This window comes from Papio anubis, chromosome 6 (assembly GCF_008728515.1).
Source record: "Papio anubis isolate 15944 chromosome 6, Panubis1.0, whole genome shotgun sequence".
Taxonomy (NCBI): domain Eukaryota; kingdom Metazoa; phylum Chordata; class Mammalia; order Primates; family Cercopithecidae; genus Papio; species Papio anubis.
In genome coordinates, this window is record NC_044981.1 from 54,835,988 (window position 1) to 55,844,042 (window position 1,008,055).

Here is a 1,008,055-nt window from a genome sequence, read left to right on the forward strand (position 1 = left end):
AGTCTCTATTCAAGCATTTCCCTCCCCGCACTCTATTGATTTTGGTGTCTGTGTCCCCAGTACTTCTTCCTATCCCTCCCAAAAAACTGAATCAATCAATAGCAGGGACCTGACTATTCATTCATTCCTTCATCCAGTGGATGCTATGTGCCAGGCATTATTCATCTTTATATCTGAGCTCCTCCTTCTTTCCTTCCACCTAGCTACCACATAACTTGGCACAGAATAAGACTAAGTGACAATGTGTTATATTTCAATGAAACCATCACTAGGCTTTTCAAGCATTTCATCAATATCTTAAATAGCTTTTTCTTAAAGAGCAATCAGTTAGCAAAGGTGATAGGTTCTTCTTTTTTATTACATTAACTTCATATAATTTAGGGCTTGAAAGGGTCTTAGAATTGTCCTTAGAATAAAACCCTAGGAGCAGCATTTGTCTTGAGCAACTTACCTCAAACAACAAAAAATGGTTTTCTTCTTAGTAAATGTAGGTAAAACAGTTCCTTCACAGAAGCATAAATATATTTTAAAGGGGTTCATTTCTCATTTCTCTTCTCATTTCCTTTTTGTTAGGACAAGAAGAAGAAAACATGTCCAAAAGATGACATTTATTATATTAAATTGGTATAGTCTTCTCAAGTACTTATGTAATGTAATACTTAAATGAAAATTTGCTCAGCCACTACCCTCCTAAGGCTCCCTTATCTCTATGGAGCAAATCAAAGTCCTCTTCCCACTCATTAAAACCTTCCTCCAGAACCCTGCTAGCCCCTCCCCCACCCTCCATAATTAGCCCACCTTCTCACTATCCTGAAGGCAGAGTATTTGCAATAAATTTTGCTAATCTCCCAAACACAGCTTGCTTACTCTTTCTTCCTGCCACAAATTATTCCCTTTTTGACTCTCACATGGAAAGGGAACAATAATGCTGATTTTTTTATTTTGCCTTTCCCTAAGCCTTTTATACTGACAGTTAATTAAATTTGGATTTCATTAGCTCAATCTGTTTCAGGAAACAGAAAAATCAAAATGAGCAAAATATTTAAAGACTCCCTTGATAAGTCTTAAAAACTGGCCAATCAGAAACCATCTTAGTGTTTGGGCTACAAACTAGGCCACAACATAGTTTATGCAAGGTTTAAACAGGGCATATTCAAAACAAATCTGTTAGAGAAGAAACCACCCATAAAATGAATTGAGGAAAGGTCAATTTGATACAAAGCTGCATGCACTGAGCACTGTGCTATCACTGACATTCAGTTACAAATACACATGCACACACACTAATTTGTACACATACAAACACGTGAACACACTCACATACGCAGGCATACACACACACACACCCCCCGATACCCAGGTATACACACATGCACTCATACACACATACACGTACACATACAAATACCCATGCATACACACATACACTCATATATGCACACACACATATACATGCACACTTAAGCACACTTGCATTTTATTTCCCAAATAAAATTCTAAGTTCCATGAGGCTGATACCATGTAAGCTACTTCTTTTGTATTCCCATAGCATTTAGTACAGGGCTGAGCACGTAGTAAGTACTGAACAAGTACAAGTTAATTCAAAATGTTTACACGGTTTTGTGAATTGGTATGCCTAAATTTCTAATTATTTCGCCTTACGTACATTAACTTAACATCTTGTTTTTTCCAACTGAAAACTGCGGATAATAACCTCTACTTACCTCACAGGATTATAGTGATACTCAAAGCAGATAATCCTCTACCATATATACTATAAAATGATATACAAGTATGAGAAGGGGCCAAACTCTCCTAAAATTCTATAAAAATAAGGCTGGAGATGAAAAGAATGTTCCTAGAGAGAGATGAAACTATCTCAAGGCAGAATTTCAATTTTCTTTTCTGAAAAGAGTAGCTTTATTGTGTTACCTTCTTGGCTTTTATTTGAAGATAACGCTGATTTGACTTTAATCTTTCATTTATCGTATTAATTTTTCTTAGGAAAACAATAAATAAAAGGTGGAAGAATCACAGCTGACATTCAGGTCTATGAGTAGATTTCCATATTAATAGAAATCAAAAATGATCAATCCTCACATTGAGGCTAAAAGATATGAAAGACATAATATTGAACTTGATCTGCCACTAAATGGAAGTGCTTCAAGACTACTTGACATATTTGAAGCAGGATATTTTATCATAGGTTGTAGTTTTCAAACTCTTTTACATTGCGGCCCTGTGGTAGAAAAAATTATGGCTCCCCAAAAATGTCCATCTCCTAATTTTCAGAACCTGTGAATATTTTAGGTTACACAGCAAATGGGATGATATGGTTTGGCTCTGTGTCCCCACCCAAATCTCATGTTGAATTGTAATCCTCAGTGTTGGAGGAAGGGCCCAATAGGAGGTGATTGGATCATGGAAGACCTCCCCCTTGTTGTTCTCACGATACTGAGTGAGTTCTCATGAGACCTGGTTATTTACAAGTGTGTAGCACCTCCCCCTTCTCTTTCTCTCCTGATTTGTCATGTGAAGATGTGCTTCCTTCCTCTTCACCTTCACCATGATTGTAAGTTTCCTGAGGCCTCCCCAGCCATGCTTCCTGTACAGCCTGCAGAACCGGGAGCCAATGAAACCTCTTTTCATAAATTACCCAGTCTCAGGTAGTTCTTTATAGCAATGTGAGAATAGACTAATACAGAGGAAATAAGATTTCTAATCAACTGACTTTGAGACAGGGAGACTATACTGGATTACCCAGATGGACCATAAGTAATCACAAGGATTCTTACAAGTAGAAGAGGGAGAGAGCAGAGGAAGTCAGAGTGATGTGACGTGAGAAGGATTCAGCCTACCATTGTCAGCTTTGAAGATAGAGGGAGGAGTTACAAGCCAAGGAATGCAGGTAGCCTCTAGAAACTGAACAAGACAAGGACAAGGATTCTTTCCTAGGGCCACCAGAAGGAGTACAGCCCAGCCAACATCTTGATTTTAGCCCAGTGAGACCCGTGAGTGAGTTCTAATCTACAGAACTATAAGGTAATATATTTGTTTGTTTTAAACCACTAAATGTTTGGCAAGTTGTTCCAGCAGCAAAAGGAAGCTAATACAGGTCCCTGTACAAACATTCATGCAGCAAAAGTTACATGAAATAACATTTATCTTGCTGCATGGAATGCTGATAGTTTCTATTCTACTCCAGCTTATTTCATTTAAAAAAAAAAAAAAAAAAAAGGAAATGCTGGCTATTTGACCGCATGAGCCACTAAAGGGTTTCACAGCACTCTGGTATGGAAAACACTGCCCTAGGGAATATAGGTTAGGATTGCTGTGGTACACTTTAAATATGAATAAGGAAGAAAATTAGTTACAATTATAGTGAAATCATAAAAATGATTCCTGCAATTATGCTCAAGAGATGAATAAATTTTAAAATGACTCAGTGTTTGCTGACTTTGAAGTCACACTCCCTGTTTTCACACTACATTCACCTCCTAGGGGCCAGCCAAGACACAAGAGCCAGTGAAAGAGCAGAAAGAGTAGCTAATAAGGCAGATGCTTATGATAGTCACTCAGTATCTGTTTGGGGGTTCAGAGTATACAAGCCAAAACCAAGGAAGCCCGAGGGCCAGCTATCTGAGAACCAGTTAGCACTTTAATGATCAGCTGCCACTCACAGTTCCTGAAACCTGGGGATGCACAGGAATAGAGAATACTGTGCTAAAAGTGTCAGAGGTAATGATAGCAGTACAGTGATGAAAGAGGATTATTAATACTCATTAGCAATGATTTTAAAGTTCTGACCTGTATATCATAGTGTCTGTGCCCCTGTAAATTACACAAATTCCCTATTGGGATGAAAATGTTTAGTATTCTTAAAGGGATATCACTTTCTAAAATGATACAAACTCTGAGTCCTAAGCTATGTAAAACTGCCATGTTATTTAAACTCTCCAAGTCTTGGTCGCATTAACTTTAAAATGGAGACAAAATTTTTCCCCTTCAGAGACTAAAAGCAATATAGGTAAAGTGTGCCTAACAAAGCTCCTGACACAGTGCGGGCCCACTTGGTTGCAATTATTCATTACTGTGTTCACTCATTCATTCTTACAGATGTTAACCAGTTTCTCAGTTCTTAAGGATATGCATTGAGCACCACACTAGCAGCTAAAAGAAAGTTTTGATGCACATGTCAGCTTTCTCTCCACTTTGAGACTGTCATTCTTGTGACACCAGAGTTCCTTCCAGCAATGCACAATGAGACAAAGTACATAACATCTAAGGGTTCTGAGAGAATCCTTGCAGTTTGTACATACGTTGGTGAGCACTGCACTACAGTTAATTTCCAGCACCTATAATAAGTAGCAAACAGAGCATACATCTTCACCTAAAATGCACATTATGGAACTATTTCTCTCTGCTAAAGTTGTGTGATAATACCTGACTCTGACATTTTATATAGTCTCCAGCATCTAGAAAACCCTATAGTAATGCTCAGTAGATATATGTGTGTAGGGTAAACACCCTTGATAGTAATAACTTAACCATACTCTTAGAATGACCCTGTATAGCCAGATGCACCTGAATATGTGTTCTGAGCTAGGAAATCCAGGAATGGCCAACCTGGAGAGTCATTCCTTATCTGGTAGGAACATCTGAGCCCCTGGCCCCTTTCTTGGAACGCAGGCTATACAGGGGATTGAGGTCTTGAGTTTTAGGTTAAATGAAGGTTGCCAGGTGGAGGTCGTTAAGGGGAGGATATTATGTGAAAATGCTATAAAAACTGCATAATGTTTGCAAGCAGCTGTGGTTTTGGTTTTCCTGCCCAGCCTACCGCCGCTGGGCTGGGCAATTATCTTTTACAGCCCACCACCATTGGACTGCAGGAAGGCTGATACCTTGTCCAGCCCACCGCCACTGAATATAAGGCGATTCCTAACCCAGCCCTCTGCCACTGGACTCTCTTCCTTATAAGTAACCCCCTATTAAAACCCCATGTCTCACTTGCTGGCTCTAGGTCCCTCCTTCGGCCTCTGGAACGTGGTGCCTTCCCTATTGAGGTTAACAGAGGTTTGGCCCAACAGAATGAATAAACAATGAATTAGCAAACAGATAAAGAGATGAGCTGGGTTGATCTTGCCACATATTCTAGATCAGGGTTTCTCAGCCTTAGCTCTATAGATATTTTGGCTGGAATCATCCTTTGTCGTGGAGGACTGTCCTGTGCATTACAGGATGCATAGCAGCCCCCCTGGTTCCTTCCCACTTGACACTAGTAGCAACCCCTAGCTAATTCTGACAACCAAAAATGTCTCCAGACATTCCCAAGTGTCCCCTTAGGAGGACAAATTTGCCCCTAGATTGACAGCCATCGCTCTAGAACAAAGATTCTCAATTCTAGATGCATATTAGAATCACTTAGGAAGATTTTTTTTTTTTTTTTTTGAGACGAAGTCCCCCTCTGTCACCCAGGCTGGAGTGCAGTGGCGCCATCTCGGCTCACTGCAACCTCCGCCTCCTGGGTTCAAGTGATTTTCCTGCCTCAGCCTCCCAAGTAGCTGGGACTACAAGTGCACACCACCATGCCCAGCTAATTTTTTTGTATTTTCAGTAGAGACGGGGTCTCATCATGTTGGCCAGGATGGTCTCGATCTCTTGACTTCATGACCCACCCGCCTCAGCCTCCCAAAGTGCTAGGATTACAGGCGTGAGCCACCACATCCGGCCAGGAAGATTTTAACAACCCAGTGACAACCCCATATTTAGGCGACACCTCAAACCAACTAAATCAAGCTCACTTAAGGTGACATATGGCCATTCCTAGTTGCCTAAAGCTCCCAGGTGATTCAAATGTGCAGCCAAATATTGAGAACCGCTTCTCTACACCTTTGAGTAGCACTTCTGCTTGCCACTGAAAATGTGATCCATGGACCAGCAGCTGGGCATTACCTGGGAGCTTGTCAGAAATGCAGAATCTTGGGCCCCACCTCAGACCGACTGCATCACTCAGGGTCAAGGGAAGGGAAGGAAACCACAGCAGTCATCTGAACAGTGAGAATTTTATATAAAGAACTGTTAACTAGGGATAAAGTTAACTAGGTAATTGAAAGAGTAAAAGTAAAACTCTAACAATATATTATGGAGATAACAATTGCAGAAAGCAGTTCCAACTCTAGAGTTAGGGGTACAAAAAGAAAGAGATTGGATCCCTGAGAAAAGGGCAGTCTCTTGGCCAGTGCTGGGGTCTTTGAAGGGGCAAGGTGAAGTTCATTCTGAGAGTGTTGGAAAAAAAACTGCAAACTGGAAGCTGCTACCACAGAAAGGAACCGCTGCTGCCAGACTGAAGCAGCATTGCTGGGATGACACAGAAGCTGCAAGCAGGCAGGTGCCTTCTCCCACTTCTGGCCTTGCAGTCTCTCCCCCTAGCACCCACTACCCCAAAAGCTGAGCACAAAGTAGTGGGTGCTAGAGGGAGACTAAAAGCCAAAATGCGGGTCGCAGAGTCTAGCTCCAACACCACAAAGCAGAGCTTAGGAGGGTGGGTTTGGAGTTGAGAGGCAATAGCTGTAACTGGCACAGCTACTGAATCAGACTCCGCATTGTAGCAAGAACCCCAAAGTAAAACTCTACACGCATTATAGTGTGAAAAGTCCTGTGTTAGAGGATGTCACTCTATTTCGACTTCTAAATAAGTTACCTCCCGTTAGTCAGTAGCTTAGCAGCAACCCCCATTTTAAAATGATCACAATTCGCTCCCTAATGCTGAAGATACAAACCAATACTTCACTGTGGTTTATCATCTTACATGTAAAGAGTATTTTCAGGCCGGGTGTGGTGCCTGTAATCCCAGCACTATGGGAGGCCAAAGCGGGCAGATCACCTGAGGTTTAGAAGTTCGAGACCAGCCTGGCTAACATGGTGAAACCCTGTCTCTGCTAAAAACACAAAAATTATCTGGGTGTGGTGGCACACGCCTGTAATCTGAGCTACTTGGGAGGCTGAGGCAGAAGAATAGCTGGAACCCGGGAGGTGGAGGTTACAGTGAGTCAAGATCATGCCACTGTACTCCAGCCTGGGCCACACAGTGAGACTATGTCTCAAAAAAAAAATAAAAATTAAAAATAAAGAGTATTTTCAATGGGACAAAGAAATGAGTTCAGTCAAGGTGTTATCTCTAAAGTTAGATGTTTTCTTGCCTGTTACTCTGCTTTTATTTAAAATCATTACAAATATATTTTTCTTAGTCCTTCCTTAATTGCCCGAGGAAAATTTAAAAATTTCACTTTGAATTTATATATGGAGTAATTAATATCAACAAAACAGGGACCCTCCCACCACCACCACCCAGAGAGAGTCTGGGTTCTTTAACTCACCAGGGAAATAGTAAGTCCAGGCATTAAGTTTTTGGTTTTTGTTTTGTTTTATGTTTTTCTCCCATGCAGGTGCCTCAGCTTCTCACAAAGAAAGCCCTGTTAGCCAGAGCTTGGAGTATCTCCCTCTACCAGGCATCTGGCAAATGTGTCTGGTTCACCACAAGGGATACCAGGTGGGAGAACATAGTAGCTCAGTGCCAACACATGGCCACAGCTGAAGAAATAACTGGTCAGTGCATGACCTTCTTAGGGGCATCAGCATATTCTCCTAGGTAACATCCATGCACTGACAACACATTCCCTGGGCCAGGGGCTATTTGGGAATATTCCTGGTATGCTTCTGCCACCCAGTGGAGGATCTCTAACTCAAGCTTAGATCACAAAGTCTAGTATTTTGAATTTAAAGCCTAAGCATTATTATTCCTGAAAATTGTCAATCCTTTTAACAATTGTTTTAAAACTTCATTTAAAGTATGACACATTCATGTATGTGTTAATATAAAGTATATATACATATGTATTCAATTTTATGGTTAAAAATTTATAGTATGCTTTTATTAGACTAGCTCATATCAAAGTGCAAATAAAAAGAAAGTGATTTTTTTTCAAATCTAGGGAGATTCTGCATAATTTTAAAATACACTAAGAAGATTGGGTTTGCATTGAATCTATAGTCAAAGCAGAAGATTCTATATATGCGTGCATGTTCAGTCTTTGGTTTTAAACACATTATGAATTATCTTTCAACTTTTACATGAAATAAAACTAATGCAAAAAGTGTCAATAATTTTGATTCAAAAGTTCTCGTCTGTGTTCCAGATTTGCCAAAACAATGTAATTTTATACGATCATTTTCTTGTATATAGGATTCTTTTTCTCACACGTTTTATGAGTCATGTATTCTGAAATTTTCAGGTTTTTTTAAGTTTCCATGACACATGACATTAAGGATTCTTTTAGTGTAGATGAATAAGCTGATGAATAAATATGAAGATAAAGATATTACGACAGCTTTCAGACAACAACAAAGGTGCAACTCATCATAATCGTATTTACTATGTAGAAACTAGAAGACCTAGTGTCCAATATTAAAAGAAAAACACAATGTTAAACTGTCTTATAAATGTATTAATTTTAATCATTAATGAAATAAAACATGAGATTATAGATAAAATCTCTTCTAACTTTCACATTTTCTTAGGCAGCTTTGACTAGGTTGACAAAAATATCTTATGGAAATCCTGATTTAAAATTAAAATTATCAAATAAATCTAAGAATTACTAAGAAAAAATTTATGATGAAGATACATGAAAGCTGACAATGATTTGGATTTTGAAATTTAATTAAAATAAATGAAAAAGTTACATGAAAATTTCCAAACAGTTGGCTAATTATACAAAATGCATTCAGCCATGAGAAACTTTTATGAAAGGAAGAAAGGTTTCTATTGTGTTAAGTTGCAACTATAACAGCTGAGATGCGCTAACTCGTTTTGGAATTTATCCTGGTTTATTACAAAGTGCATATGGTGAAAACTGCATGTGGTGAGTCAAACGTAATTAAAATAAACCCAGAAAATTGATTTGAAATGGCAATTTAGTTGAACCAGAACTGCACCAGAACTGTTACTCTACCAATCATAATCACACGAAACTCCTATCTTCACTTTACTATACTAAATGGGACTATCACTTACAATTATATTTTGATTCTGAATCAAACAAAAAGGCAAGATTGAATTAAGTAGCAAACCTCTATTGCCTTTGTGAATTTACTGCATTGTGTGAGGGCTTAACTTTGCCATTTCAGTCAAAACTGAAAATCAATCAGTCAATGCATTCCACAGATTAAAAACTTTCAAAGGGTCAAGAAATAATGCATAATGCTCTACGGTGCACATAATACATTGCATATGTCTACAATGTATATTCAAGTGAAAAGCAATGTCACATTTTTTTGTTTATAATGTTAGGCTTTAGGTTTATTGAAAACTTACTAGAGAACATTGAGAATTCCTGTCTATTCCCTTTGCCTACATACACACATACATTTTCACCTATTTTTAACATTTTGAATGAGTGTGGTATATTTGTTACAACTGATGCACTACTGATATGGCAATACTAACTATAGTCCATAATTTACATTAGGGTTCACTCTTTGTGATACACATTCTATGGGCTTTGACGAGTGTATAATGTGTATAGTGGTATCTCATTGTTTTAATGTACAGTTCTCTAAATGACAAATGATGTTGAGTATCTCTCCTGTATATTTATTTTTTGGTGAGGAGTCTGTGCAGATCTTTTGTTCCTATTTTAGTTGGGTCATTTGATTTTGTATTTTTGAGTTTTAAAAGGAGCTCTTTGTATATTTTGGATACTAGCCCTTTATCAGATATGATTGCAGAAATTTTTTTCCCAGTCAGTGGCTGTTTCTTCCTTCTCTTAAAAGTGTCTTTCACAAAGCAGAAGTTTTTAGTTTTAATAAAATCCAACTTCTCAATTTTTCTTTCATGAATAGTGTTTTTGGTACTGTATGTAAAAAGTCATTGCCAAAGTCAAAGTCACTTTGAGTTTCTCCTATGTTATCTTCCAGCAGTTCTATAGTTTTGCATTTTGCATATACGTCTATGATCCATTTTGAGTTAATTTTTGTGAAAGGTGCAAGGTCTGTGTTTGGAATCTTTTTATTTTGTTTTATTTTTTTTACTCATGGGTATTCAATTATTCTAGTACCATTTGTTGAAAAGATTGGGTTTTTTTCCCATTGAATTGCCTTTGTCTTTCGTCAAAAATCAGTTGACTATATTCATGTGAGTCTATTTCTGGGCTCCCTATTCCATTCCATTGGTCTATTTGCCTGTTCTTTCCACCAGTACCACACTGTTTTGAATACTGTAGCTTCATAGTACATTTTGAAGTCCAGTTATGTCGACCTTCTGACTTTGCTTTTCTCCTTCAATATTTTTTTATTCTGGGTCTTTTGACTTTTCAAATAAACTTTAGAATCAGTTTGTCAACATCCACAAAGTAACTTGTTGAGATTTTAATTGGGATTCCATTTAATCCATAGGTGAAGTTAGGAGGAAATGACATCTTAATATTGAGTCTTCCTTTCTTTGTACATAGAATATATTTTCATTTATTTAGATTTTCTTTGATTTCTTTCATCAGAGTTTTGTAGTTTTCCTCACATAGATTTTGGACATATTCTGTAAAATTTACACCTATTTATTTTGTTTTGGAGCTAATCTGAATGGTATTATGTTTTTAATTTTAAATTTCAATTGTTCATTGCTGGTATATAGGAAAAAATTGACTTTTTATTAACCTTATATTCTGCAACTTTGCTATGAGTAAGGTTGCTTATTAGTATTAGGATTTTTTTGTTGATTCCTTGGGATTTTCCACAGAGACAATCATGTCATCTGAAAACAATTTTATTTTTCCTTCCCAATTGGTATACCTTTGATTTACTTTTCATGTCTTTTTACATTATCTAGGATTTACAGTATGATATTGAATAGGGGTTGTGAGAGGAGACATCCTTGCCTTATTCCTGATCTTAGTGAGAAAGCATCTAGTTTCTCACCATTATGATGTTAGCAGGCCGGGCGCGGTGGCTCATGCCTGTAATCCCAGCACTTGAGGTCGAAAGGGTGGATCACAGGTATCAGAGATCGAGACCACAGTGAAACCCCCGCCTCTACTAAAAATACAAAAAAAAATGAGCCGGGCGCCGTGGCGGGCGCCTGTAGTCCCAGCTACTCGGGAGGCTGGGGCAGGAGAATGGCGTGAACCCAGGAGGCGGAGCTTGCAGTGAGCCAGGATCGCGCCACTGCACTCCAGCTTGGGCGACAGAGCCAGACTTCGTCTCAAAAAAAAAAAAAAAAAAAGTATGATGTTAGCTATAAGTTTTTTATAGATGTTCTTTATCAAGTTGAGGAAGTTCCCTCCATTCTTGATTTGTTGAGATATTGGTTGGTTTTAATGTAAATATTAGTATATTTCAGCATTAAAGTAATCAAAATCTGTCTTAAAACATGGTAGGCAATCTTTTCTTGTCTAACATAAAATTTTAAAGTAACAACATATCCAATATATGTCATATTTTTAAATGAAGATAAGAAATGATCAATCCAAATAACTTGCAATGAGTATAGTTAAACAGCAAGGGCATTTTCCAGTCTTTAGTGAAAACTATATTTAAGCAAAATAATTTTCCAGTCTTCCTGGTCACAATCACTTCTTTAAACTATTGTATCTACTAATGACTTTAAAATTTGGTCCATGATACTTAGCTGTATCTCCAATTACCTCATACCTATAACGATACGTTTAAAGTATTAAGTTCCTTCTCATTTTCTCTTGATACACAGATAGGTACCACCTACAATAAACATCCAAAGGCAATTTTGTAATTTGTTTCATTCACTCTGAGTTGTTGACATACACACTGTATGTTATCTCAGGCTTCTTCCTATGACAATATTTAGGCTGTGTATTGAATTATAGTGAATCAACATTTCAGAAGGAATATGCCAATTCAGGGATGGTGAGATCAGAAGGGTTCATATAACATTCCCATAATACTAACCACTAACAAGAGTTTTCAGGAAGAAAAAATTATTTTACATTTAGTTTCTAGAAAAATACCCACAAGTGTCCATAAAACACTTGAGAAATCATGTACTCTAGGCAGTAAATATATGAAATGGATTACAGGAAATGAAATATGGCATATTTTATCAAATATGAGTTTCCAATGTGATTTTCTATCCTCATATTCTTCATCATTGACTTGACTAGCAACCTGAATAAGGCTCAATCTAGGCTATTACCATCCATGAGCTGTCTGAAGGCCCTTCAACTCTTTACCCACTTATTTAAATTTTAGTCAGCAGAACTTTTGTTGTAGCTTTATAATAATAGTCTTCTGCTATATTAAATTGCTAATCTCCCATAGATATCCAATATAGAGCCAAAACTTTTTTTAATTTTTAAACGAGGGGAATTAAATGAAGGCCAAAATGACAACATACTTCAATAGAAGAAAGACTCAACACAGATTAAGTTGCCGTGTGCATGAGTTACTCAGCATGAATAAAAGCCTGGACAAGTGAAAACTAGTTTCTATATTCCCTGTCCTTCGAAGTCATCTCAGTAAATTCCTCCCCCACCGCAAAAAAAAAAAAAAAAAAAAAAAAAAACCCTGCAAATCTCAGAATTCCTTTCAAATTACTTCATTGTTTGTTTATTCTCTTCATTTTAAATCAGGTGAAATTTGAGGTTACTTGTCACTACCTTAAAATTTAATCAGTAGTCCTCTGGACTTACAAAGACAGGCAGGTCCCTTTATGTGGGCCAACATACACATATTTACTTTGCTTAATGTTCTGGCATATTGTGAAACAATTTCAAGTGTGTAAAGGGTAGTTAAAAATAGTTAAGAATATTTACTATACTCTTTTACTGACTGTAACTTATTTGGCTTCATGAGCAACTGGCTGTTCTAACTCTGATCAAAGAATCGCTTGGTTTTTCATTGATAGCAATGTGAAAAGTAAAATCCCTAAAAAACAAGCATGTTTTACAATGATAATAAAATGAGATATTGGAAAGTAGAAACAAGTTATACACAATGAAGTTATGGTTCTCAAAAGGTCACAACACTCTGGACTGATGGCATCTAAATGCCATTATTATGACTCAGAATTTGGCCTTGAAGCCACTGCACATTATGTTACAGTTAGGGTTTAAAAGCTGGTAGCCTTCTATCACTTTTATCCTTTGGTTGGGGCCTCAATTCTGCACTGTTCATTCTTTTGGGGTGCACATTTCTCTAGACCTTAGAAGGGGCATCTGGAAGATGACAAAATCCTGGTGTGGAACCAGAATATCTGGCTCTAACACTCAAGAGTTGTGTTAGTGCAAGCAAGCTTTTTGGTTTTCCTAAAGTTCAATTTCTTTTATAAAAGTAATATAGTAATATGGGTGCTAAATTTAAAAAAAAAACCTTGCACACATGGTTGTCACCAAGTGAGTAAACAGATTGGAAGGGGCCAAGTCCAGTGGTGAAAGAAATACTTTGGAAGATGTGGCCACAGTTCATGAGAGGTGATGTTGACTAGAATTAATGTGAGCCAACAGGTTTGCAGAACAAAAAACAATTTAGATATATTTAACTATTAAAATCAATAGAATTCGACTTTAATGGAATGCAGGTAAGTTAGGGTGGTGTCAAGTATTATTCTCAGATGTCTGTCTCAGGCAATTGCAAACTTGGGGTGCCTTTCACTGAAACAGTAAGAGCATGGAGTAGATTTGACAGCAGGATGGTTGAGGATGGGAGTTAGAAGCAGTTGAGTGTGTTGTCCCTGTAACCTATAATGTGCAATTGGGAGCTGGACATATGGTCTGAGGATGAAGGAGAAATGATCTAAAAATAGTAATGAGGAGTGAAAAGGACACCATCCAACTCTCAGCCCCAAGGTCTAAATAGTTGGTGGTAAGGGATGGTATATTCAGGATAGAGCCAGTTCTAATTAAAGCGGGAGTTGGAAGGAGTCTTAAGAGAAACAGGTGACGTATGGGAAGATTGCTGCAAGTATTCTCACTCAGCACAGCTATAAACATACTGCCAGCCCCATCAACAGCAACAGCAACAGAGACCAGATGCAAAGTTCCAATTTCCTTTTCCTCTATTTAATCTTTTTGAAATATTTGGCATCGTTTCTTGTTCAATTTCAGAAATGCAAGTTAGTACCTACAATTACAAATACATCATCATCCTCTTAGAGCTTAAGGGGACTTTAAAAGTCATATAACTCCTTGAAACAACTTTTATTCAAAGTCATAGTACCAAAGTACAAATTTCTACACAATCACAGTAAACAGAATCAAATAATTTTCTTCATGTGTCACTTGCAACAAAAACCTCATCTTTTGTAATGAGAGAGAGCAGGCACACAAACGTGGAAGGCAGGAAAGTCGGCTTCTTGTCTCCAAACTGTTGCTTTTTAGATGTGTGACCTTTAGCAATACATTTAATTCAGAGACGTCAGGGTTCAAACACGTAGCTGAATTAGATCACTTCATATATTCTATCCAGCTAAAAATTCTTATGAGTCTGTGAATGGAATGGCTCCATAGAACCTTTCTGCTTTGGGGAAAAGTGGCATAACAGAGAGTTTCAGCTTAATGAATTTTCAAATGCCAACTTGGATTTGAAAAATTGATTTTACTTGTTTCCTCAAAAATTTCACGTCATATCTTTAAGAACAAAGTATTGTGATTCAGGTCCATTGCATGGACAAATTAGCTGTGCTTCTTGGTAGTTAAAAGTGGCAGAAAGACAGAAACAACTATTTGATAACATTATGCGATTTTACCATAATAAGGTAATTCTCCAGCCCAACCACCTTAATGATGTGCACTTTTGTTAATATATTTAATACATTGAGAAAAGTCATTTACAATCACTGTAAACAGACTCATATGAAAAAAAGACATTTTCATGCCCATAAGATTTTATATTATACAAAATCACCTTTTTATGGCCTCATATTTTCTGATCAGACTTCCATCTTCATCAATACCTTATTTCTCAGTTAAAATTCTGACTTCCTCTAATTATTATTCTGAGAAATTCTCCCTCAGAACGTTCCCTAATCCGAGAAGGTCTCTATATTCCTTCTACAACTGAATGATGTCTTACCTCAACATTATTTAATATATTCCTAAAATAAAGGGGAGTAGAACTTGGATATTTTTACTCATATTTCCCCTGTGGTTAAGAGTTAAAATCCAAGGTTAACTTGGATATTTTTACTCATATTTCCCCTTTCTCCCAATAAATAAAAATGTAAATATTGTTTTAAATCTACTTGCAATCTCATATAGTTCCACTTTGTAAGCTGTTTTCTAAAATATGAATTGAAGTAATAGGAAAATTAAACAAGGCTAGCCAGCTTAGTGTTTTCTATATTTAGTTGTTATGTTTTTCCTTCAGTACAAAATTCCACATAAGGTAAAGAAAAGACAGTAAATGCCAGAAAGATTATGGAGTAGCCAAAATGTGCCGGAAGTCAACATGAATATGAGGAAATTCATTAACAGATCCTTCTAAATGTGTGTATAAATGATTAAATGTACAGATAAAATGATATTTTTATGGGATTTGTTTTGAAATCATCAGAATAGAGGCTGAAAGTGGGGATAAGGAGCGGAGAGTGGAATTAGATTAAAACAAGACAGTCATGGGATGACAGTTGCTTGTTCAAGCTGAGTAACAGGTACCTGAGTTTGTTATATAATCCTCTTTGCTTTTGTATATGTTTAAATTTTGAAAAATAAGCTTTTATTAGATGCTTAATTTAGTTAAAAAAATTAAATTAGACATTTTTTGTCCTGGAATGTCTTCTAGAAAACTGGGTAAATTGCTCATTCATTGGATATAAATGTTTAATATATTCTTCATACATTAACTTCTTTCATCAAATAATGTTTTAACCTTAAAATGTCATAGTGACTTTGTGAAATTTTTTCTGGAAACATAATCCATTAACTGTCATTCTACCATTATTTGTTCTTGACTTAATTTCCAAAGAACCATACAAACAGGCTTTGCCTTCCATTGCTTTCATTAGCCCAAGACACATAATAAGCCAAAATAAATAGACCAAGGTACAATTACTCAGTCTCTATTCGATTGGTGATTGATAAATACTGCTCTAAAATCTATTTTATTTTATTGATTACTGGGTTTATTGGTGAAGATTTCAATCCATGAAAATGGTCAAAATCTATTTCCTACACTAGGACACACCTTAAGGAGCTTTATTTACCAATCTGAACCTATCAAATAGTCTTTCTATTTATCTTATTTCATTCCGACAAACATATTTTGAGCATCTGTGGTATGAAGGCCACAGTTTTAACCTAGGAATTAAAAATCATTCAGACCCAATTGTTACTCTCAAGGAGGTGGATAGAAAAGCACATGGGAAACTATAAGGGAAGGCAGAATAGCTACAGTGGTTTGGTAAGCAGAATAATGGTTTCCCAAAGATGTCCACATCCTAATCTCTGGAATCTGCAAATATGTTGCCTTACATGGCAAAAGAGACTCTACAGATGTGTCTAAATTTAGGATCTTGAGATGAGATTACCCTGGATTATCCAAGTGGACCCAATGGAATGAAAAAGATCATTGTAAGGAGGCACAATGTCTGAGTTAGAAAGAAATTTGAAGATGCTATGCTGCTGGCATTGAAGATGGAAGAAGGGGCCACAAGCCAAGGAATGCAGGCATTCTCTAGAAGCTGAAAAGGCAAGGAAACAGATTCCTCTAGAGCCTCCAGACATGAACACATCTCTACCAATACCTTGGTCTTAGTCCATATGACCTATTTCAGACTCTGACCTATAGAAGATAATAAATTTCTGTTCTTTTAAGCCACTAAGTTTATGATAGTTTTGTAGAGCAGGAGCAAGAAACATGAAGATAGGAACAAGATTACTTCTAACTAGACATCAGAAACAGTTTTCTTGAAGGGAAGAACTGGAAATACGATGGAGATTATCACTTCATCCTTTAGATATGTACTGTCCAACACAATAGCCACTAACCACATGTGGCTATTTTATTTTTAATTTTAATTAAAATAAATATTTATAATAGCCAAGATGTGGAAACAACCTAAGGGTCCATCAACAGATAAATGGATAAAGAAATTTGGCTACATAAATACAATGAGATGCTGTTAATCCTTTAAAAAGAAGGAAATTCTGCAATATTCAACAATGTGCATGCTATGGTGTGAATGACCCCCAACACTCAAGTGTTGAAACTTAATCCTTATTGCAGTGGTATTAAGAGGTGAGGCCTTTTGGGGAGTGATTAAGTCATGACGGCTCTGGCTTATAAAAGGGCGGGTAAGAGCCCATAAAGAATCCCTTATGGTTTTATGGGACTAGTGCCTTATAAAAAGGCTGGTAAGAACTAGCTTAGGCTGTTTTAATGCTTCCATCTTCTGCCATGTGAGGATGCAACAAGGAGGCCCCCATCAGACATTGAACCACTAGTGCTTTGATCTTGGACTTCCCAGCCCCCAAGACAGTGAGAAATAAATTTCTATCATTTATAAATGACTCAGTCTGTGATATTTTTGTTAAACTAGCCCGAAAGGACTAAGACAATAAATTAACCTGGAGTACATTATACTAAGTGGCACAAGCCAGTCACCAAAAGACAAACACAGCATGATTCTATTAATACGAGGCATATAAAATAGTCAAATTCATAGAATCAAAGTGGAATAGTGGTTTCCAGGAACTGGAGAAAATGGGAAATGCAAAGTTGCTGTATTTTATTCTTCTTTGCACCCAGGCTCTAAAAGTCCAAGATTGATAAATGAGTGAAAGGGTGAAGTCAAGTATCAAAATCTAGGATCAGTTAGTTGGAAGATAAACTAGCCACAGCAAGAGCTAGAGAAGAAGACACCAAACATCTGTAATCAGAAAGGCAAAAAGAAGTGGAAGACATATGACAGAAAATTGAGCTAATGAGACTTGATTCCTATAGATACAGCCTGGCTATTTTGGACTACTTGGGAAGGCCTGGGTGCCTATCTTTTTGCAGCCACTGCAGAAAAATTTAAAGCTGGGGGTCTCAACACCAGCCGTACATTGGAATCCACTAGAGAGTTTTTAAAAACACCAATGCCAAACTCCTCAGCCAAATCAGTTGAGTTGGAATCTCTAGGAGAAGAGTTTGAGTATCAGTATTTTTAACACTCCCCAGATGATGCTAATATCCAAGATTGAGAACCACTGTCTTAAAGGCATATTGATGCCTGAAAAGTGGGGAGGTCTACAAAGTAAAAATAAATTCACCACTCCTGATATTGTATACCATAGTATTTAATAGGATTACTACTGATCCATAATTTCATTTAAATGTAGGTATTCTGATATTAAATCTTTTATTTTTATAAAAATTAGAGGCCACTTACAAATACATGATTGCAGCCCAAATAACTTGTCTGACTAGTTAAGTAAGTCTTACTCAAAAGCTTTACTATCCAATGCTAAGGAATATATACAGACCAAATGAAAAAATATATATTAATATATGTATGTATTTGATATGAATATCCATATTGTTATATAATATTTAGAACAATATTATATAAACATATATTACATTAATAGATACATTGATAGATTTTTTTTTCATTCTACCAGAAATCTATTTGACTATTTGACCCATAAGCATACTTGAGGAGTAGACATGTAAACCATGGATTTTAGTCCCTGGCACAGATGTAGCAAACTAATAGATACTTAGCTCACAAAAGCCAGGAATAATATATAGCTATTAGTTTTTAAAACATGTGACAAGTATTTAGCAGTGCAATGCCAATGTATTTTAAAAGCACCATTTCCATAAAGAGAAAACTTACAAAACTTTTAATATTAGCCCATCAAATGCTAGTTCTACAGAATACAATGACCCTTTTCCTGGCCAAAATGAATATACAAAGATGGTGACTAAATAGCATAAACCAGAGATTACAATTCTTGGATTAGTGTGTAGAAACTAGTTCCAGGATATGAGTTGCTACATCAGAGCATTTGTTTGAAAACATGTGTTCCTAGTATAATGAGGGAGTGGTCCAGATCAGAGCCCCTTGGCAGAGAGTCACTCGGGCTCAGGCAGTGCCGCCCTACTTATTGTAATGCGTGCTCCAGTTCCTTTTCAGATAAGCAGTGAAAAGAAGGAAGAAGATTGAGAAGAAAGCTAGTGGAACCCTTTATAATTATATTTTTATGAGGGGGTTGTACCGTGACAAAGTAACTTTTCTTTAAATGGACCTGTAGTACCACTCCAGATTTTTATAACAGGGAAACAGGGTTTTACTTTTGATGAGAACAGCTACTTAAGGTGGTTATAGCTGTGTGTGTAAATATGTGTGTGTGTACATATATTTCTGTAAAAATAAATACTGACCCACAAGATGTTGAAACTGAAGTCTTTAACTTTAAATGCTTGCCCTGGAAACACCTCTTGGGACCCATTAGGCCCTGGGATGAGCCTTGACATGGTCACTCCCTTTGAGGAAGGACTGAGGAAGGCAGATATAAATGAAACTACAGAATGGTCCTTGCAATGGCAGAGGGATGTTCAAGATTGTATGTTAGCACAAAGAGGAAACACTTATCCTAATGCAATATTGGGAAGACTTTTTGGAGTGGGCGGGGGATGCCTCAACTGAGTCTTGAAAAAATGACAGCAAGGATGAGGACTGAAGGTTTGCAGTAGTAAGTCATAAACAGAGGAAAAGAGCATAATGAACTGACAACAGAATTGTGTGAGCAGGGAACTATAAAACTATTCAGCAAATCTGGAATATGACATGCTGAAAAGGTGACTGGTGATGAGGCTGGAAGAAAAGGCAGTGACTAGAGTATAAGGACCATATGTGCCTTGTTTTGGAGACAGCTTTGTCATTTGCAACCAGTCACATCCGATCTTAAGATTGTTTGATCTAGCTGTAATATAAAAGATTTAAGTGGGTCAACAATGGAAGCCGATTGTTGACTTAGAAGGTTAATGCAAGCAAGCAATGAAGAAGCTGTGAACTAGAGAAACAGCAGCAGGGAAGGAGAGGAGGGATTGGGTTTGTGATTATTTAGGTGGTACATAGAATTTGATGATTGGTTATGGGAGAAGGGGTAAAAGAATCGAGACTGACTCCCAGCCCTCTGGCATATGTGCCTGGGAACATGTTGGTATTTCAGATTCAGGGAATGATGAGGTTTGAGTAGGAACATTCAGTAAATGAAAACTGTAAGTTCAGATACATAAGTTGTTTGGTTTGAGATATCTCTCAGATGGTCAGATAAAAATATCCAGCAGGTACTTAGATACTTAGCTCACAAAAGCCAGGAATAATATACAGCTATTAGTTTGGATACATGAGTTGAAGACTAGAAGAGATTTTAGGACAGGAATGAAAGAAAAAAAGTTATTTTGGAAGGCCAAAAAATATGAATGGTAGTGAAAAAGAAAAACATTATAAGACACAAGGTTGCCAAAAGAGAAAGCAGTTAGAATGAGAACAACGGACTGACACCATCTGGGGCACCTCAGTACCACTGAGGTGCATACAGAGGAAACGGTGCCCTTGAGGGGAAGAGGGAAGGGTTGGAAAGGAAGCAAGACAGCCAGTAGAAATTGATTTCTTTCACAAGGAGGCTATAGTCCACAGTAGCAAAAGTTTCAGAGATGTTAGTAAGGAAGTTGAATCCATAGCCTTCCACACTAGGAAGACTGGCCGCATAGTACGTATCTTTAATTGTTGTGACTACGTATCTGTGCTTGGCAAATCCCCCTGGTTTCTCGGAATCATTCAAGGTGGGGCAGGGGAGGAGGATGCAGTTTAGAGATAGCTAGTAAGGAATTAAAATGGCCAAAGTACAGGACAAGCAGAATGATCTAGGGTATCTGGACATCCTAGTAGGGGAGCAGAACTTCTCATATATACACTGTACAAAACAGTCCTCCTTTATTTGTGAGGGTTACCCAAAAAAAGATAGGGATGGAGCAGTCAAAGAACAGACTAGTTGTTCTCTAGTGAGAACAGCTCACTAGTCTCTAGACTAGTGAACACATTACCCAGCTGTAACCTATCTCAGCTTGGACTGCCATAACAAAATACTGTAGGATGAGTGCCAAAACAACAGAAATTTATTTTCTCATGGTTCTGGAAGCTGGAAGTGCAAGATCAGGGTGCCAACATGGTTGGGTTCTGGTAACAGCTCTTCTTCTGGATCACAGACAGTTCTTTCTCACTGCCTTCATAAATCAGAGAGAGATCTCTCTATTGTCTCCTTTTCCCTTCTTATAAGGCCATAGTGTTATCAGATTAGGACTCCACCCTTATGATCTCCCTTAATCTTTATTACCTTTTTATAGGCCCTGTCTCCCAACACAGTTACATTGGAGGTTTGAGTTCAACACACAACCATTAGGAAAACACAATTCAGTCCATAGCATAGCCATTTGGATCCTTAATAGAAAGGGAACAGATGCCCCAGCCAAATCAGCCTAGTAAGGAAAAGCACATGAGGTCAGAAACATGAAAGACTCCTGTAGTTCCTCTCCACTTGCATCTGCTCCATTCAGTTTGTTTTCTGCTCTCTTCTGCTTTGCTAAGAAATAATACTCTGCAATCAATAAGGAAGGTGTAAATATATATATGCATATATACTTTTATATGTTATATATATGCATATATATATACACCTTCTTTACATATAATATATATATTATAAATACCTTCTTTATTGATTCCAGAGTATTTTGTGTGTGTGTGTGTGTGTGTGTGTGTGTGTGTGTGTGTGTGTGTGTGTATATATATATTTTAGATATAGTCTCACTCTGTCACCAGGCTGCAATGAAGTGGGGTGATCTCAGCTCACTGCAACCTCCACCTCATGGGTTCAAGTGATTCCCCTGCCTCAGCCTCCGAGTAACTGGGACTACAGGCGCATGCCACCACACCTGGCTAATTTTTTGTATTTTAGTAGAGATGGGGTTTCACCATGTTGGTCAGGATGACTCCATCTCCTGACCTCGTAATCCATCCACCTGGGCCTCCCAAAGTGCTGGGATTACAGGCGTGAGCCATCGTGCCCGGCCAGAAGGTATCCTTTTAAATTGTATTATTTTCTTAACAAAGAAAGGGTATGTATGCTCTCCTTCCTTCAAACAAAGGAGAGATTCATTTTCCTGTTGGAGATGTCACACTTTTTTTTTTTCTTAATAACAGCCTGGACTTTGAGTCCTCTTCACATTGAGTAAGTCTAATTGTAAGATGTGGGTTGTATAAAAGAAAGATTCCTAGAATCAGGAAACCTGGGTTCTAAGCTCAGTTCCAATGTAAATTGTCTGCAACATCTCGGCCAACATATTTAAATCTTGGAACCTTTTTCCCTCAACTTCAAAGTGATTGGGTTGAATTCAGTGATCTTGAACTTTATTCCATTCCTAACATTACATAATTTTAACAACACGAAAAGCTTCTAAAGTTCAAAACACTCAGCTTTCATAGTCTCCAACTTTGGATTTTCTATCAGAGTTTTATGCGCCATTTGTGATTTTCCCATGAGAAGAAACAGAAACATATTGTGATATTATGGTTCTTAGTGCATTCTCTAAATGGAACAAAAACACAGTTTCCCTTGTAATTTTGAATCAGTGAAGGTTGCTTTCTATACATGCAGTACAGTAACTGTAAACCCAAGCAAAATCCACTAGAGGGCAGGACAGCAACACAGATTCTTTGGTTCCTTGGCATTTGAGCACTTGTAGACAAGAATCACCAGAACCTCTGAGCACAAGCAGTAAGTATTATGGGGTGTTACCGCAAACGCAGGCTACATAACTTTACAAAAATCAATGCAACCTATAATTATTTAAAGCCAGTTTAATAAATGCTATAGACATTTTGACAGTCTAGAAATAAGGTAAATACATGAATGTAAACTCAAATAACTAATTGACCTTTTCTTTTCATCCAGATGTCTGATTGTAAAACACAGGACAGCTAAATTCCGTTTCCTTTGAAGGAATATCTCCTCATGGAGAGGCCCTGAGCTATTCCCTGAGCACGGTGACCATGTTCTCCATCTGTGAGAGCCTCCTCACCCCTCAGGCCTACAGGCCTGCCTTTTCATTGATCCCACAGGGCGATGAACACATAGGCTGACCAGTCACCTATGAGGCAGCTTGAAGAGTTCTCTACAAACATGGCCAAGGATGACAGCTACGCCGATAAGATTATCTCATTACAAAAGTTAAATTTAGAAGTATGGAGATAATTAGTCATTTAATTGCAGGAAGAAATACGTGAAAAGAAGATAAAGAGTGATGATCTCTGATTCCTTCTGAAGGACCAACAGAAAGGCCCATCTTTAGATCTGGGTTGAATCTTGAATCTCCCATTTCCAAACTACAGTTTCTATCTACCCTAAAGGTTGTTGCTAGCTTCCTTTGAGACTTTTCTCTCCTCTCCCGCCATCCCTCCCTCTCCTTCCCTCTTCCTTCCTCCTTTTCCTCTTCCTCCTCATCTCCCCCTTCTCCCTCTACCCCTCCTCTACTTGTTTTTGCACATAGATCTTTGCAATTGCCTGAGTTAGGTCAATCAAGTCCTTCTTTATTACCCATGAAAAGGAACCTAAAAGCATACCATAGTAAATAATAATGTATCATATAATCAAAATTTGCTAAGAGAGGGATCTCAAGTAATTTCACCACAAAAAAAAGATAAGTATGTGAGGTGATGGATATGTTAAATTAGCTTGACTGTAGTAATCATTTCACAAAGTATGTGTCTATTGAAACATCACAGTGAAATACCTTAAATATACACAATTTTTATTTGTCAGTCATACCTCAACAGATCTGGGAGAAGAAAACACACCTATGCTAATTGCTATGCTATTGCTGACCAATTTTCTCTTTTTAATTTACTTTTAATCAACAAGTAAGAGTTGTATATATTTATGGTGTACAATATGATGTCTTGATATGTGTATACACTGTGAAATGGCTAAATCAAGCTACTTAACATATGTGTTGCCTCACATTCTTAACATTTTTTTGTGATGAAAATAATTAAAATCTACTCTCTTGGCAATTTTCAAGTATGCAATGTATTGTTTTTACTGTAATCATTATGATGTGCAATAGATCTCTTGCTTGAACTTATCGCTAACCAATATTTTTGCACATGGTACTTAATGTGCTATTATATTGCAATTGTGAGCATATCCTTGAACTGCCATGAAGTCAAATTATAATTTTATTACATGCCTGCTAAGAAAAACTACAATTAAAAACACACCTTTTAAAATTCTAATTAGATTTTTTTTTTTTTTTTTTTTTTTTGAGACAGAGTCTGTCTCTGTCACCCAGGCTGGAGTGCAGTTGCGCGATCTTGGCTCACTGAAACCTCTGTCTCTCAGGTTCAAGCGATTCTTGTGCCTCTGCCTCCCAAGTAGCCAGGACTACAGGCATGTGCCACCACACCTGGCTAATTAGTGTATTTTTAATAGAGATGAGGTTTTGTCGTGTTGCCCAGGCTGGTCTTTAACTCCTGACCTCAAGTGATCCACCCACTTCAGCCTCACAAAGTGCCCTCAGTTCACAGGAATGAGTTACTGCACAAGGCCAATTATTCTTATTTTTTATAAAAAGGAAATATAGTTTTATAAAAATACTTCACGAGATGAGGTAGTTTGACATTTAAAATTCTGAACAGCAGGCTGGGTTAGGGTGCACAAAATTTCAAGCCCAGTCTAGTCACTGTGGCATATTTCTTCTGCTTCAGAATTATCATTTAGTATACAAAGACTGCAGCCCCAAGGAGTTTCTCTCTTTTAGATTACTTCATACTCAACCTCAAGCAATGAATCAAAATTATTGTGTAAGTGTTCCTACCAGTTTATGGCTCCAGCACCTTCTTTTCCAGGTAAGCAGATCTCAGCTGTGACTGTCTGCACTCACCTCTCTCTCCAGATGTCAGGGTGGCAGTTTATCCCTCAACCTCAGTTCTCTTATAGATCAAGAAAAATCACTGATTTACAATTTGTTCAGCTTTCTATTGTAGTAAAGGTGAGAGTGATGAGTTCTGAGCTCTGTACTGCTGAAACTAAAACTAGAATCTCAAAAATGATATACTGACTACTTACTACCTGCCTGGCACCATGCAAAATGTTTTATAAGCTTCTCTGCCTTTATTTTCCCAACAACACTGTGGCTCTCTGCTGCAATCCCCCATACTGTCACAACGCCTCTTATATTGCAGTCATCTTCAGACCCCTAGGTGATTCCTCCTCAGTATGTGAAGATTTTAGTTCCTTATTCAGTTGCTACTCCTCTCATAACTTTTAGAAATTTCAAAATCATGTAGATGACTCTTCCAATACCCCAGCCTCTTAACCCATTGACCACCTTCCTCTTTTCAGTAAATTGTGTCCTTCACCCTGGCTCAACCCCCAACTCCATGGTCATACCAATGGCATTGGTCACTACAAATAACTGAATCCCTTCATAATCTCAATTTTAAACATATCACCTTCTGACTACCACCTCGCATATCTCCAGCTCAATTTCTCTAGTACTCCTATCCCAAAGGTATTTCAATGACAGTAGATATGCAACCATCCATTCTACTTTTCACCATCCCTTGCCATCTTCATGATCCACCTTCCTTCATCTACTTGATCTCTTGGAGTATTTTTACAAAACTATATTTCCTTTCCTTAAAAAATTAAGAATGGGGCCGGGCGCGGTGGCTCAAGCCTGTAATCCCAGCACTTTGGGAGGCCGAGACGGGCGGATCACGAGGTCAGGAGATTGAGACCATCCTGGCTAACACGGTGAAACCCCGTCTCTACTAAAAAAATGCAAAAAGCTAGCCGGGCGAGGTGGCAGACGCCTGTAGTCCCAGCTACTCGGGAGGCTGAGGCAGGAGAACGGCGTGAACCCGGGAGGCAGAGCTGCAGTGAGCTGAGATCTGGCCACTGCACTCCAGCCTGGGTGACAGAGCGAGACTCCGTCTCAAACAAAAAAAAAAAAAGAAAAAAAAATTAAGAATGGTCTATTTATAATGTTTAAGCATGTTTTTATTTTTTTATTTATTTGTTTTTATTATACTTTAAGTTCTGTGATACACATGCAGAACATGCAGGTTTGTTACATATGTATACGTGTGCCACGGTGGTTTGCTGCATCCATCAACCTGTCATGTACATTAGGTGTTTCTCCTAATGCTATCCTTCCCCTAGCCCTCCACCCCGCAAAGGCCCTGGTGTGTGATGTTCCCCTACCTGTGCCCATTTGTTCTTATTGTTCAACTCTTAGTTATGAGTGAGAGCAAAGCATGTTTTTAATTGCAGTTTTTCTTAGCAGGCATGTAGCAAAGTTATAATTTTACTCCATAGCAGTTCAAGGAAACATTCACATAATTATAATATAGTAACACATTAAGTACCATGTGCAAAAAGAAAATCGGTTAGCAATAAGTTCAAGAGATCTATTGAACATTATAATGACTGCAGTAAAAACAATATATTACAGATTTGAAAATTGCCAAGAGAGTAGATTTTAATTATTTTCGTCACAAAAAAAAATGTTAATGACCGTGGTCCATCATTATTTTACATTTGCATACAACCTCAAATCCCTTTCTTCTTCCTTATATTCTCTTAGTATGACTCCCACTCTGGTGAAATCCAACTCTACTTACTCCTATCCCTGTACCTGTGAAAGTGAACATGGCTAAAAAATATTCAACCATCCTGGCTGGTCTTAAGTTAAATATGTGTCCACTAACCCTTAGTGCTACCTGGAAATCCAATTGTACTTCCCAATGCACTCACTCTCCCATTCCCCTAAATTCATTTTCAGATTTTTTCTCTCCTCAACCCTTCAACACCTTCACCACCCTTCTAACTCTCAGCTGATGGCCACATTTCCTTTTTCTATTGCAGGGGGAAATAAAAGAAGCCATCAGGAGAAAACTTCCATGCCCTTCCCTGACTACCTCTACCCACTTATCCTCCATCTCTGTCCATGTTCTCTGCCTTCATTCCTGCTACACTTGATGAGTGGTGCCTTTATGTAACTAAGTTCAATCTTACCTCGTGTGCACTGGATCCTCTTCCTCTTACCTTCTCAAGCATACTTCTCCTGACTTCATTAACAGATTTTTCCTTCTCTAATAGATTATTCCCATCCAAAATATGCTATAAATTTTCCCATCTTAAAAAAGTGTATGTTTAGTATTGAGCTCACTAGCTACTAATCTATTTCTTTGAATCCATTTTTTCAATAAAACTTCTTGAAACTGTGCCTATTGTCCAAAATCCTTTCCTACCCCACCCCCCGCCCCCAAAACACAGACACACACAGACACACACACACACACACACACACTCTTAAACCCACTTCATTGAACCTTTTGCTCATCTCCAAAACTGCTCTTGCCATGGTAACCAACCACAATGTTTGATTAAATAGTCAATTCTCAGTCTTCACCTCCCTTGACTTTCCAGCAGCACTTGTCACAGTTGATCCCACCCTCCCTCTCAACACTCTCTTCGGTTTCTGGGACATTGCCCTCCTTTGCTTTTCCAAACCTGTTTTGGTGGTTCTTTTCATATCTCCATTATCAAGAAGTAACTCAGAGACATTTAGATAGTTGTTTGGCACTGTATTTAGTTATTTTGCATGCAGAAGTTTTCACAAGTGTCTGGTAGGCAGAGTCAAGAGGGGAAGGAAAGGTGGAAAAAAATTGCAGGTGGCCTGTAATAGAGATCTTTTGTACTGTTTATTTGTTTGTTTGTTTGTGATGGAGTCTCACTCTGTCACCCAGGCTGAAGTGCAGTGGTACTCTCTCTGCTCATTGCAACCTCCACCTCCCAAGTTCAAGCAATTCTCCCGCCTCAGCCTCCTGAGTAGCTGGGATTACCTGAGTGCCTGGAAAGCCAGGCACTTTCCACCATGCCTGGCTAATTTTTGCATTTTTAGTAGAGACAGGGTTTCACCATGTTGGCCAGGCTGGTCTCAAACTCATGACCTCAGATGATCTGCCTACCCTGGCATCCCAAAATGCTGGGATTATAGGCCTGAACCACCATACCCAGGCTTTTTGTACATTTTTGAGTAAATTGATTAGCTGGCAGACAAAGAGATCAGCCTGAGTATTATGTTTTTGAATAAGCTGATTAGACCTACCAAATTTAAAAATCTCAGATTTTTGTGGATTCTCCATGAAAGCTTAGGAGTTTAGCCATGGAATATACCTGACAGGCTGCCTTAGGTCATGTCTGGCAGGATCCTTAACACCTCTACCTTAACACCTCTACCTCAACAGCTCTACCTTAATTAGAGCAGTTCCTCCATTTGAATTTTTCCCTACACTTTCCCTACACTTAAACTTTGTGGTCTCACAGAGATCAATAGACATGTTATCTTTATCTGGTTACTTGTGGCTTCCTCCAGCTCACCTCTTTAAATATCATCTAGATATTGACAACTCCGGACTCCTGCATGTCTAACCATCTACTTGACACCTCTACTTGGATACTTAATAAGTCTCTCAAAGCAACACATATCTTAAACTGGTATCTTACCTTCTGCCACCCCCCAAATTATGTCTCACATAATCTTACATGTTACAATAAATAGCAACTTCATCCTTCCAAGGTCCAAAACCCTAACGTCATCCTTGACTCTTTTCTTCCCCTAATACCCTACATCTAATCATTCAGCAAATCTTGTTGGTTCTGCCTTCAAAATAAATCTAAAACTTGGTATCTTTACCTTGTTGCAAATAGCCATCAGCTCTCCTACATCAGTGTGAAGCCTCCTCAGAGCCCTCTCTGCTTCCTTCCTTGTGCTTCCCCACCAGGGTATCTTCAACTCAAGATTGTATTTTAAAATAAGGCCAGGACACTTCCAAACTCAAAGCCCTAAAATATCTTCCTATCTTATCCAGGGTCAATTTCAAAGTCCCTATTATAACCCCCAAGGTCCTACACAATCTGAACACACACACACACACCCCTCCCACTCTCATTTTTTTCTTCTCTCCCCTACAGCCTCCACTCCAGCTATACAGCCTTCTTGCTAATTCTCCAACTCACCAATCAGGATCTGCCTCATAGTTTCACATTATATGCTTCCCCTGCCTGGAAATCTCTTTCCATTAATATTCATGTGGCTTGTACCTTCACATCTTTCAGATTTCTGTTCAATGTTCACCTTATCAAAAACCCTAATACCTTTCTAAAATAAAAACACACTCTACTCAAGACTCTCTTCCTTTCTTTTCTGCTTTATTTTTTCCAAAGCAATTACATCTTTAACTCACTATGCACTGTTGATATTTTTATGACCAGTATGTACTCATTAAAATATAAAGTCCATAAGAGTGACTTTTTTATTTACCACTTTATTTTAAATGCCTAGAACAGTGCCTGGGCACAGTGGGCATTCAATATATATTAATTGAAAAACTACTAAATTTCACAGATGAAAAAAATAAATTTTAGAGATGGAAAATAATAAGTAGCTCATCCACTAGGAGTGCAGAACTGCTAGAAATTGCAGAGCTTCTAATTAAACATAGCTCTTCCTCACTTGATTCCAACATGGTTGGGAATCAATTCCCCATAGGTATCTCATGTTTCTGCACATCTTCTGAGTCAAGGCATTGCTTGCCATTTGTTTTAGACTATGTTTTCAAGAATTTTTGTATACTGACCAGTCCTAGAAATTAAGAGATAGTATCTGCCTCCCAAACAAAGGTGTGCTTGTTGCCCATTATAAAAAAGTTAGGTTCCCTAGGTTCAGGGTTACTCTCCTAAAATGAAACCTATTACACATTAGTTTGGTGCAAAAGTAATTGAGATTTTTGCATTGTTGGAATTTGTCATTTGATATTGGAATACATTCTTAAGTAAATGTGGTTATGTTTTACATCACTTTAGTGGGCATTTCTCACTTTAATTTTTTTGCCAAAAATTTATTACTTGCTGTTTATGTTTATTTTAGACCATGTAAATGATGTTAAACAAAAAGTAAATTTGAGCAATTTTCTTATTCTAGTTCAAACTGGGTCGTAAAGCAGTGGAGACAACTCACCATATCACCAACACATTTGGCCCAGGAACTGCTAACGAATGTACAGTGCAGTGGTGGTTCAAGAAGTTTTGCAAAGGAGAGGAGAGTTTTGAAGTTGAGGAGCATAGTGGCCAGCCATCAGAAGTTGACAATGACCAACTGAGAGAATCATCAAAGTTGAATCCTCTTACACTACACAAAAAGTTGCCGAAGAACTCTATGTCACCCATTGTATGGTCATTCAGCATTTAAAGCAAATAGGAAAGATGAAAAAACTCAATAAATGGGTGCCTCATGAGCTGAGCGAAAAATTTTTAAAGTTGTTTAGAAGCGTCATCTTCTCTTATTCTATGCAACAACAACAAACCATTTCTCAATCAGTATGCGATGAAAAGTGGATTTTATACGACAACTGGCAATGACCAGCTAAGTGAATGGACTGAGAAAAAACTCCAAAGCATTTCCCAAAGCCAATTGTTCACCAAAAAAAGGTCATAGTCACTGTTTGGTGGTCTGCTGCCAGTCTGATCCACTACAGCTTTCTGAATCCTGGCGAAACCACTGCATCTGAGAATTGTGCTCAGCAAATCGATGAGATGCACTGAAAACTGAAATACCTGCAGCCAGCATTGCTCAAGAGAAAGGGCCCAATTCTTCTCCACGACAACACCCAACTACATGTCTCACAACCAACTCTTCAAAAGTTGAAGGAATTGGGCTATGAAGTTTTGCCTCATCCACCACATTCACCTGTCCTCTCATCAACCAACTACCACTTCTTCAAGTGTCTTGACTTTTTGCAGGGAAAACACTTCCACGACCAGCGGAATGTGGAAAATGCTTTCCAGGAGGTTGTCAAATCCCGAACCACAGATTTTTATGCTACAGGAATAAGCAAACTTATTTCTCATTGGCAAAAATGTATTGATTGTAATGGTTCCTATTTTTATTAATCAAGATGTGTTTGAAAGTAAGTAAAATCTCAGAGCATTCATAGTTCTTGACAAACACTATACTACTATTCCCAGGTGTACCAAGTGAATACTAGCCATTTCTATCCTTGATTCTTATAAACCTTAAACTTATTAAAGATATTCCATTTGGTTGACCCTTATTCGATTCTCTGTATAACTTATATAATTGACTGTAGAGTCTTTTATTTATGTTAATATTTAATCCAAAATGCCAGGTAAATCCTTTGAAATCATAGTTTTCAATTATCTGATAAAAATATCATGTCAAGGCCGGGCGCGGTGGCTCAAGCCTGTAATCCCAGCACTTTGGGAGGCCGAGACGGGCGGATCACGAGGTCAGGAGATCGAGACCATCCTGGCTAACACGGTGAAACCCCGTCTCTACTAAGAAATACAAAAAACTAGCCGGGCGAGGTGGCGGGCGCCTGTAGTCCCAGCTACTCGGGAGGCTGAGGCCGGAGAATGGCGTGAACCCGGGAGGCGGAGCTTGCAGTGAGCTGAGATCCGGCCACTGCACTCCAGCCTGGGCTACAGAACTCCACCCCAATCAAAAAAAAAAAAAAAAAAAAAAAAAATCATGTCAAGTCATCAAAGAATACAAGTTTAAATTTCAAGTTTTTTTTAATAAATAAGAGCTAAGTAATGTGTACACACAGACATAGAGAGTGGTATAATAGACATTGGAGGCTCAGAAAGGTGGGAGGATAGGAGGCGGGGGTGAAGGATGAATTACCTGTTGGGTACAATGTACACTACTTGGGTGATAGCTACACTAAAAACGAGACTTTACCACTACACGATATATCCACGCAACATGTATCCCATGAATTTACAAAAATAAAAACTAAAAATAAATTAAAATAAAAATTTCAAGTATCTGTTAAGCCTATACTCATTTGTGTATAATTAAGAAACATTAAAGCAGAGAATTACAGATATGGTATGAACATCAAAGGTTTTCATATTGTTTTCTTGAAAAATCACTTGTTAATACCTAATTGGGAACAAACTCAAAGATAATTCACACTGTTTTTTCCTTAGGTATGCCTAAAATTATGTCTTTTTTTTTTTTTTTTTTTGACGGAATCTTGCTCTGTTACCCAGGCTGGAGTACAGTGGCATGATCTCGGCTCTCTGCAACCTCTGTCTCCTGGGTTCAAGCCGTTCTCCTGCCTCAGTCTCCCCAGTAGCTGGGATTACAGACATGCACCACCACGTCCAGCTAATTTTTGTATTTTTAGTAGAGTCGGAGTTTCACCATGTTGGCCAGGCTGGTCTCAAACTCCTGACCTCGTGATCCACCTGCCTTGGCAAAGTGCTGGGATTACAGTGATGTCATAATTTTAAGGTAAATGTTGCCTTTTTGAAGCAGTAGCTCTTTCTTAAATGTTCAATCTAAAATAGCAGAAAATACTCAGCTTAAAAGTCAATAGTACATTGTCAGTACACTATAGTTAATAAGTATTTACTTAAGCATTTGGTGACTTTAATAATTATTACTACAATGTATCCTGAATTTTAAAAAATGTTAGAAAACACTTTCTAAAACTATATAAGGAACTACGCAGATGGGGAGATGGTTCAGGACAGCCTGACTAAAGTTGGTCAAGCAAAGAATCTTTGTCAGTGTGTTCTGGTATTTTATTAAATAAATCATTTTGTGGGATATTATAAAGGCTGGTAGTATTGTCTTACAAAAATAATGGTTTGTGATCTTGGGTTGGAGATAATCCTCACAGAAACATAGATGTAGGAAGTAAAAGTATAGCACAGAGATCAACATTAATTTAAGGTAGTAAGATAGTAATTCAAAGCATTCCTTTATGGTCTTCCCCACCCCTGAGTCCATGATCCTTCAATCTCTGAGGGTTTTCTCCTTTAACTCAAACAGGCTTCAATACCCACTTCTTGAATTCTAAGTATAACATGGCACAGTGGCTCAGATAGAAACTTGCAGAGCAAGCCTTTCCTGCCCTTAGACTAAATAAAAGATACCACAACCATCTAGAAAGGAGCAGAGTAAGGACAAGAGGTCTCCAGTCACCACAGGCACAAGCACCAAATCAGTGTCCAGTTGCCCTTCTTTCTATGGTCCAGTTAGCAGCCTGTGTGTTGCCTTTGTGTTGCCTTGAATTGTCAGCAGGAATGACAGTCATCTCTGCCTCAACACGTTGCCTAGCACCCCCATCTGACCCCCTCATAGAGGTAATCTCTCCATTCGCCAGCCTGAATATGAGGTGGAAGGGGGTCCTGGACACCTGGCTGGGAGTAGTACCCACCCTGCACACATCTGATCATGGTGAAACTAGATAGAACCAGATGTCCTACCTCATCTGAACAGCCATGGACCCACACTCCTACTACATTAGTATAATAACTTAGACACTCTATATTAATATCTAACTGATAGGGTTCAAAACATACTACCCAAATCATTGAAACTTGGCATACTGAATATTTTAACCTGAAGGTATTTGAAAAATAGCACGTGCAGGAAGGTCTCTCTGACTTTCTGCTCACCATCTATCTTAAAGCAGGTCAGTAAACCTAGGACGGATTTTCTTATCTTGCCCCAAAGCAGGTCAAGAGACCCTCATGTGAAAGATGCCTTCCTATATACAGAGTATTTGTATCTCTGAAGATGAAGGGTCACAAAGAATATGAACGAACAGACCTTGCCAAGTTTCCCCTAGTTTATTACCATTAGATCATGCCCTTTTTGCCCTATCCTGTTTCTCCATGACTCTTCATTCTTCATCAAGCTTAGCATAATAATACTCAGTTTTACCTGTTTCTCAGGTTATTTATTGTGAAGCCTCCTATGTTGCATAAAACTTATCAAATAAATTTGCATGCTTTTCTCTTGTTAATCTGTCTTTTGTTATAGGAGCCTTGGCCATGAACCTAGGATGAGGAAAATATATTTTTTCTCCTCTAGATAATATTATATATATTAATACATAATATTAATTATGATAACTGATTAAGAATTTTAACACAAAACAAATCTGGGAAACACATGGTTCTAATTTAATATCATATTTGATTAGATATGTTGTCTTTCATTATCAAATACTGTATACATTTTAACTAAGTGCACATATACAAAATGAAAAAGACAATTAAGTTTTAAAAATCTTTTGAACATACTGAAAGTAATCAAAGGAGGTTATTTTGAATAACTGAATTATTCAGTTAGCTAAAATTTACTATATTAAAAATGCAATATGTAATTCATATATATTAATTCAAATAACCTGGAAAATTATAAAAATATATTGAGTTAGAAGCAAGAGGATAATAATGATTCCCCACTTCAGAAAGTAGCTGTAACATGGGCCGTAGCATGCCCGTTGTTTCTTTCTTACCTAAAATTATCTTCTTTCCAATTTCATTAGACTCTCAAATCTTGCCAGAGGGACAAAAACTAATCTACTTATAATTTAGTAATATTGTATCACACTAATGTGAGATAGCATGACAAATCAAAATAACAGCCATGTTTTTCTCTCTGATTGACAGTTTTACAATCCTACCTAGTGATTAGTAGTAGACAATTTTTGGAATTCTTCAAAACATCTTTTTATAGCAAAGTGACCATTTTGATTAAGTTAGGAAAGAAATTGTGGAAACCTTTAATAAAATAACTTAGTTCAATGAACAACTCATCTGTTCAGTTAAAAACACACATTCATTTCTATCTTGACTAGATTAGGAGCAATGGTGGGCAACACAGGAATGATTTAGTTTTAAATAGGACTAGACATTCACACCTAAGTCTGTCTCTAAAAGTTACATCTACTGGATAGCTGGACTCAATAAAAGGGAAATCTTAACAGAAAAGGGGGAACTCTTACATACCCCAAATATATATATTTGTATATATACCCCAAATATATATATTTGTATATATCTATATAAATATATAACAAATATAGTTATATATTTAAGAAATGACTTGTAGAGACATATACATCTTCAGAATGGACTTTTTTCCTTTTTATATAAACCAGCATGATCAAGTTAACATCCTACTTTTCAGTAGATCATGTAAAACTTTATTACTTTGATTTGGTCCTTTTATTACTTAGATTTAGTCCTTTCTTGCAGCTATTAATATTATGTATTGTCAAATGCTCTAAAACTCTATTTTTTAAATTCAACAGCTTGGTTTTAGATGAGCTTTAGATTTCGTAAGTCTGTTTTTACGTGGGAGTAGAAATAAATAATTATTATCTCATTAAATAAAATATTTAAAATGTTAAAAAATATTAAAATGTTAAAAATACTTAATGAAATAAGACAAATTAAATAAAATATGAAAATATCAAAATTAGAAATAAAATATTATTTGTTTAAACAGAAGTAAATAAAAATGTAAACCTTGTACCACATGGTCTATAGTGAATTTTGACAACAGAATAAAAGTGTTTGGCCTGGGGAATGGAAGACACTAAGGTGATGGATTCAGAAACAAACAGGTGGCCACTTTTCCAGATGCCTCCATGTGGTGTAAGGGAACATGAAGCAAAAGGAGAAATATCAGGTTTCAGGTTAGAAGCCAGAAGCCCCAGGTAGAGGAGCCCAAGGCAAGACAGTAACTCTGGAGCCAAGAGCCAAGGAGGCACTTAGAAAACTGCATGAAACCATACCCAATTTGGAATCACAGTTGAGGTTTGAATTCAACAAATCAAGCAGACCTGAGGTCAAATCCTGGCTCCAACAGTTAGATACTCCTGCGCAACTCACTGTCCTGTCTAAGCTTAGGTTTCTTCAAAATATAGATGGAGATGATCACAGTACCTACCTGCTAGGGTTGGTATGATGAATAATGAGACAATCATCCATAGAATGCCTGGCTAGGAAACCATCTCACAATGGGACTAACCCAGCACCTGCAGCCGAGAAAAGTCACTCTGAGAAATGGTTAAGTTTGGAATCAGGCTAACATAACAGCCTGATTACAAGTAGCTATTTTGTGGAATATAAGACAGATTACGAACACATAAATATGGGGTCAGGCTGCCCATCATACATTTGGGAGTTGGGTCATTTTAAATGTTTGTTTTAAGAGGCTCACAATTTACCCCTAAAAATTCTTGAACTATTTCTCAGATCCTTAATTATGTGAGTCAAAATAAATTAATAGTTATATAAACCAAGTATGTAAACTTGTCTTTTCACAGTGACAGCTGCAAATACTTTTTAGGTCAACTATTTTTAAAATATGAGTTCTTCCCATTAAAAACTCTTAAATATATTTTAATAGTCTGTCCTATCTCAAATTTGATAATACAATATGCATACTGAACTTTAGGTACAATACAGAACAGCTTTCGCACTACCAAAGCCGGAGTATAATTGTCTCTTCAATTGCCATTTGGTTATAAGACATACTTCCCCATCACTCAAGTGGTATAGCATAAAACAGTACTTCATCTATACTAAACAACTGAAAGGAGTTACAATTCATCAACTATTCACTGATTATATATCTGTCTTATATTATACGTGGAAAAAAATAAAGCAGAGACCCTGCTTGTCACATTTTCCACAAAATCCTCAAAGCCCAGGAAAGGCTTGAATAAATAACAAGTTATAATGAAGCATTAATATGAGTCACAGAAACAAAACTTCTTTCTAATTTGATGAAAGTTATGCATTCACAAACATATCCAAAACAAAAAGGAGTTACTTTGTAAATATTGAACTCTACTATTATAGTATGACTTCCCACCTACTCTCTTAAAATATATAACAGAAAATCATGCCTCCAAATAGCAAACAGGGAGAAAAATACTAACCAGCAAACTCTGCTAATCGAGCTCACAGACGGTCATTTTGGGGGTGCGGGTCTTAACACCATGACCACTTAACCAGCTGAATCTAAATACTCCAGTAGCAGCAAGGCTCCTGCGTCATCTGGACAATTCCAAAGGAAGAGTCGTGTAGTTCACAGCCTTCAGAGCCCAGGTTTAGGGTCAGAACAAGGCTGGATTCAAATCCCAACTTGGCACACCGATTGTGTGACCAGAGGGCAAGCAATGCATGCCTCTCTCCTTTCAGTTTTGTCATCTTTAAAATGGAAAAAGAAGGATCTATTTACAAATTGCTTTAAACAGTATAAGGCATATAGTACAGGCTCAAAAATGATAGCTAGTATCACTATCATTATTACATGATATGTGTCTACCGCCATGTCAAATTTGTTTCTTTAACTTTGACTACCTTAAATATTTTGTGTGTGCATATAATCATATACAGATGCACACACACTTAATAATTATGAGGACTATCCTTTTATCACTGGTTCCCTTGTTCTTTGAGCTTTGCCCAGTTGCAGAGCTGCGGGGTAGGAAAGAGACGGATGGAGAAAGCCAGGGGTGGAGGAAGTCAGGGAAATGTATTTCACATTAGTGACTATTCAAAAGCCAAATCTGTATAACCACAATGGACCATTTCCTATCTTGATTTTTATGTTGCTGCCTGGATAATGTAGGGCAGCTGCATTTTCTCCCCTCTTACAGTTTAATTCAGAGGTGAGAGGAAATGAAAAGGATTGTTTGTCAGGAAATGTTACTGTTTTTCAGCTGAGAACACGCACGGAACAACAGCTGTTTGTGTAGCAATATGCCTAGATAGTTCCACAGACTGCGGTCACAGGTTTAGATAAGGCTGCCACGAACTTGGAAGGCACCAAACTGTCAGAGAAGGTTCAAAAAAGTCCCCTAGGACTTACCATAGGTGTAGCATGTAGTCTCCAATTTCTGAACTAAGTTTAATAAAGGCTTCATATATCAGCATGTGATTCTTAGCATAGTCTAGACCACTGTAACTTCAGCATGGAAAAGATATGACATAGACACATAGAGAATGCAGTCATAACCACAAGGTTAATTTTCTCCAAGGATAGAACTTTTGAAGACTCTTACTAATGAAATTTTCTGTAGCTGATTTGACCACGAAGTATCATACCACAAACTAATTTCATAAAAACTAAAATTATCTGCTCTTTTAAAAGTTTTCTATTCAATATAACCTCTATTAGATCTTAAAACCAGTGGAAGTCTACAAGCACATTTGGTTTTCTATGTCATGAAACACACGTTGATTTTCTTTGAATATAAATGTATATTAATCTCCAGATATACTGGGCATGTTTAAGAAAATGTAATTCATTTATTTAAATATTAAATTTTAGAATTATTTGGAAATAATTTGAAATTATTTGGAATTATTCCAAATAAATTGGGAAATTATTAAGATGGATTTTGGTATAAACCAAATTCACTGCTATATCAGGAAGGTAAAGCAGAAATAAAATATTTGTAAATAAACACAGAGAGAATACATTTTAAACACTAAAAACGCATTGGTTAATATTAACTATGCTCTTTAAGTAAATCATCAATAAAATATTTGGATAGCAATTTCTCCATTATTTTTATTTTATTTTTCTGCTAGGAAAACTGGACTACCAGGTAGAGAAACATTCCTTTATTCCTCTGATATAAAGCCAAATACAAATGTTTTAGTTATATTTTCATGGATGTAGGGGTGCAAGGGCAGTGTTGCATAAACATATTGCACAGTGGTGAAGTCTAGGCTTTTAATGTACCCATCACATGGATAATAAACATTGTACCCTATAAGTAATATTTCATCTCTCGCCTCCCTGCCACCCTCTCACAGTTTGGAGTCTCCTATATTATCCAATTATCCACTGATGGACACTTAGCTTGATTCCATGGTTTTGCTATTGTGAATAGAGCTGTGATGAACATGTGAGTGCAGGTGCCTTTTTGATGTAAAGGTTTCTTTTTCTTTGGGTTTATACCAGTAATGGGATTGCTGAATCAAAGAGTAGTTGTATTTTTAGATCTTCAAGAAATCTCCATACTGTTTTCCATAGAGGCTGTACTAATTTACATTCCCACCAGCAGTGTATAAGCATTCCCTCTTCTCCATGCCAACATCTGTTGTCTTCTGACTTTTTAAGAATAGCCATTCTGAATTGTGTAGAATGGTAACTCATTGTAGTTTTAATTTGCATTGATCTGATGATTAGTCATGTTGAGCATTTTTTCATATGCTTGTTGACCATTTGCATGTGTTCTTTTGAAAAATGTCTGCTCCTGTCCTTTGTCCACTTTTTAATGGAGTTGTTTTTATCTGGTTGGATTGTTTGAGTTCTTTGTAGATTCTGAATATTAGTCTATTGTTGGATGCATAGTTTGTCAATGTTTTCTTCTATTCTGCAGGTTGTCTTTTTTTTCTGTGTAGAAGCTTTTTAGTTTAAGCTCCATTTGTCAATTTTTGTTTTTGTTGCTTTTTTTTTAGGTCTTTGTCATAAATTCTTTCTTAGGCCAATGTCCAGAAGAGTTGTTCCTAGGTTTTCTTCCAGCACTTTAATAGTTACAGGTCTTATACTCAAGTCTTTAATCCATCTTGAGTTAATTTTTACATGGTGAAAGATAGGGGTCCAGTTTCACTCTTCTGTATATGACAGTGCAGTTTTCCCAGCACCATTTATTGAAAAGGGTGTCCTTTCCCCACTGTATATTTTTGTCAGCTTTGTCAAAGATCAGTTGGTTGTATATATGTGGCTTTATTTCTGCATTCTCTATTCTGTTCCATTTATCTATGTGTCTATTTTTATACCAGTACCCATGCTGTTTTGGTTACTAAAGCCTGTTAGTATAATTTGAAATCAGGTAAGGTGATGCTTCCAGCTTTATTCTTTTTGCTTAAGACTGCTTTGGCTAATTGAACTCTCTTTTGGTTCCCAAAATGTGAACATAAATATGAATATCTGTACCCACCTGCAGGTCTAACTCAGAACTAAGGTACATAAAATCGAAAGCAAAACTGAATGCTTTAAGAATAAAAATTAAAACTAGGACTAAACACTGCAATAAATCAGAAGTAGTGCCCCGTGTACATACTTAACTATTTACAGATAAAAACAGGCATTACCACAACACTAACTATACTCATTTATATATAAAAAATACAATTTTCATACATCACAAAAAATCTTCCATTATAACACAGAAGTGATATTACCAGACAAGCATCAGTGAAGTATACTGCCTTTTCTAGTTATTATTGTACAATGCTGCAGGTATTAATTTAGAATTAAGTAATTATATTAATTTTATAATTCTTTTTTTCTAATTCTTTGAAAAATAACTTTGGTCATTTGATGAGAATTGTGTTGAATATGTAGATTGCCTTATGCAGTATAGTTATTTTGATGATACAGATTCTCCCAATCCATGGGCATGGGCTATTTTTCCATTTTTGTTTCAACTATGATTTCTTTCATCAGTGTTTTGTAGTTCTCCTTTAGTTTTAGAATGCAAATTCTTAGCTGGTAAGGACTATATTAGAGGAACACTAATGTGATATAGCCAGAAGAATATTCAGAAGTATGTTCAAAAAATCATTTAGTTGTGGTTGAATCTAGCTGCAAATTGTGTAAAACTTTTTTTCTACATTAGTAATATTTTCTTTGGATAGATTACTATGGATGGAATTTATGTCTCAAAGGACTGGGGTTTTTAATACATGTCACCAAATTGCCCCCCAAAAGGGTTACATGTTTGCCCTTCCATTAGCAGAGTAGGGTAGGAGACTATTTATTCTCTTGTCACCATTTTCAACACTGGGTTATATGTTTTTTAAAATCCATGTCAATTAACTAGATAGAGAGTGCCATCTTTCTACTCAGTTATCATTTGCTTTTGTGTGATTTCTTTAAAAAATAAAAACTTCTAGATGTTTCTTAATCATTTGTATCTCTCCTTTTACAAGCTGCCTATTAAATGTTCCGTGCCCATTATTCAATGGGTATGTTCTCATACCAACTACTTTGTAAAAACTCTTTATGCATTAAAAATTATAAGCAGATATGTCTGGACATATCACTAAATATTTTACCAACTTGTCCTTTTTCATTTAGTTTTCCATGTTGTTTAATTTTAAATTTTCATTTCATTAAATCTATTAACCTTTTCTCATGTTTTTTTATCCTGCACTTATGCTTCAGAAGCTCTTTCCACTCTGAGATAGAAAGTGCCATGTTTTCTAACTTTTTGAAACAGTTTTATTACTGAGGTATAATTGACATACAATAAACTACACATGTTTAAAGAATGCAATTTGATAAGTTTTGATAAATAGACATACTTGTGAAACAATCACCACATCAAGATAATAAATATGTCTATCACCTGCTAGTTTCCTGTGTTCCTTTCAATTCTTCATTTCCAATTCTCTTTGCTCCCTCCCTCTTTCCCCTTCCTAGGCATCCACTAATATACTTCCTGTCATCATAGATTACTTTTCAGTGTTTGAGAAATTTATACAGATAAATTCATACAGTATGTACCCTTACCTCGATTCCTCCAATCAGCATAATTATTTTGAGATTTATCCATATTGTAATGTATATCAATAGTTTATTGCTTATTCCTTGGTAGTAGTTCATAGTATAAATATATCACAATTATTTTATTCATTCATTTGTTGATGGACATTGGGGTTGTTCTAGTTTTGGCCTATTACAAATAAAGCTGCTATGAAAATTCACGTGTTAAGTCTTTATATGGATGTATGCTTTCTCTTCTCTTGGGAAATATCTAGTAATTGAATGGCTGGATCATGCATGTTAAGTTTCTTAAGACACTAAAAAACCTATATTCCAAAGTGGTAGTATCATTTTACTTTCCGAACAGTAGCATATGAGAGTTTCAGTTCCTCCATATCCTTACCATCACTTGGTGTGGTGAATCTTTCATGCAGCCATTGTAATAGATGAGTGGCGGTATCTACTGCTGCTTTAATTTAATTCCTTCATGGTTAATGGTGTTGAGGATCTCTTCATGGGATTATTTTCCATTTGTACGTCTTCTTTGATCCAATCTGTGTTCAAATCTTTTGCCCATTTTTGATTCTGTTGTTTTGAGGGTTCTATATATGTTCTGGTTACAAGTCCTTCATCAGATAGATACAGTATATGCTTTGCATATGACAGTATGGAGTTTCAGTAATGACAGTATGGAGTTTCAGTAAAGAGTCATCAGTTAGCTAAGCGCTATAGAAAGAGGAAGTAGATAAGAAGTCACTTATTCAGAGAAGCCTTTCATGACTGCTCAATAGAATTTGGCCACTTTCTGTTATTTGTAAAATTCATCACAATTTCTAATTATGTATATACTTGTCCATCTGCCCTTGAGAAACATGGTCTCAAAGTAGAACCCCAAGATTAGTAGCACCAGCATGAACTGGGAACACAGAAACCCAAGTTCTCAGACTGCCCAATCCCAGACCTGCTGAATTTGAAACTCATTAGTACAATAATGACACTACACACCTTAGAGCACTTCTGTGGAGATTAAGTGAGATGACATATGTAAAGCACTTTTGTACACTTTAGCTTAGTATACAAGGAAAACACAACAATTTTGAGTTATAATTGGCATTATTACTTCTGGTCCTGGTTTGGTGGCATAAAGAAGTTGCACAAAAAAAAAATATATAATCATAAGTTAATTGTAAACTACAATGAGATTAGGTTGTTTCCCATAGAAAGATGGCTGCATGGCCAGCAAAAGGTTTGTCACAAAGCATTAGCTTATAATTCAGTAAATTATAGGATCTGTTTCTTGGTTTTAGTTGGCTCAGAGTCTTGACTTGTGCTGTAGTTTGAATATTCCCTCCAAAATTCATGTTGAAATGTAATTGCCAGTATAACACTATTGGAAACTGGGGCATTTAAGGAGTGATTAGGTCATGAGGGCTCTGCCATCATGAGTGGATAAAGCATTATTGTGAAAATGGGCTAGTTATCATGGGAGACGGCTCCTGATAAAAGAGTGAGTTCAAACCAATTTCCTCTTTTTGTCTTGAGTGCATGTTTGCCCTTCTACCATCAAATATAGCAGCACAAAAGTCCATACCAAATGCTGGCACCACGTTCTTGAACTTCCAGGCCTTCAGAATTGTGAGAAATAAATTTATCTTCTTTGTATATTACCCAGTCTCTGCTATTGTTATAGCAGCAGAAAACAAAGACAATTTTCCAGTGTGCCAAGAATGGATTGTTTTTTTTGGATAGACTAATACTAACTGGGCTAATGATAGATGATGCAAAAATGAGTCACTGTATGAGCTGTCATAAGGGCTATAAGTACCACATGAGTTGGACCACTGGTTGGTACAGTCAGAACTTCCTCTCTATAGATTGTCTCTGCAGTGTGAAAGACTAAATATACAAATGGACAATGGCCAGGCTAGATATAAAAACTAAACTTTCACTCACAACCTGCAGCAAGCTTCCCAGGAACCAACCCCCTTACCTATAATGAACAGCCCAAATCAGCCTGCTACAAGTCAGACATGCGGGAAATCAGATTGCTATGTCTAGTGACAATCCCAGAAACTAAGCCACAACTCCTGTAACAATTGTCCTGAAATAGCCAGGATTTAATTTACAACTGACAGCTTCTCTAATCTTTGTCCCCTCTTTCAATTTAGGACCAACCAGAGAAAACCAAATTTGCATCTCTAACCAATCACATAGGATGCCCCTCTTCTAGTTAGCCTTGCTACAGCCAAACTACGTGAACAGTCTCCAACTGGGGCATATCTAAACTCTTCGTTTTTTTCCACTTTAAGTTTTACCACTCCTTTGCCTGCCTTTGTGTCCTTGCCAAAACACAAGCAACAATGGCCAACTCCCTTGCTATAGCAACGTCAGAATAAATGGCCTCTGATTTTCTCATTTGTTTGGGCTTTATTTATTCCCACAACTACATGGGGAAGCCAGGCTGAGATGCCTACAGGGAGGCCTGCCATGGATACTTAGTTTAATTCCTTCCATGGTAATTGCCGAGGAATGCTGATACAGTCTCCACTGTGTTACTGCATTATTTTAACTGTGAGAGTTTGGGGACTCTGCTATTGACTCATTGCATTATCATCTATTCCACGATGGTGATGATGATGACTAAGAGAACTGCAACAATGATGAGGACAACAGACAACGCTAATAACAGCTAACATTTACAAAACACTTGCTGTGTGCTAGGTTCTCTCAGAAGCACTTTCGTCACATAAATTAACTCATTGAAGACCCCCAGATTTCTCAAAGTACATCGGCCTCAGCTGGGGACTTGTTAGATATGCAAATTCTCTGACCCCTTCCCCACTGACCAAATCAAGACCTCTGGGGCTGGTCTAGGTAAGGCTTTTACATTTGAGTATCTGCAAATGATCCCAAATCAATGGGATCGCTCCAAAATACAGTAAAAGAAAAGTTTGATATAGCACACAAGGAAGATAGCCTATGAAGAGAAAGGAAAACTTTTCATGTTTGTATTCCACTGAGTTTAGACACAGTCACACATGCATTATCCCAGACACAGTTTTACATTCACTGTAATGCTCATTTCTTCCCCTGACTTACGGCACTCAAGGTGAGGAAGAAAAGGGTTTTTTTTCTTTTTTTTTTTTTTTTTTTTTGAGATGAGTCTCGTTCTGTCGCACAGCACGTTACGTATTAGCCATCATCATCATCCCCTCAGATGGAAACTGGACTTAGAGAAGCTGCATCACTTCCCCCCAGGAACCACAGTTATCAAGTGGCAGAGGTATGAAAGGAACCCAGGCCTCATGAAAGTGTTCCACCACATTAAAAACTATCAGGATCAAAATGCTTTACCTTTGTGGTTCTTAATTCTTATTCTCAACCACCAATCCAGGTTTCTGGTTTAGGGCTTCAGCTCTGGAGTCAGACATCCCTCTCCCTGGCCATCTTGAGGCCCATTTGGGCCTCCCTCAGTGCCTCAGTCTTAACATCTGTGAAGTGGAGATAACATCTAGCTCACAGAATTCTAGTGAAGGTAAAATGGGATAATGCAAGTGTAACTGTGTCTGAACTCAGTGGAATACAAACATGAAAAGTTTTCCTTTCTCTTCATAGGCTGTCTTCCTTGTGTGCTATATCAAACTTTTCTTTTACTGTATTTTGGAGCGATCCCATTGATTTGGGATCATTTGCAGATATTCAAATTTAAAAGCCTTACCTAGATCAGATCAATTTTAAAAACACAGTTTTACATTCACTGTAATGCTCATTTCTTCCCTTGGCTTATGGCACTCAAAATGAAGAAGAAAAGGGTTTTTTTCTTTTCTTTCTTTCTTTTTTTTTTTTTTTTGTTTTTGTTTTTGTTTTTGAGATGGAGTCTCATTCTCTCGCCCAGGCTGGAGTGCAGTGGCACAATCTCGGCTTACTGCAACCTCCACCTCCCAGGTTCAAGCAATTCTCCTGCCTCATCCTCCCAGGTAGCTGGGACTACAGGTGTGTGCCACCACGCCTAATTTTTGTATTTTTTTAGTAGCGATAGGGGTTTCACCATATTGGTCAGACTGGTCTTGAACTCCTGTCCTTGTGATCCGCCTGCCTCAGCCTCCCAAAGTGCTGAGATTATAGGTGTGAGGCGTTTTTTCTTTTATGTCACCCCACTTTATTTATCTTCCAGTGCTTTAGAGAGGAGCACTTTTCTCTAACCCAGCTGGTAGTGCTCCATACCTGTTGGCTGTCATATTCTCTAGAAGGCAGCATACTTCCCAGAGCACTGGAGCTTCCTGATTGCACAGTTCTCTGATAATGGAGACAGGCTCCACCCTGACCCCTTCTGAGCCCTGCCCCCTCTCCCCCTGGCCATCCACCCTTCAGCATCTTGCTTTTGGGGTGGGGTCCCTTCAAGGTGGCCTAAGCCCAGGTACTTTCCACAGTGTCCGATGGACCAACTGAAAACTCATTCACCTTTGCCAGCCAAGCCATCTCCCTCTCTTTCTCTTCTCCCTTTGATCAAAGATTCAGGCGGAAGACCAGCCAGCCTGCTACATAAGCAAATGTATAACAGCCCAGGGCTCCATGTTAGGGGCTTCTCTAATAACTTTAAGAGATTCTCTTGGAGCCTCCACTTGTCTGTGGGAGAAGACACATTCACAGGAAGGGAGAAAGTAATGGCTCACTATAAATACTGGATTCTCAACTCCTCTCTTGAATGAGTCCCTGGATCTTTCTGTTTCTGCTTACATAGACTTCTGGGGAGAAAGGTGGTCCCACGATGGTTGGGGTGGCAAAGCCAGCTCACATGCTTCTTTATGATCCCTAAAAAGATTGCTTAGCAGCTCTCTTTTTGTTATTATCTTTATAAAAGGGAGTATTTCTTATCTCTAGTAGCCATTTCCCAAGCTAATAGGAACTACTCTGTAGCATGTACGAAGCACAGCACATTATATATTAGCCATCATCATCATCCTCTCAGATGGAAATTGGACTTAGAGAAGCTGCATCACTTCCCCCCAGAAACCACAGTTACCAACTAGCAGAGGTGTGAATGGAACCCAGGCCTGGCTCCAAAGCCCTCATCCTTCATCAGGTAGCTTTCCCTGCAGGCTAGGGGAGCCTGTTTGGTGGTCAGAGGGCCTTGCGTTTAGTTCACAGGCTGGTTTCCTAAAATTAGTAAAGGTTTATTAGATGGCAATGTCTATGTTTTATTATCCAACATAAATTTTATTACTGCATTTAATCAAAACCTCCTACAGTGTCTGAAAAGTAGTACTACCCTTATTATTTTGCTAGTGGCCTTTTAGATTTATTTTGTAGTTGTGGTTCTTGTTGGTAGAATGAGGATTCATATGGTTTTCCACCCCTGAAATAGTCTTAAAAACAAAAGAGTTTTGAATTACTGATCTAGAATATGAATTTATGTTGTTGATAGCCAATATTACCAAATCTTTGGTTTTCTCTCTGGTAATGAAAGAAAAACTCCAGGTGGCACACACTTCATTAAACAGACTCAGTTCACTTTTGAAAGCCATATTCTTTTGAACTTTATAGTAGATTTCCAAACATTGATATTCACCAGTGTTCACTTAAAGCGAGAACTAAAGCTTGTGCAGTGGAATCTAAACCAGCTTTGGTGACTTCCAGAATCATAAGAAAAATATTTCCCTTTAACTCAACTGAAAGAATACTTTCCAAATCTAGTTTTGTCATCATTCTTTAATGTTTTCTGTATAATGGATAAGTTTCTAGGCAGAATGCCAGAAAAAATATATAAATGCAAGCAGCTAGTCACAAATGAAAAACTTCCAAAAGATAATATAATGCAGTCATATCACATTTTTGGAAAAAATGGGATTACTTATGCTAGTAGTTTGGGCATCTAAGTCAGGATTGGAGAGGCTCAATTTCCTAGCATTGGATAAAACCCCAGAGAGGAAAAAAATGCCAATTCAGAATGATACATGCCAAACAAATCTCAATTAAAAATATTTTTCTTCAGAGATACATGGTTTTTCCTCTTTTCTTTGATCTAGATTTATTTTTCCTGAGCCCCACCTCGCCCGCCCCCCCACTTCAGTGGCCTGTTCATCAGTCTCCTGGGAGCAGTTCTGGGTTTCCTCCACTCCATTCTCAGCACAAGGCTGTGGTCTTTCTCCTTGAGGACTACAGAGATCATGGGGTTGAAATGAGCTATCAAGCCATGAAAAGACATGGAGGAAACTTAAAGCAGAGGAGGTTGGGATGGGGCAGGGACTTGGGGCAAGGCGCACACGCAGGAGGAGACGAAACAGATACAGAGGTTGGAGAGGGAGACTTTGTGCCCTGCCACAAAGTCATACAGCTGGGGAAGGACAGCAGCTTTTCAAGGCCAAGTTTAATGCTTTCACTACTTCTCCTGGTTGATGTGGAGAGGAGGACCAGCTAGGTCTAAGGACTAGTGGAATATTTCATATATGATTATATGAAGACACTTATTTGATCAATTTCCCACCAGACCTTTAAATTCAGAGATTCTCTGTTGGCTGTGTTTATATTCAAGTAGCAGTTTGGCTTTCCCTAGTGTTAATGCAATATCAAACACCCTTCTAACAATGAATGAAGTTTTCCAATAGTTTTGTCACACTGGAGTCATTTGAAAATCATGACAAATTAGTTAATATCCGCAAGTGATTTTAGATTGGGTTGGATTCCAGTCTAAAATTACCTGCATATTTTTCCATGAGGAGTTGTTAGCCTATGGAGCAAGTTATCTATGTTCCCTGGCAGCCCAAGGCGTCAGCAAGTGGAAAGAAATCAGACCCCTTTGTTGATTGAACACACAAAATCAGCATTCATGTCTCCTTATGCCTGTAGTACTAGGGGCTCTAGGCACTTTCATGGGTGTGTGAAACATACTTTCAGGGCATGATAGAGTCATAACGTTTGTGGTCTGTGCAATGGCCGCCGCTTCAGAACTCATCTCCAAGGAGCTACATTGCTCAATTTACAGACAGGAAGCTGGAGCCCAATATTAGACTCCCATGCTCCAGAAGAGAAGAGAGAATACATTTGGAAATAAGAAATTTAAAACTGAATGGAAGAAAAGAATATCCATATATGAGAAAAATTATGATAATACATTTGTGGGAAACAGAAAATCCAAGAAATTTTTCTCAGCACATTTGAAAATTTAAGATATGATGGAATTTATTTTCACATAATGTCAATAAACTCCATTATTCAAGGATGGAATAATAATTACATTTGTTGTGGTAAATCCAGACAATGGAATATTATGCATTGATAAAAAGAAATGAATTGTCAAGCCATGAAAAGACATGGAGGAAACATGAATGAAAGTGAAAGAAGCCAGTTCTGAAGACCACGTACTCCATGATTCCCACCATATGATATTGTGGAAAAGGCACAACTATGGAGAGAGTAAAAAGATCAGTGGTTGTCAGGGATTAGGAGAAAGGAAGGGATGAATAGGTGGAGCACAGAGGATTTAATGGCAGTGAAACTGTCTTGTATGCTATTACAATGATGGATACGCGTCATTATACATTTGTCTAAACCCATAGAATGTACAACATCAAGAGTGAACCCCACGGACTTCGGAGGATAATGATGTGTCAGTGTAGGTTCATGGCTTGTAACAAATGGATGACTCTGGTACAGGCAGTTGATAGTGAGGGAGCCTGTGCATACATGGGGGCAGGGCATATATGAGAGGCCTCTGGCACATTCCTCTCAATTTTGCTATGAATGTTAAACTGCTTGCAAAGATAAAGTCTATATTTTTAAATCTAAAAATCACAAAAAATAATGATAAAAATATTTTGGAAATTTAAAAAATTACACTTGTAAAAACTGATACTGAAATGTTGTTAATAGTCGGAATTTAAAAGTGATCATTTTCCCTCCCCTGTTCCAAATAGCATGTGACTGGGTTCCAGTGTTTGTATTTCATGCTAAACAAAGTTTGTATTTGGTGCTGGTTTGGAAGTTCTGCTTATACATTCTAATTTGTGGTTCTAGTTTTTGAAAATAAAAACTTCAGAAAAGGAATAACATGGTTTCTACTGTACCTTAGGGAAAGGGCGGGTAAGTCAGAAGCAGCCAAACTTCTGGAAAACAGAAGTTTGATTCTAGACATGTATATACGTGGTTTCTATTACAAAAACTCCTCTAAACATTCTGGATTATTATGACTGCACTATTGGGTTCCAAACAGACCATCTAAGTTATTGTTGTTTTAATGTGGTTCATCCTAACTCCCATATTATTTCTTCTTGCAAAAATCCCACTGACCTGAGGATGAAACTTAGGCATTAATGCTCTTCAGGAGTGGGCAAAGGGATTGCAGAGGAGGACAACTGAATTGTGTGCTGGCCTCACTGATGCTACACTAAGACAAAATCAATGCCTTGCTTTATGCTTTATATAACATGTTCACATATATCAGAATTCTACCATCGACTATATATGCCATTTCTACTTTCATTTTTCAGATGAGAAACACTCAAATGTGATTTGCACAAAATGGCTTGGCTAGTAAATACTGCGGCTGGAAAACAGAAATTCAAAATTAATCTTGTTATCTCCTTTTAATGGCAAAGGAAATGCAGACATGGATGCTTTGTAAAGCTCAACTCTGCAAATTAAAGAGACTAAGAGAACCACGATCTCAATCTTCTTTCTTCCATGCTCATACTTTTGCCAACACACCACCCTGAAAGGTCCGTGCATTTGTGGGGCAGGAATCCAGGAGAATATGTTCAGCTAGAACTTTCCTGGGAACCCAGTCACTTTCTCAGTAGGTAAGAGACTCTCCTGTGACTTGGTGCTGTGAGACCACCGCAGACAACTCATAGCTGATCAATTCAAATAAAATTTCAACCTAGAAATTGCCTTTATGTGTGTAGAATCCTTGCCTTTATCAAGTAGAACCTCAGATTATTTCTCAAGACAGTCCCAGGAAAATGTTTGCATTCCTGGGGACCCATCTGTAAAATACCCCAAGGTTTAGAGGGAAGATTTCCTTTAAAAGTAATCACCATGGGGATCACCCAGAGAGACATGTGGGCATTTTAGCAGGTAACTAAATGTCTGTATCTGGTCTTTGAAACGATCCACAAAAGAGCTTACAATTATTTGAGTTACATGTTACCTTCTGCTTTAAGGAGTAGCAGTTTACCCTAGCAAGGTAAGGCTCTTCAGTCTAGTTTCATTGCCCGAGAAGCCTTCCTAGTCTGTCCTTGTAAAAAACTTCCAGAACCTGCAATAATAATTATTGCCAAGCTTTTAAAAATTGCATGCTTTTCACATATGGAAGCAATAACTGTCAACTTCCATCATAATTTAAATGCCGAAACTTCATTTTGACCACATGTGGTTCTTCCTTGCTGGGTGAATGACTGTCTGTTTTTGTTTGTGGCTCTTTACTCATTTGCTGGGATAGAGCTAGAAGTTACTTCAGCTTATCTCAGATGCCTCTTTCTGATTTAGAAGCAATGTCAACTTCACAATAATAATTTATTGTAGGCCAGGCACAGTGGCTTATGTCTGTAATCCCAGTACTTTGGGAAGCCCAGGCAGGAGGATTACTTGAGGCCAGGAGTTGGAGACCAAACTGGGCAACATAGCAAGATCCTGTTTGTACAAAAAATTTTTTCAAATTAGCTGGGCCTGGTGACACGAACCTGTAGTCCCAGCTACTCAATGGTGGGGGAGCTGAGGTGGGAGGATTGAGCCCAGGAGGTCAAGGCTGCAGTGAGCCATAATTGTATGACTGGACTCCAGCCTGAGTGACAAAGAAAGACGCTGTCTCATACACAAAAGAATGTAAACCAATGGGAAGTTGAGACAGTGACAGTGATGGATAATCATATTTGACTATTTCGGCCAATTTTCATTGTGAAGAGTGATTCCAATTTCAAAATTCAAATTTGCCTTCAAAATGTTTCTACATCTTATTTTTGTGGCTAGTGTTACTCAAATGAAATGCATTCCTAGATAACATAGGGAATCAAAGAAAGGATTATTTTTCCTATAATTGCTAACATAAAGCAACTGAATTTTTGTTATATTTCACCAAGGACATTTACCCACAGCATGCCTGCCATCATATAATACTAACAATCTCTTAAAACTTACTCTTCTAATCAAAATAACAAAAATTCTATTTCCAGAATTAATGTTTCCAAAAGAATTACAGTTGTCCTATTTTCTTTCAAGACACTGCTATACAAATAAGAAAAAGAAAAGAGATGTTTTACAAATAAATATCATACAAAAACTTCCATGAAACTAAATTTTTCAGATATTCATGTAAAAATTAAAGAAACATTCATCTAACTACAAAACAACTATTTTCTGTACATTAATAATAAACAATGTATTATCACATGTATATTTACATAACAGATTAAGATTCATATCATTTGTTTATAATAAGTTGGATGAGGGTTCAGTTAATAATAGCAGATTTCACATTCATTCATTATTTCACTTACCCCATATTTGTGTCCCAGCTCAAATCTTACATCAAATTATAATCACCAATGTTGGGGGAGGGGCCTGGTGGGGAGGTGATTGGGTCATGGGGGCATATTTCCCCCTTGCTGTTCTCATGATAGTGGGTGAGTTCTCACGAGATCTGGTTGTTTAAAAGTGTGTAGCACCTCCCCCTTCTCTTTCTTTTCCTCCTGCTCCAGCTATGTAGGATGTGCCTGCTTCCCCTTTGCCTTCCACCGTGATTATAAGTTTCCTGAGGCCTCCCTAACCATACTTCCTGTACAGCCTGTGGAACCATGAACCAATTAAATCTCTTCTCTTTATAAATTACCCAGTCTCAGGTAGTTCTTTATAGCAATGCAAGAATGGACTAATACAAATATCCTTCGAATTACACAAACATTAGGTGCTTACCTACATGAAACACTGCTGGACCTCTGTGGGATGCACAGTTGAACAAGGAACTTATCCTTTAAGATCTTACCAGGTAACAAGGGAGACAAAAGGCAGAATCTGGCTTATCCTGATGATGGCTATAATCCCATATCTTACCAAAGAGCAACATGGATTACTTCTGGGTGGGAACAATAGGAAACAACATTTGAGTTAGGAGTAGAAAGACACTCCCAAAAGAATGCAACTGTGAACTAAGGTGCATGACTGCTGTGGGGAGATATCTGAGTAGGTGACTTTTTGCAGTCCTTTAAGAACAATAATAATAAATACCCATTTGTTTAGGGTCTATCATATGCCAAGTGCCCATATATGATCTAATTTCATATTCATAGTATTATCTGTACAAGAATTATCTCCTTTTTATAGATGAAGAAACAAAGGTTCTGAAAAATCAAGTGACTTCTCTAAGATCACCCAGATAGGAAATGGAGAAGTCAGTGGCTGAACTCAGATGTTTTTGATGTTGAAACCAATGCTCTTCCCATTACGTGACAATGAAATGAAGCAACTTTCCCAAGGACTCAGAACGTACACATGCCTGATCCCTACATCTTCCTGGGCCCCTTATGTCACCATTCTTTCTTCCCCCAAAATGCCATTAGGATGTGTTGACAGCTAAGTTTTTATTGTAAAGGAGCCAGTGTGTCTTTTGACAAATCAATTCCAGGAGGAGAGTTTTGGAAATATGCTGTGGTAATATAATGGGATCTAAAAATTTCCAAGAGAGAGAATGAAGTTGTCAGAGCAGGCCCAGGGGCCTTCTGGTAAAACACATTTTCCTCATTGCTCATGTCTAAACTTTCTGCCTTCTCTCTCTGCTACTCAGGGGACTGCCTGAGTCAAACATTGGTGGTTTTAAGCATCACGTATATTTCTATCTGTCCCATTTGCTTTTCAACACTCGGTTTTATGCTCTGACAATTTAGCCCAAGTCTTTGGGTAAAAAATGAGTAGAACTGTTTTCTTCATTTACCTCCTACCTTTTTTAGTATTTTTTGAATTATAATTTATATATAGTAAAATATACAATTTCAAATTGGACAACAAAATTACATTTCACATATGTACACATCTATATGGCCACTGTGCAGATCAAAATATACAACTTACTCATCACCCTAGAAAATTTCCTCAAGGACCATTCACTCAATAACAACACCCCCACCAGCAGCCATTGCTGATATTCTGACTTGTAATCCCATACACTGGTTTGTCTATTGACCGTAGATTGGTTTGCCTATTCCTCAAATTTATATTGGTGGATTGATACAACATGTACTCTTTTGGGTCCAGCTGCTTTTGTTCATTGTTTGTGCATTCCACTCATGTTGTTGCGTGTATAGCAATAAGCAGTCTCCTTTTTACTACTGAATATCATTCTGTTGTACTAAAAGCTACTTTATGTGAAATAGTACTGAGAAATTATTTAGCTCTACCTTGTCAATATTTAAACTCATCCTTTATATTCTTTGTAGCATATCACAAATTTACATACCACAATCTAAACACACAAGAAACATAGCTTTCTTTACTATAAGAAAGCCCTCTTGTTCCTACTTTCAATGATAGCAGAAGAAAAACACAGAGACGAAAATTAAAAGTAGTTCAATATGGTGTAAAACAGTGTGTACTGGCCTAAGTTGATTTGGAATGAATATTAATTCCACTCAAAATTCCACCTCCCAATGAGAGCTGTACCACTCCTCTCAGAGTCATGCCTGAATGCAGAGGGAGGCATTCCTATACTCAGGATAGTGACAGATGGAGTTTCAGGCAAAAAGCAACATTCAGGTTTTTGCTGGTCTCCAGTGGATGAGCCTCTGTCCTCTGTGAGGGTCTGGTCCCTCCTGGTCTCTTGGGTGTCATGATGCCACTCGCTGTAGCACTCAGCAATCCCTGCCAGAGCCTCTTGCAGGAGGCCCCTGCACTCAGCAGTCTCCCCATCTCAACTCCAGGTCTATCCAGTTAATAGTCTACCACAACTTCTGCATCACCCCTGGGTCCCAGGAACACTCAGCTGCCTTTGCTGCACCAAACTGAAGAATGATGCGCTCTGTCGGGCAGCCTTCTGGTCCACCTATTTAGTCACATTCCTCAGACATTCCCGGCAGCCCTATGCTCAGCACCATGTTGAATTCATGGCTTCCCTATGTGGCTTGGGAGTCTCCTGTGAAACAACTGAGAAGCCATGCCTAAGACCCACACCAGGAATCCCCCAACTTTTCTGGGTGTTCCTACTGGCCCTTTCCCACCCCCTCACCAGGACTCAACTCTCACAAGGAAATCAAGTCATTCCTGTCTGATCTCCTTGCTCTGATCTTCTATTATCCTTCTTGCATGCAATGGGTCTTACCAAAAGTCATTTCATCCAGCCTTCAAACAATACAGTTTACAGAAGTGTTCTCCAGTTAGGCTGTACATTAGAATCACCAAGGAAGTATTTTTTTAAAAAAAAAAAAAAGCAATATTACCTGAACTCCATCTCAGACCAGAAAATTGAATCAGAGTCTGTAGAAGTACCTAAGCATTAGTATTTTTTAAGGCTCCCCAAGTAATTCTGATACACAACCAGGGTCAGAATCCACTCATTTCAATTAAATTCTGATTTGAGTCAGGCTGACTCTTGATGGGTAAAGGGAAACTTTTGGGATTTAGAAAATGTCTTTCTGATGATAAGACATTATATTGCTAAAGACTCAAGAATGTCAGCTCTGAGAATCAAAACCAAAATCACCTTCTCTGCTCTGGAGTAGGAGTATCTATTATTTTTCAGAAATAACAAAACCCATTGATTCTATGTACAGGTAGCTGAGAGGTATTATAAGTTAAAGAAATTTAAAAACATACCAATTTAATATTTTTAAAATATTAGCATTTCATATTCTATTATTTTTGTGCATTCATTTATGCACTCACTATAGCTCACATGACTACATACAGGAGTAGGCAGGACCAGCATATATAGAGGAGGAATACGCAGTCACATGATTGTTGTGATTGGAGCAGCAAGAGAGGGCCCTCTTCGTACATTCATTTATTGAACAAATATGTCGTTTCTGAGTGCTTACATGGGGCCATGTGCTTTAGCATGTAGGAAGGGCACAATGGAGAAACCTGCTTTCTTCCCTTAAGAAGCTAAGAGTCCAGAGAGGCAGGTGATCATATTGAAGTAGAGATCTAAGGGTGCATACCTGTGGCTGGGTGAGTTGAGAAAGGATTTTCAGTTAAATGAAAATTCCAGGATATGTGGGGACCAACTCAGGGCACACCTCTGAATTGCCCTTTCCTCTTTTTCATTTTGCTTTCTCCAATACCCCAACTTTTGTTCCCTGGGAACACTTCCCAGATAAGCTACTGCACAGGAGCCCTTGTCTCAGGGGAAACACAGGCTAAGCTCCACCTGTCCATCATCTGAAATTTTTCCAATAGAAGTAAGATTTCTGGTAGAATGAGAATAAGGAGGGAGAGGTTCTTCTGTAGCATGGGAAGATGGCTGGGAAGAATTCTAGGACAACAAAAGAGGCCAGGGGGAGAGGACAACTTGCTGGGAGACCAGAAAGAGCCAATAACAGAAGTCAGCAAAGAATCCTAGTCCAAAAGGTGAGGGGAGGAAGGGGAAGCAAATTTGTCGCCTTTTCTATTCAGGCTGGGGCCAGCCTCTCTCAGAACACTGGGATTAGATAACAGGGCAATTGTCCTCCTTCCTGAAGACAGGAAGTGGGATCTTTCCCAATCCTATATAAGTGGACTTTCTTGTTTTAGCCAGAATGTATCATAAGAATCCTCACATCATTTATCTTTGAAATTGAAAAAGCAAAGGGGATAGGTGTTTCCACTTAATTTGCAGCAGATGGACCAAGATAGGGGTAAAAATTCAATGTGAAAGTTTAGACAGGTTAAGCTGAGTGATGAAGATGCTAAACACGTCTTTGTCACTTAGGACAAGACATTGACTTTCCTTTTAGAGAGTGCTCCTGAAGGGGAAAAATGCCCTTAAAGTGGAGAAAAGAGCAAAGAATAGCTTCTGAAGAAGAGAAATTTAAAATACCCTCTTTTTAATCCTTGGCTAGGGAACTAGGAAAATGAACCTTGAAAATAATCCACTGCCCTGATAAAATAAATTTAGTGAGATGGGAAATTTATGGTTGGACAACTTAATACTGAACAACCCAAATGAAGTAAAACGGATTGAGGTAAGAAATGAAACCATATTTCTTTTAATTGTATGTTTTTAATAAAGAAAGCTTGGCTAATCCATAAAGACCCGCCCCCTGAAAAAAAAAAAAAAAAGTTAACCACAGACTGAGATGTTGAGTCATCATAAATCAAAATAACTCTTAAAAAGCAAACTCAGAGTGCAAAGCCATAATTATCTGAAGTTACATTCTTGCCAGAAAATGGTTTTTGACCAAAAAAATGAAAGATGTTAAGAGCTATCACCAAAGTGGCAATAGAGATATTTCTACATGTTTAAATTCATTCAAATTACCAATCAGAAATAAAATAATTTAAAATTGCAGGACACTGATTTTTTAATTTTTATTCTTAGAAATGTAAGGAGAAGCAGCACAGCAGTGAATTAGAAATGGTATAAAATGAACATGCCTGTGTTTTGAATTAACCCATCAAAATTATTTTTATTTCTTCTTTTGCATTATTGCTTATACTTGTATTTAGGTTGCATTTCCTTCTGTTTTGTCATTTTAATGAAAGAGCATTTTGTTGTTAAAAGAAAGCAAACAACCTAGAAATCTCCTCAAGTTGCCACTACTGGGAGTTTTATCATAAAGAATCTGGGCATCTTGTGGACTCCAAGGGCAGGAGGACAGCAGCCTGATGGGGGCCTGGGACATCATTAGGAACCAAGCAGGATTCTCTCTCCATCTATCTTGGGGGATGATGCAAACTCTTTTGGGATCCTCTCTGCATTCTGTTTTCCTTTTCTTTCTGTAGCAGACAGAGCAGTGCATTTCCCTTACTAATTAGCCACCAACTCCCAAAAATCTGCTCAAAATGGCAGCTTCTACCCCAAAAGTGGCCCCAAGTCAAAATTATCAGAAGGAATATAATTGACCAGCTAGGATTCAGTAGGCGCTTGCGGTCCACTCCAAACTGGGGGGCAGGAACAGGTGTACTCAAGGTCACATGGCCGGCCACTAATTTAGCAGAGGCAAGACTGCACAAGATGATGGCATGGGCGGGTGAAAAGGGTGATGTGAAGGAGCAACAGAGAGGATGATGGAGAATTGGTGACCTCTCAGGCACTTGTACTACAGGGAGGTTATAGGTTTTGGCCTCCAGGAGAATGTTAGCAGGGGGAGAAGCAGGGAGGACAGGGCAGTGATTGTATCTTTTTCAATAGGTCCTTTTTTCATCCCTCAAAGGGGTATTAAATATTGCTGCTCACAAAACAGACTTCAAGCAGTGTTTACTAAATGAATAAACAAAAGGTAAACTAAAATACATTTTGGGGAAAATATACTCAAAAACAACACTGCTAACTTTTTAGTTAAGTTTGTTTTCTAGACCTTCCACAGGGGTCCTTGAGTGTTAGTAGCTCTCTCCTGGATGATTTAGAGATCTATTAATAGAAGAAGAAGACATAAGCATTGCCCAGTGTGCACGAGAATGGTATTCTGAGACTCCCCACCAGTTGGGTCTACTTTCTACAAGTTAGTATCTAGGGCCTTGGACTAGAGAGGAACAGCACAGAGCCAAGTTACAGTGTTAGTGTGAAATGCCCACACCCTAGGACTCAGCCCGTTCCTGCAGCAACCCAGCTACCGGAGGTCCCCGTTTCTGTCATGATAAATACAGACGCTTGCATAATATAACATTAGCTTATTACTGAATGCTTAAAACTTGGAAACATAATTTGCTGTAGTCAAGCTTTAAATGGCTACGGTGCTGGAGTCTGTCTCTCTATTTGCTTTGTGCCTACTCTGTGCCCAGCCTTCTGCCATGCATTAGAGAGAGAGCCATGACAACATAAGCATCAAGTTTACAACCTAGCAAGGACTCTAGGCTCTAAACAAATAATAAGCTGCCCACTTTGATGCAAAGAACCCATGCTCTGTATGACTTGAGCAGCGCTGCTAAACTCTCTTTGGGTTCTTGGTTGTATTCCTTGAAGGCCACTGCCAAAGAAAGTAACGCACTTAACAAATATTTTTGTAGTGTAGTGAACAATGCTGAGAGGGGTACAGAAAAGGGGGTCCTCATTGTGAAAAGAGTATGGGGAAGGGGAATTTCTGTTGTTTCCTTTCTCTTGTCTCTCTCAACTTCTGCTAAGGGCAGCCCCTGTCACGTGTAAGTGCACACCAGCACATGAAGCTAAAACTGTCAAAATCCATCTTTCTGGACAGAAAACCAGTAAATGGGGACCTGGGAGCTGGAGAGTATTGTTGAAATCTCAGAGAGGAGAGACTTTGGAGAAGGGAATCCGAAATCTGCATGTCAACCAACCCAAGCCCTGGGATCAGCCCAAGCTGCACATGTGTATAACGCACCCAAAGAAGCAGAGGAAAGGCCTCAAGAACTGAACTGTACAACATATTCCATGCTCACATCCCAAACCAATCCCGGGCGGCCAGAGGCAGGCCTCTTTGAAGTCTGTACTGACATTGGAAGAAGAAGGTGAAATAGACCTTGCAGCCTAATGGGGCTGAGTGCTTGATAAAACAAAAATAAGACAGACAAAAACCATCATTCTCCAGATGATTTTAATAAGACATAAGAGTCTCACAACATGATATGTTAAATGTCAAGGCTGGGACTAGGGTGAGGTAAATGAAGCACTCACTTTGGACACAAAATTTAAAAGATAGGGGGACCAAAAACTCAGTAATCAATATCAAAGATATTTTAATGGCCAGGTGCAATTGTGCACACCTGTAGTCCCAGCTACTCAGGAGGCTGAGGCAGAAAGATCACCGGAGCTCAGGAGTTCAAGACAACCTGGGAAAAATAGTGAGACCTTATCTCAAAAAAGAAAACATATTTTACTGCATCATTTTTTAAAAGCAAAATTGATGCAAAAATCCATGATGAACAAAATATCACAATTTTAAATAAGGGCAGGATCACTATTAATTATTTTTCCTTTTTCCCCAGGCTCCATTATGGCTCAGCACAGCACTGTTACTAATCCTGAAGGTCAGAACATAAAGGAGGCCCATGGTGTAGTCCACATAGTCAGTCTTCCAAGGCCCAGAGCAAGGGGGAGAAGAATGGACAGTAAATCTAGAGTGACAAAGGAAGGTTCCCAGAACACCCAGAAAGGCTCAAGGTTTGCAGGAACCAAGTATCAAAAAATCAAACAGTTGTATGTCTGAAAATGAGGATCAGTTGGAACACTTAAACTAGCTGGTTCAGGCAGCAAAAGACCAGAGCTCCCAGGGAATCTGAATTCAGAGAATGCAACTAAGGAAAAAAAATAAATAAATAAATAAATGCAGTTGAAGAAGGGGAGATCAAATGAAAATTTGTATAGTAAATCATGAGACACTGTCACAAGCAAATTGCAACAATCTCCTTCCTTCCTTCATTAAGTATACTAGCAGACAACTATCCAACTCTGACCTGCCTCCTAGTATAATGGAGAATTTATTTTAGGAAGAACTCAAGAGTCTTAAAGAAAACAACTGCAGGCCGGGTGCGGTGGTTCACACCTGTAATCCCAGCAATTTGGGAGGCCAAGGAGGGCAAATCACCTGAGGTCAAGAGTTTGAGATCAGCCTGGGCCAACGTGGCAAAACCCGATCTCTACTAAAAATACAAAAATTAGCTGGGCATGGTGGCACAAGCCTGTAGTCTCTGCTACTCAGGAGGCTGAGGTAGGAGAATTGCTTGAACGGGGAAGTGGAGGTAGCAGTGAGCCGAAATCGACCACTGCACTCCAGCCTGGGCCACAAAGCAGGACTCCATTTCAAAGAGGAAAAAAAGAAGTAGAAAAGATCTTCAGATCGTGACTCTAGTGGCTTTAAAACATGCCTACAAATTATTTGGAATTTATCCCATCATGAAGTGGAGTCCAATTTTGCTTCCTATGAACTTGGGCTGGCTTTAGTAGCTCACTTCTACTGACTACAGGCTATATAGAAAGTGATGTTGCATGATTTCTGAAGCTAGATAAGAAGAGGTCATTCCTACAGCTTCTATCTTGAGACACATGCTTTTGGAGCTACCATGTAAAAAGTCTACCTATTCTGCAGCTGCCACACTGGAGAGACCACAGAGAGACAGAGATAAGCCTGAAGAACCCCACCACTTCCAGCTTCCAGCTATTTGAGTCTTCCTGGCCCAGGAGCCAGAAGCTTCCAGATGACCTAGTCCCAGACATTCCTACAGCAACCACATAAGGGACCCTGAATGGGAACCACCTTAGCTTAGTTCATTCAACCCTTGGCATCATGCGAGATAATAACAATGAGTGTTGTCTTATGACACTAAGCCTGGAGTGGTTTATTATGAACCAATTAGGTAATCATAAAAACTTGGCTCTTCATCCAGTCATCCAACAGTTGCTTCCAAATGGCTGTTTAGCCCTAATATCGAAATGTGAATAACCAGTTAGAAATTACCTAAGAATGCCGATAGAATAAAAGACAAAGACCAAAACCATCAGGAATAAAAAAAGGAAAAACAAAACAAACGCCCTACAGGGAACAGAAGAAAACTTAAACATAAAGCTGAGAAAAATCATCAAAAAGTAGAACAAAAAAAATTAAAACGTGAGAAATACAAGAAAAAATAATTTTTAAATTTAAATATCACACTCTACCCCACGGATATGTAAAATTATTATATGTCAATTAAAAACAAAATATAAAACATAATCAAAAACAAAATATAAAACATAATCTAAATGTTTTTAAAGGATTTTTGAAAGTAGGGAATCTGTCCAAGAGGTGTGACATCTGATAATAAGAGAATGAACTATTACTACACACAAGAACATGGATGAATTTCACAAACATAAAACTGAGTAAAAGAAACCAGATATTAAAAAGAACAAACTGTGTGATCTCATTTATATAAAGTCAAAAACAGGCAAAATGAATCTGTGGGGCTAAAAGTCAGGTGGCGGTTATCTTTGAAAGGGAAATGACCAGAAAGGGCAAACAGTGTGTTGGTAATAGAAACTGTCTCTTGATATAGTTGTTATACAAGTGTCATTGTCCCATGCATATTCAATGTATACTTTAATAAATTGTGCTTTTTTGAATATATGCTGTATTACAATTAAAAATGCATCTTAAAAATTAAAGGAGAAAATCAATCCATGAATTTATATTGCTAGGTAAAACTAATGACAAAAAGAGTATCCATTTTAGAAATAAAATCATATAGCTGCTGAAATTAGGAAAACAAAAAAAAAGATGCAGGAGCTGACATGACTAGATTCCCATTGGCCACAGATGGGGCAATTTAAGTTGAGCATTAATAATAATAAAAATAATAAATACAATGGCTGGGCATGGAGGTTCATACCTGTAATCCCAGCACTTTGGAAGGCCAAAGTGGGAGGATTGTTTGAGTCCAGGAGTTTGAGAACAGCCTGGGCAACACAGCAAGATCCTGACTCAAAAAGTGGTGTGGTATGGTGGTGCATGCCTGCAGCCCCGCCTACTGCAAGGAGGATTGCTTGATCCTGGGATCAAGTCTGCAGTGAGCTGTGATCGCACCACTGCACTCAGCCTGGGTGATGGAGTGAGACTCTCACAAATAAATAAATAAGATGAGAAATATGATGGATTAAAACATATCCAACAAGTTCAAGTCTATGAAAAAAAGTAATCCTTATTGGTCACCACTGGACAGTGATAAAAAGTTCAACTTATTATTTTAAGAAAATAATTGGGCCTTTATTCTGCCATTCCTATACAAATTAAACCTCAGAGGGACTTAAGAGTTGACTCGGGGGTTCTCGTTGTAGATTATACCGGCTAATTAACTAAGAAGGAATGATAGGATTAGAATATCACCACTTTGCAATCTCTAATGAAGTATAGGTAAATAGTTACTAATATCACAAAAAGAGACAGGTGTTACAAAGCTTAAGATAGAAGTACTGACACCTGCTGTGGAATAGTGCTGCCAAGGGGATTGAATCCAAATCTGATCAGACTTCTAAATGTAACTGCCAATTTCTAGAAACACAGTGGACAGAGAAGCTCATTAATCAACACCACACCATGGGGGTGCAATCAACAAGATTCAGACTCTGGGAAACACTAGAGCACAAATAACCAGTTTTTCAGTGGGGAAATTACAAGGGAAAAAAAGGGAGAGATGGGGTGGGGGGTAAGCCTGTAGATTAAAAAGAGACGTAAGAGATATATCGACCAATTGTAACACATAAACCTTATTTGAATCTTGCCTCCAAAAAAACATGTAAATTATAAATGGATGAATGGATGAATTTTAAAAATCATAGAAATGTAAATATTGCTGGATATTTTATGTTACTAAGGAAATATTGCTCATTGTTAAGGTATGATAATGGTATTGTGATTTTTAAGAGTCCTGTCTTTCAGAAACAGGTTTTATAGATAAAATTTCTCCAGGTGCTTGAGAAGGATGGAGGAAGCAGGTGGCGATATGAATGATGCAGGATAAACCATGAGTTGAGGGTTGCTGGCGCCAGGTGATGGATTCAAAGACGTTCTTATACTATTCTGTATTCTTGTTGGCAATTCCCTATAACAATATAAAGACCTTTTCTCATCTTGTATGTTGTAATTATAAAAGAATAACTGATGACTCTCCTAAACATGTATGCCCTCAACTGAGGCTCTGCCATCAAACTGAAGCTCCCAAAAAAGTGGAAGAGTAGGATGTAGAAGCTGAAGAGGAAATGGATTCTGACCTTGCTGGAGCTGGGGTTTTCAATATTTCCTGAGATTCTTTATTTTGCCTAAGCTAGTTCTAATTAAATTTGTCATTCATTTGTAACCAATGTAATGTATTCAAGCACAATGCTAGTTTCTAAGGACATAATCGAGACCAAGAACAGAATAATGAGTTCTGTGAAGGCAGTGAGTATAGGATGCCAGGCAGCTCATGGAAGAGGCACCCAAAAGGCTTTCCAGAAGAGATGCTATTTTGTAGGAGCTGAACTACTATAAGGGGCTAGACCAAGATGTCTCAATCTCAGCACTATTGACATTTTGGGCCTGATCATTCCTTGTTGGGGGCGGGGAACACAGGGGCAGTGATTGTCCTGTAAACTGCGAGATATTTAGCAACATCCTTGGCCTCTACTCACTGTATGCCAGGGGTACCCACTCTCCTCTGCCCCCCATAGAGACAAAAAGATATTACTTCTACCCAATGTCTTCACCTTAACAACAGAGGGGTGAGTTGCATGAAATGTGGCCAACATAAAGTAATGACTGCCTTATGGAATAACAACATGATTTTCTCATAAAAGGTATCCTTTGTGGCCAGATGTTGACAACTTGCAGGCAGCTTAAATTCCTTAGGCAGTTTCTTGGCACACGCCTGGGAAAATTTGTTGACACATTCTTGTCTCGATAGGATGAATCTCTTAGCCACCAGTTCCTGCTGTGAAGCACTTCTCTCTGAAGAAGCTTTTAGATCTTTGCTGAAAATAATTAAAATTTCTCCATGGAGGAGCCCTGCTGCCCAGTTACAAAAATAACATCAAAAGTTCAGTCTCCACAATTCTGAAGCAATCATGGCAGCTTTGATGATTTTGGTACAGGAGACAATGAAAAAATGTTATGAAATGCATCTCTATTTGTTTTTCAGAAATGAAACCTAGAGGTTGGTTACATCTTATCAGTACTTTTACACATTCTGCAGTATCCTGTGCATTTTTTTTTTTTCCGGGCCCTCTAAAGACGATATATATGATAAATTTACTTCTTTGTAAAAAAGATACATACCTGATACCAGGTCTCATGAACTGAAACAATCACTCCTCATTTCATCTAATTACTTAAAAAGGACTAACTCAAGGTAACCATTCCTCTTACAAAGTCTGTTCTCTGTATTCTTAAATCTTCCTTTAGCGCTGTAGTTTCACTGAACCATCTGTAAATTAGAGAAAGCAATATCTACCTCACAAGGTTATAATGGAAATTAAAGAGTAACACATCATACTTTACTGCTTTGAAAAATTATTTCTCCCCATGTCTGAGCATCTCCAGAATGGAAGTGTATCTTACAATCTACAGCATCTTCAATTGCCATTGGTAAGAGTGTAGCCACATGTAGCTATCATCACCTGTCCATGCACAAACCCGTTAACACTGGTAGCATGACTGGAACTCAACTTCCAGTGGAGGTGAAAGAAATACACAAGACACCATACAATGTGCGAAAGTACTTATAAAATCTAAGTGGGCTCTGACTGTGATTTTTGAAAAACAAATGAAGATTAATTCCATAACATTTTTCACCACATCCTGTACCAAAATCATCAAAGCTGCAGTGATTGCTTCGGGATTGTGGAGACTGATCTGTTGATGTTATTTTTGTAATTGGGCAGCAGGGCTCTGCCATGGAGAAATTTTAATTATCTTCAGCAACGACAGAAAACAATAACAAAGTTCTCAGAACCATTTGAGAAAGGAGTTTGGGTCCTGGTTATTCTCTGGAAACCTTCTGCTGACACCTCAAGAATGCATCATGGCCGCCAAGCCTTGCAGAAGAGGTATCAGTGGCATGGGAGAAAATAGGCATCTTTTAAGAAATGCTGTTACCCACAGAAGACAATATTGGTAGTGAATCAAGAACCTCAACAACTCTGAGTCAGAGTGATTCAGTGAAGATAGACTGAACGCAAAAAAGTTTAGAAATACCTCAATTTCTTTGTACCTACCTTTTTATACATGCGCAAGAGTGATATATGATGAAAGAATCAATGTCTAGCTAAGCCCAATACAGCTCTTTCAATATATATACAATGAAACTCTATGTGATATTAAAGCATTTAGCAATATTTTAGTTGCACCTTTTTCCTAAGGGATATATAAAATGATGATGTGTGTCACTTTTGATATGGTTTTAGGTTTCAGGGAATGCAAGATAGAGAAGGACAAGTGCAGTGGCTCACACCTAGTCCATTCTCAACAAGATGTAGATGTTCTTGCTGTTGTTGTTGGGACTTTTTAGTTGCCAAATCTGCTTGAATCAAATCAAGCGACATTTGAAGATAATCTGAAATTTTAATATGTAAAAAAAAAAAATCCCCCAAACCAAGTTTGAGACAGATGATGCTACATTACAATTTAAATATAAATGTCCTCTCTAAACTATTGATTTCTGAATTTGAATTCTGTCTGAATTTGAATCTTTAAATGATGATTACAAAGTGTAATTTGATTTATATCTTCCCTTCTCCTCTTTCCCTAGATCTCTTGTCTCCATGAGTGATAAAATTCAACATCCTAAAGAGGCAGAAAGAGAAAGAAAAATAGAAATTAAAACAACTCTAACCCACTGGTATACACACCCATAATTCAATTCTCTATGTTTTTAAGCTTCTAGTAGTTTTGATTAAATCTCGCTGGAATTTAAATTGTATCAGAAGAAAAGTTTAGCATTAAAATATGGAATTCTACCAAACATGTCCCCAAGTCAGGAGAGATACTCAAAGAATATAAATTAAAGAAGAAAGAAAAAAACCTATAATCTCCAAATATTCTGGAAAACTCACATTTATTAATATTTCAAATTGCATGAAAATGCACGTTATAGTCATATGGATAAATAGAGCTGTAGGAATATGAGTAGAAGTTTTGTCTTATACAACAGTATAATGTGGTGTATTTTCCCTTCCCAATGGTTAAAACAAACAAACAAACAAACAAACAAACTTCCATTCAACAGATGTTTGGTTAAAGCATGGCAATTTTTCTATTTTATCAATGTTACATTTTCTATCTATAATATATTGAATAATTTTTCTCAAAACTTTCATAGAATTTAGTAAGAATTTAAACTGACTATAATTCACTTCTAAAATAAAATTTCGTCGTCTAAAAGTTACCATAAAACACGTCAGATCATTCCACACTAAAATTACTCTGTGGAAGAATTTTTCTGATAATATTTTCTGAAAACAATTTCAAATATATGATAATTATATACTTATCCAGTAACCTTAACAAGAATGCTTCAATATGGCTGACACAGGATAACGATTTCCTGGAACTTTGGGCCAGTCACTGGGCCCCATAGGCTCTGTTTTGTCTCCTATAGTTTGGGGATTGGAACAGATTTCCAAGGACCCTTCAAAATGAACCACGACTAAACGACATCTGTGTTGTTCAGATGATTACCCGCCAGAGGGCACCAAAGCACCTCACAATACCTTTCTTCAGCTCAGTTCCTGGAATCAGATCGTGGAAGTAGGTGGGGGTTGGTTGGTTTGGGTTTTTTTCTGTTTGTCTTGTAATTCGTTATTACATTAATAAAGTCACATTTTAAACCTGAAAATATGAGGTAATCGGGCATCTGTTATTGATTATTCTAAAGGAGACATTTCTGAGCACATCCACAAATTTATCTTTATGAGTAATGTACCCATTTTTTAGTCATGCTTAAGATTGATATATTAATGGAGGATGGAAGATAAAGACTTCCAGTCTTAATCAAGTAGCCTATTAAATTAAACTCAGTGGTTTTGGCAGAGAGATCCTTTGCAAGATTGATGTTCTATTATGTGAGTCTGAAAAGCAGGACAAAGGAGAGTTGCTGGAGTCTCTGAAGTCCTATCCATGTCCTAGATCAAAGGAAATGAAACATATTCCTTAATCTAATTTGTGATCCTCCTTCTGCAAAGAGTCATTGCAAACTGTGGAATAATAAACTAGCAAGATATGATGTGCTCAAAACATCACTGAATAATTGTGTTTGCGCTGCAAATAATCAGATAAATGAACATTTCTATTGACCTAAAAAGAATGAGAGAGAGAGGTTTTGAAGCAATGATTCTTTTTCACAGGATTTTAAATCATTCTCCTGGAATTGGGAGTCCTTGAAGATACAATGGTGATGATAAAGCAGAAGGCTTAGACTACTAAAAGTGATAGGGGAGTGAAGGGAGGGTTGTGTCATATCTACCACATAATAGGTTGAGCACATAAAGAGAGTAAAGCCAGTTGCATTGTGCCATGGCATCTGTTCGACTTCACACTGGTGTGATATGGACCACTTTGAAGGTTACAATAGCGGAATTCAAAATTGCAAAGTCAGGGAGAACAGATGCTAGACTCAGGGATGTGCATGATACTGAGATTATTGTAAACCCGATGAAAGATATGAACAGGCCCTTTTATTAAATATGAAAAGAGTCCAAGCCATAATAAACACTGTGAACCTGAGGACTCAGAGTGATGATGTGGTGGCAAGAATTCACAGAAATAGAAACCAAAATGGAAGAGGATGGAACAATGCAATAGCAAGAGGTAAAAACATTTTAGTAAAAAGTTGCCAGCATGAATTTAAAAAGGCATTGAAAAGATTTAAAACCAAAATTGTATAGGTTGACAACACCAAATACACACAGTATCTTTCCAGGGAATCATCCCTAAAATAAGTGGAAATATATTTGAATAACAGGAATATGATTCTATAAGTCTCAGGTAGAAAGGATGTTGGAATTATTATCAGCAACAATCCCCACCTTTTTTGTTACTTATTTATGTTTTTAGATCTAAGAATATTGGATTTAAATATTAAACAAATAGGCTGAGCATGGTGGCCCATGCCTGTAATCCCAGCACTTTGGGAGGCCGAGGTGGGCGGATCACCTGCGGTCAGGAGTTCAAGACCAGTCTGGCCAAAATGGGGAAACCCCGTCTCTACTAAAAATACAAAATTAAGCCAGGCGTAGAGACGCGTACCTGTAATCCCTGCTACTTGGGAGGCTGAGGCAGGAGAATCACTCGAACCTGGGAGGTGGAGGTTGCAGTGAGCTGAGGTTGTGCCACTGCACTCCAGGCTGGGTGACAGAGCAAGACTCTGTCTCAATCAATCAATCAATCAATCAATCAATATTAACCAAATAAAGGGCATAAGACAGCAAGTCAGAGACTTTCGGTTTTATGATTTGCTTGTTCTGTGGTTGGGAGAGGTAGTTCAGGTTTGTTGACTCTCAGTTCCCTACAGTGTAAAACAAAAGGATGAGACTAAACTACATCCTCAAAAGCAGAGCCAGTGGGATGTCTGTCTCCTGAGATTTTTCCATGTCATGCTCTGTCTCATAAAAGAATAACCATGGTATTCAGTGATCATGATTTTGTTTGCAGGTTGCACAATTATTTGCTTAATTTTATTTTTAATATTATAAACATTAATTGAAAACAAGCCTAAAGTTGGAAATAACCTAAATGCTCCGTGACAAAGGATTCTTTTTCATCCTTATAGTCCATTCAATGGACTATCAGGTACCTGTTTGAAATGATGTAGAAGATTATCCAGTGGCTAAAGGAAAACACTTGGTTACTACAGGAAGAAGAAGAAGCTGCAAATCAGAATAACTACAATTTTGTTTTTAAAAATAATGACACCAAAATGGTAGTAAAAGGAATCTCTGATTGGTAGAATTATTTTAGATTAAGAACCAAAGATCCAAGCATAAAAAAATCAAAAAGTCAAAGCAGTTATCTCTGTGGGGTTATGAGTGACGTGTGTGTGTGTGTGTGTGTGTGTGTGTGTGTGTGTGTGTTCTTTTCTACAACATAAATAACACAAAGGCAACCAATATCTCTTTAAGTCGCATTTCTACTGAAGCCTGTGTAAGGAAGCACAGCTCAAAGTGTCCACGGTTCATCCACAAGGATATCAAGCATTGTTTTCAAACAGAAGTAACCTTTTCCTTTGGCTCACTGGCTGTTTGGCCTTCCATCAGGAACAGTCACCTTCCTGGTCACTAAGAGGATATGAATCAGGTCTCCAGGTTAACTGAACACAATGAGCGCTTGCCCCTGGAAACCCTTGCCCAATCCACCCCCGACCTGTCCGCCACCTCCTACTACCACAGGGGCACCCTAAAATTGCCAGATGACAAACTATTGACAAGTAGCAAGTTCAGGCAAGCTAGAGAGATACTAGGAGTATAGCAAGTGAAAAAGATTATATAAAGTATGTTCTCATTTATTATATTTTAAATGTATAATAGAGTCTGAAGGAAACTCACCAAAATGTTAACCATGGTTATCTCTATGTGGTGGGACTATGAGTGCCTTAAGTTTTCCTATTTTTGCTTAGCTCTATTTTCTAAATTTTCTACAATAAGTATGTATTATTTTTAAATTTTAAATAAAATAAGTAACTTTGCCAATTTGATCAAGCCAATAATTTGGGATCCCTGATTTAAAATAGACTGGTAGGTAAAGGACTGAGTGGTTTAAAATATTGAGACTTTTACTAAATTTGTTCAAATACATTTTACCAAATTTACTCAAGTTAACAGTGGCCCCATGATTAAGAAAACGCTGATTTTGGCTCTCCCTCTGGCATCTCCTTCTGGGCCTTTCCTTGAAAGATATGATCCCCCACCAATCCACCCACCATGAAGACACCTCTCTCTACTTTCCACATGGGCACAACCTCTCTTGTTCCTGAATTCCTGCCAGCATTTATACACAGTCTGCATGGATCAGCTCTCCCTACTCCTACCACCTCCACCACCTAGGCCCCTCTATTAAGAACCTCAGCAACCTTCTCTTGTTGCTGTGCAAGTCCCTAGCTGTTTGTGTGTTTCATCCCAGACCTCGGGCTGGTGCGTATTTGAAAACTTTATAATTCTTCCACTTGGCAGCAAACCCTACAGCCCCCCTCCAACATTGCCCCTTACGTTTCCAGGGCTTATGACAATGATGCCTTTCTCCCACATTCTTTGCAACATCTCTGCCCTGAATCTTCATCAGGGTCAGGCACTACCAAAAGCCAGAAGAGACAATCAGTGACTCAGTAACTTCTTTGGGGCATTCTTCCCCAAAACATGAATGTCTGACATCTGTTATGCACAGCCTTCAAAACAAGTGTCCTACATATGTGCCCAAGAAATGGAGAGACAAATTGTCCTCTCTAAACTCATAAATGAATGCATGCTTTTGGGGAGCAAAGTTCACTTCCTTAGCCTTCTGGGAACAAGGCTTAGGCCTCCTTCTCCTAAGTGTCCCAGACAGCAGAAGCAGCAGGTCATATACACGTAATAGGTATCAAGTGTATGGAGCTTCTTATTTGCAAAGTGATTACACACTAATCGTCTATTTTAATCTGCACAGCCCTGTGAGGTATGCTTTCACACCTTCATTTTTCTGATCTGGAAACTGAGGCTTACAGAGGTCAAGTCACTCATCAGAGGCCACACCACTAGGAAATGATAGAATGAGACTTGAATCCAGGTCTTTGGACTCAATTAGGTGTTCCCGTTGAGCCACAGATCATGGTGGGCACCGTTTTGAGGTCAGTCATGCTGTGGCATTACCAGTTGATTGTGTGTCTAAGATTTGCCTCATTCAGAGATAAGTGAAGTTCCTAGGAGGGGCCATCAGGACTGAGAGGTAGGTATTGGGTAATATTTGTCCATTTAAACTCACCTTGGACATTTGGAGTGAGGAGATCTTATACTGAATAGGTCTGTCCTACGTGTTTCAGGAAGCTTAGCATCACTGCTCTCTGCCTAATAAAATCTGACTGGACAACCCAAAATACCCCCCATACATTCCCAAACAACCCCCAAGGGGACTGTGCCTTCCTTGGATGAGAACTACTTCAGGAATCTGAGAACCTCTGATTTAACAGCAAGAATGCCTATATTGCTAATAGGTGACAAGTCAGAACAACAATTAGATCAATGAGCAGGTAATTACTGGGACAGACAGACCTGGACAAACTCAGAGTTTGCACTGGACAGCAAACTTGATGGCTGACATAATCAGCAAGCGTTCAATAGGTTGGAAAGCTGCCAAGATAAGTACATTATGAGCATGAGTGTTGTGTGATTTCATTAGAATGGAAAAAACAAATAGCTACATCTTTGACGGAGTGTATGCCTCTCCCAGTTGTCCCTTGAGTTGCTGATGATGAGCTCTTTAGTGCCCCAGCCCCTCATTAATGTTAAATTCTTTGTAATTGGCCGAGGGAACCATCGAGACAGTACTAATGGATCCTGGCAGAAGTAGCAGTGTCAGGTGCTGTAAATGAGAAAACCTAGGCAGCAACCTTTCATAAAAGAGGCAGGCAAGAATTAAAACCCTCAATGATTCCTCTACCTCCATGGAAACAAATAGTTTCTTTGACTAGCACACAATGCTTTTTCACAGATATCATCTTCAAGGGCCATTTTCTCCTGGCTGCTGTTAACAGATGAATAAGGTTTCCCGTTTGTCTAGAAGAGAGGATTGTGTGCTAGACCCTTTGGGGAGACCCTCTCCCATAAATCCAACTTATCTCCATCCATAGCAAACCATCTGAATGGCACAGGCAGCTGGTGAAAGGGGCTTTGTGCTCTGCTGCTTTTCCCATCACAAGCCTTGCCTGGTTCTCAGACAGCTGAGCTTGATGCCCTTCATTTTCTCTTGCCTGGCTTTAGGGCAATCATTTGCTTCTCCCTCAGTAAAGACTACAAAGAGCAGCTATGATTTTTTTCTACCCGACTTGCTAGATGTTATCTCTCTCTGTAAAGAGCCCAGAAAAAAAAAAAGATTCAGAAATGTAAGCAGCCTATTTTCTCATGCAGAGGACACAGTCTCTTTTACGATAGCTATTATTGGGCACATTTTAAGGCTTATACAAGAGGGATTATATGAGTTTCAAGAAAGTATTTTGATTCCATTTTTGTTTCTGAGTCACCGGTGAGTTGAATACTCTATAAACCCTGTGAGCATGTGTAAAATCCTTTCCCCAAGACACTACGCTGGGATGCCCATGTTATCTCCGCAGAACTTCGCTTCATACATAACAAGTCCAGGAAACATACTTCCTGGGGTTCCTAAAATGGATTAAGGTAACCCCTTTAATCTCAGGAATCCTAAACCACCAGGAATCAAATCTATAAGGAAAAAAAAAAAAAACAATTACAGCTCACCACAAACCTCTCCCCCACATTTTCAAATCTCTATTAATCTTAAATAGCTATCTACACTTGACCAAAATGACTCACAGCAATAAATCATCTTATCCTCTGTATTGTTGAATATTCCCCCACACACATAAAAACTTGCATAATGGATTATTTCCTAAACTGAGGACTAGGATTCTTCTACTCTCCTAATGGCTAGACAGGAAGAGAAGCAGACCTGTGTACCTTTCAACTCCTTCTTGATTCTAAGTTCAGAACTAACTTACATGCTGCTAAGAATAGTTTAATATAAATAATTTTCTGGTATAATCCTACCCTTACCATTTAACTTCTTGGTTCTTGAATCTTTCTCTTTTTTTTTTAGTGGTTTTGCTATTTTATTGCTTAGGATGTCTTAATGTAAGCTGCCTCCCCTTCCCTTTGGCTGTAGGTAGGACATAAATTCAGTGTTTATAATTTTCTAAAATATTCCTATCTCAATTCTATTCCCAATAGTCTAATGCACTAAAGTTACCAGGCCTCCCAAAGTTATAAAATTGTGGGTTCCAATGTGATAATAAAATGCTCCCACCATTCTTATATGTCAGTGCCTCACAGATGGGGAGGGTGGTGAGTGGGTGTGACATTGAACAGTTTAATTGATCTGATGGGTTTAACTCTGAATCTTTACACCAGCTATAACAACCACTTCTTTCCAAGCCTGTTTTCCTTTCACTAAAGCCCTTTATAGATTAAGAAGCCACCTCAGTATATGGAAGGATTTTTTGGGACTGCAAGAAGAATTATAATCCCTAAAAAAGAATAAAAAGACAACCTTTCTTCCCGGCTTTTATGGAAAACCCAAATGTCACAATTAGAAATGCAGCCTTTGACTTAGAGATTTGTCTTACTTGAAAATTCAAGGAAAAGGTTAATGCAAATGTGTCTCTAACCTTATAGCATTTACCCTTGTATGTTACGGAGTTTATTTGATTCCTTTTCTGCTATTAGATTTGATAGAGGGAAAGAGATAAAAAGGATGCAGACATCGAAACCACAGCAGGAGGGAACATGCAAAAAAGAACTAAAAGGTAAGACAGTCTCGCTCAACATACAAAACCTTGATTACAACACAGCCTCACCAAGCCTGAGCCTGAGCAGTGTTCTTCCTCCCATAACAACCCTCTCTGCAAGTCAGAGATCACTGGTCTTATACTAGGACTGACTTTTAGCTTTGACAGCCAAGTACTACAGCAGGAAAATCTGATGAGTGTCTGGTTGGGATCATGTCAATTCTCAGAAACTGAGAATCAGGAGTAAGAATGGGCTACTCCCATTCTAAAATAAATATGTTTTTAGAATGCAGAAAAATCCCAATGTACAACTAAGTAGTGCCAGAAAAGCAACTAGCTGGGAGGAGGATGTCATGTAAAGTCATATTTCTCTCTTCTTTTGCAAGCAATATATCTTGTGGAGCTCTGCCCCCTCTGTCAGGTTACAAACAAAGGGAGCATTCTTTACTCTTGAGGCCTTGTGGTAGGAGCAATTAGGTTGATGGGATTTGGTCTGAACCGCAGGCCAACACCTCTCAAAAGGATAAATTCAAGTTTCTTCCAGATGAGTGTTTCCACAGTTCCGCAAGTGGAAAACTGTTTCACAGCAAGAAAAAGAGCACAACACTTTTAGCAACTATTGCAGCAATAGCTTGTAAGATGGTTTCATTCCCATTGGGCCAGTTTGCGTGCTTAGCAGAACTGTTCAACCATGTAAGTGTAACTGTACTTCTAAGATTTTAGGGTGTCCTTTGTACTATTAAAAACACATCCATCTAAACCTTATCTGAATTTACTTAACAAAAAATATAATCTTTTCGTTGGATCTTGATTAGAATGGTAAATATTTTAAGACTATGTAAGATCTCTGTGACCTTACAAATAAATAAAAGTTTTAATGGCTCATCAGAAACATGTTAATTTAGTAGCTTTTCCATTTTAGTTAAAATCAACTTTAAACTATTTAGAATTGATTTAAAATGCCATTATTCACTGATTACTGTTCATATATAATATATGGGAAATCACTTTCAAATGCTGGTTGTTGTTTCACAATAGACTCTCCCACCTGGCTGGTAAAATCTCAATACTGTTTGTTTGCATGTTCACGCCTTCCTTATGTGATCCAAGTCTAAACTGATTGGTCCAAACCAACTACAGTCGGTTCATTTCCTTTGCCAGTGATTAGTTTGGGAGTGGGCAATTGGTTTAGATCTGGCCAATAAGCTATGAAGGACGGTCTTCTGAGGACTACGAGAAAACATTTCCTCCCTCTCAAGAGAAACAAGAGAAAATACTCACATTCTTCTACAGTATAATTTTGTGTCTACAAAGGACGCTTTGACACAGTAAGGGGAGATAACCAATCCCTCTCAGAACCTGAGAATGGCAGAGCAGCAGAAAGTAGGAAGCTAAATGACCAAGCCAATGAATTCATCTTCTCTGGAACATTAACCTCTGAATTACTTGTTACGTATGTTAGTAAATATCCTCATTGTTTAAGCTCATTCATCTAAAGTTTTCTATTACTTGGAACTGAGACAATTTTTTGTTTTTTTGTCTTTCTTTGTCACCCAGGCTGGAGTGCAGTGGAGGAATCCCAGCTCACTGCAGCCTCGAACTCCTGAGCACAAGAGATCCTCCCGCTTCAGCCTCACGAGTAGCTGGGACCACAGGCACACACCTCTGTGCCCAGCTAGTTTTAAATTTTTTGTAGAGATGGAGTTTCCTTATGTTGCCCAGGTTGGTCTTGAACTTCTGGACTAAAGCAATCTGCCCACCTTGGCCTCCCAAAGTGCTGGGGCAAGAGGAATGAGCCACTGCACCTGGAAGAAACAATTCTTAAAGGTATATCATAAACACCCAAAAACATTTGCACACAATCGCTTCCATTAAACTACCGTGAAAAAAAAACTTCTTTAAACCTTTTCTAATTTGTGCAAATCTCAGCACTCTAACCAGAAATTGTTCAACAGTCTTTCCTTTGACACAACTAAGCAGGTAGGTATTTGCAGAATATTTGTAATTTTGTATTTCATAAATAATTCTAAACATTAAAATAAGTTATTCTAGGACAACCTTACTGTTTTAAATTATTCCTTATTTGTTGAGCTATAATTTTTATGTACTAGACAAATATAAAATTTTAAATCTCTGCACCTATACACATCAAAAGTGTGTTCTTCAGAGATGTGGACAAATCAAAAAGAATTGAAATCACACTTCTTTCATATGATAATCTTAGGTGGATGATTACACAGCTTCATGCATTGCAGTGGGAAAAACTCAATGTGAAATGTCTCGATTTATCTGCAGTAAGAAGAAAATCTTGGTTAAGAGCACAACAGTGGCTATGCAGGGCAGTGACCACTTTGTTATTTGATTAAAATTCCAGTTGGTCATGGTTGGAACCATGTTCTTACTCCACAATCTCTTCTCCTCACCCCCCTTAAAATTCACTTACATTCCTTTGGTTTCAGAGTTATCTGCCATCAGCTGCCAGGGAAAGTTTGTTTCTATTTCTTGGGAACGAAGCTTCAAGGTCACTTCCTATCATTAATCCTCTGTGAGCAAGTGTCGCTTGGGACATTTCCTGTTCCTGTTCTCAGTGGTGCTGAGGAAGAGAAATTTTCGATGGTCTCTAATTTTTAATCTTCCACAGCAGTCTTCAAATATATACTGGATGCTGGCATACCATTCATTTTATTTAACTGTGACTATTTCAGTAGAAAAATGTCCACATAATTTCTCCATTAAAAATGTAATATGCTTACTGCTGAGACTCTATCTGTTAGAATGGGCAGCAGCATGGTATTTTCTGCCATTTTTGGAAACAAGCTAGGTGGAGTGAAATCAATGCAAATAAATACTAAGTATGAATCCAGAGTATCTAGTATTAGCTGAATATTGAGAACCAATTGTTTTGGTCATCTTTCCTAACTACAGCCAAAAGACAAAATTCAATTGAAAACACTTAAGTAAAAATGTTATTTTAATCATTGATGGCTTTTTAAAGAAGGAAATAATAGTAAAAAGAGGGAGGACTTGCCTAGAAGATAATGAAGGCAAACTATAAAGTTATAATAGTTCAAGCAGTCTGATAATAGGGCAAGAATAGCCATAAGTCAATTCAAAACAAAATGAATACCAGACAAATGCAGGACCCATCAAAAACCATCCTACATATCACACAGCAAAAGAAATCTAAGATGTGAGAGGGTGTTAAATGTAAAATTGTGTCCATGAAAGAATGAAAATATGGATAAAAAGTGTCTGATGTTGAGACTCAGAGTCTTTTCTGAACATAAAGGTAGAAAAAAATAAAGAAAAAAACCTGATGTATGTGACTGCATAAGAATGTAAATCTTCCCATCTTAAAAGAATCTTGAACAAGATAAGAAAGGAAACAATTGTGAAAATTTTTTATAAGATATGATAAAAGGAGTTAATGTGTTCAAGATGTTTAAATCAATTAGAATTAATTCAATGTCTCCATCATAGAAATATGGGTAAAGGATGTAAATAGGCAATTCACCAAAGAAGAATCACATAAATGGCCATAAATATGAAAAAATTGCTCAACCTGGATGAGATTCAAACAGACACTAATTAAAACAGCCACAGTAGCCACAGTAAATATGTATACAAAACCAACTGGTATTCAGAGTGAATGTATAGCTATTAAAGGTAATCACATCCAGCTACTAAAACTTCTTTCCTTTGAATTAGAAGCAAGGGAAATGCTCATGATACATTTTAATTAGAAAAGTATCATACAAAACAGTTTATGTTGAATGGTTGTAATTATTCAAAAATATATGCTTATGTGTAAACACAAGCTAGAAAAAGACTTGAAGCCATATAGGTGTTATCTCTAGGTGGTGAGATATTAGGCTACTTAAAATTTCTTGTTATGCTTTTCTGTATTTGTCCTTTCCTTTATTAATCAAAAAACAGAAATGGTCAGTGGCCCATGTGGAGTCTGATCTCCAGCTCCTTGCCTACATCACGTTCCCAGCAGTGGCCGCTTGAGGACACTAGGCTCCTGGTTGGCCTTATTCAGACCCGGATCCAGAAAAACCTGTCTCTGTTCCCAGCCTTCCTCACAGAGTTCAACTTCCACTGGCTTCACGTCCCTCTCCGAGCACACACCGTGAGAATTAATCAGAGCCTCTCTGTAAAATGTGAGATTTGTCAAATATATGAAAAACTAAGCAGTAAAATTTGACAAACCAGCTAAATATAGGTGGTGTTACAATGCAGTTTAAAATAACTGCGGTCCCTCTGATGAGGGCACCGCACATGATTAACACAGAACTCTACCCTATGGCTGGTGTGATTCCTGAATTTTTCAAATGCTTTTACTTGGACCTTTTCAAAATAAACCGTACGATTGGGCTTTATGTGCTTATATGGCAAAGCTGTTCCCTATGATACCATCACAAGGCGAAAGCATAAAATCTAGTTAAGAGTTCTTGCCAAAACATGAATCAGTTGTAGCATAATATTCTGAACTCTGGTCTTCTTTTTTTCCATTCTCTAATATTTCTTCACATCACAGCCCAAACAATTGCTCATAATTAAACTGAGTGCAGGAACAGGCCCTGGCAGGAAATGTACTTGGCAAGGATCCAATGGCTCTTCATTGTCTTCCACACAGAACAATTACATCAGTTCCTTCCATTCCCAGAGAAAGAATGGATTTTGCAGAGCAACAGATGAAAATAAAAGGAAGGAGGCAGCTTATTTACATATTTCTAATCAGGTTAATATATAATCTTTTTATAGAAAAAGGAAATGCCTTGAAGAATTGAATGATCATCTTAAATACCTGCTTTCACTTCCTCTAGGATCCACACCACATGCTGACCACAACTTCTGTTCACCAGTTACTCATGTCTGCTGAAAACCCTCCAAGTTCAAAGGGAAATTCAGCCAATAAGTGTGATATATTCCAGAGTCTGGAAGCTTCAAGAGAAGTTAAATGCCATCAAGTTGCTGTTTGAAAAGTGAGAAATGTATCATCACTCAGTTCTTCAGGATCTGCTATTTATTCAGTAGATTCACTGAAAATCCTAATGCAGAAAGAGGATTTAGGGCCTAAATGTGTACACTGAGATAGGGTAAGATAAGAGACATCTTATGAGTTGTTTGGCTTCAGCTCATCTGAATGGCAAGGAATCACAGCCCAACCTGCTGCATTCTGATGACCAATGCTTTATCAGCTTAAGGGCCAGCCAGGATCGTCAGGTGCCCAGCCCCATCTCAGGGGCAACCAAGCGGAAGACACGTCAGCCTTCAGCCCAGGTTCCCCCCACTCACCCAGACCATCCCAGGCCTTTCCTCTTCTGCCTATTCACCAGCTCCTGGGTAGCCTGGAACTTCTCAGGGTTCCCCAGGAAAGGGCAGTTTGAGCAGAGGGACCCATCCTCATAAACCCAAGAAGTGCCAGAGACATGCAGAATCTGCATTTCAGCCTCTCAGTGACATCAGATGAAAGAACACTCTATCCACAGGAGCGTCTGAGCCATTTAGGAGAAATGGGTACCGTTTTGGATGCCAAGAAGACCTTAGACTTTCCATTCATATGTTATTTGAATTCCTTGACCTCTCATCCATTTCTCCTAAAGGCCTCAGCTCCCTGGGCCATCAGAGAAGTGAAGATGATCAGACAAGCAGAAAGGAGTTTCCAGAATCCATACCCAAGTCTGTGCTCCACGGAGCTGGGGTGAGTCCCTGACCGGGTTGGATCCAAGAAACAGGGAGGCCAGAGGTGCTTAGGAAGGTGAAGGGGGACAAGGCAACAAGTATTCTGCCCCAGAAAATGAGGGGACAGCTCCAAGATGTTTATTCCCCCAGAGAATAAATCCTTGGGGTGTGTCCTACACCAGAACACTAATTCCACGGGGCCACACATATGCCAACTCCTGGAGAGGAAGGAGCCGGCCTCTAATCAAATGTTTACAAATGGATTCCTGTACAAATCCATAAATCTTAGAGACAGTCAAAGCAGACACCTTGACCCTGCAACTGGACACAGAGCACAGATTTCATGCTCTCTTTAGCTGAGAACAGTATTCCTTGAAATAGAGGAGACAAGAGCAAAATTAGAGAAAATCTGGATAATTTGATCTGAGAAAGCATTTACACAGGACAAGGCAGAGACTGGCCAACCTCCCAGGCCAGCTGACAGGCATGGGCTTCTCTCCCTCCTCACTCAGGCTTGTCCATGTGTCAGCGCATCAAGAGTATTCAAAAAGTATTGGCAGGGAGAACTCTGTAAAAATGCCCCAATAAAGAAGCAAGAATATGATTTCTACACTAATAATGAACGCAGCACCATATAAGGCAGGAATCTCTTGTTTACAAGTGACAGACACTCAACTCATAAGGGAGTGTGTAACTAAAGCCAAAAAGGGAATTTATCAGCTTACGTAAGGCCAGAGAGGGGGGAAAAAGCTTCAGGCACATCTAGATTCAGAGGCTTCAATAATGTCATCTGGGCTTTGTCTCTCCATCTCTTGGCTTTTCTCCCTCCTTTATGTTGGCTTAATCCTGCAGACCAGTTCTCCCATGATAGGGAAGGTGGCTATTGTAACGGTATTGGTCATTCTTTTGTTCTGTAGCATCTGGAACTCCTCTCTATGTTTAGGGAATTTCCTGCCTCATAAGTCTTGGTGGGGCGTGTGCCCTCCCAGTATAAAAACTGAAAATGTCAGATGTTTGATTTCCCATACGCCTTTGCAGCTGGGGATCTGGCATATAACCCAGACTACCCCAATCAGACATGGTCTTCCTAAATTTGGAGCTAGAAAGCAAAATTTAAAAAAAGAAACTTTGAGGCCTTCTCCCTGTTGAACTCACATTTTTGGGGCAAGAGCAGCAGCTGCTACACTAATGTGATGTCCAGCATCCTAGGCTCAGTGTCAGCTCTGTGGGCTGGAGAGCTTAGGGCTCAGCCATGACAGCAATGGTGTCCTCACTGGACCAGGCCTCAGGTATAATTTAGAGACATATTCCAGTTGGTGAATATAGTGCCTGATTCTCTGGCCACCCCAGGGATACCATCTGCTACTTGGTAATAAGCTATTTTAAAAATTAATTTTTATTAAAAAATGTTTAGGCCAGGTGCAGTGGCTCATGCCTGTAATCCCAGCACTTTGGGAGGCCGAGGCGGGTGGATCACGAAGTCAGGAGTTCAAGATCAGCCTGGCCAATATGATGAAACCCCATCTCCACTAAAAATACAAAAATTAGCCGGGCGTGGTGGCACATGCCTGTAGTCCCAGCTACTCGGGAGGCTGAGACAGAAGAATTGCTTGAATCCGGGAGGCAGAGGTTGCAGTGAGCCGAGATCGGGCCACATGCCACTACACTCCAGCCCGGCGACAGAGCAAGACGCTGTTTCAAAAAAAAAAAAAAAAAGTTTAATAGACATATAAAATTGTACCTATTTATCTTGTATAACATGATCTGAAATATGTATACATAATGGAATGACTAAATCAAGACAATTAACATATATGCATTACCTCATGTACTTTTTTTTGTACTGAAAACACTTCAAATCTACTGTATTAGCAATTTGCAAGAATACAATACATTGCTATTAACCAGTCAGGGCATTTTAAAATAGGTCTCTTGAACTTATTCCTTCTATGTAACTGAAATTGTGTATCCTTTGACCAACATCTCCTCCTCAACAGGCTTCTAACAAATTTCTTTTCTGCTTAAACCATCCAGAGTGGATTTCTACAGCTTCCGAATAAGAACCTGACTACAAATAGCTGCCCCAGATTCACACCTTCCCAACTCAGCCACCCTACTTCAAAAGGAATGTGTCTTTTCCAGTGTGTACATCAATCCAGGAAAGGATTTTTATTGATCTCTTAAGGGTCACATACTCACTTCTACCCCAAACATGTTACTAGAGGAAGGATACTTTATTTTTGGCACAACTTGTATGAAATATCAATTTCTATGGCTAAGGATGATGGAGCTCATGGAAGACCAACTTACAAAGACCTTATGGAATGGATGAAGTGACATTTCCCCAAGAAAATAGGCGTCCATGATAAGCATTTTCCTCTTACACAGAATTTTCGTTTTACCAGCCTTTTGACAGCCACAAATGCCAAGCTGCAAATAATTGAAGACGTCTTGTTTGCTAATTCTACCTCCCCAGTAGAACAAAATAGGATACTTTAAAGTGAAAGAACCAAGAAATACGATAAGTAAAAGGGATCTTGTGTGTAAGATTTCTCAAACTAAGATATATTACATTGGGAGGCCCAGGCAGGCAGATCACAAGGTCAAGAGGTTGAAATCATCCTGGCCAACATGGTGAAACCCCATCTCTACTAAAACTACAAAATTAGCTGGGCATGGTGGTGCACACCTGTAGTTCCAGCTACTCGGGAAGCTGAGGCAGAAGAATCGCTTGAACCTGGGAGGCAGAGTTTGCAGTGAGCCAAGATCGTGTCACTGCACTCCAGCCTTGCAACAGTGAGACTCCATCTCAAAAACAACAATAACAAAATATTATATTTTCATGTCTCTAAACCCTGGAATGTTTGTAAAAAAGACATTCAGTAACATCTAGGCATTATTAGGAAATCACTGCTTCTAAACAAAATCCCTACCTCCCTCCCTTCTAATTACTCATTTCTGGTCACCTAGAACTTGGTAAGATTCTTTAGACTCTCATGAACAGATGATTCTCCAGGTGGACGTTTGCCAGGAAACTTTGCTGAGGGAAATAAACAGTTTCAGCCCTCATCTAGTGTCACTGTCCCAGAGAACAGGAATCCCACCACATGCCTGAGTAGAGCCTTACATGATGCCAGAACTCTTGGGACATCTGGACTCAGTCAGAGGCAGAAAGCCAGTTTGAAAGAAAAGTGGGAGAAAGCCAGAGCCAAAGGGGAAAAACAGAAAGAATGTTAGAGACTGAGAAGGGAAACGCATGAAATTGCATCAAGGTCAGCAAAACCCTAGTATAAATAGTAACAGCTGTATGCTGAGTCCCCGCAGGAGTCTGTCCTGGATATTTTCCACTTGACCCTCCAGATCCATCCTCCTCACTTCTCCACCCAGCTCTCTAACTGAGGAGGCTGATCTGTATGGACTGATTCAATCAGCTCCTTGTCCACTCGCTTCCAGTTGAGTTCAGCCAGTGGTAGGCACCCGTAGAAGAAGGATAGGAGGAAAGTGAGTCTCAGATTATTTTCCCTTCCTCCTTCCTGGCCAGATGACAGCTCTTACCAGGCAGTCTTCTCTGGAGAGGCACAGCCTCCAGGTTCTGGTCACCTCCCCTTCTTCTTGCCGTATCAGGATGAGAGTGGTGGGCACTCTCTGCTGTTCTAGTCCAGTGCACGGTGCCGTTCTTTTATGGTTTCCCTAAATCCTGCCCACACTTTGTAACAAGTCCCTTTACACAGTGGTTTTCACACTCCTTAGTCACATCATTTGCTCATGCCATCAGGTTCCTGCCAGGACTGTGACTGATGCAAAATCAAATCAAAATATGCCCTGAAAGACTTCACTATTGACCACATGTGGCTTGGGGTGACTTGGGATGGGTGCAGGGGAGAGCACATGGGGAAATCAAAGGCAGGAAGAAAGCAAGTTGAATGAGAATGAGGGTAGCAGACATGTTGCATTCAGTTCAGACATGTTCTTATGTGGCCTCCAGGTGGAGATGTCACATATGTTCATGGCTGGAGGGTTCACTTTTAGAGATGGAAGTTTACTGATTCACATGTTGGAAGTAAATAAAACTAATGGATTTGGTTGTTTAGGAAACGATAGGGTAAGAAGAGCTGCGGGCAGCTGACGTATTCTCCAGAACATAGATGTTTAATGGGTAAAAGGAAGACTCGCTTCTGACAAGGAGTACTCAAGAAGTGGGATAAAACAAGTAGAGTGATGTCACCCAAGCCACAGGAGTAGAGGGTTTTAAGAGGAAAAAACTAGCTAGCTAACACTGTGAATCCAATAAGAGGTCTCTTAAGACAAGGATTAAAACTTCTCCACTGGCTGCAACATTTGAGAAGACAAGTACAACCTTTGGCATAACAGTTTCCAAGGAGTGGGACTGTGGACAGTAGCTTACTGTGAATCCCACAGTGAAGAGAAAAGGGAGGAAGAGGAGGCAGGATGAAAAGACATGCTTTTAGGAAGCTTGGCTGAGAAAAGAAGCATGAGTAAGAAATACCAGTAACCAGAGTGGTAACAAGGTGAAGAGAGCTTTTTTTTTTTTTTTTTTTAAATGAAATATGAGAATCTTTATATAATAAATCAGTAGAGACGGAGAGGAGAGTTTCAACCTGCACGAGAACAAAGAGAGGCAGGCTCTAGCAAGTTGAACTTGGATTCAAGAAACTTCATCCTTCATCTATAAGGGGGAAAAGTAAGGCTAAGTAGGTATCTAGACAAATCTTTTAGAGATAGGGGACAAGTCAAGACATTTTATACTTCATGGCTTCAATTTTCTCTATAAGTTAAGAGCTATGAAAATTTGATGTGAAGGGTTGAAACAGGACAGGGGTCTTGAGATTTTGAATAGTTACAGAAGATTAAAAGGAGGATTCAAAGCAAGATGGTGGAACAGAAGTCTCCCCCAAGCGACCCACACACACAAGGACACCAATTTAACAACTGTCTATAGAAAAAAAGCACCTTCATAAGAACCAAAAATCAGGTGAGCACTCACAGTACTTGGTTTTAACTTCATATCACTAAAAGAGGCACATAAGAGGTAGAAAAAACAGTCTTATTTTTTTTTTTTTTTGAGACGGAGTCTCACTGTGTCGCCCAGCCTGTGGTGCAATGGCACGATCTCAGCTCACTGCAAGCTCCGCCTGCCAGGTTCAAACAATTCTCCTGCCTCAGCCTTCCAAGTAGCTGGGACTACAGGCGTGTGCTACCACGCCTGGAGAATTTTTTTTATATTTTTAGTAGAGACGGGGTTTCACCATGCTGGCCAGGCAGGTCTCAAACTCCTGACCTCGTGATCTGCCTGCCTCAGCCTCCCAAAGTGCTGGGATTACAGGTGTGAGCCACCACGCCTGGCCCAAAAAAACAGTCTTAAATCACAGATGTCATCCCTCCCCAATCCCCTATTCCCCACTCCCCGCTCCCCCATTTGCCCCCTTCCTCCAGCAGCGATGGTGTGGGTGGAGAGAAGGGCATTTCAGAGCTCTAGGAGAGGGAAAGTGAAGCAATCGTGACACATTGAACTCAGTGCTGTCCTGTTACAGCAGAAAAGAAAACCAAACCACTCACCTGTAGAGACAGCATTTAAACTAGCCCTAGCCAGAGGGGAATCACCAATTCCACCGGGAGCTTGAGTTCTTGCAAGCCTCTCCACAGCTGGCTAAAGCACTCTGGGGGTCTAAATAAACTTGAAAGGCAGTCCAGGCTGCAACTCCTAGACAAGTCCTAGGGCTGAACTGGGCCCAGAGACAGTGGATTGAGGAGGCACACAACTACTAAGACAACAGCTGCGGCAGCTAAGAGCGTACTAGAATCACCCTTCTCCTAATCCCAGGCTGCACAGTTTGCAGCTCCAAAAGAGACACATTCCTTCCGCTGAAGGAAAGGAGAAGGAAGAGTGGGGAGGACTCTGTCTTGCATCCTGGATACCAGCTCAGCCACAGCAGGATAGGGCACTGGTCAGAGTCATGAGGTCCCCGTTCCAGGCCCCAGCTCCTGAACAACATTCCTAGACACACACTGGGGCAGAAGGGAACCTGCTTCCTTAAAGAGAAGGACACAGTCCTGGCAGCATTTCATCACCTGCTAACCGAAGAGCCCTTGGGCCCCGAATAACCAGCAGCGATGCCCAGGTGCTACGTGGAGGGCCATTAAGTGAGACTCTGAGACTACTGGCTTCAGGTGAGACTCAGCACATTCCCAGCTGTGACGGCTACAAGGCAAGACTCCTTCTGCTTGAGAAAAGCAGAAGGAAAAGAAAAGCGGACTTTGACTTGCACCTTAGGTACTAGCTTGGCCACAGTGGGGTAGAGCACCAAGCAGTCTCTTGGGGTCCCCGATTCCAGGACTCAGCTCTTGGATGACATTTCTGGACCTGCCCTGGGCTACAGCAGAGCCCATTCCCCTGAGGATGAGTCCCAGGCCAGACAGCATCCACCACAAGCTGATTGAGGAGCCCTTGCTTGGGCTTTAAGGGTACTTTGGAGGAAGTCTGGCAGTACTCCCCGTGGGCCTGTGGAGGCAGTGGCCACAGGTGAAGCTCTATGCCTTTTGAAAGAGGAAGGAAGAATGGGAAGAACTATGTCTTGTGATTTCAGTGCCAGCTCAGCTGCGGTACAATAGAACACCAGGTAGATTTCCAAGGTTTTGACTCTAGTCTCTGGCTCCTGGACAGCACCCCTGGACCTCCCTGGGGCCTGGAGGAACTTTCTGCCCTTAAGGGAAAGACATGGGCCTAGCTGGTATTGCCACTTGCTGATTGTAGAGCCCTAGGCCTTGAGCAAACATATGCAGTAGCCGGAGAGTGGTTAGAGGAGGCCTTGGGCAAGACCTGGTGCTGTGCTGGCTTCAGGTCTGACCCAGCACAGTCATAGTGGTGGTGGCCACAGGGGTGCTTGTGTCACTCCACCCCCAGTTTCAGGTGGCTCAGAACAGAGAAGGAGACTGTGTTTGGGAGAAAGTAAGAAAACAGAATAAGAGTTTCTGGGTAATCCAGAGAATTCTCTTGGATCTTGACCAAGACCATCAAGGCAGTACCTCCACAAGTCTGCAAGAACCACAGTGATACTGGGCTTGGGAGGCCACCTAAAGCAGATACAGCTTAGATCACAACACCTAAATCTTTTCAAAAATCTGGACAGCCTTCCCTAGAAGGGCAGGTACAAACAAGCCCAGACGGCAAAGACTACAATAAATACCTAACTCTTCAATGCCCAGACACAGATGAACATCTACAAATATCAAGACCATTCAGGAAAACATGACCTCACCAAATGCAATAAGGCACCAGGGACCAATTCTGGAGAAAGAGAGATATGTGACCTTTCAGACGGAGAATCCAAAATAGCTGTTTTGAGGAAACTCAAATAAATTTAAGATAACACAGAGAAGGAATTCAGAATTCTATCAGATAAATTTAACAGCAGAAAAAAAGGAGAGGCATCTGAAAATAGCCTGAGACTGATCCGAAATGGGGAGAATGCAAGACCTAGATTTTTATCACTAACGACCCAGGGCAGGAATGCTTGGTGTCCACTAGTAGGAAGATATAATTAGATACAAATAAGATATAAATGAATATAGAGAAGTAGGATAAAGCAATACTGCATACTCTCTTCTACCTTCTCCTCATCCTACTTTCCTGCTTAGAAACATATGTACATAAACATCAAAACTATAACTTTAAAGGGGTCATGGGTAGAGAAAAGAGTACTCTGGTATCCCCAAGTACCAGACGTGGTCATGGGGAAGGACATGGGATTTAGTATTTAATATTGTATCATTTTATAACCACATAGGCAAAGTATGAGAGTGCCTATTTCCTCACTACCTCTTCAACACAATAGTTTATTAAAATTCTTTATCTTTGAAAATCTGATAGGTTTAAAAATGGCATCTCAATATAATTTTATCTTAATGTGATAATTTTTCTTATTATGAGGGAGGTTGAGCATCTGTTCATATATTTAGGAGTCATTTGTCTTTCCTATTTTGAGATCTGTCTGTTCATTACTGATACAGTTTGAGTGTTTGTCTCCTCCAAATCTCATGTTGAAATGTGATCCCCAGTGTTGGAGGTAGGACCTAGTAGAAGATGTTTGGGTCATAGGGTAGATCCCTCATGAATGGCTTGATGCCATCCCCTTGATGATGAATTAGTGCAATCCCCTCTAGTTTACACGAGAGCTGATTGTTTAAAAAGACCCTAGCACCTCCTCCCCTCTCTCTTGCTGCCTCTCTTGCCATGTGACACAGTAGATCCCCTTTCTTTCCACATGACTATAAGCTTCCTTAGGCCTCACTAGAAACTGAGCAGATGCTGGCACCGTGCTTCTTATACAACCTGCAGAACTGTGAGCCAAATAAACCTCTTTTCTTTGTAAATTAATCAGTCTCAGGTATTCTTTTATAGCAACGCAAAATGGACTAATATAATTACCTTTGCCCATTTTTCTAATGGGCAGGTGGTCTTTTTCATATTGCTTTTTGTAAACCCTTTAAATATAAAATTGATCCTCATTATTCAAGAATAATGAGGATCTCTCTTTTTTTTTTTTTTTTTGCAAATCTACTCAATAAAATTATCTGTAATCTTCAAATCAATACTCACAGGGTCATCATGGTCACTCACAGACAGGCACAGAGCAGCAAAACATTTGTTAGCTGAGGTCAAACAAGGTGACTCTCTGCCTCCCTGTTCTGGCTCTCATACTGTAAACAAGTGTCTTTTCATGGTCTATTTAGTGCCATATTTTCCACATTTTCCACTTTTTCGTGCTTTTTTACTGGTGATTTTGCTGTTGAAAATGGCCCCTAAATGTAGAGCTGCAGAGCTCTCCAGTGTTCCTAAGGGTGAGCAGGCTGTGGTGTGCCTATGGAGAAAATCCAGGTGTTAGATAAGCTTTTTTAAAGCATGAGTTATAGCACTGCTGGCCATTAGTTCAATGTTAATGAACATTATATACTAGAGAATATATAACAACAATATGTATTCAATAAGGTGTCTTTAAACAGAAACACATACAGAACAAGGTTATATATTGATTAGTTGAGGAAAATGTTGTGACCAAAGGCTCTCACAGGAAACTAACCCTTTATTTCCCACAGGAGCAATAGTTCAGTAGTCGCTAATTCAGCTTTCTCAGTGACTTTATAGAACATAACTATCGTTAATGATGCCAATCTACTGTATTTAGGAAATTAACTCTTTGTTAATACCATGAAATTATTTTGTCCAGCTTGTCATTTGCCATTTAATTTTGCTTATTTAGGGGGCAAGAATTTTTGTTAATTTTTATGTGGTCGAGTTGACGAATTTATATTTACTATATGCCTCTGGCTGTTGTGATTTAGTTAGGGAAAAAAATGAATGAGTGGAATAGACACCTAAATTCAGATATTATCTGCCACCTGGTTTGTGGACCGCTGCCCAAGCAGAAACAAGCTATCTCTCCATTCACTCAAATAAAACCCACCTGGTAGAGAGGAAAAGAGAGATTATATGACTGTTACTTCAAAGGAGCGCAATTAGACCCTCTGGGGTACTATTTCACTTTATCCTTGAAATATTTATTTAATGATGGCATAAGCCCATGGCCTCAGTTACAAATAAAAGCATGAAAGCTTTCCCTATTCCTTTTACAAAACACGCAGCAAGCGTATTGTTATATTTTGGGTGTCACATTAAACTTCACCGAACATAAGCTACAAAAGTTGCTTTTAACAATTATATAAAACTTTCCCTTTAATCAAGTTTGACTGGGAGCATCCCTAAAAGAACCTTCTAGCAAAATACGGAATGTTTTGTCAATTATCAGCTAAGATCGTCCACAGTTGTATTTTAATGAAGCTGAAAGTGACAAACTGACTCCAAATTGGAAGTCACACTTCCAGCACCTCAACACTTGTCAAATCTCAAGTGAAGGCTGATTTTCAGACTCTGATAGCAACACTCTTGCACAATGCCACCACGCAAAAGCCTCTCCTTGCCCACAATCCTCCTCACCAGTAATTTGACTTCACCAACAGATATGAATCTGTGACCTACATGCAAATTATTCCTGATGACATGGATACTAAACTGTAAAAAGGAACTAACAAAAGCATCCTATTTGACAAGTGTTCAATTTTACCACCACTAGGGCAGTAAACAGATCACGCCTGTCAGGACTGGTGAGCTTTATTATGTGTAATCTACACAATAGTACCATTGAATTTTCAGTGTCTGGTGATTAATCCCACGTTTGTCAGTTCTGGTGCCCTAGAAATGTGTTTGGAATGCTCAAGGCCTCCCTTCTAGTTCACCATTGGTTATTACAAAACACTTGTCTTTCATGTAAAGCAAAAGCAGTGTACTCTCTATATTCTCATAATTCTATTAGAAAAATGAAGTGGATTTGTTGTTCTTTAAAGAGGAAAGTATTATGAAGAAACGAGTATCACTGGAGGTGAAGTTAGGAGATAGGTTCTCTGTTCTTCCCACCTCTTTCTTTCTTTGTCTGCTATGAACTAAATTGTGTCCTCCTTAACCCACTCCAAAAATTCATAGTTGAAGCCCTAACCTTCAAAGGGACTGTGTTTGGAGATAGGGCTTTTAGGAAGTAATTGTGGCTAAATGATGTCATAAGTGAGAGGCAGTAATCTGATAGGATTGGTGGTTTTGTAAGAAGAGGAAGAGAAGAAGATCCTTTCCTCTCCCTCACCCTCTAGGCTCAGGACCCAAGAAAGGGCTTGTGAGGTCACTGCAATAAAACAGCTGGAAGCCAGGAAGAGAGCCCTCACCAGAAACAAACCATGCTGGCACCCTGATGTCAAATGTCCAGCCCCCATAATTCTAAGAAAATTAATTTCTATTGCTTAAGCCACCCACCCTATGGTATTTTGTTATGGCAGCCCAAACCAAGACACTGCCTCTCCTTAGCCCAGAGGCTCTGGTGCTTCTGCCATATTGGTTGTGAACAGTCTACTGTGCAGCCACACATTTCCTCACATAGTCCCCCAATCCATACCTCAATAGTACCCACAGTCCTAACCTTCGCTAGTAACTTCCTCCTCCTCCCAATTAGTCAAAATTTCTCCTTTCTAACCACTGTTCCCTTGAAACATTGTCAATACAGGATGCTATAACAGACTGCCATAGACTAGGTGACTTCAACAATAAGAATTTACTTTCTCACAGTTCTGGAGGCTGGAAGTCTGAGATTAGGGTGCAGCATGGTTGGGTTCTGATAGGGGCCCTCTTCTAGATTCCAGACAGCTGCCTTCTCCTTGGATCCTCATGTGGCAGACAAAGAACTAGCTAACTTTCTGGCCCCGTCTTATAAGGGCATTAATCACATTTATGAGGGCTCCACCCTCATGACCTAATTACCTCCCCAAAGCCTCACTGCTAAGCACTATCATATTAGAATTAAGGTTTCAACATATGAATTTGGGGAGGCACAAATATTCATTCCATCTCAACAATTGTTTTCTTAGGTGACTGGATGATCTGATAAACTATTCCACACTACAGTGAGGATATCTGGCAATAATTTCATGTGTCACATTCATTTCTTCTCCTTCTCCTAACTGGTAGGTACCTGAAGACAGAGTAGGTCTCCTGAAACTTTCCCGGATTATTCTCACCGATTTTGATAAGGAAAGAAAAGGCCTGAAAACACAGCTTATTCTGGAGATGGGCAGAGGAAGTCGGGAGAAGCACCACCCAGAGGGTTAACATCAAAGGCAAACTACTTCCTTCACAGTCTGGTTCAATGCATTGGAAATTGACCCAGGTCTTTGGCTTTCTATTCAACAGTCCTTGCAACATATACTCTTGCCTCCTTCAGTGACTTTATTAAAATAAGGTTTTAAAAAAACCAAAATGTGATAATTTCAGGCACTAAAGAAGGTCTCCAGAAGAGATATTTGAAGGTGAGAGGTTCATTTTGATCCCCCTTTCCTCCATAGCTTGATGCTTTCATCCATTTATCAATATTTAAGTGTATATTAATCTTAGTTCACAAATTCAAAGATGTGAGAAATATAATTTTTTCCCTTAAACTAGGTACAATTCTTAGACCCCTTCACACTAATTTGTGGGGCTTCCATCCCTCCAAAGCCCCTTCACAGCATACAGTCACACCAGAATCCAAGAGGCTAGGTAGTGCATGGAAATTGGGGGAAAGACATTTAATGATCGGTGTCTCCCTAGTGCCCCTGCATCCTCATTAGCCAAGCCCAGAGTGTTTCCTTGAACAGGCATTTCTTTGCTTCTGCACCTTTTCTTTGCTTCTGGTCTTTCAGTAGCAATGAAGTATCTTGGAAAAGTTTTGGTGGGAGGAGGTGTCATATGCTAAGAATTACAGGTCTTTTGCTTTGCTTCGTTTTGTTTGGGCAGCTTAGGTACTGCACCAGTACCTAAGGTACAACTACCACTCTCACACCCTCCCTGGAAGGTCTTTCCAGCTGCATAGGTCTTGACCATGCAATAGGGCATGGGTTTTCCTTCTCCCCTTTCATCTACTTCAAATACGTACACGTCTTTGACCTTTTATTTTGATCTGTGGGGAAAAAAAAAAATCTATCCCTTTCTAATTGTCCTTAAAATGCTTTGCATGAACTTGTCAAAGCTGAGGCTTAGGAAAAGCCAGGAAGAGAAATTCTTACTGACAACTTCTGCTTCTGGTCCATAACAAAAACTTTTTCTAAGCCAAAAGATCACCAAAGGGTTTGGTTACACTTGGGGAACTAGGAAAGGAAAAGTACAAGGAGAAAGAGTAATATTTTCTTAAGTATTCTGGCCCACAAACAACAGATTCCACATAGACGTATCTGATAACATTACAGGGCAATTTTTTTTCCTGAATATTTTTAGGCAGCTGGTAAGAGCACCAACCTGGGGAGAAGACTCAACCCCACTTCTGCTAATAACGCTTATACGCCACTTTCCTCTGTGGACTAAGTTCTGTACAGTTGTTCATTCAACAATCTTTTATAAGCACTATTCTCTGCAGGAAGTGGGGGAGGGTGTGGTATAGGTCCTGAAACTTTAAGGATATATGTTGACCTCCAGGAGTACATAATCAGCACATAAGCCAAAGGTCACAATTGCAAGGATAGAGACACTTCCAAGATTCTATGGAGCACTGAGGAAGGAACCGTAACATGGCCTGGAGAGGAGCAGTCTCAACTGAGTCCTGCAGAAGTAGATGAAAATCAGGCCAAGGGTGCTGGAAAGGAAGCACTAGAAAGGGTAGCACTGCCAACAGGAGTGACGTATGAGACTCGTGGAGAGGTTAGTAGGGACCAAATCTGAGTGTGGCTTTCATGGCATATTGTCTTTTAGTAGCAATGAAGTATCTTGGAAAAATTTTGGTGGAAGGAGGTGTCATATGCTAAGAATTACAGGTCTTTGCTTTGCTTCGCTTCGTTTTGTTTGGGCAGCTTAAACAACATCAACTCATCAGACAGTTCTGTAAGTCAGAAGTCTGAAACAGGTCTCACTAGTTTAAACTCAAAGTGTAGGCAGAACTGAATTCCCTTCCGAAGCTTGAGGGGAGAATCCATTTTCTTGCCTGTTCCAGCTTCTAGAGCATGGTCACAGTCCTTAGCACATGGCCCCTTCCACCTTCAAAGTTAGCAAAGGCAATTCGAGTCCTTCTCACATTGTATCACTCCGACCCTTTTTTTTAATAATGTCTTCCTCCTCCACCTTTTCTGACTTTTTTTTTAAAAATTGAGATAAAATCCACATAACATAAAATTAACTGTTTAAAGTGTATAATTCAGTGTCATATAGTACACCCAGTGTTGTGCAACCACCATCTATATCAAGTTCCAAAACACTTTTATCACCCCAAAAGAAAGCCTGTACCCATTAAGTAGCCACTCCCCCCACTCCTCCCAGCTCCTGACAACCCTCAATCTGCTTTCTATGTCTGTGAATTTACCTATTCTGAATATTTCTTATAAAAGGAATTACACTATATGTGACCTTTTGTGTCTGGCTTCTTCCACTTAGCATAATGCTTTTGAAGTTCTTCCATGCTGTAGCACTTGTCAGTACTTCATTTTTTTTTTTTTTTTGAGATGGAGTTTCGCTCTTGTCGCCTAGGCTGGAGTGCAGTGGTGCAATCTCGGCTCACTGCAACCTCCGCCTCCCAGGTTCAAACAATTCTCCTACCTCAGCTTCCCTGTTGTACAAAACAGTTCCCTGTTTTACATAACATTCCGTAAGTCAATCCCATAGCTGGGATTATAGGCGCCCACCACCACGCCCAGCTAATTTATGTATTTTTGGTAGAGACAGAGTTGCACCATGTTGGCCTGGCTGGTCTCAAACTCCTGACCTCAGGTGATCCGCCCGCTTTGGCCTCCCAAATTGCTGGGATTACAGGCGTGAGCCACTGCACTGGGCCTCATTCCCTTTTATGGCTGAATAATACCCCATTGTAGGGCTATGAAACATTATGTTTATCCATTCATTCGTTGATGAACATTTGGGTTGTTCCCACCTTTTGGCTAATGTGAATAGTGCTGCTATACATAGTGTTTGGGTGCCTCCTTTCAGTTTCTTTTATGTACAGGTGTTTGATGTCTGTTTTCAGACTTTTTTACTATACCTAGGAGTGGAGTTGCTGGGTCATGTAGTAATTCTATTTAAGAAACCACCAAACTGTTTCCCACAGCAGCTTCACCATTTTACATTCCTACCAACAAGGGATGAGAGTTCCAATTTCTTTGCATTCTTAATAAAACTTGTTTTTTTTTTAAGTTATATTATAGCTAGCTTAAGGGGTGTGAAGTGATCTCTTGCTATGGCTTTGATTTGCATTTCCCTAATGATTAATGATCCTGAGCATCTTTTTATGATTTTCTTTTTAAATAACTGAATTTGGAGGTTGTATGTAAGATGGATTTTAAAGGAAGTAAAAAGAACGTAGAAAAGCCAGTTTTCCAGATTAAATCTGATGACCTCATGAACAAACAGTGGGAGCAGGGAAAGGGAAAAAAGATGAATTGGGGATATATTTAGAAATTAAAACTGTAAGAATCTGGAGCCAGCTGAATGTGATGGTTTGAAAGAAAGGGAGAAGTGAAAGCCCTTTCATTACCCTCATTCCTAAAATGAAAGGGTTGGGCCAGATGGCCTAGAATGCTTCCCAGCACTAACATTCTCTCTTAAAAGTGAATTCACCTTGCAAATGTCAAAAGGGTTTATCAAGTGAAATTTACTCAAGGCTCCTTAAAACTGATATTGCATGTGTTAACTGCTTCTAAGGATAAGCTCCTTTGATTTCAGGGACAGCTGAGACAGGACAAAATTTAAATGAAAACAACTTGATCTCATTATTTACAAATTAATTGTTAATTAAGTTAATTAATTTAAACCATGTTAGCCTCTAAATATTCATCACCCTGTTTTGCATAACATTCCATAAGTCAAGCACCAGGGATTTATCATGCTATTTGGGAATATGGATTCCAATGAGAATTATTTTTTCAAGTCTGTGCAAGAGGAGGACAGGACAAGATGGCCAAATAGAACCCTTCAGCAATTGTCCCCCTGAAAGAACATCTAATTGAACAACTATCCATGTAAGAAAGCACCTTCATAAACAGCAAAAAAAATCAGGTGAGCAATCATAGTACCTGATTTTAACATAATATCAAGGATAGAGGCATTGAATAGTGTAGGAAAGACAGTCTTGCATTGCCTCCACCACCCCTCTCCCAGCCCTCCTCAGTGCTATACATGTGGACGGAGAATTTGTGTGCTTGGGAGAAAGAGACCTAAGTGAGTGTGGAACTTTGCACTGGAACTTCCTGTATCCCTGTCACAGTGTTGTGAAACACAACCCAAAACAGATTTCTACTGGTACCCATGGAGGGAGCATTAGATAAACCCTGGACCAGAGGGAAATTATCCCCAGCAGGAGTCCTGGCTGGCTCCACCTTTAGCTGACTCACGTGACCTGTGGTTCAGAATAAATTTGAGTGGCAGTCAGGCCACAAAAACTACAGTCCTTGGGCAAACCTTAGTGTTGAGCTGGTCTCACAAGCAGTGGACTTGGGGTACACATGACCCAGTACAATACCAGCTGTGGAGGCCAAGGGAGTGCCTGCATCATCCCTCCCCCAGCTCCAGGCAGTTCAGCTCCAAGAGAGACTACCTCCACTTGGGGAAAGGAGAGGGAAGAGGGAAGAGAGGGAAGTTGTCTTGCAACTTAGGTACCAGCTCAGCCACAGTAAAATAAAGCAGCAAGCAGATTCCCGAAGCCCCTGATTGCAAGCCTTAATTCCTGGATTGTATTTCTAAACCCACCCTGGGCCAGAAGGAAATATACTGCCCTGAAGGGAAGGATCTAGTCCTAGCAGGATTTACCACCTGCTGACTAAAGAGCCCTTGAGTCTTGAATAAACATCAGTGATAGTCAGGCAGTAGTTGCCATGGGCCTTGGGTGAGGCCCAGTACTGCAATGGCTTCAGGTGTGACCCAGCACAGTGCCAGCTGTGGTGGACATGGGAGTGCTTACACCCCCTCTGCTAATTCCAGGCAGCACAGCATGGTCAGACTCCTGCGGATTGGAGGAATGAGAAAGAAAAAAGCAAGAGGCTTTTCAGGGTAACCTAGGAATTTGCCCTTATTTTACCCAAGCCAACCAATTATCTCCAATGCTGTACCTCTAGGAGTTGGCAAGAGTGACAGTGCTTCTAGATTTGAGGAACTCCCCATCCCCTCTGCCCCCAGTGCTGATACAGCTGCAGCTGCAGTGACTATAGGTTTAAGTCACAACACTCAATCTTCTTTGAATATGTCCTTCTCAAAAAGGATGAGTACAAACAAGTCCAGACTGCAAAGACAGAAATAAATAACTCTTCAGTGCCCAGATATTAACAAATGTCCACAAGCATGAAGAGCATTCAGGAAAATTTGACATCAAAAAACAAACTAAATAAGGTACTAGTGACCAATCTCGGAGCAATAGAGGTATGTGACCTTTCAGACAGAATTCAAAACAGTTGCCTTGAGGAAGCTCAGCGAACTTCAAGATAAGACAGTGAAGGAATTCAGAATTCTATCAGAAAAAATCTACCAAGAGAAATACAAACAACAAGAAATCCTGGAGCTGAAAAATTCAATTGACAAACTGAAAAATGTGTCAGAGTCTCCCAACAGCAGAATTGATCAAGCAGAAAAAATAACTAATGAGCCTGAAGACAGGCTACATAAAAATACGCAAAGGAGGCTGGGCATGGTGGCTCACACCTATAATCCCAGCACTTTGGGAGGCTGAGGCAGTGAATCACCTGAGGTCAGGAGTTTGAGACCAGACTGACTAATATGGTGAAACCCCATGTCTACAAAAAATACAAAAATTAGCTGGGTGTGGTAGTGTACACCTGTAGTCCCAGCTACTTGGAAGGCTGAGACAGGAGAATTACTTGAACCTGGGAGGTGGAGGTTGCAGTGGGCCGAGATCATGCCACTGCACTCTAGCCTGGACAACAGAGCAAGACTTCATCTCAAAAAACAAAACAAAACAAACGAAACAAAAAATACACAAAGAAGAAAAAGACTAAAAAAAAAAAAAACAAAGCACGCCTACAACATCAAGAAAATAGACTTAAAATGACAGATCTAAGAGTTACTGGCCTTAAAGAGGATGTAGAAAGAGATACTGGGGTAGGAAGTTTATTCAAAAAAATAACAACACCGAACCCTCTAGACCTAGAGAAAGATGTGAACAACTAGGTGCAAAAAGGTTACATAACACTAAGTGGATTCAACTCAAATAAGACTGCCTCAAGGCATATAATAACCAAACTCTCAAAGGTCAAGGATAAAAGATCCTAAAAGCAACAAGGGAAAATAAGTAAATAACATATAAAGGAGCTTTGATACATCTCACAGCAGACTTTTCAGTGGAACCTTACAAGGCAAGAGAGATAACATATTCAACATCTGAAGGAAAAATCTTCCAACCTATAATATTATATCAGCAAAATTATCCTTCAAACATAAAGGAGAAATAGACTTCCCCAGACAAACAAAAGAGGGATTTCATCAACATCAGACCTATCTTATAAGAAATAAAGAAAAGGACATTAATAAACAACAATAAATCATCTGTAAGTATAAAACTCACTGGTAATAGGAAATACACAAATACAGAATACTCTTAATACTATAATTAGTGTGTAAACCACTCATATACTTAGTTGAAAGACTAGAAGACAAAACCATCAAAGAATAAACAGGCAACTTTTTCAGAGATAGACAATATAAAAAGATATAAATAGAGACAACAAAAAGTCAAGAGGTAGGAGATGAAGTCAGAGTGTAGAGTTTTTTAGTTTTCTCTGCTGTTTGTTTGTTTATTTGTTTTGCAATCACCAACACTGTCATCAGTTTAAAATATTGGTTATAAGATGTTATTTGCAAGGCTGATGATAACCACAAAATGTAAACATATAACAGAGACACACACACAAAAATGCAAGAAATTAAAACATACTACCAGAGAAAATCACTTTTACACAAATAACAAAATGGCAGTAGTAAGTCCTTACCTATCAATAATAACATTAACTGTAACTGGACTAAATTCCATAATCAAATACATAGAGTGGCTGAATGGACACACACATACACACACACACACACACACACACACACGACCCTACTACATGCTGCCTATGAGAAATTCGATCTATAAAGATACAAATAGCCTGATAATAAAGGAATGGAAAAATTATCCAATGCAAATGGAAACTAAAAATGAGCAGGAGTACCTATACTTGTACTATCAGATAAAATAGATTTCATGACAAAAACTGTAAAAAAAAAGAAAAAAGAGGAAGACAAGGTCATTATATAATGATAAAGGGGTCAATTCAGAAAGAAGATATCACACTTGTAAATATATATGCACCCAATACTGAAGCATACAGATATATAAAGCAAATATTAGAGGTATATAGAGAGATATGCCCCAATACAATAATTGTTGGGAACTTCAACAACCTACTTTTAACATTGGACAAATCATCCAGACAAAAGAGCAACAAAGAAATATCAGACTTAATCTGCACTATGGACCAAATGGATCTAATAGACATTTACAGAGCATTTGATCCAGTACCTGCCAAATACACATTCTTCTCCTCTGCTTATGGAACATTCTCAAGGATAGACCGTACGGTAGGTCACAAAACAAGTCCCAAAAAATTCAGAAAAACTGAAATCATATCAAGTAACTTCCAACCACCATGGAATAAAACTAGAAATCAGTAACAAAGGAACTTTGGAAACTATACAAACACATGGAAATTAAACATTACGCTCCTGAATGGCCATTGGGTCAATGAAGAAATTAAAAAGGAAATTTAAAAATTTTGTGACATATACAAAAACGTACGAGATACAGCAAAAGCAGAACCAAGAGGGAAGTGTATAAAAATGGACATTTCCATCAAAAAAGCAGAAAAACTTCAAATAAATAACAACGCATCATAAAGTACTAGAAAAGCAAGAGCAAATCAAATTCAAAATTAATAGAAGAAATAATAAAGTTCAGAGTAGACATAAATGTAATTGAGACTAAGCAAACACGAAGTATCAATAAAATGAAAAGTTTTTTAAAAAGCTTTTTAAATGAACAAAATCGACAAACCTTTAGCCAGACTAAGAAAAAAAGAGAGAAACCCAAATAAATAAAATCAGAGATAAAAAAGGAGATATTACAGCCGATACTACAGAAATTCAAAGGATTATTGGAGACCATTATGAGCAACCATATGACAATAAGTTGGAAAACCTAGAACAATTGGATACATTTATAGACACATACAACCTACCAACATGGAACCATGAAGAAATACAAAACCTCAATAGACCAATAACAAGTAACAAGATAGAAACTGTAATTTAAAAGTCTCCCAACAAAGAAAAGCCCAGGACCTGATGGTTTTACTGCTGAATTCTACCAGACACTTAAAGAAGAACTAATACTAATCCTACTCAAACTATTCCCCAAAATCATGAAGGAAATACTTCCAAATTTGTTCTGTAAGGCCAGTATTACCCTCATATCAAATCCAGACAAAGACACAACAAAAGAAGAAAACTACAGGCCAATAACTCTGATGAGCATAGACACAACAAAATACTAGCAAACAAAATTCAACAACACATTAAAAGGATCTTGCATCATGATCAAGTGGGATTCATCCCATGGTTGCCAGGATAATTCAACGTACACAAATCAATCAATGTGATATATCATAAAAACAGAACAAAGGACAAAACTCATATGATCATTTTAACTGATAACAAAAAAGCATTTGACAAAATTTAACATTCGTGATAAAAACCCTCAGAAATGGGTAAAGAAGGAACATACTTCAACAGTATAAAAGCCATATATGACAAACTCATAGCTAGTATCATATTGAAGGGGGAAAAAACTGAAAGCCTTTCCTCTAAGATCCGGAACAAGACAAGGATGCCCATTTTTACTACTGTTTTTTTCAACATGTGCTAGAAGTCCTAGCAAGAGCAATCAGACAAGAGAACGAAATAAACGGCATCCAAATTGGAAAGGAGGAAGTCAACTTATCCTTATTTGCAGATGATATGATCTTATATTTGGAAAACCCTAAAGATGACACCAAAACACTATTAGAACTATAAACAAATTCAGTAAATTTGCAGGATACAAAATAAACACACAAAACTAACTTCTAACAGCAGTGAATAATCTGAAAATGAAACCAAGAAAGTAGTCTCATTTATAATAGCTACAAATAAAATGAAATGCCTAGGAATAATCTTACCCAATGAGGTGAGAGATCTCTACAATGAAAACTAGAAAACATTGATAAAAGAAATTGAAGAGGACACACAAAAAATGGAAATATATTCCCATGTTCATAGAAAGATCAATATTGTTAAAAATGTTCATACTATCCAAAGAAATCTACAGATTCAATGCAATCTCTGTCAAAATACAAATAACATTCTTCACAGAAAAAGAAAGAAGTCCTAATATTTATATGACACTACAAAAGACCCAAGACAACTAAAGCAATCCTTAGCAAAAAGAAGAAAACTAAAGGAATCACATTATCTGACTTCACATTATACCACAGAGCTATAGTAACCAAAACAACATGGTATTGGCATAAACACAGACAGACCAATGGAACAGAAGAGAGAACACAGAAATAAATGCACAGATTTATAGTCAATTCATTTTCGACAAAAATGCCAAGAAAATAATTGGGGAAAGGGCAGTCTCTGCAATAAATGGTACTGGAAAAACTGAATATCCATATGCAGAAGAATGAAACTTGACCCCATCTCTTTCAATGTACAAAAATCAAATCAAAATAGATTAAAGACTTAAATCTAAGATCTTGAACTATGAAACAACACAAAGAAAAAATTGGGGAAACTCTCCAGAATATTGGTCTGGGCAAAGATTTTTGGAGTAAGACCTCAAAAGCACAGGCAACCAAAGCAAAAATGGATAAATGGAGTCACATCAAGCTCAAAATCTTCTGCGCAGCAAAGAAAACAATCAACAAAGTGGAAGATGGTGGATTGGCGGCATTGTTAGCATGCGTCTCCCACTTGGAAAGACACAATAGTGTATAGAGATTCATGCTGTGAACATGTTACCAAGAAGCAACACAGAAACTTAACAGGAAAACTGAAAGAAACCACAGGCCCTTAGAAATAAGTGGCAGGCTGCAGCCTACATCATGAGGCAGGTAGAAAACTGCTAGTCTCCAGAGTGTGAAAGAGGGATAAACTGTCTCCAGGATTCACACTCCTACTGGCGGACCTGGCAATACAGGCCACAGGAGAAGGCCTGAACCCTACCCACTAATGGAACTGACTTAGGGAGCGGTGGGAAATATAAAAGTAGAAATGACGAGAAGAGCCTCACATGCCTTCCCAATCTCCAACCCATATGAACCGAAGCCATTCTTGATCCTACCTCACCGGGAACCTCACAGAAGTCGGCCAGCTAACTCATGTGGTGGCTGCAGGTTGAGAGAAGCTCCCAAGTGAAATTTGTAATATAATCTTGAGTGGGTACGAACTCCCTTGGCCAGAATCAGGGATGTGAGTGGGAAGTGTGCTGCAGCCACAATGCAGGAGCTGGGTGCCCTCGCCTCATAGGCGGATTGGGAGGGGCGTGGGCTGAAAGCTATGGTAGCTATCTCCACTGGGAAAGCTTATGGCCTGTGGCAGTTTTGAGTTCTGCGCACAGACTGCCTGGAACTTAGCTAGCTGCTGCTAGTGGAACCCTGCGGCTGTGAGGCCTGCCTTGCCAAGTGTGTGGGAGCTGAGTGTGGCTGACTTCTACCTGCCACTCCCGGTGTAAACTTCTGTGCAACAGAGACAGCTGTGCTACTTCCTGGAACATTACCCCGGAGGTCAGAGAACTGGCCACAGACCTCCACTGGGGTTTCTGCTTGTCTTACACATGCAGAACCAGAGCATGGACTTGCCTGACCCAGCACCTACCTGGCTTTGCCCCTCTATTTGCTTTTGCAGCTCAACACAAAGGACAGAAATTTTGGGAGCTCTGTGGGGTAGCCCATTGCCCGAAACACCAAAGTACCTCTCCTGGGTAACATAAGGCAAGCACAAATCCCACCACTACCACCTCAGCTGGTGTTCTCTTGCAAGCATCACCTCCTGTTTGCAGGCCAACTGACACAATCCATTGCAGCATCTCCACGTAGCATAATGAAGTGCCCAAGAAGGAGAAAACTTGTACATGACCTCAGCTATCACCATTGCCTATAACACCCGGGCTAACTAGGAAGTTCTGAGTGTCCATTTGACCAGTTCATTACGACTACAACTGGCATTTGAGAAAACCAACACACTAAGGTTATTTTTAATCAAGGAATCGCACAGAGTCTATGTCACCCCCCTACCACCCCCACCAGTGCTGGTGGTCGTACCTGCTACTGAGAGACTTGAGGATATGTCACATCACTACATCCCTTGCAGACATTCCCCAGTACTAGTCTTGAGTGTGGCAACTCCACTGGGTGGCTAGACCCAGAGGAGCAGCAGCATTCACAGTAGTCTGGTTCTCAGGGACTCCTACTCCTAGGGTAAGGGGCAGTGCACCACATTAAGGGAACACCCCACGGGACAAAAGAATCTAGGTGGCAGGCCTTGAGTCCCCAAACTTTTCTGCTTGTAGAAAGTCTCTTTCAGCAGAGGCACAGGTGGGGTGCTGGGCTAAGGAGGTTGAGGAGAAGCCTGTGACTCTCCAATGGTCAGGCAGCCCTGGTGCTCATGAAGTGTCTCGAAGAAGGGGAATTCTTTTCCCCTTATCTACCACTGCAGACACAGCTGGGGCTTCTCCCACAGGAGCTCGGCATGGGTGCACCTATAGACAGCCTTTCTGGAAAACTTCAGGATAACGGCATCCCCACAGGTGAAGTGCCCTCCAGGTTCAGGTTTGCACAGGGGTAGAGCCACAGTCCTCTCTACTTGGAACACCAACATACCTGCAGATGAAAACAGGTGCCTGTCTGATTGGAATAGCTGGAACACTGGGTTAGGAGTGAGTCTCAGAGCTGGATCACTTCTCTGCTGGCCCAGTAGGGGAGCTGAAGTGGCTCCCACCCTTCCCCCGATGAGACCTCAGTGTGTTTCACTGAGAGCTCCCGCAGCCACCTCTGTCAAGGCTGGGACCTCTGCCCACCACTGGGCATTGCATTTATCTATCTGCTTTAGCCACAACCAGTTTCTACCCAGTGGCACCTTATGTACTGGCCTGAAACCTGAATTATTCAACTCAGTAAATAAAATACTGGGGACAGATTAAATAGATAAATCTCATGGGGAATGAGATAAACTTCAGGAAACCTCTATCATTCCAACTCCATAGGAGACAGTGCACTTGCTCACGCACCAAGCACATTGCTACTAAAATCAACATCTGAGAAAGCCATAATACAAAGATTCACACAAAAAAAACAAGGAACTCATACAAACTATTCACTCTGAAAGCACCAAAAGCCAAATTAGGCTACAATAAACTATAAACATTAAAGTCATATCCTAAAGGGAAAAAGTAAATTTAAAAAATAAACACAGTCAAATCACATATAAACTAAGAACAATTAGAAGAAGTCTATCCAAATGAGAAGGAACCAGAAAAATAATTCTGACAATATGACAAAACAAGGTTCTATAACACACTCAAAAGATCATATTATTCTCCAGCACTGGATCCAAACCGAGATGAAACCTTTGAAATACCAGATAATAAATTCAAAAGATTGATGATGAAGCTACTCGAGGAGATACAAGTGAAAGGTGAAAAGCAACATAAACCAACATAAAAGAAGTATTCAAGAAATATGGGATTATGTAAAACGACCAAACCTAAGAATAATTGGCATTCCTGAGGGAGAAAAGAAAGCAAAACATTTGGAAAACTAGAAAACTTCCTTGGCCTTGCTAGAGAATTAGATATCCAAATAGAAGAAGCTCAAAGAACATCTGGGAGCTTCATTGCAAAAAGGACATCACCAAGGTATACAGCCATCAGGCTATCTAAAGTTAATGTAGAAAAGAATTCCAAGAGCATTGAGACTAAAGCATCCGCTAACCTATAAGATTAACAGCAGACTTCTCAGCAGAAACCTTACAAGCCAAAAGGGATTGAGGTCATATTTTCAACCTCCTTAAACAGAACAACTGTCAGCTAAGAATTTTTTAGGTCACAAAACTAAGTTTCATAAATCAAGGGGAAATAAAGTCTTTTTCAGACAAACAAATGCTGAGGGAATTGTCACTACCAGACAAGAAATGCTAACAAGAGTTCTAAATACTGAAATAAAAGGTCAATATGTGCCAGAATAGAACCTCTTGAAGCCATAAAACCCACAGGGCCTGTATAACAAAAACACAATGAAGAAAATAAAGTAACTAGGTAACAATCCACATGACGACTGGAGCAATACCTGACATCTCAATATTAATATTGAACATAAATGGCCCACTTGAAAGATACAGATTGGCAGAATGGATAAAAATCATAAACCAAATATCTATTGTTTTTAAGAGACTCACCTAACATGTAAGGATTCACATAAACTCAAGGTAAAGGGATGGAAAAAGATATCCCATGCAAATGGAAGCCAAAAGCAAGCAGTAGTAACTATTCTTGTATCAGATAAAACAGACTTTAAATAAATAAATAAAAAAATAGACGAAGAAAGTCATTGTATATGACAGAAGGATCAATCCAAAAAGAAGATACTAAAACCTTAAATGTATGCACACCTAACTCTGAACCTGCCAGATTCATAAAACAATTACTCCTAGACTTAAGAAATGAGATAAAAAGCAACACAATAACACTAGGGGACTTCAACACTCCACTGACAACTCTAGACAGATCATCAAGTCAAAAAGCCAACAAAGCAATAATAGACTTAAACTATATTCAAGAACAAAGGAACCTAACAGATATTTACAATTCTACCCAAGACCTGCAGAATATACATTTTTCTCATCAGCATGTGTAACATTTCTCAAGATAAACCATATGATAGGCCAGAAAACAAGTTTAATAATTTTTTAAAACTCAAAATCACATCAGGTATATTTTCAGACCACAGTGAATAAAACTATAATCATCTTTAGAAGGAACCTTCAAAACTATACAAATACATGGAAATCAAACAATCTGCTCCCAACTGATTTGGGGCTTAACAATAAAATGAAGATTAAAATTCAAAAATTATTTGAAATAAGTGATAATAGCAACACAAATTATCAATAACCCTGGGATACAGCAAAAGCAGTGCTAAGAGGAAAGTTTACAGTGCTAAATGCCTACATCAAAAAGCCTGAAAAATCACAAATTGACAACCTAACAACACACCTTAAGGAACTAGAGAAACAAGAACAAACGAAACCCAAAGCTAGCAGAAGAAAAGAAACAACAAAGATCAGAGAACTGAATGAAATTAAAACAAAAAAATACAAAAGATCAATGAAAGAAAAAATTGATTCTTTGAAAAGATAAACAAAATTGATAGAGCATTAGCTCGATTAACCAAGAAGAGAGAAGATTTAAATAAGCTCAATTAGAAATAGAAATGGAGACATTATAGCCAAAACCATAGAAATACAAGATATCATTCATGACTAGTATGAACACCTCTGTAAACACAAACTAGAAAATCTAGGGGAAATGGATAAATTTCTGAAAACATAAAACTCTTCTAGATTAAATCAGGAAGAAACAGAAACCCTGAACAGACTAATAACAATCAGTGAGATTGAATCAATAATAAAAACAATTGTCGACAAGAATAAAGCCCAGGGCCACATGGATTCACAATAGAAATCATGCCTCTGCACTCCAATCTGGGCGATAGGGTGAGACCCCATTTCACACACACAAAAAAAGGAATGAATCTAACTCACAGAATGAAAGTAAATGATATGATCCCAACAAGCACCTACTTTTCAAAATTAAAAGTGATAATTTTATTATGTGTGTTGATCCTAAATAAATGCAATTTGATAGTGCTATCGTGACATGTGATTATAAAAGTACTTTGTTTTTTGAAAGATTGATGAATTCTTTGGTTTTATTATCATTGTCATTAAAATAGCAAAATAATTGAAACACTTCACCTTTCATAGCTAAAACACCCTTCATTTTCTTGAGTGCTTTTTCCCCCTTCATTCATAATTGTTCATCATTTATTTTTCTTAGCTTAATCTTCTTTGAGGTACACATTCCATTCAACTACTAAATGGAATTAACATCCTACCAAATCATTTCTGTCCTCTCAATCTTGTTCTTAACAAGATATAAAATGTACATTTTTCTAGAACTCAACCTGATCAGGAGATCATTTCTACTGAGGGCTCACAGGAAGGTCATGGTAAAGGCCAATTAAAGGTTGATCTATGAGGTTTGTGGGGAAAGGGATTCCAAGATATGACTTCTTCCCCCTGACTTTGTTTCTCCTAGTTCATATTCCTGGGACATTTTTTACTCTAAGGGGCCTCCTCATGTTGAGGTCTTCTCCAGTTCCTAAACCAATGATAAAGGAGTAAGCAAACATTGTAGTTTCAAATTCTCCCCTTCTTTCCACTCATTAATTCCTCTTTGCAAGATATTAGGGAATTGTCAAATGTTCCTCTCTATCTCTAGCAACACTTTTTTCTTAAAGTCTATTTCATTTCATCTTTGTATAGATACTTGAGATCTCTCATGATAGTTCAGCTTTTATGTTTGCATGGTGTGTGTTTGTGTGTTTATTTATCTGTAGTATAATAAAAAATAAATACTTGGTCTTTGATCCTCTATTCTTGGCACAAATCTCCTAAAACCTTTGGAATTTAATGGCTTTATATCTGGATGAAATGACTCATGGTAGTGGGCAGCAGTGGGCTGCCTAGATACTTCAGGATAGGGGCTGGTCACCAGATAAACTAATCATGTAATTAGAGGGTTGTGACTTGCGGCCCCACCCCCTGACCTCCAGTGTTGGGATTCACTCAGGATGGTGGCAGAAATATTAAAGGGAAAGTTATAGGGAATAGGCACAAACCTTTTTGGAAGGCCGAAAGATTACATAGCTTGTAATTAATTGAACAGGCGGAAGGCGGCCGGTTCTTACCTAAGAGCATTGTGTCATAGGGTAAATACTAGGGATAATAGAGGCTTCCCCAGTTAAGTCCGTTTACCCTACCACCATTAACTAACCTCTGAGCCAGATAGCCCTCTCAGCAGTGGGGAGGTCGACCAGGGATATTGACCCCTAATGGTATTTACTTTAGACTGCGATACCTGAACTTCAATCATTCATAAAACTACTCTGTTAACCATGTTAATTATCCACAAGTGTGTTGACTCAGAGCTTCTGTTGTTAATTCAATACTAAATAAATGCCTGAAGTGCGAGCTACTCAAGGCTAGCCACAGTGACAAACCTCTCTTGGTGTGCAGGTGGTCAGACACTCAGCAGGACTGGCAAAACAGAATATCTGTGTGTCAGTGTACGTTTTATTCATCCATCATTTGAGTCAGGGTCTGCGGGCAGACCCCTGCAGCTAATGCCCTCTTGTGAGGAGCAATACCTCACTCCAGTGAAGGCAGAGGGACTAGAGACTGAATTCAATCACCAATGGCCAATGATTTCATCAATCATGACTATGAATGAAACCTCCAAAAACAAACAAACAAGCAAACAAAACAAAAAAAACCCTAGATGATGAAGTTCAGAGAGCTTCCAAGTTTGAATACATCTGCATGCTGGAAGGGTGATGCACCCTGACTCCATAAGGGCAGTGGCTCCTGTGCAGGGACTCTTCCAGACCCTGCCCTATGTACCACTGTATCTGGCTTTTCATTTGTCTCCTTTATAATAAACTGGTGACCAGACCCTATCCGGACGTATCTAGGCAGCCCACTACTGCCCACTACCGTGAGTCACCTTATTCGGACACAAAGCCAGTAATAGTAAGTAGAGTGCTTTTCTGAGTCCTGAGGGCTGTTCTAGCAAATAATTGAACCTGAGAGAGGGTGGGAAGTCCCAAACTTGTTGTCAACTGGGCAAGAGTTCAAGTCACCTGAGAACCCCACTAGCAGCTGGCATCTAAACTGAAAGTGATCTTGTGGACTAAGTCCTTTAACTTGTGGGATCTGACACTAACTCCAGGTAGATAGTATCAGAATAGGATCGAATTTTGGGGCACCCAGTTGGTGTCAGAGAGTTAGAGAACTGATGTGGGGAAATGATACATATGCAGTGCTGGGGAAAACAAACAAACAAACTATACACCATCCTTTTATTTTCAACCTATTTTTAGATTGGAATCTAAAGTGTTTCTTATAGACAGAAAATAGTTGGATCTTCTTTTTTTGTCAGTCTGACAATCTCTACCTTTTGACTGGATTGTTTCATTCCTTCATATTTAATATTATTATTGATATAGTTGGACTTGAATCCCATTTTGCTTTTTAGTCTCATGTCTTTTTCGTTTCTCTATTTTTTATTTATTCTGTTGTTTTTGTATTAAGTGGGTAATTTTTCTGGTGTATTATTTTAATTTCTTTAATGACTTTTAGATTAGATTTTTTAGTCATTTTATTAGCATTCGCTAGAGGAATTACAATGTATACCTTAATTTATTAGATTCTACTTTAGATTATTACTATCCTCGTCTTTTCTTTCTCTGGATTTGAGTTACCATATGATGCCATTTTCTTATTCCAGTATAGTTTTTTTCTCTCCTTGTGTCAAATATATTGTCAAATACATTATGCCTCTATATGTTATAGGCCCAACAATATAATTTCATAGATCTTGTGAAATTATATTGCAACTTTTAAATCAGTTGGAAAAAAAAAGAAGAAATATGTAATTATATTTTTTTATAGCTACCTATACAATTACATTTAACAGTCCTCCTTGAGTTTTTCATGTGAATTCAAATTGCTCTCCAGTTTAATTTTCTTTCAGCCTCAAAACTTCCTCATAGGTCTTGGAAGTATTTCTGCTATAAATAAATTTTCTCTGTTTCTGTTAATCTGGGGATATTTTTCATTTTTAAAAAGATAGTTTTGTGTTTTTGTTTTGTTTTGTTTTTGTTTTTGTTTTTCCTTCAGCACATTGAATATGTTACCCCGTTGTCTTCTGAAATTCACTGTTTCAGACAAAAAGTCAGCTGTTAATCTTACTAGAAGTCACTTGTATGTGATAAGTCATTTTTCTTTTGCTACTTTTAAGATTATCTCTTTCTCTTTGTTTCACTACAATGTGTTGGAATGTGAATCTCCTTGTGTTTTTCCTTCTTGGGGTTCATTGAGCTTCTTGTAGGGTAGTTTAATGTTTTTCATTAGATTTGGAAAGTTTCCAGCCATTACTTCTTTGAATACAGATGCTCCTAAACTTACAATTGGGTTTCATCCTGATAAACTTATTATAAGTTGAAAATCTAGGTTGAAAATGCACTTAATACACCTAACCTACTGAACATCATAGCTTAGTGTCATCTACCTTAAACATGCTTGGAACATTTACATTAGCCTACAGTTGTGCAAAATCATCTAACACAAAGCTTATATTATAATGAAGTTGTTATAAAGAATTTTAAAATTCAAAGTACAATTTCTACCGAATGTGTATTGCCTTCTCTACGTTGTAAAGTCAAAAAGTTGTTAAGGTAAACCATAGTATATTGGGGATTTTTTTTTTTCTTTTTTTTTTTTTCTTTTTTTTTTTTTTTTTTTTTTTTTTTTTTTTTTTTTTGCTTCTTCTCTCTCTTCTCCTTTTGGCACTCCCATTACACACATTTTGGTGCACTTAAGGCTGTTCCACATTTCTCTGAGACCATTCATTTTTCTTCATTATTTTCTATTCTTCAAATGGTGTGGTCTCTATTGAGCTGTCTTTAAGTCTGCTGATTCTTTCTTCTGCCAGAAAAAAGTACCCATTTGAATCCTTCTAGTGGATACCCATAGAAGTAGCTCTTGGCATTTCTTTCACGTAATTACTTTTTCAAAACCCACCAATTCCATTCTGCCTTCCAGAGATGATGCAAGCCTTACCCCTAATTACTCCCTCTTGGGGAATTTCTAGACCTTGCCTCTGCCAACTTTCATGGCAGATTGGTCAGTATTATCAGATATAGATTCTTGCTACAATCCTCTATTCTCTGCAAGGCAACTATCATCACTCTTGTTTTAAGTAAATGAGTGTTGGGGTTTGGTGCCCCTGTAAGAGGAGTGATGCCGCAAATGAGAATTTTTTTTTTTTTTTGAGATGGAGTCTCCCTCTGTTGCCAGGTTGGAGTGCAATGGTGCAATCTCGGCTCACTGCAACCTCCGCCTCCTGGGTTCAATCAATTCTCCTGCCTCCTCCCAAGTAGCTGGGACTCCAGGTGCATGCCACCACACCCAGCTAATTTTTTGTATTTTAGTAGAGACAGGGTTTCACTGTGTGAAAATGTAAAGCCAGAATTGAGTAGTAATGTGTCCAGAAATTGAAAGACTGGAATGCTGGTCTCTGGAATTTTAACCAGAGCAGTTATTGCATATAAGAATCACCTGAGACTTATTTAAAAGATACGATGATTATCCAAACCTATAGTGAACATGCAACAAAGAGTTATTTACCTTATTAAAGAGGAAATCAGCTGGATAGCAATGGCAATTCAAGAGAGTAACGGAGAGACCAATACTCATAGTAAATGAAAGAAAGTGCTGGAATAAGAATGCCAAATTATTTACAAAGGGGGAAAATATCCTATAGAGTTATAAAACTTAACATCTGTAATTACCTTTTCTATAGCAATTATTTGGACGTCTGTCATCCAAAAATTATTTTAAATACATTAATCTCCTACAAGTTACCATCTAATTTCATAGAATATGGGTCTGAATCAATAGTAAATAGAAAGTCAAACAAAGAAACAGTCCTAGAAAATTAGATAAACCTTGGATGGACCTGCTAGACAGTGCTTCCTTATGAAAAGACATATAGTCATCATTTCGTGTTATTTCCAAGTTTTGGATTTTTAAAAAATACGCATAAAGTGTTTAGCCCAGATCCTGCCACATAAAAAATACTTGACATATTATAGCATCTTTATTATTGCTATCTTTGTAATCCTGGCTCAGTCACAGCTAGTTGGGTGATCTTAGTCAGTGTACTCTCTTTGTTTTCCTTTTCTCATCTGTAAAATGGAGATAATAATGGTTTCTATCTTACACAGCTATTATGAAGATTAAGGATTTTATATACACAAAGCACTTAGTATCTGGCACAGAATAATCACAAAATAAGTAAAAGTGAATGCTGTCGTTCTTCACAGCATTTGGTGTCTCACTATAGTTGACATTTTTACAATATAAGGAAATGAAGCGTTGGGAGGGAACCATTGCTGCCATGGCAAGAGGGTGTGTACAGCTAGTCAATGGATGCCCGAAGAACTTTTGCAGCTTGTACTCAAACTGAAGAGCAAGCTATTTATAGCTGGGCTGCGAAACTAGCTCAGGGTTGCCTCAAATATTTTTAAAATGGACATATTCCAGGGTTCTGAAAGCAAAGATAAATTTTATACTCTTGTTTGTCTGCTTTTTGCCTTCATCCTGACACAGTAATAACATGCAACACACTTTCACAGATTACTGCAAGAACTGCCTGAGGTTTTCAACCAAATCCAGGCCTATCGTGTCCATGACATATTTCCCTGGGGATGAAAATGTTAACTATTTTCTACTAAGAGCAGCTTCCTCAACATGTTTGACTGCCTTATTTGATGTGGAAATAGAAAGCAAACGCCATTGCCAACCAACCTCTCCATATAATCATAGCACAAATAGCCAACAAGATATTGCTATTTTCATAATCCCATTTTCTCCTGCATACAAGGAGTGTCTGAAATGTGTGTAGAGAAAACTAATAACTATCTTTCCAGCAATGTTCTCTTGGCATCGGTATATTGGGAAACACATTTTAGATCAATGGCCAGCTTACGCTGGTATTAATAAGACATCCTTTTGAGCTTTGTAGAAATCTCTTTTCAATGACTCATTATATGAAGGACATGGAAGATAATTATAAAGACTCAAAACTCAGAGACAGCCCAGTAATTTTTTTCAAAACACAATTAATATTGGTGAAAATAGGTTTGATGACAATTCCGGTAGAGACAAATTACTGGGCAGCGATCTGGGGTCGTGACCCTTTCTTCTCAGGCTGTGTCTCCTAAGTTGAGAACGCAGCTTCTACGAAACTAGAGAACTTAGCACACTGTCACAGAAGGTGTGCGTTTTCTTTATTAGGTATATTTCAAGAATGAGATGGGCTATAATGTGTCACCTGTATAAACAGGCGATTAGTGTTGAAAGGCTTTCATGACCTTTCTCAGAAGTGAATCATCCTTCCCTATTTATTTATTCAGCTATTCATTTATTTATTTCTCCTTTAATGATAGAAGTAATAAATGCATTACCAATTGCAAATAATGCATGTGTCATTTTAAAAAGCACAAAGGAATAGACAAAAATTCCCCATAATTTGTAGGTAGCAGTAATCCTACCTACACATTTTGTTTTGTGTACTTCTAGTGTCTTTTCATGATTTACAGATAGGGATAAGATAGAGGAAGTAGGGGGAGAGAGAGAGATCATACATATGGTTTGTAACTTGCCTGGCAGATAAGGGCTTGTTTGAGTTACTTAAGTGTGCATAAGAAATTACCTCAAAATTTAGTGGCCTTAAAAACAACAACATTGATTTCGCTCACAGATCTGCAATCTGAGCAGGGCTTGATGGGGGCAGCTTATGTTTGTTCCACTTCACGACCGGTGAGGTGGCTCAAGAGCTAGGCCTGCGTTATCTGAGGGCTCTCTCACTTGCCTGCCTGATACCCAGGCTGGCAGACCCAACAGCTGGGGCTGGAACAAATGTGCTGTCTCAGGCATCCTTTGCTCTCTGTGTAGCCTCTTCTCATGGTGTATCCAGTGTGGAAGCTTCAGAAGATCCAGACTTCTTATATGTGAACTTAAGGTTCCCGAGGCTTGTGGCTGGCAAAGAGCAGGGATGGGGAGGCAGAGAGGAAACTGTGTCACCTTTCATGACAGCCTTAGAAGTACACAGAGCCACTAGCCAGTCCATTTTTACAGGGGGTGGTGGAGGACTAGAATCTATCCACCTTGTTGGAGGGAGTGTCAAAGAGGTTCTGAACATTTTTTAAAACTACCAGCAACTGAATAGTTGAATAAATAAATAGGGAAGGGAAAATCACTCTGAGAAAGGTCATAAAAATCTATTAATACTGATCACCCGTTTCCACAGTGTCACATTATAGACCTATCTCATTCTTGAAATACACCCAGTAAAGAAAATGCATACTTTCTGTGTGTTCAATGAATGTTTATTGGCTGAATGAGTTTAGCAAGTCATGAATATTTTCCTACATCCATGAATGTTTTACAGCATATATTTAAAGGATTGCATTGGGGATATATAATTATTTATTTAACCAATCTCTAGTTACTCAGTATTCGATATTTAGATTATTAATTTTGCTGTGTAGATAATTCTGAGATTAACATCCTAGAACAGAAGTCTCTGTTTTCTTTCAATCAATTTGGACATAAAATTTCTGGAAGAAAGGGCTAATATATTTTTAAGGTTTTTGGATAGCTACTGCAAAAATGCCCTAGATTTTTAATGTCCTTGTTCCCTACTGCAAAAGCATCTGCCCATTACCCTGGTAAGCCAATATATAAACACAGGGTGGCATATCAATATAAGTCTGGAAGCAAATACCTAATAAATTGTTATTGATGTTATATTACATGCTAAAGTAATATTACTGATGTTTTCAGATTTTATAGGCATCCTGTTCATTTAGAGGAAAAAATGGAAGTAGAAATAGAATTCATTCAAGAAAAGAAAGCCAGGAAATCCTATTTTCTTACTAGCGTTGGGCTACCAAGTTGACTCAATATTTCCAGGCAGGGTGACAACTAAAAGAGAAAATAACAAGTAATAACAGAATTGAAAAGTATTTAAGGTAAGAGCAAACTGGTTGCTCACCAGAAGCATGGCTATTTTTGCTCCTAATTCTAGTGAGAAACTTCTTTGAGAAAGAACACTGTAAAAGTAATGCAGGGGATCCTTACTGGTTCTTACTTAGCCACTTGTGTCTTATCTGTAAAACGGGGGTGATAGCAAGACATTGATAAAAACTACATGCATTAGTACATGTCAGGTGACTGGAACAATTCCTAGCACATAAATATTCTCTACATGCTAGCTGTTGCATCAAGAACTGACAGTAGAGCAGCAGTTAAGAGACCAGGTCTATAGTTAGACCACCTGGGTTCAAATCCTAGATCCACCACGTACTAGCTGGTCATTGGTGTTCGTGAAATATTAGCTATGGTGATTATTAAAAGTCCTATGGTAAACCTATTAACAGGTTACCCCAGGGCCACCTTGTAACAGATTCCTGATGTAAACTAGACACCACACCAAGTTTCATTTCAGTAAAATCAATTATGCAGAAGATACAACTGTGTGACTCAGTTACAGAGCTCTCTGTAACTTTAAGAATAAAGGGGTAAAAAGTTGTAAGAACTGCCCATACATTATTTTTTCAGTCCAGCATTAAACTGAAACCCATACCTAATTTGCTTATGACCATAATACTACTATTTTTAGCTGATAAAAGTACAGATTTAACCACTGAAGGACTTCTATCATAGAACCCAAAACAAGGCTACCAAGTTTCAAAAGAGAGATTCTGGTTCTGTTTCTCAGTATACTGTTGGGATGAGATTTAAATGTTTAATTATTGTTTTCTGAAACACCAATTCACAGTAGTGAATTCACCATGTCACTTTTTCTCAAGTAATGTTAATTTTAATAGCTTCAACATTCTCCTTAATGGAAAAAAAGAAAGAGATAGAAAAGGCACTATGAACCTTGTATATATCTGAAAATATTAAACATACAATACATACAAATATAATATAAATAACATGTAGAATTCTGCAGCATTTAGAATACACATAATTAAATACTAGAATATATTAAAAGATAGACTCTACAACAAAGAAGTCCCTGCCCTCATATGTCCAATAGGAGCAATTCAGTCTACACAGTTTCAGCTCTTCATCTAGGAAGCCAAAAATGTGTTCATATTCACTTGTTTTCTTGAATCATGATTCAAAGCTGATATCCAATGCAAAGGCTACTGAAAATGTGGCTGAAAAATAACTTAGAAGCACAGAACCATGTAAAACAAAATGATATTTGTTTGGATAGTGTTTCATATCAGTTGTGCATCTCGATCTAGCATTATTTAACTCCTTTCCCTATTAACTGCTTTGCTATAGCCATTTTTTAAAATTTGCTTAATAATTTCTCTTAAAATGGAATGATTAACAAATATATAGGATTTTATTGTCTCTTAATCTGTTTCTATCCTTTGAGATGAATTCCTTTCTATTGATCTATTTCTGAATTTCTTTAAAATTATGGCCTATGCTTAATATGCGGTGTAAATGTTTTTCTTGTTGGAACTGGAAATTGTGCTTCCCAGTCCCAGCTTTCCTCTAGCTCTGCTTTTAATTAAAGTTCAATTTTACCCTGTTGTTGGCCATATTATGAGAGGCATTATATGAAATCCAATTTGCATATACTGAAACATTAGAAGCACACCAGAGGCACTTTTTAGTTATTTAAATTCTGAAATGATTCCCTTATCCCACATCTGGTGAAATCATGTAATGTTCACTTTTCCTATCCTTTGAAATTCCCCTGTGAGCTGTTAGCATTAGATGAAATCATCCTCAAAGGCTCTGAAAAGAACTTAACTAAACATTTATACCTCTCACATCATGTATCCTTGTTTTATTCACATATAAAAACCACAAATTCACCTTAACAATTTAGTTTTACTTATTTCTAAAAGCACAATGGCATTATATTCATACTTAGGAAAATAAGCAAAATTGATTATTTCTTTGGAATTCTTTCTCCCACACACGCATACACACACCTCTACACACACATTCTAGACCTTGTATATACTCTCCTTTGGTTATGACCCCTGTGGTTTTATATAGCAGAAACCCAACACAACTAATTTAAACAAGAAAAAATTATTTAAAAATTCATATTACCCAAAAGTGCAAGTGTACATTTTTCAGACATTGATGTACCCAGGGGCTTCAGCAGCAAGCAACATCATCAGGCCTTAATCTCAATCTCTCTCTCTCTCTTACCCCTCCCCCTCCTACCCCAACCCCCCGGCCCACCCCCTGCTTTTCTTTATTCTTATGTAGGCATTTACCTACATGCACATAGAGCATTTACCAGTAGCTTTGGCTTACAGCCTGCCATCTCAGTGACCACAGTGAAAAATATCATTTCTTCTTGCAGAGTTCCAACAATAGTCTCAGACTGTGCTGCTTTGAATTGAACTGATTTGGATCAGGTGCTCATTCCTGAACCAAACACTGTGGCCAGAGGGTGAAAACTACTCATTGAACAGTCCCAGTCCTGTGTATCCCCCAGATCCAGGACTAGAGTCAGCCCCACCCAAAACATTTGCACAGAGAGTGGAGACAGAGAGTGGTTCCCAGTTAAAAACAAACAAACAAACAAACAAAAAAAACAAAAAGAAAACTATTGCCAGAAAATGGTGGACTATTTCGGGAAGGTACATAAAATAAGTGTCCACGACACTTCCTGGATAGTTTGAGAAATCCAGTATCCCTCCAACCCAGATCTGATACTTGGCCTTCTCACTTAACTACTGTGCTTAAACAAACCAAACAGTCAGTAAATCAGGTCACTGAAAAACATCTGAAAACGTGTAGTGTGTTCAAATATACAGACTTCAAGTATTTCTCTTCTCAAACAGTTGTGTTATCCCCCTATACACATAGCCCCTGACAACCAGTGCAGTAGCTTGTTATAGTCAACAGAATGATAAGAAACTCACCACCAGTAAAAAAGAGGGGTAAATAATTCAAGTTAAAATAACATTTATATCATCTGTATTCCAAAAACTCATTCAAATGATAGTAAAAATAATTCTTTACACAAAAATCCCATGGCACAAAGTATCATAGAAGAGATGACAGTGAAAATATTTTGGAAGCTGAAAACAGATGGAAAAGACCTGTGAAAGCTGAAAACCAAGTCAGCATGGAATCTGAGTCCCAGAAACAAGCCAGACGAAAGCAGAAGGGCCCAAGAGTCAGGGCATCAAGTAGAGTTCAGGTGAGTCTGAAAACAGAAGAACTAGATAGAAGGAGAGTTGATAGATATCCAGACCTGCTTCCTGATCCAGAGTAGCCTGGGACTGGCATCACAGCACTCAGGTATAGTCTCTGGGGAGGTTGGATGAGGGAGACTCTGTGCATGGCACAGAATGCATGCTTGAGTGTAAGGACACAATTCTGAAAACACAATTCTGAAAAGTGGTGTTAGAGCATATACCTGAAAAGTGAGTCCCAAGCCCTCCTTCCCTCTCAGGAGTCTGAGAATTCTAAATTTGAGTATGGCTTTCCGAGTGATTACAAAAGTGTAGATCTCCTGGTAGAAGGATAGAACATACTTTATGTAAAAGTTGTGACTTGATTGATCATTTTTGTGTTTTTGTTTATCATTCTTGGCTCTCTGCAAGAACACCAACTTTGTAAGTGATTCCATGTGCTGTCATTGGCATCACCTTCCACAGCTTCAGAAGGTAGGACTGAAGAGGGTCCCCTGGAGCCGTGTGCTCATGCCAGGACCTCTTAGCCTTGCACCTTAGTGACTAGAGAAGATCAAGACGAGAATCTCAGCCTTCAGGTTCAATATACCTTTAAATGGCCAATCATATTCCGTTCCCTAGCCCTAAATCACCACTGTGACCTCTGGAACATAGGGTCAGACACAAACTCAAGCACTGACAAAACCCCTACATCCTCGTTTTCTTTTCTAGAAATTCCCTTCACTTATGGTCCTCAAAGAGACATGGCTTCTCCTGAAGCTACAGTTTTCTGTGTTCCCTATTTAAGTGGTGTCTGTTTATCTCCCAATCCCACACACCAGAGGGCCTGGAAGAAAGGAAGGCCATCCCTCTGCTCCTCATTGCCATCTCCAATTCCATCCATCCCTCCTCCCTCACCCCGCTCAGTTCTGAAGCTCAGGTATTCACAGTCTATTATCCACCTCTGTTTATTAGATTCTTCTCCATCTCTGGGTCACTTCTCATACCATGAAGATTTTAGCCCCTAGCTTATAGTCACTTTCTCCAACTCTACCCCAGTCATAACACTTCATTATTTCAATTTGTACCTAATCTATCCCATCCTCTGGCTGCTCAGCTCCTTGAGCTCCTCCCCTCCAGTGATCCTTTCCTCAGGTCACCCACCCTCAGAATCCTTCTTTATTCCCTTGCATCCATGCTCAGCTCTCTCACATTGTCATATTCTCTTAGCCAAACACCAGTTCTGCCTGCTCCCCTGCTCCCCCCGACACACACCTGTGCAGCTGAAGGTGGCTGGAAAAACATCAGGCCACCATGCTGACTCATCTTACTCTAAGTTTGTGCTCAGTGACTCCACCTTGGCCTTTAGGACTGATCTCTAGCATCATAACACTTCCTTGTTTTGTTTTCAGTCCCATTTTTCTAGATTAATATCTCATATCTTCTTCTTTCTCCTCAAACCTCCAACATTTCCATGGCCATTCCCATCCTTCTCCTCAAATGATGCCCTTCCTTCTTATTTCATCAAGTCAATAGACACAATCAGAAGAGAGGATCTATGCATTACTACCACCAAATTTCCTAACCTCCCTGCATCTGTATCTTCATACTCTGCCTTTACTACCATTAAAAATGGATGAGTGGGCCAGGCATAGTGGCTCACGCCTGTAATCCCAGCACTTTGGGAGGCCGGGGTGGGCTGATCACTTGAGGTCAGGAGTTCGAGACCCAGCCTGGCCAACATGGCGAAAACCCCATCTCTACTAAAAATACAAAAATTAGCCAGGCGTGGTAATGCACATCTGTAGTCCCAGCTACTTGGGAGGCTGAGGCAGGAGAATCACTTGAACCCAGAAGGCAGAGGCTGCAGTGAGACGAGATTGTGCCACTGCACTCCAGCCTGGGCGACAGAGCCCAACTCTGCCTCAAAAAGAAAAAAAAAAATGTATGAGTGGGCCCAGCTCCAATCTAAGGCCAACTCCTTCAACACTTACTGGATTCCACACGTCCTCCATCCAAACCTACTCAAGAACAAGGGGTCCAGCAATTGTCTTGTCCCTATACTGAATTATCCATTTTCCCCTCTGAACTAGATTATCCCTATTGGCACTCCCATTAAAAAGGAGGAGAAGGGCTGGGTGCTGTGGCTCACGCCTGTAATCCCAGCACTTTGGGAGGCCGAGGTGGGCAGTTTCCTTAAGACCAGAAGTTTGAGACCAGCCTGGCCAACATGGTGAAACCCACAACCCTGTCTCCACTAAAAATACAAAAATAGCCAGGTGTGGCAGTGCATGCCTGTAGTCCCAGCTACTCGGGAGGCTGAGGCACAAGAATCGCCTGAACTCCAGAGGCGGAGGTTGCAGTGAGCGGAGATCCCACCACTGCCCTCCAGTACTGGCAACAGAGCGAGACTCTGTCTCAAAACAAAAAAAGGCGAGGGGGAGGGGAGAAGAAGGAAGAAACAAGGAGGAAGAGAAGGAAAAGGAGACACCGTTCAATTCATATCCATCCAGCTCTCACTGTATCATTCTGCCACCCTTTCAGCAAAAGCCTCAAAACATTATCCAACTGTTTGTATCAAATTTTTGCCTTCATTCCTTCTTGAATCCACAGCAGTTAGACTTCGGCCCTTGTCAATCAGAACAAATTTTTCTCTTGTCAGTGCAATGATTAATCCTCAGTCCTCATTTTATTCAGTCTGGCAGCAGAATTTGATAGTTATTCAGTCCCTTTCTCCTAAAACACTCCCTTCTCTTGGTTTCCAAGATACCATTCTCAGTTTTCCTTATACCTTGCTGAGCATTCCTCATCTACCTTCTCGGCTGGTTTCTCTTCACCTTCCCAGTCTCTGACTTGGGATGGATATTAGGACATTCCTTAGCATGCAGTCCTTCTGCAAGTCTTCTGCTTCCTTGTTCTAGCTGTGTATGTTAAATATAACCCTTGAAAAAGATATGTGGTTACCACTCAATACTAAAAATTATACATTTATATGCTTACCAAATAAAACAGTGGAAAACAATATCATGAGGTAATAGTCATACTTAAAAGGCTCTAATCAAACCAGAGACTGGTAGGAGGTCATTTTAAGAAGTCCTCTGGATTCTGATACTAGGTAATTTTAAAACCATGATTACAGCAAACTCATTAAATGCCATTTTTATTTTATAATCTTTTTCTAAAATGTTTATTTCTAGAAAGTTCATATTGGTTACACTGTGCTGCAGAGAAAACTCAAAATAGCCTGTTTGCTCCAGTTTTTGGATTTCAAATAAGATTCTTACCCGCAAAATAAGAGTCACTAAGACTATATTTTATTAATTAAATTTGAAAATAACAGTCTGTCTTTTTAAAGACAATTTTAAAAGCCTTAATAGACCTGTTCAAAAACCATTTTAAGGATCAGCCTCAGCAATACACGTCCGGTTCATTTGGAGATGGAGTCTTTGAGATGACAGACCTGGGTTCCCCTGTGGCTTTACCCAAATAGGAGCCCTAGAACCTTCCTGAACTTGCTGACTCTAACCATCCCTTTATTGGATAGTTTTCTGATAGAATGTCATTAGTAATCACAGCTGTGCTGTATTTAGATTTCGTCCACTGTCATCTGTTGTGATTACCTTCATTTGGAGTAATACAAACTTTTCAACAATTTGTACAAGAATAAAATGTATTGCAAATCAATGCCAGATGAAACTAATGATCAATCTGTGCCAAAGGTCAAAGCTATTCATTATCACCCATTGTGTGCAAAATTTGGCCTTTATACTCACTTTTTCTTTTTCAATGTCTCTTACTTTAATACATTAACTTGAAATTGATGTTCCAACTCTTTGCTTTTACTGACGCTTTGAAGTTTAGACTCCAAATATTAATCTATTAAAGAGAACTGGCAGAAAGTGTTGGTTTATTTGTATTTTCATTTTCCTCAGTGGAAGGTATAGAAGTTGAAAAGAAGATTAAGGAGGAGGTGGGGTTTCTATTTGGCCTAAACCAAAAAAATAATAAAATTAAAAATTAAAAACATTATTTATAAAGATGTAATACTTCAAAAAATACTTAAGCTTCTCACTAATACTGCACCTTACCATAGAATAACTACTAATGGTCACATGCGATATGGTTTGCTTTTAAAGTACTTTTTAAATTATTTACTTTTAATAACTCTATTAATATGTTACAGTTGAGTTATTATGCGCATTTTTATCAAGAGAAATTGTTCTATATTTCAGTGCATTATATAGAAATTCTGTTATTTTAATTAATTGGGCACTTGTTAATTATACTAGAGAAAACTATTTTTAAAAATCTCTTTGTGGCCAGGCATGGTGGCTCACACCTGTAATTCCAGCACTTTGGGAAGTCAAGGTGGACAGATCACGAGGTCAAGAGATCAAGACCATCCTGGCCAACATGGTTAAACCCCATCTCTACTAAAAATACAAAGATTAGCTGGGCATGGTGGCATATGCCTGTAGTCCCAGCTACTTGGGAGGCTGAGGCAGGAGAATTGCTTGTACCCAGGAGATGGAGATTGAAGTGAGCCGAGATCGCGCCACTGTACTCCAGCCTGGCAACAGAGCGAGACTCTGTCTGAAAAAAAAAAAAAAAAAAAAATTCTACTTGTAAATTACCACTACAAACTAATCCCTGTGGTGTTTGAATAAAATTATCACTTGGCAGAAGTTAACATTTAATAATATTTATGTGATATGCTTCTTATGTCACTTTTTGTTTTGCTGCCCAGATTTGACAATATGCTTTTGCTAATAATATTTTATTCTATTTTGCCAAGAGATAATTAATCTCTACTTTTAAAAATGTATTTTGAACACACTTATTTTACACAATAATTTTATATGCAACAAACTTTTTATCAATAAAATGCTATTGTTTGGATATTTTCAAAACTTCTGAGAGAAAATAATTTTCAATCCACAATTCTATAAGAAGCCAAACTCTCAAACAATTGTGAGGGTAGGAGTAAGACATTTTCAAACATGCAGACTTTTAAAACGTCTATTACCCATGCAGCCTTCCTTTGGACATTTTCAGAAAATATATTCTAATAAAATGAATGTGCAAACCAAGACAGAGGAAGGCATAAGTCCATCAAGCAGGGGATCCAATCACAGGAAGAAAGGACTCCGGCGTGATGATAAAAGCAAATCCAGGGACAACAGGCACAGAGAACAGTCACAAGGACAGAAGTCTCCAGGAGCTGTTCTCCAAGAAGTAATGCTGGTGATGGACAGCAGAACATTTTCAGATACACACACACACACGTATATATATGTATATGTGTGTGTATATATATCTGGAGGAGAGTTGGAGGATAAATTTTAAAAAAACACCAAATATTATCTCGGGTTGTCATTTTAGGACACCAAAAAAAATTAGATTATTAGATCCAAAAGAAACAAAGTTATATAAAATAAATCTATTCATAGTACACTATGTGATCTAACTACAAATAAAATTTACACAGGGATAATAATGTAAGCAGTGAAAGTTGAGCTAGTCAAATATTATTATTTAAATATGTTAGAAAAATGGAGGAAGGAAAATTGTGTGAGTGTGTGTACATGCTTGCATAGATATCTGCAATATCTTAGGCCTTTATGGGAGGTAACAAGGAGAACTGTACCCTCACTTTCTTTAAATGGTACATCAGTGGATAAGAGCTAACACGGCAAAAGCCAACAAGAGCAAAATAATCATGTTATTTAGAAATAATGGCAGTTAACTCCAAAAGAGATAGTTATAAAAGTTGAAAGTGGTCACTTACGTGAAGCAGAAATGAGATGCGTGAGTGCTATACTTTTACAGTAAATAAAATGAAACTGTTTATGAAAATATGTACAATTTTAATTTAAAAAATACAACTTTCTTAAAGGAGAGAAATAAAAGAAAAAATACATTCAGAACTCACTCCTCCTCACTATTTAGTATTCAGCTCTACACTGGAGAGAGAAATCTTACAAAAGGGGTTCAAAATATCTTGAATATATAAGTCTTTAGGAAGTGGTAATGAAGTTTTGTGGATGATCATCAATGACTCTCTTCAGAATCAGATGTAGATTAAGGTGTCTTTCCAAGAAAAATGGATTCAGAATTCCACAGTGTTCCACAGACTTCCCAAAACCCATTCACAGATGCTTTGGACATCCACATATCATAATTTAAAAGCCCTTGTTTTGGAGAAGATAATAAATATGCAGACATAATGTGAAAACCTTGAAGTGGACCACCTGAAAAGGGCTTCTTTACTCACCTGAGTGAGGTTCATAAAGCTGGCTGTGATCATGTGACCATGACATCTTTTCCAACAAGTCCACTGTTCCCAGTAGATCTCGAATAAAGCCAGATTCTGAGCCTCTGAAATTATTTCCTGCTCTCAGTATTAAGACCAGAGGGCAGTGTTTCCCTCAAGTATTAAATAGATCTCCATGCCAAGAGTTAAAGAAGGCAAACATTGGAAACTTAATGTTACGGGGTCTCTACACATTTTCTCTCCATTGGCAACACATTGTTTATTTAGAAAATGTAGGTCCACAGTTTCATCTTCTGGACCCAATTTGGCCATAAAAGATTAAAGAAACCAAAACCAGATTTTTTTTACATTAAAAATGATGAAGGTCCCATGGAATTTGGTGTATGAATGTTTGCAGTTAACATAGAAAGTCTTCAAAACACTACTGAGGCAAACCAGAATTGGCCAGGAAAACATATTTTCCAGATTTTGAGTCATTTGTGGGGGTCCATTTTGGGATTTTTGAGACATATTATAAAAGACATGCAAAGAAAAGAACTATATTAAGAAGCATTAGGTAAAGTGCTGGTTTGGAGTGGCTTTGAACCAGTGAGCTTTCACAGTTGTACAATGACTATCTGTTGAGTAAGACTTTATACCAATCACTCCCTCCATTAATCTGTAATTCATATACAGCCTGCTGCCAGATTAAAGCATGCCAAATAACATTAGTTACAAAAAGCAGAAGAAAATTTGTCTCTCTTTTTGTTACACTGGCAGCCCTCCCTATCTTAAAGAAAAAAAATTAAGATTTTGCCAGACACATAAAAGAAAAGAAACTTCATTTATTTTTCAGCCTTTTAAGAACTGGTCAATTACAAAGCTATCCTTCTTCCAAATGATTTTTTTAAATATAAAAAGCTACGAAAGTACCAATTTTCCATATTTGGGCCTGTATTCAATTGAATTTCACTACAACTCCCTTAGTTCCTTGACTGTTTCCAAAAAAGGCCCTTGTGAACAGGAATATTTAATGAAATTATTTTTCACTACCAGTTTAGAGGCTTCCCACGCTAAACAAAACAAAAAAAGAATCCCAATTGAATTTAATAAGAAGAATTAAGAATAAACTCTGACAAATTATATATTGATTAATCACATGTAATGAAATTGTAGGGATATAATAAAAAAAAAAAAAAACCAAGCCAAAATCTTTACCACTTAAGAGGCGCCTCCTCTAATAGCAGTGCAGAGGAGAGGGCTTTTAACCAGTCTCCATAACTGTACTCACTATGCCCTTCAGAATTATGGGCTAACATAGTCATTCCATCTCTCTGCCCCACCTCCCACTTCCCTGTCATCAGAGGCCAAACTGCTTTGGACATACATTTTAAATTCTATCAGCTACCTTTTAACTAATCTACCTCAGTACCCAGAATAGGAAAATTTGCAAGTAAGTATTTAACGGTACTTTTAAATAGTGGGGAATGGTGACAGGAACAATAGATGAACTCTTTATAACTCAGAAGCTCTGTTTTCACTGAAGTCATTAGTGCACCCTAACCACCAAAGCTTTTCCCCTGCTTTCTTATTTACAGGTTGCTAATTGTAAGGTGGATAAGGACTGTCAAACCTTTTAGAGTTAGAACTCTCTCTGGCATGGCATGATCAAGAACACAAATTTATTTTAACTTTGTAACCCAAATGCTTTAGTGTCTTGCCTAATTCCTCTTTACTTCAAATATTTGAAAGATTGCTTTGTGCTTCTGGACCCATTCACAGACACTTGGAACAAGTCAAAAACCCAGTCTACATTTCTTGTTTTCCAAAGTCTCCCCTTGATCATCCTCCAAGAGTACATACAGCTGTTGGTTGCCTACACTAAAGCCATTGCTCTTGCTGTCCCTGATTTCATCTAGATAACCTGCTTCCTCAAAAAGCTGCAAATGTCACCAATGTATCACGCTAGTCCCATTCAGCTTGCTATTGACTGGTGTAGGAATAGTCCTGGCTGCAACTTTGGACACGCACTCATCAAGAAAGGTCTGGTAGGGGTTACATAGGAAAGACATGCCTTTAAAAACAAAGAAGGATTGGAAAGCCACCTACTGGGTTTTATGTTCACTATTTGTGTGACAGTTTCACTAAAAGCCCCAATCTCAGCATCATGCAAAATATCCATGTAATGAACCTGGACATGTACCTCCTGAATCTAAAATTTTTTAAAAAGACACACACTTTCTCTGGGGACATTGTCAAGTCTGGGGATGATGCCTGGGATTGCTGCAGCCTCTCATTACCAGCTCAAGGATAAAGCCAATACTCAGAGGCTGACTGGGCCAAGGAATCGCAGAGAAGGACAAACAGAGTCTGACACATTGTGCCTAGAACCTGCTCTGCTTCAAGATCTCTGACAATGTGAAATAACGAATCCCCTTATTGTCCAAGATAGTTTGGGCTGAATTTTCTAAGACTTTTTGCAGACAGAGGGTAAATCCCTAGGACCTTTACCCAGCAGATATTTCTCTTTGGTCTCTGCTCTGTTCCTACAATCCCCATCCCAGAGTACCAATAAGCAGTGAAATAAACCAAAGGGGAAAGGCCCATAAGCCAGAACACTCATAAAATTTCCAATAATGTCATCTGAAAGAGGCCAGATTTCTTGAAACATCTCAAGATATATCTTCAGAAAATTCTTGGAAACTACTAATGAAACAGAGTAGCACCCCTACAGAGTGAGTACAGAGTGAACTTATGGGCAATAGCCAGTCGATCAATTATTGTCGTTTGTGTTGGAGGGTTTAAAGAAAAAAGTGACAATTTATAAAACAAACAAACAAACAAACAAAAAGAACTCTTCCTAAATCATAGAGATAAGGATAAGGTAGGGGGGTATAAATTGAAAAAGAAAAGAAAAGGAATTATAACACAAAGATAATTATCCCCAATCAAGGGACCTTAATGTAGTTTTCTTGAGATACTTCACTTCTAAGTCAATCATATGTTAAAATCACCAATACATAAGGGTAATAAACAGCTTTCTGACCAGCAGTATATTCTCAGCATTAAAGTCTACAATTCATATGCCTGTAAGTGGACTACTGCACATTGTAGGGGGTGTCTACAGAGGGCTAGGTTTCCTCAACTTATATTAAAACAAGGTTTCTAACATGAACTACATACACAGTAGGGGTCCAGCAGTCAGAGGCAGTGCTGGGTTGCCATGGGCTTTAGCTCGTTGCTAGAATAACCCTCAACACAAGTTAGGAGTAGAGGATAGTGATCCCACCAGCTCCATACACTTTGCCTGGAACATCGGAGGGGATGTTATTCTGCTCCCTCCTTTCCTTCCAACAGACAAAATTGACTCTTCAGATGGAACTGATAGAAAGTGAACGACCGAGTCTAATGTGGTAAGGAGCTGTAAAAAGATTAGTAATGGCTTTTGGTGGAAAAACAATTATGCTGAATTACAAACACATCTGCCACACACTCAGCAAACTATCAGAGAAGCCACATTTTCCTCACATTTTACTTCTTGGACCGTTTTCAATTTTCAAATAGAAGATAGCTCTCTAGTTATTGCTAACATCCATTTTCTTTAAATAAATTCAGAATAAAACTTAGAAAGCCTGATACTATTTCCTATAGAACTTGCTTTTATCCCCTCCATTTGCCTAACAGGAAATAAAAATAATACCCTCTATTTCTATAGTGCTTTACAATTTCAAAATTCTTTTATGGACATTCATTTGATAAAGAACATTCATTAATCCATTTGCATTAATTCATCTGGTAAAGAACAATAAACTTATGCTCTTTGTAGCTCTGCTTAGAGTAAGTGCATAAAGATATAAGAGTGTGCACTCATGCCTGCTGCCTCATTCATTCAATAAATATTGATGGCCTAATCTGAGGCAGGCACAGTTCTAAACTCTGAGAATACAGCAGTGGGAAAAAGAAACAGACAAAATCCTGTCCTCATGGTGCTTACATCCTCAGGAACACAATAGAATTGCTTGACATATATCAATTTAGTCATGGGTCCATCAATACCAAATAGCTTAGTTTTTCTGTACTGTGTTAAGTAAGGAAGGAGGTTTAAATAATTATTATAAGCAGGAAGACCAAAAACTAATAAATTGAGGTAGGTTACTGCTTAATAGTATGGGGAAATTTTATTAATTCATCATAAGAAAAAAAACGCTCCTTTGAAGTATTTCTCAAGTAAAAGAATGGATCTTTCCATTTACCATAAATCCAGCATAAAATAATGAACAGCATGGTACTTCTCACATCCATCACTCACGGATTCATTATGAGTGGAGCATATTACATTCATTTTCACTTGAATCCTTGCATCAACTCTCAGGAGATGGTAAAATTATCCAAATTTTCCAGATTAAAACACACACACACACACACACACAAAACTCAGAGAAGTAAGGTAATGAGCCCACAGTCACAAGTTTTTGGCCTCTGTGGTATCAGATCCAGATTTTTCCACTTGATCTTTCTATTCCTGGGGACCCATGACTCACATGAACTTAAACTTCTGATTTTGAAGAGATTCCAGGACGAATACCTTTTCCATTAAACTTCCAAAACGTGTTTTCTGTGTACCTCCTGTGACATTTATCATCCCATTCGTCTATTAGGTTTGTTGCATTCTTGTCCTTCACCTTCCTTTGGACTAGAAGGATTTTATGGTTATGCAGTCTGATTGGTTACATGAATATGTGACTGTGTTTGCTTGTTTGTTTATTAAATAGAACAGTGGATTCTACTATGCAGCTCCTCTCATCAAAGGGGAACTGAAATTGACCAAGCAATAGATTATCAGAGCAGAACCTTCAGTGGAGCAGGTCTTTCAGGAAGACCGGTCAACAATATTATTATTGAGTACCCACTGCACATCAGGCACAGTTTTGGATGTTTTCCATGTATTACACGGCAGAAGGTCAGCATTGGGATCGGTATGTGTAGCAGTCAACCACATGAGTTCTGGAACTAGATCACCTTGGTTTGATGACCATCTCTGACACCTGCTAGCTGAGTGGCTTTTGGCAAGTATGTAACCTTTCTGTGCCTCAGTTACCTTTTTTCCTTAAGTGTATTGTGAGGCTTCAGTAAAATAATTAATATGACAGGCTTAAAACAGTGCCTAGTTTCATTCTTCTACATGTGGCTTGCCCATGGTGCTGGTGGTTTCCCAGCACCATTTATTGAATAGGGCATCCTTTTCCCAACTTATGTTTTTATATGTTTTGTCAAAACTCAATTGGCTGTAAGTATTTGGCTTTATTTCTGGGTTCTCTATTCTGTTCCATTAGTCTGCATGCCTATTTTTATACCAGTACTATGCTGTTTTGGTAACTGAAGCCTTGTAGTATAATTTGAAGTTGGGTAATGTGATGCCTCCAGATTTGTTCTTTTTGCTTCGGGCTTTGGCTCTGCGCTTATTGCTTACGGCTTGGTGCTTATTGCTTTTGTTGCATGGGCTCTATTTTGTTACAATATGAATTTTAGGATTTTTTTTCTAGTTCTGTGAAGAATGATGATGATAGTTTGATGGGAATTGCATTGAATCTGCAGACTGCTTTGAATAGCACAGTCACTTTCACAATATTGATTCTTCCCATTCATGAGTATGCGCTGTGTCTCCAGTTGTTTGTGTCATCTATGATTTCTTTAGGCAGTGTTTCGTAGTTTTCCTTTTAGCAGTCTTTCACCTCCTCAGTTATCTCTCACTATACAAAAATCAACTCAAGATGTATCAAAGACTTAAGTCTAAGACCTAAAGCCATAAGAATCCTAGAAGGTAATATCAGAAAAAGTCTTCTGGACATTGGTTTTGGCAAATAATTCATGACTAGGACCCCAAAAGCATATGCAACAAAAACAAAAATAAATAAATAAATGGGGCCTAACTAAACTAAAAAGCTTCTGCATAGCAAAAGCAATAATCAATAAAGTAAACAGACAACCCATAGAGTGGGAGAAAATATTCAGAAACTATGCACCTGACAAAGGACTAACATCCAGAATCTACAAGGAACTCAAAGTAATCAGCAAGAAAAATAAATAATCCCATTAAAAAGTGGGCAAAGGACATGAATAGATATTTCCCAAAAGAAGATATACAAATAGCCAACAAATGTATGAAAAAACTGCTCAACATGAGTAATCATCAGAAAAATACAAATTAAAGCCACAATGAGGCACCACCTTACTCCTGTAAGAATGGCCACTATTAAAAAGTCAAAAAACAATAGGTGTTGGCATGGATTGGTGAAAAAGGAACACTTTTACCCTGCTGGTGGGAATGTAAATTAGTACAACCACTATGGAAAACAGTGTAGAGATTTCTTAAAGAACTAAAACTAGATCTACCATTCAGTTCAGCAATCCCACTACTGGGTTTCTACTCACAGGAAAAGAAGTCATTATATGAAAAACACATGCACACACACTTATAGCAGCACAATTCACAATTGCAAAGATATGGAACCAATCTAAGTGCCCACCAACTAACTAGTGGATAAAAAAACATGTGGTATATATACACCATCGAATACTACTCAGCCATAAAAAAGAATGAGGTAATGTCCTTTGCAGCAACTTGGATGGACCAGGAGTCCATTATTCTAAGTGAAGTAAATTCAGGATTGGAAAACAAAAAAAAACATGTTTTCACTTATAATTGGGAGCTAAGCTATGGAAATGCAAAGGTATAGAGTGGTATAATGGACTTTGGGGACTCAGGGGTGGGAAACGTTTGGAAGGAGGTGATAAAAGACTACATATTGGGTACAGGGTACACTGCTCAGGTGACAGATGCACTAAAATCTCAGAAATCACCACTATAGATCTCAACCATGTAACCAAAAACTACTTGTACCCCAAAACCTATTGAAATTTTTAAAAAATTTTAAATAATGCCTGGAAAATAATTAAGCATTCAATAAATGCTATGTGTTACTATTATTTCGCCAAATTTAAAGATGAGAAAACAGAAGTTCGTAGAGGTAACTTGTGCAAGATTACCAAGCTGGTGAGTAACTATCCTCAGAGGGACTGAAGAGGGACTGAAGAGGGACCTGGGCTTGATATTCCCCCTATAGAAGTCTATCATATCCAGGCTATCCTGCATATGATGGAATTAGCCACTACTAGAGTACTGTCTACATAACATGTTAAAGTACACTTAACTTGGGTAACAAAAATGAGTAGGCCGCCTAGCACCCACTAGTTATAAGCCTATCTACTTGCTACTTTAGAAATGGGTAAAAAGGGTTTTAAAAATATTAGACACAGAATGTTTCCCTTATGAGGAAGGGACAAGGTCTCAGTGACAGACAGGCCTGGGTAGGGTGAAATTCCACCCACACCCCATCTGGACAAGGCTTAGGGCACCAAGGGTTAGGAAACACCAAAGATAAATAGGCCTGCTTTGTCACTTTCCTGGGTTTTTGCTCTTCATCACTTACCAGACATACTTCTGAGGCAATAGAGACAAGGACAAGGACGGGGAAAAGCTTGGAGCTGCGTAACTCCTGATGGTTCTGTCCCCTTCCTTGGGCACAGTTCATTGAAATCTACCTGTGGAGAGGTCTATGGTGATGGGGCACAGTTGAGGCAGAGAGAATAAAGAGGCAAAATAAGAGTCCTCCCTTTGAGAGGAAAAATTGTCCCTATCCAAGTCAGTTCAAATTAGTAATCTTAAAAAAAAAAAAAAAAACTAATGGAGTTTACCACTCTTGTCACTCCTCATATGCCTCTCTACAGGGCAAAACCGTTTTGTCAAAAATTTTGTATGGTCTTCATTCTCTGAGGTTTGCTTTAATTACTGAAACATTTACCCAATGTAACAGCATCCTGAGTAGTTGGCATTAAGGTCTTTACTTCTTTAGACTGGACCTGTTAGATAATATAAGGACGCTTTCTTGGATGATTTGAGTCTAAAGGCATCTCTTTCAAGACTCAGTGCTAGGGCTTTCCTGGGATACTCAGGAGCAGAGCATGTTCACGTTTGCAGAAGCCCTCTGTGCCACACCATCTCCTCCAAAAGGCCTGGCAGAAGAGTGCTCTCCTGTTCTTTTTGTAGCTGGCTGGGGTTACAGATGGAAATGAGTAGAAACTGAGCAGTGCCCTGCCACCTCCTGGGGGGCTGTCAGAACCCCTTCACACCAGAGGGGCTGTTGGAGCCATCCTCCTCAGAGCACTAAAGACTCAGGCCCTTTCCTACTTTGGGGGCCTGTAGACTGTTTTCCATTTCCCCCTGAAAGCTGGAATGCTAGATAAGTGCTGGCTTTAGTTACAAAACCCAAGGGATCCTAGAAAGCCAAGTGTGTGAGCCAAGCATCTCTGACCTGCAGTATCCATCAAGGACCTGGTTGCAACTGCAGTTCTTACAGTTTTAGAAAGGAATCCTGCTCAGAGGCCAGAAAGAATCATTTGGTGTCACACAGGATCAATTTATTGGTTAGAAAAGGCTAATGATAACCTAAGAATTGTGAAATTTTCTTACTTGTTATTTTAAAAATGCAAGTATCCTTTGGCATCCTTCAAATGATAAAAGCATGTAGCAAAGTTTAAAAGATTCTTGTCCTTTATAAGCCTATCCACAAGGCCAAGAAGGCCTTTGAGCTCTTGACAGGACCATGCTTGGCTGTTAATTCTTTGGAGATATGAGGGGTGACGGATGTGCTGAAACCTCCTCAAGAACCATTTCCCTCCACCAGCCAGGAGTCAGGGAATAGTAGAGCGGAGAAAGGCAACCTTGGCAAAGACAGGAAAGTCACCCTGGATGCTCAGTTCAAGAGGAGGTCAAGAGCTGTGCAGTGAGCACCACCCCATTATAATCTATTTGTGGAAAGCATAATGTGTATTTTTGTTAAAGGACAATCATGCACTGCGGAGAATTAAGTTGGGAGTCTGGTGTTTAAAGGATCAGTATGATAGACAAATAAAGTAAATGTAAGAGGAAATTTTCACCAAAAAAAAAAAATTGACTTGAGAGAAAATGTGCTGGGATGACAGCTACTACATGAACCATTTACTTAGGTCAAAGTGCCCGAGATGACAGAAAAGTTACTTAGCTTTCTTAGACAAACCCTGGAAAAAGGGGACCCTGTTCAAGCAGTTCATTTACTACCCAGTCAACTACAAACTTACCCAGGAGGGCATGAAATTGTGTCTGGAGCACCCTGTGGCCAAGCCCATGAAGAAAAATCATTACTTTCTGGAGTGGCCTTTAAAACTTAAAAATAGGAAAGATATTCCATGAAAAACTAGATCCTTTACTGGATAAGTCTAACTGGACTAAGAAAATAGCATGTTTAACTCTCTATTTAAAGGGCAACAATCAAAATGAGGAGAGTTTTAAAGGACCTCCAAAAATAAATGAGTTAAGACTATCTTTTACCTGATGTTTTCAGACTGGCAGCAAGGAGTTAGCTGGGTAAGAGGGTGAAGCATTGTGAGGTTATGTTTCTGTGCTTCCTAAAGAATTATTAATATCACCAATCATAGAATTACCTCTGTTTCCTGACAACATCTAATCCAGAATAAAATCCTACTTCCTTGAACTCTTACCAGAATCACCCAAATCCTATAGTAAGTCCTTTCTAACACCCCCTTTTCAAGACACCTCACAATTTCCCATGGAGTGAGATTACCTTCACTGCAACAAATGAATAAACACAAACTGTCTTACATTTACAGGCAGATTCCTGATTGTCTTTGACCAGAGAGCACTGATAATGCAATAATAGACAGAAGTGTTGGTAAAATTCTACAGTTCAAATTGAGACAGCTCCCTTAGGCTGTGTCCACATGCATTAAAAAAGCTTGTCAGTCAGTGAATTCAGTTGGACTCACAAGAACCACTTCTATTCGTTCATTAAAACAGGGTCCAAAATCATTAGTCAATGGGTATTTGTAGCCTCTTTCCCTGTTTCTGCCTTTAATAAGACTCCTAGGCCATTCTTCCTCACTCCCTACCCCATATTCCTAAGGAAGAAAGATCCTGACTGGCTTAGTCAACCCTGGTCCATTGATTATACAAAATCTAGGGACTGAGAGAACCAGTAGTAATTGAGAGACAGGAAAGGTGAAGTCAATCCACGTAATAAAGAATTGAACTAGGGTGGGTGGGGAGAAAAAAGGAAGTCTGCAGCATCAGGTTTAGAGGGGCTAAATTGGAGATGAGGTGGGAATTGGGGAAGAGAGAGACTAAAGCACCTGCAGGAGTTGAGACAGTGAATGTGAAATACAATGAGGAAAAAGAACTTTAAAGAAGTTTTCCCGTGCTTTATGAAAGCGCTGTATACCCGCCTCTCCCAGCCCTCTTTCATGTTCACCACCTTCTTTACATAAAAGCAAAAACAAAATAACTTGGTATTTTGGAGTTGGATTTAGGATTTAAACGCAAAACCTGAAACTATAAAAATTCTTGAAGAAAACCTAGGAAAAACTTTTCTGAACATTGGCCTAGGAAAATAATTCATGATTCAGGCCTCAAAAGCAAATGCAACAAAAACAAAAATAGACAAATGGAAATTAATTAAACTAAAAAGCTTCTGCACAGCAAAAGAAATAATCAACAGAATGAAAGACAATCTACAGAATGGGAGAAAATATTGACAAACTATGCATCCAACAAAGGACTAATATCTAGAATCTACAGGGAACTCAAACAATTCAACAAGGGAAAAACCAAATAACCCCATTACAAAGTGGGCAAAAGACATGAACAGACATTGTTCAAAAGAAGAAATACAAACTGCCAATAAGTATAAGAAATGCCACTGATCAATGCCACTGATCATCAGAGAAGTGCAAATTAAAACCACAATGAGATACTATATTATACCAGTCAGAATGGCTATTATTAAAAAGTCAAAAAATAACAGATGTTGGTGAGGATGCAGAGAAAAGAGAATGCTTATACACTGTTGGTGCAAATGTAAATTTGTACAATCTTTATGGAAAACAGTGTGGAGCTCTCTCAAAGAACTACAAATAGAACCACCCTTTAACACAGAAATCCCCCACTGCTGAGTATCTACCCAAAGGAAAAATATTATTATATCAAAAAGATACCTGCACTCATATGTTTAGCACAACACTATTTACAATAGCAAAATCATGAAATTAACCTAAGTGTCCATAAATGAATAATGAGATAAAGCAAATGTGATATATGCATATATGTGTGTGTGATATATGCATATATGTGTGTCAGACCTATATATATGTATACATATATATATACACACACACACACACCATGGACTACTATTTAGTCATGAAAAAGAATGAAATCATGTTTGTTTGTTTTTTTTGCAACATGCATGGAACTGGAGGACATGATCTTAAATGAAATAACTCAGAAACAGAAAGTCAGATATTCCATGTTCTCACTTGTCAGTGTGCACTAGATGCTACATGTTTTATCCTCTGTATGCAACATAGTGCTTGGCATGGGGCAGTTACTCAACATACTTTGTTTTATCAAATAAGTGTTATCTGGCTTCTTGTTGTAGTCATCATCATCCTGCTTTGTCACTGGCAAAGCATTGTAAGGTACCTGTCTCTGTTCAACCAGCATGGACAAATACCCAAGTACTTCTGCTTTTTCCCTCCTTTTCTTTCCCAATTCAAGTTCTTTTTCAGGATAATAATAATGATAAATCCTGTTTATGGGCATTGTACTAAACTCTTCCTTTTTATTATTTCTACTAATCCTCACAATTCTAGAGGTAAACATTGCCCATTTTAAGGTTAGAAATCTGAAGTTTGGAGAGGTTTCATGACATGTAAGGAAACAGCGATCCAAAGCTCAGCCCCACTGAGTTTCAGACTTTACATAATTCTTTAGTCAATTCCTAACTTGTGTTGTCAGACCTATTTCCCATCATCTCCCTAAATTCCAGCTCAATAGGACCATCAGAAATTCTCTTCATGTATCCTCACAACTTTGCTTCTATTGTTGCCTCCTCCAGATGCCCCCCTCACATGGTACCCTGCGCAAAGCCCAACTCAAACATCTCCTCTGTCATGAGGCTATCTGTGCTTTCTCTACCCCTCCATTGGCTACGATCTTGCTTCTTTGTCACATTTAGTTTGAACTTCTCTTACAACAGGTATTATATTCTGCCTCGAATTAGAGCTATTCTGATGCACATCTTTCACTTTATCCTTCTTTACCTTCTCAACTAGGTATAATAATAGCAAACGTATATACTGCTTACTAGGTGTCTGAGAACAGTCTAAGCACTTAAAATATATTAAGTAACTGAATTTTTTTTTTTTTTTTTTTTTTTTTTTTTTGAGACACAGTCTCGCTCTGTCGCCCAGGCTGGAGTGCAGTGGCCGGATCTCAGCTCACTGCAAGCTCCGCCTCCCAGGTTGATGCCATTCTCCTGCCTCAGCCTCCCGAGTAGCTGGGACTACATGCCCCCGCCACCTCGCCCAGCTAGTTTTTTGTATTTTTTAATAGAGACGGGGTTTCACCGTGTTAGCCAGGATGGTCTTGATCTCCTGACCTCGTGATCCGCCCGTCTCGGCCTCCCAAAGTGCTGGGATTACAGGCTTGAGCCACTGCGTCCGGCCGTAACTGAATTCTTATAATTAACTCTTTAAGGTATGTACAATGCATATGCATCCTCTCTGTTTTGCCAATGAGGAAACTAAGGCACAAAAAAAAAGGTCAGTAAACTTGCCGGGGGTCATAAAACCAATGAGTAGCAATAACAGAGCTTGCACCCAGGTAATACAGCACCAGCACCGGCACCCATGCCATGAACCATTAGGCCAGGTTGCTCAGGTGTAGCAAAATCTGCTGAGCCAAAGAATAAATGAATATACAAATAAATGAATGCAAGCCAGCAAATTCAGTGTAAAATCAAACAAGCCAGCCACATTATTTGGTTTATTTGACATCCAGTTACCCTAAATTTGTGGCATTAGAAAGAATTTTTATGTGTTAACCATTCACTTTAAAATGAATATTTTCTGAAGACACTATGCCTGGCCCAGGGCTAGAAACTGGCTAAGTTTGTGCTGTCAAGATCTCACAATCATCCAGGGTGGAGCTTGCAGGTGTCTGCCATTTGCACTGGAGTTGGTTGTGTAGAAATTTAATAACTGGGACTTTATGACTGTATTTAATTTTCTTCCTATCACGAACCATGAACTAAAGCAGTGGTTCTTCCCTCCTCATTTGACATTGTCTGAAGACATTTTTGGTGTCACAACTGAAGGTGCAGGTGTTACTGGCATCAGGTGGTTAAAATCCAAGAATGCCACCAAGCATTCCAAAATGCACAGGACAGCTGCCATGACAAAGATATATGTGGCCCAAAATGTCAATAGTGCCCAGGCTGAGAAACCCTACAGCAAAAATATAAAGAAAAATTCCTATGCCAAAAACCAAAGATGAACAAGAAGCTCTCATTGAGAGGGTACCTCTCAGACTCCTTGCAGGAAAGGCCAGCGTAAAATTGAGAAAAATTAATTAAACCACAGCAGTAATAAAGAAATAAACGAAGCATACACAGCAAAATAAAATCAAGTCTAAAATACTCCTTGAATCTGCAGTAGCATTTAGCAAATTAATCTAATTACTGGGATTTTTGCAAATGCTGCCAGTGGTACTGTTGCTCTGGAAGGAGGAAGATTCAATGGCCAGTCTTCCCAGAAATTCACTTAGGAAAATTTATTAGTTAGCTATCCTTGTGTGCTGCCGGGTTGAGGTTCTAGAATGAGCAATTGCTTCATCTAAGACAAAACATCTAAACTCAATGTGTGCAGATGGCTGGCTCAGGAATACCCCCTCTATTTTAGAGGTTAATTATGTGCCCAGAGACCACATCCTGCAGACCAGCCCTCAGAGTGACTACATAGGGAAATGTGGGCTTGCTTGAAGTTCCAAAGATGGGACCCTAAGGGATCCTGGGGGGAAAATCCCCCCATTCTTCTTTTCCCAAAGTACTTCTTTTTTTTTTTTTTTTTTTTTTTAGTAGACAACGATGTCGTTCATTTAAAATGTTTACTTCAAGAAATATATATATGACAATTACAGCACTAAACCAAGCACCTTCGACCAAATCACATCCTCTTCTTTGATTCCACTTCACTCTAAGCCTCTTTCAAATTCTTTTTCCTGAGCTGGAAGACCAGTCAGTCGCCCGCGGGGTCAGCGCCTAACATGTTCCCAGCTGGGCAACTGTGTACCTCTCTCTAGGAGTGCATGACGCCCTTCTCCCCAACTCCTTGTTTTAAAGGATTTAACCCATTAGGAAGTTCATTTTTCAATCTAAGCCAAAAGGAGTTGGGGGACAAGGCAGTCTTCTCTTCGAAGGCCACTTTCCTGCTCCAGTCCCTGGCTAGGGTTCTAGAAGTGGCTGGCCACTGGAAGATCTAAGTCCAGCTCCACCCAGGACAGCTCCTGCAAAGGCTGGGACCTCCAGTGCTGCTTCCTCAACCCTCTCGGTGACCACGACTCAAAGGAGAGACCTCAAGGGTGCCGGGAGCACAGGTGCTGGGGCTGCCTTCCAGTAAAGAGAACTGTCCAGGGAAACGGATCAGGTTATCCCATGGAAGCCTGAGTCAGAGATGGTGGTTTTGGGGTGATATGGACAAATTAGGTTAGTTTAGCAAAGCTCTGAAGTGGCAGAAGCTTCTCCCCTGGACTACTGATTGAACACAGAACAAAAGATGCGCCTGGCCTCAGACTAAGTCTTAGAGAGATGCAGGCCAGTCTCCTCCTACAGGCCTTGGGACTGGCGGGACGGACACTGCTATGTGGCCTCCAAGGGCAGGAGTCACGGTAAGAAGAGACTGGGGTGGAGCAACAAGATCATTTTTGGCATTTTAACATGGAGACAGTGACAAGTGGTAACAATAGCAAAGCAAAACAAAACAAAAACAAAAACGAAAAACTTGAAGAGACCAATATTTAACTATTTCCCATCCACCCAAGTCTCACACTTAAGTTCTATTCCCAACTCCCCATAAGCACCACTGAACTAAATATCTATTTTAAAGTACCCAAACCAGTCCAGACCCTCTGGAAACCAAGAACCCCAGCCAGAGCTGTCGCCTCTCTTGGGTCCAGGCGAGGGGAGGGTTCCAGAAAAGGCACCTCGTAACTCACTCAGCACAGCGCACACGGCGGCGAGTTCAGGCACTTGACGGGGACGCGGGTGGCAGTCACAGCATCCGTGCTGACACTCGAGGAAGGGGACTCTTCAGTAATCCCAACTATTTGGTACCAGAGCCAAGGGAGCTGAGTCAGCAGAACGGTACCCCCAGTCTCAGCAACAGGATGGCCAGTGCAAGGCAGGATGCAGGCGGGGTAGAAAAGGAGACCAAGACACAGGGTGGTCAGCGCTGCTATGGAAAGGGCTGATCCTTCTTGCAAGGACTGGAGAATACACTTGACTGCTGGCTGATCAGTCTCTAAGTGGCGAGTGCGCCTAGCAAGGCTCAGCCCTGGCTCCACAGGAAGCCACGAAGCCGACTCAACTGATACAAATGTTCCCACCTCTGCCCCACCTCCAAGGCCACATGGTTCCACCATCACCTGATTTTCATTTGGACTTCGTTAACAGCTGAGGTCGATATAAATGGCTAAGCACAGACTCCCAATCCCCCATCGCCGGGGACAGGACAGATTCTATAGTGTTGCAGCCAGAAGGCTGTGGGCGTACAGGCCGCCAAGGAGAGAAACAGAACCAACACTGGCCTAGTACGATCTGCAAGAAAAAGCGGGAAAGGAGTGACCCGCTTCCGAAGCACGCGAGCATGATTTTGGATGGAGGCGGGCGGGCAAGGAACTGACTTTGCTTAGCTGCTGCCGGTTCTTGTAAGGGACAAATTTTTTTTTTTTTTTTTTTTTTTGAGTAAATGGCAATTCTTCTTCCATGTAGCATCTGCTTGGATCGCAATGCTAATTATAATTGGAAAGGGGTGTTTTGGGGAGTGTATTCAGGAGAGGAAGAAAGAAAAAGCTTTTAAAAAACCTACATTGCTCAAAGTTTCTGCCTCTTTTGTAGGAATAAGTCAACTATTAGCAAGTATTTTAAATCGATATCAAGGGGAAAAAACGTACTTTGGAAAGCATACAGAAAAAAAGAAGGTAAGGTTGGATCACTTGTAAAACGGAACCTCAGAGAGTCCAAACAAAAATGCATCTTCGGTCAACTTTTGCTTTTTTAAATTCCTTGTTTGACTTCACGTCCCAGTGCATATGGAAACGACAGCTGCCGCGAGAGGTGTGGAGTCGGAGGAGTCTCCGGGAGCATCCAGAGGGTTCGGGGTTGTATTCTGGCAGTTTCTTGATCTTTTCTTTCTCGGTCTCACTTTCATCTCTTGCTATCACCAAGGAGTGTGAGTAGCCCATGGCGACCTTCTCTGAGAAAATGTCATCCGGAGTCTTCACCTCCTGAGCTGCAGTGGAAGACTTGGGCTTGTGGTCTCCGTAGACCAGTTCCCCGAAGGTCGGTGTTGGGCCCCAGCTGATGGTGCTCTCATCGGCAGCCACAATGATGCTGCTCTTCCCACAAGCCAGGCTCCAGATTCTCCAGCCACAGAGGTCCTGCACTGCTTTTGGGTACATGGCAGATTCATGGCAGGTGTTGGTGGCCCCCCAGAAAAACAGACCACCCACTTCACTGAGGGCCAAGGAGCAGGTGTAACCAGCATAGATCTGGGGCACCCCACGCCCAGGGAAGTCAAACAGCTTCACCAAGTGGGGGACCATCTCGTCCTTCTGCTCTGCGTGGCCCAGCCAGGCATAGCTACCGAAGCCCTAGGAGAAGACTCGCTTCTGGGAGTCCAGGACTAGCGTGTGGTTAGCACCACAGGCCACGTCTCGCACAACCACCTTTTGGTACAGGCAGAATCTGTCTTCTCGATGAAGATGACCACTCGCGGGGGTACCAGTTCGCAGTCGTACTCTATCCGCTGTGCTGGGGAGATGAACTTCCCATCCGAGTTGTGTCCCAGGTGACCATATTCAGGCCACCCAAAAGAATAGAGGTTTCCTTTTCAGTCCATTATCATACTGAATTCAGCCCCACAGGCCATTTTAGTAAATGCCAGCCGTTATACATTATCTACACGGGGCTGCGGACAGAGTCTGTCTGATTGGCAAGGCCCAGCTGCCCCATCTTGTTCTCCCCAAACGCAAACACGGAGCCCGTTTCTGTCAAGGCCAAGGTGTGGTTCCGCCCACATGCTGCAGACATGATAACTTCATGGCAGAAACCCTCAATGAGTCTGGAGGTCTCTATTCTCTTGGTGTCGCCATGTCCCAGCTGCCCCTTCTCGTTTCCACAGCTTCCCTTCAGTGGTAATGAGGAGGCTGTGCGCAGCACAGGAACCCTAGACCACTGTCCGCACCCGGACCCCCGCCAGGCACCCATACCTGTGGGGCCCCCACACTTTCTGGCCGAAATTGCGGTAAGCAGCTTGCTGTTTAGGCACTCCTTTTCACCAATCATGTCCCAGTTGGTTGCCCCCAAAATCAAAAGCTGCCTATTACACTTTGACCCTTCAAGTTTGACGCGCTCATTGGCGCCCCGCGCGCTTGCCACTGCCGCTACTGCAGAGCTCGGGCCGCTCGCGCTTCCTGCCCGCTGGACCGCCGCGCTTCCTGGGCCCGGCGCGGGCCGTGCAGTTGCCCGAGCTCGGCTCCTCCCAGGCCGCCGCCGCCGCCTTCTTCCTGGGCCTGGTCGCGGCTGGTTGGAGTGATGAGAAACCAGAGAGAAAAAACGAAGAGAAGCAACTAAAAGACGGATCTGAGGGCTTTTTTTTTTTTTTTTTTTTTCCGGCGCAGACGGGGGCTTCAGCCCACTCACCAGATACGCTTTCCAAAGTACTTCTACCGAACCCTAAATCCTGGTAAGGAAAGAAGTGCTCACTCTCAAAGAGGGCTAACGGAAATAAGAACATGGGAGAGCGCCAGAACCCTGGGTTCAAATCCCAGATCTAGCACTTATTAGCCGGGTTGACCTTTGATGAAGTGATTGGCTTCTCAGTGCCTCGGTTTTGTCATCTGTGAAATGGGAGATAATAATCCACCTCACTGGGTTCTTGGGGGAATTAATACAAATAAAGCATTTGAAATAGTTGCTTGCACACAAAAACTGCTGTGTAAACCCTGGTTATCATTATTATTATTATTAAAGTATGAGTTCATTGAAGGAAAAGGCTGCACCTCATTTTTATGGATTTCCCTAGGCTTAACAGAGTGCCTATGTTACTCCCAGAATATATTATCATAATTCAGGTGACTTTAATTTCGTTTAATATCAATACTTTAGTCAAAGTGCCCTCTCATCATCTAAGGCTGATGGGTTTTGCCAGGTCTGATTGAAAAAGAATATATGCTGCAGTTTTGGGATACTGCCTTTTTGTCTTCTTATTTTATCAGTTACAGAGGGAGATAGTTTTAAATCTATATGTATGAGTGTGAATTTTCTAGTTTAAACAATTCTTGTTTTAGAGATATATTATTAGATGCGTATACATTTAGAATTGTGTTTTCCTGTTGAACTGACCCTTTTTATCATGAAATGTCACTCTCTATATATCTAGTATTACTCTTTGTCTTAAAGTATACTTTGTCTGTTTGTAACATAGCTGTGCCAGCTTTCCTTTGGTTAGTGTTTGCATGGTATAAGTTTACCATCCTTTGACTTTCACCCTATCTGTGTCCTTAGATTTAATGTGCAAGCAGGAATTATTTGGGATAATTTTTAAAATTCACTCTGGCAAGCTTGGTTTTTCAATTATAGTATTTAATCTGCTTACATTTAATGTAATTACTAATATATTTGGGTATAAGTCTACTATTTTGCTTTTCGTCTCTATTAAATCATCTGTTTTTTGTTCCTTTGATGATGCTTTCTTGACTTCTGTTTAATTAGTGAAGTATTTTTTAGCATTCCATTTTGCTTTTTCCGTTAGTTCTTAAATATTTTTGAATTATATTTCTAGTGAATATAAAACATAATTTAATGATTGTAATATGCATCTCATTCCAGACTAAGTATAATTTACCTTAAATTAGTAGTTTCACCACTTCATGAGTAGTGCAAAAACTTCAAAATAGTTTAGCTCCATTTACTTTCCTCCTGCCTTTGTGATATTGTTTTTAATATTTTACATTCACAAATGACACAAACCCTACACGACATGATTGCTGTTGCTGCTTTAAAGAATGTAAAAGATAAAATAAAAATTTATTTTAAATATGGGGGCAAGACAGTGACTCATGTCTGTAACCTCAGCACTTTCAGTGGCCAAGGAGGGAAAAACACTTGAGTTTGGGAGTTCAAGACTTGCCTGGGCAACATAGTGAAACCTCATCTGTACTAAATACTAAAACAAAAAATAAAAATAAAAATAAATTAGTTGGCTGTGATGATACATGCCTGTAGTCCCAGCTACTAGGGAGGCTGAGGCAGGAGGATTGCTTGAGCCTGAGATATTAAAGCTGTAGTGAGTTATGGTCATGCCTCTGCACTCCAGCCTAGGTGACAGAGCAAAACCCTGTCTCAAAAAAATACATATATTATTAATATATAATATATATTACGTATACAAAATATATAATGTAAATAATATATAAAATTATATATATATATATATATATATAAACATCCTGGAGAACCTTCTTTTCTTCTGTCAGATATTTGGGGTCATTGTCTTTCAACCTGGAGAACTTACATTAATAATTCTTGTATTGCAGGTCTGCTAATGACAACTTTGCTCAACTTTTAATTGACTGAAAATGCCTTTGGTTTGCTCTAATTTTTGAAAATTATTTTAGAATATAGAATTCTAGACTAGCAGGGTTTTTTTTTCTTTTAGCACTTAAAAATATCATTCCATTAACTTCTGCTTTCTTAATTTTTGTTGAAAAGTTTGCTATTTATCTTAGGGTTGCTCTTTGAAGAAGATTAGTCTGAAGCACATGTTTCTTATATGTCTATATTTTACAACTCCCTCCATCACGTAATGTAAGCTACTTAGTGGCAGGGACCATGTGTGACTTGTTCATCAGCAGCATCTAGAATTGTGCCTGGCATGTCTATATTCAAGGCATATTTTTGAAAGCATTTATAAATCAATGAATGAATTATACATCATGAGCACAAGGCAATGCCCAACACGAAGTAACCACTTACCAAAGAGTGAATAAATTCAGTCATTGCTCCTGGAGAAGATCTCTACTGTTATTTCTAAGTTCACAATACCATTCAGACTGTTGCGTAGACCTCTAGCTTAAATTAAATTTGACCACTGCATAAACATTATCTTGACCACTTATAGTAGTTTTGAAAAATTCTACTTATATATTATCTTGATAATAACATCTGAAAATATGACATTAGTGATTCTTTTTAGATTATTTATTACATTGAAGATGAGCCAAGCCAAAATGTGTTCTTTTGGAATTAGCTTTCAAATAAAATTTACTTCATAATGTAATCTCCAAAGAGTGAAACTTTTTAAGACACAGATATTAAAAGAAGTTTCAGGGGATTTTAATGAAATAAATATGGAGGTCATCCCTGCATCAGTTTTAACAACCATAAGAGCCAGACTTACAGATAGATGAAATTTCTTCTCCTTGTCAAAGGGAAGGAAGACCCTGTATTTTAAAACAGATCTGTCTTACAGTTTACTCTCAGCTACTTTTTGCAGCCTCAGGACATTTCATCGTCTTGTTGGTTTATAAACGATACAGAATAAACTTAAGTTGCACCTAAGTGGTTACTTTACAACGCAAGAAGCAAGCCATTGAAGTTCAAATGCTTATCCAACCTCTAGTTCTTTGATGACATGATAAAAACAGATAGGCTATGCATTTGTTGGAGAGGACTACTGATGTGCCATATCTGATAAAGGGTGTAGAAAATTATGGAGAAATGAAAAACCTGACCATTTCTTTCTGAGCCATAATATAAAATGTAGCTTCATTTTTTGAATCCTTAAAATGGCAACCGTTTTCAAACATAAGCGTGAAGGGTGCTATAGAGTTCACTACATAGTCTTTGGATAATCCACATCCTGGAACTTATCTAACACTGAGAAGACCTGAGACTTGGCTATCTTAGTATTTTGAAGCATTCATCTGAAACCAAGTTGTCTTAAAAGCAGCAACAGCAATGAATACCTTATTTGTTTATTCGGCAAATAGTTGTTGGCCACCTGTTACGTGCTTAGGTTCTTGGGATGGAGTGGTGAATAACATAGTCAACATCAAAATGGTCAAGCAACTCACATTCAGTGGGAGAGCCTGAGAAGAGGGACAGAGCATAGGCATGATCAGGAAAGTGCCCTGACCAGGAAAGGGCAGGTTACAAAGCTGGCAAGAATGGAAAGTACAGGAGTCAGCCAGATGATGGTAGGGCAGAAACTGTGGGGTGGAGATGGAGAAGGTGGGCTGGAGATGAAGAACTTGGGAACATTCACAATGAGGCAAGTGATTTTCTAGGAACTAGGAGCATGGAGATAGCAAAACTTTCTGACTATGAACACATTCCCCACTGTAATGGATGCCATCTGAGGCAGACAAGAACCCATAAAGAGAACGGTTCTAGCTCTGTGGAAATTTCTGTCTGGAAATTCCCGTGGACCTACTGTTACTGATACTTATTTCTTATAAGCATCTATTAATATGGTAATACCAGCAACTATTTGTTGCGTGCTTGCTGTATCAAAGGCATTGCCCTGAGGGTGGTGGAGGCCAACTCATCTCATCCTCTACTAACCTAATGAGGTGAGCACTTTTTTTCCATAAAATAGATGTGGCCAAAAAGCCTTAGGAAGGGTAATTTGCTCAAGTTCACAGAACTAATAAATTGTGGAGCCAAGGTATTAACTTGGGTCTGCCAGATAGCAGAACTATTGTATTTGGTAGAGGTCAAAATATGTGACTAAGTATACAGAATTATTCAACAATTATTTATCCAGTATCTACCATGGCCAGGCACTACGCTAAAATCATAGATCCAAGGAAACCTTAAAGTTTCTGGCCCAATCCTCTCATTTTAGGTGTGAGAAAACTGAGGCTCACAGAAGCTGACAGACTTAATAATATGTCATACTATCTATGTCAACTATGAATGGGAGAAAAAACATAAAAAGAACAGAAGAAATAATGGATCTGTGGATTTTAATTTAAAAACATTTAAAAGATTGAGGGTATAACTATTCCCTCAAAGTTGCCCCTCTTTTCTCTAGTTAGTCACCCAGAATGAATATGCATTAGAGGAAAGTTTAAATCGAAATCATTTAAATGACATCAACTTTTCCCTCCAAAAATGCTTTTAAGGTGAAGATTGTAGCTTGTATGTCTTTGTGTTTTTGCGTTTTTATAATATACTCTTAGGTACCGCTCCTGGAGTAATCCTTTGATGTGTTTATAATGACTTGTATAGACTGGCGGGAGATTGGTCTACTTAAAAATGGCAACTGAAAGACCTTGCAAGACATTCCCAACAAACAACTCTTGGCTTTTAACTGGAGTCGGGAAGTCTTTAAACATTCCCCACACTGGTCCACCAAACACTGGAATTTGCCATTGCCATGGCATCACATGAGATGCAGTCACTAAATTAACATCTGGGTATGGTTATCAGTTTCTTTTCATCTGGAGTATTCATTTTTAAAGTTTGACCCATGCTTCCCATTTATTTTTCAGAAGGTAAATAAGATTCCAAATGTTTTAAGCAACCCGTAACACAGGCACCAACCTGCCTCCATTCTTGGAAACCACGCACAAGAGAAAAACCTCTATAAGCTAAGTCACACCCGAGTAATTTGGGCAAATTGCAGTGGGGAAGGAGATCAGGACATATTAATTACTTGGCAAGGGTGTTCTTTATATAAACCACAAAGGTAAACCTTAATCCAGTTCCAGGAATGTCTGACTAATTAGGCCATGATTTATGGGAAGTTCCTGGCCATGATAATTCTTGTCTTTGGCTGGTAAGAAATCAATGATCCAGAGCAGCCATTTTCGAAGTATGTTCCCTAGAAAGTTGATAGAAAATTAATGTGGGAAAAAAAATAACCTTAAACAAACATGTTGCAAGCAAATAGGTTTGGGGATATCTAAGGCCGAGGAGTTTTTCTGCTGACAACAGTTTAGAATGGTCAATGATCTATGCTGTATTGAGCCTCTCCAAACTTATTTAAAGATAGACTTTCTTTTGCCGAGTAATCTCACCTTTATCTTTTCCTTGCTGTGTGTCCTCATGTCCTAGGCCCAGTCCCTAACCACTCTAATATTTACCTCTCTCACTTAAAAAATAGAATAACACTTCATATCATGAGGTTAATATAAGGATTAAGTGTAATTTACATACATCTATGGTTGCCCTGTAAATGATAAAGTACTAGACAAATGTCTGTGTTTTTAGGCAGGGCCATAACCCTGGTGGTAAAATTAAAATATATGTCTCTTCGCACTTTTTAGCTCATTTAGACATGTATATAGTCCTTATGGCTTAAAAGTTTGTCTTTCTTGAGCAACCTCAACCCTGCTTAAGCTACTTTGGCCTGTTTCTTAAAATTCTGCCCATAGCCTCATTGTTGCATTTGCCCTGCCCGTTGTAGTACACACGTGTACACAGCATTTTCCAAGGTATAAAATTTTGAGGAAAAATGGGAGGACAAATGTCACATGTTTTGGTTCAGCTGGACATCTCAGTGCCTTCATTATGCATAGCATTATGAGACTCCAACAGGGAAATATAACTTGCAGCATCTTTTCCAAATTTATTTTATAATGGAATTCCTTTTGTCCCAGAATATCCATGAGTACCAGTGGTTTGCAGAACGCACCTTTGGAAAAGCTGCTGTATAGGCTTGGTAGAAATCAAATGGCTTCACTGACAAGGAACATCTCAGAGACTATATCTCCAATAATCTCACATTATTCCTTGATATTGATCTATAATTTAAGTATGACACTTAAACCTAAGTATGAAATTGTGGAAGTAAAATGTACAAATTGCAAGCAGTTTAGTTACATATCATAAAAAGGTTTTGACAATGTCATAGCTAAACAACTTCACCGATAACATCTTGGGTAACTTAAGTTTGCAGAGTATAAAGTAACTGAATAAGTTGAGTTTTCTGATTAATTTAGATAAAATATTGGGCTAGAAATGTTTGTAAAATCTATAAGTGCACTTTTTAGGCTTCCTCAACTCAATAAATAAACATATTTGAAGCATATTTTGATGATTCAGGATGTTTATATGTGCAGGATGTTCATTTTATTCAGTGACTATCAGGTAGTCCTACAGAAGTAGAGGGTTCTGGGGTTCTGGGGCTTTGCCTGGAATCTGTACTGATCCACAACATATGTTAGAAGCTTTTATATAAAAAAACTAACAAAAGCTTATTTTCTATGTATTTGTATAATATAACACCTCACGGGTTTAGGCAAGCCAGTAATCATTATCTCTTCTATATCCTACTATCAGTGAACCTACAACACTGATAGTCTTTGGCTGGGGCAGCTGTCTGTACCATGTGACTTGCCTCCTCACTACTCAACCCCAAAACCCCAGTTATTTTCAGTTATAGATGATTAGATCAGGCTAGATACTTGACCTGAGCTTGGGCAATTGAATTCCTTCTCATCAGAATTTGGAAATGAAAACTAAGTATTTGGGTCGGTTGGACAATGATGAGTGTTTGTGATAGTGATTTGGGACCAAGAGAGGGCAAATCTACCCAAGCCCCTGAGAGTAAATGATTCATCTGTTAGGACACAGATTCAACCACTGTATTAAAGACAAAATAAAATGCCTGAAAAAAGGTAGGAAATATTGTTTTTCTCAAGCCCAGACTTGACATAGCAATTTCCCATTGGTGGGGACCTAGGCTTCTGGCCTACTCACTGTTAGGGTGGCACAGTCCAAAATAGCTTACTACCATACTTATGTTGCAGTCAAAAGGATGCAGAAGGAGGCTGCCCTTTCCTATGACGACAAAGTTACATATGCCACGTGTACATGAACCCAGAACTTGATCGAGTGGCCACACCTAGCTGCAAGGGAGTCCAGAAAATATAATGTTTGGCAAGGAGGCCACGTATCCAACTAAATGAAAAGGCTCTATTGTTAAAGGAAGAAAAAAAAAATGGATATTGGAGAACGACTAGCAGTCTGCCACAGGATGTGAGTAAGCTGAGAAAAAAGGTACTCAGAGAATCAGTAGAGAGAAGTCAACAGGCAGCAAGAAGCAGAAATGACAGAGAGATAGAGTCAGAATCAGAGAGTCAGGGAGTGGTTGTCTCTGACTTCCCATTTCCTGGACATCCATCTGTCCTTACTACATAGAAACTGGCTTCTGTGAAGTTTCTCTGTGGCTTTTCAACAAATTCCATTGTTTCTTGAACTAAACTGAGTTGGTTTATGTTTCTTGCAACTGAAATAATGCAGACAACATTTATTGTATTTATTGAGCACTCACAATATGTTAGGCATTGTGCTAAGTGCTTTCCATGGACTGTTTCATTTAAACCTCATAGCAATTCCATGAGGTAATTACTGTTCATTCTCAATTTTTGTGCCTGAGGAAAATGAGGCTTGGGAAAACCTCACTGTTAGCAGGTAGCAGAGCATAATTTGAACCTGAACTCTAAAGTCTTGCTGCACACTGATGATCTTTACCACCACTGAAGTCAGGCATGAACTTGTAAATCTATGGCAGGATGAGGCCAGGTAAGGCTGAGGCCTGAGACGAGGCTGACTCATTAAAATCAGGTAGGTACTGAGGAACAACACACAGTGATATGACCTGGGAAGAAGCTCAGTTGGAGGCAGGAACTCAATGTCTGGGGCCACACAGGTAAGCACCTGAGTGTATCTAACCTGCAGAGTTGGGGTTGCCCATTAGGCATAGTGATGATCAATTCATGAGTAGACAGAAAGGCTGGCAGGTGGACAGCAATAGATAAGCTTATCAACGGGATTCTTAGAAAACTACTCAATATGTTGTTGAAAATCATCCAATTATTCTACTATGAAGAGTTAAACAGTAAACTGATAAGGTTAGGTAACTAAGAGGTTAGGGCACTAAGAAAAGCCTCACAAAGGCATGGCAGGGTCTGTGAACTAGGTAGGTTATGATAATCCTTTGTTCCTTCCAGGAAGTTGAAGGGCTCCAGTTATAGCAAGTTAATTGCACTTGATAAATTGCAATTTATACCAAACCGTGTAGACTTCTGACTCCTTGGTAAGGTCTAGCCCTATGACTTCTTGCTTAGAGGCTTATCCGTTACCACACCTCCTGTCTTTGTATGACCCAAACAACATGAAGCAGTCCCACTGTTGGGACTTGAGACAATTTTCACCAAGCAGCTCACAGGACTACAGATTGAAGTCATTGGAGAAAAGGTCTTTCTCCTAAGCAGAGCTACACAAACCCTAACTGGCATCAAGGGAAAATGTTTACTATGTTTACCTCTTCATAGTAGAATAATTGGATGACTTTCGATAGCATCTTGAGTTTAAGGAATGAGAATTCCACCAGTCACAGATTCTAGAAGTGGTACGTAATGAGAGTGATTCCATAAGTTGACCTAAAAGCAAAGGGTTCTGAAGTTTCCAAAGAGAGATAAATTGACTTAGTTTCTATGCAGTTTAAATTGCTAATCTTTCCGACTATTGTTTCTACTCATTTTGCTGCTAGTCTCATAATTACTTGCCTCTCCAGCTGCATATGTATCTTTAACACAGCATTCACCAGCTGGCATATCTTTAGATAATTTTTAGTAGAATTCTAGAATTACAGAAATCAGCCTCCAAAGGCTTTCCAACAAACCTTGAACCAAATATTTGCCAATGTGTATTCCTCCTTGTAGAAGGCGTTTGAGGGTGAAGTAGGGAAGATATTTTCTTCTACCCTGTTCCTGACAGGCTAGAGAAATATGAAGGGTAAAAAGAGAGACACATTGCTTTCACAGCTGTAATAAGGAAAGGGGCTTTGTGATTGGATCAGAGCCTGAAGTGCAAACAATAATTAACAGAGGGTAAAACCTTAGAGAACTAACTGTGGTGATTACCCCAGAGATAGCCCAATCTAGGATACTATTGAGGTGAGCCTTTTAAGTTATAATAGAGAGTAAGATTCATTAATATCATTCATTAATAAGATTAATTTTTCCAAAAATTTAGGTCAGTAGTTCTCAACACTGGCTGCACATTAGAATCCCCATGCTCTGTCTACAATTAAATCAATTAAGTAAAAGTCTCTGGGGGTGAGGCCTAGACATCAGTCTTTAAAAAAATCTACCCAGCCAATGCCAATCTACAGCCAAAGCTGAGAACCACTGATGTAGGGATATTCAGAAAGGAAGATAGAAAAGATTAGCACTAATTATCTGGAGCCTGATTAGGTAATTTCAGAATGCAAGAGCTGGTGAAAGTGGAAGTACTGATCATCTACAGGGGAATATGCCCAACAAACATCCTCCAGTGGAAGATGCAGGTGAAGCCTGGCAGAGGAGAAGCAGAAGGATAGCAAAAGAACTAGGCCTGATTAGCGAACCTTTCTTTGACAGGGTTTGTTTAAACAATGGATGTCTTCAAGAGGCCCAGAACTTACTGACTTGTCTCTCCCTCTCTAGGGAGGAATCTGGAGGAATGTGTCAGACAGAAAGTAAAGAGAGTTAAGGTAGTGAAGACACTATGATTCAGCAGTGTCTTTACAGCTTGTAGAAATGGCAAGAACTAACCTCAGAAGCAGATGAAGATTTTACACATTCAGCAGAAAGAAGTAGGGAAATGAAATATTACTGGTATATTCCCCTACTACAAATAGACAAGTGGCCTACAGAAGGGGGCCCAAATGTTTCTGTTACTGTTGAAGCTGGCAAGTTATTCAAGGTCTGTAATAGGCAAAGGCTAAGGACAAAATGGTCAACAAGCACATGAAAAGATTCTTAATATCAGTCATCTCTAGAGAAACACAAATCAAACCCACAATGAAACCTCACACCCATTAGGATGGATACTATCAAAAATGAAACAAACCAAACCAAAAAATCCAGAAAATAACTAGTGCTATTTTTGAAAACTTGTGCACCATTGGCGGGAATATAAAATGATACAGCCACCACTATGGAAAACAGTATGGAGGTTCTTCAAAACATTTTTAAAAAGATTTATCATATAAGCCAACAATTTTACTTCTGAGTAGATATCCAAAAGAACTCAAAGAAAGGTTTCAGAAATACTTGTGTGCCCATGTTTACATCAGCATTATTCATAATAGCCAAGAGGTGGAAGTAACCCAAATATCTATTGATAGATGAATGGATAAAGAAAATGTGGCCATATACATACAACAGAATATTCAACCTTCAAAAGGAAGAAAATTCTGACAGGTGCTATAACATGGATGAGTCTCAAGTACTTTATGCTAAGCCAGTCGCAAAAAGACAAATACTGTATGATCCTACTTATATATGTACTTACAGGAGTCAAATCGATAGAGATAGAAAGTAAATGGTGGTTGCCAGAGGTTGTGGGGAAGAGAACATGTGGAGTTATTGTTCACTGGGTACAGAGTTTCAGTTTTGCAAGATGAAAGAGTTACGAAGATAGATGGTGATGATGGTTGCACAATCATGCAGATGGAATTAATACCACTGAGCTGTACATTTAAAGATGATTAATGTGGTACATTTTATGTTCTATTTACCACAATTAAAATTTTAAAAATATATATGACCAGATATTTTTAAGTGCAAAAAACCAAGGTGGAGTATAGTTTATATCATATTCAAACATTTTGGGGGTAAGAAAGGGGAATAAAATTTAGCATAATCTGTGTTATGACTTACTTTATTTGTATGTATACACACGCACATTCATATCAAGAACCATTAGAAGAACAGAAAATGAATAAAATGAGACAGAGGTGGAACTAAGACTTCTCATGTACACATTACTTACAGTATTGACTTTTGAATCATGTAAATGAATTGCTTATTAACAATAATAAGACATTTTTAAAAAGTTGAGGAGAGGCAATGTTCGAGGAGAAGCTGGTGAAGCAAGAGCCTCCCTGGGCCTCTTGGGGGCCTTAGGATTTAATGGACATATCAACAGTGGCTTCATTCCAAGTGCTTGCAGCTCCCATTTGTATGTGGCTGAGACAAATGTGAACTAAAAAGGAAAACACTCCTGGGCAAGAGGGTGCAAGGGCCTAAGAATTCCAGAGCGGGAGGGAGTGGAGCAGCTACCTTGATATAGGACTAACAGGGCCCAGCATCTTGCTGAGGATGGAAGATACAGAGGACTGGAGCGGTGGGAGTGTGCTTGGAGAACTGCCTGCCATACTTGAAGGGAGCCATGGTCCCAAGAGGGAGTGAAGGCCACATCATCCTGGAGGAGCAGGGAACATGAGATTCAAAGGGGAAAGAGCAGAACATAAAGGAAGAATCCTAGAGTGTCTCAAATGCCACTGTTTCCAAGAGGATTCAGTGTGATAGGGATCCCCTCCCTCTATATGGAAATACAGTGTCCCCTGTCATCCCAGGCACTTTGGGAGGCCAAGGCGGGTGGATCACAAGGTCAGGAGATCGAGACCATCCTGGCTAACATGGTGAAACCCCCTTCTCTACTACAAATAAAAAAGAAATTAGCAGGGTGTGGTGGCAGGCACCTGTAGTCCCAGCTACTCCGGAGACTGAGGCAGGAGAATGGCGTGAACCCAGGAGGCGGGGCTGGCAGTGAGCCGAGATTGCGACACTGCACTCCAGCCTGGGCGACAGAGCAAGACTCCACCTCAAAAAAAAAAAAAAAAAAAAAAGAAAGAAAGAAAAAGAAAAAAAATAAAAAGGAAATACAGTGTCCCAAGTAACTTCTAGACCAGCTCTCTGTATGGAATTAAGTTCACAAACTGTATACTTGCTCTAGACTCCAGCTCAGCTTGACCAGCATCCTGGCCATCTTGAAACCAAGGACATCTTCCTTATGCTCTGCATTTCCTCTGTTTCTTCCCCAAGGCAATGTTATTTTACTACTTGGGGCTTTGGTTGGCAAAGCAATATGGGTCTGACGAGGGGAATATTATTTTTCCAGGAAAATTGTTTAGGTTAGCACACATTCTTGTTGGATACATTTCCAGAAGCTGTATTGCCGGGTCAGAAGGTATGTGCACTTAAAGCTCTGATAAACATTGTCAAATTGCCTCCTAAAAAGGCCACTTCAACTTATACTCCTGGCAACAGCATAGGAGGAATTGTTCTCACCAATGTGATGTGTACAGCCAAACTTTTCTACATTTGCCAAACTACTAGGGGAGAAATGTGGTCTTATAACTCTTAAATTTCAGTAGTGAGTGCCATTTATACTACTTAATGTAAATTGTATTTTTCTGTCAATTAGGAAAATTTTTCCCTTTGCTATTATAATGCAAATATTTCCCCCAGTTTGTCTTTTGACTTTGTGGCATTATGGTGGGCAGACATTTATCTATCTTTCCTTCATGGTTCCTGGATTTTTGCATCTTGCTTAGAAAAGCTCTCCCTGTTGGCCGGGTGTGGTGGCTCAGGCCTGTAATCCCAACACTATGGGAGGCTGAGGCAGGCGGATTGCCTGAGCTCAGGAGTTCAAACCAGCCTGGGCAACATGATGAAACCACGTCTGTACTAAAAATACACAAAATTAGCCAAGCATGGTGGTGCACGCTTGTACTTCCAGCTACTTGGGAGGCTGAGGCACAAGAATCACTTGAGCCTGGGAGGCAGAGGTTGCAGTGAGCTGAGATTGCGCCACTGCACTCCAGGCTGGGTGACAGGGTAAGACCCTGTCTCAAAAAAAGAAAAGAAAAGCTTTCTCCACTGTAAGACTGTATTTTTTAAAATTCTCTCTTGTATTTTCAGACACTCTTTCAGTTTCAGTCTTATTTTGAGGGAAGGCAGGTTTCCACCAGTTAAAATAACAAAAGTATTTCATAAAATTAGGTATTTTTCTTATACATTGGTTTCGCAAAAGTATCATAGTTTTGGTCTCTGCTTCCACTGGAACGTTGTCAAGCATTTCTCACAATTGTAACCTAGAAATATGTCTACAGACACATAATTACATGGAACACATGCGGGACTGATTCTTCAGGCCTTGGGCAGCCTGAGTTCTGTTCAGGCACCCAGACAGGAATTGTATTTACAGTCTTCACAACAGTCTCCAGTAAACAGATCACACTGCGTGGGAGAATCACATTTGAAAGGGGCCCCAGTTGAACTTTCATTATTTGTCAATTTTCAGCCTGAAGCCACTTCTTATGAATTTCATGGGACAGGTCGTTAATACCATGTGCTATAAGATATCCATTAAAGAAGAATTCTCCTAAAGTGTTTTATTCAGAAACTTTAAGAAATGTTTCCAGAGCGATGGTTTTATCAACTTCAAAATAGGGCCAACTTTTAACTTGCCTTGTGTGAGTTGAAAGATCTTCCACAAGTTGTCATAAATCCCATCTCTAAGAAAAACACTCCCAATGCCTTATTCTTTTGGGACAAAACACAAAATATATTTAACATACTGCATCTTGGGGGTGAAAAATCCTAGAATTCTTGACATAAACACAATCCTTTATAGAGATGTGTTTCCAAGGATCCCCACCAACATAGTTCAAGAAATCTTCATAAGGAGTAATTTGTTGTTCTCTTTTGTACCCTCCACTGTCCAACGTACCTACCAGGAGCTGGTAAGCAGTGAGGTGATCCTGCCAAAGGAACAAAAAACAAGGAATGGAAAGAAGACTTTAAAGAGCTGCTGTTCCTCAAAGCCAAGAAATGTAGAGTCATTCATTTCCCCCCGACACCTAGCCCAGCTCTGGACTCAAAGGAGACAGCCATGAAGATGATGAAATCACAACCCCTCTCAGAGCCTCAACACCACTCCTCCATGGGAGCACTGGTGTTTTCGATTACCAGCACCTGGAAATACAATCCTTCTCAAGTAGGATTGATTGAGAGATTTAGCAAATAAAAATATAAATTGACTGGGTATTGTGGTTCATGCCTGTAATCCCAGCACTTTGGGAGGCCAAGGCAGGTGGATCATTTGAGGTCAAGGGTGTGACACCATCCTGGCCAATATGGTGAAAACCCATCTCTACTAAAAATACAAAAGTTAGCAGGACGCGGGGACATGTGCCTGTAATCTCAGCTACTTGAGAAGCTGAGGCAGGAGAATCGTTTGAATCCAGGAGGTGGAGGTTGCAGTGAACCGAGATCGGCCACTGCACTCCAGCCTGGGTGGAAGAGCAAGACTCCGTCTCAAAAAACAAAGAAAAAAAACAAAAACAAACAACAAAAAACCCCAGAATGCCTAAACTTAAATTCCATATAAGCAATGAATAATATTTAGCGTAGGAATTCCCTATGCAGTATGTGGGACATACACTTTAAAAGTTTTTTTAGTGTTTTTCTGAAATTCAAATTTAGCTGGGTGTCCTGTACATTATCTGGCAAAGCAGATATTTCAAGGCAACCATCTTAAGGACAGAGGTAATGAATAAAAAATTCTTCCTTATGATGAAATAAAAACTTGTCTTCTACCCATTGGTTGTCCTTCAAATATCCAGAAAGCTACAGAGTCATTAAAGTCAGAGAGACTTGGGTTTGGTTCTGTTACTGTGTGACCTTGTGCAGTTTTTTTAACCTCTATTTTTTCTGGTCCTTAAAATGGGTTTTTATTACCTGCATTACAGGAAAACCACGATTATTACAGTTCTTATAAGCTCCAAATGATCTTATTGAGCCCAGGTAAAATGGTTATTGTAATCAGTCACAATTGTGAATGTTTATGGAAATCTAGAAAAGACTGTTCTCTTAAGGGTGAACCACTGACCCGACCGTTATCCCTTTCTTGGGGGATGGGGAGAAATATGAGAGAAATAGAGAATGGCCACCCTCTGATTACCATGGAATTTAAGTTAACTCTGTACATATTCTGTATCTGGTTATTGTCAAGTTTCTAAATCTGCTGCCTAAAAAGTACAAAGAGTGTTCCTACAATACATGCAGGTTGTAATATTTTCCAAGTATACTAACAATAATTGTGAGACTATGTTTGTTTGTTATAAAAAATGAATATTAGTTGTAAAATAATTCTTGTTAACCCACTTAAAGTTTAAGTAAATTTATTCACCAAAGTTGTGACAATTAACAGGCTAACTGGATTTCACTGATCTGTTGTAATTAAAGTGTGCAGTATATAAACTTTGTAGATCCCTTTACAAAAGAGATTTCCTTGCAATAATTAAATTGCAGTTGTTTATATTAAAAATTACATAAAATCTTATTTTTCTACATTATGTCCATTTCCAATAAGGTTTTGAGTTGCTTCCTGGTCCCTTGCCTGTAGAAACTGGCCAGTTGCCCATATCTTATAATGAGGTACCACAGTGGAATGGATCTTCCTTCCCCGCACCCCCTGCTGAGCACTATATTTCCATGAATGCAGCTCAAAATCATTTGATAGCCACATCACCAACTCACTTTACTTGAGCTATCAACTATAACTCCTTTTTTTTTGTTACCTATGCTGTGGATAAATTTATCTTATATCCTGCATTTCATTTTCCTATTCCCAAATGTATAAGACTTAGTAAATTTTTCTTTTTATTTGTAGGTTAAGAATCTAGCATGTCCAGATCATTTTTGCATGTTTCTAAATCTTCATCTGTCATCTGATTATTTTAAAAATACTTCTTACTACAGAAACTCAAGCTTTGAGACAGGAGGACGGAGGAACCTTAGGTTTAAAAACTAAAAGAGAGCACTGTGTAGATCGCATTGGGATAAGGTGGTTTTTCTTACCAGCAATTGTTTGGTAACCATCATTCGGGTCCATTAACAAGCAACAGGAGTGATCAGGTGTGTAGTCAATCCCTCTAGTGCATCTACTTCCCAGGGAGGCCATAGAGGTAAGGCAATTGACAAAGATGATAGTAGGTTTCTGTAGTATTATGAGCCCAGCAGAAAAATAGATAAGATTTATTTTACATTTTCAAACATATGTTCAAGAACGTGAACTACAATCAGATAATCATTCTTCCCTACTATTTTTCCACCAACCTGTTGGTAAGTGCACATCATATACTGTTATAGCTCTGGCATTTATAGTCATAAATATGGTTTCGGAACAGCTTTCTGTCAGCCAGAAAGAAAAAGGCACTTTCCTCTGAAGGCCGTCCTTGGTCTTAAGAGACTCAAGCACCACATATCAAAGAGATAAGACGCAACTATCAGCCAAGATCACCAACTCTTGGCACAGAGGATGGACTCTTCCATCCTGTTGAAAACATAATTCAGCCTAATCCTAAACAGTGTTTTCATATTATCCTCTAAAGCCAAAAATTTTCCTGCAAAGCTGCGCATAAATCAATTGTGCATCTTAAATTTACATCATGTCGGAGACCCACATTTCTTGTTGTTTCCCAGTAGCCATTTTAAATCCTTCTACCTTTCTCTTTCTCTTTCTTTTCAAAAGAATTTTTTCTGCTTTTCTCTTTCTAATCTTTCCGCCACATTTAGCTGTCAAGGAGATACTCTTTGCATAAACTAGGTGAATTCCATGTTTAAAAAATATGTGCTGGGCTGGGCGCGGTGGCTCACGCCTGTAATCCCAGCACTTTGGGAGGCCGAGGCAGGCGGATCACAAGGTCAGGATATCGAGACCATCCTGGCGGACACGGTGAAACCCTGTCTCTACTAAAAATGCAAAAAATTAGCCGGGCGTGGTGGCGGGCGCCTGTAGTCCCAGCTACTGGGGAGGCTGAGGCAGGAGAATGGCGTGAACCCAGGAGGCGGAGCTTGCAGTGAGCAGAGATCACGTCACTGCACTCCAGCCTGGGTGACAGAGCAAGACTCTGTCTCAAAAAAATAAAAGAAAATAAATAAATAAAAAGCATATGCTTTGTTGCTTTCCTTTTTTGTTGTCGTTGGTGGTGGTGGGGAAGCAGGATAAGGAAGAATATATTTTTATATGTGTCAAATTGCTACAGCACTCACATTAGGAACAAATAAGGTAAAAAACTAATCAATAAGATAAGGGCCAGGACAGAAAATAAATCTAAAAAATAGCCATTCAGAAAGTAGCACGGTACAGTAGAAATACTGAGGGCTTTAGGTTCAGCCAGAACTGGGCTATTCAACATGGAGTCCTCTACTTCTTGTGTAGCCTTCCGCACGTAATTCTCAGAGCCTTTTTCCTTACCAGTAATTTGGGGTAACTCTTAATTCAGTGTTGACTGAGAATTAAGAAAACATGGGTCCTACCACAGAAAGACCTGCAAAATCCTAATTCCTTTCAGTACCTACCAACAGTATGTGTAGGTGAGGGGAAGCAGGTAAGGTAGAGAGGAAGGAGTCAATCTGTCCAAAACGGCTTCTGGATTCTTGTGGCTTTTCTCCAGAAGCAATAAAAACTGGAAATTAGCTCTGTCTCTTAAAAGCCGGTGTATGTATATGGTATGCAAGCACTATCTCCATTGTTCATAGATTGTTTAACAATAATTCATAGGCAAGTTGGCTGATGGCTCCTGCAAAATCTCTAAGCAGTGTGGCTTCATTATACATAAAATCTAGTGGATAAACTTCATTTTGAGGTCTACAAAACAGGGCCCTGCTCATGAGGTGCAGTTCGTTTTTTAAAGAGAACATTGTGAAGCAGTCCCTTTGAATATAAAAGGAATCTCACTGGCACAAACCAAATGTCCAACCATGCTGAAACATGCAGACAGGAGGGAGACGACACAGGGGCATGTTTTATCTGCTGCCATACTTGTTTCCCTTGCTTCACAAAGGAGTATGGATCTTTTAAGATGCCTGTGCTGCAAATGTGGGATTCCTTGGAAGAAAATTTGAATTAGATATTAACCCTGACCAGCTAGTTAATTCCTAGGAGCTCCTAGGCCAGCAGAGAAGGACTTAGGTGCCAATGACAGCAAGCATATATTCCCAACTGTGGGAATTACGTATTCCCTGTGGAGAGAATCTACTATGTCCAAGTGACAGCAACCTAGAGCCTCCAGGGTAACAAAAGAAGGGTGTGAAGAGAAGGGGAATGAGGTAAAACAACATTTCGCCAAGGATGAGGTGGCATCCAGTGAGTTCCAACCTAAACAATATTTATCCCATGAATCCTCACAACCATATTTGAAGAATGTTCAGTAACTTCCCAGTGCCTCTCCCCACTGACCCTGTTAGGGAGTCACTGATGCCCATTTGGTCTCTAACCTTGTTTGTTGTTCTGAATGACAGACAAACTCCTGCGGCTTGGGATAGACAATCTTTGATTGGATGTTTGTGCTGCTCATTTCCAAACATTTTAAGTAAACCTCTTTGGTAAAGTGAAGTTTTTAAGAAACACTCCTCTTCTAATCTAGATTGTGTTAAACCAGAAATTCAATTTTGATGTGTCATGCTTTAAACCATATAATGATGGAAAGAACTATAGAAATTTTTCAAAAGCGGTTTTTAAACCAGTCTCTTCATTACATAAAGAATTCAAGGGATTAGAGTCCAGCTTTTCTGATTTAGCACTGTGGCAGGCAGTTTTCAAAGACAGCCCTCAGTGATCCCTGCCTCCTGGTAATCAGGCCCTTCTGTAATCCCCTGTCCTTGAATGTGGACAGACTTAGTGATTTGCTTCTAATAGAACATGGCAAAAGTGATAGGAGGTCACGTCTATACTTAGGTTATGAAAAACTTCATCCTGCCTTCTTGGTTTGCACACTTTGATGAAACAAGCTGCCCTGCTGAAGGGCCTCATGTGGCAAAGAACTGAGGATGGCCTCCAGCCAGCAGCCAGCAGCAAGTGAGCCCTTACTCCAACAGCCTATGAGAAACAAAATCTTGGCACCAACCAACCAACGAGCTCAAAAATGGATCTGGCTCCAGATAAGCCTTGGGATGACTGCAGCCTCATAAGAGACCCTGAAGCAGAGGACCCAGTTAAGTGCTGCTCAGACTCCACACCACAGAAAACTGTGAGATAACTGGCTCAAAGTCACAGTTTTATGACAATTTGTTGTCCAGCAATAGGTCACAAGTATCACCTTATTTCCAACTTTAAATACTAATTACTAACTACTTACAGTGTCTTTGGTCTATTTTAGTTTAAAAACATAATTGGGACTACCAAAATGAAAGTACAATATGACATCAAAAACTTAAAATAACGATCACCTCACAAATGTATCCGTGATTCATTCTGAGTATTGGGGTGATCCATGTTTTTATTTTCTTCTTAGTACTTTTATGTATTTTCTAATTTGTCTACAATTAACAGGCATAGTTTTAGAACCAGAAACTGACAATAAATGTATCACTGAATGTATAAGATATCCCACTCTCAGAATGCAGTCAATAAAGATCAAATAAATGCACTAAATACAAATTCTTCACAGAATTAACTACTTTTCAAACATGGTTTCACAAAAGCAAATGATCCTTCTAACACTGATATATTAAACTGATACTTAAAAGATACATTTCTAGAGGTAAGAGTGAGCAAAAGAACACATACATGAAAGTACCAACATAATTTGAAATATATTTGAGTGACAGAATCAGGATAAATGGCCAGGACCACCTTATAAAGCACTGTACTCAACCTGACTAAAAATGAAGTAAGAAAATCTGGGTGTACATCACTCTTTATATCTTTTGATTAGAACCTTCTTTTTGTTAGGTTACATTGTATATGTCTCCACACTTGAAATATATTTTTTGGGGAATAACTTGATTCAAAAATGACACACCAAGCCGGGCGTGGTGGCTCACACCTGTAATCCCAGCACTTTGGGAGGCCAAGGTGGATGGATCACAAAGTCAGGAGTTCGAGACCAGCTTGACCAATATGGTGAAGTCCCGTCTACACCAAAAATACAAAAATTAGCCAGGCGTGGTAGCAGGCGCCTGTAGTCCCAGCTGCTCAGGAGGCTGAGGCAGGAGAATTGCTTGAACCAGGGAGGTGGAGGTTGCAGTGAGCCGAGATCGCACCACTGCACTCCAGCCTGGGCAACAGAGCAAGACTCTGTCTCAAAAAAAAAAAAAAAGGCACACCAAAATATAGTCAATGAGGAGTTCCAACACTTATTTATATATATTGTCAATGAACTTAAGCAGAAGGTAGAATATTCAAAAGTCTAACTCCAGTAAGTCATTTGGGATGCCTACTGGGCAACAGGGGAGGAATCAGGACTCTGGTCGCTACATGATGAAATGACTTTACAGGGGAACTCATCATGCATTTTGTTATTGTTGAAGTGGAAAAGGATAGTAAATATTTAGCTACCTCAAATAAGACCTGAGTTAGCAAATCGGTTTTACTGACTTGTTTGGAACCAGATCAGGTTGAGACATGAAACAATGGAAAATCTGTCTAGTTATGGAACATAAGACATTTCCAATGCTCCAAAGAAGAGCTTAAAACTATCTTAATATGAATTTTGCTACTCTGGAAAACCCAGATGTGGTATAGCTTCCTGAAAGACGCCAAGATCATGTCTTCCTTATGAAGTTACCATCTTTTTAGAAAAGAATGCATAAGCCCAGGTATAATGGTGAGAGGCAGTGGGGTGATCATTGGTCTCAGCCTGAAAAGATCTATCTACTCAGTCATTTTTTTAGCTGTGTGATCCTGGACAAATAAAAACCTCTCTAGCTTCATTTAAATTATTTATACAATTCAAATGATATTTATTTACTATTTCAATGGCTGGTTGAAAACCTTATGAGATATTAGAGCTTCATAAACCAAAATTGACACATAAATGTAGGACTTCAAAAAATCACTATGAGCATAATGAGGTAGCTAAGACACAAAAGGTTCCCCAAGAGAAACAATGCAAAATTAATCCATGATCAGATATGGCACTGTGAAGTCTAAGAAAACATTGCTCCAAACCTATTATATTCCTGTGAATTCACTGGTCCATTCTCAAGCAAGTATGCAGTGACGAGACTACTGACCAGGACATATGTCCGTTGGCTGGGTATTTTTGAAACAAACTTTCCTACACTGGATAATTAAAAACACAGCTATGTACATTTGTCTTCCTGGTTGGCACTCCTTTCAGAAATGCAGTCTTTATGTTAATTCATTTTTAACTCATGCCCAGAGACATTTCTAAAAGTATATACCAAAATACTATACTTCTGCCTCCTTCAAAAGCCAGAGCTACACACACACATACCGCTAAGCCTACCTGGGGCTTTGAAGCACAACCAACTGCAGCTGAAAGGCAGGCTCTTCTACTCTCTCCCTCACTCTAGGGACTCTCATAGCTTTCTCCACGCAGATTCTGCTGTAAGCACAATAAAAATCAATGAAGACTTGGAACAGCTAAGACTAATATTTAAAGAAATGCTGAGGCTCCTGAAATTCACATTCTTGCAAATTTTAGATAATGCCCCAAATATAAGTCACTCTTGGTCATATACACACTCTTGTGTGTGCATGCATAGTGTTCTAGCTTTCTACCACTCTGACCCAAATACCCACCCACAGTGTGCCTTCCTCCCAAATCCTTTCCTCTGGGTACCCTAAAACCTGCTTCTGAGGTAAAAGCCCATCCTAGCGACCACGCTTCCTTCCTTCGCTCTACCTATTGAGCCCAACTGAAGAAACTCCAACTCTAGATAAATGAACTTTCTGTCCCCTCTGTTCCTAAACCAGCCTGTACACTGGAGATCAGGGTAACTATCAGTTCAGGGCCTTGGCTACTTCTAACCTTCTCTGGTCAAGTCAAAAACCTGTCTTCCAATTTACTGAGATAGAGAGTGCAGGGCAACTCCCTCAATGTCTCTTATCCCATTTCAATCTCCCTTTCTTCCAGTCCTTCATATCAAAAGGCATGTCCTTCCCCATAAGGCCAGTTCCTCCAAGCTGATGTCTAGAGGAGAAGACATTGAAAATGAGGAAATCAATAGATGGTCGTTGTAGTAACACAAGTGAGAGGTAACAAGGGCTGGAACTAGAACTGAGGCTTCAGGAATGTTAGTATGTCCCCTCAGCCTCCCTCAACTGGAATTTTCAGAGAACCACAAATCAGGGATATAACCACATATAACCAGTAGCACAGGTGTGTATGCCCTTGCAAAACTAGTATCAGAAGAGAAAGGAAGAAACTTTACAGCATACTTCCATTCTGTGGAAAAATACAGTTGAGAAGAGGTAGAAAGAAGAAAATAGTATAGAACAATGAACCCTAAAATTAGATTATGCAAAGTAACTTCATAGGATGTTGGAAGAAAATGTCTATTTATATTTACATTTCATCTTAAAAGAGGAGGAAATTAACCTTTACTAACATTTACTACAGACTGACACTGCTACCATCTCTCCAGTGACATCCACGTCGTTTGCATCTTCTCAGGATCTGTAGCTTAGGTGACCCAAGGGCAGAGTGGAAGTCCCAACAGTGCCCACACTCCTTGGTTTGCTTTTAGCATGCAGCAAACTGAAGTTTATTTATATCAAGTTGGGTGAATGTACAGATTTTTATTAACTCTTCTGAATTAAATAATATTTACCAAAAAAACCCAAAAAAAACAAAAACAAAAAAGGCTTAGACAGATCCCTGCAACAGAACCATGGATTTAAGACGCTTATACTGCAAGAAACAAACAAGCAATAAGAAAAATGGCAGAGACAACGCTTCTCCTAGAACAAAGGAGTTAAACATGAGGCGTTAAACCAGAGAGAATCTCATCTGATTTGGCAAAACTCAGCCACACCAGGAGTTAAACCAGAAAGAGTCTCATCTGATTTGGCAAAAACTTGACCAAAATAATTGTCAAGACTATTTGAACTAAGGATGTACACCAATGTTGTTAGGATAAATTTTAAGATTAGAGTGAGCCCTGAGAAATCAGCTAATGATAAAATACGTGCAAATAATATCTTGGAAAAAATATACATATATTGGAGGTGTTTGCACAAAAAAACTTTTACTGATAAGATTCCAACCAAGAAGTCTAGAGGCCATTGGCATAGAAGCTGGAGTCTAAGGCTGTGGGAACTACATTTCCTAGTCTTTGCGCTGGGGCAAAAATAGCTGTACTTTAAGATTAGTAACATTCTAAAAGAATGTTTTATTTTTATTTGGGGGACATTGTTGAAAACTTTTTAACCTCTATTTTATTTTCTTCTCTGATGAAGTCTTTTAATTTGCAATAATGAAGTACGATAAAAATGTGTAAACTAATATTAAATTCCCTTAACACACTTTGCTTTGTATATATTCTTAACTTAGCACATGAGAATTAGTAGCAAGAAAAAAAGAAACCTATTTTTGTTATACTTTACCCTAGCTAGACATTCAACATCTACATAGACGTAAGAGTTACATAAAATCAACCAAAGTTGCAGAGTTTGGTAGGTTAAGTCAGATATTTCAAATAGTCATACAAACTATTTCCTGCCCTGTCCTTGACTCTATTCACTTCCAAGCAGATTTTGTAACTGACAAGTCAATCCCCAACATGACTGTAAGGACCTTAGTTACTAAAGTATTATACTAAAAGACAAAGCTCAAATGTCTTTGCCTTCTTTGTGGGACCCCAGTGGCAGTGGCATCAGACATACACAGAGAAGCAGGCACTGGCAAATGTACTGTTTGGTGGTATCAGATCACCATTTAACAATAAAGAACACACATTTCAAAGCACCTTGTCAAAAAGGAATAGATAACTGTATCTCATTACAATTTCCCTTACTACAAATAGAGAAAGCAAGTTTTAAAATGATCCAAAAAAGGAAAGAAGATCCTTTCTTCACCTCCCCCTCCTTTTCATTCCACAGGTCAATCCCAGACAGCCATGGGGCACTTCTCAAACTCTCCCACCTATATCTGAGACTTGGCCAGGCCCATCTATTTCTGCACGGATATCAAAGGGGACAGTCCACTATTTCCAAAGAAGGTAGCAGTACATGAGAATTAGGAGCTTTGATTTTTAAAACAAAAAAAGTCCACAATTCAACTTCCCTAATGCTTAAGATCCAATTTTTCCAATTAAGATGTTTGGAGTTGAGATTCTCCAGTCTTCTGGTTTTTAAAGAAAAAAAAAATGAAAAAAGAGAAAGAGAAAAAGAAAAGAGAAGGAATGTGTGTAGGGTGGGGAAGAGGTTTCTGTTACATTAACTGAAACTTACAGGAGGACGCTGGAGATGTCAGCCTGAGGCTCTGGGACTATTAGCGCAAAAGGAAAGAAATGAGCAGGCACCATGTCAAAGTTTGGAAAGCTCACCTGGGGCCAATGCTGATAACTGGGAGCAGTTCCTTAAGACTTCTCTATTTTAAACCACTTATCTTTTTCAAAAAGCTTGTTTTACTACTTAAAAAGAAAAATCCCTAGCTCCTTCAGAGGGGTAGCATTGAAACAGACTGAGATAAAAATCATTGCCTTAAATTTGTCTTTGAAGTGGAAATGTGATCATATGCAAAGCACTAAAGGAATAAAAACAATTTCAATTGCCTTCTAAGATGACATGTTAATAATCAAATGCAGGAACTATACAGCATGTGATCTCATAGGTTAGAATTACCCTTTCCATCATGGGCTCCCACCTGAGACCGATGCCCGGACAAAGAAGGGATTACTATTGCTTAAAAATCTAATTTATGCCAGTAGAAACTCCAGGCTCTTCAGTGTTGGCCTCCATTAAAAAGGCCAAGAAGGAAAAATGTAATACTGTTCCCCTGAATCTGAACACCGTCACTGACACTTGCTAAAGCAAATTCACAAAGTTATGCAGAATGTTGGGACCCTTATGCCTAAAATAACAATCTGCCATCCTTCTGAGGATATCTGATACTGTTTTTATATTTAGCAAAATTTTACAATTTCACTTTTAAATGTATACAGGCCAGAATACTACTACTATATTACCTTAATTAAATCTGTAATCCTGCCACACATCCCTTTCTTTTTAGTGATTTATTAACTGATTCCCTCTTGAAGAGGGGAGGGCAGGAATCTTATAGTCTCATGTCACTTACAATGGCTGGCACATGGCTGATACTCAGAAATATTTGTTGAATGAGTGGTTAACATTATTATAACTCCCTGTTTTTGATGTCCCCCAAATTTAGCCTATTTGTTTCTTAGTAAACATACATCATACATATAACCTTTATTTAAAACAAATAATAGAAGAAGTTCACTTTAAATAATCAGGTATTCCATATATTCAAGTGAATATGTTTTATTAAATGCATACTAATATCTTTCTATAGTATGTGAGTATACATAATAAATTAAAATGTATATATTTATTAAATATAGATAGATATAATACCAGAACATGATTATTTCAGATGAGAAATCAAAATAAACCCATTTTTAAGTATCTTTTGGTCACTCCAAATTTGATATTGCTCATAAAAAAATACACTAATTTTCCCTGGGGAAAAAAAATTAATTCCATAGCAACGCAGTTAAGGGACATGTTTTATTTCATAGCTTTCTGCAAGCAAAATTGCTCTGATACAAAATGAGTTCAATGATACAGGTGCTACTGTCCACTCAAGCAAAAGAAAACCTCACATGTATATGAATGCACTTTATACTTATATTCTTACAGTATAATAGGTCTAATATCCAGGATGCCTCTGGCCTCATTGAAAGCAATGGCACAGAAATGCTGCAAGGTACTTGAATATCATAGTACTGGCAAGTGCTTGAAGTAACTTCCTGTGAGTTCTCTGTCAGATACTGCAGACTGTGTGTGGGTGCGTTTATCTTTCTGTCTTCCATCTTTTGTGTTACATTTAAATCATCTCAAAAAATATCCCCCGCATGTATCATTCAGCTTCTCAGAGTTTCCATAAAAACAGGAAAATGTCATGAGGTATCCTTAACGTCAGGGATTGATATAGTGCTGTGGCTGTCACAGAGGATGTAGACTTACCTGTAGGTACAGTAACTGAGTTTAGTGTGTGCCCTGCACATTACAGTGCAGAAATGTTAGTTCATGTTAAACTTTTCCTCCTCACATATGATGTGATTTTAACCCCAGAATATCTGACAAAAACATTATACAGATAAAATAAAAAGACAAATACACAAATAAGGCCATCTGCAGAATTTTAAACTCGCCTCTTGCAATAATTCACAAGAATTTCTACACCATATTTTACATTGTTCAAACTTAAATAATAAATGCTCAAGGAAGGGCCTTGGTAGAACCAATTGCACTATCTCTTTGAGGACTTGTCCAATTTGCTGGCAGGTGATTTCCTCTGGGGCGTGGGGATTTTTGAAGGCTTGGCTGTGGATGGCCGAGAACCTGCTCGGGGTGTAGGTCTGTGTGTCTGGGGGACAGTTTCCACATCTGAGCACACAGACTGGATTTCTGAAATGTCAAAGTCTGATGCATCACTGCCTCGGCGGCTGCTGGCCCTGCTGCCAGCTTTGCTTCCAGCTCGACTTCCTGGTCGGCTGGGAGTCTTCTTGGAATCTGAGGAAAGAAGGTAGAGACAGCTCACCCTTATTATTGGGTCCATCTGCAACCAATTTTTGAAACCTGATGCCACTTTAAATCTTAACTTTTTTTCCTGGTGTGTAGTAGGCACTCAGAAAACACTTTTGGATTCACGGCCTTTCCCTATTACACAAGGGTATGATGCAGGCTTACTCTAAGTAGACATAATATAGAAAAGCCTAGATTTCTATCTAAAAGGTAAGTTTCAGCTTCCCCTACGTAAAACAGGATTCCATTTATTGCAAACAGACATAAGGAATATGCCTATCCTTTAAGATTGTGCTTTCTAAAGTTTAAATTAGGTATCCAGGGATGTGTGTGATGCAAACATAGAACAAACAAGACAGGCTTAAGTCTTGCCCGAGAATAGGTAACTCCAAGAATACAGGAATTCAACAGAGGAGATTGGAAACTTTAAAGAGGCGTCTTGCTTGCTGAGCTCAGAACCCAGAGATTAGTAGGTTCGCTATTTTGTGAAGCAATGTGAGATATACTGGCGTGAGGCTCAGTGTGGCTGGGTTTTTCCAACCACCCCAAAACAGGGCCCTCTGCAATCTCTGAGCTGGTAGAAGAGCCCAGACCTTTCAGCTTGAAGGCGTAGAATACCACTGTATATTTTCTTCTGTTCTACGGTAATTCTTTCATCTTTCTTGGACACTTTTAGATACTTGTGCCCATGACTCACTTTATCCCTGACTTTTGGAGGACCAGGGCTACATATTATTTTAAGACCCCTGAGGGTCAATTTGTAATTTCTTCCCCAATGAGGAGGAAAAGGGACTGTAATCCTCAGATGACCATGCTGCAAAAGCCATTAAAAAAAGAAGGGCACCACACTCACCAGCAAATTGTGTTCGGACTCTGGCAGCTGCAGTTGTTATCAAGCCACTGTCCTCCCCAGAGTGGAAGCCTTTCCCTGATAAATATCCTGGAAGTCGAAGCTTGCTTCCTTGTATTGGCGTTCCCTGTATTTAACCAGCGACAAGACATTTCAAAATACTGCTCCTGCACCATGATATTCCACTAACACCACTTGTTTACACATGGCTGGAAACTCTCTACTATTCCTCTTTAGGAGGTGGAGCAGGAGAAACTCTTCAACTAAATAAGGCATGGGGTTCTCACTTAATTTTCTCTTCTAATTTCTTATTCTTTCTCAGAATTCAAAAGAAACTTTCTAAACAATATGAATTCATGATTGAAGAGAAAACAAAATGGAGACCCCCCCAACTGAGCATAAAAGTGATGGCAAGGAGAAAAAGACAAATTAAACGGTGAGTATGTTAGTATCTTTCAGACTGCCAGTGAATATTACAGAGGTAATGGTGTATTGCTAAAGAAATGGTGACTCCATGCATAGAGGGGGCATGGAGCAGAGAAAAGCTGTGCCTGGATATTCTGCTGCCTCCATTGCTTTTACGGAGCTAGGCAGAGATAGAGACAGAATGATAAGTAAATAAATAATGGATACAGACGTCATTTAAATAAACTTAACTGCAAAAAGAAAAAAAGTGATTTTTAAATAACTTGCTATCATATCGCTTCACTTCCTGGCTCTATCACTTCTACAGTCTTTACAGACAAAATATTAGGCAACATTTGGAGAAATTTTTTTTTTTAACAATCTTTATATGAGTTTGTAGAGAATGTCTAAAACAATCATAACTACGAGATTTTATTATACAATCATTGCACTTTTTCCAGATCACTACAACATTTAAAAAATTCTCCCAAAGTTAAAAAAAAAAAAAACCCAGGTATCTTGAGGAATACAAGGAATGTAATATAATATTCCTCAATGAACGCACAGCCAGAGAACTATTTGGAGGAAATGCATCGAAACAAATTACATGTATATTTTTAAACAACTGATTTTCCCTTTATTAGCTTAAAATGTTATAACCATCTGATACATGAGCTACTTTTATTAAGTCATTTATCTACATATGTGTATACTACTCATATACTTAAGTGTAGTATTTATATGTGATTTGTATACACAGAATGCTCAAGTTTTCAAAATACTTTTACACACATAACCACAATTAATCCTCACGCTTACCTAATCATAACCTTGAAAATGTGAAAGATTAGAGCCTGAGGAGGGACATGATTTGCCCAAGATCTGACAATGCTGATCTAGCTAAATTCCTGACTTAAACAGAATCTCAACAACACGAGAGAGTGAGAATCCACAAATTATGAAACATATCCCTCAAGGTGTCAGAATTCATAACCATGAAAGACCACAGTCATTCTTCTCAGAATGCCTTCGTGATTGTTTCGATTTTATTTCACAGTCCCTCCCATAGAAACATGTTGTTTTTTGGGTGTTTTTGTTTCATCAGGTTATTTGAAATGAAACACAGTTTTTCACTAGTCAAAATAACTACTCAGACTTTAATTTGAGAGAGTATCCACTTAAAAAAATTTTGAACACAGCATCATAGCCTTCAATATTTCAAGTAAATGTTAGTATATCCCTTAAGGTTGTTTGAACCTTTCTCAGTTTTTTTCTACAATAGATCCATAATAATTGACAGACATCTCTAGAAGTAATATATAATACTAACATCGCCCACTTGGTGGGAAGGGGTGGAAATCTGGGGCTTGGGGAAATGAAGAGGAAGAAATGAGGAAACACTAAAGAATGGGTTGTTTTTGTTCCAATTCTCCCACTTATCAGCAACGAGATTTCCATGGAGTCATGAAGGTAACACACTTTTTTCTCTGCCTCCCACTTATTATTAACGTGAGGATTAAGGAAGAGAGAAGAAAGTGTTTTGAAAAGCATAAGGGGGCTTTTAAAAGTTATTATATTACTTTTATTTGAGGATCCTGGCCTTTAAGTTACGTCCTTTATAATTAAGGTGAAATACCTTCTTCAATTTCAAGAAAAGGTATTTAGGGATTTTTCCCCATTAATTATTGGGATTCTAATAACATATCTGATTATTTTGTGCCTATGTCTGTTGTTTTACAGTGAAGTTTCTTAAAAAGATATACGGTTGATTTTCAGTTGAATGTAAATGAACTGATACATGAGTTATCTTGGCAAATTTTATATCACCTACATATCTTCTCCCCATAAATCATGCCGTATTAAAAAGTTAGAGCATGCTTAGTAATTAAAATCTTAAAAAAAAAACCATACATTTATTACCTGTTAAAAATGACAGATAACTTTCTGCATACCTAAGCCTCCCTCTGACCCCCTGCACTGATACTGAGAGCTTATGACACACCCGCCCAAAGTTATGGGGCAGGTATAAATGTAACAGACATTCAGAAGGACCGTGCCCACAGTGAACATTCAGTAAACATTCTTTTCAGTGATTCTCTTGCAAATGATACTGCCTTTTACTCCCATCTGAAGGGAATGTGTTGCACTTCTTGACCACATTATATCTAGTACATTTAGTAGCTTTAAAAGAAATTTTACTTAAGTCTGGATATAATCTACTATATTTTACTCTCCCAAGAGATAAAAGTGGAACTAAGTATGAATGAGAACAAAAAGGAGGTAGTCTGCAGGAGTGACTGGCTCAAACTGACACTGTTTAAATTGCTGCAGACGATCTCTTCTGTTAACCTCTTACTCTCACATCTTCCAAGAACTGCTGGGTTGATACTTATTTTATAGAAGTGTATAAAAAGACATAGGATTGTCAAAGTACATATATTAAGGGAGTGGTGAAGCAATGTTAGTGGGTGATAGTTTCAGTTAAAGGAGACTGTTAAGACTGGACTCTGGGGCCTTACGATACCTCTGCAGATGGCACGGGAAAGTCTGAGCACTCTGCTGCTTTACAAGGAGTTGACATTTTGCTGTTTGTCAACCATGGTTTACCATAATTGCGTGTTAAAGGATGGAGAATCTGTATGGAACAATGGCAAATCAAATGAAAAGGATAGCAGATAAAAAAACCAAAGCCACAGAAAGAGATACTCATAGCAAAGAGTCACATCTCACAGTAAGAATAATCACAATTTTAAATAAGTGGAAAGATCCAATGGCAAATCATACACACCAAAAAAATGAATGAAGCTTTAAAAAGAAAAATCAGTCTGGAAGATCACAAAGGCTCCCTAAATAGATCATCTCTATGTGAGGCACTAGGCAAAAGCATATTAAAAAAAATCCTGTATTTTCTATATTGTGAGAAGGTGCACAAATGGAGATAGCTGGTCCTACAAATTCTAGGGCCCTAAATAGAACATTCAAAAGTCTACTTGGGAAACTGATTGCAAAGGGGGAGGAAAAGTCTTCATCCCTGAGTCTTACCTTGGGTGTGGTGGTGGCAGGGACCTGTGGGGTGGCCGCCTGTGCAGCCTGACTGGACACAGAAGTGGATCTGTTGGGTGAAGCGCCTCGTGATGATGGCCGGGATCTTCGGCCTCGGGGTCGGAAAGCAGCCATACCCTGGCTGGCACCATCTGCTAAAATGAACTTCTCACGCAGTTCCATGTTTGTCCTTCCTTTGGCTGGTTTACACACACACAACAATGCACACAAAGAAAAGAAGGAAAAGAAGAGGCGTTCAATCGTTTATGGGAAGAACAGCCACCTGGCACCAGAGATCACATTGAGAATTTCAAGAACATCTTTTTGCCATGCCAACTCCAACTCAGCATAACAAAAAGTTAAATGCATTCCTTTACAATGCATTCCTTTTGGATACAGGTGAGTTTGGGGAGGAAAAAATAAAGTGTGCTTATTCTAATACTAGACACCAGCAAGAATAACCACTATTAAAGAAAGTGTCAGCATGAAAATGGAAAGCTCATGCTAAAATATCATTAATCCACCAGCTACTGATGCCCACATGGTTTCATTACCCTCTCACCACACTGAGAAGACAGACCAGTAAGGCAGGGACTGTGTCTTTTGCATGTACTATTGACGCAAAGAGAATGCCAGTATTTCAACATTGGGATTAATTAAACAATATAATTACACAGAATGAATGATGGCTTGTTAGTCATGATGACAACATATAAACTTCTGGGTTTTTCACTTAAATGAGGCAGCTAGTATTTTTATTTTATGCCTTGAAAAACTGTTTTACCAACATGCAATAACAAACACCAGACCCAAGGATCTGTGAGGTAATCAGTGATGCAGCACTCATACAAACACATATGCACACGGAGAACACTCCACAAGAACCCGATGAGCAACGTGTTAGCATGTGTTTGATCACTTATAACACCTGCATTTGTAACACAACCAAAGTGCGTCAAATTTTCAGACTTTAAATTTGGAAGCACCAGCTCAGTTGGGTATGAGTTAAGCCATACGCGATGGATAAAGCATGTTATTTTAAAATAAATGACTGAAGCAAGAATGGAAAAGTAGGAAAGAGAAAAGGAAAGAGGGGAGAGGCAAAGAGAGAGGTTGCCAACCTATAGTAGGCTGAGTAGTAGTAATTGAAGAGTTTGATTCCGAACGTAACATTTTACTCCCATGATGATGAACTAGAAAAAATGACACAGGATACCAATCACATTAAAAAATACTGTTAGCAGAAGAAGAAAACAAAGTACAGTAGTTGAATATGCAAAGGGTGCTCAGATCCAGCCTTTAGCATACATTTTAGAAGAAAAGTTGCATCAGGAAAAGAAGCACTCAAAGGATTGGCTCAATAAGAAAAATGTATTTGGAAGACTGTGCCACAGCCATGCTAACCTTCGTAAGCGACCCAACAGAACACAATGTGTTCTGATTTCTTCATAAATGGAGATGCATTTCACCTTAGGCTACATTATTTTCAAAATACACAACAAACAGGAGCTTTTGTTCTTGTTTTACTTCTCTCACAGGTGTGTCTTTGGCCAGGAGAGAGCGGGGTTACTGCATATGATTGTATAACAATCCATGGTGGCCTTGGCAGAGAAGCCTGATGACTCTGTGATATGTCTATGCGTACCAGATGGTGACACCATCACCAAAATCAAGAGGACCTGCAGGAGGAAACCTGGGCTCCCACTTGGGTAGCCGAAGGAGGCAGCACTGACATGAACATTTGCTGTTTGCTAAAGAGGATTACAGTGAGCTCACAGGTTAAAGAAAATTAAAACAATTTTATTGGTTTTTTTTGGGGGGGTGGGAGGGGAAGAAAAATGGGCCTACTGAGTAAATGGTACCTAATTAGAAATTGCAATCAAATGACCACGTGTAACATAAATTGGTTAAGAACTTAAACATTGACAGAAGGATCTGAAAACAGAAAAACTAAAAGCTAACTTAGGACTTGGGCTGGAAGATATGTAGAGAGCTATAGTATTAATATGTTTATATTTTTAATGTTCTAATCTGCAACTTCAAAGAGTCAAGTTAGCATTGGATTATTATTTAAACATTTTTTAATTACGGCTTTCCTCACCTGCCCTTCATTTCATAAAAACTTTGACCTTTAAACTTTTATTATCCAGTATTTTCAGTCTTCATTGCCTCAATTTTCTTTTCTCTTACTTTGCTATGTAATAATAGACAAAATCCTTTCCTTGGTTGGTATAATTGTTTGGAAAATCAGAGATATAAAAGTCTCCTAAAGAAAATGGATTCTAGTATTTCCTGCCCACCATATTTATCCAGAAGAAGTAAAAAAAAGAAAAAAATGAGAAGAACATGGTTTACATGACTGCCACAGGTTCTTTGGGAACTTTAGGCTGACAGACCGATGTGAAACATTCACTATTGGAATAAATGACCAAAATTATGCCCAGTATGTTTTGGTGCTGGAAAAAAATATAAAATTGAAATACTTTCATGATGTTATCATGATAAGCATCTCCTTACCCCTGCAAGGATCATTTTTCACTAAGAACTCATCAAGTGCCATCCATCCACCTCCAACACGAACCATCACAGTACTCCGCAGGATCCGGACCAGTCGCAGTTGCTGGGAGTCTCCAAACTGTTCAGTGAAGAAAGAAAGAACCTCTAGTTGTCAATAATAATTCTAAACTGCAGGATGATGCGCAATTTGCAGTAGCTAAAGCAACCGACTTTAATTTCTTGCTTAGTTCGTAGCGATTAGTAAAATCTCAGAAAAGGGGGTTTGTAATGATTTGTGTTAGACAGCTGCATGCTGATTTAGCCCAAAGGAAACAGTTTGGAAAAAAAAAAAAAAGATTACAAAGGTTATCAAGTATACTATCAAAGCTTTGGTCCAAAAAGTATTTTTCTTTCTTATGACAGAAACAATATTAGTAAGGCAGTAATTTTAAAATGTTTCTAGGAATTAAACATAGCCATGAAAGTAAGCATTGGCCCACTTGCCCAGGGCTTATCTAAAATAAGATGATTCTAAGAAAAATTTAATAAGCTTTGATTCTTCTTCATTAAAACTATCTCTTACAGTAAAACTGCTTTCCACTGAAATCTGTGAGAAATCTTTATAAACTCATTTTGTTTTCTCTAAGAGCAGTTTTGACTTAAGAATAAAGTAAATGAGTATGACCGTACAAATTTCACAGTCAACTAAAATTTCTGCATCCCTAATGATCTGGTAAACCAATTTGTTAAAGGCTGGGTTAATATGCCACTTTAGATTACTGTAATATTAGAATAGCCAATGACACATTATTAATGATATGGCTGCCAAATCTAAAAGGTTTCTCTCACAGTTGTCTGTACCATAATTGTTGATACTAAGAGGCAATCATCTTTTTCTTGCCCTTTCAATAGATCTCCAACAATGTAGATATGCTACAAATTCTGCAAGTCCTGAATAAATATCTAGATTCCAGGTTTCTGATCATACGTTTATGTTTTGAAAGCCTGTGAGAAATGATTTTATACTTTAAATCATTTCTAATAGGTTCATGTCCAACTCATAAAAACTACCAGACTGAATTTCACGGTTGTTATCCCAGCAGACAAGAAAGCAAAATGAACAGTCAATTAAACATAAATGGCTTCTTTGTAAAGCAGGTAACATACAATTGTGACTTTATTTGGGCTCATTATGGATAAGCAGAAAACTCTAAGTAGAAAAAAATCTGCTACTTTTTAGTGTTTTAATATTGAGTTTCAAGAAGAAAACCCAAAAACAATACCAACCAAACCCCTCGGGATCCTAAAACTCAGAAGGACCTAGAAAGCATGTAAAATGCACCAGCAGGAACTCATGTGTTTTTCCATCAAACTTTTAAAAACCACTATTTCTAAATCTTTTTTTCTTAAACATTGAGACTTAAACTTTCCTATCATTGTTCCTGAAATGTTAATTAAAATTTAAAAATAAAAGTGTCAATTTATTTTGTTAGAAAAAATTGGGTGCTGCTAATAAGCAAAGGGAAAGGAGGGGATTCAAAGAAAATTACCCTTAAGGAACCAGATAATGGGACTAGATGATTTTGGTTCAAGATTATACTCACAACAAAAGTTATAAGGACATAACTAAAAGTTCCTTATAGAGATGATATTTCAAGTGTAATAAATACAAATAATTTTCTATTTTAATAAGGTATTCTCCAGACAACTAACACTGTCTTCAGAATTTCTCTAAATTTTCCCAATAACCAAATCACAAGACAAGAGAAAACAGACTAATGTTGCTGACTGTGCTTTCAGTGAGTAAAACCTTTTGAGGTAAGTATTTCTCTCATCCTCTCTGCAAATAAAAGATGCTCTCTCATTTGCTGACTCCAAAAATTGCAAGGACGGAAAAGTAACATTTTATGTTTTATATTATAACTAATGGAAGTTTTAAAAATAAATTATTTGCTTGCAATAAATGAAGGTAATAGATAATTTGAAGCTTGAGATGTAATATGGCTTTAAAACGGAGTGGCAGAGTCATATCTAATGTAATATGGTCAGGTACTATAGATAGCATGGTTGTTTCTAAAGTATAAAGTTAAAAAAAAAAAAAGCTCATGAATATGTTTAAATCAAAACAGAGTATCTCTTGTCTTTAGTTTCAAAATTCTGATCATGATGTAGTGCCACTAGACAGTTCATACTGACTTAAATGTCAACATAAACATTTTATATTGACTTCAGTGCCAATATAAACATTTGAACAAGATGGCATAAAACGTGACTTTAAGATTCTGCATATGTTACAGCAATAACTTTCCTCAAAAGGAATGATATTACTTAAAGCCCACGGAGTTAACATTTCTACTCAGAGGATGCCAATCCCCGAAAATCAGTGATTTTGAACAAATGGCAAATAGCTTCTTTGGAGAGAACTTGTTACTTGCGGCTGAGTGCCAAGGAGACCTCTTGGCTCTCTGTCTTCCTGTGTCACTGCCTGAGGCTGATCCTCCTGGGCTACTGTAGACTGTATGTCCTAAATAGTTAAACATCAATGAGCCTAACACAGAGATGTGTGGAGAATCAAATTTGTGTTCCAATGAGTATTAGCATAAAATATATGCTCATATTATCAAAAATGGGAATTAAAAATTGCATTTGTAACATTGTAGCAAGCCAAGCTACAATTCATTATCTGGTTTGCTTAAAAGTAATCTCCTCATTTAAGACACAAGGCAAAAAGGAATCCTGGATCAAGGACCCTTATAGCGCTTACAGAAACACCACGCCAACCAACAATGTAGTAGCTAGGGAGACAGCATGGGAAAGATTGGCCATGGCAAGCTTTAATGACTATGAATTAAAGTTAAAAAAAAAATCATCAGGAACTTGAGAATACATTCCACTGGTTTATACCTGATTTCCCAGGAAGAACTGATAAAAATGAAAAATGGAAGAAAGACACAATTAGTTCAACAGGAAACTTTCTGTATGACTCTAGAACATACACACATACTCACACTCTGTGCTTCTGGATGTAGTATCTAGTTTAGAGATGTGCAGGCACCCAGTTTGAAATCTGTCCCAATTTCAAACCAAATAATCAGACTATTTTCTGTACATGTATTTTTGAAAATCTTAGGATTTCAAATTTAAGTTAAAGTTTTGAATACATTGATGACTATTTTTTAATATGGAAGTATAAAAATAAAAATAATGTTTCATTTATAAGTAACACACTATATTGGGGAAACTCAGCACATTTCCTATCTAGCTACTACATATAAGAGATGTTCAAAAAAAAAAAAAAGAGAAAGAGTAATGAAGTCACACTGTTCTTCTGTTTTGAAGAGAGTGAACCAAGTTAATTGAGATTTTTAATAAAAGCAAAAATTACTGCACAAGTGGAGAAGACGTTATCCTCTTTTTTCCTATTTATTAAAGTGAGTCCATATTTTTAACTTTGTGGTTCTGGATTAGAGCAGCTTTCTTGTTTGAAATCTGAAAACTTACTTCTAATCATAATAAAATATAAAATAATATGAAGCAACCTAAATATATGAGATTTGAGTATTTTATTGTGAATAACTTTTCTTTAAAGGCAATGTGCATGATGTAGATGTCAAAGATATTTCCTAATATGCAAAATGCAGGCTACCATTATACAAATTAAAATGTTAAACATAAGAGTTTCATATACCATTAAATTTTGATATGAGGTAAAACATAAATAAATAAGATTCCTGGAAAACAACGGAGATCAAATTATATACAGATTTCAATTTATGTCCTTTAAAGGAACTACAACATTATTTTGAAAACTTACCCTGTATTTATTATCACCAATCTGTTCAACTTGAAATCGCTTTGCACATTTACACTTAGCTACCTGCCTTGTCACCTGCCAAAAACAATGATGAAATATTTACTTTAATGTTAATATTACATAGTAGAATCCTTAAAACTTTGACACTACAATTAAAGTGAAAATAAAATGATTGTACGAATTGTGCATGATATCCTGGCAGAACACACTATCAGTGTTATACGCAATGGAAAGATAATGAGTACCTCATCTTCGATTTTGTCAGCATCTGTGATAGGTTTATATGCATCTTTATTTGGGTGAAGGGCTGCTACAAATTCATAGTAGTCAATATATCCATCACCATCTCTGTCAAAGATGTCTGCAACTGCGCTCATCTCCAAGCGACTGGTTGGAAACTCTAAAATTTTGAAAACAATGATAAGTAGCGACTTGTTAGTTCTTTCTCAAGGTATTCTCAATTGCACATTTTAATCTCAATGTGGCTGGTTAAATCATCAGTGATCAAACATGTTAAAATCCTTTTTTAAAAAACTGATTTACATCATAGCAAATGAAGAGCTATATATACTCTTAACTTATCTTTAATTACTACTTAGGTGAATCCTGTAAAATGCTGTTTTTTTTAGGTTGAAAATGTTTAACATTGGCAATTTTATATGGTTCAATTACTAAAGAATAATTTATGAAATTTACCTTAAGAATGACATCTAGTAACATCTGTCAGGGAAATCACATACAAATGATTGGGCCATCAAACAAGAAGGTGATAAGTATCTTAAGAAGTTTTACAGAGTTCTAATTTCCTACTAATGACAAAGTTAGATCAGAATGTAAATTAGAATGAAACAGAAAGGGACTTGAATTTATTGACTTCCTATTACATAGATGCCAGGCAACACACACACACACACACACACACACACAGAAAACACCTTAAGAATCATATATTATTGACTTTATTATTCTAACAAGTTCTCAGCCTCAGTGGAGTGAGGGAACAACGTATCTGTGATCACACAGGTAGTGAGTGTTCCTGAATCCAGAGCCACAGATTTTACCAAAAAACACTTTTTTAAGGGTAGTGACTTCCTAGGCAACTTATAAGGCAATGCCTTATTAGTAACACAAGTTCACTAGACCCACAATTTTAAAATGTGCTTCTTTCCTTTAAAAATTGTATTAGTTACAGTCACCTGTCTTGGAACTTACTTGAGGAAAGAATTCCATCAATAAATTCCTGCCGTGTTATTTTCCCATCCTGGTCTTTATCAATTCTCCTGAAGAAGTCCATCACTCGAGATTTCTTGTGATTCATCCATCGCATGTATTTTTTGCGCCAAATATCAAAATCAAAGTTAGCAAATTCCCTCAGCTAAAAAGGACAAAAGGTATTTTGGTTGAGTTAATGTTGTACTAAAATTGTAGATTATACATATGAATAACTTTTTAAATGATTCTCTAGGTAGTACACATATCCTTTCCATTTCAAAAAGAGGTATTATCTTGCCAAGGGGACTTAGAAACATTTTGGCTTTAAAATGTATTTCATTTCTGTCACTGATTTATCTTTACAAATAAAATTCCTAAAAACTTACGCTGTAAATTTCTGATTAATGCCAAAGTCATAAAGGTGGTCTGGCTCTAAGTACCACCACTAGTCATGCTCACTGGGATAGCAGGTCCAGCTCAACAGCACTTATCTAACCCTTTGCTCTCTCTCCCTCTGCACTATCAGCCACTCTCTTAACTCCCCAGGCCTTCTAAAAATTTCCCAATTGCAGAATCCAAAACTTGAAATCTTAGGTAATCAAATACACACAATCAAAAGATCTGAAATATCAATGATTATATTTGCCAGGCAGAATGGCCAGCAAACATTATGACATTATGTCAAGTTAGATTTTATTCTTAAGGAATCAGCTTCTGATTGTTAAAATATAATCATTTTTTTTTTACTTTATTGATTTCCTAAATCCAAATCCCATATATCAATGTTTCACAAAATCACACATACTTGTGGTATTTATTTTGGAATTTAAAAATGTACTCGAATAGCAAGAGTTTGCTTATTATCAGAAAAGTTAAAAAATACCAAGATTTTGGCGATGGCAATGTGTTACGAGAAATGAGGGCAAATGACAATAAGGTGATGAGGGTATGAATTTCCAAACCTCCTCCAGCCTGTCCAAGGCATCATTGAGTTTCCTCCTTCTTTCCAACGCCAGGAGCCAGACTTGCTGCCATTTGCTCACCAGTAAGTTAACCCTAGGATTTTTGGTTTCAATTTGTGTCTGTGACCCAGAGGGATACAAGCTTGATGCTGGAAAGCGTTTTCCTGTGAAGATATAACTTTAGTTAGGATGGCAGTTTCCAGGCTTCTGAAATGTGTTAAGGCTTGACCTTTTTTGCTCCTAGCTAAGACTGCATCAACTTAATTGTGTGTTTGTACAAGTAAAAGTATCCTGATTTAGATGATGTAAAATGTCAAGGTCCAAATCTGTTTTCCTTATTAAGGATCACACACTGTTCATGCAAGTTGAAGAAATATCTCTTGACAAGGGCATTTAAATACTGGAAACCTCTCTCAATAAATTTACGCTTAAAACATCTTCCAGCTTAAAATTCATGCCATTTCAATGACAATGAAGCATGCTGTGATCCTCCTGTTTGTTAAAGGAAATCTCACAGGCCAGTGAGACTATCTTACAATGAGTTACATCAAACCTAGCTGTCCTTCCTAGAGAAGAAGGCAGAAAGGGAGAGCAGATGAGGGCAGCAGACACTGGGCAGTCACAGGAGTCAAAGCAAGACATTTCGCAAATGCCAATAAAATATGGCAGCATGTGTATGGGACCCCAGCCTTTGCCCACATCCATTTTCCACTGAGATTGCATGTTTCCTATGCATAGTCTCAAACCCAAGTTTACTGCCTTACTGAAGTTTCCTCCTGCTTTCTGGCTGTTTTCCACAAGTCTCAACAACTTCACAAAACAATGACCTTAACAAATTTTTCTCATCTTACTAAATGGCTAAATATGACCTAGAAAAATTACTGGCCTAGGGTCATATAGAATGTTAAGCGTCCCAGCTGAGATTTACAGTACAAGAAATACTTGAGCATTTAACTATATGCCTGGAAGTATGTTAAGCATTTTATATGTACTAGCTCATTTAATTCTCACTGCAGTCCAATGAGGTTATAATTATCCCCTTTTACAGATGAGGAAACTGAGGTTCAGAATGAGTTTAAGTAATGTGTCCAGGGTTATGTTTCTCAGTTTGGTAAGTGTTGGAGACAGCCAAGGAGTCTGGCTATAGGGCTCTTAATAGTTTACCTTGTCTCCTTGTGTAATAAGTAATCACAACAGCTCTGACATCATTTCTTTTTAATTAAAAAATTAAGTAATACACAAAATGCATTTTCATTCAGTAACACAAATTGTGTTTCTTTTAAATTTTCTCCAAGCTAACTATGATTGTTTTTAATGTCATGTCATGTTGTTAAAGCAGCTCTAGAAGTAAACAGAGCCTGAAGTCACACGAACATGTGCAAAAGCTATCAGACTGCTGGCCACCAATGAACAACTAAGTCATGAACGTTATCCAGGTCATGGTCATTTTTATTATGCTCAGCTTTAAAGTTATATATATAACAGAAGAAAAATGAGACAATGCAACGGGGGTGATGATTTCTGTTCTTATTGTAAATTTTTTCAGTTTTCTTCTAGCTAATATGAAAGATACACTTTAAGACAATAAAGTTACATATAGAAACCTGGGTATATTTTTTCTTTATTTTTAAGTAAGTTTCTACAATACTTGAGCACATATATTCTTTCAAGAAAGCATTTCATGATATCCAGTGCTCATGTAAAATCACCAACTGCCCCCAAATTTCAAATAACTCAAAATAAAATTAGCTCCCTTGTTTATTGACATTTTAAAGAAATTGATCACTGCTTACTTCCTGCTCGTCCCTTATCCAAGACTGGAATATGGGATTGTAATGAGGAAGGATCAGCAGCTCTCCTCTTGTAGGTCTTCGTTACTTTATCAACATCAGGCTGTTTTCTGGTCATTTCCTCCATGAAGGTCTGAAATGAAAGAAATTATGTCAATCAAATAAGAGTATACTAGAGAAAACCATCTTCAGAAATGAACTAAAAACAGAAGGATGAAAGAACCATGTTATTATTTCTGAAGAAGAATAAATCATCATGCTTTATCTTCAGGGTAAAAAAAAATCTAAACCATCATAATGCAGCATTTACTAACTTTTAAAGAATATAAAATGTGGCTGGGTGCAGTGGGCTCACACCTGTAATCCCAGCACTTTGGGAGGCCAAGGCAGGTGGATCACCAGAGGTCAGGAGTTTGAGACCAGCCTGATCAATATGATGAAACCTCGTCTCTACTAAAATTACAAAAATTAACCAGGCATGGTAGTACGTGCCTGTAGTTCCAGCTACTGGGGAGGCTGAGGCAGCAGAATCGCTTGAACCTAGGAGGCAGAGGTTGCAGTGAGCCGAGATTGTGCCACTGCACTCCGGCCTGGGCAACAGAGTGAGACTCTGTCTCAAAAAAAAAAAAAAAAATATATATACACACACACACACACACACATATATATATATATATATATATAAATAAAATGTAAAGAGAGTACACTGAAAATAAAAATAATTTGTTTTAGTTGAATAATGTACATGGACACATGGGAGAAGTCATGTGAATAAAATAACCTGTCTGTGCACCAACCAAACTCAGGCTTCCAAGCTCCTCAGAAGAATCTTTAGTGAGCATCTGTCTACAGAGAAACTAGTTAGCTAGGATGTTTCCAAGAACTTTTCTGTGGCACATTTCACCTACATATTTGAAATATTTAAGATGGCTTTGATTAGGCAACACAGTGAAACCCTGTCTCTACAAAAAATGAAAACATTAGGCCAGGTGGCATGTGCCTTATAGTCCCAGCTACACAGGAGGCTGAGGTGGGAGGATCACTTGAGCCCAGGAGGTTGAAGCTGCAGTGAGCCATGACTGTGCCATTGCATTCCAGCCTGGGCAACAGAGTGAGACCCTGCCCCTCAAAAAAAAGACGGCTCTTTGATATATTATGACATACTGCATCCACATTTAATGTGGACATATCAAAATATTCATAAATAGGCTATTCCAAGGATGGTAAAAGCTATTTGGTTTAAAGTATACTACCATTGTATTTAAAAGGTTTAACTACCTTGCCACTGCTTATCTCATCTCCTTGGGCTTATTATTATTATTTACTAGGTATCCCTATATTTGGAATATGCAGCAAAGGCTGAGGAAAGGCAGAGACTGTGAAAAATGATGGGAAAAAGGAGACCCAGACAAAAGGGAAAAGTGAAGTAACACCTTTCTGGAATATTTGTCACACTGAAGAACTCTAATACCTCTGATCACAGGGAACATGACCTGGTACACTTAGGGCCATTATAGACATTGATGTCTTAGACTTTTAAAACACACACACATATACACACAATAATGGCAACATTAATTGCTTAACCAACTGAGCTGACACTTAATATTTCTCTTTGTAAATGCATATTAAACACATTGTGAGCAATCAAGTAAATCAAAGTGAGTGTGATACCCATCATTTGAGTTTAAAACAAGTAGGATATATATAGGAAAAGTGTTTTTTCTAAGAAAGACAACATGTTCCCTTTTTCACACGATGTATTTCAAGTGGTGACAGTCATCTTCGAAGACATAAAAATGCAAACAGAGCAATCAAACAAGGTACCCACTGAAGCCAGGGAGGTGGAGGTGGGTGAGATCACCAAAAGAGGGAACAGAGTGAGGGAAGTAGAGAGCTGAGGATAACACATAAGGAGTAAGGAGAGCTGACGTTAAGAAGGCAAAAGGGAGAGCAGGAGTGAGCGTGAGACAATACCACGAGTATAACCCCACAGAGGACAAAGAAGGAAAGTTTTGCAAAGGTCACAGAGGGTTCCTGTAAAAAGAGGTTTTAGGGCAGCTGCAGAACTGGAAATACAATTGTAAGGAACTGAGGAGTCTGAAGAAGTGAAAATAATAACAAAGCAGTGTTTTGAGAAGTACAGCAGTGAAAGAAAGAAACTATCTGAGAAAATGGTTAACAGGAGTTAGGATTATATTTATTTTACCTGGTGTTCTGCAATGAGTGCTTTCACCTCTTCGATCTCCTGGGGGATGACTTCTTTATCCTTATCAGTAAGTGTAGTTTCAGCCCATTGCAACCAAGCCAGCAAAGCTTCCAACAATTCCTGTTTGGCAATAAGCCCAGCCAGAGCACTTGCTAATCTCTGCTGATGTTGCTTTGCCCAGGCCAGCACCTGTCAGAGAAACAGAAATTTCTCAGAATTTCCTCCAACTTAGTAAAATAATTGCAGTGATATAAAATAAATAAATTTTAAATGACAATTAGGATCATCCTGGGCTAGACCCATAATGCTTCTGGTCTTTTTAGATTCCATTAGTGGCATCAAGATCTGGCTCAAGGAGGATATGAGAGCCCACGATGATGTTCATTATCTTCAGAATTTAAAGATGCATGTCAATCACTCAGGCTTCCTTTTGCTTTCTAATTTGAGTTCAAATATGCATTCTCTGAAGGATCAGGTGAGCTTACTCCATGTGGCACAGAGTAGAAATGTAAAAAGCTAAGATATTGGTAGGGCGCGGTGGCTGACGCCTGTAATCCCAGCACTTTGGGTGGCCGAGGCGGGCGGATCACGAGGTCAGGAGTTCAAGACCAGTCTGACCAACCTGGTGAAACCCTGTCTCTACTAAACGTACAAAAAAATTAGCCAGGCATGGTGGTGCGCGTCTGTAATCCCAGCTACTCGGGAGGCTGAGGCAGAGGAATTGCTTGAACCTGGGAGGTGGAGGTTGCAGTGAGCCAATATCGCGCTACTGCACTCCAGCCTGGGCAATAAATCGAGACTCTGTCCAAAAAAAAAAAAAAAGGCTAAAATATTAAATACAGAATTAATTCACTTTATGTATACCAATTCACTCCACCAGTATATACTGCTCCGAAACACCATCTAACTGCTGGATTATTCAATAGAAACAATGTGGAAGGAGGCCAAAATGTTATACAGTGTACTAAATATTTGCCTTCAAATTTTCCAGGGATATAGCTGCAAAATTTCTTTGACCTTTTAAAGAAAAGTTAATTTCAGAGATTGTAATGCATACAAGAAGCGTATTTACAAGAACATTTTCTATGTAGAGGTCTCATTTTCCCATGGCCATAAGCGCATCTTAATTCCTAAATTTCCCACACCCCTCAACTCTCTAAGCTATTGCTACTGTGAAGATTATCTGAGACACACTGACCTCCTCAAACCTCGCCCGGATGATTGTTATCCAGTGCTTAATGGTGGTGATGGAGTCGGGGTGGCAGATAGCCAAAACGGTGTCGCCCATAGTGGTGGCTTTATTTAGTTCAGCTCTCTTTTCTTCCAGTTTCTTCATGAATTCCTACAGCAGAAACAAAGACTTCAATTAACTGTTGGCATTGGCTGAAAACAAAACTCTGGTGACATTTGTTTGACTGCCAGAATTAAACAAATAAGCAAAAACTTCAATTGGTTTATTCACAGTGGAAATCATTTACTAATTGGGGAGGAAAAGGGGACAAAATAGAAAAAGTACTTTCTAATATGTACTTTAAAATACAAGTACAGTCATCCCTTGGTATCCATGGGGAGTTGGTTCCAGGATATTGTGCATAATAAAATCCAAGGATGCTCAAGTCCTTCATATAAAATGATGTAGTATTTGCATATGACCTAAGTACATCCTCCCCATATACTTCATATCATCTCTAGATTACTAATAATACCTAATACAATGTAAATAATTGTAAATAGTTGTTATGGTATTGTTTAGGGAATAATGACAAAGAAAAAAGTGTGTATATCTTCAGCACAGATGCAACCATCCATTTTATTTTTGAATATTTTTAACTATTTTATTTTTGAGTATTTGGATACAGAGAGCCAACTTTATAGGATATTTCATGCTTTAAAAATGTATTATACAAAAAATAACTCTTCCAAATTTGGATATAATTATATTATTAATGGAGAATAGCATTGGGAGAGGCAGTATTGCTAGAGATAGAAACAATATTGATTGACCAAAAATAAGTTCTAACAAATAAGATAAGGAGGTTAATATTTAAAATAGCATTAACTATGCCAGGAAATATAGGAGCATGAATTAAAAAGTACTAAGTAGAGAGAAGACTGGGTAAGGAAATATAAATGTTTGGGGGTACAGGAGACAGGGCCCAAAGTGTCCAGGCAGTAAAAAGTGAGGGGGAGGTTGGAGAGAGTGAGCCTGACAGCACGTCAGCCCATGTGAGAACTGTCCCTTTAAGATGCCAGTAAGAGGCACTCTCCTCTGTTCTGGCAGTTCTAGTGGTTCGAGCAAGTCCCTCTGAGCAAGCAGAATGAACAAAGCCTTGACATCCTCGAGGATGATCTTTCAAATAAATGTTTTACAAATGTCTCACATACATAATTGTACTTTCTACCATCAGAACTACATCCATAGATAAACACACCATAGAACTTTGAAAATGTGACTACAAATTGAGAATCTTTGCCCTTAAAAATGCAACATGCTTCCAAAATCTCATATAGAATGTCAGAGATCTGCAGACACCCCAGTCTCTCTGGACCCCTGCACCAAGAGCAATTACTTGATTATACAATGAGTGTCAGAGGCCGCAGATGTCGATGATGCCCGTGCTACTCACACTATGTGAAGAGGGGTGTTCACTTTGAAATATACGTGTTTTACAATAAAAATACTACAAGAAAACCTAGAAAAAACTCTTCTGGACATTGGCCTAGGCAAATAATTTATGACAAGGATCCCAAAAGTGAGTGCGACAAAAATGAATACAGACAAATGGGACTTAATTAAATAAAAAAGCTTCTGCACAGTAAAAGGTAGAATCAACAGAGTAAACAGCTAAGCTACAGAATGGGAGAAAATATTTGCAAATCATGCCTCTGAAGAAAGACTAATATCCAGAATCTGCAAGGAACTCAAACAACTCAACAAGAAAACAACAAACAACTCCACCGAAAACTGGGACAAGGACATGAACAGACATTTCTCAAAAGAAGAAATACAAGCATACAAGCAGCCAACACACACATGAAAAATGCTCGGCATCACTAATTAACAGAGATACGCAAATTAAAGCCACCCTGAGATATCATATTACACAAGTCAGAATAACTATTACTAAAAAGTGAAAAAACAACACATGATGTGGATGCTGAGAAAAGGGAGTGCTTATACACTGTTAGTGGGAATATAAATTAGTTCAATGTCTATGAAAAACAGTATGGATATATTTCAAAAAACTAAAATTAGAACTACCATTTGACCTAGCAATTCCACTACTCGGTATCTAACCAAAGGAAAAGAAATTGTTATATCAAAAAGACACCAGCACTCATATGTTAATTCCAGCACTATTCATAAAAGCAAAGTCACAGAACCAACCTAAGTGTCCATCAACAGTTGATTGGATAAAAAAAATGTGGTACATATATAGCACGGAATACTATGCAGCCATAAAAAAGAATGAAATCGTGTACTTTGCAGCAACATGCATGGAGCTGGAGGCCATTATCCTAAGTGAAGTAACTCAAACAGAAAATCAAATATCACATATTCTCATGTATAAGTGGGAGCCAAACAATGGGAACACATGGACATAAAGATGGAAATAATAGACACTGAGGACTCCAAAAAGCATGGAGGATAAAAGGGGCCTGAGGGTTGAAAAATTAAAAAAATTACCTATTGTGTACAGTGTTTAATATTTGGATGACTGGTACAAAAGAAGTCCAGTCTCTACTATTACTCAATATACTCAGGTAGCAAACATGTACATGTACTCTCTGAATTTAAATTTATATAATATGTTTATATGTTTTACTCTAATATAAGTGGCCTTTTGTCTTTAATCTCTGTGAAGCAGCTCTGTGACATATCTCCTACTCTGGCATTTTGCTATATTAGACTGTTTGGTCCATAAGATTAAAAGACTGTGTTTTATTCATTTTTATGTTCCCAGTAATTCGTTCAAAAGAGTGTATGATTTACTGAATAAATGCTTTCTAGACCTTTTATTTACAAGTTTACTATAATGGAGTCAAGTTTCAATTGATGGTACACTCCGATAACATGACCTACTTTTTAAATATCATAACTTAAAAAAATTATCACTTTTTCAATACAGATCCTCCTAAATGAAAAAAGTTAAAAACTGCAACATTATAAGGAAGAGGAAAAAATAGGTTAATCTAACATCTGTGTTTCCCCCAGAGAACAGCTGATACAAATAATGTACTCTCAATCACTTGTACACCTATTTGGTGGATGGGACTGTCAACATTCCACTGAATTCTATGCCCTTCCAACCTAGTCTGAACCTTACCTTACTGGTTTGTTCTCATGTGGGAAAGCCTGCCGTTTTTAGAAACTGGATTATACTAAGAAGTTTCTAGTCCTAGTGTTAAGAAATTAAATATTCGGTTTTTCTTTGATTGGTGAATGGTGAATGTGCGAAGGGAAACAGAAGAGATGGAAAAGAATGAATAGTGTTACTGCAAAATATTATTAAGAAATGCTTCATAAAATTACTGGTAATTTTATGCTATTTAAAAATAATTTGTTATAAAAACCACTACCCCTGCTCTGGATACTTGCCTCCTGGAGGTTTCCTGGTCCTGTGAGAGTGGTGATACCACAAATAGGCTCCTTTCTGTAGGGTGTTAGATATGCACGACGGGCTTTAAGTGGTGTCCAGCAAATATTTATTGCTACTCTGAGACCCAAACCTAAGAATGTTAATAGAACTCAATGCTGGCTGATGGTAAGCCCACAGTAATATAATATAAACTACATTTTCAAAATGTTGAATGGACTCAAAAATTTATAATAAATTTGATGTAATTGTCTTCTTCTTATATTCTAGCTTCAAATTTAAATGGTGTATATAGCATTTCATTCTTCCAGAAAATGCTATGAAAGCTTGCACCACTTTTTAAATGACGTGGCAATATTTCATTGATATAGATGCAGCAACCCATTTTTGATAGAGGGTATTAATTAAAATAACAACTCTCTACAGATGATGTAATCCATGCTACACTAAAATTAATGATGTATTTCCAGCCTGATCTCAAAAGACAAAATTATTTACTGGTGTTAAAAAGATCCTTTAAAGTTAATAGGAAATGCTGACATCAACACTACATTGAGTGTTACCATTTCAAATTCCTGACTTTTTGAGTCAAAGGTTAAAAAACATCTGTTAAGAGATATCTGGATCACTCTCTGAAGGGTTTTGGCAAGATTCATGCATTGCCACAGGAAAAATCTTGATTTGAAAACTCAATAGCCAGATTTAGACTTGGTTAGTTATTCAACAGAATATTGGCTTGTGGAATTCATTTTTAAAATTTTTAATGTATACTATAGGTTACTTCTAAAAAGGATTTAAAAGGCTCTTGATTAAGAACAGAAGCAGCGGAGGCTTAAAAATAGATTTAAAGGTGAGTTATTAAATTACCTGTGTGTCTTGTTTACAAAGGGCAAAATTACTAATTTACAATCCTACAGGTATAATTTTATAAATGCCAAACTGCCTATTAAAGAAGTTTTATTTTTGAAACCCACATAATGACTGCAACGATATCGACCAATTTTGGTCAAAAGCCAAAAAGCCTAGATAAATCAATATGCTTCCTTGAGATAGGAAACAGAATAACTACCTTCCCTAAAAAGGAAACATAAAAAGACAGGTACACATACATGTGTGTGGGTGCACGGGGACATACGTATGTAAGCAAGGTGGACAGAAGTACACTCTCAAATGTACCAGGTGTTTAAGTATTTCTCAGGAAGGAAAGTATTCATGCAGTTGATATTTGTAATCATGAGTCTATTTTCCTTGCTTTGATTTTCTAATGTAGCTTTACTTAGCATTTATATATTACTCACTTTATGCTGATCAATGAGAGTCCGGAGAGCATCCTCATCATCTGGGAGGACACCATGGAAACGCAGGGTTTGCTCTGCCTCAGCCAGCCACTCCAAGAGGGCATGTACCACCGAGTGGAATTCCTCTGCCTAAGAGTTCACACACATACACACACACACACCCCCCAAACAAAATTCCCAAATATGCCTGTTAGCACAATTCACAGAACTGTATAGTGGATTCATCCTTTCAATGAAAAAAAACAAAAAGTTTTAAATTTAAATTGCTTCACTACTCCCATTAAGAAGATAAAGATATACATATTTTAAAAATAAGAAAACACCTAATATATAAAAAAGGCCTATATGAAGAAAAAATTACCACTTTAACAACTTGATTTTAGATGAATGGCAATCCATCATACTTCCAAGCTGAAACATTACTCAAGCAGCACTTCTATGTGAAGATTAGAATGCCTCCCTCTAGCAGTAATTTAAATTCATGGGGGAGGGTGGGAGAAGGATCAAGGCAATGATGCTATTAGAATTTCCTTCTTCAGACTGTCCTGATTGAGACACGAGGTTTTTTACCCACAGTTTACTCAGTTTTTTACTAGAATAGTTCTTGTCGAGGTTTCAATACTTTTCCCATTACACCCAGCTCTCATTTACATGCTTTTTACCTGACGCAGGGCTGCTTCTAACCGCGTTTGCTTTGATATGGAAAGTGCACACACGGTCTCCCAGCGTGTGCTTAATTCTTGCATCTGGACTTTGACCCAGGAGGAGTCATCCCGACTGCCTTCTATGAGCTCTCGGGCTGAGCGCTTCAGGGCCTGCACACTGCTGGTCCTCTTCCCCAACTCTTTTTGGAAGGCCTAAGAAGACCATATTTTGAAAAATTATTTTTAATTACAAAACCAAAACAGTAACACATACTGTTTGAGATATATATGTGCATATAACATCATGTACAGATATCTAAGACCTAAAGTTCAATAACCATATTTCTGGCAGCATCTTCAGAAGATAAACGACACACTACTCCTATTTGAGCATCATCAAGAATAGTCTTGTATACATTTATTCAGTCCTGTCACATTCTCGTGAGAAAACGAGATTACCTTATTTTAAAATGATATATTGGATTTAAATAATGGCAGCCAGCCTTCTTTATTTCAATTTCATAAAACAATGCATCAGATTCCTTTTTTTAATGATTCTTTAATATGGTGTCCCAATTCCTCTCAAATAATTAGTGTGAATTCCAAGTGATCCTGGCTTCGGCACTACTCTGAGAGATGTACCTAAGAAGCTAACAGAGGACTAAACAATCCTGATGTGTGTACCATGGAGTTCTTAAGAGATAATGGCAGGGAATTCCATAGGAAGTTGGCAGACGGTCCTTGACTCCTACAAAACTCCTTGGTCTTTCATAATATATTAGGTACTAACTCATAATGTCAAATTTTAGAGGCTTAAATCCCCGTCTTTCACCTTAGAGGAAAAGTTTCTGGGGTTTTTTTTTTTTTTTTTTTTCTCCTGCCTAATTTTGACAAACTTTGATGTGCCAGAAATTAAATTGATATATTTTGGCCACAGACTGATCTAAGAAGTGAGCCCAGTGCTCTTTATTTTTGATCCAAGAATCTGTGTATGCAACTAGATCTTTCAAACATTAATAACCAACACTCTGTCACAACGAAATTAATGAGTTTTTAAAAAAATCATCATAAATGAATATTACCATTTGGCCTTATCTATAGATTTCTATTCTGATACTCAGATCATTCACAAAAGTGAGCCTATCACAAAAGTGATTATTTGACGGATTCAACTCTAACAGTTATGATATGCCTGCAGATAGATACAAATGCGCACATATACACCAATACACACATTCACACACACACATAAACACATGTGCAAATGGTACAGTATTTAAATATTCCATTTATGATAGGACTAGTCCAATAGTTTTCAGCAGACTTTCCAAAGCATTTTGCATACTTGAACTTCTTGAGCCTTCCAGTTGTATTACTAATGCTAAATGATTCATTCATTCTTGATGACCTTTAATATATAAAAGATCTGGCAATTACCTAGAGTACTAAATATTTAGACAGTGAGTTTACAGAAATGGCATTTATGTAAAAAGTAACACTACCCTATTCATTACTCATTGAATAAATGCCAGGAAATAGAGAAGTATTAACCATACACAAAATATTTATTTCAATATAAGCAAAGCCATGTAATTTTTAAATTTTTAGCTTTTGTAGACCGAACCGTTGTTCTTTATTTATTCTTTTATTTTATTTTAATTCAGTTTGTTTCACTTTTTGAGTGTAACAAACTCTCTTATGGGTATAACGATAGAATAGAAAGAAAAAAGGGAAAATAAATATGCAATAAGACTATTTTAAAAAGAATGGTAAGATCAAAATAGCATAACCAGTATAAAGAGAACATTACAAATGAAATAAGTTTTCTGAACTCAAACACTAGACAGAGGAAATACAAGATGAATTCAAGTAGAGTGACGTAAGATGTTTTTATATAAAGTCAACTCCGACACAACTATTCTAAATTAGTACTATGCTTCATATTGTTTCCAGGCTAAGTTGTTTTATATGATTTGATCATAATTTAGGACCTTACACTTAGCTGGACACCTTGAATATTACCTTTGATTTACGTGACACGACAGTTTAACATAAATATATCAGGAGATTTCAAGAAAGCCAGTTTTCTTGAAGTAAACAATAATCAAATCCCTCATAGCACATGCTGCTGACTCATAAATTGCTATAGTTCAAGGGGCAAGGTTAAAACAGTTTTGGTTCCATATTTTTAAAAGCAGTTGGTCATGACCCCCACGGATCATGTCACAAATCTACACACTTATGCAATAACTTAGTGTCAGGTCACTGAATGAATGATTTTAAATTTTATTACATAATTGTTTAAGTGCATAACTAAAGACAGTAAAACATTCTTGAAATCTGTTTTAAAGCACCAGAGAATGAAATCACTTTCCAAGTTCTAAAAAGGTTTTAGATCCGGTAATTAAAAACAAAAGTATTTCACTGACACTAAATAATATTTCCCCATCACTTTTAAAGGTAGCTTCCAGGTTCTGCTCAGACACATATTTCAAAAATAAAGACTGTTATGTCATATGATCTATAGTCTCCTGATTTTAAAAGCTAATTTCAATGGTTCATATTTTCTTGTACACTCAGAGTAATCAAACAAGATAAAATAAAATGCCCCAGATAACATTACCTTGTGATTATCGATCAGATTCATCACTAAATCAATGTCTCCATGAACAGGTTGGTCTTCTGCCAGCTGGGGTTCAACTCTATACAACCAATCAATGAGAGCCTGTAGGGCATCTGTGAATTGTCCAGAAAATAACAGGGCTTCCTCCAATTTGTTTTGTCTAGGGAAAAAGGTAGAAAAATTGATCCTTGCAACAAAAAAAGCCACTCATATATCTGAACATCTAAAATTAATTGATGAAGGCTGAGTGGTACTCAAGAGGAAGAGCAGTATATTGGTATTCATTGTTGCTTCTTTGCTCTTCTTAGAAAAAACCCCAAAACTTTTCTAAACTTTCTTTTTTATTCCTTAAATACACGGCATCTGTTCCAGGAAAATTCCCACCTTTGGAAACCATGGACTCTTCATGTTTCTTTATAAAAATCGACCTTTTAAATTGTTCAAATATTTTTAAAATTTTGTTTTAGATTATCAGGCAGTATACTTGACATTTTTTCATATACACTTCTATACATTTTAACACATATATAGATTCATGTAACCATCACCACAATCAAGATCCAGAACAGTTCAACCATCCCAAAATTCTCCCTCATGCTGTCTCTTTATAGACACACCTTGTCCCTGTCTTCAAGCCCCTAGCATTCACTGATCTGTTTGTCATGACTTCATTATTTTGTCTTTTCAAAAATGTTGTAAATAAAACCATATATACAATACTGCAAAAGGTATGTAAAATTTTGTGGCTCAGGAATTTAAGATTTTTAAAAAACTAACATGACAAAAACTTACTGAGTTCCCTAGAACTGAATATAACCTATTTAATCTTGATGCTGACAAAAATCATTAGGATTAAGGAGCAACAGGAAAATTTGGAAACATGTACAAGATATTTGAACTCTACTACTATTGTACTTAATTACTTAAAATTTTTGAAATACGTCTTGGGTTTTCATGGAAATGTAATAAGAAAGAGGGAGATCAAAAAAGGGTAGATGGAGTTAGAAAGAAATGCTGGGGCCAGATGAGTGGTACTTTGCACATCACATTAAGAAGCCTATGTTTTAATGCATGCCCAGTAGTAAGTCACCAAAGGGTATGAAGGAGGGGAATGACAAGATTCCATTTACATTTTTAAGAGACAATCCTAGTAGTTACGTACAAATTGAGTTAAAGAAGTGATAAAGGTGGACGTGGGAAGACGAGCCAGAAGCAGTGGGTGTAGTCAGGTGTGAGATGGCAGAAGCTTGGACAATGATATCACTTTTTATTGTAATGAGTAGTTAAAAATAATGAACAGCAAAGTCTTCTCAATGCAGATGATATTTGTGTGGGGTACTTAGGACAAGCAGAAGTTTCTTAGGCAAAGGAAATATTTAAGGTTTTTGAAATGTCCCTGCAAAGCACCATTACTGTGTATTTGAAAGAGGTCTACAGAGTAACCAAACTGTCTTAAAGAACATTTTACCTTTCCACAGATTTTCCACATATGGTATCCCATTTGTCTCTAAGTTCACTCAGCATGTCATCCAGTTTCAGGTTGTCATCAGCCAGGGAGGTTTTCTCCTTCAGAGAACGTCCAGTCCTGTTGGTGGTGTCGTAGACAGAATGCTTGGCTCCGAGTGATTTCTGAAACTCCTATACATTTAACAAGAAAAATATGTGCATTTCTTCTTGGGACTAATAAATAGGTAAGAGGCATTAACAGAGGCATTCCTAATAAACGGAGATGAATTATAGACAGTCCCTGACTTATGATGACTTAGGATTTTTTGACTTTACCATGGTCCAAAAGTCATAGGGATTCAGTAGAAACCATACTTCAGTCACGTATTCAATAAATTACCTGAGTATTCAATACTTTGCTATAGAAACAGGATTTGTGTTAGATGATCTTGTTCTATTGTAAGCTAATGTTAGTTGTATTAAATGCATTTTTGATTTACAAAATTTTCAACTTACAGCACGTTTATGGGGATAAAAACCCATTGTAAGTTGAGGAACATCTGTATAGTCTTTCTACACAACTCAATTATAAGCTTTTATAGAGCAGGGACATTGTCTTTGTAGACCTCTCATTATCATCTTACACCTAGTAGATGTTTATAAATACTCAACAGGAAGAGTAGAAAGAATGAGATCACTGCTACTGAATATCCAATAGCAGGAATGAGAACAAAGAAAGGTCAACTTAATGGGAAGCTTACAAACTCATAAAATATAATGGAAACATTAATATAGTGACTCTCAATCCTTGTAGCAAATTAAAATTACCTTAGATAGTAAAATGCTATGCAAATGTACAATTTTCTAAAATAATCTCAAGGCTATAGTTACCTAAGAAGTTTTTACTGCCTTTAAAAGCTACATACTTTAAAATGTTTTAATATGACTAAATTATTTAGTTTGTCATGGGTAATAGGCAAGTGCATCTGGAAATTTCTAAGTAATAGACAACACAATTATAATCACATTATTTCTACAGTTTGTTATCCATAAATATTTTTTTCGTATTATTCTAAACAGAATGCCAATGTTATAGAATCATGGTATTGACAGAGATTTTCTTCACAAAGCAGACATACAAAAAGTGTTATGGTTGAATACACATCACTGTTGCCAAACAGAGACTCTAAAAAGGTAGATATTCTTATTTATAGGACTATGCAATACACTTTCATAAGACTACATGATACAACATCCATGTTCAAGTTCAAATAAAGCATTCTATTTTGAGAAGGAAGCTCTCATTTCGCTATCAGAGGGGAAGGAAGGAAGGTGCTGTTCACTGTCACTGTGCTCCCAATATTGAATGTGGCAGCTCACAAAGGGTGCCAGCAGAGCAAGCCATTCATTAGCCCTCATCTGGCCAGAGAGCAGATGCTCAATATGTTTCCTCCCATCCCTCTAATCATGACCTCCAAAGGTTAGACCCACTGATGGAAGCAGCCACCTGTGTGAAGATGATGGCCAGGATTTCCTCCTGATAATGATAAAATTTTTATCAGCCCAATTTTTCCAGTCTTTTAAAATTATCATGTTTCAAGCGATAATTTATATGTACATGCCTAAAATTGTAAAACCCTTTGCAAGAATCACTCTCCTTTTACCCACATCCTCACCCTGACGGCTGGTAGGGTCACTTTATAAATAGAATTACATAGAAATCCAAATTCAAAAGAGCTGGAAAGGGTGGGAGGGAATGCTCTTTGAATGTTATGTGGTAGGTATAAAATGTGATAGACATAGAAAAGGTAGAAAATATTTAAAAAACAGTGTTTCTACATGCTTTTCTAGTCTATATAAACATGTCTTTGGATATCTTTGAGGTTGGGTGTAATTTTATATGTGCACAAACACAATAAAATATTAATTTTGAATTTCGGTACGGGCAACCAATTTTTCTCATTCTATTGTTTAAAAGAATCTATATTTCAAATATCTATTACTTTTTCTACAGAATTATCTTCAAGGTGCTATTTTGTCTGTCAAAGAAAGTACAGAAAAAGACAGCTATCATGAAAAACTGAAATGCCAATGTTCAAAACCACTACAAATCCTTTATATGTTTTAGAATGTAGACGACTTCCATTTTTATTTTGTATGTTTTTCTTTTTAACAATTAACCTTGGAATCATTAATGAAATGGTCACTGAAGAGTAAAGATACTGCAACACGACTAACATGAAGAGCAACAGGTTTTAAATTTAATATAGGTTCACATTGGACAGCTTTTTTTCTTTAGTGATGAATAAACACGTGATGAAGCAAGGATTTTAAAGTGATCTTGAACTATATAATGAGACAATATGCTCTTCTTAATTATGGACCTACCTTATGTTGTGCAAGTTGTGTTTTTATTTTGTCTGGATCATTTGCTATTTCCAGTTCAGAATCCAAAGACTTTTCTGACTCTTCCAGCCACTCCATAAGTTTACTCCAAGCTTCATGGAACTGGAAAGAAATTCACATCTTTGTCTGAAACTTTTTTAAGCATATTATACTTGAGACCTAGTATAGTTTTAAGACAGAGATTAATAGTAATGAAAATGCTAAAAATTGTTATTTCAAAATTTCCACTGAAGAAGAAAAAAGTAATGCTTTCATTGGCAAATTACAAAAAAAGTCTTGATAATGCTTAGCATTATTGGTGGCTGTGCCCCACTGTCACTTCGTTTTAATTCATTCAACATATCAGCTCTAAAAGAGCCTAGAAAAAAGTTAGGAAGCTCCAGAAAGAACTTCTTCCTTATACTTTCTTCTTGTTCAATAATTAACATAAACTCGCAGAAAATGTTTTGTATTTTTATTGTTGTTGTTGTTTACTGCTGTCTGTTGACAGATCTGGGTTTACTCCTAGGGAATTTAATCCCTATGTTAAGAAAAAGGAACAAAAATGGGGAGGGGGAACTATAAAGCTTGTAAATTGATTTTTTAAAGTAGCAAAAACAAAAAAGACACCATTGCATTCCTATTTAATGCAAAGATATTTCAACATCTTTATTGCTGCTATCAAAATCCTCAAATTAATGCCTATGCCTCACATATTGGTTTTATATGTCTGAGCAGCCACAATATTTGGGTTCTAACAAAATGTTATTCTCTTTGGCATCTATAACCTTGCAAACATTCTAGTACTATACATATTTGATTTTGAGCACAGTTTTCTGTTCGCCATAAAGAACCACCAGGTACTATTTTCTGATACAATTGTGAAATTGGTTATAAATTATATCACAATAAGCTTAAGTGAACAGATACCTAACAAAAAATTTAGTAATCAAAATTAAATCTATTGTATACCAAAGCACATGAATAATGAAATAACAACAAGATGTTTAACAATAAGAGCAGATTAAGGACACAGACTCACAAAACTGTAAGGGCTCTCTGGAGATCATCTCATTACAAACCTTCATATCCCTCTCACAACTTTAATCAATTTAAACATGGAAAAATGGAAACTAGAATAGACACGTGAATTGTGGAAGTCAGAGAAGTATGATCAATATCTGAGCCAAAAACCGAGACATTAGAATAAGAAGAAATAAATTGAAGAAACAGCGAGTCAAGGTGGTAGGTAGTTTGACTCCAAATAATACAGGCTATAACAGTTGGATGGTAAGGTGAATGATACAAATGCACAAGTTCTGCTTTCAAAACTATTTTTAAGCCATATAAATAGAGGAAATGCTCTACATTTGCACTAAAAACAGTAGCAAATATTTATAAAGTTAATTAGACAAAATAAGAAAATAAAATTGATTAAATCAAGAAAGGAGGAAAAAGATGAGCAACTGGCTACTGATATCCAAGAAACATTTATAAATTGATGTTCATAACTCAAGAAATGCCTGCACTACACATGCTATTGCACCACATAATGTGGAGAGAAAAGTGTCAGGCTCAGAATTAATACTGTCTTAAAGAAACATTAGAAACCAAGTCTATCCCAGTGACTCATCTGTAACATTGAACATTTCACACCTCCCATTCAAAATGGGGTCTACGGTGTGTAATGCTATAACAGTGCAATTTGTCATTTCTAAAACCTTTAAACATTTGTACTGTTAGCATTAAACACTGAAACACTTGACTCTCATGACGTCTTTTTGCATCACCCAATTGAACCTAACTCCTCAAAACAATGGGGTATAACACTAAGGCTGGAAAATTGCAGCTGACTGAGGCAAAAAGTAATTGTAAAATCCTCCTACAATATTACACTAAATTTCTAGTAAGAATCAAAGATTTAAAAATATATATATTTGTCAAGCAAGGTAGGTACATCTCTCTCTTCCATGGAGTACAAAGATACACAGATAATGCATAACTTTACCTCTTTGTGTTTAGTCTAGAATGGAATGCTAATAACAGGTAAAGGGAGTAAGGAGAGTTCTTTGTGAAATTTGTGAAATTCCCTAGATTAAAATTTTAAAGTGGCCCCAAAAGATTAAAAAAATTAATTTCAAAGTGAGATGGAGCTCTATTATCTGCTCAAAATATTAGATAAGAAATGAAGGTCTGTCAACAAGTGTTCAGAGAGGTGGGGAGTGCCGACCAACTCAGACAGAGAATATGACCCTTCAGAAAGCTGTTGGGAGGGCTGCATGTCTGGCTCTCAGCACTGATAGCTTGTGAAGAAAGTCTGGCTTAGGAACTACACAAAAGGTAGCAATACAATGAAGTATGATGTCTCACTCTGATTATGAGAATGGAGGTCAAAAGGACAAAGAAAAAGAAAACAAACCCAATAAAAAAAAATTCTGAGCTTCTTTCTGGGCCTCAATGATAATAGCCTGTCTATAAAGTCAAGCTGTAATCAGTCTTCTTAAGATTAGTCCCCAGGGGCTGAAGTTGCTGCCAGGTCAAAAAGTGATGTCAGCATCCAAATTGAGGCCACAGACCTCTCAGGAAAGAACCACCATGGCACCATGCCATGATTGTTATGCCTAATACAGCCTGCGATAAAAGTACATCCATAACATATATTTCAACAGCTAGAAGTGATTTATTGACAAGTTTAGAAGAATTTTTCTAAAGGATTATTACCTGCTTGGCTCTCTTCCTTGCATCATCCAAAGATCTTCCTCTCTCTACCAACCGTTGAACCACTTTTTCCCATCGACTTTGTACACTGATAAGTAGATTCTTGATTAGAACAACATCTTGTTTCTGACTAAAATATTTTAGGTGGGTTCCAGTTTTGTCCAGTTCTATTATCTGCTCACGATGAGAATTTACTTCATTGGCAAAAACCTTTCCCAGAAAAAAAGGACATAAGTAGAAACAAATGAAAATCAGATCAGTATTAAAAATGCTTCTGGTGTCATAAACCTGAAATTGTTTTAAAGGCCAAACAAAAGCTTTCAAAATACCAAATGCATTCTTTTGAGTTTAAAAAGGCCTGCTGTCAGCCAGGTACAATGGCTCATGCCTGAGATCAGCACTTTTGGAGGCTGAGGCGGGAGGATCACTTGAGGGCAGGAGTTCAAGACCAGCCTGGCAAACATGGTGAAATCCCATCTCTACTAAAAATACAAAAATTAGCCAGGCATGGTGGTGGGCGCCTGTAGTCCCAGCTACCTGTGGGGAGGCTGAGGCACAAGAATCGCTTGAACCGGGAGGCAGAGGATGCAGTGAGCCAAGATTGCACCACTACAGTGAGACTCAGTCTCGGGGGGGGGGAAAAAAAAAAAAAAGGCCTGGTGTCTGAAAGGAGAATCCTATCTATTTGACTCACTACATACCTTGTGTTCATCAATTTGAAATAAGACAGTATCCAAAATAAGACTTGGCCGAGAAGCTACATTTAGGGTCTGTTCAGCCTGAGTAAGCCAGTTGATGAAGTCTTGGAGAGAATTGTGGAACTCCATTGCCAAGTTGAGAGCCTCTTCCAGTTTAGTCTGCAAGAACAGATTGTTTAATATGTGATGTTCAAGGGCCTTGGTTATTTTGTTTGTTTCAGTTTAAACATTCTCTGGCAGATTCCTCTCCTATCCCCACTTTATGCATATCTATTAATATATTAACTAAATATCTTATAAACGTAATGGGCCTCACTAAAATACTGGCAAACCAAAACCCTTTAAGCCTAGTAAGCAGCATCTTACTGTAACTAGAAAAACTTTAATATACACTAAAGCATGTTTTTTGGAAACTAACCAAAGAACACAACTACAATCTATAAAAAGAAAAGTTGATATTTATACAATTAATTTGGGGGCACAAAATATTACAAAATATACTTTATGCTCCATCAGTGATGGCATATAATCTCATATTTCTAGCCTACTTTTTTTTCATAGCATTGAATAGCAATATTGAGATTCCTTAGATTGTCATTTTTGTGGTTTTAAAAAAGTAACAAAAACATATTCATAATTTAATCCATTCTCATGGATTAAAATGTAAGTACTTAAATTTTAAATGTAAGTACTTAAAAGAATATATACAATCATCTCACTCTCTTGCTTTCCCTCCCTCCCCCCCCCCCCCCATATACATACAGCTTTTTGTTTAATTAGACTAAACAAATTAGACTAAAATAGAATTAATTATTTAATGGTCCAGAATTTGAGTAGTTCTTAACATTTAAAAATATACCTTAGTAACATTCGATCTATATCTTTGTTTCTGAATATATCCCCCTTTAAATCTGTTCTCATGTTAAAATAGAATATTATTTTCAACTAACCCCATGAAATATCCGTATATATACAAAAAAAATGTTTAAACATGAATCACTGAAAGTTCTACTGCTGATAGCTCTACTCAGAAATAAGGCAATGTCCAAGCAATGGAAAAACTAAAACACTGATTCCATTATATTAATCAAAGTACATACTTTCCTTTCATTGAGTTTGCTTTCCACCGATTCCCATTTTTCTTTCAAGTTATTTATGTCTTGGTCAATATTTGTCTCTGCAGATTTTGGGCATCTTGCAAGCATCTGCTGGCCTTTCTGCATCAGACTCTTATATGTTTCTTCTTTAGCTTCAAAGGCGGCACAGACTTCCTAAATTGGGATACCCTCAAGTTATATCACTTTAAGAAAGTAAAATTTAAGAGTTCTATTTTTCTAGGTCATTAGTCCCAAGCCCCTCATCATATATTCATCTCTGTTTGCTCTCTCAGAGCAACCCTGACACATTTACATTTTTCACTACATTGAAACAACAACTAAATCTACAGTCATACCCTGTCTACTGAGAAATCTCAAAAATGGTGTTATCTTTATCAGCCCATTCTGGCATACTAAGATTTGAAGCAGTAGTTTAAATGCTGTCAAGAAAGCTTTCACTGCACAGTAATTAGTTAGTTCTGTGACTTTGGGCAAGTAATTTCACCTCTCTGAGCCTCAATTCCTTCCTCTGTAAAATGAGAGGCTCCCACAGATCCCTCCTTGTACTGTGATACAATGAATGTAGTATTTCATTGGTACAATTTAATTCTGCACTCAGAAAACATGCAATGGACAGAAAGTAAATAACCAGCACAGTAATATATTTAAATTGATTATTCAGACTCTGGAATTATAAGAATCAAACTTGTGGTACTATAAATATTATTCTCATTTAGAACATTTCTAAAGCTTCTAACTAGAATGTTGTGTGTATCTTCTATACAGGACATAAAATATTGCTTAAACAAATTCAAACTTTAAGACCAACAAAACAACAGTTACTTCTCATTTAAAACATTAAGACTTGTTCTATTCTACTTATTTAACTATAATGTGGGTTAAATCATAGTTCTCACTGGAAGATTATGTATTTCTCACTTACATTTCTAACTTTATAAGTTTTAAAACCTGAGATATAACTCATACAATATAAAATTCACTATTATAAGTATACAATTCACTGTTTTTAAAATTATATTCACGAGGTTTTGTGATTACCACTAACTCCAGAACATTTTCATCACCTCAAAAATTTATTTATTAAGTTTTTAAAAAAAGCCCTATCTAAATGTATTTACAATATCACCTACTAAAACCTTTAAATCCTAAAGCAAAACTTTCAGATATAGCTAAAAACTCAGGAAACTAATATTGTAAATTTTGTACTTTTCTTCATTTCTAGCATAACAAAATCAAAAGAACTTTATTGAAATGATATTACAAATATCAACAACTCTTTAGAATGCTTTAAATCACAAATTTAAACTTATTTAAACAGATTTCTATAATTTACTATATAGGGTTACAAAAGATTCATTGTAAATACCCCACCCAAACTCAGTTAGCTGAAATGGAATATTTTTCTAAAAGTAAAGTATTCTAAAGATAAGTTCTTTGCTTTCAAGTTCTTATACTCTTCTAAATTAACATTTTTAAAAAATATTTATATTATTAGAAAATAATCCCAAGCATCTATCTGTTCATGAGTTCATTAAACTTATAATTAATGGACACTGTCAAAGCTGTGCAAGTACTTTCCAGGAAAGTAAGGAGCTATCTGGAAGTCTCTCAGGTTTTTTTAAAAAGGAAAATAAGCACTTACAAGTTATTTAGTCTGTTACTTTTCCAGTGAAACAAATAGGTCTCCTGTGGTACTAAAAACCAGTAACGACAACAACAAAAAACCACACACATAACTTTCAAAAACAATAAGTATACCATAAATATTTCTAGAAAATTGTATACCAAATTAGTAGGACTTACACTACTGATGGTGATTGTGAAATAAATGTGATGCTACCTACTGTCATAGTCTGTTTTATTTCTTTACAACATCTACAAGATGGTTACTTCCTCTTCAAATCACCAAATTCAAAATTATTTCCAAATAAGTGCAGTTTTATTAAGATCTTACAACAATATGATATCTCTATTAAAGAGTGTATATATTAATGTACACTGATTCATTTCTTTTGCCAAATTTCTAAGTACTTCTATTTTTATCTCCCAAGATAATAATCATCAGTATTTGAATATTTTTAAAAATTTCTGATGTAAATTCACAAATGTAAAAATTAGGGTACTCTTTCAAAATCTGAAACACTGTTTCCTCTCAGAACTTCTAGCGCTGAATTATAATGGAATATGAATTAAAAATGTCAATAAATCCAACGTAGCCTAAATTTAATTTGTCAGTCCCTATTTCTATGAAAGAAAGCCCGTATTTCAAGTCTCATCATTTTTTCCTCATCCTTCTTAGGAGCCAACTGTGTCACATGACCTAGGTAGGAACAGCCCACAGGTACAATACTCCAGACTGGACAATTACAACAGAAGCCTCCACTTCGTGTCTGTATTTGTTGTAAGTATGAAGTGGAAGATAAAGCTCTATCACCATTAAAACAAACAAGGAAGTTTTCTTTTTTTAACAGAACAAGAGTATATTTTCCAATCTTCCATGAAACCAAATGAGACAATCATGCTTATAACAATAATTTTAAGTCATTCTGATTATTTTGGAGGTTTTTGTTTACATTTCAATGCACAATAATTTTATAATTTACACTGTGCTATACTACTACCCATACAAGCTTATCATTTTGTGGGGGAAGGTTTGTGTCTAAAAAGTGTCTAGAATTCTAAAACCTCTTTTCATATACTGGCACACTAACCTTTGAAAAAAAGAATAGGTTCTGACTTTAAATTTTTAATCAATAAATGGTGTGTTTCTAGCATGTATACAGTGATTTCTGCCATAAACTCTATATCCTTTAAAGCCTTCTCCCATAATTTATGTATTGCCAGGGCCCATATAAAATGGTCAGTTTGTTATTCTGAGGCTAAAGCTGTAGGAAATACGTTGCTTACCATATGGACATTAAGCTGCTCCTTGGCTGTTTCCGGTAAACCTCCCAGCGGTTTAGATGCCAACAGATGACGCTCCGTGTCAGTCAGCCACTGCTGCAAATCCTCGATTTCGCCATGGAACCCTTTGGCCTGAAGTAATAGGGAGTTTTAAGTTGGGGCCATAAACGCTGTCAGTTTCAAGCAGGAAATAAGCTTCAAACAATCCCAGCCTGCTAAGCCTCTCTATGCATTCTTAAGAACAGCCAGGTACCATTAGAGTTGCCTTTCTTCATGAGGAGAGCGCTAGTAGATAAGAGTATTATGCTAAGAACTAGAAAGCTGTGTTCTCTTCTGCTGTTCTGTTCTTTATTTCATTTTTACTCCTCTCCTTAAGGTATAAAAATTAAACAGGACTCTGTGAACTAATAAAAGAATTCCATGCTATTTTGGTCTTGAATGCTATAGAAACTTTCACAATTTATTATCTTACTCACCTGGCGCAAGGCACCATCCAGCTGCTGCTTCCTTTGTTCAGTTTTTTCCAAAACATTTTGCCAGCGTTGATTTAAAACCTGTAGCTTGTTCTGAAGGTTGCTTGCTTCTTCTCCTGCACTTGATTCAATTAGATCATTTCCTGCTTTATTAACGGCTTCCACTGTGGACTGATGGGCTAATACATCATTTTGGAGCACCTGAAAATATTAAGATAACACCATGTTTGCTAGTTTGTAACATGTTAATATCAGCTTTAATGCAACTGTTTTCCTTTCTGGTTATGAAACATCCGGAAGAAAAAAACATTATATGTGTAGAATTTTAATTTTTTTAAAGAGATAGAGTCTTACTCTGTCGCCCAGACTTCAGTACAGTGGTTCTATTATAGCTCACTGCAACCTCAACACTTGGGCTCAAGTAATTGTCCCATTTCAGCTTCTCAAGTAGCTGGGACTACAGGCACACACTAGCATGGTTGGCTAATTTTGTTTTGTTTTTTATATAGATGTGGTCTCACTATGTTGCCCTGGCTGGCTAATATTAAGTTTTTAAATGATGAACTTCCTTTCCCTTAAATTTGCAACCTTCGTGGATATACCTTTATTCTATCAATGTCCCCTGAAATGACTGGGCAAGAACACTTTGCTAGTTATTCCCACTAGAATGACTTGGCAATTGATGACACTAAATATCTAGAGATTATAATTAAAAGGTTCTAAGATTTCTCACTTGGTTCAAGCTAATTTTAGTTTAATTCTCATGTCAAGTAACCAAAATATATTTTTACTCCTACATATCCACTTTCAAATATAAAATTATCATGTCTAAGGTATACAGTACCATATTTCACAATTAGCATTCTGAAAGAGAAAAAAAAGAATTCTAGAATATTCCTTCACCTTCTCTCATTGGAGGGGTACTGGAATTGACTGCTAAGTTGAAATATTGGAAGGCCCTAAAACGAACACTCTATATCAGAGATACTTAAACCCAGCATTCCAAAATTCAGTTGTTCTTTAAGTAGAAAACATATATAATGAAATGCTTACTACAGAACACAGCAAATAATGCCTTCCTTTTATACAGTGGAAATATATGAATAGGTTAATAATGTTTAAATGCAGTAAAATGGGGGAACTTAGGTTGCAGACAGCAACCCTAAGGTTAAAAAAAATCAATTTCTTTTACTGAACGAGTATAGCCTTAGTAATATTAATAGTTTCCTTTCAAGGAGGCTACACTTACATTTTTGGAAAGCAGAAGAAACCTCCCTCTAATGTTGGTAAAAGTTGATCCTACCCTGTACTCATTGACTCAGGGTTGGCAATAGTAAAGAAAACAGAACATCATCTCCCATCCTATGTAACACATCACACATCTGGAAGGAAATTCAGACCAGGGAGGATTTTCAGTGAATATCAGTAACCCTCTGATATCACTGTTTCTCTGACTGTTTTCATTCATATTCTGAGGCATCTGGTTAGGGAGTGTTTTTCAAAGGCTATAAAACCAACTGAGTAAGAAGTTATCTTTATAGAAAGCATTCACTTTGGTATGTTAAGAGTAGGATCACTCTGAAAATCAAAAAGTTAAATGTTTTCATGGCCAAAATATAAAAGAGAATTCTATAAAATTCATTCTTCTGAATGGTCTGAGTCCTGCTACAAAGTCAGAGCTTAGGAGTAGGAGAAGAAAGCAGGAAAGGAACAGAAACATTCGTCCCTTCCTCCAGTAATTCTGCTGGGAATTTTATGTCCTCTAATTTTGATCTTTGAGGAATGCAAAGAAAAGAGAAAAGGAAAGAGAGAAGGAGCCATTTCAAAGTACTTAAAAAGAGACAAACAGAAGTAAGATGTCTTCACCTATCCCGCACCAAAATAACTGGATCAGGGTGCCTCATTTTTCCACCTCTACCTTATTATACAAAGTTCCTATCCTGATGTATGTTAGTTTTAAGACAATCAATAGATTTATAAAAATATAAATGCAGCTATAAACTCACACCATGAGAATAAACATATTGTGTTGCTAGGCAGTTGGTCTCACCAGTCATTATGGCTCTAAGCAAACGTATAATGTAGACATTAAATAATGAAACAAGTTTCTATGTCAACATTAAGTATGCAAAATAAATCCAAATTGTTTAATCAAATATGGCTGGGCAATGACTACCAATGTAGACAGACAAGGTAAGAGAAAAATAAAATTTTAAACTAGGAAACAATTACTGTGGGGAAGTATGAAAGAAGGAGAACAAAAGCAAGAATAGTCAAAAACTGTACAGCATAAAGTGCTAAAAACCCACCTTTTTAAAAAAATGTTAATCAATATGTAAAATAATCAGACATTTCCTATTTGATAATCAAGGAAAATTTATTTTAGTTTAGGATTTAGGACTCTGAAGATACCACTATTAATGTGAATGTCAAAGTCTATGAAAGATTGTTGAATGCCAGGATAAACTCTACTGTGCATAATCTTTTATTCATTAAGTCTAGTGACTGAAGGGATAGGGAATGATCTATTAAGAAGTGTCACAAAGGTGACAACAATACAAGATTGCTCTGCATGTATCTCTTAAAACAAAAATTTTTCAACTTACTAGCTTTAAATCAAGTGCAGGACACATAACTTTTTAAAACATAATAAATATTTTTAAAAATTCAGAAAGAAAAGGAGTAAGATACAAAAATCCAGTCAAAGACAAGAGTGACATGGAGACAAAGGGATAAGCCCCAACATAATAAGAGATGTACAGACAGATAAAAATACGTCAGAAATGACAAGCTATAAATGAGAGAGACATGGAAATACAGATGCCCAGAGTGAAAATATACGTAAAACCTGCAGTAAGACATTTTCAGCCTATGATATTTTAGGCTATCTCTAACAACTTTAAAAAATAGGTGACATTATCACAATGACAGGTATAAATTAAGGATTTAAATCTTTAGTGTTTGCCATGCAGCCCTAATAAACTTTAGCACAAATTGCTCATCCTTATTTTGTTAGATAATAATTGCCTTGAATGAGAAAAATATTTTGACCACGATATTTTAAGAAAAATATTTTGACTATAATGTTTTAAGTTTTAAGTAGTTAACCTTTAGTTATAAATGTCAAATATGAACTTGTGTCAAGACCATAAACTTGAAACATGAATAAAGAAGAAATATATCTGAGAAATCTGATGACACTAGAAATGGACAGAGAAGAAACACAATATACATTAACAGCTACATACATGATGCTTGGCAAGTTCAATTTCAATGGCTTTAGGGTCTCCTCCAACAGGTTTCTGCTCACTTAACAAGCCCTCGGTGTGTGTCAGCCACGTCAGGAGCTCATCCAGGGCATGCTGGAACTGACCCAACGCTAATAGAGCACCCTCCAGTTTATGCTACAGAAAAAGTGGGAAGAAAATCCATTTGTAAATTTGATATTATGAATGACATGTCCATAAAATAAGGGCAAAAAATAATTGTTTCATGCTGCATAAGCCCATAAACACATCCAATGAAGCCTAATCATCATATCCTTCTGTTTTAAGTTTGACGCTCCTCGTGGTTATAAAAGAATATATGAGAATCAGAAAGAATTCTAATTTTATCTTTAATAAGTATTTTACATTAATATCTGAAATTCTTAAGAAAAGTCTTGGTATTTACCTGTCTGTTGATGATTCTCTCCTCCAGGCTATCCCATATCAATTTCAGTTCCATTAATGGGTCTTGAACAGTGTGTTTGTCACTCTCTTCTGTCACTTTCTTTAGCAAAAGCTCTGCTTGATGGTTCAGTCTTTCCATTTCTATCTGCTGTTGATAGGCCTCAGACTTAAATTGCTATTTTAAAAGAGATATACAAAGAAAATATTATTAAAAATCATTAACTCCAAACAAAAAAATCTATTGGTTATATCATTATTCTAATTCACACTACTTACTGAGGAGAGGTGACGCAAAGTTAAAATCTCACATGAGGCTTACCAATGGGAGAATTGTAAATGAAAAAATAAGGAAAATATTTTCTCTTTATTCAGTATTTTTGGATAGATAGATGTTTCTATTTATAATTTTGACATTTCATTTCATTTTATTCTCTACAATAAAAAATTAAATTTCAAGGTTGAACTTATTCCAATATCTTATATGTATTTGAAAAATGAGTTTTAAAATTATAGAAACAAAATGAAATATATGTTGACACATATGAAAGCCAAAAAAGTCTTAAGAAACTCAAATTAGTATTTCCTGCTCTTTTACACACATCCTATATCCCTGATAATTTTATGTTTTCTGTAGCTGTACTGTATTCATTAATATTCCTATGCCTCACCCACTGCTGACATAGAATGTTATTCTCTCTCCTACTTTCTAAGTCACTGACATAGTTAATAATCTTGGCTTTGCCAACTAACAGGTTAGCAAACAGTTGCTTGTAATAGGTAACTGTCTTTTCATAAAATATTTCTTTTAATATGTAATAGTAAAAAATTCATGGCTAGCAGTCCCTTAACTTTGTTTAAAAATACATGAATAATAATTTGAAAATAATAACAAAGGTATAGTGTGCACTTGGTATGTTCAAGTTACTTTCAACCAACTTATTGAGGAAATAATTTTATCCTTAATGTAAGCTAAAGACATAGGAGTAAGACCAGTTAGTAAGACCAGGAAGACCACTGAGTTCATATGCCCTAAGTGGATGAACTAGGACCTAAACTCAGATAACCTGATTTCAGAGTGAGCACTTCTAACCAGGCTGCTGTATAAAAACCACTGAGCTATATGCAAATATCCAAAATAAATTATCCACACCCATAACTGTACATAAAGTATATCACATGTTTGCCACATGAGCAGATTAAAGTAAAAAAAGTCTCAATTTAGTGATAACGATAAAATTCTCAAAAAGAAAATTTGTTTCTAAATGAAATATTCTATGTCACACTTAGATGTGAAAATGCTACAATTTTAAAGCCAGATAATATTTCACATAAAATCTAGCAAAGTTCATTGCAAACAGTGTGATGTCTCTGTATATGGAGAGCTAAAATTGGGAGGGAAATAGCTGATCCCATTTTGATAAATGATTATTGGTATAGAGGAATTCAAAGGAATTCAAACAGTTCTGCCATTTTCACATCTGCAGATCAAGAATTACAAAAGCAAAAAGTACGGAGAACAGCTATGGAAAACAACAAACATTTACAAATCAATCATTTTGGGAAACATTCTTATATCATGAATGTGTTTTTAACCTGTTAGACTAAATGAATTACTCAGAACACTCTAAAGAAAATAAAAATGTTGGGTTAATGGGTATAAAATATAGAAAGAATGAATAAGAGCTTGTATTTGCTAGCACTCCAAGGTCACTAGAGTCAAAAATAATTTTTGTACAATTTAACTAAAAGAGTATAATTGGATTATTTGTAACAAAAAGGATAAATGTTTGAGGTAATGGATACCTCCATTTTCCCTGATGTAGTTATTATATATTACATGCCTGTATCAAAATATGTCATGTAACCCATAGATATATACCCCTACTATGTACCCACGAAAATTAAAAATTAAAATTAAAAATATGTATCAGGAAAAGAAAAATGATGCTGTGGTGTATTGACAACATACTAGTGTAGTAACAACAATATACTACTGAATAAACAAGTTAAACAAGTTATAAAAATCCTTACAGTATTATCTAAATACATCTCTCTCTCTACCTACACACACACACACACACACACATCCCCCCCATGTCCCTAACATGAAGATATCAGAAAAGCTATAAATCAAATCTAAGAAAGGTAATCTCTAGGTACATAACATTTTGGGTGACTTCAAATAATTTGTTTTTCTCTTTTTTATTTGTATTTTCTGATTTTTCTATATGAACAGTTATTAATTTACTATAAAAAGAAAACTATTAATAGTATTTTCTTTCCTTTATTTAAAGAGCACTTATATATTGTTTAGTATGTGAAAGCACTATGTACATTAAACTAGCTTTATAATTAAGCTGTCATACTTACATTGGGTAAAATAAATTTATGTAAAAAATTACGTGAATCAAGAACTTAAAATTGCAAAGTCTTCGATAAATTAGCCCCCATACATACCTTTAGCTCTTCAATCTGCTGCTTGACAGTTTCAAGATCTGTTCCGATTGGAGACATTGAAGCTAATTTACCACCTGCAATATCCACCCAGTCAAATACTGCCTGAAAGACACAATAGTCCATGTGTTGTTACAACAGTACATTTGAAATTGCTACAGTATTTCAAGTACTACAGAAAAATACAATCATAAATCTAAAAGATATTATGGAATGAGACTATTTTATAAAAAATTAACATGGTTCACCTAAATTAGTAAAAGCAGTAATATACCAAAATGGTTGTCCCAAATATGAAATAGATACACACAAGTTTGCAAAAGAAATTGTTTATTCAACAGATTCTTGAAATATTATGACCTTCTAAAAAAATTCATCTGAAAACATTTATAGAAATACAATCACATAAAATTCTTCACTATGTATGCTTAAAAGGCAGCCTGTATAAATATAATGAAAGAAAAAGATTCAAATCTATTTGTTCATTCAAATAAGAAATTACTGTTTAGAACTTAAGCAAAATATTTGACTCAAACCCTTAAATCTTATTTAGATTAGCATTAAAATCCTGCACATATAAATTATTAGTATTAAGATCATTATTCTGAATTATAACAGGTTTTAGACTCTCCTGTTTTTCTTATTTATTTAGGTAATAAAAATAGTCTAAAAAGGTTCAAGTCACTTTTTTTTAGGTAATGAATACAAAATAAAGGCATTTTGCCATTACTCTGTCACCCAAACTGGAGTGCAGTGGCACAATCAAATAGCTCACTGTAACCTCAAACTCCTGTGCTCAAGCAATCCTCCTACGTCAGTCTTCCAAATAGCTCAGACTATAGGCACGTGCCACCACGGCTGGCTAATTAAAAAAAAAAAAAATTGTAGCTGGGGTACTTCAGCTCTTGTTTTGACAGGACCTTGCTATCTTTCCCAGGCTGGTCTTGAATTCCTGGCCTCAAGTGATCCTCCCACCACAGCCTCCCAAAGCACTGGGATATTTTGCATTTTAATGAAGTTTCCAAACCATATAGGAGGGCGATAAATCTTGGATTTTTAAATTATCATTAGCCAACCCTGACTAAGTACTTAAGCAACAACCCGGGAAATAAAACATATTTTACTTTACAATCAAATCTTGAAAATTAGCTTCCAAAGCTTTGACATCTAGCTACAGCTAGCTGCGCTGTAGCTACTTAATAAATCAATCTGCCCTTTGCTAGCACAGGTGATGCTACTAATACATGATCGACAGGACTTACGACGGGCCTTGTTTTTCTGGTAGTGATAATGAGACTGTACAAGCCATGGTGGCTCGCCCGTGACCTCCTAAATGGTTGCATGTGGTGGCATTGCCACCTCTAGCCATGGAAGAGATCACAACTCAATGATTTAACAATGACCTAGCCTCACAGACAGGCTGGAACCCGAATTAGTTACTTGTCATTGATACCTAACAGTAAATTATCACTTAGGTTACAAAAGAAAAAAAAAAAAAAAAAAAAAGAAGAGGGAGGGAGAATTAAAATAAAGTGTTATGTTATTTGTAGTAAAATTTTTCATATATTTCCAAAGTTCAAAAAACTTCTCAGCTGGCATAAAGCCTAGCTGTGACATTTATTTTTACAAATATAGAAATGGAATGGCATAATGAAAAAGGAAAAGATGTTCTCATCTGGGCTTTAAAAATAATATTCACTTAGTGTTATGGAAATACTTAAGCTTTTTCCATATGGTAAGAAGGATGAAAGATTAAACTCCTGCCAGCCTGTTAGGAAATGGAGCAAGGTTAAGGGAGGTAGGGAGAGAAATATACTCGAGTTGGCCTCAACTGACAGGAGAATTTTTAATATTAAAAAAAAACCTTATAAATGGTTAATGAACTGAATGAAAACCCTTAAGTGAAAAACAACTATTAAAACAAATTATATACATGGAAAAGAAGAAAACAGTTTTTACACACCAGATTATGACCTAACAGAAATCTATTTTTGTACATGGAGAACATTGGCTTCAAATCAAATTTCTTTACTTCTGACTTTAGTTAAACTTGGTGATATTTTTAGATAGTGTTTACTCCTTTCATCTTATTCCACTCAGAACAGAATTCAGATTTAGTTCCATTTCACTGTCTGGTGCTGAGCCATTTATAAAAAATACTGTGTGGGAACATTTACTTTCACTTAAAAAAATCAAAATATTTCTTTTCAAAGTAAATTTCACTGAATGTGTATACAGAAATGTGTTTAGATGTGTATATAAATCTACACATATCCGAAAGGTCAGAAATATCTTCTAAAAGACAAAACATGAACTGAGATACACAGGCAACTGCAGGAATAATTTGCCCACAATTGCATATGCACTGGCAGGTCTTGAGGTGGTGCCAATATGCACACATCAATTATTATGATTCCTCCTTCCAGCTAAGACCAGCACATACACTGTAATCCCCTTACCTGCAGTCCATCCTGGTACTGAACGGCAGCCTGCATTGCCTCCTCAAGTTTGTCAATCCGGTCTTTCCAAGCTTTATTTAGAGAATCCCATGCTGAATTTAACTACAAGATGTATGTTAGAACTCTTTTAGTGCCATATTTTAAATTTTCAACTACTTTTAACAAAATATTTTAGTTAACTAAAAACTTTTTAAAAGCCATTCTCATAAGTAAGCCAGTTGTACCTCATCTATACTCTTCTTGACAATGGGTTTATCAGGCTCCCCACATGCCGCAATGAGTTCAGAACCCAGGTTAATAACTATATCCAGCTCCTCCTGTAGTCCATCTATTTCTTCCCTTATGGCCTAGAATAAGAAAATGACAGCCTTTGAATTTTAAGCAAAACCACATCAAAACTTTAAAAAGTACACAACAATATCAATGGTAGTTATTTCTAGAAGGTGGCATTCTAATCATTTTTCTTTCTTTCTTTCTGTTTTCTAAGTTTCTGCAATAAATTTTTTCAATAAAAAATATTTTAAAAGAAAAACAGCACCCTTTTAGTAACAAATGCCAAATGTTTATTATAAAGATAATATTTAAGAAATGATAAATAAGAAATACCTTAACAAATACCAAAACAATTTTTTTTAAATATCAACAATACCGCAAGGCTTAGAAAGACATTTTGGTTTCCAAACAATATACATTAAAATAGACAAGTAAAATATGAATTCAAAAACTATACAAATTAATGTATCTGTTAGTAGATACAGAATAATCTAGTTATGGATTTACATTTTATGTCATTACCCTAGGTAGGACCAGGTAGGACCTGTAAGGTACAAAAATATCACAACAGAAAGGCAGTATCCTACTTTTGCTTTCATCTTCTTGGTTAAATATATTCATTCATTCAACAAACACTGAATAACCATAAACCAAGCCCTAAACCAGGCACTGGGGATACAAAGAAAAACAGATATGGCTATTCCCCTCAAGGGAATACCAGGAAAGGCAGAGGCATAAGCAACAGTAAATCATACTGTGTGCAGAGTCCTTTGCATGAAGAAAGCCTTATGGGAACACAGGTGCACTAACTCTGCTAAGTATACAAGAAAAGGTTTTATATGGGGGTAATAATCCAACTGAACCTTGAGTGGGCTTTGCCAGAAGAGTGGCAGGAAGGACATTCTAGAGTGAGGAAATAAGATGTGCAAAGGCACTGACACTAGAAAGAGCAAAACAGTTTGTTTTGGGAAACGTCCTTTCTAATCAGTAGCAGGGAGGGAGCTCGGTAAAGGAGCAAGAGAAAAACATAATTTTGGAAACATAGGCACGAGCTAGGCTGGGATGCAAAAAGCTGCATGCCCTGCTCTAGGGAGTTTGAGCTTTATCCAGAAGGCAGGGGATGCCTCTGAGTGGGTTTAGGTAGCAACAGAGTAAGAGCAGATCTAGAGGGAAGACTGGCGGCAAGGTGGGAGGCCTAGCAAGGAAAGACAGTCTGCACTTTGGATTACTGTGGAAGCTAAAAAGAAAAAGAGAGATAATGAGGCCCTGAAATAAGGCAAGAACAGTGAGGATAAAGAGAAATTTTTTGTTGTTGTTGTTTTGTGGGTTTTCTTGGTTTGTTTTCTGAGACAGGGTCTCACTCTGTTGCTCAGGCTAGAGTACAGTGGCACAATCTTGGCTCACTGCAACCTCCACCTCCCAGGTTCAAGTGATTCTCATGCTTCACCCTCCAAGTAGCTGGTACTACAGGTGTGCACCACCATGCTTGACTAATTTTTGTACTTGTAGTAGAGACAGGGTTTCGTCATGTTGGCCAAGCTGGTCTCGAACTCCTGGCCTCAAGTGATCCTCCCACCTTGGCCTCCCAAAGTTCTGGGATTACAGGCATGAGACACCATGCATGGCCTGAGAAGTCGTTTTAAACATACAATCTCAAAGCGAAATTTGTGGGTATACTGTATCTCCTACTGGATCATTGTACATTCCATTTTCAGAACCAAATATAAATGTTAACAGAGTAACGCCTAATATTTACCCAAGGAATCTGGATTTCATCATGCCACAACTTATTTTTCTAACTTTAAATGAGATTTTCTGCTTACCTCTGCTGCTTCTTGCTGTTGTTTTACTACTGAAGGATCAATTCCAGGATCTTCCAGGTCCCGGATGAAATCTTGAGTATCTTTAATGGTAACTACCAATGACATGTGATCACACCAGAACTTTTCTGCTAGCTCCATCACATCCAGTAGTTTGGCTTCCCTTTCTTCCACCAGTGTGTGTATGTTCTCCCAAATGAAAACCATTTGGTCAAGTTTATCCTGAACAGCTATGAAGCAAAACAATATCCACAAGGCGATTGGTTAGCCCCATGGAACCAACAAAGCAGAATGTTACAGTTCACACAGAAAGTAGTGATCCAGTTTGCTAAATATCTAAAACTGGACCAAGTTTTGAATGATCCCAGTCCAGTGGGTATCAGTAGGTCCAAGAGTCTATGCCAAATAACACAGTATCTCTGGGTCTCCTACTCTTACCAAACCAAGGTTCTTCCTGACAAAAGTGAGCTCAGAGTAGAACCAAATTTATCAAGTTTCAAGTTCATTAAGGCTGTCCTTAATCCCAAAGGAAGTGAAATAATCACCTAGGTACACTTTTATGCTCTCCAAATCAATAGTAAAATGTCTGTTCAGTCCCAGGAATGTAACAATGTATGGTATGTATTTTGAGCTTGCTTCTAGAGTACTTTCATTGTGAATTTCCACTACACACATGCTCTCCCTTTTGACCCTCAGCTCATATCTCAAAGATGGCTGGCTGTGGTAGTGGTTCTCATTTTGGTGGCTATGTGACGCAGGATGCATGCTATGTAAGGTAGTAAAGTCAGTAATGAGGAAAAAAACCCAGATATGGCCTTATTAGCAATACACTTTAACCTACTGATTTAAAAGGCCTGAGAACACATGGTCTTTGAACATATGGTATTTATACATGGTCTATGTATACTGGCATGCTTTGTAGTCAACTGATTAATTTCACAAACACAGGAAAACATTAACAAGGGATTTGCATACACAGTCCTTCAACCCTAAACACATCACATTTGTAATACCTTTTTTAAAAAGCAGCATTTTGTTATCCAATTGGATGTTGAGTAAACAGCATAAACATTTAGAATGCTTTAAAAATAAAGTTTGTTTCCCTATTCCAAAAGTATTACCTTTGGCAGATATGTCTTTATCAGTCCCCCCAGATCTAGCGATCATTTCCTCTCCCCTCTGTTTAAGAGTTTCATACAATGGCTGTAGCTTTTCCATGTCTACTGACACATTCTTATTTTCACTGATCTGTTCCTTGATCTTCTCGACCTCTGCAGAGATAGACGGCGGCTGCCTCAGACGTTCCACAATGCGTTCCAGGCTCTCAAGAATCTGATCTATCTTGTCATGGAACTAGGGGCAAAACAAAGAGATCTTTTATGGAAAAAAGATCTGTAATACCAAGTGTGAAATTTAAATGAAGAAACATTTTTTACAATTTAGTGGCAAAATTAAGAATAAATCTTAGCCTCTTTATCAACAGACCCATTCAAAAGTTACATCCACCTGGTACGTGAAGACATGCCTAAAATCATGACGTATATGCACCTCTGTGTCACATGACCTATGTACAATAGACTTAGTTTCTTGTGAATAGTTGAGTGTATACATTAAGAAATGGTATATGTTAATATGCAATTGGACCAGGATGACATGGCAGCAGCATCTCTTTACCTGTTGCTTCATCCTGTTATCATAATTCAAATTAATTTTAAAAATCAAGTGCAATAAGCTGAGTATTTGTCTATTACAATGGATTGTTTCCTTCATTTTTAATGAACTATTTTGGCATCCTGAAAAGTTATATTATTTAATGTGAAATTCATGGAAAGTTTTGATTAGATTCCAGGGAATTCTTAAGTTATGCATTTCCTGAACTGAAAAATGTTAAAAAAAATTTTAACAAAAAAACCTCCCCAATGTTTTAACTTCTGACATAACAGAAGTTACAAGTTTCAGAAGTTTTTATTTACTTCATGGTTAAACACATAATCAGACACGAGAGAATTTAAAATTTTTATTTTCAACCATAGACAATTAAAGCTATAAAAACTTGTTCATTCGTATCTATGAATGAACTTTGTTCTATACTATCTCAAAGTTAAGGAATAATCACACAGGACTGTGACATTGGCCTACTCTAACGTGCCATATCTAATAATAAAACCCAAATCTTGAAAATGGAAAATCTTTGGGTATTTCAAAATTCAACTTCTTGAAAAAGATATTTTCAGAAAAGAAAAAACCATCAATATCCAACTTTATATTCTTTTTCTTTTCATTTAGCCTATCATTCTTTCTTCTCACTGCCTTCTTGAGAGTATTTTATTAATAATTATAACACTTTCCTTTATCTCTCCCAATGGCAAATATTGCATTCTATTCAGGATGGACACTGAATTAAATATTTGGACAATGACGACAACTGCATGTTTCTTAAGTCATTGAAAATTATTTTTATTATATCTATAAGCAGGCAGAGAAAAATAAGGAGATAAAGGCTGGATGCAAGCAAACATCACCTCTGAGGGACACAGACATCAATACTCAGAGTTAATGTAGTGAAATAATTTTAGTTAAAATTTAATCAGAAGATCCAGGAAAATGTCTTTCTGTGCTCTGTTGTCTGCAAGAACCCAATTCTATTTCTAGTGTAAACAATTACCTGAGTTGATTGAGAAATGGCTTCATCCAGTGCCACAGCTCGCTTTTTGACATCTTCTTTAATTTGACTGTAGAGGGTGTCGGCTGCCACATACTTCTCTTGGATAGAAAAGCCTTCCCCAGGGCTCAATTCCAGTAACTGTGGCCCAGTTTTGTTCATCTTATCTATATGAGGCTTGTGTTCAGCTATTAACTCTCGCAGTTGCTATAACAAACCAAACAGCTTTTGAGTATCTCAGGGTCACACCTCCATATTACAGCTGTCTACACCTGCAATGCATCCAGCTGGCAAGAAACTCCAAACAAACCCCTCCCCATCACAAGGCATTTAACACATGATGGCTCATACAGCTCTTTGCCAGGAAGAGAGGGCCCTGACACAAAGATTAAACAACAGTCTGGTCACACCAAAGCCCCTTTAGGGTACAAAGTTGCTAGTTCAGTGAAATAATGAATCCCAGTTTATTATGCATCTCATACCAAGAACAGCACATTTTGACAAGAGCATTAGCCAAGGGTCATATTATATAAAAGTATTCTGAACTCACTATGTCCCCAACCTACAGACACCAAGTCATATCTCATGGTGTTCCTTTCTGCACACTCATGATATACACAAAAATAATAGAAAGAAAAAGAGAGAGAGAGACAAGATGGGGGGAAGGAGGGAGAAGAGAGGGAAGAAAAAAGAATAGAAAGAAGCTCAATAGAAGTTAGATGCAATGCTGAGACAAAAACCTCAAGATAAGGAATGCTAGGGTGATGTAAGCCCACAAGCCATTGCATTTATATATATGGGCTGATAGAAAATGAATGAACATGTATTACACTTTATATTTATGTATGAATCTATTCTACATATGTATGATATATAGATATACATATAAATGAATCTCTATTCATTATTTTAAAATATAAAAGGCTGCAAGGGCAATCTATCAATACACAGCTATATACTGAGCATTGTTTGTAAGGTCTATTTAAGGAAAAATGCATGCCATATGAATGTGTTGCACAATTTTGTTAGCTAATCAAGAAATACAATGATATTTATACTAGTGGGTGGGTGTAGAATTCAAGTGGAGCCCCATTCCCTTTAATAGAGAAGATGTGTTGGAAGCCTGAACACAGAATATCTATACTTCATGGATCCCATGGATTTCAATGAGCAGTTTTTCATGGGTCAAAGCCAAAGCCACCCCTGCCTGCAGGTTTTTCTGAGGCTGGCCTCTGTGCAACATTGAGGGGGTCTTTCATTGTACTACATTATTGATTAGGTTCCCTCATCAGCAGCTCTTTGTCCTCACCAGAATGTGTATCTTCAAACTCCAGCCCCTCACAAAAGCTTCTCTGGGGAACCTTACTTTCAGGAAAGATAGTCTAGAGATAAGCTACCAGTCTCTTCCTGCAAACTTTAATTTCTATCAGTCACCAGGAAAAATTACCAGGATGGCCACATACCTAGATTTTTATTGAAAGTGTCTACTAAAATCAATTTTGACCATTATTTTGAGAACTTGTTGAGGAATTACATCATTAACTATCACCAATGTAATAAAATATTTTGAAGGTTTTCAGAACACTGCCTCAAAATAGTTTTAGAAAGGGCTAAATAAAGATAAATGTGATTTTAAAAGAAGGAAGAGTCTAATGTAGCATGCTGCACATAAGAATGTGGGAGGGCATATTTGCAATCTAGCTCCTGGGTGTCCCAGGCCAAAGTTTTCTTATGTTTTATTTTGCATAATTAGATATCTTCATGCTACTTTACCGAATGGAGGTGGTGATAGTATATCAGCTATAGATAATCTCATGGAAAAGGAAAACTGAAGATGTTACATACGTTCTCCTGTCAATGTTCTTTCATGAATGCTTGGAAAACAAGCTTTCACTCAAGAGTTATCAAGAGACTCTCAAATATTTCTTGAGTTCCTTTGAGTTTAGGTAGATCTCACCTGTATAGCACCACTATAAGGCAACTTGGCTTGGCAAGTAGTGACAGGAGTTGTCTTTTTTTTTTTTTTTAAGAGACAGTTTCACTCTTGTTGTCCACACTGGAGTGCCATGGCGCGATTTTGGCTCACCACAACCTCCGCCTCCAGGGTTCAAGCAATTCTCCTGCCTCAGCATCCCAAGTAGCTGGGATTATAGGCATATGCCACCACAACCGGCTAATTTTGTATTTTTAGTAGAGATGGGGTTTCTCCATGTTGGTCAGGCTGGTCTTGAATTCCTGACCTCAGGTGATCCGCCTGCCTCGGCCTCCCAAAGTGCTGGGATTACAGGCATGAGCCACCACATCCGGCTAATTTTGTATTTTTAGTAGAGATGGGGTTTCTCCATGTTGGTCAGGCTGGTCTCGAACTCCCGACCTCAAGTGATCCACCCGCCTCGGCCTCCCAAAGTGCAGGGACTATAGGCGTGAACCACTGCGCCTGGCTGAGGAGCCCTTTTTAAAACTTTTTTTTTTTTTTTTTTTTGAGATGGAGTTTCGCTCTGTCGCCCAGGCTGAAGTGCAGTGGCGCGATCTCGGCTCACTGCAAGCTGGGCCTCCCGGGTTCACGCCATTCTCCTGTCTCAGCCTCCTGAATATCTGGGACTACAGGCGCCCGCCACCACGCCTGGCTAATTTTTTGTGTTTTTAGTAGAGACAGGGTTTCACCGTGTTAGCCAGGACGGTCTCGATCTCCTGACCTCGTGATCCGTCCGTCTCGGCTTCCCAAAGTGCTGGGATTACAGGCCGGACTTTTAAACCATTCTGAAACTGTTCCATGACAGGCAAGAGAACACCTACTGGCCATCTACTCAGGTATGTGCGTGCATCAGAAAAGGGCCCAAAAGGAGATGCCTTTTGCCTTATATGTGACAAAATGATTCTTGGCAACATGCTGTCATAGGAGTCCAGTCATGCTGGAGCTATCCGGTGTGACTTTCAGATATCTATCATGTGGTAACATGGCCCTTGGAGCCATTTTTCATTCCTGGCTAGAATGAACTAGATTTCCCCCCAAAATACATGGAGAGGATACTGTAGAGCTGGAGAAGAAATGCCATCCTAGGAGGCTACAAATATTCTGAAACACCAAAGCTTTTAGTTTAAACCATTTGAAAACGTGGCTACAAAGCTTTCTACCTCCCTTTATACAGACAATCACAAATTTGTTTTGAGAGCTTAAAGATTATGCAAAAAGGCAAAAAACTCAATTTTTAAAATTTCAGCTCAATAACGAACCTTTCCATACTATTTGATGCTATGCTAAAAACGTGGCTATTCAAATCACCTCAGCATAGAAATCCATGAAACATTTTTTATTTAAAATAATTCAGTGAGTAGACACCAGATTTCTGCCACAAATAAACCTTTATACAAAAATTGAATTCTACATACTTGTCTTTCTCCTGCTGAATCATTTAGATAAAACTCCATAAGATTTCCATTCTATATAAAAGAAAGTTAAAGTGTGGTCTCTAAAACTCTCTTTTAAATAAATACTCCAGTATAGTCTTCAATGACAATTCATTAAAAAGGTAAACAAACAAGATTAACAAGTATGTCACATATTCCAAACAATGATGTAATAAACCCTGAATTGAACTTTTCCCTTCCTTTCTCTCTCTCCCTTTCTCTCTCCCTCCTTCTCTCTTGGGCACAAGTGTACACACACACACACTCGTGCATATACACACATACATGCACACCACGGTTAGTCTCAGAGTACATTCTGTACAGATCTGGAAGAGCAACTAGGTTCACAAGTCCATAAATAGCAAGAAATCTAGTTTTCTTTCTGACAGTCTTGAATGCGCTCTCACATAAACTCTTACAAAATTTTAAGCCATGTTAACAATTAAGTGACTGCTGAGAAGAGGGCTTCATGTGCCATTTCATACATGTTAAAAATGTGACGTAACTGTCGTTGTAAATGTGCTCCTCCTACTTTACCCATTTACAGTTACAGGAACAAGAACTTCAAAGGAGTTCCATGTACATAAGGTGAACAAAATAATCTGTCTTTACACTTCAGCATTTTTCCTTTTCATAGCTTTCACAATATTGCTATTTTGACACATTCATTATATTACACATTTTCTCCAAGCTCAATGGCTTTGTCTGTATAATCGTTCTCCCATATATTTCCACTCTGCATTTACATTCTAAATGTATAAATTTAAAACAATTCAATGTGTGTAAATTGAAAGCACTTCAAAAGCTTATTTCTATAACATTTTTAAATGGGAATTTTTTTCTATCTAGATGATTTATACTGCATATTTTATACAAGTTGTGATGTAATTAATGACATATACAATAAGTCTATCCACATGAGTCTTCTCACTATAACCCTGTATAAGAAGCAATTATGAGGTAAGCAAATTACACAGACCAGAACACAATATTCTAAAATGCCTTAATCATGTAAATGTTTAACAGCACTAAAAACCACCATAAAAATCATGATTCTCTTAATGGGGAATACAATATTCTCTTTCACACCAGGCTTACCCGATGTTCTTCCTGCTGCTGCCTTAGAGTTTCATATTCAAGGGCTGGGGCGGGAAGCTGAGAGATGATTGATTGTGTTTCTGTCAGCCATGGCCAAAGTTCTTCATATGTTTCCCAGAATTGGTTAACCAGGGACTGTGCCCGTTCCAGCTGCAGATACCTTTCTGAATTAATCTGGCAGATGGTATCATAGTTCTTCAGTACTTTGTCCAGTTTTTTCTAGAAAATAAAAGGATGAAATGTTTTACTGGTCAGGCCAACAAGCACACACACTCCAGAGTGCTCTGTCCAGCACACTACACCTGGACAGAGTGGGCATTCGACAAATGTATATTAAATGAATACATCAGTAAAAGCTATTCAGATTTTAATGGTTTATATGTACAAAAGTTCACTTTAAATTAAAGTGCCTCAAGTTTTTATGAATAAGACACTGAGATTTCCAAAAACAATAAGCAAAATTCTCCAGTCATTCTTACAATGGCTTCAAGACTAGAAAACAAGTCTCATATGATTCTGGCAACATTTATTTTGCAGAAAAAAAATAAAGACTACCTTTTGCAAATGAAATTGCAAAAATTTTTAGTTAACAAAGTTAATTTTTGACATATACACATATGTGTGTGTGTGTGTGTATACATATGTGTGTGTAGAGAAAGAGAAAGAGAAAGAGACATGGAAAGAGAGGAATCAAGACAGAACATTGTGCCATTGTGCTATACACTGATTTAACGGGGTAGTCACAGTGATCTAGATTATGGGATAAATTATAGCAAAAACTAATAGCAGAAGATAAAGCACAATCATAACCCAAAAAACCACTGAATAACAAAGAAACTATTTCAAGACAATCTGCATTTTTCACATCAGAGTCTTTACAAAAATAATAAAGATTCAATTATAAACAAGCAAATTGTTATTGTAAAGTATAAATAAATATAAGAGTGTATATTATTACACTGTGCATTCTATTATTTTGTGTATGGTCTACCTTAAAAGGAATGCATACTCTTTAAAATGTGATTTTAGGCATAGAGATTCCTATATTTTTTTGCCATGGGATATCCTTCCTACCAGAAGCATGAATATACATCAATTTCTTTAGGCTGCTTAGATGTTTGAATATGAATTGAACATTTTTATTTGTAGCTGGTTTTCTGCCAATTTAAAGGATAATTAAAACTACACAAACTGAATGCTTCCTTAATTACTCAGCTCATATTTTCCCTAATAGTTTACTGTAACTTTATATAAAATGGATTTCAGCATTAGAGAGAGCCACATATTTTGGTTTTTATTAAGAGGCCCAAATGTCTCTGAAGCATATAAACAATAGTTGATACATATAAAAACAATAATTTATACTGATAATAATGGCAATAATACAGCTAACATTAACTGAATGCTTAATGCGTGCCAGTTAACCAAGGTCTCAAACCTTAATAGCTTTTGTGCCTATTCAAAAAGATTGTCCTCATAGTGATTCTCTTAAGAAATATTCCTTTTACTGTTATTCTATAAACTTGAAAAATGCCTTATTTAAACTAATTATTTTTGCTGCTTAAATGGCAGCTGTGGATAACGGAAAAGTGTTTTTCTAGGACTGAAAGCTCAACACCTGCTGTTTTTTCAAGTGTCCCACTACCAGTCCACAGACAAGATTATACCTTCATTGATTGCTTTTCCTCTTCACTGCATGCGGTCATGATTTTATGCCCAGATTTAACAAGTTCATCAATAATATCCTTGTGTCTCAAAATCTCCATGGTGAATGTCTGTGATTTACCAAAATAAAGACAAAAAAATAAAACAAGAAATTGTATGACTAAAATGAAAACAATTAGGCGAGTAGTTAAAAATACCACGTTACACTAGAGGGGTCCTAAAAAGTAAATCATACAAGCACATTTTATAGACTTGGAGCACACCAGCAAATAATTTATATGGCAATTGGAAATGTATTTCTTCACCTTTTGAACTTGAAGCTGAGCAGAAGTCTGGTCTTGCTCAAGCCTGATGTCACCCAGAGACATCAATTTTTTCTCTGTCTCAGTAATCCAGGATAACTCAGCATCAGCTGCTTGGTCAAACTAAACAAAAGATAAATAATTAGGTCAGCACGTTCCTGTTCCTGGTGCCAGAAAATACCTACCTACCGTTCTTTGAAATATCCTTATTACACAAGTGGAAAATCTGAGCTTGTCTCCTCATGGCATCCTAAAATAATTCATGATAATGACTACATTTTAAAGAAAAGAGAACTTTCCACAGAGTAATTAAACACAAGCTTTTAAAACATGTTGGATTTATAGCACTGTATTAATGATTTTAGGACAGCTAGCACTGTTGCCTTCTTTTCAGGCAGTCTTAATAATTTGCACCTTAGGAGTACTGTCCAAATGTAACAGCTATGAAAGCCAACAGCCAGGTACCATCTTTTCATCATTTCACCCATCACTTCAACTCCTATGACATGCACCTAACATTCTGCTATCAAAGTACATGGTTCCTAGCAAAAAGAATAGAATATTCCCATTTATTTATTATACTATTAGGTTTATAAATATGTGTAATATACATCTCTAGATATGCAGAGTGTACCCCTAAATGATTCATGTATAATTTTTAAGCATCTCATTTAATAATGGCAGAAAACATTTTTAAGAGCATTCTTAAATATTTTAAGAAATGTTATTTTCCTGATCATAACAGTAATCTATAACAGTAATTTATAAGTACAGTACAAATTCATAAAGCAGAGAAAAACATATAGAAGAAAATTAAAACCTAGAATTAACACTGCTGGTACTGTAGTGAATTTTCTTCCACAAATCAAGAGAGAAAGATTTGTAAAAATGTCTGGGATGACACTGTATAAACAACTTTATATCCTGCTTTTTCATTTACTATGAACATTTCCCAGGTCATACTCCTTTAAATGTGATTTTCAAATAATACCATTATATTCTAGCATACCTGGATTTTCATTTAAGTTTTCTGCATTTTCGTTATCATACAAACAACCCTATAATGAAGATACTTGTACATAAATTTCTGTTGGCATTTCTAATTAGTTCCTTAGTATAGATTCCTAAAAGTGGCTATCAAGTCAAAGAGCACGAACATTTTCAATGTCTTCCATTGGATAAACCCTAGTGCCTTCCAGGGCCAAGCAGTTACCATAAATGGATAAAATGGGCCTGTGACACCACAGTACCGAAAATAAATGATCACTAAAATGACCTCAGTTGGAAGAATTAATGAGGAATGAACATTTGGCTATTCAAGTCCAGTACTGCCAGATCTCCTAACTTTTCAAAGGAATCTGGAAATCCAGATGGGGTGGGAAAACAGGTAGTTGGGGAGAAAGATGGGTGGACATAAGGAACTAGATTTTTTTAAATTCACACTTTTAAAACTCTCTGCAACACTATGCCAACTCATGGGAAAATGGAGTACATTAGCTTTTCTCTGTTTCTCATGATAAGTAAACCTAAAAATCCTAGGCATTATATATAAAACATATATAAGAAGATTCCACAAAGTGGAGAGAAGAGGACAGAACTACCATGGACCTTGGGCTGCCAGGAAGGACACAGTGGTGAGTTCTCTGGGATTTTCTTTTTGCCTCACGTATCTAAGACTAAATACTGGAGAAACTGGCAACCACACAACACTAATGGGTACAAAGTCCCAAAACAAGCCTCCTCTCTCTAGCCAAAGGACCAGGAAAGGAGTAGTGCAGCAAAACAGACAACTTTAAACAATAACCACTCTATTCCAACCAAACACTACAGAAAAAAATGGTTGCTCCATTCACACTCATGCCAAGAAAGGACAAATGGGGGGCCTACACTTCCACCCTTGTAATGCCGTGACAAGGTCCTCAACACTCCTGCTGGGAGATGTTAGAGAATGCCAAGTAGGGAGCCAGAAGTTTCATCCCTTCTGCCCAAAAACAAGGCCCAGACTATCTTATCAGTTGAGACCATGTGGGGAGGCTGGGCTTCCACCCCCACTAAGCAGTAACGAACTGCCCCTCCCTCCTCTCCTCTGGGGTGACATCAGAGAAGGCCTAGTGGAGAGTCAGGATCTCACCACCACTCAGTGTGTCACCATCACAGCCACCCACACTGTGGTACCAGTAGAGACCACATAGGGAGCTAGAACTCCCACTCCCACCCAGCAGAAATGACGAGCCATCTCCTAGGTGTCAACAGAGGTTGAGTTGGGAACCTAGACTTCTACCTTCACCTAGTAGAACCTCCAGCTTCTTCTCCCAGAGTGGTAACAGAGGAAGGCAGCTAAAACAGAAAGCTTAAGCTCTAACACTCATAACGTCATATAAGAGCCAGGAAAATCTCAAACTGAATTAAAGAAGATAATCAAATAGATGCCAATACCCAGATGGCAGACATGTTAGAATTATCTGACAATGATTTTAAAGCAGCCATGATAAAAATGCTTCAATGAGTACTTATGAATGTTCATAGTTGAAACAAATGAAACACTAGAAGGCTTCATCAACAACATAGAATATCTCAGCAAAGAAAAAGAATATACAGTATAAAGAAGAACCAAATGAAAATGTAGCACTGAAAAAAAAATGAAATAAAAATCTCAGTGGATGAGCTCAATGAAGGGGACAGAAGAAAGAATCAGTGAAGGAAAATAAATTACCACTTAGAAATAGAAATTGAAATTACCCACACTGAATAATAGAAAATAACTTAAAAAATAATTAGAACTGCAGGAACCTGTGGAACTACAACAAAAGTCCTAATATTCATGTTGTCAGAGTCCCAGAAGGAGAGGAGAAAGAGGTTGTGACTGAAAAAATACTTGAACATTCTTGAAATGATAACATTATAGAAATGGAGAAAAGCTTTGTGGTTGACAGAAGTCACGGAGGATAGGATGTGATGGAATGGGTATGGCTCACAGAGCAGCATGAAGGATTCTTGTGGTGAGGGAAATATTCTGTATCTTGACTGTATCAATGTCAATATCCTGCCTGTGATATTTTACTATAAAGATGTTGCCACTGGGGAAAACTGAGTAAAGGATACAATGGGATCTCTCTGTATTGTTTCCTACAGCTGCAGGTGCATTTACAATTAACTTAAAACAAGTTTAATTTTAATAAGACATTGTATGCCTGTATCAAAATAACTTATGTACCTCATAAATATATACATCTACTATGTACTCATAAAAATTAAAAATTAAAAGAAAATATATTAAATTAAAAAAATTTTAAAAAAGAAAAACAACTCTGTGAGTAACCTCTCACCTATAAGTTCCTATTTGTGTTTTCTCTCTTCGATATTTACTGCCCAATTGCCCTTCAGGTAGAATGTGCTAACGGACACTCCCACAAGCAGTGTTTTGCTGTAACTTCATCAGCGTGGGGTATAATTTATTTTTTGATATTGAAAATTTAATATTGTCAAGCTTATAGGTAGACTTTCTGTAATTATAAGGAAACCAAGAAACCATTTAAAATAATCTATCTTAATCTAGTTCAACAGTTTCTGTGATGTTATTTAATTTTAAATGGAGTTATTCATTAGCAATTATTGATCAATATGAAAACAAAAGAAAAACATTTCATCAACTAATTCAGCAGCTTCAGATGTGGAGAAAGAATCCCCACGAAAAACAAGTGAAAGAGTCTTCTATGTGGATTCTTACTTTTCAAGGCATATACAATAAAGTTATAGGTAAAAACTGATTATGTGATTCACTTAAAGAATATAAAACAGAGAAAAACAGTCCAGGCCTTTCTACCTGAGTGCAAATACTGCAAGATATCTGAATAAAACTTAACAGTTATGAATTTTTTTCTTGTACTGGTTCCTGAAAAAACCATAAAGTGACACCCCACCCGTTTGTGTTCAGCCGGACAGTATTTAAATGAGTGCCCTCACAAAGAAAGTCACGCTGTGAAATATTAATATTAGTTTAACACTATGTCTCCCGTATTTAAAAAAAAGATACAAAAAACTTTCCAACAATAAACAGCACGGTGATACCATCTAAGGTGCCAAAAGAGGAAATCCAAACAATGTTTCTTTGATCAAGTCAAACATTTGCTCTGCTAAGAAAAAAAAAAAAAAAGACTTCAAGCAGATATTTCTCATCTGTCATTTGAGAAAATTTTTAAATTAAATTATCAAATATTGTTAAGCAACAAAGGGAGTAGCTACAGGATCTACATTAAGTAATTTATAGTAAGGCAAGGCATTTTAGGCCTATGACTCACTCAAATGACTAATTAACATGCATTTCTAACAGACCATAAAAATGGCTCATTTTACATGTAAGCAACATGGAGAGAAACATACTAGACCAAATTTTAGTAAATTTGTTTACTACTCATATGAGTAGCAAAATTTGACTTAACATAAAATGTTGATAATCTGGGCATCCATAACTGCATTTGGGGAAATACTTTAATAGCATCAGAGGAGTCGAACCACCAACTCTAGCTACTGTAACTTCTGTTTATGGTTGAATTAGCATTTCAGGAATTTTCTAAAAGTTACTGCAAGACATTTTAAGTAGCTACGTCTAAATATGCCTGAAAAACACTCTCTAAAACAGTAACAGCCAACATCCTACTGAGCACATTGTTCGAAGTGCTTAACATGCAATATCTCCTTTAATCCTGACAGCTGTATCATGTGAGTATTACCATTAACTAACTCCATTTCCAGCTTAGAAAAATGAGGTAAAGGGAAGTTAACTAACTTACCAAAGGTTACTCAGGTAGTAAATGCTGAGTCTGAGATTCTAACGAAGGTGGTCTGACTTCTGGACTGCCAAATATCACAAAGGTCAATACATAATATGTTTTAATAGAGGTTTAAGGTTTTAATAGAGGTTTAAGGCAAAATGATAAGCAAACCTTAACCTCAAGGACATCCTTTTTACTCCCTTCCCCTGACTGGGGATCTTATCACTCTCTTTTGATTAGCATTTCCTCCCACATTGCTTCTCATTATTTGTAACACAGCCCATATTTTCCCATCCACAACACCTGGAGGGTCTAAACAAATCTCATTTCCGTAGGAGATGTTTCCTTCTGGTCCTTTAAAAGAAATAAACAGGTGGTATTTTTCTCCAGGCTGATTCCTAATGACCCACTGAGTTGTTTGCATTAACTGCACCCAAACCACCAATCCAAGGGCCTTTCTAACAGGGTTATTATGGGGCCCACTTACACAAGCCAAGCAATTAGAACTGCTGAAGAATGCTTGGGATTCCCAAACCCAGTGAGATATACATATTTTAGCAACTACTGACAACTGTACATTATAAGAAGCAAAGGATGATGAATTGCTCTGAGGCTTAAAGAATCAAGGTAGTCTGAATTCAGAACCCAAGTCTGTACATTTTTCAAGCAAAAGTGCCTTTCCCCATTTCCACAAAGCTTGTAGAAAGAAAGCAACAAAGGTATGCTACTCTGTGTAGGTTTAAAATGCAGAAATACGTAGTTTATAACTCATATAATGGCATGTATTGTAAAAGGGAGGCAGTTTAGCTCAACATCATTATTTACTAAGCTGCCTTGTCCCATTCAGATTCTTCCTAAAAGTAATGAATGGACCCAATTACTTTAAAAAATAATGCCCTTTTCAGAATATCAATGCCTGCAAATCTAGAGTGAGACTTGGGAGCTTGGTGGGTGGTATCAACAAATGTACAAGTTCTTACTCATTCACCCATTACTGAGGCTTTTCAATTATTTCTCAGATAATAACAAATAGGACCTTCATACCTATATTATGAAGGTTCAATAGCATATCTTTTCAAAACTGTTATTGTGATATAGGATTAACAAGAAAATCTAACCCTGTCAAATCAAAACTTTTTAAAAACCTAAATTTATACATGGTGGTTACAAAGTATATGCTAATTAGAAGATATCTGTATGTTCCCTTCTGTTCTCCCTTCAAACTTTTAAGTCTTTTCCATGTTTTTCTTGACGTCTTCCACACTGATGTTTGAAGTCAATACATTCTGTGATTGTGGCTTCACAGTTGACAAACTGTTTATGCTTTTGTTAAATTCCAAAAAGCAGGTTGGCATAAAGGAGGTATATCTGTATACACGCAACCTTAAAACTGGGAAAAAATATGAAGTATCTTAAGAGCTATTTCTGCTCAGAAAACAGAACACCTAGTCATTTAAAATCTAATTTAACTCTCCCTGATTTAAATGGGACAAATCATTAAATCTATAAATTTTAAAATTGTGAAGTATTATTCAAGGCACATGTTCTTACCCCATCACGTGTGGGTGTTGGTAGGCTGGGGGCAGGGGTCTGGGGGAAGAGTCACTGTTAATAAAATAAATTGCATGTGACTAAATGTGTGTCTAAAAAGATGAGCTCAGGTCATACCATGTCCACATTTCATATGGAGAAGAGACTCAGAATGGTAATTTGTTTAAACAATGTAAAACAGATAGTCCAAAATATATGGCTAATATTCAGGTCTAAAGATACGTTTTTTCCATCACTCCTTCTTATATTTCATGGATGTATTGTTGTTGGGTAAAACAGAAAACAAACATTTTTTATTAAACTGTACTCTGGTCCTAATTCCAAACATCTATAAGTAGGCAACCTTATAAAATATTTCGGTGATGTATTAGCTCCTTTATAAACTTGAAATTATGAGTTTAGAAACTTATCTTTTAAGTGTGAAATCTCTGCCACACCAGAAAGACAGATACCTACTACTCTATTCCACCTACTACTCTATTCTTAGGGGTTTCCCTACACGGTAACATTTTATGATCCTTTTAGTGTTGCATTCTCATCCTCCACAGTCTTTATAGCTGGAAATATTCTCATTACATACCTCGACTTTGTTGTAATAATGGAACCTTCAGATTATTGAAGAAGTTTAGAAAAAAATGGTTTACCACCCTTGAGGGTTTTTCTATATATATAATTTATGAGGAGGCACAGCAGTGAGGGAGAATGAAATATGGATTAAATTTTAGTTGCTACTCTGCCACTTACTGCTCATGAGACCACAGGCAAGTCACTTCACTCCCATGCAGGCTGTGCATGTTCCTCCCAGCTCTGAATATCTGTGTGTCTATGTAGCCTAATTGAAGGTATTTTCATTGGACAGACTTGCAGGTATTTCAAAGAAATGAAGATAAAAATACACACATGAACAACCAGAAGATATTAATGGCATTAAGATGTGTAATCTATTGGTAGTAAGATTTTTACTATATACATTGTCTTTCTCTTGCAAAACGATTTTACTACATAAATTCTTCTCTCTCAAGAGGAAGACTGGAAGGATACAGACCAAATTGCTTACATATGCTTTCTTTCATGAATTTTTCTGTATTCTTTGAGAAAATCTTGAAATTTTAAATAAGGACTGATTTTATCAGAAAAAAAAAATCATTATTTTCCTAAAGGATATATATTTTGGATTCCGGAAGACTTACGCTGACTTACTTTCCCCCACACCTTTGGAAAACATATGCTAAACCTTGAAGAACCTGGCCACAGTTAATGACCTTGACACATATCAGAGATTACTAACCAATGCAAACTCAATCTGTGACCGTGCCCTTATTACTGTCTCACTTTACTGAACCAGCCAACCATAGTCAACTTCTCAAGAAAATCTTACTCCCAAGAGTACAGAATAATTTTCTTGCTATTTAGAGAAGATGCCAGTTCTAAAACGTTCAAATACATTTCAGTGAAAAAAATATATTTTTCAATAGTTGAATAAACTTCACAAATAAACACTCTCATTTTCCTATAATAATGAGGCATACAAACTCCTCTGTTTAAAAAGAGTCACACAAATACATTCCTCGAGCATGAATGCCCTCCTTCACAAAAATTTCTTAGGCAGGGCTTTTGCTATCACTGTATTTCATCAGTTGTTGTGATCCTACAGCACAGCACTAAAATGAGGAGTGGAACATTATGCTTTAGAACTAACTATAAATTCCATTTCTATGGCAACATTAGAAAATTAATTTTGGATGCTCCCACAGAATCTGCTTGATTTATGCTTCTTGCTTTTGGCTCACATTAGTGAAAGCTTAGTCGTACACCATCACAAACTCTGCTCTAAAGTACACTGCAATATCATACCACCCCCACACATAAACTTTGTAGTAAATCTGATGACTTAATGTAAATATTCTCAGAAATTTCAACCAAAGTTAATCAACGCATGTATTATAAACTTCTATTTCCAGGACCCCACTCATTGCCCATAGTCTTCCCAGGGAGCTGTGGCTAAGGGCTGAATGCCTATAAAACTCTGGGAGTATACATTCTGCAAGAGTTACAGACAAATCGGAACCTATCATCTTTTCCCCCTTCTGTCATCTTCAGAAAAAAAACTTCACATTACCAAAAAAAACTGCTTCCTTTTTAAAAAGAAAACTTTCTCTTTGCCCCAGCTTTCTGCAAATGAACAGTTAATACATCCTTACATAACAATTCACAGTATTTACTCACATACAGATTAGACTTAGTCAATACATAAAAATTAATAGCAGCAATATGCATATGTGTAGACAAAAGCATTTTGTTTGGAAAGCTGGGCTGATCTTCGCAGTGTCTGACTTGGTAAGGATAAATCTGTGAAACAATGAGGCAGATGGCTGTTAACAATGTACAGATTAGCCTTGCCCTGGTGCTCAGACGTCGAAGGAGCCCAGTCAACTTCTTTTCAAATCCACCCTTTCATTTTGGAAGCACAGCAAATGAATGGAAACAGTATTAACAGGCATCTTTGTTCAGGTAAAGGCTCTGGGAACAGCTGGAGAAAATTTATTGCCTAGACAACAAACCATTTTTCCCTACCTGCTGTGATCGCAGAATGGCAGCATCGATCTCCTCCACCTTCTGAGTGATGGTGTCGCTCACTAATCGGTAGCGCTCATTGTCCTCAGCTACCATTTTCTCAAGTCCTTCTCTTGCCCTCCATGGTACCAGTTCCAGCAAAGCACTGCTCACTTCATTAAGGGAGTCCAGTAAGGCTTTGTTGTTCTTAGCTTCCTTTTTCAGTTCCTGAAAACATACAAATAAGTAAGTAACACTTAAGAGCTTCAACAGACTTTTCCTTTAACTGTTCTTGGAGCTCAAGTCCTTTGCAGGCGAATAACGTGATGGTTTGCCCCACTCCCCCCTCCCTTAGTTTCAGTTAAGTTAAATAAACCTTTTTTATTTGAAGCTATTTTGCGAAAAGAAAATGTTTCCTGAGAAGTTGAAAGAACAATTCATTTGTCGACATGGCAAGATTTTATCTTTGAAATTTAATATAAATATTTAAAATTTCAGAAGCAAAAACAAGCGAGTTAACATGTATTATTCTTTGCTTTCTGAGAAACTCTAAGTAATCAGGTAACAGAAAAGTAAAATGAACAGGATATTCCAAGCCAGAATTAAGTGACCCTCAAAATGAGGACAAACTGGCTTTAAATCATGACAGTAGACTCATTACAGGCTCAGTGAGCCTGACCTCACCAACTCTCTTTCACCCACATGTGATCATACTTCAAGGATGATAAAAACAGGCTGATATCTTGGAAAAGAGGAATGATTACCATGTAGTATACTACTTCTGTAATACAATTAGAAAACCCACCCCATGTTATCTTATAGAAATATTGATATTCCAACCAAATTATGTGTATCTCCGAAACAATGATCATTTTCCTTTTTTTTTCTGTTTTCATCATTCTTCCCTTGGGTAATCAACTATACTCCCAAATATAAGACTCTTGAAACAATTATAATATACTGTTTTCATTTCAACTTTTCATCTGGGCTCCTAAAAGTTTAAACAGTTGATCTGCTGCCAATTTCTATTGGGTCTTCACCCACCAAGGCATCCTTCAGCATATGTAATGACATAAGACAAATATAATTTTATTTTTGTGTGAATAAGACTCCCTAAAAGATAAAAGACTAATCCAAAATGCAGAAAAGAGAGCTTACTTTTTGTCTCACTTGTGCTTGACTTGCTTCTTCTCCTTTCAGAACCTGAGTTTCATATGAAAGTAGTTCCACCTCCACTTTGTCCAGCCAGGTACACAGCTCTTCGTGTGTGGAGTGCAGCCGCCTTGCAAGCTGCAGTGCCTGTTCCAGAGTCTTGGCTACATCAGTGCTCAATTTAGTAATGTCTTTGTACCTTGCTTTAATGGCTTCCAATTTATCTTGAATTATTAAAACTTCATCACCTAAAATTTCAAAGTCACGTTATTTCTTATGAAAGAAAAAAAGGCAGGGGGAGGGTTTCTTCAGATATTATGGAACACTGATGAAATTTTCTAGAGAACAAAAGGAGACATTTTTCTAAAGATAATCCTACTCAAGAGAAGCCCTTTTCTAAATGTAAATCTTTCCCAAGACTTCGGGCAAATCTAAATCACTTTGAAAATACAAATGTAGAAACTGGAAAAGGCTAAGTGTCTTTAGTTATGTGGAAAGCAGTACTTTTGTGTCTATCTGTATGAGACTTTGTTTTCAAAGAAGAGGAGTTAAAAACTGCTTGAGTTCAAATACTGACTTCATGCATGGCTTAAAAGCTGGGTTACTTTGGGCAAGATACTTAGCCTCTCTGCTCTTACTCATCATTACTCATCTGCACTATTCCAACAGATCTTTATTTGCCTCTACCTCATTTTTTGACACACAGAAAAATTGTGTCCTGAGCTTCAGATGTCTAGCTCAAGGCTCTTGATTCTACATTTAATTTCTTCAATACATAATAAATGGTACTTGCCCCCAACATATACATATTGCTGAACTGGATATAGGTATAGTGAAATTCCTATGGCCAAAGGAATTACTAAAACTAGTTTCCCTGAGTTGTCCCAAAAATCTCATCTAGATACTAAACTATGTATCAGTTTTCTTAGTGATTCAGACATGAAGAAATGAAGCCTGTGTATAGCTATGCACATAGCCATACTGTGTGTCACTGCAATGCAATCTATCTTAAAAAGAAATTGTCTACAACCTACGTGTTCATCTGCCTTTCACAAGTGGAAAAGTAATGTGACTCTGTCCTGGGCTTCTCTGATGAGCTCCCGTGCCAAAGTGCTTTATGTTATGAGTAATACACACAACTTCCATCAAGAACTCAAGTGAGATCATGAGAAAAAAGTGAGATCATATCCTAACCACCCCCTTGATTGGTCTTCAAAGTGTTCTCCAGAATGAAAGTCTTGGACTGGACCAAAAACTATAAAGTGTTTTGGTTTTCTCCCATCCCTAAAATATTTTGAAAACAATATAAATGCTGACCACATGATGATTTGATTTGAAAGATATCTCACCTGTGGTTTGTTTAAGTAGTTCTAAACCATTTAGTAAAGCCTGATCTACATTTTGTTTCCTGAGTAAGATGTCCTCTTGCAGAACCTAAAAACACAAGTACCATTTTTATGTGGGGGGAAAAACATTTAAGTTAGCATTAACATTAGTTAATCTCAGAGAACTTTAATTAGATTTCACAGAGACATATTTCAGTCACTATCTCACATTTTCAAATGTTCTTATTGTTCCCATGTTTAGACCTCTTCTTTTCACCACCGGGCCCCATGTCCCATGTTCATCTACCATAATTCACAGCATATGCCTTTTCAGAAAATACCTAGGGACCTATGAAAATGGGCTTTGTGGACGTACTGAAGTACTGGTTAATATACGTCTTTGTATACAACAATAAAATAGCAAAATGAAAAGTGAAATATCCAGCTAATTGGATAGAGCCACTCTTTTCTTTAAAATGACTTCATTAAAAGTAATCTGTATAAACAGTCTTTTTTGAGTACAGTGATTCATCAAAATCATCATAAACATAAGATGACACAGAAATAAGGACTAAGAAATGACAATTGAAATGAAAAAATAAGATAAAATAAAATAAAATAAAATAAATTAAAATACCCGAAGTTCAGACTGCTGCTTCCATAGCCCCTCAGTGCTGTAATCCTGGACTGAGAGCTTGCTCAGTTTGTCATGCACTTCATTCAGCCAGTTCATCAGTTCAACTTCATCTTCCCCAAAAATCTTAGCATTACATAAGGCCTGCTGGAGGAGCTCAGACCTGCTGTGACTTTTCTCTTGAATCTCAATGTACCACACTTGAGAGAAGTCTAATTTACTCTGCACCATATCTTTATCCTCCCTGGAGCTCAAAACCTTTAAGGACTGGCCAATGCTAACAGCCTGGTGTAAATGTTTATTGTGATTGATGATGTCATCTTCTAAGGCCTAAACAAAGTTTAAAACAATAAAGAAGAAAAAAAAAAGAATGGACAAATAAAAATGAAAACATAAATAAAACTAAAGCATGACATGTGAAATGGATTTAGTTTGCAATTAAACAAAACAATAGTACATAACTCAAATTTATGTCACAAAACCACACAATAAAAACTGAACCTCTCTAATGTGTGATTTATATCTTACTTTGTGCTGTGAAATTTGTTCCTCAAGTTTAGATGCTTGGGTTCCTATGGGTTCACAATTCACCAGCCTCTTTTCTATGGTTGTAAGCCACTCGTTCAGTGGTTCTAAGGTTTCATGAAATTGCTGGGCTACCACCGAGATACCTTCCAACTGACGATTCCTACAAATGTGCCAAAAGGTCATTTAGTGATGAAGAATGTGTGAAATATTCAACAAAAATCTTCAGTCATGCTCCTGCAATCTATTCTAAACATTTTCTGTAGAAACTATCTTAGGTTAAAATTTAAATCTCTTAACATTTAAAGAACATATTAAAACAATTCTTCTGTTAAAAAAAATTAAAGTTGAACAACAGATCATCCTCAAGTTCATGAATCTCATGAAAGTCTGAAGGAATCTTTTGTAACTACTTCCAATAATTACAGTTATAATAATGAGAGCAATGTTATAATAATAACAGCAGCAATAGTAATGACAATAGGTAAAATTTATTGAACATATATTCTGTGCTAGGCCCCATTTTAAGTGCTTTATATATTAATTTCAATTGGAGCAACAGTTACTGAGATTGCTTTTAATCAAATGGTCAAAACAGGTTTCAAATTTTAAAGAGCATACATAGTTTCTTCCTCCAACGCTTAGTGGAATTAATAGTGATTCCTATTTTATAAAAGCGCAGTGTTAGGTTTACTTCCCAAACCAATATTAATATTTTATGGATTAAAATATCATGAACAGAGGAGAACTATTCACTGGACTTTTACTGGTATTTTAAAATACCTTTGGAAACACGTTTCCTCGGTTGCAGAGGACTAAAGCTAAAACCTGTTTCCACGGCCCTCAGTATTTATCTAGGGCAAGCTATTGTTCTGGTCTGTATATGGAGTACCTGATTCAGTATCAAATCCTGTATACATAATTTCTGCTGGGATCAAGAGATACTGTTGCCTCAACTTCTTATCATGTTTAATTTTCAGGGAATTACATGTTTTTAAAAATTAGCTTTCTATGAGGAAGAAGGGAATTATAGAAAATTGGCACGAGTTATTAAATATAATTTCTATAACATCAAAATACACACATATTTTTAAAAACTTTCAGTTGATACATTTGATCCTAAAAAATGAATAAAATTACTATATTCATAATTACCTCTGTATTATCACTATCTGTGACCTTTTTTACTAAATTCAAATATCCAATCATCTAAAATCAGTGGAAATAACTAGTCTGTGCCTGATGCATGGTAAGCAGGAAGTAACTATGTAATAAACAAATGAATTAATCACCCCCAAGGGAAATGCTTTTCTTAAAAAGTTGGGACATAGCGGTGACAAGCCATTACCATTAGAGGAATGAGGAAAGAGGCACTACAATCTTTGCTATCTCTGTTCACATACATGATAAACATAGGAAAATCATGATTTGAAGAAAAGTATTACCGAAATACCGAAAATGTCAGTTTTGTAGACAGAGGCCACTGCTACTCTTTCAAAAGAACTGGAAGTATATAAGTTACCTTGTTTCAGCTTTATTAAGCAGTGCCTCCCATCTACTATCCAAGAGACTGAGCTGTTTCAAAATTTTCACTTTATCTGCAGGCTCTGCTGTTGTAGCAATTTTTTCTCCTTCTCGTTTGATTACCTCCACCGTAGATTTGCGGTCATCCAACAACCTTTGAAGAAGCTTGAGACAAAACATTAAATATAAAAAAGCAAGGGAATAATTATATGAATATAAAGTAAAATGTATTCTAAGTACCTCTGAAATATGACGAAAATGTATTTTGTATGTATGCACATATGAAAGGATGTGAAAAGTGGGATTTTAAAGGTAACTCATTTGTCTAATGACTTATTACTATTGGGTCAGACACTGTGGCAGGGGCTTCTCATAGTAGACAAAACTAATATTGGTAAGGCCACTAAACTCATTATTAATTTTTCAATATAGAATAATACGGTAGAAGGTGCCATTTAGGATAACTCCAACGAATCATGAAAAAAGTGCAAAATCTCCATTTTTGTAATGAAATAAGAATACCTTAAACATTCAACAACTATCTGCCCTGTCAAGATACAAAAGGTTCCTATAAATCATTACTGTTTTCAAAACCCTTTCCCACGTTAAACAATCCATTATAGACAAGGAAGTTAAGACTCAGCCCAAGTTCACAAGTTAACAAGGCTAAAACGAAACGAGAGACTCTTGGCTCCTTTTACCAGGTGGGACTGGCTCCTAAAATCTGTGTGAGGCTGCAAACTGAAACAGCTTTTACACATCATTGCCAACAGGAAGAGAGGCCAGAAGATGTCAGAAATCTCCAAAGCTGGCTAAATAAGACTAATATTTCAGGATTTAGCACCAGAAACAAAATTCAATTGGATTCTAAGTAAACATTTCAAAGTACCTGAAATGAAATGTTTGCTATAAGAAGTCTTTTACCTTGCTCTAATCTAATCAAACAAATAGCTCATGAGCAACTGCTGTGCACAGGCACTGTGCTGCCAGCAATGAGGAAGGCCTAATGTACAAAACAGTATGCTTCGCTGCTTCCTTAATGATCCTGACTGATAATTAAGGATTAAAGATTTGACAGTTACCCAGAAGTAAAAAGCGAAAAGAGTATTTTGAGATCAAGACCACCAAGGCAGAAGGTAAGAGGAACTTGTTTAAAGAGAAGGGTAAGACGGTAAGACATACAAACTGTGTTGGCACAGGTTTTTATATACTAAAGTCATGATATAATCAAAGTACAACAGGTGCTCTGGCAGCAAGGAGAACTAATTACTTTGATACATTTTAATAACAAAGCTTCTAGCAATTAAAAAAGCAAAATCAATTAATAGGTTTTGTCGGCTAAGCATCATGACTCTGGGAGTTAACTTTAAATTGTGAACGGTAGACATTGTATTATGCAAAAATTACACAAATGCAATGTGTTTTCAGTTATGTTTCCTTAATCCTTACCTCTAAACCTATTTCTAATTGGCATAGTTTCCCAATATGCTGAAGTTTTCAAAAACTTTTAGGGAGACAGTATTAAATGTAGAAATTAAAGTAAGCAGTAAGTCTTAAATACAAAAAAGAAATTGAGGGTAAATGTGGAATTTTTGTTTTTTCCATTTTTAATTGATGAATAATAATTGAATTTATAGGGTGCAATTCAATGCTTTGATATATGTATACACTGTGGAATGATTAAATCAATCTGATTGACATATCCATCACCTCACCTACTCATCATTTTTTGTGGTGAGGACCTTTAAAATCTATTCTTTTAGCAACTTTGAAATATACAGTACATTATTATTAGCCATGCCAAATGAAATAAGCCAGGCACAGAAAGAGAAATTTAAAATGTATCTTTTTTATAAATTTCTAAAAAATGTAAAATTTTTAAAAATGTCTTTAAGTTTTAAATTAAAGTAATTAACATAATCCACCCACTTCTTTTTAAAGTTCCAGAGGGGAGCAACCTTACCAGGACGCCATGCTCTAGGATCCTTCCCACATGTCATTTCAAGTCATGGCTGGCTGATTACTACTCAAAGTAGTATTAAATGCTTCATACCTGACCATTGCCATCAGGGGCACAAAAACTATCATGTGGTCACTCTCAGGTATATATCATCCCTCTGAAGACCCTATTTTCCCAAATTGGCCCCATTTTAGTAGTGTCAAAAGACACAATGGCACATTCCTCAGCATATATGAATCAAATATTTGTCTCTTTAGTAATAGGTTGAACCAAAAGAAACTGTCAATATTTAATATATAAAAAGACAATTTCATAGGGATCAACCTAATATGTAAGGGAACAATGATATTTCCATACAAATGCCATCTTGTCGGTGAGGCCTTCCTTGATGACCCTATTTATTTATTTATTTATTTATTTATTTTTTTTTTTTTTTTGAGATGGAGTCTAGCTGTGTCGCCCAGGCTGGAGTGCAGTGGTCGAATCTCCGCTCACTGCAAGCTCCGCCTCCCGGGTTTACGCCATTCTCCTGCCTCAGCCTCCCGAGTAGCTGGGACTACAGGAGCCCGCCACCTCGCCCGGCTAGTTTTTTGTATTTTTTTAGTAGAGAGGGGGTTTCACCGTGTTAGCCACGATGGTCTTGATCTCCTGACCTCGTGATCCGCCCGTCTCGGCCTCCCAAAGTGCTGGGATTACAGGCTTGAGCCACCGCGCCCGGCCGATGACCCTATTTAAAATTACACACACGCCCTCCCTCCATTCAAGCGCTTTGGGTCCCTCATCTTTGCTCTATTACTTCCTGATGCCTCTCCCACATCTCTGCTTTATTCATCACTTGCTAACTTATCACCATTCATTTATTTACTTTACTTATTGTCTCTCAATCCTGCCACACCCTTCCCACTTGGTTTCGAACTCAATGAGAAATTTTCATCTTTTTTATTCAGGGATATATTCCCAGCATCTGGAACAAGGCCTGGCCCATGGTAGATGTTCAATAAATATTTGTTGAATGACTAACAAAATAATGTCTACAGCAGCAATAACGGGTTAACTAGGTTATCCCATTAATTAAAAGAGTCACAAGGAGTATTTTTTCTCTTGTTATTAAGATTTAATATGAAACACAACACAAAAGCATGACTAACTTACCTTTTGTTCTTGTATCTGGGCTTTTACCACTTTGAACTCGGCCGATGGGGGCTTCTGATTGGCCACAAGCTCCTCAGTATCCACCATCCAGCTAAGCAGGGACTCCAGGGCATCCTGGAATCTCCCACAGTGCAGCAAGGCCTCCTGCAGCTGGGCTGCTCGCTGAGCCACCTGCAAAGTGCCAATTGTTTCCACTTATTTATTTGTTTCACAAAATAATGCAATCTGAGCACAGATCACTACTTTACAGGCTTATTTTCCCACGTGTTCGCAAATTTTCTTTTCCTTTTCAGTTAAAATTTACCCAAAGTATCGATAGCGGGCAGAATACGAGTGAAAAGGAGACAAACTTTAAGCAAGCAGGCGTGAAAATAAGGTTACCATCACAAACAGTCAACGGAAAGCACTCACTCTTGGAGATTTTTGAATTGTCTAATACGTTTATGATTAGCAATGAATGATTCAAATATTTTAGAGTTATCGTAAGAAACAACACATTAGTCATTTTTATCAATATCGCATTTTATTTCCTTCTGATTAATATCAGACATAACGATTTTTAAAAGACTAAGAATAAATGGAACTATTACAGCAGAGAGAATCAGAATTGTATTTTGCTAGGCAAGAATAACAAAAGTATCCAATTAAGTTCTGCTAGCTCCAAGCTCTGGAGTCTTTTTTCAACCAACTAGGCCCTTTGTCTTCTAGTAAATGGAGTCTCTGTGTCCTCCATAGAGATATCTTATTGCTTGTCTCACAGATATTTTCCTTTTGGACTGAATAAAGTAGCTGGCAAGATATTGTAAGTGCTATGGATTATATTTACACCTGACACAGCATTCCAACTGTGTTTAAGGTGCACTACAATATGTATCAGACTTTAAAGAGTGAATAATATAGTTTCAAGACCTGGCACCTGCTTAAGATTTCAATGGAAAGAAAACAACAAGAATAACCACCACTGCCACAACCAGATATGCACTGCCATCCCATAATAATTTTCTGATAATTTATGTCACATAAGAGCTGCCTGCCGTCGTATGGTCAGTGTTATCTCCCTAAGATATCAGAGCATTATTTCTAGTGTTTTCTCTCATGGGAATTTAGAAAAAGGTTGGATCTACATCTTACAAGTAATTGGGGGTTGATGGTCTATAGTAAGGGTGGCAGGACTTAGTCCAGGAATGACATAAAGATATAGCTTTGTTTGCACAGTGTGAAATTAGTTGCTGATATTTGAAAATAGGAAGGTGTCACATAGAAAGTGAGATTTCCAGGTTATTTTGAAAGTAAATAGAATATCTGGCAAGAGTGGGCCTACGTCCCTACATGTCAATGAGCTTCTGGAACTAAGTAGTGACCTGTACCCTTACAGATGCATGTGCCCATCATACCTGTACTGTTCTGTGACCATGTCTTGATTAAAGGTGAGATAACAGCAGGGAGAGGCTCTGTCTTACCCAGTTTGCTTCCTTTCATTTAGATTCCCTACCTAGCTCCAGTAGGCATCTGAGTTTGAGCCACCCAGTTTACAGTAATATAAGACAATAGACATATTTAGAAAAGTTTGGTTACCATAAATATGATTCATGGTCACAACAAATGCTCATGAATAATAATCAGCAAAAATAGCAATGAAGGGGGTAAGAAAATTACCTTTTTATTGAGAGTCTTCCACCGTGCATTGACATCATCCAGGTCATGCTCCAAGCCCTGAGTGCTAGTGCTTTTGGCAGCACTCTGAATAAGGCCTTGACCTAACCAGTTTACATCTTGCTGTTTACCTTGCAAGGGTTCAATCTCTTCTTTCTGGAATACCTGCGGTTAAAGGAGTCATAATTATATGAGTTACATTACTTATCAACCACCAAATATATAATAAGCATTTCTTTAGGCATCAGGTTGTGGAAACTATCAATTATTACAGAGGTAAAGGTAATTTTTATTGTCTAGCCATAGGTCATAGCTACCTTCTGAAGAACAGAAAGAAACTAAATATAAATTAATAGCACATCAAAAGCATTTGAGAACACTAAAGAATGATGTTCTGAGTACACTTAATCAAGTTACTTATAAAACCAAGAAGACAGTACATGTCTCCTCTCTTTATTACTTATCATAGGATGAGAATGTTTCTATTTTCCCAGTTTAACTGTAGAAAAAGATTTACAGAAAATGCTAAAGAGCAAAAACATAAAATAAGTAAAAAATGAGCCTTCATGGGCAAGGCAATCCTAATAGGCTCTCCTAAGAATGGCTGCTGCTAGCTGGCAACTGAAGCTTGAGACACATATTGGAAATGGAAAATCAGGGACAGGATGAGGTGAGCCAAGTGGCCAAAACATGGCTTGGCAGGAGGGCCAAAATATAGAGATAGGAAAATGAAAAATACATAGGCATGTGCTGCAATAGTATGGATCCCTACACAAATAGCCTCCTCAATGTCTATGAAGTTGCCAATGGACTCTTAAGAAATGCAATGGCCGGGCGCGGTGGCTCAAGCCTGTAATCCCAGCACTTTGGGAGGCCGAGACGGGCGGATCACGAGGTCAGCAGATCGAGACCATCCTGGCTAACCCAGTGAAACCCCGTCTCTACTAAAAAATACAAAAAAAAAAAAAACTAGCCGGGCGAGGTGGCGGGCGCCTGTAGTCCCAGCTACTCGGGAGGCTGAGGCAGGAGAATGGCATAAACCTGGGAGGCGGAGCTTGCAGTGAGCTGAGATCCGGCCACTGCACTCCAGCCTGGGTGACAGAGTGAGACTCCATCTCAAAAAAAAAAAAAAAAAAAAAAAAGAAATGCAATGACCTCACCCCATGGATCTGATCACACACCTCACTAGCACAGCAACTCTGGATACTCTGTGGTCACTGTCACCCATACCTGCACTGACAGTCGTTTCCTAGCAATCTCTCTCTTATTGTCTATCCCATCCAACTTGTGGTTCCCCAGTTGCCTGTGACTGGCAAAGGATTTAATGTGCTAGATTAAAATACAAGTGCCATGAAAGCAGAAATTTCTGTTTTCCTTACAGTAGTTCTATGACCTGGGCCTACCAAGGTACCTACCATGTAATATGTACCCAATATTTATTTGCCAAATTAATATCAGTATAGAAATTTATATTTCTATCTTAGGTGGATGACATCAACCCCTTAACAGATAATACTGGGAGTAGATACATCAATATTATTATTATTTTTTTGAGACAGGGCCTCACTCTGTCACCCATGCTGGAAGGCAGTGGCACAATCACAGCTCACTACAACCTCTATCTCCCAGGCTCAAGCCATCCTCCTACCTTAGCCTCCCCAGTAGCTAGGACCATAGGTGCATGTCACCATGCCCAGCTAATTAAAATAATTTTTTTTTTGGTAGAGACAGGGTCCCATTATGTGGTCCAGGCTGGTTTCAAACTCCTGGGCTCAAGCAACCTCCTTACCTCAGCCTTGCAAAGTGCTGAGATTACAGGTATGAGTCAACTCTTTCATAGATAATATGTTTTTAATATAGGGCTTGGAGGATGCCATGAGGAAAATAAATTATTGGAACTAAGGAAGGAAAGTTTCACATAGATATTAAGGTAAAACACAGTTTGAGATTCTGAATCATTATCCTGAAGGGCACTATATAAGTATACCAATGATTGGACAGTTAATCATAATACATGGAAACAGAATAAAGGCACATATTAAAATAGCACTTAAGAAAAAAAATTACAGACACAGTATGAAAAATAACTTTGAAAGATGTAGAGACTGCAGGAGACAAATCCTCCAGACTCTGGTCTAAGGCCTAGCATACAGAATACTCCTGTGTTACTGTATATATGAGTAAATTAGAGAACAGCAAACAAATTAATGATCATTTTCTCTAAAATCTCCTCATAGCTAAAAACTCAAACTGCCTTTTCCACAGAATATACATATAGACAATTTCCATACTGGCAGTTTGCATATAACAATAATAAATATTTAAAAATCAATTACACGTAATCAAATAAATTATAAGATTCACCCAAATCATTGAGGAAAAACTTAGGAAGTCTCCATAATTTTGGAAAAAGGTAAAATTTATCAAATATGTAAACAGAAACTTGGCAACAAAGTGTTAAAGACAGAATTTGGCATTATAATTCAATTTCATTTCCATACCACTTTCTAAGTTATAACTTCTAGGACTAATAGCTTTGGATATGTTTTACTACTTAGTGGGGATGGGGGGTGGGGGTGTACAAAAACTGCTACCTTTTAAATTCCAGGAACTTGTAAATAAAGATTCAAGGAAACGTTTTATTTTCCCTCTTATACAGTTTTCAGGACAAAAGGGTAATAATAATGTTCTATTAAATTGCCTTAACCTCTGATCTTGGTTTTAAATTAATTTCAGGGGCATATATCAGAGCAGATGTAGGTAAATCTGATAATTTTCTAAAGTGCCACCAAAAATATACAAACAATTTAAAAAGATAACTACTAAAGAGTATATACTCCCCTAAGATTTAAATTGTTTTCCACAAATAAACTGAAATATCCTTTACAGAAAAAAGTTAATTTGCTAAGCTTTTAAATTAGCATGCCATTTACTGCATGCCTAAGAAAAGGGCATAACTAACAAGAACAATTATTTCACAGACTGAGAAGAGGAACTGTTTTGATATTGTCTAAGTTCTTCATCTCTCAATGTTAACAAAATACCTATGAAGAGAGACTTTCCCCCTAATCTAACCCATAGCACACAAGCATGAAGAGAAGTTTAAAATAAAATAACCTCTGAGGCAAAGTTTACCAGAAGAGTTTAGTAAAAGTACCAAAATAGCTGAACTTCAATCTGAGTGGGAAGAAAAAAATTACAGGCTTGACAAACAACCTCTACTTATTACAAGCCTGCACCCTTTACTTTCTTACCTCATTCACCACTCACAAAAAGTTGGGAGCTATAATGCCTGCAAAGTACAGCATACTAACTCTACTCTCACATGCAGAGCTCCTGAGAGAAATTTTTCAACGTATTAAAAAAGCTCCTTAATGTGGATAGAGTACTTCGCAGACCATAACAATATGTTACTGTTTGTACCTTCATGACTAAGCTGGTTCAAACTTAATAAATCCAATATAATAGTCCTTAAATGGCAGTGTCTTTACCACACTTTGTATAAAAGCCCAACATTAACATATTTACAGTGGAGGCCTTCTAAATGAAGGGGAATGGTCACCTTCTGCACAATCAATAACAGGACCCTGAACAGCTGGGAATAACAATTCTTCTCCAAAACAGTCCCTATTAATTTGTTATAATGATCAATTTATCAATATGTGGCATCTTGTAGGGTGCTAGTCAAACCCCCAAAACAAGTGTGGATTTGATTATTATTAGAAAGACTAGTGACCACTCTGAAACAGAACCACAGACTTTTAGCAGAACCACAAACTTTGGACACTGCAGAGTTTCATATTTCCATGAATTACCTGAACCAACTGAAAGCCATTGCAGACAGTGTCCAGTATTCCTGCCTGGGCCCCTGTTTTTCTGGGTGCTGCTTTCTTTCTTGCTGGTATGAATTTCAGGGAGTACTTCTTATATAGCATTTCGCTCTCCTGGGCAGAAAGAGGAGCCTCCACTTCCTCTTTAGATGCAATATTACATTCTCCTGAATCATATTGTGTCAAAAGTGTCACATTTTCTACTACGTTGGTGCTACCACAATCTACATCACTCTCCCCTAGATCTGTGTGACAGAGATCTAAATCTTGAGGGTAATCCTTCAAGAGTTCCCTACTTTGTGCTGTGATCTGGGATTCTCCTGGTCTGTATGTTTTGTCCTCTTCTCCAAGGTTAAAAATATGTTCATTTTCTCTATTTCTTGGCATAATTAATGGGTCACACTTCACAGGGCTCTCTTGCAAATTATTCCGCAGGCAACAATTTTCATCGTGGATTTCCCTTTGACCATTTACACATTTTGCTTCCTCTAGTGGAGAAACATCATGTAAAATCATTTTGAAATTTTCATCAGGGTGGGCACTTTGACATGAAAGCAGTGGGATTTTCTGTTCGCTAATGGAATTAACAGAAAAAAAAGGTCTGTATTGGTCTGTTACATGAATATCTTCAGCAGAAGACAAACTTCTAATTCGTGACTGGTCTCCAGTTAAAATGCCCTGTTTTTCTTCCCTCTCTGCTGGAGGGCTACATAAACCAGAGTCATCCTCCTCCGAAGTGAGAGAATTAGTACCCCATCTGCACTTGCTGGCCTTGGTAACAGCATCTGACATATCAGTAGGTTCAACAAAAGAGCTTTCACTTTTGTTTGCATAATCCAGAAAATTGGTCGGGACAAACATTCGCCATGACCGTCTATGCTCTTTCTTTTCTGCATGAGATTTGGCTTTAGGTAATCCTGTGGTTCGAATGATATCACTATTTAGTTTGAGTGCATCAAAGATCATCTTTTCGTCTAGTTTGTTAGCTTCCCGACCTCTCAGCTCAAATACACTGGAAGAAGTAAGGGCACCATTAGAGCATAAAGAACTAACATCCAGTGTTCTGTGACTGTAGGGTAGAGTTCGATCTGTAAAATGCCTGGAAGATAGACTACCTTTTGAACCAGAGTCTATCTGTTCATTTAGTCTAACAGTATCATAGATTGACCGCTGTGGGACATAACAGTCTTCGATATTTAGGTCCTCCTCTTCTTCACCCTTCCCTACACATGGGGGATTCTGACGTAAACAGTCTGGTCTGCTGAGTGGCTTCCCCATTTTGCAGATAGTTAAAACAAATATTGCAGCTCTTGACACAGATAATAAGAAATAAGATAAAGCATCTTTCAAGAAAGTATACTTCTGAACAGAGCTATGAAGTGTCTTCAGCATAAAGACACATGCTCACATAATATATGTCATAATATATGAGGTGTTTAAGGTCATCAGCAGTGCATCAGCAAAAATGCAATTATCCTTTTACCTGGTTGATTTTAGGATGATTCTAAACAATAAAGTGCATCAGTAACAGAGAACAAAAAATCTCCTTTGTCCACCTTTCCCAGCTCCCAAAGTTCCCGTTCACACACTCCAAAATACAGAAAATAAACAAACACACACTTAACAGTGGCTCAAACACTCAGAACATTCCATTGTCAGTCCATTTCCCTTTTTAGTCTGATATTTCCAGATTAAAATTTCCAAATGAGCAAGCATTTTAACAGGCTGAATGTTAATTTCGGCAGAGCTCTGGTTAACTGTAATCCACTTAAAGATGGCTTGCAGAACTCCACCATTCTAGTAAATAAACCATGCTCCAGAAATTTAAAAGACAAACACAGGGACCTGGTATTGTTCACATCAAGGCAAAGAGCAAATCTTCAGAGAAAACTAAGTCTAACGTAATGAGAAAGTTACATTTTTCTTTTACTTTTTTTTTTGGAGGGGGGAGTAGCTATAAATAAACTTGATTGAAAAGGCAGGTTTTCTTCCTGTTTTAAGCTTCTTCAATGCTATTCAGAACTACTCAAAGGAAGAAAAAAAACACCAGACATTTAGACACCCAGGGCAGTACAATCCAGCAACCGTTTAAAGTAAACAGAAAGTATGGTGTACTATTAAGCTTAAAAAAAAAAAAAAAAAAGCCATTTCCAAAGATTCTTATCTGGTCCTCCTTAGGAAGGCTTATTCCACCTGAGGCAATTGCAGCAACGAAGAGCTCCGCGGCTTCCTCTAAGGCACAGGCAGCGTAATTCACATTCAGCAGAAAACCCAGGGACTACACTAGCCTTTGAAACTGAACCAAGTTCTGTGGCCACAGTGTGGCCTTCATTTCAGCTGGGGCTAGAGAGAGACGGCGGCGGTGGAGGCAGCAGAAAGAGAACTCCGCAAGGGAGCTCCGGCGCTGTCCGCGGCTCTTCAGGGCAGCACGGTGCCGGGCAGGCATCCTCTCCAGCCAGGGCTCTTGCAGCAACGCCCTCTCTCTTCAGGCACCATCTGCTGCGTCCCTGGGCCTGCCAGGCGTTCCGGAGCCGCAGCTCTCTACCACTTCGGTGCTACGCCCTCCCGTGACTTAACTTCGCAGTCATCTTTCCTCTGACTCTTCGCTTCTTCCCGGGAGTCGGCGAGCGGTTTCAGTGGGAGGTACCTCGAAGCCGAGAGGTTGCAATGCAACAGCTTGTGGTGACATCAGCGCAAAGCAGGCCGAGTCCGGCGACTGGGGAGAGGGGCAGCTCGGGTTCAAAGACCGCGGAAACCCGGCCAACTACTTCAAAATGGGAAGGGATCCGTAGTACTTGCGGAGGCAGAACCTGGCACTGGGAGATCCGCGAAGAAATTATTTTGTGAAAGTCCGCAGACCGCACTCATTTGAATACTAAATGGGAAAAGGGGGGCTACATAGGTCCTTATCCTTCAGTTGAAACCACACTTTTACACTGAAGAATCTGATGCTTCAGCAGCATCTGCGATGCAAAGTGCAGATCACTTTGAAGTTGAGAGTGTTTTGCCGTTCCTTTTTGAAGCCCAAGTTCAAATCTAACTGTTCTCCAGAGTAAAGTATTCCTACCAGTGAGGGGCTCTCAGCACTGCTGACATAAATATTAGTAGTTACTAATTACCATACAGTACTCTTGAGGTTAACACAAGGCCCAAGAGTGGTACTCACTGACTCCAGATATTTATTTTAATAAACAAAATCACCTCCACAGATTTTTATCTACTGAACACCCTTTTAAAAATACTGTTTGAAAATAAATGCAGCAAGCCAACTCTTAGTCTTTGTAGGAAAATTAATAGTTTTATTTAAATAAAATCTAAACATTCTCTATTTTACAAAATAAGAAACATCGTCAGAGTATCAGAGTTACAAATGAAGTGGTCTTTCTTCAGTATCACAAAATAATCATTTGAACATGAACAAAACTGTGCTCACTCCAAATGAAGAAGGCAGTTCTAGTAAGACTTTATACTTTCTTTGTTAATTTTACAGAAAAGATGTGGAGGAAACTTTTGTGCCTTTAATGAGAAAACATTATCTCAATATTCATTCTATAAACCTGAGTTGAATCTTTTAAAAAAAAACAAAAAAACCTTTTCATAATGAAAACTCTATCGGTAACTCATCCATTCAACAACTATTAGATTATTAGATGCAACTCAGTATGTGGCCATCATTGACTATATATATGACTATCTATACAGAAAAAGAGAGAATTAAAAATATCCATCAACATCACAATATCAGTGGCAATTTTTCATGTTCAAGACGTGAAATATTTCAACAAGCACCTGATTCTGTGGTGTTGAAGCACACAGGCTGTAATAAGGCACTGATAAGAGAAAGAAAAATGGTCTTATAGTTACCAGGCTTGAACAGTGGATTGGGCACTAGGCTGGGAAATAGTAGAGACCAAGAGTCTTACTCCCAACTGCAGCTCTCTTGATATGTAAGCCTAGAAAACTACTTATTCATGGCAATATAAGTAATAAAGTTTCTTTGAAATCTGTATGAGTGCCTTTCTCTAAACACTCTAAGATCCTTACAGAACTTTTCATAATAAAGAATGGTTCTAATTCAGTCCACCTTAGACTCTAACTCTGAATCATCAGCACAATATTATTCTAGGCTTATGAAAAGCTAAGAGGAGCAACATATAACCTCACATTTGAGGTGGGTAGTACATTTTAAAACTGCACAGATAATTCATTCATAAATTAAATGATTCAAAAAAATAGTGCTCACTGTCTGCCAAAGAACATGGTAAGCACTGGAAAAATGATGTTGTGAAGACACAGCCACCACTGTCCTTACACCACTTACACTAGAGTGGGAATGTGAATGAGAAAATGGCCATGACACAGTTTGGAAGTAAACAGTGCTAAGGGAAAATATTCCCTAGTTAATTATGTTCAAGTATATACCATTTATTTAACATCTAAATTCCTTTTTTATTGAACTGATTTTTATATTGATTAAAATTTGTGACAATAATTTACATATATCTTTGTTACTTGAAATCACATTCCAAAGTCTTACCTGGATGACATGTAAGAGCTGATATATAGAGCAGAACCGGAGTGGTTTATTTTTCCCCCAAAATTTGGTTTAGACAGCTACTATAAATGTGATCGTCTCTAATGTTAATAAAATCAAGATATACTAAACCATGTTAAATATTAATCATGACATCTAGATCCCTCACATTTTCTTTTTTTCTGAGACAGGGTCTTGCTCTGTCGCCCAGGCTGAAATGCAGTGGCGTGATCACAGTTCACTGCAGCCTTGACCTCTTGGGCTCATGTGATCCTCCTGTCTCAGCCTCCCAGGTACAGGTGTGCACCACTACACCTGGCTAATTTAAAAAACTTTTTGTGGAGATGGCGTCTCACTCTGTTGCCCAGGATGGTCCTGAACAGCTGGACTCAAGCAGTCCTCCTGCCTTGGTCTCCCAAAGTGCTGGGATTACAGGCATGAGTCACTGTGCCCAGCCCCCTCACATTTTCATAATGAGAGAAATACATAATAAGGTAAGTAAAGCTTTCCTGAAAAATAGCATACACTATTATTTCATAATACAGAAATCATAATGCTGTTTTCAAAATGTAGCTTTACTTACTTTAGGTAGCCTACTAGATATAATCCAGCTAAACTATCTACTAAACCAGATGATTTCAGAAAAGTACACACTACTAACTGAATTATAAGCAAAACAGTAACATTTTCTCATTTTATATTCCTAAAGTTTAATTAAATCTTTTAAAAGGAAAGTCCCTGAAAAATCTTCCCACTAAGTGCAACAATGTACATCATAGAAAAGTTTTATCATTCACATTTATTATTATTATTTACTCATAGAAAAGAGCAATTTTATCAGCTGAAACATGGAGGTTTTAGGCTTGAAGGATTGGAGTTATTAAGTTCAATGCACAGTAAGTGACAAATATCTACGTAAGTAAATGCACTATTATCCATGAAATAACTCTTGGCCTGATAGCTCTTGAAATCAGGATTAGAAGTCAAACAAGGGATATGCGTTTTGTGCTGCAAGTACAAAAACAGGCATTAAGAGCAACAATTGTTCTTTCTAAAACAATACGCCATTAGCTAATGAAAACTGAAAGCATACTATATTTTGAGTTTTCAAACTATTAAATTTCTTCACATAAAGGGCTAAAGGTTTCCAAAGATATACATCATATGAATGGGCAATAACTACTTATTTCCTGGGAATATAGTTTATATTTAGAGGAAAGTAGAATGTTCTGACCCTAAAGTAAACCAATTTAAAAACAAGAGTTCACGGACTGATCTTGACAGGAGTTTATCTTGATGTGAACCTTAGTTAATATCTTTAATGAGCACTTGCTCTTCTTCCTTAAGTCACAACAATACTAAGACTATGCCTTTCCCATATCTTCAATGAGGTTTTCTGGTAACAGTGAAAAAAAATTCTATGTAACAGAAGATGATTCTATATATAAATCTTATTAATTGAAATATATACATATTTCACATATTTTATATATATACATGTAATGTCAAAAAGTTCATTTAAAGAAAAGCTATCCAGCAAGCAGAAGCAACTAACATGTTAATGGCCCTATTCAATTTTCTTCAGAGAAACAAAAACCAAACAAAATCTGGAAATACTTTTCATATTAAAATATTGACAAAAGAAATTAAGCTTGAAATGAAGATAACTGGAGATATGTGAGAACAGGATCTGTGAGCACAGACATTTTCTTGTTGTATCCAGTTCTTGAGCAGCTCCAGTTATTAATGAATGATTAGAGACCTAGATAAACATTTACCAGTCAAATGTTCTTTTCAAGAAACCAGTGTATAATTTCATAACAAGGCAAATTCTTCTCTGTCTCTCTCTCTCCCCCACATACCTTTAGGCAACTTTCCATATTAATAAAATACATTACGAAGGTCTCCTTTTATCAAAGAAGGGCCTATAATAATGATAGTAGATACCACAGTTTGGCTCTTTTGTTGGATCACTCTAAAATGGTGATACAGGTTTATCAAGGTAAAAGCAAAACAAAATAACAAATACCAAAAAATCCGACATTATAAAATCTCTGGCTGGAACTGCCTTCAGAACAACCAACTTTAATTCCTCAATCTTAAATGAAAGAATAAAAATTAAGAGGAGCTCTGTGACATAAAGGGTCGTAGCATTAGTTAGCGGCAAAACTGAAAAGAGAACCCATGTTGCAAAGTTCCCTTTTGACAGCCCTTTCTGAGAAGTATGGTATATTCCTTGTATTATGTGAAAAAGAAGGCATCCACCTGTTATGCCTAGTTTGTGTGGATAAGAATATGAGGTGTTAATAATACCACACAGCAGATCAGCTCCACCTCTTCATAGCTAGGTGTGGTCTCTGCCTCAGTAAGACTTCTCTCTTGACCAGTATATGCAGTATTCTTTCTTCCTAAAATTGTTAAATGCCACTTTGCTGGTTTTAACAATAAACACGTTAGGTTTATTAAATAATGTGACCTTCCTATAAAAGTCATGCATCAAGTTACAGTGTCTATAGTAGAAATATTTTCACCATTAAAAATACCAGAGGAAGGTAACAGGCAACCCCTTTGCTAATATAGCTTCATTAACAAAAATCCAATCTATTAAGGAATTTTCCCTAACAAAAACCTCTTCTGCAAAAGCTTTATCTAATTTCCCCACTCTTAATAAAAATGGAGAATAATTTGTCAGTGACCTCTATATAACAATATGAACACTTTAAAAGTACTATTAAAGCATTTTTTGGACAGTTTGATTTTCAATAAGGTGACATCAGAGGTTGTTTTTGGATCACTTGATAAACACCATAATAAGAATTTGTGCTTAAACTGCCTGTCTTCCTTAGCCCCATGCTACTTGGCATTTTAGTTTACCGAATATTAAAATAATGATATCTGGGTTAAACAATGCCTTCACCTGGACCAAACAAAATTCATTACAGTATAATTAGGCATATGTTCTGTTCTTTGTCTCTGGTTTCAACTTCACTTAAAAATCCTCTGCTCCATGTAATTCTATGTCCATTTGAAAATAAAAAGACGTATTCAGAGAGACTTGTACTGGAGATGTAGTCATTTGTGGCGACAAAATGAATTACAATTGGGACAGCAACACAGTGGCCAGAAATAAACTGTAAGCAGGTTCTGAGGTAAGGCATTTTTCACAATGGTCTAGATCAGGGGTATCCAATCTTTTGGCTTCTCTGGGCCACACTGGAAGAAGAAGAGTTGTTTTAGGCCACCCATAAAATACACTAACAGTAATGACAGCTGATGACCTTAAAAAATGGCAAAAAAAAATCTCATAATGTTATTTAGGAAAGTCTATGAATTTGTGTTGGGCCACATTCAAAACCATCCTGGGCCACAGGTGGGCCGTGGGCCATGGGTTGGACAAGCTTGGCCTAGATAGAGGTGGGGAGGGTACAGATTTAGCTAGGACTCATTAAAGCATCAAGTTTCTTTGATTTTCATTGAAATTAAATCATTCAATATGGTGATAATGGTTACTTCATAATGATCAGAAGACCTGATTGGCTGTTCATCACATAATAGGAATTACTGGGATGCATTCCTTGTATACAGTCAGTTACATATGTCTTTGATAAATAATAATGTGGAAATATTAATGTTACTTAATAATGTGGTTTAGATTTGAAGATAATCTTGAGCTAGGAGTCTTCAGATAGGAGGTAGGGATAGAGGGAACACCAAAGAGGTTTCTTTCTTCTTGCCTGGAGACAAACAGAATCGCTCTGCTATTCATTCCAGCAATTTATAACAGTGTGCATAGAATTTAACTGTCATAGAGAAGTGTAAGTGGAAAATGGTACTCTAACTTACCAACAGTGTAGAAAACACCTCACCCTTCAGACATGTTAGTCCAATGACTAGTACTTAGAAGTAGAAAAACTTATGAACAACAGAACTTATATATAATCAAAATAGTTTTAAAATGTCAAGCTAACTAACATAAAAGATAACACCAATCTATTTTCAGAATCTCAGAATAGTTTTCACTGAGTGAGTTAGGACATTTGGTTTAGAATAGCATTTGCTTTAAGTATTATGTTTGGGTTGATATCTTAAACATGAATGAATGAATTTTGTCCCTGTCTTTATAAGAAAACCTCAAGTAACTATTAACAGCTATTTCTTAAACTATAGAAAGAAAAACAGAATCGGGGAAGTCTATCAAACCTGCTTTAAATCCTCTATTATGGGCCCAGTGAATATGAGGCACCCCCTGCTGAGTGACTGGGTAATAGCTTTTATTCTCTGTTCTGCTCAGAAGGCAGTTTATTTTGCACTAAGAAAAACTATTATAGGATTTTATCTGTGACGTTAGGTTAAACTAAAGCTACCAGATAGATTAATGTCAAACTAGATTGTATTTCAAAGTCAATAAGGAGGACAGACTCAGTCCTTCACTTCTTTTCTGTTTTACTTTTAGGAATTATAACTAGCTTTTCACTCAATACAAATCATTCCATTTAAAAAATTTTAAAAACTTTCTAAAAATTATGTTAAAACTAATGTTTAACAAAAGTCTAAGGCCCAACAGAAACTAAATTAAGTACTGAACTGTAAACAAGTCAATTTACTACTTTAACCAAGAAAGAATCACTAAAACAATGAAATGTTTGGCTCCATCTCAGTAGCAGCAGTAGTGGTGATCACTGGAACCACTACCATCAACATCATCATTATCATCATCACCCTTATCATACCACAGCACCTACATAACATCAGTTTCTAAGACTGTTTTACATGTTTATCTCACATTTCTCATAGCAGCTAGTTTTATAGAACATGTTCCTTAAGTGGGTGTTCTTGGTATTTTGGATTAAAATGAACAATGGCTGGCTATTCAGGCTGTCTAAATTAGGCTACAGCAAAGATGATAAGAAAATTCCCCAGAGAAAATACTAGATGTGAAACATGGGTGACAAATAAAGTTTACACAAAGCATTGCATCATTTTCATCAAAAGAATCAGGTTCTGACACCATCTGTGTGACCTTGGACAAGTCACTTAACCTCCTTGGGCCTCGGCTTCTTTATAATAAGATGGAGAATAGTAACAGCATCTACCTCTCATGACTGTTAACAGGATTAAAGACAAATTAAAGTAGGGCTTGACACATAGTAAGCCCATAATAAATTGATTTATTGATTATTATAATTACTATTTTTAAAGAATACACACACACACACACAGATAAACAGAATTAGTGGTTGTGTGAGCTACCATAATCATATTCTTGTTCTTTTTAACCTATGGCACTGGAATATACTAAATGCAGAGTACTGGTCTACTTGAAAACTTTTTTTTTTAAGTCACTGGGTTTCAAGATACTGAAAGTATGCCATGATGTTCTTTATTGCTGAATTTCAATAAAATCAATCAACCCTTTCCAAATAATCTGAAAGCAAACAAACACAGCATGCTACATGGTTTATTTTAGGAGAAATTATCACTCTATATTTCTTCACAATCAAATAAGACAATCACTGTAGCTATTAATGGTAATGTTTGGGGTTTTCAGTTTGCAAAACACTTTCAGTGCAATGGTGAGAAAGCTCCTCCTATCTCTTGCTTTTTCTTACTTTCAATTCTCCACATGAAGAGCCACAGTTTTCACTGTACTTGGGAAGACCAAAGGGGAGGCACCCACAAGTAGCAGCACCAGTACTATTACTTTTGTTCACTGTCTTACAAGTAGTTAGAAGCAGCAAAGAGAAATGAAGGTCTTTTTTTCCTAAACAAATGCACAGGAAACCGAATGAAATGTTTCACAATTTAACCACTTAATGTGGTTAAATTTCATTAGTATAAACACTGCTTGATTACTGTCATTTAATCTTTAAGGTGCTGACAGGGTTCTATAGAGAATTCCAAACTTACTGACAAAGGAAGAGTTGCTCCCAAGATCTCTCCCAGTCTTTGATGAAGCAATTGCCACAGAACTATGCTTTTCTAATAGAGGATTCTCTCATATGAAATCTTCATTTTGCAAATCAGAAATATAAAATTTTGACAGAGCAATGAAGGAGGTCAAGTCAACAATAAGAATGTTTCTTTCACCTTCAAGAATCAAGAACTAAATACAGAATCACAGATTTGTGAGCCCTGAAGGAACTGGGCTTCAAAGGCGTTTAATAAACTGCAAATAATCATAATAGTAACAACAATACAAAGAAAAAGAAGGTATTTTTCAAGACTCAGTCATCTAAATAATGTTATCGAAGACAAGCAAATGAAAGAGTATGTCAAATATAACTGCATAGAATTTGGAAGTCCATTTGATTCATACCCATTTCTCAAAGAAAATAATTTATGGTTTTATAAACTGTTATTTGGTCTTAGTTTATTCTTTATGCACTAATGGTGCAATATATCTTTGCCAGTAAAACACATCTCATAAATATAACAGGAGCTGTGAAACCTTAAAGGTTTATATCAGCCCCATATAGAAAATCGCTTGCTATTTAGGACCCTTTGTTTCCAGGGATGAACCTATCTTTGTCCCCTATACAGATGTGACTTCTGTTCTCACTATCATAAATAAGGCCAAATCCAATGTCATGGAAACTGGCCCCCCATTTTTATCAAATGTTTCATTCATTAAGTGTCACCGATCACTGTTGAGTGGCAGTTATTTCTTGGCACTGAGGAGCTTATATTATGCAATAAAAAAAAAATTCACCTCTAATCCTCTGGGGCATGAGCCTAAGATCTTTGTGTAATGAAACAGATTGCAACATGGAACTCCATATTGCCTTTAAAAATATGAGCTTTTAGAAGAAAAATGTCTGTGGAAGAAATTAAATTAAGAAGGATGAGAAGACAGTTATAAAAAGAAAGGGCAGAAAAGACGGTAATTTACCACTGAAGAAAATGCTGGGAGATAAACATCTGCAATAGAGTTCAAACCACAGCCCCAGTCACCACGGATGGCAATTGTGAATGACTTCAGAAATGGACCCTATGATGTCAGTTCCTGGCTTGCTTGGAACTTTGCCAAGCACCCTTTGATCTGATTTTATCTCAGGCCTTATTCCACAAAGGCCCAAATCACCAGTAGCCTTGTAACTGCCCTACCTGTCTGGGTGTTACTTCCATATATGCTCATTCCGGCTCAAATATTGTATGACAATCATTATTAGAAGGTTCTACGAAATAGGCAATCTCCTTTCTGTACAAATTAGAAACTTCATTGACAATAAAAACACTTCGTAAAAATGGACAGTTCCCTACCTTGAACACCTCAAGCTGCTGATTAATTGTCTCCGTTTCCATGCCAACAGGACCTTGTGACTCTTCATGTTCTTCGGCTTTCTGGAGCAGAATAGAGAATTCTTTCAATTTGCTGTAAAATTCTTCAAGACGCTTAATTGTCCCTTCAACCTGCTCTTCTCTGGCTTGGGCTCGGTCCAGTAACTTGTTGCATTGTTTGCTTAAGGCCTCCAAGTCCCTTTTGATTCCAACAAGGTCAGGAGAGGTTTCTTCTGTGGCTAACATCATCTTGCAGGTTTTATTGGCATTGTCGTTGCTTGCTATGAGGGCTTCTAGTTTCTTTAGAAAGGCTTTTATAGTTTCCTTTTGCTTTTGCAATGTTTCTGCATCTCTCCCCACTGGAGCCATGCTATCCAGTTCATCATCAAACTCTGCAAACTGAGAAAACATTTCTCGAATGGTATTCTGGAAATGCCCAATGCCCTGAAGCTTGGTTTCTAAGAAAGAACACTTTTCATCAACCTGCTGACTTAGTGCACTATGCTCTTGAGCTATGGTTTCCGCCTGTAATAAAACATCAGAGGTTCCCTTTGAGTCTGAGGCCTCTACCACAAGGTCCTGTGCAAGTCTTTTAGCCAAATCTACCTGATGCTTCAAGGCCTGAAGTGATTTCTGCTGAGTCTGCAACATGGTCAGGTATTTGTTACTGTAAGCCTGGGGTCCCAGGGAATCATGGATATCTAGCTGCTCCTTTGCACAGTGAAGCTGCCTTTTAGATTCTTTGGAAACTTCTTGAAATTCTTTAAACTTCTGAGCCATGTTCTCTAGAGAGAATTTCTTACTGTGAAGTTGTTCAGTGACCATGTCCACCTTCTGGATCAGTGACTTATTCTCATCTGTAACAACTTCTTTATCTATCTCACAGACACTGAGCAAGCTATTGGCTGTGTTGTTCAGTAATTCTACCATACCAAAGTGTTGGTCCATTTCCTTCTGCAGAGACTTTAACTTGGCAATAGAATTCTCTCCTTCAGCAGGATCCAAGCAAAATTTTATTTCCTCCAGGTTGTTTTGGCATTTGTCTATCCATGGCCGGAGAGTCTCTACTTGCTCTTTATACTTAAGGGCTTTTTCCAATGAATCTTTTAACTTGTTTTCTCTTTCTTTCACCTGCTTATTAAATGTATCCCAACTGGTTTTAATTGTATTAAGCTGTAACTGTAAGGCTGCCTTCTCAGACCCTTGTGTTTTTAATAACAGATTTTCACCTTCTGCAATGGTTTTTTCATAAATATGAGACTGAGCAGTCAAAGTTTTACTAAAGTCTTTATGATCTTTAATTAACGACTCCAAGACATTGAGTTTGGCGGATATTGGATGAGACTTGTTTTGCTCTTCTTTCTTTGTATCTAGCCAAGCCTGAAAATCTCTAGACATTTGCTGAAATTGATGAGAGCTTGCACAGGCTGACTGAAGGTGCTGGACATGACTCTCTAGAAATAAAATTACAAGATATGTTTATTTTATATCAAAATGTTAATTTAATCTATGAAAAGCCAAAATAAAAATCTCTGAATATATAGAATTGTTGAAAAGCAAGGGCTTTTAGCATTGACTATAAGAACTACAAGTGAACTTAAGATATTGACAAAGGGGAAAAGAGGTAAGAGGTAGGCACAAGAAAATACACAATCAAGAAAAGATGCAGGAGACAGATGAGAGGGGAAAACAAAGAATAAGGAAATAAGTAAAAATGCGTCAAGGTGCAGGGAGTGGCCACGCCACACATCATCTGCTGTGCTGGTGTCTTCTCTATTCTAGTACGGAGAAGTGATGACGGCCAAGTTCTCAATTATGTTGATAAATAATCCATCTGTTATCAAATATGACTTTTTCTCATCTATGACTTTTTTTTTTTTTTTTGAGGCAGAGTCTCACTCTGTCGCCCAGGCTGGTGTGTAGTGGCGCGATCTCGGCTCACTGCAAGCTCCGCCTCCTGGGTTCACGCCATTCTCCTGCCTCAGCCTCCCGAGTAGCTGGGACTACAGGCGCCTGCCACCACGCCTGGCTAACTTTTTGTATTGTTAGTAGAGATGGGTTTTCACTGTGTTAGCCGGGATGGTCTCGATCTCCTGACCTTGTGATCCCCCGCCTCGGCCTCCCAAAGTGCTGGGATTACAGGCGTGAGCCACTGCGCCTGGCCATGTCTATGACTTTTACATATTATGGAGGCAACATAATGTAGCACATAAAAACTACATGAGTTTGTATCTTGGTTTAACCTCTTCAGAGTTGGAAGACCCCAGGCAAATGATTAAACCTCTAAGCCTAATTTCTACCACTGTGAATTGACAATATTAATGGTAGGTGCTGTACAGATTATAGTACATGTAAAGTTCTTAGTTTAATACCTATCACATAAAAGTGTTCATACCATTAAGAATAATAATGATAATAGCTGATATTTACTATTGTTAATATCATGTCAAACAAAGGAATAAGTCTGAAACAGTTGCTGTGATCAGTAAATCCAATCAATTAAAAAGCGTAACTTGAGTATATACTAGGTGCAAAAAACTAGAAACTTTTCAAACAGAACAAACTTAACAACAAAATGTGCCTTTCTTCATCAGGGCTTTCTGAATTCTGATAACTCACTGCTACCTCTGACAAATATCAACACATCTGCCACAGAATTATAGCCACAGTGAGAGAGGAAAATAGTGACAAATGCCTCTCTTTGACACATTTCTCTAGAAAAGTTTTCTATGACCGCATAGATAAAGTAACAGCAGATGAGAAGATGATGCCAAGCCTTTTACTAACTATTCATGTTTTTTTTCTGGCAAAATAAGACTGTCATACAGCAAAAAACATTTACATCTTTTAAAAACCAGTTTGGGGTACCTGAAATTTTAATAGGCCTTCAGGAAGTCAATTTTGCCAACAGATTATATGTGTAGAATGACCCTAATATTACATATGCCTAGGAATACAAAACTGCTCTCTGAGCTCCTATATTCATCCTCCTCTTCACTGATGTTAACAGTGGGGCAGAGTCTCTTTGGGGTCCTGGATTATTGGCAACATCTTGGAAATAAGCAATATATGACATCTATTTCTGACCAGGAAATACATGTATTAAAAGTAGACAAACCTGCTTTCTGTTCAATATCCTTAAATGATTTTAAGATGCCTTCTAGCTGCCTACTAAGTTCTGCTTTCAAGTACTCTTCTTTAACCAGTGCTGACAAATCCTCACAGAGTGCCTGGGCCACTTTTATCTGCTTCTTTTCCTGCTGTATTTCCTGCTTCATTTTTTGGGCTGTTTCCAACTGTTGGTTCATAGCGTCAGGGTGCGTGCTCACAGCCAGACTGCTGCTGAGTTTATTATCCAAGTCACTCAGTTTATCAGAAAGGCTTCTCAGCAGGCTTTGATACTGTGTGCTTTTAACAATGGCTTGGTCAATCCAGTCACATCTGTCACTCAATTGCCCTGTTAGGCTATCCCATTTTTGGGTCACAGCTGCCAGTTGCTCTTTCACAATCCCATGTAAAGAAGGGTCTTCTCCAGGTCTGCTCAGAATGCCCTGACCAGCTGCTGTGAGCTGTTCATATTGAGGTTTCCGAGTGGCGAATTCTTGCAGCAGAATCTAAGGTAACAAGGGTAAATAAACACAAGTTATCATATAATTGATTGTAGAAAACACAGATTTGGTGTCCACACAGACAGAAATGGTAATTATTTCTCTAGTTTCTGTTTTTTAGTTATTACTTTCCTACTTTTTACTTAAAGGGCAGTACAATTATCTTCAATCCAAAAAACTATGGTGCTTCACAGAGATATCCTGTCTAGACTAATCCTATCCCCTTAAAGGAAAAACCTGGACAAAATGAACAAAAATTCATGTGTGAATTTTCATATGAAAAGAGAAACACTGCTGTTAGACAAGTTCACACTGCACTCACACCAAATTTGTTTTTACCCATTCATGTTTTTGTCTTTGTAGGATTTTTGGAATACCCTATGGAATTTTATATTAAAGAAAACACACAGTGATAAAGGTGTTAGAATATATTAACTCATGATGCACTGATTTACAAAGGTTTTTGTAACATAAAATTAATTGATGTTTACAGTCTTCATTATAAAGGTTTTAGCCAACAAATCATGCTGCTCAGAATGTACAGACTCAACCTGACTCATAAAATGAATGATCCAAAAAATCTCATTCTTTTAGTATCATATTTTATCTATCTTTTATACTTTTATCTATATTTTATTTATCTGTCTATCTCTGGGAGACTACCAAGAGTAGAGGCAATTATTTCTCCCCAGATATTTACTTTTATCTTCTGTTTTTATTGTCTTTGGATTATGAACAGATATGAACTCAAACATCTGACTTTTACCAAAACTTATTTGAATTTTCAGCTTATAAAACAGCCTCCCTGCTCTAAAGCCAGTACTCATACATTAAAAAAACTAACTGAAACCACCACTGAGCTTCTGCTATTACACCTGACTATAAAAACATTAAACATTAAAAAATAAAACTCTTTTTTTGGATTTTTTTCCCTTGTGGATTTATCTGCTTTGTAACTAGACTCATCTAACTAAGACCCTGTGTTTCAGGGTTCCCTCTCTGCTTCCCTTATTCTTTGTCCTCTTCTTGTTCTCTCTGTCCCCCATCAGAACTCAACTGGATGAGTTTTACAAGTTTCATTATCTACTACCATAATCAAAATAAATAAAACCTCAAAGGAGTAATTTCTAAACAGTAAAAAGTATATACTAGCCTCTCATAAAGATATTACTTAATTGCATTAATACTTCAAAGAAGGCCCTTTTAACAGGATCCGTACCACCCACAATATGACTGAAATAATCAGGAGACTTGGCCCATTCATGGGCTTCAAGGAGGCCTCTAAGATGCCTCATAGCTTTAGTTCTCTGGGGGATTCCCACTAATATCAGGACAGTATCTTATGGGCATCTGAAACATTACACATATACTTCAAAGCAGTTAAATAAAACACCTACTGACCAAAGTTAATATATTTATAATGAAAACATTGGTCTCAGTAACTCAAATTGCTGTGCACGAGAGACAGGTTATTAGGTAATACTCACCTGCACCTGCTGCCTTTGCGTGTTTAGCATATTTGGGTCAATTGACAAGGGCCCAAGAACACTGACCATAAGTTCTTTTTCCACAAGCCACTGTTTCAACTGGGCCTCTACAGTCTGGAACTGGGTTAGATTATTGGAGGATTCTTCCAGTTTTTGTTGTCTATCAATTGTTAATTGATTGAGTTCTTGCCACTTAGAATCTAAAAGAAAAAAAATGAAACTGGTGTTTGATTTTTTTTTTTGCATTTAACATGACTATGTCTATGAGGACTGTATGATATGATTCAAAATGATATATAATGGCTATAATCCCATTTTTATGACTCTTGTTACATAGTTACTTAAAGGACTAACCTAAGATTTTATAGGTCTGATGGTTGTATGTTAACTGAAGTATAGGGAAAAAAATTGTGAATATGATTTTAGAAGATATTGTAGAATATGGAATATTCATTAAAGCAGACAGGATTCTAAGATCTCTTGTTCCTTCTATAAGTCCTATAGAGTGTGTTTATTAAACTATGACTTACTAAAACAATGAACAATAATCCTTTTAATATAAAATCTTCACTTATTCATTCTAGGCAAATTGCTCCCAAATTTGTATATCTATCCCATTATTCTTTCCCATTCAAATTACACACTAACAACCAGCTGCTGGAAAGTTCCAGTAGGAAGTCTCACCAATTAAACTCAACATTAAAAAATAAAACTCATTATATTCCTCTCAAAACTGGTGGACTTTTATGACTTTTAGATTTCTTTCAAAGGTTATCTCTTCTCCCATGTCATAAAGATGCAATAATTCAGAAAATGCTTTTATGAGCTTCCTAACTCTATTATATCATTGATCATAAAACCTTAAAGCCCTCCTTTACATTCTCAATGCCATAACTCCATTTTGGCCTTCATCATATTTTTTTTTTAATTATTTGTATTTTTTAAATTGATATATAATAGAAATGTATTTTTAGAGTGCATGTGATAATTTAACACAATCCATCCAGGTGATGAGCTAACAGCATCATGTTTTCCTAGACCAGTAGTTCACACACTTGAGCTGCATTAAGAATCACCTGGAGGCATCTTTAACACAGATTTCCGGGCTCTGCCTTGAGTTTTTGATTCAGTAGGTCTGGAGTAGTATCTGAAATTCTGCATTTCTAAAAAATTCCCAGGTGATGCTGTTGCTGCTGATCCCAGGAGCACACTGGAGAACTAATGACCTAGTCTAGCAGTCTTCTAACTAGTATCCCTGCTATTAGTGTTTCTCAACTGCAAGCCACTTGTTTCTAATACAATTTCCCTAAAAAGTGTCACTTTTAAAACTGTCACTTCCCTGCTCAAACCCTTCAACAACTAACTCCTCGTTACCTAGACAATAAAATCTGAAGACCTTTGCCTGACATTTGAGGCCTCCCACAATCTCTGAAGGTTTGTACTCTGAGATGATCCTCTAATCTAGCCCTGATGATTTCACCCTTGTAATCCAAACAGGCTTCTGCTCACACAGGTCCTATGCCTGATATTCTATACCTCCTCCCCATACATCCCAACCCTATCCTTCCTTTACATTCCATTGGATTTACCCTCTGCTAGGAAGCCTTTTCTGTTCTCTCCATCCTCAAGACAGTATGCTCCCTGTAGTCAAGGGTTACTAATCAGAGCACTTCTTTCAGCACTTCAACATAGTCACTCAATAAATATTCACTGATGGTGTGATCAGTTGATTTGAGAGAGTTTTCATTTAGCATAACACACTAAAGGAATGACTTTAATAGAACACAATCACTGAAACCTTATCTAATAACATCATTCCATATGACATTTTCTGGTCAAACACAATCTCACAACAAAATAATGCCATTAAAACAATAAATCAGGAAGGAAAAATATAAAAGCTCATCAAGAAGGTTTTCTGAACTACATATTCCTCATTTCCATTCCTATTCTAAAATAGTTTTTTTTACATGATATTACTTGGGTTTGCTAATACTCTCCCCAAGTAATTCTGAGATCCTAGAAGACAGCCACTGAATTAGGGGCAAATTAATTACAACTTGATAGGAATCTCTAAAGTTGGATTAAATATATCTCTGAACATGAAGATCCCTTAGGGTAACCTTTTTCAAACTAAAATATACTTAGAGATTTCTACATTTATCATAGCACACCTGACTCTAAAGGAAGGACAATATTTAGTAATGGAACAATTGAAAGTAAAATAATTATTATAATCATAGTATGTACTTACATAGCACTTAATATGTGCCAGGTACTATTTGTTTGAGGCATATTCAACTTAACTTATTGGGTTCTCCAAATGAAACTACGAAGTGGGGAAAATTATTACCGTTCTCTTATACTCATTTTCTTTTTTTTCTACCCCCTTTACACTCATTTTCTACATCATTATAGTAATAAAAATTGGTAAGACAATAGGGCTTATAAAGAAAATTCTGTACCTCTGAGGAGCAGTGTATGCTCCTCTGTTTATACAAGGACAGAATGTGGGTAGGAGGATAATTTTGGATAAAAAATTGATTGGGGAAGAGCAGAAGAGCAAAAAGCACGGAGCAGGAGGGGTCCCAGAAGTAACTGCACGAAGGAGAAGGGAGCACACCTTTTCCAGATGAATGAAAGAAATATTTAAAATATAATACAGCTTGGAAATATATAAAGCATAATAAAGCACCAACAGCTAGTAAAAAGTAAAGAAACATTAATGAAAACAGGTACTCAATGCATAGCACTTCATTAACTAGTATCTACATTCTTCATAAAAATAAATTTAATTACTGTGTTTACCGTAAAAAACATAAGATATGCCAATTTTCTGCACACTATAATTTGAAATGACACTTTATGCAAAAAATAGATTCTGAAACATTAAAGCAAATCCAAAAATAAGTGACTCTGTTGAATGTTTTCTGATAAAGATTATGATTAACATGAAAAATGATTGCACTTTTCTTCACAGGTGTTCATCTAAGTAATGCAACATACCTATTTCTGTCAACATCTGTTTCCATCTGGGGGCCTCAGGAGTATCTGGGTTCTCCTCCAACAGCTCTGTCAACTTGTCTTTCAACTCCTGTACTTTGTTTACATTCTGCTTCAGTTCTGCCTCAAATGACTAACAAAGGAAAAATAATAATAAACTATGCGAACAGCAAAAGACAAAAATACAATAATGACAGAGGATTTTTTTCTCTAGAATGACCAAAAGAGGAAAAAATCTACTGTTAAATGCTGTGGTGGGTGAGGGCCTGGATTTTGCAATTAATTATTTTCCTTTCCTCTTCTTAGCTCGTGTTCAACTGTGTGATAAAGGAATCCCCACAGAGGAACACTAGGACTATGGAGATAATGACTCTTGTCCCCATTAGTGAGAAAGAATTTCATATTTTCAAACAAGCCACTCTGGAATAAAGAAAGATGACATCAGTAAATTTTAATAAGTAAGAAAATCAGTCTTAATAAAGGCTGCCAGAAGTGGAGAATCTACACGTGAATAAGCACTTTTTTTGGGCAACACATTATAGAATTCAAATATAGGTTGTTAATTTGTAGAAATTTTGCCATCATTGCCACCATTATATAAAGCCATTTTCCCAACCTTGGCAGCTGTAGAAAGAAATACTATCTATTAAATAAAAGGAAGGCATTAGCACCCTATTTTTATACGACAGAGAATAGATCTCTCATACATTTAGCCCTTAAATAAATCTTTTCTAATAGCTGACTGGTTAACATCCCAGGCTTACACTGATTTAAAGGTGGCAAAGTGGCTTACACCAAACAGTTTGCTAATCTATAACGTGGCTGTGCCCAAAATTTTTTAAAAAGTAACTATTTTTATCAATCTCTACAGAAAGGCACATTAAACAAAACTGTCAAATTATGTGCTAAAGTTTATAGAGCTAGAAAACAGAACAGAGCTTCTGACTACCAGAGCTCCGTTCCAACTGCTAATCCATTCTCTTTCATGTCTTCCATAGGTGCACCCACAGAATATACCTTATTCTGCTCAACTTGAGTCTTCACAGCTTCAGTATCTGTAGGTGCAGGTGTCTGATGCCATTTTGTTGCAGTTTTGTTCATTTTCTGTAACCACTGCATCATTGCACTTGATTCTTCCTGAGCCTTTTGCAATTTGGAGAGTTTAGTGTTCAGTTCTGCTATTTTGTCCTTGAGTAAGAGGCCAAGATCTTCATAATCATGACTTATGTCAGTCATGTCCTTTTTAATGGATGTTAAACCTAGGAGTAAGAAAAACAACTATATTGACATATTTTCAGGACATTCGGAGCAGAGGTCTAGAAATAAAAGGTTTTTTTACATGATATTTTATAACGTCTAGTTTGTCACTATTATGCCTAGTATGATAAAGTCATAAATGTTTTAGAAATAAAAGGTTGGATCATCTTATAATGCTATTTGATCACAAATAATTCAAGAAAATTGCATAATACAAGTAAAATAAAAAAGATATTTTAAATGTAATAAAAAACACAAACCACAAAATGTTACTTAGCAATATCTCAAACACCAAACTCAATAAATCAAGTCAAATAATGTTATCCCAAGTGACAAAATATCTCAAATTAACCAAAAAGCAAGCAACAAAACCAAGAGTCAAATTGAACAACTTGATTTTATTCATTTCAGATACACAAAACTGCATAAAATGTTATATAAATATAGTATCTATGGAGATTGTGACTATTAGATCAAATACCATTGTAATTCAGGCTTGAAATTTCAATATAACTACTGTTTGCCTCTAAGATTTTCTCTCATTAAAAAAACACCAAATTACATTAATCAATAACAAATTAAAATTAATATTCACCTTTATTTGCCCAAAATTCCTCAGTATTTCTGGCTGTTCCTTCACCATTTAATATTGCTCCACCTGCAAAAATATTAACACTAAAATAATCACAGAGTTTCATAGCATTTCTATACATTAACTGTAGATGGCATTAAATCAAACCCCATCAACAGTAACCACTTTAAAATGTTACTGCTATTTGAAAACATAAAATACTGACTCAACTTCAAAATCAAATGAATGTCTAAAATTTAAATATCAAACAATATCCTCTCTTCTATGTAAAATTTATTCTTAAAGTATTGTCTTAAACACTACCATTTCAGTATGTTTATATTATATAAATTAATCATTAAATATTAATTCAACAAAATTTTTGTGATGAAATCGCTTTATCATAATAAATTCCTCTATTCTAGGAAGAGTCATATTTATTAAATTGCATTTTAGAGCAATAAGTGGAAGCTTAGTTTTTTTTAAATTTGTATTTATTTTTATTTATTTTATTATATTTTAAGTTCTGGGATACATGTGCAGAATGTGCAGGTTTGTTACATAAGTATACACATGCCATGGAGGTTTGCTGCACCCATCAACCCATTATCTACATTATTTCTCCTAATGCTATCCCCCACTAGCCTGCCCACCCTCCAACAGGCCCTGGTGTGTGATGTTCCCATCCCTGTGTCCATGTGTTCTCATTGTTCAACTCCCACCTATGAGTGAGAACATGCAGTGTTTGGTTTTGTGTTCCTCTGTTAGTTTGCTGAGAATGATGGTTTCCAGCTTCATCCATATCCTGGGAAAGGACATGAACTATCATTTTTTTATGGCTGCATAGTATTCCATAATGTATATGTGCCACATTTTCTTTATCCAGTCTATCATTGATGGGCTTTGGGGTGGGTTCCAAGTCTTTGCTATTGTGAATAGTGCTGCAATAAACATAGGTGTGCATGTGTCTTTATAGCAGCATGATTTATAATCCTTTGTGTATATACCCAGTAATGGGATTGGTGGGCCAAATGGTATTTCTGGTTCTAGATCCTTGAGGAACCGTCACATTGTCTTCCATAATGGCTGAATTAATTTACACTCCCACCAACAGTGTAAAAGTGTTCCTATTTCTCCACATCCTCTCCAGCACCTGTTGTTTCCTTTTTAATGATTGCCATTCTAACTACTGTGAGATGGTACCTCATTGTGGTTTTAATTTGCATTTCTCTAATGACCAGTGATGATGAGCTTTTTTTCATGTTTGTTGACCACATAAATGTCTTCTTTTGACAACTGTCTCTTCATATCCTTTGCCCACTTTTTGATGGTGTTGTTTTTTTCTTGTAAATTTGTTTAAGTTCCTTGTAGATTCTGGATATTAGCCCTTTGTCAAGTGGATAGGTTGCAAAATTTTTCTCCGATTCTGTTGGTTGCCTGTTCACTCTGATGATAGTTTCTTTTGCTGTGCAGAAGCTCTTTAGTTTAATTAGATCACATTTGTCAATTTTGGCTTTTGTTGCCATTGCTTTTGGTGTTTTAGTTATGAAGTCTTTGCCCATGCCTATGTCCGGAATGGTATTGCCTAGGTTTTCTTCTAGGATTTTTATGGTTTTAAGTCTTATGTTTAAGTCTTTAATCCATCTTGAGTTAGTTTTTTTATAAGGTGTAAGGAAGGGGTCCAGTTTCAGTTTTCTGCATATGGCTAGCCAGTTTTTCTAACACCACTTATTAAATAGGGAATCCTTCCCCTACTGCGTTTGTCAGGTTTGTCAAAGACAAGATGGTTGTGGATGTGTGGTGTTATTTCTGAGGCCTCTGTTCTGTTCCATTGGTCTAAATGTCTATTTTGGTACCAGTACCATGCTGTTTTGGTTACTGTAGCCTTGTAGTATAGTTTGAAGTCAAGTAGCGTGACACCTCCAGTTTTGTTATTTTTGCTTAGGATTGTCTTGGCTATACGGGCTCTTTTTTGGTACCATATAAAATTTAAAGTTGTTTTTTCTAATTCTGTGAAGAAAGTCACTGGTAGCTTGATGGGGATAGCATTTAATCTATAAATTACTTTGGGCAGTATAATTATTTTCACGATATTGATTCTTCCTACCCATGAGCATAGAATATTTCTCCATTTGTTTGGGTCCTCTCTTATTTCTTTGAGCAGTGGTTTGTAGTTCTCCTTAAAGAGGTCCTTCACATCCCTTGTAAGTTGGATTCCTAGGTATTTTATTCTCTTTGTAGCAATTGTGAATGGGAGCTCACTCATGATTTGGCTGTTTGTCTATTATTGGTGTATAGGAATGCTTGCGATTTTTGCACATTGATTTTGTATCCTGAGACTTTGCTGAAGTTGCTTATCAGCTTAAGGAGATTTTGGGCTGAGACGATGGGGTTTTCTAAATATATAATCATGTCATCTGCAAACAGAGACAATTTAACTTCCTCTCTTTCTATCTGAATACCCTTTATTACTTTCTCTTGCCTGATTGCCCTGGTCAGAACTTCCAATACTATGCTGAATAGGAGTGGTGAGAGAGGGTATCCTTGTCTTGTGCCGGTTTTCAAAGGGAATGCTTCCAGCTTTTGCCCATTCAGTATGATATTGGTTGTGAGTCTGTCACAAATAGCTCTCATTGTTTTGAGATACTTTCCATCAATACCTAGTTTATTGAGAGTTTTTAGCATGAAGGGGTGTTGAATTTTATCGAAGGTTTTTTCTGCATCTATTGAGATAATCGTGGTTTTTGTCATTTTATTGTGGAGGATAAGTTTTTGATGTGCTGCTGGATTCGGTTTGCCAGTGTTTTAGTGAAGATTTTCACATTGATATTCATCAGGGATCTTGGTCTGAAATTTTCTGTTTTTGTTGTGTCTCTGCCAGGTTTTAGTATCAGAATGATGCTGGTCTCATAAAATGAGTTAGGGAGGAGTCCCTCTTTTTCTTTTTCTTTTCTCTTTTTCTTTTTTTTTTTTTTTTGTGACGGAGTCTTGCTCTGTCACCCAGGCTGGAGTGCAGTGGCGTGATCTCGGCTAACTGCAAGCTTCGCCTCCTGGGTTCATGCCATTCTCCCGCATCAGCCACCCAAGTAGCTGGTACTACAGGCACCCGCCACCTAGTCCAACTAATTTTTGTATTTTTAGTAAAGACGGGGTTTCACCATGTTAACCAGGATGGTCTTGATCTCCTGACCTCATGATCCAACCACCTCGCCTCCCAAAGTGCCAGGATTACAGGCGTGAACCACCGCACCCAGCTAAGAGTTCCTCTTTTTCTATTGTTTGGAATAGTTTCAGAAGGAATGTTACTAGCTACTCTTTGTACCTCTGGTGGAATTCAGCTATGAATCTGTCTGGTCCTGGGCTTTTTTTGGTTGGTAGGCTATTAATTACTACCTCAGTTTCAGAACTTATTGGTGTATTCAGGCATCTTCCAGATGTCAGCCGGAGCTCTCCTGTATGAGGTGTCTGTCGACCCCTGCTGGGAGGTGTCTCCCAGTCAAGAGGCACGGGGGTCAGGGACCCACTTGAGGCGGCAGTCTGTTCCTTAGCAGAGCTGGAGCGCTGTGCTGGGAGATCCGCTGCTCTCTTCAGAGCCATCAGGCAGGGACGTTTAAGTCTGCTGAAGCTGCGCCCACAGCCGCCCCTTCCCCCAGGTGCTCTGTCCCAGGGAGATGGGGGTTTTATCTGTAAGTCCCTGACTGGGGCTGCTGCCTTTTTTTCAGAGATGCATCGCCGCCCAGAGAGGAGGAATCTAGAGAGGCAGTCTGGCTACAGCGGCTTTATTGAGCTGTGGTGGGCTCTGCACAGTTCGAACCTCCCTGGCAGTTTGTTTACACTGGGAGGGGAAAACCACCTACTCAAGCCTCAGTAATGGTGGACGCCCCTCCTCTCACCAAGCTCAAGCACTCCAGGTTGACTTCAGACGGCTGTGCTGGCAGCGAGAATTTCAAGCCAGTGGATCATAGCTTGCTGAGCTCCGTGAGGGTGGGACCTGCTGAGCTAGACCACTTGGCTCCCTGGCTTCAGCCCCCTTTCCAAGGGAGTGAATGATTCTGTCTTGCTGGTATTCCAGGCGTTACTGCAGTATGGAAAAAAAACTCCTGCAGCTAGTTCAGTGTCTGCTCAAACGGCCACCCAGTTTTGTGCTTGAAACCCAGGGCCCTGGTGGTGTAGGCACCCAAGGGAATCTCCTGGTCTGTGAGTTGAGAAGACCGTAGGAAAAGTGTAGTATCTGGGTCAGAATGCACCATTCCTCAAGGCACAGTCCCTTACAGCTTCCCCTGGCTAGGGGAAGGAGTTTCCCACCCCCTTGCGCTTCCCAGGTGAGGCAACGCCCCACCCTGCTTCTGCTCACCCTCCGTGGGCTGCACCCACTGTCTAACCAGCCCCAGTGAGATGAGCCAAGTACCTCAGTTGGAAATGCAGAAATCAACCACCTTCTGCATTGATTTCGCTGGGAGCCGCAGACTGGAGCTGTTCCTATTCAGCCATCTTGCCAGTCACCTCTCACTTTATTGTTAAAATTATCTTAACGATAAAGGTCCTGAAGCTCAGAAGGTACTCAGTATATAAGTGTGTTGAACAATGCATATGTGACTGACAAAAGAGTATCTGCCTTACTTAAGGACTGAAAATTGTCTGGTGCAGTTAACACAGTGCTATTATGGGCTTAATGCAGGCAGAATAATTTTTTTAAATACATAAGAAGTTGAAAGTAAAAAAGAAAATAAACAAATCGATTATTAAACCCATATTACGTCAACACGAAGAGAGAGCATGGTGGTTAGGAGTACCTAGGTCTTGCTGTATAACTTACCTGATTTTAAACTCCAGCCTCATTAATTACTAGCCAGGTGACTGGACAAACGAATCAGCCAAACTGATGGGAATAATAATACCTAACTGTGGGAACCAAACACCAACATGGGAACCAAAGATCCATTGTTTGCAAGTAGAAACTAGTCAGTAAGTAGCAAACTAATAGTTCACTTTTATTACATAACAATCTAGCACTGGTACTTTTTCATAATCAGAATATTAAAATATCAGTTAGACTTTCTCATACTAGTATCTATTGGCTACGTATCCAAAACACAAAGACATTTCTCAGATCAACCACATAATAACAAGTCTAAACAGAAACATTAAAACATCTGAATCTTAACTTTGTCCCTTAAAAAAAAATTAAACATGATGGGATTTCAGATGGAAGTAAAAATATCCTGTAGATGCTCAGTACTAATTCCTACCATGCTTGGTAGTTACCAAGAGTCAAAAAAAAAAAAAAAAAAAAAAATCGCAAAACAACAGCAACAACAACAACAAAAAACACTTGATATTTATGGCAAATATAAAGGGGACATGAAGAGCTAAAATAAATAAAGCACAATAGAATTCCTCTTCTAAAAAAAAAAACAAAAACTTGACATTTCAGGAAATCTGATTAGAAGAAAAAGGAGAAATCATCACACCATTATAATATGGGTAGTCCCTGAAATAGGATTAATAGAGTGGAATAAATGGTTGGCTGAGAAGGGCCCAGCTGGAACATCAGTATCACAATAGGGACAGCTGGGGGGCTGGTTCAGAGGATACTCAGAACTCTCAGAAGAAAGATATCAGAGCTGCCTTCTGCCAATTATTTTTTTTAAAAAACTTGTTACTGTATGTTTCAAACTAAAAACTATAACCATAACTTGCTTAAATTAATTTTAGAATCAATATTTACACATGACTCTCCCATTTTATTGAGAAAAGTGGCTTAACCATGAGTTAGATTGTGATACAAATATGCTGGCTCACATACTGCATAATTGTTTACTTTGGGAATGATGTACAGAATGAAATACACAGGAATAAAATAAGAGAGTGTCCACTGTATAGAAAAGGGCCAATTTCCTTCCCTCACTTCTTTCCCAGCTGCCCAGACTCATTTCTTTATCAAATATTACAATTAAATATTTTAAATAGAATTTCAATATATCCATCTAATTAAGGTAAAAAGCAAACAAATTTGAATATGATCTGTTCCCTTCCCCACTATAACATTCCTTATTCTTACATATTAATTTAGCTACATTTTAAATACAGTCTAATAAAATAAAACATAAGAAGGATTTGAAATTTGATTAGTACAGATACATTCCCAACACAGTGTGCTTATAGATGCCATGTTTCTTGCCACTTTCACTTTGTATTTCTGAGGTTATTTTATGCATTAATTTAAAAATAACATACACAAAATTGACATGAGTAAACTCAATGCTTACAGTTTTTGCCATAAATGTAAATAAAGCTCATACCTGATTTAACTGCTGCTATTGCCTTTGCAGGGGTGGTCACAGCACTTATTAAGTTACACAGTGAGATCCCACTGTTGTTTACTTTCTGAATCTCTGGTGTTTTTAAACTCCACTTTTCTTGTAATTTCTTGAGATATAAAAACGCATTATTTTTCCATCTTAATATTTTCAAAGTTGCACATTATAATTCAATTTCTTAAACATATCTCAAAGTAGTAATAATTGTAGACCCTGATTTGTGAGGGAGTCAATGAAAGAAAAAGGCACTTATTTGTTCCCATAGCCCAGGTGACTGTTAACTCAGTTAACGGTGGGGTATGTATGGCCCATTCTGCCTTCAAAGGTTTCGTAAGTGGCAAGTAAAATCCTAGCCACAGTGGGAGTCAGGCTATTCTTGGCTGCTATGGGTTCCAAAATAACTGTCAACTGTAAGTCTGTAAAACTGTACTAGGTAACAGACCAGTTACAAGATAAAAGGTACTAGGAACAATAAAAATAAATAGGAATTCAGAATTTCATTTTACAGTGTATTTTAATCCTACAAATTTCAATAGCTTTTAAAAACACACACACATCCACAAATTTGGAGTGGAAAAAAAAAAAAAGCCATACTGGTCACAGGTGTTATGCCTTGAGGCAGATGACAAAAGACTTGTGCACTATTTATGCAGGAGATTCAAATAACTTCTCTTTCCGAATACTCGTTATAGTGATATATACAAGCTAGAGTAAAATGCTAAGTGAAGAAGATGTTTTACTTAATATTATGAGAAATGGTATAAAAATTACTGAAACTAAGTAGAGATTTGGTAGGAAAGGAAACTTGATTACTAGAATAGTCAGCAACTCATTAATATATTTTTTTAAAAAGCAAATCAACGGAAAAGTTTATGTCCTTTTCCAAAAGAATTAGTTAAGCCCCACGCCATGATTTCCAAAGGTCAACAAAATATACAGTACATATATGAGGATCAAACTTAGACGATATTAGATCAAAGAAAACTACCATTAGTCTTTTAATCTTTCATTACTGGCACAAATGAAAATTTAGTATTAGATAACAATGATTCACCTTAGTATCTTCCAAAGATTTTCCTAAATCCTCTGCACCAAAAGAAGGCTGCACAATGGGAACTTTTTTTGTTGTTTCTTTTATCCATGACTTCAATGATTTAACAAGAACTTGGAAAGCATCCAACTGTTCTTGACAAGAAGTTACAGCTTCTTTTCTACATAACAAAAATCATACAAGAATTTAAGTCACAGAAAGAAGAATAAAATTATTATTCTCATGACACACTTAATGTTAAGAAACCATCTTCCATGTGTACTCTAACCCTTTGATACAGGAGGAAAGGTTTCATAGGTGACAAGTGAAATCAGCTAAATCAGTAGTCCCCAGCCTTTTAGGCACCAGGGACTGGTTTTGTGGAAGACAATTTTTTCCACAGACCAGCTAGAGGGGATGGTTTGGGGATGATTAAAGCACGTTACATTTATTGTGTGCTTTATTTCTATTATTATTACACAATGTAATATATATTAAAATAATTATGCAACTCACCATAATCTAGAATCAGTGGGAGCCCTGAGCTTGTTTTCCTGAAACTAGGCAGTCCCATCTGGGGGTGATGGGAGACAGCGGCAGATTATCAGGCATTAGATTCTCATAAGGAGCATGCACCCTAGATCCCTTGCATGCAGTTCACAGTAGGGCTCGTGGTCCTATCTATGAGAGTCTAATGGCTCTAACGATCTGACAGGAGGCAGAGCTCAGGCAGCAATGCAAGTGATGGAGAGCAGCTCTAAATACAGATGAAGCTTTGGTGCCACGACTCACCTCTTACTGTGCGGCCCAGTTCATAATAGGCCATGGACCTGTAGGTACCTCAGGGGTTAGGGAACCCCTGAGCTAAATAACTATTGGTCTATTTCTCAGGCAAGGTTCATAAAGATAGGAGTATTCAAGAAATCTGTAGCCTGTATATAATAGCACTCTTTATAATGCTACATAAACTCTAAGAATACACAAACAGTTTCAACATTATTTAGATTCAATGAGCTTTGATCTGTCCACTTTATGTGATGCTGAATGCCAGCAGGCACAGAACCAGAAGGGAAAGGTTGACAATCACTGACATGAGGAAAACATAATGCCACCTAGTGGTTTCTACACTATACTACAGTCACGTTTATGGATGGATAAACTGGGGCAGGCAGTCCAGCTTAAAGTCTCCCAAAATGAGATGAAACCTAGTGACTGGAGAATGTTCATGTGTGCCTCCCCTACAGAGACTCAGGAAACTCCCTGGTGAACTGTATGGGTTGTTCTGTATGCTTGGCACCATGGAGGCAGTACACATGCCCAGCACATGAACAACCGTGAGGACAGTTAACATTTGGCATGTGGATGACACGTACACATATGCAAGCGTGCAGAACACTGGCAAATACGAATGCACTGCAGCTGGATTAATTACTGATGACTACATTATTTTAAAGTTGACCCATTTGAAAGAAGAAACGACCTAGATATCACCTAAGAAAACCAAGAACGTTTCTTCTATGCAATGTGAATTAAATACCACATGACAGGATGGAACATATAGCTCTGTGAGAAATAAAGGCAGCACTCAAACATTTCAGGTAGAGAATTCTGAAGAAATAAAGAAGAGTAGTTGGAAGAGAAATGACTTTTCTATGTTTTGAGGCTTTTCTATATAAACTTTAGCAAAATCCAATGTATATTCTAAACTAACACAAGATCAGAAACACAAAAACTCAATCACAAGGTCCTGTACAGCTTTTTAGCTCAACTTAGGTTCATTCACTTGTTTCTAATCTTGTTTTTTCACAGTTTCCTATCTCATCTACTGCTCTTTAAAAAGTAAACTATTATATTAAAAAGGCCATATTGAAACTGCACATCGTTTGTGAGTTGAGCTCACAAAGCAAAGAACCACGAGCTGTTTTTCAAGGTTATTTCTGCCTTTGCAAATAAAAATGTGATATTTGCCATAGGCTTCAGAGACTACAGCAAGTTTAGATCATTTTCAGTAATATACTACCACCATCATTTTTCTTATGTAACATTTTCCACTTTTATGTAAGAAGTATTGAATTTTCCTCCTAAATGTTAAACCAAATAATGTAATTTTAATAGCAAACAATGATCAAAATATAAAAACATTTATAAAGTAGCCCTATGCTTATTCTCAAGTTTTCAAAATTGTTTCAGTTATCTATATAAGTAAATATAAGTATCTCACTCTAATTAATATAAATAGAATAAAATACAATTTTTAAAGTGGTACTTACTTTTCTTTGATGGTATCTTCCATTTCCTTGAATTTCTTTGACAAATTATTTGTTTTTTCAAAAACCAAAGCCTTATCACTCGGTAAGCCATGGCTGGATATCTCCTTCAAGAGACTATGTAAAACTTCAAGATCTTTCTTGTGTTCTAAAAATTCAGAAGTTGATTCCTACAAAGCATTAAGATATTTAGTCAATATAAATATTGCTAGATCTTCAAATGGCATTCCATTCAGAGGTCTGTACGGAATCAGAATGGCTCTATTCATAATTTCACATAAGAATGAGTCTGCCTATGGCCAGTATTCTAAATATAATAAACATGCAAATAGGCTTGAAAGAGAACACAGTAAACATTATTTGATTTAAAATGCATTCTATATTTTGTCTCTTTGTGGTTTCTGGTACGTAAGATGATACTTATACTACCTATGATATGTGTGATAAATGATATTTATTTCCAACCAATCAGCAAAGGCTTCAAGGAAAAGATAAGGTTTGAGATTTTTAAAGGAGTAAAACATAGATCTTTACTGATCTATAAGCAATTAAAATGATTGCCAATTATAATTCTGGCAATAAGTATATCAGTTTGCCCTAACTATTAATCTATCTGATTAGCCTCCTGAGTAGTAAGGAAGACATACCTGCATATACTGAGACAATTCAGTAACATCTTTTCCTGGCACGTCTACTTCAGTAAGAGCCTGAGTTTTTGTTTCTAAAAATGTTTGGAGCTTTTCTGAGAGGTTCTCAAACAGTTCTACTTTGGTTTTTAGTTCCTCCATTTTAGCAAGAGTTTCTTTGTGTTTATGACTTGCTTCTGAAAACCGAGCAGACAAGTCTTTCATTTTGGCTTGCAGTGAGGATGCAGTGGATGGATCTGTTGTTTCCATAAATTTCTTCACTTTTTCATTCATGGCATTTATACTGCTCTGACGACCTGCAATATCCTGTTCCAGCATCTAAAATAAACCAAGTATTGCATATGTTTTATTATTATGTTTACCAATAATGTGACAGAATTTTTTAAAATGACTATTCCTAACAACATAAGCTTGCACAATCTGTGACTAGGAAGGTTAACCATTGAAACTGAATGACAAGTTTGATCTGTCCCTTGAGGAATGCCATCCTAAACCTCTCCGAGAGAGTGAAGAACAGCTGGCTAGTTGCTTGAATGAGGCAGGAGGCTGCTGCTACTCAGCAACCCCTAGAATCTAATGGAGCCTGGGGATTAGCCATGGTCCTAATTCTTAAAAGACTAGACAAGACTGATCTGATTAATCTCATGTGCAGCTGGCTGAAACAATGATAAACAAGATAAGACTCAATGTATGCATAAGCCCTCTATAAGAAATAATATTCAAGAAAAAGTACACAAAGCCCTTCCTACACTTCTTCACAGATAAACCATTTTACACACTTGATTTTGTGCATTACTTTCCACACTCACATTCAGTAAATGTCTCTTTTTCATATCCTTAAATTTATCTTAAATCTATCTATACTTTGAACCTATAAAACTGTTTTTTCAAAAAACTGTAAATGGGACTTTTTTTAAAGTCACTTACAATGTTTTTACTGATGATATCCTGAAGAGCAGCAGAGTTTAAAGGCACTTGACCTTGTTCTTTCAGAGAACTTTCCACACTTCCCATCCAGTCCAGCATTTCATCCAAGCCATCCTGCACACTCAGTGAACGGGTCAAGGTTATCTGGAGTTTTTCATTTCGTTCATTAACAGACTTGGACAGATCCTCGTATCTCCCAACAATGTCATCTACTCCAAACAGATCAGGAAATATTAACAACAAAGTTCTCTTTGCCCTATCCCTTTTCAAAAACACATGAAGGTGAATCATACAATTTCCACATAAAAATTTTAAAAATAAAAAGTTCAATGATAAATTCCTAATGCATAATCAGAGCACCACCTAAAATGTTAAAATATAAAGAAAGAAAAGAGCTCAATGGAAAATGAAAATTGAAATCTTTTTTAAAAAGTTAATATATATCCCATCTGCATTTGAAAATAGATTTTTTTGGATGCATAAACATTTGAATTGTCTCAGAGAGATGAAAGAATGGTACGAACAGTAAATCTTTGAAATAAATACTGGTTCTCAATCTGACATTTCACATTAGCCATACTTATTGATAATTACTTACGGGGACAAAAAGGTGAGTCGCACACAGCTATTCTCAAGACAATACACAGTTACAAAGACTTATGAAGAATTAACTTCTACATATAAAAATCATCACTCTCTCTCCCTCCCTCACACACACCCATGCTAAGCTTTTGTCATACTTCACAACTTAAGCAAATCACTCGAATGCACAGAAACTGGCAGACGCAAGTAAGTTAAGAAAATAGGCAACAATGAAAATCCATTTAAGTTGAAATTATGCTTCTAAAATATACACTAATTGAATTTATTTAAAAGTTTAACAGCAGACAAAAGAGAAGAATAAACTTAACAGGCTAACCTATCTCATATGAGGATAAACTTTACCTTCAATTCTAAAGATTCAAGATGCTAAAAAAAAAAACCCTTTCTGGTTTAGTTTTCACTTAACTAAAGTCCCACATGTTAACATCCTACATTCTATATTGTAGACCAATGAAGAGTTTGAACAATAATGGTTTTTAATGTATTCATCTCTTTCTCTCTGGAAAACAATGTTTTAAATGGTGAATTTGTCACTTATTGTCCAAGAATTTGAAAAATAGTTTAATTATTTCTGAATGCTTTAGTCTTACACATTGTAGAAAGCTTCAGTAGGGAAAAGCTGTGTCCTGAAACATCTCTATAAAATGAAATATCTTACTGGCTTGTGTTTGGACCATGAAACATAATCTATACAACAAAATAATATAATTGTTCTAATGCTACATCATGAGAAAACATCTTGAACATTTTCACTGGAGTGAGAGGTTAAGTTTGGATGATTTAAAGAGAAAATCATGCTCCTCTTACTAAAACACAAGGAAGCCCATCAGCATACTGAGTGGGGAGGGAGACAGCATTTAATATGCAGGAAAATGCTGTCAGCAGAGGAAACAAGCAGTTGTTCAAAAATAAGCTCTAAACAATAGATGCTGGAGACTACTAGATGGGGGAGAGGGGTGGGAAGGTAAGGGCTGAAAAACTACCTATTGCAGACTATCTCATTACCTGGGTGATGGGTTAGATCATATGCCAAACCTCAGCATCATACAATATACCTTCTAACAAACCTGCATATGTACCCTCTGATTCTGAAATAAAAGTTGAAGGAAAAAATGAGCTCTAATTTGGAAACTCACAAGAGCACATGCTCTGAATGACAGCTTGAGGTTGGCAGGTTAGCGACTTCTCAGTTGGGCAACCGCATCAACAGGGTAAGTAAAATCAGTGATCTGTTCGGCCGTAATAAGTGACTTCCCAAGGAAAGCCAGCTATTTTCATATAATTAACAGATCTGAGTGTTACTGTTTGCTGTAGACTAAATGTGTCCCCCAAAATTCATATATTGGTGCCAAAGTCCCAATGTGATAGTGTTGGGTGGTGGGGCCTTTGGAAGATGTGATATTATCATATAAGAAATATTTGGTCTCTGATCATAGCTCTTGACATAAAGTTCCTAAAATCCTTCTGATTTCCTCAGTAATACAGACACTAAGGACAATCTTTTGTTCTGATATTTGGTCATTGACCCCAGTTCCTGACACAGAGTTCCTAAGACCTTTGTGATTTCCTGAGTGATAGGAGTGTATGACAGAGCTCCTAAATCCCTTGGAATTTCCTGAGTGAGGGGCATCTTTTGTTTGAATGAAGTGATGCCTGGTGCCTCCTGGATAGTCTTAGGGTAGGGGGAGCAGGGGAGAGTGGCAGATGTTGCCAGGGAACCAACCATGTGATTAGACAGTTGGAACTGTCACCCTCTCAACCTCTGAGGAGGGAAGAGGGGCTGAAGGTTGAGTTGCTACCAATGGCCAATGATGCAATCAATCATGCTTATGTAATGAAGCTGCCATAAAAACCCAATAGGATTGGTTTGGGGAGCTTCTGAATAGCTGAACACATGGAGTCCTGGGGGTGGCACGCCTATAGAGGGCATAGAAATTCTGCTCCCCTCCTCCCATACCTCACTCTATATATCTCTTCCATCTGGCTGTTCATCTGTATCCGTTTTAATATTCTTTATACTAAGTGGGTAAATGTAAGTAAAGTCTTTCTCTGAGTTCTGTGAGTCACTCTTGCAAATTAACTGAACCTGAGGAGGGTCAAGGGAACCCTAATTTATAGCTGATCATTCTGAAATACGGATCACAATTTGGGACTTGTGATTGGTATCTGAAGTGGGGATAGCATTATGAGACTGACCCCTTAACCTGTGGGGTCTGAAGCTAATTCCAGGTAGACAGTGTCAGAATTGAATTGAATTGAATTGAATTACGGGACATCCAGCTGGTATCTGTTGGAGAATTGTTTGGTGTATGGGGAGAAATACACACACACATCTGGTCACAGAAGTGTTCTGTGTCATGATCAATGGTGTATGAGAGTGAGTAGCAAAAACACTCAGATTTTTTCTCTCTCTCTGAGGAGGTAATTAGGTCATGAGTGTAGAGCCTGTGTGAATGGGATTAGCGCCCTTAGAAGAAGAAACAGGAGAGAAATGATGTCGCTCCACCACTCTCTACCAGCAAGATAGCAGCCATCTATAAGCCAGGAAAAGGGCCCTCACCAGAACCCAACCATACTGGCACCCTGATCTCTGACTTCCAGCCTCCAGAACTATGAGAAATAAATGTATGTTGTTTAAGGTATCTGGACGATGGTATTTTTGTTATAGTAGCCTAAATGAAGACACTGTTTAGTTTGTACTTCTTAGTGATAAAATATTGTCACTGAAGTAAATTCTTGACTTTAGTAAAATAAAAATTATTTTAGAAAAAGGTACAAAAATCTACTATAAGAATGTTATTTTCTTAAATCATTGGTTTTCTTAGAAGTCAGAAAGATCTTAGAGAAACTCCTCTATACCTTAGTTTCACACATTTCCTAGAAAATTATGCCAGAAGTTTTAGTTTTAAAATAATGTAACAAATGAATTTTAAGCAACTAAAAGTGAAACTATGTACACTTAACAATGAGAAAAAATATCAAAATGCCTCTTCAAATAACAGAAATACAAATAAGATAGTCTTTCTTTCTCCTTCATATCCTTATACCCAAATCCTCATAGCATTGGTATCTAAGGTGGATATATGAGATGCTGCACTGGGACAGAGGAACAAAATGTTAGAACTTCCATTCATATTTTCATTTTATACTTTAAAACTCTATACTTTTGTGTTTCATAATTATAACACATATGATATAATAATATAGTAATATGTTCATATGACTTATAAATATATCTGCATGTATGGGGATGCAGGCTGAAGATAAATTTTTGATGGGGGTACATAATAAAAAACATCTGGATATGTGTAAGAATAAAATACAGGGTTTCCCTTCTACACAGTGATCTTAAAAGAGCTAAGTTCCATTCTTCTCTTCAAATAAAATTTCAACTCAGATCTTAATTCATGCTCTATTTAGGGCAAAACATATGTCTAATCATCTGTTGTGGAATATTTTTACTTCACATATTCACACATAGAAATATACAATAACATTAAATATTGTGAAAAGCAGGGCAGTAAAAACAAAAAATACATATGTAAGATAGTAAAAAATATATATTGATAATCCACTGCATATTTGATATAAACTAAATACTGTGGGTAGATACAAAGATAATATACAATAGCTCTTTTCTCAAGAAACACATTAATCACAAACTCTTGGGCTTGAATGATCCTCCCCAAATGTTGGGATTACAGGTGTGAGCTTCTGCACCTGGCCTGAGAGATGTGCTTTGAGAAGTCTTCCCACTTCTCTGTGTTCTAGAATTTTTTTATCGGCCGCACTCAAATTGAGAATTCAGTTACCCCAATTCTTCAGTGATAATAGAAACTTGATTACGGCTGTAGTGGTACTTTTGTGCACAAAACATTTGGGGAGGATTATTTAAGCCCAAGAGTTTGAGACTAGCCTGGACAATATAGTGAGACCTCATCTCTACAAAAAAAAATTTTAAAAATTAGCTGGGCATGATAGAGCACTGCTGTAATCCTCACTTCGCGGGAGGCTGAGATGGGGAAGTCAAAGCTGCAGTGAGACATGACTGTGCCACTCCACTCAGCCTGAGCAATAAAGTCACCCCATCTCTAAAAATAAATAAATTCAATTTGATTCAATTAAGCACATCTTTCAACCTCTTAAACCCATGTTCCCACTATTGATAAAGACTTTTGGCCTTAAGTTGAAAGCCTTCCTCTGCCCAATCCCATCGACCAAGAGAATTTTGTGAAGTTCTACTTCCTGTGGTGGACATTACGTAGTGAGTTTCTGTTACGTTTTCTAAATATCAAATTTAAATTTAAATATACTATTTTCAAGACACACAGCTCCTGCCCCTAAGATTCTAATATACCTGCCAAAGAAGGCATGCCTTTTCCCAGATTCAGGAACACCATTTCACAGAGAAAGAGCACACAGAACACAATCTATAACTAGTGAACATTTTTCTCCGTATCTATTAGGACACCTTTCTTCAGAATTTACCTGTGAGACAGGAAGCAAGGACATGAATATCTTACCAAGTGTTTTCTGGATATCATTCTTGGCTGGAAGTAAAGATCCCCTGGCATCTAAAAGCACTTCAGCCGTTTTCTTCAGTTTCTCTACAGCAACCTGCTGACTTGATATCTGTCCTTGCAGAGCCTGTAGGATTAAATGCTTTTCAATTATACTCAGTAGGACTAAATAATAGATTTCTAATGTGGACAAAATGATTTATAATAAGATAAAGTAAAATTGGACAGAATAAACTTCTCATCATACCAACTTTCATCATCAACTTTCCAGAGTTCTTAGAAAAAGGCCAGTTATAAAGCAGCATTAGCAAAAGTATCAGCCAGTCTGGATAATACAAATTAAGTTGTGAAATAAACCCTTAAGCATATGTTCATAATAATTTCCCTGGTTCCTGGTCATACAATCCTCTAACTTTATCCCTTGAGTTACCCCTTAACCCCTACTTCTAGGCTTTGCACAATACCCCAACTACTACTAAAATGAACAACAAAATAAAATTTGAGACCATTTTTGACTCCAGGTAAGGAGATAAATAAGCTTGCCCAAATCAGTAGATCCTGACTCAATACTGAGTCATGTTTATTTCTGTTAATTCAATAAAAGTTACTGAACATCTAACAAAATCAAAAAGTCTTGCTACATTTTGTGAACAAATAAAAATAAAAATGGACATGAAGCTTACTTTCAGGGATTTTATGGTCTGAGGCAGGAAGTGGTAAGTGCCACAGGTGAGTATGAAAAAATGCTACTGGAAGTTAACAGGAAAAAAAAAATGGGAGGGAAATGAGGGCCACCTCAATGGTAGTGACACTGAGATGGCTCTTTAAGAAAGTGTGGATTTGGGAGAACAACTCCCTGCAGAACAAACGGAAGACACAAAGATGAGGACAGAAAAATCACAGGAGAAGGGGAGAGTCCAATTCAGTTTGACAATGCGTACGGGTGAGTAAATAGAAATAGGCCTGGAAAGGCCTCAAACGTCAGGCTAAGGAGTGTACATTTCATCTCACAGCAATGGGGACTTACGCAGGGCTTTTGGGTAAGGGGTTGACATGCTCAGGGCTGTCCTACAGAAAGGCTAAATTTGTGGCACTGCATGGGAAAAATCCAACAGATACGAAAGAAAGCAGAGATACCAGTTGGGGACAACTTCAGCAGTAACAAAACAATGAGGACTACTGAAGGCCGAGGGCTGAAGACAGCTTCACTGTTCAGTCTGTTTGGACTGAGAAGGTGGAATTAGTTAGAGTTGGGAAGAGTCCAAAGGACTTGGTAATACTACGTAAAGTTGTGTTACCCACTATGGTAGCTACCAACTACATGTAGCTTTTAAAATTTAAATTAATTGAAATTTTAAACAATTAAAAATTCCATTTCTCGGTTACACTGGCCACATTTCAAGTGCTAAGTAGCCACTGTGGCTACTGAACACAGCAGAGTACCACTGGCATGGTGACTCACACTTGTAATCCCAACGCTTTTTGGGAGGCCAAGTTGGGAAGATCACTTGAGGCCAGGAGTTCAAGATCAGCCTAGGTAATAAAGTGAGACCTTATCTTTACAAAAAAATTAAAAAATTAGCCAGGCATGGTAGTCTGTGCCTGTAGTCTCAATTACTCAGGAGGCTGAGGCAGGAAGACCGCTTGAGCCCAGGAATTTGAGGCTGCAGTGGGCTATGATCATGCTACTGTTAACTCCAGCCTGGGTGGCAGAGTGAGATTCCCACTTTCTTAAAATAAATAAATAAATAAATAAAAATTTTAAAAAATAAAAAATTTCATCATCACAGAACGTTCTATTAGACAGCACTGCTGTAGGGAGCAGGAACAAAGGATAAGAGGAGACAAGAGTAGAAATGTCCAAAGATTTTGAGCCTAGGTAATCAGTGGAATTTACTTTTGCTTTCTTTTTTTGGGGGGCGGGGGGGGAGGACAGAGTCTCACTCTGTCGCCCAGGCTGGAGGGCAGTGGTACAATCTCGGCTCACTGAAGCCTCGACCTCCCAAGCTCAGGTGATCCTCCCACCTGAGCCTCCCAATTAGCTAGAACCACAGGTATATGCCACCATGCCCAGCTAATTATTTTGTATTTTTTGTAGAGCCAGGGTTTTGCCACATTGCCCAGTCTGGTCTCAAACTCCTGGGCTCAAGCAATCCTCCTGCCTCGGCCGTCCAAAGTGCTGGGATTACAGGAATGAGCCAATGCTCCCCGCCAATTAGTGGAATTTATTTAAAAAAAAAAAAAAAAAAAAAAAGTGAGAGCAAGCTTAGAGTAAAGGAATGCCTGTTTTGGAATTCATGATTTCAAAGTGCTTTTGGGACCCTCGTCCAGAAGGAAACAGCAAAACTGGAAATGGGAGAGACTTGGAACCCAAACTGGAAACAGACACAGAGAATTGGAAGTCAAGACACATGATGTGACTCCCAAACAAGAAAGCACAGGCATGCCAGAGAAGGAGATTCTAAAGAATCATGGAGAATATTTATATATAAGTGATGGGGAGAAGAAAAAAAAAAGAACACATGTAATTGGTGGGGTGGAAATGGGCCCAGAACAACTCCGTCCCCAAAGATTAAAGGAAGAGAGAAGTGGAAAAGGTTAACAGTGTCAATTGCTTCGGAAAGGATAATGTAAACTGAAAGACTAATGAGTCCTGGATTTTAATGAATAGCGGTCCCTGCATATCTCTGAGTGAACAGATGTGGCTCAACAATGGGAAGGAAGAAAAAAAAGGTAGAAGCAGAAGCCATAGATACGTCTTCCAGAAGTTGGACCCTGCATTTCTAACAGCTCTGACAGATCTCTGCAAAAGTGGGCTGCCTGGCCACACAGGTCTATCCCCGGCCTTAATTTCTCTTAAGCAACTCACGCTCCTCTTCTACTCTTTCATTTGGATTTCAAAGCCCCCAGTGTCCAATTGTAGATGTGAACTCATCCTTGGCCATGGGCCTAGCTTTCCAACTGCCTCTTGAGTGTTTCCATCTGGGTGTATGCAGTCACCTCCAACTCAAAAAAGCTAAATCTGAACTCATCATCTCATTCTCTGTACCTGTACTTTCTCCTGGGATATATCTACCTACCCAAGTAGTCAACCTGAAGTTCCTCCTAGATTCCATCCTAAGGCTTCTTTTCCACATGCAAATCAACCATTTAAAGCTTTTTTTCCACACATGCAAATCAATCAACAATTTTACCTGCTTAATATTTTTTAAAAGTCAACTTTTGCTCCATATTTCTGTATCATTACAGGATAATCTCTCACTTGGATTGTTAAAAAAAGAATCCTGTGTTCCTTTCTCCAATCACTTCTCTAATATAGCTCCTAATGTGTTCTATCTAAAATACATATCTGACCACATGTCACCCCGATATAGTTTGGATATCTGTCCCCGCCCAGATCTCATGTTGAAATGCAATCCTCAACGCTCAAGGTAGAATCTGGTGGGAGGTGATTTCTCATGAATGATTTACCATCATCATCGTGGTGCTGTCCTCAAGACAGTGAGTGAATTCTAGCAAGATCTGGTCATTTAAAAGTATGTAGCACTTCCTCACTGCCCCCATCTCTCTCTCTTTCTCTCTCTCCTCTCTCTTACTTGCTTCTGCTTTTGCCATGTCACATGCCTGCTCCTGCTTTGCTTTGCACGGTGAGTAAAAGTTCCCTGAGGCCTCCCCAGAAGCTGCGCGATGTCAGTGCCATGCTTGTACAGCCTGTAGAATTGTGAGCCAACTAAACCTCTTTTCTTTATAAATTACCCAGCTTCAAGTATTTCATTATAGCAACACAAGAACACCCAAATATAACCCCCTGTTAAAATCTTTTAGTAGTCTCCCTTCACAAAAAGGCCAAGACTTGAGCATGCTACAAAAGGTCCAACGAAACCTATTCCCTAATTCTACCTTCAATCTCAACTTTCTGTTCCAGAAATGTCCAACACAGCTATTTCTTAGCTATTTATTCATGCTGGCCCCAACGTCTTAGTAACTCTACATATCAACTTTTTCATGCAACCTTCCCCCATCATCCTGAACTTGGCTCTTATTCACCTTTTAATACTCAGCCGGAAAACCTTCCCTAAGTCTCTCCTCACTCCTAGCTTTGGTAAGTACTCCTTACAGGAACTCCCATAAATAGCCTGTGACTATTATTGGATTTACCTGTGTCTTCTATCAAGCTATAGCCTTCTTGAGAACTAGGAAGTCATCCCTTTCAGCTTTCTATTACTAGAGCCTAGATCAGTGCTTGACACATAGCAGGCTCCAAAAAATTTTTTCTGGAATAAATGAGCAACTAAGTAAATAAACGAACATATCAGATGTAAAACCTAAAAAGGTTATCTTCTATTTCAGCACTATTTATTATCATTATTTATATGCCTAAAGCTAATGGTAAAATTTCCTCAACTAATATTCATAATCCAAGAAACTGAGATTACACACAGGCAGTCTATGCATATGTCAAAAGGCCCACCAAACTATGACCAACATAGGATCTAGAATACCAGAACCTATAGTTGTTTCAAGATGCCAAAGAATCCTCATCAGAATGGATCTGTTTGAAAAATTCTCCTAGCAGTTTAATTATGGAAAGTGTAAACAAATCCCTCAAGACATGAACTTTTTACCTGTGACCAGACTGAATTCTAGACCACAGGGACAGCTTATTCATGTAACATGGTGACTTAGGAGATGAAGTAAGTGAAGGGTGCCCTCCGAAAATTGTTTTTCAGAATGTGAGTTCACCAAGGGCAGAGACAGGGTTTTAACATCTTTGTGCCTTCATGAAACTCAGCATACAAACGTTTACTGAATGAATGACATCTAAAAGTGATCATGGGTCTATTAGAATATCCAATACCAAAGACGGCCCTGACTACCAGCTTAAAACTTAAAAGTGAGTTATAAAAGAAGCATGTCTTCTTCACCTCTTCTTGTCAAAACATCCCATCCTTTTACTCTTGACAGATACATTCAAGAGAGTTAATCATTTTTAATTCCTAGCATGTATTATGGTCCTAATTTAACGATAATAGTTGTTTATAGTGCTATTTTGGAACAAAACTGTTAATTACATATTCATATGGGTACCTTATATTGTTTTGAATGAATTTCAAGGAAATTAAAACATGAAAGAAGGATCTGTGAGAAGAGAATACCTGTTGGGACCAAAAGACAGCAAAGTCTATAAACTTCTGGGCATTCGTCCAATTCATAAAAGTTTCCTGACTTAACACCACCCCAGAGATCAGTGCAAGTCTGGAAGGCTGACATTGTCAGTCAATGTGATCCCCATTGCTGGTTCCACACCCAGGCCTTGAGACCGGTCCCAAAATCCTGTTTTCTGCACCTCTTATGGGGCTAAAATCTTGTTTTATCCACTAATTTCCCTGGAAGGGGATCATGAGGAGTGTTATTATGGCCTAGTAGTATCAGACTGTTGACAACACAATTAACAGTTCTTTGAATAATAATGCTAATAACAACATGCTATTGGCCAAACGTATTTCAAATGAAATGAATAAATTGGGTGCCCCAAAATTACATTTACGATACATCAGAATATAAGTAGAAGATAATATGTTACAGGTAGAAAGACTGATTTTTTGTAGTAGTCTAATGGGTTTATATTATTGTTAAAAGTAATTATACAATGTTAATAAACATGAAAGAAATGAAGGCCACCTAATCCTCATAAAAACTTATCCTTGATACATTCTGAAATCTTCTGAGAGAAAAATATGTGCATTATCAGCAACAAATTTAATTGTACATTTAATTTTTTAGAGTTCATTCTCCTTTGAGATCTCTTTCCTCTTCATATTTCTTTAACTGTCTTAGGGCTATAAGAGTCTTCTTCTGCAGCAATTACTAAATAGGTTTTTCCATTTTAAAATTTATCTATGTATCTGTTTAATTAAAAAACCATCACATTCTTTTGGGTTTTTTTCTTTTTTTGCTCTAGTTATATAAAAATCACTTTTATATGGAATATAATCTGTTTACTAATATAGATCTAACTTAAGATGTGTTATTTCTATTTTATGTATTTTCTATACTTAAAATAACTTCCTAATTAATTGTAATATATGCAATCAATAATTATTTTAAATGATATGTATTTCCTACTAAAATAATGACCTTAATGTCACAGTATCTCCTCTATGCCCACCACATATCTTGTCCTTGAATATACAATACACTGGGAACTAAAAACTTAATTAAGATAGATTTGTTCTTGTACCTGTGGAAAAAGAGAAAGAAAGGAAAAAAAAAAAACAGGAGTGAAAATGCACATTGGAAAAAAGGAAGCAACCCTGAGGAGGTTGCATGGATCTGGGGATGCTGACCTGGCCCACAACATCTCCCTAGTGTCCAGTGAAGGGCTGGGTAAACTCTTCAGCCCAGGAAAGAAGCAGTGCCCTCCACCCTCTTGACCTCCTGGCTTGACCTCCTTCCCTGCTCTCACCCTATGCTTCCCACCCCTTCACAGGCCTTCTCTCTGCCTGACATTAACCTGCCACATTTCACTCAGGTATGACTTAGCTTTCCTTAGCTTTCCAGAGTTGTCAATCTCAGGCAATACCTAACTTTAAGCTTGCCCATCAGGGTACCTGTTTCCCGTGTCAACAGCACAATGACAATTTCTGACTCTGTAAATAATATGCAATTAACTTCTGAAAGACAGTTGTCTAACTGGCAATCCTGTGTTTATTTTCTAGCTATAGCAGTAATAACCTACTAGTATTAACCTGCAAAATGGAATCATGTAATAGATTTCTGAAATGAAAATTTTAAACTCAAAATTACTGGTCACATTAGCTCTCATCCTTTACTTTAGAATTTTAAAATAAGTTTTAGATTATAAAAATAGATTAAAAACTCTCTGCCGCTGTATGACTGGGAGTCCCACAGTTATGCAGTTTTGACACTGAGCCTGTATTTCTGAAAGAGCAGGTGGACTTTTTGAGAATTGTACTGAGTAATTACTCAAGTTTGTGTCTCTATGAATCATGAAGATATTCAGTAAGAACCCTAATCCTGGTCCTTAGAACTGCTGAATATGATGGTAGCATCCCTTCTTCCCTTCCAGCTGTCCATTCTTTAACAAATATTTATTGAGTACCAACTTTGGGCCAGGTAATATTCTAGGTGCTGGGAATACAGCAATGAGTAAAACAGACAAAAATACCTGTTCTTGTGGAGCTTAACTCAAATGGAGGAAAAAACAGTGAACAAGATAAGTAAGCATATAGATAAATAAGTGGCCAGGAAAATAATGAGTTTTGTTTGGGGATTGGGGGGGGCACTGGAATGCAGGTCATAAGCCATAAGAGCAATGTCAAACCTGTTAAAAAACATCAGGAAAGCCAGGCACAGTGGCTCACACCTGTAATCCCAGCATTTTGGGAGGCTGAGGCAGGCAGATCACCTGAGGTCAGGAGTTCGAGACCAGGCTGGTCAACATGGCGAAACCCCATCTCTACTAAAAATACAAAAATTCACGTCTGTAGTCCCAGCTACTTGGGAGGTTGAGGCAGGAGAATCGCTTGAACCCAGGAGACGGCGGTTGCAGTGAGCAGAGATCACGCTACTGCACTCCAGCCTACACGATGGAGTGAGACTCCATCTCAACAACAACAACAACAACAACAACAAAATCAGGAAAAAAAAAATGTACTGTGGAGAAATAGAGTCAAAACTACCTCTGGAGGCAGAAGTATACTTTTCACATCATTTGTTCCCCTCTCTTAGCTGAAACTATCACAAAAGAATGAGAAATTGAAAGCCTTTCAGTAAGACTACTGGAAATTTGGATCTTTCTCTCTCTTTTTACCTTCGTCTCTTCTAATTGCCTTTGAAGATTTTTGGGGTCCACCGCAATAGGTTCAGATAAGTGTTTGCTCGCTGTGGCCTCACAGGCCTGGAGTCCAGAAAGAAGTCCACATGAAGCATCTTCATAGTGTTGATATTTATCCACCAGATCTTTAAGATTATTTCCAAGAACATTGCACTAACAATCAAAAGGGAAAGCGGTAGGAGATTAAAACCCACTATTTTCATATGCATCAAATAATCTTAGGACCTATAAAATCTGTAACTTGGAAAAAAAAACAGACTTCCACCAAAGTTAATAAAAACTCTGTAGGGCTAAGATTTTCTCCTTTATATGAAGAGGTATGCTATAAAAAGCCAAAAAGTAACATAAAATAAAGAGACAGTTCTGGATTTATACCAATTCAAAAACATATTTATAGAGCTGAGTCTTAATGTAGAATAAAGGATAAAGATATCAATCATCAGAGGAAGGAAATTTTGATACACCATGTGTATAGACATGGATTTGATGGAAGGGTTTTAAAGGTGCTTAATAAATTTCTGTATGTTGCACAAGATTGATTAACAAAAGGAAGACAGAGTATATATTACAATGGAGCAAAGTCCAAGAGTCAATGATGGTCTTTAAATCATTTATGCAACTTGGCAAGTCTGTTCAGATTATATTATAAACCAGAAAATATTTTCTTAGATTTTTTTTTTTTCAAAAAAACACTTTTACTTGACCACAAAAATAAAAGAAGCAAAACAGTCTTTTATTCATTAAGGATTAAAATAATATACTGATCAAATATACAAGACAAACACCTGCAGTGAGATGAAACCAGCAGTGAGATGAAACCAGTTCCCAAGCTTGAGAGGCTGCAAGCATCTGTTTTCGCTTAGAGTCAATGCACAACCGCCATCTTGTGGTCACATTGGATATTAGAGCATTTGGGAGCTGGGACTTCTGGAAATCACGCTCTCAAAACTAAAGTAATTTTAAGTTTCTAATCTTCAAATACATTGTTCAGAAGTAAAGCAGGTGAATAGGATAGAGAAAAGGCCGGGCACCATGGCTCACAACTGTAATCCCAGCACTTTGGGAGGCCGAGGTGAGCGGATCATGAGGTCAGGAGATCAAGACCATCCTGACTAACACGGTGAAACCCCGTCTCTACTAAAAATTAAAAAAAAAAAAAAAATTAGCCAGGCATAGGAGTACATGCCTGTAGTCCCAGCTACTCGGGAGGCTGAGGCAGGAGAATTGCTTGAACCCAGGAGGCAGAGGTTGCAGTGAGCCAAGATCACGCCACTGTACTCCAGCCTGGGCGACAGAGTGAGACTCCTTCTCAAAAAAGAAAAAATGAAGTAGGCTAAAACTACCTTTTCCTCCTGTTTTGGATTTTAGGTTTCTTGCCTCTTAGTTCAAAACTATAGTTGAAAACTATAATTGCAGATTTACTTTTCCCTTAAAAAATCAAAATAACATTACCTTAGAGTAGAGAGACCTGAATCGATCAGTAGCATGATCCAACTTGTGCTGCACTTCTCTGTGGGTTGCAGAAGTATCAACCTGGCCACCATCTCTCTTGCTGCAAGATTTGGCAGCTTCTAACACTCTGTTTCCAGAAATTGTGATGTATCTCAAGTCACCTTTGTGAGAAATAACGTCTTCTGAGAAACTCTTCTGCCTCTTCAATTTGGTCATTAAACCATTGAGGTCATCTGCACCTGCCTCCAGGTTTTCAAGTTCTTGTTCTGACTGCTGTAGCCAGTGCTCAAACTCGGTATAGTCAGCATCAAACTTTTCTAATTCTTCCTGCAGAGAGTGAGTTAACTTCATTTTCTTCTCTGACTCAGCCAGTGCAGTTTCATAATGCGCTTTCAGTTCTTTCATGTTCTTTTGCAGTTTCTCTTTTTCTTCAGGAGAGAGATACTGACCCTGTTTCTCAAGCAACACTTGTGCAGACTGAGTGGCTATGATGACTGCTTGGTGCTGAGAGATGATCTTCTCGTGTTGGGCCTATGTGAAAACAAATTGATCATAATCTTCAAGCAGTAACAGGGTTACACCAAGGCTGCAGGGAGCTCCCTGCCACCTCAAGACTGACAGGTTTCAGTGATCTACTGGGCTACAACTTGCTTCTCATTCCCCTTTTCAAGCTATACCATACCCCCTTTTATTGGTGAATATCAGAATAACAAGGCATTTTGAGCATGCTAATCTTATTTTAAAGGACATTTCCAATCTTCTCTATGTACTTAATCAGATAGGACAGACACCATTTTTCAGAAGTTTGGAAAAACAAATTTCTATTCCAATTCTAAAATAAGTGTCTATAATCTGATCTCATTTTATTCCCTGCTTTCTCACAACTACCAAAGAAAAATGTCTTTACCTAATTTTGGGGCAAACAAGTATAATATCTTTTTATTACAAAATGATTCTGCAAAAACTTTTAAATAGGGAAAAAGAATCTGTAACTTTAAATAGGGAAAAAGAATCTGTAAGCTTTAAAAAGGTTTCAAAAATAACTAAGCTAGAACACTGTACATTCAGAGAAGCCCAATGGACATTAGAGAAGCAGATATAATAAAAAGAGAATCCTGGAGCTACTCAGCTTCACTGGGCCTCAGTTTCCTGCATGTGAAAATGGCGACAATAACTCCTACACATCACAGGTTGCTGTTAAGGAGTACATGAGATCGCATATGTAGAGCACTCCCTGCAGAGCTGGGCATGTGCCAGAAATTCAAATCCACTCTGAAGGCAGGAAGGCAGGGCTCCCAGGCAGGTGTGCTGCAGGCAGGTCACAGGTATGCAGAGCTACTGATCCCCTCAGTCTTCAGGACAGCAGGGAGGCATTAGGCAGGTGAAGTCCCTTTCCCCCCAGACATAAGCACCTTCTTCCATTCACCCCAATATGCCATACAAGTGTGGCAAAAAGGATACCAATCCTTTGGGAGGGCAATTTCCCACATTTCTTATACTGGCTTACATGGAGCCAAATGACCCACTCCCACTACCTCAGAGCCCCTTTTATTACCTCCAGATTCTTTGCTACTCCCACCCTCACCTCCATTCCTACCCTGGTAAACACTTTAGGACCTTTGTCTCCTGTTGTTCTTTGTCTAGTTACAGCTCTTTCATCGGATTATCTGCTTGGCTAATTGCGCCCATCTCCATTGAGTCCTATTCAAATGCTGAAAACTGGTCCCCCACCCCACACTCAACCACCCTTACCTAACTCCTTTTCTCCCTTAGTACTCACTACCTTCTAACCTACCATATAACTTAGTTATTGTCTGCTGTAACATTCTCACCAACCAGAGTGCAAGGGGGGGGCGCAGGGAATTTATTTTGCTCACTGTAGAATCCCAAGTACTGAGAACAGTGCTGGCACACAGGAGCTGAGTGAAAATAACTCTGTGCTGTGAAAAGGACTTCTTTAGAAGGACTGCTATGGGGCAGCCATTCACTTGTAAGTCTGATACCAATTAGTCAGCTCAGAACTGGCTCATTAACACTGGCATCCTCACTGTCTATAACAGTGCCCGCCACCTAGTGGGCACATAGTAAATATTTTTAACTAACTTCTTTCCCATAGACTTGTGTTTTTGGTATTTGAAATACATTCATATGCTACCCCCCACCTCCAAGAAGGGCTTTGCACAAAATAGGATGGACAGACATATTCAACACCACATAAACGATCAGATCTGTCCCCTTCCTCTTACAGATGAGGAATCTCAGGCTGAAGGAGGAGAATGGCTTGGCCCAGGACATACAGGACAACTACTGAAAGCTAAGTTCCTGGCTCAGGTGCTGTGGCCTTCTCTCCACGCTACCAGATTAGGACTTTTTTTTTTTTTTTTGAGACGGAGTCTTGCTCTGTCACCAGGCTGGAGTACAGTGGCATGATCTTGGCTCACTGCAACCTCCGCTTCTGGGTTCCAGTGATTCTCCTGCCTCAGCCCCCTGAGTAGCTGGGATTACAGACTGCACCACCGCACCCAGCTGATTTTTGTATTTTTAGTAGAGACAGGGTTTCACCATGTTGGCCAGGCTGGTCTCAATCTCCTGACCTTGTCATCCACCTGCCTTGTCATCCACCTGCCTCAGCCTCCCAAAGTGCTGGTATTACAGGTGTGAGCCACCACACTCGGCCCAGATTAGGACTTTCTAAAGCACAGATTCCCATATTCTTTGAGGTAAAATGATCAGATAGGAAATGCCATGCTGTGCCTAAAACCAAGGGCTTTCCTGTGCAATATCTTTAAGGCTACCCACCAGTATTTCTCACTACTTTGGTCGACTTACTAACCTTTCCTGACTTCTTTGTAACTGACTCATAATGTTCCTTTATGAATTCACTAGATTTTTTCATTTTAAGAGACTTTATTTTTCATAATAAGGTCCTATAGTAGCCCCTTAAAATTGTGAACAGTAAATACTCCCATTCTTCTTCCGGTTTAATTTGTATTTTCTATAAGAACCTCACAGGGAGTATCCTATTCCAAAGATTCCAACTATGAAGAGTGGGAGGAAAATAAACAGAGCTGCAAAAGTTTCTGAGGTCCAGTCATCTAACTGTCAAAAGCCAAATATTGAAATAAAATGACTGACACTTTATAAATGGTTCTACAGAAGTCGCCTTTGCTCCTATAGTAGCATTAACGTTAGCTTTAATTTATGTCATGGAGTAAACTGGTAGAAGGGCTTTTCTATCTCTTCTCAACAACAGCCTTAACTGAATAGATGAGCTGAGCTCAGAAAGAACTTAAGTGAGCTCAACTTAGGCCGGGCACAGTGGCTCATGCCTGTAATCTCACCACTTTGGGAGGACGTGGGCAGACTGCTTGAGCCCAGGACTTCGAGAGCAGCCTGGGCAACATAGTGAGACCTCATCACTACAAAAAATAGAAAAATTGGCCAGGCATAGCAGAACAGACCCAGCTACTCAGGAGGCTGAGGTGGGAGGATCAATTGGGCCACGGAGTTTGAGGCTGCGGTGAGCCATGCTTGTTTCACTGTACTCTAACCTGGGCGACAGGGTGAGACCTTCTCTCAAAAAAAAAAAAAAGATTGTTCTCTTAGAACACAGATTCAGATTTAGCAGAGTGAGCATATGGCCTAGTTTTAAATCCAAATTCCAGCCCTTTCTAGATGTGTAACTTCAGAAAGCTACTTTAATACTGTCAGTCACAGTTTCCTCATCTGTAAGATGAAAATAAAAACCCCAAAGAGTAACTGGGAAGACGAAATGAGTTAAAATGGAAAGAACTTAGAAGAATGCCCACTTTAACTGTTCTATAAACGTTAACCATTATTATTTTTTATTAAATCTTTATAATAATTCTACTTCACTTACATGGAGAATGCCAACTCTACAGTTTATTTCTCATTATTTTTTGACTTGCTTAGAACTCTCATAATAATTTATATCTGACATGATGAACTCAGAAAAAAACCTCTTTCGTCATTAAGGTTTGAAAAGAATGCATGTGCTAGGTTATTTCTCTCTTTACCGACCTGGAAATAGAACTGAATGATATCATATGTTTACAACAACATACCTTAACTTTCTGATATTGCTGATTCAGATTCTCCTGAGTGGGTCCAACTTGCCCATCAACATCAGTCTCCAACAGGTTACCATTAACTTCATCCTCTTCTCCAACTGCTGACTTGTCATCACCTTCTTGAAAATGGGTCCCGTTCTGTTCGATTACCTGTCTGTGTTTCGTCCCTGCCCTTTCTGAGTCTTTGTCAACATTTGACAACCAGTCCAAAAGGTTTTCTATTTTGGTTTTGCTCTCTTCCAGCTGCTTCACCGCCGCAACCTGGGGAAGGAAAGTTCACAGAAGGAATTCAGAACGTGGGCCAAGGCATAGTTTTAAGACATTCCAAAAGTAAACACTTAGAACATTTTAAATTAGAATGAGGGTACTAAAAACTGACACACATTGAAAACTTAACACACTGAAATTAAACCCTAGAGCAACAGGCAGTTACTTTGAAGTTTCCCCTGTTCTTAAAAATACATTCCAAAATTTTAATTATAATTGATGAGTGATCACACATTTCACAGGAAGAAAGTTTCACAACCTCACTTAAATATTAAGAAAAAGTTAAGCAAAGCCAACTCTTCAAACTTTTTGTAGTAATTGGTCAATTATGTACCTGGAAATCCAGAATCCTATAATAAACCTTAGTGATAATCCTTATTTACTACCACTGGATATCACTTAATAATAAATCAAGTAGCTGTTAGGCTAATCATTTTTGACATAGTAATAGTGCACCACATATTTGAATAAGGACCTTTTCAGTTTCTTCCTTGATTGCTGTTGTCACAACTTTATCCAGCTCCTTTTTAGACTGTTCTGCTTTTAAATTAAGCTGTTCACACTTTATCTTAGCTTCATTAAGTTTCTGTTCAATCAAAGCCTTATCTTCCCGTGACAGCTTTTCACCATTCTCTTTTAAGAAGTTCTCCGTGTTTTTCACTACTTCAGCCAATGCCTGTGCACTTCCTTGCATATCTTTCTGTAATTCCTTATAACACAAAATAAAAAAGTATATTTGATTAAATTATTACCTATTTAGTTCTTCCAGAGTTGTAATTCTAAAAGACAAGGTGAGTAGAGAGTCTAGTACATGTAGTCTGAATAAACACATTCAGTATGTTAATTTGAGTTGATTTATTTCAATCACAATACTTAATATAATTTGAAACTCAAACAATATTAAAGAAAAGCACGGATTTTCATGTTTAACAAAAGAATGCAGTCAGTGAAACACTGACAACGTATTAAGAATTCAGTATATGATCTATACAAATTTGTACACACCAGATTTTTTTATATTATATGAGCACATGTACAAAGGCTTGTAAATATATGGTAATATTTATTGTTTCTACACTTTTATTTTTTAATGTGTTTATTGCTCAGGATAAAAATGAACTAATTTTCCTAGCAAACTATGACACTTCCCTTTTCTAAACACCAGAATCTGTAATATGTAATGTTTGCTTCTTCGCCTGGCTGCTAGGTACCTCAAGATTAAGATATCTCCTCAGTAGTTATAGCTTTCCTACGTCTAGATTTTTCCATGTAGTTTTTCCTCTTCTTTTCCTCGGTTATCATGCATTTTCATTCTCTATATTATACTGTTTGAGTTTTAATATTATTTTTTCCATACTTTATTTTAATCCTCTTCAAATTGTCTTAAATAGTATTTGAATTGAAAGAAATCCTATTAATTGAGCCACGACGATGTGACCTTAACTGTGCTAGTGACTTAACACACACTATTTACTTAACTTTTATAATAATGTAACAATGAAAGTGTGCCCTATGAAGAAACTGAGGCTCTGAGAGACTGTTATAAAGCTAACAATATATAGAGTCTGGAATCTGAACCAGGAGCTATCTACTTACAGTGAAAATGTTCTCTCTCCTGACACCAAAATAAAGATATCTTTATCTGTTGTTACTGTTATTTTTCCCTTTCCTTCAATAAAAAGGAACAAATTACGATACGAGAAAGATGGAGTAAGAAGGAGCTAAGAAAGAGAAAGAACCCAAACTGATGGCTATTTCCTCTCAATTTGCAAGTCATAATTAGGTTGGCCTTAAATGGATCCAAATTCTAATTCATCACACAAGGTATTTTCATTATCAAATCCCCTTTAATATTTCCTCCACTCAATATCTCTTACCAAAAAAAGTCAAAAAAATCACCTAGCTTGCTTGAAGTTGGAAATCTAACTTTTAGTATAAAGTTTAAAGATTAAGCCCAGGGTGTCTTGGGTATGCCTTGCTTCTAAAAAGCTAAAATTACTGGTATTTTCAATAATCTTCACTGACTTCCAAATGATAGTAATTGAACATAACATCAACATAGAGCTGCTGATAGAAAATCAAATTCTACCTCTTGCTTGGACTGATATTTCTTTAACTCAACTGTGCCATCTCCAATCATGAAGGCTTCTTGGTGACCAATTAGGCGGTTTTCAGTTTGGGTAAGAAGATCACATATCCCTTGGAGTTTCTCTTTATACTCCTGCTGACGCTCTGCTACAATCTAAAGTGAAGAAAACCCAAAACATCTGAAATGTGCGGTGGTCACAAAATCGCTATTGTGATAGCTTCTTATTAGAATACATTTTCCAAGTTTTGTCTAATAAGCTTTTATAAGTATGCTGTAAACATGATAGCAGTAGGGTACAAACTGAGCAAGGTGAGACAGAAAATATGAGCATATTCCATATACAAGGAAAGTGATCATGTTTAGATGAAACTGCTCAACAGAATACTGGCCATGCATATTTGTAAGAGATGGAACTTCTGACCAACAGGAAGAAACATCCCATTTTCTTAAGCTCTTGAAACCTGCGACACATAGAATTAATTCTGCAAAAGGACATCAAAAGAGAAGTTAGTTGTGATTTGTAGGTTAACATATTTGATATGTGTATATAGGTTATCATGCTAGAGACAATGTCTGATGCTTCAAGAAATAATAAAAGGAACACTGCATGCAATATTTTTACTTAATCACTATGTCTAAGTGCATTCTCACCTCTTTGCTCATTATTGCTATTAGATATAGTACTCACATATTCATTAAATATTCTAAAAGATTAAGAAGTCAACACTAATTACTTGCACCTTTCATTTTCCTACTATATATACACTAATTATTCATCTTATAGCCATAGATCATGTTTACTAAGAGCCTAACACAGGCTAGGCAAGATACTAAGTGTTTTACATACATTCTTTTTATCAATGCTCACAACACTAGCAGGTAAGCACTATCGTTATTTCCAATCTACCAATGATTAAACTGAGGCTAAATGACTTGCCCTAGTTCACAGAATGAATGAGTCGCACAGCTGGGATGTGAAATCAGTCAATCTAGCTCCAGAGCCCAGAATTGCTGTGCTGTATTGCTTCTCAGAAGAAAACGAAACTCTTAATTAACCTTCTTTAGCCATATGTTCATCAATGTGTTAAATTTCTAAGTGCATTCAAATTTCCTAGTCTTGGGACGGGGCAATCAAGACTTTCACTTGAAGTTAAGTATTTTGGGGAGTCAAAAAATTAAAATCAACTAAATTATAGCATCATTAGTGAAAACAATATTGTTATACACTGTAGGATTTGTATGTACACTGTATCTTATCCACTAATGCCTTTCCAGAAGATATTTCCTGTCACACTATACTCCTTGGGTATCTACATTATAGTTTCACACTAAAAACAAAGAATGCCAACTCCACGAAGAAAGGCAAACCTTCTGATCATCAAGATCTTGTTCTAGATGTAACTGAGTCTCTAAACGTTCCACCTGGGTAGTCACTGACTCCTGTACATCAAGAAAACACTTCTGAGTTGTATTTAAGAGCCTCAGCAGTTGTTTGCTTTGGTTGGGAGACAGATCCTGTGCATATTCAGAAATGAAGAACTGCACATCGAAGGCAGTAGTCTCCAGCTGCATTTTGGTATGTCCAAGGTCTTTTAATACATTCTGTTAAAAAAAGTGGTAAAAGTTATCAGTAGAAAGCTAAGCTATGATAAAATTTATATTAACAATAACATTTATATTTTGTAAATACACTTCTCACATAAGGGAATGTAAGTTTTATGAATTTTTTTGCTATTCATCAAAAATCTATTTATCATCCAGTAATAAATGATAAATTAATTATTTAAATACCATGGTAGTTAGTATTATATAAAAAGATAAATAACGCCTCTAAAAATGGTTTATCTTTACCTGTCACACTGCACTTAAAACATAACTCTGACAAAAGGAAAAGACCTAACTTAGGTATATTTAGCACACTGAAGAGAAACATCTACCTTAAAATATTACTTGCTAACATTTACAACATCCATGTAATTGTGATAAGATATAAATAATACTATGGGGGATTTGAAATATGAATGAAATATGCCAGAATTTCAGTTTTCTGACTCTCAAGCCAGGAGCCTAATCATTGTTCATGAGGAATGCTGTTCAAACTAAGAACTTGGAAAAAAAAAAAAAAGGATGCCAAAAGTGACTAACATATAAACACAGTCATGAGCCACATACAACAGGTCACATATCAAATGGTGGTCCCATAAGATTACAATGCCTTATTTTTCCTGTACTTTTTCTAAGTTTAGATACACAAATACCACTGTGTTACAACTGCCTACAGTAGTCAGTACAGTAACATGCCGTACAGGTTTGTAGCCTCGGAGCAACAGGTACATCATACAGTCTAGGTGTGTAGTAAGGGATGCCATCTAGGTCTGTGTAAGTATACTCTTTGTTGTCTGCAAAACACAAAATCACCTAACAATGCATTTCTCAGAATGTATCTTCATCATTAAGTGAGGCATGACTGTACTACATATACTATTATGCATTTACATGACGATTTTTATATGGCTAATTCATATTATTATATATTTATGTGACTAATGCATAAATAAATATATAAATAAAAATCTCAACACGTCAGTGGTGTAAGAGTTTGATAAGGCATTTGGGATAGCATCAGAATGGCACCCTTAAGGTTTTTTATAGTTGTGTCAACTATGAATAAAGACATCTCTAGAGACAAAGGAAATAATCCTTTATAGCCTTAGCGAAGTCATATTTTCTAAACACTTGTTATATTAAAGCCATAGGTTTTAAAATATATTTTGTCATCTTTGTTTTGATACTTGCCTTGAGAAACTCCAAACGTTTCTTTACATATTCAGAATCTTGAACATTCACAATCTCAATATCCTTCACAGATCTGCTCTTCTCTGATATCCAATCTGAGAATGACTTAAGTTTCTGCAGAAATTCTTCATGGGAAACTGCTAGTTTAGACTAGAAAAAAAAATTGTGCATTCAGTTGTCTTTCCCCAAAATGTCAAATTCTTACAAATAATGACTCTGGTTTATGGGTTTAACAATCTAAAAATAAAATACTCCATCTTATGACTAAATCCTCAAATAATAAAATTTTCTTCATAAATCAAAATTTTGACATTTTATGCCTACCATTTCAGAGTCAATTGCAAGCATGATCTGTTTCGTTCTTTCTGAAGCCACGTTGCTGAGGGAAGAGAAGGCGGTCTTCAAACTCTGGTGGCTAATACTCAGTTCTTCAAGATGTCCTCTGGGAAAGTCACTGGGAAGAGACTTTAAAAACTCTTCGGCCAACTTCATATCTTTTCTTAAAATAACAGCAATTGGAGCTAATCCTAATTCAAATGTCTGCAAAGAAATATATCCCGGACCTATTTACTATTTAGTGTAAAACACAAATATAAACATGAAACATAGAAGTGTTCTGCTTCTTTTTCCCAGTCATACATCAGCTGACTACCATCCATAAAAAGGCAGTAGACAATTCTTACCTCCAACTGTCTAAGTTGATTCTTCAAAGCTTCCAGGTTGTTATCCAAAGATTCCTGGTTGTCTAAGGGGGGTTTCATATCTTGAAGCAATGTCAAATACTCATGCATTTTTTCAGTGTGCTGTAAACACTGCTGTAATTCACTGGAAAACTAAAAACAAGGTTGGACATTTTAATTCAACAACCTTTATGCAGATTTTTAAAGCAAATTGTATGGGATTATTCTCACATGGTTCATGCAGCTATTTCTGTACAAAATGTATAAGTCAACTTACTTGTCCGGTTGAGCTATCTCCAGAAGCCATTTCTTTTGACCCTGAAATACATTCCAAATGGCTTGGGAAATCATCACACAGATCCTTAAGCTTCTCATCTCTTGGCAATGCTGATGCACACACAGTAGAGCTTTCTAGTCCAATTTCTTTTACAGTTTCTAAATTAGGAGAATAGTGGTTTACTTCTTTGCTTTTAATATCACTAAGAATGTGTGGCTTTTCTTCCATCATCTCAGATGTAGAACATGCTTTTTGATTAAAGTCTCCAGCATGTTCTATTTTTTCTGAATATCCATCAGTAAGCAGCTTGTAGAAAATATTTTCAAGTTGCAGTGGAAGTACTTTAGATGTAATGCCTCTTTTCTCTAGGTCATACTCCATATGAGTTAATTCTCTCATCAATTCAAATAGTCCTGTAATTTTCTGGCTATGTTGATCTTGCTTCAATATATTAAGGAGAAGCTCAGACTTAAGATTTCCAAGACAGAAAGGATCATCTCTACTTTCTGCCTTTAATTCTGATGAGTTACTCATGGGGGAAACTCCAGAAGAGTCACTCATCTGAGAGTCGCTGGGCACAGTAGATGCTTCATTTACCAACTGTGATGTGGTAATCTGTTTAATTAAATTTTGAACTAAAATTTCAGTGTCTGCACAGGCTGAAGGTTCTTCAACCTCTTGAGGGTTCATATGACCTTCTTTCAACCTGCTTTTTAAGATATCCTTTACATCCTCCACAAACACCTGAGACAATTCGGGAATCTCAACCTCCTTTTCTTGGGGTCTTGGAGACAAGGCTTGTTCTTTTGGTAGCTGTTGCTCGATTCTTTCTTTCTTATTACTAATTTCTAAGAATGAATAGTCAGTATTTAAAGTGTTACTGGAGTTATCATTTCCTAATCCATTTGCACACTGGTCTGACTGCAGAAAATCATTTTTCCCAACATCTTCTACATGTTTAAGAGATAATATTGAAAGTGTGGCTTCAATACTTTCTGGTGTGAACTGAGAAATTTCTGTTCCTCCTCCTGAGATGCTTTCTTTACTACAAAGATCATTACTTTGGATCATCTCATTAACAGGTGACTCTTTCTGGGTACTAGTGGACTTCTCTTTTGTATTATTAACTCCTAATTGTAAATGTTCTTTCATGGGAGGGGCAGTTATTAAAACATGGCTTGGGACATCTTCATTTGGTTTGGCTACACCTTTTGCTTTTACATTTTTAGCACAATGTTTTAAATAAGTAAACAGATCAAGCTCTTTCTCAGGTCCATCAGTGAATGACTCCTCAAAATGTGTATTCCTTTCCCATGATGTAATGTCTGAAGTGATGTCATCACTCATCTCTTTGGAAACTGATGTGTCAAAAATTTCTTCAAGATTCTCAAACTGAACAGGACTTTTACTAACTATTATTTGTAGATTATTTGGTTCATCTTTAAGAGTTACAGTTGCTTTTTTAAGGCTTCCTTTCTGATTAAGTTCTTCATTGTTTGTGATTTGTGAAAATGGAAACTGACTATTAATTAACTTGAAACTATCCCTTGTATTTTCACCAGGCAAAAGTTTGAGATGCCTATTTTCTTCTTCTACTAGACCTTCTACAAGCACTTCTTCACCCAAGTACATTTTCTGAATTGATGTTTCATCTTCTATTAGAATATCACTTTTGCCATCTCTCCCTTTAATGAGATCGCTTCCATTTCCTTGAGGATCTTTGTCAGTTACAGAGGCTATCGATGACAAATGGCTTTCCTCAGCAGGTTTTCCCATCAAATCAGGCTCAGTACATATGATGTGATCAAGAGATGAGTCAATTTTTGGTGCCATATTCTTAAAATATTGATCTTTACCTTTCACAGAATCAGTCAATTCTGGCAATTCTGACCCTTGAATCAACTTAACCTTTGTGTTTGCCAGATCATTACCTAATTCAGAAGTTGAACTGATATTATTATTATGTGAAATACTGGCAGGGCCAAAAGTTTTTTCACATTCAGTGTCTTTAATGATAGGCAGCAATAAATCCTTAAGTACCATCTCATGATTCAACAGATTTTCTTTGCTTTTTCCAACAATCTCAATTGTATATTCTGGAAGGTTGCTTTCTTCAGTAGCTAAGCTATTTTCACTAGGTGATGCTAGCTGTACAACATTTACCCTTTGCTGTTTTTCTAAAGAGGTACAACTGTGCATTTTATCCAGAAGAATCATTTTATTAATATTTTTATTTTCATCACTGTTTTCATTTACAATAGAGGCACACAACTGGATATCCGTATCTTCAGCCACATCTTGGCACCTGTGCTTTCCATTCTCAACTCTTATACATCCTCCTTCTTCATCAATGCCATCATTATCATCATCATCCTGATCATTACTGTCATATATATAATCCCCATAACTTTCTTCACTTTGCATAGAATCTAAATGATCAGTATCAGAGTGAAATTCCTGTACAGTTACATACTCTTCCTTTCTTACTCTCCAACTGCCATTGTCATCAAATTTTAATGATGCAGTGAAGCTCTCTTTTCCTCCTACAATATCATAATCAGTCAATGACTCAGATTCATCTCCTTCAAGGATATTTGTGCATTCCCTTTCTGATCCAGTTTCCAGCGACTGTCTATTCACCTTATCTGAGCCAACGGGATTTAAATGTATTTTTTCACCAGAATCTAATTCATCTTTCTCAACATCCATGAGGAAATCCTGACGACACTGTGCTTTGTCCTTCACACTTAAGCTACCAGCTAGTGCCCCCTGGGGAACCATGGAATTTTCGTTCTCTTTTAAGACATCATAAAAAACATCAGCAGGAGAAGCCATCTCATCGTTTTCCTCTTGCAGTGTGTCATAGTCCTCAGGGTGCAGGCAATCATGATCATCACCATCAAGAAGCAGAGAATCATGGTCACCGTCTTCAAACAAGGGAGTATCGTAAAAATCATCATCACTATCAGTGTCTGTTCCTGTGTCATTCTGCTGATCATTCAGCAGTGACGTTTCATAGTCACCAGCACTGATGGTTTCATCAAGCAATGGTGTAGCAGAGGTAAGAGATACAATGGCATTATCAGTATAACCCCCTGGAGTCACAGAACAGGAATACTCTTCTATTTCAGACTCATTTTTCTTGTCTTCAGGCATCTGCTGAAAACCAGGATGTGTTTTCTCATCCTCACCAGAAGTATCTGAAATGTATTTATCATTGTGACACTGTACTTGAGGATTACTAGAAATCATATTTAAAGATTTCTGTCCATACTGCTCTCCCGGTAAACTGATGTTAATAGCCGCAATTCCCAGAAACTGGTCTTGAAATTTTTCTCCTATTCTTTGACCTGATAACATGGTTTTGTCACTGAATGATAACGTTTGGGCTTCACACTTATTTCCATTGCTCTCTGGGGTGTGTGTATCATTAAAACTTCCCTGACGGTGCCTCAATTTATCATGACTTAACAAGGCACTTAGCCTGGGGGAATAGTCAAAGATAGGCGAATCCCTGTTTGTATTATCTTCATTCTCTGTTTCATTCACACCACAGAATTTATTCATTTTTGATTTTACAATAGGATTTTCTATCAAATCACCTGGAAAGTTTTGAATGTTTTTAGAATGACTACATTCACTTGCATGTTCATTTGTTTCCACTTGGCTTTGATTTTCATAGTTTGTAAGTATGTTTTCAGAGTCATTTCTAAGCATGCTAATGTCTGCAAGTTCAGTCTGTGTTAAATATGATATGGGACTGGGAACACACACACTGGGTGAACTGTTAACTTTAGGATCAATTGATATTGTACTTGCCGGTTTTTCTGACTGAGAAAATTCACTATTGATAACATTATTTCCCATTTCATGAAATTCTTCATCTACAGCACACTTTCTATTTTCAGGAGTCTCTTCATGTTCAGGTTCTGCACAGTGACATTTATTGAAATTACTTGGTGCAGTTGTACATTCATCCTTTTCTCTACCTGAAGCATTATTAAGAAATACACCAGAGGAGCTTAAGACATCGAGACATTCTTTTATGGCTGTATCTCCATCAAATTCTGCATGACAGCCTTCCAGTAGCATGCCAACAGCCTCATCCAAGTCTCCATCGTACAGCAAAAGCCTTTGCCCTGTGTTTGCATCCATATAGCTATTTATCATTAAATAAGATAGAAATAATTTTTTAGTTTGTTCTGAGGTCTGAGTAGTGACAGGTTCTTCTCCATCAAAAACATCATCTTCTTGTCTGTAATCATGAACTGTGGAGGGTTGAAATTTACAAAAAGAGAGCCATCTTCTGGCGTTTTTACAAGCTTCTAAATCTCCTAAATCTGGCATTTTATCAGGCAGTATTATATTTTTTAAAATTGATGCTGTGTTATTGTCTATAATTCCTAGCTGTTTAGCAGCATCCAAACCAATGACTTGAGAACTTTCTGGAATATAAAGAGCAGCTATTTTTTGCCTGCTATTCAGGATTTTGTAGGCCAATTCATTTGTAATCAACTCTTGCTGCAAGGAAGATGATGTGGGAAATATTTCACCAGAATGGGGCCAAATGAGTCCAACATAGCCTCGTTGAGCTTCCAGTACCAGAAGAGCACTGCTGGACGTTATTAAATCACACTGTACTGCTTCGTCTACAGTTAAACGCTTGGCAGGGTTTGACTGGATGATTCCACCACTTTGAACCTGATACGTGAGGATACTGCTAGCAGTGTCCCTGTCAATCACCCCTTCTCTGACAGCTTCTTCAACAGTCATTCTTTGGCCAGAATTGGAATTGATCAGACCTCCAGAAAGAAGCTGTGCACTTAACAACCTAAACATGGTTTCACGATCTATGAGACCTTCATGAGCTGCTCTTAAAATGCTTAAGTTTCTTCCACATTTTAATGTTATTCTACCTCCTTCTTGTGGTCTCACAGGTAGAAGCCACATCCCCGTGTTTTCCTGTAAAGTACTTCTTTGTACCATATCTATTAAAGAAACCTTCTCAGAGGTGCAGGGGTCAATAAGATCTTTGCACATATTTTGTCTTTCCAGAACTTTAGAAAATAATGCTGAGGAAACCAAGTTCTGTTGGAAAGCCTTCTGTAGGGTCAACTGTTCTCCTGTGGCTGGAATAACCAGAGAGCCTGTAGAAAGCAGTATCTCAAGAACTTTGATGGCCATGGATTCTGATATCATGCTTTGAGCCAGAGCATCCAGTACTGGAATTGTGGTAGGTGACGCAGCAGAAATAATCTCCTTAGCTTTATTTAGTTCTTTGAGTTGGCACAGAATTTGTTCATCAATAAGGCCATGACTTTTGGCATCTTTAAGTTCAAAGGACTTTCTTAATTCTGGTGAAATTAGACCAGAAATCATTAGCTGTGTCTCGAGCAACCTAATTCCTGTGTCATAGTCAATGAGGCCTCTTAAAACCGCTTGAAAGACTGAAAGGACTTCTCCAGTTGTCTGATCGATAGTGCCTGCAATCACTTTATCCAGCTGAAAGGAAAATGCAAAAATCTCAGGTCACTCTGTTACACAAGGGTGGGTGGAGTTTCATGCAAGTTAGGTTTTTTAAAAAGTAAATAATACATTTCAACATAAAAGTCCTCTACTTACCAAGGTGCAGCAATGTTGTGAATGTTAGGCAGTTCAAATGCACAAGTGATCTATGTCAGTGATCTATTCAACAGCACAGGATGTGATAAAAGCTTTGAAAACAACATGCATCTGTGAATTGAAAACTTAATATCGTGTATATTGACAAGGTTAGTGAGGACACAACAGAGTAGATGATGATAGTGAGAAAAAGAACACATATCGAGAAGGCAAACCATGCTTTCTGCATTTAGGTGAGATTAGAGTCTAGTGGCATGAAAGAGATTATCAAACCCCATGCTATTGATGTTTACAGCATACAGACTTCTTCAAAGATAGTCAAAAACTAAGAAACTAGAAAAATTGTTACATACCCCTAAAATGTGACAAATTATGTGGAAAGTATTCCCAGGAGTAATGAAATTAAATATAAAGATAACTTTTTCAATACTGAATATTATGTTAGGCCTGTTGATATACACTGTCAAGTTTTAAAAGTTTAAGTACCAGTCAAATTTTAAATGATTTACACTTTAAGAAGATGCTAGGGCATCCTCACTATAATGTATGGCCTTGTAGTACTCAAATAAATCTCATGGATATCTCTGAAAATCAAACAAACTCTATAATACATTAATGCCACCTTTAGAGATGACCCACAGGCTCTTTTATAGCCTATCATATTAAAATACCTACTATACCAGAAGAATGGCTTTTAAAGAGAAGAGTTAGAAGAATGAATGATCTTTTTCTTTTACCATGCAAGGCAGAGATTAAGATGTCACAGAAACTGATGATCAGTACGTATAAGATTGCATTTAATAAACAACACTGGAATCTCCAAACATTTAAATAAACTCAATCCATGTTTTAACTACGTACAAAATTCAAGGTCATTTCTTTATTATTGACATAGATTTCCAGAGCCATGCAATCAAACTAAGCTTCTTGAAACAGCCTCGTGTTTAAATAAATAATATTACCTTCTCCTCTACCTTTACATCTCCTGAGGTTTGTGATTCTTGTAGCTGTTTCAGAGATTCACTGAATAATAAATTATAACTTTCTTGAAGAGTTTTCACTTGTTTTTCCAATTCATTTCTTTCTTCATCTGTCATTCTAAAATAACCAGAAATGATAAAAAGACTAATGCAAGTCATCCTCAAGAAATAAAGATGACGTATTAGGTTCAAAAATTTTGTCACATTATCGTAAAATAAAATATAGTCTCACATACATATTGCTCCGGTCTCAGTATGACTATAGAAAAATTAAGAATGGCCTTAAAAATATCTAAGGATCTTTCCCTTGCCTGAGAAAAGGACTGAAGGAAAGGGTGCAAACTAATGTATTGACACTTATTTAACATACAAACTTCCAAAATAACAATTGCTGCTATCTGACAGAGGGTAAGATCTCATTGTTAATCCCAACATGTAGAAGGGGATTTCCATTTCCATCAGTACCATTTCTCAAGATGAAACTTGTTTAGACTAAAGCACAAATAAAGAGGAAATTTATAAGGGGATTAACCTGATTTGCTAAGGTGTACTATAAAGTCATTCTGAAATAATCCAAAGGAGGACATCCAAAAAGGTTTAAGAAAAACGTGGATTCCTTCCGTAAGTGAAGCATTGATTGAAATACACAAAGTGCTTTGTTGCAAAAAGTAGGGATAAAATATGAGAAATGAAGCTGCCATAGGTCTCAGCTAAGAAAATGAAGACCATATTTATAAATATTTTCCAAAGAATAAGTCTCACACAGTACTACTTAGATTTAAGACTTGACTTGGAGTCTGTACTCTACCTCCCACTTGCTATTAATTCTTAAGCTCTGAGCCTGTTTCCATGGGGATAATAAGAACATTTCAAAGTTGTAAGAAAGATTAAAAGTGACAATTAATCAAATTACTAAGTTGATACTCTTTACTATATTAAGTAAATTGTGATTAGTCTGAGTCCCATTTTTAACATTGCAATGAAAATTTACCACCTCTGTTTTGCTGAAAGCTTTTAAGAACACTTCCCCACTTAGAATAAAAGAGCTAATGACAACCAACATACTTATCTCCATGTTTTGCCAAAAAAAGCTGCATAGCTTGAAGTGTTTCCGATAACTGTTCCTTTTTGGTTGATATTTCCTCACTGGAGATCTGTAAGGTAAAGAAGCCACATTCAAACTCTTCCTCCAAAAGGAGTAAACAACAGTATTTAAAAAAAAGAAATTCATCAAGCTTTAGTCAAAACCTAGTCTGTTTTCTGGGTGACCCAAGTGAATAACCTATCAGTTATTAGCCATCCATAGGTCTAGATAAGAGTATTTTTTTTAGAATCCATCAGGAAAGCTCCTCTCTCTATCCTTAATGCCGTCATTTTCAAGAGAAAATAATAATACATTATACATTTCCTGCATCTGTCCTAGTCCAGCTGTGGATAAAGGTGGCCTCCACCTGCAGGTGGGCACTCAGCACTGGCCCAGTGTCATCCTTGTGCACTGCGGTACTCAAAAAGACACATGACTGTGGGACACTACTTCCAAAGGGCATCTTCCTTCTGCCAAGCTCCTAGATACAATGCTCCTTTTGAAAAAATTATGGCGGAAGTAATAATCTGTAGGTATACAGACCCAGAATAAAGAATTTCTAGCTGAGAGCGGTGGCTCATGCCTGTAATCCCAGCACTCTGGGAGGCCAAGGCAGGCAGATTGTTTTGAGCTCAGGCGTTTGAGACTAGCCTGGGCAACACGGTGAAATCTTATCTTTACGAAAAACACAAAAAGTATCCAAGTATTTTTGGCTCATGCCTGTAGTCCAAGCTACTCAGGAAGCTGAGGCAGAATTGCTTGAGCGGGGGAAGGGGAGGTTACAGTGAGCTGAGGTCATGCCACTACACTCCCACATGAGCGACAGAGTAAGATCCTATCTAAAAAAAAATTTTAACTATGAAAAAAATTAATTTCTAAAGCTAAGACCCACTTTGTAAAAGTCATCTGTGACTGTCATCTGTCAGAGAAATAAAATTGATCTGTTTGGGGAAAAACCAGAGGTCATAATACTCTCTCCTAATCCCTCAGTATATCATTTCCAAATCCCTTATTTCAGAAATTGCCATTCTTTTAAATGAGCAGAAATAAGAGGAAATAATGGGCCAATGAAAAGATGGGCCAATGAAGTTTATTCAATTTAAAGTTTATTTTTCATGACTATAGATAATCATGAGGCTGCATTGACTTTTGAAGGACACACTTATATTAACTAAAATTTCCTTTAACAGAACAACCATCAACTGTTCTTAGTTATAATTAATGCCATCATCTGCATTAAGAAGTATCTAGGGTACTAGGTCTAAATCTGACTTAGTAATGTTTTGGAGAATTTAAAACTAAAGAATGTCTACAAAAAAATTTTTTTAATTTGCCAGGTGTGGTGGCATGTGTCTGCAGTTCCAGCTACTTGGGAGGCTGAGGCAGGAGGATCACTTGAGCTTGGAAGGTTGCGGCTCCAGTGAGCTGTGATCATGCCACTGCACTCCAGCCTGGGTGACAGAGCAAGACCCTGTCTCAAATATATAAATATGTATATATATTTTTTAAAAAACTACAGAATATAAAAATACCAAGGGTTTATAATCCATATTTCTTAAAAGAAACTTATTATCCCAACGAATCTTTGTTAAGCTTTATGTCCCCATTTTAGTTGTCTATTTAATGAGGGGAAAAAAAGGGAAAAGGATATTTTACATGAAATATATGTATTAAAATTACTTGAACCTTTTTGGTGTAAAGCACCAAATGCAAGTGTTTTCCTACATCTCCCACATATCTTCCACATCTCACATATATAGTATGTAAGACGATGAGTGAATACTTTATTTCAATTGAGCAACGTTTCAAGTATATACTCTGGTCTGTAAACTTCTCCAAGGAAGAACCTCAAATAAGGAACACTTGCCTCATATCACAGCCAAAATAAGACAAGTCACTGATGCTTTCCCCTATTTAGTCGTATCAACAATGTCTATTTTAATAGATGACAAATACTGATGCAGAGCTAGATAAAGTGGGAGCTAAATATTAAGATTGGATGATAGCCCTTGAAATTTCTAAATGTCAGACAAGAGCAGGAGGGCAGTGTAGGAAAGTATTCCTTGAGAAAAATCCTTCTTATCTTAGCGGAAATTTATTTTTTTAATACAGTAACAATCCCACTGCTATCGCCAGCAGCAGCAGTATTAAAATTTACACCCCAACTACCAACATCCTAAGAGCTTCAAGTGGTACAGTCCAATAGATACCAGGGACATCTCCCAAGCTGTGGCCATCCAACATAACACTAAGCAGTTGGGATACAGAAGATAGCCCATTAAGACTAAAGAATTCACTAGGATAAAAGATGGTATCTAGAATTTCCAGTGATTGACTGTAGACACTTCCTTATGAGATGGAAAAGACCCAGAAAAGCACAACTAAAATCAATAATCAAGAATGTTAATATCCTGGTGTGTATTTTCATTGTTCTTGAAACTTTTTATGTTTACATCTGTAAGAATAAGATGACATATCTTTATGACATGGAGTGCCTGGATCTACTCTAGACATACAACAGAATGACTATGCTCTTCAGCTATTCTCATTGTAATAATCAGGAAGCAGACCTAACTATTAGGAAAAGCAGTATACTGAATTCATTTACTAAAAAATAAGAACAATATGTATCATTCAGGCTTTGGAATTAAACGGCTTCTTCTGCCACACACTAACTTTGATTCTTTGGGCAAGTTATTTAATCGTTCTGATTTGCATTATAGTGGCCTATAACAATGGGAAAATTAAGGTAAAAATTAAACATTGTGCTAGGTAAACTGTATCAACTCAGTTAACATCTCTGATATTATTATTGTTAAACCCGGACTTCTGTGAATACCTTTTGCATAGAGAAGGGAGGTTTCCCAGCCTTCTCTGCATCTTTCAATGTCTTGCTGATATTTGATACCCATTTCTGCAATTCTTTGGCTTTTTCAACATGCTCTTTCTTTTCTTCTTCCAGTGACTTCTGACAGTTGTGAGCGGTAAGAAAAATATACACTCCATTAAATGACTTAGCTATTAAACTGACCTCTCCATAGCAAACAAGAATGTAAAAATGTTTTTTTTCATCACACACAGGTTACTAAAACATTTTATTCATTCACTTAACCATATTTGCCATGTCACATAGCAGATGCACCTCCAAAATGTTTATGGTAGCAAAGAAAGCTATGGCATACATTCCTTAATGATTGGTCTAACCTCCCAGCTGTTCCATTAATGTCACAAATTTTAAATCTCAACTTTATTCATGAAGCACTAGAAGATCTTTGAATTGCTGCCTTTGCATTAGCATTACAATCATAATTGTACTGACAAAAAGGTATCATAGAAGGCTGATAGAATACAGAATGTCTACTATACACATAAGGAAGACACACAGAATGAAGAAAAATCCTTCCCCTCCTCCAACACACAATATTCATAATGTTAGCTTTCAAGTGCAAAGACTTAACTAGAAATGAGATGTTGTGGTAAATATTTTAATATGCAAAGGTGGTCACTATATATAGAAAAAGGCAAAACTTTTTCATTTTTCGAAGCAATCTAAAACACTGCAGCTTGAAGGCTGTGGGAACGAATTTATATCTTTCTCTTTGATTCCACGGTGCTTCATGACATGTTCTTTCAGTGAGTGCAGTGTATCATTTAATAAATGATCACTATTCAATGAAGGGGAGTTCTGAAGAAATGATGCTGTGAACTTGGAGTTCATCAAGTTTATCCCATATTCTATGTAAAAAAAAAATCATTTTAGTGTGGCCAAGTTTCAAAAAACCATTCTCAAGGCTAAATGAAACCATTTGAAGGGCATTAAATCTTATGTAATTTTCAATTTAAAACTTACTCTACTTTGAGCACTCAGCAATTTGCAGCCCTCAAGAAAGAGTATGTTACATAATTCACAGACTGCATACGTAGCTGATATGATCATACTCTGAAAAAGTGGCATGAACCAGCCAGCATCACCCCTTGCACAGTTATTTAAACATGTCCTATTAGGAAGAATAGTAGAGGCTAGAAATTCCTGTCATTAAGGGCTCAGATACTTCTAACAGTTTAAGTCCTGTGTGGAAATCAAAATCAGCTTTTTCTAAGGCTTCTTTATATGTCAACTTTCTTTTTGTCTGAGGACATATTATATTTCTGATACAAGACTTTTGATCTTTGAGTTTTGTGGCAATGAGGACATCTATAATACCTACTTGGAGAGCCTCTTCTATTGATAATCGAGAGTGACCCTGTGGCTCTATCAACCCTCCTGTCAAGTATTGAAATTCCAAACATCGGATTCCCATTTCCTTATTTATAATATTTGCATTCACAGCTTCCACCACTGACATCATTTTGTTAGTGATGGGATGGCCAATCCCTGTGATTACTAATTCACACTGTCGCAACTGCTGGGCAAACCCCTCATCAACCAGGCCTCTATGCAAAGCTTCAGCTACTCGGTACTTTTTGCCAGTAAGAGGATCAATTATGCCCCCTGTACTGACTTGGGCTTCAAGGCATCTGAGGGCAGTAATCCGATCAACCAAATTTCTACGGGAGGCTTTTAGTACAGAGATCCTTTCCCCACTAGCAGTCAACCAATACCCTGCAATAGGACTGTTCAAATCTTTCTTGGGAACTAACCGGCTCAGCAAAGTATCAGCAAGTTCTGTAAGTGTGATGAGACCTTCCTGATACTTTTTGACCAAGGCTTTGTCAATTGTTCCCTGCTCTATAGCCTCATTAATATTGAAATTTAATCCTGTTTTAGTATCAGTCAGCATATGAGAAGAATGCCCATAGGATTCAAAAAATGTAGCTTCTTTCCACTGATATTGCTGCCCTGAAAGTTCAAGATATATACTTTTCTCAATCAGGTTTCTCTGGAAAGCCTCATACGCAGTCAATTCTGACCCTGTTTTAGTATCTACTACAGAAATTCTATGAGTTTTTTGGACATTGAGATTGGAAATGTTCCTCTCCCCAAATGGAAACAGAAAGCATTGGGACTCTACATCAAATACACACATTTGCAGTAATTCTGAGTAATACAGAGCTTGCTTGTTATTGGGATTAAGGAAAACTCTTGTGTTGCTGGATGGCTCATGTAAAAACTGTAAGATGGCATTATTCAACAACCCCTGCTGCAGAGCAATTTCTGGAGGAACACGAATGCCTCTCACGGGGTCAATGACACCCCCACTGGCAATCTGGGCTTCCAAGATATGTTTACCTTTTTGTCTGTCAAGCATTCTATTTTCCATAGCTTGAAACACTGACAATGTCTTAGAAGAATATGAATATCCCACAGCTGCCTTCTCTGCCTCAAGAAGCCTAATTCTGAATTCGGGGTCAACAACTCCTTTAAGAACTGCATCTTCAACAGAATATATCTGACCTGAAATGGGATCAATTATAAAACCTGTTGCAGCCTGAGCTTCTAAAAATGCCAAAGCCATCATTTTGTCTATTACGATTCTCTTGGCCGCTGAGGCAAATGAAATCTTTTCTTTTGTAGATTCTAGGTAAAGCCCTGCAATTGAGGTGGCTTTCGTCAGAAACTTATTAAGAGTTTTCTGAACTTCTTCAACAGTCTTAAGACCGAGTCGCAGCTGCTCGATTGTTCTCATGTCCAGAAGCTTAGCTTCCACCAACTGCCTGGCAGTTACAGTGTGCCTAAGCCCTTGGAACTTAAATTCATCATCCCTAACTGAACATGCATGATCACCATCAAAGTTCTGGAAGATCTCTGGTTCTAAGCCCTTCTTAAGGAAATCCCCTTTCTTGAGTCCACCAGATGCTCTGCACCCTTCAAGCATCCATTCTTCAGCACTGGGAACTGGGTTTTTTTCTTGTTTTAATGTTGTGACTTCTGTATGCATATCATACTGCTTGTTCTTAGCTATCTGTAATAGGAATTTATAAAATGTTAAAAGTCAACTTAAGAACATTATGTCACTTTACTCATTCTCAATCCAAACATAATTCTTTGAATTACAAAGATGAGATTAGTGAAAAGAAGAAAACTTTCAAACCAAGGAGGGTTCAGGAATAAGTATTATATTATTTTCAGAGTCTGAATTTTATCTTAGATGACAATTAAAGGTATTAAAATTATATCTTTAAAGACTAAGACAAAAATCTAGCCACAGAATATGTTAGAAGTTAAAGCTAACTGCTTGGTACTTCTAGCTTTTTTGATAGTCACATATTTCAAAATGTATCTCCACAGATATAACAGTATATCTATTACATCTGTATGTTTAATCTCAAACATTCAAAAATTAAAGTGTTAATTTATAATAAAGATTCAAGTAAGTTACCAGAAAAAGTATAGCATTATTTTTCTGTCAGAACTACAAAGAGCCAAACATATTCAAAATTGTTTTAAAAATTTAGTCTAGGAGAGAAAGGAAACAAATGAAGAAACTTGACATTAGGTAGCTGATAAGGTCTCAGAACACAGAGCATACCTCTAAGGGTGTCAAAAGCTTCACCAGTTCCATTTCACATGCGTTATCTTGATACCTAACAGGTGGTCTAGAATTGTTCAGGGCTTGGTCTCTTATCTTCTCAATTTCAGATAGTCTTGTAATAGGGTTTGTCTCATCAAAAGTTATCTGTAATTCGGTGCTTGTCTGAGAAAAGTACTCAGAGTAACACTGCTGGCTTTTCTCTTTCTCAAGTGGAGCCCCTGGTGGCTGGAATTGGACTTCTTTTGGTATTTGTTCAACAACCCGATGTTGCCACTTTTCTTCCAATGGCTGTGGTTCTTGAGTCCATCTCAATAGAGGGGATCTGGGTGTTGGATGAAGGTGTCCAGTGTTTCTAGAGGACAGCTCTCCAGAGTGTTGGCACTCCTTCACTGTCATCTCAAAATCTGGTTTGAAGGTACAGTCTTTGGCTGTGTTCTTTTTTTTAATTTCACACTGGAGCAAAACTAATTGATGTTCATGCTCTTTGATCTGCTGGTCCATTTTTTGCTTCAGGTTTTCAACCTCACACTTCTGGGCTATCAGCTCATCCTCAAGTTTCCGACATTTTTGGTAATGATTTGCTTCCACGTGCTGCCCTTGCTGCATTTGTTCACGATACTGTTGAAGCTGTCTTTCAAGTTCTTTAATGTTTGTTTCACAAAGCTTAGCGTTTTCTTGGGCTCTACAGTTTTCTTGTTGAAGAGACACAAAGTCAAGCTTAATGCCTGAAATATCATTTTCAGTGATGACTTTGGACTCCATTAATTTTTCCATCTTCTTCCGAAACTCCTCTGCTGACTGTTTGAATTTATCAGATTCTTCCTGAAACAGAACCATCTTTCTGTGGGTCATCTGCTCCTCTATGGTCTTTAAGTGTAATTCATCTTGTACTTTTTTCAACCTGTTATTTAACTCTTGCACCTGTGCTTGCTGTAGCTGAACTTTCTGCTCCCCACGTCGCTTCTCTTCCTTGGAAGCATTCAGCTCCGCATTCAGATTTCTAACTTCTTTCTCGGTATTCTGGATGATAATGTTCTGTTGGTCACACTTTTGCTTAAATTCACTTACTAAATTTTGACTTTTCGCCAGGTCTTCTTCTAGGCATTTAATTTTTCTTTGAAAATCCTGCTCTGTTTTTGTCTGTTTATGCAAGTGTTCATTTGTGCTGCGTAGCTGATCTTTAAAACCATCTGCCTGAATTTTCAGTGCTTCACATCTTTGCTGGATAGTTTGTTTCTCTAAAACTATATTCTCTGATTCTGCCTGAATTCTCCGCATCATTAATTTGGTTTCATTATTCTGCCTAGTAAGCTCCTCTACTTTTTGTTTTAGCATTTCTGCACACTCATTACTTTTCTCCAATTCTTCATTGAGCCTTTGGATTTTATCATTATTTTCTTTTTCAGCTTTGATATTTTTAAGCAACTGCTCATGGCTTTTCTCAAATTGTTCTTTTAGATGATCTGATTTTCTCTGGCAGATTCGTAGTCTTTCTAATTCTTTCTCATCTTGAAAAGAATGAATTTGTGAATTTAAATGCTGAATACTCTTCTCAGCTACGGCATGTGCCCTTGTGATTCTGTCTACTTCTCTTTGTAGCTTCCCTTTTTCATGATGAAGAGATTCTAATTCTAACTGATAATTGTGCTTTATTTTCTTGAGATCATTAGCTTCTTGCATGGCTTCTTCAGCCTTACCTGTGGTTTGGTTCAATTGCCTACCAAGCTCTCTGAGTTGTTGAGAATACCCTTTCTCTGCCTGATCCTTCCTTTCTAACTCCAACTTAAGGCATCTGAGTGTATTATTTGTTTCATCTAGTTTATCTTTTAGCAAACGAGCCTTTTCCTCAGATGACGTTTTTTCAAGCTGGAGGGCATTAAGTTCATATGTCAGTTCTCTCATATCTTGTTCAGCCTTTCTATTGGCAGCTGTTAGTTCATCTACCTGCTGTTTGAGTTCTTCTGCTTTCTGTTTGTCATGTTCTTGCTGGAGACCTGTTACTGCCCTGCATGATGTAGCCTGTGTGATCGCACATACTGGCAATGCATTTTCTCTACATGTATACTGAATTTCAGTTATTTTTCTTCTGGCTTCCAATTCAATTCTCTGCTTTTCTTTCAACTGTTTCTCTGCTACCTGTTTCTGAAATGCAAAGTCTTTTTCCATCTGCTTTATCAGCTTCAAGAGTTCTTCCTCATTGTCTCTCTTTCTTCTTAATTCTTCCGTTAATTTATTTTTTTGTTGCTCCAAATCATTGAGACTTAAATCTTTTCTTTTAAGATGGTCTTCCAGTGTTCTTCTGGTGAAGGTGTTTTCCTCCAACTGATTCCGAAAATTCAGGAGGTTCTCTTCCACGGCAGCTCTTTTGGCCTCGGCCTCTATGGTGAGCTGCCTCACCCGCTCCAGTTCTCTTTCAGCGGCTTCCTTCTCTCTCACAATGGTTTCAAGTTCCCTGCGGTACTGCTTGGCTTCACTTTCAGCCCTTATCTTCTGCAGAGAGATATCTTCTACATTTCTCTGCTGCTTTCTCAATTCATTTTCTGCAGCCTCCCTGACCTTCGGAAGTTCTTCCTCTACTCGGGACTTTTGTTTCTTTAGTTCAGCTACCATTCTTTCCAGCTCACTTATCTTTCCTGTAAGTTTGCTATTCTCAAGCACTGTTGCCTTCTGACGCTGAAGCAGATCTGAATATGCCCCATGTTCAGAAGTCTCCTTACACCTTTTAATCTACAAGAGACATTTTGAAAGTGTCAAGCCTGTTCTGTTCAAAATAGCTTACAACGTATGAATCAATGTTCATAAAAGTACTTACAAAACCAAGTGAACTCAAATGCAGAACAAGTGCTATCACCACCACCACCAGCAGCATCACCTTCTTCAGAGAGGAAGCTTCAGAAAGTCAGCAGTAGAGGACAAAAAATCCTTCACGACAGGTTTTCTGAAGAATATCTTTTTGTCCCTCAGGAATAATTTTATTTTAAAAATTAGCTAGCTTAGAATTTTATAGCAAGAAGGGAACTTACAACAGATGAGGAAAGGGAGAAATGAGGAAGATAGATATTCTGCAAACTCACATTGGGTGAGTGACAAAGTGGGAAATAAAACTCTCACAACGGTGCCCTTTCTTCTCTTGCATGCAACATAATCCTAAGAGGTAGGAAGAACACCCAACACATAGGAACCAAATGACGCTAAAGAATTTAGTTTTCTAGCCTGATAGAAATTTAAAAATGATACTTATATTCCCATGTCTTATGGTTAAAAAAGCAAAGCACAGAATTTTAGAACACAGAGCCAAATTAGGAAATAACATGGGGAAGAAGGAAAATTATATAATAACTTGAAATTTGTAAAGTCAGATCCCTTATTTGTTTATACTTGCCATATTATGACAATTATAATCATCAGAATTGCTAATGCAAAGGCAGCTACAGTCCTGACGGCTTTGGAAAAGATGTGCTTCATATACTCAGAGATTTTGTTGCTGTTGTTAATAACATGCCTCATATGAATCACTTTGACAAGTACCTTTAAATACTCCATAAATATAAAGATATTTGTTAAGTATAATAGCTTTTAAATATATACTTAGGGATTCAGCTCCAATGTATAGAAAAAATTATAAGAAAAATTTTTTACTCTTCTAGGGACAGAATCAATGTCAGCTGGGAGGAGTATGCTTTACACTGATTACAGAACTACATGATCAGGATTAGTTTACAATTACAATTTAATTTCTCTTTATTAATACTCTAGTGTTGTTAGTTTTGTATCATCAACTCAAGATCACCATAAAATAATTTAAACAGGAATAGAGAAATTGTTTCAGACAGATTTGTTTTCATTGAGAAGCTTTGGTGAATTTCAAGAATTTAATTTCTATTACAGACCACACATCTTATTTTGCTTCCAATTTCTTGATCTCCAATAATTTTGATGAGAATTTCAGTCGTTTTCTCTGCTAATCTAAATAAGGTTTCTAATAATAATTCATGCAGAAACAATTCATCTCATAACCTGTTATCTCCAATACTCTATTTTCTTTATTTTAGTATCAGGGTCAATCCTGTGACACGTGAGCATTTTATCTATTTAAATACTAAGTTTTCAATATTTCTTGAGGAGGTTATTTCTAAGACAGTCTCAGTTCCTTATCAAACCTCCTTTAAAACTTAGCTATTGCTAAGAAATTCTGAGCCATTTCTTTTTCTTGGTCATGCTCAGATTTCAAAAAACTAAAAATTCCCTCAGAAAGAAAATATCTGTTGTTGAACCCTCAATGTCTTCATTAGTCAATGCAGGGATTTGTTAAGAATCTATTCTGGGCGTGGTGGCTCACGCCTGTAATCCCAGCACTTTGGGAGCCCAAGGTGGGTGGATTATGAGGTCAGGAGTTCAAGACAAGCCTGGCCAACATGGTGAAACCCCATCTCTACTAAAAATACAAAAATTAGCCCGGCGTGGTGGCAGGCGCCTGTAATCCCAGCTACTCAGAAGGCTGAGGCAGTGAATTACTTGAACCCAGGAGGCGCAGGTTGCCGTGAGCTGAGATCGCGCCACTGCACTCCAGCCTGGGCAACAGAGGTCTCGGGGAAAAAAAAAAAAAAAAAAAAAAAAAAGAATCATGTTGTCTGGATAACTCTTTGAGTTTTTTAGCATATGTGAGAAAAATTACTAGAAATAATTTAGTCCAATTGCTGACTTGCTTTCTTGTGGATCTCAAACTTAATTGCATAAAAATAACTTCCTTAACTTTTATCTAAATCTTCCTCAATGTTGCCCTTTAATCACAGTGATTAATACTTTGAATATTTTGTTCTCAGCAGACTAAAGAATCTCTCTCTCATATCTAATATCTATTACAGATATTTTTAGTAACATTTCTTTTAACTAAATCAGTATTACTTCTGAAATTAACTTGCATCCATCTTTGATTTTATGTTTATTATAGAAAATTCTGCTTTAAACCAAGGTTTTTCATGTGGGTCTTCAAACCTCAGTTGCAGAAACACCAATCTTTTGAGTCTAAAAATTGGGCTATGTATCTTTTACACGACATTCCATTAATGTAATCTTAAGTGGTAGTTTTTTTTAATCTATTTTAAATTATAGCCTTCGCTTGTTCTTCTATAACCATATTTGCTGGTTTCAATTAATTATAAATCTTTGACATTTTTAAGGACGACAATAATAACTTGCATTCAATTACGGCCTTCTAAAATATTCTTTGTTTCTATCAATTGCTAGTATTCTGCTTCATCAGATAAATCAAGTAAGTGGCCCATATATGTATAATCAGATACGCACTATAAGAAAAGAACTTATTTTATTTTATATTTAACTACTGCATATACAATTTAAAAGATCTGCATACCATTTAAAATGGAATAAGATCTCTCAAAAACTAAAAATATAAGAAAATTATGGATGTTCTTTCATAGATGAAAGATGCATGCAATTAAGATGGTCACAAATATCCTGGTTCTCTTAAGCACAAAGGAAGAGTGTTATAAAGTCTTGCAATTAGCTATGTTAGTGATTTAGCTGCAGAAAACTGTTAACTCTGAACAGACTAAAATAGTTTATAACAGTGGTCACATTTTTAGGAAACTGAGAAAGTAACATCCAATAGATGTTTACTGCTGTTTCGGCTCTCATATGAACGGAGCTACATTAAGCATAATCACCTTTAGAATTTCAATAAAGTCCAATTTAAAATGGCTAATGTTCCACAATTTATTTATTTCAACATTCATTCTACTATTTTTGTCTGTTCTGGGGAATAGAAAGTATATCAAGATAATAAAGCATAGCATACTCCCTTTTACATTAGATACAAGAGCCTTTGGTGACCATTGATTTTTATAAATAACTCCTTACTCTTCCTATTTCTGAATATAATTTTTAAATGCAGAATCAAGGCTGCAGAAGTTCTCCAAATCAGAATGGCATTTAAATAGCCTTTTTAAATGCTATGTGCTATATCTTTTTGCAAAAAAAAAAAAAAAAACCCAAAACTCCAAAATTCTTAAAAGTATCATCATTTTGTAAAAACATCTACTACTTTTAAGTTAGCATCTTTACATTATGTACAACAATTTTAACTTGAGATACAAATTAATTTAAAATGCTTAAGACAAAAGTGTTCATGTAGTATTCCTGTAGACATCATACCAGCAGTAACTATACTTCAAAGAAGTACACTTCTCAGCTGTGAGAAAGCTGAAAAATATTCTGCCAAACTGCCAAAATTTCATAATTTATTTAAGACATTAACCCCACCATATTAGAGTCTCGAAGTGAAAATGTAAAGTCATGAAATGAAATGACTTTCTATTTGAGTGAATCTTAAAGACAAACTAAAATCCTAGGCCTTCAGTCATTTTCACTGTAATTTTATAATTCAATATTTATTTTACATCTGCTTCTAGCCACATAAATTTATCATGAAACACGTTTTGCTTTCCCAAACTATACTGTAGTTACTGCTCATCTCTAGCTCCTTTATATTTACAGGCTGCTCACTATTAATGATTACCTCCTCCTCTTCCAGCCTCTTCAATGAATCACCAGCAAATTTAATATATTGTGTCATGAGAGTGACCAGGGCAGTATACCGAGTCCTTAAGTCCATGAACTGCAAGTAAGGAAAAAAATAATAAAAGCATTACCTCCATAACTCTTAATAAGTTGAATGAATTTTGAATAATAATTACATTAACTAGGCTTTTAGACAGCAAAACACACAACTCCCCCATAATAAATGGTAAGAATGAGCTTATTACTATTGTGCAAATCATAGTAAATGATAATTCTCTTCTAAATTTCACCATGAAGTACATTTATTTATCTCTATAGTTAATAATTAATCTTGAATAAAAATTCGTCAAGGGTTTTTAAAAACCCTTAATAGAATGTATTGTTCTGGGTACAGACTTTCTGTTTGGGATGATGAAAAGGTTCTGGAAATAAACAGTAGTACCAGTTGCACAATATTGTGATATACTGCAATGCCATTAAACTGTACATTTAAAATTGTTAAAATGGCAAGTTTTATACTATGTATGCTTTACCACAATAAAAAATAAAATTCAAAAAGAAAGTGTTCTTTCTTTTATGCCCTTTCCCCTCTTTCTGTCATACTTTTATTACCTCTTGAATAATGAGATCTGCTGAACTCTGCATTCTTCGGCGTTTCACTGGAGATTTTTGTTGTGAGTCTACCATGGCCCGGTAGGTCATTGTTTGTAATTCATAGTCCTGTATAAAGGAGTCAATAAAATAAAATGAATTGAAGCAAAGTATTAGAGTTTCATTCTGCATTAAGTTAACACAGATAATTAGAACCTAGATTCACGAAATTAACTTTAGTGATTTGACACAAATCATTAGAACCTAGATTCATTAAATTAAGTTTAAATACAGAAAATATAGTCGTGTTTCACATGACAATATTTCAGTCAAGGACAGACTATATACATGATGGTAGCCCCATAAAATTATAATGGAGCTGAAAAATACCTATTGCCTAGTGATGTCACAGCACAATGCGTTACTCATGTTTGTGGCAATGCTGGTGTAAACAAACTTACTGTGCTGCTGCCAGTCGTACAAAAGTATAGCACATACAATTATGTTCAGTATGTAACACTTGGCAATAAATGACTATGTTACTGGTCTATATATTTACCACACTGTACTTTTCGTTGTTATTTTAGAATGTACTTCTACTTATTTAAAAAAAAAAAAAAAAAAGTTAACTGTAAAACAGTTTCAGACAGGTCCTTCAGAAAGTATTCCAGAAGAAGGCATTGTTATCATAGGAGCAGATGGCTCCATACATGTGATTGCCCCTGAAGACCTTCCCGTGGGACTTGGAGGTGTAAGACAGTGATACTGATGATCCTTACTTTATATAGGCCTAAGCTAATGTGTATGTTTGTGCCTTAGGCTTTAACAAAGAAGTTTAAAAAGTAAAAAAAAAACAAAAAAACAAAAAAACAAAAATTAAAAACAGAAAAAAGCTTACAGAATAAAGATAAAAAGAAAGAAAATACTTCTGTATGGCTGTATAATGTGTTCATTGTTTTAAGCTAAGAGTTATGACAAAGGAGTCAAAAGGTTAAAAAAACTACAAGTTTAAAATGTAAAAAAGTTACATTAAGTTAATGTTAATTTATTATTGAAGAAATTTTTTTATAAACTAGTATAGTCTAAGTGTATAGTGTTTATAAATTCTATAGAGGTGTACGGTAATGTCCTAGGCCTTTACCTTCACTCACAACTCACTCACTAACTCACGCAAAGCAACTTCTAGTCCCGCAAGCTCCATTCATGGTAGGTGCTCTATACAGATATACCATTTTTTATATTGTATTCCTTATTTTTATTATACCTTTTCTATGTTTAGATACACAAATAGATACCATTATATTACAGTTGCCTACACTATTCAGTACAGCAACATGCTGTACAGGTTTATAGTCTAGGAGCAAGAGGCTGTACCATATAGCCTGTGTGTAGAAAGCTATAACATCTAGGTTTATGTGAGTACACTCTACGATGTTCACACAATGAAAAAATCACCTAACAACGCATTTCTCAGAACATATCCCCTTTGTTAAGCAACACATGACTGTACTGCAAAATTACATTTTTAGTAATCTATCCAATCCTGGAGATGCTTCCAAGATGGGGACAAAATCAGAAACATGTAGGGTGGTCAGGTAATTTCCCAAGTCTGTTTGGAAGCTCATGGAAATACAGGTAACAATAGTGTAGCCCTATGCAGCCCCCCTTTCCCGGCTAAGCAATGGAACTATGGATCTGGAAGGCTAAAACTGAAAAGTTATCACTGATAACTTGAAAAGCATGAAAAATGTCCCCCTAAGTGAGAAAGTTAGAAGTTCTCCCATGAAATACCCTAACAATGTTAAAGAAGAAAGAAAGAGAGAAAAGTGATAAGAAACCAACTACAGAGCTAATTATTGTGGTGGCTGGGAGTGGCAGGGGTGTACACATGTGAGAGAGAAGAAGATGAATGAATTGGGGGGCTATCATGTGACTAATTTCACAAAGAATTATTAGATAAGTGTCAAAAAAATTCAAATGAAGATTCTTTTTAGTTTTTAACACTGAGTGAAATGACTTGCATGGCTTTGAAAGTACATGTAGAATCACATACCTGAATATTAAATTTTACTTAAGTGAATGAATCTTCCTACCTTCACTGTAGCTGAGTACTGTTCTGCATATTTTTGACACTCGTCCATTTTGCTCTGTTTCATTTCTATTTCAGACACCAACATCTATAAATATACACAGTTTAGAAGAAAAATGACAAGGAATTCAGCTATTCTACTACATAAGATGCTCAGTAACTAAGACATATCTATACCACTTCACGGTATAGCTCCTTAGCCCTTTGTACTTAATATGCAACTTGCTTTATGGGTAAATTACAAACTTCCAGATTAAGCCACAGAAGTGACCCACCCCATGTGGCTTTCAAAGCAGAAATTACTAAACTCCTTAGGAATTATCCAAAAGCAGACTCGATGCCCTTGGCCACCACCTATTCCTGAAAAAAAAAGAGCTATCTGTGACTGGCCCCTAAAGATAGAATAAAAATCGCAAAGCATTCAAACTTTCTGTCAAATGTGGTATTTAATTTTCCATAGATAACCATTTTTACTTATTTAGGAACCCAGAAAACTACTGTGGCCAGCAAAGTGTCAAAGAGATTTCTATACCTATGATTAAATAAATTATCATCAGGAATTTGAAAACTATCCCAACACTCTCCACTTTTGGATTACTCATGCTTTCAAAAACTACTTCCAAGAAATAAAAATAAGTCGTGTATGTAGGTTTGGGTTGCAAGATTTTAATATTTTTGATATACTCTCCACCTTCCTCTAAAGAGTTGGTGACTTTTTCATTTAACATAAGAAAGGAAGATGAGGAGCATGACTGACCAAATGCAAACATAACTTCAGTAGAGGGAGTTATTTTTACATACCTTCTGTTGATTCAACTGTGTGGCTAGGGTTTTACTATTTTCAGGCTGATTTTCCTGAATCTTTCTCTGAGTAGTTTCAACCTGCTGGATCCAATCATCTAAAGGGTGGTAAGTATCTCTGTAGTACTTCAGTGATTTGCCAATGCCCTCTAAGTCCCGTAACCTAAGAGAATAGTAACGGAATAGTCACAGTGTCCAACAATATCCATCAGGAGGGTGGAAGATGTAGAGATGGGAGAGACAAAATAACTGGACTGCAATGCACTAAGCACAAGAGGGGTATGTATAAAGAACTCAAGGCTGCAGCACCCTGAGACACACCTCCAAGGGCATTCCTTGTTGGCTTTGGGTTGAATATAAACATTCTGCTCCTTGAGTTGTGCAATTTAGTGACAGTGATTATTCTAAGAACAAGCCCAAGAGGCTAAAGCTAAAAAGCAAGAAAAGTGGAAACTTAACCATAATTATTATCAATTACAGTATCTTGAATAGTAAGGCTTGCATCAAATGGCAGTTCAGTTTTGAAATAACAATAAGGTAGTCCAATGAATGGTTCAACATGGTCTCAGAGAGTATTTTCCAGATGCTGTGATTACATACTTGTCTCTATGATTTTAAAAACTACCACATTAAACCTATGCATCATATTTGTTACAGAGGTAACACATATTTGAACATAATTTTATTTTTTGAGAATGGCACTGTATCATAAAAGCATTTTATTTGCATTAATATAAGCATGAAAATGAATGAGAAAGGATATAAATTCATTTATTTTAAGATGAACCCTAAAATCTTTTTTAATTCAGTAACTGAGGAAATGATTTTGACTTTCTTGTATCTTCAATTAAAATGAACATCAGGGCATTTCCATTTATTTACATTTCTTAAGTCCAGTATAGAAGCTACACACAGCCCTATCACATGTATGCTTCATGCTCTTACTAAGTCATGGTTATTTGAATATTATAAGTTGGTAATAATTAGAGAACTACATTGTTTTTTCCTTCAGAAAAGGCAAGCAGATTAACTACATAAATGCTAGAATATACGAATAGAAACAGAGTTGAAAACAATGCTTATTTTGAAGTTAAATGTCTTACTAAAGTCGTCCAAGAAAGAAAGAAATATGGCTAAGTGGAGGTATTGTAATTAACAAATTAACTATGGAAGTAAAAAACATAGCCTCATGTTTAGATTTTACTCATTTACCATAGATAGACATTAAATCTGTGCTAAAACTGAACAAAAATGGATACTAACCTGTTGTCAATCTGCACATGAACATTTTGCCACCTTTCAACTAATTGATCTGCTTTTTCTTTGTGCCAGTCAAAATCAAGGTCCCGTTCTTTATACGTTTTAAACATTTCATCACTGATGGCTTTAGCTTTCTGCAACTCATCCTCTAATGCATGGAATACCTGTCTCTTTTCATCTACTTCAGATCTCCATTGCTAAAATACATTAATTGGTAAAAGTTATAAAAATATACAAAATATACATTTTCATATACATATACTTTCATATATACATATACATATGTATATACTTTCATATACAAAATGTTACATTAGTTCAAACTTTATGAAATTTTCAATATTTGACTGTACTCTGATTTTTTAATGACAATTTTAAAGTTCAGCCTAATAAAATTTGTATATCAACAAAATAAAATATATTCCATAGGCAAGTTTGCTACCTCCAATAATAAAGTAAGTCTTTTTCATTGTCTGCTTTTAAGTGCCTACTAATCCCATTGTTAAAAAGGAATACATGCATTAAAAATCACTGACATAACTTTCAAAAATTGATTTGCAATAGTTTCAACACTTGCTAAAGAAATACATACAGATGAGTTGAACTACAAGTCTTTTTCCTTTCTCAGATTAACTTTTCTATTTACCTCCTTGATAGCTTAAATTAACTTCTTTTTTAGCAAGTTATCTATTACAAATAATTTAAATAATTTAATTTTTAGCTTCAACTCCTCTTCCTACCAACATGAATTGACTATCAAAAGCTACTGTCAAAAGGGTTCGAACTTCAAATGAGAACTCTCCTCAAGCTAAAATGATTGAACATACTTATTTAGAGTAAGCTGTGAGATCAGAGAGACACAAATGGAATAAATCCATTCAAAAATCCAAGATATTTAATGCTTGATGTTTGAAGATCTAAGTGCTAGAGAAATACCTGTAGAATATGATATTTAAAAATAGCCAAAAGTGAGTCTCATACCTTTAAAGTACTTATTAGATTCTCAATATTATTCTTGTCAGCTATAACTGCTTCTTCTTCACACAGTTTAGTTTCATAGAGTTTTACAAGGGCTTCTGCAGCTTGAGTGTTTTTTAACACCAAGTTAACAGTTTTTAACCTTAAAAAGGAAATTAAACAATAGCCACCTATTGTTAAATGTTTACTTTTGCATAATGTAGTCCTGAAGCACCATTATGACACATGACATAACATGTTCTTCACCTTGGAACACTGATACATTTACCATGAAACTAACATTTTTCTGGCTTTCTTCTTAATAGAGAGTATGTGCTCCAACCCATGCCCTGACCCACAAGTGGTATTCAGCAAGAGATTGCAACATAAGATGGTTTCTTTCTAACTTTATTTAAGTATGAGATGAAAATTCATTGGCTACAACTGCTGAGCTACCCAAATTACACGCAAAATGTGGGAGGACCATACATTACACGCTAATCTCTGAAGCACATCCACTATCAACATAGAGAAGTGTCATCACTCCATAAAAATAACGTATTTCCAGGCTGGAGTGCAGTGGCGCGATCCTGGCTCACTGCAACCTCCACCTCCCAGATTCAAGCAATTCTCCTGCCACAGCTTCCTAAGTACCTGGGACTACAGATGCCTACCACCATGCCTGGCTAACTTTTGTATTTTTAATAGAGATGAGGTTTCACCATGTTGGCCAGGCTGGTCCCAAACTCCTGACCTCAGGTGATCCACCCGCCTTGGCTTCCCAAAGTGCTGGGATTACAGGCATGAGCCACCGCGCCCAGCCAATAATGTATTTCTTAAGACAAAATAAAATGTAATATTTATATTAATAAAAATAAAATTTTAAATTAATAGTAAATAAAAATGAGAGTTGTATGAAGCAATTTATTGAGATAGCAGTTACATACTTATCTATGTAAGTGGAAGACATAGAATAGACTTGGTTCATGTTCTGAAGGACCACATTAAGTTCCGATCGTAGGGTAGGGACTGATGAAGAGGCCGCTGCTTGACTGAAAAACTCCTCACACTTATTTGTGATAGTTCCCAAATCATCCTTAAGTCGTTCCAGCTCTTTCTTTAGTTTCTATAGAACAGAGAACAAACAAAGGTATCAGGCCATCACCTATGATTAGGTGTTTTTCTTAAACTAGTTTAAAAACACACATTTCACATTAAGACCAATGACTTAGAAATATACATATTCTTTGCTTTTTATCAAAGAAACCACGCCATGGCATTCAAGTTTTACAATCAATAATTCCCTTACTGCTCATCTCCTTAGGCTCAACATCTAACTTAGTACTTTTGCACACAGCAGGTGTATAATGACTTTTATTACAAGTCCTTATGTCCTTCATCACAATGAAGGTGAGTGTGTACATATTCTCATGTTTACCTGAGTCAGAGGTAGACTGAATCCTAGTTTATAATCAGCAATAATTACATAATCAGACCTCACCTCACACTAGACTGGCTAGTGTGAGTGTACAAAACTGAACATTAAGAAGTCACAAGAGATGATACATAAGGTCATTAAGAGAGTTAGTTTTTTTCCCAACATATTTATAGCTCTCACCTCTTGTTCTGTGATTCTGAACACACTTTCATGCAAATCATCTCTTTCCAGGGGAGTTCGAATCTGTCTAATCAGCCGATCTTCACAGTTCTCTAACCTAAGTCTAATGTTTCGAACTTCAGAGATGTAGAGATTATAAACTGACTCCTCTTGCTCCTCTGTGAAAATAAATATAATGTTTAGAAAATACCTTGTTTTCTATCTCTTAGAAGCTTCTGTTTATGTTTTAATATGACAACTTTGTTATTACTGGGACATAGCTAGTCAAGCGAATGGTTCCTGTTTTCATCACAAACCCATTCTAAAGGTATAAATCTTAAAACATAAATCTTAAAATTTAAGAAGAATTAATAAAATTTCCCAAATGCCATTTGAAGTACCAATTTCTGATTGATTAAATGCTGTCCAAAGTAATATGTTGCTATTTTACGTTCACAAGAATGTGAATTATATTAGCTACAGATTAATTACAAAAATCAAATAAAAATCCTTAAAAGTAAAAAGTAGGTGAACAACATTCAATGTTTAAGATTTTTTTAAAATAGAATATTACTAATAAAATTGTCTCTAAAATCAAAAAAGTTCAAAATAAAATCTTTATCTAACAAAAGTTAACTAGGCAAAAACCTTTTGCTTTAATCCTTGTATAAAACCCAAGTTTGGTAAGTGGGAAAATAATTGAATCTTTTCTGAAACTGAAGGATTGCAAAATAGTGAAAATGATGAAAAGTAAGAATTTGTTGTTTGTCCAATCAGTTGGTTGGCACCTTTTATTAATTCATCATTTGGAAACAAATAAATCCCTTCTTGAGTCTTCCTACCTCAAACATGCTTTTACTGTTCCAGAAATTGTGTCTACATATGATAGGCTGAGTGATACTATATAACTAAGATTGAGATTCTCATTGAGAGCAAACATTAGCCAGAACTAAACACCTATGGGGAAAAAAAGACGGGGATCCCCATGCTTTACCTCTTTCTGCAGACTTAAGAAGTTCTTGATAATACTGCTTACATACATTAACCTCCTTTTCCAGTTGTGTTATATCTGAGCCTGAAAAGATTTGGGACTCCTGGCTATCTTCCAGAAAATCTTCAAAACGAGATTGTAGATTACTTAGAACTTGCTGATGTTCACCAGGTAGCATTGTCTTTATCTAAAGAAGACCAAAGACTCATGTAATTCATTCTATTACTAACAGATTTGAATGGGATACACTTCAAATTGGTTGTATGGTATATGCCAATCTAAACGAATAATCATAAATAGAAACATTTGAAATTGACTGTCTTTTTCATTAACAATTTTAATTTTTTTTTTTCTTTTGAGACGGAGTTTCGCTCTTGTTGCCCAGACTGCAATGGCGCAATCTCGGCTCACTACAACCTCCCCCTCCCAGGTTCAAACAATTCTTTTGCCTCAGCCTCCAGAGTAGCTAAGATTACAGGTATGCGCCACCACACCTAGCTAATTTTGTATTTTTAGTAGAGACAGGGTTTCTCCACATTGGTCAGGCTGGTCTCGAACTCCAGACCTCTCAGGTGATCCGCCCAACTCGGCCTCCCAAAGTCCTGGGATTACAGGCATGAGCCACCACACCCAGCCAACAATTTTAACAACAAAGAAAAACAAGTCTACAAAACTCAATAAATGAAATCAACTGTACCCATCATTGTATATCCAACAACTACATTCTGTCTCCCTATCTCACAGTAAGCACTGAATGAAATTCATGATTTCCGGATTTCCTCAATTCTTAAAAAGTGCTTTATATGCTGTGGGCATATAACAAATATTCACTGAATAAATGAATATTAGCATGGATTTGCCGGACTCCATCCTATTCTACAGCAAACACAAACACCACCACACATATGAAAAGGCACGCACATTTTTGGACATATTGGGTTAACATATAGATTCATACTTACTGAAGCCACATTGCTGGCTCGAATTCTATCAATTTCATTGATGAGATAATGCCAGGATACTACACTCTTCATGTTTATGTGAGACTCATGCCAAAGAGTCAGGACATTCTGATACTGTTGCTCAATTCTGAAATACATGAAAAAGAACTTAGATTAATCTTTTTACTCCCTCTGAAAACACACTGCAATTTTTCTTTCTGTGTGAAATATTCCATGTTTATTAGTTCTAGAGACTTCTAATCCTGTGGGGCGTTGACAAAGTATTAATTGTTTCTTCAACCTTCAGAGAGCCCCCAAAACTAGATCAATGTTTTCAGCTAATATATACAAACCTGTTGGCAAAGTCCACCGCTTCTTTGTTTGGCGGAGGAACGGTGAAGCACACAGATGGGACCATAGCCTCGTTCCCAGTAGGACTAATGACCTTCCATTTAGCACGATGAGAGTTATTCGCCAAAACACATTCATCATCTTTGTAAATGGTTATCTGGTTTTAAATAAAGAGCAGAGTAACTCAATGAGGTCACTGTTAACTGTTTTCCATACTCAATCCTGGGATTTTTTTTGTTTTATGAGGGGGGAAATCATCACTAGTTAGCAATATGATCTCATTTACAAAATATATGAATAATGACAGAAACTGGTCTGTTTCTAGGAGTTGCAAGTACCTCAATTTGTCTGTAGTCACAGATAGCTTTGATTGGAATAGAAGTTTTGAGTGGACAGTCAGAATTCCTTGGCTTCAGTTGAATTACTGTTTTTGCTTTTCCCATTAGGCTTGCTATAGTGCTTTTGTACTGCAGAAGTTCTTCTTTCTCTTCCTAGGTAATAAATACAGTGAATTTTAAGAAGTAAAAGACTTGTACTCTCCATGCCTTCAGCACTTCACACAAATTAAACTTCATCAGAAAAGTCTTCTCTGACTACCTAGTCTAAATTTTCCATCATTCCCCCTCCACCCTGTCTTGTATCCCTCTTCCTTTCTTTGGTTTCTTTGGTTTTCTTTTTCTTCTTTGACATTTACGCTACCTAACATATTATATAAATTTTACTTATTTATCCTATTTATTGTCTAACTCCCTCTCTAGCATGTAAGCACAATGGTAGAGATTCTTGTCTGCTTTGTTCACTGCTGTAGCTCTAGAACCTAAAACAGTGCCCAGGATATATTAAGAACTTAAAAAGTATTTGCAGAATGAATGACTAAACACACACGTGCACACACACACACACACACCCCACTATAAAACCATCTTAAAATATCAAAGCTATCACTTAAAAAAACACTTTTGTTGTATTTGTTGCCAAAAGAATACTAAAACTGAATGTGCAAATGTGTAATTGAATTAGTGGGAAATATCAAGAGTGCCAATAAAATACAAAGTTCTGCTCATATAAAACACTAATCTAATCACTTATGCATACTTATAAAATGCATAGGTTTTGTATTAGTACCATTGATTCCTGAACAAGGTCTTCTAGCTTGTGAATGCTGCTTGATCTATCACAGCTGTACTTCCGCTGAATGGCATCTTTTAGATTCCTTAGGTAATCAGTAGCTTCTTTGGCATCATTGAAAAACTAAGGAAAGAAGAAACCTGGCAGTTAAAGTATGTTAAATACCAGCAAAGCACACAGCTGTCACCCTCCAAAACCAAGGTCCTATGTGTACCCCTCATAAGTGAGAACAGAATAAAAGCACAAGATAGCTTAATAGTCACATCCTTCCTTGGACCAAAGAATAACCCTTGAAGTTGAATAGTGTCCAAAGCTTATGTGTATATGATGTTTTGACTCTCTATTATTTTGACTGAAGGTCTGTTTTAAATTAGGATTTAAACAATTTTTAAGTAGGAGTGAAATTCCAAGAATACTTTAAAACTTCTACGATTTTAGAAGTTCAGCAGTTATAGATGGTTGATTCTCTATATGAAAACAGTTCCTAAATAAGAGACACATTTGTAGAGTAGAATAAAGATTTTAGGATATCTTAAGAGATTTTTAAAGGATTCTTGCATTAACAGAATACTTCAATCTATCTCATAGGACATAAAACCAACTCTTCCAGCCTACAAAGGAAACAGTTCACATTATATATATATATGGAAGTTATGATTTTATTGAAGTTATGATTCTACTCACATACCTCGAAATATGCAGTGTTCTCCTTTATGTGCTGCTCCACACACTGGCAGAGCTGTAAGATCCAGCTCCACTGCGTCTGCATTGCTGCTCTGTAGGCCTTAGAGATAAAATAGAGCCATCATAACTAACTGGAGAGAAACAAGGCACACACACCTTTTGATACTAATGCTTCTAAATGCTAACTCCACTATCTAAATAGATGACCAATTGTTTTGGCAGAATAAGACTTGAAAATCAAGGCAGTGACTGGGCATAGTGGCTCATGCCTGTAGTCCCAACACTTTGGGAGGCCGAGGCAGGCGGATCACCTGAGGTCCGGAGTTCAAGACCAGCCTGGCCAACATGGTGAAATCCTGTCTCTACTAAAAATACAAAAATTAGCCAGGTGTGGTGGCACATGCCTGTAATCCCAGCTACTCGGGAGGCAAGGCAGGAGAATTGCCTGAACCCACGAGGTGGAGGTTACAGTAAGCCAAGATTGCGCCACTGCACTCCAGCCTGGGGAACAAGAGTGAAACTCCATCTCAAAAAGAAAAAAAGAAAAAAAGAAAATCAGGGCAGCACAATTTTCCTCCTATCTAAGTCTTCTCACTTATACAAAGTCAGTCCTAAAGTTAAAATACAAATTTTTAAACCACGCAAGTTGATTTATTTTCAATTTTAAGCTTCTTGAAATTTCTTCTTAAAATATAAGAAAAAAATTAACTCTTGCTACGGGAAAAAAAATATTTAAAAACTAAAATAAATGCAAGCTATCCCTCTTATTTACAAAACCAACGCTTGACTCCTTTGCCACCAGCTCTTACATCTGCTTTGTGAAATCCTCTGGTATGTTTTCTTTTGTGGCACATTCACCTCTCCTTTCTCTGAATTTTTATGGTGCTAGATCATAAAACATACCTTCTAACACAGAAATACATGGTTATGTAGTTTTCTCTTTGTTTCTGCTGGGGTAAGGTTTGGGGAGGGTGGAAAAGGAAATGTGTGTACTCCCAAATCAGTGTAATTCTGAAATTATAATGATGAAAATACTAGGAATTTTTATTTTTATTTTAAAAATGTGTTTCTTGAACTTTAATTCAATACAGAGTGTATCTTTCATGTAAACAATATTGTAGAAAGGATACCTACTTCCTTAAGGAAACATGAAATATTCTTTTCTATTTAAGGTGCAATTCACTGATTTCCAGAAGAGGGCACTCGAGATGTTTTGATGACTTTTAAGTAAGCCTGTCATTTTTCCTCCTTTTGGAAAAGCTCATTCCTGCTGAGCTATAGTTAGGCAGCGTTTCCAAATGGAATGTATGATGCAGCATTGAAAATCTGGCAACATATCATGATCATATTCTACCTCAAATTAAGCTACTTTCAGTAAATTGGCTAGAAAACATGTATCATATATTCTTTTTTCATATAAAACATGAAACAGTATTGATAATTAACTAAATATTATCCATATACCCAAACAAGACACTGGATAGGCCAATGGGATCATAAAGATGACCAAGGTTTCATTTTACTTAAGAAATTTTTCATTAATTAAATTATAATTTCTACATAAAAGTGATCAGAGTGACATTCACATGTTCCATTCCCATCAAAATTCTTGGCCCATAATCGTATTTCCTAACAGTTTTCATCTCTCTACCCTAAGAAATACTCTCTCTTTTTAGTTTATTAGTGTACAAAACTACATACCAGGCCCTCCATTATTCTACTTTCCTTTCCCAAAAGGTTCCCTACTCTTCTACGTTTTTAACATTCATATGTGACATTTCATGTAGACACAAAACTGTATTTTATATAAAAGATCATACATACATCCCTAAAACTTCCTGATGGGCCTAGAATTATACTAATATTTTGAGTTATTATGATTTCAGCGAACCTATCAGATTCCTTTTCTCAATTGTGAGTTTGAAGCATGACAACTTTCAGAACAAGCATCATTTTTTTTCCTCTGGCAAAATATCACATCTGACTGCCTATGAATGACAATTCCTAAGCCCATGTGTGACAATCCCTACTTTCTTACATAACCCCCCATCCTCCATTCAGAAAGTCACTAACTCTGTCTAATATACAATTTAAAACATTGTTCCAACTGCACAGGCAACCTGATAAATCCCATCTCAATTTTCCACTTCTGAATTTGAAATGTTCACTGCACATTATAAAGCCTTGTCACGATGCTGTCCCAATACACCTCACAAAACCAGAGCATAAATGAAAGTAGTAAACTGAATCATAACAGCTGGTATTTTTTTGAGAACACATAATGTACCAAAAACTATACTAAGCAATAAGAGTAAATTATTTCCTTCTTATTCTCATCACAACTCTATGGATTAGAGGTAATTTCTCCCATTTTTGGTAGGAAAATGAGGCTCGGCAAGACTATGTCACTTGTGCAATGTTACACAATCAGAAATAAATAATATGGTAATGCTTATATAGAGAAGGTATACATATAAAGGTATTTATATTTACAGTAATACATCTTCTCAGCCACAGAGACTGACAAGGGTACTTTTATTCTAAGTGATGGGTGACATACTTAGAGCCAGAGAACAGAAGGCAGTCAGTACAATTTGTCAGAAACATTATTTTTGAGCCAGGTTTTAATAAAAGTTAGATGGTTTGTAATTTTCAACTGCTCAGCAATAAAAGAATCTGAAGGGAAATAATCATATCAATATTCAACCAACACCATTACACTGTCCAGCTTACCTCAATAGTTAACCGGGCTGGATGGTTTTCTAGAAGTAGCTGCTCTGCTATCTCTTGAACTGATTTAATATTTTCTTCCTTTTGATCAAGTTCTCTCATTAACTCCTTCAAGAAACAATTAAGAAGTGTGTTAGAAAAATATATAAACCTAAAATGCAACCCTAGTATGCAAGTACAAAGGGTGTACTTACAGCATGATAATCTTTTTTCCTAGCTACATTGGTGTTTCTCTCACTCCAGTCATAAGCAACTTCCTCCTCTTCTTTTTCATTCAACCAAATAAGTTCATTAGTCGCACGACTTACAAAATTATGGAGTGTATCAAGGTGCCGTTCCTGATTCCTGGATGTATTCTTTAGTAAGGAAAATCATCATAAGAATCATGTTTTTGCCAAATACAGATAAGGGAAACAGAAGTTTTTTAAAAAAAAACTTACCAAGAGTTTTGCATACTGACTCTCTAATCTGTGCAACTTTTCTGCATAAGTCAGTTTAAGAGGTGCTGTCATTTGAATCTATAACATGAGATTAAAAAGACACTCCAGTTAGGAATCTGAAGGAATTCTGACTCACACTTAATGTATCTATTATTGATTTACAGGGTCTTTATGTAAAAAGCAAAACAAGAGTAAACTAAAACAAAATATATACAAATTTTAAATTCACATACCTCACTGATTTTAGCTTCTTTGAGGCTAGATTCAAATTCTTCAATAGCTCTATGAACATTTTTATGATTTTCTAAATGGCTTTCAACACTTGGCAAATCTGAGCCCCATTCAGTGCGGTCCAGTTGTACCTTCAAACAGTAAAATACTAAGTTTAGAAAAGAAATTGCTAACAATAAAGACGGAAACACTCAGGTAAAGTAAACTCTGTTTTACCTGCATCTCTTCAACCCAGTTCAAAAGATCCTGAACAAATTTCATGTTGATTTCCTCTTCTGTTAAATTTTGATCTAGCAAAGAAGACTTTAGAAGGGGTTTTCGGATCTGCATCAACTTCAGAGTTTGCAATGAATTTGGCTCTACTCCTGAACTGAAATTTGGAACTGATCCTGATGGGAAACCAGGTGTATAAGCTGGAGTGACAGATGGAGTCAGGCGGGAAGTCATCCCTGATGACAGGCCAGAAGTCATACTAGAAGAGGTTAGGGAAGGTGTTAAACTCTGGGTCAGCCCTGAGGTGAGACTAGGGTGTAAGGTCTGCGCAAATCCTGAGTTTAAACTTTGAGTGATTCCTGATATCATGAGCTTTGTCTGTTCTGTTGTCAGCATGCGTCCTTTGCTGTACACAGAAGAACATTCGTTTCTTAAGGCCATAATTTCATCACGCAGTTTTGCAACCCTGAAAAGAAAATCCAAAGGGATAAGGTGAAATACAAAAGGCACTTGTCAAAGAGTGAACTCTAATGTAAATTATAGGCTTTAGTTAATAATGATGTATCAATATTGGCTTATCAGTTTTAGCAAATGTGCCACACTAATGCAAGACGTAAATAACAGGGGAAGAGGGAGGTATAAGGGAGCATATGGGAACTCTGTATTCTTCACTCAATTTTTCAGTATGCCAAAACTGCTCAAAAATATAAACAAGAAAAACGAGGAGATAATTGTAGTTATATTGGTAAAATTTTGCATCATGATTTTTTTCAATGAGCACTGTACTATGAGGACTTTCAATCTTATTTGTCTTTATAACTATCATTTATAATGAATACAATTACTATAGCATATGATCATTTTTACATTTACGTATATATTTTTCATATTTAGAATTACTATAGATTCCTAAAGGTGAAATTACCGGGTCAAAGGATCATTTAAAATTTTTGCATTTATAAATTCATACTCACACACACAGAAAGAGAGAGAGAAAGAGAGAGAGAAACTATAGCCTGAAATATTCCATACCTACCCCCGAACACACACTTCTCAGTGATAAAGGTTTTCATACACATATTTTCTTTCAAGATTTTGTTATGAACATTTTCATAATAGGATAAACCGAAAACTAAAAAGCTGAATTAAAAATGACACTTTTTGGCCAGGCACGGAGGCGCATGCCTATAATCCCAGCATTTTGGGAGGCCAAGGCAGGTGGATCACTTAAGGTCAGGAGTACAAGACCAGCCTGGCGAACACAGTGAAATCCCGTCTCCACTAAAAATACAAAAAATTAGCCAGGCATGGTGGTGGGTGCCTGTAATCCCAGCTACTAGGGAGACTGAAACACGAGAATCACCTGAAGCCAGGAGGCAGAGGTTGCAGTGAGCCGAGATCGTACCACTGCACTCCAGCCTGGGTGACAGAGCAAAACTGCATCTCAAAAAAAAAAAAAAAAAAAAGACACTGTCTTATATTTTTTCTCTTTCAAACATCCCATGAATACTTTAAATATATGTAAATGTATGTATGTAACATACATACATCTAGTGTATTCATTTTAATGAGTTAGCTCCTGCAGCAGTATTATATGTACCATAAAATATTTTTTCTATTGCTAATCTTTAAAAAACAAATATCTACTTAAACACCAAAATATACAAAAATGTGACACATATTTTCAACTAAAAAAGAGCAAAGAAATATATTTCATAAAATTTTCATATTCTACATTCCTATTTCAAATGCCCATGAAACAGTTATACAAAAAAAGGACAGAGAAAGAATAAGTAGCACTCTTACCTCTGTACCAATTGATCTGCCTGGTAGTATTTTCCATCAATAAGAATCTGTACATCAATTACATGCTGGCGTAAAAGGTTCTCACATTCAAGTATATACCCGGCAATTTCTGCTTCATTCTGAAACTGCACTCCTGATTCTAATCTTTTAGAATCCTGTATTTTAGAAGAACGCAGTATTAATTCTGTGAAACAAGTTTAAAAACGACCTCAAATATAAAACATCAAATATTGGAACAGAAGCCTACTTGGGCTTTCTTTAGTTTTCCTTGTTGGTTCAAAAACATGTTTTCCCTCTTCTTGTCTCTCAGAGAGCAAACACCAATCACAATCTTTAACAAACTTTAAGTTTCAGTGGAGAATAGTATCAAGAATCAACCAAACATTATGCAAAAGTTTTAGTTCATCCAAACGCACAGTGAATCCTCTACACCACAACTTCAATGGCTCTTAAAATTAACTTACAGACTGAAGAGCATTTCGAGCAAGTATTAGTTTGTCTTCACAGATGACACTGTCCCTCTGAACTCGGTGGGCAATCTGTTGCAACATTTCTAACCTAAAAGATGAGACAAAATAAAATAAAGCTTTTCCCTTTGAAGTCAAAGAGCTCGCCATTCCTGAAAAGTGCTGCCCGTCAAAAAGTAAACACAATCCCACACCAATGATTCAATACCTGCGTCCATCAAAGGATTCATTGCCGAAGCTAATGCAAGAGTTGATCAGTGTTGGACCATAATGAACCGAGAGAAGATTTTCATTCGAATCAAGACTGGTTCGAGTGCTGGTAGTGTTACTAAACACAGAATCACTGCTACGGTAACTATAACTACTACTGTGCATTTTTATTCCTGAAACTATGTTCTTTCTTTGATCATTCAAAGTAGACTGAAAGGTAGGAGGTCTGGAAAAAGCTCTACTTCTAACGGTGAAAAGTGGCAGCTGAATATTACAGCTTTTAATGGCTCCTTAAATATGCTTCAACATGCATATGCAACACACAGCAAATAATATGCTGATAACTATTCAAAAGAATCTAGCCTAAAGCCATTCGCTTGCTAGCTGAGGTTTGCCTTTTGTAGCTTGTATTAAAATCCTACAAGTATGAACAAAGCAGGCAGATTGGGCGTCACTGCAAAGGATATGCCAAATATTTGCACTAAGAGTCATCCAATTGCAACCACCTAAAAAACAACTCAGATGCCTCACAGATGTCCAGGATAACTAGTAAAGATTATTCTGGCAATACCAATCATTAGCTAAAAGAACACAAATATCCAGTCATAGTCTGACTTCTGAAAAGACCAGGTCTGTGCTGAATAATGTAAGGAAGGCAAACAGCTAGAAATTATGAAGTACCTATAAACAAATGAATTTGATAAGAAGAAAGCACACTTCCATTTTAACCACCATGTCATTTGTTTATTAGGTTAAATTAATGAAAAAATATCAATTTACTTTTCTTTATATGACATGCTCCCAGTAATGTTACTTCTAAACCTTCTATAAAGTGCCAAGTAGAATACTGAAGCAATGCTTACAAATTTGTCTGTGCTTGTTTTTCCATTCTATAGGGTATTACATGGCATAAGAACGCTGACTCTTTTCCATTTGTTTTTCATACACTTCCATGCCACATAGCTATTATTCGCAATACATAGACAATGCCAAAAAACTTGCATGAAGAAACATGAAGGCATTTATCCAACCAGGCTCCTAAATATTTTCCTACCTCCAATAACACTGTTACTTCTCCACTCTAAGAATAGATATTTTTCTTTTCAGGGATCAAGAAAGGGGAAACTTGAGAGTGACACATCAATCGCTTCTCAGCCTATTGGCTAAGATCAAGTGTGAGAGTACCACATCAAATACAGTGAGTGAACAGAACAGCTCAAAACAATAACAGTGGCACCTAGCATTTATTAATTATTATGTGCAATAAATTAATCATTTTAGATACATAACTCATCTCATAACCACCCAATGTAGTAGGCACTATTACATCCTGTTTACAAATGAGGAAACCGAGGCTTAAACAGTTGAATTTGTCTAAGATCATACAACTTTGCAGGCTGAGCTAATAATCTAATTTAAAATTGAGTGGCTTCTAGGCCCTGAACTCTCAACCACTCTCTGCTTTCTTTTATGAACATATCTTAAAATTCAGCTACTGTTCTGATGCCTAAAAATCTACTCTGTATCCTCTGGAATACTTCTCCATTATTTCAAATGATTAATGTAGTATCTCATTTTAATCACCCAGAATTACCTCTTCCGTAAAAGCTGCATCCTGTATATTTTTGGCTTGTTTTGGTTTTAATAATCCAGTTACGTACACATATTACACTTTAACATAAATGTAATCAGTAATTTAATAAAGGACTGACATGTTAGACTTGCTCTCATATATTTATTTTATGCATTATTTCACAATGTTGAATCTTGAAGTCAACGTATAAGGCACAGAGAACATGACAATACTGAGCACCTCTAATGTGTGTCAGGCGCTGTGTAAAGCATTGGCAATGCAAGGGACAGAAAAAAACAAGGGTTTCTCTCCACATTTTTTGGAGGTCATATCTGTGGAACAGGCAAGCCTTAAGCAATAACAGAAATAAATATAAAAATATAACCAAGATAAGCACTATGAAGGAGCAATACATGTAAACATGAGAATTTTAAGCAAGATATCTGAACTAGCCTAGGAAACTATGGAAAGTTTCTTGAGAAAGTAATGTTGGAGCTGAGATCTGAGAATGTTTAGGTGTAAAGCAGCCAGTGTAGCTGCTGTGCAGAGAGCAAAGGGGCTGGAAAGGTGTGTCTGACCACACAGGCCTTACCCTGTAATATGGTTTGCCTGCGTCCCCACCCAAATCTCACCTTGAATTGTAATAATCCTCATATGTCAAGGGTGGGGTCAGGTGGAGATAATTGAATCATGGGGGCGATTTCCCCCATACTGTTCTCATAGTAGTGAATAAGTCTTATGAGATCTGATGATTTTATAAATGGGAGTTCCCCTGCACAAGCTCTTGCCTGCTGACATGTAAGATGTGACTTTGCTCCTCATTCGCCTTCCACCATGATTGTGAGGCCTCTCCAGCCATATGGAACTGTGAGTCAATTAAAGCTCTTTACTTTATAAATTACCCAGTCTCGGACATGTCTTTATTAGCACCATGAGAATGGACTAATACACCCTACAAGGTCTAGGTCCTATAGACATCATGGCTAATGAGGAACACAGATCACAATACCCAGGTACCAGGTTAAGACTGTAACGGAGACAAATTCATCCAACAAACATTTCCTGAAGATTAAATGGTACCTTCCGAGGCAACTGGGTATAGTGAGAGACAAAATGACAAAGAGCTAGTGATGATTTCATGGAGTAAACGCACTTGTAGAAGTGTGGCAGAAAGGGAACCTGAACTAACATTTATTGAGTGTGTTCTAGACGCCATCCATCACCCTTTAAATGAAGGCAAGCTAGATTTTGGTTTCCACTGCCCCTTGGAAAGAGAACTACAGCAAAAAATGTAATAAGAAATAAAATCAGTTCATTGTTGACCTATAAGCTTTTAGATCCAGGCCCTGGTGACTTAAGGTCAATATGAGAAATCACAAGTAATTTTGACTGGTTTTAAAACTGTAAAGCCTTATTAGATGAGACTTCACATACCAATCCAGCCTAGCAGGTCATTTATATACATATTACTTCACTGACTGACTCCTTAAAATCTCTTAGAAAAGTTTCTAGATAAGAAAATGGAGGATCAGAAAGATTAAGTGACTTATCCAAGACCACGTAAACAGAGGTGTAACTTAAGTTCTTTCACAAGAACACAGAGGCCCCTCTGCACTTGATATTCATGGCAGAAAACACCTCTGGCCTACCTTTCTACTTCTGGACGAAGTGCCTTCTCTCTCTCAAGCATGGCAATAATGAGTTTCCCCCACTCTTTTTCTATGTCATTTGGATGATAACCTTGAAGGAGCTTGATGCGTCCAAATTCTATCCAAATCTTGAGAAAACAAAAAACTTTAATGTGAAGCAAAAATAAAAACAAAACAAATCAAAGATTATGCTTGACAATATAAAGCAAATCTGAGCTTACCTCTAATAATTTATATAGGCGTTTAATTTTTGATTTTTCTGTCTCCTTTGGTGGAATTTCTGTTTCTTTAAACTGTAAATACTGATTATAAAGTGCCTAAAATAAAAAGGACAATTAAGGACCAAACTTAAAAGATCTGTTTTCATTATCTCACTAAGTCACCATTTCAAGTGTTATGTACTGTATCATATGCAGTCAATGGAATTCCTTTGTTAAACTGACACTCAAAGACAATACCAATTTCTAGCCAGTTGGTGATGTGGGTTATCTAAAATTTGATGAGGGTGTAATTATTGATGTGAGCCATGCTTTAGTGCCACACGGGGATCTGGATAATAATAAACTATGCAGTGTTTACTAGTGCTCTACTAAAAACCTCTCGTCCTCCAAACAAGAAAACATACCCTTTAAAAGATGCACTTCCCAAATGCTGTACTTTAGCTTTCAGTCTTTGGAAACATAATTTGAAGCAATTCCCATTAAGAAAGGAACAAAACCACTCTCTTCTATTGCATGGTTCTATCCTTCAAAAAAAAACTTCTTAGCAGAAAGGGCTAAAATTTGGTTTCAATGTCCCAATGGCCAATGTAAACATATTTTTTTAAACAAATGAAGATAGATGCTATTAGTTGATGGGGCTATTATTACAGAAGTTTCAACCGTATAATTAAATTATTATCTAGTTTGTATATATTAATTTGGGAACCTCTTAAATATAGTGTATTTATTAAAAGGGATCTTCATAAAAATTATGTAGATAATGCATCTCCATATTTAATAGAATAAGTGTGTACTAATTACTTCATTCTAATTCATATAGCTATAAAACAAGACCCTGTAAATCTTTAGGCTGACACATTTCTGAAAGATTCTATTCAAAGTTCTGCTAATGCAATTATCTGGCATTTCCCCATGATGTATTTTCTTTTCTAATCTATGTCTTGTTCTAGTCATCAGCAAGTACTCTGATCACTTCTTCTATAACTAAGGATCTACACTAATCAGAAGCCAGTACAATTCATCCAAGGGTCTGAACAATAGAAATCCATTTGGAAATAAATGTATTGGAACATGAAATCTGAAAATTGTTTTGAAATCAGAATGCAATGTTTCAGGATGTCTGTTGGTCATTAAGCACCAAATGCTCCTATGTGCTAAACACTGTTCATGGCACCACATGGTAGTTGTAGGGAAAAGTTTTCCTACCCTGGAAAATTACATGTCCATGTAGGGAAACATCACACAAACAGCTTGAGAACACTTAAAAAGTATCATATCATCAGATGCCAAGTAAATTCATGCCAAGGACAAACTCTCTGTGGCAATGGGAATGAAAGCTGTTCCACAGATGTTCTGTACGGAAGCAGGAGCACAATGAGTAACTCTAATGGAGCTCACCCCAGGTTATTACAGTTTTCTCTATCCCAGTTTGATCATGAAAATAAAGTTTACAAACCAAGGAAGTAAGGCTTTGTAGGCAATATTCGCATTATCAGCTTCTAGAAATAAAGTAGACCACCTTGCTATTATAAAACCACATATGCAAAAGAGACAACTTACCCTTTAATACGTTTACATATTTATAATGACCTTTTTTTTTTTTTTTTTTTCAAATGGAGTCTTGCTCTCTCACCCAGGATGGAGTGCAGTGATGCGATCTCGGCTTACTACAACCTCCACCTCCCAGGTTCAAGCGATTTTCCTGCTTCAGCCTCCTGAGTAGCTGGGATTACAAGTGTGTGCCACCATGCCAGGCTAATTTTTACATTTTTAATAAAGATGGTGTTTTACCATGTTAGCCAGGCTAGTCTCAAACTCTTGATCTCAGGTGATCCACCCACCTCGACCTCCCAAAGTGCTGGGATTACAGGCATGACCCACTGCACCCGGCTTATAATGGCTTTTATATCTGCAATGTCTGCCTCAAAAGAGTGCCCTAAGTTTTTCACTATTAGAAAATGTTTTACTGAAACATAAATTCACTTATACGGGAAGTCAGACATGTATTTTCAAATTCATGGTGAAATACAGTGTGTACCTCTTCCTGCACAAAAAATGCCCTCTGAAGCAGTTTTTAATAGGACTCAACCACAGGCACACCCCCAATCCAGTGCCACATTTGTGTGTACTTCCCAGGGGCCCTCCTACCTCAGCCATCCCCGGGAACTTCAAGCATTTCCTATGTACTAAAATCAATTCGACAATGCAGTTTCAGAGACTCTCTCAAATTAAACCTTTAACCTCTCAACCAAAGCTGAGAGACTACAGCTAATCTGTTTTAACTGTTAATGTTTTACCTCCATTTTCTCTGTATAATAAGAGAGATGAGTAAACAAAAATTTTGCCTACTTATTAATGGCTTTCCAAGGGCAACTTTTGTTGAATTTCTAAAATTACAGAATTATTATAGCATTACTTAAGGGTTTATAATCGAATCAATCCTATGTAATTTCTATAGTGACACTAACCTTCAGTTCCACAGGATTATTAGGAAATGTTCTCTCAGACATTGTGGTCACATGGTGTCTAATCCATTGGATGAGGTAGTTCACCATATTCTGGTATTCAATCCATTTGACTTCAACATCCTAGAACAATCAAATGATAGAAAAGGTTCACATCTGTAGATAATAACATTCATATCTAAGACAATTAAGTTGGAAGTCATTCTGTAAACGTACGTATTTGAAGCCTGACAGATAGAACCAGCTAAATGTTTTCTTACTTTCACCCAGCCCCAATCCCTGTCACATAAACACCTTTAAAAAGATGCTATCAACATTTGGCCACTAACACTAGCCTTATGAGTGCCAATTCTGATCCAAAGAAAGGGGCTGCCTGGAGTATTGTATTTAGAAGGCTTTTGAGGCTCAATCTAAGCACTACAGAAAAAAATCCAAAGTCAATTTGGGGTGTTTACCAGGGCTCAGGATGGGGGAGTAACAACTTGCATAAGCCAAGTTAGTTGCCATCTTTGCCAACTATTTTAGATCTAAATCTACTATGTATAAGACTGACCCAATATGTAGGAAACCAGATATGTATGCAAACTACAGGAAATGTATATGGTGGGATTATCCAAGTAACTCATTAGGCAAACTCTTTAAAAATGGAGGAAACTGGAAGGCTACCAACTGCTCTGTTTAAGTATTTGATGAATGCTTATTATGTTCAAAGGTTGTGCTGAGTGTTATAACAAAAAAATACTTTAAGACATAATACCTATTGTCAAGTTACTGTCTAAATGCAGAGGCAAGAGAGATACATAATATAAACAGGCAAAATGAAGAGCAGTATTTAATTAAGTGTTGAAATGTTGAAATAAATGAAATGGGTAGTATATGCTAGTTGAGATAAGAATCAGGCAAGCATATCTGTGCCTTAAAATAGTTTCTAAAGGCTTCTTGGGAAAGGCAGCATCTGAGATGTTCTGCAATGACTGGTAAGTAATTATTGGTGGGGGGAGGTGAGTGGGGGCACTGAAAAAGTGGACAAAAGGGGAGTCCCAAGTGAGTAAGGACACTGACATGGAAATGCCCTGTCTACCAGTAAACAGTTCATATTGGGAAATCATAGCTAAAAAATGTAGGTAAACAGAATAAATATATGCAGTTTTAAATGTCAGAATATCTAGATTGCATTTAACTTTGCAAGGAATATGTAGCCACTGAAAATTTTCAAGCTAAAGACATCAGGTTTTAGACAGATTAATTTGGCAACAGTGTGCAGAGGCAGTGGGAAGAAGAACAAAATGGAGATGGAAAGCTGTAAGAAAGCTAGCAGCCTAGTTCTGCAGTGATAGGCAGCAGGATCAACATGGAGGTAGTGAGAAGCAGCAGCAAGAGATGGCCAAAAGAAACATTCTGAAGCAACACTCAACACTGAATAGTCAGCGGTGAGCATGGGAACAGGCTACTCAGGGACCCAAAGAGCATGAAGCCTTTGAAAAGAAGAACCTGAGGAAGAATATGGAAACAGGTCTAGAAATAGCACACAGAACTGACAGAAGCAATCAGAAAAGGGAGCTCCTAATCCAAGGGAGCTAATCCAAGATGAGCTCCTAAATCTTCAAAGTAATGTAGGGGGAAAAGGTATCTGCAAAGAGGAAGGCAGAAATCCAAGTGAAGGGGCTCATTCCCAAATATGTGACACATACAGGGTTTCCTGTTCTCTTCCAGAAATGCATAAGCACTTGTTAGCATAACCACCAAAAAAAAAAAAAAAATGCATCACTGAAGTGAATTATACAAACCTTTAAGAAATAGCAGACTAATAAAGAGCTGAAAGCTATGTGTCAGAGACCTTCCCTGCTTACTAAGTGGCTCTGCTACTTTGGTCAAATCCAATAACTTTCCTCTGGAGCCCTCCTTTAAATCCTAAAAGTGTTATCTAGCCAACATTTCATAGAATTGTATGAGGTAACAAATTTGAAATTGTTTTCAAAAGTGAGATATTTTATACATACAAAAAGATAGCAAATACAGCAATGTAAAACAGCACCCAGCTAAAAATGGAAAACTCTAACTTTCAGAAAGTTAAAGCTTTTATTTATAAAATTATCAGTAACTATAAATAGCCTCTTTTATTTATGACACAAAAGTTTTAATGAGTTATACTTTAAATTTAATGGTAGAATAATATCATGAAATACACATAATATCAATTCATCAAACAGCATATTAACTCAAATTCTTTAAAATATATTCAACATTCAAAAACTGCAAAAAATATTATCAGTAAATGCAGTCAATTGGTCATTACTGAATCAACAGCTTCCAGTGTGGAAAAATCAATACTCACATTTGCACCAATGCCTTCCCCACCTTCAGGGACTTTAGGAAATGCATCATAGAGAGATGATACATAAGTTATTACTGATTTTTCATCAGGTGAGGAGACATCGACATCTAAAAACAGCAACATAAATTAATTATTTCACAAGGTTGACAAATTACTTTTGATCAGACTTTCATGCCAGTCCACATATAATCAAGAAAACAACTCACCTTCAGGGTCCAGAAGTCTTATAACACCAATTTTTTCTGCTACATAAAAAGCATGCTCTAAATTTGCAAGGTTGCTTTGAACAGCAACAGTATTCATATCTATCAGGTCCGGCCTAGGAAAAAATTCACTGTGTTAATTAGGCTTTCTCATGTGCCAATTCAACATTACATTTATATATGTTTCCATTTACATAACAGCGTCTGCTAATATTAATACCAAGCCTGCGTTAAAATGCAGACACTTTCATCAAACATTTAACATTGCTCACTTATCTCAGAAACTTTTATATCTAAAGCAAATATAACATGGAAAATATAACAATTTGAACATACATAAATTTCAACAAAGTCTACAAATACATCATAGTCAGAATACATACGAGTATTTGTCCTAGTCAACTGATTTAAGCTATATACTACTTCAACAGCATCTTTCCAATCCAACCAACATCTTATCAGTATTTCTCCTCAAAGACAAAAAGTTTGTAGCTTAGTACAATACTGCGTCCATGGCCTCCCCATTGCACCATACCCTTTCACGTCACCTATCTTCTATAATCCTATTCATTCTTCCAAGGAGAGATCAAGCTCCACATCCTCTGTGGGGCCTGGCTGATCTTCCTAGCCCTTATGTCTGTCTCTGTTCCCTGAACTCATACTTCCACCCTGCACCACACGATATGGCACTTAGGATAATCTTAGACTTCCTTGCCCTATTAATTCACTGTTTCATGTACCTGTACATGTTGTTTCTCCCAAACCATCAACTCCAAGATAGCAAGTACTATGTATTTAAAAAATTTTGTCTTTTATCCTTCTGCTGAAATAAAGAATGATATATAGTACACCCTCAACAAATACCTACTGATAAGTTGGTAAGTAGGTTGGTTCCTTAGTAATCTGAATTGTAAATGAATGTCTAAAATAAGCAATAGTATATGTTTTCACGAGCACACATGTATGCATGTGCCCCACACACACACAGTCACACAAACCAGACTTCATATCTTTCTAATTTGTGAGATTTACATAACACCTGAAACCATGCAAAAACTTTGAAGCTAGCTCTATCTACATGAGAGAGAAAAAGATTCCTCAAATACTTCTTATAGAGAAAGTGGCAAAATATGGACATTGGAGACTTCACTCAAGGCTAGAAGCCAGTCAGGAAACTTGGATCTCAAAAACAAAGCATTGAAAGAATACAGGAACAATGTGGAAACAGGAAAGCCTTCAAAAAGAGTGGTACTCACCACCCAAAAAAATCACTGAGTAAGAGCCTGTTGATAACTTACAAAGAAAGCCTCTCTACAAGCTCCACAAGCATTCTTGTTTGCTCAAAATAATCATTTGGGGAACCGCAGAAAGAGTGGGAGGGCTCAAAGGTAGTGTGGGAGAAATGAAATGCAAATTATTTTGTATACTACTTGGCAGGCTGCTTATACGAAAAGTTGTTTGAAAATAAATCATTAATATTAGAAAGGTAAATGGCAATTTGTGGTAAGAAAACTCTTTTTTGTGGTGAGTAAACAGACCTCTCAAGAAAATCTTATACTTTTATATCACTTTGCACTGTTCATAATCTGGAAATGTCGTTACCATTACCTACATGATAATATTCCAGGAAATAATTAGGAAATCCTTTAATGTTTTCAATCTACCATCAATACAATCACTCAAAAATGATTCTACCATTATTACAGGAACAATAAATCCACTGACAACTACGGAAGTAAATGACAGACCTCTAAAAATAACATTTTTTATTCACATAGAAACATACTGAAGAATCTGCCAACCTCAAGATTATTAAATAGGTATGTATAGCAGTCTAGACAAAAACAAGTATCTGAAGTTCTTTCATTAAAACACTGTTTTGTTTCTGTAAAATTTGCACCTTTTGGGGAAATAAAAAACAGCCTTTCTAAGTCTGCCAAATCTCAGAACAAGACATGGCATGTTATTATGAGAACCCTGCCATTAGCAAAGAAAGTAAACACTGAGTAATCCCAGAGGGAATGAATAAAGTCATTGAAGAATCAAGTTTTTCAACTAAGAGAATAAAACATAAAACTTCCTTCAGAATGACACAGTCATTTCAACACAAAAGCAGCTGTAGAATACAATGAGTCTGAGTAAGTCATCTCTTTTATCATGATGTTTAACACTTTAATGGAACAAAAACCGAAATGGTTTTCCTCCATTAAAAGACAGCAGATAAAGAAAATTAGTTAAACAAAAATGGGAAAATGGAAAACTTTTAACACCACTACAAAGCTGGGTGTGGTGGCTCATACCTGTAATCCCAGCATTTGGGAGGCTGAAGAGAGCGGATCACCTGAGGTCTGGAGTTTGACACCAGTCAGACCAACATGGTGAAACCCTGTCTCTATTAAAAATACAAAAACTAGCCGGGCATGGTGGCAGGCGCCTGTAATCCCAGCTACTCCAGAGGCTGAGGCAGGAGAATCGCTTGCCGAGATCGTGCCACTGCACTCCGGCATGGACAACAAGAGCGAAAGTCTACCTCAAAAAACCACAAAAAACCACTATGAAAATGTAATAGCCTATAGTATCTGAAATGCTATTCCTCCCTTAGCTCATATCCTAACAGAGTGGTGGTCCCTTTGTCTTTCAAATCTGTCTTTCCTCTACCTGCCTGAAGCATCCAGAAGAGGCCTGTGCTGTGTGTGTCCTGTCCACTACTTTCTTTATTCATAGTCTCACTGGGATAATACAACTTTCAAAAACTTCATTTATTTTTCACATATAAAAGATACTTTCATTCTAAAGGTTTCATTCTTTGTAACATCTTTTTGTGGAATGTTAACAGGAAATGTCTTTTCCATCTTAGGTTTGACTAACCGAAGAGCATTAGACTATATTATAGTGACCATGTTCTCATGTTATATTTTAGATAGTTGAACATTAACTATTGTAACTTGCCTGTTTTATGGAAACCTTTCCAAATCATATAACGTGATCCTTCGCCACTTAAAGTAATAAATGCTAGTCTTTTTATGGAAAAAAAGGCCATTCTCTTACTTTTTTATTATTCTATGATAATGTTATCTTTTCAAAATGACCCAATCATCATGCATTATAATTCTTTAAACATGTTTATATCCCAGCTTTTCTTTCATAAGCAATTAAAAGTAGCTTACAAAGAAAATACAAGATAGCATAAATTTTAAATTAGAAGTATAAAACCAAGAAAAGGTCTTAAAATGAAATTGGAAGTGAAACTAAAAAATTACAAATCACTTATATGCAAGCTTAGTGCCTTTAATTTGTTTTAAAAATATAGGGCAGAAAGGTATCAAAAAATGCTATTGTCATAATACAAAACAATTTTGGGTAAAAGTAATGTTTATCTTTCATACAACACCCATCTTAAAACAGCAATCTCCTCCAGACCAAATATATATATATATATGTGTGTGTGTGTGTGTGTGTGTGTGTATGTATCTCCACAGGCATATATACAAATACAGGCATGTTGGCATTTATGTATAGATAGGTATATGTATGGATATAGTATAAGGATATCACCACCTACCCTAACAGGTAACCAAAGCTAGCTGAACATAAAAATTTCATGAGAGATTTTTTTTGGCATAAATACTTCCAAGGTAACATTTCAGTACTCCAAAACTTTATTAATACATTAGCTCGCATGAGAATTAAATAGGATTCTGCAGGAACACATGACTTCCACAGTGTTACAGATGGCTAAAGATTAGCACAACAGGCCAGGCACAGTGGCTCATGCCTGTAATCCCAGCACTTTGGGAGGCCGAGACGGGCGGATCACCTGAGGTCAGGAATTCCAGACCAGCCTGGACAACACGGTGAAACCGAGTCTCTACTAAAAATACAAAAATTAGCCGGGCGTGGTGGTGTGTGCCTGTAACCCCAGATACTCGGGAGGCTGAGGCAGGAGAATCACTGGGACCCGGGAGGCAGAGGTTGCAGTGAGCCGAGATCACACCATTGCACCCCAACCTGGGTGACAGAGCGAGACTTTGCCGCAAAAAAAAAAAAAAAAAAGATTAGCACAACAGACTACCTAAGGCTTCCACAATATATCAAGTCAAACATCAATACACTTAACTGCAAGGAGCATGAAACGACATCAAAACACTTGGAAAGGAAACTCTTGGAAACATGGCAGAGGGGACACTAATTAAAGTTAGCTAAGAGAAAGAGAAAAATGTCAGCTAAGAGAAGAGTACTTTAGTACCACGTTACCAAATCCTGAACCAAAAACGTGACAATAGCTGAAAAGACACATATGGGAAATATCAATGGCCACAGTCCAAATTGGGATTTTTTTTTAAGGATGAAAAAATAAAGTGACTTAAATTCATAGAGTCTGTTAGGTTATGCTGGCTCTCAAGTGGCACTCAATAGTTATTTATGTGGATACAAACAGTAAGGTTCTGGCTACCCTGCATCTGCTTTCCTATGTTTGAGAAATTTCCCTTTCATAAGTCTTGGGGGTAAGGAGAGGACCAAAGCCCATTTTCCAATACAAAAACAGAAACATGTCAGGTTTTTCCTGACTCTTTTCTTTGCCCAAGAAATGTCCACTGCATACCTCACCCCTGTACATGATATTACCTGGCCAACTCGAATTCTTTCAGTAGACTCGGTTCCACCATCATTTCCTCCAGGAAGTACTTTCCTCTGTTCCCAAATGCCATCTGTTATCTTCATTTCTGTATTTACCACATTTTTCATAACCATACATCTGTCTATCTCTCATATTGAACCATGGGCTTCCTGAAGGCAGAGCCTGTGTTTTGTCCATGTTTATGTCCTCAATATCTAGCATAACGCTTAAAACATGAACTTTTGAGGATTAAATAAATAATAAAGAAATAAATGAGCTATGGGGGCTGGGACATATCAGTGCTTCAAATTCCTGGAGATATTTTTCATCCTAGACTTGTTCCTTCTCTTTTCACTAATTTCTACTGACAAAACCACCACCTATGGCTTCTAGTCAAGTTTTGGAATCTTTATCGAAATCCACATGGACCAGGGTACAATGTCATAGCTTCCCCATATCCTACACAAGCACACACCCTTTCGAGGTTTCTTAAGGCTTTGTCTCTCCTAAAAAACAATTTGGAAAGTGGGCACAGAGTGAGGACAACAAATAGCGGTGAAGTATAAAAGTTTCAAAAAGCACACACTGCTGCTTCTAGGTTCTCCTCCCCTCTTATGCTCTCATGTGCCCTCAGCTTCAGCTTCTGATAATGTTGCCAGTTGGGATACCTTATAAAGTAATAACAATCACAAAACAACAGGGACTAATAAATACTGATACCTACTATGTGGCAGGTAATGCATTAAAGGACTTAAAGCATTATCTCACTTAATCGTCTCAATGACCCTAAGCATAGGTTGTATTATTATCCTGAACTTACAGATGGAAAAAAAACAAGCATAAGGAAGTTATATAACTTGACCAAGAACACAAATCTGGTAAGTGGTAGTCAGGGTTTGAACTGAGGTCTGTCTGACTACAGAGTCTGATTTCTTCTCTGCAATATCCTGGTATCATAAACTGAGAACTAACTAAACAGTAACACCCAATATGAAGCCGAGAATACAAAATAAAGAAAATACAGAACAAATTATACTTCTACTACTGGGCAAATCGATAACGATGTTGGTAACTCCCATAAACAAACACAATAATGTCTATGTATATGTATGTGTGTGTACTGACACACTCAGAAAAAATAAATCATAAGAAACATGATGAAGTTCCAGATTATTACCAAAACAGAACTCATCAATGCATCCTATACCAATGTTTCCCACACTTGGGTCCTAATACAGATTAAGAATAGAAAGAAAGGCCTGGTTATCTGCATTTCAACAAGTTTCTCTCCCCTCTCTCAGGTGATTCTTTTCAGGCGTTTGATAACTAAACCATATTTAAAACCCTTGTTTCTAATAATTATTTAATTTTCTTTCAAGATTATAAGCATTTTGTATTGGGGACAAAAAATCCACAATGTCATCAGGCAATTATATAACGACACAAACAAAAGCACCCACAAGCAGAAACATGCTACTGTCTTATGCCCTCAGCTGGAGACAGTGAACCTTTTAACTCTTTTTCAGTGTTTATTTTTATTAAATATACAAGAAAAGAACATATTTAAATGTTAGCAAGGAGGGAGGGTGGGCGTGTCATTTTATGTTTGCCCAACTCTGGAGTACACTGTAAAATAACGAAGCCTGGAAAAGATAGCATTTGGTCACACACATATATATATTTTTAATCAGAATCAAAAACCCACCTAATCTTTGTGACTTGAGATATCTTATCACTTGAAAAACCACTGGGCCACAGTTTCATTCTTCAATTTAAAACGGAAAGACAAGACAGAAAGAAGAATGGTGGTTGTCAAAAGGGTGGAGGGAGAGAGAAACGGGGAATTAGAGTTTCATGGGTACAGAGTTTCAGTTACGCTGGATGAGAAGAGTTCTGGAGATGGATGACGGTGATGGTTGTACAACAAGATAAATGTATTTAATGCCACTTAACTATCAACTTAAAACTGATTAAGATGGTAAATTTTATGTACCTTATCACAATCTAATTTTTTTTTTTTTTTTTTTTGAGACAAGAGTCTCGCTCTGTCACCCAGGCTGGAGCGCAGTGGTGCAGTTTCAGCTTACCACAACCTCTGCCTCCTAGGTTCTAGCGATTTTCCTGCCTCAGCCTCCCGAGTAGCTGGGATTACAGGCACCCACCACCATGCCCAGCTAATTTTTGTATTTTTAGTAGAGACAGGGTTTAGCCATGTTGGCCAGGCTGGTCTCGAACCCCTGACCTCAAGTGATCCGCTTGCTTCGGCCTCCCAAACTGCCAGGATTATAGGCGCGAGCCGCTGCGCCTGGCCATAATTCTTTTTTTTTTTTTCTTGAGATGGACTCTCACTCTGTCGCCAGGCTGGAGTGCAATAGTGCAATCTCAGCTCACTGCAACCCCCGCCTCCCAGATTCAAGTGATTCTCCTGCCTCAGCCTCCCAAGTAGCTAGGAATTCTTTAAATTTTTAAGAGACCGTTTTTACATATTTGAGAGAAAAGGCTAAATTGAGGTGGAACACACACACACAAAGCACAGAGCTGTGAGTCTGGTATTCTGTGATTTAGTCCTAATTTGCTCTCTGACTTTGGACACACATCCTGTAACCTGTGTTTCAGTTCTTTCTGCAGAAAATGAGTATCAAGAATTATAGAAATTAGAATAAAAATCAGCTACAGAGCATCTGGAAATGGGTATGAGTATGGGAGGGAGGACATTATGGGCTGGTGGTAGCATAAGGTTCAAAGAACTCAACTGATTTACCCAAGATCTCAAGAGATTTACGTGAAAATAGTTGTGAAACTTAGTATAAAGAGCAATGTGCACAGGTTACTAAGACGTATCTATTGGCATAAAAGCAACACCACAAAAGGGTAATCAGAGAAGACAACTTGATGCTTTGGTATGCTACATAGAAATAACTCTTTCCAGTCAAAAAACTAGCAAGTTCATTCATTTATTCATTCACTCAAAATTTAATATGCATTTACCATGTGCCAGGAAGTAAGGCACTGAGAACAGCCACTGTGCATATGGAGAGCTCAGAGCTCCAAAGGGAGCTCAGGAGTAAACCAGGAGAAAACCTGGTGGAAGAGCACTCAGGTGATGAAAAAAGACATGCATAGGTCTGTGGTTGAAGGGCACAGGACTACAAGGAGACCAGTGCATGAGTGGGGAGCCAGCAGCCAGGGGAAGAACATGGTGAGACATGGGGCTGGATGTGTGGCAAAGGGCCAAGACAATGCGGACTCTCATGAACGTCTTAAAGGATTGTAAACTTTTTTCCTAAGAGCTATGAAAAGCCATCAAAATGCATTAAGGAGGATTGGAAGAGATTAAATGATCAGATCTGGGGGTGGACAGAGAAAAAAATTTAAATGGTCAAAGAACTCCCACAGAATCCAGTTAAGTGGCCACGGTGGCTTGCAGAAGAATGTGGCAGCAGTAGATAAAAAGTGGTCAAGTCAGGACATATTTAGAAAGGCAAATCTACAGAACCCAGTTACATGGCAATGGTTATAGTAAATAGGGCTGTAAGCATGGATGAGAGACAACACAGAGAGAAAAGAAAAAGTCCAACACGCAATCTTGAAAAACTCCAGTGTTTACTGGCCTTGTGAAAGAGGCCAAGTTTACAGAGGGAACTGAGCAGGAGCAGACAAGAAGTGGGAGAAAAACCAGGAATACAGTGCCATAAAAGCTAAAGGAAAGAGGATTTCAAGAAGAAAAGAATGGCCAATAGCGTGAAATACTAAAATGTAAGGAAGATGAGGCCTGAAAAATATCCACTGGATTTAGCTACACAGAAGTCACCCATCACCCAAGAATAAGCGTTTTAATGAATTATGGAGTAAGAGACTAGATTAGTATGTGTTGAAGAATGAGTATGAAGTGAAGAAATGATGATGGAGAGGATATTGCCAACTCTTCTGAGGACTTTGGCCTTGAAGGAAAGGAATGATATAAGGTAGTAGCTGGAATAAAGCATGCAGTTAAGGAAGAGTGTTTTTGTTGATTGTTGTTTTATTAACAGAAGAGGCTGCAGCGTACTTAAAATCCAATAAGAAAGATCTATTGAAAGAAAAAGATGAATATATACAAAAAAGGTTTCTAAGGCAATGACAGAGATAAGATCCAGGGCACAGCAGGAGGGGACAGGTTTTGGGTGGGTGGAGAGAGGACTCCTGTGTTGAAAAGGAGCAGGGGTGTGAGGATGGGCGCAGATGAAGATAGATTTGTGTCTTTGGTAGCAAAAAAGACTCTCTACTTGTTGGCTTCAATTTTCTCTGAGAGTAGGAGTCTAGATCACCTGTTAACACTGAGAAAAGGTGGTGGGAGGAGGTGCTGTGAGGAAGAGAAGGGTTAATCACACAGATAGAAAAAGACTGCTGGCCAGAACCATTTGAGGCTGGTGATGATGAAGTTCTAATGAAATCAATCTACCCTGAAGTATCGCTTTCTCTGGTGTGCTTCCTGTGTGGGGACATGCACAGACAAAGCACATGGCTGGGCTCATACAGGCTCAGCCTTTGCTGGCGAAACAGTACATACTCAGCAGTTTGCAAGGAACTGAAAAGGGATTGGGTGGAAGTGTAAAACAAAACAAAAACAAGCCTCATTCCATTTACCTAGACACCATTTTTAGAACACCTTCTATGCTACAGAACAACCCACACAGAGGTGACTGAAGACACATATGCCACTTAACATCTGCTTTTCAAAAGATCACAATAAAAATATACATTCAATATGTCTCACTATCCTATGACAGCAGAGAAGTTACCATAACAAATTCCTGAAGATGACTGTTTCGATTAAATCATGTTCAGGCTTAGCATGTCCTTACCGTTCTTACTGGTGCAAAAAGCAGCTCACCTTGCAAAAAAAAAAAAAAAAAAAAAAAGGCCTGCATAACTCAGTGTGGACATCCCTTCATGCTCATATTTGGGCACAGATTAGAAACAAGCTATGAAGGTAATTTTCCCTTGTTCTCAAAACTAGGTGCCTGAGTTTTTTCAAATGTTCTTCTTTTTTTTTTTCTACAAAGTGACTCTCCATTAACAATAAGGTAGACAGCAAAAATGAGAAACAGTATATTTATAGCAAGCTTAGTACTTCGAGGTTAGAGTCTAACAACTTCAATAATTAAAAGATACCTAATGAATTATGACTTTCTCACTTCACAAAGAACAATAAATCCAATAAGAGCCTAAATTTTAATGAATACAGAGAATGGTATTGATGTGGATAGAGAAGTAACTCCTCCAGTACCTATATTTTAGTGAACTAAGAAAAGTAAAATTTAAGTAAACTTTAGTGACTAAAGGATAAATACACCCTCCCCAAAAAGGGGGTAGTGGGAATCAATTTATTCTTATTATGGTAGAAAAATAATTCTCAAACTACTTCATATCACAGACTAAGATGAGAATGTGAATAATCAAGTCAAAATACAAGAAGTGTTAAAACAAACAGATGGAGAAGAAAAACAGATGGAGTTACATATACCGGCTGCACCTGTAATGTAAAAGAAATCTTCATGTGAGAGAAAGGTAAGAGAATGCTAAAGGGAAACATGACAAAGGCAGGACTTGTCAAGTTTCTAAGCAAGGAGAGTCTTGATCAAAACCCCATCTTCCCTCAAGCTCTACAGCCCTATTGTTAGTGGATCAGTGGCAGCATGCAGGGGGAGGGGAAACTCATGTTTACTACATTCTTCCTGAATTTCCAGGAGAGTAATAGGCAGTCTCTCGTATGCTACCTCAAGACAGTCCCACTCTAACTTTTTTTTTTTGTGTGAGACGGAGTTTCACTCTTGTTACCCAGGCTGGAGTGCAATGGCGCCATCTCAGCTAACTGCAACCTCTGCCTCCCGGGTTCAAGCGATTTTCCTGCCTCAGCCTCCTGAGTAGCTAGGACTATAGGCGCCACCAGTTAAAAAAAAAATACAAAAAGTTAGCCACCAGGCCTGGCTAACTTTTTGTATTTTTAGTAGAGCTGCCATTTCTCCATGTTGGCCAGGATGGTCTTGAACTCCTCACCTCAAGTGATCCGCCTGCCTCAGCCTCCCAAAGTGTCAGGATTACAGGCATGAGTCATCACACCTGGTTGACCCTCTAACTTTTTCAATGATCACGTCACTGAAATTTGTCAACTTATTTGGTCATTTTTCCCCCCTAAACTCTTAACACGTGCATGCTTAGACTAACAGCTTGCACATCAAACAGAGTGAAACATGGGCCTGCAATTTCATCACTGGGATAGCTTTAAAAGCTGAAAAGAAATAATTTTATGAATGAAAGGGCAAAGTAAAAGAAAGAATAGAAAAAAAAAAAGAGTGGAGCTTAGACCTGCTAAAAGGTACTTAACAATAAAGAGGTGTTTGTTTCTCAAAGGCATCATGGAGGGAAACAGTGCAGAAGGGGTATGCATCAGTACAACTCTTTTGACAGACAATTCAGAGGTACGTCTCAAAATTTTAAATGTAATACCCTTTGTCCCAGCAATTCCATTTCCAGGACCTTATCCTATGGACATATTCACATGCCTCACAAAGACACATACAAAGTTCAATACAACAGTTTTAAAAGCAAAAAAAAAAAACCAAAAAAACATAATATCCATCAATAAGGCACTCTAAATAAAATGTGACATGCATACAAAAGAATACCATATGGCATTTTTTTAAAATCACAGATACGAGAAAAAGTAAGACTGTGGTAAAAAGTGCCTGCTGTAGAAACTGCAACCAGGTTTGCCAGGCTCCCATGAAGAAGACAACCAGATGAGCTATCTCCCTACTGTGGCTGTGTCACTTTTTCAGTTTTCTGCCTCAAAAATGGAAGTAGGAGAATGTGGGCTATACCTTACATGACATCTATAAAGATCTTTTTCGGCTGGGCATGGTGACTCATGCCCATAATCCCAGCACTTTGGGAGGCCAAGGCAGGTGGATCATTTGAGGTGAGGAGTTTGAGACCAGCCTGACCAACATGGTGAAACCCCGTCTCTACTAAAAATACAAAAAAATTAGCCAGGCATGGTGGTGCATGCCTGCAGTCCCAACTACTCGGGAGGCTGAGGCAGGAAAATCACTGAACCCGGGAGGTGGAGGTTGCAGTGAGCCGAGATCACGCCACTGCACTCCAGCCTGGATGACAGGGCAAGACTCAGTCTCAAAACAAAACAAAACAAAACAAAACACACACAGTAATGGGAGGCTTCATATTACAGAGAATTTCTGTAAAATTAATCTAGGCAAGAAGGCCAGGAACATAAAAACAAAGTAATATATTCAGGTATTTCCTCTAAATATTTACATGCCAAATTACATCCCCCAAATTGTATGTAAAACCATATAGCCACAATAAAAATGGTCACCAGATGCAGACACTAACTCTTACAACTCGCTTGGATGCAGATGCATTACATTATAAGCAGTGTACATTAGCTCTTCACGAATTTTAAAATGCGATAATGGTTAGAACTCATCCATTCCTGCTCTCAAAGTTCAATCATTTGAGTTCATTTGGCAAGGTAAATAAGCAATTCGATTTTTTCTACACAAGCTGAAATACTGGTAACTATTTTTTAATTGATAACTTTCAGGCTATATGTGTGTCTGGCTTATGGCCAAACTAGAGCCCATGGCTGTGTGTATGCACACACATACACATACCCTCATACCTCTGCATTCTGCAGCCTGAAGGCTAAGTCAACACCAAGCCAACTTCCTATGGGAACATTTCAAACCCTAAAGGGCCTTCTCCCGGTATTAAACCAGTCCAATCCAGTTTAGCTTCTAAGGTGTGACTGAATTCATGCCTATGACTGAATCACCAGCCTCCAGGTCATACTATTAAACAAGCTGACTCTGACCACAGCTATACAATCTAACCTTCCCAGTTACAGCATCTTTAAACTTTAATATAATGAAATATCATGGCCCTATTATATTCTCATTCAAAATGCAAACAATGGACAAAATAATTGCTATCCAACTACATACTCAGACAAGTGAAAAGTTCCTGCCTAATTAGAAAACATTTAACTGCTTTGCTCCTGCATACAACCTATTCCCAAAATTTTGCATCTTAATTGGTTAATATACTTAAAACAAGCCTATGAAAAGACTGCCAGGGGCATTAAAAGGCAAATTATTTATTTATTTACATTTTGCTTTTTTATTTTTATTTTTTAAAAGCAATTTAAATAAACGAATGAGATAAATTAAAAACAAGAATAAGACAGGCAGAAACTAGTAAGCAGAAAAAATCTCTTCAAACACACACACCCCTAGTTTTAGTCTTGACATACTTCGTATCTTTCCATAGTGCCACCTCTGATTTGCAAGAGGCCCTTCCACACATTTTGCACTGTTCTCTCTGGCCTTCAGGTACATATTCATGTTCATGCCTGCTCAGGCAGACTTGTTTTTACACAGAGCAATGTTAGGCGCTGTTGTTTTGGAATTTGGCTTTCATTAATGTTCTAGGGCAGATATCCACTTGGAGAGAATGAGAGAAGCCAGACAAGTCAGAGGCTAAGTTTCAAGCTGGAAGTCAGAGCTTTACCTCTTTCAAAAAGAAACAAGTCAATTTTACTGTGATGCCTCGGCAAACCCTTAAATAAGAGGAGAGTTGAACCCTCTGCTTGTAACACCTACCTCTGAAGAATAAGCACTACTGCCCTGGATTTCACTCCTCTATATCAACCCCAACTCTTGGGGACTTATTAATCCACTAGTGTTTAAAGGATACTCCTAGGATCCCTTGCCTATTGGCTCTTGGTTAATTCTACTTTATTCTCTCTTGCTTTTAACCTACTTACACACCAGATGTTTTTGTGACATTCTTTTGATCTAAGTTCATCAAATCCAATATTCTTTGTTAGTCTTTTGATTGAAAATTAAGGTAAGATTAGGGGCAATAGTAAGGCTTATTTACCCACAGTTGTGGTTTTTAGCAAAAAGGTTGTATTACATTCTAAAAAAAATTAAAATATACAAACAGAACAAGCAGAAACTAGTACATATATGTAATATTTTTATTACTTGAACCTTTTCCATTGAAAACTGAACATAACACACAGAAGTTCCTAGAAGGAATTATGAACAGAATTTCCTAACACAGGTTTAAGGGAAAGACATAATGTATTTATCAGTGACCTATTTAAATAGAAGCTATAGAACTATCCCTTGCAATCTCTTCCACTAAAGCATATAACTTTCATTCTTATTACCTCCATTGCATAATCCAGGCTCTTCGTCCTCTTTAGGATAATGTGACATACTAAAACTGCTTAATTTCGCTGTAATTTTGCTCTTACTCATTCTAAGAATCTTAATGTTCTTTTATTATCCATAATTTTCCTTAAGTTGTTATGAGTTGTTGCTGATACTATTTTCATAGATGGCTAACTGTAAGTTAAACTGTAAAGCTAACTCTAAGTTAAACAAGTTCATTAAACCCTCATTAATTAAAGTTAAACAACTTTGGTAACTAATTAATTAGTTAAACAACTAAATTAGACCCTCATTAATTTCTTACAAGAGGCAAAGACCTTAGTTGTCAGTTCTATATGGTACTATTCTTTTAGTCATTTCTTAAGTTCATCGATAATTTTCATATATCTTTGCTGAAAATATAATTGATCTTCAGCAATGCACTATCACAGTTGTTCTGGTCAACAGTTCCATTTCTTGAAATCTAGTTTGCCTAAAGAAAACTATGTAAGTAGTTACATAGAAATATATGAAGATGAGAATTCAGAGCAATCACCTCTGTTATGTAAAAGGTATGTGATGTCAAAAACATGAGTTACTCTTTGAGCCTCAGTTTCTTTATTGATAAAAATGAAGTCATGCCATAAAGACGGCAACAACCGGACACTGGGGACTACTATGGGGTGGGGGGCAAGGGCTGAAAAACTACCTATTAGGTGTGATGCTCACTACCTAAGTGACAGGATCAGTTGTACCCCGACCCTCAGCATCATGCAATATACCCAAGTAACAGACCTGCACATATACCCCTAGAATCTACAATAAAAGTTGAAATTATTTTAAAAACAGAGTCACAATCTATTTCACAGGACTGTGGTAATTTTAAAAGCTAACACATTAAAAAACAGCTAGGACAGAAACTGCCACATGGCCAACATTATACATCTATTTCTTAAGTAATTATTTTGTGACTGTTACTTACTTTTTAACTTCATGGATCATTTTTATTCCGTAACATCTATAAACTACACTTATTATAAAAATTTCTCTTCATTGTTATTTCATATATTAATTCTTTCAAGAAACATGAAAATTATATTTTCCATGGAAAACTTTAGGATACTGAATTGTTAGGAAAACAAATACTCTTTATAGGGTTAATAAACATTCTTTTTATTTTCAAGAGTCATATTCTATATGGAAACACTAATAAAAATGTGCTGGACAATCCAAATATATTTGATTAATAACTTATAACAGTATAATTTATATTAATACAAAATGTGAAGGATGCTATTGCTCTGTTCCTATTTCAGATCAATATTTCTAAATCTTTAGAAGATATGCACCAAAAATTTTACTAAGTCAGTCACCTATCACAAATAATATTGGTTTGCTTTTAAGTCAAAAATATATTTTCCTTCTAATCTCTGGAGAAAAATTTCCTATTCTATCTTGAGGATGCAAATTTGCTGCATAAGGATAACCACATCCCTCTTTACATCCACTACAGCAACCAACAGAAACCAAGCCTACTGTGTCACCTCAGATAAATTTTATTGCCAAAGCCAAGTAAAATCCATATAAACGTTTGATCTAAATACAAAAAATAAAGCCCAATAAAATGGACATTTTCCACAACAAATCCAAATACAGCACAAAACTTATGGAAATAATTATCAAGGAAAAACAATTATTAAGTAAAAAACTACTCTTTTTTTGAGACAGGGTCTTGCTCTGTCACCTACCCTGGAATGTGGTGACACAGTCACAACTCACTGCAGTCTCGACCTCCTGGACTCAAGCTACCTACCCACCTCAGACTCCCAAGAAGAAAATGAGGAGGAGGCAGAAGCAGATAACGTTTAGGACCCTTTTTAGTCTAAAGCTGTACTAACAGACTATACACACAACACAGAAGTCAGGTCACAATAGGCAGAGTCAAGCAACTGAAAGTAGAGAATTAAAAAAATAACTCCAAAGAAAATTCTAAATTCTAATTCTAAATTCTCTACAGGTGTGTGCTACCATGCCTGGCTAATTTTTAAATTTTTTGTAGAGATAGGGTCTTGGTGTGTTGCCCAGGCTGGTCTCCAACTCCTGAGCTCCAGCAATCCTCCTGCCTCAGCCTCGCAAAGTGCTGGGATTACAGGTGTGAGCCAAGGCATCCAGCCAAGACATTACTCTCTAAATGTGATTATGATTGTCCAATATCAAAAAATTTGCACATGGTGATATTTTGACTGTTTATATTTGTCTGTTTTTTCTTTTAGAGTAAATCAAGGTATTCAACAGAGAGAAATACATACAATTCAACTCTCTTATTTCACATGCTGGAAGAAAAGTACTCATTTTTTTTTTTTTTAAGAAAGGCTCAATGACTTCAACTAAAAATGAAGTTCTATAGATGAAAGGTTTCTTCTAGTGAAAGAAACCACAATAACATTTTATAAGCTACAGAACAACAACAGAATTTCAGCAACAAAGAAATCTTGTAAGCATTTAAACCTGATACATAGTATTTTAACCGTGAATTTTAACAAAGGAAAATAAAGCAAACTAGGAAAACCAAAGTTCTAAGTTAAAGCTACACATTGTTCTAAAAAGTTATTGCTGTCAAAATAAAAGTTCAAAACAAATAACTAATTCAAAGACTCAAATTCTCACCTAAAGCAGTAAGAGCTCTATGACATCAAACTTTCATAGGAAATTTTAGGATCTCTGACACACACAATGAAATACTTAAGTACTTAGGAGAAAAATGCGTTTTATATATATATACACACACACACTAATTTGTATTTATAATTATTCATGAGTACTAGAGAGATAATGTCCAGAGGTCATTGTTTTTAAAAGTGGGGGTTTTTCTAATCTATTTTATTTTTGTAGAAATGGGGTCTTGCTATATTGTCCAGGTTGGTCTCAAACTCCTGGCCTCAAGCAATCCTCCTGCCTCATCCTCCCTGCCAAAAGTAGGTTATTTTAGAAGAATAGCTGGTTCCTATATTTAGCTTCTGCCTAAAAAACTTCAAAGGAGAGAGCAGAACACACCCTCAAAGAAGCACTGTTACAAATACTTTAGGTATCACAATTGAAATATTTTAATTCAAAGGCCACAAAGATTCTATCATTCCAAGTACAGAATGTGTCCAGCTGCACAGCCTTCTCATGGCCTCTCATTCTAAGTCACCTGGACAGTGCAGTATGATGATGGCTGTGTCTGCAGCCACTAAACCTTCACTCAAGATGATCTGGTGCTTTAAACAAGTGTAGGCAAGTTGATCCTGGTTTTTCTTTTTGATTCAGCAACCTACACCCACCTCTATTTAAATGTTGTTCCACAAAGGAAGGATACAATTATAGTATTTAAAAATAGGGGCCAGGCGTGGTGACTCATGCGGCCAGGCACGGTGGCTCACGCCTGTAATCCTAGCATTTTGGGAGGCCAAGGTAGGTAGATCACCTGAGGTCAGAAGTTCAAGACTAGACTGGTCAACATGGTGAAATCCTGTCTCTACTAAAATAATAATAATAATAATAATAATAATAATAAAATTAGCCAGGAGTGGTGGCAGGTGCCTGTAATCCCAGCTACCTGGGAGGCTGAGGCAGGAGAATCGCTTGAACCTGGGAGGTGGAGGTTGCAGTGAGCCAAGATCATGCCATTGCACTCTAGCCTGGGCAACAATAACGAAACTACATGTCAAAAAATACATTAATTAATTAAATAAAATAAAAATAAGGGCTCCTGAGTGTGCATATGTGGAGGATTCATTACAGTTTTTAGATGTTGAAATTTCCAAAATAAAAAGGGAGAAAGGAAAGGGGAGAGAAAAGAGAAGTGAAAGGAAAGAAGAGGAAAGAGAGAAAGAGAACGGGATGTCAAATCAAACAGAGCTGGCTTTGAGTCTAAGTTCTCTAACTTATTAGCAGTATAAACTTGGTAAACCTAAGGTTCCTTATTTGTAAAATTTGGATAATAACAATTCCTGCTTTATGGATTGTTAGGAGATTTGAATGAGATAACATGTGTATAGCATTTAAGAGAATATAGAAAGTTATCAAACCATTAACTATCCTATATAATTATTTTTATTGTAATCAAATAAATTTGTTAGTTTAATGACTTTATAGTTCATATATAGTTTATAATTTAATGACTTCATAGCTTTAGGAATATAGTTAGTTATTCAACAACATGACATAATATTTGTAAAACCAAAAAAAAAAAAACCTAAGATCAAGAAATATATCTTGATATATTTCTTGAAAACTGAAATCAAGTTTTCAGCCTGTAATCCCAGCACTTCGGGAGGCCGAGGTGAGTGGATCACCTGAGGTCAGGAGTTCGAGACCAGCCTGGCCAACATGGTGAAATCCCATCTCTACTAAAAACATAAAAATTAGCCGGGTGTGGTGGCATACGCCTGTACTCCCAGCTACTCGGGAGGCTGAGGCAGGAGAATCGCTTGAACCTGGGAGGTGGAGGTTGCGGTGAGCCGAGATCGTGCCACTGCACTCCAGTCTGGGTAACAGCACGAGACTTTGTCTCCAAAAAAAAAAAAAAAAAAAGAAATACATTATTTTCAGTAAATACTTTCTGGGGATTTAGCTTCTTATAAGGCAATAAGAACATGAACCCAAGAGCCAGATTGCCTAAGTTTGAGTTCCAAGTCTGCCACTCACTGGTTGTATGACTGCAAGCCAAGTATTTACTGTGTCTCAGTTTCTGTCTGTTTACTGGGATGACAATAGGGATGTTGTGAGGAGTAAATGAATTAACATATGTAAACTGCTTAGAATAGTGCCTGGCACTTAGTAAGTGTTATGTAAGTATTAATGTGGATTTAGTTGTTAATAATTCTCAACAGGAAACTATTTACCACCCCAAAACTGGCAATTGCTAAGCCCACTCACTAGAGTAATTAGACTAGGAGATACGAACTGGAAACTTGTGGGCTACAAGTCTGAACTAAACTCTAACCTTCACACTCAGCAGTTCTTTAGAGGCAAAATCAAAGCTTGCTATCTGCTAAGTTACTGCCAATATCCAAAGACATATTACAGCCGTGTGTGTGTGTGTGTACGCGTGTGTGTGTGTGTGTGTGTGTGTGTACACACTACAATTCAGAATGATGGCCTCTAAGTAGTGGAAATGTGATTTTTAAAATTTTTTTTATTTTCTTAAGCCAGAGTCTCACCCTGTCACTCAGGCTGCAGTGCAGTCACATGATCACGGCTCACCACAGCCTTGGCCTCCGGCGTAGCTGGAAATATAGGCGCCTGCCACCATGCCAAGCTAATTTTTCGTATTTTTTTGAAGAGAGAGGGTTTTACCCTTTTGCCAAGGCTGTTCTCGAACTCCTAGGCTCAAGCAATGTACCCACTTTGGCTTCCCTAAGTCCTGGGATTACAGGCATGGGCCACTGCACGCGGCCGATTTTTTATTTCAATTTTTCTGTATTTTCTAATTTTTTGCCATGCTTTTGCTTCTATAATAATAAAAGATAACTTTAAAATTCAGAAATGAAAGAAACATGTCTTACAGTTGTATAAGGAAAATATCCACAAATTCCATACCTGTATTTATGAATGATGGCATTAAATAATTTTCCATCTCTCCAGCAGGTAGTGAAATTTTCACACCGAATTCCAGCATAACCCTCTGTTGCCTGCTGTGTCCAGAGTAGCAATCTCTCTTTTGCAGACATATCCTCTGACTCTCCAGTAACATGGATATCAGATATCTAGATATAACAGAAAGTGTTAAACCTTTAGAAAGGAAGGAAGCTAACTCAGATTAAGAACCTACTATGTGCCAAGCACTTTCCAAATGTAAGATTAGGATAATAACAATTCCCGCTTTATGAGACTATTAAGATATTTGAATGAGATGACATGTGTATCGCACTTAAGAGAATGCCCCACATGTAGAAAGTTATCAAACCATTAGCTATTCTATATAATTATTTTTATTTAGCCCTCATATCTCTCCCTTACAAATTTTCCCCATTTTACATATAGGAAATAAATAAATTTTCTCCATTTTACATATAGGAAATCTGACTTTCAAAGAGGTTAACAACAGATTGAAAAAGTCAGATTTAACTCAATTGTGTCCAATTTAAAAGCATTTATTCTCTTTTCACTAAACCAAAACTCTACAGTATTGAAAATTTTACATTCTTCTTTCCGAATTAGATTTGTTAAAACAACGTAAGGAGACACTTTTCCAAGTTCAAATGGATCAGAAGTAAAACCTATAAATTACTCTACACTACCACCTGCAGAGCAGAATTTGATCCAACAGGTATTCTGTGTAAAGAACAATGAAAGAAGTAGTATTCTCTCCTATTAACTATATTATATAATAACTTGGTCAGAAGTCTCTAATGTTCTCATGAATCCTTGCTCGGCTTGCTCAACCTGAAACCTTTATCAACTGATTTTTTCTCCTGTATTTTGTTCTCATGAAGTTTTCTAAAAGTCTCTTCCACCGAATCATGATAAAACAGGCCACCAGTTTGCCAAGAAACCTCTTTGGAAATTTTTTACATTCTCTCAAGAGCACCTCTTTGATAAGGGTCCTACTTAATCTGCTGATAATTATATTAAGGCACAAAGTGACTTTACCAGGGGTCACACAGTAATTCCAAAGCTGAGATTAACACCACCAACAACTGTTCCCTCAATCAGTGCAAGATGCAAAGCCAAGGGATCAACAAGACAGGCGGCACGCCAGAATCAGGATGAGCAAGTCAGAGATGGGAAGCAAGACATAGGAAGAACAAATCATTCTGTAACAGGGAAAATATCACTAGACTAGAGTCACGAGACAGGTTTCTAGACCTGGTTCCTAGTCCCATAGGTTTGAATAATTCATTTCATGTTTGAGAGTCAACTTCCTTATCTATAAAATGAGGAGGAGGCAGAAGCAGATAACGTTTAGGACCCTGTTCAGTCTAAAGTTTTACTAACAGACTATACACACAACACAGAAGTCAGAGGTCACAAGAGGCAGAGTCAAGCAACTGAAAGTAGAGAATTAAAAAAAAAAAACTCCAAGGAAAACCTGTTACATGTGGCAGTGCCAGGCTCAAACAGGAAGCCCTTTATTCTTCCCAGCTGCCACAGAGCCAGAGGCACAGCCAAGCCAGGGACCCGGGGCAGGAAGGCTGTGGCAGTGAAAGCCCTTGCCAGGCCTGGCAGCCCCTGACAACTTCACTTGTTGGAAATGACAGGGGGCCTCACACACTCCTTCTCCAGTGTTCAGCAGAGGCTGCCATGCCCCATGGAGCTTCACTCTCAGTCACAGTCTGAGACACTCTGCTTGACAAATGGCCAGGATTGAAAAGTGGAACAAACAGTCTCAATTTTAATAATCTTTGCCAGGGATCCATGCCAATCTCCACAGCATGGAAAAGAACTCTGTACATAAACACATCATATAGTATACATAGAAGAAATTTCTTTTTTTTTAATGTGAAAAAAAAAACAGCATAAAATTTACCAATATTCTTTGGCCCAAGTTCCAACGATATTCTGGTCAAAAATTATGCTACAGTACCTTTTCAGCACATCCGAAGAGTTTAAATCCCATGTCCACCATTCACATGTTCAAGTTACTTAACTGCTTTAAGCCCATTCCCTTACTTGTAAAATAATGATGATTATACGTGTTGTGAGAATCAACAACATTAGTACAGCATAATATGCCTGGCCCATAGTCAGTACATGCTCAAAATAGGTGAGCTATGTTACTATTGTAGTTATTGTTATTCTTTTTGAAAAAGGGAGAAGTAAAACCTTGACATCATCATCATTATTATTATTATTATTATTATTATTATTATTATTTTTGAGATGGAGTTTCACTCTTGTTGCCCAGGCTAGAGTGCAATGGCGCGATCTCGGCTCACCACAACCTCCACCTCCCAGGTTCAAGCAATTCTCCTGCCTCAGACACCCAAGTAGCTGGGATTACAGGCATGCACCACCATGCCCGGCTAATTTTATATTTTTAGTAGAGATGGGGTTTTTCCATGTTGAGGCTGGTCTCGAACTCCTGACCTCAGGTGATCCACCTGCCTTGGCCTCCCAAAGTACTGGGATTACAGGTGTGAGCCACTGTGCCTGGCCAACTTTACTATTTTCTTAACTCTCTTCTCATAAAGAGGAATAAAAGAGTAAGTTTTTAAAATTTGCTGCCTTAAACCAATTAAAATCTATGATCACAAGGGTTCAGAGAAGCTAATCTAGGAAACGGTGAATGAAAAAGTTGAGGCCAGGCGTGGTGGCTCACACCTGTAATCCCAGCACATTGGGAGGCCAAGATGAGAGGATCACTTAAGCCTAGGTGTCCGAGACCAGGCTAGGCGACACAGTGAGACCCCACCTCTATTTAAAAAAAAAAAAAAAAAAGTTGCCTGGCATAATAGCATGTGTTCACAGTCCCAGCTACTAGGGAGGCTGAGGCAGAACGCTTGAGTCTAGGAGGTTGAGGCTGTAGTAAGCCATGATCACACCACTGCACTCCAGCCTGGATGACAGAGTGAGACCCTTAAAAACAAAAACAAAAAAACAAGAAAGAAAAGAAAAGAAAAAGTTGAGCCCCTTGGTCTCTATAACCCTTTAAAAATTGTAAAATCAACTGTTTTGGGGAACCCTTACAATTCAAGAGCCACCTAGACAGTATGTATAATGAGAGATAGAAAAGGTAGATAGCTGGGGTTGTGTGGGACTGTTTGCTGCTAATTCCATGCCAGTCAGTTACAAAAGTATTACCTGTTAACTAGGGAAGTCAGTAAAGTTCAACTACAAGGTATCAGCTTAATAGGTTCAAGTGCTACACAGTAGTTTTACCAGAGGAAGGATGTTAAAGGAGTTTAGAGGTCTGAAAATGGTCTAAATGTCAAGAGAAAATAATGTATTCTTACTAAATAAGTTTCTAATAGATGAATTTCAGATTGTTACAAATGCAATTTCATACTGTTATATATATACACAATTAAAAAGCTATAATTTTAAAATGCATATTCAAAAGCATATTCATATAATTTTACAATGCATATTCAAATGTAATGAACCAAGCTTTAAAATATCAAAGATTAAACCAAGTCCCAGACTCCAGTAGGCCCACAAGCAGGGCAGGTGAATTCTAACTCCTTCACTTTCAACTTTTCCTGCTATTTCCAATAAACTGAACATCATCCTCTTATACCAATTTAAGGCATTTTTAAAAATACTGTTACCATTAGCCACTAATATATCACACTTTTCATGATACTATGCAACCAAAATTAAAAAGTAAGTTAAATGCTAAAAATTGTTTAAGTCTTCAGTTGTCATTCATAATCCCTGATCTGAAAACTGTGTGTTCAACAGAACAGCCTGAATCTTCCACCAATGACAGGTTAATGGTGGTTTCACATTTGGGTCAGATTCTAGAAAGTAATCAAGCTACCTCCCTTCAAAATCTGGAGGCGATGTAGTGATAATCAGAGAGGGTTCAATTCATACTGCCTGGGTTTCAATCTTAATTCCAACAGTTAATGAAATGAATGACCCAGACTACTCACGTAATCTCCTAAAATCCATTTTCTTTATCTTTTTTTTTTTTGAGACGGAATCTTACTCTGTCACCCAGCATGGACTGCAGTGGTGCCATCTTGGCTCACTGCAACCTCCGCCTCCAGGTTCAAATGATTCTCCTGTCTCAGCCTCCCAAGTAGTTGGGACTAGAGGTGTGTGCTACCATATCCGGCAATTTTTGTATTTTTTGTAGAGACACGGTTTCACCATGTTGTCCAGGCTGGTCTTGAACTCCTGACCTCAGGTGATTCACCCATCTTGGCCTCCCAAACTGCTGGGATTACAGGCGTGAGCCACTGCGCCTGGTCTCACTTTATTCATCTTTAAAACTTAAATAATAACAACAATCTATCCAAAATAGAAATCAAGAAAGCAATCCCATTAACAATAGCTTAAAAAAAGACCTAGTGGCCGGGCGCGGTGGCTCAAGCCTGTAATCCCAGCACTTTGGGAGGCCGAGACGGGCGGATCACGAGGTCAGGAGATCGAGACCATCCTGGCTAACACGGTGAAACCCCGTCTCTACTAAAAAAAAAAAAAAATACAAAAAACTAGCCGGGCGAGGCGGCGGGCGCCTGTAGTCCCAGCTACTCGGGAGGCTGAGGCAGGAGAATGGCGTGAACCCGGGAGGCAGAGCTTGCAGTGAGCTGAGATCCGGCCACTGCACTTCAGCCTGGGCACAGAGCGAGACTCCGTCTCAAAAAAAAAAAAAAAAAAAAAAAAAGACCTAGTAATAAATTTAACTAAGGAGATAAAAGACCTTTATACTGAAAACACTGATGAAAGAAATTAAAGAAGTCATGAATAAATGGAAAGATATCCCATGTTCATTCATGAATTTGAAAAATTAACACTGTTAAAATGTCCATACTAGCCAAAGCAATCTATAGATTCAATGCAATCCCTATCAAAATTTTCATGACACTTTGCACAGATATAGAAGAAACAATCCTTCCATTTGAATGGAACCACAAAAGACCCCAAAGAGTCAAAGCGATCTTGAGCAAAATGAACAAACCTGGAAGCATCACACTCTACCTGACTTCAAAATATACTACAAACCTATAGTAATGAAAACATCATGGTACTGACATGAAAACAGACAGACCAATGGAACAACAGAGAGCCCAGAAACAAACCATGCATTTATGGTCAATTGATATTTGACAAAGATGCCAATAACACACAATGGAGAAAGAACAGTCTCTTCAACAAATGATGTCTGAAAAACTGCATATCTACATGAAGAAGAATGATATTAGACCCTTATCTCACACCATATACAAAAATCAATGCAAACTGGATTAAAGACTTACATGTAAGACTTAATATTATAAAGCTACTAAAGAAAATATAAGGAAAAGTTTCTTGACTTTGGACAGGACAATGATTTTTTGGATATGACTCCAAAAGCACAAGTAAAAAAAGCAAACATAGAAAAATGAGATTACGGCAAACTAAAAAGCTTCTGCACGGCCGAAGAAACAATAAACAAAGAGACAAACTGCAGAATGGGAGAAAATATGTGCAAACCATTCATCTTATAATGAGTTAATATCCAAAATATATAAGGAACTAAAACAACTCAGTAATAAGAAAACAAAAAACTTGGCCGGATGTGGTGGCTCATGCCTGTAATCCCAGCACTTTGGGAGGCCAAAGCAGGCAGATCACGAGGTCGGGAGATCGAGACCATTCTGGCCAACATGGTGAGACTCCCTATCTACTAAAATACAAAAAATTAGCTGGGAGTGGTGGCACGGGCCTGTAGTCCCAGCTACTTGGGAGGCTGAGGCAGGAGAATCACTTGAACCCTGGAGGCGGAGATTGCAGTGAGCTGAGATTGCACCACTGCACTCCAGCCTGGCAAGAGCGCAATGCTCCATCTCAAAATAAGTAAATAAATAAATAAAAATTTTAAAAACTCAATTTAAAATAAACAAAGGATATCATAATAGACATTTTCTCAAAAGAAGGCATGCAAATGGCCAAGAGGTATATGAAAAAAATGATCAACATCACTAAGCATTGAAGAAATGCAAATTAAAACCACAACGAGATATCACCTCACACCTGTTAGAATGGCTAGTCTCAGGAAAAAAAAAAAAAGGAAGATAACAAGTGGTTTTTTGTTGGTTTTTGTTTTTGTTTTTGTTTTTGAGACGGAGTCTCACTCTGTTGCCCAGGCTGGAGCACAGTGGGGCAATCTCAGCTCACTGCAATCTCCACCTCCTGGGTTCAAGCAATTCTCCTGCCTCAGCCTCCCGAGTAACTGGCACTACAGGCACCCACCACCACACCTGGCTAATTTTTTTGTAGTTTTAGTAAAGATGGGGTTTTGCCATATTGGACAGGCTGGTCTTGAACTCCTGACCTCAGGTGATCCACCCGCCTCAGCCACCCAAAGTGCTGGGATTACACGCGTGAGCCACTGCACCTAGCTGATAGCAAGTGTTGAGAATGTGGAGAATAGGGAACTTCTGCGCTGTTGGTAGGAATGTAAGTTAGTAAAACTATTATGGAAAACAGTATAGAGATACCCAAAAACTTAAAAATAGAACTACCATATAATCCAGCAATCTCATTACTGGGTATATATCCAAGGGAAATCTATATATCAAAGATATACATGTACTTCCATGTATAGTGCAGCATTATTCACAATGGCCAAGATAAGGAATCAATCTGGGTGTCCATCAACCGAAGAATGAATTTTAAAAATGTAATATATACAAACAAAAGAGTACTGTTCAGCCTAGAGAAAAAAAAAAAAAAAGGAGGAAATGTAGTCATTAACAACAACATGGATGAACCTGGAGGAAATGTTAAGCAAAATAAATCAGGTACATAAGGACAAATATTGAATGATTTCACTTATACGTGGAATCTAAAAAAGTTGAACTCATAGCTATAATTTAGGAGACTAGAATGGTGGTTACCAGAGGCTGCGGTGGTTGGGGTAGGAGTGATTGGGGTGATATCAGTCAATGGATGCAAAATTTCAGTTAAGAGGAATAAGTTCCTCTTATACAACATAGTGACTATAGTTAGTAACAATGTACTGCATTCTTTAAAATTGCTAAAAGAGTAGATTTTAAGTGTTTTCACCTCAAAAATGTAATTCTGAAGTAATGTATATGTTAATTACTTGAATTTCATGCGATGTTGTACATGATATATATAATTTTTGTCAATTTAAAAAAACTTAAATATAATAATGTCCTCCTTTGGTGGTTCTAAAGATTAAATAAAAACAGTCATATCAAGTGCTTATCACAGCGCCGCCACATAGAAAATTCTATAAATGTTAGCTTCTCCCACCACAACTTATCTATCTATCGATTTTCTCCCACCACTACTTATCTATCCATCCACCCACCCACCCATCCATCCATCCATCCATCCATCCATCCATCCATCCATCCATCCATTTATCTGAGATGAGGTCTCACTCTGTTGCCAGGCTGCAGTGCAGTGGCAAGATCACAGCTCACTGCAGCCTCCAACTCCTGGGCTCAACTGATTCTCCCACCTCAGCCTCCCAAACAACTTGGACCACCAGCATGTGCCACTATGTCTGGTTAATTCTTTTAAATTTTGTGTAAGACAGGAGTTTATTTTTGTTGTCCACAAACTCCTGGCTTCAAGTGATCCTCCCACATTGGCCTCCCAAAGTGCTGGGATTATAGGCACGAACCACAGCACCTGGCCCCACCACAATTTTATTACCTTCAGTAGTATTGCTTCTTAAAGCTTTTCACCAACAATCTGTCAGCCAGCACCAAAACAAACAAAATACTTTATACCAGAGTTCCTTTCAGAAACTTGAAGCCTTCATGCCTCACATCCTGGTCATTGCTGGCTACTGCCCAAATTCAAGTTCTTCCTGTCACTGAGCCTCTCCTGCCCATATTTGATCTGGGCTTCATCTCTCCTGACCCAGCTTGCTACCATTCCCAAACTTCCAAAAATATCTACCCCATGGTAAACAAAGTCTTATGTCTTCAATACCTTAAACTGCTTTTATCTTTTTACTGAACCCCAAGTATCCCCCACTGCAATAACTAAAATTCAGCCAAGTCGCCCGACTTGGCCCCACAGGTGGGGCAGGTGAATTCTTACTCCTCCAGTGATGCAAAACCTGTGGTTTTCAAATCATTATCTGTAAGCACAAAAAAAAAGCATTTTTACATTGTAGGCCACTCTTGCTCTCCGGCTCTCCTCCTTCCCCTCCTTAAACACGATGCTCGCATCCCGCAAAGATGTGGCACCTAGCTGTGTGCCTGGACACCCAAACGCCATCTCCACGTAGCACCCACCATCAGTGCTTTCTTTGTCTCTTCATTTCAGCCAGTCATACACCTACATCCTGGATCTCATCATCTTGAACCAGAACTAGCCTACCTGAGGTATTTAACTTCAAAAAGCAGTTTCCTATTCTTCCAGCACTTTCCTTTGCTAACTCTAGCTAACCAATTATCTGGCTTCATTAACATCTCACATTCCTTGACATGCCCAATTTTCTTCCTATCTATGAACTGTAGAGGAAGAAAAATAATTTTTTCCTCAACTCCCATAAATTCTTAATTGTAACAGACCCCTGTAACAAAAGATAGATTACCAAGAGAAAAACGAAGAGCAGTTTATTGATATATTTCATATATACTTGGGGGACAGGGTGGACTGTGGGAGACCAGAAGATGCCATGTCAAAATAAAAGGTTGTTGAGCTGAAGGCAATTAAGTAGCAGCAGATGCAGGAAAGCTCTCTGCTCTCCATTTGCCTAAAAGCAGGACATAGATTTACAAAGACAAAAGGTATCCTGTCCCCCTCTACCACAGGGAAAAACATTAACCAATAAAGATAACTTTAGTCAGTTATGGGCCTGGAGACGGGACCAAAATTATCTATATGAACTAGCTTTACTAACTGGCCTCTGTCTGCCATTTCTTTCCCTTCCCACAAGTTGCCACCCCCAGAGACTCAGAAGTTTTCTTCTTTTGTCGCGTCATTTCTCTAAAAATACACTGCCTTTTGTTGAAGATGCTATATAAAATGGAATTCAAAGCTGCCTCTAAGAACTGCTCATTCCCTGGGCTCTCCTATGTTTGTATGAAACATACATGTTAATAAACTGTCTTTCTCTTATCAATCTGTCTTTTGTTGTAGGCATCCATTCCAACTAACTTAAGAGGGTTGAAAAAATTATTTTTCTTCCTCTACAGATGCTCCTTCTATCTTTACATTCTTCTGTTTGTCTTGTACTATATTATTTATCATTTCCACCACTTCCTTGCTAATATCCGTAAGTCCCTCACATCTTTGTCCTCACCCTGCAACCACTCCACCACCAAACCTTAATCCTGATCAATCCAGCTGCATGTCTTCTCTGCTTTCACCCTAAGCTATAAACTTCTACCAGAGAAAAGCACACCACCATGTGGACTCCTGCCACTACAAATTCCAGGTCTGTAACCTCAGCTAGGTACTCAAAGAAATGTGGCAATTCTTCTTGGTGTCCTAACTGGCCAGCTCTTTCACCTCTCACAATATTGTTTCAATTCTTTACTATTTGGCTGGGTGTGGTGGCTCACACCTGTAATCCCAAAACTTCGGGAGGCCAAGGCAAGAGGATCACTTGAGCCCAGGAGTTCAAGACCAGCCTGGGCAACATAGGAAGACTCTGTCTCTATTTAAAAAAAAAAAAAAAAAAATTAGCTGGGTACAGTGCCGCATACCTGCGGTCCAAGCTTCCTCGAGCCCCTGAGGTGGGAGGATCACCTGGACCCAGGAGGCCAAGGTTGCAGTGAATCATGATTATGCCACTGCACTCCAGCCTGGGTGACACTAAAACTCCATTTCCAAAAATAAAAATTCTTCACTATTTGTCTACAACTACCTACCCTACCACCTCTACTTTTATGTTTTTATGTTTAGCAAACAAATTTCATCTCCTCCTTTAGCCATGTAAGAACCCCCTTCTGTCCTGCTATCCACAAACTTTGCTCCCACATGATCTCCTTTTCCCTTGGGGTTTAAATCCTTTCACCTCCTACTTCCTATCAATCTCATTCTATCAATAATCCCCTCTCATGTGGGTCTCTCAGTATTTAAAATACCCAAGTCTCTTCCATCCTCAAATAAATAAAAATAATCTTCATGAAATCAATTCCCTCTTTACTTATCACCATCTGTCTCCCATTCTCTTCTTAGGAAAGCTACCTTAAAAAGTACTCTATATTTTCTTGTCTCTATTACCTTCACATCTCTACCTGTTTTGATTTGGCCTCTTTCTTACCATTCCACTAAAACTAAGTAAAGGTGACCAGACAAAGTGAGGGAGTTCTTGTTCCTAACTCTATTTTTCCAATAAAGAAGAAAATTAGATTGTTAACATAATGGAAGTGATGGGTAGGGGGATGCTGACTAGTTGAAAGATATTGTGAGAGATTATCTATCACCTCTTCCTTCACAGCCTCACTCATTCAGCAAACACTCATAAATGTCCACCTGTACCATTAATAGGCATTGGTTATACAACAATCCTCATAGAGCTTACAGTCTAATGACAGAAACACACCATGGAGAAGAGCTCAAGAGTTGTTTTCCCATCCTTCCATTTTCTAATCCTGGTATCGCTGAGATGTCTGTCACTGGTAATCTTTCTTCTTTGGCTTCCATGACGCCACCCCTTCCAGGCTTTCCTCCGGCCTCTCTAACCATTCCTTCTCAGTCTTCATCAGAGGCTCCTCTGTTACCCAACCTTTAACATTATTCCCAGGGCACAGGCCTCGGGCCTCTTTCCTCCACTCTCCTCACTCTCCCTAGATCATCTGTACCACAATGGCTTTAGCTGCCACCTTCACACAGTTGACTCCCACATCCCTATATCCCATCCCAAACCTTAACCCTAAACCCAACTCCCTATCATATACACTTCCATTGCAATAGTAAAACTAACCATGAATTGACGACTTAAATGAGCCAGATACTGTGATTAAGCACTTCATAAAAATTACCTCTTATAATCTTTACAATATACAATATTATTTTACAAATGACAAAGAGACATAAAGTAATAATATGACCTGTTCAAAGTTTACCCAAATTACTAACACATAGAAGTCAAATTTGAACTTGAATCTGTCTGGCTACAAAGCTAATACTCTTAATCACTGTGCTGTATCTCACAGCCCCTTCAAACTCAATGTATTGAGAAATTAATTCCTCTTTTTCCTTCCTGTACTTTCTCCTGCATTCCTAGCTCAGAGAATGGCCCCACCATTTACCCAGTTGCCCCCAAATAAAAGAAACTGCTGGGGTCATCCTTGATGCCTTTTCAACCTCTGTGCCCACATCCAATTGGTAACACAGTCCTACGCAGCCTCATCTCTCCTCCCTGCCCTCTAACACCCACCCCAAACATTCTTCGTGCTCCAGCCACAGTAAACTACTTCTAGTTCATCAATAAGAATGGATTTCCACAGATACTATGCATTTATACGTACCACTCTTTATCCAGAGAAAGCCCTCACCAATTCCCATCCCATGCTACTCTTCCACTCATCCTTTTCCTTGAGGAAGCCCCAGCTGATTCTGCCTCAGGGGTCTGTGTAAGGGACCTGACGATCTTCTGTACTTTTGAAAGTACTCCACACACACTGGTATAATAGCAGTACCTCTTGTGTGTCATTATTGTCTGTTGTTAGATCTTCTACCCTTCTAACACGTGAGCAGTATACCCTGAAAGATAATGTCTTATTCGCCTTAGTATTGCAATGCCTAGCTAGGGCAGTGCTTGGCACATTATAGATACTCAGTAAATATCCAATGAACAAATGACTTTATGATTGAGTTGGACACCTTGAGAATCTGCATTAATTCACTAAGGAGACCAGGATTCTCTTGGTCACTTCTGTTTTATCACATATTTCAAAGTCCCACTGGGGAGAAGAGGCTTTATTACCTATAGCGGACATGCAGCACACAACCAATCCACCCATAAAAATGTCACTAAACCAAATGGGTTTTGTTTGCTTATTATTTACAGAATACAAAACACACGTCTGACAACATTTTTCAAAAAACCTATTTTGGCACTGTGTAAAAACAACCAAAACCTAGTGTTTGTCCTACAAGTTCAAAGAGAGTGTAATGGAAGGTCAACATGCCTACATAAAACGTCTTATGTCATGAATCCAAGTGAACTCATTCTGGGCCTTGACAATCAAGAAGTCATCACTTCTATTTTACTTTTTCATTTGTTTGTTTTTGAGACAGAGACTCGCCGTGCCACCCAGACTGGAGTGCCATGGCACCACCATGGCTCACTGCAGCCTTGATTTCCCAGGCTCAAGCAATCCTCCCACCTCAACCTCCGAAAGCACTGGGATTACAGGCATGAGGCACCGTACCTGGCCTATTTTACCTTTTCACCTCACATAGGTAAGCTCAAAAACTGAAATAAAAATATTGAAAACTAAGCTCAGCCTAAAAAACATCACTACCAACAACCAAAAAACCCTCATACTCTTTCTTACATCTGCTTATCTTTTTCCCTCATTACCTCTACTCTTACACACAACACTGATACTTTATCCCAAGTTTTCCCTTCTCCCTCTGGATAGAGCTTAGGCAACAGTCAATGACTGAAACACCAATAACCATAACTAAAAGAAAAAGGTGCAGAGGATTGTGGGTGAGAATCCGCAGGAAGGGAATTTGGACAGGCAAAGTTCAAACCAAAGAAGAAAGCTTGACCCCATTTCACATAGTTCCAACAGTGCTGTCACCAGACACATGCCTGCTCATGGTCAGTCAGGGATGTAAAACAACGTAAGTTTTGTTTCACTGTGCAAGTGTGACCAAGTGCCTCATGGAGCACAGTCAAGCAATGTGAGCCACAGTCTCAAAAAACAGCTAAAAAACACAATAAATATGAGAGATCAAGCAGAATATTTTGCTCTGCAGTCTGGGAACCAAAGCAACCAGTACTGGAGCTCTCAAAGCATAAAAGGATGAATAAACCCAACTTTTCTGAATCTTCTTTATGTTTGTTGGCTCATTCTACAAAACACTCAACTGCTAGTTTCTCACACCCCTAAGGAAGATACTAAGTTAGTGCAAAAGTATTTGCAGTTCTTGCCATTACTTTTAATGGCAATTTATTCACACACGTAATAATATGAATATATTAACTGTTCTAAGATTGATTTTTATAGGAAGAAGGGGGTCTTATATCTTCATTTTCTCTCTTCCCACTATCAACTTGAATCAAGGCAACTATTATCTTTACTCTAGATTGTTACCACTAGTCTTCAATGTCAATACCAACAACGCGTTTTGAAACACAGTCATGAAACACCTCGAATAATATTGGGCTTCTACCTTCTTCTGGTACTAAGCCTCCATGTCTGGATTAGTACCAGTCGACTAACTAGTCTCGCTGTACCAAATATTATTATATTCTCATTCCCAAAACGGTGTGTTCTTTACTCCGCAGGTATGGTAATCCAAATTCAAGCAATTCTCCTCTTCTCCTATATGATCAAATCATATTAATATCAAGCTATATGAACAATATGTTCCCTCTCTCCTACAGTAGTTTGTTCAATCTACTTCTCCCTTTGGAACAGTTTCTCCATACTCAACGTGGCCTGGCACTTATCAGGTGCTCAATAACTATCTACTGAATAAATGCAGAGCAGGAATAAAGGAAGTATTAAAGACAGAAAAAGTATGAAAGATCAGAAACACACTTAGAAAACAGTTTCCTGTTTTCATTTTGTATGAATGAGTTTTAACCCTGCCATGTAAACTTTGTCATTTCAGAAAATTAAAAGGTTTCCAATTAACCTCACTTTCCGATAATAGCAGAATACCCTTACCAATGCACAAAAGTGTCCAGTGGGGAACACAGGCCTAGAGACCACTCGGTAAGAACCTACGGTTGAGTAAGAAAGCTAAGTTTCACCTGAATCACTTATCTAAAAAAATTTCATGAATTTGACATTGTATAGAGCTTCAAAATGTCTTTTCAATAAAAAAAAACAAGCCAACATATCTCATCTTATAGCATACTGATTTCATTCACAGCTTATTACTAAATGACCCACTTACTGCTAAATGAATTGCAACAGCCTCACCCGTGTTAGTCAGCTGAATCTGTAAACGTGAAAGTCCTATGAGCAAAGTCAATGCCACCAGACAACTGGGCAACAGAAACACCCTATTTTTACAGATGCTGTCATGGTTATGGCATGCACTGAGTACACAAGGACTGTCAGCTCCAAAGTTGACTTGGATATTTCCCGAAAGCTTATTCACTTTTTTAAAAAGTATGTATCTTATTATTCCATACAAAGAAAATAATGCAATTTTTATTCTTAAACATTTTTAAATAACTACATAATTTACAGTGTTATCAAATTAACTATCTAAATAATTTATGTCAATAGTAGAAAAAGCAACATCTCTGAAGTTAAGAAAACAGAGATAGTTAAAGAAAGTTATATAATGAAAATTAAAAAATCATGAGGATTCAAACTGAAGGAAAGCAGAGATATTTGGTGGATGCCCTCCTCTCACTACTGAACAAGCTGAGACTAAAAGAGGTGATGTCATTTGCCTAGGGTCTCACAGCATGCTAGTAGGAGACCTAGGATATGAACCCAGGTCTCCTAAATTCTGGCACAGAATTATAAGAGAGGGGCATTTCTCCTTTGTGTTTAGAAAAGAAATCTATCCTTACAAGTCAGACTAATTTTTCTTCTGTTTCAGTAGCCACAGTCATCCAGTTTCCTCCCAGTGCACCTACTGCCAGGAAAATGGCTGCACATAGATAGGTCACGAAAGGGAATCCCCTGGGTTTGCCTCACTCCTAAAGGCAGACCCTTTTCACTGGAGCTTCTCAACTTCTATATTGGCAAAGGAGCTGATACACAGAACACTACACATTTTCAGAGGAAGGTACAGTCCTGGATCTCTCACATGAACTGGATGTCAGGGTCCATAAAAATTTTCCTCACTAGACCAGTTGTACCTCCTTAATCAACAGTCCCCACCCAATCCCCCCACCCCAGAGAGAAGACCAGATTTGCCTCTGGCATTATGTTCTCTTCCTCTCTGGTATCAGTTACTCTCAATAACGCCTTTGAAGTGTATCTGCACTAGTGAAGTGTAAATAACCAAAATGAGCTTCAAGAATTGGTTCCAGACCTAACTAAACTAAAGAGCTTCTGCACAGCAAAAGAAACTGTCAACAGAGTAAACAGATGATCTAATTTTAAAATGGAAAAAAAAAAATTTGCAGACTATGCATCTGAAAAAGAACTAATATCCAGAATCTATAAGGACCTTAAACAAATCAACAAGGAAAAAACAAATGACACTTCTATTCATGTCCATTGCCCACGTTTTAATGATGTTGACACTTCTCAGAAGAAGTCATACAAACGGTCAAAAAACACATGAAAAAATGCTCAATATCACTGATCATTAAAGAGATGCAAATCAGAACCACAATGAGATACCATCTCACACCAGTCATAATGGTCATTATTAAAAAGTCAAGGCTGGGTGGCTCATGCCTGTAATCCCAGCACTTACGGAGACCAAGGCAGGTGGATAACCTGAGGTCAGGGGTTCGAGAACAACCTGGCAAACATGGTGAAACCTCATCTCTACTAAAAATACAAAAATTAGCCAGGCGTGGTGGATGCCTGTAATCCCAGCTACTCGGGAGGCTGAGGTAGGAGAATCCCTTGAAGAGCAGAGATCACGCCACTGAACTCTAGCCTGGGCAACAGAGTGAGACTCCATCTCAAAAAAGTAAAAATTAAAATTAAAAAAAAGTCAAAAGAATAATAGGATGTTGGTGTGGTTGCAGAGAAAAAGGGATGCTTATACACTGTTAGTGGAAATGCAAATTAGTTCAGTCCCTGTGGAATGCAGTTTGGATATTTCTCGAAGGACTAAAAGCAAAACTATCATTCAACCCAGCAGTCCCATTACTGGGTATATAACCAAAGGAAAATAAATCACTCTTCTAAAAAGACATCTGCACTCGTATGTTTATCACAGCACTAGTCACAATAGCAAAGACATGGGAATCAACTTAGGTGTCTGTCAACAATGGACTGGATAAAGAAAATGTGGTATATACAGCCATACATAGAGTACTACACAGCCATCAAAAAAAAAAAGCAAAATCATGTCCTTTGCAAAAACATGGATGCAGCTGGAAGTCATTATACTAAGTGAATTAACACAGGAACAGAATACCAAAAACCACATGTTCTCACTTGTCAGTGACAGCTAAACACTGAGTATACACAGACACAGAGATGGGAATAACAAACACTGGGTATTCCAAAAGTGGGGATGGTAAGAGTGGGACAAGGGTTGAAAAACTACCTATCAAGTATTACATGACAGGATCATTGGAAGCTCCAACCTCAGGATTATGCAATATTTAACAAACCTGCACATGTACCCACTGAATCTTAAATATTTTTTTAAATGGTTCCTTCCAAGGGTATTTCCATTCCAACAAATTGACAGGGTTTTCATTGTTGTTGTTTTTTTATTTTTCTTTTAGTTTCATGCTACCTTTCTAAGAAGGCTGACAAAGTTTTAAGCTAACTATGGAATTGGAAGAATACAGTCAGCACACTGTATGACACATAATAGATACTTAGTAAATATCTGCTAAAGAAATGAGAGGATGAATGGAGATGGGATCACAGAGGGAGGGGAAGATGGCAGCCTATTCTGGTTATACAGAATGTTCTGTGTCTGAAGGAGAGACAGACGTGTCCTGTTAAAAGTTTTGAAAACTTACAGAATTCTTTCTATTTACAGGATGGTCACAAAGTATTTCTCTTTTCTCCAGAAACAGAAGACAAAAAGATATACGTTACAAAGCACTTTACAGTCTCCTAAGTCTTTTTCACATATGTGACCTCATTTAATCCTCAAAACAAGAAACTACCCCAATTTTAAGGATGGGAATAATAAGACCTGCGTTGATGTAAGCCTTCTGACTCAACATCTTGTAAGTTCTCTTCCTCTGCTCTGCCAAGCTAAGTGATTCCCCATAACACTGCTGAGAGAGCTTTACCTATCCATGGACCACCTCCTACAGAAGCAGAAACTGACTTGTGGGACACACAGTGGATGTAGAAATGACAGTCAAGTGTTCTTCTGTGCGGAACACAAATCCCTATTAATTTAGAGACTCAGATACGAAAACACTAGCAAATGAAAATTCAATCCTTTCATATGTTTCTATTAAAATAAAAATAAGGATTATATTCTATTTCAGAGAGTGTAGATATTAGTAAGAATGAAAGCAGCAAGCCGGAGAAGGTGAAGCTCAGGATTCTTCTCCTACCTCATGAATTTCATTATTGCAAGAGTAAAAGCTTAACACTGGGAGGAAGATTGGTGCAAAGCTGTGGATGGCAGCAACTAGAATTCACTTCCTGTTCCCACTATTTTCTAGCCCTGTGACTTCTCTGGGCCTCAGTTTCTTCTTTTGTAAAATGAGTATAATAATAGAATCTTCTTGGTGTGAGAGACTAAGAGATACACACACACGGCTGAGAACAGTGCCTGCCCCACAGTGAATGGAGGCGTGTAAGAGGGTATTATATTTCTAAAACTCTTTTATTCACATCACTTGACACTATAGTCAAGCTAAAGCAAATTCCATATTGAATTTGTCAACACAGACAAATATTTCCAAGCCAAGATGTTTGTTTCCAAGGACAATTTCTTTAAAAATGTTTAAACTATTTTGGCAGAAACAAATGTAATCAACACATTTTTAGCATCTGCTTCCAAGTTAAAAAAAAAAAAAAAAAGTGTGAAAATGCTTCACAAAATATTTTTAACTGTAAAGATGGCACAAACATTTTTAAAACTTTAACTGGTACAAACTGCCTATATAAGGGAGGGGTGAAATAGAGAACAAAAGTAATTAATAAGTTGATAAAGTCCAAGTGCTAATGCTCTAAATTGATAACTACTTTGAACAAATTCTCATTTACTTATTTAAACAGGGGGAAAAAAAATACCTTTTTTTGTAAAGCAAAGGATTCAAACTGTGTATGTCCTTCATTTAACTTAAAAGGCAGAGAAAGGCATCATAATGCTGATAGGGACCCAAATTCTATGCAATTATTCTAAAACTATATTTTCACAAACTGGTTATGAAATCTAAATGACTAGAAATAGTCAAGAGAAATCAATATGAATGTTCATGTTTAAAGAAAGAGATAAAATGGTTCAGCAAGAAATGAGTTAGTCAATTATAGAATGACCTTCATCTTCAAGATCTGTGGAGCAAGGCTAAACACATTCAGATTTTATCCTGGTCCTTGAATTCCAATCATAAATTTTAAAGTCTAAACTTCTTAAAAGAGTTGGTGAAAGAAAAAAATAATGAATAAATATATTTCAGGTAGGTTGAACGTAATTCCTCTCACATTCTGAGATGGTTCTTAATTTTTTTCAAAGTTTTTTAAATACAAAAGCCAATGTAATAAAAATATTCAACTCTTCATTATTCAGAGACTGACAATATATTGTGTACAACAGCCACACTCATTTCTTAACCTTCTCTCTTTGTTTTTTTACTTTAGGCCACTGCACTACTCATCAGCAATTCACCAAAGGATGGAAAGGAACAGAAATGCAGTTCAATTTTCATTACTTAATAGAGCCACCACATGTTTTGCTGAGAAGTTAAACTTACACTGATCATCATCCCAGGTGACTAATTCTCAAGTGACTAACTTTACAGCCATGGTCCCCTGTCATTTGTTATGAACAATGAGATATAATGCACAAGGAAAAGAGTTACATTTTACTTATCTCAGGGTGCTTAGTTTGGGTTCAATACATAATAAATGTTTGATAAACAAATAAAGGAAGAGAGGGAAAGAGAGAGCAGGAATAACACTGGACAAACAAAAAGGCATACACTTATGTACATGAATTCACAGAAATTTAAAACTGGAAAGATGTATGTAGGAAAAGGAGGGTAAATTGCATCAGGTAAGAGTTCAGCCTGGCAGACAATTTTGGGTCAGATCAAAGCTGTACCACTCATTGTTAAGTGAGTTGAGTAAGCTACTTAACTTTCCTAAGACTCAGTTTCCTCATCTGTAAAGATGGAGCTCATAACAGAACACTTCTGAGACTTGCTCTGAAGATTAATGTAGTTGTGGAGTACTTCGAATATAGCAGGACTCAACAAATAGCATTATTATTAGCAGTAGGATCATGATCTAGTCCAGTATGCTCCTTTTATAGAAAATAAAACTGAGACTTAGAGAAATAAAGAAGACTGCCTAAGTCATGCAGCTCTCTGGTGGCAAAGCCTGACTAGAAGAACTTCGATCTTCTGCCTGCCAGGCCATAATCCACATTGCTTATCAGAAAACCTACATTAAGAAGAAAATGAGATGGTAAACGCTAAGCTAAGGTGATGCTGGTTCTCTAAATCTGGTGTGTTTTTAAAAACACATGAGCAGGTGCCTAAGACATATATAATACTGTCTCATGACAGAAGATATTTTGATTAAATTAAATCTCAAGCAAGGTGTTTTTCAATAAGCAATCTAGAGGATTCTTCTGCAGGGACCCTGGGGCCAGGCTTTAAGAAGTACTGTTGTAGAATAAGAAGAGTAAAAAGGTCCCTATCCAACATCCTGACCCTTAGAATCACCTACAGAGCACCCAACTGCAGGTGACATCCAGGCATCTATCTTTTTTGAAATATCTTCAGATGACTCTTACATGTATATGGTCAAATTAGAGAACCCACAGTCTATAGATGATGAAAACAACTATCTTTGCTAATATCAACTTAACAAAACTGGGAAGAGGTGGGATTTGTGAAACTAAAGAAAAAAGAATGTTTTCTGGAAAGAGCTCAAGGACAAAGGTAGGAAACCTTGTCACAAGGTACAACGTGAGTCTTGGACAAACAGAAGATCTTTGAAAAAGGTACAAACACTGAGCTCATTACTCCTTGTCTCCCCAAACAATCTACCTTCTGCCACCTGTTTATAACATATACTTCACAGACGACACTATTAACATCAATTCCTGCTCTAACTTTTTAGCAATCTCCCTTAAATTTCATTGACAGGCAAAACAAGTGGGATATCGTGCCATAATTTAACTCAGGTAATCTTATTTACCATATTGCCTTAAGGATTTATTTAACCTCTTTGAGTTTCCATTTTTTCATTCTGTATATGAGGCATAGTCTATTTTGCCTATTTCATACAGTTGTTGGGATGATCAAATGACATAATGTGTCTGAAACCATTTTTCCAATTCCAAAGCAGTATACAAATCTAAGATACTCCTTTTTTACCTACTTATCCTAATAAAGATATAACATGTTGATAACATTTATATGCAGCAGGAAGGGCTGGATGAGTGGCCTCCACAGAGTCCCTCGAGCCAAGAAGACCACTCTAGGTCAGCGTGTCATTGCAACAACTCAAAGGGGAGGTAGACTGAGAATGATGAATGTCACAGGACTAGGGGAGATCAAGTCAGGTTAAAATAAGTTCAAAAAATTGTACACTATTCTATTTAGAAGTTAACTCGAAAGTTGAGTCCAACCCTACATGCAACTCAGAGCAAAAACTGATCACATAGGGAAGCTATGAAAAAGAGCAAACAAAAGGAATGTTGGTTACTCGGCCATTTCCGGGATGAAATGCCAATGAAGCGGCTGGAAGCTCTCATTGGCTTCCAGCAATCTCACTAATTCTCCAATGAAAAATATAGAATCCCATGCAAGATAAAGAGTTACGTGGAAGTTTCCAACCAAAGATAAAGAGACAGAGTCAAACAACTCCAAGGTAACAGGAAGAATGTCCTAAGAGGAATAGCTAAACTGTTGATTTTGACTCTTTGTGTGCCACAGAATAAACAAATAGTCTTTATCTGAACTACAGGGCCATGAGACATCAAACCCTTCAGAAAAAATAATGACTACCCATCCAGCTTTGACCAAGATGATGTCAGGCTTTATATACATTGCATCACAGTTATTTCACAAATCTGATCGGTCAGTTTGTGACTTATTTCCACATATATTTTCCATTGAAGGAAAGGCTAATGTACCACTAAGGAAACAGATTATAAAAATTTCCATTAATGCAAAAATGTACAGCTTACTTGAAGCCAAATTATGCAAGAAAACAGTTGGAAAACATATGTGAAATTAAACCAACTGCTTATATTCATAAACATATAGTAGTCAAGTAGTTTTCTTTTGCACTGGCCTTTATGCCAGAGCTACATAGATAATGACACAGATTGAATGTTTTCTTTTTAAAATGTAACCACTGTAAAATACAAACAGAACTGATGACATAATATTGGCAAGGTGTAGCAGAGTATATAAACAGGACACCTTCAGGAGAACTCAGCCACCAAGGTCAGTGATGATGGCGTACACTAAACCTCATAAAACCTCATTCTATCATTATGCAAATGATCTCTGCTCATTGATACAATGACCTTGCCAAGAATGATTAACATCACAAATACTCTTTATGTTCAGATGTTTTATTAAAAGATAAAGTTAGGAATAGCTTAAAGAAAAAGCCATCAACTCCTCAGTAGTAACATGTAGAGGTTATTTGGATAATACATTTCTTGAGCAATTAATAAATACCTATCTAATTATACTTTAAAGACAAGTAAAAACCCCAGATAAGTAACTTCTCTAAAGCTAAATATCAGTATTAGGAATAAAGATCTAAACTTCCTGGCAGTCTGTGTCATTTTCAAATTCCTATGGCATGCTACCCTAACAATTTCTGATTTTAGACTGGGGCTGGGGAATAACATAAAGGAAGAGAAAAGACGTGCCCTGACCCTCAAAACATAAGCACAGAATTGACAGCAATTATGTGAATGTTTCTGCACATGAAAATCAACAAAGAACCAGAATCTGGCTTTCCAAACTTATGAATCAGCAAGTCGGTATTGACTGATAATTTTACAGTATCCTATTATTTATTACAAAGCTATTGTCTTCTCATGACTATTTTCTAATTGAACTTTTACCTACAGTCCAACTAAGTTTCCACAGACTATTCCACAGGCAAAGTCAAGAATCATGAACTAGAAAAATTTGAAAGATATGCACTCTCTTACTGTAGTGCTTTTTAAAGTCTTCCACCAATAATGAAAATGTACAGGATTTTTAGATTAAAGTGGGATCAAAGAATGTGCACAGCACAAAAATAAAACCATAATAATCAAACCTGAGGCTACAAATAAAACGCAATGAAACTCTACGGCTTTTACATGCACTAATATGAAAATAACTTTATGAAAGACAAATTAGATGTAAGTCTGATGGAGCACCTGAAATACTTATTTACTTGAACTCAGACTCCACATTTCACTTACCTCATTTCCATCTGTGTCCTTAGAAACAGAGGACACACTAGTATAAAGGAAATGGCATCTCTTTTTTTTAAACTGAAAATGCTGTGTTGCATGAGGGCAAAATCTCTCAGTGTTTTGCTTTTCTTGTATACTGCTATAACTTTTTGATGGGTCTTCAGCAAACCCACTTTTTTCGAGAGATCTTTCTATACTCGAGGGAACAGAGCTTAAGCTGGCTGCCTTTCGAAAAGAAAAAACATCAGTTTTTTCCTGGAATGTTATTTCGCTTGTGTTGACATCATCTAAATGCTTCTTCCTCTTTGCGCAATATGGAGTGCTGTCTTTTTCTGAAATCCTTTCATCCAGTTCACTAACTTTTACTTCTGTTTCACTGTCTTCAGCAGGAGAAGTGTTCACATGGTCAGACCAACTGCTTACAGCACTCGGCAGAAGTTTCTGTTTAACACTGTCAGCTACAACTTCTGTCTTCTTTTGCTGAATACCATCTCCCAGGGCAGAGTGTAGGGTAACAGATTCCTGCTGTACCAGTCCCCTGGATAAAGGAGCTGGCTGTTCTTTTGAAGGCTGACTGCTGCTCTTCTTCTTCTCTTCATTTTCATTGTTTGCCTTAACTGACTCTTTGTCACCTCCAGTTTTCTTGATTGGTTTTCTTCTGAAGTATTTTCTTCCAGGAGAGTATTTTTCAGGGTTCAAAGGAGTTTTGGCAGGATCTACATATTGTTCTTCCTTCTCAGCTCTTACACATCCACAGACATTCCCCATTTGATTTGTAGGAGATCACAGCTCCACAATTTCACTCATTTCAAAATCCGGAGCTTACTTAGATCCTCTCTATTAAGTCTGAAAATTCCACTCTGATGTCTGTTCCACACAGACTTCATGACCATCCTCTTCAGTCTGAGGCCATTTTGCTTATGAGAAAGGCACACACAAGAAATGCTGTGGCATCCTGCCCAGCCGGTCCCTGTGTCTCATTAGACACTGTGGCTTATTTCTGGCCACCAATCCTCTTAGACAAACATTACTGTTCACTGTCAAATTACAACACTGATGAGCTCGCAAGGCAAACCCTTAGCTTCACTGTATGAGAAGATTATGACTGTTTTTAACTTTCAGTTTTCTGAAATGCAGATACACTAACGAAGTTTGCACTTAACCTTTGAAACTATCGGTGGTTCAATGAATGAGAGCAAACAGAAAGCAAATACCAGTCAGGAGAGATTTGGGAAAGTGCCCTTCAAATTTAGTTTCAAAGTGCCTTTCAAATTGAACTTCAGAAACTCTCTACCCTCTACCACATAATTTTTTTTCCTTAAGAAATACCAACTAATTTTGGTACTTGCACACAAAGAAACAAACCAAAAGCTCAAAAATCTCTGTAAATTATATTAAGACTCTTATTCAAAACAAGTCATAAAAAATAACAAGATGATTCAATAGCTAGCAGGAGAGATAAGTGGTAAATGCTTAGAATTCTCTAATAAAATTGTTTCTAAAAAATCAATCTTTTAAAATAGTTTATAATACTTTTCAAATAATATAAATTTCCAAGCCATCACTTCATCTAATTATTAGGACTTTAATGTGAGCAAATAGATAAATTATGTAATTTAAAGCATGAAACACTTAGCAAAAGGAAATATATGTGCATTCGTATATATATATACACACACATATATATATGCAGTTAAACTTTATATGTAACTTTTATAATTATACCCTAGTTAAATATTATACAGTTTTTATGAGGGACTTGCTGGAAAAATAATGAGTCAGAATGAAACTTGATTATCCAAGGTGTGCATATTTCTAACACTTAGTCATAGACATGGTTAAAAAAAAAATAGAATGGCATGAAATGGATTTACACGTAAGCAGAAATCATTTCACTATTAAAAAAATTAGTAATTGCCTTTCACTAGGTAGTCTTTAGACTGATCAAAAGATGGAACTCATTATATTTTACTAAGTAAGAATATTCAATTAGTCAAGTTTGCAATGATACCGCAGATGTCTGTCAATAACAGATCCTGCATTGTAAAATTTTCCTTATTCATTTAAAAACATCCTCCAGTAGCAAAAACTGAATATCCCAGAAGACAAGCTGGTAAAAATAAGGTCTCAGATTTTTTTTGTTTTTAACTTGATTTTCAATGTATTCAAAGGCAATGAGTGGTACCTTATTCAAGAGAATATAAATGTATAATCGCTGGTATTTGTACTAACATGATGGAAAGGCAACCAGTGATCTGCACTCCCCCAATCCTTCCCTCCATCTCCACTGATGAAGTTTAGATATTTGTCCCCTCCAAATCTCATGTTGAAAATGTGACTCCCAATGTTGGAGTTGGGCCTAGTAGGGGGTGTCTGGGTCATGGAAGCAGCTCCCTCATGAACGGCTTTGTGCCATCCCCACAGTAATGAGCTCTTACCCACTTAAGAGTTAGTTGTTTGAGGCCAGCAATAGTAGTTCATGCCTGTAATCCCAGCTCTTTGGGAGGCCGAGGCAGGTGGATTGCTTGAGGTCAGGAGTTCAAAACCAGCCTGGCCAACATGGTAAAACCCTGCCTCTAATAAAAATACAAAAATTAGCCAGACATGGTGATGCATGCCTGTAATCCCAGCTACTTGGGAGGCTGAGGCAGGAGAATCACTTGAACCCAGGAAGTGGAGGTTGCAGTGAGCCAAGATTGCGCCACTGACTGCACTCCAGCCTGGGTGAGAGTGAGACTCCGTCTCAAAAAAAAAAAAAAAAAAAGAGTTAGTTGTTTGAAAAAACCTGGTACCTCCTACCCCTCCTCCTCCTTCTCTCTCTCTCTCTCTCACCATGAGACAATCCTGCTTCACCCTTTCTTCCACCAAGACTAAAAAATTTCCTGAGACCTTATCAGAAGCAGATGCCAGGACCATGTCTCTTGTACAGCCTGCAGAACCGTGATGATTCAAATAAAGCTTTTTTCTGTTCTTTATAAACTACTCAGCCTCAGGTATGCCTTTACAGCAACACAAAATGAACTAATACACCTGCCAAACTCAGCAGCTGTCCATTTCTAGGCCATATACACTGCTACCTCTCCCAGAAATAGCCCAACTTAGTCTGCCTGGTTACTGGCATTCATCTTTCAAAACCTATCTCTAACATCTGTGAAAATGTCCCATATTCTCTAAAACCATCCCAATCCCACTACAATGCTCCTTTCCCATACAATTCTATTTTCATTTATATCATCAATAATATTCATCACCTTATGTTATTGTTAATTTCATGTATACTCTCCCAATAAACAGAACAATATACTTCATTACCTTAGTATCTCTGGATCTAGCATGTGGTGGCTAATGATATAGGATTACTGTAATGATAATGCTTACCTTCAGAAAGCCTGACTGAAAAATAGATTCCATTTATGATGCTACAACAAATATTGTTCAAATAAAACAAATTGGTCTTTTGAAATCGCTTCCATTATTTATGTAAAATAGAGAGAAAAAGGCTGAGAGTCACTCTGAGTGACCACTCTTACAAACCTTTGTATCTTGGCATAACAAAAAACAATTCTAATCTCAAGTTATTGTAGTACTAAAAAAAGTTATTTCATTTAAATAAGAGAGAACACTTCCATTTAACCAAAACATAGATGCGTTCCATTCCAAATAGACCTTGGTCTAATTTAAAAATATTGGTGATAATTTGTTATATCATCTTATAATTGAAGCCCTAAAATACAATGGACTCTAGAACATTATGCCACAGGATATTAGAAGCAATTTTTTTTTTTCGAGACAGAGTTTTGCTCTTGTTGCCCAGACTGGAGTGCAATGGCGTGATCTCAGCTCGCCGCAACCTCTGCCTCCTGGGTTCAAGTGATTCTCCTGCCTCAGCCTCCTGAGTGGTTGGAATTACAGGCATGTGCCACGACGCCCAGCTAATTTTATATTTTTAGTAGAGACTGGGTTTCTCCATGTTGGTCAGGCTGGTCTTGAACTCCCAACCTCAGGTGATTCGCCTGCCTCGGCCTCCCAGAGTGCTGGGATTACAGGTGTGAGCAACCGCGCCCGGCCTGCGAAACTTCTTTTGGTACTTCTGTGACTAGTCTTCCTCTCTCCTCCAAAGGCAGCTGAACCCAAAAGGGCTCTCTTAGTACATAATTCCTTTTTGAAGACTTTTGCTTTAAATTTTCTCAAACTCAGCCTCTAAATACATGCTTCTACCCCCCAATCCTTCTGCACATTTTGGCTTGTTATTTTCTAGTCTCTGCTCCCAGGAGTTTGGGTCTCCAAGGTCTTCTTTCTAGATGAAACTATTGACCTATACTCCACCTTAATTTTCTTGTGGTCTCTAGTGGCATTTCATACTGCTCACCATTCTTTCTACTTGAAATTCTCTTCCCTTGTTTTCGTCAGTACATTTTCCTATTTTTTCATTCATCTCTCCAAATGCTTCTTTTCTCTTTCCTTAGCAGAATCTTCTCCTGCACCCATAACCATGGGCCTTCTCCAAATTTCTATCCTTAGCTCTCATCTCTTCTCCATTTGTGCTCTTCTTTTGGGTCCCCTGAAGATTCCCTCTTTATGATAAAAACAGTGATCACTTGTGTAGTGATAACTTCCCCAAGTTTATATCTGTACCTCTGGCTTCTGAGCTCCACTCATGTCTCCAACTGCTCAGTAGACAGATGCACAGGATATCCCACCATCCCATCAAGTCCGCCCAGAAGGTCATTGCTTTTCCCCTTAGCATCACCCCCATGTCTCTCAGTAGTCTACTGTTTCTTAATCTCTTAGGCTAAAAAGTTTTGTTATCTTTAATAAATCCCTTTCCTTCATCCCCTATGCCCTGTGTCCAAGTCCCTTTCTTTCTTCCTGCAAAGTGTGATCTCTTCTATTCAATTTTGCATCCCAACTGAGTCCTGACCTTTATCACTACCTCAGCTTCACAGCTTATCTCTCTTACTATGGACTCTGCTCATTTCTAGATATTTTACATAGAACTAATGGATGTTGTTTCCTAAAATACACTTTTTAAAATTTAGCAAAATTTAATTGAGCGAAAAGCAATTTGGGAATCAGGTAACCTCTAAACCAGAATGGATTCAGAAAGACTCTAGCACAGGTCCTGTCATTGAAAAAGATTTATGGACAGAAAAAGGAAAGCGATGAACAGAAACACATTTTTTTTAAGCTCAGAGTAGTAACATGACTTACCCACTGGCATCACAACAATAAGTAAAAGAGCCAAGAACGAAACTTAATTCTGTCTCCCTCCGAAGCCTGAATGCTTTCTATTGCCCCAGTGATCCTTGGTCTAACATTCAAAATTCAGACACAGCCTACCTCACCAGCTGGTGGTGAAGTGATTGATTCTCTGCAGTAGGTCTCTGACTTTCCCAGCTGGGGTTCTTGCAGTTTCAACCCTACTAAAAGCTCTAGGATCTGACCCACTTAGGGCTAATTAAATGATCCCCAACAAAGCCACTGAAGAACTCCATATGAAATCAGCTTTTTGGTCGGTTCTACTTAGACTTTACACAGTTCTGATAACAAGGTCTGGTTCTGTGCTTCATGCCAAATTATTGCATTCATTTAGGTTCAATATATTTGATCCCCTAAGGATAGAGTCCTCCAGTAATGGGATCCCTCAGTCCTTTGGGGTCCTAGCTTCCAGTTCTGGTTACTGGCTCTTCTTGACATTAACAGCCCAGCTAAGTGGACATCCACCTGTATTAGCTGCCCTGTAGTCTGGCTGGCTAACACCTTTTCCTTCAATTACCTGGATCTCCATGAATGTCCTTCTGCTGAAACTATTCGGTTGCCTGTTCAGGTCCTAGACTTACCTAGACTCTGCTTCCTGTAGCTCTCCATACCTGTCAAATCTATCCTGTTCCAACGAGCCCCCCCAGGTACATTATTCTCCACCATTTGACTACATAACCTGTATTTCAGCCAATCTTTTTTTTTTTTAATTTTTTTTTGAGATAGTGTCTTGCTCTCTGGTCCAGGCTGGAGTGCAGTGGCACAATCTCAGTTCATTGCAACCTCCACCTCCTGGGTTCAAGAGAGTCTCCTACCTCAGCCTCCCGAGTAGCTGGGACTACAGGCGCATGCCACCACACCTGGCTAATTGTTTGTAATTTTTAGTAGAGACGGGGTTTCACCATGTTAGCTAGGATGGTCTCGATCTCCTGACCTTGTGATCTGCCCGCCTCAGCCTCCCAAAGTGCTGGGATTACAGGTATGAGCCACCGTGCCTGGCCTTAAAAAAATTCTTACTCCTCACCAGATTTGTTTCAAAACCCCAGGTCCTTTTTGAAGCTGGCAAGGGATCTCTTCCTCCTTCAAGATCCAACTGTTCAGTAATCAATCGGTAAGATGTACTGAGTGCCTACTGTGGGTCAGGCTCTGTGCTTGTACACACAACATTTCTGGGGTTTTTTTATAATTTAAACTTTTATTTTAGATTCAGGCGGTACAAGTGCAGATTTATTACATAGGTATATTACATGATGTTGAGGTTTGGGGTACAGATGATCCCATCACCCAGACAGGGAGCACAGTGCAGAAGAGGTAGTTTTACAGCCCATGCCCTTTTTCCCCTCCTTCCCACCTCTAGTAGCAGAACAGTTCTTGAGCAGACCAGCAGTTAGTAAACTAAAGCAAGTTCTAAAGTTAGGAATCTCCTTAAATCAAATGAAGACTCTTTCTAATGTATCATTTCCCCAAAACTAAATCAAAATCGGTCCTCAATTGGCTCAGGTTTATTAGATAATAATTCAGTCAACAAATATGCACTTTCCTCAAATCTAAAGAGAGAAAGCACAGCTCTGCAAAAAAACATGAAGACTTTTCTTCTACTTCACATCTCTTTATAATTATACTGCCATCTAGTGTCCATCAAAGGAGGAAAGAGTTGACATAGCTAAGAAACTGTATTAATAAAAAACATTCTAAATAAGGACTAATCATAAACATTTAAGTATCTAAAACAGGTAATACTTCCAATGAGCAAAAAATATGTGTCTCCAGTCAACAAAAAGAAATATGTCTTCCAATTCTGAGATTACAAACATTGTTTTTAAAACTATATTTTAGTTTATCAAGAACAGGAAACTAGTTGTCAGATTCACAAGCAGCATGTTGCTTAAAAGAACAATTCAAATATATTACTTAAAGAAAGAAGTTTGAAATTTATTTTTCTTCCATAGAACATGAATGTGTCATTCACCCTTCATATGAACCACCTGAAAACTAGCAATTAGAAGCTGAAATTAAGAAAATTTGGGCTTACCTGAAAGTGCAAAATTATTGTCCAGATTAATCCCAAAGTCAATTTGGGATTTCCATCTGTTATGTCATCATTTCTAATATTCACTAATTTCACCTGTTTTGTATGTGAAGAAGAGATAAAACCAACTGTTTATCAAACCTGAACCAGTTATCTTTACCTACAAAAAAGCACTTCTAAATTATACAAAGAAAAAAATTGAATAATTTAAATACCAGTAGTCAACTACTGTTTTACCCTTATTCTCAATCATTTTATATTACAAATTATACGATAACAACAAAGAAAGAGCAAGTATTATTGCATTCTTGTCTTCCACCGCAGACATCCCCAACCCAACCCCCAAACCTATACAATAGGGACTGGGCTGCACAGCAGGAGGTAAGTGGGCCAGGAAGCATTACCACCTGAGCTCTGCCTCCTGTCAGATCAGCCACAGCATTCGATTCCTATAGAGGTGCAAACCCTATTTGTGAACTGCGCATTTGAGGGATCTAGGTTGCGCACTCCTTACAAAAACCTAATGCCTGATGATTTGAGGTGAAACCGTTTCATGCTGAAACAACCCCCACTACCCCCACCACCCAGTTCATGGAAAAATAGTCTTCCATGAAACCAGTCCCTGTTGCCAAAAAGGTTGGGGACTGCTGTTCCAGAGCAAGTACTAAAAGCATTCACTTGTCAATACAAAAGTACAACTCCTCAAGTGAGAAATCCTAAATACTTGAGATCTTAAAATTAGAAATAATTTTGTCTTTTAAAAATAAACTTTATTTTACTCTTACGATTAAGTATGAAACTATTCTAACAATTCTAACAACTTTCTCAAATTTCCATTACAAGGTTTTAAAATAACTAGCATTATCTTGCTATCAATATGCCATAAATATATAAGTCACTGAGCATTTCGAAGGCTGTTCAAATATTTTAAAATAATATAATACTCAGACTTAAAGCTTATCAATTGTCAAACTGTGCATTCAAGTAAATAAATCCAATGATGATCCATTTACTTCCTGGACAAAATCATTTTAATATCATGAATTTAAATACTGAGAATTATATACTATGATATTTAACATTTTACTTCTTGGACAAAATACTGCCAGAAAACATTTCAGAAGTATCCTTCTGGAATCTTCCACGAGAATGATGAACAATGAGCAAACATGAATATATTTAAGCACTGAGGATTTAGTAGTATTTAATAGGGAAAAGCATCTTAATGTTCATAATATTGACGAATAATAATGAAGAAATAATAAAAGCTAGTGTTTACCTCTCCCTCTCTCCCTTGCCTTTTTTTTTTTTTTTTTTTTTTGAGACAGGGCTCATTCTGTTACCCAGGCTGGAGTGCAATATTGCAATCATGGCTCACCACATCCTCAATTTCCTTGGCTCAAGTGATCCTCACGCCTCAGCCTCCCAAAGTGCTGAGATTACAGGCATGAGCCACCACACCCAATCTCTACCCTTTTTTCAAACTATTAAAAAAACAAAATTGTGGCTGTCCCCTCTGACTCTCACTGTCTTCAATAATTTTCAACTCTCCTACATTCTTTTTCTACCAATTGAAAAAATTACTAATATTTTGGCTTATGACACTATAATATGTAATGCCATCAAATCAAGATCATATCCAATATATTATTAATTCTTTTCCATGATTTCTCCCGATACCTCAAGCAAGTTGGGGGCTATTGTCAGAAATGCTGTTATATCTTTACTCATAAATTATCCAATATTATCTACTTATAAAAAACAAAATATTGCCTTATTACTACTAAGTATGAAAAATGCTTACACTTAATTAAAAGTATTATATAAAGTATTTTTATAAAAATTGACTATTTTTGTATATCAAGTATAAAAAATAAAGTATTGCTTCCCCACAATTAAGAACTGTTCATGGGCATTCTTAACATTCTATTGCTACTAAAATGTCAGTAACTTCCTAGGCAAATGCAATCCAATTCAAACAGAAAGAAAATCAGTTGTTCTTATATAGATGGAAATGTAGTCACTTATAATTCCTCTGGGCTTATCCCTACTACTAACTTCTTTTCTTGGGAGCAAATGTTTAAAAACATTTTTAAATATTTGCTTCACCAAAGCACAAGATTACTGGTTATAATTCACAGGCAAATTTAACCTTGTCATTCCTTGACATGTTTCTACATGGATGTATTAGTAACATATGTTTATATGATTATAGTATTTTCAAAACATCATACCTGGCGTCTTTTCAAATAATCAAGTGCAATCTGTACATTCTGTAGTCTGTGAAAACGCATCCGACCTTTTTCTCTGGGCTAAGAACAGAAAAATGCAGGTATAAAAAAGAGTTTCTGTTATCACAGACCATGCTAATTTAAATATACTTTCTGTTCATCTTAATATATCAAAACAGTATTTACCGTTTAGGTAAGGCCATAAGATTTTCTAAGAAGTTTTTAATGTCTTTATATTGTCTGAGTTGAATGTAAACTATTACGGATTTTTTTGCAAGTATGTTTTATTTAAACATATACTTTATGACAATTTTTTTATTTAAACAAAAGGAAAGAGAAAATGTCACAGAACATATAGATTTTTAATATTTGGTAATAAAACAATGCTAGCCTACAATTATTTAGCCATGGAGGCACAAAAATAATTAAATATCATTCATCATTTTACCTTCTTATTGAACACTATTAGCAAGAGTGTTTTACAACTGTATATATACACACACACACATATATACATATGGCATATTAATGAAAATGAGATAAAGTAGCATGCAGTTAGTATAAAAATCACCAAGAAGGAGAAAGACAGAGAAGGTTTACTTAGCCATGATAGAGAAAGAGAGAAAACCAATTAAAACCATATATTTCCTCTTTATTTTATTTTAGCTTTTTCACAAAAGTGGACACTATGATAATCAGAAAGGACTCTATACTCGTTTTACTCTACTTGGGGATGGACACAATTATTTTCTCAGTCTCAGCAAAAGTGACAGACGAGAATTATTTTCCTTAATGCCGTTTCCCTTAAGAAACGTTACAAGTTAGCATGAAGGAAAACATCAGGAAACAGGGCTGAGAAATGCTTAGAAAAAAATACAAAGAATGGAGCTGAAATTTATCACATAAAATCTTCCAAAGGGAAAAAAGAAAAAAGACAATTGACAGTTTGGCTTCTTCGGTATGTATAGGTTGCTGAAGCCAAAGGTGCCATAATAAAACAGACAGCACACTACAGAAGGAAAGGTAAGTTCTGCATAACAAGTAGAAATGATGTTGATAAATTTACCCACTGGATCCAACAAAAGCACAATTTCCAGTAAAATCAAGGGGCACCAGGTATGTAGAAGACAAAAGAAGAAGCACGTCTGTCTTGCAAAGGTAGGTTGCAGTCAACTAAGAGTCATGGAGATTAAACAGCTCTGTGAGTTCTATTGGGATACTGGATTTTTAAATCTCCCTTTTAAATACATGAGATACATTAGAGAGGTAAAACATGTCCATCAAATACCTATTGCCAACAGGTGTGGTTTAAAGCAGAAACTTAAATACTAAAAAAATTTCCCTAAGTTCTTTCATAAAAAGCAATAAATAGTTGCCATGTTTGAAATATCACTTCCAGAAATTGAATGAATTTGCACAAAAATTTGTAGACTTGTAAAATTTCTATGTTTATATACAATGTATATAAAATTGTTTAACTAAAATGCCATCATGTACTTTAAGTCTGTTTAATTACCATGCAGTGCACAGCAATGTATACATAATTCAATCATTTTTAGCTCTCTGAAGGTAATTTAAAGAGAAAATATTTCCTTTGTCCAGTTTTTTGGTACACACACATCTATCTCAATGTGGGTTTTGGTCCTTTCTATGCTTTCTAAAAAGGAGCCTGAACCCAGGAGTTACTTCTCTATCAGGTTAGCGCTCACCGCATGGGAACGGCTAGGTTAGTCAAGTTATGGGGGCGACACCTACCCCCTTATCCTCATCCTCCACATCCTCATGCTGTTCATATTCGCATGCTTCTGTTGCACTCACCAATCGTAAGGTCTTCAAAAAATCTCGCTCCCTTGGCTAATGAATATAACAGACAGAAGATAGGACAGCAAAGACACAAGACAGACCAGAAATGAAAAGAAGAGCATGAACAGAACATAATGAAGGAGAACAGGTAACAAGAAGGGGAAGTAATGTTCACAAAAAGAAAAAAAAAATGACACCTGCGGAATGGGTTAGATCATTTTTCAGAAAGCAATGTTTATTTTCTTGCTATTTGTAAGTCTTTTAATATGTGGTTATATTATGCATCCAACTTCTGCTAAGCAAAAAAACCCAAAGGTAAAAAAGAAGCAAGAACAAAAATAGTATTTTAATTATAGAACTGATTATATAAGTGAAGTAATCGAAGTGCTTCAATCTCAAATTCACGTCATTTGAAGTTTGAAAATGCTTAGGAATCTAACCAAAACTTCTTTTTCAGGCAGAATTCACAGCTCAAAAGATGAATGTTGCAAAAATCTGAATAGTCTGCACTGAAAACACACTGGTCCTATGCAGAAAAGATTACACGTTCTTCAAAATAAGAAAGTTAAAACTTACCAAGGTATCTCCTGAAAGAACCTCTAAAAGAGAAATCAAATTGTGTCCATCCCTTAAGTCTTCATAGAGATCATTCACATGCTTTCGAACCTACAAAGAGAAAAGCAAAATTTGGGGTCCGAGAACTCAGAATCATCCTAAAAAGGAGACAAGTAGAAAACATTCCTCACATGGTATTCATTCACACACCTATTTTTAAATTTTTAAAACGCTTATTACTTAAAAACTAAATTTAATTTAAAAACTTTAAAAAGTGAATTTCAGATTAATAATTCAAAAAGAAAATTCAAATTATTACATTTTTAATATATATTAGAAAAAACATAAGCCTGGACTACTACATGGGGTTACAATTCTTCAAATACGGGCAATGCCCTGACTTTATTCATGATTCCCGATACAGCAGCCAGTGCCACCTTAACAAGAGGGTAGAGTTTTCACCCCCGCAGTTGAACTTCTAGCCCCAAACAGGATCAAGGATGCAGAGGAACATTTTTAGAAATCCATAGACGTGAGCTGGGTGAACGGTACACGAGACTCTACATATTATTTTGTCAATATCCTATGAGCCTATAATTATTTCAAAAAAATTTTTTGAAATCCATCCGTGTCAGGTTAGAAGGCCTCTGTCCAAACCCTCCTCTGCACAATATAAGTCTTCTTATAATGGAAGATTTTTGTAAATAGCACAAAATCAACAATCAACCTACAATAGCTTCCTCCGTTCCACAGGCCTGATTTAGAAGTCTGTGATTTTAGAACCCAAACCATCAAAGATTTCCCAAAAGCTTTGTTCAGCCTGCCAAGTAGGGATAGCTCTAGTAACCACGTGGCCCACTACAAGGTTTGTGTTGGACAGACACATGTCAAAGCAGGCTATTAAGATTACTGCTCCACAGTGGGCTGGCACATTTCCATTTTCTCACCTTTCAGTAATTCTGGGCTGCTCCCATGAAAGGAGACAAAGAACTGGGCCAGAAAGAAGCAGGAACCAGAATCCCGCCTACGTCACCCATGGCACAAGCCCTGTATACAAATGAATCCAACTCCTTTGCACCTTCAAAATGTCAAGTGAATATATAGCACAAAGTAATGAAAAGATCTAAACTTATGATCAAAACTATATACACAAACACAAACACAAGAAGAGGCCTAATGTAAACTGGAAGCAAACTTTTATGGTAAGTCTCTCAGTTCCGAAAAATAGTTTAAATCCCATAAAATTGTATTATCTTAATTGATTCTCCCTATATATATATGTTTTACAATATCTTTTGTTAGTGTCAGAAAATGTTTTTGATTGATGAAGAAAAAGTTCCCTTAGGAATTTCTTATCAAATTTACCAGCTTTTACATCCAGTGTTCTGGCACTATTTACGTAAGTCACAGAACCTTTTAATATTCAATTACCCATCTAGGCATAATGAAATGACAACTCTCTCAACTTCTCAACTGTATTTCAGAGATTAATCAATTTTCAAGGGCCTTTTCAGGAACATATCTACTACATGCATGATATGTACGCAAAGAGATAAGCACTTAACTGAAATGAGTACTAATACTGCAATTCTCCATACTCTACGGAATTGACATTTTATTTTGATCTCACTAGATGCCCAAGGAGTATCAGGGTGATTTTGGGATGAAACTGTTACCATCGTCAGACAAAGTCATCAGGACACTTGGATTCTCTTCAAGGAGATGCTACAACCTAGATCCCTCACATGCACAGTTCACAAAAGGGTTTGCAGCCATGCGGTGGCTCATACCTGTAATCCCCAGCACTTTGGGAGGCCAAGGTGGGCGGATCACTTGAGGTCAGGAGTTTGAGAACAGCCTGGCCAACACGGCAAAACCCATCTCTACTAAAAATACACAAAAAAAATTAGCCAGGTGATGTGGCGTATGCCTGTAATCCCAGCTACTTGGAAGGCTGAGGCAGGAGAATCACTTGAACCCGTGAGGCGGAGGCTGCAGTGAGCCGAGATTGTGCCACTGCACTCCAGCCTGGGCAACAGAGTGAGATTCTGTCTCAAAAAACAAACAAACAAAACAACAGGGTTCATGCTCCTATGAGAATCTAACACCATCACTGATCTGGACAGGAGGCAGAGCTCAGGTGCTAATGCTGGCTGGCCCAGTGCTAGCCTCCTGCTGTGCAGGCCACTCCCTAACAGGCCATGGACCAGACCGGACCAGTACCTGTCTGTGGCCTGGGGGTTGGGGACTCTTGTATTAGAGCACTGTAAGAATTCACTCAGTCCCATTCTAAGGCACGAGCTTGAATTTATAAGGCTAAGATCTACTTAAAAACAAGGTAGAAAAGCTAAGCTTGTGAATGTCATGTACATTAACACATCTAAGTCTGTGTACTTCTCAGTTATATCTCCAATATAACCAGAAAGCAGCCAAACTCTAAAAGAGCCTGAATGGGAACACTAAAAGATTATATTTATATAAACAACATTATACAGCTCCTGATCCTCAGCCAGCTGCTTCATCTCTCAAAATAAATGACTTTATTGTGCAGGTCTGATATCCTCAGTACACAGAAGGACAGTAGAATCCAAGCACATGATTGGGTTGGGGGCTTCCAGAACTGTAATAGTGCTGAGAATTCTGTGCTCTCTGGTCCACTATGTCTACAACCTACCAGACTCACATTTCACTCTATATTCCACTTCTTGTGTCTTTCTCACTCCAGGACAGTTAAAGATGGGGAGTGACTTGCCAGCTTGACTTGCCAGACTGAACAAAACCCTCTACATAAGGGAAACTTTCCCAAACCAGGTGTCATTTGTTACCATTGTATTTATGCAACAACAAAGGAAAATTAAAACACATATTTAGAGAAGGAAAATAATATTACGCCATGCAAATCTAAATTAGGAAAAGAGGGCCAGGTGCGGTGGTTCACGCCTGTAATCCTAACATTTTGGGAAGCCGAGGTGGGTGGATCAGGAAGTCAGGAGTTCAAGACCAGCCCGGCTAAGATGGTGAAACCCTGTCTCCACTAAAAATACAAAAAGTTGGCCGGGCATGGTGGCAGTGAGCTGAGATCATGCCACTCCAGCCTCGGTGAAGGAGTAAGACTCCCTCTAAATTAGGAAAAGAGAAAACCTGTGATAAAGGAAAAGGCATTTTAGTCCCGCTTCTGCCCCTGGCCTTATGAATTTGTACCAACAGCCTAAACTCTCTAGGCTTCAGTTTTTTTATCTTTAAAATAAAGGTTGGAAAACAGAAAACTCCTAGTTCAACCTAAAGAACAAAAAGTCTGTAATCTTTAAATCAAATTATTTTCATTTTTTAAAATCAATGACCTGTCAACTTAGAAAATGTATAAAATAAAAGATACTCTTAAGACTTATGGCTTAATTTCTCAAGAATTTTACAAGAAAATGCAGAAATAAACTAATTTAACTTCTATGATGCTTGAAAAAAATCTAGAGAGACTGGCTATCCCCGATACTGCCTGCTTTTCCTGTCTCAGCTGATTATTCTGAGGGTCCACAGAAATACTGTACATGGAAAATGTCCTACAAAATATAAGATATCTTTCTCCGAAAAGCAAATGTCATTAACAATAATAAACAAAAACATACACATCATGAGTTACTACTAGATGCCTAACTTTGTGCTAAGTACTTTATAATACTGGGTCAGTTTCCTCAGCACAAATGAATGGAATAAAAGAGGATGCTATTAAAAATTAAAAATCAACATTACGGGTAAAGGGTGGTCGGGAATGAACTGAGGGGAAAGAATTGGGGTTCCAATCTAATCTAGCAAGAAATTTAAGGGAAAGAAAAGAAGGGAAAGTAAACAGTTAAAGCCTACATAGAAAAGCTTTTATTTTACCCCAGGAGTGAGTCATAGGCATTTGGCCTGGTAACTGTCCTTCACAGATGACTAGACTAACTGCCAATATCCCTAACATTCCATTTTCAGTTTTTAATAAAGCATTCCTTCTTCTCTTTTTGGATACTTTCTCCCTATGGGACAAAAAACTGTCTGGATCAATAGTGCTAGAGGAAGTGATGAGCAAAGTAAAAGCACTATGAAATACTCTGGGATTAACTTACATAACTTGAATTACATAACAAGGGTGATACAGCATTTTCTGTATTTCACACAATTCTAGTAGAATTTTGCAGTATTTTCAAAAAATATGTATACAGCATTGCACCTAGAGTTTACCTCTAGGGGGCACTAATATTTTACTTAAAAGAATATCCCAAGAAAGAAAAATAGACGAGAAAACATTCTATGGGCAATAAAAATTCTAAACAAGATACTGGTGATGACATGGACAATATTTCAAATTTATTTTGGAGACAGAACAGAGTAGATCACACCAGGTCTGTATTACCTAACTGGCTTAACTGACCAAAAACACTACACTGAAAATTTCCTTTTGTTAACCTATAATTGTTTGGTTTTATATAGGCTAAATCAAATTCAGCTTTGAAGAAAAGAGAATCATTATATAGCTGCTTGCTGAATGTTTAAACTTCCTCTTTTAAAAGTCTAACGTTACAGTGATTGATGCTAATCTAGACAAATTTCACAAAAATTTTACTTCCCATTATTTAAACATATTACTATTGTTTAGCTGCAATTCAATTCAGGTCACAAAGTATTTATTGAGCATCCATCCATCATATGCCACGGTATCCTTTAACTTCTATGGGTACAAAGATGAATAATAAGAGTGCTACCTCTTGAAGTCTGTAATCTGAGATGAAAGAAATTTAGGAAAGAAATTGCAGTATAAAGTAAACGCATTCAGAGCACACTCAGTAAGCTATGAGGAGCTTAACCCAATCTGGGGTCTTCCCAGCAAAGAAGAAAGGAATGTTCCAGGTGAAGGGAGGAGGATGAACAAAGGAAAAAGGCAAGGACACACAAAACTATATATGAGTTAGAAGGAAGGAAAGCAGTGATGAAGTCAATGAAGCATGAGGTGGAAGATGAGGCTGGAACGATGCACGAGTGGACACAGAGGCTTTATATCTCAGGTTAAGAAACTTGAACTTTTCCTACACAAAGAAAACTATGAATTTTAAGTAGAATGAGGCCATAATATCTCTGACCAATATAAAAGCTTCCCTGTAAACTATTATCTTAAGCAAAAACAAATCAATCACAGGTAAAATCAAGGGCCCAATCATTACACAATAATAGAGGAAAGGTCCTTCAGGAAAAAAGGAAACTGGAAGAGACATTCCATTAATGAAGCTTGGGTAAAATGCAGGCATCTTAGTGTGCTCTGCAGCAGGGAGCAAAACATCAGCCACATAAAGGGTTCACAGTCCTCTCTTAAAGAAGTTCTATATCTAAAAGATACAGTATTCTGAAAAACAATCAGCTATCTTTAGAAAGAGACATAAATAATAAAAGAAGACTTGTCCCAAATGAGATCGCCTCACTGGCTTGTACAAATTGGGTAATGAGAAGAAGGATAGTTTGCTTTAGTGAAAATTATAAATTAAAACATTTTACAATGCAATTTTTTTAGATCAAACAAGTACGTTCATAAAAAATAAGCTGTCAAGTTCTCCTGGGCGAGTTCCTTATAGACAGCCTACTTGAAAAAATAAATAAAGGTAACATAAATATCAATATATTAACATATTAATTATTGATAAGAAAATTAATGCTTTTAAAATACACAAAAAAAAATGCTTAGAAACATTGTATTATCTTAGGTAGCTGCCTTATCTAAAGTGGTTTTTTCATTACAAATTTACTTCAGTACTACTTCTTCAGGAGTTGTGAAAGAATAAAACTACAATTCATATTCTACCTAAATTATTATAAATGTGAAATTGGTACAGCTGAGTATAATAGGGAAATATTCTTCTTTGGCATGATAAAAAGGTGGTTATGGTTTTTTAAGGTACTATGTTAAGTCAACATTAATTAAGCCAAATAGAATTCATCTCCTTTAGGTTATTTTTAAACTATGAAATAAAGATATTAGTTATACATCTTAAGGTATTAATGGATAAAATAATAGAGACTTTGTTTTAAATCCACATTGGCACTAGGCAGTACAAATAATGTGTCTACTTTCTTTGGACCTGATTCACTCCTTGACAAAGAAGGTTTCTCTTTTAAGCTTCTGGGTTGGCAATCTATAATTAAAATGCAAAAACTGAATGGCCTTTTCTAGTCTTTCACCACAAGGTGGAACTAGGTAGTTAAATAGAATAAAAACATTTATTAATATATTACAGATAAACACTTTAAGATTTGGGGTATTTTAGTCACTGTTTCACCTAGGTATTTTTATTCTCTTCTATACAGTCTCGCCATGGTTTCAGTAACCTTTTTAAAAGGCTATTTCAATTTGTAAATATTTTCAAGTAGGTAACTTTTCTGTAACAGTTTGAGGTTTGGGTTGGTTGGTTCTGGTTTGGTTTGGGTTTAGGTCTCTATCTTTCCTATCTTCCCTTTTATTAGCAAGAAAACACATAAATCTATTTTTGCTCACATTTTCCCCTGAACCTATAGATTTTTCATCTCTTGCATAGCTGTACAGATCTTGGTGTGGGGCAATTATAATGTAACTGAAAGGGAGAAATAAATTCAGAAATCAATATACTCTGCATAGTGTATCTTTATTGCTATCTGTACAGTTCCTTGGAGTTAGTTTTTATTAAAGATGTATTCTAGACAAACTCCATACTACAATGTCTAACAAACGAGCATCGGTTTGTAAAGGCATCAGCATTACCCATTCCATATATGAGAGAGGGAAGAACAGCTAATAAATATTATTGTGCAATCTTTAAAAAGAGGAGGAGGTATTTTAGATAAGACTAAGGATACTTCTTTCCAGTATTCTGTCTGTTTGGCAGGAAAATATGGGCATTACCTTTTATGGGTTTTTCAAATATCCTCCTAGCTCCTTACTTATATAAATCTTTCTTTAAACTCTTTATCATCACCTCAAAAAAATCACGGTAAGTACTACTATGTCAAGAGCAATTTTTAACACCAGCATAAGAAAAAGAGGAGAAACCAATCGATATCCTTATTATGCTCACCTTTTTCCTACTCCTCCTACTTTCTCATAATTTGGGCAAAAGAAAAAGCTGGGAAAGGAAGGGTCAAAATCACTTAACATGTCTAACGAGAAAACCTACTCAAGGAAACAAAATTTTGATTGAAACAAGTGAAAATGTGTGGTTGTAATATAAAGACTGTTAGGCAGGAATCTAGACCCAACATGGCGGTGTTACCCGGCGTAGCAGGCCTTTTGTTAAAGACTCCCTTCACCCTTGTACACACCCGCAGACTTACATGCGTCAGAGTTCTGGCTGGGCAACCACACTCCCCCATGACCTGCAGTTCACCTGCATTCCACAGGTTTGTAAACAACAGTTTCGGTTAACAGTTTCCAAAGACCCCTTCCTCATGACCTTTACTCGACTCCTGCCCTAGTAGTTTCAAGACCCCCCCAGGCCTTGTTGGTACAACCAGCTTCCCTACCTCTCGGGCTATAAAAAGCCCCTACCCTCCTCCCTCAGCGCGACTACCTCGGCCCGCACCTTTGGACCGAGGAACCTCGCCCACGAGTCCTAATAAAGGCTATTCTCACCGCCATTTGCCTTGTGTCTTCGTTCCCGGTTTGGCTCCAGCCTCAGTTTACCTTTACATTTGGTGCCGAAACCCAGGAGGAGACCCCCTCCCCGGACCCCTGCTGGGTCGGGTAGGCTCTCCTCTTCCGGAGCCAGGACCTCCTTTCCGAGCCAGGAGCCATTTCACTAAATCCAAGACTCAATTTGTTCACTGCTGGGTAAGTTTTCCCCCGTCCTGTACGCTCCCTCCGGGAAGTCCCTGTCCGAAACGCGTGGCCACATCAGGGGCTCCCTCCAGTCAACTGTAACCTTGGCACCAGGGACTAGGAGACGCCCAACCTCCCCAGAAGCCGCCGTACCCTGCACTCCACGTGGCAGTAGGAGGACGCTCCCATTGCCGCTGGACTGCCTGCCTTAGGACCATGGGAACTATCCAGTCCAAACCAAACCGAAAATCCCCTCTGAGGTGCCTCTTGGCTAATTTCCAGACTTTAAGTCTCAGCCAAGACCTAAAACAAAAGCAGCTCATTTTCTTCTGCACAGTAGCATGACCGCAGTATAAATTGGATAATCAGTCTCAGTGGCCTGCAGAAGGTACTCTAGACTTTAACATCCTCACGGATCTGACCAACTTCTGCAAGAGACTAGGCAAATGGTACGAGATACCCTATGTTCAAGCCTTTTGGGACTTGCGTTCTCACCCATATCTCTGTGCTCAATGCTCGTTAGCTCAGGTCCTACTCACAAAGTCTCTTCCCTCGAGCAAGGAGAGGGATGATTCCTCCTCTTTTTCTGAGCCTCCTCACACCCTATCCGGCCACCCCTTTGGTCTCCCACCCAATCTTCTCCTTACCCTGACCCGCCATTATCCCCATCCTTGTCAGCGCCTCCCCTCCCTTCCACCCCTCCTGTGCCCTTGCCAAACCCAACAGATTCTGTCTCCCCCAGCTCCACCTCCTCCCCTTCCTCACATGCCTCAGCCCATACTCGGTCCAGGACTGACCTCCTGTGTCCCTTGCGAGAGGTGGCAGGTGCCGAAGGAGTAGTCTGCGTCTATGTGCTGTTTTCACTGGCAGACCTGTCTAAGATTGAAGAACGTGTAGGCTCTTTCTCAGCCAACCCCACTCACTATTTCAAAAAGTTCAGATACCTGTGCCAGGCGTATGACCTCACCTGGCATGATCCCTATGTCGTTATGACCTCAACCCTGTCCCCTGAGGAACAGGAGTGTATCCTAGTGGCAGCCAGGCAGCACGCTGACCAGGTTCATTTAACTGACCACACCATGCCAGTTGGCACTGAGGCAGTGCCCTCAGCCGAGCCCAACTAGGACTAGCAGGTTGGTCAGGCAGGCCGCTGCCGCCAAGATATGATGGTCCAGTGCCTTCTTGCTGGCATGCAGGCAGCCTCCAATAAGTCAGTCAATTTTAATAAGTTAAAGGAGGTAGTCCAAGGCTCAGATGAAAATCCGGCTGTTTTTCTTAACCAACTGACAGAGTCACTTATTCAGTACACCCGCCTTGACCCTGCCTCCCCTGCAGGAGGAGCCATCTTAGCTTCATACTTTATTTCTCAGTCGGCCCCCAATATCCAAAAAAAGTTTGAAAAGGCGGAGGAAGGCCCTCAAACTCCCATTCAGGATTTAGTCAAACTGGCCTTCAAGGTCTACAACTCCAGGGAGGAAGCAGCTGAGGCCCAACGACAGGCCAGGCTAAAACAGAAGGCACAACTCCAAACCCAGGCCTTGGTAGCAACCCTGAGACCGGCTGGCTCCAGGAGCTCCCAGAAAGGAGGTACTACCCGAGCGCCACCTGGTGCCTGCTTCAAGTGCAGCAACGACAGCCACTGGGCCAAGGAGTGCCCCAACCCAAAGGAGCCAACCCACCCCTGTCCGAACTGTCGGCAGATGGGCCACTGGAAGTCGGACTGCCCCAACCTGAGGACGGTCGCTACGTCTCCACGTGATGACCCTCCTCCAGGTACTGGAGGCGCCTTCCAACTCCTCGAACCGACGAAGATTGAAGAGGCCCAGACTCGGGAACCCCTCTTACTCTCACCGAGCCCAGGGTTATGCTCCAGGTAGCGGGTAAGTCCATATCTTTCCTCATGGACACAGAGGCTACCTACTCTGTTTTGCCTTCCTTTAGTGGCCCCAGCCACCCCTCCACTGTCACAGTCATGGGAATTGATGGCACTCCCTCCACCTACCGCCAGACTCCTCCTCTGTCTTGCCGCTTGGATGGCTCCCTCTTCTCGCACTCATTTCTTATCATTCCTTCATGCCCAGTCCCCTTGTTAGGACGAGATCTCCTCTCCAAGCTAGGGGCCTCAGTTCACTTCCGACCCAACCCCTCCCCACACCTCACGTTCCTCTTCCCTCTTCTCTCACCTGACAAACCTCGCCAGGCTGACCCCCCACTCCCGTTTCCAGTCCCCATTAACCCTGAGGTGTGGGACACCTCCACCCTGATCATTGCCCAGCACCACACTCCAGTCCACATCTGGCTAAAAGACCCTTCTAAGTTTCCCTCTAGGCCCCAGTTCCCTATCTCCCTTGAACACCGACAAGGACTAAAACCCATCATTACACACCTGCTCCGGCAGCACATTCTAGTTCCCGCCAACTCACCATGCAATACTCCTATCCTGCCTGTACAGAAAAGCTCTGGGGCCTATCGTGTTGTGCAGGACCTACGCCTCATCAATGAGGCAGTAGTCTCTACCTTTCCAGTTGTTCCTAATCCATATACACTCCTCTCGTGCGTTCCCCCTGACACCACCCATTTCACTGTCCTTGACCTTCTTTACCATCCCTCTACACCCAGACCGCCACTTTCTGTTTGCTTTTACATTGGAAGATCCAGACACTCATATTTCTTCCCAGCTGACTTGGACTGTTTTGCCTCAAAGGTTCCATGGTAGGCCCCATTTTTTCGGACAGGCACTGGCACAGGATGTTGTCCTCTGTCCCCTGACCCACAGCACACTATTGCAGTATGTCGATGACTTATTACTATGTAGTCCTTCCTAGGAGTATTCCCTTGCAGATACTGCTACACTTTTAAATTTTCTAGGCGACCGAGGTTATCAGATTACCCCGGATAAGGCTCAACTTTGCAGCCCTTCTGTCACCTACCTAGGCATACTCCTCACACCCACTACACAAAGCCTCACAGCAGACAGAATAAGCCTCATTGAAACTCTCCAGCCTCCTCAGGATGCGGAAGAGATCTTGTCCTTCCTAGGACTGGTGGGCACAGTGAGTCTTATCCCGTGGCCCAACTCAGGATCTTTAAGGCCTACATCAAGGTCGTAAGCAGCCTCGTCAGCCTGGCCTCTGACATCAGACAACAGGAGGAAGCCATCTCAGCTCTAGCCCAGGCAGCAAGCCCCAGGACAGCAGCAACCCTTTTTCCTGGCTAACCTTAGTCAGGGAAGGGGCTCAAGTGGTACACATGGCCGAGGTACACAACATCTCTCATTGTTTCTTGTGTGCAGCCTTGAATAAGCCCCCACTGGTTGCGGTAACCTTACCCAGCCCTTTTAACTCCTCTAACCTAACCCCCTCCTTTCCCCTTCCTGGCCGAACACTACATCAATGAGTCAGGACTAGTAGAAACCAATCTCCTCACTCTAGAAAAGATTCGGGAAAGACTCCACCAGAAAAACCTCGGATCAAGGTCCTCACTTAGATGGTGGCAGTCGTCTGTGGCCGGTTAAATCCTACCCTTTCTAAGCCCCTTACTAATCATTGGCTTCTTGCTACTCATAGCTCCCTGTGTCCTCCGCTTCATCCAGGACTGCATGAAAGAAGTCTCCCATGTCACTTTCAATCAGATGCTGCTCCACCCCTATACCCGAGTTCCGACCTCCGAAGAACCCCACGAGGACCCATACCAGCAGGAAGCAGCCAGAGGAACACGTCACCCCATTTTCTTATTAGAAAGAGGTCGGAATGTTAGGCAGGAATCTAGACCCAACATGGCGGCGTTACCCAGCGTAGCAGGCCTTTTGTTAAAGACTCCCTTCACCCTTGTACACACCCGCAGACTTACATGCATCAGAGTTCTGGCTGGGCAACCACACTCCCCCAGGACCTGCAGCTCACCTGCATTCCACAAGTTCGTAAACAGCAGTTTCGGTTAACAGTTTCCAAAGACCCCTTCCTCATGACCCTTACTCGACTCCTGCCCTAGTAGTTTCAAGAGCCCCCCAGGCCCTGCTTGTACAACCAGCTTCCCTACCTCTCGGGCTGTAAAAAGCCAGCCCCTACCCTCCTCCCTCAGCGTGACTTCCTCGGCCCGCACCTTTGGACCGAGGAACCTCGCCCGCGAGTCCCAGTAAAGGCTATTCTCACTGCCATTTGCCTTGTGTCTTCGTTCCCGGTTCGGCTCCAGCCTCAGTTTACCTTTACAAAGACAAATAAAGACAACTAAGTAGAATGCTATTATAATACTAATAGCTAATTAGACATGGTTCATCTGTGTGCCATGACTTAAAAAATATAATTATGGGTAACAAAGTCTGTTTGACACAGGTAGTCTATAATGATACCATTACAGTCTTATCCTTTACCACCACTGTTTTAAAGAGATTCCACTATATTTTTAAATTCCAGCTTTTACTGAAAAGCTTTTAAAACAGAATTGTAAATACTTTAAAATAAAAATCTTGCAAAGGTTATTTTAAAGAATTTTAAATTAGTTTTATTTAAATTACATCCATGACCAAAATTCACACTAGTTCAAAAAATGTGCATTTCCTCCTCAAATCCTCCCAGCTAATGACTCTCTTGTAATGTTACACCAAATTCATAAATCAGATTCAAATTAATCATTATAAACGTAGAGATGTATTCAAGTAAAAACATTCTGTCTTTGAAACAACAAAAAAAGTGAGCTCCTGGGACAGATACAGCAACCTCTCAAGTCATCTGCTTGTAACACAAGGACACTTTACCAGACTGACTTTCTCCTCATTCCTACCTATCATTGGTTTCAAAGAAATCTTAATCATGGTTGGTGACAAGATGGAATAACATGTAGGGGAGTAGCACTGCAGGGCAGGGGCATGATATGATTCCAGGTAAAAGGCAGTCTGAAGACCCTGGGCAGCTGGTGAGTGGGGAGAGAAGCATCAGAAAAGGAATATAAGGACGTGACAAATAAAAATTTCAACTACTTTGCAATTCTGATTAAAGTGCTGGTTGTGGCAAATGCCCTGAATACTTCTGAGCTGAATCATCTTTTTTGGGGCTTTAGTCAAATGAACTATAGGTTGTCAATGCCTGACCTATAACCTCAACACACACGTGCATGCGCGCGCACACACACACACACACACACACACACAAAATAAAAGAACTACCTGAACTTCAAAAATTAACTTCATCTACTTCCTGGATAATGTCTTATACGGCTCTGTCCTTAACCGAACAGTGAGCCACTTGCTGGAATGGTTACGATATGAGTCACACTGCAGACTCAGAGGAAGCAAGGTCCTCAGAGAGTGGGGTAAGTGCTGGGCAAGTAACAGAATCCACTGGTAGATACAGCTCCAGGAAAGGTGCAGCTAGCCAGGAGTGCAGATACCTTCTGGTCATGCCATCATGGGCACTTCCTGGTGTCCCTTTCAGAGCATTATTTCCTAAGGTGAGAGATTAGGATAGGCATGACACAAGTGGTTCCTTCATCTCCTTTTTTCAAGTCTCAAGGATTGGAAAATCTAGGGGTCTCTTCATAGCATATTTTACAGTTTTAAGGCTTTGATGACACTCTGATACTTTCAGATACTTTATATGCAAAGTAATTCACTCCTCTTTAAACATAAGCTCATTTCCTTGGGTCCTTGCAAATAAACAACTGAGAACAACTGGTTGCATCCTCTTCATTAAACCTTTGAAATAACCCAGGATTATGATCAAGACAACTGACACAAGGAGAGGAACACTAAAACTATTTTTAAAGACACCCCCAGATGATGAGATGCCACTGCCACTGCTACAATCCATTCTGATGCTTAACACCTCTTCCCTGTAAAAGAATGTTTCCTTAAATCCAGATGACACTCCTGGTCCCCAGTACCACGATTCACATTTTTCTAAAATAAAACCACCCAAAATCATATCTGGGGAACTGATATGTTTGGAATGGAATTATAAATGCAGGTTTATTCTTTTAATTACTTAATTAAAAATTTGACAGATGCTATATACACTCTTGTTAAATTAATCTCTGCAACAGAAATATACTTTCTGTAGGAGGATTAAAAGTTTCAAAGTGATCACTTCCTAAATGACATCATAAGTTTGCCAAACTTCCAGACTCTAGTCTACTCAAAAGAGATCTCTGGACCACAGATGCTCAAAAACTAGTTTCCCCAGTTGTAAAAGCCCAGTGTCACAGAAGAGGTACTGCATTAATGTCTCTTACTAAAGCTGAAATCTAAGTGGAAGTTATTTTCTCTCCAGCCCCTGAGCACCCTCCCTTTTAAAGTGACAAATTTTACCAAGAGCAGATTAGAGCCAGGTAACACCTAGCAAATCAGAGGCCACACTTCTGAAAGTGAACCACATGACAGCTGTGTGTTTACTGCAAGATGCTCAGGTCCCAGTGCTCTAACTAGAGCTTCATATCCATTCCTGAAACCTAAGAGAGATTTTGAAACAAAATGTCTGCTGAAGGCCAGGCGCGGTGGCTCATACCTGTAATCCCAGCACTTTGGGAGGCCGAGGCAGGAGGATTACGAGGTCAGGAGATCGAGACCATCCTGGCTAGCACGGTGAAATCCTGTCTCTACTAAAAAATGGGAGAAATTAGCCTGGCGGGATGGCAGGCGCCTGTAGTCCCAGCAGCTTGGGAGGCTGAGGCAGGAGAATGGAGTGAACCCAGGAGGCGGAGCTTGCAGTGAGCCAAGATCACGCCACTGCACTCCAGCCTGGGCGACACAGCGAGACTCCATTTCAAAAGAAAAAAAAAATGTCTGCTGAATACTTGAGGTCACAGTCTAAAACCTCCGCTGTGATATTTCTCTCTACTTATACTCAGTATTCCTTCTACCTGAAATGCCTTCCTGTCCCCACTCCTCCTTTAGTTACAGAAATCTTACTTTTCCTACTAGGTCAAGTTCTAATGTCATCCAGACAGTGATGATTTCCCTCTTCTGCACTCCCATATTCTTTGGATTACACCAGTACACCAATCATCATTTTACTTATAGAATAGTTTTATGTAGACAATATACATAAATGTATTCATAATTCCCTTAAGAAGACAGGGCCCTGTCTTGGGTCCTCACTGCAAATGCTTAATGTCTGGCACAGTGCCTTTCACACAGTAGATATTCAAAGAACTTTTGTTGAATAAATAAAAGATTAGTCACCTACACTTTGCATTTGACCTTAGCCATGCACTCAGCTGTGGGTTCTTGAACGCCTGCCGGATCATGGGGAAAAAACAGAAACTCAGGAAATAGATTCACAAATCCCCTCAAATGACTTCCTAGCAGGGGATTTGTGTTTGCCCCAAGGCCCACCATGGCATCTATGGGAGTTAGTGCCTGGCATCATGTTCTGCCACACAGTTGGAATTAAGTAAATTGCTTCTGAATGACTAACACATTGAAGAGAAATGTCCACTTCTGCATGCCAAACCTCCTAAGTATTTCCCCTGTTAGGGTGTAGAGAATGACAACTCCAAAGCATGACGCTTTGGCATGCTGAGTACTTTGAATAGAAGAAATTGGAAGTCCTTAGAAGCTGCCTAACTTTCTAACCTTCTCTTGTTTCTCTCCCACTCCTCACCAAGGGCAAGGAGGGAGGATCTCTAGAATTTCCTTAGCTGACTAGCGAAATTTCTGTCCAAAAGAAATGCAATTGCCTTAAGACCTCTCTCTAGGAGTTTCATCAAATAACTAGGAAAGATTAACCACAGAAAAGAGAAGAGATTAAAAGTCATCACCATGCCCAGAGAGACTTTTCATCTATTCTTCTGAGGGCAGCTCAGAGAGATTACCTAAAAGACTTTTACCTGAATAATAAGACAAATGAAGTTCTGCCCCTCACCTTCCCAGCAGCTTCCCTAGAGCTCAGAGGAACTTTGTCCCCAGGCCATTGTTATTTGGGCTCATTCATTTCCCCTGAAAATCATTTATTGCCCCTCTAAAATTTCCTACAGCCCCCACTTCCCTCTCCCCTGTGAAGAGGGTACATAAGCCCTGACCATCTGGCCCTTCTTTGAGACTCATATTTGAAGGACTTCCAAGTCTAGGCATACATAAATAAATCTGTATGCCTTTTTCTCTTATGAATCTGTCTGCTGTCAGTATTTCAGCAAATCTTCAAAGATGGCAAAAAGGAAGCTTGCCCTCCACCCCTACAACCCTTACCATCTAAATTAGTCTGATAAATGACTGGCTGGAAAGCTTCTAGATAAGTCAAATTTCAAGACTTAATAATGAATCATAAAACAAAACACTTTCAATAAAAACAGATATATAGATCAATGGAACAGAACAGAGAGTCCAGAAATAGACCTGTACATTTATGGACAACTGGTGTTTGACAAAAGAACAAAGGCAATTCAGTGGAGAAAGGACAGTCTTTTCAACAAATGATGCTGGGAAACTGAGTATCCTTATGCAAAATCATTTGTTTGAACCTTTTCCACAAAATGAATCACAGACTTAGATGTAACAGCTAAAACTACACAATTTGTTAGATAAAATTATGGCAATAAATCTTTATGACTTTGGGCTAGGCAAATATTTCTTATATATGATACCAAAAGCATACATTATTTTTCAAAAACAACAATAAAAGCATTTAAACCCAATCTAAAAATAGGCAAAGAGAATTGGGGGCAATGGCTCACAACTGTAATCCTGGCTACACATGAAACTGCCTTTGTGAAAATTATATGAACAAGAAAATTATGGTAGTGAAAGAGATCTGATCTAACCAACCCCACCAAACTGGGCAGTACAGCCTTCAAACTGCCCTTAATTATTCCTGAACTTGGACCAAGCTCACACCGGGAGACATTTCGTTTATAATTTAAATCAGTGGCCCCCTACATTTTTGGCACCAGGGACTGGTTTCATGGGAGACAATTTTTCCACAGTCCAGGGTCAGGGTGGTGGGGATGGTTTCAGGATGAAACTGTTTCACCTCAGATCATCAGGTGTTAGATTCTTATAAGAAGCATGCAACCTAGATCCCTTGCAAGCACAGTTCACAATAGAGTTCACACTCTTATGAGAAGCTAATCACACTGCTGATCTGACAGGAGGTGGAGCTCAAGTGATAATGCTTGTTCACCCACCACTCACCTCCTGCTGTAACAGGCCACAGACAGAAACTGATCTGTGGCCCAGGGGTTGGGAACCCCTGGTTTAAATGAAAAGAGCCATTTCCCCAAATTCAACTAACTGCCTTAGTAAAGCTAATGAGAGACCACCAGACTAAGGGATGAGAGGAGTCTAAATTCTGCTAAGGTAGAGACATAAATGATTACCCATCATTATTCCAGAGGTCACAAGATATGCAGCTTTCCCAATTACTCCTGCAGATAGCATCACTATTGCAGAACCTAAGATGGCCTTTTGAGATGTCTTTTCAAGCTTTTTGCCTATCTGACAACTGCTGGCTCCACCTGAACCCACCAATTACTACTTTGGCTCCACCCAGAAGCGACACAGGTGCATAAGGACCATTTCCAACAGCTCTATGATAGCACCCTCAACCAATCGGCAGCAAGCACCCATTGCCTAGCCAACTCCCTCTCTTCCCCCAAGCTATCCTTGAAAACCCCAAGCTATCCTTAAAAACTCCAAGCCTCTGAATTCTGGGGAAGACTGATTTGAGTAATAATAAAACTCCAGTTTCCTGTTTCACTAGCTCTACATGTACAAAACTCTTCTCCTGCAATTCCCCTGCCTTGATAAATTGGCTCTATCTAGGCAGCAGGTAAGAAGAGTCCACTTGGCAGTTATACTCAGGAGGCTTAGGTGGGAGAATTGTTTGAGAGACGTGTTTGAGACTAGCCTGGGCAACATAGTGGAACCTTGTCATGAATGAATGAATGAATAAATAAATAAATAAATAAATAGTCAGGTGTGATGGTGTGTACCTGCTACTTGGGAGGCTATGGTGGAAGTTTGAGGCTGCAATGAGCTATGATCTTGCCACTGTACCCTATCCTAGGTGACAAAGCAAGACCTCATCTCAAAAAATAAAAAAAAACAAAAATAGGCAAAGATCTGAACAGACATTTCACCAAAGAATGTACACAAATGGCCAATAAGCACATGAAAAGATGCTCAACATTATTAGTCATTAGAAAAATTAAAATTAAAATTACAGTGAGGTAGCACTTCACACCTTCTAGGACTGCTAAAATCAAAGACAATGACAGGTGTTAACAAGAATGCAGAAAAACTGGAATCCTTAAACATTGCTAGTGGAAAGGTGAAATGATGCAACCATTTTGGAAAATAGTTTGGAGGTTTCTTGAAATGCTAAACTAGATCTACCATATGACCCAACAATTCCACTTCTAAGGAAACGTGCAAAAGAAATAAAAACATGTGTCTACACAAAGTCTTGCACATTTATGTTTACAGCAGCATTGTTCACAAGAGTCAAAAAGTGGGAAAAAACCCAGATGTCCATCAACTGTTAGGTGGACACATAAAATGTGATCTATAGAATGGAATACTACTTGACAATAAAAGGGAATGAAGGAAGATACATACCACAACATGGATGAACCTCAAAAATATTATGCTAACTAAAAAAAACCAGACAGAAAACAACATATATGATTCTGTTTATGTGAAATATCCAGAAAAGACAAATCCATTGATATGGAAACTTTATCAGGGGTTGTCTGTGGCTGGGGGCAGGGGAGAAACAGGAAAAATGGGTTCAAGGTTTCTTTTTGGGGTGAGGAAAATGTTCTAAAATTAGGTTATGGCAATAGTTGCACAACTGTATAAGTTTACTAAAAATTGTTCAATTAAACACTTAAATGAATTTTATAATACGTAAATTATCTCAATAAAGCTGAGATTTAAAAAAATATTTTAGTCACACTTCCTTTGAAAAAATGGAGTGGCAACTGTGTTCACACATGAAAAATGTTTGTATCTGTCAAAATTCAACAAGAATTAATAATGGTTCCCAGAATGTAAGGCAGAACGTTAGACTATTCTAATATGGGTCAGTACATACAACTGAAATACACTTAAAGGGATGTGTAATTTGTATTTATTGAAAAATAGTCCCAAAGATTATAAATAAATAATTAAGTGAAAGGACTGATCATAATATTAATAAATAAGGAAAATCTGTCAGTGTCAACCACTATAAAACCCTTAACCTAGACCAAAGCAGGGGTTATATATTAAGAGGGCAAGAAGCAAATGGAAAGTCATGTGCAAAAGGTTACCAAGCGGTCTAGTTAGGAAACAGATTAATTTGAGTGATAAAGAAAACACTTCCTCAGTTTTACATTAGCATAGGCTTTAACCTTGACACACACGTAACTGAACTGTTACTTGAAAGTCACGTTTGCAATGAGATCATCACTCATGACCACATCTTTCCTCAAAGAGAATTATCACAGAAATAAAATTCTGCCTAAGTAGTAAAGCAATATACTGAACTGGCCTATTCAAATACCATTTTGTTAAATAAATCAAAGAGGAAAGCTCATTCAGAAAAGCAGTTATGGTAGAAAATCACATTCATAGAACCACAGCTGGATTTACATACAGGAAAGGAAAGCCACCTTCATAAACGGATTCAGGGAAAATACAGAAGGCCATCCTGTCTTCACCATTCAAGGGAATATACACAAAACTTTCCCTTAAATTTATACAAAACCTCACCCTAAGCCAGAGGTCAGCAAACGTTTTCAATACAGTATTTTAGGCTTTGAGGGCCATATAGTATGTAACCACACATAAATGAATGGGTGTGGCTGGGTTCAATACAATTTTATTTATGAACAATGAATTTTAGATTTCATACAATTTTCATGTGGTACAAAATATTCTTCTTCTTTTGTTTTCAATTATTTAAAAATGTAAAACATATTCTTAGCTCAAAGACAGTACCAAAAAAAAAAAGGCCATGGCTGGATTTGGCCCACAGGCCATAGTTTGTAGACCCCTGTCCAAAGGCTCCTTGGTTAGAATGGAAATACACTTAGGAGGAATTAGCACATTAGTCATTATCAGCCCTTAACTACTTTAAAGGAGATGAATTATCCAATTGCCTTGCCCTGGCAAATTAAGAGTGGGAACGACTAAGTTTTTACAAAGTAACATTACCTTGTTCTTTTTTGATAATAAAAGTAGTACATGTTTTTTTATTTATTTTTATTTATTTATTTTGAGACAAATCTCACTCTTTCACTCAGGCTGGAGTGCAGTGGTGCGATCTCGGCTCACCACAACCTCCACCTCCCGGGTTCAAGCAATTCTCCTGCCTCAGCCTCCTAAGTAGTTGGGATTACAGGTGCACACCACCACGCCTGGCTAATTTTTGTATTTCTAGTACAGACGGGGTTTCACCATGTTGGTCAGGCTGGTCTCGATCTCCTGACCTCGTGATCCACCTGCCTCAGCCTCCCAAAGTGCTGGGATTACAGGCGTGAGCTGCCGCACATGGCCTAAAAGTAGTACATGTTCTTTTTAGAAAAACTTGAAAGTAGTTAAGACTAAGGAATTATCCTACATTGTAGAAACAAAAAGTGACTGTAAAGGTAAGTAAATAGGTAAACAGCTGAACATGTGCAAAGGTAGGGAGGTGAAAGGTAGAAGATAATATAAACATAGTTGACATCATAACATAGATAACTTCTGTGCATGCTCTGGCAATGTATAGTTCTGATTACATGATAGACCTTCCTTCAACTCATTTTCTGTCTTCATCTCAATAGCCTTAATACTTTCCAATATGAAAACTGAAAGAGAACATGTTAGAAAAAGAAATGTATGACAGAAAATCTTATCACATGAGAATATAATAAAGGAAATGGAACTATCTGGTTGACAAGTTAAAAGAAAAACGCGGTGAAGGAGGACAAAATAGTTTCTTCAAGTATTCAAGAGCTGCCTTATACATCTTCTATCATTCTGGAGGGCTGGCCCAAGATAAGCAGGTGGAAGTTAGGGTATGAGAATTTTAGACAATTAAAGAAACAGCTCAGTTATAATTCAAGAGAACCAAAAGGGTAAGTCATCCATAAATTAGAAAATAATTGACTTATAAGAAGGGCTGTGAGGGCTGGGTACAGTGGCTTACGCCTGTAATCCCAGCACTTTGGGAGGCTGAGGAGGGCAGACCACCTGAGGTCAGGAGTTCCAGACCAGCCTGAACAACATAGTGAAACGCTGTCTCTACTAAAAATACAAAATTAGCCGGGCGTGGTGGTGCATGCCTGTGATCCCAGCTACTCCAGAGGCTGAGGCAGGAGAATCACTTGACTCCAGGAGGCGGCGGTTGTGGTGAGCCAAGATCGTACCATTGCACTCCAGCCTGGGCAACAAAAGCAAAACTCCGTCTCAAAAAAAAATTTAAAAAGAAGAGCTGTGAGAAAACATTTCTGCAATGACCACCACATTAACTAGGCCCCATCCAGATCTGTAACTCAAATTAATACAAAATTAATTAAATTTGCTTGAAAGCACTCACTTTAAAACTCTACTGCAGGATTTCTCAAATGGAGGTTAATAGATACTCTTTGACAAAAGATTCCAAGACCAAATGAATTAGGAAACATCGGATTAAACAGCGTTCTCTCCCACAGGATTTTTCTCTTTTTAATATGCTAATGTGTACCATAAATCTCTTCAACCAGAAAATGCTACTTTCCAAACTCTTTGGCAAATGGAACCTTTCTCCCCTGCTCCCCGAACCCAGGGTATCCCACAACACTGGTGTTCCTGGGAACCTGATTTGAAAACTGCTGTTTCTCTTCCAAGAAACATGTTTTTATTTACTCTTGTCAACACCAGAAAATTAATTTTAAAATTCAGTAAGAAAGTATTAATCAGAAATTAAATTTGAATTCTATTTAGCAATCTGGAAGACATGTTAAAACTGCTCTATTGTATATACTGCTCAGTACAATCAAAGTGTCCATAAGTGTGTTTCTTTTTTTAAGTTAACATAAAATTAAAGTTAGATGTTTAAGACATTTGGGAACAATAACACACTGTGAGGTAAAAGAAAGGATATTATTAAAACTCATTAACTCAGACAATAGCTCTATAGGAATCATTTCTACTTTCAGAATATGCGTGGATACTGATGCTATGTCCTTCTGGTGTAACTGTACTTAAATCTAAGAAATTTTTACACTATTCTCCAAGAATTCAGTAAGTAGAATTGGTATTTGAAGATTCCAAGTGTTGAATTTGTTGGTTTAAAAAAATTAATAATAACACTGGAAGACTGCTAATGCTGTTGTGGAAAACCTAAGTGCTAGAATCTCTGCTCAGGCAGGAGGTTGAAATGCTATGTTGTGGCTGTGACTCTACTGGGCTACTGCTCTGCAAATTATCTAATCTCCACTCAACTCAACTAGTGATATGATGGCTCACAAATAATCCAAAAAATTGTCTGCCATGCACTCACAGCATCTCACCTCACACTGTCATATCCATGCAAGAGGGGAAAACTGGTGTTAGAGTGGTTCTTGGCCAGATCACAGAAAACACATTCCTTATTTAGAGCTCACTGTTTAACTGGCATTCATCAATGTAATGCTATTATAAAACCACTATGGCTGCATATTGCAGGCATTCTTCCCTTTTCAATATACAGGCAACGTTATGACTCAAATACATAAAAAAAAAATCAGGACCACAAGCCACTGTTAGAGAAGACAGGGGGACAAATCTGAAGCTTTTTGACAATCTTAAGGGTCTACAGATATAAAGATATATAATAGTCTGTTTTACACACACACACACACACACACACGCACTGTGTTCAAAACTGTATGTACATTATTTCATGTAATATAACCCCAGTAAGAGGGCACTATTCTTATCTGTTTTACAAATGAGAAAACTAAGGCCTAGAAAGGTTCAAAGTCATATCACTAGAAAATAGTTAAGGAGAGATGAGTCTAAGCAGCTCAGTCCAGAGCCTGTGGTGCTCTTAGCCACCACACTGTGCCACCTACCCTGGGTCCCAAAGTACAATGAGAGAAGATGTTGCAAAAAGTAGGAATATCTTAGAATAACTAACCACTGAGGCAGACTCCAGGTATGACTAGCTTACTACCCTGTTGACCTTCCTATGTGTAGCTGACTTTTCTTCCTGAATCTATCTGACATTCCACTGGAGATTTATTTTCCAGTGGGATAGCTAATGTGCTCTATCATTCACAGACTACAGTGAATGAGGTTCCCATCAGTCTTTCTTCATGATCCTAGCTGAAACCAGCTGTTCTAGGAGTCCAAGATGAAACATGAACACTCTGGAAAAGAGAGTGCCTCAGGAAGACACACACATGCACTGGACCCCTGGGTAGAAGAGGGTGCTTCTAAGGAATGGACAAAGAAAAGGAGTTAGGTACTTTGAAATTTAAATCTATTTGGGAATGAGAGGAGGAAACCACTCTTTCTCCTCTAGTATATGGCTTCTTGAGCATTTAACATCTGTAAGATAGGATATGCATTAAATAAGATCTAGAGGGCTAGCCTGAGAACAAGACCAGTTCTTGTTCTATATTGTAACAAGTTTCACCCATTTAGGGAAATGCAATTTCAGTCCTCTAAAAATGACTTATGAAAGCTCCCATTCATATATTAAGAACTCTATACATATGTAGCAGCAAAAACTGACATATTAATGAATGCCATGGGTTCCTTAAATTTTAAACCTAGTGGATTTTCCAAGAGAGTTTTTTTAATCACAAACAAGATTACTTGAAATTTTTTGATAAAAATGTATTTAAGCAAACAACAGTGTCAGAATATATTAACACTATACATCAACAACACTGTGCCATCCAGTCAGGTATGAATTCCAATACTTTTAGAAGTACGCAATAGCCTTTCCAGCTTTAACAGCTTCCCTTTGAAGTCAGCCCTCTTTTAAATTTTCACAACACAGTGATTTCTTCTATATTGTATTAGGATCACATGACTCAGTTTTCAAACTCCTCAGCAAGTCCAATTCCTTCCCTGGAATCTTCCTTCCTCTGTCAGTCCCTCCATCAGACTAAAACTAGTCTCTGAAGTCTCCCTCAGGTTTGCAATATGGTAAACCCTCACTAGAGCCTGGAAATGGGGTTTTCTATTTGATTCTATGGAAAAGAATATATTAGACCTTCAAAGAAACCTGGCTACATCTACAATAAGACAACAGTGGTTAAGAACAGCAAAGTCAATTAGTAACTTTGGACAAATACATTAATCTCACCTATGAATATGAGTAAACTTCCTACTACCTAGCTATAAATGGAGAAACTGGTTTATCCAGTGGACAGAACATAGAAAGCAGTCAGAAAAATGAAACCTAACTTGGACCCCACTGGTCAACCTGTTGGACTTGGGGCCTCAGTTTCTATACCTATAATTAAATAGACCTTTTCAGCTTTATAAGAAGAAAGTCACCATAAGTTTATTTTTCTTTTCCTGCAGACTAACGTTTATCTCACGCCTACCAAAGCAAGCCTTTCACTTCTTCATCATAGAAGTAATATATTATACTAGTGGGAAAAAAAGCTTTATTTAGTTTCATATTCATTCATTACACATCAAATTCCTTAGTACGGTCTGAGGAAAACAGCAGTGTATCAGACAATATGCTAGAGGCCGCAGATGCGTTGTTTCTTTTAACAGACATAACCCTGTCCTCATGCAGCTTAAAGTCTAGTTTTGAACAACAAACCAAGTCTAGTGCTTTAATCCTCCTACTACAGAACTATAAAAGGAAAATAAATCTTGGGGCCCCAAAATCACTAAGCTAAAGGGAAAAGTTAGGAACTGCTTAGGGAAAACCTGCCTCCCATTCTATTCAAAGTCACCCTCTGCTCACTGAGATGAATGCATATCTCATTGCCTCCTTTGGAAAGGCTAATCAGAACTCAAAAGAATGCAATCATTTGTCTCTTATCTACCTGTGACCTGGAAGCTACCTCCCCACTTTGAGTTGTCCCACCTTTCTGGACTGAACCAATGTACATCTTACACATATTGATTGATGTCTCATGTCTCCCTAAAATGCATAAAACCAAGCCGTGCCCCAAACACCTTGGGCATATGTCTTCAGGGCCTCCTGAGGCTATGTCGTGGGCACACGTCCTCAACCTTGGAAAAATAAACATTCTAAATTAACTGAGACCTGTCTCAGATTTTCAGGGTTCACAGAACACATACACTTTCAAAGTGAAGATCTGCACACGATTTAGAATATGTTGGCACCACTGAAAAAAGTGAAATTTTTTTTCTCCTTTGAAAACGCCTTAGAAATTACCCTTTTCCAGCTAAAACAATGACCTTCAGGAATTCTGCTTGGCTTCTTTGCATACTTTTATCTGTATCTCTAAATTCTTGCATAGTGTGTCTACTGAAGAAGAATGCAAATAGAAATTTATAGCTACATAACAAGGCCGGGGCATACCAGCCAAGATAGAGTATATGAGGGAATGCTGAAAGAAATTAGAGTAGAGCAAAAGGCCATGTGCCCTAGCATATTGCTTTCTTTCTACACCTCTGTCTCCATTTCTTCTTCATGATTCAAGATTCTGTGTCTTTCTATTGTGGCATAATGCAATGGCATGATGTAGTTCTGTGGAGCCAGGAAGGACGAAGGACTAAATCTCAGCTCTGCCAACATTTTAGCTACTCCATGTTGGGCAGATAACTTATCCCCCCTGAGCCTCAGTTTTCTCACTGATAAAATAAGGATTAAATCAGAAAATGTATGTAATGTATCTAGTGCAGGGCCAAGCACATAATAAGCACTCAATAAATGGTATTGATAGTGGTGGTAGTAATAATGATAACAAGGAATAAGAAAGTCAAGAAGAAGAAAAACTATAAATTGACCACAAGATAGAACTAAAGTTATTTGAGGGAATTACTGAATAAAATTTTGGCGTTCTTAATTTGAAAAGATAGTTCGCAATTTTATCAACAAACACTAAAATGACTTATAATTGCTTAAATGACCCTCATAAGAAAAAAGAAAAAGTTTGTCTTCTTGTCATGAAATAACTTTAGGTTCAGAAGATATTTTGCTATTAATCCATTTTTCCATTCTATATAAATAAGTTCTTGTTCTATATTCTTCAAAAATGTCCATTTCATAAAAGTCTCCAAAAAGGCTATAGAAACTATTTCCAATTAAAGCAGGCTGGCAGGGCATGGCGACTCACATCTATAATCCCAACATTTAAGGAGACCAAGGCAGGAGGATCATTTGAGAACAGGAGTTGAAGACCAGTCTGGCCAACATATTGAAACCTCGTCTCTATTAAAAAACACAAAAACTTAGCTGGAAATGGTGGCTCATGCCTGTAATCCCAGCTGCTCAGGAGGCTGAGGCACAAGAATCCCCTGAATCCAGGAAGGAGAGGCTGCAGTGAGCCGAGATCATGCCACCGCACTCCAGGACAGATGACAGAGCAAGACTCTGTCTCAAAAAAAAAAATTAATTAATTAAATAAATAAAGCAGGTTAAAAAGACATGACACTTAAATGCAATACCTGACCCTGAGTTGGTCCTTGCCCTCGGGGAAGAGAGGATGATGAAAAAGATCAACACACAAGACTGAAATACAGACATTAAAATATTATACCAATATAAATTTATGAAGTTGCTAACTGTGTGGTCCAAAACAGAATAACCCTATTCTTAGGAAATACATACTTAAGTATTTAGAGGTAAAGGCTCATAGTATATATAACTTACCCTCAAATGGTTCAGATAAAAAGTACACACACACACACACACACACACACAGTTGGGGAAGGGAGAAAAATAAAGCAAACCAGGTAAAACATTAACAAGAGCTCAATCTGGGTAAAGAGTGTATCAGTGTTCCTTGTACTACTTTATTTTTGCAACTTTTTAAAGTTTAAAATCTTTCCAAAAAAATTGTTTAAAATACAAAAATAAATCTCTGGTCCATCCCTACTTAGTAGTCTTTCATATATCTTCTCATCCAAAATTGTCATGTGATTATATAATCTTGCTCTTGGAAAGCATATCAGACACCACCTAGTTCACCTTCCTAACAATACACCAATCAATTCTTTTCCATTTCTGATAGGTTATAACTCAAGGCCCACATGACTTTGGTGGAAATTCCATGATAACTAGGGAGTGCTCTGTCCCATGAAGCTATCGGTGAGGGTTTTATATCAGGCAGTTGTAACTATTCATACATGTAGTAGGCTGAATGGCAGCCCCAAACATATCAAGTCCTAATCCCTGGAAACTATGAATGTTATCTGATTTGAAAAAGATTACAAGTTTGTGTAATTTGTCACAGCAGTCATAGGAAACTAAAACTAACATTGTCCCTCAGTAACTGTGGGGAACTGGTTCCAGGACCCCCCAAGGATATCAAAATCCACAGATGCTCAAGTCCTTAATATAAAATGGCATCATAATTACATATAATCTACATATATCCTCCTGGATACTTTAAATCATTTCTAGATTCCCTGTAATATCTCATACAATGTAAATGTTATATAAACAGTTGTTATTCTGTATTGGTTTTTTATTTGCATTTTTTAAAATTTTGTTATTTTTTATTTCTGATAGTTTAGATTCATAGTTGGTTGAATCTTCACAAGTGAATCCTCCAGTATATGGAGGCCCAACTGTATACCTTTAGATCAAAAAACACTTACTGGGCACTGAGGATGTATCAAGGTATTTTTTACACTGATCTTAAATCTTCATTCCTGAAACTATCCAGTAATATCCTCCTAGGATTAAATAAGTTGAACACTGCACCCTTTCTTACATGACTGCCCAATCAATATCCGAAAGCGTTCTGATCACCTTTCCCCTTAATCCCCTCTTCTCAAGACCACTTCTCCAAGTGCTTCCATCCTTCCTCACCATCATAGATGCCTCTTTGTAGACACTTTCTCTTAAAACGCATTGTCATGAACTGTACAAAACAGTTTGGTTGTGGCCTCCCCAGGGAAGAGTACAAAAAGGCTATGCACCCTCAGCTCTTTTAAGATAGCCTGAGACAGCATTCAGTAGCACCACTGTTGTAAATCTGAGGTCAACAAACCCCTAGTCTTATCACATGGATTACTGCTATGACAGCCCTTCTGCATCCTACAGGTGGATATTTCAACCTTTGAGCAGAACTTCACATTTTTCATTGTTAAATGTTGTCCTTTTGATGAGACCAGAGGTCAAACTTTTAAAATTACTTCGAGGATATATTTCATTCATCTATTACAAAGGGTATTGTTCCTGTCTGTAAAACTGATTGAGTGTGCCTTCCCTGACTTCATCCAAGTGTCTGCTACAAAGCAGAGGGAAGAACAAGAGAGAGTTCCCTGGGCTAAGCCAGTAGTCACCTCCCTACAGATTTCTCATCCAGCGAGGATTTACTGAGCTCCCATGTCCATGAAGACAGTCAGACATGTCATGGAATTCACGATACAGTTTAGTTCCCTAATGCCTGTGTATGAAATGTAGGATTCTTCCTAAAATGCCAGCATGTCACTCTTGTTCTCAAAAACTTCCAACAGTCTCCTTGGCTAACCAATCATATCTGTTTCTTATCTGGCTTCATCTCTTTCTGTCCTACCTGATCGCCTTCTAGCAAGCCTTAGCAGTCCAGCACACCAGCCTCCCTGTGACCCCCACCCTCCTCTGCACCTAGCTTAAGTCAAACTCCCTGCCCTGGCACAGACTCATACTACTCAAAGTCACCCCAAGTCTCCAGGCTCTGACCTCGTAAAACCCTTACTGTTTGTCTACTCATTCTGGCACTTTATCATATGCTGCTGTACATGACTGTTTAATAGTTTCACACATATATATTTAATATCTCCAACAAATGGCAAGCTATAAAAAAGCAGAGAACTTCTCAAACTGTATTTCAAATACAGCCCTGGTTATACTAGAAGTGCAACATACAGGTCTGTTGAAAGTAAGCACAGTGTTACTGAGAGAAGAGAGACGGACCCTCTCATATTGTTTTACATTGTTTTATACTCAAAAAAAGAAAGAGAAGCAAAACTAAAGGTAGGTAGCCCAGCGCCTAGGAACCAGACCCGAAACCAAGGAACCAGACCCAAAACCAGGCCTGGGCCAGCCTGACCTAAACCTGGTAGTTAAAGATCCAACCCCTGACCTAACTGGTTATGTTATCTATAGATTCCAGGCATTGTATGGAAAGGCACTGTAAAAATCCCTGTCCTGTTCAGTTTCGTTCTGATTACCGGTGCATGCAGCCCCCAGTCACATACCCCCTCCTTGCTCAAATCAATCACGATCCTGTCACACGGACCCCCTTAGAGTTGCGAGCCCTTAAAAGGGACAGGAATTGCTCACTCGGGGAGCTCGGCTCTTGAGACAGGAGTCTTGCCAATGCTCCTGGTCGAATAAACCACTTCTTTCTTTAACTTGGTGTCTGAGGAGTTTTGTCTGAGGCTAGTTCTGCCACATTATTCTGGACTTTTTTTTAAGTGATTAAGGAATTTATCACCAATAAATCATTATTCTTCATGACAGCAAAAAAATTCATAATTTCTTAATCCCAATCTGCTACTTATCTAAAAAAGAATCTTTCATACTCTTCCATATATCTCTTACAATCTTGAAGCTGTCAACTATTTTTTCACATTTATAAAAACCTGATTTGCAAGATTGGCTCCTAAATTCTACACTTTGGGGTGTTAATCAGACATTTCTCCAAAAACCAACTCTTCCTTAACTACATACACTGTTATCTCTTACAGCATAACAGACATAACTTAAATGTGAAGTCCTATTTGTAAAGGAATCAGACCAATGTCCAAATGTCAAGTTCAGCTTCAGCCTTTTTTATCTTTCATCACTCAACTAAAAATTATTCTCAAGAATTCAGTATAACAGAAAGCGCAAAGAATATGGATTCAGGGAGAGTGAGGTATAATTTTAACTTTCTCCTTAGAATTCTGTGCAGCCTACAGGAAGTTAGGTAATCTCAGCCTTATTTTCCATAGCAGCCTTGAGAATTACTAGCTGTATGCCCTTGGGAAATTATGGAATCCGGGTATCAGTTTCATCATCAGTCACACGGGGTAACAATAATCAGGACCTGTCCACAGGATTGCTGTGAAAATTAAACATATTAAGACATGAGAGTGACAGATCCTGGTTAGTTCTAAAACATTAGCTGTATTGTAAAGTACTGAGCATACAGTAGGGGATCAATGAAAGATAGCTACTATTAGTCTCTACACTATATTAGAATACTTACTGGTTATGCTAAATGAAAGAGATGGTTACTTATATGTTTATATCCATTTATCTACGACAGAATTCTCAAAATATAGCCCCAGGTCAACAGCATCAGCATTTTGTTAGAAATACAAATTCCTGAAATTTGTTAGAAATGCCAGTTTTCAGGCCACCCCAGACCTAGTGAATCAGAAGCTCCTGGGATGGGGCCCAGCAATCTTAACAAGCCCTGCAAGTGAGTTTGACAAGGCTACAGTTTAGGACCTACTAACATAAATCTAAGGTCTGGGGAAAAAAGTCTTATTTGTAGGTTTTAAGAACCCAAAGCAATACACTCTACTAAGCAGTATTTTTCATTAGTCCTTTATAAAGTTAATGCTTTGAAAATTCCCCTATTTTAGCCGGGCGCGGTGGCTCACGCCTGCAATCCCAGCACTTTGGGAGGCTGGGGTGGGCAGACCACCTGAGGTTAGGAGTTCGAGATCAGCCTGATCAACATGAAGAAACCCCATCTCTATTAAAAGTACAAAATTAGTTGGCATGGTGGCGCATGCCTGTAATCCCAGCTACTCAAGAAGCTGAGGCAGGAGAATCGCTTGAACCCGGGAAGCAGAGATTGCGGTGAGCCGAGATCGCACCATAGCACTCCAGCCTGGGCAACAAGAGCAAAACTCTGTCTCAAAAAAAAAAAAAAAAAAAAAAATTCTCCTATTTCATCTGAGTCCACAGATGTAAAATTTTCTCGTTATGTTAAATTCGATAACTTTGCAATGGTCAAAATCACAGAGGAAACAGAGGTTTTTTTTCTATTCTCTAAATGATACCACTGTGTTCTCAGCTTGAGGATTTATATTTTCTTCCCGCCACCAAATCAGACAATAAAGAATAGTGTGATTGATTTGGTGGAGTCATGAAGTCACTGACTTCACTATGTGGGCAAAGAATATCTGTGCCATGAGTAAATTAAGCTTTCCAAAGTCATGATGGAAGAGTGATAAAATCTGTGATAGTTGGGTGTCTCCCATGTAGTAACCAAGTAGATGACTCACAAACAGGGTGTGTCCAACAATGGCATCCAGGGCCTCTTCCTCTCCAAATGCATTTATGTGTCAATAAATTAAAGTTTACAAAAAGAAACAATATTTAGACCAAAGAGCCTCTTACAAATGTGAAGGAATAAATTTACAATATAGCTGATCAGGATTGAAGAATATATTTCTACCATAAATTGCCAATTAGATGGATCCTATGCAAGGAAACCACATTATATAGACTTCTCTGGACTCCAACCTTCCCCTAAAAAATCATTCACCCCCTTAAATTACTCCTCCTAAACATAGTCTCTCATGGCTCAAGTTCTAATTCCAGGTCCAAGTAAGTGATTAAAGGGAATCTTCCAATGATAGCTGTTAACGTGCTTCAGAAAATAAAGTCCTTCCTTCTTTATCTGTCCCCCACCCCATTCCCTGAGAAAAGCAAAAGCTAAATCAGTACTTAACTCGTAGGTGTCATTTCTCATATTGTTGTCCTATGAATTTCTAGACAGCAAAGTGCACGAGATGAGTAACAACAAGTAGTTATACAAAACTCTCTAATATAAAGAGGGAGTACCTAGTTTCATAGGTAGAACAGGCAGAAATAAATGCTGTAAATGACAAAAGAATGTCATCAATTTTATATTTTGGAACAATTCTCCAGGTAAAATTTAGCGAACTGAAGACACAGGTATTTCCAATAACAACCAGCTCTTACTCTAGTTCTGCAGTTTAAATTATGCTAAAGAATAATACATAAATGTTCCTGACACCAGTAATTTATCTAGAAACCATGATTTGCAAGGTAAATGATCTGTGTGTTAACCGCACTTTATTCTTAAAAGTATTCTGAAGAATTATGAATCAAAAAGAAAACATTCTTAGCAGAACAGTCAGTTTCAAGGGCAGGCTTAGTCACACAACTGAACCACTGGAACACTAAAATTTAAATACATCTGGAAAAAAGCCACAGATGTCTGCTCACCAACAAATACAAGTTTTAATTAATTCGCTGATTTGCTTTAAACAAATGTAATTTTAGCTCTGAAAAATACAAAATAAGGCCATATTAATTTTTTTCTGGAGAAAAGGTTACATTTCAAAAGTTCTCAGGGCCCACCCCCAAGCAGCCTTGGCCCAGGGCTGGGGTGTGCAGGGCACCAGGATGTGAGTGGGAAAGCCAGATGGAGCAGCAGTGGTTGAAGGCCAGGCTGAGGGCTTGGCGTCATCCGCTGAGACTATACAGAGTTTACTGTCATCTGCTGGACTGTTGAGTGAAAAATGTTCTCTGACCTGATCCTGAATTTTCCTTGATAATCAAAAGATTAAGAAGCAGGGTCACACCAGGTTACCCAGACTGGACTCAAGAGACTCTCCCACTTCAGTCTTCCAAGTAACTGGGACTACAGGTGTGCACCACTGTGCCTGGCCCAGAACTGTTTTCTTAATTTCATTTTTGGATTGTTCTTTGCAAGTGTATAGAAACACAATAGTTTGTTAAATATTGATATTGTATGCTTCAACCTTACTGAACTCATTTATTCATTCTGGTCGTTATCATGGTGGTTTCCTTGGGATTTTCTTTAAACAAGATGCTATCATCTGCAAATAGAGATGGTTTTACCTCTTCCGACTCAGCAAAACCATTAATAAGAGATTGAAGTGTTTCATTTCATTTTCTGGCCTAATGTTCCTGATTCTTTCTAATGTTGTATTTCGCTGTTTGGATGTATCATAATTATTTTTACCAATCTCTTATTGATGAACATGTAGGTCACTTCCAACCTCTTGCAGTTATAACAGTGCTGTAATAAATAGTTTGGGCTTAGAAAGAATTTAACAATCACGAAAATTTTGTTTTCTTATAAAGTTGCTTTAATATTTGATATTAATTGTTACCCTATCTAGATATTTTAAATGATATAATAAAACAAATGATGTCACAAATAAAATACTTAAATTTTTAAACAACAATATTTTTAGAGATTGCTTTTTTCTGGATAAACAAGGACTTTTAAATCAAGGAACTAAAAATCTTGAAATTTTTAATAAGGTTCCACATTCCTAATTTTAATGGGTGCTAGTTCACAAGTGCTAGTTAATTCTTCACTAATCAGCCAGATGAAAGTGGAGATCCAAAGGGACCCTCTTCTTTTTTTTTTTTTTTTTTGAGACGGAGTCTCGCTCTTTCACCCAGGCTGGAGTGCAGTGGCGCGATCTCGGCTCACTGCAAGCTCCACCTCCCGGGTTCACGCCATTCTCCCGCCTCAGCCTCCGAGTAGCTGGGACTACAGGCGCCCGCCACCACGCCCGGCTAGTTTTTTGTATTTTTAGTAGAGACGGGGTTTCACCATGTTAGCCAGGATGGTCTCGATCTCCTGACCTCGTGATCCACCCGCCTCGGCCTCCCAAAGTGCTGGGATTACAGGCTTGAGCCACCGCGCCCGGCCATGGAAGCAACACATGCAAAGCTTAAACATAAATGAGACCATGGTTTGAAACTATAGAGTGGCATACACTCGGTTAAAAGCAATTTGATCATCACGACCATTTGGGCTAAACAGCCATTTGGTTGAAAAGGAATATCCCCCAGTTATGGCTTTTTTTCAAGTATTCGTAATTTTGGTACATCATAGGTTGTTTTTCAAGCTTTTGTACCAGAGTTTTCAGGAAAACTTTTTCTAATAAATGCTTTTGTGTTTCTAACTGATTTTCCAAAAACATTTATAATTTTGACTTTTTTCCTTTTAATAAGCATGCTTTTGAAATAAGCAAAAAAAAAAAAAAAAAAAAAAAAAAACAGTAAAAGAAGCTATATCAAAGAGCAAAAAAATCCTCACCAAATATTTTAAGAAGAAAATATTTATGCATATAAATGTAACAGTAACTTACGCAATCATTTAAAAGTTCCACAATGTTTACTTTTGCCAGTTATATAAAGTTTTAAAAATTGACCATGCCACTATCAACCCTGAGCACTGTATATATGCTTTTTTATAGCTACATAAATCACAACTACCCAAGTCACAAAAATTAGCAAATAGTTGAAACTAGAAGGTAAGAAAAGTAAACGCAACTCCACATCCAAGGGGGACCTGCTGGGATCTGCGACCTATTGCAGTGCTCAAAGAAGTCAAACACTGGACACAGCATCTCATTCGAATTCATATTCTCATTTCACGACTTCTAGTGCAGCTCTACCAGTAGTAGCTGTGTGGCAAGTTTAACCTATTTTTAAATGAGGGAACTGAACCAGAAGATTTGGAAGATGCCATCCAAGTGTGACTCTAAGTAAAATTAACTTTGAGGTCCAAAAGCTGCCAACCTTTCAGAAGTATGATGAGTGTTCATTGACTTCCTTTCTGTGAGAAGAATGTGCGGGAGAAGAAGAAAAGGAGATTTAAAAAAGGACTCCAGGCCCCCAAATAAACCTTTAAAAATCTGTGGAGGGGTAGGCAGGGGCAAAGAGAGCGCAGCTAACAGGATTACCATAGGTAAGCCATTCAGTGTCCCAGCAGGACTCTAAAGTAAAAAGGCAACACACCTATTAATCTTCTCAAAAAGATTCTGAACCCCAAACTGTAGCTTTTTCTAAAATGAATAAACTAAAAGGAAAAGTACTCAAGGTAATAAAAAGAGACACAGATAAGGGAAGTAGATAGGCACCAAAAGCAACTTACACTTAACTCCACAATTTTGACACCATCCAAGTCAACCCACCCTTCTACACCATAAGCTCCCATTAATAGAGTGCCTAACAATATGCCAAGCGCTATGCTGTATGCTTAGTTAGATTATCTCATTTAAATCCTCACACCAAGCTGGCATTACCACCATTTTACAGATGAGGGCATAAAGAGATTAAGTTCACACAAATAATGAATTGCAAAGCCTGGACACATCCCCGTTTACCTGACCTCAAAGGTGAGGCTTTTTCTGCACCTCTGTTTGGTGTACATGTCACAGACTGATAACCTTGCAAAAGACGTTTTCCTTTCAAAGATAATTTGTTCAAAGTTAACACAATATACCTTTTACAAAAATGAAAAAAACAAAAATCCAGTAAAGAAAGGCCTGTCTGGAGACTAACCCCTCAAGCACCTCACTGTCCAAAGGAACAGAACAAACAAGAATAGTTCTTGGAGTCATGACAAGGGTGAAAAAGGCAGGGGGAAATAAGTGAATAATATTAAATTTAAATTAACAAGATAAAAATTCAGAAAAGACAAAACTTTTAAGAATTATTTAAAAAATAGGGAACACATCCCTAGCCTGAGTCAGCACTCCAGGCAACTTATTACAGAACACAAAGCCAAGGACAAGAACGAAGGGTCTCCAGACCCAGGTACAGGGCTCCTTGAGGGCCATCCAATGTGCATCTCCAATTCTCCCTTTCTCTCCCTTCTCTGCCCCAAGATTTAAAGACTACTTATGCCTACAGTTAAAAAAGGCAAAACAAAAAAATACACATAGAAATATTTTTATCTGAATGATCCTACTCCCATTTCTTCTCTCCTTACTCCTCGTCTTTTATTTTATCAACTCATTTTTTCATGATCATCCTTTCCCTTAACATGCATATAACATGATCCCATTTTATTAAAAGCTCTTCAAACAACACATTTGTCATTAATTGGAAAGGAATATGGTAGGCCCCAAGAAAGATATAGGACCTACTGCTCACCTTTCCCTGTTTCACCCTGAATATATTCATCATTCCAAGTAAAGAATATAAGAAAACCAATACAGAAAAAATATTTTCCTAATATTAAGATGTTTTATCCAACATTTATATATTTACTTTATATGTCCCACTAACTGCATTATGACCAAATGGCCACCCAAACAAAAGTGTTCAACAATCCTCTAAGTCAGACAAAATGAGGCTGATTGCCTAGTGCAACGTTTCTTTCACCAATTTTAGGTCCAGCATAGAAAAAATCCCATGAAGACTGAATTTTTTCTGATTAACGAATAATAACACGAACCTTAGCAGCCTGGTACCCCAAAATGTTTTGGGATATTTAGTCATTTTTCTTCACTTGAGGTTAATGCTATAACTTCTAGACATAAAAAAAAAAAAAAAAAAAAGCAAGATAAGAAGCTATGTTCTGACACACTTGCGTTCTCTATTAGAAATTTTAGTGCACAACTCAGGATTAAAAGCCCACACTGAGCTGACACTAAAATAAAACAGAACAAGAACTTAAGCACCTAACTGGCAGCGTGAGTTAGCCAAGACCATATTGTCCAGCTTTCCCCCTCCCTAAAGTGGCTCCTTATCTAATAAGAGCTAATTTTAAATTCTGACCCATCTAATAAGGGCTAATTTTAAATTCTGACCCATAATAGACTTCAGGAAACAAACTAACTTGATTACAACCCTAAGCAGTTAGACTGGCATATATCTATCTATTGGCTACTGTGACTAAAATACTTATTTTCCCAATTCTTCGTATGTTACAGCAGAATTAAGTCTTATTATCTTGGAGATCTATCTAGGAGGTCATTTTGCCAAAACAAAAAAGGTACATATTCCAGGAAAATCAAGATTTGATCACTTGCTGTCTGACTTTAAAGACTATGTATGTGTAATCACTACATTAAGCCACCTCGAAGGGCTGCTGGAAGGACTCAACAATTTAATGTATGCAACGTGTATTAAACATGGTGAGAATATTCTTGCCAGGCACTATGATGGGCCCTCGGAATAAGTAGTACAGCCTCTGTCCTCAAACAGCTCAACTAGTATTTTGACGCTTTTAGCAAAAGCAGTCTCTTTATACTAAATCATCTAATTTAAGAACCATTCATAAAATGAAAGGCCAAGTCCAACATGCTTGGCACACAGTAGGTCCCCAATAAATATGTCTAGTGCCAGAGATATGGTTCCCATAAGCCATTTCATTTGTGCTTCTACTTTTCTCTGGTGTCCACTGCCAGCATCTGTGACTTGATTACCAATCTGGAACCGCAGTAGCTACAGAAGATATGAAGCAACCCTCTTTGCTTCCCTACATATGCCCACCCCTAGATCTCCATAGCTACAAAGACTGCTTAGGCCAGCAGCAGCCACAGGGGTGCCTCTTCAAAGAGCTTGCTTCCCTTAAAGCCACCTCAGGGATAGGAAAATCCCAATGGAGTCTTCAGCTCCAAAGGTCCACACCCCAAACTTTACAGAGGTGTCCTAGCCTGTAAGGAAGAGACCCTCTCCCATACAGTATGTGCAGAATGAAAGAAAAGCTTGGGAGAGGACAGATGAACTGCCACATGCAACATCAGAATTCACAATATATTTCCTCACAAAGCAGAGGGTCTCAACCTTTTATCGCTTGTGATTCTCAGCCAGAGAGTGGGTGATGTGCCCTCCCTGAGGGATATTATCAGAATTTGAGAAAAAGGTTCTGTCAAGTGGTGAGAGAGACAGGACTGACACATCTCTAAGGTAATTCTGACATGCCCCTGAAATAAAAATCTCTTTTACAGAAGATGATTAGATGTTATTTACATTACTGGTACCACTCTTAAGCTACATGATAGTTTAAATAAGATTTGTTGGCTAGCTTAAATATTTAAAATAATGTTTCTATGCGAGAAAACTCCAAATAGAAACATGACCTATTTCAACTTTAGGGCTCTCCATAAAAGGTGGGAGAAAGGGGAAAGTGACCAATAGTTTATTGTGAAATCCTAAGGGTTCCTTACACAAGATTTACAGAAGGGCTTCAATGGGGTCCAGTAACTCCATGAAATTATATGCAAATTTTGTGTCTATCTATTTTCTGGATAGTTTATATTCTCAAAATTACCCATGGTACACAAGTAAATATTAATTTAAGAACCACAACCATTAACTGCTTCATAGAGAAAGTTAAACATAAGCACCAATTACTGGATTAAATTAAGTATAAGAATAAAATTAGTCTAGACTTCTGTCTCTACAATATCTTTATTCCCATCTAACCTTCTGCCATCCACATAAATCTGATGCCAGAACTTGGTTTGAATCTGGAGAGAGAGAAAAAATCTTACTAAGAAATGTAGGTTTTCCATGCACTAACATATAAATATGTACAGACTTCTGAAACTGTTGAGATTTTATAGATTCCAATAACAGGTTTTACTAATGTCACAGAATGCACTGCAATCACTGGGTACTTATCTTTCCACTTCCATCATTACCCACCGTTCACACACCAAATAATTATAGATGCCTAAAATGCATGCAAAATTCTCTAGAATTTAAACTTTCAAGATGATTTTCAAAAGCTGTGCTTCAGAACTATATAATCAATTGCTGAAAAATAAACTGAAATATTCAAAACAATTCCAGGAAGTGAATGAAATAAAAACTGACCTTCATGAGATGCTGATTTATCCATTTTGTAAACGTTTTCTTCTGAACTTTGTCCCGTTCATCTGGAAGAAAAAAATATATATAAAGATAAGGTTGGTAAAATCTATGAATAGATGACCTTGTGGTCATGGATATAAACAAAAATGAGATATTTAAAAGATATGGTTCAGTGTATTCAAAGTTTCTTGTTAAATTTTGGAAACTTCAGGCTCTCTGTAAGAAAGTGTTTAAAGATCTGCTTGTCAGGTTGGTCTCTTCCCAATACTGCATTTACCAATATTGCTCCATTAAACAAATGCCCTCTGCCCCTCTGTCCCATAACCCTTCATCACCACCACCACCACCACCACAAAGTTGTCTAACCTCAGCCTTGTCCTTGCACTGAATTTCCCAAAGCACTTTACCATATGTATGTCCCATTTGCTCTTCACAGCCATAAGAGGGAGGGTAGGTAGTGTTACTCCCATTTTGTAGAATAAGAAACCAAGACTTAACAAGGATAAAAGACTTGTTCATGATTACCCAGCAAATAGTTTAAAGTCTTGACAAAAGGCAAGGCCTAAATTGAGACTTTTTGGCTTGACGTAGACTCTGGCTGAATATTAATTATTATGCTTAATTATTCAGTGGAATCACTATACTTTTTTTTTTTTTTTTTTGATACAGAATCTCACTCTGTCAGCCAGGCTAGAGTACAGTGGTATGATCTCAGCTCACCGCAACCTCCACCTCTGCCTTCCGGGATCAGTCCCCCCAGTAGCTGGGACTACAGTTATGCACCACCATGCCCAACTAACTTTTTTCTTTTTTTTCTTTTTTTTGTATTTTTAGTAGAGACAGGGTTTCACCATGTTGGCCAGGCTGGTCTCGAACTCCTGACCTCAGGTGATCCGCCCACCTTGGCCTTCCAAAGTGCTGGGATTACAGACGTGAGCAACCGCACCCGGCCTATGCTATTTCTTTCCTAGAGTTCTGTGTTGAACTGTATAACAAAGAAATGCCCCAACTAGATCTTCACTGTGGACAGTGATCCTGCCCTGGTTCCTACAGACAGTGCAAAGAAGAGTGACAAAAGTTTTCTTCTGATTTAAGGAAAAAGAGCAATTGGAATGCTGTGGTCCCTCAAGCTATTATTTCAAAGGAGAATGAGAATCATCCAACACCTACAGCTAGCATTCAAAACCATATTATACTATCTTCCTCCTCCCTACCTCTAGACAGCAATTCCTTACTTTCTTATTTCCTTCTTCTGTCCTTTCTGCCTCCAGTGCTACCTCTTTTCTCCTTCCCTGGTGGTCTTCTTTCCTCTTCTACCACAATTCAGATGTTCTCCATCCTTTCCCTGGGGGTAAGATATGTCTCAGTCTCTTTCTTCATCTCTTTTTCTCCTCATTCTTCAATCTCTTTTTCTCCTCAATACCTCCTCTATTGTAATATAACTAGAGTTTCTTTGAAAATGTTTGTCCTATTTATTAAAAATATTTATGTTCTCTAGAATAATTTGAATGTAAACAAAAATATATCAACTGGGGAAAATATACACAATATGAGACAAATGTTACTAATATTACTACAAAAAACCAGCAATAAGAAAAAGATTAACACCATAAAGCATAAGTGGGCAAAAGCAGACAGTTAATTAATTTTTAAAAAGGTAATGCCCAAGGGTTGAGTGTGGTGGCTTATGCCTATAATCCCAGCACTTCAGGAGGCCAATGAGGGCAGATTGTTTGAGCCCAGGAGTTGGAGACTAGCCTGGGCAACATGAGGAAATCCATATTTACAAAAAAATACAAAACTTAGCCAGATATGGTGGCATGCACCTGTAGTCCCAGCTACTTGGGAGGCTAAGATGGGTGGGTCATTAGAGCCCAGGAGGTCAAGGCTGCAGTGAGCCATGATGGCGCCACTGTACTCCAGCCTAGGTGACACAGCAAGACCTTGTCCCAGAAAAATAATAGAATAACAATAAAAATGTAATGCACACAGGTACTCAACCTCACTAACAAATAATAATAATATAAAATAACACAGATAAGGCTTTCTAACTTATCAAATTGCCAAGATTTTATTTTTTTAAAAATTTCATGTTGTAAAGGACATAGGAAGCAGACACACATATTGCTAATGAAAATGTCATTTAATTTAAACTTTCTACACCTGCATTGTTCAATACTGTAGCCACCAGTCACATACACCTATTTAAGGTGACAAAGTTAATTAAAGCAAAATAAAATTAACAATTCAGTTTCTTTGTTGCCCCTAGTCACAATTCAAGTGCTCCACAGTCACATGTAGCTAATGGCTAACATATTGAAAAGCACAGAAACAGAATATTCTAATCATCACAGAAATTTCTATCAGCACTGCTCTAGAACAAAGCTCTACTGGACAGCACTGCTTTAGAATAATTTGATATAGACTAGTCCCATCACCACAGAAGTTTCTGTCAGACAGAACTGCTCTAAAACAAAGCTCTATTGGACGACACTGCCCTACAACCATGTGTCGATATACATAAAAAGCCCTAAAAATATCTACGACCTTTCCCAGCAAATCTACTTCTAAAATCTATTCCAAAGTTATAATCATAGAATGTAAAAAATGTAACTATGAGAATATAAATCAGAGTGTTTACAACAGGAAAATAAAAATTCTGAAAAAACACAAATGTTCAAGAAAAGGAAATAAAGAAATTTTAGTAAAGTGATACAATGGTTTGTTCAGATTCAACTTGTAAAACTACTCAGTGACAGTATTATCATTTAGAGGTCTCCTATTCTAATAAGAACGGGAGGCAGGACAATAAAGTAGTTTTTATTTCATAAGCATTTCTTCTCCAAAGTACCTCATTGAAACACCTTCCATTTCCTATCACTGTCAGGGAGAAACAAAATGTGCTTATATACAGCCTATCTTTAGATTCTGCCTATAACACCTTTTCAGTGCCCCAAACTTCTAATATACTTCTTGACTTAACACTGAGTACTTAAAAATTAGAGAAACGGGTGCAGAAAGTATTCCCAGACAGTAGAAGTTTGCAAATTCTGAATATAAATGCTCGGAATTCATACTAAATTTTTTTTTCTTTTTTTTGTTTTCTGGAGATGAAGTCTTGCTCTGTCGCCTAGGCTAGAGTGCAGTGGCATGATCTCAGCTCACTACAACCTCCGCCTCCCAGGTTCAAGCGATTCTCCTGCCTCAGCCTCCTGAGTAGCTGGGATTACTGGCATGTGCTACCACACCTGGCTAATTGTATTTTTAGTAGAGACAGGGTTTCACCATGTTGGCCAGGATGGTCTTGATCTCCTGACCTCATGATCTGCCCGCCTCGGCCTCCCAAAGTGCTGGGATTACAGGCGTGAGCCAACGCGCCAGGCCTGGTTTTCTTTCTTTCTTTTGTTTTGTTTGAGACAACAGAGTCTTGCTCTGTTGCTCAGGCTGGACTACAGTGGCACAATCTTGGCTCACTGCAACCTCCACCTCCCCAGGCTCGAGTGATCCTCTCACCTCAGCCTCTCAAGGAGCTAGGACTACAGGTGCAGGTCACCACGCCTGGTGAATTTCTGTACTTTTTGCAGAGATGGGGTTTTGCCATGTTGCCCAGGCTGGTCTCAAACACCTAAGCTCACGCCATCCACCTGCCTCAGCCTCCCAGAGTGTTGGGATTATAGGCATGAACCACTGCACCTGACCCTAAAATTGTTTTATTTGCCTGATTCCAAATGTAAAACCCCCAGGCACTTTGCTTAAAACGCTATCAAAAGCAATGATATTAATATTTGTGAACCAATAATATTATCCACAAAATGTTTTTTAATTCCTCTGTTGGCCCTTTAGGGGCATCATCTATACCTCATTCATCTTTGTCTACCACATACTAGATGCCACAAAGCCTCTATGCCGCAATGCCTCTATGCACTGGACAGATAGTGTGAAATAAGTTTATTTCAGGAAGGACAATCCAACTCAGGAAAACAATATAGAATTACTTGTATATATACAGTAGTATATACAACTATATCTCTTAAAGCAATAATGGTGTCTTAAATGTCTTTCGGCCTTGCTATTCCTAAACAGTTCAAAACAAACTGAAATTACCAATTTGTATGTAAAGCAGGAACAAGGAAACAGAAACAATTGACTAGTTCTCTTCACTGATTACATGCAGATTCTGTACTTCCCTCATTTACTCACTCTTCATCCTAGCAGCTATCTGGTCATTTTATGAGTCCAGTGCTATAGTAGTGCTGGTGTCAGAGGGGTATGAACCAGAGCAACTCCATCTTGAATAGGAGCTAGGTAAAAGGAAGCTGAGACCTACTGCGCTGCATTCCCAGATGGTTAATGCATTCTAAGTCACAGGTTGAGAGAGGAGGTCAGCACAAGATACAGGTCATAAAGACCTTGCTAATAAAACAGATTGCAGTAAAGATGCTAAAATCCACCAAAACCAAGATGGTGACGAGAGTGACCTCTGGTCGTCCTCACTGTGACACTCCACCAGCACCATGACAGTTTACAAACGCCATGGCAATGTCAGGAAGTTACCCTGTATGGTCTACAAGGAGGAGACATGAATAAGTCACCCCTTGTTTAGCATATCATCAAGAAATAACCACAAAAATGAGCAACCAGCAGCCCTCAGGGCTGCTGTCTACAGAGTACCCATTCTTTATTCTCAGCTCGCTGCAACCTCTGCCTCCCAGGTTCTCTTGTCTCAGCCTCCTGAGTAGCTGGGATCACAGGCATGCACCACCACACCTGGCTAATTTTTATATTTTTAGTAAAGACAAGGTTTCGCCATGTTAGCCAGGTTGGTTTCGAACTCCTGACCTCAGGTGATTCTCCCGCCTCGGCCTTCCAAAGTGTTGGGATTACAGCCATGAGCCACGGCGCCCAGCCTACTTTCTTAATAAACTTGCTTTCACTCTACTCTATGGACTCGCCCTGAATTCTCTCTGGCAAGAGATCCAAGAACTCTCTCTTGGGGTCTGGATCTGGACCCCTTCCCTGTAACACTGGGACCACCAGGCTGCAGAGAAAGCACTGGTCTTGGTTTCTGAAGCTCATCACCTGGAGAGGACACATGACAGAAAGGCAGTGTGGTAAGCATACCAACTGAGAGAAGTACATGGCACTCACCATGTATACAAGCACCAAAAAGAGAAGGACCAGCCTCATCCAGGACTGTCACATGGGGCATAAAGGAGAGAAAGTAGGGTAGCAAGAGAGAAGCCAGCCATGTGTCAATTTCTCCACCAAAAAGAAACTCTGACTTAATCATTTAACACTGAAAGAGCTGTGGTTAGGACCCAACTATTATGCTTCCCTACAGAGTTGCTTCCACTATCCCCAAGATACTGTCATTTTTCAAATGGAAGTGCTGACCACATCTCAGTCACAGACAGGGAGCTGGGGAATCTGGCTCTGTGATGTGATGTGAACTTTGGACAAGTGACTGCAAACAATGGAAGTTCTGTGCCAAAGTCTAGCACTCATATCACATTTTCAGCAGTGCTTTTCTAAGCATCCAGCAAAAAGAAAACAGAGTAAATGAAAAAATTAATTCCTAGGTAATATCCATATTATTCCCATTAAATAACAGCCAAGGCCCCTGATGCTAAATCCTAAAGAAAAAAAAATCAATGATACATTAAAAATCTTTATAATTCAAGAATAGAGAGTTTCTATATCAAGTCACAAAATAAATTTAATGTATTATGTGTATTATATAAACTACTTTCCTCTTGGGTGCAAAAGGGTTAACAAAATAGATTTCTTCTTTTCTAAGTGAATAAAAACTGGTCCTATAGTTCAAGGAATATGAGGTAAAACAAATTCTATAGATAAATTGGCTAATTTCTTACCCAAGTGGTATATTAAGAAAGCTGAGATAATCAAATAATTTACCTCCAAGCATAGAGGATAGGTTCACTTAAATAATATAACTATACAAAGGTTCTTTCGATCAATGAAGTTTTGTTGTTGTTGTTGTTGTGCTAGAGGCTCAAAAGCACTGCTAATAACATGATATTTGGTAGGTACTACTGAGGTAATATCTAGAAATTATGATCCATAACTAACGTACATAAGATACAAAGACTAAAGTTAACTAAATAACACACATAAATCATAAATTATGATACTGTTTTCTAACAGGAACAACCTAAACCTTTTCTTTAAAACCACAATCAACTTAAATGAGTCCCATTCAAATACCAAAGTATGCTCTTTAACATGAGAAGGTTCCCACAATGCTACAGTAATGAGAAAAGAGTTAATGTGAATTTTAAAGGCTTCAACTTTCTTCAAGAGAGCAACCTAGAGTCAGAGAATAATTTAAGTCTGGGAAGACTTTGTAAATCACACCACTTTCCATACACATTATTTCAAAAGGGAGTTATTTCAGAAGGGAGTATTCCAGATTACACCATCTAATTTTCCAATTACAAGTCTCATAATGGTTCTTTATTTCATTTCAGTTAGAGATGTCTAACACTGAGATTTATATTTAGGGCAATGTTGCTACGGGAACAAAAAGGAAAAATCATTCCTGTGATTTTAAACAATTGAGCTTTTATAACATTCCTCTATTTGAAAATTATTTCATTTATAGATTAAGTTTTCAATAAAAATATATATTTACATTCCCCTTATAACATGCAACAGCTGAAAATATGTAACGACACTGAAGACAAAGAATAACAGAATTGCAGGGAAACAAATAAATGCAAAAAGAGCACTGATTATCACAATCTATATTGACCGGTTTTCAGTGAAATCCAAACAAAGCTAAACTCACTCAGTACCACACACACAGTAAGTATTGACATTATATAAATACACATATTTTGTGGACAATAGGCGGGGGGAGATCTCTCCAAGGAGCCTCAGAAGTTGTCCTGATTTTGGTACAGTTTTTCGAAAGATGCCGGACAATCAGCTAAACTATCGCCATGCAAACCAAAGCAGGTAGTGCAACTTTCCCTTCCCGGTTCTGAAAACATGAAAGTGATAGTATACGTGATACTACTAACCCATACAGCACATCAGTCCCACCAGCTTTGCGTTCCAATCTTGACCATTTTTCATGAGCTGCCCCATCATTCTGCAGGAAATCTGTGCAGCAGTTCCCTAAACTCTTTCCGTACCAACTCTGATGTGTCAGAGTCCTGTTAACTTTCTATGTAGAAAAGAAAACACTGACTAGACACTCCTACTTGCAAGCTGAAAACCAGTCAACACCTCCTTTTAAACAAACATTAACAAAGCCAGACTCCTCTACTATTTTTGTAGGGGATATATACAACTGTTACTAAAAAGAAACTAAATTGTCTATTTCTCCTTTTCATTTTAAAGTTGTTCTTAAGAAGTCCTTTAAAAAAATGTTTTAATTCCCTTTGTTTTGCAATGAGGCAAACCAATAGGATGTTAGATTTCACAGTTGAACTAACTCATCACATTCTCTCTTCTAACACCCCAGGCAGAATTCCCCTGCAATAAAAAGAAAACAAAAAATCCAGCCTAACTTGTTTAACTTATCCCTGATACGTGTGCTAGGAACATGATTTGGAAGGATCACCTTTATAGGCTAGACATACATCCTTCTGGGAGAAAACCACTTTTGGGTATTTCTTTATGTATGCCTTATAGATAAATTTTCATTTGGTTTTCACAATAATTCTGAGTTGGGTAGTACTGTCCTCAGTTGAAAGCTGTGAAAATTAAAGTTGTAGAGATTAAGAATCTAGCCCAAAATTCCACAGTCAAAGTAGGATCTTAAGAAGTCTGAGTCCAAACCCTTTATGTCATCAAACAATAGAACCCCTAATCTAATAATGCAGGAAAAGCAAGGTGCCTCCAATTTAGGAGCACTTCACTTCTAAGTATGAAGGAATGAATAATGAAAAGTCAAGATATGAGAACTCTTGTTCTAAACAAGCAAAAGACCAACTATCTTCAGCATTCTTATGTTTGTCTGAAACATTAGACTAATAGACCTTCCTGAATATAAACTGTATGTATACACATTTAACTCCAAAAAAAAACAAACAAAAATGATCACTACTTATTTCAGCAATAGAGAGCCAGTATTCAATCATACCACAATACTGCTGGATTAATAGTTGCCAAGATGCTTTGAAACATCTTTATATGATTTTCTAACCGTATTCTAAATATACTATAAATGAATAAATTGTACCAGCTCCTGCTGAGAAGTTCAAAGTATCTGCTTAGTAAATAGCCCTTCTCTTCCTATCTCTCTTTTTCAAATTATCTTTAGAGCCCTTGCCTCCACTACAGGAAAATCTGAGCCTGTCTATTTCACTGAAACCAGGATGATAAAAATAATAGCAAACACTTAGAGAGTACTTATTATTTGCCAGGTATTGTTCTCAATTACACACACATATATAACACACATACACTGCACATTATACTCATAACAATCAGTGAGATAACTTCCATTTACACACGAAGAAACTGAGGCACCTAGAGGTTAAACAACTTGCCCAGGATCATGAAGCTACCAAGAGCAGAGAATGCAGTTTGTAAAAGCCTACTCAATATTATAATTTCATACTTTGGAAATAAAATTCTAACTTTAAAAAAATGAGTTAAAAATAAAAAGTAAAGCTTGGGCCAGCCATGATGGCTCACGCCTGTAATCTCAGCAATTTGGGAGGCTGAGGCAGGTGGATCACCTGAGGTCAGGAGTTTGAGACCACCTGCCCAACATGGTGAAACCCTGTCTCTACTAAAAATACAAAAAATCAGCAGGGCATGGTGACAGGCACCTGTAATCCCAGCTACTAGGGAGGCTGAGGCAGGAGAACTGCTTGAGCCTGGAAGGCGGAAGTTGCAGTGAGCCGAGATCACACCACTGCACTCCAGCCTGGGCGACAAGAGCCAAACTCCGTCTCAAAAAAAAAAAAAAAAAAAAAAAAGCAAAGCTTGGCCCAATTGTCAAAGGTGGGAATCCACAGAAGATGGAATTTACCTTCTGTAGCTTAATGATTCTATAAAGCGTGGGAGGGAGGGGAGCTGCAATGCTTTACTAAGAAGTTACATCAGAATTTAAGGCAGGGATGAGATTTCTGAGTTTAAGGATCAGATGTGAATTTTAAAAGATGGAGAAACACTTTGAAAAGGGTTGTATCTCCAAAAAAAAAAAAAAAAAAAAAGGGTAAACATGAAGGTAAAATGGAAGGAGAAGAAAGGACGCTAGTCAGTTTCCCTATTACTGCCTGGATAATAGCTCTGTGGTACAACACAGTAAAAGTATTGCAAGTGAACAGCTGTAAGATTGTTGGTATTACAGAAGAAAGAAGAAAGGAATAGTTGGGATTGTTGAAAAGATCAGTTCCTGAAAAAGTTGGACAATGGATGGTTGGTGAACAGGGAGCTGGGTGAGAACAAATCAAAGAGGCTGCACTTCACCACCCCATCCCCTGTAGAATCCCATCTCAAACCACCTGTGAGCTATCAGCTCACACCCAATCATCAGCTGACAGCACTGCCTCACTCTAGTAACACCTCACTTGCCTACCTGATTTGATCTTCAACCACAGAAATCTCAGCCAACATTACTTGATGACTGGAAGTTGTAGCTGCCACGTAGTTGAAATGGGTAATAGGAAAAAGTGCCCACTCTCATTTTAATTGAAAAGTCTTACCAAATATTCATTCCACAGGAACATCAGTATGGTTTATTTCTATTAGTATAGACCTACAACTGATGTTCATGTTCTAGTCAATCCAACTTTCATTCACTCGTCTGTGACTCACCTCTGCGGAAGGACAGACTTAGAGAAAGCTACTTAATAACTCTGAGCCTTAGCCACAGACCACTCCCCAGCCACTAGCCCCTCCACCCTACTTTTGTTAAAAGGAAGGTCCTCACCAGGAAAATTCTATCAAAGTTATCACATAAAATTATTCATCATTAAGAAAGTTTGCAAAATACTTTAGGACTCCATAGGTGAAAGTATACAAATGCTGTTATTTCCCAGTAATTTCTTAGCTTAGTTACTAATGCAAAGTCCTATATAAATAAAGCCTACAGTTGATCTCACAATAATAAATATTGTCTACCTCTGTTTTAGCAACAAAAGATTCTCATGTTGCTGCGTGTACAAAGAAATATTGTAAGGCGTTGCTTAAGAAAAGCTTTCTTCTTGAACATTTCAAGAGAAGTGTGGAAATAACAAGTCCAACACACAGCTACAGTAAAATCTTCGGATTTATACTACCTGGCAGTACATGAAGAAATTATACAATATTAGAAACAAGACAATTCTCAAAACAAATAAAACAATTTAAAAATATAGAAAACAATGCTTTAAAAATACTTGGGTGGGAAAAATATTTCAAAACAAGTTATGAACCAAAAAAACTAAACAAATAAAACTATCAAATTTGACAAACTACTGATATAACAGCAGACACTGTAGACAAAGTTTAAAAACTCACTAGAAGAAAACATCTGCTCTCTATATAAAATATACATCAAGAATATCCAAATAGAGTAATAACTCTTATTAATTAGTAAGAAAAAAGGACAGCTCTTCCTAAATTATAAATGGTGTGAGCATACAATTCATAGAAGAAATGCAAATGGCTAACAAAAATATGGGGTAATACTAAAGCAACTTTCTAATCAGGAAATGCATATAAAATGATTTCATATTGGCACAAATTTGTAAGAATGATAATGCTGAATGCAGAGAAATAGATAGTCCCAAGCTACTGTAATGTGGGTATGTAAAATGGCAAATACTTTTTTTTTTTTTTAACAGACAGGGTTTTACTCTGTCATTCAGGCTAGAGTACAGTGGCATGATCACAGCTCACAGCAAACTCAACCTCCTGGGCTCAGGCGATCCACTCACCTCAGCCTCCTGAGTAGCTGGGTCTACAGGCACACCCCACCACCCCCAGCTAATTTTTAAAATTTTTTGTAGAGATAGGATCTCCCTTTTTTGTCCAGACTGGTCTCCAACTCCTGACTTCAAGCAATCTCCTAGCCTTGGCTTCCCAAAGTGCTGGGATTAGAGGCATGAGCCACCATGCCCAGCCACAAAGAGTTTTTTGAGAACAATTTAGTAGTGTCCATTAAAACTTAAAATCCACATACTTTCTGAACCAATAACTCTACTTGTAGGAAACAAATACTTGCTTATGTATGATTAGCACACAAAGATGTTTACTATAGCAAAATATTTGAAACAATTTAAATATCAGTCACCAGGAGACTAAATGAATGAATCATAGTTCACCTTTCACCTATCCTATAAAATTTTAATAAAGGAAAATCTGCACATAGTAACATAAAAGATGTTTACAAGATAAGTAAAAATAATGGAAAATAATAAATAGATATAAAAGATGTATATCATGAGGAACAGCGGTTTCATCAGGAGAAGACAGTGGAAGCTGTAAGGAGAGAGAGGCTGGTAGATGGTGTCTTTCATATTTCATTCTACATATTTCTAGATGGAGTGCCTGATTATTTTACAAAGAGGGTGTATGTGTTTATTGCTATTAATAATAACTGTGAGGGGAAAATGTGTTTCAAGTTATTTTATTCATTTATGTATTACATATCTTGGTGAACTCTATGGTAAAGATACAGAAAAAATACTGAGACACACGGCAGAGTACCCCATTCTGGCCTGAAGTTAAGCACTTCAGGTGTTACTGGACTTGCTCTTAGGCTGATGGCTGCAGGAGGGAAGGCAAAGGGAAGAAGACAGGGGAGGGGTGAGAGTTGGGGAGCAGAGGTGGAGGTGCAACTGGTGATACCTTCTTCAGAGGATGGCTGCCCAGTCGGAGATACAAAATAGAGAAGGCACAGGAGGTCTCTGAAAGGAGAATCAGTTACTGAGAATATAGTCAGAAATTACACTGCGTGAAGAGTCTCTTTGTTCAAAGTTTAATTGCCACAGAACAAAACAAATGGTTTTGCCGGCATCTGTCATGAATCCAGACACAGGACAAGAGTAGAATGGTAGAATGTGCTAGGTAAGCTGAGATGTAAACTACAGATGCCGTAAATCTCTCCATACAAATGCTTTTTTGTGTATCTCCTCCTCTACCACTATCTGCTTTCCCAGTCATCAGATCTCCTGCCTTCCTGTAAGTGCAGTTACTGAGCAGCTGAGGTTCAATCATATAGTTGGCTGGGATCAGGTTCTGCTCTGACAAGAAATTTACTGGTATCTGTTCTCACAATTGGCTAAGAATTGAATATAAAACTCCTAGAATCTACCTTCTCCTACCTGAGCATCCTAAAAACATATAAACATAAAGAGATTTTTAATTACAGTAATACTGCTACAACATTTAAGTGTTATATATAATCTAACTTCTGATCTGAGTCACTGTTTAAGGACAGAAAGCTTCTGCGACTCTTAATCTGTAACATGCTAACCTTAAGAAATTGGATTTTTAAAGGTTTTCACTATCAGCCTTTCTTTCTAGATTCAGAGATCTAGATAAGAATATACCCCAAAGCACAGAGATATGTAACTTGATGAAAATGAATTAAATAAGCATCATTTCTACATTATTTATATGTAAGGTAAATCCATTATATTATGAAGACCTTAAGTAATTTGGTGTTTTAAAGTATTCAGTTTTGAAAACTTTTATAATTAGTACATATGTATAAGGACAAAAACAGAACAGTTCACTTTAAAAATCAAATTCATACAAGAAACCTTCAAAATTTATCAAAGCAGGACTTCCAGTAACTCAGATAAAAATAAAATCAACAAATTTTAAGGAATACATAGTTTTTCAAGTTTCTTTGAAATTTTATGACTTGTTGGTTTCTGAAAGAATCCTATTTCTTCTTACCTTTATGCTATTTTCTGTCCGAACCAATAGCCTACCTGGACAACATATGCCTACATAAGTTCATTAAATAAGTAGGTGCCTTTAGAATTCAAAATATAAAAGAATATATATTCCTATATATGGTTTCATATATGGTTATGGTTGTATACGGTTGTATACCCTGTATATGATTTCACTAGACCGTATTTGGTAGGCTTTGGTAAGCAGCTATGGTAAGGACAAAAAACAAGACTTAAGAATCAGTAGAGGCAAGGAATCTACATAAACCTGGGTTCAAATATTAGCATCAACACTGGCTAGCAATTTCAGCTTGGGAAAATGATTTAACTTCTGTGCAACTCAAGTTTTCTCATCTATAAAGCAGAATCATAGGTATTACTAGACACTTATTCACACAGTATTCTTATAAGCACTAAATACGATAATAGAGTATAATTAAGTTTATGTACTAGGCTCTCAAGAAATATACTGGCTTCCTAGACACTTCAATTAAATCAGCAAATTCTTATCAAGCGCCTACAATAAACATCAAAGTCACAACACTATGCACTACAGAATTTCATTTCATCTCACAACAATCTTACTGCTGTTTTTATCGATCATCATCCTCTTATTACTGATTTTTTTAAAATAAATTTCAAAGAACATAGCCTAGCCCAAGATTTCTGTAAGCAAGGAAACAGCAGAGCTGGAATTTGGCCCAGATATTCTAATACTTTTTCTACTATACAAAATTAAGAGGTAAGGGTGAATCAAACTATACAGTCTCCAACATCAAGGAACTAGGACAGGACATAAGATAAACAGATGTGATTTCTTACTATATCAATTCCAGAAAAAGAAAAACCAAAATAAAATGTCCTTGGCTGTTAAGGAGTAAGCCCTTCACTAAATAAACTGCATAAAAGTCCCCTATATTAGAAAAAAGTACAGAGAAATTTTCAGTCTTCTCAAGGTGATGGTATAAATCAATACAAGGTCAAAAATAAGAGCTTGGGCTGGGCGCAGTGGCTCAGGCCTGTAATCCCAGCACTTTGGGAGACTTGAGGCGGGCGGATCACTTCAGGTCAGGAGTTTGAGACTGGCCAACACGGTGAAACCTCGTCTCTACTAAAAATACAAAAAAATTAGCCAGGCATGGTGGCATGCACCTGTAGTCCCAGCTACTCAGGAGGCTGAGGCAGGAGAATTGCTTAAACCTGGGAGGCAGAGGTTGCAGTGAGCCGAGATCAGGCAACTGCACTCCAGCCTGGGTGACAGAGTAAGACTGTGTCTCAAAAAAATAAAAAATAGGAGCTTAGGAGCTCTTGTCTTTCTCTGATACTGTAGGTTACTACACAGTGGAATGCTTTAATTCTGTTTACCCTGAACATAATCAGGGTAAGTATTGACTGGTACCATGTCAGTCAGTAAGTATTTCTTGATAAGTATTGACTGGTACCATGAATATGGCCTAAGGAATAAAATCAGATATACCTTAATACATGGCCTAATACTCATATAAGAAGTTCCATTTTTCATGAAAACAAAAGTGATCTAGAATTCTTAGTAACTACTTTCATATCACTGTGGTCTCTTTAATTTGACCAGGGAGTTTAAGAGTATTTTCTCAGGTTATGAGGCCACATTTTTTAAGGCAATGGAAATTACAGGTATGAATCACAAGTGTAACACTTTTCACTCCTATAATAGAACAGGGCCAGTTGCAGAGTGAGTCATCAGCAGGAATAAACGGGTGGAGAACACCAAAGACAACTGCTCTGAACCATTGGAAAAAATTTTCATTCTGGGTTTGTTCATAATCACATGGCCTCCCACTTAAAGTTGCTTATTTAAATGTAGTTTACAGCTGGTATGGACAACTGCTTTAGTTACAGGATCACCATGCATGCCCCAGTGGGCTTTAGGAACCACACTCCAGGTAACCCAACACCATCCCAGAAGGGCTCTGCCGCTACCACCACCATTACCGCACCCTCTCCCTGCAGCCACACCCGGGAGTACAGATGAGCAAAAGGAAAGGCACACATTAAATGTCAAGTGTCTGGAGTGCCCACAGACTTCTCTCTGAGGCTTAATTCCCCTTGGGAAAAAGATCTTCAAACCTGTTTTGCTAGGGACTCATTCTCCCAGTGAATACTTACCCAAAACACAACATGTAAAACAGACAGAGATAAAGTAGCTCTAACTGGAGTCAGAGGAGAAAAGAACTTCCCCCTAAGATTACCCACTAGAGAATATCACCTTGGGTTGATTATCTCCATACCTCAACTTTCTAGTGAATTCTTGCCTTGTCCACTTGCTTGTCCTGAAAACCAAAGGCAAACTTTGAAGAAGAGGACACTCTTCTCAGATCTCCTTACAGACATTTTAAAAATAATCTATGCTTCTTTATTATCTACTATGAGAACAGTGGTCTCAGATTTTCAAACTCCACAGCTCCTCCTATCTATCTTCATGAGAAAGTAACACAGTCACCTTCTAGTCCCTAAGACAAAGAAGGAAGGAAGGAAGGAAGGGAGGGAGGGAGGGAAGGAGGGAGGGAGGGAGGGAGGGAGGAAGGAAATATGCAAAAGAAGAGGAAATTCATTTTTCTTTGTTTCCACACTTTTATCAATAAGTAGATAAATTATCTAACAAAAATCAGGGCTAGAAGAGTAAAGAAGAAAGACTGAATGATGATGTGCCAATAACAACAGATGCATACTGAGGAAGTTTTGCTAATAGCTAATTCTTGTGGTAAAAATAATCACCCTGAGATAGCACTGATGGGAGACTCAACCGCTATAACCTTTCCAGAATTTGGCAATACTGAGCAAAAGCTTTAAAAGTTTTCATAAAGTTTTGTGTTCTATAAGCACTTACTATATGCAAGGCCCTGTCCCAAGCATTTACATTTTTCACAACAGCAGATGGTTATTATTCCTTTGTTACAGATTTTAAAAAGAGGCATTGAGAAGTTAAGTAATTTGTTCAAGGCCCCAGAATCCATGCTTTTAACCCCCAGTACTTCAGGCTCTGGAATCTAAAAAAATCCAAACTTCAGATGAAAGCAAGAAAATATTTATTTTAACATTAAATGCAAGTCATGCCTGTTAATAGTCAATATTTTTGGCTATTATTATTAGCTATTAGTAGAAAATTGTGAAATTACCTAAACAAGAACAGAAAAATTATCAAGTCAGTTATGATAGAACCACAAAGGAAGATTATGTATTAATTAATAGACATCACCAATAGGGAAAAAATGCACCAATAGGGAAAAATGGAAGGGCTTAGGAAAAAAGGTTATAAGGAAATATGCCAATATAATATTAGCAATTAAATGTAGGTGGTAAGATTATCAATAATTTGTATTTTCATCTTTTTTCTTCCAGTTTTTCTTCAAGGAATATCTTTTATTTAACAATCTTTTTTTTTTTTTTTTTACAGCAGGCATTCTTGTGATATTTTTGTTTTGAGAATTTCTCAATTTGTACAATACCTTCTTAAATGTGTGACACTACTACTGGTGTCATCTTGAACATACGGAGTTAATGCTGAAATCCCAGGTTCAGGCAGCCATTTAAAATGTTACGGAATTTTTCCCAAGAGATTATAAGCCACTGGGTTCCCCCAGAGAACAGAGAACCACCATGTGGCCCATTACCTACAGACCAAGTGAGCATTTAGCAGCTTCTGTCTAACTATGAAATTAAACTTAGCAACTAAAATTTATTTCCACAATGAAGTACTTTCAAGACTCCTAAAGCCACAGGTGTGACTCCAGGATCCATTCCAGGCCAAAATTATTCCAAAATAAAAGAGGAAAGAGGAGGGTAGAATAGGGAAATTATGAAATTTTAAACTTCAGGCATCACCTGACACCTGACTAGAAAAGCTCAAAGCAAATTACTAAAAATGTAGAAACTCAGTCTACACTTTTTATATACAAATCTCTGTAAGTTAATAATGGCTTGAATCACAACTCTTATGAAGCTTAGATTTCCACGCTTCTAAAGATTGTATCAAGCACATAAGTGGGTCTCCAGTATTTCCAAACTAGTCTTTTTTTCTTTTAATGGACCAGCCTTTTCAACAAGGTAGCATTCCATTCAGTCAACAAACATCTCTTGAAAATCCACTAAGCACCAGGCAAGTGCTAAGCACTGGCAATACAAAAAGGCATCATGAGTCATCCTGTCTTAGCCCAGTGGCAGACAGACTAGGAAGCCAGAATTTGCAAAACTGCATGGTACGTGCTATGACAGAACTATGACAAAACTATGCACTTGATTTAATGTTGTTTTTTCTAAAATCAAGGTACAACCAACATAAAATAAGTAAATTTTAAGTGTTCTGTTCAAAAAGTTTTGACAATTGTTTGCATCCCGTAACCAGCACCCAAAACAAGATAAAGAACGTTTTCATCCCCCAATAAAGTTCTCTTGTGCCTCTTTACCATTAATACCCACCCCCACTCCCACAGACAACCTGATTTCTGACATTGTAGATTAGCTCTGCTTGTTCTATGTTTCACATAAACAGACGCATGCAGTCATTTGAATCTAGCTTCTTTCACTCAGCGTAATACATTTGGGACTCATCCACACTGTTACATGTGCAGGTGATTTCTTCCTGTGATTACTGAGAGGTATTTGATTGGAAGGACTTACCAGTTTGTTTATTCAATACCTACTAAGGCTGTTTGGGCACGTTCCAATATAATAGCAGTTTGTATTACTATAAACAAGATTGAGGTTTCTTTGTTGTTTTTTTTATTTTTTTGAGAAGGAGTTTTGCTCTTGTTGCCCAGGCTGGAGGGCAATGGCACGATCTCAGCTCACCACAACCTCTGCCTTCCGGGTTCAAGCGATTCTCCTGCGTCAGCCTCCTGAGTAGCTGGGATTACAGGTATGCACCACCACGCCTGGCTAATTTTGTATTTTTAGTAGAGACAGGGTTTCTCCATGTTGGTCAGGCCAGTCTCGAACTCCTGACCTCAGGTGGTCCACCCACCTCGGCCTCCCAAAGTGCTGGGATTACAGGCGTGAACCACCGCGCCCGGCACAAGACTGAGTTTATCTATCTGTTTCATCTCTTTGATTTGTATTTGTGTGGTTTTACATAGGGGGCAGTGATATGGCAAGTATAAGGTAGAAGAAAGCATAACTATGAGAGTGGATACGGTATGCAATGCATACAGAAGAGTCATGAATGGCTACACTAGAATAAAACACTTACAAAGATATGCCATGCTAAAAAGCTGGGAGTCTATCAGGAAGGCAACAGAGAACAGTGAATAGAACGTGCAAATGGCTGCATAGAAGCATTTTCCTCTCAGTTTAGAGAGCACCAATTTCAAAGGCAGAAATACCAGACCTCAAATCCCCACTCTGCTACTAACTCTGTTGGCTACAGCAACAGTCTTATTAAAGACTCCCTACGATTGATTTGCATCATCTGTAAAATAGGGATAATAGCACCCATTTCAAACACTTGCATAGAAGCTAAAAAGAAATAATGAATGTTATGCAGCTAAGAGAATGCTTAACATAAAACTGTAGTTCTTCTTAGTGCTATTTGATGGACTTAAATGCATTTGATCTCAAGTATTTCCTGGAATCTAAGTAATGGCAACATCAGAAGCATCCTTCTGGCTTCTGCTAATCTCAATCTACTTTAGTAACCACAGAATTATCAACTGGGACTCCAATAAACCTATTGTTTTAAATTAAGTTAGCCAAAGTTCTCTGGAGAAGATGTTCAGGAAAAAAATGAAAAGAGTAAGCACAAGTTAACAAAATGAGGTTTGGAAGTGGCAACAGGAAAGGTATCATGGAGGCATATTCATTAACTAGACACTTGGTTCATAGTTATTTCTACCCTTACAACACATGTTTATCCAGTTAGAGTAACAGCATAATAGCATAGCCAGTGAAATGCCCATAGTTCCAAAATGCAGCCTAGAACAAAGAACACAGTAATGCTTCTTAAAATGGAGCTTTTTGTTTACATGAGCCATTTTGGAAATTCACTTCATACCACTGATAATGAAATTTTCAATTGCAAAAGAAATGACTTTGTTTCTTTTAGCAATAGGAATGAGAAAGAAACTGAAGAATATAGAGTGATAGATGGCATTCCAAGTGATCTCTGGTAAGAGTACAGTAACTTATTTATAAAGTACAACTTACAAAAGGAAATCAATTAATTCAACAAAAGAAATAGGTAACTTATTTGTAGATGCTAACCTTTCAAAATGTGTAAACAAAATAAGCAACATTCATAATAAAGGCAGATTTCTGTCTGAATTTATACAATTTTTCTATGAAATTTTATTTCTGCAATGGGGTCTGTGTGACTGATTCTTTTTAAGTTCTATGCTCTTAACTGAGAGATCCAGACTTAATTTAATCTACTTTAGCATGTCATCTATCACAGGTCCTTGAGAGTAAATGTGCTCAATTGCTTCTAAATACAGACCATTCTCATTATCACTAGTTTCTCCCACATGGCAACCTCATAAATATTTATTAGCAAAATAGAGACAAAATCTGCTTAATTACAAAAACTGAAAATATAGCCCCTGAGACGATCCAAGAGCTATGTAAATATGGCCACTAAAATAAAAATGTTACATATAATAGAGCTGGATTCAAACAAACCAACTGTTAAAAAAATTTTTTTAATTAAATCTTTGACCCATGAATGTTTTAGTGTGGTAAAATAAATGACTTCATGGTTCCAAGATAAATTTGTAAAACCTAAAAATATTTTGTAATAGTCAAAACTAGATATGGATAAAGTATTTAAATTAAACATATGTTCTTTAGTTCATAAGTCCTGAATAATTTCAGTTAGTACAAGTTATTCAGAAGTTAGGTACTCTTCAGAATCAGAAAGGAATGAGATAAACAATAGGATTATAAAGAAAATATAACCGGATTATCCCTTCTATTTCACTAGCTTATAGTAATACCAAGTAATGCCTATTTTTTTCAGCTCCAAAGTATGCTCTAGGACTATAAAAAATACCAGAAAATGTATGAAATATATAAAACATATATAAAGTATATATTCCTTGCCATCATTTCAAATCTAATGAAGAACATAAAACAAAAAAGCACAAGATATTAGACACTAAATAGGAAACTGGTTGACTATATGCAGAACAGGGACTGAGAGAAGAGTTACCAGCGTAACCCTGAGTACTCATAACAGACCTATGGGCATGCAGGAGGAGCTGTACAGGAGTTGCACAGTTGTGGGTAGCTGGAAGCTCAGAGACTGACTTTGATGATGTAAAATTTAAGAAGACAACTGTAGGTAGCAGTAGCAGAAATACACAAATAGAAATGAGCATAATGTGAGACAAGGAAACTATTATTAATAAAATCACACTAAATTGGCAGAATACTTTCATGTAACCGCCCCACTTTCCATTCACATATACTCTGTAAGTAAGGCAGATACTTCCATTTAAAGATGAAGAAACTGAGGTACTACTCAATGAGGGCAGCTTATCCTTATCACTGATCTTGTAACCAAGGCTTGATCATGGGTCTTCAGATTACCAAATCCCCTATTCTTCGTAACCAAGGCTTGATCACGAGTCTTCAGATTACCAAATCCCCTATTCTTGCTAAACACTACTAGCTCAGAGACTGACTTTGATGATGTAAAGTTTAAGAAGACAAAAATTTTGGCAGACTTTAAGGCAAGTATTATAAAATAATATTTTGAAATTTATTCCCATTTTCTCTTTTGCCTTTTGGCATGAAATGTTTATCAGCCTAAAAAAAGAGATTATAGAAATTCTATAAAAAGACAGGAATAACCATTTCTGGTTTATAAAATAGGATTATTCAGCAAGACACATAGCCTTGCTAGCCATACTATTGCCTGGAGAGATTTTTCCAAATTGCTTTTATTTCTGTCTCCCCTCCCTGCCTCGTTTTAATCAGGGGCCTGACCTAGCTCTTCTCCAGGGTAGAAAAGACACCCTACTTCCAGCGATGACAGCAGAGCCACAGGGCTAGCTGAAAGAAGGATATGATATAGTATATGTAGGAGAAAGATGACAGAGTCAAGAGGGGAGTCAAGACTAACTTCTCCTGTTCAGGCTTTGGCCCTGAGAGGAGGAGGTGCATTCAGTGAATAAGGAGTGATGTGGAAGGCACAGGGGGCTCCTGACCCACTCCCTATCTGATACCCTGTAAAGGAGGCTACCCTTGGTTCTGCTTGGTACAGACCAGACACAGAAGTGTCTGTGTGTCTGGCTGGGACACCTCCCAGAGGGGTCATCCTAGCAGGGAGAGGGGGCTCTCTAGCAAGGGATGCAGAGGAGATCACATGGGCCAGGAACAATCAAGCATCCCAGAAAGACTGCAGGTGGGTGTGGAGCACTAGTGGGAAGCCAAGGGGAAGTCAAATCAATGTGGGACATGGCCTGAGTCACAAGAATAGGCCAGAGTTCACTGGTAGCTGACTTAAGAATCAGTGGCCCACAAGGTACCAGGCATCCAAGACAGAAAAGGGGTACAAATCACCCAGCAAGCAGGGGTCCTAAAAGGCAGGATAAAGACGCGGGCAGGAATGAGCACAGTGTTTTCCCCAGAAATGCAAGGTTGCAGAAGCCACATCTCTCTCTCAAGACACGCTGAGAAAAAGAGAGGGAGGGGAGGCTGCCTTCAACAACCACAGAACAAAGATCAGAGGAGACTGTTCGATTTGCCACATCAGACTATGCTTTAAAACAGGTTCAATGTTAGCACATTTTCTCACTAATCAGAAGGTGAAACTCATAAAGATGACTAGATCAGCCATAAAAGAAAATATTTTCTCTGCATTTCCAAGTTCAATCATGAATTAAATCTTTCAAGTCTAGTACACAGGGCAGAAAAGTTGATTTTATACAGACAACAACAAAGAGTCACAAGAGAAGTATTAACACGACAAAAGCTCTCAGCAACTGTATGTGATACTGGATGAATCAATGCCTTGCAGCAAGCTCAGTCTCATTCCAGAAAGGGCTGAAATACTCATTCAGACTATTTTCATTTTAAAGCAAAGGAACAGAGATGGTTCCAGGAAGAAAAAAAAAAAAAAAACTTTTAGAAAAGCAGGACTTCAAACAATGCAACTTTAAACAACTGAGAAACAGTGACAGATGGCCCTATTATGTATATACTAGAAATGGGATTTATTTTTTTCAGGAAAGCCTTTGAGAGTTGAGGCTAAAACAGTGACAGTCTGTACACGGCATGTCATCTGCCAGTAAACATCAGATGTCCCTACAAACCCAAGTGTTTATAATAATGGGGAAAGAATGGCTGAAGTTTTATGTGAACACAAACATAAATCACAACATAATAAATGCACAGTAAATGTAATAAATGCAACGTAAATGCACAGTTTCTAACTATTCTGTTTATGGTGCAATATACAGTGTGGCCCAAGTTCTGGCAAACCACATAGCTCTTTTCAAATTGACAGTATAAGGAATATGATGTGAGCTATGGACTCACAACTGTGAGCTGTGCTACATTTCCTAGTAAGAGAAACCCTGATTCTGATGGGGGCACAAGGTAGCCTGGAATAAAACTACACCTCCCCAGCCTTACTTTCATTAACAAAGTTCCAGTAAATGAAATAAAAGCTAACGTGTTATATGGCAGCTTCTAGAAATTTTCTTTGTAAGACATCTGGCATGAGCCCCTTGTCCCTTCTTCCTTCCCTCCTCCTTTCTACCGGCTGGGGACACAAACCCAATGAATATGGCTCAAGCAGCCATCTAGGACCACAAAGCAGCAGCCTAAGTCTGCAGGAACAAGAAGTAAGGAGCCTCTGAGGAGAGTGGTTATAACCATGCCAGTCCTGAACTGCCTCCAGCTGGACTTCTCTCATGTGAGAGAAAAGTAAACTTCCTTCCCTTTAAGTTACTGTTGTTTTGTTTTCATCTGCAAAATAGAACCAATATTAGTCAACCTAATGCCACCCACAAATACAATGTTTTCCAGCAAACCTACTACTAAGAAACAGGAAAACTTCCCAGGAGAGAAACAACTACCATTAATACAGCACAAAGTAAAGAACTTGGTATAATCAAGCGCATACAACTGTAGTAGAAACTTTTCCCCATATCCTTGTATCCTTAGCTAGGTGCAAACACACAAGGAATAAATACACATTTCCCCACCTTCCTTGAGCTAGATGTGGCTATGTTCCGGTTAAGTTGTGGCCATTGAGATGAGAACAGAAGTGACTGTGCTAATACAGTGCCTTTTTTTGTACTTCTTCAATCCAGATGGCTGGAATGCAGATGTGGTGGTGAAACTTGTAAAAAAAACATGTAAGAATAACACCCTAGATTGCAAAGCAATGTGACAAAAGGAACCTGGGTCCCTGTTTCAGTTACTATTGCTATGAGACAAACCACCCTGGAATTCAACTATGAAAAACAACCATTTTTTTATGTTCAAGAATTCTGTAGGTCAGAAATTCAAACCAGGCACAAGGAGGACAGCTTACCTCTGTTTCATGATGTCTGGGCCTCAGCTGGGAACACTCAACAGCTGGGTGGCTTGACCACTGGGGACTGGAATCATCTGTAGGCATCCTCACTCACATGGCTGGTGGCTGACGCTAACTACTGGCTGGAACCTCATTGAAGCAGTCAGCCAGAACACCCACAAGTGTCATCTACATGTGGCCTGACTTTCTCACTGAATGGCAGCTTCAAGGTAGTCAAACTACTTTTGTGGGAATTCAAGGTTCTAAAAGCAACGGACCCAGCAACAAGGCACAGGCTGCATCACCTTTCCTGACCTAACCATGAAAGTCATGTTGTATTCTACTGGTTACAAGAGAGCCAGGTGCCCAACCAGATTCAACCAGAGTGCACAATGGGAAAAGCAGCAAAGAAACTGCACATGTTTTAAAACCTATACAGTGCCTGACCCTGAGCACCATACCAGCCCTGACTGACCTCATAAAGCTGAGCTGCTTATCATCCTGCACTCCCACCTCTGGACTGCTACGTAAGTGGAAATACAAATGATCACTTAAAGCCACTATTATTGTGGGTCACTGTAGCAAATTTATAAAGAATACTTATGTACCCCAATATTTAAAAATAAATCAGGCTGGGCGCAGTGGCTCATGCCTGTAATCCCAGCACTCTGGGAGGCTGAGGTGGGCAGATCACCTGAGGTTAGGAGTTGGAGAGCCTGGCCAACTCCTGTCTCTACTAAAAAGACACAAAAATGAGCCAGGCATGGTGGCACATGCCTGTAGTCCCAGCTACTCATGAGGCTGAAACAGGAGAATTGCTTTAACCAGGGAGGCAGAGGTTGCAGTGAGCCAAGATCGCACCACTGCACTCCAGCCTGGATGACAGAGTGAGAGACTCCATTCCAATAAATAAATAAACAAACAAACAAACAAACCACAAGCAGCAAAAATGTCTATCTCAAGAAACTAATTTTACAACTACAGGAATGACTTTGTAGTTATAATTTATTTGATATTATTAGCTGCTGGCATATTTTTTTCCATTCGAAATTTTTAATGACTATGAGAGACCTCTAATATAATACAATCCCTTTATCAGTCATTTGCATGCTGCCAGTTTCCCTTCCTGGTTTGGTGCACTAAGGGATTTCTGAGCTCAGACAATAAAGATGCTGACACAGCCAAGGAACTGCAGTCTGAAAACAAAGAGTTCCAGATGCGCATGTGAATCTGACTAGATGTGTCCTAAAGCCTCTCATTAAACAGCTACTCCCCATCAAAGACACTACTCTAGGCAAGGCAAAGAGCACTCCTTCCACCTGCCATTCTTGTCCTCTAAGCAAAGTGAGTCCCTGAAGAATCTAATAGTTTCACAGAATCATTTTGTGGTCTAACCATACAGTATGCATTGTATGTGTCAAAATCCTTTTATTTTTTAAATTAACAAATAATAGGATTTCTATCTCCTTATACTCACTCAAAAAAAAAAAAAGGAAAGCATATAAAGGATACTTTGGTTCTTCCATGTCCCCCAAAAGCAAAAACAAAAATAACTTTGAGAGGATACAAATTTAAAAGAAAATTGTGCAAGTCTGAACATTTCGAAATATATTCAAAGACACATATCTAACTTTGAAATATGTACCTAGAGGCAAATAATTTAATAGCAAATCCATGGAACGAACTGTTAAGAAATGACACAGGATTAAGCCATGTTTTGAGGTAATATGGGTAAGGACATTAAACAACTTTGAGAATGAATTATTAAAACACACCTTTTAATATATCTTACATAAAACGTATTTAAAATTAGTTTCCAGCATCTCTTAATCCTACTTTATTTTTTGTATGTCTCTCCATCTGTATAAGCCACTAAACTCCAGTAAGATCCACTGTGTAATGATGCTTAATCATCTTCCTTTTTAAACTCTAATGTGTATCAGCTTTCAGATATTTATGAGTTCAGATCTTTTGGCCAGAATTTGGTTAAGTAAAAAGCAAGCTGATCAAGCCATAGATAAAGGCATTTGGTGCCAGGGAAATTATAAATACAAGCAAGTATTATATTTGCCCCCAGCTCTTGCCCATAAGGTAGCTGAAAATACATCCTAGATTTTCCCTTATTCTGTCAATATAGGAATTACTACATTGAATACTACTAAACACATCTTTAAAGTAATAAAAGGTAGCATTTGCTAAGCACTTATTATATGCCAGGAACTGTTTTGAGTACTTTTCATGTATTAAAGTCATCAGATCCTTCAATAACAACATAAAGCGGATAGTATAATTAAATCTCCCTTTTATGGATAAGACTTAGATTAAACAAAAAAAAAGTGTAGTGAAACTGCACAGACAACTCATGTGGTGGTTTTAAAATATGTCCACACATGGAAACGTCTCCCTTCAAGAGCTAATTCCAATCACTGTGCATGTAGGGACACTAACTAATGGAATATAACTAAAGCAACTATGTTACAGTTCTGAGACTAGGTCATAAAAAGCAATGTGGTTTCTTTCTTGCTTTCTAGATCACTTACCCTGGGGGAAGCCAGTTGCCCTGTCTCCAAGGAACTTAAACAGCACTGTGGAGAGGCCCATGTGGCAAGGGAGGTCCTCCTGCCCTCTGCCAGTGAGTGAGCCATCTTGGAGGCAGGTCCTCTAGCCCCAGTCAAGCCTTCAGAGGACAGCAGCCCTGGGCAACATCTTAACTTTAACCTTACCCTCACTTAAGCCATTCCCAAATTCCTGATCCACAGAAAGAGTTATTAAACGTTTACTGATTTAGTTGCCAAGGGGGAGGCAAATCGTTATACGGCTAGAAATAACTAGCCTAGCTAACAAGTGACTGAGCCAGGATCAAACCCAAGCAGTCCAGTACTGAAAGCTGCTACTGGTCAGGTAAATGCACACCATATATTATGTTGGTGCAAAAGTAATTGTGATTTTTATCATTGACAATAGTTAGGAATTTAACCAAGCTATAATTTGACTAAACACCACAAATGTTTCCAAATTCCAACTACACAAATTAAACAGGCATAGTAGAGTGGTTCTCAGCCCTTCTCAACATTAAAATCATTTGTACAACTTCTTACAGATGCCTGGGTTTCATCCTCAAAGAGTAAACAGGCCTAGGGTTGGGTCTTAGCATCTTAACCTCAGGTTGGGAACCTATTTTTTAAAAAATGACAAGCTTGAATTCTCACAACTGTGCTCAAATTTCCTTCTGACAACTAAGATAAAGATTAATCGGTTCTACTCACTTGATACTTCAAGTCAAAAGAGAAGAACTTACATCACAATCACTTTTTATCAAATAATTATATATAGAAACTTGATTTATGAATCTGAATACAGCTTTTGCTTTCAGTACACACTAGCAGTTATATACAGTTATTGAGTTTTGGATACTCAGCACCTTACAGCTGAGTATCCAAAACCCCAAAAGCAATTTCTATTAGTTAACCAATCTTCTGCCTCATCATGGCACAGATGTCAACTTTAAACAAGACTCCAGAATTTTTTTTTTTTTTTTTTTTTTTTTTTTGAGACAGAGTTTTGCTCATGTTGTCTAGGCTGGAGTGCAATGGTGAAATCTTGACTCACCACAACCTCTGCCTCCCGGGTTCAAGCAATTCTCCTGTTTTAGCCTCCCGAGTAGCTGGGATTACAGGTATGTGCCACCACGCCTGGCTAATTTTCTGTATTTTTAGTAGAAACACGGTGTATCCATGTTGGTCAGGCTGGTCTCAAACTCCTGACCTCAGGTGATCCACCCACCTTGGCCTCCCAAAGTGCTGGCGTGCCGGGCAAGACTCTAAAAATTTTAAAACAGTTTCACATAACTTAAAAGTGAGAAGGGGCTTTAGAAATCATCTCAGAATGGCCCACTTGCCTTCACCCAGGCCCCAAAAAATTTACAAAGCAGAGGTGGGCTTCAAAAGCAGCTCCTCCAGAGTCCAGCTCCAGTGTTGCTATCTGGAAATTGTGAATGGCTGCCTGCACTCACAATTAGTACTGTATCCCTTGATATTATCTGTGCACTTCTGCCTCCCTTTCTTAACTATACACTTCTTTAAAGACAAGAATGCTATCATAACTTTTGTAGTCCCCTTCTTTCACTATCACAGTTTCATTTAAGAGTCAACCAGTAACTGTTTGCTTAACAGAACAATGTAAAATACCTGCACAGTTACTTTCCCTTCATCTCTTTCTTTACCTCTACACATATTTTTGGATTTTGAAATGTGAGATGCTTTTTGCTTGATTAGTTTATTGCACTCATTCAATAAGAACTTATTTTAACAACCACTTTGTACTATACCATAGGTAAAATAAATTTATGAGAACATTACTTTTTTTTTTTTTTTTTTTTTGAGATGGAGTTTCACTCTTGTTACCCAGGCTGGAGTGCAATGGCTTGATCTCAGCTCACTGCAACTTCTGCCTCCCTAGTTCAAGCAATTCTCTTACCACAGTCTCCTGAGTAGCTGGGATTAAAGCCATGTGCCACCACACCCAGCTAATTTTGTATGTTTAGTGGAGATGGGGTTTCACCATGTTGGTCAGGCTGGTCTCGAACTCCTGACCTCAGGTGTTCCGCCCATCTCGGCCTCCCAAAGTGCTGGGATTATAGGTGTGAGCCACAGCACCTGGCCGAGAACACCACCTTTATAGAAAGCATTTTCTCCTTGTTTACCTCAGGGATTTGGCATACATGACCATGTGTTCTAGTTTTCTCCTTACATATTTCAGGTATGTCCATATAAGCATTAATTCACGCCTCGGCTTCCTGATTACTTACCTAATAAGTCAAAGCGTTGCTTCTTTATGCCTGGATCAAGTCCAACATGTCCCAGCTTTTCTCTATGATTAATTACTTTAAAAATACAGGGATGGGCCGGGCATGGTGGCTCACGCGTGTAACGCCAACACTTTGGGATGCCGAGGCGGGGGGATCACCTGAGGTCAGGAGTTCCAGACCAGCCTGGCCAACATGGTGAAATCTCGTCTCTACTAAACATACAAAAATTAGCCAGGCATGGTGGCACGCACCTGTAGTCCCAGCTACTCAAGAGGCTGAGGCACAAGAATCACTTGAACCCAGGAGGTGGAGGTTTCAGTGAGTTGAGATCACGCCACTGTACTCCAGCCTGGGTGATAGAATGAGAGTCCTCTTAAAAAAAAAGAAATATATATATAAAAAGTATATGTGTGTATATATATACACACACACACACAAACACATATAGGGATGGGTGGTGGTGGCAGGGAGAAAACCAAAGGATGTGCCTAGCAAATTACCATTTGTCTTAAGGAATGCTGGTCCAATCCCACAAGGAACTCTAGTCCTACATCATCTCCAGTTTTCAGTTTGAGAATGTACTTAGACGAAGTACACGATGACCTAAGGTTTGAAAATATTTCTGTTCTCTAGCGTGGAGAGCTCACTCCAATGAAACTACATACTATAAATATACAGATTAATATGCAATAGTCCAACCTATCTGTAGTAATAGTCCAGTAATTAAGTATAGTATTAAGTCTGCAGTCAAAATTCATCTACCTGTTTCTGAGCACCCTTCCTCACAGTCAAAATCTTTTCCTAGTGTGCGCATGTACACACACACACACACACACACACACACACACAGCCTCAGATGTCTCTGGAGGAGACACCAACCCTGCTTTGACCATTTCTACCTAGACAAGGGCCTCTGTGAAACTCTATGCCCAGTTTTCCTATGCTCCCCAGTGGCTAAACTGAAAAATGCAAGTCACCAACAAGCAAAGCAACAAGCACATTCTCTAAAATGTTTTCTCTTCAAACCACACCGTAAGAGCAAATACCATATGCTATTCTGCTTGGCTGGTAGCCTTTTCTTTTACTTCCTTTGGTCAGTTTCAATATTCTGCAATTTCTGGAGCCCCATGACATGCTGCTTGACTTTCTACACTCCCTTTGCACTAGTAGCCTAGGATCCCCTGGCTGCAGGGTCATGTCTGTTTACTCATCTAGCTCCCTAACTTCACTCATCTAGCTTTGCCTAATGGCAAAACTTGAGAGCAATGACCTTGTTTCATGTATCTTTGTATCTGCAACAGTAAACACACTGCCTTGCTGACAGAAGACATTCAAAATATTTATGGAAAGAAAGAAGAAAATTTAAAAAAGAAGGAGTGAGAAGAACATTAGAAAGAAGGATGTTAGGCCGGGCATGGTGGCTCATGCCTATAATCCCAGCATTTTGGGAGGCCAAGGTGGGTGGATCACCTGAGGTCAAGAGGTCAAGACCAGCATGGCCAACATGGTGAAACATAATCTGCAAAATACAAAATTGTAGGCATGATGGCGGATGCCTGTCCAGCTACTCGGGAGGCTGAGACGGGAGGCAGGGGGTTGGTGAGCCAGGACGTGCCGATGCCAGCCTGGGCGACAGGTGAGGGAAGGGGAGGAGGGAGGGAGGAGGGAGGAGGAGGGAGGGAGGAGGGAGGGAGGGAGGAGGGAGGAGGAAGAGAAGGGAAGGGGAAGGGAGGGAGAGAGGAAGTTAGAAAAGAGATAGGAAAAGGAAGAAGCAATAGGCACTAACTTCAGGCTCAGGAAATCTGTGTATGATTGCCTGCTACTTGCTAGCCATAAGAGTAGGAATAACTTATTCAGTGGTTCCAGTTTCTTATCTATAAGATTACTGGACTATAGTCTATAATCCCTGAAACCCCATAACCTCTAGATTCTAACATCTTATTGTTTTATACAAAGTCCACCATGCTTGTGAAAGTCACCATGACAAACACCCATTTTCAATGATATTTTCAAAAGCAAAGCGTTGACCTTCTTTACTAGTTTCTGCAGATATCATTTGCCCCCAATTTTATGTTTTGAAATATTTTGAATTTCATAACAAATACTGAAATGCAGTAATAGAACTTGCAACTGTTATCAGATTACTATTCTAGAATCATAAGAAGTCACTCAAGGAAGAAGTCAGGTGGAAACTAGAACTGCCAATTAAGAGAATGAATTCCAATCAACCATAGTAGAAATAATGCAGGAAACACACGCATGCCAGGATATCATAAAGGAGAAGACTGTAAAATAAACATACAGTGCAGAGGTGAGATATGCAAGAGATTTCTGGTTTTCCTTGAGGCGGAGGTGATGAGAGGCGGCAGAAAGCAATCTGTGCTTAGAGAACAGAGATGTTAAGATGAATGGAGAAGTATGAGTTATGAGATATAAGAGAGATCTTGAGGTACTGCCAGACAGACTCAAGTTAAAGCAATTACTAGCATCTGGAAGAAGTCTCCAAAGAGTTTACTGAGACTTCAGTTATTGGTCCCTGACAACTATCAGGAATGGAGCTATGACGGCCTTTTCTTCAACTTTCCTAAGCAGGAAAACAAAGGCATCTCTACCTCCCAAAAACTCAAAAATTTTAAACATTCTAAAAACACCTAAATAACATTTCCTCTAAAGATTTAGCAAATTTGGTTTTGGGTTCTTTGTGTTTACTTGAACTATATGTGGGCAAAGAGAATCTGAGCAAAAGGATTTGTCCTACTTAGCTAGTCACACACACAACTTAGTATTCTTACACTACAGCCTCATGGGACCAAAACCCAATCCATCCACTCTAACTGTGAAAGTTGAGCCTTACCTTGATTAATTGAAGCATGGATTCACATTTTGTAGAAAGCTTACATGCCTGAGACTTTAAGTCAAAGTCAATTTGCTTAATACAATTTCTATGATACAGTATAAAAAGCATGTTCTTACAAAACAAGAACACATGAGTATAATCTCTCCCATGTCCATGACATTTCCAGATCATGAATGTGACCACTGTTTGCTGACAATGCATTCTTTCAACAAGTAGTTTCTGAGCACTTACTGCATGCCAAGTACTAACCAGGCTAGGTGCTGAGATACAAAGATGGGTAAAACAGATCAGGCTTTGATAAGCTGGCTATCATGTTGTTTGGGAAGACAGCACTGCTGTCTTTCTAAAGCTTGCAGTTTCTCATCAGACATACAAGGCCTTTCTCTGCAATTGCTGTGGTATCTTTTTTTTTTTTTTTCTTTTTGAGATGGAGTCTCACTCTGCCACCCAGGCTGGTGTGCAGTGGCATGATCTCGGCTCACTGCAACCTCTGCCTCCCAGGTTCAAGTGATTCTCCCGCTTCAGCTTCCCGAGTAGCTGGGATTACAGGCACATACCACCATGCCCAGCTAATTTTTTGCAGTTTTAGTACAGTCAGGCTTTCACCATGTTGGTCAGGCTGGTCTCGAATTCCTTACCTCAGGTGATCCAACCGCCTCAACCTCCCAAAGTGCTGGGATTACAGGCGTGAGCCACTGCACACAGCCTTGCAGTACCTTTAATAGTTCTGATTATACAGGGAAACCCCAATTCTCTTAACCTAGAAACACAAGTGGACCTGTGCTTTAAAAATCTAATGAGTCAGTGCTTTTTTTCTATTTTGACTTGGCTTATGCCCTTAAGCTACTCATAAATAACACAGCAAGGAAACCTATTTATACCACCACAAGCAGCTGCAGCTTGTCAAAAAATCAATGAATTTTCTAAAAACATTTCCTTGGCTTGGTTTCAGTTTTCAGTTCATTTTATAAGGTCATCAGCTAGAGATCAGGTAAGAACTAATGAATCAGCATTCTTGCACACAACTAATGCTCTATCAGTCTCAACTTACATATTCATACATTTTTTTAAAACTAATGTTTATTGAAAACCTACTATACTTTATGAGTTGAAGATACACTGGTAAACAAAACAAAGAGCCCTGCCAATGTAGAATTAAATTCTAACAAAAAGAGAAACAGCAAGCAATAATAATAAAAATAACAAGTAGGCCGGGAGCAGTGGCTTACATCTGTAATCCCAATACTTTGGGAGGCCAAAGTGGGCAGATCACTTGAGGTCAGGCGTTCAAGACCAGCCTGACCAACATGGCGAAATACCGTCTCTACTAAAAATACAAAAATTAACGTGGCATGATGGTGCACATCTGTAATCCTAGCTACTCGGGAAGCTGAGGTACGAGAATTGCTTGAACCCAAGAGGCGGAAGTTGCAGTGAGCTGATATCGCACGACTGTACTCCAGCCTGGGTGACACAGCGAGACCCTGTAAGTAAATAAGTATTAGAAGATGTTCAAAGTAATGATGGCTGTGAAATAAAACAGAGCAGGTTAAGAGAAATTGAGGGTGTGGAGGTTGAGGGACAAGTGAGAGGCAAGATGGAATTTTAAATAAAATGATCAGAGACTCCCCATTGAGAAGGGGGCATTTGAATAAGACTTGAAAGAGATGAAGGAGTTAGCCATACAGATATCTGGAAGAAAGACATTCAGATAAAGCCAACAGCCACAGCTACAGACCTAAGACAGGATATGCCTGGTATACTCAAACAAGAACAAGGAAGCCATTAGGTATGAAATAAAGAGACCAAGAGAAAAAGTATTAAAAGATGAAGCCAAAGAGGTAACAAAAGAGCCAGGTGCCGTAAGACCATATAAGCCATTTCAAAGGTCTTCAATTTGATTCTCACTAAAATAGGAAGCCACTAGAGGGACCTAAGGCAAAAGAATAATAGACCTGACTTGTGTTTAAAAAGGTAACTATTGTGTACTGAGAAAGTTTCTCAACACAGAAAATTCACCAAGTGCTTATTTCTAAGGTATAAAAAATTATTCCAACCTAGCACAGACAACACTATACTGGAAACTAACAAGTTGAAGGGCTAATATTACCCCATTTCAATACCTATGACAAAGCTACAGTTGTCAGGACAGTGTGGTTTTGGCAAAAGAAAAGTCGAACAAAGGAATATAACAGAGGGCCCAGAAATAGACCCACATAAATTTAGTAGTGATCTTTGACGGAAAAGCAAAAGCAATTCAACAGAGAATGGATAATCTTTTCAACAAATGGTGCTGGAACAACTGGACATCCATACGCAAAAAATATACAAATTTAGGCACAGACCTTACAACTTTCACAAAAAACTCAAAATGAATCATAGACAAAATGTAAAATTCAAAACTATAAAACTTTGGGAAGATAATATAAGAGAAAATCTAGATAACTCTCGATTTGGTGATGAATTTTTAAATACAATATCAATATTATGATCCATAAAAGAAAAAACGTGGTGGGTTGGATTCATTAAAATTAAAAAACCTCCACCCTGAAAAAGACACTGTTAAGAAAATGAAAAGATAAGCCACAGACTGAGAGAAAATATTTGCAAATCATGACTGGGCAAGGTGGCTCACACCTGTAATCCCAGCACTTTGGGAAGCCAAGGCAGGCAGATCACGAGGTCAGGAGATCTAGACCCTCCTGGCCAACATGGTGAAACCCCATCTCTACTGAAAATAAAAAACTTAGCAGAGCATAGTGGAACCAGAGAGTCAGAGGCTGCAGTGAGCCGAGATCACGCCACTGCATTCTGGCCTGGTGACAGAGCAAGACTCCATCTCAAAAAAAAAAAAATCATGTATATGATAAAAGACTAGTATCCAAAATATGCAAAGAAATCTTAAAAAATCATAAGAAAGCAAACAATTCAGTTTAAAAATGGGCAAAAGATCTGAACAGACAGTTCACTAAAGGAAATATACACTAGGCAAATAAGCATATAAAAAGATGGTCAACAACGTATTAGAGAATTGCAAATTAAAACAACATGAGATACCACTACACACCTATTGGAATGTCTAAAATGTAAAAAGATTACAACACCAAATGCTGGCAAGGAGGTGGAGCAACAGAAACTCCCTTTGATTGATGGTGGAAATGCAAAACAATACAGCCACTTTGAGTAGTTTCTTACAAAGCTAAACATAGTCTTACCATGTAATTCAGCAATTACACTTCAAGGCATTAACCCAAATGACGTGAGAAGAAGGATACAGGAACTCTGTACTTTCTGCCTAATTTTTCTGTAAACCTAAAACTGCTCTAAAAGTCTATTAATAAGAAAAACTGGTCAGGCATGGTGGCTCATGCCTGTAAGCCTCGCACTTTGAGAGGACGAAGCAGGTGGATTAATTAAGTCCAGGAATTCAGGACCAGCCTGGGCAGCATAGGGAAACCCCATCTCTACAAAAAAATATAAAAACTAGCCATGTGTAGTGGTGGGGACCTGTAGTCCCAGCTACTCAGGAGGCTGAGGCAGGAGAATCGTCTGAGCCCGGGAGGTCAAGGCTGCAGTGAGCCAAGATCACACCACTGCACTCCAGCCTGGATAACTGGAGTTGCCAGCTGAGACCCTGTTTCACAAAGAAGGAAAAAAAAAAATGTATTCCTGTCCACAAAAAGCTTATACTCTTATTACTTTATTATCCATACTCTGCCCACTTCCAAAATGGGGTTAAGATAACACATATAAAAAGGATACTAAAAGTAGAAACAAAATATCAAAAATCATGTGCAATGAAATCAATACAGCTACATCAAAATTTTGGCTAAAGAGCTACTAATTGATGTTCCTTTGCTGACTTCCTTCAGTCAAGCCTCACTATATGCTCTCATTGCATATGAATCTGCCCTTTAGAGCATCCATTCCAGTGTTATAACTTAATCAGTGTCTGCCCCCAACACCACACTCCTAAGGAGCAGATAAGGGAGTTTAATGATGCAATAGTAACCAGGAAACCATCAATTTGGTAAAGAAACTGAGGTATGGAGAAATTAGACAAATCATGAAAAGTCTCACTTAAAAATGGTATAGCCAGGATTTCAACATTTGGTCTGTTTGACTCCCAGGCCTCATGGTAGTGGTTTTACACCACAAAGTATGATATAATTTTTGTACCTAAAGTTATCTTCAAGTTGTAAAAGGCAGTGACTAAATAATTTAGCTAAGCTGAAAATCAGCTGAACTTAATTTAAAAAGATCATAATTTCTCCTAATTTCAAACCCTGCTAATACAATAAAACCCAGAGTGTGGGATGCCCTATTTTATTCCACGCATCCACCCAGAGTTGGGGGCTCTGGTTCACTACTGGATAAACCAAAAGTTGGCATCCTCAGTCAATTTACCTGAGTGCTGCAACTTAATAAGGGCTTGAAATGGTGAACCACGATTTTTTCCAGACTAGTTTTTGCTACACCTGTAAAATGGGACTCTTACAGTAAAACCTGCTGCCTTTTAAAATGAAAACAAAGGGGCCAGGCACGGTGGCTCACGCCTGTAATCCCAACACTTTGGGAGGCCGAGATGGGTGTATCGCCTGAGGTCGGGAGTTTGAGACCAGCCTGACCAACATGGAGAAACCCCATCTCTACTAAAAATACAAAACTACCCACGCGTGGTGGCACATGCCTGTAATCCCAGCTACTCGGGAGGCTAAGGCAGGAGAATCGCATGAACCTGGGAGGCTGAGGTTGCAGTGAGCCGAGATTGCGCCATTGCACTCTAGCCTGGGCAACAAGAGCGAAACTCCAACTCAAAAAAAAAAAATGAAAACAAAGAAAAATCCAGCAAGGAACCTAAATCATCAAGGAGTAAAGTACGAATCTGAGAAAAGCTCTATTTATAAACATATCTCTTCTGGTCAATATAAACACAGTCTTAGAGCTACCACATCCCAAAATAATTTATCTTAAAAAAAAAAAAAAACTCAGATTATACAATTACTAGGAGGAATCTTAACTCTATTCCCTTTATATAAGTCTCTTTAAAAGGGAATGGAATCATAAACATTACCTTAGAAACCTGAGTATTACTTTAGAAGTTCACAAATTCTTTAACACAGGGCCCCCAATTCAGGCTAATGATAATCCTCACACTAGTATGTGACTAAAATTGTCTGCAAAGAGCAGTTGTCCAACTGACATTCTGAGTCTGTCTGTAATATAATAGGTAAAGAATGTGGTGTCATTTAAGGAGACACTATAATTTCCTGTACTGAATGCAGAGTATGAAAATGTTGCTGTAATATTATTTTTTTCTAACATTTCTAAATATATAAAGCATCATCTAATAGACACAAAAGCCTTGATCAAAATATTTAAGTATATATTTTATTATTGACTACTTATGGACAAGACGGTGAGGCTCCATTCTCCTATCTAAAAAATTGGAAATACCTGGACATTGTTTGCCATGAATACAAAGTGCACACATGTAAGAGCAAAATCAATCACAACTACAGAGAAAAAATTGCATCAAACACTAGAAATCATTAACAGTTTTTGGATCATAGCTCTCTGCAAGAATCTGATGAACCCTGTGGTCTTTTCTTCTAAATGCACACAGTACGTGTATGTACACAAAACTGTACCTACAAACTTAGAAAGCACCTGACCTTTTACCTCAGCCCCAAAATTTCTAACCGGGAGTAAAATCCCTTTATAACATTGCATTGAAGAGTCACTAGACTTGTACTTTGGCCTCTAAGACATGGGCAGAATGACTTATACATAAAGTATTAATACTCCCGTAAGAAAATAAAAGAATACCAGAATTACTTATAAAAGGTTCTTCAAAAGGGAAACTGAAATAAAAGTAGGGAAGAGTAACACCCTAGCATGTGGGGTCCAGGTTATTTTAGACATGAGGATTGAGTAATGCCAAGAAAGCTGACATGTCAAAATCTCAACTTTTAAAGCAGGTATATTTTTAGGCTTCTTTAGCAGGCTTCGGTTATGTAAGTGCTTAACCATTTGGTAAAACCAAATGTCAAATTTACATACAAAAACACTTAAATTTTCAATATAACATCTAAATTATTTCATGTGATGGAAAATAAGAATTAAAAATACATGTTACTTATTAGCTGAATCACAGGCAGAAGTTTCTTAAAGTGATGTTTTTATGTGATGATACTGCCTGTACTAGAGGAGCGTGGGGCAGGAGACTGCATGGCAGAGCAGAAACGGCACTCACTGCAAGGCAACTCTCTTCAATCTGCTCCTAGAACTGCAACTGATCAGCCATGTGACTCCGATCAAGCCATTATCTTTCAGCATCCCAATTTTTAAAACCTATGAAGTTAAAGGAATGCACTATATGACCTTTAAAACTGCTAATTATTTTATTCTAAAGTCATCTAAGAGTATATCAAAAGTAAACAAGAATCAGGGTCAATTAGTGGAGCAGAACAATTAAAATCACAAGTCATTTTCATTAGAGGTTATCCCATAACAACATTTCACACATGAGTGAAAATTCCTCAGGAACACTGCTGTCACAAATATTTTGTCCTTCAGAGTCACTGTGGTAGCCAGCCTCCAGGAGGACTCCCAGTAATCCCCACCTCTGTTATGCACGTCCTTACACAGTCTCCTCTCACAGTGCACTAGGGTTGTCATTGTGACCACTGGGCAAAAATGGTATGTTACTTCCAAGATTGGGTTATAAAAGACAAAATCTTCAGCCTGGGTGCCTACTCTCCCTCACTCTTGATTTCTTGTTCTGGGGAAAGCATGCTGTCACGTGGTGAGCTTGCTTGTGGCTTCTGGCCAACAGCAAGCAAGGAACTGAGGTGGACCAACAAGCATGTAAGCCTGAAAACAGATCCACTAACTCTGCTGAGCCTTGAGATGACTATAACACCTTGACTGCCACCTGATGGGAGACCCTCAGCCCAAAACATACAGCTGAACAATTCCTAGATTCCTGTCCCTCAGAAACTGTGATACAGTAAATATTTATCGTTTTAATCTAGTAGGTTTTGGGGTAATTTGTTATACAGCAACAGGTAACGGATACAGTCATTTTTTATTCTTTTTTTTAGCTTCTTGGACCTTATAAGTTATTGGTCCAGATTTATTTAGTTCTTTCACCCTGTCTCTTATATAACTACTCTCTATACATATACTTTTTTCATTTCCTTTGCAACCACTCAGATTTAGGTCACCTGAATCTTACTATTACAAATACCACAAAAGACTATACCACTAAGTCAAGAATCCCAAATTCAAATATATACGAGATGTTCAGGCAATGTGAAGTGGGACAGTGGTGAATATCAGGATGAATGTGCCTTCTTAGGGTGTTGTCTTCTGCTCAACCCCAACCAATTATTGCCATGTGAGCATGTGGGCCCAGTGTTGCCAGATCACCTGCTTTTCTACGAAGACCCTAAACTCTCTATTTCCATGATATTTCTCAATTTTTGAATATTGGCTTAAAATTGTTACAGTGTATAGCACAAAATATATCTACCATCTGGACTCAGCCTGTGAGCCACCAATTTCCAGCCTCCACTCTAAATCATTCTTCCTAGAATTTCTCTCAGGCCGGGCGCAGTGGCTCACGCTTGTAATCCCAGTGCTTTGGGAGGCCGAGGTGGGTGGATCATTTGAGGTCAGGAGTTCAAGACCAGTTTGGCCAACATGGTGAGACCCTGTCTCTACTAAAAATACAAAAAATAGTGAGGCGTGGTGGTATGCCCCTGTAATCCCAGCTACCTGGGAAGCTGAGGCAGGAGAATCACTTGAAGCCAGAAGGTGGAGGTTGCAGTGAGCTGAGATGGCACCACTGCACTCCAGCCTGCGTGACAAAGTGAGATTCTGTCTACAAAAAAAAAAAAAAAAAAATTCTCAGATCTTGATTCCTCTGCTCAAAACATTTAATACTTATCCATGACTATCCATGGTTCTCTAATTGAGAAAGCTGACACTCACATACCTCTTCAATCTACCTGACCCAAACTTACCTCTCCAGCCTTATAGTCTCTACTGAAATGTTCTGTTATGGCAGACAGGCCTATCCAACTCTCTCTAAAAAAGTCATTTCCCACCCACCATGTTCCAGCCAACTTGCCCCATCTATGCCCTACCCATAGCTTAAAACCAAACCAAATATCACTTCCTCAGGTAAGACTTCCCTGACAGCCCATCGTCCACTAAAATCCTGCAACAAACTACAGTCAAGATATTCATTTAGCCATTCACCACGTATCAGTTCAATGGCTCTTTTACTGCCATCTCGAACTTTTCTTTGAACCCTGCATGTTTATCTTTTCAGACATTTATATTGTTCACTAACTATGATGAAATATGCTATCTACAACATGCTGAATTCAGTTCACTTCAAACCATAATTACAGAACACCCAGAAGTCATTACCTACTAAATTCTGTGCAAAAGATTATACAAAGAAGAAATACAAGGCTAGGCATGATGGCTTACGCCTGTAATCCCAGAACTTTGGGAGGCCGAGATGGGTGGATCACCTGAGGTCGGGAGTTCGAGAGCAGCCTGACCAAAATGGAGAAACCCCATCTCTACTAAAAATACAAAATTAGCTGGGCATGGTGGTACATGCCTGTAATCCCAGCTACTCAGGAGGCTGAGGCAGGAGAATCGTTGGAACCCGGGAGGCAGAGGTTGCAGTGAGCCGAGATGGCGTCATTGCACTCCAGCCTGGGCAACAAGAGTGAAACTCTATCTAAAAAAAAAAAAAAAAAAAAGGAAAAGAAATACAAATCCCTGATATCCCGAAGTTCACAGATTCTTGCGAAAGCAAGATGCAAACAGCTTCAATAGTACAGTGTAATAAGTTTTGAGGGGAAAATATACAAGAGTAACTAAATTCTCCCAGGAAGAACAGAAAGAACAAGGAAGAGATTATAGTTGAGCTGGGACAGGAAGAACAGTTTACTAAAATAAGCTTCTCCTCATCCTCTTCAGCCAAGGGGCATCCTCTAAACAACCCTAGCAGTCTCCGTTAAACTCAAGCACACCTGCATCCATAGCCAGCATCATTACTATCCACAAACTTTTAGGCTGCTTTGTTTATTTAACCTTGAATATCTCCTTTTTATCTCTAAATGGAACTGTGGCCATCATAATTACATAAACAATGTGTACCAAAAAGTATTTCACTTACTAACTAAAACTAGGTCTAAGTTTTATAAGGTATGATTTCAAAATAGCAGTATTGCTCTTAAAGAGAGATGGCAAAACATTTCAAAGGCCCAGTGCTTAGATATTGGTTTCTAATATCAGCTTCCAATAAGAGGAACCAGGGATCCTTAGAGAAATGGCTGATTGCAGGGTTAGGGGAGGAAATATACAAGATGAGCCTGGAGCACCATTCTGGAATGTCAGAAAAGGAAGGAAGTGCTCAAAAAACAAAGCAATGGAGCATAGCGAAAGCACACAGGAGCAAACTTGAAAGAGCTCCCAATGGCCAAAGCTAGAATAATTTGAGCAACAAAACAAGTAACATAACATTGGATTATAATCCAAAGTATAAATATCCACAAGTCCATATTGACATAAATGAGTGACTGAAGGAATTAAAAAATTAGAGAAGAAAGAAGTTTCCTTCACACAAGAATCCAAATAATTTATGCAGATATTCTCCTCTCAAGGATGTGAAGCTTAATTCCCCATCCCCCAACGTGGGCTGCACTTACAGTGCTTTGCTTCCAAAGAATAATGTAAGTAAGGATGGGGGAGGAAAGACACCTGGCAAACTGTACTGCAGTCAGGTAATCAAGAATAATAACATCACAGTGATGAGTCATGTGGGTAGCACCTACCCTTGATAAGATATGTGAATTGATATGTTAATAATGGCATTTCACCTCTGTGGTCTTCCTTGCAAAGACCCATAACCTCAATCTAACCATAGGAAAAACATCAGATAGACCCAAATTGAAGGACATTCTACAAAATACCTGACCACTACTCCTCAAAACCGTCAAGATCATCACAAACAAGGAAAGTCTAACAAAATGTCACCGACCAGAGAAGACTACAGAGATATGACAATGAAATGTAATGTGGTATCCGAGATAGGATGCCAGAAGGCAAAAAAAAAAAAAAAAAAAAAAAACAGACATTAGGGAAAAACTAATGATACTCAAATCAAATATGGAATTTAAAGATTATGTACCAATGTTGGTCCATTAGTTATGATACATGTACATACTAATTTAAGATGCTAACAACAGAAGAAATTGGACACAGGGTGTTCAGGAACTATCTGCAATATTTTTGCAACTTTTCTGTTGCAAAGATCTAAAATCTATCCTAAATCTAAATCCATTACTATTTAACACTATTGTAAAATCTAAACTATTCTAAAATTAAAAGTTTATTAATTTTTTTTTAATTTCAAAAGGGTCAAATCTTTTGAAAACTTTCCCGAGTGAAAAAGAGGACTCCAGACTTATTAAGATTCATAACAAAAAACATTTTTAAAAAGGCAAACTCTACACCTAAATTATTTATTTTCAAAATATTTTTTAAAAACTTACTGGCACTAAACAACCTTTGTCATATCCAGAGATTTTATTTTGAATGGCATTACAAAAGCAAATTATTTAAACGTCACAATCAAATCAAGACTTGAATCTCATCAACATACCAGGAAAAGTCAGTTTTGAGGAGACAGACATTGTGACAGCTTAATTTGAAATTTTAACAATTATAGTAATGGAATACACACACAAAAATACTGTCTGGTCATCCTAACAGGGCCTATTATGTTTTATAGATTAATTGGCTAGAAATTAAAAACAAATACTGTTCATCTTCATGCAGAGATAAAAATGCTTATCTTTACTGCTGATTATTCTTTACTTGGCAGTGGCTCCTAACACTTGACTTGAATTAACCTTGGTTTATCTAAGGAAGTACAAGACATTTATGTTTAAGGCAATCCAACAAATAGGAAACCCTGTTTCTGAATAAACTTTGAATCAACTAAGAAGTGAGATAAAATAGATAAGAAGTAAGAGAAATAAGTTAAATAGATGGATAAGAGAAATATGAAGGCAAAAGACGGAGCAAAATATTACCTTTACTACCAATATAACCTAGCTTAGAGAATATTACTTACTATAGGCAAGTAGATGGTTTCCTAACACTAAAGCCCCTTAATTGAAGCCTTACCCTCCCAGTCACAGGCAGTGTAGTATCATGCAAGTGGGACAGCCTGACCCTGTAAAACTTACAGCATGATGGAACAGGCTAAATCACAGACAGCTTGCTCATAAAAGAAAGAGGAAAAAGTGAGTGGTCCAAATAAACCCACTTTCTAATTTCAAACTCACCAATCAGATTCAGCCACTTCCAAAAGGCACAGAAAGGCATAAATATTACACTAATGGGGTCTCTGTCATATGAAACGAATTATTAGAAATGGGAAAGAAGCATTTCCCACATAGGATTTTTGGTTTTTTTAAGATAGCGTCTTGCTTTGTTGCCCAGGCTGGAGTGCAATGCCATGATCACAGCCCACTGCAGCCTTGACCTCCTGGGCTCAAGCCATCCTCCCACCTCACTTCCCAAGTAGCTGGAATACAGGCATACGCCACCACACCTGGATAATTTGGGGGAGTTTTTGTTTTTGTACAGATGGAGTTTCACCATGTTGCCCAGGCTGGTCTCAAGCAATTCACCCACCTCAGCCTCCCAAAGTGCTAGGATTACAGGCATGAGCCATTGCGCCTGGCCTGTAAGGAGTATTTGTAAATGCAAAAGAAGGTCTGAGAAAACTTAAATGTAAATATTCCTTGGTTCAGATATTCCACTGTTACAAATTTATTATATGATGTATAAGCACAAAAATTGAGTAAATCCAAGGAGTGTTTCTATTAGCATAGTTCTTTAAGTCAGCAGTATAAACAAAATCAAGGAATTGGAAGCCTTTCATTCATCTGTCTCCCTAAGCAACACCATGAATTAGGATAAAAACAAATCAAAATTGTCCAGGTTATCATGGTACAGAACGGAGGCAGAAATTTTACAAGAGGATTACAGGTCTGAGGGCCTACTGGTGCCCAGAGTCTTCCTTATTCTTGATCTTGTTTGTAACTGTTTCCTTACACTTGAGGGAAGCTGAGCAGCTACAGGCTCTATCGGTATTCACATATCGATATTATCACATCTATATTCACATATCAGTATTATCATTCTATTAAACTTTTGTTGTATTATAGTTAACTCTCTGAGGACTCATCTTCACGTCCCTAGCACCTAACTCAGATGCTGTCATTACTGAGTAAAACTGTGTGTTTGTGTGTGCATGCACATAAGTGCACGTGTGTGTATATGTGTGTGTGTCTTTAATTTGTGGGGGGAAAGAAAATTAAAGAGTCTACTTCCAGCGATGATCCATCCCCCCATCTCCAAGTCTTGAATTGTTACAAGATGTAGTCTTTACTGCTTTCAGGTTCACCCATTTCTTAGACATCCCTTGTATTTGACAGATGTGTGTTTGTTCTATTAGCAGATACTAAGCCTGCATTCTTCAGAATTTAACACTAATCCTGTCTGGCCATTTACAATGTTTGACTTCCTGATCACCTCATGATAACAATACCCTAAGAACCTACTTGCTGTTTCCTATGTGTTTATGACCAAGCCCTATGGTTGCTGATTATTATTTCCTTTGATATCATGCCCCTAACATCCTAGTCCCAGTACCTTTTTGTTTTGTTTTTGAGACAGTCTCACTCTGTCACCCAGGCTAGAGTGCAGTGGCACGATCTGGGCTCACTGAAACCTCCATCTCCTGGGTTCAAGTGATTCTCCTGCCTCAGCCTCCCAAGTAGCTGGACTATAGGCATCAGCCACCACGCCCAGCTAATTTTTGTATTTTTAGTAGAAACAGGGTTTCATGTGTTGGTCTCCAACTCCTGACCTCAAGTGATCTGCCTGCATCAGCCTCCCAAAGTGCCGGGATTACAGGTGTGAGCCACCACACTAAGCCCCAGTACCTTTTTAACCTAAGAAGAACCTAGGAAGTGCCAAGTAAAGGATACTGAGAGTCCATCAATGAGGGGACAGAAAATCATCCATCACCTCAATGTGGGCCATGTGATTCCTTTTTAAAATTAATGCATTACATACTCTGAACTAAGGTAATGGCAATAACTAATATTCACTGGATTATTAGTCACCATGTTCCAGGCACTGTTTCAACACATTTACACGCAACAAATAATTTCAGTTCACAATAACCCTACGAAGTAGGTACAATCACTGTTCTCATTTTACTGGAGGCACTGTTCTCATGTACTGGAGGCACAAAAAATGGTCAAACTATCAGAGGATAAGAGAACTGAGAACCACTGAGGGAATGTGAATTCTTATGCTCTCTCAGGAGCATGAGTTGGTAGGATAGACTCTGCATGCTGAGCACGTATAGTGAAATGCACTATAACAGAATGAATAATATTCTATTCATAAAAAAAAAATAGATGGGTCTATTTATTATCATCTCTTCTTTTATTTCAGATGAGTAAAGTGAAGCTCAAAGAGATGAAGTAGTTTAGCCAGGGCCACTCAAACAGAAACTTGACTTCACTTGCAAGTACAGGATTGAGTCCAACAAACTAGACTAAATAGTCTACATTCCTAGACACTATACAAAATGATACAAAATAGCTTGAAGTATTTTATGGGCTGAAGTACTTCAACAGCTAAGACAGGCTGCAATTCTCACCAGGTTTGGCATGGACAAATATGAAATTGTAACACAAACCACAAAAAATAATACGTAGACTTCTATCCTTTAGAATTAATATCAAAACTTACAGACAAGCACAGTAATTAACCATAGTAATTAATCACTATGTTTGAGTGATTAATAACCAAATAAATGCCAAACTTTGTTTTAAAACAACCATGGTTATTAGATTCTAACATGAAAGTGTTTAATAACTTCTTCCATGAAAGTAAGTACTCTAAAGTTAACTTGATTAAATGAATATTAGGTAAGAAAAATGCAACTTCATGAAGTACATATTCTCTTAAAAATCAGACTTTGAGGCTGGGTGTGGTGGCTCATACCTGTAATCCCAGCACTCTGGGAGGCCAAGGCGGGTGGATCACCGAGGTCAGAAGTTTGAGACCAGCCTGGCCAACATGGTGAAACCCCACCTCTACTAAAAATACAATAATTAGCCAGCTGTGGTGGTGGGCGCCTGTAATCCCAGCTACTCGTGAGGCTGAGGCAGGAAAATCGCTTGAACCTGGGAGGCGGAGGTTGCAGTGAGCCGAGATCATGCTATTGCACTCCAGCCTGGGCAACAGAGCAAGACTCCGTCTCAAAAAATAAAAATTAAAAAAAAAAAAATCAGACTCTGAAAACATTTAAATTTAAAACGTATTAAGTTCTTTTTTTTTTTTTTTTTTTTGAGACAGAGTCTTGCTCTGTCACTCAGGCTGGAGTGCAGTGGCACAATCTCGGCTCACTGCAGACTCTGCCTCCTAGTTCAAGCAATTATCCTGCCTCTGCCTCCCAAGTAGCCAGGACTATAGGTGTGCATCACCACACCCAGCTAATTTTTGTATTTATTTTAGTAGAGTTGGGTTTTCACCATGTTGGTCAGGTTGGTCTTGAACTCCTGAACGCAAGTGATCTGCCTACCTTGGCCTCCCAAAGTGTTTGGATTACAGATGTGAGCCACCGTGCCCAGCCTAAGTATTACGTTCTTTATCATCAGGTAATCTGAAGATCAAAAGCTTATAAAATACCAAATTATATAAGAAACAAAATTGTGTAAGTAATAAAAATAGCACAATTAAGAGAAACATTTTGTTATAGTGGCTAAAGCACAATATGTAGAATTAAGAAATCAGTTCTGTTATTTATACATGCAAGCTACTTTTTTCCCAAGTATTAACAGTTTAGATATTTTTCAATGTCAAGATACGTTTCTGCAATACTCTATTCCAATGAGTTGATAAATGTACCATAACCTACTTAACGAATTCTCCAGTACTGAGCAATTATGATTGCTTCCAACTTTTTGCTATTACTACAAATAGTACTGTGAATCATTTGTTAAACTTCTGTAAGCATACTTATATTAAACTTGTTAAACTTTTATACACATGCTTCCTTATAATTCCTGAAAGTGGAATTTCATAGTCAACATGAATCTGTACCTTGTCCTGCAGAAAGGTTGTATGATTTTTAGTCTTAGTAGAAACATTGTTTTAAATGGTACAATATGAAATACATACGATTAACTTTTAAATATTTGTATTTATAACCATTAATATATAGTGGTACAGTGGTTCACACCTATAATCCCAGCACTCTGGAAGGCCAAGGATGGAGGATCCCTTGAGACTAGCCTCAGCAACATAGTGAGACCCTGTTTCTATAAAAATGTTTTTTTTTAAATTAGCCAGGCATTATGGGAGGCTGAGGCAGGAGGATCATTTGAGCCTAGGAGTTCAAGGTAACAGTAAGCTATAATCGCACTACTGCACTCCAGCCTGGGCAACACAGTGAGACCCTGCACCTAAAAAATTAAATAAAATTGAAAATAAAAAAATATATCGTTATACATGCATAGGTACACACCTCCATTATACAAATGATACCTTTTAAAATGCTGTGCTTACTTTTATTGTAGTAAAATGATCACAACATAAAATTTACCATCTTAACTGTTTCTAAGTATAGTTTATTAGCATTAAGTATATTTATAATATTCACATTATTGTGCAATCAATCTCCAGAAGTTTTACATCTTGTAAAACTAAAACGCTATACTCGTTAAACAACTCCCAATTTCCTTCTCCCCCAGCCCCTGGGAACTACCACTTTAACTTTCTGCTTCTATGAATATGACTATTCTAGATGCTTCATGTAAGTGGAATCATAAATATTTGTCTTTTTGTGACTGGTATACTTCACTTAGCATAATGTCCTCAAGGTTCATCCACACTTTAGCATGTGTCCGAATTTCCTTCCTTTTTAAGGCTGAAGATATTCCATTGTATATGTACATATGACATTTTGTTTATCCATTTACCCATCAATGGACACTTAGCTTCCACCTATTGGCCATTGTAAATAACACTGTTAGGTACAATATCTGTGCTTATTTATAAAATATTCATACATAGCAGGAACTCTTCCTAGCCTGACCTCATGATATTTCAGATTCCAGTCTCTACCATGGATGCTAAGTAATCAATTCACCTCCAGGTAGGGATACCCTCATTTCTCTTCTTGCATAGACTGCTCCCAGGTTTTCAGTTCATACTTCTCCTTCTGTTACTCTTCCTGGACATGCTTTCCTTTGCTGACACTGGGGACTTTCCCATTATTTCTCCAGAGCTGGAATTTCTGTCTTGCCAGAAAGCATTAAAAAAATTTTTAACTGTCCAATCATCTGTGATTTCTCATTTATACAGTTACTATCTACTATGATAGATAGTAAGTCTTATCACGCCCATTTTACAAAAGAGGAGACTGAGGCTCAGAGTACATTGGTAATTTGTCCAGTGTCACAGAGTTTGAATGAGCCAAGCCAAATGTGGACCTCAAGTCTGTCATATTCGAAAGCTTGTGTTCTTTTCACTATGCATGCCACATTTTAAAAACTGTTTTATTAATTCTCAGTCACTAACACCTACCCCAGACAAAGCCTATTATTATTCTCAGAATATCAGGTTTATGTACTTTGGATACTCAGAGCCCAGGGAGAAAACTCACCTTCTTCCTCCTTTCAGGCTTCCTCTAAGAATATGTCATTAATCACTAAATATGTCTGTGTACTGAGTTTCATTTGTTTAGAAATAGACTACAGTTTTCTGGCTGGCAGCTGGAAATCAAATATATTTTACTACCTTATTTTCAAAATTACTCATGAACTTTAAACACGCCAGGGTAAAGGAAATCTACCACTACACTGAGAAAAAATGAAAACCAGTTTGTACTGAACCATAAAACCTAAAAGTACCCAATGATTATACTGACCAAACAAAAGAAAGCTTACAGTTGTTGTTAACAAAAGAGGTCCCCATTGCCCACACTTTGGCCAACAAGACCAAGATACCTGGATCAGGAGCTGTCCAACAGAAATGCTACTTAGAGGGTCAGTAATCAACCTAATAAACTCCTTCACACTTAGCAAGGTTGAAGGTGAGAGACAAGACACAGAGACACATGGAATGAAAAAGAGAGGCCAACAAAGAAGGCCAAGAGAGTGCGTGAATGAGAGTAACTGATGCCAGAAGCTACCTTAGATCCATGCTACTATGTATCCTTTCATGAATCCTTTATCCTTTTATCATTTTCCAGCACCCTGAATGAATCTATGTACTTTGAATCCAAATAAGACTGGTAAGGCAGTGAGCCGAGATGGCACCACTGCACTCCAGCCTGGGTGACACAGCGAGATTCCGTCTCAAAAAACAAACAAATAAACAAACAAATAAGACTGGTAAAGGTAAAGGTATAGTCACTGAAACACTGTATTGTGTATATTGTAGGTGAGAGCAATTATATAAATACAGTAATGTTGTGAACCAGAGTTCTTTCTCACTGCTGGGAACCAGGGAGATAAAAATGGGAGGTTTTTTAAAAAAGAACCCTACAGTATCAAATCTGAATAGTGAATATCAGTAATAAATGTATGATTTAAAAATTAGCTATCCACCCAGGTGCAGTGGTTCACACCTGTAATCCCCACACTTTGGGAGGCCGAGGTGGGAGGATCACTGAGCCCAGAAGTTCAAGACCAGCCTAGGCAACATAGGAAGATTCCATCTCTACAAATAATTTAAAATTAGCCAAGTGTGGTGGCACATGCCTGTGGTCCCAGCTACTCAGGAGGCTGAGGTAGGAGGATCACCTGAGCCCGGGATGTCAAGGCTGCAGCAGTGAGCCATGATCACACCACTACACTGCAGTCTGGGCAACAGAGTGAGACCCTGTCTCAAAAAAAAAAAAGAAAAGAAAAGAAAAAGAAAACAAATGAAAAGAAAGCTATCTATTTCCTAGGTATTCCTATTGAAAGGGTTTAGATGTAGTCATAATCAGCAGCAATAAACATATCTAGTGCCCAAATCGTGATTTATAATTATGAAGAACCACTGAAACAAACTGAATTCTCAGAGGAACCATCTATTCCAACTCTGGGGCAGGGAAAGCACAAAGTGAGCCTGAAACATCTTGTTGTGCCAAAAAGCAAAGGAAATGCTTAAAGATTACTGAGAATATGGTAAAAGGACACAGAAGCCAGCTTCAAAAGGCTGCCACTAGCCAAACTTGGGACAACTTAATCATCAAAAATAATTGCAACGATAACGAATTCTAACACACTGAGGTTTGTTTTTTTGTTTGTTTGTTTGTTTTTTAAAAAGACAACAGTGACATTACAGAAGAGAAAGGAGAAGATGAAGGACAGCTCTTTTTTGTGGAAGAATGCCGGCTAATAAACAAGAAAGAAACAGTCACCATTTTTACAATTAAGTATTAATAACTCATTCAGGTAAGGATCAAGGAATACTATTAGGTAAAAAGCTTTGGGGGAACATGACATGTACAAATTTCCCAGTTTAACCATTAATTACAAGAGACAAAAAGTAGTAAAACAGGTTCTTTTACAATGAAGAGATCTCGCAGATACCATCTCAACTAAATGATCGATCTTCTTTTTTTTAAGAGATAGGGTCTCACTATGTTGCCCAGGCTGGCCTGTAACTGCTGGACTCAGGCAATCCTCCCATCTCAATATTCCTAGTAACTGGGAACACAGGGGTACGCCACCACACCTGGCTAAGTGATCAAATTCAACACCACCATTAATGGAATACACTGATACGTGCTTCCTGATATGCTGCAATAAGAAGTAAACACTATCACTGCTATAATAATTTTGCCACAAATGTTCTAACCTGAATCCAATCATAAGGAAATAATAAGACAAACTCAGCTTGTGGGACATTCTATAAGACAAATGGTTGGCTGGTGTGGTAGCTCACACCTGTAGTCCCATCACTTTGGGAGGCCAAAGCAGGTGGACTGCTTGAGCTCATGAGTTTGAGACCAGCCTAGACAACATGGTGAAACTCCATCTCCACAAAAAATACAAAAATGTAGCTAGGTATGGTGGCATGAATCTGTAGTCCCAGCTTCTCAGAGGCTAAGGAGGGAGAACTGCTTGAGCCCCAGAGGTCAAGGCTGCAGTGAGCCCATGATCGCACCACTGCACTTCAGCCTGGACGACAGAGGGAGACCCTGTCTCAAAAAAAAAAAGAAAAAAGAAAAAAGTTAGGAGAGGGCACTGTTCTAGCAATCCTTATTTGCATCTTGGAGTCCTGGAGGGCGGGGAAGAGCTAGAAGTTAAAGGCTGGGGAAAATCCAGGAGGGATGCATATTATATTTTAGATGTATCATAGAATTGTTTCTTGGAGTTGAAGATGGTATTATGATTATGTAAAGAGGATGTCCTTATTCTGACAACACAAATACTTAATTATTTAGAGACAAAAATGTCATGATGTCTAAACTTAAATTCGAATGGTTCAGTAAAAAAAAATTGAGAAAGCATGAATTTGGCAAAATGTTAACACTCAGTGAACTAAGGTGACAGGTATACATAGGGTTTATATAACTGTTCTTTCAACTTTTCTGTAGATTTTAAGTTTTTCAAAATAAAATGTTGTTCTCTTAAATTACCCATGGAGAATTCTAACAAAAGAGGTCCTAAGACAGATAAGAACACTACGTTTCTGAAAAGAAGAACAAGATTTTTTTAAAGGTTGCTTTTGGTAGTATAAAAAGTTTTAATCTGACTTTTTTTTAGTGCAGCAAATATATACAAATTTCAGACTGGCTTTCTAACTTTACGTGAACATGCAGTGAAGAATGTACATATTGTCTCTGATAATAAGTAATACAATCAATTTACCAAAAAAACAGTATTTTTATTAAAAGTTCCTTAAAGTGCTACGTTATCAATTCCCTTAAGGAAGAAAAATATCTTAAAATGAAACATATTTTAAACGCACAATAAAAGAATGAAAATGAGTTATAATTTCTCAATTTTCTATGTGACATCACTGAGGTGTAAATGGTACCAAGAAAACAGTATTTTAAATGTTAATACAATCATGACTGATTTAAGGAGAAAAGCCAAGTTTTTTTGGTTGAAACCAACACAGTGTTTTTAGGGTTTCTAAACCAAACATTTTATTTCAATACAGGCTGTCAACCTGCATTGCAACAGAAGAGTTTAAATAATTTTTCCAAATTTAACTTTCAGTCCAACTGATTGCAGCAAGATCTGCCACCAACCAAAGAACACCAAGTATGAGTTACTGCTATGCTTCTGCAGACATTATACACACCAACTATTCTGACTGAACCTCAGAGCTGACTTGCAAAATAGAATCTTATGACAATCTGAGGCATTTTACCTTCTCTTTATTTTTCATTTACCGCAATCATATTATTCAGTCCTGATAATACAGAGCAAATGACCTTTAGATTACCTCCACTCTCTCCTGAAAACACATTACATTGACAGTAATGGAAACTGTGTTTAGGATACACACCAACAAGGAGAAAGGAAAAGGAGTTGAGAAGAACAAAATTTGGTAGCTAGAAAGCCAAAGAACAAGTTGTACCTGACTCAACAGAGAGGTGACCCCTAAGCCAGCAGCCAGGAAAGCTGAGAGAAGCAATCTGATTCACATCTTGAAACCCCACAAAAACCCCACCAGAAAAGGATAGCAGCAGGTAGCCATGAAAGCTGGGGTGGGGTGGGCCTTGACACAGAAAGGAAAAGTCTAAGAAAGAGATTCCTCTCCCTTGCCCAACCTCCAGGAGGCTGGAGGTTTATTCTCTGGAGAGAGTAAAAGAGAGAGGGGCTCTAATTGGCATGACAAGAGACATAAATGAGAAAAGCAAATTAAGCATGGCTTCACATCCTAAAAGTTATCCTCCAGCCATCTTCTGCTTAATCAGCTCCCAAAGGTGGAGTTGAAAAGGATACTCTCTAAGGAATATGACCAGCCCAAGAGAAAAGATCCCAAGATTCTGATCCCAGGAGTAACCCCACTGCAATGACCCAGCCAGATCATCCTATGGTAAAGGCTAAGGTTGAGAAGTCCACCACACAGATAGCGTGTCCATAATTAGCTTTTAAACATAAATAGGTACACAGCCAAGGAAGGCTTCGGAGCAAAGTCCCTTATAGGAAAAACCAGGAGGCTAAAACAAGTAATAGATTTTCAAAAACTAATTTAGAGGAAACAGAGCAAGGAAGGGAGATAAAAAGTTAACAAAAAATTATTAATATCCTGAGAAAGGAGGGAAGATACTGCATCCTTAAATATAAACAGGATTCCACAAAAGCAGAATAATTAGAGCACAAAAAAATGAATTCTCCAAAAAATTAAAATAGTATTACAGGAAAGGAAAACTCAATGAAAGGGTTGGAAGATCAAACTGAGAAAATCACTCTATAATCAAAAGGAAAAAGTTACAGAAAATCAGAGGAGAGACAAGCAGAGGAACTACAAATAATAGAAGATTTTTAAAATAATAGATTAGATGAACTGGAGAAAGTAAAATTTTTAATTACTAAAATTAACATAATCCTCCAGATTAATGGAACAATCAAGTACCTAGCACAATGGACAGAAAGGGACCCACATCACAGCATATCATCAAGAAATTTCAGCAATTAGAGACAAAGAAAAGACACTAAAACAGTGGTTCTTGACTTTGGCTACATCTTAGAATTACCCAGGGAGCTTTTCAGAAATATCTATGTTTAGGCTCTGGTCCAGACCAAGTACTTCAACATCTCTCACACCAGGATTTGGTCAAAGTCCCTAGATAAGTCTAAAGTGAAGCCAGGGTTAAGAATCACAATCCTACAATGTCAAGAAAGAATGGGGGAGAGAGAGAGAAGGGAAGATGATCCTGATATTTTGTAATAGCAATAGTGAAAGCCCAGAAGACAACAGAACAATCAGTGCTTTCAAAATTCTAAAGGAAAAATTATTTCCAATCTAGATAGTACCAATTAAGTGCAGTTATCAATAAAAAATTTTCCCAGGACACACAAAATTTCTCTTCCATGCCTCTTTCCTCATGGTACTACTAGAGAAGACAGTTTGCCAAAACAAGGTTGTAATCCAAGAGTCTCAAGACCACAGGATCCAGCAGAAAGGGATCTCACACAGAAAGAGGCAAACAGCATCCCTGGAGTGATGGTTACCTGTGCGCCCCAGGGATACGGGGCAACCATACAGAACAAAACAGAACAGCTCACAAGGTTCTATGCAAGTAAGACCCAAAAAGATGCAATATATGATGTGTCTGAATATTTGGAGAAAATAATGTTAACAACTGGGGATGAATTTATGATAAGTACATAGAAAACTGAGCAAAGAAGCAAGACAATTATTAACTACAGAGCACAAACAAGGAAACTCATGCAAGAAAGAAAGAGTCATAATTTACTCATGACTCAGCTGCGAATAGCATGTACTACATCACAATAATGTGACAAAGAATAGTGATCTAGACAAATGAATGTGGTAACTACACTGGGAGAACCGAGAATGGAGAGTATGATCTGTCTAAAGCTAGAAGCAGTGAGAGTGAGCTAAATGTTCTCCTTCCAGAGAGGAAATCCAATAGATAGGACACAAAACAGAAAATCAAGAAGTAGATCCAATATATGTTATCTAGTGATGTGATTTAAATATCAAAAGAATCAGCCCACAGTGTGAAATGCTTGTCTCTAGGATGCAGGCAATGGTTGGGAGTGGTGGGGGTGAGTGGCTACAGAAGCGACTGCAGATTTTCATAAGTTTTATAGAATTATTTCACTTTTAAACTATCTACATAAACAGCCTGATTAAAAATTAAATTTTAAAATAGTAAATATTGTTATATCCTATAGTAATATAACAAGGAAGGAGGAGGGAAGGAAGGAGAGAAAAAGGGAGGGAGGGGACTATAAGCAGAGTAAATCCACATCTATTTTAACAGGAATTAAGAGCAAATGTCTGCAGTCTGCATATTTTTCTAAAAATCACAGCATAAGCATTTTATTTAGAGACACAGAAGTACCGGCATATCTCGTTTTACTGCACTTGGCTTTATTGTGCTTTGCAGATACTGCATTTTTTACATACTGTGGCAACCCTGAGTCAAGCAAGTTTACTGGCATTATTTTTCCAACAGCATGGGCTTACTTCTTATCTCTGTGTTATATTTTGGTAAGTCTCATAATATTCAAACTTTTTCATTATCATTATATCTGTTATGATGATGTGTGATCACTGATCTTTAAGGTTACTCTTGTAAATCCTTTTGGGGCACCACAAGCCACACCCATATAAGACAGTCAACTTAATCAAGAAATGTGTGTTCTGACTGCTCCAACAACCAGCCACCATACCCCTGCCCTCTCTCCCTTTCCTCAGGCCCCCTTATTCCCTGAGACACAACAGTATTAAGATTAGGCCAATTAATAACCCTACAATGGCCTCTATGTGTTCAAGTGAAAGGAAGAGTGGCACATCTCTCACTTTACTCAAAAGCTAGAAATTATTAAGCTTAGTGAGGAAAGCATGTCGAAAGCCAAAACAGGCCAAAAGCTAGGCCTCTTGCTCCAAATTAACTAGCCAAGTTGTGAATGCAAAGGAGAAGTTCTTGAAGGAAGTCAAAAGTGCTACTCCAGGCTGGGCACGGTGGCTCACACCTGTAATCCCAGCACTTTGGGAGGCTGAGGCAGGCGAATCACCTGAGGTCAGGAGTTTGAGACCATCCTGGCCAACATGGCAAAAACCTCTCTCTACTAAACATAAAAAAATGAGCTGGGCGTGGTGGCAGGCGCCCGTAATCCCAGCTACTCAGAAGGCTGAGGCAGGAGAATCGCTTGAAACTGAGAGCGGAGGTTGTGATGAAGAGAGATTGTGCCATTGCACTCCAGCCTGGATGACAAGAGCGAAACTCCATCTCAAAAAAAAAAGTGCTACTCCAGTGAATACATGAATGATAAGAAACAGCCTTACTGATGACATGGAGAAAGTTTCAGTGATCTAGACAGAGGAATTCCCTTAACCAAAGCCTAATCCAGAGCAAGGTCCTAACTTTCTTCAATTCTATGAAGGCTGAGAGAGGTGAGAAAGCTGCAGAAGAAAGCTTTGCAGCTAGCAGAGGTAGGTTCGTAAGATTTAAGGAAAGAAACCATCTCCATAACATAATTCAAGGCAAAGCAACAATTGTTAATAGAGAAACTGCAGCAAGTTATCCAGAATATCTGGCTAAAATCATTGATGAAGGTGAATCTAAGCAACAGTTTATCAATGTGGACAAAACAGTCTTCTAATGGAAGACTATACCATAGAAGTCTCTTTATTATAGATGCCACATAGGACTTTCATAGTTGGAGAGAAGGCAAAGCCTGGCTTTAAAGCTTCAAAAATCAGGATGACTCGCCTATTAGGGACTAATACAGCTGAAGTTGAAGTTGATGCTCATTTGCCATTCTGAAAATTTTATGGCCCATAAGAATTAGGCTAAACTACTCTGCTCATGCTCTATAAATAGAACAACAATGCCTGGATGACAGCATATCTGTTTACAGAAGGGTTTAATAACTATTTTAAGCTCACTATTGAGATTGCTCAGGAAAAAAAAAGATTTATTTCAACTTCACTGTTGTTTTAAGAAATTGCCACAGCTACCCAAATCTTCAGCAACCACCACCCTGATCAGTCAACAGTCATCAACATCAAGGCAAGACCCTCTACCAGCATAAAGATTATGACTTGCTGAAGGCTCAGATGACCCTTGGCTTTTTTTTTTTTTTTTTTTTTTTTTTGAAGCAATAAGGTCTTTTTGTGTTTTTTTTGTTTGTTTTTGGGGTGTTTTTTTTTTTTTTTTGAGACAGAATCTTGCTCTGCTCCCAACTGGAGTGCAGTGGCATAATCCCAGCTCACTGCAACCTCCACCTCTTGGGCTCAAGCAATTCTCCTCCCTTGGCCTCCCAAGTAACTGGGATAACAGGCACGCACCACCACACCCCGCTAACTTTTGTATTTTTTTAGTAGAGATGGGGTTTCACCATCTAGGCCAAGCTGGTCTTGAACTTCTGACCTCAAGTGATCCACCCACCTCGGCCTCCCAAAGTGCTGGGATTGCAGGCATGAGCCACCACACCTGGCCAATACAACCTTTTTTAATTAAGGTATATACATTGTTCTTTTAGACATAATGCTATTGCACACTTAGTAGACTGCAGTATAATACAAGCATAACTTTTATATCCACTAAGAAGCCAAAAAATTTCTCTGACTTGACTTATTGCAATACCTGCTTTATTGTGGAGGTCTGGAACTGAACCCACAGTATCTCCAAGGTATGCCTGTAAGCACCAGACACACTTAAACATGATTTCAAATCGACTGTGGGAACCGAGTAGAGAAAAGGAAGAAGGGGAACTGAAACAATTCATTTTCATTATAAATCCTTCTGTACTGTTTGATTTTGTAATCATGTGCATATAGTATAAAGTTTTTTAAAAATTATTCAAAGGTGTGTTTTTAATTGGCAACCTGCTTTATTTACTAACAATTTCTTTAGAGTTAACTCTATTGATATAATTCTAGTTCATTTTCTTAACTGTACATAGTAATAATTGCCCAACTATACAATCATTAACTTATCCATTTTAATATTGATAAGCATTTAGGTTGTTTCTGAAGTTTCTCTGTTAAAAGCAATAGCACAATAAAAAACTCCTATCCCCAATCTCCATGGTGCCTCTGATATCCTAGGATGAGAACATCCCCAGTTAAAAAGAAGCTGCCTCTCTCTAGAACAGAAAATTAGGTTTTGTCTGGTAGAAGATTCAAGAAATTCAACAAGTTTCAAAAAGTTGTAGAGAAGCATTTTCAGAGGTCTAATAGTTACAATGCCATGTATATAGCAACAACCTGATTAAAAAAATAAATAAAAAACAAAACTTCTATCTAAGGCTGGGCATGGTGGCTCACGCCTGTAATTCCAGCACTTCGGGAGGCTGAGGTAGGAGGACTGCTTGAGCCCAGGAGTTCGAGACCACCCTGGGCAACATGGTGAAACCCTATCTCTCCAAAAAATACAAAAAATTAGCCGGGCATGGTTGTTGCGGGAAGTCAGGGACCCCGAACGGAGGGACCGGCTGAAGCCGCAGCAGAAGAACATAAATTGTGAAGATTTCATGGACATTTATTAGTTCCCCAAATTAATACTTTTATAATTTCTTACACCTGTCTTTACTGCAATCTCTGAACATAAATTGTGAAGATTTCATGGACACTTAACACTTCCCCAATCAATACCTTTGTGTTTTCCTATGCCTGTCTTTACTTTATTCTCTTAATCCCGTCATCTTCTTCATAAACTGAGGAGGATGAATGTCGCCTCAGGACCCTGAGATTGTATCAACTGCACAAATTGTTTGTAGAGCATGTGTGTTTGAACAATACGAAATCTGGGCATCTTGAAATCTGGGCATCTTAAAAAAAGAACAGGATAACAGTGATGTTCAGGGAACAAGAGAGGTAACTTTGAACTGGCCTCCGGTGAGCCAGACGGAACAGAGCTGTATTTCTCCTCTTTCATAAGCAAATAGGAGAAATATTGCTGAATTCTTTTTCTCAGCAAGGAACATCCCTGAGAAAGAGAATGCGCCCTGAAGGTAGGCCTATGGACGGTCCCTTTTAAGGTGCCCCGTCTTTTATGGTCGAAGCCAAAGGGATGAAATAAACCCCGGTCTCCTATAGTGCTCCCAAGCTTATTAGGACAAGGAAAATTCCCACCTAATAAATTGTGGTCAGACAGGTTATCTGCTGTCAAACCCTGTTTCCTGATAAGATGTTATCAATGACAATGCGTGCTGAAACTTCATTAGCAATTTTAATTTTGCCTCATCCGGTGGTCCTGTGATCTCGCCCTGCCTCCATTTGCTTTGTGATATTTTATTACCTTGTGAAGTATGTGCTCTCTGTGACCCACACCCTATTCCTGCACTCCCTCCCCTTTTGAAAATCGCTAATAAAAACTTGCTGGTTTTACGGCTCAGTGAACATCACGGATCCTGCGGACATGTGATGTCTCCCCCAGACACCCAGCTTTAAATTTCTCTCTCTTGTGCTCTTTCCCTTTATTTCTCAACCCAGCCGAGACACTTAGGAAATAGAAAAGAACCCACATTAAACATCGGGAGCGGGTTCTCCCAATCCATGGTGGCACACACCTGTAGCCCCAGGTACTCAGAAGGCTGAAGTGGGAGGATCACCTGAGCCAAGGATGTCAAGGCTGCAGTGAGCCATGATCACACCAATGTACTCCAGCCGGAGCAACAGAATAAAACAATGTCCTAGGAAAAAAAAGACCTCCTATCTACTCACACGTGCAAAATTTTCATCTGTTCGATTGTCTTCAAACTTTTTACGTTATGTTCCCCCAAAGAATTTTTAACCTTTTCCACATTTTTTAAAACATAAACTCCGGACTTCATAATGATTTCATCGGTTTTTCATTAATATTCTCTTTTTGTTCTAGGATCTCATCCAGTACAACAATGCATTTAGTTGTCGTAACTCCCCAGTCTCAAAGGCTGTTTTTCACTTACACTCAGGAGATACTTGTTTAAGCGTGGTCATTTGTATAAACTTAACCAAAACATTTAACTTCTCTAATCAGGTCTGTTTGCTGTAGAATAAGGAAATACCGCTATCTGAGAATATCTAATAAGATAATAATATGAAAGGGCCCTATAAACTGTTTTCATACTGGGAGTGTATATTTGCTTAATATGTATTATTCACAAGCTAGTCAAGAATCTGAAATGTCTTCTCTTATAAAATGTCCAGAGAGAATTAAAATTCTCTCCCCGCCACCCTGCCAAATATACAACTTCATCTTTATAATTACATGGAGAACCCAAAGACTCTTAAAATGTTCATAAAGGACTTACATATAATAAGATGTCTGAGAAGCCCCAGGGGAAAAAATCATAATGTAAGCCTAAAGAAGTGATAATACAAAATTGATTTAATGTTCTAATCTTACTAATACAAGTCACATAATAAATTTTTTTGAGTCTTGCTCTGTCACCCAGGCCGGAGTGCAACAGTACGATCTTAGCTCACTGCAACCTCCACCTCCCAGGTTCAAGCGATTCTCCTGACTCAGTCTCCCAAGGAGCTGTGATTACAGGCATGTGCCACCACACCTAGCTAATTTTTGTATTTTTAGTATAGGAGGGGTTTCACCATGTTGGCCAGGCTGGTCTTTAATGCCTGACCTCAGTTGATCATCCCAAAGTGCTGGGATTACAGGCATGAGCCACCACACCCAGCCATATACCACACAACACATAATAATTATTAAGAGAGAAACTAAAGCCAATTTCTGATTCGTTAACATCTACCACTATTTCTACTTCTTGTTTGTTCATTCATCTATTTAATTTTTATATTTAAGGAATAATCCGACTGAGCATTATAAGCAGAATGAATGATGACACGGAATTAACAACATGAGTACCCTATTTAAATATTTATAATTCTATAAATAATCAAAATTATATTTTCTGATATCCATGGACAATGAGCAACAATTTTCTTAGCTCTATGAATTTAAGTATCACTTTTCTTAAAACTCTTAGGGAAAAAATGTAAGTCAACCTTTTAAACTTGGTAACAGGAGACTCAGCCAATAACACTTTAACAAAGTGTAGCATGTAAGATTTTAATAAATATTTTTGTTTGGGCTTTAATACTACTAGTTTTTTTAAATATACAAACTATGAAGATCCTAGTAGGATTCAACCACTGAGAATTATATCAAACATTGACTCCTAACTGCTAGCTAGACTCTAACAGGACATTAAGACAAAGACATCTTTTAGGACAAAGCATGAGCTCATGGGAACGTACTAATTTATCTGATATAGCACAGTGCCCTACTTTTTAGTAGCAAGACCTTTCCCTTGCTCTATACACATTACACCCATTCATATCCATGGGAGCCTGATGCAGGAAAGGAGCACCATGTGGCCTCTTGGAAGGAAAAAATTTATGTCTGCTTTTGAATGTTGTTTGCCACCTGGAAGCCAGCCAATCCAATATAAACATCCCCATTCATAAGGCACTGGATAATTCCTTGTCTTCAGTAAATTCCAGACTTTTGAAAAGGTCAAATTCAATTTGAGAAAAGGGAAATCATTATACTTTAAGAAGGCCCAGAACATAAAAAGAATATCATACATTAAAAGATAGTACAGTACTGACAGATAATCCAAACTACTGTAGCTGAGATGAAAATCTGCAATAATAGCTGCCATTTGGGGGCTGTTTCTAATGTGTTAAGCGTTGAGCTAAATGCTTTACATAAATCATCCCATTTGATTCTCACAAAAATCAGGGAAGTGGATGTTATCCATATTTTGCAGGTGAGGAAAGTGAATCTTAGCTTAATTGGCAGAACCAAGATTGTAAAACCCTTGTGCTCCTAAAATACTACAGCACACCTAGCATTAACTCTAGAACAAGGGCAATAATATTGGTCAAGTGTCTGGATATAGCCTATTCCTTGGGAAATAGCTTTTAAAATTTATGCTGCAATCTTACTTGATAACTTTGCTTAGTTTTCCAAGGGCGTTGTTTTTTTCTTTCATAATATCTATCATAGTGACACTATTGATTAAATACACCTTCAGTTTCTTAAATGTTAAGGAGACTGCAAAATATGAAAAAGAACAATAGAATAGCCTATAATGGGACAATGTGAGTACAAGCACCTTCCACCACCATCTTCTTTTGATATAATTATCAAACTTTTCATGCAATCATTTTCTGCACTGCCAGAGGCAGAGCTCCCTTTCAATAAAAAAGATATGAGGAGATGCTTTTCCAACTCTCACAACCCCTGATGTGAATCTTACAGGCAGACCAGGCTGGCCAACAAAGTCAACTCCCATCCTGACAGACCAAGAGTTCAAATACTTTAATACTGTGGTAACCCCGACCTTTTACATTATTCTAAGATGCCTTCTGTTAACGCTGAAAACAACTCCCTAGGAAGCAGTGCCACAGGAATTTCTGTAGTTCATGGAAAAATCTGAAAAGCACAATTTCTTTGTAACCCAATCTCCAAAAATGGGAGATTTGAAGTGAAGATTTGTGTTAGAAATAAAGGCAGCTTTCCCATCACATAAATGAAAGCTAAGAACAAAGGTCAAGGGTCACAACCCCATTTCACTGAATCTGAAGTCCTCAATACCAAACATATGACCAAATTCAGTCTTCCAAATTGTTACAATTTAGCTGGGTATCTTTACTGCGTAAATTTGAATATATTGTCTAAATCATAGATTTCATTTACAAAATCAAACTACCAAGATACGGATACACTAAGGTGTATATATTGCATAATTAAGTAGCAAAACATCCCAAGAGCTCCAACTACAATTAGATCTATGTCATAAGGATTGAATGCATGGTAATCAGACAGATCATCTGTGACTCTGCAATGAGAAGGATTTAGACAATTTCCAAATTCTGAAAACCCGGTTATTGCAATGCCTTTGAAATACAGTTCTAGGAAAAGAGTCATTAAGTAACATTAAAAATAAATGTTAAAAAAATTTAAGGTATGACCCTAGTTTCACAGAGATAATTGTTTTGGTATTACTAAAATTTATTATTGATACTATATACTGATTTAAAGAGAAATAACATGAAATATTATATTGCTTGCTCCAAAGAAATCTTAATATATCTTAGCCTCTTTTGACAATTAAAATCTGCTGAGGCTCAATACAGGTTTACCTAAAATTCCACTGCAATAGTACATTTTTTTAAGACCACATCATAGAAGAGACAATGCTCTAATGACCATACTAAAGAAGTTCCATTAAATACATTCGCGCAGAGGAAATGAACATAACTGTATTAAGCCAAACTGTAATCCTCCCCAGATCTTGTTAGAGTAAGCCTTTATTCTGTTGATAATAATTATCAGTAATCCCTTACAAACAAGAACACTTCTCGCCCATGACTGATTCATAAAAAGTAGAATCAGCATGTTTTGCTACTGTAGTGTCATTTCAGGCTGAGGTTGCTTAACTGATTTTGAATTCACTTTATAAGATGAAAAAATAATATCCCTTTTAATTCTAAATTCTTCATTACATTTCATTTAGGGTACAAAATTGTGAGTGTTTTGATTATATAAAGATCATTTCCATATTTTTAATTTTATATTTAATTTTAAACATTTAAATAAATATATACGTATTCTACAAATCATCATTTATTCATTAAAATTACTCAGATTATTTTTGTCTTTAAACAAGGTCTAAACAACTGACAGTTCTCAAGTTAAGTTGATACATAATTCATAAATCATGTGCATCATGCAGTTTCTAAGGAAACTGAATCAGCTGGGACTGGGGAAACAAATGAGGCAGCCAAGAGTTTTGATTTCCTATGTGGCCGTCAGCAAATCAAATACCTTCCTTATGACTGAGTTAGTTTATATAGAAACAAGGTAAAATACAAGGTCTTTGGAAAATCACATTCACTACTGAAAGACAAAATTTCCATGTTATCTTAAAAAATAAAACTGAACTTACTATTACCCGAAATTTGAAATTAATATCACCATGGAGTCAAAATACTATCCCTGAACTACTACAGTAGTTATACCAGCTCTTAAGTAAAAACAAACAGATTCATATTTAAAACAACAAAAACACCTTCAGTATTTCCTAGTGAAGCAGATGATTAAAGAACAAAACAACCGGTTAAACTATCAATTTGGTTAAATGATTTTTATTGAATAAAGCAAGCGTGGGATGTCACTCTTCAAAGAACTAGAATAAGCTGCTAACATTTATTATCTACCATGTGCCTACTGGCACTATTCTAAGAGTGTAACTTAAATTAATCCTCAAAACAGGCAGGTACTAGTATCATGCCCATTTCAGAGAAAAGGAAACTGATACACAGATGGGATACACGCTTTGCCCAGATTTAAACAGTTGGGAAGTGGCATATTTTGTTCTAAAACCAATACTGAATACAATGTAATGATTATTTGATGATTCAGAAAGGAATAGAATATTGAGTCCCAAATACAGACTCTTTCTGAAGCTAAATCATGACTGTACAAAAATGTAGACACCACACAGGCGCAGATGTCCCAAATCTCCCCATGAGAAATTGCTTTGCATTTTCTGAGAGTGCTGAGATGCAAACCTCATCAGGATGGGGGCAAGTGACAAGGTTCTGATTTCAAAACAATGGACTTTCTGAATTCATAAGACTGAGAATCACAGTGTAACAAGAAGTTGATTTAGTCATTATCAAATTATTTTCACATCTCATCTTCTAAAAAGTTTTAAATAAAAAATATCCTGTTTTCTCCCCCACTTTCCCATAAATGAGGCAAAATTTAAAAATACATATTCTGTGTAAACACATAAAATATGTTATTCTAGTAAACTTAAGCTATTGTCCAACCTACAAAATACTCAAATGGAAAATGGGGTGATTGTGAGCTAGCCCGAAACTCTGAAAATTAAACTCATAAACACATAGTAGGAGAGATTAAGACAGTGACAGACAAAAAGAGCAAAATCTTCCAAGCAAAAGTAGAAAGCAATATTGGAAAATCAAAGGACAACTGGACTAAATGCAAGGAAAGCTGTGGCCTAATCAATGGTATTAACATAATCCAAAGAAAGAATGTGTAAACAGCTACAGCTGGAGAATGGTAGTGTGGAGTAGAGAAAAGAGAAGCCCTGAGAGCAAGCGTTTGGCAGTGTTCATCAGCCATGCTGACCATAAAGGGAGCCCTGAGCAGCTGCTACGAACCATCTGGTTGCTGGGCAAGAATAACTATTTGGCAGAGGTGGCTCCAACAGGCCATCACTACTTGATGGTAAAGATGGCAATGACGATAATAATGACAACAACTTGTATTGTGCAGTAAACTTTTTGCCGGGCATAACATTAGGCCTTTAACATACATCAATTCACTTAACTCTTAGACAAAACCAGTGAGATATTATCCCTATTTTATAGACAAGGAAGATGAGGCTCACAGAAGCTAAGAAACTTGCCCAAGGTCACTTCATAAGTGACAGAGCCATAATTTGAACCGAGATATGAATCTATATACCTATAACTCTACATGCCTATAAAGATGGCTGAGAGAAATTAAAGGAGACCTAAATACATACTATGTTCATAGATCAAATGACTCAATATTGTTACTTGTGAATTTCTCCCCAACTGGTCTTCTTTTCTTTGAGACAGGTTCTCACTCTGTCCCCCAGGCTGTAGTGCAGTGGCACAATCTCAGCTCACTGCAACCTCTGCTTCCCAGGTTTAAGCAGTACCCCCATGTCAGCCTCCCAAGTAGCCTGGACTAGAGGTGTGTATTTTTTGTAGAGACAGGGTTTTGCCATGTTGTCCAGATTGGTCTTGAACTCCTGGGCTCAAGCGATCCACCCACCTTGGCTTCCCAAAGTGTTGGGATTACAGGTGTGAGCCACTGCGTCCAGCCTCCCAACTGATTTTTAGACTCAACACAATTACAATCAAAATCATGGCAAACATTTTTATAGAAACTGATAAACTGATTTAAAAATGTACATGGAAATATAAAGGAACAGACTAGCCAAAACAATTATGTAAAAGGACAAAACTGGAACTCACATTACCTGATTGAAACATTTAAAGCTATTATCATCAAGATGGTGTGGTAATGGCATAAAATTAAACACATGGGTCAACGGAACTGAACAGGGTCCAGGCAGATCCAGCAATACAGGGTCAACAGATTCTTCACAGAGGTGCCAAGGTAATTCAATGGAAAAAAAGACACTCTTTTCAACAAATAGTGCTGGAACAACTAGACATTCATACATAACTAGCATATGTACCTAGCATCATACACAAAAGTTAATTCAAAACAAACCACAGTCCTAAATGTAAGGGATAAAACTGTAAGACTTCTAGAAAAAAAATGTAGGTGCATATCTTTATAATCTTGAGTTAGGCAACAACTTTTTAGACATGACATCAAAAGCATGAACCACAAAAGAAAAAAATTGGTAAGCTGGACTTCATCCCAGTAAAACTTTTTTGCTGGTCAAAATATAATTCCTATTACTCCCAATTCCATGCACACTATGGCTTCTCATATTGCTTTTCTGATAGAAAAAAAATGTACTAGTCTTTTATCCAACATGAACGTCCAATCCACTTGGCTGTTGAATTCTTTTCACTATACGTTAATAAACTGAAGGTCTGGTTTACGCATCAGGCACCTCGGAGTTTGTTTACCTAGAAAGGGTGAGTCTCCCTGGGCTAAGAACCAGACCCTGAGCTATGATGACTTCATCCAAGTAACACCTCAATGACTTCTGGCCCACCTACCCAAGCCCTAACAAAGTCCCACAACTGTTTGTTATCGTTTCTTTTGAAACCAGTACTTTGTTTAAAAAAAAAAAAAAAATCAACTGAGATTGTCCGTGCTGCTACTTTTTTCTCAAAAATACAGACGTCTACGGGACTTGTTAATATTTGCTATTAAATACTCCAGCAAAAAAGTTTGAGGACAAAAAGGGTTGAGAGACATGAAACATGAATAGTTTGAAATAAAAACAAACCATAGCAATGCATTAATAAAACCTAATAGAGTGGGGAAAAAAGCATAAAATTCATGTTTTACATTCTTATTTTTAAAATCATGGAGAAGAAAAAAAAGATCTACCATTTACCTAATATGTTGTGACTGTTTCCTAAATGAAAATAATAAAGTTGGCCGGGCGCGGTGGCTCAAGCCTGTAATCCCAGCACTTTGGGAGGCCGAGACGGGCGGATCACGAGGTCAGGAGATCGAGACCATCCTGGCTAACATGGTGAAACCCCGTCTCTATTAAGAAATACAAAAAAACTAGCCGGGCGAGGTGGCGGGCGTCTGTAGTCCCAGCTACTCGGCAGGCTGAGGCCGGAGAATGGCGTGAACCCGGGAGGCGGAGCTTGCAGTGAGCTGAGATCCGGCCACTGCACTCCAGCCTGGGTGACAGAGCGAGACTCCGTCTCAAAAAAAAAAAAAAAAAAAAAGAAAATAATAAAGTTATCCACAATTGAGCTGAACCAACATTTCTTCAATAAAGAAAACTATGGACATGGCTACTTAAATTCAGCATAGAATATTCTATTTACTTTTTGCTATTCAAATTAAATTTGATTTCCCATAACTAGTAAGATGTATTCTACAATTTGTTTTCCTGCAGTAAGCTTCAACTGAAAGGTTAAAATAAATGAACCAGTGAAACTTTTATAATCAGCAGATGGAGCACAAGCTAATAATAGAAACTAGACAACATTTCCTCCCACCTGCTGGTATTCTGTGTTTATCAGTCAGTGACAACTTCATTAATTTGTGGATAATGGTTAGCGAGCAAATTTGTTGCATGAGTCTGGTGTAAGTCTGGTTTATACTGGACTGCCTAACGTGAATCCCACAGTGCTGTGCAGCCTCCCTCATCACCCACAGTGCCCTCCATGGTCGTCTATAATGTCAAATCACCCAGTATCTGATGGCAAAGGGAACAGCTGGGAGGCAGGATTGTGTGAGGACTCTACACTATTGACTCACTCCTCCCAAACCTCCCCACCCTCTCTTGAAAGGCACTCATCCCTCTTCTGCCCTATGATCTGCTTCTCGGTGCTCTCCCTTAAGCTTCCAAGATACTACCGCACCCCAAATTCTTTCTCTGTCTCCCACTCCAAAGTAAATCTCATCAGTCACAAAGTATTCAAGGAATGGGTTTAGTATCAGGGAACAAATCTCAACTGCCCCTCCCTGAGTGAGGCATAACTTCTGAATGCTCCAAGCATCTTTTTCTATCAGGGCATCAGTCAGGGTGCTAGCTAGAGTCTCAGGGGTATACAAATCTTTCAAACACTATTAAACAACCTTATTTCACAACCTAACCATTTGAGTGGTAGCATAAATTAAATTTCATAATGAATATTGCCATCTGATTATATTTTTATATAGTCAAACATTACAAACCAAAGAAATTAGAGCCTGCAATATACTATCCCTCATAGTTCTACTTGAAAGAAAAAATGCAAAGCATTAAAATATTTAACGAATTTTTGGCTGATGCCTGCACACATTTAATTTAATCTCCCACCTTCCACATAGATCACTGATAAAATCATAGTAAATGTAACCATTCATGATTCATTCTGTGGCAAGATACTCAATAAAGCTTAATTACGTTTACCACCTTGAAGCAGGACAAGAGACTGGTATATTTTAGACAGATTTTTAATCACAAGAGTATAACTTTTAAATAATCTTCTTTCTGCTTCATTTTCCCCTAAGAAATTATATGAGCAACTTAAATTTTGACACGCAAATTTTCAGGAATTTTAAATATAGCATTTTTACCTATTGGTATTACTTTATTATTTTTGTCTTCTAGTAGCACTAAGTGTGTTAGCCTATAGAAAATAAAAGGATGACAACCTGTACTTTCAGGAAACAGACAAAGAGTACATTTTAGTTATAATATTAATACATTTATGGGCCAGGTGCAGTGGCTCACACTTGTAATCCCAGCACTTTGGGAGGCCAAGGCAGAAGGACTGCTTGAAGCCAGAAGTTCCAGACCAGCCTGGACAACACAGCAAGACCCCACCTCTACAAAAAATTACCCAGGCATGGTGACGTTCCAGCTACTTGGAAGGCTGAGATGAAAAGATCACTTGAGCTCTGAAGTTCAAAGCTGCAGTGAGCTATGACTGTGCCACTGCATTCCAGCTTGGGTGACAGAGCAAGACTCCTATATCTTAAAAATATATGTATTATTATTATATATATATATGTGTATGTATATCTATACACAACATGATACCACCCCTTCCAGAAATGGTGGCATTTTATAGTAATACACTGAGACTATGTCAGTTATTCATTACACATCCAACTTTAAACATCTTAATTCTAAGGAGTTTCTTGTTCAACCGTGTGTAAAAGTTTGTATATTCTATGTAAAAACTCTTATGTTCCTACCTTTTAAGAACCTAATAATTTGCAAATCCCCTTCTGAAATATGTGATCATATTTGCAAATCCCCTTCTGAAATATGTGATATGTTAAAGCAGTGAGGGACATCAGATGTAACAAAATGCAAACTACACACGACATACACTAAACTCCCACCACCCCTACCAAAATTAAAAGGCAAATGATTTGTTCAAGGTCTCACAGATTTAAAAAAAAAAAAAAAAAAAAAAAAAAGCAGCATCAGGATAACTCCAGGTACATGTGTTTTATTCCTCCTGCTACATCATGTTCTCTTCATTAAAAAGAACAAGACACAGCCTCCTTTCAGGCTAGAACACCTCAGGTTTTCAAGGAGTTCTCTGACAAGCAAAAAGCCTGGGAGAAAAAAGTAGAATGGGAAGCTGGGTATGGTGACTCTTGCCTGTAATCCCAGCACTTTGGGAGGCAGAGGCAGCAGGATCACTTGAGCCCAGGAGTTCAAGACCAGCCTGGGCAGCATAGTGAGACCCCCATCTCTACAAAAACTACAAAATTTAGACAGGCATGATGGCATGCACCTGCAGTCCCAGCTACTTGGGAGGCTGAGGTGGGAGGATCACTTGAGCCTGGGAAGTAGAGGCTGCAGTGACCTGTGATTGTGCTACTGCACTCTAGCCTGGGTGACAGAGCAAGACCCTTTCTCAAAAAAAAAAAAAAAAAAAAAAAAAAAAAAAGTAGGATGGGAAGCATGTTCCCAGCTCCAACCTGAGAGATGAAGCAGGAAGTACTGGGTCCCTGACAGTAGAGAAAGGAATAAGCCAGGAAAGTCTCTCAGCTGACACCAGGGAGGGATCCAGAGAAAAGCCAGGTCCTCTCCCCATGCTACCAGAAGGAAATGAGCCATGGATCCAGCGCTGGATTTTCTGACTCGAATGAAGTAAAACCTCAGGATGCTATAGTATCATCAATATTACACCTTGATTTCCTAAGAGAACATGTTAAGGAAATGTGCTATTATGAGGTCCATTTAAGTCCATTTAAAAAGAAACTTTGAAGCAAATCCATTTGTAAATTGACACTATCTTTCATTTAAAATGGAGAAGAAAACAAACAAAACTTAAAGTTAACCCACAAGCTGATGATGAAACTGTGTCAGCCTTATTTTCCCATTTGCCTGGTAAACACATGGTGACCTGCCAAAGGTCTTTCTCATTTTCACCAGCCACAATCTGATACATCAATGCCAAGGTCACTTTGAAAACAAGAGAAAGCACTCACTTTTTTACTAACAGATAATGTGATAAGAAATATAAGCTCCTTGATAAGACAAAAATAGGCCAGGCACAGTGGTCCACATCTGTAATCCCAGCACTTTGGGAGGCCAAGGCAGGTAGATCACTTGAGGCCAAGAGTTTGAGACCAGCCTGGCCAATATGCTGAAACCCTGTCTCTACTAAAAATGCAAAAAAAAAAAAAAAAAAAAAAAAAATTAGCCAGGTGTGGTGGAGCACACCTGCAGTCCCAGCTACTCAGGAGGCTGAGGCATGAGAATTGCTTGAACCCAGAAGGTGGTGATTGCAGTGAACTGAGATCACACCACTGTACTCCAGCCTGGGCGACAGAAAGACTCTGACTCAAAAAAAAAAAAAAAGAAAGAAAGAAAGAAAAAAGAAAATATTCTATGGTAACTGATATAAATCTAACAAAAATTCTTCACAGTTCTATAATATGGATAGCATGTCTTTTAAACAGCTTACTTAATTTTATATTAGGCTTTTCTTGTTGTTTGTTTGAAACGGAAATTACTCCCTTAAAAATAAACTCAAATGTTTTTCTAGCAGCTAAAAAAAGACAGAAGTGAAAGAAATGTCTTCATCAGGTCATAACTCATTCTAATTAAGATGAAAATTTACTAATAAATCTAAAATAAAATTTTTCAGAAAAACATCTAAAAATAGTAAACCTGAAACATAAACTGTATTCTATAGGAGGATAAAACATCCTGAGGTAAATGTTATAAGGGGTGAAATATTTCAAATAAGAGATCTAAACTAAGATTTACTTGCCAATAAAAGTTTTTAATATTCTGAAACATTTGTGCTAAATAAAGTAGACAAACGTTTTAAATGTGGGACATTATTGAAAAATCTCAAATTCTGCCGTAAAACACTGGAATGAAACAGTCTTGAATATCAAACCTCAGAATATGCTACCATATTACAACCCTAGATGCAAATATTCTCATTTAAAATGTCCACTTACAAAGCAAATACTTTTTAAAATTCGATGTTAATATACTTAATTCTTATGCTATTTATTAAGAAATACAAATTTGCCTAAAAAAAACTACAAAGAAATACTAAAAATATTCCAGTTCTTTTACCTACCAACAGTTACTCTTTTACAATATGAATAAAACACGTATAAATAATAAAACTAGTTTCCTACTATTTAAAAAGCAATTAAAATATAAATTTGAGATACACTTTTCAGAAAAACATTCTTTTAAGCTGGCCAACTTTCAGAAAAACAGTTCTTAATGGATAATTGCTATAGGAAAGGAGGGGAAACGAAAATTCAAAAATGAGATGGTGTTTTTGTGGTTGCTCCTTAATATTTTGCTATTTGTTTTTACAGGTCTATTCCTTCTATGGAAATTTTTCTAATCCATTATACTAGAGTTTCATTATGATGCTGTTCTTTGGAATTCAAGATTATATGACCCAAGAAATTAAAACTTCAATCATTAAGAACCTTATAGGTATTAAAACAGACCTATCTTATTTTAAGCATGAGAAAAAAAAAGTTACCACGTAGTCGAATAAATAAAAATCTGTATCTTTCATTACTCATTTAAAGAAATTACTAAGTCTACACATGCTTTTTGTATTACTAACTCAAAAATACATTGATTCTCAAAGAGAAAATAAAAACAAGAATGCAGTAATTGTGAAGGTCTCAATATACAGACAAAACTACACATTATTATTTATTATATAAACAAATATAGGTTCACATGAAGACATATTTCTAAATTATTTCATTTTTAAATACAAAATTCATGTATGTGGAAAATGAGCAAAGAAAACAAACTATTTCACTTTGTTAAGTTCTACCATTATACATGGCATTTTTGTATGAAATATGATGCTATTGCTCACTAAATAAATAAATTAAAAAAAAAAAAACACTCTTTGATCAAAATCCTTCCACAAATGGAAGGACTGAGAGAATGACAGAAGGCTTCTACTTGGGGATGTTGCTGCATTAAAAATTAGCAGACACTGTCCTGGTGACAGAAATAGCACCTGCCACTAACAGTCCTGCAGAGCAGGATTTAACCTCCTAATAAGTCTATGACAGACCAAAGAAAACACTTAATTTGAGGCATCTCTTTTTCCACCCTGTTCACAATGCAGCAGTTTCCTTCAACAGCATTTGTCACAGCAAGTTACAGCTGTGCTTTCAGAAAAGAAAAGCCTAATTGCACCATGCCACAGAACTATTAAAAGCAAGCCCTGAAAAATTAAAATGAACTCTCTACTCTTAAGATGTTTGGCAGAAGACTCCAAAGGTAACTCTAGAGGTATATTTGGTCAAAAATAACTAACAGTATCTTTAAAGTTTAATTGCTGAATCAAAATATTATTGAACAAAAACAGTTAGAGGCATAATGTATGCTGAAAGCTTTTATCTGTTTGTTCAGTGGTACTCCCACCATGTTCCAAAATGATTTGAAGTCACTTACAAAATTACAGCAAGATAAATGAGAGGCAGGATGGTGGCAGAGACAGCACAGTGTAGGTGAGACATGAGGGGGCAAAGGCTGCAGAGCTACATAGCCGAGGTTAGAATCACTGCTCTGCCACTCACTATAATCCAGGTGTGGCCTTGGCCAAGTCACTTATCCCCTCTGTGCACCCAATTCCTCATCCATAAAATAAAAATTATAATGCTTACTTCATGGGGTTATTATGCAGATTAATTTAACATATACAAAGCATTTAGAACAGTATCTGGCAAGCAGAAAGTTTTATAGAAACATTAGCCTGAAAGAGAAAAGTAGGGAGGAGAATAGGGTATGAATAGAAAATGGAGCTATAAATAAGGCCAATGCACACAGCTTCCTATAATGTGCAGTATATATAAGACTTGTTTTTCTTTTATTCATAGTTGCCTGTCACACCAAGGTATACAAACACAAGTTTTAAATTTGAGGCATTTATAACCACTTTATTTTTACAGGGCAGGACAGCTTTAGTATATCATGTGTACACTGAGCAAGTTAATTAAGCACTGTATTTATCTAGCTCGAGTTTGTCATCTTTTTCCAAAAAGGATTATGACCAATTCAAGCAATTTTTAAATCACAGAAGTACTCCGCTTTTAGAACTGGGTGAAAGGTCTGTGCACATGCCCTTTAAAGATGATCCTCACAAAGAGATATGGAAGATGCCTCTGAAGCCCAAGTCCCAGCATCTCTGCCTCCCCTAAGTTCAGAGCTTGAGCCATTTCAGAGGACACCAGGAGTGCAACTAAGGTTAAACTAGAACAGCTGACCCTGAAAGTAGATTATAAAATATTGTAAACATCTGGTTTCCCACTGTAATTTAAATATTTTAGCCAATAATGACACAAACAATATCAACTATATTAAATGAAAAACACTGCAAGACTATTAAATAAAAAGTGTTTTAATCTACTATTAGCAAATATTTGCTAGCATCTAAATAGACATTAGGCATTCAGGACACAAAGATGATTTCATACAATTTGGGTATTTGATAACAAAATGATGAAAGATCACGGTCTCATTCCCTGACTCTGAAGAAAAGTAAGATTGAGTAATTTATTCTGCTTTTCTTTCTTCCTCCACTTTCCATGAGATTTTAGGGTTCTAGCAATAAATGTCTGTACAGAGCATCTCTGATCAAAGAGGCAACTTTAGGGTAGAAAAATAAACACCATGAAAGGAGTACTCCCTCAATCTCATTAATATCACAATCCCTCCCCTAAAACTGCCTGCTGACTTAATTCCAATTTTATATCCCCCTTGACTGAAGTCGGTTCAGTAACATGAGGTAAACTCAAAGTTATAGGGGTTAATCAGCTGATGAAAATTTAAGAACCTTGACTGCTTACCTGATATTTTTTTCTCTTCCTGTAGCGCCAAACTAATGCAAAAAGTACTTCAATACTCTTTGAGGAGAACAGTGAGACCTGTTTCTATAGCCTGTTTAATACTCCCTTTTTTGCACACAGGAGAGGCTTCATCCACTTCATGCAGATTCAGCAAATAAAGAGATTTAGCAGAGCACCCAAAAGCTGTGGCATGTGTAAGCACACTTATCTTTGTCCCTAATGTATTATTATAGGCCTATGGTTCAATTGCATAGCAACAGCACTCTTCTGTAATTGTTCTGGTTGCTTATTACAAGCATCCTTGCAGTTCATTAACAAGTCTTATCTATGAAATAAACAGTACCAAAGGAATCCCCTATTGCATACAGGACTGAGGTGATGGTAGTTAGCAGGAGACACTCAACAAGCCTCAAAGTTCACAGTCTGGTTGGTCTATGTTTCCCTTAATTTCAAATTTCCTATGTTCATAAATATATTCTAAGTAAAAGGAGAAAGCTATTTTAAATAGGCTGATTTTTTTTTTTTTTTTTTTTTGCTTTTTGTATGCTCTTCAGAATATTCCTACCATATACAAAGTACAGCTTGTTAGCAGTAATGTTCATATTTATTTTTAAAATTCTCTCCTTCATAGTCTTTGCTAGATTACAATTTCACAATGTTCCAAAAACCAAGTACAAATGCAGCCTCTGTGAGACCCTGGTCAGAGAACTCACCTACCAAGGAATGCCCAGACTCTTGACCCATGGAAATAGTGAGATAATAAATGGGTGTAGCTTTAAGCCACTTACACACACACACACACACACACACACACAAATATTTTTAAATTAAATTAAATAGTTTTTTTATGAGGTATCATAAATATTTTTTTAATGAGGAAGGAAAAAGAGAGGACTAAAAATACTTATTAAAAAAACTAACAAGGACTATTACTTTTCACTCTGGCATCTCCCTTTCTAGCGTCTCTTCAGATAACCTTACTGATCTAATATTATAATTTTCTTAAATGAACAAGAATAGAAATAGTTCTATTAATAAAAGCAACTTGGCCGGACGCGGTGGCTCAAGCCTGTAATCCCAGCACTTTGGGAGGCCGAGACGGGCAGATCACGACGTCTCCTGGAGACCATCCTGGCTAACACGGTGAAACCCCGTCTCTACTAAAAAATACAAAAAAAAAAAAAAAAAAACTAGCCGGACAAGGTGGCGGGCACCTGTAGTCCCAGCTACTCGGGAGGCTGAGGCAGGAGAATGGCATAAACCTGGGAGGCAGAGCTTGCAGTGAGCTGAGATCCGGCCACTGTACCCCAGCCTGGGTGACAGAGCGAGACTCCATCTCAAAAAAATAAAAATAAAAAATAAAAAAATAAAAATAAAAGCAACTTCACAACTTAAATCAACTAAGAAAATACCATAGCCTTTCTGAAACAATCTAAGGGCCATATGACTTTATCTTACTTTTCAGATGAAGAAGACAAAAGATGTTCATAAGATATGCAGGTTGGATGTTTGGGAAGCAATTTATGAAAATAAAACTTTTGATGGGACACTGTGGGGAAAAAAAATGTCTTCTTTTGTTTGGTTTCAATAGCCTTAGCATTTTATTACAAAACTCTATGGCAAAATATCAAGTCATATTTCCTTTGAGTATTTTCTCCCTTTTTATTCACAACAGTATATAATTAGCCAAACGTCATACTTCATTTTTTATGAAATCATATTTTTATGTATTGAAGGAAATAGTGATGATTTTTCTAAAGGTTGCAGACACCATCTCTGGTCTCCATTATGATAAACCAATACAGCAATGGTTGTGCTACCTGCTATTTTAACTTAAAGTTCTAAAAATTTCTGCGGCAAGCAGAATAATAGTTCCCCAAAGATGTTCGTAGCCTAATTTCAGAGCCCGTGAATACGTTACCCTAGGTGGCAAATGGGACTTTGCAAATATGATTAAGTTAAGGATCTTGAGATGGGAAGACTATCCTGGATTATCCAGGTGGACTCAATGTAATCATAAGGGTTATCAAAAGAGGGAGGTGGGGAATCAGAGTGACGGAAGACGGGAAAATGAAGCAGTGGTAGAAGTGATGTGGCCATGAGCCAAGGAATGAAGCCTGTCTCTAGAAACCTGAAAAGGCAAGGAAATGAATGTCCCACAACAATGTCCAGAAGGAACACAATTTTGCTGATACCTGTAAGGTCCATTTTGAACTAATGATCTCCAGAACTGTAAGGTAATACGTTTGTGTTGTTTCAGCTACTCAGTTTGTGATTATTTGTTATAGCAACAATAGAAATCTAATACAATTTCCTTCTGGGGAAAAAATGCCAATTTTTTTAAAAAAGCAAGGACCGCTGCTATCATAAAGGGAAGGAGGGAAAGCAAGGGGAAAACTAAGGATCAGAAGGAAAGGTTTCTGTCTCCTGGAGTCTCAGCAAAGGAAACACAGGTGTATACATAACATGGGTAAATGCATACTCTTTTTACCTTTTTTTTCTTCTTTTTTTTTGAGATGGAGTCTCGCTCTGTCACCCAGGCTAGAGTGCAGTGGCACGATCTCGACTCATTGTAAGCTCCGCCTCCTGGGTTCACGACATTCTCCTGTCTCAGCCTCCTGAGTAGCTGGGACTACAGGCGCCCGCCACCACGCCTTGCTAATTTTTTGTATTTTTAGTAGAGATGGAGTTTCACCGTGTTAGCCAGGATGGTCTCGATCTCCTGACCTCATGATCCGCCTGCCTCAGTCCCCCAAAGTGTTGGGATTACAGGCTTGAGCCACCACGCCTGGCCTGTATCTTTTATTATAATAGATTGATCCGCGACGGCATGATAAGTCATAAGACAGACCAAATGGAACAATAATCATTAACCTTTTCCATAGTAAACACCCCTTTTACTCCATCTCATGCTCCATCCTTCATAGCTCCAATGATTTGAAGAGTCTGTCATCTCCCAAATGAACTAAACATAATAAATAATAATTGATTTTCCTTTTTAATAAGTATAAGACATACTACATTGTCAGTCAGATATATGCTGATCAACATAAAATTCACAGTAAGTTAATATAACTTCAGCCAAAAACTTAATATTCTGGCCAACTTTATTTGGGATGTTTTTGGAATACAGAAAAGGGTTCTGATCCCAAAGGTTTCAAAGTACTCTGATATGTAACCAATGTCATAGAGCAATACTATTACCTTTTAGTGAATTGCATATTTTCCATAGGAACTGGTTTCCTACCACCCCTGCCAACTGCTTTTTGCAAATTGCTGAATAAGAAAGCTTTTACTCTGATGAATAATGCATGTATACACTCAGCACTGGGTCTGACCCTGGGTCATCATTCAATCAATGTTCATCCATTTTTCCCACCTTTACCCTTACTGACTTTTCCATCTTCAGAAAAAAATACCACAGCAAGGTCTTGTCTATCTATACCAAGGATGACAAGTCTGGTAATGCAACTAAAACACTTCTTTCAAACCAGTTCAGAAATTTCAAATTCCTAATCTCCAAAATGCAGCTGTCAGCACCAGAAATATTGTTCTGATACATTTTATTGTTTCTCAAAATAATTCACAACATCCATCAGAAGTATATTTGAGCTCTGGCATGGCTACAACATCTACCAGAGAGGAGAAAGAGATGGCAAACGGGGAAAAGCCGCAAAGGAAAAACATCAATCTCTGAACTTCCAGGGTACGCTGTTCCTCAACAAGGTTTGCAGATAAAACAGCTCAATGCATTAAAACATCACTACTTCTATCCTGGCTAACATAGTGAAACCCCGTCTCTACTAAAAATACAAAAAATTAGCCGGGCATGGTGGCGGGCGCCTGTAGTCCCAGCTACTCCGGAGGCTGAGGCAGGAGAATGGCCTGAGCCCCGGAGGCGGAGCTTGCAGTGAGCCGAGATCGCGCCACTGCACTCCAGCCTGGGCGACAGTGAGACTCCCTCTCAAAATAAAATAAAATAAAATAAAAAATTCACTACTTGTAACTTAAAGGTTCTAGAAATTACACAGAGATTTCTCATAATTTCAGTAGGTCTCTTAAGTTTCAGAACATCCATTTTACTTAGGGAAATTATACACAATGGCACACATTGATTAATTATAATTAAGAAAAAAGTAATTTATTAGGCCTCTTCATCCTTGTTTGAACTTAGGGAGTTTTAATAACAAAATGTCTCTAACCATATAATCAGAAATACTTTCTTTAAAAATTCAATTATTTAAAGGCAACATTAGAAAATAGCTTAGTATAAGCAAAAGGACAAGAAATATTTATATACTTTATTAAAATGTATAAAAAATTAACAGGTACGGCCGGGCGCGGTGGCTCAAGCCTGTAATCCTAGCACTTTGGGAGGCCGAGACGGGCGGATCACGAGGTCAGGAGATCGAGACCATCCTGGCTAACACGGTGAAACCCCGTCTCTACTAAAAAATACAAAAAACTAGCCGGGCGAGGTGGCGGGCGTCTGTAGTCCCAGCTATTCGGGAGGCTGAGGCAGGAGAATGGCATGAACCTGGGAGGCGGAGCTTGCAGTGAGCTGAGATCCGGCCACTGCACTCCAGCCTGGGTGACAGAGCCAGACTCTGTCTCAAAAAAAAAAAAAAAAAAAAATTAACAGGTACTAAAATAACATTTATAGAGCCCTGCTATGTGTCAGCCACTCTGCAAGGGTTGGGTTAATATTGCAATGAACAAAATGGACACTGTCCTTGCCTTCAATGTTTACTGGCCATTGTTAGTTCTTCTCTTATGAACTGCCCATTGAAGTCTCTGGTCTGTTTTTCTACTGAAGAGAGAATAGCTTTTCTTGTTGATTTATATAAGCATTCATATATTAAGGATAGTAGCATTTTGTCATAAATAAAACTCAAATAAATAAAATCCAAACAATTATTGAAACAAGTCATAAAATAATTCTGAATCGTGAGTAATTTACTTAAAATTTATCATAGCTACTACTGCCTCACATTCAAGAATATCTGTAACCTCAACAGGCAGTATGGCAAGATGGTTAAGAGCACAGGCTCTAGAAACAGATGGCCTGCTTTAGAATCCCAGCTCTGCTATTTTCAAATTGTAACCTTGGGCAAGTTATTTAACCACTATGTGATTCAATTATAGCAACTGCAAAATAAGGATACTTTAAGTACCTACTTCAAGTCATTGCTTTGAGGACAACATAATTCACAGAAAACACTTATACTATGCTTGGAATGCAGTGTACATGTTCTGTAAGTGTTACCTGTTTTCAGAGGTATGCTAGAGCTAACTCATAACAACTTGAGAGTGGATTCTTGAATTTCCAGAATTGTGTTAGCCAATTGTTAAACAAAGCCATCATTAAAAATTAAATTACATCAGCCTTCAATTAAATAAATTACACCAACAACAAAGATAATAAATATTCAAAACTCATCACTTAACTAATTACATTTACTATTATCTTTGCACGAGTTTATTTACATCTAGTCCATCTGTATAGTGGAAATACTATGTGATATAGATATGTCACTGCATATCTCTTCCCACCTCTGCACTCAGTGACATCAACTTGGTCACCTGAAATCAGCCATAGTAAAAGTATTCACACCAGAAAATGAACAAATGCTATAAATCAAGACTTTTCCGCGGCCGGGCGCGGTGGCTCAAGCCTGTAATCCCAGCACTTTGGGAGGCCGAGGCGGGTGGATCACGAGGTCAGGAGATCGAGACCATCCTGGCTAACATGGTGAAACCCCGTCTCTACTAAAAATACAAAAAAATAGCCGGGCGAGGTGGCGGACGCCTGTAGTCCCAGCTACTTGGAGGCTGAGGCGGGAGAATGGCGTGAACCCAGGAGGCGGAGCTTGCAGTGAGCCGAGATCGCACCACTGTACTCCAGCCTGGGCGACACAGCGAGACTCCGTCTCAAAAAAAAAAAAAAAAAAAAAAAAAGACTTTTCCCCCAAATAGCTGGTTGCCAAATACTTACCAGTACGTTACTGCCTATTATTATAGTGATTATTACAACAAATTATCTCTAATTTCTTTCACTTTTAGTTTTTTTTCCACAGAAAAAAAAGAAAGGGTGACAAATCTAAATGTTAGTTATCTTTACTTCTTCTCCCTATATGTTGCTGTGTACACAAACTTGACTGCCAAGCTGAGATTTCCTTTCAAACCCGTGTCCCTAAAGGACCACATACCTTTGCCTACAATTACACCAGATGGCGGCCTTGCCTCTTCCAAACTGCTAAGGCCCAACAGATTCAGTATTCTTTTAAAATAACAAAGCCAATCTGCTAAGGTTCAATATGGAAGCCACCTTAAGGAGATAAAAGCTAAGTGCCAAACTGTCATCAGATACAGTCCACACATCTCTTAAAATTGTTTTGACCTTCTGACATTACTTAGTAACTCAAGTCAATATCAAACAGGCCCACAGTCACTCTAGCTGAAACACAAATATTAACTTTCAAAATAATGGTCAGGTACTCCAATTGTTCACGGCATGTCTTCTGTTGGGATCTAGTGCAATACATGGCATAAATAATGTGTTCAAAGGGATCAGCTAAATACTTCGATTCAAGTCAAATGTGTGGCAATGTTTACACAGCACAGAATGAAACTTGCAAGGGAGCAAGCTGGTTGGGCCCTCAAGACTCAACCTATGTGTTCAGGACCAGGAGGTAGAAGTATACTGCATATGTCTGGGAGCTTAAAGATTACAAGGACTCTCTCTGAGCAGCATGATTAAGTGGAAAAAGCATTAAACCAGAAATGAGAATACCCGGGCTCCAGCTCCAACTCTAGTACTAACTAGTTCTATGAGTTGAATATCTCTGAACCTAATTCTTCTCAGAAAAAAAAAGCAGGAGCTAAATTATACGATCTTGGCATCATTATTCTGCCCTATTATTATTCAGAATAAATGTACGGTCACTACAAAAAGAATCTTTCTTCTCTGGTTGCCCTATGATAACAGTTTTACTAAACTGATCCAAATTTAAATATCACATTCACATTAGTAGAAAAATATAGAAATCCGACCTATCATGTCTTAATTCTCCAGCTACAACCCAACTTTATTATTTTTAGGGTTAGCTTAACGCAAAGGCAAACACATGAACTCAAACTATACTTTTTTCCCTGCTATTCCATCACCAAGCTCAGTCCAGAGCTTCCATCCAAGTCTTCCATCAAAGACTTTCATCGAAGTCTTTAATATACACTTTATCCACATGTTTATTAAGAGAGATGTGGATAGAGAGTATATTAAAGACTTTGCAGATTACAAGCCCACAACATTTCTATAGTCTACCTAATTCTAAAGAAAATTCATGCAAATTTTATGTACATATGAGTCTTATTTAAAGAGAAAAGGAGGACATTCTACCTCTGGGCACGATACTAACAGAGACGGGATTTATTCTCCACTATAAATAACTAAATATACAGACACAAATTTATGAAATCACAGTTTTGGGGCATTAAACAACAGGCAGCACAGGGGAGTGTCAACTCTGAGAAAAGAGAAATAGACAAGGTGAATCCTACTATTACCCTCAGCTTACTGCCTGGAGAGTTTCCAGGATACAGTACAGGAAGAAGAAACTGGGGAGGGGATAAGACGCAAGGGGAGGCAGCAGTTCTCCCTCATGTAAAGAGACAGTTCATCTGAGGAGGTCAAGACAATTAGAATTTGCAGAGCAGAGAACCAAAAGAGACTGCACAAAAGCAAATCCCAGAGATCTGCAAGCGGTTGCATTCTTACCTGAGTACTATGCATATGTGTGTAAGGAAACTATATGAAGCCAGGTGAAGAACTATCAGAAAGGAGCAGACGGAATCAAGAGTATTGCCTCTGAAGTAAAAAGCAAAAGTTCATAGCAACAAAAATTTCCCAGATCCTCAAATAAATCATTAAAATGGTAGAATAGGTAACATTAAATTTCCTGTTACCTGAAGTTGCTATATATGTGCTGACCCTAGCAGTATACCTCCAGACCTTTTATATTTAGAGGTTCTAGAACTATATACAGCCACTTTAAAAAAAAAAAGCTACGCTATCATTTATTTATTATTTTATTTATTTATTTATTTATTTTTGAGAAGGAGTCTCGTTCTGTCACCCAGGCTGGAGTGCAGTGGCACAATCTTGCTTACTGCAAGCTCCGAATTCCGAGTTCAAGGAGAATCCTCCTGCCTCAGCCTCCCAAGTAGCTGGGAGTACAGGTGCCCGCTACCATGCCTGGGTAATTATTTTTGTATTTTTAGTAGAGACAGGGTTTTGCCATTTTGGCCAGGCTGGTCTCCAACTCCTGGCCTCAAGTGATCCACCTGCCTGGACCTCCCAACAAAGTGCTGGGATTACAGGTGGTGAGCCTACACTATCTCTAAAGTAAACAAAGAACACCCTGGGACAACACTATTCTCTGAGTTCCCAACAAATGTCCAAGTAAGTCTGGCCATAAATTTTGCTATTGTTGACTAAAGGCACACTCCTATTCTGAGCCTCCCCTCAGTATTTCTGCTCCACATGTTCCAGCACTATGTTATTGTATCTAAATTGAATCTTTTCTCCCTAGAATTTCTTTTGTCCTTCACTATGGAAACAGTTCATTTTGCCTATCTTCTGCCTAAAGAAATTATGTAGCATGAAGTAAGGTAATTTGCATAATTTTGTTTTTTGTTTGAGACGGACTCTCGCTCTATTGGCAGGCTAGAGTGCAGTGGCGCAATCTCAGCTCACTGCAACCTCCACCTCCCGGATTCAAGCAATTCTCCTGCCTCAGCCTCCCTAGTAGCTGGGACTACAGGTGCACGCCACCATGCCCAGCTGATTTTTGTATTTTTATTAGAGACGGGGTTTCACCATGTTGGCCAGGATGGTCTCGATCTCTTGACCTCGTGATCCGCCTGCCTCGACCTCCCAAACTGCTGGGATTACAGGGGTGAGCCACTGTGCCCAGCCTGTATAATTCTTGAAAATTACAAAACTTACTTAAACTTCATCTGCTTGGCAGTTTTTAAATTGCTGGGAGAAAATTAGTGAAGGTAGTGTACTTGACTGGAACTATTATCTAGAGTTAGCTTGGTTAAGAAACTGAATTCAGAAAATCTTAAAAGCCCAAAACCCTCAGTAGAAATTCATTCAACCTTTTTAGAAAAAATAATTATTGAGTATTTACAATATGCCAAGCACCATGATAAAAAGCAGAGGTATTAAAAAGACTTACATTAAAAAATGTTTTCTGTAGTTTTCTAACTTGCTTTTAAAAACAACAAAAGTATTCCATCTTCTGTTTTTATAAACAAATATGCAACTTGCTTTTCTCTAATATCCCTACTATTTCCATATCATCTCTTAGTATCAGGTATTTCCTTACAACTGTGGGGTTAATTTCTATTACAATTTTCAGAAAAAGAAGTTGTACTATACAGTACTTTATCCCTGCTGTTGGAGAATTAGAACTACGAAACAAGATAATGGGTACAGAACACACTAGGCTCACGAGGTAAAGAATTTAAGAAAGTGGCTCTAGAGTACTTTATTTGTACTGCATATACAGCACCTTAATTGCCCCATGACAAACCGTGCTGGTTTTCCCCAACAGACTGAGATCTCCTAAAGGAAAGCAACACCATGTTTTTTCATCTTTGTATATGCCATGGCACTCAATAACATTATATATAATTTATTAAATAAATGAATGAAAAAAGTAAAGTTAGATAAGGAACAAAACAAATGGATCCTCTGGCTTAAGATGGCACTTGTTAGGGACCAATATTACACACGTCTGACTTATTCAAAGCAGTGTCTTCTCATCCCACTGTGCTTTGCCTAGGAAGACAGCCTGCAAGTGATCAAATCAGACACTGAAAATAATAGCGAGGGCCATTATGGCCCACCTCAGCCATAAATGACCACACAAACAATAAGTCTGTAAATTGTTTATGAAAGTACCAGATGGTCTATTAAGTCAATGTCACTTAATGCCCACAATGTTGCTTATAAATTATACCTGTCAGAATCACATGGAAGAAGCTTTTCTCAAAAACTGGCAATATTTTCTATGCATGAAAATATTTAATAATTTTATTCTTTTAAACTTTCTACTTTATTTGTGGTGGTATTTATGTTTATTATAGAAGTAATACATATCTGTTTTAAAATGTCAAATTCAGAGATGAAAAGAAAACTTGTTCTTGGGAGCTAACCACTCTTAAGTTTGGTTTCTCTATTTTCATAACTCTCTAAATTTGCATATAGAATTTTTTTCTTTTTTTACAAGAATGCCAAATACATAATCATCTGTCTTTTAATTTTCCTTTAAACTATATGGCAGACATATTAGAAGTCAATACTTAGAGATTTAACTCGTATTACTTATTAGTTGCTTAACATTTGAGTATCAAAATTTATTCAACTATTCCCTACTCCTGATCATTCAGGATGTTTCCAGTATTCCGCTATTATAAACAATGTCACAATAAATATCTTTGCACTTAAATTCTACCTGCAGGAAAGATTCTGAAATCAAGGAGTAGATGTGTCTTCAGCAGCATGCTTTCTTCAAAGACGGTAACAAGTCACACTCTCAAAAGCAGTGCAGGACAGCACTGTTTCCCCACGTTCTTACCAGTGCTGGATGTCATACTAAATGCTTTTAGAAGATTGTAACAAGAAAAGTAGTTTCTAACTTTAAAAAAACTATTCCTCGGATTTTTTTTTAATCCTTTAAATCTCTCTCTAGATTTGCCCACTGTCAAAAATGTATGTCCAATTAACCAATGGCCTGTGCTATAGAAATTCACTTATCAGTTCCAAATGACCAACTTGTAACACATTTTCTCTTAAAAATGCTGTTTAAGTGAAGGTTAGATCATCCAGGCTAATGTACAACTACATTTTTCATTTAAAAAATGGTAAAACAGGGCTGGGCGCAGTGGCTCTCACCTGTAATCCCAGCACTTTGGGAGGCCGAGGCGGGTAGATCACGAGGTCAGGAGTTCGAGACCAGCCTGACCAATATGGTGAAATCCCATCTCTACTAAAAATACAAAAATTAGCCAGGCATGGTGGTGTGTGCCTGTAATCCCAGCTACTCAGGAAGCTGAGAATCGCCTGAACCCAGAAGGCGGAGGTTGCAGTGACCTGAGATCATGCCACTGCTCTCCAGCCTGGGCAACAAAGCAAGACTCTGTCTCAAAAAAAATATTATCAATGTAAAACATTTATTGACATTTTGTAGTCAATCTAGAATAAAAATTGAATATAGAACGTTGGAGCTATAAAAAGCATATTTAATAAATATAAACAAACTGTAGGCATGTTTATATTAGAATCATGCTTTCCAAATCACATCCTTCCCAAGCATGCATTTACCTGCTGTTAGCATAGAGGGAACTGAGGACAGCCAGAAGAAAGAGAACTGAGCAGGGGAGGAAGAGTTGCAGGGAGTGTAAAATGTATGTGTGGAGACCCAAATGATAAGAAATGGAGTTGGGCTACCATTCACTTAAAAGCTTCTGTCTCCCAAACTCTCAGAAACAGCATGAGATACGTTCCCTTTCCCTTTTTCACTGCACCTTTCCTTCTTTGTACCACACCCCCACCACCAATACACATACACAGAGACCTACCATATGCCCACATGAAGTGAGGGCAAATCAAACCTTTCATGCCTTCCACTGATGCTCCTACTCTCTAGCTGTGTTAGAACTGATGCACGTAGCATCACATTCTCCTTTATTCACTCCTGATCCAGAGCAGATGGGAAGGATCCAGATCCAGCATACTCTCAAAATGCAGGCCATGGGGAGGGGTGATGGCTGGGGTGGTCAGAGGCCTAGATCTGCCTGCCTGGAGCCTGGTTCTTATAGTTAACTAGGAAACAGCCAGACAGCAATACACTAATCCAAGAGCTGCAGCCAAATTTTCATCCAACTCTTCGAGGTGGGAAATATTTTAGTTCCATGTTATAATGCCAACTTACATTAGTCTGAATCTATTTCTTAAAGCCCCAGAACACAGACAGCCTGCTGCATGCAATGTAGCATCACCAACATAATGCAAGGTCCTAAAACACAGAAACATCAATGGTAACACTGAAACCTCAGCATTCCACTTATTGCATGTAAAGAATAACACTGATACCACTACTTCTGTCTTTGCTATTGCTTCACTTTTTCCACTCATTTCTTCTAGATTCTTGCCCTTACTTTTCATTGACTTGGACATAGCCAGTGAAGGCAGCCCTTCTATACACCAGTGAGAAACAAAGGAGACTGAACAATGTGAAGAATTAATAATCAGGAGACCTCAGTTTAGAGCTTGCTTTTTCCTTTACTGACCTTCCTTTTCTGGACTTTAGTTTTCTTAAGGATAAAATGAAATAAGTGAAAAAATCAACATACTCAACGTTTACATCTTTTCCCTACAGGCAATTGTAATTCTCAAAGGCTGGGCAGGTGGAAGAGCAGAATCAGGATTAGAAACAGAACTACCCAAGAGTAGTTCTAGAGTTCTGTACCCTATAGTATCCTATAGTTCTGTTAATGGAGAGGAGGGGAAAGGTAGAATAAGAGAAGGGAAAAACAAATCTAGAAAGCTTCACTAATCCCCCAGAATGAAGTCACTTCAAAGCTGAAGACCACAAACCCTAGTCTTGAAGCTGTAGTTCCCCCAAGACTCAGAACACTGGTTTAAAAATCTTGAAGAAATGGCCAACCAGAAATAGCTTGTTCAAGTTCACTGCTAATGTGGAATTAAAAGTACTATGAAAAAAATCTTCCATTAACTGGAGATGGAAAAAGGAGCCTTGGAGGGGACAACATTTAGGCCTTTCCTGAAAACTGCATGTATATGGTGATCACTTAGCCAGCCAAACACAAAAGAAATACTGACCTAGACATGCAAGAACAACATATAGAGATAAAATAGGTAACAACTTTAAAACTTCCCAAAAGAGGCCATTTGCACACACTCCAAGTTTACATAATATGAATACATGTAATGAGAGTAAAAACACTTTTAAAAGTGTGAGTTTCTTGCAAAGTTTGACTTCAATGTTACAGATAAATCTAACGCCCCAAAGTGCCCCTTGATTGAATACCATTAATAAATAATACAGTCTTGAAGCCTAGTCCAAGTAATGAAATACAAATGCAATAAACGATTGCAAACTATATCAAAAGGCTGGAAGGAATTTTAAAAGTGTGTTTAAATGGCATCAATAACAGTTTCTACAAAAAATTAAAACCATGAATGTGGTGATCATTTCCAAAATAAAAGATGAGGTGTACACCATAAACAACGGAAAGTATGTCAAAAAATGATGTCAAGAGTAACCAGATCATACCAGTATGAAGTGATATATTCATAACTCAATAAAAAAAATAAAAGACCACTAATTTTTTATGTCTAGCACCCCAAGAACCTAACATAGGTGTTGGCACATAAGAAACACTCAAGAAATAAAATAAATAATGAAGTAATTAATTAAGGCTGGTATAACTGGATGATAAAGAACCTTGGCAATCATTCATTTTCATGTATAAGCCATCCAAAACTAGCTACTTAGCATGAGTCAGGAATGAAAATCAGATCTCCTGAGTACTAGTAGTTGCTTCCTTTATTGTTGAATTTCTAAAATCCAGAGTGATTGGAATTTCTTAATTGGATATACAACTCAAGAATCTACTTGAACATGAATTAGGCACTATCTTATAAATATTTAATTGCTAATTGGCTTATATCATCCATATGATTTCTTTCTTATCTTGAAACACTGTGTTTCTGAAGCTTGTAATTACATGGAAAAATATCAATGTAATAATATTAACCAAAAACTATCAGGATACAAAACTGCTTAAATGTTTCATCAGACTGTTTAACCACACATAGTAGAATGCACGCATTGTCATTAAAATGGTTTGAAATGATATTTCATGGCATTAAAAAATGCTGTGATATATTAAGTGAATCTGCAGGATATAGAATTGTACATGCAGTAGTCCCAATTTTTAAATGTTGTATATTACCAAGAAAAAAGAAATGGAAAAGGACATACGTCATAAAATTAATGTATATAGATAATTGAACTACAGACTTTTACTCATTTTGCCTACTTTTGTCCACTTCTTTATTTTCCAAAAACGTTAGCAAGTATATATCATAAGTTTTCTTTCCATGTTTCCCCCAAGTACTTACACGGTTCCTCCTTTGTCACTGTGTACTACAGAAACTACATCTTTAGTCTACAGGATAGTTTTTCTGTCTAAATGTACAACCCTCTAATTTTAAGAGCCGCTTCAATTAACAACGAAAGCAAGAGATAATAATGGAGTTTTTCCCTCAAGTAACTAAATCCTCTACAGTCAGCAATAGAACTTTTCACCAAAGTTTATGGACTTGGTAGCCCAAGACCACATTAAACAAAAGGTAAGCCATACTTCTTCCTAAATATGGACTGTAATTCCAGAACAACAGCAGTATTCAACTGCAGTTTACTTAAACGGAGACTATATACCTCTCACCACATATATTACGTATAGTCCACATTATTAATGATAACTTTCACTGCCTATAAGGATGAGCCACAATTACCTACAGTACAGTGTTCTCTAGACTGGCTATCAGAAGACCAGAATTCGAGCCCCAGTCCGCCACCTAGTCAATGCAATCATGGAAGCCTGATTTCCTTGCCTATAAGATAAGGGCACTGGTACTTATGTTACCTGTCTCAGAGAATTGTTACAAGAATCAAATTGTATCATATATGTAAAAAAAAAAAAAAAGTGCTAAAATTATTATGATCATCAATCTAATTGAGAGTTTCCTACACCATATTAAGAGTGTCACATCCAATCTTTACATTTGCTGAGCCATGGCTAAAACTTATTTCTCATTACTGAACCCTCAGGTTTCATAACATATGTATGATAAAACAGAGTTCTTAAAAATGGAGGATAAAATCTTCAACTCAACCAGTTACCTATAAGCAAAATCTATCTTGTTTATATTAAAGTAGTAGTTAAATTTTGCGATAATACTTTTCCTACAATGCAAAAGGTGAAATGCAAGCTCAGATTGTCCAAATGACATGGTAAGGCCAAGAAAAACCTCTGTCTACACTATCCACCCACACATAACACAAAGCCTCTCCCCTTCCCCAGCTCCCACGGAAATTCTGCCTTCCTTCAGATGCCAGCCCTGCTTGTGAAACCCTTGGATGCTCGGATCACTCCTCTTTTGCAGCACTCACATATAATGAGTGTAGCTGACCCACTTTTGTCACCAAACTGTGCTCTTTGAGAGGCTACAAACCTGTGTTCCTCTTCCTTCTGTAGGCCCTGATTCCTTAGCATATTTTTTTTTTCATTGACATGTTTAATTCTGTCTTGTTTTGTTTTGTTTTGTTTTTGTTTTTGTTTTTTAATTTATTATTATTATTATACTTTAAGTTCTAGGGTACATGTGCATAACGTGCAGGTTTGTTACATATGTATACTTGTGCCATGTTGGTGTGCTGCACCCATCAACTCGTCAGCACCTATCAACTCGTCATTTACATCAGGTATAACTCCCAATGCAATCCCTCCCCCCTCCCCCCTCCCCATGATAGGCCCCGGTGTGTGATGTTCCCTTTCCCGAGTCCAAGTGATCTCATTGTTCAGTTCCCACCTATGAGTGAGAACATGCGGTGTTTGGTTTTCTGTTCTTGCGATAGTTTGCTAAGAATGCTGGTTTCCAGCTGCATCCATGTCCCTACAAAGGACACAAACTCATCCTTTTTTATGGCTGCATAGTATTCCATGGTGTATATGTGCCACATTTTCTTAATCCAGTCTGTCACTGATGGATATTTGGGTTGATTCCAAGTCTTTGCTATTGTGAATAGTGCCGCAATAAACATATGTGTGCATGTGTCTTTATAGCAGCATGATTTAGAATCCTTTGGGTATATACCCAGTAATGGGATGGCTGGGTCATATGGTACATCTAGTTCTAGATCTTTGAAGAATCGCCATACTGTTTTCCATAATGGTTGAACTAGTTTACAATCCCACCAACAGTGTAAAAGTGTTCCTATTTCTCCACATCCTCTCCAGCACCTGTTGTTTCCTGACTTTTTAATGATTGCCATTCTAACTGGTGTGAGATGGTATCTCATTGTGGTTTTGATTTGCATTTCTCTGATGGCCAGTGATGATGAGCATTTTTTCATGTGTCTGTTGGCTGTATGAATGTCTTCTTTTGAGAAATGTCTGTTCATATCCTTTGCCCACTTTTTGATGGGGTTGTTTGTTTATTTCTTGTAAATTTGTTTGAGTTCTTTGTAGGTTCTGGATATTAGCCCTTTGTCAGATAAGTAGATTGCAAAAATTTTCTCCCATTCTGTAGGTTGCCTATTCACTCTGATGGTAGTTTCTTTTGCTGTGCAGAAGCTCTTTAGTTTAATGAGATCCCATTTGTCAATTTTGGCTTTTGCTGCCGTTGCTTTTGGTGTTTTAGACATGAAGTCTTTGCCCATGCCTATGTCCTGAATGGTACTACCTAGGTTCTCTTCTAGGATTTTTACGGTATTAGGTCTAACATTTAAGTCTCTAATCCATCTTGAATTAATTTTCGTATAAGGAGTAAGGAAAGGATCCAGTTTCAGCTTTCTACTTATGGCTAGCCAATTTTCCCACACCATTTATTAAATAGGGAATCCTTTCCCCATTTCTCGTTTCTCTCAGGTTTGTCCTTAGCATATTTTAATGTATAGGATCAGTAAGTATTTGGAATTAAACCACATGTTCCAAACTGATGAAGATCTGCTTCTCCCGGTTCTAAACCCTTCAACACTTCCCAGTTTTTCCAGGGAAAAACTGAGTACAAAATATGATGGGGATGAGGGAACAGAGAATATACTAGATGGTAATATGTTCACTTGAAGCATATGATCAATTAATTTCTGACTAGAACTATGAGAAAGGTTGGGAACAATGCTGCTTGAATGCTTTCAAAAAATGCTAATTATAAAAGTATTTCATTCCATTTTTAGTATTTTACTTCCACTGAAGCACAAATTTAAATTTCTATATGGTTTTCTAAATGGAAAGGGATATATAAGTACATCTCTTTTTCCACAAGAAAACTAAGGCATCCTCGCATCTTGCTTTCTGTAATTTAGAATCCTTCAATCCTGCTTTAGATCTACCAAAAAGGTTCAAAGAAAAAGTACAAAGACTACATATTATATATAGTAGTTAAATTGCTAGAGCTTCTGAGATTATTTAAAGGACACTGACATATTTTGGCCAAATCCCATCTTGAATTTCCACATGTTGTGGGACAGACCCAGTGGGAGGTAATCGAATCATGGGGGCAAGTCCTTTCCATGCTGTTCTTGTGATAATGAGTAAGTCTCACAAGATTTGATGGTTTTAAAAAGAGGAGTTCCCCTGCACAAGTTCTCTCTCTTTGTCTGCTGCCACCCATGTAAGACGTAACTTGCCCCTCTTTGCCTTCCACCATGATTGTGAGGCTTCCCCAGCCATGTGGAACTGTAGGAACTGTAAGTCCAGTTAAACCTCTTTATTTTGTAAATTGCCCAGTCTCGGGTATGTCTTTATCAGCAGCATGAAAACAGACTAATGCAGACATATTCAAATAGCACTGCAAAAAAAAAAAAAAAAAAAAAAAATTGCCTCTATAGCATACACTATTGCTTCAAGAGGTATAAAATTCATATTATATGCAAAATCAAACCCTTTTTTTTTTTTTTTCTGAGGCGGAGTCTCGCTCTGTTGCCCAGGCTGGAGTGCAGTGGCGTGATCTCAGCTCACTGCAAGCTCCGCCTCCTGGGTTCACGCCATTCTCCTGCCTCAGCCTCCTGAGTAACTGGGACTACAGGGGCCCGCCACCACGCCCGGCTAATTTTTTTGTATTTTTAGTAGAAACAGGGTTTCACCATGTTAGCCAGGATAGTCTGGATCTCCTGACCTCGTGATCCGCCCACCTCAGCTTCCCAAAGTACTGGGATTACAGGCGTGAGCCACCGGGCCAGGCCAAAAGCAAACTTTTAATTTGAATCACTCCGCTTTTTATCTACCAAGTTATTTTTAATATCCCTTTTTTTTTTTTCTTGAGACAGAGTTTTGCTCTTATCGCCCAGGCTGGAGTGCAATGGCATGATCTCAGCTCACTGCAACCTCTGGCATGATCTCAGCTCACTGCAACCTCTGCCTCCCAGGTTCAAGTGATTCTCCTGCCTCAGCCTCCTGAGTAGCTGGGATTACAGGCGTCCACCACCACACCCAGCTAATTTTTGTATTTTTAGTAAAGACGGGATTTCACATGTTGGTCAGGCCGGTCTCGAACTCCTGACCTCAGGAGATCCACCCACCTCGGCCTCCCAAAGTGCTAAGATTACAGGCGTGAGCCACCATGCCCGGCCTTATTTTCAATATTATCTAGTTTCCGTTACACAAATAAGGTTATCACAAGATCACAAGATGGACAACCAAGTACTCCTTTAATCACTCTCTTTTTTCTAGCAAAGGCAGTCAATGGTGTTCCAGAATTCTAAACATTTAGGAACTGTGACTCTTCTAAAATATGCTAACAGAAAAAAATCAAATAATCTTGCTGTAACTCAACTCTTATTTTTAAAATCACATGTAATAATTTACATGAAAGCACTGTCTTGACTCTAAGAGGCAACATTGTGAAGCCTTGTGTTTGTGGATACTGTATACATACAGCACTAATCCAGGCCATAATCAAGTTATCATAACAAAACTTTCTTAAAAATGAACATAAACTAACTTTCTATCCAACTCTACTTCTGATTACATTTTAAAAGAAGTAATTCAATATCCTAAGAGTTTTTAACTTTCACATGTTTTATATGACATGGACTACTAATTTCAGTCTACCCTTAAAATAGAACAGTTTGACTAATTTTAGACTCAAGTGTTATAAAGCATCATAGCTGCCAACCAACTGGATACCTGAATTGCAGCTGCAACAGCATATTAGAAACACCAAAGCAAACTGTCAGATTGCTGAACTGAGTCACCACATATAACTCTATGAAGCAGATATAATAAATACTTACTTAGCTAAAACAAAATAGTACTTAAGAATGCTATGAACATATAAAAGGAAATAATCAGGTCCTTATTTATTTAAATAACACCTATAATATGCAGTAGCTCAAAGGTGTCAAAAGGAGGTAATGGTATAAAAAGGTTACTGATCATTTGCAAAACATATCTGATAAAGGACTGGTATCCAAAATATACAACAATTAAAAAAAAATTTTAAGTGGGCAAAAGGGCCAGACATGATGGCTCACACCTGTAAATCCCAGCACTTTAGAAAGCCAAGGCAGGAGAAACACTAGAACTCAGGAATTCAAGACCAGCCTGGACAACATAGCAAGACCCTGTCTCTATATAACATAAAAATATTAGGCCAACATGGTGTCACACGTAGTACCAGATACTTGGGAGGCTAAGGCAGGAGGATCTGCTGAGACAGAAGTTCATGGTTACAGTGAGTTATGATTTTATCATTGCATCCAGTCTGGGTGACAGAGTGAGACCCTGTCTCAAAATAAAAAATGCTTAAAAAGTGGGCAAAAGATCTGAACAGACATCTCAGGAAAGGAAATACACAGATGACAAGCATATAAAAAGATACCAGCCAGGTGCGGTGGCTCATGCCTGTAATCCCAGCACTTTGGGAGGCCGAGGCGGGCAGATCATGAGGTCAGAAGTTTGAAACCAGCCTAACCAATATGATGAAACCCCATCTCTACTAAAAATACAAAAATTAGCCAGGCATGGTGATGGATGCCTGTAATCCCAGCTACTCAGGAGGCTGAGGCAGGGGAATCGCTTGAATCCGGGAGGTGGAGGTTGCAGTGAGCTGAGATCATGCCTCTGCACTCCAGCCTGAGTGACAGAGTGAGACTACATCTCCAAAAAAAAAAAGATATGCACCATCATATGTCATTTAGGGAATTGCAAATTAAAACAACAATGAAATATCACTACGCACCTATTTGAAAGGCTGAAATACAAGAGTGACATTACCAAATGCTGACAGAATGTGAAGCAACAGGAACTCTCACTCACTGCTGGTGGAAATGAAAAACAGTACATCCACTTTGGAAGACAAGTTAGACAAGTTTCTTACAAAGCTAAATGTACCATACGATCTAGCAATCATACTCCTTTACACAGATGACTTGAAAACATGTCCACACAAAAATCTGCACTCAACTGTTTAGAGCAGTTGTATTCATAACTGTCATCCCTTAGGAGCAACCAAGATGTCCTTCGGTAGGTGAATGGATAAGCAAACTTTGGTACTTTCAGACAATGAACTTAGCAATAAAAACAGATGAGCTATCAAGCCATGAAAAGACATGGAGGAACCTTAAATGCATATTGCTAACTGAAAGCAGCTAGTGAGAAAAGTCTATATACTGTAGGATTCCAACTATATGACATTTTGTAAAAACATAAAATATAGAGAAAACAAAAAGATCAGTGGTTGTCAGGGGTTCTGGAGCTGGAGAGGCACAAATAGGTCAAACACAGAGGATTTGGGAGCAGTAAAACTCTTCTGCATGATATTATAATAATAGACACATGATACATTTGTCAAAACCTATAGAACTGTACAAAGGAAACCACGATGTAAAATATTAATCTTATAATCAACTACGTAGTTGATGAACCAATTTATCAATACTGGTTCATCAATTACAACAAATGTACCACACCAGTACCGGACGTAAATAGGAGAAACTATGGGGGAAGAAGAGGGAGTATATGGGAACTATGTAGTTTCTGCTCAATTTTGCTGTAAACCTAAAACTGCTCTAAAAAATAATGTATGCATTTTTTTTAAAGACTACTGGTATAGGAAGAGCCACAGTACTTGAGTTCTTAGGTCTACTTAATTCATTGACTACCACATAATCTCTACTGCTCAGAATATTCCATATGCTCTATTTTATCCCACCTTTATTACCCCAGTGTCTACCTCACTAGACAAGTAGTATTGTTTCACACCAAAAATCAAGAAAACACATCATTACACTGGCATGGCCAGCATGGAGAACCATAACACTGAATATAGGGGCATTAGAACAATAGTATGTTTTATAATATCTTTAATACCAGGGTTCACTGGGAAATATTTTCACCCACTAGAGTAAAATCAAGACTTTGTCAACTCTCTTTGACAATTATTTCCAGGAAACATTTCAGGCATGTATCAAAGCAGCCATATTCATTGGTGACATTTACAAAAACAGTTCTTTTCAAAATCTTCTCGACCCAAATACACACTGGAAATGCTCATATTAAAATTTTATTTTCTTTTTATAACTAGTCATTAGAATTTATAATACAACTAAGACACAACAGTTTGACTTCGAAAATCTAATATTTGAATAAAAGTAGTATCTATAAATTTATAATCTATTAACTTTAATTTCATGCATTTATTTAACATATCTCAGAAAGCTGTAGTATTAATCAAAATCAGAATCTTAATAAATATATTTTCATAACCATTTCTGCAATATCTCCCAGTCAATATGACACTCAAAATATATAGTTTAGGCCAAATATACGTTTGATGTTCAAATGCAATTTCTACCACTATAGCTATGTGATTCTTTAAACTTATATACATATATATAACATACATGTATTTCACATGCAATACCCAGCATCATGCCAGGCATATGAGTAGGTAGACATATAAATGGTAGTTATTGTTTTGCAATTTTAAATTAAAAATTTAAGACAACGCTCAAATTGTAGGTAACTGAGAACTTAAATGAAGTTAAAACCACTGAACTTTTTATACACCAAACTAACTCTACATATTTGCTGAAGTTTATGTAGAAAATAAACAATGAGTAAATTAAGATTTTTGAAACAAAAACAAATATTAAAAATTGACATATATTGAAAGTTTTTTCATCATATATATTTACCTTTTAAAAGGATATGAATTCAATTATTTTATTTGCTTATGGAAAACAGATCCACCGCTCTAAGATGCTACTAAATCATGCTCAGAGGATTCACAACAAACAGACTGATAAGGTATTACTTAAAGAGCTCTACATTAAATAGAGCATTCCAGTTTTCTAGGGCACACTACTTGCTGTATTTCCAAGGTCAAGCAAAATAGCTTTCGTTCCATTTAACTACCAAGAAAGGTCTAATTGTGATTAATAATAAAAATGTTTTTAAAACACCTTTTCTAATAAATACTACAAATTTTTTAAAAACTTAAAAAGGAAACACCTCAAGCTTTTTTGGACATAATTTCAACAACAAAAGTTGCTGCACCCACCTCCTGTCCCCACTTGCAGAACCAACTAATCAGCCATCCTGACAATTTCTGAAATTTCTCTTGAATTAGCCTTCCATTCCAATCACTGCAATTTTACAGTACCCACCTAACCTGTCTCCCTGCCAGAGTGTTCCCTTCCACTCAATCCTCCACACTGCTGCCAGAGTGCTCTTTCTAATATCTAACTTCCTGCTGGGGATCATAAAGGGTCACCCTCATTGCCTAAAGAATAAAGCCCAAACTCAGTCTTAGGTATGCCACTCAAGACTGTTTTCAGTCTGGTACAGCATAACCCTCCATCATTCATCCATTTCCATCTTCCTACAAATTCTATCCAATCCTTTCTCTAAAACCTACGGTGCACTTCAGCCAACAACCAAAATGATTTTGGCAATTATGTCAATGAAATGGAACAGTCATGCTAGTTTCTCCTCTTGGAGTTTTCCTCCCTGGTACTTTTCACCTTCTCACAGGGTGAAATCCCATTTGACCCCAAATACAAAGCTTTCCCCAACACTCAACCTCAGCAGAATTATTTGCTCTTCTTTTGGAAGAGATGAAGCAGGCAGAAAACAAAAGCAAACAAAATTGCATTAAAGGACAAGCAAAAAAAAAAAAAAAGAATAAGAAGGGGTCTCATTTGATCACTTACAGAAACAATGCATACTTCAGTAAATAATTACCTGAAATTCCTCCTTGGAAGTAGGTAGAATGTAATCCCTAAAATATTAGGAACTAAGAAATGGACACGGAAGTCTTTCCTGTTTTTTCTTCAAAGCCATTATAGAGAAAAGACTTCCATGAAACAGAAGTATCTGTGTTTAGTTAATATGAAATAACAAATATTCTAAACTACAAATCATCTTTTCTTCCCAATTAGTCCACCAGGTCACATGATTTGGGTACGTTCTTGTACACTTTTATACTCAGTTGTGGAACTAAAACAGAAATGAATATGACAGCCTAGATATTCCATCTTGTTGTCACCTCTATAGCTTCAGATATTTTCATAATCTCCAATTGCATGAAGATGCTTTGGTCAGAACCAGGATCCTGAGGCACATATGACCCAAAGGCAGAAATACAAGCACTTCTTTGTCAGACGACAAGATAGTAGTAAGACAATAAATTGTTCTCACCACCTGTCCTTACACTGATTACCTAAAACATTTATTGAGCCAGAAAATAAGGCTCTCCAAATTGAAAAAAAAAAAAAAAAAAAAAAAACCTACAAGTTTTAAAAAGTATAAGCCTTCTTTTTAAAGTCTCTGGGCTAAATAAATGTTGAGATAACTCTCTAAGTCAGAACAAAAGAAACTGAAAAGAGAATCAGTAGAAGTTTAAAATTAAATTCACTAACAATACCTAATAATTTCCCACATTTCTGAACTGATACACACTCCTTATTGTGTGAGGCAATAAACACAATTTAATCCTAATTATTCGGTGAGAATGATTTTTCAAACCCATGTTGTAACATAAAACATTCAATTGTGTCATTTTGAAAATACTCAGAAACCTCATGGAGCTCTCAGATCTTCCTCAAACTTTAGTGAAGTCAAATAGATTGTGTGATGATTGTTAATATGTATCCAAATCTTAAGTTTCCAATTTTAGCACAGACACTCTGCCTTCCATATGCCAGACACTGCTTGTTGCAAAACCAGTTGCCATTCTTTCCTTATTCTTTACAAACAAAACTTCAATTTTGTTCAGGGCACTAAATGAAGCCAGTTTTAAAATCTACATTTTCTAGTCTACCTGTAGATAGAGATGGCCCCTGGAGCAGCTGTCCCCTGGAATGGAGACATAAGGGCTGGAAGAGGAGCAGCCATCTTGTGATCACAAAACGACCACAAGATACACTATAAATAGCTACACAGAAATAGAGGAGTCTGAGTCCCTCCTGGCAAATGGGGTTACCCTACAACCCAGTTTTGTCTATTTAGGACCTCTCAGTACCTGAGAAAAAGAAAACATCGACTTGGCTAAGCACTATCACTTGTTTTCTGTTACAAAGAGTCAAATATAATCTTAACTAACACTCAGCAAATTCAGCCTGTTTCACTTTTAAAAGAAAACAAAAATCCCAGACTTATACTATTATGACTAGCTACAATATAACATTATTATGATGCAGCACAGTTAAAGTTCACTTATTATGTAACTATTAACCTATGAATAGAGCATGAGCAGAAAAAATTCAAAATCAAGTTTTTGCAGAATCCTAGAAGCCAAATGAAAACCACTGAGCTAGATCATTACACGCTGCAGAGAAATTCCTTGAAATCTGTATACTCCAATTTTCAAGGGAGTGTCCGAGCCAATTTACAGAGTAAAATGACAGAATGTTTACTAATCACCTATCAATAAAGGCAATAAACCCGAAATGAAAATGAAAATTATGGTAGTCTTAGTTCCTTTTGTCACCATGCACATAAGCAGATTTTATAGCCCTAATGAGAGAAGAAACTAAAGCAATTATACAAGGTATTTGTAAAAAAGAGAAAACTTTGCCTATTGCCTAAACAGCAGTTTGCAGGGGGTGGTGGGGTGGAGTGGGGTTAGTAATATTATAGATAAGTAAGCAAAACGACCATTCAACTTTCATAGAGAATGATAAATGCAACACTTTCATTACGATTGTCTAGGAACAACGGATTTACTTCCAGATCAATAGAAAAATAACCATTTTGGTGAACCAAAATAATGTAACATTTTAAAATTACATCTATAAAGTATAGAATAAAATGTATTGAATTCACATTAATTATCTCATACTCTCACTTAACATCATACTACAAAGTAACAATGTGTTGAGAAAACAAAATATTCCAATGATACACTCAAAAAGCAGAATTTCATAATATGAGAGCTAATTAATCATTTATAACAACAGCATATGGGTTAGTCTCCTTACACTTAAGAAGAAAAACAAGATACCACTGTTTCTTTTAAGCTAAGCTACTAAGAATGTTTTGTATTACACCGTATATACACTGGATAATTTACTACAGATATAAAAGAAAGTAGCCGTCAGAAAATTTCTAGCATAAACAATAATAAAGAATTATGTTTTACTCAAAAATAAATGCCTTTATTCAGCCAGAGTTTGGTATCAGCTGAAGAAATATGTTTTTTTTAATCAAATGGCCCTGAATATTTCATGAATACATTTTACAAGTAACGGGACTCGAATATGAATCAGAACACTGCACCCTTCTTTGTAGCAAATAGCTCTTTCTGTGTTATTCTAATTCAGCAAACAGTTGTCTATTTTTGCTCAGAAGTAATGGACCAAAGCAAGATATGAGAATAGACTGACTACACATAAATAATTAGCGTTCACTCTCCACTATTCTTGTTTTTCTACAGAGAGTATGATTTGAAGTCCTCTCAAGGCTGTCTGAAGACTAAGCCTAACAAAGCTCTCGACTTCCAAATCTAATGCTTATATTTCCTAACATTATGGATTATTACAATTCTACATTTCTGACAACAGGCAGATTTTGAATTGGTTCCAGCTGACTCCACCACTTACACTACTCAACAGCTGAGGCATAGGATAACTTGGCAACCTGATAATATTCTAGATGAATGCAAACTCCTTCTGTAACCAAGGAACTCTGTCAGAAATAAAAATCAAAATAACTTCTCTTTAAGTTTAAATGAGAACATAAAATGTTTTGAACAATGCATGATTTCAGAAAGTGAGCAACTGTATTCTGAACGTTTAGTGAATTGACACTCCCTATTCAAAGCCTACAATTCTTTTCTGATTAGATCAGTCCCCACAGCAAGTCATCAGGATAATAAGCACTGTAGTGAAGTCATCATACTGGATGCTGATGGGAAATCATAACTGGCTTCAAAACACATCGGGAAACAATGAGTTTTCCAGGTCTTCAGCTTTTCATGGAATACACTGCCCAATACTCTTACTTTCCTTTCCATGACTAAATAAACATAGCACAACTATAAAGCCAAGTACAAATTGATGAACTAAGCATTTTAAAAACCATAAGTAAAATGAGGAAAACTCCCATCACTTTTTCAGTGACGTCTAAACAATATGTTTGAAAATGTATATGTTTAAGGGCAATACTGATTGTTGTACACTGGCCTTCAGATCTTTAATTTCCTTTTATTTCCAAAGGCAAAGACAAGCTTTTAAACAATGCCTGCTTCTTTAAGACAAAGTCAAATAAGCACTTGTTTTCAGTCACCTGAAATCACCCACGTGTCACTTAGGTATAACTTCATGTGACAAAAATTCATTCAGCTGTAATTTTTTTCAAAAGTATAAAATGTATGTACTTTAGAACTTTCAGATTTTTTTGTTTCTGACTGTATAGGGCACAGATGTATTTCTTCGGTAAGGTTTGTTGGTCTAAATTGCAATATTCCTCTTTTATAAAGCTCTGGGAACAACTAATTACAAACCTTACTTTAAAATGGAGTGATGGAGGTAAATATGAGTATATTATCCACACACACACAAATGTCACAAATGTGCTTTAGCCTAAAATATCATTGCACTTGCTCAGTGGCAGTATTATACACAATAAGAGTCTTGGCACAAAGGAATTCTCATTGTATTGTTTACAAAATTCTACATGGATTGCAAGAATTTCAGTTATAAAACATACTCTACAAAGACAGAAAACAATTGTGAGTGGATTTGAGCTTTCTGGGGATTTGGAATTTTATTGTTTAGTTCAATTTTTTTTTTTATTTCTACTTTCTACTAATAGAAAACTACATGTATTGTTAACCATACGATACCACTGCATTTGCAGACATTGAGTTACCAAACCCAAAGCAAATATTCAAAAGAAATAAAACCATTTGAATCCTACCTATGACATGGGCCACTATTCACTATAAACACGTTAAACCTCTCTGAGCTGCTCTTGAGTTCGGAGTGTTTTGGGAGCCACAATAAAAAGATGGTATATACACACTTAAAAACACATTTCCAGAGACAAAAAGACTTAAAAAACGGACAGCTGCAATTTGTATTTCGTCATTATATTTAGCTATGAAGTCAAAGTAAACATTATACGAAAACATAAATATCAGATTGGCATAGAATTTCCTGAACATAAAGGATGGGCAGAAACAAAATCTCAAAATATATTCTTTACATTTAAATTTACAACAAACTCACTAACTAAAGTCTTTTATCAATCACGCTATAAAATAATTTTTACAATACATCAGAATAAGTATATAGTCACAAACTTTTTCAAATAAGTAAGATCATTTTAAGGAAAATGATCTAGTGATGCTGAACCTTTTTTACAGGGCTAACCAATACCCTAGCCAAGCAGCAGCAGCAATGCCTTAGTAATCCCATAGAGAATAATCAGTATCCACCCTCCCAGGAAGAATTATGATTATGCGTAGTGCTTAAGAGCTTTTACAAGGAAGAGAAAACGCAATGTGCTTCTTTGAAACCAAAACCCCTTCCCCCCTCTCTACCGCTCATCTAAGGGCGTCTCCAGACTGTCGCCCACCCCACCATCCTCCCTGCGCTGGGGGTACTAAATCCCATGCAAAAAGACCTTGTCCATTCCCAGAACTGGTCCAGACACCTGTTTACTCGTGCCCAAGGAGTGGTAGCTCTGATTAAGGAAAGGTAGCGGTTGCCTCTCTGATCCGTGCCAAGCTCCGCGGCCCCAGGGCAGGGACCACATACCTTTGTATCTCTCCAGGACATCCTCGTAGGCCTGGAGGTACTCCTGCTCCTCCACGTACAGGTAAGCAGCAGGGGAGAGGTAACCCGCCATGCCGAAGTTTATCTAAGCGATGACTGGCCAATTCCCCTCTCCCCCTCGTAACCCCCGGACAGTAACGTAGTCAGCAAGACACAGCCTTGGGAACTGGAAAAGAGGAAGGAGCAGCAGGCTGGAGAAGAGCGCGGAAGCCGAAGACGCAGAGCGGGGGCGCAGTAGGTGGCGGGCGACGGGCGCCAGGCGCCGGGGCCGGCAGAGGAAACGCCCAGGCCTCCTGGCTGACCGAGGGTGGGCCGCCCCGCTCCAGGAGCCTGAGTCCCTCTCGGGTTTCAGCAGCGGCAAATCTCGGCGAGCCCAGGGGCGGCGACGTGCAGCGCCACGCCAAGCTGAGGAGCCGGGAGTGCGGCGAGGGCCGGCTGGGGCCGGCGGGCGCCCAGACCCTCTGCGGCCGCGCTGACCGCTCTGCTAGCCCTGCACGGGGCGCCTGCTCCGGGCCGGGCCGGGGCCGAGGCCGCGGCGGCGGTGCGGGAGGACCAGCGCGCTGCCTCCGCCGGGGATGCTGCGCGGCGCATCTGCGGCATTTCCTGGCCGCCGCGCTGCAGACACTCGCCCGCGCCGGGGACAGAGGGAGGGAGGAGGGTGGAGGGCGGAGGGCGGAAGGGAGGGGGCGAGCGCGGCGGTCAGCGCCCCGGCTGGCTCAGCTCAGTCCCCGGCGCCACTCAGCCCCTCCCTCCCAGGCAGAGCCACAGAGCCCCGGGCCCCCTCCCCAGGCCCGCCCACCCGGGTGGACCGTGCAGCCAAGCACGCCCACCCCCGGACACTGGCTGCCCGGTCCCGAATCCCCAAGGGCGACGTTTCTATTTGGGATCCACAACAGGTGCCTGAGAAACAAAGCCGCAGATCGCTCCACCGCCGTGCGCAAGCCCCTGCTGAGGGGCCAGCGGCTCTCCCTCGGTAAGGGATGATCGGGAGGAGGGTTGGAAATACTTTCTTCCACCCATTTTTTTGGCATGGTAGGATTCAGGTCACTCTGTGACAGCACAGGGCAAGGAGGGCACGGGGGTCCACGTCTAGGGGACGTCCCGGGGACGGGGTGAGGAGGCCTCTGCAGGTGGCCCCGCGCATCAGCGCCTGACAGCCGGGCCGCGCCTGCGCCTGAGCGCCCGGCCGCCCCAAGGCTGCCAAGGACCAGCCCGCGCAGTCCCTCCCTTCTGCCCCCCAGAGCCCGCAGGCGCATCTGCTGCTGGGCTCCGCGGCGGGCCTATAGGTTCACAACAGTCCCATATTTGTCACCTCCCTCTTGCTCTCTTATTATTCATTCTACGTAGTACTAGTGTCCATTAAACTGAGTAAAATGGATACAGTTCCCTTAAATTAGATATATGTGTATCATATACTAAAGTGAGTGAGTTTAAGGGTCCATTGGAGGAACCAACTGATACCCAGACATATAAATAGATGTGTTTAAGAGTAATGATTGGCCGGGCGTGGTGTCTCACGCCTGTAATCCCAGCACTTTCGGAGGCCGAGGAGGGTGGATCACGAGGTCTGGAGTTCAAGACCAGCCTGGCAGAGATAGTGAAACCCCGTCTCTACTAAAAATACAAAAATTAGCCGGGCGTGGTGGCAGGGACCTGTAATCCCAGCTACTTGGGAGGTTGAGGCAGAGAACTGCTTGAACCCAGGAGACGGAGGTTGCAGTGAGCCAAGATCATGCCACTGTATTCCAGCCTGGGCGACAAAGCAAGACTCCGTCTCCAAAAAAAAAAAAAAAAAAAGAGTGAGGTCAGGCTGCTGTAGATAGAATCTTCACTCCTTACTGTGTCACATAGGTAAGTTACTTATCCTCTCTGAGCTTTCTTCATCAGTAAAACAGCGATAATAGTGCCCAACTCATAAAGTTGTATAGTAAATGAAGTTTAGAATAATGCCTGGTGTTATATAAGGATTAGCTGCTGCTTCTACTACTTTATTTAGGAGGTGCAGTCTCACTCTGTCATCCAGGCTGAAGTACAGTGACAGGATGATACCTCACTGCTACTACTATTATTAGATAAATCAGCTGATTGTTGACGCTCTGACCTATGTCAACTTCACCTCTTGTCTAAATCTTCCTTCCCTATTTCCTCCTTTCATATATACTGACCTTTTGCCCTCCATGATTTTTTATTTCTTTGTTAGCGTTGGGTGTTGTGAACTATTGACCATTTTCCATTAATGCTTAGACAGGGATGAGTTGGAAAAAAAAAATTGTGTACTCGTGGAAAAAAAGAAAACTGACTTGAGATAGAACTGGAGCACTCCTCCTCAGCAATTGGCCTAATTTTGTTACTCCAAACAAAGCAAGACCATATCTCTTTTTTCTATCCTGACCACTGGTTTATAATCTGAGTCTGAACCCTTATCCCAGTAAGTCTTTAAGGTTACTAGAGTTTTATTACAGCTTGATATGCATTTATGTGCACATTTGTTCATGAAGTAACAACCACGTATCATATGGGACACCTTCTTGAAATAAAAGGGTTAGCATTAGATCCCTGAGAGTCATTCATTTACAGACCACACATGCATAGACATAGGTCTCTCAAAAATGTCTCCTTCACAATCAGTAAGGTCACTGAAGGCATATCTGAGCCTTCATCTGAGACTGACACTCAGTAGCATCCAGTTTTATGCATATAGTCAGCACACACTTAGTAATTTTAATCATCTATTTAAGGAACCAGTCAAAATGAGCAGAAGCAGCATTTGGGATTGTTTTTAAAAATAGCTTTTGCCCCATGCATTCTTGGAAGGGTAACATTGGGTTAATATGCTAATAATAATAGTGTATTCCATAGAGAGGAGGCAAAAGCATAGCAGTAAATAGCTTGGACTTTGGAGTAAAGACTGCCTGAATTCAGGTCCTAGCTCTACTACTTCTTAACACTATGACCTTAGCAAAGTTTCTCTTCCTTTCTCAGCAGATTCTGAACTGAAAATGGAGAAAATCGTAGTACCTACTTCATGGGGTTCTTGGGAGGTCTAAATAGGATACCATATTAAGTGCTTAGAAGAACATCTGGCCATGGGTAAGCTATCATTTATAGAGCATTTGATGTGCCAAGGAGTTAGCAGAATTGTTTGCATTCACTATTATATTTAATCACCACAACCATGACCCCTTTGATAAAGAAACTGAGGCTAAGATAAGTTTGGTAAATTGTCCAAGTAAACACAACTGTCATGGACAGAGGAGGAATTAAAACCCAAGTTTGCCTGAGTTCAAAGTCTGATTCTCCTTTGATCCTTCAATTCCAACTTCAAAATATTTGGATAGGACAAAAATCCTTTTCTTAAAATAGCATTATCACTGACAAAGCATGTAACTTTATAGGTAGTTTATGACTAAAAAACCCAACTTACAATATCCTGTAGCTAAGAACAGCAGATCTGTATTGCTCATATGTAAAAAGCATTTATACAATGGGTGTTTAAAAGCCCATTTCCTTATATTTCATCGTTTTATTCTCACATTGACCTGAGGAGATAAGAAGTAAACATACTATAGTCTCAGATGTTAATATGATGAAACCACAATAGATACAAAAGCACTAAAAATGTGAAGTTGGGCCAGGCACAGTGGCTCACGCCTGTAATAGTAGAATTTTGGGAGGCCAAGGTGGGCAGATCGCTTGAGCCCAGGAGTTCAAGACAAGCCTGGGCAACATGGTAGAACCTTGTCTCTACAAAAATACAAAAATTAGCCAGGCATGGTGGCACAAGCCTTTAGTCCCAGCTACCTAGGAGGCTATGATGGGAGGATCGCTTGAGCCCAGGAGGTAGAGGTTGCAGTGAACTGAGATCACATCACTGCAATCCAGCTTGAGAAACAGAGGAAGACCCTGTCTAAAAAACAAACAAACAAAATAAAGTGAAGTTGGCCAGGCCCTGTGGCTCACTCCTATAATCCCAGCACTTTGGGAGGCCCAGGCGGGAAGGATCACTTGAGCCCAGGAGTGATCACTTGTCCAGCCTGGGCAACACAATGAGAACCCATCTCTATAAAAAAAATTTTTTAATAAGCCAAGCATGGTGGTACACACCTGTAGTCCTAGCTACTCGGGAGGCTGAAGTGGGAGATCCCTTGAGTCCAGGAGTTAGAGGTGGCAGTGAGCTGTGATCACGCCAGTACACTCCACCCTGAGCAACACAGCAAACCCTCAACTCATAAATAAATTTTTAAATAAACAAATAATAAGAAGTGTTCGTCATGTGACACCATCACTAATATGACTTTCCAAACCGTAAACCTGATTATGCCACTCCATTGCTTAAAAATCTTTCAGCGGTTCCCTAGCACTTACAACATAAATAGTCCAGTTGCCTCAGGATTGCACACAAACATCTTTACAGTTTCTGTCTTTCCCTTCCAAATCCCACACTTAGCAACACACATTACTTGCAGTTCTCATTTAAACCATCTCCCTACCTTTGTTCCTGTAGTTCCATCCCTCTAAGGTGGGCTTCCCTTTCACCCTAATTCCATCAAGCTCTTTAAATCTCAGTTCAAGTGGCACTTCCTCTCAGAAACCTTTCAGGAACCTCCCACGCCTCCCTTCTCCCCCCAAGTTAATTATACTCTCCTCTGGGTTCTTTTAATTTTATGTGCTTAGAGCCATCACAACTAATCCCTGTAACAACTAATAATTACCGCGTTGTAACGGTTTAACAACACATCCATTTATCATATTAGACTATGACCTTTCTTTTCCAGCTTATTCTTTTTTATTTTATTGATACATATTTTATATATTAATGAGGGTACCATACTGCAAGTACTTTTTACATGCATACAATGTGTAACGATCAAGTCAGAGTATTTGAGGTATCCATCACCTTAAGCATTTATCATTTCTATGTATTGGTAATATTTCAAGTCCTTCCTTCTAGCTGTTTTGAAATATACAATATATTATTGCTAACCATAGATATCCTCCTCTGCTATGGAATATTAGGACTCATTTCTGTAAGTGAGTCCTAACTCACTTAAGTTTGTATCCATTCACTAATCTCTCTTGGAACTATGACTTTTTTTTTTTTTTTTTGAGGCCAGTCTGTCGCCCAGGCTGGAGTGCGGTGGCGGATCGCCAGCTCAATCAGCTCCACCTCCCGGGTTCCGCCATTTCTCCTGCACCTCCAGCTCACGTGGCTGGGACCCAAACCCGCCACACCAACGGCAGTTTTTATGTTTCTTAATAGGGATGGGGTTTCACCGTGTTAGCCAGGATGGTCGATCATCCTGACGCAAAACCGATCCGCCCGTCTCGGCCTCCCAAAGTGCTGGGATTACAGGCTTGAGCCACCGCGCCCGGCCGAAACTATGACTTTTTAAAGGCAGAACTGTGTGCTAATCTTCATTTCATTGCAGGGGCTCAATAAGTAGTTGCTAAATGTGGGTGAATTAAGGTATCCCATAGACCACATAGTCTTTTTGACTCGATAGACATTTTCACAATCAATTCTATTTTTAGGACCTTAAAAACAAATAAAAATACTAAACTCTCAGCTCTTTTATTACTAAGTAATGACCACTACAGACATCCTCACACCATTTCTGAACTTCACCTCATTTCCTAAAAAGGGTGAATTTCAGGGAGGGGGTAGGTTTCAGGAAGAGTATGAAAATATGTAATAAAATTAGAAGTTGAAATTCCAATTGTATGTTTTCATATTATCCAAAGCACCAAATTCCATTAGATAACATGTACCCCTCATCCTCACCCTGGGTGATCAGTGGCCAGTTTAACACATAATATAGCTGAATTTCATAATTTAGCCACATTATAGGTTAAACAGGTATTTGTGGACTGGTCCCCCAAGTCTATCCTCCATGTATGATTATTGTTTATGATTTGTCTAGCAAAAAGCTAATTTACCAATATTTATTTAAAATACAATCATAGGCCAGGTGTGGTGGCTCACGCCTGTAATCCTAGCACTTTGGGAGGCTGAGGTGGGTGGATCACTTGAGGTCAGGACTTCAAGACCAGCCTGGCCAACGTGGTGAAACCCCATCTCTACTAAAAATGAAAAAAAAAAAAAATTAGCTGGGCATGGTGGCGCATGCCTGTGGTCCCAGCTACTTTGGAGGCTGAGGCAGGAGAAACACTTGAACCCATTAGACAGAGGTTGGAGACAGCGCCACTGTACTCCACCCTGGGTGACAGAGAGAGAGAAAATCTGTCTCAAAATAAAATAAAATAATATGCTTCACTACTGTTTGTTGTTTCATTTTATCTTTTTCTGCTTTTGAAGAATTCATGTAATTGGTTTTTTGGGGTTTTTTGTTGTTTTTTTTTTTTTTTTTTTTGAGACAGAGTCTCACTCTATCACCAGGCTGGAGTTTAGTGGCGGGATCTCAGCTCACTGCAACCTCTGCCTCCTGGGTATAAGCAATTCTCCTGCCTCAGCCTCCCGGGTAGCTGGGACTATAGACGCACACCACCATGCCCAGCTAATTTTTGTATTTTCAGTAGAGACGGGGTTTCACCATATTGGCCAGGATGGTCTCGATCTCTTGACCTCATGATCCGCCCACCTCGGCCTCCCAAAGTGCTGGGATTACAGGCATGAGCCACCACGCCTGGCCTGTAAGTTTTAAAGAATGGAATTTTGAGGTCCCCAGTGCATCAACTGCCACCAACTTCACAGCTATCCCTACAAACTCAGTAAACATTTTACAATTAACAAGCGATGGCCCCTGCATCAATGACTCCACAGTCTACTAACAGCATCAGCACCTTCATGTACACTGCATCCCATTAGAACATCGAGTTCTTCAATGTCTTCCCCACCTGCAGTGTACACTGATGGTTACATTTCTCATAACTTCCTGCCCAGTAGAGTTTTTCCCAATTTATATAATCTCATTGCCCCTAACAAATACCTGCCCTGTCCTTCTGTCATAACTCCCTCCTTCATTACTGAAAGCAAAATATCCATCTCTGCCACTACTACCAAAACTCTCAGCCCAGAAGCACCTTCTGCCTTCCAAAAAATACATAGAACAGGCATCCCATTTTGATGCCCTAAGTGGGCCATCAGCCCCCAGTAACTTCTCATTCACACCCTTCTTTCATCTATCTTCCCTTTCTGCTGAGTCAAACATCTGGTATGGGCAGTGTCATCTGTATAGGCATTCGTCTTGCTGGAGCCTCAGACCTGCGGAAAAGTTCTCAACAGGGCAAGGAGGCAGGCCTCAGTGACTAAACATTTTCTGGTCTGCCTTGACTCTCCAAGGCTACCCCTGCTCACTCTCACAGCTTCCATCCTCCCTCCGCCTCCCCTTTCTCACTCGATCCCTTGCTCTTCAAAGGCCTGGGTGAGACCAGCCAGCATCTCACAGCGGAAACCAGAAGAAGCTCAAGGCTGTTGCCCCAGAAACCCTGACTAAAGAATGGCTGGCTAGGCACTGTTTGTTTTTCCCGTAATCAGAAAATCCCATTGGGAGGACAAAAAGGGGGTTCTCAGCTGCCTTGATGGCTGGAATCTGGGCTGGTCCCCGCCAGCCCCCTTGGAGGAAAAGAAAGTACCAACTTTGCAATATAGTATAGGAGGCAAAAAAAAAAAAAAAAAACTGTGGAAAGGGACCTCCAGAGTTAAGAGTGGTAGAGAGGGAAGGAAAGGAAGCCTGAACCACTGGATGTAGAAACAAACCTAAAGAACACCTGGCCTTCTGCCTTTGCAAGAAAGTCCCCAAGGACACACTCCATCCTTCCCTGTTACCATTTCCAAGACGGAAAAAAAAAAATATATATATATATATATAGAGAGAGAGAGAGAGAGAGACAGAGAGAGAGAGAGAGAGGGAAGAAAGGAACAACCACCCCTGGAAGCACCTCTCATGCACAGGACACATACACACAAACCACACGGGGGTTCGAAGGTTGATTTCCACAGTGTTCTCAGCTTTCAGCTGGGTAAAACAAGCCATCACTTCTGGTTCAGCTTTTAGGGCCAATGCAAGGCAACACCCGGTAACACAGAACAGAAACACTGGCACGTCTCATGTATTAATTAATCAGGAAGGCGCGATGGCCAAACCCTCAAAAGCACTAAGGACAGAAAGCTGCTATGGATATGATGATGCAGACAGAGATGCTACATTTAAAGAAAAACAACATCCAAGTTGCTGGAATATGCTTTGCAATCCTGGGTACCGAAAACCGTGAATCTTCTTGAGTTAAATCTGCGTAGCTCAGTGCCCCTGGGCAAAAATGAAAATAAAGGCTGCTCACTTCCAGCTTCCCGCAAATATACTAGCAATCACTGCAGCTAATACTTTCAGAATGTTACGGTAACTAATGCAGTAAATAGGAAAGTTTAGTGCAATATTTCCTTGCATTTCAAAGGAATCAATTCATCCAACCAGAAGGCAGGGCCAAACAGCTTAGTCACCAGCAGGCAGGGCAAATGGCTCTATCAGTAAAACAAGGCATAAAGTAAACATGGTCATCATCCTCCCCCACCTTGAGCACAGATTCCTGCCCAGTGCATCAGCTCCCGCTATGGCCCCCCAGGAAGCAGATGGGCGAATTTCCGCAACTCTCTTCCCCCACTCCATCCCCTTCCCCAGATGCTCTTACCTGCTATCCGAAGCACTGCCCTCTCGGCAGGGTCCAGCACTGAGCCCCCTTGAATCTTTCTTTTCGACCTCTCATGTTTAGGCAAATTCCAGGGTAAGGTGTCTCCCGGAGCTGGGGATGCGGAGCCAGATTTCTGGCTGAAATCATCCTCATCGGAAAAATCCGCAGAGGAAGACATAGAGCAGCGATAGGACGCGTTCCCGGAACTCTACAGAGAATGACACAGAAAAAGCATTAACAGCAAAATACTCACATATGCTCATCGATTTAAACATCCCCACCATCACCACCGCCGCCCTCCCTGCCCCCAAACTGGGTCTGGCATATCCTGCACCATCCTCAGAGCTGAGGGAATATACAGAAACCAAAAAAATGAAACCCGGGGCTCACCATCTTTTCTTGGCCAAGTCTCCAATCGTAAAAACAATACACAGGCAGTTCCAATACATGAAGATTTGCACAGAAGAAGTGTGTGGCCTGTGGTCCGGCCACCAGCTCACAAATGACTGGCCCAACAATGAAGCCAGAATCAACAGCCTTCCTGTTACAAATCTATAGTATTTGGCTCCCCCACCAGGACAGTAGAAACATTTTCCATTGCTAGCCTGCTGGTTAATTCATTAATGCAACTAACTCGAAGTTTCGAAAACAAAGCACAAATGCAGGATGTTGAGTCCCAACTCCTTTCCGCTTCAAGTCACCTCACCACTGGAGACTCTGTTCCGACCGATTTTAAGCCCCTGTCCTCTTTATTTAATTTTCTTCATGAGACTGAAGCAGGTTCCCAGAAAAGAGCAAGGAGGGAGGAAGGGCTGATTCTGAGAAGAGCCTTTTCTTAAGACTGGGAGAACACAAAAGACTGTTTTCAGAAGCCTATGGCAGCGCCAATAAACAAACATCTGAACTCGGTTTAGAGTTCTTGAGGTAATTTAAACTTCCAGCAAAGTAACAGCTGCCAATAATGTAAATGAGAATGATGCAGCTCAGTGACAGGAAACAGAGCTCTTCTCAGCTCCTGGTCATTACACTGTGAAATGAGAAGCATGATGCTTTTACCAAAGCACTTGGCCTGAAGGTTAGTCCTCCCTTCATCTAGCTGGAGCAAATCTGCAGGGTCATGTCTTGCATAAAAGTGTTATATCTTCCATAGAGGGAAAAGGCACAAGGTGTTATTCCTTCCTTCTTTGTTGGGTTGTGTTTGTGATTATTTAGAGAGCCACTGGCTTACTAATGAAACAAGGATGTTGACTATCTCTGCTGCAAAATTATAAACATAACAACACATCAAAAGGAAGTCTTGACTTTCCTACTGAGAATTCTACTTCGCTGAGACTCATGGTAAAGATGCAAAACTGGTATAACTCGAATTCCTGAAATGTAACTTGCAGCCATGGATTCCCAAGAAGCAAGTTACAGGCAGAAATCAGTGAGGCATGCTCCAATTTGAGCAAAAACACTGGGCTTCCCACAAAAGCAGTGGCAACTGCAGCACAAACAGGCTATGTGAGCCACATCCCAAAACACTCACCCAAGGCACGTGAAATAAACTCTAATTGCATCAGGACTACTAACCTTATCTCAATCTGTTTAGGCATGTGGCTATGCATGGTCAACACCATTATTTCATTTTATTTTTCTTTTTTGTGGGCACATAGTAGGTGTAAACCCCATTCTTTTAGAAGTTCATGTAATATTCCCACAAAGTGAGGTATGTAAGATGTAGCTCTCTATTCTTTCCCCCCAAAAAAGCTGTCTTCCATTTTACTTTACATAAAATTTCACCATCTTGACTAATTTATTTATTTAGAGTCTGTATATTTTTCTAATGACAATAAGGTATTAGGCAAACTTGAGGCAAAAAGTAAATAAAATTGATTTTCTGTATTGTAGCTACAATCCATAGGGAGTTGTGAGTGGCATTAGGTCAGTCACAGCATGCTATTATCAACCCAATTTATTTTCCATGCTTTTCTGAAAATCCATCTTGAGCTTTCTGAGATTTTGTTTTTGGCTGGCTCTGTATAAAAGGGTGACATTCTTAAAGACTTTTAAGAGGGTATTGGGTTTCTTTGGCCGCTTTCTATCTTCCTAAAAATGGCTTCCTATCTGTCCTTACTTAAGGTCATCCTTTATCTGTGAGATTACATTTCTTGTTACCTGTACTATTTTAGTGAGTATAGTAATTTGATTATTTATCTTTACAGACAGATTTGGAGAATAACTGTTAAAGAACTGCTCCTTTCCAAAACCCACTGGTTATTGATTTTTGTAGAGTAAATTTTTTTAATGGCCTGAGTCTCAGCTGATTGAACAACGAAATGTGATTTATGCCATGACATAAACACCATTAATCACTCATAGCCAGATGGGAACAGTTACCACCCCTGGACCCATGGGTGTTGACTGGTGCAGCCTCTAATCTGGTAGTGTCATTGGTAAACAGATAAGAGAGAAAAAGAGGAAAAGACAATCAACAACACTTCTTTCAGCACTATATCATAGGAAAATATGGACCACACACACACACACAAACTGAGGGAAATCATACATATTTATATGTGGTAAAGTCTCTCCCAGGCTACATGATCCAAGTGTTTTAACAATTAAAGTATTGGATTTTTTCCCACAAAAATTTTCATGAATACTTTTTAAAAATATAAGGTAAACTATACAAAAGTAGGCCCATTTGAACCCTGAAAATTGGGAACTGCTTTAAAGTGGATTGATCCTAAAGAAAACCTATTATATTCTTTATTGATTTGAAATGATTTGCCAAATCATGTTACTATCTTGGGGGCTAGAGAAGAGTGTGGAACTACAGTTCCCTTTTGTTTTAAGAAAAGCAAATATGTTCTCTCACCCAAAGGCCAGAGTCTAACCTTTGATGTGGGGCTTGGAAAGGTAGGACAAAGGAAGAGGGCTCCTGTAATCAACAAAAGCCCCAGGTTCCTATCTAGTATTCCACTACTGTTGCCTAACATTTGATTCCTATTAAAATACAAATATGGTAGCTATGTCCATCAATAGGAGACTGTTTAAATATAGTTATATGGATACCATAGTCTACTCTATAGCAATTAAACAAAAATGTTATTGTTCTATATTTAGTAAAGAAGAAACAATTCATCAAGAATGATTTCTTAAAATATGTGCCTGTGCATATACATGTAATAGTTACCCATATGTAAGTAGCGATTATTTTTGGGTGATGACTAAGATTCTGAATGAATTTAATTTTATTCCTTATAATATTTTAATCCAATACAAGTACATAAAAAGATTACCAAAAGTAAAAAGATTTTATGTCAAGGGTTAGAGAAAATATGGACAACTCTATGAAGAAGTAACTAAGTCAGTGTTTTTAACATTTCTGGGCTCATGGGCACCCCTGAAAAGTTAATGAAATCTATGAAAACCTCTTTCCAGAACAAAGTACAAGAGTAAATACATGCAAAACTTTGCATATCATTTTATGGGATTCACTGACCCACTGACCCCAGGTTAAGACCCCAATTCACACCATCATTTGTCATCCCCATTTGGCATGTATGCTGAAAATAAGAGATACATGAAAGAGCTGTGGAGTAGGGGGCAGAGTAATTTGGGTAGTGAAGATAAAGCTGGCCTAGGTCATAATACTTTTTAACAGTTGGCCTTTTTCATAAATGACCATGAGCTACTTCTGGACTGATACTGAATCTCTGCAACCAAAAAAGCACTAGATGGTTACAAGCCAAAAACCCTGTACAGTAAATCCTCACTTAAAACCATCAATAGTTTTTGGAAACTGCTGCTTTAAGTCAAAGGACATATAATAAAACCAATTTTACATAGACTAATTAATATAAATGAGAGTTAAGTTCCTACAGCAAATAATATTTCTGGTCATAAAAATATCACGAAACTTCTAAGAGAAGACCAAAACACTTCTAATATTAAACACTGAAATAAATGTGAGTTATACATACATTTACAGAAGATTAATATAAAATAAGATAATTATTTACCCAATTTTTGGTAAATCAGTAAATGACGGCAGTCATCGGGGTGGGGGGTTAAATCAAGGAATAAATGTTTGCAAAATGAAAAATATAAGGAGTACCTCCTACCGCCATGCAGTTCAAAGCCAATCACAAATATGGCAGACCCACTGAGCACTTTCATACCACATCGTTTATTGTCATGCATTTGTAAGATTATTGTAGACCTTACAAATTTTTATTTTACAATAATTTGCATTTATTCATGCGTTCCTTTTCCAACCTGCTTATTACAGTTCAGGATCAAGGGTGGCCAGAACCCATCCCAGCAGCTCAAGGCACAAGGCAGGAACCACACCTGGACAGGACACCATCCCATGGCAGGGTGCAATCATAATCTATGCCCACAGTCACTCAGAATGGGACCAATTAACCTCATGTGCACATCCTTGGAATGTGGGAGCAAACTGCAGCATCCAGAGAAAACCCACGCTGGCATGGGGAGAAAGTGTAAACTCCACTGACAGTGGCCCCAGCCAGGAATTGATTTTTTTTTTTTCTCTCATCAACATTATAACAAAAAGACATTGAACAAAACACTATTCAAGGACCTGCTACATTGTGTCTTCTACAACTTAGTTATTAAAGCAGTTTTAACAATTGAATTAGATCACCAAAAGCTTTAAAATGACTTTCCTGATAGCCAATTCATTCACATGGTATAAAAACAACCCAAATCTCCTAAAGCCAGGATAATTACATAATAACATTTTCAGAAGGGGAACTGAACAATACCTTCTTTAACTGAAACCCCAGTGGGGGATCTGAGATAAGTACAATGGAACTGCCTAAATTGGATGCTGCCCAGCCTTAGCACCCTGATCTGTAGGAAAGTGCCAGGAAATTGTCTTGGCAATAGGCATTCTCTACAGGCAATGGAGAAAGAAGTGCAGAGATAAGAGTTTGCAAAGTAGCCAAAAGTTTAAATCCCAGAGGCTGAAAAGTAAACTTTCACAAACCCACATATTTATAACTTAAGCACATTTCTGTATGTGTATTTCAAAATATTCACCAGAAAAAAACCCAAAAATAGAAAGCACACAAGGAAACAGAAAAATCCTGATTGTGAAGCATTCTACAAGACAACTGTCCTAGATCCGTCAAAAAGGTCAATGACACAAAACATACACACCCAAAAAGGAAGAATTGTTCTAGATCTAAAAGGACAAAAGAGACACAACTAATTCATGAACCTTGGTTGGATTCTGGGTTGACTCTTTTTTAAAAGCTAAAAAGACATTTTGGGGACAACTGTCTTTTGGGGACAACTGGGGAAATCTGAACATGGAACATGGATTGTTTATTAGACAATGTTAGGAAATTATTGTTAGTTTTCTAAGGTGCAATAATACTATTGTGGTTATGTAGAAAAGTGTCCTTATCCATAGGAGATGCAGGCTGAGGAAACCCAAGATATCTGCACTTATTTTTATTGTTTCAATAAAAACAAGGAAAAGTATTAAATGTGATAATAGGCTAACAATAAGTATTCACTCGCCTACTCTTTCAACTTTTCTATAAATCTGAATCTTTTCAAAATGAAGAATTGAGGGGGAAATAGCAAGGTTTTTTTTTGTTTTTGTTTTTTGTTTTTAAGAGACTAGGTCTTGATCCATTGCCCAGGCTGGAGTGCAAAAAGACATGATCATAGCTCACTGCAGCCTTGAACTCCTGGGCTCAAGAGATCCTCCCACCTCAACCTCTCGGGTAGCTGGGTCTACAGGCACATAATACCACACCAGGCTAATTTTATTTTTTAATATTTTTATAGAGACGGGGTTTCCCTATGTTGACCAGGCTGCTCTCAAACTCCTGGCCTCAAGCAATCTTTCTGCCTTGGCCTCTCAAAGTACTAGGATAAGAAGCATGAGCCACTGCACACAGCAAGGTCTTTTGCGCTGTGTTTAAGTGTTGCTTAGTCTATTCCTGTGCTCACAAAATCAACATATACAGGTTGCAAGGACAAAGTGATAGTTTTGATCTAAGAAATTTCTCGTAACATTTCTTCATAAACACTTAGAGAAGCACTAGAAGCAGTGGCCTGTGTCAAGAAGTCACCAAAGAAAGATGATCTGCTTGCCTTAGTCCTAAGCATAATTCTAGACAGAAAAATATAAAAGAAATTCCTCTGCTATTCATTTATTAATAATGTAAAATACAGTGAACACAAGATAGGTTCAGTATCACATAATTTTGATATATGAACAAAAACAGAAAATTTTTTCTCCAAAATTAGGAAAATTAAAGACACAATTTTCTTTAAAATTCCCTTAGGTAGGTAGGTACAAATACTAACTTCCTCAATGTTGTATCAAAATATATGTTATGGCCCAAAACTATCATTATATGACTAGTTTTTTACTTAGAAATAAGTTAGAAAGCAAGAGCACATTATCTGATTTTAGAGGTCCCAAGGAAAATAAGCTCTACCACAAATAAATAGATGTAGGAGAAAACAGTTAAGGAAAATGTGCTTAACTCCTTGAAGCAAAAATGAGATATGGTAAATTTGGGGCAACTTGTGCTTGCTTTAGTTAATAATTTTCAAAACTTGTTGAACAATTAAGGTATGAAATCTTTTACCAAATAAATAGCTCTCAGTTAAGTCTTACCTGGAAACCACCTTTAAGTTGTAAGTGGGGGAGAGGGGGTCTAGTAGTGAGGCCATTAGCTGGCTCTCACTCTCTTCTATTAGGGGAGATATGCAGGAACCCTTAACTCCAAGAGGCAGAAGAGCCTGGGTGGAGGTGAGAGGAAGGGGGATCAGAGGGAGAGGAAGCAGGTTGCTGCTAAGTTCTGACTCAAGGGAAGCAGTGTCAGGCAGAGTTAAGGAAGTCAAAGGTTGCTTTCTAGGTAGAGAAGCCCAGTTCATCAGCCTATGAAAGAACACTGGAATTTAGAACACAAATTCTTTCTAGGGTATAATGATTGTACACTGGTTAGTGTTACTTAGTACTGTATTTCTAAGGACACCAAGCTTGCTGATGGGACAGAGGAAGGTTGATTTCATAACTTGACTATCATGAATAATGCTGCAATGTCTATGGGAGTGCAGATATCTCTTCAACATATTAATTTCAGTTCCCAATAGGTATATCACTTTGAATCCTAGACAATCAAGGCTCAGCACTAAGACATTCTGCAAGACTTCTTCCTTTCTTTCAGTTTAGTATATTCTATCCAGATGCCTCATTTATTGGGTGATTATAATTTAAGCATTTTCACTAACTATCTTATTTAACACTCACTGAAATCCAATAAAGAAATGCACAGTTAGGGATATTAAGTAACTTGTCCACAGTCATTGTCAGTACAAGGTGCAGCCAGGATTTCCATATAGGTCCTTTTGACACGAAAGCCTGTGCTCTTGACCACATGTGGTCCTTGGCACTAGGGGAACATATACTCACAGCCCTAAAGATTACCATATATTTGAGGATCCCAAAAAGACTAGACCTGTTCTGGGTTCAGTACTAGGGCCAAAGCATGGAAATGACAGGTATCAGTTCACATCAAAGAAAAACCATTCAAAATGCACAACTATAGTACTCCCAGACTGCTTTGTGTATAGTAAGCACTCTCCTATTCCAGGGGACCAAGCCTTCGCTTACTCTGTGGTCTCTTTCCACTCAAAGATTCTTTGGTCCTATGTGTTCCCACACCTCCATAAATCTCCCCAAACAGATTACATATAAAATAAAAACTATGCAAAGTATCAAAATACAAAATTTTTCTAAAAATGTAAAAAAACTTTCAAAAAATTTCAGACATCTTTTTTTTGCAAGTCCACCTAATCCCAATCATATGAAAATTATAGAAATAGAGACATCAGAACTAGTTTACATTTGAGTATCTACAAATAGTCTTTCTAACCAAAGGAAGAACATTTTAAATAACTTGCCTAAAAGAAAAGCAAACATATCTCCAAAAATAGCCCCACAAAACAAATGCATTAGGAAGATAAACTCAAATATCGAAAACATACATTTAACTAGAAAATACTTAATCTTATAGTTTAAATGGATGTTTATGTCAGTTAATTAAAAACATGTCTTAAGTACTCATAGGCTTCTTTCTTAGAAGGGCCTGAAATCTAACTGGGAGAGCAGAAGTGACAAAATAGCCAATTTATAATTAAATATCAGTTATCTTATTATCACTTGTTAGGCTTAAAAATATGTATTTTGGTGGAATAGTATAAATACATACATAAAAATATGGCTCACAGTATAAAGTTGATGAGGAGAGAAAGGCTAAATCAAGTCGAGCCTCCGCAGTCCCTTCAGAAGCCAGGTTGGAGATACAGTTCCCCAGCTCCCTCACTTCACTCTTCCAAGAGTATCCTATCCAAAACTGTTCACTGCTGATACAGCCATCATTGTAGATGCACTATGGCTGGCCTACTCATTTTTAAAAACAAATTAACAGCAAACACGTAAAAATTGGGAATTTTCACATGAAAATTCAGATGTGGAATACTGGCCCTAGTGGTTTTCCCTTTAAAGAAAGGACACGTAAAAGACCTGTGCTTTCCAGTCTGACACCGTCCTCGCATGTATGATACCTGACCCCTGGAGACGTATGACTTTGGAGCCCCTAGCATGAAGTAAGTGATGGATGACATTGCTGTATTCAGAAAGTAAAGGAAAAGATAGAGGAGGAGAGGTAGGGATCGTGATAATTGATAGAATGGGGATGAAATTTTTAAAAATATGAAAACTGGAGAAGAGGGGATAAAGCAAAACAAACAAAAAGCTTTCAAAATATTTCAGTTAAATGGACAACAAACAAAAATAGATAATTCCATGTTTCTACTGACATCCAAGTGTTCACTTCATTCTGCTGTATCCCTAAACACCCTGGTTAACATTTCCAGTGCCTAGGAAATGGAAGAAAGCTGTATGACTCATGTAAATGCTGGCTCACAATCCCCACGAATCTAGCTGGACCCACCCACCCATCACTACTGCTGACGACTCCCTGCTGGTTTTTGCTCCCATACCTACCCTTGGTCAACATGTAGGAAGCATTAGTAAATTTTAGCTCTTAGGTGATGTTGTCTATTCACACTTGTTTGATCCAAGGGTAGATGATTAAGCCAACATAATTGTCACTTCAGGAAATATAGAAACTAGAAGTTATTGCAACTGGGTCACCTTAGTAACAGCTCTCAGGATACAAAGTCCATGAGTTCCATATCTATCCCTCCCAAGCTTGGTTGTTAAACCTCCTTTGAGATGTCCCTGTATCTTTCCAATACATAACTTTTTGTAATCCAGAAGGTTTTTTTTCTTTTAAATTCATTGTCTCCGTTACTGGAGACAACAAAAACTTAGACAACCATGTTAGTGTAAATAAAAAAGCAATTATAGATATTCAGTTCTTCCCTATTGACACATAAGCAAAGTTATGTCTTTATACCTTCTTTATGCTTCCATTTTCATTACCTGTCTTCATTAATGAGACTTCAGAAAGTTGCTTTTGATAATAGCTTTTACACACTTACTCTTTCACTTCAAACAGTAGGTACTTAAGTGAAAGAATTACTTTTTCATTAAAAACAAAATCTTTTATTATTGTACAGAAACAAGGTCTATGAAACTTTAAGTGCCTGGCACTCCCACTTCCCTCTTTTGAGGAAAGCAGGGCTGTTCCATGTACATTAAATGCAAACAATTCGGTTGCTACCTTAAGCCACACCCAACTGGAACCAGGGATCAGTGCCTGATCCCTCTGAGCTGGTTTGGTGGAAAATTCTGCTCAGGTGCAATGATTCATATTGCACAGTGGCAAACCAATCCAACCACAGCCTCCTCTCGAGAATAAATGCTAAGTTCATTCCAAATGTCCTTAACTAATATTGGGATTTCCCCTGACATCTGTTGCACATCCTCATCTTAGAACACCTGAGATCCATCTGGAACAACTGTGTGGCTCAAAGCCCCCATATCTGCACTAAAGCCCACAGTAGATTTCATTTTATCTCTCTTTCCTGAGGTGATCTGGACCTGTCCCTTCCTTGCTTTACCCCTAGAGGAAGCTATATGGCAGGACAGGAAGCAGAAATAGCCTGCAAGAATACCTTTTTCACAAGCCTAAATCTTTTGAGATGCGCATAACCTGGAGGCACAAATGTTCCCTCCCATTCCCTGACACCTTGGCATGCATCTTACAGGACCCAAGAACCTTAACACAATTCCGAGGTGAAGGAAATGGGGAGTACCAGGCCCGGCCTCATGGAGACCTGGGAGTCAGAACCTGAGGTGAGTTGAAAAAAAGACAAAGGAACACCTCTTACCCTAGAGTGTATAGACTGAGATTAAACCTCACCGTGTGGGTAGCAACTGTTTCTTATGTACTTCAGAATCCCAGGTCTTAGGAGGGGGCCCCTGATGAATGTCTGTTGGGTGAATTTATTGGCTTGGCAGCTTGGCTTCAGCAGCTTGGTCAAATGTGAGTAGAAATTCAGAAAGAAAGCTCTGCCACAACAAAGGCTAAAAAGGCCCCAAGGGTGTGTCCGTCTGTGTCTCGCACACACACATACACAGAGCCCACTAACAGGATGAGCATGGCAGCTACTTCCTTCCTCCAGCATCATTTCTCATTTTAAGGCTGCCTTGAATTATTCTAGATCCAGGGAAGAAGACAATATATTTCCCTGCTTGCTTATTGACACCTTATTCCAAATCAGGTAAGAAAAGAAGATAGTGTTTGAGGGGGGAAGATGTTAGGACCTTCGAGTTATCCAATCAGTCTCCCAGAATGAGAAGTGAGAAAAGCACAAGGTGCTTTGAGAGCATCAGGTGGAAGTGGCAGCAGAGGCAGCTGGAAAGCAGGTGGTGGATGAAGATCACAGCAGGGCTTGCATGTGACACTGGGGCCCAGAATTCATCTTGTAGGACCTGGATTGTTGCTGACGGGTTATAAGTAGTTTGCCTGTATAGCTGCGTGACTCATGGACTGAAGAGGGATCAAACTCAGACAAGATTAGTGAGCAGTTACTGTAACAGTCCAGCAATAAATGATGCGAGCCTGAACTAAATCATTGGAATTGGGGGTGGAAAGGAGAGGATGAATTTGGGAAACATTTAGAGACTGGAAAAAAGAAGGCTAGACAAAGGTAGGGCTGAGGCTGCTAAGGTAAGAAGTGAAACTAGCTTACTATGCGGGAATGAGAAGAAGGTCAGAAGTCAAGCAAAACTATAATAGTGGGGAGACAGAGAATAGTAGTAGGAAAATCAGTGGGTCCCAGACAAGTCATACAAGGAGAGCTCGAGATGATGACGTTCCTTTTGATAAGCCTCCTAGTTTGTGATGACTCAAACTGGTTTAAGATACAAGGCTGGCTAGATACCAACCTCCAAGAGACCTGCATTTTCTTCCAACTACAGCTCTGGCTCTTGGAGCTGCTGTGAGTGAGTGGTAGAAACCTGCCCCTTAGAGAAGCTGCAGCTGGTCAGCATCATGCAAGGGACTGCTGAGATGGTAGCATGCTGGTAATGAAGTGTTATGGAGCCACTCCATCCCTTATTCATCCTTTTTCTCATAGACACAGAGAGCAAGAGTATATAAACCATCTTGTTTATTGTCCCCTTTCACACAGGATTGTTTTGGGGAACATAATAGTCACGCCATTTACACATACTTCTTATAACATTTACGAGCCATGATATTCTACTTAAAAACATAAAAATAAAAATACCCCTATTTCTTCTGACTTCCAATTGTCTCTAAGTAATAACTGTTCCCACTGCATTTATGAAGCAAATTCACTCATTCTTTCACAGTGCCCATCACAGGGCAGTTAGAATCCTGTGCTACAGCTGTGCAGCCCACACCCCTCTCCTCCTTAGTCATCATGTACACTTAGGATTTGTGTGAATTCCAATCCCCTGACCTTCCTCCCCTTCACAGCTGCCCTCCTGACCCTGAAATATTGCTTGGGTGTTTTTTCTCCTCCCTTTCTCAACTGGGGATTTCCAAGCCAGCCTAATAGCTTCTTCCAACAATAATAAAGCAAAGAGGAATTTTAAAAAATGTATATCTGTGTCCATAAAACAATATGATGAATTCTATCACAAAAAACAAGCACACCATAGAACATATGACTATCTGTTCCCTTGTGCCGTCCTTCTTTCTCTTCCTGAACTGGCCTTGTGTTTGTGTCCACAGCACACGAACCAGCTACAGAATTTGCAGGTGGAGAATCCAGGTACCTAGGTACCTTTAAAAGTCTATTCAGTGAAAATCGCTGGCTATTGATGTGATGGTTAATTTTATGTGTCAACTTGGCTAGGCCATGGTACCCAGTTTTTCATAAAAGATCAGTCTAAATGTTGTGAAGGTGTATGTTTAAAAGTGATTAACATTTATTCAGTGGACTTCAAGTAAAGTAGATTATCCTCCATATAGTGGGTGGGCCTTCTCCAATCAGTAGAAGGCCTTAAGAGCAAAGACCATGATCTCTCAAAGAAAGAATTTTCTTCAAGACTGCAACATAGAGACCTTGCCTGAGTTTCCAGCCTGATGCCCTGCAGAATTTGGACTCAAGACTGCAATATCAGCTCTTTCCTGAATTTCTAGCCTGCTGGCCTGCCCTACAGATTTTAGATCTCCCAGCCCAATTGCATGAGCTAATTCCTTAAAATAAATAAATCTCTGTGTGTGTATGTGTGCTATAACTAATACATCCTATTGGTCTGTTTCTCTGGAGAACCCTAACTAACACAATTGTCTACCATATTACTGCATAGAAGACTTATGACTCACCTTTACTACATTTCAGGGAAGTAGAAACACCTGCCATAATTCACATTTTACAGTTTTATGGAAAGTGTGCAGGACTTTTACCAAGCTGAGTTAGGAAGCCAGAGTGCTTCACCCAGCTCCATAATTAACTGCCCATATATTACCACACAAGAAAATTACTTAACATCTTCAACTTGCTCATATTCTAAACATGAATAGTCATATCTACTTCACTAGATATTATTAAAATGAAATAATGTATGTAAATCCTGTAATATGATGCCTGCTCAGCACATACTACTCAATACATTTCCATAGCATTTATTATAAAATAAAAAGATAAAACAAAAACTAGATATCAAGTATTTAGAATTGCAGTGATTATAGCTATATGACCAAAATTATATCATTTTGAGGACTTGAAAAAAAAATCTAACTCCCTTCACATCACCTGCATGCTATCGCCTAAATTTCTAGTAACAGATACAGTCTTTTGATGTAAAGCTTTTTATTTCTAACCAAACTACCCATGGATGAAAAATATTAAGTGGCACAGTATCAGTTATTTATACTTCAGTATGAATAAGGCCACCAGACTGTGTCCTGCAGAAGTGTTTAGATAAAACAAAAAGGGAACACTGAGGTTCCTAGAAGTAGATAAGCTGTCTACATCATGATTTTTTTCCTGGAGCCATTTCTGACAATCACAGAGACAGAGATTCAAGGAGTCAAATGAGTCTGTCCTAACAGAAACAGCCTAGCCCAATTCAGGATACCACTCAAAAGAAATATGGCCTGGAACACTTTAATTGTGACAATCCACCTCTCTGCTTCCCTAGTTTTCTCTCTCTCTCTCTCTCTCTCTCTCTCTCTGTGTGTGTGTGTGTGTGTGTGTGTGAGAGAGAGAGAGACAGAGAGAGAGACAGAGAGAGAGAGAGATAGCGCATCTTGCTCTGTCATCTAGGCTGAAGTGTGGTGGTAAGATCACAGCTCACTGTGTGGTGGTGAGATCCCAGTTCATGGCAGCCCTGACCTTCCAGGCTCAAGCAATCCTCCCACCTCAGCCTCCCAAGTAGCTGGACTACAGGTGTGCCACCACACTTGCCTAATTTTTTTTATTTTTTGAAGAGATGGGGGAAGAGTGGCCAGGGGATTGTCTCACTGTGATGCTCAGGCTGGTCTGGAACTCCTGGGCTCAAGCAATCCTCCCGCCTCAGCCTTCTAAAGTGCTGGGATTACAGGCATGAGCCACCATGCTCAGCCCTTCTTCCCTAGTTGAAAGTAAAAGCTCATCATTACCGCTCTGTTGAGTCATAGGGACAGATGGCCTTACCTTCTCACCTGCCTTCCTGATTCTCTAGGTAGAATATAATATTTGATGTGATCTGATGGGAGTCTGAAAATCTGCTACCAAAAACTGCTGCCACAATGTGTGAAATGCTCCCATTAGAGCAATTCTAAGCCACTGGGAGATTTTGAGTTTTATCATCTTCTAAACCACAAGGATAGCTAAATTGAACTGGATTACTAAAATGATATACATAAAGTACATAGTAGGCATTCAATAAATTAGAGCTATGTGTTTTCTTTGTTTTGTTTTGGGTTTTTTTTTTTGAGACAGAGTCTCACTCTGTCCCCCAGGCTGGAGTGCAATGGCGCGATCTCGGCTCACTGCAAGCTCCACCTCCCGGGTTCACGCCATTCTCCTGCCTCAGCCTCCCGAGTAGCTGGGACTACAGGTGCCTGCCACCACATCCGGCTAATTGTTTTGTATTTTTAGTAGACATGGGGTTTCACTATGTTGGCCAGGCTGGTCTCAAACTCCTGATCACAGATGATCCACCCACCGGGGCCTCCCAAAGTGCTGGGATTACAGGCATGAGCCACCATGCCCAGCCAGAGCTATGTTGTTCTTATTACAAGTCACATTCACCTCTTGCCTGAACAATTATTGCAAAATATCTTCCAGTTGATCTTGCTTGCCTCCTTGTCCTCAACAATATATTCTCCATACAGAAGCTAAATCCAGTCTTCAAAGACCTAAGTCAGAGTACATCGTGCCTGTGCTCAAAACCCTCCTGTGGCTTTCCACTTCACTCAGGATAAAATCCAAAGCCTGTACCATGACCTACAAGGCCTCCTGATGTGCTGTTAGGTCTCTGTTCAAACGGCACCCTTTTAAAGAAAGTTATTCCCCTAAAAGCCTTATGTAACTTTACCCTCCCCACCTATTACTCTATGCCCCTTATCCTGCTTCACTTTCCTCCCCCGCCACTTATTACCATCTGACACATTATGTATTTACCTGTTTATCTGCTTGTTGTCTGTGTCCTCCACCAAAAACTAAGCTCTTTGTTTCATTCATGCTGTGTCCCCAGTTCCTAGCATGGTGACAAATCCATAACAGACGCTCAGAAAATATTTGTGAAACGCGAAAATGAACAGTAAAAGAATTTTGCAAAAGCACCTGTACTAACTAGCACACAGTATGTATGTACTCAGTAAGTACCAATTTCCTGCAATAAATATTAGTTTTTTCTTATTTATCCATATTTATCTTATTTATCATTGCCTGCAATACTTGCCCTGAAGCTTGTTATAGAACAAGAGATTTAAAGCACAACATAGTCTCATAACCCACAGTTAAACCCTCCTAACCATAAATCAAAAATGGGATTGCTCTCAGCAAGCTAACTAGGGAGATAACAGAGAACTGGGGCTAGACCTGGCCCTGTAGTCCAGCAGAGCTTTTTGCCTCCTGACCCAGCTTCACTACTTATTAGCTGTAGGACTTTGGACAAACTACTTAAACTTTCTGAGCTTTGGCTTTCCAATTTATAAAGAACATCTACCTCTTGGGTTGGTGTTAGGATTAAATGACCTAATGCCCATTGCCAAGCACAGAGCCTGACTCATAGGAAGTGCTTAAGAAATGCTCACTACTGTTAATGTTGTTGGTCAGCATCAATAAAAATACTGTTGATACGAAATGCCTGTCTTTATAACTTCATTTCTTTTACAGTCTCATTTACGGTTATCTCTGGAGTTACAGGGAGCTGATAAAGTTCCAAAACCATTTTTAAAGGATTTAAAAATAGGAAATAATGATAGTCATTTGTTTATAAAAAGCAGAGCTTGGCCAGATGCAGTGGTTCATGCCTGTATTCCCAGCACTTTGGAAGGCCAAGTTGGGCGGATCATGAGGTCAGGAGATTGAAACCACCCTGGCCAACATGGTGAAACCCCGTCTCTACTAAAAATACAAAAATTAGGGTATTCTGTGGTGTGGTGGGGCATGCCCATAGTCCCAGTTACTCAGGAGGCTGAGGCTGAGGCAGGAGAATCACTTGAATTCGGGAGGTGGAGGTTGCAGTGAGCCGAGATCATGTCACTGCACTCCAGCCTGGCGACACAGCGAGACTCCATCAAAAAAAAAAAAAAAGCAGGGCTCTCATTTCAGAAAAAACTATTTTTCACTTCCCTAGTATCCTGAAACGTCTGCATCTCAGACTTCCTGATTCTTTTGCTTTAATAAACAGACGGGTGTGCCTGGAGTCATGGTGATTACCCATGTTCTAGAAATAAACTTGAGAAAGCTGTGTTGCCTGCTTAATACTCCCATAAGCTCCAAATATTATTATGTAGTTTTTTTAAAAAAAAAAAAAACATTAAATGTCTGGGTTTTCTAAGTCAATTTTAAACATGGGGGGGTGTCAGTTCATTTTACAAAACATGCAAGTAGAAATAATGTTTTTTAATTTGTAAGTATAAAAAATTTTAAATGCTTAGCTAAACATGGCATATAAACAGGGAAACAATGCAGCATTGAAGAGAGTGTTCTCAACTATGAGGTCTTGCTTCCAATCGTGGCTCTGACAGTTTAGCAACTCAGATCACTGTTCTGGACCTTGTTTCCTCAAAATGACAACTCAGACTGGATGACTTTTGATGTTCCTAAATTGTCCACGAATCCCTCATCTCTAAAGCTTTTTTGATATACAAATTCCATACCTTTAATGTTTCATTTTCACACTTCTAAAGAGCCTCTTTATATAGTTACCCTGAACTAAGTTTAAATGCTAACGAGTCAGAGATATTGCATATTGAGTAGCACATGTAAGCAAACGGAAAATACCCTGTCCCAATGCCACAATTCACCATCCTCTCAAAAAAAAAGAAGTGTATTTTGGACTATAACATTTTTTTAGAATGTTGTTAATTACCAAAAACAACAAATAAAAGCCAATGATAAAATAAATCAACAATAAAATAAAATAATTTGACAATCACAACTGCTATTTAATAATTTATCTGATTTTATCATAAAAATATTCCATGAACATTTTCTCTATTGGAGGTTTTAGGTTCAACTCCAAATTATAAAACAACATTATGCAATTAGGAAGTTGATTTGGCCTAACAGAAATGACAAATATGTACTGAAATTTGAGACTTGAAATAAGTGAGTCACTACAGCACTTCTCAATACCCTATGTAAACATGAATTCTATCCTCTCTGGGAAATGAAGGTCCTGTGTCATCTGCTTTAAGACCAAGAGATGAGAAATAATTGGCTAACTGTACTACACAGCCCTACATAGAAATGAAATTATACTAAAGATAAGGACTAAAAGCTATGTCTTGGCAGACAATGGCTGGTGTACTTTGATAATGATGTACAGATTTTTTTTTTTATGTACATATTTTTAAAAAACTTTTGGTGGCTCTAGGGATGGATGCTAGAACTTTGAGGTACATACGGCTCTGATCTGAGGGGACCTATTTTGGGGAGTCTCTTTAGTCATACAAAAACAAGGCAAAGGTTTCTCTGATATATCGCAGACTTGACTTCCTAACAAACCTGCCTGCTATACAGTAGCTAAAAATGCTGGATAAAATATTTTTAAATGAATCAGCAAAGGGGCAGGAAAATAAGAAAAATTCTTAGAGGCTAGAGCGATAGAAAAGCAAAAGCACAAATACAGAAACGTTAGGCTGATTCCCTCTCATCTAAAGTTTCACTTGACGCCCAGGGGACAGAAGAGCAGGACGACCTGCTCAGGGGACAAAAGACAAAGCCAAAGGAGACTCAGTGAAAAAAACAAAAACAAAAACAGAAATAAATAAAGCCAGGGAAGCATGAACTAGGAAAACCAAACAAAAATACCCTGAGATTCCAAAGACACTTGCCCATGTCAAGCTTGTGGCTGGACAGAGTAAAAAAATAAAAACTTCAAGCTGATTCTCATGTGCATTTTATGGCCCAAGTTCGCAGCATCTATGCAGTATGAAAAACTCTGAAACTGAGATTTTATGTTTATTTATTTTTTTGAGACAGGGAATCGCTCTGTCACCAAGGCTGAAGTACAGTGGCACAATCTCAGCCTTAACCTCCCAGGCTCAAACAAGCCTCTCACCTCAGCCTCCCGAGTAGCCGAGACTACAGGCAGGTGCCACCACCATGACCAGTTAATTTTTTTGAGTTTTAGTAGAGACGACGTCTTGTTATGTTGCCCAGTCTAGTCTTGAACTCCTGAGCTCAAGTGATCTACCTGCCTCGGCCTCCCAAAGTGCTGGGATTATAGGCGTGAGCCACCCGCACCCAGCTGAGATTTTTTTTATTTTAGATTTCCCTGGCAAAACTAACAGAATATCCTCTCTGGAGAAATGTACCTTCAATCCTAGCCTCTAAAAATTACCACAGATAAAGTTCAGTCAAAAATGAGCTCGTGGTGAGACAGGACTAGCTGTATTTCCTATGCGGACTAAGAATCCCTAAGCCTAGCTGGGAAGGTGACCCCATCCACCTTTAAACACGGGGCTTGCAACTTAGCTCACACCCGGCCAATCAGGTAGTAAAGAGAGCTCACTAAAATGCTAATTAGGCAAAAACAGGAGGTAAGGAAACAGTCAATCATCTATTGCCTGAGAGCACAGAGGGAGGGACAGTGATCAGGACATAAACCCAGGCATTCGAGCGGGCAACAGCAACCCCCCTTGGGTCCTCTCCCATTTTATGGGAGCTCTGTTTTCACTCTATCAAATCTTGCAACTGCAAAAAAAAAAAAAAAAAAAAAAAAAAAAAACGAGCTGGTGGTAAAAAGTCACAAAGCAGCCGGGCACAATGGCTCATGCCTATAATCCCAGCACTTTGGGAGACCGAGGTGGGCAGATCACCTAAGGTCAGGCGTTCAAGATCAGCCTGGTCAACATGGTGAAACCCTGTCTCTACTGAAAATACGAAAATTAGCCAGGCGGTGGTGGCAGGCACCTGTAATCCCAGCTACTCGGGAGGCCGAAGCAGGAGAATCGCTTGAACACGGGAGAGAGAGGTTACAGTGAGCCGAGATCATGCCATTGCACTCCAGCCTGGGCAACAAGAAAGTCACAAAGTACACAATGAAACAAGGCCCCACTGGTGAAACTATAGAAACAATAGACACAAACTCATAGGCAAAAACTTCAGGTATGTTAATTATCAGATATTACATATAAAATAAACGTATTTTATATATTTAAATAGAGGGAAAAGAGTATCAAAAGTAGGAGTTAGGAATAAGAGATTATCAAAAATACCAAGCAATGAAAAATATAATAAAATACAATAATATAAATTAAAATTCAGTGAACAAAGAATATATATACAAAGAACCCACTCAAATCAGTAAAAAACATACAAACAACCAAACAAGAAAAATGGCAAATGAAATGGACAGGCATTTTGCAGAAGAGGAAACATATATGGCTAATAAACATACAAAAATATATAAACTACGAAAAAATGTGTGGGGCTCTTCCTCTTCCCCTAAGTGGCCTGAGGTAATCTGTGAAAATGGTTCACTATTCACTTGACCCAGACAACCCCACAAAATCATGCAAATCAAGAGGTTCAGATCTTCATGTTCACTTTAAGAACACTCATGAAACTGCCCAGGACATCAAGGGTATGCATATATGAAAAGCCATGAAGTATCTGAAAGATGTCACTTTACAGAAACAGTGTGTGCCATTCCAACGTTACAATGCTGGAGTTGGCAGGTGTGCCCAGGCCAAGCAATGGGGCTGGACACAAGGTCGGTGGCCCAGAAAGAGTGCTGAATTTTTGCTGCACATGCTTAAAAATGCAGAGAGTAATGCTGAACTTAAGGGCCTAGAGGGAGATTCTCTGGTCATTGAGCATATCCAAATGAACAAAGCACCTAAGACGCGTCGCTGGACCTACAGAGCTCGTGGTTGGATCAACCCATACATGAGCTCTGCCTGCCACATCGAGATGATCCTTACTGAAAAGGAACAAATTGCTCCTAAACCAGAAGAGGGGGTTGCCTAGAAGAAAAAGATATCCCAGAAGAAACTGAAGAAACAAAAACTTAACAGTACGGGAGTAAATTCAGCATTAAAATAAATACAATTAAAAGTTTAAAAAAAAAAAAAGAAAAAGAAAAGATGTGTGGCATCATTAACAATCAGGGTAGCAAATCAAGCCCACAATGAGGTTAACAGATTACATGTATTCAACTGGAAAAAAAATTAAGTCTAATATTACTATGTGTTGAAAAGAACGTGGCTCCTCATGCTCGCTTAGACGTGGCTGAGGAAAGTATAAATTGGCACAGATATTTTGAAAAAGAGTTTGGCATTATCTCCTAAAGTTGAACTCTTATGTATATCCAGCAATTCTACTAAGAATTGATCCAGTAATTCCACTAAGCATATACACAAGAAAAACTGCACGTGAACAGTAAGAGGCATGTACAAGAAAACTCATAGAGGCACTCATACAGTAAAGGCCTGAAAACAAATGTCCACTTACAAGACAGCAAATGAGCAAACTGTGGTATAGTCATACAAAAGTCAAAACAAATAAACTATAGTGAACAATATTATTAGCAATACTATTAGCAATAGCATATTAAGTGAAAAAAGTTAGTTTCAAATAATTACATAAAGTATGCTAACGTTTTTTATTAAGTTAAAAGTAACTAAAATTTTAAAATTTAAACTTTTTAAGCTAGGCGCAGTGGCTCATACCTGTAGTCCCAGCTACTCAAGAGGATGAGGTGGGAGGATCACTTTTTTGAGCCCAGGAGTTTGAGGCTACAGTGAGCTATGATGGCACCACTGCACTCCAGCCTGGGCAACAGAGTGAGACTCCACCTCTAAGAAGACACATAAATAAAAAAAAAAAAAATTAACTTTTCAGGAATAAATAGACTAGCAATAAAACTCTGAACAGGGAAACAAAAGAATGATGAAATGTGTTTCAGAATGATGGTTATCTTGAGTAAGAAGATTCAGGCCAATGGAAAAAGAGACCTTATCATTAGACATAGGTTACTACCAAGATCTTAGCTTTTGTTTTGAGTGGGGGTGTATAGGTACCTATCAGATAGATAGAAAGATAGAGTAATTTAAAAATAAATAGGTATGGAAGTGCAGAATCTCTTCAATACACTGATTTCCTTTTTTTTTTTTTTTTTTTTTTTTGATATATACCCAGCAGCAAGAACTACTATATGCTAGATCATACAGTAGTTCTATTTTTAGTTTTTTGAGGAACCTCCATATTTTGTTTTCCATAATGGCTGTACTAAGTTACATTCCTACCAACGAGCATTCTCCTTTCCCTGAATCCCTGCTAGCATTTGTTATTTTCTTTTTGATAACAGACATTTTAACCAGAGTGCGATGATATCCCATTGTAGTTTTAATTTGCATTTCCTTGACAATTAGTGATGTTGAGCATCTTTTCATACACCTGTTTGTCCTTTGTATGTCTTCTTTAGGGAAATATCTATTTAGATCTTTTGCCTATTTTTAAATCAGATTATTTGTTTTTTTGCTCTTTGAGTTGCTTGAGTTCCTCACATATTCTGGTTATTAATCACTTGTCAGATGAATAGCTAGCAAATATTTTTTCCCCATTCTGTGGGCTGTCTCTTCTCTTTGTTGATTGTTTCCTCTGAAGCTTTTTGGCTTGATATTATCCCACTTGTCAATTTGGTTTCCGGTGCTTTTGAGGTCTTACTGAAGAAATCTTTGCCCAGACCAATGTACTGAGGCATTTCAATAGCAAGATATGAAATCAACCTAAGTGTCCATCAATGGATGAAATTATAAGGAAATTGTGATATATATATACACACACACACACACACACACAATGAAATATTATTCAGTCATGAAGAAGAATGAAATTCTGTCATTTACAGCAACATAGATGGAACTGGAAGGCATTATGTTAAGGGAAGTAAGCCAAGCACAAAGAGAAAAATCCTGCCTGTTGTCATTCATGTTGGAGTTAAAATAGTGGATCTCATGAAGCTAGAGAATTGAAAGGTGTTTACCAGAAGCTGGGAAGGTTGGGCGGAGAGGGGAGATGAAGAGAGGCTGGTTAATGAGTACAAAAATACACTCAGAAGGAACAAGATTTAGTGTTTGGTAGCAATACAGGATAGCTGTGATTAATACTTTATTGTATAGTTCTAAATAGCTAGAAGAGGTTTGGAATGTCTCCCAGCACAAAGAGAATGATAAATGTTTGAGGTGATGAATATCCCAATTGCAATTTGATCATTACACATTATGCTTGTATCAAAATACCACATGTAAGCCAGCCTCAGTGGTGCATAACTATAGTCCTACTACTTGGGAGACTGAGGTGGGATGAGCACTTGAACCTAGGAATACAAGGTTGTAGTATACTTTACACCTGTGAATGACCACTGCACTCCAGCCTGGGCAACATAGAGAGACCCTATCTCTTTTTTTTTTTTTTTTTGAGACGGAGTCTTGCTCTGTCACCCAGGCTGGAGTGCAGTGACCGGATCTCAGCTCACTGCAAGCTCCTCCTCTTGGGTTCACGCCATTCTCCTGACTCAGCCTCCCGAGTAGCTGGGACTACAGGCACCCGCCACTTCGCCCGGCTAGTTTTTTGTATTTTTTAGTAGAGACGGGGTTTCACCGTATTAGCCAGGATGGTCTCGATCTCCTGACCTCATGATCCGCCCGTCTCGGCCTCCCAAAGTGCTGGGATTACAGGCTTGAGCCACCGCGCCCGGCCGAGAGACCCTATCTCTTAAAAAACACAAAACAAAAAACCGTATACCCCATAAATATGTACAACTATTAGTATCCATAAAAGTTAAAAACAAGGTTGAATCTGATGGGTCACACCTATAATCCCAGCACTTTGGGAGGCCAGGGTGAGAGGATCACTTGAGCCCAGGAGTTCAAGGCTGCAGAGAGCTATGAGTGCACCACTGCACTCCTGCCTGGGCATCAGAGCGAGATCCCATCTCTTAAAAAAAAAAAAAATCAATAAATAAAATTTAAAATAAATTTATATAAATTAAATAAATAAATGAAAGTGGCACATAAGCCAATGGGTGTCATGAATTCACCATCTTACTTTCTTTTCATCCCTCTTATCACCACCTAAAACCATTATCAATCATAACTACATTTGTTTTGATTAGCTCATAAAACTTTTCAAAAATATTATCTCATTTAATCCCTGCAACAATCTTATGAAATGTGCTTTGCTATCATTCTCATTCTACGTAAGGGAAAACTATGGCTAAAAGAGATAAGTGACTGTTCCAGTTTAAATCCATTTCTTAAACTCCAAATTCTGCATTCTTTCCCACAGGAGCCTGAAAAATATCCTTCCTAATCGCTCCACACGCATTTCAAATCATGTGATATTTAAGAGATCTCGAAGATATAATAAAATAGCACCAAATCACCAAAAGCAGATGCCAAAACTAACACCCTTGAAAGGTGAGATTCCTCAGACTAGTGGATCCCTTTCTCAGCCACCTAAACAAGGTCACATTAAAGGCCTAGTTATCTTTACTAATACCATCTTCAATCACACACAAACACATAACCTTCTGAACAACTCTTGACTGAGCTTCTATTTGGAACCTAAGCCAGATATGGTTTTTGTTTTTTGGTTTGTTTGTTTGTTTTCTGTTGCCCAGGCTAAAGTGTAGTGGAGCGATCTTGGCTCACTGCAAGCTCCGCCTCCTGGGTTCACCCCATTCTCCTGCCTCAGCCTCCCTAGTACCTGGTACTTCAGGTGCCCGCCACCACACCCGGCTAACTTTTTTGTATTTTTAGTAGAGACGGGGTTTCACCATGTTAGCCAGGATGGTCTCTATCTCCTGACGTCGTGATCTGCCTGCCTCAGCCTCCCAAAGTGCTGGGATTACAGGCGTGAGCCACCGCGCCCGGCCTGCCAGAGATGTTTTAAGATGCTCACAGGGCCCTGAGCCACTGTTTTACAGATCCCATCACGTGAGACATATACTCAGACACATTCAATACATTTTCCATTAAATGCTTGAAAGGGCTTTTATTATTCGAAAAATATATTTTGTTAAAAGATATTTTTGTGTAATTTTAAATTTCACTTATACACAATCATACAAATGTTGAATTGCAACTAGGCAGTTGAAATTATGACTAGTATTTAATTAAAGATTTTTTTAAAGTTAAGTTCCAAGCTTCTTATTTTGGAATCAATAATATATATTTAGGTCCCAGTGATCTCAAAAAGCGTTTGAAGAGCTCATGGACCCTAAGGACAGACCAGAGTGTCTAATGGACACACCATCGGGCCAGGAGCAAGGCTACAGACTATTGGTTTCAATGGCAGAGGGCTGTCCGGGGCTACCCCTGGCTTCATCCCTAGAGCTGCTGGAATCTTAGTACAGGTGAACTTACCCACCACACCACTTCTGCCTACCACACTTGTATACTACCCCAAATTCAAGCCCCATGGGCAACTCTTTTCTCAAAAACTATCATCCTTTTGCTACTGTGTAGCTGCTCCACTGCTGCCCTCCTAGTAAACTCTTTTCTAGGTGCCCTTTGAAACCTTCATTTAATTGTCAGGAAGCTCTAATTCCTCACAAAAGTGCCATCTCCAGTGCCTGTCTTACCTTAATCATTCCACGTGTATTTGTTAAGTGCCTGCTCTCTATACCTCTGCATCTCTCCAGCAGAGGCTTCTGCTTCTCCTGCATGTCTCATGGAAATCTCAGAAGGAACCATCATCTGACGCCACTCTCTTCCTTTCCCTGAATTGTCACTGTCTGGTCTCCGGCCACACCCCCTCATTTGCTGAGGACTTTGGAACCTGACTCATTGCTTCTTCTCCACTTTGAGTGTAGTCATCTGGGAAGATTTCCACATTCATGTGGATGGGCCAGCCAACACCTCAGCCACAAAAGTTCCTAGCTTCCTGAGCTCAAATAATCTTTATCTTCTCTCCTCTTCTCCCAGCATGCCATGGCCCCATTCTGGACGATGACATCACCTGGTACTGAACCAACTCTGAGACCTCTCATTGTAATCCAACAATGTGACCTACAATTTCTGGCTCTCCAGCTCTCTCACAACTCTTCAAGCTAATCCAGACCTCTAATGTTCTGTTCCCAGTCAGACCCATGATTACCATTAAGATTTCCTGTTCTTCCTCATCAAGTCTCATGATGCATCATTTCAAGCATTCTCTCGACATCAATATCCCAGCCGCCTCCTCTAGAGCTATCAATTCCACCCTCTATCTTGGATCAGTTGAAACATTCACCTTAACTCCCAATTCTAAATGGCTGAAACGTGCTTTGAAAACACTACTCAATGAAGCAGCTTAATCCCTCCACAAATGTCAACTATCTAACATCAGCTGGGTTCTCAGCACTGTTTTTCTTTAACAACTTCTAGCTATCCCCAAATGTATCCACTTCTACTCTTACTCTCACCTGCATTCTGTCCAGGCCCAGGAAAGGCCCCCTTTCTTCTCCCTAAAATATCTCAAATGTCTCCCATCTTATGAAAGACCTTTCGGAATCCTATATCCTCCCTAGCTTACTGCCTTAATTCCTCGTCTCTTCTTAGGCCAACTCCTTTAAAGGGTAATTTATAAAGGCTCTTTCCACGTCTTTAGCTCCTAGTCATTTTTTCCCCATTCATCTTTAAATTGACTTGTATTGTATCAAAGTAAAACGTGCCTGTAAGTTAAAAGCAAATAATGCTAAAAAACATTTGGCCTAAAAGGCTCTTACCTAGATACACGGCTCTGACCAAATGTCACCTTATCAAAGAATGTTCCCTGACTGTGCAATGTAAACCCATCATCCCACCCCAACACTATCTTCCCCTTTACCTGAAGCATTTTTCTTCATACCATTTACCACCTCTTAGCATAATGTAAATTTAGTTATTTGGCTGGGCGCAGTGGCTCACGTCTTTAATCCCAGCACCTTGTGGGAGCCGAGGTGGGCAGATCACTTGAGGTCACGAGTTCAAGACAAGCCTGACCAACATGGTGAGACCCCGTCTCTACTAAAAAATACAAAAAATTAGTTGAGCATGGTGGCAGGCACCTGTAATCCCAGCTACTTGGGAGGCTGAGGCAGGAGAATCACTTGAACCCAGGAGGCAGAGCTTGCAGTGAGCAAAGACTGCGCCGCTGCACTCTAGCCTGAGTGATAGAGTGAGGCTCCATCTCAAAATAAATAAATAAATAAATTTAGTTATTTGTTTTTATTTTTATGGGATCCGTGGCACAGAGCAAACACTTAAAAAATATACGTGGAATTAATAAAAATCTATTCTAACAGGATATCAAATTAGAACTTTTTAAGTTAGTTTCAACTGATATCCCATAGGCTGGGAACAACGCAATAAATGCCACTATCTCCCAATCCTAAAGGAAAGTGTTGGAACAGTACAACTCCAAGTATGCCCATGGACAAATGCTAGTCTGATAACTGTTTTTATTGGTTTGCTATAAGATAAATACAGAAATTGGAAGTATTTAGAGACTTTTAGAATAATTTGACATTGCTTTGGAACTACAACTGGTCAATAGACTTGTCTTCTTGAACAGACTATTTCAGGTGCTGTTGAACTCACATAATACGTCACCAGTGTGATGTGAACTGAAGACCAGTCATGCAATAAAGGGCCAGGTACAGACCTGTAATGAATTGGAAGTTAAAAAAAAAAATCTTTCCCACAAATGTACGAAATGCCCTGTGCTAAACCATCTGTGATGACCATGTTAAGTCAGTGTGACACAGATTAGAGCAACATGAGCCCATCACCACTCTAAGAGAGGTAGACAAAGCCAGAAACCAAGAGGAGAGATCGCTTTGGAGAAAGCTATTGATGCCTTGAGCATTTCCTCCTAGAAGAGAGGTTGGTGTGCATATCCTATGCCTTAAATCAAGGGAGAGGGCTTGAAGGGCAAAACGTGTCTCCCCTGGAGTTTAAGGACCATGTGACTAGAATATGACTCTCACCAAAAGACTCTAAAGGTGAAGACTGTCGCCAGAATAAAAGATCTGCTTGGCATTGAGCTGCCCCTCCATGGCACATGATTTTGGGAGGTCTGTCATGGACCCAAGGACAGAGGGAGCTAGTTTAAGCTCCTATTCAAAGGGTTCCTATCCAAGAGGACTTTGTGAATGGAAGGAGGGACCAAATAGAGGGGGTGAACCATCAGAAGTTCAGAAGACCAAGGCAGGAATACACAAGCAAAGAAAAGACTCTTCCCAGACGAAAGTAACTACAACACATTTAGAGGACACCAACTGCCAGGTCATAACTATAAGGGCTGTGCAAAACTAGGCCCTCGTCCCCTAATCCCCTTTCTCCTTGGCCAATCCTAGAGCAGTCAGAAGCAACAACAGGAGGGTATAGGAGAAAATGAGGAGAGAAGAGAGGAAAAAACCAACCATGTCCTTTGCCACTGCAGCCTGAATCTCTGTCAAGCTGAGAGAAGGGAAAAAATATTAACGTTGAATATGAAGTTGTAATAATTCATGAGGCCAGACTGGAGTTACATTATTATTAGATGGAGCTAAAATCTTTAATGCTTGACAGTGACCCAAGGACTTTCTATTATCTAAGAATCACCAGTAAAGCTGTGGCACCTGCCTTGAGTTTTTCCTTAGGAGTAGAGAGTGAGTTAAATGGTAATTGGTGAGGAAGAATACATTTAATTTCTCTTTGCACTAGAATTAATAAATAGATTATACACAAAAATTGTGGTCCCCTGGCTCTTCTTCCCACCTTCTCAGACACAACCACTTTCAACTTTCTACATATCTTACCGCATTTATCTTAATAGTTCCAAGTAACATGCATATAGTGGTATGTCTAGGTTTATTAATTATAGTCATCATCTATTCAGTCCCTATTGAGATAGATAAAGATTATACCTTTCTTACAGAATATTTGCATAAATCCATATTCAGTGATATTATGGTTAATTGCATCTTAATATTATTCACTCTTGAATTAAGTAGTGTACCATGGTTAAATTTTCTTGCTTACTCAAATCTATAAATAGATTAATCCACACAATAACACTATAAAGTTATGACCCCCATTCTAAAGTGGAGGAACCTGAGCCACAGAGAAACTAAATAACTCACTTGCCTAAAGGCACTGAGCTGGTAAGTGCTGAAACCAAAATTTAAACTCACATTAGGCTGTATAGTTCCAGAATGCACACTCTTAGACCCTCCATGATAGTGCTTACATTTGCTAACAGGTTTAAGTCGTAGCTCAAGCAAAATTAAACTGGGTCTAGCCCATTACTAAAGTAGGTGCTATTGTAGCATATGGTAAAGACATTTTTAAAATTTCTATTCCCACAATGAATAGATAACTTTCAAAAGAGTATCCAGAAAGGTACTTTGGATATGTAACATACAACCCAACTTGTTAATTCATCACAATAACAGAACGTATGATTTTCCTTTTATCCAATCTTTACTCCGACTTCTCACCTTACAATTTTCTCTTAGCAAAAGTTAAGCAATAACTCTTCAGAAAAATAAAATAGTCTAGAGATTCATTATTAAAAATGTATCGAAATCTTATAATTCCCTGGGGCTAAGGTTTAGAACACAAAGCACAGTCTCTTTCCTCTAAAATGACATAATTCTTATAATTACTAAAGTCAGAATAAGAGATAGAACTACAATGAAGAAATTACTTTGGAGGAACCATTTTAGTATGTTTCTAAGAAAGCAGTATATTAGGCCAGGCACAGTGGTTCATGGCTGTAATCCCAGGACTTTGGGAAGCCAAGGCGGGCAGATTGCTTGAGGTCAGGAGTTAGAGACCAGCCTGGCTAACATGGTAAAACCCTGTCTCTACTAAAAGTACAAAAATTAGCCAGGCATGGTGACACACACCTGTAATCCCAGCTACTTGGGAGCCTGAGGCAGGAGGTGGAGGTTGCAGTGAGCCAAGATCGCACCACTGCACTCTAGCCTGGATGACAGAGTAAGACTCTGTCTCAAAAAAAAAAAAAAAAAAAAAAAAAAAAAGAAGAAGAAGAAGAAGAAAAGAAAGCAGTACTTTTCGGTTTTTCAACTTATCTGGTTCCATAATTAGTGAAAGATATTTTTAAATATCGATTAATGAAACACTTAGTATAGTCCCTAATAACATAAAATACTGTCTTTCTCAAAGTTATATATACCTAAAGAAACAAGGCCGGGCACGGTGGCTCACGTCCGTAATCCCAGCACTTTGGGAGGCCAATGGGGGCAGATCATGAGGTCAGGATTTCAAGACCAACCTGACCAACATAGTGAAACCGCATCTCTACTAAAAATACAAAAATTAGCCAGGTGTGGTGGCACGCACCTGTAGTCCCAGCTACTCGGGAGGCTGAGGCAAGAGAATCACTTGAACCCGGGAGACAGAGGTTGCAGTGAGCCAAGACCATGCCATTACACTCCAGCCTGGGTGACAGAGTGAGACTCCATCTCAAAAAAAAAGCAACAACAACAACAAAGAAATAAAAGAACAAGTGAAAATCAGAATATAAAGCAAGTAACTGATAAAAGAATCAGACAATGCCTGACATCCAATTGACTGATCTTCCCACCCCATTTCCCATCTTTAAACTCAAAAGTTTATTTTTATGTTTTTGAAAAATCCAAGTTTTAAAGAGCAAGCCATAGGCCACAGAATTCTAAAATTCTCCAACCGTATTCAGCCTTTTACTCCTAAAAACAAGAAATAGTACAACTCAAAAGATCAACAATCTAAAAATTTAATCCAAGTGGTTTCTCTTTACTGGTAAAAAAAAATCATAATTTCTGTAATTTGCCATTAGTGGAAGAATTCAAGCCTAACTCATTCACATTTTATTAAATGGGTGTCTAATATTTAGCTTCACAGAGACCAAAAAAAGCACCAAATAAAGGGAGGGGGTGGCACGTGCACAAGAAACTTGGCTAACGATTTTTCAGACGCTTCTTGGTTAAAACTGCAAGAGCTGAATGAACACAGAAATCCACTTTAAAGTATATATTCAGGTTGAATGTGTAATTTTTGCCCTTCTGAACTCCTGGGACAAAGGTTTATGCTCAATAATGTTTAACCTTCTTGAAATGCAGAAGGAGAAAAGGCTCAAAGCAATATGTCAGAAGTGATTATCATAGTTCAAGGGAAATGGTTATTCTGATAGCCAAGAAAAATGGACTCATTTTCAACATGAATGCTAGCCACTTAAAAATAACTATTATTCTGTGGCTACAAATTATGAACATTAGTAGCATGAAAGCACATGTCCTGTAAGGACCCCATTGCTTCTGAAATATATTCACATCCAGCTATCCAGTTTTGGAGAAAGTAAATGGGGTATTTTTATTGTGTTTGGCAAAGTAGCTAAAAATTACACTCCATTCTCAATTAACAATGCCTATTTCTAATAAGACTAATATATAAATAAAATTCACAGATAATTCTAAAGCATCCTAACTTAGGATAGTTTCAAACTTTCTTAATTAAGCTATGAACAGAGTTAGAAATGTATAAATCACTGGCTTGCCTCCCTATTTAGTAACAGAAAATTAAAAGTATGAGCAACAAAATGAAAGCAAATAATCCACCACTGGAAAGGTATCTCCTGAGCAGAGTCACATAATGGCATGTGATGTCAATATTAAAGATTAACTCAAATCGATTAAGCAACTCAATATCTTGCATTTTAGCCATCATCAAAATTTCATGACCTCTGTGAAAAGATATATGTGTAATCTGCTGGAATAAAGTAACACTAAAATGAAAGAATTCCACTTACTAAGAAAAAATTGTTAGAACAGCTATCGTTTGAATTTCAGCAAGACGAAGTCAAGCAATGTGATAGCATGTTGCTTTGTTGTTGTTGTTGTTATTGTTGTTTGTTTGCTTGTTTGTTTCCGAGATGCAGCCTTCCTCTGTCACCCAGGCTGGAGTGAGGTGGCGCGATCTCGGCTCACTGCAACCTCTGCCTCCCAGGTTCAAGCTGATTCTCCTGCCTCAGCCTCCCAAGTAGCTGGAATTACAGGCACCTGCCACCACACCCAGCTGATTTTTATATTTTTAGTAGAGACGGGGTTTCACCATGTTGGCCAGGCTGGTCTCAAACTCCTGACCTCAGGTGATCCACCCACCTCAGCCTCCCAAAGTGCTGGGATTACAGTTGTGAACCACCGCACCCAGCCCATGTTGTCTTTAAGGTCAGTTTTATTTTGATGATGATTCTAGTCTCAGACCAATAAATCAGCAAAGAACAAAAACAGCAGTCTTGGGGGGAAAAAAATCAGTTGTAGATTTTAAAACAGAAGAATATGCCTATATAATTCCTTGTCTATTTTATATTATTTAAGTTTTAAATAATAAGCACATTTTATACACCACTTACTAATATGGTTTGTCAAATGTTCTAAGTAAAAAGTCAACAAATAAGCAAACAGTTCTTTGTTAACAGAAAAAAAGAAGTAAAAAGAAATCAGAAGATGGCCACAGGAACAATATTTCCACCTTCTGCCTTTCTAAACACAATATCTAAAATCTCAAAATGTTATTACCAAAAATTTAGGCTTGCTCTACGGAAAACAAAAATGTCAACGATGCAAACTTCAAGTAAAGCTTTGTTTCTTTTATCTAACTTCTTAAACCTTTCATTAGGGAAAATTTTATGCTTATACAACAAAGGAAAAGTATAGAGAACTGCCATTTACACACCCAGCTTTAACAATCACTATTTCCTGGTCAGTGCTATTTCAACTATACCCCTATCCACATTTTCTGCCCTACCCCACCAGATGATTTTAAAACCAATCTGAGGGATTTTACTTCATTATTAAATATTTTAGTATGCATCTCTAAAAGATAAGGATTATTTTAAATCAAAATACCATTATCAATCTAAAGTATTTTTATAAGTGTCTTAATATCATTAAATATCCAAGCCTGGGCAACAAAGCAAGACCATGTTTCTTCAAAAAAACTTAAAAATTAACCAGGCATGGTGGCACACATCCGTAGTCCCACCTTCTCAGGAGACTGAGGCAGGAGGATTACCTGAATTCAGGAGGTTGACAATGCAGTGAGTCATGACTTTGCCACCGCACTGGAGCCTGGGTGACAGAGTGAGAACTTGTCTCAAAAAAAAAAAATTCATTGTTCATATTTCCCCCACTTTCTACTTTTTTATATTCAGTTTATTTACCCAAATAAGGCATACATGTTACATTTGGTTGGTAGCTCTTTTAAGTCTCTTTTCATGTATAGACTATCACTCCCACATTTTTTCTTATAATCTGTCAAAGAAACTGGGGGGATTTGTTTTAGAGTTTCCCACACCGCAACTTTGCTAAATCCTAAATGTATCTTCACTGTCTTCACCTTATCATTTAATATATTCCTCTGTCACCTGTATTTTATGTAAATCTATAATTACAACTAGCAATTTGATCTGATTTACGTTCAATTTTTTAGCAAGAATACTTTAAGTATTTTTGTATACTTTCATCAGGAGACGCATATGTATGGTTGTCTCTCGTGTATTAGCAGTCATCGATGTGTCTAGGTTCGTTATTTTATCAGGGCTTGCAAGATGGTGAAATTGTAATTTCATCATTCCTTCTTCCTTCAACAACAATTTGATTACCATGTATAATAATCCTTAAAGCAAAGACAGGAAAATGCTTGCTTCTTTCCCTTTACCACTTTTTAGAAAAAAAAGAGTTAGTTCCCTAGCATTCTCCAAAAGTCACCAATAAGATGGTTTTAAACAATATCATAGATTCACAGATTTTGAATATATGGATGTATTTCAATCTGCCATGATCATTATTCTTATTGATTGAGCAGTAGGAGCCTCTCCCAGTTTAGTCCTGGTCCTGACATGATCCCAGTAGTCTTTGATGCTTCCTTACTTTCTGGTTTGACAAGACGTGCCAAGCTCATTCTATATTTTCTGTTTCAGATCTGGAATCAGCCATTTCTCCAACAAGTTTGTGATTGATGGTTTCCATGGGTGTCCTGCCTGCATCCCTTCCACCTGGCCAATGGACTCACATACAGGCTACTGTGAGTGTTGGATGCTAATGGCTCATAGCCACCCTCTCCTTCAGGGACTCCCCTAGCCTAAAGCTTCCTCACACCCCCAACCCTAGCAGCCCATAACCAATGACTGATGGAGGTGAGGGACAAAAGGCTTGCTTCAAGTTGAGACCAAGTCTCAAGTACAATTCATGTGCCAGAGTTCAATATTCAGAAGTGGAATTGTTGGCTCATATGATAATGCTATTTTTTAATTTTTGAAGACCTACCATACTGTTTTCTATAGCAGTTGAACCATTTTACATTCCTACCAAGAGTGCACAAGGGTGTGTAAACTTAATTTTAACACCATATTAGCTTAGGTATCTGCTTTGGTTTGAATGTTGCATCCCACTCAAAATTCATGTGTTGAAATTTAATCCCCAATGTGACAGTATTAAGAGGAGGGGCTTTTTGGAAGTGATTAAGTCATGGGGGTTCACCGTCATGAATGGGTTAATGCCACTACAGAAAAAAAGGCTTCAAAGAGCTCCCTTGCTCTCTCTTGCTGTCTTTGCCTTCTGCCTTCCACCAGGTGAGGATGCAGAAACAAGGTGTCATCAATGAGGAACGACACCTCACCAAACACCAAACCTGCCTATGCCTTGGTCTTGAACTGTCTAGGTTCCAGAACAGTGAGAAAATAAATTTCTATTATTTATAAATTACCCAGTCTCAGGTATTCTGTTATAGCAACACAGATGGACTAAAACAGTATCTGATCCTCATCAATCTTAGTAATACTGAGCTGCATGTAAGAAAGGTCAATGTAGAGTAGCTAGTGGTATTCCCCAGCATCAGAGTTAATTATCTACTTTACCAATTGATAATTGAATAGGATGTGTGGAGGCTGCAGCATGGGCTTGATAGTATTAGACCAAAGTGGACTTGCCAATACATTGGTACCCTAGGGTGGCCAACACACATAATGCAGGCTGTCAGCAGACTCTCAAAGATGGAAAGCTACTCCCTGGGAATGAGTCACACTGGGATGATGAATAATCCCTCCAGTCAAATGGAGGAATCTACATTATTCTCCCTGGAAGTTCTCACCCAATTCTCTAAGCACTATCAGAGATAGAGACTAAATAAACATAGGATAAACACAGGAGACAATAGACTGCAAGGATGAGAGATGTCTGCTTCTATCAGACCTTATGAATTTAGGCCAATCACTTACTCACTGAGATTTAGTTTTGTCAAACTAGATCAATAATATATGCCATACCCAACACACAGGGTGTCTGTTCACACTAAATGAGATCATGAATATGAGCATTCTTTGAAAGTATGAGGTGCTACTTAACTACAAAGTACTATTCCAAAGCTATAATTTTCCTGAAACATTACTGTCATTTCCAGAACTGAATTCTCCTCTCCCAAAGCACAAACTAAGTTTTGTTCAATTTCCATAGATTGATTTTTTTTTTTGAATCACACTCATCAGTTCACAACTAAAATAATAAAGAGAGAGAGAGAGAGACAATATTGAGAGAAATCAGACCCTTATCACTTACTTGGAGGTGGTTTAGAAGAGTAAAACAAAGGTGACGTTCGGAAAAATTAAGAAGTAGTCTTAGGAAAAAGGGTTCAGAGAGACAGAACTATGAGCCTAGAAAAGAAACAATTTATTGATTTTCAAGTACAATCAACTTGCTGCTAATTAGAACTACTTAATGGTAGGAGATTGTATCACTAAAAGTACTGAAGCAGAGAGGAATCTAGCATTATGAAAACTGTTAAGTCAAATAAGCTCTAAGAGTCCCTCAAGCCTTACTATTCTTTGATTCACAAAGACTGAAAATGACACGGTAGCAGGTGGCTATGCTTCATCCTCTCCACAATAAGAAATGGTCTTAAATTGTAAGCCATGGGATTTAGGGCAAAAATCAAGGAGTTGTTTCAGGCAGAGATGGCTGTTAAATTCCAAACAGAATTCTGAGGTAAGCTATGGCTGTGTCCTTTAAAATAAAGGAAGCTATACCCATCTTACCAGAACAATTTAAGGATTACTCTGGTTAGAGGTGAAATAATAAACTAGACCATCTTTGAAGGGGCTTTCTTTTCAGTCCTTTGATCTATAGTTGTCCATGAAAATTTTCAAAGTATAAGTGACTATCCAAATGTTTTCTTTACGTTTCCTTGGTTTGGAGCTTAAAGAATTTTTTTTTAAGACAACAGGTTGTCATCACATACAAGAAAGACATAAAAAGAATGGCAAGAGGTCTTGCTTCAGTCAAAATACTGACCTCAAAAAAGAATCATGAGTTATAAAGACATGCTTATTTTTCTCTAAGCAGAACACATGAATCCCTTTACCAAGTTAATCTTGGTTTCATGAGTTGTTTATAGAGAATAAACTGTTCATTCAATACAGTCTACCTACCTTGCACATTCCTGTGCACCTGTGCATTAATTATTCCTATACCTTACTATAATTTATTATAGCAAGCCTATAATAAATGAAAAAAAAATTTTTTTTTGAGATGTACTCTTGCTCTGTCACCAGGCTTGAGTGCAGCAGCGCAATCTCAGCTCACTGCAACCTCTGCCTCCCAGGTTCAAGCGATTCTCCTACCTCAGCCTCCCAAGTAGCTGGGACTACAGGCACATGCCACCACACCCAGCTAATTTTTGTATTTTTAGTAGAGACAGGTTTCACCACGTTGGCTGGGATGGTCTCGATCTCTTGACCTCATGATCCGCCTGCCTTGGCCTCCCAATGTGCTGGAATTACAGAAGTGAACCACTGTGCCTGTCCATAAATGAAATCTTTCATAAAATTCTATCAATTATGAACCAAAAAGGGAGGTATAGCAATGTGTAGCAAAGACTCAGTACACTGAATGGGTGTCATTCAAAAAAATTCTTTTCAGATAATTAGCAAAAGAAATTTGACTTTATTAATCAATTCATTCTCTAGAATTCCAAAGGGGAAAAGGAAACAAATGTTTCCTCTAAGAGCTTTGGATTTGCTAGTTAATTAGCCAAAGTAAGGTATAAGTTCTACAGTTATGCCTTCCACAGAAGGGGAAATGTCCCGAGGTTATGCAAATAAAGCTGCCTGGTCCTACATATTTGAAAAGGAAAGGGAAAAGGAAGACCATTTTAATAATCTAAGCAGGAAAGGAACACAGAAACACCCTGCTATATTTTCAGTGAGATCAAGGATATATGCTTAAGTCTTTCCTACACTGCAAAAAGTTCCCAACTACAAAGATGACAAAATCTGGTTAATGTTATTACAAATTAAAGCTATATAATGTTCTAAAATATACTGCAGCCTTACAAAAACCTAAGCTGTAATCAAAAAACCAGAAAATTTCCCCAAGACTGAAAAACAGAAACCCACAAGAGAAGGAAAAGAAGGGTAAGGTCAAGGAAGTGGTGGTTTAGTGGGGGAGAGTTCAGGGAAGGGAAAACCTAATGAGTATGCCTGGAACTTCATTTCCTGCTATTTTCTCTAGTCTCTACCTGAGTGGCCTTTTCTTAGCCTAAAATGAAGATCCTTAAATGAAAGTCAAGAGCTACCTGGACCCATCTCTGCTAAAGGCATTTATATTTCTGAGAGAAGAGTTGGAAGCTATAAGCGATCCTCAGTCCTCTTCCCAAACTCTCATCACTGGCAGACTCCAAGGCTCAGACATCAATTGTCTTCTCTTCTCTATCAAATTCATTTTCTGAATCATCCCATCTAGTCTTATAGATTTAATAACATCTATGTACAAATAATTCCCACATCTTCCATGAAATCCAGAGACAAGAATATCTAATAGATATTTCAAACTTCACATATCCAAATCAGAAATGTTTATTTCCAATCCTCAATCCAAACCTGCTTCTTCCTTTGTGCTTACCATTTCAGAAAAGAGGATCACCCAATCACCTGTGTTAGGCCCATATGTCCTCCAACTCCTCAGTCAAAACTGTCAGGCTCAAAAATACCATTGCTTGATGGTAGTGGGAGCCCAAAAGTAAGAAAACAGATGCTCATAGGCTAAGATTTTGCCAGCAGGGAGAACAAGCTGCAGCTTGGGCTATAACCTGGGAACACTAGCAATTTTTAATTAGACTTTTTCAGCTCAGTGAGAAAGTCTCAGAAATTCTAAGTCACCAGGAAATGCAGGCAATGCTGTTGCAGTGTGCCAAAAACTGGAATCAGTGAAATGTAACAGGAATAGAGTCATTATGTTTGATTATTTCCTAATGCTCTAAAACTGTTATTTCCCCATACCCACCCCCAATCTCAAACACATAAATACTTCTTGGGCCTGAATGTTGTACATTAACAGGTTCATGTGAGCAGGCAGTAGGGCCTTGCTACCTCCTAGGTGCTCTGACACAGAAAGAGGGGGCCAATAAAATGATGGCAAAAACGATGTCTGAGGTTTACCAATGGTTTTCAATACCATTTTTAAGATACGTTCTAATTGATGTAACAGTTTAAAAACACAAAGATTTCATCTATATCTACCATCTACACAGTTAGAAGAATGAGACTCAAAGTAATTAAAATACTTCAGGAAGGCTGACAAGGATAAATGTCTAGCACTAGAATTGTGATCATGGGGAATTCTCCATTCCTTATTCAAAAACTGCTCAAGCCAAGAGTGCCTAGGTTTAAATGTTAACTCCATTATCTGCCAGCTGTACGACCTTGACACGTTTCCTCCCTGGAAAGTGAGCGCCAACCCCAGAGAATTGCTGAGAAGATAAAATGAGAGAAAAATGGAGAATAGTGCAGAGAACAATGCCCGTGTATTGCCAATGAGGTAAACATGCAGTAATGCAAGAGTTCTTGTTATGATGATGACGATGTTTAAAAATCCTGGGTTTCAGAAACAAAACAAAATGTTTTGTAATGTGAAAATACTAAGGAATAAATGGAGATCTGGATCTAATTATCTTTTCTGTTTCAAAGTGATAAAAAAATTCCTAAGCATCCTAGTGACACATCTTAATATACATTATAAATCCAAATACATATGTACTGAGAGGAAATCAGGATAAATTTTTAGTTTATTCACTTTCAGAAACATCTAAAATAAGGAGTAAAATAAAAAAATCTAGATATTATTAAGTTTTTATTAGTGATCCCCATTACAAATTCTTACAGGTATATTTGCGTATAGCTTACAAATTCAGAATAAGTAAATAGGTTAAAACAGCTAAGAATGCTAAACTATTTACATTTCATGTAACACTTCAAGAGGATGGTCTGACTGAAAGTAGCTAAAACTGCACAGTCACGCTTTCTGACTCATCTCCTTTGCAGTTACTTCTGTTTTCAGTCTTTCTCACTCATGGGCATATTTCTTATTTAGATTGCCACTAGAAATGCCTGGAGTGCTTCATATAAAGTCATTCAAGTAATCCTGAATCACCATAACTGATTTATTTTTACTCCGTCTCCAAGCTATAATCAGAGTTGCTTTCATGGCAGCACGTCGTAACACTGATTTTCTCCAAATGTGTAAGTTTAGAAAAGACACAGGCTTTGGATGCATGTTGAATAGGGTGGCTCTAGCAGGCACTACTGGCTGCACCTAACCAAATCCAGAAGAGGACACAAAGCCTCAGTTCAAGTTCATGTATGGCATTAAAAGCAGGGAAATGTCAGCCGAGGCCATAAGGTTCTAGAAGCCTGCATAGGAATCGTGTGAGACAAGGAGCCAACAGCCTTCTCACTACCAACTCTGACAACGTTCAGTCTCTCAGACAACTGACAGGAGATGCAGTAAGATGCCCTGAAGAACTCTCCCAGCTGGATGTGGTGGCTCATGCCTGTAATCCCAGCACTTTGGGAGGCCAAGGTGTTCTCTTGAGCCCAGGAGTTCAAGACCACCCAGGGCCACACAGACAGACTCCATCTCTACAAAAGAAGTTAAAATTAGCCAGGCATGCTGGCACATGCCTGTAGTCCAAGCTACTCAGCAGGCTTAGATGGGAAGGTTGAGCCCAAGAGGTTGAGGCTGCAGTGAGCCATAATTGCGCGACTGCACTCCAGCCTGGGCGACAGAGCAAAACTCTGTCTCAAAAAAAAAAAAAACACGCTCGTTGGTGGAGCTTGCAGTGAGCCGAGATTGTGCCACTGCACTCCAGCTTGGGCAAGAGTGAGACTCCGTTTCAAAAAAACAAAAAAAAAAACCTCTCCTCAAAATGGTTTTTTGCTCAAGCAACTGAGTAGTCTCCACGGCTATTTGCTGCCCTCTCATCTCCCTCTCTTCCAACAGATCCTTCAGGAAAGAGGGTGAGGCCATCCTCAGATTCCCCAACAGCAGTCATCAGCAGATGTCAGCAGAAGGCCATGGGTCAGGCCCAAATTCAGGCCCTAATCACCTCACTGCTAGACTGCTGCAGCTACCAAACTGTCCTGCTCTCCTGACGCACCCTGCACATGTTTAATCTTTCTAAAATCATGCTATGATCACACTACTCACCTATTACAGTGTCTTCAGAAGCACAGAAAAGAAAGCTTAAACCAGTGGTTGTCTGAAATGTATGTTGGCCCCTATCTATGTTTTCCAACTTTATCTTGTATTTCTCTCATATAAATCCCCACATCCGGTCAGTTCTCAGCATTTTTGTTTACTCCACTTCCCAGCCCCAGCATCTGCTGCCCAGCCAATTCCTACCTTTTTTTTTTTTCAGACAGTATCTTGCTCTGTCACTGAGGCTGCAGTATAGCAGCATGATCATGGCTTACTGCAGCCTGGAACTCCGGGCTCAAGCAATTCTCTCACCTCAGCCTCTCAAGTAGCTGGGACTACAGGCGTGCACCACCATGCCTGGCTAATTTGTTTTTAATTTTTTAGTAGAGATAGGGTCTTCCTATGTTGCCCAGGCTGATCTCAAACTCTTGAGCTCAAGTGATCCTCCCACCTCTGCCTCCCAAAGTACTGGGATTACAGGTGTGAGCCACCACATGCGCAGCACTACCCATATTTTAAAGCCCAACTCAATCCCAACTCTTCCACAAAGTAATTATGCCCTAACCAACCTATTTAGGGGTAGAGGTCCCCTTTTGTTCTCTAAATTCTTATAATGTTTACTAATTGTACCACTCATCATCAGCTATCTTTCATATATCATTCACTCACTTAGCCGATAGTATTCACTCAGATGCCAAATGCCAAATGCCAGGAGATATTCTAGACCCCTTGACATGGGCCTCAAAGAATTAATGGTGTAGGGGAGGAGGAAAAAAAGGAAGAAACTACTATTTATTGTTTATTCTACGCAGGTCATCACCATGAAATCTCTTTCCATATGTCAACTCAGTTCATCCTCACCACTCTACAGTAGCTATTGTTATCACTTTATTTTTTATTTTTCCAGAAGTTATTGGGGTACAGGTGGTATTTGGTTACATGAGTAAATTCTTTAGTGGTGATTTGTGAGATTTTGGTGCACCCATCACCCAAGCAGTATACATTGCACCACATTGTTGTCTTTTATCCCTCGCCCCCCTCATACTCTTCCCCCCAAGTCCCCACAGTCCATTGTACCATTCTTATGACTTTGCGTCCTCATAGCTTAGCTCCCACATGTCAGTGAGAACATATGATGTTTGGTTTTCCATTCCTGAGTTACTTCACTTAGAATAACAGTCTCCAATCTTATCCAGGTCACTGCAAATGCTGTTAATTCATTCCTTTTTATGGCTGAGTAGTATCCCATCATATATACACACCACAGTTTCTTTATCCACTCGTTGATTGATGGGCATTTGGGTTGGTCCCACGATTTTGCAATTGTGAATTGTGCTGCTACAAACATGCGTGTACAAGTATCTTTTTTGTATAATGACTTCTTTTCCTCAGGGTAGATACCCAGTAGTGGGATTGCTGGATCAAATGGTAGTCTTACTTTTACTTCTTTAAGAAATCTCGCCGGGCGCGGTGGCTCAAGCCTGTAATCCCAGCACTTTGGGAGGCCGAGACGGGCGGATCACGAGGTCAGGAGATCAAGACCATCCTGGCTAACACGGTGAAACCCCGTTTCTACTAAAAAATACAAAAAACTAGCCGGGCGAGGTGGCGGGCGCCTGTAGTCCCAGCCACTCGGGAGGCTGAGGCAGGAGAATGGCGGGAACCCGGGAGGCGGAGCTTGCAGTGAGCTGAGATCCAGCCACTGCACTCCAGCCTGGGAGACAGAGCAAGACTCCATCTCAAAAAAAAAAAAAAAAAAAAAAAAAGAAATCTCCACACTGTTTTCCATAGTGGCTGATATCAGTTGGCTGTGTCCCTACCCAAATTTCAACTTGAATTGTAGCTTCCAGAATTCCTGTGTGTTGTGGGAGGGACCCAGCAAGAGGTAATTGAATCATGGGGGTCGGTCTTTCCCATGCTATTCTCATGATAGTGAATAAGTCTCATGAGATCTGATAGGTTTATCAGGGGTTTCTGCTTTTGCTTCCTCCTCATTTTCTCTTGCCACCACCATTTAAGAAGCGCCTTTCACCTCTCACCACGATTCTGAGGCCTCCCCAGCCATGGGGAACTGTAAGTCAAATTAAATCTCTTTTTCTTCCCAGTCTCAGGTATGTCTTCATCAGCAGCATGAAAACAGACTAATACAGTGACTGTACTAGTTTACATTCCCACCAGCAGTGTAAAAGTGTTCCCTGATCACTGCATCCACACCAACATCTACTGTTTTTTGACATTTTGATTATGGCCATTCTTGCAGGAGTAAGGTAGTATCACCTTGTGGTTTTGATTTGCATTTCCCTGATCATTAGTGATGTTGAACATTTTTTCATATGTTTGTTGGCCATTTGTGTATCATCTTCTTTTGAGAATTGTCAATTATTCATGTCCTCAGCCCACTTTTTGATGGGATTGTTTCTCCGTTTTTTTCTTACTGATTTGTTTGAGTTTGTTGTAGATTCTGGATATTAATCCTTTGTCAGATGTATAGATTGTGAAGATTTTCTCCCACTCTGTGGGTTGTCTGTTTACTCTGCTGACTGTTCCTTTTGCTGTGCAAAAGCTCTTTAGTTTAATTAAGCCCCAACTATTTATCTTTGTTTTTATTGCATTTGCTTTTGGGTTCTCAGTCATAAAATCCTTGCCAAAGCCAATGTTTAATAGAGTTTTTCCAATGTTATCTTCTAGAATTTTTATAGTTTCAGGTCTTAGATTTAAGTCCTTAATCCATCTTGAGTTGATTTTTGTACAAGGATCCAGTTTCATTATCCTACATGTGGCTAGCCCAACCTTTTCCATTTGTTGAGAAGGGTGTCCTTTCCCTTATTATCACTTTATGAAAAGGAAACTGATTCTCAGAGAATTGAAATACCTTGGCAAAGGATACCATTTTTTTTTAGTTTTGTTTTTTATGTTTTTTTGTTGTTGTTGTTTCTTTTTTTGAGATGTAGTCTTGCTCTATAGCCAAGGCTGAAGTGCAATGGCATGATCTCGGCTCCCTGCAACCTTCACCTCCCCGTTCAAGCAATTCTCCTGCCTCAGCCTCCTGAGTAGCTGGGATTACAGGCATGTGCCAGCACACCTAGCTAATTTTTATATTTTTAGTAGAGATGGGGTTTTGCCATGTTGGGTAAGTTGGTCTTGAACTTCTGGCCTCAAGTGTTTTGCCCACCTCAGTTTCCCAAAGTGCTGGGATTATAGGAGTGAGCCACCACACTTGGCCACCAGGTAGGTATGTTTTTATTCTCTGCTGTCCCTGTCACCCTCTCAGATTATCTGTCCATCTCTTCCTTGCTCAGTCCCTGGGAGACTGATGGCTGTGATCTACATCATCCAAGTTCCTTTGCCCTCTGGCTTCTAGGTAGGTTGGTTCAAAAAGAGGTACCACTGGGAGCAGGAGCTAAGAAAGCAGTATATTTATTTGCCCTGCTCCCTCCTGACTCACTAGGTTCTGGCAGTAGCTGCATCCCTCAGGTACCGGCCTTGTGGAAGGGCTCTTCCATTGCTCCAGCTCTTCCTACCAGGATCCATTAAGACCGCTGCCCTCTGCTACCCCTTAGACCAGGAGTTGAAGATAAATAGACTCTACCTAAAGGCTGATGAAGCAGCTTAGCCCTGCCCACATTTCTGTAAATACTCCCTTCATTAAGCTCTTTTCAGTTAAATCCTCTTAGTGTGCTGTTTCCTGCAGATACACAGAGAAGGATTTGAACTCACATGGGTCTTACCGCAGAGACCTCTTTTTTTTTTTTTTTTTTTTTTTTTTGCTGAGGTAATTGCTATGTTGGAGGTTTGTACTGAGTGCTGAGGATCAAAACTAAGGGCACCTTACTCTGATAGGAAGGATGAGAAAAGACTTCACCTGACCCATCCAAGCATGAGTCAGTCTCAAAAGGCGAACTGAAGTTTACCAGGCAAACAAAGAATGAGGATAAATGTTCAAGGGCAAAGTAGACAGTAAGGTTCAAAGTCACAGAGGCATAAAGACTATGTCTTATTAACCAAGGCAGTTACGTAGAGGGCTTGTGAGAGAATAATGATGGTTGAGAGTTTCTAAACTTTAATGATAATCACTTACTTCTCAATCCTGATCCACATGGGGAGATTAGAAGCAGCAAAGAACTAGCTAGACTCTGAGCAAGAGAAATAATTCACCTATTCCCTACCTTCAACTGATCCCTATTACAGAAAATAAGTTCAAATATTTAGCACAATACACAAGCCCTTTCTAATCTGGCCTCTACCCAACCCACCAGTCTCATCTGCCAGCACCACCTCAAGCTGTTCACTGAGAATGCCATACCCTCCCACATCTCTGCACTTTTATATATGTTTTTCTCATGCAGGAGATACCTACTGCTACTTTGTACTTGGTAAATTCCTCCTTATCTCTCAGGACTCATCTCAGGTGTCTGCTTATCTGTAAATATTTCCGGAGATCCAAGATGATTCCATAATGCCTTGTGTATAACTCTAGAACAGTACTTTCAAAGCACAGAACATGCATTATAATTACTTGTTTTCATGTCTGTCGATTGACTCGACTGTGATTTCCTAGCGACCAGGTACTACAGGAAGGTAACAGATGGTAGAGGTTCATGCTTGGGTTCTGGAGGCAAGCCACCCAGATCCAAATTCTAAACTGTACCCCAAACAACTAGGTAACCTGAAGCAAGTTATGTATCCTCTCTGGGGCTCAGTTTCATTATCCATAAAATAGGAATCATAACATCTGCCTCATAGAATTGTTAAATGAGTGACATAAAATAAGGCCTGTTACACACTAAGCCCTCAGGAACTGTTAGTTAACATATATTTGTATGTCCCTTATTTTCTGTATAAAATGCATGTCTGTTGAATGAATAAATTTTCCTACCATTTCGTATTTCTCTGCATAGATACCAAATTCTACTTACCCTTTGTTTTATTGACTCATGAAAAATAAACCCTCATTCTAAATATGTACTTTTTTTCACTTGGTTATGATAAACAGATCCTTTTCTGTAAAGGAATTTAACTTCCTTCCATTGTTGTTGGCCTGGTTACTGAGTCAGACATTTTCTTGGCCTTGTCACAGTCTCCACATGTGCCTGCCCCACAGTTACCCCCACAGAAGAGCAGTTCTGTTTCAATAATTTACAAAGACATTTTCAAGTCAAATCTTGATGGCTCCCCTATGTTGGCACAAGAAACAACAACAGGCTCCCCACAGCATAGAGATGAACCACAGATACTTTTTTCTAATGCCAAAGCAACATAAAATTATTGCAGTCATAAAATAACTTTACGAGTTTTAAAATGGCATTTTCAGGCCCCAGCCTTGGTAAAAAGCCCATGAGCCAGAACCAAGGAAAGAAAAATCAGAGCACATAGAACAATGTGCTCAGGATGTGAGAAGGAGATGAAGACCAGCTCCCAGTTGAGCCCTGAGTTTCTGAGGAAAGGTGAGGTTGTGGCCAACAGAAGCACAGGGCACCAGGTTACAAAGGGATAATGGTGCTGCCTTATAACAATATAAAGGCCACACCTGAGAAAGCCAGGACGCTTACAGAGTTACCCTGGGCTGAGTGCAGAGGGATGCACAGGCCTCACTGGCTCAAGAGCCTCCAGGAGGAGTTTAGCCATTGCTACTGCCCAAGACTCCAGCCCCACCTTCCTTCACTGCTTCTCCTATCCTGACACTGGTTTTGTTGTCATCCTCTTCACCAATTCTCTCATTACCACACCTAGATTTGTTGACTCTATGTCACCATCCTCATTCTAGATCCCCAGCTTCAGGAGGGCTGGGAATTCACCAGCTTTCATATCAGCTGCCTGACAGTGACTAACTCTTGCTTCTTTGTCAGCTATCTATCCACCCTAGAACATTCTAGGAAACCATATTCCTTGCTGGAACTCATGTGAGTACACTGCCACTTGTTGGGAATAACAACAACCTAATTATTCAAAGTTAATCTGATAATGTTTTTAAACTAAAAGAACCACCACATGATTTGACAGTGAATTTAATATTTTTATAAAAGACAGTTCTCTACTTACAGGCCTCCTGATTGAAGCACCTTGAACAGAGTGATAAAATTCTGGCTGGACTCGGCTGCTCTTCTTGATTCTTCGTTTCCTCGCTGAAGTTTCTTGCTCACTCTGATGGTGAACTTCCACCACGGGCTTCACTTCTTCCAGACGGGCAGCTGCGGCTGCTGCAACTCGTCTTCTAATATGCCGAGGGCTTGCTCTGAATCCCTGTGGCAGAAAACACAACCAAGCAAATCCAGATTTGTATTGAGTTAGTTTGGAAGTTCCCCAGGGCTAGTTATACAAAAAGCTCCGAAAGTCACTATGTTCAGTGAGATCATGTGCACCCCCAAAGTAAGCATGGAGGAGACTCAACATGCAAGTAAGTTTTCCCCACAAGTGTTCTTTAAAGCACCCCAGTATTTCAGGGTCCAGAGTTATTCTACATTAAGAAACGTTCTTAATTGAGTAAAGTCAGTCCAAAAAAAAAGGAGGGAAAGAAAGCAGGTGGGCATACTGCTTGACTGAAGCATCAGGGAGACTGTGAGTGAAGAAGAGTATTTCCTCTTTGGCCTGAAGTAGAGTGTAGGGAGCGGGACAGGATATCATTCCAGGGTAAAGTGCAACTTTACATTCCTGAGAGAGACTCCTTCTGAGGAAGGAAAGAGCAGGAATGCAAAGCATCACTACAACACACCACAAAGTGAGGGTTCCAAACTCAAATGGGGGCAATGAGGCAGAACAAAGGTATGGGTTTGGGTGTCAGATGGGCCTGGGTCCAAATGCTGACTTCTTAATTATAGCTACACAATGTATTAAATAATTCTGAGTCCAACTGTTCCAACCTACAAAATGTATAACATTCTACTCACAGGGCTTTTAAGTTTTAAATAACATAAATATAAGTAAAATTCCAGCTGGGCGCAGTGGCTCATGCCTGTAATTCCAGCACTTTGGGAGGCCGAGGTGGGTGGATCACCTGAGGTCAGGAGTTCAAGACCAGCCTGGCCAACATGGCAAAACCCTGTCTCTACTAAAAATAAAAAAATTAGCTGGGCATGGTGGCAGGTGCCTGTAATCCCAGCTACTCAGGAGGCTGAGGCAGGAGAACTGCTTGAACCTGGGAGGCAGAGATTGCAGTGAGCCAAGATCACGCCACTGCACTCCAGCCCAGGTGACAGAATGAGACTCCATCTAAAAAATAAAATTGTGTGTGTGTGTGTGTGTGTGTGTGTGTGTGTGTGTAAAATTCCAAGCATGGTATCTGACACATAGGAAGTGCTTAATAAAATTATCATTTTCCTCTTCTTTTAGAGCAAGATGAGTATAAGGACAACTCAGACTATGGAAACATGTCAGCTAAGTCATATTATGCAGCTGAGAACATGCAATTTTGGAAAATATCAATAATTACATAAAATAGTCTTGGTCCTCATGGCTTACAATTTACTGGAGAGCAGAAGGAGAAATCTAACAGAGTTCAAAAACACAGGGGAATGTGTAACGAAGGGTTAAAGTAGTAGACTCTCAGTGCTAGCAGATCTCAGAGAAGGAAATCAATGAATGAAGCTGAGAATAGTTACATTTGGCTTAGTTGAGTCAGTGGCATTTGAAGAATGAATTGAATTCATATTGAACGCAAAGGAAACAACATAAATGAATGAATAATAGACAGATGATAGACAGATGAGTGAAGTATTTACAACAATAAGAAACGTTATTTGCTAATGTGCTGGAATGAGGGTACAAGCTAAATATGGTGGGAAACTAGTGAGAGATAAACAGTAAATGATCCAAGAAGGGCTTCTTTGAGTTTGTGTGTCTTCTGAATTTTTAAAGATGTATAAAAGGCTTAAAGTTTGCAGTAAATGCATAAAAAATGAGCAGTAAGAATTTCAAAGGGATAAGCAGTATGAGAAAAGGTGTAATAATGGTTCTGTGGGATTCTGAAAGGTTAATGTATACAGTGGGATTCTCACTGAGGGAGCCGGAAGATGGGCTACTGTCCAATTATGGAGAGCCTGCATACCAGGCTGAAGGATATGAAGAAGGAGAGAATTGAAAAAAAGGAAGGGATTACCCACAGAGCCAAAAGTAGCAATGAGGTCAACAGAAATCGGTAAGGAGAAAATGCAAATGGATTTGGCAAAACCAAGGTCATTGTTTGGGCTCTCCTAATCCATCCCCAAATACATTAGTCTTGTTCCCATCCCGCCCCTGTGTGCAAGCTCAGCTGGTCCTCTTCAACCCAAAATAGTCCCAGAACATCCCCACCACTCCCACGTAACTCAGGAGGTACTACAGCAGCTGCTGGAGAAGAGGATTAAGGAGAAGAGGGAACTGGGCCAAATGCTGAACCAAATTCTAGGGCAGTTTAGACCACACACATCAAAACCAACAACCATACAGGCTGCTTTTTACGCAGCTTCCTGGACATTCTCCATCCACCCACCCGCCCCCTCCACCCTCTACACACACACATTTTTTCTCTCTCTCTCCTTCTGAATCTCATTTTTTAACAAGCTTCTCTGGTAATTTTTCTATACTTTGAAGACTAAGAACTTCTAGGAACCAGAATTTAGTTTGACCACTAGATGGCATCATCTCCCACAGCCCTTCCATTCTCTCTAATTCAGAAATTTGGTGTTCTGGCCGAATGAACAAAATATTTGATGATATAGTAGGTTCTGTAATAGTGGAGTAAGTTGAATACATTTCTTTGGTAAGAATGTAGATTCTCTTATGAATAATAAGCAACCAGATTTTGCTTAACTGGTATTATTACCAATAGTCCTCAGTGGCCCACAAATTCTAGAAACACTTAGGGAGAAAAACTGCATAAAACTTCGCTAAAGTAACCAAACGACAGAGATTAAAACATGTTGGCACAGCCATTCTGCAAAACAATAACTCAGTGAATTCATATCCCTGTATCTACCCCAGAGAAATTCTACCAAGTGTGCCCAGGAAGATATTCAATGCAGAATTATGATATTAAAAAAATTTTTGAGACAGAATCTTGCTCTGTCACCCAGGTTGGAGTGCAGTGGCGCAATCTCAGCTCACTGCAACCTCCGTCTCCTGGGTTCAAGCGATTCTCCTGCCTCAGCCTCCTGAGTAGCTGGAATTACAGGCATGAGCCACTACTCCCGGCTAATTTTTGTATTTTTAGTAGAGATAGGGTTTTACCATGTTGGCCAGGCTGCTCTCAAACTCCTGACCTCATGATCTGCCCAGCTCAGCCTCCCAAAGTGCTGGGATTACAGGTGTGAGCCATCATACCTGGCAAAAAAATTTTAAACCACTTAAATCAGTCTTTCCTAAACTTTAGGCATCTTCATTCCACCTTAACATTTTTTTTCCAGATCTGAGCACTGCCTCAGTGATTTCTGGTATACCCAAATTTACTTGTACTATTTTAAAATAACTTTTTATAAGCACTGTAGTATACTACACAGACTTTGCAGCCACTATCTGAGTTCTAACACTGCCTTTGTCACTTCCTAGTTGTGTGATCTTGAATAGTTACTTAATGATTTCCTCACCTGTAAAATAAGGATTAAAATAGTAATTCATAGGATTGCTGAAAAGAATAAACTAATGTAGGTAAAGTACTTCAAAGAGTGCCTGGCACGTAGTAGTACATAAGCATTCACTACAATTACCATGTATATTACTTGTGTGAATAAAATATATTCTTGAACACAATAGTGTATTATTCCTACTATCTAAAAAAGAAATCAGATGGAAATAGGAAAATGAGTCACACTGCTGGTATGCCTTGAAGACAGACACATGTGAGGTACTGATCATTAGGAGAGTTCTTTGTTACTCTCCAGTGAGTCAAACTACCTGGGCTCAAATATAATACCAGCTCTATTACTTACTAGGCGTGTGATCTTGGTTAAATTACTTCTCTGTGCCTTGCTTGTTTTTTAATTTGTCAAATGCATATAACAATACCTCTCTCATAGAGTAATGGTGGTGTTTAAATGAGATAATCCACATTACGTACTCAGAACAGTACACAGCATATAAAAAATACTTAATACATTATCATCATTATTATTACTGCTTCACTTTCTGGATCTTGCAGCAGCAATTTACACATCAGCAGTGCACAGCTATGATTACAAACACTATAAACAACGATGAGCATTCACCTTTATTTCTCTAAATAACTGCAAAGAATTACAGCTCCTTGATTTTTGACACTTTCTTGTCCTAAGTAATAATAATAATAATAATAATAAAAAGTCTTTTAACGGAGGAAATTTTAGCTTGAAACAGTAGGTGGTGCTATAAGTTCTTCCAGGTGTTAATAAGAGTTACTTTTTTTTTTTTTTTTTGGAGAGGGAGTCTAGCTCTGTCACCAGCCTGGAGTGCAGTGGCGCGATCTTGGCTCACTGCAACCTCCACCCCCTGGGGTCAAGTGATTCTTCTGCCTCAGCCTCCCAAATAGCTGGGATTACAAGCATGTGCCACCACGCCCAGCTAATTTTTGTATTTTTAGTAGAGATGGGGTTTCACCATATTGGCCAGTAGGGTCTCGATCTCCTGACCTCGTGATCTGCCCACCTCAGCCTCCCAAAGTGCTGGGATTACAGGTGTGAGCCACCACGCCCGGCCAATAAGAGTTACTCTTTAACCATTAGGTGATGGACACTTGAAAGCCTGTCAGTAGTGCACTTCTATCATTTTTAGGCCACCCCAAATTATCAGCACCTTTTGGGTAATCATTTCCCAAGATGTGCGGTCATGTGTGTGTGTGTGTGGTGTGTATGTGCATGTGTGAGGAACATTTATCATGAGATCTCTCTTCAATCTTTAAGTGCACAATACAGTATTGTTAACTCTAGGTACAATGTTATATAGCAGATCCTTAGAACTCATTCAGCTGGCATAACTGAAACTTTATACCCATTGAACAGCAACTTCCTATCTCTTCTTCCCTCCAGCCCCTGGCAACTACCATTCTACTCTTGCATTATATTAATTCGACTAATTTAGATACATTATATAAGTGAAATCATGCAGTATTTGTCTTTCTGTGACTGAGTTATTACACTTAACATAATGTTCTCCAGGTTCATCCATACTATTGCATATGCCAGGATTTCCTTCACTTTGCAAGGCTGAGTACTATTCCATTGTACGCATATATTGCATTTTCTTTTTCTCTACTTTTTTTTTTTTTTCTTTTAGACAGAGTCTTGCTTTGTCACCCAGGCTGGAGTGCAATGGCACAATCTCGGCTCACTGCAACCTCCACCTCCTGGGCTCAAGCAATTCTCCTGCCTCAGCCTCCCGAGTAGCTGGGATTACAGGTACACACCACCACATCCAGCTAATTTTTACATTTTTAGTGGAGATGGGGTTTCACCTTGTTGCCCAGGCTGGTCTTGAACTCCTGACCTCAGGTGATCCACCTGCCTCGGCCTCCCAAAGTGCTGGGATTACAGGCGTGAGCCACCACGCCCAGCCTATATTGCATTTTCTTTATCTACTCATCTCTCCACGGACATTTAGATTGTTTCCATACCTTGGTTACTGAGAAAAATGCTGCAATGAACTTAGGAGCATGTATAACTTTTCAAAATCCTGATTTCAACCCCTTTGTACATATAGCCAGAAGTGCGATTGTTGGATCATATGGTAATTCTAGTTTTAACTTTTTGAGAAACCACCATACTGGTTTGCATAGCGGCTACACCAGTTTACATTCCCACCTACAGTGTACAAGGGTTCCAATTTCTCCGTAGCCTTCTGATACCAGAGTTAAGAAGAAATTACTAGGCAGATAGTAAGGGTACAAAAGTCCTCAGTCAGGTTTTCCTTTTAATGCAAAGCAGCCCAAAATCATTTTCTAACAAAGAACAGCCTGTAAAGTCGAGCTGCAGACATAGACAAGCAAGCTTAGAGCTTTCACAGGTGGATGCCCGCAGGAAAGAACTACCTGGGACTAGACGTGTTCAAGATGGCTCCATCTTCCCTTCTCTGCCAGCCACGTGTACAGTAAGGAGAAGACAAAATGGCACTGGCCAAGGGAAGAGTTCATTAGCATAATAATATTAGGGTAGGGTAACCAGCCCTCCAGGCCCGCTATGTAGACGTTATACCTGATCAAACCAGTCTGTGAGCCCTACAAAAATCAAATACCACCTCCTCAAGCCGGACTATAAAATTCGGGGCGTCCACTGCCTGCCAGCCTTTTCCTCTCAGAACTCCCCTTCTCTCTCACTAGAGAGGGATGTTTTTCTTTCTCTTTCTTTTGCCTATTAAACCTCTGCCCCTAAACTCCTCAAGTGTGTCCCTGTCCTAAATTTTCTTGGTGCAAGACAACAAACTCCAGGTATTTACCCCAGATAATGTAGCCGCTTCATTTCCTCATCAACACTTTTTATCTTGTGGCTTATTAATGACAACCATCCTAACAGATGTGAGGTGATATCTCACTGTAACTTTTATTTGTTATTTCCCGATGATGAGTAATGTCTTGATACATAGTTACATCAAGATGCTCCAGAGCCCACTCTAGATCTTCTCCCTTAATAACCCAGTACATTTCATGGGTAGGCCCATGGCCAAGACCCAGTGAATGCAAGTTTCTCTGCTTGGACTGTGAATATTATATGGAGGCAGGTAAAGACTGAAAAAAATCAGTAGGAGTTCATTAGTTCCAATGGCTACACCAAACACCTTCTGAAGCTGCCTGGTTTTGTTTGTTCTAACCAGACATTTGGTCTTGATTGTGAGTTCCATGACCTAGGTGTATTAAATTCTCTATTGGCTTAAATCAGACAGTCAGGTCCTGTTATCTACAAACAAAAATCTCTAATGCATACACTTTCTGTTAAAACTTGCAGATGGTTAGCTATTTTCCTTGGAGGTCGAATACTCAGACAACCAGGCTGTTTGACTGTGTATGTGTAGATGGGCATAAAAAGGGATGAAATATTAATAGCAATAATTTACTAAGCGCCACTTATGCACTAAGCCTATATATGCCCTGAAGAAACAAGCAAACAGGCTTTTCAGGGTTAAGTAATCTGCTTAAAGGTAAAAAGTTGCAATTAGAAAAGCCCAGATTAGAACCCAGGTTTATCTAACTCTAACCAGTGCCCTTCAACACTCTGCTCTTATGTAAAGAGATTATAAGGCAGTAATGCATTTAGAATTAATCTTCTACATGTATCCTCATGACTGGAAGTGCTCAGGAATACATGTTGACTGATTAAAACAAGAAAAGATCTATTAACAATTTAGATGAATGAGGCAGAAATTGAGAAAAAAATATTTTCGGGTAAGTATTATTGTTTTATAAGGTCAAACTACTGTCAAGTTTACTGATTACACATCTGAAAAGATGGAAAATTAACACATTGACCCACTGAGCATTAATATAGAATTACTTTTCAGCCTGGGCAACATGGTCAAACTCCGTCTCCACCAGCTGGGCGTGGTGGCACGCACCTATAATCCCAGCTATTTGGAAGGCTGAGGCACAAGAATTGCTTGAGCCCAGAGGCAGAGGTTGCAGTGAGCCAAGATTGCGCCACTACACTCCAGCCTGGGAGACAGAATGAGACTTTGTCAAAACAAAAAAAGAAAATACATATATATATGTGTGTGTATATATATACACACACACACATATGTATATATATGTTACTTTTGTGTTATGGAAGATATAAATTTTACCATATGTAAATATTATAAAGCTCAATAAGCTGCTGCTTATAAAATCTGTAATGCTCCATTAAAAAATCAAATGATTCCCCTCATCCCAGGCTAGAAATAAAGTGTACAGTAGAAGCTCTTTGATCCATGGATAAAATTTGAGGGAGATGAAGAGGGCAGTCCATGAACTTGTATGCAGAAAAAAAATTCCTTGATTTTCAATAACTTATAATTGAAATTTAAAACATGGCTCAATTATGAATGTAGGCCATAAACCTGGTATCATTAACAGTACCTGTGACTTTTGCCACCAAAAGTCATCATAGATTTAAATATTAAGTTGTAGTGGCTGCAGATCTCTTGAAATACTGTTTATACTTGTTACTTCAAAATCACAGTAGTTAGTAAATGTGCCGCTGTCAGAGGCATTTGAACAAGAGCAACTCCACCTTAAATAGGAGCTAGGTAAAATGAGGCTGAGACCTACTGGGCTGCATTCCCAGACGGTTAAGGCATTCTAAGTCACAGGATGACACAGGAGGTCAGCACAAGATACAAGATACGGGTCATAAAGGCCTTCCTGATAAAACAGGTTGCAACAAAGAAGCTGGCTAAAACCCACCAAAACCAAGATGGCAATAAGAGTGACCTATGATCATCCTCACTGCTACACTCCCCCTACGGCCATGACAATTTACAGATCCCATGGCAAGGTCAGGAAGTTACCCTATATGGTCTAAAAGGGGGATGCATGAATAATCCACTCCTTGTTTAGCATCTAATCAAGAAATAAGCATTAAAATGTGTAACCAGTAGTCCTCAGGGCTGCCCTGTCTATGGAGTAGCCATTCTTTTATTCCTTTACTTTCTTAATAAACTTACTTTCATTTTACTCTACGGACTCGCCCTGAATTCCTTCTTGTGGGAGATCCAAGAACCTTCTCTGGGGGGTCTCCATTAGGACTCCTTTCCTGTAACACCACTAGATCTTGTTATTCAATGCATTAATTAAAAAGTACCTATACTGCTGTCAAAAATATTTCTAATAACTTACATTTCAATGTAATTGGTTTCTTTTATAATTCTGTCTTTTAACCATATTTGCCTTTTTTTTTTCTTGGTCACAAGCTAGGTTACATTTCCCAGCCTCCCTTGCAGTTAGATAAGGCCATGTGACTAAGCTCTAGCCAGTGAAATGTGTATATATGTAAGCCATTTCTGGACCTAGCATATAAACACTTCCCACAGCCAATTCTCCATGCTCTTCTCCTCTTTTGGCCTGCATGACCTTTGAAGCAACCTTGAAAGTCACACAATGAAGATGACAGTGCGTCCATCAGCCCAAGTCCCTGAATAACTACAGGAAAGAGGCCACTCTACCAACCTGTTTACCCACATCTGCACCTTTAAATAAACAACAAATACATTTGTATTTTGTTTGAGCCAATGAGTGTATATTTGCTATAGGAGTTTGCACTACCCTGACTCACTGGTTCTCAAACTTCATCAAGCATCAGAACGACCTTGAAGGCTCGTTAAAACACAGACTCCTGGACCACACCCTTGGAGTTTCTGATTCAGTAAGTCTGGGATAGGGCTAAGAATCTGCATTCCTGATAAATCCTCCAGTGATGCTGATGCCACCATCACGTGAGTACAGTCTGAGAAACCAAAGGTCCTGTCCCTTACTGTGTGGTGAGTGAGTAGTTTTGGTCATAATAATATTGTATCCCATTGTGCTATATGCAGGGGGACCCTCAGGATTAGAGCAATTTAGCTGTTTGTTGTTTTAATAACCCTACATTAAAAGATTTGTCCTGGAAGCCACTTTGTCAGCAGGGGGGGGGGAAATAATGTATCTAGAAGATACCTTTCTGTTTTCAGAGAGAATGTATTCCCTGGCAAGTAAAAGTGGGGCAAAATATTACCTTTTTAAAATCTTTTCTAATAACTAGTCATTGTTTGGTATAGAACATTGGTCCCTGGAGGCATGATGACAACAAATAGTCTGTTTTGGAAAAGTCTAAGGAACTGCACATTTCTTTTTATTTATTATTTTATAGAGATGAGGTCTCACTCGGTTGCCCAGGCTAGAGAACAGTTGTGTGATCATAGCTCACTGTAGCCTAGAGCTCCTGGGCTCAAGAGATCCCCCTTCTTCAGACTCCTGAGCAGCTGGGAATACTGGTATGCATCACTACATCCACTTAATATTTTAAAGAGACAAGGTCTCACATGTTGCCCAGGGTGGTCTCAAACTTATGGCCTCAAGAAATCCTCCCACCTGAGCCTCCCAAAGTGCTGGAATTACAGGCATGAGTAACTGTGCCTAGCTGAATTGTACATTAATTTAATTTTATTTTATTTATTTATTCATTTTGAGATGCAGTCTCACTCCATCACCCAGGCTGGAGTGCAGTGGCATGCTATCAGCTCACTCCAACCTCCACCTCCTGGGTTCAAGCAATTCTCCTGCCTCAGCCTCCCAAACAGCTGGAATTACAGGCATATACCACCATGCCCGGCTAGTTTTTGTATTTTTAGTAGAAATGGGTTTTCACCATGTTGGCCAGGCTGGTCTCGAACTCTTGACCTCAAATGATCCATCCACCTCGGCCTCCCAAAGTGCTGGGATTATAAGTGTGAGCCACCGCGCTCGGCCGGTACATTTATTTTAGATAAACTTTCACAGGTTAGTAATACAGTGTTTCTTTCATATTGACTGATATTATATCAACTGTTTATTAGTTTCTTCTGGTAAGAAGCTCTGACTTACAACCAGAGAGCCTTAATGTTTTCTAAATTGCAAATGAACTACAACTTAGGTGCAGTTTTGTAAATGAAAATATTTTAAAATCTCTTAATAATGTCAAGCATTCCCTTCTTAAACAAAAGGCTCCACCCACAGTCCCTGCTGCCTGAGGAAGCATGTTTTGTACCATACCCTCACACCGCTCCAGCTATGGTTGCTGGGTCTTTACACTTAGGCTGTGTCTATCAGAGTTTCTCCTTTGAGAGTCTGAGGAAAACTGAGAGCCTGGGCTGCTTAGCATAGAGGTTGCAAGGGAGGAAGGGAAGGAGGAAGGGAGGGAATTAATTCTATAGATCAGTGCTTCTCAAACTTTAATATGTACATGGATCACCTGGAAATCCTATTAAAATGCAGATTCTAATGCAGTGGGTCTGATTGGGGCCTGAGAGTCTGCTTTTCTAACAGGCTCCCAGAGTATCCTGATGCTGCTGGTCTGCAGACCAAATGTGAGTAACAAGGACATAGAAGGATTCATGGAAACTGTGTGCCCCTGGTATAGGTTGAGGCTATCAGGGGCCAGAAATCATAAGTGAAACAGGCAAAAGGAAAAGAAGCATCTAGTGGAGTAAAATGAAGTCATTCCTATGGCATCTCGCTACTGCAAGGAGTGAGGCCTTTAATCTGTAACCGACTTCCAGTTCTATCCATGTAAAGCCAGACCCTCATATGGATCCTTTTCTTTGATTTCCATTAAATTATACATACAACATGCCTTAAAATATAATATGTCTCTGATTCTGCATCCAAATGAGCCTAAGACACTAAACACAGTCTTGGATGGGGGTGGGGAAAAGACTAAACGAAGACTACAAGTTGAAGCTACTTGAGATAGCTTAAAAAAGTTCCTTTAAAGAGTTTTAAGTGCTTTTTAATTATAAACGTTAGATTAGCCCAAGCAGGGATCATAGTGTACACTCAGAAAAAAACTACATTTTCTTTCCTGGTTGACCTCTGAGATCCACAATGAGGAGTTCCTTTTCTCTCAACACTACATAAGATTTTGTGTAGATCCTATAATTTTTCTGGTCATTCTCAGATAATTAAAAAGTCTCCCAACCACTTCTAGTCACAAAAGCATACCATTCCAATGAGATTGCATCACTCCTTCTGGTTTCCTCCTAGACAGGCTTTAAAGTGACTCCAGGCTCTTTCTCCCAAGACAGCCGTAAGAAATACTCACGTATCCTTTGCCCCAGCAAATTCTGGGACAGCAGGCTGTTTCCAGCACAGCCCTTTCTGCTCATTCCACCATTAGAACAGCAGTCCAGCCACAGTCTCTGGCCCTTTGGAATTATTATGGAGGCTTGGGGTGGGGCGCAGCACACTGTTAAGACATTTCCTGGTCTCTAATCCTGACCTGTCTAACAGAGTAGCTACTAGCCACATATTTTTATTTAAATTTTAGTTAATTTAAATTAAAATTTCAACTTCTCGGGCATACTAGCCATATTCTAAGTACTCAACACCATATGTGGCTAGTAGAGACCTTATTGGATAATGCAGATAAAACATTTGTGTTCTCACAGAAAGTTCTACTGAACAGCACTTCTTTAACCTCTCACAGCTGAAACCTTAGTCTTTATCCATATACCTAAAATTGGTGATGGCTGACTATAACTATCAGCATGGACTAACGGCTATAGCAAGCAACACCAAAACCTCAGGAACTTAACACAATAAAATTTTATGCCTTGCTCGTGTCAGGCATAGATCAGCAAGTGGGGGTGGTGCTCTGCTCCAAAGAGTCATTTAGAACACCAGGCACCTTCCATCTATGGCTTTTTAGGTCCTCAATATCCTCTCCGCTCTGCTGGATTATGGAAACGAGGGCCAGGATTGTGTGCATGGTTTCAGTACACCAGACCTGTAAATGGCACACATCATTTCTTTCATTTCATTAACTAGAACCCAGTTACAAGGTCATCACCAAGTTGCAAGGGAAGCTAAAAAATTAGTTATGTGCTGAGAATAAGAGAACACAGACATTGGTGAGCAAAACACAGTCTACCACAGAGCTGGTGGCAAAATCAAATTTATAGCTACCTCCTACATAGGGGTCTACTCCTCTCTCTGGCAATGTGAGCCTTTCTGACTACAACTACTGGGGCCTCAAACAAAACTAAGATAAAAAGAGCTCCATTTACACATCTTATTACATAGCCAAACAGAATCTGAGTCCCATTTAACACTTTTCCAGCATTGTTCAGCTCCTAACTACATTCAACTCTCTTTAATTCTTTACAGTTCCATAAACAACAATAATTTCTACTTATTAAGCATTCCCTATGTGCCAAATACATGCATGCATTATCTCACTATTTCTTGTAATATTCCTAGTAGGTAAATACTATTTCAATGCCCATTTTACAGATAAGAAAATGGATACTTAGAAGTTTGCCTAATACTTTCTAAGTATCTGCTCTAGGACTGAAACTCAAGCAACCTAATATGTGCTCTCCACCAAAGGTCAGCAAACTATCGGTCTTTGGACAAACTGACCCACTATCTGTTTTTGCAAAGTTTCCATGGAACACAGCCATGTCCATTCATTTACATGTTGTCTATGGCTACTTCTCTGCCACAAACGCAGAGTTAAGTAGTTGCAACAGAGATCATATGACCTGCAAAGTCAAAAATACTGTACTTACTATCTGGCCCTTCACAGAAAAATGTTGTCAACCCCTGCTCTATAGCATCCTGTAGGGCCTTGAGCACTCTGTTTCTAACATAGACTGAAAAATAATTTTGACTTGATGTTTTGGTCTGCTAATCTGTACTCTCAGTCAACAACCTAGTCTGTGAAATATAAGGTCAGCCTAATTTCCCCCTGGCAGCCATGTCTACTCCATCTGTTTGTAGTTTCTAGGCAGATCAAACAGCATCTGTTATGTTATTTCATCAAACACATAGATGATGCAGTTGGATTATTTTTCTAATCTGATGATTTTCTTTATATTTAGACTGCAAATACCAGGCAAAAGTCTGCACAAATTTTATCAACCCTACTGCTTTTGGTACAATAGATTTCAATCCTTTATCCTTCCCATCTCCTGCTTTGGTTTTTAGGGATAAACTCATCAGCCAGTGAGTGACAGCAGATTTTTATGAAGAGTGGCTGTTCAGTAAGGCAGGGTTTATTCTGTTGAAATTGGCCTACACTCTATTTTTTCTTAGACTGAATTCATCAACTTCATGTTTTGTACCAAAATGAACCATAAAAAGAAAATAAATATGCTTGGCTTTCAGGCATATTTATGGAACCAACAATGCATCCATATTAAATATGGAACAAACAATGCACCCATATTAAGTATGGAACCAACATTGCATCTATGTTAAAACTAAAGGAGGGTAGAAATTGCACTACATTCAAAACTATGACAAGTCTGGATAATGTGGAGCATCCCCCACATTTTCCCCCATTCCTTGAGCCAGTTGCTGAGAGGGTGGCAGCATGGCTTTTAGCTGGGAATTGCCCTCCAGCCTAAGAGCTAGCTTTCACATCCCATCCCCCAGGCCAATGCTGTTCGACAGGGAAGGGCTAGTGATAGTTTCAACTAGGGACAACTCTGAAACTTCCTGTGGGATCTTAGGGCCATCTGCATATGCAACATAATTCAACTTCTCCCTGGCCCTCACTATCTTAGGGTGTTTTTCCCGAGGGCACTTCCCAGTAAATCTCCTGCATAGAGTCTCCATCTCAAAGTCTATTTTCCTGGGAAGCTGACCTGAAACAAACAGTCTGATTTCCTAAACAGTGCCATCAATAACTTATGAACCATATTTAACATTCAATGACAAGAAAGATTCAGCAACACAGAGCTTCTAGAGGACAGGAAATTCATCAATACAAAAAATGAGAGTAACAGCAAAACACTGGGCAATATACACATCAGAAACAGGTAACAGTAACCATATGAAAAAGCAAAGTGGGAATAGACAAGAGTTCTAGAGAGAAAAAAGCTCCATTCAAAGCTAAGGAGGGCAAATGAGGAAGGCTGACTGAGAAACAGGAGCAGCAGTCAGTGCAATCTGCTCTTGCGGCAGCCAGAGCTCAGCTCCTCTCAGCGACGGGCCCACAGCCCTGGGCACAGACAGTCATGCGCAATGACAGACTCTATAAATAGCTGTGCCACCAGCAAATCATAACCCAGCCTTCATAATTATAGACCAAGGGATTTTATAGATGAGTCTTTAAATGTGAGCACAATCTGTTTGCATGCAGCCTTTTCTAAGATACTACTCACAGACATTATCACTAGTGACCATGTCTACAAATAAAAAGAGTCTTGGATTAAATATACGTATTTCTAAGATAACGTCCTTCTCAAGACAAGCAGCTAGGAAATATAAAATAAAAAAGCATGTTTTATGGGACATTTACAACTTCCCAACTGCAAATTCTAAGAAGCCACATAGCGCCCAAACAGCAAGATTTCTGAAGTGGTAAATGTTCACACTAAGCAAAGGCCAGGAACACTAATCATAAGACAGCCTAGAGGGGCATGATGAGAAAAGAAAGCGGTCCACAAAAAGAGCACAGGAAGGAAAGTTAACGGAGATAGATGAGGCTGTGCAGTCCACTGAGTGTGCGGCACAAAATACGGGGGTGGAGAGTGAAGATAGGGATAGAAAAAAAGGTAAGAAACAAGATGAAAAAAAGAAAGGAAAAAAACGTGTGCTAATGTGCAATAAGTCACAGCAAAGTCCTGAGTCTATTTCAAGGGCATCCTTAAGTGACTTTCAATACCACTACAAAATCAGTCTTTGGAGACAAAAGTCAATGTATCAGGCAGTATATCAGAAACCACTCAAGACACAGGAGAGGACACGAAGACAGAATAAAGACCTAAATGTATATGCAAACTGAACTGCTAACACTTTACGCAAGGGAAAAATGAGTGGTTAAACTAATCTTAAAATGGTAGCTATATCAATAGCATCCCCAGCAAAATATTCTCCAGCAATATCTTTGTCTTCAAGTACAACGTAATCCTAACACTGTTGCTCTGAGAATTTCCTGCACTGAAGCCAACCCTATCATGACTCAGGCAGGCTAAGCCATAAGGCAGATGGGAAGATGGCAGATAGTTTAGATGGTTCAGATAGTTCAGACTAGTTGAGATGACAGATATGTGATAGGGAGGAAGTAAAACAAGTTGGCTGAGCGTCATGAGTATGTACAGGCAAGAGCTCATTAATCAGCACAGACATGAGAGGATCCCTGAATCAAATCCTCAAAGCCAGGTAGACAAGAGCCATAGGACACTAGGTGATTAGTTCAAGCAGAGCAGGACCTGGGCAGCCATAAGGGGTAGAAGCCCTAAGACCCCTGAGTGTCCTCTTGTTGCACACACCCTCCCTAGAGTTCCTGATCCTCCCCCAGGATCTAGAAACTACAAAGTATTGGACCTTCAGCTGGCATCTGTTCTGACTGCTCAGTGCTCACTTTCTATTGGTTGTTAAATATTTTGAGCATCACCCCTGTCAGTGCCTGAACTTAACAAAAGCTATTCAAGGCCTGGGTGCAGTGGTTCATGCCTGTAATACCAGCACTTTGAGAGGCCAAGGCAAGCAGATCGCTTGAGCCCAGGAGCCCAGAAGACCAGCCTGGGCAACATAGTGAGACCCTGTCTCTACAAAAAATACAAAAAATTAGCTGGGTATGGTGGCGCACACCAGTAGTCCCACCTACCTGGGAGGCTGAGGTGGGGGGATCTCCTCAGCCTGGGGGGTCAAGCTGTAGTGAGCCATGATGGGGCCACTGTACTACAGCCCTGAGACAAGATCCTCTCTCTCTCTCTCTCACATACACACACACACACACAGAAGCTATTCAGGCTTTTGGGCTGGAGTTCCAGGCAGGATTTCAAGTCCCAAAGGTAAGCTACATTACTAAGGTAGGGAAACAGCATTCACTGGGCTCCCCATGCCAGCAGTCAGGAAATGGATGCTTGCCAAGACTCACCATCAAGCCCCAGGCATGCTAAAAAAAAAAAAAAAGAAAAAGAAAAAAAAAAAAAAACCAGGCAGAGGCTCCTAGCACACATTGCTAGGACCAGGTATTTCTCAAGAACAGCAACAGCCCACTGAGGATACACGCCAGAAAGGACTGACCACTCCTGCACTCTGTCTGGGGGCTGAACCATTGCCCTTGCATAGACCAAATGTGTATTTGGTCTGTGTTCAAATCTTAAGTGCTTTTTCTGGCAGCACTTTCTCTCTCAAAAATCTGCTTACTCTGAAGACACTTAGCATGAAACGAGAAAAAATATTTTCATGACCTAAAATCTTCTGATAGTTTATATTGAGTAAAGACAGAGAAAAAGCAGCAGGGAAGCCAACAGGAGCAGGTTTTAAACAAAGATGGTTAATCAAAGGTTTGTGAGAAATGCTTGTGGCTAGTCCATTTTGTGGTGGCTACAACGTTTTTTACTGTTCACTTCTGCTCTGTCTTTGACAATGCATTACATGGATATCTGCATAAACTGTGCATAAGAAGTCACCTTGTATTGACTCCTTTTCCTAAGATGATGTTATTGAATCTAGATCAGTAGCTAAAAGCTTTGAAGAGATTTTTGTTACCTTCTCTTGCCCCTCTTGCAGTTATTTAGGCAAGAGCTATGAACTTTTTAACCTGAATCATATGATTCCTGTTGACTGTTCCCAGTAGACTGATTTAAAAGAAGTTTATTCCAATGTAGCTTTTTTTATAGCACTTATCACAGTTTGACTTATCATGGATATGAAGGGAAGGGACAGTTTATTTTTCATCTTTGTGTCCTTCATTGCTCCTACTTATGTTTGAGCACAAAATAGATTCTCAATATGCTTAGGGTTTGATTTTTCCTTTTTAAAGATCTACTTGTCTGAAAATTTCAGAAAAAAACAATTAGAAACTTAAATCCACCTATAATTGCAACCGTTTTTTGAACCCCATAAATAAGTGTGAATGTCCCTGTTTTGTACCTTCAAATACATCCCTCTAGAGTAATCACTGTGATATTAGTACCTATCACCTTGACTTCTCCTATAAAATCAATTCAACAAAAATGGGATCTTGTTTTATATATATGTTTTCTATGTTGCTCTTTTTATAACATTTCAGGAATACATTCTTTTTTTATTTTTTGAGTCAGAGTCTTGCTCTGTCACCCAAGCTGGAATATAGTGGCACAATCTCGGCTCACTGCAACCTCCACCTCCCGGGTTCAAGTGATTCTCCTGCCTCAACCTCCTGAGTAGTTGGGATAACAGGCATGTGCTACCACTTCCAGCTAATTTTTGTATTTTTATTAGAGACAGGGTTTCACCATGGTGGCCAGGTCAGTCTCAAACTCCCGACCTCAAGTGATCCACCCACCTCAGCCTCCCAAAGTGTTGGGATTACAGGCATGAGTCACCGCACCCTCTTTTTTACAACTGAATAATTTTCTAGTTTATGCATGTACCATACTTTAGTTAACTATTCTCCTACTGACTACAATTCGGACATTTTCATTTCTTTCCAGTATAAACAGTGGAATAAACAAAATATCTTCAGTTAAATCTTCTTTACTTAGAAGTGGTATTTCCAGTCCATAGGAAAAAGTTTGAGAGATACTACAGGTACCAAATTTGTCTCCTAAAAATGTACCAAATTACACTTCTAGCAGCACTATGAAAGTGCCTTTTTAATTATATTATCTCCATCAACACTGGATAATATAAATCTTTATATCTGTTGCCTATGTGCTGGACAAAAGGCATTTTGGCATGCACCTCTAATCCCAGCTACTTGGGAGACTGAGGTGGGAGAACTGTTTAACCCAGGAGACAGAGGTTGCAGTGAGCTGAGATCGCGCCACTGCACTCCTGCACTCCAGCACTCCAGCCTGGGTGATGGAGTGAGTTTTAATTTGCATTATTTATTAGTAAAGTTAGAAATCTTTGTATATTTTTATAAGTCTTTTTCTTTCTCTGAATTGTCTGAATTTTTTTATTTTTTATATTTTTGTAAGCCATTTTTTTCTCTGAATTGTTTTCTTCTCTGAATTGTCTGTTCACATCCTTTGCTCATTTTTGTACAACTTACATGTCTTACTGATTTGAGAAGTTTTTTTTATATAATATGAATAAAATAATTTACTACATATGCAGCAAGTATTTTTGCCTAGGTTGCAATCTGTCTTTTCATTTTGTTGTACATAAGTTTAGAATTCTTTTATTCAAAACTGCCAATCTTTTCCTTTATGACTTTTAAATGTTTGTCCTAGAAAGCTTTTCCCAACTGCAAAATTATAAAACATTCGCCTATACCTTCTATTTTTTAAAGTCCTGTAAATGTACACTTATAATCCATCTGGAATTAATCATATGTACATTTTAATCCATCTGAAATTAATTTTTAAGTATCGTGTGAGAGACAAAACTAATTTTATTTCCTGCCAAGTGGGGAACATCATCTACGGAACTATCCTTTCTCCAATGAATTTATTTTATTCATTTTTTAATTTCCTAAATGTGTTAACTTTTTATTACAGAAAATTCCAAAATATAAAAAGATTTTAAAAAGAACCTTCAGTACCCATCACCCAACAACTTTAACAACTATTAGTGCCTCTCTATTGATTTCAAATGCCCATCTTTATCATTTACTAAACTCCTACATATATTTGGATATATATATTTGGACCAGGCAAGGTGGCTCACACCTCTAATCCCAGCACTTTGGGAGACCAAGGTAGGCAGATCACTTGAGCCCAGGAGTTTGAGAGCAGCCTGGCCAACATGGTGAAACTCCATCTCTACTACATATAATAATTAGCCAGGCATTTTGGCATGCACCTGTAATCCCAGCTACTTGGGAGACTGAGGCAGGAGAATTGCTTAACCCAGGAGACAGAGGTTGCAGTGAGCTGAGATCGCACCATTGCACTCCTGCACTCCAGCCTGGGTGAGGCTCTGTCTCCGGAGGGGGAAAAAAAAAGATATATATATATATCTAAACACTCTGCTCTGCACCAGTTCAATCAATGTGGTTATTTTTACAGCAATTATATAAACACACAATAATTTTGATAAAAACAACAAAAATATAGACTGTTTACACTGCATTGTAATGAGATAAAAAGCGTAGTAAGATACAGGCTAGCTACTGTAACAAAGAGATCCAAAAGTACAGCTATTCAAATAAGATCCCAGTATCCAAGGGATCCAAGAACCCAAGATCCTACTCTATCACTGCTCAGCCTTCCCCTCCAATATTACTTGCCCATAGGGTTGAAGTTAGCTTACCACCACAGTTCCTTCCCAGGCATGAGAAGAAACGAGCTATGGGAGGCAAGCTGCTTTCTTTTAAGGGCTTGACCTAGAAAGTGTATATATCACCTCCACTTATATCCAATCCGCCACAACTTAGCCAAAGAGTCACACACGGCTGCATGAAAGGCTGGGAAATGAAGTCTCTAGCTCACTCACCATGCACCCAGCTACAACCAGGACATTTCTATTACAAAAAGAAGAAAAGAATAATTCTTGGTAGAAATTCACAGTCTCTACTACAGTGAGCAACCGTTAAAAATTTTTTGGATCACAGAGTTTCATTGGTTGTCTATAAAAAGTACTTCAAAGCATTGCCAAATTTAAAAGCGAATTATGCAGCTTTATTTTATAGAAAGACAAGAGTTCCAAAGCAAGATGCCATCAGCAGCAGTTTTTCTTTTTCTTTCTTTCTTCCTTTTTTTTTTTTTTTTTTTTTTTGAGACAGTGTCTTGCTCTGTCACCCAGGCTGGAGTACAGTAGCACTATCACCACTCACTGCAGCCTCAACCTCCTGGGATCAAGTGATTCTCCTGCCTCAGCCTCCGGAGTAGCTGGGACCACAGGAACACACAACCAAGACTGGCTAATTTTTTTTTTTCCCCCACAGAGACAGGGTTTCCCTATGTTGCCCAGGTTGATCTGGAACTCCTAGGCTCAGGAGATCTCACCTTGACCTTCCAAAGTGCTGGGATTACAGGAATGAGCCACCATGGCCAGCAGAGTGGCAGACATTTTTAAACAAATAAATCAAACAAATAAAGGTGATATTTGAACAATGAATGAGAAAGTAATGGCTCTTTTAAATCTGTGGAACAGAAAGAGCATTTTGAAAATATGAATTTGAATATATTTCTACTAACATGATTCTGTTCCTCCCAAAGAATATAGGTTTATTATCTAGAAAAGCTCTAATTTTGCAGATTTTAAAATTTGAAAATAGAGTTTTCTAATATGTTTTGAAGCCAACCAAATGAAGATCTTCAATGAGTTCTGTAATCATTTGTTAAAAGTAGAACTATCGACACCTTCAGATTAGTTTATAGGAAAATCAGTTGACATCAAGAAAGATGAAAATTTTCTAGTAAATTTTATTTTTAAATAACTTTGCATAATCAGTGGATGAACTTGAAATACAAATGTCGTGATTAGTAAGAGCAGTTATCAATGCATTTCTTCCATTTGAATCTTTTTTTGAGATAGCAATGACTAAAATCAAATATCAAAATAAACTGACTTTAAAACCAGACATTGAGTTACTAAATCACATAGTGTTAAAGACTTTTTAAAATAATGAAGCATGTTTAACTGCATTTTTCTCATGTTGAAATTTGTTTTACATAATACATTAGAATAGGTGTCTATGTATATAATTGATACATAAATACATATACATATTGAGTGGGCATGCTCAAATTTATTTCACTGGTGGGGGTGCAATCAAAACTGGGAAGACTACCAGCAGAAAAGGATCCTTTTTGTTATTTCGTATATTTATCTTCAACATATAAAAGAGGAAGAAAAATCTAAATGGACTATAATCATAGAAGACACGAAAGAGGATAGGATAAAGACCTAATATGAAAAAAGGTTCTAGGCACAAAGATTTTGCACACATAGCCCTTATTAAATGCTACACACAGCACTGAATTATTATTATATTGCTGTTTATGAAATTATTTCCTTAAATACATATATACATATGTATCCTTTCTCCATATATACATATATCATTAAGATATATAAGTTCCCATTCCCATTGATTATTAAAATCTCTGTTTTCCCATGCACTGACTCAGTTAGCACTCCCATTTCCAGAAGCATATTGCTTAAGTTAAAAAGGGCTGTGTGTGTACAGTCAAGTTCTATCTAACCTACAACAGGTCTTTCCTATATTTTTCAAATTATTCTAAGAAATAGAAAAAGATAAAAATTTTCTCATCAGGCCAACCCATGGAGCTGCAGCCGCCCTTCATGCCCTCCTCACCTTCCCTACCAACATCATGGTCCAGTTCCTGCTTTGATTTACTTTGAGCAATGTGGTTGGAATGTATCTGGCTCAGAACTATGGCATACCATACCAAACCTGGCTAAAAAAAAAATCCTTGAAATTATAAAGGACTTCGATGCCAAGAAGATTGGAGCCTAGTTCATGAGGCACTGTCTTATAGATACACTGATTCTACTGCTCTTTAGGGCCTCCTTTACCTTTGAACCAAAAGCTTTTGTTCGAATGTCTAGCCTCAGTGACTTTTTTCTTTGCTAGACCCTCTGTTTTCTTGCCTTAGAGCAAGCAAAATGGGGCCCCAACTTGAGAACTACTCTTACATCTCCAATATTCTCACCTCTTCCATATCCTCCTTCCAGCTGCATGGGGGGTTCTAAGACTGGAATTATGGTGCTAGATTAGTAAATATGACTTTTAATGAGTAGTTTCTTCTTTATTGTTTGGAATTCCTATTACTTTTTGTCAAAAGAAAAATGGATGAGTTTTGTACAGCTGGTCAGATACAAATAATGCTGATTTCACAGTTTAGCAATTATAATGGGTGTTTATTAGACATGTACTAAATTTTATTGTTTCAAAGTAATTAAAATTAACATCCAGAAGCCAAAAATAACTCTAGATTCATGTTAAGATCCTAGCACAACCTAAAAACAAAACTTGATAAACTCAAGGAAATAAACAATACATCAATCTAACATGTAAGTTTTAAAGTCCTAAATAAAATCTTGCCAAACCTATCAAAGTTAGTTAAAATAATAATATTCCAAGACTAAGTAAAGTTTATTCCAAGAAATCAAGGCTGATTCAATAGGGAACTCATTACTATAATTCATTACGGTTATAAATTAAAGAAGAAATAATTATATCAATAGGTACATCAAAAATTCCTTTAAATTTTTAAAATTCAATTAAGTTCAGGAGAAATTACTGATTTTAAAATTGAGTAACATAAGAATATAAGGAAACTGCCTGAATATTAAAAAGATTACCTATCAGGAAGTTCTTATTTGGGACTTGTTGATTTTTTTCCTTAGCTTAGACAGAGACAGTGATCAGGAAGTACTTATTTGGGAATTTTGATTTTTTCCCTAGTTAGATGGAGAGAATGGGTGCTGGTAAACTGGCTCACTGGTAAGAAAAAAAAAAAAAAAAATTCCGGATGTAGGGTATATTAGTCAGAGTTCTCCAGAGAAACAAAACAGAGAAGGAGCTGGCTCAGGCAATCTGGAGGCTGGTTAATTCAAATATACAGGATGGGCCAGTAGTTCAGGAGATGCAAGTAGAGCCAATGTTTTAGTCCAAAAGTCATTGAGCAGGAAGATCCAGTGTTCCAGCTGAAGGCATTCAAGGGTAAAATTCTCTCTTACTCAGGGGAAGGTCAGTCTTTTTGTTTTATTAAGGACTTTATCTGATTGGATGAGGCCCACCCACATTATGGAAGGCAGTCTACTTTACTCAAGTCCACCAATTTAAATGTTAATCTCATCCAAAAACACCCCCCCTATGATCAGGCACGGTGGCTCGCGCCTGTAATCCCAACACTTTGGGAGGCTGAGGCAGGAGAATCACTTTAGGTCAGGAGTTAGAGACCAGCCGGGCCTACATGGCAAAATCCTATCTCTACTAAAGATACAAAAATTAGCAGGGTGTGGTGGTACATGCCTGTAGTCCCAGCTACTTGGGAGGCTAAGGCAATTGAATCTCCTGAGCCCGGAGGCAGAGGTTGCAGTGAGCCGAGATTGTGCCATTGCACTCTAGCATCCACCATCTAAACAAAAATGGGCAACAGAGCGATCCACTATCTAAAAAAAAAAAAAAAGAAAAAAAAAACACCCCTCCCAGAAACACCTAGAATAAATGTCTGGCCAAGTATCTGGGTACCCCATGGCCCAGCCAATGACACATAAAATTAATCATCACATAGTGCTTGCCAAAATTCATGGTATAAACACTCCCATCATGGCCATAATATCACTGAACGCAGAGTTAGAATGATAAGCATATAACTGGCTCTCCCTAGCTGATATAGCTCCCTATCAGATAGCTCTCCCTGGAGAGTCAGTTATATGCATATCGATCCCCAGCTCCAGCTCACCAATGGATGGAGACTGATGTTATATATTTTTAAATATTTATATTCATGTTTATCTGTATGTATACACATACACACACAGTTCAGCTTTTCTGTGTTCAAAGATAGCCTGACGACAGTTTTAATATGCTTAAACAAGAAAATCTGAGAGCATGGTGTCTTGCTGATACAAGCAATTATATTGGTTTCTTCTCAGTTTTGATCATCTTCGATTTCTACCAATGTTTTCTTATGGTAAAGCAAATTTTACTAAGGCAATAAATTAAACATACAGAGAGAGCTAGCTTTTTTTTTTTTTTTTTGGTACTGAAGACATACAAAGCCATCATTTCTAATTTTCAAACATATATGTCACTTATTTTAACTTAATCACAAGAAGCCCATACTTCTTATGATTAAGTTAAAATAAGTGACATATATGTTTGAATAAGTGACTCTCCATCCACAGTGCAGGAGAGATCTCTCATTTCACCCTGTCTTATGTCACCTAAAATGTTCTTAAGTAACTTTTCATTCACAGTAAAAATTCAAAATAGGCTTAATGAGAGGCCTCTTTCCTGTGCTGTGGAAATGGACTTAATCCAGCTTACTCCTTTTATAATTAGAACACCTGTAACAAAGGACTGAAAACTACATTACCAACAGCATAGTAGGAAAGAGATGGGGAGGAGGGGGACACCGAGTTCTATATGTGGTCATTTGAGTTTAAAGAAAAATCTATATTACAAATGCTTGCTTTAATAAAAGTATTTCTTTAATTTAATAAAATAGGAGGAGGAGGATCAGGACATTCCATCTCATGCCAAACTTTGATGGAATTGGCTAACATCACATTAGTGTTTTTTTTCATAGGGATTAAAAATCATCTATTTGAGCACCTCCATGGTTAGTCCATTTAAAAAGCTTTCTTAGCATAATAATGCTAGGCCAATCAATTATTTTTTAAAAACATACAGTCAAAATAACATTAATAGGGAGCATATGACTTTTCTCACCTAGACCCTATGGAGATTGGCAAAGCCAGTAGTCAGGAGTTAAAGCACACTCTGCCCCTGGCAGAGACGGCAGAAACAGGGAAAAGAAATAGGCACCCATATTGACTTACAGGTAAAAATTGGCCTTCTTATATCTCTACATTTTGAGTAGGAAAAGGATCACAATGTTTACACAGTTCAGAATAATTTTGGTGGTTAAAGCAGTTCCAAAGAATTCTAAATTCCTCTCTTTGTCTTCCAAACACAGCTTGCCAATTAAAATTTTTCCAGCAGCTTAAGATGGGAAAACATTCAAGCTAAACATAATTCCAAGCTCTCTTTATATTTATACTTTCCAAGTGGAAGCATCATGGAAATAGGTTTTATTTCCCTCAACCCCCTCAATTTAATCCTCTGCTTTCAGGTCATCTTATCTCCCAACAAATCTATTTTTAGCATCCCTTATTAATCCCTTTGATTCCCTTATCTCTACTATCATTTCCTGAAGCAGGACATAATTTCCTGATGCAGAAAGAATAAACCCAAATTTCCTGACACAAAAGCTAAATTACTGTAAAGCTACCAGAGGATTTCAGACTTCCATAGCCTTGATGACTGTCTTTCTGACTTTTTCTGATATATGTCTTCTGAGTAAGCAGATGTAGAAAGTGTGCTGCCAGAAAAGCTTCCACAATGTGAACATAAATCAAATATAAATTAATTTCACTCTGAATGAAACACTATGTTTACTTTTCATATAGTATAGGTGGATTTAAAAAAGTCAACAAACCATTTTAGCATCTGGAACATGTCTGGAGCATGGTACTAAAAGTTCCTACATGGTCCATTTATCCATGTGCCACTCATCTTTCTTTCTCTCCATTTTTTGTTGGGTCTCATTTATTCAGTAATTCAACTAATATATTTTGAAACCTACTATATAGAGAGCAGTGAGCTAAGCACTGGAAACAAAAGAGAACAAACATGGAATGCACCCTCAGGAGCAACCAGCCTGGTGAAGGAGACAGACTTGTAAGTAAATAACACGATGACGGTAACATGATAGAAGTAAGCTCAGGAGACAGTAAGGGAAAATTGAGGAGGGAGTCAGTTCGTGAGGGGAAGGAGAAACCACCGTGTGAGGCAAGCCAAGGCCATTGCTTCAAGAACCAGTGAGGATGCAATAGGGACAAAGTCAAGGAAAGACCTGCTGCCCAGAGAGAGGAGGATGCATGAAGGCACTGAAAAGAAATGATGAGTCAGACAGCTAGCCATGAGTTCACAATAACAGGTGTTATTCCACCTTTTCCTTTACTCATACTAAAGGTAGTTAAGTGGTGACCTTTTTATTAAGAGGAAGACTGGAGGCTCTCTAAGGTTCCTGAGTGTAGAGCTTATTAAATCTGTGTAACTAAGTCAATGGGAGGATACGCTCTCCTCAAAGCTGCTACGCTTATGCTTCACCTCAGGAATACATGCACTTGAAGAACTTAGAAGGCAGAAGGGACACAAAACATACAATACCAGGATCCAAGATTCTGCCAAGAGCATATCATAATTCTATGAAAATGCATATATTTATTTGCAGAGTCATACCTCCAAAAACAGGATCAGTAGGTAACTTCAGCAGAGACTGGCAACAGAATTGGAGGGAAAAGAGCAGGTAAGAGGGAGAATTAATTAGACACATATGTACAATAATTAAAGGATAAAAAGGGCACCAGAGACATGTTGCCTATTTCACAGTTTGGTCTGAACTAATGCTGGTAGCCAAAAAAGCTTTTCTTTTTAACTAGCCCAGCTAATGCAGAACATACAAACATCATTTTATCTGTTAGTCATTTCTGGATTCATTTAATGAAATAAGTTTCCCATTATATGATACCAAACTAGTACCCGTCCCAGAGTCTCACAAAGCAATGCTACCAAATCCTAAAAAATAAAAACAAGACAAAACAACAAAAAAAGCCTGAAAATGTTAATGTTAAGTGCTATCTGAATTGTTACAGAGATTAGCAAAACTACGGGAAATCCAAAGGTTTTATAAAGCAAATATAACATTGAAATAAAAACCTGACATGGATTTCCCCAAAAGAGAAAAATTAAGACCAATCTCAGATATAAATATTAATATAAAAATCCTAATTACAATATCACCAAGTAGAATCAGTACTGCATTAAAATAATACAATATGATGAAGGGAGATTTGTTATAGAAATTCTAGAAGTGTCTAGGGTTAGAAAAGTTCCTATCATATTTCATAGGTCTAAAAAGAAAAACCATACAAATCACCCTCTTTGACTACAGAAAAAAAATTAGAAAAAAATGAGCAACTGATCTTGACAAAAATGTTCAATAAAATAGGAACGCATGAGTCACTCAGGATTGGGTCCTTTCAGGAAAACAGAAAACATATTAGATATGTCAACAGAGGGGATTTAATAAAGGGAATTGTTTAAACAGGTACTAGAGGACTGGAACAGCAAAACTAGGACACTGAGCAAGCTGCAGACAATAAATGCAAAGCAGCAGTTACCACCTCCAGTTTGAGGGGTTCCAAAGGGATGAGATTAAGTTACAAGATCATGGGAGCTCAAAGGAAGGGCCCCACAAAGCTGGGGCTCAGACCTGTGAGAAAGGGGTACTGCTCAGCTGCTCAGCTGCTGTTAGTTCTTTAGGAGCTCAGAGGAGAGAAGTGCCTCTGAGTTGGGGCTCATACTTCTGAGGTGTGGGCACTGCCTAGCTGCTGCTGGTACCTACAAGGCAGAGTGATGAGGCTGGCTCTGGCAATCTAGAAAAACAAATACATAAAGCTGAGGTAACATACCCCTACTGGGGCACCTCTGACAGGAAGAGCAATAGAGACAGGAAGTGCTTCTCCCTCCTTCCCCTTTCCAAGCTCCCTTTAGTGCCTCCTATTGGCAGAGCCCACGAGAAAGTGCAATCACTTTCCAAACTCCCTCTAGTGCTTCCTATTGAAAGAGCCCACCAGGAAGTGCTATCAAAGGAGTCTGGGAACCATAGTCAGCAGAGTCCCAGCCCCAACACCAGGGAGTATAGAATAGAAGGGTGAGGTGAAGCCGGAAGACGAAGAGTAAATGACCAGCAAAGATATATCTCAACCCAAAAGCCCACTTATGCTAATTAAAGAAACATCGGAGACTTTCCCAATAAAGTCAGGAACAAGAAAAAGGTACTCACTCTTTTTTTTTCTTTTTTGGAGACAGTCTTGCTCTGTCTCCAAGGCTGGAGTGCAGTGGCGCGATCTCGGCTCACTGCAAGCTCCGCCTCCTGGGTTCACGCCATTCTCCTGCCTCAGCCTCCCAAGTAGCTGGGACTACAGGCACCTGCCATCACGTCCGGCTAATTTTTTGTATTTTTAGTAGAGACGGGGTTTCACCGTGTTAGCCAGGATGGTCTCGATCTCGGCCTCCCAAAGTGCTGCAATTACAGGCGTGAGCCACCGCTCCTGGCCAGTACTCACTCTTATTTCTATTATTTAACATTTTGCTGGATGTCCTAGCCAATACAATTATACAAGAGAAATAAATAAAATGCAAAAGTTGGAAAGGAGGATATACAATAATCACTATTTGCAGATGATATGTTAGTATACTTGGAAAACCCAAGAGATTCTACTATAATAAAACCCACTACAAAGAGTAAGGTAAGTTATCAGATTATAAGATTAAGATAAGGAAACCAATAGCTTCACATATAGAAACTACAAACAGAAGACATAATGTAAACAAGATCTGTTTTTAATCACAACCAAGATAAAATACTAGATATAATTTTACAAGAAATATGAAAGAAATACATGAAAAAAACTCTACCAAAAAAGAAGAGTTGAACTACAGAAAAGTATACCTACTGATAGGAAAACTCAAAATCATAAATATTCCATTTATCCTTTTATAAAATTCACATTTAATATGTTCAACATCCCAGCATTTTGGGAGGCCGAGACAGGTGGATCACGAGGTCAGGAGATCGAGACCATCCTGGCTAACACGGTGAAACCCCGTCTCTACTAAAAAATACAAAAAACTAGCCGGGCGTGGTGGCGGCGCCTGTAGTCCCAGCTACTCAGGAGGCTGAGGCAGGAGAATGGTGTGAACCCGGGAGGCGGAGCTTGCAGTGAGCTGAGATCCGGCCACTGCGCTCCAGCCTGGGTGGCAGAGCGAGACTCCGTCTCAAAAAAAAAAAAAAAAAAAAAAATTTGTTCAACAAAAATACTGATTTTTTTCCTTTGGAATTAGACAACCCAATTCTAATATTCACATAGGAATAAAAAGAATACAACTAAAAGAGTATACCAATAAGGGAGGACTAGAGCATATTATGAAGCTTCAATAATTAAACCATTGTAAATGGCCATGTGATCATATTTACCAAAATCGAAATATGTAAATATTTGATTCCACAATTCTCCTTCTGGGAATTTATCCCACAGATAACATTTGCACACATGTAAAAGGCTAAGGTTTTACATTTCAGCATTGATTGTAATAATGAAAGATTAGAAAAATCCCAAATACATTAATAGGCGGATGGTTAGCTAAATTATGTTCATATATCCAGTAGAATACTATGCACCTATAAAAAGAAGTATTTCTCTATGGAAAGCTCTTCAAGATACACTGAGTGAATAAAACAAGATGCAAAACAGTGTATACAATATACTACTATCCATATAAAAAGGGGAAAATAAAATACATTTTTATTTCCGTGTGTATGGAAAAATAATGAAAAGATTTAAGAGAAACTAAGAATAGTCATTATTTAGAAGATTTATTCTTCCAGAAATAAAAAACAAGAATGAGATAAAGAATTCTCACTGATATACTTTTATATGCTTTGATTTTTGAATCACATAAATGTTTTACTTTCTCAAAAATCAAACAAATAAAAACAGTAACAGCAAAGGTTGCCACACTAAATTTTTAATACCCCAATTTACCCTGTATTTCTATACAAAACATATATAAAATGTTAATAAACCCAATTTACCTTTAATTCTTTATAAAACATATAGAAAACTCTCAGATAAATGCAAGCATAGCCAAAGAAGAGAAGAAAAGAAGCATCAACACCAAATTCAATGAATGATTCATTTCTTATCTGATCACCCATCACTGTAAGATAAAGGAAATGAAAAGAGAACTCCTCAAAAATAGAGACAAGTCTTATTCAACTTGATTGTATTCCATTTAAGTTTCTGACAGAAGCTCCTCTCAGTTGGGTTAGTAAGACCAAGTCCTTCAGAACTAATGGCCCAAAGTGAGCTGGCCTCCAGGATCTGGTAATTGTGTCTGAGTAAGGACACAAACAGGTAAGGAAGGTGATGATGGTTTGCAGGCTCTGGCCTCATCTTGTAGCACTCAGTGCCTAGCCCACAGGCCTATGCCATATCTTGGTTTCTCAGGGCCCTAACTTTGGGATCTACTAAAGTAGTTGCAGCAAAGCTATTACCTAGATGCCAGTTGTTGAAAAGATCTAAGACAAGAATTAATGACTTCGAAGAAGGGACAGCTTGAAGGAAACCCAGGCATTTTTCCTAACCTTTTACCAGCCGCCTGTCTTGTGCATAAAATGTTTTCTTGAAAACACACAAAAAAATGAAATGTGCAGGAATCTCATGAGAAACTGGATTTCAGGACCCAAAACCTAAAATATAGGTTTAAAAATCTTTAGTTATATCTTCCTTTTTGTATACAATATTCAATGATACAGTTCCAGAATTCCATACAGTTCCTTGCTTTTGCTTCTTTTCCTACCAATAAAACAGATTCTAGATGGTCTTAAATTCAGAGAGTATCCACTTGAAGCTAAGAATTTCTTCTTTCTGGCTCACCTGATTTTTTATATCTTTATCTGAAGTGAATTGCTATATGAGACCTAATTTCCCATCACCAGCATTAGCAGTAATTTTTCTGGTGTTCATTCATTTATATAAGAAACATATGAAAAAGCAATAAAATATTCAAATAATTGCACAAATGCTGCTGAAAAAAGACAGCAATGTTGCTGAAACTAGTTACAGGCAAGCAGCTCTCAGAATATTCCTTTGTCACGATTGCATGACATAATCCAAAACCATTGCATGAAAACATATTTAGGATGGCATTAATATACTATGTGAAAGAGAAGGTTATATACACAGTCAGAAATTTGAACACCAAATCAATCACTTATATTGTGGAATTCAAAATCCAAACACTTCCTGTTGCCTCACTGTCAGTCATTTACAGCTTGGCATAAATTAGGTTGACGTGATAATCCCCTAATTATATCTAGCAGCATTCCTCAGTACAGAAATGGCATTTTGATTGGAGTTGAGGGTAGAAGTTTGGGAAAGAAAGGCAGAGGGTATTCTGGAAGCTCAGGGGCTGATATGATTTGGCTCTGTGTCCCCAAAGAGTGCCATGGCTTCAGAGGGTTCAAGTCCCAAGACTTGGCAGCTTCCATGTGGTATTGAGCCTGCGAGTGCACAGAAGTCAAGAACTGGGGTTTGGGAACCTCCACCTAGATTTCAGAAGATGTATGGAAATGCCTGGATGCCTAGGCAAAAGTTTGCTGCAGGGGCAGGGCACTCATGGAGAACCTCTGCTAGGGCAGTACAGAAGGGAAATGTGGGGTCAGAGCCCCCACACAGAGTCTCTACTGGGTCACCACCTAGTGGGGCTGTGAGAAGAGGGCCACTGACCTCCAGACCCCAGAATGGCAGATCCACCAACTGCTTACACTGTTGGCCTGGAAAAGCCGCAGACACTCAACACCAGCCTGTGAAAGCAGCCCGGAGGGAAGCTGTACCCTTCAAAGCCACAGGGGCGGAGCTGCCCAAGAACATGGGAACCCACTTCTTGCATCAGTGTGTCCTGGAAGTGAGACCTGGAGTCACAGAAGATCATTTTGGAGCTTTAAAATTTGACTGCCCTGCTGGATTTTGGACTTGCATGGGCCCTTGTAACCACTTTGTTTTGGCCAATTCCTCCCATTTGGAACTGCTGTGTTTACCCAATACCTGTACCTCCACCGCATCTAAGAAGTAACTAGCTTGCTTTTGATTTTATAGGCTCATAGGTGGAAGAGATTTGCCTTGTCTCAGATGAGACTGTGGACTGTGGACTTTTGGGTTAATGCTGAAATGAGTTAAGACTTTGGGGGACTGCTGGGAAGGCGTGATTGGTTTTGAAATGTGAGGACATGAGATTAGGAGGGACCAGGGGCAGAATGATACGGTTTGGCTGTGTCCCCACTCAAATCTCATCTTGAATTGTACTCCCATAATTCCCATGTATTGTGGAGGGACCCAGTGGGAGATAATTTGAATCATGGGGGTGGTTTCCCCCAGACTGTTCCCATGGTAGTAAATAAGCCTCATGAGATCTGGTGGTTTTATCAGGGGTTTCCGCTTTTGCTTCTCTCACATTTTCTCTTACCACCAACATGTAAGAAGTGCCTTTTGCCTCCCGCCATGATTCTGAGGCCTCCTCAGTCACGCGGAACTTTATATCCAATTAAACCTCTTTTTCTTCCAGAAAAAGTCTTCCAAACCTAGTCTCAAATCTGTCTTTATCAGCAGAATGGAAGTGGATTAATAGAGGGGCATTTAAGGGAAGAGCAATTCCTTGACCAAGGTGTTCTGGGAAGCCACAGAACAGGCATGGGAGGAACAGGCAGCTGGGAGGCAAGGAAGGGTGGGAGAGAAGGAGAGAAAACAGCAGAACTGAAGTTCAACTACTCCGTGTTTTCTCAAATATGCCTGATGACTCTAACTAGTTTACTCACTTAATTCCATTCCTATATACATCAAATATTTATCCAAAGTCAAATATTCAACAAATAGTAAGTGCCTATTCCATGCCAGATGCCACACAAGGCTATGGAAACAAGATAAAAATTACATACCACCTGCCTTGGTGCGTAAATCCCCATATCTGGTGCCCTCATAGATGGGGACTTAGATCCCCATATCCAAGTCCCAGAGTGAGATGGACCAGGGACACTTCTTAGGGGTCTGTGGGTCCCAAGCATAGAAATAATGGAAAATCCTGATTTACTTCAAGGGAATTTCCAGGCACCTAGCACTCCCTGAGAAATAAATGAGCAACTAGATAAGCAAGAAGGTATTAGTAGCTTAAAACAATATCTAAGGAAGTTAAAATAATAGGATGTTGGGTTCTCTATAGAAAGTAAAGATAAAATCTTAACATATGTTCCTGAGTTGTTTTTCAGAAACCCGGACCTCCACCAAACAGCATGTAGACCTCAGATAGGGGGAACTGAGAACAGATCTCTGACCACTTCTCTTTGCTGTAAATTTCTTCCTGATGGGCCTGAAAGAAGTCACACCACAAACCAGAGCTAACCATCTTCTACTGACCCAGATCTTAAACAAAGCTTCCCTTCCTTAACCAACAGCAAATCAGAAAATCTTTGAATCTACCTATGACCTGTCCCCACTTCAAGATATCCCACCCTTTGTAGGCCAAACCAATGTGTAACCTCCACATATTGATTTATGATTTTGTTTGCAACTTCTGCTTTCCTAAAACATAACCATGCCTTTAAGAACTTGACTTGCAAGCCATATAAGCTGCCCTATTCTCCTTGCTTGGCACCCTGCAAATAAATGCCCTCCTTTCTTCCACTGCAAACCTCAGTGTGGATGTTTGGCCTTACCGTGCCAGGTGAGCAGGCCCCAGTTAGTTCAGTTCGGTAACAAGAAGGAGAATGTCCATGAAGACTAAGGGAAGAATGTGAGATAAAGGAAGAAAACAATAATCCTCATTTTTAAGTAGAAATGGGAGTTTGCAACAACAAAAAAAGTAGAATAGAGGGATTCCAGCATGAGCAATGAAATGAAAACAGAATGGGGCAGGGAACCAAGCAGCTGGGTCTTGTTTGAGTTTAAGGTGTGCATTAGAGGTATGTGGGAGCTGATACCGAGAAAGGGTGTACTTACCCTGTAAGCAACAGGAAGCCATTAAGCAAAGAAAAGCCATTAAGCAAAAGGAGTGGAAGATCAGATCTGATTTTAGATAGCTTACTCTGCCAACAGTATCATAAAAAGTGAACTGAAACCGAAAGCCAAGGAAACCAGATAACAGGCTTTTTTTTGTAAGAGCCAATTCCTACACTGTCTCTGGCTTAGGGGCTTTAACATTTGTCACTATTACATTTTGTTTTATTTTATATATATATAAAATATATTTATTTATTTATTTTTTTAGAGATGGGGGTCTCACTATGTTGCTCAGGCTGGTCACAAACTCCTGGCTCCTAAAAATCTTCCCGCCTCAGCCTCCCGAGTAGAAAATTGTATTTAATCAGATGCTACTCATCTTTCCAGCTATTGCCTTCACCAGGTGACTGCAATTTATCCTCAAATAGGGGCACTTTTTAAGATGGAATGCTAAAACAACAGACATAAACTCAAATTCTCCCCCTCGTCAGCCCCTACCAAAGGGATAATAGAATCTGCCTATCACTGGGGGTTGTTAGCATAACACATACCTGACCCTCAAAAAATGACAACTCTTGCTTTTCTACTTAGTTTTCGTTTTTTTAATTTGGAAAGCTAGCAATAATAAATTACTTTTTGTTATGGTCTGGACTTATAAATTCCAGCACACTGCCTGTAAATGCATTAGCTCAAGAAAGGGACAGTTTACTAATTTGTCAATCATCAGCCCACCAGTGCACTTTTATATATATATAAAATATATATATAATAGGTATTACATATATATAATATAATACGTATTATATATTATATATAATATACATATATATATAGTGAAAGAGAGAAACACAGAGCGGGGAGAGAGAGAGAGAATGACATGGAGAGAGAGAATGAAGGCACACTAATGTCTCCATCACCAAAATGGAGAGATCATTGGTTTCGTGGACTATGTCAGATTGGCCACCCTCTGACATTAAGGATGCCTCTAGGTTGACCCTTCCATTAACTTCCAACTCTCAGTTTAACATGTACTCAGAAAACACAAAATAATTTTAATATCATTCTTAAAAAAAAATTCGGAAGCTATATATTCTTTAAAAAATATTGTGACATATTCCAAAGCCAAATACTGATGTCCACTAAAAGAGTTTACTAGTGTTTCTTTGAACAATATAGGTAACAAAGAGTTAACTGAATATATCTAAAAAGAAATTTCTCGTTAGCTTCATGGATGATTCCCATACTGTCACCCTATCAATTGGCAGTATCTCTGTTTTCCTAAGCTACACACACTACTTCAGCTTTAATTAAAAGGCCCGTTGCCATAGTTTCTCAGCGAACAGCTCAAGGCATGCTTGAGTCCATTATTTACTGAGGTTTCTAGAGAAATTGTAATATAGCAGTAGCCAGTCAAAATTTCCCAATTTTATCTCCCACCCAAAACATCTGATGATTCAGACATATAGCTAGGTAACCCAAATATTTTAAGAGAGTCTAAACAATTAAGATTGTATTTGGGATTCACTTTGGGATGCCCCGCAACCATTTTTAAAACAAGAGGCAGTCACACTCTAGATCAGTCCGAAATGCTCACAACTGTCTGCTGCCTGCTGCATGCCGCTCACTGCAGAGTGGGCAGTAGCAGGAATATACTTATTTAATGTTCTTTTAATGATTCTTCAAAGTTGGTCAGTTAGTAATTTAAAACTTGTTAATGGTCTACTGCTTAATTACTTCTTAATGTGAAATTTCTACTCTTTGTAATCTCATCAGTAAACATGAAGAGACACATATTGTTTTCTTTAAAATCTGCAAGTAGTTCTTTAATCTCAATCTATTTTATGTTCAGAAGTTGGAGGGAAATGCAGAAAATATAAAGAATAATGAGATTGCCAGGCACGGTGGCTCACGTCTGTAATCCTAGCGCTTTAGGAGGCCGAAGCAGGCAGATCACGAGGTCAAGAGATCAAGACCATCCTGGCTAACATGGTGAAAACCCATCTCTACTAAAATACAAAAATTAGCTGGGCATGGTAGCATGTGCCTGTAGTCCCAGCTACTCAGGAGGCTGAGGCAGGAGAATTGCTTGAACCCAGGAGGGAGAGGTTGCAGTGAGCTAAGATCATACCACTGCACTCCAGCCTGGTGACAGAACGAGACTCTGTCTCAAAAAAAGAAAAAAGAATAATGAGATGGGACCAAAAAATAAGAAAAGAAACTTTTCCAAATGAAAAATCTATTGACGTTTGATTCCTAAAAAAATTTGTATAATGGTAAAATAAATGGAATCTTCAGTATTTCATGAGTTACATGTAGCAAAACACATCTCTACCAGCATCATCTTACCAACTGTCAAAATCCTACAAGATTTTCTAAAGGGTAGATAAATAAAAAGAGAAAAGCAACAGGCTTGAAATGGATGGAGGACAGACTAGTTAAAGTCAGTTTGTGTTCCCAATTACAATGAAGTAGAATAAGCACGTCTCTCATTGAATGTAGCTGAAAACTGAACAGAATGCATTGAGCAGCTATTCAGTTTTGAGGATTCTGAAACATAAACAGCAGCAGGCCAATTGAAGTAAAAAAGCCAAAATTCAGAGTTTATGAAAACCAGTGGTGAGTTTGCCATTTTTGACCTCCATCATTCCCCAGACTGAATGCAATGCAGCAGTGCAGCCTGAAACCCAGAAATGGGTACTGAGGTTCAGATACAGAGCTCCAGAAAAAGTGCCCTAATTCTGGGTAAAGAGGTAAGAAGGAGAATTCTTAAGACTCAGAGAAAGTACAGAAATCACTCATTGTTTTTTTTTTTTCTTTTCTCACAGCCCCTAAACAATATCAAAGGCAGGGCAAACTCCTATTCCTTTATGTTTGGTTTTTGTCTTGCTTCCTGGATGCAAGCATGGTCACAGAAGTGTGCAACAGGACAGGATAACAAAAGCCCCAACTTTTTGGCTAGACAAACAAAAAGGGAATCCGAAAGTACTATCAACCATACAGAATTAAAAGGAGCAAAAGAGAATACCATAAACAACTTTAGGCCAACAAACTAGATAACTTAGATGAAATGAACCATTTGTGGAAAGGCACAAATTACCAAAGTGACTCAAGAAGAAAAATAATCTGAAGAGGCACATAAAAAGTAAAGAAGTTGAATTAACAACTTGAAAAGATCTTCCCACAGAGAAAACACCAGCCCCAGATGGGCTCACTGGTGAAACCTTTCAAATATTTTTTAAAAACTAATACCAGCAATTTACAAACTCAGAAAACAGAGAAAAACTCAAACTATACAAACTATATGTAAGAACCAAAACTAAATTGCCTTGGGAAAAAAGCAGCAGAAAACTTATTTTATTATCTTGGATGAGGCGAACAATTCCTAGAAATGACACCAAAAGTATAATCCATAAAGAAAAATAATTGATAAATTGGACGTATTAAAATTTTTTAACTTTTGCACTTAAAAGACACCATTAAGTAAATGAAAAGACAAACCACAGACCATAAAAATACGCAAACTATGTATCTATTAAAGAATTTGTATCCAGAATGTATAAAGAACCCTTAAAATTCAATAAGAAAAAAAAATCAATTTTACAATGGACAAAAGATTTGAACATTTCACCAGAAAAGATACATGAATAGCTAAAAAGCATGTGAAAAGAGGCTCAACATCATTAGTCTTTAGGGAAATGCAAATCAAAACTCAGAGCTATCACTACATATCCAATAGAATAGCTATAGTAAAAAAGACAGACAATAACAAATATTGCCAAGGATGTCAAGATACTGGACCCCACATACACTGCTGATGAGAATATTAAATTGTACAGACATTTAAAAAAAAAAAACTCAACAATTTCTTTAAAAATTAAACTTACCATACAACCTAGCAATTTTACTCCTAGGTTATCTGCCCAAGAGAAATGAAAATATATGTCCACACAATGGTTTTAAGCACATATTCATAGCAGTGCTATTTGTAATAGCTAATCATTAGGGAGAAATGCCAAAGTCCATCAACTGATAAATGGATAAATCAAGTATGGTATATTCACAGAATGAAATACTATTCAGCAATAAAAATGAACAAACTACCTGATACATACTACAACATGGACAAACCTCAAAAACATTAAGCTACATGAAAGAAGCCAGATGTGAAAGACTACATATTATATGGTTCTACTTATATGCAATGTCCAGGAAAGGCACTATCTACAGATACTGAAAGCAGCATGGAGTTAGGGATTGGAACAGAGATTGACTGCAAACAGGGATAAGAAATCTTTTGGGGATGATGAAAAATATTCTAAAATTAGAAATTAGAATATTCTAAAATTAGAAATTTCTCTCTCTATATATATATTTTTTAATTTTCTTTGAGACAGATTCTTGCTCTGTTGCCTATGCTGGAATGCAATGGCATGATCATAGCTCACTGCAGCCTCAAACTCCTGGGCTCAAGTGATCCTCCTTATCTCAGCTTCCCAAGTAACTGGAACAACAGGCACATACCACTATACCCAGCTAATTTTTTTTATTTTTTGTTTCACTATGTTGCCCAGACTGGTCTTGAACTCCTGTCCTCCAGCGACCCTCCAGTCTCAGCCTCCCGAAGCACTGGGATTACAAGCATGAGCCACAGCACCCAGTCTGAAATTTTTGAAAAACTAAGTTGGGCCTAAAAATGTCTGGTGGAAGTAATTTCCATACATATGAAAGCCAAGAAATTGGAAAAGACTGTCCACGGAAAAGAACAGAAAAAGCTTACCATGAGTACTTTAGGGATAGCAGACAGTAGCAAACCAAAAATAAATCAAAAGATTACCTATGGTAGATTGCACAAATGGCCACAATACTATGCAACTCCTCCTATCAGGACTCTTCTTCTCTACCCGCTGTGACTTACTTTGGCCAAAACAATGTGTCACCAGAGGCACTGTACAAGCCCAGAGTCCAGACTTCAAGAGGCCTCGTGCACTTCCACTCCTGCTGCTTTTGGAACCCAAATCTAACCACATGTGAACCAACCAGGGTTGGCTTACTGGAAGAGGAGAGACCATGTAGTGGAAAACCATGAGTCAGCCAGAGCGCATCAAAAACACATGAGTGACTTCCAGCTGTGATGAGCCAAGCCTGACTCAGACCAGACCAAGTGCCCAACTGGGCACAGCCCAAATCACCAATCCATGGATTTGTGAGCTAAATGATTAATGTCTAAGTTACCAAGTTTTAAATGGTTTGTTACAAAGAAGCAGCTAATTGATACACTACAAAAGGGCAGTGATGACTGCAAGACAGCATAATGAATCAAATGGTTGAGTTTTGTGAAGTTGTCCAATAAGGATATGCCTCCCAGGCACAAGAATAGAAAAGCAGTCACCAAGTCTGGGAGTTGGCAAAGTCACTGTGGCAGGACTAATTAATTGCATGAGTGAAGTGAGAATAACAAAGTTTCTCAAAACTGTTGGTCCAAGGGTCTATAGTAAGCAGACTGCCAAGTGACGTTAAATAAGAAGGTAATGACAGGCTGACCCCCAAAGAAGATTTTGGTCCTGACGAAGGTAAGAAGGGAACTCATTAAGAGTTCACAATAAGGTACAGAAATAGAAGGGGGTATGACAGAGAAGGACATGTCAGAATTCAAGATCTTGGTATGAGAGTAGTTCTAAGGCATGATACAATATGCACAAGGAGGAAGGATGGCTGGATGAATGGATGGATAAGTGAATGAACAGATAGGTGGATGGATAAATAAAGAGCTATAGATAAACATAAATCAATAAGAAAAATTACTTACATAAAGATTAGAAAGTTTCCCTTATATCTAGGCTTTCCCTATAAATTTTTTGCTGTCCTTGTAAGTTGGTCAAGCCATTTTCACTGTTTTTGCATTTTGTTTTTATTTATTTTCTATATTTATTTTACTTTTATAGATGTCTATAGATCACTCTTCCAATAAACATTATATAAATAAGTAGCCAGGCATGGTGGTTCACACCTGTAATCCCAGCACTTTGGGAGGCCAAGGCGAGTGGATCACTTGAGGTCAGGAGTTCAAGACCAGCCTGACCAACATGGTGAAACCCTGTCTCTACTAAAACTACAAAAAATTAGCCAGGTGTAGTGGCGGGCACCTGTAATCCCAGCTACTCAGGAGGCTCAGGCAGGAGAACTGTTTGAACCAGGGAGGTGGAGATTGCAGTGAGCCAAGATCGTGCCACTGCACTCCAGCCTGGGTGACAGAGCAAGACTCCATCTCAAAAAAATAAAATAAAATAAAATAAAATAAAATAAAATAAAATAAAATAAAATAAATAAATATATACATATATATATATATAAGTCTAGCAGAAATGGAATTAAAACAATGTTTCAATCATACTATCAAAAATGCCATAGTCTTAAATATACTGTCAGGCAGTGTTTTATACACTCAAAATGACAGAAACTTCTTAAAGTAAAATAAATTCCACAGTACCCCACATATATATATACACACACACACACACAAGCACATATATACACACACATTTTTATGCAATATATTTTTATGCATATATATAATTATGTACATATATATTTCTTAACCAACTTCACTGAGATATAAGGTACATATAATAAACTGCACCCATCTAAAGCAGCAATTCTCAAAATGTGGTCCATAAACCTCTGGGGTCCACAAGACTCTTTTAGGAATCCACAAAGTAAAGAACTATTTTCATAATAATAAGCCATCTTAGTTTGACATTTTTGTATCAATGTTAATGTTATATTTTTCAAAAAAAATCCATTTAATCTAATTTGTCACTTCTGTGGGCATCAAGTTGTATAATATATTCTCTTATCCTTTTTTTTTTTTTTTTTCATTTTATTTACTTTATTTTGAGACAGGGTCTTGCCGTCACCCAGGGTGGAGTGCAGTGGCGCAATCACAGCTCACTACAACCTTGACCTCCTGGGCTCAAGAGATCCTCCCACCTCAGCCTCTGGAGTAACTGGGACTGCAGGCGCAAGCCACCATGCCCTGCTAATTTTTTTTTTTTTTTTGGAGAGTTGGGATCTCATTGTGTTGCCAAGACTGGTCTTGAACTCCTGGGCTCAAGTGATCCTCCCACCTCAGCCTCCCAAAATGCTGAGATTACAGGCATGAGCCACTGCAACCAGTTTTCTTACCCTTCTAATGTCTGTGGATTCCATAGTTATACCCTCTCTTTCATTTGTCATATCAGTTATTTGATCAGTCTAGCTAGAAGTTTATAAACTTTGTTGATCTAAGAGTCTAATTTGGTTTTCTCTTCTCATTTATATCTGTGTTTGCTCTTACCTTTATTATGTCCTTTTTTCTACTTATTTTGTGTTTAATTTGCTTTTCCCCCCAACACCCCCCACCAACTTCTTAAGGTTGAAGCTTTGCTAATTGATTTTAGATTTTCCTTCTTTTCTAAGATAAGCAGTTAAAGCTATATGTTTTCCTCTGAGCACTGCCTTGGCTGCACGTCACAATTTTGAGATACTGTGTTTTCATTATCATTTAGTTTAAAATATTTTAAAATTTCCTTTATGGTTTCCTTTTGATACATAAATTATTTAGAAGAATGTTATTTAATTTAAAAATATTCAAGATTTTCTTGGAGATATTACTGATTCCTATATAATCTATATTATTTCAATCCTTTAAATTAATGTTGACTTGTATTCTAACCCAGAATATAGTCTGTCTTCGTGAATGAGTCATGTGAGTATGGTGTTTCTTTACAAATATTTATTTATTCATTTTAAGACAGGGTCTCGCTCTGTCACCCAGGCTACAGTACAATGGTGCTATCATGGTTCACCACAACTTCGGCCACCTAGACTTAATCAATCATCCCACCTCAGCCTCCTGAGTAGTTGGGACTACAGGTGCATGCCGCTAAGCTTGGCTAATATGTATTTTTGGAGAGACAGGGTTTTGTCATATTGCCCAGGCTGATCTCAAACTCCTGGGCTCAAATGATCCTACTGCCTTGGCCTCCCGAAGTGTTAGGATTATAGGCATGAGCCACCGCACCTGGTCAATGAGTGTAGTGTTTCTAGAAGTATCGGTTAGGTCAAGATAGTTGGTAGAGTTGTTTAGATCTTTACCTACATTTTTACTGATTTTCTATGTGGATGTTCTATCAATTGCTGAAAGAGGTATGCTTCTAAACTCTGTTGATCACCAACTATGATTACAGCATTGTCTAATTCTGCCTTTACTTTTGAAATGTTTATGTCATACATTTTGAGGTTATGTTTACATTAGGTAGATACACATTTATGATGATGTCTTCCAGAATGATTGGTCCTTTCATCATTGTGGGACATCCCTCTTCATCTCTGTTAATACCATTTACCTTGATTATCTATTTTAGCTAATATTAATATAGCCACTCTAATCTTATGATTATTCTTTGCATCATTTATATTTTTTCCATCCATTCACTTTCAGTCTGTGCCTTCATACTTAAACTGAATTTCTTGTAAATAGCATATAGTTAGGCCCTGCTATTTCTCGATTCTGGTCATCTATGTCTCATAATTGGAGTGTTTAGCCCATTAATATTTAATGTAATTATTGATATTGTTAGATTTACATCTATTGTTTTATTATTTATTTTTAGTCTGTCTCTTCTGGTTTTTTGTTCCTGTGTTCCCTTTTTCTTGCCTTCCTCAGGTCATTTGGATATGTTTTAGAAGTTCTAGTTGGGTTTATCTCTTGGGTTTGCTTTTTTTAATTAGTTGCTCTGAGAGTTAAAATATGCATCCTTAACTTTTCATTCTACCTAAGTTAACATGTCACTTCATATAAAATGTAGAAACTTTGCAAATGTATAGGAATTTCATTACTCCCCTGCCATTCTTTACACTAAAGGTGTCAAACATCTATATGTTTTATACACCCCACAAGACAATGTTATAATTTGTGCTCTATATTTACTCTAATTTAATTTGCCATTTCTCACTTTTTTTAAAAAAGAAGATAGGGCCTTGCTCTGCTGCCCAGGCTAGAGTGCAGTGGCACGATAATGGCTCACTGTAGCCTCGAACTCCTGGGCTTAAGCAATCAGCCGCCTCAGCCTCCCAAGTAGGTAGGAATATAGAAGCACATCACCATGCCCGACAAATTTTTTAAATTATTTTTTTGTATAGACAAGGTCTTGCTATATTGTCCAGGCTGGTCTTGAATTCCTGAGCTCAAGCAATTCCCCCGCCTCCACCTCCCAAAGTGCTGGGATTACAGGCATGAGCTACCATACCCGGTCCAATATTTGCCATTTCTGATGCTCTTTATTCAAATATATCACCACATTTCTCAAAATTAGTTAAACAGATTACCAAAGCACAGCATTTGGCTCTCATCTGGCATGAATGCATAAATTATAAATAAAGAATTGCCTCAAATCTTTCCTTTTAAGCTTATGACAGTTAAAGCAATACCACTTGGCACTAATGTGACTGTAAGTAAAACACAAATTCAGGAACTGGAATTGGATGACAGTACTGGTTATAAGGTAAAATGGTTACAAAATAATTCAGAATTACTTTTAGATTATAAATTGAAATAAAAACATTAAATATCAAACTTTGATTTAAAACTCTCAAAGGATGAAAGTTCCTTCAATTAAAAAAAAAAAAATAGGGATATTTTCAACTCATTTTCTTTCTTTTTTTTTTTTTTTTTTTTTTTGATACCGTTTTTTCCCTGTTGCCCGGGCTGGAGTTCAATGGCATGACCTCAGCTCACCGTAACCTCCACCTTCCAGGCTCAAGCGATTCTCCCACCTCAGATCCCGAGTAGCTGAGTTTACAGGGGCCTGCCACCACACCTGGCTAATTTTGTATTTTTAGTAGAGACAGGGTTTCTCTATGTTGGTCAGGCTGATCTCGAACTGCCAACCTCAGATGATCTGCCCGCCTCGGCCTCCCAAAGTGCTGGGATTACAGGCATGAGTCACCGCACCTGGCCAATTTCAACTCATTTTCTAAAGTGTCTGATTCTGTGTATCTGTGAACAAAACACAGGGTAAGACATAAGTAAGGTATAACTATATGTCTAAAATAAAATATGGGGCCAGACAGAGTGGCTCATTCATGTAATCCCAGCACTTTGGAAGACCAAGGCAGGTGGATCACCTGAGGTCAGGAGTTCTAGACCAACCTGGCCAACATGGTGAAATCTTGTCTCTACTAAAACTATAAAAATTAGCTGTGCATGGTGGTGAGCGCCTGAAATCCCAGCTACTCAGGCAGCTGAGGTAGGAGAATCACTTGAACTCAGGAGGCAGAGGTTGCAGTGAGCTGAGATCACACCACTGTACTCCAGCCTGGGCAACAGAGAGAGACCCTGTCTCAGATAAATTTAAAAAAAGATACAATATGAAAAGCATCTGTCTCTTTCCCCTTAAGGAAAAGAGGGATACCGGATATTTGGGGAAGTTGGCAAATTCATGAGAATTGAGAATGAAACTGACCTGTAGAAAACTTCAAATATTCATTCATTCATCCAACATTTACTGAGCTTCACTATGTGTCAGATTCTAAACTAAGAACTGGGGTTATAGACTGTCTTTAAGAGTCTCACAATAACAAAAAAAAAACCAAACTAAATTGTTACTATGAGGCGGGAGTCATGAAAGTTTCCTTAAGGAGATAACTTATGAACTGGACTTTCAAGAAAGAGCAAGAGTTACCCTTTTTTTGCTTGAGTATTTTTGTTTTTGTTGGAGCTGTATGAGAAAAGAGAGGAAAGAAATAGAAAGAGACTTTATTAGTTGGAAATAACATGGATAAAAACAATAATCCTAAAAGATCATGGTCCATTTGAAGAATTATAAGAAGTGTGGACAAATGGTAGACTCGACCTATCACAGGACATCAGTACAAGGAACCCTTTGACATTATACTAAGAATGAACTTTGTGATCATGAAAGAAGTGGGAAGCTACTGAAGGATTTCAAGTAGGGGAGAAATATGCATTACCCAACTCTTTCTCCCTTGCCTACCTCTACTACAGATACTAAGAAAGATAAAACCTCACATCCCAAGCCTCCTTTATAGTGACAGATGGCCTGTGGCAGTTCTGGCCAGTGAAGGGTAAACAGAAATCTAACTGAAAAGTCTTCTGGCAAATATTCAGATTTTCTGATAAATAACCATGGCTGGCTCTGCCCGTTCCCCTCCTTCCTTCCTTGAATTTAGACACCATGTCTGTAACTGTGCCAACCATTCTCCAACCACAAGGGAATGACCAGATTATTCCAAATATACCGAAAATGACATGGTAGAACTGCTCAAGCAAAGCCTGTGGCCATCTCTAGCTTTCTTGTTATGAGAGAATAGAAATCCCTGTTTATTAATAAACCATTTTAAGTTGGGTTTTCTATTACTTAAATCTGAATGTCTTCATAAGTTATAGAAGTTTTAATAATTAATTTGTCTTTTCAAATGATCTTTATTAAGTTGGTGTTGATGGGTTGGGGAAGGGGATGCAGAGAGACTTGTCCAGAGGTTTATGATAGGGCTTGAACCAAATAAACGGCAATGGGAATACAACGAAAGGCAGAGTCTAGACACATTTAAAAGAGAAGACAGATGGCGCAGGATGGATGAGGGAGCCGTCTATTCTATCTTCTATATTCCTAGTTTTAAAAACTGCAGGGGTTTGGGGACTGGATGTGAGAATATTGTCATTCTCCAAAATAGGTACATAAGATGTGGCAAAGGACTGATGAGTTCAGTTTTGGACATGTTCAGTTTGAGATGCCAATGGGACATCTATGGGAAAATGAGGAAAAAGTAGGTGACTCTGAACCTAGAGATCAAAAGTGAGGTCTAAATTTGATAGATTTCAGAGTAACCACGATATGGGGGTAAACTAAAACAGTCAGTATGGTGAGATCCCACAAGTAAAATCTGAATAGGCAAAAATGAGGCCCAGCAAATCTATTGCCAGAAAGTAGTGCTCGGTTGGGCAGCACATATATTAAAATTGGAAAGATACAGAGATTAGCATGGCCCCTGCACAAGGATGAAACACTGAAACACAAATTTGTGAAGCATTCCATATTTAAAAATAAAAAAAGACAGAAAGAAGATTAGTAGCTGCCTAGAGTTAAAGGATGAAGGAGGGAGGGGAATAGGGAAAAATTGCTAATGGGTATAGGTTTATTTTGGGGGTGATGAAAATGTTCTAAAATTAAATTGTGATGATGGTTGCACAACCTTGTGAATATACCAAAAACCACTTAATTATACACTTAAATGGATGAACTGTATGGTATGTAAATTATATCTCAATAAAGCTGTTTTCTTCTTTAAAGTAGGCCTAAGACAGGGAATGTCAAGTTATAAGTAGGAAGAGGATTCATTGCAAAAACAGAGAAAGCCAGGGCCAGAAAGGGGCGGGGGATTTAGAGGGTGTTGTCTAGAAACCAGGAAGGAAATATCAAGAGGGAATCAGTGGCCAATAGTATTGAATACTGGATAGATCAACTAAATTAAAGACTAAAATAATCAATTTATCAATTTGGAAATAATTGGTGAGCTAAGTGTGAGTTGTTCTAAATAGTAGCAGCAGAAGCCAGATTAAATTAAGTTGAGGAATAAATGAGAGGTGAGGAATAGAAGGTAACAAAGAAGCTTTTTCAGGAAACTTTTCTTGTCAAGAGAAGAGTTGGTGGCATAGGGAGGTTCTGGGCTGTTGCTATTATTTCCAATAGTAAGCACATGTGATGTTTATAGGTAAGGGAAAGGAGCCAGCAGAGAAGGAGTGACTGAGGATAAAGAAGAAGGGGATGACTAATAGAATATCCCCCAAGAGATGGGAAGAAAAGAATTCACAACATAAGCATAAGCATCAGCGTGGACAACAGATGAAATTTTCACTGGACTGGGAAGGAAGGCTAAGATGCCAGTTAGTTCTTAGGTGCAATAAGTTTAAGGAGCTATTACTTGATGCATTAATATTCTTTGTGAGTCAGGAGATAAAAGGTCACTGGCTGAAGGTGAGGGAGTAGGCTTGAGGACTTCAGAGGAGGGTAAACATTTAGGAATAATTATTAGGAGAGAAATTTTAAAGGAAGAAGTTGAAAAGTTGCTACATACATTTCAAATACTTTTAAAAACTTTAATGTATTTCAGTCAATAAAAAGGTCTTGGCCGGGCGCGGTGGCTCAAGCCTGTAATCCCAGCACTTTGGGAGGCCGAGACGGGTGGATCACGAGGTCAGGAGATCGAGACCATCCTGGCGAACACGGTGAAACCCCGTCTCTACTAAAAAATACAAAAAACTAGCCGGGCGAGGTGGCGGGCGCCTGTGGTCCCAGCTACTCGGGAGGCTGAGGCAGGAGAATGGCGTAAGCCCGGGAGGCGGAGCTTGCAGTGAGCCGAGATCGCGCCACTGCACTCCAGCCTGGGTGACAGAGCGAGACTCCGTCTCAAAAAAAAAAAACAAAAAAAAGAAAAAGGTCTTTTTACATAATGAATTACCTGCAAATTTATTATACTTCGTATTAAACTTTGTAATGACCACACTAAACACATGAGCAGGTTGCCATAAATCCCTGGAGAGATGGTGTCTGCAGTCAGAATATAACCCAATGATGCTGATCCTTGGACCTCAAAAACATGGTACCCTTTAAAAGCTCAGCCTCAGGGTCACCAGAAAGGCCCCCAACTGGCCATTTTCCAAGGCCCTCTGCAGCAGAGGCCATAACTCTTTGTTCTCCCTGGGTGAAAGAACAGTGATTGGGTTGTTTTGTTATAGTTGCTGGAAAAGAAATCAAAAGGTGATTTTTTTGCTTCCTCTTTTTTTTTTTTTTTCCTGAGACAGAATCTTGCTCTGTTGCCAGGCGAGAGTGCAGTGGCACTATCTTGGCTCACTGCAACCTCCACCTCCCAGGTTCGAGCGATTCCCCTGCGTCAGCCTGCGGAGTAGCTAGGACTACAGGATGAGCCACCACGCCCACCTAATTTTTGTATTTTAGTAGAGACAGGGTTTCACCATGTTGACCAGGATGTTCTACATCTCCTGACCTTGTGATCGGCCCGCCTTGGCCTCCCAAAATTCTGGGATTACAGGCGTGAGCCACTGTACCCAGCCTGCTTCTCTTAAGAGGACTCAGAGCAGGTGCCCTCCTAAAGGATTCAAATAAAATAATGCTATGTCAAAGCCTTTTGTTAACTGTCATGTAGTATACACAAATCATTTCTATTGTAGCTGACACCTATGTATACTTCCAGCTCTATATTCCTTTACGTGATCTCAACAGTCCCTCTCCCTAACCATACTGGTGTACAACAAGCCCTGAAAACAGGCATGTGCTTTCCTAAATCTTGTCTATTCTCAAGCCCTTATACCAACCTGGGATTTTGCTCTCATTTTCTCTGAATCTACTCAGGTATAGTAGGCCCCACTTATCCACCACAGATCCATTCCAAGACCCCAGTGGATGCCTTAAACCATGAATAGTACTAAACCCTATACATACTATGTTTTTTTCCTATACATACATACCTATGATAAAGTGTTATTTAATTATGTAAATCTGATGCAACACATTGCCATCAATCAGAATGTTTTCTATTCATGTCTTCCACCCACATATTTAATGTCTTTTCCATCTTAACTAAGCACTTATCATGCACTATGGCCATAACTTTTAGAGTTTAAAGTGTGACAGCAAAACTATCATGAATTTCTTTTTCCTTCTTCACAATTTCACAGATAGAGGATTCATTCTTGTGGCATATCTTAGAAGCTTCAGCATACGATTTTTTTTTTCCTTTCCTTACTAAGTCAAGAAGTTTTACCTTTTCACTTTAAGGAAGCATTTTATGGCTTCTCCTTGGCATATCTGAATTGCCAGCATCACTACTCTTGCACTATGGGGCCATTATTAAGTAAAATAAGGGTGACTTGAACACAAGCATGGCAATACAGTTGACAGTAAACCTGATAACTGAGATGGCCAGAGTATAAAGTATGGATTTGCTAGACAAAGGGATGATTCACATGTTGGGAAGGACAAAGTGGGATTGGAGAAGGGCAGCTCAGGGTTCCATCGTGCTACTGAGAATGACACGCAATTTCAAACTTATGAATCATTTATTTCTGTAATTTTCCACTGAACATTTTCAGACAACAGTTGGCCACGGGTAACTGAAACCATGGAAAGCAAAACCACAAAGAGGGGACTACTGTACTTACCATACAACCTTCAGGCTTCAGCATAAATATCACTCCTCTTGGAAGGCTTCTCTAATCACTTGAGCTAGAAGCAACCATTTCACCAGAACTATTCCAACCATTTCTTTTCTATACATAATTTGTTACTTGGTATTTACCCTAATGATGTTTTTTTATTTACCTGCCTTAAGCACCTAGAAGACAGGAATCATGTTTTCATGGTGCCTTTACAGCATGACACTTTGTATGTAGTAGATACTTGGCCTATTACTTCTGGAAGGGGCTCAGAGATCATTCTCACATTACCAGTCAAAATACAAAAACCCAAGTCTCAACGACAAAAGAGACTTGACCAAGGTGACACAGTTAGTTCGTGGCAGAGCTAGAACCCAAAACCAGAATTTTGAACTCCTATTCTTATAATCCTTACATTATGCCAATAATTATTGTTATTACCCTAGTTCTATTTTGCCATCCAGATCTCAAAGAGAGTCATTCTTGAGCCTTAAGATTACATAAAGATGCAAACTTCTCTGGAAAATATTTTGCTTCAATTCTAATCTAGATGAATTTAATTGGCTTGGATGCAGGAAAAAAAGTGGGAGTTTTTTTTGTTTTTTGTTTTTGTTGTTTTGTTTTTCTGTTTTGTCACCAAGTAGCTAAAGTCAGGGTTAATTATACGATAGTGTTGACTCTGGTATGATAAACTCTGTGAATAGGATTAATTTGTCTTTTTTACATACGTATTGGCTGTACACTTTTACACAGCAGCTTCCGATGCTCTCATCACATTTGTGATTCATAGTTGGAAACGGCACAGCAGTTCAGTTAGCATAACAGAAAAAAAACAGTAACTATAAAATTTCAGCACTGATATTGGGAGTGACCTAGAAGGAACTGTCAAGGGCAGGGGCTCCATCTCCAACCCTTTGTTAGCCCTATTGTCGAGCATAGTACTTTGGACAGAAAGAGAAAATAAATGTGTTTATTTGAAAAATAATTGGGTGACACTCAATGAATACTACATCATGTGTACACTTACAACTTATGGCTGACTTAATTAGTATAAATTAATTTAGACCTAAAATGTAACTCTAGACAAATAATTTATTTATAAAGATAACCTAATTATAAAGGATTGCTCAATAATAAACTATCACTTTCCCTAATCTACTAAATTAGGTAATTCTTAATGAAAGATGAAAATTTAATGAGATGCTGTGAAATGTGGTTATTTTGCTGGCCATTCTCCAATGATTTGGTACAGGGACACTTGAGGAACATAAAGAGGACAACAAGGCTTAGGTGGACCATTGTTTCATTTAGGATAACTTACATAATCACTGGAAAAAACTAAATGATTTGCCAATTCAGTATTGTAAGAAATGTCAACTAAAAACTCAATTTCTTTCAGCGAAAATTTTGGGCATATTCTTCTCTGGGCTGTGAGTGGCATGATTCAACACCACAGGACAGATAATATGTAGCCAGATAATTCTTGTGTTATTCAGTCCTTATCTTGTTATGTGACTCTTTGGGAACTGCTTAACTCTTGGTTCCTTTGCCTGAAACAGGAAATGGAGATATTTACTCAAAAACTGGTAGATATAGAACACACTCTTCTCCTTCCTTATGTCAGACAAGGCTTCCCTTATTCCACTGAGCTCATGAATAGGGATTATTTACCACTATTCACTCTGGATATTCTCAAAGGGCATTATAATAGTCTCCATTCTACTGAAGTACTCCCAAAACCCTTTCTTATAATCTAATGGTACCTCAATTACCCATATCACTTTCTGAAATTTCCTTAAAATCAGGATTGTCACAGCCTGACTTTCACCACAGGAATCTAAGGTAACAGGTAATCACTGTTTAAACATACAGCATAAAGCATTATAAATCCTCAGGAAAAGTACACTTCTTAGATAACAGGATTCTAGAAACCAGAATGAACACTTGGTTTCTAGACTGTCTTACTACATCAATGTGAAATCACTTCTCTTCATTAGCTGTTTAGAACAACAAGAACAAAAACACTGTATAAGTGTTTAATAAGGATACAGAAAACACATATTTCTGTCTATTACTGAAGGTACGCTGTTCAGGCCTTGCTAGCGGCATTAATAATTTCACATTCTCATATGCTGTTTATTAACATTTAGAAGACTACTAAAAAGCTAGTAAAGTTTGCAACCATGTAAAAATAGAAAGGGTTGGCAGTTATGGTTCCAAAACATCTTATAAACATCATATTATTTATTTCTAGCTTCATGAGGAAGAAACTGAAGAAATGTGTTTATTATATACTTAGTGAGGAGAAAATAGCTGCAGCTCCTCGGATGAGGAAGGTGGCTTTTTTCCCTACTGCAGAACTTCTCCAAAGCAAATTGAGTTCTGGTATCACGATTTTTTTCTCTAGGAGTATTTCTCTGACTACCTGAAAAGGAACCGGCTAAAACTTCCTGTGCAATTGGACTCCTTCCTGGGCATGTGGGTACCAGAAGTAATACCTTCTGCCAAGTAAAGCATCAAAGTGCTCACTGAACTTCTTCATCTGTACAAGGGCTGGCCCAAAGCTTTTTCGTGGTTCAAAGTGAGTCAGCAGATCCTAAACTCATTTTCCTCCTTTGACCACGGTAGAAACGCTGAAAGTGAATTATCTACTTACTGAGAATGGAAGGAGAAACAGAAAGTACTAAATTCTTAGTTCAATATGACTATGATTTGTCAGAAATCAAAATATTTTCTTGGATAATTATTTTGCAGCAGCTACTACTAAAAAGCAACAAGAATATTCATTATGCTACACAAAATTTATTTTTTAAAACATGCTTAAATCCAAGTAAATTCAGAGGTATTTCTCAAAGAGACAGTCTTGCAGAAAATGGCATCTTGATAGAAAAGAGAAAAGAAAAATATTCCCTATGTTTTCCTTAAGGGAAAATATTTCATTTGTGTAAGCAACGTAGTGATGAAATATGACAGTCTTTTGCAACACAGTCCCATAATTTTCACTTATAAAATAGCATTCTTTGAGTGGTTTATCAAAACAGCTTGCCGATGGGTAGCCCATGAACAAATTAAACTAATAATGCGTTTAAGTTTTTCAGAAACAAAAATCAAACCAAATCCATTTTGTTTCAATTTGTGACTTACATTTTTAGCACAAACTCCAGGGCAATTTTTAAAAGGCTGGAAAGATCTAGCAAGAGTTGAGATTTAGCAAATGTTGAATTCTGAGCAATGTCCTGAGAATGTGCATTTTTTCTTTTCCGCCCAACTCTGAGTTCTATTTGCCCAGTTTCAGGAACCAGCACTCACTAGGATATTTTTTTTTCATCCATTCATTCAATAAATATTTATTAATAAACCACTGTATACAAGGCACTGAGCCAGATAGTGAGGATACAGCCCTAAACAAGAAATATATGGTCCTGCCCTCAAAGAGCTCACAGTCTAGTAAACAAGGCAAATATCACACAAAGATGTCAAACTGTACCAGGAATCTTATGAAGTGGGTTAAGGCATTAAACAACTACCCCCAGTTTTCCTAACCAAATGCAAGCTCAGGACAAAAACATTCAACTGAGAGATAACTAAACAAGACATAGTTGTATCTCATTTTTTGTTTGTGCTTTAGCTGAAATATCTGATGGCTAGCATAATAATCCATAACAGGATTATTATTCTGGTTCTATCATTTATGTGTGTGGAACTGGTTATCTCCTTTTAAAATCAAAATCCTATATTTTGGTGTTTGCACTCTGTCAATTATTTACTTCTCATCACATCTGAATGGACTGTTCTGTTGAATTAATCTCACATTCGAAAACTGTTGCTTTATAATAGTCCTGGTTTTTTATGTTTTCCATAAACTTGAATTAATTAATTTAATAAAGACTTGAAAATTTGCAAACATTATCATTTATTTTTATACACTTTAAAATTCGATTTTACAAAATATAATGATAGCTACCAAATACTGAATACTTATCATGAGCTAAGTGGGATTCTTCTTTACACAGTTTGTTGTAATTTCCTCCACCTTCCTATAACCCTGCAAGGTACTAATGGCTCTATCTTACAGATGGGTAAACGGAGGCACCGAGACATATCACACAGCTAGTTAATGTAAAGCCAGGAATGGAACCTCTGATTACCTGACTGGTTAACTTATCCTCTCAAGAATCCTAAATTGAATAGAGTTCTCACCCTCCAGGGCTATATGCAGTAGAATTACTCTTTATGCAACATTTTAATGATATTGCAATAATACAGTTAAAGTTTTTAAGCAACTAGAACCCAATAAAACATCTAGGGTGGCATAAAATATCTAATTAATGAAATGAAAGGTAAGATAACTTCAGGTAAATGGAGGGCGGTTAACTATGAAGTCTTTGCCGACATGAGTAAACTGCACCAAGCAGCAACTTCCAAGCCTGGCGGCGTGTAACTTTCCTAAAAAGAGGGGAAATTATTTTAGGATAAGTGGAGGTTGGCCTGAAAACTCCTAAAGAAATCCTAGGTCAGGGAGAGCTTGCGTTTCTTCAGTGGAGCTGGTTCCTGGGTGCAGTGATTAGGAGTTAATTGCCCTAGAGGGATGGTCCACGTTTCGGGAGTAGAGACTAGCACAAGCATTTAATTTAAGCACACACTACCGTCATCGCTTTGCAAACATCATCAGATAGTCCCCATTAAAACATGGAGAGCTTTATGAGAGAACAGAAATGTAAACTTGAAAATCGAAATTGAAATGCATATGGATCAAACTGTTCTGCACTAACCTCTTCGTTTATCCCAGTGAACAACCAGAATCAACTGAGAGCACCCAGAAAACACTTCCACCAGCAAAATACAAACTGTAAACTCAAGTGACATCCACCCTGTGGCTAAGTTTTTTAAGGTCTGCAGCACTTTTAGGGTTTGCCTTTTCCCCTCTTGTACAACGGCTCCACTACACAAATTTGCTAAAACCGTTCGCTGGGCACTAATATGGAATCGCTTAAAAAGAAACATGCCACTTTCGGCTAGGGGACAGCATGCTCGTCATTCAGTGTCCTACTGGTTTCTTAACACGCATATAATTAATATTGGTACTCAGGAAAGAGAACTTCTTCTGACCTTGAGCGTGCGCGCTAAATAAATTACCTCAGAACGAAAGTGGTGCGATCTCAAAACAGCATCTGGGGAGAAAAGAGAAATGACACTTCATTTAACTCCTTGTTCTTCACCTAAGTGATTCATGACTTACCTGGGAGACCAGGGTCGGGAAAGCATATTGCAGACGCCTGGAATTCGGTGGGACATCCTGGGGGAGGGAGGAGGAGTCCTGGGGCCATCGGTCTCTAGGTGATTTCTCCGCGAGAAGTTTGCATGAAAGTTCTGGGGGAGTTGGGGAGTCCCGAACTTTCCATGCCTTACTTTCTTACCCCTACGCTCCAGCGAAGGACGGGTGAAGGCAAGGCTGCCGCAGCCCCGGACTACGCTCAAATTACCCTTAAGGCTTTAGCAAACTGACTGAAAATCTGAGTTCGTTTCTCCCCTCCCTGCCCTCTGCATCGCCGTGGTTATTCAAACCTGGGAGACTGGAGGGCGGAGGTGAGGGCAAAAAGGGCAAGGGGCGTTAAATAAAGAAACGTACTCAGCCTGGGGAGTGGGCAATGATGGGGCTAGGGGCAGCCGAGGAGAACTGAGGGAGCCGCGCTTCACTCTCCAAATCGGCTTAAATGTTCCTGGTAGCCGCAGAAACCCGTCGCGGCGTGTCTTACCTCGGCTTCTCGAACGACCCGAGAAGACCGATTTCATCGGATGCCTCCCTTTCTGGAGCTTGCGGTGCCAGCAGCAGAAGAAGACGATGGTGGCGATGGTGCCCAGCAGAAGCAACAAGAGGAAGAGGGCACATTGGATGCTGTAGGGTCTCAGCAAGACGAGGAAAGCCGCGGCGATCATGGTGCGGGCGAGGCGGGGGCGACTCGACGGCGGGGCTGGAGGGCGGCGGCACAGGCACCCGCGCGGGGCGCACGCCGGGACGGCGGGCACGGGTGAGCGCGGCTCAGCGCGTCATGCCCGGCGCTCGCGGCCCCGCGCCCAGCCCAATGGCTGCGCACCCCGCGCCAGCCGCGCTACGCGAGTGATCCAGGGCTGCGGGGAGCGCTTGCCATGACTCAGCAGACAGCGACGAGGCTGCGACTCGGCGACTGGGATCCTCTCCCCTCCCTCCCCAGGCGCCCCCGCCCCCGTCCGTGCGCAGCCCCCGGGCGCAGCCCCGCCGGGGACGCGGCGAGTGGGGAGGAGCAGCGCCGCCGCCGCGACCGCCCGGGCTCCGCGCATCGTCCTGCGGCCGCCGCCGACCTCAGCATCCCAGAAGCCGGGCGCACGTGGGTCGGGGCGGGGACGCGGCGCCCGGGCTGCAGCCGCGGCAGCCTGCTGGGGGCGGGAATGGGGCGCCGCGGCGGGGGCTCGGCTGATGACATCACAGCCGGGCTGCGGCAGCGCGGGCGCGCGGACATGGCTGCGGCGGTTTCGGCGGCGGCCGCGGGCTGCGCCCGGGCCTGAGAGCCCAGCGCCCTCCCGCGGGGCCGCCCGCCAGTCCGCGCCGTCCTCAGGTGCATTGACCGGGAGCCTCTAGCTTCCCGGACACCCGGCGCTTCCGCCTATCCAGCCTCCCTCGGCCAAATTGCTGCGGAGCCCATCGTCAGGGGGCGCCAAGGAGCCAGGGGGAAAACCGTGAGGCGCTGACAGGAGCCTCCCGGCGGTGCTACCCCCCACCTCCCAACTCCCTGCGCCCCGCCCCGAGGTTGGGGCTTTGAAGGATGCAGTCGGGTGAGCTATTGCTTGTGGGGGTTCCTCGCACGCTGAAGCGCGAGCGCCGGGAAGGGCCTTCCCTGGGAATTGGGATACTCCAGGAACGGGAGGCCCACTCCTCTCCAAGCCTCTCTAAACTAGGAGCGCTCCGGGGGTAGTACGCTCTGGTCTGCAGCGGTGAACTCTTCCACCCCAAACTTGGTACTTATTTCGCAGCTAAGAATTAGGCAGTTTCGATCTTCTTGTATCCCTGGGTTTGCCCTAAAAACCCTGACTCATTTAGTGCATTTGAAGGGCGAGGGGATTTCAGATTTAGGGACCTGACAGATGAAGTAAGTTGGGACTTGGCTTATAAATATTTGGGGGAGAAATTTTTTAGGGAGTGTGAGGCAATAGTGATCTCTCACACTTGCAGGCACACTGTCTCCCTTTTGTCCCCTCCCCACGTTTCTTCATAACCAGCAAAAAGTATATGGCAGTTGGTGGCCAGGGGATTTAACACTGATGCAATGCCAGCGCGGAAGGTATGGCAAGAGCGCTGCAGTGTGCCTTTCTGCGGAGGGCCACGGCCAGCTGGCCAGGAAGCGACTGCTGCAGCAGTCAGTCTGCGGCATCTTGCGGCCTTGGCGGGCGGTGCTGTGCCGCGTTCTGCTGCCTCCAAGGCAATGCTGGCTTTCCCTGTGTGGGGCTGGATTGTTTGTTTCATTTACTCGCATAAGAAAACTTTAATTATAGTGAAAAGGTAACACTTGACTGCATTTGTGGAGTTTCTTATAACGACTGTATTAGCCTCTTTTTTGGAATACCTAATAGACTGAAGAAATTGTGTCATAAAAATTTATAAAATTTTGAAAAGCAGGTAAATAATTGGGAGGAATAAAAGTTTTATTTGCTTGTAGTGATCTCAAAATCATGTTGTTTTCCAACTATACAAAACCGTACAGCTCTGCGTAAAAGCTTAATCATTAATGTCCTTAAGGCCAGTAACACATTACCGTGTGTAAGTATTAAACCTAAAAAGGCATTGCTTAATGCAGTCTCTTAGTGCCAGATTCATAAACATGGAAAACAACAGATACGTTTTGTTTACAGCTGGTTTCCTAAAACAAAATAAACATTCGAATTGTTGACATGTTGCATCTCATTCATTCAGTTGTTTTGGATTGAACTCAGAAGGGACCTTGCTTGGAGACACTGGGTAAGGTGGGAATTTTGAATGGCAGCATGTAGGCTGCACGGCATTCCAGGATAGGCTTCATGGGTCTCTAGCACTCAGAGGGGGTGACAGGTAGCACTACATCATGTACATATGGCTAAAGGTTTCCTGATACCGCAGCCCACTGCAGTGGGAAACTGTATTCAACAATTATGCAGAGGTTGTTGAAGAAAATCCTGAGAGCTTGCAATGTGTGGCACATCAGGAAAGGAAGAATTCTCCACCGCATTGACTCAACAATGGCATGGTGGAGTAATTTTAAACAACAAAACTGAACTAATCGTGTGCAGACATTGGGGGAAATAACTAACAGAATTTTGGAAGGTCATCTTTATGCTTCTCATTGACTGAAATTTGTAAGTGAGCTGAAATAGCCTACATATACTTGAACAGAAACATGTCAAAGACACAGACACAGCATAGTATTCAAATTGCCCCAAACGCTCTATTTTTTAACAACAAAAAGCAACTAAATCGCTATTATGGTTTTCTGAACTATTCCTTTAGCACAATTGTTATCATCCTGCGTCTTGCTGCAGCCATTTATAAGTTTCAAGTGCACACAAGAACATCATTTATCTCTCTTGGCAGACAAATGCTTAACTGCCATGCAATAGGATTACAGATATTTCTTTTTAGATGCATTCATTTCTGTTCTTTCCATCAGTTGTCTTAAAGATGCTAATAATAAACAAACCAAATCCTTGAAATAATTTAATATTTAGTTCCATTGTTATTTTCTGATTTGTTTGTTGCTAATTTATCATTTTTTCCAAATAATAGCATACATATTATTAATTGCTTCTTTCTGTGTGTTTACGTGGTGCCTAATGCATTGTGGAATTCAATAAATACTAAATCAGCCAAGCAGTGCTTTTTGGAAGTTAATTTAGTAGAAATTATACCTTGCCTTCCTGGTAGGTTTTTGCTTTAAAAAAAGAATAATTGACGTTGTATAAAAGTCACACACACAAAAAGAATTGTTAAGTTTGAGGGTAGGGATGGAGGGGGAGAGCAATGGCCAAATCTTTCATACAAAAAAATGAAAATTTATAATGGAAAAGTATGTATAATTTGTTGACTTATTTATGAGAGTAAGTTATCATTGTCACCCAAAAGAAAACAAAAAAGTTGGGAAAGATAGCTAAGAGAGTTGGATATCACATATGTAGAAGATGGTCCATTATACAGCCTTTCTTCCCTTTAGAGTCTCAACCAAATTGGGAATAGACACAAGGAACCATAAGGAAATTAAAATATTGTGTTAACTCTCTTCAAGATAAAGTCAGATTGAAGAAGACAGCTTAGCCTCAAGGCCAAAATGGGGCATCTTATTCCTTTTTCCTCACTCAGCATGCCCACGCAGTCACAGCTGAAAAATGACAGACCTCCCCAACATTAGGGCAGGAAGGAACCCAACCTGTTCAAATTCCGGGATAAACACCAAAGGCAAAGGGAAGCCTGACACTTCCATAAGGCACTCAGCATGTGTGAGCAAGAGACAGGCCCATGTGTGAGAAGGGAATTTTATACATCACTCCTGCCCACTAAAGGCTAGTAGGCCCTCTTGAGTTTTTCCATCACTAACTCTTTTCATTCCTGAAAGATAACAGTGAGTAAGGTGCTTTAATAACGTGGCAGAAACATCTTTCTGAGTACTTTCCTAGAGGCAGAAAGTTATGGCACAAGTTCCTAATGTATGGATCAGGAAGAAACATCAGAAGGAAGAAAAGTTTCCACCCTAAGCTATGTAGCAACCAGTTGAGAAAAACGGAAGAACTGAAGATAACTCAGGTTTTGAGCTAGGATAGATGAATAATTTGGAAGGAGAAGATAAAAAACTGTGTTTTAGACCCACTGACTTGGAAGCGTCAGAAGGACAGCAGTGTGAAAATATCCAGCAAGCCCATGGAAATGTGGAGAGGTCAGAACCAAAAACAGATAGGGAGTCATCAACATTGTAGTTGGAGTAATGGAAATTAATGGAAATAGAGGAAATGACTAAGGAATAGATGCTAAAGAGCATCTCAGAATCAGAACATTGGAGACAGCTTCCATTTGTGGACTGGAGGATAGCAAAGTGGTCGAAGCCAAGTAGGGAGTGTTCCAATTTAGTGACTCTCTGGAACAGATGCACAAATGGGAGACTAAGAAGGGCAAGGACTGAGGACTGGTGACTAGGAGTCCTCTGGAAACCTTTCAGAGAACTGATTCAGCATGGCAGGAGAGGCTAAAACCAGACATTAATGAGTTCAAGAGGGAATGAGAGATGAAAAAGAGGAGAGGGTTGTTGTCTACAATCTTTGCAGAAATTTAACTCTAAAGGGGATGAGTAGAAAAGCAATTAAATCCTGAATAAAGGCAAATGGTGATTATTTTGTCAGGCTAGGGATATTTGAGCAAGTTTCTAGGGAATTTGGGAGACGGAGCCAGAAGAGGGAGAGAAATAATTAAAGACAGGGGAGAAGAGGACATTCTCCTGGGGATTTGTGATTTAGTAATTTGTTCAAAATACCTTGAGTCCCCCCACAGACTGGTCTTTGTAGTCTCAGGTTGCTTTGGACTCTGCAGAGTTAAAATTGAGCCTGACTAGTTAGGATGGCTCCATGCCCAGGGTTTCTTTCCCATCAAATCTGGCTACTAATACTCAGACTTGAATAATGACTTTTAGGGAAAGATAAGGAATGTCTTGGAATGTAGCCTAGGTTGTCTGTGATTATTACCAATTTATATGGAAGTGAGTAAATTACCCAGTTGGTAATCACACAAGGACATTACATTGAAATATTACCCCCTTGAAAATAAGAAGTTTAGGTAAGAATGGCTCTAGCAATAAATTATTAGAAATAAAGCATACTAATTTTGGCCTGGTAACTTCCCTGTTTCTAGGTGAAGTGTTTTACATGTGCTTGCATTAAAAGGTAAAGGAGCTATATCATCTGGAAGAACCTACTTCATCTAAAATAAATTTGGAGGTGATTTCCAGCCACCAGAACCAGGGAAACCATCATGTGGATAGATTACTATTTTCTTTTATCCTTCTTCTTGATAAAAAAATTTTTTGAAAAAAAAATTTTGAATTTTTGAAAGGCAAATAATTGTAACTTGCAGTAATATCAAATATTATTTTCAGCAAATATTCCCTGGTAAAGGGCTTTATTTTACCATAATAAAAACTTTTAAAATAACTTAAAAGTATACTGAGAAAATATTGCAAATGGAATTATTTCAGATTGTTCTTTTAACATTTTAGCTATTGTAGAGCCTAGATTTTGTTATTCTACGGGTTACCAAACTGCAGAAGCCATGATAATTCCAGGGGGGGTGAGAGGGGCGTTCTTTTTGTGTGTGTGAACATTACAGACTTTTCAAAAAAGTCAGCTGGGTTTGGGAGCTTAAAAACATCAATATAATTGAATTCATTTACTATATAATGCTTTGCAGACAGTTTTTGGAAAGTAATCATTTATTATCCACAAGCAAATAGAATTCATTTATATAGTTTCCACACTGAGTGTGGGATTAGTCATGCAGCAAAATACTGAGTCATTTGGCCAGAAAATTTACTCATAGTTGTATGAACTGCCAATGGAAAATTTGAGAGCTGTTCATAAATCAAATTATAAAGCTCTTAGAGTTATAAATCACTGAGCAATATTGTTCATTACTATTCAGATGGTATAAAATATCTCCACCATTTCTAAGAATGGGCAATTTACAAAGCAAGTTTGAAAGTTGAAGGTATTGCCTTCTAGATCCAAGATGAAACTTGCCATATAAGTTACAAACATTCTACATCTGAAACTTCTACACTTCTTAAGTAAAAAGATAAAAAAATAAGGTAGGAACTTTATCATTGCATAGCAAATGTTACAAGATGAATAAAATTTTAGTTATTATTTAAGTATTAAGTTCTAAGTTGTGTTGATAATAAAACTACAGCAACATTGAATAGCTAGAGTTCTCCTATTTCTTAAAATAATTCTTTGTCATTTAGGACTTTTGCATTAAATATTTTGTGCTAATAGAGTTGTATGCTAATGCATCAATGCACTTGTAGCCAAAAAAATAATGTCACTAGGAGAGCAGAGGTACTAAATGTACCAAGGAGAGCAGAAAATTGTGATGAGCAACTGATGATTAGTAAAAGATGTATTAATAATATATAGTTCCAGAGGTTATTGATATACCACATAAAGACACTCTATGAATATAGGAACAGAAAGAAAAGCACATCTTGAAAATGTCTTTGTAGCCACAAATACTTTATGGAGTAAAACAGGGCAACAAACAGCAAACACACTAAATTGGAATATAGTGGAGTTTATATTTCAAAGAAGAAAGCCATAAACCTAAAGCCTGTTCTTGCCAGTCCTGTCTCTACTATAGAAGTTCAAACTGGAATTCATGAGTAGGTTTCTAGAGACCTGAAATTACACGTAAAGACTTGTGTCTCATTTTGAGGACATGATCCATACCTTTCATTAGATTCTTAATGAGTTCTCCAACTTCCCCAATGAGAATCGTAAGAATCATACAAATCCACGTAGGTACTGAGGCTTCTGAATACAGTATAAGTCATTTGATCCATCAACAATGGCAGCACCTGCGTACTCCTGAGATTGTAAGAAGTGTCTCGGGGACTATCCGTCTGGTTAGCAAAGGAAACTTTCTGTTCTAAACTATAAAAGTTTAGATAAGTCTCCCAAGTGCAGGTGAGTGCTGCCACCCAAAGACTAAATGGAGATGATGTGCTGGGAGTTTCCTTGTCCTCTAGCATCTTTAAACACATTGGGAGAGAGACAAATGAGTCCTCTAAGGTAATTCCCACTGAGATGTCAGTTGTAACCCTAAGAGAAGAAAAGACTGTATTAATTATCTAAGACCACTTCCATAGACTTCTGTCATGGGAAGAAGGGCTAACTTGATTCCTAAGCTGCCTTCATGCCAATTAACTACCCAATTTATATCTAGATGTTTGAATGGATAAGCCCATTCCAAGCCAACAGCACTAGTCCTGAAAGCTAGTCTTGGGTTCAGAGTCTGCATAAACTGCTACAGTCTTAAGGCCTAAAAGAGGGACAGAAGGAATTAGTATTAGGTTCCCAGAAACAACTTGTAGACATTCTGGTAAATATAGCCACCATTCTTCCTAAATCCTTCCCCAAGCCCACATTCAACAGTCTGCTGTGGAGTCTGCAGACCTGGCAACTGGTGCCCTCGATCCCACCAGGGTGATTCTGCACTCTGGTGGGAACACCGCCCATCCAGCTGTTCAGTTTCACCTACTCGTCGTTTCTAGCTTCCCACCAGAACTGGAATGCGATGGTTTAAATTTTTTCCTTTGCAAAAACTCATGTAGAAATTAGATTATTGTTGTAACAGTATTGGGAGGTGGGACGTTTGAGAGGTGATTAGACCATGAGGGCTCTGCCCTCATGAATGGATTAATGCTGCTACTTTAGGAGTGGATTTGTTATAAAAGAGCTAGTTCAGCCTCTTCTCTCCTCTCTCTCTCTGTCTCTCTCTCTCCCCCCACCATCTTCATCTTCCACCATGTGATGACACAGCAAGGCACTCACCAGATGCCAGCACCTTGATACTGGACTTTGCAGCCTCCAGTACTGTGAGCCAATAAATTTCTGTTCATTATGAATTACTAAGCTTGGGGTATTCTGTTTCAACAGCACAAAACAGACTACGACACCACTCTTGCCATATTTGTGGACCTCAACTCCCTCCTCACCACCATATTTCCAGGATACTAGGTCTCAATGTCACATCATCATGATCACATATTGTTACAGTATGAAGCTGATTATTTCATTATGTAACTGTCTTACTCCAGTGGGCAAGTCCAGTTTCCTGAGGTGTCCCGATCTCTCAGTCTGGCTAGTTCTTTTTCCTCCAAGTTCTCTTCTGACCCTCTAGGCTTGAAGGGTTTGGTGACACAACATTCATGCATTCCACACAGAAACAGACCTTGGATCAATATGATTTTCTGGGTGCCTCAGACCCCCTCTGGGCCTAGTGGGCACTGTTCTTTGCACAATTTCAGTCTGTGGTCACTTGTAATGAGGCAGGAATCTACCTAGAGAACACATTGCAGGATTGTAGTTAATGTATCAGACTTCCTGGTGGTCTGCCGTCTGGTGAGCTGTTAAAAGTCTAGGTCTTAGTGCCTAGATTAAGGGGCACCAACAGCACCCTGGGAGTTGACAGGTATGATCATTATTCATCTGTCCCCCTTCCCCAAAAGGCATGGAACAACATGTACCAGTCATCCTCATTACTGAATGGCTACCTTGATGTGGACCACCTAGTTATTTGTAGTAATAGCTAGCACTTATTGAGTATCTACTCTCTGCTAAATGCTTTACATGCATTCACTCATACAATCCTCACAGCAGCCCCAAGTAGGTACTACTCTTATTCCTATTTTATAGATGAGAACTCCCGGGCTTAGAGGTGTAAGGAATTGCCTGAAGACCGCACACCTAGCAAGTGGCATCAAAATTCTTCAGCACTTCACAAACCACACAAACCATTCCTGTTGCATATTTTTCATTTGCACTGCCTCCCTGCTTCATTTGCACTGCAGCTCTTCCCCTAAAGGAAACCCTCTTAGTTACAGCTTGCTGAGCCGCTACTCTTGCTACTCTTGCTCTCTTCCGGCTCTCCTTAGGCTACCACTACCCAGATTAATGAAGGCCAACCCGACACTCCAGCAGAACGTCAGATGTTTCCTTGTACACACAGAGATGCGGTCCTCTCCTTTAGCATGTGAGGAATTTGCCTAGGCCACACCTCCTAATCCAGCAATTTCACAAGACTCCTTGTATTAAAAAATTATAGTTACATCCTTACCATTTCATTGCCATGTCTCCATCCTTATCACTTGGGTAAATTTGACCCAGAATCTCCAGAAAGCTGAAGAAGCTTAGCAGGGCCAAGCTGACTCCTACTTTGGAAAAAGGGCTCTATGGGAGACCACCTGGTTGTCCTTTATAAAACAGAAAGCTATAATAATTTTTTCTTTATATTTTTACAAAAGATTGAGGTTTGTCTAATATAGACTCATAGACATCAAGGTTAATTAGCTATATTTATTGAAGCCCTCCCCTGTACTCAGTGCTATAAACTCCCCTCCTACTCTCACATGTTTGACCTAAGCTTGTATGGGGGTAATCTGGTTCAGTTTGCTTCAATTAATAATAAAATATTAATAGTAATTAACGTAATTTATTATTATTAATTAATATAATGTAATTAATATACTAGGGGTATAGTAAAATACTATTAATAAATTAATATAATTACAATATTAATGATATACTTAGTAATTATAAAATAAAATATAATATTTTTGTAATAATAGTGATATGATTGTATTAATTAATAATATAAATAATTATTTTTATAAAATAAAATAGTGATTATATTATTACAACTAATATTATAATTAATAATAATTACTTTATATTGTTATATACCTAACATATCAACTCATAATGGGGTATTTTATTATTCCCATTTCACAGATGGAGAAACAGAAGCATGGAAAGATTACATGGGTAGTAAGTATTGGAGCTAGGGTTGTGGATCAGACAATTTGCTTTTGGAGCCTATGATTGTAAATACTTACGTGACCTGCTTCACCATCTAAAACATTTGTAAGGATTTCAGACTGGAAGACTATCTTGAACTAACTACGTAGCAAAACTGTACCCCTACCAATAAAAAAGAGTAGCTCACTAAGCTTTCTATCTTTTCATAGAAGGACAAGTTTAGTCTTTCCCTCTTTCTGTGAACAGGATGTACATTTGCCCAAGGTTCTATGTCCTGCTGACTGTTCTAACAACTTCTCTACCATAGAATCAAGGACTGACAACACTGTCCCCAAATGCCATCCCTGCTAAGTCCCTTGTTCCTCTGTCTTTTGTCTTTTTTTTTTTTTTTTCAGATGGGGGCTTGCTCTATTGCCCACGCTGGAGTGCAGTGGCATTATCATAGCTTACTGTAGCCTCTATCTCCCAGGCTCAAGCAATCCTCCTGGCACAACCTCCCAAGTAGCTGAGACTACAGGCAGTCACCACCATACCTGGCTATTTTTTTTTAATTTTTGGTAGATGAAGTCTCATTAGGTTACTCAGGCTGGTAATTCTTGGCTTCGAGCAATCCTCCCACCTCTGTCTCCCAAGTATTGGGGTTACAAGTGTGAGCCTCCTCACCTGGCCTCCTCTCAGTCTTTGACACTTCTGAACCTGGAGGTTAGGTTGCATACTTTGATCTCACTCTACCCATCTATCCATCCTTGCTTTAATATAGCTTCCTGGGCCTCAGCTGGTTTAAAGAGATTCATCCCATTTCCTTGAGCTTTCTTCTTTGATCAACACTTGCATTCTCCATCCTTAACTGGTTTCTTAGTTCTAACTTGCCCTATGGCTAACCATACCCAGATTTGCCAATACACTGAGAGAAGATGGCCTTTTACATTCCTTTTCATTTTGATTACGAGTTTATTGACAGCGCTTTCCCTCATAGATATATAATACGTGTATTTTTCTCTTTTTTTTTTGAATGTTTTGTAAAAAATATTTTATTATTAGCCCACCGATCAATTTGGAAAGATGAAATTTGCTTTTATTCCCATCACTGATTTTGAAGTCCCGAGCCAAAGCCGAGCGATAAAAGCAAGTTAAGTGATGAACCGGTTAACCGTACTGCGAGGAGCAGCTGAGGGCAGAAGGCGGGGCCGGGTCATTCTTTTTTTCCCCACACCCTCACTCTCTCTTCTCTCCACGATTATTGATTATTGACCGCCCCGGGGGCCTGATCACAAACCCTGCTTGGCCAGGGAGGCAGACACCTCGTTGGCTAGCGTGGCGAGCTGGGGCGAGTCTACCATGTCGATGCTGCCGGTGGAGGAGACATTGCTGAGGTGCCATGGAGACGTGTCCCCAGACACCACCGGCGACTTGTTCACGATTTCCACCCCGTGGTCTGTCTTGGCTTTGGCGTTCTCGCGGAAGGTCAGCTTGTGGGTTTCAATCTTTTTATTTCCTCCGCCAGGGACATGAGTGATATTGTCCAGGGACCCGATCTTCGACTGGACTCTGTCCTTGAAGTCCACCTTCTCAGATTTTACTTCCACCTGGCCACCTCCTGGTTTATGATGGATGTTGCCTAATGAGCCACACTTGGAGGTCACCTTGCTCAGGTCAACTGATTTGTAGACTATTTGCACCTTCCCGCCTCCCGGCTGATGCTTCAGGTTCTCAGTGGAGCCAATCTTGGACTTGACGTTCTTCAGGTGTGGCATGGGCACGGGGGCGGTCTGCAGGCGGCTGTTGGCGGAAGACGGCGATTTGGGTGGAGTACGGACCACCGCCACCTTCTTGGGCTCCCGGGCTGGAGGGGTTGGAAGGGACGGGATGCGGGAGCGGCTGCCAGGAGTGCCCGGGGAGCCGGGGCTGCTGTAGCCGCTGCGATCCCCTGATTTTGGAGGTTCACCAGAACTGGGTGGTGTCTTTGGGGCGGGCAGGGTTTTTGCTGGAATCCTGGTGGCGTTGGCCTGGCCTTTCTGGCCTGGAGGGGCCGCTCCCCTGGGTGTGGCGATCTTCGTTTTACTATCAGCCCTCTTGGCTTTTTTGTCATCGCTTCCAGTTCCGTCTTTGCTTTTACTGATCTAGCCAGCTTCGGTCACGTGACCAGCAGCTTCATCTTTCAGGCTGGGGGTGTCTCCAATGCCTGCTTCTTCAGCTTTCAGGCCAGCGTCCGTGTCACCCTCTTGGTCTTGGAGCATGGTGTAGCCCTCTTGATCTTTCCTGTCCCCCAACCCGTACGTCCCAGCGTGATCTTCCATCACATCGAACTCCTGGCAGGGCTCAGCCATCCTGGTTCAAGGCTCGCCTGATAGTCGACAGAGGCGAGGACGGGAGAGGACAGCGGAGGAGGAGAAAGTGGCTGTGGTGGCGGTTGCAGAAGGTGGGCAGTGGCAGCGGCGCTGCTGTTGGTGTCAGAGCTGGTGGGTGGCCATAAATGTATTTTTCTAAATGACCTTCATAGGGATAGGGAAATAACTTGATAAAATGTGTAATGTAGCTGATCCTTTGTTTTTTAAAAATTTTAATGTTGCTTCAAGGTGGTAAGAAAGAATATCAGAGCAAGAAGAGAAATGATTGGTAACAGGTAAGAGGGGAACTCCACTTAAGATGATTTGTTAAGTAAATTATCTAAAATATATGACTCAGCACATTCATTATATTTAGAACCAAATTTTGATAGTATAAAAGTACAAAGTTATGGAGATAATGGTGAATGATAACCAGTTATTTCATTAACATATATTAGGCCAGGCATGGTGACTCATACCTATAACACCACGACTTGTGTCAAAAAAACTATTTAGAAATATTATTTAGCAAATAGATACGTTGATGTTGTTAGGAACTAGGATTTTCAGTGAGAGAGAAAAATGCATTATAAAATCAGAGGATCTCTTGAGCCTAGGAGTTCAAGGCTGCAGTGAGCCTTGATAGCATCACAGAACTCCAGTCTCTGTGACAAAGCGAGATCCTGTCATACACACAAAAAAATTTATATATATATATATGTGATATTAACATAGTGTATAATGGGATAGATATTTCAGAAAGAAATGATCTCATTTTTTCACATTATAATTTATTAGATTAATATTTGAGAGTTGAATCGATCCTGATTTTGATGCATAAGCATTGATTCTTGGATCAGAATCACATATTACATTTTGTGAATTTAAAAAATTGGTCTAAAAGTTATTAATGTTGTAGAATACATTTACTTAAAGCAAAGCATAATAATCTCATTTTGCTCTCAACTTTCAAGATGAATAGAAAGTTCCGCATTAATAAAAAAAAAAGTGAAATAGAAAACAGATGACATGACTTATAGTCCTCCTAAAATAGAACTTTTAATTGATGTTACTCCTCTCTAGGCTTAACTCTGAACTTGTGGTTTGTTTTTTGTTTGTTTGTTTGTTTTTTGAGACTGAGTCTTGCTCTGTCACCCAGGCTGGAGTGCAATGGCACGATCTCAGCTCACTGAAACCTCCACCTCCTCGGTTCAAGCAGTTCTCCTGCCTCAGCCTCCGGTATAGCTGGGGTTACAGGCACTTGCCACCATGCCTGGCTAGTTTTTGTATATTTCGCAGAGATGGAGTTTCACCATGTTGGCAAGGCTAGTCTTGAACTCCTGACCTAAGGTGATCCGCCTGCCTCGGCCTCCCAAAGTTCTGGGATTACAGATGTGAGCTACCATGCCAGGCCTGTTTTTTTATAAATATGGGGGAAGGCACATAATTATTGGGGGGACAAGTAGTAACACAATAATAGCCAAGAAGAAAATGTTCTTGTGCAAATTTTCAGATAGTTCTGCCTGTGCCTACAGGCTTTTTATTGACAATTGATTGGGATAAGTGACACTGTGGAGCAGGTGAAGATTGCCTTCCAGTTTTCCCAGCCTCTTATTTCTGTACTATTACCTCTGTGCTATAGTCTTCTTCGTGAACACATCAAGATGAAAGTAAGCCAGCCACACTGTTTAATTTCCGATAAGACAAAGGCTGGGTCATTTAGCACTTGGTTCTCTTGCCAGGTCAGGAGCAACAAAGAGACTCTGGTACAGATGATGAAGCTAACATGTGGAGCCAGTGATACCAGCAATACTAGGGGTATTGATCCAGTAATACAGATACAAGCATGCCTGAAGAAAATAGCAAAAAAAATAAACCCCTTTGCCACTGGAAATAGAGCGTGATCAGTGGTAGGATGGATCATGTCAGAACATGGAAATTAGAAATACAAGCCATATCCAATAGAACAGTAATAATCCAGTAAACAAATAGTGTAGATCAGGTACATTGTCAGTATCAGATGTCTGTAGGGAGATAACAGGTGGAAGTACTGGCAACGGAAGGAATCTACTGACTGGCAGCAAATAGACACACAGGCAGTCAGGAGGTATGAGGAGCCCTGCTATGTTGTATCAGCCAGAGTTCCAGCAAGAAATACATGGTCCACTAAAATTTGGATGATTTGGAAAGGCTTTAACTAAGGGACTATTTAAGAAAGTGTGGTCTGGGTGTAGGGAAACCATGAGGGATCATGCTGTACCTCAGGGCTAGTCATAGTGGAAATGTTACCAGCCTGGACCAAAGGGAGAGGAAAGGCATGGTTATTGCAACCTGAAAGGAGAGGGGCACATGAAATCTGAAGTGACCCCACAGGGTGGGAGCCAGGAGGATAAATTCTCCTGACTCACTGTCCTCCCTCCCTCTGATCTCATGCCTGGACACTCATTGGCTGAACTCAGCAGGAAAGAGAGTGAGGGAGCCCAAACAGGTCGAACTCCAGAGTCAGAGAGTGACATAGAGACAGCCAAGGAAAGGGTCTGGAGGGCCAAAGAAAGGATCTCCTTCTCTAGCATTTAACCAGGACTATAGCCTAATAAACACTAATGAGCAAGCCAAGACTCCAGTCTCTGTGGGAATGGTACTACAGGGCAGAAACTTAGGCAAGGAGGGCCCTGTAAGGGACTACTTGAAGTGAAAAAAGCAAAAATCTCATTGGAATTGACAACCTGTTACAAAGCTGACTTGATGATTAGTTTCTAAGTTCTGGCTTGAGCCCTTCTTCTCCTGCTTATGGGTTACCAACTAGGAGTGGTTTCCAGGTTCCACTGGGGACCTCAGCTCCCTCATCTGTAAAGTGTGGATAATACTTGTTGCTACCCCAGAGGGTGTCTGTGAGGATTAAATGAGTTAGTACAGGTTAAATGCATAAAATAGCACCTTATACATACTGAATACTCAGTAAATGTTAGCTATGTTTTTATTCTTATTAAGTGAAAGAGGCAGGATTGGAGAGATCCGAGGATGTCATATAGGGCAGTATAGGGAACTAAATTAATTTCTTTTCTAGATAAGGTTACACATATGAAAACACATTGTATCACTGCTTATTCATTCAGTTAGCTTCAGTAAAAGTACATCCACAAACTCCAGAAAGATAAGAATGTTTTTCTTTCCTTTCCCATCATGGAAAATATAAAATGATTCAGGTCTGTAGCCCCTCAAGCATAATGTTTCTTTTCTATTCTTTCTTTTTTTTTTTTTTTTTTTTGAAACAGGGTCTCACTCTGTCACCCAGGCTGGAGTGCAGCAGAAGGAACAAAGCTCACTGCAGCCTCAAACTCTTGGGCTCTCGTGATCCTCCCAGCTCAGCCTCCCCAGTAGCTGGGACTATAGGTGTGGCCCACCATGCCTGGCTAATTTTTTTTTTTATTTTTGTAGAAATGGACTCTCACCATGTTGCTCAGGCTGATCTTAAATTCCTGGGCTCAAGCAATCCTCCCATCTTAGCCTCCCAAAACACTGGGATTACAGGTGTGAGCCACTGCACTTGGCCCAAATGTAATGTTACTTACGCTCCTGCATAATCTCTAATCCAGTCCAAGTTATGCCATAATAGTTTGGCAGCATCGTCGAACCATCCCAAAGCATATTAACCATCTTTTTACTCATGATATTGCCAGAACAACTTGGAAATTGAAAATATTTATGTTATTTGAAAATGAGGGAAATGGCCGGGCCTGTAATCCCAGCACTTTGGGAGGCCGAAGTGGGCGGATCACAAGGTCAGGAGCTTGAGACCATCCTGGCTAACACGGTGAAACCCCGTCTCTACTAAAAATATAAAAAATTAGCCAGGCGTGGTGGCGGGTGCCTGTAGTCCCAGCTACTTGGGAGGCTGAGGCAGGAGAATTACTCGAACCCGGGAGGCAGAAGTTGTGTGAGCCGGGATCGTGCCACTGCACTCCAGCCTGAGCAACAGAATGAGACTCCGTCTCAAAAAAACAAAACAAAACAAAACAAAAAACCAAGGAAAAAAAAAAACAAAAATGAAGGAAGTAAAAACAGATAGTAAGTTGAAATGCTGCCTAATGGACATTAGTAAAACCCAGTAGTTTTCCCTGTAGATATCAGAACGCTTTGGTGAGAAAGCCATTCATGCATTTGTTTTGTTCAGCAGAGTGCTGTCTCAGGGTTGGAGTGCTCAGAATGCACCCAATAATTTATAGCCATTTCAATCTTGATTTGTCTTCCTCTAGAATATATGTAACTAAAAATACATAATATAGACATCTCCTTCCTCCATGCCCCATCTTGCTAAGCAGCTGGACTGAAACTAGTAGTCCATTTTATAGAAATCATTAAGCCAGTCACTGGCTATTTAGAATTATGTTGGCACTAGTTTCCTGCCATTTTTAATTCATTTAGCAGGGAGTCTTCAGTTCATATTCTGACCTGAGTACTACAAGGGTTCTTTTATGTCTATACCTTTCAAAACTGATGTATGTATACAGCAATCCAAAACTTTTGAAACCTATGAAAGGGTACTTAGGTTTTATTGTAGTGCTGTACTTGCCTTTCAAAATTTTTAATTGAATCCCTAATGGAGGACTTATATTTAAATACAAAGGCAGATGAGACACCTGTATTATATTTTGATATTAATTTAGTTTCCTTAGGTTTGGTGACTTTTTTTTTTTTTAGAATTTCAGAGGTGGCTTTTGAATTCCTGCATTAGGTATGTCATTGATTTGTTAAAATTAAACATAAACGTATTGAGAATTTATGTTTTGATTTGCTTCCATTAATTACAAAAATTCCCCTTTTGCTAGATTTCAATGCTGAGACACTGTGTTTTTCATAATTTGGATGTTGCTTAGGACATTGTTTTTCGAACTATGGATTTTAATCCATTAATGGGTTATGAAATCAGTTTAATGTGCTATGACCAGCCCCTTTTTTAAATGAAATAAAATAGAGCAGACAGAATAGAAACTGAGAGAGTGCATTGCATGTAGTAAGGGAAATATGTTTCTTAAAATTTTGTTTTTGTTGTGTGTGTGTGTGTGTGTTTTCTAGATCAAAATGTAGTTTTTACTGTAACAGTCAAAAAAAAATTTAAAGCCATTGGCTAATATATTATTCCTCCAACCACTTTTTCTTTTTCTTTTTTTGAGACAGAGTCTTACTCTGTCATGCAGGCTGGAGTGCAGTGGCATGATCTCAGCTCGCCACAACCTCCGCCTCCCAGGTTCAAGCGATTCTCGTGCCTTAGTCTTCCCAGTAGCTGGGATTACAGGTACACGCCACCATGCCCGGCTAATTTTTGTTTCACCATGTTGGCTGGGCTTGTTGCAAACTCCCAAACTCAGGTGATCTGCCCACCTTGGCCTCCCAAAGTGCTAGGATTACAGGCGTGAACAACCGCGCCCTGCCCCAATCACATATTGTTAAGTGTTATCATGGATGTGTTCACGTTTCATCTCATCTCCTGCAACTATCTAAAGAATTAATAAGATGTGTTCTTTTAATAAATAAATAAATTGGGAGCAGATAGCCACATAGTGAATTTTTTTACTACCTATCAGAAACTGGTAGTATTTAATACCTAGCCATATTCATAATATTCCTTCTGAATTTGCTAATTGGCAGCTAACGTAAACATTAAATCACCTGTTTATGGAATTTATAACATAATACTGACCTGAAATCTACTGGAAAGTAGACATTCTAAATAAGGTCTGATATATCTATATCTGGTTGGTCTTGAGTGAACTGTGTGTTTGTGAAGAAACTTAAGGATTTGCTCTTTAACCAAATCATATCTTCAGGAGAAAAGTTTAATATTAATACAACTAGGGATAATATAAAAACTATGTTTTTGTAAACTAATTTGTTTTTGTCCAAGTTTTTTCTTGTGGTAAAACACACATCACATAAAATTTACCATCTTAATCATTTTAACTGTTTGGTTCAGTGACCTTAAGTACCTTCATGTTATTGTGCAACCATCACTGCCATCCATCTCCAAGATACTTTTCATCTTACAAAACTGAACTCCTGTGCTCATTAAGCAATAATTCCTATCCCCTCACTTCCCCCAGCCCCTGGCAACCGCCATTCTACTTTCTGTCTCTATGAATTTGACTATTCTGGTATCTCATGTAAGTGGAATCATACAATATTTGTATTTTTGGAACTGGCATATTTCACTTAGCATAATGTTCTCAAGGTAAATCCATGTTGTGGAACATCAGAATTTCCTTCCTTTTAAAGGTTGAATACTATTACACTATATGTTTGTGCCCATTTTGCTTATTTATTCATCTTTTGATGGACATGGATTGCTTGCCCCTTGTAGCTATTGTGAATAATGCTGCTATGAACATAGGTATGCAAGTATCTCTTCAAGACTATGCTTTAATTCTGTTTAATATATATCCAGAAGTGGAATTGCTGGATCATATGGTAATTTTATTTGTAATCTTTCTAGAAGGTTCTGTACTGTTTTCCAGCAGTGGCTGCACCATCTTACATTACCACCAGCAGTGCACAGTGTTCCAGTTCCTCTATATCCTTACCACTACTTATGATTTTGGTTTTTTGTTTGTAGCCATCCTAATAGCTATGAGGTAGTTTCTCCTTGTAGTTTTGATTTGCATTTCCTAATGATTAGTGATACTGAGCACCTTTTCATGTGATATCAGCCATTTGTATATCTTCTATGGAAAAAAATCTATTCAATAAAGTCCTTTACCCATTTTGAATCATTTTTTTTGTTAAATTTTAAGAATTCTGTGCATTCTGGATATTAATCTCTTATTAAATACATGATTTGAAAATATTTTCTCATATTCTGTGGGTTACCTTTTTAACTCTGTTAATAGTGACTTTTGATGCACAAAACTTTAATTTGCATGAAGTCCAATATTCCTATTTTTTTGTTTTATTACCTATGCCCTTTGGTATCATAGCCAAGAAATCTTTGAAAAATCCAGTTGCATAAAGCTTTTGCCATATGTTTGTTTTCTTTTTACTTTTCTTTTCCTTTTTTTTTTTTTTTGACAGGGTCTTATTCTGTCACCCAGGCTGGAGTGCAATAACATGATCTCAGCTCACCGCAACCTCCCCTTCCTAGGTTCAAGCAATTCTCCTGCCTTAGCTTCCTGAGTAGCTGAAACTAAAGCCATGTGCCACCAGGCCTGACTAATTTTTGTATTTTTAGTAGAGATGGAGTTTCCCACTTTGGCCAGGCTGGTCTCGAACCTCTGAGCTCAAGTGGTCCACCTGTCTCGGCCTCCCAAAGTGCTGAGATTACAGGTGTGAGCCACCATGCCCAGCCACCATATGTTTCCTTATAAGAATTTTGTAGCTAATTTGTTTTTAATGATTTTGCAAGCCTAAATTAATTTTTAGCAGGAATTAATAAAGTTTAAAGTAACAAAGTGTAACTCTTGAAAACTAATTATGTACTTTAAAAGGAAAAAGGATTGAAAGGAAGACTTTTACACTTTTATTTCATACACTGTCTATGTGTGATCTTTCACTTTTATAATGAGCATTACTGCCTTTCAGATAAAAAGAAGATGTGTTTCTCAATTATGTCACTGTCTACAGTATTCTAAGCACTTAAGTTCTCAGTAGAAAACTGAAACCCCATTTTCCAATAGAAATGTATTAGTAAGCTCAGGCTGCCATAACAAACACCATAGACTGGGTGGCTCAAACAGCAAAAATTTGTTTCTCACAATTCCATTAGTTAGAAAGTACAAGAACAGGCCCAGCAAGGTTCAGTTGCTGGTGAAGGCTCTATTTTTGGCTTACAGGTGGCATCCTTCTTGCTGTGACCTCACATGACAAAGAAAGAGATGTGATAGTATTAGTGGCCCTATAAGATAGATGTATCTCTCCCTCTCTTCAACTTATAGGGCCACTAATCCTATCCCATTAGGGCCCCAACCTTACAATCTCAATTAATCTTAATTGCCTGCTAAATATCCTATCCCTAAACACAGTCACATTGGCGGTTAAGGCTTCAACATATGAATTTGGAGGATGGCGAGGCACAATTAGTCCATAGGAAAAATATTTTATTTCTTCTGAAAGGGAAACTTGGGTGGTTAAGAAGAGGAGGAATCATATAAAAGACTTGGGGTTACCATATAGTTTTACTGTTAAAATTGATTTTCCAGTGGAGCATTGATCTACTGTACAAAGGAAGGAAAAATAAAGAACAATCAGAAGGCCTCTATTGCCCTGGATTTACTGAACGTGTGGTGATGATGCATTTGGCAAAACATAAACCAAAAGGGAGACAGTGGGATATATGTTGAGAGAACCCTTCCTGAAGTAAACAATCTTTTCTTTTGACTGTGGAAAAAAGAGCTCTCCACCCATTCTGGATTATCAGCAACCCCAGTGAAGTAAGATTCTGGCATCTGTTACCATCACTAAATAGTACTTAACAGGTCCATATCAGTTAAACATGGTGAAATTTAGTTTTATCAAATAATAATTCTGTTGTAGGAACTTAGAGGGTGCATATTTTGTCTCTCAAGTACAAGTAGTGCCCCCTTATCCACGGAGGATTCATTCTAAGACCCCAGTGGATACCTGAAATGGTGGGTTGTACCAAACTCTGTATATACTATGTTTTTTCTATACATACCTATGATAATGTTTAATTTATTAATTAGGCACAGTAAGACATTAATAACAATAACTAATAGTAATATAGAACAATTATAATGATATGCTGTAATAAAAGCTAGGTGAATGTGGTCTTCCTGTCTCTCAAAATATCTTACTGTACTAAGTATGGTAATGATGTGAGATGATAACTGAGAAGGCTACTCTAGTGTATACAGTGTGGATATGCTGGACAAACGGACAACTCACATGCTCGGTAAGTGGTATGGCACAAGATCTCATTACACTACTCAGTATGGCATTCATTTTAAACTTACAATTTTTTTCTTTTCTTGAGACAGGGTCTCATTCTGTCACCCAGGCTGGAGTGCAGTGGCACAATTAGGGCTCTCCACAGTCTCAGCTTCCCAGCTCAGGTGATCCTCCCACCTCAGCCTCCTGACTAGCTGGGACTACAAGCACACCTCCATGCCCAGCTAGCTTTTTGTATTTTTTGTAGAGATGTGGTTTTGCCAAGATCAGTTGTCCAGACTGATCTTGCACTCCTGGTCTCAAGTGATCCTCCCACCTCAGCCTCCCAAAGTGCTGAGATTACAGGCATAAGTCACTGCACCCGGCCTAAACTTGTAGATTATTTATTTCTGGAATTTCCCATTTAGTGTTTTCAGACTGTAGTTCACTGGAGGTAACTGAAACTGAGGAAAGCAAAACTGTTAGTAAGGGGAGAGTAGAGTACTGTTTTTAATTTGTCAGTAATATTTGCAGTAATGTAAGGCAATGGAGGAAAAAGAATTAAAACAAATGGCCTGCCCCCCAGAGAAAGAAATGAAGATGAAATAAAAGAAGGCAGGTGATACCATCTAAACTCCTTTTAAATATGATAAATATATGGATCTCTAGGTCAGGTTTTCACAAATTATGGTTCATCTGCCTACTCTCTATTATTGTACAGCCTTAAGGTAAGAATGTTTTTTACAGATTTAAGAAGTTTTTAAAAATCAACATAACATTTTATTATATATAAAATTATATAAACTTGAAGTATCAGTGTTCATAAACATTGCCACACTCGGGTGTGGATGTTCCACAATTGGAACATCGCCACACTTAATGTGTTTATGTATTGCCTATGCTTGTTTTCATACTATGAGAGTAAAGTAGTAGTGACAGAAACCATATGGGACAACTTCATTGCTTTAAAGTACTGCTAAGTGGACTACAAATCATAGTTTAATAACTGACAACATTTTGAGTAGCATGCATATTGTCATGCCATGGCATTTTATTTTATTTTTAATTAGAAAAATTATTTCTGCTCCTCTCATATATCTTATTGTTCAGGAAACAGTTTATATACATATCTCAAGTAATCTACCATCACATACTCTATTTAAAGACAAAGCAGGCCGGGCACAGTGGCTCACACCTATAATCCCAGCACTTTGGGAGGCCAAGGCAGGCAGATCACCTGAGGTCACGAGTTCAAGACCAGGTGAAACCCCGTCTCTACAAAAATACAAAAATTACCCAGGCATGATGGCGGGCACCTGTAATCCCAGCTACTTGGGAGGCTGAGGTGGGAGAATCACTTGAACCTGGCAGGTGGAGGTTGCAGTGAGCTGAGATCAAGCCATTGCATTCCAGCCTGGGCAACAAGAGCGAAACTCTGTCTCAAAAAATAATAACAAAATCAAATTAAAAAATAAAGGCAAAGCACCTTAGGTAAAGCTGATCAGCTGTCCAGAGTTCTCAGCCTATGGAATCTTCCTTCCTGATTTTATGTTAATTTCTAAAAATCAGAAATGTCATCTCCAAAAAATGTTAAGGGGGTTGTAAAAAATAATCACTTTATTCAATATTATAATTGTAGATATGGAGTATATTTTCTTTTAGAAAATGGAAAACTAAGGAGAAAATGTTTCTCAACATTGTTGGTATATCAATAGATCAGCAGGAAAAAAAATACTGTGATAAACTTGTCTCTTTGATACCAAGAGGAAATTCTAGTCTAAGCTTTAATATACTTCCTGTTTTTTCACAAGGTATTTCTTTTACTGCTGCTCTTCATTCTTTTCCACATTTCATATTAGAGGATTGGTACAGCCTTTAAAACTTCATTGACAGGAGCAAATCCAGTATCCACTGATTTCTTCTCAAAAGCAGTCTAACCCATCAGATAGCCCAGCAATTTCCTTCTCATGAATACTCTAGCCATGAAAATACTCAATAGGACACAGATGAATTTAATGAATAGAAGAAGAAATCTGTTGAGTTTTGGGATATTTGGTGCATTCAATTGTTCCAGGATTATGAAACCTAAACCTCCCATTGTAAGCAGGAAGCTGGATGCAAGTCCTTCCATAATATATTGTCCATTTACTCTGCAGGCCAAGAAAGCTACTGGCCTCTAATGCCTGTGTTCATCAGTCATAGAGCTAACACTTGCAGGTTCAACAATAACATCATAAATTAATCCTCCAGTGGTAAGGAAGTAAGACACCACCACCAGAGCATACACAGTCATGGCCAATACCATGTGCAGTCAGGGCGGCTTCTTCAGCTTCAGGTTAGGACATTCAGGGACATTCAAGCACTAAGAACAGGACACAACACAAAGTCTCCATGTTGGTGACAGCAAGGGCCATTCTTGGCCTCAAGACCCACACACTACCTGGAAACAATTTTAAAATTTATTTTTTATTATCAGTGCATGCCAATCATGCCAAACAAGAAAAAAATATAAAATTAGCATTAGTGCTTTTAAGGCAGAGTGGAGCGTAGATTATTTTGTTATAAAATTAGGTGGCAAAGGATTGTGGGGTTTGTTTGTTTGAGACAGAGTCTTGCTGTCACCAAGGCTGGAGTGTGGTGTCTCAATCTTGGCTCACTGCAACCTCTGCCTCCTGGGTTCAAGCGATTCTCCTGCCTCAGCCTCCTGAGTAGCTGGGATTACAGGTGCACATCACCACACCCAGCTAATTTTTGTGTTTTTAGTACAGATGGGGTTTCACCATGTTAACCAGGCTGGCCTTGAATTACTGGCCTTAAGTGATCCGCCTGCCTCAGCTTCCCAAAGTGCTGGGATTACAGGCATGCACATTGCAACTGGCAGATTGTTTTTATTATACAATAACATTATAGTTGTGCTGAAAGAAAATCATATATGTTTACATTAGCCAACTAAACACTCATCACAATATTTTCAACTCACAGGAAAATAGCAGTCAGAAAAATTAGGAAATTTAAAATGGAATATCTCATATTTCATCACAGCAGAATTTCTTCACAAAAATTAAAAAATGAAAATTAGTGCAACCAAAATAAATTTCTTATGGCTCATTTGTTAACCAAGAAGGAAAACCATTTACAGATAGTGAAATTATAATAATTGAATTATACTTGACTGCAGAAGTTTACAACTTTTAGCCTTTCAGCAAAGATAGTTGCTCAAGGGTTGGGGACATTGAGAGCAGCACAATAATCAATTAAATAACAAGCAAGTGACTATCAGTTTTTATTGGTTCTTAATGAGTCAACAGGTTACTGCTAAGTTGTTTTTTATTTGAGAAACAAATGCTGAGTTTAGAGGGACTAACAAATTAGTCTCTATAAACAGCCTTTGTGAAAAAAAACTGTGGGCAAAAATAGTTTCAAAGAAACTGAGAAAACGCTAATTGAGTACAACCTGAGGTGGAATCTACTAAGATGTGTTACAAATATATGTAGATCAGAAAAATAATTAGACAAATTTACAGAACTTATGAAAACATAAAGTGTTTAAAGCCTATGGTTCATTTTATTAGTCATTAGCAGGTGCTTTGCAGAAAATATTTGAACCATTATGTGTATTTTTTAAAAATAGCTTTATTGAAATAACATTCACAAACCAAGCAATTGACCCATTTAAAGTGTATGATTCAGCCAGACACAATGGATCATGCCTGTAATCCAAGCATTTGGAAGGCCAAGGCAGGAAGGTCACTTGAAGCCAGGAGTTTGAAATCAACCTAGACAATATAGTGAGACCCCATCTCTACAAAAAATAAAAAAATCAGCTGGGCATAGTGGCACACACCTGTAGTCCCAGCTATTAGGGAAACCAAGATGGGAGGATCGCTTGAGCCCAGGAGGTCAAGGCTGAAGTGAGACAAGATTGCACCACTACAGTCCAGCCTGAGTGACAGATCAAGACCCTATCTCAAAAGCAAAAACAAAGGTGTACAATTCAGCCAAGTATGGTGGCTCATACCTGTAATCCTAATGCTTTGGAAGGACAAAGCAGAAGATCACTTGAGACCAGGAGTTCAAGACCAGCCTGGGCAACATATTGAGACCCTGTCTCTACAAAAAAAAAAAAAAAAAAAACTAAAAATTAGCCAGGTGTCATGGTGCATGGCTGTAGTCCCAGCTACTCTGGAGGCTGAGGCAAGAAGATCCCTTGAGCCCAGGAGTTCAAGACTGCAGTGACTTAGGATCATGCCGCTGCACTTCAGCCTGGGTGAGAGAGCAAGACCCTGTCTGAAATAAAATAAAATATACAATTAAATGTGGAGGTTATTTTTGTATACCCACAGTATTTTGCAACCATTGCCACAATTCCATTTTTAAAACATTTTTCCCTCTAAAAGAAACCTTCTACCAATTTCCTCTCCCCAACCTACTCCTCACCCCTAAGAAATCATTTATCTACTTTCTGCCTCGATAAATTTGACTACCCTTCTTCTTCAAGATTGTTTTGACCATTCTAAATCTCTTACATTTCCATACAAATTTTAAGATCACCTCGGCAATTTCTGAAAATATTATATATTATTGAACCATTGTCAACAGTGAACATTCGTTCTTGTGGACTTGGCTATCATCAGTTCCATGAATTTTTTCATGGAACTTCAAATAGAAGTTGAATATTCTGACTTGCCGTATTATTACCCAGCATTTTGACAGCTTAGCAGTGGCAAAGTTTTACTGCAAATATTTGCACTGGGGCCAAGACTGAATTTTTTGTGAATGAAACTGTTGTTCCATACATCTATGGAGCACTGAATGGCTTTTGAAATAAGCTTTTGCTGTGAACTTAACAATGTTTCTTAACTGAATTGATTCAGAAATTATAAGACAAAATTATATACAAGACAAGTACTTATAGCAAAACTTAAACTGAAGTAAAGTCATTTTAATAACAACTAATTTATGATGCATAAGTCAAACTGCTTTATATACTTCCCCTGTTGTCAAAAGTTAAAATGTGATACCTTCATCCCCACTCATATTTGCAATAGATATATTTTCAAGTTCAAATTACAGTTCTAGCACTGACTTTCAGATCTCAATGCAAATGCAAGATAAATTTCTTTCTTTTTTTTTTTTTTGAGGTGGAGTCTCGCGCTGTGGCCCAGGCTAGAGTGCAGTGGCCGGATCTCAGCTCACTGCAAGCTCTACCTCCCGGGTTTGCGCCATTCTCCTGCCTCAGCCTCCCAAGTAGCTGGGACTACAGGTGCCTGCCACCTCACCTGGCTATTTTTTTGTATTTTTTAGTAGAGACGGGGTTTCACTGTGTTAGCCAGGATGGTCTCGATCTCCTGACCTCGTGATCCACCCATCTCGGCCTCCCAAAGTGCTGGGATTACAGGCTTGAGCCACCGCGCCCGGCCGCAAGATAAATTTCTATATTTCAAAATCCATTTTATTGTGCAATTTGAGGTGCTTCCACCTAACCTTTAATTGGGAATAATTAGTTTTCAAGTATGACATGCTAAAAGGCAAATATCAAGAGAAGAATCTAATAAAATTCTATGAAAGTCTTCTAAGAAATTAATATGCTCCACTAAAATAAGCTCATTTTGGGATGTATGGAGTTTTTTGGTGATGGTTACGCAATATGATAAACATACTAAAAATCATTGTACACTTTAAATGGATGTACACACTTTCAAATGATTAAACAGTGAATTTATATGTTGTGTAAATTGTATCTCAATTAAGAAAATTATAAATTCATGGATTAATATCAATATATGCCAGTACCTATCAATGTGAAAGACATTTTCAAAGAGGAGATATGTAAAATCTCATTACAGGTCAGATGGGCATTTGCAACTGATTTTGATGATAGGGAACACTAACTCTGAACCCCAATTAAACAAGATGGTTTTTGTTAATTCCATTCTTTTCACTAGAAAACTTGGCTTACAAAAAGTTGTAGTCAGTTATTAGATTTTGAATTTTGTGAAAATTTGTCTTCTCTCTTGCTATGTAAATACCTGTATAATATCCTACATTTGGCCTATTGGCTTGCAGTGCCTAAAATATTTACTGTCTATCCCTTTGCAGAAAAAATTTGTCAACCCTGTTCTCACAAATAGACTTATGTATTTACTAGGAGGACAGTTTGTATCTATGGAATGCTGTTAACAGTATATCCTTGGTTATGGATTGCTTATTGCAAACATACCTAGAATCTGGATTTATAACCCCAGAGAATATCACACAAGCTACACAGCTCTGAAATATAAAATGGAGATATATCACAACTTAAACATTCTCCACTGTGTGAGGTAACCCTTTAAATTAATTTAGAGGCCTCACCTATTGTTCTGGACCACAGAGTGCATGATGTGAGAAGGAAGGAGACCTAAGAAGCCAGCAGGGCTTCCCTGGATCTCTTCCTACTTTGCCTATGCCTCTTGATTGCTTTTTATCTTGCTTTTGTGGGTTCTTTTGTTTTTTTCTTTTTTGGAGACAGACTCCCTCTGTCTCCTGGGCTGGCGTGCAGTGGCATGATCTCAGCTAACTAAAATCTCCGACTCCCAGGTTCAAGCAATTCTCATGCCTCAGCCTCCAGAGTAGCTGGAACTAAAAGCGTGAGCCACCAAGTCCTGCTAATTTTTTGTATTTTAGTAGAGATGGGGTTTCACCATGTTGCCTAGGTTGGTCTTGAATTTCTGAGCTCAGGCAATCTGCCCGCCTGGGACTCCCAAAGTGCTAGGGTTACAGGTGTGAGCCACTGCACGTGGCTTGATTGCTTCTATCTTTGAAATTATTAGTAAAGATTGATACTAGGCAAGCTGTCTGGTATTTGTGAGTCAGATTTGACAGTACAGTCCTGTGTTATCTCAAGCACTATTCAAGTGTTTGAAAGGCTAAAGTAAGTTTTTTCTTGTTTTTTGTTTGTTTGTTTTTGTTTTTTGTTTTGTTTCGTTTTTGAGACGGAGTCTCGCTCTGTCGCCCAGGCTGGAGTGCAGTGGCGCGATCTCGGCTCACTGCAAGCTCTGCCTCCTGGGTTCACGCCATTCTCCTGCCTCAGCCTCCCAGGTAGCTGGGACTACAGGTGCCAGCCACCGTGCCCGGCTAATTTTTTGTATTTTTAGTAGAGATGGGGTTTCACCATGTTAGCCAGGAAGGTCTCGATCTCCTCACTTCGTGATCCGCCCGCCTCAGCCTCCCAAAGTGCTGGGATTACAGGCGTGAGCCACCGCGCCCAGCCAGGCTAAAGTAACTTTCCAAAGAAGAGTTGCAACAAGCATTTTTGGCAAGACCATCCAAATATTTTATGCTTAGAGTAGATCATAATGAATTTCACTTAAAATAGGCAAAGAATTATGTTTTCTAAAATAGTGACTTAGTGTAATTTGGTAAGGAGCATATGTTACTTTCTGTTCAACAGTAAACATATTTCTTGAAGATATCTAAGCTCAGTCCTTTCTATAAAGTTTTATTATTTATAATTAAATACTTTTTCATGAAAACAAACCAATATAAGCAAGTAGTAAGGATGCTAAGACCTAACATGCTGCATCATTTGTAAATAGCAAAAGTTAAATTTCATCATTTAACATCATTCACCACACCCAGCAACTTTTTTGTATTTTTTGTAGTGATAGGGTTTTGTCATGTTTCCCAGGCTGGTCTTGAACTCCTGGGATAAAGCAATCCTCCCACCTCGGCCTACCAAAGTGCTGGGATTACAGGTGTGAGCTGCCACACCCAGCCTACTTTGTCAGATTTTGATAAATGATTATTCCTTAAAATCTTTATGAAAGTACTATTGCCCTTGAGATTTTTTCCCCCATTTTTTATGGCACAATTCTTCAGTTTGCACCAAGGAAAATCTTGCGTTTCAAGACTTAAGAACTTTTAGGAAAAAAAAAACCTTTTAAGAAATTCTTACTGATTTTCCTGGAATATTTTAGTCTTTGGTTCTTGTGATATCTATTATTAACGTCTTTTTCCTAAAGATATATAAGGTCAGTCCTCTGAGATACTGGTATTATAACTTTGTAATGTTTCTAGATTTTAGACTCCTCATAATATAACTTTGACAAGAAAAAAACTTATAAATATGAAACAGTGTTACAATGTTTGATTTTGTAAATGACACCTCACTGCATATCACATCATGAAAATACGAAAATCTTTGTGATGATGATGAAATTGGAAGACTTTTGCTTCAAATGAAAATGTGTATGAAATTCATCAGTGGAAGAAAGAATAGGAAACATTAATAAAAGTGGTTTATCTGAGTGGCTAGTACCATTATGAAACATACAGTTGTGAATATGTTATGTGTCATGTTTTTGTTTTTGTTTTTAAGGGAAAGCATTAACTTTTGAGCTACGTCCAGAATAGCATCATCTTCATGGGTATTCCCTACTCCTAGGATTTCAGAAAACCTTTGATAACTAATTGAGAAAATGCAGAAGATCTTGCAGACAGATGAAATTACCGATACACAAGCTATTAGAAAAGGAAAGAGGAAAAGGACAGAGACAATGGACTCAGAAAATGCAAATAGTGACATGGATAAAGGACAGGTTGGTTTTTGTTACCTTGATTCAACTTTATTATCTAGCTCAATCATAATTTCATGATTTCTTTCATAATTTATTAGTGCTTCGCCCTCTTATTTCATTCTTTTCATTTCTTTGTTCAATGGAGAAAATATAATCTTATATTCTTCTTCTTTTTAAAAATGTTTTGTAGAGAGAGGGTCTCCCTGTGTTGCCCAGGCTGGTTTCAAATTCCTAGGCTTAAGTGATCCTCCCACCTCGGCCTCTCTAAGTGCTGGGATTACAGGTGTAAGCCCCTGCATCATCTTATGTTCTCTTTTTAATGTTGAACAGTTGAGTTAGAAATATACTCAACAATTTACCTGCTTCTGTTTTTCAAACTTTCCTTAATAGTCTGAGAAAGTAAAAGATCAGCAAAAAGTCAAAAAATATTTTTTCCTCCCCCCAAATACTGAAGAAGTTGGAATGCCTCATCTTTAGGACATACTGTTTGCTTTTCTTTTTAGACCCCAGTTTGTGGCCCGTCTTTATCACTGGTTTGGTCAGGGCGCCTCTCCTATCTTTATTTATTGATTTGTTCCTTTTAAATATGAATTCCCCACTCCCATTCCCCACCTATACTTTGGACAACCAATCAATATATTTATTTCTGTATCTTTTTATTTGTGTGTTTTTGTAATACATATATTTGTGTATGTCTCTGTAATGTAGTGTTTTATTTCATATCTTCTTATTTAAATAAATATTACATTCTTATGGTTTAAAATATTTTTTAGAGGTTAACAGTGAAAAGTCTCCCTCACATCCCTGTCTCCCACTTATCCTGTTCCTGCCGCCAGCCTCCCAATAAAAGTAATTATATTTATTGCTTTCTTGTTTGCCTTTCCAGTGTTTCTTCATTCAAATAAATCAAATGTGAATATACATTCTTATCCCTGTCTTTGGCACAAAACTAACCATATATATTGTTTTACACTTTTCTTTTTTACTTAATATATTTTGAAGGTATTTCAATTATTATACAGAGAGCTTTGTATTTTTTACAGCTCCATGTTATTGCACTGTGTGTATTCACCATCTTTTATTTAACTGATTCCCTATGATAAATATCAGTTGTTTCCAATCCTTTTCTCATTATTTAACACAAACCACACAACCCTGTGCCACCTTATGTGTACATCATTTGGTAGTACAGTAGTATTAAAATATAGACCTTAATCTGTTTCTGATTTTCAATCAGCACTGTTTTTTAAAAAATAAATTTTATCGTGCGTATTTCAGGTATACGACATCACATTATAGGAAACATATAGATAGTAAGAAGGTTACTATAGTGAAGCAAATTAACATATCCATCACTCACAGTTACCCATTTTTAAAATTTTTGTGACAAGAGCAGATAAAATCTACACACGTAGCATGAATCCCAAACACAATACAATTTTATTACCTATGGTCCTTGTGTGGTACATTAGATCTCTAAACTTGTTTGTTCTATGTATCTGCTACTTCGTATCCTCTGACTTACATCTCCTCATTTTCTCTCCTCTAAGCCCCATCTGCCCTGGTAATGACTGTTTTGTTCTCTATCTCTGTATATTTGAAAGCTTTTTTTAGATTCCATATATAAGTGAGATCATGCAATAATTTTCTTTCTGTGTCTGGTTTACTTCACCTAACATAACATCCTCCAGGCTCATCTACATTGTGGCAAATAGCAAGATCTTGTTCTTTTTTAGGGCTCAATGATATTCCGTTTATAAATATATTAATTCTACAGTTTCTTTATCCATTCATTCATTGATGGACACTTTGCTTGTTTCCACACAATTAGCACTGTTTTTAATACCTATCTATATTGCTATGCATACGTCTGATCCATTGCTTCTAGCTGCTGCATAGCACCGTATTTTATTTATTCTTTCCTCAGTGATGAATACCTAGATTGCCTCCAGCATCTTGCTACCACAAACAATGGCAAAGTAAATATCCTTACACATGTCCTTTTAAGAAACTTTGTGAGGCCGGATGCAGTGGCTCATGCCTATAATCCCAGCACTTTGGAAGACTGAGGCAGGAGGACCACTTGAGCCCAGGAGTTTGTGACCAGCCTGGGCAACACAGGGAGACCCTGGCTCTACCAAAAAATGTTTTAAATTAATCGGGTGCAATTGCTCACACCTACAGTCCCAGCTACTTAGGAGGCTGAGGTGGGAGGATCGCTTGAGTCTAGGAGTTTGAGGCTTCAGTGAGCTGTGTTCCCATCACTGCACTTCGGGCTGGGTGACAGAGCCAGTCCTTGTCTCAAAAAAAAGAAAAGAAAAGAAAAAAGAAAAAAAAAAAACTGTGTGACAATTTATCTGGGATAAATACATAGGAGGGTGATTTATACCTTATAAGTTATATGTTTATTTCTAGTTCATTTGACTGGATATTATAAAATTACTTTTCGAGAATGTTCACATCAGTGTACGTGCCCAGCATCAGTGTTTAAGAGGTTCCTATATTTGTACTTCCCTACAACCATTAGTGTTAATATTCAATTTTCTAGTTTTTGCCAAATTGATGGCTGAAAATGATATCTCATTGTTTTAATCTGCTGATGCAGGTTTGGGGGAACTCAAGGATTGCTTGAGAGGTAAAAACAGTCACATGCTCTTGCAGGCCGGTATTGTGGCTTCTTTTGCAAAAACTTAATAGCTTTCTAAACCACTTATTTCTTTTTTGTTCCATTGAAATTCACTATAGCCAGAGATTTTATTTGATCATAGACTGTAAGCCTGAAAACTGTTCTCTTCAATTATGGCATCTGTATTCAGCCTCTTTTCTCTCCAATTCATGACAGTTATCTAAACACCATACAAAACAAAAAGCTTGAAGGTAACACCCTGCGTGTGAAGCTTACCACTGGGCTGGATCCCATTATCTGGCAAGAACACAAAGAAAAGCTCTTGAGAAAGCCTTAAGGATACAGTCTTACCTCCTGCTATTTAGATATAAAAGTAATTGGCTTTTTCAAAACTTGAAGATTGAATATCACTGGACTCTCACTTAATTTAAATTGCATGTTGCACTCAGAGAGCCTTCCATGTCTGGTTGCACACTGACCAGCACTGACAAGGAGTAGCTGATACATACCAGCATTCTTTTTCCAGGCTCAATAAGCTGGTGGTCTGCCTTCAAAGGTATTCCAGGTGACTGTTGTCCAAATACGCCCCAAGATCTAACAAGAATCAATGGCTATCCAGCATGCCATGCCTGCGAGCTTTTTGTCTACCACCTGACCTCTCAGTAATTCAAATATATTTCAGGTTTTAGGTATTCCTACTTCTGGGTATTAAATTTTGGACTAGTTATGGTATATGTTGCAAAGGCTGTAAAATAGACCCAAATAACATAATAGTGGCTTATACAGGATGAAGTTTATTTCCCTCTTACCTAATAGTAAGAGCAGTTTAGGGGTGCTACGGCAGCTTCACATGATGAGGGTCCCTCTTACTTTGTTGATCTACCTTCATCAACACACAGTCTCTATCTCTGGGTCTACCCTCCCCTCACCCTCCCATCATGCCTTCCCCTCTGCCAACAGAAGAAGGAGAATACAGGCAGAAGAAGGCATGCTTGTTCTTTTAAGGTTATGAACAAGTCAGTGGTCCAAAACACTCCTGCTCATATCGTATTGGAGCGAACTTAGTCATAGTCACACTGAGCTGTGTGGGAGTCAGGGAAATGAAGCCTTTAGCTGACAACTATGAGCCCAGCTAAAACCTTTATGGTACTATAGAAGAATGGTAGAACAGACACCTGGAGATAGCTAGCAGTCTCTGCACTGTCCATTTTTCTATTAGGTTTTTGTTTTCTGTTCGTTTTCTTGGTTTATTCTGATAGATTTCCTGTTCTGTCAATTCTTATTGATTTGTATAAATACCTTATCTATTGTAGAAATTAGTCTCTTATGGTTTGAGATATTACAAATATATTCTCCCAATCTAATATGTGTCTGTTAACTTTATTTCCTTCCATTGATGCTTACAAATGGATTACTTTTGCCTGATGTCCTTTCCCTCTTGTAGCAACTTGCTAAAACTTGCTAACAAGAACATAGATTCTAATTACTAATAATAGAATTATGGTCTCAATAGGTCATCTTCAGTTTTTAAAATTTTCTTATTTCTATTTAATCAATACATAATTTTTTCTTTAGGATTTATACATTTAATATGAGTACATTAGCTATTTGCCTACTTATGATATTAGTAATTTTCATCACTATAAGGTATATTACACATGTATGTATTACAAACACATATATAACAATGACATATACAAACTTATACATATATTGGTACATTTATAAAATAAAGGTTGGGACCAGGTATAGTGGCTGGCACCTATAATCCCAGCTACTTGGGAGGCTGAGGCGGGAGGACTGCTTGAGCCTAGGAGTTTGAGGCTGCAGTAAGCTAAAATTGTGTCACTGCACTCCAGCCCAAGCAAAAGAGTAAGACCTGTTTCCAGAAAATAATAAATAAATAAATAAATAAAATAAAGGTTGAATGTAAATGCTATAAATCATATAAAAATGTAATTGTATTTTCTATAGCCAATCTCATCTGGCTTTCAATTCTCCATTCTTGATTGATAAGACAATAAAAAGCTTAAACTTGTTTATTCATTTTCTAGTGTAAAACAGTCTTTTTGAGCTAATATTATTTAAGTCACTTCAGGATTTAAGCCTCAATGAATTCTAAATTCTTCCCCTCCTCCACTTTTTACTTCTTTTCTTGGGAAGTGAACCAAGTTTTTCGAAGTCTTACACTCAGCCTCTGGGAAAAGATATCTGATCTTTTACTGAGGTTTTAACTTTCCTGCCTTGTTTCAGGGTGTCCCTTGGTGTTACTGTTGAGCCAATCCTTACAGGTCCATTGGGGATTCTATTGGTAGCTGCCGCTGAATTTTGCCATCCTGATACGCACTGCCGTCTTCTATAATGTTCTGGCAACTTGTGGCCTCTCTGTCTAGATATGAAGCTGTTTGTGTTTCTTTTCTTTTCTTTTCTTTTCTTTTCTTTTCTTTTCTTTTCTTTTCTTTTCTTTTCTTTTCTTTTCTCGCTCCATTGCCCAGGCTGGAGTGCAGTGGCACAGTCTCTGCTCACTGCAACCTCCACCTCCTGGGTTCAAATGATTCTCATACCTCAGCCTCCCAAGTAGCTGGGATTACAGGCATAAGCCACCACTCCTGGCTAATTTTTTTTGTATTTTTAGTAGAGACGAGGTTTCACTATGTTGGCCAGGCTGGTCTTAAACTCCTGACCTCAAGTGATCTGCCCACCTCCACCTCCCAAAGTACTGGGATTACAGGCATAAGCCACCATGCCCGGCCATCTGATTATATTTCATTAGTTCCTCCAGAACTTACCTATCCCCTAACTAGAACACAAGCACCATTTGGATTCTCCAGCTGTTTTGCATGAGCTCCGGGAAATCTGGATGTTGTCTCTGGCCCATTTGTCTGGACACCAATTTGGCCATTTCCTATCTATGGCTCAGAGAGACACCATGTTACCCTGATGCTGAACATGCAGACTCTTTAGGGAACTTAAGAATGCACTAAGCAAGGATCCAGCCTGCTGTTCTGGGATTGCCCCCATTTATCTGTATGTCTCTACCATATACTCCCACCCCTGAGATTCATCTCCTTTCCCCCTAAAGTGCAGGGGCAGGAAAAGCAAAGACATTTAAATCAGATTTCATGCTAATCAAGTTCTTATTCCCCAGGCTCCTCCTCCATGCACCAGAATGTCTTTTCTTTTCCTGGGCAGTAGAGGCTTTCTTTATGTTATACCTTTACCTCTTCTACTCTCAGGTTAATTTTTTAAAATTTTATACAACAAACTTCTAGGTTTGTATCCTTATAAATTCCACTCTGTATTCCAATTTTCCAGATGTGGATATATATACATATATATGTGTGTGTGTGTGTGTATATATATATATATACGTGTGTTTGTGTGTGTGTGTGTGTGTGTATATAAAGGCCAGTTTGGTAGTTTGAAAAAATCCTTTTATCTCAACACAGCTTGAATGTTACAACTTAAAAGCATATGTTTTCAAATAATTGTCTTGCTATTGACCTTTAAAACTATTTTTTAAACTAAAAGGTAAACGTGAATGCTTTTTTTCCATTTTTTGTTTGTTTGTTTGTTTGTTTGTTTCTGAGACAGAGTCTTGTTCTGTTGCCCAGACTGGAGTGCAGTGGTGCGATCTCGGCTCATTGCAACCTCCGCCTCCTGGGTTCAAGAGATTCTCTTGCCTCAGCCTCCTGGGTAGCTGGGACTACAGGCGCATGCCATCATGCCCAGCTAAATTCTTGTATTTTTAGTTGAGACAGGGTTTCACCGTGTTAGCCAGGATGGTCTCGATTTCCTGACCTCATGATCCGCCAGCCTCAGTCTTCCAAAGTGGTGGGATTACAGGCATGAGCCACCGCACCCGGCCGTGAATACTTTTTTCCCCACTGAATCCGCTCTCCCCCAATACGCCCCAAAATTGACCTTATAGGATAGTCTCAATCAGAAGGTTGTGAATGGGAAATATGAAGGGAAGTGGATAAAGGAGACGAATTACAAAGAAGGGAACTTATGTTGTATACTAACATGATTAAAATGATTATTGAATGTTTACTATGTGCAATGCAATATGACAGATGTTCTCTATATATTGCCTCATGTCAACTTTTATTTTTTTACTTTAAAAATACAATGAGCTCCAATAAAGCTGCTGCCCATCCCAAGACCTAAAACATTACTATACCTTATAACTTCCTATAGACTCCTAACCTACCCCATTCCCTGCCTGCCTCATTCTAGAAGTAATCATATTCAATTTTGTTTAATTTACTTGTGTTTTAATAGTTTTATAGGCCGGGCATGGTGGCTCATGCCTGTAATCCCAGCACTTTGGGAGGCCGAGGTGGGCAGATCACTTAAGGTCAGGAGTTTGAAACCAGCCTGGGCAATATGGCAGAACCTTGTCTCTACTAAGTGTACCAAAAAAATTAGCTGGGCATGGTGGCACGTGCCTGAAATCCCAGCTATTCAGGAGGCTGAGACAGGAGAATCACTTGAACCCAGGAGGTGCAGGTTGCAGTGCGCCATGATCGCGCCTCTGCACTCCATCCTGGGAGACAGAGTGAGATTCCATCTCAAAAAGTAAATAAATAAATAATAACAATAATAGTTTTATAAAAATATATATACACAACTATAATGTAGTCTCATTATACATTTCTATATAAATATATTATATATTATAGATTATATATCATATATGACATATATTTACCTAGATAATGTATCATTAGTTTTATCTGTTCTTAAACTTTGCAAAAAGTATACCATATTATGTTTACTTCTGGAACTCGCATTTCTCACTCAACATTTTACCAAAATTCATTCATTTTGTCTGTAATTTATTCACCATCAATGCTGTATAATATCTAAACTTGTAACTAACGCATTTACCCATTGTCCTATCGATGGGAATTTGGGCTGTTTTCAGGGTTTTCGCCATTATGAACAACAGTATTATGGAAAGTCTTGGACTACAAATATTGAAAATTTCTCTTATGTATAGACCTAGAAATCAATTGCAAGATCAGAGGGTAGGTGAATGTTAAAATTTACAAGATAATGTTAAATGTTTTCCAGAGTAGTTCTGCCAATTTACATTTCCACCAGCAATATGAGGAAATTCCATTGATCTATGTCTACTCCATGCTTTTGTCAAGCTCATTCATATTTTTGCCCCAAATCATATCTCATTGTCATTTTGATCTTCTCTTCCCTGGTTGTTAACGAAGTTGAGCATCCCTTTGTATATTTATAAGCCCTATGGGTTTTCTGTTCTGTAAAATATTTGTTCATGCCATTTGCCTATTTTTCTATTTAATTGCTGGCTTCTTTTTCCTTACTGATTTGTCACCTAACAGTATTGCAAATATTCACCAGTTGCGATGTGTCTTTTCACTTTCTTTAATGTGCCTTAATGAAGAAAAGTTCTTAATTTTAATTTAGCTGAATTTATTAACCTTTTTTATTATGATCAATTATTTTATACCTAAGAAATTCTTTCCTGCCCCAAGTTCAAAATACCTGCACTTATATTTTCTCACAACTTAAACTTTTGTTTTTGATGTTTAAATTCTTTATCCATATGAAGTTGTGTGTGTGCGCGTGTGTGATAACAGATCTATTTCCTTTACGTTTTTTTTTTCCAAACGGTTAACCAATTTTTTCAAGCTTTATTTGTTGAACAGATCCCATTTCTGCAGTAAGCTGCCATGCCATCTCTATCATGTCAAAGTTCTTCATCTGCATGCATCTATTTTGGGCCACTCGCTTTTTTTTTTTTTTTTTTAAAGACAGGGTCTCGCTCTATCTTCCAGGCTGTGATGTGATCATGGCTCACCACAGCCTCAACCTACCAAGCTCAAGCAATCCTCCCATTTCAGACTCCCAACTAACCAGGACTACAGGTGTGCGCCACCATGCCTGGATAATTTTTGTGTTTTTCGTAGAAACAGGGTTTTGCCACATGCCCCAGGCTGGTCTTGAACTTCTGGGCTCAAGAGATCTGCCTGCCTCAGCCTCCCAAAGTGTTGGGATTACAGGCATGAGCCACCATGCCCAGCCTCGGGCCACTGTCTTCTATTTCTTGGTCATGTTGTCTATCCCTGAACCAGCACCCTACAGTTTTCTAGATTTTTAATAAACCTTTGCATTTCTGAAGAAACACCCTGCTTCGTATAGTTCTTTAGCATTGCTTTAGATATTCTTGGCCTTTTGTTCTTCCATATAAATTTCAGAACCAATTTATTAGGTTACCAAATGTCTTTTTAGATTTTTATTTAAATCATATTAATTCCATGGCTCAATTTTGGGATAATCAGTTTTCTAAAAAAATTAAGGATTCTACAGGAGTCAGACAATCTTAAGATCTCTTGCAAGTTCCAACATTTACTAGATGCGTGACCTTTAATAAATGACAGTTTTTCTAAATCTATTCTCTTCATTTGTAAAGTGGGTATTTCATATGAAGGTACAGGTAAAGTACCTACAACACCACTAAATGCCTGGTGGACAATCAACAAATAAATTTTATCATTTTCACCAATAGTGTTGCAATCTAATGAAAACAATATTACTTGTAAATAATGAGCCACAATCATGGTTACACAATAAATTGATAATTGAATGAATTGCACACATTTAAAAATAAATTAATTAAGACTTCTTATCTCTGAACATGATGTCTCTCTACATTAATTTAGAAGATTATCTTTGGTAGCTTTCAGTCAAGTATTTTTTTTTACTTCCTTCATAAAGATCTTGCAAATCTTTTGTTGTGTGTCAATGACATCTGCTCTCAGGGTTTAAACATAAATGCAGAATATTTAGGCTCTAGGGATTGAAAACTGTCAAGAGAATGTATAAAAATTTACTTTCTGGAGTTGTTTTTTTTTTTTTTTTTAAATTTTCACTTTGTTTTTGAGACAGGGTCTCCCTCTGTCACCCAGGGTGGAGTGCAGTGGCGCCATCTCAGCTCACTGCAGCCTCAGCCTCCCTTTAATCCGGTGATCTCCAGAATAGCTGGACAACAGACGCATGCCACCATGCCCGGCTAATTTTTATATTTTTTGTAGAGACGGGGTTTCACCACGTTGCCCAGGCTGATCTTGACCCCCTGGGCTCAAGCGATCCACCCTTCCTGGCCTCCCAAAGTGCTGAGATTACAGGTGTGAGTCACCATGCCCAGCCACTTTCTGGAGATTTTAAAGAAACGTTTTAGGGAAGTGTAACATATATACAGAAGAGTACATGTATAAAAACTGTATAGCTTGATTATCACACAATAAACACATCCATATAAAAAATAAAACATCACCAACACCCCAAAGATTCCCTCATGTCCCCTGTCAGCTACTACCCTACACCCCTCCACAGGTACCTCCTGTCCTAATAAATAGTAACCTTTTGAACACTGTGTTAGGAATTGTTTGTAGCTGGCAAGTAGAAGCACTAACTCTGGTACACCCTGCCATCTTGTTAAGCTTTTCTATTTATTAAATCATTCGTCTGTGTGTATTCACAGGTGAAAGAAATAAGGTTTAGATGGTGAGGCATTCTGCTCAAATCCGGGCTGTATATCAGAGAAGAGCAGATTTGAATGGTGGTCTTATTGATTTTATTCTGTTTTGCTAAATTATCTACTTTGTATTTTTCACTGAAGTTAGGCAGAAATTCAGAATCCTGGTTTCTGTTTCTCAAGAGGCATATGTACATGAAACTTTGTTCTGCCCTTATTTTGAGTTCCTCTGCCTGCTGGAGGACAAAGCTTCAGCTAGATCCGCAGCAGGAAGTGCCTGTGAGAACAAGAAATTTGTAGTCCCAACAACATGCAGTGGTTAACCTAGGATAAATCACTAAAGATGCTATGAGGCTTCTTTTATTGTGCCTGCCTTCTATTTTAGAGAGACCCATATTCGGGAAATGCCTTTCTGCCTGGTGAAAGCTCCAGTGAGGATGAGGAGCCTTTAGCAGAATTGTCAAAGGAAGAATTGTGCGCCAAAATAAAAAGCCTGAAAGAAAAACTAACAAACACCCGGAAAGAGAACGGCCGACTTCGACAGTCTTTGGTCATGCTTCAAGGTAAACGTTGAAAAAATTGACATTTTAGATAAAAGGGAAAGTATATCATCATTGGAAAGTATTGCAAATTAGCTGTCAAGAATAAAAAAGAAAATCCATACCTCTGGGAACTCAAAACTCACAGTTTTAGAAAAAAATCACTGATTATATAATTTAAACACAGAAGCACTCTATTGAAAGATCTAGCTTATGGCTCAAAAAATTTTAGATTCTCCTACAAAACACTAAATATTGTATTCATTTAATAGTGTTTAAGAGACATTTATTAAGCATTTAATATACGCCACTCACACTGCTAAGCCCTAGAGAGAAAACATTGTTAAGACAGAGCAAACATGTTAAGGTGCCCATGATGTGCTTAGGTCACCCCTCTCTGCTAGGGAAATCTCTAGAAAATGGAACTTATTGTGATTCTTCATGAAATCACTGGAATTAGAGTCCATAGAGTACATCTTCATTTTTTTCTGTTGGGAAGAGTGACTTGGGAAAACAATAGCATTCCACTGGAAAAATATAAAGAAGAAAACTCACCACAAAATACTCCAGTGTCTGGGGAAAAAAATGAAAAAAGGAGAAAGAAGCATAAGCAAATTAAAAACTACTTGGCTTAATGCCTTTTTGTAGGATCCTATGTGATGTTCATGTGTTTATTTTTTCAAAAATTATGCTTTCCATTTGTAGTTAAGCACTATACATTATTTTATACAGCTGAATATTTTGTAATTAGGATACTATGTTGGCAGCACTCAGTTGTAAAACAGTAAATACACAGAACATTTTGAAAATAAGTCCTTCCAGTTTCTGTGTACAGAATGAGTACAAGTGGTACAAGAAAGTGAGGCAGAACCACCAGAAAGGCCGTACAATCATCCAGTCTCACATAGTAGCAGCCTACCCTACAACAATGGCTTATGAAAATAAAGAGAGTGGGCCAGGCGCGGTGGCTCAAGCCTGTAATCCCAGCACTTTGGGAGGCCGAGACAGGCGGATCACGAGGTCAGGAGATCGAGACCATCCTGGCTAACACGGTGAAACCCCGTCTCTACTAAAAAATACAAAAAACTAGCCAGGCGAGGTGGCGGGCGCCTGTAGTCCCAGCTACTCGGGAGGCTGAGGCAGGAGAATGGTGTGAACCCGGGAGGCAGAGCTTGCAGTGAGCTGAGATCTGGCCACTGCACTCCAGCCTGGGCCACACAAAAAGAAAATAAAGAAAGTGGTTCACAATGCATTTAGAGACAGAATAGTAATAAGAGACAGATAGAACATGGTGATGAATGAGGTTGAGAGTAATGATTCACATCCTTTCCTAAGAATATTTGTTAAATTAACGTCTTCATACTTTTAAGTAAAAATAGTCACATGTAAGAAGAAAGATGTTATTCAATTAACAAGCCATTACCTCTTTATTTCTTCGCTTCATTTTTTAAATTTGTTTGTTTGTTTTACAGAGACAGGGTCTCGCTCTGTTGCCCAGGATGGAGTGCAGTGATGAGATCATAGTTTACTGCAATCTCAAACTCCTAAACCTAAGCAACCCTCCTGCCTCAGCCTCCTGAGTAGCTAGGACTATAGGCATGCACCACCACACCCGACTAGTTTTAAAAATTTTTCATAGAGATAGGGGTCTCACTGTGTTACCCAGGCTGGTTTCGAACTCCTGGCCTCAAGCCATCCTTCTGCTTTGGCCTCCCAAAGTGCTGGGATTACAGGTGTGAGCCACCATACCTGGCCTTATTTCTTCATTTTAAATATTATGTTTTTAAAACTGATGTTTTCTTTTGACTAGTTTTTTATGATTTCCAAAGAATAGATAATTCCCATTTTTACATAATCTCTTCTAGAATTTAGCATAGGATGAAAAGCTAGTTTATAAAATTAGCATGAATTGCTAATTAAAAGCATTAATCTTGGAGCTATAGACCTTGGCGTGAAGCCCAACTTTGCTTTAAAACTTTGGCCATATTATTTCACTGTGCCCTTATCCCCTACTGCAATTTCCTCATCCAAAAAGCAGAGGAAGGCAATATATGACTTCCTTGTGGCTATGAGAATTGAATGAGTGAATTAGTAGAAATGCTTTACCCAGTACCTGGCACAAGAGAAGAACTCAGCAATGGTAGTTATTATTGCTGTTATATATTTTTATTGACACCTGACACATAATCCATTCCCCAAAAAACTGTAGGCTAAATTTCATTATAAATATAGAAGAGAAAATTTTAAATAAAGAGTACCAATCAGCTTCAATAGCATATGAAAATAATCACTTACTATGACCAGTTTCTTCTCTCTCCCAGGCTCCAAATTGCCATTTCATTTTCTTCTCTTTCTGCCAATTCCCAGTCTTCTTAACTCTCAGGTGATGGCTTTACTTCTTACTTCGCTGAGAAGTGGGAGGATATGAAGCCACTGCCATCTCCCCGCACCTGTGCTTCTGTACCCCCTTTACTTCCTCTTATTCATGAATAACCTATCCTTGTGAGTCTCAATCTCCTTCAGTGCACCAGATCCCATCCCCTTTTTTGTAATCAGGAACATTGCTCCAGAGATTCTGCCCCGTCTCCTGCAAGATTAGATTTTCCTTCTCTAATGAATCATTCCCATTAGTATCAAACATACTATTATTTCTCCCATTAAAAAAAACCTCACTTTCAGACCATTTGCTTCTCTACCTTCTGTTTTTCTCCTTCCTCTTATGGAAAAACTCCTTAAAAGTCTTGACTATACACACTCTATTCAGTTTCCTCCCTGTTATTCTTTCTGGATCCCACTCCAATTAGATCCTTTAATTTCATTGTAATTTCTCTTCTCATGATCATCAGTCATCTCCATGTATTAGCTTGCTAGGGCTACAGTCACAAAGTACCAAAAACTAGGTGGCTTAAACCACAGAAATTTATTCTCTCACCAGTCTCGAGGTTGGAATTATAAAATCAAGGTGTCAGCAGGGCCATACTCCCCCTGCAGGTGCTAGGAAGAATCTGTTCAGGCTTCTCTCCTAGCTTCTGATTGTTCCTTGAATAAATCAGCATAACCCCAGTCTTCACAGGATGTTCTCCTTGTGTACTTCTCTCTCTGTATCTAAACTTCTCCCTTTATATAAGAACACCAGTCGTATTATATTAGGGCCCACCCTAATGACCTCATTTCAACTCAATTACATCTGTAAAAACCCTATGTCCAAATAAGATCACATTCTGAGGTAATAGGGGTTAGTCTTCTGACACATCTTTTTGGGGGACACAGTTCAATCATGATATTCTGCATTGCTAACCTCAATAGTCATTTATCAATTGTCATCTTAAGTGTCCTGTTACCAGCATTTTGACACATTTGGACAACTCTCTGTCCTTGAAAAAGGTTCTTTACCTGCTTTCCAGGATACCAAATTCACCAGCTTTCCTCCCATATTGTTGGTCTTTCCATCTTATTACATTTAGCTGATTCATTATCTCATCCTCTAAGTATTTTATGATTCCCCTGGCTCCATACTTGGACTTTTTTCTTTTCTATCTGCATTCATTCTCTAGATGACCGACTCCAATAATATGGTATAAATATCCATCAATGAGGCTGGGCGCAGTGGCTCACACCTGTAATCCAGCACTTTGGGAGGCCAAAGCGGGTGGATCACTTGAGACCAGGAGTTTAAGACCAACCTGGGCAACATGACGAAACTCCATCTCTACTCAAAATACAAAAATTAACCAGGCATGGTATTGCACGCCTATGGTCCCAGCTACCTGGGAGGCTGAGGCACAAGAATTGCTTGAACCCGGGATATGGAGGTTGCAGTGAGCTGAGATTACACGACTGCACTCCAGCCTGAGCAACACAGTGAGACTCTGTAAAAAAAAAACAAAAAAAACAAAAAACAAACAAACAAAAAAAAAACACACACACACACACAAAAATCAGTGAGCTATGCTTGTCAGATTTCTATCTCCTGCCTGGGCCTCTTTAACTCATTGTCTAACTGAATGCTTGACATGACTGATAGGCTAACATGTTTCAAACCACATTCCTTACCTCCCTCAACCTGTTTCTTTCTTCCTCATCCTAGCTAATGTTAATTTCATTGTTCCAGTTCCTTAAGCCAGAAACTATGATGTTATCTTCATGTTATCTTCTATTTCTGTATTTATTTTACACCCCACACTCAGTCCATTAGCAAATCCCATTAGCTTTGCCTTCAAAATATTTCTGAAACTCAATCCCTTTTACCACCCCTACTGCTGCTGCTCTGGTCCTAGCCACCATTACCTCTCATCTATAATTAAGGTGGCATTGTAACTTGCATTGCTACTTCTGTTCTTGTTCCTATGAGGTCTATTCTCAACACAGCAGTGAGAATGAGTCTGTTAAATGTAAACCAGTTCATGTCCTCCTGTGCTTAAAACTCTCCAGTGAATGCGTACCTCATTCAGTATAGAAATTAAAGTCCTTTTATGATCTTTGGTTCCTTACATGATCTGGCCACCTCCCCTCCACTTACTTCTCTGGCCTTGTTTTCTACTCCTCATCCTCTCCTTCTCTGTGATCCAGACAACTGGACCACTTACTTTCCCTCCGAAGACATCAGGCATGATCTTATCTTCAGAGTCTTTGTGCTTTCCATCCCCTCTGCCCAGAATGTTCTTCCTCCAGTTATCCATAGGCCTTGAACCCCCACTTCTTTCAGATCTTCACTGCTAATTCAACTTTTCCCTGATCTTCCTCCCATCTAAAGTTTCAACCTTTCGTCTCCCAGTTTATATTATCTTCCCCTGTTTTGTTTCCTTTTTGGCACTTGCAAGTCTGTGTAATCTACTATGTATTTAATATTGTCTATCTCCACATGTCCCCACCACATACACACACACTAGAATTTAACCCTGGAAACGAAGTAGTAAAGTTGGCAATTGACTGGACTTGTGACAACAGAAGTCAGGAACTGCCTACTGTCACTGCAGTGTTCATTTCTGCATTTATTCATTTTATTTATTTATTTTTTGAGACGGAGACTCACTCTGTCTCCCACGCTGCAGTGCAGTGATACGATCTCGGCTCACTGCAAGCTCTGCCTCCTAGATTCATGCCATTCTCCTGCCTCAGCCTCCTGAGTAGCTGGGACTACAGGCGCCCACCACCATGCCTGGCTAATTTTTTGTATTTTTAGTAGAGACGAGGTTTCACCGTGTTAGCCAGGATGGTCGTGATTTCCTGACCTCGTGATCCGCCCACCTCCACCTCCTAAAGTGTGCGGGGATTACAGGCCTGACCACCGCACCCAGCCCATTTATTCATTTAGTAAATATTTATAAAGTCCCTACTATGTGAAAGGGGCTATTCTAAGTACCTAGGAAACTCAATGGACAAAACAGTCAAAGATTCACGCTTTCATGGAGTGTGTGTGTGTGTTTGTGTGTATGTGTGGCAAGAGGGGATGGTTAAAAAACATACAAAAGAGGCCGGGCGCGGTGGCTCACGCCTGTAATCCCAGCACTTTGGGAGGCCGAGGCGGGCGGATCACGAGGTCAGGAGATCGAGACCATCCTGGCTAACACGGTGAAACCCCGTCTCTACTAAAAATGCAAAAAATTAGCCGGGCGAGGCGGCGGGCGCCTGTAGTCCCAGCTACTCGGGAGGCTGAGACAGGAGAATGGCGTGAACCCGGGAGGCGGAGCTTGCAGTGAGCCGAGATCGCGCCACTGCACTCCAGCCTGGGCGACTAAGCGAGACTCTGTCTCAAAAAAAAAAAAAAAAAAAAAAAAAAAAACATACAAAAGATAATTAAGTAAATTATATAGTATGTTGGATGGTGAAAGGTGCTTTGGAAAAAATAGAGGCTGCAAAAAAGGATTACGTTTTGAGGGAGAGGGAGTGGCTTATAATGTTAATGGCATGGTCATAGCAGGCCTTCTTGTAAAGCTGCAGTTGGAACTAGGAAGATAACAGAAAGTTGAAATCTCTTGTATAATACTGTTAAGAAAGGGGTCTAAGGGAAGACTATATGCTGATTATTTACTTTGTTTGCAATAATGTTCCTAACTCTTTAAGAATCAGGGCTGTTTCTATGTTTATAAAGCCTGGTAACTAAGAAAAATGGCAGAATGAATATGCCATTGTAGACATTCAGGATGGCAAATGTGTGTGTGTGCTATGTGTGTGTGTTAAGCATTTAATACATATCTTGTGCACTACAACTGACCAACACAATAGGATGTGAAAGAAAATAAGTGATATATCTATTGCACAGAAAGGTATTAAATAGTCAGTATTTATCATGTGTACACCTAAGAAAAACAAAGCATCAGCCAAAAACTTAACTCTTGTAAGTAATGACATTTTAGTAAAGAATGAAAAATCAGTGTTTTTAGACTCCAGAAAACAACCGAAAATGGATTAAAGACAAACGTTAAGACCAGAAACTGTGGAACTTCTAGAAGAGAACATTGGGAAATGCTTCGTGGCATTGGTCTGGGAAAGGATTTTTTGAATAAGACCCCAAAAGCATAGGCAACAAAAGCAAAAAAAAAAAAATGACAAATAGAATTACATCAAACCAAAAAGCTTCTACACAACAAAGGAAACAATCAACAGAGTGAAGAGACAACCTCCAAAATGGAGAAAATGTTTGCAAACTATGCATCTGACATGGGGTTAATATCCAGAAAATATAGGGAACTCCAACAATCCAATAGCAAAAAATCAAATAATTCCGTTTAAAAATGGGCAAGAAAATTGCTGGGTCCATCAGCCCACTCCCCTGAAGTCATCGTGCAGCAGTTTCCTCTCTGCTTCACTCACAGGACCCAGGCAGGTGTCCAGGTATTAGGAGCACCCCCTCATCTGGTTCAGCAGCCTGAGTTGCTCCCTACCCTTCTTGGGCATAAATCTTGGTGCAATGGGACTCTCTCCACTCCATGCCCAGGCAGATCTCCAGGTATTCAGAGCACCTGCTCATGTGGATTAGGAGCTTGATTCACCCCACCCTTTCTGTACAGAGATTCACAGAGATTCTGTACACTGATGGCATGAAGGCCATCTCCGCTTCATGCCCAGGCAGATCTCCAGGCATTTGGAACACTTGCTAAGCTGATTCAGCAGCCTGAGCTGCCCCACCCTTCTTGTGCAGAGAACCAGGTGCAGGGGGATCCTCACTGCTCCACATTCAAGCAGATCTCCAGCATCTATTGCACTCACTCTCCTGGATTAGTTTAGGACACCTCCCTCATGCCTGTGCAGAGAACTTGGGGCCAAGGAGATTTCCCAGCTCCACATCTAGGCACACCTCTGGGCACTTGGTGGCCACCCACTGGATTCCCCCTCAGTACTGATGCTTGTGCCTGCTATCAGGGAGCCTGTAGGTGGACCTGTCCATCCAGCCCTGCCCATTTTGGTCCCTCCTTTCCCTGCGGCTAAGCAGAGAGCACAGACCACTGTGTACTCTACCAATCAGCCCATTGACTGAGACCACAGAGAACTTCTCTCAGTAAAACAAGGATCAAGTCCATACCCAGCCACTTTGGTTGTAGCCAGCTCTTACCTATAAGTGCCATGTACTGGCCTGTAGGTCAAACTGCACAGCCCAATATGAAACCTGCCAACAGAAGTGCATAGACCTATAGAAACGAAGCCAAAAGACCCTACCCAGTATTCACTACAGCCACAGGGAGAAAAGGGAAAGAAAAAGAAAAAAAATTTTAGGGAAAGAAAAAAAAAAAGAAAAAAAATCATACCCACATGAAAAAGAAAAAGAAATCCAGAGAATACCTGTTACATCCTATACAAAATGAATATCACCAAGACATATAGTCACCAGACCCTCCAGGGCCAATGCTGAAGAAAAAATCTTTTTTTTTTTTTTTGAGACAGGGTCTCAGGGTCTCTGTTGCCCAGGTTGGAGTGTAGTGGTGCCATCACTGCTCACTGCAACCTCCAGCTTCTGAGCTTGGGTAATCCTTCCACCTCAGCCTCCCAAGTAACTGAGACTACAGGCATGCACCACAATGCCTGGCCAATTTTTCTATTTTTTTGAGAGATGGGGTTTTGCCATATTGTCCAGGCTGATCTTGAACTCCTGGGCTCAAGTGATCCACTACCTTGGCCTCTCAAAGTACTGGGGATTACAGGCATGAGCCACTGCACCTGGCAAGAAAAAAATCTTAAAAGCCACTAGAGAAAAATGTCAAAGGGAACCCCATCAGGTGAACAGTGGACTTCTCAACAGAAACTTTGCAAGGCAGGAGAGGTTAGGGGCCTATTTTCAGCATTCTTAAAGACAAGAAATTCCAACCAAGACATACATATCCTGACAAACTAAGCTTCATCAGTGAAGGAGAAACAAAATATTTTCCAGACAAGCAAGTGCTAAGAGAATGAGTTATTACTAGACCAGACTTACAAGAGTTTCTTAAGGGAGTTCTAAACATGTAAACAAAATAATGATACCCACTACCACAAAAACACACTTATGTACATTTTCCACAGATACTGTAAAATAACCACATGATAGAAACTACAAAGCAGCCAGCTAACAACTTTACAATAGGATCAAAAATTCACATATCAGTATTAACTTTGAATGTTAATGGTCTAAACGCTGCACTTAAAAGGCACAGAGTGGTATGTTGGATTAAAAAAAACAAGTAGACCTCATATGTAATGACACCCATAGGCTCAAAGTAAAGGGCTAGAGAAATATCGCAAATCGAGAATAACAAAGAGCAAGGGTCATGATTCTTATATCAGATAAAACAGACTTTAAGCCAACAATAGAAAAAGAAAGGACAAAGTAGAGCATTACATAATGATAAAAGGTTCAATTAAATAAGAAGACTTAACTATCCTAAATATATATGCACCCAACATTGGAGCACCCTGATAAATAAAACAAGTACTCTAGACCTATAAGAAGACTTAGACAGCCATACAATAATAGTGGGGGACTTGAAAACACCCCACTGACAACATTAGACAGATCATTCATGCAGAAAACTGACATAGGAATTCTAGAATTAAATTGGACATTTGATGAATTGGACCTAAGAGACATCTACAGAATATCCCACCCATCAACCACAGAATATACATTCTTCTCATCTGCTCATGCAAAATATTGCAAGATTGAATACATGCTTGGCCACAGAGCAAGTCTCAATAAATTCAAAAAAATTGAAATTATATGAACCATACTCTCGGACCACAGTGGAATAAAAATAGTAATCAATATCAAGAAGATCTCTCAAAACCACACAATTACATGAAAATTAAACAACTTGCTCCTGAATGACTTTGGGTAAACAATGAAATTAAGGCAGAAATTTTAAAAATTCTTTGAAATTAATGAAAAAGAAATACAACATACCAAAATTTCTGGGATACGGCAAAACTAATGTTAAGAGGAAAGTTTATAGTACTAAACATTTACCTCACAAAGTTAGAAATATCTCAGTGATCTAACCTTTACACCTAGAGAAACTAGAAAAACAAGAGAAACCCCAAAGCTAGCAGAAGGAATCACTAAAGTCAAAGAAGAACTAAACAAAATTGAGACCCAAAAATCCATACAAAGAATCAATGAAACTAAAAGTTTTTTCTTTGAAAGGATAAACAAGATTGACAGACTGCAAGCAAAATTAACAAAGAAAAGAAAACAGAGAAAATCCAAACAAGCACAATCAGAAACAACAAAGTTTACATTACTGACACCACAGAAATACAAAAGATCCTCAGAGACTATTATGAACACCTCTACACATACAAACTGGAAAATCTAGAGGAAATGGATGCATTCTTGGAAACACACACTCTCCTAAGGTTGAACCAGAAACAAATTGAAACCCTAAACAGACTAATATCAAGTACTAAAATTGGACCAATAATAAAAAATCTGCTGGGCACAGAGGCTCATGCTTGTAATCACACCACTTTGAAAGGCCAAGGCAGGAGGACTGCTTGATCTCAGAGTTCGGGATCAGCCTGGGCAACAACACAAGACCTTATATCTATTAAAAATAAAAAGAATTAGCCAAGTGTTGTGACACGTGCCAGTAGTCCCAGCTACTCAGGAGTCTGAAGCAGGAGGATTGCTTGAGCCTGAGAGATGGCGGCTGCAATGTGCTGTGATTGCACCACTGCACTATAGCCTGGGTGACAGAGAGACCCTGTCTCAAAAACACACAGCAACAACAACAACAACAACAACAACAACAAAAACTACCAACTAAAAACACCCAGACCAGATGGATTCATAGCCAAATTCCGCCAGACATACAAAGAGCTGCTACCAATTCTACTGAAACTATTCCAAAAAATAGAGAAGGTAAGGACTCCTCTCCAGCTCATTCCACAAAGCCAGCATCACTCTGATACCAAAACTTTGCAAAGACACAATGAAAAAAGAATACTACAGGCCAATATCCCTGATGAACATAGATGCAAAAATCCTCAACAAAATACTAGCAGTTCAAATCAAACAGTGCATCAAAAAGTTAATTCACCACTATTAAGTAGGCGTCATTCCTGGGATATAAGGTTGGTTCGACATACACAAATCAATAAATGTGATTACCACATAAACAAAAGTAAAAACAAAAACCTTATGATCATCTCAATAGATGTGGAAAAAGCTTTAAATAAAATCCAACATCCTTTCTTGATAAAAACCCTCAAGAAACTAGGCATCAAAGGAACACACCTGAAAATAATAAGAGCCACCTGTGACAAACCCACAGCCAGTTCATACTGAACAGGTAAAACCAGAAGCATTGCTCTTGAGAACTGGAACAAGACAAGGATGACCACTGTCATCACTCCTATTCAACCTAGTACTAGAATTGGTAGCCAGAGCAATGAAGCAAGAGAAAGAAATAAAATGCATCCAAATAGGAAAAGAAGTCAAGCTATCTCTCTTTGCTGACAATATAAGTCTATACTAGAAAACCCTGAATATTCTGCCAAACATCTCCTGGAAATGATAACAACTCTAGTAAAATTTCAGGATACAAAATAAATGTAGGGCAGACGTTCTTCACAGAGACTCGCCAAGGTTTCCTGCTTCAACAGCGCTTGGACAGAACCTGGCGCTCGTCCCCCCCCCCCCCCGCCAGCCGCCCATAACCAGCCCTCCGCCACCTCCTCACCGCACCCTGGGACCGTCGCAAGGCCTCCGCCGCCGTTCCAGCGCCGCATAGCCACCGCCACCGCCATGACTACCACGTCCCCCTCGCAGGTGCGCCAGAACTACCACCAGGAATCAGAGGCTGCCATCAACCTCCAGATCAACCTGGAGCTCTACACCTCCTACACGGGCTAAATGGAAAGGAGTGGGCATTACATTTGGAAAGAAAAAGTGTGAATCAGTGACTACTGGAACTGCACAAACTGGCCACTGACAAAAATGATCCCCATTTGTGTGACTTCATTGAGACACAGCACCTGAATGAGCAGGTGAAATCCATCCAAGAATTGGGTGACTACGTGACCAACTTGCACAAGATGGGAGCACCAGAATCTGGCTTGGCAGAGCATCTCTTTGACAAGCATACCCTGGGAGACAGTGATAATGAAAGCTAAGCCTTAAGCTAATTTCCCCGTATCTATGGAGTGACTTCCCTGGTGACCAAGGCAGTCCATACATGTTGGGGTTTCATTTACCTTTTCTATAAGTTGTACCAAAACATTCACTTAAGTTCTTTGATTTGTACCATTCCTTCAAATAAAGAAATTTGGTACCAATAATAATAATAATAATAAATGTACAAAAATTAGTAACATTTCTACACACCAATAACATTCAAGCCAAGAGCCAAATCAAGAACACAATCCCATTTACACTAGTCAAATAAATAGATAAATAAAATACCTAGGAATACATCTATCCAAGAAGGTGAAAGATCTCTACAAGGAAAACTACAAAACACTGCTGAAAGAAATCACAAATGACACACAAAAAAAATGGAAAAACATTCCATGCTCATGGATTGGAAAAATTGATACCATTAAAATGAACATACTGCTTAATCTACCAATTCAACATTATTCCTATCAAACTACCAATGTCATGAACTGGAAAGCAACTATTCTAAAATTCATAAGAGACCAAAAAAGAGCCTGAATAACTAAAGCAATCCTAAGAAAATAGAACAAAGCCAGAGTCATCACATTATCTGACCCCAAACTATCCTATCAATATATAATAACTAAAACAGCATGGTACTGGTACAAAAACAGACATGTAGACCAATGGAACAGAAGAGATAACACAGAAATAAAACTATACACCTATAGCCATCTAATCATCAACAAAGTTGACAAGAATAAGCAATGGGGGAAGGACTTCTTATTCAATAAATGGTGCTGGGATAACTGGCTAGATGTATGCAGAAAAGTAAAACTGGATCCTTACCTTTTACCATATACAAAAATTAACTCAAGACGGATTAGAGATTTAAATGTAAAACCTCAAACTATAAGAATCCAAGAAGAAAACCTAGGAAACACCATTCTGGACATCAGTCCTTGAAAATAATTTATGACTAAGTCTTCAAAAGCAATTGCAATGAAACAAAAATTGACATGTAGGACCTAATTAAACTAAAGAGCTTCTGCACATCAAAAGAAAATGTCAACAGAGTAAACAGAAAACCTGCAGAATGGGAGAAAATATTTGCAAGCTACACATTTGACAAAGGTTTAACATCCAGACTCTATAAGGAACTTAAAAAATTGAACAAGCAAAAAACAAATAATCCCATTTAAAAATGGGCAAAAGACATGAACAGACACTTCTCAAAAGAAGACATACAAGTGGCCAACAAACATATGAAAAAGTGCTCCACATCACTAGTCATCAGAAAAATGAAATCAAAACCACAGTAAGATACCATCTCATACCAGTTAGAATGGCTACTATTAGAAAGCCAATATTAAATACACTGTTGTCAGTATATTTATGGACATACTGTTGTCCATAATGGCTGTACTAATTTATATTCCCATCAAGCATATGAGTTCCTCTTTCTCCACACCCTTGCCAGCATATGTTATTTTCTGTCTTTTTAGTAACAGTCATTCCAACTGGGGTAAGGTGAGATCTTAGTATGGTTTTCATTTGCATTTCCCTAATGATTAGTGATGTTGAGCATTTTAAAATATACTTGTTGGCCAGTTCTGTGTCTTTTTTTTTTTTTTTTTTTTTTTTAGAGATGGAGTCTTGCTCTGTTGCCCACGCTGGAGTGCAGTGGTGTGATGTCAGCTCACTGCCAACCTCCGCCACCTGGGTTCAAGCAATTATCTTGCCTCATCCTCCCAAGTAGCTGGGACTACAGGTGCATGCCACCACGTCTGGCTAATTTCTTTGTATTTTTAGTAGAGAAGGGGTTTCGCCATGTTGGCCAGGCTGTTCTCGATCTCCTGACCTCAGGTGATCCCCCCGCCATGGCCTCCCAAAGTGCTGGGATTACAGGCATGAGCCACTGCACCCAGCCTTCTGTGTCTTCTTTTGAGAAATGTTTATTCAGATTGTTTGTCCACTTTTTTTTTTAAGTAATGTCAGCTTTCATTTTAGATTCAGGGGGTATATATGCAGGTTTGTTACCTGGGTATATTGCATATTTTAAAATATTAAATATAGGGCTGGGCATGGTGGCTTATGCCTGTAATCCCAGCACTTTAGGAGGCCAAGGCAGGGAGATTGCCTGAGCTCAGGACTTGAGACCAGCCTGGGCAACAAGGTGAGACCTCATCTCCACTATAAATAATTTAAAAATTAGCCGGGCATGGTGGCTCATTCTTATAGTCCCAGCTATGCGAGAGGCTAAGGCAAGAGGATTGCTTGAGTCTGGGAGGCTGAGACTGCAGTGAGCTATGATCGTGTCACTGCACTCCAGCCTGGGTGACAGAGCAAGACTCTGTCTCAAAAAAAAATAGTAATAAAAATAGCACTACCATATGATCTAGCAATCTGACTACTTGGAATTTATGCAAGGTGAAGGAAATCATTATGTGTAAGAGATATCTGCACCCCCATGTTTGATGCAGCACTTTTCACAATAGCCAAGATGTGGAATCCAAGTGTCCATCAATGGACAAAGGGATGGAGAAAATGTGGCATATATATATAGTGGAATACTATTCAGCCATAAGAAAGAATGAAATCCTGTCATTTGCAGCAACGTGGATGAACCTCAAAGACATTATGCTAAGTGAAATAAGCCAACCACAGAAATATGAATACTGCACGATCTCACTTATATATGGAATCTAAAAAGGTTGATCCAGAAATAGTAGAATAGTGGTTACCAGAGGCTAGGAGGAGTAAGAAAGAGGGAGATAGGGAGAGGTTGGTCAACGGGTACAAAATTACAGTTAGTTAGGAGAAATAAGTAGTAAAATCCATAAAACCACAAGGACCAAGAAAACTCAAGAGAAGACCACACCAGATAAAAGATACCAAGAAAACTCAAGAGAAGACCACACCAGATAAAAGATGCCAATAAAATTTTAGAAGCTGAAAAGCAGATGGATGAGTGGTGTCTGACTTAAAAATCTGAAAAAGCTGAACTCCAGTATCTGTGATGGAGGTGGGCAGAAGACAGGGAGAGAAGTTAAAAAGAAATAGGCTAAATTACATCAACAGCAAAAGCTTTCAGGAATTGGACCTGTGAAAGGAATTATGGTAGTACTGGTAGTGTGAAAACTGGAAAACTCATTGAAAAACCTATAGGAAGACACTTTCAGGCCAGGCACAATGGCTCAATCTTGTGATCTTGGCACTTTGGGAGGCCAAGGAGGGAGGTTTGCTTGAGGCCAGGAGTTTGAGACCAACCTGGGCAATATAGTGAGACTCTTGTCTCTACAGAAAGTAAAAACTGTAGAGATTCAGTCTTTACTGTTCTTGGAAGAAGCAGTGTGGCATAGGAGCAAAGAGGTAAAAATTTGGGAAAGCAAAGCACCTGAGTTCAAGCCCTGCTCTGCCACCTAGTGTCTGTGTAACCTTGTGCAAGTTGTTTAACCATGCTGTGCCTCCTTTTTTTCATCTCTAAAATGGAAATAATAAAGTACTCACCTGAGTGACAGGGAAAGCATTCAGAACAGAGCCTGGCACATAGCAAGTATTTGTTGTTACAATGTTTGCTATCACAATTCAACATGGCCGGCTTTGTAGATGTGTGACGTGCAGTTACATAAGGCCCTGCTCTTAGAAGGGCCCACATACTGGTTAAAGGCTCTGCTGTCACCATCTTAAAATTCTTTAGAGGTTCTGAACAATGAGCACTGAATTTTTTGTTTGTGTTGGGCCCTGCAAACTATGTAGTCATGTAGCAAGTCCTGCAAGTCAATCAGGAAAAGGATGTGTTGGGAAAATTGATATTCCAAGCTACCTTCTCATTTCACACCAGGTGACTCACTAAGAACATAACTATACAGTTTAAATTAAAACTCCATGTTCTGATTTTGAATGGGAAGTACTGGTTTGAACACATAATAAATGTTGTCTTTAAAAAGTTGTAGTTTACCCAAAGCAATGTATAGATTGAATGCAATTCCTATCAAAATACCAATGACATTTTTCACAGAAATAGAAAAAACATTTTTTATAATTTGTATGGATTCGTGAAAGACCCTGAATAGCCAAAGCAATTCTGAGCAAAAAGAACAAAGCTGGAAGTATCACTCTGTCGACCTCAAAATATACTACAAAGCTGTAGTAGCCAAAGCTGCATGGTATTGGCTTAAAAATGACACATTAGACCAATGGGACAGAATAGAGAACTCAGAAACTAATCCACATACCGACAGTCATTTGATTTTTGACAAAGCCACCAAGAACATTCACTGGGGAAATGTAGTCTCTTTAATAAATGGTGCTGGAGCCAGGCACGGTGGCTCACACCTGTAATCCTAACACTTTGAGAGGCTGAGGTGGGAAAATCACTTGAACCTAGGAGTTCGAGACCACCCTGGGCAAAACAGGGAGACCCATCTCTACAAAAACTGTTAAAATGAGCCTGGTGTGGTGGCCTCAACTACTTAGGAAGCTGCGTGGGAGGATTGCTTGAGCCCAGGAGGTTGAGGCTCCAGTGAGCCATGATCACATTACTGCACTCCAGCCTGGAAGATGAAGTGAGACCATGTCTCAAATTTAAAAAAAAAAAAAAAATCGTGCTGGGAAAACTGGATAATTATTTGCAGAATGAAACTAGACCCCCACCTCTCATCCTATGCAAAAATCAATTCAAAATAAATCAAAGACCTGAATTTAAGACCCAAACAATGAAACTACTAGAAGAAAACATAGGGGAAACACTCCAGGACATTGGTCTGGGAAAATATTTTGTGAATAGGACCTTAAAAGCACAGGAAACAAAAGCAAAAGTGAACAAACATTCTGATTTAAAAATGGCCAAGACTAGAGGATCACTTGAGGCAAGGAGTATGAGACCAGCATGGGCAACATAGCAAGACCCTATTTCTAAAAAAAAAAAAAAAAAAAAAATTTTTTTAATGAGCTGGGTGTGGTGTCTTATGCCTGTAATCCCAGCTACTCAGGAGGCTGAAATGGGAAGATAGCTTGGGTCCAGGAGTTTCGAAAGTTTACAGTGTGCTGTGATCATGCCACTTTGTTCCTGGAACCAAGCCGGGTCCAGCTGTGTTTTCTCGAGGCCCAATAACAGGAAGCAGACAAACTAGGAAAGAAGGGAATTTATTGCTGTAACTGGATACAGGGAGAAGGCCAGAGATAATTCCACTAGACCAACTCAAAGTGTTGCAATTTTCTTTGTGCTTATATAGGTTGGGGTTATGTGCCTATGTGCAGTATAGCATTGGCCTAAGTCTACTGGTAACTAATTTTGTTTCAACTAGAAGGTCAGAGACAAAAATGCTTGCTAAGTCTGATTAAAATGGCCCCACTACCCTCAAGGCCTGTCTACTGTGGTACCAGAGTGATTATTTCTATCTTATCTCCTTTACAGCTTGGTCCAGAGAGCTGCCTTAGACTCTCCAATGAATCTGTTCAAACAGCTGCCTCTGTTACCTTGACTCATCTCAGATACAGGTCCTGGCGCTAGGAATCAAAGACTGTCTCTATTATTTTGGCTTGCTCCAGGTTAGGGAGAAGCCCATACAAGGCTCCTACTGATCATGTTTCATTTCTAGCTTTGATGTCTGGGCACTGATTTCCCTAGGTTTAACTATTTGCTCAACGTCAAGGCAGTGCTGTGGAAATCTGTCTGTGTAACTGGAGTGCTTGGCAGGCCTGTCTGTGTGACTGTCATGCAGGCCTGTCTGTGTGATTGTCAGGGAGAACTGGCCTGCCACAACTTCACTCCAGCCTGGGTGACAGATAGAGACACCATCTCTTAAGAAAAGAAAAAAGAAAAAAAATGGGCAATCTGAACAGATATTTCTCAATAAAACATACAAATGGCCAATAGGTATATGAAAAAAATGCTCAACATCACTGATCACCAGGGAAATACATGTCAAAACCACAGTGGGGTAGCATCTCACCCCAGGAAGGATGGCTATTATCAAAAAGATAAAAAAATAACAAATTCTGGTGAAGATGTGGAGAAAAGTGAACTCTTATACACTGTGGGTGTGAATGTAAAAACAGTACAGCCACTGTGGAGACAGCACGGTTCACAATAGATAACGTAGAGAATCAACTTAAGTGTCCAACAACAGATGAATAGATAAAGAAAATGTGGCATAGATACACAATGGAATGTTATTCATCCGTAAAACAGAATGAAATCCTGTCATTTTTGGCAACACGGATGATCATTATGTTAAGTGAAATAAGCCAGGAATAGAAAGCTAAACACTGCATGTTCTCATTTGTATATGGAAGCTAAAAAAAAAGGTTAATCTCGTAAAACTAAAAAGTAGAACAGAGGATACAAGAGACTGGAAAGGGTAGGGGGAAGGGAGAGGTAGGGAGAGATTTATTAAAGCATACAAAATTACAGCTAGATAGGAAGAATACTTTCTAATGTTCAATATCCTTGTGGGATTACTATAGTTAACAATAGTATATATTTTCAAGTAGCTAGAAGGAGGATTTGGAATGTTCCCAACATAAAGAAATGATAAATGTTTGCAGTAATAGATATGCTAATCACCCTGATCTGATCATTATACACTATATGTATCAAAACATCATTATCTGCCCTATGAATATGTATAATTAAAATATTAAATAAAATCAAATTTAAACAAGTTTTCTAATATGGTTCCCTGAATAGTCCTAAAAACAGGAACTCAATAGCCAAGAGCACTCCTAGATATTAGATGTGCCTTTGTAATATCATTAACCTTTAAAGGGAACGATGACTTCTTGGGTAAATGGCAGATTCCACGTCTTGCATACGAAATGTACAGAATAAGACTTGTGAAGAAGCTTAAGCAGGAAATATACAGGAACATCTTGTCATATCAGAAAGCAAGGAAGTTAGAACACGCAGATGTGTCAACTAGAAGAGCTTCCCACAAGCCAAAGATGGGACAGTTTGAGCATCAATAAGAATGACAACCACAATAGATAGACACATATTGTATTAATATATGTTTAAATGCATGAGTTCATAGTGGTATTCAAAAAAGAAAAAAAAGTAATGATCTTCTGAAAACAACCAACTTGTAATTTTGAAAATTGGCACATACAAACCAAAATCAAGCATGTATCCTGCCATTACTATATGAAATGGACTTCTGGGTAACCAAACAGTTGATAAGAGGAAGTTTCCCTTTGTAGGACTCCAGCTAATAAATGAAGAAGAAAATTATTAGAATGTCACTATTTTACAACCCATCGTGACATAATGAATCTATGCAGTGATCATCCATAGCTGCTGAGATGACAAAAAAGCTAGCCAGGCATTAAATGCCACCTGATGGAAGTTAAAAACACTACCTGAATCCGATCAACCCTTCACATCTAACTACCAATCTACATCGAATACAGGGAACCAGAGAATATGTCAAATACCACCAAACGGTGCAATCACAGCAAAATCTGACTATAGGAAATTCTCCAGGACAAATGACCCAGTTTCCACAATTAATAAATTGCAAGGGAAAAAAACTAGGAAGGGAGAGGAAACCTGTAGTTTATATGGAAGAGACAGCAACCGGTTGTAACGTATAGTCCTTACTGGATCTTGATTCAAACAAACTGTTAAAAAATAAGACCATCAGAGAAAATTTGAACATTGACTATGGTTTTTTAAAATGATATTTAAAAACTATTGTTAACTATTTCTGGCTGTAGTAGTGGTGTTAACAGTTATATTTTTAAATACACCTTTTAGAGATGCCTACAGAAATTTTTACAGATAAAAATGAGATGATGCCTGTGCTTTGCATCAAATAATTTGAGGGAGAAAAGGGATCAGGGTATAAGTGGAATGAGACTTGCCATGAATTGAAATGGGAGAATTTGCTATTTTTGTTTCTGTTTAAAATTTTCCATTAAAAGTTTAAAAAAATATATCCAGGAAAACAACATACTTGTGAAAAGATATTTAAACTCTACAAAATTATTGGTGAATATTTAACTGATCTGAGTAATGAATGACTTTCTAAGTATAAAATAAACAGATAATATACTAAGAAAAGACTGCTACTTTCAACTAAAATGAAAGTTTAAATTGTGTGTGTTTAAAATGTTATAAAATTAAAAGATACACACTTTGAGAAAAATATTTGCAACTCAAGAAAAATAAAAGGTTAAAATGCTTAATATATAAGGGAGTTAATAATAAAGCTAATACATTCTGCTTATAATGTGCTAGGCACTCTTGTAACCACTTTACAAAAACCATTTCAGTTCTTATAAAATAGAAAAAGTACCAAGATCCCATGCTCCAATAGATAATTGATAGAAGAAATTCTAATAATCAATAAACAAATTATATTTAACTTCACAATAATTAAATAATTGTAATTTAAAATGTACTAAGATTTAAGCTATCAAAAAAATGAAGATGGTTGTTACTGATTAACACCTATTGTTGGTGGCACAGTGATATGGTCAATTTCTTATATTGCTGGTGGGAATGTAAGTTGGAAAAATGTTTCTAGAGAGCAATTCAGCAATATGAATTGAATCTTGAAAGCATTTATATCTCTTAATGCTGTTATGCTCTCAGGAATGTATAGCATTGACATGATCAGAGGTACATATGAAAATGTAGATGCAAGAAGGTTTATCAAAGCTTTATTTGTAATTAAGAAAATTGGGCCTAGCAAAGTGGCTCCCCACTGTAATCCCAGCGCTTTGGGAGGATCACTTGAGCCCAGGAGTTCGAGACCAGCCTGGGCAACATAGGGAGACCCCATTTCTACAAAAAATAAAAATATTAGCCAGGTAGACCCAGCTACTTGGGAGGCTGCGGTGGGAGGATTGTTTGAGCCTGGGAAGTCAAGGCTGCAGTAAGCTGTGATCATGCCACTCTACTCCAGCCTGGGTAATAGCAGGGCTCTGTCTAGAAAAAGAGAAAGAGAGAGAGAGAGAGAGAGAGAAAGAAAGGAAGGAAGGAAGGAAGGAAGGAAGGAAGGAAGGAAGGAAGGAAGGAAGGAAGGAAGGAAGGAAGGAAGGAAGGAAAAGAAAAAAGAAAAAAAGAAGCATTGGAAGCAACCTAATTTCCAAGTGAGAAAAGGAGCATTTAAAGAAGTTATAGGACCGGGCGTGGTGGCTCACGCCTGTAATCCCAGCACTTTGGGAGGCCGAGGTGGGCAGATCACCTGAGGTGAGGAGTTCAAGACCAGCCTGGCCAACATGGTGAAACCCCATCTCTACTAAAAATACAAAAATTAGCTGGCATGATGCACACCTGTAGTCCCAGCTACTCAGGAGGCTGAGGCCAGAGGATCACTTGAACCTGGAAGGCGGAGGTTGCAGTGATTCGAGATCATGCCACTGCACTCCAGCCTGGGTGACAGAATGAGACTCTGTCTCAAAATAAGTAAATAAATAAATAAGTTACAGAACATGAATATATTGGATATTAGGGAAAATAGCCCATCAACAGGTGAATGGATACATTAATTATGAAGTAATGGAATGTTAGCAATAAAAAGAAATGAATTATGGTACACACAACATGGATGTGTTAAACTATTATGCGGAGAAAAAAGACAAAAAAAAAGGGAGAATATACTGTTTGAGTTCATTTATATGGAATTCTAGAACAAGTAAAATTTATCTACAGCTAAAGAAGTCAGATTAGTGGTTGCCTCTGAGGTAAGTCCAAGGATTGATTTAGACAGGATGTAAAGTAACATTCTGGGAGGATGGAAATGTTCTATCTTGATTAGGTGTGTTTTTAATGGGTGCACCCATTTGTCAAACTCGTCCCCTTTACCTATGAAATTTCTGCTCAGACTTCATGTAAGGTTTTGCCTTTAACTGTATGTAAATTAGACCTTAAAGACTCATATTTTCCAAGAAGATTTAATAAAACAGGCAAAATATTCACCTTACCATTTTAATTGGAAAAAAAAGAGGCATGATACAATGCAATGTATACAGCATGGTTCTAATTACGTAAAAGAAAATACATTAATAAAACTAGAGATACACAGGCAGAAATAACAAGAATGATGTATGCCAATGAACATATACAAACGTAATTTGAAAAAAATAGTAAATATTCTTGTAGTCCCACTTCATACCAAATTCTCTTTTTCTTCTTACGTTCTAGACTTCACCTTCTTTCAGTTCCTCATATGAAGAAGGTGCTATTCCCATACCTCTAATGACCCCCTCATTCTCTTCAGCAATTTAATCCCTGCTCAGTCTTAAGTTGTCAGATGAATCTTGACTTCCTCAGAGAAGCTCTGCTTTCCCCATCCAAGTCAAGCCCTCCCATTCCCCAGGCTGGGTCAAGCACCTTATGCTGCTGCTTTGTGCCATTTAAGAATTGTGATTTTTTATTTTTTGCATATACCTCAGGTAAACCAAACTGCAAAGTTAAGGGCAGTGTCCTCCACACTGCCAAGAGTGCCTAATACTTCTGACACCAACTACACATGCAGGAGTTTCCCGAAACCACCCTCATATTCAATAATTTTCTCTAACAGAAAAACTCACAGAACATTCGTTACAAGGAAAGGATACAAATTAGAATCAGCCAAAGAAAGAGGGCAGAGTCTGGGAGGTTTCCACATGTGTCAGGCTTTGGTTGTCTCAGGATGCCTTATGCCCATAGCATCTATATGTGACAATCCACATAAAGTATTGTCTATCCAGGAAGCTCACCAGAGCTCTACTGTCCAAACTTTTTATTGGAGCTTCATAATGCAGGCATGATTGATCGGTTGATTGCCTGCCCATGTGGTTCAACTCAGTCTCTAAATCATATGGTTGGTCTTTCTGGATTTCAGGCTGTGGCCAGCTGCCACCCTAAGGCTATTGCATGTGACTTGGCCCCACCATGAGTCAGCTTATTAGCATAAACTGTCAGGCATGGTCCCAGGAGCTCATGATGAGTGGTGAAGACACTCCTGTCAGTCAGGAAATTCCAAGGATTTAACAGTTACTTCCCAGGAACTCGGACAAAGGCCAGATCGTTCTTTGAGCAGGGCAAAATTCTTGCTACACAGGTGGGTTTGTAAATAAGTCTCCCCTTCACCCCTCAGACTGTAAGCTCCAAAAGAACATGGATCACATCTGGTTTTGCTCCCAGTTTTATCCCTCACACCTAGCATAGTGGTTGGCAAATACTGAGAATCTGCATAACATAGACTTGGGAGGCAGCCAGTCTGAATTTGAATCTTGGCTTTTCTCTTCACTAACTGTGTGACTCTGGACGAATTACTTAACTTCTTGTTGCCTAACTGACTTCATCTGGAAATGAGAGGTAAAGATAATACCTATCTCAGAGAGTTGCAATGAGTATTGGATGAAAGAACATCAGTGAAGGTCTCAGAATAGTGCCTGGCACAGAGAAAAAAAACTAGATAAATGTTTAATATTATTAAATGCTTGATAAGTAATTACTGATGGAATAAGTGTCTGGCACATGAAAGGTGCTAATAAATGTTTTTGAAAGAACAGAAAATAATATTTTCTTCTTTAGTAGATTTTCCTTTAATATAGAACCATATACTATATACTATACTACATACTGTATACTATATATAGTACCATATATACTGATTTGCACATCATTAATTATTCTAAAATTGTAGCTCAATAATATGCTTAAGAAAAGTATAAAAAAAGTTTCAGAGTTTTTTCACCTCTCCAGCAGGCTGTTCCCTCAACCATGTAGTGAGGAACTGAATTAGACAAGGTTCAAGATCTCTTCCAACTCCAACAACATGTTATTTGTCCTTAGGAAACAAACTAGATATAACAACAGAGAAGACCATTTTACATGGAGGCATGAAAACTTTGAATGTGTAAGTTTCCATTTTAAAAAAAGGAACAAAGAAAATATTCCATTGATTACCAAAATTCATCTTTAATATATCACAACACAAGTTTGAATTGTAGCAGTACATTTTTAATAATTTGATGAAATTTGACTCCCTTGTAAACCATACACGGTCATAGAAAATTTATTTTCATCTGTGAGAAATGGCTAGTTTTATCTTGGCACATAAACAGGCCTAATGTAAGCTTCTAGAAGGTTATTGATAATAGAATCAGTAATAGCTCCAAACAAGAGATTCAACTCAACATCTTCAAATAAAACCCCAGCAACTAGAAAAAAAAGAATCAACTTTTAAAACATTATTTTTAGTTACAAAGTAATGCATATTCATTTAACTGCAAAAACCAAATGTTTTTTCATTGCTTTATTATTATTAAGCAATTACTAAATTATTTAATAATAAAAGTAAATATGTTCCAAACACCTTTCCTGCCATGTTTATTTTCCAAAGACAGCAGATGTTAACAGTTTGTTCTGCATATTTCTATGCACATACACTCAACAAAAAAATATATATACATATGCACCTTTTACCTATGGTATTTGTAAAGTGTACTTTTTCTTGCCATTTTAGTGTTACCACAAGCAGTCACCCAGTTTGAAGAATTGGTTGGTATGGCTGAGGCTCTGCTTAAGGGTGGAGGAACCATGTCTACATCTGCATCCACCCTCTGGAGAGCAACAAACAACTCCTCGCCAGATTCATTTGCCTCAACGTGCAGTAATTCTAACTCCAGTTCACCAGATTCCTTAAAGCCTGAAGAAGAGCATCAGACTGATGAGAAACAGGTCAGGTGCAATAACCGCCTTATTGTTCTTTGGAATACAGTTAAATAAAAAATTTAAATAAGGGTAGACAATGATCATTGTTTTATCAGATAACTATTGGATAAACTAGTTTTATGCAATAGGAATATTACAATTATTAAGTACTACAAAAAAGAGGCATAAGGTGACTGGGTGTGGTGGCTCACCTCTGTAATCCCAGCACTTTCGGAGGCCGAGACAGGCAGATCACGAGGTCAGGAGATTGAGACCATCCTGGCTAACACGGTGAAATCCCATCTCTACCAAAAATACAAAAAAAAAAAAAAAAAAAAAAAATTAGCCGGGCATGGTGGCAGGCACCTGTAGTCCCAGCTACTCGGGAGGCTGAGGCAGGAGAATGGTGTGAACCCAGGAGGCGGAGCTTGCAGTGAGCCGAGATCGTGCCACTGCACTCCAGCCTGAGTGACAGAGCAAGACTCCGTCTCAAAAAAAAAAAAAAGAGGCATAAGGTGCTTGACCTAGCCTGGGGAAAGGGAAGGGAGGGCTTGACTTAGGAGGGGCAAGAAGATCTTCTCTGAGGAAGTCAAGATCAATCTGAGAACCAGAGGCATAAAACTGTTGTCCTTTTATAATAAAAACTAGTATTTGTGAAACAAATACCCAGTTTAGAACATTAAAGGCAAATTGGGGACAAAGATAAAGTTATTGAACTTAAAAATTCTTATACCAGTGACAGAAGGATACCTATGCATTCAGGATTATACAATTTTATATCATTGAGAGGTAAATTTCAGCCTCAGCATGCTGGCTGAACACAAGTCTTTTTCTATTTTTCTACTTAATCAAGACACAGATGCTAAAAAGACAAAGTTTTGTTAGAATCAGGTAGTCTCAGTAAGTATACCATCAACCATGATAAATATTAACTAACAATCTAACATTCAAAATATTTGAATCTTAGTGTATCAGTTACCTATTGCTATATAACACATTATCACAAATTTAGTGATTTCAAATGACCCAAGTTTACTATCTTAGAATTCTATAGATCAGAAGTCTGGTACAGGTCTCACTAGACTAAAGTCAAGGTGTTAGCAGGTGTATTTCTTTCTGGAAGCTCTAGGGCAGAATCTGTTTCCTGCTCACCCAGGCTCTGGTAGAATTCATTTTCTTGTGGTTGTAAAACTGAATTCCCCACTTTCTTGCTGGTTGTAAATTGAAGGCCATTCTCACTTCTAGAGGCAATCATATTCCTTGGCTCACAGCCCACTTCTGCCATCTTCAAAGCCAGCAACAACTGGTGAAGTCCCTCTTACACTTCAGTTCTTTCCTCCCTCTTCTGTCTCTTTTTCCTGATCTACCCTTTTGCTTCCTTCTTCTGCTTTTAAGAACTCATGTGATTAGATTGAGCCCACCTAGATAATCCAGGATAATCTCCCATCTCAAGGTACTTAGTTTTAATCACATCTACAGAATTGTTTTTGCCCTGTGAGGCAACATGTTACAGATTTCAGGGATTAGGATGTGACCTTTCAGAGGGCCATTATTCTTCCTACTACATTTACGATGAAGCACTGAGTATGGGACTAAGCCTGAAAGGAACAAATCCAGTTTACATGACAAGAATTTGTATACACCTTGGAACAAATACCCCATAAATAGTGAAGAGTATCACACAGATAACACTTAACTCTAATTCCTGACATGTAAAATAGATATTAAATTAAAATGTAAAATATATATTAAAATACATATAATACATTACCTTAAAAAATGTTGACATTGTTTTCTCTTATGCCTTAACTCAATTAGTAATATATTTCTCCATATGGAACTTCCTTTTTCCAACTTCAACTCTTTCTTATCTTTTTAGTTCCAGATTGAAAAATGGCAGATTGCCCGTTGTAACAAGAGCAAGCCTCAGAAGTTTATTAATGATTTAATGCAAGTACTTTACACAAATGAATACATGGCCACTCACAGCCTGACAGGGGCAAAATCCTCTACTTCAAGGGACAAAGCCGTAAAACCAGCTATGAATCAGAATGAAGTTCAAGAAATCATAGGTGATAATATGATTGCGTTACATTGTCACACGAATTTTAAATCATGTTACCACTCAAGGTCAAGGTAGTCCTTCATGGTCCTTTTATTTTTTAAAGTTTCTTTTTCTAGGAAAGAAAAATCTCAGGTTAGTCTAAAACTCTCATTAAATATGGGAAATTTTATAGAAAAACTTTACATTAAAAATGGTTATTAAAATAAAACTAAGTTTTATATCACGAAAAAGTTTGAATTCATACAATTTATAGCTTTGGAAACGTAAATTCTTACAATCTTTTAAAGTAAAATTTCAATAACAATTTCTACTTTGCTTTTGTTATATTTCTTATCTTTCATTCTAGAAAGATAAAGGCTAATTCGACCATCCTATTTGTGGTTTTCAAATTAATGAATCTCCTTAAATAAAATCTAGATTATCCAATTAATTTTTGACAACATCCAACAAATTTAAGGATTCTCTGAATCCCAGCTCTATATATGTCATTTCTTAATGTACAACAATGTCTGTCTTCCTGAAACAAAAAAACTACTACTTGTAACAACTGCAGTGAAATTCTTTCCCTTGGCTCACACATACTGTTAGACTGACTTTAAAAGTTAGAGAACATGGCTAGGCGTGGTTGCTCATGCCTGTAATCACAGTGGTTTGGGAGGCTGAGGCAGACAGATACAGAAAAAGATCAGTCAGAGTTTAGTTGTTTCAACTAATGTTGGGAATGGATAAAAATACATTCCTAACGTTTTAGAGCAAGAGGACTTAGAGTTTAAAGCAAGTAGGAGGATTAAAGTTAATTGCTACCATAGGATCTCAGTTGATAATACAGATCTGCTGATATCTCTTGCTTTACTTAGAAAAACCTGCCTATATATTCATCTGTTTAAATATCTCATGGGTCTTTGGGCTACTTTTGTAAAATGGAAACAAAATTATAATGTAGAATACTTGATGTTTTACCTCAGTTCATCCCCTAAGATGCAAAGGACTCATAAAGTTTCTTGTGTGTTGTTATTGGTTTTTTACAGGAGTAACAAAACAATTATTTCCCAATACGGATGATGTTTCAATTAGGAGAATGATAGGGCAAAAGCTAAACAACTGTACCAAGAAGCCAAATGTAAGCAAAAATCTTAACTCTCAGGATATTAAATAGATCCTTTTGGTAAGTCTTTTAAATCTTCAGTCCTTTCAATGTGGCAAGAAAATGTTGTAATACTTTTATCTATGGAATAGCATTTTCCAATTACTGTGCTAGAAAATACTAGTGACCTGTGAAAGGCTAATAGGTATTCTTGGTGTCAAAAGGGGAGAACTTGGAGCGGGTTTAAATTTGGAAAATGCTGGATTCAGTTTTTCTTTCTCAGAACCTCTCAGATATTTTGATACCCTTTTAACATGCCCATGTGCACCAGAAATCTCTAAGAAAGGGATATAGTGTGTAGTGTTTTCCAAATGTGTTTTACTGAGGAAATTTTTTCACAGAAATCCTGTTAACTTGGTGGTGATAGAATGGAGCCAAAGAGAGGACACATGACAATTTAAGAAGTATTTCTCTCTAAAACAGAGGAGATTTAGACCCTTGGGAAATCTCTTAGGTACATTGATGAGACTGAACTTCCGGCTCTAAAAGTGGTCTGACATTTGCACGAACTATTGGCTGAAGTGTGGAGGGTTCTTCTCCACCATCCTACATGTTGCTTCTCATGGTCTTTAAAATTTTAAATTAGTTGTTATTGTTTAATAAGGATTTTTACCAAGATGCATGTCCTATACTAAGAAAAAGAATAATTTTTTAGTGAGAGTTCTAAAGTAAATATGCTTCCTAGTCAGGCCTTGACCCAGGCAAAACTGTGAAGTGGAATTTTTCCACCCACTGTCCTGGCCAGCTCACTTGTACTTACCCTTCCTCTCTCTCTACTATTTTGATGGAAAATATATGAAACCATGTGTATGATTGCATTAAGGTTTTCATTGATTAATAGAGGCATGTGGGTAACACATGACGGTAAGGCCCACCACGTATATTCCTTTTTTCCTTCCATTTTCCTTCCATTTCTATGTTTGACTTGTACTTTGCCTGTCCTCTGCCTAATTCCAGCCACTTTTGAGACCATTTTACTTGTCTTCATTTTTTCTGACCATATTTTAAATGACGTGTGGAGCTGAATGTAATGCAGAAATCCCCTGCCCCCCATGCCCTACACATTACTGACTACCACTCCCATCCTCCTCCCGAGAGGCTGAGGTGGGAGGATAGCGAGGTCGAGGCTGCAGTGAGCTGTGATGGTGCTACTGCACTCCAGCCTGGGGGACAGAGTGAGACCTTGTTTGCAAAAAAAAAAAAAAGTTATAAAAGATAAAGTTACCTGTATCTTTTTTCTCCAAGTGATTATAAATTTCAGTAGATTGTGACCTCACAACTTTTCAATTAGATAATTGCTTAAATATGCCCTTAGTACTTCCCATTTTGACATGAGGTTAGCCACCCAGTTACCTTGATGTATAATGACCAAATTCTCTCTCTTTTTTTTTTTTTTTTTTTTTTGAGACAGGGTTCTCACTTTGTTGCCCAGGCTGGTTTTGAACCCACGGGCTCAAGCAGTCTTCCCCAAGTGGCAGAAAGCACTCCACCCAGCAACTAATTTCCTTGTCTTTTCTTATTTTTATTTTTTGAAAACAGAGTCTTGCTCTGTAGCCCAGGTTGTAGTGCAGTGGCACGATCTCTGCTCACTGCAACCTCTGCCTCCTGGGTTCAAACAATCCTCCCGCCTCAGCCTCCTGAGTAGCTGGGACTACAGGCCCGCACCATCACACACAGCTAATTTGTGTATTTTTCGTAGAGACGGGGTTTCACCGCGTCGCCCAGGCTGGTCTCGAACTCCTGACCTCAAGTGATCTGCCCACCTCAGCCTCCCAAAGTGTTGGGATTACAGGCATGAGCCACTGTGACCAGCAAGTTCCTTTTTTAAATGCTATGTTACCAGACCTCCAAGCCAAGTGGCTATCTTTTGGGGCACACTGTTATATTTCAGAGGTCTGTAAAGCATTCTAATATCCTAAACTCTTGTTTTTTTTAATATTTCTGACTTCCAAGGATAGACACAAAACTCATCCCTGACTGTATCAGTCAGCAGAATGCTAAAGAAGTGAAAGTTAAGAGATTTTTATATCAGTTTTGCTTGTACTTAACAATAGAAGTGTTATTAAATCTGCTAGCTATGGCATTAATTAAAATTGAAACAAGGAACAGACATTTTGCTATGAACCTTGTGCCTTTTGGACCTGAGCCTGGCTTAATAGTGTCAAGTTGTTTAGACTAGAAATGCATGTATTTTGAATCAGTAATGGAGATAAGCTAGAATGGAATTTTTTAAATTTGCAAATATCTTTCATTTTAAGTATGGCTGAATTCAAATTATTGCAAAAAGAACCTAGGAAAATGTGCTGGAAAAGACAGGGTCGTGTAAGACCTAATTTGGACATGCTTGATGAATTCATCAGATATAGCACCGTCTAGTGGAATACTGTTACCTTTTTCTGTTCTGAGTCATTTAACTCACAGGAGCCTATGGCCCTGCCCTGCCACCAAAAATACCCTTTGGAAAAATTACTTTTCTAGCATGGTCCCTGTAGTAGACCGTGCCCTCCGCTCAGTCCTGAGCTCAGGTTGTCACTGGTGGCTTAGATTTAAAAGGGTAACAATTTCCCAGTTATGGCTCAGGTCTGTGAGGGTAAGTCCTAAACTCCTCCCTTCTTTTTTTCATCTATTCTCTTATTCCTGTGGCTGCCCTAAAGTTGCTTGTAGCTCTCACATGCCAAGAGCTTGATTTTTTTCCAAGGTGTCTCCATGTTTCACTTCTTTCTTGCAGGCATTGAAGAAAACTGTATTTATAAGATTTACAGAATGTTAGGCTAGCACCTCTATAACATCCAACTAAGTGACCAAACAGCCTTCTCCTGAAATTTCCAAAGCGGCCTCAGGGTATACAATCTCTGGCATAATGTTACATAACATATATTATAACTTCTAGGTGATCTAATACAGTGGTGCTCAAATGGTGGGGGACGGTGGGGAGGGAGGTGTGATTTAGCCACCTTCCTCCAACACAGGGTATTTAAGAACGTCTGGAGATATTTTTGATTGTCAAAACTGGTGGTACTTCTGGCATCCAGTGGTCAGAGGCCAGGGATGCTGCTAAACATTGTTATTGAATTTGGTTTGCTAGTATTTTGTTGAAGATTTTTGTATCTGGTTCATCAGTGATGCTGGCCTGTAGTTTTGGTTTTTTGTTGTGCCCTTCTCTGGTTTTGGTGTCACGGTAATACTACTTTGCAGAATGAGTTTGCAAGTATTCCCTCCTCTTCAGTTTTTTTTTTTTTTTTTTTTTTTTGAAGAATTAGAGTAGAATTGGTATTACTGTCTCTTCAAATGTTTGGTAGATTCAGGAGTGAAGCCATCAGGTACTGGGCTTTTCTTTGAGGGAAGACTTTTTATTATAATTTTGATCTTGTTACTCCCTACTGTTTTATTGAAGTTTTCTATTTCTTCATGGTTCAGTCTTTTTGGGTTGTATGTGTCCAGGAATTTAGCCATTTCTTCTAGGTTTTCCAATTTGTTGGCAAAGAGTTTTTCATAATAGTCTCTAATGAGTCTATTTGTGTGGTCTCAGTTATTATGTCTCCTTTTCCATTTCTGATTTTATTTATTTGGCCTTCTTTTTATTTCTTAGTCTAGCTAATGATTTGTTGATTTTCTTTGTCTTCTAAAAACACCAGCTTTTTGTTTCATTGATCTGGTTTTTAAAATCTGTTTTGTTTCTTTTTGCTCTGATCTTTATTATCTCTTTCCTTCTACTATTTTAGGTTCCATTTGTTTCTGCTTTTCTAGTTCTTTGAGGTTCACTGTTAGGTTGTTTATTTGAAGTCTTTCTACTTTTTTGATACAGGTGTTTATTGCTACGAACTTCCTTCTTAGTACTGCTTTTGCTGTATAGTATAGATTTGGGAGTGTTGTATTTCCATTTACATTCGTTTCAAGAAATTTTATACTGTTCTTCCTAATTACTTCATTGGTCATTCAGGAGCGTGTTATTTAATTTCCATGTGTTTGTGCATTTTCTGAGACCCTCATGTTATCAGTTTCTAGTGTCATTCCATTGTGGTCATAAAAAATACTTACTTGATATGATTTCTACTGTTTTGAATTTATTGAGACTTGTTTTGTGGCCTAGATATAGCCTCTTCTGGAGAACGTGCCATGTGCTAATGAAAACAATGTGTATTTTATAACAGGTGAAATATTCTGTGAATATCAGTTTGGCCTATGTGATCTATTGTATACTTTAACTCTAGTGTTTCCTTGTCAATTTTCTGTCTGGAGGATCTGTCCATTATTGAGAGTGAGGTGTTGAAGTTCCTCAATATTACTATATTGCAGTCTATCTCTCCCTTTAGATCTATTAATGTTTGCTTTATATACGTGGGAGCTCTCGTGTTGTGTGCATAGACACTTTTAACTATTATAGCCTCTTGCTGAAATGACTCCTTTATTATTATATAGTGACCTCCTGTGTCTCTTTTTACAGTCTTTGACTTGTACTTGTTTTACCTGATATAACTACTTCTGCTCTTTTTTGGTTTCCAGTTGCATAGCGTATCTATTTCTACACCTTCACTTTCAATCGATGTGTGTCTTTATAGGTGAAGTGACTTTCTCACAGGCAACATGCAGTTGGGTCTTGTTTCTTTGCCATTCAGCCATCCTATACCTTTTAATTGGAAAACTAAGTCAATTTACATTCAATGTTATAATTTTTCTTTGAGGCAAGGTCTCACTCTTGTCCCGGCAGTGGTGTGATCATGGCTCACTGCAGCCTCAACTTCTTGGGCTCCAGTGATCTTCCTACCTCAGCCTTCTGAGTAGCTGGGACTATAGGCACGTGCCACCACACCTAGCTCGTAAGGTAGGATATCACTATGTTGCCTAGGCTCAGTGTTATTATTGATCAGGACTTACTACTGCTGTTTTGCAGCTTGTATATTTTCTAACTCCTCTTTTCCTTTCTTCCTTTTGTGCTGTCTTCCTTTGTGGTTATATGATTTTCTCTGGTAATATGTTGTAATTTGTTGCTTTTTATTTTTAGTGAATCTATTAAAGGTTTTTGCATTGTGGTTACTATGAAGCTTATAAAAATATAGACATAGATTATTTTTAAAAGATGGCGATTTTTATTACAAATAAGTTTTTAAAAACTGTATAAAGGGTTTTTTTAGGTCTACAGTTTAATTGCATTCACCCCACATTTTGACTTTATGTTGTCTCATTGACATGTTTTTATATTGCCTATCTCTTAATAGGTTGCTATAGATATTATTGTTTTGATAGATTTGTCTTTTGAGCTTCGTAGTGGTGTTATGAGTGGATTTTAAACAACAATTACAGTTTTAGAGAATTTTAGATTTGTCTGTATACTTAATTTTACCAGTGGATTTTATACCTTCAGATGTTTTGTTGCTGCACATTAGCATTTTTGCCTTTCAGACTGAAGAGCTCTCTTTAGATTTCTTATAAAATGAGATTGTTGGTGGTGAATTCTCTCAGCTTTTGTTTCTCTGGGAAAGATTTTATATATCCTTCACATTTGAAAGATAACTCTGCTGGATACAGTATTTTTGGATGACAGGTTTTTTTTTCCTTTGAGCACTTTGAAAATGTTGTTTCACTCCCTTCTGGCCTGTGTGGCTTCTGTTGAGAAGTCTATTGCCAGGTGAGTTTGAATTCCTTTATATGTTAGTTGCTTCTTTTCTCTGGCTGCTCTTAGAATCCTGCTTTGTCCCTGATGTTTGAGAATTTGTTACATGCTTTTGGGTAGTCTTATTTGGGTTGAATGTGATTGGTGTTCTCTGACCTTCCTGTACCTGGATATTTAACTCTTCCTCAAGTTTTGGAAAGTTTTCTGTTACTATTTTTTAAAAAGGGCTTTCTAATCCTTGCTTTTGTGTGATTCCCTCTTGAATAAAGATAATTCTTAGATTTGGTCTTTTGAGTTAATTTTCTGTATCTTGAAGGTGACCTTCATTCCTCTTCATTCTTGTTTCTTTTTGCTCCTCTGACTGTATATTTTCAAAAAGCCTGTCTTTGATTTCGCAGATTATTTTCTCCACTTGATCCATTCTGCTGTTGGGAGCCTCTAACGAATTTTTCAGTTCAGCAAATGTATTTCTCAATTCCAAGATTTCTGTTTGATTTTTTAAAATTATTCCTATCTCTTTGTTAAATATCTCTGATAAATTTATGAATTGCTTTTCTGTTTCCTGGGAGGTCACATAGTTTCCCTAAAACTGCTATTTTGAATTCTTGGTCGGAGAGTTCACATATCACCATTTCACTAGGGTCAGTCACTGATTTCTTTTTTTGTCTGTATGAAGAGGTCATTGTTGCTTGTTTGCTATTATTTCTTGTGGATCTACATCTATGACTTTGCATTGAAAGACTAGTTATTTACTTCTGTCTTTTTGGTCTGACTTGTTTTGGTTTTTATTGGATATGCTTCCTTATTTGTAATATACCAGTTGATTTTCTGTCTTTTTTCCCAACTAGGTCACTGCCTCCTTTTTGGCACTAACTGGTGCCTTAAGCCCAGGTTTGCCTCAGTTCTAGCCAACAATCAGAGTGCTGCCTGACCTGAATGGGGGTTGTCCCAAAGAGGATATCCTGGTTATGTGAAAAGGCTGGCTAGGGGTCCATGCTCAGGGGACCTGTGGAACACACCTCTTACAGTGTAGTGCTGCTAAACAGGCACTCTGATTTGGTGCATCAAGATGATGAGGAAGTTCACTGTCCACCTTGATCTCACTTTTTGCAGTGTAGAAATTGTGAGTCAGAAAGAAATTTTCCTTGTGCTTGATGCTGGGGATATTAGGGGAGAGGATTATGGATAAGGAAGCCTGAATCTCTTACCACCTACTTGGAGCTTTTTATTTTTATTTTTATTTTTTTACTTCTCTGTGGCCTGGGAAACTGTTTCATCCTCTTACTTGAGTTCTGGGATATTGCTGGTGATAATCTTGGCACTGTATGTTTGTTTTTGGTTTTCTGTGATAGGGAGTGAAGCCAGCTTGCTTCTACACTGCTATTTTGGAACCAGAGTCCCTCAACAATTTGTATTTTTAATACAGATTTGTAGTAGATACAAAAATGAATAACTAATACAACTGTTAAAATACTATGAGAATGTTAACATAAATTTGTATTTCTTTGAAATTTGCTTTTTATAGGTATTACAGGTATCTGAAACAAAGCACCTTCAGTTCTAAATCTAGCACTGGATTTTGTTGGAGAATCGGCAGCCTTCCTGGCAGTGAGCAAGGACAGACATGTGCAGTGACAGGCTGTAAGACATATGTAACACTGCTGAGCTCTCCTAAGGGACCAACAAGCTTGCTGAAGAAGCTGCATGTAGATTCCACCCTCAGTACTAGTGATGCATCAAACCAGAGAATTTCTGCCAGTCAAATAAGCATGCAATATGGTTTCTTTGGAAATAAGCATTTCCCAATCCCCAAACACCCCTCTGTACAGTTAATTTAACAGGATAGTCAGAGCTCTTATCATATAGCAGTCAAAACTTCAGCCCATAAGATTAGTCATTGTCCTAACCAATCATTGTACATTGATTATTACCAATGACTTCCCATTATAGTTTTTGGATCTTTAGCATAAGCACATGTTTGCAAAAGTAAACAGTGAAATAATTAGTGTTGGCAAATATGGGAACAACAAAGTCACCCCAAAATCTGATAATCATGTCTAACCAAGTAATAATGTTTTAGCAATAAAATTACAGGATTATTCTGTTATCTAAAAATGTATAAAATAGGAATATGAAAAAAATGACAACAGCAAGATGTTTTATTTTAATATTAAACAATTCCACCACACTTCTGAAGAATAAACCTAAGTTTTTGTGATTGTTAAAACAATGTATCAATTTTCAGGGAAATCTTTTTGTTTATCTACCAGACATGTTCTAACTTTGTATTGCCCAAAGTATATTAAATACAGATGTGTAATATAAAGCATCAATATCACCTAAAACATCCTATATAAGATATAACCGGATAGATGGTCGATTACATTGCTATACTGCTTAGTTTTAACTGGTTTATTTTTATTGTAGCAGAAGAGAAATGACCTGAAAAAAAAGTATGAGTTTGATAATCACACACATGAAAGTACCATTTTGTAACTCAACAAAAGATAAAACATACTTCATCAAAAGGCTTCTCGCTTGGTGTCAGGTTGTCACATGTGACCACTCTGCAATGCGAAGCCATACTTCTTCAGTGCACAAAGTCATGTTTAAACTTGGAAAAGAGGATGCTACAATAGTTTCAAAGTTCAGTGTTGTGGACCCAGAAAACTTTCCGTAAGTCTTGCTTGATAACAATGTGATTGTACAAAATAAATGTTCTTAAGGAAACAACTTATGTAACATTTGCTACCTTTACTTAAACATAAATAAATCCCATTGAAAAGATAAAAGTTATTTTCTTCTTGTTTCTTTTTTAATGTATAAAAATTAGGAAAAATTTTGTTCTAGGCTAATAGCTTTTTCACTCATCCATTAAGGCATTACCATTACAATTTGACTATGTAGCTCTGACTAATTTTTCTTGTAAAGAGCCATGCTATGTAGGATATGTAGACAACATCCAGGAAAGTAAATACATTTAATATTTTTATTGAAAAAAGATAATCTTACTAAGATATATGCTATTTGCTTTATTTAAAATGCTACTTGATAATGTAAGTTTTGCCTAATAAAGGCAAATAAAATTACCTTTGCAAAACATAACTGTATTATTCAACTGGAACTTGTATGGTCTTATGTATTTTGAAATATGTTGACATCTTTATAGATAATAGAATAAATGTATTTTTGATTCATCTTTGTAAATTGGTTCTAAATGAGTTACAAAATAAGAAAACTAATAAAACTGAAGAGAGTACCCAGCAAGCAATTAATATACATGTAGGTATCTATATATACGTATATTATGTATTCACATGTATAAGACTTAAGAATATGATTAAAGCAGAATCTTTAATAAGTAGGGAAAGGAAGGTTTATTCAATGATACTGAGACAACTAATAAATAGAAAACATTGTTATATTCCTACTTCGAGTCATATTACATAGAAACTTTCAGATGAATGAAAAGCAAAAAATGGACTCAGATGAAAAAAATGTTAAATACAAGAATATTTTTATGTTCTGTGAATAAGAAATACATTTTCAGTCCAAAGTTAGTTCAGCCAAAATGCCAAAGAAAAAACTTACTAACACATGAGTTCCTACATGTGTGTTTTGTGATTTTCCTATACAGAGGTGATCATTTCACTAAAAACTTTACCTTGTGGTGGATATATGATATGATCAGCATTCTCGCTAGTTCTGTGACATCATCCTTCTTGTGAATGTTTTCATGCATTTATCCATTTTTCCAGCTTTATCGAATTGTTTCTTATAAAATCTTTGTATTGATGCTGCGCTACAGTCTTTCTTGAATACTTATTGTTTAGTGACATAGTTTTTCCTGGACCAGCAATTTACGGGCAGTTTCATGGATGGTAGGAGACTCCAGGGTCTTCTTTTGGGCTTTAAACCTTGCAAAGGCCCTTTCTTTGCTGTCACAGAGACCAGTGATCCTGACAGGTATGGCTTTTCTGGGAAATTTTTTTGTGCATCCTTGCTTCCTCTAGTTCTCTGATCCAAGCTGAATTTGGAAGGGTTTCCGTCACCAGCCCTGCATTTCCCAGGCCCTTCAGGACCTGTAAACAAAAGAGCAAAGTCCTTGGCTGGGCATGCAACATCACAAAACCTGTCTTTACTTAAAAAAAAAAAAAAAGAAAAATTAGCTGGGCATGGTGGCCTGTGCCTGTAGTCCCGGCTACTTGGGAAGCTGAGGTGGGAGGATCACTTGAGCCCAGGAGGTCAAGGCTGCAGTGAGTTATTGTGGATGTCATGGGCTCTTGATCCCATAAAGATTTGCTAAAAATAACTGAAACCGCCTTTGTGAAAATAGTAACTGAGGAAATTATGACAGTGAAAGAGATCAGACCTAACCCACCCCATCTTCCTTCTAACCTCTAAACTGTCTGTTCATTCCTGGGCATAGGCCTAACTAACCTTGGGAAAGAATTTATAGTTTAAACTCTGAAACAAAATTGATAATAGCCCTTTCCCAAAAAACGCCTTCTTGCTTGGCCACCAGTCTGCTTTTTTAGGACTAACAAATTAGCTACAAGATTAGAAATTACGGTTCAGGGGCCATGCAGCCTCTGGCTGCAAGAGTCTGAACCTCCCCAAATTCCTCCTGGGAATAACATCACTGTTGCAAAACCTAAGATCAGTGCTTGAGAGATTTTGCAGACCCTGCATTACGACAACGATGCAGCAGATGACACCACCCAGACCAACAATCTGGCTCAACCGGTTCTGCAATCCCACTCAGGAACAGAACTCAGCAAGACCTCACTTTGACCCCCTATGATTTCATCTTCAACCTGACCAATCAGCACTCCCCACTTTCTTAGCCTATCCTCGCCAAATTATCCTTAAAAACTCTGATCCCGAATGTTCCGGGAGACTGATTTGAATAATAACAACTCTGGTCTCCCACACAGCAGGATCTCCGTGAACTACTCTTTAGCCATTGCAATTCCCCTGTCTTGATAAATTGGCTCTGTCTAGGCAGCAGGCAAGGTGAGCCCATTGGGCAGTTACATCACTAACATGAGGTAGATTGATCAATAGTAGAAAAAGCATACAAATTTATTTAACATCTATACACAGGAGTCTTCAGAATTGCTCCTGGCAAATCCACAGGGGTCAGCAGCAACCTCAATTTTTGCCTCCTCAGGAGAAAGAATTCAATGGAAGGGCATAAAGTAGAAGGAGACACTAAGTCAAGTTTCAGAGCAGGAGTGCAAGTTTATTCAAAAGCTTTATTTAGAACAGGAAGGAAAGGAAGGAAAGGAAAGAAAAGAAGGAAAGTACAACTTGGAAGAGGGCCAAGCCAGCCATCGACTTGAGAAACCAAATTTACCTCTTTGCATCTTTAATATTGCAACAATGTATCTGAACCTATCTTTTGGCACCTCTTTTTCACTAGTATTAAGTAGTATTATGTGTATATCAATTCCTCTGATACAGTTTGACTGATTGTGTTCATGTCTGCATGAGTGTATATTTATACCGGTTTATTTATATACCATTGATTTCCAAAAGAAGAAATATTGGCAGTGTTTGCAAAGGAACTACTATACTGGTTAATACAGATGTTGTGACTGAGTTAAATTCGAGTTTCTGAGGTAAAAGTTATAAGTTACATAGTTTATTTTTATTTGTATTTTTTGAGATGGAGCCTCGCTCTGTCAGGCAGGCTGGAGTGCAGTGGCGTGATCTCAGCTCACTGCAACCTCTGTGTTTCGGGTTCAATCAATTCTCCTGCCTCAGCCTCCCCAGTAGCTAGGATTACAGATGCCCGCCACCATGCCTGGCTAACTTGTGTATTTTTAGTAGAGACAGGGTTTCACCGTGTTGGACAGGCTGGTCTTAAACTCCTGATCTCAAGCAATCCACCCGCCTCGGTCTCCCAAAGTGCTGGGATTACAGGCATGAGCCACTGCACCCGGGCAAATTACATATTTTATTAAAGAAACGAAGATGCAAGAAGTTGCTCAGCAAAATAAAGGTTTTACTGCATTAAATTCTGGAGGAAATTTTAATAAGGAATATCATGTAAAATTTTACAATGGTCAATCATATTTGTTTTACAGCAAATGTAGAAGATGTTGACTATTGTTCTAGACTAAAAATAGCATAGACTTGGGTTTTACTTCTGTTTCTGACACATCCAAACACCATACCTTTGGACAAAATACCATTTTATTTATCTCAGTTTAGTTAATTATAAAATAGGGATGATACCACTTACTCACAAAGTTTAGATTTGAATGAGGCAATGTATATCAGGTATCTGTTGCATGGTGGGTTTAAGCATATCTTAATTCACATAAATCTCTTCTTACAATGATTTTCAAGAAAAACTCAAGGGCATACCACTAAGTTTACCCGCAATGAAAGTAATTTTACAAGGGGTAAGCAAATATCTGCAAGGTTCATACCTTCTGGGAGTTTGGTATAAACCAAAAGAACACGTAAGTAGCTGGCAAGGTAGATGGAAGACATGTGTCTTGAAATATTTTTCTTGAACTTTGGCCAGGAATGAGCAAGGGCAGCTTGGAGGTTAGAAGCCAAATGGAGTTGGTTAGGTCAGATCCCCTCCACTGTCAACATTTTCTCACTGTTATAACTTTTGCAAAGGTGGTTTCATTTTCAGGAAGTATACTTTTGTTGATGCTCACTGAGATCTACCATTCATAAAGTACCTTGACATTCTCTTTGCATTTTTGCCCAATTTAACTTCTAACAGCAACTTTTAAAAGTCTTTGGATTCTGTAGAGATTTTCGGTCACTTACATCACTAAAAATACCAGACCAGGTATTTTGTTTTTACTGCTGTTGCTCTGTTTTTATTTCTCTGTGTTGTTTTTTTCTTATTTCTTAGAGGAGCAAAAAGGTAAGAAAGTCCACTTTCATAATCATACAGAAGAGTTAGATCCAGTGCTTCTACTGCAGGATTGCTGGTAAAGATGACTGCTCAGTTAAATTTGAATCAGATGAGAAATGAATATTTCTCACTATATCTCATGTAATATTTGGCATAACCTTACACTAAATTGTTATTCGTATGAAATGCAAATTTAACTGAGTGTCCTGTGTTTTTTTTACTAAATCTGGAAACCCTGTGTTACAATGAAGACTAATATCACTCTATTTCTCGTTCTTTTATTCAGAAAATGTCCCTCCATTCTCTCCAAGGGTCCTTTAATTTTCTCTTTCCCCAACACAGTAGAATTTGATGGAAATGTGCTTTGTTGCATATCCTTTTTTATTCATTGCACTGGGTACATGATGGACCCTTTCAAACTGGATTCTTATGTCCTTTAATTCTGGGGACATACAGAGATATTTCCAGTATTCCAATTAATTTGTCAATTTAATGATAATATGTTGATTCTGTTGATTTCCTATCTTTATAATTTGTTAATCTCCTTGCTTCTTTCTTTTTTCTGCTTTCTGGAAGATTTTACTATATATTTTAAACCCCTCTATTAAATTATTTATTTTTTCCATCAAAATTCTAATTTCCAAGAGTTTTTTCTTGTTCAGTGATTATTCCTTTTTCATAAAATTATAGGCTTATATGTGCATGCTGTATTGCTATAAACTGGATGTTTGTGTTCCACTCCCCATCCCTCTGCAAATTTATATTTTAAAATCTAATCCCTAAATTGAGGGTATTTGGAGGTGGGGTCTTTGGGAGGCTCTGCCCTCATGAATGGAATTAGTGCTCTTACAAAAGTGGTCCCAGAGAGGTCCCTCACCTTTTCTGCCATGGAGAACACAGCAAAAAAACAGCAGTCTGTGAACCAGGAAGCAGGCCCTCACCAGACACTAAATCCGCTGGCACCTTCACCTTGGACTTCTTAGCCTTCAGGACAATGAAAGATAAATTTCTGTTGTTTATACACCATCCAGTCTATGATATTCTGTTATAGTAGCTCAAGCTGACCAAGATAACTACCTGTATCTCTCTGACAATTTTTATTACTGCTGTCCTTCTTTTTGAAATATTTTTCCATACAAAATCTGTTTCACCCAAGATTTCTTACTATTATCATTTTGGTGTCTTTTTCCTTATGACACTCTTACTATAATATCTATAATTTTTGTTTTTTTCTTTTGTCTGATGGGTCTTTAGATAGGAACCCAGCTGTTTTGTTGAGATATTCATACATATAAGCTTATGCTGACAATTATCTATTGGGACTGAATATTTCTCCAAAATGATTCTGTGGGTCTTCTGCTTGCTCATATTTTTCATACAGGACCAAAAAAGGGGGCTAGAAGTGACAATATTCCAAAACCAGACTTAAGTGTCTGCAGCTCCCCTATTCCCAGAAATACACCTAGAGTCATGGGCCTTGGGCATCTCCTATGACATTCAAATAGGGAATGTCCTGTGAGTAGATGCCTTCCATAAGTCACCTCCTTTTCCACCTGAACTTGTATTGGTGACAATAAAGGTATAATTTCCACTTAAATCTAGGGAAAGTAGATTTTGAACGAGGCCAAATGCAGATTTGAGAGTTACATTTAAAGAATTTCTAAACCTTCAGGAGAATGACATACATTTAAGAAGGAATTTTGAATAGTCCTCAGTACTAAAAGTCTCAGTTTCCCTGATTTAAGCCAATTCATGCATTTATTAGTATGTCCCTCAGGAACAAGCACTTGATTATAAAAGTAAGTTTTCTAGAGAATGATACATCTGAAGCACACAGGCATACCTCAGAGATATTGCAGGTTTGGTTCCAGACCTCTGCGATACAGCAAATATCACAACAAGCAAGTCACATGAATGTTTTGGTTTCCTGGTGCAAATAAAATTTATGTTTACACTATACTGTAGTGCAATAAATTATGTCTTTTAAAAGTACATATCTTAACTTAAAAATACTTTATTGCAGCTAGGTGCAGTGGCTTACACCTATAATCTCAACACTTTGGGAGGATCACTTGAAGCCAGGAGTTTGAGACCAACCTGGACAACAAAGCAAGACCCTGACCTCATTTCTACAAAAAACAAAGCAAAGAAACAAAAAACTTTATTGCTTAAAAATGATAACGAGTATCAGAGCTTTCAATGAGTCGTAATTTTTTTGCTGGTGGGCAGTCTTGTCTCCATGTTGATGGCTGCCGACTGATCAAAATGTTGGTTACTGAAGGTTAAGGAATCCGTGGCAATTTTTCAAAATAAGACAGCAATGAAGTTTGCCATATTGATTATTTCATGAAAGATTTCCCTATGGCATGTGATGTTGTTTGATAGTATTTTAACCACAGTGGAACTTATTTTGAAATCAGTCAATCCTCTTAAACTGACATGGCTTTATTAGCTAAGTTTATGTAATATTTTAAATCCTTTGTTGTCATTTCAACAATGTTCACAGCATCTTCACCAGGAGTAGATTCCATCTCAAAAAACTACTTTCTTTGCTTATCCATAAGAAGCAACTCCTCATCTGTTCAAGTTTTATTATGAGATTGCAGCAATTCACTCCCATCTTCAGGCTCCATATCTAATTCTAACTAAGATTCGAATTAGAATTAGAATTAACTCTAGAATTAATCTAACTCTTGCTATTTCCTCCACATCTTCAATGAGTTCCTTCGCTGAAGTCCCAAACCCTCATACTCACCCATGAGGGTTGGAGTCAACTTTTTCCAAACTCTTGTTGATGTTGATATTTTGACCTCCTCCTATAAATCACATATATTAATGGTATCTAGAATAGTTAATCCTTTCCAGAAGGTTTTCAATTTACTTTGCCCAGATCCATCAGAGGAATCACTCTCGATGGCAGCTATAGTCTTATTTTATTTTATTTTTTTTCTGAAGCTGAGTTTCGCTCTTGTCACCCAGACTGGAGTGCAGTGGTGCAGTCTCGGCTCGCTGAAACCTCCACCTCCCAGGTTCAAGTGATTATCCTGCCTCAGCCTCCTGAGTAGCTGGGATTACAGGCGCCTGCCACCTTGCCCTGCTAATTATTGTATTTTTAGTAGAGATGCAGGGCCAGGCTGGTCTTGAACTCCTGATCTCAGGTGATCCACCCGCCTAGGTCTCCCAAAGTACTGGGATTACAGGCATGAGACCCTGCGCCCAGCCTGAAATGTATTTCTTAAATAATAAGACTTGAAAGTCAAAACGACTCCTTGACCCATGAGCTAAAGAACGGATGCTGTTTTAACATGCATGAAAACAACATTAATCTTGTTGTACATCTTCATAAGAGCTCTTAGATCACCAGGTGCATTGTCAATGAGCAGTAATATTTTGTAAGAAATCTTTGTATCTGAGCAATATGTCTCAACAGTGGACATATTTAGTAACATACATATTTAGTAAATGCTTCTGTAAACAAATGTACTGTCATGCAGGCTGTGTTGTTTTTCCTTTCCTTTCCTTTTTTTTCCTTTTTCGAGACTGAGTATTTTGCTCTTGTCACCCAGACTGGAGTGCAGTGGCATGATCTTGGCTCACTGCAACCTCCGCCTCTGGGGTTCAAGTGATTCTCCTGCCTCAGCCTCCCAAGCAGCTGGGATTACAGGCACGTGCCACCACGCCCAGCTAATTTTTGTATTTTTAGTAGAGACAGGGTTTTACCATGTTGGCCAGGATGATCTCAATCTCTTGACCTTGTGATCTGCCTGTCTGGGCCTCCCAAAGTGCTGGGATTACAGGCGTGAGCCACCGCACCCGGCCAGTTTTTCCTTTTCTTGGAGGCAGTGACAGTGCTGAGAAAGCACCTCTTATGGAGGAGATGGAGTGGGGCGGGAGAGTGGTGGAGAAGGTTGGGGGAAGGAGAAAACAGAAGCTGCTGGAGAAAAGGAAAGAAGCCCTCCAATGGATCCCTCTTCCCCGCATCTCTATGAAACACATCTTCAGCTGCTGGAAAAAGGGCATGGAACTCAGTTACCCTTCAGAGCCCTGGTGAAGCCCCACTGCAAGAAAGAGAAAGAAAAAGAAAAAACAATTACCCTGCAGGGAAACAGAACATTTATTGGGCTCATACCAACAGCTGCGGGAAAACTGGATCACCAGGAAGTCCCCACTCTGAGACTCAGGGGTGCATTGCTTGAGATAGTCTTAATCAGAATAGAGAATGCCGCCTGTCAGCCATGTGTGGTGGCTCATGCCTGTAATCCCAGCACTTTGGGAGGTGAGCAGATCCTTGAGCTCGAGAGTTCAAGACCAGCTGGGGCAATGTGGTGAAACCCTGTCTCTATAAAAAGAAGAAAAAAATACAAAAATTAGCCGGGCATGATGACATGTGTCTGTGGTCCCAGCGACTTGAAAGGCTGAGGTGGGGGAATTAATTGAGCATGGGTGGTTGAGGCTGCAGTTAGCCGTGATGCCACTGCATTCCATCCTAGGGGACAGAGCAAAACCCTGTCTCAACGACAAAAAACAAACAAACAAACAAAAAAACATCAAATAACAGGTAAGGGCAATCTACCCCTGGACTGCTGGGAGATGGGTAAAAGCTTGGGGGAGTGGCCTTTTCTAAGGAACATCAAAAAGAGAAGACCTAAAGTTTGAGGCTGGAGTAGACGCTGAGATAAACCCTCTAGTAAGCCAGCCCCCAGCCTAAGCACAGAGCAATCTGAAGCCTGATGTGCAGTGAGAGAAGCATGACAACAACAAAGTCCACACCTCACCCACCTCCTAATTAGACTGGTTCACCTCCTCACACTAAAGGACTACCAGAAGGAAAGAAGTACTATTTCCAGGCAGGAAACTACTAAACTGAGGGTTTTGATTTGGATCAAAATGAAATATTGAGGATTGGATTTACTCTCCCAACTAAAACACTATATAAAATACACGAAACAGCAGCCTTCAACATATTGCATGTCAAACACTGAAGGACAGTGATCCTCAGAAGACAGAAAACCTTAAAATTGACCCAGCTTTTTCCTGGAGGAGGTTTCTAAGCCAAGAAGCAAGGAAGAGAAACCCAGGAATAGCCTGTTGGTCTCCCTAAACTGAGGAGATGGACTTGAGAGTCCAGGGAAGCCAAGGTAGTTAGAGCACACAGAGAAGACCACCAGAGAGGAGACAGCCAAAGAACTCCAGAGATCTGCAGAGGGTGTGCCTTGCAACTGAGTCTCATCAGCACATGTATGTGAGAAAAATATCCAATCAAGAGCAAACACTGCTCAGATTTCAGAGGATGCTGCCTGCCAGATTTATGATTCCTACTGAAAGCTTCAGGTGGGGAAGGACACATGACTTGGAGTCCTTCCCTGCCTCTCCCATCTGTCCCCATTTTTCACTGACTGAAAATCATCAGACTTTCAGTCACCTCTTGAAGATACATTATTGATATTGAATTCTTGTGTTTGGCTTTCTAGACTATTTGCAGTCTGACAGTTTGTACCTTTAATGGCAGAAGTTATTCAACAATGAGCTGATCACATGACTCTATTAATCTTACTTTTTCCTGTTATATACTCCTCAGTAGTTTGATTGTTGTCCCCAAAATGTGATTATAATGGGGTGTCCTCATAATGGGATTATCTTTATTAGGCTGCTACTGAATATGATTGGAACAAGAGGTGTGGGAAGTTATACAATTCTATTTTGAAAATTTTGAACATTCAGAATTTTGCTTTGGCCTAGCTTCATGCATTGTTCTTCTTCCATTATTCTTTTTCCTACAGTCTGGCTTAAGAGGGCCTAGGAGATATCAGACTTAATTCTGGTTAAGTTGTATAAAAATGCTTTTCTACGAAAATATTTTTCTCCTTCTTACACCCAAATCCTCTTGACAAAAGTTCTGAGTCAAAGTAGGAAATAAATGGGAAAGAAACATGAGGCGAGACACACAGAGTGTGTAATACTCAAGGAAGAGCAAAAACTTTGGTTCCCAAAGAGGTAAATTTTAGACTCCAGAAAAAGTGTGGGGGTGGTGGTTGAGAGGGGGAAGAAATAATGATTTGTTTTTATTTTTAAGAATTGCCTGTGGAAGCCTTCTCCTCCTGAAAAAACAAAAATACTATCAGTGAGCAGGTGGAGCAAGATGGGCAAGTAGAAGCCTCCACCGATCTTCCTTCCTGCAGGAATACCAAATTTTACAACTATCTACACAAAAAAGCATTTTCGTAAGAACCAAAAATGAGGTGGATGATCACCGTAACTGGTTTTACCTTCACATCACTGAAAAAGGCACTGAGGTGGATAGAAAAGACAGTCTTGAATTGTTGACACCACCCCTTCCCCATCCACTAGCAGTGGCCACATGGCATAGAAAATCGTGCACTTAGGGGAGGGAGAGCACAGCAACTGGGGGACTTTACGCTGGAACTCAGCGCTGCCAACATGTGGCAGAACTTAGCCTGCGCCCACAGAGGGAGCATTTTATAAAGCCCTAGCAAGAGGGTATTCACCCATCCCAGCAGTTGCAACTGAGTCTTGGCTAGCCTCACAACCACAGGCTAAACTGCTCTGTGATCCTAAATAAACTTGGTAGGCTGTCTAGGCCACAAGGACTGCACCTTCTAGGTACATTGTGGAGCTATACTGGGATTGCAGCCAGTGGATTTAAGGGACACATGACCAAGTCAGAGAGCAGCTGGTGCAGCTAAGGGAGTGCTTGCATCACCCCTGCCCCAACCCCAGGTAGCACAGCTTGCGGGTCCAAAAGAGACCCCTTCCTTCTGTTTGAGGAAAAGAGAAGGAAAAGTGAAGAGGACTTTGCCTTGCAACTTGGATACCAGCTCAGCCACAGCAGGACTGGGTACTGGGTATCAGTCATGAGGCCCCCTTTCCAGGCCCTAGCTCCTGGACAACATTTCTAGACACACCCTGGTCCAGAAGGGAACCCACTGCCTTGAAAGGAAGGACTCAGTCCTGGCAAGATTCATTACCTGCTGACTAAAGAGCTCTTGGGGCCTGAATAATCAGTAGTGGTAACCAAGTAGTACATGCTGTGGGCCTTGGGTGAGACTCTGAGAGGGGCTGGCTTCAGGTGTGACCCAGCTTATTCACAGCTGTGATGGCTACAGTGAGAAACTCCTTCTGCCTGAGAAAAGGAGAGGGAAGTATAGAGGGGACTTTGTCTTGCAGCTTAGGTACCAGCTCGACTACAGTGAGGAAGAGCACCAAGTGGGCTCGTGGGGTCCCCATTTCCAGACCTTGGCTTGTGGATGGTATATCTAGCCCAGGGATGGACCTGCCCTGGGCTACAGGGGAGTCCAGTGCTCTAAAGGGTGAGTCCCAGGACTGGTAGCATTAACCACAAGCTGACTAAAGAGCCCTTGAGCATTAAGGGAACATTGGCGGTACTGTGGCAGTACTCCCTGTGGGCACGTGGTGGTGGTGGACATAGGGGGAGGCCCTTCTGCCTGGGGAAAAGGGAGGGAAGAGTGGGAAAGACTTAATCTTGTGGTTTCAGTGCCAGTATAGCTGCAGTAGAATAGAGCCACCAGGTATATTTCTAAGGTTTCTGAATCTAGTCCCTGGGTCCTGGACATCATCTCTGGACCTACCTGGGGCTCAGGGGAACTTGCCACCCTGAAGGGAAGGACACAAGACTGGCTGGCTTCACTACTTGTTGATTGTAGAGCCCTGGAGACTTCAGCAAATATAGGAGGCAGCCAGGTAGTGGTTACAGCAGGCCGTAGGTAAGACTCAGTACTATGCTTGCCTCAGGTTTGACCCAGCCCAGTTTCAGTAGTGGTGGCCACAGCGGTGCTTATGTCACCCCTCATCTAGCTTTGGGAAGCTCAGCACAGAGGGAGGACTCTGGGAGAAAGTAAGGGAAGAGAGCAAGAGTCTTTGTTTGGTAATCCAGATAATTTTTCTGGATCTTATTCAAGACCACCAAGGTGGTACCTCTATGAATCTGCAAGAACTACAGTGTTACTGGGCTTGGGGTGCCCTTAATGTCGATATGGCTGCAGTGACCAAAAACTTAGATTACAACACCCAAGTCCCTTCAAATACCTGGAAAGCCTTTTCAAGGTGTACAAACTAGCCCAAACTGTGAAGACAACAATAAATACCCAACTCTTTGATGCCAAGACAGCAAGGAACATACACAAGCATCAAGATCACTTTGGAAAACACAACCTCACCAAATAAACTAAATAAGGTAGCAGGTGCCAATCCCAGAGAGACAGAGATATGTGACGTTTCAGACAGAGAATTCAAAATAGCTGTTTTGAGAAAACTCAAAGAAATTCAAGCTAACACAGAAAAGGGATTCAGAATCCTATCAGGTAAATTTAATAAAGAAATTGAAATAAGTAGAATCCAGCAGAAATTCGGGAGTTGAAAAATGTAATTGACATACCGAAGAGTCTCTTAGTAGTAGAGTTGATCAAACAGAAGAAAGAATAAGTGAACTTGAAGACAGGTTACATGAAAATATACAGTCAGAGAGGACAAAAGAAAGAAGAACAAAAAGAATGAAGCACACCTACAAGACCTAGAAAATAGCCTCAAAAGTGCACATCTAAGAGGTATTGGCCTTAAAGAAAAGCTAGAGAGAGAGAGACAGGGGTAGAAAGTTTATCCAAAGGGGGCAGGCACGGTGGTTCACGCCTGTGATCCCAGCACTTTGGGAGGCTGAGGCAGGTGGATCAGGTCAGGAGTTCAAGACCAGCCTGGCAAACATGGCAAAACCCTGTCTCAACTAAAACTACAAAAATTAGCCAGGCATGGTGGCAGCTGCCTGTAATCCCAGCTACTCAGGAGGCTGAGGCAGGAAAATCACTTGAACCTGACAGATGGAGGTTGCAGTGAGCTGAGATTGCGCCACTGCACTCCAGCCTGGGCGACAGAGCGAGACTTCATCTCAAAAAACAAAACAAAACAAAACAAAACAAAACAAAAAAGAGAGAGAGAGAAAGCTTATCCAAAGGGATAATAACAGAGAACTTTCCAAAACTAGGGAAACATACTATTATCCAAGTACAAGAAGATTATAGAACATCAAGCAGATTTAACCCAAAGAAGATTACCTCAAGGCACTTAAAATCAAACTCTATGTTTAAGAGACATAACTTAAAGTAATAAAAGCCTTCTATGACAAGCTCATAGCCAACATTATACTGAACAGGGAAAAGTTGAAAGCATTCCCCCTGAGAACTGGAATAAAACAAGGATGTCCACTTTCACCACTTCTGTTCAACATAGTACTGGAAGTCCTAGTCAGAGCAATCAGACAAGAGAAAGAAATAAAGGGCATCCAAATTGGTAAAGACGAAGTCAAACTGTTGCTGTTTGCTGATGATATGATCATATACCTAGAAAACCCTAAAGACCCATCCAAAAAGCTCCTAGAACTGGTAAAAGAATTCAGTAAAGTTTCAAGATACAAAATTAATGTCCAAAATCGGTAGCTCTGCTATACCAACAGCAACCAAGCTGAGAATCAAATCAACAACTCAACCCCTTTTACAATAGCTATAAAAATTAAATACATAAATACAATAAGGTACTTAAGAATATACCTACCCAAAGAGGTGAAAAACCTCTACAAGGAAAACTACAAAACACTGCTGAAAGAAATCATAGACGACACAAACAAATGGAAACACATCCCATGCTCATGGATGGCCAGAATCAATATTGTGAAAATGATCATACTGCCAAAAGCAATCTACAAACTCAGTGCAATTCCCATCAAAATACTACCATTATTTTTCACAGAACTAGGAAAAACAATTCTAAAATTCATATGGAACCAAAAAAGAGCCCACATAGCCAAAGCAAGACTAAACAAAAACAAGAAATCTAGAGGCATCACATTACCCAACTTCAAACTATATACAAAGCCATAGTCACCAAAACAGCATAGTGCTGGTATAAAAATAGGCACATAGACCAACAGAACAGAATAGAAACCCAGAAATAAAACCAAATACTTGTAGCCAACTGATCTTCAGCAAAGCAAACAAAAACATAAAGTGGGGAAAGGAAACCCTTTTCTGCAAATGATGCTGGGATAATTGGTGACCCACATGCTGAATTAAACTGGATCCTCATCTCTCACCTTATACAAAAATCAACTCAAGTGCATCGAAGACTTAAATCTAAGACCTGAAACCATGAAAATTGTACAAGATAACACCGGAAAAAACCTAGACATTGGCTTAGGTAAAGACTTCGTGACCAAGAACCCAAAAGCAAATGTAACAGAAACAAAGAAAAATAGACGAGACTTAATTAAACTAAAAAGCTTCTGCACAGCAAAAGAAATAATCAGCAGAGTTAACAGACAACCCACTGAGTAGGAGAAAATCTTCACAATCTATACATCCGACAAAGGACTAATATCAAGAATCTACAAAGAACTCAAACAAATCAGCAAGAAAAAAAAAAAAAACCCATTGAAAAGTGGGCTTACGACATGAATAGACAACTCTCAAAAGAATATATGCAAATGGCCAACAAACATATGGAAAAAATGCTCAACATGGCTAATTTTCAGGAAAATGTAAATCAAAACTACAATGCGATTCCACCTTACTCCTGCAAGAATGACCATAATCAAAAAACCAAAAAATAACAGATGTTGGCATGGATGTAGTGAAAAGAGAACACTTTCACACTGTTAGTAGAAATGTAAGCTAGTACAACCATTGTGGAAAACAGTGTGGAGATTCTTTAAAGAACTAAAAGTAGATCTACGATTTGATCCAGCAAGCTTACTACTAGGAAAAGCAATACCCACAGAAGAATAAGTCATTATACAAAAAGATTCTTGCACATGCATATTTATAGCAGCATAATTTGTAATTGCATAAATATAGAACCATCCTAAATGCCCATCAATCAACAAGAGAATAAATAAAATGGTGTATATACACATACACACACACACACACACACCCCCACCATGGAAGAGTACTCAGCCATAAAAAGGAGCAAATAATGGTATTCACAGCAACCTGGATGGAACTGGAGACTACTATTCTAAGTAATGTAACTCAGGAATGGAAAATCAAATGTTGTATGTTCTCACTCATAAGTGGAAGCTAAGCTATGAGGACACAAAGGCGTAAGAATGATACACAGGACTTTGGGGTATTCAGGGGAAAGGGTAGGAGGGGGTGAGGGATTAAAGACATTGGGTACAGGGTACACTGCTTGTTCACCTTCGAAGACACCTTCGCTGTAGTTCAGAGTCCTTTTCCATTCTATTTTAGTAGAGCAACAGCGAAGGAAGACACCTACTAAACAGCGAAGGAAGACACCTTCGCTGTAGTTCAGAGTCCTTTTCCATTCTTCATCCACGCGCTGGGAAGTCGCGCGCCGCGGTGGCCCGGCGGGTAGGAACTACCATCCCAGCATCCTACGCGGCGCAGGGAAGGAAGCCCGGGAATGAGAGAAAGCGGCTCTGAGGGGATAGCGGGCCAGTGAGGGCCGCCGGTGTTTTGAAGCGGTTTTCGTCTCTTTCCGCTGGGGGCCTCGGAGCTCACGCTGGGGCGGGTCCCGGTAGCGCGAGGCGGTGCAGGGCGGGAAGGGGAGTCGTGGCGGCTGCGGCGGCGGCGGCGGCGGCAGGGACAGCAGGAGCAGTGGTGCTGTCAGCACCGCCGTCGGAGACATGGGAGACCCGGGGTCGGAGGTGAGTAGTCGAGTGAGGGCGCTGGGGTTCTCAGAGGCGAACCGCGAAGGGTTTATGTTTTCTGCGGTCTGAGGCCTGGTGCTCCATCGCAGCCTCTGGGCGATACCTCTTCAGTGTCTTGGGCCGAGCCCAGCCCTGGGGCCTGGTGCGTGTCTGAGCGAGGAACCCGCAGCAACAATGGCCGCCCGTCCCCCCGCACGGGGCCCGGCGTTCGTTGTGGCCCCCGCTGGGCCAGTGGGAGCGACGTTTTAAGGCAGGATTGCCCTTCGGTGTTGAGCTTGCGTTCCTTCTTCTGGAGTAGATAAGGGGAATTCCAGAGTCCTCCTTCTGGAGTAGATAAGGGGAATTCTGAGAGGCTGGTACTGCGTTTTCAGCGTTGGGTGCCTGCAGCTCCGCACATGCTGTGGCAAGAGCCGACTGCTCGAGTTCTGTTCCTGGTCGGGTTTGCGTGAAATTGTGCTCAGTTCGTTTTCCTCAAGAGCTCTTTGTTTTTAATTGTTTCTTTCGGAAACGCTCTCTTCCTACAAGAATGTGGCTGAACAGATAAGCATGTTTTGGCTTGTTTTTATAGATAATAGAATCTGTCCCTCCAGCTGGCCCTGAGGCATCTGAGTCAACAACGGATGAAAATGAAGACGACATTCAGTTTGTCAGTGTAAGTAGCAACTGATGATTGGGTTTTTCCCAGAGTAAAAGACTATGGTGGGCCCTTACGTAATTTTACCTCACCTGGTCATTTAATGTTTATGAGTGTCTAATACATACTAGACACTGTGGAGCATGGCACAGGATTGGGATCTTTACCAAAAGAGCTGTCTGAGCCACCCCCGTAGCCATCACAAAGAGCATGGCCTAAAGAACGTGCTGTACACTTAATCTCACCCCCTACCTTTCATTTAGACTTAAGATAAAACGCTGGTCTCTAAGACGCTGTTTTGAAATGGAGCAAGAGTAACTTCTAAAGGCGACACAGAGGAAGGAGCAGCTAATGATGAGCAAGGTCGTAGAAAACAGGAAGGGTTGCGAGAGCCCAGAATCTTAGCGTTATGGTGCTTCTAACATGAAGGCAAATAGCTTGAAGATTTCGCTAACCTCTGAGATCATCATGTTACAGCATAGTACAGTTGATGCTCATAATGAAGAATCCTGCATCACTGGGAACATGCTCTATTTTTCTGAGTTTCTTCCCTTTGGGACAGTAGTTTCCAAGCCTTAGTAAGTATAGACAGGCAGATTGCTGGGCCCCGCTGCAGACCTACCGAATCAGAATTTCAAGGTGGGACCTAGGAATTCTCATTTTCAGACAAGTGCAGGGACATGTGGATTTCTGAGCACACTTTGTACAGCATTGGTTTCCAAAGCAGAAGGAGGTGTTTTATGATGTATTTTGGGATGATTTTCATCCATAGTTATTGGAGTTTTAGAAAGGCTTTGTGTAAAGTGGTATCTCAGCTACTAGGCAGAAAATAGTTCTGTCCCAAACTCCTCTTTTGGAATGCTGTAGTTAGTTGCAGTTTGGTATTCAAGCTGTAGAAGTTTTCTTTAATGGAGTGTCTAATGTTTCTGTGTTTTTTAGTTTTTGTAGGTTTAGGGTGACTTTGTAAGTCACTTGTTTTTTAAATTAAAATTTCCTCCCTAAACATTGTTTTGTTAACATCGTTGTTTTCGTTTTGTGTAGAAGTTCTTTACACTGTCACTTTCTGGACATTTTTCCCAATTAATATTGTGTGTATATTTTGTTCCTGACATTTGGGAACCTTTCTAAATATTGATGGTACCAAGGGGGATTATTTGCCTACTCTGCCTTCACGGTTATGGAGTAAGCAACGTAACTCGAAATCGAAGAGCAGTGGTTTCTGTTTTTTTTTAATGAGAAACATTTGGGAAGAGGATTTCATGGGTCTTTAGGAAAAATAATTCTGGTTCCTCTTAACTGGTATAAAAACAGGAATAATTGGGACAGATGATCTTGATGAGTTTTTGTGCATCTGTATGTAGAAGTGACACTCGTCTGATTCATGATCCATGTATCATTGAGAAACACAGATGGGCTGTACAAAATTAAGTTTGGAAAAGTAAATAGGTATAGATTTGTGTAATATCCTGAGGAACAAATCACTATATTTTAAATTCTGAGTTAATATATAGGCTGTGTTTAGCTGAGGTTTAAATTACTTTAAATGTTATTTTAAATATAAATATTCGTCTGCATCTTTTCATAAAATATTTTGTGTATCCAGCATGATAGAACCCTTTATATTTAACCCTGTTCAAAATAGAGGATCAAAAGTTTGACAGCTCTTATATGGAAAAGTGACTTACATGCTGTCAGTGTAATTGCAGTACCAGAAAGAACATAGTAAAACATCCCTGTTGCATTTCAGTGGTGCCACGTAAAAGACAATAACTTAATTCTACTTTAAAATGCATTCAGAGACAACTTTCTTTTGTAACCCCATCCTATACTGGGCTCTACCAGGATATGCTTATTTCTCTGTGTTTTTTATAGTACCATCCAGTAAAGATGCAATGCTGCTGGGTATAGTTCTCTATTTGTGGGTTCTTCATATTAAAAGAAAAAAAAATGTGTTACGTCTTGATATATTCTGCTTTGGATTCCTTAGTCTTTTCATATAAATGTTGATTATCCAGGCTTCATTCTGCGTTGTGGCACAGAATCCTCTTTGTGTTCTGTCATGTACCTAGCCTCCAAAATAAACAATATGCTGAAAGAAAGGAATGATGAAAGATTTGGGGATATAAAAAGAGCCCTTACCTTGATGTAAATTTTATTGAAATATAGTACATATACAGGGAAGTTTACTTCCTCCTTGCCATCGCTATTTTTGTACCACATTGCCATTTGTCTAGATTGATTATCTTGTTTGTATTCTTCCCACATACTCTCCTATGTGGTTAACCTTCTTGAAACAGCTCTAATAATGTTCCCATCTTGATGTTATTTATTGATTCCTTTGCCTATAGAATAAAATCTAGACTTTTGACTAGGGCATTTATGGCCTGGTCTATGATGAGGGTAGTGTATATGTAAAGAAAGGATCAGGAAGATTCAGAGTTTGATGTTTGGCTGTATAGTGATGTGGAGGATAAAGCAGGGTTATCAGAGACCTTCGTTATTTTGAAGTTAGCTATCTAAGAGATTACTGATAATCGTTTCAGTTAAAAAAAATTGTACTATGAAATCTATATCTTTTTTTTTTAATGAGGTAGAGCCAGGGGTGGGTTTTTCACTGTGTTGCCCAGGCTGGAGTTGAACTCCTGGGCTCAAGTAATCCTCCTGCCTCAGCCTCCTGAGCAGCTGAGACTGGCACTGTGCCTAGCTGAAATCTGTATCTTTTTAAATCAATGTCTGTGCTATTTCCCATTTTGAAAGGAATCTACATGCAGGAACATTATTACATGTTAATGTACTCTGACTCTTTTCCCATGCTTTTTTTTTTTTTGAGACAGTGTCTTGCTCTAAATTTTATCTAGGCTGGAATGTGATGGCATAATTATAGCTCACTGTAGCCCCACCTTCCTGGGCTCCAGTGATCCTCTCACCTCAGCCTCCCAAGTAGCTGGGATTACAGGTGTGAGCCACAACACCCATCTGATTTTTTATTTTTGTAGAGTTGGGGTCTCACTATGTTGCCCGGGCTGGTCTTGAACTTCTGAGCTCAAGTGATCCTCCTGCCTTGGCCTCCCAGTGTGCTAGGATTACAAGTATGAGCCATTGCTCCTAGCCCCTTTGCCCCTTTTGTTTCTAATTAGTCTGTGCCACTTGCAAGATTTTCTTGAGAATCTTTGCCGATTCCAACTAAAAAAATCTCCCACTAATTGTTAAATTTAAGTTTAATTTGAATGATTGTTCATGACTTGTAAATTTGCCCACTTCCTTTTTAGGAAGGACCATCGAGACCTGTTCTTGAATACATCGATCTGGTCTGTGGTGATAATGAAAACCCTAGCACCTATTATAGTGATGTAAGCACATTATATTTGTGTTTGTTCAGTTTTCTTGTTAAGTGCAGTAGTGTGTTGGAGGTGGCTTGAACTGGATCATAAGAACTAATTGTTGGCCAGGCATGGTGGCTCTTGCCTGTAATCCCAGCACTTTGGGAGGCTGAGGCGGTTGGACCACTTGAGGCCAGGAGTTCGAGACCAGCCTGGCCAACAAGGTGAAACCGCCGTCTCTACAAAAAATACAAAAAATTAGCCAGGCATGGTGGCACGTGCCTATAATCCCTGCTACTCGGGAGGCTGAGGCAGGAGAATAGCTTGAACCTGGGAGGTGAAGGTTGCAGTGAACTGAGATTGTGCTATTGTGCTCCACCCTGGGCAACAGAGCAAGACTCCGTCTCAAAAAAAAAAAAAAATCTAGTTGTTAAACTTTCAGAAATTTTGTGAGCTGATTGTAAACAGAGCAGTTATTACAAATTAAAGTATATAAATGTACAAGTACATAAATGTTCATTATATTTAATGTAATACTTAATACATCATTTCTTGCTATCTGTGCACTTGAGGTTATTTGCATCTATAGGTAGAAAAACTATTAATAAATAGTGTCCTGCTGCAGTATTGGTAGAACATTACCCCATTGTAATCAGTAAAATACAAACTAGAGTTTGAGTTATTGTTTGTTGATTAAATTTAAGAAAGTGAAGGATAGAATGTTAATGCAGATTAAATTTTAAAGCGTGATGTGTCTCTGCTAGACTAAATGCGATACAAAAAATTGAGGAAGTTGCTTTGCAATATTCCAAAACTCAGCCAGGCGTGGTGGCTCACACCTGTAATCCCAGCACTTTGGGAGGCCAAGGCTGGCAGATCACTTGAGGTCAGGAGTTCGAGACCAGCCTGCCCAATATAGTGAAACCTCATCTCTACCAAAGATACAAAAATTAGCCGGGCATGGTGGTGCATGCCTATAGTCCCAACTAATCAGCTGGTGTGGTGGCGTGTGCCTATAATTTCAGCTACTCAGGAGGCAGAGACATGAGAATTGCTTGAACCCGGGAGGTGGAGGTTACAGTGCACTGAGATCGCACCACTGCACTCCAGCTTGGGTGACACAGCAAGACTCCATCTCAAAAAAAAAAAAATTTTTTTAACTCTTCATTAGTTCAGAAGGATGTTGATGTCATTGATGAATGAGTAAAACTCTAATATATGTCTTTATTGTTTCACTTTCATTTTATTCATTAATGTAATTGAAAATATTATCCACCCTTCATGTTGCTACTACAGTCAGCCCTTCATATACTGTGGGTTCCACATCCGTGGATTCAGCCAACTGTAGATGGAAAATATTTTTTAAAATAATAAATAAAAATACAATAATAAAAAACACATTAAAAAGTAATATAAAAACTATTTTGTGGCATATTATATTAAGTATTAAAAATAATCTAGAAATGACTTAAAGTATACGGGAGGATATGCAAAGGTTGAGTGCAAATACTTCATTTTATACAAGGGACTTGAGCATGGGAGGATGTTGCTATGGGGAGGTGCAAATAGCATACTTATTTGCAAATCATATGACCAACCTTTTTGCTAATTGGATGATAATAATTCATAGTCAAATTTTGTGAAACTGTTGTTGGTTGTAGAATTTTAAAAATTAATAGTGGTTTTTTCAAGAAATAGCAAGTTATATTGATGTTATAGATATAAACTGAAAATCAGGTTAAATGTTTAAGTTTAAAATTTATTTCCAAAATTAGATAAAGAATCACTAAGAGAACTTTTTACATTATTTTTGAATTTTACTTACATATGTAAAATTATTTTTCAGATTCTGTTTCCTAAAATGCCAAAACGACAGGGTGATTTTTTGCATTTTTTAAATATGAAGAAGGTGAAAACAGACACAGAAAATAATGAAGTGAGCAAAAATCATTGTGAATTGTCTAAGGCAAAGGAACCACATTTCGAGTATATTGAACCACCAATCATTGAAGAAAAGCCATCACGTTCATCAAAGGAAGAAATAGATAATCTTGTGCTTCCAGATTGTTGGAATGAAAAACAAGCATTTATGTTTACAGAGCAATACAAATGGCTTGAAATAAAAGAAGGTAAATTAGGATGTAAGGATTGTTCAACAGTTCGGCATTTGGGATCGAAAGCAGAAAAGCATGTCCATGTGTCCAAGGAATGGATTGCATATTTAGTAACCCCTAATGGCAGTAATAAAACTACTAGGCAAGCTTCTCTACGAAAAAAAATTAGGGAACATGATGTTTCTAAAGCCCATGGTAAAATTCAGGATTTGTTAAAGGAATCAACAAATGATTCAATTTCTAATTTAGTGCATAAACAAAATAATAAAAATATTGATGCTACTGTAAAAGTTTTCAATACTGTTTACAGTTTAGTAAAACATAATAGACCTTTATCTGATATTGAGGGGGCAATAGAATTACAGGAAAAAAATGGAGAGGTAAATTGTTTGAATACACGTTACAGTGCAACAAGAATAGCAGAACATATTGCAAAAGAAATGAAGATGAAGATATTTAAGAATATTATAGAAGAGAATGCCAAAATCTGTATCATAATTGATGAGGCATCTACAGTTTCAAAGAAAAGCACCCTAGTGATTTATCTCCAGTGCACAATTCAGTCAGCTCCTGCACCTATTATGTTATTTGTGGCTTTAAAAGAATTGGTGTCAACTACAGCAGAGTATATTTTCAATACATTATTGACTACTTTAAATGATTGTGGTTTTACAAATGAATATTTGAAAGCAAATTTAATTGCATTTTGTTCTGATGGTGCTAATACAATCCTGGGAAGAAAGTCTGGAGTAGCTACAAAATTGTTAGAAAATTTTCCTGAAATCATCATTTGGAACTGTTTAAATCATCGATTACAATTGTCACTTGATGATTCTATATCTGAAATAAAACAAATTAATCATTTTAAAATATTTCTTGATAAAATTTATTCTATTTATCATCAACCTAATAAAAATCAAACCAACCCTCTAGGAACTGTAGCTAAAGAACTTGAAACTGAAATTATTAAAATTGGTCGGGTAATGGGACCAAGATGGGCAGCATGTAGTTTACAAGCTGCTACTGCTGTATGGCATGCATATCCTATATTATATATGCATTTTTCTCATTCTTTCTGTGGTTTGGCAAAGAGATTAGCTAACATTAATTTCTTACAAGACCTTGCTTTAATGATTGACATTCTTGAAGAATTTTCAGTACTTTCAACTGCATTACAGTCAAGATCAACTAATATTCAGAAAGCACAAAAATTGATCAAACGTACCATAAGAGCTTTGGAAAATTTAAAAATTGGTACTGGAAAGTATGAATCTCAAATTGAAGATTTGATCAAGTCAGATAAGTTTAAAGATATTCCATTTAATAAAAACAATAAATTTAATGCTCTTCCTAGGAATATATTACTAGACAATATAATTCAGCACATGAACCTACGCCTTTTATCTGACGGAAACCATGAAAGTATTTTTAATTACTTTGATTTGCTAGAACCTTCTACATGGCCTTATGAAGAAATAACTTCACCATGGATAGCTGGTGAAAAAAAATTATTTCATTTGTGTGAAATTTTAAAATATGAAGTTGATTTGAATGATTTTCGGGAATTTGTAAATAATAATATAAAATCAAACAATGTTTCAATTCCTGCAACTATACAAAAAGCTAAAAAGATAGTTAGCACCATTGCAATCAATAGTGCTGAAGCTGAAAGGGGTTTCCATTTAATGAACATAATTTGTACAAGGGTGAGAAATAGTTTGACAATAGATCATGTGTCAGATTTAATGACAATAAATTTATTGGGGAAAGAACTAGCAGATTGGGATGCAACACCATTTGTAAAATCCTGGTCAAATTGCAACCACAGGTTGGCTACAGATACAAGAGTTCGGCAAAAGTCAACAAAAGTCTTCCATGAGAATCAATTGGCTTTATGGAACTTACAATAGAATATTGTGTATGTTTTTTATCATCTGTAAATTACGTACTGCACATCCTTTATGTACATAAAGGTTTTTTTTTTTTTTTTTTTTTTTTGGAAAGCCAGTTAAACTTTTGTCAGCACGTTGCTGTTTAAAAGGCGTTCTCTAAGAAGATAATCTTGAAGATTGGTTTTAGGAGCTATAGGTTTTTAGACATTGGCCCATGTTTCCTAGAATGGGTCATAATACGTATTCCATGAAGTTCTGTACAGAACAAACACTATTTATAATTTTGTACTGTTTTACTTTAAGGATGCAAAAAATAACAGGACTCAGATAAGTTCTAAGCCCTGGAGGTTATATCAAATAAAAGAGAAATGGAATAAAAACTATAAGCCTTTTGGCTCTTGTCTTTCTCATTTAAGGACTAAAAGTAAAATTTTAATGTATTTAATTTTACCTAAGAAAACTGAAACGATGTAAAATATTTTTCTGCTTAGCTTTACTGTTTTTCAGGTGGACATTTTACTCCGTTACCTTGCATAAGATATGGTTGTTGTAGTGTGCCTGTCAAACTTGTGTGTCATTTCCAGTATAGAATATAAACGTATTGCTCATAGATATGATACTGCTGTCAGCAGATGGATTCAATGCAAGTTATTTTTTCTATGAATTGATGTAACATCATGTGTATCAGAATATTTTATGCAAACAACAGGAATTACAGTGATTCCTGTGTAAATTGTAACTGGTAATTGAAATACTTATTTTAATCATGATTAAATTATTTTTCTAGTTTACACATGAATATGAGCAAATTTTTAAATTTAAAATGAAGGCATACTGAAAAAGAATCAAGTGGAGATGCAGAACCTAGTACAACTGGAACAGTAAAGAGACTCGAAGGTATGTTGCAGATTTGACAATGAATGGCAATTGCAGTTTGCTGTGGCAGAGCAAAACAAGCTGCTGTTTAAGAAGCAATTAAAGATGAAGTAGGAAAATTGAGACTTCAGCAGATGTAGAATGAATTGGGTAAATTATATTTCATATGCCAAAAAGAATCAATGAAATTAAGTCACCTGAAATCAGAATTAACAAGAGTTTTTAAAAACAATTTTAGAAGGAACTAAAGTTGTAAGTTTGGCCAGATGTGAAATAGCTGAGATTCTTTTTTTGATGTTATTTTTTTCAAGAAGGAGTTTCGCTCTTGTTCCCCAGGCTGGAGTGCAATGGCGCAGTCTTGGCTCACTGCAGCCTCTGCCTCCTGAGTTCAAGCGATTCTCCTCCCTCAGCCTCCCAAGTAGCTAGGATTACAGGTGTGGTGCCACCACACCTGGCTAATTTTTTTGTTGTTGGTGGTGTTGAGACAAGGTCTCACTCTGTCACCCAGGCTGGAGTGCAGTGGTGCAGTCTCGGCTCACTGCAACTTCCACCTCCCGGGTTCAAGCAATTCTCCTGCCTCAGCCTCACAAGTAGCTGGGATTACAGGTGCCCGCCACCATGGCCGGCTAATTTTTTGTATTTTTAGTAAAGATGGAGTTCGGGGCCGGGCGCGGTGGCGCAAGCCTGTAATCCCAGCACTGGAAAGGCCGGCCCGAGTGGATCTGAGGTCAGGAGATCGAGACTATCCTGGCTAACATGGTGAAACGTCTCTACTAAAAATACAAAAAAAGTGGCAGACGCGGTGGCCGAGCCTGTAGTCCCCAGCTGCCCGGGAGGCTGGCGGCAGGCGTGGCTCCCGAGGCGGAGCTTCTGATGAGCAGCCACTGCACTCCAGCCTGAATTACAGTGAACTCCGTCTCAAAAAAAGATGGAGTTGACCTTGTTGGCCAGGCTGGTCTCAAAGTCCTGACCTCAGGTGATCCGCCCATCTCGGCCTCCCAAAGTGCTGGGATTACAAGAGTGAGCCACCATGCCCAGCAGAATAGCTGAGATTCTTGCGTGAAAGAATTAGGGTTTTTGGATGGGAGAGGGGAAGGTCTTGCTATATCACCCAGGCTGGACTGCAATGGCTCGCTGCAGCCTCTTCCTCCTGGGCTCAAGCAGTCCTCCCACCTCACCCCTGAGTAGCTGGGAATACAGGTACATGCCACCACACCCAGCTAATTTTTATATCTTTCTGTAGAAATGGGGTTTTGCCATGTTGCCCAGGTTGATATTGAATTCCTGGGCTCAAGCAGCCTTCCTGCCTTGGCCTCCCAAAGTGCTGGGATTATAGGCATGAACCACCATGCCTGGCCGAGAACTAGTTTTAAATGGATAAATGTGAAAATATTTCAGTTGACGAAATTGTTAGAAAATTATGAGTAAAAGCCTAAATAAGATGTGTTATTAAAAAGAACAAGGCCTTGCCGGGCGTGGTGGCTCATGCCTGTAATCCCAGCACTTTGGGAGGCCGAGGCAGGTGGATCACAAGGTCAGGAAATCGAGACCATCCTAGCTAACATGGTGAATCCCATCTCTACTACAAAAAATTAGCCAGGCGTGGTGGCATGTGCCTGTAGTCCCAGCTACTTGGGAGACTGGGGTAGGAGAATCGCTTGACTCCAGGAGGCAGAGGTTGCAGTGAGTCGAGATCACACCACTGCACTCCGGCCTGTGTGACAGAGTGAGGCTTTGTCTCAAAAAAAAAAAAAAAAAACAAGGCTTTTTGTTAAGCCACCAAACAATTGCTTTTAGAATATAGGACCTAGCAATATTAAAGATTAATTGATTCTAAATCTGAAAAATCATAAGTACATTTCTGTAGTTTTAGAACAGTTTCATAATTTGAGAAACTACCCAACTAACACACTATGTTGTGTCTAATAGGACTTAAAAATTATGAAGAAATGATTTCAACTGATGGCTTCAAAAGTCAAGTTTATGGCCGGGTGCAATGGCTCACACCTGTAATCCCAGCACTTTGGGAGGCCGAGGCGGGTGGATCACCTGAGGTCAGGAGTTTGAGACTAGCCTCACCAACAAAGTGAAACCCCACCTCTACTAAAAATACAAAAATTAGCTAGGCATGGAGGCAGGTGCCTGTAGTCCCAGCTACTCGGGAGGCTGAGACAGGAGAATTGCTTGAACCCGGGAGGCGGAGGTTGCAGTGAGTCAAAATCGCGCCACTGCGCTCCAGCCTGAGCGATGGAGCGAGACTCCATCTCAAAAAAAAAAAAAAGGCAAATTTATGCAGCTTTTTTTTAATAATTAACTTTTAATTATTATTATCATTATTATTATTTTGAGACAGGGTCTTACTTTGTTGCCCAGGCAGTGGCACGATCTTGGCTCACTGCAACCTCTGCTTCTAGGCTCAAGTGATCCTCCCACCTCAGCTTCCCAAGTAATAGGGATTACAGGCACATGCTACCACCATCGGCTAGTTTTTGTATTTTTGGTAGAGACAAGGTTTCCCCATGTTGCCCAGGCTAGCCTCAAACTCCCTGGTTCAAGTGATCCACCTGCCTTGGCCTCCCAAAATGCCGATAGTACAGGCATCTGCGCCCATCTCATGATAGTACACTGCGCCCATCTCATGCAACTGTTTTAAAATCTCTACCCATGTTATAACAGTTTCAGCTAAATGAGAAAAAAACTACTTTCTGTCACAATAAATGGCACTCCAGCTGAGTTAGGTTAAAAAAAATCAGATTCCATTAGAATTTTAAAACAAACTTGATGTTTCTGTTATTTCTTCATTCCACTAAATGATATGGTTTGACAATATTTATGCTCAGTTTTTTTAAAATAGTCTCTACAACAAATTGTCACTTGTTGGGTACAATTAAGTGCTCATTGTATAAGTGCACATGGTACAAATCAACACCAGCTTATAGGATTGCGGAAAGAATTAAGAGATTAATTTAGTGATCTTATGTACCCTGTCGGTCATATTGTGGAAGAGCTCTACAAAACTTACTGTACTGTTAACTCCAAGATTTTCTTCCAGTAACAGGAATGCTAGCCAGATGTTTAATAATCAAAGACCAAAAATGGCAGTTTAATTTTTCTACCCAATATCCTATGGCATATGAATGATCTAAATTTGAAGCTCCAAGGATAGGAAAAAGCTTACATGTGCCTGTCCTAGACAAGTACTAGAGTTTATATTGAAATCAAAACTTCTAAAAATAAAAATCAGTAAGATTAATTTTACTCATTTTTCTAACATGAGTCAGTATGCTTGAATTTTTCATTGTATTTGATAATGTCATGTAAATTTACTGTAAAAACTAAGAAAAAATTTTAAAATGCATTATTGATTAAATTTAGGGTTGCTTTTCAGTATACTCAGTAACTCTGAAGTCAGTGTTAACAGTACTGAGCTTACATAAGATTTATTGAATTTACCTAACTTAGGCAAATGTTTTCAAACTGATATGCTTTTGGTCCGAAGTCAAATCAATTATTTTGAAAAAGATAAATGGGATTTTTTTTTAGTGTGGATATGAAAAATAAAAGAAAATGATAACTATGTTTGGAACAATTTGGGTTTGTGAGTCTACTTTGTCATCGGTGAATTTTATGAAATGTATATACACATCAAGTATGATGAAAACAGGAATTGAGATGTGCCTTAGGTGTGAAATACACATTAGATTTTAAAGACTTAACGTGCAAATTATCACATTTAATAACTATGTTGATAATATGTTGAAATAATATTTTGGATATATTTGGTTAAATAAAATAATCACTGTATTTTAGAATTACATATGTGGGCCAGGCACAGTGGCTCACACCTGTAATCTCAGCACTTTGCGAGGCAGAGGTGAGCGGATCATGAGGTCAGGGGATCGAGACCATCCTGGCTAACATGGTGAAATCCCATCTCTACTAAAAATATAAAAAATTAGCCGGGCGTGGTGGTGGGCGTCTGCAGTCCCAGCTACTCAGGAGGCTGAGGCGGGAGAATAGCATGTACCCAGGAGGTGGAGCTTGCAGTGAGCCGAGATCACCCCACTGCACTCCAGCCTGGGCGACAGAGCGAGACTCCGTCTCAAAAAAAAAAAAAAAAAAAAATTACATATGTGGCTTGCAGTATAGTTGTATTAGACAGCACTACCCTATATGATAGTTATTCTCAAAACCAAGTTTCACCAATCTAGACCTTACTGTTGACTTCAGGATCCATAGTCAACCGTCTTTTCATCAGTTTCACATTGTTGTTCCATAGGCATCTTAAACTGAATAGGTCCAAAGCTGAATTTATTCATCCCTCATCATACCTGTTTTGAAAAATGGCCCAACCATTTCCCTTGATGCTCAAACTAGAAATGTAGAAGATATTTGAAACCTTTTATTCATCCACCTTGCCCTGTCTCTTCCACCTCTCCTACTGTAGTTATCTTGGTTCTTGGTTCAAGTTGTTATTTTTCTTGCTTAGAATAATGTAGTAACTTTCTAACAAGTCTGTCTGCCTTCATTCTTGCCCCTTGTTAATACTAACATATCCTTCATACTAAGGATTGACTATTCAAAAGTTTACATTTATTTTTATATAACTTTTATTAGGAAGACATTCAGACAACTAGATCTAGAGATGGCTACAGTCTGCTTGAGTAGCTCAATAGTGTCATTGTTGTGTTATCTGGGGTGATTTTGGTCTTTCCCTCGTAATTGCAGGATGCCTGGCACAGTTTTAGGGATGCTCGATTTAAGACAACATGGCAAGTCCTGGATCAAGCCCTGTGTATTCATCAGGAAGTCAAAAGCTTTGCCAGAAGCTTTTCCAAACAGACTTATATTTCACTGGCTAGAACTGTGTCAGCATGGCCATACTCACTGAAAGGGAATGTTGGAATGTAAGCTTTTACCTTCCATAGCGTCTGTATTAGAAGTAGACAATGGAGAAAGAATTGGGAATGGGTGGTTGGTTAGCTGGTCTATGAAGTCTAACATATTTCTCTACTGAAAAGGTTTTACTGGCTCCCCACTTTGTTCAGGATAGTTTAAAGTTATAATGAGTCTGTGCCCTCTGTCTGGTACTGAGCTCAAGGTAACTGCCACTGGCCTGGTTATGAAAGGGCAATTTAAAGATTATCTAATTGGGTCTCTTTGTTTTGTAGGTAATAAAACTGACATTTCAAGAGGTTTAGTCAATTGCCAGGGTCACAGTTTGTTATGAACAGATAGCCAAAGTTATTGAATGTTTGGGGAACTGAAAATGTGATTTATTTATTTATTTTCATTATAGAAACTGGGTCTTGCCATGTTGCCCAGGCTGGTTTTGAACTCCTGGCCTTAAGTGATCCTCCTGCTTTGGCCTCCCAAAGGGCTGGGATTACAGGCACGAACCACTGCACCTGGCCTGAAAAATGTGATTTTAAATTATGTTCCACCTTTTTTTTTTGAGACAGAGTCTTTGCTTTGTCGCCAGGCTGTAGCAGAGTGGCACGATCTCGGCTCACTGCAAACTCCACCTCCCTGGTTCAAGCGATTCTCCTGCCTCAGCCTCCCAAGTAGCTGGGATTACAGGCACACGCCACCACGCCCAGCTAATTTTTGTATTTTTAGTGGAGACGGGGTTTCACCATGTTGGCCAGTCTGGTCTTAATCTCCTGACCTTGTGATCCGCCTGCCTCGGCCTCCCAAAGTGCTGGGATTGCGGGCATGAGCCACTGTGCCTGGCCATGTTCCACCTTTTAATATCAAAATGGCCTGGGAGAGTTGATTGATGTCTCTGAGTATTAATTTATCTTTCAACAAGGAAAATAATTGTATCTTGAACAGTTCTATTTATTTATCTATTGAGACAATGTCTCACTCTGTTGCCTAGGCTGGAGTGCAGTGGCACAGTCATGGCTCACTGCAGCATTGAACTTCCAGACTTGGGCAGTCCTCTTGCCTCAGCCTCCCAAGTAGCTGGGACTACAGGCACACACCACCATGCCCAGCTAATTTTTAAATAATTTTAGAGACAGGGTCTTCTTCTGTTGCCCAGGCTGCTCTCAAACTCCTAGGCTCAAGTGATCACCCTGCCTCAGCCTCCCAAAATGCTGGGATTACAGGTGTGAGCCCCCACACCCAGCCTAGTTTCAGGTTTTATGGGGCCTGTTGGTTATTGAATTTGACACACTCTAAGAAAAATAATCCCACAAAATTGTGAATATACCATTAGAAATGATTTGAAATACTTATTTAGATTAAGAAAATAAATCATTATAATCTTCACAATATTTAAAAGTTAATATTACAAAATATAGAGGTGAAAAACACATGATTTTTTTATTTATTTCAGCTCTACAATTATTTTTTCCTTCATTTTGTTTTTTTTTTCTTTTCTTTTTTTTTTTTTGAAACAGGGTCTCACTCTGTTGCCCATGCTAAAGTGCAATCTCGACTTACTGCAACCTCCACCACCTGTGCTCAAGAGACCCTCCCACCTCAATCTCCTGAGTAGCTAGGACCACAGGCAAGTGCCACCATGTTGGGCTAATTTTTGTATGTTTTTGTAGAGACAGGGTTTCACCATGTTGCCCAGGCTGGTCTCAAACTCCTGAGCTCAAGCAATCCACCTACCTTGGCCTCCAAAAGTTTGAGGATAACAGATGTGAGCCAGATTAATGCCTGGCCCCTAGTTTTCTTTTGGTTATATATGCATTGATTGTCTCCATTTGACAATTCTGTAATATCTTTTTCTATAGAGGTACAGAAGGATCATTTACAGTATCCTCTAGCATAGTTGATGGAAATTTGCTTTTTTATTTTTGACAGTTTACATAGGTTTCTTTCCAATTCTCCACTGTGATTAATATACAGTGTAATTTTTAGGATTATTATCACATATGGGGAAACTCCTATTAAGAGTCACATCTGAACTACAAGATTTCACAGCATTTCATTTTTCCCTGGAGTGACTGCTCTTAAATATTGTTTGAATTGACCATTCAAAGTATTCCCAGAAGACTTCCCAACTGAGATGGCCAGCAATAGTTTAACTATACATGGAAGAAATTTCAAAGTACACAAATATATCCCAGTCACTCTTTAACAAGAGCTCAGAAATGTCTACTGCCACTATATGGTTAAAACAGGAAGGGAAAATACACAGAAGGTGCAGCTGAAATGAAAGAGATGATAGTCTTAACTGACTATGGTAAAAATATTTTTGTGGTCGGGCACGGTGGCTCACACCTGTAATCCTACCACTTTGGGAGATTGAGGTGGGCGGATTGCCTGAGCTCAGGAGTTCAAGACCAGCCTGGGCAATATGGTGAAATCCCATCTCTACTAAAATATAAAAAATTAGCCGGGCATGGCAGCGTGTACCTGTAGTCCCAGCTACTCGGGAGGCTGAGGCAGGAGAATTGCTTGAACCTGGGAGGCGGAAGGTGCAGTGAGCCGAAATTGCGCCACTGCACTCCAGCCTGGGTGACAGAGCGAGACTCTGTCTCAAAAAAAAAAAAAAAAAAAAAAGCAAATTTAACAAAAATATATAAATGTGAAGAGATATTTCTGTGGCTCCTTTTTTGGAAGGTACCCCTTCAAGTTTCATAGTTATTCTGCCTCTGACCTAGCTCTTTTGGTTTTTTGGATTCTTGAATGAGGTAAAGCAGACTTGGGAAATTGTTAGACACTTAATAAGTAATCAACAAATGTTACTAGAAAAATGATAGAATTGTGGATAATTTTTTAAGCTGGTTGCTGAGTATTTGTGTATGGAAGGGGGGGTTTGTTTTACTTCCTATTTAAAATTTTCCCAGTGAAAGTATTTTTAAAATCACATGAGATAAATGTAAAATAATTTAACTTTTTCTATGCTGGAATCCTCTAAATAGATTATGTTATTTTTATTTATTTATTTATTTTTGAGATGGAATCTTGCTCTGTTCCCCAGGCTGGAGTGCAGTGGCACAATCTTGGCTCAATGCAACCTCCTCCTCCCATGTTCAAGCAATTCTCCTGTCTCAGCCTCCTGAGTAACTTGGATTACAGGTGCGCACCACCACACTTGGCTAATTTTTGTATTTTTAGTTGAGACAGGGTTTCACCATTTTGGCCAGACTGATCTCAAACTTCTGACCTCAAGCGATCTGCCTGCCTCAGCCTCCCAAAGTGCTGGGATTACAGGCGTGAGACACTATGCCTGGCAGATTATGTTATTTCTAAATAATAATAGCTATTATTAACAATTTTTATTTTTAAGCAAAAACACCTAGTAGATATAAAAACAACTTACAAATACTTCAGATACTATAAAACAATACTGTGAATTGGCCCTTTTAAAAAAATTTGCTTTTTAAGATATTATATGTACTTGAAACAAAGTTCTAAATACAGCATTGGATTTTGTTGGAGAATCTGCAGCCTCCCTGGTGGTGAGCACACAGAGACATGTGCTGTGTAAGACATCAGTAACACTGCTGGGCTCCCCTAAGGGAGCAACAGGCTTGCCAAAGAAGCTGATGTAGATTCCACCCTGTGTAACACAGTGATGCATCAATCCCGAGAATTTCTACCAGTCAAATAAGCATGCATAACGGTTTCTTTGAAGATACATATTTCTCCATTCCAAAAATATAGTTGATGTATGAGAAAAAGTTAAGTTATATTCCTACCTCAAACAAAATTCTAGAAAAAATTAAAGATGGAATAAAGAATAAAAGTTGAAGTCATAAAATAAAAATAAGCTGATGAATATTTTTGTGTTCTCTGAATAGGAAGGATATTTTCAATCCAAAGGTAGTGCAGCCAGAGTGCTCCAACAAACCTTAACCAACTCATGAGTTCTGCCTATATGGAGGTGAACAGTTCATTAAGAATTTTACTCTGTGGTAGATGTGTGGTCAGCATTTTTATCTCTTCAATGACAGCATTTTTCTTGTGAATGTTTTTCATGCATTTGTGAATTTTGCAGCTTTCTCACATTTTTTCTTATAAAATCTTTGTATTGATGCTGTGCCACAGCATTTCTTGAACACATATTTTAGTGACGTGGAGTTTCCTGGACCAGCAGTTTGCAGGTGGATTTATGGATGGTGGGAGGACCGGGGGTTTTCTTCCAGGCTTTAAACGTTCCAAGGCATTCTCTTTATTGTCATAGAGACCACTGATTCTGGCAGATGTGGCTTTTCTGGGAAATTTGTGTGTGTGTATCCCTGTTCTCTGATCCATAGTGAATCTGGAAGAGCTTCTGTCACCAGGCCTGCACTCCCCAGGCCCTTCAGCACCTGCAGCTTCATGTGAGCTTTTCACCTCAGGGAGTATGTTTTTGCTGGGCCTTTCTGAGAGTGCTGCTAAGAGCCCTCTAGATATTCTCTGTGCTTTTTCTCTCTGCATTCCATCCTCATGACTTTTGCTGAAGCTCAGCTTCTACAGCTCTGTGCCCACTCAGTTGTTAGATTTTTGAGTTGACGATTTTGCATTTCCTGGTGAGTTCCTCCTTTTTAGGAAGTATTGTTTTGCTGAGGCTCTCAGATTTGCTATTCATAAAGGACTTTGATATTCTCTTTGCATTTTCTTAATTTTAATTGCTTTTCCTTTTGACTCTGCAGGATTTATGTGACCTACCTGCTGAAAAAAAAAAGGGCAATTTTTTAAAACCTTCTATATTTTGTTCCTAAATTTTCCTTGTTACATTGTTTGCTGTCTCAGAGGAGAAGGAGAAAGAGGGTAAGGCTACTACCAATGTGCTAGGTAAGATTGACCGGGTGCAGTGGCTCATGCCTGTAATCCCAGCACTTTGGGAGGCCGGGGCAGGTGGATCACCTGAGGTCAGGAGTTTGAGATCAGCCTGGGCAACATGGTGAAACCCCGTCTCTAGTAAAAATACAAAATTAGCCGGGCATAGTGGCACATGCCTGTAATCCCAGCTACTCGGGAGGCTGAGGCAGGAGAATCGCTTGAACCTGGGAGGCAGAGGATGCAATGATCTGTGATCGTGCCTTTGCACTCCAGCCTGGGCAACAAGAGTAAATCTCTGTCTCACCAAAACAAACAAACAAAAACAAAATAAAAAGAACAAAACTCTTAAGATTTTGATTGGAATTATACTTGAGTAATTTTCAAATCTGGGGAGAAGTTATATCTTTACATTTATTTTTCGGTAGACAAGATGGCGAATAGGAACAGCTCCAGTCTCCAACTCCAGCTGAGAGTGACACAGAAGACAGGTGTTTCTGCATTTTCAACTGGTGGGTTCATCTCACTGGGGAGTGCTTGGGACAATCAGTGCTGGTGAGCTGCTGCAACCCCTCCAGCGAGAGCTGAAGCAGAAGCGGTATCGCCTCCTGGGAGCTCAAGGGGAAGGGAATCCACTTTTCCTAGCCAAGGGCTGAGACACAACACCTGGAAAATCAGGTAACTCCACTAATACTGTGCTTTACCAAGGATCTTAGCAAACAGGCACACCAGGAGATTATATCCCACACCTGGCTGGGGTCCCAGCCCACGGGCCTCCCTCATTGCTAGCAGTCTGTGATCTACCGGCAAGGCAGCAACAGGCTGGGGGGAGGGTGCCACGCCATTACTTGAGGCTTAAGTAGGTAAACAAAGTGGCTGGGAGCTCAAACTGGGTGAAGCTCACAGCAGCTCAAGGAGTCCTGCCTGTCTCTGTAGACTCTGCCTCTGAGGGACAGGGCACAGCCTTAAGCAACAGCGACAACAAAAAGCAGCTGAAACCTCTACAGACACAAGCGACTCTGTCTGACAGCTTTGAAGAGAGCGGTGGATCTCCCAGCCGCGAGGGTTGAGATCTGAGAACAGACAGACTGCCTGCTCAAGTGGGTCCCTGACCCTGAGTAGCATAACTGGGAGACATTCCCCACTAGGGGCAGACCAACACCCACCTCACCTGGGTACGCCCCTGAGAGGAAGCTTCCAAGCAAGAATCAGCAGGTACACTCGCTGTTCAGAAATATTCTATCTTCTGCAGCCTCTGCTGCTACGATACCCAGGCAAACAGGGTCTGGAGTGGACCTCAAGCAATCCCAACAGACTTACAGCTGAGGTCCTGACTGTTAGAAGGAAAACTAACAAACAGGAAGGACACCCACCAAGCCCCATCAGTACCTCACCATCATCAAAGACCAGAGGCAGATAAAACCACAAAGATGAAGCAGGGCAGAAAGCTGGAAATTCAAAACTAGGCGCATCTCCTGCAAGGAACACAGCTCATCGCCAGCAATGGATCCAAAGCTGGGCGGGAGAATGACTTTGTGAGATGAGAGAAAAGCCCAGTCCATCAAACTTCTCAGAGCTAAGGAGGAATTATGTACCCAAGCATAAAGAAACTAAAAATCTTGAAAAAAAGTAGAAGATTGATAACTAGAATAATTAATGCAGAGAAGGCCATAAGCGAGACTGACTGACAGAGATGAAAATACATGACATGAGAAATCGCATTGACAAATGCACAAGCTTCAGTAACCGACTCGATCAACTGGAAGAAAAGAGTATCAACAATTGAGGATCAAATGAATGAAATGAAGCGAGAAGAAATCTAAAAAGAAAAGAAAGAAAAAAGGAAGACAAAGCCTGCAAGTATGGGATTATGTAAAAAGACAAATCTCGATCTGATCGGGGTGCCTGAAAGTGAGGGGAAAATGGAACAAGTTGGAAAACACTCTGCAGGATATCATCAGGAGAACTTCCCTAACCTAGTAGAGACGATACCAACATTCAGAAGATTCCAGAAATACAGAATACCACAAAGATACTCCTCGAGAAGAGCGAAACTCAAGACATAATTGCCAGGTCGCAAAGTTTAAATAAAGGAAAAAATCTTAAGGGCAGCCAGAGAGAAGGTCGGGTTACCCACAAAGGAAGCCATCAGACTCACAGCAGATCTCACAGAAACTCTCCAAGCCAGAAGAGAGTGGGGCCAATATTCAACATTCTTAAAGAAAAGAATTTTAAACCCGGAATTTCATATCCAGCCAAACTAAGTTTCATAAGTGAAGGAGAAATAAAGATAACTACAGATAACCAAATAGAGATTTTGTCACCACGGGCCTGCCTTACGAGAACTGAAGGAAGCACTAAACATGGAAAGGAACAACGGTACCAGCCAATGCAAAAGCATGCCAAAATGTAAAGACCATCAAGGCTAGGAAGAAACTGCATCAACTAGCGAGCAAAATAACCAGTTAATATCATAATGGCAGGATCAAGTTCACATAACAATATTAACCTTAAATGTAAATGGACTAAATGCTCCAATTAAAAGACACAGACTTCAACTTGGAAGCCTGGATAAAAAGTCAAGACCCATCAGTTTGCTGTATTCAGGAAGACCCATCTCATGCGAGACATAGGCTCAAAATAAAGGGATGGAGGAAATCTGCAAGCAAATGGAGAACAAAAAAAAAGCAGAGTTGCAATCTAGTCTCTGATAAAACAGACTTTAAACCATCAAAGATCCAAAGAACAAAGAAGGCCATTACATAATGGTAAAGGGATCAATTCAACAGGAAGAGCTAACTATCCTAAATATATATGCACCCAATACAGGAGCACCGAGATTCATAAAGCAAGTCATAGAGACTCAGACTCCCATACAAGTAAAATGTCAACATTAGACAGATCAGCGAGACAGAAAGTTAACAAGGATATCCAGGGTGAACTCATCTCTGCAGCAAGCAGACCTAATGAACGCTATAGAACTCTCCACCCCAAATCAACAGAATATACTTTCTATTCGGCACCCATCACTTGGCCAAAATTGACCACATAATTGGAAGTAAAACACTCACTCAGCAAATGTACAAGAACAGAAATTATAACAAATTGTCTCTCCAGACCACAGGTGCAATCAAAGCTAGAACTCAGGACTAAGCTCAATCAAAACCACTCAACTACATGGGAAACTGAATAACCTGCTCCTGAATGACTGCACTGGAGTGCGTGAAATGAAGGCAGAAATAAAGATGTTCTTTGAAACCAATGAGAACAAAGATACAACATACCAGAATCTCTGGGATACATTTTAAAGCAGTGTGTGGGGGAAATTTATAGCACTAAATGCCCATAAGAGAAAGCTGGAAAGATCTAAAAGTGGACACCCTAATATCACAATTAAAAGAACTAGAAGCTTAAGAGCAGAAACACATTCAAAAAGCTAGCAGAAGGCAGAAATAACTAAAAGCAGGAACTGAAGGAGATAGAGACACAAAAAACCCTCAAAAATCAATGAATCCAGGAGTTGGTTTTTGAAAAGATCAACAAAATTGATAGACAGCTATAGACTAATAAGAAAGGAGAGAAGAATCAAATAGAGCGCGTAAAAATGAAGTAAGGGATATCACCACCAACCCCACAGAAATACAAACTACCATCCAGAGAATACTATAAACACCTCTATGCAACATAAACTACCATCAGAGAATACTATAAACACCTCTATGCAAATAAACCAGAAAATCTGGAAGAAATGGATAATTTCCTGGACACTTACACTTTCCCAAGACTAAATGGGAAGAAGCTGAATTCCTGAATAGACCAATAGCAGGCTCTGAAATTAAGGCCCAATAATTAATAGCCTACCAACCAAAAAAGTCCAAGACCAGATGGATTCACAGCTGAATTCTACCAGAGGTGCAAGGAGAGGAGCTGGTACCATTCCTTCTGAAACTGTCCAGAAATCAATAGAAAAGGGAATCCTCCCTAACTCATTTTATAAAGGCCAGCATCATCCTGATACCAAAGCCTGGCAGAGACACAACAAAAAAGAAATTTTAGACTGTATCTGATGAACATCAATGCAAAATCCTCAATAAAATACTGGCAAACCCGGATCCAGCAGCACATCAAAAGCATCCACCATGATCAAGTGGGCTTCATCCCTGGGATGCAAGGCTGGTTCAACGATACGCCCAAATCAATAAACATAATCCAGCATAAACAGAACCAAAGACAAAAATACATGATTATCTCCCGTAGATGCAGAAAAGGCCTTTGACAGAAATTCAACTGCCCTTCATGCTAAAAATGCTCAATAAATTCCCAGTATTGATGGGCATTATCTCAATAAGAGCTATTTATGACAAACCCACAGCCAGTATCATACTGAATGGGCAAAAACTGGAAAATTCCTTTGAAAACTGGCACAAGGCAGGCTGCCCTCTCTCACCACTCTTATTCAACATAGTGTTGGAAGTTCAGCTGGGCAATCAGGCAGAGAAAGAAATCAAAGCATATTCAGTTAGGAAAAGAAGAAGTCAAATTGTCCCTGTTTGTAGTGACATGATTATATTTAAACCCCATTGTCATATTACAAAATCTCCGTGAGCTGGATAAGAAACTTCACTAAATCTCCAGGATACAAAATAAATGTGCAAAAATGACAAACGTATACACCAGTAACAGACAGGCAGGCAAATCATGAATGAACTTCCATTCACAATTGCTTCAAAGGTCAATACCTAGGAATGCACCTTACAAGGGATGCCAGGGACCTCTTCAAGGGAGAACTACGACCACTGCTCCAGTGAAATCAAGAGGACATACAAACAAATGAAGGCATACCATGCTCATGGATAGGAAGAATCAATATCTTAAGTGGCCATACTGCAGGTATTTATAGATTCAATGCCATCCCCATCAGCTATGAATGAGTTTCTTTGTAGAATTGGAAAAAACTGCTTTAAAGTTCATGGAACCAAAAAAGAGCCCACATTGCCCGAGCAATCCTAAGTCCAAACAACAAAGCTGGAGGCATCATGCTGCCTGAGCTTCAAACTGAACTACAAGGCTACAGTAACCAAACAGCATGGTACTGGTACCAAAACAGAGATATAGACCAATGGAACAAGAACAGACAGAGTCCTCAGAAATAATACCACCATCTCAGCCATCTGATCTTTGACAAACCTGAGAGAAACAAGAAATGGGGAAAGGATTCCCTGGCCCAATAAATGGTGCTGGGAAAATTGGCTAGCCCTAAGTAGAAAGCTGGAGTGGATCCTTTCCTTACTCCTTGCTCACGAAAAATTAATTCAAGATGGATTAGAGACTTAAATGTTAGACCTAAAACAATAAAACCCTAAGAAGAAAACCTAGGTAATACCATTCAGGACATAGGCATGGGCAAGGACTTCATGTCTAAAACACCAAAAAGCAAAGGCAACAAAAGCCAAAATTGACAATGGTATCTAATTAAACTAAAGAGCTTCTGCACAGCAAAGAAATTACCATCAAGGTGAACAGGCAACCTACAGAATGGGGAGAAAATTTTGGCAATCTACTCATCTGACAAAGGGCTAATGCAGAACCTACAAAGAACTCAAACAAGTTTACAAAGAGAAAAACAAACAATCCATAAAAGTGGGCAAAAGATATGAACAGACATTTCTCAAAGAGACATTCATACAGCCAACAGACATGAAAAAATGCTCATCATCACTGGCCATGGGAGAAATGCAAATCAAAACCACAATGAGATACCATCTCACACCAGTTAGAATGGCAATCATTTCAAAAGTCGAAACAACAGGTGCTGGAGAGGGATGTGGAGAAATAGGAACACTTTTACACTGTTGGTGGGATTGTAAGCTAGTTCAACCATTATGGAAAACAGTATGGCTGATTCTTCAAGGATCTAGAACTAGATGTACCATATGACCCAGCCATCCATTACTGGGGATATACCCAAAGGATTCTAAATGCGTGCTGCTATAAAGACACGCACCGCATTATGTTTATTGCGGCACTATTCACAATAGCAAAGACTTGGAATCAACCCAAATGTCCATCAGTGACAGACTGGATTAGAAAATGTGGCACATATACCATGGAATACTATGCAGCCATAAAAAGGATGAGTTTGTGTGTCCTTTGTAGGGACATGGATGCAGCTGGAAACCATCATTCTCAGCAAACTATCGCCAAGAACAGAAAACCAAACACTGCATGTTCTCACTCATAGGTGGGAACTGAACAATGAATCACTTGGACTCAGGAAGGGGCAGCATCACACACTGGGGCCTATCATGGGGAGAGGGAGGGGAGGGATTGCATTGGGAACATACCTGATGTAAATGACGAGTTGATGGGTGCAGCACACCAACATGGCACAAGTATACATATGTAACAAACCTGCATGTTATGCACATGTACCCTGGAACTTAAAGTATAAAAAAAAAAAAAACTTATTTTTCCAATCCAATAACAAGATCAGGTTAACATATACTTTTTCTTTCTCCTCAGTAAATATTTGCATTTTTGATGTAGGCCCCACACACTCACTAATTTAATTTCTATGTATTTTGTATGTTCTTACTTTACATGTTGCTACCATAAATGGGACATTATTTTATTTTTATAATTGACTATTGCTGTATAGAAAACATATATTTATGTATTCCTTTTTATGTGTCCAAATTACTTTTTTGATTCAAGTGGGTTTTCTGGATAGGGGAAAAAGTTTCTTCTTCAAATAATGATCATTTTACCTCCTCTTTCTAACATTTATGACTAGCATTCTTTTTCTTATCTCATAGCATTACTTATTGACTTCAGAAATAATAGTACTGGTTACAAATATGTTTATTTTATCCTTCACTTTAATAGGAATGTCTTTAGGATTGTTATGACTGATATTTGTTGGCTGCATGTAGACATTCTTTAAACAAGTGTCCCACTAACTTGTGTTTTGCTTTTGCTGCTTTAAGCTAGAATGTCCCAGGAAGTACGCAATCTCTCTCACACACACAACTGTCATAATACACTCATGAAAAGAAAAGAGTTCTTTGAGATTCTAATATCTGGGATTTTTGTGGTAGACAATCAAGCTCTATCCTCAGAGGAAAAAAAAATTGGACATTTTGATTTGAAAGTGGCAGGATCCAGAGGCAAAAAAAAGAGGAAAGGAAAATAAAGAGATTCTGGATTTTTGGAATTATGTGGCACACATTCCTGGTACCACTTCCAGTTTCATTTGCTTTTTACATGATTCCATTTTATGAGCACAGTGATGACTGTACCCCATGATTTAAAAAAAAGTCTACTTGGCTTTATTTTATTCTGTTAGTATGAATCAAGCTGAACTCGTGAACAGTGATTGCTGTATCGTAAGTTCAAAAGGTATTGAATAAGTGGGACTGTTTTCTCCTATACCAAACAGTCCCTGACTGTTACTTCTTTGGTTCTTTAATCTATGTTTTAAATATTTGTTTTCTACCCTGCACTTTCCAGCTGTTATCTTTTTCTGCAACTTTGAGTATATTTGCTTCCAGTAAACCTCCCCTGTCTCTACTGATCTGCTGCTTCTGATCATCTCAGACTCAAAAATGCAATAAACCTGTTTAATGTAACTAAATCTAAAGAGTAAACAGGGTATGTTATAGGGTCTAACACCCATGAGTAATTCAGAGTAATTTTTATGTAATGATAAAATTATTTTGGTACCCAGCAGGCTAATAAAAAATAATTATTTTAATTAATTTTGAATGGGTAATACGTGCACATAGTGAAGTATTTTTAAAACTTAGGCCAGGCACATGCCTGTAATCCCAGAACTTTGGGAGATCAAGGCAAGAGGATCTCTTGAGGCCAGGAATTCCACATCAACCTGGGCAATATAGCAAGACCCTGTCTCGACAAAATCTTTTTTTTTTTTTAATTAGGTGGGTATGGTAGCATGTGCCTGTAGCCCCAACTACTTAGGAGGCTGAGGCGGGAGGATCACTGGAGTCTAGGAGTTTGGGGTTACAGTGAGCTATGATGGCACTACTGCACCCCAGCCTGGGTAGCAAAGACCCTGTCTTTTAAAATAAAGTACAAAATCCAAATGGTCACACATTGAAAAACAGTTTGTCCGTCACCTGTACCCCAGACACTCACCAGAGGAAATCACTGCTATCACTTCCCTATGTATATTTACAGCATGTATATATCATATATATAACCATATACGTATATTTTTCACAAATGGTAAGATTTTATATACACTTCTGAACTTTGCTTCTTTTAGGTAAGAATGTATCTTAAAGATGAATGCATATGTCTATTTAAAGCTGCTTTATTGCTTTACAAATTTTTTCTTGAAATATACATGCAAGAAATATCAATTGTAAGTGTACCGAGTGTGAGTGATTTTTCATAGTACGGTATGAGTTTTTTAGAAAAATATCGTGAAATAATCAATCACAATTAAATTTATCATATAGCTATAAATACTCAAAGACGACATGTAGGATATAGACATAAGAGAATCAGTAAATAGAATAAAACAAAATAGACCAACCTAAAGTATATCCCTGATTTTTCCAACAAAATTACATAATAGAAGAAAAACAATCTCTCATCTATTGGAGAGAGAGTGGTATGTAGTAAAAAGAAAATAGACCTCAACTTCATCTTACATAGAGTTAGCTCAAGGTTGATTTATAGACTGAGTGTAAGTGTAAGGCTATGAGTCTTCTGGAAAAAACAGGAGGAGAGAAGGCGGGTAGCGTGGCTCAAACCTGCATAAATCCCAGCACTTTGGGGAGGGGAGCAGGGCAGGGAGGCCCGAGATCCGAGGTCAAGGAGATCCCAGAGACCATCCTGGCTAACACAGTGAAACCCCGTCTCTACTAAAAATACAAAAATAGCTAGGCGAGGTGAAGCGGTAGCCTGTGCTCAGATCCCAAGAGTACTCCCGGGAGAGCTGAGGAGGCAGGAGAATGCAGGCGTGAACCCAGGAGGCGGAGCTTGCAGTGAGCTGAGATCCAGCCACTGCACTCCCAGCCCTAGGCAGAGAGCCAGACTCCGCCCTCAAAAAAAGAAAAAAGAAAAAAAACGGAGAAAATCTTTGGGAACTGGACAGCAGGGGTGCTAGAGTTAACTGAGCATGATAATAAAGAGAGAGCATGGATAAATTAGACATTAAAGTTTTACACTTACCTTGAAATACGGCCTGTTGGGAGGAAGAAAGACAAGCTATATACTGGGAGAAAATATTTTCAAATTGCATATGTGACAAAGGGACTAGCATCTACAGAATATATAAAAGGGAGCTCTCAAACTTGGTGCAGAAACAGAATGGGGCTGGGAACGATTGATCCATATCGCTCCGGTGGCACTTGAAATCCTTAGAGACAGAAGGAATGCTTGACCAGACCAGGAATAGCCAAAAGCATAGTAGAAACCATCTATAAATTACAAAGTATCTAGAGGAGTAAAGTAGCATGCTACATCATGATACTGTTAGCCTACTCAGAAAACTAAAGTGAAGGATACATAAACCCAGAAGGTCGAAACTTAATATAGATGCACCATGGCCGGTCCAGCCTGGGCGTGAGTTCAGTACCATCAAATAAATAAAATTTTAAAAAAGCAATCCAATTAGAAAATGGGCAAAAGATATGAAGAGACATTTCAACACACAGGATATACAGGTGGCATAAAATAACATGAAAAGACAGTATCATTTACCATTAGGGAAATAAAAATTAAACCTACAATGAACTATCAGTACACACTTACCAGAATGGCTAAAATAAAAAATAATGACAACACCAAATGTTGGCAAGGATGTGGAGAGATTTGATCATTCATACATTGCTGGCAGGAATGTAAAATGGTGCAGCAACTTTGGAAAACAGTTTAACAGTTTCTTTAAAAAGTAAACATGTTAAACCCTATGGCCCAGGAATTGCAGTCTTAGGTATTTCTCCTAGAGAAATGAAATCTTACACTCACAGAAAAACCTGTACACGAAAATTCATAGCAGCTTTGTAATAGTTAAAATCTGGAAACAACCTAGGTGTCCTTCAACATGTAAATAGTTAGACTGTGGTACAAACATACCATGGAATGCTACTCAACAATTAAAAAAAAAAAAAAAAAAAAAAAAACAACTCTTGATACATGAAATAACCTGGAAGAATCTCCAGAAAATTATTCTGAGTGAAAAAAGCCATCCCCAAAAGGTTACCTACTGTATTTGTTCAGTTATATAATGTGAGAAATAGGCTCACACATCCAAACCCAAAGAATGGACTCAGAGGCACAGAGAACAGTGAAAGTGAGACTTTTAATAGTGGTCTTGCAAGATTGGATGTCTGGTAGGCAGGCATACTCGGGGCAGCTTCAGCGTGTAATTTATCTCCTAGCCTGCAAGTCCCTCCCCTAGCTCCTCATTGATAGAGTACTATGGGGTTACAATCTGCCCTGTCACCTAAGTTTCATTATCCACCTTATAAGGTTATACCCTTGTCCCCTTCCTTGCTTAAGTTTCGGTTTCACAGTAACGAAACTTTCTTCCCTTTGATGGGCTGACCCCTCCTCTGCATTCTGTTCACTTATGACTTTCTAGGAGTGTGAGCCATACAGTTTGTTAAATCCGCAGGCTGGCTGCCAGTGTGTAGATTTATCATGACTTGAAAATGGACCATTTAAAGTCTTTTCTCACATATAAAATTGATATGACAAAAATAATAGTAATGGAAAACTCATTAGTGCTAGGTAAGAATTAAGGAGGAAGCAGGGCTGGGTGAAAAGTTATGGCTATAAAAGGACAACAGAAGAGATCCTTGTGGTAATAGAAACATTCTGTATCTTTGTAGGAGATCGGTCAGGGTGGTGGGAAAAGTTATAAAAATTATAGGAAAAACGTAAACCTTCTTGGAAGGCCAGGAGTTGTTGGAAAAGCTTCGAAATAAAATTTGGCTGAAGGCAGCTGAATTCTCTCAGGGCAGACAACAAGGAAGTGAAAGAGAATTGATCTAGATAAGTTAGTTTCCTTAGGCCTTGGAACCTGGCCTTTAATCATCCGCATGTAGGACTGCTGTCTGGGGGGTGGGGGCAGGCAGGGTGGCGACCATGTTAATTACCCCAAGTTCTGTTGACTCAAAGCCTTTGTCATTAAATCTGTACTAAATAAATGCTGCAGCACAGGCTTGTCGGGGCTGCTGTGACTCTTTATGGCACCCTCCTCGGTGTCTATGAGCAGCCTGGTCCCGTAGTTGCAGGCCCAGGCAAAAAACCTGTGTCTGCATACATTTTTTCATCTGTCACTTAGCCAGAGTCTGCGTCTGCGGGTCAGACCTGGCAGTTGGTGCCCTGTGTGAGGAACACTGCAACAGAGCACGATGGAACCCTCAAAGGTGAAGAGACGGCACAGTCAGAAAGTCACTAAGTCATTGGTGCCCTCTCAGGATTTCCAAGTTTGAGGGAATAGTTCAGGCCAGGGTTTCATCATGGGACAATATATAAAAGTATTGAAATAGCTGCTTAAAGCTAGTGGAGCCTCAGTTTCACAGACTCAATTAAGGGACCTAATGCAAGCTGCTGTTTCCCGTAACCCATGGTTCCCAAAAGAAGGTATGCTAGACGTAGAGCTCTGGGAACAAGAGGGGAGGAATTTTAAACAACATCATGCACAAGGTCAGTGGGTCCCAGTAACATCTCTAACATTATGGGCTTTAGTTAGGGCTGCTTTGGTCCTGCTCTACACAGAAGAGCCTAAAAAGGGAAGGGAGGAGGAACCATCACCTACCTTACCACCTCCTCTTTCTCTCTCAGCCCCACCATTAATGGGCAGAAATACCAAAGAGGAAAGAGTTTTTTCCTGAGCCCCCTCCTCCAATAAATTGGAAAAAAGACAAGGGATATGCTACAGCTATGGGATCCTGACTTAAGCAAGCGTCATTAGAAGGGGAGCTCTTAGCCTGCCCAGTAATGCAAGATTGACAAGGCAATCAGGTGTATGAACCCATTTCTTTTGATGCTTATAAAGAGATAAGGAAAAAGCATTAGAAAAAATGGAGCCACTAGCCCATTTACGAAAGGGTTAATTGAGGTCACTCTGCAGACCTCTTTCTAATCATGGCCACTGTTATTCCTCCCCTACCCCTAAGGTGGCTCTCTCAAAATCCTATTTTGGTAGAACAGTAGCCTTTAAAGGGAGAGAAATTACAAAGAGCTCATGAATTAGTTGAGGAGCAATTAAAAGCCAGCCATATAGAACCATCAAACAGCCCTTGGAAATCGCCCATTTTCATTCTCAAAAGATCTGGTAAATGGAGACTTTTTGCAGGACTTACAGGCTATCATGCTAATTTGCAACCTATGGAGCCCCTTCAACAGGGCCTCCCTTCCCCTGCAGCGATTCCTCAAGATTAGCCTATAGTCATTATTGACTTAAAAGACTGCTTTTATACTATTCCCCTTGCAGAACAGGACAGAGACAAATTTGTGTTTACAATACCAGCTATTGATAATGAAAGGCCAGGTTGCCGATTTCACTGGAAAATACTTCCTCAAAGAATGCTGAACAGTTCTACCATGTGTCAGTATCATGTGAATCAGCCTTTGCTCCCCAGTAGAAAAGAATTTCCTAGTTGCAAGATTATTCATTTATGGTTGATATTTTACTAGCAGCCCCAACTAAGCCAGTACTTTTAAGTTTATACGCCTCTGTCGTAAAGAATTCACAGTTAAGAGGTTTAATCATATCACCTGAAAAAGTGCAAATGTCCTCTCCTTGGAAATATCTTGGATACATACTAACTTCCCAGTCAGTAAGACCTCAAAAGGTTAAATTAACTACTAGCAACTTACACACCTTAAATTATTATCAAAAATTACTAGGCGATATTAATTGACTTCACCCCACCTTGGGCATAACTACTGATAAGTTACAAAACCTGTTTTCTATCCTAAAGGGCAACATAGCCCTAGACTCTCAAGTATTTAACTCCTGCAGCAAAAAGGAAAATTAAGGAAATAGAGCAAGCTATTTCTCAGAGGCAGCTAGATCACATAGACCCAAAATATTCAGTTCAATTGTTTTTCCTATAAACATTCCCAACAGTATTAATAGGACAGATGGCCCCAGGGCTGTGCTTCCTAGAATGGATTTTTGCTCACATACCGGGACTAAAACTCTTATCTCCATATATCCAGCTAGTTAGCAAAGTCATGTATTCTAGCTGCAGATGATACCATCAGTTGCTAGGTTATGACCCTGATGTCATCAGAATTCCTTTGAGTAAAAAGTAGTTTGAAGCAGTATTGCCCCTATCTCTAGATCTTCAAATAGCACTCTCTGATTACACAGGTCATATACAGCATGCCCTTCCTGCTGACAAACTAATTCAGTTCTTATCTCATACTCCTGTAGTTGTGCCTACAAAAGTAGTTCACTCCCCCATACCCAATGCTTTAATGCTTTTTACTGACAGCTCTGGTAAAAATGGAAAAGCGGCAGTTCGGTGGAAACCACATAATTCCCTCACTTGTTCTGGATTTACTAGCACTCAGCTAAGGTTGGAGCCTTAATACTGGCTCTGGAAACTTTTTCTGCTCAGCCCATCAATACCATTAGTGACTCTGCTTACTCTGTTTATTTACTGCAGAAACTTGAAACAGCCCTCATTAAGTCCACTCTTGAGTCCACCCTGTGTGCACTTTTTCTTCAACTTCAGCAATTGCTAGGTTAACGTACACATCCTATTTTTATCACACATATTCAAGCCCACAGCTCACTGCCTGGACCCTTGGCTTATGGCAATGAACAAGCAGACCTATAAATTACGATGTCACTGCTTGACCAGGACACCCAATCGCATCAATTTTTCCACCAAAATTGGAGAAACTTAACTAAACAATTTAAACTTACCCAAAGACTAGTTAAACAAAGTATCCTGCAATGCCCAGATTGCCAATTCACAGGCACAAACCCTCCTTCAACAGGTGTTAACCCTAGAGGACTAGAACCTAATCAGTTATGGCAAACAGTTATTACTCACATCCCTGAATCTGAAAAACTAAGATAGGTACATGTATCTGTGGATACCATTTCTCAATTAGCACGCATGCTTTTCCTGGAGAGTCCACCCAATATGTTATTAAACATCTTCTCTTAACTTTTGCATTTATGGGGAAGCCCACAAAAATTAAAACTGATAATGGGCTGGTTTATGCCAGCTCACAATTTCAACAATTTTGTCACACGTGGAATATCCAACCTTCCACAGGCATCCTGTATAAACCCCAAGGACAGGCCATAGTAGAATATGTCCATTCCACCTATAAAAATATGCTTAGAAAACAAAAAAGGGGGAATATGAGTAAGAACCCTGCAACACTACTAGCACAAGCCTTATTTACCCTTAATTTCTTAAATTTAAATGATAAATTTCAATTAGCTATAGAAAAGCACTTTGCTAAAACGTCTCAAGACATAAAACATGCATGCAGTTTTATGGAAATACATAAATAGTAATGTATGGTGTGGTCTAAATGAATTGCTAACATGGGGAAGAGGATATGCTTGTGTTCACACCCCCTCAGGTCCTCTTTGGATTCTAGCATGATGCATCAAACCTTACCATAGCATGGCTAGGACCCAACCTGGTACCAGAAATAAAGAAAATGACCCTACAGGACCCACAACCCTGAAAAATGCGGATTCTTCAGATGACACAGGCCTCCTCAGATGACACAGGCCGACAGAGGCCCCAGACATAATGCTGAAGAGGACAAGTCAGAAGACTGAGCAAATGCTGCCCCAGACACAGACACTATTCACTCCAGATAATTTGTTCCTTGCTAGGCTTTATTAACCTTTTTTAATTCTCTCACTCTGCCTGCAACCAGTACCTGCTACACTCTATTGGGTCCATCTTCTAAATCCACCTTTCTTCCACCCTGTTACCTGGGCAGACACCCACTTCCCAGCCTCTAGTAATGTAACTGCTTGGCTGGAAGGGGTTAACATATCCCCAGTGGGGTTCCTTAGTAATGACACTCATTGAACTGAGGTGCCAAGTAACACTACATGTCATTCCTTCATTGGAAAAGAATGTTACTGGTTACACTCATGTTTGTCTTATTTACTAATTCTAGGATGCAAAGCCAGAGTACAAGCAGTGACCACTATGCCTGACAAGCTTGTTGCTGCACACATCTGTACTCTTCATTCAACAAAACCAGATGCAAAAAAAACAGAAAAAGGAGGAGATGTAGGAGATCAGTCAGGGTGGTGGAAAAAGTTATAAAAATTATAGGAGAACCACAAACCTTCTTGGAAGGCCAGGAGGTTTTGCAAAAGCTTCGAAAGAAAATTTGGCTGAAGGCAGTTGAATTCTCTCAGGGTAGAAAACAAGAAAGTATAAGATAATTGATCTAGATAAATTAGTTTACTTAGGTCTTGGAACCTGGCCTTTAATCATCTACGGGCAGGACTGCTCTCTGGTGGGGAGGGGGGTGGCAACCATGTTAATTACCCACAAATTGTATTGACTCAAAGCCTTTGTCATTAAATCTGTACTAAATAAATGCCTGCAGCGCAGGCTTGTTGGGGCTATGGCTGCTGTGACTCTTTACGGCGCCCTCCTTAGTGTCTCTGAGCAGCCCGGTCCCCTAACCACAGGCCCAATCAAAAATCCTGTGTCTACGTACATTTTTTCATCTGTTGCTTGGCCAGGGTCTGTGGGTCAAACCCAGCATATCTTGACTATAGCACTATCAATGTCCTGGCTAGGATGCAGCACTATAGTTTTGTAAGGTGTCACCACTGGAAAAGTGATACATGGAATCTCTAATTCTTTTTTTGAAACATTTATTGTAATATAACTCACACACCATACAATTCACTCATTTAAAGTGTACACTTCCATGATTTTTAATATGTTCACAGATATGTACAGCTATCACCACAATCAATTTTGGAATCTTTTTTATCACCACAAAATGAAACCTTGTACACTTTAGCTATCATTCTCCTATCCTCATGTAACCCTCCACAACTGTAAGCAACCACTAATCTCTTTTCTATATAGATTTCCCTCTTCTGGATGCCTAAGATGAACGGAATCATATAATATGTGGTATTTGTGACTGAGTTATTTCACTTACCATGTTTTGAAGGTTCATCCATGTTGTAGTATGCATCAAGCATTTTATTCCTTTTTATGGCTGAATAATACTCCATTATGTATGAACATACCACATTTTATTTACCTATTCATCAGGTAATGAACATTTGAGTTGTTTCCACCTACTGGCTATTATGAATAATGCCGTGATAAACATTCACAGACAAATTTTTGAGTGAACATGTTTTCACTTCTCTTGAGTATATATCTAGGAATGGAATTGCTGGGTCATATGGTAACTCTATGTTTAATCATTTGAGGAACTGCCAAATGGCATTCCACAATGGCTGCATCCTTTTATATTGCCACCAGCAGTGTTTTAGGTTTACTATTTCTCCACATTCTTGTGAATTCCAGTTATTACCTGATTTTAAAATTCTAGCTATCCTTGTGGTTGTGAAGTGGTATTTCATCATGGTTTTGATTTGCATTTACCTGATGATGAATGATATTGAACATATTTTCATGTGCTTATTGGCTGTTTATATATCTTCCATGCAGAAACATCTATTCAGATCATTTGCCCATTTTTAAATTGGGCTGTCTTTTTATTATTGAGTTGTAAGAGTTCTTTATATTCTGGATACAAGTCTTTTAACACATATATAATTTGTAAATATTTTCTCCATTGGCTTTTCTTTATCAACGGTATCCTTTGAAGCAAAGAAGTTTTTTTTTTTTCTTGTTTTTCATTTTGTTTTGTTTTTGAGACAGGTTCTCACTCTGTCTCCCAGGCTGGAGTGCAGTGGCACCATCATAGTTCACTCCAGCCTTGACCTCCCCAGGCTCAGGTGATCCTCCCACCTCAGCTTCCTGAGTAGGTGGGACTACAGGTGTGCACCACCATGCCTGGCTAATTTTTGTATTTTTTGTAGAGACAGGATTTCACCATGTTGCCCAGGCTGGTCTCAAATTCTGGGGTCAAGCAATCTGCCTGTGTTGGCCTCCCAAAGTTGTAGGACTACAGGCATGAGCCACTGTGCCTGGTTAGCACAGAAGTTTTAAGTCTTGATGAAGCGCAATTTATTTCTTCTTCTGTTGCTTGTGCTTTTGGTGTCCTATCTAAAAATTATTTCCCAAATTCAATGTCATGAAGATGTACCTCTGTGTTTTCTCCAAAGAGTTTTGTAGTTTTCACCTTTTACATTGAGGTCCTTGACCCATTTTGAGATAATTTTTTTTTTTTTTTTTTGAGATGGCATCTTGCTCTGTTGCCAGGCTGGAGGGCAGTGGCACGATCTTGGCTCACTGCAACCTCCGACTCCCTGGTTCAAGCGATTCTCCTGCCTCAGCCTCCTGAGTAGCTGGGATTACAGGTATGCACCACCATGCCCAGCTAATTTTTGTATTTTTAGTAGAGACGGGGTTTCACCATGCTGGCCAGGATGGTCTCAATCTCCTGACCTTGCAGTCCATCTGCCTTGGCCTCCCAAAGTGCTGGGGTGAGATAATTTTTGTATATGGAGTGAGTTAAGTTCCAGCTTCATTCATTTGTATGTGGCTGTCCAGTTTTCCCAGCACCATTTGTTGAAAAGACTATTCTTTCCCATTGGACAATCTTGGCACTCTTGCTAAAAATAAGTTGACCATGGATGTATGGATTTATATCTGGACTCTCAGTTGTATTACGTTGGTGTGTATGTCTGTCCTTGTGCCAGTACAACACTGTTTTGATTGCCATTGCTTTGTAGTAAGTTTTAAAACTGGTGTCTTCCTACTTGATCTTTTACAAGATTGTCTTGACTATTCTGGGTCCCCTTCAGTTCCATATGAATTTTAGAACCCATTTGTCAGTATCTACGAAGAAGTTATTCTGATAGGGATTTGAATAGGGATGACATTGAATTTGTAGATCAAGGTGGAGAATATTGTCATATAATGATGTTAAATCCCCTGACACATGAACATGGGATGTTTTTCCAGTTATTAAGATCTTTAATTTCTTTCAACAAGATTTTGTAGTTTTTCAGAGTATAAATTTAGCACTTCTTTTCTTAAATTCATTTTGATGTTATTATAAATGGAATTGTTTTATTAATTTCACTTCTGGATTATTCATTGTGACTGTATAGAAATACATTTGATTTTCATATATTATTTTGCTTGTTTGTTTTTTTTACACATTGTCTTGCACTGTTGCCCAGGCTGGAGTGCAGTGGCATGATCTTGGCTCACTGCAAGCTCTGCCTCCAGGGTTCAAGCAATTCTCCTGCCTCAGCCACCCAAGTAGCTGGGGTTACAGGCACGTGCCACCAGGCCTGAGTAACTTTTGTATTTTTAGTAGAGATGGGGTTTCGCCATGTTGGCCAGGCTGGTCTTGAACTCTTGACTTCAGGTGATCCGCCTGCCTTGGCTTCCCACAGTGCTAGTATTACAGGTGTGAGCCACTATGCCAGACCAATTTTCATATATTAGTCTTGCATCCTGCGGCCTTGTGAAGCTTGCTTTTGGGTTTTTTTTTTTTTTTTTTTTTTCTTCTTGGTTAATTTCCTGGGATTTTCTATATACAATATTATGTCACGTATGAATAGTTTTACTTTTTCCTTTTCAATATGGATGCCTTTTATATCTTTTTGTTTGTTTTGCCCAGGCTGGAGTGCAATGGCATGATCTCAGCTCACTGCAACTTCCACGCTTCCCAGGTTCAAGTGATTCTTCTGCCTCAGCCTCCCAAGGAGCTGGGATTACAGGCGCCCACCATGATGCCCAGCTAATTTTTTTTTGTATTTTTAGTAGAGATGGGGTTTTACCATGTTTGTCAGGCTGGTCTCAAACTCCTGACCTCAGATGAGCTGTCACCTCGACCTCCCAAAATGCTGGGATTACAGGCATGAGCCACCACGCCTGGCTGCCTTTCATATCTTTTTATTGCCTAATTGCCCTGGCTAGAACCTCCAATTCATTGTTGAATAGAAGCCTCAAAGAGGACATCCTTGCCTTGTTCCTGATCCTAGGGGGAAAGCATTTACTCTTTAAATACGATGGTGGCTGTGGGTTTTTCATAGATGTCCTTTATCAGGTTGAGGAAGTTTCCTTCTCTTAGTTTCTTGACTGTTTTTTATCACAGAATGATGTTGGAGTTTGTCAAATACTTTATCTGAGTCTATTAAGATGATCATGCAATTTTAATTTGTTATTGATAGCACAGAATGTATTACATTAATAGATTTTTGGATGCTAAACCAGCCTTGCATTCCTGGGAGAAGTCTCACTTGATCATGGTGTATTATGCTTTGTATATATTGCTGGATTTGGTTTTGTAGTATTTTGCTGAGGATTTTCATGTCTATATTTAGAAAAGATATTCATCTATAATTTTCTTATTTTGTGGTATCCTTTTCTAGTTTTGTCATTAGTGTAATATTGACCTTATTTTATACATAAATTCATAAATTGCATATATTTATGGTGTACAGTATGATGTTTTGAAATATATTGACTTCATTAAAATGAGGTTAACATTACTAATCCCAAAACTAGAAAAGGATGTCACAAGAAAAGAAAATTGGGAAATACTCCTGCTCTTCTGCTTTTTGGAAGAGCTAGTGAAGAATTAGTATTAATTTTTTGTTACATGTTTGGTAGAATTCATTGGTGAAGAATTAATTGCACTTGGGCCTCAGCTTTTCTTCGTGGGTAAGTTTTTGATTACTGATAGAATCTCTACTTGTGATAGTTCTATGAAAGTTTCTATTTCTTCTTGAGTCAGTTTCGGTAGCTTGTGTCTTTCTAGGAATTTGTCCATCTTGTCTAAGTTATCTAATTTGTTGGTGTACAGTTGTTCATTGTGTATTTTATAATCCTTTTTTATTTCTGCAAGGTTGGGAGAAATGAACCCTCTTTCATGTTTGATCTATTAATTTCAGTCTTCTATTCTTCTTGGCCAATCTAAGATAAAGTTTTGTTTATTTGTTGATCTTTTTAAAGAACCAGCTTTTGGTGTCATTGATTTTCTCTATTACTTTCCTATTTTTTATTTTATTAATGTGTGCTCTGTTCTCTACTATTTCCTTCCTTCTGTTTATTTCAGGTTTTGTTTGCTGTTTTCCCCCCTCCCCCGCAGGGTTAAGGGTAGAATGTCAGGTTATTGATTGGAGATCTTCTGTCTTTTGTTTAGGTATTTATTTATTTATTGAGACAGGGTCTCACTCCGTCGCCCAGGCTGGAGTGCAGTGGCACAGTCTTGGCTCAATACAACCTCAACCTCTTGGACTCATGTGATCTTCCCATCCCAGCCTCCTGAGTGGCTGGGACTACAGGCATGCACCATCATGCCTGGCTAATTTGTATTTTTTTGGTAGAGACAGGGTTTCACCATGTTGCCCAAACTGGTTTCAAACTCCTGAGCTCAAGCATCCACCTACCCTGACCTCCCAAAGTGCTGGGATTACAGGTGTAAGCCACTGCACCCAGCGTCGAGATTTTTTTTTTTTTTTTTTTTTGAGATGGAGTTTCACTCTTGTTGCCCAGGCCAGAGTGCGATGGTGCAATCTTGACTCACTGCAACCTCTGCCTCCCGGGTTCAAGTGATTCTCCTGCCTCAGCCTCCTGAGTAGCTGGGATTACAGGCACGTGCCACCATGCCCGGCTATTTTTGTATTTTTAGTAGAGACAGGGTTTCTCTGTGTTGGTCATTGGTCAGGCTGGTCTCGAACTCCAGACCTCAGGTGATCCACCCACCTCGGCCTCCCAAAGTGCTGGGATGGCAGGTGTGAGACATTGTGCCTGGCCATGAGCTCTTTCGTCTTTAAAAAAAAGATTTTTTAAATTGACAAAGATTGCATATATTTATGGAATACAATATGACATTTGAAATATATGTATGTTGTAGAATGGCTAAATGAAGCTAATTAATATGGGTATTACTTCACATACTTTTGTCATTCTTAATATAGGCATTTATAGTTATAAACTTTCCTCTAAGTGCTGCTTTAGCTGCATCCCATCAATTTTGGTATGTTGTGTCTTTATTTTCATTCATCTCAGAATATTTTTTATTCTTTTGCTTTCTTCTTTGAACCATTGGTTATTTAGAAGTATGTTATTTAATTTCCACATATTTTGTGAGTTTCCTAAACTCTTTCCTGTTACTGATTTCTAAGTTCATTCCATTTTGGTCAAATAATCTATTCTGTATGGTTTTTATTTTTTAAAATTTATTATTTTATGCCCTAGCATGTGATGTATCCTGGAGAATGTTCCATGTGCATTTGAGAACAATGTATATTGTGTTTTTGGGTGGAGTGTTCTATAGATGTCTCTTGGTTTTAGTTTATTTTGTTGTTTTCTATTTCCTAGTTGATCTGCTATCTATTTTGAGAGTGAATTATTAAAGTCTTCAGCTATGATTGTTGAATTATCTATTTCTCCCTTAATTTCTGTCATTCCTTGTGTCATGCATTTTAGTGCTCTGTTATTAAGTGCAAATTAGTGTATCTTCCTAATGAGTTAATTGTTTTATTATTACAAAATGACTCTCAACTAGGTATAGTGGTTCATGCTTATAATTCCAACATTTTGGGAGGCTAAGGTGGGTGGATTGTTTGAGCTCAGGAATTTGAAACCAGCCTGGGCAACATGGCAAAACCCCATAACTACCAAAAAATATTCAATTATTAGCTGGGCATGGTGGCATTTGCCTGTAGTCCCAGTGACTCCAGAGACTGAGGTGGGAGGATTGCTTGAGCCCAGGAGGCAACAATTGCAGTGAGCCAACATTGTGCCACTGCACTGCAGCAGAGTGAGAGACCCTGTTACAAAATAAAATAAAATAAAAATTCTCATTTCTAGTAACGTTTTTTGTTTTAAAGTCTATTTTATCTCACATTAGTATAGTCACTCCAGCTTTCTTGTTACTGTTCTCATGATATTATCTTCTTCCATTCTTTTACTTTCAATCTATTTATGTCTTTGAATCTAAGTGAGTTTCCTCTAGACAGTCTATACTTTGGATCATTTTGTTTGTGAAAGAAGCTTTGTTAGATACAGGATTATTATTGGATATAGGAGTCCTGACTCACAGTTGTTGTTTTTTTTTTTTCTCTGAGCACTTTGAATACATTATCCCACGTTTTCTTACCTCTATGGTTTCTGAGAAGCCAACTGTTAATCTTATTGGGGTTCCCTTGTAAATAAAGTCATTTTTATGTTGCCACTTTTATGATTTTTGTCCTTGTCTTCAACTTTTAGCATTTTTACTCTGATGTATCTGTTGTGGCTCTTTTCATATTTAACCTACTTGGAATGCATTGAGCTTCTTATATATGTAGATTTTTGCTTTTCAATAAACTTGAGAAGGTTTCAGTCATTATTTCTTTGAATAGTTTTCTGTTCCTTTTTCTCCTCTTTGGTACTCCCATTATGTTTGCATCGGTGTAAATGATGGTGTCCCACATTTCTCTGGGCTTTCCATTTTTCTTCTTTTTTCTCTTTGTTCTTTGGCTTACATAATCTCTATCAATCTACAAGTTTGCTTATTCTTTCTTCTGGCAATTCAAATCTACCATTAACCCTTTCTGAGTTTTTAAAAATTATATTTATGATAACTTCTAACTCCAAAATTTCCATTTGATTCTTTTCTATAATTTTTTCTTTATTGATATTCTTTATTCGATGCAACATTGTCATACCTTTCTTTACTTCTCAATCATGTTTTCCTTTAGTTCTGTGAATCTGTGGATAATGGCTAATTTGAAGCTATTTTTTTAAAATTATAAATCTATTCTCACAGGCAGTTCCTGTTGTCTGATTTTTTTCCTAGTGTATGGTTCATGCTTTCTGTTTCTTTGCATGCCTTGTAATTTTTTTTGTTGCAATCTGGACATAATAGGTAATATATTGTAGCAACTTTGTGTATAGGTACTCCCCTCCCTCCAGGACTTATTGTTATTTGCTCATTTATTTGTTTAGTGACTGGCTGGGTTATTTTAATGAAATCTATTCCTGCATCCTCCCTCCAGTGTAAAGCCTCTATGTTGCTCCTCCGGCAGATGCAGCATCCTACAGTCACCATGGGGTAACATTAGTTTTGGTAGGGTTCTCTTCCTCTTCTTCCTTGACCACTCCCAGGTATTAAAGTCCACTAATTATTGCTGATTGCTCTATTGTTTTCAACAGTTCTCTGGTTTATAAATAGCTCTACAATATAATCCAATCAAATTCTGGCTCTTTTGAAGGAATAGTTTCTGAGGTCAGTGTTTGATATTTGTTCTGACCCCTAGAGGGCTCCTCTAAGCTGTTTTATTTCATGGTTTTCCTGAAAACTAGGCAGCCTTCAGTTTGTTCAGCATTCGAAATCCCAGTTGGACTGTCCTCCCAGTTGAGTTTTGTCACAATCTCCAGTGTTCTTGAGAGCACCCTTAGGGTTGAATGTCTCCACTACCTGTTGCAGATGAAGTCAACTCCTTTGTGAAAGGATTGAGTTACCTGTTTTACAGCTTGCTTCTCACATCAGGCAAAATCTCTAAGCCAAAGCTCTGGAGTTGCAAGTGGGAACAATGGCAAACTCTCTTAGTAAGCTCTAGAAGTTGAGTGCTTGTTAGAGGATTGAAAGCAGCAGACTCAGGTCCTCTTGTCTTGCTTCTCCTGGTAAGGCATGGAACCATCACATTTCCAGACTGAGCAAGGGTGCTAAGGGGCCCAGTATTCTCAATGTGATGAGTTCAAGGTAGAGCATCTGTCCCAATGGAAGAGGAGAGCCACTACCTCTCAACTGCACTAGCCCAGTGCTTAGCTTCAGCAATAGGTAGCTGAAGACAGGATGAGAAACAGTGATGTCTTGCTCTTTACAGGAAGAGGGCCCTCCAAGTGGAAGCTGAGGAAGGGGCATAAGGTGGAGAGGGAGCCTGTGTTCTTGATTATAGCAGTCTGGAGTGAAGTCTGTCTTGCTGAGCTGGGAAGGGGGCGGGAGCAAGTGGTCTTGGTTTATATACCACAGATGCTTTCCTTTCTTACAGAATTTTCAGATTTTCTTTGATATATATTTCTTCATTTGCTGTTGGCCCCCTTAGGACTATTTCCATAGGCTTTAAGTGATTTTTAAAAATGTTTTTTTATCAGTTTCACATGAGAGCAGGCCAGTGGAGCTCCTCATACTGTCAAGCCAGAAGTACTATTCTTTCTTTCTTTTTGGAGACACAGTCATGCTCTGTCGCCCAGGCTAGACTGCAGTGGCACGATCTCGGCTCGCTGCAACCTCCACCTCCTGGGTTCCAGCGTTTCTCCTGTCTCAGCCTCCTGAGTAGCTGGGATTACAGGTGGGTGCCACCATGCCCAGCTAATTTGTTGTATTTTTAGTAGAGATAGGGTTTCATCATGTTGGCCAGGCTGGTCTCCAACTCCTGGCCTCAAGTGATCTGCCCACCTCAGCCTCCAAAGTGCTGGGATTACAGGCGTGAGCCACCATGCCCAGCCAGAAGTACTATTATTTCTTATAACTGCATATGAATCTAAAATTATCACAAAAAGAAACTTCTTTTAAGAAAAAGAAAAGAATCAGAACATAAATATACAGCATGGCAAAACTACATCTAAAACAAGTATTATAGGTCTCATGGTGGAAAATTGGACCCACAAGAAAAGTTGTTAATTATCTCTGATATTCTGAACCATTGGTATCTGCAAAATGATTACTAGATATGTTCAATGAAGGCTATTGATGTTATCCTGTATATCTGCACTCTCTGTAAAAATGCTGTCAAATGACGTAATAAAAAGTTAAAAAGGAAATTAATGAATTCGTATTTAATAAATTTTAAAAATGGAGAAGGTAAGACTTTCTTACAGAAAAATGCCAATTGAAATCATTGAGAAAACAGTAGTATTGGACAATTACCACTTGCAACCATCATAGTAAAAACTGATACAGGCAAAAATCATCAGAAAATGATATATTGAAGGGAAAAGTTTCATGAGGAAGATGATGTTTGCATGGCCTGAAAGTATATCCTCACAGATTGTTTACCAGTTGTAAGGGGAAAAAGAGCAACTACATAGTGGTCATACTAGATGACACCTTGACCAGCTGGCTATAATTAGTATCCTCAATGAGGGACAGATAGCCATCATGTGCCTCTACATGTAATAATCAAAAACACTTATAATGTCACTGATAGTATTTTGTCTGGTCTAACCTACATCTAATCATGAGGAAACATCTGACAAACCAAAATTAAGGAACATATGATAAAATAAGTGACCTTGGTTCTTCAAAAACATCAGTATAATAAAGACAATGGCTGAAAAACTATTCTAAATTAAAGAATAAAGGGAAATAACATCTGAATGCATTATGTGATCCTGGACTGGATATTGAATTTGCACAATTGACAAAATGTGATAAAGACTGTAGATTTTTTAAAAAGTATTTTATCGTGGCCAGGCACGGTGGCTGTAATCCCAGCATTTTGGGAGTCCGAGGTGGGCAGATCATGAGGTCAGGAGTTCAAGACCAGCCTGGCCAATATAGTGAAACCCCATCTCTACTAAGAATACAACAGATTAGGTGGGAGTGGTGGTGGGTGCCTGTAATCCCAGCTACTCGGGGGGCTGAGGCAGGAAAACCGCTTGAACCTGGGAGGCAGAGGTTGCAGTGAACCGAGATCACGCCACTACACTCTAGCCTGGGCGACAGTGCAAGACTCCATCTCAAAAAAAAAAAAAAAAAAAAGTATTTTATCAACATTAACCTCCAGATTTTGATTAATAGTACTATTAATGTCAAAGAAAATCCTGGTTCTTAGGAAATATATACTGAAATTTTAAGGGATAAGGAGGCACGATACATGAAACCTACTTGCCAATGATTCTGAAAAAATAATACGTAAACATATGTCTCAGACAGAGAATATAGTAAAACAAATATTATTCTTTCAATTTTTCTATAGGTGTGAAATCATACCGAGATGTCTTGCTTCTGCTTACGATTTTTCACTCTCCTTTAGCTTGTAGGAAGTAACAAATGTTAGTTATACCGTCTTAAATTCTTCCTCAGTTGCTCTTAAATAAATCAATTTTGACAATGATTTTAACATGTAGATTATTGTAAAAGAGGTTAGACGATATAACCTTCTAATAAGATTGTTACAATTATACCTACCTACTGCACTACAGACAATTCGCTTAATGAATACAATCTGGTTCTAATATTTTTGGTTGTCTATGGTGTTTTCAAACCCCTTGTTAACCACCACAAGTTGAACCATCAGTAGTTTTGTTCAGTGGCCTGACATGGAATAATACTAATAATATGATCCAAATACACTGAACTGAACTGTGATCCTCCAAATCTTTCTAGAAAGAAAATAGGATATGTAGCAAATTACTCACAATGTTTAGTAATAACACCAAAAACTACTGTCATCAGTTTACTCATAAGGCAAATGCATTTTGCTTGAAAGGGAGAATGTCCATATTCTAAGCCAATTATGATAGCTTGCGCTAAATGAGTCAAGCAGCTAGTTCTTATGAACCAATGACAGAAATGAGCCACCCTCTTTTGTCCTGTGTTCCAACAGCCTGCTTTTTCTTATGGGTTAGTCCTTTATACTTTTTCAGAATCAAATGCTCTTTATTTTGCTACCATAACTCCCAGGCAATGACTATGACACCAGGTTGCTAAGAGCCATTTTCTTTCCTGGAGAATCTTTTAAAATGCCTACAAATCTATTTCCTACTTCATCAGAAATTGTTAGAGTATTCCAGGTCCACATCTTTTTTTTTTTTTTTTGAGGCGGAGTCTCGCTCTGTCAGTCAGGCTGGAGTGCAGCAGCACGATCTCGGCTCACTGCAAGCTTTGCCTCCTGGGTTCATGCCATTCTCCCACCTCAGCCTCTTTCTACAGGCCTCAGCCTCACTAGAGGCCTCAGCCTCTCACTACAGGCGCCTGCCACCACGCCCGGCTAATTCTTTGTTTTTGTATTTTTAGTAGAGACGGGGTTTCACCAGGTTAGCCAGGAAGGCCTCAATCTCCCGACCTCGTGATCCGCCCGCGTTGGCCTCCCTAAGTGTTGAGATTATAGGCGTGAGCCATTGCACCCAGCCAGTTCCACATCTTAAAACCAGAGCATGTAATCCAAACCAAATATGGTAGTTAATAATAGAATTGCATTGGAAGTATCTGTGCTTTACTAAACCTTAAAATTTTGTGCTGTGTATACATGAACTCTTCTGCCCATGTTGAATGTTCCTTAAATAAAGGCTCATGGTAGTCAGGATGAGAATATCAATGCTGATACTTTCCCTTTTTTGAAATTTATGAGTATCAGATAATGTTTCTAAACAGGGGTTCCAAACTGATGCATTTAATTTGCCTCTGGTGGCAAACCCTTGGCCAAGAACACAATCTCTAGAGTCTTAAATGCTGTTAGCAGCCAAAGTTCAGACAGACGGTTCTATAAATTACCATTCAATACAAACAGTAAGACAGTCAATGGAGATCTGATGAAAAATTTTAGTTTTGAAAACAAAACTAGACTTCTTTGATACATAATGATAATGAGTTGAAGGAAGAATATCAACATAATGTCACTGATATAGATCTAGAGACCTATTATGATGTCATTTCGGAAGAAGTCTAAAAATATTAAATTTAGGGGGGTTGTCAACCCAATGATGGGCTCTTCAAGATCTTAACTTATAAGGCAAAATAATGGATTCACAGCTCAGGTAAAACAACAACAAAAAAAATTTCCTCAATCACCAAAGAACATTTCCCCATAGTTTAAAGTCTCCACTTTGAACCTTGAACCAGTCAGCAAACAACCCCGCTTCTTCCAATTCTAAACAGCTCCTCACTTTCCAAGATTGGCTTAAAATCACCCAACCCAGTTCCTTCTTAACTTTCTAAGATTGGGAAATTCCTAAATTTTGCCTATGGCTTTTTTTCTCTTTTGCTACACCAAGCTAAATAAACCTGGCTTTTGGGGACTACAAGCATGTCTCTAATCTTCTCTTTGTGGGCTTCAAAGGATTTTCTTTCTTTCTTTTCTTTTTTTTTTTGAGATGGAGTCTTGCTCTGTCACCCAAACTGGAGTGCAGTGGCACGGTCTCAGCTCACTGCAACCTCTGCCAACCAGGTTCACGCCATTCTCCTGCCTCAGCCTCCCGAGAAGCTGGGACTACAGGCGCCTGCCACCACGCCTGGCTAATTTTTTGTATTTTTAATAGAGACGGGATTGCACCATGTTAGCCAGGATGGTCTCCATCTCCTGACCTCGTGATCAGCCCGCCCTTGGCCTCCCGAAGTGCTGGGAATACAGGCGTGAGCCACCGCGCCTGGCCCAGGATTTTCTTTTTATTTTCTTTTTCTGAGACAGGGTCTCGCTCTGTTACCCAGGTTGCAGTGCAGTGGTGAGATTAAGGTTCACTGAAGCCTTGACCTCTTGGGCTCAAGCAAACCTCCCACTCCAGCCTCCTGAGCAGCTGGGACCACAGGCATGTACCACCACACCTGGCTAATGTAAAATTTTTTTGCAGAGACAGGGTCTCATTATGTTACCTAGGCTGGTCTTAAACCACTGGGCTCAAGCAATCCTGCTGCCTCCCAAAGTGTTGGGATTATAAGTGTGAACCACTATGCCCAGCCTGGATTTTCTTGTAAACACATAGTCCAGCTGCCCAGAAAAAAAATAAATTACTATTCCTATTTAAGTAGGTTTCCTCTTTCAGGGATGCTTTTCTTGATGGCTTGACATGTGATATGGTTTGGACTTGTGTCTTCACCCAAATCTCATGTGGAATTGTAATCCTCAATGTTGGGGGAGGGGCCTGGTGGGAGGTGATTGGATCATGAGGGTGGATTTCCCCCTTGCTGTTCTCTGATAGTGAGTGAGTTCTCTACGAGATCTGGTTGTTTAAAAGTGTGTAGCACCTCCCTGCTTTGCTTTCTTCCTCCTCTGGCCATGTGAAAAGGTTCCTCCTTCCTCTTCACCTTCTGCCACAATTTTAAGTTTCCCAAGACCTCCCCAGTCATGCTTCCTGTACAGCCTGTGGAACTGTGAGCCAATTAAACCTCTTTCTTTTATAAATTTCCCAGTTTCAGGTAGTTCTTTATGGCAGTGGAAGAACAAATACAACATGGTTCTAATTATCCTATATATTTCTTGAATTTTTGAAAAATATGCTTTGAGAAATATTAGGTAAACATTTTCAGTGGAGATAAAACACTAATGTTATCTTGATAGTGTACATACCACAATTTAAACATTACATTCCCCAATTATTAGACATTTAGATATTTTCCAGTTTTTTGCTATTATAAACAAACCTGTGATGTATCAGGATAATCCCTGCAACTACAGTTACTGAGTTGTATGGTATGCTATGAGAAGTTTTTGGATCTAACCACATACTGCTTATTTGTATTCCAAGAATTTTACCCATTAACTCCTGCCTCAACCGATTAAATATTAGAGGAAACTCTCACCAGCCCACTAGGAAGATCTTTTAAATAAAAGTTTTGCCTACACATTAACGTTTTAAAAATATTTAATTTACATACAGCTTTTGAAGAACTCCCCATCCAGGTCTGTCATTCTCAATTGGCCTCCACGAGTCTCAAGCTTACTAGGTAGAAAGTAACTAAAGTCATAAAGCACTTGGTGGAAATGCAGGAAATGTCAAATAGTAAACAATAATTACTACAGGCTTAGGCAATCAGATGGTAGTTTTGCATACAAACAAAAACAGGAATCTAAGATGCTAAATAATTTGTTCTTTTTTTTTTTTGAGACTGTGTCTCGCTCTGTCACCCAGGCTGCAGTACAGTGACATGAATTCGGCTCCCTGCAGCCTGGATCTCAATCTCCCAGCCTCAAGCGATCCTCCTACCTAAACCTCATGGGTAGCTCGAGGACCACTACGCCTAGCTAATTTTTGTATTTTTTGTAGAGACGAGGTTCCCCCATGTTGCTCAGACTGGTCTCGAATTCTTGGGTTTAAGTAAACCGCCCGCCTCGGCCTCCCAGAATGTGAGGACCTGCCTGGCCTAAAATAATGTTATCACTTAATTCTTTTCATAAACTTTATTGACAAAGATTGGTGTGTTTTTTTAAAAAGCCTTTTAAAATTTTTGGTAAAGTATTACCTGAGAAAAGATTAAATGCGTAGTTGAATATAAAAAGATTTTATAGAGTTGTTTATGAGTGTGAACACACAAAAGGTTAAATGGTCAACCTTACAGCAGTCGATAAAATAGATCTCTCACATTCTCTGAGTATGTCTGAGAATATTGAAAAAGTGCATTTCAAAATCACTGGCTAGGGTTTAGTGACAGCTAGGTAGACCTCGGTTCCCTTTCCTATTGGGCCCTGGACTTCCCATCCCTATTTTCTTCCTCAGGTGTATTAATACTGGCAGGGCCTGGGAGACCGACGCTAGGGAAGAGGTGTGTAATGTAAGGACACTTCAGATTCTTTCCTGACCTTAGAATTCAGCTAAACCTCCACATAGACCCTCTGCTCAAAAATGAGTAAATACATAAATTTAAAAATGAATAAAAGAGAAATCCGTTCCCACCACCCACCTTCAGGACTAAAACAGAAAATCAATGAGCTGCGCTTCACAACCATACCAAAACCAAACAAATACCAACTCAAACCCTCCCTCACATCCTCCCACATCTTCCCAGCGCTTCGCTATCTCACAGGACCCAACTGACCCCTGGCTTCGCCCCATTGCAGCTGGCGTCTCCTAGGCGCAACGCATGCCCCTAACCTCGGGGTTCTTTTCCTCTCCTTTGCACCCCGGCGAGGAGCTGTCTCAGGGTCGACCCGAACTACAATACCCAGCATCCTGTGCGGCGCGGGGAAGGAAGCCCGAGAATGAGAGAAAGCGGTTCCGAGGGGATAGCGGGCCAGTAAGGGCCGCTCCTCTTTTGAAGCGGTTTTGCGTCTCTTTCCGCCGGTGGCGTCGGCGCTCACGCAGGGGCGGGTCCCGGTAGCGCGAGGCGGTGCAGGGCGGGAAGGGGAGTCGTGGCGGCTGCGGCGGCGGCGGCGGCAGGGACAGCAGGAGCAGTGGTGCTGTCAGCACGGCCGTCGGAGACATGGGAGACCCGGGGTCGGAGGTGAGTAGTCGAGTGAGGGCCCTGGCGTTCTCAGAGGCGAACCGCGAAGGGTTTGTGTTTTCTGCGGTCTGAGGCCTGGTGCTCCATCGCAGCCTCTGGGCGATACCTCTTCAGTGTCTTGGGCAGAGCCCAGCTCTGAGGCCTGGTGCGTGTCTGAGCGAGGAACCCGCAGCAACAATGGCCGCCCGTCCCCCCGCACGGGGCCCGGCGTTCGTTGTAGCCCCGGCTGGGCCAGTGGGAGCGACGTTTTAAGGCAGGATTGCCCTTCGGTGTTGAGCTTGCGTTCCTTCTTCTGGAGTAGATAAGGGGAATTCCAGAGTCCTCCTTCTGGAGTAGATAAGGGGAATTCTGAGAGGCTGGTACTGCGTTTTCAGCGTTGAGTCCCTGCAGCTCCGCACATGCTGTGGCAAGAGCCGACTGCTCGAGTTCTGTTCCTGGTCGGGTTTGCGTGAAATTGTGCTCAGTTCGTTTTCCTCAAGAGCTCTTTGTTTTTAATTGTTCCTTTCGGAAACGCTCTCTTCCTACAAGAATGTGGCTGAACAGATAAGCATGTTTTGGCTTGTTTTTATAGATAATAGAATCTGTCCCTCCAGCTGGCCCTGAGGCATCTGAGTCAACAACGGATGAAAATGAAGACGACATTCAGTTTGTCAGTGTAAGTAGCAACTGATGATTGGGTTTTTCCCAGAGTAAAAGACTATGGTGGGCCCTTATGTAATTTTACCTCACCTGGTCATTTAATGTTTATGAGTGTCTAATACATACTAGACACTGTGGAGCATGGCACAGGATTGGGATCTTTACCAAAAGAGCTGTCTGAGCCACCCCCGTAGCCATCACAAAGAGCATGGCCTAAAGAATGTGCTGTACACTTAATCTCACCCCCTACCTTTCATTTAGACTTAAGATAAAACGCTGGTCTCTAAGACGCTGTTTTGAAATGGAGCAAGAGTAACTTCTAAAGGCGACACAGAGGAAGGAGCAGCTAATGATGAGCAAGGTCGTAGAAAACAGGAAGGGTTGCGAGAGCCCAGAATCTTAGCGTTATGGTGCTTCTAACATGAAAGCAAATAGCTTGAAGATTTCGCTAACCTCTGAGATCATCATGTTACAGCATAGTACAGTTGATGCTCATAATGAAGAATCCTGCATCACTGGGAACATGCTCTATTTTTCTGAGTTTCTTCCCTTTGGGACAGTAGTTTCCAAGCCTTAGTAAGTATAGACAGGCAGATTGCTGGGCCCCGCTGCAGACCTACCGAATCAGAATTTCAAGGTGGGGCCTAGGAATTCTCATTTTCAGACAAGTGCAGGGACATGTGGATTTCTGAGCACACTTTGTACAGCATTGGTTTCCAAAGCAGAAGGAGGTGTTTTATGATGTATTTTGGGATGATTTTCATCCATAGTTATTGGAGTTTTAGAAAGGCTTTGTGTAAAGTGGTATCTCAGCTAGCTAGGCAGAAAATAGTTCTGTCCCAAACTCCTCTTTTGGAATGCCGTAGTTAGTTGCAGTTTGGTATTCAAGCTGTAGAATATTTTGTTGAGTGTCTGATGTGCATTTGTGGTGGATGCTGGAAACCCTGTAAAACTGGTTATTAAACAGTTTGTTCCCCAGCATTAGGGCCGTTTTGGTAATTCATTTTTGTATGCTATTTTAATAGATTTGTTTAGGAGTCCTTCACAAGATTGTTTTATTGAATTTCTTTCCCTTTACCAGTATATATTGTGCTCTCTCCTTTTCATTTTGAATTTCTACGGATTTGGAGTAGAGGATGGGGTTGAATTGTGTTCTGCCCTTTCCTTCACCATGGGCTGAAGTATGTTTAGTAACAGGATTCCATGGCTCTTGAGGACAGATATCTCAGGTTCTTCCTGAATCTTGGTATATTTGTGAACCGAGTGTTTTTCTCATGGTGTTTAGTAGAAATAATACTAGGAATGACATACTTCTTTATGAACTATGGCCCTTGGAGAAACACAAGTAGAATCTCTTAATATTTGAAAAATGTTTTGTGTAATGAATTACAGTGTAGCTTGTGACTAGTTAATATAGGCTTGAGTTCAGCTTTGGTTTAAAGGAGTCTTTTAATTTAAATTTTATGTTAGATGTAGAGGATCACTTACGTCTTTGCATCAAGAATAAAGAATGTACAATCATTGAATATCCAACATGATACAACTTCTTACTCTTGTTCCCAAATAAAGGTTCGGAGGTTTCACAGCTCCACGTGGAGAAGTGAATTATATGTTTTAAGTGCAATTACAATACTAGAAGAAGCCTATTAAAATTTTTCGCTTTACATTTAAGTGGCACCACTTAAATGACAATAATAGCTTAATTATATTTCAAAATATGTTCGGAGACAGAATATTTACTTTTCTCTGGAATCCAATCCTATATGTGACTCCTCCAGCCAGTAATGCTTATTCAGTAAAGATGAAAAAGTTTGAGTTCTTCAGATAAAAAGTGAGGTATGTGATGTCACTTCATTTTTAAGGTTTGGATTTCATAGCTTTTGCTAATCTGATTTTCCCACTTTTAGTCCACTTGGTGGCACAGCAGTTATTCTGTGATTTGTAGAATACAGAATCTGAAACTAAACCCAGCTGAAGGAAAGGAGTGATATAGATATGGAGGGGAGGTGCAAAAATGGGCCCTCTCATTTAAATTTTATTGAAATAAACATAAAAGTGCACAATTCATAAGTATACTTGTTGGATAAATTTTTGCAAAGCCAATACGTGTGTGTAAACAGTGCCTAAATCAAGAAACAGAATGCTGCCATAACAAAAACTTCTCATTTAGGTCTGTTGTTCTTATTTCTGTTTAGTAATATGATCCTTTATTCAATTGCTATTTTTATATCTTTCTTTGAAATTGCAGATTTTTTATGTGCTTTACTTCTAAAAAACTAATAGCTGATGATGTGATAGTTCACAGTGCTATTCTAGATATAAAGGTATACAAACTGCTGAGGGAACCTATCGTAATCTTGCTAACAAAACAATAACAAGAGATTCAGGTTTCAGCCAAGATTATTGATATAGCGTAGAATCATTGGAAATTTCAAAATAGTCAGTGAAATCAGGATATAATTTCCTAAATAGCTTCACTACCACATAGGTCAAGTATTAATACTTTAGCTACAGTAGACAGGAGTCAGGCAGGAAATAGGATTATTTGGCTGGGTGTCTTGGGGCTGTGATGTAAATAAAAATAGTGTTGAAGCTCATAATATGCAAAGCCGTGAGTTAAGTTCCTTAGAGCTACAAAGATTGATTTGAAATACATCCTACCCTTAAAGATCAGTATTTTAGTATGAATGACGAGATAGGAGGTGAGAAGTATGTAAATAGTCCTTAGAGGTAGTAGAAAGTTCTTTTACAGAAAGTACATAGGGCTGTTAAAAAAGGACATTAGACTTGCAGTTTATCATTGTAGTAGTTAGTGGTAGTAATAAGTAGTAGTTAGTATTTACATGTGTTTAAAAGGGCATTTTGAGTAGAAGAAACAAGGAGAAGCATCAGAATGGGAAAGCAGAGAGGATTATGTGTAGTTCTGAAAGATTTTTTGTTTTTTTAAAGTGGGAGGAGGCGGCATGGGCCAGGTAGTATAGATCTTGAATGCTGGATTAAATTTGAACTATAAAATAGGCACAATTGGAAACTGTTTGGAATGTTGCCTGTCAGGACTGCACGAGTAACCTGTGTCCCTAACTTCTCTATATAGGAAAAAAAAAATGATGAATTATTTAGGGTTTTAGATTTATGCTCAAATCCATATTCTTTGTTTTAGAGAAAACTTTGGTTGTAGTCAACTACCTTTTTAGTAGACCATATTTTGGTATATTGACATCTCTTTCCAATTAGTAGGAAATTGGTGCTTTGGCCTAGAGAATCAGTTTTCTGATAACAGGAATGAAAGCTTTTTATTTCATGAAACATATTTTAAAACTTAGAATATTAGTTTAACTGTTTCCCTAAACTGTTTTGCCATGCTTCTACATGTGCTTCTGCCCCTAAATTGTGTGGTATTGGGAATAGAATTCTTTAATTTTTAAATTTTATTTTTATTTAATTTTTTATTTCTATTTCAGAGACAGGGTCTCTTGCCCAGGCTGGAGTGCAGTGGTATGATCCTAGCTTACTGCAGTCTCAAACTCGTGGGTTCAAGCAACCCTCTCGCCCCAGCCTCCTGAGTAGCTGGGACTACAGGTGCACTCCACCATGCCCACCTTAGAATCCTTTATTTTTTGTTAGTGGTGCAATAGGGCATGAGAATGATGGTTTACTAGTTGATGGATAGAACAGATGCTAATAAAAATGCCTTGTAATTACAGGACCATATGCAGTTATAGTTTAAGATATAAGTAGTAATTATAAATATTATAGCAAATTATTTTTTTCTTGATGTTTTTATTATAAATATAACTTCTTTTGAGAAATTGGTAATTTATTTTTGGTCAGTGTTACAAAGTATTCAGAGATGGGGTAATAGAGGTAGTCCATTTTCTCTTACTGAAGGAAGAAAAAATGTGTTATTTCAGAAGCTTAGGTTAATAAACATTGTTTTAAAAACAGTATTTATGTTTTGAACTAACTCACAATTATAGTGACTATACAGCCAGTTGTGTTTAGAGAATCAAGTGTACCTCACTCAGTTTTCCCATCTGTTAAATGGGATAATAGTGATAATTCAATATCTTACCTCGTAAAGTAATTTGGGGATCAAGTGAAAAGTACATGAAAAGCTTTGCACAAGGCATGGTACAGGGCTCAATAAATGTTACTGACTCTTAGTAAATAAATGGAATACTAAATGTTTTACTTCTGTAAGCCCATTATCATGGAAGTTTTTCCATATCCACTGTGAAAATTAGCTAGTGTACACTATTTGTGTATAAGTAATCTTTTCCTTTGGGGTACATGTCTGTCCTTATTTTTCCACTCAATCTCTTTGCCATTTTAGTGATTTTCAACATGATTCCCCTTCTCATTCTACTCTATCACTTAAAGCTCAGTAATTATTTGTTGAATGTATATTCTAAATGACTTCTGCTTTTTCTCAATTTTGGATTTTCTGTGATGCTTTTTCTTTCTTTTTTTTTTTTTTTTTTTTTTAAGAGATAGGGTCTCACTCTTGCTCAGGCTGGAGTGCAGTGGCATAATCATAGCTCACTGCAGCCTTGAACTCCTAGGCTCAAGCAATTCTGCCACCTTAGCCTCCCAAATACGTGGGACTACAGGCACGCACTACGGTGCCCAGCTAATTTATTTTATTTTTGTAGAGATGAGGTCTCACTATTTTGTCCAGAATGTTGTCAAACTCCTGGACTCAAGTGATCCTCCCTCATCGGCCTCCCAAAGTGCCAGGATTATAGGCGTGATCTACCACACCTGTCTGGATTTTCTACCCATATTTTCCTTTTTTTCTTTTGTCTTAGTGTGAATCATATAAAATTGTTGTTCTTCAGTAGTTGAAAAATGTTTGCATATTGGTTTAATGGTTCACTGCCAGAATAAATTTCTGATAACCTTATCTGTCCTTACTCCTTCCCTTTAAACATTACTACAGATTTTTTTTTTTTCTGAGACAAGAGTCCCCCTCTGTCACCCAGGCTGGAGTGCACTGGCGTGATCTCAGCTCCCGGCAACTTCTGCATCCTGAACGAAAGAGATTCTTGTTCTTCGGCCTCCTGAGTAGCTGGGATTACAGATGTGCACCACCGCACCCAGCTAATTTTTGTATTTTTAATAGAGATAGGGTTTCGCCTTGTTGGCCCAGTTGGTCTCGAACTCGTGGCCTCATGTGATCCACTTTCCTTGGCCTCCCAAAGTGCCGAGATGACAGGCATGAGCCATCCTGCCTGCAGCTACTTTTAAATTCTATTTTTGATCATTTTCTTTTTTCTTTTTTTTTTTTTTTTTTGAGATGGAGTTTCGCTCTTTTCACGCAGGCTGGAGTGCAATGGCACGGTCTTGGCTCACTGCAACCTCTGGGTTCAAGTGATTCTCCTGCCTCAGTCTCCCGGGTTCAAGTGATTCTCCTGCCTCAGTCTCCTGAGTAGCTGGAATTAGAGGCGCCCAACACCATGCTTGGCTAATTTTTTGTATTTTTAGTGAAGACAGGGTTTCACCATGTTGGCCAGGCTGGTCTCGAATTCCTGACCTCAGATGATTCGCCCGCCTTGGTCTCCCAAAGTGCTGGGATTACAGGCATAAGCCACCACGCCCATCCTGTTTTTCTTATTTTTTTTCCAGCCCATTTTACTTTTTACCTTGCATCTTGTCATCTTTCATCTTCCTCTTTACTTTCTGTGCATGGGAACTCTGCCTCTGTGTATTTCTGGTTGCCGGTTGGGGGGCTTTTGTGTTTACTATTTCTGTGGGCCTATAATGAAGGTTCCCAATGCATATTTCTTAAAGAGAGCAAAGTAAGATCATTATATCAATGGGAAAAGCTGTCGTATTTTAATTTTTCTTCTTGGATCGAACATATGATTTTCAGTCTTCTTTTTTCTTTTTTTTTCTGAGAGTCTCGCTCTGTTGCCCAGGCTAGAGTGCAGTGGTACCATCTCAGCTCACTGCAGCCTCTGCCTTCAGGGTTCAAGTGATTCATCTGCCTCAGTCTCCTGGGTAGCTGGGACTACAGGTGCCTGCCACAACGCCCTATTCCTATTTTTAGTACAGTCAGGGTTTTACCATGTTGACCAGGCTGGTCTTGAACTCCTGACCTCAAGTCATCCACCTGCCTCTGGCTCCCAAGGTGTCGGAATTACAGGTGTGAGCCACCATGCATGGCCTACATTCTTCATACCAGGCATAGATTTTAAAGTAGGTGATTCAGCTCTGTTGACCATATATTGGAGAGTATTGGTTCCTCTCTTTCTTTATTTTTTACTTCTGCCTTATAGTTTGAGCAAAAATCTCAATTCCTTTGTTACAGATCCCTGCCCAGTTTTGCCCTCTTGTTTTATATGGTATCTGAATTAGTACCCAAAAGATGGCAGTTTCTTGGTTGAGCAGAAGTCATAGCATAGGGGAGAAAGAAGCTATCTTCGAGACTGGATGCCTATTCTAGGGAAGAAGATCATTACCTAGATCTCAGCTTCTGTCTCCAACAGTCAACTTTCTACATGCTACAAAATCCTTTCCTCAACTATTATTTCTTCTGTGTTCCTTTCTCTTGTTTCCAGCATACTGGATTTCTCAAAATAATATGGTCTTTTCTGCTGCATTCTCAAGTGTTTTAGAGCCTGGCTTCTGTGCTCATTACTTTCTTGAAAGTTGCTCTCTCAAAGACCTTTAAAAATGTCTGGTTGCCACATTCAGTGGCATTTTATTGTTGCTGTGTTTCTGGCCACATTTAACACTGACAGCTTTTTATTGAGGCGATACGATAGTTCAATTTAGTTCTAGAGTTTAATAGCCTTCTAGGGGAGCAACTCTCAAATCTTTATTTCCAGGTATGTTCGTACTTCCCAGATTGGAGGCCTGCATTTTCAGCTGTCTGCTAGATACACCCTGTGTACTACTGTTACTTCAGCCCATAGGAATGTCAGCTTTCTGTTTCTGCTTTCCAAAGTTATACTAATGGCATTACACCTGAGCTTAAAACCTTAGAGATCACTGACTCCTTGTTTTGTTTTTTTTTTAAATAATCTTTCAAATGTATTTTTATTTTATATATTTATTATTATTATTGAGACAATCTTGCTCTGTTGCCCAGGCTGGAGTGCAGTGACATGATCTTGGCTTACTGCAACTTCTGCTTCCCAGGTTCAAGCGATTCTCCAGCCTCAGCCTCCTGAGTATCTGGGACTATAGGCACACACCACCGTGCCCGGCTAATTTTTACATTTTTAGTAGAGATGGGGTTTTACCGTATTGGTCAGGCTGGTCTCAAACTCCAGCCTGGCCAACATGGTAAAACCTCATCTGTACTAAAAATACACAAATTAGCTGGGCGTGGTTCTAACCTCAGGTGACCCGCCACCTTGGCCACCCAAAGTGCTGGGATTACAGATATGAGCCACCACACCCGGCCTAATAATCAGTCTCTTTTAGTTTTCCATTTTACTTGTATTCTCTTATATGTCCACTACCATACTCTTCTTGCCATCACCACCATTAGTTCTGCATTATCATGTGCCTGTACTGATTATCTTGCTTTGCCTGCTGTCCACACTCCTCTAAGTGATTGATCTTCTTGAAGCACAGTTCTCATGTTATTGTCTTATTATTATTTTTTATTTTCTTTGCCTATTGAATAAAATCTAGGCTTTTAAGCCTGACATTCAAGGCCTGGTTGATGAAGAAATTAGATTGGATGGAAAGAAAGAATGCAGAATAATTCTGGTTTGACGCTTGACTCTGCAGTGGTGGGTGATGAAGCTGAGCTATAAGTCAAATTCATTTTTGAACTTGGATATATTAACAGACTTTTGATACCAATTCTAGGTGTAAAGCACTGGATTATAATATTTGTATCTTTGTAGCACTGTTCTTATATTAATTTTCCTTTCCCAAGTAATTGACATGGCCTTAATACTCTACAGGTGTGTAGGTACTTCCTTTTAGGTCTTGTCATCATTTTATATTTACATATTTTGAATATTTTCCTCTGCTGCTTTTGTTCTGGTTATTTTCTGCTATCCACAAAGCTCCCTCTTCAGAGTAATTCTTGCCAGTCCCAACCAAAAAAACTAGTAGGTTTAAATGCTAATTTGGTTTGAATAACTGTTAATGGCTTGTACATTTGCTTGATCGTTTATAGGAAGGACCATTACGACCTGTTCTTGAATACATTGATCTGGTCAGCAGTGATGATGAAGAGCCTAGCACCTCTCATACTGATGTAAGTACATTATATTTGATTTGTGTTTCTTCATTTGTATCTTTTAAGAGGTATTCTCTAAAGAGAGTTATCAAATCAGTGATGCCTGTGTTTAGAAATAGCCAGTTCTATTAGAATGGGCTAAAATAGGTAGTCCAAGGAGTTCTTTGCCCAGATCTCCTACTTCCAGTTTTTTTCCTCTACTTTGAGTGACGATATGAAAAAATGGTAATAAGACTCTGGGAAATTCTAAGCCTTAGAGGTGGTATCTGATAAAAGGGAAATGGAATAAAAACTGCAAGCTTATTGATTCCTCTTTCCCTTCTCTTTTCCTATATTCTCCTCAGGTGCCCTATACAACAGGATTCTTTTGTTCCAGAACCACATGACCACAGAAAATTTGTTTTCTCTTAGAAAAAAGGATATGTAGAGATCCTTTTAGGAATGAAAAGTGAGGGAAGGGTTTATAGGAGATATATTACTTCAGTCATCATCCCTTTCACCTTGTCTGTGCCCCACATATTTAGAGTTACTTATCTTACCTGTGATGTACTGGTTGTAGGTTTGACCCTTGACCAATACTTTCCTTGCTCTGAGAAGTGAACTAGTTGAGCCCTTTGTAACAGTCTTGCCTTTCATTTGTCCTTGCTTTAGCCCAAATTTCTGTTAATGGGCTGTTTTCTTCTTGGATTAGAAAACTCTTACTGTTCAGAGTGGCCACAAACTTCTTGCTCTGTGATATAGGGGATTGAGAGACTTGGACTTGGAATCAGAATACCTGGGTTTGAGTCCCAGCTTTACTCTTTACAAATTCTGTGACTTTGGATAAATTAAGTAACCTTTTAACCTCCGTTTTTCAGTCAAATAAGAATAATACCTACCTCACAGGGTTGTTGTGAGGATGAAATGAGGTAACAAATTATAACTCCTTATACTACAAACCATAAAGTAGGACTATACGACTAGAAAGTTTTGTTATTCATGGAGAGTGAATGACAGAATTTTCAAAGGTGCTTAAAATGACTCTAATGGGGGAGTTTTAGATTTTTTTTTCTTCTTAGTGGAACTTTCCTTAAGTTCTCTTTGCCATCGTTAGCTTCTTGCGTATCTTGAATAGAACTTAACATATCTTGAATGGAATATTTTTTTCTTTTATTCTTATGAGTGGTCTCAACACTTATTCTTATGCTAACACGGGACCAAACAGCAGCCAGGGTAGCACCACATGATCTGAGCTTGTTTTTACTCTCTACTTTTTCATAAACAGAGTCCCAGATTAATGCCAATAGTTGATATTGGGTCTTTGGGGTAGCAAAGTTTGTGGATTTGACTTCTCTGATTCCTTTTGCTGACCTTGAGTGGATTGTATCTTTCACTGTTAATTATAATAATTTAAAAATTGAGTTCTACTTACTGGACGTGAATCTCTGCACTTGAAAGTTAACATATTAAAAGCATTTTTTTCTCTTCCTTGGTTTTCTTGTTCATGTGGATAACCCAGAGAATGCCTGAATCTAAGGTGCCATCCTCTGAGAATCATCGCCCAGAAATGTGCTCTAGCTGCAGTGTTCCTCTTCCCATTGGAGATAGCAGCTCCTTCTCTGGGAGTTGTTCCAGCAGTCCAGAAAGGATAGTTTCTCAAACTTCCTCTGTTGAGAACCCATTGGAGAACCAGAAAAATGATCAAAATAATTCAGATACTAAGATCTCTGAGACAGAGACCCTTAAATCGTCACAGAATTTTCAGACTCTGCCTTCATCTCCACTTCTGGTCCCCCAAGAATCTTTGGCCTCTTCTGAGGTCAAAGAGAATTTATGTATAGATTCTTCTTCAGCTTCACAGCATGGACGGGATGCCATCCTCTATCTCCAGACACAAGTAGCTGAAATGTCCCGAGTGATACGTGATCTGCAGTCCAGGAGCTGTTTTAGATTTCATCATTCTAGGCCAAGTGAGAACTCCTCAGTTCCTTGGGACATCTCCACCTCTAAGGAGGAAAATTTATCCACAGTTGAAGAAGAAACTGATTACAAATCACCATCAGCTGATGACAAAGGGCAGCCATCTGACCCCAGCCAATCTAGTTTCACAGGTCTTTTGAAGAGAATGGAACAAAGAGGTGTTATAAAAAGGGTGACATTACAATCTGAAGCAGAGTCATGTGAAGGGAAACCTGATTGTGTGACTTCTAAAAAACGTTTGGTTCCTCCATTGCATCCTCTTCTGAGAATTGCCACCACTGAGGTTTTTAAAGACCCTGCTGATTGCCATCCTTCTTCCTTCATGGGACACAGGGTATATCCTGTGGCCAAGGACACCTCTCCTTTCCAACCAAACCCACCAGCTGAAGGCCCCATTGTAGAAGCATTAGAACACAGCAAAAGAGGAAATACAACATCCCCTCTAGATTCTACCTCAAAAGAAATGGAGGTCATGGGTTGTAGGTTTTACCATGCTGCCTCCATTGCAGCCCGAGCTGCTAGCTACATGGCTTATATGACTCAATATCAGCGTAAACTCTGGGAAGACATGGAAGATCTGGTTCATGACCCAGAGTTTGATCGTGGAAAAGCAAGATGTATAATATCTGATGGTATGGATGCAGGCCTTTGGCAACTTTGTACTACTAGGGACATAATGGATTCTGTAGTCAGAGTTATGGCCATGGCCATAGACTATAGAAGGCAGGCCTGGCTTCGACTTACATCTCTTACTAAGAAAACCCAGGAGAAGATCTCCCACTTGCCCTTTGATGGTACTTCCCTTTTTGGACAAGATGTAAAAGCTGTTGTTGCAGAAGAGAACAGTATAAAAGAAAATGACTATAAAGATCACAAATACTATAATCAGCATCGATACTTTTATAGTCATGATCAGAAAGCACATTATCACAATAGAGGATACTCCAAAGGGGATTGGTACAAACCTCGAAACCACCCCTATAGATATAGAAAGAAGGGAGACTCTCCAGAACGCCATGGGTACAAGAATTAATCACCTGTTTTATGTTCAGCAGAATAGTCATTCAAGATCCTAACTATTTTACTTGTTCCTCCTCGTACAAATAGGATCTACAGGTAGGAGATCATCTCAAAAACTGAATGCATGTCTGGAATGATCACAGCTGACATTTGAATTGTAGACTTTTGAAATGAAGTATAAAATAAACTCATGACTTACTGACCAAGTGGGCAGTGGAGACTTTCTTGAAAGGGTTGGACAAATGTTTATCCTTTATTTCTGGTCCAAAAACAAGTTTGGAGGAGGGCCACTCAGGAATCTGAATCCTCTTGTGATTAAAGAAAAATATAAAGATTTGTTCCTCAGGAAAATCTTATCTGTAAACTGAGGACTAGCAGATATTTTGAATCTAGAAATAACCTAATACTAGATCTCTGTTTACTAAGACCAGAGGTAAATCCTTCATTTTTAGGTTATCAGTGCTTCCTTGTTCAGGCTTCAGTTTGACAGATCTTCACAAAATGACACATCTGTTAAAATGTCTTTATGTCAAGATGGTCAACTCACCAAGAGTTCGTACTACTGTCAAGCTCTGTGAGACTTCAGAATCAGCCATGAAGCTTTGTGTCAACTGGAATTCAAGTCAAATTTTGCCAAATCCAGTTTGCTTCCCCTTGGAATGGCTAGATGTCACAGGTCTTCTATGGACACCAACTGGAAAAAGACTTCTACCTATAACATCTCTGTAGAAATTGCACAGTAACTATCTTCATCAAGACTTTGATGGCCACCATACCATCACTACTCATAAAGCTACATGTGAGAGAGTTCTTTGTTGTCATCAGTCCTAATAGTCTTTGACCTATCAAGCTCTCATATCAAGTTGTAAGACTGAGTCATGGTAGTCTCTCACTGTAAGCTGGGCCTTTCACCAAGATGGCCTTCTTAAACAACCTACCTTCTAAACATTTAATTCTTTTGAGCTTGATAGTGCATCACACTCTAAATACAAAAAAGATACGCACATCAGTGCCCTGGAAATAAAGGATGTTACACGATCCAGGCATGAAAATCTGAACTCCTAAGAGCAAGAATTCCAAACATGCCTGACAATCTTCTCCCTTACTGTAATAAAGAGGGATACCATCAGTCTAGATTTTATTGGGAATCCTTAAGATTTAAAGCATAGCTGTGGATTTAGTGAAGAGAACATGATATCCATTAAGGATTTGAAAGGCTGAAATCAAGACTTCAGTGATACATTCTTGGTTACTTGGTTACTTAATTTAGTCAGATTCTTAGTGTAAGAGACAGCTTATCTTTTTGCTCCCAGTTGATCCCAGTAATAGTTTTTCACCGTACTGGAACTGGCCGCAGATACCTCAGTTATATGTCCCACAGTATCTTCTCTTTAGACTCAAAGTAGTGGATGTGTGGTATATCAGCCCTTAGATCCATGTCTTCACAGCATGACATCAGGAATGGAGAATATGTCAAGTTTGAGGGGTCTGAATACATCACCTAGTATTATTTGCTTGGCAGCCAAAACCAGTTGTTTTTCTTTTAATTGACAGACTTAATTCTGTAACTTCTGTGTTTTTTCATCTGCTTGGTCGAGGCATTTTGGATATACTACTAATTGAATATGGCACTGTTTTATGGTGTATGTGGCTTCTTGCCATAGTTGTTGCACAGTGGTAATTGACATTTTCTCTGGTGCCACGATTTTTAACAGTTTATTGGAAGCTCCTTCCTCCTCCCCCATCATAACTATATTCAGCACCCATTTTAAAATCTACTTTTCTTCCTTTCCTTATTTGTGTTACAGAGGTTGTTGGCGTAAATTTTACTACTTGGAAGAAATTATTTTGTCAGTTAATTTCCGGGTACTGTATTGGTCATGTTTGTCCTATTTGTAGATTAAACTTGAACTAGTCTTAATAAAGGGGGTATTGTTTTGCAGATTTAGCCCAGTCATATAAAGAGTTAATACTTACCTTATTTTTCTGTATTTTACACAAAATTTTATTTCCACTTCTGTGGAAAAGGTCCATGCCAGTGTTCTTTACAAACTGTCTTTCAAACTAAACCCTGGAAGAATATTGATTACCTGAACAGAAACAAAGGCCTAAGAAATCATACATTTTTGTGGCTTATGTGCATTGCACCCATCAAGCAATCCCATGTGCTCTTGATACTGGCACTGTAGTTTTATCTTAGAGAACTTGCCACTGGAGAACTCAGTGGTGAGAGACCTTGGAAATGTTTTATGTGACTGCACATAAGTGTTCCTAACTAGCTAAGGCTACTTCAGACTCTTTTCACTTTCCATTTCTCCCCTTTTCCTTTCCTGAATTAGATGCTATGTCATAAACTTGGTGGTTTTTGATATACCCTTATTTCAAACCTTAAACTAAACCAAAATAAGTTATGCCTGAAAATGTGTTTGTCTGAAACTATTTTGGCACTTCCCTTTAATATACTTCCCCTCCCCTTTGCCTTTTAAATTGTGGTTTAAAAAAAAGAAAAGAAAAGAGGCACATAAAGCTTAGCACCTTAACCATTTTTTAAACGTATGGTAGTGTTGACTATATTTGCATTGTTGCGCAGCTCCTCCATTCTTAAATATTCGTAAGATGATGTTGCTGTTCTTTTTTCCTCTTGTGATATTTATGTTGCCCACTAATAAGTAAAAGTATCCTTTCTTAGTTACCCTAACTGATATGCCCAAGTGTCTCCAGATACTGTGTTTTCCTCAAAGTGTAAAGGTATAGGGAAATCATCAAATTGGTGACCAAGTAGTTCTGAAAGGATTTGACCGTTTAATAGGGATGGAGACAGAATGCATATCAGGAAGAGTTTTTAGTTGTAGATTAGTTTCTTGAGTGCGAAAGAAATATCTTTAATGTGTTTATTTTTTATTATTTTAAAATCTCTGGCATACTTGAAAGATGATAATGTTATAAAACTTAAAGTGAGGATTTGGTCTAGGGAGATTACCCCAGTAGAATCAGAAACTCTTAGATAATAAATATTCGTATTATGCCTGCCATGTTCAGAGCCTGCAACAAAATTCTCTAGTAGGCCAATCTCTAATGTTTAAATACCTCTAGGTTTTCTAGGAGGCCTTGGAATAGTTGCAAGTTTAATGATCTGTTATTCTCAAAAAGGATGTATCTAATGATCTTTTTTCTTCAAAATGTTACTTCTTGATTAGATATACAATGTATACAGAGACAATATGGTTTCTTGTAGTTACTGTGTATAGAGAATTACTGTTTCCATTTTTATATGAAGTGCCTTTTTAAATTCTACACTTTTCTTTAAAACTTAAACTTTGATGTCTTGCATATATTGCTTGTGGTATTTATGTGAATTTTGTACAGTGATTTAATCTTGTAGTTTATTACTCTATCATTTGTACAATTGCACTATCTAAATGTACTCCCTTCTGAATGTTAATTTGTTTATAGCACTGTTGATTCATTTCAGAAGGTTGTAGAGTATACCTTCCTCCCCCTTATTTAACTAACTAGACAGTAGTTCTTTTTTGTTATTAGTGAGTGGCCAATTTTGGGGGGCCTTAAGACAGCTTTGTTTTCTATAGATGCGCTCTAGGTTTTCTGATTGTCTCATATCTAACCTTGTTCTTAGCCATGGTAACACAACTTAATATTTGATAAGTGGGTGTGTTTACTTGGTTAGAATAAGCAAGGACATTTTTAAAAAGCAGTAGATTTGCTGACACTTTATCTTTTTTTTAAAAGACTGAATGACAGCTTCCTTATCAGTATAATTACAGTTAAACTTTTATATTTTTTTTAAACTGTGTGGCAGCTTCTTTATCAGTATAATTCCATTTATTTAACCCTCAAAATGACATTTTGAAGGGAGCATAAACTCTTTCAGGCTACTTGGACACTATTTAGTATGCTTTATTAGTACTACACTAATAATTTACTGAGTGATACCTAAGTGACCTGATTGATAATGTCCTTAAGGACCGGATACATCCAGGATAACCTCTCAGGTACTGTAAACAAGGAGGTTGAAAAAGACACATTCCAGAATCCCTTTGGTAAAATTGGATACTGATGTGGATGGACATGACATTCATTATTCTTGAAGATATAACTAGTTGACTGGGATTCTGATGAAGGTTTGAAATTATGGATTAGATATTTGTAGAAGTAGTTTAAAGATTGCAATAAGTGAAATCTTTTTTTTTTTTTTTTTGAAACGGAGTTTCGCTCTTGTTGCCCAGGCTGGAGTGCGATGGCGTGATCTCGGCTCACTGCAACCCCCACCTCCCGGGTTGAAGCAATTCTCCTGTCTCAGCCTGCCGAATAGCTGGGATTACAGGCATGTGTCACTATGCCCAGCTAATTTTGTATTTTTAGTAGAGATGGGGTTTCTCTATGTTGGTCAGGCTGGTCTCAAACTCCTGACCTCAAGTGATCTGCCTGCCTTGACCTCCCAAAGTGCTGGGATTACAGGTGTGAGCCACCGTGCCTGGCTGTGAAATCTTTTTTTTTTTTTTTATGTGAGGCGTATTTTGCCGCAGTCTCGCACTGTTTAGGTTCTCTTGTCTTTTGGAATTTATCATTCTGTATTTAATGTTAGTGGCTAGTCCAATAATTGATTGTCTCTTCTGTATGCATCTTATGCATGTGATTCCATTGACTAGATCAATTCTGTATGGTTTATCATAGTAGATACAAAAACCAGTCTTTATTTTTTACCTAAGAAAATATATAGGTGGAAGTTATCAGTAAACTGGTGATTATTGTATTGAATGCAAATCTTTTTATTATTTTTCCAGATATATTGAGTTTTATAAAATATTAAAATATTATTTTATGAAATTTCCCTTCCTGGATGAGCAGAATATTGTTTTATTAAATCTTCTCTTACTAGTGGAATATTTTTTACTTCTTTGTCTTTTCATTTACTTGTTTTTTGTTGTAATGAAAACTTTAGTAGTGTTTGGTACCATTGAGATAACTTATTACTGGAAATTTTGTTGGCTTCCTGTGGGATATATCTGAAAGTGGTCACAGTCCAACCATGTCCTTTTGATGTTGTTAGCATATCAGTTATTCTTTGTATTGATCTTTTCTTCTGTATTCAACACCTCTTTCTGAAAGGATGTCTGATCTTCCCATAATCTCTTTGATGTAGGTGATATTTTTTATTCTATCAGTGTATACTAGACAAGATTTTGATGTGGCTTTGTGTTTGTATATTTAAATACCATGTCTTTAAAGCATTAGTAGAAGAGATATTCTAGTTTCTTCTAATGTCCCTTTTAAAAAAAAATAGCCCGTCCAGTATCTCAAACTACTTTGATTTTTGAACTTAAATCAACTTTTAGTGCTACCTTGTTTAATGGTAGTATTATTTTCTCATTTCTACATGTTCACACACATTTATTATATATAGTTTATGGTTAGAGGTATCTTATAAAAATTTTGAAGCCCATCCCCATGGATTTATTATATATAATACAGCCCTGATATATCTTAAAGTTAACCCGTTAAGGGCTTTACTGGTTGAGGTAACCTATTTCAAATGGTGTGTTGGGTTTTGTGATAACTTGTCAAGAATTCAGTAAGAATTTTCAGGTTGTCTGTATTTTCTTTTGGGACTTTGGAGATCTCTCAAGTTGTATTGTTTTGGAGATCTCTCAAGTCGTATTGCTTTCTGTATTCCTGAGTATATTCCTTTGGTAACATGAAGGTAAATAGTTTATATTTGATGATTTTTTTTTTTTTTTTGAGACGGAGTTTCACTGTCACCCAGGCTGGAGTGCAGTGGCGCGATCATGGCTTCCTGCAAGCTCTGCCTTCTGGGTTCACGCCATTCTCCTGCCTCAGCCTCCTGAGTAGCTGGGACTACAGGCACCCGCCACCACGCCTGGCTAATTTTTTGTATTTTTAGTAGAGATGGGGTTTCACCGTATTAGCTAGGATGGTCTCAATCTCCTGACCTCGTGATCCGCCCACCTCGTTTTCCCAAAGTGTTGGCATTACAGGCGTGAGCCACAGCGCCCGGCCTATATTTGGTGATATTTTTAAAAGTTCTACTTTGACTGTAAGTGCTTCAAGAATTGTGTTCAGTTAGTAGTACTTTTGTAAGACTAACCCTGTTCATATGCTATCTTTGCTCCATGAGTTATCATAGTACTGTTTTCTTTCATTACCCATAAGAGTGGCTCTATCACAGCATTCACTTTTAAGGGCTGCAGTTAGACCTCTTGTTAAGTCCTACTTTTATCTGTGATGGCTATGTTTCATACTACCTTTATTTATAAATGTAGTAATTTGTTAAATAACTATCATGTTGTAGTCCCTTAATACCTCTTTTGATTGGTGAGGTAACAGTGATGTGGATGATGAAATAAAAATGTTTCCCCAAGTCACTAAGCACAGTTTTCAACTCATTTTTTTTTTACATATTTAATTTACATTTAACTACTGGTAGGTATGCAGCCAGTTCCTTTTTGCCTTCATTAGAATCTAGTTATATAAATAGTTTCATTTAGATTCTTGGGACAGAGGGCCTGTGTATTGATCTTTCTTTAATGGCTTGGAACAGCTTCTATATGTTCTGACAGGGTTTGGAAGCATGTTGATATCCTTGTGTCTAATTGTCATCTTCCTGCCTGGGAAGACAGTAGAAGAAAGAATCTGCATTTGTATAGTCTCTGTACAGGCTCTGTGCTGGTTGCAAGGCACTCTTGAGAGAGAAATTCCTTCTTATTTTGCAGATGAAAAACTGAAACTTGAGTCATTAAGCAACTTGCTCAGGTAGTAGAACTGAGCTTTAAATATAGACTTTTTCCAGTCTCAATTCAACATTATACTAGGCTGCCTCCATGTGTTTTTCAAAGCCCCATTCAAGTTTTACTTCTATGGCAAACTCATTTCACATACACAAATCTTTTTCTTTTCTGAACTTTGTTTATGACTTTGCTGTCACTCCACTAAAGTATTTGATGTCGTATATTAACTGATTCCTGATTATTTCACTTGTCAGATCAGGAACCCTATCCTCTTAGTTCTCCCATTGAGATTTCACTGTGCTGTACTGAGATTATTCTTGATTCATAGTCATTGGTTTCTGTTTCCATTCATTTTCAGCACTGATTATGTTAATCGTATTGCTTGTGTTTTTTCTTTGTTCTATGTTGTTTATTACATTCATTTTGTTTCATATAGACACTTAATTTTTTTTTAACTAGCATTTTGAGGATATTGGCTTAATGGAAGGAAAAAGGAATGGTGCAAAAAGCACATGGTATTTGAATTCCAAAGACCTTGACCCTCAGTATTAGCAAGTCACTTATTTTCTGAGCCTCAGTCTTCCTACTCTCAAATGAATTAATATCCAAAAGTACTTTGAAAACACTAAAGCTGATACAGATTTCCTTTTTTAAGTAATTGTGCTGTTTCTATTCATGTTGGATATGGTGTTCTGTGGTATTAACTATAGATACATACCTTTTAAAATGTATCTAACAGCATGTAAATATTCATTTCATGCCATGTGATCATGTTCCCCCTTTTATGATTTTTTAAGACTATCTTACAAGCCTAACAGTGTACTAAGTCATTAGAAGACATATTTAAAGTAAAAGTCTCTTTTCCCAAGTACAAGCTAAGAAATGCTCATAATAAACAATAAGAAAATAATAAGAGAATGTAGAATGAAGAGCTAGAGTGTGTATGTATGTGTATACAATTTTTGATAGATGGTATTTTGTTATTTTATATCTGTGTTGAAAACAGTCTTTTAGTTTGTCAGACATCTTTTTCAGTACCTGCTCTGTGCAGGCAGGTGCTAAGAAAGGTCTGAGAATACTGAGGGTTAATAAGAGATGGCATATTCTCAAGAGAAGTAAATACCAATAAAGTATAAGAGCAGATGTCCTTTTTGGAAGAATGCCTGTGGTGATAGAACAAAAAGAGCCATATAGAGGGATGAGGAAAGCTTTTCTTACCAAGTGTGTGAGCTGAGTTTTGGAGGAGAATTAGGCAAGAGTTAGTTGGCCTGGTGGAGAAACAGGAGCCAGGCATTCAGGTGGAGGAGCAGGAGAGTGCAACAGTGTGGGTAACATAATGGAGTGTGTCTGGTTTCAGAATTATGAAAAATAGTCTTTAGGGGAAACAGAAAAGGAGGAGAGTAAACTAAAAGAAGTTGATAAATTATCCGTGAATATATACTGGTTCCTACATATTCAAAGTATGCTACGTTTGTGTAGCCATCACTTGTAAGGTTGTAGGAGTTGTCTCTCTAGGAGTTGGTTTGTACCGTAGTCCATTATGTACATCTAGAACAATTCTTTCCCGGAACTGAGCCCAAGCTGGGCTTTCAGCAGTGCACCTTTGGCTCTGGGGCAGCTCAAGCAATCGGAGAGAACTGAGGCACTGGTAGAGAACAACTCTGAGGATGAACAGGGTAATGCCCCTGAAGTGGAATGTGGTATCCCTTCACAGTTAAATGGTTGCATACTTCAGGGTCACCTGTGGAAAGGTGTCCTCAGGGTAGCTAAAAGTGGTTAATTTCCTTGTGTTTTGACTTACAGATGATTTCTAGGTGGACTTGGGGAAAATAAAGATACTTATAAAAATATTGCCTCATTGGCATTTGGAGGTGTTGTATTGAAGGAGGAAGTGGGTTCCTATCACCAGAACCCTCTCTAGGTGATTCAGATAGGAAATTGGGTTGTAGACCTTGTCACAGTAATATCTCCAGCAGCTCCAACACATTTTGTCAACTTCGTGTTTAAGTTTTTTTCCTTGCTGTTGGCCACTTTTAGCTTCTTTTTTTTTTTTTTCTTCTTTTCCTTTTTTTGTTTTTGAGACAGTCTTGCTCTGGCTCCCAAGCTGGAGTACAGTGGGGTCATCTTGGTTTACTGCAACCTCCACCTCCCAGGTTCAAGTGATTCTCCTGCCTCAGCCTCCCAAGTAGCTAGGATTACAGGCACGTGCCACCATGCCTGGCTAATTTTTTGTATTTTTTGTAGAGATGGAGTTTTGCCACGTTGGCCAGGCTGGTCTCAAACTCCGGACCTCAAGTGATCTGCCCACTTTGGCCTCCCGAAGTACTGGGATTACAGACGTGAGCCACCGTACCAGGCCCCATTCCCACTTTTATTTTCTCTACAGTTCATCTTTTTTTTTTTTTTCCCTTCTATGCCAGCGGCGAAACAGTGGCACGCGGGGTTAAAAATCTGTAACTCCCTTTTGGTTTATCACACATCATATTCAGAGTTATTGTGTGGTTTTGTTTTTTTTTTTCTTTTTGAGACTGAGTCTCACTCTGTTGCCGAGGCTAGAGTCAGTGGTGCAATCTCGGCTCACTGCAACCTCTGCCTCCCAGGTTCAAGCGATTCTCTTGCCTCAGCCTCCCGAGTAGCTGGGATTGCAGGCGCCCGCCACTATGCTCAACTAATTTTTGTATTTTTAGTAGATATAAGATTTCACCATGTTGGCTAGGCTGGTCTCGAACTCCTGACCTCAGGTGATCCACCCACCTTGGCCTCCCAAAGTGCTGGGATTATGGGTGTGAGCCACCACGCCTGGCTGTATATTTTAAAATTCTCTTAAGTTCCAAAGTTGCATTGTTACTATTATTTTTTGGTCCTGTACTGAAGGAGGATGAAAGTCATTTTCCTAAAATGATTTTTGTAGAGAGAGATGTTGGCAGTTTACTCAAAAGAGAATATAGGAAAATCTTTTTTAACAGGTTTGGTGGGACTAGCCTTCTTAACTGAATAAAGTACTTTACAGAATGGGGTATATCTATATGTATGTTTTAAGATTTGTTCATACAAAGCAGATGTCCTGTGTACTTTGTATTTGTAAACAACTAATTGGGGGTGGGAAGGAGATTGCTTTGTAAAAAGAGAGTTTCCTGGTCCTAAAGCTTTGCTGCTGGAGATGGTAAGATGGTAAATAAATATTGTACTGTTATGCTGTGTTTATCTCTTCTGCTTTATCTGTATTTGCATATAAAATTCTTGAGAAAAACCATTGCTTTTCAAAGTGTTATTTGGGATACAGTTTGAGTTATATAAGTTGAGTGGCAGGGGCTTCTGGTAAACAGAACTTTGTTGGGGGGTGGTGCAAACTTCAGACCAAACCATGGATTGAAGCTTTAGGATGGGCAATAATAAGCAGACTTTGAAATTGGGTTTCTATGAAGTAATCCATTCGTTGCAGGATTTCTATTCAAACCAAATGCACTAGTTAGATACTGTGATGATGATGTGCAAAGTTAATTCTTTTGCAGTTGGTTGTTCCTTTGAGCTTTCTTTGAACTTGGAGTCCCTTACATATAAGATAGAGATGATGAAAGAAATACTCTCCAGTTGGAACTCCTCTGGATAATCAGTGCCAGCTGATGTTCAGGAAGATATTATGACTGTAAATAAACCTGCCTTGGATTGTTTTGTGTATATCCCCTCACCTTATTCTTTACCTTCCTCCCTCCTACAAATTGCATCTTTTCCTATTACTAGCTTTTTCATTACCCAGAAGGTGCCTATGACGAGTCATATAGGAAACTGGGTTGTTGTGGTCACTTCTCTGGGTAGTAACTGTTCTTGCAGAATACTTTCTTCCTAGGTTATGTCAACCTGTGTGGTATATGGAGCAAAATTGTTCCATTTCATAGAGAGGTCTAGTGACTTCATATTCATAATGTATTCATATTTCTATTAAAGTAATTTTGTAGAAAATGTAAAATGGAAGCTTTTTGGTTCATCAAGAACTAAAGTGCTTTTTAGAAATTAGTAATAATGATTTACAAATATAAGTCATTTATCATTAAAAGGCCACAAAGTAGTACAATGCTGTGAGCTATTGTAAAATAATTTCTTCTGTGAAGCCCTGCTTTTTGTTGTTTTTTTTCTTTCTTTTTAAGCCTTTATTTTAGGTTCAGGGGTACATTTACAGGTTTGTTTTATAGGTAAACTTGTGTCATAGGGGTTTGGGATACAGGATTATTTTGTCACCCAGGTACCAAGCATGGTAACCGATTGTTATTTTTCTGGTGCTCTCCCTCCTCCCACCCTCCTCCCTCATGTAGGCCCAATGTCTGCTGTTCCCGTATTTGTGCCCTTTGGTTCTCATTATTTAGCTCCCACTTATACGTGAGAACATGCAGTATTTGGTTTTCTGTTCCTGTGTTAGTTGACTAAGCCCTCCAGCTCCATCCATGTTCCTGCAGAGGACATGATGTCATTCTTTTTTTTTTTTTTTTGGCTATATAGTAGTCCGTTGTGTACATGTACTACATTTTCTTTACCTAGTCCTGCTTTTTACTATTGTGTTCTAGAAATTGCTTCGCAAAAGCAAAATCACTCCATAAATTCCGCATTCCCTTTGAGTTGGTATTTGCAAACATTTAAAGTCACTGATTTAGCTAGTTACCACAGTAAGTTACTCAGAGGCTCAACTTTTCGGTGAGTGATGTGTGAAGAATAAAGTGAAAGATCTGCCTGAATTTAATATTTGTAAAAAATGTATTCATGGATCTTTTAAGAAAAATTTTTTTATAAAACAGTTTAGAGCCAGTTCTGTCTGGCATTTAGCTTCCTAAACCATACCACATTTTCAGGATCAAGAGTGAATTGTTCAAGAAAGAAGCATTTGTAGATGAATTTTAAGAGAAGGTTATGAAGTCATGTACATTCATCTGAAGTTACTTAAGTAGAAATTTAGCTTGTACTAAAAATTTATTTTGGTGTTTAATTGGCTTCCTTTTGAGCACATTTGTTAAACATACCTGAGAGAACTTATCTTCGTGACTGGAAAAACTAAGAATCCTGCTTTCTATATTTACCTTCCAAACAATAATAGAGAAAGGTGAGGTCTAAGTGAGCTGAATAAGCATATATTTTTAAGTTTCAGCTTTTAATTTGACTGTATACTTTCATCAGTATTTTAAATACATTTTAAAATGCAGAGTCAGACATGCTTTTAGGAAAACCATATATGTAAAAAAAATACAAATTTGTGTTTTAGCTAAATGTTTTTTGCTTTAAGTGATAATGATGTTTGCCTTGAAATTTGTGTAAAAGTATTTTCCCAGTAGCCATTAAGCTTGTTGAGCTGAAACTGACTTTCCTTAATTCTTGATTAATATGTTTCTGTTGGGTTTGGAAAATAATGTAACCCAATATTATACATCTAGGGACAAAAATCTGAGAAAAGTTACATACAATTTACTAATAGATTATGTCCCTTCTAGATGCAGCATTTCTGTCTATATTTGTGTAGGATAGATATTAAACATATTTTTATAAGGCAAAATTAGTGATTTAAAGCAAGACCATTATGTTCCCAAACAAAAGACCGAGATCCTTAACATTTTTGTCTTCTTCATTAATAATTAAAATTTGTTAACAATTTTATTACATATGCTGATTGTAGAATAATTAGAAGATAAATGTAAAAAAGGAAAAAAACCTGGAGACAGAAATAACCACTATTTAACACTTTGATTTATATAGCCTTCTAGATTTTATTAATATATATATTTACAGGATCATTTTCACTTAAAAACTACAAGTGTTGCTTGGCACAGTGGCTCATGCCTGTAGTCCTCGCACTTTGGGAGGCCTAGATGGGAGGATTGCTTGAGGCCAGGACCAGCTTGGGCAATACTGCAAGACTCTGTCTTCACAAAAAATAAGAATAACTTGCTGGGCGTGCTGGTACCTGCCTGTAGGCCCAGCTACTCAGGAGGCCGAAGTGAGAGGATTGCTTAAGTGAGCCCAGGAGGTTGAGGCTGCAGTGAGCTATGGTAACCCTCTAGCCTGGGTAACAAAGTGAGATCCTGTCAGAAAAAAAAAAATTAATTGGTTGATCTATTAGTACTAATAGGGAAGATATGTTGAAATGTAAGTTTAATATTATCATTTCATTGATTATGGGATTTTGTGTCAGGTTGTCATTTCTAGACTTGGACTTTTTGCTGTAACTCTACCAGGACACATTAAAAGATAAACATTGTTCTTTAGAAGTGTTGCTTTACCTGTATATGCTTAACTTTCATGGAGATGTGTCCTCAGGTATAACCAGTATCCTGAATATGGTTATCATTTATAAGATACAATCGAAATTTGCTCTGTGCATGTTTTATCTAAAATTTTAGATAAAAATGTAAAGAAGTATATTTGAGAATGTAAGAATTTCATAGTAACTGAACCAGAATCTGCCTTTAAGCTTCTTCTGGCTTTATATCCTCCTTAATTCTATGCAATTGTGGGTTTGGAAGAAAATTGATGCAGAGATTGATCTGAAGTATTGGCAAACAGAAGACCCCCAATTTCCCCAATATTTTTCTTAAGGCTTTCCTATACTTCTCCCCAACACCGATTGGCTAACATTGATAGCTTATTAACTGTCAGTATGGACCCTTTAATATTATGTGTTTTATTTAAAGACATTAGTCTTTAAGGTCTTTAAAGAAGGGTGACCACAGGAAGTACTTCAAGGAGGATAACCCTGAAGATCCTATAGCTGCTAATACTCAAAATGAAACTTAAAAAAAATATGATTTTTGCTATGGATCGGAGCCAATTCAATTTTAGCTTGAGAACTGAATTCAGGTTATGTCTGAAAGCCTTATCTTTCTTAGAAAAGCTCCAAAGACCTAAGTGATAATTCAAGTTACAGGCTTTGTGGGAGATGGCAAATCCAGCCTAAGGAAAGCAGTCTGGAATTTTACAGTTTCACATTAAATTACACTTCAGCATTGTGGCATTAGGGGAATGGTAGAAATTCGCAGTGCTAAGAATTGAGTGACCCCTTTAACCAGCTACCTTGACCCCTATACCCAAGATCTGTAGTCAAAAAATATTGTATGGGCTGGGTGCTGTGGCTCACGCCTGTAATCCCAGCACTTTGGAAGGCTGAGGCTGGCAGATCACTAGAGGTCAAGAGTTTGAGACCAGCCTGGCCAACATGGTGAAACCCCATCTCTACTTAAAATGCAAAAATTAGCTGGGCGTGGTGACACATTTGTAGTCCCAGGTACTCGGGAGACTGAGGCAGGAGAATCGCTTGAATTCAGGAGGCCAAAGTTGCAGTGAGCCGAGATCACACCAGTCTAGCCTGGGTGACAAAGTGAGACTCCGTCTCAAAAAAAAAAAAAAAAAAGAAATCATATGACTAATAGAGTCTGCCTCATCTACCTAATCTTTTCCCAGTTTAAAACATCTTTCTTTAATACATCCGTTTTCTCAGTTTTAAAGTGCTAGCTTCAAAATCGGCAGATTTTAGTTGAAGCACTTGCTTTCTCTATTACCATTTCTTTTCCTCTACCCCTAGCAGATTTCCCCTAAATATGTTTTCAATATTGGTAGCCAGAGTTCCTTTTTTTCTTCCTTTTTAAGAAGAAAATAGAACCTGGCACGGTTGCATGTACCTATAGGCCCAGCTACTCTGTAGGATGAGGTGGGAGGATTGCTTGAGCCCAGGAGTTTGAGTCCCGCCAGAGGACCTTATCGCTAAAGGAAAAAAAAAAAAAAAATCATAGAAACTTTCTCCTCAGTGGGAAGAAGAAAGCCCAGAGTCAATTCTAAGATTCTTTTGTTTTCAGCATTAGGGCTTGTGGGTCTTTTCAGCCCTTCAGTGTTGTGAAAGAGAAGAAACAGATCAGCAGAATTAGTAGGGAATAACAGAGGCAATTCATTGAGACATAACCATGTACAAATTGAGTGTCCTTTATCTGAAATGCTTGGAACCAGAAGTGTTTGGATTTTAGATATTTTTGGATTTTGGAATATTTGCATTATAGCTTTTGGTTGAGCATCCCTGATGTGAAAATCTGAAGTCTGAAATGCTCCAAGGAATGTTTCTTTTGGGCTTCATACGGGCACTCAAAAAGTTTTGGATTTTAGAGCATTTTTTTTCCAGATTTTTGGATTAGGGAAGCTCAACTTGTCATTAAATAAAATATGTAGGCTACTAATAGCTAAATATAAGAAAAACAATTATAGTAAATAATGACAATGCCAACAGGTTTTAAAACCTCTAAAAGGTGATGTTAAGCTAGTGATTAATTTTAGAGTGAAGTTGAAGAGATCTAAATGAATGTTTAAATGGCTAAACAACTTCTCTTCCTGGTGTTGTATGTTTTGATAGCACGTGAGTATAATTCGAAGGGAGTAAAGTTTTAAGAACATACTTACATGACTAGTGGATTACTGAAATTTTTTCCTACTGGATATATAATTGCTGTGTTTCTATATTTAATTTTCATTGACCTTTGCATCAAGAGTATATGCAAAAGTCAATGAAAAGTATTGCATCAGAATCATTAAGTATGCTTTAAAGTAAACATTAAGAAGAATAAATATTATGTAAAGCTTTCCTGAATGACTGTAACTTCAAAAGTAACTTAAAATGGTTTTATTATGGCCTAGAACAAAGTAAAATGATAGTGGAAACATCAGTTCAAGGATAGTTCTTCCTGAGTTAGGATTATCTAAATTTATCTAAAACATGACCTTCTTCCTGTCCCTAGAATATTCACATTGTTTTGTGACACAGGAGTTTCAGAGAGACCAAAAAATCCCTTGATTTCCTATCCTCACACCCACATGGCTGCATAAGTGACTTAATGTTTAAGTAGGAAACATTTTGTTTGGTGTAAGGGTAGCAACTTGAAATTTCTTGATAAATTTTCTGCAGCTTGTAGTCTCCAGATTTTTTTTTTTTAGGCATAAGATATACTTTCTATTTAGGAATGTCAGTCCTTCTCTCAACCTTATAGGAGGAGAATTGTCATTACTGTCTTTTTTTTTGGGGGGGGGGGTAGGTAAACAGTAATTTATACTTTGTCCAGTTTGCCTGTATGTTAATGTGACCTTGGTTTACCAGGTCAAGCATGACTTTTGCTAAAGTTTAAAACCTAGAAAGTATTATCTCAAGAAAGTTAACACACTCTATACCTATGTTTTAATTTTACTAACATCTTTAAATTAAAATTTATATTTGTGATCTACACTAAATTTCCTTCTCAAGGTAGTACCTACATTTTGTAGTTTTTGCAAGGAGTAAATTTAATTTGCCCTTTTTTCCCCTTTTTTTAGAAGACAGAGTCTCGCTTTGTTGTCACCCAGGCTGGATCATAGCTCATTGAAGCCTCGATCTCCTGGGCTCAAGCAGTCCTCCTGCCTCAGCCTCCTGAGTAGCTGAGACTATAGGCACATGCCACCATGCCCAGCTAAGATTTTAATTTTTTTTGTAGAGACGAGGCCATGTACTCTTAGCTACACTGGTCTCCGACTCCTGTACTCAAGTGAACCTCCTGCCTCAGCTCCCAAAGTGCTGGGATTACAAGTGTGAGCTATTACGCTTGACCACTAATTTGCTTATAAGACAGATTTGCCTGTACTGAGGGATCAAAGTTAAGAAAAATAACTTCCTGTGACTGCCATTTCTGAGGACCTGCATTGCCTTGTAACTTGTAAAAAGATATTTTGAAGTTAGTAGAATGTCACCTACTACCTGGGTGCAAGGCTGTACGCTGTCCAAGTGGTCAGAAAGTGAGCTGGGGTTACTTCTACCTAAAGTGGTCCTATAAACAGTCCCTACTGCAAAGGTGTACCCTCATACTGAAAATACCAATTTGGCCTTTTTATATCTGCTTACTTCAGTATAACTTCTGTCTACTTCTAGAAGTCATACCTGCTGTTTGACTTGGCTAGTGCATCACTATCCCACTTTAGATAAAAATTGGGTTGTACATAGGTGACTGATTTGCCCAAAGAGTGGTATTTTGTTTGTAACTAATTATTCTGGTAGAAGAAGCCAGGGAAGGCCAGGCGTGATGGCTCACGCCTGTAATCCCAGCACTTTGGGAGGCCAAGGCGGGCAGATCACCTTAGGTCAGGAGTTTGAGATCAGCCTGGCCAATGGCCAACATGGAGAAACCCCATCTCTACTAAAAATACAAAAATTAGGTGGGTGGTGACACGTGCCTGTAATCCCAGCTACTCGGAGGCTGAGGCAGGAGAATCACTTGAACCTGGGAGGCAGAAGTTGCAGTGAGCTGAGATCGTGCCACTGTACTCCAGCCTGGGTGACAGAGTGAGACTCCGTCTCAAAAGAAAAAAAAAGCCAGGGAAGATCTATTATTTTTCTTTTCTTAAAATAAACTTTTTTAAAAGAACAGTTTTAGGTTCACTGTAAAATTGAGCAGAAAGTACAGTCAGACAGTGTCCACTTACCTCCTCCCCTCCCACCCCTCCATGCGAAACCTCCACTATCCTCATTGGAAATCACAGGATACATTTGTTTCAATCTGTGAACCTCCATTAACACATTGTGTGCTTCTAGTCTCCAGAAAAATTTAGGCATAAGATATACTTTCTATTTATGAATGTCAGCCCTTCTTTCAACTTTGTAGGAGGAGAATTGTCATTACTGTCTTTTTTCCTCTGGTAGGTAAACAGTAATTTATAAGTTGTCCACTTTGTCTGTATGTTGATATGACCTTGGTTTACATTAGGGTTCATAGTTTACATTAGGGTTCACACTTGGTGGTGCATATTCTCTAGGTTTTGACAAATGTATACTGACATGTATCTGTCATTGTAGTATCATCTTCTGTGCCCTGCCAGTTTATCCCTCCTCCTTGACTATCCCCTGTCAATCACTAATCTTACTACAGTTACCGTAATTTTGCCTTTTCCAGATTGTGATATGTGGTCATGCAGTATGTAGCCTTTTCAAATTGGCTTCTTTCACTTAGTAATAAGGTGCTTTTAAGGTTCCTCCATGTCTTTTCACACCTTGATAGCTCAATTCTTTTTAGCATTGAATAATGTTCTATTGTCTGAATATACCAAAGTTTATCCATTCACTGATTGAAGGACATCTTGGTTACTTCCAAGTTTTGGCACTTATGATAAAGTTACTGTAAACAGCTGTGTGCAGGTTCTCGTGTGGACGTAAGTTTTCAGTTCATCTGAGTAACTACCAAGAAGCCCAATATGTTTAGTTTTGTAAGAAACTGCCAAACTGTTTTTCAAAGTGTGTTTACCATTTTGCATTCCCACCAGCAATGAAATGAGAGTTGGCTCTTGCTCCACATCCTTGCTAACATTTGATGTTGTCAGTGTTTTAGATGTGGCCATTCTAATAGGTGTATATTGGTGTCTTGTTGTTTTAATCTATGCTTCCCTAATGACATATGATGTTGATCTTTTCATATGCTTAATTTTTCATCTGTATATCTCCTTTGATGAGGTGTCTGTTTAGGTATTTCCCCATTTTTAAGGCAGGCTGTTCATTTTCTTCATTTTCTTATTGTTTAGTTTTAAGAGTTCTTTGTATATACTGGATTACAGTCCTTTATCAGATGTGTCTTTTGCACATATTCTCCCAGTCTGTGGCTTGTGTTCTCATTTTTTGACATTGTCTTTTGCAGAGAAGTTTTAAGTTCTAATGAAGTGCAGCTTATCAATTATTTTTTTCAAGGACCATGCTTTTGCTCCTGTATCTAAAAAGTCATTGTCATGCACAAGATCATTTAGATTTTCTCCTATGTTATCTTTTAGGAGTTTTATAGTTTTATATCTTGTATTTTGTCCTATGATTCATTTTATGTTAATTTTTGTGAAGGGTGTAAGGTCAGGGTCTAGATTCATTTTTTTTGCACGTGGATGTCTGCTTGCTCAAACACTATTTGTTAGAAAGACTGTCTTTTCTTCATTGTATTGTTTTTGCTCCTCTGTCATAGATCAGTTGACTTTATTTATGTGAGTCTATTTCTGGACTCTGTTACGTTTCATTGGTCTGTTTGTCCCTTCTTTTGACAGTACCACACAGTCTTGATTACTGTAGCTTTATAATAAGTTTTGAAGTCAGTTAGTGTCGGGCGTATGACTTTGTTCTCCTTCAATACTGAGTTGGCCAATAGGAGTTTTTTGCCTTTCCATATACACTTCAGAATGAGTTTGTCATTATACACAAAATAATCTGTTAGGATTTTGACTGTGATTACATTGAATATATAGGTCAAAGATCAAGTTAGGAGAACTGACATCTTGACAATAGTGAGTCTCCTATCCATGAACATGAAATATCTCTCCACTTCTTGAGAGGTTCTTTGATACAAAATCAACTACAAAAGTCAGTGTCATCTCTTATACCAATAACAGTTAAGCTGAAAACCAAATGGAGAATACAGTCCCACTTACAATAGCCACACAAAATATTGAATACCTAGGAATACACCTAACCAAGGTGTGAAAGATCTCTATGAGGAAAACTACAAAACACTGCTGAAAGAAATCATAAATGACAAGCAAATGGAAAAACATTCCATGCTCATGGGTGGGAAGACTCAATATCATTAAAATGGCCATTCCGTCCAAAGCTTTCTATAGATTTAACACTGTTCTTATCAAACTACCAATGTCATTTTTCACAGAAGTAGAAAAAAAATTCCAAAATGTATATGTAACCAAAAAGCCTGAATAGTCAAGGCATTCCTAAGCAAAAAGAACAAAGCCAGAGACATCACATTACCTAATGTCTAATTATACTACAAGGCTACAGTAACCAAACCAGTATGTTACTATTATAAAAATAGGTACACAGACCAATGGAATAAATTAGGGAACCCAGGAATAAAGCAGCACAGGCACAACCAACTCACCAACTCATCTTCAACAAAGTCGACAAAAATAATCAAGAAAGGATACTCTATTCAATAAATGATGCTGGGAAAACTGGCTAACCATATGCAGAAGTGTAAAATTGGACCTCTCACCATATATAAAAATTAACTTGGTGGATTAAAGACTTAAATGTAAGACCTGAAACTATAAAAATTCTAGAAGAAAACCTAGGAAATACTCTTCTAGACATTGGCTTAGGCAAAGAATTTATGATGAAGACCCCAAAAGCAAACAGAACAAAATCAAAAATAGAAAAATGGGACTTAATTAAACGAAAGAGCTTCTGCACAGCAAAAGAAACTATCAACAGAACTAACAGACAACCTACAGAATGGGAGATAATATTTGCAAAGTATGCACCTGACAAAGGACTAATATCCAGAATCTATAAGGACTTAAATGAATCAACAAGGAAAAAAACCAATTCCATTGAAAAGTGGGCAAAGGCCATGAACAGACACTTCTCAAAAGACAACATACAAGCAGTCAACAAACATGAAAAAACGTTCAACATCACTAATCAGAGAGATGCAAATCAAAATCACTATCAGATACCATCTCACAGCAGTCAAAATGGCTATTTCTAAAAAGTCAAAAAGTAAAATATTGGCAAGGTTGTAGAGAAAAGGAAACGTACACTGTTGGTGGACATGCAACTTAGTTCATCTCCTATGGAAAGCACTTCAGAGATTTCTCAAAAACTAAAAATAGAACTATGATTCCACCCAGCAATCCCATTACTGGGTGTATATCCAAAGGAAAATGCTGGGCATAGTGGCTCACACCTGTAATCCCAGCATTTTGGGAGGCTGAGGTGGGAAGATCACTTGAGCCTAGGAATTTGAGACCAGCTTGAGCAACATAACAAGCCTCCATCTCTACAAATAAGTTACCCAGGTGTGGTGGTGTGCACCTGTAGTCCAGCTACTCAGGAGGCTGAGACAGGAGGATTGCTTGAGTCTGGCAGGTCAGGGCTGCAGTGAGTTGTGATTGTGTCACAGCACTCAAGTCTGAGTGATGAAATGAGACCCTGTTTCAAAAATAAATAAGAAATCATTTCACCAAAAAGACACGTGTACTCATATGTTCATAGCAACACTATTCACAATAGCAAAGACATGGAATCTACCTGTGTGCCCATCATCAGTAGAATGGATAAAGAAAATGTGGTATATGTACACTGAGGAATACTACACAGCCATAATAAAGAGTGAAATCATTCTGCACAGGTGCAGCAACATGGATGCAGCTGGAAGCTGCTACCCTAAGCAAACTAATGCAGAAACGGAAAAACAAGTATCACATGTTGTCATTTATAAGTGGGAGCTAAATTTTGGGTTCACATGGAGAGTAAATTGGGAACAAAACTCCAAAAGGAGAGAGAGAGGGTAGGGGGACAAGGGCTGAAAAACTTCCTATTGGACATTATGTTCATTCTGTGGGTGATGGAATCAGTAGAAGCCCAAAGTTCGGCACCATGCAGTATACCCTTGTAACAAACTCTCAGATGTATCCTTGAATGTGAAATAAAAATGAAAAAAAAAGTTTTTTGAGTTCTTTCATCAGAGTTTTGTAGTTTTCTTCATACAGATGTACACATTTTGTTATATGATACCTAAGTATTTCTTCTGGAGGGAGTACTAATGTAAGTGGTGATTTTTTAATTTCAAATTCCACTTGTTCATTGCTGATATATATGAAATCAATTGACTTGTGTATTAACCTTGTATCCTGCAACCTTGCTATAATTGCTTATTAGTTCCAGGAATGATTCTGTTAATTATTTTGGATTTTCTACATGGATGCAAACTAAAAGTTTTATTTCTTCCTTTGCAATCTGTATACCTTTTATTTCTTTTTCTCATCTTACTTCATTAAATGGCTAGGACTTTTAGTACAATGTTGCGAGTGGCAAGAGGGGATATCCTTGCCTTGTTCCTTATCTTAGTGTGAAGACTTACTGTTTCTCATCATTAAATGGTGGTGTTAGCTGTAGGTTTTTTGTAGATGATCTTTACAAATTGAAGAAAGTTCCCTTCTTTCTTTGCTGAGAGTTTTTATCATGAGTGGGTGCTAGATTTTGTTAAATGCTTTTTCTGCATCTATTAATATAGGATCATATGTGAGGGCCCCTCTATGGCTGGCTCCCCAGGAATTTTTAACTCTCAGGCTTGTCCACGCTAAGCATCCATTAGAGTTTAGTTTCCTATGGAGGTTCCTGCTAGAAGGTTTCCCCTTTAGTAAGTTGATGTTGTTTATTTGCCTCTCTCTTTCCAATTTTAGGGGTTGGCGCTTTGCCTGATGACCCCACCTCTCTGACAGATCTAAGAAGAGTTTATTCTTCAGCTTTTAAGTGAATAAAGATGATAAATGTCCTAGTAGCTCATTTGTCTAACTTCTTGAAAACCAAAGATGCTGGTGGATACTTGACAGACCTACAAAATACTACATAAAACATACAATACACAAAATAGGTTCTTACAAGTATAACTCAAGTAAATGGTTCTTTAGTATAGTAGCTGTTTGATGAATGGATGTATGTTATCCAAATGCTAATTTTGTTAATTAAAAGGAATGAAAATTATTTTTCTATTATAGGAGAATGTTAAACGTAAAGACCATATTGATCATCAGAAGGATAAAGTTGCTTTAACTCTGGCTCGTTTAGCCCGCCATGTTGAAGTGGAGAAACAGCAGAAAGAAGAGAAGAATAGAGCATTCAGAGTATGTGACTATTTTAATCAGTATTTTATATAATTAAAAATTATTTATAATAAAGGTTGTAAAGAGAAACCTTTAATAAAAAAAAGATTTAATCAAAGCTCAGCATGTACCCTAGATTGCTCATAAATTTCGTAGTAATTGATAATAGCTTTTTACATTTGTTTTTAGTTTGTTGGATTCTTATCTGTATATAGGAAAATAAGAAAAATAGAATTAACTGAGTGGACTTCATTTTTGAGAATTAAAAATAATGAATTTCTCAAAGCAGATGTGCAGTTAACAAGTTTCTGGTTATTTTATCATAAGAGTGAAAAGAGTTTATCAGGGCTTTTATAGATATAAGCTGTTGAAAGATTATTTTCTACTGGATAGAACCAGACTGCTTTCTCAGATTTTAGCTTATCCTTCCAAATTAAATCCATTACTGAAAGGAAGAAATTTGAAGCAGGTTTGTAGATGAACTGCTGTGTGGAAATGAAGCCCATTTTTAGAATCTGGCATGATATAAATTTTTTCTTTGACTTGCTTTAGAAGGCCCCAAATGAAATTACTTAAAGAATTCCCTCAATACTGACAAATGTCCTTTAGGAGCAGAATGTTGATACGTTGGGTAAAAAACTCCATACTAAAGTACAAAAATAGAAATTTAAACCATGCCTCTGGCCAGCAGCTGTTTAGATTTCAGTAGATCACTAGTTTTATAGACTTTGGGTTTCATTCTGTGAGTGGACAGTTTAGAGATTCTCCCAGGTCAGAATAAGCACTATGATTTTGTAATTTTAACATGCATGTTTTTGATTCCTTATTCCATTGGTTATTATAATTTGTGTATTTCTGTAGCATCCTAATCTGTTATAAAATGGTGTTTAAATTTAGAAATAAGCTAGTTTGGGGGCTTTTACTTTATGATGTAATATCAATTAAATTAGACTATGGTATTCTAATTGTATGTTTAAAATGCTTATTGCATATATACATATGTGCACACAGACACATATATGCAAACACACAAAATATTATTTTTATCCTGGCAGAAACACTATTCAATTTTAAGGAAGTTCCCGCCCCGCCCCCCCCAGAACTATAAGTATGTTGTTTGAATTTTTTTATGTGTCATATCTCTTTGACAGAGGAATTACTTGCAAACTGTCTTACTTTCCCTCAGGTTTCCTAAGTGATGCTAGCTTCTTTTCCCAGGCAATCTTAATGGCTACATAGATAATAAAGTTTTTGTGATGAGCCCAGAATCTTGTATAGTCACTGTGACAACTAAGTTTTTTCTTAAGGGTAGTTTCAGCCTCCACCCATGTAAATGGTCATTCATTTTATTAAATACTTTACATTGAATATCTTTTTAGAAATTTAGAAATTTTGAATTTTTTGTTTAACCAGTTGGAAAGAATAAATTTGTCTAGATTTCATTCTTCTTTAAGGAAGAAAATGACTCACATAGCAAGCTCATTTCTTGCTATCCAGCCATAATTTTGTTTTTCTAACTTGATTCCCTTTATGGATTACTTATTTTTTAAAAGTAGATGACAAAACAACAACAACAACAACAAAAAAAAACCACCCAGAAATGAAGATAATGAAACTGAAATAGAAATAATTTTTGAAGAATTCTAGTGAATGATAATTCTGGCTAAATTTAGACACTATAGAAAATGTCTTTCAACTATTGTAGGCCTTTGTGAATTGTTGGTGTCTTCATTATTAAAGTAAGTTATCTTACTTTTGTGCTGGAGAGGTTTCAAAGAAGAAAAAAGGAATATTCATTAAAATCTTCACTGGAGGCTAGACCTGGTGGCTCATGCCTGTAATTCCAACACTTTGGGAGGACGAGGCGGATAGATCACCTGAGGTCAGTAGTTCGAGACAAGCTTGGCCAACATGGTGAAACCTCGTCTCTACTAAAAATTAAAAAAAAAATTAGCCAGGTGTGGTGGCACATGCCTGCAATCTCAGCTACTTGGGAGACTGAGGCTGGAGAATTGCTTGAACCCGGGAGGCGGAGGTTGCAGTGAGCCAAGATCGTGCCAGTGCACTCCAGCCTGGGCGATAGAGCAAGACTGTCTCAAAAAAACAAAACAAACAAACAAACAAACAAACCCAAAATCTTCACTGGATACTTCACTTTCAGAGATCACGTGTTGTGCTTACCATTTGACTAGCTACCAGCTTTGTGTATTGATATTCCAGGAGTTAAGATGACTTGCAAGAAAGGGTGTAACCCTGAAGTTTTTGAAAGTTGCTTTGTGATAGATAAAAAGGGTGGCTAATTTTAGGATGATTTCAATAAGTGTTTTTTGAGCATTGACTATGCATGTTCATAGAGTTCAAATTCTATTGTAAGAAATGCCAGAGAACTTGAAAAAAAAACCTATTTAATTTTAATTATTGGAAATTGTTAAAATAAGTATGCTAGTAGTTGGTATGTAGTAATATTTAATCTCAATTATTTTACTTTAATTGAAGGGTTTTTATTGTAATGGATTATTGCAAGGAACTTTGATAAATTGTCTAATTTAATATATAAGATGGCTTAGGATATATCTATCGGGCTATTGCTTTCTTTGGATAGGCTAACTTTGATTTTACTATTGTTTGTTTCTTATTGCATGTTATTCAGTATAGTGATCCTGTTGGATACACTTTAAAAAAGTATTTGGTGATTTTTGAAGTTGGGATACTGCATACTCTATGTATGAAAAATACAGTGCACATTAGCACTTTAGGACTTTAGTAGTCCTACATGAAAGTAACCTTTTAACTTTTGTGTTAAAACTAGTGTTTCTATACTTAATTTGATTACAGAGAATTTTAAAAAAGGCATGTAATGCATATTAACATTCATGAGAAGTAGTATTCCATGGCTCTAATTTGAACAATGTCATGTAGATTTTCTTCAGATTAAAATCTTGATCCACTCTTTCCCCTCACTTATCCTTCCTGATAGAAAACCCTGTTACACTGATAGCTAGGCCACACATTATTATGGTTTATATCTTACAAGTCCAGTGTTGCTGACTCTGATTCTTTTTGAAGTACATGTAAATCTATTTGAGAGGCAGTATGATTATACTCGTTAGTGCATGAAGTCTAGAGTCAGATTGCCAGGGTTTGAATTCTGACATTGTTATATATCCTTGGGCAATTTATTTGACCTCTCTGTACGTCAGGTTTTTCATCATAAAATGGGAACAATAATACCTAAAATCTAAAGTCTTTTTAAAACTGCCTCACACATGCGTGGTTAGTGGCCAATAAGTGTTAATTTTAATACACATGATTAGAAAATATACAAATAGTTTTATGGATAATATAATTAGAAAGATTAGGCTTTTAGCAATACAGAGCATCTAGTTCAGCATTGTCATTGGCCTGCTGCCTGCTATAAATAAAGATTTATTGGAACACTGCTACACTCACTTGTTTACATTTTGTTTGTGGCTGCTCTCCTGCTACAATGGCAGAGTTGAGTAGTGGCAGTAAAGACTCTGGCCTGCAAAGCTATAATGAAATATTAACTAGCCCTTTGGAAAAGTTTGTCAACCCTTGGTCTAGATGGCAACAAATGCTTTATACTGGCACATATTAAGTGCTAATGAGTTATGTTATTAATATTACTCAATGAACAAATACTTTTTAGGTTCCTTCTGTATGTTTCAGATTAAATATGGAAAATTTGAAAAAATACATAAAAGTTTGAAAATAATCCTTTAAATGGAAATTCCTAGAAGTAGCCTTAATAACTTTTAATATATCTATTTTCAGGCTTTTTTTTCCTCTGCAGATATAGTTGCATATGGATTGAAATTATTCTTTGTTTATATTTTGCCTCATTTGTTTAATACAATTTGGCAAACTACTTGATATCAAAAGTATATTCCCACACCTTTGAAAAATTTGGCTAATGTTTTTAATGACATTCATCAAATGTACATACCATAATTTATTTAAATAATACCCTGTTGTTAGGGATGTAGGTTGTAGTGAATTTTGTGCAGTAACACTGGTATACACATCTTAGAGCATGCATTTTTATTTTGATGTATTTCTTTGGCATAAATTTCTAGATGTGGAGTTCTGGGGATAAAAAGTAATCAGTATTTTCTGATCACTAATGTGTCAAAATCCTTTTCTCAAGGAAAACAGGTTAGTAATCTTAATTGAGTTTTTTCTTAATGTCTTCAGGAAAAAATTGATTTTCAGCATGCTCATGGGTTACAAGAATTGGAATTTATTCGAGGACATTCTGATACAGAAGCAGCAAGACTGTGTGTGGACCAGTGGCTAAAAATGCCAGGTATTCTTTAGAAATTACACTAAGGTTACCTAGCTTCCCCAAAGCCTTAAGGCAGAAAGTACATCTGTTTTATGCCGTTGCTAATAAGCATATAAGGTATTAAATTTTGTTTCAGTGATACTAATATCACCTCCTAATGGCCTACTTTATAATGGCCTACTTTGCCCATTGTCTTTCTTCTTTGGCACAAGTATATTTGAGTATAAGCAATATAGGTCGTACCTGAGCTCATTAGATATTACTCATTTATTCATTTATATATTTAATAGTTCTGCATGAAGTAGTACATATGTCCACAGGAGGTGTGTAACAGATTATTTGAGGTTCTTAGCTTCTCTAAGGAAATGGAATTTAAACTGAGATCTAGAGGATTCATGTTTACTTATGTATTCATCAGTGCAGCCTATGTAGATATTTAATAAGGAAGCATCCTCATAGGAGACTTGTCAAAACATTGGGTAGCTTCTTCATTACTAACTCTTTGCAGATCTTAGATTCCTTGAAGAGTTGCTGTGGAACATTTCTTACTCCACCAGATAATTTGGTGGCATTTTCAAGAGCCAGTAGGAGAGTCCCACTATGACAACTTTCCTGTCTTGTCTTGAAGAATATCTACTCTGCCTTTAAAGGGTCAGGATATCCACAGAAACCTTAGCTGTGGATTTAATCCAACAAAGTTTAATTGCAAAAGGTCACAGAAATATCTATGCATGCAATGCTTAACTTTGTTGAATCTAGGTATCTTGGATTCTAAAGTTACTTTTCAAGGGCTTTCCTTTGAATGGGATCAAATTGCCACTTATAAAAGAATTCTAATAATTTATATTTATTGGTACTTAGCAGTTCATTCCATTTGATACCTGACATAATCAACATTTTTGACACTTGGCCACCCCCTGAAACTATATTTTCTCCTTATCAACCTGCCTGTGCCTCGCAAACTCCCCTTCTGCCCCCAAAAACCTTTTTCTTTGTTTTCTTCTTATTTGCCTGTGGGGTTTATACATGGCCAACAAATAATACAGTACTAGGGATTGCTGAGTTAATATGGTTATTGTATATCATGTCCAATTATGTGATAAGCCTATCTGGATTTATTCTATATAAGTTTGGTTGCTCAGCCATCTGTGATCTCAGTACTTTATTCATTTCACTAATACAGTATTTATTTTGTTGGATTGATCCGTTGATGTGTCTGTCTCTTCCATCTGACTATATGCTTCTTGGGCACAAAGACCAAATCTTACTAATACTTTTTAGTGTCAATTCCTTAAAAGAATGCTCAGCGTAGAGATACTCGATAAATGTTGGTTGAATTTTTATAGAGGTAGGCTATAAATATTTGCATAATGAACACAGAAAGGAAGCCTAGAACTTGGGTTCCAAATCTTACTGTTATTAAACAAAAAAATTATATGACGTTCCAGATCTACTTTGGCAAAAGACACATAGAAAATATGGTAAATGATTTTGCCTCTTGGGGTGTTTTTTGAAAGCTTATAGTTTTAAAAAATCCCTCTTCATGTACATTCAGTTCTCAGTGGAAGAAGTTAATGGCTAGCTCAGTGGTGTCATCTTTGCTGCATCAGAATATTCTGGGACCTTTTAAACAGATGCCTACACCTCATTATCTCCAGAGATTCTTATAGGGCATCTGTACTTCTGGGAAAGATCCCTAGGTAGATAGGAAAATGGGCTAGAACTAGAAGACTTTATCATCTCTAAGGTCTCTTCTAAAAATTATCTCATGAGTCTGACACTTTCAAGTCCTATATAGAATGGTAGTTGGGCCAGTAATACGCCCTTCAAGCTTAATATCTGGCCTCCAGATTGTCAGAATATTGTAATGCATTGTAAATTGAATCTTGAGCATCTGTTTTTGTATTTCCCTGAGCAGGTCAAGTAGGATCAAATGAGTTATTTAGCTGTGTCTTTATGGTACTTTCAAGATTAGTGTTTTCTCTGCCTTTCAGTACTGGCTTTTTGATGGCTGATGAGCTTAAGCCTGGAGTTAAGGTCTGTAGTTTTGCTCTTTTTTGTGTGATGGGCTCAGCTTTTTGCTTGGTCTCTGAGGCAGTGTAAAAATAAAGTTTGGAATCTATTGCTTGAACAGCTGCTATAGTATTGGGCTATATTTGGTATGGTGCTATTCCATAAATGAGCTTTAGAGAGTGCTGAGATCCTTTAAGAGCATGTAGCTGGGGAAAAGAGAGAGGAATCACTGTTCTCTTTAATTATAGAGAGTGAGATTCTACTTCTCAGGAGCATTAAAGGACTCATTCAGTCTATTTCAAAATACAGTACTCAGCTGTTATAATTCAGTTCTTTCATTAGAAGTATTTTAAGTACCTTATTTATAATTATTCTAATGTTGGACAATCCATTCTTTATGGATTTTTAGAGTTGGCCAGTTTGCATAAATTTGAATACTTAGTATTATAATTTTTTAAAATGCTATCTGTACTATTTAAGAAAAAAACTGTTTAAATCTCTGTATTTTGCCTTTCCATGGGGAAGCCTCCCCACCCTTCCACCCAGGAATTGGCTTCTCCAACTTTATTTTTATCCAGAGCCATTATTTATAGCTGAATAAAGGTCCTAATAGGAAACATCTGGAATGTGGATGGACAATTATAAAAGTTGTCATAATTCTTACTACATTAACAATGTTAAAGATAAAAAAGTATATTGTCATTTTAATGCCTCTTTAAGACTAAAATATGATTAATTCCATGCTGTCCATTATTTGTTATCAGAACATATTTATAAACATTTTGACAGTTTGATAGAGGCATTCCCCCCCAATAAAGACTAAAGGAGAGGAAAAGCAATTAAAACCTTAATCACATATAATGATTTTGGGATTTAAAAATCATATTGTCTTAAGAGAATAATTCTATTTAAATGCTTAGGGCTTTGTAGAAAATTCAATAAAGATAAATATTTAGTTTTTTGCTATATAAAATATTCAAAGCATTTGAGCGAAATAGTCCACAAGAGATAGTAATAAAAGAGAGAGTAATCAAACTGTCTTTGAATCAGAATACTTGTGGTTGTTTTGCAATTGTTTTTATACGACTTAACTCTTTAAATTTTTCTTCATGTATCATGTGTTGGGAGTTTCCTTGAGGACATTTGGCTGGGGGATTCATCTACAAGTTTTGTGACTTTAAGATCAAAATTACAAAGAAAGAAAGGGGTGAAAAATGGACCAGGATAAAGGAGGATTAATTAATTAAGAGAAGAAAATGGTAGACAAACTATTTCCTAATTGGCTTTTTAAAGGGAAAAAGAGAAAGGACAAAATAGGATAAGTAGGGGAGAGATATCAACAATAAGTAAATCTCTGCTTTGTGTTCTATAAATTTGTTATCCCTTGCCCCTATATTACTTGATGTCCAAATTGGAGCTGATTGATGAGTGGCTTGATTCCTCAGAAAATAACACACTTACCCTCCTTGCATCCCTGGTGTTTTCACTCCATCCTCTCTACCCCAGTTATGTTGTTTAATATAATTTTCGTAGAGCTCAGACCCTTTATAGTATAGCTAACTTTATAATACAGCTAAAATAGTTAAAAGAGAAAATAAGACTTAGAGGAAAAGATCTGGCTGGGCACAGTGTCTTATGCCTGTAATCCCAGCATTTTGGGAGGCCAAGGTGGGAGGATCACTTCAGGTCAGGAATTTGAGACCAGCCTGGGCAACATTGAGAGACCCTGTCTCTACAAAAAATAAAAATATTAGCTGGGCATGGTGGCATGTACCTATAGTCCCACCTGCTCAAAATGAAGGGAGTAGGGGCATAACCTTCTAATGCATTTGGTCTTTAACACATCTTAGCTGTTGAGCTTAAAGAAAAGGATTTTTTTTTTTTTTTTTTTTTTTTTTTTTACCTAAAGGGTATGCTACTTGGAGCTGGGCATGGTGGCGTGCTCCTGTAGTTTGAGCGACAGCAGAAGGATTGATTGAGCCTGGGAAATATAGCAAGATGCCCATCTCAAAAAAAAAAAAAAGAGAGAATGCTACTAGGTGATATTAAGGACTTTTTTTGGTCACAACTTATTTACTTTTCGATTATTATATCTTTTATAAGAGAGGTAAACAATTATAATTAGAATCATCCAGTTGATGCTATATCATAATTTTCATTGTTTTGTCCTAATTTTGATCACTAGCCCAAAGGATAAGTATCTGAAATAATAACCTAAGAATTCATATTCTGATGATACAGGACTCAAAACAGGCACAGTTAATTCTGGAACAAAAAGTTCATTCCGAAGAGGAGGCCAAATGCGAGTGTCTGGGAAACCAATTTTATGTCCTATAATGCACTGTAACAAGGAGTTTGACAATGGGCACCTTCTCTTAGGACATTTGAAAAGGTAAGTAGGATATTCAGAACAGTGAATGCTGAGGATCTAGTGAGCTACAAAGTGATTTCATAAAATGAAAGCGTAATGCACCTTTGCCATTATGATTATATAGCTTTATATTCCAAACTCAAATTATTTTGTGCCATTATGATATAATTTTTTCATAATTGGTGAAGTCAGATTCTTCTAGTGGGTATACCTTTTAGCTTTATGGGTATAGCTTTTAAATATTGGTTTTTCCCTGATATAGCTTATAAAGTTCTAAACAGACTTTTTCCATTGAAATCCAGATAGGTTAGTTTTAGAGAAATCCTGTCCATAAATGTAAGTTTCAAGAGACAAGGAGCACGTACAGTTATTTGGTCTAGCCTGAAGAAAGATAATAGGCATTACAAAATAAATGTTAAAAGCAAACTAATGTAAGCAAAGTTAATAATAAAAATTCTATTTATTAAAACCTATTTTATCAATTTACTGAGTTTGGTGGTGTTTTTTGTTTTGTTTTGTTTTTTGAGATAGGGTCTTACTCTGTTGCCCAGGATGGAGTCCAGTGCAGCTTCCACCTCCCAGGCTCAAGGGATCCTCCCATCCTCCCATCTCAACCTCCTGAGTAGTTGGGACTACTGGTGTACGCCCCCACACCCAGCTAATTTTTGTATTTTTTGCAGAAACGTGGCTTTGCCATGTTGCCCAAACTGGTCTTGAACTCCTGACCTCAAGCAGTCTGCCCACCTCAGCCTTCCAAAGTGCTGGGATTACAGGCGTGAGCCACCGCGCCCAGCCAGTTTACTGAATTTTTGAATAGTGAAGCTTGAGAAAGTAGGTATCAAGGGAAGGTTGTATTAAACGTTTCAATCCCCATAGCCTCCCTTTCTAATAGTTGAAGAATGGGAAATTGAGAGTCTGGGGCTCTAAGCCATTGTCTTTCCCATATGTCTTACTGTACTTACGCCTTACCTTATCAAGAGAAGCTTCTAGAGGGAGTTGCAGCATTCTGTGAAAAACCACGTAAAGTCAAAGCTGGACCTGGGGTCAGGGAGGGAACAAAACTCGGTAGCATACTATATCTTAGCTAAAGTGCTCCAGGCAGTTTAAAATAATGCAGATTTATTAAATGTTAAAAATGAACATTAAAAGGATTAAAAGCCATTAGGGGAAACAAGTGTACTAGAAATCTTAGCATGAGATTATTATTGCAGTGATTTATTTAAAGTTAGTTGTAAGTCTTATGGTAACCAAGGCAAGAAGTAAAAGACGCTGGACTTACGATTTTCAAACGGGAAGTTTACCAGTTTGGTAAGAAATGCCTAAATCTGTTTTACCAGCTAGTTAGTACATATGAAATCTTGCATTAACTTTTACTCACTTTCTGAGGGAATTGCTGAGCATATGGGAACCACTTGATATTTACTATATATGAAGAACATTACTTAATATTTCAGTAGAAAAGTGCAAAGTTCTGAATGTGTGTGTGTATGTGTTTAGCTTCACAAATGAAGCGACATAGTTGTTTCCCTAGAAGGCAGATTTATCTAATGTTACCTCTCTTTTGCTGAGTAGGTTTGATCACTCTCCATGTGATCCAACAATTACACTACATGGACCTTTCTTCAGCTCCTTTGCTTGTGTAATATGTTATAAAAAATTTGTTACTCAACAGCAATATAGAGATCACCTTTTTGATAAGGTAAGAGCATGTCCTAAATTAAGAGTATTATTTTTCTAGATAGCCGTGGAGTTAAGTGTAGGTTTTTTCATGCTGCTCTTAAGCTTGCAATTACCAGTGATACGCATAAGTATCAAAACTGTGATTGTCAGTTGAAAATAAAATGATTTGGGCCATTGAGTTATTATAGGCAGGTAAACTTGATACCTTACAATCAGCAGTCCTAGAGATTATCATCAAAATCCTTTCATGGAGTTGCTCTGTGAAATTAAATTACCTTGTTCAAGATGCACTGAGTGAGTCACTTGATGAGAACCAGAACCCTGTTCTTAAGTCCACTGTCTTTCACTGCTTGTTGAAATAAATGTTGGAGCCATATAGTAAATGACAAGTTATTAATGCTAGTTTTAAGGAATATAACTAGTATTTAAAAAGCTATGTTATATAATTCTAATTAAGTGTTAAATCTTAAGGGATACGAGTTGATTCATGATATGCAAATCCATGTAATACAGAACTCTAATGGGTTTTTACCATATTTGATAGGAGGTATCCTTAATGACTTATTAACATTGCAGAAGTAATGTATGTTCATTATGGAAAATTTTTAAAATATTAACAAAGACAAGAAATCACCCTTAATCTCACAGAGATAAGGACTGTTATTAACATTTTGATATATGTGTTTTTAGTATTTCTTCATATATAGATAAATGTTTTTACGTAAGGTATCTAAATTGTTTTGTGATTTAAGGCAGTGTGTTGCAAACATACAAGCTTAAATAATCATCAAATCAGTGCATACATTTCTACATTTTAAATCAATGAATAATTTTCTTCTGTATGAATATAATATTTAATACATTTCCCATTGGATGTATTGTTTGTTTTCTATTATTAAAAGCAATGCCATATTAAATATTCTATTAACTAAAAACCTTTGAGAATATCCATATTTGGATATTTGAGTAAATGTCAAATTGGATTTACCAAGTAAATATTAGATTTTGAAATAGTAAAATATTTATTCAGTTATGTTTTCAGAATTTGCTTCTATCTAGAGCTATACCTGGAAAGTAACATGGAGAATAGCTTGGATTCTGTGTAGGTTCACAGCAGAGAATTAAAGCTTGCATTCTAAGTTTATCTAATTGAATTCTGCAGTCCTCCCCATCTTTGTCCTGGCACTAGAGAACATTTCCAGAACAGATGTACATCTTGAAGCAGATTTTATTTTACATTTTTTCATGAGTTTTTGAGAGCCTGTGTCTTGTTCATTGACTAGGCCCTGTAGTACAAGAGAACTTAACTGTAGTTCTTATACACAAGGAGCTTGTGCTCTGGAATGAACAAGCTTTAATGGTACAACATAAGTGAAATAGGAGTTCAGAGAAAGGGGAGAGAAGTATGAGAGAATTTGGCAAAGCTTTATGGAACAAAAGAGGTTCTCCAGGACTGGATTTGGATAGATGGAAAGTAAAAATGATAGAATTCTAGGTAAAATTGCAAAGCCTAACCAGAATAGTGACTGTAGGAATAGATAGCATCCAAAAAGGAGTTAATATAGCAGGCCTGAGACTACTGTTTTTACAAAGACTTCCTTGCAATGTTGGCTCTTGGCTGGTGTATGAAAACTTGGATTTTGAGAGAGTTTCTTCCATTCTCTTTATATGAGTTGCTTACTGTGCAAACAGTAATACTGTGCAGTGTAGTTTATGCAGAACACCTGCTTTCCTTATGGGAGCCTGGAATTTTGGTACATGCTAGGCAGAGGTTTCCTATATGACCAGACCCCAGGAAACACCTTGGACTCTGAATCTATAATGAGCTTCCCTAGTAGACAGTAGTTCACATGTGTTATCACAGCTCATTGCTAGGGGAATTAAATGTGTCCTTTGTGACTCCTTTGGGGAAGATTTCTTGGAACCTTGTACCTGGTTTCCTCTGGACTTTGCCCTTTGTGCTTTTTCTCTCTATTGATTTTACTTTGTATCCTTTCATGCTGAGTTTAGTGAGTCCTCCTGACAAACCATTGAATCTTAGGGTAGTCTTGGGGATTCCTAACAAAAATAAATAGTAACATGATCATAAAGGCACAGGATTTTAAACTTGATATTGGCAAGAAGGAACTATTATAGAATAGTGACATGATGAAAATAACACATTATTCTTTTAGAGTTAGAAGGACTTCTAATTCTAGAGCCCAATTCCTTCCTTTTTTTAGAGACACTGAAGAGACTGAGTGGCATTAGAAGGGCAGTATTGTTCAGAATGGATTCAAAGATATGGATAAAGAGACCAGTTTAGATGACTTTTGCAGTAATTTAGCTCTGAGATGAGCCAATGGCTAATTAGGTAATGGCATTCAGAATGAAGACCTTAAAGTGAAACCAAGAGACATGTTGAAGAAAGAAATGATAGGGTTATCCATTTCCATGACAAATGGAAGATTTGGGGAAAGAAGGGAAAAAAGGTGAAAGAGAACTACATTCCATACTTTAGTGTTTGCAATAGGTTACTGATGTTCTGCATTTTTCAGAATTAGAGTTCTTTCAGGACATGTTTCCCTATTCCAGGTACTGAGTGTTTTCTCTACTATAATGAGTATATATGTCTGTTTTCTTTAGTAAATTTGAGTAGGTAGTTTAACTTTAAAATGAGTTACTTCACTTATTTTTTCCCCATATTTCATTAATTTGTTTTTTTTTTTTTTTTGAATCACACATTCCATGCTGTTTTGCACTCCTTTTTGCCTTCTCTCTAGGAAGAAGATTTATGACCTTCACCGTTCTGAAAAGCTGTATGGTAACATAGAAAGGGCAAAGGCTTTGGTATCAGACAGACCTGGGTTCCACTGTTACTTTTATTAGCTTCATGTTCTTAACAGGTTACTGAATCTGTGAGTTCAGTTTCTTCATCCCTAAAATGGTATCATTATACTTACGTACGAGATTGTTAAGAGAAAATGTAATACTGTATAAAGCACTTCAGGCCTGACCCGTAACCCTCAATGATTGCTTATTCCTTGATATTTGTCACTACAAGGACCCTAAGGAAACTAGTATGCATGGGGAGTTGTAATTGCCTCTTTTAAATTAACCAGAAGAGGTCACTAGAAGATTGTATAAGCCTTGCTGTTTTTTATAGGTATGAATTCTGTTTTGTAAAGATGGCAGTTCCCAATGAAAGAAAGTCAGATTATTCACACTTTGCATTGTTTTCCTTGCTTCCCTCCCCCATTTTCTTGCACCTTCAATTTCTTCCCTCTAGACTAGGCCTTCTCAAACTTTAATGTACACACAAATCACTTGGAAATTTTGTAAAAATGCAGATTCTGACTCAAGATGTCTCAGGTGGAGCCTTAGATTTATATTTCTAACAAGCTTTTAGGTGATGCCATTGCTGTCGTTCCTTGAGTCATACTTTGAGTAGCAAGTTTCTAGTGGCTTTTGACACCTAAATCCGTCCAATGGCTATATCACTGGATAGCACACTGCTTTTCTCCCTTTTGTGTGACAGTGGTGGTAGATACACTGTAAGCTCCTTTGTACCTCAGTGTCATTTGTGATTTGGTTGACGCTACCACTGGTTATTCTGTTTCTAGGGCTACTGTATCATCTAAGGTGACTTTTCTTCTTTGCTAACCCGTCTTCCCCATCCCTAGGCAACCACTAAGCTACTTTGTGTGTCCATGGATTTATCTATTCTGGATATTTTATGTAAAAGGAATCAAAAAATATGCAGCCTTTGTGACTAGATTGTTTCACTTGTCATAATGTGTTTCAAGGCTCATTCATATTGTAGCATGTATCAGTACTTCATTTCTTTTCATTGCTAAATAATATTTCATTGTAAGTACATATGCCGCATTTTATTTAACAGTTCATCAGTTGATGGACATTTGGGTTGTTTCTACTTTTTAGCTGTTATGAACAATGCTTCTATAAACAAACATCCAAGTTTTGTGTAAACATACGTTTTAAAATTGCTAGGTCATGTGGTACCTTTTTAATTTTTTTGAAGAAATGCCAAACTGCTATCTAGTGCACTGCACCATTTTACTTTCCCTCCAGCAATGTTTGTGGGTTTCAGTTTCTCTACATCTTATCCATACTTACTACCTGTCTTTTTAAATTTAGCCATTCTAGTGGATGTGAAATGGTATTTTGATTCTACTTTTTCTTTTTTTTTTTTTTTTTTTTTTTTGACGGGGTTTCACCTTGTTCGCCAGGATGGTCTCAATCTCCTGACCTCGTGATCCGCCCATCTCGGCCTCCCAAAGTGTTGGGATTACAGGCGTGAGCCACTGCGCCCGGCCCTACCTTTTTTTTTTTAAGACGGAGTCTAGCTCTCTTTTGCAGGCTGGAGTGCAGTGATGTGGTCTCCACTCACTGCAACCTCTGCCTCCCGGGTTCAAACGGTTCTCCTGCCTCAGCCTCCTGGGTATCTGGGATTATAGGCGCCTGCCACCACACCCGGCTAATTTTTTGTATTTTTAGTAGAGACAGGGTTTCACCATGTTGGCCAGGCTGATCTCGAACTCCTGACCTTGTGGTCTGCCGCCTCAGCCTCCCAGAGTGCTAGGATTACAGGCATGAGCCACCATGCCCAGCCCTATTTTTTTTTTTGTACAAGTTTGTATGGTGTCTTTTAATGTAACCAGAAATATGGTAAAAAGGAATTGAGCACTTTAACTTATCAGATATCTTATTTCCCATTCCTTCTCCCAATTTGTAGAATGTATTTGCAGGTATGCCATATATATATAAAATTTTTTTTTTTGAGAGAGAGAAATGGGGTCCTGCTATGTTACCCAGGATGGTCTGAAATTCCTGGGCAAAGCAGTCCTCCCACCTCAGCCTCCCAAAGTGCTGGGATTACAGGTGTAAGCCACTGCACCTGGCCAAGTATGCCATATTTTTGTAACAAGTATATTCTAATAAAATTTTATATAGAATCACATTTTGGTTCTGTTGAGCAAATCATTTAAATAACTTTATGTGAGTTCATTTATAACTCACAATTAAACTAAAAATGATTTAATGAGTTTAGGGTTCTTCGATCAGGAGAAATCTGTATAAATTGGTGGTTACTAAATGCCTTTATTACTCTTATCATTTAGAATCTTCAAATTGGAATGAAAATGTCCTCCTTGGTGTTATTTCTTCTGTGTGGCACTCATCAAATTGAAACAGGAGGGGAGTGTGGTGGGGAGGGTGTAGTGACAGCAGCATAGAATTCATAATGAGTATTGTAAAGCTGGGTTTAAATGGAGGTTTGTCTTTTCTATGGAGGGGTACAACTTGGGAGGAGGGGTAAGTTGGTTGACTTATCAGAAGTTCAATTTTCTCATTTCTAAATAATGAAAATGGTACCTTATGGGGTTATTATGAGGATTAAGTAGGTAAACATATTTAGAACCTCAGTGTAGTTCCTGACAAATGCTCAATATAAATAAAAATTTTTTATCTCTCTTCTGGTTGCATCTCATAAGCACTCCACAAACTATACTGATGGTTCTAGTGTTAATGATAGTAAATATGAGGCACGATACAATCTTTAAGGCTATTACTCTAAAGACTATTAACAAGAAGTTAAATTATATTTATAACAAGCACACACAAATATACGTACACTTATAAATACACACTTTTTAAAATTTCCTATTTTAAGATAGAGGAGGCTCTTAACAAGGTTTAGAAACTTAGATGCTAGAAAAGACATACTTATTTGACTATGTCAAATTTTAAAAGTGACCATAGGCCGATCACGGTGGCTTATGCCTGTTATCCCAGCACTTTAGGAGGCCAAGGCGAGAGAATTGCTAGAGTCCAGGAGTTAGAGACCAGCCTGGGCAACATGGAAAGACCTTGCCTTCACAAAAAATAAAAAAATTAGCTAGGTATATTCGTGTATGCCTGTGGTCCCAGCTACTTGGGAGGCTGGGATAGGAGGATTGCTTGAGCCCAGGATGTCAAGGGTGCAGTGGGCCAGCCTGGGTGACAGAGTGAGCTCTTGTTTCAAAAATAAGTAAATAAGACTATAAACAACATATATATTTGAAAAAATATTGCAAAATGGAAAATGAGGCAGAGAATTAATTTCAGTAACAGGACTGATACAAATTGACCAGAAGGAGAAAAAACGAAACAATTGAGAAATAAAGCTAAAGAATATGAATAAAAAATTCACATAAGAACACATCTGGGTAGCCAAGAAATGTATGAATAAATGCTCAAACTCACTTATAGATAGGAATTGCAAATTAAAGTACCAATGAAGGCCAGGCATGGTGACTCGCGGCTGTAATCCCAGCACTTTGGGAGGCCAAGGCGGGTGGATCACTTGAACCCAGAGGTTCGAGACCAGCCTGGGCTACATGGGGAAACCCTGTCTCTACCAAAAATACAAAAATTGACCTGACAAAAATGAAAAAGATCTGTAATATATATTACTGCCAGGCTCATTCAGTACTAGGGGATATGTGAATTGGTATAGCCTTTTTGAAAACCAGTCATATGGTGTCTTTTAATATTGAAATATATATACCCATTAGCCCTATAGGGCTACTCTTGAGAATGAGAAAAAAGCACCTACCAGTAAGAATATATATTCAAGGATGTTTACAAGATCATTATTTCTAGTGGGAAAAAAAAAAAAATCAAAACTTAAGGAAAAAACTGTAAATAAATGCTGATTGAGTTGAATAGATTCACACCCTGGCATAGTTTGCAACCATTAAGAAGCATTAATTAGAGATACACCAGCTGAATTTTAGGGATTTCCTTTAGGTACTATGGAATGAGAAAACTGATAGGCAGAAGAGCCTATAAAATAATATTTGATAAAACAATGACATTCCCCCTTATTTGTATGTGTCTTTGTAACTGATAAAGCATGGATAAATTTATGGAAGAATAATAATGCAGGGTAGAGTGAGTAAAGCCAAACATTAGGAAAAATGTATGTGGTGTGATCACATTTATGCATTTGTATATTACATGTGAATGTGTATGTAAAAATGAAAACTATATAGAAAGCAAATGTTCTTCTATATTTATTACTACAACAGATGGCCGTAATTTGGTTTTGAGGAAAAAAAACTAAAAATTTGACATTTGGGACCTCAGTTATGATAAAAGTTCCATAATTCACACTCAGGGAAGAACATCTTTCATGTTAAAAATTGATACAGGATATTGCAAATAAATGACAAATAGGAAATTTTGAGTTTTTTCAAGAACTTATTTATTTTAGTTTTCCATAATACAGCTTTGTCTTATCTTTTAGGAAGCCACAGATGATGGACATAACAACAACCTTCTTCCTCAGATTATTCAGTGTTTTGCATGTCCAAATTGCTTCCTTCTTTTTAGCAGCAAGGATGAGTGTTCGAAGCATATGTCTGGAAAGAATCATTTCCATCAGAGTTTCAAACTGGGTGGTATGTTAATACTCTGTTCTGCTGAAAATTATTAAACTACTTTAATCTTTGCTGACTTATCGTACTTCTCAGATCATTCTTGAGATTACATATCCTCATCTTAGTTTTAGAACTATGAAAATAAAAGATTATCTCAATTCTTACTTAAAAACAAAGATTCTTAATATTTATTTGTATGTATGAGTAAGGCTTACTAACTTTGAAGAGTGAAGAAAAACTTGGGAAGCAAATATTTATTCAGGATAATGTTATGTTATATCATAATATTGTGAAATTTTTCTGTTTCTTGGCATTTAAGACTCAAATTTTAATTTGAATATGAGTAAGGCATTCCTTGTATTTAAGGCCAGAAAGTGGCTTCCCTTAGATTTTTATTGCCAAAATAACTGTCTTCTTTTACTTACTCCAACTAATGTTGAGAAGGGCTAAGGAGAAGAAGGTTGGGTTACTCTGTACTCAGATAACTTTGCAAATTATAGTTTATTTTGTCTTTCAGAGAACAAAGGAATTGCACATCCAATATCTTTTCCATCTTTTGCAAAGAAACTATTGATCTCTCTGTGCAAAGATGTTCCATTTCAAGTTAAGTGTGTGGCCTGCCACCAGACACTGCGTTCCCACATGGAGCTCACTGCCCATTTCAGGTTTGTATGAGTCTGGAGCTGTAAAGGAGTACGGATGAGCTGTTTGCCAGTGAGAAGTTTCAACAAATACATTTTCTATTCCATGTTTCTCTCATTTTAAAATGAGAATATACAATTGCCTGGAAATTAACCAAATTTAGCATAGTGATAGAAGTTAGAGATGTGGAAAACATGGATATATTGATATTGCTGCAAGTGTAAAGCAAGCTAACAGTTCTAAGTTTTGTGTGTTTTTCTGTGTGTGTTCTGTAAGTATGAGTAGGAGAGGAAAGGGTTAAAGTAGAACCTTGGCTGTAAGTCAACCAGAATGGAAAGTGTCATATACAGGTGAAAGATTAAATCTCAAAGGCCAAATTTATCAAGCGACCAAGAAAAGATTCCAGTATGATTTGTGATTGCCATTGTATCTGTGAGATTATCTATATTGCTTAGTACATTGTTCCTCTTTATTGGTAAGTAGTATTGTGTGAATATAGCACAATTCGTTGATCAGTTCCCGTGTTGATAACTACTTGGATTGTTTACAATTTATAGCTTTTATGAATAAAGCTGCTTTGAGTATTTTGTACAAGTCTTTTCATGGCCATATGTTTTCATTTCTCTTGGATGGACATTGAAAAGTGGAATTGTTGGTTCAGAAGTAAGTGTATATTTAACTTTATGAGAATGTACTAAATATCCAAAGTTGGTTGTACTGGTTTACATTCCTACAGGTAAGGTGTGAAAGTTCTAGTTACTCTTCACCCTTGCTAACATTTGATCTTGCCACTCTTTTTCATTTTAGCTGTTCTTACGTCTCATTTTAGTTTATTATGCGCATTTTCTTGATAAACAATGATGTTGGGCACTTTTTCATGTGCTTATGGGCCATTTGTTTATCTTCGTGAAATCTCTGTTCAAGTCTTTTGCCGGTTTTCAAAAGTGGATTATTTGCCTTAATAGTGAGTTGGGGTTCTTTACATATTCTACATATAAATCTTTTGTCAGATTTGTATCTAGAATATAGGAATTTCTAGAATATACAAATATTTATGAGTATATTTTCCTAGCTGTGATTTTGCATATTCATATTTTTAATTATACCTTTTGATGAACAGAAGCTTTTCTTTGCCTGAGGTGTAATTTGTTGATTATTTTCTTCTTTTATAGTTATGCTTTCTGTGTCCTGAGAAACCCTTGCCTCTTCTTGCGTAAAGAATGTATTTTATTTTCCTGAATTCAGCTTTGATATTTTTAAATATTTATGTTTATTTCTATAATCTATTTCAAATTTTTGTTGATTTTTACACCAACCATTTTGATGAACAGAAGCTGTTGTTTGCCCGAGGTGTAATTCTAGTTCATTAATTTCTGCTCTTTAAACTTTGAGTTTAATTTGCTTATCTTTGTCTAGCTCTTAAAGGTAGAAGTTTAGATTGACTTTGGATCTTTGTTTTCAATGTAAACGTTTAAAAATATAAATTTCCCTCTAAGCCCTGCTTTACCGGCATCACACAGATGTTGATAAGTTGTGTTTTCATTTTTATTCAGTTAAAAATACGTATCTCTTTTTTCCTCATTTAACTGTAGAGCTACCATATGATCCAGCAATTTCTACTTGTTGACAGCCAAGAGCAGTGTGAACGTATATCCACACAAAGACTTGTATGTTTGTTTATAGCAGCATTATTCATAATAGTAAAAAAGTGGGACCATCCCTAATGTCTATCAGCTGACAAATGGATTTTTTAAAATGGACCTATCCATACAAGGGAATATTATTTGGCCATGAAAAGGATTGAAATCCTGATTACATGTTACAACCTCAATGAACTTTGAAAACATTATGCTAAATGAAATAAGCTACTCACAAAAAATCCATTTATATGATTCCATTCACATGAAATTCCAATAGGGAAATCTGTAGACACAGCAAGTAGTTGCTTAGGGCTCAGTGGTTGCTTGGAGTTGGGGAGCATGTCGAAAAGGGAGGTGGGGAGGTGATAGTTAAAGGGCATGGGTTTTCTTTTTGACATGACGCGATGTTCTAAAATTGACTGTATTGATGGTTGCACATATCTTTATGTGAAAAACAGTTGAAATTATATACCCTAAATGGGTGAATTATGTGAATTATATCCTTTTTTTTTTTTTTTTTTTTTTTTTTAAAGACAGGGTCTCTCTCTGTCACCCAGCCTGGAGTGCAATGGTGCAATCTTGGCTCACTGCAACCTCCACCTCCTGAGTTCAAGCGATTCTCGTTCCTCAGCCTCCCAAGTAGCTGGGACTATACACGTGTGTCACCATGCCTGGCTAAATTTTGTACTTTTTGTAGAGACGGAGTTTCACCATGTTGGCCAGGATGGTCTTGAACTCCTGACCTCGAGTGATCCGCCTTCCCAAAGTGCTGGGATTATAGGCACGTGCCACTGCACCTAGCCGTGAATTATATCTCAATAAAGCTTTTAAAAACATTTTTGAAAAATGTTATCTTTGCCCTTTTGATTTATTCTTTGACCTATAGGTTTATTAGAAATGTGTTGCTTCGCCAGGCACGGTGGCTCACACCTGTAATCCTAACACTTTGGGAGGCTTAGGCAGGTGGATTGCCTGAGCTCAGGAGTTCGAGACCAGCTGGCTAACATGGAGAAACCCCATCTCTACTAAAAATACAAAAAAATTAACCGGGTGTGGTGGTGCGTGCCTGTAATCCCAGCTACTTGGTAGCTGAGGCAAGAGAATCGCTTGAACCCGGGAAGCAGAGGTTGCAGTGATCCAAGATTGCGCCACTGACCTTCAGCCTGGGCGACGGAAAGATTTTCTGTCTCCAAACACACAAAAAAGATACGTGTTGCTTAACTTCTAAAGGTTTACAGATGTTACATTTAGGTATTTAATTTATAAACATTTAGGGATTTTTATTATTTCTCATTTCCAATTTAATTCCAAAATAATTAGAGAACATATTTTGTATAATTTTTTTCTTTTGAAATATATTAAATGTATAAAATTGTAGCTGGTCTGTTCTCTCTGGAGTTTAGTAGTGAAGAGAAGACACAGTTTTTCTATTTTTTTATTTTCCTAGATAAGTTGATTTATTTTGAGTTAATTTGTGGAATAGTACGTGGTTTTATTGAGCCTAGTTCTTCAGTGCAAAAGCAACTATGGGCATGACATTTGTCTGACATAAAATTAACCAGTTCTTTATTTTTATTTCTTTACTTACAGATTTAGGGCATACGAGTGCAGTTTTGTTACATGGGTATATTGTGAAGCTCAGATATCTGGGCTTTTAATGTACCTGTCATCCAAATAGTGAACATTGTACTCAATAGGTTATTTTTCAACCCTTACCTGTTTCCTAACCTCCCACCTTTTGGAGTTTTCAATGTCTATTTATTATTCTACTCTATATGTCCATGTGTACCCATTGTTTAACTCCCACTTAGAACTGAAAATTTTCAGTATTTGACATTCTGAGTTATTTCACTTAGGAAAATGGCCTCCAGTTCCATACATGTTGCTTCAAAAGGCATGATTTCATTCTTTTTTATGACTGAGTAGTATTCCATGGTATATATGCCATATTTTCTTTATTCAATAATCCGTTGATGGACACTTAGGTTGATTCCATTCATTATTGCTATTGTGAATGGTGCTGTGGTAAATGTACAACGGTAGGTGTCTTTTTGATATAATGCTTGCTTTTTCTTTAGGTAGATATCAGTAGTGGGACTGCTGGATCAAAGTGTGGTTCTATTTTTGTTTTTTTTTGAGAAATTTCCATATTGTTTTCTATAGAGGTTGTACTAATTTACATTCCCACCAGCAGTGTATAAGTGGTCCCTTTTCTCTGTGTCCTTGCCAACATCAGTTGTTTTTTGACTTTTTAATAACAGCCATTCTGACTGGTGTAAGATGGTATCGCATTGTTGTTTTAATTTGAAGTTCTCTGATGATTAGTAATGTTGAGTATTTATGGGCCACTTGTATGTCTTCTTTTGAAAAATGTCTGTTCATGTCCTTTGCCCACTTCTTAATGGGATTATTTGTGGGTTTTTTTCTTGTTAAGTTCCTAGTAGATTCTGAATATTAGTCCTTTGTCAGATGCATAGTTTGCCGATATTCTCCCATTCTATAAGTTGTCTTTATTCTCTTGATTATTTGTTTTGCTATGCTTAAGCTTTTAAGTCCGATTTGTCTATTTTAGGGCTTTGTTGCATTTGCTTTTGAGGACTTAGTCATAAATTTTTTGCCTAGGCCATTGTCCAGAAGGGGTTTTCCGAGGCTTTCTTCTAGAATTTTTATAGTTTCAGGTCTTAGTCTTTAATCCATCTTGAGTTATTTTTTGTATATGATGAAAGATATAGGTTCAATTTTATTCTTCTGCATATGGCTATCCAGTTTTCTCAGCACCATTTATTAAATAGAGCGTCCTTTCCCCAGTGTGTATTTTTGTCAGTTTCGTCAAAGATCAGTAGTTTGTAGGTATGTGGCTTTATTACTGGGTTCTTTGTTCTGTTCCATTGATCTGTGTGTCTGTTTTTACACCAGTGCATGTTGTTTTGGTTACTACAGCCTTATAGTATCAACATTAATCAATTATTAAAGAATAGGTTCTGGGTTGTCTAGAATCTTAACCATAGTGTTCTTTCATACAGTTTAATTACCATGGAGAGTCTAATAATTTGCCTGTTCAATAAGGTCCTCTGTCAGTGCTTTTGACACAGATTTTAGTTTTCTAAAATTTGCCTGAATTTTAAAAAATTTGAATCTAGTTTTAGCCTTTTGTATTTTAACTAGAAATAGATAAAATGCAGATAATAGTCAAGTATTTGAGGTGATAGAACATCATTATGTCATCTGCATCTTTATTGAAAAGTATCTTTTAGTGCTTATATATACATTGGTTATTTTATAGTTCCTGCAATAAAATGCAGCAATGGTATGTTTACAAAATACTTCTCAAAGAGTTTCTATTTCTTTTTATCTAATTTAGAGTTCGTTGTCGAAATGCTGGGCCTGTAGCTGTAGCTGAGAAGAGCATTACCCAGGTTGCAGAGAAATTCATATTAAGAGGTTATTGTCCAGATTGCAATCAAGTCTTCGTGGATGAAACCAGCACCCACAATCATAAGCAGAATTCAGGACACAAAGTCCGAGTCATTAACTCAGTGGAAGAATCAGTCTTACTCTATTGCCACAGCAGCGAAGGGAACAAGGATCCTTCTTCTGACGTGCATTTATTGTTGGATCAATCAAAATTTTCATCACTTAAAAGAACCATGTCTGTTAAAGAATCTAGCTCACAGGAGTGCATTGCCATTCCAAAAAAGAAGATGAATTTAAAAGATAAAAGCCATGAAGGTATCGCTTGTGTCCAGAAAGAAAAGTCAGTAGTTAAAACCTGGTTCTGTGAATGCAATCAGCGATTCCCAAGTGAAGATGCAGTAGAAAAGCATGTTTTCTCAGCAAACACAATGGGTTATAAATGTGTGGTCTGTGGAAAGGTATGTGATGATTCGGGGGTCATTCGTTTACACATGAGCCGGATTCATGGAGGAGCACATTTAAATAACTTTTTTTTCTGGTGTCGGACATGCAAAAAGGAGTTAACAAGGAAAGATACTATCATGGCACATGTGACTGAATTTCATAATGGACACCGATATTTTTATGAGATGGATGAGGTAGAAGGTGAAACTTTGCCATCATCTTCTACAACATTGGGTAATTTGACTGCTAACAAGCCTTCATCAGCTATTGCTATTATTGATCATTCCCTGGCAAATAGTTCTCCAAGGGGCAAATGGCAATGCCGGATTTGTGAAGATATGTTTGATTCCCAGGAATATGTAAAACAGCACTGCATGTCTTTGGCAAGCCACAAGTTTCATAGATACAGCTGTGCTCACTGCAGAAAGCCTTTTCATAAGATAGAAACATTGTACCGACATTGCCAAGATGAGCATGACAATGAGATAAAGATTAAATACTTCTGTGGGCTTTGTGATCTTATCTTTAACGTGGAAGAAGCATTTTTGAGTCATTATGAGGAGCACCACAGCATAGACTATGTATTTGTGTCAGAAAAAACTGAAACTTCAATTAAAACTGAAGAAGATTTTCCAGTAGTAGAGACGAGTAACCAGTTAACCTGTGGTTGCCGTGAGAGTTACATCTGTAAAGTCAACAGAAAAGAAGATTATAGTAGATGTCTCCAAATCATGCTGGATAAAGGAAAACTTTGGTTTCGCTGCAGTTTATGTTCGGCAACAACACAGAATTTAACCGACATGAACAATCATATCCATCAAGTGCACAAAGAAAAGAGTGATGAGGAGGAGCAGCAGTACGTAATCAAGTGTGGCACCTGCACCAAAGCATTTCATGATCCTGAGAGTGCGCAGCAGCATTTCCATAGAAAACATTGCTTCTTACAGAAACCTAGTGTGGCTCACTTTGGATCTGAAAAGTCAAAGCTGTACAAGTTTACTGCCAGTGCCTCACATACAGAGAGAAAACTGAAACAGGCAGTAAACTATTCAAAAAGTTTAGACCTGGAGAAAGGAGTTGAGAATGACCTAAGCTATCAGAATATAGGTATGGCTTTAAAGCTCTGTGCAAATTTCATATACTAATATTGAAACTTACAATGTACCCACCTCGATTTTGAAGCAAGAAATAGGATAACTTCTTGATGATATGTTAATTACTACGGTATATACATTTTAGGGGTTTGTATTCCTACTGCTACATTTATCCACTTTCTAAACTTAAGGGGACAAAGAGTATATATTGGCTTTAAATAATATATATTTTAGATATCATTTTATTTTACAAAAGGTGTGGAGATTTTGAAGATGAAGGAAGTCGATAGTCTTTCTGAAAGTTAGATTTCAAAGTTATCCTAGTATTAATATCGTTTAGGTTTTTCTTGTAATATTTGGATTCACTAAAAAGATAAATCATGTGAATTCTTTTTGTTTCTATTTGGCCATATTCTTCAGTGTGAGAAATTTTAAAGGTCATTTCAGTATTTGTATATTTTTGTTATGATTAACTTGGAAGCAAAGCTTTAACATACAATTAAAATAGCAATTAGAGGTAGAATTAAAGTGGTAGCAAGAAACCAGGGGGAAAATTGAAATATGAATTCCTTCTTTGTACTTACTCCAGTCTTTCTGTCTTCCATATGATAGGATTAAGTAAGTCTAGGCAGGTGTTAAGTTTTTATTTTGTTTAGAAGTATAATTTGTTTTGTTTAGAGTATAATTTTAAGTGTATATTCTTTTATTTTTAAATTTTTTTTTATTGAGATGGGATTTTACTATGTTGCCCAGGCTGGTTTCAAACTCCTGGCCTCAAGCAATCCTCCCATTTTCGCCTCCCCAAGTGTTGGGATTACAGGTGTGAGCCACCACACCCGACGTAAATCTATATTCTTTTAAATAAATATTAACTCTTGGTGAGTTATACAATGTAGTGTATTTGGATACAGTGAGAATATGTGCAAATTTTGGCCAGTAATGTATTTTTATGAACTATTGAATTTTTACATTCTTGCTCTATAGTGTATGTAGATTTTAACATCACCTTTAGTCATGGCATATTTTCAGTGATAATTAAATCATGAGCTACCTAGTCAACTCTAAACAGTGAAACACTGGTTACGCCATTTTATATTCTCTTTGGCCTTTTTTTTGTGTGCTTCTGTTTACTTTTTGTTTTTGGAATTTGTGTTAGTCTGCATTTGATAGAAAATGCAATATCTAAATCTAGAGTTACTCAGAAGTTAGAGAAAAGACATAAGGTGGCTTGGAAATGGAAGGGAATGGCAGTAGTATATTCGAGGGAACTATTAGAATAGAAACTATTCATTTTTTAAATAATATAACATTCTAAAGTTTGCATTATTACCACAGGAAACTTTAAGGCCTTGTCAAAGTGGAAAAGTATGAAAAAAGATAAAGGGGAGAGAGAATGAGAGTTGGGGCATGGGGGAAGGTGAAAGAAGAATCTGAGAGAAGCAAGAAGATGTGTTTATAGGGGGAGGTGGCACTGTACCACTGGCACCTATTTGTAGCACTGCTTTATGGGAGCAGGATTCCAGGTGATCTTATTTCTGCTCTCTAGGGTGTTTAATCATAGACCTAGAAGGCTACTAATAAATCAGTTTAGACTGGGAAAAGAACCAAATTCTGGTGGTGAAAATGTTCTTAATAGGTAACTTTGGAATTTTATATGGGTGGTGGTAGTTTTTGCTTATTTAACCTTAAAACTTGGTTTTCTAGTTCTTCTAGTACATTAATGTTTTTAAAAAATTCCCTGTATAAATGACTTTTTAACAAGCCTTAGAGTTGATGGAAAATATTTGCAAGAAGGATATATAATCAAAATTTGTGAAATATTCACAATATTTTTATCTGATTTAAGTGTAAATGGTGTCATGTACAGATTTGGATTTCACAAAAAGGTTTAGATAGAAATGAGTAACATTCAAGGTTAGTATTTTTGCATGTTAGCCTTCTAATATCTTTTGGACTTGAAATCAGAATGATTTTAGCAAATTCTTACTGAACTCATGTTGATATTTCTCTCTTCTCAGAGGAAGAAATTGTTGAGCTTCCAGATTTGGATTACCTGAGAACCATGACTCATATAGTCTTTGTAGATTTTGATAACTGGTCAAACTTTTTTGGTCATCTACCAGGGCATCTAAACCAAGGAACATTTATTTGGGGCTTTCAAGGTACGGTTAATAAGAAAAACAAAAGAAAACCGTTTTTCCCAGCTCTTAGACTATAGTTCAGTTTAAAAGCCTCCCCTTAAACCTTCCTGTATAGATCATAGGAACATAATTGGAATATTGTTCTTTTGTATTATAGTTACTCTGCTAGAGTCATTTTCTCTACATGCCTCTGTGGTAAATGTTAGCTCTATCTGGTGACTCAAAAGTTTATGGATCTTTTGGCTGGGCGCGGTGGCTCACGCCTGTAATTCCAACACATTGGAAGGCCGAGGTGGGAAGATCGTGAGGTCAGGAGATCGAGACCATCTTGGCTAACACAGTGAAACCCCGTCTCTACTAAAAACAAATTCAAAAAATTAGCCAGGTGTGGTGGCGGTTGCCTGTAGTCCCAGCTACTTGGGAGGCTGAGGCAGGAGAATGGTGTGAACCCGGGAGGCGAAGCTAGAAGTTGCAGCCGAGATCGCGCCACTGCCCTCCAGCCTGGGCAAGAGAGCGAGCAGCCGAGGTCGCGCCACTGCCCTCCAGCCTGGGCAAGACAGTGAGACTCCGTCTCAAAAAAAAAAAAAAAGAAACAGTTCATGGATCTTTTGATACTGATTGAAAAAGCCTTTATTCAACACCTAAAGTGTGTCAGGCACTGTGGCTTTGTACTAATATGGTTACTGATTATTATGGTTTTATCCCTTTTAAAATACAGAGAAGCAGATGTTTTGTTTTTGTTTTTGTTTTTTTCCCTCAAAGTTTTAAAACTAATAAATAGCAGAGTTAGCTTTTGAAATTTGGCCTTTCAGCTACAGGACTAATGTCATTTTCAACATGTCATAACTGCCTCTTCAGTTCATCCTTGCTGTTCTTAAGTGTTCAGCTTCATCTAAACCTCTTTACAAATTGTTGACCAAACCTGGGGGAGAGGCTTCTTTGGTTTACAGAGGATTAGTATAGTGAGCATCTGCTGTTGTTCGTGTTTGATAGAAAATAGCATGTAAAGAGAAAGATTGGGATTAAAGATAGAAACATGCTGACCTGGATAAGTTAGCCAGTATAATTGCTTTAGTAAGTTGAGCTTTGGTGATTGCCCATCATTTCTGCATTGAACAGTGATGACATTTGTAAAAACCACTTATGCTTACACTTACAGAATAATGCCATTCAAAGAATTCTTGCACACATTACTTTTGATTTTGCTTAATATCCATGTGAGTTTTAAGATGAGTTGACAGATTCAGGGAATTTAGTCCACTTTCTCAAGACTGTACAGCAACAAGATGTTGATGCTTATGCTCGGATGGAGTTCTTCCACATTCTGATTTAGTACTTTGCCTCTAGAAAAGTTTTTTTTCTAGTATATGTTTTTTCTTGATAAAATTTTTGGCCTTTCCTCTCCTGTTTGATTATCATTTTTGCTTTTTCTGAAATTAATAGGAGGAAACACCAATTGGAAGCCTCCACTCAACTGTAAAATTTATAATTACCTGAACAGGATTGGATGCTTCTTCCTTCATCCTCGCTGTAGTAAAAGAAAAGATGCTGCTGATTTTGCCATATGTATGCATGTGAGTCATTGTTTTATTCAAAATCTAATGTGAATCTCACACCCACTTGCATTTTTTTCCCACTTGAATTGTAATGAGAGTTATAGACCATTCTTCAGTACTTCAGGTTCTACCTGTGACTATTATGAAGGCAGGACCCCATAGCATATTTTTATTGCTTTATCCTCAACTTCTAGCAAACCTTCAGCTATCCATGGTAGATACTCAACTATTTGTGGGATAAATGATCAAGAGATGATACTGTTTTTTGGTTTTAAGACAGTGTCGCTCTGTTGCCCAGGCTGGAGTGCAGTGGCGCAATCTCAGCTCACTGCAACCTCAGCCCCCTGGGCTCTAACGATTGTTGTGCCTCAGCCTCCCAAGTAGCTGGGACTACAGGAGCATACCACCATGCTCGGCTAATATTTGTATTTTCAGTAGATGGGGTTTCTCCCTGTTAGCCAGGCTAGTCTCAAACTCCTGGCCTGAAGTGATCCGCCCGCCTAGGCCTCCCAAAGTGCTGGGATTACAGGTGTGAGCCACTGCACCCGCTGATGATACTGTATTTGATATATATTAAGACATTTTCATATTTTAGTATCTCTAAAATTAAGAGGTACCTTAACAATCACTGTTGGCCTAGATAGAATTTACATTTGCTTCTGCCTCTGCCAGGTACCTAGAGAAACTGCCAAACTGAGACCCACTTTACATTTTTTGCTTGAGGACTTACATGTCACACTGATAATGTGAATTTACTCGGCAAACTTGTTGACTACAGCTTATGGTTTAAACAACAAAAGATTTCTTTTTCCCTCTATCTAGTGCCAAGATTGAATCATGCAAATTGCCTTGCTTACCTTTTCTCTATGACAGATTTATTTCTTATTTACCCTTACATTGAGTGTATAGCCCATTGGTATTCCAACTTTATGTGAAGTCTGTTGGACTTCCATTTTGGCTTTTTCTTTTTATGGCACATAAAATAGCTTATCATATAATTTAATAGCATCTTATATTTGATTAAATGTGGGGTATTTAATTTATGAAGGAAGTCTTTCTCTCTGTTTTCTTTTTTTTTTTCTTTTTGAAATGGAGTCTCACTCTGTCGCCCAGGCTGGAGGGCAGTGGCGCAATCTCAGCTGCAACTTCTACCTCTCAAGTTCAAACGATTCTCCAGCCTCAGCCTGGAGAATCCAGCTTGGGATTATAAGCACATGCCACCACACCCAGCTAATTTTTGCATTTTGTAAGAGAGACTGGGTTTCACCATGTTGGCCAGGCTGGTCTTGAACTCCTGACCTCAAGCGATCCACCTGCCTCAGCCTCTCAAAGTGTTGGGATTACAGGCGTGAGTCACTCACCCAGCCGAAGGAGATCTTTGTGTCATACTTTGGTAGGGATTAGGGAACAAGCTTAATATACCTTCCTAGGTATGTGTTCATTGTGAATAGATATAACTTGTTTTGAAACTCGTGCTGATTTTTTATCAACCTGTGCCATTTGTTCTAACTTAGGCTGGCCGTCTAGATGAACAACTACCCAAGCAAATTCCTTTCACCATCCTCTCAGGAGATCAAGGTTTTCTGGAGCTAGAGAATCAATTTAAGAAGACTCAGAGGCCAGCTCATATACTAAACCCTCACCACTTAGAGGGAGATATGATGTGTGCCTTGTTAAATAGCATATCTGATACCACCAAAGGTACGCAGCTGCAGTCACAGTGCAAACCACCCAAGAGGAGGAGACTTCACTGCTGAGAAAAACCAATAAACTACTGTCCGCTAGTGAACTGTTGCCTGCTTACTAAACCATCATGTTCTCTTACTTCTATCTTACTTATCTTTTTTTTTAAAATCTCACTTTCATTCTTTAGTGTTTTAGGAGGAGGATGAATTCATAATAATTTTCTGGAGCCTTTTTTTGATCTAGTAGATAAAATCTCTATTGATGTATATAAAATATATATTCATGCGTTATAGTATGTTACTATAATTTTAAGAGCTCAGAATTCACATCTTCACTTTGTTCCTGAAATTCCAAATTGACCTTCAGTCTTTTAGAAAGCAGTGTGTTTACAGTTGAAAACCGGAAAGCAATAAAAAAGGTGATCATTTAGGAGGTTGACAGTGACAAAATGAAATGCTGTTAGGCTTTTAGGTCCTTAGAGAAGTGGGTACATTCTGTCTTATTGCTGGGCCTTGCACTTTCTTCTGTACCTTTGTGAGATTATTCAGTGAAAGGAGTGCTGATGTCCATTTTCACTTCCTAGTATATAAGAAAAGATGTAATTCTAAGGATTCAGAAGTTTTGTTTTTCATTTTTCATAATTTCTGCAGTCAAATGTTCTACCACTGAGCTATACCTCTCTTTTTCGTAATCTCTGAAGAAATATGGATAGAATAATTAATGTTTAAATATCCTAATAATTTAAATTCATGAATAAGGTTTGAAGATATTAATGAATTACCTTAATGAAAAATAGTGGCTTTTTGGCATTTTTATTGTGTGCCTTTTTTAAAGTTTTCAACTCTGCTTGCCTCCTAGATTTTTTTTTCTTTCAATATATTTGGAAGTACATTTTGATTGAAAACCCATTTTGGAGAATTTTGCTCTAGTCACTGATTATAGTGGATCAATTCACTTCTGCAAAGTTAGGAATCAGTAATCTATGCTCTTTATACTCTTTAAAGCAGAGTAATGATGGAAGATTATAAAAGAAAATGAACTCTTGTATCTTTATGTCACTTCCTCTTTAATTTTTGTTTTCACTTGTTTTTTCTATCTGTGAATTTCTTTTTTCTTAACAACAACAAAACAAACAAACAAACAAAAGCCACTGTGTGCAGTGGCTCACGTCTGTAATCCCAGCACTTTGGGAGACCAAGGCAGGTGGATAACCTGAGGTCAGAAGTTCAAGACCAGCCTGGTCAACATGGTGAAACCCCGTCTCTACTAAATATACAAAAATTAGCTGGACATGGTGGCTGTTGCCTGTAATCCCAGCTACTTGGGAGGCTGAGGCAGTAGAATCACTTGAACCCAGGAGGCAGAGGTTGCAGTGAGCTGAGATCACACCATTGTGCTCCAACCTGGGCAATAAGAGCAAAACTTCATCTCAAAAATAAACAAACAAAAATCAAAACACCTCTTCTACTCTTTTGCCATCCCCTTCCCAGTCCTCAACATCTACTTAATATCCTGTAAGATAAAGTTTGACTTTTGCCACACAAGGCCAACCTCCCTTTCCTTCTCTTACGCTTCTGCTTTTGGGAACATTTGTAACTCCAAATGTGAAAGCTGTTAGCGTTTTGCCTCTATTTCAATTATGTTTGGAATGAGAGGTGAATATGAGTAGGCTTTCATGGGTATATTAGGGTTGGAGGTAAGATATAGGTTATTAATATCTGCTGATTATGCCGTTCCAAATGACTCTTATGTTCTAGATATTCTTTTTTTTTTTTTTAAATCACCCATACTCAGTACTCATTTGAACTAACTACTTTTTGGATGCACATGTGTACTTATTCTTAATTTTTGTGACATACAGAGATTGTGCACTGCATGAAGAAGGATATAGGCTTTGGTTCAAATGCTAACTTTGCTGTTTCCTAGCAGTGCGATTTCAGGCATGTTACTTTTTTGGAGCCTCATTTTTTTGTATTTATATGGTTGTAATAGTGATGTATGTAAAGTGTTTAGCACAGTATATAAAGCACTTTAGCTATTTAACAAATAATAGCTATTTTTTATTATTACTACCATAAAAAGAAAATGTGATTCCTAGCCACTACATTTTTAATGTTACACTGAATCATAGTATATTCAGGCTTAGTTATCTGATTTAAGACCAAATTTTTTCTTCATGGAAGACTTAAAACCATCAAATTGCCTGTAGTGAACTTTATAAGGAATCAAAGAAAAATCATTTTCTTGGGTAACTTTTTATTCCATTTCCTTTCCTAACAAATAGCTTTGTGAATAGTTGAGTGATAGTTTCTATTAAGGAATGGTATTTAATATATAATGGGACTCAGTAAATCTCTCAATGTCCACTAATATAATTTTTGTTACTAAAGAATGCCAGGCTAACTCCTTGCACATAGCTAAACATAGTGTTCCTTCTTGTTTTCAGATTTGACAGCCAGTCAGTTTCTTAAGGCAATATGGTTTTTGGGATGAAGGGGTCACTGGACCTTTTTGAGGATCTGATGAAAACTTTCTATACCTTCCTTCCCCCAAAATAAACATATATATACTACATTGCATACAATTTCAAGGGATTTGTGGTCTCAATGCTTCTAGTTGCCAATCAACAAACAAAATTGTCCTTTGGGATGTAACCTAAGTTTATACTGTAAGTCAACAATCCCCAACCATTTTGGCACCAGGGACTGGTTTCATGGAAGACAATTTTTCCATGGATGGAGGCAGGAGGTGGGGCATTAGATTCTCATAAGGAGCGCACAACCTAGATCCCCTTGCATGTGCAGTTCACAATAGGGTTTGTGCTCCTATGAGAATCTAATGCCGCTGCTGATCTGACAGGAGGAGGAGCTCAGGTGGTAATGCTGGCTCACCTGCTACTCACCTCCTGCTGTGCGGCCCAGTTCCTAACAGGCCACAGACTGGTACTGGTCCATGACTTTAGGGTTGGGGACCCCTGCTATAAGTAACATAGAGTGATAAGTTCTCTCATATTTGTTATTATACAGCCAGGCTGGTGATTTTTCAGATTTTTGAATTTTTCACCATAGCATAGAGAAGTGATACAAGTTTGAGTCTCTTATTCTTTATACGTTTTCAGAAATTTACCATTAGCAGGACTAAAAAGTGGTTTTTATTAGACTGAAGATTGCTGTATAAATAGGATCTTTGGAATATTGTAATCAGAATCAATGATCGTATGGTATCATACTAGGAGAAATTAGTCTTCGTTAATTTCTCTGTTAATTGAAAGTCTTTCCAGAGGTACTTATTTCAGGAAAAATACAAATATTTGGAGTTGCTGGTTTTGTATATCGGTGTCCAGTCATTTGTTCCTAAGGCATTGTTTTTTGCGTGGTGGGGAGAGGAAAGGTTAAGTAGCTTTATTACTGGTACTTTTTTATGCCTCCCACTTGGTTAATTAGGGTAAAAGTTCTTTTCTCTCCTTGTAAGCATCAGGGTTTCAACATGAACATTTTAATTACAGCTGTGATATATGTATAAATTCTTGTAGAGACATTTAAAAAATCTGTTAACTTTAATTTCTGCCCCCACCTTGGTCTTCTTATCCTTCATCATTTCTATTTTATATTGTACTTTTCCTCACTTTCTTAACACTTAAGATACATGGATCCTTTCTGGTAATCCCAATCAGAGAAGCTAGGTAGACTTTCTTAGACCATTTACATTTTATTCCTAAATGTTTCTTTATTCTAACTCAAGCCTTATGTTTCAGAGCAGATATAACTTGTCACTTAAATGTTGAAAGAAAAAAAAAAGTGAACTTTTTTATTGAAAAAAGTTTATTGAAGTTTATTGTAGTTTATTGAAGACCTACTATGTACCAGCCACCGTGTTAACTGCTTTTTATGTTTGTAGTGTTTAAAGATGTTTAAATATGTTTAAAGAACTTCTTCCACATGCTTTTTAACCCGCTTTGCAAGCTGTGAAGTAGATGTTGGATTACCCCATTTTGTAAGTGTGGAAGGAAGCAGAGGTTCAGAAAGGTTAAATAATCTACCTGCAGCTGCACAGCAAGTGCTTTGCTTTTCATTAGTATCAACGAGTAGGGTGAGACTTTCACTGACACAAATACCGGGATTTCATGATGTAGAGCTAGCCACCCAATGTGAATTACTGGCTCTAACCATGTCCTTGAAGAATGAAGGTAATGGGAGATATTCAAACCACAGTATAGTGACATTGCAGAATTTATATAAAGATATCAAACAAGTTTTTTCTTTTTAAATAACATTCAGGAAGAATGCACTTTTTTTTTTGGTCAGAAAAAATGATTTGGTTGTAGGTTCTGGTGCTTTAAAAAGTAAAGTGATTATATCCTGAATATAGCCAAGGAAAGCAATTAGCATTCTAATTTCTCTAGGATCTTTTGTTTCATAATTAAACGAGTGAGCACTATCTTTACAGGCTTCTCAAGAAGTTGGCACTAGAACTACAAGCACTGCAGTGAACTTTTTTGAGTACTGCAACATGCAGTTTCAAAGAAATTCACTAGAAACCTGCTTCCCATTGCTTCCTCTAGCTTTCCTCTAATCGATGTAAATGTTCCAGGGTACACAGAAGTTAATGTTTTTAGTGTTTTCTTATTTGGGCCAATATCTGCTCCCTTGAGAATTACATACAATGAAAAAGATGTTACTACAAGATAATTTTCGTTGAATCTGTATGCTCCTTAGATGGTCTTGTTTATAAGCCTGAGACTTTTATATCCATTTAGTTGTGACTTCATTGTGAATGAATGGATTAGAAGCAGTAAGTATGGTTGGTATCTATAGAGTCATACCAATTACACAGATTTTGTAATCCATCTTACAAATATAGAGCATAAACATTCACCTAGGTGCTAAGAAAGTGTAGATGATTGAAGCATCATCATGGCCTGTGGAATATGTATTACCTAAAATAATTGTTGAATTATTTCTAAAAGTCTGTCTGCCTATTGTTTCCTCAGCCTGTTACTGAAAGCTATAGGTTGTTTCTTTGGACACCATGATAAAAATATGTTTGATAAAACTAATTCCATGCAAAGGTACTGAAAATAAGAAAGAATATTTATGATTTTCTCTGTTCTTCTGAGGGGGTTGACTGAGGCAAAAGAAACCTTTTATGATATTAATATTTGCAACCCCATGTCAAGTTAATCCTTGACAAATCAAGGATTTGTCATTATTCAAACCTGAAGAGTAGCCTTAGGCCTTGCAAGCAATGATAAATTGTTTGGATGAGTTGTAACATACTGCTTTTGACTGACCTTGACTTTAAATTGTAATAACAGAAACCTGTGGGTATTTTCCTTTTGTTCTTAATGTTTAGAGCAAGCTTGTTTAACCTGCGGCCGACGGGCCACATGTGGCGCAGTTCATCTTTGAATGTGGCCCTACACAAATTCATAAACTTTCTTAAAACATTGAGAGTATTTTTTTTTGCGTTTTTTGTTTTGTTTTGTTTTGTTTGTTTTGTTTTGTTTTGCTCATCAGCTATCATTAGTGTTAGTGTATTTTATGTGTGGCCCAAGACAATCTTCTTCCAATGTGGCCCGGGCAAGCCAAAGAGTGGACACCCCTGGTTTAGAGGTTTAATTTTGTTCTTTAATTTGTAAATGTAATGTTTTATTTACCGAAAACATTGCTTGAAATATTTGAAGTATTTTGCTGGAATTCATAGCAAAGATGACTTGTAAAAACAAATTTCTGCAGCAAAAGAATATAGTGAAATATAGTGATTTAATTTTTATTTATAGATACTTAAATGTCTTTTTAATGTGTATTTTAAGTTTTTAAGTTTGCATAGAAACAAATATGTCTATATGGTTTGTATTTAGTTAAGTGCTGATTCAAGTCACTGACACATATATATATAGATGCATATCTGTTTATATTTGTATAATTATATCTTGATATAAATATATATTGATTTAAATATAGTTAAAGTGATAAGCAAAATATTAGGTCATTGATAGTACCATGTTTCAAATTTTTTAAAGATGAACTTTATTTTTGAGAATAGTTTTAGACTTACAAAAAAGTTGTGAAGATAGTACAGTGTTTCCATGTACCCATACTCAGTTTCCCTTATTAGTAACATCGTATATTAGTGTGATACATTTGGCATGATTAATGGAACAACATTAGGACATTATTACTAATTCCAGCCTTTAGTTTTCCCCAATGTCCTTTTTCTTTTCTCCCTTCCCCTCACCTCTTTTCTTTCTTTTCCCATCTCGTCTCATTTCGTTTCTTGAGACAGGGTCCCACTCTGTCACTCAGGTTGGAATGCAGTGGTGTGATCTCAGCTCACTGCAACCTCCACCTCCCAGGTTCAAGCAGTTCTCCTACCTCAGCCTCCCAAGTAACTGGGACTATAGGCACGTGCCACCATACCTGGCTAATTTTTGTATTTTTGGTAGAGACAGGGTTTTGCTATGTTGCCCAGGCTGGTCTCGAACTCCTGAGCTCAGGCGATCCACCCACTTCGGCCTCCCAAAATGCTGGAATTACAGGTGTGAACAACCACACCTGGCCTCAGTATCCTTTTTCTACCCCAGGACCTCATTTGGGATCCCACATGACATTTAGACATTAATCTCCTTAGGCTCCATGGTTCAAATTTTAAGTGAGTTTTGCAGTGCCTTTTCAGTCATACCGTATTATAAAGCCTTTGGTCTCTCATTACGAAAGCATGTAAGACATCAGGTAAGTAAGCTTGTGCTATGCAAGAGGCATTGTTAATTAAAACCTATGGTGTTTTCTCCATAGAGATGAATGCATATGATTTTCAAATTATGGGAGAATTTAATCTGTCACAATTTTTAATAATATTTGGTAAGCATTGGAAAAAACCTAGTGTGGGAAAGTAGTGTAACACTAATGAACTGTATTGTAATGAGTAAGGTTGGATATGAGAAATTATTGAAAATAATATTGAGTATACATAAATTTATGGGACAATAACTGCATATATTGATTCTTCTTTACAGAATGTGACAGTGATGATAACATGGGTGCCAAAAATACTTCAATAGGAGAAGAATTTATATCCACAGAAGGTAACCTAATAGAGTTAATCTCTTTTCTGCTTGACTGTATTTGCATTTTTTTTTAAAATTTCTCTGTCTCTCACCCATTCACCCCTCTTACTCCCTTCTACCCCCAAGTTAAAACATTTTCTCAGTTTGAAGGATAGCTTTGCATTTTTCATGTAAGATGACTTAGGGGTAATACTAATTTAGAAAGCTAGAATGTGTCACCCAATTATGGCCCTTGGATCAAATCCAGTCCACTATCTTTAGGAACACAGCCATACATTTAAGTATTGTCTATGCTATTGCTTTTGTACCACAACTGCAAGGTTGAGTAAGTGTGGCACAGACAGTAGAGCCCATCCACCCCCGCCCTCCTCAAATAATTATTTTCTAACCCTTTAAAAAGAAAAAGGTTGCTAACTCTGGGCTAGGAGACAATTTTGATTTCCTAATTGTTATTTATCTTGAATAGTATTAAGAGTATTAAAAGACAGGCAGTGGAACTCTAAAAGCAAGCACCTGTATCTAAATGTAATGGGCTTTTTTAAATAAATTTTTTTAAAAAGGGTTTTTTTTTTTTTTGTTTTTGGTTTTTGGGTTTTTTTTGAGACAGAGTCTCACTCTGTCACCCAGACCGGAATGCAGTGGTACAATCTCAGCTCACAGCAACCTTTGCCACCTGGGTTCAAGCGATTCTTGTGCCCCAGCCTCCAGAGTAGCTGGTATTACAGGCGTGTGCTTCTGCGATGCCCCGCTAAAAATTAAAATTCTCTTTTACTCTTCTTAAAGGAAAAGCTATTTCCTTCCATAGGTTAAAGAGAACTTTTTATGTCACTTGGCATCAAATCATTTGCTGGCTGTACCATTATTTGGTTGTGTCTTGTAACCATTCTTTACTTTGGTTTTTCTATAACAGACTGCACTTTTTAATAACCAGGGGGAAATGAGATAATGGATCTTAGAAAATACTTTGAGCTTCACTGGAGAAGTTGAAAGTATTATATCAGCATCTTTGACGTTAAAGAAAAGCAGTAGGAATCTTCACGTACATTCCAGTATAATGTTTATTGTTGGAGACTGTAGGGTAGGAATGTGGAGGCTGGAAAGTAGGGATGGAAATATGTGACTGAACACACAAACAGAATGGCCCGACTGATAGGTTTTCTTTGCATTTCTTTGATCTCAGATAATATAACTAGTTTAACTAAGAGCATACTAGAGCTTTATGGTATTAGGAGTTTGGGAAATGGAGTCTGGCAGTGGAATCGATTCATCCATTAGATGAAGTAGATAGCTGTAGTCTTTCTGCCTTATAGCCAAATTCATTGGTTAAACAAAACTGGCAATAAATCTACACCTAATTGGAAGGAAGCAAGTTTTTTGACCAACTTCTTTTCCCAGCATGGTCTTTCAAGGTCTAGCTCAATGCTTAGCAGCCACATAATGATGAATTAAACAAATGAAAGAACTTTTGTGCGTTTTGAACAAAAACTGCCAATTAAGTTGTTTATCAAGGCCACTAAAAGATAAACAGTACTGAACGTCTAAAGAGTTCAGATTTTGCAACTTTTATTTGACACCTCGTGACTCATCCCATGGAAAATGCCAGGCAAAATTACAACTTTTAAATAGTTACAAGCCGTCACAGTTTTGTGGGCTCCTACCTAACCTAGGAAATCTGAGATTTGTGTAACTGGATATGTACCAGATATTATCTATGTAATGCATTTTATGGTTTAGAGGTGGAGATGTTACATTTTTGTGATTATTTGGTTTGGAAAAATAATTATTTTTATAGGATTCAAGAGAAGATACTTTAAACCTATAACTAGTTGTCATAGTTAAAATAGAGGTGGGGATAAAATCCTTTAATTCCAAGAAAAACCAAAGGTGTTTGTGTTTTATATCCTGATGCTTTATATAAAATAAGTGTGAGAAGCACACGATGTTTCACATAAGTTAAGGAATATGGGCTCCTTTGCACTTTTCTCTAACATTCTTCTTTTTTTCCCCTCCTCATCACCCCAGAAGAGCTAACTCGAATTTCATCTCTTAGGTTGCTATGGTCAGTGCCTTTCCTAGATTGTCCATCTTTAGACACAGCCAATCACTGTCTATTCTGGGCTCCCTCTGTACGAGGCCAAATGGATTTAAAATACTTCTGTCTATATTTTTCATCTCCACAGACTGTAAGCTCCTTAGGGTGTAGGATCATGTTTTATTTATCTTTACTTCAGCAGCACCTAGCACAGTGTTTGGCACAAAATGATTGCTTGTGAAATGAATAAACTTTTAACAAACTTAAAACATGTTAGAGCCACCATTTCCCTATAAATGGATAAGGGAAATTGAGATAGAGTCTATTTTGTTGTAGAATATTGGGTTATTTTGTTGACCCTGAACCACAGAAGCAAAATAATGTTCTCGTCTACACCTGATAACAAAACTGAAAAAAAATTTAAGCAACCACTTAAGTCTCTTTTTATTCCTTCCTTTCCCAGTACAACTCTGTAAATGCCTGAGAAATAGTGGCAGAAGACAGGATAAATTTGCTTATGGCTTTTTGCCTTAGGGTAATCCCCCTCCTTCCGTGATTTGTGTTATTCTTTGTTGTTCCCCATAGACCAATATCAAACTCTGACCACACAGGCCAGTCATAACAATCCTACGTAATCTATTTCCTGTACTTGACAGAGAAAACAGATGCCGCATAATGTGGTGGTGAAAAGTACAGTCTTTGGATTCATACTGCCTAAAACTCTGCGCTTACAAGTTGTGTAATATTGGACAGGTCACTTAACTTCACTGTGCTTCAGCTTCCTCCTTTTAAATATGGGAATATTAGTATACCTACCTTACTAGAATAACATGACATATGATAAATAGTATATATTGGTTGCTGCTACTGTTACTGGGATTATGATGATCATTATGTCATTATTTATATCTTCACCTAAGATCTCCTCTAGAGGTATGTCTATTAACTAGAGGTATTCTGACTCAAATTGCTGGAAGAGACAGAGGACAGCATTGCATAGATAATTTTCTATGCAAAACCATCTTCCTATAAATGTTAGCAATATGCTTTATTTGGAGAATTCCTTCAATTAATAGCAGTCAAAACTACTCTTAACAACCTGTGAGAGTCAGACAATTCTCTTCATTTTATATGAAAAACTGAGGCTTCTAAACATTAAGTAATTTGGCCTTACATCCACAGTTTTAAAATGATTGAGGCACCATTTCTATATGTCTTGTACCTCCTACTACTGGTTGTTTTTGTTGTTTGTTTGCCATAATTACTGCTCTCAAAGTAAATGAAATTAAGGCACAGAGAAAGGAAGGTAAGGGGAACACAGACCTAGCCACAGAATAGGAAAACAGACAGATTTTTCACAAGTGCTCTTTAGTTTTTCATATGGCTTCAAGTTACTGTCTGATGTTCTTTAATTTCAATCTGAGAGATTCTCTTTAGCATTTCTAATAGGGCAGGTCTACTAGTAAATTCTGTAGCTTTTGTTTATCTGATAATTTCTTTAAGAATAGTTTTGTCAGATGTAGAATTCTTGATTGACATTCTTATTTTCTGGTTTCCATGGTTTTTTGTAAGAAATCAGCTAGTAATTTTATTAAGGCTCTCTTGTATGTGATGAGTTGTTTCTCTCTTGTTGCTTTCATTGTCTTTGGCTTTTGACAGTTTGACTATAACATGTCTCAGTGTGGGTCTCTTTAGAGTTCATTGAGCTTCTTGGATATGTAGATTCACCTCTTTCATCAAATTTAGGAGTTTTTCAACCATTATTTCTTCAAACATTCTTTCTGATCCTATTTCGCTTCCCCTCTCGAGACTCCTGTAATGCATATGTTAGTTCACTTGATGGTGTCCCACAGGTCCCTTGGACTCGGTTTACTTTTCTTCATTTTTCTTTCTGTTCCTCACACTGGATGACTGATTGATGATTTAGACTGAACCCAAACCAAGACACATACTGGATTAATTAATTAATTAATTATATTATACTTTAAGTTCTAGGGTATATGTGCACAACGTGCAGGTTTGTTATATATGTATACATGTGCCATGTTGGTGTGCTGCACCCATTAACTCATCATTTACATTAGGTTTATCTTCTAATGCTATCCCTCCCCCCTCTCCCCGCACCACAACAAGCCCTGGTGTGTGATGTTCCCCTTCCTGTGTCCAAGTGTTCTCATTGTTCAGTTCCCACCAATGAGTGAGAACATGCAGTGTTTGGTTTTCTGTTCTTGCGACAGTTTGCTGAGAATGATGGTTTCCAGCTGCATCCATGTCCCTACAAAGGACATGAACTCATCCTTTTTTGTGGCTGCATAATATTCCATGGTGTATATGTGCCACATTTTCTTAATCCAGTCTGTCATTGATGGACATTTGGGTTGGTTCCAAGTCTTTGCTATTGTGAATAGTGCCACAGTAAACATATGTGTGCATGCGTCTTTATAGCAGCATGATTTATAATCCTTTGGGTATATACCCAGCAATGGGTCAAATGGTATTTCTAGCTTTAGATCTTTGAGGAATCGCCACACTGTCTTCCACAATGGTTGAACTAGTTTATAGTCCCACCAACAGTGTAAATGTGTTCCTATTTCTCCACATCCTCTCCAGCAACTGCTGTTTCCTGATTTTTTAATGATTGCCATTCTAACTGGTGTGATATGGTATCTCATTGTGGTTTTGATTTGCATTTCTTTGATGGCGAGTGATGATGAGCATTTTTTCATGTGTCTGTTGGCTGCATAAATGTCTTCTTTTGAGAAGTGTCTATTCATATCCTTTGCCCACTTTTTGATGGGGTTGTTTGTTTTTTTCTTGTAAATTTGTTTGAGTTCTTTGTAGGTTCTGGATATCAGCCCTTTGTCAGATGAGATTGCAAAATTTTTTTCCCATTCTGTAGGTTGCCTGTTCACTCTGATGGTAGTTTCCTTTAGAAGCTCTTCAGTTTAATTAGATCCCATTTGTCAATTTTGGCTTTTGCTGCCATTGCTTTTGGTGTTTTAGACATGAAGTCTTTCCCCATGCCTATGCATACTGGATAATTTAAATTGTCCTATCTTTAAATTTGCTGACTCTTTCTTCTTTGTACTCAAATTCATTAAGCCCCTCTAAAGATTTTTCATTGTATTTATTGTATTTTTCAGTTCCTGAGTTTCTATTTGATGGGCTTTTAATAATTCTGCCTCATTATTGGTACTCTTCATTTTGTTCATACATTGTTTTCCTGGTTTCCTTTAGTTCTTTGAACATACATAAGACAGCTTAAAGTTTTTGTCACCCATGCTATATCATGTAGCCTGTTGCTCCTAGTCTACAAACCTGTATAGCATGTTATTGTGCTGGATACTGTAGACATTGTAACATAATGCTAAATATTTGTGCATCTAAACATAGAGACATAAAAATACATAAAAATGGTACACCTGTATAAGGTACTTACCCTGAATGGAGCTTGCAGGATGGGGAAGTTGCTCTGGGTGAGTGAGTGAGTGACTGGTGAGTGAATGTGAAGGTCTAGGTTGTTACTGTACTCTACTGTAGATTTTATAAACACTGTACAATTAGGCTATACTACATTTTTTTTTTTTTTTTTTTTTGAGACGGAGTCTCGCTCTGTTGCCCAGGCTGGAGTGCAGTTGTGCGATCTCTGCTCACTGCAGCCTCCGCCTCCCGGGCTTAAGCTATTCTCCTGCCTCAGCTTCCCAAGTAGCTGGGATTATAGGTATGTGCCACCAAGCCCGGCTAATTTTTGTATTTTTAGTAGAGATGGGGTTTCTCCATGTTGGCCAGGCTGGTCTCGAACTCCTGACCTCAGGTGATCCGCCCACCTTGGCCTTCCAGAGTACTGGGATTAAGGCATGAGCCACCAAGCCCGGCCTATATTACATTAAAAAGAAATTTTTTTTCGTCAATAATCAGTTCACCTTAGCTTACTGTAACTTGTATAAACTTTAAAATTTTTAACTTTTTGTCTCTATTGTAATGACACTTAAAACACAAAAACTTTGTACAGCTATAGAGAAATATTTTCTTTATATTCTTATTCTATAAGCTTTTCCCTACTTTTAAATTGTTTTATTACTTTTAAAACTTTTTTATTGAAAACTAAGACAAACACATATATTAGCTTAGACCTACAAAGAGTCAGGATCATCAATATACTTTTATAAGAAGCAGTACCCTCTAAAATAATAATAAAAATTATAGTAAATACATAAACCAGTACCAGAGTTTATTATAATTTTCAAGTGTTATGTACTGTACATAATTGCATGTGCTATACTTTTATACAACTGACAACAGCATCACCACAAACACATGAGTAATGTGTTGTGCTGCAACATGAAGATGGTTATGACACCACTAGGCAATAGGAATTTTTCAGGTCTATTATAATCTTATGGGACCACTGTTGCATATGAGGTCCATTGTTTACCAAAAGTTGATACACAGCACATGACCATACTTGCCTTTTGTTTTTTATAGTCTTTCAGCTGGCAAGTTTAATACCTATAAGCTCACTGGAGGTATGATATATTTGTATAGATGTTGCTGTACTTAACAATAGTTTGATTTATGATTTTTTGACTTTATAAGGATGTGAAAGCAATATGCCTAAACTTGAACTGTAACTTGTATAAACTTTAAAATTTTTAACTTTTTGTCTCTATTGTAATAACACTTAAAACACAAACATTTTGTACAGCTATAGAGAAATATTTTCTTTATATCCTTATTCTGTAAGCTTTTCCCTACTTTTAAGTAGGGAAACAGTGGTCCCATAAGATTATAATAGACCTAAAAAATTCCTATTGCCTAGTGGTGTCATAGCCATCTTCATGTTGCAGCACAACACATTACTCATGTGTTTGTGGTGATGCTGTTGTCAGTTGTATAAAAGTATAGCACATACAATTATGTACACTACGTAACACTTGAAACTTGTACTTGAAACATTTAGTATAAACCATACTTCAGATTTTGAATTTTAGTTCAAAAATTTTTATAACTTTAATTGTAAAACAGACATTGTGTTAGACTATTTCATATATATATATATACGTATACATATAACCTACTATCATTTATTAAAAAGACCTTTCCCTATCATTCTGTAGTGCTACCTTTGTTGTAAATCCAATGTCCATATATGCATGGGTCTGTTTCTGAGCTGTCTGTGCAAGTCTTGTCCCCTTGTTTTTCTTTGGTAAGAGTGTCTTCGCTTTTCTTTACATTTCCTCATCCCTTTTAATTCATCTTAGGGGCAACTATCTGATCCTAGAGTGTAGCTTTAACTTGATACACAGTTCATGCTAGTTTGTGGTACTTTAAATTAGACAACACTAGTGTCCCAACTCAGAGGAACATGCAGTTGTATCTTAGGGAGATCACTGGTGCCTGCAGCCAAGTAGCCTCTGAGAGACTGTGGACCAGATAGGATGAGATAAATCTGGTGTGAGAAGCTAGTGAAGGCCAAGAAATTGACACCAAATTTCACCCTCCTGGATTTTAGCATCATTCCCAAGGAGGAGATGTAACCCAACTATTGTGAACCTAGTAATGTCTGTCTTGTTCACTGTTACATTGCTGTTCCTGGTATATAATGGGCATTCAATAAATATTTGTCAAATGAGTTTACATACATCTCCATACAGCCTATATTATATGCTTCTCAGATGACATTTATGTGGCTATGAGTTTCACTACCTTAGATGCTAGGATGCTTGAAGCTAATTTTTCCCCAGCTTTATTGAGGTATAATTAAAAATTAAACTAAATTTTTAATGGCCTGTGACATTTTGTCATTTCATGGAGTTGCCTTTCTGTTTAAAGTCTTATATGTATCACCTCGAGTCTTTTAGGAAATAAGTGATATAGATTTTATGTTGAAATAAGTTATTACCTGTCAGTGATTTTAAAAGTTTGTTGACTTTCTACATCCCTAAGTGGAATTAACTTGCAAGTTCCTTAGCACACTAAGTTCATATATAAAATTCAATCAAGATCATATCTAGATTTTCATATTTCAAAATACTCAATTTTTTAGTAGAGAAACTGCCAAGTTATCCTGTATTTTTCCATTGTGATTTTACTTTCCTTCTTGAAAAGATGAATACAGTTGATGAAACTTAAAAAAATATAGCACATGTTGAGTAGTTTTCTGCCCTAAGTATTAAAATTCTATGTTTTTTAATGCAGATGTGGAATTAGAAGAAGCTATTAGAAGAAGTCTTGAGGAAATGTAATTAAAGATATTACCACACAACATCAAGTGGCCTTGAAGAGACTCAGATAATGAATTCTTGAGTTTGTTTTCTAAAGGAGACCAGAAATCTACTATTACAAATGTATTTGAAAACATGGTTTTGCTTTCATATGTTCAAAATTTGATCTTTGTTTTGTATTTTTGTGTTAATGTGCAAACATGTACAGAAGGAATAGAATACATGTTCATGCAAATATAAATCATGTATTCTAATATAGGTATAACAGTTTCCCAGTTAACTTTGAATTTATATATTTAGATTTAAAGGATTTAAAAAAAAAAAAAAAAGGAAAGCTCTTAATAGTTGTTTCCCAGATAGCATTAGTTCTTTAATTTTATTTGTACTGTACAAATGATTCTAGTTTATTTTTTTAGGAGTGAAAATGAATATAAAAAAGGTGACATAGGTCAAGTTTTCCATAAATTCTACTTCTCATGTGGCACTATTATATATTACCTTTGAGATCTTTGTTTATGTTTATTAGAAGAGGGTAATGGAAACTGATCATGGAAACACTTAAAATTTTATCAGCAGTGTTCTTTGTGGGTGCCATGCAGATGTGAATTATTGCTTTAATTAGAGCAGCACATTGCTAAAATAAAAAATACACCTTAATTTTTAAGAAATAATTTAAATGAAACAATTTCCATTCCTTTTACCTGCTTAGACTTTTATGTAACTTGTATGATCTCCTGTTTAAAGGGAATGGTGTCAAAATATTTGCATAAAATTATTTTTCATAATACTAGTCCTTTTTTATATATTTGTGTAAACATAATATCTTCAAGAAATAATGTTGAAAGCCTACTCAGGAATAATCTTCCTTAACTCTTTAAAATTTTTATTTCATATAGAGTGTCTTCAGTTTAGTTATTCACTGAATTGTCAGTTTCCTTCATTTGGTATTACATATTTAATTCTTAAATATTGAGGCCCCATTGTGAGTAATACAAAATACGACATAAGTAGAAGACTAAGAAGGGCTTGTCATATGATCTTTGTGTATATGCTTCATGTTATTTGACCAGAAATGTCTTATCTCTAAAAATTTTTAGTAGTAATTATTTACCAAACTTAAAAACATTTCCATAAATATAAAGCTTTCCTTTATATTTAAGACAAAATATAAAGGCTAGAATTTTGTTCGTTCTCTGTAACACTAAATATTTTAGTGTGAAAGTGAATTTTTTTATTACTATAGTCTTTTCAATCTACAAGTTGTGTTTTTAATTTCTTGATATGTCACTTCTGTTCCTCCCTGCTTGCATTTTTTTAAAAGTAGACATTGTGGCTTGAGAATTTATCAATCATCTTTCCAAAATGACCACATTGTGCTTTTAGTTTGTATGTTTAAGTGGTCAAGCAAGGCTCTAGGAGATAGTCGCTGAGCTGGACCTTAAACACATCTGCGGGAGCTCACAAAATAGTGAGGAGCAAAAGAGGCATTCCAGAAAGATGAGTGGTTAAGCAGATGTGGGGGCAGGGCAAGAGGAGACAGCTCCTTGTTGCCAGAGATTCTACACAAAGGTGTCATGGACACTGATGCTCTATTAAGAAGCTTCTGTGGTGTGTGTGGTAGAGAATAAGGCTTTTGATATAACAGGAAAGGGATATTTCATCATGACTCTTAAGAAAAGGTAACTGGGTTGTTTAATGTTTTAATTGATAATTGTCACTGATTGTATTTCTACCTGTTAAATAATTAAAAATCATCTTAAAATTCATACTTTGGCTTTAATTTAGACAAAAGGAGATGTAATCGCTGTGTAACATTAGAGAAAGTTATGGATTATCATCAAAAGTAAATGTTTCTAACATTGACAAAGATGCTTATCTTTTCATTACATCATTCACTCATTAATTCATTCAGTCACAAAATATTTATTGAGTACCAACCATGTGCCAGCAACTATTCTAAGCACTTGGAATATACCAGTAAGCAAAACAAAGCCCTTTACCCCTCTGTGGAGCACACATTGGTGGAGAGAAGGAGATTGTACAATGTTAGTAAGTAAGCAAAACTGCATATCTGATGGTGATACATGTAACGAAGGAAAATGAAGGGAAGGGAATACATAGTGCAGGGACAGGGAGTTGCAGGGAGGCTTGCTATTTTTAATAGGGTGGTCAGAAAAGATCTCACTGATAGGTAAACTTGAGCAAAAACCTGAAGAAGGTGAGGGAATGAGGATGAAAATATATATAGGGAGGAGAGTTCCAGGTGGAGGAGGGGAAGGTCCAGACAGGAGCTTAGTATATTCAAGGAAAAGCAGGAAGACTAGTATCACTGAGAGGATGAGCTAAGAGAGTAATAGGAAATGAACTTGAGGTTTTTCTAATGACCTTGGCTTTTACTCCGAGGTAAGGAGCGATTGAAGGTTTCTGAGAATAAATGGTATGATCTGCCTAATTTAGGATTGCTGTAGTTGCTGCACTGAGATAACATGTACATGAGAGGCAAGAGTAGAAGCACGGAGACCAGAGAGGAAGGTATTGTAGTACTTCAGGTACTAACTTACCAGGTAGCATGAACCAGAATGGTGGCGGTAGAATTGGGAAGAATCTGGATATATTCTGAAGGTAAAATTAATGGGATTTACTAATGAGGTGGATCTAGGATATGAGAGAAAAAGAGTTCAGGATGATTCTAAAGTCACTTGATAGACTTTCAAACCACTCACAAAATGTGTTTTGTTTTCGTTTGTGTCATGATAAAGTATTTTTAATAAGGTCAAATAATCCCCTACCCCAAGAGTTAATTAGGATTTAGAATGAGTTCAGAGGGAATTGGGATCCAGCCTTAAGGGCTTCAACTCTGTTCAAGTATTTAAATGACTTTGATCTCTGATTAAAGGTGCTGGTTCAGCTTTAGACTATTATTATCTATCATTTTCTGTGCCGTGTACATTTTCATCCTTGCAGTGAGAGGCATAGAGCTATCAGGAGAGGGGACCAAAACCTAACTTTTTAAGTAGACTAATCTTTGTATCCTCAGCTCTATTCCATCTTTTACCGACAGCTGGTGCCTGACCTAGAGGCCTACTGCATCTTTTTGTTAACATTAAAAGTTGGCCTGGCGCGGTGGCTCAAGCCTGTAATCCCAGCACTTTGGGAGGCCGAGACCGGTGGATCACGAGGTCTAGGAGATCGTAGACCAGCCTGGCTAACACGGTGAAACCCCGTCTCTACTAAAAAATACAAAAAACTAGCCGGGCGTGGTGGCGGGCGCCTGTAGTCCCAGCTACTTGTGAGGCTGAGGCAGGAGAATGGCGTGAACCCGGGAGGCGGAGCTTGCAGTGAGCTGAGATCCGGCCACTGCACTCCAGCCTGGGCCACAGAGCGAGACTCCGTCTCAAAAACAAAACAAAACAAAAAACAAAAAAACATTAAAAGTTGAGGACTTCTTAATGCCAATTATTTCACTCAGAATATTTATTTATTTATTTATTTATTTATTTATTTATTTATTTATTTAGACAAGGTCTCGTTCTGTTGCCCAGGCTGGAGTGCAGTGGCGAGATCTCGGCTCACTCAACAGGAATAATTTTAATAGCAAAAATTAAAAACTCCTTCATTAAGCCGGGCGTGGTGGTTCACACCTGTAATCCTTAGAATGATAAAAATGAAGTAAATTCACTTTGTTTCCTACATCTACCTAGATAGGGAAAGATGGAGTAGCTTTTTCTTTTTTACTTAATAGCTTCAGCGTTGTCCGGGCATTCGTTACTCTCATCTTAGTATAAAGTGGTAACAGGAAGGTCAGGTGAGTGTGGGCTGCCTAGGAGCTGCACTTAACTGCCTTCTGTTTCACAAAAGGACCTTTTCTCCCTATATCACAGGACCCTTAATGTCGTTGTTCTTGCTTTGAATTATGGGTGCTGGAAGAAACTAAACGAAGCCGTCACTGAGCAATACACCCACAACCCATCGACCGATAGGAACCTTCGCGTGGGGGAAGTTGGTTACTTTTAGGCTGCACGAAGAGGCGGGGCCACGCGGGGCGGAGCTGGGGGTGGTCTGTGGGTCCGGGCGGGCTTCGGGTAGTTCCTGGGTCCGGGGAGCAGACGATCCGCTGGCCACATTAGGCGCTCGGTCTCTGCGTCTGCCCCTCCCCGTGCCTCAGAGACTTGCGCTCCCCAGGCCCGAGCCCCTGTGGCCCGCGAACCTCTAATTCCAGCCGCTGCAGCCCCCTCCCAGGCCCGGCGTCCCCGAGCCCCGCGGGCGCCGCGCCTGCCCTTCTTTGGCCACGCGGCAGCCGCGGTGTCGGCGAGTCCTCCCGGGTTGCCCCCGCGGGCGTCAGAGGGAGGGCGGGCGCCCGCGTGGTGACGGCGACGCCTGCAGCCCGAGGAGCGCTCCACTCGCCGCCGCCGGAGGGGCCGGTGACCTCTCGGCTACCCCGCGTCGGAGGCTTAGATGGCTCAGGCGAAGATCAACGCTAAAGCCAACGAGGGGCGCTTCTGCCGCTCCTCCTCCATGGCCGACCGCTCCAGCCGCCTGCTGGAGAGCCTGGACCAGCTGGAGCTCAGGTGAGCCGCGGGCGGGCGGGCGGTCTCGGGCGTTCTGCTCGCCGCGCGGGCGGTTAGCGGACGGAGGCCGCGTGTGGCGGGCCGGGCCCTGGGGTACAGTGAGGCTGCGGCAACAGAAGTTGCTTGTTGAGATTTGTTGTGGATGGACGTGGTGTAGTTTTGTTTATTTCTTGGATTTTCTCCCCTGGTCCAAGAGAAAACGCATTGTAAGCTAAACCTGTGAGGGCGTGATGGTGGCCACACTTTGATTAACTTACCTAGGTGTTGGGGAGCAGGAAAAAGTCAGAGGAGATAAAAGTTAAGAGGTGAGATTCCATGCGATTAAGGACTGTGGCAGCGTGGGTCTGCAGAGCTTCTAGAACCTTCTGTGTGGCCCCAAATGTTTTTAACTTACTCTTCTCCCGTCATACATTTTTAAGGGAGGCAGCAGTTTACAGTGGCCCTCCACGTGAAGTTAAGTTTCCTTGCTTCAGAACACTAAAAGAGCAAAAATGAATAAAACAAAACCAACCCAGCAATCCATTGAGACCAAAGATTAGAGAGGAGTGAGGGGTAGGCAGTAAGTTACCGGGTGCTTCGTGCAGTAAAGACGTTGCGGCTTCTCTTTATCCCCTGACCTGGCGGACGGGATTCCGCGGTTCCGTTTGTCTCTCAGTATTTATTGGGCACCTCCCTACATAGAAGACGAAGTGCTAGTCACTGGCCTGAAAGTATGAAAAGATAGTTTTCCCTTTTTCTTGCTTAAGATTTTATTAGGTAATATAGTAGTAGACTTGTACAGAATTTCTAAACAATATAATGTTAATAGATTTTTGGAAAGACTTTAACGGTATATTGAAAAGTTTTATCTACTTCCTGTGAACGTTTGTCTCAAGTTACTGTGTAAATTTTGTGAGCAACTGTAGTTAAAAGAAAACCTTGTTAGGCACCTGGAATTCCCTGAAACTGTACACAGGAGTTGGTTCCATAGTTTTCTCTAGGTTGTGCATGAGCAAAGAAGCATGTGAGCCAAAAAGTTCAGGAAACACTGCATGTGTGTTTTATCTCCCTCCATTAATACACCCAAACATGAAGTGTCCGTTTGCCGAGAAAATACTTAAATAACCACGGCATCTCTTTTAACAAGTAAGGCATTATTATTGTTACTATTGGGAGAAAAGAGCCAGAGAGTGAGAGATTCTCCACTCAAAATAATTTCTTGGATGGCAGCAGAGAAACCTAAGCCCTACACAAGGTTCTGGGGTTCCACTCAGAATGAGGCAAGTGGAAGAGAGAAATAATGCTTCCTCATGGATTTTCACAATACTAGCAAACCTGACCCGTTCCACGGTAAAGCGCAAGTAGAAATTGGTGGCCTCAGTTACTGGAAGTCCCTCTAACTGATGTTTCTTTTTAGGGAGCCGCATAACAAGTAACACACCTCTCTCCATGTCTTCAGAACGTTGAGGGCATGTTCTCAACCACTTCACTCGCTCTCCCCTAGTCAGAAAGAAAAGATTTTTTCCTAAAGGAATGGGGAGGATGTTACTCCACCCCGCCTTCCTTCAAGCTGAGTCATTGTCCTCAAACTTGAATTAATGCCTCACATGTGGTAGGTACAAAAGCCCTCTGAAGTGCTCCTCTTAAAAAGAAAGCCTCAGGTTTTGAATATTATTATATCCTAATGTTTGATTAATGTAAAATGAATTCTGATTACTGCACATCAGTGATTAAATTACAACTTGCTTAATTAACATTTGAGCTGAGGAGAAAAGTGATTAATATGTGGCTGTTCATTTCAAGGACTTTTTTTAGTAATTCTAGACTTTTGTAGGCCTTTTTTTTTCTTTTTAAAAAAGTAATACTAGCTGAAAAGGAAGGAGTTCCTAAGGTAAGCAAAAATAGAGAAAAATGCTAACATTGATCCTATTAAAGTGTTTTTTTGAAACCACATGGGCAATGGCATGGAACACTACACTATTAAAAACTAGAATCATGCGTACAAGATCGATTTTTAAATGAAAACATGAAACTCATATGTAATTTTGCTCTAATAGTTTGATTTTATGTTAACTAATAAAGTAGTGTAACTGGGTAAAATAAAACCTTACCGTTTGTACTTAGAAGTGTGCACGTAATGTTCCCTAACCACATCATCCTGTCAATTGTGGAAGAAATTTCATACTTCATGACCTGGAGTATGAACTGATCTACATGATTAAAATGTTTGGCAGCAGTTCTACAAACTGTTAAAGGATTTCCATTTATCTCTAATGGAATTTATCAGTACACTAGCCCTTTTTTTAGACTGCATTTTGTCTTCTGTATTTCTTCCTTCTACACAGGTGATTCCCTTTTCTCCCTGTTTTTATGATCAATTCTAAATGGAGTCTGAGTTTTGCATTCCTCAGTGGCTCAAACCATCTTGCTTATTGTTACTTTTTAACAATTATTGTAATTTATAAAAAATACTATAGTACAATTTTATTTTTATATATATATATAATGTTTTCATCCACAGTTCCTGGCTCATAACTCCCATAACCCTTATGACAGTCTTACGTTATAATGTTGGGGTGCTTTAGGCCTCAGGAAAAAGAATCTCTGTCTGACCTTCTTTCGCCTGCCTTGTTTCTAGTCTGATTGTGGGTCAAAAGACCCTCATTCCAGAGAGGGTCCTGTCCCATGCCCTGGAGGAAGGAATTCAACACCCAGAGGCCAAGAAGAATCTGAATAGACTGGTCTTGTGTTAGAGTGAGAGCATACCCATTTTGTCCAGTCACATTTCTACATGGTTATCATTCATGCTTATATAATGAAGCAAGCCTCCATAAGAACCCGAAAGGACAGGGTTTGGAGAGCTTCCAGATAGTTGGACCTGTGGAGGCTCCTGGAAGGTGATGTGCCCAGAGAGGGCATGGAAGCTTTGTGCCCCTTACTCCTTGTACCGCACGCTACACATCTCTTCATCCATGTCCTTTGTAATACCCTTTATAATAAACTGGTACATATAAGTAAGTGTTTCCCTGAATTTTGTGAGCTGCTCCAGCAAGTTAAACCCAAAGAGGGGGACATGGGAACCCCAATTTGAAGCCAGTTGGTCGGAAGTTCTGGAGGCCTAGACTTGCAGCGGTGGGGAGTGGGGTCTTGGGGACTGAGCCTTCAACTTGTGGGATCTGACACTGTCCAGGTGTAGATAGTACTGGAACTGAGTTGGAGGATACTTAGCTGCTGTCCACTGCTTGTTGGTGGGGAAAATCCCCCACATATTTGGTCACAGTAGTCTTCTGTGTTGTTACAGTGTGAGAGCAGAGGAAAAACACAGTGTGAAAGTCTTTTCTAAAACACACGCTATTGTTTATTCATTTAATGTACATGGACTATATGCCAGGCCCCATGTCTTTGTGGAAGTTACTATTATCACCATTCTACAGATAGGGAAACTGACGCTTAGAAGCTTAAATGACTTGTCCAAAGTCACACAACTAGAAAGCAGTAAACTCCACATTTGAACCCAGGAAGCCTGGCTCTCCAGGCTCTAATACTTTATGCCTGAATTTTCTTAAATATGTCACATTTCAAAATGTAGGAATGATATATGGATGAATAGATGAGTTTCCTCAAAGAGATAAAAATTCAATCTAAATTGGCCTTAAATTCAGGGGCTACTGAATACCCACTATGTGCTAGGTATTGGGTAGCTCATAGAAAGCTCAAGATGGTAATGAAGATGTTTGGGGGATGGGTTTTGGAGACTGGCAGGGGGGAAAATCATAGGACTGGGAGATTGGGTTGTTACGTGTTTCCCAAAACTTATGACATAGTGGCTCCTTCTGCCTTCCTGTCATTCTTTCGTTGTGGCTTAACCTGCACCCAGGTAGTGAAGGCCTGGGGTCGGGGGTGATAGGGATCATTCGTCTGGCTTAAAGTTTCATGTTAGGGTGTGCCTGTGTTCCAGGAGTCACAAAACAAGATGGCATCATAGTTAATATTGTATAACAGCCTGTAATTTAAAAGAACGCTTAATATACGTTGTTATTTGAAACTTTAAAAACCCTTTGAGTTAGGTGGAGGGCACATGCTCTCTCTCCTAGAAATGAGGGAAGTGGGGTCCATAAGGATGAAGTGGCTTGCCTAAGGACATGCCACTGAAGAGTGGCTCTTCACACTAAAAACACTAGTCCCTTCTTTTACACCAAAATGTCTTGACAATAAATGTAATTTAATATTTTGGCAATTAGGGAAACCCTTCAGAATTTTACATTGCCTAAAAGTGATCATTATAGCATTCTTTTGATATAGGAGTACGGAATAAGAGACAGAACTATGAGTTTAAGAACCTGTTTTAGGCTGGGTGTGGTGGTTCACTCCTGTAATCCTAGCACTTTGAGAGGCCGAGGTGGGCAGATCACCTGGGGAGGTCAGGAGTTTGAGACCAGCCTGGCCAACATGGTAAAAACCATCTCTAATAAAAAATTCAAAAATTAGCCAGACATGGTAGTGCATGCCTGTAGTCCCAGCTACTTGGGAGGCTGAGGCAGGAGAATCACTTGAACCCTGGAGGTAGAGGTTGCAGTGAGCTGAGATCACACTACCGCACTCCGGCCTGGATGACCAAGCAAGACTCCATCTCAAAAGAAAAAACAAACCTGTTTTAGAAATTATTTCTTTCAAATCATGGTATGAGCATTTGCCATTTTCCCTCCTTTTTATGAAAGCACAAATTCTCATTAATAAATAAGCCCACATTCATAATGGTAAGAATATAATAGCTATTATTACTATAAATACATGCCAGTGCCAATTCTAGACACATTATACATATTAACTTGTGTGTGTGTGTAATTTTTTTAGTCAGTGCTATCAGTCAGTTACACTCTACCTGCTTTACTTCATTTAGTCACAAGCACTGTTTCCTTATTATCCCTGTTTCATAGGCGACTGACCCCTTTGCACAGCTAGTAGTGGCACTGCTGGCGCAGTTATCACTGCATACTGTATTAGCTGACATATTAATAGTAGCCACAGTTTAGGCAAAATTGCTGTTGTACTCCCCTAAGTCTCCCAGCAGTTTGCCGTTTTGATACTGAGGCTGCAGAGGTTTGTGAGGTGCCCAAGACCTGGGGGCTAGCTGAGGATGCATGCGCTCCGGTTTTGTCTTCCTATTGAGTACTCTAAAATGTCTTTTTGTCAAAGCCTGCTTAGTTGTGATTTCATGCAGAGAGTTTTACAGGAGCACAGCCCAGGCCAGCCTTGATGTGAGGAAAAGTTCTTTCCCAATTTGGACGTGTAGCTGCTTCCAGGATCTGTTAGTAAAAACAGAACTGCCCCTCTCCGCCAAGAAAAGTGTTGTCAGATGAGATATTAAGAAACATGAAGGATAAAGTGAGATGGTCCAACATTTCTCTAACCAGAGTTCCAGAAGAAAATAATAGAATGGGAGACAGGGAATATTCAAAGATACAACGGCCAAGAATTTTCTAGAACTAATGGAAAAATTGTAGACAAAAGACATGTGTATGAGTTTAAGGATAGCAATAGCTGATGAACAATACAAACATTATACTTAAATTAAGTAGAGCTCTAGGTTCAGCTTTTTAAAGAAAAAATGTAAAATATGAGGTAGTCCAGAGAGTAAATGGATGTACCAGGGCCAAAGGGAGCATGAATTGCCTTAAGGGAGGGGATGGGGAAGCTAAGGAAACAATTCCTGCCAAAGCGATTGGGTTTTGAAAAGGAATCACCCAGTAGACAAGGGTCAGGGAGAAAGAATGCTACCTGAAGAGGGAATCGGACATGAAAAGCCCATGTTGCCAAATAAACCCTGAGATCTTTACATTCTGGGAATGACATTTTACCTTTGCATGAAATGAAAAAAGAATACATAAAAATGTATATAAGAATGTCTATAAATGATAAAATCTGGTTTTCACAGGGATAATGCCCTGGTAATTTCTATTACGTATTTTAAAAAGCCTTGTGGGGTTGGGGGGGTCCCAAAAACACAAAATTTAGCAGTTCCATCTAATTATTTGGTGTCATTTAATGATAAAATATTTTTTCATATGAATGATAGGCTTATTATTTTTTTCTAGAATGTCTTTTTTTATCTATTTTGTTAAGAACATGAACTTATTGCTGTAACTCGTAAATGAAACCTTCCTTTTCAGAATAGTGTTGTTCTCTCTTATCATCTTACAATTGAATACCAGCCGAAAAAGTGTTGAAAAATTAATCTCTTCTTTCACCATCTTCTCATTTACCAATCAAATGATTCACCTGTGTCATTTGTCTAAATATTGGAGTCATGGTTTGTGCTTTTAGCATAAATATTTAGTGCCAACTCAGTCTCTTTCCTATGTTCTGGGCCCTAGTTTATCTTTCTGAGAGATTGCTAATGTAAAATGTTTAAGTAAATAGTGAATGGTCCTGGAATAGGGCCTGATACTTGCATTACTGTTACTTTGTAGAATATTGTATTTTGATTGTGTTCTCTAGCCAAATTTGTCACATGAGATTCTTCCCAGTTCTTTGCTTTTAGTGGCTCTTATAAACACAGACTTTGACATATATTTAATATCTTGAAGAATAAAGATATCCTGTGATGTTACAGCCTGTCAGTACTATTTTGGGGTATAACAGGTGGGTAACCGAAGGGGAAAAGGCACGTGTGTGCTTGGGGTAGGGGGAAGATCCTTTTACGGAATTGAACATGCTAAAACATTGGTGAAGTTGTTCTTTCTGTGCACACTTAAGACAGCAGTTAGGATTAGATCTCTCATGAACTTCTAAGACCATCCAAATACTGGGAATAGGTCTGTCACTATTTCATTTTGCAAAAGTTGGCAACTTACTGTAATTCATAATAATAAGGTACCCTGGAAGTATACAACATGTTAAATATACAATATGTATATTTTTATTTTGCTCTCATGATTCCACAGCTTAGTTTTTTAGTGACTGGGCACATTCATGTGTATGTATAGTGTGAGTGCATGTGTGTGCAGTTGAGTGAAGTGGGGAAAGTAGCGCTTCTATAGTTTGATGAGGGTTTTACACAAAAAAGCCACAGAGACTTTCCCTTAAATTTGGGAAAAGACAAAGATACCCCCATCATTGCCACTGTTTAATACAGTACTGAAGGACCTTTTCTTAAAAAAAAAAAAAAAGTAATAGAAAAGTAATAGGATTGGGAAGGAGGAAATAAAAACTATGGATGATATGGATATGATCATTTACCTAGAAGAACCAACAGAATCAACAGACTGAACACTAAAATGAATACATGTAAATCAAGGTCACCAGTGACAAGATAAACCTACAAAGACAACACTTCTCAAACCAGTAAAAATCAACTAGAAAATACAAATTCACAAGAGCAACAATATCTACAAAGATTACTATGAAGAATACATGAGAACTCTATAGAAGATCTGAATAAATGAAGAGACATATATCATGCCCTTAAACAGAATGACGTTATAAAGATGTCGAATTTCTCTCATTTTTTGAGAAACACAATAAACGTACCCTAGAATTTATATGGAGAAGTAAAAGTCCATAAATAGCTAAGTTATCTTTAAAGAAGATTGAGGGGCATGTTCTATCAAATATTAAAGTATAGTAAAAAGCTAGTGCTATAAACAAACAAAACAAAACTGGGCACTAGTATAAGAACAGTTAAATACACTAATGCATGGGATAGAGATTTTAGAGAGAAACTTAATATGCATTCGCTAGGGGAAAGATGGATTGTTTGGTAAATAATGTTGGGGAAAATGGCTATTTGGAAAAAAACAACATTCTTAACTAACTACATACAAGGGTTGATTCTAGGTGGATTAAAGACATAAGGAAGGTAGAACTATAAAGTTAATAAGAGAAAATATAGGAAAATATGACCAAGGGGTAGGGGGAAGACCTTAGGTCAAAACTTCAAAAGCATAAGCTATAAGGCAAAAAAAAAAAAAAAAAAGATGAATTGGATCACATCAAAATAAGAGTCTCTCTTTAGTGCCAGACATCCCAGACGTGGTTCATATAAGAGAGGATGAGAGATGGTTGCAATGTCTGTAACCAACAAGAATTTCTTGAGTATACAAATCAGCAAGGGGACAGTAACTCCTGTTTAAAAATAGAAAAACAAAATAGGAAAAGTCTATGAATAGGCTAACAAAGATACAAAGAGATGTCTGAAATTATTAGGAAAACGCAGGTTAACCTGACATACCAGTGTATTTCTACTACACTGGCAGCAAATAGAAAGTTGGAAAATGCGGAGCGTTGGTAGGGATATGGGGACTCCTGTGCTTTGCTGTGAAGAATGGACAGGTACAGGTATTCTGCAGAATAATCATAGTACTAAGTCAAAAGCAGAGTACACATACCCTTTGTCTCAGCAATTCTGTCCTGGTATATGTCCTAAGGAAATCCTCACCAAGATCCAAAGGGGAGATGTATTCATAGAAGTGTTATTTGTAGTAATAAGTTGGTAGACAACCTGAGTGTCCATCTCTGGGAGAGTGGAGAAGGAAAAGCAGGTAGGTATACACATGGAGTATTATAAAATATGTAGCACCAACTGATTAGAAGAACACATAGGGGGCTGGGTGTGATGGCTCACACCTGTAATTCCAGCACTTTGGGAGGCTGCGGTGGGCAGATCACTTGAGGCCAGCAGTTTGAGACCAGCCTGGCCAACATGGCGAAACCCCGTCTCTACTAAAATTACAAAAATTAGCTGGGCCCGGAGGCTGAGGCATGAGAATCAGTTGAACGCGGGAGGTAGAAGTTGCAGTGAGATCGTGCCACTGTGCTCCAGCCTGGGGGACAAAGCAAGACTGTCTCCAAAAAAAAAAGTACACATAGGATCCTGGATGCTAAGTGAAAAAATAAAAACAGAATGAGATATAAATTCAAAATATACAAATAATACAGATCTTGTAAAAACAAATACTATTAATTAGATAAACACTAAATAGAATTGCCTCATGAGCTGGAAGGAAAATAGGAGAAAGGCAAGTGGATAAAAAATAGAAAAATGAAAGAATTTTAAAGCAGAAATGAAGAAGTTTTGAAAAGTTTGGTGATCTTTAAACTTGATTTGGGTTGAATGAGAGATAAAATTAATAGGAAGAACATCCTGCATACAATAACCGTTTTGTTTTCCCAATTTCTATAGGGTTGAAGCTTTGAGAGAAGCAGCAACTGCTGTTGAGCAAGAGAAAGAAATCCTTCTGGAAATGATCCACAGTATCCAAAATAGCCAGGACATGAGGCAGATCAGTGACGGTGAGAGCCATCTCCACAGAAGGGGCTCGTCTTTTACACTCCTTTAAAGAGTTTATGATAAGTGTGGGTCAATTTTTGCTTGACTTTCGGTATGCGTATACTAGGCCACAACATTTAATGTGAGCCACAGAGAGCAGCTGCAGCTGTCAGTTTATTATAGCAGCCACTTACTCAGAGATTTCTTCCAGCATGCTCTCTACCCCAAGCCATGGCTGGGAGAGATAGGAAAAAGCCTGCAAGCTCAGAAGAGCTGGCCCCAAGCAGTAAGGCCATGTGTTTTATCCCAGGTTCATACTCCTAACTTCAGTTCTTCACAAGTTACTGGACTGCAAGAGATTAAAAAACACAGAGGAAAAAGGGTGAGAATGGAAGCAGAGAAGTAGAGACCAAAAAAAAAAAAAGATGAATTGAGGTACCAACATAGAGGGACAAAATGCAGAGAAAATGAGGAAACTTGTAGGACCAGTAAAAGGCATGAATGTAAAAATGTGCTGTCATTTTCTTTTTTCTTTTTATGAGATGGAGTTTCACTCGTCACCCAGGCTGGAGTGCAGTGGCGCGACCTTGGCTCACTGCAACCTCCGCCTCCCAGGTTCAAGTGATTCTCCTGCCTCAGTCTCCTGAGTAGCTGGGATTATAGGCGCCTGCCACCACGCCTGGCTAATTTTTGTATTTTTAGTAAAGACAGGGTTTCACCATGTTGGCCAAGCTGGTCTCGAACTCCTGACCTTAGGTGATTTTGCCTGCCTCGGCCTCCCAAAGTGCTGGGATTACAGGCATGTGACATCACGCCTAGCCTGTGCTGTCATTTTCATGTGAAGAACATGTAATAGGTAGGAATAGGTCACTTGTGATTTTCTTTTTATCGGCACTGGACTTCCTACTTGGGCTCCTTTGGTGCCACACAGGCCACATGTTACTGGGCCAAGTGACTGGTGAGATAAGTAAGCAATCTAAATCCAGATCAAAACTGTTACACATCTATAGTAGGCCATGATCTAGTCTCTACACTGTCCTGCCCAAAGATCAATGAATTAGGAAGTTACAGAAGCAGGAGATTGCTGGCTTTTTCATATAAATAATGAAATGTTGATAGAGCTCCTCATGCCGGTCAAGACTTTAGACCACTGTCCTGTTTCTATCTGGAGAAGCATGAAGTCAGTGCCTAGTATTGATGCCAGCTTATCTTCTATCATGGCTATATTTTCTCAACCAAAATTTGGGGCAGTGTATTCTGATAAATGCACATGTCGTTATGGAGAGATCTGGGACATCTGATCTCTGGAGCTGTACCCAGCATAAATCCTATATGTGCTTACTGCTCAAAGTGTTAAGACTTGATCTCCATCCCAGTTACAAATGCATACCTACCCAAACTTTTGCAAACATGCCAATTTGAGAAGTCATCTAGTATCCCATATATAAAGATTGTCAGGAAATGGTATTCTGCAACCTCTGTCTGTAATCTAATACATTTCATCAGTTAATCTTACATGCTATAATTTTAGCTTGTATCTTTAAAAAAATTTCATAGCAGAGATACTTAAATAATAAATTTAGTCACAAACAAATGCCTTAATGTTCTTGACACAGATAAGTTTATGTCTCATATTGATTGATATTTTAGGAGAAAGAGAAGAATTAAATCTGACTGCAAACCGTTTGATGGGAAGAACTCTCACCGTTGAAGTGTCAGTAGAAACAATTAGAAACCCCCAGCAGCAAGAATCCCTAAAGCATGCCACAAGGATTATTGATGAGGTGGTCAATAAGTTTCTGGATGATTTGGGAAATGCCAAGAGTCATTTAATGTCGCTCTACAGTGCATGTTCATCTGAGGTGCCACATGGGCCGGTTGATCAGAAGTTTCAATCCATAGTAATTGGCTGTGCTCTTGAAGATCAGAAGAAAATTAAGAGAAGATTAGAGACTCTGCTTAGAAATATTGAAAACTCTGACAAAGCCATCAAGCTATTAGAGCATTCTAAAGGAGCTGGTACCAAAACTCTGCAACAAAATGCTGAAAGCAAATTCAATTAGTCTTCAAACCCAACAGCATTTACACAATAAACATGGTGTAAAAATGATAAAATATTATTTTAATTGATAACTAGTTCTTTATGTTAGATATAACCACTTAGTTGATACTGACAGTTGTTTCAGATGAGGAAAATATTCCATCAAGTATCTTCAGTTTTGTGAATAACAAAACTAGCAATATTTTAATTATCTATCTAGAGATTTTTTAGATTGAATTCTCGTCTTGTACTAGGATCTAGCATATTTCACTATTCTGTGGATGAATACAGTTTGTGGGGGAAAACAAGTGTTCAGCTAGGGGCAAAAGCATCAGTGCTTTTTCCTGTGCTTTGGCGTGGAATCACGCAGTCACCTTGGGCATTTAGTTGACTAGAAATTCTTTACCTTAAGCCGCACACACATTTACTACACACACAGTGTTAACAAAGCACTGTGCTTAGAGGGATAAAAAGGAATCACAAAACAAGAATCTTTCCAAAGTTGTCTCATTCCGCAATGTTAAGGCATCTATATCAAATTATTTTGGATGTAAAGATTCCTGTGTCTCATAATATGAATGTATTTTTTGATATACAAGAAACTATGACATAAAATGTGAGAAAACCACCTATAATTTGCCACTGTGAACAATTATATATCTGCTTCATCTTTTCTCAAATGCATCAATTCTCTAGAATTCCTATATTGTAACTTGCCTTTTTTAAAAAGTTAGATGCTGATATAAAGCCTGCTTGTCAACTTAATGAGCTCTATTTTGTGTAGTTATATCTTTCTTTATCCATTCCCATCTTATGGACATTTAGGTTGCTTCCAGCTTGTTGCTATTACTGCAACATATTTTTGTACGCAGGGCTTTTTCCTTCTTTTGTTTTCAATTTTCTCTGTATAAAGGCCCAGCAGTGAATTATATTGGATCAAAGGGTATAGACATTTTCATGGTCTCACACACTTATTAAAAATTTTTTGTACAAAGGTTATAGCAATTTATACTTTTTTCAGTAATTAAAATATAGCTATTTCACTGAACTCTTTCCAGCACTGAGCATTAACACTTAGTTTGCATTTTGTTTACTAAAAAGGTTGGCCAGTGTGTTCTTTTTTTATCTGTGATAAAGTGAAGCAACTAGAGAACACTTATTTGTTTAAAGTAACTAGTCCTGTTGATATACAAAAAACGCAACAACTTCCCTAGATACTATTTTGAAATGAACACATCAATTTTTATTTCAATGTAGGTATTCTTCACACTGAAAAACCAAATCAGGATCCAAACTGATTTTATATATGTCTCTCTCTCTCAATGCAAGCAATATTGAACTTCTTTTTCTCTACAAAAATGCCAAGTTAGTCTCTTTATAAAAAGCAGTTAAAATCTGAAGACATTTATGTTACTTCCTTTGCCAGCTCCAACTCTGCCTTATTTAAATCTTTCCATTTCATGGGAAACATTAATTCTATCTATGGCAAAGCCACTTGGTTTGTTAGCAGACTCTGATTTGCTGTCATCAGGCTGTGAGATGATTTTTTTGTGTGCATCATTTTTTTCTTGACCAGCTTTTTGAAAATTAAGAAATGGATAGTCAGGTTTTCTTCAAGTTCTCAAGTATTGTCAGCATTCGTAAATCCCTTCCACTCTGGGAACTACTACTGCTCCCTGCTTCCCATGGCTTCCACATCAGCCCAGGACTTTTTCTACCACAAATTATTCTGGTTCTGCCTCCTTGACCTTGGTATTCTTAGCATTGTTTTTCCCATTTTTTTTGCAATGGAGTTTTTTTTTGGAGGTCATTAATTTCTGATCACAGACTTGAAGAGCTATGATCCACATTTCCAAGCTGCTTGGGGTCCCTCGTTTGCAGTGTCTCCAGCATTCTGTACCTAGAGCCACATCTAAAGGGCAAGGAATCTCCAGTTTTTGTTTTGTTTTGTTTTTTTTGAGTCTCACTCTGTCACCCAGGCTATCTGACAAGTAGAAGACATATCCACTGTAGCAAGGAACACTGTGGAGTATGAGTTAGAGAAAAGAGACTGTGAAGGAAAGGGAACAAACATTTTGTAGACGTTTAGTGTCGAATACATTCTAGGGAGGCAGTTTCTATAGTTTCTTTCGTTTACTTCATGAGGTTTCTTTTTGTTTTTTTTGAAACAGAGTCTTGCTCTGTTGCCCAGGCTGGAGTGCAGTGGCACGCTCTCAGCTCACTGCAACCTCCACCTCCCAGGTTCAAGCGATTCTCCTGCCTCAGCCTCCCAAGTAGATGGGACTACAGGCGCACGCCACCATGCCTGGCTAAATTTTTGTATTTTTAGTAGAGACACGGTTTCACCATATTAGCCAGGCTGGTCTCGAACTCCTGACCTTGTGATCCGCCTGCCTTAGCCTCCCAAAGTGCAGGGATTACAGGCATGAGCCACCACGCCTGGCCAATGTGTTGATTCTTAACATGTATTTTTATTTATAAGAATGGTAGTATAATTTATTTTCAAATGATGATCAATCTCCTGAGTCACATTTTTACCCTCATTTAAACTATTGTCTTTTATATAGACTGTAAGTGCATATAGAGTATGTTTTGCCCTATCTCAATTCCATACCATTCCCAGCATATAATAAACAATTTTAGGGTAGCTCTCCTGCCATTTCTTGTTAGCACTGCTTTCAATATAATGAGGTTATTAACTATTGGCAGAGTATCTGAAATATGAAATAATTTTAGGTTGCTTTGATCTTTAAAGAAGTTGCATTATATATTTTACTATTTAGTTCCACACTGTTGATACAATCATACATATCACACAAAATTTTAGCTTTGAAATGCATTTATTTTTTGATTATTGGAATTCATCCTTCATGAAATTTTTATTGAGTAGTGTGTTTTAAATTAAGCTCCAGAGTATAACTGCAACCAAATAGCAATCCATACAAGTGGTTTTCCATTCAAATTTACAAAAGCATTATTTATTAGTAACAAAAATATAGAAGGAATTCAGTTTTCCTTTTATCCCAAATTTTTTATTTTTAAAAGACCATTTACTAACATCCTACTGTAGATATTTTGAGAGAGAGATGAAAAGAAGTACCACCTAATGAAGATTATTATAGCCAAATCATACAGTTAGCCAGGAGTTTTATGATTGAATATTTCAGAGTCTACTGCCGGTTTTAAATATTTTGTTAGCAAATGAATTCATCTGTATGATGATAGACTTACATGTTTTATAGCTGAAAACGTAAGGAGTGACAATAGTACACATGACATTCTTAACAGTTAAAACTGAGTAAGTCCTGTTCATTAGGTAGGTGCCACGTGGAACAAGCTTTCACCTCATCAGTTCATTTTGTTTTCAGAGAAACAGACAGACTAATGACAGATTAATGGGAACATTTTATCAGGTTACCAGTAACTATTCCAAAGGTTTTGAAAAGGATGCTAATAATTAACAGTATCTTAAAAGGGTCCAACACTAAGTTGGGACACTAGGTCCTAAGGCCAACTCCCTATTCTAAGATCTTCAGAAAAGGTCCAATTTCCTAAAACTCACAGGTCCAAGGAGTACATGTTGAGAGTTCTTTCTGAGCACTGCACTGCCAACTTCTAAAGCAACCACCTAAAACTTCACTCCATAATGAGGAAAGCTTTCATCCTCTTTTTGGTAGTTTTAGCTTTATTTTGAAAAAATACATGTGTGCTATCAACTTTGGGCAGATACAAAGGAAATCATTTAACCTGGTTTTATTTAACTATATTGCTTTATGTGGGTTATTCTGTATACTATTTAATTCATAGAGACTGGAAAAGGAAAGGGAAACCTGAGGAACTTGGACATACGGCAATTATTCCACAGCAATGTGTCTATGCAAAAGATTAGCCGTAATGTTAAAAAAGTAGATTAGAGCACAAATGCACAATCACCTGCAATCTTGGCAAAGTTTTTCTTCAGTATACATGGTTTCATAAAATAATTAAAGTTATTTAAGAGAATGAAGGGTCTTGGAAAAAAATGTCCATTTTTGAAAGCTTTAAGAATTGATTAAATTGAGAAATTAACATATGGCTGACTTTCAGGACTACTTAATTATTTTAAATGACTAATTATGGTTAGTTTTAAAATACGGCAGTGCAAATTAAAAATTCAAATATGTAACAAAGATCTCTCTTCAGTTCTTATTTTAAAAAAGATAAAACTAAGTACATAAAATTATATTGCAAATATTACAGGAACTGCAACTTTCCTCAGAGATTACTTTTTTAAATATAGGTAACATGCCTTTAGCCACACAACTAATATGAAAAACAACTAGAACACATATAACAAGTGATTTTTCTGCCAGTAAAGACCAAAAGACTATTTACTGTAAAATATTATTTTCTGCAAAAACTAAAGAGACAATTTGAAGAGAGCAGAAAAGATGACTCATTAGCAGTATCCACTGTTAGGAACTGAGTTTTGCCCCCAAAGCCTGTCATTGTCAGCAATGGGAGTGGTGACAACTGGTGACATAAGAATAAACATTTTATATTACTGTGAAATAGATAATGCCAGATCATTTCAATATAATGAAAAGCGAAATTTACTCTTTTTAGTTTTTTTATTTTTCAATCTAAAATGGCAAAGAGAACATTTACTTTTCATCACTTAACAAGGACACACCCAGGAAATTTGATTTTCTCAACATTAGGAGGACGAGGAGAGTGCAGATGGAAGACTTAAAAAACAAAAAACAAGAGAAAACACGAAAGGCGTTACATAAAACATTTTTTAGTACAAATAATGAAAAATGACTTCATGACACATTTTCCAAGAAAAGTTATTTTTACATATTTTGAAATGCTGTAAAAACCAGGTATATTGAAAGGGGTTATTTATAGGTTAAAAATAAAGCCATTGATGAGTGATAATCAGTTTTCACAGAGTTCACGCAATTATCTTAGCTGGAAAGCTACTGTCCCAAGTGACAAAATTTATGCTCTGACACATGATTCCATGTTAAATCATTTTGTAAAAGAAATGATTTTGTATGTGGGACTGACAGCTCCTGAGAAAGTGCTATACAAACTGAAGGTTATAGAAATTTTGAAGTGATAATCTTAAAATACCATACAAAAATGTGTAAACAAAAGGATGGTTTAGAGTTGCAGGGCATTATAAAATCTGTAATTTTAGTTAAGACTAATAATATTTTTGTGCACTTTAAAAATGGTTAGTATAATCTTGTAAGTTCAAAGCTGGGTTCTCAGTGAGCAGCAAAAGGTGTTAGATGCATCACCACACTTCACAGGACCTCCTGAATGATTGCAGATGTGCTGTGTACCTTCTTAAGGGGCTTTGGCTGACCTTATGACAGCAGGAGCTCACCATGCTTATGGGTGACTATACCAAAAAGATTTTGCAATAAGGCTCACCTGGGAGATGCTCTAGCATTCAAATTCCTATACTCCTCTTTTATCTATGCTGTCAGACGGAAACTGCTTACTGCTTTTAAAAGATATAATAAACTATAAATTCTGATAGTAAAGCACTATAAAAATTAGGTATGATATTTTTGGCACAAAGCGCTTTTTAAACCCAAGCTCATTTTGCAAAATATATGTCTAGAGTTTCTCATTTGAAAATAAAAACATATACACAATATGTAAATGGTTTTATAAGTGAATTAGAATGTACATTTTCTTAAATACTGCACATACCTTCAGCTTACTCCAGTACCAGACATCTGCATGCACAACTCACATTCTACATTACACAGATATTGCACAAGTACCAATGCCGAAATACTAATGCAGGCTGGCAAGATTTAGGGTTTACCTTTCAGTATTATTTTGTGAAAGTATTCAGATTCAATATTATTTCGCAGAAAAGCTAGATGATCAATTTCAGGAAAAGAATGCTATCCTTCCTTGATCCATAGTATTAAAATCTGTAACAATATATTTAGGCATTTCATTTATGTTTTCCAGCATTTAAAATTCAGCAAAACCTGTGTTTGAAATTTCTTATAGCATTCGTTTAAAAATAGGAGAAGCTTCGTCTAATGTAAAAAAAATTAAAGGAGTCCACAGGGCAATAATTTTTCCACCAGAGGTCTCACTCTACACTCTGAAAAGCACTGCAGAGCAATATTTAAGTCTGTCACTTTCAGGGAGCCATTAGGTGCAGTCTGCTGAAAACCTTGTAACATACCATGACAGCTGGATGGGTTTCTTAATGAACTGCACAATGTAATTCAATTATTTTCCTCCCAAAGCATCTTAGGGTATGCTACAGCTGCTAAAAGGATTTCTGTTTTTCTTGGTCCTTTGTTTGTTGGGTCTAAGATTGATGACATCTCCACCATTGAGGGTACTTGAATTCTGACCCGAGTGACTTCCACCAGATGTATTAAACACACCTGTATAAATTGAAGGACAACAGTGATTGCCACTGACACGCCTCAGAGTTACCTGTTGCATCCAGCTTGTTAGTAAAAGTAATATTTTCAAGTATTTACAGTATCTTTACAACTGCAGTAAAATCCAACCAAATTTACCATCTTAACCATTTTTAGGCATACGGTTCAGTGGTATTAAATACATCTGTAATGTTATGGAACGATCACCCCTGTCCATCTCCATAATTCTTCATCTTTAAAACTGAAACTCCATACCCATTAAACAGTAACTCCCATTCCCCCTCCCTGCAGACCTTAGCAACCACCCTTCTATCTTCTATCTCTTATGATTTTAACTACTCTACGTTATATAAATGGAATAATAGTGTCTTTTTGTGACTGACTTATTTCATTTAGCATAATGTCTTCAAGGTTCATCCGACGTTAGAACCTGAAGCATTTCCCTCCTTTTTAACGGTGAATAATATTCCATCGCATGTATATACTACATTTTGCTTATCCATTCATACATCAATGGACACAGATTTATGATTTGAAAGCTTTTGTTTTAGTTTTAATAGCTAATACACATGGTACAAAGTTCCAAGGCTATAAAAGTGGTCACATTAGGGCTCTTTTTCACCCAGATTTTCACCCCTTGCCAGTTTTCCTCCCCTAAGGTACGCATGTTATTACTCTTCCTACTTATCCCTCCAGATACAATTTATGCATATATAAGCTAAAATGCATATATATTCTCTTTTCTACCTAAGTTGTGGCATATTCTACACAATGTTCTGCATCTTTTGACTAACAATTTATCTTTGACATTTGAAATCAGTAAATACAATAATTTTATTTATTTATTTTTTGGAGACGGAGTCTCGCTCTGTCGCCAGGCTGGAGTGCAGTCGCGTGATTTCAGCTCACTGCAACTTCCGCCTCTCGGACTCAAGTGATTCTGGCCTCAGCCTCCCGAGTAGCTGGGACTACAGTCGTCCGCCGTCACGCCCGGCTAATTTTTTGTATTTTATAGTAGAAACAGGGTTTCACTATGTTGCCTAGGCTGGTCTCAAACTACTGAGCTCAGGCAATCCACCCGTCTGGGATTACAGGTGTGCTAGGATTACAGGCGTAAGCCACTGCGCCCGGCAAATGCGATAATTTTAATAACTTATTAACTTCACATCACTTCCTCAAGAATACCTAACTTTTAGTTAACAACAGTAACAACAGTATTTGTGAGGGGTGTGTGTGTTTTAATTTAAGAGACGGGGTCTTGCTCTGTCACCAGGCTGGAGTGCAGTGGTGCAATCATAGCTCACTGCACCCTTCAACTCCTGGGCTCCAGCAGTCTTGCCTCAGCCTCCTGGGTAACTGGGACTACAGGCACGGGAATGTGCCATCAGCTAATTTTTCCTTTTTTTTAAGAGAGAGGATATTGCTATGTTGTCTAAGCTGGTCTCAAACTCTTGGCCTCAAGCAGTCCTCCTGCTTCAACCTCCCAAATAGCTGGGATTATAGGCATGAGCAACCACACCCAGCTATTTGTGAGATTCTGTGTTAATACTAGTAAGATAGGTTTTTCCTGCTTGTGCTAAAACAGTAAAAAAGTGGCCCACAGATAAAAGTGATGAGTAGCTAAAAGATAAAGAACTTTATAGTTTCCATTTTGAACTGTGGTATTCACAAAATGAAATCTCCAATTTATGAATGATTTAGCATCCATGACACACAAAATTCTGGGCCAAAGATACTGTCAGGGATACAAAGGTGACTAAGACCAATTCTCACCTACAAGAAGTTTACAATGTAATAAGACAAGACAGTAAACAAGTAATGCCATGTGAAATTATGTGTTAAGTGTCATAAAAGAGACAAAATCTTACAGAAGGTTCAAAGGAAGGACAGATTGCATCTGATACATAAGGAAGGAAAAACTACATGAAGAAGGTAGAACTGGGCACTTGGCAATGCCCTGGACTTAGATGTCTATTCTTTTAGAAGATGGAGGCTGGGCAGTGGCTCACACCTATAATCCCAACACTTTGGGAAGCCGAGGCAGAAGGATCACTTGAACCCAGGAGTTCAAAACCAGCCTGGGCAACACAGTGAGAGTGTGTTTCTTTAATTAAAAAAAAAAAAGAAAGAAAGAAAAAGTATGGAGGCTGTGTGTTCTTCAGGCAGGCAGATACACAATTGAGAACTTTCTAGAAAGGCCTTGAGGAATGAAGTGTTCCTTCGACAGAAGATGGGAAAAAGGTCATTCTCAATAGAAGAAAAAAAAATGACCAAAAGTGAAGAAGCAAGAAAGCATGGGGCATACTCAGAAAAGATCAAGACCTCTGAGAGAACCAGTAAATGGGGTACATATATATAATGGTGTGGCAGCAGGCTGCACAGAAGGAAGGGCAAAACCATCTTTAAATGTTGGAATGAAGAGAATCTGCATTTACTTTGTTCCACAATAAGTCTTATTAGATAAAGCATTAATCAGTAGATATGAAGAAGACAAGAGTGGGGCCAAGGAGACCACACCAGGTAGAGGCTTACTGTAAGTGTCCTGTGTTCACAAAGCATTTAAGGTCTCTGATGGCAAGAAATTTTGCAATGAAAATGGCGAAGTCAGAAGGGAAAAAAAAAAAAAAGGCCAGAATCCAGGAAAAATCTAAGTTAAAACAGGTCTAGAAAATAATGTGTTTGTTTCTATGTATGTACTGAAGGGGGACGGAATACAGATATGAATTCCTTAAGAGACTATACAAAAGATTTAGAACCAGCAACTTTGGCTCTCATTTTCCTGGAATCCAAAGCAAGAAGAGAGACATGGTCAGGCAGTTATTGTGTAAGAGAATACAACACACTTGTTCTTCAGGGAATGCTAAAGTTTAGCTAGCATTTAACATAAGAAAAAGCAATATTAGTAATGGGTAGTAAGCAAGATGGTAAGAAAAGGAAAAGGTAAGAGCCGGTATAAGTATAGATTCAGAAGAATAAGTGTTATAAAGCTCCTTTATATACAGGACAGATCTTTACAAAAAGTCTTTATCTCTGCTGTGTTTAATCTATCAAATGGATTTATAAAATTCAATGGCAAAAAAAACCCCCATGAACGCAATATACCTTTTAACAAGAGACCTGACACTTATCAGTTTAATAATCAGAGTTATCAGTCTAATAATCACTTTTAAATCACATTTCTGAAAGAAATTAGCATGTTATATGTATTTTTTAAAGTAAATATAATAATAATGAATGGAAAACAACCTTACCAAGTAAACATGGGCTAAAATGTCCTAGGTGCTTACCAATTTTGTTACTACTTGAATGCATTAGCTCTGGATCCTCAGCTATTTGTTGTTTGAGTTTCTGAAGGTATTTTTCAGCCAAATACTTAAAAACTAGAATAAAAAGAAAACATCCAGAACCAGGTCAATGATTTATGCATGTAAATCTGTTATTTCACATCATTTATAATATTTATACTTGCTAAACAAATTTAAAGTTAGAATTAGGAGCATACAATCTAGTTAAAAATTCAACTTTTAAAAATTATTTGGGCAGTATCTGAGTACAATGATAACATTAACAAATGTGTAATGGTATTTTATTAGTAAATGAGTGAAATAATACTTGTAGTGATTGGCTCTTCTAAGTATCTGAATAGTGATTAATATTAAACAACACTAAACAGACTCAGTCTTGAAAAGATGTCTACTTTCTTTATGTGAAGAAAAGTATCCAAAACAGACATCCAAGAGAATACCTAGTTGCAGTCTAAATAATTGGCAATTCTAGAATGAGAAAAACCTAATTGATCATCTTTCTCTAATTTCACTTTCTTAAACTAGGAAATACTATTAAACAAATTAAAGTCATTGTAACTACCTAGTGGAGTATCGACTACCGTGGAGTTCTAAAACAACTGAGTTATTTTTAACAGGTAGGCATCAAAACCACATATGCATATACTCTACATACACTGCATATACTCTACATACATAGCTTACATTTTTCAAAGATAATAATAAAATGGAAAACCTCACCAGGATAAAAAGTATTCAAGGGCATTAGTAAATAATTAAGCACTAATGAAAAAAAGTAGAATGCCTTTAAATTCTACTTAATGTTAGGTGACAAAAAAACCTGTTCTCATTATAAATATAATTTCTAAACAACACAATTTTAAAAGTGCAAGAATAAAATTATTTTTGCAATATGTATCCTTAAAAGGTAATTTACCTTCATTCACATTTAGATCTTCTTTCACTGATGTTCTGTAGAACCTTAACTTTAACCTTTTTGCCAGTGCCTCAGCTTCCTCACTGCACATCAATTAAAAAAAAATACTTTACAAAGGTGCCTTCTGATAGCTTGTTTTTTAAATCACTTTTAATTACATGTACTGAATACAGTTTGGCAGGGAAGGGGGATCAGATATTTTAGAAAATGTTCATATTTCTTTTTAAAGGAGCTTGATATCAATGCCCAATTAAGTAAAATCAGTTGAAAGCTATGTTTTCACTTAGTGCCTGAACTGATTTTAGTCTTCACTACTCTTGAGAAATAAACACCAACTATTATACCGTATGTGTACACAGAAGACTTTTCTATAAAGTCATTAATCTCTAGCCCTAAAATAAGAAAATATCACTTTTCTTTATATAATATTTGAATTAATTTTCTCTCCTCCTAAGAACACCTGTAGTTAAACTCTAAAAATCTTATAGTGAATTACTTATTTTATTCTTACTGGCCATGAAACAATTTTGCTGCCTAAATCCGAAGTCACTATATTAATGACTGTATCTCCAAATTGTACTCCTAATTTTAGTTTTATCAGGAGTCCTGGTTGTGGACTCCTGATATTAATGTCATTAGAGAGTTGTAAACATACCCCATAGGCTCCCCCTATTCCCCTGGCTTCTGGTCTTCAGCCCCTTGGGTAGTCTCCTCCGACACTGTAATCAAGGTTGGTCTGGGTGTCCACTAACATACAAGGGACAGTATGTGACTTCTAAGACTGGGCCATAAGAAACACTGGGCTTCTGTCTTGCTCTCTCTTGGATCACCCACTCTGGCAGAAACAGCCGCCGTGTTGTGAGAACAGGAGAGGCCCATCTGACAAGGAACTAAGGCTTCCTGCCAAGTGAATAAGCCATCATAGAAATGGATGGTCCAGCACCAGTGAAGCCTTTCTGTGAGAAGAGGCCTAGCCAACATCTCGATTGCAGCTTCATGAAAAACCACCAGCTAAGCCACTCCCAAATTCCTGACCTACAGAAACTGTGATGTAATAGATGTCTGTTGTTTTAAGATACTAAGTTTTGGGTTAATTTGTTATACAGCAACAGATAACTAACATAAGAAGACTTAAAAAAAAGGTAAAAACCAAGCAAATATTTTCAAAGCTAGCAAAAATATTAATAATGCAATGAGTAAATATTTATAAACAGAAATCTGCTCACAAATTTGAGCATAAGAGTTCTGAATATACAAAACAATATGAATCTGAACCCTTAATTAAAAGTCATCAACAAGAATAGCTACTTATTCTGGATATTACAAAATCTAGGGATGCTTTTCTTAACATTCTTAGTATATTAAGGTTTGACTTAACATGAAGAATTAGATTTCTTGTGCAAAGACAAGAAATTCTAAAAGAGCCTTCAAATTTTATTCCTTTAATTTTCTCTACTTAGGAATCAGAATGAATTTTTTAAGCCAAACCAATCACACAGAATAGCTCATAGAAATTTTAAGTAAATTAAAATATTTAAGTAATTAAAGCCTTCAAAATGAAAGTATAGAATTTTTCCTAGATCCTGTAAAACTATGCAAAAATTAAAATGTCTTAAGTTTATAGAATTACTGTCCCTCCTCCCCCAAAAGTAGCCGTCTTACTTCTTTATACAAGAATCATCCAAGAGATCAATCTTGTTTTGTACAAGTACAGTTGGTATATCTCCCACTTCAGCTACTACTTTCTCTCTCCAACTGGAAACTGCTTCAAAAGATTCCCTATCTGTGGTAGAAAACACGAGCACACAAGCCTGGGCTCCTGTAAGTTCACAGTCAATAAATCAATCAATCAATCAAGTTACTTACATTAACATATTACATTTACATTAATAACACAATCTCATGCAGAATGGGGGCAACTTTTATCCACTCAAAACAACTTTTATGTGAATAAATGTTGAACTCACCTTTGTACCACTCTTCTTTACTTTTCAACATATAAACTCTATTTTCATTTTTACCAAAAACAGTGGTTCTCAAATGTGTTCAACTGTCAAAGTACCCTCAAAACCATACACATTCTTTTTGGAATACCATAAAATACTGATTTAATTCCATTATAAAGGCTAGAGAGAATAGTAAACTAAAATTAGAGGTTGTTGCCAAATTCTTCTTGTTAATTTGCTTCTTAATTTCTTTCAGTGCAGATTTCAGAAAAATTTGTCATTTGCTTAATTTCTTTCAGCAAGGATTTAAGAAAAATTTATGAGAAAAATCTAATTTGCTCATTCGATTCACTTTTTAAATAAATTGTATTATTTTATTTCAGTAGAATACCAGCGATCCTAAGGAACATAATTTCGAAAGCCAATACCGAGAGTAACACACACACACACACACACACACACACATAGAGAGAGAGAGAGAGAGGGAGAGAGAGAGAGGTGGGGGAAACTTAGTTTTACCCTGTTTAACTACATAATTTTACCCACCCATACTGTATCCATTGACAATATTTTAACCATCAACTGTCATTTTAGGCTGATAATATCAAAGACTAAAAATAAGCAGAAACCTCTTAGAAGAAGCAGTTTTATAAATTATTAGCTATTGATTCAGGTAGCATGGTGATAAAAGCAGGCATGTAAGCAACAAGGGAAAATCATCCTGGGGGTCAAGAGGATTTCCTGAAATCAAGGCATGTTTTCTTAACATTACTGCTTCCTTACAGATCCCTCTGGTATAAAAGTTTTCTACTAAGACTCAAGATATGTCTGGGCTGTCTAAGACACTCTAGAGCCAAAAATAGTCTATATATCTATATATTACTGGGGGGTGATATATGACCAAAAAGCCCTTTCTAATATTTATTTTAAAAAGCTCAAAAGATGACCCCTTACCCCTCAGCCTCTCGAGTAACTAGGACTACAGGAGCACGTCATCATGCACAGCTAATTCTTTGTTTTTTGTTTGTTTGTTTATTTGTTTTTTTGTAGAGACGGGGTCTCCCAATGTTGCCCAGGCTGGTCGTCTCAAACTCCTGGGCTCCAGCAATCTGCCTGCCTCAGCCTCCCAGAGTGCTGGGATTACAGGTGTGAGTGACTGTGCCTGGCCTAAAAACAGGTTTTAATCCAAATAATAAATGAATTATTCAAAATGCAGAAAGAGAGAGACAAAGACACCCTGAGACCTTCTCAGAATGTCTGGGAAAATAAAACTGAAGAGATCACATTAGCATACTGATAAATACACTTATATTTACTTGAGCTGTAATATTTACCTCAACCGCAAATTTTAAAAAAAACATTATGTAATTACATTTTAAGAAACTGTGCTGGGCACGGTGGCTCACACCTATAATTCCAGCACTTTCAGAGGCCAAGGCAGGTGAATCGCTTGAGCGCAGGAGTTCGAGACCAGCCTGGGCAACATGGCAAAACCCCATCTCTTCAAAAAATACAAAAACCAGCCAGGCGTGGTGGCGCACGCCTGTAGTCCCAGCTACTCAGGTGACTGAGGTGGGAGGACTGCTTGAGCCTGGAAGGTTGAGGCTGCGGTGAGCTGTGATTGTGCCACTGCACTCCGGCACGGGCAAAAGGGTGAGAGACTCTGTCTCAAATAAAAAAAAAAGAAAAAGAAAAAAATTTTTTCTTTATCATAAAACTCAATGAATTACTTTTAAGCCTACAGCTTTATGTCCAGCTCACTGCCATTTAAATTTGAGGGCACAACAGGGTATTTCCAAGTGTTCAAGGTCTCAGACACTTAACCATAAAAACCTCTTAGAAGAAGCATATATGATGGAAAAAAAAAAAAAAACAGATAGTGCCAGAGATATAGGCAGTAAGAATGATTAAGAAAAGCTCAACGTTATTTAAAAAAATCAAAGACCAAAAGATAAAGTATGTCCACAACAACCCCAAAATTATTTAGCAGGCGACAGAATGGGGAGAGACCAGAGAAATGTGGGAATGTGCCAAAGTGCTTGTGTGAAGAAAGGGAAGATGTTTACATAATCAAGGGAGGTAAATAAACAAACCCTACAGCTGAGGCCTGTGGCCGCATGCATGGCATGTCCCCTCAGCCGGGCTTCAGTGCAGCAGTGGAAGACCGTTCCTGTGCCAGCTGCTCCTGCCCTACCTCCAGCCTATGCTGCAGGGGGCTCTGCTGTTCTGCTGGGGGCTTTTCTGATACATCCCCAAGGGGGAAGTGATACCTCTTGCGGGGTGGAAGTAACACCTCAGCCTCCCTTTGCTGGGCTCCTGACGCCTCTCTTCATGGTTCCTCAGGGAGACTGAGCCCCAGTGGCCCACAGTGATACTTAGAACACTTCACTGGTTTTTCTCCCTTCCTTGCCTCATTCTCCCTAGTCTTTCACTATACTTCCTGCGATCATGTCCCAAATAAACCTGCCCCGCTCACGTGGGACAGTGGGAGGGCACAGAGATGCTCAAACTAAGACAGTAAGTACCTTAAGTTAAAGGCAATCACCTTAAGAATGAGAGAATGTATGACTATTAAACCACAGGAGAAAAATGGATTTGTACAGTATAAACAACAAAATCGGCCGGGCGCGGTGGCTCAAGCCTGTAATCCCAGCACTTTGGGAGGCCGAGATGGGCGGATCACGAGGTCAGGAGATCGAGACCATCCTGGCTAACACGGTGAAACCCCGTCTCTACTAAGAAATACAAAAAATAGCCGGGCGAGGTGGCAGCGCCTGTAGTCCCAGCTACTCGGGAGGCTGAGGCCGGAGAATGGCGTGAACCCGGGAGGCGGAGCTTGCAGTGAGCTGAGATCCGGCCACTGCACTCCAGCCTGGGCGACAGCGCGAGACTCCGTCTCAAAAAAAAAAAAAAAAAAACAACAAAATCAAAAAACAAGAACTGCAGGAAATAAAAAATCTGAAATAAGATCGCAAAAATAAGTCCTAGAAGATAAATTACAATCTCTAGATAGAATGGTACACAAATCTCCAAAGCAGGATGTTCACGTGATACCAAGCCTTTATATCAAACGCTGCACCACCTTGTCTGATTTGACCTAAATATATTACTAAAGTGGAAACAAAATCAACTGGATTACTTTTTATGGATGACTTTTATGGTTACAATAATTCTGACAAATGTTGGACAACCACTTGTTTCCATTTCCTCTGAATATCATCTTCCATCCAGACAGTTAAAACACTTTGTCAAACTGTGATTCATCATGGTTCTTTTATGTTTGGAAAAATCCTAATGACCAAAAAGCCCTTTCTAATATTTATTTTAAAAAGCTCAAAAGATGACACCTTACCCTCCACCCTTTTAAAAAAAAAAAAAAAAATTTTTTTTTGACTGAGGTACCAATGAAGCATGAAACACATAAAAGATTCCAAGATTTATAAGACAGATCATCATTTGCATAATTTAGAAAGCAAATGGCTGATGATCCTGCTACACAACTCTGGAACGCCCTCAAGCACGTCAAGAAATTTCTTCTTTTTTAATATGAGAAGGGGGTTAGAAAGAAAAGGGATCTGTAAAGAATTTCTTTAGAGGAAGTACTGTTCTCCAAACGCTCTCTCCTGCAAAAAGGTGTGGTAGGATGGACGAGGGCGCTATCACCACCTCCTTCATCTCAAACCTTAAAGAACGGATGCTGGCAAGACCAATTAAGGAGGATGTTATGTATTTCCCGCAACTGGGGGACATTTGGGATTAGTGATGCCTTGATTCAAGCCTGAGAAAGATGCAATGGCTGAGAGTGAGACTGAAAAATCAAAACCAACAGACAAAAAGCAGAGAGCTATATGGGGAAGGAACTGTGCTTCCCCCAGTGGCAGGGCAAAGAATGCACAGGAATTTCATAGGGGCAGAGATGAACCACATCTAAGAGATACCAGTAATGGGGCTCTGGACATGCTAAACTAAAATATGGCACCTTGATGTACTGAATACTTTAAGCTGAAGGAATCTGAGAAAACAGCAGAAGCAGGAGGGTCACTTTGATCTCCCCCAGCCCCTTCTCCACTGAAGCAGGTCATAAAATTCAGGAAGGATTTTCTTTCTTTTTCTTTTTTTTTTTTTTTTTTTTTTTGAGATGGAGCCTTGCTCTGTCACCCAGGCTGGAGTGCAGTGGCATGATCTTGGTTCTCTGCAGCCTCTGCCTCCTGGGTTCAAGCGACTCTCCTGCCTCAGCCTCCTGAGTAGCTGAGATTACAGGCGCCCACCACCACACCCAACTAATTTTTCTATACTTTTAGGAGAGATGGGAGTTCGCCATGTTGGCCAGGCTGGTCTTGAACTCCTGACCTCAGGTGATCCACCCACCTCGGCCTCCCAAAGGAAGGATTTTCTGACCTTCACCTGAAGGAGGTCATAAGCCCCTCAGGTGAGAGGTGACCTCCCTATACCCAGAGGAAAGGAGAATCCTCATTTCTGAAGAGAGAGGGACACCAAAAGGAATCTGAATGAACCTCTGCTGACGAATCTTGCTAAGTTTCCTCCAGTTTACTGCTCTTAGCTCCTATTTGTCCTATCACATTCTTCAACGACTTTGCACTGTTCCTCAAACCTAGTATAAAAACGCTCAGGTTTAACTGTTTATTTGGGTTTTCATTTCCTTATGAAGGCTCCTTTGTCACTTAAAACTTACATTAAATAAATTTGTAAGCTTTTCTCTTGTTAATCTATCCTTTGTTAGAGACCCAATCAAGGACCAAAAAGAGTAGAAGGAAAAAGATATTTTTCCTCTCCTACAAACCAAAGTCAACAGTAAAAAAAACTGTAACAAAAATCTATTTCATGTTGTCTGTATCTTTCTGTACTAACTAAAAGCCCTGGTTCCTACTGCCTAGAGTCGACTTTCCAAAAAGCTTTAGAGAAACCATTTGGGATCCCAGAGGCTTCCTAATCTGTGCTCTGTTGTAACCTATTTACAAGAAGGTCTTGTTTCAAAATCTCTCACTATACAATTAGGCCAGCATTCCAAGTCCATAATAATACCTCTGAGCAATGGCTTTGATATAATGGGTCTTTTAAACGAACTATAATAAGATTTTTCTTTTTAAAATTTTAGTTTGATTTTTATGCATCATTAATAACACATTTCTTGGATTTAAATCAGCAAGTCATAACTGTATATGGCATAGTGTTTCTACCACTAAATTTGTATCTTAATTCATTCTTTCTAGCCCTTACCTTCTCTTACTTTTATTTCTATTTAATTTCATCACTATCTAAATCTGTACCAGCAGCAGATACTGTCTGACTGCCTAGGTGGCATCTCTCCCTAAAAACACCTTTTCCCCACTGTATAGTAGCCATATGGTTTAGGTACACTAAACCTATTCTCTGCTGGAGGTGGGAGTTGTGGTGGTGGCAAGGAGAACAATGCGATCCAAGTCAGTTAATCACATCCCTCTCATTATTGCAATCAGGTCAAGGGTGGTCTAGTCAGAGAAAAGCTCAGGGCATCTGAACCACTGCTGTGGGAAGTAACCCTCTCTCCCCAAGGATGTAAACAAAGCATGTGGCCTTCATTGCTCCTGGTGGTAATCTTGCAACCCAAAAGGAAATCAACAAGAGGAGGTACCTCACACAGAGAGGAGACAAAGCCGGGAGAATCAGTAAGGTTATAGGCTGAACAAACAACTAAAAGGGATACTATTTCCAGACTTTTCTATCAAATCAGTAAATCTCTGTAGTTTTAAGCCAGTTTGAAATTCTTTTTCTTTGGCAGCAACCAAAAGCATTTTAATGGAACCCCAAAGAGGTTTCCCAAAGGGAAAACATAAAATAATGTTCAATATACTGTTTTTTCAATTTTATGTATAATTGCTATTTTTTCTTTAATTCATATTGTATTGTGATAAATGTTTATTTTTACCATTTAGAAAAAGAAGTTGTTGAAACTGAGGACCTGTCTCAGTATCTCACCCTCTTTGCCATTTTAATATAGTCGGCTAAAAAAAAAGTTAAATTACTAAGATAGGCCTTTTTTTTTTGAGACAGAGTCTTGCTTTATCGCCCAGGCTGGAGTGCAGTGGCATGATCTCGGCTCACTGCAACCTCTGCTTCCCGGGTTTAAGCTATTCTCATGCCTCAGCCTCCCCAGTACTGAGATTACAGGTGTGCACCACCATACCAGGCTAATTTTTGTATTTTTAGTAGAGATATGGTTTTACCATATTGGCCAGGCTGGTGTCGAACTCCTGACCTCAGGTGATCTGCCTGCTGCAGCCTCCCAAAGTGCTGGGATTACAGGCCTGAGCCACTGCCCCCAGCCAGTTTTGCCTTTTTAAATTACAGAAACATAATGTCATATATATTCTCTAGAAATAATCCTATTGGTTAAAAAGTAGTAACTGCCACATCAAACTGTCAAAAGCTTACAAAGGAATAGGCCAGCCTATCTATTTCCTAAAGAAAAAGAACAGACATTTCATGCAGAGAATTCAGAAGACAAAGTTCAGCAGATAAAAGTAAAATAATGAAAATCTCAAGTAATACTACTTCTTTTTGGTATTTCCACGTAGGTTTTATGTTTACTTTTTTCCTGAGTGTGTGGGGAAGGTAGTGGTAATAACCCCATTAAAAAATACAAATAACTTTTACTCAAGAATAAAACTGTACATTTAGGACCTGTTAATCAATACTGTCAAGGCTGATGAAATTCACAATTTGATTAAAATATCATCTACTTGAATGACAGAGCCTTGGGAGAAAAAAACAATACCATCTACTCCAAGAACGGCTTGGGGTAGTAAAAACGTAATTCTCAACCTTACACCATGATACAGGTGCTCAGGATCCAAACTGGTAGCCATAGAGAATAACCAAAGCTACTGTGGATGGGAGGCCTTAAAGTACACAGTAAATGGTGGTAAGTAGTGGTGGCAAGAAACCAAAATGTGTTTTCGAGCAGGCAGTGGAAGTCAAGTTTCCTTGTTACCAATTTAGAAAGGCAACTTCTCTGGTCATTTATATGTTAGTACAATTATTAAACCTTAGTTGTCATTATTACAATAAATCCTACATTTTCAAAAGTGAAAAAAATACGCTATATATTCAAAAGTTACTTGAATTCACCCAATTTCTCAAGTATATCTATTTTATATAACTGGTATAAATTTGTAAATAAAGAAGCAAGCCACTTCAATAAAATCAGTGGTAAATCCTGTCTAAAAGAAGAAATTATGTGTTTATATGAAACTGTACCTCAAAGTTCATAACACTGTCACTTGGAACTTTCATATATATATAGATTTCTTCAAGAGATATACTGGTAAACCGCTATTCAATATATCTATTCTATTTTCAAGTACTTCTCTGATAATCCAGGACACACAAACATAGGCTCCCTTTCAAGTTGGGCAAAGTGACATATTAAAGAAGACTTCCATGAAGAAGTCAGAAGAATTTCCATTGTACACATAACTATTATTTCAGTTTCATTAAACCTGTATCTTTCAATACAGGATGTTTAAAGAGACTTTGAAAAAATAATTCATAACTGCTTCCATGTCATCTGTTCTTTAGGACTGTTTAGTATTCAACTACTAGCATTCTACTAAGATAGAATATATTTTAATTTTTATGATACCAAAGAGTAGATTTAAAAGGAGAAAACAAAAGGAGATTTAAGAAGTAAAAAAGATAATTATCTTAAAGGAAACTTTTCAGATATATTTCTAAGCAATGTTATTACATGAATATAAATACAAGTTAAGACAAAGAAGCCAGGGCAAGGTTTACTATGCCTATTATATCCCTAGAACAACGGAGACACTTAATATACATTTTCTGAATAAAACTTCAAACCTAGAGAAACAGTCATGGGGGCAACTAAAAACAAGGTAGATCCTACTTTCCTGGGGCTTCTAGTTCACAGAGCAAATACCTTTAAGCAAAATCATTTATATTTATAAATATAGATATATGTATATATACACACATATACATATATGTGTACATATATACACAGACATGTTTACATACACATATATGTATGTGTATATATACATCTGTTTATATTTATAAATATATGTGTACATATACACATATAGATATTTGCATTTATAAATATATACTTTATGTGTATATACACATATATACATATATACACTTAATATATATGTATATATGTAATATGTATACATATATACACGCATATATATTAAGTATATATAAAAAAATATATATGCGTGTGTGTGTGTGTGTATATATGCAGAATTTCATCCATTACTTAAGGTCAGAGTATAAAGTTATAGCATCTGATAAGTAAAATGAGACTGTGTGATGAACCAGTAGAATTTCAGTTTATAAAAAAAGTAACCAAAATGATACTGTCTCCTAAGGACAACTGAATTCACTTGAGCCAACAAGTGAGATAAGAAAGCATTCCAGGCATAGTGTAAAAAGAAAAGAAAAAAATGGGGGATTTCTCAAGGGTGAAGTACAAGTGAGGAATCAGCAGATGACGCTGGACAGACAAGGAGAAACACAGTTGTAAAGTCCTGTGTATACGATGCTGAAGAGTTTTAGCCAAGAACGTGATTTGATAGTGGGAAGGATAAAACAGTTTTCACTGATTCCATCTATTTTCTCAAAGAAGAGTGAAGCAAAGAAATCGGCAGAGAGTGGAGAGGAGGAAGGGATTCCCAAGGTTAAGGCAAGAGAAAACACAAAAGAGCTCTTTTGGAAAATGACAGAGACTTGAGTAAAGAACACTGAGAGTGCCTGGCAGCACTCCATACTCATTAATGTTATGTGATGGCAGCTTCAAAGTTCAGTCTGAATGGTTGTCTGATATTCTCTATATGGTTCAGGTGCTTGGATACAGACTGGTAGATAGTTGGGTTTAACTGGGTTGGGCATTTTGCTGAGCAAGTATTATGCAGAGAGTGCAGGTCAGGGAGTTAAAGGTCCTTGCAAGCAAATGCTTACAGGACTAGAAAAACTAAACTGAGGAAGGAAAGAAGTAAAGCCATGTGGAAAGTCGTATTTAAAAAGTGGTAGGGTCAATGAACACAGAAGCTCTTGATGGTTTTAAGACAGAGTCTGGGTATTAAAGTTAGCAAGCCACAAGCATAGGCAGTAGTGGTCAGAGTGGGAGACTATAGAGGTTTAGATTTTGGGGTAATGAAACAATTCTTGGCCTTGAAAACAACAAGGAAATGAGCAACAGGCTGAATTTTCAAAAAGTAACCCAAACAATTGTGAAGAAACTGAGCCAGATGCCAGTGTTATCACAAAGGAGGGATAAAGGAAGGTGATGGACCATTGCAAGCAGGGGGATTAGTGGTGGGTAAAAGTCTCATGACCTGGACTTTCAAGGTGCTGAGGTTTTTGAAGGAGAAAAGAGGAGGAATGGTGTGGAAGCAGTAGTAAGAAACAAGACATCCTTTGCCCAACATCCTTTAAGTCTTGAATAATGTGAGCATGCAGGGATATGGGTAAAAAGCCTCCCTTAGAGAAGGCAGCAGAGGAAGTTGTATCTTTAGGAAACAAGTTTTAATTATGACACGGTGAAAAGTTCAGAAAAGAGGGACGTCATAGAAGGAATAATCAGTATGTCAGCTGTGCCTTTTTATTTCCCACAGCATCTGTGAAATGCAGAGTATTAAATGCTTGTCAATATGAATGATCAATTAATATTTACTTGGCATCAGCAGGCTATAATGCTACATGGTATTCCACCAAGCTTTTGTTACTGTGTTTTCTCACTTTAATCACTATTGGCAGCTGAGTTACAGGAACACTGAAAGTGGTGTTTTAAATTCCAAAAGAAAAGGGCAAAATTTTGTAAGAAGATGTTAAAGGAAACTTTTAAGTTCCATTCGGAAGTTTAATTTAGCCTCTTAAAAAATTTTAGCCCACATTTTAGAGCCTTAAATTCTTTAGTCATGGTTCCTTCCTTTTACAGGTGTCTCATACTTCTCTGAACTCCTACAGCACTGAAAAGGCTTTATCATGCGACTTCATGAGTCATAACAAATGCCATCTTATTTGCCAGGGCTTTACTTTTTCATGTTAGCTTCCACTCTCTGACTATACAGTCATTTTCTTGGGGTCAAAGTAGGCATTTAAGAGCTTCTTACTGATTTGGCCTGGGAATGCCTACATGAGTCACATAATTCTAAGGCAGAGATAAACTGTCTACAGTACAGGTGTTATTTGCTAACATACAAGATCTTTAGAAGAATAATGAACTGGGGTTTTAAAAAATACTTCGAAATTATTTTAACTATTCTTCAAGAGAAACGCTTATATGGGAAACAAAGAAAGCAAAATTAGTTATTTAGCCAAAATAATGTGCCCAAACAAAATAAATAAATAAATCCTGTGTTTTACCTCGATAGTAGGCCTTTGTAATTGCATCAAATTCCTCTTGACCTGCAGTGTCCCATAACATTAGTCTGACATCTTCATCGTTAACTCTAAAACAAGAGATGAATTTATTTCATATGTAAAGGAAAATGTTTTTGGTAATATAGCTTTGTGTATATTTTTCATTTTCAAATCCGAAGAGATTAAAACTACAAATGCTCCTTGACTTACGATGGGCTGCCCCAATAAACCCCATTGGGGGTTACATCCTGGTAAGCCCATTGTAAGCTGAAAATATTATAGTCAAAAATATCCTTAAGTCAAAAATGCATTTAACACCCCATTAAACCACTGTAAATTCAAAAAACTCATAAGCTGAACTATTACAAATCCTGATGCTCCTCAACTTATGACAGGGCTATGTCTCAAAAAACCCATGCTAAAGTTGAAAAACTCTGAGTCAAACCATCTTGAGTCAGGGACCACATGGATACTGTCAGTTTCACCCTGAAAAACTCTGAGTACTCTCAGATGTTGATATCATTACCAACAGTGAAAGAGTGAAAAACATTCCCCTAAAGCTATAGCTTCCCACGTGATTTGGATTTATCTGCCATGTTTTTTTCTTTGACACAGTCACAGGTAGTAGTGGTCTAAGATTAACGTCTTGGGAAGGGGAATTCCCTTAGGTCACTGCTTGCTCTCCTTTCCCTACATCTTTCCCATGGGTTCTGGTGCTTTCGTGATAAAATGAGAACAAGAATGCAAAAAAGCAGTTTACCGCCAGTCACAGTGGCTCACGCCTATAATCCCAGCAATTTATGAGGCCAAAGTGGGCGGATCACTTGAGGCCAGGAGATCAGTACCAGCCTGGCCAACATGGTGAAACCCTGTCTCTACCAAAAATACAAAAATTAGCTGTGTGTGGTGGCACATGCCTGTAGTCGAGCTACTCAGGAGGCTGACATGGGAGAATCGCTTGAGCCTGGGAGGTGGAGCACGACTGCAGTCCAGCCTGGGAGACAGAGTTGAGACTCTGTCTCAAAAAAAAAAAAAAGGAATTTACCTCCCTGGCTCCCTGGTTGCCCTTGAACTTAAAATTTACTCTATTTTGTCATATAGTCAATTCTCATTATTCACAGTAGTTATGTTCTATAATGCCAATGTGAACACTGAATTGGCAAATACTGAACCACTGCTCCTAAGGGAAATACAGGGTTAGGTTCTTGAGAACCCCTGGTTACATTTTCATCAACTGATCAATACGTAACCTTGCTTTATGTGTTTCTGTTTAAAGACACCTTACTGATATATATTGTTAATTCATTAACACTGAATTCACGACCAACAGCACTGTAACTCATGTCTGAACAAAGCTTATCTAACGTATTTATTTTTTCTGTAACGCACATCATAGCCTTCCTATACTTAAGAATGCTAGACAGCACTGCAGCACTACACTTAGGAGCATTTTTAAACAGCAAAATCACCAAGAAAAAGCACAAAACGTAAAAACTGTGGCGTTACACAGAACACAGAAAGGACACATGTTTACTGTATGAGGGACTGAAACAAGAAAGAGACTTGTTTGATGACCTCAGCTGGGAAGTGCACGCTGGGCAACTTAAATTTTTTGCTGCTCTATGTTATGTCCACAAATGACCACAAATGCACACAAATACTGATTCTGGAGTTACAAATAAATATTTTATTATAAATAAAACAAAGTGGGTGAATTTGCATATGCAGAACTTATAAATAATAAGGATTGACTGCATACTTAAATATTTATTTGGTTTCAGGTAGTAGGTACAAAAAGCAAACATCATCAAGAGTTAAAATGCTTGCTCTTAAAATATGTTCTGAGGGAGGAAGCAAATATGGAAATATTTTTAAAAAGAGAGTAATAGAATGCAGACTAGAAATTAATCTTTAAAATGATAAAATTATCTTTGATGTTAAAGTTGGGCCAGTAACCAGGTTTGTAGTATTTCTTATTTGGGTAATACATTTTAGTTTGTCTGCTACAATTTAAAATATCCTTAGACGTTCTCAGGACTAATGACAAAAAATATTACTCTGATGTGTTTTAGAATCCAAATGAATTTCCTAAAGTAAGATTTCCTTCTCATAGGCAAATTTTGCCCTCCCAAATCTGTTTTGTCTTATTTCTTTAGAGTAAAGCAAACTATTAATTCTCTAACTTCCGTAGTCTTGCCTAGTTTCAAAAAGAGAACAGACATTCTAATAAAAAGGAGTCCATAATACAACTTTCATTCCAAAAAAAACAGCAGTTGGAAATCTCACTGGAGTCAGCATCAGTTTGTGTTTAAGACATGCCCAAGGTGTCACCAATAAATCTAAAACAGATATGAGACAGAAAAAAACGTGGGAAGGAGAGTAGAAAAAGAAAAAAAGTGAAAGAGGAAGGGAAGAGATGAAAGAAAAAAAAAGGGTAAAGTCACACACGTGATGAAACCACCATCACGGTCGATAAGCACTGCCACTAGTGGCCACATCTCGAAATCCACTGCAAGTAGTTAACTATTATTCCAATAAGTCTTGGATACAGTTCATAAATCAAAGCCAAAGGAATAAAACAGCCAAGTACTTACTGAATTTGTCGCTCCAAAAAATCAACTCCAATGGTTTTCTTGTAGTCTTTTGTAAAAATGCCTTTGCAATATCGCTGAATCATACTTGATTTTCCAACTGCTCCATTCCCTACAACCACCATCTTTATGGCGACTTCCATATCTTCCTCCAACATTTTTGGAGCTGAAATGGTTTCTGTACCAACTCTAATTCCAGGAGATCAGATCTTCTCTCTCAAATCTGTGGTTTAAAATGAAATTATTTTTTCATAAAAATGTACAAACTAAACTAATTGTTTTATCAAGAAATCATCACATTGCATTGCAAGGATGTGTTTTCATACCTGAGGCCCCTCCCACTCTTTTTAAATAACGTAAATTCTTTGAAAGGTACAGCAATAACACAATTCATTTTTGAATGAATCCTCATCAATAGCACAATGCATGGCATTCATATATCAATAAATACCTAGATCTACTTTCATAGAGACGATGATTAGGGTCATTAGACTTGATGCCTGATACTTTAAAGGCACCACTTGCTAGTTCTGTGCTCTTAGTGAACACGTTGCTTAACTTCTTCAGGCTTCTGTTTCCTGGCAATAATATCCATCTCATACGGTTGTTGATCAATGATACATGTAGAGCACTTAGCATAGTGAAAGTTATGCATTCAAAATTTAGTTAAGCATTCCTGATCCAAAAATCTGAAGTCTGAAATGTGGCAAAATCTGAAACTTTTTAAGCACTGACATGATGCCATAAGGGAAAAATTCCATATCTGACATGTGACAGATCACAGTCAAAAGAGAGTCAAAACTTTATTTCATGCACAAAAATACTGAAAGTACTATATAAAAGAGGCCATGTGTATAAGGCATATATGAAACATAAATGAATTTCCTGTTAAGACTTGGGTCCTATCCCCAAGACATCTCATTATGTACATGCAAATAGGGCAGGTGTGGTGGCTCATGCCTATAATCCCAGCATTTTGGGAGGCTGAGGCAAGAGGATCGCTTGAAGCCAGGAGTTTGAGACTAGCCTGGGCAACATACGGAGACCCAGTCGCCACTAAAAAAAATAAAATAAAATAAATTAGCCGAGTATAGTGGTGCATGCCTGTAGTCACAGCTACACGGGAGGCTGAGGTGGGAGGATCCCTTGAGCCCAGTGATTTGAAGCTGCAGTGAGCGACGGTCATGCCACTGTACTCCAGCCTGGGTGACAGAACAAGATGCTATCTCTAAAAAAAATTAAAATAAAATTTAAAAAAACATTGTAAATTCTCCATAGTGTATCACCAAATAGGCAACAAATTCAAAATCTGTGGAAATCGCTTTTCAACCTCACAGGTAATAATCAATGTCCCTAAAAAAGCACCCCAAAGAAGGTTTCGTATAATAGTGTATGACCATGTGTCAGCATTGGGCTGTTAGTTATAACAATTTAGTGTTTGGCTTACAATGAATCCTGTACAAATAAATATCTTACACCACACATTCCTGCTTTAGTTTCAAACCTTTATAGTTACACATACAATGAAAGCAATAGAATGGGCACTGTTTGCATTTTAGGAATGAAAAGAACAGAAATTCAATTTCTTCATGTTTCTTCTTAAAATTACTAGTTAGGCTACTGCCCATTTAGCTATTATATTTCAACTACTTTAACTTAAAATCCTTCTATACAACCACTCCACCAAGAGAGTCCAAAAATGTGAAGAACATTCCTTTTTTTGTCCCTAATAGTCTCAGCAATTGTCTCCGGTACTTTACAAACCTGAGTGATCATAAGAATCACCTAAAAGTACTTGTTAAAGTATGGTCCTGGGTCTCCACCTCAGACATAATTTATCAGAAATTTCACAGGAGGCCTTGGAATCTGGTTTATAGAACAAGCACAAAAGGTGCTGCTTAGCTCTCCCTTCAAGAGCTGCTAGCTGGCAGTCTCTGCTACCTCACCTTCAGGATCCACTGCACTGTCCACTCCCGTTAAGGCCACATTCTCCCCAGGGAAAGATTAAACAGGCAGGGCCACTTGAGTTGGGCCAATTCTGCACAACATGGATCCTCTTTGGTCTGGGGCTCCCATCAGACTAGCTGAGATTTTTTCAGAAATGCACTGCAGTCTGGGGTTCTTTCCACCCCATCTTTCTTCATCCTTTCACAAGTATAAAAAACTAGCATTGCAGCCTCTTTATCCTTCTCAGGCATTTCCTCCAATAAATCTCTTGCACTTCTAATTCCATCTTGATATTTGCTTCCTGGAGAACCCAAATGGATATACATCCCAAGTGATTTTACATTCAGGTAAATGTCAGAGCCAATACCCTACGCTAGTGATCCTCAATTTTGGCTATACATTGGAATCACCTAGATAACTTTTAAAAAATACTTGGCTGGGGACAGTGGCTCACACCTGCAATCCCAGTGCTTTGGGAGGCTGAGGCAGGAGGACGGCTTGAGGCCAGGAGTTCAAGACCAGCCTGGGCACCATGTGAGACCCTGTCTCTATTAAAAAAAAAAAAAAAAAAAAAAATTGGTCGGGCATGGTGGCGTGAGCCTGTAGTCCCAGCGACTCTGGAAGCTAAGGCGGGAGGATTGTTTGAGCCCGGAAGTTCAAGGCTGCAGTGAGCTATGACTGTACCACTACACTTCAGCTTGGGTGACAGAGCAAGACCCTGTCTTTTAAAAAAAAAAAAAAAAAAAAAACACCTGATGCCTGATACCTGCATCTTATCCTCTGTGTATACAATCAGATGGTCTAGGGCAGTGGTTCCCAACCATTTTGGTACTAGGGACTTGTTTTGGTGGAAGACAACTTCCACAGATGGGAGGTTGGTGGGGGGCACGGTGGAGGGATGGTTTGGGGATAAAACTGTTCTACCTCAAATCACCAGGCATTAGTTAGATTCTCATAAGGATATAAGGAGCGCTGCAACCTAGATCCCTCACATGTGTAGTTCTCAATAGAGTCTGGGCTCCTGTGAGAATCTAATGCTGCTGCTGATGTGACGAGGCGGAGCTCAGGTATGTTTGCAGCCACTCACCTCCTGCTGTGCGGCCCAGTTCCTAACAGGCCACAGAATGGTACCAGTCCACGGCCTGGGGGTTGGGGACCCCTGGTCTAGGGTACAATCTGGACATCAAGTATCACCATCCTATTACCCTACACAAGATGTAGTCTTCAGGACACAGGGTCAAATATAAAATTCTGACCAGGAGCTGACCCCTGTTCATCCAGCTGTATCTCACACTGGTTCAGTTCCTAGAAAGCAACTTCCTTTCTCTACCTAAATAATTCTTCACCCCAGAAGACTGTTATGTTCATAAAAAGGCAACAACAAAACTCTTATCACATTTTATCCTTTTAAAGATACATACTTCAGACACTTTTGCTTCTGAAATGATAGACATTTTTCCCTATTCCTTCCTCTAAATATAACTAAAATTTGTGAATATTATATATAAACAAACATTAGACATCGAAAAGTGAAAAGGTACCACAAGGCATAAAGAACAACATGGTAATGAGTTTTCCTTGAGTTCTTTTTACCTCATATATCCCAGACTGGATTATAGAGAAGCTAGTAACCAGGAAATGTCACCACCAATGACAAAAAGAAACATAAAAGCTACTCTCTTGAGTCAAAGGACCAGGAAAGGGAAAGCCTAGCAACGCGGAGCTTGCAGGGAGCCGAGATCGCGCCACTGCAGTCCAGCCTGGGCAACAGAGTGAGACTCCGTCTCAAAAAAAAAAAAGAAAGAAACATAGAAAACACCTCTACCCTTGTGAGGACTATATTGATGCACCCCAACTCCCTCAATGGGGTGGTGTCAGAGAAGACCAACCGGGGGAGGACTGGGGTGGACTTTCATCCTCACTGGGGAGAAATGAAGGCTCCCCCAACCCCTGCCCAACCACCACCAAGGCATCCCTGGAGACCATGTGGGAGGCTGAACTTCCACCCATCCACCAATTCAGTCATCCCTACCCATTTTTACCTCCACTTTTTTGCTGGGGTGGTGTCAGATGAAGCCTATTAGAAAGTCAGGACTTCCACTATCTCTCACAGGTAATAAGGCCATCTGCTGACTCCCCGCAGTGTCAGTGGGTCACCTCCTCCCAGTCAGGGTGGTATCGGTGGCCCCAGTAGAGAGTCATCATGACGAGTAGTAAGAGGAGCTCTTCCCACTCTCAGTTTTTTTCTCTCTCTTTTTTTTTTAAGACAGTGTCTCATTCTACACTCCAGGCTGGAGTGTAGTGGGGTGAACACAGCTCACTGCAGCCTCAACTTCCTGGGCTCAAGCAATCCTACCATTTCAGCTGGGACTACGGGCGCACACCACCACGCCTGGCTAGTTTTTGCATTTTTTGTAGAGACAGGGTGTTGCCATTTTGGCCAGGCTGATCTCAAACTCCTGGGCTCAAGCGATCTGCCTGCTTTGGCTTCCCAAAGTGCTGGGATTACAGGCACGAGCCACCGCACCCAGCCCACTATGTTTCAATGGAAGACAAGCAGGAAACCTGGAGTTTTATCCTCACCTGGTAGTAAAGAGGTACTGCCCCACCCTTCCTGTTTTTGGAGCACATCAAAGGAAGAGAATCAAGCTAAAAGAGAATGTAATGAGACCAGAGAATCACAACATAACACTCCCAATGTCCTGGTTTCATCGAAAATCACTCAGCACACCAAGAACCAGAAAAATCTTAACTCAAATGCAAAAGACAATCAATAGACACTAGCAATGAGATGACAGACATTAGATTTATGTAACAAGGATTTTAAACACAAAAAGTTAACTGGCAGTCAGTGAGCAATTATGGATATACCTGAATAAATGTAAAACATAAAGAGTCTCAAAAATAAACAGAAGATATAAAGAAGTACCAAATGGAAAGTAGAACTGAAAATTATAATAACCATAATTTTAAAAACTCAATGATAGGTTCAACGGCAGAATAGAGAGGACAGGGGAAAGAATTAGTGAACTTGAACATACAATCTGAGCCAAGCAAACAAAGACTGAAATAAAGGAAAAAGCCTTCAGGACCTGTGGAACTAAACCACAAAAAAATTGCATATTTCTGTCATTGGAGTTCCAGGAGGAGAGGAGGAAGAAGATAGGGCTAAAAAAGGACTTGAAGAAATAATGACTGAAAATTTCCCAAATATGGAAAAAGACAAAGCTACAGATTCAAGAAGCTGAGTAGATCCCAAACAGGATAAACCAGTCAAAATCTAGACCTAAACAAATCAAAGTCAGACTTCTGAAAACTAAAGACAAAACATTTTGAAAGCAGCCAGAGAAAAAGGATGGGGAAAAGTCATTTGAATGACAGTGAATTTCTCCTCAGAAACCATGGAGGCCAGAAGGAAGTGGCGCATCATTTTTTGAGTGTTGAAAGAAAAGAACTGTCAACTCAAAATTATATATCCAACAAAAATGTCCTCTAGGAATGAAAAGGAAATCAAGGTAATCTCTGATGAGGGAAAACTGAGAGCATTTGTTGACAGCAGACCAATGCAAAAGAACAGCTAAAGGACGTTCTCAGGTGGAAAGGAAATAATTTTTTAAACAAAGAACTTGGAATATCAGAACAAAAGAACATGGTAAGAGCAAAAATACTGTTAAATCCCATAGACTTCCCTTCTCTTCTTGAGTGTTCTAAACTATGTTTGATAGTTGAAAAAAAATTATAAAACTGTCCAATGTGGTGTTCAATATATGCAGGGAAAATATTTAAGACAATTAATTATAAATGGGGATGGATAAAGGACTATAAAGGGAGGTAAGCGTTCTACACTTCACTTGAATTTGTAAAATATTGACTGCAATGATAAATTATGGTGATAAATCACATATACAGTCATGCACCACATAACAACATTTCGGTCAATGATGGATTGCATATACAACAGTGGTCCCTTAAAATTACAATGCCATATGTTTACTATGCCTTTTCTATGTTTAAATATTTAAACACAAATATTTGCCAATGTGTTATAAGTACCTACAGTATTCAATACAGTAACAGTGTACAGGTTTGTGGCTTAGGAGCAATAAGCTATAGCATACAGCCTAGATGTGTAGTAGGCTATACCATCTAGGTTTGTGTAAGTTCATTTTAGTATGTTCACACAATGACAAAACCATAATGTGCATCCCCATCGTTAAGCAATGCATGACTGTAGGTAATGTAATACCAAGAACAACCACTAAAACAATAATACAAACAGGTACACTCAAAAACACAGAGATAAATCAAAATGAGATTCTAAAGACACAATAAAGCCAGAATCTAATTGATATTTATAGAACTGTCTATACAACAGCACAATATACTTCCTTTCAAGTACCCACATTGAACATATTCTGGGCCATAAAACAAACATCAGCATGTCACAGGGCAAACCCCAAAACTGGAGTTCAGCCCAGGAGGCCACGTGGGTTTTTGGCTTTGTGCAGAAGGAATTCAAGAGTGAGCCGACAGAATGAAGTGAAAGCAAGTTTATTAAGAAAGTACAGGAATAAAAAAGTGGCTACTCCATAGACAGAGCGGCCCTGAGGGCTGGTGGTTAGTTATTTTTATGGTTTTTTTTTTTATTACATGCTATACAAGGGGTGGATTATTCTTGAGTTTTCTGGGAAAGGGATGGGGAATTCCCAGAACATTTCAGACAATATAAGGTAACTTTCAGACATTGCCATGGCATTTATAAATTGTCATGGTGCTGATGGCAGTAACCTTTACTATGCTAATGTATTATGATTAGCATATAATGAGCAGTGAGGACAACCAGTGGTCACCTGCATGACCATCTTGGTTTTAGTCAGCTTCTTTACTGCATCCTGTTTTGTCAGTGGAGATCTTTTAAGACCTGTATCTTGTGGAACCAGATCTATCGACCTCCTGTCTCAAACACACTTAAAATAATGGAAACCATACAGAATGTGTTCACTGATCACAATGGAATCAAACTAGAAATCAGTAACAGAAAGATAAAACAGGGAAATCTCCAGACAGAAACTAAAAGCACACACTTTTAAAACAATCCAACATTCAAAGTAGTAGTCACAAGGAAAGTATAAAAAAAAAAAAAACTTAATTAAATGAAAGTGAAAATACATGTGAAACTTAGTGGGGCACAGCTAAAGTAGTGCTGAAATGGGAAAATATATTTTATTTTATTATTACTATTTTTGAGACAGAATCTCACTCAGCAGTCCAGGCTGGAGTGCAGTGGCCCGATCTTGGCTCACCGCAACCTCCCCTTCCCAGGTTCAAGCAATCCTGCCTCAGCCTCCCGAGTACTGGGACTACACGCATGCATCACCATGCTGGGCTAATTTTTGTATTTTTAGTAGAGACAGGATTTCACCATGTTGGCCAGGCAGGTTTCTAACTCCTGGCTCAAGTGATCTGCCCGCCTCAGCCTCCCAAAGTACTGGGACTACACGCGTGAGCCACCGTGCCCAGCCTGAGACACGAAAATTTGGAGCACTAAATGCTTACCTTAGAAAAGGAAAAAAGTTTCAACTCAATAATCTAAGCACTCACCTCAAGAACTAGAGGAGCAAAATAAACCCAAAGCAAGCAAAAAAAGGAAGATACTAAAAAAGAAGAACAGAAATCAATGAAATTGCAAACAGAAAAACTGATGCAACAAAAAGCTGGCTTTTTGAGAAGATCAATAAATGTAACAATACTTTAGTGAGACTAACACAAAAAAGAGAGAGAACACAAATACCCAATACCGGGAATAAAATAGGGGATAGCAACATAGACTCTGCAGACTGAAAAGGATAACGTAACAACCCTACACACATAAATGTGACAACCCAGACAAAATGAACCAAATTCTTCAAAAGCATAAACGACCATGATTCACCCAATATAACAGAGGTCTATTTGAATACCCCTATAACTATGAAGGAAATTGAATCTGTAATGTAAAAACTCGGAAAGAAATATACAGAATCAGGCAGTTTCACTGAAGAATTCTACTAAACATTTAAAAAATTAACATCAATGTACACAATCTCCTCCAGAATAGAGACGAGGAAACACTTGCCAACTCTTTTTATGAAGCCAGCATTATCTTGATACCACAAAAAGACACTACAAAAAAGAAAATCAGACAAACTCTTCTGAACAAAGATGCAAAAATCTTCAACAAAGTATTAATAAACTGAATTCAGCAATATTTAAAAACAATAATACATTGCAACCAAGTAGACTTTATTCTGGGAATGCAAGGCTAGTTAAATACTCAAAAAGCAATCAATGTAATCCACCATATAAACACAACATAATATCAATTGATGCAGAAGAAATACTTGACAAAATTCAACATTTGTGAGAAAACTCTGAGCAAACTACAAATAGAATGGGACTTCTTCGACCTGGTAAAAGGCACCTATAGGCCAAGCACAGTGGCTCACGTCTGTAATCCTAACACTCTGGGAGGCTGCAGCGGCAGATTGTCTGAGCTCAAGAGTTCGAGACCAGCCTGGACAACATGGTGAAACTCCGTCTCAACTAAAAATACAAAAAATTAACTGGGTGTGGGGGTGCTCACCTGTAATCCCAGCTACTCAGGAGACAGAGGCACAAGAATTGCTTGAACCAGGGAGGCAGAGGTTGCTGTGAGCTGAGATCATACCACTGCACTCCAGCCTGGATGACAGAGTGAGATTCTGTCTCAAAAAAAAAAAAAAAAAAAAAAAGCATCTATAACATAAAACAATTCTGGAAGACTGCTTTCCTCAGATTGGGAACAAGGTAAGGATATCTATTCTCACTACTCCTATTCATCATACATGAAGTTTTAGTCATTGTTATAGGAAACAAAAATAAATAAAACACAGATTAGGAAAAAAATAAATAAAACTTTCTCTATTCACAAGTGACATGATTATCTCTGTAGAAAAACCCATGGAATCTACCAAAAATTTAAAAACCAAACCCTGAACTAATGAGTTTAGCAAAGTCAGAGGACATATGTACAACACACAAAATTCAATTGTATTTCCACATACAATGTACAATTTGAAACCAGTATTTTTTAGAATGAGATTTACAATAGCTCAAAAAACATTAAATACTTAGGTATAAATGTAACAAAACATGTACACAATCTGTATGCTGAAAACTATAAAACACTAAACAAATCAAAGACCTAAATAAATGGAAAGACATATCATGTTCATGGATTGGGAGACTCAACAAAGTAAACTTAGCAATTTTCCCTAAATTGATCTGTGGGTGTAATACAATTTCAGTCAAAGCACTAGCAAATTTTTCTGTATCCACAAGTTGATTCTAAACTTTATACATAAAGGTAAAAGAATCAGAATAGCTAAAACAATTTTGAAAAAGAATGAAACTGGAGGAAATTATACTACCTGGTTTTAAGACATTACAATGTTAAATTAACAAAGTGTGATACTGGCCAAGGGAAAGTTAAGTAAATCAGTGGAACAAAACAGGCCCAAAATAGACCCTCACAAATAAAGCCAATTGATTTTTAACAAAGGTGCAAAAGCAATTCAATGGAGAGAAGACAGTCTTTTCAACAAATGCTAATGGAACAACTGGACGTCCATAAGCAAAAAAGTAAACCTTCACACCTTATACAATTAACTCAAATGGATCACAGATCTAAATGGAATACTTTTAGAAAACAATTTTTAGAAGGAGAAAATCTTGACCTGTTAGGCAGAGTTCTTAGACATGACACCAGAAGATCCATAAAAGGAAAAATTGATACTGGACTTCACCAAAATTAAAAACACTGCTGTCTGAAAGACACTGTTAGAATGAAAAGACAAGACAGACTGGAAGAAAATACCTGAAAAACATGTAACTGACATATAATTTGTATCCAGAACATAAAAAGAACCCTCAAAATTCAACATAAGAAAACAGACCAATTTAAAAATGGGCAAGAGACTTGGCCAGATACCTCACCAACGACTCCATGTGGCAAATGAACACATGAAAACATGTACAACATCTTTAGCCATTAGTTAAAGGCACATTAAAACCACAATGAGATACCACTACACACCTATTAAAATGGCTAAGTCTTAAAAAACTGACACTACCAAATGCTGGGAGTATGTGGAGCAACTAGAACTCTCACATGTTGCTTGTGGGAATGCAAAATGACACAGACACTCCAGAAAAGAGTTTAACAGTGTTTTTTTTTTAAATTAAACATACATTTACCATATGACCCTGCAATCCACTTGTAGCAATACCCTAGAGAAATGAAAACATGTCCATACAAAAAACCTTTACATGGTATTTACAGCAGATTGATTCATAATCACAGAAAACTGAAAACAACCTCAATGTCCTTCAATGGGCAGATGTAGAAACAAACTGTAGCATTTCCACATAATAAAACAGTACTCAGCAATAAGAAAAGAAATTATCCATACATGAAACAACTTGGAAAAATCTTAAAGGCATTTTGCTGAGTGAATAAAAAGCTAATATCCAAAGATTACCAACTGTTATGATTCCATTTCTAGAAAATATTAATAATTGCCAGGGGTAAGGAGTATGATATAAAGGGATCACATTAGGTTTTTTTTTTCCTGTGAGGGCGGGGAGTGATAGATTTGTTCTACATCCTTATTGTAGTGGTGGTTACATGAGTCTAAAATTCGCAGAACTGTACACCGAAAAAAAGATCAATTTTACCATATACTTTTAAAAATAATACATTAATTTCCTTAAAATAAATTTAAAGAGGCCGGGCGCGGTGGCTCAAGCCTGTAATCCCAGCACTTTGGGAGGCCGAGACGGGTGGATCACGAGGTCAGGAGAGCGAGACCATCCTGGCTAACACGGTGAAACCCCGTCTCTACTAAGAAATACAAAAAAAAAAAAAAAAATAGCCGGGCGAGGTGGCGGGCGCCTGCAGTCCTAGCTACGCGGGAGGCTGAGGCCGGAGAATGGCGTGAACCCGGGAGGCGGAGCTTGCAGTGAGCTGAGATCCGGGCACTGCACTCCAGCCTGGGCTACAGAGCGAGACTCCGTCTCAAAAATAAATAAATAAATAAATTTAAAGAAAAAAGCCAAATTAAATGTTAACAGGCAGTCAGACTCTTGCTTTTCAGAAACTACTCCATAGACTTAAAACACTAGGTCAAAACAATTACGTTCCTAGAAATAAGCATAATTCTGAGTATAATTAAAGACCTTGACAATAATACTTTATATAAACACCCTTTCCCCAAAACTTAACATTTTGCTAATGCAGACTAATAAATTAGAAAAACAAAGGGTGAGTTAACTCACCAATCAAAAGGTTGTTTTCTCACAACGGCCTTTATTTAAGTAGAAGTACAGTTATATTTGTAAAAATACTGAAAAACTTCTTAGGGTCAATGAAATTACCTGGATGTTAGGAGATATATAAAAACCTAGAGAAGTTAACAGCCCTTTTCAGACCCCACTGCCACTTCACTAGCTCTTGATAAGGAAGTTCTTACTCTCACACGCTCTCACGTTCTTACTCCAGGGAACTGCCGATGGCTCCTCGGATCTCCGAGTAAAGTTAAGTCTGTAGCAACCAGTGTCAATGGAACAGCACAATTTGGCTCATTTATATTCCAGCACTCTATGAGCAAGAAACTAGGGAAGGGTGGGGTCGCGGATAAAGAGGGGTCGCACTGCAGGGAGAAGAGGAGTCTACATGCCTTGATGGAGCTGAGGACCCTCTTCGCCGTCAAACCTAACCTGAGCACTTCACGCCCTCACCGGTGTCCGGCCCAGCCTGGGTCGCCCCTTCCCCATTCAGGACTTGGGGCAGGCAAAAAGCCGAACTCTCGGCCAGACTGGGGCCGCAGCGCCGCCCCCGCTCCATCCCTCTTTCCCGCCCACCTGGCAATTCCAGGTACCGACCGCTGGGAGCTGGGAGGGGGCGCCGGGCTGGCGCTGCCGCCCACCTTCTCTAGCTGGAACTTGGGATCGGTGCTCAAGGGCGGGAGAGCCGGCGCTCGGCTGTTCGAACCCGGGGATGGGGGAGCCGGGCCTGGAGGCCCCTGCCCACTCCCGAGAGTAAGGCACAACCCGGGACCCCGGGGAGAAGCTGACTCTTCCCCAGTGGAGCCGGACGAACCCCCAGCCGCTGGAGAGGGCGAGTGAGTGCAGCGCCGCTGCACCGCAGCGCGAGCCGCTACTCACCGTCCCCCGCCCGCCGCGGACCCGCCGCCCGGCGCCACCGGCTCCTCCTGGTCGCGGCGCAACCGCTGCCGCCGCTGCCTCCTCCCGACGCGCCAGTTCTCCCTGCGGGGCCGCGCGGATAGTTCGCACCCTCTTTCGCTCTCTTAAGAATGATTATGATTTTTAAACGAACTTTATTGGTAGCCAGGGCTCAGATTGAGTGGCTCAGCAGCAGCTCCGATGGGGATGGTGGGGCGCGGGAGTCTCGACTCCCCTCATCTGTGGACCCGCCGCGCTGCGGAGCATGCGCCGTGCTTCGTTTGCGCGTGCTCTGTGCAGACCAGCGGCCCTGCCCCGCCCATGTTCTGGCGGGTGGCGGGCGGCAGCTCAGCTTTCCAGGCGCCTCCAAGGGATCCCGGGAGGGCAGTGGGGAGACCAGAGGCGAACAGGATCTCCTAGATCGTGAACTCTAGAAAAGAGAAATAGGCCAATGACGGTCTGCATAAGTTTCACAGACTTATCACACTTCCAGAGTCCTCAAAGGGCTTGCCCCGCATCGGACACATACCTTATTTTCTTGACCAGATGACATCTTAAGTGGCCGAGTGAGCAAAAAATGTCGAACAAAGTCGAAAACGCACACACACAGCCTGCAGGATTTGGCTGGACAAAATAGAAGCCTGAGATGGTTAATTATTCAGAGAAGCAAACCAAAAACGAAAAGGTCCCGCAAAAGCAATCTCAACTTTGTTTGCTTCAGTTGTTTTTATATTTCAAAATAAAATAGAATAGAAAAAAAAGATGGAAAATACCAAGTGTTGGCCAGGATGTAAAGTCACTGCATTCTTCTACTCTGCTGCTGGAATGTAAACTGGAACAACTCCTTTGAACAACAGTTTGGGACTGTCTGCAAAAGGTGCATACCCTATGGCCCCACAGCTCCACGCCTCCATATAGAGCAAAGAGAAACGAATACTTAGGGTGCACCGACAGTCAGGTATCAGAATGTTCGTAGCTGCATTTATTGTAATAATTCCTTAATGAGAATAACCCAAAAGACCATCAACAATAGAATAAATGAATGAAATTACACAGGGTTCGCATAATAAAACACTATACAGCAACGCAAAGAACCATCTGCAATAATTACGGGCAACAACGTGGATCAACTGCGGAAACCTAATGCCCAGCATAAAAAGACAACAAAAGTACACATGGCATAAGTCCATTTCTATAAAGTACAAAAACAGAAGAACTAAGCTGCTCAAAGTTAGCTTAATGGTTACCTTGGTGGGCAGGGGATAGTGACTGGAAGGAGTTAGCAACTAGAAGAGGGGCTTCCAGTTAGCAACTGAAAGAGGGGCTTCCTTCTAGTAAGGTTCTCTCTGTTGATTTTGGCGCTAGTTATAAAAGCATGTCCATTTGTGAAAATTCATGCTGTACTCTTATGCACATTTTTCTGTATGTGAATTATACTTCACACTTAATAATTTTAAAAATTAAGTGGAGATTGTTTTACTTATAATAGCAATAGTATTTGTAAGAAATTTAATATCAAGTAGCTAACAGATTTATCTCTAGGATTTGGTTGGCAGTCTCTTAAATTTGAGTAACATACTGATGCCCTTTCTGAGAAAGAAAAAAAAATGATTAAAAAGTTGGCAAATGACTTGAATAGACATTTCTCCAAAGAAGATATACAAATAGCCAATGAGCCCATGAAAAGAGACTCAAGGTCACTAATCATGAGGGAAATGCAACTCAAAACCATGAGATACAACTTCACACTCATTAGAATGATGATTATAAACAAAGCAGAACAGAAAATAAATAAGAGTGTTGGCAAGGATGTGGAAAAATTACAACCTTTGTGTGCTGCTGGTGGGAATGTAAAATGGTACAGCCACTATGGAAAATTGTATGGTTCATCAGAATATTAAAAATAGAATTATCATATGATTAAATAATTCCACTTCTGAGTATATATCCAAAAGAATTGAAAACAGGGACTCAAAAAAGACATTTGTTCAACCATGTTTATAGCAGCATTATTCACAATAGCCAAAGGGTGGAAGCAACCCAAGTGTCCATCAATGGATGAATGGATGAACAAAGTGGTATATACATGCAGTAAAATATTATTCAGCCTTAAAAAAGGAGGGACCCAGGCGTGGCGATGTATCCCTGTAATCCCAGCTACTTAGGAGGCTGAGATGGGAGGATCGCTTGAATCCAGGAGTTCAAGAGCAGCCTGGGCAAATCCTGTCTCAAAAATAAGAGAGAGGGAAATTCTGACACATGTTACAGCATGGATGAAGCTTGAAGACATTATGCCTAGTCACAAAAGGACAAATGCTGTATGATTCAACTTATCTAAGGTACATAGAGTAGTCAAATTCATAGATACAGTTGGGGGGTGGGAAGTGGTTGTGGGGAAGGAAGGGCAGGTGGTGAATGGGGAGTGAGTGTTTTATGTCTACAGTTTTAGCTTTGCAAGATGAAAAAAGTCTGGAGATAGATGGTGGTGATGGTTGCACAATGATGTGAATATACCTGATGCTCTTGAACTTTATACTTAAAAATGGCTAAAAATGATAAATTTTATGTTTTATGTATATCTTGCCAAATTTCTTTTTAATGGGAGAAAAAAAAAGAGAAAATCCTAGAGGGTCTCAGAGAGTACGTCTGAGATCCAAATTTGAGAAAAACTTCCTGAAAAAGGGTTCTCCCAAAATCATTTCTTTCCTCCCCACTTTTCCATTTCGTTGGGACTGTTGGACATTGAAGGAGATCCAGAATATGCCACCCCAAAATATGCCACTTTGTCATAAGGATTATTTTGAGCTGAAGGCAATTAAGAAACAGCAGAACAGAAGAAACACTCTGCTTTTCCCATTTCTGCCTAAAAGCAGGCTATAAATTTCCCTTTGTGAAGCTGTTCCTCCTCCCCATCCCATACTAGGAGGAGGAGATTCCTATCACCAAAGCACCAACTTGAGTCATATGGCAAACCTTGCAAAATAACCTTTGTCTTCCAATAGTTCCCCTCATATAGTTTAATCGGCCACAATTTACCACCTTCACAAGTCCCACCCCTTTTTCCTTTGTCTTATCACTTCTCCACAATTTATCACCGTTTTAAAAAATGGTATATAAGTTCTTAGGCCTAACTGTTTTTGGGATTTTCACTTCTTTTCTGTGAGGCCCCCCATGTGCATATGAAATAAACCTTTTCTCCTGTTTATCTGTCATTTGTCAATTTAATTTGCAGGCTTCTGCTACTGAACTTACAAGAGTAGAGAAAAAGTGTTTATCCTCCCTGCAGACATGCTCAGTGCAATTAAAGTCTACTTTTTATTTGACTTGAGGCTGCTCCCAAGGACACAGCAGAGATTCTCATGCTCTCACTGAAGGCAGTGAAATAATGAAAGCCTGCAGGGAAACCTGGCCTTTTAAATCATGTAGTTGTGCTATAGTAGAAATAGCAACAGAATTAACCTAAAAGGGTTTGAAAGAAATTTTACCTGCAGTGACTAGAAATGAGTTTCACAAAATTATTTTAATGAAAACATTCTGAAACGTTAGTTATTAAGTCATTAAATGATTGTTTGAATCTAGTACCTCCACTGACCCAGCAAAAAATGTCCATTTAGTCCCTTGCTCGTTCTTTCATTGTGTCTGACTCTGATGAGCTGAATAGTGTCCAAGGATCATGAATTGTAGCTGAGTTGAAAGAAAAACAGAAAAATCAAAAAATATTTTCTTCCAAGAAAGAAACCTTTGAAAATTTTTACCACTTAGAATGTAAGTCTGCATATAAATGTGAATGCATATGTGGCCATCTGGAAAAACCTAGTAGAAATCACAGTATTGGTCTAGACAGTAATAATCTACTGTTCTTCAGAATCATACAGACCATCCTGGAAAAAAATTTTTTTTCTAGTACTTTCTAGCCAGACATTAGAATACTGATCCAGTTCCTCTGTTGCTTAAGCTTGGATCTTAGTATCCTCATCTATACTAAGGAGTTACCCACCTTACAAGGTCATTTATCCATTCAAAAAAATATGTATTGTGCGGACTACTGTGCTGAACATTGTGTATTCAGTAATAGACAAAAGGCAGATGGTTTGTGTCCTCTGGGAGCTTATAATGTCTTAAGGGAGACCAAAAAAGAAAGTATACAAATATACACATATGCACACATATACATAAATAACTGATTACATACCCTTAGACATTATGTGAAAGTAAATAACTGGTATGATGGAAGCGTGTAAGAGGGAGCCCTAATTTATGCTGGAGAACCAAGGGAAGGCCTTTCTGATATAGTGATTTTTAAGCTGTAATCTGAAAGATAAATGAGTTAGGTAAAAAATAGACAGAAAAAGACTTTAAGCAGAGACAACAGGAAGTACGATGGCCTGAGGCAGCAAACAACTCACTGGGTTGAAATAATTGAAAGGGAGCCAGTATGCAGGAGTGAGGTGGAAAGCAGCGGGTAAAAAATAAAGAATAGTAGTGAGGGAGGCAGGGGGCAGATCATGAAGACCTTGCAGGTCACGTTAGGTAATTTGGATTTTATCTCAAGTGTATTGGGAAGCCACTGGAGGATTTTTTAGTGCACAGACTAGGAGATTCACTGGACAGTTTTAAAAAATTCCTCTGACTGCCATCTAGGGAAAACACAGAGTAGTGGAAAATGGGAGAGCAATGGAAGGGCGGTTCAGGCAAGAGATGATGGAGGGTTAGACTGAGGTGGTTACAGGGGTGATACAGAAAAGTGCATTTGTTTTTAATCTTGGAAGTAGGACCTATAGGATTTGGCTATGGTGTAGGAAAAAAATGGAATGTCAAGAGTGACTCACAGGATTCTTGAATGACAGCCTTGCTGAGATTGGTCACTAAGGAACTAGTTACTACTCCTCACAGTGTGAGTTGGGGAATAATCTGTTCATTCTAAATTCCTTTTTGTTTTGTCCTTGATTGTTCTTGTATCATGGTCTAGTCTGTTCCAACATATACACTTCTAGATTTAGGGCCCTTACTAACAAAGAATAATTAGAAAATAGAATTTTTTTTTTAATTGCCCAAGTCTTTCTCATATATATATTTACTTTTGTTAAAATACTCTTAGTATACTGAGAGACCTCCCCTCTAATGGAAAGGGCTGGACTAGACAACTCTCTGACTTTTGGGAACTTCACTTATGGTAAATAAGGAAATGTCTGTGTGATATTCTTCCTCACACTTCTGTTGGAACATTTGTTCACTTCACTTCAGTGAATTGATGCATTTTTAAGAGCTTATTCACAACCAATGTTTTGTCATCATTCCATGATTTAAATTCTTCTCAGTAGGCCGGGCACAGTGGCTCATGCCTATAATCCTAGCACTTTGAGAGGCCGAGGCAGGAGGATCACCTAAGGTCAGGAGTTCAAAACCAGCTTGGCCAACATGGTGAAACCTCATCTCTACTAAAAGTACAAAAATTAGCTGGCCGTTGTGGCTCACGCCTGTAATCTCAGCTACTCAGGAGGCTGAGACATGAGAATTGCTTGAACCCGGGAAGTGGAGGTTGCAGTGAGCCAAGATCGTGCCACTGAACTCCAGCCTCAGCCACAGGGTGAGACTATCTCAAATAAATAAATAAATAAATAAATAAATAAATAAATATAAATATTTTCTCAGTGCTCTCATAAAATAAGTAGAGGGACTACTTGATTAACCTTATTTGTACATATAAATAAAGTAGGTAAAGGTCACATACCCTACAGGTAGGTTTGATACAAGAATCCAGTTCTCTTAATGGGCAGTTATGAATTCAAACTCATCCACTTGCCCATTCCCTGGTTTTGCAATTATTAAGTCACAAAAAAGTGATGAGGAAATGTTCTACTTATGCTAATAATAAAATACTTAATGCTCATGACAGAATATTTTTTCTTCTTAAATATAATCTTTTCAATATTAATCAGTAATTGAGGTTTTGTGCTTAAAGTTTTTTTTTTTTTTTTTTTTTTTTTTGCAGCCAGGACTAATTCTTAATTTTTTAACCACTTCTACTCAACAAATACATAAAACGCTTTAAATATTGATGCATCTCCTGGTTTTTTGGTTTTTGTTTCTTGTATCCTATGGAAGATCTACAAAACTAGAGTTAGAAGCCAAAAAGAAGCTTCAGATGGTGATAAATAAAAATGTTCTGTCTTAATGCTGATTTTTTCAGTAATGAAGTGGTATAAACTCATTACCTTCATGAAGCTCCGTAGGTCATGAAAATAACATTGTTGTAGAGCTTCCATGTGCATCAGCCTTGACTGAATAGTTTGATGCACTTGCAAATCACAAAGTGCTTTCCTTTGAAATGTGTAAGGTAGATTGAGATGCAGCTTGTCAGATGGATTTAGTCCCCCTAGGACTGGATGTCTTCCTGTTGCAGCTGAATTCTCATTTCATTTACCCATAACTAGAAAGATCTCATGAACAGCTATTTTAAACATTGAGTTGCCATCAACCTGAGGGACCAGAGAAATAGATTGAGGGCAGGGAGTAGTTGGAAAGAGCAGGGAGTTGACATAAAGATGAGACATGTGTGATAATGATGTACAGGTACTTTGTGGGGTACAGGAGGGCCCCAGGTAGACAGGTAGACAGGAGCTGGCATATGGCTTACAGTCGTCCAGCCAATGTTACTGGGCTCTTACAACTCAGGCTTTGGAGCCAGAATCCCTGTATTTGAATTCCAGCTCTACCACTTACTAGCCGTGTTACCTTGGACAAGTTACTTAAATCTCTCAGTGCCTCAGTTTCCTCACTTGTAAAATGGAGATAATAGTAGTACTTCCTGGAGTTATTAGAGGAATTTAATGAGTTACCATATGTAAAAGCACTTAGAAGAGTATAAGCCCTCAAAAAAAAGTTAGTAGAAGTATTAGTAGTATCTAAAAGTTACTAGTTATATGAGAATAGAAGGGGCAGAAATGTCTCCAAGTTGACTCATCTCTACGTGGTGAAGTGCCAATGGCATTGCCGATGATATATCTTTTTTTCCTCCTTGCTAGAGGTTTTCTTCAGCTTTACTGCTGTGCAGTGTTCAAGTATGGATTGTTTTTATTATATCTATAGTATTTAGTGTGCTACTTCAATAATGTCTTTCTTCAGTTCTGGAAAATTCTCAGCCTTATATCTTCAAATATTGCCTCTAACCCAATCTATTTTCTTTTTCTGGAACTCCTATTAAGAGAGGCTGATCCTAAACCCTTCTTATAGTTCTCATATCGTTATCTTTCTGGCTTTATTATGTGTAATGGCCAATCTTCCAGTTTACCAATTTCTTCTCCATCTATTTCTACTCTACAGTTTAAATTTACCCATCAAGTTTATAATCCCAATGAACGACATTTAAAATTTTCCACATGTTCTCTGTTTTGTTAAAATTTCTTTTCTCCCGTAGTCAAATTATTGTATTCATTAGGCTTTTGAATCTTTTTTGCATTGCTTTCTTTTCTTTTCTTTTTTTTTTTTTTTTTTGAGATGAGTCTTGTTCTTGTTGCCCAGGCTGGAGTGCAGGGTGCGATCTCGGTCTTCACTGGATTCCAGGTTCAAGGCTTATTCTCTTGCCTTAGCCTCCCGAGTAGTTGGGATTAAAGGCACATGCCACCACCCATGCCCAGCTAATTCTTGTATTTTTAGTAGAGACTGGGTTTCACCATGTTGGCCAGGCTGATCTCGAACTCCTGACCTCGTGATCTGTGTGCCTCAGCCTCCCAAAGTGCTAGGATTACAGGCGTGAGCCACTGTGCCCGGCCTGCATTACTTTAATTCTTTCAAACATAATTATTTTAGTTCCTTTGCTATTGTTCCATTATTTCCAATTCTTTTTTGTTGCACACAATGACTCTCACTCATCATGCCTCCTTTTGTGGTTTTTAATTTAGGAATGTGAAGTCATCTTCACGAGGGCTGCATTTTCTATGGGACTTCTATATGCTTAGCCCCTGTATAATGGCTTGATATCTGCTTTTGATATTTGCTTTTGTCAAAGTCAGGGCTTCAGAATGTTCAAGGATGTGGGAACAGCATTTATGTTAAATTCTCAGCTTGGAACGCCCACATCACATAGGTAGCATAAATTCAGAAAACTTGCCCATCCATGGTGGTGGTTTTGGGTCTTGATTCCTCCCAGAAACATTTCCCCATTCAGAATCCTGGGGGATGGTAATCTTCCTTGTTGCTTCCCTGTGCTCCTTGACAAAATTTTTCTAGCTCCCTTTTCACTGAATTGGTGCCTATTCTAGTGTCTTGTTTTTGTGTCTGTGTCTCCCTTCCAGCCTTCTCTTTCATCTAGACCAGGACATCTCTTCAATCACTTCAACCTTCTGTTTCAGCCCTCAGGTAGGGCACTTTCTTGGCCTGTCAGGACCATGGGGGATTTCCCTTTCTTTGTTTCGATTGTATTCTTTGTTGTTGTTACAGTTTATCTTAGTGTATCTGTTTAAGTTTATCAAGGCTGTGCTTATCTAGTGAGAGGGTTGATATCAGTTCAGTCAGCACTGTTACAGGAACAGGAAGTCTTGCTTTATTTTGTATTGCAAATTAATTCTGATCTGAGACATCACTTGCCAGGGGTCGTAAGATACCCGATATCAGTCTTTAAATTAAAGATTTCCTTCTCTTTTCCACAGTTGCACAAGACTTGTCAGAGGCTTGCACAGTTTGGAAAACTTAGGCAAAGACCCCTGGTACTCAATTGTGATCATCACTGTAATGTGAATTGCCCAGGTACATTGAGTCTATTTGAATAAATCTACATCCTTTGTGCCCAGTTTGGTCTTAAGTATCTTTTACCTCAACTCCCAGGGTTATGGAGGTTGGAGTTCATGTCTCCATCATTGAGGAGCTGAAGCACCTTCAGAGACTCTACTGTATCTCCTGGTAAAGCCAGGCACAGATACCTATAGTTTCTGGTACCTGCTACCTCCGTCAATCTCTAGGAAACTAATTACATTTTTTCAATCCTAAGGATCCACCTCTTGAGCAGAATGGTGAGGACATTTGAAATGTGTAGGTACATTTTTTGGTTATCTTAATGACTAGGGTATACTATTGTTATTTAGTGCGTAGAAACCAGGGATATCCAATGAAGCTTTCCAGAAAGTCCACTGGAGACTTTTCTTTGAGAAACATTGTCTCTTCCATCCATACATGAGGTGGTCCAACCTAATCCTCTTAGAAACACTATACTTAAAAAAGTTTTTACTTTTCCCCTAGGGAAGGTGTAATGAGCTCAGATCTTTTTAAAAATACAATGTTAGGCTTCTCTTCCTGTGGTAGGGAGGGAAAAGAGATTACTTTATTCTACTTGGTAAATATTTACCTCAAAAATTCACCTTAAAATACAAATAATGATGCAAAAACAAATTATAAACTGAGAAAAAAATACTCTCAACATATGACAGATAAGGGGCTAAATTTCTTTAATATACAAAGATCTCTTACAAGTCAATAAGCAACAATTAGGCAAAAACCACTCACATCCAGATACTGAAATGAAAGATAATAACCTATTGACACATGAGGATATTTAATATCTTCACAATTCAGAAAATGTAAATTAAACAATAAGGATATAATTTTCCTTGTGTCTGATTGACAAATTGAACAGGTTAATATTTAATATGGGGAAGGATGTGGGAAAACAGAAATATTTTGTTGGAATGTAAATGGAATTAACCCTTTTAGACAGCAATTTGGCAAAATATATCAACATTATAAATGTGTATTTCCATGTGTAACAATTTTATTTACACCATTTTCTATGAGTGCTTGAAAATATTAGTATATTCCAGGTAGAATCCCTAAGGAAAAGAAAAAAAAAAAACTAGTACAATGAACTTAATTATCCCAAATGCCAGGGAAAATGGATATGGAATTTATGACCTGAGCAAAGCATTAAATGCTTTTCTTCTTTTTATCCTGAGTTATAGTTGGTTCCTTCCAAATGTAAAGGCTAAACCTTGGCATTGCCATGTTTTCAGAGATTGAGAAATTATTCTATTAAAGAAGATAATCTGTCTTCAATTTCTTCCAAAGATTTCTTTTTTTCAAGAGACATTATTTAAGGAAGATAGAATGAATGCAAGACAAAACAAGTTCCGCAAAACAAAACAAATGTTCCATTGTTGCATTAATGATGGTTATAGACATCGAGTTTCAGAGCCACATTGATGAGTCCAGATTCTGGTCCTCAAATTTGTAAGTTTAAAAATTAAAAATTTAGGGACTGGGCGTGGTGACTCACGCCTGTAATCCCAGCACTTTGGGAGGCCAAGGCAGGCAGATCACGAGGTCAGGAGTTTGAGACCAGCCTGACCAATATGGTGAAACTCTGTCTCTACTACAAATACAAAAAATTAGCCGGGTGTAGTGGTGCATCCCTGTAATCCCAGCTACTTGGGAGGCTGAGGCAGGAGAATCACTTGAACTCAAGAGGCGGAGGTTGCAGTGAGCCAAGATCGTGCCACTGTACTCCAGCCTGGGTGACAGAGCGAGACTCCGTCTCAAAAAAAAAAAAAGAAATTAAAATTTTACCAAGGGATGGTTAGGTACCGGGAAACCAACCATCTTTCAAGAGACTTATATACATAAATCAGAATGCTAGCTTATTAACCTGTAATAGGATATATAGCAAGCATGATAACCAGATTTAAACTTGTCACAAAACACCTTCTCTTTCTTACAAATAGCAGAAGCCTCCTTCTTGTCCTCTCCCTGTTCTTCCCTGAATGTTTTCTTTTTGGTGTGCACATACACTTAGGACACCAAATTGTAAGTCAGAAAGTTGTTAGGTGAGCACACAGTTAAAACAAATGGAATTGGATGCTTTTAGGATGGATTTCCAGCAAACTGAGGAATGCTAAGGAATTGTCCTTCCACATTTTAGAGGCATTTCTTCCTAAAAAGCTGGCCACAGATCAAGAATCAGAATACTCTTTCTCTGGCCAGTGCAGGAGAAATACTAGCAAAGATATATTTTCTAATTCTTCTTTTTCTAGTTTCCATGCAAACCATCATATTCCTCTGTATGAAATCATATACCCACAGACATGTTGGAGTTTGGTCATAGCCTAGTTTGCATTTATGTTTTGAATCGATATCTCCAGCAAGAATTTCAGATATATTCTTGCCTTACTGAAATTTTGTCTCAGGGAAGTTTTCTGGGATGAGTTTCCATAAATGGGGTAATGTCAAGTATTTTATGTTGCTTCTTTCCCATTCCTGAAAGTAAGAATTACATTTTCATTTATTCATCCAACATACATTGAGTGGCGTAATTTGTCAAGCATTATGAGTGATACAAAGATACATAAAACATTGTTCCTGAATGTATTTAATCTTTGGGTTTTATCTAGACTACATACTATTTTAAAAATTAAACTAGGTTTTATAATTCAAAAAGTTACAGCTTGCAACTGGTAAAACTTCAGCCTCTACACAAAATGGCATAAAATGAACATTAAATGTCTACCTTCTCCATATGCACTTACCTGATGCCTGTTCCACTCCTAGGGGTAACATCTTGTTAACAATTTCTTTCCTCCTTCCCTCCTCCCTCCTCCTGCTCCCTGCCTCCCTCCTTCCATTCCCTTCCTTCCCTCCCTTCCTTCCTCCCTCCGTCCCTTGACAGGGGCTCACCCCATTGCCCAAGCTGGAGTGCAGTTGTGCCATCATAGCTCACTGTAACCTCAAACACATGGGCTCAAGTTATTTGATCCTTCTGCTTCAGCCTTCCTAGTAGCTAGGACCACAGGTGCGCAGTACTACAGCACAACTAATTTTTAAAATTATAATTTTTTTTACAGACAGGATCTCACACTGTTGCCCAGGCTGGTCTCAAACTCCTGGGCTCAAGTGATCCTCCCGCTTTGGCCTCCCAAAGTATTGGAATTACACATGTAAGCCGCCATGCTTGGCCCTCTGTTAACAATTTCTTATGTATTCTTCCAGAATTTTAGTGTGTATGAATAAATATATATATGATTTTCTGCCAAATGCTACATACATCTGTATGTGGTAAGCAATTCTCAATTTGAAGGATAGACTAAATTTCTTTCAAACACAGCCTTGGATCTTTAGATGAAAAGTCATTAGGCAGGAATGGAGGTAGGGCTGGTCTAAGGTCTCTTACATGTCTGGATTCACTGAATTTCAATGATGATACAGGGAAAAAAAGTTGTAAAAGAGCAAAAACAATTAAAAATAGATGTGTAGTTATACTTTTCTTCTTATATAGACCTAACTTGTGAAACACAAAAGGGTTATCTACTCCAAGTTGTGTTATTTTCAAGTTTTCAATACTAGCTCATTTAGTATTGTCATTGCACTAGCATCACTGTTGGTGTTCTCCAGTGTGAGAGATATTAATTAAACTCCAGATTAGAAAAGTTGAAGATAACAGCTACTAACTGAGGATTATTAATTTTATGGCTTTAATAATAATTTTAGTAACTTGTGTCTGATGTGTTTTATTTTTATTTTATTTTATTTTATTTTTTGAGATGGAGTCTCGCTCTGTTGCCCAGGCTGGAGTGCAACGGCGTGATCTTGGCTCACTGCAACCTCCGCCTCCCAGGTTCAAGCGATTCTCTTGCCTCAGCCTCCCAAGTAGCTGGGACTATAGGCGCGTACCACCATGCCCAGCTAATTTTTTGTATTTTTAGTAGAGATGGGGTTTCACTGTGTTAGCCAGGGTGGTCTTGATCTCCTGACCTTGTGGTCCACCCGCTTTGGCCTCCCAAAGTGCTGGGATTACAGGTGTGAGCCACCACGCCCAGCCCTGATGTGTTTTATTAAGTTAATTTTGGGGAAATGACTGAAGTTTATCTGTAACAAATAGGTATTGATTCCAAGGCCAGTCACAGTGGTTTATGCCTGTAATCTCAGCACTTTGAAAGGCTGAGGCCAGAGGATTGTCTGAACCAAGGAGTTTGAGACCAGCCTGGGCAACATAGCCACCCCATCTCTAAAACCAAAATAGCCAAGTGTGATGACACATGCTACTTGGGAGGCTGAGGTGGGAGGATCACTTAAGCCCTGCAGGTCGAGGCTGCATGAAGAATGATAGTGCCATTGCACTCCAGCCTGGGTGACAGAATGAGACACTTCTAAAAACAAAACAAAAACAAAGTGAAAGACCTGGCACAGTGGCTCATGCCTGTAATCCTAGCACTTTGGGAGGCCAAGGGAAGCAGATCACGTGAGATCAGGAGCTCAAGACCAGCCTGGCCAACATGGTGAAACCCCATCTCTACTAAAAATGCAAAAAATTAACCAGGTGTGCTGGTGCATGCCTGTAATCCCAGCTACTCAGGAGACTGAAGCAGGAGAATTGCTTGAACCCAGGATGGGGAGGTTGCAGTGAGCTGAGATTGTTCCACTGCCCTCCAGCCTGGGCAACAAGAGCAAAACTCCATTTAAAAAAAAAAAATGAAAAAAATGTTTACATGTAGGACTGGATTAATGAAATTCAAAGCTTCATGCAAACATAGTGTCACTTTAGTGTCTGTTATAGGCAAAATAATGCCCCAGTCTCTTCTACCACCCCAAGTTGTCCACATCTTATCCTTCAAACCTGTGATTATGTATGTACCTTGCGTGGCAAAAAGGACTTTGCAGATATGGTTAAGAATTGTGAGATTGGGAGATTGTGCTGGATTATCCAGGTGCACCCACTGTAATCATAAGGAGTCTTTATAAGAGGGAAGCAAGAGAGTCAGAGCCAAAAAAGTAGATGTGACACAGAAGCAGAAGTCAAAAAGAGGGGTGGAGAAGAGAGAGAGATTTGAAGATGCTGTGCTGCTGACTTTCAAGATGGAGAAGGGGGCTATAAGCCAAGGAATGCAGGTGGCCTTCAGAAGCTGGAAGAGCCAAGCACAAGGATTCTCCTCAAGAGCCTCCAAAAAGAACTAGCCCTACTTTCATTTTGATTTTAGCCCAGAGAGACTGATTTTGGACTTCTGACCTCCAGAATGATAAAGCAATTAATTTGTGATGCGTTAGAACACTAAGTTTGTAGTAGTAGTTACAGTAACAATAGGAGACTATATCCTGAGCTGAATTTAATATGTCTCCTACTATAAAACCTACCTCTTTTCCTTGCTTCACTGACTTAGTGAATCCACCTAATTCTGATGCCTAAAGTCGGATACCTGGGAGTCATTCTTGACACTACTCTCACCATTCATATCCAAATCTGACCTGTCATTCTTCCTTCCCTGTAGCTCACTGGTCCGTCTTCTCTTCATTCACCTAGACAAGTGTGTAATAGCTTCCCAATTCATTATTATTATTATTATTATTATTATTTTTAGCCTCTAGCCTCCACCTTTTATTCATCCTACACACTGCTGCCAGAATGATCTTTCTAAATCTCCTGCTTAAGAGCCTTGAATATCTCTTCCTTGGCATATTATTGTCAAGTTCCTTAGTATGACCTTGCCTTTGTCGTGCTGTCTAGTTGCATGTCTCTCTGTATCCCACAGTGTGTTGCCTGTTATTCTTTTTTTTTTTTTTTTTTTTGAGATGAGGTCTCCCTCTGTCATCCAGGCTGGAGTACAGTGGCATGAGCTCAGCCCACTGCAACTTCTGCCTCCCGAGTTCAAGTGATTCTTCTGCCTCAGCATTCTGAGTAGCTGGGACTACAGGCATGCACCACCATACCCGGCTAATTTTTGTATTTTTAGTAGAGATGGAGTTTCACCATGTTGGCCAGGCTGGTCTTGAACTCCTGATCTCAGGTGATCAGCCTGACTTGGCCTCCCAAAGTGCTAGGATTACAGGTGTGAGCCACCATGCCTGGCATGTTACTGTTATTCTGCTACATTGAATTTGTTGTAGTTCCCAATATGTATGAAGCTCTTTAATGTCTCTGTGCCTTTGATCATGCTGTTTTCTTTCCTGGCATTTTTTTTCTCCTCTCCTTCCTAGTTTTACCACTTCTTTTCCATTTTTCAAGAATTTGTTTAGGCCAGGTATAGTGACACACGCCTATAATTCCAGCACTTTGGGAGGCCAAGGTGGATGAATCACATGAGCTCAGGAATTGGAGACCAGCCTGGGCAACATGGCGAGACCCCAAATCCCATCTCTACAAAAAATACAAAAAATTAGCAGGGTGTGGTGGCACATGCCTGTAGTCTCAGCTACTCGGGAGGCTCAGGTTGGGGGAGGATCACCTGAGCCTGGGGAGGTCGAGGCTGCATTGAGCCAAGATGGCACCACTTCACTCCAGCCTGAGCAACACAGCAAAACCTTGTCTCCAAAAAAAAAAAAAAAAAAAAGAGAGAATTTGTTTAAATGCCACCATCCACAAGGAGTCCTCCCTTAAGTGCCTTCCCCTCTTCCCCTCTATTCTTCTAGTGTCGTGATTATATTTTTATCATACTACTTCTTAATCTGCAATGTAAATTTGAGGCTGCATCAAATAACTAATATTTTTGAGCCCCTACAATGTTTTGCACCATGCTAACTCTAACTCATAAAATAGTAATCAAAAAAGACATAGTTCTTGCCCTCATGCAGCTCAGAGACTGTAGGGAGGATATTAAGAAGATAATTATAAGTACTCCAAAGAAGAGACATAAATTATATGGTAGGTATTAGCAGGAGGATCTAGGGGATCAATAAGCTTTCTTTTTTTTTTTTCGAGATGGAGTTTCGCTTTTGTTGCCCAGGCTGGAGTGCAATGGCACGATCTTGGCTCACCGCAACCTCCACCGCCCGAGTTCAAGCAATTCTCTGCCTCAGCCTCCCAAGTATCTGGAATTACAGGCATGTGCCACCACGCCCAGCTAACTTTGTATTTTTAGTAGAGATGGGATTTATCCATGTTGGTTAGGCTGGTCTCGAACTCCCGACTTCAGATGATCCTCCTGCCTTGGCCTCCCAAAGTGCTGAGCCACTGTGCCTGGCCAGGATCAGGAATCGTTAGGCTCAGACATTTCTGTCTCCCCAGTAGACCATGAGCAGCTTGCATTCAGGGAGGAGATTATGTTGGACCTAATGGAAAGCTACTGGAGAAGATAAGATGAAAGAGTACACAAAGAAAGAGGAATACTCAGGACCCAGGAAACAGGAGACCAGCACAGGTGAGAGGTAGAGGGAAGTCCCAGGACAGCAGCTGTGTGTGACAGAGAAAGCCACAAGTCCTGATTGGTAGAAGAGGTAGAAGACTCCTGAATGGCTGTCTCCAAGGAGAAATAATTGATAGAATACAAAACATGTTTGAAAAACATGTTGAGAAAAGATTTACGTTTCTAGAGTACAGTATATGGTAAATTAATATAAGATAGAAAACTAAGCAAATAACAAAAATACTGAGCTGGGCATAGTGGCTCACACCTGTAATCTCAACACTTTGGGAAGCTGAGGCAGGAGGATCGCTTCAACCCATGAGTTCAAGACCAGCCTGGGCAACACAGCAAGACCTCATCTCTACTAAAAATAGAAAAATTAGGCCGGGCACGGTGGTTCACGCCTGTAATCCCAGCACTTTGGGAGGCTGAGGTGGGTGGATCACGAGGTCAGGAGATCGAGACCATCCTGGCTAATGTGGTGAAACCCCGTCTCTACTAAAAATACAAAAAATTAGCCAGGCATGGTGGTGGGAGCCTGTAGTCCCAGCTACTCGGGAGGCTGAGGCAGGAGAATGGCGTGAACCCGGGAGGCGGAGCTTGCAGTGAGCCGAGATCGCGCCACTGCACTCCAGCCTGGGCGACAGAGCGAGACTCCGTCTAAAAAAAAAAAAAAAAATTAGCTGGCCGGGCGCGGTGGCTCACGCCTGTAATCCCAGCACTTTGGGAGGCCGAGACGGGCGGATCACGAGGTCAGGAGATCGAGACCATCCTGGCTAACACGGTGAAACCCCGTCTCTACTAAGAAATACAAAAAACTAGCCGGGCGAGGTGGCAGGCGCCTGTAGTCCCAGCTACTCGGGAGGCTGAGGCAGGAGAATGGCGTAAACCCGGGAGGCGGAGCTTGCAGTGAGCTGAGATCCGGCCACTGCACTCCAGCCTGGGCGACAGAGCGAGACTCCGTCTCAAAAAAAAAAAAAAAATTAGCTGAATGTGGTGGCACGGACTTGTGGTCTCAGCTAGTCAGGAGGCTGAGGCTGGAGGATCACTTGAGCCCAGGAGTTTGAGATTACAGTGAGCTATGATCACATCACGGCACTCCAGCCTGGATGACAGAGTGAGACCCTGTTTTAAAAAAAATAAAAATAAAAAAAGCAGATTCTCCTCTTCATGATAGGATAGATGTGTACAACTGAAAACTTTTTCGGGAAACTGCTGAAGGAATGGGAAGCGGGGAAAAAAAAAAAAAAACTTTAAAAAACAGCAGTATTAACAAGGATAGAAATGGCTGTAAATACCAAAAGAAACAGAAAAAAGGGTTGAAAGTGTTTGGAAACAAGAATTGGCGGGAGGGGGAGGGGTATGGAATTACTAGATTACTGTTTTAATACTAAACTATGCAGAACTATGTAATTTTTGTTTTGTTTTGTTTTGTTTTTTGTTTTGTTTTTTGAGACGGAGTCTCGCTCTGTCCCCCAGGCTGGGGTGCAGTGGCGCGATCTTGGCTCACTGCAAGCTCCGCCTCCCGGGTTCACGCCATTCTCCTGCCTCAGCCTCCCGAGTAGCTGGGACTACAGGCGCCAGCCCCCGCGCCCGGCTAATTTTTTTGTATTTTTTTTAGTAGAGACGGGGTTTCACCGTGCTAGCCAGGATGGTCTCGATCTCCTGACCTCGTGATCCGCCCGCCTCAGCCTGCCAAAGTGCTGGGATTACAGGCGTGAGCCACCGCGCCCAGCCAGAACTATTGTTTTTTAAACTATGAATAAGAATATGTAAATAGATAAAGACATTACATTAAACTTTTCTGTGTCAACTGTAAAGTGACTGATAAAGGCTCACTATTATTAATAATATTAACAATAATAAATTGTTTCTTCAGTTAGTTTGGTACAATGTTCTGGAACAAGGTAATGAGATCATACATCAATATCTGGAACACAGCTTGGCATACAGTAAATACTCAGTAAATAATTCTTTCTTTCTTCCACTATCTTTAAATAAAAATACCTAAAAACTTCCCTCATGTTAAAACATACTAAACGCAATAAAGCATTAAAAATTTCCTGCCAATAAAATGTATATTTATGTTGTGTTTAAATATTGCTTTTAAATAAATAAAACAGAAAATGGTGAGCCGTTTTGATTTTTTTTTATCTACTAAAAATGTTTTGTGAGGGAATTATTGTGATTTCAATTAGGTTATTTTTAAGAACAATAATTTAATACTAAAAAATTATGTTTTGTGTCTACAAAATGGAAATAAAATAACTTACAATTGACTTAAATTGCATCGTGTTTTTCCAAACCAATATGATGGTTACCAAATCAGAAGGAAAAACATGCTAGTTAATCATAGTGTAGGCTTTTTTCCTAATATGGTATAAACAATTTTAAAGTTCTTACTGTATGACATCTCAGGGTGTGTATTTACTTAACTCTCAGAGGAAGATTAGTAACGTATCATGTGCCTCTTTTTTTCTTTTTTTAAACCAGTGTTGCTGTCTGAACTTCATTTGGAGCCTTGAAAAGTCCAAGCTCCTTACATTATAATTAAGCAATAATGTAATCTGATCTGGATTTGTATCTGAGGTAATCACAGGCAGTTTCACAGTGATGTTTGCCTTGAGTTTTGTGCTTTAGGAGTAAATTTTCATGGAAAAGAATTTTCTAGAAATTCTGTTTTAAATATCTTTTGTGAATTTCACAGATGTTCTCAAAGAATGTAGTATTACTTGTTCCATAAACCCATGTTCTCCAATTTGATATCAACTATCAGTATCATCTACCAAGGTCAGTCATCTATGAAGGATAAGTGGCTCTTAGAAGGTTCCTAATGTTCAATCTGCTCTCATTTGCAATCTATAATTCTTCATTCACATCTTGACACATTCTGAATGTCAATATTACATAGCCTCTTAGAATGCAAATGGCAAAAACATACAAATGATGCTGATCATTCATTACCTAACCGTTTCCCCTCAATAACTGCCTGGGATCAGGAAAAGGGAGCTTTAGTGGGGAAAGGAGAAGGATAAGGAGTGTTTGTGTGTTACTGATGGTTGGTGGCTATTGAGAGCCTGAGTACAGAATGGGAGGCTGTGTACATATGGGAAAGGGGGAAGAAAGATGAGGAAAGGAATGGTGTTGGTCCCTAAGATAAAGATTAAGAAGGTACGTTAATTGGAATATTGGGACAGATGAGAAGGTTAAATATTGTTTTATTTATTTACTTGTTTGTTTATTTATTTATTTGAGACAGAGCCTCAGTATGTTGCCCAGGCTGGAGTGCAGTGGTGCTATCTCGGCTCACTGCAACCTCCGCCTTCTGGGTTCAAATGATTCTCCTGCCTCAGCCTCCCAAGTAGCTAGGACTACAGGTTCACACCACCACGCCCGACTATTTTTTTTCTTTTTCTTTTTAGTAGAGATGGGGTTTCACCACGTTGGCCAGGCTGGTCTCAAATTCCTGACCTCAGGTGATCCTCCTGCCTCGGTCTCCCAAAGTGCTGGGATTACAGGTGTGAGACACAGCGCCCGGCTAAGATTTAGCTTTTCATACAAATCTGTTTGAAAGATTCTTCCAACATTTCCTGTAACTTACCGAGGTTGTGGGAGAACCTGAAAGTAGCTTTGTGACTTCTATATAATTCAAAGGACCTAATTATACATTCTATGCTGTATCTTTAATTATACATGTTAAAGTATACCCTGGCTGACAGATAGAATGGACTCCTCATGGCTGAGGTGCTCAAAAACAGAACTATGCAGCCATAGCTGGACGAGGAAGCAGTCACATATTTTGTTCTCAGAAAGATGTAAAAGTATCACAGGACCTCCCTTTCTGCAATCAAGCCAGTGACGTCTGAGTTTGTGCTTGGAAAACAACTAATCAGAGCTCACCTACCCCAGCCAATCAGAAACCAGCCATATTGACCAATCAGAACTTAGCTGCATCAATCAATCAGAACTAAGCAAGTTTGAATCCTTTATTTGCTGGAAGCTGGGCTGGAACTTGAACCCCCTCCTTGTTTAACAAAATGCACCTTCATTTTGCACCAAAGGCTGTATCTCCCAGTTTGTAAACTGTTCACTGGAATAAAGTCTCTTTCTTCCAAATTCCTTTTCAGAGAACTTTTGTTCAGGTAAGGAAAAATAAATTTTAAAATTGTCTTCCTCATTAATAATTGGTTCAGCTGAAACCTTATATGAAAATAGTGTTCTTTTCCATTGAATACAATTTTGTTGGCTGGGTGTGGTGGCTCACACCTGTAATCCTAGCACTTTGGGAGGCCGAGGCAGGGGGATCACTGGAAGTCGGGAGTTGGAGACCAGCCTGACCAACATGGATAAACCCCATGTCTACTAAAAATACAAAATTAGCTAGGCATGGTGGTGCATGCCTGTAATTCCAGCTACTCCAGAGGCTGAGGCAGGAGACTGTCTTGAACCCAAGAGGCAGAGGTTGAGGTGAACCGAGATCACGCCATTGCACTCCAGCCTGGGCAACAAGAGCAAAACTCCATCTCAAAAAAAAAAAAAAAAAAATTGTTTAATTTCTGTTTTCATGCCTGTGGGTTTGCTCTGCAACATTGCAGCAGTTTTCAAAACCAAAGGTTCTGAACTCCTTTGGTTTTGAGGAATTCTAAAAACTCCCTGAAATGCTTTATTGCCATGTCTGTATGCTTTTATTTCGTATTAATTACAGAACATGTTTGCTAAGTTACTTCCTGAGCACAGGCAGCTCCTCTCACTCTGCTCAAGTCAGTGAGTTAGGTGATATGTGCGCAGATGCCTCAGGTACAGGCTGCAGGGATGGCTCCCGGCGGGGAAGAACTGCCCTCCCTCCATGAGTCCCAGCACTGCCCTATGTTGAGGCCCTCCTCTCTCCACTGTTTCTGCTGCTGCATTTGCCCCCACCAGTCTAGGCTTAGGTGCAGGCCTACCCACCTTGGGGGCCTATGGTGCCCAGGATGGCCCCAAGGCATGTTACCAGGCCAGGTCACCAGGATGCCAGGTTGCTCGATGACGTCTATGCTGCTGTTGAGCATGCTCCATCGTCCTATCATATGAAGCTAAAAACACAAGATCAAAGATAAAATTGTTAATTATTCCAAGGTAGTGTAGGTCTTTCTGAGTGCAAGGCTGTGCATGAATGAACAGATCATACACCCATGATGCACCCCTGCCTACCTCTTACAGACTTTATGGGTTAGTTATATTTGCCATCTCTGGAGGGGCCAGTAAACTCAAAAGGTAGCCTTTGTCTGAGGTTTGGTAACTAAATTACCAAGTTAGCTCGGGGAACTGCAACTCATGTCCACCTTTCATCCACTTAGGCCTTGCTATCTTCCCCCTTTCAGGTTTCAATTTTGTGTGTTTTGAGCCTAGATTCTCTTTTTCCATCTCTTAGAGACAGAGCACAACCTAAGATAGCATTTTGATAGTCTAAGCTCCTGGTCTGGCATAACTGCTATCCACTCAGAAATACTTCCTCTTCTCTGGAAAGGAAGGGATCAAACCATAGCTCAGTAAGAACATAATGATCAGATCAGGAGTCCCTGCAGATGTAAAGGTTCTGGTGCCAGAGTGTGGAGGTGGAGGGAGTGTGGAGGTGGAGGGAGTGGTGGTGGGGTAGTGCAGGGGATGGGGTTTGGGATATGAGAGTGCACTTGGATTACCTGATTTAAAATGGCAGCACATTGAATTTTTAATATAAAGTTAGAGTTTTCAAATTATTGAGAAAGATTAGATGATTAGTGTCACTCTAGTCATGGAAAACATACAAATCTAATTCTGATTTTGTGCCAACAGACCTATTATTTTTGTGCTTGCTCACTTATTGTATCACATTCATCTCTAACCATCTATTTGTCTATATATCTACAAATCATATATCTCAACACTGTAAAGAAACTCCAGTTCCTTATAAATTACTATTTTATTTTCTCTTTTTCTAAGCTTCCTTCCCATAACTTATTTAAATGTTTTTTTTTTGTCTTATTGTTCTTTGAGTCGGAGTCTCGCGCTGTCGCCCAGGCTGGAGTGCAGTGGCGCGATCTCGGCTCACTGCAAGCTCCGCCTCCCGGGTTCACGCCATTCTCCTGCCTCAGCCTCCTGAGTAGCTGGGACTACAGGCGCCCACCACCGCGCCCGGCTAATTTTTTGTATTTTTAGTAGAGACGGGGTTTCACTGTGGTCTCGATCTCCTGACCTTGTGATCCGCCCGCCTCGGCCTCCCAAAGTGCTGGGATTACAGGCGTGAGCCACCGCGCCCGGCCAACTTATTTAAATGTTAACAAAATGTGTTATAGAAACCTGTGTTACTTGTTCTGCAGGCCATTTATGGGGGAGAAGATATTATGTTTCCTTGGTCTATGTTTCAAAGGGATCAACTCTCTTTGTTCCTGTATAACTACTTACATGTACCTTATACTACTTTGTTCCTGTATAACCTCTGGGAAGTTAAAAACTCCCAGAGGCCAACAGAAAATGGCTATGAAACTAGAAATAATACTATTCTACCTACGCTAGTGTCTAAGTTTCCTAAGATGTTAGTGAAATACAGCTGGAGAAGTGCTTTAGCTGAAAAGAGAAAGTGGCTCAGTTTTCTTTTGGCCCAACTCTTACCAATAGCTCCTCTCCAGTCTCCAGGAGATACGCCATCCTATCTGTGATGGGGGAGGAGCAGGAGTGAAAGACGGGATGGTGTTGCAACAATTCAAAACCCCAGAGCACACAGTTACCCCCGATGCACTAATCAGGGTGTAGGTACTATGACTAACTAAGCCTGTTTAATAAATCCATGCCTGTACCCAAGTGAATGGGGAATGGTGAGAGAAGAGAGAACACTGTGATAACCAACCAGTTCGAACAGGGAGGCGCAGCCCACCATTGCAAGGAGAGCTGAGTAAATGTCTATCAAGATAACCATTTCCACTGCCTGCTGATTCTCTCACCTGCCAGTTTCTGCATCTGCCCATAGAGTACTCATGTGCTCCTTCCTGTCCCAGATGATCTCCCTGGACTTAAAATTTCTTGATTGCCTGTACCTAGGGTATCCATTGTCTCTCCTACACGGCTGGGCAACTAGGTTTATCCCTTTCAGGCTAGCCTTCCTTCATTGCCATTACATCTAGCGGTGACATTGACTGAGTTGTGTATGATTATTCATCATTTCTCAAGCCTAGATAGATTGTAATGAGTTTTAGGGCTTGTCAAATTTCAAGGCTCTGTTTTATACCACACATAATTTTGAGAATTTGAAAAGTGCTTAATAATTATCCATCAATGAGTAAGCTTTGAAGGAAGATTAAAAAGTATTATGAAATAAATTACAGAGTTATAGTTGAGGCTTATTCAGAGCAAAATTATTTTTGGTGTATTTTGAGCACTAGATAAATGTCAAAGGCACCCATGAGAAATAGCAAAAACTGCTGAAATAAAATAAATTCACATTTATAGGTGCTGCAGAAGAGATGAAAATGTTCTCTATGTGGTTGGTCTGTGTGAGAAGGTGTTTCATGGCACTATCAAAATCCTATCTTAGGTTGTCATTTTGGACACTACAAATTTTCAAGTAGTAATTTAAAGAATCTTGAGGTTTCCTTTTGACATGGTCTGGAAACCTTTGGTAACTAATTTCTGTATGACTCAAAGGATTTCCCCTAGAAGGGAATCCTACTATTTGGGCTTTTAAAAATAAACTCTGTCATTCTGGATACGTCTGTAGCCCTAGCTAGGGGGTAAGCATGAGTTTCATTCTGAAATCCAAAAATAATGAGACTAAAGAAAAATCAAGACACTGAGTACAGTACGTTAGTTAATATAGCATATAATTCAATGTTTGCTTTAGAATTTTGAATTTAGCCAAAAAATAATTGGATCAGGTATCAATGATCAAAATGAGACCAGGCGAGGAATTAAGGAATGTGCATAAGATCTTGGATTACATGTTACATAGTCATGTGGCATGACCAGATGTATCCAAGTGTATTTACATGTGACTTTGAATTATAATGGCAGAGAGCTGGTCAAGGAAGAAGAGTACCCAGGCACCCAGCAAGTTAACACTGGAAACAGATGGTAGGAGCAGTTTGAAATTGAGCCAACTTCTTTAAATTACAAAGAGATCTTCAAGTTCATTTTGCTAGCCATAGAGAGCAATAAATCACACCTATTAACTTACCTAATTGTCTTTTGCTAGCAATATTAGATTCAGTCTTATACTCCTTTAATTTTCATTTAATAGTGTTATCGGTTGAGGATGGTTGTCCAGGTTCTTGGTGTTTTGAACAAATAATTGAACAAAACCCATAAACAAAGCAAGGCAGCAAAAAAAGAGATTTATTTTAAACAAAAGTACACCTATAGGGTGGGAGCCGGATTGAGCAAGTGGCTTAAGAGCATAGGTAATAGAATTTTCTGGGGTTTAAATACTGTTTAGAGGTTTCCCATTGGTTCATTCATTCTATGCAAATAAAGTAGTGGCCCACTACCAGTCTGATTGGTTGTTGGAGCAGACCAATCAGAATGAAGAGTAGGCCCACAACTAGTCTGATTGGTTGCAGGAGGGGACCAGTCAGAGGTACTTTCGTTTTTCAACTTCCCCTCGGCAAAAGGAGGGGTTGAAAAGGGAGTAGCCTCTGATATCCAGTCAGCATGAATCAGCCTTAGGCTCCCTGGCTCCAGACCCTATTCTCCTGCCTCAATAGCAGTTTGAGATAAAATGCAATCTTTGAAACGTACCTTACAGTGGGTTAGTGATTTCCGTTTAATATCCTTAATGTATTACTTCAAAATAACAGAATTTATTGAACAACACACGTGTCATTTTGCTTAGCACATTGTTCTCTGCAGAACTGCTGGCCACCTCACTGCCCCACTTTTGAAGCCACCTTAATATACTGGGGAAAAAAAGATTTAGTTAGCTTTGAACCATGATCAAAGGACAATTACAAAAACATGAAAATTTGAAAGGTTAGACTATGACACCAAAAAATTTTAAAAATAATTCCTCTCCCAAAACATTTGCTTCTAGGATGTAACATGCTTGCATGTAATAATGTGAACATTTTGTAAGGAGTGAAAATCTGAACTAGCTCTTCCTTTCCTTCCCTGCTTCTGTAAAAAAGCATATTTCCCCCTACATATTTGCAGAGCAATTTTTCTTTATTATGAATATTAGGTCAGAGGTGGAAGAAAGAAGTCTTTAGTCGGATTACTTGTTTCAAGACTTAGACTAGCTTAGATTGAGGGTAAGCACAGCATAAAACTGCCCAGTCCAAGTAGGGTCAGGTTTGCCAAGATGGGTTATAGGTTATCTAATGTGACATAAAGAATACCCAGGTTAGGTTGGGCATGGTGGCTCATGCCTGTAATCCCAGCACTTTGGGAGGCTGAGGCAGGTGGATCACTTGAGATCAGGAGTTCAAGGCCAGCCTGACCAACATGGTGAAACCCCTTCTCTACTAAAAACACAAAAATTGCCTGGCGTGGTGGTGCGTGCCTGTAATCCTGGCTACTCAGGAGGCGGAGGCAGGAGAATCACTTGAACCCGGGAGGCAGAGGTTGCAGTGAGTGGAGACCATGCCATTGCACTCTAGCCTGGGTAACAAGAGAGAAACTCTGTCTCAAAAACAAACAAACAAACAAACAAAAACAAAAAACAAGAAAAGAATACCTATGCTAACGTGCTGGTCAAAGGCTTGGAGCTACAAATTGGATGGAGACTGGAGACAGCACACTGAGTTTAAGGACCTAGACCTGAGGGAAGAATTTAAATGGAATATTGTGACTGCAAGGTGGGGTGTTGCTCTGCCATGAGCCTGACACCCCTGGCATTACTACACTCTGCCTGAACTAGTTCTTGGCCTTCCTGCTATTGGGAAGACCAGTATCTAAATGTGTATCTTCCTGTGTTGGTGCAAGTTCCACAGTGGCTTAGATTGTTCATCTGGTGGTTTGGAGCACACATCCTGAGAGATGGAGGAATGGAACAATTGTTTGTTTATTGACCTAGTCCTGTGTGCCTGGACACTGCACCAGACAATTGATGTTCCTTGCCTGGTTTTTCATTCCCTAAGTCTTTAATTATTTGGTTTTACAAATACTGGTATTTCTCCAATATGTGAACACTGATTCAGACAATATGTGTCATTTTTCTAGTGCTTCAGATTTGAAATCTAGGAGTTTATTCATTCACTTACTGAGAAAATATGTATTAGGTATTTACTAGTGTCAGGTACTGTGCTGGGCATTGGGTATAAAATGTAAAATAAAAGAGACATGACCACTATCCTTATGATACTTATAATTCAAGTGAACAAATCGACTTCAAATAAACAAATGCCTACATAGATATAGATATATAAAATTACAAATTAAGCAGTAACTTATAATAAATACTGTGAAAGAAAAATCGGGGGGTATGAAAAGCATGATGACATAATTTAGATTGAGGAGTCAAGGAGGACAACTTTCTGAAAGTGACATTTGTGTGGAGACCTCAGAATAGGCAACAGTTAGTTAGCCACATGAAAACAAGGAGTAAAATAATTGCAGACAGAAGGAAGGGCATGAGTAAATATCCTGAGGTGGGAGATGGCTCAGTGGGTTCAAGATACTGAAAGCAACAGGAACTTGGTGGGCAAGCAAGGAGTGGTACAAGATGAAGTAGTATCTGACTCTTTCCCCTTTTCACTCATCACATCGAATTACAGGTTGAACATCCCAAATCTTAAAACCCCAAATCCTTAATGCTCCAAAATTAAAAACTTTTTGAGCATCGATATGATGTCCAAAGGAAATGCTCACTGCAGCATGTCAAATTTGGGGTTTTTAGATTTGTGATTCTCAACTGATATAACGCAAACATTCCAAAATCTGAAAAAAATCATAAATCTGAAACACTTCTTGTCCCAAGCATTTCAAATGAAGGATACTCAACCTGTAGTTGTTTTTATTTCTCTCTTATAATCTTCCTCCCAGCATGTCTTCTTTTCTGTTTCTTTCCTGCCCCCAAACTCAGGCTCCTATTACATTGAAGCTAAATTTCTGTGTCAGATTTGTAACTTGAGTTCTATGCCTCCATTTCCTTTCTCTCCTTGATCCATTTACAGATCATTTATAGACAAGATTTTAAAAAAAATCTTACTTTTATCAATAAATCTAAAGTTTGAAGAGATATTTAGAGGTGACATATATTCTAACTTACTGTATTAGTTGAGGTAGGTGAACCGCAGTTACAAACAACTCCCAAATCTCAGCAGCCTACCACAATAAAGGTTCATTTCTTGCTGTGTCTGTCTAATGCAGGTTGGCAGGGATGTTCTCTGCCTGTGCAGTCATTTGGTGGCTCAGGTCTCTTTCATTTAGTGGATCAGTCATCCCCTAGGTTTTTGACTCCTCTGTTGAATCAGTCTCAAATTTCTAGAAGAAAAAATCTGACTACCTAGCTTGGATCAGATGATTTCCCTTGGTTCTATTAACTGACACTGGGGAGGCACAAGTTACGTACATCAAACACAGGTGCAGTAGTCATTCTTATGGGTTGGGGCCATTTATACAGAAGGGGAAATGAGCTGGGCAGATCCCATTAAAAGATACATTATTCGAGCAGACATTTTCAGTTCATATATTAGATCTTCACATATTTGAAGAAAATCATCCAGTCTTCTTCTTTCCCACCAGCTTTATTATTTTCTCATCAGAATGCATATTTCCTGCTTTCTTAGGGGCAGCATCCAGGTTATTACAGTAGCTTATCAACTTTCCTTCTAAAATTCAGCTGTAAACTTCCTTCCAATTTCACCTGTTTGGTGAAGATGCCCTTAATTAACTACACTCTTAATTAATTATTCTTGAGTTCTGAATTCCTTCATGACTTGATTCGATCGATCAAGCAATCTTTAGGCTTGCTTGTACAGTTGCCTTGCATTAATTTTCAGCTTTTCAAACTCCATATCTTGCCCCATTGAAGATGAAGACTATGTCTTATTTGCCCTTTGAATTAATCACAATATAATGCTGACTGTATTCCTTTCTTAATCCTATCCAAAAACTTAATAATCTCTCCTTCCTCAGGAATACATGTATGTTTATAGAAGGAAATCTTCATTTATCTCTTGATTCTGTGATGAGCATTGTCTTTAATTGGTCTACAGAATGTGTCATTTACTCACAAGAAATGCAAACTCCGAGTTACCATTTATTGAGGCTCGCTATGTACTGGGAACTCTGCTATTCACTTTTATATGCATTATTTAATCCCACAACAAGCCTATGAGATAGTTACTATTATTGTTTCCAAGATCACACACCTAATCTAATTTTGGAACTGTAGCCTCTTGAGTTTCCAAGCTCTCGCCTTCTTTTTTTTGTTTGTTTGTTTGAGACGCAGTCTTGCTTTGTTGCCGAGGCTGGAGTGCAGTGGCGCAATCTTGGCTCACTGCAACCTCTGCCTCCCGGATTCAAGCGATTCTACTGCCTCAGCCTCCCAAGTAGTTGGGATTACAGGCACATGCCACCACGCCTGGCTATTTTTTGTATTTTTAGTGGAGACGGGGTTTCGCCATATTGACCAGGCTGATCTCGAACTCCTGACCTCAGGTGGTCTGCCCCCCTCAGCCTCCCAAAGTGCTGGGATTACAGGCATGAGCCACCGCACCCGGCCTCGCTCTTGCCTTCTTAATTGCAACTCTGTACTGACATGCATGTTAATAAATTGGCCAAACTGGCATTCTCACTGCAGCTCTGTTCTTTTTCAATCCTTGAACCTCTCATTACGGATGCCTCATCTCATCCTGTTGCCTTTTCCACTGTGGGTTGTATTGATCAGAAAGCAGATCTGTTTATGGAAGGAAAGAAAGGTATTGGGTTTAGTAGTTGTTAGAAATAGAAATATTAGAATAAGGGCGACATTGAAAGAAACAGACAAGGTAAAGAGGAGGAGGTTCCCTGTGTTTACATTCCTGTGACTCAGGAGTGCAGAGAGCCAAGAACAAAGCTGAAGTTTAGCCAGGGAAAGGAGAGTGTTCAACTATAATTAACTCTGTAGGCACCATTCCCAGTTGTTTGAGTTTCAGGGTCCCCTCCTCAATTTCCTGAGAAAAACAACGTGCAAGTTGAAAAAAAAAAAAACAAAACAGTAGTTAGGGGCAAAGCGTAATCAGGGCTAAAGTGATCTGTGGTATCTCTAAATGGTAGCTCCATTTAGAGAATGATCTCAGAGGCAGTTTTGGAAGGTTTTGGATCAGAGCAAGGAGGAGATCATGAGTGCAAGACTATAAACTACGGTCTATAAATCAGAAAGTTTATACCCAATTCAGAAACTTTAATGCTTCTTGGATCTGGTGGGCTTGTTAATATGCTACTGGCCTGATTTTGGTTAAGTCTAATGATAACTGGAAAATCATTAGTCCATGTGACTCTATCTGTTCTACCTGGTACTATAACTGTGCAGAGGGCTGCTCCCACCCTCTGCACTGAGGTCATGGAGCTCGTCCTCTTGGTGGTTTTTATGATTGAACCTGGATTAATGGTTACTAATTATATATATATAAAACTATCAATAGTGTAATCATGGTTATTATGAAATATTGATATTATAATTATTAACGCAACTACTCTCCCTATATTCTCCTGTCTCTAGTTTCTAACAAGGAAGTCTGAGCCCACACAAAGACTTAGGATAGGAGGAGAGTCAACATTCAGGGCTGCCTCTGAAACCCTTGTGCTATTGTAAACAGATTTCTCTATGCCTCCAGAGAAAGTTGGAAAGTGGAAAAGTTGCCTTTTGCTTCTTAGCCTTAATGCTCCTTCTAGTTTTTGGCTTTAATTGAAATCCCAATCTCACAGGTTACCAAAGACATTGCTGTGATGACGTTGTTGTGGTGATGATGACGGCTAGGTGGTGAGCTGTTGTTCAGCTGTCTGCACTACAACTTCTAAACCAACAGTTGTCCAACTTTAGTGAACATCATCATTTGGAGGGCTTGTTAAAACACAGATTTCTGAGTTCCATCCTCATTTCTGATTCACTGGGTTTGGAGTAGAGCCTAGAATTTCATTTCTAACAAGTTCCTAGGTGACATTCATGCTGCTGATCTGGCAACTACACTTTGAGAATCATTGTTCTACATCATTACTGATGAAAATGCTCAACTTCCTTTGCAACCCCTGGCAATAACCTATACCATGCACTCTCCAACTAACAGCCCAGTCGCCACATATATACACTTTTGGAAGATATTATGGCAACAAGCCCACTGTTTCCTTTGCTACTCCAACTTCTCTGTAACCCTAAATTCCACTCCTTCCAATTCTCACACTTCCTCACCACAATTTCACCTGTTCTTTGAGCACAAGGACAGTTTTGTGGCAGGCCAGGTCTCACTAACACAGGCCTCTGGAACAGCTGTTTCAGCACTGATGGAGTGGCCAAGTTAAATATTAAAAGCTGATAGAGCCCGTGCCCTTATACAAAGGCTGGAATGTAACAAAAGCCCACCAAAAGTTTTGCCCAGGCCTTTCCTGGGCCTTGAAGTGTGATAAGATAACAAATGAATTCTTAACAGGACCCATTTAGGATTAAACAAGTTTTATTGGAGGTCTGAAGAAACTCCCCAGACCTCCACAAACAAGTTTATTGGGGGTCTAAAGAAACTCCCCAAACCTCCATGATTTAGCAAGAGAGAAGATAAGGGTAATCACCCAGCACCTGGACTCATTAGGATTAAGTAAATTTACTGAGGCTCCAGAGGAAGGTCTTCAGGATTCAGATCTTAGTTATGGATTAGAAGAAGTTAATCACTTACGTCTTTAGATGAATGTACACTAACACACAGACAGATAGCTTAGAAGGTATATAAGCTCTGGAAGACTTTGTAACTTGGAGTTGGCCTAGCAATATTTTCCAGGTCTTTTCCTTGTACCCAGTTACAAAAATAAACTCTCTTCATTATTGGGCTGCAAGAATAGGCAGCCTGACCCTCGGCTTGGTCCGGAAACAGTTTGGTCACCTTGATTTCTTTATTTAATTCACCTTTTGATCTCTTCTTGGCTTCTAGACCTTCTCTATACTGCCTGGAATCCAGAGTTGATTATTAGAATTACTGTCCATTGGGCCGGGTGTGGTGACTCAGGCCTGCAATCCCGGCACTTTGGGAGGCCGAGGCGGGCAGATCACAAGGTCAGAACATCGAGACCATCCTGGCTAACATGGTGAAACCCCGTCTCTACTAAAAAAATACAAAAAATTAGCCGGGCGTGGTGGCAGATGCCTGTAGTCCCAGCTACTCGGGAGGCTGAGGCAGGAGAATGGCATGAACCCAGGAGGCGGAGCTTGCAGTGAGCCAAGATCACACCACTGCACTCCAGCCTGGGTGACAGAGTGGGACTCCGTCTCAAAAAAAAGATAGAATTACTCTCAATTTACTTGCATCCCTATATTTCCATCCTATTTCCAATGATCAATGCTGGGTCATTGCCACAACCTGCCTTTTCCATTTTTACACTGGTTGGGGAGGGAGTGATAAAGTTGATAAGATGTAAACATAAATAACGACAGTATGCAGCAATGTCCCATTTAAATCATAAGCATAATACAGAAATTCATGAACTTCTAAAGGTAGGAAAGAGAACATCTAGTTAGAATGATCATAAAAAACTTCAAGGCTGTTATGGCAGATGCAAATATGAATAAGACACTACTAGACTTTTTTAAGCCCTTAAGTATAGGAATGGCATAATTTATATTCATTTCATTGATAGCACCGAGCACTTTTTAAAAAGAGAATTAATGAATTATGTCTCCTCTAGTGTGAGTCTTTATCTATTACACAGTGCAGTGTGAAATGCCCTAAGGGGGCTCAAATGCGAGCAAACAAATTTTTAAAAGCAATTTAGACACACACACACACACACATTAGATGTACAAGCATAGAAAAATCTTGGAAGGATAAATACTGTCTTGCTTTATCCATCAGCATACTGATTACGGTTGTGATGAGGTAAGTACCTGCACCTTTTGTAATGTAAAATTGTGTAGCAAAACAGCAAAAATAAAATATTATTTGGGGGAAAAAGACAATTAACTTGTTTTTGGCCAAAGGTGATAGAAATAATAATACTTGTATTTTCTGAGGCCCTACCATATGTCAGGCATATGCTACCTCATTTACCCCTCACCATCACCCTGCAGGGCTAAATTATGTATTATCTTCATTTTGCAATTGGCAATAGTTATTGTATTTCTTCCATTATAAGATCAAATTTAAAAATACTTTAAATCGTTGAAATTCGTATGAATGTTATCATTTACGGTGTCTTAGACTTGATAAAATAACTCAAGTCACATTATTATATAGAATTAGATATAATATTCTAACTTATGATTTAATTGGCCCTAAATTCTGTGCTTTTTCTCCATTGGATTGCATTATTTTTTCTAACAAAAGCAGACTTTTGTTTCTTCTCCAAGTTTTCTTTCTCTCTTTCTCTTACACACACACACACACACACACACACATGTTCTTACATCTTAGTCCAAACTAAAAATATCCTGCTCATCAGATGCTCTGCCTTATTTTCAAGGCTTATGCTTATTTTGAGTGTAGCCATGGTGAATTTCATCTGTCTAACTGGTGTGCTAGTCTAGTCTCCTACCTACTGCTAAATTACCCAATTAACCTATTTTGTTCAATTCCATTTTAGCCACAACCCTTTAGTTTCAGTTGCCTTGACATTGCGGGGCCTGGGGGGACTTAATCTTTCTTATCTATTTGGTTAATTGGCCGGATTAATTCTGACAGATATAACATAGGTATTTTTGTTTTTCTTGGGCCAGCTAGTCACCCTGGGCCAGTGCTTCTCAATCTGGGCACACAAGAAACAACTGATGTACCTTCTTGAAGCAAGAGTTCTCCTTGAAGATTTACTTGACGAGAAAGTGAAAGCAGGACACTGAAAAATGTAGATGAAAATCTTTGAAAGAAGTATTTTTTATCTTAAAAGAAAAAAGAAAGTACTATGGAACAGAATAAAATATCTGTAGGCATTTTTTTTTTTTTTTTTGAGACGGAATCTTGCTCTTGTCGCCCAGGCTGGAGGGCAATGGCGCAATTTCGGCTCACCGCAACCTCCACCTCCTGGGTTCAAGCGATTCTCCTGCCTCAGGCTACTGAATAGCTGGGATTACAGGCACCCACCACCACACCCGGCTAATTTTGTATTTTTAGTAGAGACAGGGTTTCTCCATGTTGGTCAGGCTGGTCTCGAACTCCCGACCTCAGGTGATCCACCCACCTCGGCCTCCCAAAGTACTAGGATGACAGGCATGAGCCATTACACCTGGACTGTAGGCATTTTTAAGGCACAACTTTAATGGAATTTTGAACTGGTGGTAAACTACTCATGGCAACCTGTGGTTGAAACCATAGGCTTTGGGGCAAGACTGAAACCTAGCTCCTCCCTCTTCTAACTGTGTGCCCTGGGGCAAGTTGCTTAGCCTTTTTGTGTCTCAGTTTCTCATCTGTAAAATGGGAATAATATCATCTGCCTCACAGAGTTATCATGAGAATTAAATGACAAGTATATGTTAAATGTTGGAACAGTGGGTGATTCATAGTGAATGCTCCCTAATGTTAGCTATTTTCATTTTCATTTATATTTCTAGATATCCCAAGGGTTATTGTTTTGTCCTCCTCTTTTGTTAAGTTGTTTCAGAGCACAAGTTTGAGCAGCCCTGCCTTAGTCCTTCCCCAGGATTCTCTCCAGTATGCTGCATTTGATTCTCATCTGCTGGTCTTTTGTAATGTTTCAGGAATGTACTGTTTTCCTTTTTCTCCTCTCTCTCTCTCTCTTTTTTTTTCCCCCAGCACTATTAAAAACAAAGAGTAGCTGTTTTAGGAATTTGGGAAGTGAAGAAACAAGACATTAGACTGTGAGTTCCACCCATGTTTAAAATGAAATAACGTAACAATTGGGAGTAGAGTGCTACCATTAAGATTTTGGAGATAGAGACGTGAAGATTTTCAGTCTCAACTCCCTTTAGAACCATGGCTTGAACCCGTAAAATATGAGGGCTCCCCATAAAACTTTCTCTTGTAAGATGTGGGATATGTGCAGTCTTGTCTAGTTATGGCTCATCTGGGAATGGATTTTCTGACGCAAATGAGGTTTAAAAAAAAGGCATAGTGTCTCTTTATTTGGTTAACACTATTTCTGCACTTTGTTTTTCCTTGTCAGCTTTAAAAGGAAGAGAACAAAAGCCAAGCACCCTGCCAAAACTTGGCAGTAGAGTTTCAGTAAGTGAAAATTCTCCACCTACAGTAATCCTTGAAGTGGTTGCACAGTGAGGGCCCCCCAGGCCCCAACCCAACCCACTCACCCCTCCACTGCAGGCCATTCTTGACCTGTTAGGACACCATCTTATGCAAAGTTAAGAAAGCCCAAGAGCCTAGAACCCACAGAAAAAGGCCAGAGTAAGACTAAGGGTATCTATCCCCTGTTCTTTTTTCCCTCTTCCATCTGATATTATCTTTGGCTCAATAGTCCTAGAACTCAGAGGGCTGATACTCCAATTTACCCTATAGTTGCTAGACTCAACTCTACCATCTCCTCCACTCCCAGACCTTAGACTCTTGGAGGGCAGAGAGCAGGATAGGAGCAGCCTCAAGGATGGGAAAGCAATGGAGACTGACCTATGTTTTGTTATTTCCCTTTGCCAGCAATATCTTCTAGTTACAGGATTTTTGCACCTAGAAATAAAATATAATATAAATATTGACCATACTTATAGTAATTCAGTGCTTCTAAGTTGCCATGTGCCATGGTAAACACATGGCTATATTATAGCAACATCATAAAGCAGACATGATTATTTCTATATCGAGGATAAATCTGAGGTTTAGAAGAAAGGTTGGGAAAATTGTTGAAGGTCACAAGTAGGTCACAAGCCAGAAGTACATGGCACTGGAACAGACCTTACTTTTGAGTCTGAGCCTATTGTATTGACTTGCTATCAATGCATAACAAACCACATCACACAAGACCAGTAGGATCTATGAGTCATCTTGGGGTTGGCTGATTTAAGCTGGGCTAGGCTAGGTGGCTGGGGTAGCTCTGCTCTATATGCCTCTCATCTTCCTCCTGGGACCAGTAGGTTACCCTGGACATGTGTAAGGAGAAAATTGGAAATATGCAAGGTCTCTCAAGGCCTAGGCTTGGAACTGGTGCACTAATTTCTGCCTCATCCTGTTGGTCAAGGCAAGTTACAAGGCTGAGCCTAACGTCAACGAGCAAAGAGACACACCTCATATTTTTTTAAGAGATAGGGATCTGACTGTTGACTAGGTTGTACTCAAATGCCTGAGCTCAAGGGATCATCCTGCATTGCTGGGACTACAAGTGTGCACCACTGTGCCCAACTGAGATATACTTCACCTTTGTGGAATGTTGTAGATGCTGAGGTGCACTTCCTGGTCCCTTTCCAGAACCAAGGCACTTACTTTATCAGCTGCTAGGAATATTGCTTGCTGATGATGGCTCACCAAGTCCACTGACTCCCATCCTCTCACCTCCACCCTCACCCTGGAGTCCCCATCCCACTGCCCACCAGGAATTGTCCTCAGCTGAAGGGCACTGCTTTGCCCAAGGGTGCCCCCATGGTCAAGCCATATCCAAAGACTAGTCAGATATGAGTATGAGGTCTGACCCCTTACCTCAATTCAAGACATCTCTGAAGGGCTATCCTAGCATCAGAGCTTCCCATAGGATTGGGTGAGGCCTGGGTTGCAACTAAATTAGTCCCATTTTTCTCTGCCTCAATCTTGCTTCCCTCACTCCCTTAAAATGGCTGTTTCCAAGAGCATTCCTCAATAACTACTCCATGAAATCTAGCCTTCAACATGAGAGGGACTCCAAAGTCAATGGTGAAGGGCACAGATACAGTATAGGAAAGAATCAGAACCAATAATGCAATCTACCACATCTTTGTGTTTAACAAGTAGATTAAACTGCATCCCAGCTCCAAAAACAAAAGCATATAGTGGAGTAGACAGAATCTCTGTCTGACATGTCTTAATATATATCTAAACCATTGATATTGGATCTTGAAATATATTTGAGTTGGAAAAGGCATGTGGTCCTGAAGAGTTGTGGGCAAATGGAAACTTTGTAAATTGAATTAAATTCCAAATGCATGGTGGGGGTTTGGTATTCTAAAGTGAAAAATGTGGTGAATTATTTTATGAATAACCGTTTTAATAACATACTGATTTTTCTATGATGGGTTTTACATATCAGCAATTTATTTCATTTTTATGAACCCATTCCATTTTTAAAATAATTCTCTGTGTGTGAAATTATAGCATGATGTCATACATTTGTTTTTTGGTCTCCAATCCTTAGTGGATTTCCTTTGCATAAATTTTAAGTTTACATGAACCTGAAAAGATTCCAGGGACTCTGGGTAAAGCCATGGGTGCATGGTTGTTGGAAATGGGCACAAGGGATATAAGTAACAGGGCAGACAAACATCCCAGGAGAAGAAATTTTGGCCAGGTAGTGTTCCTTTGTCCAGCAAAAAAAACAGGAAGAGAGAAAATAGATAATTTATTGTACTTAAGGATAGGGACTGACAGAATACCTATAGCAGAAGGACAAGTCAGCAGGAAAATCAAGAATTCTAATAGAATATTGCTGATATGATTGTTCATGATTTCCAGGGATATGAAGGGCAAGCCAGGCTAAAAAGTGGACCAGAACACTGGTGGTTGAGGGACTGGTGGCCCCAGTGAGAGGAGGGAATAGGCACACAGCAGTGACAGATTCAATGGAAGTTTTTCCATATTTATGATATGCAAGTCATGTTTATATTCATTCCCCTCATGCTTTTCTTGGAAGGTTGAGGCTCTTCCATGTGAGAGTTTCCTCTATCAGTCAGGATTCTAAATATTCTTGATATTTTAAAGAAGATATTTAATACCAGGAGATGACAAAGGTAAGAAGCCTAAAGTGGGAGAGTAAGGTATCCTTGAGATTATCAAGAGCAGAAAGCTACTACCACTGCCTAAAGCTTAAGGGACAAAAGGAGCCAGGCCACCAGGGAGAAGCTGGAACCACAGAAACTCTTGGAGCAAGAGCTGGGTCCATAGAAGAGATGGCTGCTGCCAGAGACAATACTTGAAGCTGAGAGAAGTGGGGAGAAATACCCAGCTTCTTCCTTTCTGCTCTCTCTTCCGGGCCATCCAATGGCTGAACTGACCCAGAAACCAGAGGGCAAAGGAACAAGGAAAAAGTAATTCTCTGTGATACGAACAGGGTAGAGTGGGGACAGAGAATAAATCTAAGAGCAAAAGAGGACAAGCCTAGCACATGGCCTCAACTTCTCTGCTCTCCATGGCAATGTCCTCCTCCTCTTCTGTTTCCAGGAGTCTCTGATTCCTGCCACCTATTGCCCCAGGCTCCCTTGATAGCTGGTTTCCAGGTGGGGGCGCAGCCAATGGTGGTGGCAGCAGGAGACTGGGAGATAAAAGGAAAGGTTGTGTTATTTTTCCCCACTTCCTCTCTGCTTTGGAGCCAACTCTCTGGCAGGCTCCCTCCACCATTATAGATCCTGCTGGTGGCCTGTCTTCTGTGGCTGTAGGTCTCACCAGCTCTCACTAGGTCTCTCTAGGAGTGGTTTCCTTCTGTTGCTGGTCTCTGGGTGTCTCAACATCCCTTGCTAATTCCCTTAATCCTGCCCACAGCTATGTCAGTAGTATCTTTGTTAAAGTCCCTTCATTTGAATAATTTGGCTAGAGTTCTGTTTTCTGCCAGGACCCTGGCTAGTACCCTGACCTACTGTGTTCTTTTCCAAGCTCCTTGCAAGTGTCAAATTTTCCCTACTGTTGCCCAGATCAACAGTGTGGTATAGTAGAAAGAGTACTGGCTTTACTGGCAGACAGACATGGTTTTATTTCCGATTCAGTCACTTACAGAGTTACTGGCTGGGAAAGTTATTTAACCTCCCGAGCTTCAGTTTTCTTGCTGGTAAAGTGGAAAGGGGATAATGATGAATTTCAGTTGGATATATTAGAAATCTGTGCCTGACCCATGTGTTCCGGGCCTCATCTGCCAGTTGTCTTTTTTTCGCATACCAATATTTATGGCATAAATCCCCTTCCTACTTGACTGAAAGAAATGAACCCCCTTCAAAGTATTTCCAGTTATTTCTAGAAGTTTCCGAATAAGTTCCCCTGCCCACTAGTCTTTCTTTCGCAGTTGCCATGGTCTTCTGCCTTGTTATTTTGCTTCTGCCCCAGCTTCCACATGTCCAGCTTCTGCTTGCAGGGCCACTTGCTGAGGCTTTGCCAAGGCTGAAACTTTTCCAGGGTCACTGTCCATCATGAGAACATAGTCCATGCCAAGGGTGTTGCCTCTTAGTGTTCCCAAAGAATCTTGTCCTTGGGAAGCCTCCATTTGGCCTCTGTGGTGCAGAGAGGAGAATGTCCTTCCCTGGCTCAGCCCCAAATATGCTGGGCTCATGCCTAGAGCCTCTGAGAGTCTCTTTGACTATTTCCTCAGCTGATTTCACATGTAAACAAAACAACTCATAGAGGTTCTGGAAACTGCTTCCACCATCTTTCTAGAAGGAGGTCAGAAAGGGAATAGATGCTTTACCCTCTGCTTCACCCTTTTCCCCTCTTCCCTTCACAGCTCTCCCAGCCCCCAAACCAATCTTCCTCTTCTATTTACTAAACTAAACATTTTATACATATCAACCACTGTGGGATAGAAGGGGGAGGGTCAAGGAGGAAGGTGAGGTCTAGATGACTTCTGTATATAAGGCAGAGTCCAATCTGTTTATATATGAATGACTCCTAGTGCAATACCTGGCACATGGTGGATTCTCAACAGATGATGAATACTATCATCACGTAAATAGGAAACCACATTTCCTACCATTTAGATGGTATAAGTTCTTCAAAGTTCAATTTATATGTCATCTCTTACCAGAAACCTGACCCTAATCCCAGTAGGATGAGATTACTCTTTGCCTGTGTATTCGCTTCTTAGGGCTATGGTTATAATATACCAAGAACAACGAAAATTTATTCTCTCACAGTTCTGGAGGCTGGAAGTTTGAAATCAAGACATTGGTAGAGCCATCCTCTCTCTGAAAGCTGTAGGGAGAGTCCTTCCTTGCCCCTTCCCAGCTTCTGGTGGCTCTCGGCAATCCTTGGTGTTCCCTGGCTTACAGCTGTTTCACTCCAATCTCTGCCTCTGTTGTTGCACAGTCATCTTCTCCCTGTGTGTCTTTGTTTCCACGTGGCATTCTCTTCTCTTATGAGGCCATCAGTCATAGTGGATTAAGGCCCACTCTAGTAACCTCATTTAACTTGATTATATCTGCAAAAGCCCTATTTCCAAGTAAGGTCACATTCTGGGGTCCTGAGAGTTGGGATTTCAACATACCTTCTTGGGGGGTGCATTTCCACCCACAACACCCTGCAATAAGATTCTAAAATTGAATAGCAACAATCTTATTTCTCTTTTGACATCTATCATATCTATCTCCCCCATAACACTGAACAGCCCAAGGACAGAATCTATTTCTGATCCCCTGACAATACCTACATGTCCCATAATAGGTTTGATAGGTACTAAGTGACCGGGCTGAGGCTTACACCCTCCCCTCCTGACTCACGACTAATCTTTTAGACTAGACAATGCTGCCACCAGCCTGGTACATGCATTTGTGAGTTCCTTTATTTTTTGGAAACACTATATATCAGGAAGATGGGTTTGGCTAACTGAAATAGCTGATTATAGCTTGCCTTGGGTGGTTAAATATTTATGTCTTTTGAGAGTGAACAATGGGCTTCATTCTACCAGGGAAATAATCTTGTTTGTCCCCATTTATTGGCTCTTTTTTCCTCTTTTACATTTTCAGCATCCTAATGATGTCCTTAGTGATAGTTGCTATGGAAGTATTTTAGTGTTTTCTGCAGTGTTGGGTGGTGCAGTACCTGAAGCCTTCTTTAGTGTGTATTTATAATGACACCAAGCCATGAATTTCATTTTTGTGATAGCTTTCTTGCTTAATAACCGGTTGTCATCAGGGGAGTGATGTGCATTTATTTTGGCCTCCTGATTTATCACGTTGATTTTTCTTCTCCTTTTCATTGTTCCTGGAGTGCTCATCATCACTTTAAATACTCAACCCATTATTTCACAGAATATAACGACAGAGTCAGCCCCATCATTTTATCATGTATAAACTGGTAAACAGTTGCAGCCTCTGTGATGAGGGGTGATTTAGGCTTGTAAAAGTCAAACACTTTTTTTTTTTTGTCTCACTCTGTCGCCAGGCTGGAGTGCAGTGGCACGATCTTGGCTCACTGCAACCTCTGCCTCCCGGGTTCAAGCGATTCTCCTGCCTCAGCCCCCCAAGTAGCTGGGACTACAGGTGTGCCCCACCACACCCAGTTAATTTTTGTATTTTTTAGTAGAGATGGGGTTTCACCATGTTGGCCAGGATGGTTCCAATCTCTTGACCTTGTGATCCGCCCACCTCGGCCTCCCAAAGTGCTGGGATTAAAGGTGTCAAAAACTTTTGAGGATGTACAGTTTGGAGACTGAGACTCAGTAATGGGTGGAGGAGAGAAAACTGGGATATCTAGAAAATTGGATTGTGGTGTCTTCGGTAAAATAGTAATAGTAATATATGTTCTACCTACTTGATAGGATTGTTATGAGAGTCATGTGATTAATGTATGTGAAAGCAATTTGTAAGCTGTACAGTGCTATAAAATGTTTATGAATGTCATCATTAGTAACAATTAGATTGTTAATAGTCCTGATTGCTTTTGACCTGGATGTCCATGGGGAAGCAGCTTAATCTCTCATGAAGACATCACTTGATCTTTTTACTGAACCATGTGGGCAAATGCTCAGGCCATTATGCAGCATTTTCAAGGCCATCAGGTTGTCTGTATCAGCCTCTTTCATTCGACTCTTACGTTTTATTTGGGGAGGAGAAGGGACAGTATGACTTTAATTATTAAGCTGAAGAAGTGGAGAAATATTGATTTCTTGAATATCTTTTTCAAGTCAGCTCTTTAATATAAAGTCTCTCTGGTGCATCTGTTGCTAGCTTGCCATGTTGATATGTGCCATTTTAATTTTGTTCCTCCAAAGGTTTGGGTTATTTTTCCATACACTTTCGTTTACGGTAGATGCTCAACCACTTACTGAACACACTTAGGCAGGTAGACTTTGACAATTCTAGGGAACAGTTCTGAATGCATTTAGTGATTTCATTTATGTGTTTTAGTTTAAGTACTCTATCAATTTATCCTAGAGATAGCCCAGAAATTGATGTCACTGCAATTAAACAGAATTTTTTTTGTAAAGAATTCCATGCCTGACAACTCTAGAAATATTTATTATGCAGCTTCTCTTAAAGGATTTTCAATTTGCTCATTTGGAGCAAATTTTGTGTGTTAAATGCAGTTGGTTCCTAGACACTGACTCATTTCCCAAATCTGAGTACACTTTTTTCCTCAATTGACTTTCCTCTGCCAGTATGTCATCCAACTATTCTTTAATGTACTGTCAAAATACGGTCACCTCATCATTAGCAGGAAATGGGCTTCTTGCCCACTCTTGTGAAAGTAGAATAAAGTCAGACAATTTGATTTTTAAACTATAAGAAAAAGAGAATGAAAAAACAGCAAAACCTAACTAATTTCCAAGCTCAGGGCTGTTTATAAAGAGCCTGAACAAATAAGACACCCAGAAACAAAAGGAAAACTGCAATTTGCTTCGCTTTGTGTAGAATACAGAAGAATTTCCATTTTACTCTAAATATAAAGTAGCTGCAACGTGAGTCAACATAAATAAAACGAAGAAACCAAGTCTTTATGGAAGACGACAGAAGTTTCATGTGGGCAGCTTCATGTGTTTAAGCATCTCAACGTGAAAACTTGGCCATTTGCTCAAGATTGTTTCTCTGTATTTAGATTTTGGGTGCAAATATCATCTCTGTCTCTAGGAAACAAACCCAGACGGCCTACAGAGTCAAGAATGAAGAACTCATTTTACTGAAATGTTAATGTCAACTCTAAAAATACCAGAGTTTTCAATTTTACCTAATCAAATAATCAGCTCGACAATTTTTTTGCAACCACAGTTGCTTATATGGCTGACCAAAGTGATGATTTGTTTAAGACCAAGTTCGAGGTTACTAAAACATATAATATATAGTGCAGATTTCATTTAACCATGTGGATAATTCAGCAAAATATGTTCTTCATGAATTGCTATGAAAAAGAGTAATTTGCTGCATTTGAATTATCTGATTACCTGTCCTGATCTTCTACTTCACTTTGAGTGTATATGTAGACTTTATTAGAATAACATTTTGTAGCATAAAAATAGTCTATATTGCCACAGCTTCTCTCTACTTACTAGTTCAAAGCTTTCTCTTTAATTTTTGATCAGTGCCAATTTGGAACCAATCTCTTTTAGCTCAATTTCCTCATTTGTGGAGTGGGTATCTTAACATCCAAAATAATATAAAGTTACGATGATTAGTGGGATGGTGAAAAACACTTCACACAGAATCTGGCATATAGTGAATGCTCAATGAATTTTTTTTTTTTTTTTGAGACGGAGTCTGGCTCTGTCGCCCAGGCTGGAGTGCAGTGGCCAGATCTCAGCTCACTGCAAGCTCCGCCTCCCGGGTTTATGCCATTCTCCTGCCTCAGCCTCCCGAGTAGCTGGGACTACAGGTGCCCGCCACCTCGCCTGGCTAGTTTTTTGTATTTTTTAGTAGAGACGGGGTTTCACCATGTTAGCCAGGATGGTCTCGATCTCCTGACCTCGTGATTCGCCTGTCTCGGCCTCCCAAAGTGCTGGGATTACAGGCTTGAGCCACCACGCCCGGCCATGCTCAATGAATTTTAACTATTTTGACTTCTACTGTTAAAGATGTGACCTGGGAAGTCATTAAAACTTTTGTAGCTTAGTTCTTTACATACGAAAGACAAATGTCTTGATATAAGTCTAAAAATGTTCTTAAAATGCATACAGTGCCTCCACATGCAAAGTGAAGCACAGAATTTAAGTAATTGCCTTCATTAATTAATCAATGCATTGCTTTACCTAAGAGGTTGATACATGTTTTAGAGCAAAGCTTGAGGCACAAAGTTTCACTTTGCTTGGATATTACTTTTATTGCCATTTTGCCATTTTTTTGGTATTCATTATTTACTGTGGTGGGGCAATAATTTGGGTGCAAGTAGTTCACTTGAGAGGTGATCCCAGGAGGCATGATCAGGGAGTGGGCAAGTAAGACTGGCAAAAGAGGACACCATTAAAGGATACATTGAGAAGCAGGTTACTGTCCTGGGCAAGTGAGCTCAATCCCAGTGGCATCTCTTTGAGAGACTGCATAAAACCTTTGAGCAACCTCATCCATTTAGTCCAGCACTATACTAATATTATCACTTTCTATGAGCAATACCGCATGAAAAAATTTGGGGAGCATTGCTATAAAGAATGGTCGAGAGTGCTGAAGAGAAGCCAGGAAAATAAAAAGCAGAATAAATAAGAATGGTTGACATGCATGGCATGGTGTCTCACACCCGTAATCCCAGCACTTTGGGAGTTGGAGGTGGGAGGATCACTTTAACACTTGAGGTCAGGAGTTAAAGACCAGCTTGGGCAACATTGCGAGACCCCGTCTCTACAAAAATTTTAAAATTAGCTAAGCATGGTGGCACATGCCAGTCTTGAACACCCGGCCTCAAATGACCCTCCCACCTCCAACTCCCAAAGTGCTGGGATTGCAAGGGTGAGCCACCGTCCTGGCCTGGTTACATTTAACTATGTTGCACAGAAGATCATGGATTCATTCAAAATGAAATCATTGTTGCTGGGTTCTTGTAAAAGTAAGGTTATTGAGCCATGGGCGTTGAGCATATGGGAGCAGAAACAATCCTTTTAATCTACTCAGCATTTTGTGGGCTTTAAAGGAATAATGGCTGTTGTTTCTGGCTTTGCAGTTCAAGTGAGATGGATTTAGAAGAGCTCCAAGCACATTCCTAAAGTATTGGGTGGCTGGAAGGGTCTATGAGTTACGTAGTTGTTACTTCAGTCTCCAGCGGAAGGGAGGGGACATGTCTTCCTGGTCACATTCCTCCTTGGTCGCAAGAAACCACGTTTTGTTCCCAAGAAACCATGTTTTGTTCCCTTCAAGTCAGAAATGTAGCCAGAATGCCCACTAGGTGGTGCTCCAATTACTTTACTGTATAACATTTTGTAACCTGTAGTATATAAGAATATTACATGTTAGAGCCAAAAACACAGAAAATATTCTATAACTTGAGCTTCAAGATGTAAAGACTTCATATATTGAGAGGACTAATATGGCTTTTAAAATATCACATGATGTCAAAATACGCATAAAAGGTGAAAAAAAATGCTACCTCAGAGCCAAAGTTAACATTCTTGGTAGAAAAATAGATTACATTCAATATTTTTTTAAATTGCGCTTTAAAAAGAACTCTGATGCACTAGGTTCTGAGGCAATACAAGGATTTATATTATATATATAATATATATAAATATGGCAATTCCCCCCCAACATTTATTTATTTATTTATTTATTTATTTATTTATTTGTTTGTTTATTTATTTTGAGACAGAGTCTTCCTCTGTTGCCCAGGCTGGAGTGCAGTGGCGTGATCTCAGCTCACTGCAATCTCCACCTCCTGGGTTCAAGTGATTCCCCTGCCTCAGCCTCCTGAATAGCTGGGACTACAGGCCCGTGGTGCAACACCCGGCTAATTTTTTTTTTTGTATTTTTAGTAGAGACGGAGTTTCACCATGTTAGCCAGGATGGTCTCCATCTCCTGATCTCGTGATCCACCTGCCTTGATCTCCCAAAGTACTGGGATTACAGGCGTGAGCCACCGTGCCCGGCCCCTCCCCATACATTTATACATGTGATGTCTTTCAGTATCATCTCAGAATGGATAAGATGTAGATCAAAAATTCTGTCAAAAACAGTGCAAAAAAATGCAAGCAGATGAAATACCAATTTTCAAGTTAAGCAAGCAAGAGTAGAGTTAAAAGTAGACTATGTGGCTGGGTACGGTGGTTCAGGCCTGAAGGCCAAGGTGGGTGAATCAAATGAGGCCAGGAGTGATATCCTGTCTCTACTAAAAATACAAAACAACTTAGCGAGGCGTGGTGGAGCTAATCTGTAATCCCAGCTACTCAGGAGGCTGAGGCACGAGCATCACTTGAACCCAGGAGGCGGAGGTTGCAGTGAGCCAAAATTGTGCCATTGCACTCCAGCCTGGGCAACAGAGTGAGACTCTGTTTCAAAAAAACAAACAAAAAAAGTAGATTATGTTATTACTGGACAGTTACTACTGAATGAATCCAAATATTTGCTTTCTTCAGCCTTACACTTGGACTGCCAGGCTGCTGGAGAAACATAACAGGACAATTTCGTGTCATCTTTAAGTCAAGACTTTGGACAGAATTTCTGGAAAGAAGCAACTTAAATGCATTTCTCTCCACTTTCATTGCCAGCCCAACACAGCTGACATCTCCTGAGCCATTGAGTTCTTGGGCCTACAGTGGCTGGAGAGTGCTGGCTCTGTTGGAGTCCTCATGGAAAAAATAGAATTGGACTTTTTCCCAGTGAGCCAACTAGAACCCCTTCACTCCCACCAAAAGGGTAACAAAAATGTCCATAGCAATGGTGTTCATAATAGCAAAAATGCAAAACTACCTATACATCAATTAGTAGCAAAATGAATTAATCAGCTGTCATATTTTATATAGTGAAATATTGTATAGCAGTAACAAGGAAGGAACTGGAGCTCCATGTTTCCACATGGATAATCTCTAAAGTATAGAACTGAACAAAGAAAGAAAATAAGCAAGTAGCAGTAGCATGCTAGAATATTATACAATTAATAAAAAGTTAAAAACTGGGCCAGGAGCAGTGGCTCACACCTGTAATCCCAGCACTTTGGGAGGCCAAGGTGGGTGGATCAGCTGAGGTCGGGAGTTCAAGACCAGCCTGGCCAACATGGTGAAACCCTGTCTCTACTGAAAACACAAAAATTAGCTGGGTGTGGTGGCTCACATCTGTAATCCCAGCTACTTGGGAGGCTGTGGCATGAGAATCGTGTGAAGCCGGGATGCAGAGGGTTGCAGTGAGCTGAGATCATGCCACTGTACTCCAGCCTGGGCAACAGAGTGCGACTCTGTCTCAAATAAAATAAAATAAAATAAACCAAAAACAAAGTTAAAAACTATAAAACAATACCATATACATATATATACACACACACATGCATACATATGTATGTAAATACATATATAATAGTCAAAAAGAAAAGGTGGTGGTTACTTTCAGGAAGGGAAAAACATTGGTGGAAAGACATATATAGGAGCTTCAATTTTAATGGTACTATCTTAATTTGTAAGCTGAATGGTAGATGAAGAAGTGATCATTAAGATGTAATGATATATTTGGGAGGCCAAAACGGGTAGATTGCTTGAGCTCAGAAGTTCGAGACCAGCCTGAGCAACATGGTGAAACCCATCTCTAAAAAAAAAAAAAAAAAAAAAAAAAAATTAGCTGGGCGTGGTGGTGCATGCATGTAGTCCCAGCTATTCGGGGGACTCAGAAGGGAGAATGGTTTGAGCCCAGGAGGTTGAGGCTGCCGTGAGCCAGGGTTACGCCACTTCACTCCAGCCTGGGTGACCAAGTGAGATCCTGTGTCAAAAAATAAAAATAAAAAAAGATATAATGACATATGAAATGTAAGATTTTTTTTTTTCTTACATGTCTCAAATAAGTCAAAGAAACATGGGGGAGAAGAAGAAAAAGGAGAGGAGGAAGAAGAAGAGGAGAAGAGGAAGAAGGAGAAGATCAACTTGGAAGGACAAAGAATAGGAACTAGCAGGCCCGTGAGTTCCAGTGGGTGTGTGGTTTTGGGCAAGAAGTTACCATCAGAGAGACTCAGTACAAGAAGAGGGAATGCTGAGAGGCATTCCTGAGGTCAGAGAGTGTGTTTGCTGGGAAAATCAGATGATATGGGATGGGAAGGTATCCTTTCAAAAGGGGCAGGTCCATCCATTCATTCAACGTATACTTATTAACTCTCTGTGCTCTGCACTGATCTAGGACACAGCAATGAACAAATCAGCCCAAAATCTGCCCTCATGAGTTTAGGTGTCTGGCAGGCAAATTCTGTATCCAGCCTGTTTGTCTGAACTTCCCAGCTAGGCATTCAGGGAAGGACGGAGATTTATTTACTCTACAAATATATATTGAACACTTCATATATGTCAAACAATGCTGGATGCTGGGGAGATGGAATGAGTCCCTGTCTTCAAGAAACTTACAATTCAGTGGGAAAAGTCTTATATGCAGTTACACATTTAAAGTTAAATGTGTTGGAGGCAAGCAGAGTATCTTGGGAACACAGCAGAAGCCGTGGGGTGGTAGGGAGTGTTGGAGCCTGCTTCTGCTTGGAAAATGAGTTGATTTCAGAGAACAAAGATGTGAATTCAGAATCAGTGTCAGTTTATTAGCATAGATTAAAGATTCTGGCCAGGCGCGGTGGCTCACACCTGTAATCCCAGCACTTTGGGAGGCCAAGGAGGGCGGATCACAAGGTCAGGAGATCAAGACCATTCTGGCTAACACAGTGAATCCCTGTCTCTACTAAAAAAAAATAACAAAAATTAGCCTGGTGTGGTGGGGGGCACCTGTATTCCCAGCTGCTCGGGAGGCTGAGGTAGGAGAATGGCGTGAACCTGGGAGGAGGTGGAGCTTGCAGTGAGCTGAGATCATGCCACTGCACTCCAGCCTGGGTGACAGAGCGAGACTCCATCTCAGAAAAGCAAACAAACAAACAACAACAACAACAAAAAAGATGCTGTGTTTGGGCTGGGCTCGGTGGCTCATGCCTGTAATCCCAGCACTTTGGGAGGCTGGAGATGGGCAGATCACTTCAAGTCAAGAGTCTGAGACCATTCTGGCCAACATAGTGAAACCCTGTCTGTACTAAAAACACAAAAATTAGCCGGGTGTGGTAGCGGGTGCCTGTAATCCCAGCTACTCGGGAGGCTGAGGCAGGAGAATCGCTTGAATCCAGGAGGTGGAGACTGTAGTGAACTGAGATTGCACTGCTGCACTCCAGCCTGGGCGACAGAGCGAGACTGTTAAAAAAAAAAAAAATTCTACCTTTGGAGCATATACCTAAAGGTAGCCTTATGCTCTGGGGCACTAGGAAGCCTGTTATCCAAAACCATCTCTCTTCCCTCCCATGTGTCCTCCTACTACCAGTCCGTTGCTATTAGAAATTCATTCCATTGCCTCCATTTTATTATTTTAAATAATACACTATTCTATTGAAAATTATTTTATAAATACAATTCTTATAATCGAATTTGCAACTTTAATGTTTTAACAAGAGCTATGTCCCAAAATGTCTTATTGACAAAAACACCAAAATATCTGTGACATTCTGAGAGACACAATACAATACACAATCAGGACACAATGTGTGTATTTTTTTTTCTTCTTCATGTTTTCCAAGGCATGAAGAGTACAGTAGAGAAGAAAGGAGTTATGGATGAGGGAGTGGCTTCAGCCAGGAAAGGATCCATGAAGGAGGAAAGCATGTCCAGCATTTGGGGAGGTAAAGAGAGGTCTGGTTTTTATGAACAAAGCTACAGACTAGGGAGAAAAAGTAGATATAGACTAGGAGATCTTTCCCGTCAACATTACTCTGGAAATCTGTGGAGCAGTTTTTTCCTACGTGAGAATTATACCGAAACAATGAAGCAAATAAGAAAAAAAAGACTGCTTATTCATTCAAATATTATGTTATGCTTATTTGATGACCCTGTGATAGATACTAAGGGTACAGTCTCTGAAGCGCCCATTGAAGGCAGTAGATTGCGACTGCTTATAGTGTTCATTCTCCTCCCCAAAGGGGTGAAATTACGGTCTGTGAAACCCTCAACCCAATTCGTTGTGGGCATGGCACTAGAAGTTTGGCTTCCAAAATCATGTTTCCAAGTCTTGTCTTAGGGAAGGACTTGAGCTTATGAAAGTTTTATGTGAGGGAAACCACACATTAGAGCTGGAAAATCTGACAGCTTACTTTACTGCTTTTTTCTTTTTTTAACTTATGGAAAGTGCATTCTCTAAGTCTGGGAGGAAAAGGAAATTTCTGCTTCACACCCTTTTCAATTCTTGTGTGGAGTAGTTTGCTTTTACGTTGCAGGGCACCAGCTTCAGGAACTACTAGAGAAGCTTCTGTCAGCTTTTTTCAGAGAAACATTGTGTGGATCAGTAAATGCAGTGTCCTTGGGAGAATTTCCAGGAACTCATGACTGCTGGAACCATCTACCTCAGGCAGGCTCCAGTCACCCTCTTTTTCAGAGAACTATATGACTAGATTGTGGCAAGTTTCTCTTTGCATCTAGGGATGTTAGGGGAAGGTGGTGATGGCAGCGCTGCAGGATAAACAATGAATATAGTGAATGAAATTAGTCTCATTCAAAAAGTGGTGGAGGTTCTACTGTGTGCTAGCACTGTGCCAGGCTCCAGAGCCTGGATAGTAATGCAGAGACCCTGTGCTCAAGGGGATCACAGACAAGTGGGTGAGACAGATCAATGTGTGATAATGCAAAAGGCAGCCAAAATATGGTAATATGGTAGCATGGGGTAGAGAGGAGGCAGGGAAGTCCCACTGAATGAGGCTGTGGCTGAGTCTTGAGGGATAGTCCTTAACAAGGGGAAGATTTACCATGGGGTAAGTTTGGGGTCTGTAAGTAGCTCATAATAATGAGAAGGGAAGAGGACAAGAGATGAGGCTGAAAAGGGAAACAGACCCAGATATCATGAGGCACCTTGTCTGCCACGCTAAGAAATCTGGATACCCTCAACAGTACTTAGGGATACTGAGGGAGCTTGAGGAAAGCAGTGAGCACTTTCAAATGGTTTTTGTTTTCATTTTTTTCTTCTATAAAACTAAAAAATTCTCACTGAAGAAAATTTGGAGGTGACAGAAAGGCATAAAGAGAAAATATATCACCTTTAATTTCTCCACACAGAGGTAACCACTGCTAATTTTGGTATGTTTGGTATATATCTTTTTATATGTTTGTGGTCACTTTCTTTATATAACTTTACAATTGCTTTTTTCATTAGCATTCTTTCCTGGGCATTTCCATACTTTGTATTCTTTTTTTTTTTTTAAATAAACTTTTAATTTTGAACTAATTTTAGACTAACAGAAGAGGTACAAAGACAATGCAGAGTTCCTGCAGGTCCTTCCCCCAGCTTCCCAGGATGTTAAACATGTACTTTCTTTCTTGTTTTTTTTGAGGTGGAGTCTCACTCTGTCATCCAGGCTGGAGTGCAATGACATGGTCTCGGCTCACTGAAACCTCTGCCTCCCAGGTTCAAGTGATTCTCCTGCCTCAGCCTCCTGAGTAGCTGGAATTACAGGCATGCACCACCACGCCTGGCTAATTTTTGTAGTTTTAGTAGAAATGGGGTTTCACCATATTGGTTGGCTGATCTCGAACTCCTGACCTCATGATCTGCCCACCTCGGCCTCCCAAAGTGCTGGGATTACAGGCGTGAGCCACCACGCCCAGCCTGTACTTTCTTTTTTTAAAAAAAATTTTTTTATTGAGGTAAAATATCCATATATAATTTACCACCTTTACCATTTTTGGGTGGACATTTTAGTGTTATTAAATACATTTATATTATTTTTTCCCTTTATCTCCCTCTTTCCCCATCCCTCCTGGCCTCTCCTAACCACCGGTCTACTCTATGTTCATGAGATCTACTTTTTTAGCTCTTGCATATGAATGAGAACATGCAATATTTGTCTTTCTGTGCTTGGCTTATTTCACTTAACATCACGGCCTCCAGTTCCAAATATAAATGTTGCAGTTGCTGCAAATGACAAGATTTCATTCTTTTCTATGACTGAATAACATTCAATATGTACCAGTTTTCTTTTATCTATTCATCCATTGATGAGTACTTTGGTTGATTCCATACCCTGGCTATTGTGAATAGTGCTGCAATAAACACAGGAGTGCAGATACCTCTTCGATACATTTATTTCCTTTCTTTTGGATATATACCCAGTAGTGGAATTGCTGGATCATGTTCTGTTTTTAGTTTTTGGTTTTTTGAGGAAACTCCTTACTGTTTCCACTCTGTAGTGGCTGTACTAGTTTACGTTCCCACCAACAGTGTATGCAGAGTTCCCGTTTCTCCACATCCTCAACAGCATCTAACAACATACTTTCTATCTTTCCCATCACAGTGTCGAAATATATTTACCTCTATCATATTTTCACTGATACTCTAAAATGACCACTAACTAAACTGGAAAACTGACCCCGTAGTACTATGAGTTCATAGACATTCCCAACCTGAAACCCAATTGTACTTGAATAAGAGCCTCCTGGAGTCACAGTGCATTACCCTGGAGGGTGGGAATTCTGGACAAAAGTAGCATGCTACACAGAGAGGTGCTTCTGGGCAGATGGGACTTTCAGGACCCCACAGCTTAGCCTGCATGTGGGAGCAGCTGGTGTGTACTACTTCCAGATGAATTCTCGCTCACTAAGATAGTGATAAGTGATCTGCAGGTGTTTCTCCTTATGTTTATTAAGAAAAGCCATACAACTGAGTTTCTTTGTGATCGTCACCAGTTTTAACCCTAAGTCTCATTGATCCAGCATTTACTGACATTGCTTAAAGCCAGTACTAAATGATTTGTGCTCAATTCTAAAGTCCTGGGTTGAATCACTTGGTCCTCCCAGATTGTCCAAGGAAAATATCATGTGCTGGAAAAGGTCATCATTAATGAGAGAAACAAATTATCCCTCAGGCTCAGTCCTAGCCCCTCTGCCTGTTCTTTTCACCATCCAATGTGACCTCTTGGCACTCATCTGTCCTCTTTGGGGGCTGTTTTCATCCTCTGTCATTTGCACAGTTGTGTCTGTGTATATTTCTTATTATATTGTATATTTCTTGAGAGTGTCTTCTCCCTTCTTATGTATTTCACAGTACTGATCATAGCACCTTACTATTCGATGCTAAACAAATATTTGCTCCTTTGAATTTATTAATTCTCTGCGCTTTTTCTTTTGGAGGTGTCATGGAGTCTCACAGCTTCAGCTAAGATCTTTTAGTATGTAAACTCTGTTGGGTATCTCCGACTGCTTCCTAAATGGTTCTACCCAGTAACCTACTTTCATTGCTAATTCCAAAAGGCTAATACTGAAACAGTCCCTCCCTTAGTCTCTCCCTGTTATGAGTTGAATTGTGTCTCCCTGCTCCCTCTACCAAATTCATATATTGAATTCCTAACCCTCAGTACCTCAGAATGTGACTGTGTTTGAAGATAGGGTCTTTAAAGAGGTAATTAAGGTAAAGGTAAAATGAGGTCCTATGGCTGATTGTCTTCATGCAGAGAGGATATTAGGGCACAGACACACACAGGTGGAAGACTATGTGAAGACACAAGAGAGAAGACAGCCATCTGTAAGCTAACAAGAGAGGCTGTAAAAGAAACCAAACTTGCAAACACTTTGTTGAACTTCTGGCCTTCAGAACCATAAGAAAATACATTTCTGTTGTTTTAAACCACCCAGTCTGTGGTATTTTGTTATGGCAGTCCTACAAAACGAATATACTTCTTTTACCTGAATTACAAGCTGACTTTCCCAATACACCTCCACATTCTGTCATGTACCAGCACTCTTTCAGGCATACATATCTGGAGGTCTTTTTTTCTAGTACTCTCATTCCTCTCATCATCACTAGATAATTGTTTTGCTCTTTAAAAAAAAAATTTCCCCTTATTGGCACAGCTATTACTCTAGTCCTCCTCAGTTTTTATTCTTATTTCATAGCCTTAACACATTTTCCTCAAATACAGTTTTATACAGACCTCAGTATCTGATTTCTCTGTTATAATATACTCCCACATGCTTTCTCAGTGCCACTCATATGAAATGATCAACAATTCAACCATATGTTTGCCCATATTATCACCTTTGCTGGGAGTGGCCTTTCTTCTCTTCCCCAGGGCTTAGTGATTTGTGTATCTGGACATGTAACTATATGCCTTCTTGTTGACCTCTTATATGCCCTGTACTTCTGAACTTGTCGTATGTTCTTGACTTCTTTAGTCTCAACCTCCAAATTTACCTCTATGCTCTGTTCTTACTCCAGTTACCGTTTAAAATATTAGATTAACATTGGATACCCCCTGATTTCAAAGAGGCACTTCTCCAAATAGTTATACCACCTATATAGGTGGCAGATACTGAAGATTAACATAGCGTTAAGTTAAAGTTTTTGGTTTTGTGTCAGATTTTTTATTAACTTGGTAGCTTTGGGAAAGTGCTAACACTTTTTTTCAGCCTCAACTCTAAAGTGAAGATAAAAATATGTGATTTCACTTGAGCATTATGAAGAAAAATAGATTAAGTATGTGAAAGATTTGTAAGGCATCTACAAAGCAATATTCGGTATTATTTGTTGAGTTTGGCCTTCTTGATGCTTCCCATATTGTCTCTTATTACCACTAATCCTGTCTTCTCAAGTGCCTGACAAACTTGTTTGGGGCCCAAATTATAGATAATATATTCTTTCTGACTCTTAAAGTAGCTAGTCATCATTTAATACTGATTTTTTTTTTAAAGACTAACCCCTAAAATCACAGTAGTTGAAAAGCCTTTTAAGTAGGGTGATTATTTAATTAACTTTGCATGACATGGTTCTAGCTCACCCTTGTAATCTCAGCATCATTATTTTAGTATCTTTCTTACTCTCAAAAGTGTGTTTATTTGGACAACACATTATATGGTCACTCTCCCCATAAATATCCCGGCTTAAACAGAACCACAGAAGTTTGTTTCATGAAGATAAAAAGGACATAGAGCAAACTTTTTTCTGTGGGAAAGAAGAACATGAAAGAGAGAGAGAGTTGAGTCTCTACTTGGGAGAATATTTCAGCTAGCAGAGATTGTGAAGTCTGTGGGTAAAATTTATGGTACTTAAATGTTTGTATGTCAGATAAGACAAACCAGCTGCACTTCACTGCACTTCACTATAATTGCCAAGTCTGGTCTTTGCGTTTAACTTTTGGCAGATGTGCTTGTATGCTATTCAGGTCAAAAAGCTATTAATCAAACTGTTAAAATATGTTGTTAAAAGTTCAAGATGTAGTCTATATTCTGATCTCAAACGGTTTTTATTTGTTTTTATTACTCAAATAATACATAGTTACTCCACACATACTCAACATACATAGTTTTATTGTCTAGTTAAAATTATGTCAAAATATATAGATTGAAAAATGTCTTTCTCCATCATCACTCACCCCTCATTTACCTAATCTCACTTTTCCATATGTAAACCAGTTTTTAACCAGAAACAATGCAAAATAAATATTTAGTATGAATAAATTATGAATATCAAGACATTCCATAAAAGTAACAAATTACTAATTTTTAATAAATAGTCCAACTTTTCTGGAAGAAGATTTGTCAAAATACATCAAAGTGTCAAACACACATTTTTAGACTCAGCAATTTCAATTCAAAGAAATAATTGTACAAGCATACAAGGATATACATATAAAGATATTCATTGCAACCCAGGAGCTGAATTTTGAAAAGATTAACAAAAAGATAAACCACTAGCCAGACAAATAAAGAAGAAAAGAGAGAAGAATCAAATAGATACAATAACAAATGATAAAAGGGATATCACCACTGACCCCACAGAAATACAAACTACCATCAGAGAATACTATAAACACCTCTACACAAATAAACTAGAAAATCTAGAAGAAATGGATAAATTTCTGGATACATACACCCTCCCAAGACTAAATCAGGAAGAAGTCAAATCCCTGAATAGACCAATAACAAATTCTGAAATTGAGGCAGCAATTAATAGCCTACCAACCAAAAAAACAGTCCAGGGCTGGACAGATTCATAGCCGAACCAGAGATTCAAAGAGAGCTGGTACCATTCCTTCTAAAACTATTCCAAACAATAAAAAAAGAGGGAATCCTCCCTAACTCATTTTATGAGGCCAATATTATCATGGTTCCAAAACCCGGCAGACACAACAAAAAAACAGAATTCCAGGCCAATATTCCTGATTAACACTGATGCAAAAGTCCTCAATAAAATACTGACAAACCAAATCCAGCAGCACATCGAAAAACTTATCCACCAGAATCAAGTTGGCTTCATCCCTGGGACGCAAGGCTGGTTCAACATACACAAATCAATAAATGTAATCCATCACATAAACAGAACCAATGACAAAAACCACATCATTATCTCAATAGATGCAGAAAAGGCCTTTGATAAAATTCAACAGCCCTTCATGCTAAAAACTCTCAATAAACTAGGTATCAATGGAACATATCTCAAAATAATAAAACCTATTTATGACAAACCCACAGCCAATATCATACTGAATGGGCAAAAGCTGAAGCATTCCCTTTGAAAACCAGCAAAAGACAAGGATGCCCTCTCTTAGCACTCCTATTCAACATAGTATTGGAAGTTCTGGCCAGAGCAATCAGGCAAGAGAAAGAAATAAAGGGTATTCAAATAGGAAGAGGAAGTCAGATTGTCCCTGTTTGCAGATGACATGATTGTATATTTAGAAAACCCCGTCATCTCAGCCCAAAAACTCCTTAAGCTGATAAACAGCTTCGGCAAAGTCTTGGGATACAAAATCAATATGCAAAAATCACAAGCATTTCTATACACCAATAATAGACAAAGAGCCAAATCATGAGTGAAATCTCATTCACAAGTGCTACAAAGAAAATAAAATACCTAGGAATACAACTTACAAGGGATGTAAAGGACTTCTTTGAGGAAAACTAGAAACCACTGCTCAAGGAAATAACAGAGGACACAAACAAATGGAAAAACATTCCAGGCTCATGGATAGGAAGAATCAACATTGTGAAAATGGCCACACTTCCCAAAGTAATTTATAGATTCAATGCCATCCCCATCAAGCTACCAATGACTTTCTTCACAGAACTAGAAAAAACTACTTTAAATTTTGTATAAAACCAGGTATTGATGGAACATATCTCAAAATAATAAGAGCTATTTATGACAAAACCATAGCCAATATCATACTGAATGGGCAAAACCTGGAAGAATTCTCTTTGAAAACCAGCACAAGACAAGGATGCCCTCTCTTACCACTCCTATTCAACATAGTGTTGGAAGTTCTGGCTAGGGCAATCAGGCAAGAGAAAGAAATAAAGGAAAAGAGGAAGTCAAATTGTCCCTGTTTGCAGATGACATGATTGTATATTTAGAAAACCCCATCGTCTCAGCCCAAAATATCCTTAAGCTGATAAGCAACTTCAGCAAACTCTCAGGATACAAAATCATTGTGCAAAATTAGTTGGGCGTGGCAGCACGCCTGTAGTCCCAGCTACTGGGGAGGCTGAGGCAGGAGAACTGCTTGAAACCCGGGAGGTGGAGGTTGCAAAAATCACAAGCATTCCTGTACACCAATAGCAGACAAACAGAGCCAAATAATGAGTGAACTCCCATTCACAACAACTACTACATAGAGAATAAAATACCTTGGAATACAACTCACAAGGGATGTGAAGGACCTCTTCAAGGAGAACTACAAACCACTGCTCAATGAAATAAAAGAGGACACAAACAAATGGAAGAATATTCCATGCTCATGGATAGGAAGAATCAATATCATGAAAATGGCCAACTGCCCAAGGTAATTTATAGATTCAATGCCATCCCCATCAAGCTACCAATGACTTTTTTCACAGAAGTGGAAAAAACTACTTTAAATTTCATATGGAACCAAAAAAGAGCCCACATAGCCAAGACAATCCCAAACAAAAAGAACAAAGCTGGAGGCATCATGCTACCTGACCTCAAACTATACTAGAAGGCTACAGTAACCAAAACAGCATGGTACTGGTACCAAAACAGATATATAGAACACTGGAACAGAATAGAGGCCTCAGAAATAACACCACACATCTACAGCCATCTGATCCTTGACAAACCTGACAACAACAAGCAATGGGGAAAGGGTTCCCTATTTAATAAATGGTGCTGGGAAAACTGGCTAGCTATATGTAGAAAGCTGAAACTGGATCTCTTCCTTACACCTTATACAAAAATTAACTCCAGATGGATTAAAGACCTAAATGTAAGATGTAAAACCATAAAATCCCTAGAAGAAAACCTAGGCAATACCATTCAGGACATAGGCATGGATAAAGACTTCATGACTAAAACACCAAAAGCAATGTCAACAAAAGCCAAAATGGACAAATGGGATCTAATTAAACTAAAGAGCTTCTGCACAGCAAAAGAAACTATCATCAGAGTGAACAGGCAACCTACAGAATGGGAGAAAATTTTTGCAATCTACACATCTGACAAAGGGCTAATATCCAGAATCTACAAATAACTTAAACAAATTTACAAGAAAAAAACAAACAACCCCATCAAAAAATAGGCAAAGGATATGAACAGACACTTCTCAAAAGAAGACACTTATGCAGCCAAAGGGCATATGAAGAAATGCTCATCATCACTGGTCATTAGAGAAAAGGAAATCAAAACCACAATGAGATACCATCTCATGCCAGTCAGAATGGTGATCATTAAAAAGTCAAGAAACAACAGATGCTGGAGAGGATGTGAAGAAATAGGAATGCTTTTACACTGTTGGTGGGAGTATAAATTAGTTCAACCATTGTGGAAGACAGTGTGGCAATTCCTCAAAGATCTAGAACTAGAAATACTATTTGACCCTGCGATCCCATTACTGGGTATATACCCAAAAGATTATAAATCATGCTGCTCTAAAGACACATTCACACATATGTTTATTATGGCACTATTCACAAATAGCAAAGACTTGGAACCAAGCCACATGTCCATCAATGATAGACTGGATTAAGAAAATGTGCACATATACACCATGGAATACTATGTAGCCATAAAAAAGGATGAGTTCATGTCCTTTTCAGGGACATGGATGGAGCTGGAAGCCATCATTCTCAGCAAACTGTCACAAGAACAGAAAATCAAACACCGGATATTCTCAATCATAAGTGGGAATTGAACAATGAGAACACATGGACACAGGGCAGGGAATATCACACGCTGGGGCCTGCCAAGGGGTGGGGACCTGGGGGAGGGATAGCATTAGGAGAAATACCTAATGTAAATGATGAGTTGATGGGTGCAGCAAACCAACATGGCACATGTATACCTATGTAACAAACCTGTACATTGTGCACATGTACCCTAGAATTTAAAGTATAATTAAAAAAAAGAAAAAAGATACTCCTTGCAACACAGTTTGTGATAATGAAAATCTACACATAGTTTAATGTCTCATAATTATAAATTGGTTAAATATATTATGGTATAGTTGTGCAATGAAATACTATGCAACTATAAAAAATAATGATGTAGTCCTGTATTTATTGATATGGCAGGAGGTCCACAATATGTCACGAAATGAACAAAAGTAGATTCCACATAGTTTATATCGGCCGGGTGTGGTGGCTCATGCCTGTATTCTCAGCATTTTGGGAGGCCTAGGTGGGTGGATCACATGAGGCCAGGAGTTTGAGACCAGCCGGGCCAACATGGTGAAACCCCATCTCTGCTAAAAAATACAAAAAGTAGCCAGGTGCGGTGGTGCACACCTGGAATCCCAGCTACTCAGGAGGTTGAGGTAGGAGAATCGCTTGAACCCAGGAGGCAGAGGTAGCAGTGAGCCAAGATCGTGCTACTGCACTCCAGCCTGGGCAACAGAGCAAGACTCCATCTGAAAAAAAAACCAAAAACCCGAAACCAAACCAAAACAGAACAAATACAGTGTATATAGTATGATTACATGTGCGTGTATATATTTTTGCATACATTTATATATAAGTATGTGTGTACATATGTATTTAAATAAGTATATGTATAAATATATACGTATGTAACATGTGTATGTATATATTGAAGCACATATATAAATGTATGCATACACGAATAAATATACTTTAAGCATTTATGTATGTTGATTGAAAAAAGTACATGGAGAAAAATACAGAAGTATTCATAGTAGTTATTTTTAAGTGATATAATATTGACATTTTTTACTCATTTTATAACTTTTTTTTTTTGAGACACAGTCTCACTCAGTCACCCAGTCTGGAGTGCAGTGGCACGATCTTGGCTCACTGCAACCTCCACCTCCCGGGTTTCAAGCAGTTCTCCTGCCTCAGCCTCCCCAGTAGCTGGGACTATAGGCGTGCGGCCACGCCCAACTAATTTTTGTATTTTTAGCAGAGATGGGATTTCACCATGTTGGCCAGGCTTGTCTCCAACTCCTGACCTCAGCCTCCCAAAATGCTGGAATTACAGATGTGAGCCATCACGCCCAGCCGTACTTTGTAACATTTTTGATACTAACTTTATTTTTCATAATAAGAATATATTACTTCTAGAATCAGAAGAATAAACCTCTTTTTTTGTTTTAAAAAACTTCACCCAAAAAGTCATCCATTCAAGAGTTGTTTTTCTCTCCCCCAGCTGATGTGACAAAATGCTGCCAACACTTTTGGTGCCAATAATGACTTCTACATATTAAATACTTCTACATACTGACATAAAATTATCTCTTAACAGCATGAATTGAATTTTATTTAAAAAAAAAAAAAACCGGTTCGATTGGGAATATCTGCTCCAGTACTTAGGGGTTTAGCTAGTAGCAAACCACTGGTTTATTTTGGAGTGAATCAATCTACATTGATTCTATGGAAAGAGTCCTAAATCTCTCTCCTGCCAAAGGAAATATTTGGCATGAAAAAAGGCAGCTTGTGTATTTGCTTGACAGCAGGTTGTGGTTTAATGAATTAGAACCATAATTTTTAGCTTTGTTCTTAACAATAGACTGATTTTAGAGAAATAGAAATAAAACATATGGAGGTGATAGAAAATACAAATTTCCCAGGTACTAAAGGAGGGCCTGTTTTACTCCTTGTTTTAAATCCTTTCTGAGTGCCAAATCTTAATTACCAATTGCCTGATGCTTATCTCTACATGAACAGCTACACAGGCACCTTTACTCATTTACAAAATTGAATGTATCATCTTCTTCCCACAAATCTTCCATTTCTTCCTCAGTTCTCCAACACGTATCTAAGAGCAAAAACCATCCTTCCCAACACCCAGATTAAAATAACTTCTAAGTTTGGATGAAAAGAATGGAGGAATGGGAATAAGATAGAAGGGATGAGAGGGGAATGGCATTTTTGTGACTTTTATAACCATAGTCACAACCATTTTGTGACATTTATAACCATACCAATGTTTCGTACATTCAATAAATAAAACCAAGAGGATGGGTGGGGAGAGGGGACCTGAAATGAAATACTAGCTATAACAAATGAACGTAACCATATTACAAATGAGTAACAACTGCACTGAAGGATGTGGAGAAGAAAAAGAACAAACCTCAATAACTCTGGAAAATGATATTTTCACTACATGCTGTAAGGCTAAAAGACAAAAAACAAATAGAAATTCACATAACTAGAACTGTATACAAAGAATTATATACAGATATTGTACTTTAGTTAGTAAGTTTATTTTTCACAGGGGTATGAAATGGTAATTCTGAATCTACTTTATATATATGTTATAGGATTGAGCAAACTAATTTAGATTTTAAAAGACAAAGAAGGTCTGTAAATAATTCCTGAGAGCCAGGGATCTCACTGTTGGAGAAAGAAGTCAAAAATGAATAAATAAAAGGGAGAAAGGTAGAATGAATCTTGTGATATATGAGCTATTAATTTGAACTACAAATTAAACTATACATTGTATATATAGAGAGGGTGGTAGGGTGGTGTGATGATGGTGGTGGTAGCAGGGGTTGGTGGTGGCGATAGTGGGTGGTGGTGGTGGTGGTGGTAGGGTGGTGGTAGGGGGCAGTGGTGGTGGTAGGGTGGTGGTAGGGGGCAGTGGTGGTGGTGTCGTGTGCGTGTCTGTGCATACTTAGGATATGTTTCCTAAATCTGTATGCAGAGAGGGCCTAGAATCAACACCACAGTACCAATGAGCACACCTAGCAACCAGGTCTTATTTCTAAATATCATTCTCTCATTAAAAAGAACCAGGGTTCTTTGGAAGGTGCTTGATACCAGGGCTGGGGAAAGAAATGTAAAAGATGGGTCTGTAACATTGTGTGGTGTTGAGAAGTAAGAAGGTGCTCAAAAACAGATGGGGACATGTTGAGAGGATACAGGAGCCACCTGAGGGAACTCCCAGTGGTAAAATTGGGCATAATTAAAACAAAATAATATATAAGGAGAGTAATGGACCATAATCCATAGAATAAAATAAGTTTTCCATGAGTTCACTGATACAAACAATTTAATAAATAATAAATAAATAAATAAATGGCGGAAGAAGGGAACTCACTCTCTTTTTTAAACAGAATTCTAATCTAATCCACAAATAAAGAAGAAATGATGGAAATAGAAAAATACCGAGTGCAGTGGCTCACGCCTGTAATCCCAGCACTGTGGGAGGTCGGGGAGGTCGAGGCAGGTGGATCACTTGAGGTTAGCAGTTTGAGACCAACCTCGCCAACATGGTGAAACCCTGTCTCTACTAAAAATACAAAAATCAGCCGGGAATTGTGGCAGGTGCCTGTAATCCCAGCTACTTAGGGAGGCTGAGGTAGGAGAATCGCTTGAACCTGGGAGGTGAAGGTTGCAGTGAGCCGAGATCAAGATTGTGTTACTGCATTCCAGCCTGGGTGTCAGAGCAAGGCTCTGTCTAAAAAAAAAAAAAAAAAGAAGAAGAAAGAAATAGAAAAATATCATTTGGCAAACAACACATTGATAATTGTTTCAAGCAAGAATCACTAATGGCTACTAACATCATGCTAACACATGATGAGAAACAGGATGTTTACATAGCCTTGAATATGTCCCCTCAAGATAATCACAGATTATAAACAGAAAAATAGAAACTTTTCAGTGGAGAAACCTAGCAGATAGCATCTTAACCAAATGACAAAAGTTATCATTCCCAGTAATGAGATGTTCCAGCACCATGTCTCCTAATACATGTACTGAGAAAGGCACAACATCTTCTCTTGGGAGGACATAATTCTGCCAAAAATGCACAGTCTGAATTTAATCATGAGGAAACATAGGCAGTCTACAAAATAACTGACTAGTAATCTTCAAAAATAGCAAGGACATGAAAGACAAAGCAAGGCTCAAGAACTGTTCCAGGTAAAGGAGACTGAGAAACCATGACAACTAAATGCAACGTGGGATCATGGAGCAGAAAAAAAGACATCAGTGGGACATGTCTTTGGGGATAGCTGAAGGTCGATAGGTAATTTTTGATGTTACTTCTCACTTTTTTTTTTCTTTTTGAGACGGAGTCTCACTGTGCGCCCAGGCTGGACTGCAGTGGCACGATCTCGGTTCACTGCAAGCTCCGCCTCCCGGGTTCGCGCCATTCTCCTGCCTCAGCCTCCCAAGTAGCTGGGACTACAGGTGCCCGCCACCAGGTCCGGCTAATTTTTTTGTATTTTTTAGTAGAGACGGGATTTCACTGTGTTAGCCAATGTGGTCTCGATCTCCTGACCTCGTGATATACCTGCCTGGGCCTCCCAAAGTGCTGGGATTACAGGCGTGAGCCACCGCGCCCGGCCTACTTCTCACTTTTTGCACACCTGAACTTATTCTGAAGTGAAAAGTAATAAAAACTTGAGACATTTGGTCTGGTGCGGTGGCTCACGCCTGTAGTCCTAGCACTTCCGTAAGCTGAGGAGAGCAGATCAAGAGGTCAGGAGTTCGAGACCAGCAGGGCCAATGTGGAGAAACCACGTCTCTACTAAAGATATAAAAAATTAGCTGGGCATGGTGGTGTGTTCCTGTAGTCCCAGCTACTCGGGAGGCTGAGGCAGGAGAATTGCTTGAACCTGGGAGGTGGAGGTTGCAGTGAGCCAAGATCGCGCCATTGCACTCCAGCCTGGAGGACAGGGTGAGACTCTATCTCAAAACAAAACAAAACAAAACAAAACAACATCATCATCAACAGCAGCAACAAACAAACTTTAGACATTCGTTTTTTAAAAAAAGACATCAATTCACAGACTGGTACACTGTGCTGAGGGAATGATGAGAACAAAGAGATGAGGAGTGGAAGCTTGGGAAGGCTGGGCGCAAATGGAGCCTTCAGGGGGATGGCCCTGGGAAGCAGGGCTCCCGGCAGAAATGAAGAGGGTTGCATGTCACAATGGAGAGCAAAATTTTAACAGCTACAAAACTGGACCCTCATATAAAGTAGTGGATTCCCCTTCATTCCCCTCTCCCTCCAAATTATGAGAAGCATTTGCTTCCTTTAAATAATAAATATTGCCATCTTACTAATTTATTTTCATTTGTGTAAGATGACTTTCAAGCCCAAAAGAATGTGCTGCTACATAATTTAAAATAACATGAAGAAAATGCATTTTAGAATGAAGCAGTTATAGGAGAAAATCAAACCTAAAACAAACAAAACCTGAATCATTTTGATTCTGCATTCTCCTCTCTGCCTGCCTTGCTTTTCCTGCCTCCCCCACCCTCCTCTCCCTTATTCCATCTGTCACCAAGTCCTGCCAATTATAACTTCGCACTATTTCTTACACTAGGATTCAAATCTAAAGGCCTGAGTTTTCATCTTTCCTTTGTACTTACTAGCCCTACTACTGTGAACAATTCTTTCTGTGCCTGAATTTCTCTCTCTTTCTCTCTGTCTCTCTCTCTCTCTCTTTTTCTGTGTGCGTGTATGTGTGTGTGTGTATGTGTGCATGTGTGTGTGTTCAAGGGGAAGGTAGGAATTCAGTGAGATAATGCACATGCCCTTTATAAACTATAATCTATTATAAAATGCTAAGGTTTATTTGGGGCTTTAATGTGTATTATCAAATTTTATGATTTTATGAAACTAAAAAGTTTGATTAACTGATAGAATTTTCAACTTGGTAAAATAAAAAAATAAAATCTCCTTACTATACCATCTCATATTAATAAAAGAAAGGACATTTTAACAAAAAAAGGACATATTCTCAGGAAAAAAAACTTTCCCAACCTTGCATTAGTTACATTTCTATACCTGTGGTTCTTTTTTTACTCATTTTAAGCAGACCGACCCCATGCCATCAATGGTTCTAGGGTCAGCATTTAGGAATTGTCCTGGACTAAAATGTCCGAGGTGATAACTTCCTGAGCTCCTTGTATCCTATCTTGCCTTCTTTTCCAGTCCACCCCATGCTCGGCATCCAACAATTTTTTGTTAAATGAATCAATGGATAGATACACATTTTGAAACCAATGAAGAATTGAGCCTGATTATTTTGGAGTTACTTAAAGGGAGGGATATAGGAGACAGATGAGCCGGAATACTCATGTTTGGATATAGAGAGGAGAGCTGAGACTCTATATTCCACTTCTTTTCTCTTACATTTTCTGATTTACTCTTCAGTGATTTTACCTAAGTTGAGGGTGTGTCTTTAAAGTAGCAGAACCTTGCTGGAATAATAAATAAATAAATGGAGGTGCTCCTCAGGGGCAGAGGGGTTTAATTTATTCTGCAGGCAGTGGAAGTGGTGGTTTAGCATATGAGTCTCTTTCTTTTGCCAAGCACCACTTGGCAAATCCACAGAAGGACTGATGTTCTTTATCTGCTAAACCCTGGGGAGAGGGAAATGGAGCAGACACCCTCCCATCCGACCCCCCAACTTTTTCTTCACTGTGTTCACTCTATATTTCAATATGAAGCTATTTACTGAAGGGTAAGGGTAATTTCAAAAAGAACTTACAATATGAGAGGGACAAGTGTTGAAGTTTAAGCCCTCTCGGACTTTCCCTGCATCAGGAGCCAAGGCCTGCAGATGCATTGTCCATTTTGGACTTGGCTTTTCAGCCCTTATAGTTGCATCTGCACCCTATACTCCCTCTGTCCTCACAAGCACCTAGTGCTTGAAGTATCTTAGTCCAGGAACTTTAGCCCCTCTTGAGAACCTTCAGCTCCTCTGCATGAGAGGAGATCTAGAATAGAATAACGTCCTGGGCTTCAGCTCTGAGTGGGCAAGGATACTTGCTGTTCATTGCTGTCCTGTCTCATGTGCCTGTGTGAGCTCGTGTGTGTATGTCGTGAGTGTGTGCATGTTGAGGGATCTGAAAACCGGATAATGGATGGGCTTTGGACCCTTGAGTATAGTTTACTGTGTGCCTTCTAGTTTGAACTCAATCTTCCCATAGGTAAGAGTGATGAGGCTGTTGGTTTCTTTATTAGTTGACTTAAATGAGCGCATTTTTCAAAGTTAGACATTAATTTTTCTTTAATAAATCATAGTTTAAAATCGGGTTGCTATTTTCTGTACTAGCATAGTTCTGGTTCGGCCTTTAGAAACAACAGTCCCTGGCCGGGTGCAGGGGCTCACACCACTAATCTCGGCACTTTGGGAGGCCGAGGCAGGCGGATCAAGAAGTACCTTTATTTCTGTATTAAAGTATCTCGATTCAAAAGGTTTCCCTCTTATCAAAAAGGGATAGGGAAAGCTGCCAGTTAAATTTTCCATCCTAATAGTAATGTTGCTGTGAGAGAAGGAGATTTTGGAGAAATAGGTAACTGATTTCAAACACATGATGCTTTAGGGCTATTTATTTATTTTTGCTTAAAGGTCTTTGTTGTAAAAACAGAAGTAAGATCTGACTGTCCTAAGCGCAGGATACCACTGCTTCAGTACCTAGTGTGGATAGGACCTTTTTTCTTCTTTTATTATCCTTCCTACCTCTCTTTTGAAAGACCGTTGTCAGAGCTGAAACCCAGGGTGGCCCTGAGCTCAAATCATAGTCAAGTATGGTAGTCTTAAAAGTGGGAAAGTTGGCTGGGCATGGTGGCTTATGCCTGTAATCCCAGCACTTTGGGAGGTCAAGGTGGGTGGATCACCTGAGGTCAGGAGTTCGAGACCAGCCTGGCCAACATGGAGAAACCCCGTCTCTTTTAAAAATACAAAATTAGCTGGGCATGGTGGCCCATGCTGTAATCCCAGCTACTCGGTAAGCTGAGGCAGGAGAATTGCTTGAATCCATGAGGCGGAGGTTGCGGTGACCTAAGATCGCGCCATTGCACTCCAGCCTGGGCAACAAGAGCAAAACTCCATCTCAAAAAAAAAAAAAAAAAAAAAAAAGAGAAAAAGAAAAAAGAATAGGAGAGTCTGGGTGCAGTGGCTTGCGCCTGTAATCCCAGCACTTTGGGAGGCCGAGGCAGGCAGATCACTTGAGGTCAGGAGTTTGAGACCAGCCTGGCGAACATGGTGAAGACTCTGTCTCAATAACAACAACAACAGAAAAAGAATGGGAGAAATATACCTGACACTAAACCCGTAGATGATTGATTCTGTGAGTGTTGAAGTCAAGAATGAGTTCAGACTGAATGTGATGTAACTCTGGTTCTGCTTTTCCTTGCTTTCTCCATGGCACCTATTCAGGACAGGCACTTCAGAAGACATTCCTATTTACTGGCTGGGAGGCCAAAAGCTAAGACAGAACTTTCAGTCTCACCCTGAGGGGTCACAAGATTCTTGCTTTCAAATTTAAACTTTCGCTTCCAAATTCAAGCCCCCAAATATGAAATACTGCCTCACCTGGGCCTTTTATGCTCAAAATATAAAATATTTTAGGAAAAGAAACACATTTTAAATATTAATATCTGCTAAGTAATTTTGTTATCAATTTAGTTTTTGAGCAGAGTTTCATTTGAAAAAAATATATAAAAGTTAGAATATGGAGAGAGAGAGAGAGAGAGACAGAGAGAGAGAGAGCGAGATAGATTCATTCCAGGTTAACTCTTGAGTCTTTAAGAGCAGCATTTAAGTACATACTTGAATCATTAGAAGGCATTTTTTACTTTTCAGTGTTTTTCCCAGCACTTTTCCATGGGTTTAATTGATTTTAAGGTAGTTGTTGAGTTTTAAATTGTACATTAAAAATTAGGTGTCTAACAGATATAGGAAAATTATGTGGTTATCCACATAGGGTTAAGAAATAAATATATAAAATGTCATCGCTAAGACATTTTATTTATTTAGCCTCTAGCCTCTCAAAGGCATAACTACTAAAGCATATTTTTCTGCCTTAATATTTTGTAACTCCATTAGGGTTAATGGATGTTCTAAACAACCTTAAGCTATTTGGAAGAGTGCCTTATATAACAATGTTGTTTATCTTCCACAAAATAAATACTCGAAAGGCCTAGTGCTTCTTTCCCTAAGCCAGTGCATTCTGGAAAGAACTCAGTCATAAGAGTCCATTATTCAAATAAAATGTCTGTTGAAGTGGAAAGTAATAATTGATTTTTTTTTAAAGAAGATAGTTTTAAGATTTCTAAATTTGTCAAAAACCATTTTAAGTTACTGAAGGTGCACTTATTCTATGAGTAGCGTTATAAATCAAAAGATTTCCTGTTAACCTATTTTAGGATTAAACTTATAATTCTCAAACTTGAGTAATGTAAAGTAATGTAAAAAAGTCCTTAAGAGGGGCCGGGCGCGGTGGCTCAAGCCTATAATCCCAGCACTTTGGGAGGCCGAGACGGGCGGATCACGAGGTCAGGAGATCGAGACCATCCTGGCTAACACGGTGAAACCCCGTCTCTATTAAGAAATACAAAAAACTAGCCGGGCGAGGTGGCGGGCGCCTGTAGTCCCAGCTACTCGGGAGGCTGAGGCCGGAGAATGGCGTGAACCCGGGAGGCGGAGCTTGCAGTGAACCCGGGAGGCGGAGCTTGCAGTGAGCTGAGATCCGGCCACTGCAGTCCGTCTCAAAAGATAAGGCGAGACTCCGTCTATGTGTTAAAAAAAAAAAAAAAAAAAGTCCTTAAGAGGAAGAAAATATTTAGGTTATTAGAATAACCAGAGTTGATGTCTATGATTTTTATGTCATGGTTATTGCTATGTCTTTCTATGTTTATAGCTAATATGTCCACATAAAAGCTAAGTTTTTATATGTTTATGGCTGAAATATGCACATAAAAGTCAAATACATTTACATATTAAATACAAGCCAAATGATAAAAACCAATATAATTAAAATTGACGTTAATTTAATTTGCTAGATAATGCTTTGCTGAAATTGAAGAGCATATGTCCAGGTTAATGATAGGAAGATTTAGTCACTTATTTTTTTACATGATTTTTTTTTTGAGTGCAATAGATTATCATCTGAATCACTGGCATCATCATAGTTATTTATTTAGATTTTAAAAATGATTTTGTTTTTATCCACTACAATTTATTGGTGGGCCAATTTAATTGTTCACTCCAAAATGCAAGAGAAAATCTGACTGGAAAATCCTTCACTGTATATTTATTGTAATAGATACTACTTGCATACTGTTGTAATTTGGCACATACAGAGACAGAATCAGAACACTACTTCCACTTGTGATACCAGTAAAGCACTGGCTGGATAACCTGGGCAGCCTCCCTTATGTCTTTTTCAATTGATTAATTTTTTTATTTTTTATTTTTTTTGAGATGAAGTCTCCCTCTGTTGCCAAGGCTGGAGTGCAGTGGCGCGATCTTGGCTCACTGCAACCTCTGCCTCCCTGATTCAAATGATTCTCCTGCCTCAGCCTCCCAAGTAGCTGTGATTACAGGTGCCCGCCACCATGCTCAGCTAGTTTTTTTTGTTTGTTTGTTTCTGTTTTTGTATTTTTAGTAGAGATGGGGTTTCACCATGTTGACCAGGCTGGTCTTGAACTCCTGACCTTGGGTGATCTGCCCACCTAAGCCTCCAAAAGTGCTGGGATTACAGGCCTGAGCCTCTGCACCCAGACTATTTCTGTCTTTATAATTGTTGGGGGAAAACAATCCAAATTGAAAGCAATAATGATGCAGGGTGATGGTTGATATTTTTACTTTATAGCCTGCAAATCTTTGATCAGCTAGCTAGCTATGTTTACCAGTTCATTTTAAGCCAAGCTGTGTCATTTCAGATGCTCATATGTGTCACCAATCCCACTGGGGTCACATGAGTGGCTGGCATATGGTACAATTTGGAAATAACACGTCATCCAGATGACCCAGGATATGCTTTTTATGAAACTTATCATAAAAATGAATGGAAAAAAATGGAAAGAATAAAAAGGAAATTATAATAAAATGAAGGGACCCCAGAGAATCAATTGGTTGGAGAAATCCTGGGTTAAATCATACAAATGAAATTGCTTTGAAAACTATAGTATGCTTTACAAGTGCCAATACTGTATTATTATTATTATGAAATAAATATAATTGGAAAGATCTGGACTTACTAGACAATAAAAAAGATTGCATTAACTCTACACAGCAGACAGAAAATTCCCACAGTGAAGGTCATTAATCAGTTTCTAGAAAAACAGCTGCTCCTGTCATTCTACTGGAGAAAGCACAAAACAACATAATTGCTTCATAACTGTACTCTGGGGAAGACTGACCTTGGTTCTAAGAGTTGCCTGTGTGGCCTGGTTCTGTGTGTGGGTTAGGTGAGGAGGAGGAGGTGTTGAGTGGGGAGGGGAAAGGACCCCTTCCCTGTGAAAGAAACTGAAGCATTTGATTTGGGGCCGTTCCCTGGGGCACTGTGGGGCAGAGACCCTTAAAGAAAGCAGTTGGTGAGATGCCTAGGTGAGAAGCAGTAGAAGTAGGTGAGAAGTCTAGGGTGTAGTCCCAAGTACATACTCGACTACTACTAGGGCACTGACCCTAAAATAATTAACCTCATAGGAAAAAATCATGTTCCCTATAGAAAGATAAAGTTTTTACTACTTGGTTCCTAAGTGATAGATTATATTTTGTTGCTCAAAGAGACGAAAATGCAGATGAAGTGATCCCACATGCATCAGGAAAGTCCGTTTCCTCTCTGTACTCTGGATAGCTCTCAACATTGATCTTCAAGTATTGATTAGTCAGAGAAAGGAAGATTTATTATTTGTCTCTAATTTCCACTTTCTGAAATGTTAATATTGTTTTCTCACTGAGAATGCGAACTTTTGGATGTGATTATCAGCTAATCAAGTTGGAATTCAATCTTGGCATTATAACAGGATCATATTTACACCTACTTCAGTTTCCAAAAATCAGCCAACTGAGAGAAAATATTGCGATCAGGAATTTCAATGGGAAAGCCAAAATCTAGAGTGAAAACACGTCTTCTGTGAAGGATTACATCATAAAGTGTATGTAAGCCCATCTGGAATTAGGGATAAGTACAGAGAAGTTCAATTTAGTTCAGCCGACAGCTTTGGACTGTCTGGTCTATGTCAGGGACTATGGTAGAGGCAGGGGTGCAGAAATGGGCAAGATAGTCTGCTTGGTCTCAAGGAGCTCATGATCAAATAATCCGTCTCATGTTAAAAACTCAAAAATTCAGAATCGTTTCAGCTCAAACAGAGAGCAACTGATGTTACCAGGATCGAGATGGATTCATGTGAAATAACGAAGTCATTTTAGAACAGAACATTGAAAAGTGCCATCAATTATAGAGCATAAAGTGAAATTGTATTTGAAGGTAGTTTCTTTGTTACTTAGATTCTTTTCTTAGGCTCCTTTCTTCAATTCTTTTAAACACAAATAAGATGATTCTGGGTAGATGGGTCTTCAAGTAGATTTTAGTCTGGCTTAAATTTAAATAGGGAAAGAACAATCAGGGATATTCTACTAAATTGTTAGGCACCATATTGTGTTATGTTCTTACTAAAAATAAGTATTTCTTATGATCTTCAGATGCTCTAAGCTGGCATGAATAATTAGTACTGTAATAAAATAAGTTCTGCCAAAAAGTTAATCTGACACACAGCAATGAAATGCCTGAAGCTGTGGGTCATAGAGTCATTATCCATAAATAAGTGGTGCTCATAAATACCAGTATTGAAAATTATTTCCCTATGGCTAAACCAAGGTGAGATGTTTTTTCCTGCACTCTTTTTTAGTCCTCTGTATCTATAGATAACACCAAGAGTGAACGGTTTTGCTGAATACTATGTTCAGGGTGAGATTCATTTCGCTTCATACCACCACTAACCTCACTTACCATATGGAAAAACTCAAAGCAAAGATATTGGATTAAACTCCATATGGTTCCTATCCTGTGTGTCTCTTCCTTCCATCCTGCGGCCAGACTCAGTGCCAAAGTATGGTACACCAAGTGAGAGGGCCAGACTAGTACATCCAAATGCTTCCCACTATCATCTCTCAGATGCGTCTAGGATGCTGTGAAGCTCCAGGTAGGATGAATTCTGTCTGGGAGGTTCAGGTGACTCCCAACCGTGTCATTACAGCAAGAGATGAAATTCGCCATCAAGTTGTGGTAAGAATTTAGGTGAGGGTGTTGACTTAGTAAAAAGGACCTTTGCATCCTGGCACCAGAGAGATTCAGAGACAAGGGAGACAGATAAGGAAGAGGAACTGTATTGTCAGGGTTCGCTCCCTTCCCAGATCTATGCACAGGAGTTGTCAGGGGACCTAACAAGTATATGTGCTCTGCAGGAAACTTCCCCACTGAGGCATCAGCAGTCCGTGCCCTGAAACCTCAGCCTCCATTACAATGTTAGATCTGTCTTGGGTCTAACAGGGAGAGAAAAGAGAGGGCCGAAGGTCCCCACCTGTGCATCTTCTTTCTTCTCCCCAGGGTTAGCCACTATCTTGAATTTGATCATTTCCCACTGACAGTATGTACTCCAGTATGTATTATTCCACTTTCAAAAAGCTTTTATAAAAATGCTGAATAGTACCAGTCATGGTTCAATGAGGAACAGATGGCATACTCAAAATAGGCTAATTTGGCCGGGCGCAGTGGCTCAGGCCTGTAATCCCAGCACTTTGGGAGGCCAAGGCGGGCGGATCATGAGGTCAGGAGTTTGAGACCAGCCTAGCCAACATGGTGAAACCCTCTCTCTACTAAAAATACACAAATTAGCTGGGCGTGGTGGCATGTGCCTGTAGTCCCAGCTACTTGGGAGGCTGAGGCAGGAGAATCACTTGAACTCAGGAGGTGGAGGTTGCAGTGAGCCGAGATCAAGATCGTGTTACTGCATTCCAGTCTGGGTGACAGAGCAAGATTCTGTCTCAAAAAATAAAAAATAAAAATAAATAAAGATAATGCTAATTCAAGGATGGGTTTTTTTTGTAGAGATTATTTACAAAGGTGTGGGAGTAGGGAACCACAATGGATAGTACAATTAAGCAGGGCTTACTTGAAGTCAATATGTTACTGTCTCTAGGCCTGAAAGGTAGAGGAAAAGGAGCTGTTACCAGACCCAAAGTGAGAGAGTCCTTTAGAGTCCATTGCCACCTTGAGGGACACAGGTGGCCTTGCAGGGAGGCAGCTGTGGGGATAAATACATTGATCTCACTTTCTTCTCTTCTTCCTATTTCCTTTTGGGGCTTTTAATTGACCTAACCTAACTGGAAGCAGAAAGCACAGAAATCCGTTTATATGGTTCATTCGTTTAGGAACAGAGAGCAGGGGAGGGGGCTAGAGTGGTTTTAGGTGATGGGGTGGGAAATGGAAAATATCCGGCATATACGGTATTGTCCTATGACTTGCTTTTTTAGTTAACATTATATTTATATGATTCATCCATGTCGATATGATTACTGTAATTGTAGTAGTTCACTCATTTTTTACTTAAAAAAATCCATTGTATGAATACACCAGAATTTATTTATTTATCTATTTCTTTTTCCTTTTATCTCTCTCTCTTTTTTTTTTTTTGAGACAAGGTCTTGCTGTGTCTCCCAGCAGGAGTGCAGTGGCAGGGTCATGGCTCACTGCAGCCTCCCAGCCTCAGGTGATCCTCCCACCTCAGCCTCCAGAGTAGCTGGGACTACAGGCTCGTGCTACCATATCTGGCTAATTTTTGTATTTTTTGTAGAGGCAGGGTTTCACTGTGTTGCTCAGGCTGGTTTCAAACTCCTGGGCTCAAGTGTTCCACCCTCCTCAGCCTCCCATAGTGTTGGATTACAGGTGGGAGCCACTGTGCCCAGCCCAATTTATCCATTTCTGATGATGGATGGTTTCCAGTGTTTTACTGTTTTGATATTGCCACGAATGTTCTTGTCCATGCGTTTTGATGTCTATGCTCAAAACTTTCTCTAGAGAATATACTTAGACTAGAATCACATAGTGGGATAAAGGGTCAGATGTTTTCAAATTTACCAGGTAATGCCACATTTTCCAAAGTAGTTGTATCAATTAACACTTTTACCTACAGCATATGAGTTCCTAGTCAACACGCAATATTTTCAAACTTTGAAACTTTTGTCCATCTGGCACCTGTAGAATATTATCTCATTGTGGTTTTAATTTGCATTTCTCCAATTACTAATGTAATTAAACATATTTCCATATGTTTATTGATCATTTACATTTCCTTCATTGTGAAATACTTGTTCAGGTTCCCTTTCTATATCTTGATACTAACACTGACCCTGTGTTAATTTTATCATCTCCCAATTTGTGGATCACAAAAAACTGTATATTTATGTACTTTAAAAACTTTTATGTACTTTTAAAAAGGTCAAGTGTGGTGGCTTATGCCTAAAATCTCAGCACTTTGGGAGGCCGAGGCGGGAGAATTGCTTGAGTCCAGAAGTTCAAGATGAGCCTGAGCAACATAGCGCAGCCACATCTCTACAAAAAAGTCTAAAAATCAGCCAGTCTTGGTGGCTTGTGCCTGCAGTCCTAGGTATTTGAGAGGCTCAGATACCTAGGGAGGGAGCAGTGGGAGGACTGCTTGAGCCCAGGAGGTGGAGGCTGCAGTGGGCAGTGATCGCATCACTGCACTCCAGCCTGGGCAACAGGAAACCCTGTCTTAAAAAAACAAATGAACAGAAACTCCCTACCCATGCAAAATCCCTTAAATTCTCAATTTTAATGTAGTTAAAATGATCAATCTTTCTCTTTTTAGCTTGCTTTTTTTAAAAAAAAATTAAAATATACATAACACAAAATTTACCATTTTAACCATTTGTAAGTGTATAGTTCAGTGGCATTACCTACATTCACATTATTGTGCAACCATCACCATTACCCAACTCCAGAACTGCTTATGCTTTTTCTTAATGTCTTGTTTAATAAATTCTTTGGACCATCAAGACCATAAAGACTGTCTATATATATTTGTTTTAAATTCTTAAAATTTTGGCTTTCATATACAAGTTCTTAAATCATCTGGAATTGATTTTTTATATAGTAGGAGGTAGGGAATACATTTTTCCCTCCCTATAGACAGCCGGTTGTCCCAGCATCATTTACAATTGTCTATTTTTTGTTCCATTGATTTGTACAGTGGATCTGTCATACACCAAGTTTCCTCATAGGTGTGGGACCATGTTTGGGTTTTCTATTCTGTTCCATTGATTGATGACTTTATTCTTGTACCAATACCATAATGTCTTAAATACTAGTGAATTAAGATTGGCCTTCCATCTACCTGAAAGCCTATTCTCCTAAAGATAGACATAACTAAATCCCAAGTTTTCTTCTGGTCTGTTTCATGGCCACATTCTTAGCCAGCCTTTCCTGGTTATCCTTTCTAAAATTTCAATATCTCCTTACAAAACTTTACATTTTTCTTTTCTGATTAATTTTTTTTTGTTTAGTAGTTGTTATCTAACATAATGATTTATGCCTTTAACTTGTTTATTGTCTCTCTTTCCCATTAGAAGTTTTATGAGAGCAGGATTTTTTGGCTCTCTCATCATTCTTATATCCCCAGCATAGAAAATGTTTCCTGGCACTTAGTGTTTAATTACTATTTCTGGAACACATCAAATAATGTTGATATATGGAAGGGTAGTGGTTCTTCACCGTGCTACCCTTAAGAATATGCTTCCTCTCAGTTCTCCTGCTCCTTGATTTTGACCAAAAAAAGCAATCTAAAGCAAATGGAGAAATAATGAAGTGCTTTCTTTAGGTTGGTTCCCAGCCAACTCCCAGATGTAGGCAGTGAAATGGGGAGGGTGGAGGGCCACAGGTTGGCTAACTCTGCTTTAGCCTTTATGGGTCAGGTATCTTGCTGGAAATACCTCCTGTTCTCTGCTTTTCATGGCAAACACAGCTGGTAGGACCTAGAGTTTATAGCATGCTTACTTAGTAAAGAAGCTTACCACGCCTTTGGTTTTTAGGGCGACACACCCCGCACAGAGGAGGAATGAACACTCACTTAGATTTACCAAGCATGGCAACTAAATTATCAGCTGTAAGTGTGACACTTTTTGGGATAGAAGTTCTGGAGCTGTGGAGGAGTTATCTCAGGTTGAATGCCACGTGGGGCAGTCTGTCTGTAGCTGGGTAATGCCCAGGGCAGGCACTGAATTGAGCAGTGATGATTCATGGAAATTCTGCCAGAGAAGGTACTCTGTGCTTTATTACAGGCTAAACTAGGAAGCCAACTCATTCTGGAAGGAATGTGTATAAAGTTTTCAGATGAGGACTTGAAGTTTTATAAGTTGGAGTCACATTTGATTCAAACCATCTGTTTAATGGGAAGCTGAACCCAGCATTTTTTTTCATACGTCTCTCACAGTATTCAATAATTCAGTGTTGGTCGGGCACGGTGGCTCACGCCTATGATCCCAGCACTTTGGGAGGCCGAGGCAGGCGGATCACCTGAGGTCAGGAGTTTGAGACCAGCCTGGCCAACGTGGTGAAACCTCATCTCTACTAAAAATGCAAAAAATAGCTGGGCATGGTGGCAGGCTCCTGTAATCCCAGCTACTTGGGAGGCTGAGGTAGGAGAATTGCTTGAACCCAGGAGACGGAGGTTGCAGTAAGCCGAGATCGCACTACTGCACTCCAGCCTGGGCGACAGAGCAAGACTTCGTCTCAAAAAACAAAACAAAACAAAAGAAAAAAACCAAAAACAATTCAGTGTCATAAGTATTTGTTGAGGGCCCATGGAGTGCCAGGCACTGGGGTCACAGAAATGAATGAAACAGTCGTCCCTGTTTTTGAGATGCTATGATTCAGTGGAAGTAAAACTTATGTGTTTATGTATGTTTTCCTCCCCATGATTGTGAGGTCAATGTCTGTAATTTACAAGAATCTCAGTTGCCAGGGTTGAGCATTGTGTCAATCCATTTTTTTTAGATGAAGTGAATACATGAAAGAGCTCACAGTGATTTACTGAACATGGCTGCTGAAATGTATAACATTATTGTGCATTATTGCTACTGTGATATGCAGATTTATATTGCAATTGCCTCTGGATTCAGAAAAACACACTTCACAGTGAGGTAGCGACCAAAACTGTGGCATTTAGAAACAACAAAAATGCTGGAATAGCTGACAAACACAGGCTATTTTGTTCCCAGGGGCTTAAAATCGGGTTTTAATATGATGAAAAGGTAGCTATTATGTGACATAGGAAGATATTGGTATGTTAAGCATGAACATATATTTTCAGTTTTCTCTGAGTTGGTCATAAAATGACACTGGCAACTTCATCTTTTAATTGGGCAGATATTGTAGCAAGTACTTTGGGGATCACAAAGATGAACAAAAGGGCTCATCCAAAGAAAGCTTAAAACCTAGTGGTGCTGGAATTCTTGGCCAGTCACATATGGTGATCTTGAATCTCTTGAAATAGTATAGATGCGTGTGTAGGTGCATTTTTCTGAGGAGAACTTTCATCACATTGTCCAGTGATTCATGGACATAATTACATCCCTCTACTACAGAAGTTCTTAATCTGCCAAAAGATAAAGAACTTCTGTAGTAGAGGGCTATAATTATTTAAAGAACTACACCATATGGGAATCATAAAGAGCCTCAGGGGTTTAAATGAGGAGCAAAACAGGTGGCAACACTGAGTAGTTTCATTATAAAATCCTTGACAATTTTGCAGGAGAAAATTTATTTGCGCTAGTGATAAAAACATTTTTCATATTTAACATTAGTTATTTTTTCTATGAGTTACCTGTTCTTCTTTTCCCATTTTTCTCTTTGTGTCTTAGGATTTTTTTCCTAATGAATTAACTGCTTTGTATCCTGATGGCATTAACCTTTTTGATGTTATACTTTTGGTAGACCTTTTCGCTAGTTTGATGAGTGCAAAATACTTTCGTGAATTTTTTACATGCGTAATTTTGTATTTTTATCGTCAAGTCTTTATATCTTTTTTTCTTTGTAATTTATAATATTTAACTTTGTTTGAAACCCAGAGATAAGATATTCATGTAAATATTCTTATGGTCTGTGCTGCTGGTTTTTCAGGCAATTTATATGCTTTCAGGTGTCTTCTTCAGACCAGGTGAAGTATTTGTATTATGTATTTGATACAGAGAGGAAGAAATGAGGTGAAGCTCTGCTGTCATACTACTGGAATTAGTATAGTGAGATCGTTAGCACAGTGGGGCCTGGAGAGTTTCTCTGGGTTTGAACATGGCTCTGACATTATGTGTCCTTTTGACTTCATTTAACTTCTCTGTTCTTCAGTTTCCGTATCTAGAAAATAGGTTTAATATAATAACCTTTGGGAGGCCGAGGCGGGCGAATCACGAGGTCAGGAGTTCGAGACCAGCTTGCCAATATGGTGAAACCCCGTCTTTACTAAAAATACAAAAATTAGCTGGGATTACAGATCCCAGCTACTCGGGAGGCTGAGGCAGGAGAATTGCTTGAACCCGGGAGGCAGAGGTTGTAGTGAGCCGAGATCGCTCCACTGCAC

The 1,008,055-nt window shown here is 38.3% G+C and overlaps 8 protein-coding genes, 2 long non-coding RNA genes, 1 other non-coding gene and 4 pseudogenes across 72 annotated transcripts; 8 read left to right on the plus strand and 7 right to left on the minus strand.

The window, feature by feature from the left end:
• Nucleotides 1-135,745: 135,745 nt before the first annotated feature.
• On the minus strand, nt 135,746-141,178 carry LOC101017468 (annotated as a pseudogene).
• A 25,537-nt stretch (nt 141,179-166,715) lies between these two features.
• Nucleotides 166,716-655,373, minus strand: DST (dystonin). Of its 33 annotated transcripts, none has more exons than XM_021936745.2 (104): nt 654,832-655,373; nt 654,185-654,246; nt 600,033-600,233; nt 554,366-554,573; nt 444,279-444,340; nt 405,852-405,941; nt 405,291-405,326; nt 403,476-403,553; nt 401,245-401,337; nt 371,499-371,665; nt 352,080-352,192; nt 351,874-351,980; nt 349,542-349,661; nt 347,074-347,169; nt 346,853-346,980; nt 343,418-343,511; nt 342,954-343,108; nt 341,151-341,613; nt 340,937-341,065; nt 340,704-340,781; nt 340,458-340,619; nt 340,267-340,371; nt 337,538-337,633; nt 336,847-336,972; nt 336,060-336,212; nt 335,724-335,878; nt 335,392-335,518; nt 334,433-334,616; nt 333,460-333,617; nt 332,789-332,967; nt 331,866-332,004; nt 330,888-331,081; nt 329,625-329,787; nt 328,828-328,911; nt 326,756-326,863; nt 326,142-326,240; nt 315,970-316,098; nt 313,112-313,200; nt 312,029-312,164; nt 305,445-310,946; nt 305,171-305,320; nt 304,812-305,027; nt 304,488-304,637; nt 303,060-303,293; nt 301,692-301,844; nt 300,078-300,311; nt 299,330-299,596; nt 295,245-295,775; nt 293,769-293,945; nt 285,938-286,061; nt 280,812-281,020; nt 279,885-280,202; nt 279,241-279,407; nt 276,995-277,151; nt 275,923-276,049; nt 269,645-269,707; nt 268,810-269,051; nt 267,796-267,925; nt 264,790-264,989; nt 262,813-263,308; nt 259,677-261,148; nt 244,056-244,217; nt 242,400-242,570; nt 239,286-239,452; nt 237,767-237,926; nt 237,242-237,568; nt 236,629-236,713; nt 235,286-235,527; nt 234,149-234,355; nt 225,255-225,374; nt 224,952-225,059; nt 223,285-223,503; nt 218,782-218,985; nt 217,238-217,469; nt 216,120-216,346; nt 214,248-214,370; nt 214,024-214,125; nt 211,568-211,669; nt 209,112-209,285; nt 208,688-208,843; nt 205,443-205,640; nt 204,970-205,098; nt 202,045-202,215; nt 200,948-201,103; nt 200,250-200,456; nt 197,532-197,651; nt 195,166-195,335; nt 193,698-193,857; nt 191,093-191,287; nt 190,431-190,559; nt 185,733-185,876; nt 184,535-184,723; nt 182,329-182,458; nt 180,536-180,699; nt 179,574-179,736; nt 178,607-178,761; nt 178,362-178,436; nt 177,452-177,469; nt 174,569-174,686; nt 173,173-173,244; nt 172,052-172,251; nt 171,534-171,644; nt 168,608-168,731; nt 166,716-167,742 (listed from the first exon to the last, which is right to left on the minus strand). In XM_021936745.2, exons 1-104 carry the CDS (start codon nt 655,010-655,012, stop codon nt 167,480-167,482), a joined length of 23,415 nt encoding a protein of 7,804 aa, XP_021792437.2. In that variant the 5' UTR covers nt 655,013-655,373; the 3' UTR covers nt 166,716-167,479. The 33 variants fall into 33 exon arrangements, with proteins under 33 accessions (XP_021792437.2, XP_021792434.2, XP_021792442.2 ...); XM_021936742.2 differs by having other exon boundaries at nt 405,228-405,326; XM_021936744.2 differs by having other exon boundaries at nt 166,717-167,742; nt 405,228-405,326; nt 654,212-654,246; nt 654,832-655,255.
• LOC108585470 lies at nt 414,555-417,750 on the plus strand. The gene is made up of 2 exons (XM_017957961.3): nt 414,555-415,523; nt 417,210-417,750. The coding sequence occupies exon 1, from the start codon at nt 414,807-414,809 to the stop codon at nt 415,518-415,520; it is 714 nt and encodes a 237-aa protein (XP_017813450.1). The 5' UTR covers nt 414,555-414,806; the 3' UTR covers nt 415,521-415,523; nt 417,210-417,750.
• Nucleotides 573,986-574,483, plus strand: LOC116275222 (annotated as a pseudogene).
• Nucleotides 645,833-645,942, plus strand: LOC116275497. Its single transcript, XR_004184629.1, has one exon. It is a non-coding gene; the product is annotated as a U6 spliceosomal RNA (small nuclear RNA).
• A 31-nt stretch (nt 655,374-655,404) lies between the features above and the next one.
• Nucleotides 655,405-730,924, plus strand: BEND6 (BEN domain containing 6). 10 transcript variants are annotated; one of them, XM_009205410.4, is made up of 8 exons: nt 655,804-655,885; nt 675,168-675,398; nt 684,215-684,434; nt 694,941-695,118; nt 719,125-719,339; nt 721,192-721,384; nt 722,406-722,542; nt 729,658-730,924. In XM_009205410.4, exons 3-7 carry the CDS (start codon nt 684,315-684,317, stop codon nt 722,531-722,533), a joined length of 834 nt encoding a protein of 277 aa, XP_009203674.1. In that variant the 5' UTR covers nt 655,804-655,885; nt 675,168-675,398; nt 684,215-684,314; the 3' UTR covers nt 722,534-722,542; nt 729,658-730,924. The 10 variants fall into 10 exon arrangements, 8 of the variants coding, with proteins under 8 accessions (XP_017813455.1, XP_003897813.1, XP_009203674.1 ...); XM_009205411.3 differs by lacking the exon at nt 655,804-655,885 and adding an exon at nt 666,969-667,070; XM_003897764.3 differs by lacking the exon at nt 675,168-675,398 and having other exon boundaries at nt 655,532-655,885.
• Nucleotides 665,701-667,008, minus strand: LOC101018182 (microtubule-associated protein tau-like). Its single transcript, XM_009205414.4, is given in 1 exon segment — nt 665,701-667,008. A coding segment is annotated over 1 exon segment (1,059 nt). The 5' UTR covers nt 666,979-667,008; the 3' UTR covers nt 665,701-665,919.
• On the minus strand, nt 677,789-678,272 carry LOC103883741 (annotated as a pseudogene).
• On the plus strand, nt 705,756-706,837 carry LOC110742987 (annotated as a pseudogene).
• Nucleotides 729,966-737,025, minus strand: LOC110742988. The gene is made up of 2 exons (XR_002521345.2): nt 735,896-737,025; nt 729,966-732,214 (listed from the first exon to the last, which is right to left on the minus strand). It is a non-coding gene; the product is annotated as an uncharacterized LOC110742988 (long non-coding RNA).
• Nucleotides 737,026-739,114: 2,089 nt separating this feature from the next.
• Nucleotides 739,115-746,353, minus strand: LOC116275450. The gene is made up of 2 exons (XR_004184560.1): nt 746,241-746,353; nt 739,115-739,357 (listed from the first exon to the last, which is right to left on the minus strand). It is a non-coding gene; the product is annotated as an uncharacterized LOC116275450 (long non-coding RNA).
• A 17-nt stretch (nt 746,354-746,370) lies between these two features.
• On the plus strand, nt 746,371-755,064 carry KIAA1586 (KIAA1586 ortholog). 4 transcript variants are annotated; one of them, XM_003897765.5, is made up of 4 exons: nt 746,371-746,710; nt 747,282-747,365; nt 750,617-750,697; nt 752,514-755,064. In XM_003897765.5, the coding sequence occupies exons 1-4, from the start codon at nt 746,690-746,692 to the stop codon at nt 754,689-754,691; spliced, it is 2,364 nt and encodes a 787-aa protein (XP_003897814.2). In that variant the 5' UTR covers nt 746,371-746,689; the 3' UTR covers nt 754,692-755,064. The 4 variants fall into 4 exon arrangements, with proteins under 4 accessions (XP_003897814.2, XP_003897815.2, XP_021792471.2 ...); XM_021936779.2 differs by having other exon boundaries at nt 746,674-746,710; nt 747,282-747,986; nt 752,514-755,056; XM_003897766.5 differs by lacking the exon at nt 750,617-750,697.
• ZNF451 (zinc finger protein 451) lies at nt 754,801-880,461 on the plus strand. 12 transcript variants are annotated; one of them, XM_017957962.2, is made up of 15 exons: nt 754,801-755,570; nt 797,089-797,172; nt 805,297-805,377; nt 830,622-830,747; nt 834,942-835,053; nt 839,287-839,437; nt 840,989-841,115; nt 848,385-848,538; nt 849,035-849,182; nt 854,161-855,764; nt 857,770-857,913; nt 859,336-859,466; nt 860,963-861,149; nt 868,150-868,218; nt 876,431-878,222. In XM_017957962.2, exons 5-15 carry the CDS (start codon nt 835,047-835,049, stop codon nt 876,475-876,477), a joined length of 2,769 nt encoding a protein of 922 aa, XP_017813451.1. In that variant the 5' UTR covers nt 754,801-755,570; nt 797,089-797,172; nt 805,297-805,377; nt 830,622-830,747; nt 834,942-835,046; the 3' UTR covers nt 876,478-878,222. The 12 variants fall into 12 exon arrangements, 11 of the variants coding, with proteins under 11 accessions (XP_017813451.1, XP_017813453.1, XP_009203682.1 ...); XM_009205415.4 differs by lacking the exons at nt 754,801-755,570; nt 876,431-878,222 and adding exons at nt 794,644-796,517; nt 880,338-880,461; XM_003897767.5 differs by lacking the exon at nt 754,801-755,570 and adding an exon at nt 794,648-796,517 and having other exon boundaries at nt 876,431-878,319.
• A 77-nt stretch (nt 880,462-880,538) lies between these two features.
• On the plus strand, nt 880,539-893,077 carry BAG2 (BAG cochaperone 2). Of its 3 annotated transcripts, none has more exons than XM_021936781.1 (4): nt 880,920-881,024; nt 882,421-882,615; nt 890,185-890,294; nt 891,922-892,388. In XM_021936781.1, the coding sequence occupies exons 2-4, from the start codon at nt 882,602-882,604 to the stop codon at nt 892,332-892,334; spliced, it is 537 nt and encodes a 178-aa protein (XP_021792473.1). In that variant the 5' UTR covers nt 880,920-881,024; nt 882,421-882,601; the 3' UTR covers nt 892,335-892,388. The 3 variants fall into 3 exon arrangements, with proteins under 3 accessions (XP_003897818.1, XP_021792473.1, XP_009203683.1); XM_009205419.3 differs by lacking the exon at nt 880,920-881,024 and adding an exon at nt 881,069-881,329; XM_003897769.5 differs by lacking the exon at nt 882,421-882,615 and having other exon boundaries at nt 880,539-881,024; nt 891,922-893,077.
• Nucleotides 893,078-895,133: 2,056 nt separating this feature from the next.
• RAB23 (RAB23, member RAS oncogene family) lies at nt 895,134-930,345 on the minus strand. 5 transcript variants are annotated; one of them, XM_003897772.3, is made up of 7 exons: nt 930,231-930,345; nt 917,873-918,092; nt 915,282-915,367; nt 904,606-904,762; nt 902,944-903,026; nt 902,010-902,102; nt 895,134-898,722 (listed from the first exon to the last, which is right to left on the minus strand). In XM_003897772.3, exons 2-7 carry the CDS (start codon nt 918,025-918,027, stop codon nt 898,583-898,585), a joined length of 714 nt encoding a protein of 237 aa, XP_003897821.1. In that variant the 5' UTR covers nt 918,028-918,092; nt 930,231-930,345; the 3' UTR covers nt 895,134-898,582. The 5 variants fall into 5 exon arrangements, with proteins under 5 accessions (XP_003897821.1, XP_009203686.1, XP_003897819.1 ...); XM_009205422.2 differs by having other exon boundaries at nt 930,059-930,345; XM_003897770.3 differs by having other exon boundaries at nt 929,777-930,338.
• Nucleotides 930,346-1,008,055: the final 77,710 nt, after the last annotated feature.

Coding starts and splice junctions, on each gene's coding strand:
- LOC108585470 (XM_017957961.3), top strand. CDS start 414,807: ATGATGGTCCAGTGCCTTCTTGCTGGCATGCAGGCAGCCTCCAATAAG.
- DST (XM_021936742.2), bottom strand. CDS start 655,012: ATGATCGCCGCGGCTTTCCTCGTCTTGCTGAGACCCTACAGCATCCAA. Junction 225,375..234,148: donor CCATTCTGCGATCACAGCAG/GTAGGGAAAAAT, acceptor TCTTTTGTTTAG/TTTGACCAAGCAGCTGATGC. Junction 225,060..225,254: donor CTCAGCTTCAAGTTCAAAAG/GTGAAGAAATAC, acceptor GGTAAATCACAG/ACATTCACCATGGAGATTTT.
- BEND6 (XM_003897764.3), top strand. CDS start 684,315: ATGCAGAAGATCTTGCAGACAGATGAAATTACCGATACACAAGCTATT. Junction 695,119..719,124: donor GTCTTTGGTCATGCTTCAAG/GTAAACGTTGAA, acceptor TTGCCATTTTAG/TGTTACCACAAGCAGTCACC. Junction 719,340..721,191: donor ATCAGACTGATGAGAAACAG/GTCAGGTGCAAT, acceptor TTATCTTTTTAG/TTCCAGATTGAAAAATGGCA.
- KIAA1586 (XM_003897765.5), top strand. CDS start 746,690: ATGGGAGACCCGGGGTCGGAG. Junction 746,711..747,281: donor TGGGAGACCCGGGGTCGGAG/GTGAGTAGTCGA, acceptor TTGTTTTTATAG/ATAATAGAATCTGTCCCTCC. Junction 747,366..750,616: donor ACGACATTCAGTTTGTCAGT/GTAAGTAGCAAC, acceptor CTTCCTTTTTAG/GAAGGACCATCGAGACCTGT.
- ZNF451 (XM_003897767.5), top strand. CDS start 796,497: ATGGGAGACCCGGGGTCGGAG. Junction 797,173..805,296: donor ACGACATTCAGTTTGTCAGT/GTAAGTAGCAAC, acceptor GATCGTTTATAG/GAAGGACCATTACGACCTGT. Junction 861,150..868,149: donor CATATCTGATACCACCAAAG/GTACGCAGCTGC, acceptor TCTTCTTTACAG/AATGTGACAGTGATGATAAC.
- BAG2 (XM_003897769.5), top strand. CDS start 880,912: ATGGCTCAGGCGAAGATCAACGCTAAAGCCAACGAGGGGCGCTTCTGC. Junction 881,025..890,184: donor CTGGACCAGCTGGAGCTCAG/GTGAGCCGCGGG, acceptor CAATTTCTATAG/GGTTGAAGCTTTGAGAGAAG. Junction 890,295..891,921: donor CATGAGGCAGATCAGTGACG/GTGAGAGCCATC, acceptor TTGATATTTTAG/GAGAAAGAGAAGAATTAAAT.
- RAB23 (XM_003897772.3), bottom strand. CDS start 918,027: ATGTTGGAGGAAGATATGGAAGTCGCCATAAAGATGGTGGTTGTAGGG. Junction 904,763..915,281: donor TACAAAGGCCTACTATCGAG/GTAAAACACAGG, acceptor GTGAACTTACAG/GAGCCCAGGCTTGTGTGCTC. Junction 903,027..904,605: donor GATGATTCTTGTATAAAGAA/GTAAGACGGCTA, acceptor ATTGATGTGCAG/TGAGGAAGCTGAGGCACTGG.